The 1,153,433-nt window shown below is 43.2% G+C and overlaps 1 long non-coding RNA gene across 1 annotated transcript; it reads right to left on the reverse strand.

Annotated features, from left to right (window-relative positions):
• Positions 1 to 18,284: 18,284 nt before the first annotated feature.
• Positions 18,285 to 558,474, reverse strand: LOC144770617 (uncharacterized). The gene is made up of 3 exons (XR_013598956.1): positions 558,298 to 558,474; positions 170,966 to 171,034; positions 18,285 to 18,688 (listed from the first exon to the last, which is right to left on the reverse strand). It is a non-coding gene; the product is annotated as an uncharacterized LOC144770617 (long non-coding RNA).
• Positions 558,475 to 1,153,433: the final 594,959 nt, after the last annotated feature.

Below are 1,153,433 nucleotides of genomic sequence, written 5' to 3' on the forward strand. Positions count from 1 at the left end.
ACTTTCCTCTCAGGTTGCAGCCAGTCAATCACAGCATTGTAGTTGGCGCATGGATTCGCGACTGGGAAATTGGTTACGAAGGAGGGGAGGTAGAAAATAAATGACACCAATGGAAAAAGGGATTTAAAAAATAGGGAAGGAGTCGCTGTAAAGGGTTGGGGCTGATGCATGACTGGAGAGAGCGTGATACTGGAGCTTTGACCTTAACACAACATTGTGTCACAGAAATAGTGCTGAAAGTTGAACCAAAACACCCCCATTTTTTAAAAGTTCCTATGGGGGGGGTGAGGGGCAAACCCCTCATAAACATCAGGCTCACTCGCTTCGCTCGCACAATGATTCATCTGTTGCTCTTATGCCTCACCACTTTCATATTACACCTGCCACTTACTGGTGCTTCCAGAGTCCCTTGGGCACAGAGTAGCTCCGATTTTGGAAAAAATATTTAGACCACAACATGGAGGGGCAGAACGGACAGGGTCCATTCTCAATTGTGTGGCAAAACCAACATGGGTAAAATTTGAAACTATCTTTCCCAGGATGCATAGCACTGGCCGGGACCCCCTGAACATTATGACGATTAATTGGGGACATACTGGTAGGAAATATTTGCTGCATTTTAGTATGTGCTTCCTTTGAGAAAGGGATCATATCCCGAAACGCGTTAGGCATTTGAACTGCTGTATCATGTGACTCACCATGGCTGCTCCCATGAATAAATTTCAGTGAAAGAGTGCACTTTGCCTAGGGGCAACTCTGTTGGATTTTTTTATTTTTTATATGTATACATATACATTACCTACTGGCGGTCGCCAGTAGGTATATATAGTTAGGATTTTTTCTCTATGGGTTTTTTGAAAATTCTATGTCTAATAACTTTGACATTTGTGGACGGAATTGGCTGAAATTTTCAGGAAAATGGCACATTTTGTTTCTGAGCAGCCCCTGAAAATTTTGGGGGGGTTCGTCAAGGGGGGGCCGAGAAAAAAGGGGGGTCCCAAAACGCGTTTTTCCCATGTTAATTTCCATAGGGCGGTTGGCCTCACTTTTAGCCCGAACGGCTGAATGGATTTGCACGAAACTTGGCAAAATTGTAGGGACTGGTAGCCCGATGTGCCTTTTGTAGGTCTCAATATATGTGCTCCAGTGGATTTTGAGAAATTAACGTTTAAAAAAAGATATATATCTGTAACAGCGGACCGGGCAGCGGCCCAGGACGCGTACTTGTCGCGCAACGGAGCTTTGTGAAGCGAAGCTGATTGGTTCTCCGGCGTCTGTCAACATTCCAAACAGTCCGTAGCGGCCGCCATCTTGTCTCTCGGTAGGATCGAGAGACAAGAGGAGGCCGAAGCGAAGGGGCAAATGACCATAAGGGGGCATAGTACATTGTCGCTCACCCCCTAGGTTTGATGTGGAGGTTTTAAAAGGGCCCCGCGGGGCAAAAAAAAATAAAAATAATAATAATCGAACAGCTGAATGGATTTGCACGAAAGTTGGCAAAATTGTAGGGACTGGTAGCCCGATGTGCCTTTGCTAGATCTCAATATATGTGCTCCAGTGGATTTTGAGAAATTAACGTTCAAAAAAAGATATATATCTGTAACAGCGCACCGCTTCGCGTACTTTTCGCGTTACGGAGCTTTGCGAAGCGAAGCTGATTGGCTCTCCGGCGTCTGTAAACATTCCAAACAGTCCGTAGCGGCCGCCATCTTGTCTCTCGGTAGGATCAAGAGACAAGAGGAGGCCAAAGCGAAGGGGCAAATGACCATAAGGGGGAATAGTAGATCGTCGGTGACCCCCTACGTTTGATGTGGAGGTTTTAAAAGGGCCCCGCGGGGCAAAAAAAATAATAATAATAATAATCGAACGGCTGAATGGATTTGCACGAAACTTGGCAAAATTGTAGGGACTGGTAGCCCGATGTGCCTTTGCTAGGTCTCAATATATGTGCTCTAGTGGATTTTGAGAAATTAACGTTCAAAAAAAGATATATATCTGTAACAGCGCTCCGCTTCTCGTACTTTTCGCGTTACGGAGGTTTGCGAAGCTGATTGGTTTTTCGGCGTCTGTAAACATTCCAAACAGTCCGTAGCGGCCGCCATCTTGTCTCTCGGTAGGATCGAGAGACAAGAGGAGGCCAAAGCGAAGGGGCAAATGACCATAAGGGGGCATAGTAGATCCTCCCTGACCCCCTAGGTTTGATGTGGAGGCTTTGAAAGGGTCTCGCAGGGCAAAAAAAATATATACCGTTTTTTTAGTTTTTTTGCGTGGAGTGCGCCCGGTTCGCGAACCGGGAAGCGGTCTGGGGAGCGTACTTTCTTGAAAATTAGTGAAAAAAGTTAGAGTAAAATAATAATTGTGAGTGATCAGATGTAGGGTAGCTCTGAGAAGAGCTTTTGGGTTTATGGTACATTTAGGTACTTATAAGTAGGTACCAATGCACATTCTTAAATTCAGAGTGAAAACTCTGTTGCCCTCATCTGAGAAGTGAACTCCATCTGCTCTGTAGATATCTTGCATGTAGTAACGCAAGTTATTGTTGTACAGGGAGCCCATTCCATGGTCTCTCATGTAAGCTGAAACAGATTTGTTTACATGCTTCCTCGATTTCTCAATTTGTGGACAAAATTGGTTCGACCACCTCCATTTCTGTCTTTGGCATATATTTGAATATACCAAGGCAGTCTGAGGAAAAAGTGCCATCAATTGCTCAAAGGTGTCCTTTAAAAGCATTTCCAGACCTACCCCAGTCAAAGTGCCCAAATCATTACCTCCACAGTGCACAATTAACAGGTCAGGTTTTGGCAAATGCATAAAGGTTTTCACCAATGGTATCAATTGGTGACATTTTAATCCTCTGTGGCCAAACCACTTAATTTCCACATCTTGTAAATTGAGGTTAGGTAAATTCCTGTTTTCAGCGTACCTTTGAGCCCAATAGATGTAGCTATGTCCAACAATCCAGACAGAAAACATGGCGAGAGAAGGTTCTCCTGCAGTCAGATGAAGTGTGGCAATGAAATGGCAGTTGAAAAAATGAGAGTGTAAAATGAAAAAAACTGAGGAGTTTCTGTGTTAATGAAGCAGTAAGAGTGATTGGTGGATTTTGATTGCTGAAAACAGAAAGTTAGTGTGCATGGATGAGTTCGTTGAAAGATGTATTTTGAGTGGCGAAGAAAAAATCATTAAATGAAAGAATGCTCTGGATATGCAGGTGCACTGAGAGTTCAGAGTTCAATTGCAACATTGTTGTGTGAGAGGTCTTGCAAGAGGTGGTTGCTATGCAGAAAAAGCAGAGAGGGGGCAGAGGGGGGAAGGGTTTTGCTTTGAAAAAAAGTGAGGGAAGAGTTTTGATTGGGTGACATGAGAGATCTGTGTGAGGAATTACAGCATTTCTGTGCTTTTGATAGCTGCAGACTCTGGAGTGCATACCTTTTGCTCTGCTGAAGACAAATTGGTGTGTTTCTGAGACTGTTTTGAAACTCAAAGTATTTGCTAAGGTGAGAAAAAATTTCTTTAATTTAGATAGAAAATAGGGTGCTTTAAGGAGAAAATTATGAAGAAAGTTGTGTTTTTCAAATGTTGCTTTGTCTCAAGTGTTTCACAAATAGATTTTGTTTCTTTGAGAAATTGTAATTGGAGAAAATGTGAAGTATTAGTACTGACAGGGCTTTTATGTGCATAGGAGCTGTGGAGTGTTTTCAAATTATGACTTGTAAATCGTTTTTGAGAAAAAGCAATGGTTTTAATATTATAATACATAATGGTGTCTGCTTCTTTATAAGGTAATTGAGAGTCTCTGATGTTATTTTTCCCATTTCAATGTAAGAAGTTTGTCTGTGGAGCAAATTGCTTGTAAATATGCTCCCACCTGTGCATGGCAAATTTAGATTTTGAATGTTTCCGTTACATAGGCATGTTAAAGGTGACTGAAACATGCTGCAAAGGCAATCAAAAAATGCTTTTATGTGTCTTAAGGACATTTTAAGTCATTTCCCCATGTGCAGTGTTTTCAAATTATGAGTTGAAAATCGTTTTTGAGGTAAAGGAATGTTTTCAAAATTTATGTGCGCCATATGACCCCAAATTTTTTTTTCAGGGGTGCAGCAGGGTGTTCTTGAGACACCCCTGCACCGTCGGAAAAATTCGTAATTTGCGATGAGGTAATTGCTAATCGCAAATTGCACCTTCATTCCTATGGGCCTCCTGCTGCATGGAAATGAATGGGTAATCTTGCTGAAATGCAAAGTCGAATCTGTATTTAAAAGGGTCTGCACCTCTGTACGGGTGTTCGCTATGTGAAGCACGAAAGTTTCACGGGCCGAACTCAAGGCCACCTCTCTCTGAGACAAAAGAGCTCTTATTCTTGCCATGCCGTTGAAATGTGCTCCCAAGGTTGGTATTTGTGGCCAGATTGAAAACTCCCTATGTTCATGTGTGGGAGGAAATAGAACATTTCTGCAGCAAATAACCCGTTCATTTACTGTTACGATAAAATGAATACTTTTAATTAACCCAGAACAATCTTCATTATTGAGCATCAAATAACTACCATTTTCCAAGAACTTGAACGTGGGGATGATAGCAGGAACTGGCGTGCCTTGCAACACGCAAGCCATATTTGGTCGGTGTTTGTTGCATGAACCGTGTAACTGTATGTGCCTACACATTAGTGAATGATCTGGCGTCTCAGTGCATTCCTCTCCATTCAGATAAAGGTCTTGATCATCTTTGAAAATCTGTATGTGTATGGAAGCGACCAGACCTCATGAAGAAAACCACTACCTAAAGGTTAATAACGACCTATTGGTATATATTTCATACAATTTGAAAACTTATATAAAGCAAAAGGCAGCGTTATTAAACCATGGATAAGGCACGTTGCCAAAGCAGTGAACCTTTTGGATTTATACTGGAAATGTTAAAGGAAGAATTACGGAGTAGGGCCTGTAAATCTTTAATGGACAACGAGTAAAATTACTCCAACCATCATATTCCTCTAACTCCGGGATAGTAGGGGTGTTTAATTTTTTAGAAGTAGCCAATCCAAAGCATTTGGTCTGGGAAATTGTTTCATTCACAAACAACATATGATTTGGGATGAGACATGCACGGTGGAAAGCCTCAGTGCCTTGTACCTGCCAGGTTCGTGAACCCCAAACTGATGTAGATCCTGGATATTTTTACACTGTGTTACGTTAGCATGGGTCATTACTGGTTTAAACGCCATTTTTCCTTTTTTGTAACTTCTGCACACGATACTTAGTTGTTGCTTTAGCTTTCAGCCTACCTGCGTCAAGATCTATGCCTGCTTCAAGCAGGCGCAGGGTTTTGATGTAGCTTTGTCCTATCTGATTGTAAATGCGGCACACCGTGGGTGGCAGAGCAGCGGTGCACGTTAACTGGTGCATCCCTGGGGATGTGCTAGTTAATATAAATCTGCCCCTTTACATTTAATTATGTGCAGGGGACACAGAGTAGGTGAGGTTTATCCAAGGTTAAGAAGAGATGAGTCCTGTTCAGTGAAAAATTGGAGATAGGCTTCAGTATATTATATACTTAAGTAGTGTGTTAAGTTTTTGATGACTGTTATTAATTTACTGTTGGGTAATAGTGGTTAATAACATTTTTTATTATATTTTACCACAGATTCAACTGCAGATTATTTCAAGATTTTAGGATGCCTAGCAAAGAAAGAGTAAGAAAGGCTGCAAAACGTCAAAGACAGCAGGACCATGGAAGAATGCAGCAGTCCTCTAACAAAAAGATTTGTCAAGTCACCAAGAAAGCACCGGGTAAGAGTCGAAAAACAGTCATAAGAAATATGTGTAATAAAAAAAATATTACTACAGAAAATGTTTCAGTCCAGAAAAGGAGACAGAATTCAAATGGTAAGGAAAGGCCAATGAGAAATGTTACTGCTAGAGTAAGAGATAACTCTATGCATGAAAGTAGAAGGAAACAAGAGTTTAGGGATATTCGTAAACGAATGTTCCGCAACAGGATAATTGGGAATTTGTTAAAAAATATTAGGAAAGGTCAGCAGAAAGTGGTTTTTAATAAGAGAAAAAAAATTGTTGAGAAAGTTATTGATCAGGCATTTGAAATTAAACGTAAGTTATTTATTTTGACAATCAATAGAATTCGGAAGCTAAACAAGGTAATTTATGATTTCAAAAGAAATAGTAGATGGAAGAGAATAGTTAATCGTAGTAATTTTTGTGAAGTTTTTTCTGGAGAATGGATGCATAGTTCAAGCTCTGAGGCATTTTTTAATGAGGAGAGTTATTTCCAGGATAATGATTTGGTGCATGCAGTTGACACCAGTGGTCGAGCTTATGAAGTGAAAGATGGTTGTCCAGTTGAAAAAGAAAAACTTGTGACAACAGAGATAGAAGAGGTGTTAGGTAATGAGGTTTTAGGGAGACGTCCTAAGGGTCCTGTGTACACCTGGAAGTGTAGTAGTATTTGCAGTGTACGACAGGATTCCATCAATTTGCTTTGTGATTTTATACGGTCATTTAGTAAGAACAGTTTGAAGCAGAAAATGAAGTTGTTGCAAGAATTAGATCCTTGCAGAGTGAGAGAATTGATAGGTTTGCATGGTCATTCACTGGCTTGTCTTTCCAGGAGAGTATGCCAGAGTGTTTTTCATCATTTCAGGATGCTAGCAGTGCATCATAATAAAGTGAGGAAATTAGTTAGAATGTTGTATTATGCTAAGAGTCCAGCAATTATGCTTAAACAATTATGCGCTGCTCTTTTGCATGGTTCTGAAATAGATGTGAAGAATATATGTGAAGAAATTGAGTTTTGTTACTTTGGAAGTAAAGAGGAGAATGTTGAAATTGACCAAGAAGAAGAGAGTAATGTGGAAGATAGTGTACAGGTTTCCAGTACAGATAATTTCCAGAGGGAAATTGCGACGTTTGAGGTGAAATCAAGTGAGAGGCCAAATTTCACTTGTGTGTGTTGTCGACGCACTTATTATAAGAATCAGACTAAGTTAGTGGATTTATATGGAAAAAGTGAAAGGGAAAATAATAGTGAATGGAAGGATTTTACAACATACTTGATGGTAGAAAATTGTTTTGATTTGGGATTGGATCAACGTGTGTGTACTTATTGTTGTAACAAATTAAATCAAAACCAGATGCCTGCTAGAGCAGTTCATAATAATCTGGAATTGGTTGAGATTCCTTCTGAATTGAAGGATTTAAATACTTATGAATCTATTTTGATTCAAAGTATCCATCCCTTTCAGGCTATTGTAAGAATGGAGCCAAAGACAGGGAAATTGCCTCCATCAGATTTACAGAGAGGATTAAAGGGAAGAGTTGTTTATTTGCCTCTAGATTTGAAGAAAAACATTAACACAATTGGAGTAGAAAAAGTGGAAGAGGAACCTCTTGTTATCTTAGTTAATGGGGTTCCGACAAAGAATAAGAAAATATGGCAAGATTTAGTAGATGTTAGGAAAGTCAAAAGGGCAACATTGTATTTGAAAAAATATAATAAGTACTATAAAAATGTATATGTTGCAGAAGAGGAAGTAAGTGAGGAAGAGGATAACGATTTGTGTGCTGGTCAAATTGAGAAAGTAGAACCCTGTACTAGTGAAGAAATATATGAACATTATAGTGTTCATCCTTTGCATTCCAAGGAAGTCATGGGGAATGCTATTGAGTTGTTTCAAATGAAACAAGCGAAAGGGAGTCCCATTAGTGTTTGGGAGGAAAGTTTGGAAGCTCGGTGTTTCCCACAGCTTTTTCCAACAGGTCAGGGAGGAAGATATGATGAGCGACCTCATCAAATTCCTGCTTCTGAATACCGGACTTTGCGATTGTATGCAGGAGATCCTAGGTTTCGACAATGCATTCCTTATTTGTTTCATCTCCTGTTTGAAAGCGATCTGTCTGGACTGTCATATGCAGTGAACCACATCTTGAAAAGTGGTATACACATGCAAAACATCTCGGCAAGTGACTTTATGGATAAAGTCAATGTCCAAGACAGTATTTTGGATTCTCACCTGATTAATCTCATGGCGTGTCAGCGTGGTACTAATGAGTACTGGTACCGTCGTCATGGTGATTTAAAATGTATGCTAAGGAACTTAGGAACTCCCACATGGTTCCTCACTTTGAGCTGTGCTGAGTATGGCTGGGAAGACTTACTTGAATTTCTACGAGAGGCAAATGCTAACGTAGAAAACATCGAATTCAAGACACCCGGAGAACTGTGCTCTTTGGATCCAGTCAATGTATGTAGGTACTTCAATCATAGATTTGAAGGTATGATGTCTTTCATCATGAATAAGAAGAATCCACCTCTTGGAGAGGTGTTGGATTTCTTCTGGAGGAAGGAGTACCAAGCAAGAGGTGCTCCTCATATACATATGTTGCTGTGGATCAAGGATGCACCTAAATTTGGAACGGATGCAGAAGACTCAGTGATGAGTTTCATAGAACAGTATTCTACGTGTGCTGTTCCAAACGCAAAGGAGAAAAAAAGCCTACGAGAAAAAGTTCTACGTTTCCAAAGCCATCGATGTGGAAAGTACTGTCGTCGTAAATTCCGGAACAAAGACAAGTTCTACACCAAATATCGTTTCGGCTTTCCACGACCGGTGATTTCTAAAGGAAGAGTGAACAGTTTGATGTCTTCGCTGCGACATAATGTGATGAAGAAATCACCTAAAAACACATACAATTTGAAGAGGAACGAAGAGTCTAAGTACATTAACGACTACAACCCGGTGATTTTGTCCATGTGGAATGCTAACATGGATATACAGTTTGTGGCTGATAACTGTATGGCTGTGGCTCGGTATGTGACATCTTACATCACCAAAAAAGAGAAGACAGAATTGAAGGATATGTGGGAGGACATTTCCCATGAAAAGAGCCTCAGCAAGAAGTTGTACAGTTTCAGTCTGAAGATGTTGTCGCATCGAGAAATCGGAGCTTACGAATGTTCTGACCGGTTGTCTTCAGCAAGTCTCTATGCCAAGTCCAGGAGTATCGTTTGGGCGAGTGTTGGTCTTGCTGCAACGCGTAATCGAGTTCTGAAACCTGTGCGGGAAATTGAGTATTTGGCGGAAAAGGAGCCAAACAGTACCGACATTTTGAAGAGCAACATGTTGGATACATATTATCCAAATCGAAGCAGTCACCTCGAGAATGTTTGTCTGTATGAGGTTCTGCAAAATTACATATTCAAGAGGAACATCAAAGAAGATACTGAGAAAGGAGTGTATGCTGTAATAGGAAGTGAGGGATGTCTGGTCAAGCAAAGAAAATGCCACTTGATAAACCATCGAAAATTGAGTGGCGAATCTCCTGAAAAAAAGGAGTTTTTCTATTTAGCACTTTTGCAACTTTTTAAGCCTTGGCGTGCAGAAGAGGAACTGCTTGGAGATTTCCTTTGTTACGAAGACTCATTCAATGCTGCCAAGGAGACCATAGAATGTCCTGCTTTTCCCAAATATGTAGAAATGTTGAATGTGGAAATTGAGCAGGAAGCAACGATTGCAGCCGAGATTGCCAGAGACAGTTCTCAGGACAGTCAGAGTTCTGCTTCATTGAGTCAGGATCCACTAGGAGGACCTCTTATCGAAAATGAAGCTGCCACTGCTATGAATGAAGTGGAAAGAGCCATGGCACATGCTCAGGAGGATGCGGTTAACTTAGAAGAGTTGGAAAGACAACTCAACGTTGAGCAGAGGAAAATATATGACGAACTTACCATGCAAATTGATCATGGATTAAGTCATGACAAGAAAGAGTGCTCATGTACGTCGTTGAAGCCTGTCCGACTGTACGTGAGTGGAGAAGCGGGAACTGGAAAAAGTTTCCTTATTAAAGCAATTTCATGTTATTTGCAGGAAAGGACAGAGTCATCGCTGTCTTGTGTTGTCACCGCTCCAACTGGACTGGCAGCACATAACATTAAAGGGATTACTTTACATCGTTTACTGATGCTGCCAGTGGAGCATGACAACAAATTAGAATATCACAAGCTATCTGGAGATGCTTGTTTTGAAGTTTCAAGAGTCTTGAGGAAAATGAAACTTCTTATCATTGACGAAGTAAGCATGGTTTCCAATGTCATGCTTGCCTTTGTGCATTTGAGAATGCAAGAAGTTCTCAAAACAGAGTATGATGTGTTATTTGGTGGCAAACACATCATTGTTTTCGGAGATCTTCTGCAGCTGACACCAGTGAAAGGGCAACCTGTGTTCAAAATGCTCACGCATGAAGATACCAGGAAGTGCTTAGGGAGTATTGGCAACGTCAATATATGGTTAAACTTCAATTATGCTGAACTGCATGAAAATATGCGTCAGGCAAAGGATGAAGTTTACAAGACTATTCTACAAGATGTTAGAATTGGAAAAGTGACCGAGCATGGGAAAGAAGCTTTACATGCACGATTACTGACAAATTTATATCCAGACGAAGATGTTGTGCCTGAGAATATTTTTCAGAAAGTTACTGAGAAGAAATCTGGAATATGTTTGATGCCAACTCTTGCAGAATGTGCCAAATTCAACAACAAAATGTTGCATTTAGAAAAGCAAGAGATTGTGAAATTGGAAGCTATTGACAGAGTAGAGCATATGGGATCAACAATTATTTTGTCTGAGAATCTGAAAACAAAATTGGATTCATTAGAGAAGAGTATATCTAAAACTGCGGGTTTTGAAAAGACTCTGAATGTGTGCTTGAACTGCCGTATAATTTTAAGAAGGAATTTACATGTTGAAAGAGGTCTGGTAAATGGATCAATGGGTAATGTTGTTGATTTTGTGAAATACAGAAATAGAGATGGAATTGAATTTTAAAAAATTAAATTTGATGGCATTGAGGAAGTACAGCTAATTGCTCGTTGTTCTGCTAGATTTTTGCTTGTAAAAGACTTATATGTTCGTCGTAAGCAGTTTCCTGTTTGCTTGGCATATGCGGTGACAATCCATAAATCGCAAGGTTTAAGTGTAGACTGTGCATTGGTGAATATTGGCAGTTCTGTGTTCAAGGAGGGTATGGCATATGTGGCATTGTCACGAGTTAGGACTTTATCGGGATTGTACTTGATTGAGTGTGATGTCACAAACATTTGTGCGGATCTAGATTGTGTTAAGGAATACAATAGGTTGAGAAGAGAGTATGCGCCACATTTGCCTCAGTATCCTTTGTTTGAGAAACGTGTGGTAGGCCGGAAACGAAGAAATGTGACCAATACTGGGGAGGTTGTAGCAAAAAGACGAAAAGTCGATGAACCTGAAATTATAAGCAGAAACAAAAAGGATTCTGTTGAAGATGTTGTTGGTTTTCAATTTGAAAACAGTTCTGGTGTCAACTGCTATGCTAATGTAGTGATTAATGTTTTGTTTTCTCTACAAAATGTAAAAGAAGAGATTGTGGTCAATTCTGATCAAAGATTTTGCAGTTTGTTAAATTCTGTGTTAGAGAAATGTAGCACTGATAGAACAAACATAGAAAGTGTGTCTGAAATTCGAAATCTGTTAGACAGATGTTCAGGCCAAACACAATTCTCTCAAAATAGTCAGCAAGATTGTCAGGAGTTTTTAATGTATATGCTTGATGTATTGTATGCTGAAGGTGTAGATGTAGATCATCTGTTTGGGCTTTCTTATCAATGGCAGCATGACTGCGAGAACTGTAGGGTATCAAGTAGTACTAGTGTAGACTCAGAAAGATTTATATATTTAACTTTGCCAGACAGTAAATCAGTCTCTTTTAATAAGCTAGTAAAAGCAGCTGATCACAATATGGAGTGTAGGCAATGTAAATCTGAAATGATGTCCACATTATTTATACGAACATATGGCCAGTATGTCATTTTAATGTTCCAACGATGTAGGCCTGATGGAACAAAATTGACAACTTTAATTAAAAATTTTGTGGCTTCACAGTTGTCAATATCAGGAAGGACTTTTGTAACTGTAGCAATTATATATCATGATGGTTCTTCAATAACATCAGGACATTATACAGCTTATTTAAAGTGTAGAAATGGCTGGTCATTCTGCAATGATTCTGTTTTAATTTTCAAAAAAAAATTGCCATATGACCTTAAAAACTCTTACCTGGTGTTTTTAAAACCAAAATTTTAGGGAAAGAATCTCAGGATGTGCTCTGAGGAATTTCAAGAAGTTCTCATGGCTCCTACACTATTTGGCCTTGAAGATAAGTGTAGTACAGAGACATAACTTTTTACCATAACACTGGACGTTATTGAGAAATATGTGCACTTTGAATGAGTTCAGAAAAACTATTTCTTTTTATAAGCTAATTGAAGCAGCGAATCAAAACATGGAGTAGAGGGAATGTAAGTCTGCAATGCTGTCTACTGTTTTACATTGCTTTGTGATTAAAAGTGATGTAGAGAATTAAATAATTGTACTAGTCATAAAGGTAGTGTAAGTCTGCTTCATAGTAAGCAGTATCAGTGTGATAGGAAATGTAGAACATGATTGAGCAAGAAGGGGAAGATATTACTAGTCCAGGATTGTGTAAATGATCTTCAACATTTTAATTCTGAAAGTTGTGGAAATGCGAAAAGACGGGATTGGCTAACAAGAAATCCAAGAGTTATACATGGCTCTGACAAGATTTGGCCTTGTGGAATCTTGTGGTAGAGAGCAAGAAGTCATTTATTGTATGTAACATGTTTTTGAAAACGATGGAGGTTTTCTTTCAGAAAGTGGCGGGTTGAAAGTAATAACAGCACAACAGAGTGTAACGCGGTTCATAGGACATCCTTGGCCGTCATGGAAAGTAAGTTAACTTTAAGGAGTTCTGAATTCTGATTTCTAATGTTGTATGGGTTTTTTAAACACAATCATTTTGATTGTGGTTTTTTTTCCCCGCTGTTATATGATGAATACCTTCAAGTCACTGTTTTAGTGAAATTTGATACATTCTGAGAACAGCAAAAATAAACCATTTAACATGTATAATTAATTCTGTTCTGTTTGCATTTATGATGTACATGTAGAACTGTGTAGGAGGCATGGAGAAGGTGAGGCTTCTGTAAGTGTCAAAGTTGTTGCATACAGTGCTCATATTCTACGTAGTCTTTTATATTTCATTACTTTCACTGTTTCTGACTGATCGAAATTTTTTTTTTTAAAAAGAACAGTAAGTATAAGGGAAGGAAACAGACAGTTATGTTAAAAGAAACACAGCTATAGGGAATAAACTAGGGATACTGTTACCCGCAATCCTCTGCTGATGATGTCACTGAGCATGTCATGAATGATGTAATATGTGACATCATCAGCAGTGGATTACGGGTAATAGTATCTCTAGTTTACTCCCTTATAGCTGTCTTTCTTTTAACATAAGTGTCTGTTTCCTTCCCTTATACTTACTGTTCTTTTTTTTAAAAAAAATTTTTGGGTTCGCTTCCGGTTCGCGTACCGGGGAGCGAACTGGGAAGCGAACTAAGAGAAATAGAGGTTGGCACAGTTGCAAATATTGTACCAATTTTTTAATAACGGGGAGGTAGTTCTGAAAAGAACTTTTTTTTAAATTGTTTTTGTTGTTTTATATTTTTTTTATTATTTTTCTGAACATTTTTTTACTTTTTTTGAATTTTTCTGAACAGTTTTATATTTTTTTTGTTTTTTTTTCGGAGGGGGCAACGAAAACGATTCATTGTAAAGGGCTCAACAGGAGCAAGAAAACAAAAAAAAAGAATTTATTGTTTGGGGAGTTTCGGACAAACATGAGCATGATTGTCAATAGCTCTGTTGATCAGAGTGATGCTACTTTCTGCGTAGCAAATGAATCCACTGCAATGTACGCAGACTTGTTTTACTTCACGAAATCTCGTTTGTATATTTGGCACCATCTCCCTGCCCTCTGGTCCCGTTACTTCCGGTACAACAGATCTTCTGGCCATAATAGGGAGATTATCTAGGTCGTCCTGTTCCTCTTCTTCCTCTTCTTGCTGAATTATAACTTTAGCAGGTGGTCCACTCTTCCTTGGATGTGGTGGAGGTGGTGGGGAAGCACCAGCTGAAGCTAGTAAAGAAGCCATTGCTCACTGGTAACAAAGGGTCTTTCTCTCACAATGATGAAAGTCAGAGTGAGGAAAGAAGGAGGGATTTTCACCATTTGGGAAAAAAAATAGTTCTCAACCAATGAAAAGTGTTCATTTTAGATCATATGACCTAGTCTTACATCATTAGGAAACCGAAAGTGAAATGAACCAATGAAAAGTGTTATTACCAAGTCACATGACCTGCTGTGTGTATGTTACGCGCTTTGCAGGGCCTCCCGGTTTGCTTCCAGAAACCTGTGCTTTGCGACTCGGTAAGCGTACGAGTTCGCTAACGTAGCACGTCATATGACGTATCACGCGACAACGCGAAACGTCATGCGGACGGGAGGCGTCACGATGTTGTTTTCTAACGCGGCAGTTGCGGTAAAGAAACGTTTACCGGCTCGCGGTCTATTTCGCGGCATCAAGGTCAGCTAACGGGAAGCTTCCCGATTCGCGAAGCGGGAACGAAGAAAAAAAAATATTAAAAAAAAAAGTTATTAATAAACATATAAAATATATTTTTGGATTTAAAGAAGAATACATTTTACAGCTACAGATATTAGCTGTTAAAAAACCAATGAAATTCACTGAAAAAACCATAGGTTATAGACCATATATAGTTAGGAATTAGCATTTACAAAACCTTGAAAATTCACTGAAAAAACCATAGGTTATAGACCATATATAGTTAGGAATTAGCATTTAAAAAACCTTATTTTACTCACACAAAACCATTGAAATTCCATATATAGTTAGTTGCACTAACTATATATCGCGCACCCGCAATCCACTGCTGATGATGTCACATATTACATCATTCATGACATGGTCAGTGACATCACTGATGACAACATCCAGTGATTATGTGTTTCTGTAAAGTTTAAATATGTTTTACATATTGAAGAATGAGTGGATGTATAAGTGTCTGAATGAAGGTTTTAGTAGGTGCGTGATTGACTGTATGAGTGAGTGATTAAATGCGTCTTACTGAATGCACGGGTTAGTGACTAAACTGTCTGAAAGTGTGCATCAGTATGTCTGTTGTTGTGCAAGCTGCTGCATGTGTTGATCAGTAGCTATATAAGTAGCTATATGGGTTATTGATTGGTTGCACAAGTATTTGTATGGGAGACTGAGTGTGTGTATGGCTGGCTGGGAGGTGTGTGACTCTGTGCAGATCAATGTGTACTTGTATCAGTGATTCTATAAGAGAGTAACTATGTGTTAGTATATGTTTCAAAAATGTTAGGTGTTCTGTGTTTAACTGTATAGATGAGAAAATGGAAGTGTGATTGATTCTTTTCAGGACTGACTAGGTGTGTGAGTAACTCCATGGATGAGTGGCAGAGTGTGAGTGTCTGTATAGGTGTATGAGTGCATATGATAGTGTTGTAAAGATGAGTGATTGTATGTATGAATGATTGTATGAGTGAATGTGTGTGTAGACATAGGAATCAGTGAGTGCGTATGTAGTAACTAGTATTGGTGTGTCAATGGTTTCAAAAATGATACTCTCTATTTAACACTGGGTATAACGGAGGTTATATTACAGTGTGAGGAGATGCATTGTATTATCACATGAATGATATCATCAGTGATGTGATCATTGATGTCAAGTGAGATGTCATCAGTGATGTCATTTGAGATGTCATCAGTGATGTCATCAGTGATGTCATTTGAGATGTCATCAGTGATGTCATCAGTGATGTCACTGACCATGTCATGAATGATGTAATATGTGACATCATCAGCAGTGGATTGCGGGTGCGCGATATATAGTTAGTGCAACTAACTATATATGGAATTTCAATGGTTTTGTGTGAGTAAAATAAGGTTTTTTAAATGCTAATTCCTAACTATATATGGTCTATAACCTATGGTTTTTTCAGTGAATATATATATATATATATATATATATATATATACTACTATTATAAAGAGAGAACACGCACCTTTGAGCCAGGTAAACTCCGGAACCACAGCGCCAATCCACACACCCGATACATTGTAGAAATTGTCAGGGTGTGCAGATGGACATAGGCTATAAAGAATAAAAAATAAACGTACATTAATAAATATAACTTTAAAAAAAGAAGTAGTGCCCTGGAAGTAGCGCCGGCCGCGACGCTGCTCTGGCCGTGACGTAGCGCTGGCCGCGACGTGCGTGATGAGGACGTGCGTGATGACGAGGCGGAGAGACATGGAGCTGCGGTGTGAAGTGAGGAGCGCGGGCACGTCATGGCGAAGAGGAGCGGCGGTGAAGTGAAGATCGCAGCTCAGGTAATTTATTGAAATCGAGACGGGAGGCCGGGAGGCGGGCGGGCGGGCGGGCGGGAGCGGGTGTGCACAGAGGGACAGGCGGGAGGAGTGGGGGCGGGAGGGAGTCTGGGCGGGAGGGGGTCGGGCGGGAGCGGGTGTACTGCCCCCAGCCCCTTTCTGCCCCAGGCAACGCTGGGGCAGGCTGCTAGTATATATATATTTATATATATATATATATATATATATATATATATATATATATATATATATATATATATATATGTTCATATATATATATATATATATATATTATACATACTATATATATATACATTTTCAAACAAGCTTCGACACTCCCAGTTGTTCTTTCATTTGTAAAGTGAATATTTACAAACCTTCACCATCATAACTCAGAAAAACGAGTTTGGCAGTAGTAGTGCATGTATTAACAAAATGAAAATACAGCTGGTAGGAAACAGCTACTGCAATTCGAGATTCCCTCATAGACACACACACACCAAATACAGAGAACAGGTACAGTACAACAATGAGATTGTTGGTGTTACTGCACATTGAAAGCATTAGATGTAAAGAGGTGTCATAGCTAAAAATTAAAGCATCTCCAATGACATCACAAAAAAACTCTCATTGCACCATGAAAACACGAGGGGTGAAGATGTGCCATATCTACAAATATATGCATCTCCAAAGGTTTCCATAGCTTGAGGGAAACTATTTCTTGCATTTAGTAAGAATGTGCTTTCCAGATATCTGTGCACAACTGTACTACAGGGCTGAAAATGCAACCGACATACACAAATCATAAGCTAAGCAAGTAAAAGTCACATTTCTTACTGAAGCAACGACACCTTAGACCACCGACCACTGTTCTGATTCCTTAAATATAACACTTCAGCAAAAGAGACAATTTGTTTGATACAACCTCACTTTTCAATAATGTCCAAGGTCAGCCCTTCAACCTATGTAAGTAAATAATCAATCTCACCAAATCATGATGCTTCCAACACAACAGCCAACTGTGCAATGCTTGTAATAGACAACATCTTACTCTGGCTATCTGATACACGCATAGCGCATCAGAGTCCCCCAAGGACTACTCTATTTAGATGAACAGCTGCAATAAATGCAGACTTCTTCATTTCACTGCATGAGGGGGGCTGCAGCACAATATGAATAGTGACCATTAGCTCTGCCGAAATGTCAATTTCTATCTGAACACCTGCAAAAATATATTACTGATGAATGTCGGAGGAAGTTTTTATTATTCATTATTGATTGATTGATTGATTATTCAGGCACCGCTGACGGCTAATCACAGGAGTTCCCACCCGCTTCAAACTTTCCAAGAATTGTTTCTATAACTAAGTCTTCTGAGATTTAAAGCAAGCTTTGCTGTAGATGGTTCTTTTTTGCCATGACCCCAGCTGACCTCGGATGCTGTCCTGAGTCAAGATGGACCTTTCCAGCTTGCTTCCTTACAGCGCCATCAAAAACCTATGCGGAAGGCTCTAATTAATGAAAACCAAACAGACTTAATGAGGCAATGCAGACTTTAGAGGCGACCCTGGAAACACAATTGTCAATGTAGAAAGGCGCGTTGCAAACATAAACCCTCCGCCAGGCAGCAACAAGCCAGCAGAATGACAGAGCGGCAGCGCATTTCTCTCCATTGTTTGATCTAACAGCCGGGCGAAGACAATTCGGACACTAAGTGCGCTTTAGAAAATCAGCAAATGAAATAAACAACTGCAGGCCGTGGTTTCAGCACAATGCCCATTATTTTAAATTGCCAATTTGGAACTAACTATCGATCCAGCATAGACGGCTGCGGCCCCGCGTGGTGCCCATTGCAATTACTTCACGAGTATAATTGAAGCGCGTCTTCAAAAGAAATTTGAAGCAAAGCACCCGGGTATTCCTACCTTCTTCTGATCTTCCAGTTTGTGACTAACTGGATTCCGCCCATGCTTGCTCATCTCCGACGATAAATCCATCACATTCGCCCGCTGTCCTTCAAAGGGGGGTCTCTTCGGCGAGGCAGCCGGCTAATCCGAAGAGCAGAGCAGCCCAACACGCCAACATGCCAGTTCTTCCATCACACGCCTCCTCTGAACTTCATCGACTCCAAGCAATGATTAAAAACCACATTGATCCGACGGAGAAAGTAAACTTTACACTTCCATCCCGAGAGCGGCCGCATCTGCATCGCGATTGGAAATGGCTGGCACGTCAAACACGACGAAGAGGTAAACAGGCCTTTTGCACCAGCCGCTATCTGTGTCTTTCTTCACACCTCGCCATCTTGGTAAACGATAACAACTTGTCAAGGAATCTGTGAAGAAGAACAAAGAAAGGGCATTACATATTTGTATTTTATACTCTGCCTTCTTTCATTTTCACGGCACATTCCTCTGCAAAGGGCAAAATCAATAGCTTAAATAATGCAAGAACAAACATAAAAATGCAACCTACAATTCTGAGACACAGATGTATGTATTGTTACAGAGCGTTCCTAGTTATGAAGCCACAGAGTGCTGTGTATTGTGCGTGGGGGTGTTGAGCGACAACGGTGTACCTCAAGTGGGAATTACACAAATACGTTTCACACATATTAAAGTTTGCAGTTTTAAGCACAGGATGTTAAATGATTTGCCCAGAATCACACGATGTTGAGTTAAGAATTAAGTGTAGGATTTGGACCTGGGTCCCAAGCTTTCAAAGGTGTCAATTCTAGCTGCTAGGACACATCTCATCTGGTATACAAAGAATACCAATTCTAATCTGTCAGGGAAGTACTTTGGAGAATGCACTAATTACCCAACCCGCTAACAATGAGTTCACTGAGCAGTATTATCAATGTATTTGCTTATATTTAAACGTTTTTCTATGTTATGGAATCAAAGTAAAACATACAACAAAATAGAATTTCATTTCAGTTTATGGTAAAAGTCACAATAATAATACCAAAAGTCCCATGTTCGCAAATGAGAGATAATCAACGAACACCATCTCACATGAGCGTGAGTGGCCTACTTATGCAGACACTGAAGAGGAGGGATCAGAAGAATGATACACAGGCCCGCATAGTGTGATGATTCAAGGCGCCAGCATCCTCTCAGGGACCAGGAGAGACTTTAAGGCAGCTGTCAGCCTTGATCTGGTGGTAGGAGACTGCAGTACAACAAATTGTGATGTGCAGGGTATTGATCGAGAAGATGTGGATGATTCCTTCTCTGGAATTTATAGGAGAAACTGGGACTAATTGGGTAATCCAAGGGCATACGTGATAATTAGCTATTGTGTTTACTGTAATGACAGCCAAAGGGAGCCCCTTAGTCGAAGGTCTTTTGGAATAAACTGTACTCGATTGCGATACTGAGACTGCCAATGGTAGCCTGCGAGCTCACTGTTTGGGGTGACACATAGCTCACCATACTCAAGGATATTGCCCTGATTTTTGTACTGGTTGATGTAGGCCGAATCGTAAATGCCTAAGTAGTGTCATCACAATTACCCATTATAATTATTGTAATTGTGCACATAATGACTCGATTCAAGTCCAAAATGTATTTTCTATCCTTCTGGTTTGTGAGTCTGTGAGGTTGTGCTGTTGTGAGAGTGACTGACATCTGTTCATGAAATAAGTAAATTGATGGTGTCCGATATTTCCTAGAGTTCCTGGAGAGTCAGTTTGCACAATTCACTTGTGGGGCAGAGCTAGCAGGGCCGAACTGCCCATAGCGGGCACCGGGCGTTTCCCCGGTAGGCCGCTAGGGTGGGTGCCGGTTTTGGGCCCCAGGGGGCCGTTTTTGTTACCGGGGGTCGGCAAATATCGGCCCCCTGTAACAAAATCGGCCGAAACCGGCTTTTGCAAACTGCTCAGCTGCACTCCCCTCACCCCAGGGGGGGTCAGCTGAGCAGTTTGCCAGGGCCAGTTTCTGTTCCCAGTCCGGCCCTGAGAGCTATTAACCTCTATAGTATCTGGAAGGTTGTTCTGCACAGCACAACACTTTCTGGATGATGTAAGGGGGTGATCAAGTGCCTTAGTGTTTGTACTTCAATGTGGACGTCCTGCACTGCATCTATAACAAATGCACATTTGTGTCTATGTATAATGAACATGTTCAGGTTGTGCTTAAATAGGAATACAATGAGAGGATCAACTCAGTTGTTTGCTGCCTCAAGTACACCTCTGGGATTACAAAAGTGTTGAAAAACGAGGCAGTATCTGTGAGGCCAGCAAAAATAACATGTCTATATTTGTCCTTCACTCGGAACCAAACACCCCATTGTAGCGCTTGACTCTCAGAGGGTAACGTTGCAGAGCAGTCCAAGACTTACTCAAAGGAGGTGGTGTGGGCTAGTAATCGCCAATTACCAGAACGCAAAAATAACACTCAATAATTGATTATCCAGTCTATACTTTTCTTTATAAAAAAGAAGAGCACATTTATTACACACATGCACTACTCAATACTATGCAACAATTTAGAAATATACATAAGCTGCTGGAATTACTTTGTGACATTGCATAACATTTCCACCCCTCCCGTAGGGGGTGGAGACTAGAACCAAAACTCCCATGTATGCACATCATCTTGCCCCCTAATGCAGTAGGTTGATCATAACGTGGAGTGAGGGCCCTGCCCACTGGCACATTCCGAGTGGCGACTCACCCCATTATCTCAACAAGCATTTATAACGAGAAAACCTGCCCTAGTTACACATAACCCTAACTGAGCATCTTATACTGACCATACAGTATACACACCAACAGCGATGGCCCCATCCTCCTGGGGCCACCGCACGCTGAAACCAACAGGCTTCCCTGCAGGTTTCTGTATGCCTTGCAAGGTATTATGGCGTGCTCTCTGCACTTTACTTGCCGGGGAGTCGCTATTCTGAAATAGCGTCTCCCCGCTGCTCTGGGGAGAGCCGTGCTACCTTCTCTGGCAGCCTCACACCGCGTTCTGCCTTCTCCAGGGCAAGGTCCCACCTGGGCATCCTGTGTCCAGGTATGGGTGGAGAGCTGCTTGGGGAGCCCACCCCCGGCGCCCCCTGCCGCCTCCCGGACTGGCAAGCACTCTTGTGTGGTGCCACAGGTGCCGGACCTTCATTCTGGTCTGCCTGCTCCTTCAGGCAGACGCGGATGATGCCACCAGTCGGGAGGGGCCTCGGGAGAGTGTGGCGGCACTCTCCCCTCCTTCCTCCTGCTTCGGGCCCCTCACACCGGGGCCCAGAGTTGGGAATCCCAGACCCCTCAAGGGAAATCATCACAGGCACGACAGCGCTCCCCGACATCCACCTTTTCTTTGGGGCCAGGGGTTGTGGTCCCGGGTCCCAGGGAAATCTTTGTGGAGAACGCGAGGCGCCTCCCATCTTTGTCTTCTCCCGCCAGGGGGGATGCGTGACGGCACACACCCTCCTCCTCACCACAGTCACCGGGGCCCGGAGCTGGGGATCCTGGGCCCCAGAGATCTCTTATCTCTTCGAGGGGGACGCAAAGGCGCTTCCCTACCTCCGGTGTGCATCGTCAGGGGGCTACGGTGGGCTCCTGGCACCCCCCCTTTGGTGCAATTTCGCAGGGAGCGTTATGACGCTCCCCAACTTGCTCTCCAACTGCGGGCAGCCCCTGGGTCCTGACCCACCCTGGGGTCACATGCACGACCAGGGCGGAGCCCAACGCGCTTCATCATCGGTCCCATTAGAGGTGAAAGGTCGCCTACATTCCGGGGTGTATATCTCAGCCCCCAGGGTACCGATTTGCACCACTTTAGCCTCTTCTCGCTCCTGATGGCCAGCCCCAGCCACCTGGAGCACTGTTCGCCACCCTCCTGGCTTCCAAGTGGATGAATTCAGCAGAGAGCTGTCTTCACTGGCTCCCTGCACCAGCCTTTCACCTGGTTCTCCTACTGGGCCTCTCTTCTTCTCCTTTCGCAGAGCCTTCTCCTCACTGGCTCTGGACTCCCCCCAAGGTGCAGCCCAGGGTCCTGGACAGTCAGAAGGTTCCTCCTTCCACCTACCCATTGTGCCAGGGTCAAGCACCAGTCTTCCTCAGCAAGAACAATCCCCAGAGAGAGCTCCTCTTCCAGTGCAAGACCTTTTAAAAGAATTTTGAAGGGGGCTGGCAGGAAGACCCTTCTGCCCTATCCTGCAGTGACACCTCACCTCTCTGCCCCTGCTCTCCCCTGCACAGGCCTCTGGGATAGTTCAAAATGGCACTGTCCAGAGAGCTCATGCCACATCGTCTATGAAAAGCCCCCTTCTTTCCTTACTCCCTTCATGGCCCGGAGCAGGACTGATGCCTGGCACCAGGTGACAGCTGCTGATGGATAACCTGCAGCTCTATCCCATCTCTGTCTTGGAGAGAAGACTTTCGCCCTTGGAATGCTTGCCGTGAAGGGCTAGGACCATAATGCTACAGCTTGGGGAGGAAGGTAATGAATCCAGCCTGGCAGGGTCACACCCAGCCAGGCTCTGGTTATGAGCTCAGTCAGTGGTATATGGCATTTCTGGATGACCCATAAGCAGTACAGATATGGCTTTGGACTCAGCAGAATACTTCTTTTTACACAGCTTATAGTGTACTTTGGTGCGTGTCTGGAATCTTTAGGCCCTAGGGAAGTGAAACTACCCCATGTGGTCCTCATCTTCATCGGAGGATACTGGAGTGTTCCTACAGTGAAAACAGTAAAGCACACTGACTTTCCCTCACATGTGTCTCCCCCCATTATAAAGCCTATTTCATGTCAACACCCGACTCTGCATAATTCCTGCCACACCATTCTATCTGTACCTGCTCCTGGGCTAAGCACGACTGGAATCTCCCCTGCAGCTCTTACACGGGTGCACACGTATACGCTCACGTGTCTACATGCAACCAGTCCAGTGCACCTTACTCCAGCTGCAGCACAGCGGCCTTCTCTCACAAGGTTGGACACTGGTGCAATCCACATGCAGTCTGTTTCATCATGAGTTCACCGTGGGTGAGTCCCAGCTTATGAGGCCCTCCCACAGTAAAAGCTCAAAAATTAGGTGTTCAAAAAGTGAAAAAATCAGGGAGTCTCAGGTGATCAGAACCACCGCCTAACAAACAGGCAGTTTGATTCAGATTTCTAAGAGTAAAAAACAAGTAGTTCCCTTGATCCACCATCCAAATATTTAGCACAGAGATTTGAAATTCACAAACATATATTATTTATTAAAATCGCATAATAAAAAACATCACAGTTATACAGTAAACAATTCGTAAAATATAAAATCACAAAAGCAATGACAATATCCTCAAAATTATAATAGTTCATGGAACAAATTTATGACCTGCATAATTGGGGCAGACTAAAACAAACTAAATGACATAAAAATTATCAAATATATGTGTACATCCAACTTTCTCTCTAAGACAATGTTTCTAATACATTCAAATAATTTGTATTTGGAAACAATTGAATACTTCGTAGTATTGTACTGTACGTTGCGTCGACGCATTTCGATGGTTCTTTTTTGATTATACCATCTTTTTCAAGACAATTCACTATATGCTGTCTCCTAGGTTAGATATTCTTGCAATTCCTATAGAAATACAGAGAGTTAAGATCACATCCCAATAATGCTACAATTCTTCATTGTGGATTGCGTTGCGTCGACGCCGGTCGACGCAACGTACAGTACAATCCTATGAAGTATTCTATTGTTTCCAAATACAAATTATTTTAATGTATTAGAAACATTGTCTTAGAGAGAAAGTTGGATGTACACATACATTTGATAATTTTTATGTCATTTAGTTTGTTTTAGTCTGTCCCAATTATGCAGGTCATCATTTTGTTCCATGAACTATTATAATTTTGAGAATATTGTCATTGCTTTTGTGATTTTATATTTTACGAATTGTTTACTGTGTAACTGTGATGTTTTTTATTATGTGATTTTAATAAATAATATATGTTTGTGAATTTCAAATATCTGTGCTAAATAATTGGATGGTGGATCAAGGGAATACTTTTTTTTTACTCTTGGTAGTTTACCTTATTTCCCTTGATTAGTTAAGGGTTACCTCTCTTTGCTTTTAACCATATCAGTACGGCCTGTTGGCTGGAGAGACATTTTGTCTCACTTATTAGACAAGAATAGGATCCACTTGAGATAACCAAGGGGTTCACAAACGAGTCCAAATGGATAAACTCAAAACTTTTGGATTCTCCGAAGATCAGTATAATAAACTTATGAATTTAAAATCAAGTAAGGGAGGATCAAAGGGTCTAAACAACACGAGTCATGAACGAACTAGTGAAGATTCTTAATTAAAAGAAAAAACAAATTAGAACGGAACTTTACGCGGAATTCCTTATAGATTATCTAAAAGCCGGGGTAATCCCGATAGGCTTACAAGTAAGGAATGAGCCGGGCTTATTTGTAGAACACCCTAAATTCGTAGAAACATGGACATTAATTGCCAATCGCTGCAGCCGGGACTGTCATTTTAATCATAGAAACAGCCTAGGAACTGCTAGAAATAGGAGATAGATGAATTAGAAAATCAGTTTAAACAAAATACGGCTCTAGATGATGCAAAGAAAAAACTAGAGGAACTTGAACTAGAGGCAGATAGCTACAGGGAATATCTCTCTAATAAAAAACTAAAAAAGTTTAAAAAAGAAATAGAGAGATACTCGGCAGAGGGAGTGTATCCATACACAAATAAGGATTATTACACGAATAAGAAAGAACAAAAATGGGAAAAGCCCCAATATCAGAGACCAGTCTACTCTAGAGGTGGCAATAAAAGGATCACCTTCTCAGAGACATCCGGGTCTAGCAGCGAAGATGAGCACGAGAACAGGCAGGGAGGCAGGCGTGGCCCCCAATATGAACATGAACATTTTTTAGGGAGACGCCAGTTTCGGGGACAAAGGGGGTTCAGGGGGTACACCCGTCAAGATCCAGTACGGAACCATCAACTTCCAAGCGGGGGACAGGAATACCTGGTGACTCGGAGCAAGCAATGCTTGAGATGATTGAATTCCCTATATTTAACCTCTCTAGTAGAAATCTCAGTAAGGATGAGGAAGCCATTCTACAGAAAGGTTTTAATTTTGCTCCCACAAATCCACCTAACCTATTTGAATTAGAGAGTGACCTAAAGGGCTTCTTAAGGAAAATCCGATTGATTAGATTTTTTGAGGATAAGACTTATTCAGCACAACCTAGCATTACAGGCTTTAAACCCAAATCTACCTTCGCACCCCATCTCAATCTAGTTGATAAAAACGTAGAGACCTTCGAAAGAGTGGTAGAGCTAGAAATCAAACCATTAAATAAAAATCAATCAAATAAAAAATGTATTAACAACCTTAATAAAGAACAAAGATCAGCCCTGACTACATTACAAAATTGTGATGACCTAACTACAAAACCGGCAGACAAGGGCGGGGGCGTGGTTGTTTTCGACAACATTAAATATGAGAAGAAGATGAGAGACCTCCTAAATGTCAAGGAGCACTACCAACGGAGAAAATTCACGGAACTAAGTATATTAAAATGTGAGGTAGATGCCCTGCTCAGAAAGGGGAGAGAGGACGGGTGGCTCTGTGAGAATGAATATAAATACCTGACTAAATCCCATCCTTTGATACCGGCTATGTACGGGTTACCGAAGATACATAAAAATTTGAGTGACCCCCCCTATGAGACCAATAATCAGTGGCATAGGATCATTATTAGAACCTCTTAGTAGGTACGTAGATTTCATTCTAAAACCACTGGTAAAAAAACAGAGATCGTATCTCAAAGATACAGCTCATGCTATATCCATATTTGAGGGGCAGGGCTTCAACAGGGTGAGCCAGATCCTGGTCACCCTGGATATTGAGGCCCTGTATACCAACATCCCCCAGGACAGTACCATCCATGTCATAATTGGGGCTCTATCAGACAGACCTGGACTCAGGACACAGGGAATTTATTCAGCCATGAATTCGGTTAATCCTCAAGAGGAATTTTTTCCTATTTAAAGAGGAATTGTACTTACAGACAAAGGGGACCAGTATGGGGGCCACATGTGCCCCCAGCCTGGCGTGCCTATATGTAGGTTAGTTTGAGTCACAACATATCTTCAATGAAATGGCACCATTTTACGAGAACGTCATATGCTGGCACCGTTTCATAGATGACATCATATTTATATGGAACGGTGCCAGCAGTGACCTAACAGCCTTCCTAGAGTGGATTAATCTTGGCGACCCAAACCTTAGATTCACAGCACACTGTAGCACAGACAAGGTTTAATTCTTAGATATTCAGATCAAAAGTGAGGGTGAAACCTTAAAGGTTGAACTTTACACAAAACCAACTTATAAAAATTCACTTTTGTTATATACCAGTAATCATCCCCGGGCACAAAAAGACAATATTCCCTTTGGGGAATTTTTAAGGTTGCGGCGCAACTGTACATCCCTCGAGGATTTTTATTATCATGCAGACAATACCAAGAAAAAGCTCAAAGCAAGAGGATATCCCAACAAATTAATTAAAAATTCACTGAAAAGAGCAAGATTTTATGACAGAGACAGTCTTCTTGATCAGAATAAGGAAAAGAAGACAGCTAATCTAAATAGAGTAGTTTTTGTTACACAATATTCGCATATAAGCAATCAAATTAAGAACATTGTTGATAGAAACTGGAAAATTCTAAATTACAATGCGGAGACCCCATTAGAGAAACCCTTGTTCTCTTTCAGGAGAAATAGAACAATAAGGAACTCTCTTGTGTCAACGTATAAAACCCCCAAAGAAAATCAAACCAAAATACTTGGAGGGCAGGCGTCAGGCAACTACAAATGTGGGACATGTTCAATATGCCCGTTGTGTTTAGAAGTAAAAGAATTGACATATGCAGGGGAAAATCTTAAATCGAAAACCCTAAATAATTGCCATAGTAAGAATCTAATCTATCTCCTCATTTGCCCATGTGGGATAGGATATGTGGGAGAAACCGGAAGGGAACTCCGCACACGAGTGGTGGAACATAAATCGGCAATAAGAAACAATAAAACAAATGCCCCATTAGTTGATCATTATGGAGAGAAAAAACACAGCTGTGAAGAAATCAAGTGGTTTATACTAGAGAAAATTAGGACTGATAGACGAGGGGGAGATTCAGAAATTAAACGCAAGAAAAGGGAACAGTGATTTATGTGCTACTTCAACACAGTTGAGGCAGGGCTAAATACAAGAGAAGACTGGGCGAAAATAGTACAAGATCAATAGGGTAAGGGATATGATGCAGAACTTGTCTTGAGAGTTAGATGTCCCCTTTCCTAAATTTGCGCATTTCAGTTTAGAGTGGACCCGATGATGAAACAAAAATCCAAATCTTAAATCGGAACTAAAAGAGATCCTTGTAATAATGAATTGGGCAAAAGATGTTAAAATGTTTTAAATTTAATGCATGGAACTCAGAACTACAGAGAGTGTCATCCTATGTATATATAGTATTTCCATTCACTTGATATACATTGGCTTTACTAGGATTTATATTCGAGATTCACAGAGAAGTAAGACGCCAAAAGCTGGTTACCTATCGGAGATCAGAACTTTTATAAATGAAATTGCACTCAAATTGGAAGAGCAGTATCATGCAACATCGCAATGCACCATATAAATGAAAATGCCGCGAGCATATTAAATAGTTCAGGCATACAGATTATAGTCAATAAATGACCCAGTTCAGCGTCATTTTTCTCGATCCAGATCAAAACACAGGGGGTCTGCTTTAAACATATCTGTTGATAAACAGACACTATAGCAACAGCCAATAGGAAACACTGAGCCAGTTGGAACCCGGAAGTGCTTAATTCGAGCCAATAGTAGAGATGGGCTCACGGCAATTAACATCCAGGCAATCCCTTAGAGGAGAAATTCACTCTGGGCAAAGCAATATTAGAATGTAAGTGATTGGAAGAAGCCCGCATCCAATGGGATACAAGACACAGCCGCTTTACATAATTAGGCTACGGGTAAACCAATAGGAGGTTTAAATCATGGATATTTAAGCAGGAGTTCAACCTATGGGATCTATATGACAATCCAAAATCACGGACCAAAACGGGGGCCGACGCTACATTCTTTGGGCGGTAAGGAACACTTGATAGATACCGACGTTAATCTACTTAAGCTGTGTTATGCTCACCAATTAGGATGGAGGGTCTAATTTGTTCCCGTCCTGTTTTTGTCTGGCTTTTCTCTTCCTCAAATAGCGGCAAAATAATCGTTAAGGCCACACGCCGTAGAGTTTGAAAATCGTCAGGGGTGATATCTTTGGACTGACCAGTTCAAACTCTTAAGGTAAATGAAACTTTATTTGAAAAATAGGAGCTCAGGCACTATTAAATAGAAATACAAAATATTCATGATAATAAGTGGGATCCTTGCTTTACAGAGTGCTTGATCACATGATTTTAAATGCAAGGACAAACCAATAAATTGACCAGGATAATCAATTGCTGACGTTATAAATGGCAACAACAGGAACGGAAAATAACTTAGAATCACAGGTAAGCTCTTGAGAGATAAGATCAAAGACACTGATGGAATAGCTGATATAGATAAACCATAATATAATAAACATTAATTCATCTTTGTAGGACATTAACATATTGTCCGGGCCACCGTATATTAAATAGAGGAGCCACAAGCTACAGCATAAACAGGTACTGAGCCTTATAGACAATTTGAATCACCACCCTTGGTGGAGGTATGAATATAAGGTGTAATTAGGATCCTTTTTTGACAGCTACCCGGCATTTAATCTTAGAATATCTGGGGTTACAAGAAGAGTACTGCTTGTCATTGAACAATTAATGCATGCATGGTATTATACCATTTGTTTAAATATAATTAATGTATTAGACGCAATCCACAATGAAGAATTGTAACATTATTGGGAATGTGATCTTAACTCTCTGTATTTCTATCGGAATTGCAAGTATATCTAACCTTGGAGACAGCATATAGTGAATTGTCTTGAAAAAGCTGGTATAATCAAAAAAGAACCATCATAACGCGTCGACGCAACGTACAGTACAATCCTACGGAGTATTCAATTGTTTCCAAATACAAATTATTTGAATGTATTAGAAACATTGTCTTAGAGAGAAAGTTGGATGTACACATAAATTTGATAATTTTTATGTCATTTAGTTTGTTTTAGTCTGTCCCAATTATGCAGGTCATAATTTTGTTCCATGAACTATTATAATTTTGAGGATATTGTCATTGCTTTTGTGATTTTATATTTTACGAATTGTTTACTGTGTAACTGTGATGTTTTTTTTATGTGATTTTAATAAATAATATATGTTTGTGAATTTCAAATCTATGTGCTAAATAATTGGATGGTGGATGAAGGGAATACTTGTTTTTTACTCTTGGTAGTTTACCTTATTTCCCTTGATTAGTTAAGGTGTACCTCTCTTTGCTTTTAACCTGATTCAGATTTCTGACATTCCTTGTTCTGAAAATACATGATCAAAAGCATGTTTGCCTTCACAACTGATGCATGTAATCCAGTGCCACTGTCAGTATTCAGTGCATTCCTTGAATACTTCATCATTTGGAACTACTCACTCCTCATCAGCTATCCCAGAGTTCCTCTGCTGTAGTTCTGCCTGCTAATTGCCTTTCACCTTCCTAGCTGGTTGACTGGTGGAGAAGCGTGGCTCAGTGGTTAGAGGCGGCAGACCCAGAAGCTGAGATCGACCGTGGACCAGGGTTCGAATCCCCGCCTCGGCGGGTCTCGGGCTCAAAAATTCCACGGACTCGACAATTCTCGCTCTGGTGCCTACTCAACTCACGGGGTCACACTCTGCGACTCTGGGCAATAGCTTGCTTAATCTCCACTACGGCCCCTCGCGGCGGGATGCCTGGCTTTCACCTTGTGGACACCCTGCCGGGGTTTCTCACAGGGGAATACCAGGACGGGTTCCCTAAGCAAGCGCCGGGACGCTCACGGGCAGCCGTGCGCTTTACAAATCCAGCACATTTACACATTTACATTTACTAGCTGAAACTTTTAATCTCACCAGTCGGTTGCCCATTAATTTTGTTTCTCAGCACTGACTGCCTGTGTGGAACATCGACTCATTCCGACTCTCTGCAAGTCCTTCTGTAACCCTGGCTGTACCTTTGAAATCCATTCTCTGATACTTAGGATTCGTTGCCTCTGCAGAACTTTACTTTTGATGATCACTGGCCTCAGTCTGTTCGATGAGGGTTTAAATTATCATGGCACAGCCAGAACCTGCCTGCTCCTGTGTTCCATGGGAGGAGTGAGGTCCGTAAAAGCCAAGCATTGCACATAACAACGAGTGTCTGGCTCTACAGGAACTACCCTAGAATACCTCTCCCAACCTAATAATAAGCAGTAAAGAATCTAGCGTCCCACCTTTATGAAATGAAATTAAATGGAAACAGCATTTATAAAGCTCGTGGTTACCTGGAGGCATCCCATCTCTGCGAGCATTATCAGGCAGCAGCGATGTTATTCAGAGAAGAGCCCTGGTGTTCTTCAGGGAACAGCCAAGTTTTAAGCATCCTGCGGAAGGCCATATATTTGGGTTCCTTCCTTAATTGAAGCGGGAGAGAGTTCCGAAGCTTGGCGTCATTGTAGGAGAAGAGGCGGCCGCCGCTTTTAGCTTTCTTAATTCTGGGGACGAGAGCCAGAAAAAGGTAATCTGAGCATAGTTGCCTGTTTACATGGTAGGGCTGGACCAAAGAGGAAATAATATCTGTCCCTTTTCCTCCAATCAGCCTGTGGGCAACACACAGAGCTTTAAATTGGACTCTTTCACGCACGGAAGCCGATTGGCAGCTCTGAGTACCTATGAGTGTCCTGGCAGCACAATTTTGCATAGTTTGAGGCTTAGCCAGGAGCGAGCATGGGGCGACTAGATACAGGTTGTTTCCGTAGTCCAAAGCAAGATAGATTAAGTGCTTGTACTACAAGCTTTCTTGCTTAAGCAGGTAGCAAAGGGAGTATTTTGCACAGCATTCTTAGTATGCCAAAGCAAGATGCAACAACTTTTCTAGCTTCAGATTTAAAGCAAAGCTCAAAGTTTAGCCAGAAACCAAGGCTCTTTATCTCCGGTTTGGGGTTCGGGGCAGGGCCCATACATACTGGCCACGAAAAAGCTACCTCAGTAGGGGAGGAATTACCAAGGAGCATAAGCTTGGTCTTCTCTCCATTGAGTTTTAAATGGGAGTTTTGCATCCATCAAGTCACTTCTTCGAGGCAAGGGCCAAGACGAATGGGGGCTCTGTCATTATGGTTCAAGGCGACCACCAATTGGGTGTCATCCGCATAAGTGACAATCTGTACCCCAAAAGGGAGGATGATACCCGCAAGAGGGCCATGTAAATATTAAAGAGAGTTGGACTCAGTGACGAGCCCTGGGGCACCCCACAGTGGAGGGGCTGAGGGCTTGAAATGGCCTCACCTTCAACTACTTGGAAATATCTTTCCTCCAGGAAGGATCGCAGCCAGTTTAGAGCAACTCCAGATAAGCCCATGTTTTGGAGGCGTTGGTCTAAGATACAGTGGTACACCGTATCCAAGGCCGCGCTAAGATCTAAAAGTAGCACGGCCAGAGAACTTCCTGCATCCAGAATCCTTCTGGAATCTTTCACAACTGCCAATGGGGCAGTTTCAGTCACTTGGCCCGGTCGAAACCCAGTTTGGGACGCAGCAGAAGGTTACCTGCTTCCAAGTATCTGGAAAGTATCTGGTTGACGTGTTTTGACATTCTCCAGGGACTTTTCCTGAACCAAAGTAGTTCACCATTTAAACCACATTCTAAAAATGTCTTTGCTCCACCTGTCACGTGTCATTGACAGGTGGGTGTCGTACTTCCACCAGAGCACCAGCAGCCTGACGACGCAGACGACGATGAGGGAAAATTAAATAAAGTATTAATTTTGCCTTCTTACCTGCATGGGACTCTCCTGCATTCAACACAAAACAAACATATTGAATTGACTCATTACAAAGCTTTTTGTGAGTACAGCTCCAACAAAGGGGACCATACTCCCAGCTTCCATATTGTTGTAGTCCAAAGGGTAGCTTAATTATTGCATTCTCTTTCTGGAACACCTGCTAGTGACAAAAGTCCATAACTATTGCCAAACAATTCCCCTAACAAAAAGCCAGGTTTTGCCATTGAATGCTTAAGAAAAGTGAAACTGTTGGACTTGGCCTTTTCTGCAGGGTCATCCCCAAACCTTTTGGCTTCACCCTGTTGTTTTCTTAACCTATTTCTGTTGGCTTATAGGACCCTGCGACTTTACCACTGCTTAGCACTGCTAAAGTGCTTGAGCTCTCTTCCTACAGACATGGTGGAATTAACTTAGATTCAATTGACATTTACTAGTAAGACCCCAGTAAAGTGTCATTCCATGTATCCAGGGCTTTTAATTTAGATACTACCAGTGGCCCTGCAGCACTTATTGTGCTACCATTTAAGGAGCCCTTTAAGCATGTCTCAGGTCTGCTAATGCAACCAGCGTGTGCAGGTTTGAACTGTCATTTCCACCTGGCAAGATAAATCTCTTGCCATGCCCAAACCTCCCTTTGTTAATACACCTTAGTCACCTCTAGGTAGCCCCTACTCAGTCCAGAGGGGAAGGTTGTGGTATATCTAAAAAGTTGGACATGTACTTTAACGTTTTACATGTTGTGGTAGTGAAAAACACAAATTCGTTTTTTACTACTGATTTCCCCCACCTCTCCCATTAGATATCACTGGGTTAGCTTCTTACATGTATTAAGTGATAACTTTAAATTGTGAGCAGGTAGTCATATCCAGTTTGGTGTGCAAATAAATGTAATTTAAAGCCCTCTTTAATGGTAAAGTTGGAATTTTTTTATCCTAACTATTTGGTGTCTGCAGCCTGTTCACTGGGTCACATGGCTAGGTGTAGATGGCAGTTGGCCTTTGTGTATTGCTTCCAGACAGTAAAACAAAGGGAATGCCCTTATGTGCTGGGAGGATGGCCATCTCTGACTTGATGAGGGGAAAGTCCTGTCACCTACTACACTTGCACATCACAAAGGCTCTGCCTGAGTACACACACAAAGGGTTTGCCACTAGTCTAATGTGACCCCAGACACTCTGGGGCCAGGACACACAAGTCGAAATTTGAATGCACCCCTGGTGCTGGAACCCTGCAGAACCTTCTCCTACTTCACCAGGCACCAGGTACGAATAATGGACCCTCAGACCTAACTATTCAGTACACCTCTGGACCTTTTAAGACTCAAAAGGAGTGCTCTGCAAGAATGACTGCTCCTCAGTTACCTTGCTGCCCGAGGACCTGCATCTTAAACCCAGGACCACCAGAATGATTCCAAGGGATAGTTGGCTGGTCTCCTGACCACAGCCTCAGGAACAGAAGGCTCCAACCACCTTGAACCCAGTACCTGGATTCTGTCTGCTGTGAATCCTACCCCCATAAGTGGTGTCGCCCCAGTGCTGGACCCTTGGAAGTGGGCCTGAGTGTGGTATGCAAGCCAAGCTGTGGTCCTGTGTGTAGAACCTATGCAGAGCAATGCATCTCTTCGAAACTTCTCCGGAACCACCACAGTGCAACGCATTCCAAATGATGAAACCTCACATCGCAGCCCGCAGTCTCCTTGGAACCACCACTGCGTGATGTATACCCAGTTAAGACCTATCCAGCACAGGCACCTAGCTGATGGTATCCTCCATAACACAGGACTCCGCATTGCAGCCCTCCAACTTTTTTAGACAGAGATGGTGTGCAACACATCTTCAAAACAGGACTTCTCATCGCAAGCCCCTTGTTGATGGCATCCTTGAAAATAACTCAGTACCTTGCATTGTAGCCTTGCACCTCCTCAGAAACTCCTCTGGAGGACTCGTCCTCGACACAGGATCTCTCAAGTCTCCACAACCAGAATTTAAGATACTCTTGTTCAGAGGGCCTAACAGGGTCCCTTATCGGGCCTCTGCTCCATCAGCCAGAACGTGTGACTTTGTCCTAGTCTGGCATGACCAGATAACCATGGCTTTCTGCTTCTAGGCACTACATTTACAAAACAAATTGGCATTACATATCCCCAGTTCTACTGATTGTATTTTTATCACTTTGGTGTCAAATAGTTTATTTCATTTTGCACCATTTTTCTAAATTGGTATGGAACTTTTCTTGCGTTGTTTGTTCACCTCCTTACTGTTTGAAGTGCTCTATAAATACCTTACACATTGCCTCTCAGTGCAGCATGACTGATTTTGTGCCAAGCTACCACAGGGTTAAGCACAGGTGAATTTGGGGTTTACTTGTGTATCATCACCCTGACAGATATTGTGGTTGCTCTTTGAGTAGAGGTTCATTCTCCTCAACCAATAACCAGATTTCCAACAGAGACCTATTAGTTATGTCAGTGCTTGTCCTTCTTCGTGAATAGTAGTAATTGGTAAACTACCTTCACAGCAGAAATCTACATTTTTGTACCAAACTCTTCTTCTTTAAGTTGGTTCCTAATTCTGTATAGTTTGGGGCTACTCTCCTCGTACCCTCAAAACTTTCCCCATTCTGTTGCTATTGTTTTATTCATACAAAGGTTTCAAACTGCCCAAACGGAAGATACTCTAAATACATACTGAGTGCATTGATTGAGCTCCCATGGATGACAGTAAAATTAGCATGCAGTAAGTACATCCATGAATGTTCAAACTTATCCTACTAGATTAAAGTATCTAAAAGTAAAAAGCACAGGAGAAAAAACATAATACTTTAAAGAGGTTTCTTAAATCTTAGAATCATTGCATACCAGTGATTGTTGGGTTGGTCTATATCCTCTAAATGATTTCAAACAAAACCTCATCTCGATTGCATATGAATTAATACTAATATCTATGCAAGACCAATATTTCTCTCATGATTATCTTTTAGGAGAATTTCATATATTTTTTAGGAAAGTATCTTTCAGATTCCTCAGTTTCATTGCAGCTATTTTCAGAAGATATCTTCCCAGTTAAAAAATAAACGTTGTGCTATATAACCTTCAAAGCAAAATAAACAAGTGTCTATTTCTTTAATCTGTAACTGAGCTCTTTCATATCAAGAATACCTGTTGTTAGAATATATATGAGCAGTCTACTAAAAAATAATGTAATGCTAAGGTTTACTTTTTCCAATTAGTAGAACCTGAGCCATGCACATTTAAATATTTCAGTGAAAATAGCACCATAAAGCACAAAGCTCCAACTATGGTTTTCTGGTTGCACTGTGCAGGACAAAGTCACATGTTCAGTACTACCATTATGGAGTGTGGGCCAGCTACAGGGATCCAGTTAGGGCAGCTGAATAATAGTAACTTAAATCCTGTTTGCAGATAGTTGAGAGGTCCTGCGTCAAAAATGCGCTGCTTAGCCAAGGCGATACAAGGTCCAGGTCAGGGAAGCATAACACAGCTTTGTTTCTGGGGAGCTGGGAGGCTGTGATGCAAGGTCATGCATTGTCATTGAGGAGGCCATCAAAGAGAGAAGCTTGGAATGTAAAGTCCTAAGTTGAGTATGTGTTGCGCACCAGTGGGAACCAAAGAGACCGCAGGGCTTCTGATGCGAAGTCTTGAATCATAGTCGAGGCTGCCATTTGAGGAGCGTATTTGCAACGCAAGGGACTGCATTGGAGATGCATCGTGCAGCGGCAGTTCCGAAGAGGCTGCAAAGTTGATACCGAGTCCTTGCCCTGGACGTATCCTCACAGATGAGATGTGTCATTTCATCTGGATCCACAGATGGGCTGGCGGGGCACCTTCAGGCTCCCTTCCAATGGCCCAGATCTGGGGTGGCAATCCTTGGGGACAGAACTCACAATTACAGAGTCCAGGTGTTGATTAATCACTCTGGTGGTCCAGATTACCCCCTAGTTCAGGTTGCAGGTCCAGCACTTCTCACCCAGGCAAGAGGGCAGCAGGCAGCAGGTCAGCACAGCAGGCATTAGTCCTTCAGGGCACCAGTCCAGCACAATGGCAGTCCCTTCAACAGCACAGCAGTCCTTCTTCCTGGCAGAGTCTTCCACAGGTCCAGAAGTGTACTGAAGAGTTGGTGTCTGAGGTCCAATATTTATACCTGGTGACTCCTTCAAAGTGGGAGAAGCTTCTAGAGATTTCGCTTTGAAGTGCAATAGTTTCCTGCCTCAGAAGCCCTGGCTCCAGGCTAACTGCAGGGAGTATGCAATCCTTTGTGTGAAGGCACGACATAACCTTTTCAGGTGTAAGTGGGACTGTGCTTAACTCTGCCTTTCCATTCCAGCAGTGAGGGCTCATCAAGGCACACTTAAGCCCTCTATTGTGTGTGGCTGTCTAGGAGGAACACAAAAAGTCCAACTGCCAACTGCACCCAGCCATGTGACCCGGAGAGAAGCTGGAAGTACTAAATAGCTAAGGCACGAAAAAGGCCAACTTTCTACGAGTAGCAGTTTCAGAATTCTAACCAAAAATCCGACTTCATAATAAAGAGGATTTTCGGTTACAAATCGAAAGACACCAAACAAACTGTTTATCTGTTCTCATTTTAAAGTTATGTAATAAGGTCCCTCCCATGTTATCATATGGGAGAAGTTGGCTTTGTAGTAGTGAAAAATGAAATTAAGAGTGTTTTATTGCCAGTGCATGAAAAACTTAAAATTACAGGTCCTACTTTTTCAATAAATTGCACCCAGTCTTGTGGGTTGTATGGGGCATACCTTAGGAGTGACAGATTTTTTAAAAAGGAAGGTTTGTGCTTGACAAAAGGTTTATTTTGCCAGGTTGCAATGGCAGTTTAAAACTACACACACATGCTGCAATAGCAAGGCTACTTAAGTGGGTGGCATGACAAGTGTTGCAGGACCACTAGTTCCACTGCGTTCATATAGTACCACTGTACTAGGGACTTAGAAGTACATTTAATATACCAACTTGGGACAAGCCAATGTTACCATGTTTTAAAAAGTGAGCCCACACACTTTAGTAAACAGAGTCCTAAGGCCAACAAAAACAAAATCAGAAAAATATGGAGGAATAAGGCAAAGGATCTGTGGGAAGACCAATCTAAGGATGAGAGATCTAACAAGGACCCTCTGGAACCCATCAATCTGCAAGCTTCTAATAGCTGACATAGCTATACTGATCAACCTGCTTATGATTGCACTGGGTGCAACATCACTGTTGGCTGTACTGATTGTTTTATCGACATAATTGAATATTTTGTTCTATGATCTACTTATTCCCATGAAAGTGCCTGGCTTGAAGAGTCCTCTGGGTATCCATTAAATCTCAATCATACAAGGATTCATGTCAAGAAAATTGAACAGGAGCTCTTTCAGGAAGGTATCCCATAGATTATATAGCTTTACCTTAGATAGTAAGCTCTGGAATCTTGGAAACATTGCACTACATAAAGAAAAAAGTTATCATGTTAGTGCATCTTTTTCACTTTAAAAGTGTTCATGGGTAGGAAGAACAGAAGCTGCACAGAATTACTCTTCAGCTATTAAAGTTGGAAAAAAGTCAGTGGAAAGAAGGAAATCTCTGGTTGGTTCTAGGATTTTCTTTTGTGAGCATTTTAATGAACCAAAAAACAGGCTGTGTGGAACCTCCTCTTTTACACTTGCATTCAGTCAAGTACATGAGTTAGTTCTAATGGCTGTACAGGTCAATCAAACCTAGTTAAGGAAGTCCACTTTCCTGGCAGGTTAGACATTCCACTTTCCAGCCATAAGAAGGGAGTGAGAATGGACATCAGCTGTTCTTCCCCCGCTATTACGGTGAGTACTCCAAATGCTGCAAGCATCCCTATGATGAAACTGCAGGGAAAAATATGATTTGCATTCTCATAAAACACCTCAAACCTGCAGCCATATCAACAAGTGTCAATGTTGATCTGATGCAATCAACCCATCAACGGGAGATATTCGCATCTCAGAGAGAAGCAGGTAGATTAGGACTTTTGTCAATTTATCCTCTGTTCTTCGACCTCTGTTGCAAGAAGTACTGTCCAGAAAAGTTAACGAAAAGGGAAATATTAAAGAGGAAGAGGAAGTATGTGGCTGCCACTTAAAGGCATAAATGAAGAAAAGAATATTGATAATTGACTTTCTCAAATAAAATCTTTGGAAAATGAGAGAAAGAGATTCAAAGTTTGAAAAACGTATTTAAGAAGGTGGATTATTATTTGGAGAAAACGGTTGCCCTTCTCATGCTATAATGACACCACCCTGTCAATGTGAACCTCAAAAGTCACTAAATGAACCTGAGCTAACCCCCCCTGGCAGCTATGGCACAGAACATACAGACTTAACTTAAGGTAATGTATAAAGTATTTATGCAGTACCAAATTAGCAATATAGGCAAAACATTAAACAATAAAAATCCCAAATCAAATTAATAAATATGGTCCATTTTAATAAATAAAACAGCAGATTGACAAAAATCCAATAAGGGGAGAAGTGTCAAAATGTTAAGTAAAAGTAGTACCGAAAACCCCTAAGCACCAATAATTGTGTATGGAAGTGATAAACCTGGACCAAGGTGCTCTTTCAGGCTGACCATGATGGTCTGTGGTTCGGATACACCAAGTGGGTTCTCTCCAGTCAAGATTTTAAGTTCTGACTTAATCTTTTTAAGGAGCTCAAAATCCTCCAGCTGAGGTAAGCCTCAAGCTGTTTCTGAAGAAGGTGCATCAACATCGGACATCTTTGCTGCTAGGTCCCCTGATAGCTCTAGAAGTCTTCTAAGTCATACAAATGTCCCAGCTCTTCAGGATTTCTGGGTCTCTAAGATTCCCAATACCTCAGAGACTGTAATTCTGGGCCAACACTCCAGCAGAAGTAACCAGTAAGGTACAGTTGGTACAGGTCAATTTAGGAAAGTCCTCTTGCAGTCTATTGTGTCCCTGTAACCACACAGAAGGTCAGCGTACGGACCCTTTGAGGCAATTTCCTTGTCCTGGTACAACAAGGAGAAGATCCAGTCTTTTAGGTCTCCTCTCAGGTCACAGCAAGGAGGATCCAGTCTTCTTCTGTTCTTCCACAGGCCCTGAAAGTGTTCTGAGGAGAGTGCCTTGTGGTGCCATGTTTATGGTTTTCACCAGCTAGTGGCTGGGGTGACTCCTCGCTCCTCTCTCACCAATGAGGTAAAAGATCCATAGGACAACCCTACCCACTTTTGCAACAGTTCCTGTTGGCCCTGCTGTAAACAATCCCACTGTGCACCATACTCCTAAAATTCAACAGAAACCATTCCTCCCTTGTGGTCGTGGCTCCTCAAGACATCTCTTGAGCCATACCCATCAACCGATGTCAGGTGCCAAGGACGTTGTCTGAGACACTACCCAGAGATGCTACCTAGTGCCTGAGACACTATCCAAAGGAACAGTTCATGTTTAGCATTTCTCCCCTGTCCTTTTGCAGAGCATGCCTAGTGTCAAAGACAATACTCTTCCGTCATTAAATGCCAGTACATGATATTATGATATAGAGGTTCCCCAGGAGCGGAGACACTATGCCCAGTGACAGAGACACTAGCTTACAAGTCATCCTTCAAAGAGACACTATTCTAAGGCTCATGTTCAGTTGTCCCTGGCATCTGGGGCCAAAAGATACACTAGGGACTTGGTAAAAAATATATGTGTTTAGGTTGTACTCATGTTAAAATACCATCTCACATACTGGTGTTATGGCAGAGGTGTGGAGGTGAGGTGTGGTGCAGCAGCCAGGGCAGCTGACTTCGGAGCACAGGGTTAACGGTTCGATCCCTGGCTCCAGCGGCAGCTCAGCTCAGCACCATATGACTCTGGGCAATAGGTCACTTAATTTCCACAAGGACCCTCAGTGCCCTGAGACCCATAAGGGTGAATAGTTCGCGCTTTACAAATATGGATTTACATTTACAATTATGGCACAAGGTTAATGCAGAGTTATGTATATTTTTGTTACTATTTAAATCATATCTTCCTTGTGCAGCATGTCATGTAATTTGCTCGAGTTGCAGATTAGCAGAGAAAGACTAACTATGCACTTCCAATGCACTACACTCCCGGTTTGACAGACGCGCTGAAGTTCCCTGCAGAAGTGAGATCTCGCGAGAGAACACCATGGCAAGATCTCCTTCCAAATCCCGGCTCCCATTTTAAAAAGCCACCACTATAAATATTGCCCATGCCCTGAACCGTACGCTTGAAAATAAAACAATCCAGAGCAGCACCAGTCTGAGAATCTTGAAGATTGTTGAAAACCTGCCATAGCTGCAAGTCACCTATATCACTGTAGGAATTTGTGCCTTGGAAAATACGCAATGATCAAAGACTAAAGAAGTGAATGTTGAGGAGGTCCTGTGCAACTATCTTGTTAACGTATGCAGCTCTGGATGGTATATGGAACTTGTTAGACACTCTGACTAATGACAAAAATCTTTACACTCACCTGTTGACTCCAGGTGATCCCTGCATATCCTTGCAAGGTCTCCTTAATCCATTTCTTCTCCCACAGGTAAGGCTTAACCTAACCTAGTAAACATTATACATCTCATTACTGTGAGTTCTAATTAGTGACTAATACTTCTAATTAAGGATCCTATCTTGTTTCAGGCCTCGCTCCGCACAGTACCCTCCTTAAAAACCCTTCCCCTCATCTGGCCACTCCGATCCTCTGGTATATTCAACTGCAAAGATTGTGCTGCCAGAAGGTGGGCATTTGAGTGTAGTGCTCTAGAGGAACTTAGGGCCTTGTCACTTGTGCAGTTCTTCTGTGCCCCCCAGAGGTATGGCCAGATAAAGAAGCAGTCCCTTCTTCTGTGATAATGCAAAATGGGTTCTGGGAGTAGACCCTTCCCATGGAGTTTGGTGTCAACCTGATTGGGGGAAAGGGGGCTGCATTATTCAGATCTTAACTTACATTTGCTTGTGAAATTACATGTCCTTTTGCAAGCCAAGGACGTTTTTGGTCTGCCCTATTGGTCTGCAAAGCTAAGAAAAACACCTCCCCACACCCAGACAATTGTTCCTACTCTCGGAACAGTGTACACTCCCACATTAGGGCTAAGCACTGGCTTAACAGTTGCCGGATGGCTACTGTAAATTATCCTTCAGAATCCTCAGAATCTTCAGGCACGTATCTAATATAATAACTGCACCAATGCACTGAAATATGAAAATAGCCTTTAAAGGACTGTTGTAGCAATTTCCAATCACAAGTTACAGATTAAAGTGTATCATTTGTGCTTTGGCATTTTCTAGGACTAAGCTACAGTTCTGTCAGTGAAAAAAGCTTTTGAGACCTAGTCACTGAAGAAACATGGCAATTTTTACTTTTGCATGTGTTCCACTTTTAGATATCAAGGACCCTACCTTATGAATGACAAGGTGTGCTTAGGGGTGACTGTGACTTATTCATATTTAAAAGCAGGGTTTCCCACCTGTCAACAATCGGTAGTTTTACGTGTCAGTACAACAGGTTTTAAGCTGCTGCAATCAGGTTACAGAGGGTAGGCCTGAAGCCATGTCTTCACTGTCACTATAGTTGATGGAGCAACCAGTGCTGCAGTCTACATGTAAAAAACACAGTTGATGGACAGAATGTAGAACAATGTCATACATTCACCCCAGTACAAGGATCTGGGCCTAAATCCATCTTGTTTTGCACTCCACACCACCCTGGGTTAGACACTGGCTATATGCAAATCAGCTCTGACCCTGTGCCTCATGGGAACAGTCCAGTCCGAACTACCAAGCCATGTCTTTCCCAGACCGGAATCAAGCATCCAAGGACCGGTTTCTGGCTATCAGCCTTCATTCAGCCTGGATAGCTTGACTCCAGTGGTGTGAAGAGCCTGGGACTCACGTCTGAGCATACCCAGCCCACTCGGGGTGAAAATTGCAAAAAACACAGTTGATGGACAGAATGTAGAACAATGTCATACATTCACCCCAGTACAAGGATCTGGGCCTCAATTCATCGTTTTTTTGCACTCCACACCACCCTGGGTTAGACACTGGCTATATGCAAATCAGCTCTGACCCTGTGCCTCATGGGAACAGTCCAGTCCGAACTACCAAGCCATGTCTTTCCCAGACCGGAATCAAGCATCCAAGGACCGGTTTCTGGCTATCAGCCTTCATTCAGCCTGGATAGCTTGACTCCAGTGGTGTGGAGAGCCTGGGACTCACGTCTGAGCATACCCAGCCCACTCGGGGTGAAAATTGCAAAAAACACAGTTGATGGACAGAATGTAGAACAATGTCATACATTCACCCCAGTACAAGGATCTGGGCCTAAATCCATCGTTTTTTTGCACTCCACACCACCCTGGGTTAGACACTGGCTATATGCAAATCAGCTCTGACCCTGTGCCTCATGGGAACAGTCCAGTCCGAACTACCAAGCCATGTCTTTCCCAGACCGGAATCAAGCATCCAAGGACCGGTTTCTGGCTATCAGCCTTCATTCAGCCTGGATAGCTTGACTCCAGTGGTGTGGAGAGCCTGGAACTCACGTCTGAGCATACCCAGCCCCTCGGGGTGAAAATTGCAAAAAACACAGTTGATGGACAGAATGTAGAACAATGTCATACATTCACCCCAGTACAAGGATCTGGGCCTTAATCCATCGTTTTTTTGCACTCCACACCACCCTGGGTTAGACACTGGCTATATGCAAATCAGCTCTGACCCTGTGCCTCATGGGAACAGTCCAGTCCGAACTACCAAGCCATGTCTTTCCCAGACCGGAATCAAGCATCCAAGGACCGGTTTCTGGCTATCAGCCTTCATTCAGCCTGGATAGCTTGACTCCAGTGGTGTGGAGAGCCTGGGACTCACGTCTGAGCATACCCAGCCCACTCGGGGTGAAAATTGCAAAAAACACAGTTGATGGACAGAATGTAGAACAATGTCATACATTCACCCCAGTACAAGGATCTGGGCCTAAATCCATCGTTTTTTTGCACTCCACACCACCCTGGGTTAGACACTGGCTATATGCAAATCAGCTCTGACCCTGTGACTCATGAGAACAGTCCAGTCTGAACTACCAAGCCATGTCTTTCCCAGACCGGAATCAAGCAACCAAGGACCGGTTTCTGGCTATCAGCCTTCATTCAGCCTGGATAGCTTGACTCCAGTGGTTTGGAGAGCCTGGGACTCACGTCTGAGCATACCCAGCCCACTCGGGGTGAAAATTGCAAAAAACACAGTTGATGGACAGAATGTAGAACAATGTCATACATTCACCCCAGTACAAGGATCTGGGCCTAAATCCATCGTTTTTTTGCACTCCACACCACCCTGGGTTAGACACTGGCTATATGCAAATCAGCTCTGACCCTGTGCCTCATGGGAACAGTCCAGTCCGAACTACCAAGCCATATCTTTCCAAGACCGGAATCAAGCATCCAAGGACCGGTTTCTGGCTATCAGCCTTCATTCAGCCTGGATAGCTTGACTCCAGTGGTGTGGAGAGCCTGGGACTCACGCCTGAGCATACCCAGCCCACTCGGGGTGAAAATTGCAAAAAACACAGTTGATGGACAGAATGTAGAACAATGTCATACATTCACCCCAGTACAAGGATCTGGGCCTAAATCCATCGTTTTTTTGCACTCCACACCACCCTGGGTTAGACACTGGCTATATGCAAATCAGCTCTGACCCTGTGCCTCATGGGAACAGTCCAGTCCGAACTACCAAGCCATATCTTTCCAAGACCGGAATCAAGCATCCAAGGACCGGTTTCTGGCTATCAGCCTTCATTCAGCCTGGATAGCTTGACTCCAGTGGTGTGGAGAGCCTGGGACTCACGCCTGAGCATACCCAGCCCCTCGGGGTGAAAATTGCAAAAAACACAGTTGATGGACAGAATGTAGAACAATGTCATACATTCACCCCAGTACAAGGATCTGGGCCTTAATCCATCGTTTTTTTGCACTCCACACCACCCTGGGTTAGACACTGGCTATATGCAAATCAGCTCTGACCCTGTGCCTCATGGGAACAGTCCAGTCCGAACTACCAAGCCATGTCTTTCCCAGACCGGAATCAAGCATCCAAGGACCAGTTTCTGGCTATCAGCCTTCATTCAGCCTGGATAGCTTGACTCCAGTGGTGTGGAGAGCCTGGGACTCACGTCTGAGCATACCCAGCCCACTCGGGGTGAAAATTGCAAAAAACACAGTTGATGGACAGAATGTAGAACAATGTCATACATTCACCCCAGTACAAGGATCTGGGCCTAAATCCATCGTTTTTTTGCACTCCACACCACCCTGGGTTAGACACTGGCTATATGCAAATCAGCTCTGACCCTGTGACTCATGAGAACAGTCCAGTCTGAACTACCAAGCCATGTCTTTCCCAGACCGGAATCAAGCAACCAAGGACCGGTTTCTGGCTATCAGCCTTCATTCAGCCTGGATAGCTTGACTCCAGTGGTTTGGAGAGCCTGGGACTCACGTCTGAGCATACCCAGCCCACTCGGGGTGAAAATTGCAAAAAACACAGTTGATGGACAGAATGTAGAACAATGTCATACATTCACCCCAGTACAAGGATCTGGGCCTAAATCCATCATTTTTTTGCACTCCACACCACCCTGGGTTAGACACTGGCTATATGCAAATCAGCTCTGACCCTGTGCCTCATGGGAACAGTCCAGTCCGAACTACCAAGCCATATCTTTCCAAGACCGGAATCAAGCATCCAAGGACCGGTTTCTGGCTATCAGCCTTCATTCAGCCTGGATAGCTTGACTCCAGTGGTGTGGAGAGCCTGGGACTCACGCCTGAGCATACCCAGCCCACTCGGGGTGAAAATTGCAAAAAACACAGTTGATGGACAGAATGTAGAACAATGTCATACTTTCACCCCAGTACAAGGATCTGGGCCTAAATCCATCGTTTTTTTGCACTCCACACCACCCTGGGTTAGACACTGGCTATATGCAAATCAGCTCTGACCCTGTGCCTCATGCCTACATTCTGTCCATCAACTGTGTCTTTTGCAATTTTCACCCCGAGTGGGCTGGGTATGCTCAGACGTGAGTCCCAGGCTCTCCACACCACTGGAGTCAAGCTATCCAGGCTGAATGAAGGCTGATAGCCAGAAACCGGTCCTTGGATGCTTGATTCCGGTCTGGGAAAAACATGGCTTGGTAGTTCGGACTGGACTGTTCCCATGAGGCACAGGGTCAGAGCTGATTTGCATATAGCCAGTGTCTAACCCAGGGTGGTGTGGAGTGCAAAAAAACAATGGATTTGGGCCCAGATCCTCGTACTGGGGTGAATGTATGACATTGTTCTACATTCTGTCCATCAACTGTGTTTTTTGCAGTCTACATGTGGCATTTAAATTTCAAAGCCATTGGTGTATTTATGCACCATATACTCTGGATTTGCAGAAAAGGTAAGTATGCCTATTAGGTTTAGCCAATTGTGACTTGTTTAAATGAGGAGCACTGGTAGGTTAATTCTATTTAGCTGTGTTAAAGTGCACAGAGCTCTAAGTCAAGCAAATATACAGTCCAGAAAACAGTGGAAAAAACAGGTATGACATGCAGAGAAGGGGCATTTGCCACACAGTAGTGGGAAAACAAAGTCTCAAAAACCCCAAGTTCAAAATTTGCACACTGAAAGCTACTGCATTTAAAGCCACCCACAACAGGTGAGTCTTCTCAAGTTGTCCCACCTCACTTCCAAAGACGTAAGAAAGGTTCTTTGCAATAGTTCTGTTAGGAATTAAATTACAGAGATGGGGAAAAACTGGGTGAGAGAAACCATTGACATGGCCCTATGGAGTGGTGAAGAAAAGTCTCTCTAGAAATAGGATATTGCATGCTTGAAAGCAGAGCTTCATTGGAAAAAAGTTTATCTTTTTATGTTAAAGCAAAAATACACCACCAACTAAAAAAACTAAAAAAGGCAAGAATTTTGAAAAATCAACTTTGTTACTTAAATGTTTGGAAACAGAAACATTTTGGGAAAGCAGAGTGGGAAACAAAAGGCTCAGGAACCCAAAGGACACATTCATGTTTTACTCTGGAAGCTATAGCCTTCACAGCCACCTGTCATGGTATGAGATATCTCAAGTTGTCCCATTTGATCTTCAAAGCAGTGATGGGGGTTCTTTGTAATAGTTCTCATGGGAGCTAAATTTTGGAGAGAGGTAAAACCCAGTTAACCCATATCATCCTTCCTCATCAAAATATCAAAAGGCCCTTCAGGGTATTTTAAGTTCTAAACCTCCACTTGGCCCACCCTCTCCGAAGTCATGAATTGCTGAGGGCCATATGTACAAAGAAATCTGGTCGCAAATTGCTGTCTGCAAATTGTGACCTCAAATCTTGTCACCAGTATGGAATGTTATTAACCTATTTACCAGGATGTCGGTTTGCACAATTTCACATTGTAGTGAGTCGTAACCTTGGCAACCTAATGAATAATAATGAGTCAGGTGGCAAATTGCTATTAACAAGGATTGAGTCAGCAGAGCATTCAGTCTGTGGTTGCTTTTTGATAAAGAAAACTTTTCCTAAAATACTACAGTCCCTTTTTTTCTTAAAGGTAGTGGAGCTGTATTTAAAAATAAAAGTTTACTTTTATTCAAACTTTGCTTGAGAGTTGATAGCGGTTCCCTGGACCACTGCCTACTTCACAACAAACTTTTTTTAATTCACAAAGATGAAGGGATGCTAAGTTGATATCTTCCCTTTTCCAAATGCTTGACAGTCCCAACATCATTCATTCATTTCTCAAAATTTTTGTAAACAGATATTAGTCGCAGCAAATATATCACACCGATTCAATATTTGGAAGGGACACATACAATAAGTCTCTTCCAAGTACCAATTATAACAGTCGCAAACACTGAATCAGAGTGTTTGCGACAATTAAAATACTTAGTATATCTGCCCTTTAATTCTTACTCAAGCCTCCATGGGGCATTTATCTCATAGAATTACAAAACATGCCATTAGGCCGAAATAAAAACTCTAAATGCTCTATCCAAGCTACTTTATGCCAATACATGTCAGGACTCAGATGGAAAGCCTATGTGAGATGTAGTAACACGAGTGCATAATTAAAAGAAATGCATTAAATCATCAAAACATTGACCTGCAAAATGTACATAAAATGCAAAAAAACAATAAACCTAAAACTAGCATTCAAACCTCAGCCAATCAAATGCCTTGTTTGACTGAAGATAAAACCTGCATCCAAATATAAAATCATGTTCATAAACTGGAATCTCTTGAAAGACTGCATTTTAACAGATTGTGAGAAGAGCACACTCTCTGAACACTCTTGTTTTTCTGGACAGACGAGTCCTATACCATGTGGGCTGGTATAATTATTCTTGCACTGTATTCTGACAGTTGTCCTCATGCACTGTTTAATGCATGAAGTCTGGGCAACTTAAAAACCTCAACTGAAATAAAAGCTGAGAGCCGAGAGGAACGAATCCCTCCTCAACCATTGCATTCCTCATCCCCATTAGGACTTAATGTCACGCCTGACTCCATACGGTCAGTTTCAACTTTACCCTACAATTGAGTTTGTTGACCAGCTCTGTTTTTCAAACCTCTGAGTCATATTTGTGTTTTGGTCAAATTCAAGTCAGGCACTTCCAATTTTATAATTAACAATGACCTATTTTAAATTTCTCCCAAATTATAATTAGGTCGCCAGGACAGTTTCAAATCTGGAGCTTCCAATATTATAACTAGACTAAATTAGCAATGACCACCAAGTCAGTCACCAGGGTGAATATTGCATTTAGCAAATTCAATCTGATAAAATGTTGTCGATAACGGCATGTAAATTAAGTATTTCCCAGATCAGTCAGGCAAAATTAGACCTGTCAGCCATAGGGTGGTCGTCCCCCAAACTTGTTGCCATCCTCCTCCATTTTAACTGACCTCGTTTTTGGCTGGCCTTAGGACTCTGTGTACTTTACCCCTGCTTACCAGTGCTAAAGTGCATGTTTCCACTCCTTCAAATACATGGAGAAATTGTCTTATCCCCAATTTGCATATTTAATTTCCATATAAGGCCATAACAAAGAGATACTACACTTACCCAGGGCCTGAAAATTAAATGCTACAAGTGGGCCGGTAGCACTGATTGTGCCACCCACTTAAGTAACCCTTTTTCACAAGTCTCAGATCTGCAAATGCAGCCTGTGAGCGTAGTTTTAAACTTTCATTTCACCCTGGCAAAATAAAACATTTGCAAGGCACAAACCTTCATTTTTTAATACAAAAAATCATCCCTATGAAAGGCCTTGGACATCAGATGGCAGGTTGCAATGTATTTGAAAAGCAGGATATGTAATTTTAAGTTTTACATGTCCTTTCATTACAGTAAGGATTGCTTCTCCTACTCTCCCATAGGAAAACATTGGCGTTTCTTTATTACATTTAATAAGTTACAATTTTCAGTTGGGAGCATATACCCAGTTCATGTTTGGCACCTTAGGAATTGAAATGAAAAATCCAATCTTATAGTAAAGTCAAATTTAAAATTACAGTTTTGAAAATGCCACTTTTAGAAAGTTAAACATATAAGGGCAGCCCAATGTTCCCTTGTGGGCTTGGGTAATGAAAGTCACATTGATAAGGGTTCCAACAAGGGTTATGTTCTTGTAGAAACATTTAAACTACAATATCAATCATGTAAGATGTCTATACATGGCATTGTAAATTAATTGCAAATTATACTCCTTATTTCTTAAGAAAATTGATTTCAGCACAAAGATGTATTTCTTTATATCAAATTTATATTTACATTCAGAGTCATAAAAATAGTGCTTCACTAGAAAATCTACTAGAAAATCTTCACATACAGTGACAAAAGACCTAACAATCACTTTTTATCTTGGCATACTGATCGTCAATACATGTAAGAACCAATTTATCAACTCAAAATGCAAACATCTGTCTCTCACATGAAAACCAGATTTGAGATATCAATTTAACAATGACTAGAGGGAAATTTGGGTTACGCGTTGATGTTTCGGTCTCTGTTGTCATTTATCTGTAAGACCATCTTCAGGATAGTGTAGCTGTGTGAAGATCCAAGATCCTCTAGTTGGTGAGTCAACTGATGACTCTGATTAGTCAATTGTTCCTTGTCGAAGAATCAGGCATGGTAAAAATACTCAGCATTTAATAAGTGATTTCACTTTAATTAGTAATGTGGATTCAATATTTAGAAAATTGTCTATTTAGATCAACACCACAGCATACGCAGTCGGTCTCCTGTAGTTAGTCTGGAGCCTGGGTAGGGAAGGCAGGAAACCTGTGCACTTCAAAGGGAAACATATAGAAGCTTGCCCCACTTCAAAGGAGACACCAGGTATGAATATTAGACCTCAGAAACAAACTCTTCAGTAAACTCTGGACATGTGGAGACTCTGCTAGGTAGAAAGGATGCTGGGCTGCTGATAGGACTGCCACTCTGCTTGACTGCTGTCTTGCTGAATTGCTGCCTGAGTTGGAGGGATTTTAAATGCACCTGAACCCAGGACTCCCAGAGTGACTCTGAGGCAGAGGTCTTCAAACTTTTGTCGGCCGAGCCCCGCCATCTAAACCTTTTTACACATCGAGAGCCCCCCCCCCCCCCGCCACCAAAACTTGACAAAAAATTCGGGAAGCTGGTACTCTGCATCATTGATGGCCATTAACCTCCTGAGGAGCCCAGGCCGTATAGGGCAAATAATCTTAAATAAAGGTAGAGTTTTTAGTAAACTGAAGTTTTGGTAGTGCATGTGCTTATTCTAAAGTTCAAATGAAAAGTCTCCAAGAAAAGAATTAGCACAAAAAATTACATTGGTGCTTTATTTTTCACATAAAACACAAAATTTAGGATAGATTAGCAAAAACACTCCCAAAACACAGGTGTTGGAGTGCATGCTTTTAACCACAGAGACAATGTGTGGATGGATTCTTGCTTCTGCCATCTTTAGGTTGAGCTCCACTTCCAGTGTTGAGCAGTGCCTGGAAAAGGGAGTGCTCACAACATTTTGTAATATATTTTTTGCAGGTTTATATAGTGTGAACATGACCCAAAGGTATTGGAGAGCTTTACAGGAAAATCTTTTACATTACACAAGTACACATTAATTTTTTGTAAGCACAGGGAAATTAAGTGATTTGCCCAGAATCACAGGATGTTGAGCAGACATCAAGAATTGAACCTAGTTTCCCAGCTCTACAATCATCAGCTCTGGCTGTTGTGCCACATCCTTGCCCCTAGACAAGATATCAGAAAAAGAAGTTCCACAAAACATGCTTTCTGACACAATTGAAAAATCTATGATAGTGTGGAGTACAGCCAGGTGTTGCCATGCTTCTGGTTTTAGACGTCACATGGTTCGAGGAGAGCTCCAGTGGGCAGTCTCTCCTGTGAGCTGTCCCATTTCAATCTCTGCCCTCCCTGCAAGTTTCAACAGCAGCTAGGGCATTGGGGTCTGATTGCATTGCTAAACACTGATAATCTGTAGTCCCCCTTTGTCACTCACCCCCACGCAGACATGGCTGTAGAGCATGGGTACGTGAGACAGGACACAACAGTGAGATATGTTATGGACACAGATTTTAACATCATGTGAGAATTCACAGTATGTGAATCGGTATCGGCAGCCATGTCAAAGGCCTTAAAAAACATTCAGGACCTCCTGTCTGACCAGTTTCGACTTGCAAAGGGTCTCAGTTCGGATACACCCTGTGGGTGCAGGAGGGTCCCTAAAGTGTGGCTCAGAGATAAGAGAAATCCGGAACAAAGGCATACTCTTTTGACAAGTTTCAGTTGCGAAGAGCAGAGGGATGAGGTAGCTGCTGGGTCCAGTGGTGTATTTTGACCAGATAAGGGTGCCGCCCATAAAGGGGCTTCTGACTAAGACCTGGGAGGTACAAGTGCCTTCACATCAGGTTTGCAACGACCATAGGGCTCAAAGGGCTTCGTCATGTGTGTCAGCCCAGGATGAGACAGCTTCCAGGGCACACACACAGACCGTTTTGGAACTGCCAGTTGCACCGAGTACTTAACAGGTCTTTAAAAGACCATTTACGCGTTAACAAGGCTTTGTTGTTTTTTCACCCCTTCTTAGAGCCCCTGTATGTCTAGTTTAGTTTAGTTTAGATTGGTTTTTAAAATTTATAGAGCGCAACAGCTACCCAAAAAGGGTCTCCCGGCTCAAAAGGCAAGTCAGGGCTTAGAGGACAGAAAGAATGAAATGTATCTGTCAAATAGCCAAGTTTTTAAAGTCTTGGGAAACTGAGTATAGTTCATCTGGTTGCTGAGTGCTGTGGGTAAAGGGTTCCAGAAAGAGGGACCAAGCTAAGAGAACGACCTGCCGCCCATCCGGGCTCATTTAAACTTATGAATGACGAACCTACCTGGGTGGCAGAGCGGAGATTTCGGGAAGGAAAGTAGGGACTGACCAAGGACTGAAGATAGCGAGGGGCACCGCAAGATTTGGTTTTTGTGCATATAACTAAGTGCCTTGAACTTTATTCCATTTTCGACTTTAAGCCAATACAATTTGCGTCGATAGATCGAGATGGAAGTGGTCTTAGGGACTCCACACAGAAGTCTGACAGCGGCATTTTGTACGATCTGTGGTCTATGGACTACAGATTTGTTTGAGCCCAGCTAGAGTATGTTACCATAGTCAAGCCTAGATGTAATTAGGGCATTGACTACGGTATTCCTGGTAGATTTCAGTTACATCCAGCAGATTTTTCTTAACCGTTTGAGAATGGTGAAACAAGTCACTGCAACTTTAACTGATTGGGGATGCATGCTGAGTGAATCATCGATTGTCATGCCCAGATTACGAACTTGGGGAGAAGGGGTCGGAAGATCACCCATTTCACATGGCCAGTGTTGGTGGTTCCAGAGATCTTTTTTTCTTCCTAGCACCAATATCTCTGTTTTCTCTCCATTTAATTTAAGAAAATGTTGTTGCATCCAAGACGCTATATTGTTTAAGCCAATTTTGAGAGTAGAGGAGGCATTTGTATTGTGTGAGGAGAGGAAGAAGATAATTTGGGAATCATCAGCGTAAGAGAAAAGGGATAAGCCTGATTTCTCAGCTACCTCAGCCAGTGGTCTTACATAAAGATTGAAAAACAGGGGGCTGAGGATGGATCCCTGTGGCATCCACGGGCAAAACAGTGGACTTAAGAGTAGGCAGTTTGGAAGAAGACTTGGATAGTACGATTTAAAAGGAAAGCAATGAGCCAGTTTAAGGCAGGCCTCGATACCCTGTGACTTAAGTGTATTTATTAGCACAGTGTGAGACACCGTATCAAAGGCGGCACTCAGATCTAGTAAAATGAGCGCAACGGGGTCCCCGTTGTCCAGATGGTGACTTATTCTTTCATTAAGGTGGTTTCGGTAGAAAAGCCCGCTTGGAAGCCTGACTGAGAGGGATGGCGAAGTCTGTGTGTTGTCACAAAATGAGTTAATTGTGAGTGGATGTGTCTTTCCAGAATCTTTGAAAAGACAGGAAGTAGAGATATAGGACTGTAATTACTGGACACCTCAGGGTCCGCATATGCCTTTTTAAAGAGGGGATGGATCATCGCATGTTTCCATATCAATGGAATAATGGACTCCTGCAGTGAAGCATTCAGGAGATCAGTTATCACCGATAGTGAAGAGTGTATACTCTTCTATTGCTGGAAGAATTAGCCCCCCCACACCCTCTGAAACTGTTGCACCTCTCACCTCTGACTCCAGACAGTCTCAGCCGAGCCCCCAGCAGCTGGAGCTGCTGCAGCCTGGGCTGAGACACACGATTTGCACCTGTTAGCAACAATGGAAGGTGAAGTGGTGGTGTGAAGTGCGCGCGCCCCCTTTAAGGGATGCTGCACCCGCCAGGAGACGCGCCCCACAGTTTGAAGACCTATGCTCTAAGGGCTAGTCTGCTGACATCAGTTCGGAGCCACGGGGTCATAATAGGCTCTGAACCACCTCAACCAGCACCCGTATCCAGTTGGAAGCACCCCCTGACTTCCAAGTGGTGTCCCTCTGTTCCTGGACCTTTAATGTGGCCTCAGTGGAGTGAACCTGAAGTTGTTGGGCTCTTTGTGACCACAAATGGGCCTGCCGGTGCCAAAACCTTCTTGCCCACACTACCCACCAAAGCGAAGTCCCGTCAACCTGACTCTTTGCAGTGCAGCATCAATTGCTTGTGGGGTTTGTCACCGCGATGCTCCATCATGTCTCTTCCTGAGGACAATAGGGTCTTTAAGCTACAGAGATGTAAATGCCATTTGTAAAGCGCACAGCTACCTCCTGTGGAATGTCCACTCCTGGGCACCCCCAAGGTGAAGCCAGGCATCCCAGCGCTGTTCGGGCTGTTGTGGAGATTAAGCAAGCTATTGCCCAGAGTTGCAGAGTGGGACCCATGATTAGAATAGGCACCGAGGCGAGAATTATCAGGTCCGGGGAAATTGAGCCCAAGACCCGCCGAGGCGGGAATTGAACCCTGGTCCCGGACCAGACCTCTACATCAGGGTCTGCCGCTCTAACCATTTGAGCCACACTTCTCCTCAGATGACAGCCCGTAGCGCTTTCCAGATCCTCGTGGCTCACTCCACCGCAACCTGGACTGTGCGCTAGACTGAGAAGGTACTTTTGAGTGGGATTAACCTGATGCTTATATCCAACCCACACTCCATCACGGTCGGCCTGAATTAAGTACTTTTTCCTGGTCTCGCAGGACCAGTCCAGCACCTGCGAGTGGTGTTTTGGTGCTATTTTCACTTAAATCTTTCAAATTGCATATCTCCGGTTCTACTGATTGGATTTTTGTCATGTTGGTGTCAAATTATTTATTACATTTTGCTCTATGTTTCGAAATTGGTTTGGGATTTTGCTTATGTAGTGTTTTTATTTTTGTTAGTGTTTGAGGTTTGTCTCATCCCCCCACCACACTTCCACTTTAGGCTGCCAACACAATTCCGAAATGGATATCTGTCACACAGGGATGAATAGTTCTTTGGAAATCAGTTATCACTCTATCTCAAGTGTTGGTAACTAATAGTTTGCAATTGTGTTCACAAACCATTGGCACATTCCACTGCAAAAATCCAATTAGGAACAGGGGTGTCTTTCATGCTCCTTGATATTTTCAATTCATAATGAATTTCAAAAGCACGTTTAGGAGTCACAAATTATTTTCTGACTTAAATTGTCTTGAATACATTCAAACTTGGTGTTTCATTATCACAAAGCCAGTGTTTTATGCGATTCACAGTCTTTATGAATGCCAACCACCTTTGTATATGAGGCTCCAAGACTGTTGAAATTACCACCAAAATGTAATACACATTATATAGAAAAGAAGGAATCAGTGTGAAAGGTACAGGAAGATGAGGGGAGTAAACAAAAAAACAATTGTGAGAAGGAGGCAAAAGCAAACTAATGTGAGCAGAACTGTGTTGAATTCATGCTTTTCTTTGAGCCCCTGTACAGTACTTTGTTGCCTTATGTCTAAGGGCCAGATGTAGGAGCCCTAATACCGGTCGGTAACGACGGAATTCGGCCGTTACCGACCGGTATTAGGGTTTTCTGATGTAGGAGGCCTATATTTTACCGATTCTGTAAATTTACAGAATCGGTAAATTTACAGAATCGGTAAAATACCGAATCGGTATATTTACCGATTCGGTAAATCCATATGTAGCTAACACTCCTAAGAGTGCCACAGGCCCTTAAGAGTCGGTATTTTACCACCCAATCCTATTGGGTGGTAAAATACCGAATTTGGGTGTGCATGCACATCTGTGCATGCACACCTGTGCAATGTGACACACAGACATGCCCTTAGGGCATGTATGTGTGCCACATGTCACACAAGCCTGTACTTGGGGTGCTAGAGGGTGTCAAAGTGACACCCCCTGCACCCTTGCAGGATTCGGTATTTACCGAATCGGTAAATACCGAATGTTACAGATTGGGTAATTCAAAATAAAAAATTACCTACATCTCCCTCCTTCTAATTTACCGATTCATAAATACCGAATTGGTAAAATTCGGTATTTATGAGTCGGTAAATTAGAGTTACCTACATCTAGCCCTAGGTTCTTGGTACAGAAATTGAAAGTACTTCTGTTGATAATCCAGTGTGTGGATCCTGGAGTGATCTATCATATGGTTACAGTAATCAATTTCCTGTCACGAAAATTAATTATATAGGATGGATTTGTTGAGATTATTACAGAACAGTGAGGTAAAATATAGGTAGATGCAGGCAGATGCTACTGGCACCTAGAATAAACTAGTTTGAGCCTCTTTGTTACGAAGTTCGGTGTATGCAGATAGACACAATTTCTGCTCAAAGGGGTGACCCCTTAAGTCACCAGATAAGTTTTAGGTTAGTTGTGCAGAGAGGTTTGCACAAATGTTGACCGTTGCAAGTAAAGGTAAAAAGAGGATTCGACTGAAAAAAACTAATAATCAGATTTAAATTTATTTAGAAAGTGTTGTTAATTTTTATATTCAAATTATGGTCAATGCTCCTGATATTTTACTTTTATGTAAAGTAGCATACATTTCAAACGTATTCACTGTTAAAATTAGAATTTTGAAAGTCGGGTAAAGCATTTTGAGCATTATTTTAACTTGTCGTGGTGGTGATTCATCTAGCATTCTTACTGACAAATCTTCTCATAATAAATTGTGTTTGCTGTAAATGTAATACATTTGGTAACATTTATCATTTAATAATAAAGATCCTCAGTTGCTAAAACAACCATGTTTATTAATATCATTCATGGTAGTATAGCTCATTACCTTTATTACCTCTCTCTCTAGCTGGATTCTATCTTGGCCTTGTTACATGTCACTAATTGCTCCATGAGTTGTAACTGTAGCAAGCATATTTTTAGCAGGCATCATTATTTTTCACATAATTATCGCGATGGTGCCAAAAATAATGAATTTGACACTTTTGCCTAACATAAAACGTGTACAAGATGAGAATAAAAATGTATAGCAATTATTGATGCCAATATTAACTGGACTAAATCTGAGGATATATCTCCAGATGGCTGGCATGCTCTTCAAAGTACCATTTAACTTTGAGTGGTAGATTTCTTCCCAACAGCCTTTACAGAACTCATCAGGGCTGAACAGCAGCTGAATAAGTCACATAACATTCACTTGCACCTCCCATTCATCTTGCTAATTAGTGGTATGTAGGATTAAATGCTTAGGTTCTCACCAACATTCAAAATTACTTGCTGGTAGAAATTTGACTTGACTAGTTAGAGCAGGGTGCTATTGGATTTAGCTGTAGGATACTGACTTTTGCAATGTACACTATATTACATGTTTAATTGCTTTGATTTCACAACATTTACTGGCTTGAAAACCATTATCTATTAGGGACTTGTGAAATATTTAATGAGTGTCTGTCAAATTAGTTTCATAATTGTAGTGATAGCCCTCATGCTACTCTGCACAACTTAACCGATGTCAGGTACCCAAGGATTATGTTGCAAAAGAGAACCTAGTTATGGCGCAGGTTATATATATTAAGTGGCAAGAAAATATGAATTATTCAGCATTATGTGGCACATTCTCATCAGTATTATTTTGATCCCTTTAAGCAAACAGTTTGTATTGCAATCTACAAATTATGTGGTAAGTGTGGTAAATGCATAATTATGTGGTAAATATCGCAGAATCACTTAATTCATTTAGCCATGACCATTGTCTGTTTTAGCAATAATCTATTCATGAAAATAAAATAAAATCTAATTATTGTCATTCTAAACAGTGTTCATTGATAGCAGCACCTTGAAGAGAACTATGTAGTTAAGTATTATTCTCAAATTAAGTCCAGTATTCTAATTATAATTTAAAAAAAATAACTCAGTTTGAGAAAACATCACTGACAGCCAATTTTAATTTTCAAACCAATTACCCCCAAGATAAACATTTTACCAAAGGACAAAGCTATAAACCTGTAATCTCTTCTGCTGCATCTGCATCTGTCACTGCCTGGAGAGGGACTTCAAGTCCCAGCATCACTGTTCTCAAGAGCTCCAGGCAGGGGAGGCGGAGCTTGTTCACCTAACGCTACTTATCGCTCACTCACCTCACATGGCGAAGCTCATTCTGCAGCATCTGCTGCCTGTAACTGCCTGGAGAGGGACTCCGAGTCTCAGCATCCCTGTGCCTGAATGCACCGGCAAGGGGAGGTGAGCCTGTTCCCCTAGGGCTACATAGCACTCACTGGCCTCCTATGAGACACGCCCAGACAAAACCCAGGCCAAGGGAGGCCTGGTCTGCACCCGTCTGCGGGAGGACGAGGCTGAGCTGGGCCCAAGTCTTCCTTGCTTGTTAGCAGCAGTTGCCTCATCCTTACGTGCAGATGTGACTGATCTTCTAAACATTTTAATTAGTGGGAAAACGTAAAGCTGTTGGGTCTGTCCCTGCACCACGCCCAACGGTCACTATAGACAATGTGCCTGAGAGCTGTGGGAATAATATCAAACGAAAGTGAGCTTACTGAAAGCAGGCTATTGCTAGAGCTACAACCATTATTTAATAAAGCTAGAGGCTGCTCTAACATGGACAATAATATTTAATAGATGTGGGGAGAGCATCGCAACCGAACAACTAAATCAGTGACTGTGTTAAAAATGTAGGTAAAGCAGATACCCGCCCATATCTGCTGACTCCTATGAACACTCGGTCACCCTTAGGTCCAGCCATTAAGAGGAAAAAACAGTGGTACAAAGAATTGGCCCTTCAGCGGAAGCAAAATGGACAGCAAAATTGCCAGTTTTTATCTTGAATTTAGCCTCAACCACAGCCATCGAAGGCCAGAGATTACTTGAATCTGGGTTTGCCATGCCTCACAAACCTGTGTGGGAAATTCCACACTATGTTACAGGAACAGCTGAAACCCTTAGTCTCAACAGCATAGATCGTATAGAGAGTCATTTGGCCGGATTGCCCAAACAGCATATAATAACTACTAGACGGGATCCCCCCTCCATCCATGATCACGACGCTCATATCTGCTGTCGCTTAGGGAACACTAATCCTCGCGGAAATAGCTGCAAGGATTGTATTTGCTCCTACCACCTCCCAGGAACACCCAACAGTGAGTCAGCTGGTGGCAACTATTGTTCTGACACCACCGGTAATGGCAATTCAACTGGTAAATCAATGGAAGAGTGCTATGCAACAAGAAGAGAGAACACAGCGACAGAGCTTGCTCCCAATAACGAGACACTGACCTTACTGCATGACCATATGTACTGGTTTTAGCGGGCATCCCCCCGCTGAAACGAGATCAATCCGAATCATGGGATCAATTGCGTAACAGACAACTCACTGGCTCTGCACAAACATTTTAACACAAGAGAATTAAATTAAATAAAAATGCTACGGAGAATTGGTTGGGTGGGACTCTTAAGTAAAGATATAGAGGGTGACTTAATTGTGATACATTTTAGACATCCATCCTGTGTAAGAAATATACTCTGGATGAATGAGGATGGTTAAGATGCTGAGTCCGGGATTGTTACACTACTGCTAGGGTATTTCTATAAATCAAAGGTGAACTCAGTGCACTACTTTTCATGCAGCTACCCCAAACCCATGTTCCCGTTGTATGTAGGAAGATATTTACAGCCTTGAATGATTTAACTGATTTTGATTGACTGGGGGGGGCATGGTTGCTAATAAGGAAGCCGTAATCATCCAACATCTATCATCCAACATCTATATCTCTTATAGCTAAGAATTTCACTGCGGATCCACAAGCTCCTCAACTGAAAATATTAAGATGGAATGTGGCAGAGCTCCGTTCTAAAATACATTTACTGAAGTGACAACTTTTTGAAAGATTTCATAATATTAATATTGTATTGCTTTAGGAAACTCGGACCTCAGCCTTCGGCGCTTGGCGGAATTCAGTGTTTTTCTTGAGATCATCATCAGTAAGCTCTAAATAGTAGCTTACATCAATTATTCACAAAAATTAATTACCTATTGATCTAGATCAAATAAAGAATTGTGAAGGAAAAAAACAAAGGCACAGTTGTATACTTCTTCCAAATACAAATTTATATTGAAAAAATATATTTATGGGGGGTACATAAAATGTTATACATATAGACACACAGTGACTGCAATTTATAGATTTCTTGTTGCCACTAGTTTCTGATTTTCACTAATGTGGTCACCCATTCCATACAATGTCTACATAAAGAAATTATAATGTATCATACAGCAAACAATTCCTATCATGAAAAATCACAAAGAAAATGGGTGAAATTGTTGTTGTTTCGGTCTATGTGGTAAATATATCTGATGGACCATCTTCAGGATGGTGCTTTCAATTGTTGAATGACCCTCAGAGAAATATTGATGACTATAAAAATTAATTAATTGGTTGAAGTCTGGTCCGTTGAGGTCGTCTGGAAGGTATTCGACACAAAGGGGGGCGGTCACTCCTCCCGCGGTCCATCAGAAGTTAAATCAGGGAAAATGTGGCATGTGCTCTGTTGATTTGTCTGCTGCACTGACGATCAGCACTCTTATTAGTGGCCACTATGAAAGACAGCAAATCCTTTTGGTCTGTTGTTGCTGCTATGAGAGGTATAAATCAAATTGTGTCCTCGAGCTTGAACTTGAACTTGAACTCGAGTAGCTGCAATATTACCAGTGAGGCATGGGCGGCCCACTTTTCTAATATATATTCTACTACAGTATCAACCACTGAGTTCTGAATTAATTTCATAAACCGGCAGGGCATTCAGGTTACCCTACTAGAAGTTGACTATTCTATCCATCAGAGTGTTAGTGGCAAGACTCCTGGGCAGGATGGAGTCCCATTTGACTTGACGAAATTCAATGCTGAGTTTTGGGCTCTGTTACTGACAAATCTTTTAAACAACCTTGCTCATTGCCCGGTACTTAGTACATGGTCCAACTCAACTATTGTGCCCCTAGTAAAGAAAGGTGACTGGTCTCAGCCAAGTTGTTACAGGCCCATTTCACTGATACAACTGTTAAAAGACTGGAGAGGGTCCTATATAATTGGAACACGGAGTTGATTTAAGATGAGGCAATTTTATATCCCTACCAATATGGGATCAGAAATGTTGTAGGTAGGATCAAGCAATGCCTGAACCTACATTTAATCTAGGCAAGTACACAGTAGCCAAGCAAACACCCTGGTGGTATTCATGGACCTGACTTCAGCGTTCAACTGTATGAATCGTCTAAAGTTATGTGACTCCTTCTGTTCAAAGGAATGCATGAGGCACTGGTGCACTTTTTAAAAAATGTGCACAAGAACATGAAAGCTTGGATAAGGTCCGGACAAACGGCGAATTTTCTGATAAAATACATTCTTCCAGAGGCGTGTGGCAAGGCTGCATGCTGGCATCTTTGTTGTTTATTTTATATATTAATGAGCTTTCTCCTTCCTTAATTACCATTACACTGGATGTACCAAAGATTTAAAAAAAGTGCTTTGCTCACCAAACTATTATATGTGGATGACACAGTGCTGATGGCTCAAAACACGAAAACAACTGCGTCTATTGGTGCATGCATTTGTCGAATGTATGGCTGCTCTGAACCTACAAACCTATTTTTCTAAATCATATATAATGGCTTGTGACCCAAAGTGTGACCAACTCTGCACTCTCTATTGCAAACATTTTTTAAAGCACCAGCACTTTTTCTTACCTAGGTGTCACACTCGATGCAGCTTTATGATTGGCTCCTAATACTGTGGAGCGCAGGATGAAATTATCTAGGGCAGCAGGCTCACCATATAGTTGACCACAGTCCCCCAAGGGGGGGGACTCTTCTCCCATTACTACAGATTTATAAGACTCAATGTGTCCCCACTGCAGCTAATGGGGCAGAGATATGGGGCATTGCAAACTGTGAAGCTATCCAAGTTGAAAAAATCACTTCAGCAGAAAAGCCCTCTTCGCCTCTGTATAGTTCTCTCATTTTATCTCTCATGAGAACATCGGTTTGACTTATCTGGGAGATCGTATTAGAACAAGTACCCCATTGCTGTGGCTAGCCATCTGGAGAACTGAGGAGGCATTCTTAACTAGAGACATTATCAACGATTGCCTCGAGTGTGATAAAGGTCTCTCTATTTCATGGTTAGCATATGTGAAGGAAATCTTTCAAAAGATCCATTTGCCCTGTGCATTATATGAGCCTGGGTCTAGCTGTAGTTTAAATAAGAACATGTGCAACTATTGTTATGCAATCTAGGCCGCTTCCTGAGACTCAATGTGGAAAGGTGTAAGCCCACTGTTGCAGCTTATTTTAGCAGGACAATTGACATTCTACAGACTAAAATTAACTTTTAAGTGCTTGGGGGTGTTGGGAACGTAGTCTGTTGTTTTGTTTTAGAGCAGATACAGTAAAGTATCTGCTGTGTTTCTGCTGGGTTATCAGAAAAATCTTGACACCAACCCCTGTCTATCTGATGGTAGGTCTGAGCAAACTATGCTGCATTTTGCTTTTTTCAGCAAGTTTTATATAAAATACACTGAACAATTTTTAATTCCATTTATTACATTTAGGAATTTTAGACAACTCAGGCTGCTCACAATGTTTTAGTACAAGTGACTGATAATGAGACAAGTCTCCATGTTCGCTCTGTTTTTAGGTCTCGGCTAGCGTGACTGCGCACATGTGTAGCTCGCTCGGTGAGATTTAATGAATTAGAAAAGTTTCAGTAAAGGGCTTTAAGACCCGCCCCTCTTTTTCATTGGCCGGCGTCACCGTTTATGCTACACAGTAGCCAGCCATTGGAAAAAAGCTCCTCATGACATATACTTTAGGCTTTTTCGGCCGTCTCACTTGGGTGGCCTCACCTGCTTTCCTTCTACCGTGAAAGGATTCTTATCTTTATGGGGCCATGTGTTTAAACACATCGCCCCATAAAGATAAGAGATCCTCTTTCACTTTGTAAAAGGGGTCACGATTTGCATACGTTGGAAGCAGCAACTCAGGCAAGCGACTTTCTATTTAGTGAGTAAAAAGGAATATTATACCTAATAATCCATGTTATAAAACACAATTAAAGTGAGTTATATATATTTAATTAAACGCGACGGTCATTCCATTCCATCAGCAATCTGTGCTGCTTAACATGGCCAATTCCAGTACATGGCGCCATTTCCCTTCTGCCTGGAATTTTAACCGCTGCACTCTTGTGACGATCGCCTCTCCAGTTAGATGCGCCCAAAATATACGTGCTCTTGCCATTCCAAGAGTAGGTCGAAAGTATTTTAAATAGTGGGTCAAGAAAGCCAAATCAATATTTGTATTGGGCCAAGAAAGCCAAATCAATATTTGTAAGTTGTCCACATTTGTCAAATTGCGAAGTATTTTACGGTCATAATATCTGTGTAATGTCTGAAACGAATGCGAGTATATCTGTACAAAAACATGACTTAGACAAAATGTGTAACTACAAATATGAATTTGTGGAGAATGAGCGGGCGAGACCAGGAAGGTGTGAAATGCAAGTCCTGTGCCTGTTATGCTGATGAGCAGTGACAGAGATGAGTGTTTGAATCAGTGAGAGTGTGTGAGAGAGAGCGAGAGCGAGAGTGCAAGCGTGCCTGCGTGTGAGCGTGTGTGTCCCAGATTTCTCTGTCAACACTATTCTTCAGTAAAGCTGCATATATTTTTCTTAAACATATATCACTTCTTCTCAAGAAGGCTATTCATATTGGACAAATAGAAATCTATGACTTTCAAGACGAAGGACAGTCCAATGCGGCATTTAGGACAGTGATGGTTCAAAGTGTTAGGAGTGTGACTTTCTTAACGGATACTCACCTAAAAAATTTGAAGTTTGTGCACACAACGCTTCAAAGCCTGGATGTGTTTTTTTAATAACGAGACCATGCCAGATGGCTTAGAGGGACGCCCCAGAGGGTGCCTATTTCCCGCCTACTTTTCATCCTTTCCCAAGAATCTTTACTTGAACTAACCTGGAATCTAGTCGTAAACTGATGAGCACTTTATGTAAATGGCGCCCTTAGTACTGCCAGTAATTGAGTGTATTTCCCTTCAGTCATGATGACGAGGTTTGATATCCAGGCCTACAGTTTGCTCGTTGGCAGGGAACAAATCCTAAAATAAAAAAAGCATTGGCATAGCCAATAGGTCTTGCCTTTGGGACCTTATAAGTGTGTAGCTATGCAACAGTTGATGTTGCACCAAGGATATTGTGCTGCATAATTAAATACTTATAAGGTCCCAAAAGGCGAGACCTATTGGCTATGCCAATGCTTCTTTAGATCTGTCGTTTGGTCCCAAAGCACAATGCACTTTGATTAAACTAGCACCCCTGTTTTATAAGCTTTGAAATATGTGTGTGTAATTCCCGAATTTCAATGTGCTGTTATACTGCAAGATCGCTGTCACTGACTTTTAAAGCGTATTTATTGTGTCTCTATTTGTATGATTTATTCTTGGATTGTGTACTTTTATGGATGCTTTTGCACCCAAATAAAGTCATTGACCTGAAATGAAACATGTAACTAAAAAATAATTCATGGAAAATATTATGTTCCCCGTTTGAAATCTATGGGTTTGATTATATTTATAAAATATTCTGCCTTTGACCCGGTTGTTTATATGACTCTATAATCCCTGAATGACAATTTTACGTTCTTACATGGTAACCATTATGAATCCTATAAATGTGCCTGTCACCTGGTTCACTGTATGTGTGTATTCATATGTTATTTCAACAGCACACACATAGCCCAAAGACAGCCAAGACTTGTGCGGGGTCAAACGCAAGCATGAAGTAAAATGAGTCATAGGATAGGTGACTGCTTTGTGGACTCTTAATGTATTGTGTGAAACTGTGTTCTTTAAAGAGGTGCATCTTCAACTCTTTCCAAATTGGGGCAGCCACTAGGGCAGTCTGGGTGGATAAGGGGATGTTATTCCAGATCCTGGGTGCAGAGATAGAAAGGCTTGTTCTCTTGCTTGTTAGGACTCACCTGCGTGAGCATGCACTAGCATATGCCCTCTTGCTTGCGAGAATCTTGCGTTCAATAATGGGCTTGCAACCCGCCCATAAATTACCATTCATTGGCATCATTGTCGCTCTTCTTTGTTGTCTTCTAATTGGGAAGTACTTTACATGCATCAATTTCTCTTCGTGATGCTCAGATCAAGCATAGATTAATTATGTTTTATTAGTGTCCGCCTACTGGCCATTTGCTGCTTGCACTGTTATTTGGGTAATATATCTTCTGAAAAAAAAGTGCTCTGATGCACTCAACTTGTTCACAGCGTTTTACCTTCTCCCCACCCCGTCCCTGTTTCTTCTCCCCCCTGCCTTCCCATCCCTGCTTTTTCTCCCCATCATCCACTCTCCCGTTACTGTTTCTTTGACAGCTCCCACCTGCCCATGTGTCTCTTGTCCCACTATCCACCCGCCCTCCCGTTCCTGTTTCTTCTCCCACCTGTCCCAATCAGCTTAATCTCTCCCTCCCAACAGAAGGTGGGAAAAAAGCACTAAGAAGCACTCAGTTCTGGCCACTTCATAGTTTTTTATTTTTTAATCATTCCATTATCCACCCCCACACGCAACCCCATTACCCAACCCCAACCAATTGACAAAGTCCATAGCACACCCCTAGGCAAGAACTATTGGCTTTGCTAATGTTTGTTTCTTTTTTACACTTCTGGAGTTTGATAGTGTCCTGGCTGTGGGTGTGATGAGAACCTCCAGAGATGGTGAGTTTTGTCTGCAAGAGGAGGTCCTGTAATGGTGGCTCTGTTAATGATGCAGATGGCTTTGAAAATGGTGCTGGCTGGCAAGGGGAGCCCATCACGATGGGAACAATGCCATCATAGTAACTGATTTGTTTGTCCTGACCGTGAGGAGGCAGGGCATTATCCCAATGGATCGCTATTTACCACACTCCTTCCATTATATGGTAGTGCAAGGGATCAGCCAATGCACCAGCACTGGATCCATTAGAAACCATCTGCCACTTGACAGTCGGAATACATTTCAAACCAGATTTAGCAAATCTTCTGCAACTTCACTCAGCTGTTAGCATCACTGCATAATATGATATGCAGGGCTTAATGTGAGCCGGGTCCTGCGGGTGTTCAGCACTGGCACTTCTAAAAAGCAGGTGCTGAGACGGGTGCCTATCGGGCCCTCTATTTTTGCCCGCACCCTCAGGCTGGAGAAAAAAAATCTTAACACTGAAGCGTTTCCAATATGATGTACAAAGAAGCCATAGTTGTTGCTTATATGACTTATGTAACCAACAACCACTGGCAAAGCCAATAGTCCTGGCTTCTTGTATTTGTAATGCTATTTGTTTTATTATATTTCTGGATGCATTGACAAAAACAGCAAAATACTAGTTGGGCGGCACACTATGCTAAGCACATGTTTTTAGCTCAAGTGTTTTTAAACCACGCCCTTAAGTACATGGGCCACGCCCCTTCGAGAGGCCTACTAGTTTTTTCAACCCACCGAAAGCCCTGAGATATATACTCCAAACTTGCATACATCTACTTTCCTGGTTAATTGCTTCCTTGATGCTTCCAGAAGGTGTACTATTTTTGCCAGGTTGTCTTTTGTTGCTCGATGTACCAGAAAAAGAAAGATTGGCCCGTGACTAGTCTGGCTGCAGCATCCCGGGATGAACGGATATCACTGGGAAACAAGCAGAGTATTTTTGCTGAGCCAGCACGCTCCAATTCACATGGGGCTGGATGTTTCGCAATTCAACACATGTGAAGCACATCATTTTCCAATTAACTTAATTAATATAAACAAATACGGACCCGAATTGTCAAGCAGCTCTGAGAGGAAGCGCGGCGCGCGGGCAGCTAAATGAGTACACTGCTTTGCTGTTCTGCTATTTACATTTTCAAATTACAGACTGCACATCCGGCGCTGAAGTTGGCAAACAGGACTCCCGTCTCTCTACAGTAACCTCGCTGCTGCGATGCTCCACTGTTAATTAAATATTACACCAGGGGAGAGCAAACAGCAAAGAAACTCTCTCAAATATGACTTTCAAGCACCCCTAAACCGAAAACAAACATTTGATGGCAAAGTATTTCTCTCACTCTGAGTAATCGCTTGGACATGTATAAATGGTTATCTCTTAACAGCTTCCACTTCTAATGTCTGAAAAAGATAAGACACAAGCAGAGACACTTCCCTTGGTGAAGCAACGCTGACCACAACCGCACAGCCACCAGCACCATAAAAGAAAACACACAGCTGTGTCAAAAAGCAACTGGCTGCCAAACGATTCATATGCAAATATATGCGTGCTTAAGGCTTTCATTGTAGTAATTCCACTCATCTAAATGGAAATGTACTGGAAGAGGTCGCTTACAACAGTTTGGTAGATTCAACGCCCCAAAACAAAACAAGCATTTGCAATGCAATAGGTCTCGCATTTGCGAAATTTTGACCTATTGGCATTGTAAGTTACAATGCCTTTGATTTATTTGTTTAAACAAACCTGCAATAATAAAAGGCATTGTCATTTACAATACTAATAGGTCAAAGTTTCTAAAAATGACACCTATTGCATTGCAAATGCTAGTTTAGTAGATACAGCTTTGCATCACAAGTAGAAGTGGTTGAATAGGAATGCCCATACACCACCCATAGTGTCTCCCTCGATGCAAAGTTACATTTGTTTCCGGTATTTTATGACTGCTATTCAGCGCAAAAGATAGTTTGCGCTAACCAGTAAATGCCAATTAAACACTTTGCTCGGGTTGTGTCACTTTTGTAATGCAAACTTGTTGCAAGGTGTTATAAATTTGGGGATCTTTGTGGACAAAGCATTCAGAAGGTGCAAACTGGGGAAATGATAGAAAGTGGCAGGCGGAAGTGACATCACCTCTGGGAACATGCTGAAGAACTGCTAGATGATGTCACATGCGTGAGCCACACTTCAGAAGAGCCTGCAAAACCCAGGACTGTTTAATCAGTTTATATATTTGAAACTATTGCTTTAAAATGCACCTCTGCGTGAAATTGCACAGGGAGATAACACACCTCGCTTCAAGAAAAAGAGAATCCTCAGTAAAGCCACACCTACCACACAAAAAGACCGCGCTGCGCTACACAAGCCATTCACTCATTTTTATGTGTGGAGTTTGTCAAACATGTTAATGTCACATGACACTGAAGACAAGAGAGTGGAGCTCTTCTGGTGAGTGTTGCACACAGTATAAGAGGGCGTTAGCCGCTATTCAAATGTTAGAACATTTCAGTCTTTGGCTACCCACTCCTGATGACATTTGACCTGTTTGTCCAGCTTCAGGATGTATTGTGGCAGGTCGAGTAAGTACTCTGTTAGTTGTGTATTGGATGATGAAATTGTTGTGGAAATGAGCACCTCTGTACACAGTGCTGTAAGAGCTGTGCAGAAATGAAACATCAACCACCAGGAAGCCTACAGCGTTATGAAGCCACGCTGCAGCAGCGGAGGGCTATACAAATACTTGGAAATGAAAAACCACCACCACTAAAACAAGCTTGCAGTAATTCTTCGAACAATACAGAGTGGACAGGCACTCAAGTTAGAGCCTGCTGGTGAAAGTATGGCAAGCGGTGCTTCTAAGCAGAGGGCCCCTGCCAGGGATTCTGTGCGCAAAGATATCTACGTACTGACGGGACTGGAGCCAGCAACAGGCGGTAATGGGGGTGGGGTTCGCTCGGCCCACTCCAAAACGTCCAATACCAATGCTGGCAGCAAGCAGCACCAAGACGAGCAACAGAGAGGCGGCTGCTCCTCCCTTGTCAAAGTTGGCATCTTGAGAGTGTGTGGTGCAGTGCGTGTGCAGGATATCCAGTCCTGGTGGGTGAGCCAGAAAGGAGACAGGGAGGGGAGCAATAAGCCTCACTGTAAATCAAAGGCGCGCATTTATCATAAAGTGTGACAAGTGCCAATAAAAACCAGAGGCGGAGCTTCCACCCCACTTCCAAAAGAATACCTGCGACAATAGATCTCGCAAGCGAGCTGCACATGCGCTGCAACACTAGCGAGACCTAAAAAGCAGACACTGTTCCTCTATGCAAGTGGAAACTTGCATTGAGGCTTTTTACTGGGTGCCCAAAAACCAATATATAATAAGCAACTCCATCAAGTCTAAACTACTGCAACCAGTCATGTCGCATTCAGCCTGGCTGCGCTATCCTCAAATTAAGTCAAAAGTTCAGAAAAAACAAACTCCTCATTTATTACTCTAGGGCCTCGTTGTGTCCTGTATAACTAAAGAGGCATATGCCTCTAAGCACACAGACATAGGACAGGTAGCCTAGGCCGAAAGACAAAACACCTTCAATCACGAAAGATGAGCAAAAGCACGATTTTGAAAACTTTCTTAATCTATATGAATATTGTCTAAATGTTGCAGACCTTACCAGAAAGCTCAAATTGTAATGTATTTAACAGTTGTTAGAAAATTGCAATTTTTAGACATTAAGATGAACTCAGCCCTTTTCAATCACAGAGTGCAAAGAAATGTACATCCATCGAGAAAAGCGCATTCAGTGAAACAGCCCCCATGTGTGTGCATTATCTAGGTTGTGTTAGAGGGGTCACTGGTCAATGAAATTCTTAGCAACCACCAACTCAAGTTTAAAGTAGTGTATAGTGTAAAACTGTTGTAAGTGCATTTTCCACACTTTTCAACAACTTATAGGTTTGCACAAAATGTATGAAGTTTAGAAATGCACCAAAGTTACCCAAGATTTCATAATGTGTAGAAAGGAGTGGTGTTAGGGAAATATTTTAAAACGGAAAAAAAGAGACCTCCCGTGCCAACATGAAGTGTATATCAATGTCTATTTCCCCCACATCAGTATTCTATGCAATGAACAGACCTCTGAAATATACCTAGGAAAACAAATATAAGTGGGATTTTTGTGAATGCAACTCACATTCTTTTTCAAACATACTTAAATTAGGTATATATATATATATATATATATATATATATATATATATATATATATATATATATATATATATATATATATATATATATATATATATATATATATATATATATATATATATATATATATATATATATATATATATATATATATATATATATATATATATATATATATATATATATATATATATATATATATATATATATATAGATATAGATATAGATATGTAAAAAGTACTGTGGCAAAGTACAACAAGTGTAACAAAGTTTTGAGTGGAATAACATCCACCAGTGTCCTGTGTCACCATTTACAAATATGGTGGAGTACTCGAGAAACTTTGGTATTAATAATTCCAAATTGAAATTACAATCAAGAGAGATGTTTTAGGACATTCCGACTTATTTGCAAACCTTAAGTTGTTAACCAACAGTTCTATTTTTAAAACTACATTCCAAAGTAATTAAAAATATATATATTGGTCGATATGTGCCTAAAAAAATGTTCCAGGTTAGTTTATCCAATAATTATAAATAAATAAGAAACTCAAACTAATTTTCACAATCTAAAGTTGCATATCTACTTTTACTTTAACATTTGATCGTGGTTAATCAATCAAAGCAAGTCTTGGTTTGATAGAACCCTCTCAAATACTACACCAGATCACATTGCGAACCCTGATACTTCAGATCTTCTGCAGTATCATTAATAGAATCCATTATCACATTTTCGGCATCGAGTTCTCATTATGAGGATTAAAGTACAGCCTTTCGTTTTCAGAATAGTCATTTTTTAGATAGATCTTAATGACCTAATCTCTGCCTTGACAACAACACTATTTATAGCCAGTTGTATTTCTGTAACATATCAGACATCAGCACAATGTTTAATTACCGTACAATGTGTACCAATTTGTAACCGTTAACAAGAATTTTTCATTTCATTCAGAAAAACAACATATGTCCCATTGTCCCTGTTTGGTGAAAACACCATCAATTTGAATGGATACTTGTAAGCTAGAATTTGTCAATATGCTTGAGGGTTTCTAAATAATAGAATATTTTAATTAATGTAAATCAGCGGCGCAAACAACATACTTTCTATAAATGTGCAAAAGTGAAACAACATGTAAGGAGCTAAGGGCCGGATTGCAGAAGCAGCGCACTTTTGCATATTGTGTTGACGCACTATGCAGACCAGATCATGTACCTAACTACATCAAAAACATGCTCTGCTAGTGTGCTAACTCAGAGTTAGTTCAAAATGCTAGAGAGAGTCCATAATGAGAGATGGAAACACAGTTAGAACCTTTTCTCCATGTTTCATTGCAAGCACAGACCGGTCTGCTTTTGACTGAAAGCATAGGACGTTTCTGCGACTTATACCAAAAGATAGCTGCAGAGTGCACTAATTCTGTCTCATCCTAAGTATGTATATATATGTATTTCTATAACACGAACTTAGCCAATCGGTAGTTATGTGCTGTACTAGGTCAATGCAAACACAAGGAGATGATGGCTGGAGTGCTGAAACTTTTCAGACACACCCCCAGTCACAGATCTGGGTTGAATCCACCATTGTTCTTTAGCTCACTTCACCATCCCAGTTCAGACACAGCTATATGCAAATCAGTCTTGACCCTGTGCCTCATGGGAACAGTCCAGCCTGAACTGCCGAGCAAGGTCTTCCCTGAACCGGAAACAAGCATCCTGGGACCGGTTTCGGGGTAACACCCTTCTTCAGCTAGACTAGCTTGAATCCAGTGGCAAAGTGAGCTAGGGACCCATGTCTGGGCATACCGTGCCAACTTAGGGTGAACAAAGCAAACAGAAATTTCAAGCTAGCCTGGCTGATGAAGGGTGTTACCCAGAAACCGGTCCCAGGATGCTTGTTTCCGGTTCAGGGAAGGCTTGGCAGTTCGGGCTGGACTGTTCCCATGAGGCACAGGGTCAAGACTGATTTGCATATAGTTGGGTCTGAACAGATGTGGCGGCGAAGTGAGCTAATGAATGATGATGGATTCAACCCAGATCTGTGACTGGGGGTGAGTGTCTGAAAGGTTTCAGTGCTCCGTCCACCATCTCCTTGTCTTTGCCATAATCGAATAACTGCCATCATTTGTCAACCCATTTGAAGACACTAGCTAAGGCAAGTACTTTTTTATTGCACAGGTAGATTTCTGCAGCGTATCTTTCAGTTTTTTTTAATTCAAATCCACACCATGTAATTTGCATACAGAGAGGCAGTATAGCAGTGAAACAGCTAGAAACTGATGGAGAGTAGAGTACACACAATGCTATCTGGAGGCTATATTAAAATATTAGGAGATATCCCTGTTTGATTTTATCAACCTTTCTTGTTCACTCAAGCTATCTACAAATAAGACTGTTTCTACTTCAAACCCATTTATTAGTGTTGGTTTCCGATCACGTTAACTTTGCCAGTCAGGGTCTCAAACTTCCATTCAGTCTTTCCGTGTCCGGACACGCTTGTAATATAGTGATGTGCTCTAAAAACAACGAACGGCCAAGAGAAACAGCAGTACTACTACTCTAACACAAACAAAAACTGAACAAAAACACACAAGGAGAGTAACAGAATTACACTCCCTATTTTTCTGTTTGTATTTTTAAAATAACGTAAAAAGTCCAAAACAATTAGCATAAATGTAACTGAGCTTGCACTCAAAGCACTCACGGAAGGAGGCATCAGCACTAAATAAACTCCCTTGTAGCCTATCAATTCTTTATATTAGAACATTGTTCATTTAAAGTATCTCAAACATGTATTCACAACAGTGACACATAACATTTTCATTATTTTTATTGTATCATAACTTCATTTCTTTTATCATTTCAATGTTCTTATTTCTTTTTATATATATATTTTCTTCATGAAAAACAAATTGCACGAGATTCATAGAAAATTTACATAATCATTAAATACCATTCTTATGTACACAAATCTTATTAAAAAAAAATTACAAAAGAAAAACAACTAAGCAGTGTTCGTGTCTACATATTAGGCTACCCCCGGCATTGACAAGAAGTGTTTGAAACATAAACCTGCCAGATGCCATGGGAGAGAAGCTGGGAGGAGAGAGAGAGGCAGAGAGGGGGACAGGATGAGAGACTGGGGGAAGAGGGTGCTGCACATACCAATTTTGAGGGTGGGCCGGTCCAGTGGAGACTGCAGAGAGACTGGGGAGGGTGGTGGAGAATGGGGTGCAGTGGAAGGGTAAGAGAAGGGGCAGGACTGTAAACAACCAATATATGGACTAACATATACAGCTATCGACTTTGGAACTGGGTTCGAGTCTCAGTGCTGGTACTCCCCCTGATTAAAAAAACCAGTGCAGCAGACAATAGTTAGTGCATTATTTACATTGGTTATATTTGTCATAGGCCAAAAGCTTGTATTGGCTCGAGGAGAACCACAAGGCAGCCTCGCACCTTGAAGAGGTTGTTTATCACAGTGACATGCTGCTGGAAAAGATATAGAGCGCCTGGCAGATATCACACAGTCACAGTTGAAAAGACTAAGTGCACTACAAACGCAGCCTATTCCCCAAGTCAAAGCAGCAGGGGGGCAGCACCAGATTATAAATGTCAACCTCCACCTGGCTCTCAGTGACTGCTCTCACAAGTACATTGTAGACAGCCCAACACTGATCTGTGAAAAGCTGTTCACAATAAACATGAGCCAAGGCAAACAAAACAAGAAGTCCCCAAAGGCACACATTAAATACTTACAGGGCAGGGACACTGTAGCTGGTCGGTGCTGCCGAGGGAAAAAGGGAAGTGATGTATCGGCAACACCAACCAATGAACAGCCAGCGAAGAATAGTGATGCAGGAGTGAACCAATGGCAAGCAGCAGGCGGGATAACACAACTATAGTGATTACAGCGGGTCTTCCAGATAGTGTATGCCATGCCTAGGCTCTACCTAAAAATGAAGTAATCAAGAATTGCAACTATTTTCAAAGATTAATTTGAAAAACTCATCCACTATGAAAACGATACATGCAGCTTTTGTAGAGCAATTACTGTAGTATACCTGACTTATTGTGGCAGTTTATTTTTTGTGTTCCACAAAACTGGTATATAGACTATAAAAAAAGCAGGATTGTAGTCAAGAGTATGAGATATATCTATGTATCCCTGATTCTTTAGGGCTCCTTTAGTCAACAGGAGTCAAAGAATTCGGTTGTTGTACTAGTTCTTTGGCCTTTGCCACTTGTAGAACCCCTCTGTGCAATACCCGCGGCAAGCCAAAAAGTCATATAATTATGCATTTCATGTGCCTCCTACCCGTTGTAACATTTTTGTATTTTTTCACATTATCATTATTGCTACTTAAAAGAATACATTTGATGTGCATTCCCCACGAAATATCTTAAATAAAGTTTTTGCAAATGTGCGATAATGTGTCTCTATTGCATTACGTTGATTGACTTGCAATTGCATTTATTTAGCACTGTGTGCCCCACATAGGTTCTATTGGAGGATGGCTATAACACTATTTCATTCACCCTGCAACAAATGTTTTTGACCATGAGTGTTACTTAATGGGATAAATTTGGACTTTAATCCTCTGCTCCAATCAGGTACACGCATATGAGTTTAAGAATCTCCTTGTCTATATATATGTACTCTGCACCACAAAGCAAAAGTCAGAATTGTACAGATATAATTCTTATAAACACACCGAATGAACCATCGACAAAGGTCTGTAAATTCCATTCATGAACATTCAATTTATATTGTTGCCACTTGTCTTGCATTTTCAGATGTTCACTATTCAGACTGTTAAAAAACCATCCAGCTTGACAGCCGTCAGCTTTACAGGTATGATTGCTCATCACAATTCCTAACATGTCGCAATCAGAGTGTGAGTGGCTTGAAGGGTTCAGGTCATTCTCAATGGTAGTGCTGTCACTCTGACAACAAGCAGGAGCATATTACCAGATACACAAGTAGATAACAGGGCAGAAGCTCCAGCTAGTTTTATTGTCTTGCTGCTACCCGAGCAGTCAATCAATCAATCAATCAATTTATATAGCGCGCTACTCACCCGCTAGGGTCTCAAGGCGCTGGGGGGGAGGGGTCCATTACTGCTTGAAAAGCCAGGTCTTGAGTTGCTTCCTGAAGGAGAGATGGTCCTGGGTCAGCCGTAGGTGGATGGGGAGGGAATTCCATGTCTTGGCCGCAAGGTAGGAGAAGGATCTTCCTCCGGCGGTGGCTCTGCGAATGCATGGTACGGTGGCGAGGGCAAGGCTGGTCGATCGCAGCTGGCGGGCGTGTAGAAAGTGAGGCGGTTGTTGAGGTACTTGGGGCCCAGGTCGTGGAGAGCCTTGTGTGCGTGGGTGAGGAGTCTGAACGTGATCCTCTTGCTGACGGGGAGCCAGTGCAGGTCTCTCAGGTGGGCAGAGATGTGGTTGTGGCGGGGGATGTCCAGGACGAGTCGTGCGTAGGCGTTCTGTATGCGCTGGAGTCTTTTCTGTAGTTTGGCTGTGGTTCCCGCGTAGAGGGTGTTCCCGTAGTCCAGTCGGCTGGTGACGAGTGCCTGGGTGACCGTCTTCCTGGTTTCGGTGGGGATCCATCGAAAGATCTTTCGGAGCATGGATGCAGGCTACATATTATTGATGGACATTCTACTAACTCAACCAATGCACAGGAATTAGGACTGCCAGATGAGCACTATGTTCAAATAAACTAATTAGTTTAGTTAAGTATGTAGACGCATTACTACAACACGGGTAATTTAAGTAAATCCGGGACCTATGTAAAGTGAGATTGTTTGCAATAGGCCGTGTTTGATGGTATAGGTTGTTTGCCTTGCAGCCAGGTAAATAGAGAACTTGCGCTAGCATTTCCACAACTGTTGGCTGAATAGCAAAGATTATGTACTACTTGGCAGATGGCCATGCAACAGCAAAGAAACTTGACTATTCACCCTGTCGCTGACTAGAGAGAGATTATCTACTATTTGGCCGGTAGATGTGCAAATAGCAAAGGAACAACAATATTAATCCAGCAGCCAAGTAGATGGCAGAAATCATGTATTTTTGACCGGCTACAATTCAAAGAGCAAAAAAAAAGCTTAATTATCTATATGAATTAAGCAGAGTACTCTCACCCAGTCAAGAGATCAGGGCTAGATCCATCATGGTGGCCAAAATAATTACAAAAAGGGGGTGGTGATGGACAGAGTATCTGAGTTAATCAGAACACTCCTACCCAGTCAACAGATCAGGGCTTGATCCATCACCGTTTTTTAGCTCACTACACCATCCCAGTTCAGAACCTGGCTATATGCAAATTAGTCTGTCCCTGGCCCAGTGCATCATGGGAACAGGGCAGACCAAACTACCAAGCCAATTCTTCACTGGAAAGGAAACAAGCTTCCGGGGACCGGTTTCTGGCATTACAGCCGTCTTCGGCCCGGCTTGCTTGAATCCTGATGGTGCAATGAGCAAGGGACTCATGTCTGAGCATACCCTTCCACACTCATGGTGGCCAAAATAATTACAAAAAGGGGGTGGTGATGGACAGAGTATCTGAGTTAATCAGAACACTCCTACCCAGTCAACAGATCAGGGCTTGATCCATCACCGTTTTTTAGCTCACTGCACCATCCCAGTTCAGAACCTGGCTATATGCAAATTAGTCTGTCCCTGGCCCAGTGCATCATGGGAACAGGGCAGACCAAACTACCAAGCCAATTCTTCACTGGAAAGGAAACAAGCTTCCGGGGACCGGTTTCTGGCATTACAGCCGTCTTCGGCCCGGCTTGCTTGAATCCTGATGGTGCAATGAGCAAGGGACTCATGTCTGAGCATACCCTTCCACACTCATGGTGGCCAAAATAATTACAAAAAGGGGGTGGTGATGGACAGAGTATCTGTGTTAATCAGAACACTCCTACCCAGTCAACAGATCAGGGCTTGATCCATCACCGTTTTGTAGCTCACTGCACCATCCCAGTTCAGAACCTGGCTATATGCAAATTAGTCTGTCCCTGGCCCAGTGCATCATGGGAACAGGGCAGACCAAACTACCAAGCCAATTCTTCACTGGAAAGGAAACAAGCTTCCGGGGACCGGTTTCTGGCATTACAGCCGTCTTCGGCCCGGCTTGCTTGAATCCTGATGGTGCAATGAGCAAGGGACTCATGTCTGAGCATACCCTTCCACACTCATGGTGGCCAAAATAATTACAAAAAGGGGGTGGTGATGGTTAAGAGTGGTCTGCTTAATTCAGGCACTCTGTTCATCACCACCCCCTTTTCTGAATCATTTTGTCCACCATAAGCGTGGAAGGGTATACTCAGATGTGAGTCCCTTGCTCATTGCACCATCAGGATTCAAGCAAGCCGGGCCGACGACGCCTGAAATGGCAGAAACCGGTCCCCGGAAGCTTGTTTCCTTCCCAGTATAAGAATTGGCTTGGTAGTTTGGTTTGCCCTCTTCCCATCATGCACTGGGACAGGAACAGACTAATTTGCATATAGCCAAGTTCTGAGCTGGGATGGTGCAGTGAGCTAAAAAACGGTGATGGATCAAGCCCTGATCTTTGGACTGGGTAAGAGTGGTCTGCTTAATTCAGGCACTCTGTTCATCACCACCCCCTTTTCTGAATCATTTTGTCCACCATAAGCGTGGAAGGGTATACTCAGATGTGAGTCCCTTGCTCATTGCACCATCAGGATTCAAGCAAGCCGGGCCGACGACGCCTGAAATGGCAGAAACCGGTCCCCGGAAGCTTGTTTCCTTCCCAGTATAAGAATTGGCTTGGTAGTTTGGTTTGCCCTGTTCCCATCATGCACTGGGACAGGAACAGACTAATTTGCATATAGCCAAGTTCTGAGCTGGGATGGTGCAGTGAGCTAAAAAACGGTGATGGATCAAGCCCTGATCTTTGGACTGGGTAAGAGTGGTCTGCTTAATTCAGGCACTCTGTTCATCACCACCCCCTTTTCTGAATCATAATTATCTATATGGCCACTGACTATATAGAAGAGATCATGCAATATATATGGGCTGTTGCCTAGATAAGAGTGATCATGTACTACTTATTCCAGTGACAGTGCAAACAACAAAGCGACTTTGCTATTTATCCAGCTACCATCCAAAACAGTAGAGATCATGGACTATTTCGCCAGCTACCATGCCAACAGCTAAGAAACATCACTATTTACCAGTTCCTCTGAGTCAATAGCAGAGATTATGTTCTATTTGTCTATAGCATGCAAATAGCAAATAAACTTCACTATTTACCTGATTGCTGACAAAATAGCAGATATTATGTACAATTTAGCCAAGGGCTATGCAAATAGCAAGGAAAGTTCACTATTTGCCCAGCTGGCACCTAAGTGGCAATGAACATATACTATATGGTCGACGGGCGTGCAAACACCAAAGACGGCTCACTATAATCCTGGCCACTGACTAGATAGCAGAAAACATGCACTATTTGGCCAGCGGCAGTGCAAATGAAAACGAAAATTCATTATTTATCTAGCCCCAACTTCCCACAACTAAATGGTAGAAATCATATACTATTTGGCCAGCGGCCATCCAAATAGCAAAGATGTTTCACTACTCACTCAGACATGGACAAAAAAGCAGGGATTAAGTACCATTTGGTGAAGAAACCTTACAATTTATGCAGTCGCCAATTAAATAGCACACATTGTGATCAAGTAAGCCTGTTGCCAGATAACAACTGAAGTTTCACTATAGATCAAGGGAAGTTGGTGACTACAGTAGTAGTAAGCAGGGGAGGAAGGGTGTTGTGAACGAGTTAGGGGACTGCCACAGTGATGCTGGGGCATGATGCATATACCAGGCTGCCTGGGGATGTTAGTTCCTTCTCGAGTCGCTGCTCTTCAAGTGGAGGCCTCTCTCTGCCTTTATTTTCACCTACGTTTGTCCATCCCTGTACATCTTTGCGATATCTCAATCTTTCTATGATAGTCTTTTGTTTCTATTTCACCTTACAGTCCTGTACAGTCTGTGCCCTTTGAATTGCTCAGTGTGTGTTCACATTTATGTTTCTGAAGTTATGGACTCCTTCTGGCTCTTTACCATCTCAGGCTGACCCCGGCAGTCTCTGTATATGATGTCTGGTTTTCACAGGCACTGGCTATCTCTAATCCCTTTTAATTTCATGACTGTTCCAGATTGTACCTGCTTCCCTTCCTCACACTTGGGCCACCAGTCTTAGTGGTTAGGGTGGGTGGGAGTCACTATCACTGCAGGCCAAATGACGGCCAAAAAAGATGATTGAGCCTTTTATTCTTCCCAGATTGTTCAATTGAACTTGGTAGTAACACCGGTTATGTAAACCAAATATTATATAGCTGCTTTTTAATACTGAATGTTTTCTACTATATACTTCACTGTGGGCTAAACAGTCGAAATTATTTACTATTGGACTGGCAGCCTTGAAAATAGCAGATAAACGTTCATATTTACTCAGCCATTGCCTAATTAATAGAGATTTTGACTTTGTTTGGCCAACAGCCATGCAAACAGCAGAAAGACTTCACTATTTATCCAGCTGCTTGCTAAATAGAGATTCAGCACAGTTTGCCCACCAGCTGGTCAAATAACAAGGAAACCTCAATATTTACTTAGCAGAGGTTTTGAACTAATTTGGCCAACAGTCAAGCAAACAGTAAAGAAACCTCACTCATTAACCGACAGAAAAAAAACTGACATTATTTACAATTTGACCAGCAGTCTTGAAAATAGCAAATAACTTAATTATTGTCATGGCTACTGGTTAAATATCAGATATTGTATACTATTTAACTTATTTCCATGGCTCCTGGTTAAATATCAGATATTGTATACTATTTCACTGGTAATCTGTCAACTTACAAAAATAGCAACAAAAATAAATCAGTATTTACCCTGCTGCTGGCTAAATAGCAGAAATTATGTACTGTTTTGCCGGTGGCCTTGCACATAGAAAATAAATTTCATTATTTACCTGATAGCTTTCTAAGTAGCAGACAGAATGCACAACTTGGCCAGTACGCTGTCGAGGCCTGGGAACACCCAGGACTGTGAGATGCTCTGCCTGGTCCCTAAGGTTTCACAGTTTAATAAAAAATAAAGTGAATTCTAAACCGACTATGTATTTTATAATCAGAAAATAAGTAATCCAATGTCAGACATTCATAAATCAAAGACAATTGTATTGAAACACTTCCTGTGCTAAATACAAAAAGAACAAAATATTTAAATGCAAGTAACATCCAGTTACAAGAACACTGTGATGAAACACAATATTTTCAAATTGTGATTTGTAAAGAAAACATTTGATAAAACAACAAAGCCCAATGGATTTAGTTTTTTTTGAAAACCCTTCTTCAGGGGTAATGTTTCAAATGCTTATTTTTAAACGCACAGGCAACACATCATCTGAGGAGAGTGTAGTCCAAGACCAAGATTTATCACTGCAAAGACCACCAGCACCAGTGACAACATTACCAACAGGAACAGCCACAGAAGAAGTGGCAACCACTTCCATGGACAAACCGTCTTTTTTGGCAGAGGGCCAATCATCGAATTTACTGCCGGACAAAAGTCTCACAAAAGAAACCGCACCAGGAGGGGACAAAACAAACAAGCATTAGAAATGCAATCGGGCTCGGATTTATTTGAGTTTGAGCTAATGGCATTGTAAATGCCAATGTATTGTTGCTATGTGTTATGGAGTGTGTTCATGTGGTGTGTACTGCCAGTGATCTCCTTGTGAGTGTGAGAATATTGCACCGTTACTGCCTGTGATGTCCTTCTTGTGAGTGTGAGAAGCTTGCACCTCTGCTGCCTGTGGTCTCCTTGTGAGTGTAAGAAGCTTGCACTGCTGCTGCCTGTGATGTCGTTCTTGTGAGTGGGAGAAGATTGCACCTCAGCTGCCTGTGGTCTCCTTGTGAGTGTAAGAAGCTTGCACAGCTGCTGCCTGTGATGTCCTACTCACTACTCTACTCTACTCACTACTCTGCACTCACTACTCACTACTCTACTCACTACTCTACTCACTACTCTACTCTACTCACTACTCTACTCACTACTCTGCACTCACTACTCTGCACTCACTACTCTGCACTCACTACTCTGCACTCACTACTCTACTCACTACTCTACTCACTACTCTGCACTCACTACTCACTACTCTACTCACTACTCACTACTCTACTCACTACTCTACTCACTACTCTACTCACTACTCACTACTCTACTTTCTACTCACTACTCTACTCACTACTCTACTCACTACTCTGCACTCACTACTCACTACTCTGCACTCCCTACTCTACTCACTACTCACTACTCTCCACTCACTACTATACTCACTACTCACTACTCTACCTTCTACTCACTACTCTACTCACTACTCTACTCACTACTCACTACTCTGCTCACTACTCTCCACTCACTACTCTCCACTCACTACTCACTACTCTACTTTCTACTCACTACTCTACTCACTACTCACTTCTCTACTCACTACTCTGCATTCACTACTTTACTCACTACTCTACTCACCTCACTACTCTACTCACTACTCTACTCACTACTCACTACTCTGCACTCACTACTCACTACTCTACTCACTACTCACTACTCACTACTCTACTCACTACTCACTACTCTGCACTCACTACTCACTACTCTGCACTCACTACTCACTACTCTGCACTCACTACTCACTACTCTACTCACTACTCTGCACTCACTACTTTTGATAAAAGTGCTAATTATGAGGCAGATTATGTGGCCAATGTGGCAAGTTCATAATTATGCTGTAAACCCTGCATCCAAAGTGACAGAATTGCATATTTTTCTGACCCTCGCAATTTTCTATTGCTTTATTAACATGCCATTTGTGAAAGGCAAACAAAACGTGAACATTCTAGTTTCAAACAGTGTCCATAGTTAGCCGCACACTTGAACGAACAACTCCAACAATGCCTCCCTTCTGGGAACAGAACTTGTTTTTGACAGTGCAAACTGTACCTTTTATTTTAGTAAAAATTATACACCCCTCTCTATATAATGAAGGACTGTTCTGTCATTTTACTGCGAGCAACCAAACGACATAGTCCACTATGTTAATTACTATGTTCAATGTAAAAAAATCCGTTTGGAAAAATGAAAAAAAATATTTTGAAGCGTGACTTATGTACCAAAAGCGTGAAGAAGAGTGACACGTGGAGTTGATTCATATCTGTAGACCAGAGTGAAGATGTCTGATTCTGATGCAAAACTAGCATGTTATGTGTGTAGCAGAAGTAGCATCTCCGACCCCAATAACACAACAAACACCGCTCACCTATCAAACCGCGCGTGACATGCAGGCAGTCAGCTGTCTGTTGATTCCTCTTTGAGGTTGGTGTCACGCATTTACAGCAGCAGGCGCAGTCATCCATGTTGTGTTCGTTTTATCCCGAGGAACCCACCTTCGCCGTTTCGGGGGCTTGGTGTACTGTCCACACTTGTTTTTACAGCCCTACAGACGGACAACATAAAGATACCAAGCCTGCAGTATCTCCTTTCAACAGAACATCCGTTAAGATAACTCACAGGGTAATGCGCCCCCTGCAGCGCACTGCAGGTGACACGAAGGTTCTGCTTTTGCAGGGATAAACTGCCTGAATGCAATTCAGTTGAGAAAAGTGGTTAAGTGACATTTCATTTCCATCACTGGCAAACGGCAAATTCAACGAAAGTAACTCGACATAAAAACACGTCATTGTTTTTCTCCTCTTACACATCGCACACGTATCTCTCCTTTTTGGAGCACTGCAATAGTGTTTGATGCTTCCTCGCTGTGGTGTCTTAGGAAGCCCATATTCACAGTAAATATAGCGCGTTTTCAAAATAAAGAGCCAAACACAAGTTCTAACAGAGCTTTAATTCTTACTGCCAAGATTTACAAACCTCTCTGTTTGAAATGCTTCATAAAAAAGGCATGTCTCTTTGCAGCGCTTAATGCTAGCTGACCCGCATCTAGGCGCCACAATGATTGGCGCATATGAATCAAGAAATCGAAGTCATTTTAAGTGAGGGAGTCACAGCTCGAAAAACAACGTGTCTCGCAAGTTAGAAACGAAACCCGCACAGAAATGTACGCACAATATTGGAGCCGGCTTGCACTGATATATTGAAATTGCATTTATATAGCGCTTCCTATTTGGCAGCATTTTGAAACTCCTGTGCAAGCTGATTCAGATTGCACTGCGCCCTTAAAGCACCCCTAGCTCACAAGGCGCCATGCTACAATAGGTAAGCTGTTTTTTTTACCTTTACATTTTGTCTTCTCTTCTTTCAAACAATTCCTAGTGCTACGCGTTAACAACAATCTGTAGACATGTTTTTTACTACCTCAGACCTAAGTTCCTGTTACTCATTTTATGTCGTTGATACATTTTGAAAAGGATGCTGGTTTCTTTGGAACGTTTGCAAGTTACAACTAATAGAACAATGCATTCAGAACTGTGTAGGCAGCTCAGGAGAATAGTGTACCTGCTGCAGAATTCCGTATGAAGATTCAAGCCTTCATGCTTCTGAGGTCGATAAAATCGAGTGTCCCTGATTTATAAACCAGCGCTTCTCCGTTGGACAGCGAGCGCTGGTAGTCACAAGGCAAAGACAACCGATTAATAAAATGAAAATCAGTATTTATTGTCAATAGCTGACTAATACCCCTTCATGCATGAGTGTGGGTTAAATATGTGTACATTGAATTCGATACTAAGCCTCTGGGATGGATGGGAACAAATCGACATGCTCGCCGAACGCAAGATTTATCCCCCTGACAGCTCCTCGGCACTGGAACAGTAAAACTCCAAATGAAAGAAGCAAGCTGCCGAAACCGCGATAAACCCATTCATCCCCTGAATAAATATGCTCGAACTTGCACCCACCCACAGGAGGCGCAAACAAACACCGAGGCCCTTAAAACCACTTTTAAAGCTGCACGACCTACACCGCTTCCCGCCCGGTGCACGTGCCAACTGTAACATGATGCCACGGCCATGTGTCTGTGTGTTTATGACTTTTTGTATGCAATGCCATGGTGAACGCGCTCGCACCATCTGGATTGCATTACACGGGCACTCTGACAGCTCCTAATTAAGATTAATCACTCGGCCGTGCTCGTTCGCGCACACAATATGCCACATCGGCCACGCGTAAATTACTTATAGCCTATCAGGTCAACGCTACAAAAAAAACAGCACAGCGAAGACGAATCACTAGGCAGATACCAGAAAACACTAAGGAATGTGCCTGGAAAGAGCCCTTTCTGAATTCCTTCTTCTTTTGAACGCATAAGTTCTCGGGAAGCTCCGCCTCCCCACTTCGTGGTGGCGGAGGCCCGAGCCCTAAAAAGGCAACCGAAGGTGGAAGACCACAACGCAATCCGAAACGGGTAACTTAGTAGTTAACATTTCAAAGAGATTATTAACAGCGGAAAAATACAGGGTTTTAAACAAGGAAACATCTTTTGTACCCACATACTCTTCCAATGAATTAGAAACAGAAATAGCACTGTTTAAATTCACTCGGAAATTGAGATTGAAATGGTTCTTCTCGACTTTGTCAAATGTTGAGACAGACTCCACACGTGATACTTTTCGATCCAAAAGCAACTTTCCCACAAAAGTTTTGACAACTTTGAAACACCTGTTAAAAAGGATTTAGAACAAATTACATATGCTAAACCCAAACACACAAATTTGACCACTAAGGAGGCAAGAATCTTGAATAGTCTGAGGCAAGACCGAAACATAGTGTTTCAACCCGCTGATAAAGGGGGTGCCTTTGTGGTAATGGACACTACATTCTATGAACTCAAGGTTAATCAACATGTTCAAGATCCTGAAACATACTTAAAGTTGGATTCAGATCCGACAAATTCATTCAAGCAGCTTTTGGAGGTAATCGTTAATAAAGCTGAAGAGGATGGCTTGTGTGATTTTAGCTTTTTACCTTGTCACATTTTAACTTTGTTATACTGTTATGCACTTACCCTCGCTCTCCGCTGCCTTCCTGTTAGTGAAGCTCCCGCCCTGTTGCGCCACGGCTGACGTGCCGATTGTGCGGAGGGCATTGCAGCACTGACTCCAACTTCCGCTGGCCTACAGTTTTACACACTTCCGGTCTAGTCTTTCTGCCATCCCACACTATATCAGTTGAGAATGGTGCAGCTGCGCAGCGGACGTGCACCGTGGGCACGCCACCGGTGCACTAAAGACGTGCCAAAGGGAAGCCCGTCTGAGCTCGTCCACGCCTGGACCAGGGCCAGGGCCAGTAATGCTGGTCCATCAAATAGCAATCCAGTGAGGTACACAGGAAAGGAACTCTATGTGCTCGCCCAGTTCAAAGTGAGCTATGGTACACTCAATCTGAATAAAAACCAAGCGCATGAAAAGCAAAAATGTGCTTGTGGTTTCTCGCTCCCATCACAACAAATGGTCAAGGTGCTCCTAACTACTAGTAACAATCATGAGGCAAAGCTTTTAGAATCCTCAGGTCAGACAAAAGCACGTTGTGGCCTCATCAATGTCAGATCCATCGCTAAACAGAAGCATGAAATAGCAGACATTATATCATCACATAAGTTAGATATTTTGTTCCTCACGGAAACTTGAGCTGATACAACCTCTGACCTGGACTTTGTGATAGCAGCCCGTCTGGGTTTTCTATCCTTTAGGGTAGACAGGCCAATCATGAGGGGAGGTGGAGTGGCTGTAATATACAGGGAAAAGTTCAAAGCTACCTTCTCACCAGCTCCCACCCCTTATGAAGCACTTTACTTCGCTTTGGAAGCAAATGCTAAAAAATCTTTAGGGGCATATTTCTACATCGTCCCCCAGGCACCGGAAGTACGTTTACCAACAACCTCAATATTCTCATGGAGCCCATCCTCTCCACTAATGAGTTCACTATTCTGGGTGATTTTCATGTGTACTGATAGGGAGAACAAAGACACTAGCTCTCTCCTAGAGACTCTAGGCACACTAGGCTTATCTCAGGTGGTGTGCAAACCTACACACGAGGCAGTACACACACTCAATGGCATTTTCACATTTGTATCAGACCTAACAGTAAAAGATGTTCATCCCATCAAATGGTCAGACCACTCTTTAATCAAATTCGACTACACAATCCCTAAAGCCCAGAAAGAAGTGGTAGTTAAATCCCACTCATTAACATATAATGCCTGGAACAAGGTTGATAAAACCATTCTTGGCTCCCAATTGGATAGGACACAACCACTTTTAAACGTGTCTCCAGACCTAGCTGTCAGCAAATATACAGACTGGCTTACTGAGGCAATTGGGGCCATGGTACACACTGGTAAAATTTCAGGGAACCATAACTTGTGTTCTGCCCCCTGGTTTACCGAGGTCCTACGACAGGAAAAAACTAAAATAATGCAGACTCAAAAGACGCTGGAGAACAGAATATGATATAACAGACAAATGCATTTATAAATCTGCATTCATTCAATACAAAACTCTGCTGATTGCAGAAAAAAGGCCTGTTTTACCAGACAGATTGAAAAAGCCAAGAACTCGTCCAAAGAGTTGTTTGGGGTAGTAGAGAAGCTTTCCTCTCTCCCTAAGAACAAATGCACCAAGAACAACCACAGCTTTTGCGGGGTCATTGCAGAGGCCTTTAGAAATAAAGTTAAAGACATCTATGACTCTTTTGAAGCCATCCCCACTTGTGTTCCCATTGACATACCCCCATGCTCACCTCTCAGTGGAAAGATCTTTCCCAGCTTCTCACAGGTTACTACTGAACTAGTGGAAAAATACAGCAAAGAAATTAAATCTAAATCCCCTTTGGAACCTTGTCCTCCAGCATTCCTAAAAGATATAGCGAAGGAGGTGTGACCTTCGCTCACAGAAATCTTTAAATAACATGTTCACATCTGGCACATTTCCGGCTCTGTGGAAGGATGCCTCAATACTGCCACTGATAAAAAAAACCTATGGGGACGATGGTAAACCTAACAACTATCACCCAATATCCAGGCTACCTCTCTTAGCCAAGATAGTGGAAAAAATGATGAACACAGTACAGAAACAGCACTAATCAAAGATAGGTCTGGCGACACCCGGCACCCCACCCCACACAGCAGCGCAGCTTCAAGCCATAATTCGGGACAGAAAGCTGACTGACATCTGTTGACTCAGCCAGCCTGACGAGAATAGCAGTACGTGCATGATGACTGCAGGGCCCTTGTGGTCGTTCAAAGACTACTGGCTGATCTCCTGTGACTCCGCGACCTGGGCAGTAGAGGTCCAGCATTTACCCTGCACCCTCTTTGACCATGCCCGATAATGTTGGTGTTGGATGTCGCGGATTACCCCACCAGTGGCTTCGCCTGTAATCTTCTGGCGAACGAAGTGAAAAATTAGGTGTTTCGCGAATCTATACGACAGCCGATAAATGACTATTTCTGTAACAACAAAGCTCAGTAGATTCCCCTTCGACTTTTGTGAGAAGCTTTAAAAACAGTCATACGAGGGGAGTGTTTAGCGTAGCAGGCAGGAGTGCTCAGGTCTCTGAGGGGAGATCTTCCGCAATTAGAAAAAGACATTGGAGCACTTGAGGGGGAATACTTCTCTAGCAAATACATCAACACGATCAACAACATATGCACTAAGATGAATGAGTTCTTCAGAAGCGGCTCATAGAGAAACACTTTTTCTGGGCAAGCAGGCTAGGGCGCGGTGGTACAGCGAGAAAGACCGCGCTGGAAAAACCCTTGCGGGGTTACTTAGGAAACCCTGGACTAGTGAATACATACCAGAGCTGCGATCTGCGGATGGTGAGATAGTGACTGGCCAAAAAGCCATCCAGGATGAAATGGTTTCTTTTTATACATCTCTCTACCGTGCTCAGCTGCACTCCAATGCACCTGGGGTGGTGGGATTTCTCGACACCCTGCAGCTAATATGGTTCGAGGCAGGCCACAGAGCCTACCTTGATGAACCTTTTACAGAAGAGGAGGTTGTTGGTGCTATCTGGGCCCTTTCAGCCGGGTAGACACCGGGCCTTGACGGCCTCCCCGCTGCCTTCTTCAAAGAGTATGCCGGCCTGCTAGCCCCACACCTGATTGATATGTACCAAGACTTAGTAGAGCACAGGATACTTCCTCCGTCGCTTCGGGAAGTGCTTATCGTTACAATCCTAAAACCGAACAAGGACCCTTTAAGATGCAATTCAAACCACCCACTCTCTATTATAAACACGGACAATAGGATTTTGGCGAAATTTGGTGAATTGCCTCCTCCCGGATCAGTGTGAGTTTGTACTTGGCAGATCCACTGCTGACAACCTTCGAACCCTGTTCATCATAATGCAGAAGGTGGATCCACAACTGCAGGCAGCTGCTATTATGTTAGGTGCCACAAAGGTGTTTGACTCCCTCAAATGGCCCTACCTATTCATCCTGCTCAAACGCCCCAAATGTATTCACTTAATCACATTGCTCTATTCGCTCCAAACAGCCCACATTGGGGTCAATGGTGTAATAACGGACCCAATTCCAATCTCCCGCGGCACGCGGCAGGGGTGCCCTCTGTCATCCCTAATTTTTGCCATAGCCAAGGAGCCAATGGCGGCCAGGCTGCGGCAGCATCATGCCCGCAGAGGCATGGCATTCACCCCCGAGTGGTGTTGGTAGCTATACGCGAACAATGTCACAATAAATGTTAAGAATCCCAACGACAATTTGGACCCACTCATCAGAGAATTTATGCGCTTCGGAAACCTAGCTGGGATTGTCATAAACTGGTCCAAATCAATGGGTAGTTAGAAATTCGTTATTGTGCAGATACTTAAAACCATTACAATATTCCAAAACATAAAATATACCTTCATGTACTGTTGTCAAATAAATATGAACAATTAAAATAGATATTTTTTTAGAATTTGATTTCAATTTACAGGATTTTTTTTGCTTACTTTTATATAAAAAATAAACCGTAAGAGTTGATAAATTATCGCTTTAGCCTATGTTATTCTTTCTTTCATTAAGTTCTCAAAATAGGTTAAAAATGTAATAATTTGACAAATTATTTGTGGGTCCTTTGAGTCCAGTATTTTTAATATTGCCGATCTACAGGTGTGGATACCTATTTCATTAAAGTTTCTCCTGAGCGGCAGCTCCCTAACACCGGACAGATACATATCAAATGTATAAAGTCTTGTACTGATGCTCCGCATAGGTTACAATCTTTTGGGCCAGGGGTCCTCCAAATAGGTTGATCAGCATTCAATGGCAGTTTCCCCAAACTCAACTCCAAGTACTTGGTTTTCAGGTGAGGCGGGAAAGTGAGGCCCAGGTATACTGCTGGTTAAGGCCTCGTATAAGATTGTAAAACCATCCATGATTGCGCACGTCGACTTAAGATTGCTTTATCATCGATTAATGAATGCAATTTTGCCGCTTTTTCATAATCGGCTGGAATTATGACCAAGTTAATTTCCGTTGCCAAGAGATCTGCCATATTAGTTATTTCCAAAGAAACATTTAGGTACTTTGCATACTGTGAATTTGGATCGTATTGCAGGACTTTCCAGAGTGCAGAGTTAATATCTAGGTCACGATTAAGCCATATTTTATACCAAAATTTAATTGTCAGATACCTTTTGTTGAGTAGTTGTTGTTGTAATCCAAACTCTAGGTGTACCTGAGCTGGTGAGGCATCACACGGCAGCCGAAATACTCTTTTGCACTCTCAGATTTTGTCTAGTATTATTGTACTAGTTTCGTGCTCGACCACACTTCCATATGCAATAGTTGGGAGTAGTTTTGCTTTAATAACTGCCAAACGTGAAGTGAACGATGGACCTTTTACTGTTTTAGTACACTGCAGAATGCAAATAATAAAGCAGTTCCCTTTTTTTGGATTGACTCATAGTGGGGGATAAATGAAAACATTCGGTCCAAGTATATCCCCAAATATTTATAACTATCGACTACTTCCAACTTAGTGTTGTCAATTATACATTTTGGCTGTTTGGGCCGACAATGAGCTCTAATCATGACCTTTGTTTTTTTGCGTTTATTTCCATCAGATTTATTTTGGCAAAATCAGCTAACTCATGGATTGGTTGTTGCAGTCCAATTCTCGTCTGTCTAAGAAGTACAACATCATCTGCGTAAGACAGATGTGTTAGGGGCAATAGACCCAGCCGTGGCGGATGTGAAATAACCCCGTCTAGCCTTGGTGTTAAGTCGGCTATGAATAAATTAAACAGGTGCGGGGCCAAAACACAGCCTTGTTTTAGCCCTTCATTAGTATAGATCCTCTTTGTGAACCTCTGGCCATCGGCGATTTTAACCTGCATCGAGGTGTTGGTATAAAGAACCATGATTGGATTTAAAATTGTGTCTGTAAAGCCTGGTGCTTAAGTTTGGCCCATAATGTGTGTCAACTAAAACTGTCAAAGGCCGCCTTAAAGTCCACGAAGCATAGGTGAAGTGCCTGTCGCTTTCGTAGACTTTTGTCGGTAATAATCCCTATTGCTAGTATGTTTGCAGTTGTGCCTGTGCCACGTCGAAATCCCGACTGATCTATAGGGTTTTGCATCGTCCCCTGGTTCCCTTGATGAAGCACCTGAGCTTGTCTTTCCTGGCAGAGCGCGGCCCTTACGCCAAACTGCGAGCAATGAAACTCATAAAAAAGGGAGATATGTACCCTGGCTGAACCTTCATAGCCATGCACCAGATCAGAGAGGGACAGGAGCTTAAAGTATTAGAACAAATGACATACTTCCAGCTGTGAGCCGCGCTGCACGCTTATCACCCTTCCTTCCCAGAGGCGCCTTCCACATTCCAAGTCCTGGTGAGACTTCTTAAAAACCCATCCCTACGTAAGTTAATCACGGGCCTCTACACAGACATGGAAAACACGGCCCCTGCATTCACAACCCGGTCCCGGCAGGAGTGGGAGACTGCACTAGACACACCTATTACGCAGGAGCAGTGAACATATTGCTGCGCACAGGCGCGTGCCCTATCTCCGAATTATAGGCTGCACCTTATACATTTTAAATTCCTGCATCGCACATACAGAACTCCTGCATGGCTACTGAGACTAGGGCTGACCACAGAGGCGCGCTGCCAGTGATGTAGGGCACCTGACACAAATTTTCTACACCTAGATTGGGAATGCGCCCAGGACCATGCATACTGGGTGACTGTAATTGACCCATTAGACTAAATGACGGGCACGCCCATAATTAGATCTCCATTGACACCGTTGCTGGGATATGTAAAGGACATACCCACAGAGGATTGGTGGCTCTGTTCACTGTTATTGCTGCTCACAAAAAGACGCATTGCAATAAAATGGGGCAGGACAGGGGCCCCCAAAAAAGCAACATGGATCAGGGACGCGCGTTCTGCCAGGAACAGCTGGATGCCTTTTGGAACTTGATGTCCACCCAATCCAGGCCTAAAGACATCTGGGGCCCCCTACAACAATATGGGAGTGCACACATGGCAGATGAGGCTGCCCCTCACACCCTGGCTGTAGACGAATAGCTCTGCTACCTGTCATGATGGCCACAGAGTGCTAAATGAGACCCAACATAAGACCGCCTGGCCTGATAGCGCCCTCTGAATACTATTCCCTCCCCTTATTCCTCCCTCTGGCTTTTCTTCCTCCCACCCCCGGTTGTATGTTGAGCAACAAGCTCTCCTGAGCTGAACAGCTGCAGTTAACGGACTTCGGGAAGTACTCCGAGCTTGCAAAAAAACTCCATCCTGAGTCTAACTGATAAGCTAACATGAGAAACGCCAAGAGTGGACACGCTCCTATAGGCCTCAATCAAACAGTGGACAATGCACAGCGAAATGTAACTGTTGAAGCACTGTATTTGCAATCTTGAATGTGATAACCAATGTAAATGTTAAAAGTGAATAAAAAGAAGTAAAAACCAAATAAAGAAATCCTGATCAGCCTGGATGTTGAGTCTTTATATACTAGCATCCCACAGGAAGTGACACTAGAAGTAATAGCGGGGCCACCAACTGGATTAAGCTAGGATTATCGAACACCACAAGAGTGTGTATTGGATTGCCCTTACATGGCCCTCACACATAATTACTTTGAATATGAGTGGTAATTCATCCTTCAGGTACACAGGACATTTATGGGGAGTACCTTTGCTCCGCGTTTGGCATGTTTATATCTAAATGCTTTTGAAACTGAATATATTATTTTCCACAGTTCTTATCATTTTATGAATCATATCAAGTAGTGGGGGAACAATATATCGACAAAACTTTTACTACTTTGGCAAGGCAATGAAAAAGAGGCATCAACAATTTCCAACTGGCTCAATTTCACTTGATCCTTTCTTGAAATCCTCTAATACGATGGATAACGATTGTCTTTTCTTGACCTGATGATTATTGCTGAGACTGGAAGTTTGAAGACAGAAGTGTTCTACAAACCCACTGATAGCAACAATCTTCTTCAATTTTAAAGTTTCCCCTAGAAATATCTTCCTGTTGGGCATTTTTTTAATCTCAGATGTAACTGTATTAAGGTACAGGATTACAAGGGCCATGCAAAAAAACTCTCTCAAACCTTTGGAGAAAAATGATCCTCCCTGCCTCATTGAGAAAGCAAATAAGAGGGCCCTCAATAACAATCAAGATCAACTTCTGATCATATTTAACAAAACTCAACAGGACAGGCTTTTTTGAGCTACCATCTTTGGCTCTAGGTCCATTGTGAGGCAGAACATTATAAATAGAAATTGGTGTATCTTGACATTTGGTGGTTTATGTTTAGAAAACTAATGTTTTAGTTTAGTAGCGGTATTAGAACCTTGCATGTAATCTTCCACCTGAGTGCCAATTATAAGTTCAACAATACTGTTTAAACAATTAATTTTTCTATTTGTATTTTCTAGGAACATAATCCTTGGGTGTCAAGGTAGGACTCAAATTGACACCAATATTTTTTATACTAGCTGACTTAGCTTGAGTTATAGAGATAGGGATCCCCATTTTCCCTGATAAATACCCCTGACCAACATGCTGGCTTATGATGGTTGGTTGGTTCATTGTGCCTGTACATCACCCTCATGTTGTTTTTAGGCATACTGCAGGGACCCACAAATGAAGGTGTTAACCTGGGTTTACCCTCAGGTATTTTTAGCATATCTGAATTCCGTCTTGTCCAGTTAGTTTTATCTAAGAACTTCCACTTATTTGAGGTTGAGTCTGCCCTGGTAGTACCATCTTACCAGGGTGGTATCAGGTTGCCGATGATGAAGTATGCCACAAGTAGTGAGTGAGGCTTCCTCATCCAATCTAAGTAGCACTTTTTGGAGTTATTCCTTCTGGACCTTATTTGGAATGTTTAGGAGTAACCCCTGGTATTGACCAAAATTGGCCTAATACATCCAGTCGACGCACTTATTTGTGGTTACTTGATTACTGACAAATATCCCACTGTCTCAGCAATTTACTTGACCCCTACCTGGTTAATCTTCAAGAATTTAAACTCTAGAAATATTTCAAGGCATTAGACACCCACAAAGTAGAGATTTTGACAGATGGAACAGTCTTTAACCCCATAACGTGCCATCTTAAACTGTGGTGGTCACAAAGACTGCAAGTGGATAACATTGATGACAACTGGGTGTATTTTGACACACAACGAGCATTTACCAGAGCCCAAATTAAAGCTCAGGTACTATAAATTTTAAACAGCCGACACTTGCCCCACAAGGTTGGGGCTAGCAGGATTATGTCTAAGTTCTGATTGCTGGAGATATAGAAGGCCAAACTCCAAACTGCGACATAGTGCACATAGTCTAGGAGTACCAATGGCAACAAGGTTACTGGAAGGAGATCTGGAGTGTGGTGAAGGGTGCTTTACATTTTACAGGGTACTAACAAGTCAAGTCGAATTTCTCATTATACCTCCATGTCTCCAGAGATCAGTAAGGTGATGGTTCGTTATGGAGGCTTGTACACTAAGACTATGGAGAACTGATAGCTCGCTTGAAAGTAATGACCTGGCTCTGTGAAATGTTCTACATGGCTTCAAATGAAAAAATTATTTAACTAATGAATGACCAAATGAATTTGGTCTGTGAATATCTGCAGAGGTTTTCTTATGGTGCATGAGGAACAAAGTCCATAGAGGAAATGGGCTCATGGAGGTTAGTGGATATAGGAAATAACCTACCTCTTCATTGGAAAAGGAGAATTTGTTGGGGATCAGAAAGTCATAAACACCTACACTGACAACCAGTGGCTCAAACCTTTATGTTGAACTCCTTTATTTTTTCTGACCACAATCGATTTTGTTTTGACAACACTGTTATTGCTATTATCACAGTTCTTTCTTTTTTACATAAAAATGTTATATTGAGAATTCAATTGACTATACAAGGGTGGTTGTTTAACCCTATTTCCAATGTTTGGAAAGTACTGGGTACAATGTGAGAGGAGGTTGGGAGAGGGTTGGGGGCAGAAGGGGAACTGTTTTAATGGCACATTTTATATGCTGTACACCCTTCGTACTAACTGACAGCCAGACTTGAACATGGAAATAACCTGTGTTTTTGTTTTTCAGGAATAAAATACTATTAACTAGAAACATTAATGTATTCATTTTAATTCATGAGATTATAGCTAGTCCGTGGTGTTAACTAAGGAACAGTGACAAGTAGTGCAAACAGTTATTCATATTTTATCCTATAAAATTCCCTTCCGAAACACACACACAGGTAATACCTATAGAAAAATGCTTGCTGGGACAGTACAGTTCCCTAGCTCAAACAGAATTGTTAGACTTCATGATTTCTATTCACTGTTGAATTGTACCTAGTGGACAACTGAGGGTGATAGCCAGAAAGAATGCTCACTAAAATGACACTACCCTAGCACCTAGACACAAATCCGTCAGTAACTAGCTTGCAGCTATATGTTAGAAATGTTCAACCAATGTAAAGAATTTAACCATTTGCAAAGTGGAACCTCATAGCAAGAAGAAACTCCTATACACCCTGGGAGGAATAGGGGATCAATCAATCAATCAATCAGGGGTTTATAAAGCACGCTACTTACCCGTGAGGGTCTCAAGGCGCTGGGGGAAGGGGGTGCTGCTCCAGATCAGTCGAAGAGCCAGGTCTTGAGGCTCATCCTGAAGGTGAGCAGAGGGGGGGAGCATCTGATGTTGACTAGGAGCTCATTTCAGGTTTTTGCTGTGACATAGGAGAAGGCTCTTCCACCTGCTCTGGTTCTGCGGCTTCGTGGGGTCTCTGCTAAGGCGTGGTTGGTGGAGCGGATGTTCCTTTTGGGTAAGGGAAGGAGAATTTTTGTTGAGGTATTTGGGTCCAATGTTGTGGAGGGATTTGTAGGTGTGGGTGAGTAGCTTGAAGGTTACTCTCTTCTCAATGGGGAGCCATTGGAGGTCTCGTAGGGGCTGAATCATGTGCTCGCGTCGTGGGGTTCCGAGGACGAGTCTGGCTGTGGTGTTCTGGATGGTTTGGAGCTAATGTAGCAGGGTTTTGTTGATTCCGGCATAGAGGGCGTTTCCGTAATCCAGTCTGCTGGTTATGAGTGTGTTGGTGAGGGTCTTTCTGAATTCGGGTGATCCACTTGAAGGTCTTGCATAGAGCAATGAAGCAGGTGGAGGCAATGACATTGATCTGATGGGTCATGGTGAGGAAGGAGTCTAGAATGATACCGAGGTTTCTGGCATGGTCTGATGGAGTGGGTGGGGTTCCGAGGGCGGAAGGCCACCAGGTGTTGTCCTAGGTGGTGGAGGAGGGTCCAAGGACGAGGACCTCTGTCTTCTCCGAGTTGAGCTTAAGGCAGCTATGGTTCATCCAAGCTGCAACATCTTTCATTCCTACCTGGAAGCTGAGTCTGGTGTCTTCGGGGTTCTTCATGAGGGAGAGGATGAGATGGGTGTCATCGGCATAGGATACTATGCTGAGCCCATGCTGTCTAACGATGGTGGCAAGGGGGCGATGTAGATGTTGAAGAGCGGGGGCTGATTGAGTATCCTTGGGGAACTCCACAGTTGATCTCTGTGGGTTCGGAGAGGAATGGTGGGAGTCTGATCCTTTGGGTCCTTCCAGTGAGGAAGGAGCGGATCCAATCGAGGGCGGTACCCTGTATGCTGGCGTTGTGGAGTCTGGCAGCAAGAGTGAGGTGGGAGACGGTGTTGAAGGCTGCGGAGAGGTCTAGTTTTATGAGGGCCACAGTGTGGCCCTGGTCGAGTAGCATGCGGATGTTATTGGTGGTGGCAAGGAGGGTGGTCTCGGTTCTGTGGTTGCTGCGGAATCCGGGCTGGGAGGAGTCGAGGATGGCGTTCTCTTTGATGAAGGTAGTCAGCTGGGCATTGAGGAATCTCTTGGTGACTTCGGCTGCAAAGGGTAGGATTGAGATCATTTCAAAAAACAAATGAAGGAGTATCCACAATATTTTGGAAGTGGAAGGAAAAAGTTTGTACTCTAAGAAAAAATTCTTTCTTATTTAGTAAACCCCTCACTCACCACCCTGGTTGGTGAAATGATTTATCATCGGGGTCCACCTGAGGGACCGAGTGCCACTCAGGTGTGCTTCGACGCCTGCAACTGCAGCGGAGCTGGTTTTTGTTGTGTGAGTTGTGAAATGTGAATTAAAAAGTGTTCTACATGTACTCCCTAAAAGCATTTTATTCTTGAGTCATGTGACACTATTAAAAACTAACTGAGATACTTATGCTGGCGTGGTTATTGACCAGAAAGTATAAAAATTCAAATGAAAGAATGGTCAACATGTTTCAACCTATTTTAGTATTTGTAGGTTTTCGTCAGGATCAAGTGAGGTGAGTCGGGAGGTCTGCGCACTCTAAGGCGCATCCATCACCTGGCTCAGCTAAGTGCCAGACCGTCTACTTAGCTGTGATGCAAAGGCCTCCATCTAGCATCACAGCTAATTTTCGACGGTAGATATGGGGAGAAAGCACACCTGCCCAGCCTCGACAAAGCTCACGATTGTTTTTGGGCTGATGAATGCGTTACTGAATTGGAGCTTCAACTCGGGCACCTGCTTTATTTATTTCTGTAAGTGCTTCCTGTTGAGGTTTAATTTTTGTGACAGGAGCATCGTGCCAGAATGAACGCTGCCCTTCATATTTATCCAAGAAGACGCCACCGGTTTGTGCGATACCTCTACTCAACTGGAGTACTTTCTACTTGCTAATCAGTAAGTGCTACCTCGTTGGGTAAATGTATAGTGCTTTTCCTACACTGCAGCTGCGTAAAGGGCCAGAAGATTTGTCTCCAGTGACCATGTGTGCCTGTAACTTGGCCAAACTTGCGGGGCTACTAATTTGCGGATCTTTCGGCAATTTCGCGAGATTTGCGGATCGCAAAATTGTCGAAAATCCGCAAATTTCGGGAGCGGAATGAATTTTTCGCCCATACTTAGTGAAATGTAATGTGCACCCCAATCAAAGGCATGGGGTGTGTGAAGAGAAGGCACTCAACAGGCAAGCATGCAGTGGTGATTTCACATCAATGCCTGGCCTGCTTATTCTCTCTGTGTCTTCATTAGCTAGTACATACCCACACAACATTCATGCTTCATATCGTGGGTGTCATTCGTTCCTTTTTGCTCAAAGGAGCGCTATTTGTCTACTACTAGTGATTCAGGCAAGAATGTGCTAATACACGAAATATCAAACAGTGCGGGTGAGTGAGCCAAGGTTTTTCCATCAATAGTTTTTTAAACGCACAGTTAGGAGTACACTCGACAGAGGACTTACTTAAAAAAGGTTTTGGTTGAGCCCCATGGACACCGTATGGGGCCTTTACATGAGCGTTCTGCGGGTGAGACAAAAATGTGGTTTTTTGTAAGCTTGATCGGTAGGGTAAATCGTAGTTTAGAAAACACCCTTTCCTTTTAGTAAATATCATCAGCAGGGTGGAGCCCACCCGCCTGCTGTAGCATTCACTTACTTGTCAGTAAAAAGCGCCCCACCGGAGACCTATCCGGATACTTCACGGAGTCTCAAGGATAGTGAAGGGGACTGGCCATGAGTCTAAATGCAGTTCTGCCGGTATGATGCCAACCTATCAGAAGCCTCACGTCATGATCAGCTGATCATGACGTGTGTTGTGGAGCGGCGTGATGCGCTCTACGTCCCGTTAATTATAAGGGACCATGTAAAAAATATGTAACTTCATGATAACAAAACTGGATAAAGTTTGGATATAGTCTAGCTCCCACCACGATCTAGATAGAACCTGGATTACTACTAACAACATACACACAATGAAGTAACACCAAACTGGTAGAATGTGCAAATTATATTCACTCTTTACAAACACATTTTTACATCAATCTGCCACCATCGCCCTGGGATCTGAGGAACAGACCAAATACATACACCCCTGTTCCAGCCACACATTTGATATACTAATGGCAGACTGTGCATCATTCAAATTCCAATACCATATCTTAAGAGGTGTTTACAAAACAAACAGAAATTTGAGGAAACGTGTTTATTGAGCGTGGTATAAAAGGGGAGTGCTAAAAAAGGGGTTCACCTCACTTTAAAAAAGTTGAAATTCTATTATATATATAGTCTCAGAAACTGGAATCTTCAATAAGCTTCAAATCAACACTTGACTCCAATGACATTTTTCACCATGCCCAATTGAAAAAAGCTTCATTAAAATATGTATCGCTTTTGCATTTTAAATTAGACTTGTTTAATTACCATGCTTCTTTTCAAAACTTTACAACTGCCTTACTGTTCTGGCTTCTCTGATTCTGACATTATACAACCTTCAGCACCCATGATGTCAGGCAGTTGCCCACTAACTAACCCTTAGTGTCTATTGTAGCCATCTATATCCTGTGATGTGATGGGTATGGAGTATAACTACAGAAAGTAAACATGGCACTTGAATTTCTTTTTTACCCCAACCTTCATGACCCCAAAAAAAAGAGGAGGTAGCAAAGACAGTGCAGTGCATATCAGATGAATAGAAATCGCCACCCCTGAAGAAAAAAAAAAGATATATATATATTTTTAGGAGAGGTGGCGTTGCGGCCAGAGCTGCCTACGTTAGATCTAGGGAACCAGGTTCAATTCTCTGCGACGGTTCAACACCCTGTGGTTCTCGGCAAAATCACTTAATCTCCTCGTGCCTTATAAAAATAAAGTGTCCTTCTGGCTTGTCTAATATAACTGGTGCTGATATAAAGTGCTCCAATACCGGTCGAGAAAACTTTTAGCTGATATGACAACAAATACGAAACTACAATATTACTCGGCAAGGAGAAATTCCTTTTTGACTGCTACAGTACCATTTAATAATTGATGGTTCTTTTGATCAGTCTAAGTGCGTGGCGTACACATCAGCACATGGATAGTGACACAGCACTGCTCTTTAGCAACATTACCTGTTACTACTTACGGAATTGATCATTAAAATCGTCTGAGAAGTGCAAATTGCTCAAGTGGCATTTACCTTGTTTTTTTGCCCACGGTAGTGCTGAGAAAATGTCGGCACCCAGGAGTAGATCACATTGAACTGATAAAAATTTAATGGTTCTCCAGGAAGCATAATGAACAGCCTTATCTCAGGAGACCTCTGCTCACTACACAAATCGAGAGTAGTGACAGCTCATCCTTCCTAACAGCCAATACTGTGAAGAGACAAGCTGCCGGGAAGTGTTAAAGCTGCTTCGGATGCATGCTGTCATTAGAAACAAGCATTACACTGCACTGTGCTGTGTAACCAGACAAGCTTTTCAGTGATGGCTGATGCACACAACATAACCTTGTAAATTCACCGATCGTGTGACTTTCCCATTATTTCTCTTGCACCACCCATTTCCAGAGGATGCATTGACTGGAAATGGAAATATAAGAGAGGAGCGTGAATTACAATTCTGGAGTTTTTAATTGTAAGTAAAGGAGGCAATGGTATTCTGAACAGTAGAAGTAGGTGAAGCAGAATGTACAGAGCACCCTCATGGATCACGAATGTTATGTGACAATCCATGATGGCGTGCTACAAGCAGGGCCATCCTCAAACTGTTTGCCTTTTACATCCTATTTTTCTGAGCCTGCTTCTGTTGGCTATAGGATTCTGGGCACTTTACCACTGCCGATCAATGCTAAAGTGCATATGCTCTCTGTATAAATTGTGATATGATTGGTTATCCATGATTGGCATATTTGATTTACATAAATACTTATAAGGTCCCAAAGGCGGAACTTATTGGCTATGCCAATGCTGGTTTTCCTTGCTTCTGCATTTGTCCCTGCCTGCTTTGTAATGGGTTTGTTTGTTTTCTTTTAGAAGTTGGCGTCAAGGATCCAGCCTTGTTTTTGCTGGAATCAACAGTAAATATGTAACCCCCTTCCTGTTCCTGCTACCTCACACGTTTTAAGGTCTTTCTATTTTGCATAGTTTGTTTCCTCCACTTACATTTACAAAGCAAAACCTAAGAAAAACATTACGCTTTAAGGCAGCGAGTGTTTGAAATCAGCTTTTAGACGAAAACAAACTTTTCATAAATGTGTGTCCAACATTTACAGACTGTCGTGAATACTGTTCGGGGGCTGTAAGTGTGACACAAATACTTTAAGGTGACTGAGCTGGGACTGAATCCTCAAGCACATCTCCTTCAGGTATCCCCCTTTCACCCCTGCACCTATGGGCGTCTCAGGGGCCACTAAACATTCTGAAGGGAGGCCGCGCCATTTTGCGCTATGGCCCTGTGCCCCTTCCATTCTGGTGTTCTAACTCCATCCCTAGTCACAAGTAAGTGTGACTTCCGGATACACAAGATGACTGGGAGATCCCCAGGGGTTCAGTGTACAAAGTTCTTAATCAGTACTTTTGCAGGATGGGTTACAGAATTATATGATGGGAATCAAAACAAAATGTGGATTTCGGCTTTTGAGTTAGCCAGAAGCGCCGAATATCACCAAAATGAAATATGGGTCAATGACCATACATTCACTGCCAGAGTGGTAGAATGAAATAAGGACTTCATTCAAAACCAACGGTTAGTTTTTATAGCTGACGATGCATTCATGAGACTTGAGAGGAAGGATTTGGACATTGCCTTTTTTGGCCTCTCAGCAAGGTTGGGGGGTATAACGACGGATATGCTTAACTACATTCCACTTTTCAGGCATAGTTAGGTACCCTGTTGCAAAGAGCAATTTTCAGGCTTATGGTCTGAAGTTAAGTGATCCTAACCTGAAGGGGCGGCCTGTCTGTCAGTCCCAGGACCGGCAGACAGGTGGGGCCTCACCTGCAGCTCAGCAAAGGTCACCAGCCAGCAGAAAGGCCTCTGTAATTTGCACAGTCACCACTGACCCATGTGATCTGCCGAGTTCAAATCCAGGCAAAAGGTTGAACCAGCCTTCCATGTTTTCGAGGTTGGTAAATCGAATACCATTGGATTGAGCAACAGTAACAGCGCACAGAAAAAACAGGTCTCATATGAAGCGCTATGTATTAAACAAGTTGTTCCTAAAAGACGGCAGGTGAAATAGACATGCAGGCAGGTTAGGGCTGTCTCTAAAAGGCACACCCCTGAGTTAGAGCAGGTATTTAGGACCAGGTCGTACACTCTGGTTTTGCATAGGGAGGCAGTGGGGAGCTCTCCGGGCGGAACATACATAATCTCTCCTTTTGATTTCGTTTTTTGTTTGCCAGCCATTCATTCCTGGACTTTACGCTTCCAATCAGCTACTGACAGCTGGCACGGGATCGCGGACACCCACTGTAATAGCGCATATGCGCTGCGTAGGCGAGACCTAAAAATGGACTTTAGGCTCTCTGTAATCAGAATTAATTAATGCACCTTTTGGTAAAGGTGTTTTTTAAATTTTATGTTTGAAAATGACACTTTTAGAAAGTGGGTATTTTCTTGCTTTATCATTCGGTGTGCCTCTGGCTGTTTGTGCATTCAGTATCTGGTGTTTGAGTGACAGGAGCTGGGATGTGCATTCACTCTAGACAGTCACGGGGAGTTGAGGTGTGTCCTGCCTTGCCTGGGTGACTCGTCCCTGGGCTGAATAGACCTGGTCTGCATTTTGAGAGGTGGGAGGAGTTTTGCTTGCACCTGAATAGGCTGTGTCCCCTTTTTCACAATGCGGTCTCTGTGGTCATGCTGCACTGGGTAGGACAGGACTGGTTTAGACGGGGTTCAGAGAACCTTCCAGCAAAGAGAACAAGGACAATTTGTGGTATAAGTACTACACCTAAAACCCCAGAACTTTAGACTACTTCAAGGAACAAGAGGACCCTGCCTAGAAGAAGAGCGGTAGGACTGTGTGAGGAGCGCTGCCTTTTGAGGGATGGGTTGGCCTGCAGTTGCTGCTTCGGTCTGTGGTGGAGGAAAAGGACTGACTCTTTTTGCCCTGCTGTGGTATCTTGATTGTAAAGAATCTCCAAGGGTTTATGTGTGTGGGCCTCCTGTTGGAAGTCTAAGGGATACAAAAGACTTCAGGAAAGCTCATTGTAGGGTCTAGAAGGAACCTGCTTGGAAGGAGGGCTGGGGAACTGTGGGAGGAGCACTGCCCCTGATGTTTGTGCGGTGGGACGGCCTGCAGTTGCTGCTTCTGTCTGGAGCAGGCGAAGGATTGGACTTTTCTTCCTCCTTTGATATTAAAGTGTAAGGGGATCGCTGTATGTGACTATCCAGTGTGTGGTGAGAGCTGTACTTCCTCATCTGGCGGATAGGAAAGCTGCCCCATTTGCCAGAAAGTGTGTGACAAGCGCTTTTCTTGGGTAATCACATTCTGCTACAATCAGCATGTTCGGCATCTCTAATTGACCTGAGTGGCAGCACGAGAGGGCTGGCGTGTACCGCAAGCTGCCCCACACGTTTTGGCCCTGATTGGGGAGAGCGGAAGCGTGAAGGTCCTCTCCCCATCTGAAGCCTCTAGCGCATGTGCCCGCTCGGGGCCAGGAAGCCCTGCATAGAAGGAGCCACATTGGTGTCTCCCGATGAGGCCCGGGCTGAGAAAAAGTTGCCTGGCAACCTGCTGGAGCAGAGTGTAGCCCCATCCATCCCCTGGAGCACAAGGACTCTGGCCCAGAAGTTGCAGCAGCTGTTGCGCTTCCTGAGAGGGTGGTTGCCACCCTGGGACCCTGGAGACACACCTCTGCTCGACCGAGACCTACACCCACACAGTCAGGAGGAGCTGCAACAGTAGTTGCCAGGGTCATGCTGTTTGACCCCGCAGGGGTCTGAGGTGGCCAGAAGGATTGCCAACTCTCCTGGGGTTAGGATGAGTCTCATTACCATGGACAGCTGCGTAGGGGAACCCGGTGAGGTCTCCTGACCGGCCTGTGGGCTGCTGCACTCCAAGTCTGTGCACGGGGAGGACCGGGCAAGGTCTCCCCACTAATGTGGGTCCATACAATTGGAGCACTTGTTCCACATGGGGGCATTGTGGGGTGGAACCTCGAATGAGGCCCCTGCCTAGAAAACATGCTGCATTTCCGGAGTACCATCAGAATGGGGGCAGAGGCCCCTAGGCCCTATGTATATTGGCAGAACAGTGATATCTGGTGATTTATGTGTTCCCTAACTGATGTGTACCCTAACAGCTGTATTTTTATGCCTGGATGCTAGTGCATAGGTGGTCTTGCCATATAGTAGTTCAGGGGCTACATAATACATGCACAGTAATGTTGTGTTCATGATGTTAGATGACACATGCAATCTATAAGTGTTTGTTCATTGCACTAAATGTGGTGTATGAAGTTTTTACAAAGTTTTTATAACCCGTGCAAGTTATAAGGGTTTACTTCAGTACACTACTTGTACAGCCATGACAATTACATAGTTTGCAGAAAGGATAATGCTATATGCATTGTAATGGCCATTGCCTATGGCAAAGTGATTTATGTGCTTGTGGTCCAATGTGCTTTACATACTCCAAAGTCATTTATGGTCTACGTGTCTTATAATAATAAACATCTGTTATTCAGTGCCTTGATACCCTTGAGTGATGTGTGCACTTTACAAATGCACGTGTTAGGGTATGTTGTTATGTTATATATAATATAGCAATACTTTTATATAACCTTGTGTGGGGTCTCTTTTTGTGGTGTGCGTACTGTGTCACTGGTGTGTGTGTATGTGTTGCGCAAACGCTTTACACATTGCTTGTTTTAGTAAACTGCTGTGCCATCTTCCTGTGATAGATTTGGGAGCAAAGTCTGTGACCGTCTATTTTGCATTTACTCTACAAAATCGTATTGTTTCTTCCCCATAAATCAAAGCTGATCATTATGCAGGAGTCTCTCCCGGTGGCATTTATCATGTCACAAATTTTACCATCTGCAGTCACAATTCTGTGGAAGAATCGTTTCTATGTTAAGCATTTGACATCAAAGTTGTACTACACATAACATTATTGAGAAATGTCAAGTGTGACAACTCTACCGCAGTCAGTAGATTTTGTAGTTCTTCTGTCTCTATCATATGAAATAAAGAATAGGAATATTCACAGATTCACTTGGCGCAGAGCAGTTCTTTGTTACTTCAACAGCGGAAATTTCAAGGGGGGCGGAGCTAGCCACAGAGATTGATGGCCGCGTTTTGAGCGAGCTCCTCTCAAACGCCCATAATATATTGCAAAATCCTACACAAATCAGATGCTGACCGACGGGAACCGAGGGGAGCGGCTTGAGCTACCATCGGGAGCCCGGTCTGAGTGAAGATCTGTTCCCTGGCAAGGTTTGGAACTGCCCAAGGTCTATCGGCGATCCGAGGGCCTGGCTTCCGAAAGTGAAATCTGTGGTAGAAATTGGAGCCGTGACGCAGGCCACGCAACGCGGCCGAAGTCTGTTGTCTGGATCGGTGTGTCTGGCCTGTTGAAGCAAAGGTACGGATTACATTAAAAAATTACCGGTGGATTGTGCGGTGGAAGCTGCTGGAGAGTGTGCGGACAAGGAGTGCTGCACGTTGGATCAGAGAAAACTCCAAGCGTGTCCACGACATAAGTAGCGGGGCCACATGGTGGGGAAACATAGTGCGGCACTCGCTGATCGGTGATGGCTGCTGCCTGCCGAGGGGCTGATTGTGCTTAACGTACCACGCTGCATAACTTTGAAGGGAATTGCAGAGGCACTGCGGACTACTCATCGGAAGAACGCACATGCGAGGCATACAGCAGAGAGACCCAGCCACTAATAACAGTCGGGTGGAAGCAGTAGGCAGGGCGCTGTGAGTGCTGTGAAGCCATTACGAGTTGGAAGCGAGTTTGCTGTACGAGGTGAGCGGAAGGGTGGGCGGGCAGCGCACCAAGCCCTACATGCAGGAGCAACTCCAAAGCAGCACAAGGAGATCAGCGGGGGCAATGGTGCAGGAACCGCAGTGGTTGTTGTTCCTTGGGATAGCAGCAGGAGATTAACGGGCTCTAGACCACCAGATCAGTGTGGCCCCCCGGTGGGGTGGGGACCCTGCATTAGCCCTTGAGGGACACTTGCTTGAAATAGCACAGATATAAAAGAAGGGACTGCTGCATGGGGCCCTGCCTCTGGAGAGTCACAACAAGGAGCTACATATACTCAGCCGGGCAAGGTGGTGCCAATAATAAAGGAAAAGTCAAGAGGCTGATTAATACAGCAGAACTGGCCGCTGAGACGCGTACCCGTGAAGCCTACGTTGGAAGCGGATGATATAAATAGGTGGTCCACCTGCAATCCTCCACTGCACATGAGATCGGAGTGCTGGGTCTTAGGCGACGTCTTTGCGTGGCAAACGCTGCTGAATAGAGCCCGATCGCACAGCGTACAAAAGTGTGCACCGAATACACTCCCTAGGGCTACGGAAGTTTCAGGTGGGACCGGTAGAAGTCGTGGTGCTCTTTCAGTGCCGCCGCCCACATAGCGAAAGTTGCGGAACAAACAAGTGACAGCAGGACATACCCTACAACATCATGGGTAAGAGGGACCGGACCCAATCCAAACTCACATTCGAACAGGCAAAAAAGCAACCTGATCAAGGCGCATATGAACAATCTTCGTCGCAATCAATGACAAGGGTGATGGGAGGGGCTACTAATGATGATATGCAAGCTATGTTTACCACGATCCGAACTGCTTTGTCCAACATTGATGCCAAAAAATAGACTCGCTAACGTATCGAGTGGACAGAATGTCTGAACGCATAGACAAGCATGCAGAGTGGATAGATATGGCGGAGCGCAGAATATCGGAAGCGGAAGACAGTCAGGTGCAGATGGACACAAAGCAGACCAAGATGGAAAAGCAACTGGTGGCAATGGCTGTGAAAGCTGAGGATTTAGACGCGAGATCCCGAAGAAACAAAATTAGCTTTATGGAAGTTTCGGAGACAACAACACCGGACCAATGGAACAATTTGTGGAGAAGCTGCTCATATCTCTGCTCGGGAGAGAAACATTCTCTGACATCTTCATAGTTGAGAGAGCCCACAGATCACTGGCTCCAAAGCCTCCCATCGGATCGCGACCGAGACCAATTATTGCAAGACTTTTAAACTACAGAGACAGGGATGAGGCGCTCTGAAAAGCTAGAGAGATGGGCAAACTGAACCATGAAGGAATGGATATCTTCCTCTATCCGGACTTTACGGCTTCTGTACAGGAAGCATGGAAAAGATTTAGTGCAGCTAAGCAAAAGCTAAGAGACTTAAACATACAATATGCCATGCTGTATCCAGCCAGACTAAGGATCACGGAGGATAGAAAATCACGGATTTATAACGAGCCTCAGGAGGTGCTGAAGTTTCTCCTAAGAAAGGTTAGGCAGGAGCTCGGAGGAGGTCGCCAAGGGGGGAGCAGGGAGAACAATCCACCACATCGGATGTAGAATGATTGGGCACTGCAACTGCAAGGAGCGCTTCCACAGGTGTGTGGCAGTGGAGGCTGCACGATGATGCAAATATCCGAGGACTAATGACTGCCCAGAGTTATTGACCTTGTAATCTACAGATAGTTGGGCAGGAGGGCTTTAATGCTGGTCCTGTGTGCTGCAGTAAATGTTTTTCTGTCAGGCTTGAAGCAGACGAGTCTGAACATATGCACTGGAACACAGGGCGGCATCATCACTCAGGATCAGATAAGTCGGAAGACTCGTTTTTTCTCCTTTTTTTCTATCTCTAATTTTTGATTTGTATACTGCAATGAGACTATACCTCTTGATGTATGACTATGTAACTACTTGCTGTGATTGTTTGGATTATAGATGGTTAGTTGGCTCTGGGTCGCTGACCCTTCGGACTATATTTGTAAATGAACAGTGTTATATTTAATATTTGTTATACGAGTTATTGGGCGTGTACCCATGTGGATTAATTTCACAAGAAACGGGGTGGCAGCTCTAACCCCTCAGTGTGAACCACAACAGTTTCTTCATGGTTTCTTTCTTTGACTTATCTATCATTTTCTTTTGTTGTTGTTACTGGGGGTGGGAGAGCAGTGGGTTCAAAAAGCTGGTGTTATGGGGATGGGTCCGCTGACTGGGAACAGGCGGAGTGGGTGGAGGGTGGGAAATATTGGAAAATGTCCGTTCTGCATTGAGTACGTACACACGCACTGTTTTTAAACCATACATAGTATTCAGGAGGGTGCGAGATTTACACTGGAAAGGAGATAGAAACGGCTGACAATAGCACACCAACCCGCAAACTGACATTTCTGACATGGAATGTTCGCGGACTTCAAAACCCGCAGAAGATACGATGAGTACTGGCATACTTAGACAGACATGGCGTGGATGTAGCTTGTATACAGGAGACACACCTTACCCCATCCACGGAAGCTAGAGTGGGCATGAGATGGGAGACATATCGCTTGGCGTCTTCCTTTCCACGTATGCTAGGGGTGTGATGTTGCAGGTTAGGTGAGGCACTCCTTTTCAGCCATTGACTACACTTCAAGGCGAGCAGGGTTGGTTTGTGATTGTACATGGCGATTTCGGGTGAACAATACTGACGGTAGTTACGTCCTATGGCCCAAATACTGATTAACCCGTTTCTACGTGAACATACGGTCCAAACTCAGAGACTTGCACAGGACGACGATCAAATGGGGAGGAGATTTCAACACATGTATTAATCCAACCTTGGATAGGTCGACTGGGAATGAGTGTTATGGTAAACAATCAACTAGAGTACTAAGGGAGGGCATGGATTCATGGGACATGAGGGACATATGGCGTATGCAACATGACAAATGCAGAGGGGGTACCTGTACGTCCATGACGCATAACACTTGGTCCAGAATTGACTACTGGCTTGTCACCCAAGACGCATGTACGTGGACCAAGGTGATCGAACACTTACCAAAGATGCTGTCTGATCACTCCCCAGTCCGGCTCACGCTTGACGTACCCACCTATGTGCCTAGGCAATTTACATGGAAGTTGCGGGGAGAAACCCTTTTAGATACAGTATTTTGCAGTGAATTACGTCAAGCAATAACGGACTATTTCGATTTTAATGAGGGGTCAGTGAAAAGTGCAGGCTCGCTGTGGGAAGCTTTTAAAAGTACAATCAGAGGGCACTGTATCGGCAAACATGCTGTTATCCTAAAGGATATACAACAGCAATTACACATGATTGAAAGAGACATTGCACACCTTGAGGAGGAACATGCACGGACACAGAATCGGCACTGCTGGGAAAAATACGGGAGAAGATGAATGGCTATCAACAATATGCAGCAGATTAAGTAAAATACAAATCACACAGATATGAGGCATGTAGGTATGGGGAGGGGGGCAGACCAGGAAGAACCTTGTCAAGCAAAATAAAACCAGCACCCACACAATCATATATAACAAAACTGACAGATGATGAGTCCCATACACACTATGACACTCCGTCTATATTGTTTTAAAAACTATTTTGGTCACCCATTACGGTACAAAAATAACAGCTAGCTCTCTAGAAATAGATCAATATTTGCAGGATATAGGTGTAGCATGGCTGTCGGACACCCATCGCAACTTTTTCAGCCACCACATTACAAAAGACGCAATAGTGGATGCAATAAACTCACTCCCGGAAAACAAAGCACCTGGCATAGATGGGCTACCTGGTGAATTTTATAAAGCATATAGCGAACTGCTAATACCACACTTGGCAGAAATGTTCGAGGAGGCATTCGAAGTAGGTAAATTACCAGCTTCTTGGAGGGAGGCTCTCCTGGTAGCTCTCCCGAAACCTGACAAAGACTCCACAAAATGCGATTCATACCAACAGTTATCTTTAATAAATATAGATGCAAAGATTTTGGCCAAGGTTATTGCAACTAGAATACAGCTTCTGCAGGAGAAGCTAGTGTTACCAGACCAGGCAGGATTCGTTCCCAACAGATCAATGACTCACAACCTCCGCACTATTTTTGCGCTATATCACCACTTAGACCCTGACATCCCAGCAGCGGCGGGATTACTAGATGCGGCAAAAGCCTTTGATTCCGTCGAGTGGGTGTACATGCTAATAGTGCTACGGAGGATGGGCTTCCCTAAGCGCTTTCTAAAATGGATAGAACTATTGTATACAGACCCCAGTGCCAGAGCTAGGATAAACGGTCACACATCAGACGCCATAAGTGTAAGTCGTGGCACGAGACAGGGATGCCCGCTTTCCCGTATCCTATTTACGCTGATTGTAGAACCTTGGCATGTAAAATACGGCAGTTGCACCCAGAAGTGGCACTACAATTTCACCTCCGCCCACTCAGCATCTCTCTTAATGCTGATGACATGGTGCTCTTAACTCGACACCCGGACACGTACTTAAACGCACTCATTAGGGAATGTATCCGATTTAAGCACCTCTCTGGCTTACAAGTTATCTGGGATAAGTCGATGGTCATACTTCCCACATCGGGCACAACACTCCCAAATCTGGACTATCCTTTGAAGTGGCACATGGATCCAGTGAAATATTTGGGCGTATGGGTGCATAGAGATCCGGATCTGGTGGTGAGGGAAAATTACGGCAGAGCCATGCCCAAGCTGGACGAACAGATAGATAAATGGACACGGAAGCCCCTATCGCTAGCGGACCGCATAGCTTTACAAACAATGATTGTATTGCCAACATTTTTATATTTATTCAGTAACATCCCTATTTGGCTGCCACAGGTGCTGTTCACAAAATTGAGGACAGCAATGCAGAAGCTTACATGGGCAGGAAAACAAGCCAGAATACACTGGGATATTTTAACAAAACCGTACCACTAAGGGGGTTTTGGGGCGCCGGACCTTCAATTATATTATTTTTGCACGCAGGCTCAACATGCTTATTCTTAGCTGCAGCCGCATGCGTACATCCCGCATTTGGCAGTAGAGAGGGACAGTGTATATCCAACACCACTGACAGCTTATGTCTCAGACCCTGTGTCCTTCACCCATAATGATAGAATTCAAACAGTACGCTGTACTTCGAGAGCCTGGCATAAGCTAGCAAATCGAGCCCAAAAAGCTCCTGTCTATGCCCCTGCACTCCCAATCGTGTATCATCCGAAAATATCAGTCACGCAAGAAAAAAGGATGCTGCAGCTACTGGCTGAGATGAAATTAAACACGATGGCAGACGTATTCCCACGAGGCAGTTTTATTCAGAAAGAGGACCCATCACTAAGCACACACAACATACAAATGAAGCGGTTCGCTCACATGCATTTACAAGCGGTGATGAAGGACTTATATGAGTCCTTCCCGGATGAACTACCTACACTATTAGCTCTCCAAGCACTGTTGACTGCACCCAGTCGCCGGAAACTGATCACCTGGTTGTACAACACGTCACAAGCAGAACAAAAAGGTTCAGTAGATAAATCACTCAGCAAATGGGAAACGATGCTGGGAGAAACTATAAGCGAACAGGACTGGGACTATAGCGGAACACAACTGCAATTAATGACACCTAACTGTAATATACGGAAAATACACTTTAAATTTCGACACCAATTTTATTATACTCCGTCCCAATTACACAAATATGGCCTCCGATAAACTGACAAATGTTACAGGTGTGAGGCATTAGGGGCTGACTTCCTACACATAGCATGGGCCTGCCCACAGATACATAAATATTGGGAGGAAGTAACGGGGGCATTAACCACCATGCTGTCCAAGACGATACCTAACGCACCACGTGCGTGCTTGCTGGGGAATGTACAAGATAACGCCAGCAAACAGGAGGAAATTCTTGGCAGTAGCACTTCTGCTAGCCAAGCGACAAGTAGCTCTTAGCTGGGACAGTATGTTCAAGGACTGGCTCAAGGACATGACATACTGCAGGGACACCCTAGAGATCTATTCGGAAGACTTACCACAAGCATCCAGACCTAGGGATTACTGGGAGCCTCTGCACAGACGGATATGTGCACATAAGAATACAAACGAAAATGACAGATGAATATAAGGTGATACTGGTGGGTGCTCAATGGGGAGTCGACTGGAGGAACTTAGGGGCATATTATCAAGGGGGTTTATCTCCGCTTTTTTGGCTTTAAAAGCCAAGAAAGCGGAGATAAAATTATCTCCCTATTACCTAGCTGTCGCTAACACCAATTAGCGACAGCTAGTAGGAGATAGCGACCATCATGGGCCCCACTTTGCATGTCAGTGATATTTATCACTAATGACATGCAAAGTGGGCGTGCCAAGATGTTAGCGACTGGAAACAGTCGCTAACATCGCTATCTCCTATTACCAACTTTTGGAGATAATCGCGCTAAGCACGAATATCTCCAAAAGCTAACACCTGCCCTGAGCAGTTCTTAGCCATGTTATCCAATGGGAGGTGGATAACATGGCTAAGAGCATTAGCTCGGTAATGCATGAATATCGCTGACTTTTCAGCGATATTCATGCATTGCGGCCGTTTTTTAGCGCATTTGCGATAAACCTTGGTAATACCAAGGTTTATCTGCGATAAAAATCGCCGCAGCTCAGCGGTAAAATTTTGTCTCTAACCAAGCAATAGCGATAATTATCGCTATTGCTTGGTAATATGCCCCTTAATACTGTTGTATGTATAAAAAAGTATGATGGTAACGCAGACATTGCAATGTTAGAAGGTTTTTATTTTTCATCACAGAGTGTTGCTGTGCCTTGCAGAGACTGTTGAGATTGTGTTACTCCCTGATGCAGTACGATGTAAATATAACAATCTACATGATGAATAATGCTATGTGATGTACGACTATACTATGTAAGTAAATGCTACTATCTGTTATTAGCTGTATTCTCGATGCAGACTGGACTCAATAAACAAATAAAAAAAAAACGCAGAAATGTCAGCACCCTGCGTATTAAAGAAAATCCTTTCAAAGAACTGCGAAAAGAGTCTGTTGTGTAGCGTCGAAACAAGGCCTATGCTAGAGCGTAATTATTTCACTGACTAGGCCAAAAATGTTAAAAGAAAACTCCAGTCATAATACATCAATTAACAAAATGTTACCCCCAAAACTAAGATCAGAACCAGTGGGACAGAAGGAACCTTGAAAATGTGCTCCTAAGGGGGCCGGTATGTCACCAGAGTTATCTGCATTGTGTTCTAGTAAGGGCAGTTCAACAACTCCCTGGGATGGCTAAGAAAAACAATTGTGCACTTACAGTATTATACCAAATAAAACATTCTTACACTATAAAACCTAAATGGGTTGCATGTCTCCCATTCATTACAATCACAATAGCAAAGAGTTGGTAAAATCTACGAACAATTCAGGTCATCATAACAATGATTTGAACCCAACATTCTAACAATTCATGTACATGAGAATGTAAAAGGGAGATGCAGCCCTACGAAAGTAATATAAAACAGACCTAATTGTGACATTATCCGAAACCTTGTACTGCAATGAATTAGATTATCATTGCCCTAACAATCTTGCCCATAGCACTTTCTAATAACAAGAGCCCCACTGGTGAAGTTCACAACTGCCATACAGATGTCAATAGAGGTCAATAAATACAGATATCTAAAGCCTTCTCTAAATGTACATGGATATTGCTTTCTCAATTATAGGAACAAAAATCTTGCTCCTGTTGTTTTGTAAAGTGAACAACATAATTCAAAATATATAGTGCTGTGTTTAGACAAATTGTCACAACGACATGTCATGAGCTGGTCTGCCCACCTACTTGACTTGGAAATGCTCCCAAAAAGTGCACTGTGCCTAACCGGAACCTTGTAGGGAAAATTTATATTGCAAATTATTGCTAAATACTAGATAAAATTGTAAATTATTGGGCAAAGGGCTAACCCCACAGGACACACCATTCCAAAATGTTCCTGTGACTGCCAATGATAATTATTAGCCCTGACAGAGAAGGCAATTGTAATGCTGTCTTTGGCTTTTGAGGTCATGTACTAGGGGTTTTCATAGAAGTCCCATAAGCCAATCTCAAGAAACGTACATTTCAAATAATGGAACCCGGGAATCTTATCAACAGTAGAGATGGCCAGACTGTCCCTGATGATGTCTCTCGAAAATGCTAACTCTGCAGATAGCCATATCTTTACCCATAATAAACAGAGGGGCAAGGACAATACGGTCCTCCATATATTCCAGCCCTATTTCAGAATGGCAGAATTTTATGGATGCACTTTTGGGTACTATCATTAGTCTTCTAATAACATTATTCTCTGCAACTTGAAGCTTATTGCTCCTGCTATTCCCCCATACTCCTGTCCCGTAAGTGGCGATGGAGAGGCACTTATCTTTGTAAAGAGTTAGTCATTTTTTACAGGTTTCTGCCCCAATTCGGAAGCAAACCGAATAAGTGCATCCAAGGCTCTAGTTGTCTGCTGCCCTCTTGAAGTCAACAGGGAGTCATATAACAACTGTGTATTAAAAAGGTTTATCCAAATTCAAAAAACCTTTATTTTTTTCCATCTCTTTTGCCTGCATCATAAAAGTTTTGGATTTGTGGATTTGTGGGCCACATTCCAGGATATATGATTTCTTAATTATCACTTAACAATGACCATTCCAGAACAGTTAGTGACTTTTGCACTTTTCTTACAAAAATAATGACTTAATGAATGAATGAATTAGATAGGAGGAGGCACAGAGTAAATATATTCTCCACCTCCTATTTCATTCAATCCCCACTGCACCTTTTTACCACCCATCAGCTGTCAAAATATCTCTGAATGAACTCCAGCTATAAAGGCTGCTAATCCTTCCTGCACTTCATCTGAACCATTCCGCCCTCAGACCAATAAAGCTCTTGTTCTTATGACCTAGCCTTCTCTGCCTTATCCCAATAGCCTGACTATTCTCTCACCACTGGCACCTACTCTACTTGTTGCATATCTATATTGATTCTACTCTTCTAGAAAAACAATTCTGCTGACTCGTGATCCCTCCAACTTTCTCACATTGTCTAATCCTTTACTTCCGCAAGATACTAAAATGACTGGTTTTCAACTACCTTACACTCCATCTCTAACAAACTACTTAATTCACACATGTAAGTATCTGTGCTCTCCATTCAATGGAAACTGCTCTGTTACAGGCATCCAATGTCATCACAATCATCTTTCAGTTACCCTCTTACTTTTAGACCCACCTGCTTCCTTTGACTCTGTAGAAAATTCTACACTATTATCTTCTTTCAAATCACCTGACATCACATGTCTGACACACAAATGGCTCGTATTGTACCTTTTGGGACACAATTTTACAGTTAAGTAAGACTCTAAGAGGTTAGAATCCATCCCATTTCTAGTGGACATACCACATGACTCTCCTTTTCTCACTGTACAGCACCCTTTCGGGTATATTATATACTTATTTGGGTTCTTGTATCACCTGTATGGCAATGCCACCCAGATCTTTTTCGCTTGTATTACTTTCAGATCTTATTTTCAGTTACAAGTCTCAGACTGTCCCAAGGTCATCTGTCTCTGGATGACTCTTAGATCATTCATGTTTAACTAATCTAAAACAATAGGTCTGGATATTCAAGCATCATCAGCTCCCATCTCTGTAACTGTGAATGAATGAATGAAAACAGAACTTGTAAGGCACACAGTGGCTAAAACAGAGCATCCTGAAGCTAGCTCCATTCCTCAATTCAACCGTTGCAAAAAAGAATCAGTCTAAAGTACTTAAAAAGAGAGTGAACAAATAAGGTGGAAAGAATGAAGAACTCTAAGCAGAAGCGAGTTTGACAAGGCAAAGACAAGGCGGAGAACAACCAAGTTTTCAGATTCACAGGCAGTTGGTTCCAAGCCTTGGAACCTAAGGCAGCAAAGGATTTGCCTCTTACAGATTTTAGTCTGAAGGTAGGATGATTTAACAGATTAGAATTTGAAGATCTGAGGGTCCTCTGCGTCCTATAGTGCCAAAAGTGATCAGATAAATATTTGGGGCTAGTAGCGTGGAAAGCCCTAAAAACTGAACCAGACTCTTATGAATAGACAGCCAATGCAACTCTCTAGGAGCATGCATAGCAGAGCTATGTCGGTGAAGTGTGTGCACGAGTCTAGAGGCCGAATTCTGGACAACCTGGAACCTGTGAAGCAATTGTTTGGAGATGCCTAGATAAAGGTAAAGTAATCCAACAATGAGGTTAAATTAGCACATGCTACCGTTTTCCAACGGGGGAAAAATCAAATAATTTTTTTAGTGACTTAAATAGGGAAAAACATTTGCCCACAACTGACAAGACTTGTGGAGAAAAGACAACAGATTGTCAAATGTTGCTCATAAATTTCTGGCCACCTCAACAGTACTTGGGAGGGAGGCACAAAGCCAGACCACCACATTATTGAGGATAACAAAGGTTTCTTCCCAAACAAGAGTATTTCTGTTTTGTCTGCTTTGAATTTCAGATGATTGATTTACATCCAGTGAATCAGGTCAGTAAAACAATTCTTAAAATTGTGTTCTTACCTGATAGAGTTTTTTCCAAGGACATAATCAATTGAGTGCCATCAACGTAGGAGCTAGTTGAAATGTCAAAAGAGCTAATCAAAGATGTGAGAACCGCTGCACTCCTGGTGTCTTCAAATGTAAATGTGAATTATTCTTAGTTCATCACGTTAGGGTGCGCGAGGTGATCACCTCCTGAGCTGTGAGGTGCAAATAGTAGAACTCCAGAAACCTTACGCGTGTAAGGATGATGACTCGAGCACTCCTTAAGGCAAAATTAATTGCTGGGTATCAATAGAATCAATGAAACATCGATGTTAATTCAATAAGTATATGGTTTTAATTCAATGGTATTAGTCATATTCCGTCATATGATACATTGTCCCTTGTATAGTTTTGATCAAGTGGGAACAGAGAAAACACAATGCTGGTAATATTGTTGAATTGTCACTTAAAATTTTTGGGAGAAATCCCAAATGCATTTTGAGCCGCAGCTCTTCTTCAGGGGAAATATTTCTACAAAGAAAACAAAATGCAAAAGTGTATGACAAGAGCCCCGGGGAGAATGCATCTGAGTAAAAGTCGGTGGATGGATTTCTATCTTGGGCATGCGAGTGAGCAAAGTACCTGTCTGCTGGCTCAAATGTGATCTAAATGGGGTGAAGAAAAAAGAGCTAATCAGAAATACCAGTGGGGCCATGCAAACATTAAATAAAGAAGAGCTAAGTGAAGAGCCCTGTGGAATCCCAAATGTTAGTAATTTCTCTTCCGACGAAAGCTGCCCAATAGATACCAATTGTCATCTCTCTGCAAGAAAAGACTTGAACCAGGACCAAGACTTGCCGGTAATATCAATATCAAAGTGACACTGAAAGAGTATAGAATATGAGATGGTAATGAATACTACTGGCAAATCCAAAAGTATCAAGACAGTATTATTGCCACTATCCAGCGTCATCTTCATTGTGTCAAAAACCTCCAGTACAGCTGATTCCATAGAGTGTCTCGGCCTAAAATCTGATTAAAGAGGGTGGACAGCCTTACTATTTTCCAAATAAGTCATCAATTGATAATTTACCAGATTTTCAAACATTTTGGTTAGAGCAGGAAGTAGCGAAATAGGCCTAAAGTTGGCCAGAATCAAAAAATCAGCTGAAAGTTTAACCACTACTACTCTACGGGGCACTGGAACTACTGACAGTGAGGTGTTTAGTATGTGATTAATGATAGGATTCACAATTTCAATAGCCCTACTGAAGATGACAGGTGGGCATGGATAAAGAGGAGAGACAGATTTGCAGGATAGAATAGAGTGTTTTGATTGCAACAGAGATATAGGCTGAAAAACTGCTAAAGAAGATTATGCAGACAGAACAGGTTGCCCAACCCCTTGAGAGTGACTCGACTCAGGGCATTAACCACAAAGCCCTTTTGGATAGCTGCAATGTTTTTCTTTGAAATAAATTGACAGCCTGTCAGAGAGGGATTGTGATGGAAAAGAGTCTCTTGGTGAGGTTTTAGGTTGTAAAAAGGACTTGGAGAATCATAGTTGGCAAGCTCTACTTGAGAAGTAAAGTAGGTCTTTTTTACCTCCCTTATTAATTTATGGTAAGCTTTCATAGCAATTTTAAATCTGATAAGGTGTTCGGATTTGCAGGCCAGGTGCCATTTATGTTATGAAGCTTTTCTTTAGGTAGCGAAGGCATAAACCAAGAGGTAGAAGGGACAGAACAATTTCAGCCGGATGCACCAAACGAGCTAGATCAACAACAGCATCCAACCTCCACCGTTTAAATGAGTCTAATTCATTAGAAACTCTCCTTTGAGGGGGGCTGCGGTGCAGCTAAGTGGCTAGCCAATGTAGAACCCATGATCTTCTCCCACTTCTGGGTGCACAGAAAATCCGAATCCGACTGTCGGTTGGCTGGAAGCTGGGAGTCTGCCGATATATTCAAAGAGATGAAACAATAGTGTGACCACTCCTGAACTTCCAGCACCCCTAAAACTAGTGAAGGTGAATTGGTGCAGATCAAGTCCATGGTATGGGTTGCTGAGTGAGTGGGATGCACTACTAATTGAGAAAGATCTAGGACCAATAACATCTCACGAAGTCTCTTAGAGTCCAGGTTCTAAGGGTCAGCCAAATGATAATTAAAATCACCTATTAACATGAAATTCAAATACTTTGGGAAAGGATCTCCCAAAGAACCCAAAAATCTAGAACAAATGCCAATTGGGTGACAGATTTAGGTGCCTGAGAAGGCACAAAAATGAGTTAATTTAAAACCAAATCCCAAACTTTCAGCTCCTCTTAGAGTCCCCACCTCAAATGAACAAAACTGAAAGGTGTTGTGAAAGATGATAGCCAACCCTCTGCCTTGGCCCACAGTTTTACCGCATCTATGGAGAAACTCAGAGGTAGCGCAACAGCAATATCAGGATTAGACCAGAGCTTGAGCCAAAGGCGCTGTAATCAACAGAAAACCAATATGGTTGTTATTCAAGAAATTATACACTTCTTAGGAAGGGAGCACGCATTTATAAGCAGAGAGACACTTTATCAGAGTCCTTGGAAGTTGAAGCCATTCCATTTAAACAACCCATTTGCCAGTTGAAACCCCCCCTTGCAACAAGCACAAGCAAAAGGCCCTCAGTACATAGCAGATCAACAGCATTGCCACAGTGAGGCAATTTATCTAAAATCTCACTATATGGTTCCCCCACCGAGACAAAATCTGGATTGAATTCGGGATGGAGGCTGGTGCTGCCCACAGAACGGATAGGCGAAGACAGGCTTGCCTTTGGTGCGCCAGTAGCAATCCGCTCTGCAGGCCTGCCATACCCCCCATTTCCCTCTTCATCTCTGCCTCCCATGAACTACCAGTCCACTAATCTTGTGGTAAAATGGTTTCCGAAAAAAGGCCTCCAAAAAAGGGCATAAAACAAAAATGTGCCCAAAATACCCACAGGGAGCGAGTTAAAGTATAAGCAAGCCCTAAGAGTATTTAGTAAAATAAAAGTGCCAATAAAATAATATTGAGATGCACCCAATAAAACAAATTCAATAAATGGTCCACATTCATCTTGGTTCAAACTGATTTAAAGTGTAGTCTGCTATAGAAATATGTGTCTAGCTATTTTTCCTCTGACACGCCTAGAATGATCCCACTTGGTTAGAATCCTTAGTAGGCTTTAAAACCCAACAATGAAAATGGGATCTTGCACAATCAACAAAGCAAGCACAGAAAGACACCAATTACTGAATATACTGAAGATATATTCACATCAACTCTGTGCTCATTAGCCTTGACATCGGTTGACTTCTGCAATAGTTTACTAGAGGACCCCCTCCAATATTAATTTGTTGAATTACTAAACAAAATCAAACTTTGCAAATCAAACATTGTAAAAATGTACTGACGCATTCTTTGAACTCATCTTACTGTTACCAAATTAGCTTCCTCTCTGCAAAAACCTGGCCATAGACAAGCTGATGCCACCGGAATGCAAGTGAGCGAATGGCATTGCCCCTAATTACTTCTCGCGCACCCTGCCTCACTTCAAAGATATCCAAAGTCTGCAATCTATGCACCACAGCATTTTCTCATCACACCAAAATCAGACCATGCCACCTCAAAGTTTCTGTCTTTTAATTACTTGGCCTTTCCATCAAACTCCCGGAACGTCTCATGTGACTTTTTTATGCAAGTTGTGCTCTTGCATCAAAGCAAGATCCTGACAAACCGCATTTCATGTTGCATGGGTTAAATTTTGCAATTTAGTGAAATTTTCATTACATTTCAAGGAACATTTTAGTGCACTTTTGAAAATGTGTAATCATCTTAACTTTACCTTATTTGAATCTATGCTAAGTGACTCTGACCCTCAGCAATATATTGTCCAACTCTTTTGAAGGGCCTTTCCTGACCTGATGGACTGGGACTCTCAAATCCAGCGTTCCCATCGTCTCCCGCTCAGCTATAACTCCTCCTATGTAAATCATCCACTTAACTTTTACCTTATTTGAATCTATGCTAAGTGACTCACTCTGATTTACGAAGGGGAACGAAGGCTCTGACCCTCGGCAATATATGGTACAACTCTTTGGAAAGGCCTTTACTGACCTGATGAACTGGGATCCTCAAATCCAGCTTTCCCATCGTCTTCCGCTCAGCCATAACTCCTCCAATTTTAATCATCCTCTTAACTTTTACCTTATTTGAATCTATGCTAAGTGACTCACTCTGATTTCCGAAGGGGAAGGAAGGCTCCGACCCTCGGCAATATATGGTACAACTCTTTGGAAAGGCCTTTCCTGACCTGATGGACTGGGAATTTCGAATCCAGCGTTCCCATCGTCTTCCGCTCAGCCATAACTCCTTCAATGTTAATCATCCTCTTAACTTTTACCTTATCTGAATCTATGCTTAGTGACTCACTCTGATTTTGCTATGTACTGGCTGTGTGGCCCCTAAACATTTTTGACAGAAATCTCATTGATGCTAAGAAATAAAGAATATCCAACTAAATTCATATTAATATAGAATCTTTTCTACACTATGAGGGTATTGACCCTTTTGTCTTACTTCAAATAGGCTTTAATGATTAAACTATTGTTATTTTTGCAATCTATTTTATAGTAATATACACTTCCTGTAGGGTTCAAGTCTCAGCGTCAGTACCGACTGGTATGAGAACATAGCACTGTTAGGGTCGGATTCTAATCCAGATTTTTTACTGTAACCAACCATTAGAATCCCTGGTCGACTGGACCTTTTTGTCTGCTAAGAAGTGTAAAGTGGAGAACATCATATATATAACAACTTTATCTGAGACCAAGTCAATCCAATTCAGAGAACCACTGACTAGGAAATACATTTTGAAGGTTTATTACAAAGCCAAAAATAACTGAACATACTGGCACCTCAGCAAGAGGTTAAGAAAGTAAACAGGCACTAATACAAACATAATCCTATGCAAAAGTCTCAGACGACTCAAAATTATTCTTAAAGTAATTTCTAAAAGCATCAGGCAAATGAGAACAGTCCCTGCTTGAAGTCGTGACTGCATTCGCCTAAAGAAAAGAATATTAGTCTATCCCTACACTAACACTAAGGTGACATCCCTAATTAGCATTCCCACCCGAGCAAGAGGAAAAGGTGTCAGCAGTGAAACTTCCTAAGAAGTACACTCACTTTCCATGGGTAAGTCGCCTAAGCTACAGAGCTCGTTCTAAGATGCTCCTTGCTTCCCTCTACCCTTCCCCTCAAGACTGCTCCCATCTGATTATGCTTTCAATCTGCTCTCCACCCTTGGGTACTGTCCCTAATACAAAATCCCCAAAACATTAAACACGCCCTAAACACACCCCTTCGGCAGGTCTTCTCTCCTGGGTTTTTCCACCGAAGCTTCAACTTCGTCCAAAACTATTGGTGTGTCCTTGGGTCCCAGGCACCTTCTCCACCAAATGTAACATCTTCACATTCCGTCCTCACTCCCACTGTACTCGCCTCTACCATCATAACTCCTAAAACAAAAGGTTATTCTACCTAACGAAACATGTGCCCCTGCATCTGCAACAGAAAGCCTGTGAGCCAATCGACCTTGCACGTACACAATCCAAAACTCGACTAAGAAAAGGAGCCTTCCCAAGGTAAATATATTTCGGCATACAACATTTAGCCAACTTACGAAAATACAATTAGGCCTCAGGTGGTGCTCTCATACAATCAGGCCTTTACTCTGAACACATTTTTAGGCTACATTATAAGCATTACATTCAAAATCATTTTACATGCATTACATTTCACTCGTAATTAGGCAACCTGACATGTGCATCTTTTAACATGGTGCACGTTAATCCTAATGCAACATGTTACATGTGAAGCAATAATTTCTACATTACTTAAGACACATTTTTGATTAAACATTACATTTGTCTTCAAACGATATGAATACTCTAGGCATTTTAACATTATTTGATTAATTACTACATTTCTAATAATCACACGTTAATAGAGTCCTCTAAATATGCGTATGCAAACTACCGATGATTATGGTGCACCCCTACAATTTTCAGAATAACATGGCGCTCTATCAGCACCATCGGCTTAAAGGGATTTTTGTTCATCTCTGTAAATGTCGGAACGTAGTCCATGTGGGAGCTGAAGTCAAATGCATTAAGCCTATCTCTTCCATGTCTGTAGGTCATTGACTTCATCACACCTTGTCAGAACCACCAGTATTTTAATATGAGAGCCACAATGTCTATAGCTCTGGTTAATTTAAAAGTTAATTAATATGGTCATTCCCTGCGCCATCTCACATCCCCTATTACCTACCATTTTTCTTCCCACAGTGTGATCCGCAGATGTCTTGAACTGGATGTTATACAACAATGTCTTTTCATATAAATTATGGCTGCATTTTAATACGAAACAGGCGTTTACGTGAATATGAAACATGCCATATAAAGCATGACCTCTTCATCTACAAAATATTCTAACACAGTAAACAGCACGCAGGGGGTCCACCTAACGGAAGACATAAGGAAATTTATAGAGAACCTTAATGAAGAGCATTTTATAAAATGCTTTCTGAACCCATGTTTAAGCTCTATCAAGCAGTGACGTGGAAAATCTGAATTTACATACATTAGATTCGAACTTGTAGCAAAATAAAGAAAGCCACAAACGGGTTTTCTGCGTCACATTTTAATGAACATTGCAGTAGGATATTAGGTCAAGTACTTCTAAAACGAAGACAGTGTGGTCCGATTTACGGTGCTCAGCTCCGGAGACTTATGCAGTGGCAGGCATATTTGCTATGCATATCAAAATGGTCTTTTCCTCTTGGGAGAGAGACAAGCTAACACATCCGCCCATCTGCAAAACTACTGAAAAAATATACATTTAGATTGCAAAGATTTCTCAAGCACACAAATGCATGTTTTGTTCGGGATTCTAGTATAGAGTTGAAATGCATTAGTGAGACAAGCAATTAGTTCTAATCTAAAGATTCTTTTGCAGTTAGCTCATAATTTATCATTTCTATAGAAATGGGCACTAGTTTGAATCAATTGATTTGAATGTATACTTTTTTAAATGTGTTTCATTCACTGCAAGTAGATTCAGAATTGTGGCATGAAAGTTGTCTCTTAGCCTGAGTTATATGCGACGGTGCCTCGCTGCCTGAGCCCAACTTGCTGGACTGATGATCAGGGCCGGACTGAGAACCAAAACCGGCCCTGGCAAAGTGCTCGGTCGGCCCCCTGTGGCTGCGACCGAGCTCTGTGCAGGGGTCGGTTTTCGACCGATTTTGTTACAGGGCCGATTTTGCAGCTGAGCTGCAAAAACAGCCTTGAAACAAAAACGACCCCCAGGGCCCAAAACCGGCCCCCACCCTTGCGGCACACCGGGGGATTGCCCGGTGCCCGCAACGGCCAGTCCGGGCCTGCTGATGATTTCACTGCCATATGGGCATAACCTCCTCAGCCTCTCCCTCATTACGAAGGGCAGGGTCACCGATAGGCTAGGAACTGGGTTCTTCAGTTTTAACGCTGAGGTGCCCTGTAATGCTCATCACTAATTGGGGTGGAGTCAGCAAGTTTCATTGACCCCCATCCCCTTCAACTCTGTGAGCGGCAAGGACGGTCCTCCTCTTATTGGTTGACCTTTAACAAGGTCAGCCAATGAAAGGAGACGGAGGGATCCTTGTTCTGGCCTTCCATAAGAACAGAGGCTTCCCTGGTGCCACCCAAGATGCGTACCATTTTTGTTTTGTAATGTTAGGTGTGTGTGTGTATATGAATGGGCCTGTGTACATGTTGTGAATGGATGTGTGCGTGTGTATGTGGTGGACACATGTGTGAGCATTTGTGATGTGTGAGTGAGTGTGTATGTGTGTTAGTGAGTGTGTGTGTGTCTACCCCACCCCTACCGCCTATTATGTACCGCAACTGATTGAAGCGGTTACAGTACAAGATTAAAGTTAATCAATCAAACAGTAAAACGTTCAAACTAATATAGTGAAAACAGAAGGAATGTAATAGGTAAACAACACCAAAAGATAAAAATCAAGTAAAGAGATCAATTATTAGGATTATATCATTGTCCATAGGAGACTATGGGAAGGCCAAAGTAAATATTAGTCAATGGGCTGGAAACCTGTTTATTTTTCAGGATGGGCGTGATAGAGTCCAAGTTGGATAAAGACTAGCAATTACCATGGCCAAATGGTTTGCCTTTAGATTTAGACTTGCAGATGAAAGTCAAAATCCTCCAATGGGGCATGGCAAAAGTCTGTGGCTAGAGAGAGCTCTTTAAAGCTGGGTATAGTATACTTTCAGTATCATTGATGTCTCACATTTTGCTATCAAAAGAACCAACTTGAATCATCTTGAAACCTGAGATCACTTGGAGGCCTTTTTCCACTAGATCGTATGGCCGCAATAGAATGTTTCGACACTATGGATTTCAACAAAATCCTCTACGTTCCTGAATATCTTTTTCCTGGTTACTTCTATGATAAATTGATCATTTTGCTAACATGACTCTCTTTCCCTTGTTATGTGGGACTACATAAGTTCAACTTGTTTGGTCTTTGAGAATCACTTCCAAAGATTAGTTTCTAGGGAGATAAAGATTCACAACCCCAGTCCCTTTTCAGCAAAAAAACTCATGCTTCCTCTCATTTTTGCCCAGTGGTGATATGATCCACATGTCGTGGGAACCCCAATTAATGGTAGTATCTCAACAGCTGTTGGTGTTGGACCCCAAACATTCTCTATGGGCATGATTCAGTGAAGTGCTCAAGGTAGCAAAAGGCCAACTCGAGTGCCAGAGCTCCACGAGTCCACCACTGGCATGCCTATAACAGTAAAGAACCACTTTTTTCAAACCACAGGAATTCCTATTCAGATGGTTCCGTTTTCAGTGCACTACCTGGGGTTATACGAAAAATCCTGACTACAGAAAGGCCAGGCTTATAGGCATGCTCACACAATAGCCCAGTTTTGGAATGAATATTCCATTATTAGAGCTGAACTTTGTATGGCCATTCAATGCCAATACCCTCTCCCCTCTCTACACATGCCTTAATTGTGGGTGGAATTTCCTGTAATTAATTTTGGCTGATTTTCTGCCCGGAATAGTTTAGCAATGCACCTGGCACATATGATCATGACTTGCCTGAAAACGCATGCCACTCTTGCCTCTGGGCTGAGGAAATATAAGCAAGTGTATGGATTGTGCGACTGGCCAATATAGGTGATACCAAAGTGCAAGCAGCAACAGACAACTTCTATTTTTAAAAATCATCCTTTTGGTATTACCATTATAAAAATCTAAACTCAAAGACAATTAGATGTTTAATAAATAGCAAACTGGCCTGAAGATGAGCATTACATGTTTTTCATTAATCAATTTACAGGTATAATAACTTTATATTTAAGGCATGCTTTGAAAAAAATGAAAATATCCTTCAATCTGTGCAATAAATAGCATTTTTGAATTGTGCTACTGCCGATACATGCCAACTCTACATTTGGTATGCTCTCACACCTATCTGGCTCCAATTATTATTTTAGCATGGGGAATCTTTAGCTTGAGTCTGCAGCAGGTTAGAGTCAAAGGGGCAGCTCTGATTTTTTTTTTGCAGCCCATATGTGGAATTGAACTTTTATGTTCCTTAACTACAGCCTTACACAAAAGTAAGAGATCCCAATTGGGGTAAGCTAATTTGCCATGATTTGGGGTCACATCATAAGCAATCGGGTATTATAAACCTCCAGGTTCCTGGATTTCTAAATAAGCTACCATTACCCCCAACATTTACCAGTCATTTTTGCTCTAATCATATCCCTAAACATAATCCTAACTCTGAGCCCTATTTCCAGCCCTAAGCCATTCTGTATGTCTATTTGTGGCACATAATCTTATTCCTAGCCCTAAGTCTCATCAATTCAAATCTCATCTAACCATATCTCTAAGACTAACTAATGCTGAAACCTTTTAGAACTGTCAGCCTTAGGGTGGCCCTCCTCCAAATGGCCTTCTTCCTAAAAAAAATTTCTCATCTCATTTTTGTATTCCTTAAGAATCCGTGCACTTTACCACTGCTAGTCAGTATTAAAGTGTATGTGCTCACTGCTTAAAACAAGGTAATATTGGCTTATTCCCAATTGGCAAATGTAATTTGCTTAAAAGCACCTAGTAAAGTGGTCTTACATGCACCCAACACCTATAAATTAAATACTACTAGTGTGCACCCACTTAAATATCCCATTAGACATCTAAGGTCTGCCATTGCAGCCTGTGTGTGTACACTTTTAAATTGCCATTTCGATCTGTCAAAAGACACCTTTTTCCAGGCCCAAACCTTTCTTTTTAATACAAATAAGTCACCTCTAGTGTAAGCCTTGAAACAGCCCAGACAGCAGGGTGGAGGGCATTCAAAAGGTGGACATGTATTGCTAAGCTTGATATGTCCTGGTAGTTTTTAAGCGGTTGAATTCATTTTACAATACTGCAATGCCTACCTCTCCCATAGGATACCATTGGAGTTACCTTATTACATGTAATAAGCTGCAATGATTGATGTCTTTGGAATTGTAATGAAAAATCCTCTTATGCTAAAGTCCACTTTTAGAAAGTTGCCATTTAGTGCCTGTACCCTGTCCCTGGGTCACATGACTGGGTTAGCAGAAAGTTGGGGGTTTGTGTATTCCTCTTAGGCAGCCACACAGAATAGAGCGCTTAGGTGTGCCCAGATGGCCCATCACTGTTAAGATGGGATGGGGAGCTGGGCACAGCCCTACCAACACTTGCAAAGGCTGTGTCCTGCCTCCGCACAAGGGGCTGCATTACCTCTGTAGTTTATTTGTAGCCAGGACAGGGAATGCAGGATGGCTGGGGACTTCAAAGGGAAAGCTATAGAAGATTTTCATATCTTCCTGATGAAGGGCACCAGGTATAAATAATGGACTTCAGACATCAGCTCTTTACTACACTTCTGGACTTGTGGATACTCTGCCAGGAAAATGGGCTGCTGTGCTGCTGAAAGGACTCACACTCTGCTGGACTGCTACTCTGAAGGAACTGTTGCGCTGCTGTGATGTCAAGCTGCTTGGTGCCCTCATCTCTGGGTGAGAAGGACTGGACCTGCATCTGCTAATCACAGGACCCCAAAGTGACTCTTGTGGCTAGTTGGCTGGCCTCCTGACTGTAGTCTCAGGGCCAGAAGATCCCAACAAACTTGAATCCAGCATCTGGACTCTGCCATCTGTGAGTCCTACCCTGCCAAGTGGTGCCACCCCAGTCCTGGACTTTTGGAAGGGTGCGTGAAGTGTTCTGCCAGCCTATCTGTGGACCTAGCAGAACTGACTCATCTTCTCTTCTGGGAGGTACAAGCCCAAGCAAAACGCCTCTGCTGTGAGGGTTCTCCTGACTTAAAGGGCTCTGTATTGTCCTCGCAGCCCGCAGTGGATCCGCTGCCTGTGTAAAGCTTACCTGACGCAGGCCCTGACGCCGCAAATCTCTTATGAACGGGAGCCTCGACAACGATGCAGGTTCTTGCATCAGAGCCTCACAGATCCTTGGAACCGACTGATAGCCTCAATTGCACAATGCACCCCCAACACTAGACTCTTCATCTCAAGTACTTGTCAACCGGATCCTTGACGACGATACAGGATCTCAGATCCCAGCTGTCAAGCTCTTCAGAATGGACGCATCTTCTCTGCTGCACAACGCAACTTGGGTGCAGGACCGCAACCAGGATTCAAGGTACTCTGTTCTGCAGTCCTACCTGGGTTCCTGTAGCCTGCCCACACTCCATCACATTTGGCCTGAACTTGTGACATTTTTGTCCGGGTCCAGCAGGACCAGCTTTCCAAAGTTGGCGCTTTGTCCTTTTTGGCACTATTTTCACTGAAATCTTTAAAATATGAATAGCTCCGGCTCTACTAATTGGATTTTTGTCATTTTGGTCTTGTTTGATTTACTAAAAGTAACTCTATTTTTGTACACGGATGTGGGAGCCTTTAGTGGTGTGTTTTTACTCTTTTACTCTTTGCAGTGTTGCACAAATACTTTACACATTGCCTCAGAGTGAGGCCTGGCTGCTCTGTTCTAAGCTACCTGTAGGTGGAACACAGGTTAATTTAGGAATTACTTGTGACTTCACCCTGATAAGGAGTGTGGTTTCTGCTTAAGTGGGGCTTTACCCCCTGATCCAGTAACCCAATTGCTTACACAACCCAAACATTCTCCTCATCCTTATCCTAACCCTATCCCTCACTCTACCCCATACCATAAACCTAATACTACATACATACTTTTTTTTAAATAGACCACCTACTTAATTAGTTGTGTTTCAACACAGTTGTTTAGCTCTACATATACTTTGAACCAAATAATCCGGACTGGTCATTGGTTACCATTTTATGGTGTTTAGAACCTTTATTGGAACTGACCTGAAGGACTCTAAATGAGTGACTGCTATAGCACCTAGATGATCATAACATATGTAATAAATTGGAATGTAAATAAAATACCATGGGCGGAGATGTGGCTCGAGCTGCTTCCTTTGGAACTTTGTAACCCTGGTACGTATTACAGCTTCAGCATTAGATTCAGCATTATGGGATTCTGGCCTAATCACTTAATCTCCTTGTGCTTAGGAATATGAAATGTGTGTGTAAAATGTATTTGTGTAATTCTCATTCAATCTACACGATCTTGTACATCATCTCCCAGAGCCTCATGTATGGTTCAGTGCTTGGTTGTTTCAGAGCAAGTTTTGTGATGTATAAATACCAATACATAAAATGTGCTTAGAGTTGAAAAGTAAAGAACATCAATGGGATGTTGCTAATCGAAGAAGTTAAAGGCTGAGATCTTAACCATATTGCAAAGGTATTATTTCTGAAGTAACTTTGCCTATAGCAGTGTTATTTCTATTAGATCCTGGTGAGGTGCTCAGGGCTTGATTTTAATTGGACCTTCGAAAGACACGTCTGCCACACAAAAATTGGATCTTGATTATTTTTCAAATGTATTGTCCTGTTTATTCTAAACCATTGTGTTTCCATAATCTGCAAGGCTTTGAAATGTTGAGTCAAAACTTCCCATATGTAATGTGCTTTCCTTTATTCTTTGAATATGTAAGGAGTTAATTGTAATATAATAAGAGTCATTCTATTGCACAGTAAGGTCAAACCTATTTTGTATCAATTTATATTTCATGTGGTTGGTCAACTATCTGTATGCATTAAGTTCAGGTGACATCAAACACATTCCCCTAGCTGAAAGGTGTGAAACATTTTGTGAATAAAATTGAATGAAAACACAAATTCACCACAATGCATATAAGAGCATTTGCCTGATAGATGTAGGTTTGCAAAAACCTATTTGCAATGTTTTTTAAATAGCTAATTGCTTTTTACTTGGACGGTTTGTTAAGTGTCTTATTATCAATGAGGTATGTTGAAAGATAAATTAACCAATTTCACAAATTGATTCTTTGTTTTACTAAGAATCAAATTATTTAAATGATTCATGTTTATCTAGACACATAGACCATTCTACACATGAAATAATATTTAAACATAGTATATACAATTATTTAAACATGCTCAATCGGGACTCAGATTTCAGTGCAGTCAATTAGAATATGAATATAATCCTTCCACTTCATTAGAGAGAACACTGCATAGAGGAGATCATATCAAAGCTAATATTGTTAATTTTATTTCAAGTGATGATACATTTTCCTCAGCGTATATTCCAGATAGTGGGTAAATAATGTGAAAAACAATTTTATAGTCTCATTAAGTATTTTGAGGAGGATTAGCAAACGAAGTGAAGTCTAGCTGCCCAATTACCACTCCGAATACCTTTATTTATTGGTATTTTAACGACATTCCCAATATTACCTTCCCCCAACAAGTAATTGTAATGGTCTTTTTATCCTCAGAATACATTGAATATGACAAATATCTACCTTTAGTGGTGACTAATCCACAAATATTAATATTATGATTTCCATACGGTTAGTAATTCGGTATTCAGAACACTGTTCTTTTACTTTTCAATTACTTATCAAGAAACCTTTATTATTCTAAAATTGTTATACGCCTATACTGTGATGCTAAATCGCGAGTACGCTTTGGCATAAGTGGAGAACGCACTGCCCCATTTTCCATTAGGAAGGAGGTCAGGCATGGCTGTGTCCTGGCTCAGTTCCTTTTTAATCTTTATATTAACGGTTTATGTGAGGCTTTAGTTAAGGATAACTATGATTTCCCACAAATAGCGGCACGCCCCATCCCTGCACTTCTTTATGCAGATGACGCAGTTTTAATGTACCGTACACAAGTAGGTTTGCAAAGGGTTTTAAATAGTTTCACTAAGTTTATGGGTGAAGTGGATCTTAAGGTGAATATCTCTAAGACCTACATTATGAGATGTGGCTTGTGAGTCATATATGCAGGGCCATGTTCCTGGAGGGTCAGAAAATTGAGCATGCTACAAGTTTTGCATACCTAGGAATCCTTTTTGATCGTAATGATTTGTGGACGCGGGCCACAGTGTCAAAAAAACGTACAATAGCTAGATCCACAATGGCACTTGTAAAATGTTACAAGGAAATTAGGGAGAATTTATTTATTTATTTATTTATTTCCAAGGTTTTATATAGCGCTGGCTAGACCCGGAGGTATCAGAGCGTTTTACATGAGTATCAGACCATAGTTGCAGGTTACATCATTGCAAAGGTTGCACAGTTATTAGAGCATGGCAACATAATTACATGTAAGGTCAAATCAAACAAGAAGGACATATACGTAAGGGAAAAGCAGGCAAGGGGAGAGATTTGGGGGGGTAGGAGCAGGGGAAGTAGACAGAGAATGAAGGAGGGAAAGAGGAGGGGAGGGTGAGAGACACAGCATGGATAGAGGAGGGGAATGGTGACTAGGACACAAACCGGTAGAGGAGACAAAGCTGCATCCAAAGTCCAGTAGGCTGTGATCCCAGGGGAAGTGGTATAATTTCCCCATCTCTGTTGCGAGAGGTTCCCTATACACAATGGACTCTCTCAGAGGGGTCTCTGAGACTCCAAGGCCTACATACTGGATCCTTCCCCAAAAAGGGGAGTACTTTGGCAAGGGGTGCCAAACCATACCTCAACTGTGAGTGGCTCCCTTGGCACTGTGGACTCCAGAGTATAAATATTGGATCTTTCCCCAACAAGGGGAGAAGGAATGCTTAGTCAAAGGGCACAAAAGGGCAGGGGGCTAGGCGATGTAGCAGGCAAGGGGAGAGATTCAGAGGAGAGGGGATAGGGGCAAAGGAAGTAGACGAAGAAAGAAAGAGTACTTAATGGGAACAAACAGCATCAGTTTGGGGGACAGATGTGTTTTCTCTCTATATTTTTCACAATTCACAGAACTTATACAGATTTACAAAGCTAAATGTGTCTCTGCAGCAAAGTATGGAGCGGCAGTTTGGGGTTTGCGGAGACTCAGTCGCTCCAAAGAGTGGAGAACATTTTCCTGAGGTATATTCTAGCTGCCCCAAGGAGCATGTCTTCATATGTCTGTCACTCAGAGTTAGGTCTGCCTTTTATTTCAGACTTGATAAAAATGGAGCCAATTCTCCTATGGCATAGAACATGGACTAAACCTGAGACCAAGCTAAACCAGGATGTTTTAGCAGACAGCTTAAAACCTGAAGGAGCATTATCGATCCTATGGCTGAGGTTTATTTGAAATTTTAGGTCTGATCTCGGCCACTTGGATTATTACAATAATCCGAGCTCCATGCAGTCGATAAGTAGAAAGGAGCTAAAAAAACAGGGACTACTTAATCTGGACTCTATCAGATTGGCAACTGACAGTTTAATGCCCACGGTCCAGTACAACCAATTGATTTAATCTTCTTTTAGCATTCAGTCTTATCTACTGTTTGTACCTGGTGGCTATGACAGGTTTTTATTAGCCCATTTCAGATGTAATATTTTCCACAGGTTAGTGAGCTTTCCAGTTATGAATGACTGGTCCCGAACATTAGGATTGTGTCCGTGTGACAACTGTGCAGATCAATCAACAATACATGTCTTTTTATTTGGTAAGTTTTACAGTAACCTGAGGAAAGTGTGGATTGTCCCGATCCTGAAGGAGCTGGGCCTGAGACAATGCCATCCAGCATTGCTTGCTCTGCGCTCCTGGACAATGTACACAGAGTCTGGAGGATAGGCATGTTTTAAAAATAAAGTATTTAGCCACAGGAAAACTATCATTTTATAATCATGGAGACCATTATGATTGTCTGTAAGTTGAGATTTTAATGTAATTATGTACTGTTATAATATTTTATTAGAATGAATTGTCTATATGTACTTTTTATGATTGTCTCAAAAGGCAATCGAATAAAGTCTATTTGATTGATTGATTGCTATAATTGTTATTAGTTACCTTAATTTCTTTATGGAGCTATGAATTCATTAGTGTGCTTTCTTTTCAAATAATAAAGTAATAAGAGATAAGAGGAAATTGTATTCTATGAGTTATGTCTACTGAGAGTTTTAATTAGCAAGCACTCAAAGTAAGAAAGTTCAGAATCTTGGAAGTTAGAATTACGAGGACACGACCCCTTGAAAATGTAACCAGATCTTCTAAATAGCCAACTTTACATTTCCAGCTGTACACAGTTAATCATATCTTCAGTCTTCAATTGATTTTAAAAGTAATTCGCAAACTCAGAACAGTTTTGGACAGGGTGCCACTGCATTCTGTGCTAATACGTGCTTAACATATTCCTTTGAGGTGGTCCCTATAACCAATATGTTGGGTTAAATTCATTCAGAGACAATAAAACATTGTTATTTTGATTAAACCTGTACCAAATCACAAACAAATGACTCCCAACGATTACATTTATGTGACACAGGCAATGTTTAATTACTTTTGAATAAATGTCTGCTGTTTTTGTAAGAAGCCGCTCAGCCTAGTTATATGTCAATTCTCATCTGTAGCAATCATTCCTCAGTGGCAATAACATAAGGTTTTATCCACTTTTTGTCATTCTCATGTGAGTCTCAGGCAGGCACTTTGAAATGGCAAAGATAACGGTGTCTAGTTCAGCAAAATGAGTGACAGAGGTGTGAACTATGTATGTCATTTACACCACACTCCGTGCCTCCAGATAATATCTCTGAAACAGACTTACATGTAAACAACAACCAGGAAAAAGGAAGAAACCCTGTGGTTCCTCACACAAAGAATGTACAACAGGTGACACATGCTCATACAGCATAGATGGCAATTATAAATGTTCGCATGAGATAGCATGGTCTGAAGGGTCACAGGAAAATCAGAAGTTAATGGCCCTTCAACAGTAACAGAGTCTTTCGATACTGGTGTCCTGGGGCCCTTATACTGGCAGCCACCTAACTAGGAATTAAGTAACTATTTTAGCTCTTGCATCTCAGAGCAGTGAGGCAGAGAAGTCCAATGATGGCTCAGTGAGGCACTGTGGGCTACAGATGCACAACTCAGCAATGCATCAAACAACACTTAATGGACCAATGCCCAGTGACTTTTTTTTAAATGGAAAAGAACTTTAATAATAACTAAAGTTAATGCTACGCACAATATCACAAATATGTACATAATGAGAGATGGAAATACCAATGCCAACACCCTATAACGGGCTTGCAAAGGTGACAAAGCTGAAATAACTCCCTGAATGCCAGCAAAGCCCCTTAAGCCTAAAGCATGTTTAACAGTTTGCACTCCTGAAATATGCAGTTCTAAAAAGTCTTTGTCAAGGGTGCCACATACAGTCACAGCAACCTATATAAGCCCTTCAGTAATAATAAAATATTACAGGAATATGAAACATATATTGCAAATCAAACTTAGAATGTATTTTGCCATGCTTCAAAGAAAGTGAAAGTACTTGTCTTGCCTCTTACCCACTACATTGTGCATTGAAGATTAAAGGAAAGGTGTAAAACTATCCTTCGCAGCTACTCCCCAGTACCAGAATAATTGAAGAACTTGATAACGTCTAGTGATGAATCACAACGTGATCATGAACATTTCAACAGTTTCTGTGAAATGAAAACAGTGGAGGATAAGATGCATAGCCTTAAAAGTCCAGGAGAGGTACAAATCAATAAGGGCAATATGTAATTAAAGAACTGCAACTTTCTCATATAGTTTTGTTTTTTGGCAAAGTGAAATAAGAAATATAGTGTCCATTTACAATGCGCCGAAATGTATCCCATTTGGTAATGAAGTAATGAAGTAACATCCGCATAAAACAAATCCTAATTGTACCTGGTTGAAGAAAGTATTTAAATGATTAAAATCTTCAGTATTTCTTTATTAACATTTGTATTCTCTGCCCATGTGCAACTACTTCTGCCTTGGGAGGAAATTACAGATTCCGTTCAGGAAGGTAACGTGCTTGCCCAGTGTTTTTGCCTGCAGCTACATCATGCGTCTAGCACCCATGCCGCTTCTACTAGCGGGACATACACATGTGCAGGAGACTATGGCTGAAGAGTATGACCTCTGGCCTCGCAATCCTTCTCACAGAACCGCCTATGTGCAAAGTCAAATCTCCCATGCCTCAGAACATACAGGATATTCAGTACAGAAGAATTTAGCTGATGGTGAGAGGTTCACCCATTCTCTGAACACAACCATTATGCCTTCATGACCCACTGAGCATGCTCTTTGGCTTTACACCGTAGACTCTGTGCATTGTTCATGAGTGTTGGGCACATCCTATCCTCAGTCTCCTACCCTTAGTGGCCATTTGTCAATGAAGCCTTGCTTTTTTTTAAATAAAATTGTGGGCCCGGTAATCCAGAAGGGCACTAATTAAGCTTTTCCAGTTCCAAAGGGATTGTCTGGATCCGAGGATTTTGTCTGGTTCCTCAGATCTGCACTCGCTAGATGCTTATATATATATATATCTATCACTTACCTGCCCTATTATTTTTTCTGAAACAGACCCCTTGATTACTAGTCAGAACCTTTGTAACCAAAATGCAATTTTTTAATTTTTTTATTTTGGGAGGATGATCAGCTCTCTTTGTGGTATTGGGTTGTTTGCTAGTGGTTTTAATATTGCCCAGATGTTTCTCACGATGCTGAATCCTTTAAACTCTGGAATCACTTAAATGTGGGTGTAACATTTTTTTGTTATGGTCAGCCAACCCATTGAAAATCAGTGGATCTCAAAAGTGGGTGTAAAGTCTTTCACCCACACAGAATTGTTTGTTTATTTTTTTTCGACCCTCGGACAGTCCATGGATGTAGCTCCTTGGACTATGAATGAACTATTTTTACTTTCAAGCTGACAAACAATTGTTTGTAAGGCAAATATCCTAAACGGGTTGAATTGATTTACACCAAAGAAAGAGAAATGTGAGCCGAATATATTTCTATCTGTCAGTTTTGATGTCCTTACATAAAGTAGATTTTACAGTAGCAGAGAGTAACATTTCCTATCCAATTTAGAAAGAGAATTTTTTAGATGGTCCTCTAGAATTTTGTCCCTTGACAAATAAGCACACAAATTGAAATGAAGTACATGCCTTGTATCGCTCAAGTGTTTACCATATCTTGTGCCTCTTGCAGCAATACAATTATTAGTACAAAAAAAATTGCTTATCCTATCTATAATGCACCTTAAGAATGAAAACAGTTGATATTGCTAACTAGGTAATGCAGTGTTATTTTCGGTTGACTATACGCAGTGTCAACAGGGATTGCAAAAGGTAACTTTGTACTGTCATCAAAGAAGTAGGTCCATTGGATCTATTTTCCCTCTATAGCGATCCAATTAGCATGTCATTACTAGGAATACTAGGAATTGATAGTGCTAGTTCCTGATTTGAAACTCATGTTTAAGACACAGTCTGGTATAAACTATGGACAATATGTTAACGATATCTGTCAGACTTTCCATCATTATAAGCAGCTCAAACAACCAATGCCAGCAGATTGACTACTGAAGGTAAAGAAATCCTGTAACTGGTCGAAAAGATTTACGCATATCAGATTGGCATAGTGTAGTTGCATGTTCAAAAGTAGCCAATTGTGGTGAACATTTAGGATAAAATCCCCCATGTGTATATATGACAAGGATATTGCAAGTCACCATGTCCAGTACATCTATAATAATGAGGCCAAAGACTGAGTTCCTTTATAAGATCATGGAACTCCAAGGTGACATGCAATAGCCTTTTAATGTAAGGAGAGGATATTTTATTCCCTAAAATACATGGTCACACTATCACCCTTCCCTCAACCCACTTAAATCCTTGATGCCTTAATCTTTCGTGTTCATTGCAGAGAAGAAAAAAAAGAATAAAATCTGTAGTATGAAATTAATCACAGCGAAAAGCAGTTACTATTTTTTTCACAAATATTTTAGAATCAGGTTAATTAATGTAAGTCAGATTTTAAAAAAATTTACTTCATGATGTGTGTGAATATGCACAACTTCTACTGTCCTTGTAATGACCTACCTAATGACATGTTGCAATAATCTACTTTCTGCTATTCACTTTCTTTTAAGAAAAAAGGTACCAAAAAAAGAAAACGCGCCTTCCAGGTTTTCCTCTTTAAACTGCAGCTGTAATTATGCTCTGTGATATGCCTTTTATCTTGACTGCTGGCTTTGACGGGAGGCATTGTGATATCAGAACTAAACTGTAATAACTTATGACAGTTGAGAAGCTATATCTTTTCATTATTACTGGTGACTAGAAACAACAGAGGTGCCTGTAATGCGAAAATTAGAGACAGGATGCTATACAGGGATTGCAGTGTCCTATGTATTATAAACTATTATACCCTATGGTGCTACCCCACACCAAGTGTGTCTACCGTAGATCCAGGAAGGCTGAGTACAGGCCACAATTTCAGAATCACTATATAAGATATATTTCAATATGATGAAATTAAATAGAGTTTAAAATGTTGTTATCCTAAAGATCTGGCATGGATCTGGCCCTTTTGGCATTCATTGGCCACCTCAGGTCTAAGACCAATAGTAACATTTTTTAGGCCAAGAAGGCAATAAAGCTTCTGCACATATGAGCATATATACATTATAACATTAATCAAGCTCCTTCACTTAGCAGAACTGTGCTCTCATTTACTAATAATGATAATATTTGAAGATTTATAAAGGCGTTTCCAAGTCACTAATTCAAATTCTCTGGAAATCTCTAATGGCAGAAATCTTTATTTCCTTGTAGCTCTCTTGTTGACCTACTCTTCTAGCACAAATGAATAGAAACTGGTAAATCAGAGTAATGGGATAGCACTACCCATCCAGAATGATCAATTATTATTGGATAATCTAAAGATAGAGGGGCATCTTATCAAGAACCTGCGTTAAAATGATCGCGCTTTAGCGGCAGGAAACTGCAGCGAAAGCAGCGATAATGGGCTTGATATTATGCACTTGTGAATTCCCATAGAAGCCGATGTTCTGGTGTGAACCTGGGCTTCTATTGGAGTTCTCAACGGCATATTATCAAGCCCATTATCGCCGCTTAAGCAGCAGTTTTCTGCGGCTAAAGCGGCGATAATTTAAAGCTGTTCTTGATAATATGCCCCTCAGTGCCTAGACAGGGTTAGGGGTGGAATTGTCTTCAAAAACACATGAGGAAATGTGCCTAACTATATATTTAATTGTCTGCAAATCAAATATCCTAATTATTTAAATAAACCTACTTGAGACAAGTTATAAGTTAGAAACCATGAAGGTTTTTATTAAATAATTAATGTTCATTATCCAAGACAAAATATAGTTATTCTCAAAATCAGTCAACATCCATATTAAACAATATAGGGAATTAGCATAAGGTTCAAATAAATTGCAGAAATCAGTAAAGCAGCATGAGGTCTGACTTAGGGTCTCCCTCAGAACAATTTTACATTTTTCTAAGACCAAAGTATGCTATAAATTAGTGTGACTTTGCTCTCTAAGAATCAGGAAGTAAACACTGCCTTATCTCCAAAACGAACAAGTTACTTACCTTTCGTAACACTCTTTCTGGTAGAGAATAACTACTTACAGATTATTCACCTTTTGATTATTCCCCAGGCATCAGACTGGATCCAAAAGAGTTTTCAGCAGGACCTCAGTGCACCGATAAGTGGTGCTGTTTGGTTCCGCACCAATGCCGTTCTGCTACAAAACATGCTAAGCCTATATTGGTGCCACCTCTGCACACTGACATCAGGTTTTTTTAGGCAGTCAGGCAGTCCTCTCCCTCAGGCGCTGAAACTCAAGACTAATACAGATCGAAAGCAGTGTGTAGATTCCTAGACTTCTTCTAGATCTTATCAACATGATGAACCAATCACAGAACAGGATGGAATGGAGGGTCAGTGAGGAATCTGCGACCACATAGAGTTTCTAGCAGAAAGAGCATAACTGAAGGCAAGTAACTTTTTTTCCGATAAAGACTTCTAGCTGTAGATTCCTCCCCTAGCCAATAGATACAAAGCAAGCAGTACCTATTTGGAGGTGGATCTGTGAGTGGACCCAAACCGGAGAGTCCTGCAGGACTGAGTCGGCAAAAGGCCCCTCTAGGCAAACCAGCGGCCTATGATCTCCACTTCTCCAAGGTCGCTGTCCTAACCCAGAAGCAATGCATCGGTCCCTACTGTGGGCTCTGGCGGTAAAGGGAGAGGGGTCTGCCACTGACCCAAACACAGTCCAATAGCTGCCACTGCAAATTTTTTAGTCTCCTCCCAAGTCTCAACATGTTCGGAGAGGTCCCTTTGATATTAGGCCCACTGGGATTGGCGTACTAAACCAGAAGGATGCAGGAGGCAATCAGACCCAGCAGCCTCAGTCAACCTCACTGAAATCCAGGGCTGAGGCTGAAAGAACAGAATCATAGCCTGAAAGTACTGGACTCTCTTTCCCGAGAGCACCCCTTGGGCGAAAATAAAGCAAAACAAACATTTTTGGGAGGTTCAAGCATCCCCATTTTTCTTGGCACTCCGTTTGATAGATCACCCCAAAACTTCCCAGAAAGGAGCAGAGGAGAAATAACATATATTTTTTTAAGTTTCCTTCAGATTTGTCAACAGGCTACAAAGTTATAAGCAAACCGAAAAATGCTTTTTCTAATGAAGCGCAATCCTAACCACAACTACCCACTGGGCAACATGTATTGTTTGTTATCTGTACTCCCCACCAACTCCATCTTCTTGGCTTGTGCGTAGCAACATCATTGCAGGATCTCGTTGACCTTTCACTTAGTCAAACAACAGCATCTCTTGCAAAGTTGCTTGAGTCATCAAATAACTGCAAGAAAGAGAGTGTAACCGTTCCACAAAGGCATTCATTTGGGATGTGGCAGGGCTTAATGGTGCGACCCACAGGGAATATATAATTGTGGTTAATATAAATTCATCATAATCAGACACTTAAATAATTCAAAATTCTGCGTGACATGCAAGTCTTTATAAGGTGGTGGGAAAAAGTTTATAAAATATTTACTCTGCAAGGAATGAGCATTTCAACAATAAACGCATTAGCATATTGAAATGAAAATAACTGTTCGGGCTAAGGAAAAAAAGATTATTACGTTGGGAATCAAATATTACAGTCTTGCATAAGCAGGAGACTTTGCCAGAGGCTGGCGCTCAGAACTCAGGGGGTTAAACAAATAGCAGTGTTCTATAATTTTGCCCTCTGGGTAACACAGAGCACAAATGATCTGTTTATCAATCAGACTGAATTTCCTTAATGCACTCACATCCAGCAGACAGCAGTAAGGCAATCCAGGCCTCCTTCATCATAATTCCGTTGGCTTTAAAACTTCAAGGGATATTGCAGCCAGCGGGCATTCAGAACACACTGGCAACTTCGCATGCCAGCCACAAATATTGTAGTCATTCAGATGTGCACGTGTTCTTAAGTGTTAAAACAACTTTTACGGGCAATTTCCATCGCGTGTTCATTCTATTCATATTTTACAGTGCAATATTTTAAAAGCAGATTTTGGGTAATAGATTATTTTTATCTTCATAATTGTTTTTTTTTCATCATCCGTGCCACTGATCATTGATTATGATTTTAATGGCTGTATAAACTAGCCACAGTGATTTATTTATTTGCTGCACTCATCTTTCCATCCTGCCCACTTCAGAGCACATGAGAGACAATGTTGCTAATATCCTCGGATACAGAATCCGACCCAGAAGGCAACCTCAGGTTCTGTGGATGCTCTTGTGCAAGACATGTTTAATAGCCTTATTTTCACGTAGGCATTTATGACTTACATATTTAATATTAGCTATTTAATATTAGCTATTTTCTCTTACGTATTTTTCAGTTTTTTCCAGTCGTTTTCGCAAATGAATCCGTACCTAGTTTAGCTACAAAAATTATCAGAGGAAATGTAATCCGCAGTCAGACCATGGTTTCGGTATTGTGAAAAGAAAGAAAATAGTTTTTCTTAAAGGGGGCGATACATTTGTTTTAAAGCAGTTACTAAGCAAAGCTACGAGGAGTCAGTTTTTAGATGTCCAGCTGTAGTTTAATCCTTCCTAACATTAGCTGATGTACTGAATTTTAGGCTTGATGCATTTTCACTATCTACAGATTTGTTTCCTTTTTGTTATTGAGCATAGGGTATTGCGAGTCCCCGAACTTTGAGATCAAATAAATGTTTATTTCAGCACACACCTTATTTTCAAATTTTATATTATTTTAAATGCCTGCGTATTAAATTGACAAATGATACATTCTGAGTCTAATGTAATTAGTGTATACTGTATTAATGATGCAGTTGTTCAGAGAACTATGGCCGAAAGGCATCAGAAACCTTTACTTTGTAAAGTGAAGGAAAAAAAGATATCCCAACAGTCATTCGGAAAGAAAGCACATTCTAACAAGTAAACAAGCATTGGCAAGGCCAATAGGCTTGGCTTTGAAAGAATCGTGTATTGTAATGTCAAGCCTTACAAGTACATAGCAAGTGAATGAATCTGGATTTGTGTGGAGGCAAAGAACTGTAAAATAATACTGGTGTAGGTCAAAAAGTCAGGTGAGAGTTGCACGGTCAAGCCAGTAATGCTCATATAATTGTCTGGTGACATCTGAGCTGTCAAGCAATACCATGGAAATAAAAGTTCAGTGTGCCCACTATATGGGGTTAGCCGTGGGAAATGAGGATCATTTTTAAAAGTGTAGGGTAGAGCTCTTATGAAGCAGAACAATGTTATCCTTGCGCTCTCCCGACTTCATGTCCCAGAGCTTTGAGATCTGGCAGCAAAAGACATAGGGGCGGATGTACTTAGACTAATATATATTGGAAGCACAGTCAGGCCCCTGAAGGAAAGAATCAAATAACATGTCAGAGCAATACACAAAAATACTCCTAATTATCCCATTGATATGCATTTTCAGGAGGTACATCAGGGTAATGAAATGTTGAACATTAGCTTTCATGGAATTGAGCAAGTAAGACCTCTCCCCAGTGGAGGGAATAGAACACTCAGACTTAGGCAGCGTGAAACCCATTGGATTGTAAAGCTGAGAGCAGTGGAACAGGGGCTCACTTTATGTTATGTTAAATTTTATAGAGCGCTCAAATCACCCTGGGGAACCGCGGCGCTACCTAGGCAGAAATATTCCTTAGGGGAAGACGTACAAATAAATCAAGCCGAGTTGCTAGAACAGGTAGGCTTTCAGCTGTTTCCTGAAGACATTATAGCTTGTGATTTTACGTAGAGCCTGCGGGAGTTGGTTCCAATACCTTGGCGCTAGAAATGAAAAGGCTCTAACTCCCATACGGGCCTGCCGAATTCGGGGAATCTGTAAAAGATCCTGAGCACTGGATCTGAGATTCCTACAAGGGGAGTATTTCTGTAATTTTTTTCGAAATACAGAGGGCCTCTTTCATTCAAAGCATTGTGCGTCAGGCAACAAATCTTAAAGAAAGACCTTTTCTTTACTGACAGCCAATGCAGTTCCTTCAACAGGGGAACTGAAGGTGAACCTGCCGGTTGATTTAAACTCATTCTGGCTGCCGAATTTTGAACTACTTGGAGTTTAGCCAGTAGTGTCTATAGATAAGGAACTGCATGTGTTTTTATAGGATCATGCATTTGAATACCTACATAATGTCCCAGTATAAAGATTGAGTGCCTTATTGATCTGAGTGGAAAAGTAGTGTCTATAGATAAGGAACTGCTTGTGTTTTTATAGGATCATGCATTTTAATACCTACATAATGTCCCAGTATAAAGATTGAGTGCCTTATTGATCTGAGTGGGAAAATATAACATATATTTAATAGCTTAAGTGAAAGATCAGGATCCACTATTTTCCTTTCTTATGTTCTACTTTTTGGGACTACTAACCACCATATTCTTAATACCGGTGACATGACGTTCTCTACCTTTCTAATGACAGGGGTATGCACTTCCATCACTAGCGAAGTCTGAGTTCTACTCACTTCTTCAATGATGATGAGAATTACAAGTAGACAGCATTGGACTTTTGGAAAATCTGGATTCAAATCTGTGCGACATGGTTTTGATGTGCCATTGTGTTTATTTGTCAAGCTGCACAGAATATTATCTTTTCATGATCATGTTAAGCGCCAACTTTTAAAGGTACATTGTCCCAATCAATACAAGCAATAGTCAAACCAGCGTAATATGGCGACCGTTCAAAGTTAAATGTGTGATTGTGACGTAAACCGTCTGCCATGTTCCCTTACGGTTTTACTTCTGTATGACGTTCTGCCCGAAGTGCATGAACTATTCATTGCACAAGTTAATAACTGAGGTCGGATTGATTGAAGCATTGTGAGCTTCTGGTACCTGGCTTGGTTAGTGTGCTTGCTGTTCTGATCTGGTTGTCTTCCCTTATTTGGACCTTTTTTGACACCAGTAACTTTGTTGTATAATATAAGTATATATAAGTAAATATGTAAATATAAGAAAGAGCTTAAAGAGTTCAATATGGCACCCACTCAGCGTTAAATGTGTGTTTGTGATAAGAACCATTGTCTATGTCTATCGCTGACTGTACTTCTGCCTATTTAATGTCAGCTGACAGACAGACATGACTATACGTCGTTCGGACTGTTCCAGGAATTGGGAACGAGGTACGCAATCTGTTTGGTGCATAGAGTAATGTCTTAGGTTTGCTAGATTGAAATATTGTGCGCTTTATTCACTAGGCTTGCAACATTCTATTTTAAAAGTACATTTTATCTAGATAAAAGCTTTTGTTTTTTAATGACATTTAGACAGTGCAGTTTAGGGCAACTTGTATATTACACGTGGTCACTGTTGTTATTACCCGTTGGGATATATCCTTTTTGCCTTTTGTACCGCTGATGTTACATATATGCGTTTTTAATGGTGCTATTTTTAAATGGATGGAAAGTATCCACGTGTTTGAGAAAAAAAGATTTTGGGATGCACAAATGCCTTTCTTGCCACATTGGGCTCCTGTTATACTTATAACAGGTTGCCGTTATTTATGAAGTCGTACATTGATCATGGGTGGGGTTGTGTTGCAACATCTCAGACAAGAACAGATATAGTGTCCTTTACCTTATCAATCATACTGGTGAGCCTTCTAAAGAAGTGCTGCTTGTGCATAGTGCAACTATACAGGCATTAACTGGTACTAAGAATATTGCATTTTTTTGTTGGACAGGTAGGGAGGGAATGTATTGTTACACGTGCCTTTTGTTGTTTGTTTTGTTTTGTTTTTTGCCCTTTGAAGGAGACTGGTTGGCTAATTGCATGTACCTTAGGACGCGAGCCGATCATGGAAGAGCAGCCTTTTTAGTGCTGCTTGATATGTCGGCCGCGTTCGACACTGTCAGTCACGCAATTCTGATTAACAGACTAGAGGAAGTAGGGGTGACAGGCCTTGCACTGCAGTGGTTGACATCATGCCTTGGAAACCGTCACCAGGTAGTGGCTTTGCCACCGTTTAAATCTAACATCAGAAGAGTGGCGCAAGGTGTTCCACAAGGGTCGGCCATCAGCCCTATCCTCTTCAACCTGTACCTGCGGCCCGCTGATTAGATCTTTCGGCATAGCAGTGACGAATTACGCAGATGACACTCAACTTGTCTTCTCACTTGAGGGCAAGGAAGCAGTGGCACTTGACACCTTCCACCGCTGTATGCTCGCAACTGCGGACTGGCTGAATCAGAATTCGCTGCAGTTTAACAGCTCTAAGACAGAAGTCTTACACTGCACTACTGACCGCGTCCCTAGACCTCTCCCGCCGGATTTTTGGCCACCCTCCTTCCAAAGCACGACTGTGTCTACCACCTCGGTCCGTAACCTGGGAGTGATGTTTGGGTCCAATTTCCAACTGGACGCAGCCGTCAATAAAACAGTGAGCACTTGCACGGGTCTGCTTCGTATGTTGAGAAAGGTCCTTCCGATGCTTCCTATGGACAGTAGGCCAGAGGTGGTGAGGAGCATCATCGTAAGTCGCCTGGACTACTGCAATGCTCTATTTCTTGGAGCACCAGCTACCTTGATAGGAAAACTGCAACGGGTGCAGAACCTTGCAGCCAAATTAGCGCTTGCTCGCCGCCGTCTCGACTCTTCATCCCAGGCATTAAGAGACCTTCATTGGTTACCGATCCTTCAACGGATCGATTTTAAATCTCTATGTATTGTATTCAAGGCCCTTCACGGACAAGGCCCAGTGCCACTTCAGAACATGTTTCATTGGTACATTCCGTCTAGATCCCTTTGTTCGGCTTCTGCCTACCTTGCTGTGGTGCCTAAAGTTCTGAGATCGCGGTTGGGCGGTCGATCTTTCAGCTTTACGGCAGCCAGACTATGGAACACTCTTCCGCTAGGACTGAGAAGTATGAATGATCTTGTCTCCTTTAAGAAAAATTTAAAAACATATCTCTTTCCTAGGGTTGCATCCTTTTAGTTTTTAATCAGCAGGGTGCGTAGCAGGATCCTTTCAGTCAAAGCGCCAGGATACCCGTGGGGTGACAGATACGCGCTATAAAAGTTTACCAATACATACATACATACATGTATCATTGCTTTATATTTTTTTATAGTGGTCTCATTAAGGTTCCACCCACATACTATTTTTCCAGTCATCAATGGAAGCAGTCAGGAGTTGAGGGTAAGTGTTCTTTTTCTGGGGTACTTTTCGAGCAATCATCCCATGCTTACATGACATTGTTTTATAGGTTAATTATTGCTATTTGTACATAATTCTCTACACTGGCTTCTCTTTTTTTAGACTGTTACTAACACTGTCCATGACGGGGACATTCTGAAAAGGTGCTATTCTACATTGATGTGTCACTACTGAATCTGTGAGCAGAATTTATAACTCACAGGTGTGTTATTGTCCTTTAGGTATGACCGTATTCACTCTTTTGCCTTCCTTTTGTCTTTTTCTGGTGGAGTCTTGCGATCTGTAGTGAAACGCTGATGATTGCCTCTCTTTTTCACATATGTTGAATATGATGCTATTATTGTCACTTGTGCACTTTTTTGCACTCAACTTTCTATTGGTATGCATAGGAGCTTTAACTACTGAGCGTGCTATCCTCAAAGATTTGAGTCCAATAATGTCTTTGTCCTGCACAGGGTTTTTTATACGCTGCTGGCTTCATCACATGGTGAGGGATATTAAAGATACTTACTTGGGTATACTTTTACATCCAAACAGCTTGTGTATTATCAATATAATATGCTTTTGCAGCATTGAAAAAGTCCAGGCGTACGAAACAAGTGTCGGCTGCAATGTCTTGGATTTCCTTACCTGTGACTTTGATTGTGAAGTAAAAGAAAAACGTAAAACTTCAGTGGATTGGATTTATTTCTCATCAACAGCCTGAATACTCAATAGGAGTTGGACTCTAAAATACTGGAACTAGTGTGTGCTTGAATGCTATTTTTCTCCTTGTAAATGATATACTTATCTAAGACCCTTTACTAGCATTACAGTGTCATGTGCGTGCCTCTGAAAGTTTAAGCTCTGGTACCTGGATAAATAAAATGATCACAGCTGTGTGGGGGGCAAGTACTTTTTTGTGGAAGTACACACCTTCAGCCCCAGTCAAAACATGTACTCCGGGCTCCCAACATGTGGACAGAGACAAAGCCCCTCTCTAGTAATGCTAACATAATTTTCTGGTAACATCTGTGCTGTCAATCAAGAACATGAAAATAAAACGTCAGTGTGCCCACTATGTGGGGTTAGCAGTGGGATATGAGGATGATTTTTAAAAGTGTGGGGTAGAGCTCTTATAAAGCAGAGCAATGTTACCCTTGCACTCTCCCGACTGCATGTCCCAGAGCTTTGAGATCTGGCAGCGAAAGACATAGGGGCGGATGTGCTAAGACTCAAGTCCCCAAAAACGGGTGCAAAATGTACAACTCATTTTTGTTAATAGAATCAGATTTTGTGAACCGACCTATGTATTAATAGGCTGGTTTGCCAAATTGGGAGTCTATCTAAATAAATATATAGTTATATTGGAGCTGAAAGCACGGACAGGGAGAGGGAGATTTTACAGTGGTGCGAGGTGGGAACAGATCCTTCAGTTATGGTTTCTAAATCAGTATATTTGTAACATAGGTCCCAGTTCACAAAGGGATTTTGGTCCATACCAATTTTGTGTCTGCCAGTAATTGCTGGTGGGTGTAAAAAAATATTGCTGCCGACTATTTCTCTGCCCTAACCCAAAGAATTCTTCAAGCATAAATTCCACTAAAGGGATGGGAAATGGGAATTCAAAGGTGCTGTTTGTTTTGGAAGAATGAGAACACCCACACAATTGTGCTTCTGTGGGCGTTCACAAACTCTTCTCTGACCCCTTTCAAACAGCCAGAGTCCAGATTTACTGCAGCCAGAGGGTGTGGTAACTTATCCTTGCAGGATAGGAAAGGGAATAGATCCCCAACAAATTTGATGGCAAGGCAGGGAGAGAACTTAATCCGCAAAGACTAAAAGTGTGCTTTTGCATATGGGGCTCTATTACCTCCTTGCAGACTTCTACGCAATGTAGCACTCCACAGAGCAGAAATAGGAGCACACGGGAATAGTCACCTGACTTTCCGAGGAGTATGCCTGGAAACCTGTACCTGTCTTAGCTTTCCAGGCATACAACTGTGAATGTTGATGAATGCAAAAAAATGTAAAAACTATGAGGCATATTATCAAGCACGGCGTTAACATTATCGCAGCTTTAGCGTCAGAAAACTGCAGCTAAAGCGGCGATAACGAGCTTGATAATACGCCATAGGGAATTCCCATAAAAGTCCGTATTCACACCAGAACATGGGCTTCTATGGAAATTCACAAGGGCATATTATAAAGCCCATTATCACCGCTGTTGCGGCTGTTTTCTGCTGCTAAAGTGGCGATAAAGTTAACGCTGTTTCTTGATAATATGCCCATATGTTCATTCTTTTCTGAATGGGACCCACAGGGTTTGATGTCCCATCAGTGATGTCACAAAGGATTTAATTGGTGATTTTTTTAAACAATGCACTCATTTGTATCATCAATGGTGCAATTTATATCATGTGTGAGCACTCAATATTCAGACTTGAAAAGGTGTTATTTAGCCATTCAAAATGTTCTTCTGCCATTAAAAGGCATTTTCAGCTAACTCAATCATCAGTGGGAAGACACTTTCAAGTCTGCCTCCAAAAACCAATGCGGTACCTTCATATCTCTCCCGCGCAGCACTCTGATACCTGGTAATGCAGCAGTATTATTGCTTTCCCCTATAGCAATTTATTCATACCAAACACGTAATCCCACTGAAATAATGACGAAAAGAAGCTATTCATGTCTTAAAGCTACATACAAAGTAAGGGATGCTATATTAAAGGCGAATGCATTTACAGAAGCGGACACTGCTGCTCCTACCTTTCATGACATTGTTATCACATCTAGAGAGACCATTAAAACTACTAATGCATCTGTCACTGAAAGGAAAATTTCCATAGCAACCAAAGCTCTCAATGTTGTCATCTGTACACCTTTTATGATCTTTCAAAAAGATCTCATTCTGATATAAGCCTATTGTTTTCATTATAGAAGCATGGTTAGCCTGATCGTGTGACATTTGTCACGAACTATCCATAGATGTTTACAATCTCTGCTTTACAATTTGAGAACTAAATATGTGTTTTACAACTTTAAATAACGATTGGTATCCAAATGAACTGAGAATACAAAGGTGAAATGAAGTTGCGATTTGAGCCATTATTTGTAGATAACAGCATTTTCAGCACAAAATACAATTTCCAAATCACATTAAAAACATTCCAAGAGATTAGAAACATAGGTGCTTGGAAAAGATGACTCAAAAGTGACGAACACAAGTAGCACTCGCTCAAGCGCCGATGTGAATAATGATAAAACAATCCACGGACGCTCACCGTGATGAGATTAAAATAAGAATGCTTGCAAGAGTTTTAAAAAGACGCCTTTGCTGTAACAAAGCTGTGGCGGGGTCAGCTGTACACATTTCAGAGGACGCTACATATATATATTATATGCACAAATATGGAGCAAACTGCTCAATTACTGACCTTGAATATATATCAATGTTTGTTTACATATTTCCATTTTTTGTTACAATAAAAGCACTGGCGAACAGTGCTTTATTTATGGTATTTATAAATCGTGTCATCCATCTAGAAGCTTCGGAAGAAGCCGCTGTATTCCAGGTAGTACAATTAGCCACAGTGGATATGATGTAAAAGCTTTGAATATGACCACGTAGCTTTTGCGACTATCATGGCTTGGCTGTGTGGTGCATCAGTCTTTAGTCACATGGACAGACCCAAGAGTGTAAGGTATAATCTGGAGGAGGCAGTTAAAATAGTAAGATCTTAGTGACTGAGCAGAAAGGGTCTAAAGGACTTCCCAGTACTTTAGGAGTTTTTTCTTGCGTCTCAGGTGAGCATGCAAGCTGCTCCATAGTGAAGATTGTTCAATGTAAAATAACCTGAACCCAAAACCGTCTGCATCTGTATTGCTGGCGGAAAAGTAGGTTATTGTTAGCTGAGCCCAGCTTTCTGCAGGGCATGTAAGTCTGCAAGATGATTGTGAACCGGGCAACAAATTATGGATCATTTACAGTATTCTGAACTGTGATATTTCTTTGGCAAGGAGCCAGAGTACTGTTTTGCACGACTGAGCCAGGCTGTGTGGATTTAGGTACTGGGGAGATCAGCACAGTCTTTCTTATGTAACCTATATAGATGGCATGTTAGTAGTCCAGGCGGCAGATAAACATCACAAGAACTGTTCATGTAGACGCATGGGTGAGAGTGAGGGACAAATTGAGCCTGGGCCAAGATCTTGGTTTACTGACCTTCACAGCAGACACAATTGGGCTCAATTCAATGTTGGAAATCTTTCAGTTTGCCACTCTAAGACCCCTGAATTGTTTCTTTAATTTGAGGTGGATCTGGATACCCTCTGCAAACAAATCACGGTTGCTGTGAAGGAATTCCACAAAGTAGGCTAGCAAGACCATCCAGGTCCTAAAAAGTATCAGGGAGAGAAAAAAAACCCTGGCACCATAATCAATGATAGCAATGGAAGAAATATAAGGACCTAACTTGATGTGCTGGGTGTGGTTGCTGAAATTCCACGTGTGCAAGGAGAGGTTAGGTCTGCTGACTGGTGATTGCACAATTAGGTTATAAATGAGCACCTCATTGCCAGCAAATAAATCAAAAGCTCTCAATCAAGTGGGTCAGAGCAATGATTGAGAGGAATGATGAGGATTATCCCATTCTTGTTCTTACCACAAGCTTTTCTTTGATTCCATAGCACCCGAATACTTTTTTCATAATTATTTTTATCTACTTTGTAATCGTCTTCATTTTTTCTATCCTTTAGCCTTTTCAACCATCAATGTTCTTTCTCTCAATGCATTTATTACTACTTTTTTCAATTATATGATTTGCCTTTTTTACTTTTCTTGTTTTTCTTTACGATTTTTTTATTGTGCTTCTTCTGAATATTTCTTATTCACATAGTCAAAGATATTTTTTTTTACTCCTTACAAAATGGCCAGATTACGTTCTTAGACCAGACTTGGCATCATTTCTAAATACAGATAATCAGACATGCTTTGTTTGTTAAAGAGCATACAACACACAAAGGGGAAGCCCATGTAATCCGAACAGAACATGGGCATCAAACATTACTATAATAAGGGTTCCCTACAAGCATAGATTCAAACATTATTTTGTCAACAATAATGTCATGTTATTGGACAGGCCGTAATATTTGGCAAAAGCAGTTATTTCACAAAATGTTGTTCACATACTCACTTACCTACACGTCAAAATACCTGTCTAAATGCAGCATGCTCAATACTGTTTCCTAGCAAATGTATTGGTCAAAGTTCCATAATAACAAAGCCAGTCCAAGGGCAGTCTCTCCTTATCACTCAATCATTCGCTGGGCAAACGCATCCACTTCCCTATTCTAACATGTAGTCCCACCAATGGGCAGCACAGGCAGACCTGAAAGTCTATGAAAGCCCAAATGTTGCCATACAATAAATTCCAGTCTTGTTAGCCTTTATATCTTGGAAATTATGTGGTAGTGTTCGTAAACAAAGGTGACTCACTTAAAATAAAATCACGAAAATTAACACAATACTTAAAATCATTTACAGAACATGCCGTCTAGATTGAAAAGACACCATGCTTAAAAAGACCACTCAATGTGAATATCTCATCATAAGCAAAACCAAAATGAACCAGTGTGTTTACCTCTTGTAAACTGGACCCCTATTATTTCTACCCACCAAAGTCTGGCTGCTCCCATTGGTTAATCATTGGGCTACATTGTTACATTCATACAATGGTAAATGTGGATTGGTAGCAGGTAGAGAAATACTTCTTCCAATCATTTTAATTGTATTTTAAAATCTTTAATTGCACAAATGTATTTTTTATTATTATTTTGAAAATGATTTTCCCTATGTAGAGTTTCTGGGGGTTTTAAAAGAATGGCCAGTTGCCTGGGTTAGTGACAGCTGTTCCATTGGTAAAGTTGTACAGGAGTCAAAAGGGCCTGGGTATTGTGAGGGACTGGATCATCCTGACAGGATGGCTGAGAAGTAGCATACTCTGCCTTGATTTCACTGCAAAGGAACCTGCGTTCAGCATGTACAAAGAAACAGGACACCAGGCCTGCTCCTGCTTTTGTTTCACTAGCCAGGCTGGAGCCAAACCCAAGGGACAAACAGAGCAGCACTAGTTTTAGGGTTAGACAAAGGGGTGTCCTCCTCCCCACAGGCTGGTACTGAAAGAAAAGTGGCATCCCCAGAACCTAAAGGATGAGCAAGACCCTGGACTTGCCTGTTGACAACATCATGGCAGACATTTGGGAAGGATACACCACCTGATGCCCTGATGGACTAAGGACTCTGTCTACAGCTGATCCCAAGAGTAGGTGGGTCTCACTAGAGCCTGTGATTCTGGCCCCCTTGAACCACCTGAAGACCAGTTAGGAAAAGACCGGGAGCCAGGAGAAAAGATGGCTGGTACAGGGAACCAGTAAATCTAGCTGCCCACACGGCCAGGGGCCTGCTGAAAGTGGCTAGAGCTTACAACACCAGGAGTAAAATTAGCCTAAGTTTGCCAAAAGTAGTCAATTTGGGCCAGAGTTATGCTCCTTTAAATATTTTAACTTATGAACTTGTGCCAAGAATTGGTGCACATGGAACTCTGCCACAATTTCTAAAACTACCCCAGGGTAAGCCAGTGCTCTGGGGATGCAAGGTTAATTATTTTGTGCTCAGGGAGAGGGTGTGTACGGGAACCCCTCCCCAGACTCCTTCTGTGCCTGGGGACAACATCTTCTGGGCAGGAGCCAGGACTTAGAACAAAGGCCAAAGTGGCCCAGCCACACATGGCTGCTCCCACTGGGAACAGGAGCAGGAGACAGACTGCTCCCACCAGCAGTGCTCAGTTTGAGCCAGGAGTTTCTGATGCTAGGCAACAGCACATAACTGTCAACACCAGCACTGATGACAGCCTGCCACATGATGGCACTGCTTGTCTAATTCAGAGATGATAGCCTGCCACATGGCGCTAATGTTTATTTTATTTAGAGATGAGCACAACAAGTGCTGTTTATTACTTTAATATACATTACAAATGACTAATACGTGCCACCCAAGCCATTCTTATAGCTTTGTGGCCTAGAATAGTCGGAATTATCACACCTGTACAGTGGCGGCTCGTCCATGGGGGTGTTTGCCCCCCTGCTTTCTCGCCGTGCGAGAAGGCAAAAACAAATGGTAGTTATTACCATAATAACTACCATTTGTTTCTGCCTTCTCGCACGACGAGAAAGCAGAAGTCGTGGTTGAGAGAGTGGGCGGTGTTACTCGAGGGCAGGGGGGAGTGAGGCCGCCCAAACAGACAGTATTAACAACAGTGGGCAAGCCACTCCCCCCTGACCTCGAGCACCGCCGCCCACTCTCCCTCTCCTCTCTGTATGCTGTAGCATACAGAGAGAAATGACGCGGGTGGGGCAGCCGGCCGAACCAATCACAGCGCTGGCTGCGGTGGAGGGGAGGGAGGCTGCCTGCCGCCTTCCTGATGAATCCTGAGGAATTCAAATGCAGCTACGGCGGTAGTCGGAAGTCTGGAGTCTCAGTCCGGACTTAAGAAAAGTGGGAAGCCAAGGTAAGTTATTTATCCCACCTGCCCCCCATCCACTCCGCCGCAACAACCCCATTTCCACCCCCCTCGTTGTGTTCACTCAGGAGAGTTTGTTGTTTGTCAAACTCGACCCAAAGGTTTTGGTGGGTATTACCTGTGCGCGCCGCCCTGGCTACATTACACCAGCTAAGAGGCTTCTAAGCACCACAAGGCGAAACGATTTGCCCAGAATCACAGGATCTATTGGAGCCGGCGCTGAGACTCGAACAGCACTTAGTGCTTTTTCTTGAGCCTCCGTTTCACATTGTGTCGTGTGCTACATTTATACATATTTATGTACAGACTATAGCTCCATACAGTGAAAATATGTATATATGAAGCACACAAGGCTAACTGGAGGTCCACGAAAAAAGTAAAAAAAGCAGTGATTTCTGTTTGAATCTCAGCCTCGCTCTCTGTTCATTAAGATAATTGAAAGGCTTACTGACAAAATGTGCTTAAGCACACAAATGTTTGCAACACCCAAGCCTCGTAAGAATCAGCCTAAAGCATGAGGAATAATGACCACATATATAATAGTCAAATGACTCAAAATCCACAAAAGAACACCTCATCTTCACTTGTTCTTTCCAAACAGCCTGTAGAATTGGTTTTCCCATCTGCTATGGCCAAACAAATAGACTGTGAAGTGAAGGGACATTCTCATCCCAAAGCAAACTGTATAATCTACAGGACTCATTCGAGATTTTAATGGTCACACTAAGAACACCCACATTCTATGTCTGTATTATATGTTTGTCAAGCTCAGAAGTCCAATTTCCTGAGTTTCACAGAGACTTTAGTTTAGTTTGTCTCATTCCTGTAGTTTTCAATTCCACTGCAGAGAATGATGGGGGCTTAACATCTTTTACATACATTGCAAAATCTGGGTGTATTTACACCGTTCTCCACACTCTTTGCAATGACTGAGTAGAAATGATGAGAAACTCTACTGCGAAAATGTAAAGAGTGTCTGGTAACTCAACTAGACTATCACTATGCTATGGATTCTGGAGGTTTTTGGATCAGTTACGCTCCGGGTACACTGCCCGTATGTACGCACACAATACTAATGTTAACTATTATTAAGGTGCAAAATCGGCGAGTGGAGAAACCCTAAACCACTCAATTAGAGTAGAGGAAACTACCCCTTAATCAACAGATTTGGTTGCCGATGCACTCAATATGGTACACATTGTTCAGTAACAATATACAACAAAAAACGTAACAGATGACAGAAGTGTTTAAACAAAAACTCTCATGAAGGGTAAGTCTTGGAGTCTTTAATGCAGTATACAGCCAGCCGACACGTGTTTCATCGCACTCGCGATTCCTCAGGGCTAGATGGCTGTGTCCAGGTCAAATAAGGTCGCTCAGCTGGTGATAATTCCGACCCAGCCGGGCCCTTGACCGTGAAGATACTCGGTATGAGTATGTGTATAGATAGGTACGAATATTGGTTGACCTTGAATTCTTATCATCAGTCTCGGAGGTCACAGTTTATTGTGATTTCAAAGTTGGTTGCCGCCCTCGTCGAACAAGGTGAGTATCTTCACGGTCAAGGGCCCGGCTGGGTCGGAATTATCACCAGCTGAGCGACCTTATTTGACCTGGACACAGCCATCTAGCCCTGAGGAATCGCGAGTGCGATGAAACACGTGTCGGCTGGCTGTATACTGCATTAAAGACTCCAAGACTTACCCTTCATGAGAGTTTTTGTTTAAACACTTCTGTCATCTGTTACATTTTTTGTTGTATATTGTTACTGAACAATGAGTACCATATTGAGTGCATCGGCAACCAAATCTGTAGACTATCACTATGGTCCTAGACAGGACTTGGCAACATCAGTGCATCCAAAGGAGTGCTTCTATGGCTTCAAGTGGTGTCCCAGTTAGAACCCAGTTTGGTGCACCGTCCATGGAATGCTAGTGGCAGCTCAAACAGCTTCCACTCATAGCAACAATAAGAGCAACCTGAGCAACCTGAGGCTGTTAGCAAGGTAGATTGCCAATAAATGGCAAAACACCAAAAGTAAAATGGGCCAGATTCAAAATAAAATTGCTTGTGTGACACAGGTAACAGAAAAGACTATCCTTATTTAGGACATAGAACCGTAGAAGCAAATGTGGCATCCTAAAAAACCTTTTTATACACTAGACACAATACTTTGTATTAAAACCAATCGTGAGGGCAAGGGGAATTAGTACTCCATCACCACTTGTTTCTGCCTTGTGGCTCAGGTGAATCTGTGGCATTCTTCAGGATGGGAAATATGGTTTCTGATTGTGGCAACCATACATTTTGACTTGACACTGGTGTAAGAGTGACCTACGTCTACCTCTATTTCTGGCTCATGTACCTCACTATTGGGTCTCCTGGGCCCCATGGAGGGAGCGCTCACGATCCCTATAGTCACACTTTCCTCAGGGTGCTTTCCTTACTGTCAGCCTAGTCGCATGCGCTCCTTCCTCACAAAGTGGTGATGGGGTACTAATTCCCCTTGTCCCCACAATTGGTTTTAATACCAAGTGTCATGACTAGTAAATAAAAAGTATTTTAGGATGCCACATTGGTTTTGAATGCACTTTAATCACAGGTCCATTCTTAGTTAGAAGTGCCTCCCTGACAAAAGGTAAATGCCCGTTCTCCATCAAAATGGGTTTTTGGAGAGCGTGGGTTGTCCTATGATGAAGCATGACACCAGGTTGTGAGTGAGGACAGGTACAAAAGGGGGTTGTGATGGACGGAGCATCTGAACCAATCAAATACTCACACCCAGTCAAAAGATCTGGGTTTGATCCATCACCGTTCTTTAGCCCACTCTGCCACCCCAGTTCAGACATGGCTATATGCAAATCAGTCTGACCCTGTGCCTCATGGGAACAGTCCAGCCCGAACTGCCAAGCCATGCCTTCCCTGGACCGGAAACAAGCTTCCGAGGACCGGTTTCTGGCATTCCAGCCGTCTTCAGCCCAGCTTGCTTGAATCCAGTGGCAAAGTGAGCAAGGGACTCACGTCTGAGCATACCCTGCCACACTTATGGCAGCCAAGTGAGTGAGGACCACCCGTAACATTTTTTGTGTATGTCCAATACTTATATTGAGTAGTATTGCGAGGGAAGCATTATTACTATGTGTGTGCATATGTTGTGTTGGGAGCCCAGCTCACCCTTGAGACCCCATAGCCTCTAGTTTCCTACCCTGGGTACAATTCGGGGTGTGTGTTTACGTAAAGTAAGAAATTGCCAACTCTCGAAAAAGTGGCATTTTCAGACCTGTAATTTAAAAACCAACTTTCTAAAATATGAGCTTTTTAAATTAAAATTACGAGTGCAGAGACATCAAAATCCAATTTTCCATGTACTCCCAATTGGAAGTTACACTTAAAAGATGTTTTAAGGTAACCCCCATGTTAACCTATAGGAGAGATAGGCCTTGCAGTATTAAAAAACGAATTTAGCAGTTTTTCACTACCCGGTAATGTAAAACCCAAAAGTACTTGCTTACCTTTTAAGTACACTGCACCATGCCCTTGGAGCTGCCAGCGCCTACATTAGTGGTGTCTTACATGTAATAAAAGGGAAGGGTTGGGCCTTCCAAGTGGTTTAACTTCCCAGGTCGAACTGCAACCACAGGCTCTGCAATGGCAGGCCTGAGCCATGTTTAAAGGGCTACAGAGTGGGTTGCACAATCAGTGCTGCAGGCCCACTAGTAGTATTTAACTTACAGGGCCTCAGCAAAGAACGCCCATTAAACGCCTCTTGGACGCAGAGAAAGGCAATGCAGAAATTTGCACTGTGTCTCCTTACTCATAATTTATGAGGCCACTCAAAGTCAAGCAGGGTGGCTTTGTGTGGTTTCATTATATCTTTATAAGATCCCTGCGTCAGGCATGTAGGCTAGGCTTTAGCGATGTTGGCACCCAGTGCGAAATTCATTTTTATAATTTCCCTCACCCCCATGACCTCCTCCTCAGATTCCCTCGCTACCACTGACAAAAGGGCCCCATATCTCTCCGTAGCCCCTCTCTCCATACAGTTCATATTTTTTAAAACACTGATAAATGCAGGCTTTAATAATAAGAATGTATATCTACCCAAACAAACTCATTTCAGCCATATTAGGAATAGATCATGAAAGACAAGGAAAAAAAACATAACTTCCTAAACTATTTTATGCAGTCTGCATGGAGCTCTAGAGGACAGTTCGTAACAGTCACTGTTCTATATTAGTGTTGCATCTTATGAACTGTGGTATGAAAAGGACCCCTGTAATAAAAGCAGTTATCCACTCAGCTAGCCACACAAAATACAGATCTGTGATCTACTTGGTATGTGTTCTTTGCAGCAGGCACATTAACCCTCTGTGCTACTTTATGGTGAGCCAAAACTGCCATTAGACAAAACTCTGATCTCTCTAGCAGTAACATGATTCACGAGAGCTATCTTGACATTATTAATGCTGCCTGAAAAATGGACATGGAAGGAAATATGCAGCAGGTGTTCTTAAATAATGTGTTATTGCTAAACACAGCACCCCTCCCTCCCTCCCAGGTCAACGCCCAGTGCGGCCGCACCAGTCGCTCTGCCCGAAAGCAGGCCCTGTAGGCATGTACCACTTAACGTGGTGCAAAAGTGACGGAGGGTTCTCATAAATAAGTTCCTCTGTGCTTAGAAAGCTTGAAGCTTCAAGAAATCTTCGACACAAAACAGACCAGCATGCCAAGGGTTAGTTTCCTCAGAGTGCAGAAGAATTCATGAGGAGAGATGTATCTGCTGTTGTAAACAATCTGTAATTTTCTCCCATAGGAGAATTACACGGCAGAATCTTGACCTCCTTCAGAGGGAGAAATAATTTCTCACACCGCAAAAGGAGGGGGGAAAACATAACATTCCTAGTCGAAGACAACCGTGCATCTTATTTAGCAAAATCATGCAAATCAGCATTCACCACTAAACGCCTCCGTGTGTTGTTTCGTGCATTTACCAGCCACACTGATTTTTTCACAACTGCTGAAAGGGATGTGCCGAAAAACCGAAACCAAAAATAACGAACAGTTTCAAGAGCGGCAGTATGATCGCACAACTAGATACAGCCAGGAACGTCACTAACGTGGGACATAGTAAATAGGTAGGTGCAATATTTGCGTATACAAAATACATTTCATATATCGTAAATAGGTTGTGGGGCTCGCGTTTGAGCATCTAGTTACAGTAAATGCTGAAAAGGGGCAGCGCTTCAGCTTCGAGAATATTCTGAATGCTAAAAGCTATACCTGCTCAACAGGCGATGGGGAGAGAATGTCAATGCCGTAGGGCCTCGCGCGAGCGACAAGTGTCTTTCTAAGAGCGCAGCACGGGCCCGAAGCAGAAAAGCAGACTCCAGAACACATCTGACCGCGCTGTGCATGACTCCATTCGACACTGGTTCTTTGTCTTGCTCATAGTTTCGACTTTAGCTCTCTAAATTGACATTTTTCCATTTAACCTCGTTTGTTGTATATTTTCCAAGTGTTAATTAAACTTCACTTATTGCTATAAAAGTGAGTAGTGGCCAGCTGGCTCCCCCGAGTCCCTTGCCTCTAGCCATCCTTTGACGCCTCAGCCCGTGAGTTCATCCTCTCCTGCAGGCGGCCTTCTAATGGCAGCGCTTTCTTTGGCCATGCTCTTGTTTTAATAGCTAGAAAGCTGAATTTAAATAACTAATGGCTTCTACGACATCAGGCTCAAAGCAGCATTTAAACTTTGATTTTAATACTGACTACATCATTGTAAGAGCTGCAGACACTGCAGGATGCACTGCTTTATAGAGGTACTATTAGCACACTATTACAGACATGACCCTTTGAAGTTGAAAATGGCAGAATCCGTTCTTCTCCACCAGTTACCACATGGTTTTCCTTCATTTCGGGTCATTTTCTATATGCAGATTTCACCGATGGGTAATTTCCGTTAATGGCCGAATCATCAGTTTCCCAAATATCTTAATGAAGGTTTACGCCTCCAAGGCGAACCCCAAATAATGAACTCCCAAAAAGTAAACATCCTATAAACAGTTAAGCATTTTAGGTCACTGTTAAAGCAGCATAGATCTCTCCTTTGCTGGTTCACATATGGAGGATCACCTCAATAGATGTCATGTTTGCAGTTCTTATGTCTATAAGCTTCAAAGCACTTAACCTGCACACAAAATGAAGACACAGAAGCGGATCAAGAATAGAATGTAACTTTTCTGTAGTTTTTCGAAGATTTCCCCCCCCCCCTAAAGATGGTATACGTTACGACGTCGTTAAAGATGAGGCTAGTTGAATCCATAGGTTATGATTCAAAAGGAGAAAGAAAGACCTCCTGACCTTAGGTTAGCATTTTGGAGTTCTTGTAGTTGACATTAGAAATGCCTGCAGCTACAGAGTTGGAATGTGTTCGCGTTATACAGGCCTGTCAGCTTCTTTTATCCTCCCCACTCAACAATTGCCACCCGATTCCCAGCTAACTTTGAAATTAACCCTCATACTGATCAATTTTTGATCAGCCAAAAATCAGGCAAACTCTTTCACTTCATTGAAATACCTGCAGTCCCAAACGTCCCATGGGGGAAAACAACTCCTCAGATGTTCCGACTGGAAAAAAGAAACACCTTTGGACCCGGTAGATATATACCATCTACAGTCTGCGGATTGGATTGTGGTGGCAGAAGTAGACCAATAAGTAAGCAGGATGATTAGGAAGATTTTGGATAAAGACAGGTGACACATTAAAGCAGACCATCCCCAGAGGAGAAAGTGGACTCAACACGCAAGATAGATGGCAAGACACTTCCATATGCATTACCAAATTTGGGAAAGAGACAAAAAAGGGACTGACTGCTTCTGCAAATAATGACAAGATAAGATCTTGTGCATTGTGGCCTCCTAACTAAGAATCTGGATATAGCAGAGGAGCCCAGGGAAACTTTGCAACCTAATCACCCAGGGCACCCTGTCGGGATGCCGGCAGTTCATGTTTCCTAAGAAACAGACTTCTCGCTGCTGATTATCCACAGAAAGATGCATTCCTTTATAATAAAGATTGTCCCAAAGATGTGCGAGTCGGCTACCGCTGAAGCAATTTAGTGGCTGAGGGCAGTCACTTTGGGAGTCTCTTAATTAAAAAAACTCAGCAAAGTTGTCACCACCTTCTATTCAACAGTCTATTTGGAAAATGTTTGACCAGAATGTTTCCGAAGGGCCGATAGTATAGGAGTATGCTCAACAGGCCATCCATACTATTCAGTCTCCCAGCAGTACCAAGCATAAAAAAACATTCCAATGGCAGGACCAGAAAAGATTTGGCAGGTTCTTTCCAACCCAAGTCATCTGCAGAGGCCGGGGGAAAGGAGGAACTTTTTGCAGTGGAAGAAACGTGCCAGGTGGATTCACAGTAGAGACTATCTCTTTTTCCCAACCAAGAGTGGAAGGTTGTGATTATTTTTACACAGATGAAGGGAGATGATGGGCGATGCTTGGGTGCTGCAGACCATAGTGGACTTTCAGATAAAGTTCTATGGAACACCAAGATAGAGGAAGGGCCCCACCCCCAAATCCTTTTCAGAAGAAGACATGCTGCTTCTAGATCACGAAGTGGAAACCCTTCTAGACAAAGAGGCAGTGGTGCCAGTTTCTTTGCACATATGGGGGTGCTAAACAACCTCTACCTGGTAGAAAAGATGGACAAGGAGCACCATCTGGCAATCAAGCAGAAATAATTCAAGAAATCTTTAGAGCCTGAGCTTCATCGTCAACACACAAAAATCAGAGTTCAAATCACCGCAAAGGAGCTCCTTCCTAGGCTTTGTTATAGCTGGGGTCCAACAAATGCTGTAGCTCTCCCAGAGGGAAAGGACACTCACCATCAGAACAGAAACTAGGAGGAGACTGCTTCTTTTGAAGTTATTATCTTGGAAGATGATTGATTTGCTTTTTTTTGTTTTCATTTAGGAGGAGCTCAGAAATAAGGGCTTTGGAAGTATCAAAGATATTTTCAACCAGGGAGTGTGAGTTTTGAGGTAATAAAGCACGCAAAGATAATGTCAAGGAAGATTCTATACCCTAGAATAAAGGTTCATGATAGCTTATGTTTGGTAAGGTCTTTGAAGGAGTATGAGAGAAGACCTTTCGGGTTGAGAGCTAATGGATGTACTCAGATGTTGATATATTTTAGACATCCTTATTGTGCAGTCTCTACACTTGCACTAGCTAGATGGGTTAGAGAGGTAATGAGTAAGGCAGGCATGGATGTGAGTCATTATGGTGAACATTCTGCTAGAGGGCAAAGGAGAGCAAGGCTTATATGACATGCAGTAGTCTTAGTGGTATAATGAAGGCAGTAGATTGGTCTAATCATACAACATTTAAGATTTGTTACTTTACACCTGTGGAAAATACTGTAGATAATATTATGGATGGGCATTGAACATACATAATATTGGCCTCCATGACTTGACATAAAATGCAGATTTTCCACTGCTTTAATTGTTAAAAATTCAATATTTTATTAAAGACACACAGGCTAATAACCCTCCCATGGTCCTTCCAACCCTATTGATGTGTTTGAATTTTTGTTTTACAGGATAAAATTAGGAAGGAGTCTAAAGAAAAAAGAGTGTTAATATTATGGAAAACAATTACGAAAAAACAGCAGAAGAGTTATTTTTTATATATGAGTTGGATTGAACTTTGAGATATTTCGCAGCAAAAAGAAGGACGATGGCTGCAGGTTCCAAGGTTATATGAATGTTCTTAGAAGTTTCAGTATGTTTAATGTTCTGATTTTGATTCTGAGTTTAATTGTTGCTGTTGTTTATGAGGGCAATGAAGGGATTATGCATAATATCAGCCTCTGTGCCTTTAATAAACTCTGGTTTTCTAACCATTAAAACTGTGGCAAATCTGCACTAACCAGGACCTGCTTGGCTCATGTGCATTTTGTGCCCTTTTTAGTGGGCAACCAAAATAATCAAAGGATTGTCACAGAAGCGTATACATTGGCTCAAAAGGTTTTAGATTACCCCACATTTACATTCCCTGGTGTTGATCATTCAAGATGATGGTAGATATAAAATCAAAAGTATGTTTTACTTCATTTTGCCCTATTTTCTCAGGAGTTGCCAAGCAACAGTCCCCATACTTTTATCTTGGGGAATTCTCAAAAATAGAATTATGTCAGCTTTGATGGAGATTCCCTGCCTGTATGATAAATCACTATCACATACAATGACACAATTGCACTGCAATCATGGATGATTAATTAGATGGAAGATGGTATTATGGTTTGTTAGATAAATCCTTAACATACTTTTTACGTCTCTAACTTTTTACTTCTGTACTTCATGTGGATTACAGCTTTATTGGCATGCTCACATGATTTGATTAATTGATTCATGTATTCAATTAATTTATTTACGAAAACCAACCAAAGTTGTAAACTTTAGAGTACTGGGTTACATTTTTAACAGCCTTACAAAAGTATCTTATTTTTTCCTTTTAGATAAGTTCATTAATGAAACACAGTTGCTCTCTTCCTGCTTCTTTCAGAGACATATTAATTTTAGTATTCAACAAGGTGCGCAAAACATGATAATAGCTTAATATCAGCTTACAGAAGCTCAATTACAAAATATTTGTGACTGCTAACAAAATACCTCCATTACAAGATAATCTATTTCAAAGCTGCTCATGACATACACAAAGGTTCACATACATCTATCTGGATCCCTGAAGATATTTGGGAACATTGCTATTTGTGACATTGATGAAAAACTTTCCACTAGAGCGTCTGAAGGCCGGCAGGTGGAGTTACAATATACAGTTGGCCCCTCTATCTAATGCATGTTCCAGGACAAGCAACATTTGTAGCACACACCCAGTCAAGAAGGGATGCAATAGCATTGTATCTGACCGTAGGACCTTAGGCCCAAAACAGATTTAGTACATGCAAGTATATCACATAGCATATAGAAACAATACCTGATCACTGTATGTAGCAAATGAGGTCCAGCACTAGTCTTACTTAAGTCTGAAACCGAAAACCAGTGCCGTGGATCTCTATTACCATTCGTGCTTACTCTCTTGTTTTCACTGTGGCCCACTTGGTTGCATCAAGCGCAGGCTAAAATGGTGCACCCTGGTACAGAAAATGTGATATCCCCAGTGCAGCCACAAGCTAGCACCTGCCCTGCATGCTGCTCATTAATAAAAGACCTGCTGGCTGTTTTAATTCTTCAATCTGCCTTTCACTATGCAGAAGGAAACCCATTCTGCATTTTAAAGAGAGGCTGAGATCCCCTACAGGTGGGTGCAGTGAGTGACTGCGTTCACTTGCAAGGGGATGTCGCGGGAGTCCCTTTGTCACCATTTGGTGCATTCAGAGGGGCTCCCAAAGAGAGCCCATTGATTGTGCATCGCCTATATTTGGTGTGCAATCAGTGTGCCCCCGACAACTCCTTAGCCTCTCCACCAGCATTTGTAATACAGCGTGGGTTCAGAGTTAAGGGATTTCCTGGTTTGCATAGGACCTTGTCCCCATGCCAATGTGGGAATGCCCCCTCATGAATACCCTCAAGCAAAATGTGCACCAACAAGACCTGTACTATAGAAAGAGTTTGCACAAGCATCTACACCCTCTGCTATTGTACCCATTATGAGCCAGGGCCACCAATACCAGTTACGCCCCTGAGGAACTCATTGTAATTCTGCACCCAGATTTTCTTAATAAAATAATCTATATATTTGAAGCTCATTCAGAAAACCATGCTGAAGGGACACCAGTGACATGTTGTCCACATAGGGCTTCTTTCCTACACTGGAATCGGTCTCTCTATGGTACACATGACTTGCATAGCATAGATATGTCAAAATAAATGTAAGTATATCAAATTGAACTTTTTAATTAAGTGTACAGGCTATGTTCTCAACCATAGGTAAATTGTACTTTATATTCTCACCCCTTCCTTCCTTAGTATACTGCAAATAACCCTCAAAGGTTTACAGATTATTAAAATGCATTTAGAATTCCCCTCTTAATAGTCAATAATCGTGTAACTTGAGTATAATCCTTGGTTATGAAGTTGGGTCAAAACTGATTTGGTATTCAGATTTCATGAATTCCAACGTGCTGTCTAATGGTCTTAGTGCATTTGAGGTTAAATATGTACACAGATATCTTTACTAGTTCAATCTGAAATATGTTATAGTGATTAGTTCAATGACTGTTTGCTGGTAGCTTTGATCATGAGCTCTCAGTGACAATAATCTGTCCAAAGTGACACAAGCCCTTACCCTACCATGGAGCACATTGTCAGTGACACGGTACAATGATACTGTAATCCTGCGCGTCGACTTACCAAAACGTTCTTTTTTAGTCAGTTGAGGCACAGCTGCATCATTATGGGTCCCGCATGCTGTAAGGGTGAATTGCTCGGTAATTCTAGGTTTTCCCGCTTTGAGATGCAAAACTCTGAAACTATCAGTTTTTGCTTCCGGTTTTACCCAAAGAAATATCTGCATGGAGCAACCACAATGTCATGCATTGTTTGCGCTTCCGATTTTGTCATAAACTTCTGTCTGTTCCTGAGTGAGGATTATTGTGCCCTTAGAACATGTTTTAAATACCATGGCTTTGCCCTTTTAAACATAAGTTGCCAACATTTGAAACAACATAAAAAGGAAGACAGGAATTACGTTTTTTGAATTGATACCTCTACATGTTACAAACTCATTTTTATAGTATCAGGGATGGCAGTTCAGTTTTAAAGTGGAATATACAATTTTATATATGTAAGACACTAGGTGGAGGTAGGTACATTTAGGTGATATGGTAATTGCCGCTATGGGCTATACCTGAGCTTGTACTAAGGCTACCTATAGACTACGAGGAGCAGTGACTCTAGAAAACAATCCTTTGACTGGGTCAGTGCAAGCATAAAATGAGCTGGAATTGTTTTTTTTTTTAGCCCTTCTTGTAAGTATTTTTAGCATATCCACCCTGAAGCCTAAAGTGTAACACTGACCTAGCAAACCCGTTTGTATCACAGCTTGCACAAGGATTTAAGTCTTGTTGTCCTGTTGGCACCCTTGACTGCTCCAAGGGTAGCCTAGAACTTTGTAAGACTCAACACTGCCAGAGGTGATAGAGGTGCAAGAAACAAGGTACACACAAAGCAAGTATTGACAAAGCCAACATTGGCAGGCTGCTGTAATGGTTGCATTTCACTTTACTTGAAAACACGTGCCACAAAAATAAAAAAACCAAAAACAGAAACACCTAAAAGTGGCCTACATAGGCCTTTTATAATTGTTTTTTAAATAACAATCGTATACATTTTAATTGAACAGTACAACTGCTTCCAGAAAGACAGACCACTCCTAACAGGAATGAAAATACTGTTAGTTCAAATGCACTTTATAGAAAATTATGATTGTAAATTATGCAAAGAAATGGTACTATTGGCTTTGAATTCCTGTAATTCAAAGACATATTTTAAACACACTAGGATGTATAATAAAATAAAAAAACATATAAAGAAAAGAAAGAAGATAGCATTAGCAAAGTACACTACTTTTTAGGCAGATATACACATCAGGCACACTGCAAGAGCCAATTGCTGAAGTGAGCTGACTCATTGCTCCATACTGTATGTTGTGGCGAGCAGAAGTAAAATGTGAATTAAGGTTGAACAGTCCAATGGAGGAATAGGGCACACCCAAAGCGGATCTATGTTTGTGTTGCAAAGTGCCCCCTTCATAGGGGAACACCCATGGTTTTCTTCTTTTTTTTTAGACTCACCCGCTGTAACTTTTGAACTGCAACACTGTGATACTGTTATCCAGAGCCCAATGTATGTGCTCTGACCCCTAAAACAAAGTCAAAATTGCCCTAAAGCCTGATTTGGCATATTTTAATTTACTAAACCGCCTTTGTATATGGTGCAATAACTACACCTATGGCATCTAAAAGTGAATGTCACATATGGACTGAAGGACTATATTGTGCAATCCACCTTGTAACCCTGAAAACATGCCTTATGTCTCTACTGAGGCCTGGTACCCTGCAGCATGCACATTCTCATGTTTCCAGAAGTCCTATGGAAGGAAATACCTCTTTTGTATGACCCCCCTCACATTTTTGGACTGATAATGCTGGCTTGTAAACTCTGGAGTTCACTGGGCCCTGCTGACCAGACCCCAGCGCATGTGCTTGGACCCCTAAAAGTGTATCAGCAATTGGCTAACACCAGATTGGCATATTTAACATACCTGGAAATCTCTAGAATATAGTACAAAGTGTAGCCAGGGCTTGTAAGATAAATGTCACCAGTGGACTGCAGCGCTTATTGTGCCATCACTGCAGTGACAAACAGAAAACACAGCTGTAGGTCTGCCATTGCAGCCTAGTCAGGCAGCTTTTAAACCGCCAAGTTAACATGGAAAAATAAACCTTTTTCCTAATTCCAAGCCTCCCTTTATAATGTTTGTAGGTCAACCCTAATGTAGGCCTTGAAAGTACTTAAGCAGGGTGCAGAATATTAAAAAGAAGGTAATGATCTTGTGTTTTGCACTTTCTGACAGTAAAAATTCCCCAGTGTCATTTTTACTGTAGAGGGGCTGGTAGTCTAATTGGCTAACACAGGATTATACTAGGCCAGCTGGTAAATGCTAACTTCCATTTGGGACAACATTGAGAAACTAGGTTGTAGGTTGAGGGGGGTGAAACATAATTCAACCAACAGCGACAATCCTCATCAGGGTGAACCACAAACAAACCAAAACCCCCCCACTAAATTAACCTGTGCCTAACCGTCTTTTAACTTGAAACAAAAGCAGGCAGGTTTAACTTAGAGGCAATGTGTAAAGTATTGAAGCAGCACTTGAACAGTGATGAAGTGAAAACACAAACTTTTTTTAAATCAAAAGAAAAATCCAATCAGTAGAACCGGAGGTATGTAATTCTAAATATTTTGGTAAAAATAGTGCTTAAGAGCAAGAGACGCATAACTGTGGTTACGCTGGACCGGGTCGAATTTATAAGTTCAGGTTAGGCTGGCTGAAAATTGTACCTAATGTGCTTGGTGCAGGGTGTTGCGCAGCTGCAGTTCCAAGGTGTGATGTGGGGTCCCACGTCGAGCTGCGCCGCATTGCATTGGTTTCGATGAAGAGCTGCAAGATCCATGTCAATTTCTGTCAGTTAGCTGCGAGGGCCGCATTGCAGGTTTGTGTGTCGGGTTGCATCGGTTTTGATGAAGACCACAGCTGGGTTGGCAGAACACCTTTATCCCCACTTCCAAGGGTCCAGAACAGCGGAGGGAACACTTGGGTGGTTAGGATTCACAGCCGGCAGAGTCCAGGTGAAAGATGGTTGGAGCCTTTTCTGTCCCTGAGGCTCTGATCATAAGGCCAGCCAGCTAGTCCTTGGAGTCACTCTGGTGGTCCTGGATTCAAGGTGCCAGTCCAGTCCTTCTTCCTTTGGAAGCAGAGCAGTGCTTCTTGCAGCAGAGCAGTAGGAGAGCACAACAGCCCTTCTCCTGAGTCTTCCACATATCTGGAAGTGATCTGGAGAGTGGTTCTGTGGGTCCAATATTTATACCTGGTTGGGAGAAACATTTTGAGTTTCTCCCTAACGAGGTGAGGTGTCTGAACTTACCTACCTCCCTGCCCTAGACCCAGCCTATCAGATCAGAGATTGCCCATCCTGCCAACACCCTCCATTATGATGCTGTCTGGAAGGAATACACAAAGGCCAACTGCCACTCAGACCTAGTCATGTGATCCAGGAACAGGCTTCATGCACCAAATGGTTAGAGAACAAAAGTGCCAACTTTCTAAAAGTGAAAACAACAGATTGACGGAATGCTGAACAATGCAAACATTCACCCCGACTCACAGATCTGGGTTTAGTCCCTAGTTTCTTGGTCACCATGCCACCTCAGTTTGGACCCAGCCATATGCAAATCAGTCTTGACCTTGCTCCTCATGAGAAAAGTCCAGCCCGCACTGCTGAGCCAGGTCCTCACTAGAGTGGAAACAAGCAAGCAGGGACCGGTTTTGGTGTATACATTTTTTCTTTACAGTTTGTTTTTATTACACAATGTTGGCAAGATGGTTAAAGCTGTCTCTAAGCCTGAACTAAAATCCAGTAACAAGATGAGAAACTTAACATCCATATGGAATTTGAAAACTAATTAGGATGCTAAAACTTGGACACCAACATATCAAATGAGATAAGATTTTGCAATAGTCAATCAACTCCTTTGACAAATAAATCCTGTCCGCTTGTGCTAACCACTCTTCAACTCTGGTCAAGACATATGTGCCAAAAATGGCATATATACATATCGCTCATTATTATGGGAATTGGAAGGAGATCCATTAACTTTACACAAACAAATTGTCTGCCTCAGGTGATTTTGTGCAAGTGTCGACAAAGGGTATGCAAATCGTTATTCTATTTGCAAATACAAAATCAAAGCTGCCTCGGTCTCGACTCTTCCCCTAAGATATTTACTGACGGATTGGGACCTAGATCATGAGCCACTTGCCTGCTGCAATCGCTGACCGGATATATATTTACTGAGCAAAACTAAATTTTTAGTCATGTCAGTCAATCAACCAATCAGTACATGTAAAGCACGGTTTATCACCTGTGAGGGTTTACAGGCACTCGATTGCTGGACTTAGTCAAAAAGCCAGATCTTGAGTTTATTCCTGAAGTGACCGTATTTTTATTGATTGTTGTGTAAAGGTATCTTGTAGAAAAGAAATGGCTTGTGTTTCCCAATAAGTATACAGTCGTCTTCTCTGTTTGATAGTCATACTGTTGTGTACGCAAGTTGTATTTCATTGTTTGCAAAATTGTAAATGAAACTTTTCAAACCAATCTTAATGTCTACATGACAGTTCTTGAAATACTGAGATGATGGTTTACTTACATTACCAAAGAAAACCTTTCAACTTGAGTGACGGGCAGATTGAATGGATCACCCTGGCTTTGCTTCAGCTAAATCCTCCTGAGCCACATTATCAAAAAATAACAATGCTTTCTGTTACCGCAGGGTTGGAGAGCAATACAAAATGCCCGTTAGCAAGTGTAATGTTCATCCTTGCAATGAAATACAAACTTTAGGAATACTGGAAATCTCGTGCCCTAAACTAAAAAAATACTGCGTCCTACTCTAAAATCTTTATATGAATAGAAGGGTCAGCATATCGGGTGTAAAAAGTATGTTACATTTCCTTTCCTTCTCCAAATCATGTATGCAGGGTTTTAAAAATAAAATCCCTCCCAGTAGAAAGGTAGGTAGCATGTGTCAACACATGCTCTACCTTTATACCAATACAGCATAATGAAAGAATGGGGAGGCTTACCTTAGAGAAAGCTATGACATTGGAATTATTATCTGCTTCCAAATGCACCAGCACTTTCTATTCCTAAAGAGTTACGAGCAATAGTGCATAGTTACCACTGATCGCAATAATATGTTTCAAATTGAGTTTGTAAAAGGCCTTTAGTTGTATTCCCTTCTCTGTTACATGATTATCTTCAAAAACACAAAGACTGCATTTAGGAAGCTTGTTGGTACTCTAGAAAGCACCATATTTTACATTTCCATTGCAATAACTAGTACACGTATTTTGACCTATCCTGATAAGAATGACTTGAATTCACCTTACAAGATTATTTAGGGGAGGAAATAATCTGTTAACATTTGTAGGTGATTTTCAGTGTACTAAGGATGGCAATGATGAGAATGTAAATAAAATTCAATTGAACTATGGAGGAGAAATAACACCAGCTACAGGATCAGAAAGTTACATTTGATAGAGTCAAGTATATAAACTGGTTGTACACATTTGGACATACCTATGCTATGCAGGTCAGGTGCGTCCAGCACCGTAATGTATGTGCACGAGCCGGGTACATATGTAACGCTAGCTAAATTCCTTTCTAAGACAGAGGCTTGTTGGGGAAAACTAGTCAGTTATAGTGTGAATTGGGCATGTGGTTCTAAATAAGCCTCAAATATATGCAGCGGTGTAGCTAGGCCATTTGCCACCCTTGGCGGTCCCAGCATTTGCTGCCCCATGGCGGCTGTAATGGCAACGGGCGGCTGGCAATTCCTGCGTTGGACGCCCGCCCCCAAAACCATGCCACCCAGGGCGGACTGCACCCACACACTCTTGATACACCACTCAATGCATTTTGTTTAACCAGCTAGTATAGATACACAGTTCATGGAAGGTTTGAGAAGCTAAAACAAACTGGTGCCTTCAACTAAGGGCTAATGAGCAGAGCGGACCCATAGTCATCACAGACCCTTGCTTTGCTCCTGCCCCAATCCGTCCGCCAGCCACCCTCCAAAGCTCCTCACACAGTCTTTCTATATGTTTTTATGTCTTTCCTGTACTTAAAGAAAGAAGAGTAAAAAGTTACTATAGTTACAGAGACTATGACACCTATGAAGCACAACAGGTTACACATTCACAGTAACCCTGATCATCAGGCCTGCAGACGTCTTGTGAAGACCTGGCTCTTTTCTCAGGTCTAATCCCTTAGGTCTGGTTCCCTGCTTAGTCTTGCTCCAGCGCTGGGACGCCTCTTTGCCGAGGCAGCCATGCGCTTTACAAGTATTTTAATCTAATCTAATCAGGCTAGAAGTCAAACACAGACCAGTTTACAGAGAATACTTGAGATGTTATAGCTTAACATTCATTCTAGTATTGCTTCTGTGGGAGATTAAAATTCAAGAATTACATCATTAATTCAGTTTCTTTGAGCGTGGCAGTCAGAGCATTATGGGTTATTGTTGCATGCATTAAAACATAAAAGGAGCAGGTGGCGCTCCTCTACATGGTCTTTACCAAACCAGATAATAAATATCTAATTGCCCCTTGCAACTGAAACACAAGATCAAACAGGACATCTTTTTAAGACTGTTCACTGTTCAAAAATGAATACCTGCATGCTTAACTTGAGCTGGTGGGACCCACCGGCACTCATTTTTGGGCACCGACCTTTATTTTTTCTCATTAAACGGTCACCAGAGCATGAGAGAGGAAAACACAGAAGGAAAAAACGAGGAAGAAAAAAATAGACAAAGAAAGCTTGGATGGAAAAGAACTTGAAAAAGTGTAATATAGGGGAAAGAAGCATCTAGTCTTGGATGGATTATGAATGAGGAGCAGAACTTTGGGCCAAGCACAAGCTTATTGTTTTACAAGTTAAGCACTGACTAATACCAAGAGAATCGTTCCGTTACACTACCAGGTCTCCATGGGTGGTGTTTGCACTTACATGTAAAATAGAGACCGATGCCTTTTGGACTGTGCAGCAGGTATAGTGCTACTTTAAAAAGTTAGTGGACAAAGTCAATATGGCCTTTTTGTTTTATTTCTTTTTATTAGGGGTTCAGCCTCTGCTACTCATGGCTTCAGGTTAGATAGACACACTATGTGATCATCCGAAACTTCATAGAACAGTTAAATAGATTACCTTTTGCTTACAAGTACATGAAACACATATTTGGATCGGTCTTACTGTCAAATATGTCTTTTCTCTCTGTGAAGATTTGCTGTCAATCAGTTACATATGTCTAAGTTACAATTCCATCAAAAAGATATTGCCAGCAGTGCGTCTAAAAATATTCAGTATTTTGTTGTGCACGTCAAATCTCTTTAAATACCGACAACCTCTGAGAACACAGCACTGTCACTTTCCTTTACATTCAGAGGTTCACAGCCAAGTCTCTGAAAAACAGACAAGAAAGATCCTCCTACAAGTTTTGGCTGCCTGTAAGGATTTGTCAAAAGCGATTCTTTCAAACAAAATAAACTCACCATTAAAAGAATTCCCATCACTAGGTCTTATTCACTTCTGCATCCTTGTGTTGACAGGTACAACTTAGTCTGCAAAAATAAAAAGGGGTATTATATTTTAGTTATTGTATACCATTGTTCTGGATTAATATACAATAATTTAAGTTTATTTCAAATAATGATAAACATTGAAACCGCACCCATTAATTTGCTTTTCGTGCCATTTCAAGAAGTGTGCACTTCTTTTTAAAGTTCTTCTCTTTGCAAGTAATGATGAGTGTATGTTACCCATTTTCTAATTTCCCTTTGGTAGTTATCAATTTAGTTTAAAACAGTTGTCATGCTGTAATTTCACACCATGGTAATAAATCCTTTTCTGTAGGTTCCAATATTACCCATGCAGAGCCCTATCATGATATAATGAATTTAACGTGGTTTAACGGGTTACTGAAGTTAGCACACCGACTACTTTTTTTTTCCACTTATGACCTCTTTTCACACATGCAAATTTCTCCATTTGTTTCCGATCGAAAGTTATACGTTATGTTGTGAAAACAACTCAAGAGTACAGTGTAGGTGCCATGAACATATTCTCATTTATGCTGCACACTTGCATTTGGATAACTGGCACGCATGTAAAGGGTCCCAATGTGAATTCTAATAGTGCTTTAATTACGAGGGAACAGCTGCAAAATGCTTTTCTAATCCATTACAACAAACTTCCTTCTCAATTAGCCTTAGCTCACTCTCCTCCCAAAAGAGACATATTTATCTAAATCCAGTGCCCTATTGTTTAAGAGCCATAGAAACGGGTTTGGGCAATGGCCTCTGAAAGCAGCTCATGGAAACACTGCTAAATCATCATCTCGGTCTTCCTTCCACATGCCCATCTACGACCCCCTTCTCCGTAAAGATGTTCCTCAGTAAGTCGTGAATATGCTCATATATGCCTAAAAGAAAAGCCGCACCCTCGGATACCTATTAAACGGTGAAGGCATGTTAGTGAGATGAATTATTGTGGGGAAAGCCTACAGTGATGGTGTTGGGTCTTATGTTAATAGGAGGTGCAGGCCACCTTTAGGGAACTGACTGATAGAATGAGGTGCATGAGCTAGAATGAAGATGGTGGGTGACCCTATATGTATTGTATTGAAATAATGTCTTCAGTTCCCTCCTGAGCCTGCTCCCTTTGAGTTGTATCTGTAATTCAATGGATACATTAAGAGAAGATGTTAGCTATGTAGATCTTTTGAAATGGGTACTGTGCACTGCTTTCTAAAGGGAGTGTACAAGTACTCTCACCAATAGCGTAACAAAGATTGAGGTGCCCCTCTGCAAACTACGTGGAGCCTTCCCCCCTTCGGGCTCAGTCAGGAGCTGTCATGCCAGGGTACTGTGCTTTACTAAGCCACTGACTCTCCCATTTGAAAGGTATTTTCATTTAAATCTGTGAGACCTGTGGCCTCTTTTCTTGCTAAAGCACACCAGCCAGAATTCAGTTTTCTTTGGCATTTGTCAACAAGCAGGAGCTGTGGACTGCATTGACCGCGTTTCTAAGAAATCTTTAACAAGCGACATTAAGGTCTGTATTCACAAATGCTAATGATAAAGTTGATTTTGTCAGAGCTGGAAAGCCAAAAAAGATTTCATTTATGTAGAATATAATCATTTCAGAATATACTGAAATACATTCCAGAAATTATTTGAAAAGCTGAACTCTTTATTATTACTGTTGTATCTGAATGGGAGGATACACGGGATAGCACGATGTGCTCGTACGTGACTCCAGAATGCATTAACATGCATCTTATTTGTAACATGAGATGGTCAGGGATTCAAATAAGAGGATTTCGGAAATTCAAAGTGATCCCCCAAAGCTAGCACATCACAAAATAAGTAGAATGTAGTACGCAGATGACATCGTCCTATGCAGCCAGACCTCTTTGGGCCTACAACGCTCCATCACAAGGTTGCATGAATACACCAGGGCGCACGGTTTGCTTATCAATCATAAAAAACGAGAGGGGCATCTGTTTTTCATCAAGTACAGGGCGGCAAAAATTCAAATGGCATGCAGCAGGTAACAACATAGAGCAAAGTCTCACATACAAGTACCTAGGAGTAGTGGTAGACTCAAGGTGGACTCTAAAAGATAATTTACTGTATAGAAAAGCCCAGGCTAACAAACTACGTTTCGCTCTAAATTTACTAAAAACAAAACTGAAGTGTGCAACCAACTTATACTTGTTAAAAGTAATCGCAGCTAAATTTCTCCTAACCCTCACGTACGGTTCCGAATTATTCAGAGGCTTAGACGCAAACTTCATGAATCTACAACAATCAGAGTTATTCAAATACATCTTCCAGATTCCGAAGTTTGTATCACAAGCACAAGTACGTCTGGAATTTGGGCTATCAAACCAGCATTTAGTAAGACAAGCTGCAATAATAAAAACGTGCTGGAAATTAAAAGCAGCACAAGAGGATTCGCTGATGGGTCACTGTTGGATCGAAATAAAGAATCAAACAAAAGTAAAAAACGCCTGGAATACAGTCCTAAAAGAAGCATTGATAAACCTCAAAATGCAAGAAGCATGGAAAACCAATTACACCTTTAAAAAAAAAAGCCAATAATGCGGCAAAACAAAAAGCCTGGATAGTAGATAAAGCCGCACTAGCAAAGAAAAAACACAGCTGGACGGTATTAGCTTTGTACGAGAGATGTTCCCCACAACCATACTTAGTCAATCACATCACAACAGCTACCCAACGACTGTTACTACGAACTCGGATGGGGACATTTATCTCAAAAGATCAGGTTCCTGTATGGAAATAAACATGGGCAACATTACTCTGCAGACTCTGTTGCCAATTGGAAGAAACTCTGATTCATTTACTGTGTATTTGCCCATACCTGAATAACCTGAGACGTTTCTATCTATAACACGCATTTAGCACATTTCAAATTAGATCATGTCAGCCAGCAGTTGTGTTAGCACTGAATAGTCAACTGTTACAAGTAGTATGCAGGGCTACCAGATTCTTGCAGAAAGTTAGCCTTTTAATACAGAACACCGAAAAACATGGCATGGGATCAAATGCTCAAAACCAAAGGACTGAGGTGTAAATAATAGTTTAGAACCCAAGACGTCAATTTGTTTAAAAATATGATTGTATAGATTGCCTATGTATTTTTTCTTATTTTTTAAATGCCAGTTCGAAGATTTTTGCACAATAATTGTAAAGCTTTTAATTAACTATATACAATAAAATGTACTTACCTACTACTTACTTACTTTAATGCATTGCATTTTTATTGAATTCACCAATATTTCTTTATCAATTCGGAAAACAAGTGATTCTTTTGAGATTAATATGAGTAAAATATATTATCCTGAATAAAGATGATCTAGTAAACTTTGAAATATTAAAAACCTTCAAATCTTTAAAAAATATCATTATAGACTGAACTTTATGTGATGATTTGCAACTGACCTTCTGATCTACAACGTCTAAGCTTCGTTGACCTGTTGGGCTAAAACACTATAAGCGGTGATCAGCCCTGTGTCCTTGCAACTTGAAATCAGAGTTTTATTTAAACTGATTCCAGCTACAGCATGTTTGTGATTAGCTTGAACTGGCAACATTTCTGGACCAGGAGCCAGTGCAGCTGCCTGAGGTCGGGACTGAGGTGGATACTTCGAGGGTGGTAGAGGAGGAGCCTGGTGGATTTCTGAATGGTCTGGAGTTTCTGGATAAGGTGCACTGGTGTTCCTGCATAGAGTGCTTTGCCGTAATCCAAACTGCTTGTGACAAAGGCCTGGGTCATGGTGCACCTTGAGTACTGGGGGAGCCATTTGAATATCTTGCATAACATGCATAGGTGACAATGTTGATTTTAGAGGCCAGAGTAAGTTTGCTGTCTGGGATGATGAGGAGGTCTCTGGCATGCTCAGTCGGGGTTGGTGGGGGGATAAGCTCTGAAGGCCAACAGTAAGAATCCCAGTATGATTTCTAGGCCTCCAAAATTATAAATAAATGGATGAAAGCCCTCACCCAATGCCTCTATTATGAATAGATAAGGAGATGATGAAATATCTAGGCATCATTGGGGTGTGGAGGGCCCAATGGAAGAAGATATGCTGGAGGAAGAGAAAAGGTTCTCTGATTTGAAGCCCTCCCTGCTGTGGCACTACCTGTTTAAGGTTCTCAGAGAGGTAGTTGAATTAAACAATATATCAGGTGAACCTGAACCAGTACCACAAATGGGCATTATTGTGTATGCTGCAGGCTCCCTGGCTAGCAGAAGCCAAAGGTTGCATGGGAAGGATGGAGAGATGTATTCTTAAAATACATTTAATTAGTTACTGTAGTTCAACAGATCTGCCTTGACTCATTAACGGAATGAGTCAAACTCCATAATGCTTGCATTGAACGTGCTATGGAATGGTGTGAGAGATTGGCTGTGCCCTACACAGCATAAATGTCCATTCAACCCTGGTTTAAGGAGAAACAGGGAAGAGAGGCAGGTACAGTTTAAAGCCGAGTGTAAACAGTGAAGTGCACAGAAGTACAAGGTTAACTTGATCTAGTAAATAATTTCTGAACGGCATGTATCATGCTCTGGACACAAATTAAATGAAAGAGTATTGCAGGGGAATTCCATGGGGAGATGGCTGCATAGGTTGTGGCATTGTCAGCAGCTGAGAGACCTTTACAAAGCAGTAAGGCAACATTAAGAAAAATCAAGTGTTTAAAAGAAATTGCATGCTGGAAACTAGACGTAGACCGTAAGATGATGACATGGTATCAAAATACCAATGTCAAAGTAGCCTCTGACATAAATATTGTGCCTTTAACATCATTTACAAAAATGCCACCCTTTTGAGTAAATAAAAGACAATCTACATTCAGTGGAACAATATTTTCATAAAAAGACACATAGAAGAGAATACTTATGTCAGAGGACAGTTTTGTATATGATATTCTGACATACAACTGTGCATGATGCGCTATGCTGATCAGGAATATGATAAAAGTAATATTTCTACATGGGTTTCATAAATAATGCAAAGAATGAAACAAATTAAATGGAGAGATGACAAATCACACTGATAGATCCAAATTACCCCTTTTTTACATTGACAAGGAATACTGCGGACAAACTTGTATCCGGAGAAATTTTCATTGTGGATTCTCCCCTGATTTGTGCGTTTCCACAAGTTGTTTTTGTGGTCTGGCTTTACAGCAGACAATTATGTGAAAGTCACCAGGAGAGGGGCGTTGCCTCCACCCACATGTTGGCAGCCAGGAGTACATGTTTTGAATGAGCAGACGTGTGCTTACACCAAATGTGTAGCCCTCCAAACAGCTGTGATAATTTTGTTTATTTATCGAGAAGCTTATTCTTGAACAGTCAGGGGCACGTGCATGACATTATAATGTTATTAAAGTGTCTTAGATATCTAGATAATTTATGGTGTTTTTCTCTGAGAGCAGCACAGACAGGAGAAAGGCAGTTGTTAACCTTCATGGATTTTTAGGTATGGCTTAACAGTGCAACTATCACTGACATTTTAACTTACACCAATGTTGTTTGACATTTCTGTGCTTCCACACACATTCATATCCGTTCCTATGGTATCTACTTGTAAAGCAACAAATGACCATACAACTTTCCTTAAAAGCCAGACCAATTGACATTGTAAATGTCGTTCTTTCATTTACTACCAGAGGCCGTATTATATTTAGGTTGAACTGCCCTGGTCCTTAGCATGGTGCACCTTCAAACCGGTGTGCTCAACACAGCCCTGATCAGTGCACCCTATCATCGATAATGTGCTGCTTAAGGCTGTTATGAACTCACTCCTTCCCTGAAGAGAGCAAATTAGTGAAAGGTGGGCAAGTTGTTTGAAGCAGCTGGTTCATCTGTCACCTTGCAGGCAGCAATGTGGCCTGCTTGTCAAAGGGGGAGAAGAGATCTATCTGCAGGCACAGTTAGTAACTACACCTACCTTCAGAGGAATAGCCATAGGACTCTCTTTTCACACTTCAAGTAGCCTCTCTCAAGGAGTGCCCTCTCTGTGCGCCACCTCTTTGTGGCGCACAGTCAGTGTGTCCCCTGACACGTCCTTTGCCTCTGTGCCTGTTTCTATAATAGCACAGGAGCTCAAAGACAAAGTGCTGGCTCATTGCATGGGGCCACACCCCATGGATATGAGGGGTGACTCACTTGAGATCACCAACAGTTAGCGTCTGCACAATCTGTATTATGGAATAGAACACAAAAGTATTCTGGGGGTTCAGAAAACATGAGTACAAGCATGTTAGGACCCAGAGGCATTCTGAACTATAGGATCCCAGGAATCTTGATTTCTGATTGGTCTTGAGTCAATTAACTTTGAGGCCTGCTGAAGAAGTCTGAAAGTAATGTGCCCAGTTTTAAAATTGTGTCCCTCATGTTTTCATATCATGTTTTGTAATAGAATTATGGTTTACTACGTTTTGATAAGCAAGTCAGCTGGCACTGATAGGTAGCAGATACTTATAAACTAACAATTGTTAGCTAACCATAAAAAGAAAAAGGCTTCTTTACCAGTGCTTCAGACATGCTTTGAAGAAATATGGTAAATAATTTCTTCTCATAAAAATATCACATTGTCATCTCAAACTACAGCTATCTCTTACAATTGTAAATTCTCATCATTTCTTGGAAATATTTGTCTGTGACGATGCAGCAGTAGAGATTCAGATCACCTATAAATGTGAAGTTCTGCACAAGTATACCAAAATCAAAGATACATTTTAGTATGTCCTACTATTCATGTGCTAAGAGAGAAACACACTGTACTTTATTTTCCAGTTCAAAGGGTTTAAAGAAAATGTACAGTGCAGTCTGAGACAGGAAACAATTAAACATGCAAATACTTCTAGAGTAGCAACTGTCCTCTACCATTAATGACCATTAAAATGAAATTGTTATTGCCTTTCCTGAAGGATTTAGGCGGCTGCAATACCCTTGTTATATCTTCAGTAATAGGATAAGAGTACATTATGACATGGATCTTTTATAAACAGTTTTTTTCATCTTAGAATAGATGTTCTCTGAAACATTTAAACTAGAAGATCATCTACAAAGGCCTAAGGATTAGGCCTGACAATAAACTCCACTATACCCCAGAAGCCCAAAAAGATTGTATAGTTACAACTCATTGTTGGTCTAACAGTGCAGAAAAGGGTTCAGTCCTGCTAACAGAGACAAACTGAGTGACTATTGCAGGGCTTACTTCACTGTCAAACTGAACTACTGCAGTGACTCTTGGGAAATACAGCTAGACATTTTAGGTAGCATGAACATGTAGCCCAAAACCCCTAGTTCATTAATGGCAATCCATGAAGGGAAAAGTTACATTGGCTCTTTCCGTTTTACGAAATGCTATTTATGATAACGACATCAAGTGGTTCAAATAAGTTCTTGAAGATATTTTATAATCCAGAAAAATAGAAAAAACAAAACAAATATGAGTTACGAACATTACTTTGTGTTTGAAATGAGACTTTAAAATTCACAGTCCTGGATATCATTTTTAACTGTTGAAGATCCACTTTTTGACTTTCTCCTTCTTCCTCTTACCATGTCATTTGGAAGCTTTTAAAAATGCTATAGGCTTTTAAATGGGATCCCACCTCACACCTTACCTAATTATTCACTTTTGAGTATAACAAGGTTATCGGAGAATCATTTAGAGCAATTACACTTCCCAAAAAGAGGAATGGTTTTCAAAGTTCCGAGCATGGAGTTTTAAAATGTATTTTCTAAAGATGATCAATGGAAGCCCTGGTTTATGAAGACCAATCTATAGACTAGGTTTTTTAGAAGCTGCAAAGCCAGATGGATTGCAGTTCCATAAAATTCTTTTTAACAAAGTTTGCCAGGGTCACTATTTATGAAACTTTTTACAAATTGTTAAAGGCAAAATAGGGGGTTCTAAATTGCAGCATCAACATTCTGGCTGACACCAGTAGTTTCTTGTTTTGTTTTCTCTTGTTTTTGGTGGTGCACTTTCCTTTTCCACTCCCTGATCTCTGATGGTGGGACTTCGGTATAGGGGAAAGAGATTATGTGACTAACTGCTACCAACGTGTTTCCCTTCAGGCTCAGTGGCACAATGTCCTGTCCTTGTGAATAGGACTCTTGGCTGCAGGAATTTGGGTGCACATTAACTACAATACCTTTGGTAAATTCTGGGAAACTTGTATGTCTGTATTAAGTCTGAAATTCCATAAATTCGCATGGGTACAATTAAAAATTCACATTGCCCTAAAATAACTTCTTAAACTACTGTAGTATAAGGAGAGTAACATCAACTGCCCACTCATTTTCATTTAATGACTGACTATAATCCCTATTTAAGAGATAGCACCCTGGCCAAGAGGTAAAACCAGCCTATAAGTACAGATAATGTGTGACACTGTCTCCCCACACATGGAAAAGCAAACAGTTTATGTTCAACACAAAAGAAAACTGTCTGTATTAGTAAAGCTCCAATGATCCTGAACTCAGACTGTGACTGTTCTAGTTTAGTTGTTGTGGTATTTGGAATGTATGACAGAACCACACATTCTGTTGTAACACATGCAGTTACAACGTGTCCGTTACAGCACGAATGCCATTAACATGCACAACCTTTACTACACATTTTTTACAACGCCTATGTCTTACAACAAATGTTGTTGTAAAAGTATGAATGGTAAAGGAACATTTGCTGTAAAAGGAGCATTTGTTGTAAAGATTTTTCCAGTAAATATATGTATTTTACAGGTAAGTATAAAACATATAAATTTACGTGATGAAAGCCTGCAGGGTAAAGGCATATGCTTAGGTGCAAACACTTGTTTGTATATTATATATACATATATATATATTGAAATATATGTATATATATATATTTTTTTAAGCATATATAAATGCATATGAATGTGCGTGTGTATATATATATATATATATATATATATATATATATATATATATATATATATATATATATATATATATATATATATATATATATATATATATATATATATGTGTGTGTGAAAAACCTCGCAGTCGCCAGTAGGTAGTTATAGTTAGGACCACATTTTCCTTAGGGAAAGAGTTTTAGTTTTGCCAATAACTTTGGTGCTGCTTAACGAATCTTCACAAAATTTCAACAAAACTTCCCCTTATTGGTTCAGCTGCTGTGTTGAAAGTTTCGGGTGATCAGTAAAGCGGGGGATGAGAAAGAGGGGCATCCCAAAATGTGTTTTTCCAGTGTTATGTGTATGGGGATTTTTCATTATTTTAACACAAATACAGCCCGAACTACTGAACATAATTACACCAAATTTGGCAGAAAGCTAGATGTTGGTACAGAAAGCATGCTTTTTGTAATTTGGTGAATATCCATTTAGTAGTTTCAGACATATTTAAGTTTTAAAAATATAGATATCTTGGAGCCCAACAGCCTACTTAAACCCAAGTAAAATTTGATTGGCTGCCAACACTTCAACCAGGAAGTGTTGGTAGCCATCTACTGAGTCCCACAAAAAATGTAAATAAAAAAAAATAAAAAAGGGAGCAGGGTAGAAACACCCAGACCCCTAGGCCTCTTGGAGGGGTCCCACTGGGTACCCACAGAGCCAAAGAAAGCATTTTTTGTTTTTCATTTTCAGCAGGATCCGCGGATCCAGCCGAAAATGTAAAAACAACAAAGCGCGGGCTCCCATGCTTCATTCATTAACTGAACCCGGGTTGGCCAGGTCCCAGGGGCAATGTTTCAATAATGGAGTAGGGGCTCACGGGCCCTCCTGGGGCTCATTATGCCCCTGGAACTATCACCTCTTAGGCTTTTCAAGATAAATATGTGAGGGAGGCCCGTACAGCCTCCCTTGCTGCTTCGGCAACCACCACCTCACCGAGTCTTATTTCCTCTAAAATGGGGGGAGCCTCTCGGACCCTCAAAGTCCCGGGGAACACCACCCCCAGGGCTTTATTGTAAATCTTTTGCAAGAGCCGCATGGATCCCCGCAGCCACGGGGGCCGCCACCTCCCCGGGGCTTTGATTTAATTAGATGGGTGTTTTTAGAATTAGTGTGGGGTTGCCATCCCAAAATCCATACCCACCCTAAACCCTAAAGTTTGTCTTGCAACCCAAAAACCATACCCACCCTAAACCCTAAAATTACCCTTGCCACCCAAAAACCCAAACCCGCCCTCAACCCTAAAACTATCCTTGCTACCTAAAACCCATACCCACTCTAAACACTAAAATTACCTTGCCATCCCAAAACCCATACCGACCCTAAACCCTAAAATTATTCTTGCCACTTCAATACCCAATCCCACCCTAATCCCTAAAAATCCCCAGCCTAAACCATTTAAAAAATATATATATATACATTACATTTCAAATGCAACCCATGCCCACACTAAACCCTTTATTAAAAAACCTTCTCTAATATATATAACACTTATGGCCTGATTCAGACGGCAGGGAGACTGCCACCGACAGGGATCTTGGTCCATCATATTATAACAGCTTCTGGACGGGTGGTGGTCGGAAAGTCTGACTACCATGGTCCCGACAGGCAGTCTGTATCTGACCGCCTGTTGGACCTTCCTGTAGTCCCAGAATGGCGGCAGAGCCTGTCAGGCACCGCCGTAGGGATTACAATATCCCTTTCTGCCAGTCATTCTGCGGTGGTCAACCTGTAGAGGGTCCCGTATGGCCTTGGGCCAAGGACATAGGCGCTGGGGGCACCACAGACACCACCTACATATCCCTACACAATGTGGAAGGCACTGCATGGTGCTTGCTACGTAGAGCAGGCATATGTGTGGGGTGTCTGTATTGTCGTGCGGCAGGTGCTGTAGAGCGCAGCACCCGCCACAATACAAAACATGAGCATGTGGGACTGCCGCCTTGTAGGCGGGTGGTCCCAAATACGATACGATGGGGGACGGGCTGATGTCCTTCCACCTTCATAATGACCCCCTTAATACTTACATTTAAAACATATATGCTTTTACCATTCATGCCTTTAAAATGAAATTCGTGGTGAAGGCATATGCATTATAATTTTGTGCGGTAATGGTTATGCGTTGTAACGGTACTTGCATTGTAATGGTAATGAGTGGTAACAGCCTCATTGTGATGGTGTTCCCTCCTTAGGTTAGTGTTTTTTCAATAACTCTAAATCCAATGATTATATATTTGATGTGAAAACTACATAAACTAAACTAAGTGTAATTATGAGCATGATGTACTCCACACTGTGGTGAATGGAATGGAGTTTTGCTATTTTGAAACCAGATTCTAAATAAAATATGCTATGCTTCTGCAGTGGCTTCTTTCTATTGAAAGGAATGTGTTTTGCCTAGTGTGAATAATGTCGATGACCTTCAGTTCCTAATAGGATTCTGGTCAAGGAGAACACAAGTCACCTCTGCCCAAATATGATCAATTTATAATCATTTGATGAAGATAGGCTATTAAACCTGAAAAGCGACATTGGTTTTATGATCACCTACTTGGACATCCAACATCTACTTTCCAATTAGCAATTACTTTTGTGAAAAGATTGTCCCAAAAGCTAAGATACAATAGTGTTTCTCAGAACGACCAATTTAATCCGAGCCCGCCTCCACATTGAAAGAGCAGTCGATATCTATTGAATGGGTTATTAAGCAACGCTGAGAAGAGCAGCGCTATCAAGGCGACGTGTGCACAATCAGATTAATTAACAAAAGCTAAATGCCGTTTTCTAAAATGGAAGCGAATATGCACAGTAAGCCTTTTTCCTTCATTGCCTTCTACACTTATTCTGATGATGAGGAATTCAGTAAAATACTTTCACTAAACAGACTAAACTCCCACGTGATTACTGATTTTCCAGGTATTAATATTTCAGGTTTGTGCAACCTGGGGATCTGAGTCAATTAAACAAACATTCATTTTGCGTGGCTTCATTTAACACACATTTTATTTGTCCATTAAATATACACAGACAACTGATATGAAACGGACCCCTGAAAACCATGACCATCCTAAAATCCTGCAAAAACATCAAAAAAAACATCAATTAGACATATCAATAGCAGTAGAAAAGCACTACTGAGCGCAGATGTGCGGGGTGACAGTGAAAGAGTCAAGGCCCCAGATTTACACTCAATCCCCATCCATGGCCAAACGAAGAAGACGGATCTGAAAAAGGCACTCTTACGCCGGCAGTGGTCAGCAGATTAAAACATGGATTGTTTCACAATCAATTGCAAGGGCCATCAAGGCAATGTCAAGTGTCAAAGGTTATAAATGATGAGAACGATTTTTAAAAACGCCATTACATGTTGATGCGAGATACTACATTGCTTACCAGGCGAAATTCCCATGTACACATATTTTGAAACATACTTTCTCAAACTCTCTACAGAAACACAAATAGGATGTGCACATCAAGTGACGCAGCTCACATTAAACATGGATTTTTAGCAACATAACCAACCAATATGCAATCAAGCGTGCCACATCAAGGGTAACAAAATAAGCAGCAACCTACTCAATATGTAGTAGTCTTTTAAATACTTTATTTCGGTCGAAGACCATCAAGGTAAACAAATCAATGATACAGTATATAAAACAGCTGTACGACAATTTACGCAATTTGATAAATACTCGCCCAATCAGTTTTAAAGACACAAAATAGCATATAAAAAAAGACTCCTCATTGGTCCAAGACACATGCATGTTACGTATGCTACTTTGCAACACATTTAACAGTAAGTAGCATTCTTGTGGATCATACAAACATGATACTCACTTAAGACCGAGATTGTCAACTGTGACATGAAATGACGTTTACATGTAATATTTCTCACAGCCCAAGAACCTTAACAATACAATAGAAACATCAACATGCCAAAAGCTTTTAATGACATACGTTCCACGAACACGCAAAAGGTGATGAGAAGAATGCTTGCAAACAGTTTAGACCACTGGCAATCCATCGGTTTGTGCTTACAGTGCCACTCAAGACCAAGGGCCACCGTAAGCCATCAGTACTGACTCTGCTCCTGATGGGACACTTCATCTTAAAGAGCCAGGGGAGAGCCCCTCGAGAAGAGAACACCAGCAACACCAAACTGGTTTCAGTGTTGGTAGGCCTCATCCGGCAGGTATAGCTTAGATCCTGTGGCACAGCTAGCAAGGGACCCATGCCTGGGCATATTATTGGCTACCTAGGACATATCAAGCACACAAATGTATCAGACAATGAGCATGATATTTTCCAAAAAAACACACAAACAAGCCAGAGACTGAAGCCACCACACCTTTGGTGTCACACTGGGTTCAAATGAGGTATCAAAATCAAGCACTGCAGCAACTCCAGCCATCCAGAGTCAAGAGCAACAGAAGCTGTGCACTTGAAGGAATGGTTTATTTGTAATAAAGATGGTTATTGTGTTGTTGTACTAAAATGACTAATTCCATGGTAATAATTTGTGACATTACGAGAACTGATAGTGGTGAGGAATCTGCTGCAGACGTGATTCCTGATGACAGCTCACCATGATGATGCAAAGTGATGTGACAATGTATACACGTTGTACCTCCGTGTAATATTTTTCCCTAACAAGTCGTATCTCTATGTGAACTTTATCTCACTCACTGTACATCACTAATTAGAGAGGTGGGGATGGTCGCATCTTCTTTTTGTTTATCTCCACCACTTATTTCTCTTTCTCTGAATACAAACTTATATCATAAGATTTTGTATTACCCTGAACATCTGAACACTGTGCTCCTCAGCTGTCTTCTATACAAGCTCTTGTATTTATTGAGGCGATTGACCAAGTGCAGAACATCTCTGACACAATTTTAAATGCCACAACCACACCTAACCCTCTAACATGGACAGCCATATTCATCAGCTGGTGGCCCAAATGTGCATGCTAATATTGCCAATATTGATTCAATCTAGTTAACAGCATTAGGAGTTCATTTTCCTGCTGACTTCCTGTTTTTTGACAAGCATCAGTCGGCTTTTCTTTCCCACCTCATTAGTGTGACCATGCCGTTCCCTCTATTACTCCTTTACGCATGCACAACTGGACCCTATTTTCATGTATACATTTCTTCTTGTGTCTGTTCTTCCATAATTGGACAGTGTCCCTCAATTTTTAGTATCCTAATAACCTTGCCTGGCCTTTCCCTCACTGTGTCAATAAACATACAGATAGTTGTCATTGCTTCCTGCCTTCATTACACAGTTCCCTCGTATTCTGTTTTACAATCCTCTATCAAGTCCTAAATGTATAAACAACAATGCTAATGGTTAAATAAATGGTTTCCTTGAATAACTTCTCCTTAATTCCCACTTCCATTTACCCTCTTTTCCCATCGTACCAAAGTCATCCAAACTCATATCTTCAGAGACCTACTCTGAGGCATTTTGTTACTGTGTTGGGCTGTCATCACTTATTAGGTAGCATCCAGAATGTATACAGCTGTTAACCACTTGTGTCCCAGGCTGACTTATATGATTGCTAGCCAATGCATCCCCTGTTGGCACTTCATCTCCTGGTGGGTTGGAAATCAATAATTTAAACTGATTGTTCAGTTAGTGCTATATTCCCTAGTAAAGGGGCATGGTATGTTTGACCCTCTTTTTCAATATATCTGCCAGAGGATGCAAAACCAGGCAGTTCAGCGGGCTCAATCCCCTGCTGCTTACTTCCCAGCACAAACAGAGTACATTTGCCTTAGATAAAAATGCCTTCTCTCAAACAAGTATTGTTTAAGTGATGTTTTCAGGGTCCCCAAGTAAAATTCTCTGGTATTTTCTAGGACATCAGTGATCCTGAATTCTGTGCCAATGGGTACCATTGCTTTGGACTGCAAGGGTAGTACAAATTCACAGTCATAAGTGCCTTTCAATGTTGGAATGACAGATATGACACTATAATGCTTTAGATGTAATGAATTTGAGTTTCTAATGAACGAGACTCATCAAGCCAGTCACATTGTTTCCTCCACATTTCTCTTGACATAAAAGTAACGACAACCACAACATAAGTATTCTTTCTTATCACTTCATAGTAGCTATTCACACTTGAATTTCTTTACCAAGGTGCTACTAACCGAGGACTGCTGATGGGTCTCACCCAGTGCTTAATTTGTAAAAAACAATAGTATTGGGGCCATTGTCAGGAGACCATTTCAGCGCCACCCGTTGACTCGACCAGCAGAGCCAATGACAGTATCAACATAACTACTAACAATCGCACTCCTACAAGTCTGACAATTCGAACTGTCGCAGACCCCCAAAGCTATAAGAATGGCTTGGGCAGCAGGCATTAGTCATTTATAACATATATTGAATTAATAAACAACTCTTCTGCTCATCTTTAAACTAGATAGACAGCACCACCATGATGTGCTCCATCATACGTGCCGGTTTTGACAATTGACTGTTGCTGTGGAGCACCAGAAACCACCAGCTGAAATTAAGCACTGTTCACACCGAGCCTCTGATGGACATCAAGGATGTCTGTCATGGAATCTACAATTAATACACTGTACCCAAAGGAAAGTCATTCACTCTAAGACAAACTACAGGGGGTTCTTTCTATGCCTTTAGACTCAATGTTTATTACAATAGCATACACATTTTACATTCAATTAAACGTCACTACTATCAAGTACCTTTGGATAGAATAATACCCTGTTTTTCTATAGAACATCATACTTTATTTCTAAATGCTAGAAATAGCAGGTTTTATTCTTACCCAGTAAAGAGGTGTTTTTGAATAATATTAAAAATTATAAGATTACCTCTAATCTGAGGTATGATGAAATAAATAACACTGAAACAATGACACCCACTCTTGTAATGTTTATGCCTGTGTCTAAAAGATATTTATTAATATAGTTCTGGCACTCCTCGGTGCCATCTTGCAAGGTAGCTATGTATACACATGGTACAATAGTTCAGTAGCTTGAATACATGTATCTAGCGGCAGGTATCGTTCGCGAGGGTAGTAAAGTGTTATGACAAGCACCAAATGACAATTTATTCTTTTGTGGTCATTATACTGGACAATACTATCATCATATTTCAAGCCATGTTTAATGTATAAAACAAAAACTCTTACTTTTTCCCCACATCGAAATACTGGCAAAAACCTACACCAAAACCGTGTGTTCATTGCTGCATTATAAGACATTTTGTCTCACAGCATCGACAACACAACATTTGCACCATTGTTTAAACTGCCCAACTGACCAAATGGTTTCTCAATGAAGAGAGAAAATAAAGCATGGTCTCTCCAATCTGTGCACTTCCCCATCTCCGAGACCCACCAGGTAACATCAATCAGACCTCCGACAGAGAAAGTCTGTATATATTGAAAACATTTCATTTATGTACAACAAGATATGCATTCTATTAGAACGGTTCAAAGAGCTTCACTTTGAGACAGTTGTCTCTGTAACCTACATTTATGAGCAAGTGAGATCAGGGTTACTGTTTCAACAAATGAAGTCATGAAACATGGACTAATGGTATTAGTATTTCAGATGCTTTGGGAGAAACTTTCCGACTAAATATCACTTGTCTCATCTCAAATGTGGAGAAGTGTGGCTCAAATGGTTAGAGCGGCAGACCCTGATGCAGAGGTCTGGCCCGGGACCAGAGTTCAATACCCACCTCAGCGGGTCTTGGGCTCAATTACCTCGGGCCTGATAATTCTCGCCTCGGTGCCTATTCTAATCATGGGTCCCACTCTGCAACTCTGGGCAATAGCTTGCTTAATCTCCACAACGGCCCCAACAGCGCTGGGATGCCTGGCTTCACCTTGGGGGTGCCCAGGCGTGGACATTTCCCAGGGGAAAGCCAGGAGTGGTTCCTAAGCGGAATACGGACAGCGCTGGGACACTTCCATTGGAGGTAGCTGTGCGCTTTACAAATGCTGGCATTTATTTATTTATTTACATGTTTTTGGTATCAGTCATATACCAAGGTCGCCTTAGACCATAATTTCAGCAAGCTGAGTTTACAGTGGCGGCCCAAAGTGTAGCTGATCAGCGGGGCACACGCGCATCCACACTCATTGACACCCATCCACAGACAAGAGCACATATATACACACAACATCCATTCACAAGGACATGCACACACCCATGCACAGCATCCACTAGCAAAAACACAGCAGTGGTGCCGGAACAATTTTCAGAGTGAGGGTGCTGCCGTCAGTGTTACATCACCCGCGTCATAGGGATTGAGAAAAATCTGAGCGTCACACAAAGAATAAGGACAGCAAATGTACCATATCCATTTAGCAGCCATGTAGCACATTGTCACAAATTTATTACTAAAGCATGGTTTGGTAGTGCACTGTCACTTACAGACCACACATCTTTCATTGATATGGACACTAAATTTGCGGACATGCAGTTTTACTGATAAAACAATATAGCACATAAACAACATGTGGAAATCAGGTTTCAGATAATAATTATCATTTGTGTGCCGCTAAGTAAATTGTTTTGGTTTGTTTTGGTCAAATTAAAATAGTGCTGCATTGGGCTTTCTTATTTCTGTTTTCTTTTGAAATATTTGTACAGTCTATTTTCAGGTATTTACATTTTGTTGTGTTCGAAAAAAATATCATATTTATATTTATTTATTTATTTATTTATTTATAGAGATTAAGAAATAAACACTAAACTGCATATTAAAAGAATAAGCAGCAAATTGGCTGTAGAGATAGCCTGACATTTGACATCTGTCTTTGAAGGCACAGAAAACGGACAAGAAATAGACAAAAAATAAAGGCATATTTAGTTCTCATTCACCTTCTGAACTCAAGTATGGTGATTCTTGGGCAGGCTGCAGCACCCCTCACATTCCAACTTTCAGAGCCTATGCAAAACCCATACATTCATACATGCACATACATAAATTTTAAAAACAAAGATGCTTACCCGCCACAGTAGTGAGAGCAGATCTAGCAGGAGGGGAAGCAAAAGGAATTGGAAGGAGCCTGACACGTATAGGGAAAACCAGAAGATCTTGATGCTTCTTCATTGACTGACTTTGCCTTGGGTTAGGCAATGAGAAGAGGATCCTCCCTCACTTGTCACAAAATGGGGTGGTATCAGTGAGAGTTGCTGAAACCACCCACTCTGTGACAAGGCATCTTCGATCAACAGTTAATCATGGGCTTGACAGGTCTTAAAAATGTAAGTGCCTACGATAGAGTTTATCGGTGACATGCTCCCTCATCATGAGGGGGAGGACTTTGAGGGGCTTTGCTGGGCTGAGAATGTCATGCCCTCACAGCTGTGAAATCTACAGCGCAGCAAAGTCTGGCTCGAGCTACCCTATTACCATGAATGCACTGCCCCCAGTGCAGCCGCAAACTTGCGCTGCCCATTCTTGTGAAAAACGGAGCAGGTGCTTTACAGCCGCTCTGTGTTTTCACAGTGCAGGCAGCAACCAGCCTGCACTTTTGAAGGGGATTAGAGATCTCCTTGCAGGCAGGAGCAGTCAGTGACTGCACCCACCTGCAAGGGGATGTCTGTGGGGTCCATGGGGCCCCCTTCCCCCCTCCAGAGGGCTGCCATCAGGGCGCACACTGCCAGTGTGCCACCTTTTAGATGGCATGCTCTCAGTGATCCTCCTGAGGGCTTCTTTGCCTCTGCGCACACATCTGTAATACGGCAGGGCACACAGACAAACGGAGTCCCTCATTTGCATGGGGCCACGCTCTCATGCAGATGAGGGAACGCCTCTGGCACTATAGGTATTTCAGAATGGGCCGCACAAGCATCTGCAGCCCCTTCTGGAATACTAAAGTGCCCTGTGGGAACGCAAAGCGGGTGCAAATGCCCGTTGGACCGCTGGGGCACTTTATGTTATACGGCCCTGGTTGCCTAGACTGAACATGAGCGTCTGTCAAGCTGACCTTCGCTCAGCCTGACCAAGACCTGGCCCTGGTGCCACTGGAGTAGCTGCACCAATAATAACTATGCTGCCAATTCATATTGCCTATCCTTTCTTTTTATTTAAAGAGTCATATAGATGCTCAACACCCAGAAACACCAGTCACATTTTAAAACTATTTCATGGAGAAATGCAACCAATATAGAATATTAATAACAATGATTACAACTTTTTTCTGGTTTGTGAGACACACTAGAACAAACTAAGGGAGTAGACAGGTTACGCAAGACAAGAGGAAAAAAATATGTCAGCACTGAGAACATTTATTCAAAGCCTTTGTAATTCAAAAATACTCATGTACAACTGATTTTGTATATATCCTTAGCTATATGCACTGCTCTTATCTCCAATATTACATCGTTCATGACATGTTTGATGACATTGTTGATAATATCGCTGCAACAGCTGAAATGTGATCATTTATGACAAATTTGTGCATGACGGTGTCGTTAGATAGTTACTATATGTTATAGTTCCTTGAGATAAATCTAACATATAGATGGTGAATTTCTGTGGTTTTGTATTTTATTTTAACTGGCATTTTCATCTAAATATAATGTCCCTATAAACTTTGCTCTTTTTTTTAGAGAATTTCCAAGGTTTTTTTATATATATATATATATATATATATATATATATATATATATATATATATATATATATATATATATATATATATATATATATATATATATATATATATATATATATATATATATATCGTCGACCTGGCTTTAAACTTTATTCTTATTCCTGTTCGTAACACCTTTCCACCACAACTCCTGCTTTACAGCGGTCACCAAGGTTTCAAACAAACCTCTGTGCCGCTCCACACAGACATATTAGATTTGTTTTCCTACAGTAGCTCTGGGAAAGCCGAAAAGGCTAAACATTTATCTCCAATCCCGTGTTTGCTTTCATAAGCGCACTATATTTTTATCAATACCTTTTGGTTTCCTGTTTGAAGCCGATGTGCTCTCGGGGGCATGGCCTTGAAGAGCTATGGATGCTGAAGTTCTAATGACATTAGGCGTTTCTGTCAGGGAGGTTACAATCCATCTCTGCCCGCGTGCCGGGCCTTTACAATCACTGGTGATGAGCGGCGCCGGGATTGCCACCTCCGATTCAGAAATCTTACAGCTGCTTTTAGGACTGTGTAACACCGCCTGACAGATCTATTCTTAGACGTCTGCAGTCACACTTGTGCAAGGTGGGAGGAAGGAAAATGAGCAGAGAAAAAGAGGCAGATAGAATATTTTAGCTATTCATGTAAAAACTAGAAGTATAAAACCAACAGTTCTAGGTTTTCTGTTTTTATTTTGTCCATGTGTATTGTTTTCAAGCGTCCATAAACCACAAAGATGAAGGGGTCCGACAAAAGCGGGAAAGAAGCAAAAACCCCTGAAACTGTGGTGGCTCAGACGGTACCCAGCTTTTCAGGGGACCACACATTCAGCCTAAAACCTACATAAGTAACTCGGAAATGCAGGCATTTCAGGGGACCCTCAACACTTCTTGCAGGGCGGCAGCTTCATTTCAGGTTAGGTCTTTGGACAAGAGTCTCCATTATCTGAGGGGTTGTATGTGTTCACCAACGTGGCCATGTCATTTGGAGTCCCAGCATTCTTTCACAAACTCACGTACTCTGGGACTACAGTTATGTTAAGAGCCTGTCAAGTCTCTGCTTTACCCCCCAGGATTTCATCAGCAAGAGAGCACAGCTGCATTTACACACATGCTTCATTTTTTCCTATTTATGTACAATTCCGTGCAATTCAGGTATTGCGTATGTAGGTTGATGGTTTTCACACCTTCGTATAGTGATTTACATTAATTTTCCCAGCACTACCTGCTTATACTTTACACACACGCAGGGTTGTGCAACTGCAAACTTTTTGTTGCCCGTTGGCATCATTCCTTGAAAATATTTTTGGGACTTGTTTGGCTTGTCTTAAACACTACCTTGAAATAATTGGACTAACCAGTTAATGCTACCTCACTTCTCATTAGTTTACACCGGATTCACGTGTGTACAATCTCTTTGCTTAGACATATGGAGCACTTGCATTCTTAAATGTGTGTGAGTGCCCAAAAACGTAATGCTTAGTGGGTGATAACCACATTTTCTCTACTTGTAATTAGCCACTCGCTAGACAGTCCTTCCAGAATGACCACTTTTCCAATACCCACCGGAGTGATTATTCATGCATAATGTAGCCAAGAAATACAAGCACCACAGACACTGCAAACCTATGCATGCATTCGCTTATGTGATTCATGGCAAATTAAACATACATGCATTATGAGTTTTCACTGGCGTTTATTTTCTGCTAGAAAAGTGTGTGTTATACGAAGTTGGTTTTGCTACAATGAAGCAAATCACTCGCCGTTCAGGACTAAGGGATCCCTCCTTTAATTGACATAGGGACACTTTTACAGAGGCGATCAGTATGTTTTTAGCATATTAACATTGTGGTCCAAACACATTGCTTCCAATTCATTGCAATTCATCTTTGTGTCTATTTCCCTTAGCGTGGCACCAACGAGCTAACAGTCCCACCCTGAAATGCAATACCATGTATAAAGCTAGTTCTGCTTGACTGCAGCTCCAATTTGTTGATGTCCAAATGGAAACAATTTTGCAGTGGGCAATGCATAACAATGGCCTTCTAACTCTGGCTCCCATTCGCTGAAGGTCCTCCACAGCCTCCCATTCATTAATGCAGCATCACTTCTCCGTAGTGAAGTAAAGATGGATGGTCATGTCTGCTGACTGGCTCTGCGCTTTCAGCATCATTAAGCCCCTAGTCATGGTAGGGACCACTTGAAAAAGAGCCCAATTTGCAGCTGGAGGCTAATGCAACCTTGAAGAGCATTGAAAGAAAGAAGATACGCGCAAACTGCTTTCCTGAAACAGAACATGAGCACAACCTACTCCACACTCTGTCATTACTAATGGGAAATAATGTCTTTAAGTAAGTTTCTACATGGTTTAAGCACTAGACGCCTTGTTGTTTATGATTCTATTCATTTTTTTCTCCACCTAATTTTTTAGGTGAAAATTTAATGTGATCTTTTTGATCAGGAAATGGGATTTGGGATTTGACTGGAAATAAGGGGACTCTCAAGCGTTTTCTTGGGTGGGATTACATCAAATAAAATACTGGCAAATTGACATCAAATGTACATTATCTCTGTCCAGAATGTTACTAAAATGACCCATTTTTACTGAGTGCAGATATATAGAAATTGGCTTAGTCATTCAGGAGGCCAAGCATGCAAGCTGCTGTTTGCCAACGTTCTAAGTTTGTTGACAATCTAAAGCAAGAACAGGAAGCAAAGCAGAAAAGGACACTTTGCTCATTTGTCTACCTAAGAAACATTGTATACGAAGGAACACAGAGTTAACAGTTATGAATTAACTCTCGCCAGTTTTTTGTAGTCAGTATTGTTATTTGGTCAACACCAGGGTCGAACTAGTCTATAGGGCAATCTGGCAGTACCAGAAGGGCTGGGCTGACAGATCAGAGTGTGGGATCGTTCTTGGGAAGTTTGTGGGCGTTTCATGATCTGGGGGCCCGTTTTTATTGCTGATTTCCTTGAAATTAACTCAAACATTGCCGGCAGTAAGCACAAATGCATGCGGAGTCCCACATATGGCAATACGCCTATACAGCATGTCTTTGCAACTTCAAACCTGCCCTGATTTGCAAATGTAGGTACATTTTTGTATCTATTTGATTCACTAACAGGGGCAATGTTTACTTTGGTGCACAGACCCATCTTCCATTCCAGTCAAAGCCTGGGAAATACTAAACAGCACTATCACCAGTGGCCAATGAAACCTCGTTGGAAACTGTTACAAGTTGGGTTTCAGTTTGACAGAGGTATGCACCCTGTCCAAGCAGGAACTACAATCCTAGTTAGGGTAAGTGTAGTACACATTGTATTAGGAATTTATCAGTAAATCAAATATGCCAATCATGGAGAAACCAAATTCCATTAGATTTCAGACACAGGGCACTCGCACTTTAGCACTGATCAGCAGTGCAAAGGTGCACAGAGTTCTAAAGCCAGCAAATCCAAAATAAAAAAACTGAGGAGGAAGAAGGAAAACAGTTTAGGGTAAACCCACAAAAATCCCATTACCAACATTAACGCACCCCCTACCCCTATCTAGCTAGTGCAGTGAGGGTGAGCTCATGGTGCTGTGCCAGGTGGACTGAAATTAAAAATAGCCCATTTAAAGTCCTCCTATTGTAGGTGGCAAGCCATAAATTGCTCCAACAGCAAAAAAATACTGTGCTCAATACTAGCTTAAAATACCACATCATCCTATTAAGGATTCAAAGGTAGAAGGAATATACATCTATCAAACAGCTATCAGTTAAAAAAATTGTCTACATTGGAGTCAGATTGCAAAAAAGTCATTAATACGTAAGGGATATGATGCAGACGATTGCATTCTGGGCAGTAATCGGTCCACAGCCTGCATCTCCCACCACAGGAAACACCATAAATAAGCCTGGGAAAATTAAGTCAGTGGCGACTAACTCTTTAGGGTGTTGCTCTACTACACCACCTCTTTTTCCACATCACTAGGAGGGCCTGCAACAGACCCCTGGAATAACCAGAGAAAAGCAAATGCACTGTACAACTGATATGCTAGCGGTCTATACGCAGACCATTTGATATGCACGGTTTGTGTATTTTAAAACAACACTGATACACATTGCTTTGATAGAGGGATTGCCCACTGCTCTGCGGCTGAGTGATGCACGTCTGAACATAGAATTTAATGGTAGGCCTTGCATCACACTAACAATGTTTTTGACAATACATGACTTGAAAAGGCAGCGCGCTGTCATGTGATGCAGGGCCTCCCATGTGTGCTGAATAAGAAGCAGATGGAATTGGAGAAGTATGAGGGGAAAAGAGTAATATACGCAGGGCATATGCTAGCTTCACAAGGTAATTATTAAATAAGACTCACAAACGTTGCTGCTGTGTGTGTATGTTTCTGCATGGGGGATTGCTTGCATATGATTTTGTGTGAGCTAACCATGTTCTCCTGACAGAATGCTGGTTTATAGCATATTGTAAACATCTATGGCATGATGATGCTCGCAGGAGATACAATGCCGGTTCTGGTAAAATGGTGACAATCCTAGGCATATGCTGGGCATTCTTGATGCAATAGTACACACTGCTCACAGTTGATATAATGCTGGCTCTGGTATATGGATTGTAGTTCTTGGCATCTTTTATGAACATATGAAATCATGGTTTCCTACTTCCCACCTTTGGAACCGCTGGCTCTATCATAGTGCATCCTGAGACATCCTAGATCCAATGTCCATGAAAGACAACATGGAAGGAGTGTTCACATGTGCCCACTGTAAGTTCTCACGCACTCTCCCACATCCCACATGCACCAAACCTGCATCAAAAGCATTTACATTTACACAAACCAAACACCATTCTATTAACACGCCACACTGTCATGCATGCTCATCAACACCCACTCACTCACCAAACGACACATAGATATGGGACATGCTGCAAAACCATGCTCTTGACATGCTCTTCCCCACAGAAATATGGCTAAGCCCAACCTCTGTACCAGATTTTGCTACAGCCACCCGCCGGCTGCAAGATTGCCAGACAAGACCATCAGCATAAGACCAGAGTAGGAGATGTCATCATATTTAAAGATACCATCAGCTGCACCACCTACAACGACACCCCCAACAGCTACATGGAACACCTCATGCTCAAGATATGCATCACTGCCAGTTCTCCCTGGATGGAACCTTCACATACAGACCACCAAGACCCTGCACCAATTTTGCCAAAGACATCACAACCTTTATCACACCCTTCATCATCAATGCCAGCACCTTCATCCTCCTCGGATTCCTCAGCCCTCACTTACAAGGCTGCACCAACCCAAACTCTACGACCCTTCTAGAACACCTCAGAAACCTCAGCCTCATAACCGAACCCACTTACACCGCGGGACCCGATTTACTCCGTAATCCGCAACATCACAGTTGTCAAGCCAGCATCTATGACCTGGACAGAGCATACCCTCATCAGTTTAATCATACCCATACCACCACAGACCTACCATCATCTGAACCACCCACTGCAGCTGGAAGTGCATCACAGAAAAGAAGTGAACTTCCACCCTCTCTGCACCAAACCAAGCACACCAGCAACTTGATGAAAACCATCAAGAACGTCAACAGCTGATCACCTCATGTGATAAAACCCTAACTCTCCTCAAGTCCAACCCATTAGCAAGATCCCTTCCACAGACCAGTTGCTACTCAAAGGAACTCAGGATGACGAAACACCACTGCAATTAACTGGAGCGCAAATGGAGAAACTTCACAAGACCTTTGCAACAAGCTATCAGAATTCTTCTGTAACAAAATCATCACTATATGCAGAAACTTGGACCCTCAACTGGACTCTGTCACTACTGCAACTAAACTTCCCCCTCACACACTAATAATGAATCATGACCTTGTGGTCCGCTGTCACTACAGTCCAAACTTCAGCTACCATGAAAATCATCCATTCTGAGGCCCTTCCCACTATCACTCCTTCACCTAAGGACTCCTACCAATGATCAAAAAACCAACACCCATACTCAATGCCTCCATCAACTCAGCCATTTGGTCCTTTCTGCAAGGTCATCCTCAGAATTTTTGCCTTTGTCCTCCTGTTTTTGTTGATCTTTAGACCTCTGTGCACTTAACCACTACTAAACAGTGCTACAGTGCTTGTGCCCTCTCCTTTAAACACAGGACAATTGCCTTATACCCAATTGGGATATCTTATTTTTGTCACACTTTTATTTATTAGGTTTTCCAAGACATTGATCAACAAGTGTGGTAATACATTTTGTCCTTATACTCGTATACAGCTATTAGCAATCTATTTCCTTGTACAGAGTGTATCGGATGAACTGAGTCAAATCCCCTGCAATTATCTCTTCAGGTATTACCTAAAACCTACATTACATTTCACTTCAGCCAAGTGAGAAATAAAAACAAGACCATATTCCATTTAAATTCAACCCTCCCTTCTTCCCATAAACCTCCTCCCTCCCACAAATCTATTACCGGTGAAGAGTGAGTGCATTACTGCTTCCATTTGTGGGTTGACGACAAGGAAAAGCAGACCAAGACTATATTGAGGAAGGAAGGTGAAAATAAACCTTAACGAAACAAAAATAATGACCTGGGCTAATCGGGGTCCTGGGCGAACTGGAGTTGCGAATCTGATTCTGGAGTAGGCCTGGATGACTATGTTGGCCCTGATTAGAACTGGGACAGGTGTTGTGCTCGAACCCTCATGGGGCAGGTGGTCAGCAGGAGACTGCTAGGTAGATAGCTGACCAAGGGACCCCAGGCATTATTCAAAGTTTTTGACTTCATCCCTGTAAATGTCGCTCACGCGTTCCATAGTGAGTGCCTGCCATAACCATGCGTGCCATTGTGTTATGGCTGGGGCTTCTTTCTCGTTCTAGGCGGCAGCTATTGCTGTTTTGCCTGTCCCTCAACAGAGACACGCGATGGCCTGATCAGCTGTTGGTTGGTATTTCAGATCTGGGTCTTGAAGGCCAAGAAGCATAAAGTCTGGGGAATTTGGGATGAGGAAACCTAATATCACTTTAACTTTAGCCAGGATTTCAAACCAAAAGGGCCGAATTGTCGGGCAATCCCACCATACATGGCGGAAGTCACCCAGAAGGCCGCATCCTCTCCAACAGAGGTCCGATGTGTTAGGAAATATTTTTTTCAATTACGTAGGGTAGAGATACAGTCGTAAAGTATCATGGAGTGGGCTTCGCGCTGGCCTAGAGAGTGATTGTGACGTTTTATATCCTTCCATTGTGTGTCTGTGATATCCTGGCCTAGTGTACGTTCCCAAAATTGGACATGTTGTGGGCACCTAAATGGGAGTGTGTGCAGCAGTAGGGAATAAAGAAAGGAGATGGCTCCTTTTACTGAGCTGGCTCCCTTCACGTAGCGTTCTAGTGTTGTGAGTTCCCTTATCGCCCCTTCTCTAATAATGGCTTCTCTAATCCTGGGTTGTAGGACCCAGTGAGGCAATTGGAGATAGCGATAGTGTTCTGTGTTGGGCAAGTGGAAGTCTCTTTGGCAGTGCTCAAATGTTAAAATGTACCAGTTATGGAAAATGTCAGCTAAGGTAAGGCCACCTTCCTCTCTCCATGCGTCGAAGGGGCCCGGCTGTAATGCTGGTGGGAAAGCAGGATTGTAGTGTAGGATTGTAGTGTATGGGAGTAAACGGTGAAGGGAACGTAGTCCATTCCATCACGCTGGGACCATTCAACCATGACTCCGTTTTGAGCCGCCTTGTAATAGAGTTTCAGATCGGGTATCACCAGGCCGCCCTCATCTGTAGGCTTCCAGAGAAGAGTAAACGGGAGGCTTGGTATTTATTCTGCCATACAAACTTCTTTATCAGTGTGTGGGCTCCGTGCAAGAAGTGTCTCTAAAGCTCAATAGGCAGACTCTGAAATAGATGCAAGAATTTTGGGAGAACTACCATCTTAACGGCATGTATTCTACCTATCCAAGAGAGATATAGTGGTGCCCATTGCTTAAGGTCAGCCTGGAGCTGGTGCAGGAGTGGGGGATAGTTAGCTGCAAATAGGCCTGACATTTTGGGGGTCAACTTTAGTGCCAGGTACGTTAAGTTTCTCTTGGCCCACTGGAAAGGGGTTGAAGCCACCAGGTCACCCATCTCAGCTTCTGGTAGTGTCAGGTTAAGGAGAAAAGATTTATGCAGATTGATGCAGAGTCCCCCTACCACCTCAAAGCATCCCAGCTCCCCTCGGAATGCTACTATGGATCGTTGTGGGTCCAATAATGTCAGTAAAATGTCATCGGCGAATAGTGATATTTTAAGTTCATCTGATCCAAATTCAACTCCCCTGATCCCCTGATTCTCTCTGATCATTGTGGCTAAGGGTTCAATGCTGAGCGCAAAGAGGAGTGGGGATAGAAGGCACCCCTGTCTTGTTCCCCTTCCCAGGAAAAAAGTGTCAGAAGCCACTCTATTAACCAAGACTCTCGCACCTGGGGCTGCAAAGTTAGCCTTTATCATGTTTATGAATGTCTCGCAGAAGCCGAACCGTTTGAGGATATGGAAGAGATAGGGCCAGTCCACCCGGTTATACGCCTTCTCAGCGTCTAAGCCGAGAAGAACAGTGGGTATCTGCATTTTAGTAGTTTTTTCTATTAAGTGAGTCACTCTGCGCACGTTGCGGTGCGTCTTTCTTCCCTTCATGAAACGTGATTGGTCCAGGTGTATCCAGCCCGGCATCCGGTTCTCCAAACGAGTGGCCAGGATTTTGGAATATAATTTGGCGTCAAGATTGAGAAGTGCTATGGGGTGGTGTGATCCCATTGCCTTGGGTCTTTCCCAGGTATAGGAATCACGGTAATTAGTGCTTCATGCATAGTGTCTGTTACCTGTTTAGTGTCCGCTATGTGATTAAAAAGGGGGGTCAGCTGGGGGATTAACTCTGCACTGAAAGTTTTATAGAACTGCATTGTCAGGTCGTCAGGGCCCGGAGATTTGTGCAACTTCAGATCCCCTAGTGCTTGCTGTACCTCTTCCTCCTTTATAGGTTCCTCCAATTGTTCGTTCTGGATCAGTGTGATCTGAGGGATCTCTACCGTGCTAAGGTAGTCCGCTTGTGCCTGAGAATTAGGTTGTTCAGCTGTATATAGTGTGCTATAAAAGTCCCTAAATAATCATGCTTTCCTTAATTCCTTCGGTGTCTGTGTACGTCAGGATACCTCTATGTTTCCAATGTAGTCCTTTTCCCTCTTTACACATAGTTGTCGGGCCAGATGTGCTCCCACTTTGTTGCCCTGTACATACAAGGTCTGTTTAAGTCGTAGCAGTGTCAGCTCTGCCCTGTTAGAGTAGCTCACGTGTAGTTTCCCCTTCAGGGCTGTGACCTTTCTTTGGATTGCGAGCGTGGGGTTGGCCTTGTGTGTTTGTTCTAGCATTTTCAATTCCCCCACTAGGTTTAGTCTTTCTGTCATTCCCTCTTTATTGAGAGCAGCCATTAGTGTTAGACATTGGGCCCTGACCATGGCTTTGAACACGTCCCAGTTGTTCGCTGGTGACGTGTCCAGGGGATCGTTTAAGTGAAAGAATTCCCTGTTTGATGTACGAAGTGCATCGTGCAGCGCTTTATCTCGTGCTACTGTGTTGGGGAAGAACCGCCTCTTAAATTGGGATTCAGTGCTGGACCACTCTAGGGTACCCAAGACTGGTGTGTGGTCAGAGAAAATATTAGTATGTATGGTGGCTTCTCTAACCTGCATGTTTAAGGCTTGGCTCAAAAAATTTAGTTGAGTCTCGAATAGGTGCGATGGATGTGGAAGAAGGTGCAATCCCTATCTTCTGGGGCTCTTCCCTCCAAGTGTCTCTGAGACCCAGCTCTTGCATAGTCTGCTTCAGATTCTTTAGGAAGATTCCTGTGTGGGCTCTATGAGGGTGTGTGCTGTCTATCCCTGAGTGCCAGGTAAGATTGAAATCTCCCATCAGTAGTATATCTCCCTCTGCAAAGACCCTCAAGAAGGAGAGGGTGTTGTGAATGAAAACCGCCTTGTTAGCATTGGCCGTACATATCGCCGCAAATGTACAGAGCCGTCCTCATATTCAGCCTTTCACCAGTACCACTCTCCACTCCTTATAAGTTTTGTAATCGTCCAGTTGAAATTTGAGGGAGGAGTGGAAGAGATATGCGACTCCGTTGTGTTTTGTAGAAGCAGAACATTTATATATCAGTGGGTATGCCTTGTGTTTTATTCTCGAGACTTCTGATCTCTTGAGGTGGGTCTCCTGGAGGGCCACCACATCATAGTGTTGGTCAGTGAGATATTTCCAGATCTTCTGACGTTTGGAGGGGGCATTCATACCTCTAACATTCCATTACAATGTGGTGATTACCATCACAGCTGTGTGTATCTTTTAGCTAGCCCTTGTATGCCTTCTTCTGCCTGCATGCCCCAGTCCTCTTCCCCCTCCGCCGGCCTCCACCCGTGTCCCTCCCTTCCAGGTTGCACGTTTATGTATCTCCAGTGTATGTTGCCCATCTTTGCTCCACCCACGTTACTCCAGTTGCCCAGGTCCCAGTAAAAAGAAAAGAGAAAGAAAACTAAAAAGACAAAAATGGGAAAAGAGGGACGGAAATCAACGTTGGGACAGCATGTCCCCAGTTCAGATCACCATTGTGGTGACTATCGAACATTTGAGGCGAGTTGGACCATAGTCTGCTGCCGAGGTCTGTTTAGTGAGGTTAGGTCGTAAGACAAGTATTGTTTCTTTGAATTGAGTCCTGTTGGTATGCTCCACTAGCGTATTTCAAGCTGTCGACCCTCGAGTATTTTAGTGTCAATGATAATCAGGTCTTTAAGATATATATAAAGAATGGCCTCTTGATATTCTTTGTTGGTATGACGGAACAAGTGGCTCCCAAGCAACACTAGAAAACTGTCACTCACACCCTAGTCACCAGCAAGTTGAATTAAGGGAATACCCTCTATGCCAGGATTACCAAGCAACTCACTAGAAGATTACAACTCATCCAGAACTCAGTAGCCAGAATCACCCTCAACCTCCCACACTGAGCTCACATCACACCACACTGCAAAGTGCTCCAAGTGCTCCTGATAAACAAACGCAGTCATTTAAAACTCCTCATGCACACATTCAATCAAGGCATTACATAACTTGGGCCATATCTATCTGAACAGTTTCATCTCCTTCTACCCAGACACCTCCACTCCGCAGGACTCCAACACTCACATATATCATGCATACACAGAAACATACCAAGGGGAAGGGCATTCTCTTACATCGTTCCTTAAGCGTGGATCATACTCCTACTGTATATCAGAGCCTCCTCCTCTCTTCTTGAATTCAGTAAGAAGCTGAAGGTGCCTTTTAAATGAACCAACCTACTTAAGGCCTCACTAGGCACATACGTTTCTGCTCAGTGCCAGGATACACTCACCGGTGATAGTGTGCCTTATAACATTACAAAAGAATTTGGCAAAAACCTTTGCAATGCACTAAAATTGCAGTACATAGGCTGTTTTGAAAGCATTTTTATTTTGTTATTTCGGAAATATTGAATTGGGGTATGTTATATTCCTAAACACATACGTAGATTTGATTCAGTGAGACAACAGATAACATTTAATGTTGCCTGGGCTGTAGTGTTTGACAGCAGTAAACGTGAGCACCAGCAAAATATATTAAACTATTCATCTAAAATGGTAGTTCAGAAGAATAAGCAACTTGTGTGACGGTGGGCAACTCTGGTAAAAGCCTGGCCTTGAGATGACGATGGTGATCTGTAGCATATTGTTGCCTTTCATACCATGATGCTCACTGCCACCTTTGGTGTAATTCTGGCCTAGACATAATAGTGGCAAGTTTAATGCAGGTCCAGCATTATTGAGCACTTAACAGGTATAATGCTATGTGTGGAATATTTGTAGCTATTTATGGAATATTGTGGGTGTTCATGGCATAGTGCTTTCCATCCTTGATACTACTTTTCCTGACATGTGGGAGTCCTGCTCAGTTGTGGACATCAGTGTCATGATGATGCCCAACCTTGGTATAACAGTGGCTTTAACTGTTATTTTATGGTATATTTTGGGACATCAATGCAAATTGTGTATGTTGATACATGACCTTACAAGGGACAATCTATCTAAGTGTGGCAGTACTTCATCCAATTGAAAGGTTTGACAAATCGATGTCTGAGCACCAACTAGATAAGTACTGTAACTTAAAAGCTTGTACTTCAGAGCAGAGATTGTAGTTGTTCATGAAAATTCAACTTTCTTTTGTGGCAATTTAGTTTTATTTTTTACAAAAAGTAAAGTTGGTATCTGATTGCAGACTGGGCTCTTTATAAACGGACATTGTGATATTTGGTTTTAAAAGTAATGCATTTACAAATACACATTTGAAGCTCATATAGGAGTAATAATCACAGATTTCAGAGACCCTTCTGCTGTTCATCATATATGTATGATCTGGACAGTCACACTACTCAAATGAGCCTGCAAAAGCGGACTATTCTGATTAAGATTTTGAACTTTGAAAAATCAAAAATAATCACTGTGCCCACCCCAAGGAAATTTTCTGCCATAACATGGCTGAGAATCAAGTTGAAAGTGCCATGGTGGAAGAGCAAAAGGAAGTGAAATATAGAAATGTTGGTAAAAGCTATGCAAAGCTACAGGTTACAGAATCAAATGTAGCATTTAGAAAAATATTTTTTAGGGTATAAGGAGGGAGTGGTGCATTTATTAACACTATTATCTAAATAGATTACCCGTAGTGGGTGAGCCACCAAAACCACTGGGTCAGGTTACGTGAGCTCAGTGCACCTTGAAAGAAGTCCAATGTTTTATTAGTGTCCTTTCACAGCCTATGACTTTTTAGTGCATGCAAGTTAAAATTGTGCTATAAAATGCATGGTTGTATACTAAAATGTGATGTTCGGAATACCTGAATAGTGCACATATTGTCATTGGAGCCAAGCTATACCTGAGCCCTAACTACGGCGAAACCCGTCCTAGGTTGCTTGCATTCCGGTGCCGAGAGGACCTGACCTGGCAGAGTTCAGGCTGGACTGTTCCGATTGCAGGTTCAAGACTTAATTGCATAGGACTGGGTTCAAACTGAGGTGCCACGGTGTATGAAATAACGATAGACTGGGTTGCGACCTGAATAATTACCAGTGGCTGAGTTTAATTCAAGCATTCTTCATCCATCGCTTTTTTGTATACTTTATAAAATGCATTATTTGTCTCATTATTTTTCAAAATGCTGTAGCAGGGAGATCCCCTACAGAATCTATGGTAAACAGTGGACTCGCTGCAATTAGGACAGATATTTATATGCCAATACGTGCAAAGATCACCAGACACTTCTACATTACACCTACTAAACATTCTGAAAGAGGGTGGGCAAGGAATTATTTTGGGTAATGCATTTTGTCCTGTGACAGGAATACGCACCATTTTTAAGTCGAGCCTAGGCAGCACATGCGCTGCTCTGTGAGGCATGCTGTATTCAGGTAGGGACTTGAAGCTCTGCCCACTCCGCCCATATTTTTCACTGCCTTGAGTCATTGTCCACTGTAAACTGTGACTGTTAATTGATCAATAGGCTTAGCAGTCCCTCCTTAGCACAGCCTTGTCTCATTTTGTAACCTCCCATGGCGAACCCCCTGTTACGCATGTTGTTACTCGGTAGGCTTTAATTACAGCATCCAAGCACTATTTTTTCAAATAGTTTTGTCCTGACACTCTCTCCAAACATTTGAAAAAAAATGACAGCACCAGCGCCGAAAGCATTTGCAATGCATTAGGTCTTGCATTTGCGAGAGTTACAACTATTGGCATTGTAAATGACAATGCCTTTTATTTATCTTTTTTTAAAACACCAGATAAATAAAAGCCATTGTCAATTACGACAATAGTTCAAACTCTCCTAAATGCGAGACCGATTGAGTTGCAAATGCTTATGGTCAAACCGTAGATCTTCATTAGCATTGGCACTTTTTTTACGTCATCCTGTTCGTACACGCTTTCCTGACGGACATAATTACTTCTGTTTACGTATGTGCTTGTGTTTCGGGCTGATGCTATGTACTGTGATTACCAATAGTCACTGGGCGTTCGCCTGTGATCTGCTTTTCGCTGACTAATTGTGCATTGTGATGGTTTTGACAGTGACCCAGTTGGTTCTATCATTTGTAATCATGTCCCTTGTAAATATTATCTTGTGCCAGTGGTTTTCATTTACACCTAGATGAAGGGCCCATCAAACACCCACTTCTCTTCCCGAACTACACATTGTCCAGTTTTCCACTCCCAACGCCTGGAATATGTGCCCCCTGTTAATCCCTATACTTCTCATCTGCACTGCTCTCCTAGGTACACCCGTCTCATACCCTCCTTGCACTCTCTCTCACGTCCCCAACATGGCCACCTCTAGAGTTAAGGATGGAATTAACTGTTACAAAATCATCTATCCTCCTGGCCAAACTAAAGCTTCAGCTAAACGATTGAAGCATGAGACTATTGAACGTTTCCCTGATTCCCTTTTTGTTGACCTTTTTTACAATTGTAGTTCTGGGAGGCGCAAAAATGATTTCATTTTCTTCACTCACGACACCCCTTCTTGGTCCAACAGCTTATCTAATTCCCTTAACGTCACCTCCTCCTCCTCTATCCCTCATGGGAAACAACTTAAGATTTCCCCTTCTGCGTATTTCAACGGCTTCCTCACCATCTCAATCTATAATAATGGTACTGTCTTGATCCAAGGCAAAGACACCTCTCTCTCTCTCTTTGACCACCTCTTCCCCTCCCTACTCCCCTCCCCTGCGAACAGGTTTCCCCCCGACTCTCCAGCCAACTCCACCCTTTACTCCCTTTCTCCTCCCCTGACCCCCCTACACTCCAATAGGCTGCACCCTCGGGAGGCTCAGGTCGGCCCTCTTCCCTCCCCCTCCCTTGTGCCCTCCTCTCCCTTTCCTCCCACTCCACAGTATGCCCCACCCTTCATCACGTCAGACTTACCACTAGGCAATACGCTCCTCGTCCAGTCGGCACCGTCTCGGCACCCCAATCTCATCTCGTCCCCCCTATTCCTTTCTGTTACTCCCTTTTTCAGTCCACCCCTCTGCCAACCTCCCCTCCCGGCTAACTTTCCCTATGCTCCCCTCATCCCTCCCTCTCCCCCTCTTCTCTACCCCCTCCTCTCCTCACCTCTTTCCCCGATTTCTTCACAATCCCAAGGCATCTCTTTCTTTCCCCCCACTCCGCTAGCAATGCTGTGCTGCCCCGCCCCTTTACCCCATCGTACCCCTTTCCATCCCCCCCTTCAGGCACAGCAGAACCACTTCCTGTCGTCAACTTCCCCTCCTCCCAACCCCCCCCCCCACTCTACCAGATACCGGCTCCCTCTCAGCCACCGCTCCTAGCCAACAGGACCTCTCCAACCACCTCCCCTTTCTTCCGCCCAAACCTCCTACTCTCCTATGTCTCCTCACAGTCCTCCCCTCTCCCTTCTCCTCACCGTCTTGTTCCGCACCCATCCCCCCTAAACATGTCCATAATTCCTTCCCTTCGTGCAGCGCCATCAAATACAACTCCCCCTTCTCCTCTGATACCCCAACCCCCGCTCTCAACCTCCCCCTTTCCCCACCTATGAACCCTACACCTCAACTCTCCTCCTGTCCTCCCACCTCTCCCTGCCTCCCACCACCTATACCACCCCATCCCTCTGCCATAGAGACACCCAACCATCCGTGTTCTGCCCTACTCTCTCTCGAAAATAAGATATGCTCTCTCATCACCTCCATCTCCCAGCTTGTAGCTTCCATTTCACTTTTAAGCTCTAAGATTTCAACTTTCCCATTCTCATCAACTCCTCTGGAAAACTCTCACCTTCCCACGAGAGGCACCTCGACCCCTCACACCATTATAGCCAAGCATAACCTGTCGTCCGCAAACATAGCTCATTCACACAAGCCTTTGAACGCTACCCTTCTTCAACCAGCACCTCCGAGTAACCCAATTACCTACTCCATTCCAACCATCTCCTCGGTCAGAACGAAGCTTCCACCCAGACACTCCCGTGCACCCCCATATAGGTATAATATCCCTATCACCCTTCTTTGCTCAAGTGCCCCCGTCACCAAAACAGTCTCGACTGAACTACGCTGCATGCTCCACAACTGCAGATCTGCAATAAAACACAAACTAGAAATCTCTGATACCATCACCCTTCACAATATTGACCTGTTCTTCTTAACAGAGACCTGGTTCAACGATACCTCTCATTCCATGTTTGATCTCCTCCTACCCACTGGCTACTCTATTTTCAGGAATGACAGACCTATCAAAGTTGGGGGAGGTGTTGCAGTTATCTTTAGAAACTCCCTTCAACTCAAGGCTTTCCCCATCAGCGCATTCCGCACTTTTGAATGTCTATCTCTTGAGCTTCAACTACACCACCGCTCACCCCTTAGATTCCATGTCATATACCGCCCACCTGGCAGTGGCCCTTCATTTATGGAGGAACTCACTGACTTCATCAGTGACCAATACGCACAAAGTGACAATCAGACCTTCGTGGGTGACTTCAATCTCCACTGGGGCTCCATGCAAGACTCTTCCGCGAACGGGCTGGCCTCCTTCCTCTCTACAAACGAACTTACCCAACACTGCACAGAATCAACACACTCTAAGGGTTCTATCCTGGACCTTGTTATTTCTAAAGCAGGCATGCTTTCTATCGCTACCCCTATTCACGTAGACTGGTCTGACCACCTCCTCATTCCATTCTCTCTTCTCCTAGCTCACTCTATCACTCTTGGCCAACCCAAGAGGGCTACCTCCTGGTTCCGTGACGCTAAAAACATTGACACTGCTTCCCTCTGTGAATCAGCTTTGCTGTCACTTCCAAGGCTAGACCCGAACCTAGATGTTGATGATCTCACTTCACAATGCCTCTCAGTCCTTGCAGTCGAAATCAATAGCGTTGCTCCTCTCGAAAAAGCAAAAAGAAAAGGCCCATTCCCTCAGCACCCTGGTTCAGCAAATCCCTATATGAAGAAAGGAAACACCTAAGACGCCTGGAGAAACATTGGAGGCAAGCACCCTCCACCGATATCTTGGCCACTCTTCGTTCAGCAAGATCCGAGTACCACAAGCACATCTTCCTTGGGAAAGCATCACACTTCAGAACCCTCCTTGACTCAGCCAAAAATAGACCCAAAAAACTATTTGATCTAATCAAGACCTCTAACTACTCTCCCCCAACCTCCAAATTGGAGGATTCTACAAAGAAAGCTGCTGATTTCGCTGTATTCTTTGACGAAAAAGTGAAATCACTTGTGGTTCAGGTCGCTCATCCTACCCCTCCAGAGGAGCGCAAATCACTAGCCATCTGGCAGAACTTCGACCCCATCTCTGAAGATGTCCTCCTCAAGTGCATCCTCGAAACAAAGCCCTCCAACCACTCGCTTGACCCCATCCCCAGTGCCATTGCCATTGACTTCTATACCCTTTCTCTTCCCTATTGGACCACTCTGGTCAACCTCTCCCTCTGTCAAGGTTCCCTCCCTGTTCCCTTCAAATCTGGGCAGGTCACCCCTCTGCTTAAAAAACCCACTGCGGATGCGAATGACCTCAACAACTTCCGCCCCATCACTAACCTACCCTTTCTTGCGAAGATCACAGAAAGATGTGTTGCGAAACAACTCTCACGTCATATCAAGGAAAATGATCTTCTTGACAATTTTCAGTCCGGCTTCATCCAAAACTGCAGCACTGAAACTGCCCTGCTGCAAGTGATCGATGACGCGCTGAGAATACTAGACTCGGTGGGGTCTTGTCTTCTAATTCTCCTTAACTTTCGGCAGCCTTTGACACTGTCAACCACAACACCCTCCTCAACACCCTTCAACAGAGAATGGGCATGGAACGCACAGTGCTTAAATGGTTTGCTTCTTTCCTTTCTGATAGATCCCAAATGATCAAAATAGAGGACAGTCTCTCACCTCCTTTGGCGGTGGGTCAAGGTGTTCCCCAAGGCTCTATTCTTGCTCCCACATTGTTCAATCTCTATTTGGAACCTCTGGGAAATCTCCTAAGTAAATCTGGGGTCAAATATCACCTCTACGCTGACGACACTCAAATCTACCTCAAGGATGCCTCCACGCACGATCTCTCTGTCCTAAGCTCTTCCCTCGACTCCATTCATAACTGGATGTCAACACATCAACTGATCCTGAACCCCTCCAAAACTGAGTTCCTCCTCCTCTCCTCCTCACTTTCTCCTCCCCCGGTGCAATCATGGATGGACCAGATGAATCTGCTGAACACTAATCCCATCATTGTCGACAGCGCAAAATCCCTTGGTGTCATACTCGACACAAAACTCAATCTACTTTCCCACATTAATTCAATTGCAAAGTCTGCCCGATACCAACTGCGCCTTCTTTGGGGGATTCGTCGCTTCTTCCCGGTGCATGACCTCAAAACCCTGGTCCAATCGCTGGTCCTCTCCAGACTGGACTACTGCAATTCTCTTCTGACCGGCCTCCCCAAATCCCACCTATCCCCCCTTAAGTCTGTTCTACATTCAGCAGCTCGTTTAATTTATGGGGCCAAAAGAAGCGACCACATCACTCCCATGTTATCCTCCCTCCGCTGGCTCCCCATCGAGGCTAGAGCTATCTACAAGACTGCCTGCATCACCCATAAAGCCTTGCACTCCTCCTCTCCGCGCTACCTGGCGAATAAACTGAAACTCTCTGGAGGCTCTAGACCATCACGAAATGCGGAAAATCTACTGCTTGAACCTCCCACTTTCAAGAAGGAGAGATCGATGGCCCAATCCTTTTCAGGCAGCGCAGTGAGAATCTGGAACTCACTTCCGCCTCAGCTCCGGTCCACCTCCTCCTCCCAAGCCTTCAAATCTGACCTCAAAGTTCTCCTTCTTCAAAGACATTTCCAAATGTAATTCATGCCCTCTATGCTATCTGAAGGAAGCCCTTCAACTACTGAAAAACCTACTTTATTTGACTATGGAAGTGTCTTCCAAGTGTGTTCTTGTGGTTTGATAGTCTGCCTCTTATTGCAGTATTGCCCTTCCTCCTGTGTCTGGGACTCATGGGTGACTTGCACCCGTCACTCTCTCCGGTAACACACTGTTTTCTACCTCCTACATTTGTTTATTTTGACACCTGCACAAGTGCCACCAGTACCTACGTAACGTTTGTTTTTGTGCTGGAGTGTCCTCATATATTGCAGTATTATACCTCTATATTTATTCTGTACGCTTTTTGTAACCTGTACACGTCACTTTTTCCTCCTGCAATGCACCGTTTGCTACCTCTTGTATTTTGTTGACTCACGATTGTCACTTTTGTAATGCACCGTTTACTACCTCTTATACTTTGTTGGCGCACAATTGTAATTTTGCTTCATTTAATGTAACGTTTGCCTTTGTATTTTGCTCACTTGTAATGTTCTCATGTATCAGTTCTGTTCCTATTGTGAAGCGCTCTGACACCTTCGGGTAAAGTCCGCGCTGTATAAAAATGCATAAATAAAATAAATAAATAAATATATTGTGCTCCGAGGTTGCCTGAGCATTCACCCCGTGATTACATAACCCCGTTTCCTGGCTGTTGAACCTTCACTGGCATTCAACACTGTTAATCTGTTTTGTCTCTTGTCTGACCCCTTCAACTGCCAGCTCGCTGATTTCAACACGTTTAAATCCCGGTTCCTTCCATTCCTGCTTTGAGGATTCGCTGCTCTGTGGCAGTCTCTGGCTGCCTCTCCCCTCCCCCTTTAATAAATCTTGTTATCTCATTTTTCACTCTGCTTGGATGAAATGTCACCTCTAAACCAATTATCCTTTGTTAAAATAGCCCTTTGCCCTTGTTTTAGATTTGATTAGCTTCTGCTTAACTCACAATTGCTTGAAGTGAGTGCGAGGAAGCGGCTCTGAGATGCCATAAAGCAAATTCAAAATGCTAGGGTAATAAAAAGCATGCTTCTTGCAGACGCACCAGGATTAATCCTACTAGTTGGGACTCTGATATTACAAAAACAAGAACCTGCCGTTTGCTGAAGACTCAGGTTTCTGCGCCTGTCATTCACACCCAGAGCTGCAGGGATGGTGCAGTTCTGAGACTGTTCTCTGTGTGATCAAAGAATGCCAACAAGACATCAAAAACCTGCTTTTCATACAGTGTACAAAACCACAAAAAAGGCTGTGTTGCACGCTGCAGACAATTTAAAGGAAAGCAAAGGGCAGCCAAGCAGGCACTAAAGCAAAATTTACAAGCCTGTAATAAATATTGCATGAACTAAAATGTTCAATCCCATCACATCCAGTCCAGGAGAAAAGACTGCACATGACTGAGCATAAGCAAACAGCTGGGCTGATGGCTCCCACAATTCGGGAGCACGTCTTTCAAATGTTATATGATGTCACTGTACTATTTCAATCTTAACAGTAGTAGTACACATAGCTGCCAAGATTTCAGATTGCCATGTGTGACATTTTTGTAATTTCAGTGAAATTGTGAGTGACATTTCAATGACTATGAGTGACACTTTCTGGTGAGCAAAAATCATGCAACGAAGACAAGGGAAACTTCTAAATATCAGAAATTACAGCCATTGAGCAACAAGAAACTCCAAGAAGTTCTTGAAACTGCTTCAGAGCACCAGAAAAGGAAGGGCACTAACCCTAATGCTCCCTCCTGTAACCTGACAAAGGTAACAACACTACTAAAGTCAGTGGCAAGCTGGCTACCTGACCAAAAGGATGACGAGACAGAGCAGCCCTGCAGATAAAATAATGATCACATGATCACAGATCTGCGTGTGCTGCTGACATTACAGAACAAATTGGAAAAACTGTGAGAAAAAGAAGTAGAAAGTGTTTTCCATCGAGCAAACAGGGTCCTTTATTATAATTACTCACAGCTTTATCCCTTGAACAGGATGTGGCAAAAACAGTGCTGCGTAGTGCCTTCCACCACAAGCCAGTGCCCCACAAAACAAAGAAATACACAATGCGTCTGGTCAACTGTATCTGTGATCTGCTTTATCAACACGTGTCGAATCCGCACTGATGCAACGCAGAATAGAATAGAAAACAGATTCACAAAAGCGCTCGTACTCGTCTAGATTAGGTTTTGGCCACAAAAACGGTTCCCATTAATGTTCGTACTGGATTGCTTTTAACGCGAATAAAGTGTTAATTGATTAAGTATGGATTTGGAGAAGATTCAAATTTAAAAGTATGTTAAAAATCAGTACACGTATCAGGAAACATAAAATAAATAAACTGCAATGTAAATGAGCAAAAGTAAAACTGCGGGAATGCCTGGATCCTGTGTACAGTGAGTACAGATAGGTTCCAAATCATGAAATTCAGGTTTAATTTATACTGAAATGAAACTCATAACTTACGTGACAGATAAGCCTGTGCGCAGGGGCCCGGTCCGGAGGACGTGGCGATGATCATTCATGCCTCGCCCTCAGGCACTCTCTCATGATGCCGCGCCACACGGCCATGATGTTGACCAGTCAGTGGTCGTACCGAAGACACAGGCAGCACAACTAGTCTGACCACGGCCCCACCGCTTCTTCTCCGAACTCACTTTCTATTCCAGGACGGACGTAAGGTCACATTCGACCCCCCCATAGCGCCCCAGAGCTGCCTGTCTGTAAACACAACGAGTCTCTGCTGAGGTCAGATTCTGCCCGGGTCTCCAGGCAGCATCCATGGCAGATTTTTAGCATTTTAGCAGAGCACCAAGGCACTGAGATCTTTTCTTTAACTGTTACTAGTCTGAGCCTGGCAAACAAGTCTGTGCTGCCTGCGGCCCGGGTCGGGTGCACAGCACACAGCCAGGTGATCAGACGCCGGTTTCAGAGCTGTCACCAGAGTGCCGGCAGTCAGTGGCAAATGCGTGACAATGCATTTCAGTGCGGTGATGCGGGAACACCACAATGAAATGCGTTAGCGTCATGCCTGATGCGTGACACTTGGCAGGCCTGATTACATTAACATAGATCGGGTTTTCTGTGCCGTTGCGCACTGAGGGATATTTTGGGCCTGTTTCAAAACGTATGCCAGGATGGAAGCATACCTCTCCAGACTTGGGAGGGAATGTTATCTAAAGGTTAGAGCGGCCGTCCTCGAAACTGGGGAACTGGGTCAAGTCAGGGCAGGGGCGCTCAACATCATGTGATTCGGGGCAAATCACTTAATCACCCCGTGCCTAACAAAAATGAATGTGTCCGTCTGAAAAGCAATTGGTGCTCATGTAAAGTTATCTGATTCCTTCGGGTCAAATTTGCGCTGTTTAAAACTGAAAAATTATATACACATATATATATATATATATATATATATATATATATATATATATATATATATATATATATATATATATATATATATGTACTAAATACTTGCTGAAACAAAGTTCAGAGCTGCATTGTGAATCACTGCAGGGAGTGCGAGAAGAGTGGAGCTATGAGGGGGCACATTTGGGCCTGGGCAGCCCATCCAGCCCTAAAAGCTGCCATGCCCAAAGGGGAAACACTTGAGTGGCCAGTCCAGCTTCGAGGCAATGGAATGAACCTTCTGTGAAATCTGGATTACTCCCATGCAGTGGAGATACATTTTCTAACATGTTTGAGGTCACAATGATTGAAAAGTAAACTGAATATCTTGGCAGTTCTGCAGCTCTCGTCTCTTATTGTCTAACTTTCTATAATTTGGAAGTGAGGCAAGATCTGGGGGATTCTCAGGTGGGCGCCACTTTCTGTCTAAACAAGCACTGGAAAAGCCAATAGATCTCACCTATGCAATTGCCACTGGCTTTACCAATGTGTTTTAGCTATGTTGTACACAAGCGTGGCTGACGTTCAGTGTGGCCAAAAGTTTGTAGTATAGAGGAGAGTGGTGAGTGGAGTGGCATAGAGTGCAGTGGTGTAGAGTGGAGTGGTGTAGAGTGGTATAGAGTGTCTTAGACTAGAGTGTCATGGATTAAAATGTTGTGGAGGGGCATGGAGTGGAGTGCCGTGCTGCAGTGTAGAGTGGCCAGATGACTGACAGGTATCTACCGTAACATTCTGTTGATATGCATTCCCTAAACATTGGTCGGTTTTCTTGGAATAGACATCAGAATTGTTGGCTTGTTGTTGCTGGTTAGAAATTGTTCTCATCTCTGCATTGCGACCTGTGGATGCTTATTAAGATTCCATGTAGGTTGATGAATATTCATGTGAATGAGCACTTACTATTACTTTGCACAGGTACAGGTTTTGTTAACATTGGGCATAACACACTGAGCATCATCTTCTGACATGGTTCACAAGGTAACATCTCACGCTCAGGGACTCTCAATAAACATGACATTGATTGCACTTGAACTTTGACACTAAGTATTGCACTTGAAGAACCTTTGTGCAGTCATAACGATCATCACATTTTGTATGTCGGAAATAAAAGTGTCAGTCTTGGGACCAGCTATGCCGCAAACACGTGCACTAAAAAAAATGAATACTATCAACCATAGTCACCATAAAGCACTCTGATGTCGTTAGATTATGTCAGTGATGTTGGAGCTACACAAAATCAGAAACATATAAACATATAAATTGTAGAATGAAGAGGAGTTACACCTCAGAGACTTCACTTATATATTTAGATTAAGAACAACCAATATTAATTCACAGGTTGCACATAAGTTAAACTGTATACAATACTAGGTTATACTGTGTATTAAGGAAACAGGGCTACCTTTGTATTGCATGTACTGCCTGAGCAACAAGTGGATTTTGCACATTTAAGGGGTCAAAAATGAACACAACTCGCTGCCCTGTGGAGATATTTCATCACCATGTGAAAGAACCAGCAAGAATTTACATGCAAATTCCTCTGTTCACTGGGGTAGCAAATCCGTTCTGTTGTTGCATGGCTAATCAGGACATCAGATTCTTACTGCCTCTGTACTCCTCTGTTTGCACCTTTCGATCCCCTTTTCTTTTAGCATATGGTGAAAATAAAGCACGCCTACCGGGTTCGGCAGTCCCTACTGCCTCCTCCTTCCCCCTTGAGTAACCCTGAAAAAGCTGCAGTCGCCATGCGGCAGGCTGAAGACATGGCCACGACCTGCTGGAGCCGTCATTGAACACAAAGCAGGGTGCGCACACCCAGAGGATGCTGAGTGAAAGCAGAACATTGCTATAGACACATCATAGCAGGACAGGACCTTTTGCTCAATAAAACAAAACTGGCATGTATATTAATTTTGAAACCAAAATCTATTAACAAGTTACAGTAGACAATTGGAAGAATAGCTCGTCTTGTAGTGGCTCCACCAATGCTTCCTGCGCAAATGGCATCGCTGATCGGTGGTCAGATCAGTAGTGATGTGTTGATTTTTTTCTTGGTAAACTCAGGTATTTTGCGCAAGAACTACACAAATATGTAAATGTTGTGTAGTTTTAAAGTGTAAAAATTAGGAGTTTTATGAATCCTTGGAATGGAGGTCTTGTAAGTGTTAGATCCAATCACAAGTTAAGACTAAGCAAGGTTTGCATTCGTACAACAAGCAACAAACCATGGCCTTGGGAAAGGGATGCGGCAAGCAGCCATGGGGGTGTCGGAGGGAGCAAGAGACAGTGAGGAGGGTGATTGGGGGATGGGGCAAGCAAGAGTGCGGAGTGGGGGTAGTGCAATTTGAAACTCATGCAAGGACTGTGGATGGAGCAGCAGGGAGGGAGAGTGGACAAGAAATAGTACTTAAATCACACCAGGAGCAGTAGATGGGCACTGATTAAGTTGAATCAACCTGTGCTTGGTCCCTGCCCCACAGCAAGCATCAAAAGTGACATATCGGCTTCACTGGCCAATGAACAGAGCTGCAAAGAAAAGTGATGCTGAAGAAGATAAATGATAAGCAACAGGTAGGCTTGAAACCCTTTATGTACACAATAGTGTCTCTCAAGTGAGATGCATGTTCCAGTGCATGCTCTAGCAGGCTCCACCCTAAAAAGACATGAGCTGAAACGCACTTCAATGAAGTCCTGGAACGTTTTAATTTGACTGAAATAGCATTTTATATTTCACGATTAAAGTGATCTTTGAAGCTTCAGTGTTTTTGTAATACTAGGTTACAATTCAAAGAAATACAATATATATAGATCATGGCAAATATCCATAATATAAAAATATAAAGTAGCATCTAAAATTGTTGCTTATTGCAGCTTTAGCCCTTATCATGAGTGGGCTAGTCAAAGGTCAGGTATTTACTGAACCAGATTCTTACTGATACCCTGTAGTGAAATATTTACAGGGTTCGGAATATACCTTATATTCCCACATTTTTCTTTGACAATAAGGATGTCCTGTTTATAGAGGTATTCAAATGTGCTCTTACTCTTCTAATAAATTGCCTATCTGTGCTTTATTTCAGGCAGTAGCTGCAGTTGGGACCAGAATTTCACACAGAGCAAGATAGAGCAAACACAAAATTCTTCACCTAACCATTTTGTGCCTCCAGCCTGCTCCTGGGTCACATGACTAGGTGTAGTTGTCCTTTGTGTATACCTTCCAGGCGACATCACAATAGAGGGTCTAGGTGTTGGCAGCATGGGCCATCCTTGATTGATTGGGGCTGCGAAGCTGACACCTACCACACTTGCACTTCAAAGACAATGGCCCAGCACACACACAAAGGACCTCAACCTAGCCTATTGTGCCCACAGAGAGACTGGGACCAGGACAGAGAGGCAGGAAATTCTAGACACCTCTCTGGGGGTAAAACTCCAGCAGTCTCTTTCATTTCAAAGTGGGCACCAGGTATAAAATGGGATCCTCACACCCACGCTTAGTACACTCGTGGACCTGTGGATCCTTCAGAAAGACAACACCCTGCTGCTTTAGGCCACCCTGCTTGCTGAGAAGGAAGGCTGGACTTGCTCGCTTCATCCCAGGCTGCGAGAACAGGAGGTCAGTCAAGAGACCCTTTGAATTAAAGCTATAGGGACATATCAAGTTTCAGAGGTCTCCCTACATCTGCCCTGCTGGCCTGCTGCTTGCAACTGCAACTGGACCTCCAACTGGAACTGGCTGAGCCCTGCTGGCCTCTGTAAGAGTGTGTCCCTGATCCTCAAGAGGTGCCTTCCCAGATCCATGACCATTGGCTGGCATTAGAGTTTAGTACTGTGACTCAAAAAGGAGAAATCCTGAAACGTTTTGGGCTCTTCACAACACCAAATGAGCCTGTTTGTATCAAGAGCTTGCCACTCACTAACACACTGTTCCAGTGAACCTGACTCTTCGTATTACAGTGACTGGCAATGCGAGATCTGAACTTTGTGCTATGAATCTCCAGCAATGGCTGTCCATGATGCCAGACAGGTTATTCATGCTGCAGCGATGACTGTCTGCAACGCCCAGCCAGCTCTTCATTCTAAATGACAGTGAACAGTCATTAGCATTTGCAAACATCAGAAATGAGGATCCTAATATCTGCACCCCATTTTCACTGTTCAGAAGACATCCACTGTCGCCTCCTACTTCGTGTTAATGCTCCACGCTTTCATTGAAGTAAACATACTGACAAATAGCAGTAATGTCTGCATATTAATGCCATTTTTTGCTAAGAATGTCTCTGCAGAGAGCCAACATTGAATCCAATGTAATTCTATGGCCATTAGTGCCTATTACAAAGTGAAATAATGATATGGACACTTGCCTCTGACTCTCAGAGTGTGTGCCACTGGACACACCACCTAATAAGATCACTCGCCATCTTTTCAGCCTCTTGGAGAAACAGCACAGCCATCACCCTCTGCCAACTCACAACACGGCTAATGCTGCACTGAAAACCCTCCTGCCTTCAGCACTCCGTCTTTGCCCCTTCGCCTTTAAAAACGTACCTGAGGTATCTAACACCCAGCCAGGTATTCCTTCCTCACACACTGCAGCCCAGGACCAGCTAAACCACCTAGGTATCTCTGCCTCCAATGCCCACTCTAGAATTGTCACTGTGCCAGCACAAAGATAACCCACAACTTACCACGACATGCAAACACCAAGAAGCAAGAAGATGTAACACGGCACCTCTCTTAAGAATAAAGTCGAAAACAGTGAGAACCACGCAGGAGCCAGAAAGAGGCAGCCACATAAACTCTTGTTAGTGAGGAAATAACGTAGTTATTGCTCCTAAACCGGTTCAAATTTAAATGTTCCATGGCATGCGCTAATGTGAGTACTTTAAATACACGAAGATGCTCTTCAAAAACAAGGTCAATAGGAATCTTTACAGGACAATTCTTTCACGGAGAAAGCATGAAAAACTACAAGTGACATACAGAAAGCTAAATGTGAACACATTAGGCTGTTGCTTACAAAGCAGAGGCAGTATTACCAAGAACTAAAAACAGAGTTAAATCTTTTTGGAGTTAAAAACGATCCAGCACCTCAATTAAGTCACATTTCATGTTGCATTGACCCGAACGTTTCAAAATCAACTGGTGCAACTGTCCACATATTCATTTGGGGGGGCACATGGAGGGATAATGCTACTCGCTTCCCATTGGCCACGTGACAGCACTAGCAAACGTAGTAAAACTGCATGGTGTCTGGTGCTGATTGAGGCATGGCAATTGTTGCAGCCCATCAAGACCCGCCTTTCACATCTCATTGCAAATCAATTCTATACCTGGATGTACCAGTATGTACAGCCTGACGTAACTTTAGTGGGTTAAATCAAAGTATTTTACTTGGGAATGAAGAACATTATTGATTTAGCAGAAAAGTGTCAACTCAACGATTTCCTTTAGGGTGTTCACAGCATTACTGTTTGTAGCCATGAACCAATCAATTGTAACATGAAGAACATTGATTGAAAGAAAGACGACTGCAAAGATAGTTTTGTCAACCTAAGGCACTTTCTTGATTACATTCAGGTTTCCTTTAAAAATCAGTCAGGAATGAGATTGACCGACTTCCTGCTTTGAATATTTATGCAGCATTGCATTTACAGAAAGCTTGTTGCAAGCACTAAATGTGTTTTCACACAGAAAGCTGTTATGCTTGCTATTACATCTTGAATGACCCTCCTCTATCAATTTACCTTTGCAAACATTACAATTCTAAATATATATATATATATTCACTGAAAAAAAGCTAAAGGTTACAGGGACGTTATAGTTGGGCTCAGATTTCACTTGTACAAAACCAGTGAAATTCAGCAGTTCTAGCTACTTGAACTAACTATAACGTACGACTCAGTAATGATCTGCTTATGACCTCACATATTACATCACTCATGACATGGTCAGTGACATCACTGATGACATCTAAATGACATCACTAATGACATCATCCACACAACCACTCACACACACATTCACAGACCTCTACAAGTACTCACACAACCACTCACTCAACCATAGAGCCACTCACCCATACAGGCACTCAGACCATCTCACTCACTCAAACATCCACCCAAGCACTCACACATCCATACTACTACTCATACAACCAGTCACTCACCACTCACTCACCCATACAGCCTCTCAACACAGCCACTCGCACATCCATACTAGCACTCCCACATTTGCTCACTCACCCTTACAGCCATTCACACAGAAAAACACTCTCCAATACAGCCTCTCACACGCCAACTCACTTAACTAAACACACACCCAAACAGCTGTTCACTCATTCATACAACCACTTACACACCCAGTCATGCACACAGCCATTCAGACACCCACTCACCTATACAGTCACTCACACACCCGCTCACCTACCCATTCAGCCACTCACTCACCCATACAGCCACTGACACACCCACTCACTCACCAATACAGGTACTCACTCACCCATACTGCTACTTACACAGCCACTTATAAACACATACAGCCACTCAGATACCCACTCACACATGGATACACAGTCACTCACATTATATATGTTAGAAATAGATTTAGTTGTAAACCTAGCATACTAATTTAACTTTTGTAGTTGCTTATTCTTTATATTTAACAATCAAACGCTTAAAAAAAAACTTACACTCAGTGAAAGATTTCATCAGAGAAGTCATTTGAGACGTCATTAGTGCTGTCACTGACCATGTCATGACTGATTTAGTATGTGAGGTAAAATGCAGTGCATTGCAGGGGCATACGTTAAAGTTAGCTCAGGTTACTACTTACTAACTGCTGAATTTCACTGGTTTTATATGACTGAAATCTGATGCTAACATCACTGTAACTTTTGAAGTCTCACAAATCTCGCTGTGTGGGACTTATTGGAGGTAACAGGATGGGTAGTTGGGCCCTAAGGACAGCTGGATTGGTAAGAAGAGTTTGGACAACACGTCCCCTTTCTCTACTACTTCGCAAACGTGGCTCATGGTGCACCACTGATTGGGGGATGAAGTCCACTTTACTCCTGAGGGACCCTGGGAGCCAAGAAGACCTTCTCCTACCTGCTGTAAGTCATACTCGACAGGAGCTGGTTTGAGGCCCAGCCCCCTTTCTTTACCACTTTTTTTAAACGTGATTACTAGTTAAAAAACATAGAAATTCACTACTAGTTAAAAAAAACAAAGAAATTCACTGAAAAAAACAAAGGTTACATGTAAGTTATAGTTAGGAATGTTCAATGTTATATATTGCTATATGTCAGGAACTAGCAAGGCGCCTACCTAAACTGTTAAACTACATCTCCCAGAAGTCCTGGTAGTGGGAGTGGCGCAATAAAAGGAGGGGAGGGACCACCTGACATTGCTCGTGATTTTGTACTGTTGGTGTACATGGAGAATCGGAGTCCGTTGGTTTGAGCTGCACTTCATGTTCTTGTTCCTGATATATTACAGAGCTGCTTCTAGGCTGAAATACTGAGGCGAGAGAGCTCGCTACATTGTTACTTTAATTAACTGCAGTTAAGAAGCGGTTGGCGTCACTGTTACAAGCAGAGAGAGCGGAGCAAAGACGCATTCATAGAGAGGATTATTTACAGAGAACGCTGAGCTGACAAACTCTACCAGAGAGGAAACGGAGACAGTGAGTAGAAGCGGAGTTGTGTTACTAACATTTCCAGATATTCAAAGACAGCGCATGGGGTTTAATGCGTGTCTTGTGAAGTGCATTACAAGGTTATAGATTCTTTTTTCTTTGTGTGGGACTGAGCCTTTGGTTTTATTGAACTGGCACGGCTGTGCAGTTTTACCTGGATTAAGGACAGCGGTAGAGCGGAGCGTAGTGGGAGGTCATTCCTACACGCTACCGTTCAGAAGAAGGTCACTAGTGTCCTGTTCTTTTCAGTGTCAAAGCGGAAGGTAGTGGGGCCCTACACCTTGCCGTATTTGGAGAGGAAAATAGAATTGGAATCTTGTGGAAACAAATTAAGAGAGCGGAGGACAGTGGTTGTATGCTACGTCTTACCGTGTCTACTTTGGAGATATTTCTGTGTGCCTTTATAAAAAGAACTTTTCAGTTTCACACTTCTTATTGATCTATACATGGGGAATGCAGTGTGTCATGGAAGCAGCATAAGGATACCAATATATATACAAGGAGGGGTATGTTCCACCAAGATTCCAACAAATACTAGGTGGAGTTCTTTTCTGTTGTCAGAGTATAACCTGTTTTCTTGTGTTCTTTAGGAATCAGATGTACTGATACCCGTGAACTAAATACAAGGGAAAGGAGGAGAATACCTCACTCACAAAGGTGAACTTGGTTGTCCTTTTAGCGAGAATGCAATGAGAGTAGGTTGAGTAGTGAATAACGTTAACCTGTGTGTTTCCTTTTCTTGTCTTTCAGCTGTCCCTTCCCTGCAGTCCCCTTCCGTCCCCTCCTTGTTCTATTTTTTTCCCTCGCCCTATCCCTCGAACACACTGTGCTTTTACCTCAGTGTGTTGGTGTGGTCGGGAGGTGGAGCCCTATGTGCTACAATCGGATCCTGCAGCGTGGAGCCTGACACTATATATATTCAAGGCTCCCAGTTTTATGGTATTAATCTTTTAACATTTCCATCGGTATTTATACATATTTATTTTTTGGCCATCCTATTGGTAGTTACCCATATTTATTTTGTATTTTGAGAATAAATGAAGATGTAAAATTGTATTTTTCCACATTTATTTAACTAATAAATATGCACTCATACCTTCATGCCTGTCATATTTTAGCAAATTAAGCAGCCAAATATAACAAAGCACAACTCCAACAGGTAAATATTAGCATTATACTACAAATATGTTAACATATGCTGGATATTTCATGAAATCTCATTCTATTTTTACCTTTTCATGCTATCTGCTTAGCTGTTGACTTTGAATGAATGGGACGCAGCATGTAGAGTCCCTCACAAGAAACCAAGTTTGCAGTATTTTTCCACTTTAAAAAATAAATACATACAGGAAACACATTGTTTCCTGTCTGTATTTATCTGTAAAAGTCAGTAAAAATTGAAAACTGGGAGCCTTATATATATTATATATTGTTATGTATAATGGATAGTTCTAGTTAGGTCAGCTGTTCCATAGGAAACGCGTTTTTGTGTTGCTAATAACTTTGGCCCCTTTTGATAAATCTCCACAAAATTTTTCAAAATGCTGCTAGTTTTTGACTAGATTGTGCATTAAAGGTTTTGGGGTGATCCGTCAAGCAACGGCAGAGAAAAAAGGGGGAGTCCCAAAACGCAAAATCCCCATGCATTTTCTATATACTGCCTTAGGTGGGAATTGGCAACAAAATCACTATTGGGAGGAAACTAGATCTTGGTCCACGGAATGTGCTTTTTGTGATTTGGTGTAAATCGGTCAGTAGTTTTTGAGAAATTAAGGTAAAAAATAAGTGTATATCTGGACAGTTGGGTTCATGACAGGCTCAAGAGACTGAGCTGGCAGCGCCAATTTAACAATAGAGCATTCTGATTGGCCCTTGGGTGGGGACCCCACCAAAAAACTGTCAAAAATTGATGCAAACTCGTGTCTCACTTCCACGGGGTCTGAAAAAAGACTGGAAAAAAATGTCAGTCAGGCCGCATTCATTAATTATAGGCCCTACCCATATTCAATAATGGGTCCACATGGTCCTACTCCCTGAGCCATTAGAGGCTCTGGGAAACCCATCCCTTGGGCCCAAGTTTGAATATAAGAGGAGAGGGGCCACAAGGCTTTCCTTTTCAATTCTCCAGAGGCCCTGGAGACCCCCATTCCCCAGGGTAAATGTCAATAATAAATGGGAGGGGGGAATGTGACTCCCCTCCCAGACCCATCACATGTCCTGAGACATGTCCCGGGACCGAAGTTTCTCAAAATGGGGAGGGGGCCTTGTGGCCCCCCTTCCTGAGCCATGACAGACCCTGGTGAGTCCACCCTTTGGGACAAAGTTTCTGAAAATGAGGACAGGGGCTGCTTAGCCCCCATCCCTGAGCCCCGGGGAGCGTTCCCGTGGGGCTGACATTTTTCAAAATGGGGAGGGGGCCGTGCACCCACCCTCCACAAGCCACTAAAGACCCCAGGGACCCATTCCCCGGGGCGCTAAACTAATTTACAGGGAGGGGGGTCATGTGGCCCCTCTCCCTGGCCCCCCTCCCTAAGCCATTAATGGCCCTGGTGACCAAAATCCCCAGGGCCGGCTCACTAGCTATGAACCAGGGTGGTTTCTCTGCACGCACGCCTGTGGGGAGCGAATACTGTGTTTGCTCCCGCTCGGTTGCAACATTTTTAACCACTTGGGAGCTAGTAAACAAACCTCCCCAGTGCTGCGCTGTCCATTATCCGGTGCTGAACTGGACGTCCAGCGGTCGCACGCAGCACTGGGGAGGTAGTGCCCGTGACGACCGTTGGCCGACGGCAGCACTTAAGGGGTTAGAACTCCCAAGTGGGCGCAAACACAAAATCTGCTCCCAGCCGGCAAGTGCTTTAAAAATGCTCCTGCCAGCTGGGAGCAGACTTTTGATCTGTTTCCCTGCCAGCACTGATGCTGGGAGGGAAACATATCAAAATATTGCTCCTGCCCAGAGAGAGGAGAATAAGTAGCAGCTCCAGGCGGGTGGGAGCAATGAAGGCTCCCGCAGTATGCGGGGAGGCCGCAGGGTTTTGTGGGGCACTCTGTGGCCCCCAATGAGCATATAGTGGTTGCCTTGTGTGGGCATCAGGCCACCCACCTTTAAGTAATGAAGGCCATGGAGTCCCCCTAGGGCCCATAATGTCTAGGGAGAGGGTCCACGAGGCCCCAATTCCTCTATATTTTCAGTAATGGCCCTGGTGGATGGGGTTCCCAAAGCCCACTATGGCTCGTGGACATCGGTCATGCATCAACCTCCCCTTTAATTATAAAAATCCGCCCTGGGGGATGAGGTACCCAGGGCCTAATAAGGCTAGGGGAGGCACCCACTTGAAAATACGTAAGGCCCTGGTGGATGGGGTCCCCAGGGTCCAATGAGGTTTGGAGAGGGGATCCATGTGGCCCCCTCTGTTGGGCACGGGGGGCCACAGGGCCCGCCTCCCCTTAAAATAAACATGACCCTGGGGAATGAGATCTCTGATTGGCTGGCCACACATGAACAAAAATGTTGCAGTGGCCATTACATGTCCTGAAAAGGAGTTTAAAAAAAGGTATAAGAGGACAAGGTAGGGTTATCTTGCCTCTAATTTGTGCTCTAGATATGTACTGCTAATTACCCCACTTATTACATCACTCATTAAGTTTAGTTTGATAACGTTTCGTTTTATAAAGCGTATGAATGCTGAAGGTGTCTTGGTGCTAGTGAACTGTCAGAAACAGAGAAAAAATATTTAAACCAGCTAATTTTAAAAAAGCCAGGTTGTAAGCCCTTTTCTAAAGAGGGACAAGTTGGACTGAGTTTATAAGTGCATGGGTAGCTTGTTCCTTGCTTTTCCAGTAGACAGTAAAAAGCTCTTCCCACCCCAAAGAGCCTTTTAAAACCGTGGGACCCTTATGTTCTTGAAAAAGGCTGAGCATAGTTTTCTATTGAGAAGATACCAGCTGAACCTTGACTTTAAGCATTCCAGTACAGAGTCATGCAAAGCTTTATGAGCCACACAAAGAGCCTCGAAGGTGACTCCTTTTTTTCACCAGCAGCCACTGTAAATCAACAATTGCCTGAGAGGTGGACTGAAATTTGGGGGCTTTTAATAGCAGCTGGGCAGCGGAATTTTTAAAGATATGAAGTTTGTTCAGCTGTCACTGTAGTAAGCCCATCTGTAAAGCATTACATTAGTTGTCACTAGATAGTAGAAGGGCAACAATTAGCGATAAAGTGGAATATTTTCCTCATGGTTTTGAACAGATAGAAATATGTTGAAGTGACTTGACTAATGTGAACTGCATAGGTAAGGTTACCAACAAAATAGATTACTTTTCTAATCAGACATGGCAAGTTTCCTAGATCCTGCAGCCACCATATGGGGGACCAGAATGAGGTATTGCGACCGAAGTCTTCCCTGAGTTGAGTTTACACCAGCTTTTGTTTATCCATTTTCCCACCACCTGCATACAATTACAAAAGTGTCTGGCTACCTTAAGCATGTCAGGGGAAATGGAAACCACTATCATGGGTGCCATCAGCACAGGACACTAGAGAGAACCCAAAAGAGAATATTAGCTTTGCCAGGGGGGTAACATAGACATTAAGCAGAGTGGGGCTTATTGCTGAGCACTGACAGACCTCTCCCAGAAGAGAGAATGGCTTAGAGATACAATTATGTAGAGTGACATAATCTATGACATATTTGATAACATGACTGCAACATCTGAAATGACATAATTGATGGCAAGACTGTGCATGGCATGGGCATGATTTATAGTTACTTTAGGTCACAAGTTATATTTATAAGAGATAACTAAGTGGTGTATTTCTGTGTTTTTTGGGGGGGAGTTTACAATGTTTCATTGTCACTGAAACGTCCCCAACGATAATGTTGCTTTCACCTTTGTTTTTTCAGTGAATTTAAAAGCTTGTCTTTAATGTTAAGTACGATATAATTAAAATTCCTATCCATAGCATCACTTTTAAAAAAGGTTTTTAAAGCTAACTCTTTCATTTGACTAGATAGGACACTGAGTTAATTATACATGCTGCGAAGATTTGTAGCCAACTTGATAGTTTATATCCAAGCAAAGCTACTCAGCTTTTGATCCTTCTGATCTGTGAAAATGAAATTCCAAAACCAATCTCATCACAAAAGCTACCTGTTATTTATTACAGGTAGAACAATCTTATACCTTGGAGAAAAATAATTGTGTTAAATCAGACATTATGTAACTTTTTGTCTGCTATGCAAAAATATAAGAGTTTGTTTACAAGACCAAAAATATATGCAAATATAAGACATCTGGCCCAAGAGGCTGAAAACCTCTGTCTGAAATCATACAACGAAAACGTAGGAAATTGACTTTTGACGTGTCATGGCCAACCAGGATCTCTACCTTATTAACACTATATGGTGCTTCTTCTAGATAATGGGTTCTTTATTACGGAGTTCCTGTGGCAGAACGCCTCTCTTACATTTTCCAAAAGTAATAAATGTGGAAATCTGTCCTAATCATTAATTTTTAAAACAACTTGGACTTGGAAAAAACTACTGTCACCCCACTGTATGATTTCAAACCACAGAGCCATACTTTGAGCCAGTAGGTAGCTTGGTCCCCAGACAGTGCAGCTTACTACTGACCATAGCTGCCGAAAACCATCATAATGTATTTATTTATTTATTATTGTAAAAGGTGATATTCAACAAGCAAATTGCAAACAAAAGACAAAACACCCCAAAGTACAATTTTATTTTTAATTATTTTTTATTAACAATGCTCAAGAGACCATACATTTCAATATAGAGTATACATATCACATTGGGCGAAATTACAGATAAGATCAGAACAATAATCATCAGGGAACCACAGGGACAATCAGCCATCTTCAATGCTACGGCCCCTCCATGAATGCCCCCGTTTTTCTGTATTTACGCCAGAGTGCCCACACTTTATTCAATTTTTTAAGACACCCCCTACTTTTATATATAGTTTCCTCAGCCCTTTGGCACCAGTCGGGGTCCCACTTCCATTCCTCCAACTGCGGGGGCACCTGCGCCCCCACCTCCTAGCAATATTTTGTTTCGCTACTCCTGCAGCCAGAGCCAGCCATATTTCCACATACCAAAGTGCAATTTTTAAAAGCAATAACATAAATATATCTGTGAGAGTGCATTTGTTGGACTGGTGCCCCTTGCAAACTCCTGGTAAGCAGCCAGGTGCCTTGCCTCCATTTCGACAGCGATGCAATGTAGCAGGGTGCAAACTAAGGTTGGTTCTCCTTTCAACCATAACTTCACAATAGAGGTCGATCTCTTACACACGCCTTGACCCTTAATACTGTGTAAAGCAAATTGCTGTGCAGTCTATCATAAGAGGATGATTAAAATAAAATGAATCACAATTGTCTGGCTAATCTAGTCACAAAAGCACTTGCACTACGGAAGTTCTAGGTCCTTACCAAGCCAGATTCCCATTATCAATGTCCAGAGGATCCAAGTTTTTTTTAATCTCCTATACAAACACCTCATTTACACAATGCAGATTTTGAAAAGGTATTACTGAAATGCACAGACAGGCCTAAATTCGAATTAGCCTATAGCCTGGGAATTACAAGCACTCTTTGAAGCCTTTTTCACGATTATGTTTTCACCTTTCCCTAATCTGCCGTCAGAGTGCCACAGGGTTCTGAAATGTGGAGGATACATCTCATTTGGAAACTCTCGTCAACTAGGGAACACTAAAAGCATTTTCCAATCAGTACACCTCACTGGCTTGTGAAAGAACCAAACTCAGAGTGCTCTACAATAATATCCATAAGGAGGGTTAATTACAACTTCCCATATACCTGCAGCTCAGCTGCAAGGGCGTTGATTCACCAAAACGTCTGGTGTAGCAAAAGTGATGTGTACTTTGACACTCTGTGACATCACTTTATTCTAATGACAGCTCAGGAAGTGACATCACGTGACCTTTGTCTCTGATGCTATTATAGAAGAAGTGGCATGATGCCTAATTGAAACACAGGACATTGCAGGAGGTGATATTGTCGATCAAATTATATGCTAAATTAATGAAAACACTTTGAAATTGATTAGAACACCTGTAAACACCCCAGAGTTAACTATAATTAACACAAATCCTATCAGGTTACCAAATATTGCTAGGATAAGAAGATAAAAGTGCATACAGACCTCATAATTGAAATCTAAAGAAGTTTAAAAATTCTGCTCTAATTTGTAAGATATACATGGCAGCAACATGTGCATTGTTAGCCGCAAGGGAATCACCACAGTAGTAGAATTAGAGCCTCTTTGCTGCTTCTGGTGATCAAATAAAATGGTGGCGTAATGCTGTGCAGCACGCATGCCGCAATCTAGTTCTATATAATGTTCAGGCTGTTTACACTGATGAAACAGAGTTAGAAGCAGAATGGGTAATATCTTCTTGTGTCTCAGAGCTACTAATACAGAATGCAAACATATTTTGTTTAATCCCCATTCAGACTCTCCTAACAGATATACTTAAAATAATAAAATGGAAAGGAGATAGGTACAGTTGTTAATCAATACAAATTTCTTGAAATCAAACAAATCTGTAGTTGCCCTTCTTTTCACATATCCTCAGACAGACACTCCTGTAGTATTGGAACCACATGCAGTACTGCCATGCACCTTCTAACCTCCAGCCCCTAAATACAGATTTTCCAGTTTTTGGACCCATGTGCAGTTCTTTATGTGCCTCCTGACCCGAAGCAACAACCACTTCTCTTTTATTACTGAGATTCACAGGCACCTCTACATTCACCTCATTCCATAATAATACATGCACCAACTTGCATCTCTGCTGTTCAAGCTTAAGCCTCAAGTGAAGCACCCAGCCCAATTCTTCCACTACTGGCACATGAAATCTCACTTGCTGTGCTCAACGCAAATACTTCTGTACTCGGTCATATCATACACCTCAGCTATGTCTTACAAACACACACCACTGTTCTTTGGGTACGGGGATCCACATGCATCCGTACATCTCAGTCGTGCCATTTTTCTCCAACTCTGCTCTTCCAGAAATGAGACGCACATGTTGGTTTGCCATATACCTCATTACTTGTATGTAACAACCATCAATGTGTCTACACATACTAGGATTCCCCACTAGCTCGATAATGTTCCTCACCCCCCAACCACTGCTCTCCTAGTGCTGGGACCCAAAAGCAGCTCTATTATACTTCTGAGTCTCGACATGCAGCAATGAACACTGTTCTTCCAGTCACAGCACCAAAGGAAGATGTGTAGTCCCCATCCACATACCTGCCAATTTTCCAGTTTGTCTATATGTGACGTTTCAATGTTTTCCGTGTGCTTTGTGTGACTTTTCAATCTCCTATGTGTGACATTTTGACAATCTATTGTGAGTAGAACACAGCAGTTAAGTCCAAGGAATCAAATAAATATGATATTGCCACTGCTTCTACAATGTAATGGTCTAGAAATAGCCTAAAAAATGATTATTTAAAAATGCTTATCAAATTTGTTTTTCTAGCATGATTGTACTGGAAAGATTTGTGATCAGGGTTGAACTAGCCTATATGGCACTCATGCAGTGTCAGAAGGGTTGGTCTGATGAGTCAGTGTGTGGGCCAGTTTTTGGTTGTTTAAGGGGCTATTTTATGATCTGCTGGGCCGGTTTTTACAACTGATTTGCCTGATATTGTTTGTATAAAAAACTTCTAATAAAATATTTTGAAATCAAAAAACAAACATTGCAGCAAGCTCAAATCCATGCAGTCTTCCATACCTAAGGAACACCTATGCAGCATGTCTTACAAAGTTCAAAACAGCCCCAATTTGCATACATGAAACATGTTTTTTTAGTTATCTGATTCACAAATCAGGCCTTTTTTTTGGGGTGCCCATGCCTATTTTCTGTCCCAGTCCGACCCTCTTTTTGATGCTGGAATGAACAATATACAAAGTCTGTTGGTGACAGTCCCTTAGTTTATTAAAGTTGTATGTTAAAGTTCAATACCAATGTGGAAATACAAGTCCCAGAAAACAATGTGGTTTAAAAGGCAGGCAAGGATGAAACTGTCATACATATAAGCAGCATGCTATTGGAAGTTAATCAAAGGTTCCAAAATAACCATGATCAAAAAACAGAACACATTGCATGCCAGCATGCTTATGTTTCTGCTAGACGTTATACAACCTAGTTACAATTAAAAAATGGTGTAAAATGTAACACTAACTAAAATTCTACTAAATGAAAGTGTACATGGTTTTGAAGTCTAGTGCAAAAATACAACAAATAAAGAGCACTCACTACAACCCTGCACACTTAGTGGTCAGAATTCATGACGTCTCCCACCCACCGACATAACGTTATTTTATTGTGACATTCATTAGAGGACATTTTCAACCCAGAAATGATCAGACAAGTAAAATACCTGTCCACAATTATGACATTTATATTTTTGTAACTATTTCAAGTATTCAATCAATTTTCTAGCAAATTATATCAATTGAGCAAACATCTTTGGCTAAAAGCTGGTACTACCTGCTACAAAATATATTCTAGCAGTTAGTGTAGCTGTTGTTTGTCATAGCCATCAAGTGACCTCATTATGGAAAATTATCAGCCAGTATTGTCTTTTTAACTAACATATTGTTGCATTCAGGTTGATGTATTTTACTTCTCACCAGTGCAAGTACTATAGGTTGTCTAAAACGCCTCAACTGTCAGCTACCTGTACTTTACACAATTAGGTTACTTAGTATAAGGGCAAGTGCAGGGGTAGGGTGCTTTTGGAGCTGGCTCTGTTAAGGAACAAACTGCTCTTAACAATCAACAATGCAAATAAAAGTGTACTGGTGACTTGTAATCATTTGTAGCATTTGTGCACAGAGAAACAACTTGTGTTGTTAACACAAAGTTATGGAAAGTATTGCAGTCCCAGACTGGGAGTGAGATGGCAGGCAAGGAAGAGTGGAGGATTCTTCTGAGTGCCTCACCCTAAACTCAGCTTTGGTGAGCCGGTGAGGCATTTGTTGTCAGAGTCCCACCTTCTTTTCAATGCCTCAGTTTGTTCCCTCACCAGACTATTCATTGACACTCATCTATAATGCATGAGGCAATAATCTTTGCCAAAAGTTAAACAATATCATTGGCCCTAAATGAATTAATTTTCTCTGGTACCTAAACTTGCATAAACAGAATACTCTGCATTTAGAGGTGCTCTCACTTCTGAACTAGTCATTTGCAGGAAGTCACTTTAAAAGCTAGACTTTCACTTCATAGAACCAGACTTGCCTTATAGAATATGACAAAGCGATACAAAAGGGAATGATGGACGGAGCGTTTGAACAAATCAAACACTCACCCCCAGTCAACTGATCTGGGTTTAATCCATCACCATTCTTTAGTCCACTCAGCCACCCCAGTTCAGACATGGCTATATGCAAATCAGTCTGACCCTGTGCCTCATGGGAACAGTACAGCCCGAACTGCCAAGCCATGTCTTCCCTGGACCGGAAACAAGCATCCTGGGACCGGTTTCGGATTCATAATCCTCATCAGCCAGGCTATCTTGAATCCAGTGGCCAAGTGAACAAGGGACTCACGTCTGAGCATACCCTGCCACACTTAGGGCGAACAAAGCGATACAAAAGGGAATGATGGACGGAGCGTTTGAACAAATCAAACACTCACCCCCAGTCAACTGATCTGGGTTTAATCCATCACCATTCTTTAGTCCACTCAGCCACCCCAGTTCAGACATGGCTATATGCAAATCAGTCTGACCCTGTGCCTCATGGGAACAGTACTGCCCGAACTGCCAAGCCATGTCTTCCCTGGACCGGAAACAAGCATCCTGGGACCGGTTTCGGATTCATAATCCTCATCAGCCAGGCTATCTTGAATCCAGTGGCCAAGTGAACAAGGGACTCACGTCTGAGCATACCCTGCCACACTTAGGGCGAACAAAGCGATACAAAAGGGAATGATGGACGGAGCGTTTGAACAAATCAAACACTCACCCCCAGTCAACTGATCTGGGTTTAATCCATCACCATTCTTTAGTCCACTCAGCCACCCCAGTTCAGACATGGCTATATGCAAATCAGTCTGACCCTGTGCCTCATGGGAACAGTACAGCCCGAACTGCCAAGCCATGTCTTCCCTGGACCGGAAACAAGCATCCTGGGACCGGTTTCGGATTCATAATCCTCATCAGCCAGGCTATCTTGAATCCAGTGGCCAAGTGAACAAGGGACTCACGTCTGAGCATACCCTGCCACACTTAGGGCGAACAAAGCGATACAAAAGGGAATGATGGACGGAGCGTTTGAACAAATCAAACACTCACCCCCAGTCAACTGATCTGGGTTTAATCCATCACCATTCTTTAGTCCACTCAGCCACCCCAGTTCCGACATGGCCATATGCAAATCAGTCTGACCCTGTGCCTCATGGGAACAGTACAGCCCGAACTGCCAAGCCATGTCTTCCCTGGACCGGAAACAAGCATCCTGGGACCGGTTTCGGATTCATAATCCTCATCAGCCAGGCTATCTTGAACCCAGTGGCCAAGTGAACAAGGGACTCACGTCTGAGCATACCCTGCCACACTTAGGGCGAACAAAGCGATACAAAAGGGAATGATGGACGGAGCGTTTGAACAAATCAAACACTCACCCCCAGTCAACTGATCTGGGTTTAATCCATCACCATTCTTTAGTCCACTCAGCCACCCCAGTTCAGACATGGCCATATGCAAATCAGTCTGACCCTGTGCCTCATGGGAACAGTACAGCCCGAACTGCCAAGCCATGTCTTCCCTGGACCGGAAACAAGCATCCTGGGACCGGTTTCGGATTCATAATCCTCATCAGCCAGGCTATCTTGAATCCAGTGGCCAAGTGAACAAGGGACTCACGTCTGAGCATACCCTGCCACACTTAGGGCGAACAAAGCGATACAAAAGGGAATGATGGACGGAGCGTTTGAACAAATCAAACACTCACCCCCAGTCAACTGATCTGGGTTTAATCCATCACCATTCTTTAGTCCACTCAGCCACCCCAGTTCAGACATGGCCATATGCAAATCAGTCTGACCCTGTGCCTCATGGGAACAGTACAGCCCGAACTGCCAAGCCATGTCTTCCCTGGACCGGAAACAAGCATCCTGGGACCGGTTTCGGATTCATAATCCTCATCAGCCAGGCTATCTTGAATCCAGTGGCCAAGTGAACAAGGGACTCACGTCTGAGCATACCCTGCCACACTTAGGGCGAACAAAGCGATACAAAAGGGAATGATGGACGGAGCGTTTGAACAAATCAAACACTCACCCCCAGTCAACTGATCTGGGTTTAATCCATCACCATTCTTTAGTCCACTCAGCCACCCCAGTTCAGACATGGCCATATGCAAATCAGTCTGACCCTGTGCCTCATGGGAACAGTACAGCCCGAACTGCCAAGCCATGTCTTCCCTGGACCGGAAACAAGCATCCTGGGACCGGTTTCGGATTCATAATCCTCATCAGCCAGGCTATCTTGAATCCAGTGGCCAAGTGAACAAGGGACTCACGTCTGAGCATACCCTGCCACACTTAGGGCGAACAAAGCGATACAAAAGGGAATGATGGACGGAGCGTTTGAACAAATCAAACACTCACCCCCAGTCAACTGATCTGGGTTTAATCCATCACCATTCTTTAGTCCACTCAGCCACCCCAGTTCAGACATGGCTATATGCAAATCAGTCTGACCCTGTGCCTCATGGGAACAGTACAGCCCGAACTGCCAAGCCATGTCTTCCCTGGACCGGAAACAAGCATCCTGCGACCGGTTTCGGATTCATAATCCTCATCAGCCAGGCTATCTTGAATCCAGTGGCCAAGTGAACAAGGGACTCACGTCTGAGCATACCCTGCCACACTTAGGGCGAACAAAGCAATACAAAAGGGAATGATGGACGGAGCGTTTGAACAAATCAAACACTCACCCCCAGTCAACTGATCTGGGTTTAATCCATCACCATTCTTTAGTCCACTCAGCCACCCCAGTTCAGACATGGCTATATGCAAATCAGTCTGACCCTGTGCCTCATGGGAACAGTACAGCCCGAACTGCCAAGCCATGTCTTCCCTGGACCGGAAACAAGCATCCTGGGACCGGTTTCGGATTCATAATCCTCATCAGCCAGGCTATCTTGAATCCAGTGGCCAAGTGAACAAGGGACTCACGTCTGAGCATACCCTGCCACACTTAGGGCAAACAAAGCGATACAAAAGGGAATGATGGACGGAGCGTTTGAACAAATCAAACACTCACCCCCAGTCAACTGATCTGGGTTTAATCCATCACCATTATTTAGTCCACTCAGCCACCCCAGTTCAGACATGGCTATATGCAAATCAGTCTGACCCTGTGCCTCATGGGAACAGTACAGCCCGAACTGCCAAGCCATGTCTTCCCTGGACCGGAAACAAGCATCCTGGGACCGGTTTCGGATTCATAATCCTCATCAGCCAGGCTATCTTGAATCCAGTGGCCAAGTGAACAAGGGACTCACGTCTGAGCATACCCTGCCACACTTAGGGCGAACAAAGCGATACAAAAGGGAATGATGGACGGAGCGTTTGAACAAATCAAACACTCACCCCCAGTCAACTGATCTGGGTTTAATCCATCACCATTCTTTAGTCCACTCAGCCACCCCAGTTCAGACATGGCTGTATGCAAATCAGTCTGACCCTGTGCCTCATGGGAACAGTATAGCCCGAACTGCCAAGCCATGTCTTCCCTGGACCGGAAACAAGCATCCTGGGACCGGTTTCGGATTCATAATCCTCATCAGCCAGGCTATCTTGAATCCAGTGGCCAAGTGAACAAGGGACTCACGTCTGAGCATACCCTGCCACACTTAGGGCGAACAAAGCGATACAAAAGGGAATGATGGACGGAGCGTTTGAACAAATCAAACACTCACCCCCAGTCAACTAATCTGGGTTTAATCCATCACCATTCTTTAGTCCACTCAGCCACCCCAGTTCAGACATGGCTATATGCAAATCAGTCTGACCCTGTGCCTCATGGGAACAGTACAGCCCGAACTGCCAACCCATGTCTTCCCTGGACCGGAAGCAAGCATCCTGGGACTGGTTTCGGATTCATAATCCTCATCAGCCAGGCTATCTTGAATCCAGTGGCCAAGTGAACAAGGGACTCAGTTGACTGGGGGTGAGTGTTTGATTTGCTCAAACGCTCCGTCCATCATCCCCTTTTGTATCGCTTTGTTCGCCCTAAGTGTGGCAGGGTATGCTCAGACGTGAGTCCCTTGCTCACTTGGCCACTGGATTCAAGATAGCCTGGCTGATGAGGATTATGAATCCGAAACCGGTCCCAGGATGCTTGTTTCTGGTCCATGGAAGACATGGCTTGGCAGTTCGGGCTGGACTGTTCCCATAAGGCACAGGGTCAGACTGATTTGCATATAGCCATGTCTGAAATGGGGTGGCTGAGTGGGCTAAAGAATGGTGATGGATTAAACCCAGATCAGTTGACTGGGGGTGAGTGTTTGATTTGCTCAAACGCTCCGTCCATCATCCCCTTTTGTATCGCTTTGTTCGCCCTAAGTGTGGCAGGGTATGCTCAGACGTGAGTCCCTTGCTCACTTGGCCACTGGATTCAAGATAGCCTGGCTGATGAGGATTATGAATCCAAAACCGGTCCCAGGATGCTTGTTTCCGGTCCAGGGAAGACATGGCTTGGCAGTTCGGGCTGTACTGTTCCCATGAGGCACAGGGTCAGACTGATTTGCATATAGCCATGTCTGAACTGGGGTGGCTGAGTGGGCTAAAGAATGGTGATGGATTAAACCCAGATCAGTTGACTGGGGGTGAGTGTTTGATTTGCTCAAACGCTCCGTCCATCATCCCCTTTTGTATCGCTTTGTTCGCCCTAAGTGTGCCAGGGTATGCTCAGACGTGAGTCCCTTGCTCACTTGGCCACTGGATTCAAGATAGCCTGGCTGATGAGGATTATGAATCCGAAACCGGTCCCAGGATGCTTGTTTCTGGTCCATGGAAGACATGGCTTGGCAGTTCGGGCTGGACTGTTCCCATAAGGCACAGGGTCAGACTGATTTGCATATAGCCATGTCTGAAATGGGGTGGCTGAGTGGGCTAAAGAATGGTGATGGATTAAACCCAGATCAGTTGACTGGGGGTGAGTGTTTGATTTGCTCAAACGCTCCGTCCATCCTCCCCTTTTGTATCGCTTTTTAGAATATGACAAGCAGAGGTCTTGCAAGTGGGATGAACAGATTCTGCATTTTAAAGAGGCACCATACGTGTGTGATAGTTTTTAGTCATAGGCACTACTCCCTCAGTCTGAGAGAGGGAAGAAGGGAAAGAAAATTTCTGAAAAGCATGGGCATGGCTACCTATGGTGCAGCAGGTGCAGTGGCATAAGGTTCCAAAGGCCTAAAGGGCCTCATGAGCCTGATTACAGCTACACCTTACTACTTACCCAGCAGATAGAGGGCCCATTTTACTTGTCTGCACTAGGGCCCTTTGCACAATTGCTACACCACTGCTGAACTATAGTGTTTTAAAAAATGTAATGCTACAGCAGTAGCAAACTAATCATGTGCTGATCTAAACAGCAGTAAAGTAAATGAACTGTCTGTGGCTAGTGCTTAATTTGCAAAATAATAAGTACTCCTCAGTAGCATGCAGCCAGCGCTGCAGAATGGCTGGCTTGCAGAATACCAAGACTGTGAAGTTTTGATCTCACCCGTGCCTCTTTAATCAACCAAGACAGTCCCTACCACTTTACCAAACTCTCACTTTTTCCCACCTTCACTGTTTTTACATCTTTCTCTTTTTTCTTTTGCCCTTTTCTGCCCTTCATGCTTTTAATCTGGGCCAAAGTCTGATGATGAAAAATACGTTTTGATCCCCAAACATGTGGACCACCAGCTCAAATTAAGGACTGGCTGTGGCTGTTGACAGGAATTGTGGCATTTTAGAATGCATGTACAAGGACATCAATGGTCCATTTCAAACACCTGAAAACTGAACTCCTTGTCTTGTCTAGACTAATCTGTCAGTGGAGTTGCACAACAATATTAAAAGCCTCCAGGACACGTATTCTCATGCTCGAGGCTTTCTGTGACCTGGGAGGCCCAAGGAGGGTGTTGCTAGGTGACACCTACGCTTTTCAAGCTGAAGTGCAATAGTTGCAAGTTGCAATCTCAAGTGAGATGTTGCCACGAGAAACTTCTACTCCTGTTTTCCCAACTCTGTGGCATTTTGCATAGTAACATGTCCCCTCTGTTTCTGGTGCTGTCTTTTCCCCTTAGAGGCCAGGGCTCGCAGGAGCCTTGCTAGGAGTCGCAGGGGAACTGCTAGAGGTCGCAGCTGTGTCCCCTGGCAACCCCCAAATGACGTCCCTGCTCCGCTGCCTAAATAGAGGCAAAAAAGCGTATAGAACTGCAATAACCATTTTACAACCATCTCTTCATATTTACGGCTTAAGTAAAGGAGCAACACCACGCTGCTTGTGCCAGTTTCCCACCTACCCTTTTATTTTGCTAGGAAAAAAACCAGGTTTAGCAAATTTGAACTTCCGTCAATCACAAGTAGGAATACACACACAAAAATAAAATCACCAAACAAAATTGAATAGGTTTCTCTCCCTCAAACCTTCAGCTTACGCATTCATTTAAATTAATTTCAAAGATAATTTCTCTAAGAACTAAAAAAATGAATTATGGCCCCAGGTGTACTCACAGGCTCCAAGATGAGCACTGGGACCCCACCATCCATATTATGATTCATGGTCTCCATGATCGCCAATGAGAAGTCCATTCATGTAATGGTTAAAAAGCTGGTGCCCAGATTTCTAAGTTCTGTTTTTTCTTAACTGTAAAGGTAAATCATTTACTGGGCTACTAACCACCACCTTTTAACCAATCCCATCCTTTCGCAAGAATGGCATTATATAATGATTGAATTCTGGTTGAAGCTCTAAAAGAGAGTTAGAAGCGTGTTCATTAGTTTCTTTATCTACCTTCAGAATTGGGTTTTCATTGATTTTCAATTAAGTTTTACTATCATTTCTCATTGATTATGTTTAAAAAACCAATGTTTTATTTCCATTGATTTAGTGCATAACATAGTACTTTTAATTTTCATTATGGACCTTACCATTATATTTATCAAACAATTTTAATGAAAACCGTTTAGCCATTGAGTTTTAATGATGACTCTTTACATTCCTTTTGGTTTTCAATTTATTTTGATTGTAACATCTTTTTCCCTTGAATACTTTTTATTTTTTCTCAGAACATTTGTGTCACATTTGTATTTTTTATTCATTTTAGCTTTCTGTTTATTTTTTTTTTTAACTGAACTGGTTGTTTACATGTATTTATTATTGTGCTTTTGGCATGGTTAAGTTGCTATGCATAAAATACATTTCTCAAAGGATTGCATTTCTGCCATTGCCCATTTCTTAAAGCTTGGCTAACAGTACAATCAATGAAACTTGTTTAACTTGTTTTTTTTACCTGTAAGTACTTAACTGTTGGACCTGCTCTTATCGGGCAGCTTGCTACAATACCCTGACAGGATATTGATGCCTGGGGTTTCCCCTGCCACATAAAAAACTGAATCTAGAATGTTTCTGTTGGAACTGGCCCATCTTGCAGGGTCATCCTCAAACGTTTTGCTTCTGACCCTTATTTTTCCTGACCCGTGGCTGTTGGCAATAGGACTCTGAGCACTTTACCACTGCTGATCAGTGCTAAAGTGCATATGCTCTCTATGTAAATTGTTATTCTGATTGGATATACATGTTTGGCATATTTGTATCACCATGAAGTCCCTAGTAAAGTGCACTGGGTGTGCCAGGGCTGGTGATGACAAATGCTACTAGTGGGCCTGCAGCACTGATTGTGCCACCCACAGGAGTAGCCCTAAAATGATGTCTCAGGCCTGACACTGCAGTGCCTGTGTGCAGTTTAGAACTGCCATGTCCTCCTGGTCAGTGTCCCCACTGACCAGGCCTAACCCTTCCCTTTTTGTGCACATCAGTCACCCCTATGGAAGGCCCAAGGTACCCCCCTGGGCAGGGTGCAGTGCATGTAAAAGGTAGAGCATGTACTAGTGCAGGTAACATGCTCTGATAGTGAATGGCAGCCATTTTCGTTTTTCACTATTGTAAGGCTATCTTGCTCCATAGATTAACATGGGGGATACTGGCTACAGTGGTTAACAGCATTTCTTCCCATAGGAACAAGATAGGACATAAGTATCTAGTATCCCTGAACTCAGAATTTAATAACACATCTTTTAGGAAAGGTTGTTTTTAAATCCTGTGTTTGAGAACAGCACTTTTAGAAAAGTTGCTGTTCTCTTGTCTGACCCTTCTGTGTGCCTGGGCCTGTTTGTGTATTGACTGTCTGGTCTGAGAGTGACAGCGGCTGGGGAATTCCCCAGGAGGATGGATGAGTCAGCACTAGGCTGAATGACTGCATCTGCAACTGGAGTGGTGGGAGGAGTTAGCACCTGGGCTGAATAGGGCTGTGCCTGCCTTCCACAATGCTGGCTCCACCCCCCTGCTGGGCGGCTGAGGACCCTGCCCCTCACTCTGAAAGGAAAGAAGCATCCAGCAAAACAAAGTACTCAGGAAACTCCAGAACTGGTTCAGACAGGGCTCAGGGCCCACATGCACAGAGAGAACAAAGACTTTAGGGGTATAAGTACAGGACCCCTGACAACAGAAAATTAGATCATCCTGGAAATCAAGAAGGAACCTCTGCCAAGGAGAAAGCTGAAACTGAAGAAGGAAGATTGTCCTGCTGTTGCTCTGCTGGACTGACCTGTTGCTTTGCTGCCAAGGAGAGGGGAAGGACTTTGCTGCTGAGCTGTGTCCCCTGTCTTGAAGGAATCTCCAAGGGCCTGAGTAGAGCTGGCTCCCTGTTTTGAAGTCCCAGGAACAAAAGGACTTCACCCCCAGCTTCCCTGAACTCTGCTGAGAGAGTTCTGTCCTTCCTAGAGTGCTTGATCCAGTTGTGGGGCCTCTGGAAGTTGTACCTGAGCTGGGAAGCTTGAAACTAAGCTTGAGTGACTTTTGAACTTGAAAAGTGTTGCATCGCTCGCTTGCGGAGCGCATCCCCGACAGTGCGAGAAGTTTCCCGCCGCTACGGAGGTCGAGATCGTCGCAGTGCCTGACGCCGCTGCCAGAGACGTCGCATCCTTCGTTTGCGGGACGCACCAGACCAGTGCGGGAGAATCTAACATCGCTGCGAGTATCGTCGCAGAGCCTGTCGTCGCTGGGTGAGGACGCCGCACCGCTTGCTTGCGGACCGCATCACGTCGCTGCGAGCATCGTCGCAGAATCAACACATCGAGGAGCTGCGAGAGAGAGGATCCCCGCTGGACCGCGCATCGTCGCCCCGGAGATCGTCGCAGCCCCTACAAGATCGTCGCATCGTGCCTTTGCGAGAACAGACTTCCTACGGAACCTACGCATCGGAATCCATACAAGTGGCCTTCCTCCCCATACAGACCGGATTCGTCGCAACACGCCCGCTGCTGCAGCGGGGCTGTCGCATCGCTTCCCCAGGGTCTCAGGAGCAACGCATCGCTTGTTTTCCACTGCACCAGCTTCTGCTTTTGGAACTTTGTTGCAACTAAAAGGTACTGTGAGTAAACGTGACGCAACTGTGAACTTTTCACGCATCAGTAGAGAATTCTATCGCAACGTAGAGAATTCTAACGCAACCTTAAGAACTCTTTTTGAAACCATATTCTTGAACGGTGTATGTTGGATTTTTGTCGTTTTGGTCTTGTGTAGTTTAGATTAAAAATACCTTTATTTTTCTAAACTGTTGTGGAGTCAGTTTGTGGTGTTTTCACTGTGTTACTGTGAGTGTTGGTACAAATACTTTACGCATTGCCTCTGGTTAGCCTAGACTGCTCGTGCCAAGCTACCTAGAGGGTGAGCAGGGGTTATCTCAGAGGGTTATCTCCTTGCCCTGACTAGAAGCAAGGGTCCCTATTTGGACAGTGGTACCTACCTCTGCCAACTAGAGACCCCCAGATCTAACATTGGTGGTCAGGCGGTGGGATTTGAACTTGTATTTGTACTTGACCCACAGTTTTTGGTGTACATCACTAGTGAGTGCAGACCACTACGCCACCACATACGGTTTGTTTTTTCCGGTGTCCTCCTGGAAGTATTTTTGGATATTGAGACTCTGGTTAGTGTTGCACCTGTAAAATCCTGCCAAAATGGAAGTCAACTTTTTCCACCTGTGCATTTACACAGAAGAGGAGATAAAAGCCTTTTGCAAGAAGAGGGGGCTGCCCGTGGAGAAAGGTTCCACAAGGAGGGATCTTGAGGCATGCCTGTATTCCCATGAGGCCAGAATTTGGGAAGCAACATTAGCAGATGATTCTGAGGAGGAGGACTTCTCTGACAGTGAGGAAGAGAAAGATGAGTGGCTCCTTGCTGCTGAGCAAAGGTGCAGAGAATTAGACCGGCTAAACAAGGAAGGTATGATCCGGTGGGCCTTAGACCAGAAAGAAAAATGGGATGCTCAAGGAAGGAGCTTTGCTGAGTTGGAGGTGGAGTCCAGCTCAGATGGTGGCAGCATGTTTATGATATCTAGTGCTGAGAGAAAGGTACAAACACCCAGAGATGTGGCGCCTGACTTGAGGGAGGGGGTCAACATACACCAGGTGGTCCAGGTTTATGATGTAGTTCCAGTGGAGTGCAGTGTCCCTGAAGTAGATTGGGGGACTGGCACAGGGGACCATATTCCTAGTGGTGGGAGGGACACTCTACTGACTCTAGATGAGAGGTACAGGGAGAGGGGTTCCCCCATGGTAGAAACCTTGGTGTGTGTGTGTGAAGACCAGCCAGAAGAGTGTGGGTTGTGTGACAGAGACAGTCAGATACTGTTTTGCCAGTCTCAGGAGAGTGGTGTGGGGTACTTGTGTGAGGCACTGGAGGGTGAGGCAAAGGGTAGCTTGGTTAACAACTGTGGGGGGCTGTGTGATTCATTTGTTGGAGAGCATATTTTAAGTCCCTGTTTTCCAGAGCTATGCCAACACCCGGTGGTGTGTGAGTTCTCTGACCCCAGAGAGCTTGCATTGGAGGCAGACCTCTTGGTGGATTCCAAAGGGTCTGAAGAGGCATTGGGGAATCTCACCCCGAGTGGGCTGGGGATGCTCAGACGTGAGTCCCAGGCTCTCCACACCACTGGAGTCAAGCTATCCAGGCTGATGAAGGCTGATAGCCAGAAACCGGTCCTTGGATGCTTGATTCCGGTCTGGGAAAGACATGGCTTGGTAGTTCGGACTGGACTGTTCCCATGAGGCACAGGGTCAGAGCTTATTTGCATATAGCCAGTGTCTAACCCAGGGTGGTGTGGAGTGCAAAAAAACGATGGATTTAGGCCCAGATCCTTGTACTGGGGTGAATGTATGACATTGTTCTACATTCTGTCCATCAACTGTGTTTTTTGCAATTTCACCCCGAGTGGGCTGGGGATGCTCAGACGTGAGTCCCAGGCTCTCCACACCACTGGAGTCAAGCTATCCAGGCTGATGAAGGCTGATAGCCAGAAACCGGTCCTTGGATGCTTGATTCCGGTCTGGGAAAGACATGGCTTGGTAGTTCGGACTGGACTGTTCCCATGAGGCACAGGGTCAGAGCTGATTTGCATATAGCCAGTGTCTAACCCAGGGTGGTGTGGAGTGCAAAAAAACCGATGGATTTAGGCCCAGATCCTTGTACTGGGGTGAATGTATGACATTGTTCTACATTCTGTCCATCAACTGTGTTTTTTGCAATTTCACCCCGAGTGGGCTGGGGATGCTCAGACGTGAGTCCCAGGCTCTCCACACCACTGGAGTCAAGCTATCTAGGCTGATGAAGGCTGATAGCCAGAAACCGGTCCTTGGATGCTTGATTCCGGTCTGGGAAAGACATGGCTTGGTAGTTCGGACTGGACTGTTCCCATGAGGCACAGGGTCAGAGCTGATTTGCATATAGCCAGTGTCTAACCCAGGGTGGTGTGGAGTGCAAAAAAATGATGGATTTAGGCCCAGATCCTTGTACTGGGGTGAATGTATGACATTGTTCTACATTCTGTCCATCAACTGTGTTTTTTGCAATTTCACCCCGAGTGGGCTGGGGATGCTCAGACGTGAGTCCCAGGCTTTCCACACCACTGGAGTCAAGCTATCCAGGCTGATGAAGGCTGATAGCCAGAAACCGGTCCTTGGATGCTTGATTCCGGTCTGGGAAAGACATGGCTTGGTAGTTCGGACTGAACTGTTCCCATGAGGCACAGGGTCAGAGCTGATTTGCATATAGCCAGTGTCTAACCCAGGGTGGTGTGGAGTGCAAAAAAAACTATGGATTTAGGCCCAGATCCTTGTACTGGGGTGAATGTATGACATTGTTCTACATTCTGTCCATCAACTGTGTTTTTTGCAATTTCACCCCGAGTGGGCTGGGGATGCTCAGACGTGAGTCCCAGGCTCTCCACACCACTGGAGTCAAGCTATCCAGGCTGATGAAGGCTGATAGCCAGAAACCGGTCCTTGGATGCTTGATTCTGGTCTGGGAAAGACATGGATTGGTAGTTCGGACTGGACTGTTCCCATGAGGCACAGGGTCAGAGCTGATTTGCATATAGCCCGTGTCTAACCCAGGGTGGTGTGGAGTGCAAAAAAAACGATGGATTTAGGCCCAGATCCTTGTACTGGGGTGAATGTATGACATTGTTCTACATTCTGTCCATCAACTGTGTTTTTTGCAATTTCACCCCGAGTGGGCTGGGGATGCTCAGACGTGAGTCCCAGGCTCTCCACACCACTGGAGTCAAGCTATCCAGGCTGATGAAGGCTGATAGCCAGAAACCGGTCCTTGGATGCTTGATTCCGGTCTGGGAAAGACATGGCTTGGTAGTTCGGACTGGACTGTTCCCATGAGGCACAGGGTCAGAGCTGATTTGCATATAGCCAGTGTCTAACCCAGGGTGGTGTGGAGTGCAAAAAAACGATGGATTTAGGCCCAGATCCTTGTACTGGGGTGAATGTATGACATTGTTCTACATTCTGTCCATCAACTGTGTTTTTTGCAATTTCACCCCGAGTGGGCTGGGGATGCTCAGACGTGAGTCCCAGGCTCTCCACACCACTGGAGTCAAGCTATCCAGGCTGATGAAGGCTGATAGCCAGAAACCGGTCCTTGGATGCTTGATTCCGGTCTGGGAAAGACATGGCTTGGTAGTTCGGACTGGACTGTTCCCATGAGGCACAGGGTCAGAGCTGATTTGCATATAGCCAGTGTCTAACCCAGGGTGGTGTGGAGTGCAAAAAAAACGATGGATTTAGGCCCAGATCCTTGTACTGGGGTGAATGTATGACATTGTTCTACATTCTGTCCATCAACTGTGTTTTTTGCAATTTCACCCCGAGTGGGCTGGGGATGCTCAGATGTGAGTCCCAGGCTCTCCACACCACTGGAGTCAAGCTATCAAGGCTGATGAAGGCTGATAGCCAGAAACCGGTCCTTGGATGCTTGATTCCGGCTGGGAAAGACATGGCTTGGTAGTTCGGACTGGACTGTTCCCATGAGGCACAGGGTCAGAGCTGATTTGCATATAGCCAGTGTCTAACCCAGGGTGGTGTGGAGTGCAAAAAAAACGATGGATTTAGGCCCAGATCCTTGTACTGGGGTGAATGTATGACATTGTTCTACATTCTGTCCATCAACTGTGTTTTTTGCAATTTCATCCCGAGTGGGCTGGGGATGCTCAGACGTGAGTCCCAGGCTCTCCACACCACTGGAGTCAAGCGATCCAGGCTGATGAAGGCTGATAGCCAGAAACCGGTCCTTGGATGCTTGATTCCGGTCTGGGAAAGACATGGCTTGGTAGTTCGGACTGGACTGTTCCCATGAGGCACAGGGTCAGAGCTGATTTGCATATAGCCCGTGTCTAACCCAGGGTGGTGTGGAGTGCAAAATAAACGATGGATTTAGGCCCAGATCCTTGTACTGGGGTGAATGTATGACATTGTTCTACATTCTGTCCATCAACTGTGTTTTTTGCAATTTCACCCCGAGTGGGCTGGGGATGCTCAGACGTGAGTCCCAGGCTCTCCACACCACTGGAGTCAAGCTATCCAGGCTGATGAAGGCTGATAGCCAGAAACCGGTCCTTGGATGCTTGTTTCCGGTCTGGGAAAGACATGGCTTGGTAGTTCGGACTGGACTGTTCCCATGAGGCACAGGGTCAGAGCTGATTTGCATATAGCCAGTGTCTAACCCAGGGTGGTGTGGAGTGCAAAAAAAACGATGGATTTAGGCCCAGATCCTTGTACTGGGGTGAATGTATGACATAGTTCTACATTCTGTCCATCAACTGTGTTTTTTGCAATTTCACCCCGAGTGGGCTGGGGATGCTCAGACGTGAGTCCCAGGCTCTCCACACCACTGGAGTCAAGCTATCCAGGCTGATGAAGGCTGATAGCCAGAAACCGGTCCTTGGATGCTTGATTCCGGTCTGGGAAAGACATGGCTTGGTAGTTCGGACTGGACTGTTCCCATGAGGCACAGGGTCAGAGCTGATTTGCATATAGCCAGTGTCTAACCCAGGGTGGTGTGGAGTGCAAAAAAACGATGGATTTAGGCCCAGATCCTTGTACTGGGGTGAATGTATGACATTGTTCTACATTCTGTCCATCAACTGTGTTTTTTGCAATTTCACCCCGAGTGGGCTGGGGATGCTCAGACGTGAGTCCCAGGCTCTCCACACCACTGGAGTCAAGCTATCCAGGCTCATGAAGGCTGATAGCCAGAAACCGGTCCTTGGATGCTTGATTCCGGTCTGGGAAAGACATGGCTTGGTAGTTCGGACTGGACTGTTCCCATGAGGCACAGGGTCAGAGCTGATTTGCATATAGCCAGTGTCTAACCCAGGGTGGTGTGGAGTGCAAAACAAACGATGGATTTAGGCCCAGATCCTTGTACTGGGGTGAATGTATGACATTGTTCTACATTCTGTCCATCAACTGTGTTTTTTGCAATTTCACCCCGAGTGGGCTGGGGATGCTCAGACGTGAGTCCCAGGCTCTCCACACCACTGGAGTCAAGCTATCTAGGCTGATGAAGGCTGATAGCCAGAAACCGGTCCTTGGATGCTTGATTCCGGTCTGGGAAAGACATGGCATGGTAGTTCGGACTGGACTGTTCCCATGAGGCACAGGGTCAGAGCTGATTTGCATATAGCCAGTGTCTAACCCAGGGTGGTGTGGAGTGCAAAACAAACGATGGATTTAGGCCCAGATCCTTGTACTGGGGTGAATGTATGACATTGTTCTACATTCTGTCCATCAACTGTGTTTTTTGCAATTTCACCCCGAGTGGGCTGGGGATGCTCAGACGTGAGTCCCAGGCTCTCCACACCACTGGAGTCAAGCTATCCAGGCTGATGAAGGCTGATAGCCAGAAACCGGTCCTTGGATGCTTGATTCCGGTCTGGGAAAGACATGGCTTGGTAGTTCGGACTGGACTGTTCCCATGAGGCACAGGGTCAGAGCTGATTTGCATATAGCCAGTGTCTAACCCAGGGTGGTGTGGAGTGCAAAAAAAATGATGGATTTAGGCCCAGATCCTTGTACTGGGGTGAATGTATGACATTGTTCTACATTCTGTCCATCAACTGTGTTTTTTGCAATTTCACCCCGAGTGGGCTGGGGATGCTCAGACGTGAGTCCCAGGCTCTCCACACCACTGGAGTCAAGCTATCCAGGCTGATGAAGGCTGATAGCCAGAAACCGGTCCTTGGATGCTTGATTCCGGTCTGGGAAAGACATGGCTTGGTAGTTCGGACTGGACTGTTCCCATGAGGCACAGGGTCAGAGCTGATTTGCATATAGCCAGTGTCTAACCCAGGGTGGTGTGGAGTGCAAAAAAAACTATGGATTTAGGCCCAGATCCTTGTACTGGGGTGAATGTATGATATTGTTCTACATTCTGTCCATCAACTGTGTTTTTTGCAATTTCACCCCGAGTGGGCTGGGGATGCTCAGACGTGAGTCCCAGGCTCTCCACACCACTGGAGTCAAGCTATCCAGGCTGATGAAGGCTGATAGCCAGAAACCGGTCCTTGGATGCTTGATTCTGGTCTGGGAAAGACATGGATTGGTAGTTCGGACTGGACTGTTCCCATGAGGCACAGGGTCAGAGCTGATTTGCATATAGCCCGTGTCTAACCCAGGGTGGTGTGGAGTGCAAAAAAAACGATGGATTTAGGCCCAGATCCTTGTACTGGGGTGAATGTATGACATTGTTCTACATTCTGTCCATCAACTGTGTTTTTTGCAATTTCACCCCGAGTGGGCTGGGGATGCTCAGATGTGAGTCCCAGGCTCTCCACACCACTGGAGTCAAGCTATCCAGGCTGATGAAGGCTGATAGCCAGAAACCGGTCCTTGGATGCTTGATTCCGGTCTGGGAAAGACATGGCTTGGTAGTTCGGACTGGACTGTTCCCATGAGGCACAGGGTCAGAGCTGATTTGCATATAGCCAGTGTCTAACCCAGGGTGGTGTGGAGTGCAAAAAAAACGATGGATTTAGGCCCAGATCCTTGTACTGGGGTGAATGTATGACATTGTTCTACATTCTGTCCATCAACTGTGTTTTTTGCAATTTCATCCCGAGTGGGCTGGGGATGCTCAGACGTGAGTCCCAGGCTCTCCACACCACTGGAGTCAAGCGATCCAGGCTGATGAAGGCTGATAGCCAGAAACCGGTCCTTGGATGCTTGATTCCGGTCTGGGAAAGACATGGCTTGGTAGTTCGGACTGGACTGTTCCCATGAGGCACAGGGTCAGAGCTGATTTGCATATAGCCCGTGTCTAACCCAGGGTGGTGTGGAGTGCAAAATAAACGATGGATTTAGGCCCAGATCCTTGTACTGGGGTGAATGTATGACATTGTTCTACATTCTGTCCATCAACTGTGTTTTTTGCAATTTCACCCCGAGTGGGCTGGGGATGCTCAGACGTGAGTCCCAGGCTCTCCACACCACTGGAGTCAAGCTATCCAGGCTGATGAAGGCTGATAGCCAGAAACCGGTCCTTGGATGCTTGTTTCCGGTCTGGGAAAGACATGGCTTGGTAGTTCGGACTGGACTGTTCCCATGAGGCACAGGGTCAGAGCTGATTTGCATATAGCCAGTGTCTAACCCAGGGTGGTGTGGAGTGCAAAAAAAACGATGGATTTAGGCCCAGATCCTTGTACTGGGGTGAATGTATGACATAGTTCTACATTCTGTCCATCAACTGTGTTTTTTGCAATTTCACCCCGAGTGGGCTGGGGATGCTCAGACGTGAGTCCCAGGCTCTCCACACCACTGGAGTCAAGCTATCCAGGCTGATGAAGGCTGATAGCCAGAAACCGGTCCTTGGATGCTTGATTCCGGTCTGGGAAAGACATGGCTTGGTAGTTCGGACTGGACTGTTCCCATGAGGCACAGGGTCAGAGCTGATTTGCATATAGCCAGTGTCTAACCCAGGGTGGTGTGGAGTGCAAAAAAAACGATGGATTTAGGCCCAGATCCTTGTACTGGGGTGAATGTATGACATTGTTCTACATTCTGTCCATCAACTGTGTTTTTTGCAATTTCACCCCGAGTGGGCTGGGGATGCTCAGACGTGAGTCCCAGGCTCTCCACACCACCGGAGTCAAGCTATCCAGGCTCATGAAGGCTGATAGCCAGAAACCGGTCCTTGGATGCTTGATTCCGGTCTGGGAAAGACATGGCTTGGTAGTTCGGACTGGACTGTTCCCATGAGGCACAGGGTCAGAGCTGATTTGCATATAGCCAGTGTCTAACCCAGGGTGGTGTGGAGTGCAAAACAAACGATGGATTTAGGCCCAGATCCTTGTACTGGGGTGAATGTATGACATTGTTCTACATTCTGTCCATCAACTGTGTTTTTTGCAATTTCACCCCGAGTGGGCTGGGGATGCTCAGACGTGAGTCCCAGGCTCTCCACACCACTGGAGTCAAGCTATCTAGGCTGATGAAGGCTGATAGCCAGAAACCGGTCCTTGGATGCTTGATTCCGGTCTGGGAAAGACATGGCTTGGTAGTTCGGACTGGACTGTTCCCATGAGGCACAGGGTCAGAGCTGATTTGCATATAGCCAGTGTCTAACCCAGGGTGGTGTGGAGTGCAAAACAAACGATGGATTTAGGCCCAGATCCTTGTACTGGGGTGAATGTATGACATTGTTCTACATTCTGTCCATCAACTGTGTTTTTTGCAATTTCACCCCGAGTGGGCTGGGGATGCTCAGACGTGAGTCCCAGGCTCTCCACACCACTGGAGTCAAGCTATCCAGGCTGATGAAGGCTGATAGCCAGAAACCGGTCCTTGGATGCTTGATTCCGGTCTGGGAAAGACATGGCTTAGTAGTTCGGACTGGACTGTTCCCATGAGGCACAGGGTCAGAGCTGATTTGCATATAGCCAGTGTCTAACCCAGGGTGGTGTGGAGTGCAAAAAAAATGATGGATTTAGGCCCAGATCCTTGTACTGGGGTGAATGTATGACATTGTTCTACATTCTGTCCATCAACTGTGTTTTTTGCAATTTCACCCCGAGTGGGCTGGGGATGCTCAGACGTGAGTCCCAGGCTCTCCACACCACTGGAGTCAAGCTATCCAGGCTGATGAAGGCTGATAGCCAGAAACCGGTCCTTGGATGCTTGATTCCGGTCTGGGAAAGACATGGCTTGGTAGTTCGGACTGGACTGTTCCCATGAGGCACAGGGTCAGAGCTGATTTGCATATAGCCAGTGTCTAACCCAGGGTGGTGTGGAGTGCAAAAAAAACTATGGATTTAGGCCCAGATCCCTGTACTGGGGTGAATGTATGACATTGTTCTACATTCTGTCCATCAACTGTGTTTTTTGCAATTTCACCCCGAGTGGGCTGGGGATGCTCAGACGTGAGTCCCAGGCTCTCCACACCACTGGAGTCAAGCTATCCAGGCTGATGAAGGCTGATAGCCAGAAACCGGTCCTTGGATGCTTGATTCTGGTCTGGGAAAGACATGGATTGGTAGTTCGGACTGGACTGTTCCCATGAGGCACAGGGTCAGAGCTGATTTGCATATAGCCCGTGTCTAACCCAGGGTGGTGTGGAGTGCAAAAAAAACGATGGATTTAGGCCCAGATCCTTGTACTGGGGTGAATGTATGACATTGTTCTACATTCTGTCCATCAACTGTGTTTTTTGCAATTTCACCCCGAGTGGGCTGGGGATGCTCAGACGTGAGTCCCAGGCTCTCCACACCACTGGAGTCAAGCTATCCAGGCTGATGAAGGCTGATAGCCAGAAACCGGTCCTTGGATGCTTGATTCCGGTCTGGGAAAGAGATGGCTTGGTAGTTCGGACTGGACTGTTCCCATGAGGCACAGGGTCAGAGCTGATTTGCATATAGCCAGTGTCTAACCCAGGGTGGTGTGGAGTGCAAAAAAACGATGGATTTAGGCCCAGATCCTTGTACTGGGGTGAATGTATGACATTGTTCTACATTCTGTCCATCAACTGTGTTTTTTGCAATTTCACCCCGAGTGGGCTGGGGATGCTCAGACGTGAGTCCCAGGCTCTCCACACCACTGGAGTCAAGCTATCCAGGCTGATGAAGGCTGATAGCCAGAAACCGGTCCTTGGATGCTTGATTCCGGTCTGGGAAAGACATGGCTTGGTAGTTCGGACTGGACTGTTCCCATGAGGCACAGGGTCAGAGCTGATTTGCATATAGCCAGTGTCTAACCCAGGGTGGTGTGGAGTGCAAAAAAAACGATGGATTTAGGCCCAGATCCTTGTACTGGGGTGAATGTATGACATTGTTCTACATTCTGTCCATCAACTGTGTTTTTTGCAATTTCACCCCAAGTGGGCTGGGGATGCTCAGACGTGAGTCCCAGGCTCTCCACACCACTGGAGTCAAGCGATCCAGGCTGATGAAGGCTGATAGCCAGAAACCGGTCCTTGGATGCTTGATTCCGGTCTGGGAAAGACATGGCTTGGTAGTTCGGACTGGACTGTTCCCATGAGGCACAGGGTCAGAGCTGATTTGCATATAGCCAGTGTCTAACCCAGGGTGGTGTGGAGTGCAAAAAAAACGATGGATTTAGGCCCAGATCCTTGTACTGGGGTGAATGTATGACATTGTTCTACATTCTGTCCATCAACTGTGTTTTTTGCAATTTCACCCCGAGTGGGCTGGGGATGCTCAGACGTGAGTCCCAGGCTCTCCACACCACTGGAGTCAAGCTATCCAGGCTCATGAAGGCTGATAGCCAGAAACCGGTCCTTGGATGCTTGATTCCGGTCTGGGAAAGACATGGCTTGGTAGTTCGGACTGGACTGTTCCCATGAGGCACAGGGTCAGAGCTGATTTGCATATAGTCAGTGTCTAACCCAGGGTGGTGTGGAGTGCAAAAAAAACGATGGATTTAGGCCCAGATCCTTGTACTGGGGTGAATGTATGACATTGTTCTACATTCTGTCCATCAACTGTGTTTTTTGCAATTTCACCCCGAGTGGGCTGGGGATGCTCAGACGTGAGTCCCAGGCTCTCCACACCACTGGAGTCAAGCTATCCAGGCTGATGAAGGCTGATAGCCAGAAACCGGTCCTTGGATGCTTGATTCCGGTCTGGGAAAGACATGGCTTGGTAGTTCGGACTGGACTGTTCCCATGAGGCACAGGGTCAGAGCTGATTTGCATATAGCCAGTGTCTAACCCAGGGTGGTGTGGAGTGCAAAAAAACCGATGGATTTAGGCCCAGATCCTTGTACTGGGGTGAATGTATGACATTGTTCTACATTCTGTCCATCAACTGTGTTTTTTGCAATTTCACCCCGAGTGGGCTGGGGATGCTCAGACGTGAGTCCCAGGCTCTCCACAGCACTGGAGTCAAGCTATCCAGGCTGATGAAGGCTGATAGCCAGAAACCGGTCCTTGGATGCTTGATTCTGGTCTGGGAAAGACATGGATTGGTAGTTCGGACTGGACTGTTCCCATGAGGCACAGGGTCAGAGCTGATTTGCATATAGCCCGTGTCTAACCCAGGGTGGTGTGGAGTGCAAAAAAAACGATGGATTTAGGCCCAGATCCTTGTACTGGGGTGAATGTATGACATTGTTCTACATTCTGTCCATCAACTGTGTTTTTTGCAATTTCACCCCGAGTGGGCTGGGGATGCTCAGACGTGAGTCCCAGGCTCTCCACACCACTGGAGTCAAGCTATCCAGGCTGATGAAGGCTGATAGCCAGAAACCGGTCCTTGGATGCTTGATTCCGGTCTGGGAAAGACATGGCTTGGTAGTTCGGACTGGACTGTTCCCATGAGGCACAGGGTCAGAGCTGATTTGCATATAGGCAGTGTCTAACCCAGGGTGGTGTGGAGTGCAAAAAAAACGATGGATTTAGGCCCAGATCCTTGTACTGGGGTGAATGTATGACATTGTTCTACATTCTGTCCATCAACTGTGTTTTTTGCAATTTCACCCCAAAAGGAGTGGCTAGATATCTTCCAGACCTGTGAGGTGGAAGAGGTTCAGTGTAGCCCAGTTAGGTCCCAGTGTAGTGGGAGGGGTGTAGGGGCTCATGTCCGGACTCAGCGGAGAAGGAATGAGTGTGGGACGGTGTGTCCCACGGTGCCCGAAACCCAGTCTCAGGGCCTGGAGGGTTCCTTAAGGAAACACCAGGTTGGGGACCTAGACTGTACTTGTAGGCCATTTGAGGAGGCTCTCCTAGTGTCTGGTGAACGGGGAGTGCCTGTAACCAGGCCTCCATCAGTTCTGGTGTCTGGCAGTGCTGCTCCATTTGGGAGAGTACAGAAGTCCAGACTGAGGGGTGAGAGGGGGAAGGAGTCCCCAGTGGGAGAACCAGTGGGTCAGGGACCAGTCAGAAGGGCTGAGTCCCCTGTGAGTGACCATGGTGACCTCACTTCTGTCCTGGGGGATCTTCCCGCGCTGTCGGTGGACAGGGGTCGGGAGATCTGCGCCAGGCAGACTGTCACAGGACACATGAGTTGTGTGTCACCCTCAAGGGGGTACTATGTGAGTCCCCAGAAGTCCTGGCGTGCCAGGCAAATGCACAACCGCAGGTTTTGGTCCCTGGGTTGGGAGACCAGGTTCAGGATCTGCCTGACCTGGAAGGAAGGACTTCTGTAACCAGTGTCTTGACCAATATGGTTCCCAGGGGTACCCCTCCAGTAGGGAGGGTGCAGCGCTCTGGAAGGGGGTGCAGAGGGAGGGAGTCCTCGCCCCTGACCCCGGTACAACCTGAGGGGTTAAACCCTCGGTTGGGAGACCAGTTGCTGGAGGGAGCTCCTGAACTGGTAGGAAAGTTGTGTTCTTGGTTGTCTTGGTGGACTGGGTTGCCCCTGGAAGGAGGGCAGGAGTCTCACCCTGGGGGTGGACTGGGCCACACCGTTGTGTTGGCCAGGTGGGTACTGTCTACCAGTATAGGCACCTCAGTGAGTGAAGTCCTGGTGCGCCAGGCAAGTGTTCCACTGCAGGGGTTAGTCCCCGGGTGGGGAAGCCAGGTTCAGGTGTTGTCTGACCTGGAGGCTTGGGAGACTAGGTTTGAGGGCCAGGCCCAGGGTATCCCCCCTGACCTGGAATACCAGTTGCAGGATAGCACCCCATAACTGGTGGATGAATAGAGCGGGACACCTGCTACAGGTGTCCTGGCCATTCTAGAAGGGGGTACCGCTCCAGGTGGGAGGGTACAGAGCCCCAAGGAAAAGGAGGACCGGGTGTGGGGAAGCCCACCCCAATCTCCTGTCCAGCCGCTGGATACAGGTCCGGGACTGGTGGGTCAGTGCCAGGATGTTAGACCTGACCTGACAAGAGAGGGAGTGGACAAAGGGTGCCAAGCACCTGGGGCTGCTGCCCCCCACCGTCTGATGCCACAGGGGTTTGAGAGCCATGAGAGGCATGAGGCCTGGGTCTCATCCCTGATCACTGTTGGTGGTCACTGTGGCTTGCTGTCGGTCTGTTGGGACACACCTGTGAGTAAATTAAGGTTAGGTGCTGTACAGGTGGTGTCCACAGGTGAAGAGAAGGTTTCCACATGGATTGGCATGGTGGACTCTGAGAGTATGGATAGAGTGATCCAACTGGGTTTAGGACGGCGTAGAACAGGACTGCCCTGCTGTGTGGGCCAGTTTCCGTGTTCTATCGCCTTAAGCAGGGAATCCCATCGAGGTATCGTTTGGTCTACCCTGGCTTTAGGCTGGGTCATCCTCAAACCTTTTGCTTCTGACCCTTATTTTTCCTGACCCGTGGCTGTTGGCAATAGGACTCTGAGCACTTTACCACTGCTGATCAGTGCTAAAGTGCATATGCTCTCTATGTAAATTGTTATTCTGATTGGATATACATGTTTGGCATATTTGTATCACCATGAAGTCCCTAGTAAAGTGCACTGGGTGTGCCAGGGCTGGTGATGACAAATGCTACTAGTGGGCCTGCAGCACTGATTGTGCCACCCACAGGAGTAGCCCTAAAATGATGTCTCAGGCCTGACACTGCAGTGCCTGTGTGCAGTTTAGAACTGCCATGTCCTCCTGGTCAGTGTCCCCACTGACCAGGCCTAACCCTTCCCTTTTTGTGCACATCAGTCACCCCTATGGAAGGCCCAAGGTACCCCCCTGGGCAGGGTGCAGTGCATGTAAAAGGTAGAGCATGTACTAGTGCAGGTAACATGCTCTGATAGTGAATGGCAGCCATTTTCGTTTTTCACTATTGTAAGGCTATCTTGCTCCATAGATTAACATGGGGGATGCTGGCTACAGTGGTTAACAGCATTTCTTCCCATAGGAACAAGATAGGACATAAGTATCTAGTATCCCATAACTCAGAATTTAATAACACATCTTTTAGGAAAGGTTGTTTTTAAATCCTGTGTTTGAGAACAGCACTTTTAGAAAAGTTGCTGTTCTCTTGTCTGACCCTTCTGTGTGCCTGGGCCTGTTTGTGTATTGACTGTCTGGTTTGAGAGTGACAGCGGCTGGGGAATTCCCCAGGAGGATGGATGAGTCAGCACTAGGCTGAATGACTGCATCTGAAACTGGAGTGGTGGGAGGAGTTAGCACCTGGGCTGAATAGGGCTGTGCCTGCCTTCCACAATGCTGGCTCCACCCCCCTGCTGGGCAGCTGAGGACCCTGCCCCTCACTCTGAAAGGAAAGAAGCATCCAGCAAAACAAAGTACTCAGGAAACTCCAGAACCGGTTCAGACAGGGCTCAGGGCCCACATGCACAGAGAGAACAAAGACTTTAGGGGTATAAGTACAGGACCCCTGACAACAGAAAATTAGATCATCCTGGAAATCAAGAAGGAACCTCTGCCAAGGAGAAAGCTGAAACTGAAGAAGGAAGATTGTCCTGCTGTTGCTCTGCTGGACTGACCTGTTGCTTTGCTGCCAAGGAGAGGGGAAGGACTTTGCTGCTGAGCTGTGTCCCCTGTCTTGAAGGAATCTCCAAGGGCCTGAGTAGAGCTGGCTCCCTGTTTTGAAGTCCCAGGAACAAAAGGACTTCACCCCCAGCTTCCCTGAACTCTGCTGAGAGAGTTCTGTCCTTCCTAGAGTGCTTGATCCAGTTGTGGGGCCTCTTGAAGTTGTACCTGAGCTGGGAAGCTTGAAACTAAGCTTGAGTGACTTTTGAACTTGAAAAGTGTTGCATCGCTCGCTTGCGGAGCGCATCCCCGACAGTGTGAGAAGTTTCCCGCCGCTACGGAGGTCGAGATCGTCGCAGTGCCTTACGCCGCTGCCAGAGATGTCGCATCCTTCGTTTGCGGGATGCACCAGACCGGTGCGGGAGAATCTAACATCGCTGCGAGTATCGTCGCAGAGCCTGTCGTCGCTGGGTGAGGACGCCGCACCGCTTGCTTGCGGACCGCATCACGTCGCTGCGAGCATCGTCGCAGAATCAACACATCGAGGAGCTGCGAGAGAGAGGATCCCCGCTGGACCGCGCATCGTCGCCCCGGAGATCGTCGCAGCCCCTACGAGATCGTCGCATCGTGCCTTTGCGAGAACAGACTTCCTACGGAACCTACGCATCGGAATCCATACAAGTGGCCTTCCTCCCCATACAGACCGGATTCGTCGCAACACGCCCGCTGCTGCAGCGGGGCTGTCGCATCGCTTCCCCAGGGTCTCAGGAGCAACGCATCGCTTGTTTTCCACTGCACCAGCTTCTGCTTTTGGAACTTTGTTGCAACTAAAAGGTACTGTGAGTAAACGTGACGCAACTGTGAACTTTTCACGCATCAGTAGAGAATTCTATCGCAACGTAGAGAATTCTAACGCAACCTTAAGAACTCTTTTTGAAACCATATTCTTGAACGGTGTATGTTGGATTTTTGTTGTTTTGGTCTTGTGTAGTTTAGATTAAAAATACCTTTATTTTTCTAAACTGTTGTGGAGTCAGTTTGTGGTGTTTTCACTGTGTTACTGTGAGTGTTGGTACAAATACTTTACGCATTGCCTCTGGTTAGCCTAGACTGCTCGTGCCAAGCTACCTAGAGGGTGAGCAGGGGTTATCTCAGAGGGTTATCTCCTTGCCCTGACTAGAAGCAAGGGTCCCTATTTGGACAGTGGTACCTACCTCTGCCAACTAGAGACCCCAGATCTAACAGTTTCTAAGTAATATTGCAAAGTAACAACATGTGCTGTGGCGGTATATGTCTGGACGGTTTTCAGTTCATGAATATTCACCCATGATTTTTCAATGCTTTAGTTTTATTTTTTAAACGTCGAACGTCGAACATTTACTAACATTCTTCTATAACAACTTTATATATCTGTAGCTGCCTTATTAGAGACAATACAGCAGCAACGAAGGAGCAATGGAAAATGAGCACATAGCCCTAGGTCAAGCCTCTATATGCTATGGCATTTTGAAACCCTTCTAACAAGAAAACAAAGTCACTACTGTCATTCCTGAGGACTTAAATACTCTTATTTTTTACCTGCGCTGTTAGGTGGAAACACATATATTGGGAGTGACAATGAGAACATTTTGGCTACTTGATTGATTAATATGTTAATTGTGAGACCACCATCTGGTCTACGATGCCCAGTTATGAACATCTCAATTTTCAAAACAAATCCATATTAGAGAAAACCCTAAAATAATCTAGACTAAACAGGTTTGCTTTATTACATTTATAGTTAGGAAACCTTCACACATATCCACTGACTGTGGAGAAATATGTATAGCTGTGTAATTTAATGATACATTTAGACATTCTAAAGAATAAACAATAAAAGACAGAAAACAGTCAAGATTATTTATCTTTGAACTAGGCATCACAGTATGCAGCCTTCAGTAAACGAAGGCCCCAGGAGAAAATGTCTTATTAGAAAAGTGAGGGGAATATCCACAAGGAGTTACCTCCGATTTATCTCCACCTTAACGCATCAAATGTGGAACTAACACCCCATTCACAAGCTGGTGCAAACAGCAGACATCATCAGAATTCCCACGATAACAGCCCCAAAACCTAACACCACGGTGGACACCACCAACTAATACTAATGAGATGCAGAGTAGGCGTTCCCGTGCAGAAACACATGAAAAAAACAACACACTGACAGATCCGCCAAGCGAACCAAAAAACAGGCAATGAGCCGCAGTAGCCGCAGGTATTTAATACCTGCCTCAAGCAGGTGTAAAGACGGACGATTACGTGCAGTAGGCAACGGAGCCCCGCACACAGCCATATCCGAAGAACAAACCATGCCATGGAGCTACTCATCATGCATCTCGGAGCCCCAACAGGGCCACAACACCCACCGCCACCACCCCCAGGACCGCCACCACCTCCTGGACCCGGACCCTCCCCCCCAGGCCACCACAGAGACTGGGGGTGAATGTTTTGCCATTGTGCAACATTCCGTCCATCATCTTGTGTGTTTTGCTGTTCACCCTATGTGGGACGGGTATGCCCAGACGTGAGTCCCGTGCTCACTACGCCACTGGAGTCAAGCTATCCTGGCTGAAGACGGCTGATAGCCAGAAACCGGTCCTAGGATGCTTGATTCCGGTCCAGGGAAGACATTGCTTGGCAGTTCGGGCTGGACTGTTCCCATGAGGCACAGGGTTAAGACTGATTTGCATATGGCCATGTCTGAACTGGGGTGGCTTGGTGAGCAAAATAACGATGGATTAAACCCATATCTGTGACTGGGGGTGAATGTTTTGCCATTGTGCAACATTCTGTCCATCATCTTGTGTGTTTTGCTGTTCACCACAGAGGCAGCACAGAATAAGACAGCAGACCTTTCCAAAAACGCACCACTCTTACAGACCTAACGCCCGAGGAAGTCATTGCCCACTACAGGCTCAAAAGGACAACCATTCACCACATCATGACCCACATCGCCCATAGGCTGACGGTCCCAACACAGCGGAGAACCAACATCCCTCCGCAGACAAAGCTGCTGGCTGTGCTGCACCTGTTGGCCTCTGGTACCTTCCAACCAACACCTGCCAGAGTCAGAGGGGTCTCACAGCCAGCCCTATCAAAGTTCATCACACCTGTCCTGGATGCCATCCTCAGCTTCATACCCCAGTACCTTCTCTTCCCCAACACTGCGCAGGAACAGCTGGAGACAAAGCAAGGCTTCTACGCCATAGCCGGATTCCCAGCTGTGTTGGGGGCAATCGACTGCACACATGTCCCACTTGTGCCCCCTGCGGATACTGCACACCACTACCGCAACAGAAAGCACATGCATTCCATCAATGTGCAGGCAATAGTGGACCACTGGGCACTCTTCACCAATGTCGTCACCAACTACCCAGGCAGTGTGCATGATTACATCATCTTCCGACAGTCCGCCATCAACGAACGCTTCCAGGATGGCATATATAGAACAGGACTGCTCGTTGGTAAGTACCAAATCAACACATCACACATCCCTAAGCCTCCAAAGCACAATGCACAACTGTGGGGATGCACACGTGACCAAACCACAATCAACATGTCAAACTACACGACCACCTACCAGACACGACCACACCACTCCATGGTCATCCTGGGCTACCCTGCACCCAATACATTTCATGGCACCACAACCACACACCAGCTGAACGTGTGGCGATGCGGAATGCAGCCATGACACATTTTAGGCACTGCTCTGCCCACATGACCCTACCTCAGTCTCCCGCAGGTCAGCTCCCCATGGCGGTGAGCCCTTGTCGCCCACTGTGCATCCGGACCCTGTGCAACTCGTGTCATCCCCCCTTGTAGTTCTGACATTGCATTTCTGAGTGCCTGATGACTGTTGGTGTAGTTGCCAGCATCAGCTACTCCCTGCGGGCTGGCTTACACTCAGCCAGCACAGGCGTCACTGGATTGGTGGGCCTGCCATCACATTCCCTCCGGAACAAGTATTGACTCTTTTCTCCCTGCACTGTCACAGGTGATCAAGAATATGCACTTTGGATGATGGCACCCCTCCGAGACCCGGCCACACCCTCCCAGAGGCAGTACAATGCAGCCCACATAGCACCAGGGACATAATTGAACACACATTTGGTGTGTTGAAGTCATGTTTCGGGTGCCTGGACGGCACAGGTGGTACAGTCCGGACATTGTGTGCAAGCTGATCATTGCATGTTGTGTGTTGCACAACACCTGTGTTCGCACCAGGGCCCCATGGATCCCAGTTCCAGAGGTACCGACTGATTATGGTGGTGATGGGGCAGGTGGCCCACATCCCACTGCAGCAGCGGCAGGAATGGCCCATAGGAATACCATCATTGACACTTCTCATGAGCAAGTCACATTGTGACCGTCCATGGCAATCATGCGACAGTAGGAATGTCCAATTGTACTTCATGTGTGTATTAAACATATTTGCAGGTTTCAGGTTGTACTTGTACATTGTCATGTTACATTTCCCTGCTATTTTGGATGTGATTTGCCAGGTTGTGCACATTTGCTGACCCAGTTGTGTCCAGTGTTCAAATCCGGTTTGTACTGGGATTTTGTCAATGTTGAGGTGCACTCCTGCCTATATGCGTATGCTGCACGGTGGTTGTGTCGCTCCTGCGGGTCTGATTTGTCTGCCAGTGGTCTCTTTCATGCGGTGTGCCTGTTGATTCTGTTCTGCCGTCAGTGCTTGGATGTTGTAGTATGCATGCTCTTCTCTGCAGTTGCCCAGTGTGCACCCGTGGTACTCCGCTGTTGATGAATTTTGTTCTGTGGCATTTTCCCTATGCTGTTCATGTGCTTTTTCCAGCATTGTGCGTGAGTATTGCTGCCCTCGCGCTGGTTGTCAATGTTTTTATATCTCGCTTTTACCCATCGCAGGTTTTTTCATGTTGAGGTTTGTCTTCTTATCTCCGTCAAGGTGGTTGTGTCACGGGCATTGGCCGTGGTGTCAGCAAAGTATTGCATGCTACCGCTGTGTTGTGAATTTCACGTCGTCACAGAGTTGTTTTTCCGTGATAGGCTGCGATGTTGAAAGTAGTGTTACGCTACTCTTCCTGTAGTTATCACACATTCTTGGAGCGGTTACAATTGTGCTAACAATAAAAGTAGAACGATAATCAGCCAGGAACAGTGGAACAATGGCAGAGAGAATGGGGAGGAGGGCAAGAATTCTATGTGGAGTAAGGAAAATCCAATTGGGCCACCTGTAAAAAACAAGTGGTCCTTTTAACCCACCTTATTCCACAAGTGACTTAACATCCCATGAACCCAATTGCTGATACAGATCTGATTTCCATGTATGACTTTCTAATTTAAAAGTGATACATGTTGTTAGCTGACCACATACAAATGATTTCTATATGAACCATTTTAGATAGAAGAATTTATTGGACATGGAACTTATTATGGCAAAGGTTAAGACGGAGAATTATATTTGTTAAATAAAAAAAAACTGATACCAAGACACAACAATAATCAAAAAATGCAATTAGAATGAATTGAATTTTTTTTCTTAGGAGGTCGTGAGATGAACAGAAGACCACGAGGCAACTATTGCAGCCATTAAAAACATTTGTAAACATTCAACTGTTTTTTCCCACCAGGGAGTGGAGGGGCCACTAAGATTTCAAAGTAAAAACATTCAGTGAGAATTACACTCATTGTATCTGTGATGAGGTTTTTGAAAAAACGTTTAAGTTTATGCTTCGTACATAAGCGCAATGAAGTTAAATTATAGACTTGTCTTCCAATTAAACATAATCACGACTTCTTGAAAGGTTTTCAAGGCTTGCTCTAGCAAAGAACACCATTGGTTATTCAAGTCTACAAATAGTGTTTCCACCTCTAATAGAACTGTTCAAATTGGATGAAAGCAACTATAGGACAGTTCTGAGATTTAATTGTCTAATATTAAAAAATCAGATTGATTTAGTTTTACATTTTAGAAATGCACGGCATTTACAAAAAGTGCCAGACTTTGATAATTATTTTAATTTAATAAAATGTGTGTGCAGGGTGGGTGGGAGTTGTATTTCATTTTCTTCATTAGTGTTAAAAACGGGATGAATTTTCTTGGTAACAGGGCAGTCTCAGGCAGTTTCGCCAGTGCTTATTCACACAAGTCAAATGTATTCGTATGACCTTTGCTTCACAGAATTAAACTGAATAATTGGAAGAATTATTCTATAATTGAAACCCACAGCATGAGTATTGGCAGCCAGGCCCAGGAGAGTTTCAGCTTTAATCTACACCCTGACAACCCAGTAATGAACAGTACAATTAAATGCATCAAGCAGTAATAATAATAACGCTGCTTAAGGTGATCAAGCAACGTTGCCTCTACCTCCCATACGGTCTCTGTTGCACCTAGAATGCTTAAAACAATAGTTTGATAACACATTCATGAAAAGAACTCGTTTTAAAACGTACAAGGAGCAGTCCATGGAAAATATGATTATCTCACAGAGATGCTACTTTTCTCTTGAGCATCTGCAGGCAAAAAAGGACAGACAGGATACGTGGAGCATGCTTAATGTGACTGCAGCCACTGTACTAGGAATTAATCAAAAGCACTCCAGGGTCAACAGAAGATTGTATTGTGAAGCGGCCGCCCTGCTTTGTTCCCATGGTGAATTAGAATGCCAGAAAACATGGATTATTTCCAGGCAGCTGTCATATTTAGCACTTCATACGAATGCAGTGAATTGTTTATTCGGAAAAGCGTTTGCGTTGGTCTACTGCAACTCTTCCCAGCTAGACATGTTATGCAGAATGCTGGTTGTTATGAAGGGGTGGGCAAAGCAACCACAGACAAAGCAATATATTTCACATTGTGTTAAGCAGGACTGAAACATGTTTACTGCTTTTCTGAACAAGGTACGCAACACACCTCAACATATTCACACTCTCTTCTCTGATGCAGATATTACACTATTTAGGGGTTAAACATTGACGCCGTTGTGGCTATCCGTAGAGCTGTACTCAGTCCATCAGCACAAGCAGTGCATGCATGACGTGTTGTGTGGCTAGGCCTATGTGTGTCTTCATAGCCAATAAAGACCACATTTCTCGATCCTATTTAATCAGGGCCAGCCTCTTCCCTCTACGCCCCTCCTAACCTCACTCTCCAACTGCACCTTAGAATAGTGGCTTGAGAAACAGCCTCTGTGCTTGACCCCCCCCCCTCCTTTTGAAGTGTGTTTATTTATTTTGAAAGTTTTATAGAGCGCAAACAAGACCCTTGCGGATATCAGAGCACTTTACAGTAAATACAGTTCTTTATACATCAATAACAGGCTAGTTAAAGCACGTATACAAACAATTTGTAAAGGCACAGTGGTAAGGTACAGCTAGAAACTATTCCCTTGCGTCAGATAAAAGGAAGATAAAATGTCTAGATTGCTTAGGTGGTCCTTGTCATCAGGAGGTAATAGCGGGAGTACATTAGGTTGTGATATATCTTTGAACCTAACTCAGGTGAATTTGTCCATGAGAATTAATTTTACCTCCTTTTTAAAGGAAGCAGTAGAGGGGTTCAGTCTGGTTTCTGGGGGTAAAGCATGCCAAATTCTGGGTGCTATCCCTCAGAAAGTTCGTTATATGTTTTCTTCTTGAATCTTTGTGATTTCAGTAGTAGGTTTTCCGCACTTCTTGAAGATCTGATCCCACCAGAGATCGTCAGTTTCTGTGCTAGATAGTTGGGAGCTTTGTGATGCAGGGCTTTATAAGTCATACATGCTATTTTCCAGTGGATTCTGTCTTCCAGAGGTAGCCAATTCAAGGATTTTAGGTCCGGGAGATGTGGGAATTTCTTTTAGAACCAGTGATGAGTCTCGCTGCAGCATTGATTGAAGCTCTTAGCGGTGCTGTTGTAGCTTTGGGTAGCCCGCAAAGAGAGATGCTTCCGTAATCCTCTGGGGATAACTAGCGCTTGTACTGCCTGCTTAAAGTCATTGAGTGGCAGGCGGGTTTTTTGCTTCCTCAATTTGTTTATCTGGAAATTTGCTCCCTTAGTAGCATTGCTGATGTGTTTTTGCATATTGAGGTTACTGTCAAGAGTTATTCCCAAAGATAAGCTGAGTCGACGATGATTGGTTGAACGTTGAGTGCCGTGATGTGTTTTATCCAGTCTTGCATTATGGGGACTTGGGCGGGTGGAGCTATTTACAGGAATTCGGTTTTTAGGGCATTCAATTTGAGAAAGTTTTCTGCCAAACTAAAATAAATGTCAAGTGTTCCCAACTGGCCTTAGCGCACTTTCACCTGTCCACCCTAAGGTGGTGGATATAACCCAAATTTATACAATAAACATTTGAAATAAATCACAATTTCAACTCAAATGTATGCATAAAACCCAAACAGATTTTATCTTTTACTTTCTTATTCACTTAAAAATTATTACATTTGATGTAAATCCATCAATGACACATAACATCAAAACATATGCAGAACTGCCCAATGTATTTCGGGCCCACGGCCCTTCTTCCGGGGCTTGATCTGTAAACAAAAATAAATAGAATTTATCTTCAATTACATAGAACCCTTATTTTTCAAGAAGCAGAAATCTTACTAATAAAGTGACCTGAATTTCCAGTGCATAATCAGTACTACACCCAGTAGTATGACATGTGAATATCAATACATCCCAACGTAGTCAGGGTGGACCTGTGGTGACTTACACAAACATAAAAAAGAGGAAGAAAAAAAGAAGAAAAGAGAAAAAAAATGAAAGCTCCAAATCCGGTGTCTCTCCACAAAAAATACCTCTAAATTACTCTTGTGTAAACAACCATAACATGCAGCCCATAAAAACACAGACTAAATCCGGGCACGCTATGTGTTGTGGAAGTTGGGGAGCATCCTTAGATTGGGATTTGATCAGATCGAAGAGTTTTATTGGACGATTTCTTGCTTGGTCAAGTTGGTGGCTGAAGAAGTCTGATTAGGTGCGCTTGATCTTTCTGTAGTATGCGTTTCTCTTTTTCATTAGGGTGTTTAGGCACGTGGCAGATGAAGTTGATCTCCAGGTGCAATCAGAGGCTCGGAGAGAGTGTCTGTCTTCGTTGAGTATGCCATTGTACCAAGGCTTAGAGTCTTTTGTGGAGGCTCTCTTTAGTTGTAGTGGGGCTACCTCATTTATTATCGTGGTCATGCAATTAAGGTAGTGATTGGTAAGGTCATTGACTTCGGAAGTTCCTGCAGGGGGCAGAAGTAGAATATAACTGGGCGAAGGTAAGGTATTCGGGTTGATTTTTTTCAGGTCTCTTTTCCATACTTTAGGTCTTGTGGATTGACCCGAGTTCAATTTCACTATTTCCTTGATAAATAAAGTAATGATGTGATGGTCTAACCAATCACAGGTTTGGATCGACTCTAGCAGAATGCTACAGTAGCTCTCCCCAGTGAGGCAACTGGGGCTGCGAGCTGCGCTGAATCCTGGCAATTGTGGTGAATTAATTGGAACTTTTAAAACTACGAAAAAGCTTCTGTGCATTTTTTAAACTTAATCGTTTTTACTGTTTCTATAATCGGGGGGCTTGCCTGTAGTTAAGGGGAAATACTTTGTTAGGTACACTGACACCGCTGACACTCTAAAACTCCACTTTTCAGCACTGCCGCTTTTTTTTTCGAATACCGGCGACGGTGGGCGCCATCTTGAGGGAGGCAGGGAGAGCGCTCTAGTCGCGCTATACTCCCGCCCCCCTGGAATACTTAACTCGAGTCTTCCTCGCGCTCGGTGCCCTACAGTAGCTCTCCCCAGTGAGGCAACTGGGGCTGCGAGCTGCGCTGAATCCTGGCAATTGTGGTGAACTAATTGGAACTTTTAAAACTACGAAAAAGCTTCTGTGCATTTTTTAAACTTAATCGTTTTTACTGTTTCTATAATCGGGGGGCTTGCCTGTAGTTAAGGGGAAATACTTTGTTAGGTACACTGACACCGCTGACACTCTAAAACTCCACTTTTCGGCACTGCCGCTTTTTTTTTCGAATACCGGCGACGGTGGGCGCCATCTTGAGGGAGGCAGGGAGAGCGCTCTAGTCGCGCTATACTCCCGCCCCCCTGGAATACTTAACTCGAGTCTTCCTCGCGCTCGGTGCCCTACAGTAGCTCTCCCCAGTGAGGCAACTGGGGCTGCGAGCTGCGCTGAATCCTGGCAATTGTGGTGAATTAATTGGAACTTTTAAAACTACGAAAAAGCTTCTGTGCATTTTTTAAACTTAATCGTTTTTACTGTTTCTATAATCGGGGGGCTTGCCTGTAGTTAAGGGGAAATACTTTGTTAGGTACACTGACACCGCTGACACTCTAAAACTCCACTTTTCGGCACTGCCGCTTTTTTTTTCGAATACCGGCGACGGTGGGCGCCATCTTGAGGGAGGCAGGGAGAGCGCTCTAGTCGCGCTATACTCCCGCCCCCCTGGAATACTTAACTCGAGTCTTCCTCGCGCTCGGTGCCCTACAGTAGCTCTCCCCAGTGAGGCAACTGGGGCTGCGAGCTGCGCTGAATCCTGGCAATTGTGGTGAATTAATTGGAACTTTTAAAACTACGAAAAAGCTTCTGTGCATTTTTTAAACTTAATCGTTTTTACTGTTTCTATAATCGGGAGGCTTGCCTGTAGTTAAGGGGAAATACTTTGTTAGGTACACTGACACCGCTGACACTCTAAAACTCCACTTTTCGGCACTGCCGCTTTTTTTTTCGAATACCGGCGACGGTGGGCGCCATCTTGAGGGAGGCAGGGAGAGCGCTCTAGTCGCGCTATACTCCCGCCCCCCTTTCTCCCTATATCATGTGCAAACCGGCCAGACGGCGCAGCGGGCTGGCGCAGCGGGCGCGCCGGATGCGCGCCGAAGCCGTGCCTAAGCCAAGCCCGTCTGCGCCCGTCCGCGACCGGATCGCGCTGGGCGCAGGGCACGCTGTCGGGCTGAAACCCGCCATCAGGTATGATAACAATTATTTACTGTCCCTACGCCCTCCACCTGCCCCCCACGGTCGCGACTGTCCCCATATTGACCCCCTTTCCAGCCCCCTGTTATGTCCTGTCTGTGAATGGACTCCCTATATACCTACAAACGACGTCGCCGACTCGCACGATCCTCCAAAGACCCACCCCACCCTCTTTAAGGGAGGTCTGGTGAATGCCAGGTCTCTAGCCTGCCATTGCCAAGACGTGCACGACCTAATATTAAGCCAAGAGCTTGATGCCTTGTACATCACTGAAAGTTGGCTCAATGAATCTTCCAACCCATATCTTGCTATTGCCCTCCCCCCGGTTTTACCATTTTCAGGAGAGATAGACCCTCAGGTCGAGGTGGTGGGATAGCACTAATCATCAAGGATACATTTCCCTGCCACACATTTGACTTATACCACCTTAAGGACGCTGAAAGCTTGGGTTTCTCAATTAAAATCACTGCCTCGTTTTCCCTCTCGGTTGGGCTTCTCTATCGTCCTCCGGGCAACCCTTCCTCATTTCTCAACTCCTTAGATGAGGCCCTCGGTGCACTCATGCTACAATACCCTAATTTCACGCTCCTCGGCGATATGAACTTACATATGGAATCATCTACTGATCCCCACACTATCTCCTTCCTACAGTCCTTGAACATCTTTGGACTCTCCCAACATATCAACACGGCCACTCACAGTGCTGGACATACCATTGATGGCATCTGTTCTAATCTTCCTACCCTTTCCACTTCCCCTCCATTGCCCCAAATTTGGACCGATCACTTTTTCATCCCCTTTGATATCACAACACCTATTCCTACCCCATCTAGTCCTAGACATACACAAGCCACCTTCACAGTCAACTGGAAGAAAGTGGCTGAACGAATAAAGCTTGAGTCAAAACCACTGCCCTCACCCCCCATGCTAACTGGAGATGTCGAAGTTGACTCCTGCAACTTCCACATCTGGATGCACCAAATAGTCGCGGCTAACTCTGAACCTAAAAACAATCAAGGAAAGGGCCCTAAGAAGAAAAAACCTAATGCCCCATGGTTCACCCAGACCCTTGCAGACAGCCACCTCCTTTGTCGGAGACTAGAAAGACATTGGAGACAAGCATATGACACGACCTCCAAAACACGCTATGTCCAACAGAGGAAAGCATACCTCTCTGACATTAAAGCAGCAAAAAAAGAATACTTTACCATTCTCATAATGGAAGCGCACCAAAATCAAAAAACCATCTTCACCATAGTCAAGTCCTTCACTCATCCGAAAGCTCTCACCACCGATGTACCTCCCTCAGAGAGTCTTTGCAACCAAATATCTGACTACTTCATTGACAAAATTATCAACATTCAGAAAGACTTTCCCCCACCCTCGACAACCACCGCAGAGGTAACAGTTAATTACCCTCCTCTCTCCAGTTTCAAACCAGTATCCTTACAACAGACAAGTAAGGCTATCCGGGCCTGTAAATCAGGAGCACCCACTGATTCCTGTCCCCCAATCATTCTTCACCATCTGATTAACACAGTCAACCCTTACATTAATGGAATCATTAATGAATCCCTTGAATCCGGAATTGTACCTGCCGAATGGAAGAAGGCCACTGTCAAACCCCTGTTGAAAAAACAGAACAAATCATCTACAGATTTGACTAACATGCGTCCCATCTCCTTACTTCCTATTCTGGGCAAAGTCACGGAGCACCTTGTGCATGAGGAGCTTAAAACCTTCACAGAAGCCCATAACATCTTGCACCCTCAGCAATCGGGTTTCCGCTCCGGTCACTCCACCGAAACAGCTTAGATCGAACTTGCTGATTCCATCAAATTCCTACAGGATGAGGGCAAGCAAGCTGTCCTCATCCTGTTGGATCTCACAGCAGCATTCAACACTATCTCGCATGTCATCCTAATCAATCGAATGCGAGAGATTGGCGTAACAGACTCAGCCCTGGCCTGGATTTCATCATTTCTATCAAATAGGTCTTAGACTGTGACACTAGGACCACACCTATCCTGCGAAAAGCCAATTACATCTGGAGTGCCCCAGGGGTCCATATTAAGCCCTCTATTCTTCAATATCTACATGGCACCCCTCTTAGCTGTGATAGAATCACATGGGATCCTGGTCACGTCCTACGCCGACGACACTCAATTGGTCGTCACCATTGACAAACAGCGTACTGACGCAGATCTCCGGTTTAAAAACTGCCTCTCTGATGTCTTTGAGTGGCTAAATACCAATCATCTTAGATGCAATAGCGCAAAGACAGAGATCATCCCAATAGGTAAGAATCTTTCTTTTTGCCCGAAAGATTGGTGGCCCACAGGATCCGAGGCCCCTCCTAGTGCAGTTACATCAGCTAGAAACCTGGGCGTACAATTCGATTCTTCCCTTACTTTTGACGACCATGTAAGGATCACTGCCGGTCGATGCTTCGGATTAATAAAATCTCTGAGGAAATTTTTTGATTTCCTCCTAATCGCAGCCAGAAAGTCAGTCGCGGTAGCCCTTTTACTTTCCCGACTTGACTACTGCAACGGCCTTATGGCCGGAGTGAAAAAATCTACTCTCAGAAAGTTGCAGAGCTTACAACATGCTGCAGCCCGACTGGTTTTACAACTCCCCAGAAGGTCATCTGCGTCTGCAGCCCTGAATTCACTTCACTGGATGCCACTGCATAAAAGAATTCTTTTTAAACTGCTTCTCACAGTCCATAAAACCATGCAAAACACAGGACCCCGTTACTTTGTAAACCGTTTTAAGCGCTATAACCCTTCGCGCTGCCTGAGATCCTCTGGGACTAACCTGGTTCAAATTCCCAGATTTAAATATAAGACCAGAGGCGGAAAATCCTTCAATGTTCTGGCGGCCAAAGCCTGGAACACCCTACCCGCCTACCTTAGAGCCACAGATAATGAGAACGATTTCAGAAAACTCCTCAAGACATGGGTCTACAAATTACCAGACTCCTCTGTCCTGGCTGCCATTTAGTTTTCTCTTCCATTCATTCCACTTTTCCAGCTATTCCTCCGCAACTCGCCCAGCGCCATGATGCTCCCCTGGGAGCGAACGCTTGCGCTTTACAAATGCCCATAAATATCAAATATCAAATATCTCTTTTAGAGATTAATATATCCAGGATTGAACCTTTGTTGTGTGTAGGGCTGTTGTCCAAAGCACCAAGTTTGCACCATGTTCTTCACTTAATTTGAGAAAATGACACGAAGATTGCTATACACCTGCCTTAAGTAAGGGAGAAGTTCTGTGATCGTAATGGATCTTTACCCATTTATGCTGGTATGTGTTTCAGATCTGGGTATGAACACACAGCCAATATCCAGAAAATCATTAAAAAGTGGTGCTCAACAGAAGGTCTCTATTCCATTGTGCTAGCTTAATTCAAATATGTAAGCATAGAAAAAATAACCATAATAGGCATGCATGCTTACATTTTATACAAATATCAGAGTTCTCTCGTTTGTAGCACACCATATTTGTCACGAGGTGGTGTGCAGCAACATTTTAAATTTTTAACATCTAAGCAATAGGCATTATTTCTCTGTTTTATTGGCTTCACTGGATGTCAATTATATTTTCTGAAACATGCTAAAGGTGATGGGAGGCTGCTTGCAGGACGTCTAGCCACTTGCAATAGCTCAGGTAGCATTCTAAACCATTGTTCTTTTGCTCACCATGCCACCTTAGTTTGGACACAGCCATATGCAAATCAGTCTTAACTCTGTTCCTCATAGGAACAGTCTAGCCTGAACTGCCAAGCCAGGTCCTCCCTGAACCAGAACAGGAGAAACCCAGGATCAGTTTCGCCCTAGTTATGGGCTCATCAGCCAGGTACAGCTTGATTCCAGTGACACAGTCAGCACGGGACCTACGTCTGGGCATACCCATGCCACTTAAAGTGGTAAATTGAAACACACAAAGGTGATGAGAGGTTCCTTGCAATAAGTCTAACCATTGGCTGAGTGACGATACCCTACAAGAGACACACATGGGGCCCAATTTACAAAAATAGGAGATAGGATAAGATTTCTACCTGAACACACAATTGTTTTATACGATATGCAAACATTTCCCGAAGTATGTATCTACACAAAAAGAAAAGGCGAATATCTATCTTGGAAAAACACTACACCTCCATTTTGTTATGCACAGCAGTGAATCCCCCGTGCTTGTTTATAATTTGTCCAACTCCCATCAGTTTCTTGGTGGCGTATATACATGTGTCAGCCAAATGCTGATATCTTATGCTACTGATTTGGGGGTACCTAACGCAATATAAGCCCATAAGATGTATTTTGTACATATGCATCTAAAAATTCCTCAGTTCATAGATAGCGTGGATACACAGAGGTCAAACAAACTAATCTTAAATAACATCCACTGCTGGACATCCACCAATTTTTTCAGCCTGCATTTGATGGTTTAATGAAAAAAAAATCTATAGTCACTTTCTAGACTCTATTTATCATTTTAGTGACCTCTAGGAAATAATTAGTTGACTAGTTTCTGTGCTTGGTTTGCAAAAAAAGATCTTGTGCATTCAGCAGGACATACAGGTACAGGTACAATCACTTTTAAAATACATACAAGTCTCAACCATAAATGATACTTAACCAGTGTCCTCACCAAAAAGCATAAACATATTTGTAGATGTGCAGAACCATCAACACATTCAACTAAGTCTATTCTGTCCTCCTTTACCGTATTGTGTGCATATATGTATATATATATATATATATATATATATATATACAAGCTCCACTTGCACCTGCCTGTCGCACTCCTTGGCTGGTGCCTGCAAGTCGGGGGTGCACCCGACAACAATATCAGCTCCAAAAAGTCCTAACCCGCAATTAAGCGGGAATCAGGAAGCAGCACTCCAGGGTAATATCACGGTTCAGTTTTATTAAATCAAAACGCGCTTTCGGCACTCGGCCTTTGTCAGTAATGAAACAAAGTAACACAGAGTCGCGTTGCATTTTAAACCATCACGTGTGAGTTTCAACTCGACATAAACATAGGACACACTGATGAAAACATAGTCGCCATCTTGGAATGGGTCCATAACTCTTGGGATATTAAGTGCGATAAATGCAATAGAGTCCAAACACTATATAATATAAAATATAAAACATAAATGTCTGTAGAACATACTAGATCGAAATCGATCATCCAGTGTCCAAATGCATACGTGTTATCATTATGCCCACGGATGGGCTTCTCAAATATGCACTAGATGAGCTTACGTTTATGGATCCATTCGAATATGGCGACTATGTTTTCATCAGTGTGTCCTATGTTTATGTCGAGTTGAAACTCACACGTGATGGTTTAAAATGCCACGCGACTCTGTGTTACTTTGTTTCATTACTGACGAAGGCCGAGTGCCGAAAGCGCGTTTTGATTTAATAAAACTGAACCGTGATATTACCCTGGAGTGCTGCTTCCTGATTCCCGCTTAATTGCGAGTTAGGACTTTTTTTGGAGCTGATATATATATATATATATAAAACACTGGTATCTGGTGAAAAATGATCCGGTATTTGGCTCAATGGTCAAAAAGAATCCTGAAATCACATATAAAAAATCTAAGTCTTTAAAAGACTTAGTGGTAAGAAGTGAGTTCGTAGATGGAAAGAAAAGCAACGCCGACTGGTTAAAGTCAAAACCTGGTTTTAAAAGATGTTCGAAGTGCAAAGCTTGTCAGCATGGAATGAGTCGTACAGTGTTCAACACCTCTTTTAATAAAACTGTGAAAATCAGGAGTGCCATCCATTGTAAGAGCGAATATGTAGTTTACCTACTACAATGCCCGTGTCCCAAGATATACATTGGTAGTACCATCTTACCAGTGCATCAACAAATTTTGCAGCCCAGACGTGCTATCATTAATCGAGACAGATCCTACCCTGTGGCTCGACACTTCGAGTTACATCATCAGTGTGACCCCAAAGGCCTCCAATACTCATGTATTGCGGAGGTCCCAAAGAGAAAGAGGGGAGGCAATAGAAAGGGAGAACTTAGGAAACTGGAAACTTATTTTATCCTAGAGTTCAACAGTAAGGAACCACAGGGATTGAATGTGGAAGAGGATTTGTATACTTGTTTAACTTGATTATGCATTTACTCAGATGATGACCAAGTAACCTCGAGCGTACCAAAACTGTATAAGTGAATAATGAATGATTAGAATTAATTTTAATGAAAAGAAAAGGTTTTTTTAAATCAAATTCCCCCTTTTTGTATGCTTTCCTTAACACATGTGTGGTAATATAACCGGTAATTATGTGGTGGCTTTTATGAGAATGGAATGTATTAATTAGTGCCCCCGTGGTTTTAATTACTGCTGCGCGGACACTTCTGTTTTCGTCCCTTTTTAGTATTTTGATGTGCAATATTAGTGTATTGTTTACAAAAAATTATTTTTATTCTTAGGTTGTTGGTTAGGCGTTTGCACTTTTTTTTGGATGTCGAATGGATCCAAGAATTAGCACTTTCCTGCACTAGCACTTTTCGATTTTTGATAAAGACTTTGTGCAATATAAAGAGTGGTTGTTTACAGTAAGAGAGTATTATTGTTTACAAATAGATGTGCAATGAGAGAAAAATATTGTTTACATATAGATCTGCAATAAGAGTGGATTGTTTACAGATAAAAGAAAATTTATTATGGTCTTAATACACTTAAGCACTAGCACTTTAATTGTGGGTCGAATGTACTCTATAGAAGAGTCGTTTGAAGTAAGGGATTAGTATTATCTGCAATGAAGCACTTGCACTTTGTAATGAATCAGTGAGGTGGTTCTAATAGAAAGGCGTTAGCAGCAATTATTTTTACATTCCAATAGAATTTATTGAATTTAGCCACAAAACAAACTATGATGGACGAAAGAATTTGTTGCCTGCGGCCTGAATTGTAATAACGAATAGAGAACGCAGTTTGTGTAAAAAGTCAAGAAAAGTGGTAATTATTCCTCTTTTATAAAAAATGTTTGAGCTACAATGGTTTAAAGGCACTTGCCGAGAAAAATATTGAAAAAAGTTTTTTATTGCCCAAACAACTGTTAATGATGTTAGAATTGTACTTACAATTTTTATAGTGGAATATTTACATTTAATATTCTGTTTTTGAAGGTTTGCGCCCAAACAGATGCTAATTACGTATTGAAAAGTGCACAAGAGTTCCTTGTAACTTGCAAGTGTTAAAATGGCCGTGCTTCTAACATGGCAATATGTGTAGTCCTATTTGGTCCTTTTACCATGTTTAGTACTTTACATGTGTATTTATGAAAGCATTGAATGGCGGCGTAAACATCGTGATCAAGGGAGCATGACTCCCGAAACGCGTTGATGTATGCTAAGAATATTAATAAAAGCCTAAATTAAAGATTTCCATGTCCAAGTGCCGGATGACTTCTTTTACAATAGAAAAGAAATCCTATTTTGAATATATATATATTGCCATTAAATCTATATTTTTTGCACAGAAGAAGTGTCCGGGCTATCATTTCTGACAGATGTGATTGGCGAAAAGAATTTATTGGGACTGCTGGTGCCCGGCTCGGACCGCCCGCTGACAGTGCTTCTCCACCACCAGCACTCGTGAAGGGGATATATATATATATATATATATATATATATATATATATATATATATATATATATATATATATATATATATATATATATCCATCGAAACAAAGATTACCCCTCGGTTGTCCTCATGGAAAGAGCCACTCAGCAGGTAAGTGTAATCTTTGCATTTATTTATGAAAGCTGCAGCATCGCATCTGAAAACAGCATTCGAGTATCAAACAAGTCCATAAGCCGTCGCGTTTCGTGCGCTGTGGGCACTTCTTCATAGGTGGATTTTTGAAATGGCGCCCAGCATTCCACGGCACCTGAACTACTTATGACACTCGCTTAGTTGGGCCGGGACAGCTCGCACTGTCTTCTGGTCAATTGAGTGCAGTGGAAAATAAAGTTGTTGATGCGCTGTCATATTATAGTAAATTTCACAGCGGGTTGATGCAAGTTTATCTTCTGGGAGGCTGCACTGTAAAACTTCCACTCAGCTCTCAACTGCACCTTCAGCTAGCGTAGTTTGACGCCAGCCTGGACCGTGAAACACAGTGGGCTCTTTCCGCGGCTGGACTAGCCGCTGCATATCCATCGAAACAAAGGTTACCCCTCGGTTGTCCTCATGGAAAGAGCCACTCAGCAGGTAAGTGTAATCTTTGCATTTATTTATGAAAGCTGCAGCATCGTATCTGAAAACAGCATTCGAGTATCAAAAAAGTCCATACGCCGACGTGTTTCGTGCGCTGTGCGCACTTCTTCATAGGCAGACTTTTGAAATGGCGCCCAGCATTCCACGGCACCTGAACTACTTATGACACTCGCTTAGTAGTATATATATTACCTACTGGCGGTCGCCAGTAGGTATATATAGTTAGGATTTTTTCTCTATGGGATTTTTGAAAATTCTATGTCTAATAACTTTGGCGTTTGTGGGCGGAATTGGCTGAAATTTTCAGGAAAATGGAACATATTGTTTCTGAGCAGCCACTGAAAATTTGGGGGGGGGTTTGTCAAGGGGGGGCCGAGAAAAAAGGGGGGTCCCAAAACACGTTTTTCCCATGTTAATTTCCATTAATGTTTAGCCCGAACGGCTGAATGGATTTGCACGAAACTTGGCAAAATTGTAGGGACTGATAGCCCGATGTGCCTTTGCTAGGTCTCAATATATGTGCTCCAGTGGATTTTGATAAATTAACCTTCAAAAAAATATATATATCTGTAAGCGCGCTCCGGGCAGCGCCCCGGTTCGCGTACCTGACGCGTAACGGAACTTCGCGAAGCGAAGCTGATTGGCTCTCTGGTGTCTGTCAACATTCTAAACAGTCCGGAGAGGCCGCCATCTTGTCTCTCTGTAGGATCGAGAGACAAGAGGAGGCCAAAACAAAGGGGGAAATGACCATAAGGGGGCATAGTAGATCCTCCCTGACCCCCTAGGTTTGATGTGGAGGCTTTAAAAGGGCCCCGCGGGGCAAAAAACAAACAAACAATTTTTGTTTTTTTTGCGTGGGGAGCGCCCGGTACGCGCACTGGGAAGCGGTCCGGGGAGCGTAAGGAAAAAAGAATGATAGACTATGATATTTTGAAATAATGTATGTTTATTGATTGTTCTTTTTGTTGTTTTTTTATTTTTTTTAATTTAAGTAGCAGTATTAATGATTATTAAATATAAATGTATTTTTGGAATTGTGCACAGTATACTATAAGTCTGACTTTACATTATAATCAATTTGGTACTAGTTTATGAATTACATATAAAAATGATTAAAGACTCAAACAATTTTTTAATATTAAATATAATTTTATTTTTCTGATTATTTTTCAAAATTGAATAGAACGTCTAACATTTGACTGTCCGATATGTCCTCTTGTTGAGTGAACATAACTTCCCACATTTGACGGTCATCATAATGAAGTAAATAATCCACAGATTCTACACATTGTAGAAGTTCATGGTCTCGTGATTCATCCATGAATTCCAAGTCAATTGGTTCAATGATTTCCTCATTGTTCATGTCTCGGACAATTTCAAAGGAAACGTTCTGTTCTCCTTGCATTTTTGTGCTGAAATTTGAATAAAAAATAAATATATCAGTAGAGATAGGGCACTGTTGGGTTTAAGTTCTGACAGGTACTTTTGAGGCATGAAGTAGTACTATTAAAAAGTGCCTGTGAAAAAGCCTATGTAAATTCATAATTATACCACAGAAACCTAAATCAATCCATAATTATAATAAACAAGCCTTTCTCAATGTCTAACTCTTACAGAGGGAGAGTATATAACTATCTGAAAATGTTTTCAAATTTATAAAATAACATCTTACCTTTTAAAAACAAGTTTAAGTTGTGAGTGAAAATGATTTTGCAATGTAGTTCAGGAAGTAGTAGTCAAAATGGCTGTGTTTCTCTCTCTTTCTTTATATATATTCAGGTACATAACCAATCTAATGTCAGGTAAAAAAAGTAGAAAATGAAAGTAACATTTTAATTGGTTGTCGATTCCAACACTTCAGATGTGTTTTGTGAAGTAATTTACCTCAGGGTATTTAGAGAGGTCTACAGGCTAAATGGCTAAATGGAATTTCAATCAAATTTGTGAAAATGGTAGGGATTGGTATGTAGTATGAGCTAATCTATATTTGGTGAAAGTGTCTCCAGTGGTTTTTCTGTATATTACTTTCCCACCTTTTTTTGAGCGAGCGCTTCCCGGTGCGCGCCCCGGTACGCGAACCGGCAGCGTTACGGGAGTCCTCCATTTTGTGTTTCGGTATAATTGAGATACAAGATGGAGGGCAAATAATGATCAGAATGGGTAGAAGGGGGCAAGGTAAACGTATCCTGACCCCCTAGGTTTTCTGAGGGTGGTTGAGGAGGCCCATATGTGCGAAAAAAACCTTTTTTTTTTAAAAATTCGCGTGGTTAGCGTCCGGTGCGCGTACCGGGTAGCGCTCCGGGGAGCGTACTTTGGTGAAAATTAGTGAAAAAAGTTAGAGCAAAATAATAATTGTGAGTGATCAGATAAAGGGTAGCTCTGAAAAGAGCTTTTGGGTCCTGTGGCTGATTTAGGTACCTACAAGTAGGTACCAATGCACAGTCTTAAATTCAGGATGAAAATTCTGTTCCCCTCATCTGAGAAGTGAACTCCATCTGCTCTGTAGATATCTTGCATGTAGTAACGCAAGTTATTGTTGTACATGGAGCCCATTCCATGGTCTCTCATGTAAGCTGAAACAGACTTATTTACATGCTTCCTCGATTTCTCAATTTGTGGACAAAATTGGTTCGACCACCTCCATTTCTGTCTTTGGCATATATTTGAATATACCAAGGCAGTTTGAGGAAAAAGTGCCGTCAATTGGTCAAAGGTGTCCTTTAAAAGCATTTCCAGACCTACCCCAGTCAAAGTGCCCAAGTCATTTCCTCCACAGTGCACAATTAACAGGTCAGGTTTTGGCAAATGCATAAAGGTTTTCACCAATGGTATCAATTGGTGACATTTTAATCCTCTGTGGCTAATCCACTTAATTTCCACATTTTGTAAATTGAGGTTAGGTAAATTTCTGTTATCAGTATACCTTTGAGCCCAGTAGATGTAACTATGTCCAACAATCCAGACAGAAAACATGGTGAGAGGAGGTTCTGCTGCAGTCAGATGAAGTGTGGCAATGAAATGGCAGTTGAAAAAATAAGAGTTTAAAATGAAAAAAACTGTGGAGTTTCTGTGTTAATGAAGCAGTAGCAGTGATTGGTGGATTTTGATTGCTGAAAACAGAAAGTTAGGGTGCATGGATGAGTTCTTTGAAAGATGTAATTTCAATGGTCAAGAAAAAATCATTTTATGAAAGATTGCACTGGATATGCAGGTGTACTGAGAGTTCAGAGTTCAATTGAAACATTGTTGTGTGAACTTGCAAACATCAGAGGTCTTTCAGGAGGTGGTTGCTATGCAAAAAAGGCAGAAAGGGCAGAGGGGGGAAGGGTGTTGATTTGAAAAAAGTGAGGGAAGAGTTTTGATTGGGTGACATGAGAGATATGTGTGATGAATTACAGCTTTTCTGTGCTTTTTATGGCTGCAGACTCTGGAGTGCATACCTTTTGCTCTGCTAAAGACAAATTGGTGTGTTTCTGAGACTGTTTTGAAACTCATAAAGTATTTGCTAAGGTGAGAAAAGATTCATTTAATTTAGATAGAGAATAGTATGGTTTAGGGAGAAAATTATGAAGAAAGTTGTGTATTTAAAATGTTGCTTTGTGTCAAGTGTTTTACAAATAGATTTTGTTTCTTTGTGTTACATAGCTATGTTAAAAGTGACGCAAAAATAGTGCAAGGGTCTTACAAAAATGCTTTCATGTGTCTTAGGGTATTTTAACTCACTTCCCCATGAATGTATGAATATAATTTCTTTACAAGATGTGTTTAAAAACGTTTTTGAAATCAATTAGGTTTCTTGATATGTACTGCTAGAGTTTCATAGGTTGCTTGGGGCATATTTTCAAGGCTTTTGAGTTCCTTTGATGTAATTTTTCCCATTTTAATTTAAGACCTTTCCCCGTGGTGCAAGGTCCTTGTAAATATGCTCCCATCTGTGCTTGGCAAATTTAGATTTTAATTCTTTGACTAACATAGCCATGTTAAAAGTGACCCAAAAATGTTGCAAGGGCCTTAAAAAAAACGCTTTCATGTGTCTTAGGCCATTTTAAGTCATTTCCCCTTGAATGTAGGTATATAATTGATTTAGATGATGTGTTTAAAAACGATTTTTGAAAACAATTAGGTTTCTTGATATGTACTGCTAGAGCTTCATAGGTTGCTTGGGGCATATTTATAAGGCCTTTGAGTCTCTCTGATGTTATTTTTCCCATTTTAATTTAAGAGCTTTCCCCGTGGTGCAAGGTCCTTGTAAATACGCCCCCATCTGTGCTTGGCAAATTTAGATGTTGATTATTTGACTTACATAGCTATGTTAAAAGTGATCCAAAAATGGAGCAAGGGTCTTACAAAAATGCTTTCATGTGTCTTAGGGTATTTTAACTCACTTCCCCATGAATGTATGAATATAATTGCTTTACAAGATGTGTTTAAAAAGGTTTTTTGAAATCAATTAGGTTTCTTGATATGTACTGCTAGAGTTTCATAGGTTGCTTGGGGCATATTTTCAAGGCTTTTGAGTTCCTTTGATGTAATTTTTCCCATTTTAATTTAAGACCTTTCCCCGTGGTGCAAGGTCCTTGTAAATATGTCCCCATCTGTGCTTGGCAAATTTAGATTTTAATTCTTTGACTAACATAGCCATGTTAAAAGTGACCCAAAAATGTTGCAAGGGCCTTAAAAAAACCGCTTTCATGTGTCTTAGGCCATATTAAGTCATTTCCCCTTGAATGTAGGTATATAATTGATTTAGATGATGTGTTTAAAAACGATGTTTGAAATCAGTTAGGTTTCTTGATATGTAGTGCTAGAGATTCATAGGTTGCTTGGGGTATATTTAAAAGGCATTTGAGTCCCTTTGATGTTATTTTTCCCATTTTAATTAAAGACATTTCCCCGTGGTGGAAGGTCCTTGTAAATACACCCCCATGTGTGCTTGGCAAATTTAGATTTTGATTATTTGACTTACATAGCCATGTTCCATACAGTTCTCACCTTCTGCGTAGTCTTTGATATGCTACACTCCATCTGCACAATGAGATACGTAAGCAAAGGAAACACAGGTGATGTGATTGTGAACTGAGGAAAAGAAATTCCACATTTTTCAATTACATCACCTGTGTTTCCTAAGTTTACGAATGACATTGTGCAGATGAGGTTTAGGCCTGTCCACGGACACAGAAGAGGTCTGGCCTTTGTTCAAGAGTGAAGTGGACATGACTTACTTCATTGGTAGGCCTTCACATGTATTATCTCCTCTGTACTCTTCAACAAGCGTAAATTTCATCTGCAACCCTGAGTAGGCCTCACCTTAAACAAACCTCTGGATAGGCCACACCTTATCGTCATCCTGAATCAATCATTTAAAATGTTAGGGACAGATTTATGATAGGTGTGTGCCTCTTTTGCGTCACTGTGCGTCACTTTTGTGACGCAGCGGCGGTGCAAAAGATTTGCTATGTGGTGACATATTTACAACTTGATGCATCTAGGCAGATGTGTCATGCTGTAAAGTCCCGTGCCACATGAAACCGATGCAGCAGTGATGCAAAAGATGCACCATGTTGCAAGACAGGCCTCACTTCATCTCCAACAAGATAAGAAGCTGAATCTTCTGTAAATGTCAAAATTGTTGTATACACTGCTGAACTTCTGTGTACTCTTTGATATGCTAGACTCCATCTGCACTATGAGATACCTAAGCAAAGGAAACACAGGTGATGTGATTGTGAAATGAGGAAAAGAAACTCCAAATTTTTCAATTACATCACCTGTGTTTCCTAAGTTTACGAATGACATTGTGCAGATGAGGTTTAGGCCTGTCCACGGACACAGAAGAGGTCTGGCCTTTGTTCAAGAGTGAAGTGGACATGACTTACTTCATTGGTAGGCCTTCACATGTATTATCTCCTCTGTACTCTTCAACAAGCGTAAATTTCATCTGCAACCCTGAGTAGGCCTCACCTTAAACAAACCTCTGGATAGGCCACACCTTATCGTCATCCTGAATCAATCATTTAAAATGTTAGGGACAGATTTATGATAGGTGTGTGCCTCTTTTGCGTCACTAAGCGTCACTTTTGTGACGCAGCGGCGGTGCAAAAGATTTGCTATGTGGTGACATATTTACAACTTGATGCATCTAGGCAGATGTGTCATGCTGTAAAGTCCCGTGCCACATGAAACCGATGCAGCAGTGATGCAAAAGATGCACTATGTTGCAAGACAGGCCTCACTTCATCTCCAACAAGATAAGAAGCTGAATCTTCTGTAAATGTCAAAATTGTTGTATACACTGCTGAACTTCTGTGTACTCTTTGATATGCTAGACTCCATCTGCACTATGAGATACCTAAGCAAAGGAAACACAGGTGATGTGATTGTGAAATGAGGAAAAGAAACTCCACATTTTTCAATTATATCACCTGTGTTTCCTAAGTTTACGAATGACATTGTGCAGATGAGGTTTAGGCCTGTCCACGGACACAGAAGAGGTCTGGCCTTTGTTCAAGAGTGAAGTGGACATGACTTACTTCATTGGTAGGCCTTCACATGTATTATCTCCTCTGTACTCTTCAACAAGCGTAAATTTCATCTGCAACCCTGAGTAGGCCTCACCTTAAACAAACCTCTGGATAGGCCACACCTTATCGTCATCCTGAATCAATCATTTAAAATGTTAGGGACAGATTTATGATAGGTGTGTGCCTCTTTTGCGTCACTGTGCGTCACTTTTGTGACGCAGCGGCGGTGCAAAAGATTTGCTATGTGGTGACATATTTACAACTTGATGCATCTAGGCAGATGTGTCATGCTGTAAAGTCCCGTGCCACATGAAACCGATGCAGCAGTGATGCAAAAGATGCACCATGTTGCAAGACAGGCCTTACTTCATCTCCAACAAGATAAGAAGCTGAATCTTCTGTAAATGTCAAAATTGTTGTATACACTGCTGAACTTCTGTGTACTCTTTGATATGCTAGACTCCATATGCACTATGAGATACCTAAGCAAAGGAAACACAGGTGATGTGATTGTGAAATGAGGAAAAGAAACTCCACATTTTTCAATTACATCACCTGTGTTTCCTAAGTTTACGAATGACATTGTGCAGATGAGGTTTAGGCCTGTCCACGGACACAGAAGAGGTCTGGCCTTTGTTCAAGAGTGAAGTGGACATGACTTACTTCATTGGTAGGCCTTCACAAGTATTATCTCCTTTGTACTCTTCAACAAGCGTAAATTTCATCTGCAACCCTGAGTAGGCCTCACCTTAAACAAACCTCTGGATATGCCACACCTTATCGTCATCCTGAATCAATCATTTAAAATGTTAGGGACAGATTTATGATAGGTGTATGCCTCTTTTGCGTCACTGTGCGTCACTTTTGTGACGCAGCGGCGGTGCAAAAGATTTGCTATGTGGTGACATATTTACAACTTGATGCATCTAGGCAGATGTGTCATGCTGTAAAGTCCCGTGCCACATGAAACCGATGCAGCAGTGATGCAAAAGATGCACCATGTTGCAAGACAGGCCTCACTTCATCTCCAACAAGATAAGAAGCTGAATCTTCTGTAAATGTCAAAATTGGTGTATACACTGCTGAACTTCTGTGTACTCTTTGATATTCTAGACTCCATCTGCACTATGAGATACCTAAGCAAAGGAAACACAGGTGATGTGATTGTGAAATGAGGAAAAGAAACTCCACATTTTTCAATTACATCACCTGTGTTTTCTAACTTTACGAATGACATTGTGCAGATGAGCTTTAGGCCTGTCCACAGACACAGAAGAGGTCTGGCCTTTGTTCAAGAGTGAAGTGGACATGACTCACTTCATTGGTAGGCCTGGACATGTATTATCTCCTCTGTATTCTTCAACAAGCCTAAATTTCATCTGCAACCCTGAGTAGGCCTCACCTCAAACAAACCTCTGGATAGGCCACACCTTATCGTCATCCTAAATCAATCATTTAAAATGTTAGGGACAGATTTATGATAGGTGTGTGCCTCTTTTGCGCCACTGTGCGTCACTTTTGTGACGCAGCGGCGGTGCAAAAGATTTGCTATGTTGTGACATATTTACAACTTGATGCATCTAGGCAGATAGTTCAAGTTCAAGTTCATGCATTTATAAAGCGCACTACTCACCCAGAGGGTCTCAAGGCGCTGGGGGGAGTGGTTTACTGTTTATCGAATAGCCATGTTTTCAGTTCTTTTCTGAAGGAGATGTGATTCTGAGTAAGGTCATGCTGTAAAGTCCTGTGCCACATGAAACCTGCGTCAGGTTTCATATAGGTGTTTTGTTGCAGGGTGGGCATTCATTTGCATGAAAGCCCTGTAAAACTAACACAGTGAAATTTAGAAGATTTCACTGAGTCAGCTTTATAGCATTGCTGAATCAAATCCTTACGCCTGTTTGAAACAGGCATAAGGAGTGATGCACCATGCAATGTGAGGCTTCCTCCTGTGCATTGCAGTAGACATGTCGCGCTTACGACGTGATTCCTGCAATGTGCTGCTTTTGCGGCACAGATGCGTGACGCATCTGTGCTGTTTTTGCTCAATGGTGCTCCACATTGTAAATGCGGCACATCATGGGTGGCAGAGCAGCGGTGCACGTTAACTGGTGCATCCCCGGGGATGTGCCAGTTAACATAAATCTGCCCCTTTACATTTAAGTATGAGCAGGGTAAAAAGAGTTGGTGAGGCTTATCGAAGGTTAAGAAGAGATGAGTCCTGTTCACTGAAAACTTGGACATAGGCCTCACCTCCTCAGCATCGCTGGACATGGCTAAATAATAATTGCAAAATGTTACTCTTGTTAAACAATTTTAATATTATAGTCTCTGAGATTTATCTCTTACTCTGCAACATCTCATTGTTGTTCTCTTTCTTTAAAGATAACGACAACATCAAGCATGAGTGATTATGAGCAATCCGTTGATCTCGATATTATCATTGAAATTGTGATTGAAACGTCAGTGGAAGTAGATCCCTTGCATGATTTAAATCCTGAGGATGATGAAGAACATGATGAGGATGCCGATTTGTCAGAATTGTATGACATAGGGTGGGAAGCTGACCTGCTTGAGCCTATGGAACTATAAACATTTATTTTTAAAAGTTACTGGAAATGAAAAATGAAAAATAAAAATGTAAACCGTTTCATTTAAAATTAAACAAAAGTTCAAAAATAGGTTGTGTGTAGTGTCTTTAATAAAATATTCAAATATGCTCATAAAATTAGTTCAGATTCACATATAAAACAGCACAGGTCAAATGTAGAAGCATTCAATTTCTTTGCTACTATTGTGAATACTAAATTTGCCAATGCACTAAAAATGACAAGTAGTGTGTTAAATTTTTGATGACTGTTATTGATTTACTGTTTGCTAATAGTGGTTAATAACATTTTTGGTTATATTTTACCACAGATTCAACTGCAGATCATTTCAAAATTAAAGAATGCCTTCGAAGGACAGAAGGCGAAAGGCTACCAAACATCAAAGACAGCAGCTTAAAAAATTATTGCAGCAGACCTCTACAATAAAAACTCGTCAAGTCACCAAGAAAGGTCCGGGTAAGATAAAGAAATCATTCATAAGAAATATTTGTAGAAAAAAAAGTAGTACTACAGAAAATGTTTTAGTCCAGAAAAAGAGAAGCAATTTAAACGGAAAGGGAAGGCCAATCGAAAATGTTACTGCTAGAGCAGGAGATAACTCTGTGCATGGTAGTAGAAGGAAAAATCAGTTTAGGGACATTCGTAGACGAATGTTCCGCAACAGGATAATTGGCAATTTGTTAAAAAATATTAAGAAAGGTCAGCAGAAAGTGGTTTTTGATAAGAGAAAAAAAAATTTGAGAAAGTTATTGATCAGGCATTTGAAATTAAGCGAAAGTTATTTCTTTTGATAATCAATAGAATTAGGAAGCTAAACAAGGCAATTTATGATTTCAAAAGAAATAGTAGATGGAAGAGAACAGTTAATCGTAGTAATTTTTGTGAAGTTTTTTCAGGAGAATGGATGCATAGTTCAAGTTGTGAGGCATTTTTTAATGAGGAGAGTTATTTCCAGGATAATGATTTGGTGCATGCAGTTGACATCAGTGGTCGAGCTTATGAGGTGAAAGATGGTTGTCCAGTTGAAAAAGAAAAACTTGTGACAACAGAGGCAGAAGAGGTGTTAGGTAATGAGGTTTTAGGAAGACGTCCTAAGGGACCTGTGTACACCTGGAAGTGTAGTAGTATTTGCAGTGTGCGACAGGATTCCATCAATTTGCTTTGTGATTTTGTACGGACATTTAATAAGAAAAGTTTGAAGCAGAAAATGAAGTTGTTGCAAGAATTAGATCCTTGCAGAGTGAGAGAAGTGACAGGTTTGCATGGTCATTCACTGGCTTGTCTAACCAGGAGAGTATGCCAGAGTGTTTTTCATCATTTCAGGATGCTAGCAGTGCATCATAATAAAGTGAGGAAATTAGTTAGAATGTTGTATTATGCTAAGAGTCCAGCAGTTATGCTTAAACAATTATGCACTGCTCTTTTGCATGGTTCTGAAATAGATGTGAAGAATATTTGTGAAGAAATTGAGTTTTGTTACTTTGGAAGTAAAGAGGAGAATGTTGAAATTGACCCAGAAGAAGAGGGTAATGTGGAAGATAGTGTACAGGTTTCCAGTACAGATAATTTTCAGAAGGAAATTGCCACGTTTCAGGTGAAATCAAGTGAGAGGCCTAATTTCACTTGTGTGTGTTGTCGACGCACTTATTATAAGAATCAGACTAAGTTAGTGGATTTATATGCAAAAAGTGAAAGGGAAAATAATAGTGAATGGAAGGATTTTGCAACATACTTGATGGTAGAAAATTGTTTTGATTTGGGATTGGATCAACGTGTGTGTACTTATTGTTGTAACAAATTAAATCAAAACCAGATGCCTGCTAGAGCGGTTCATAATAATCTGGAATTGGTTGAGATTCCTTCTGAATTGAAGGATTTAAATACTTATGAATCTATTTTGATTCAAAGTATCCATCCCTTTCAGGCTATTGTAAGAATGGAGCCAAAGACAGGGAAATTGCCTCCATCAGATTTACAGAGAGGATTAAAGGGAAGAGTTGTTTATTTGCCTCTAGATTTGAAGAAAAACATTAATACAATTGGAGTAGAAAAAGTGGAAGAGGAACCTCTGGTTATCTTAGTTAATGGGGTTCCGACAAAGAGTAAGAAAATATGGCAAGATTTAGTGGATGTTAGGAAAGTCAAAAAGGCAACATTGTATTTGAAAAAAACCAATAAGTACTATAAGAATGTATATGTTGCAGAAGAGGAAGTAAGTGAAGAAGAGGATAGCGATTTCTGTGCTGGTCAAATTGAGAAAGTAGAACCCTCTAAAAGTGAAGAAATATATGAACATTATAGTGTTCATCCTTTGCATTCCAAGGAAGTCATGGGGAATGCTATTGAGTTGTTTCAAATGAAACAAGCCAAAGGGAGTCCCATTAGTGTTTGGGAGGAAAGTTTGGAAGGTCGGTGTTTCCCACAGCTATTTCCAACAGGTCAAGGAGGAAGATATGATGAGCGAACTCATCAAATTCCTGCTTCTGAATACCGGACTTTACGATTGTATGCAGAAGATCCTAGGTTTTGACAATGCATTCCCTATTTGTTTCATCTCCTGTTTGAAAGCGATCTGTCTGGACTGTCATATGCAGTGAACCACATCTTGAAAAGTGGTGTACAGCTGCAAAATATCTCGGCAAGTGACTTTATGGATAAAGTCAATGTGCAAGACAGTATTTTGGATTCTCACCTGATTAATCTCATGGCGTGTCAGCGTGGTACTAATGAGTACTGGTACCGTCGTCATGGTGATTTAAAATGTATGCTGAGGAACTTAGGAACTCCCACATGGTTCCTCACTCTCAGCTGTGCCGAGTATGGCTGGGAAGACTTACTTGAATTTCTACGAGAGGCAAATGGAAACATTGAAAATATCGAATTCAAGACACCCGGAGAACTGTGCTCTTTGGATCCAGTGAAAGTATGCAGGTACTTCAATCATAGATTTGAAGCTATGATGTCTTTCATCATGAACAAGAGAAATCCACCTCTTGGAGAGGTGTTGGATTTCTTCTGGAGAAAGGAGTACCAAGCAAGAGGTGCTCCTCATATACATAAGCTGCTGTGGATCAAGGATGCACCTAAATTTGGAACAGATCCAGAAGACTTAGTGATGAGTTTCATAGAACAGTATTCTACATGTGCTGTTCCAAACGCAAAGGAGGACAAAAGCCTAAGAGAACAAGTTTTACGCTTCCAAAGCCATAGTTGCGGAAAGTACTGTCGTCGTAAATTCAGAAACAAGGACAAGTTCTACACCAAATGTCGTTTCGCCTTTCCACGACCGGTGATTTCTAAAGGAAGAGTGAACAGTTTGATGTCTTCGCTGCGACATAATGTGATGAAGAAATCACCTAAAAACACATACAATTTGAAAAGGAACGAAGAGTCCAAGTATATCAACGACTACAACCCGGTGATTTTGTCCATGTGGAATGCTAACATGGATATACAGTTCGTGGCTGATAACTGTATGGCTGTGGCTCGGTATGTGACATCTTACATCACCAAAAAAGAAAAGACAGAATTGAAGGATATGTGGGAGGACATTTCCCATGAAAAGAGCCTCAGTAAGAAGTTGTACAGTTTCAGTCTGAAGATGTTGTCACATCGAGAAATCGGAGCTTACGAATGTTCTGACCGGTTGTCTTCAGCAAGTCTCTATGCCAAATCCAGGAGTATCGTTTGGGCGAGTCTTGGTCTTGCTGCAACGCGTAATCGAGTTCTGAAACCTGTGCGGGAAATTGAGTATTTGGCGGAAAAGGAGCCAAACAGTACTGATATTTTGAAGACCAACATGTTGGATACATATTATCCAAATAGAAGCAGACACCTCGAGAATGTTTGTCTGTATGAGGTTCTACAAAATTACATATTCAAGAGGAACATCAAAGAAGATATTGATAAAGGAGTGTATGCTGTAATTGGAAGTGAGGGATGTCTCGTCAAGCAAAGAAAATGCCACTTGGTAAACCATCGAAAATTGAGTGGCGAATCTCCTGAAAAAAAAGAGTTTTTCTATTTAGCACTTTTGCAACTTTTCAAGCCTTGGCGTGCAGAAGAGGAACTGCTTGGAGATTTCCTCTGTTACGAAGACTCTTTCAATGCCGCCAAGGAGACCATAGAATGTCCTGTTTTTCTCAAATATCTAGAAATGTTGAATGCGGAAATCGAGCAGGAAGCAACGATTGCAGCCGAGATTGCTAGAGACAGTTCTCAGGACAGTCAGAGTTCTGTTTCATTGAGTCAGGATCCACTAGGAGGACCAGTTATCGAAAATGAAGCTGCCACTGCCATGATTGAAGTGGAAAGAGCCATGGCACATGCTCAGGAGGATGCGGTTAACTTAGAAGACTTGGAAAGAAAACTCAACGTTGAGCAGAGGAAAATATATGACGAAGTTACCAACCAAATTGATCATGGATTAAGTCATGAGAAGAAAGAGTGCTCATGTACGTCGTTGAAACCTGTCCGACTGTACGTGAGTGGAGAAGCGGGAACTGGAAAAAGTTTCCTCATTAAAGCAATTTCATGTTATTTGCAGAAAAGGACTGAGTCATCGCTGTCTTGTGTTGTCACCGCTCCAACTGGACTGGCAGCACATAACATTAAAGGTATTACTTTGCATCGTCTACTGATGCTGCCAGTGGAGCATGATAACAAATTACAATACCACAAGTTATCTGGAGATGCTTGTTGTGAAGTTTCAAGAGTCTTGAAGAAAATGAAACTTCTTATCATTGACGAAGTAAGCATGGTTTCCAATGTCATGCTTGCCTTTGTGCATTTGAGAATGCAAGAAGTTCTCAAAACAGAGTATGATGTGTTATTTGGTGGCAAACACATCATTGTTTTCGGTGATCTTCTGCAGCTGACACCAGTGAAAGGACAACCTGTGTTCAAAATGCTTACGCATGAAGATACCAGGAAGTGCCTAGGGAGCATTGGCAACGTTAATATATGGTTAAACTTCAATTATGCGGAACTGCATGAAAATATGCGTCAGGCGAAGGATGAAGATTACAAGAATATTCTACAAGATGTTAGAATCGGAAAAGTGACCGAGCATGGGAAAGAAGCTTTACATGCACGATTACTGTCAAATTTGTATCCAGAACAAGACGTTGTGCCTGAGAATATTTTTCAGAAAATTACTGAGAAGAAATCTGGAATATGTTTGATGCCAACTCTTGCAGAATGTGCCATCTTCAACAACAAAATGTTGTATTTAGAAAACCAAGATATTGTGAAACTGGAAGCTATTGACAGAGTAGAGCATATGGGATCAACAATTATTTTGTCTGAGAATTTGAAATCAAAATTGGATTCATTAGAGAAGAGTATATCTAAAACTGCGGGTTTTGAAAAGACTCTGAATGTGTGCTTAAATTGCCGTATAATTTTAAAAAGGAATTTACATGTTGAAAGAGGTCTGGTAAATGGATCAATGGGTAATGTTGTTGATTTTGTGAAATACAGAAATAGGGATGAAATTGAATTTTTAAAAATTAAATTTGATGGCATTGACGAAGTACAGCTAATTGGTCGTTGCTCTGCTAGGTTTTTGCTTGTGAAAGACTTATATGTTCGCCGTAAGCAGTTTCCTGTTTGCTTGGCATATGCGGTGACAATCCATAAATCGCAAGGTTTAAGTGTAGACAGTGCATTGGTGAATATTGGCAGTTCTGTGTTCAAGGAGGGTATGGCATATGTGGCATTGTCACGAGTCAGAACTTTATCGGGATTGTACTTGATTGAGTGTGATGTCACAAACATTTGTGCGGATCTAGACTGTGTTAAGGAATACAATAGGTTAAGAAGAGAGTATGCGCCACATTTGCCTCAATATCCTTTATTTGAGAAACGTGTGGTAGGCCGGAAACGAAGAAATGTGACCAATAGTAGGGAGGTTGTAGCAAAAAGACGAAAAGTCGATGAACCAGAAATTATAAGCAGAAAGGAAAAGGATTTTGTTGAAGATGTTGTTGGTTTTCAATTTGAAAACAGTTCTGGTGTCAACTGCTATGCTAATGTAGTGGTTAATGTTTTGTTTTCTCTAGAAACTTTAAAACAAGAGATTGTGGTCAATTCGGATCAGAGATTTTGCAGTTTGTTGAATTCTGTGTTAGAGAAATGTAGCACTGATAGAACAAAAATAGAAAGTGTGTCTGAAATTCGAAATCTGTTAGACAGATGTTCAGGTCAAACACAATTCTCTCAAAATATTCAGCAAGATTGTCAGGAGTTTTTAATGTATATGCTTGATGTATTGCATGATGAAGGTGTAGATGTAGATCACCTGTTTGGGCTTTCTTATCAATGGCAGCATGACTGCGAGAACTGTAGGGTATCAAGTACTACTAGTGTAGACTCAGAAAAATGTATATATTTAACTTTGCCAGACAGTAAATCAGTGTCCTTTAATAAGCTAGTAAAAGCAGCTGATCACAACATGGAGTGTAGCCAATGTAAGTCTGAAATGTTGTCAACATTATTTATACGAACATATGGCCAGTATGTTATTTTAATGTTCCAATGATGTAGGCCTGATGGAACAAAATTGACAACTTTGATTAAAAATTTTGTGGCTTCACAGTTGTCAATATCAGGAAGGACTTTTGTAACTGCAGCAATTATATAGCATGACGATCCTTCAATAACATCAGGACATTACACAGCTTATTTAAAGTCTAGAAATGGCTGGTCATTCTGCAATGATTCTGTTTTAACTTAAAAAAAAAAATTGCCTTTTGACCTTAAAAATTCTTACCTGGTGTTTTTAAAACCAAAATTTTAGGGAAGGAATCTCAGGATTTGCTCTGAGGAATTTCAAGAGGTTCTAATGGCTCCTACACAATTTGGCCTTGAGGATAAGTGTAGTACAGAGTCAAAAGTTATTTTTGAGTTTTAAATAGTTCCTGGAAAAAAGAAGGTTTTCTTACAGAAAGTGGTGGGCACGGATTAGTTAAAGGACAACAGAGTATTTCCCAAAGCAAACGGTGTTCTTACCATAACACTTGACGTCATGGAAAAATAGCTGCACTTTGAATGAGTTCAGAAAAACTGTTTCTTTTTATAAGCTAATTCAAGCAGCCAATAAAAACATGGAGTAGAGGTAATGTAAGTCTGCAATGCTGTCTAGATTATTTGACCAAACTTTTGGTTATAATGTCATTTTAAAATTCCAACTATATAAACCTGATGAAAGTAAGTCTTCAACTTTAATTACAAATGTTTTGGCGACACAGTCGTTTATTTTAGGAAGAACATTTTTAACTGCAGCTATTATATGACATGATGGTCCTTTGACAAGATCCGCTTATTACACAGCTTATTGAAAATGTAAAAAAAGCTGCTGTTTCGTAAATGATTCCTATTTGACTACGATACAATGTTGCCTTTTTACTTAAAAATATTCTTACTTTCTGTTTTCAGAAAAGAAAATTTAGGGTAGGTAACTGGTCTATAATGATTCTAGGGGTTGATATAATTTTATCTACTGTTTTAAATTGCTTTGTGATTAAAAGTGATGTAGAGAATTAAATAATTGTAGTAGTGATAGAGGTAGTGTAAGTCTGCTTCATAGTAAGCAGTATCAGTGTCATAGGAAATGTGGAACATGAGTGAGCAAGAAGGGTAAGATATTACTAGTCCAGGATTGTGAAAGTGATCTTGAACGTTTTCTTTCTCAAAGTTGCGGAAATACAAAATGACGGGATTTGCTTAGAAGAATTCCAAGAGTTATAAATGGCTCTTACACGATTTGGCCTTGTGGAAACGTGTGGTAGAGAGCGAGAAGTCCTTTATTGTATGTAATATATTTTTCAAAACGATGGATGTTTTCTTTCAGAAAGTGGCGGGCTGAAAATAATAGCAGCACAACAGAGTGTAAGCTGTTCATAGGACATCATTCGACGTCATGGAAAGTAAGTTAATTTTAAGGAGTTCTGATTTCTGATTTGTCATGTTGTATGGGTTTTTTAAACAGAATCATTTTGATTGTGGGTTTTTTTCCCCGCTGTTATATGATGAATACCTTCAAGTCACTGTTTTTAGTGAAATTTGATAAATTCTGAGAACAGCAAAAATAAACCATTTAACATGTATAATTAATTCTGTACTTTTTGTATTTATGATATACATTTAGAAATGTGTAGTAGACATGAAGAAGCTGAGGCTTCTGTAAGTGTCAAAGTTGTTGCATACAGTGCTCACATTCTACGTAGTCTTTCATATGATAGACTACATTTCCACAATGAGATACCTAAGCAAAGGAAACACAGGTGATGTGATTGTGAAATGAGGAAAAGAAACTCCACATTTTTCAATTACATTACCTGTGTTTCCTAACATTACGAATCACATTGTGCAGATGAGGTTTAGGCCTGTCCAGAGAGATAGAGGAGGTCTGGCCTTTGTTCAAGAGTGCAGTGGACATGACTCACTTCGTTGGTAGGCCTGCACATGTATTATCTCCTCTGTACTTTTCAAGAAGCTAAATTTCATCTGCAAAACTGAGTAGGACTCCCCTGAAAGAAATCTGTGGATAGGCTACACCTTATCAGCATCTAGAAACAATCATTTAAAATGTTAAGGGCAGTTTTATGAAGGCTGTGTGCCTCTTTTGCGCCGCTGTTCCGTCACTTTTGTGTAAAAGATGCACCATGTTGCAAGATAGGCCTCAGTTCATTTCCAGCAAGATACCGTCACTTTAAAATGTATATAATTAGTACTGTGTAGGGGGCATGCAGAAGCTGAGGCTTCAGTAAGTGTCAAAGTTGTTGCATGCAGTGCGTACTCTTTCATATGCTGGACTACATCTGCACAATGAGATACCTAACCAAAGGAAACACAAGTGATGTGATTGTGAAATGAGCAAAAGAAATTGCACGTTTTTCAAATACATTACCTGTGTTTCCTAACATTACGAATCACATTGTGCAGATGAAGTTTAGGCTTGTCCAGGGAAACAGAGGAGGTCTGAACTTTATTGGTAGGCCTGCACATGTATTATCTCCTCTGTACTCTTCAACAAGCCTAAATTTCATCTGCAACCCTGAGTAGGCCTCACCTGAAACAAACGTCTGGATAGGACACACCTTATTGCCATCCTGAAATAATCATTTAAAATGTTAGGAACAGTTTTATGATGATTGTGCACCTCTTTTGCGCTGCCATTGCGTCACTTTTGTGAGACAACAGCAGTGCAAAAGATGCACCATGTTCCAAGATAGGCCTCAGTTCATCTGCATCAAGATACTGTTAGTTTAAAATGTATATCTTTAGGACTGTGTAGGGGGCCTGGAGAAGCAGAGGATTCTGTAAGTGTCAAAGTTGTTGAAAAACTGTTTGTCCTTCAATCTTTTCCCTTGTCTTTTCTAATTTTTAAATACATGTTTTAATATTTTTCAAATGTTTGTTCTCTCTTTCACAGATTGAAAGTATAAAAATAACAAGTGACTAAGTTAACGACAATTATAAGGTAAATGTTTTGTACTCTTTTCGTTACATTTCTATCACATTTAACTACTATTAGTTCCACTGCTTCATTTCTTTAACCCTCACTTTCCTGCCTTTGCTACTTCCCTCATTCCTTTCTCTATTACTTACTTACTCTACTCCTTCCACTCCTTTTCTCAGTCCCTCTCTTCTCATAGTTCCTCACTCTTGTTCACTCACTCCGTCTCTATTACTCTTAGTGTCTCTGACTGATCACTCTTTCACTACTTGTTCATTATGCTTTCTCTGTGTAGTTGAAGCACACTAAGGGGAATATTATGAACACAGCCAATAAAATTATTGCTGCTTTTATCGGCAGAAAACTGCTGCAAAAGCGGCTTTAGCAGCAGTTTTCTGCCGCAAAAGCGGCTTTAGCGACACATTTCTGCCAACAAAAGCTGCGAAACTTTTATTGCCTATGTTGATAATATGCCCCTATGTTATTTACATTTCTTTGCTGTTTCAATTATTCCTTTTCTGTTACTTCTTCTTTTCTGCTTTCTGTTTTTTCTCTCTGTTATTCCACATGTTTTAATCTTATTTTGAACATTCACTCACATTCTCTAAGAAACTCTTCTTTGTTATTCTTCTACTCTCCTTTTTTCTTTCACTTCCTTATCTATTTTGTTTTTCACAATTATACCCTCTTCCATCTTTTCTTCGGTAAATAGATCTATTAAACAGTATCTCTGGTTTAGTCCCTATAGCTGTCTTTCTTTTAACATTACTCTCTGTTTACTTCCCTTATACTTAGTCTTCTTTTTAAAAAAAAAAAATTTTGGTTCGCTCCCGGTTCGCGTACCGGGGAGCGAACCGGGAAGCGAACCAAAAGAAATACAGGTTGCCAGAGTGCTAAACATTCTAGCAATTTTTTTATAAAGGGGAGGTAGTTCTGAAAAGAACTTTTTTTTTATGTTCTTGTTGTTTTATATATTTTTTTATTTTTCTGAACATTTTTTGTTTTTTTTGTATTTTTTGAACAATTGTATGTTTTTTTTGGTTTTTGGGGGGGAAACAACGAAAAACAGGCATTAGAAAGGGCTCAACAGGAGCAAAAAAAAAAATTATTTTTTGGGGCGTTTTGAGCTCTTGTGGTTTTCATATGCTCTGTTTATCAAATTGATACTCATATTTGCACATGAGAGTAAGTTACCACAATAAAGACACACTATCTTCATGTGCACAAAATTTTCTTGAATGTTTGGCACTGTTTCCCGTGCCTCTGGCCCCGACAGAGTTACCTGTGCCGATGTACTGGCCACAGGAGTTGGTGGGTTGTCTTGGAGGTCACGCATCTCTGCCATGCTGTAATTCAGTGGATGCCACCTCTGCATATGACGGTGCATAGTATAGTTGCCGAAACTATACTTTTTATTTGTGCCTCTAGATAAATCTTCTTTGCATATGAGGCATGTCACATAGCGAGCATTCACTTTTTTTTGTCCTTGAGGAAAAGAAAAAAACTGCCAAATAAAACTATTTTTGTGGTGAGATATCCGGGGCTCCTCACGTAAAAACTGTCTTGGCTGTACTTCCTCTTCCTCTTCTTCATCCTCTTCCTCCTCTGTGTGTGGGAAGGAACTGTGGAGGTGGTCCTCTCTTCCTTGGTGGTGGTGGTGGTGGTGGGGGTGCACCAGATGCAGCTACTACTGAAGCCATTTTCTACTAAGCAAAATAGGTCTTCCTTTCACAAAGTTGAAAGTCAGAGTGAGAAAAAAGGTGGGGGCTTTCATCATTTTGGAAAAAAAATAGTTCTAAACCAATGAAAAGTGTTTTTTTTAGGTCACATGACCTAGCCTTACATCATTAGGAAACCAAAAGTGAAATGAACCAATGAAAAGTTTTATGAACAAGTCACATGACCTGTTACGCTTACGTTTTGCGCTGCGGGCCGCGCCCCGGATCGCTTCCGGGGAGCTGCGCTTCGCGCCTCGGTTCGCGTACCGGAGCACTTCCGGGTGCGCTAACGCGGCGCGTCATAAGACGCATTACGCGACAACGCGATACGTCGCGCTTCCGCGACGCGTCACGATGTTGATTTCTAACGCGGCAGTTGCGCGAACAGAACGTTTACCGGTTCGCGTACCGAGTCGCGGCACCAAATTGAGCTAACGGGAAGCTACCCGGTTCGCGGACCGGGAGCGAACCAAAACATAATAATAATTTTTTTTTTTATTAATAAACATATAAAATATTTTTTTTTGATTTAAAGAAGAATACATTTTAAAGCTTTTGATATTTGCTATTAAAAAACCATTGAAATTCACAGAAAAAACCATAGGTTATAGACCATATATAGTTAGGAATTAGCATTTACAAAACCTTGAAAATTCACTGAAAAAACCATAGGTTATAGACCATATATAGTTAGGAATTAGCATTTAAAAAACCTTATTTTACTCACACAAAACCATTGAAATTCCATATATAGTTAGTTGCACTAACTATATATCGCGCACCCGCAATCCACTGCTGATGATGTCACATATTACATCATTCATGACATGGTCAGTGACATCACTGATGACATCACTGATGACATCTCAAATGACATCACTGATGACATCACTGATGACATCTCAAATGACATCACTGATGACATCACTGATGACATCTCAAATGACATCACTGATGACATCACTGATGACATCTCATTTGACATTACTGATCACATCACTGATGACATCATTCATGTGATAATACGATGAACCTCTTCAGACTGTAATATAACCTTATACTCAGTGTAAACAGACACTCACAGACTGTCACTCATCCATGGAGTTACTCACACACCTAGTCAGTCATGCAAAGAATCAATCACACCTCCATTTCCTCAACTATACAGTTATACACACCTTACTTATTCAAACATATACTAACACATATTTACTCTCTTATACAATCCCTGATACAAGTTCACAATGATCCATACAGCCATATATGTCAACTCTCACATGTACTGTGTTTTACATATGTACTTACTTTGACATGTAGCACTGAGATATCCATTCACTCACCAATACACTCATGCACACAGTCAACCGCCCATAGAGCTGTTTCCACATGCACTTTTGAACCCATACATCTAGTGAATCAACTGCTCACACATCTATGCACAGAGTCATACACCTCCCAGCCACCCACACACACACTCAGTCTCCCATACAAATACTTGGGCAACCAATCAATAACCCATATAGTTCGTCATATAGCTAATGATCAACAAATGCAGCAGATTACAGAACAACAGACACAATGATGCACAAATTAAAACAGTTTAGTCACTAACTCATGCACTCAGTGAGACACATTTAATCACTCACTCATACAGTCAGTCATGCACCTACTAAATCCTTCATCCAGACACTTATACATCCACTCATTCTTCAATATGTAAGACATATTTTAACTTTACAGAAACATACAGTCACTGGATGTTGTCATCAGTGATGTCATCAGTGATGTCATTTGAGATGCCATCAGTGATGTCATCAGTGATGTCACTGACCATGTCATGAATGATGTAATATGTGACATCATCAGCAGTGGATTGCGGGTGCGCGATATATAGTTAGTGTAACTAACTATATATGGAATTTCAATGGTTTTGTGTGAGTAAAATAAGGTTTTTTAAATGCTAATTCCTAACTATATATGGTCTATAACCTATGGTTTTTTCAGTGAATATATATATATATATATACAATCATATATAGCCGCAGAGCCCCTAGTAAGGTGAACGCGCATCTAGTGGTTTCAGAGGTTACTAGAAGTATGCGGGAAAAGCTGAGCAGGCCAGTGATTTAACGTACTTAATTTGCACACTTTATCAGTAATAATTACGAAACCTGACAAAAGATTCAGACACTGAGGGCCCGATGTAGGTAAATCTAATTTACCACTTCTAAAATACCGAATCATACCGATTCGGTATTTAAGAAGTGGTAAATTAGAGGGGGGGAAATGTAGGTAATTCTGATTCGGTAAATACCGAATCTGTAAGATTCGGTATTTACCGATTCTGTAAATACCGAATCGGTATCCCCCATTGATTCCTATGGGCCTTGAAGCCCATAGGAATCAATGTGGAATACCGATTCGGTAATTACCTATTCTTGCAAGGGTGCAAGGGGTGTCACTTTGACACCCTCTAGCACCCCAATTACAGGCTTTTGTGCCATGTGGCACACAGACATGCCCTAAGGGCATGTCTGTGTGTCACATGGCACAGGTGTGCATGCACAGATGTGCATGCACACCTGGATTCGGTATTTTACCACCCAATTGGATTGGGTGGTAAAATACCGACTCTTGAAGGCCTGTGGCACTCTTCAGAGTGCCACCTACATCTCTATTTACCGATTCTGTACATTTACCGAATCGGTATTTTACCGAATCGGTAAATGTACAGATTCGGTAAAATTACCGAATCTGTACTTATGTAGCCCCCTACATAAGAAAACCGTAATACCGGTCGGAAACGGCCGAATTCGGCCGTTTCCGACCGGTATTAGGGCTCCTACATCGGGCCCTGAGTTTCTTCAAAAATGTCTCGAGCATAATGAAATTTAATGCCCTTAGGGTAAAAAATAAACAGGTGTGCGAGTACAATCTGTTTCTCAAGAACTATAATATATGCTAATGTTTATTTAAAGCTTTTGCCTATCTGACCTTTTGGTGTATTACATGTTTTAAGAAACAAATTATATACTTAATATGCATATATTAAAGGAGTGTTTTCCAAGAGAGTGAACAAAACCAGTTTGGAGATACAAATTTAGAAATGAGCTATGAACACTACAGACTTTATAATATGTAGTGGGCACATCAAGTGCTCATTTAAGACAGGTGTTCAATTCACAAAAAATTGTCATGGATGCTATTTCATGTCCTTGGTGGTAAGTTATGGTAGTGCTTGGTTCAAATACCTTTTACAGCCGTATTAAGAAAACAGGATTCTGGAGGAGGTAATGTGTGAGGAAAATGGTTGTGCCCATTTGTTGAGTGATATTTTGCTGTGGTGGTAAAGTGTTCTATTGTTTCTGTGCTGCTGGGTTTTGTGTTACATTATTGAAGTGTGGTGAATGTGCTCTTATGTTATGATGTGAATGTTGCTTTGTGAAAAGGGTTATCTAGCTAAGAGTATGTTGCTTTGTTATGCTCTGTTGTATGTGACAAGTACCTATTTACCACTGCATAATGTTGTAAAACAGCACTTCTGAAGTTTTTCAACTACTTAAGACACCAGTCTGCCCATAACTATAGAAGAGACCATGTTGTTACATTGCGTTCTATTTTGACTGTTTTGTTGTATTATGATGTAAACTTGATAAAGAACAATTTTCGTAAAATAAAATCTGCTTGATGAAATCCACCCAAACGCATGCTTTTTGCTAAAATGCGCGGGATTATTAACAATAACATGAGAGTGTACAACGTGAAATGTGCACAAGGCATAATAGTTTGATTTTAAATGAAAATAGTGATAACTGAATGTTATTCTATCGTCCTAACTGCAGAAAAAGAAACAACAAAGAAACAGCATTTATTCTTCGTGAAAGTAGTGTAGGTTTTAGAAATTATTCTCTGTTTTGCACAACTAATGTAGGATTTAGAATTGTCAGGGGATGTGCTTTCCATGCTCCTGTCCTTCAAATGTTGCAAATGGTTCCTTAGAGTGTAGATATTTAGCCTGTTTCTAAAAGTCTTCTAGGTTTCTTTCCTGTCTATGCGGGGGATGTAGATGACTAATGTAACTGTTAAAATATTCTAGATACACTTGTAACGAGGTTTCCTTCCTCTTCCTCTCTTGGAAGTTGTTCAATATTTAGACAAAGAGTGTTTACAAACTAGTAGTAAAATCACTGTCAGTAGATGGTCATACCATCAAAAATAACCAATAGAGAAGCTTGCTGATGAGAGAGAGTGCAACATTTTATCAGGAGAAAGGAAGATTCCTGTGGGAAAGGGATCCTTGGCTCGTTCACAAAATTGGTGAATTATCCTGCGTTTGTGGTATGCTGCATGCGGTGCTGATTCCTGATTCTCTGGCTGTCAAAACCTGCTCCTGTTCCTAAGAGACTTTCCTAGAGACTTTGCACATCACCGGCTGGTGATGCTTCCTTTGCTATATTCTAAGAGCCGTGGAGTTAGCTTTTCAGACTAATTGCACGCTGTGCATTAGTATTTCATTTCGTAAGTGAATCGTTATTTCACTGATGTTTTCTCTATCTTTCCTCTATACCTGATATTCTGATGTTTTTTGTAAATGATCTGGGATGATTATTGTGTATCTATTATGTGTTCTATGAATAGAATGATGACATTCTAACTTGTATTTGTGCTTGACCATTCATATTATGAAATAACAAGAAAAAGTAATAGGAAAGAATAGTGTTTGTCTTTATTACTGAGGTACTGAGTTATTTGGATATGCCTACAATGACAAATGTTTAGCATATTTCTTCATTGTAGGTCCTCATGGAGAACTTGCATACTGTCTTTCATTATTTGGTCCCTTTCAGCTCTACCAAAGATTCATCAGAGGACCTTTGATATTGGTAACTGTAGGATAAGGACTTATGGGCCCATCATCAGAGTTACGCTTCCATTTTTGTATAGTGGTTGGTGCAGATAGGTTAACTGACAAAAATTCCCCAATGCTTCAGCTGTATCAAACTGTATGTTTTATTTATGTTTGTATGTTGCATTGTATAACTTATTTTAAGAAGTTCAGTTGTTTACTTTAGATATGTCAACGCATGCTGCTATATTTCCAGTCAAAAGCAGTACACACCTTGAATATTCCTTTGACAAGCAATATTTTATCACAGAATAAGGTGGTAAATGGCACTGCTGTAGCTCTTCAACTATTTGGGTTATCATGGCTGTTCCATAAACGTGTGGTTTAAATTCATATAATGCAGCAGAAACACACAACAGCACAATATCAACAGAACAAACCACCACCAGAAAGAAAATGCAACACAAAAAAGATAACAAACATTCTTCTTGCACATTCAATCCTCCAGAAACCTGCTTTCATAACACGGTGTCAAGGGCTGAGAGTCTAGTCAGGCTAAATGTTCTTGTCTTCATCTGCCACGTTAATTCCTTCCAGTAGGCACAATATCACCGGTGTCAACAAACAACACACCCAGCAACCAGTGCAACCCAGAAAGAGCCCTCACGGGAAAAAGGCAAAAAATCTCATAAGAGATGGAGAGAGGAATGTAGGTCTTCCAGGGCTGAAGGGAAAGACTGGAACTGAAAATAGGACTTATAGGAAGATGAAACTACAGGTACAAAGAATTCCTGAGAAAATACAATCCAGGAGAAAAGCTGGGAATCAGGAGGTAAAAATGTGAGGTAAAGTTTACTTCCTGAACGAGTTTTGGTACAAGGACGTGTTCAAAAGCTCCTCCCCTTTAGTGAATAAATAATAAGCATCTCATGATATTTATTTGTTCACCTTGATTTAGGCTAAAACAACAGAAGCTCAATTTAAGGCATCCATCTCGAATTGTGATTAGCTGTGCGCAAACTAGGCCCTTTGGCTTTCAGAAATACCATGAATTTTGGTCTGAGAGAGGGGGGACAGAACAGCCTGCATGTCTCACCTGCTGGCAGTTCACTGTACAAAAAATTATTGGTGGAATTATTGAGTTAATTTCCGCTACTGGTAATTACTCGGGTCGTATTCCTGTCCATAGCTATTTTGCACACCATTCCACCCAGCCAGGACGCCTAAGTATAAGCACAGAAACTGTAGACAAAGCACACCCATGGAGAGATATTCAGGTCAATTGTAGTGCCCACTAATCACGCTGAACAGATAAGAGAACTGCAGCTTATCTGCATATGATGGTGGCCTTATCTGCTGCAGTATGGTTTGGCTTGAAGCAGGAAGAGGTGCAGCATCTGAGAGTACATGAGCACGCTGGGAGCAGGAGGAGGCCCACAGTACATATTTGCAGACGCCTCAATCACTGATTCCAGCTCCAACAGTGGTCAGAAGTTGTAAGCTCTGCCCTTCTATGCTGAAGAAACCCTGCCTTTGCTGTCCAATCCAGGGTGGGGAAGCAGATGGAAAGAGCCAACCCTGGGAGGATGTGGACTCATAAATGATTTTATATATATGTTTATAGATTACCTTATATGTGTACTGCTTTATGCTCCCCTGTATTCAAACATCTATTAGCAGGACTCACAAAATGCTTTTAGGCTTCATATGAAATTAAATGAAATTTGTACTTGTAAAGCGCACTTATACCCCAACTGGGGTGTCCTGGCACTGTAACGCATACCGCTGTGGAACCCTTCCTGGCTTATCCCTGTGAAATGTCCACTCCAGGGCACCCCCAAGGTGAAGCCAGGCATCCCAGGGCTGTTGGGGCCGTTGTGGAGATTAAGCAAGCTATTGCCCAGAGTTGCAGAGTGGGACCCATGGTTTGAATAGGCACCGAGGCGAGAATCATCGGGTCCGAGGAAATTGAGCCCAGGACCCGCCGAGGCAGGAATTGAACCCTGGTCCTGGGCCAGACCTCTGCATCAGGGTCTGCCGCTCTAAACATTGAGCCACACTTCTCCACATACCTTGCATGTCTACTAATTCATCAGTGAATTAGCCGATGCACAGAGATGGACTGAAATTTATAGCAAATAACACTTTCCAATTCTATTTGAATTTTACCTTCTTCATTTTTGTGTTCCTTGTTTCTCTCTATGCATCTATGCCAGTAGATAACACCATGGAGTCTACATATTCTGAGGGCAGCGTAGCAGGACCCAGGAATGGTGAACCATTGGAAACTCATTCCCATCAAGGTGCCTGCTGCTGCAGTAGCGTTTGTAGGATACAAAGGAATGAAGGAGAAGAAATGCCCCAGTTTGAGGGATGGCTGTTCTTTACCAACTCTGGTCAGTTCTGTCATCATAGGGGATGTTGAAGCTTCCCATTATCACAGAAGCTATTCCCTGGAAAATTGCCATTTGCAGCAACACAGTGCAGCAACATTGGTTATGAGCTTGTTGGAAATGCTAAGGGAAGCACCATATTCTACAGATGGCAGAACAAAGGTTTATTAAGCAGAAGCAATCAACAACCAAGGGATATCTACCCTTCCACTTCAGGCTTTGCCACCTTCAAAGCTTTAATGTAATCCCACTCAACCTATGGGCCTCACCATCCTGCGACGGATTTCTGCCATCTTCCCTTTGTCAGTGCTTTGTTGTGAATCTCCCTTTCCGGAATTGTATTCCCTTCCCACATAACTTGATCTATGATCTACTTGCGGATACATGTAAACTCTCACTACAGCAACAAGGTATAAGGAAGTGAAAACAGTAATAGGGTAATTTGAGTTGAAAAATGTTCTGGTCCAGTCTTAAAATGATTCCTTTTTACTAGTCCTTTTGCCAGTGCCATAACTGCCAACTTTGAAACCATTTTGAAGGTGTGACTTTAGCGGAAACGAGGAGGTGGTGTTTTGTAACTGAGGGCCCCAGAGAATGTTTAGGGTTTTTGACAGCTGGACTGCCATACCTACCTTAATCCCCCCATCTTTCACCTTCTCTTCTCAAAAAACAAGTCCTCTGGGGCTCCTTCCTTTGTTCCAGATGGTTTTAAAGGACCATCATACACAAGCTGGAAACCCACTTTGGATTATGGATTCAAGCTCACCATAGGGTGAACAGTGTTATCGTGACTCCTGGGTGAATGCTGGGCCCATGTATCACAGGGTACCACCATCAGTTGTCAGGTTTGCATCTCTCAAGTTCTTCACATCTTCATCCGTGTGACTGGAAGCTCAATTAAAGCTTTCCTGACTACTCTTCAGCTGTTTTATTTTTGATTTTCCTTCATATCCGGAATATTAGACTGGAAGGAGGTGAGGAGACTACGAGTGGCATTGGATTTACGAGCGCCCTGCCCAATTAGTCCAGAGTGGATCATGGATGGAGGTGATGGAGCAGTACCATCAGAGGTCCTTGCATCCGGACAAGCTTCCTTTTCCTCCACTGGCAAGTGTTGTAGGTTTGTAGGAGTCGCTTAGGGAGCTGATTTTGGAGAGAGATTGCTATAGCCTCTCCTTTATTATGTATACCACGTCTTTCAGATCTAATGATGTATGTAGAAGCATCCTAGCAAAGAAAACTGTTGTGGAATATAATAAAAATTAATCAAACCTTCACCCTTCTACGTAGGTATATGAGATTAAAGTTGAAAATCAAACTGAAAGATATTAATATGACCCACAATGTGTGCATTGACAATTAAGAATACACTGAATGTTAAAGTCCAATCATTGTTTTTTTAAATTATGGACAAGAACATAGAACATACAGTCAGGTATCGCACTATGTGCATGCGTGCTCGTCAATGTAAGAAAAAAAGTAGGTTTCGAGTTGTATGGTATTTGTCATTTTATGGATATTAATTTGGACCTAAGGAAAATAACGAAATTAATAATAAAACATATGACAAGGTTTTTTTTCCCTCTGATATGCCGCAGTTTGTCCTTTCAGAGCACTTGGTCATAGATAGAGTGAAATCCCATTGATCATATACTGTGCTAGTACATTTGTCACAAAGAAAGCATTGTGTCTGTCACTCCCTAGCCACTTCTGGTTGTGGCCGTAGCTGCAGTGAGTAAGGAGGGGTGCATGAGGTGAGTGCGGGACCTTGAAAAGGGCACCTTAAAAATATTCAGGGCTAAGATTAAGAAAGGTCTCATTTTAAACTTCCAGGATCAACCACGGCTTCACTGATAGAGTTTATAATATCTAGCAAAATAATTACAGACAAAACAATATGGGACGCCAAATATATTTTGTGTTTTTCTGAAGCAGTTGGTGTGACATTTCCTTGCTTTTAACAATTTTGGAATGCCTTCTTACACACAAAGACAGGCCATCTTTAGTGTCCATTCATGGAGGCGGCAGCAATACTACAGACTGTCTACTTGGCAGACACCAAGCTTTGGGCATTGGACTGCAGCCAAAGCAAAACAGTCATAAATTGCATTTTAATGAAATATATATTTATTGTGTCTTGTTCTCTTGATATACAATATCCAAACCAGATTGTGAACTCATTGAAATCTATCTAAGGAAATCAGCGCGTCATTAGTTATATGTAATGGGTTATTTATTTTCTGCTCATTATGTAAAAAAAAAAGATTGATCAGTTTTTCTCTCCCAGACAGCACATGATCCAGACTGTCATCAATCTTAAAAATGTTACAGCTCAATTCCGGGGTCTTTAAATTTAAGAAAGTGTTAACTACGCATTTACAAGGGAGAGTTTGAATGCAAATATTGTCCACCTTGAGTGAGTCAGTAAAAGCTTAGCACTGACTGTTCCAGACACTGCTGGTTTAGTTGCTTCAGCACAGTCTACCAGCTGCCTGTTCCACTAAAAAGAAAGGGTGCTAATATCGAGGGAGGTCAAACACGTTAATGTTTAACAGTGGGGCCCAGGAAGTGCGCAATTATTTAATGCTATTAGAAATAGATTCCAATTTAGAATGCAGAATCCACAGTGCTATAAACCGGAAATGAACCTGGGACATAAAAAGCAAGATGCAGAAAGGCAGAAGGAAACAAGCATTGGAAATGCAATAGGTCTCTGATTTTTTTGAGGTAGAGCTAATGGCATTGTAAATGACAATGTCTTTTAGCCACGTGTTATGGAGTGAATGCATGTGGTGTGTAGTGGAATTATGTGGTTTGGATTGGAATTGTTCACCCTGCACACTCACACACTGTTCACCCTGCACACTGACACACTGTTCGCCCTGTACACTGACACTGTTCACCCTGCACACACACACTGTTCACCCTGCACACACACACTGTTCATCCTACACACACACTCTCACACTGCTCACCCTGCACACTCACACACTGCTCACACTGCTCACCCTGCACACTCACACACTGCCCACCCTACACACTCACACACTGCTCACCCTACACACTCACCCTACACACTCACACACTGCTCACCCTACACGCTCACACACTGCTCACCTTGCACGCTTACACAATGTTCACCCTGCACGCTCACACAATGTTAACCCTGCATACTCACACACTGCTCACCCTGCACAATCACACACTGCTCACACTACACACTCACACACTGCTCACCCTACGTAATGCGAAAAGACCTAGCACTGCCCTTTGGCCTGTGTTGTAATCGTACAGTAGGTTGTGAGTAGTTGCGCTTGATTGGTTGAGGCATCCCCTCCTTGCTGCTCCCCTCACAGAGGGCCGGCTGCCTCAATGAAGTTCCCAAGACACGTGTTCAGCTGTTCTTTGTTTTAGCTCCTGGTTGTCAGTGCACCGTGTAAGCGCACAAGCATACCACGCAGGTGGTATGCTCCTCTCTAGCTGCATTGGGCGTAGATAGTATTGCTTTATGTATATTGATGTTATGCCCTGAAGTGTTTTACTTGGAACCTTTCTATGGTTTATGTACTGTGCATGTGGAGACGATTCTTCAAGCTATGAAGTGCCCAGGACTGCGTTGCCTAGGATAAAATAATACAAGATGTGTTTTAAAAAAATAAACAAAATCAGGTGACCTGGCTACTTGATGCCAGGACGTGGCATTGCAGATCTTGGGTGCTAGGTGCAGGTGCTAGGTGCAGGTGGCTGGCACAGTGTCGCACCTTGGCGCCTGCCTCTGATGCCCAAGCTGCCTATTACATCGCCGAGCCTGGCTCTTGTATGGCTGGAGTTTTCTTTGATGTCTAAGTGCTAAATACTTTACAAATTGCCGCAGAAGTGTGCAGAAGCAGCCGGTCCTCCGATGCCTGCCATCTAGTTTCAGGGCCCCGTCTGTTGTTGCGGTGGGTGTTTAGTCTGGCACTGTGGCACGGCCGGGGAGCAGAGAGCCGGGCTCTGCTCCGGGTGACGTGCTCGGTTTCAGAGGGTGCCGTGACACTTCTTAGAAGAAACACTCACAGTGTTATGCAATTTGCAGTTCGGGTGGCAGGACGGAAAGAAAGATTGTTTCCCCGCAGCCCAGCCGCAAACAAACACTGTTCCTTGAAGCGCTAAACTGCACGTTCAAGGAAATGTTCCCAACACCAGGGATTACAAGAAAATAAAAACACTTAATGTCAGACTGAAGTCAAGGTTTGGCCGGGAGGCGGCATGCGCACACACACAGCTGAGAAAAAGAAACTCGAGAGTGGTGCACGCGCGCCCAGCATCTGTCTTCAATTACCGCGGGCCTGACAGCCGCGATAATTGCAGAAATATGGCCTTCTGGTGCGCGTGACCGCACGCAATATGCCATAGGCAGAGCTATTCTACCGCCTATGGCCTATTGCGTGCTCTCTTCTAAAAACACACGCATGCGAGGGCCAATTGCCATGCAGCTGGCAAAAAAAATAGCAAAATGCACAAGCATTCTAGAATTCGGTAGGTACGATTTCCGTACCCCTCAGAAAAGGACTCTAGGGCTCTGCCCACACTGCTGCGCAGTGTGACGTAGGCCCGAGCCCTATAAAACCTCTCTGTGGGGGTAGCCACGGAGGCACAGCTCCTGATAGGGCAAGTGTTCCGTCGTTTTAATCTCCCTATCGGGATGATCTCCCCCTTCGCATCTGCGCATGCTGAGCTTGGAGGGCGCTGTGTTTAGAAATAACATAAGGGTTTTAAAGCACCTGCTGCTGAGTTCCATGTGTGCTGCACAGTGTTCAGGCAACAATAAAAATGTCAAGATTACTTAGGAGATTAATGTTCATGCTGGAGAGACATCGGAGTTTTGTTTTGTGACAGTTTTGATTATTAATAAAGTAGCATAGACGGTAATAAGCCTGCTGCAAAGAACCTGTACCTTGCAGATCACTGAACTGTATTTTATGTGGCTAGCTCAATGAGCTACTGCTTTTGTGGTGTAGATCCTTTTGAAACTTAAGTACTTAATTACAATCGTAATAAAGCACAGTGACCTAAGAAATGTGAAAAGCTGCATGCAAACTGCATGGTATAGGTTAGAAATTATGTTTTTTTTCCCAAGTCGAACATTACCCTAGAGTTGCTAAAAAAGTGTTCATTGCATCAGAAATACATTCTTATTAGTATAGCCAACTTCAACCACTGTGGTACCTTTTAAATCCTGTGTTCATGCTACTCCAGACCAAACACTTTTAAAATAGACTGCTGGCTGGTATGCATAATATGTGATTCCTATATCCTGCAATCTTTGTTTTATGTAGCATTTCCTATAGGCCGATTTACACGTATATTTAGTTGTCTCCGTGTAAAGTGGGTGGAGTTCTTTGACATCATACACGGGTATGAGTAGTGCTATGAAGCAAAATGAAATGTTTGTGAGAGAGGGGTTATGAAAAGATGAGGGGCACTGTTAGAGGGTGGTAGTGAGGGAATCTGTGGAGAAGGAAGTAATTGGATCTCTACAGAAATCATGATCATTTAAAAATGATCTACACATCATGACCTATTTACTTGCTCTAACAGACAATTCATAACCACGTTGTACTGCTGACATAGGTTGCAGCTTCCTACCATACGTGCAATAATTAACATGTGAATACATCTTAGACTACTCTTTGCTGCATGATTCGAAGCAGTAATAAATAGAGTTATAGATGGATTACAGTCAATTAAGGGGATGTTTTTCACCAAGGGTTCTGAGTGACATCAAATAGAGGGGAGTGAAGTTGCATCTTGCCTGTGCCTTGTGTAAACTATAATGCTTCTTAACATAGCATTGGCTATTAGGTTAGACTGGTGACTGTCTTTAGTTGGTTTGTCCATGAAATAGGGGTCTAAATAGGAGGAGGAGATGTAGCCTAACAACCAGAATTGGCAACTTTGGAACTAGGAAATCAGTCTTAAGTTCCATCTTCGGCTCAACAATCGGCAATTATGGGCAAATCACTTAATCTCCCTATACCTAAAATAATAATAATAATCTGACCTTGTGTAATGTAACCTATAGAGCTCTAATGTCCTTGGTCCAATTTTGTTGCATATACAAGTGATAAAAAGCTCTGTTGTCTAGTGATAAATGTTGTGCCCTTCAGACAGGCCTGTCTGCCTTAGAGGAGTACTTTTACTGCTGGCTCTGCTTTTCACTTTGGCAATAGTAGAATAGCAGCTTTACTGTGAGTGGCAGAGAGTTAGGATTCATTCACATCTTCATCTTTTTCAAATCTTACTCCTTTTCACATGGCCCATCCATGTTTTCTGGAATCACTTGACAGGCTCAGTGCTATGACTACAGACAGTTTTCTGGTGCGGAGATAGCAAAGGAATGCTTGCCAACAAATGCTCTGAAATCCTGTACTTACTAGGGGTGGGCAGAACTTGCAGAATTCACTTTGTAGAATTTCATGGAGTTGTATGAAAACTCAGAGAGATTCCGCCAAATTCTGCACACAGGCAGAAATCGGTACATCGTGCTGCTTGTGCTGATTTTTAGCTCCGGAAGCTTGTTCCGTGCTGAAAAATTAGTGCGAACAGCAGCACGGGGCGCACCAGAGAGCATTGCTTTCCAAGTTGGTTTTGCTGCTAAACCAAGCAATTAAGGAATTCAAGCCAGAGCAGCATTTTGGCTAGCCAGTCATGAGAATTGGGACCTCGTACCCTAGTGCAGCCGAAGGAAGGCGACCCCCCTGGACGGATTCACATGGAGCATCGACAAAGGTGGGCAGACACGCCAATTGATTGAATTTCTGAAACTGAGTGCAGAGGTCTGTCCTGAAGTAGCCATCACAGAGGGTAAGAGACCACATCCAGACCTGAAAATGGTCTATAAAAACATTTGGCGTAGGCAAGATAGGGAGAAGCATAAAAAGATAACCGGAGTGTCCTGTCACTTACAGGGTCTGGCATATTACCTATTTTATATGTCATACCTGTATCAGTCGCATGGCGGCCTCGGAGGCGATCCTGTGAAAGTCCCCTTTTTTCAATAGCCAGCATGTTAGGAAAGTTGAATATTTATTGTATAGCCATTTATCGCTCCCAGGACCCCATTTGTGTAATACAGCTATCCTGTATGGGCAGAGTTGGCAAGTCCATCCCAGAGTTTTTTTGGTAAAAAAGGATTTGTCAGTGCTATTGTTTTTTTAACACCATTTGCAGATATTGGCAGACTATTCGGCTCACGTAGTACTGTGTGCCACACTTCCCCTGTTTACAGGATAACATGCACTAGGAGCGAGCTAAGACATTTTTTGATGAAGCAATTTTCTTTTTTTCTGTCAACATTTGTTGAGTTGGTGTGGTGTGTATGTGATGTTATGGTGCTGTTATTTATTGCAAACTATATTATGTGCACACATTGATATCGTGGAGATACTGTTACAATATTGCATTCTCGCTCTATGTTGCAGTACTTCATATGCATTGTTATCTGTGGAATGCATTTGTGAATAGCTCTGAGCTCTGAGCTCCCAGTTCGTAAAATTGTAGAGTGCACCACGTACAAATTGTCCCAACGATTTGACATACCAAACTGGGAAAAGTCTTTTGAATTCTACAAGCCAAATTACAAAATTGACATGTATTGCCCCCTAAAGCACATGGAAACTAAATTCCCTTGGTATGTAAAAAGACTAAATAAGTTTTGCCAAGCGTGGCACGCACACATCAAGGCACACACATTTCCCTCACCTAAGAAGGGAACATTTGACATGAACATAATTGAGCACTCTAAAACACACATAAAACTCAAATAAGCAGGTCGAAAGAGAGTCAAGGCATTATTGGGCAATCTTCGAAGAGGCAATAGCCCTACAATGCCATTAGCAAATAAAGTTGTACAAAAGGGGGTGGTGTTTGTACCGCTTTGTTCTCCATAAGTTGGCACGGTATGCTCAAACGTGAGTCCCTTGCTCACTTTGCCACTGGATTCAAGCAAGCCTGGCTGAAGACGGCTGTAATGCCAGAAACTGGTCCTAGGAAGCTTGAATCCGGTCCAGGGAAGTCATGGCTTGGCAGTTCGGGCTGGACTGTCCCCATGAGGCACAGGGTCAGACTGATTTGCATATGGCCATGTCTGAACTGGGGTGGCAGAGTGGGCTAAAGAACGGTGATGGATTAAACCCAGATCTGTTGACTGGGTGTGAGTTTTTGATTGGTTCAGATGCTCCGTCCATCACCACCCCCTTTTGTACCGCATTAGCAAATAAAGTATCAGCACCTCCCCCACCATATGCAGGGATGGACATGCTCACACCCACTCCCCCTCCATTAGGATACTCCAACCCAGCAGTGATAGAAGCCATCGAGCCCCTCACTAGGAGAGAAGATCAGTCATATCTACGTCAGAGAAAAGTAAAACTAAGTTGGCCCATACACCTCCAGCACAGCTCAATTTCCTAGGGAGGATCCCCAAAGCTTGGCTTACCATCCACCATCAATGACAGTGACACCTCAAGAGCAGTGAGGATATACCTTCCCACTGGGTCAGGCAAGTGTAAGCAGGAGTCAGGGACATTTGTGGTGGTTCTTGCAGTGATTGAACGAGCTCAGGTGATGAAGAGAGCCCCAGTACCCTGGGAACCAATGACGAGAGTGGGGCTACAGGATTTTCCCAGGTAGCCAAGGGGGAAAATCGGGATCTGGTGCATGAGAAAGAAATGGCACACAACAACACCTGCCTCGTACTGTGGTTCTGAAAATCTGGACCCTATTGTTATCCCCATATCGAGGTCCAATACCCGTGTCACAAAATATCAACATACCATGACGAATTTAGTGTCCAAGAACCGATAATGATTAGGACATCATTCCTATGTATTTGCGTGACAATCGAGGGTTGCCAACACCCCTAAATCGTAATTTCCATCCCAATCCCTTAGACTCCATTTTGTGAACGGCATCCATCTTACGTCTTGCCCTCATGTTAAGTCAATTAAAGGTCGAGCTTGATCCAAAAGGACACGTCCACCTTCCCCTGACTTCCCCCTGACCTGTCCAAACTGACTTCATTGCCTTAAGCCAAACCTGTTTGGGCGGCTCCCCGCCCAGTGGCCGAATACGATAACATTGACACATAACATTCCACAAACCATTTACCCCATACAGAACATCCTTTCTACAAACATGCACCTGTCCATACTTCTACTTTATGGCCAGTTTTATGACTGGGTGGTACCTGCCTTTATTGGTGTTTCATCGATATCTGATGGGAGTCCCGGATCTTGCTGGGTAATCTGTCACGAACTGGACATCTAAAATGTGGGCTTGCTTACGTGACGCCGCACTTTGTATTATTGCAGAAATATGTTTACAGCCATATCATAAACTCAAGAATTCTTGCTTGAAGCCATTATTTCTGTATAAAAGGAGAAGACTGGTTCTGTAAAAACGAACACGTACAGTCTCCTGAGAATACATGACCCGTGTTTGTCGTGCTTCTAGGACACGTGTTACTTGGTAGCTACCAATAAAACTTGATCTCTGACTGCGACTAGAAGACTCATTGTTTCTGTGGTCCGGAACAAGGGAGAACTCAGAGGTCATCGGGTGTTATCCCCTGGCACCACCGGGTTCCTAAAAACCCGGCACCTCAGTTGGCGCCCAACGTGGGGCGATATCAAGCGGCGACGGTCCAAGCCAGATGTTCGTGAGGAGCTTCGTGTGAAAATTCCGGAGGACGGCCAGCCACTTCAGCGACCCCTGTATGTCGACGTGGTTCCGAAGGTCTTTGCTGCGAGGTTCCCCGCGTCCCGACGGCTACGAAGGACTGCTGCCCTGACTATCGCCTTTTTTTGGACCCAGTGATCCTTGGTAGAGCGAAACGATAGACGAGTCTTCTAGCGACGTCACCGATCTTCAAATACTTCAGTTAAGTATAAGTGGAGCGTCTCCCAGTCCTTAGTTTGTCCTTAGTTTTTTGGTATCCTTGAGATACGACTTGATTTGGCACTTGCAAGCCCCAAAGCTGAAGGACTCGTGTTTTCACGAGAAATATCGTAATAGATAAACCTTTGAAGTTTGAAGCTAGACTAGTGAGCGAAGATGCCTGGTTTTAGCAGACTTGGAAACTTGTTTTGTCTTGGTTATAATAAGGATTCCCGATTAGAGGATTCCTGTCCGGTTCCTCCAATTGGAACTCCAACGTATGAGCTCTATGTAAAACATGGCGTAGGTCCTATCACATATAATGAAGTATGGATAAAATACACCCGTAAGGATTGTGTTTTAAAATGGCCCCAATATGGTAGTTTCGACTCAGAAATTCTAGATAACCTAGAGGTCAAACTGTTCAAAAAGAAAGCCCGACCGGCGATGTTTGACTCTTTCCGCTTATGGCGCAAAGAGGCCAAACAAAAGGAAATTAAATTAGAAAAGAAGAATAAGAGGGAAAGGGGTATTTCAGTAATACAAGCCGCGATAAAATTTAAAGACAACGAAGAGGATCGAATAAGTGAGCAGTTGCACAGGCAACGTAAAATGGCAATAGATAAATGCTATCCTGTTTTACCATCTCTTCAGCAAGAGACAGTAAAAGAGCGTGAGAAAGATCCATTAATGACGCATTTGCTGAATTCGCCACCACCCTATGCGCAAAATGCCACAGCACCTCCGCAACCTTTAGTTGCACCTCTGGTAGCTGTTATACCAGCTCCTCTACAGCACTCACCAGCTACTCTTCAGCTGGCTTCTATTTCTCTAGTGCAGCCTCCTCAAGGCTCACCAGTCACATCTACTTCTCCTACTGTTCCTTCTACAACTTCGCCTAGCGCACCTTCTATTTCTTCCGATACTAGTTCTGCGAACGCTTCTGTTTCTGCTTTGCGTGACTCTGTTCTGACACCAGTTATTCCTCCACTTTCACCTTCCGTCTGGCATAAAACGGCCAGCATTGCTACTAACATTCCTTCACCACTTTTTCGGTCGCCTAAAACGACCCCTAATACGGGACTAAGACAATTACGAAGCCAAATGCCTGATTATCGAGAGAGGGAATGCCTGAATAAGTTAGCACGGAATTGGGCTCTGGATACAGCCAGATATGATGTAGAGTCCGTCATGAACGTTTTCCGCAATGGGATGAACCGACGCAAAGATATGTTTTTGAACAGATGTGTGTTCTTCTGTGTGAGGATTTGGAAGATAATGGTCAAGAGAGCAACGCTCGAGAGTTGTGTAATGTACGATTTAAATTTGGGGAAGGCATGATTGTAGGTCCCGATGTCGACAAAGCAGTTGAGGTATTATTATCATATCGAAGCACAGGTGGTAACTCTGGGTCATCGTCTGAATGTGGTACGTCTAGTAGGAAAAGAGCGAGACAGTACCCCATGAGAGAGGTTCCTCCTGTTTGGAGGGAAGGTGATGCGAATGCTAATCCACCAATTCTGCCCCATTTCCAGCATGTATGGGTACATGTTCCATGGAAAAGATCGGAAGTATTAGCACTCAAGCAGTCACTACCTGACCCTCGTAAGAACCCAACTGGGTATTATAAGGAGTTATCGCAAACTGCAAGCTCATGTATAATGAATTTAGCAGATGTAGACATGTTATTTGGGAACGTTGTTCCACATCCCTTATGGAGCAAGATACGTCATACGGATCACGATCAGGAACTAGGTGACTCATGGGCGAACATTGCGATTACAGATGCTAGACAAGTCGGTGGTTTTAAACCTGAGCCGTTAATAGCTGAACTTCCCGGTAGAATTATAGCATACATGAAGACAATAATGCCTGAAGTACGCGTAAATTGGGACAAGCTATCAGCATGTAAACAAAAGAAAGATGAGAATGTGTCTGACTTTTTCACAAGATTTGAGGAAACATTCACCGACCTCAGTGGTCAAGATATGGCTACCGAGGGTGGCCAAAGATTGTTTGTGGACAAGTTCGTACATAATTTGCTCCCTGAACTATGTAATAAACTAAAAGACTCTAAGAGTGCTTGGGCTGTCTCTACGTCAGCACAGATTTTAGCTACAGCCCAGTACTATGAAAATAGGCGTAAAGACGAGCTAGACAAGGCAGATAAAAAGACGAAAGATTTGAAAACTAAGGTTCTCCTCCAGCAGGCCTATCCGCCTCGCACGGCTAGTCAGCCCGACTACCAACCACGACAGCAGTACTCGAGGAACGCGCAAGGTAACGAGTTTTCCCATCAGCGTCCTACATATGGCCCGAATCAATGTGCGTATTGCAAGGAAGAGGGTCATTTTAAGGATAATTGTCCGGCTCTTGTGCGACGTTTAAACGGTGGTCAAGGTGTAAGGGGGAGAGGTGTTCAGCATGCCCCTGGAGGTAGAGGCCGTGGAAATTTCACTCAGAATACAACTCCTTTTCCGCCTCAGAAGTCCATGAATAGCTTTGACCAACAGAATAGTTCATCGTCTAAGTCAGCTCAGTACTATGCTGACGACTATTACACTGAACACGAAAATGAGGGTAACGATTGCTAGGACAGCCATGGACAAAGAGAGGGAGTTGTCTCAGTTCCGGTAGATCAGAATGGACCTTATGTCGAGGTGATTACCTCAGGAGTGTCAGAGCCATTTCTGCTGGATACTGGTGCTACAAAAAGTTCTATCATGCACTCGAAACTTCCTGGCGCACCTTTGTCTGGCGAAATGAATGTCTCAGTAGGTTTCTCTGGCGCCCCTGTTAGAAACCCGATCTCTAGTCCTATATCCCTTTCTGTTGGCCCATGCGAATTAGAAGCACCCCTCATTTTGACAACAGGTTGTGGTGAAAATTTGTTAGGTTTGGATTTACTAAAAAGGTTATATGCGACTTTGTACTGTTCTCCCTCGGGAGTACAACTTACTTTAGGCAAGAAGGTCATTTCTTCGATGTATTTATCAAAGGAAAATATTCCAACTGAATTATTGTCACTTCCTGATATACTCTGGGCTAATGGTTCTAATGATGTAGGTCGTTTGGAGATAACACCATATGTCATAACGTTGAAAGCCGACGTTAGGTTGCCACGTATTCCCCAATACAAAATATCTAGCGAATGCGAAAAAGCGTTGTTGAAAATTGTCCATGACTTGATTGATAAAGACGTCATCGAAGAAACGACAGGAAATGTCTGTAACAGTCCGGTTTTGCCCGTCTTAAAACGTACTGATCCTTCACAACCCCCTGTGTATAGGTTCGTGATCGACCTCAGAAAAGTAAACAAGATAGTTATCCCACAGTTTCCAGTCGTCCCCGACATTACTGCTTTATTGACAATGGTTCCAGCTTCAGCAAATTGGTTCTCGGTGATTGACCTGAAGAACGCTTTCTTCAGTATCCCGATTGCCGATGAAAGTAGAGATATTTTCGGATTTAATTTAGGAGGACGAAGCTTCCGCTTCAAGTGCGCTCCTCAAGGCTACTGCGAAAGCCCATCAATATTCAGTCAGGCCCTGAAAACACAATTAGACACGATTGTTCTACCAAGTGGTTCAACTCTGATTCAGTACGTAGACGATCTGCTGATCGCTGCAGACACTGAAGAAATTTGCAAGAAAGCTACGTTATCATTATTGCATCACTTATGTGACATGAAGCACAAAGTCTCCCTTTCCAAACTACAATTCTGCCGACAAGAAGTAACCTACTTAGGTCACGTCTTGTCGAAGGAGGGAAGGAGACTGACACCAGAAAGAATACAGGCAATTGCAGAACTAAATGCCCCAAGGACACAGAGAGAAGTTCGAGCTTTTTTGGGCATTACATCGTACTGTAGACAATGGATACCGAATTTCTCACTATTAGCTAAACCCTTGCTGACACTACTCCGTAAAGATACGCCCAATCCTATTCCCTGGTCTGAAGATTGTCAGACGAGTTTTCACAAGTTGCGTGATGCATTGTGTTCAGCCCCTGTGTTGGGAAACCCCAATTACAGTAAGCCTTTCACATTATATGTCCATGAGAAGGAAGGCTGTGCATTATCAGTCTTAACACAGCATTTTGGGAACAGACAACGCCCATGCACGTATTTTTCGGCAACTCTGGATCCCGTGGCTAAGGCACTACCAAGTTGTCTGAGAGCCACCGCCGCAGCAGCTGTCTGCATCCGACAGTCCGCTGGATTAGTCATGAATAATACTCTGATCGTTATGGTTCCGCATGTAGTAGACATTTTACTAAACAGGACGAAGACACAACACCTTACTAGCGCTCGACTATCCAGTTACGAACTTACGTTGCTAGCAAGCCACATCCACATAAAGAGGTGTGATACACTGAATCCCGCAACGTTATTACCCATTTCGACAGGAACCGACAAGATTGATAAACATGACTGCTGTTTTAGGACAGAAGAAGAGACAAAAGGGAGAATAGACTTACAGGACACTCCCCTTCCTGAATGCAATGATACTTTATGGGTTGACGGTTCATGTTTCAAATTATCGAATGGTGATATGACTGCCGCATATGCCGTAACAACATTACACACCATTATAGAGACCGCACGTATTTCCCACAACTCTGCACAAGCTGCGGAAATTATTGCACTTACCAGAGCATGCGTGTTAGCAAAAGGAAAGCGAGTGAATGTGTACACGGACAGCCAATACGCCTTTGGCGTGGCTCACAGTTTTGGGAGATTATGGCGTGAACGTGGTTTTCTTACCTCACATGGTGCAAAGATACAACATGGTCAGCTAGTTAATGAGCTCCTTGAGTCACTGACCATGCCACTACAAGTTGCCATTATGAAATGCAGTGCACACAAGAAAATTCAAGACGATATTGGCCGCGGGAATGCATTTGCAGACGAGGTTGCGAAAGAGACCGCAAGGGACACGATGAGTCGAATGTATGTTGCAGGTCCCGCTAGATGTATTGCTGATGTGGGAATGTGTGAGGACACCATTGAAAGCGTGAAATGTATACAAGCTGAGGCAACTGAGGATGAGTTGAATGAGTGGAGAAAAAGTAAGGGTAGATTGGATGCGAATAGCTGTTGGGTCGAATTATCGGAACACCAGCGATGGCTACTACCTAATGCATACGTACTTGCAGTAGTAACAATGGCTCACGGCATGGCACACATCAGTTCGAAAGGAATATGTAAGCTATTGGCCCCAGTATGGCAGAATAGCAATATCCGAAAATATGCAGAAAATGTGGTCAGAAACTGTATGATATGCCTAAAACACAATCCCGGTAAAGGAACTCCAACTCCAGCTGGTCATTTTGCGCCTCCTACGTATCCGTTCGAGGTTTTGCAGCTCGATTTCATTCACATGGAAAGGTGCAACAATCTAAAGTATGTGCTCGTTGTTGTCTGCACCTTTTCAAGGTGGGTGGAAGCGTACCCCCTTAAAGACAATACTGCTTTGACAACTGCCAAAGCTCTTGTCAAAGAGTTCTTCCCGAGATTCGGTATGCCTAGAATTGTCTGGAGTGATAATGGAAGCGAATTCATAGGACGAGTGATGAAGAGAGTGTGTGAGTGTCTAGGCATACACCAGAAATTCCACGCTGCAAATCACCCCCAATCAGCTGGATTAGTAGAGTGCTACAATGGCACTTTGAAACTCAAGCTAGCCAAGATCCAAGCCAGTACAGGTCTTAAATGGCCTGACGCCTTGCCCCTAGCACTCTTGTCAACTAGGATGACTGTCCATTCCAGATTAGGTCTTAGCCCCCACGAGATAGTGTTTGGCCGCCCAGCCAACGTCTGGGGCGTGCCAAGACCAAAGAAACTCCGTGAAATAGAACACCCCGTACTGCTTGATTATTTGTGCGAATTGACAGCTAAATTGTGTGTTTTACACCAACAGGTTCACAGTTCCTCTCCGCCAGCCTCTGACGATCCAGGTCATACCATCGAGCCCGGCTCGTGGGTCCTGGTGCGGAACTTCCAGCGCACCAGCAACGGACAGCCGAGGTGGACCGGACCGTATTTGGTGCTTCTTTCTACGAGGTCAGCCGTTCGGGTGGACGGCAAAAAGAACTGGGTGCATGGGACCCATTGCAAACGGGTCCCTCTGCCCCTTCCATACGACCGGTGGGTCGATAAAGGACTTGCCGACTCTAAGACTGAATCCGTACCTCGTTTCATCCCTTTCAGCGATGCACGTTTAAAAGAGACTGGTACCGAAAAGGAGAGTGATCGTATTTTGCAAGGATGTGTGTCACCATCTATGCAATTGGACACTACCGAACCTGAGACATTGTTTAAAGACCACACCGTACCTGAGAAGCGACGATATGACCTGAGATCCAGCCCCAGAGACTAATAAAACCTTGATCTAATGTGATTTCCCTTTTCCCCCAAGAACTATTTTTATCTTCCAGCTCTCTCGTCCAAGGGAACTAGCTCATTTTTGATTTTCGAACCGCCATCCGGTTCCACTGCTAGGGTCGCGGTTGAAGTGTCGGGAGTGCAACCAAGGAAGTTTTAGGTCCACGGTTCTGGTTGGTTCGAGGGAGTCACCCCGGACCGAACAGAGCGCGCTCCCTGGCAGAATCGACCTACCACTGCGGGCAGCAAGTAGAGGATGGAGTTTCCAAGGGTAGAGAGACCTGTCAAACTTACGAACTTTGAAAAACAATTGTGTACTATACTGTTCAAGAGAAGGTTTTTAATAATATGTGTTCTAATGCTGTTTAGCGCTGTGATGCTTTTGATTGGTTATGCTCTATTCGTATTTCGAGTTTCCCTATTCTCAAATGACACTCTGCCAACGCCTCCTCCCACTCTCTCCCCACACTCTTTTCACCCTCTACCTGAACACGAGTCTGCCAGAAGGCTCGAATTTGTAAATAACTCTTTCATCCAACTCCTGCACCAACACCAGTCTATAATGAACACATCAAACTGTTGGATATGCGGACTCATGCCGCACACGACTGATAAGGGTATCCCGTACTTCATCCTGCCATTTAGTTATTATGGTTCTCTGTGGGCTTTTCAGACCATGTTCCTATTCGCCCTAGAACCATACCCGACCCGTTCCACTGAGAGCGATTCCAGTAACAAGGCACTAATAGCAGGGATAAGAAATATGAGTAGGGATATCGACACATATCTGACTATCCCCAAAGATGAACTGACCCCATACACTCGTTGGAACGTAACCAAACATGGCATTTACCTGATCAAGAGCCAGGCAGCAAAGAAATCCCGCCCAGTTTGGATAGTGCCCCACCGAGGTCACCTATGTCTACAAGGTATTGGTAGGGATCCTACAGCACAGTTAGGAAAGAGCATTTGCACGGAAACATATGTGCTCGCCTCCCGAACTTCCCCTATACTCTTAGCAGCCAAAGGCACGTATTTCGTCTGCCACGACCAAGCCTATACATGGTTACCCCCTGACTTCTCAGGCACGTGCTTCATCTCATTTCTGCTGCCTCCTACCTACACGGCCCGAGCAGATTACCATCGGACAAGGACAGCTAGAGGTGTCGTGAGTAAAGACGACACCGCGGGTCAGGAATTCGCTGACTTCGCAAAAGGTTTTCTGCCATTTTGGGGGCCTATGGTGAACAGCAGGAATATTCACCAGTTAGCATGGATAGTTGAATCCGCCGTGACTACAACAGCCGGAGCACTTGGCAATTTGACGACCGAGCTTCAGTCGGATCGACTTATGACCCTTCAGAACCGAATTGCCCTTGATATCATACTCGCCGATCGTGGTGGTGTGTGTAGAGTCATCCAATCCAGTTGTTGCATATTCATCCCTGATAATGCACCGACAGTATAGTAGGCCATCTCTAAACTACATGAAATATCTGGTTCCCTTCACGTTGAGAAAGGGGATTGGTCCTTGCTAGGGTGGTTCTGGGGACTGATCGCTGCCTGGGGATGGAAAACGCTTATCTTCATTGGGATGATCTTAACACTTCTGTTTATGTTCTGCCTATGTGTCCAGTGCGCTCCTGCACTCTGTGGCCTCTGTGCTACTTCATGTGTACGGAAGCCTGCGTCAAGGGACGAACTGAGCAACAGAATGATGTTACAGCAGCATCTCCACGAATTCCTTCATACAGATTTAGACTCAGATTAACGAGTTATTGCCTTACATAAGGGCAAAAGGAGGGTCTGTGGTTCTGAAAATCTGGACCCTATTGTTATCCCCATATCGAGGTCCAATACCCGCGTGTCACAAAATATCAACGTACCATGACGAATTTAGTGTCCAAGAACCGATAATGATTAGGACATCATTCCTATGTATTTGCGTGACAATCGAGGGTTGCCAACACCCCTAAATCGTAATTTCCATCCCAATCCCTTAGACTCCATTTTGTGAACGGCATCCATCTTACGTCTTGCCCTCATGTTAAGTCAATTAAAGGTCGAGCTTGATCCAAAAGGACACGTCCACCTTCCCCTGACTTCCCCCCTGACCTGTCCAAACTGACTTCATTGCCTTAAGCCAAACCTGTTTGGGCGGCTCCCCGCCCAGTGGCCGAATACGATAACATCGACACATAACATTCCACAAACCATTTACCCCATACAGAACATGCTTTCTACAAACATGCACCTGTCCATACTTCTTCTTTATGGCCAGTTTTATGACTGGGTGGTACCTGCCTTTATTGGTGTTTCATCGATATCTGATGGGAGTCCCGGATCTTGCTGGGTAATCTGTCACGAACTGGACATCTAAAATGTGGGCTTGCTTACGTGACGCCGCACTTTGTATTATTGCAGAAATATGTTTACAGCCATATCATAAACTCAAGAATTCTTGCTTGAAGCCATTATTTCTGTATAAAAGGAGAAGACTGGTTCTGTAAAAACGAACACGTACAGTCTCCTGAGAATACATGACCCGTGTTTGTCGTGCTTCTAGGACACGTGTTACTTGGTAGCTACCAATAAAACTTGATCTCTGACTGCGACTAGAAGACTCATTGTTTCTGTGGTCCGGAACAAGGGAGAACTCAGAGGTCATCGGGTGTTATCCCCTGGCACCACCGGGTTCCTAAAAACCCGGCACCTCAGTACTTTCAATCATGCTCTGACCAGAAGAGGAACCAATAGTAACAGTACTTGTAAACAACACACCATGCAATTTACTAATAGACACAGGGGCAACAAGGTCATGCCTAGGGGAGAGGACAGTCCCTTTATCAAAAGACATTATGGTTACGAAAGCGTTTTTGGGTACGGTGACAAGGGTCCCATTAATGAAACCTCTGGAACTGGACATAGGAGGCAGTTGTGTGAGGGGACAACTGTTATATTTTCCCTCGTCCCCAACTAATACATTGGGACAAGATTTGATGGCCAAACTAAACCTGACCATCTAGTTTTCTGATGACAGAACTATGGCCTTCTCCTCCCCTGAGGTTCCGTCACTGAGACACAAGCCATTAAAACACCCTCACAGCACAGTTAGACAAATGAGGACATCATTTGCAGATCCGACTGCCTTCACATGTAAAAATTCTTGCATAGTTGCAAATTCATTAGGTGCTAGGTACTGTATTCATAAAGCCCCTTTTGTCCCTTACTTGTGGTTATTAAAAGGGGAAAATCCTTTATAAACAATGAAGTGCCGGAGATAGAAGAAATTTATAGCTAAGCTACATATGCGCCTGAAGGGTTCTCTGTGTAAACAGGAAACAGGGTAAGACACACGGTGGCAGTGGCAGTAACAGCTAGAAACCACACACCTTCGGAAACGCTGCAGGTCGTGAGTTACTGGGATTTAGGCTATGTCACATCTTAGTGCATCCAAGCATTCAGAGGTGGAAAAGACGAGACTTCCCAAAATCATGCGTTACACCCGCCAAGCCCAAGGACCTCATTGAGCTGATAATTACTCTACCTAAACGTATAGCTGTAGTAAAAGGCACAGCGCACATCGCAGGGAAATGCCCCAGCCAACTGCCTGGCGAAGAAGGCTGCCTACGGAGTGGTTGGGCAAACACACATACTTCTCATACAGCGGGTCACAGAGACGATACCTGAGCCGCAGCTGGCCCAAAGAGACACTGCAAAACTGGTTCAGCTCAAATTGAAAAAGGCTGTCCTTGAGGGGGCTGCGATGGCCGCAACTGTGCAGATGGCACCAGTTTCAATGGGGGCTCCACCGCGAAACCCCAGAGGGTTACAAACAGGCTATGGCAGTAAAGGCCAGGGAGGTTGGCAGCAACCAGACCCTAAGGAGTGCTACTATTTCCCTAGGCCAGGATAGTTGGTGGAGAGATGCCTGTTAAAGGAATATCCTAAATAGCAAAAGCAGCAGAGACCAATGAACTAGGGCCAACCACCACAAAGCCCCATGAATGTTACCCCCTCAGTATTAAGCACAGGGAATCAGAAAGCACCCTACGTTCAGTCGAAGGGAGACCCGCCAGTCATCACACAACCACAACAAGGATCCAGCCATTGGGTGAGCACATGGCAGTATCGGCCACAGACAAGAAATCCAATGCAACAAAGGCTGGGGCCTCAACACCTGCAGGAAGGTGGGCAGTATGGGGAGGTAGCACCTTAACAGAAGCACAGAGCCAAATTGTGCAGTAAAAAAATGTAACCCCCAGCACAAGTAGGAATTACCCAAGCAACTTAAAACCCAGTGCTGACACCCACTCACCTTCTTCACCAAACTAGTACCAAATAAAATAAAAGACTAAAACACAACAGAGGGAGTTCAAAATGTTTTACTTGCTTCCAGAAATCCAGATAGGCTGAGAGCTGTGTCAGCAGGGGGCCTGCATCAAGTTAGTCATCGAAGGGTGGTCTCTGTGGCCCCACTCTGCTGCTGGTCCCTCAGTGTGGGGTTGGCTAGCCGTGCCCCAGGGGCAGGTCATTCTGAAGAGGGGCAGTGAACACAAACTGTTCAAAAGAGCCACCCAGGTCCCATGACTAAAGACAAATGGGATTTTTTTCGATGACCAAGTCAAAATGTCCCCATTCTCGGGCACCATGTCCGGGATCAATGTTTCCTTCATGGCGTGTGGTCTCAATACCGCCCGGAAAAGCTAAAAGCCTCTGTACCAATGGAGGACCCCTTTCAGTTCTAAAATGAAGGTGTCCTTGGTGGCAGGAACCAGGATTCCCATGTGCCTGGGATGATAAATCTGTAAAAGACTCTAGAGCGTACACACAAGGAGCCAATAAGCGGCAAACACTCAGTATGATGTCGAGCCCAAGCCTCCAGTTGGGAGTGGAGGGGGGGATTTTTCACCAGGGTGGTCAGGCATCCAGGATTTGCGGAGGCAGTCCCAGTTTTTCATCATCACCTGCAAGACCTTTGCAATTATTTGGTTAAAAGTCCCTGAAGTCTATGTTTTTGGTGTTCTAAAGCGAATACTAACTTAGCCAGCTTTCTTCTATGTTACGTGACGGTCCTGTTTTTTAATTTCCAAAGTCCAGTTACCTTGCTGCACCCTTGCAAAATTTGACATGAGATGCACCAGTTCATTAGGAAACACACAACTGTAGTGACCACAGCACAAGCTAGGGACAGTGGGCCCACCAATATGCTTAGCTTTAGCGGGTGTGGTCTGAGGAAGCGGGGTGTCCTGGCTCCAGATGAAAATAGGGCACTGGGTGGACTTATCTCCATTCTAAGCATAGAGACTAAATGGTGTTCCAACTTTGCAGGTTCCATCCAGAGAAAACAGGTGACCAGACCTCGGACATCATGAGGAGGCCTAGATGGAGAAAATGGGGCCACGGAACACCAGCGACCCTCTCCCCCATATGACTAGTGAAGCAGTAGATCAAGATAAAGGGAAACGCCCAAGCCTAAAGAGTAGCTGCCCAAAGCTAGCTTTAAAAGAAGCTTCCAGAAACTAAGGAGGGGTCATGATCGGCCAAAGTCAGGTACCTGGAAGACACAAGGGAAGGCACATTACACACCAAGTGCAGGGAACAAAGAGGTGCATACACACCAAAATTCACCTACAGCAAGAGACAGACATTAGCAACTCCAGCGACGATATGCTCCCTTTTTGCATGTGTTCCACTCAGCTATAGCGATACTAAGTTACACTAACAAATGCAACTGAGGATAGCAGCAAAAGATGTAATGCCCATCCGAGAAAATAACTATGGGAGGGGACTGCACAGCAACCGGACCCTTAGCCACCGGGCAAAGTGCCTAAAACAAAATATAGCACAGCCGTTGGACTCGGACTAAAAGCCACAATTCTACCCCTCCTTATGCACATGAGACCACCCCACAAACATTTTAAGTGCCAATTTAAGCATCCAGTTAGGATTGGATGGGGGCTCAATGGCTTATAAAAAGATTTGAACGGTTTATGATAAATAATAATCACAGTTACTCCCCATAAGTACTAAAATATACCCAACAGGGGGTCACCTTCCGGTGTCCCACTAGATCTAGTGGAGTGAAAATCACAGCTAGGGTAAAAATACAAGGATTCCAAAACCCATTAATTACAGAGCATATGTAATGTTTATAAGTTAACAACCAATAAAGTTCTTTCAAAACCAGGTAACAGAGAAGACAACAAAGTGCACCAAAACGACATGTCATAAGCTTTCACTAAGCAAGAAAGAGAAAAAGGACAATACCCACACATAAACCAATGAAAGGAGGAGAAACCCACAGCCTGCTTAATACCTGAGTGGGTGCACCGTTCCATCATGTGGTCGAGCCCTTCCAAGGTGATGAAATCCATGAACTCAACTTTGCGAACATTTTGCAATTGAACAGAAGAAACACAGCCACACGAAGAGCACAGACAGCTCCAAAGGGAATCCCACCACGAAGGATCATATCACGACAAAAGTTATGTATATTTCTGTACATATGTACAATCTGTGTGCTACGGGTAATCCCACACTTACTTACCATTGAGGAACTAATGAGTCAAAAAAAAGTGACTAATGGAAAAATACAACGCCCTCTAAGGGACCTGTTGTATGTTACTTATAATTACACTAAGCACCCTCTTACATAACACTTGGTACCAAAACATAATCCCAGTCAGCTTCCAAACATCAGCCAGGTCATGTTATGTCTGTACGCTGATCCCACATGAGGTAGGCACAGATAGACTTTACCTTTCCCAAGAAGTAGCCCCGGAAAAAGCAAAGTACCTTATTCATCTTTACTTAGGTAAGGTTAGGGCAAGAATCCAGCCCAATAAGATAGAACCTCACAGGGTGGTTGTGAACCTAGTCCGATACAAAATGAACCCAACAGCATTATTCCTTTTCACTGAACTCAGTGATATCCAACCTGAGCTGGACAGGATGCATACAAAGAGCACCACAGGGGAGTATACTGTTTGGCCCCGAGACTTCTCAGAGAAGATTCTTGGAGGTTGCTAACCCCTAAATCAATGAACAAACACATCTGCTCTTTCATCCATCTGTGGGCCCAGGGTGGGCCTTAAAGTGTCTGGGGTGGTCTTCTTTAACAACAAGTGGTCCACCAACCGTTTAGGGTGTCCTGCTTGAGGCTAAAAAGGGGAATGAGTCGCATAGGGGAGGGTTCAAGAACAGTGTAGCTAACCCATGTTCAGAAATCTGGGAAATCAAGGTGGGTGGATACACTTGGCTAGGAGGGGAAAGGTCAACACCTGATTGTACTGAACCTTACTCTGTATTCCTTATGTTTCAGAGAAAAAGGATTGCTTCCAATGGGCGTGAATGCCAACAGTGACGTGATATTGTTCATTACGGATATGCAATGGTGCACCTCCATGCTCATGGATTTCTACTGCCACTGCAGCGAGCACTCCTACATCCAACTAGTACCCAGTTGGTGGGGAATATGCTCCTGGGTAACTATGCACATGCAGACCCAGGTTAATTGCTTCGGTACGTCGGATGGCCTCCAGCCGTCTGACGTCACAGTGGGCGTGTGCGGAGGAGGGCCGGCGGCGATCCGAACTGCGCACGCGTGGAATTCTCCTGCACAGCTGGGGAATTCTGGCCGCAGTGAAGTGGTTATTCCCGGAGAAGAACTAGCAGAGTTGCACCAGCACCTCTTAAAGAAAAAGACCAAGTTGCTGCAGCAAGCTCGAGAGCGGAGGACTATTTTGGCTAGGCTAAGTTAAAGGACATCCCAGAAGCCTTTAGTCTGTTCACTGAGACACAGCTGGGGGCAGGGGAGGTCATAAAGACAAAAGCAAATGCCCACTGGTAGCAGATAACCAGGTGTGAAATGCTCAAGATGTTGAACAGCACTAAGCTGGACCTCACTTCTATCAAGGAAGAAATGAGAGTCATCCACCTCATGGTAATGCAGCTTCGGTATGTGGGACTTAATGACAGCGTGGAGGGGGGGGGGCTCTGTGCGAAGACCAGGGCTGCCTGCTGTACTTTCATCCCAGGGAATGACATAGACAATGGAACCTTGACACTTGGTATTCAAGCACTTCATATTCTACAGCAAAGCATGTGTGAAGAAGGAGAAGCACTTGAGCAGGAGTTGTTTTCAATTTGGTTCTCCTGTCTCTCACAATGGATCTCTGGTTTGTGCAAATTTCTGCTGCCGGTTGTTATTGTGTTCCTGTTGGTTTGTGGGGGTGTACAATTGGGGAGCACCTGCTGTAAAAATGAAGTTCTCATGTAAGGTAGAATGCAAAAAACTAGAAAGGTTGTCATAGTCAAAGTATGAATTATCAGGAAAGGAAGATGCAGGTTTAAGAGCTTTCAAAGCAATAGATTTTCACAACTCAAAGTGAAAAGTATGGTTACAATTTAAGTTCTTGTATTGAATTTAATGAACATTAGATTTAGCCTCTGTTTCCAATGTGTTAAGCGTCTTGGACAAATACAGATGACATATAATTTCTTTCTTACCATGTCGTCTTCACAAATCGTTTTGGAATGTACAGGTTGCCTAGCCCAATCTCATCTCGTAAATAGGAATTATCAGGAAATGAAGATGCAAAACCTTTCTCATTGCTGTAGTACCTAGTGGATTAGTTAGATAATGGGACCAATCACTGGTGTCATAGCCTTCCTTAAAGTGAATTGCATTATTTCAAACTCTCTAAATCCATCTCACAAAAAATAACATGGGCAGAGGTTTTGTCTATTATTACAAAAGATGGAGACGAGATCTTTTCTGCCAAACAAGCTTCTTTGAGAGGCATAACTAGCATGATTTCAAAAATAGCCATCAAGGATTATTGAGCCCCAAATGGGTTGTAATAACCAATCAATTAGTGTTTTCAGTGCACCCAGAAGGGCAGCCTTCAGGCAAATGTAGACCAATGGAAACTTAGGCAAAACTGTAGTCAGTTCTGGGCTAGACCGAATTATTGTAGTAAGTTAAATAAGGAATGAAACACAAATCATTGGGCAGGGTGAAGCCATGTGGACAGCATGCTAGGAAAGGCAAGCTAGCAGTACAACTGGATGATCTGCATCAGAAATGAGAATATCAGAGACAAATGTTGATGTTCCGAGGGAGAATTTGAGTATCTGAAAGCATGAGTAAATTAATCCAGTTTAGCCTTCGGTGTGCTCAGATGGAGGAGCTATGAGATCAGCTTTGCAATGCACGTGGGATAGATATACCATGGTGCACCTCAAATTTACTGGAAATTGTAGTCATCATTAAAAGGTTAGCAATTGTCTTTAATAGAACATTCTAATGCTAAGAATGTAAACCTTAGTACACACAGAACAACGTGCAATACAATTTACATGACCACCCTACCATATTCTTCCTCCTCACTAAATTGCAGTCCCATACCTGGACATAGCTAGGATAATTTGTGCTTCATGGCAAAACTGAGGCCACAGTTTAGCATTGTTCATTACCATCCAAATGAATTATATTAATACACACTTATATTTTGTCCTGGATAGATCACTGAATTGCAATAACTTGAAATGTACTAAAATGTATCCCACAACTTTCACACTCCTTGTTTCAGCCTAATAATGCCTGATCACATCTCCCAGGCCATAAAATCTCTTCCTCTTCACTGGATGCTACCAAATCACGTTGACCTCTGTATTTGGTGTCTAGTGCCCACCATTTTCCATAGTTCTGCACTCTATTACCTCAACAAAATCCCCCACGTCTACCAGATAACCATTACCCTAAAAATCACCGCCCCCAAACCAAAAACCTCTGGGAATCTGGTTGACCTAGTATATTCATTTTGGAAAGTTCTGAAGAGCATTGAAGACGAAAGTCTTTCTTTTCTCCTTACTGATCTTAGAATTACGCATTAAGCACAAGACTCTACTAAAAATTGATAGCTACTACAAGCTAAAGTAACCCCCGACCTCACCTTAAACTACGGGAATAAATCAGTTCAGTTATTAGATCATTAAATCAGAGTGGTTTTTAATTAAACATTTTAGGCTTGTGAAGGTTACTTTATTCCTCTTAATTCATTGTCACAGATCACATCATTGCAGCCACGTAGAAGCATCATTTCTTTGTCTATTGCTTCCGCTGGTTTAAGTGATATTTAAGTTGCAGAGATATAAAGTGAATATTAACTATACTTTGCAAATAAACACAATTTACAGATGGTAATTCCTTTGCAAATTTATATTTAAAGCAATTTATTATGTGCCAAGTTTAAAGATAATTTGTTACTTAAATGTTTGGAACAAATAGTTTCATGCTCACCTGTGCCGACCTGCCGAACAGTGCAGTCAATATCAAAAATGTCTTTTCATCATCCAAGGAATGCAAATTATAATGGATATTTTATATATGGATATTTTAAAATAAGTAAATCTCAAAAGCTAGCTGACGGGCTAATTAAGAATGTAAGTGACAATTACTATATCAGATTGCAGTGAACTTTCTGTTGGCCTTAATTTAAGGAATTCTGTAGTCAAATTCAATACATTACAGTGGGGTAGTGATGCTATATCCTTACTACATCCATGTTGTGATGTTACAAATGGTCCTCGATATATGTGAATAAATACAATCTATCATATATATTTTAGGGATATTTCAAATTGCTGAACTCTCTGATGCCTGCAGTAGGGACATGCTTATTCTCTATTGCACATGGTCAGACCAATAATTTGCCTGAATCCCCTTTTAAATTAATTGTCTTGCTACTCTCGGCATATATATAAAATACATGTGATGTTTGTACAGCTAAAATAAACATGCTAAAATGCAATCCGCAGTTTCTTGCTGCCATGTATTTTAAGCAGTTATATATAAGATTAAACGCCAGTATGGTTTACAATCTGTGGCAAACAGAAGATGAATTATTACTGCCTTGCAATGAACTCCATCTGCACAGTAGGTAAAACATTGCAATATAAATGTACCTTTATTGCATAATGATGGTGAATTGTCATAGAATTGAACTTTTGAAACGGAGCAGACAAAGCACAAGTTTAAGCGGCGGGGTAATTCTGCTTATTGACTTTTCTTTCACTCTCTACACTGGCTCTTAAAGCAGGCACTAATATCTCACAACTCAAACCTAATACATTAGAACAGTAGTGATGCTATTCTCTTACTTTAGAAAACTAGGATGCTACAACTCAACCGTGATGAAGACATGAGTTACTGCCTATTCAACATTACTACAGGCTCCGAGGTGGACTAAATAGATTAAGTGCATGTTTTCATGTACATTTTGATTACTTCTATTCACTGTAAACAGTTTAAATGTATGGATGGTTCTTCATAACAAAAGAAATGCTGCTCTGAGCTACAGTTCATAAGCGGTACAGCAGACTTGGATTTATCAAATAAAATTCATTACCATCAATGAATTTTCGATTTGTACATAACAATATAATGTTTATTTATAATCAGGACCACTGGAATTATGTGGTTATGGAGGACAAATTGATGCAGCTGAACTGACTACATTATGTAACGAGGAAAGACAATTCACTCGAAAGGAAGGATGAACTGAGCTGCATATTCAGTCAATTTTGAGTTATCTATATAGATTGACATTTTAACACACCAGGATAAAGAAAGGCATTCCAGTGCAATACAAATACTATTCTTTGGAGCGGAAACTGTACATATGTAGCAAATCCTATTCAGAATGACAATCACCAACAAAATTTTGGCTTGCCTAAAAGCACAGTAATACTGTTCCATCAGCACTCCACTTTCTGCAAGTAAAACATACACTATATCCCAATCAGCAGAAGCAATCATTCGTACAGATATATCTTGCAATACAATATGAGTCCCATTCGTTCACCACATCCCAGTACAATGTGTTTCACAGTTTTGTGTTTTTGGCAGTACCTACTACTATTGAAAAATAACCCTCTAGAACATTATGCTAGACTGAAATATATGATGTGCATATCTAAGTAGGAGGCATTTTATGACTCTCCCTATTAGCCAAATTCTTCGAAATTCTTCATGTTTAATCCTGGAAACTACTTTAAGAACAGTGACAGGTAGGTAAACCAATATTCTTAGCCCAGAATTAACCATTTTGCCCCGTTTTACGTTCTACTTAAGTGGGCAGTGCTTTTGTTTTCTACAGGAAACAATCCCCCCATCTCATGTCAAATTGTAGTACACAGTTACATCTTGCAAAGTGTCAAACACAAGCTTGCATCAGCTGTGCTGAGGTTAATAACTTGCAATCGTTGTGTGCTCGGAACAAAAAACGTGCTGATTCATTTATGTGAATTATGCATCAAATCGTTGATTACATGATAAGTACACTACAGCAGAAACTGCAAGAAATCACGGTTTTCCAGTGGCCCTGTTTCTACAAAACAAATTGCGTTTTTGTCTTGAACATTGATTATCTTTTATTTTAATTAACACACTGCTTTGAAATGCACATATATAGTTGTAAATCCAACTCATTATCAGTGTAGCTTGCTATATTTCCTGCCTCACCTAATTACATTTAGACTATTAATACCTACTAAATGTCGCACAAGTTGAATATAAGAAAAACTGTTAAACACATGCAAGTTCAAATTGTCTCCAATAACTGTAAAGGTCAATGACTATGAATCATTAGGCTGCCATTCTTATGTCCTTTGTGTTGAACCTTGGTGGAGGACACCATTAGATGTCATGTGGGGCTGTGATTTTGTTTTGTCTTAGGTTGGTCCTTCCTGTATGTTACAAAAGAATTTTAACAAAGGAAGGTGTACGGCTCAAAAAAACCTTATTCATGCCTGTCAGGAATTTACAACAACCTTCCTGGATCGTGTACAGATATTTATTATTGCTATTTCTGTGCCATCAGTGCAAACACTTGTGCAGTAGTAAATCAACTTTGTGGCATATTGCATTCAAACCCTTGAAATTCTATCTTATTCAAAGTGGCCATTTATCTATGTACAGTTGATACTTAAATTACTATTTATTTCAGTGATGATGATCCAGGAAATCCAAGTCCCCGCCTTTTCTATCACCTTAGTATCGGAGTTCACATGTATAAATTAAAACTACCTTAAATGAAAAACCTCCAAGACTTTTTGCCAATATACAATAAAACAAATCTCTAGTAAGCCTCTCTGTGGAAGCCTTCTATGGACGAGTGCCTCAAACAGGTCCACTCTATAAGGGATCTTGGCTTTAATTTAGATTCGAAGCTCAATATGTAACACATATTGCTAACATTACCAAAACATGCTCCTATCGGCTTGTTGCTGGCAAACAAATCCTACCCTTTCTCCCTATTAGCCACTGAATAAAGGTAGCCGATGCCTTTATTTTACGTTATATAGATAATGGCAATCCAACCTTTCTGGGACTGCCAAAGAAAATATCAAAGCTTGTAAAAAATTTAGTATGTTACAGATAAAGACAGTCATTAACTTAAAGAAATCGGAGGCAGTATTCGATAGTCTGCAACAATTACACCAGCTACTAGTGGGGAAGCATATCCTCTTTAAGGCTTCCTGCACTATATTCAAAATGTACCATGGCACAGCACCAAAGTTCTTAGTAAACAAGTTCAAGAAATACTCCCTGTTTGAAATTGGGTTCCTGGTTGACTGGGGTATAAGCTCTGGTCAAGGTGTAACCCCAATCCTAGTCAGGCGCATGCACACCCTAAATTAACCCATTCCCACCCGCTGGGAGCTTGGCACAGAGCAGTCAGGCCTAACTTTAGAGGCAATGTGTAAAGTACTTGTGCAAAACTTCAAACAGTAAAACAGTGAAAACACCAAGCAAAACAGATTCCATGCCAGGTTAGAAAACAAGAGCTTAATTTGATAAGTAAAACCAGACGGAAAAGACAAAAATCCAATATGTAGAACTGAAATTATAAATTTATAAAGAATATACTGTAAAATAGTGCTTAAAAGCATAAATCGCCAACATGGGATATATTGTCACTCTGGACTGGTTCAAATCCAAAGGTTCAGGCTGACCACGATGGAGTGTGGGTTGGATACCTGCTGAAGTTTTACCTTCTACGTTTTGTTTCAACTGTCCCGTTCAAGGGGAAGACATTTGCTGGGAGCAAAGAGAGAGCCGCTGCAATGGCCAGATGAGTGTGAAGAGCAGACCGGGTGTCACAGATGAATGGGCTGGGGCCGCGCAGTGGCGAACCATGCCAGCGGACAATGCTTGCTGGGTGAACAGTTGAACTTGCTGCGGCTCGGGCTGATTCTCTGTGCACAGTTTCTGATCAAACAGGAATGTTCACGTTTGTGAAGAACCAAAAGCTCAATTTTAAGAGCTTCAGAACCACACCAAGTGCCCAGGGAGCTGGGAGGAGCTTCTTGAGGGTCATGAACTCATTGAAGATGGTTCCAGATGCTTTGGGTTGACTGATATGTCCCTGGAGCTCAGATCAGGGAACGATGAACACGCGTTATCTCCTGTGGGAGTAACATCCCCAAAATGGCACACCTTAACAAAAGATTCAATAAAGTTCCATAAAAGTCTTATTGCTGGTTATCCATGGGTTTGATTTTATTCTTGTTTGTTATTCATACTATTCCATTCATAGTACATGTGAAAACTTATTTCATTCCATATTGTTCTGCCCAATGCATTTCGGGCGTAAGCCCTTCATTGGGGGACTTTAATTCTGAAAGTATTAAGGATGGTCAGTTTTACCATAAAGCACAGGAAAAAGCTTTGAATGATTAATATAACAAAATCGTCAGCAAGCTCAGGTATTACTTATGCTCTGTGATTAAAAAGTGTTCTACGATGATGGTCTTTTAGTTACTGTGCATAGCAACATATGCGTTTGTGAAATTCCGACGTGTGCCGTGACTCATGCATTCACGACTATGTTAGTGCCAGTTGGTGTCTAAGAATTAACAGGGCAGTGAAATTTACCAAAAGTACAGTATCGGCTGCATTTATGCTGAACTTGTGTCAGTTAGTGACACGAGAAAAATAACCAGGAGAACTTATGACTAGTGTTGAATCGACTGTGTTTCTACAGAGCTGACTACGATGTACTGGCAACTCGTAAAAAACATACGAGGCGCTCGGGGAGTGTGTGAATATTCTGTTTTAGTCGGTCAGTGAAAAACGTGCAAGGTAATGGTAATCTAACCTCTCGAAATGTTTGGAGTGTACATAGGTTTCGGGAACTCTCGAGTTCACCTGGAAAGTTCAAAAAAGTGCAGGTTATTTCTGCATCTGCCCGATGCACTAAAAGTACTACGAAAATGGATACCCATAAAATCGCTTACCGTCGGCTGTGTGTTAGACGCGAACGCTGGTCTGCGGGTTCATGTGTTTACTTTGAATGTTGCGAGAGACGTGAAGAAGTTCAAAAGCTCCAATCATGTGATCGTGAACAGTGAAGACAGACTGTGATGTGGTGCAACCATACCCGCGGTGCGGTGGAAAAAAGACTAACGTGTTTGGAGTGTACATGGTATAGGTGTAGGAAATCGGAATGACTCATATTTTAAAAAACACACAGTATCTGAAACACTAAATCACTGATTGTGGCAAAAAATGCGATGCGGAAACATTCACAAAGCACCTAGCTTGGTGTAACAAATAATGAATGATGACAATAATACTGTCGAAACTACTATGTAACAGAAATAAATATGCATTTCTCTATAATGGTGTCAAGGACCAATTTGTAGAATGAGTCTGTAAAACGAATAATGAATCATGAAGGATAAACATTTCTCTGAGCCCTGTGATATAAAGGTCAAATGACGTCTGTAAAAAGCAACTCAGTTCTAAACATTCATTCAAGCCTTTCGGTTGTAGGGTAGAGAGATGAATTATCCAAAAAGTTTCCCTTCTCAGTATATACTGAGAGTTATCCCTTCCAGGTAATACTGGCACATTTTTTAGAATGCAGAAACTTAATTGACTGGGATTATGATTGAACTGATTAAAATGTACAGCAACCATGGATTTGGTATTCTTAAATCTGATATTGCTTTTATGTTCAATCACTCGCGCTTTTATTTTTCTTTGAGTTTTGCCAACATATGAAAGTCTGCAGGGACATTTTAAAATGTATATTAAGTTACCACCGTCACAAGTTCCTGTGACTGAGTTTAACCGGCGTTCCCCTTGTGGGATGGGTATTTTGTTTCCTTTAATTATGGCGTTACAGTTCCCGCAATTGTGGCATGGAAGAGTGCCTCGATGTTTTGTTTCAGTAACTTTTTCCTTTTCTTTTAGTAGCTCTTTGAGATTGCTTGTTCGTTCATATGCAAATCTTGGACTGTTTGGAAAAATACCTTTGAAATCCTCTTCAAATGCTAGTAATGACCAATGTTTTAAAATAGATTTCTTGATTTTGTAGCTTCTAGTTGAAAATGCAGAGACAAACACTGATCTTCGTTCTTCGCTTTTTGGTTGAGAGACTAATAAGTGCTTCTTTCAAATTTTTCAACCCTTTCTGTGGCTTCATTCAGTATGGATTGGGGATATCCTCTCTGTTTGAATTTATCAATTGTGGTTACTTTGTGTTCTTGATACATTTCATCTGTTGAAGCAATTCTTTTGATTCGCAGTAGTTGTGAGAAAGGCAGGTGCTTTTTAACGATGGTTGATGAAAGCTCTTAAAATGCAAAGATTGTTTCTGTTGGTTGGTTTGCTAAACATGCTGGTTTGTAATATTCCTTCGAAGTTTGTGATCAAGACATCCAAGAATGATATTTGATGTTTGCTGATAGTGGATGTGAACATGATCCTGTTGTGAACTTTATTGAGATTTTGAATGGCAGTGGTTAATGTGAGTTCTGATCCTTTCCAAATGATGAAAATATAATTGATGTATTTTTTGTATATTATGAGATTCTGATTCCATTCTGGGTTCTGTAGTGTGTGATCTAACTCGAAACAGTGCATTAAAATGTTGGCGCAGGGCAATTTCCCATTGACGTACCAGACGATTGTACAAAAAACAGTTTTAAATCTTCCTCTTTGTTGCTCTGTACCAAAACACTTTCCACAGCTGTTAGACCCATATCATGTGGAATCGAAGTGTATTGTGACTTGACGTCAATTGTGCCCATGATCATATCTTCGGTGAAATGCATCTTGTGATCTTCCAAAATGGTCAGAAAATGGGTGGTGTCTTTTATATATGTGCAAGTTATGGGGGTGTATGGGGAGCACTCCGTTAATTATCTTTCTTTACAAATTAAACCACCGGTGCTGCGGCTATTAAGGGTAGTCACTACTTGTTTGAAAATGTAAGTTATGACGGGTTTACAAACCCATCTAGACGCGCACTGTTCACTCGGTGTGATGCACCTTCAAAATTTTTGAAACAATTCTACAGAACTCGTATACTAGAACACAGTTCATTATTTTAATTCATGATACTCTTTGTTTGCTGTATATTTTATACTCAATGCTGATTAATTCATCATATCAACAAATGCATCATGTTATTCACTTTTTCTATTGATTATTTATATACAATATTCATTACATTGTAGTTTAACAACACAGTATTCGTGTTCTGCCCAATGCATTTCGGTACTCAATGGTACCTTCATCAGGGGCCAGTCTGTGTGGACAAATCACTGCGCCTGAGGGCGCTTCCTTTCCTTTGATGTTGTCAAAACCGCTTTCTTCTTTCAGCGGTTTTGACAACATCGGTAACGTGAAGGCGGGAAGACGTACTAGTTCAGATTGGACATCGAAGTGTTGAGGGAATAGAAACACTCTGGCAGCAGCTCAGCTTATCCACAGTAAAACACTGTAAAGAAAGCGTGATTTGTCCACACAGACTGGCCCCTGATGAAGGTACCATTGAGTACCGAAATGCATTGGGCAGAACACGAATACTGTGTTGTTAAACTACAATGTAATGAATATTGTATATGAGTAATCAATAGAAAAAGTGAATAACATGATGCATTTGTTGATATGATGAATTAATCAGCATTGAGTATAAAATATACAGCAAACAAAGAGTATCATGAATTAAAATAATGAACTGTGTTCTAGTATAAGAGTTCAGTAGAATTTTTTCAAAACTTTTGAAGGTGCATCACACCGAGTGAACAGTGCGCGTCTAGATGGGTTTGTAAACCCGTCATAGCTTACATTTTATATATGTGGACATGTTCTGGACAATGGACTGTAAATGCCGGTCGATGAACTTTCCAATGGGTTCGTGTATTGTATTGATGGTGGAGACGATCAGTCAAAATGGTGGCAATGTGGCATGCTTATGTACCTTGGGGATCATATAAATATACGGGATGGCAGGGTTGCTCCTAATGAAGTATTCCTTTTCTCTTCCACCAATGGTACCCCGATCAATAGCTGTGTTTATTATGCTTGTCAACATTTTTATGAATTCATTAGTTAGGTCTGTATCCAATTTCATATAGGTGTTCACATCATTGACATGATCATTAACATTCCTTTTGTAGAATTCAGTATACATAATTATAAGAGCTCCACTTTTGTCTGCTTGACGTATGTTCTTTGTTTGAAGCCAATTGTTGTAAAGCTTGTCTTTCTTTTTGCGTGATGTTAGTTGTTTTAGATCTTGGATGTTTACAGATTTGATCCATGTCTTTGAGAACTACTTTTTCAAAAGTGTCCAATACTTTATGGCTGACTGGTGGTAGAAATTTGCTTTTATTTCTTAAGCCCATCAGGATGTCTTGTTGCTGTTCATCTGTTTTTTCTCCTTTTTCTACTACATTAGTAAACTCCGAACATTTCGAGAGGTTAGATCACCATTACCTTGTACGTTTTTTACCGATCAACTAAGACAGTATAATCTCGCACTCCCCGAGCGCCGCATATATTTTTTACGAGTTGCCAGTACATCGTAGTCAGCTCTGTAGAAACACAGTCGATCCGACACTAGTCATAAGTTTTCACGTTTATTTTTCTCATGTTTATTTTTCTCTGACAGATGTTCAGCATAAATGCAGCTGATACGATACTTTTGGTAAATTTCACTGACCTGTTAATTCTTAGACACCAACTGGCACTAACACAGTCATGTATGCATGAGTCAAGGCACACGTCGGAATTTCACAAACGCATATGTTGCAATGCACAGTCACTAAAAGACCATCATTTTAGAACACTTTATAATCACAGAGCATAAGTAATTCCTGAGCTTGCTGACGATTTTGTTATGCTAATCATTCAAAGCTTTTTCCTGTGCTTTATGGTAAAACTGATCATCCTTAATACTTTCAGAATGAAAGTCCCCCGATGAAGGGCTTCCGCCCGAAATGCATTGGGCAGAACAATACGGAATGAAATAAGTTTTCACATGTACTATGAATGGAATAGTATGAATAACAAACAAGAATAAAATGAAACCCATGGATAACCAGCAATAAGACTTTTATGAAACTTTATTGAATCTTTTATTAAATTGTGTGCAATTTTGGGGACGTTACTCCCACGAGAGATAACGCGTGTTCAAAGTTGTCATTTACCCTTGTGCCCAGGAGGGTTTACCAATACGGCACCCACCACCAGGAGTAATTTCAATTAAGTCACGTAAACCTGGAGTGCGATAGTCCACATTCCAATTGGATTCTAGAGCTCAGATCAGGGAGCCAGCAGACCAGCCCTCTGAGTCCCTCTCGGGTCCTGGGTTGAAGATGGGTTCCAGGTCTTCCTCTTCAGGCAAGAGAGAAGCAGGTCAGCTCAGCAAGGCAGCAGCTCCTTCAGAGTGGCAGTCCAGCAAAGTGGCAGTCCTTTTAGCAGCACAGCAGTCCTTTCTGGAGGAGTATCCACAGGTCCAGTTGTGTACTGAAGTGGTGGTGTCTGAGTTCCAGTACTTATACCCAGCTGTGCCTTTGAAGTGGGAGAGACTTCAAAGACATGCCTTAGAAGTACAGAGTCCCTGTCTTTCCTGCCCTGGCTCCAGGCGAACTACAGGGGGTTATGCGGCCCTTTGAGTGTGGACAGGACACAGCCTATTCAGGTGTAAGTAAGACTAGCCCAGCTCCTCCCTACCATTTTGCCAGAGTGGCCCATCAGGTGACACCTAAGCAGCCATTGTGTGTGACTGACTAGGAGGAATACTCAAAGCCCAACTGTCAACTAACCCTGACATGTGATCAGAGACAGGCAGCAGGCACCAAATGGCCAGAGAATGAAATGCCAACTCTCTAAAAGTGGCATTTTCAGAATTACAATTTAAAATCCGACTTCACCGTAATTTGGGATTTTAAATTGTGATTTCAGAGGCACCGAATTTGAGTCAGTCATTTCTTCCTATTTGGAAATTACATCTATAAAATGTAATAAGGTAATCCCAATGTTATCCCATGGGAGCTATAGGCCTTGCAGTAGTGACAAACACCTAAGAGGTTTTCACTGCCGGGACATGTAAAACTTAAAAGGGCATGTTTAACTTTTTAAATACTCTGCAATTTCCCATTGACGTACCAGACGATTGTACAAAAAACTTCTCATCCCATTTGAAATAGCTATGGAAAAGTGTGAAATGGAGGAGTTCCATCCAAAACAGTTTTAAATCTTCCTCTTTGTTGCTCTGTACCAAAAAAAATTCCACAGCTGTTAGGCCCTTATCATGTGGGATGGAAGTGTATAGTGACTTGACGTCAATTGTGCCCATGATCATATCTTCGGTGAAATGCATCTTGTGATCTTCCAAAATGGTCAGCCCTTGAGGCTGTCTAGGGCCTACCATAGGGAGTGGCCTATATGTATTAAAAGGGAAGGTTTGGGCTTAGGAAGAGGTCTGTCTTGCTAGGTTGACATGGCAGGTTACCTGCACACACCGGTTCTGCAATGGCAGGCTTGAGACCTGTTAAAGGGCTACTTAAGTAAGTGGCACAATCGGTGCTGCAGGTCCACTAGTAGCATTTAATTTACAGGCCCTGGGCAAAGATAGTGCCACCTTACTAGGGACTTACAAGCAAATTAAATATGTCAGTTAGGTTGAAGTCAAAGTTACCAAGTTTTAAGGAGAGAGTATAAGCACTTTAGCACTGGTTAGCAGCAGTATAGTGTACAGAGTCCTAAAGCCAACAAAAAAAATCATCAAAAAGTGGAGGAGGATGGTAACAACTATGGGAGTGACTCTTCAGAGAGGGCCATTTCCAACACACCCCAATCCTCGTCCTCAGATGCTGTACTTAACCAATGGCTGAAGTACCCCCAACAAGTTACATCAAGGTGGGTGAGTGATAGATTGGGGTCCAGGGGGTCAGATTGTGGAATGAAATTTCTCTAGAGATACGCACTTTACCCATGCAACTGAGTTTCAGAAAAGTCTTGAAACCTAGCTTTTTGCTAACCAAGGGCCTGATGTACGACCATGACAATTTGTGACCTGCAAATTGCGCTTGATTGCAAAATGCCATGACAACAGTGTCTGAGAGAATCTTTGCCCTTCCCAACAAGGTCGCAAATTGCAAGACTCATTAATATTCACGAGGCACTCGCAATTTGCGACCCCAATGGGAATGGCTGGACCTCCCAGGGACGGTGGCCTGCTGGGCTTAACAGACCTGCATGTCTGGGACTACTTTTTAGAAAATGCAGCCCGTTTTCCTTAAAGTAAAATAGGATGCATTTAAAAAAAGAAAAATGAAACGTTTTCCCCTGCATTTGCAAAGGGGAGGGGGTCCCCTGGGGATCCCTTCCCATTTGCGAATGCATTACCAACCTTTTGAAGAGGGCGGTAAACATGGGGTAGAGAGTTACTCTTAGGAAGGGACAACCCTTGAAACACCCCTTCCTAATAGCGAGTCCAATTCCTATTTAGAGAGTCGCAAACACACTGCAACTCGCTAAATAGGAATTGTACAAGGCCCTAATCGCTTTTGCATGCGCAAACAGGTCGCTAAACCGTTTGCGCATGCAATTTAGGGTCGTACATCTGGCCTAAATGCTTGCTCAAGCACAGATATTATTCCAGAGCCAAACGTCTCCTTTTGAAGTGCTAGCTGCTCTCTAAAGTATCCAAAAATAAGATAAATGTTAATGACTTACTGCATAACGACAACTACCAAGCAGACAACAGCAGCACATCACTTATGTTATTAGTTACAAATACACTGAAGAATGTTACAAAACATAAGTCAACTTGAGGTATCAGGTCATTCACCATTTTCCTAAGGCAAGTATTAACTATGGGTATGCCTGTACTAATCTTGCTAATCTTCACTTTTTTTAAATTAAGGCATTGAATATGTAAAGCAACGTTGAGTATGGAAAATAGTTGTTTGAAGTCACCATTTACACAGAAAACCTGCTGCACAAGTGGTTAGGGTTGCCCCTTGGAACTTCCACTGCATTCGTTATAGAGTGCCTAGGAGTTCCTCCTACCCACAGCCTGACATTGGGCATAAATGTGACATTCGCAGTACCCCCTCATAATCCTCCTGGACCAGTGAACAATGAATCTGAAGGACTGCCTTGGTGCTTTAAGGGACACAACAAGCTTCCTGTGGCCCTTCTTCTGCAGTTACCCAGCTGACAAGTTCCAACATGGTCTGACCAGGTGAAAACCAGGTGATTAAGAGCAGGCTGGGTCTGACAGCATTAGTTCATAGCATTTAGGTTGTAACAGCCTGACATTTTGCCAATACGCCTGCAGTTGATAACCTTTAGAATGAGTTACAACAAATTCTGGTAGCCACAACATTTTTGAAATGGGTATGAGCTATGTATTGAAATGTGCAAGTGTTCAGTGAACCTGACAATAAGTGATTTCAACCCAGTAATAGGATTTTTTCTCCAAACATGATTTTGAGGTTATTGCTAATCTTCTTTATGTTAATGTTTGTTGTTTTCCACAGCTGCTGCTAACCTCTGTTGACTTGAGTCCTAACTGTCATGTGCTCCCCGCCCAGGTCCTGAATCTTTGGCTGGTGTTCAAGTGTACTCCTCCTGTCCCCAAACTGCAATCTGTGGCACGTAGAAACTTTCTGCCAACTTTCTGCCTGGAAAACTGACAGAGACCAGGGTCTGCATCAAAGCCGGTCAAACTCCGTTGTGCCACGCTGAAGCACATCTGACTTAGGTAAAAGTTTATAAGTCCAAATATAGAAGGCTTCACCAAGACTGTGGGTGAGCCAAAGGCATGTAGATGTTGAGGCCGTTTAGGGTACAGACTCTAACCACTAAGAACTTTCATACCATCATCGACTACTGCACCAGGATCCCATTCTTCAGCAATCTGCTTTCATGCACTACTTCTGATCCAGTTTGCAGCTTGACGCACAGATGACCAAATTTTCTCCCCAAAAATTTCAGAAGGTAAACTTTCCACCGGAATGAACCTGGTCCCTGTATTTGATCTGCACCAAATAGGGTTGGCCTTAAATTTTGACTGTGCCTCAGTTTAGAACGGCCAGATACCTGCGGTTGGCGCTTTGTGGTTTTTGGTCCTATTTCAATTCAAACTTTAAAAAATCATATCTTTGGTTCACCTCATTATTAATTGTTGTGATGTACTTGTATTCATTAAAATACATTACTGTTTGATTAATGAATAAATACATTACCCATTGCTGCTAAGTTAAGCCTTACTGTTTTGTGCCAAGCTACCAGAGGGGTAAGCACAGGTTTATCTAGTGACTAGTCCACACAGGTGAAACAAATATTCTATCATTAAGACTAACATATGCAGTACTTCTTTATATATATTGGATCTCGCTTACTGTGACCAATCATCTTCGCTGTTCAAAGAGAACAAAAGTTGACAACATAACTATTAAAACAAAGCATTTACAGACTAAGTATCCTTGATTGCCATATACTTCAACTTAAAGCTTTTCCATCTGCAGCAGATTAAAGGTTTTATGAATGGCATACACAAATGACATAATGCACAAATATAGTATAATATGCCAATGTAGCCGTAAAACAGGATTTTATAACTCGACCGGCTTCAAACTCACGTCATGAAATTGATGGACACTTGCCATTCATCTGCTATGTAACAATGGCTATTTGCTGTTGATTGAGGTCTTTGTACCCACATGTATGTATTCTTCTTCGTACGTCAAGCTCTTCCTCGAAAATATATTGAGAAGCCTTCATTGCTGCTCTGAAGGGATGCTATGGTCTCCCATAATGTGTAAAGCACTATAAACACGTATTCTCATGCACAAAACATCCCGTACGATACTTAAAAAACATCTGGTACTGAATTGCAATATCCATTCCTTGCTCTTTACTTAAGAATAGATACAGGAGGCACAGAGAATGTTAAAGTCACATTAATCAACAAAAAAACCATGGTTGCGATAGAGAAGATAACGATTTCTGAACATCCTCAAATAGACATTTATTTACTTATATTTTAACTTATTTAACAGTGCAAACTTTACATAAGAATACTGTGTAGCTAAATAGAATGGAGGTTGGTAGGTTGACATATAACAAAGATAGTATAACTGTTTGCATGAGGATAATTTGCAGCAACTGTGCAGACAGAAATACTTTTAATTCACCACACTGGACTGCATATTCACTCCTTATTGAATGAATGAATGAATGAATTAATTAATTAATTAATGAAAGAATGACAAAGTTTATAAAGCATGCAGCTACTCCAGAAGCAGTGTCCCGGCGCGGCAGACTCACAGACCACTGAGCAAAGATAATAGACGATTATAGGTTGCAAAAAGGTCACGTTTTTAACATCTTCTTGAAACACAAAAGGCCCTGGGCAAGTCTAATAGGCAACGGCAGCTTGTTCCAAGCCTGTGCCGCTAATCGGCTAAAAGACTTGCCACCTCTGCGTGCTAACCGCACCTTGGGAACACATACATAGGCCCCCAAAGTTTATCTCAAAGCCCTTTTTGTGACATACCAGTCAATACTTCCTCTAAGGTATGTAGGACCCCTGCCATTGAGGGCCTTACAAAATATGACTAGCACCTTGAACAATATCCTCTCTCTCATAGGAAGCCAGTGGAGGGATTTAAGATGTGGTGCCATATGAACCCTGTATTTTAAGTGAAGGATCGCCCTGGCTGCAGCATTCTGTACCATCTGCAAGTGTCTTAAAAGCCCTTCTTGTACACCTAGATAGAGGACATTACTGTAGACCAGTTTTGAAAGTAATCAGCGCCTGGACCACGGTCTTCCTACATTCTACCAGAAAGTGAGAAAGGAGCTTCCTCACCGATTCGGAGTAGGCCCATGCAGGTCCCACCAAAGTCTGAACTTGGGGTATGAGAGAGAGAGCATCATCCATTCTGATTCCTACGTTTCTCACTGTAAATTGAGCAACGTTGGGGGGTGAAAATTCAATCTGCCACCAGCGACTTCAGTCCTGGACTGTGGGTTGTCCGAAGAAGACAATTTCAGATTTGTCGGAGTTACACTTTAGCTGGTTTTCGTCTACCCAGTAGAACACATCCATAAGGCAGGTTCTGATTGTATCTCCATCAAACTTGCTTCCTTGTTCACAAGAGAAAAACAACTGCGTGACATCTGCATATGAAATAATCTTTACTCCCTGTGCTTCTACCAGAGATGCCAATGGAGATAGATAAAAAATAAACAATGTCAGACTAAGACACAAGCCCAGTGGTACCCCGACTTGAAGGCTGGGCACAGCAGATGAAAAAGGGGGTGTCCAGATCACTTGCTCTCTGTCACCCAGGTAGGAGGTTAGCCAGGCTAAGGTTGTTCCACCAAAACCCATATCTTCCAACCTATCGAGGAGTCTCCTGTGTGGCACCGTGTTGAACGCTCCCGACAGTTCCAACAAAATCAAGATTGCACGGCCTCCTCGATCCAGAACTTCCTTTATAGCTTCTGTCACCTCGAGCAGTGCTGTTTCTGTACTGTGCTCAGCCCTGAAACCCGACTGACTGGGGTGCAGCAGATGATTGTGTTCTGCAAACTCCATCATTGTTTTATTCACGTGTTTCTCAAGCCCTTTGGACAGGGCTGGAAGGAGGGATATGGGCCTATAGTTTGTGGGTATAAGGGGATCCGCACTCAGCTTTTCGAGAAGAGGCCGAATCTTCACTTTTTTCCAAAGAGATGGCGCTACTCCCCCAGCCAAAGAGGAGTTAAGAATCTTAATAATAAGCGGATTTATGGTTGAAGGCAAATCTGGAAGCAACTTTGCTGGGCAAGCATCCACAGGTAAGCCCGGCTTTAAGCTCTACAGAGAAGACAAAGACTCATCTACTGAAATAGCTGGAAAATGCAGCAGTTGTGGGCTATGTACTGTAGGCCCATAGGCAAGTCCCCTGAGGGGGCCACAGCTTTCCCCTCCACCGCCCTCTTCTCCTTAACTGGCATGGAGAAAGACTTTTGGATAGTTTCTATTTTTGCATGAAACGAGTTGGCCAGCAAGCACGTCCAGTCTTCCAAGACAGGAACCATTCTATTGGTTGCCTTTAGTGCCATAAATGACTTTACTATCCCGAAGATCTCCTTACTCCTATTTGTTGCTGAAGTAATTCTTTCTTGTCAGTAATTCCTCTTTCCTTCTCTCACTAATCTATAGTGAGTTTTTTGGGCTGTCTTGAAGACTGCCCTGTCTTCCTCAAGGCAGAGATTACGCCACTTTCTCTCCAGCTTTTTACAGTTGCTTCTACTAATTCTCAAAGGTTCGTTGAACCAGGAAGCTGATTGCCGAGAACCTCTCACCTTACGTACTATTAGTGGTGCAACTGTATGTATGTTGGTCCGGAGCCACCCTTCAATGGCGTCAGCATCTTCAGATGGATTGCCTGTCAATTTAGGTGCAGATGTAACAAGGGCCCTCCTGAATAGCGGCAAATCTATTTTATTTAGGGCTCTACAGGTATACTCTTTGCGTTCAGTCTCAGAAAGCCCACCTTTCCCCATTATAGGAATCTGGAAAGAGACTAAAAAGTGGTCTGACCACGTTAGTGGGAGTGGAGGATCCATAGTCAGCTCACTATTAAAAAAATACTTGATCCAACACATGCCCCAGCTTATGGGTGGGCTTCTCAATAAAAGGAGTTAACTCGCATGCCAAGGTAATTTCCTGTAATGCCACTACCTGTGGGTCTGTGGGTGTGTCCATATGCAAATTAAAATCTTCCAATATCAGAATCTGTTTGTATTTAGATGCAAGTCCTGAGATACAGTCCCGCAGAGAGCCCACAAAATTACCAGATGTACCTGGCGGCGTGTAGATCAGTATCCCAGCAAAGCAATATTGTGCTGATAGATTACAGCGAAAACCCAGACATTCAGCACCTATCATGTCCGCTAGGACAAGGGGTGCACACTCAATATTATCCTTGAAGAACACGGCAATGCCGCCGCCCCTTCCTTTCTCTCGGTCCTTCCTGATGATTATGTAATTTACAGGGATGGCCGTGTCTAAAGTAGGATTTGAAAACTCAGACAGCCAGGTTTCCGTAAGAAATAGGAAATCGGGCTGTTTCTCTGTTAGTAATTCAAATATTTGTTCTGCATGTTTCTGTAACGAACGTGTGTTTAAGAGTAGCACCTTGATCTGCTTTCCTCCCTCCTATGGCCCCACCTGTGCCTTCCTAGGCACAGTCTCTGCTTGTTTAAGATCACGAGAGTGAGTCGCCGATCAGTTACAACCCAGACAGTGAGTCGTGAAATCCCTGTCCCATGGAATACCTTTATTCACACATGAAGCAGCTGAACGTAGATAAAGCAAAGTCTCCCTGACCATAGTATTTGTTATTGGCATCAGGGGATCGTCGGCCAGCACTACCTGCCTTGGCCGCCTCCGGGACGCTGACGGGCGCAGACGGGCTTGCCTTAGGAGCGCCGGCAGCGCAGCGCGCCCGCTGCGCGGCCGCACAGCATACCCGTTTTTATACATGCGGAGACTAGAGCCCTCACCTTCAAAAATGGTGGCGCTGTATGTCTCCCGCTTGAGGCACTCAAAGACCACACTTCTCACCAAAACAACTCAAAGTGAAACGATTTTAACAGTAGCGATTATAAAATACTGTCAGTGCTTTCTAATTCACGAAACTGCCTAAGTTAAAAGCTTAAAGAAATACAATTCGGCAAGTAAAACTGCAGCGTGCAATGATCAGCATCAAATTCAAATAGAACATTAGGATTACGGCAAAACAGGTTGAACAGATAAGAACTTATTTTTTGGGAGCATGCACCAGGTAAGATGCTAATGTACCCAAGTGCATGAATTATTCCTATTCATCGGATCAGCTTAGATCCTAGCTGTGCTCCTTGGTACTTGCCACTGTAATTCATCACCCAATTCTGTGCATACCAGTACTGATAAGGAGACTGATGCACTACAAACCCATGGTCCTTTTAACAAGTTAATTTTGTTTATGAAATACAGATCTGTGAAATCATTTATTTGCTCATCGGGTACGCTTTTTTTAATATCTTTTGTTATTCCTATAAACAAAATCCGTTTTCAAACTGTCCAGCCTTGTATTTTAATTACTATCTAAGTGGCATTCCAGTGTTCTCCGTGGAGTATTTTAGACAAGGCGAAGGGGGAGTTGGGTGGAGGGAAGGATGGCAGATTCCCAAATAAATGTATCCTCTGGCAATTAGTCGGATCATGTGTCACCAAATCGAGCTGTGACAGTGTTTGAATCGGATTGACTTCCGTTTCAGATCAGTCTTACCCCCTTCACCTTTGAAGGGTTGGACAGAATAGTGCAATAGCGCATGCGTTGGCACTAGGCAGCACATTGTGCGCCAGAGCAAGGAAAAGACAGGAATATGCAGTATAATGTTAAATACGGTGCATTCCTGCCCTTTTCCTATCATGCCGCACAGCAAGATGGCTTGCTGCGCTGTTTGATTTCTTGATAAATGTGCCCCCATCTCTCTTTGTTGTCTGTTTACTGCTAATGCACCTCACCAATCAAACTTGATGAACATTTTAGAAAGGATGCTTTGCCCTGCTTGCAAATGGCCCTCTCTTAAACTGTATAACTAAGTTTCAAAAAAGGATGTTCCTTTGCCAAAAAGGCATATGTGCATATAAATTCTCACACAGTGGAAATAAATGGCTTATCAACAGACTCTTTACCCTTTAAAACTGGATCGATTTCTGTATTTATTTTCATTTTTAGTTTATTTATTTCATTTATTTTAAGTGTTCGGTCTTTGAAAAAAACCATTACACCAAGCAACATTAGCAACACTAATAAAAACCATTGATAGAATTTTAAAACAGTTAGTCTTTGTTCTACATCTAAAGTGCAGTTAAAAAAATCTTTTAAAATTGAAAAAACGATGTCATTATAAAAACCCATATGTAAAACAGCTAATTTTCTTTACAAGTTTTTTGTATGTTCCAATAATTCTAAGAATCTGTTTGGGTATCCACAGGTTTTTGACCTATTTCCTTAAAATACAGAATTAAAGGTTTTACCCCCCTGCAGACTAGGGGGATTGAGGACCCACCAAGCCAGGTGGTTACTGCTTCTCTACTTGTTCGAATGTTCCATTGTTAAATATTTCTTTTAATTAAATCTTCCTTTATTTTAGTAGCTTTGGGCATGCGCAGAAAATATGTTGAAGTGATGGATTTCTGTAATCTGCACTATAACAGATTTACCACGGACAGCCACTCTCCTCCAAGCTAATAATATATTCCTCTTTCCTTCACAACATACAAGTGAGTTTTGCCTATTAACACATTTTGCTGTTACTTCACATGAGCTCTTTAGGTGTGTGTACTTGGGAGACCATACTAAAGAGAGAAACTTGTATGCCTTTAGTTCTATACTTGTATGATTAAAATTCCACAGCCTTGAGAAGGACTTGGTTTGCATGCAGCGTACGGGCAAAATACGTTTTGGTTGAAAGAAATCCTATGAACTCCTATGCTGCTGAATGAAGAAAAATATGCTAATATCAAACAGCCAAATGCATTTTATAGAAACTTTTTGGAAGCCGTAGGTTGGGCAAAGCAACAAGGTGGCGCTGGGTTAGCCCTGTCTGGAACTCTTCCCATGCAGCATCGAGCCTCAATGGATTGATGGCATTCTCAGACCTGTACCCGGACTCCCTCCTCCCCCGGTACCTGATGTTGCTAACCTGGTCCTGAGCACTAACCAGTGCTTGTCAAAGATGGCGAGTGGGTTGTGGCAGTGATGCTGAGTTTACAGGATCAGTGGGTTTCTTCAAATGATCTCCTCAGCTGCTTGGCAGTGGGTGGAGCCTTCCCTCCAGTGAGAGAGATTAGTTAGGCGGCCTACTGGCAAGTGCTGTCTGGGAGAAACATTTGCTGGTTTGGGGCCCAGTCAGCGATGTTTTAATGGGAAAATGAGAGTTGCTGACTAGACTGAGAGAAGGCGCCTCCCAGAGTGGTATAGGGGCATGGGGTGGGGACGCAGGCGCACTAACTGGAGCCCGGTGCAATGCAATGAGCATCTTCATTTTCCTGGTGCTCCTGTTGTCAATTTAAAGGGATTACAAAGTTGCAGCAGCAGGAGTGTCTGTCGTAGAAATCCAAGGCACTCAACTGCAACATTGTTTAGGCTGTTTCCCTTGTGTTTTTTCCTGTTACAGTTACTGCTCAAGACAGCAGGAGAAGGATTTTTAAATTCTAGGCTAAGGAGTCTTTATTGCAAATTACCTCCAGTTTCTACTTCTTTAGGATGGCAGCTAAGTCATTGGCTCTGGGAGGTGTTGCAACTCAAACCTCTTTAGCGTCTACCTGCAGTCTACAGAGGACAGAGAGGAAGAGACACCAGCCTGTTAAAGCCCTGGTTAATAAACAACTAGCCTTGGTGTTTCTACTAAGGCTGGGGAGTGTGGGGGCACAGCCATCTGCTATGCTGCCTACTGGTGAAACCTGTGGGTTGCCAAATCAGGAGAAGACTCTGAGGGCCAAATCGGATCTACCAGTTATTACGGATGCAGTCTCCCTACCTGTATCAAACTTCACCACATTCTGTCAGAGATCTATTGATCGCTATATTTCTCTCTCTCAGGCAGCAGCCTGTATGGCTGGGGGGATAGTGACACTTCACTCAAGTATTTCTGGGGAGCCTGTGTCTGAGACCCCTGCGCCTGCCCCACAAGGGTTGTCATCAAGGGCGGCAGCCCTGGCCGCAATCTCTTCTAGCCTTGCTCCTTGGCTTAATCCTGGGCCACCTCAAAGAGGGCACCAGAAGACAAAAGCCCACCACCGTCCTTTTTCTGGTACATCAGAGGACCTCGCAGATACTGAAGCAACAGGGGATCTTGACACGGACACAGTCACAACTGCACAACAACCCCCAACTCCGGAGCCCCTGGAGGCCTTCTTTACATTATCAGATGCTGGGAGTAAGTCAGATTTTGACTCTGGGGATCACAAACCAGCTGCTGCTATGAATAGTCTTAAGGGTTGCTTGCCTGTTAGAGCTAAAAATAAAGGAGGCAGCCTATCATCAAACACAATTGACCAAATTGGTTGCACTTGCCTTTACGCTGGTGTCCTCAATCCTGTGGGTTCTGCATCAGCATCTGAGGATTAACTCTGTGGGACCCCAATGGCATGGAGCTTACCCCTATAAATGCTTCTCCTCAGGTCTTAGAGATAGTCACCTCTTCAACCTCTCTTTTTGCTCATCACCTAACACAAAATATGGGTGAAAGGGCGTGGACCCTACCAATCACTGCTACTACTGCCACTACTGAGCCTGCTTCCCCCTTTCTTTATCTGCTATCTAAAATCTCCTACAACAGCATAGAGATAAGGGTTGCAAGGACTCTCTCATGCCAAAAACTGTGGATCTCAAGACACAAGTTGCATTGAGGAAACTCTCAAGGAATATGGATATTCTTCACACGTGTCTTGGCAAAGTTGAGACAACTCAGATGGACCTGCAGGTTGCAGTGGGAAAAGTCAAATTGGACTCCTTCCACCACAAATGTTAGTTGGCTATTCTCTCGTCTAGGGTTAAGGACATGGAGAATAGATCTTGCAGGAATAAACTCAGGATCCTTGGTATTCCTGAAGGGGCAGAGGGGGCAACCCCATAGGATATATAGTTAATCTCTTCAAGGAGTCTTTACCTGCCCTAAATGATTGGGACATGTATGGTATGATCGAAAGGACTCATAGCTTTCCAATGTACCTGCCAAAGGAGGGTCAGCCAACTCAATATTCACAGCTATCTTGATCTATGTCTATAACTTTTTATAGCATAAGTAGATCTTCTGTGTGGCTCCACCAAGGTCACCAACCAAAGTTTGTGGAATCGAGTTTTTTGTCTGCTCGGATTTTTATAAGGAGACAGCATTCAGATGGTGGCAACTCCTTGAACATATTCCTGTTCTTCAAAAACTTCGGACTACAGTCTTGTTAATGCAACCTGCTACTTTGTGCATCAAGTACGTGGGCCAAATATACTTTGCTTTTGATGTAGCTAAGGTTGCAGATCTGTTGCAAAAATAGCAGCCAGAAAAATAATGTGTTGTTAGATCTGACTCTTTTGGTTGGTCACTGGTCTGTTTCTTGTAGGCTTTCGAGTAGACACTAGATTTATAATGGTCCTCCTACTTCTATCCTTGTTCTTTTTTCCATGTATGTTCACTCATCGCTCATGGAGGGTCGGGGTCTTCTTCCTCCCTTTTGTCTTTTTATCTAATATTTCTTTTTCTGATCCATTCTTCTGATTTTCTGATGTCGGGCTGATTTCTTACGTAAACATTTTTTTTTCTTCTTTAACCTCTTTTTTTCTATGTTATATCTTCAGCTTGAGGGGGGCTTCAATCTGTACAGCAATTTGCCGGGTCGGATATATTTTTCATATTTTAAGGGGGTGAGGGATGGCCCATGTTTTGGGCTTTGGTTTGGGGTATGGGAATCTGGGAGTCTGGGGGCAGGCAGTTTGGTTTTTCAGGGGTGCATGGGCTATGCACAGCTGATTGCTTTAAAAAAAGGAGTAAAATTTGGTTTGGGTTTGTAGGAAAAAAACTAAAATTAGAGACAAAAAATAATATTTTCATCAGTGTGATCCGATATATCAATGCTTGTGAATTCTCTGTTATTCAAATAAAAAAGAATTAAAAGAAATATAGAAATGTGTGAATTGTGCTTACTTTTATATAACGAATTGTATAGAATAAAATAATTGTTACCAGACTGCCTAAGTGTAAAAGAATATACTCTTCTTAAATTCTCTATTCTTTACAAAACCATTTTTCCTTTGCATTGTTTCCAAAAACTTTGCTTAGTATGACAAAAGATAAAACCCAACATAACATTTAAAAAATACAAATTGCTACATTTAACATACTTTTAAGTATTGGCTAAAATGAAAGACAATATTTTACTTTGTTAATCAAATGGTTTTAATTGTGTGGTCAAGATACAATTGAAAACATGTGTTTGCAACAATGGCTATCTTTTAGGGTGGTGTGGAAGAACGTTACATTTTCTTTGAATAGGGAGAGGGGTTACGCTTTTTGTAAAAATACATGTGTGCCTGTTTGCAAGGGATGACTTTCACAACTATGGCCCTCTTTATGTTGTCAGGCAGACTTGTGTCCACCCGACACCGTTTCGGTGAGGCAATCGCCCAACCATAGGTCGGCGGTTCTGCACACCGAATTAGGCTGCGACAGCACATGGTGTGGGTGCAAACTTCCATTTTTCAATGGGAGCTTGTGCGGGGAGGCGAAACCGCCTGCAGCATAAGCTGACATTGAAAAATGGGGCCTGCCAAATGGTGCAGGAACGTGAAGGGGGTACCTCTAGGGCCACAAACAGAGGGCCAGGGGACCCTGCTATGGGCCCTCAAAGGCTCTTTCCGACAGCAGTTTCATGTTGGAAATGCCGACATGGAACTGCTGTCGGAAAGTGCCATAATAAGCGTGATGGCAGAAACGCAATCCCTTAGGAATTAGGAGGCCCCTCCATCTGGCCAACAAGCTCCTTGAGCCCATCGGAACCCAGTCAGATTAACCGGCCTGTTTAAACTCCGACCGCCGTCTTTGTAATACAGTGGTTAGAGTTTAAACATCAGATGTCAGTCAGAAAGCCTCCAACCGCACCTACAACTGACATCAAAATCAGGCACAAAGTGCCTCAATTCACCTTATGTAGTTGCCTGCTTTCATGCCTCCTAGGATCAGCGCTGTAAAAGTAGGATTTAAATAAGAATTGAACCCTCCCTTTATATTGCATGCAAATATCCTCGGTCTGAAAAGCACATTTTGTAATGCCAGTTCCGTTTGCTAGAGCTGCTGAAAAAGTGTCCCTGAACATTTGCCACATTGTTTATGTCTGTGCCTGGAAGCATAGACATCACAGAGCATTTCCAAAATGTTGATAAATGTTAATCAAAATAGCTGAGAGCAAGTTAACTCCAAAACGCTCAGCACGGTTTAGGAAAATTTGATTTCCAGAAGGATGCTTTTGTACAATATATCTTCAAAACTTGTTTTTCCACATTAACACAGCTCAAATCCTGCTATGATTTAAAATTCAACTACAACCGCACTGCTGCATAAGCAACATCATATTCATATGAATAAATACTCCTCATCACAGTTCTACTTTATCATGCCCAGCTTTGCAGCTGCATTCATTGATAATGTAATTATTTGTTTTTGCAGCACATCAGAATGACATGACTTGCAATACAGCAGCTTTTACTCTTCTGTGTTGAAGTTGTGTCTTTTTTAATAAAGATCATGTTTTCAAAACAGATATTAAAAAAAATCAAACAGGGCATTAGACTTTTTTTTTTTAACAATCGCCAACAACCTAGATGGATCCCCAAAATGAAAGCACATGATTAGAAAATGGACATGAGTGTATGACAATACACGTCACATCAATCACATAAAAAAATATTTTAACAGGGATACTATGTGAAACATCTCAAAGCCCAAGCAAAGCCACAAAATCATTAATCCATGACCAAGAAATGGCCAACTGCTCCCCATGGATTTCATACCCAAAGACACCGTAGAAAAAGTAATTGATATGTCCATGCCCAAAATAATGAAAGTTTCCTTTGAGTTTTCAAACCAAAAAGGTTCAATGAGTCTGTAATAAAAAGATGTAGGCATGTCCATTGTTGTAGCATCAGAATCAAGAAACAGCAGTGTGAAATATTAGGCTGTATCGTTGACTTAAAAGTCAATTTCCATACTTCTTCACACTGCTCCGCTGACTGCTTTGAGAACACTGCTTTGGGAACACCAATACATTTCATCATCTGTTATTACAGAGCTTTCAGCTTGTGATTGAGTGAGTAAATAGATTTTGTTTTCACCATCATGTTTAGTTTAGATTCAACATAATCTTCATTGATTACCCTTGCAAAGCAATTGATCAATTTGAGGTCTTTTCCCAGGGAAACCACACATAATGAAGTCCTGTTAGGATTCATGAAGTTGCAGAAGTCCAGGTTACCATTCTATGGTTTTCATGAAGTTGAGAAAACTGCAGAGTATTGTTTGGGTATTAATTTATTAGCCAAGGCAATGGCTGTCATTGTCCTGTGCTTGCTTTTCTGTAACCAGGACGGTTATTCCAAATGTGTGTGGACAATTTGGCTAATACCCATCATAACCTTCATTATGAGAGCAATAGAGTCAAAGTATAAAAGGGAAAGCTTTATATGTAGGCTTGTTAAGGCACAACAACATTATGGGCTTTAGGAGTCCAGCGGTCCATGAACTGCCAGACTCGCAGGGGCCCCAATTACGACCAGGGAGGTCTGGCCACCCTGGGACCACCGCAACCGCCAAGTATCAGAGATCCCTGGTGGTGGTGCAATGGTCTTGAGGTGGTAATATGCTTGGCAGGGGCACTGCAGACCCGCCAAACATATTATGAGTTTCCTCACTGCCACACTCTTCATGGCGGTGCGACCACCATGAGAAATGTGGTGGTGAAGAAACCGCTGCCTCACGCCATGTGGATGCACACAGGGGGACACAAAATGTGCCCCCTCTTGGCATGCACACCAGTAGCTGCATAGCATTGACTGCAGCATTCCATGCCATGCAGGTATTGTCTTTGATGTTCCCATTACAGTTCTTATTGCCTAGGCACCGCCCTGGGAACGCAAAAGAACCACCCGCCAAACAGAAGAAAATTGATCTTGTAGGCGGTTCATACATGGTTTTGGCGGGGCGGGAGCAGAGCGGTCCCGCACCACCAACATCATCATATGGCCCTATGTAACATTTTGCAAAATTCACTACTGTGTCTGTAGTATCCTGGTTATTATGTTTTACATGCTTTCCACTCCTCCATCTGTAGAACACTCTTGAGTTGATGTCACTTAGAATGTTGATGTATGAAGCTGACAGTTGGAGAAGGGCTGAGCGCCTTGCTGGCAGCTCCTGGTGGGGCTTAATGCTATTGTACTACTGATCTTCCATCTAACTTCAATAAATCCTCCTGGATATCATTAACATGCATGGAGACGGTTACTACATTTTATTGGCGACGATTTGATCTAAAGAACCTGCGTCTGCTACCTCTCAGGACCTCTGAGGACATCTGAGTTCCTAATTCAAACTCTAGCAACTTTTGAAATTACAATTGCTCCAACTCTTCATCTGGCACACATCAGCCCCATCAGTGACCTCCCACCGGTCGCTCTCAACGCTACAGTGCCTGTTCCAGTTTCTTCAGTGAGGGTAAGCCTGTCAGTATGCGTCTGGTGTGATCAGTTTGCCATCTCCATGCCTACACACTTTGCCTGCTGTTCCTACAGTGTGTGTAAAAGACTTTCCTTGCATCGCAGGCAGCACCTCAAGCGTCACTTGATACAGTTTGTGTGCCTCCACAGCGTTCCCTACTTACATGGAACAAGGAGTTACAAGTCTCTGTCAATGCCAATGTGACATTTCTTAAAACTTGTTCACAATCCAGTTCCTACTGCGTTTTACAACTACAGCCTAATGCTATTGTGGCTGCTTCAGCCGAGGTAATTTGAGACTGCCTCTATCCTAGTTTCAGCACAGGTTGAGTATATTGTGCAACTACAAACTTCTACTGTGCCTTATTAAATATCTACATGATTCCAGATATCCAGCTTTTGCCTCGAGTGTAATTTGTCTCTGTCAGTAAGGCTCCTTCGTGAAGGTCTTCATTATGACATCATCATCCTCGTGGAGCATTGCTCCAGAGGATACACGGAACTGCTGGGGTGTAAGCATTTGTTTTGTGTGGGGCACGTTTTATTTAATCAAACTTTTTGTCATGTTTCTCCTTGTTTAACTACCACGGGTTGGTAATTGAAAACAAGGAAATCAAGGTTAGCATTTTACATCTCTTCAACTATATTTGAGCCAGCTCCAGTTTAACTGCCCATTTTTTACATTTGAAAAATGCAGCGCGAGTCTAACCCAGTGCACGCACTTACCTATCTATTCTGCCTACCACGGAGCTCTTGTGACGTGCTGTCTTCCTCGGGAAATCCATGGATGCTGTTTGGCTTTGGGGAGCGCCTCCGCGCTGAGATCCACCCGGCGCGACGTGATCAACGTGGCGCCATCTTGTGGATTGTGTTTCTTCAGTGCAGATGTAAGTTTTCTCTCTCCTTCATGCCAACCGTGTTATCTGCAGTTTGGACGTTCTGAGTTATGTCTATTGAAGCCTGTCAGGAACACGAGGCACTCTTGTATGTACACCAACTCCATCATTTAAAAATGGAAATGTTTATCTTTATTTATTCCAGTGCCAGTGTGGTTTTTTTTTGGGATGGCTCCATCTGAAGGTTTCACTTATGTAATTCAATAACGCTTACTCGTTTTCGGACAATTTTTTTTTCCAAGCTGTTTCTGTCAAGTTCAAAGCACCCTGATTCATAAGGTACACACTACTTCATTAAAGTTGCAGATAATCTCCTTTGAACTGCCGGACTTCTTATATTCCTTAACAGAACTTCAGAATTCCTCTGGTAACTCAATTTACTGTACACATAGCGGTTCTCTCTGCCTTATATTTTTGCTGCTATCTAGTGACATTTTTCTATTGTAGCGCATTCGCCTGCCACATTTCTTGGTGACAGGCACACCAGTGACTATGGGTCATATGTAGGTAATCTCAATTTACCTATTCTTAAATACCGAATTTTACCGATTCGGTATTTAAGAATAGGTAAATGGGATGTAGATAATTATTCTGCTAATTTTACCGAATGGGTAGGATTCGGTAATTAAGAATCGGTATTTACCGATTTGGTAATTCCCATTCATTCCTATGGGCCTGGAGGCCCATAGGAATGAATGGGAAGCCATTCAGTATTACCGATTCGGTAAATACCGAATCGGTAATAGGGGGAACATTTTCAAGGGTGGCAGGGTGTCACATTGACACCCTGTTGCACCCCTGAATAGTGCATGGGTTTCACATGTGGCACACATACATGCCCTAAGATCATGTATGTCTGCCACATCGCACTGTTGTAAAAGCAAAATAATTGCTTTTTCAAAGGTTTTCGATATTTACCACCAACTTGTAGTTGGTGGTAAATAATGAATCCTTAACTCAGGAATGCACTAACTTGAAAGCTCCCTACATCATGGATTCGGTAATTTACCGAATCGGTATGTTAAGAATTCGGTAATTTACCGATCCCTTAAATTACCGATTCGGTAAAATACCGAATCCAGGAATCATGCCACCTACATCTCAAAAGCCAAATACCGGTCGGTAACGGCCGAAATTCGGAAATTTCGGCCGTTACCGACTGGTATTGGGCGACCTACATCTGGCCCTAGATCTTTTATTTTCTTGTATGGTACAGTGGGTTGACATTCAAATGTTCATTTGTACTAGTTTGTTTTGTACCATTTTCTCGCATATAGTCACATCTTTGTTGGCAGCAGTGCTATTTCTGTACATAGGCATAGGTTCCTGTTCTCTTGCATTTTGTTTGTGCTTCTCTGTCATGAGAGATAAGTCATTGGGTTCCTACCCATTTATTTTTGGGTTCTTACCCGAATAGTCTACACTCATGTTGTTTTAGTGCACATCATTTTGTTTACTCTACTTAGGGTATCCTCTCAAGTGCACAATCTCAAACCTCAACGCGAGGTGTCACACAGGGGATTCAGTGTTGTTTTTACAGTGCACATTAATCAGTTCTACTTTCTCACTGTGCACAATCTGTACCTCAACCCGAGGTGTCACACAGGGGTTTTATTCCTGTTTTTACAGTGCACATTATTCTGTACCTCTTTTTCGTTTCAGTGCACATTGTTTTTACTCCACGCGAGTGTCACATAAGGGTTTTTAGTCCCGTAATTACTGTGCACAACTTTGACCTCTTCACGAGGTATCCCTTTTTCTTTTCAGTGCACACCTACCTAGGTAAGTTTACAGGTTGCGTGGTTCCTACCTCGCCTTTACAATGCATAATTTCCTGATCTCTCCGGAGGCATGTTTGTTGGGTCTTCCCCATCATATTGTGCATAACATTGTACCTCCAGTCGAGGTGCGTCCTTACGGACATGACATTACTTTTGTCATTACATTTACATACCTTCACTACAGTGCACGCTATTACCTTTCTTAAGGTGTCTAGTGTAGGTTGTTTGTTTTACTTCTACAGTGCACAACAGTTTAATGTTGTCTTGTTTTACCTCTGCACTATCACGTTTTTTTTTACCCTCTTGGGTGTATAGTTTGGGTTTTTACCTTTTAACTATACTGCAGTGGTCCATTTAAGACTGGGCGTTTCTTTATTCTGTTTTCTTATCTTTAATTACACTGTAGCCCAGTACTTTTCTATTTTATTTATAACTCAAATGTTTATAATTGTATGGAGAAGAAGGAATTCTATATTTTATTTCTCTTCTTCTCTTTCGCCTTATTTTCCCCCGATATGCATTGCTCTCTCGTGCACTTTCCTGGCCAGTTGGTGTACAGAGAGTACTTATTGATGGTTTCTTTCTTATTTCTTTTTCTTCGCTTTATGTCTTTCTCTCTTTATTAGAAAGGAGGATATGTTTATCTGTTTTCTTTTAAATTCTTTTGTTGCTTTCTTTGTCTCTACTTTTGCTTTGTTTCTCTCTAGTACTCTTCTCTCTATTTCTGTCTACTAGCTTATACACCTGAATATATTTCTTCTCTTTTGTTTTACTTTGGAAGAAAGGAGGATATGTAGTATCCTAGTTATTATGTTTTACATGCTTTCCACTCCTCCATCTGTAGAACACTCTTGAGTTGATGTCACTTAGAATGTCAGTGTATGAAGCAGACAGTTGGAGAAGGGCTGGGCGCCTTGCTGGCTGCTCCTGGTGGGGCTTAATGCTATTGTACTACTGATCTTCCAGCTAACTTCAATAAATCCTCCTGGATATCATTAAAATGCGTGGAGACAGTTACTACAGGGTCAAAACTGAACTTGTTTTATATCTCACATAAAACAATCATGCAAAATACTGGCAAAGGGACAGATTTGAGAAGAAATATGCCAGAGGATATTTTCTACTCATATAGGTCTCCAGTGTAAAATAAATTAGTGAAATTAAAGGCCCCAAAAAGTTGTAAAATGTCATAATGTGTGAGGTTCACAAATTTCACTAGCATGATAAATATTTCTCAATTTACTTTTTACCTTTTTTAACGGCTTTAATCTCAGTTTTAGAATAATTCAGGGTGTAGTCCGAAATGGTCTTGGCCCATTTTGACCAAGACTGCAGGGATTATTTCTCCTTCCTGTACAGTAAACTAAAGGATGTCTTCCTTATGACCACAATCCCATTAATATAGAGACAATTTGCTAATGTGTGTTAAAGTGGTACTAATGTTAATATAAACAAAAATGGTGAGAAGGGGAACCTCTGTTGGGCATTTTAAAGAAATTTGATCCAAAATGAGCAGATTCCATTAACTTTGTCACAAGCCCTGCAAGACTAGATTGTGGATTAACACAATGGAACCATAAATTACCCAAACCTATATTTTCTCACAGCTACTCAATACTTTTCATAGAGACATTATCTAGGGCCCTATCAGCATCAAGCAACCAGGTTGTTGCTTGAGGGTCTAAACGTTTGAGCCTTCAATAAAATGTCATAGCCGCCTCAAGGCATTACGCACCAAACGCTGGTTATGAATACTGGATGTATTGTAAGTATTGATTTCTGGATGCATTTTTGCAGTCTGTGCACTAGAAGTGAGCCTCTCTCTCACACTCATCATTTAAACTAAAAAGATGTCCCTTGTCAAACCTTATTGATGGGCACACTTAAGGTGATTGTGATCACTTTTTTGTTTAAGCTCTTTCCAAGGCGTTCTATTAAAAGAGATGAAGGGGTCCCAGATGCAGGCTGACACATTTAGTTTATAAGGTAAAGTCACTAGTCATCATCCCTGGGTGTAGCTACTCCTCCCCAAAAACTGTAATGTGCTATCTCTCACCTACCAGGACTTGGGCAAAGAAATAGAGGGAGTTATCCCTTCAAGACCACAGCATGATAGACCAACTGAAGGTCTCACTAATCCTACTGAGAAATACGTGTTTCTCTAAGAAACATTAGATCTGAAGCGTGGGATACCAGCAGTTGCAAGAAAGGCCTGTGGAAGCTTTTTGTGTCTCTGTAGCTCAAACAGGAGGTCGGGAGGTCATTGCCTGTCACATCATGTTTCCTTGGTTCTAAGCAGGCAGGCCCAGTCTTCTCTCTTTAGACAACAGGGTAATCCATCTTCTGAGTCTCAATGGGTCCAGGAGTGTTCTGATCAGAGGTTTTGAATACTCAGTACTAGACTGTGGGTGGGGTCACCTCCTATGTCTGACCCTAAACTGAGTCTGGCAGTTTCCCCCTTTTCCTTGGATTTGGCTCCAATCTGTCTACTGGGACAAGGGGCAGGCCATTGACAGCACAGGCATCTTCGGAAGTCAGGAAGGGGTTGAGTACAGCCCAAGACTACCCTTTGAAGCTCAGGACAAATGTTAGGCCATCCTGCTAGGGAGAACACCGTTCCCTATACCCAGGTTCCTTTTAGTCCCATGTCTGGAAGAAATACACATCACATAAGAGCTATTCACAGTTATGTACCCTAGAACACATTTGGTTTGTACAAACAAAAATGTCAACTTTCTAAAAGTCAGCAAATCAAAAGGGAGAGAGAGGACTAGGTAAGCTAGTCCGGGTCCCCTGATTATATGTAGAAATATCAATATAGGACACTGGAGCAGGACGATAGGTCGCAGGAGCACGCTGATCGGAAATACCGGTCTTCTTTCCCTCCCTGCCAAGTGACCCATGAGGCTTTAACAGCAAGTAGCAAGTTAAAGTAGAGGGAATCCCCCTCTTACACGTACAGCACCTTAGCGAGTGCGACACTTTTTACCACACATTGTCACTTAATATAGTTTATTATTTATTATCAGCCACACATACTCATTGGTCCTGAGGAAAGCCAGTTTTAATCAAAAGGCCTGGCTGAAACATGTAGACCACAAGGACGTAGGAGCTCTTAATACACTCCACATCGTCCACAGCCTTTTTATCTTGCTAACAGGGGCCCAGGTATTAAATTTACCTTTTACCCTCGGGAACTGGGACCACCTGTATAGCTTTTAACTTTTCACGTTCATTCTCACCATCACTGCACACTCAGCAAGCATACCAGCTCCTCAGTAATCTGGAGTCGCAGCACACCCGGGACACATTCGGTGTCACTGTGGTGGGCCCGATGATGAAGCATGACACCAACTAGGTTGGTGTGTGAGGGCTTCATGACCAAACCTAAGGGTTTGCCCGCAGATATACCTCCTGAGTCTCACTAACACAACCTAGCTAGTCCTATATTGATATTTCTAACTTTCTAAAAGTGACATTTTCAGAAAAGGAACGTAAAATCTGGCTTCACCATTAAAGCGGATTTTATATTAAAATTCAAATAAGTGTAAAAGTATTTCTCTATCTGCTCTCAAACTGAAGTCATCATTTCTTAATTGTAATGAAGTAACTCAGTGTTAGTCTCTGGGAGGGTTCGCCTTGCTAGATTGAAAAGTGCCTTTAGGAGGTTTTTCCTTTTCAGGACATGTAAAACTTAATTACACATGTCCTACTTTTCAAATATCATGCACCCTGCGTTTGGGCCTAACTTAGGGGTGACATAAGTAGTAAAAAGGAAGGATTAGGACTGGCACAAGGTTATGTTTTCTCAGACTGAAATTGCACGGCAGGTTCAGTGGCAGGCCCGAGACATATTTTACAATGCTACTTTACTGGAGGGGGGCGAAGAATGCTGCAGCCCACTGGTAGCATTTAATTTACTGGCCCTGGAGATTTATAAGTAAATTGAATGCACCAATAAGCTGTATTCTAATTTGACTAAGTTTAAAATGGAGCACACAAGCACTTTACCACTGGTTAGCAGGAGGAAAAGTGTGCAGCCCTATAGCCTATAAAAACTGTTTCAGCAAAGATAAACAACAACTCTAGGGTGACTCTGCAGAAAAGGCCAGGTCTAAAATTAATCATACAGTAACAGCCAGGGTATTTAACCTAGAGGAACTCTAATAACATAAAGGGGAATTATCTTAAATTGCAATACTATTTTCATTTGCCTAAATATATAACATTAGCAAATAATACAATGGCTGCACTTTCATGCTCTGCATAAGGCAGGCGTTCTTCACTTAGGAATCTCCAGCACATGGAATGGTCAAGTTTTTACTTGCAAGGATTTCAAATTCAAAGTTAAATGAGGGCGAAGAGCATCCATGATAGACCATTGAACGTATGTTTTATTTACATGTAAAATGGTATTAATTGGTCAATAGTAATGCAATGAATTCTTACACTGGCTAGTGGCTCATGTATTTATTTTGTGAGTGTATTTAATTAGAGGGATTACTGCGGTGATAGGCTGTTGTATTATGGTCATCACTTTAGCCAGGAAAATTAACGAGCATTAGCAAAGTCAATAGGTCTTGCCTTTGGGACATATTGGCTTTGCCCATGGTTTCTAAGGGTTTTGTACAGCATGGTTCAAGAATAAAACGGTTGCCCCCGTACCACCCCCACCCCCACCTTGCCCAACCCACAGATGACATATTACTGTGCACCATTTAAAAAAAAAATCTAAAACAACAAACCGAACAGATTGCAAGGGCAGGCTCTGATGAAAAACTGGTCTCACTGTAAAGTTAGAGCCAGTTTTTTCATTATGTACAAGAAGTGTAATTGATTCTCCTTTCAATGTTTTTTGGATCCTTTCCCTTTATTGATCTCATCTACCCCACACATGAGCACACCCCTTCCCTCTTTTTTCTCTCCTTCTGTGGAGCAACCTTCTCATCTTGTTACTTAATATAGCAATCTGTTTATGTTATGAGTGTTCAAAGAATAGGAATAAAATAGTCCTTGCTGCAAATTTACTGGGTGCCTTTTGCGTTTATGAGAGTGCGCATATGTATGTATTTTTAAAAAAGATTGCAGATACATTCAGGTCTTTTGCTAATTCAATTGGTATCTTTAATGCGTTTTTCGAATTACAAATATAGGACAACTCAACTGCCTAATAAATTAGTCTAGGACCATTTGTCTTCTGTACCACTTGATACCCAGGTGTGTGGACTTTTTTGGGATTACCCCATTATGTTATAATTGTGTGACCATTCAGTGGCCGGAAGAGGCTGGGCTCCCCTTTTCAGGTCCATTGTTTACCATTGGCTTTGCGATTTGCATCTTACATTTGCTTGACTTCCATTTGCTGACTTTATTTGTTTTAGGCTGCCTAGCTAGAGATAGTTGAGCATAGCCTATTTATCACTACTCCTTGTATTCTTCCACAAGTGCTCGCTTTCTGTAAACAGGAGTCTAAATGATTTTCTTATCTTGTCACATTGCTTTGCATTCAAAGAGCAAGGTAAAATGTCAGGCTCTGTGTTCCAGTGAGCTTAGGTTATACTTTTCTTTCTCTGACTTCAAAGTTAGGGGATTTATGTGACAATCCTGCTGGCTACTCATGTGATAGGAAAGGCAGTGGGATGTTTTTGTTCTAGCACTCAACAACATTTAAATGTCTGTAAATGAACTATGCAAATATACCAGAATATATCTGAATTAGGAAAGCAAAAATGAATCACATTTTTTGTAATTCAGAAGTGTGGAGGAAACAAATATTAATATGATCAAAACAAATTAATACACTTAGTGATGCCATTTCAACACATTATGTGTGCACTGTATAGTTTTATCAGTAAAACTACGAGTGCAAAGGTAATGGTCATTTCAATTGAAAATGTGTTGTCTGTAATGGCAGTTCACTACCACACAGTGCTAACGCCACTCTAGGCAACTCCATGCTACTCCACGACACACTACTCCCCTCTATGCTACTCCACTCCACATGCCACTCCACATTGCACCACCCTGCGCCCATCCACTCTGCAGCACTCCACTCTTCTCCACTCTGCTCCACTCTTTTCTAATGGCAACAACTCCACTCTACTCAACGCCACTCTTCTCTATGCCAACAACTTTTAGCCATGGTGAACAGCAGCCATGCTGGTGTACAACATGGCTAAAACACATTGGTGGAGCCAATAGCTCTTATATAAGCACAATGCATTAGTTTTGCCAATGACCTTTCATTTTAGAATTATATAACTTTTTTCACTGCGGGGAAAGGAACGCTGCAGTTCTCCCATCTGTGTTTGGGTCTGGTAAGAGCCAGAATCATTCCTAACTGCGTGGTAATTTTCTTGCCAAGGCTGTTCATTTAGTTAATTAATCATTTGCCAGCCAGAACAGCAGCACCTAAAAGTAACCTAAAATAAACCATGTTTATCTAATCCCACCAATAACGGCTTGGTGGTTGAAGTGCTTACCCACAATAAAAATCACCCCTGCCTGGATGGAAGTATAAATTCAGTGCCTAGGGATCATTCACAGTGTGCCCTGCAGTCAGGAGGACTGGACACAAACTCTCCATTTAATCCCAGATTATTGTCAGAATTGTGTTGTTCTTTGGGAGTCAACATTTTAGGCAAATTGGAGGCTGTATTATATGTGGCCCATTATATGCTTCATCACTAAGTGCTACATGCCTGTGTACATCACTCATTGAAGTCTGCCCCTTTATGACTCTAATTAACTGAGTGCAGGCAGAACTGTTCATATTGTTAAACACCTTTATGTTTGGCACAGAGTAGCATTATTCTGTCTATTACGGTGTGAAATACTGCAGTATCTGTCACTCAGTTAACTGCCGCAGTAGCTGCCTGCAAGAATCCAATTTAGCCTACCACTGAGAGACACTTCCATTGTCTGTCACCGAGGGAAGCATTGTAATGGCCATCACTCACTTAACAGCTGCAGTGTCTGCACTGAGTACAGCAGCTTGAAGCAATATTGTGAGCGACAGACCCACCAGCACAAAAAACTATCAATGATACTAGGGCGGCTTCTCTGTTACTGCACCCTTGCATGTACCCTGCTCTTCCCTCACGGGGTCCGTAGCAAGTGTAGGACGGCCGCTAGTTGCACTGCCTCCCTGCGACCAGAGCAACGATGTGCTCTGCTATCCACGCCATCAAAAGGCCTAAACTCTAGGGGGCTTTCACCTCGGGATCACTGAACCCGGGGCGTTTAACTGCTTCTGGTTATCAGTTAAGGAACCACTGAACCAGATTTGCGGTAGTGCTAAAATACCCATTATCATTCTTTTGGTCCTGATGAAGTGCCACCAGACCCGTTAGGGGCTAACCTGGCATGAAACATGTCGACCCTATGCACCACACTAGCCCTGTAGGATCATTATATCCAGTTGGGGCTGATTACTTATAATTAGGCTAGTGCCCCCTGGGAATAAACACATTTGGTTAGGACGGCCCTAGACCTATTTTAACCCTCTCACTCACCGCACTACCTAGCCCACACAACCGCACTCACCCTTCGGCTTCATCCAAAAAAGACCTCTGCCAAAGAGCCCCTCCGTGGGTGCCTGTTGGGCATTGCAGCGCTGGCCCAACAAGGAGCAACACCCAATGATGGAACATGAATTCCTTCGGATGTGTTAGGGCACTTTTTAGAAAAGACCTTTCTTCCCCTACCCTTAGGAACTGCACACTCCCTGTATTTCTGACTACTGCCATGGAGCATGTGTGCAGGGCCTGCTTAAATAAAGCTCCTGGTTGCTCTTGTTCAAAACACTTCCCTCAAAGTTATCATTTCCTGCTCACTCCCTCTGTCATTATCGGACTTCTTCCATCCCAAAGTGCTTCCTACAAGTTTCCCATCCCCTATTCTCAACATATCAATCTAAGTTGGTTCAGCACTCTAAATTATTCAAATCATGTCACTTATATTGAATAGGAGTTCAGCAAAATTTTCTCGAATATTCAACACACACAATGCATGTTTTTATAGTACACAACATCCGTTAGACATATTAAGTTGAGAATTCCTTATTCATTTTCTTCTTTTGATAATCCATTTAAACCATAGCCAAGGCGTTTCCTCCTCCCGGACTTCTTCTGTCCTTCTAAAATAGACAAACTACGCTGTTTCATCTGTCATTTTGCCTATGTTTTGTTCATAAGGCCAACTGATGACATTGTCTCAGCTAAAAAGTGAGACTCAAGGATTACTGTATAGAATAAGTTCTTCAAAAGTATTCTCAACAATATCTCGATATCCAGTATTCAAAATGATGGTTCCAATATAGTTGATGGTGTCCTATTGGTGATGGACAAAGTTCCTGTGTTAATGCTTCATGGATTGGCAGGAGGATTGGCCCTTCATCATGTCACAAGGAGGTGGCAGCGTGATGTCGCACTGTTCATGCAGAGCATATGTCAGACTCAGCAGCCATTTTTGATTGGGATGCAATTTTGCGATTTTTGTTTTAAAATTCAGTCTATTGGAAGCAACAACTTGCTGTGCTGATGACCTGGATTCTGATTCAGCCAAGTGGGAAGTTGTGGGGGAACGGCTCTTGAGGCCCTTTTAAAATCATTTTTTTTTTACCAATATAAAGACATCCTGAGGTACTTCAGTTATAATTACAGTTTCTGGTAGAATTTGCATACTTGTCTATTTGGTATCTGATTTCTGGTAAAATCTCATATGGAATCAAAGCAATGGCTTCCAAGTATGGAGTTATACAGCCACCTTCAGAGGACTGGTAAACCCGAAAATAAATAAAAGGAGTTGCAATGTATTTCTTAAAATGACCTAACTGCGTAGATTCATGTGATTATGAGCCTCCGAGGAAGCTTGCTTTGTTGTTTAACCACTAGGCCATTGCTGGACAAACAGTATTTGAAAATATTTTGGAAGTAGCTGCTCCAGCAAAGGGTAATGCTATTTGGAATGTGTACTTGGAGGCAAAGGAAAGAACAAAGACGTAGGCCTCTGAGGAGTCTAGTGTACTCTTGGAAAGACTTAGGGGCAGATTTACAATAAGTGACACATCCCTGCATATCAGCAGGGATGCGCCACTTATTGTGCGCCATGCCTACGCCACCATGGATGCGCCACATTTAGAATGCGGCGCACCATGGGGCAAAAACGGCACAGATGCGTCACGCATCTGTGCTGTAAAGCCGGCGCATTGCTGGAGTTGCGACGCAGATTCAGCAAGGCTTGGGGGGGCTATTCTTACAAAGCTGCGTCAATCCTTACACCTGCTTCAAGCAGGCGCAGGATTTTGACGCAGCTTGGGCCCAAAAGTGACTGAGTGAAATCTTGTAGATTTCACTCAGCCACTTTAAGGAGGCGTTCCTGCGCCGGAACGTCCCCCCCTGCGCAGGAACGCCTGCTTCTGGTGCAGGGCTTTACAACATGACGCATCTCCGTGCCTCGGACGGGCCCAGGGCCAGCCATTATGCCCCCCTTCACCATGGTCGCCCCAGCCCTGATAGGATCGTCTACTCTCGTGATGATCTTTTGAGGTGGGGGCGGCCCGCCGGCGGTGATCGCTGCCTGCGAGGGGGACATAACGGCGCTTCTTTGAAGTGCCCGAGCTGTGGTTTCCTGCCTCAGCTTTTTTTACCCCCAAGCACCGCCGGTGACACGGGCCATACAACAATTAGGGCCGGGTTAATCAATGTCAGATCTGTGGTGAAGCACGTAGCTGATATTTTTGAACTACTAGCGGACAATCAGCTCGAGCTTCTCTTTATCACAGAAACGTGGCTTACTAACTCGTGTGCCCCAGTTGTTGAGCTCGCTGTTCACAGAGGCTTTAAGATTGTTAGAGCGGATAGGCCCCTAGGCAGAGGGGGTGGATTAGCTGTAATTTATATAGAAGGATGGCACTTTACTTCTGAGCAACTAGCAGTGGGCGTGGACGGTGAGATTCTTCATTTTTCTCTTATCATTAGTCCCCATTTCACTTTGGGAGGGTCACTAATCTATAGGCCTCCGGCCCACACTAGTCATTTTTTTGATACCTTGGAGGAGTGCAGAGTGCCACGGGCCTTGAGCTTTCCAAAATTCCTTCTGGTCGGCGACTTCAACATCCATGTAGATGTCACTGACTCTACTGAAGCACGCCGAGTGGGGGAAATTTTTGAACTAGCACAGCTTAAACAATGGGTGATCTCTCCAACTCATGCAAAAGGTCATCTTCTAGACCTAGTGTGCTCTAATTTCCCCATTAAAGACCTCAATGTAGAGGAGGTTACGTGGTCGGATCATAACCTTGTTAGATTTTCATGGGAGGTGGACAACGGAGGTAGACTTGTTTCTACATTGCCCGTCGCTCACCCCCAGAAAATCAACTTGGCCACGTTCAGCCAGGAGCTCTCAAAAACTTACCTGAGGCTCACCCCTGACATTGGTAAGGCGGTTGATGGCTTTAACGGGCGGGTGCTGCAGGTGGCTAATGTGTCCACCAGGCATGCCACTGTGTCCAGATGCCGGCATACTCCCTCTCAGCCCTGGTTCTCTCCTGAGTTGAGGAAGATGAAACTGGGGTGTAAAAAGCTGGAGCGCATCTGGAGGCGCAGGTATAGCTTGGAGGCAAAGGCCGACCTGCGCCTAGCCCAAAAAAATTACTATGCAGCTATCAAAATAGCCAAAGGGAACTATTTTGCAGGGAGAATAGCCAAAGCGGTAAATAATAGTAGAGACATTTTCTCTATAGTTAAAAGTTTTGTATCTCCGGTCGCTGAAGCCACTATATTCTCGTCCTCTGATTAATGGTGTGAAGATCTGTCGGATTTTTTTATAAATAAAATAGCAAAAATTCAGCATGGCCTGCTTTCCACAATACCTGAGGCTAGTTCAGTGGATGGCCTTTCTATCTGGCCAAGCCATTGTGAAACCGAACAGCTTTTAAATTTCTCAATGGCTGCGGAAGACGATGTTTTGCTTTTTCTCAAGTCTCTTAAATTGGGCTCTCCCTCTGATCCCTGCCCTGCTCGGGTACTTCCAGAGGTGGCGAGTATTGTTTGCATGGATGTTGCTGAGATAGTGAATCTTTCTCTTTCCTCGGCAGTGGTCCCTGCAAAATGGAAACAGGCAAAGCTGTTGCCACTTTTGAAGAAGCCTGGGCTGGATGCTACTGTTCCTGGGAACTATCGGCCTATATCTCTCTTGCCAGCATTGGCTAAAATATGCGAAAAAGTGGTCTTCCGCCAATTGGAGAGTTTTGTGGAGAAATCTAATGCTTTGCATCCGGCCCAGTCCGGATTCAGGGCGGCCTATAGCACAGAGACAGCTTTGGTGGAGATGGCGGAGTCGATTCGGGAATGTTTGGACGGGGGCGGCAGAGCGGTCCTGATTTTGTTGGACCTCTCTGCTGCGTTCGACACCGTCCCCCATGGGCTCCTCCTTGCCAGGCTATCCGCAATTGGCATTGGTGGAAAGGCCCTGGCCTGGTTGTCTTCTTTTCTTTCAGACAGGACCCAACAGATCTGGATGCCACCTTATGCCTCGGAGCCTAAACCACTTCTTACGGGGGTGCCACAGGGATCTACCCTTAGTCCCCTACTGTTCAACATTTACATCACCCCTCCGGTGTATCTAGCGGAACAGTACGGGGCTAAGATTATAGGGTACGCTGATGACACACAGCTGCTCTTTACTTGGCCAGATGAACATCTGGACACTTCAAAGGTCCAGCTTTGTTTGTCTTCTGTTTTTCGGTGGTTAACCTTGGCTCAGCTGAAATGCAATGAGGATAAATCAGAGGTCCTCTTTTATGGCACCTTCCCCCTTAGTTTTAAAAAGTCCCTGTGGCCTCCGAATTTTCCTAGCCCTAAGGTGATGGGAGGCCCGGCAAAAAATCTCGGTATATGGTTCGGAGAGGATATAGGGTTTGAGGACCATATAAAGAAATTATCCGGGACTTGTTTTGCTACCTTGAAACTGTTACGGCGATTCTTTCCATTACTCCCTAGAGAGGCCAAGGAGACTGTTGCCCGGCACTTATTCTAGCAAGGTTGGACTATGCTAATGCTCTGTTTAGTGGCATTCCGGCGTACTTGGTTAAACGCCTGTCGGTTATCCAAAATGCCACTGTCCGTCTCCTTTTTAATGTTCCAAGATGGAAGAGTGTTCGCTCTCATATGTCCAGTCTTCACTGGTTGCCTGTGCCCCAGCGCATTCTCTTCAAAGCCCTGGTGCTCTCCTTCAGAGCCACTCATGATCAAGGACCTGCCTATTTGAAGAGAAGATTTGCTCTCTATGCTCCCACAAGAGCTCTTAGGTCGTCCTCTCGGTTTAGAATGGTCCTTCCTCGCTTTAAGTGAACTAGATTAGGAGGCCAGTCTATTGCGGTAGTGGCAGCACGAGCTTGGAACGCTCTTCCCCTTCACTTGCGGTCCATCCAGTGTGTTGCCCTTTTCAAAAAAAGTTTGAAAACTTATCTTTTCAGAAGTGTGTCTTAAACTGACTCTTGTTGTTTCTTCTCTGCTTCTCCCCTCGCGCCAGGATACTCCCAAGTAACAGAGCGCGTTATAAAATGATTTATACTTATACTTATCTCCCAGATGTGCCACGTTGTAAGTACCCCGCACCAGGGTGCATCTTTTGCGCCGCCGCTGCGTCACAAAAGTGATGAAACAGTGGCGTAAAAGGGCCGCAAGGGGCTTGTAAATCTGCCCCTCAATTTCTTTAACCACTCTCATGCTCATGACGAGCTCAGCTCGTCATGAGCCTCGGTTGCCGTGTGCTCATGACGAGCTGAGCTCGTCATAACGGCTCTAACGCTCGCACCCGGGTCTAATTCCCCCGCTGTGCTGAGCGTTCTAAGGAAACAGGTGTGGCCGTGACGAGCTCAGCTCGTCATGAGCACACGGCCACCGTGGCTCATGACGTGCAGAGTTCGTCACGAGCACTGGGGCTCTGTGCGAGCCCCCGCCCCCCAGCACAGCGGGGAAATTACCCCTACGGCCAAGGGGTTAAAAGAAAACAGTCTAGTGAGGAATGGATTGCTGTGGCAATGGTGGTAGTTTTGACTTGTGAACTTGAAGTCAAAATAGATTTCTATGTAAGAGATCAGTTTGTATTTAACTTTTATTCAAAGAAAACATAGGAAAGTTTGTTGAAATACGCAATTGTAGTCTGATAGGAGTTAATGACGTAGCGAAGAGAATAGAAAGGTCTATTGTTTTATCACAAGCTTTATTTAATCAGGGGAGATTGTCTGCAGTTAGTTGTATTTCAACATAAAATTCAGTTTATGCAATGAATGTAAAAACTGGGTAAAATGACAAACCTCAAAACGGTCATAGATGTGGTTCTAGGAGTCATATGGGAAACAGAACATTTTGTCCTTTGATTGGAAAAAAATGCAATAATTGTAGGCAGACTAGACATTTCCAATCAGTGTGTAGCACTACGTTGAATATGCCTAATAAGGTGAAAAAAAAGTAATGTGAATATGCGTGCAGAAGTGTGTAGCAAAGTTTGATAATGTGCTATTTACTGTTGATGCTTTGAAATAATCCGGGCCAAGTAAGAAAATCAAGGGACCAATATGTCAGGCCACAGTTGATAGAGCTTCACTGATGGTTATGGCAGATTCAGAGGCGGCAAACACCATTTTGTCTGACACTACATACTAAAGGTTTTGGTCTAAGACTTGTCTTAAATCTACTGATATGAATCCAAAAGCATTTGGGGGAGTACAATATTGAGATGATGGGGTATTTTGAAGCAACTCTGAAATGTTTGGGATGAACAATTTGGACAAAAGCATATATGTGGCTGTGAGAGGCTGTGACATTTTGTTTGATGGAAAGTCTTAGCGAGACTGGACATTATATTGAGACCAGGTAATGAGAATCCCATTGTGTTAGGAGACATTCCCATTTTAGCTTTAAATACTGATGAGAACATTGTCCAGACCATGATGGCCAAATATCCAGGTGTATTTAAGGATGAAATCGGTAAAGTCAAAGGTTTAAGCACGGGATTACATTGAAGGCAAATGCCTGAGCCAATTATACACAAGGTTAGACCAATACCTTTGAGTGTTAAAAAGGATTTAAAGATTTTATTGGACAAGTTATGCGCTGAGGGGTTGATAACACCAGCTGAATCCTCGGAATGGGCTTCTCCAGTAGTTTTGTCATGGAAATGGACAGGGGAGTTAGGCTTGTGTATGGACTGAAGAGCTTTAAATCAGAACATCTAAGTAGATTGTCACCCCATTCAAGAAATGTTAACTGTTGTGGGGGCTGCTAAGTACTTCTCTTCTCTCAAATTCATTAAGTGCGAAGTTGCAAGAGCATACCACATTTATGAAGCCTGATGGGGCTTACAAGTATTTGCATCTGCCATTTGGCTTATCGTCAGGAGCCAGTCACTTTGTTGGGAAAAGGGAATAATTTAATATATACTGGTTTGTTCTACTTAATGTGTTTTACTAATGCTTGTTGTGTACGTAAGGTTCTATTTCAGAATGTTTATCCTTGGGCTTTCAGTTGCTGATGATCCCATGGACTCTCTGGATGCATTTGCTCATGGATTCTATGTTCGGTGAAATAAAAAAAAATGTTTGTGGACTGTGTTTCTTGGATATCCCTGCGACATTCCCTCATAACCTGTGTTGATCTAAGCAGCACCCATACACAAGACACTCACGCTGCCTTTATGTCCTAGAGGACAGCGGCACACCTGTTATCTCTGAATTTTAATCTACAGATTCAACACAGATGATCTCTCCTCTGTCTAAACTTTCTTGTAAGTGGGAGAAACGAGCAACATGTGCCCGAGAAACGGAAGTCGCTCACTGCCGTCTTTTAACATTTTAGAGGTTCCTGTTCTATAGGCTCCACAAGAAGCTACTGTGACATGCAAGCAAGGGACAAATGGTGTAGCTGCCTACTATTCTGGGACATTCTCTCAGACTCCTCTGGGCAGCATACTTCAGACAACACCTTCCACCACAGGGGACTGGGCAAGAAACAGACAGGTCACCTTTTATGCCTAACATAGTGACATAGAGGAGTGTTATCAAGGGTCAGATTAGGATGGGCCTCTGACAGGCCCGGTGGCAGTAAATATACAGGCCAAATCCTCTAAGCATGTCTGAAGGCAACTCCTCCACCCAAGGTAGTCTTCCTGGAGTTGTTGGCCAATTTGTAGCATACACTCTCCGCCTAACAGGGATGTTAACCCTAGGATAGCTGAACTCCTCTTCGAAACTGTCCTATATCAATCCATACCTGGTGGTCCATAGAACAGCGAGGCTGGAATGAATTAAGCAAGTGATGGCCCCCACCCTGGTTGGTGAGCCAAGAAACAGTGAAATGTCACAGTGATGCAGGCACCAGTCAGACCATTGAGAGAAGGACACATATTACTGAGCATAACTGTATTCTTATTATGGAACAAAGTAGATTTCATATCCCAATAAACACCATTTCAAACAACTGGTGGAACTAAAGGTCTTATTTAGAGTTTGGTGGACCGGATACTCAATCAAAATGTGGCGGATTTGCCATCTGCCATATTATAAGTGCCATAGGCTATAACACACCTGCAATACTATGGATTTGGCATCTGCCACGTTTGCGATCTAAAATCCCCACCACCAAACTCTAAATAAGGCCTAAAATGACTAAATAATTGAAATTAAACAATCTCTGAAATTCCTTCAATTGCTTGCTGTAGAGCTGTACTACACTTAGGGATAAGTGCACTGCCACTGTTCTGCGATTGTCACAAGAGTGAGTGAAGTCTCTATTACTGCTGCCATGTTGTAAAGAGTGCTTGCGTTACTGCTGACATGCTGTCCCTGTTCTGTCAGAGTGAGATGCCTGCTGATTCACGTAAGATACCCTGTGTGAAAGGAAGCCTTGGCCTTCTAATGCAGCGGAAAATAATATTTTAATCTTATTGAAGCTTGAATCAACACCTGCTTTTGCGTTGGTAGTGCCTATTTAAGACAGTCAACTTATCTTCAAGTTGTTGTATGAACAGATCCTGTAGAAATATATGTTAATTTTTGTCTGAGGTTACAATTTGTTGTTCAAGTACCTGTTAACTTTCTTTGCTGTTACTTTGGGAGGGGAGAAGGAAACACTAAACTTCACAAAATGGTTCGCAGGCAAACCAACTCTCTGGCCAGTCGACCATTCAGACTAAATGAAAGATAGGTTTTTTGGAATTATATATTTGGAATCATGTAGACAACCCTATACCATACTTAGTTTGATCAAAGCTAGCCCAACAATTGACTGCTATGCTTGGAATACACCATTCAAGGATCTAGAAGTTCCAACAAAACGTTTCACCAGAGTAAATGCAAACAAAACATTGACAGTAAAATCTCACTTTATTAATGTGCTATTCTTGAATGTGCTACAAAAACTGTAGAATATCTAACAACATTTTTCCTGACCAGGTCACAAGAGTTAACTCCCCTGACATAAATTTGGCATCTGGCAATTAACCACCTGCACATGCATTCTAGTTAGGTTAGTACTTTCTCAAATCTTGCTGGCAAGTGTTCTCCATTTACCTGTTCATCTCACCTTCTCACACACTTTGTAGGTTTTTCCTGCATAGAGTTTATCTGTTCATCAAGACCTATTCTCACAAATACACACTTCTCAGCACACTACACACACATACATACATACATACGTACCTACATAGAGAAAGGAGCTTTTGCTCAGCCCTCTTCAGCCATTGGCTGGTTAAGCTGAATGGTCTGTCCTTTGCACTTTGGATCAGCCCAGGCAATTGCATGAATGGTTACAAAGGAACACAGCAGTCCCTTCTTTTCCTCCGTTGTCGAGCTGTCATGTCAAAATCAGAGCTTCTGACAGCTCTCTTTTACAAATGCTCTCTGCTTCCTTATTTACTACACAGGTGGGTGTGGATGAGCACTTAACCAACACATCTTCCAACAGCTTCAGGGACTCAGTGCACATTTAATGGAGAGCCCAGGATGCAGGAGTCCCAACAAGTGGCCTGCTGACTCTGGTCAACTTGTCAAAGAGTCATCAGCTGGGCGGCATAACAAACCATCTGCATATTCTTGGCTTCTAGGGTACAGGCAGGGAAATTAGTTGGTCTGACTGACTCTATGGCAGAGTCCTTGAGATCGGCTATCTAAGCTGGGGGTTGAGCACAGACATAACTGGACCTGAACGAACGAAATCGCAGCCTAAAATGCTGTCTCTAAAATTCGTATTACAGTCCAGTTGTAACGTCTATCATTACCTGTAATAAGAAAATGGCACAGTTGCTGCCAGGAGTCACGGTGAAAGGCAGGTTACGACGCATAATTGCAACTGCAGATTCAACAACAACAACAAAAATAAGAACTGGCTATTATTTTTAGTAACTATTCTTTCTAACAAAGAGCAGATATTGGTGTAAAGTAGAGATATGGCAAGGTGTTTTTTTGCATTTAGTTCATGAGAGCGAAAAAAAATATCTGTGCTAATACTCATCTGAGCAACAATCCTTTTTTCTAATCGGCATAACATTACGCTGCCTCTGATACGTTTTTTCAGAAAGTTACCTTGTGCTTTTTAGGGCATTCAGTTTCACAGAACAGATCCTGCTTCTGTTCTTCATGTATTTAACCATACCATGACTTTCAGGTGAAGGAGCACGACACCAAGGTCTCAGGTGGTACGTGGGATCAGTGATATTGTGCCCATTTAGTATAAGCAATAAAGTACCCCTTGCCATACATTGTGAGAATATTGGCATTCACATCAGAGTTTTATGACATTATACAGTAAATCCGCATTTGGCCCCGGTTGAGGAATTCTGTGGTGACTTACAATGCCATTACAAAATACAGCAGAGAGTACTTTATCCAATATGTAATAATCTAGTTGTGGTGTCAGTTAACACCCACTGACAGGACGACAGCGGAGGGACACACCTGAAGAAATGAGGCCTCACCGCACCTGCACTTTCAAAGAACGCGAAGACTGATGGCCACCTGCTTATTGAGAGGGTTATCGTTGGTCATGTTCCCAATACATAATTAAAGCAACTCATGTGCCCTTGTACACTGAGTACCCCTTGAATTAATGACATTGCAATTGATACACCCTCTCAAAATTGTATCATTTTTCAATTTTACAGCACCTATCAATTGCTTGAAAAGACGTTTGCAGTAAAAAATATTTTATGGTTCATGGAAGGGTAGGGACACAGGGAAAGGGTTTTTATGTTCAGGGAAGGGTAGCAAGGGATTTTTAAGGTTTAGGAAAGGATAGCATTAAGTGGTAGTTAGAGTAGGGTTCAGGGAAGGGTAGCATTAAAGGAGAGATTACGATTTTAAGGGTTCAGTTATAGGAAGCACTAAAGGGCACTAAGTGGTCATTAAGGTACTGTTAGATAAATTAAAGAGTGCTTTTAATAAATACAACTTTTAGAATTCAGCATTTTTGAGGTTGTTATAGATAATAATGAAGGGCATGACTTCCTCAACTTAACAATTTCAATTCAGCTTTAATGTAGTCAACATTTTCAACACCAACCTTGTTATATACAACCTAAAAAGCTGATTACTTTTTGTCATTTGCTATTTTATAGGATAATGTATCTTTATGACAGGCTCTTCAATGATGGCAAATGTCGCCTTCCAGTTCTGTGCCCAGAGAAAGCACCATGAGCACACCAAAAAGAGTGATGTATGGAATACTTGAATTAATCTCGGCCAATAGGAGGCTCATTACTAGGGGCTGTATACCAATTTATCATTATTTTGCACACCATTTCACTTCAGTTTAGACTTGGGCACATGTAAATCAATCTTGCCCTGCTCCAATGGGAACAGTACAGACCGAATGGTCAGGCCAGGCCCTCCCTGAATCAGAACAACAAGGAATCCAGAACTGTTTTAAAAATAATTAGGGCTCATCAACAGGGTCAAGCTTGGTTCCAGTGGCACAGTATGCACAAGACCCACGTCTGGTCATGTCCATCCTATTAAGGGTGTCACACTGAAGCATACTGAAAAGAGTGACGGATGGAATGCTTGAATTAATCTAAGCCACTGGTAATTTTCCAGTGGCTGCATCCCAGTCCATTATTTATTTGCAAACCACGCCCCCTAAGCAATCCATCTGCAGTCTTGAGCACATTTATGACACAGGACTCCTTGGTGGCTTATCACTCTGTGAAGTTAGGGTTACAGCAAGATGTGGATATCAAAAACAGTGCAACTATTACTTAGAAGAGAAGGGATATGTGTAGCCTGGCTCCTCCCTATTCCTAAGTCACCCTCTTAGGAGGTACATACTGTCGATTAACTCAATCTTGTGCTTGCCAGACATTCTCCTCTAAAGGGTTTGGGCTTTCTTCTGCTAGTGAAGAACAGCTTTGCTGTGGGTGTTTAGATTCCTCCTTAGAAGGATCCCTAACAGTAAAGACATCCTTCAAAAGTGTTGTGCAGGACATCTTCTCCAATGTGACTCCTTGTTAGAAATTGGGCTACTGGTTGACTATGGTGTGAGCCCTGGTCAAGCAGCAACTACAATCCGAGGCAGGGTAAGGCACAAGCAAACACCAAATTAACCTGTGCTCACATTCTGGTAGCTTGGCATAGAGCAGGCAGGTTTAACTTGAAGGCAAAGTGTAAAGTACTTGGGTAACACTTCAAACAGTAAAACAGTGAAAACACCACACAGAAAGATCCCACGCCAGATTTAGAAAAATAGCTTACATTTTATTAAATATAAGTAGAACAAAATGACAAAACTTCACCCAGCAAACTGGAGATACTGAATTTTAAAGTTTTAAGTTGAAATAGTGCCAAAAAGCACAAAGTGTAACCAGAGATATATGGTTACACCAGACCTAAACAAAACCAAAAAGTTCAGGCCAACTGCAAAGGAGAGATGCTCGACTACAGGGAACCAGTTAGGCCCGCTGAAAAAAGTATCTTAAATCCTGTGTGTGGATGGCGGGGGCGATGCTTTAGTTCTGAGGTGCGGTAGGCTGCGGTGCACTGTCCTGTGGCATCATCTTCGAGGATCCATTCGACAGCGCTTGCGATTTGAAATCCTAGCTTCAGGGATGTGGCTTGCAGCTGGCCATGCATTGGTTTTGAACAGCGGCGAGACTGAGATGAGGAGTCCATCGCCATCAAGGCTGCCACTAATGAGGGATGCAAAGACCTGCACTGCGCCTTTGATGATGTATTGGTTGCAAGAGCTTTAAGGGCAATGCGGGACTTCAGCGCTGGGTCCAATCCATGCAGCGGTGGTGATGCATCGTTCTGCTCAAGGGTGCACCACTCAGTGAAGAGATGAGTGAGTTCGGCTTGGGGATGTGCTGCTCAGCAGTGAAGATGCGTTGGTTTCACTGGTAAGCATCTTAGGCCCACTTCCAAGGGACTGGGGTGGCACCACTTGGAAGGGTAGACTAATAGATAGCAGATTCCAGGTGCAGATACAATGTTGTGGGAAGCCTGTTATGTCCCTGATGCATCAGATCAGGAGGCCAGCCAACTAGCCTTTGGAGTCACTCTGGATCAAGAGATGCAGGTCAAGTTCTTCTAACCGAGGGAAGAGGACAGAAGGCAGCAGGTCAGTACAGCAAAGCAGGAGTTCAGCAGAGTGGCAGTCCTTTCAGCAGCACAGCAGTCCTTCTTCCTTGAAGGGCATCCACAGATACAGAAGAGTACTGATGGGGTGGTGTCTGAGGTCCAGTACTTATCCCCAGTGGTGCCTGTGAAGTGAAGGAGACTTCAAAGGCACACCTTGAAGTGCACAGAAGTCCTCCCTTCTTGACCTGCCTCCAGACTCCCTACAGAGAAGTATGCATACCTTTGTGTGTGGACAATACACAGCCAGCCTATTCAGGTATAAGTGAGGCTTGCCCAGCTTCTCACTCCCATCCTGCCAGAACGGCCATTCAAGTCACACCTAAACTACCCTTCTGTGTGGCTGTCAGGGAGGAATACACACACTGCCCAACTGCCAACTACACACTGTCATGTGATCAGAGACAGGTTACAAGCACCAAATGAATGAAGCAAGAAAATACCAACTTTCTAAAAATGGCATTTTTCTGAATTTTAATTTAAAATCAGACTTCACCATAGGATCACAGAGACACCAAGCCTGGACAGTTATATCTTCTCATTTTGAAATTACCCATATACAATGTAATAAAGTCATCTCAATGTTGTCCTATAGGAGAGGCAGTAGTGAAAAATGGATTTAAAAATATTTCACTAATAGGACATGTAAATCTTAAAAATACACGCCCTGCTTTTTAGATACATTGCACCCAGCCCTCTGGGCTTTCCAGGGCCTACCCTAGGTTTGACTTATATGTATTAAAAAGGAAGGCTTGAGCCTGGCAAAAGGACTACATGGCCAGGTCGATGTGGCATTTTAAAACTGCACACACAGGCTCTGTAATTGCAGGCTTGAGATATTTTTAATGGACTACTTAAGTGGGTGGCTCAATGAGTGCTACGGGCCCACTAATAGCATTTAATTTACGGGCCCTGGACAACTGCAGTGCACTTTACTGGTGAATTATAAGTAAATTAAATGTGCTGATGGGGGGCTAAGCCAATTATACAATATTTTAGGGAAAGAGCACAAGCTCTTTAGCACTGGTTAGCAGTGGTAAAGTGCGTAGAATCCTAACACCAGCAAAAATGAAGGCAAAAAGTCTGGAGAAACCAATCAAATGGATATCAGGCCGAACACTCTTCAATATTTAATACCTGAACTAAGGCAGTCCCCTAACCAGCACCTCTCCGCAGCTCATGTGTAATGTGTGCCAGGTTATTTTAGGCCGCTCTAGGGACATAAAGGCTGGTCCCCTCCCCGCTCCTCGTTCTGTCCCAGCTCTATGGTCACAATGGAAAAAAGCGTGCTCTTCTCTCTAGAGGAACTGGAGCACGGAGAATGAGAGTGGCTCATCTACCATGAGACCCCAAAACCATACACTAACTTTGAAGTGGGAGAAGGGCACATAAATTCTGATGTGGATACTGGTGGTATGTGTACTAGCTATTTCAGGAAACAAGGATTGACAAACTAAATTTAAAAACATCTACTTACAATAAGACTGGCAGAATAAATCAACAGCTTTCTCTTTAGCTGTGAGATCTTAATAAATTACTTTAACCATATTTTCAGAATCTAAATGTATACTAGTATGGTTAAAAAAATGACACCATGAATACATATGCAAAACAAGCCAAAATTTTCATATGCACACTTTTGGCAATAGAAAATTTGTTTGAACATACATTGCAATTTATGCATAGTTCAGAGATCAAATTAAAAGTAGGTCTTCCTTGGGAGAGCATAAAGAAACCTTAGTTTGTAACTGGAGGATAAGTTTAATTTGTAATAAAAACTGGGATACTGGAATGAAAACTATCAGGAGCCCCAGCTGACACCTAAAGTGCTCCTTTGGCATATACCTCCGGGGAAAACTAAACGTTGGGGGAGGAAACAGTCTGACATCTTGCCTGGGCATGGGGAGAAGGCAGCTTTATTTGGGAGCAAGTTAGGCTCACAATACACACATCCTTCGTCTATGCCATACACTTTAACAATCTCTAAACAACCCACTAACAGATAACGACTAATCCTTCCCCGGACCCTCTAAACATTTTCCCACTCTTACAAATACCCCCTCCTCTCATTCTTCATATAAAACTGTTAACCAACATTTGAACAACTTTAGATCTCCTTGCTCCTCTGAACTCTTCAGCTTTACCAACATCCATTTCATTTAGTCTATCCTACCTGCCCGTTGACTGGTCTTAATTTTTGATGGAGCTTTACTTCTCTTTCTTACTCTGATATTCCTTTCCCGCCTTAATCAGGCCCCAATTCTTGTTCTTTGAACATCACTCCTCAAGTTTCTAGCAACATGCATTACTACAACAGAATCCCCCTGTCCATTTGACCTGCTGCCAAAAACCATGTACCAAGGTGGGCTTCTCAACACACAGCAGTGAAAGTCCCTGCTGCGTGCTTGCAGCTCAAAGATGTCATAGCTGTTGCATAATCTCCCTGTGCCGTCCTAACTATCCTACTGCCTTTCATCCTAGGTGGAGAGGTGAAAATTAGGCATGGATTAAATTGAAATTCACGCAAATTACGGAATTTTGCGCTACCTCCTTACTAAGACTTACTGGAATAAAACTATTATGCCACTTCACATAAGTATGTGCCATTCTTTCAAAAAATGTATCACAAATGGTACAATTTGTGGTAAAAACTTTACCGCAAATGCACCGGAACAGCAAAACATAAGTAGCTGTTGTTCGCTGTGCCTTTATTCAATGCGTCTTCCTAGCAAAAATTGCAGAGAAGACGCATTTCGCACTAAAATGTAGCATGGAATGACAGATTTGCATTTTGAGTAATTACGCAAAATTTTGCTCTTAATTCACGTATATAATGTGAAAGCAAAGAACACAATTTTTGCATACAGCTAACAGTGGTGCTGCAAACAATTGTGAGAGTGGGGTGCTGCCATCAATGTCTAATGAAGTCATAGGCATTGTGAAAAACCCAAGAGTAGCTTGCGGTGCATTTTGGATCACACTGTTGCAAATATATATTACTAAGGCATGGAGTGATAGCGCACTATGATTTATAGACAGCATCGTTTTCATTGACCTAGCAACTAAATGCTCACAATTATGCGGTTTCCTGATAAAACTATATATCACACAAATAATGTGTGGAAATCAGGTTTCAGTGACTATGTATCATCGTATTTAAATGTATTTAATTGTTGTTGAGTTTAAAAAAAATGACGCTACAAACTTTAATTTCACAGTCCCTGTACTCCAGCAGGATTGCCACATAGTTTTTAGTCAACATTTTCTCACTTTTTAATCAGAGGATGACACGTAAATTCCAATCTCCATGTTAAACGTTTGAGCAACAATTTTTCCGAAAACATTGCCTGAAATTGCTTTCTACCCACAGAAAAAGTAACAAGACAAAGACAAAATGTCCCCAGCACTCCTACTTTCAACGCCTATGACCCCTCAGTGGTTGCCTTCCCTCTGCCGCCGGGACCTGCATTCTCAGTTGGAAACCAGACTGCCTGCACACTACTTCACATCGCACCCGAGAAAATAAAAAGAAATCAAGAAATATTTGGCTTCACTTTTCTGCATCTAAGCTTGCAATACAAATAATCAGAAGCATTTCACATTCTGTAGCCGGGAAGTCATCCTGTTGTTGCGCTCTCTCGGTGAAGGACCGGTCTGTGCTGCATTCAGCCCATTACCAGGCCCGCAGATATTCACAACTCTGGTAATTGGTGGCACATCTCGAGAGCCGAAATTACAAATATAAATTGGTCACTATTTCTGTCTGCTGTGGGCTTGTAAATGAGAAATGTAAGCTAGAGGGGTTGTGGATTAATGAGCAGAGACCCACTGCTGCTTTAACAAGCAGCAGTGTCAAGGATCTTTTACAAAGATGTACCCTCGTTATCACAGGAGTCTGTTCATTAGAGATCCGTGCACAGAAAGTACACTGATACATTTTTTTGTTCAGAAAGGCCAGCTATGAAATAAATATTTGAACAATGCCATTAAATACAGGGTATGAAAGAAATTTAGAGAACAGCAATATGATGAATTCGTGTTCTTTATTTCAACATGAAATAAAGAAACGTCTTCAGTGTTGCTGTTCCAAAGTGCATAAACACAATGATAAAAATCATATAAAACATTCTGATCAATATATAGGTTTAGGGAGGAAAGTGAAGTGGTGTATTACACATAGCCTTGACAAAGCTCAAGAGGTAGAAAAGCTTTAGTAAACCCATACCCATTGTTTAGAGCCCACGTCTAGTAATAACAAAACTATGAGTAAACCATTGGATCATAAGGAACTCGCATCTAGACTGTTATTTTCTTTGGTTTGAATGCACCCATATCTTAAGCCATGGTACAAGCCCTCAAGGAGTCCACTTAGCAGAGGTCAGGTACTATCGGTTTATAGGGAAAAAAGCGCATGCCCGTATGAGCAGTAAACAATTTAGCCGAAATGAAGGGCAACACAGCCCACCTTCACATTTCCTTGCTTCATATTATCGGTTCCAAGTGAAATAACGGAGGAAAAAGTAAGTCCTACCAAAAAGGACCAATTGATTAAAGATGCTTTTGCACAATCTGTCAACATGATCAACAAAGTGAAGAACACCTGCAAATTAGTAATGCTGGTGAAAAAAACTACTGATAAGGTTATTAAATATAATTCAGAAGTCTCACCTTAATGTGAGATGCTTAGAAATGTTCACCTAAACTGCAGTATGATCAGATTTTAATCAAATGTATTATTTTATTAAGCAACATGTTGTTTGTAATAATTAAACTTCTGATTCTCACAATATTTCACATAATGCTTGAAAAGAAGAGTTGCACATTCAAAACAATATTTCTTGTTCGTATTAATGAAATGCATTACTAGACACCTAGCTTGCCACTTGTCTGTCTCTTCCAGTTTCTGCTTGTTCCAGACTGATACAATGACACCAAAGCTGGGTTTTCCCACTCACCATTCCTCTCGCCAACAGAAGCCCTGCCCACGCCAGGACCTATTTAATGCAGGCCACAGCAGAACTGTGCCACTGGTGTGATGAAAGCATGGCAAAGGCAAGCCCATCTTCACCTATCCGCACCTGGACTGCGCCCAGCGCCAAAACACCAGGACCTCCTGCCCCCGAAGATACACCATTCCCATCGCTGAGCTCTATACCCTAGAAACCAAACACCGCAACAAACCACAATGCCAACTGACGCTGTACAGTGGAACCATTCCCTTGCACCCACTGCCACTTCACCTGCCACTGCACACACACTAGCCCACCGGCCAGTCCCACCCCAAACACACCACAGACAAAAACACAAACTTGCATGCGCCCTCCTAAACACACGCTCTCTATGTAAGCATGCCAGTGAATTATGGGATTTCATCGCCACCCTCACACCCAACATCACTGAGACCTGGTTTAAACCCGCATCTGCCCCAGACATTTCCACAGCGATCCCCAATGGATATATACAATTACTCACCAGGACCACACCAACAAGCCGGGCGGAGGAACAGCCAACATCCACAAAGAGACCATACAGTGTACCACCATCACCTATAACACCACCACCCCCATAGAATATCTCAACTTCAAGCTCCACACAGACGACAAGACAACCATCAAAGTCACCCAGGCATCTGACCCCATGCCTGCACTACAGCTTCTGCAACAGCATCGCAGACTTCATTTTGCTCCTAGTCTTAGAATCTAAGGAGTACATCTTCCTCGGCAACCCACATTTCCACATAAACGACCCGAATGACAAAAACACCGCACAACTCTTCGACTGTATGATCAGCCTCGGATTGACCCAGATCATTCACGACCTTGCACACAACAGCACATGTTCTGGACCCAATTTCTACCTCCAGCTACAGCATCAATACAGCCATGTCACAGAACTCACATGGACTAACCCCTCCATCATTCACTTCAGCATCCCCAGCCACCGCACCACCACCCCAAGATACCACCACCCCCAGAGACCAGCTGGGCAAAAGCCCTCAAAACCTTCAACCCTGCTACTGCCACCAACCTCAAACAGGGAGTGAAAAACTTCAATGCCTGGATTGCCAATTGTGCAGACAGCATCATCCCCATCAAGAGGAACATCCAGAGAAAATCCTCCAAAAAGCAAGCTGGTACACCCAAGATTTCAGAACAGCGAAGCGGGACAGCAAACAGTTTGAGAGGAGATGTCGTGCCAGTAAGGACACCTCCTACAGGGCAGCCTTTAAGACCTCGCTCACCACCGCCTGTTGAGGGCAACAAAGAAGACAGCCCTTGCAGCACACATCAAACCCAGTGCCAACAACACCAAGGAACTTTTCAACATAGTCATAGAATTCGCCAATCCCACTTCCAAGTAAAACAACATCATACCCTCACAGGAGCTGTGCAACAACCTTGCCCACTTTTTCCACAACAAAATCGCAACCATACACAGAAGCTTTGAACCCCAACCCACACCTACGGACTTCCTCGACAGATAGCCACCACCATAACCAACACAAACCACACACTAACCACCTGAAACATCCTCTTCACCCAGGACACCACCTCCACCATGAAATCCGTTCACTCAGGATTTCCCACAGACCTCATCTTCAATCTAAAAAAAGTGTATCGGCCAGGAACTCACCACCCTACTCAACACCTCTATCACCACTGCAACATTTCCCGATGCCTGGTACATGCCGAAGTCAGATCACTACTCAAAAACCCTCCACTGACCTCAGTGAACTCAGAAACTACTGGCCCAGTGAAGGTTCTGAAAAAGAGCATCAACAATAAACCCATGACAGAGCTGGAGCAGAACCAACTACTTGATGCCACCCAATTTGGCTTCCACAGCAATCACAGCATCAAAACTGCCCTGATCACTGCCACTGATGACATCTGAACACTCCTCGACCGAGGAGAAAGAGCAGCTTTGATCCTCCTCGACCTTTCAGCAGCCTTCGACACCATATCCCACCACAAGCTGATTGAAAGACTCCACCATATCGGCATCCAAGGGGACGCGCTCAGATTGATCGCCTCCTTCCTCACTGGTAGATGCCAAGGGACCCGCCTTCCATCTTCCACCTCTGAACCCAAGGATATCAACTGTGATGTCCCCCAGAGCTCATCCCTCAGCCTCACATCTCTTCTATGCATATATTACCCAGCTGGCCAGCATCATCAAATCCCACTGTCACCACCTAATTTTCTACACAAATGACACCCATCTCATCCTCTCACTCACTGACGGCCCCACCACCACTAGAACCAACTTCCACAGATGCCATGACAACTGTCACCAAATGGATGAAGAACAACTGCATGCACCTAACACAGACAAGACAAAAGTACTGATCTTTGGTAACAGCAGCAAGACATGAAACGACTCCTGGTGGCCATCGGACCTAGGGCCCGCTCCAACTCCCTAAGACCATGCCAGAAACCTCAGAATCATCATTGACAACAAGCTCACAGATCAACACTTTCTCCTCCAAATGCCTCCTCATTCTCTGTATGCTACGTAAGATCTTCAAGTGGCTACCCCTACACATGAGATGCAGTGTGACACAGGCCCTCATCACCAGCCTTCTGGACTACAAAAATTCCCTCTATGTAGGACACGCCGTACACCTCCTACAGTAACGTCAGACTGTACACAAAGCTGCAGCCAGATTCATCCTTGGCCTTCCTCGACGAACCCGCATCACACCCCACCTTAGGCAACTCCACTGGCTGCCTGTCCAGAAGGGATGGCAATTCAAGCTGCTGACACACACACACACAAGGCTCTACACAACCAAGGACCCGCATACATTAACCACCACCTGAACTTCCAGCAACCATCGAGAAGACTATGCTCCAGCTCCCTTACACTTGTCCATACTCCCCACATCTACCAAAGCAGAAGTGGAGGACGCTCCTTCTCCCACATTGTAGCAAAGACAAGGAACAGCCTCCCCACTCACCTCCAGGCCATCACATTCACTTCCAGAATTCTGAATGGCCCTCAAGACCTGGATGTTCGAATGAGCCTCCGGGACCTGCAAGCGCCTAGATACCCTATGGAGTGATTAGCCTGCTTCTTAAATGATTGATTGAAGAGTATTTTTGCAAAGATAATTTTTTCTTCTCTTTAGCATAATTCCATCCCGCATTCGTTGCCTGTGGGAACTGAGGCTTATGTTTCCGAAACGTAACTACCTATGAATGTCTATAGCTAACTTGTGTTAGGGCTTTACAATCTGCATGTATTTTCATGGGAAAGGAGGAACTGAACCTGCAGACAGAGGTGAGATGCCATTTGATTGGTTCGGAGAGGAAGAATCCTGCTACAATGTCTGCAACATGTATTCATGTCTTTCATATTAGTGCATGTTTCTAGTTAATTCAATGCTTTTCAACCTACCTTCTTATCCTAGACTGGTGGTGTGGCTACTGCTGCTTCTGTTTATCCCTACTTAATTTTGAGGCTTTATTTTTGCAGATTCCTACTGCAGCTGTATGACCACTTACTCGAATTACTAAGACTTGACTGAGTTTCATGAACTACTCTTTATGGGAAGTGCTACTGCTTAAAATTCGTTTTGAGCTTTAAGCTCCTTTCATTGCATTCTTTTCTTTTGGACTTGAACTCTTCATGGTACTAATTCTGAAATTCTGGTCTGAACTTTTAGGGGACAGTTTTATTCCTTTATGGAACACGCTTGATGCATTATTTGTATATTTGATTATAACCATACCTTTTAGTGAGATTTGTGTAAACTTATTAAAGATTTAAGAACTAATATTAATACAGTAAAAGAATAAAAAGACAGTTACTAATCTCTAAAATGAGAATAAAGCTTTCAAAACTTCTTCAAACTCTCATCATTGTTTGAAAGGGAATTGTATGTGAAATTTGCTTGTGATGCCAAAATAGCTCTTTGAATCATAATATGGCGCAAAGATCCAACACCTAGAGGAGAGGAGACTAGCGCGGGGATGGGGCTTAACCCTGTAAGTAATGTAATTGAAACAGTGAACCGTATTATTAAATGTTTGGCCCTAATACGCACTATCAGTACTAATAAAGCATGCAATACAAATATGAAAACTACTCAAAGGAAAAATGTTCACTTGGGACTGGAATTCCATGTACCAAAGAAAGAACAAGCAAATGCTACATTATGAGATTGTTCTTGAAAGTCTGTGCCAAAGCAAATACATTTATACCATTATATACCAGTGGTACCATTGAAGAAAGCTACCTTCATTTCAGTTCACAGTTTCCTTGTCTCGTGTTTGGTATGTGAGATGGCAGAGGTTTATTTTATTGAGCCTTTCGATCTGCAGAGATTAGGCACAAGGCAAAGACAGCATGATGCAAAAAAAATTACATTTACTAATCGAATTAATTCACCCTCCATCCCTTACTTTAGCCCATGTTTTCTTTTTGATAATCTTGTAAATGTGTAATTGTAACAAGATCATTAGTTTTACAGCTGCCATGTCAACATGTAACAGTATGATTTCAAGAGCTGTAAGTTATGCATGGAGTTTGCAATAAAAATGTGTGGATCCTTTCAATGGCTGAATATTAGTCCTATGAAGCTGTAATATTTTAGGGTCCCCCAGAAACAGTGTGCGATCACTGGAAATTCTGAATGAACCTAAATAGCATACTTGTGGTTTTGGGGAAAATATACAGCATTTTAAACTGCACTATTTTGCAGCGTTTGGTAGCACTTTACAGTGCTTTATATATATGCCTCTGGTGGTCGAGTTATGCAACATCTGGCTCAATTTTCATTATCTCAAATGTGCACTGCTCCTGAGAAGCAGATTCCTACCTCTGGAGATAAACTATCCACCTTCAAGCGCACAGTAAGCCACTGTTAACAAATCAATGGCATTATTTTCTCAAATAAACACAAGCATGGGCTTGTAGAATTAGATTTTGCTCACCTTTGGGCACACCAATTCTCTGGAAAACATCACTGGTCGGCCACAAAAGGGGTTTCTCAGTTGACAAACACACTTTCTAATGTTACATTTTAGGCCTGGTAATAAGTTCATGTAGCATGTTTTGATTATGTCCAAAGTTTATCCAGATACCACTTATTAACAAATGAAAATATATATAAATACATAGTTGCAGTTACCAATGTGAAGTTCTTGTTAGGTCAAAGTTTCCATAGGAATAACACTTTATTTTGCTTATTACTCTAGAGCAGTTTGACGAATTTGCACAAAACTTTTCAAAGCAAAGAGCATCCTCCTCAGTTCCATCCCGGAAGGTTTCACACTGACCAGTTATGATATGAATTCTGTGATTTTTCAGATTTACATGGGTCGATTTCTAACCCACAAGTGCAAGTACCTGATTCAATTGACTATACTGAGGAAGAAATAACATTTGGACTGTGCCCGATTACTGACTCACTGATCAGCCACGACTGAGTAGTGTTGTCAGGTTACTTATCAGTTCCAATCAGGTTTCAGGGATGTGGAAAAGTCAGCCCATAACGCACCGGTTGCCCAGGCTGCTGGCGCAAGGCGCCTCTTAGTTCCCATCGTAAATAATTACCAAATAAAGAGACGGGCACTGGAAGCAGGAAGACAAGAATAGAGTTTTATTTCTCATGAGGAGAGCCTGTCATTTCGGACACTCTCATAGTGTCTTCAGGAGGTGGTCTAACAAGTTCTCTGAGGCTTCGTCTTTTATACACATGTTTATGATGCACAAACATTCCTTATTACAATAAACACGCTTTGAAGTGGAACAAGGCATGCTTGGAATCCTAGCTTCAGGCCTATTCCCATACCAGTCGCTCAGATGTCATCCTCCCCTCCTGAATGTAACAAGAGATTTGTGACCTCTCAGCTGGTCATTCCTACAGGGCACGAGGGCAGGAGGGGGATGATCAGGTCAAAGGTTGGTCAGGTGATAAGGTCGGACACTTCGGTCGGTGTATCACGGTTTTGTTATGCTGGGCAGGAAAAAAGGGGGGGGTATACATCCACGAGGCTTGGTCTTAGGACTTGGGACCGGGTCGAGAGGTCAAGCGCAGCCGGGGGGTTGTCAGCTGAGGGGAAGGGTGTTCCTGGGAGGAAATGGGGGTGTGTGGGTCAAGCAGGAGTGCTATTTCCAGCGCAGGGTCACGCAGAGGGAGAGGGTCTTGTGGCCGTTGCATGAGCAGTGCACGCGGGGAGGGGTGTCGGGGGTTTAGCAAACGGTCAGAGAGGCCAGGGTGCCTAAAATAGCTGTCGTGCACATATGTGCATGGGTCTTATGCTGGCGGGATAACACAGTCAGTGTTTCGTAATTATTCATTCTGCTTACAACAAGGGGTACAGTGAACACAAATGAACGCCGCTTATGTACACATACATTTGCCATTTTCAACAGTCGCCGCTTTTTACATAAGCAAGTTCAATTTCTATATAGTCGATACGATAGGCAGAATGCCATACATGTTAATTTACATTTGTTGGGTCCTTCATACAAGTCTAGAGATCGATATTATACTTTTAGTCGGGGTTTAATCAAGAAAAACGTTCAGACACATTATAGAATCATGTTCTGACTTTCTCTCCGCTGACATCAAAATACAGTAGAAAGAGCTCTGATACCTTCGGGTCTTGTCAGTGCTATATGAGACTTATGGAAAACTAAAAGCATGAGTGATCGATGAAACATTTTAGAAAGCAATACAAAATGGCTGAGGGAGGAGTTCAAGTTGATACAAGCAATTTGGTCAAGGGGTTGAGTAGAAAGTTCAGGAAGGGGGTTTTTGTCACAATGTCTTTTTAACAGAGTTCGTCTTCTTTTGTTGGCGCTGTTGAGCACCGGCGGTGGAGCTATAGGTCCAGCTCGGATTCATCCTTACGCGTTGCAGGGTGCGATCAGTCCTCTGCTGTTTAGATCACAGTCCTGTTACTCAACTGATTGTCTTAGGGGTGCCTCATGCTGGGCACCTGCGTGTCTTTTCTTTTTCTTCGTGGCATTCTATAGTCAAAAGTTAGGCGAAAAGGGTGATGTTGTTGAATAATCAAGGGAAGAGAGGGAGGAGTGGGATCAGATCTCTGAGCACACCAAGGGACCAAAAGGAGCAAAGGATGACGAGCAGGCAGGCCCATTAGTCGGGCTAAAAAAGGGACGGGGACTTCAGGCACGAGTGGGTCAGCAAACCGAGGGCTTCAAGGCAGCCCTTCATTCCTTAATCTGCCGAGTTTGAGAGTGGTGCCTCGTCCCGCGTCTCGTTGCTCTGTGACTCCACCTTTGGTCGCGGTCACACGTGCTTCATGATCTGTGGCCAGGCTGTGCGTCACGTCCAGCTCCTCTCCTCCGGTGATTGTATCTTTGAATGGGTAAAAACAAGTTTTAGAACAACTGGCAGGAGAAGACATTTATACATCTCAATTCCGTCCTCAATCCTAAGTAGGTGGGAGATAAGTTCATCGATCACAGTCAGAAGTCATCACTTATGGAGTAAGTAGGAGGGCATTACCATTGAATTCATAAACCTGTTTGGTGTTTATTCGTGACGTATGTGGAGAGAAATTGGACTTTTATACACAGTGTATTATATAGTCATTCAAACTCGAGTCCTTATGTAGGGACTCGCCCTTTTTCTTTTTTAACCCACGTACTGACAATCTTACATTTCCCATCGGGGTCGGCTAACTCTTGTAAGCAGGGGCGCTATCGTTATGAAGAAGGGGAGAGGGGGTAGATGTAACACATGTTTTTCTTGGGGAGTGACCGTTAATCAAGGTCATCAATTAAGCTTCGAGGGTAGCTGACATGGAGCTGGGGTTAGTCGGGAGGACGCGAGGACGCGTTGGACAGGGAGCTGGGGCCAATCGGGAGAAACGAGGACGCTTTGGACAGGGGGGCTGGAGTAATCTGGGCATTGGGAATTGCATTTCTAACGAACTGAAAAACAGAAGGCCATTGACATTATAGTCCCCCTATAAAAAGGCCAGATTTAGGGGACATCAGTCGTCTTACCTGTCCTTTCCTTCATTACCAACTCGGGTTCTATCGTTTTGCAGAAAGGAGAGGTAGTAATATGGCAAGTCACAATCGTTTTAGTGTCTGTCAATTTTGCCGAACACCTTTGTGTTCAAGGAGACCCAATTAAGTTTGTGCCCGGGGGGGGGGCACAACGTTACCATACAAGGAAGGAGGGAACAGGGGACTTTAGAGAGTGAGAGAGAGAGAGAGAGAGAGAGAGAGAGAGAGAGAGAACGCAATCTAAATGGTCCATTTGGTACACGTATGACATGGAGAGAGAAAGAGAGATAGAGAGAGAGAGAGAGAGATGTGTACAATAATGGGTCATTTAGTGCGCGCACAACACAGAACAACAGGGGTTAAGTAATACGGAAACACAGGCAGAGGGATGACGTAGATCCATACATTACGTACACACATACTAGGGTGAGGGAGACAGTACATGTATTATATACAAAAAATCCAAGACAAGACATATAACCGTTATTGGCCATAATGATCTCTTCCTGTATGCTGCGCATCCTTAACATCCTACGCTCTTTTACCCTTTTCTTTCCTTTTATTGTCGCCTGCCTTTGCTGGTCTTTGTGGTTGCGCACACTTACGCCTTTGGCATCAAGTCAAGAACTAACCTGGTCGGGCTAATGTGTTTCCCAGGCTGAGGCAACAGTGGGTGTCAGTTGGGAGAGCAATAGGGCAGCTCTAAGTTTCCGGTCCATGAGGGCGTGGAAAGGGTGTAATAATTTCCAAACACTGGCAACATTCCTAGTCCTCCAAGCGGAGGGTACTAGAGTAAACCTCACCTCAGAATATTCTTTAAACCTTTCCCTATTTAGTTAAGTGTAGAGTGCTTAATCATGAGTGCACATTATTTTTGGTTGTATTATTCGGGGTGCGTAGGCACCATAATCAAACGCCTTTTTCCCGTCTCTTTGTCCGTTAGATCACCATTTCTTTTTCGTATTTTTAATCGCTGTTCCAAAGTGACCTGCAGAAAAGAGGGAAAAAGAAGGGGGCGGGGGCAGCATTTAAAAACATATCAGCGCGCATAAACCCGAAAAGGCTTTTACTTACTACATTCTCGGTCTATCTCCACGGAACGTAGTTCTTGCCAACTCGGCATTTAAGGCCAGATGAACCTTTTAGTGTGGGAGGGATGATTATCGGAAACCAGTGGATGGCATAGGCCACCCAAGTGTGGTATTACGGACCGTATGTAGGGAGGCCAGGTGGCACTCCTTCGGGGCGACTTAGGGACATTTTAGCACAAATTTTCCTGATACAGGTAGCATATAAAGTATAGACTGAATTCCAGGGTCTTTTAGCAGTTGCTTTAGGCTGTACAAAAACGTGCAAAGTACATACAGCAAAAACCTGGACCATTCATATTTGCAATATTTCTGCGTACTATACTTTTTAACCCTTAACTAATCGGGCTGAGCCATTTCACCTGCAATTCAGTTATATCGAAATAGTGGTCAGTTATTCGAGACTTACCAATTTACACATGACAACTTCGTACGTTTTTCTCCAAAAATCTTTAATAAAAATGTCGGTGCATAAATATGGGCCTACAACCCTGTGGGCCAGCCAAAACTGTACATGTGGGGGTACTTATCAGTGCAAAACCTAATGGAGTCGGTGGTCATTGAAAAAGGTGCGACAAGTGCAATAAAATCATATCGAAACTTCAGCATAAGCGAGTATCATAAGTGTTGAAATTCGAACTTTCGACAGTCATGATGCGCCAAACTTAACAACAATTCATTGTCCGACTGTTCAATCGGTACCCATCTCATGTCAATTCATTGTCCTTCATTGTCCGCACACATAATCAGTACCCATCCCATATCAATTCATATGTTTAAAAACTACATACATATCCCATGACACCAAGGCTGAGCAATCGGGGTACAACAAGGAGTTGAAAGTTTCATTTGTACCGGCGCCATTTTGGGTGCAACCAGGCAGATCCAGGCATAGTCTAAATCTCCACTAACTCGTGGTTGGCCCAGAGCCTCTTCTTGGCAGTCCAAAAGTTCCGTTAAAGGGCAAAAGAAAGGATCGGTGGTCTGAACCATCAGTCAAAGGGGGAGGGAGGCAACAATTTTCCTACCGGGTCATACTGGGTTTTCACCGGAACTGATCCGAACTGTAGTCTGCAGGATTTTAGTCATTCAAATCGAGGCTGGCGTCAGCATGGGAGCGCCGACGTCTTGTGGCTACATTTTCATCGTTCCGTGGGCAATCATGGCAGTCATTCCCCATCGGGGGTGTCTGCGGGGGTCGGAGGCCCCCGCGGCTCCCATAGAATCTTCAAGGTCGTGGAGAACTTTTATGATGGTGGAGTCAACAAGTGACCGGGCCATTCCTTCATGCTGGGCCCGCTCTTGCAGGGTCGACCGCCATTTTGAGAGTTCGGCAGCCATCGGCAATCGCGGGGTCAAATGAGCAGACAGGCTCCAACCTGCCGGGCGAGGCGTCGCAGCATCGCCACAGTGGACGAACCCTTTGCCGGGTGCGAGGAGCGTTGGGGGTGCAGCTGGGGAGCCTTCACCTGGGGAGGTGGGAGAGGCTCGTTCGCGCCGCCTCTCCCTCCCGGTGCACCCCACGGCGTCTCGCTTGACATTTGTTATGGCCGGACCAGGTGATGAGGATGAGGGGGGGGTCGGAGGCATGTGCAAGACATCCCCCCCCAGTGTTGTCGCAGCCATTATTGAAGAAGCGGGGACACCTGGCACGTTTCGGGCCGGGCTTACAGCCGATGGCGGCCGGACGCTTCTTCGCCCTGGCCCCAGGAACGGGTCCCTTGGTTCATCCTGGGGACAGACCTTGGCGCGTGGTGCCGTCTTCAGGCTATTCGCGTAGTGGCCTCTCCACCCCCAGGCCTCTTATGGAAGCCGGTCCAGACTGTCTGAGAGAGGGGGGGTCGGGGGCATGGACATTCCCCCCTACAACTCTCCAGTGTTGTCGCAGCCGCCACCGCGGCCGGATCTCGTCGGCCCCGGCCTCCCCTCAGGCCCACCTCATGCGATGACCTCCGGCCGACGGCTGGCAGCAGGACCCGCCCTACATGTGTTGAAGATCTCGTCTTCCGGCTGGGCGTAGCCGCAAACCTGTTGCACTTTGGGAGTTTCCAGAATGGGGGCGGATGTCTGCTGACTTGTATCTTTCCCAGGTTGCCGTTATTGGGGCGTGGCAGGCGGTGGGACAGACATGTTTGGAGCAGTGAGGGGCGATGAAGCCTCGTTGCCTCATGGCCGTCGCAATGTCAAGCCTGGCTTCTCTTATCATTTTCATGTTTCTTATTACGGGCTTATTTCTAATGTTTCTTGTTTCTAGGGCAACCATATGTTTTATCATTAAGTATTGTTATCGTTTCCTTATTCGTTATTTAATAAAAATTTCATCAGTGGCCTACTGATTTCGTTTTCCTATTCCTTTCTTTCTAGTTTGTTTCATGCTAAAGTTTCTGTTAACAGGATACAGTGATCACTTCGTTATTATTGCATATGTCCTTTTCACTAGGGGTGCTCTCTGGTCGGGCCAGATGACCTACCTCTAGTAAATGGTCCGGGTGGAACTGGTTTATCAATCAGTGGGGAGTAGATAGGCATGACAGATTACAACGGGGGACAAAGGTCCGCATTACCTACCCTTCACTACTTGCAAAGACTAGACAGAGTATTTCTTTTCTATGTTATTTGCAAACAGAGAATACCTCCAAAAAGAACAATTCCAAACAGTCAATGTTCGGACAACCAATCAATCAATGAGGAACGAAATAGGCACGACGGGTTACAATGGGGGCAAGAGCCTGCGTTACCTACCCTTCACTATCTGCAAAGGGAGAGAGAATATTCCTATTCTTCCCCGTTTGTAGGCAGAGAAGATCCTTAAGAGAACCAACTTCGAACAACTCAATGCTCGATCAAACAATCAATCAGTGGGGAGAAAAATAGGTATGACGGATTACAATGGGGACAAAAGTCTGCATTACCTATCCTTCACTATTTGCAAAGAGAGAGGAACGTTCCTATTCGTCGCTGTTTGCAAACAGAGAATGTCTCCAAGAGAACCAATACTTCAAGTAGCACCCAAGGCTAAATGAACCAATCAATGAACAATACCAGTATCTAAATACCGTTTCCAATATCAACAATCAATCAATCAATCAGATGGATAAAGCCATCCTACCAATCAGACGTAAAGACGTCCTACTTAACCTTACCCGGACCGGACCGTGTGGACAGTTCTTCGTCTTCCTTTCTCCAGTGCCCGATCGTTCTCTTTTCTCCATGTTTTTTCCGCAGCATTCCTGTGGGATTCCAGTCAGGACAGTAGGTCACTTGAGAGAGGTCCGTTCGGAATCGGTGAAGTTCATTCAATCGGCAGCCGGACGAGGGCCCTCTCAAGGCAGGTATACTCCAATTATTTAGATGTTCACCCCATCGTCTGGACCTCTCTTACCGGACCTTATGTCGCTGATGGACCCCGCGTTGGGACGCCAATTGTGGAAAAGTCAGCCCATAACGCACCGGATGCCCAGGCTGCTGGCGCAAGGCGCCTCTTAGTTCCCATCGTAAATAATTACCAAATAAAGAGACGGGCACTGGAAGCAGGAAGACAAGAATAGAGTTTTATTTCTCATGAGGAGAGCCTGTCATTTCGGACACTCTCATAGTGTCTTCAGGAGGTGCTCAAACAAGTTCTCTGAGGCTTCGTCTTTTATACACATGTTTATGATGCACAAACATTCCTTATTACAATAAACACGCTTTGAAGTGGAAAAAGGCATGCTTGGAATCCTAGCTTCAGGCCTATTCCCATACCAGTCGCTCAGATGTCATCCTCCCCTCCTGAATGTAACAAGAGATTTGTGACCTCTCAGCTGGTCATTCCTCCAGGGCACGAGGGCAGGAGGGGGATGATCAGGTCAAAGGTTGGTCAGGTGATAAGGTCGGACACTTCGGTCGGTGTATCACGGTTTTGTTATGCTGGGCAGGAAAAAAGGGGGGGTATACATCCACGAGGCTTGGTCTTAGGACTTGGGACCGGGTCGAGAGGTCAAGCGCAGCCGGGGGGTTGTCAGCTGAGGGGAAGGGTGTTCCTGGGAGGAAATAGGGGTGTGTGGGTCAAGCAGGAGTGCTATTTCCAGCGCAGGGTCACACAGAGGGAGAGGGTCTTGTGGCCGTTGCATGAGCAGTGCGCGCGGGGAGGGGTGTCGGGGGTTTAGCAAACGGTCAGAGAGGCCATGGTGCCTAAAATAGCTGTCGTGCACATATGTGCATGGGTCTTATGCTGGCGGGATAACACAGTCAGTGTTTCGTAATTATTCGTTCTGCTTACAACAAGGGGTACAGTGAAAACAAATGAACGCCGCTTATGTACACATACATTTGCCATTTTCAACAGGGACACAGAGGTAATCCAAACAATCTTTCTCTTGAATAACAAAATGAAGTATAGCACAAGGAGCAATAGGGATGTGTTTAGAATGTTTATTTGAAAAATGTTAATCTAGCACTTAAAATTTGCATAATAACTATACAGTAGTCAAATATAAAAGCAAGTATGCACATCGTAAGCTGCAAGAGTAAAATGAACACTTCTAACATGTTTTGAAAGTTCCAAGCTTGCATCTTCACCCTCTGTTAGGCTTCCAGACCAAACTCTCTGACCGATTCCGCAATCGGATGTGACTTCTTGTGATAATCTTAGCACAAAGTCCGCTCCTAATCAATAGTCAAATCCCAGACTTTAAGTAGACTTTGACCAGTGATTTTATCTACTACTCACAAAATAAAACGCATAAAATTTGGCAGATAGCTATAACTTTACATAAAGAGTGTTTTATGCTATTTGGTGTAAATCCTTGCAGCCATTTTAAAAACAATTGTGCTTAAAAGTTACAGCACTACCCAAAACTGGAGAAGTCTGGGAGCCCCTGCAGTCTGGACTCAACCCTGGGGGCACATAGGGCAGTATCCACTGCCTGACCCTAAAATGCAAGCTTCAGCGCGCTACATGAGGTCAGTATGCACTCATTGTCCATAGCCGATCACTCCATGTGGCTTCCCCCTCCCTTGTGAGACAGGTACACCACAACTCAAACACCACGTTCTGGAGGAACTTTAATGTTAGCCCAGGGATGCCCCGGTCTCACAACAAAGATAGTGCTTGCAGGGACAGTGCAAAGTGTTTTGGCAAGGCAGGAGCGACCCAGTGGCTTAGACTAGGATATATGATGGAGATACCCTTCATAACATCCTAATACCCCCGCCGCGATTACAATTAAGCATAGGAACTAATAACTGTGCTCCTGGTATGCGGCCACCGAGGCACGCTTTACTTGGCCACACAGGCAGACCCCTGCTGGGTGGGCCCACCTTAGGTGACAGAGGCTCAACGATGAGCGATGGCCTTCCCATGAGGACTGCATTTATTACACACAAAGGCTGAAGCTCCACGAAGTAGAGAACACTTGGGCTATTTTGGGCACTGCCAAATGTTCCACTTGCCAGCCACTGTTACCTTTATGCCACCGAAAAAACAGCAGAGTAACAGTTTCCAGCAATTTCGGTCCCAAAGAGGCATGGGGCAATGTAGTGACTGCATGTTCCTTTAAATGGAATCCTTTCTATGTATTTTAGAATGTTTTGTTACAAATGAATATTCTAATGTGTGTGCTGAATCTGGAGTTAGGATTCATTCTTTGGATGAACCTTCCTTCCAGCTACATCTATTCTTCCATGTTTAAGAATAAATCTTATTCAGTACATTTCCTGGATTCCTCGTTATTCCTATAACACCGATACAACAATTTTGGCGACATCGATGGTTTTGAAACAAGAAGAACCGATTTTGAACTAATGACTGCCTTTTGTTAAAATCTACTATTCATCGTTCTATCACCTGGAAATTTCTTCTCTGTCTGTGAGTACGCTGTAATACGTTTTCTTTACTCCGTGTGCCCGCTTTTCCCCTACACAAAGTGTAGTTTTGCACTAATTTAAGTGTGATTCGTATTGGGCACTCATTTCGGAAAAAGCATGAAAGCGTGATTCGTACCACTAATTTTGGAAAAGGCATGGCATTAGAAATTATCCGGTTCACATAACGATATTTGGATTTCATAATTCAAACAGTAAGCTTTCTACAGACTGTTTACCTCTGAAAGCCGTGCTGTAACGGATTCCTGGCAACAGCATCCTGCACTGGAACGTGGTCTCGAAGGAGCTTTCATTCGAATCTCTTCTTAGAATCCCATCTGTGGACGCCGCCAGCATCACCACGTATCACGCCTTTCAGCGTGATAGCATCATCACGCGTTAACCTACGTTTTCACGGCCATTTTGATACTGTTATGTCGAGTTTCCCTTAGCAACCACTCGCGTTGCAGAAACTTCGGAACAAGCAATATTTGAAGAGGAATTTACCGGTACTTTTTGCAAATTTTCTTCTTCTCTTCGAGTTTAAGTCAGCCGGAAGTCTAAAGTATTACTGGAAGACATTTTTCCAAAGTGGTTATATCACGAAGTGGTTATCTCACGAATTAGAGTTTTATTTCATCATATTTTACTAACCCAATTTCTCTTACAGGTCTCATTTAAAAGCCTTAAATCTTTTATACATTGCACGAAGTTTAGCATTGTATTTCACGAAGATTTTCTACCATTCTTGAATTTTAATGCAGCTGGAAGATTAGAACATTACTGGAGGACACCTTTTTCAGGAAGTGATATGTTTCATGAAGTGGTTGCTTTCAATTTTTTCTCAACGAAGTATTATAACTAACGAATTGTTGTTTTTGGTGTTTCGTTGAAGACACCATTCATGAAGTGGTTGCTTTTAATTTTTCAACGAGTACTATCACTAACGAAATGTTGTGTTTGGTATTTCGTTACATGAAGACATCATTCACGTAATGGTTCATTCGATATTCAGATATTGGTTCACGAAAACATCATTCACGAAGTGATTGTTTCAAATAACTAATTAGTTATTGTGTTAGATATTTCTTTTTCACAAAGACATCATTCACAAAGTAGTTGTTTCAAATAACTAACTAGTTATTGTGTTAGGTATTTTTTTCACAAAGACATCATTCACGAAGTAGTTGTTTCAGATAACCAACTAGTTATTGTGTTAGGTACTTCTTTTTCACGAAGACATTATTCACGAAGGGATCGTTTCCGATAACTAACCAATTTTGTTTCAGGTTCTTGTTTTCTTTAAAGCATTCAATTATGCCACTGACAGCGAGCGTTGCAACAAATGACAAAAATCTATTGAATTTACAATTCAATTCACCTAGAAAAATATTGCCAATTTGTGGAGAACCTGTTGTTTCCTGGGTGGATTGGAATGCATATTTCTTAAATTACATTGCTAACTTAGAGAATATCAACAGTACATTCCTTCCTGAAAAGAGGAAACGAATGCTATTATATTCACCGGATCCAGAGGGTTTGCGCAATTTTGAAGAAAGAACAACAGGAAATTTGGATGTTTTTAAAAATGCATTACTAGATTTGCATGAGTTTTTTTCGTTCTCAATAGGTATTGCTGGATTACTGAAGGAATGTATTTCAGTTTTAAAAAGATTAACGGGGAAATGTGAATTTGCTCAATTACACAATGATCTAATCCTTAACCTAGTAGTAAGGTATACTAAAAACAAATCTTTGCAGGACAAGTTATGGGTCGAGGGTAATAAATGTCTTAAAGATATATTTGCCTTACTTAATAAAACAGAAATGTCTGATCGTTGTGCTAAAGCTACATATCCTCAAAGGAAATTTGAGGGTGTTGAGCAAAAGGTGTGTAGCAACTTAGTTTGTTTTGGATGTGGTAATTATTCACATTCTGTTTTCCGTGGAAAATGTCCTGCCAAATCTGCCAAATGCTGGGAATGCGGATTGATGGGACACTTTTCGTGAGTGTGCAACTGGAAAAACAAGAAAGTGTTAAAAAGAAAAGTGATGTATGTCCAATACGAGGGTAATTTCTCTTCATCAAATTTGGACAAAGTTGTTTTAAAAACCTCTAGTGACTCATCATTTAATCCTTTTTATAACATTTCTTTGGGTGGTGTTACAGTACAATTGGCAGCAGATTCAGGTTCACCGTTCACTGTAGTGCCACAAGAGATATGGAAAAGTCATTTTGTGGATAAAATAGGACGGTGGTTAGAGTCCAATGATGTTACTGCCGAAAGTTTTACAGGTGGGAGAATTGATATGCTAGGGTTTAGAACCCTCATGTTTCGTTTTAAAGGAAAACATGCTATGGAAAAAATTGTATGTTGCAGATAATGGTCCACCGGTATTAGGGTGGAAAGATCAAAAGTCACTGGACATCAGCTACTGATGTGTTTCAAAGGTTAATGTCGAAACTTTTCTGAGGGTGTTGTCTTCCAAAGCAATATTATGATTATGGGCAAGGATAAGTTTCAGCAGAATACCACTTTAAAGGAAGTTTTGTCCATTCTCAGAATTAAAATTCTTAGTTGTTCAAAGCAACAATTATAAACGTTCAGGAAAAATGTAACTTTCTTAAGACGAACAACTTATGCATTCATTTAGGACAGGAAATGTCTTTTAGGTCAGACCACAAAACTTTACTTAATATACTAACTGTGGCAGATTCAATCAGAACATCAAGTAAAGTAGCCAGGATGTCTATATGGCTCAAAGATTTCATTTATAATGTACAGTTTGTTCCAGGTATCTCCGTAAACATTCCTTATTGCCTAATTACCCTAGACCGGTAGAGTGTTTGGTGTATTGATGCAATATTTGAACATACTCTGCTCGAAGTTCAGGAGGGAAGAGGAATATAAAGTAGATGATAATATTGCGTGCAGTTTCAAATAGGTTTATTTAGGTAAAATTATTCAGAATAAGAACGTTAAACTTGTTCCCAAATTTTAAGATAATTTTTTAAGAGAGGGGTTTCCGGTTCTTAGTTTGACGAACTATGGTCTCTAGTTTAAATCAGATTTGATGGAGGGTTTCATAATTAATACAGGTATTGAACAAGAATTTACTATCCCAGGTGAAATTCTATGTTGGAAGAGAGAATAGAATAGAACACAAACACAGTCTGGACACAACAGCTCAAATAGTCTAAAGTAATAATCCTATTTCCTTGGGGTTAAACTGTAAACTGTTTGGCAAAGGTTTACACTCCTTTGTAGGTGAGGTTAGTCCTGACATTATTGGACTTACAGCATTGTGAACCTTGCGATGCTGACAAAGGTCAGCAATCTATCTTGAAGTCACTATATATTAATAAAAAATAAAAAAATGCTAGGAAACATGGCATTAGGAAGGTAAAATTCAGTGTTAGACACATAATTTTAGACCCAAAACTGTTATAAAGGATATGAGGAATACGGTCCAATTGGATATTGGCACGATTCATCATATGAGTCGGTTTGCATTAGCAAGCAAGACTGGTTTAGAAGGGAATCTCTGTAGTAATTTGTAAAGGGATTATTGGTGATTGGTTGTTTTTTTTTCCCCTTTTCTCAATATTGAAAAGGGGGATGGTGTTGTGGGTAAAGACTCTGAAATTCAGGATGGTTCACAGTTTCCTGTTTCTTCGGAGTCTCCAAGTGGTGTGTTTACTGAAGATTCGTTATTTAACATTTGTTGTATTTAATCTTTTAATTTTAGTTTTTTATTAAAGAAGGGGGATGTGTAGTGACTGCATGTTCCTTTAAATGGAATCCTTTCTATGTATTGTAGAATGTTTTCTTACAAATGAATATTCTAATGTGTGTGCTGAATCTGGAGTTAGGATTCATTCTTTGGATGAACCTTCCTTCCAGCTACATCTATTCTTCCATGCTTAAGAATAAATCTTATTCAGTTCATTTCCTGGATTCCTCGTTATTCCTATAACACCGATACAACAGGCAACCAACTGACCACAGACACAGATGACACAATGTTCCTCATGAAAGATGATTTCCTCTCTTCATTGAGAGAGTTCAAGAAATAGCTCAGAGAGGAGCTCAAAGCAGACATGGCATCTTCGCTGGAGGTGCTAAAGGCTGACCTGAACAGTAAACTGGCCTCTCTCCAGCAAGACGTGGACTCTGTGGGTACAAGGGTGATAAATCTGGAAATCAAAACACTTGAGCTGGAGCAGCGCACTGACCAAATAGGAGACCTCATGCAATCACTTTTTGCGTAGTTACAAATATCTCTCCAGAAGAACGAAGACTCATAAAACAGGTTGAGACACACCAACATAGGGATGCGCGACTTAGAAGGAGGCTTTTGTTATAGATCTATTCTCAATGGTGCTTCGACGTGTGCAGATGAAGGTCAAGTTAGAGAGAGTTCATAGGGTAGGGAAACCAATAACAGGCGACAGGAAACGCCCATGTGATGTACTAGCAAAGGTGCATTCCTTCAAAGTGAAGGCAGCTTGAAATTTGTATGCAATAACATTCCAAGGGGCCACGTGCGCACTTTATCAAGATGTTGCTCCAGTGATCTTAGCCCATCACAAACTGTTCAGGCCTGTAACAGACAAACTAAGATGAGAGTACATCATATATTGCTGGACGTATCCGTTTGGCTTAGCCTTTTACTTTCATAACAAATCACATCATTTCATAGACTTCGAAGAGCCCATGGTGATTTTGGAGACACCCAACCCCGAAGTGCACAACTCCAAAGAGGAACCAAGCACCTCGAGGCACGACACCAACAAATCCCAGGAAGAGGGTCTCTGGCTCTCACAGCGCCATCCGTGATGGCAGAGGAAAGACTAAGAGATGCCGGCTTCTCCAACAACCAACTAACCTACACTCCAGAACACACACCAGTTAGCGCATCAATAAGGCTTACCAACAGTTATAGCACTTATACGTAGTACAGTCCACAATTGGAGCAACTCATCTCAGTGGCTCCATCCCTGAGCGCTCTACACATCATCATAGGGTCTTAACCGATTAAGTCACTCTAATGCCATGGTAGTGGTCTCTGATCGAATCGCCTATTACAATGTATTTTTCTCTGAATGATAAAAAAGACTTGGATCCGTTGTCTCAGTGGTTTCTATGTTGGGATTCTTGCTGTTTTGTTATCAGGCATATGGATGGTAGTCTTTTAAACAGACAGAGGAAGATGTTGGAAGATGCAGTGGAATTGCAGGGCTTTCATGGGAGGTGAGATGAGGGTTTGGGGTGAGAAGACAGCATGAAGTGGAGGTGAGATCATGTGATAAACAGGAAATCCGGGCGCAGATAATGGGTGGACACCCAACACGATGGTGATTACCACGCTCTCCTGGAACGTTTGGGGGCTGAACTCTCCAGTTCTGTTCCATAAAGTATAGAAATACCTGCTTGACCAGCATTATGGCGTGGTGGCATTGCAGGAGATCAATCTCGAAAGAGCTGAGGATCACAGACTAAAACACAAGTTATAACCCTTGATTTATAAATCCTCAGCATCCACAAAACACAACAGCATGGCGCTACTATTTCACTCCTCTCTAAAATTCCAGCCTGAGGGATATATGACAGATAAAGAGGGGAGGATTATAATGGTGAAAGGTCGTATACGAGGGAAATAATGTACATTTGTGGCAGCATATGCACCTAGTACTAACCAGGCACCTTTTGTAAACTCTCTGTTAACACTAGTAGGGGGTTTCGCAGAAGGTCTGGTAGCCATGATGGGGGACTTTAATCTTACATGGCACTCAGGTATTGACAGCACACATGCACATTGATCAGCCACAAGTAGCCTCCAGAAAATTCTAAAACAGGCAATAAAAGAATTGGGTCTACTAGATGCCTGGGGGCCCCTTTACCCCAATACCAGAGACGGCATTTTTTTTCCACATATACACTGTACATACTCTCATCTCGACTACGTATTCCTTAGCTAGGCTGTTAGGCATGACCTGAGAGAGGCGACAATTTACCTGATCATGATATCTGACCATGCACCAGTCTCAGTTTCCCTAGACTGGAGTAACCCAGCACGGAAATACAATAGCTGGGTCTTCCCTAGCCCCCTCGTACATGATAGGCTGCTCCAAAATGACTTGCAGAAGGCCATCAAAGAATTCTTTCAAATAAAACGCCCCAGGACACCACACCTTCTAACAATTGGGTCACATTTAAGGTAGTACTAAGGAGTAAATGTGTGGCATTGGTCTCAGCATATAATAAACCGAAAAAGAAGGAGCGACTGACACTAGAGGGGGAATTGAAAACTCTTGAGCAGGCTCACAAGGTGACTCCAATGCTGACTCTCCAATGAATAGTGATGGTGCTGAGAGGGAAACTTAATGTGATTTACACCATTAGGGCAAATTTAACGCTCCTACGTCTAAAACATACGTCCTACATACACGGCAACAAGGTAGGGACACATGCAGCGAGGGAGAAGGAATACATTGGGGGAATGTTTCGATAGTCGGGGGAAATAGAAACCTCCGATGTAGAGAAAGCCTGTGTGTTTGGAACATTCTATTAAACTCTATATAAGGCTGACCAAATTAATACCCAGTCCCAGCTTGCCTATCTTGCTGCATTAGATCTCCCGCAGGCGACACCTACCCAAAATGAGGTATTGGGAGAGCCAATTAGTGAAGAAGATATTCAAAGGGGTATTATAGCCCTAAAACTCCATAAATCCCCTGGACCGAACAGACTCACAGCACAATTCTATAAGACTTTTAGCTCCGATCTAATTCCCCATCTGACTTCAATTTTTAACCATATTGCACAGGGAAAACCTGTCACACCCTACATGAATGAGGCCTTTGCCTTAGTTATACCAAAACCCGGAAAGTAGCCCCGCTGCTGTGGCCCTACTGCACCACTTTATCTGGATGCCAAACTGTACCCAAAAATACTAGCCTTAAGACTGGAGGACAAGATGCCAGACCAAATCCACCCAAACCAGTCGGGCTTCATTAAAGGCAGACAGACACATGACAATGTAAGGAGGGTGATTCACCTGCTTGAAAAAGATACAAAAAACTCATGCCCTTCTTATTTCACACATTGAGGTGATTTGGCACCTGTGATGCCTTTATAGCCATGGTCAAAGCCAATTATGCAGAGTATTAGTAAATGGTGTCGGTTCAGAGGTTTTTGTACCAGGGAAGGGGGACGATACAGGGGTTTCCCCTCTCACTGCTCCTTTTTACATAAGTATAGAGTACCTACGTGCAAAGATCAGAGCTATGCCAAACATCAGTGGCATCACATCATGTTCAGATCTTTGGAACATGAAATCTCATTATTCGCCGACAATATTTTATTAACACTTACCTCACTTCTACGCTCCCTGATAACCTTGCAGGAAGAGTTACGGCTTTTTGAGGATGTAGCATGCTTTCGAATCAACCTGACTACATCTTTCATACTTAACTTGACGTTGCCCGACACAGACATGGAGAGGTTAGTAGAATGGACCTCCCTCCAGTGGACAAAAAATACCTTAAATGTCCTGGCATCAAAATTACACACAAATTATCTACCATATTCCAAGCTAACTACCCCCCACTTTTGCGACAAATGAAAAGGGACCTAAAGCGATGGGCACCTATGTATACGTCATAGCTAGGCAGAAAACACACAATCAATATAACGATTTTACCAAAATTCCTACATCTTTTCTAAACCCATCCCATTGATCTAGACTGAGAATTTCTGCCAACACTGCAAACCTTAATCACATGCTTTATTTAGCAGATTAAGAAACCCTTTAAATTGCTCAAATGGCCAAAATATGAGGGCAGTCTCGCCCTTCCAAGCTTCCACTTTTACTAAAAAAGCATCTCAGTTATGAGTAATCTCTGAATGGTCTCTGCGTGAGTGAGATATACATTGGCTGCACATAGAGAGGGAAATTGTAGGGAGAGCCATTTGGAATGTACTTGGGAAGCCAATAGCACACCGACCCCAAAATGCATACGTAAACCCCTCCACGAAAACAACTCTTAAGACATGCGACGAGGTGAAAAAACTAGCCACTTGGACGACTTTCCTTTCCCGTTTAGCCCGATTCATTTTAACCAGGTATTTTTTCCAGCTGCTCAACCTGGTCCATTTGACACATCTGATCTTTTCCATAACTGTGATATACAGTCCTTTGAACACAGTCAATGTGACTCATCTTCCGGACACTGAACACTTCCGCCACCTGCAACTAAAGTACTAGGCACTGTACTCTGAGGTCCAGGAAGCAGCTAATAGAGAGCTCACACTCATAGAACACTTTGTGAGAGGCGCTGGCTTCTCTAAGGGCTCCATTTCCGTTCTACATTCCCGACTACTTAGCACGCTGTACTCCGCACAGCCACGTCATGTTATTTTTTGGGGAAAGAAATCGATGAAGGAAAGTGGAGGACACTTTTGGAAAGACATCCCAAAAAATAACCACTAATTGGGCTTCAGAGATGCTCACTATAAAGGACTATATGATTGGTACTTGTACCCCACTAACCTTCCCAAATACTTCCGATCTATGCCAGAGGGGATGCAGTCTGTTGGGGGAGTTTTGTCACATTTGATGGGACTGCCCAACAATAAGACACTTCTGGTCTGAAAGTTTGTCTCAAATTAAAGACATTTTGGGCTACCCAATTCCAAACACCCCTGAGTTCGCACTCCTAGGCTTATGTGATGACTTCTGCAACATCAAACTTAGAGTGACAAAGCGATAATGTGGTTATGTTTTGAGGAGGCGAAAGTAGTGATAGTGGCTGCATGGAAGAAGGGGGAGGCACCAGCCTTGGCACAATGGCACGCATGATTATGGCAGGTGCTCACAACAGAAAGAATAGCAATTATATTCAGAGACGATTTCAAATACTTTGAATATCCCTGGGGTCCCTTCATAAGCTATCTCTCCAGCGGTCTTCCACTCATCGCCTGCTCCTCACACATACGAGCACTGCATTTATACCAGTTTTGAAAGTCAGTGTGGCCTTATTGTGTAAGATTTCCCACCAAAACTCTATTCTAATTATGATTTCTTGTAAAGTGACCGATGTACATACATGTCACCTTAGTTATTTTTTCTTATCTTTATTGCTTTCGTTGTTCAATGGAGGGAGGGGAGGAGATAAAGGATGAGGGGAAGGTTAAAGTTTTGGTGTGGAATCCTAATGTACGCTTGGTTTTATTGCCATGGCAATCTCCAAATCTTAATTTAGGACTAATATTCCCCACCTATATAACACTGTGTTATGATGTAGCTTTTGATGATGTATAATGAGACCTCTTATCATTTGCATTGCTATGCCTTGTTAAGCAAAAACCTGAATAAAAAAAGAGTTTGACAAAAAAACAAAGTTTAAAGTGGCATGATAGTTCAGCATAATAAAATCTGAGCTTCCATTAAAAACACATCAGAAATTACCTGATAAAAAGGTTAAAGTGACGTTATAGTTAGATGTTGAAATAAGATAAAAACACTGTTTAAAAAACAAACTTAAATCCATCAGTTCATAGTTTACTGAGCTGACTGTAACTTGAACGCTCACCATTCACTTATGACCTGATATTACATCACTTATGGAATGTGAGTGAGTGATAAGCTTTATTTCGATACATAAATATCTTAAAATCAGTACATACAATAAAAAAATACATTCTCAAGGCCTGTATTAGGATATTATTATGTTTTTTTTTAAAAAGGATAAAATAATCAAGAATAATACAATAAATAATTAAAAAGAGAATTAAATTGAAATGGAAAGCCTTTTAGAACGAATCACCCAAGCCCATTTTAAAAACTTTGAAACACCACAGACAATGGAGGGGGATGTATCAGTCAATAAAATGCGGAGGGCCACCAAGTGCTGTCGTGTACCTAAGAGTCTGCACAATGGTATAAGCCAGCGCCTTCTTGGAGCACAATAGTCCGGACATTCAAAGAAGAAATGTGCCACCGTCTCCACCCGTGTCAGGCACATAGCACAGAAGGACGAAGACTGGGAAGATGTTCTCCACCTGGACACCAGGTTGCCTAAAGGTAAGGTGCCCACTCTGAGCTTGAAATAGAGAGCCCTATCCAATGGGATGGAGATTAGATCCAGATAAGGCTTGTATGCAGCCACATCTTTAATTCTAAGGAAAGTTGTGGTCGAACTGCAGTGACGAGGATTGCAAGTAAGTTTGGAAGATATCCAGTCCCAATATAGTTTCTTCAGGATGGCTTTGGGAGGAGCAGAACGAGTAATCCAGGAGTCTTCCAAACCCAACTCCCCCAGTAGGCTCTTAACGTCCCTTAGCCATTTTATTCGATGCCATCCCTCCATTGCAATCACCTCAGACAGACCTGCTGCATATGAGGCTAACTCCGGAACTCTCCACAAGCGGGCCCACAAAAGCAGAGGCCGTAATCGCGCCTGGTCCGCAATTGGTCTGCAGCCCAGGTCGAGAAGCACTGGGACTGTGGGAGTGCTCAATGGGAGAGCCAAAAGTTCTTTCAAGAATTTACTTTCTGCCTTGGCTAATACCTCAAGGTTTGTGGTGCCCCACAACTCCGCCCCATAGAGGGTGGCAGCAACCCCTCTAGCTTTATAAATGTCTATGACCGGGGAGATACAATGATTGGGGGAAGAACGATGTTCCCTTAGTAGGACACCAGTCACCCTTTTGTGGTTGAGCAGCATCTTTTGGATATGAGGGGTCAAGCTCATCGAATTGCTGAGGCGAATCCCCAAATAGTCAAACTCGCACACCCTCTCCAGGGGAACAGTATTTAGGACCGGAGGGGGCCCTAGCTTTTTGGGAGGATTCATAGTCAGGAATTTGGTCTTATCTACGTTGATTGTCAGGCCCCTAAGGGAGCAGAACTCCTGGAAGCGGGTGAGGAGCTTTTGGAGACCCCGAGGTGCTTTTGCAATGAGTAGGGTATCGTCAGCAAAGAGCAGGGTGGGGATCCGAGCGCCCGCCAGGGACGGAGCATCTGCTGGTTCCTTGAGCAGGCGCTCTACCACACCCTTCACATACAATGAGAATAGTGTGGGAGCCAACACGCATCCCTGGCGGACACCCCTACACACCGGAATCCTGTTGGTTTTCTCCCCATTCTTGCCCCACCGCACCTGTGCATATGTGTCTGAATGAAGTTTAATCAGAAGCGACAGGATGTAGGGGGGCAACCCCAGCCCCTGCAGAACCCTCCATAGCTCCTCCCTAGGTACTAGGTCAAAGGCAGTCTTCAGGTCAATAAAGGCCAAATAAAGACTGCCCTTGCCCAGCACCACCACCACCACCTTCCAATACAGGAGCATCAGCCTAAAGGCCTGTTCGATCGTCCCAGTACCTGAACGGAATCCCGCCTGAAAGTCAGACAGTATCTTGTAGTCATCAGCCCACTGAAGGACCCTCCCCATGATCACCTTCCCTACCACCTTTTGGGAAGAGTCAATGAGACTGATGGGCCTGTAGTTAGCGGGGTTGTCCCGACACCCCTTTTTGAATATCGGGACAACCTCCGCCCCCTTCCAGGAATCAGGTACTAGTGCGCCCTTCATGATTGCATTTAATAACGTAGCGACCAATTGTCCCCATTCCTTGGGATAGGCACGAAGCAAGTCACCTGGTATCCCATCCGGCCCAGCTGCTTTTAATGGGACCAGAGACTTGATTACAGCCTCCACCTCCCTCTCAGTAAAATCATCGATGTCACTAACCATTATATCATCCTCCAAGGAAAAGGGCTCACTCAGGTTCCCTTCGGGTTGAGAATACAGGGCCTCAAAGTGGTTATACCAGAGCTGGGCAGGGATGTTACATGTAACCAGCGAGACATCTGGCCTATTCCTATTTCTAATCAACCTCCAGAAACCCCTTGCATCCTTTCCCTTACTTGCTGCCAAAAGGTCTTCCCAAAACTTCTCCTCCCACTCCCTTTTCGCTGCCTTTACAGTGAGAGAATAGTCCTTCCTTGCTGTCCTAATTGCTAGTAGGGACTTAGATTTAACTGCCCCTATCAAGGCTTTTTTCATGTTCCTGCATTTGGTCGTAAACCATCCCTGTCTTGTCAAGGGTTTAGTCCTGTTAGTCATACCAGAGACACTGCTAGGAGAGATGAAGAGCTTGCTCAGTGCCCCAATTAGGCCACAAAAGACCTGCGTGGCCTCCTTAGGTGCACTGAACAATGAGCCCAGACTGCTCTGGGCTGCAGCCAGCAGAGCCCCTATGGCAGTGATTTTCTCACCAGTCAGGGAAAGCTTAGGCCATTTTAACCGCCTCCCACAATTAGATACGCTGATCGTCTGGGAGTTGGGTGCCAACGGTCGTTGATGAAAACCAACCTTACCCCTTAGCCACTCGGGAGACAAAACAAGAGAGAGAAGATTGTGATCACTCTCAGTACTCTGAATAATCTCCATGTCGCTCAGAGTACTCCATAAACATACGTCGAGAAGAATATAGTCTATTCTAGACGTATGATTGGGCCTATTGTATGTATGTACGCCCTTCAGATCAGAATTGGACCTCCCATTGACCGCCCCCAGATCGAATTCCAAGTTGAGTGCGTTGATCTGCAACGCCACTTGTGACCACTTTTTAATAGGGGGCAGAGCCAAGGCCGGAGTCCCCTTTCTCGAATCCTCCTCTTCTATGCCTAGCATGTCATCAAGGCCTAGGGGCTCGAACATGCAATTTAGATCACCCGCCACCATAATACATGATTTTTTTGGCCGTTGCCTTAGGAGATCTTCCAAAAGTGCAATGGTGGGCGATTGTGCACCTCCCCTAGTACCTCTAGCATATATATTAAAGATGTCTAAGAGCAGGCATCCCCGAGAATCCCTCAACGTAATGTTGAGGATATCTGGAGAGTTTGTGTGGTGTTCCTCCACCCTACAATCCAGGGAGACAGCAACCCAAATGAGGAGGCCACTCGAAGGGCTACCCCTCCCTGTCAAAGGCATGACAGCTGGAACAAAGTGGGTAGAATATCCCACCTTATTACAGGGCTCCTTAGCCCATGTCTCCTGGAATATACAGATGGAATATCCCTCAACAAGGGCGTTCCAGTCAGGCAACTCCAACTTCCTGTCGATTCCCGCGATGTTCCAGCTGAAAATCCTAAGAACTGGATCCGTCACAGTTGGAACACCGCCAGAGTCGAGGTCACCTCCCCCGCCAAAAGGTCCCGGATCACAAGGCTGCTGACCCCACCTTGCCCATCGGGGAGCTGGTTACTCTCTTGTATAGGAGTGGGGATTACTATGCTAGGGGGGAGTATGACATAATCGATGGTCAGCCCTCTCAGATCAGAGTCATCACCAAATTTACCGGCTCCGGGGGCCTCCCCAAAATTGCAATCGTTTCAATATCCCGGTGGTCTCCACCCAGGCAATGACCAGACTGCCTGAGGATAGAATAGAGGATTAGCAGGGAAATCGGAACAGGTAGAGCGATTAATGTTAAATTACATTATTGATTACATTGCTGTTGACATCTCGAATAACATCGTTGATGGCATAATACAATCATTGGGACACTGACAGTAATTCAGCACACTGCACCTGGGAACAATTTCGTATTCACCTGTGAGAAATTGTGTTACTGGTTGACTTGGATGTGAGCCCTGGCCAAGCAGCAGCCACAATTTTTGTCAGGGTAAGGCACAAGTAAACCCCAAATTAACCTGGGCTCAACCTCCTGGAAGCTTAATACTAAGCAGTCAGGCTTAACTTAGAGGCAATGTGTAAAGTATTTGTGCAAAACTTCAAACAGTAAAACAGTAAAAACACTGCACAAAAAAGATCCCACACCATATTAGAAATGTAGAGTTGAAGAGGGTCCCAAGGAGACTGCCCAGGGTGGTTGTCAGCGTGGCGCAAAGAGCTTGCTGGGCATCATGGATGGGCAAGCTGAAGCTTGGTGATGGCGGTCCCCCACTGCCTGTCAATGCTGCAGGGCGAACAGACGGGTTGGCAGTGTCTTGCATTGGATTTTGGTGCAAGTAGTTTGGTCTCGGTGAGAATGGTCCTGTTTGTGATTGCAAAGAGCCTAAAAGCTTGATTTATCAAATGGTGAGCCACACAAAGGGTCCAACACCTTAGGGAAACCACTTGGGGGTCAGGAACTCGCTGATGCTTGGTCCAGGAGCTGGTTGGAATAACTCAGACCAGAAGACCAGCAGACCTGCCCTCGGAGTCAATCTGGGGTCATGGGTTCAAAATGAAGTTGCAGGTTCAGTTCTTCTACCCCAGGCAAGAGATCAGGTCAGCAGAGCGGGAGTTCGATTAGAGCAGCAGCTGTCCAGCAGAGTGGTAGTCCTTTTAGCTGCACAGCAGTACTTCTTCCTGGTAGAGTATACACAGGTCCAGAAGTATACCGAAGAGTTGGTGTCTAAGGTCCAGTATTTATGCCCAGTTGTGCCTTTGAAGTGGAGGAGAAGCTTTTAGAGGTTTCCCTTTGAAGTACCCAGGCATCTTGTTTTCCCTGTCCTGTCCCAGACTATCTACAGGGGGTATGCAGCCCATTGTGTGGAGTCAGGACACAGAATATTCAAGTGTAAGTGGGGCTGTGCCCCGCTCCTTCCTCCCATCCTACCACATCCGATGGCCACACCTAAGCTCCATATTTTGGGTGGCTGTCTAGGAGGAATACACAAAGCTCAAGCTTCAGCTATGCACAGTCATGTGACCAGAAACAGGCTGCAGGTACAAAATGGCTAGGCAAGAGAAGGTCAACTTTCTAAGAGTGGCATTTTCACATTTTCAGAAATGCAATTTAAAATCTGACTTCACCATAAGTTAGGATTTTAAATTGTGATTCCAGAGAAAGCAAACATGAGTTGGGTATCTCTTCCCATTTAGAAATTACACTTATAAAAATCTAATAAGGCAGCACTAATGTTATTCTATGGGGAAGATAGGCTTTGTATGTCTTAAAATGTATGTCCTGCCTTCTAAGTACATGGCACTCAGCCTCTAGGCTGTTCAGGGCCTGCCTTAGAGGTACCTTATATGTATTTAAAATTATAGTTTGGCCTGGCAAAAGGTTTATTGTGCCAGGTTGAAATGGCAGTTTAAAGCTGCACACTCAGGCTCTGCAAGGGTAGGTCTGAGATAAGGTGTGACATAAATGGGTGGCACAATCACTGCTGCAGACCCACTAGTGGTAATTAATTTACAGGCCCAGGGCCACTTTACAAGGGACTGACAAGTAAATTCAGTATGCCAATTGGGTATAAGCCAATTCTGCCATGTTTTAAGCAGAGAGCACAAGCACTTTAGTACCGGTTAGCAGTGATAAAGTGAACAGTGTCCTAAGGTCAACAGAAACTAATTCAGCAAAAAGAGGAAGGCTAATAAAACATGTTTGTGTGTCCCTGCAGAAAGAGCCAAATACGACATCACCTTACTGGAATTACCATCTAAAAGACTTTCGATGGCTTGCAATTTTTAGTCATGAGGCTGACAGTATTTGCCACTAAAAAGACACCTTCTATCAGGCCCTAGGGACATCCCTATATAGTTTAAGTAAACTACACTACGCATATTTCTTTGATGGGCTCCCCTTTCTACTTATGAGGGCAAAAGTGTATTATTTCTGTATGATATATATTTATTTGATCCCACGAGTTAGAATCGAACTTTGCCAACACTTGTTTCTACACTCAAGATGCGGAATTTCATATGCAACGTACTTGTGGTGTTGGATGGAACTCTATCAATATTTGCAGTCATTTTATGGATAATAAAAATGTATACTCAAATATACCTTCTATATTCAAACGAGATCATACTTTGGTTTTCATGGATCAATAATGTGTAATCACTAAAATAATCTCAACAGTGATAACAAACCACCACAGTTGACTCTATAATGGAGATAGAAATTGTATTTCTGTAAGGTAAGTGAAAATTAACAAACACAGAGACAAATATTCAGCCTGATGGATAGGATCCGTCATTACATTAATAAGTGAAAGTATTGAAAAGGATCGATCAAACAATAGCCTCACTCAGTTATCATGCGCACTAAATGAAATATTTCAAAGTGCTTCAGGAACACTGTCAGACAAGGCACTCAAGGACTGGATGCAGGACAGAAAACAGATAATCACTCAAAGCCAGTGACATGAAGCAGAACATAAGAAGTGCTCGCACAGCTGAGGCATATTGAAGGCAGTTATTGCAACATTTTAAAGAACTGTAACATCACACTTATTTCCGGTGAGATGCCGCGCTTGAAATCTTTTTTGAGTCAAACTGAAATGTGTTAATTACATTACTTTATGCATTAATCAATTTATCAGCAACAAACTTACCACAAAGAAGCCTTCATATAACTGAATCGATAGCACGTCCAAAGACTCCCGAAACTGCCTGAATGTCACCGAGCTCCCATATTTACCTGCCTGGCTGAGGCAGATAACCCATTCCTTCCTAATCAGTGTGGAGGAGGAAAGAGCAGAGATGGGGACACCACAGCAGTATATCCTCCTGGGATGTATTACTGGGAGCTGCTGGTCCATTCCAAGCTCAGTGAGCCCCCAGTGACAAAATCTGGACAATAAATGTCCTACGCAACCTTAAGTCACAAATAAACGAACTGGCTCTGCAGAGTAAGTCCCTTTTAGTTTTCAAGAAGGTTGCACTAATAAGCAGTCATGGCAGTGGAGTAACACAAGATGATAGGACTGCTCCTGCGTAATTTAATAAGGGCTCATATCTCATAGATGTCCAATGGCCTTGGGCTGAATGGTTATCCCTGAAGGCCTGCGTTGCGCTGTTGCATTAGGAAGAAAAGATAAATGCGAAGATGTGTTACTAGGAGGAACAAAAGAGGAATGGTGTATATTGTGATTTTCAAATCTTCTTTGATAGGATTTGTAGACTTTGATTGTTGAAAGAGTTTCACTTTACTTTTACAAGGAGATGACATACCTAATGCCAGCTGCAGCCTGTTTCTTGAAATCTATACATTTCCGTATTCAGTAAATACATTAGCTTCAATAAAGAAAAAAAGAATATTTTCCTAATAACTTTGGTTCCAACAAATCTCCATGAAACTTCCACAAAAAAGTTTCATCAATCTCAGCTTCTTCGTGGAAATTTTCGGGGTAATCCATCAAGCAGGGGCAGAGAAAAATATTTTCCCCATTCATTTTTCCAAAGGAAAACTGCATAGCAAAAGCGCAAAAACTGCTGACTGGAATTACACCAAATTTCACGGAAAGCTTGATCTTAGTCAAAAAAGCATGCTATTTGTGATGTGTTGCGAATGCGTTCAGTAGTTCTTGGGCAATTAAAGGTGAAAAAAGTTGCATATTGCACACCGTGGAGGTTCTGCAGGGCCAACAGATTTCCGGAGGAGATCTGATCAGTTTACACGACATATATACAAACCATTTTAGGAATATGGACCCAGTATGAGTCCTAAAAACAAACAAACCAAAATTAGATATAAATGGCAGTGTAGGGATACCCTGCTATGCTAAGCCAGGTACAACACCTTCTTTTAATTTTGCCGCAAATATGAAGAGAATATGTGAATCTACAACAAAATAAGAAAGAAAAAAGGGTGCTCTCCCGGACCAGAGGAATAAACACCCTGCGGTGGGAAAGAGCTTGGAGGGAGGGCACAATATAATATATAGGGAGGGCTATGCATGTCTCCCCTTCCTGAGCCTTTGGGAGGCATCGGGGATGACATGAATAGAAAGTGGAGGGGTGCATATGGTCCCCACACTGATCCCCCAAGTCTGAAAAGCCCCAGGGACCTATCGTCTGGGGCTGCATAGAAAAAAGGGGTGGGGGTGTGTGCCCCCCTCTCAGAGCCTGAAAATGCCCTTCGAACAGGATCCCCTGGGGCCAAATAGAAAAAAAATGGGAAGGGGTGTGTAGCCTTATTCCCAGAGCCCGAAATGGCCCCAGGGACCCCATCCCCTGTGGCTGGCTCACTAACTGTGTCTCAGGAATTTCACTCCCAGGACACAGTAGTTCCTTGCCTGCAGGAGCGTGGGCAGGAAAGGTATGTCTTCTGCCGCCTGGCTGGAGCTTTAAAAATGCTCCTGCTGGGTTGGAGCACACATGGGTTTTTACCTGCCTACACTCATGCAGACAGGAAAAATCAGATTACTTCTACTTGGCGGGAGCAGTCAAAAAGATCTGCTCCAACTGGGCAGGGGCAATGCCAGCTCCTGATGCACCCGGATGGGTGCATGTGGGGCTGCAGGACTCTCACCATGGGCCACAGGAGTATTTCGTGGATGCCCCACTGGCCACTGGAGCACCCAAATAATTCCCTGGGGGATGGGGTACCTGGAGCCATTTGGTGCTTTGCAAGGGGGGGAGGGTCACGCAACTCCTTCCCCTTGAAACAAGAAAGGCCAGGCGGATGGGGCCCTGTAGGATGCTTGGGGATGGGGGTTGCATGCCCCACTCCTCTTAATTGAATAAACCTGCCACAGAAGAAGGGCTCTCTGGGGCCCTAAAAGCTTGGGGAGGGGAGCCATGCACCCCCTCCCCTATAGTTAAAAATAATAATAATTATTAAACAATTACCACTTTGAAGGCCTGCCGATGTTAAATATTAGAACTGGTTTTACGCGCCAAGCAGTGTATTCAGAGTATTTCTCAGTCACAAATCATCTCCAATACAGATATGTGGCACTTCAAGAAGCAGATCTGTAATTTCAACACATTGCCCAAGGCCCAGTCAGGCTTTTAAAATAATTTTCCAACATAGGATAACTTGTTTGGGATTAGTTCTGCATCAGATACATTTAGATATTATATCAGATACTAAACTGATGGCAGCTTTCATCCTTTGGCTCCACGAATGAAGCATTCCTTTAAAGTGTAAATGCTTTGAAAGAAGCTGGATCTTCAGCCTTGAATATTATCTCTTTAAGATCTTGATAAGAATGCATGAAGATCCTGGCGTTAGACATCTTTGGCAATCTGACAATATTCCAAACACTTAACTTAAAAGTGAGCAATTTAGAAAATTAAGCACAAGGTGACAATTTTTGTAAGAGCAGTGAGGGGAGGTAAAAGATTACAGGTCTTTTCTGACAGTGTCAAAGTCCCTGATGCAGTGGACACAGTTTCTAGCCATGCCTAGCAATGAGTGAACTGTTCCTCCATTCAGGGAATTTTTAAGAAGTGATTTCGCTAAAAAATAAAACTGTTTTGAATTTTATACTTCACATTTCTACCTCCCCTCAACATCAAAATGTCATCACTGTACATCAGTTCACAGATGGTGGTTTTAATGATGTTAGGGATTATTCCTTGAAAACCTCTATATTAGAAGGTATGCCTATTTTACATGTACAAGGCAAAGTGGGCGATGTAGTTTGTTTTCATGTAGTGTGGGATGGAATGGAGAATGCCTTGACCCTAATGAGGTACAATTTTTATGCATAGTTTGTATGCCTTCGCTTTTAACACCTTTGGCGCTCATGACGAGCTCAGCTCGCTATGAGGCACAGTGGAGCTGTGCTCATGACGAGTTGAGCTTGTCATAACAGCCATGGAACGCCCACGCGGCGATAATTCCCCTCCTGTGCAGGGCGTTCCATTAAGTGGGCGGAGTCATGATGAGCTGAGCTCATCAGGAGCACAGCTCCACTGTGCAGCATGATGAGCTGAGCTCGTCACGAGCACCGTGGCGCCGCGCGTGGCCCCCCTCCCCCTCCGCCACGGGGGAATTGGCCCCGCAGCAAAGGGGTTAACTCTTGCCATTGGTTTAACACAAACACACAGAAAGTGATGTGAGGAAGGCTTGCAAACAGTCCCCGTCTAACCTTTAACAATTGCCTTCGGTAGCCTTCGTATTCATTTTTTTGCCCACACCACCTTAGATTAGACCCAGCCGTATGCATACAGCCTTAATTCTCCTGCTCCAATGCTGTTTACAGTAAGTTCGGAAAACCAAAGTACGTGATTCGAAGTATTTAGAAGAAACGAGTGGTAGTTACTCCAAAGATGAAAGCGTAACTTTAGTTCACTAGAATCAGAAAAGATACTGCTTTGAAGAAATGTCGAAGCCCATACAAGCATAGAGGGCAGCATTTCAACAACATTCTGTTCCACTGAAGAAATTCTGCTGATACCACAACGAGAATATTCCAGAGAAGATTGTAGCACAATTTAGTCTTCAAACTGAGCGATATGTGAGCAGGTGAGTATGGCCATTGGGAAGCAAGCGTCTCGAAGGTGAGAGCCTTGATATATTAGAATGTAAAGGTGGATGTCACATTCTAGTTCATATTTTTTCTACATTGGAAGGGGACTATGACTATGTGGATATCTTGGTTTGGGAGAGATACACAAAACACTCACCATTTTTGATTCCATCTTAGTAGTAGTGAATGTGTTCTTAAAACTGGATCCAATCACAATTACGAGAAATTAGTATTCAGGATATATATGTTCTAAATGATGCATGTAAGTAACCATAAATGTTCCTCATGCTTATGTCCATCTACCTTGATTGGTCGCTGTGATATACCTCTCCTACCCTGACCAGAATTACTGCATACTATATTGATGCTCCTGACAATGGAACAGAACTGGCTTTCCATTAGAACGTGCAATAAAGCACAAATACACACGTGCAAAACCGTGCTTGCTGTATTACTCTAAAGCACACATTTATATTAAACCAAATGTGCACTGCAAACTACCCACAGAAATATCCAAACCATTAATTGCCTCAAGCTCATGATCACCTGTAAAGGACTATAAATGTATGTCATGTGTAGAGGCAATTCTCTATAATGGCACCCTTACTGTGAAACCAGGCCCCTACCAGAATCAGGTGCACACCTTCCTACAGTTTTCATGAGAGCTCCTTAAGACCCCCATTTTTTTCTGGAATAGTTCCTAGCGAGGTATGAGCGTCAACTCCAATGTCACCTGAAATTATACATTATTATGTGAAATTAAGAATTAATATATGTTGTGTATGCTTTAAATTATTTATAGACCACTAGATAGATACATTTAGGCACATGCTTTACTTTTAAAATAACGTTAAAATGACTCACATATCAAGACCTTTGCTGTAAAGCCTATATCTTCCACACTAATAATGTTTTCTCGTTTTTATTTTATTTAGAAAGGATTCACATGTAATATATCCCAATACATGTTTTCATCCTGATGAGCTATTTCTAGATTTGGCAAGATACATCCAAAAATTCCGCTATGAGCCAAGTTAAAGCGTTGGTGTTAATCTAAGAGAAATGCCACACCATGGGCACCCTTCATTATAATAGTAACCCACACGTTAATAGAAATTATCACCCAAATATTATGACAACTAAGATGAAAGGGTTCCATGGGAGATTAAAAGGATATATTTTGGAGATCATCCAGCAAAGAGAGTTAGGCTTCCTCAAATGAGAGATTTACACAGGCTGTGTAGACAATCTTCAGAACTCGAATGGTAAAGCTGCATTTAAATAGTGGCCTTGGGCATTAAGAGATAAACTTTTAACATGGACTTCCATTTAAGATATCATGGTAAACATTATAAATTCTGTTAGACCTGGCATTTACAGTGGGTTTATCCCCTGACTTTTTTGCTTTGTTGCCTTCTGTTTCTGACCTGTTTTTGTTGGTGTTATGACTTTGGGCACTTTATCATTTCTGATCAGTGCTAAAGTGCATATGCTCTCCCTGTAAATTGTATGTATGGATCGGTGTTTCCATAATTGGCTGATCTGATTTACTAGTCAGTCCCTAGTACAGCGCACTGTGTGTGCCCAGGGCCTGTAAATCAAATGCTGCTAGTGGGGCCGCAGCACTGATTGTGCCACCCACATAAGCAGCCTGTAAATGTAACTCAGACCTGCCATTGCAGTGCCTGTGTGCAGTCTAATACTGCCATGTCGACTTTGCAAGTGCACCCACTTGCCAGGCCCTAACCTTCCATTTTCTTACATGTTAGTCACCCCTAAGGTAGGCTCAAGGTACCCCTGTGGGCAGGGTGCAGTATTTGTGAAAGGTAGGACATGCTTGGTGTGTGTGGCATGTCCTGATAGTGAAATACTGCCAATTTAGTTTTTTTTCACTATTGCAAGGCTATCTTTTCCCATAGGATAGAATGGGAGTTTGCTTATAACATCTTATAAGCATAACTACCCTGGGAACAAGGTAGGAAAATAAAGTTTAGTATGAGTGAACTCAGAATGTTAAAGTGCATCTTTTAGTGAGGGCGATTTTTACATTCTGTGTTTGAAAATACCACTTTGAGAAAGTAGGTATTTTCTTGCTTAGCCATCCAGCGTGCCTCTGCTAGGATGTGTATTGACTGTCTGGCTTTGGAGTGACAGGGGCTGAGGATGTAGAGTGGCTCCAGAGAGTCTGGAGGAGTCAGGGGCTAGGCTGAATAGGCCTTGTCTGCATTTGGAGTGGTGGGAGGAGTAGCACCTGCACCTGAATAGAGCTATGCCTGCCTTCCACAATGATGGCTCTGCCCGTCAGTGGTGTGTCTGGAGCCAGGGCTCACACTGACAATGGAGGTTGTTGTGCACGAATATATGACGTTACAACACATACATTTACAATGCATGCCTTTAAACACAGTTTTTGCATCGATACATCCAAAAATTCCGCTATGAGCCAAGTTAAAGCGTTGGTGTTAATCTAAGAGAAATGCCACACCATGGGCACCCTTCATTATAATAGTAACCCACACGTTAATAGAAATTATCACCCAAATATTATGACAACTAAGATGAAAGGGTTCCATGGGAGATTAAAAGGATATATTTTGGAGAGCATCCAGCAAAGAGAGTTAGGCTTCCTCAAATGAGAGATTTACACAGGCTGTGTAGACAATCTTCAGAACTCGAATGGTAAACCTGCATTTAAATAGTGGCCTTGGGCATTAAGAGATAAACTTTTAACATGGACTTCCATTTAAGATATCATGGTAAACATTATAAATTCTGTTAGACCTGGCATTTACAGTGGGTTTATCCCCTGACTTTTTTGCTTTGTTGCCTTCTGTTTCTGACCTGTTTTTGTTGGTGTTATGACTTTGGGCACTTTATCATTTCTGATCAGTGCTAAAGTGCATATGCTCTCCCTGTAAATTGTATGTATGGATCGGTGTTTCCATAATTGGCTGATCTGATTTACTAGTCAGTCCCTAGTACAGCGCACTGTGTGTGCCCAGGGCCTGTAAATCAAATGCTGCTAGTGGGGCCGCAGCACTGCTTGTGCCACCCACATAAGCAGCCTGTAAATGTAACTCAGACCTGCCATTGCAGTGCCTGTGTGCAGTCTAATACTGCCATGTCGACTTTGCAAGTGCACCCACTTGCCAGGCCCTAACCTTCCATTTTCTTACATGTTAGTCACCCCTAAGGTAGGCTCAAGGTACCCCTGTGGGCAGGGTGCAGTATTTGTGAAAGGTAGGACATGCTTGGTGTGTGTGGCATGTCCTGATAGTGAAATACTGCCAATTTAGTTTTTTTTCACTATTGCAAGGCTATCTTTTCCCATAGGATAGAATGGGAGTTTGCTTATAACATCTTATAAGCATAACTACCCTGGGAACAAGGTAGGAAAATAAAGTTTAGTATGAGTGAACTCAGAATGTTAAAGTGCATCTTTTAGTGAGGGCGATTTTTACATTCTGTGTTTGAAAATACCACTTTGAGAAAGTAGGTATTTTCTTGCTTAGCCATCCAGCGTGCCTCTGCTAGGATGTGTATTGACTGTCTGGCTTTGGAGTGACAGGGGCTGAGGATGTAGAGTGGCTCCAGAGAGTCTGGAGGAGTCAGGGGCTAGGCTGAATAGGCCTTGTCTGCATTTGGAGTGGTGGGAGGAGTAGCACCTGCACCTGAATAGAGCTATGCCTGCCTTCCACAATGATGGCTCTGCCCGTCAGTGGTGTGTCTGGAGCCAGGGCTCACACTGACAATGGAGGTTGTTGTGCACGAATATATGACGTTACAACACATACATTTACAATGCATGCCTTTAAACACAGTTTTTGCATCGATACATCCAAAAATTCCGCTATGAGCCAAGTTAAAGCGTTGGTGTTAATCTAAGAGAAATGCCACACCATGGGCACCCTTCATTATAATAGTAACCTACACGTTAATAGAAATTATCACCCAAATATTATGACAACTAAGATGAAAGGGTTCCATGGGAGATTAAAAGGATATATTTTGGAGAGCATCCAGCAAAGAGAGTTAGGCTTCCTCAAATGAGAGATTTACACAGGCTGTGTAGACAATCTTCAGAACTCGAATGGTAAAGCTGCATTTAAATAGTGGCCTTGGGCATTAAGAGATAAACTTTTAACATGGACTTCCATTTAAGATATCATGGTAAACATTATAAATTCTGTTAGACCTGGCATTTACAGTGGGTTTATCCCCTGACTTTTTTGCTTTGTTGCCTTCTGTTTCTGACCTGTTTTTGTTGGTGTTATGACTTTGGGCACTTTATCATTTCTGATCAGTGCTAAAGTGCATATGCTCTCCCTGTAAATTGTATGTATGGATCGGTGTTTCCATAATTGGCTGATCTGATTTACTAGTCAGTCCCTAGTACAGCGCACTGTGTGTGCCCAGGGCCTGTAAATCAAATGCTGCTAGTGGGGCCGCAGCACTGCTTGTGCCACCCACATAAGCAGCCTGTAAATGTAACTCAGACCTGCCATTGCAGTGCCTGTGTGCAGTCTAATACTGCCATGTCGACTTTGCAAGTGCACCCACTTGCCAGGCCCTAACCTTCCATTTTCTTACATGTTAGTCACCCCTAAGGTAGGCTCAAGGTACCCCTGTGGGCAGGGTGCAGTATTTGTGAAAGGTAGGACATGCTTGGTGTGTGTGGCATGTCCTGATAGTGAAATACTGCCAATTTAGTTTTTTTTCACTATTGCAAGGCTATCTTTTCCCATAGGATAGAATGGGAGTTTGCTTATAACATCTTATAAGCATAACTACCCTGGGAACAAGGTAGGAAAATAAAGTTTAGTATGAGTGAACTCAGAATGTTAAAGTGCATCTTTTAGTGAGGGCGATTTTTACATTCTGTGTTTGAAAATACCACTTTGAGAAAGTAGGTATTTTCTTGCTTAGCCATCCAGCGTGCCTCTGCTAGGATGTGTATTGACTGTCTGGCTTTGGAGTGACAGGGGCTGAGGATGTAGAGTGGCTCCAGAGAGTCTGGAGGAGTCAGGGGCTAGGCTGAATAGGCCTTGTCTGCATTTGGAGTGGTGGGAGGAGTAGCACCTGCACCTGAATAGAGCTATGCCTGCCTTCCACAATGATGGCTCTGCCCGTCAGTGGTGTGTCTGGAGCCAGGGCTCACACTGACAATGGAGGTTGTTGTGCACGAATATATGACGTTACAACACATACATTTACAATGCATGCCTTTAAACACAGTTTTTGCATCGATACATCCAAAAATTCCGCTATGAGCCAAGTTAAAGCGTTGGTGTTAATCTAAGAGAAATGCCACACCATGGGCACCCTTCATTATAATAGTAACCCACACGTTAATAGAAATTATCACCCAAATATTATGACAACTAAGATGAAAGGGTTCCATGGGAGATTAAAAGGATATATTTTGGAGAGCATCCAGCAAAGAGAGTTAGGCTTCCTCAAATGAGAGATTTACACAGGCTGTGTAGACAATCTTCAGAACTCGAATGGTAAAGCTGCATTTAAATAGTGGCCTTGGGCATTAAGAGATAAACTTTTAACATGGACTTCCATTTAAGATATCATGGTAAACATTATAAATTCTGTTAGACCTGGCATTTACAGTGGGTTTATCCCCTGACTTTTTTGCTTTGTTGCCTTCTGTTTCTGACCTGTTTTTGTTGGTGTTATGACTTTGGGCACTTTATCATTTCTGATCAGTGCTAAAGTGCATATGCTCTCCCTGTAAATTGTATGTATGGATCGGTGTTTCCATAATTGGCTGATCTGATTTACTAGTCAGTCCCTAGTACAGCGCACTGTGTGTGCCCAGGGCCTGTAAATCAAATGCTGCTAGTGGGGCCGCAGCACTGATTGTGCCACGCACATAAGCAGCCTGTAAATGTAACTCAGACCTGCCATTGCAGTGCCTGTGTGCAGTCTAATACTGCCATGTCGACTTTGCAAGTGCACCCACTTGCCAGGCCCTAACCTTCCATTTTCTTACATGTTAGTCACCCCTAAGGTAGGCTCAAGGTACCCCTGTGGGCAGGGTGCAGTATTTGTGAAAGGTAGGACATGCTTGGTGTGTGTGGCATGTCCTGATAGTGAAATACTGCCAATTTAGTTTTTTTCACTATTGCAAGGCTATCTGTTCCCATAGGATAGAATGGGAGTTTGCTTATAACATCTTATAAGCATAACTACCCTGGGAACAAGGTAGGAAAATAAAGTTTAGTATGAGTGAACTCAGAATGTTAAAGTGCATCTTTTAGTGAGGGCGATTTTTACATTCTGTGTTTGAAAATACCACTTTGAGAAAGTAGGTATTTTCTTGCTTAGCCATCCAGCGTGCCTCTGCTAGGATGTGTATTGACTGTCTGGCTTTGGAGTGACAGGGGCTGAGGATGTAGAGTGGCTCCAGAGAGTCTGGAGGAGTCAGGGGCTAGGCTGAATAGGCCTTGTCTGCATTTGGAGTGGTGGGAGGAGTAGCACCTGCACCTGAATAGAGCTATGCCTGCCTTCCACAATGATGGCTCTGCCCGTCAGTGGTGTGTCTGGAGCCAGGGCTCACACTGACAATGGAGGTTGTTGTGCACGAATATATGACGTTACAACACATACATTTACAATGCATGCCTTTAAACACAGTTTTTGCATCGCAACATCCTTTACAACGCACTCCATTACATCGCATGGCACTACACCGCTTTTTTAGAAACTACCTTTACAACGCATTACATTACATCGCATTATACCGTTACAATGCATACCATTACAACACATACCATTACATTGCATTTAAGGTAAGTATTGGATAGTTTAGGGGTACAAATTACTATTCTAACTCCAGGGGGTGCAACAGTAGGGTAAGTGTTGGATAGTGTAGGGGTAAAAATTACTATTCTAACTCCAGGGGGTGCAACAGTAGGGTAAGTGTTGGATAGTGCAGGGGTAAAAATTACTATTCTAACTCCAGGGGGCGCAACAGTAGGGTAGGTTTTGGATAGTGTAGGGCTACTGTGTGTTGTAATGGTATGCGTTGTAATGGTATGCATTGTAATTTCTGTGTTGTAGTGACATGCGATGTAGTGTTATGCGATGTAGTGTCATGCGTTGTAATGCCTGCATTGTAGTGACATGCGTTGTAAAGGATGTTGCTATGTAATAACTGCGTTGTAAGTGTAGTGCGATGTAATGGTTGCGTTGTAAAGGATGTTTCCCGTTGTGCACTTGCAAAGTGCCCCCCAGAACAGGTTCAGACAGGGCTCTGAGCCCTTGGCCATGAGAGAACAAAGATATTTACTGTATAAAAAGAGGGGCCCAGAACCCAGACTTTTAGATCACTCCTGGGAATCAAGAGGAACCTTTGCCAAGGAGAAGAGCTGGAGAAACTGAGGAGGAATACTGCCCCTTTGCTGTTTGCTGTCTGGGGTTGGCCAGCAGTAGCTACTTTCTGCCAAGGAAAGGAGAAAAAGGACTTTGCTATTTGCTGTGTCCCCTGCTTGAGGAAGATCTCCAAGGGCTTGAAACTGAGCTTGCCTCCTGTTCTGAAGCCACAGAGACACAAAGACTTCACCACCTGCTCCCCTGAACCTCCTTTCTTTTCTGGGAGTTCTGACCTGCTAAAAGGTGCCTGCTGTTGTTTTGGATCTCTGGAGGCTGTTTGTCGCTGGGAGCTGGAAAAAGTAATGCAACTTCAAGAAGCGTGACACATCTGCACCAGCTTCTGACGCATCACGGAATAAATCGTCACAGAGCATGCCCGCGGCTCAAGAAATTGCTGCATCGGGTGCACTGATCTCCTAAGTCTGAGATCACTGCACCGATTCCGAAGCAAGGCCTGCTGTGCGGCTGCAAAAAACCCACGTATCGTCCCAGATCGTCGCATCCCATCGAGGTGACAAGTCTGTCGCATCATTAAGGGAGGCCTCAGTAAACAAGGACAAACTAAGATTTTAGAATTCAAAAAGCATATGTATAAAAAGGATGACTTTACAACAAATATGTAATGAGGGAAATTTTATGTAATCACATTACCACAAAAAATTCTTTTGACATTTCAGTGAAATTCAGTTGTCATTTTTTAAACATAAGGTGCCCAACAGGACAGAGAAAAAGGGGGAAGGGTAAGTGAATTCGGAGTGAGGATCGTGGTTATGTGAAAAGCATGGAAAAGGATGTGAAATCGTAAGTCATTTTCACGAGTGTAATCAGGCTAATGGTTATGACCCGAAGCTACATAAGTTCTTGATTATGCATTCGTTTGTTGTAAAGTCATCCTTTTTATACATATGCTTTTTGAATTCTAAAATCTTAGTTTGTCCTTGTTTACTGGGGCCACTCTAAAACGTACCAATTCCTACCCAGGTCCCAGTACCATTGGGTTTACCCTTTTCTTGTGAAGCATCATTAAGGGAGGCAGTAAGAAACCGACGCATCACCTCCCCATGCAGTAAGAAACCGATGCATCACCTCCTCTCTGGTAAGGAACAGACGCATTACCTCTCCTGCGCAGCAGTAAGGAACTGATGCATCACCTCCCCCGGGTCAAGGAACCGATGCACTGCCTTCTCTGAGTGTAAGGAACCGATGCATCACCTTCCTTGTGACCATTTCTGTTTGAGTGTGTGACGTATCCAAGGTACTTTGTGTGAAAAGTGTCACATCTGCAATTTGCTTTGAACTGAACTATTTTTACTATTTGAAAGTCATGTTTTTTATTACTGTATTGTTGATTTTTGTTGTTTTGGTCTTGTTCGGTTTAGATAAAGATTACTTATTTTTCTAAACTGGTGTGGTGTCCATTTGTTGTGTTTTTACTGTATTACTGTATGTGTTCACAAATGCTTTACACACTGCCTCTGAGATAAGCCTGTCTGCTCGTGCCAAGCTAGCAAGTGGGTGAGTAGGGGTTATTTCAGAAGTGTATCCCGCTTAACCTGACTAGGAAGAAGGGTCCCTACTTGGACAAAGGTACCTACCTCTGCCAACTATAGACCCCCATTCTAACAAATTCTACTTACACTCGCTATCTTACTATATACATCTCAGCTATACTCATTGCCACTGGAATTAAGTGGCAGGGCTCAGTTGATTATGCAGCAACTACAGGGAAATTATGCAGCATAATGTGGCACATTATGTCATAGTATTACTTTATTATTTCATAATTTTTAGTATTGGTAACACTGTCTGGGCATTGGTTGCACCTCATTAGTACCATTTTAATACCCAAAAGTAGCAATAAGCAACAAAAAGGTGACTAGTCTAGCTTTGCATAGTGCTTTTCACTACGTGGCAATGCTTGTTGCTGCATTTTTAGTATTCTTGAACCATTTGAGCAAGAAACACAATCTTTTTTTGTTCAAACCAGCAGATTATGCAGTAAATTGTTGACTATATGGAAAATCTATAACTATTTAAAAATCACCGCACAATTGCATAATTCCAGTGCCCTTGTCAATACTGACACAGCCTAATAGTAAAGGTGCTGATATGTTCTTAACGTTATGTGGTCCAAATTTTACAAGAATCAGGGCGGTCAGTTCCTTTAGGACTAACGGAATTCAAAATATTGGATTAATTGTACTATTGGAATCACATCTTTGAATCATACAATCTTTCTCGATGCTCCTTAACGTGGAAGTAGATAACCGTTTATGTGTGATAATATTCAGGCCTCGATCTTCAATTTAATTTCGATTTCTTGTAATTTATGTTAACTTTGATATTCTGGAATTTCGCTTTAACCTGCCTGATAGCAAAGTGTGGTTTCCATTCAGAAGAACTCAAAAAAGCATGCTCACATGATTGAAGATACAATTCTAATAACAATACTGTTAACATGTATTGCATAGTTATTTACATTGATGATGAGCTAACATGAACATACAATAATGGCACCTCCCAAAACACATATCCGTGGCCCCAGATGAGGTGATCACCTAAAACTGTAGAGTCCCTTTCATATTTTGAAATCGAAAAGTGAGGGTGTCATAAACTCTTACTCAATCTCTGCAGAGGGCCACCCCAATGCTAAGGCATGTCCAGGCAGTGTCAAGAGTCTTCATGGCCAACAAAATATCGCACACTCATACTTTCAGAGCATCTTATAAAACGCCTGAGAGTTCCATAGTAAAAAGAACCAAACAAGATGGGTGATTAAGATTATAATATAACCAGGGAAGGGTAGAAAAAAATGAAAAAACTTAACCTACTGGCTTCAATACCGAACTAAACATAACTCAGGAGATGATCGAGAACAAAAAGGACACACGGAGGTTAAAGGCCCGCAAAGGACGAGAAGGCGTGCCACAGTCGATCAACGGGGAGTAATCCAGGTCTGGCATACCTCATTCGCAGTCTGCATACTCCCTCCCCGCTCAACTTCTCACCCTCCTATCTTCAAGTCTCACTTTCAGCTCTCTGGGTGGAACTAGCCAAAGCTCAGGGCTAGATGAAGAAAAAATAATTCAGCCACCATGTTCATTGTTATGGTTGATGGCAGCCAATTGAAGTTGCGTTTTAGCCAGGCCGTGTCTACAGGCCATTGGTGGCAAATAAGCATAAGCCCAAGCAAAAGCGATCATGCAGAAAGTATTCAGGCTACAGACTTATAAATAGGCTAAGTCGCTATCTTACCAAAGTAATAACAGAGACTATCGTACATCTATGGTGCCATATAAACACAGGATTCTGAGTCACCTCTAGCCTGGGGTACAGGGACTGGAAAGGACACAGGCAGTCCAAGCCCTATTCTTTTAACAAATGCAGCCACATTTTATACTTTGTTCACCGATTATTAACCAAACCACCTCCAACAAAGAAATCCTCTGCCAGGAAACTATTCTGTATGTGAATATGAACGTGTATTCGGAATAATACAAGGAAAATTAAATTTTTGACAAGCCTGAAGTCTCTCTACTTAAAAGCTAGAGTAATATCAGGTCTGGATAAAACTATACGTACACTGGTGAAAGTTCCGCATTTTCTCAATGTTGCAGCATGCAAGATTTCCGACATTTTGCATATTTCTTTGCACTCTGGAGGCTTATTCTTGCAGAAGAGTCCTGTCAGTATTTCACAAGACTTTCATGAAGTGCATGCCCTTGTTAAAAAGTCACACTTGATAACAATTAACCACATTTTGATCTAAAAGTGTAACTGTATTACATTTTGCACAGCCCTAGTTTGTGTGCACAAATCAAAATCAAAGTCTTCATCAAAACCAGGCCCCTCCAGCATCTGTGAAATTTCAGATCTCCTCATTACTTCATCTGTAAGACACTAACATCTTGCACAGAAGCCATATAAAACATCCATCTCTCGTACAATGTCATTTTTGTTATTTTGGGACAACCTCGTTTAATCTTAATTTGCCTTCAAACTCATCATTGTTTGTACAATATATAATTTAAAAATAATCCCTTGGTGATTACACGCAGCGCAAGTTTCAGCTAAAGTTAGTATGTTTTTAGCCTCTTTCCTCAGAGGTTGGACAGGTTAATAATAGGTCCATATTTACCCACAGTCTCTCGAAGTGGTCAAAGACGTTTTTCGAGATCAAAACACCTCGCTAGAAATCAACCGGCTTTGACCTTTACATATGAAATCTGAAACACGAACATTTTCCAAACTGACAAGTGGATTCCAGTGAGAATCAGGTATAGAACAAACAGACTCTCGAAATGTTTCAGTGTTCAAGTTACACATCTAGAGGAAATTATTCAATTTAAAAAAAAAACTCTATTTTCTGTATCAGATTAGGACGCTATTGCCATAATTGAATTTACGTGGTACTTCGCCGTTATCATACCCTTGTCCCAGAAGTGGTTTCATCATTTACTGGCAGCATTTCAGGTATTTTTCTCTAAAGAAATGGTCCATACCAAACCTTACAGGTATAGCATTTAACCTAAAAAACTTCTTTTATAAAGCTATGTATGGAATTTAGCCAACTTGGTAAACTATTTCCGACGCACAGGTGTAAAATGACTCTGCACATATTTGCGCAAGCAGCAGCCTTTTTACAATAGCCAATATCATTACTGACCATCTCAAGGCACTTACAAAAAATGTACCAGTTGACGCATAAGACATCGTTAATATCTGACTGTGGCCACCTTCTCCTTATTTATCTTAGCTCATTTTTGCATTTCTGGTTTTCCTTTTTGGACATATTCAGACACAAAGGTTTTGCCGTTAGAATTTACCCAGCTTTACCAACCAAGTTTGTGGCTTTAATATCTGAAGATACATATATTGGTAAGTTCTGTCGTTTAACATTAATCGCAATACCACTACTTTTTACAGTATCAAAGATAGACAATATAATGCATTTCAGTATCCAACTATTTTATGTTATCTGCACTTTATAGTACCACGGAATAAATGTAGATACCACACACATAAATAGGTCAAAATAGAAACTCTGACTTTAATTATAAGAGTGTAGACATCTAAAATATCGATTGGAGCTCAATCAGTTTTCTTATTCTGTTTCCATCTTTTCTATTGCGTATCTACGCACTAATTTGATTCTCTCTTCAGCATTTTCAGATTCCCTCCCTTTTCATTTAGTTTGAATAGGACTAAATGATACATGTTCTAACTGAATTACTTTGTGTAAATACCCATTCTTTAAAAAGTAAAAATTAACAGATACAACGTTGTATATCATGCGTTAATTATCATATCGCTGGCTGTATAGTTTAAAAAGAGAAAAATGTACTATTCGTGATGCACTGTCTAACATAGAGAAACATATTTTTTGACATTGCTTATTTGATTTTAGAAATATGATGGTAGTGTCCTCAGGAAGACACATGCAACGTGTCGAAACGCGTAGACGGGAACCATCTTTCTCCTGTATTATTGGGATTATTATTAACACAAATTATATGTACAAATGATAAATCTACCGTAAACAATATTTTTATTGCTTTTTTAACTTATTATCATGTCAATGCATTGTTTCATGACACTTTTTTATCAAATGTATTAAATTGTATTATCTCTGCTATTTCAGTGCCTTATTATTATTCACTATTGTCTTGTTTTTTAATTTTGCCAGCCTTTGTGGGTTGCCTGGGTTTTTTACTTACCATATATTGTTTGCCCTGACCCAGGAACTGTATCCTTATCAGGGGGTCCTTGTTTTCCACATGCTAATTACATCTGCTCCAGATCTCTTGGTCCCTTTACTATGCAATTATTTCAATAATGCCTGTAAAACAAGTCTACCTCAATCTAAGGGGCTCATTAGGATGGCGGGCGGACTTTGCCCGCCTGCCATCCTCACGGGGATTGGGACCGCCTGCCATAAGGGCGGGGTCCCGTGGGGGATATTAGGATGTGCCCGCCACAGTGGCGGGCACATCCTGCATTGTTAGCATTGTGGCGGGCGGTGCTCTTAGCACCGCCCACCACAATGCTAACAATGCATTAATGCATTTGCATACACAAAGCGGCTGGCACCGCGTGGTGCCTGCCGCTTTGTCAATGCAAATGCAGGGGGGGTACCACAGGTACCCCCCCGTGTGCACCTCCCACCTCTCCTTCACTCTGGGGGCCCCCAGAGTGAAGACCGCATGCCTTTCCGTGGCGGCATCGCCGCCGCGGAAAGGCATCTAAAGCAGCCCATCATAATATGGCTGGCGGTGTCTATTAGACACCCCCACCATATTAAACCTTTTCCACCGGAAAAGCGGCGGACAGTCCTTCCATCCGCCGCGGTCCCCCCCGCCATCCTAAAATGGCGGGGGGAATATAGGTGCGGATGGCGGGTGGATTGCCCCCGCCAGGCTGGCGGTGGCTACCGCCAGCCTGGCGGGGGCAATCCGCCTGTCATCCTAATGGGCCCCTTAGTGTTCAGCCATAATTATCCCCGATTTTAAAAAGGGAAACCCCCAAACCACAGAAAGCTACTGCCCGCTATCATTACTGGACTGACTCTGCTGTAAAACTGGTGAGCAGTATGGTGTTGGCCCGCCTTTTAGACTGGGTTGGGCTAACTGGTATTCTGCGCCGTGCGGATTCCTTGAGGGGCTTGGCACAATGGGGCAATGCCTTAATATGTACCTGCTGATTAGTAAATACACCATCGCGTAGCAGGGCTCCATTTGCCTGGCTTTCGTGGATCTGATCTGCACCTTCAACAGTGTGGTGAGGTCCAGACTCTGAGAAATATTGATTGTAATGGGGATTGATGGTAATCTGGTCTAGTTTTTGAGAGCCCTCCACTGTGACCTCTCTGCTTCCCCAGGGGTGTGTTTTAGCCCCCTGCTGTTGTTGTTGTACATAAATGGTCTACGTGTCGCTTTGTCTACCATGATTTCTAATGACCCTTCCATTGGCGGCAAAAAGGTTCCAGTGTTATACGCGGACAATGCTGTTTTTTATCAAGAACCCCCATCGGTCTAAAGATATTATTTCCAGAATTTCTTACCTTCATGGGCTCCCTGGGTTTGGCCACTAATCGCTCCAAAAGTGTCATAAAAACATTCAAATTAAAGCAAACCAAGCTGCTGGGTATCAAGGTCCTTCTGCTACTCACCCAGGACTTCTCCTACTTGGTGTAGTTTTTGATGCAAAGGGGAACTGGGGACCTTGCTTCTCTGTAGTCTGGCATACATGTTCTGGTTAGGCTGAGTACATTTTTAACCTGGCCAGACGTATTGGGAAAAAGCATGTGGTTCCTTTACTGGAGGTATATAGGAGAAAGTGTCTCCCCATCTTAATGTACGCACAGGCATTTGGGGCTATAGTAGCTAAAAGGCACTCCGAGGTGTTCAAAACAGAGTAGGAGGCAACTCCTGGATGTTCCACCTACATGTTCCACCTTTATCCTGCACCAGAATTTCGGGGTGGAATATGTGAAGATCTCCATTAACCTAGACCCACTTCTGTAGTGGTGCTTGATATGGATCAACCCGAATGCTGCTTTCAACAGGGAAATAGTCCTAGACTGTTTATCATGTGATAGAGGGCTGAATATTCCCTGAATTAACTATGTGCAATATTCTTTGTTGGATCTGGGGGAGTTGCATATTTTCATAACCATGAAACCTAGTCCAAGCATGCTATGGACCGGGTAAAATATCTGTACAAAATGAAAAAATACAACCTTAGACAAACAAACGAGTCCTCCAAAATTACTGTTAGAGAGAATACTGCCCTACATAATACTCCAGGTATGGCATCATATCTGGAGTGGATAGACTTCTCTTGGATTGAAAATAACAAGGACCCCCCGAACACTGGTGTCAGTAACTCCTAGGGCAGGGTAATAAATGTGTGAAGCAAACACCTAGGCAGTCAGCAAAGGAATGTGTAAACAGGTAATGCAAATGACAACGAAAAATCATACATAGAGAATAAAAATAAAATTAATCATGATTTTAATGAATACACATAAAAATCATACAAGTAAGTGGGAACCACCACTGTATGATAATAAAAGTTAAAAAACAACAATGCAATTATTTATTATACAATCATACATAAAAAAAACCTTATATTTGTATCATTAGTGTTACAAAGAAACAACACTGTGGCGAGTGGAGCTCGACGCGCGTTTCGGCGTGGAAAACGCCTTCTTCAGGAGCCACACAGTGATATTTGTTTAAAGTGGTTTACCAGACCGCATACACTAGACAATCAGGTAGACTTTGGAAGCTCGACACAGATTCAGCCGCAACCAGTATATGTCTGCTGCATAAACAGGAGGGGGTTTAGCTTCTATATATTAAGTCCTAAATTCCTAAATTCCAAACGAAGCTCTCCACAGTTACTGATAACGATGAGGATGATAATCCTTACAAACAGGGTAGCTGTGTTTCCCCTTTGTGATTAGTTATTCTTACAATGCGGTACTCCAACACGATACAAAAGCGGCCTCCTCCACGCAATATGCACTTAGAGGTCCAAACGTAAGCAGGATAGTGCCCTCAGCGTCACGGAGTCACCGCATATCAATCCGCCGCATGTAGCGAGGCGGGATAGACTATCCCGCCTCGCTACATGCGGCGGATTGATATGCGGTGACTAATCACAAAGGGGAAACACAGCTACCCTGTGTTTAAGGATTATCATCCTCATCGTTATCAGTAACTGTGGAGAGCTTCGTTTGGAATTTAGGAATTTAGGACTTAATATATAGAAGCTAAACCCCCTCCTGTTTATGCAGCAGACATATACTGGTTGCGGCTGAATCTGTGTCGAGCTTCCAAAGTCTACCTGATTGTCTAGTGTATGCGGTCTGGTAAACCACTTTAACCGCATGCGTGCGGTAGGATTTCCGCCCGTACGCTGGGTTTTAGGGATTCGCACTTTACATGACGAGCTGGGCTCGTCATGAGCGTGCGAGGAGGCTACCTCATGACGAGCCCAGCTCGTCATGAGCGTCGAAGGGGTTAAACAAATATCACTGTGTGGCTCCTGAAGAAGGCGATTTCCACGCCGAAACGCGCGTCGAGCTCCACTCGCCACAGTGTTGTTTCTTTGTAACACTAATGATACAAATATAAGTTTTTTTTATGTATGATCGTATAATAAATAATTGCATTGTTGTTTTTTTACTTTTATTATCATACGGTGGTGGTTCCCACTTACTTGTATGATTTTTATGTGTATTCATTAAAATCATGATTAATTTTATTTTTATTCTCTATGTATGATTTTTCGCTGTCATTTGCATTACCTGTTTACACATTCCTAGACTTCTCTTGGGACAGAATGTTACTCAAACGCTTTCGGCTATGTTATTTATGTGAGATGGCATCTGGGTTTCCCTCTGGAACAGTTTGACGTGTCTAAAATTGGGATGCGCATACGCGATAAAGTTTCACCCCAGAGCTCGTTACATTTTACCTTCTTTTGTAAATTGTATCAGGATTTTAGCAAGATGTATTTACTTCCCATTATTAGGAGAAGCATTTACAATGCAACGGTCTCGCCTTTGCAAAAATTAGAGTTATTGGCATTGTTAATGACAACATTTTTATTTATGTGTTGGTTTTGAAAACAGATAAATAAATGGCATTGTCATTTACAATGCCAGTAGCTTAATCTCTCGCAAATGCGAGATCTATTGCATTTGCACACACACACACAGAGCCCCACACACACAGAGCCCCACACACAGAGCCCCACACACAGAGCAACACACACAGAGCCCTACACACAGAGCCCCACACACAGAGCCCCACACACAGAGCACCACACAGAGCACCACACACAGAGCCCCACACACAGAACACATCATACAGAACACCACGCACACAGAGCCCCACATACACAGAGCCCCCCACACACAGAGCTTCACACACACAGAGCCCCACACACAGAGCCCCACACACACAGAGCACCACACACAGAGCCCCACACACAGAGCCCCACACACAGAGCCCCACACACAGAGCACCACATACAGAGCCCCACACACACAAAGCCCCTCACACACAGAGCCCCACACCCAGAGCCTACCACACACAGAGCCCCCCACACACAGAGCCCACCACATACTGAGCCCCACCCACACACACACAGAGCCACACACACACACAGAGCCCCACACAGAGAGCACCACACACAGAGCCACACACACAGAGCCACACACACACAGAGCCCCACACAGAGAGCACCACACACAGAGCCCCCCACACACAGAGCCTACCACACACAGAGCCCACCAAACACAGAGCGCCACACACAGAGCCCCCCACACACACAGCCCACCACGCAAAGAGCCCCCCACACACACACAGAGCCACATACACACAGAACCCCACACACAGAGCACCACACACAGAGCCACACACACAGAGCCCCACACACACAGAGCCCCCTACACACAGAGCCCCACACACACCCACAGAGCCCCACACACACACACAGAGCACCACACACAGAGCCCGACACACAGAGCACCACACACAGAGCACCACACACAGAGCCCCACACACAGAGTCCCACACACACAGAGCCCCACACACACAGAGCCCCACACACACAGAGCCCACCAAACACAGAGCCCCACACACACAGAGCCCAACACACACAGAGCCCCACACACACAGAGCCACACACACACAGAGCACCACACACACAGAGCACCACACACACACACAGAGCACCACACACACACACACAGAGCCACACACACACAAAGCACAAAGCCACACACACACAGAGCCGAGAGGCCCGGGGGCGCTGCTGTTGTTGGGTGGGGGGTTGGACACCAAGCTGACGGGCTTCCCGCTCCCCACAGGCCCCTCTCGGCACAGCGCTGCTGTACTCACCGCTGTCCAGCCGCACGACCTGGGGGAGCCGGTAAGAGCTGATGAGCTGGTCTAGGGGCAGAGAGGCCGAACTCCAGCGCACCGCCTTGAGCGGGGACACGGCGGCGGGCTCCACGCTCCTGGGCTGCGGTCGGCAGAGAGGTGGCCAGAGTGCAGGGGCAGGAGTGAGACATCGAGAGAGCCCAGAGCCTGCCACGTGGTGGTGATAAAGGGCCGGCCTGGCCCGCGCTGCCCCGAGCCTCCTCCGGGACTCGGACTGCGGCCAGCGGCCTCCATGCTACAGTCTCACATAACTAGCATATCACTTATATAATGGTTGTCTTATGCAGGCCGTCTACAAGCTAACTGTCACAACTGGGGCACAGGTTAGCAAGAAGCACAGTACTGACATCCCGGTGTGGGTACGTATATAAGGGAAACACGAGAGCCACAAAGACTGCTGTGTACCGCACACCATCACTCACCAACCCACTGCCACACTCCAAACAGGAGGCAGGGAATGCCAACATGCTCACCTGTTGCTCGCACTCCAGACAGGATTTCGTGGCCATGTTCACTTCCTAACCTCAACCCAAACACAAGCCATAGTCTGTAATCTCCACCTTTGCATGCACATAGCGGTCCGCCCCTTCTCAGCACCACTTCCCCTGGCTCCACTCCTCTGCGCATGCGCGGTACGACTGTGCTTCCTGCGAACAAGACACTCCACCCCATGCCAACAGCGCACTGCGTCGCGTCTTTTCTTTACGTAGCGAAGGTACGGTGAAGCGTGCGATAAACGCACTTGTGTGACTATTGCATTCAAAGAAGACAAAGCTAATTCTGGTCATACCCAGACGATGATGTCCCGGAGTAGCTTCGTCGTAGAGGTGCAAAGTGGGTTGTCCGGACAGAAACTAGCGAGGTGGGCGGAGCGCTCCTACCCAGCCAATGGAATGACAAGACGTGCTGGAGCACTCCCCCTCATTGAAAGTACGAAAATGGTGGTCTCGACGCCCGGGTGCTTATTTTTAAACAGCGTTTGTAAGAAGATGACGGTTACAATTGCTCCCGCTATAGTTCAAATTCAGAATTTCCTAGCATTATTTCTATTAAGTTGAGCTGTAAAGGTTTGCAGAACACATAGCTGCTAAGTTACAAATTTTTGCATGTGTGACATTTCCATGTTTGCAGAGTGGGGACGGAGGGGGAGGGGAGGCCCAGCAACACGGACGCATCCCTGCTACCCTGAACGCTGCGAGGGAAGTGACATGGGGTAAGGGGGAGTAGCAGTATTTTGATAATGCAGTTACCGGCGGCCACAGCTGGGGGGAGGGAGGCTTTTCCTGGCGTCGCATCTGTGGCCGCGGCAGGCATGATGCGAGTTTTCTTTAAGCTCCGTCCTTTTCAGACTGGGGGGGCGTGTTTTTGACTGTTTGTAAAGAATGTAATAAAGAATATTCAAAAACACGCCCCCCAATCTGAAAAGGGCGGGGCTTAGATCGAAAGAGGAACGTCACTAGGATCTCTTCTCCAATAGCTGGCCACCGTTTAGGAGGCCAGCCAATGGAGAAGAGGGGCAGGGCTTAACCTCGCTAGTGATGTTCACTCTACCCCATTAAGTCTCGCCAGCGAGACTGCGCATGTGCGCAGCCTACGCTACCCGAGACCTAACAAGGGGCATTCATAGTTCATTGTCAGCCTTGGAATATCTTCAGATATTGGTGTCACCAACGAACTGTGTTAACATATGACATAACTTTACATGCATCTGTAAAGCACACCTTTACCTAAGGGTATCTTGCCACTGAATAATAAGTTTTATCATTACCCAGCTCAATGGTACTCATTTTATTGACCTTGAAAGGATGAGTGGACCCAGTGGGTCAGAACCTGTGATCACGAGGTTAAACACAGGCCCCAACAGTGGAAGCATTAGCCCACTAAGCCACCACACCAGTTCCTCTTTAAGGGAGAGGGGTTGGCCTAGCGGCTAAGGCGCTCGACCTCGGACCTGGGGATCTGGCGCCAAAAAAAACCCTGTAATTCTGGGCAAATCACTTAATCTCCCCGTGCCTAAAAAATGAAAAGTGTGTCCTCATGTAATGTAACTGGTGCTATGTAAAGCGCTCTGATAACTGATTCGGTTCGGTTCTAGTTCACGCTATATAAAACTCCGGGGAAAAAAAGATGTTCTATGAACAGGAGGAACTCAATGCTGTTTTAATTTGCTTTTATTGTACTAGAATAATTATTACACATTGACAGCAATGTTATGTTATTATTTAACTCCCCATCAACGAATTGGATCTTGCTCTTTATTTAGTGATAGGTTAATTAATTTGGGTTATTCCTCCTTATATGTGAATTGTTAGTAACCTTCTGATGTTTTAAACTCTGAATTGTTTTAGAGTATGGTAGGTAGTCTATGATCTATGCCCTAAATTCCGTTGCTTAGTCACTTGACCCCATCTACTACTTTATCACACGCATGGTTTTCTGATCAACGATAAACCAATCGATTTAACTATTTATGAAGTACCACTGCTAACACAGGCTAGATGGGATTGCATTTTGGACTATTTTACATCATTTTGCACAGACTGCACATGTAATTTGAAGAGACTTATTAGTCTTGTACCAACGTGTGCCCCCATTGGTCGGCACAAACAGTGGAACTGGTTTAGTTCCACTATAATGCCCCACCCTGCACATGCTTATATAGCACATTAGTTCTCACACAAACAAGAACAATATTGTGCTCTACTCAGCATGACACAAACATAAATGTGTTTGCAATGTGTAAGTGTGCACATAACCCGAACCAAAATGTTTTCAAAATTAATTTATTTTATTTCATACAAACAAGGTTTTCAACATTGCTCACACAAATGCCATTTTCATAGCACCTTCACTAACCCATTTCACAAGCAGTATTTAATTTAAGATTGGGAGAGGTTTCCTTAATCGGTTGATTTAATTGATTATAAAATATTCATGCAATACTTAATTGGCTTAATTAACAGATTGTTTATCCTAACAAATAATTCAATTGGATTTTCCACACAAATTATACAATTGACTGACTATCTGATCTAGATAGTTGCCTAATTAATGCATTTAATTGACCGAGTAGTTGAGGGATTATTTAGATGGTTTACTAGCTCACATATTACTTTGCCTGAAACAAATGGATTGAAGGCAATTCAAGTTAATATCGGTAACAGCTACCATTAATCCCCGACAGCTGCGTTTGCAGGGACCTACACCCAATATTCATGGACACACACAGAAAATCAGAATAGGATAACATTTATGAGATACAAGAATGACAAAGATAATGATACTTCATCTGGCTAATTACTGGGGTATGTGCAAAGATTATGAATTTCCTTGCGGACCGCTCTTATTGAAGTTGTATTTGCAGCTTGAATTTGACAATTCTGTAATTAAGATAAGTTACAATTACTTGGTGCAGCAGATAGATTGTTCTGACAAGGCTCAGTATTCACTCGTTATCAGTCCTAGTATGGTTTGATAGTAAACATCCATAAACTATTTTAATTTTCCTTTGTATACTGAGGTGTTCTTCACCTGGAGGTACCCTGTGAATTGAGCACAGAGCAAGACACGTTGATCTTTGATATACATTACAGAACAGAAAACGAGGAGGAAGATAACGAAAATCATAAAAGTATTTTTAGAAAAAAAAGTGATGGATAGAATGCTTGTATTAATGTCGGTCACATCTCATTACCTGGGTTGCATTCCAGTCCATTATTTTTTTTGCCCATCATAGCAGCCTGGCAGGACCCTTATCTCCCAGTATTGGAAGCACTGTTTCAATAGGAGCAGGTAAAAGACCGATCTGCAAATAACTGGTTAAAGGATGTGCAAAAAACGATGAACTGGAATATGGCTTCAGGCAATAGATTACGCTGAAAAGAGTTCAAGCACATCTTTTATCGTTTTATTGTTTTTCGCTTTGGCATAGGACTCGAGCGGTAGGTTATAGGTCACTGATGAAGCCCAAGTAGGCCAAACAGTCTTGGGTTGCTTTCCTGTGTCTTAAGAGTACCTTCCCTGGTAGAATGGACTGCTGCAAATGAAGCTGGATCAGTGCTGGATTAAGTACATTTGAGACTCATATTGACCCACATTAGGTGTTAGCTGGCTCCAACAGAATTTGTTTTTACAATTTAATACTTGTAATCTTATGCTTCTGGTGAAAGAATAAATGGTGCATCACTAAACAGTGTCTCTGTATTTAGGAGAGAAACCTCCAATTCTGATTTGACAATCTAACTTTGTTAAGTAATGCTCACAACACTGATTTAAGAACATGAAACAAAAAAGATTTCTGTGACAAAATGTCACTCTTGTGTCTACCAATTGATGGTATATATGGAAAATGGAAGAGTCTGGCTTTGTTAGTATTCCTGATCCCCCTCCACTGTTGCTTTAGCAGTGTGCGACCAATTGGACTTTCTTTTATATTCAAGCTCCCTTGAGCTGGTGGGGCTGACGAGCCCGGGTTACGCACCTGCGTGCCACGAGTGGTACCGGACCTGAGGATATTTTTTGGCAGCCTACGCAGCACCCCTACATATATGCCTATTCCCTGCTGACGAGAGGTAACAACCTCGAAACATGTGTCCAGGGATGGCCAACGCGACAGTGATTTTTTGCTCAAGACCCTGGCAGAGGCGCACCCGCTGATGCTTACTTCATGGACCACAATGCTTTGGGGCAACACGCTGATAGGACAAGCAGTGTGCGACCAATTGGACTTTCTTTTATATTCAAGCTCCCTTGAGCTGGTGGGGCTGACGAGCCCGGGTTACGCACCTGCGTGCCACGAGTGGTACCGGACCTGAGGATATTTTTTGGCAGCCTACGCAGCACCCCTACATATATGCCTATTCCCTGCTGACGAGAGGTAACAACCTCGAAACACGTGTCCAGGGATGGCCAACCCGACAGTGATTTTTTGCTCAAGACCCTGGCAGAGGCGCACCCGCTGATGCTTACTTCATGGACCACAATGCTTTGGGGCAACACGCTGATAGGACAAGCAGTGTGCGACCAATTGGACTTTCTTTTATATTCAAGCTCCCTTGAACTGGTGGGGCTAACGAGCTCGGGTTACGCACCTGCGTGCCACGAGTGGTACCGGACCTGAGGATATTTTTTGGCAGCCTACGCAGCACCCCTACATATATGCCTATTCCCTGCTGACGAGAGTTAACAACCTCGAAACACGTGCCCAGGGATGGCCAACGCGACAGTGATTTTTTGCTCAAGACCCTGGCAGAGGCGCACCCGCTGATGCTTACTTCATGGACCACAATGCTTTGGGGCAACACGCTGATAGGACAAGTAGTGTGCGACCGATTGGACTTTCTTTTATATTCAAGCTCCCTTAAGCTGGTGGGGCTGACGAGCCCGGGTTACGCACCTGCGTGCCACGAGTGGTACCGGACCTGAGGATATTTTTTGGCAGCCTACGCAGCACCCCTACATATATGCCTATTCCCTGCTGACGAGAGGTAACAACCTCGAAACATGTGTCCAGGGATGGCCAACGCGACAGTGATTTTTTGCTCAAGACCCTGGCAGAGGCGCACCCGCTGATGCTTACTTCATGGACCACAATGCTTTGGGGCAACATGCTGATAGGACAAGCAGTGTGCTACCAATTGGACTTGCTTTATAGCACTATCAATGCATTTTCTTCATAAATAGCATTTAAAGACATTCACGCTTTAAAAAGAGTAGATGCAGATTCGTTTGTTCATCCTTGGAATGTTTTTGATTCTTAACTTAATATTGCAAATTTCTATTTTGAGAAAAGAAAGGATCTAAGTTGGAGCATGTTATACACTGCTCCATTACCTATGAATTGATGTGTATTCACCAACTGTAAATATTATGTTAAATATGAATAATCGGCTGGTAGTGTAAGGGTTACTTTCTGGCTATAATACCTCGCATTCTCTATTCAACTGCCTTTAGGGCTCAGATCCCTGCTCTCTGGACATACGGTTTCTGAAATAATTATGGGAACATTACATTTAAAATTGTTCAATTTCTGAAATCACCGCAGGGCATAGCTTCCTTCATCTGTATGTTCCCCAAATCATGTCCATCGACACTTTCTGAAAATTAGAAACAGTCAGTCCCTCACTCTGGTCTTTTGGAAGATGAACCCTAAAGCTGCAATAAACATTGCACATTGTCACAGCAGAGGTCAAGGGCTTTACCTGACTTATGTAAAGTGTTAGGAAAAGCATTTCAATAAATAGTTTAAGGGCAATTAGGTTGTCCCAAACTTTGTGGAATACAGGTCATGAGCACAAGGTAAGCACAAGATGCATATTTGCCAAACCCAGCAGAGTGCTACATTCTCCTGGTTAAGCTTTCAGCCAGAGTCACAATTTAAAACCTTTGACCCTTTCAGTATTTTAGACACTGGGAGAACTACGCACCCTTCAGCTTTCATTACTTAAAAAAATTCCACACAGTGCACTTAGCTGGCTCTTTGTCGCTAACTAGGATAAGTAAGGGCACAGAAACGCCAATGAATCCAAAAGAATTGGAGTTTATTTCAGCATGAAACCTCCAACCGATTACAAGCTGTGCCTTATCAAGAATGGCCCAGTGTGTCCCTGAGTTCTAGAACTCTACGTGTTAAATATATTCCATTTCAATTCTTCCTAATACACTTTATTTCATCCACACAAACTACAATACCCATATAACATCATCTCCCCTTATATAATAAACCAAACACAACAAAACAAAAAAAATAAAAAAACGTAATATAAGATATGAAACTTAAGAGGTGAGGTCTATTACTAATATTACCAGAACTGTCATATAAATAAAGTCAAAAGCTAAAATAATCTCTAAATCTGATAGAGGCTGATCTAGTCCTTACACTCTTAGAACTATCACAATGCACCACATAAACATCTTTACTACTGTCATGAACAGTTTAATTCAAACCACCAATCAGGCACGGTCTGTGCATGTAAGAGCGGTGTGGCGGGGTCGGGTGAGTCAACATACACCAACGAGGGAAATTTAAATAAAAAAAAAAGAAAACTATAGTTTTCTTTTTTTAATTTAAATTTCCCTCATCATTGTATGTCAAATCCTCCTCCTCCCTCCACTCCCTTGCCCCATTGCTCTTACCCGCAAGGGCTGTGCCTGCCACCAACATCAGCATCCTCCCTCGCATCCAGCACCTGACCAGTATTATCAGGTAAACCACCTAGATGAAACCAATCCCCATCACTCACATTTGCCTCCACCGCTTTCAGACCATTGAGATTATTTTAAATTATTACAGCCTGCTCATTGCTGAGCTTCACCAGAGTAGCCTTATTCCACCACTCTTTGTTTTCTAGAGAGACTGCCTGTTTGGGAACTCTCTCAACTCTGATAGGGTTGGAAAATGTGGACTCCCCTTTCATCACTGTCATAGTTTTTTTAACTAAAACTCAGTCTCCAGGAACAACATCCATTTCTCTCGCATACTTAGCTGAATCAAAATACCTCTCGACTTCACTCTGTTTGCTTCTTACACGTTCACAAATAACATCTAAATCCAGGTTACTGGTGGAACTTCCAACCTTGTCAGTTATCCAAGTCGGTTTGAGAAAGATGTTTCCTACCTCTCCAAAGAACAAAAGGGGCAACACCCATTATACTGTGAGGAGAAATATTGTAACTCCACACCTCCCGTTCTAAATAATCTCCCACATTTACCTTGTTTGCCACTGCACTGTGCACCCCTCCGTTAGGCATGCAATTAGCCCTTTCCACAAAGCCATTATAAGATGGACTATACAAAGACATTCTAACATTCTTAATAGCATGCTTCCTAAAAAAGAAACATAATTTCATCTAACAAAATGTGACCTATTGTCTGCTACAATTTCCTTACATGGACCCTCCACTTGAAACAAGCTTTCCAAAAACGTAACTACAGTACGAGTATCATTCATCATGACAAATGCAAAATAAAGCCACCTAGAAAAGTAGCCCATGCAATAATTAGATATCTTTTGTTAATGCTCAAGATATTGAATGGACCAGCAAAATAAAGTCCCATCTTCACCAACAATACATTGGGCCACTCAACAGGACATAAAGGACTAATGCTAACCTTCCAATGCTTATCTGAACACAAGCACTCTACACACTTGTCAATATAGGTTTTAACTTTACCATCAATACCAGGCCATTAGTGTGCTTTTTCACCCTGTTGGCAATATCTGTGACTCTCATATAGCCTTCATGTACAATAGAAATTATCATAGCCCGCAAACCAATAGGTGAAATAAAATGTTCCTGTCTCAAAACAATGCCATTACACACTGATACTCCTCACAATGCCCTGCACTATAAACAATCTCTACCAGAGGTCACTATGAGAGACAGTCCATCCTAATATATTTACTGCCTGGCACATACTTCACATCAAAGTTAAATTCTACAGATGTTTTCCTCCTTATCCTGTAAATAGTTAAAATAGGCGCACGCAAACAGCCAGGGAATAAGGAATCATGTCGGTGGGTCCTAAAAACTTCTAAATTCAATCGTCGCCAAAATTATGTGGCAAACAAGGATACATAAGGGCACAGAAACTCCAATGAATCCAAATTAACTTGAGTTTATTTCAGCATGGATCTGTCAGCGCCCAAAGTTTGGGGGGGTCAATTGATGACCAGTGCAAACCGAAAGCACTAACAGCAACGGCCTCACATTTTTGGTATCGCTCTGTCTTCAGGCAAATGGATCTTTGCCAGCATGTTTAAATGGAGTTGTAATTGAATGCATTTCATTTTTTTTTTTTTTTAAATATTTTTATTAGCAGATTTTACCCACTTTTTACATACAGGGCACGACAATGGGTTATATAATGCACATAGCAAGGCATATTACCAAAAATAACACAGTTTTTTCAAATCCAATCAAGGCAACAAAAAAAATAAAAGAAAAAAAATTAATAAAAAAGGGAAGCATTTTTTTTTTTCCCCACCAGTTACATGAATATCAAACAATATTAGTGCATTCTAACCAGTCCATTCCATATTAAACAGATAAATTAATCTAGTCTTTCAATCCATACTCTCTTCTTTCCAGCGAGTAATAGGGCCCCAAATCTGTCTACCAGTTTTCCTTCCCTTTTTCCCCTTCCTTGCATAAATCTCAACCTCCAAATTATATGTTGTCAGCAATTTAGCCAGCCATTGATGAAATGTTGGTGGCTTAGAGTCAGCCATACCGAAGCAGTACAAAGTCTCAGAACCGACATGGCTAGAAATAAGAAGTATTCCCCTCTGCCCTCCGCCCTGGTGTTGCTCTGCTGTTGTCCCTCCTCCTCTTTTACCCCCAGAAGGATAGTTGAGGGAGTTAGAGGAATATCTATTCCTAATACTCGGTTTATGAAACCCTCTATATCTTTTATAAGTAACTGCAGATGAGGGCATGTTGCAAATACATGTGTTAAGTCTGCTTCTAAACCTCCACATCTAAAACATGTAGTTCCAGTTATACCACCCCATTGGGCTATCTTAGCAGGCGTGTGGTAGAGGTGATACAGTGTTTTATAGTGTTGTGCCTGTAGAGGTGCTGAGCATAACAGTGTATACCCCATTTCTAAAGATATATAAAAGCTATCCTCACTAATTTCCAAATTACGTTTCCACTTAGTTGCCCATTTTTCTGTATCGTCCTCTTTTGAGATCAATAACTCAGCATAAAATCTCTTAATAGTACACTCCTCCCCTGCTTGTGTTACTTCCATGATTGCATTTTTACTGAATCCTGATGGGCCACCTTTCTTACTATAAAGAAAGCTCCTAATTTGTAAATACTTAAAGAATTGTCTTTTGTCTAATGCAAACTTGGTTTGTAGTTCAGAAAACTGGTAAACACCTTGCTGCCCCAGAATATCTCCGACCTTTCTAAGTCCTTTTCTTTCCCATTCTGCCAATATGGGCCCGGAAACACCTTCCGCAGGCAAATTTGGATTTCCTTTCAGTCTAGTGTATGCGTTATATCGCCCCAGCTCGAATCTTTTAGTGAAGGCTTTCCACACAGTATGTGCTGCAATAAGCGTCTTGAACTGTGTCCTTTTGAAGTAGCTGGGTTCAATGTATTTTAAAAAAAGATTTTCTGCTTCTGGCCCCAGTAGTAAGCCATAAATTGCCAGTGATCCCAACTCATTACCCCCTTCCCATGCTCCCCCTCCCACCAATCCAACCATATTTTGTAGAGCTGCTGCCCAATAATAGAACCTTAAATCTGGCAGTGCCCACCCTCCCCTCTCTCTTGGCAATGTCATGAACCTGAGTGCTCTCCTGGTTTTTCCCTTTGCCCATATAAATCTGTTAATCATATTTTCTATCTTCTTGAATAGGTTAGTCTCAAATAATAAAGGAATTGCTCTAAAAAAATAAAGAAACTTAGGTAAAACCAGCATTTTTACTACGTTAGTTCGTCCCACAATTGATAAGTGCAGGTTGTCTAATCTATCCAGATCCTTTCTTACTCTACTTATTAAAGGAGCTATATTTGTTTCCACTAGATTATCCAAATCAGCCGATATAATCACTCCCAGATATGTTCCAGCTTTAGTAACTCGGCTATCTGTACAGGTAGTATAGGAGTTTTTAATTATCTGGGTCTTAGCGGTATTAAGCTTATAACCAGAGATTTCCCCGAACTTCAGAGCTTCAATTTCCACTTGAGCAATAGCCTCCATTGGAGTTGGTGTGATTACAGCAACATCATCGGCATATGCCAATATCTTACAATAACCAGTTTGTGTAGGTAATGATTTTATTAGATCATTCATCTCTATTCTCTGAATTAGTGGGTCCATGTACATTGCAAATAGCAATGGGGAGCAGGGACACCCCTGCCTCGTGCCTCTCCTTATCCCAAATTGTGTTGTAATCCCCGCATTCACACGCACTGAGGCCACAGGGTTTACATATAGCGCCTGAACTGCTTTAATAAACCCCTGTTTAACTCCTGATCTTTCCAAGGTATACCACAAGTAGTCCCAGGAGACCCGATCGAATGCCTTTTCTGCATCTAATAACATAATCGCCATCGGGTCCCCTGAGACTGCTGCAGCATCAAATAGTGTTATCACTTTACGCGTATGGTGGGTGGTGCCCCTTCCGGGTATAAAACCATGTTGGTTTTTACTCACCACCCTATCTATTATCTTAGCGTATCTTGTCGCTAATGCCTTGGAAAAGATTTTAGTGTCCGTATTCATCAACGTGATAGGCCTATATGACCCAGGTTCTTCTGCGGGTTTCCCTTTTTTTTAAATTATCACTATTTCGGCGCCTCCCCATGTCCCAGGTATTGAATTACCTGATTGCGCCTGTTGCATTGTCCTAGTTATGTCAATTTTTAGAGTATCCCAGAATATTTTATAGAATTCTATTGGAATCAGGTCTGGGCCTGCGGCTTTTCCAGAGGGGAGATTTAATATAACATTTTTTATATCTTCCCCCTGAAAAATCTCTTCAAGGCTGTCTGCCTCCTCTCCCGTAAATCTAGTCGCCGGGATTTCATGTAAATAGTCTCTGATTTTCCTGACATCTCCCCTTATCGGCTCCTCATATAGCTTCTCATAAAAAGCTCTGAAAACTTCCCTTATTTCCTCGGACTCTGTGTGTATCCTACCCGAGATATCCTTAATCTCCCTTACAGTACCTAATGCTTCTTGCTGTCTTGTTCGAATTGCTAAAGTTCTTCCCACTGTTTCACTAAATTCATGACATTTTTCTCTTTTTGTGATATAAAGTTTTGCCGCCCTTCCGGCAATGTCCCCCTCGGCATCTCCTTTCACTTTTAGTAGTTCCAAGTTCGCATTATCTGAAGGGGTCCCGGTCATGATACACTCCTCTAGTTTCTCTTCAGCTTTAAGTACTGCCTCAACCAATTCCATGTTTCTCCTCTGTTCCTGTTTTCTCTTATAAGAGCTAAAACTCAAAGTCTCCCCCCTTACCCCCGCCTTAAAAGCGTCCCATACCACCCCCACAGTAGAACTATCTCTATTATTCTCGAAAAATTCTTTAATCCATATTTTCATATGTTCCACATATTTTTCTTCCAGCAATAATCCTCTCTCAAAAGTCCACTGTCTTTGCTGTCTGGTATTTATTGATTTTTTTAATGTAAGAATTAGGGGATTATGATCACTTAGGATCCGGGGGAGTCTATCTATCCTTGATTCTGGTAATAATTCATTTGAGACAAAAAAGTAGTCCAATCTCACACAGATTTTATGTGGGGCGGAGTAATATGTAAAGCCCTTACTCCCTGGTCTTCTTTTCCCCCAAACGTCAGATAAAGCATTATTCGCAACTAATCCCTGTAGGGCATGACATGTTCGTCTTTTTCTACCAGAATATTTACCAAATGAACCTAAGCCTAGCCCGTCAGCACCATTAATATTCAAATCTCCTGCCATTATAATTCTGGGAGCCCAAGTAGCTAGTTCCACATCTAAAAATTGGAAAATCTCCGGGTCATCCTCGGTTGACCCATATACACTTATCAAAGTTGTCCACTCCCCATCTATCATACACTCGACCATTGCCCATCTCCCCCATTGATCATGTGCCTTTTTTCTCAAAAGTACATTTTTATCTCTGGATAGTATAGCTACCCCTCTTTTTTTTAACATTTTGCTGTGAAGTTACTAATAGCTGACAGCCCAGCTGTTTCAAATAAATTTCTTGTGAAGTCATAACATGTGTTTCCTGTATAAAAATAAAATCCACATTCATTTGCCTTAATAACAACGATACCTTTAACCTTTTTTGAGCATCGTTCAACCCGCACACATTCCATGTCACATATCTAGTCCCCATGAATAATTCATTATGTTACTGTTATGTGTGCTCATATACTTATACTTATACAGTTTATTTCTTTTCCCATTATGTCTCCTTTTCTCACCCTTTTCAAGTGTATTTCTCCTTCTTTTCAGCCTCATAGCTCTCATCTTATCTCTTTTTCCTCCCACCTCTACCCTTGCTTCTGTGTATGATTCTGTCTTTTGCTGCCGTGCCGTGCCCTGTCTCCTCCCTCCCCCCCCAGGCCCCTTTCCTCCCTCCCACCCTTACCCTCCCTACTGGCAAACAGGTCAATGTTGACCTCTGTCTGACAGCCGAGCCCCCCCCAGGAGGCTTCTCCACTCCCACTCTCCCGAAGTGTCAATATCTTTTTATTAAACCTGCATCTACTGGGACTATTTATCCACGCTGCCCCCACCCTCGTTTACTTTATCTTTTTTCATTTCATTTTTTCTTTTTTTGTGTCACATACTCGGTTTGCCTTATGGCTGCAGCCCTCTCGTTTTGTGCTTTCCCATCTCTTTGTGCTTTCCCTTCTTTTGGGTAATTCAGGTATTCTTGTGCTACTACTTCCGAAAAAAAGACCCTGAACTGGCCATTAAAGCCAACTTTGAGTCGACAGGGAAACATTAAGTATACTTCACATCCCACATTCTGGAAGGGTGTTATCAACTACCTCATGCGCCACCTTCTCTCCACAGTAGTGTGACAAAAATCTGGGCGAGTGAAGAATGTTATATCCTTATAAGAGCGCTTAGTCGTTGGCTTTGCCTTTCTAATTACTTCCTCTCTCAGCAAAAAATTCCCCATGTATACTAGGATAGCCCTTGATTTCGAATTTGTGGGTTTTTTCTGCGTGAAAGGAAACCTGTGTGCGCGCTGCACCTCCTTGTCCCAGTCCCAGTTATCAAGCTCTGGAAAAGCCCCCTTCAACAATTCTACAGAAAAGGCGCGTATGTCCGACCCTTTCTTCCCTTCCTCAATCCCAAGCAGTCTTACGTTATTGCGCCTTTGCCTGTTTTCAAAGTCTTCGAGTTTCCACAAGACATCTGATGATATTTTTTCTTGTTCTTCTCTGTATTCCTGCAATTTCACCATTTCGTCCTCCACTTTGCCTGTTCTCTCCTCCACTTCCGCCAAACGCCCAGCCATTTCTGCATACATTTTATCAACCTTACGGAGAGACCCTTGTATTTTTTTATTTGCATGCTTAGCTCTTTGACTCTCCTGACGGGCCTCCCCCTGAATCTGTTTTAAGGTTGTGAGCAGAAGATCAAAGTTTGATGTAAACTTGTAAACTTGGGGATTTGTAGAGCGCAGTTGTTGCCCGAGGGCGTCCAAGCGCTGGTAGCGTAGCTTTTTTCCTGTGTCTGTGTCTGGGTCTGTGTTTGCGAGTTGTTTGGTTGCTCTAAGCCACCGGCTGCACCCTCCTGGTACACCTGTGAAGTGCTTACATGGTCCCAATCCAGTTTTTTAGCCACACCTGATTGAATTCCGCTCCCCCTTTTCTTTGCTCTTCTGCGAGTCCTTCCCTTGCTTCTACTTGGTTTAGACTCCAAATTTCATTTTAATATAGTGTTATGATCTGGCTCTGACTCAGTCTCTAACTCTGAAGTGTCTACCTGCGATACCTCTGAGTCACTTTCCGTGGATATTGGTGTATCATCCAAATTAGTGGAAGAGTTATGACTTAAATCTGACCCCTCAGTCTCGTCCTCCTCCTTATCATCATCATTCCCAGTAAAAAAGCAGTCATCACTAGGTGAGCCAGTCACTATTGGGAGGCAGTTGACATTGTCGTCAGCATACTCTATATCTACCCCCTCAATACTTACTTGAGAGCCATCTGGGATGCCCTCCGGGATATTATTGATGACACTTTTAACCCTATTACTTTTACGCGCTAGAGTATCTACAGAGTTGTCTCTTGAGCAAACTGCAGCGAGCGTGCATACCATCTCCTTATTACGAATTAATTGTTGTGCCACTTCAGTCACAAAAGTACTTTTAGTCGCTTGGGTATCCCCCTCTTGCTCCTTACCCAGTTCAAGTGGAGTCTGTACCGTAAATGCTGTAGGCAATGTTGTAGACAATGACGCATCCTCTTTAGGAGTGTTATCATGGGGCTCCGTTTCACCCATTTCAACTCCAGCGCATCCCTGTGATTCTGTGCTTGTATCCATTTGTATATTCGCGTTTTCCAACCCTGACACCCCTTCTGAAGAACTGATTCCAGTATGATCTCCCTTATGCTCTACTGCAGCAACATAATCCACAGACAACTCCTTGTCTTCAGTCGACCCTCTCTGTGGGCCACGAGTGTCTCCTGCCATATTATCCCGTTCTACTACCTGACTCAGCGTGACTGTCTCTCCGGATTGCTGCACACTCCTTGCATCATTGACGTCATCCTCCTCCGGCCCCATCGCAGCCTCTGAACGGTCAGCTTCAGCTACATCTCTCGATCCGGTTAGCTGCTCTGTAACCTCCTCCGGCCCGTTGCAGCCACTGAGCCCGCCAGCATTAGCGTTGTCGGCTATGCCCTCAGTTCTCAGACCCGGGAAGGATTGAAACAGTGTCTGCTGCCGCAGGGAGGCTTCCTTTGAAGATTCAGAGCCGGCGTCTATGCTCTTAGTAAGCCCCCTTTTGGCTGTTTCTTTCTTTTTTTTTCCGTATCTTTGTCCTGCTTTCTCTTCTCTGCAATAGATATTTTCAATTCTTCGCGTGCCTTAGCAGCCTCCCTTCGTAGTTGGGCTCTATGTCGTGCCTTCGCTCTAGCATTTACAGGCGGGTTCTCGGCCTCGCTTGTTTGCAGATCCTTGTCTTCTGTACCGGCCATGTCTTTGATTGCTCTTACTGTTTTCGGGGCCATGTGTCGCTTCCCGACTTGCCAAGTACTCTGGAGTCGTTGTAGCGCCCCTTCAATCGCTGTTCCAAATGACTGCCACAGAACACGGGGCTCTCTCTCAAGGCTGGCAAGTATTTGTAACGTGGGCCACTCTATGGAATTGGCCCAGCTCGCCAGAACATTAAGCATCCCGTTATGCAGCGCCTTGATACTTTTTTTTCCGGCCCATTAATTAAATTTCTTTCCACGAATAGATTAATTCTGCAAAATCTCAGGTAGTGCAGGTAGTGCAGCAAATCATCGCCTCTCCATATCAGTCTCCCAGTCTACCAGCGTTTCACCTCGGGAGAGTAGTCGGGAGCTGCTGCCGCCTACGGTCTGTCGGCGGCCATCTTCTGAATGCATTTCAAATAAGATCACCAACTTTCAGTATCTTAATGTTCAGTCAATGATGAGAGGTTTGGAATTATTTTCAAGCTATTTTTCTCATTAAGTGATTAATAATTGTTTTTGTCATTTTTATTCATATTAGTCAAGTTACAGAAATATCGAGAAAGGTTTTGCTAATAGAGTCATCATAAATAGACAGCGTATTCCGTAAAGTAAATAGTCGGAATCTTAATCTAAGAGTCCTAACCTAAATAGGAACCCATAAACAGTTCTTTCTGAAAAGAGCAAGATTCTGGAGCTTCTAGTTAGCCAAAGAAGGAACTCCTCATAAAGAGCAGTTCCAAAAACTCAGTCTTGTTCCCCATCCAATTGCAGTAGCAACTGTTAATAAATCAAAAGAAATTAACCACAGCAATAGCTATGATCAATATGAGGAGAAACTCTCCCTGCAAAAGGGTCAGAGTAAAAGGAAATCTTCGTTAGGAGCAGTACACAGCAATTTGGGCAAGAATGAGGGAAAACAATGCATAAAGCATACAGGGTAGGATTGCATTAAGGCATCAAAGATAGAATGGCAATAATTATCTCTGACGAGGAACACGTCTATATGAAAATATAAAACATTATTGCAACATTCAGCACGGTTAAGTCATTCTTGTCCAATGGAAATGAGACTTCCAATGGTCTGTTGTCTCTCCTCCCATTTCCCATGGTAAGCATTCATGCCGGTGAGCAGCTATAGAAAATCTTTCAAATATCTTGCACTAGATTCATGAAGGAAGGTTCTTTCTCATGAGAACCTTTGCACGCCTATTTTACTAACTGTTATCAGTATCCCGTTGTGTGGGCAAAGGGCTAGTCTAAAGCAACAAAACTTTTCTATCAGTAATGTCTTGATTAGACCATGCAAAACAAAACCTTCAGTAAGTTTAACATTACTAATACTCTATTCATTATAAAATAATTGTTTAGGGAAAAAAGGAAATCATATGGTGTGAGCAAACAAATACTTTTCTCTTAGAGCAGCACATTTTAAAGTGATGAATAATTTTGAAGTCATATTAGCTCAGCAGTTTCAAAAAGGCATTTTATTTAAATGTCAAACAAAAGTCTAAAGACATTTTCAGGCCTAGTCATAGAAGCACACTAAGTATTGGGCCTACTACTTTATTTAAGTTGCATGTTTGTTCTACACGTTAAAAAAACATCTCCTATGGTTTAAAGCAGCATGATTTATTTTTCATATTTAAAGAAACATTTTCTATGTTTTTCTCTAGTGTCATGACTAAGTTAAACACATTTTCTAATGTCAGGCACATTTTCTTCCAGGTTAACCAATGTCAATTTTCATGAAAAATTTAGGCTTTAACAAAACCCACGACCGATCATAACCTGTGCCTTTTCAAGAATGGTCTAATATGTTCCCTGATTTCCAGAACTCTACATAGTGACACAAACGTTACATTAAATACATTGCATTATAATACGTCCTAATACACTTTATTACACCCACATAAATTACAATCCCCATATAACACTGCTTAGAGTAGAGATGTCCACACCAGCTAGCAAACTAAAATTCTCTCCTTCAGGCATGCAGTACCCTCTGGTCTATTCTCCGGGCCTAAATATTCTGGCTGCAAATTCAATTCTTTTAAGGATACAAAGGCAAGGATTATGCATTTTCCTTCTTGCTTTGATTAACTAGAAGCCACAATGGAACATCAAACACAGGAACATAAACTACAAGAACCATAGTTCTTAGAGAAAACAACTAACACTCCCAAGTTGGGAGCTCACCCACCAATCATAACATATTTAACCACTGGAGTTCCTCTCTTACTTTTTTTTTTTAAAACATCTTGCCATATCTTGTAAGAGTTACATTCTTGCTTCTGATCTCTGACGAAAGAAAAGAGCACTAATTGAAGAAGTCCTTTTCTCTGATTGAAACAACTTGTGGATAATAAACAGTATTCAAAACACTTCCAGATGCAAAATATTTTCCAGATCAATATTTGCAATACACCACAGGATATGTTCCATTGTATAGTAGGACTGGAGGCTGCAGATTATGCAAGTGTGAAGATGGGGATGAATTATTGGCACAAAATAGAATAGTTTGAATATGCATCCCTACAACCAACAGCCATGAATTTAATGTCCTGTAGACTTGCATCCAATGCAAAGAAAGTGTAGGCCACAGCACACATGACTAAGTGCACTCCAAAACTGGAAACATCAGTGCTGACCTGTGACAAAATATAATAAACCCACCCGGCTAATGTGGGTACCAATACTGAGTTGAAAAGGAAGAGGTGGCTATATAGTGATGATCTTAGATCTCACTACATTTTTGCAAGAGCATGGGCAACACATAATTTGGGATATGTGTCGAAATGTGGGCATGTGATCCATTTTTAATCAGTTTTAGTTCTTTTGGATGACTTTCTGGAGTAAAGTGCCCACCTGCCAAATTCAAGACCTTAATATCAGGAACTCTCTGATAAGATGCAAGACGGAAACAACATGGTGAGTTTGTCTGACAGTTGTTTTTTCGAATAAAAAGTAATTCACACGGTTAGCTTGGAGAAAAAGAAGCACAATGGTAATCTCTCATAGGACTGAATATTTGGGTTAAGAGGAAGAAACAAATCTAATCCCTCTGAAGAGCTCCGTAACCAAAGAAGGACCCTCCACTGAATGGTCTGCTACCACAGAATGACCAGCAGATAGAACCAAGCTTTGGGAATTGAATGTTCTATCTGAAAGGCCCTCAGATTCCAGAACTGATAAAAAGTAGACTACAAAGGTCACATCTGCCCCCATAGGATCAAGATCCTGTTCAGAGTAAAAACAAGCACACCTCCTCATGCTGATTGATAAAGTCTCTGGGTGTACTATGTAAGAAATTGGGTGATTGATTGAGAGGGGTGACAACCCTACTCAAGCAACAACCACAGTTTTTGTCAGGGTGAACCACTAAAGTCATTAAATTGATCCTGTGCTTAACCCTCTGGTAGCTTGGCACAAAAGCAGTCAGGATTAACTTAGACACAATGTGTAAAGTATTTATGCAATACTCAAACAGTAAAACGGAGAAAACCCAACACAAAAAAACACACCAATTAAAAAAAATAAGAAAAAATGAATAAATAAAATGATACCAGAATGACAAACGTTCAATCAGTAGAATGCAAGATAGTGAATTTCAAAGTTTCAAGTAAGTATATCTCCTACGCTCCACTTGTGGTCATCTGGTTGTGCTAGACTGGGGGAAAATCACAAGTTCAGGCCGACTTTGATGGAGTGCAGGCCAGATACAGGGTCCTGGTAAGTCCCGCTGAAAAAGTTACCTTCTCAAATTCTGATAGGAAGAGCCCAGTTCATGATGGAGGAGGCCATGAAGAGCGTGACAGATGGTTGTTGCTGTAGGGCGAAGAGCTTGCCTGGCGATGTGGACAGTCGTCGATGTAGTCCGAAAATCTGGTCAGCCATTGATGATAATCGTTGCTGATTGTCATTGCTTGAGCTTCTCATTGCCAGTCACAGTGGGCTGTTATTACTGTAGCATGAAGTGCAGATCTCACATTGCTGGTCATCGCTGGTGGTTGCAGAGGTGCAAAGAGTCTGGTTCAAGGGAGCTTGAACTTGGTGGTCATTGTGGGAAACAGAGTCTCGGTGTCAACGGGCCCATTCATGGTCAGAAAGAGCTCAACACTTCAGGATCAGGGTTCCCTCTAACGTGCACGGCTGCGCTCCCGCGCACCTTTAAGGAACTGAGCGTGCAGTGTCCCGTGTGGAGCGCGCACACGTTCTCACCGCTGCCCGGTTTTAAAATGTGAGTCGCGAAAAACTGCAATTTACCAGTTGCCTGAGGCATTTAGGAAAGTATTCCTGTTTATCACAGCCCCCGTCATGTGCTGCAATTAACAGGAATATTTTCACAATGGCCCACAATCAGCACCTAGCGGTGCTGTATTTAGAAAAGAAATTAAGCAAGTCTGAAAGCACGATGTGTAAAGCACACATCGTGCTTTCAGACTTGCTTCATTTCTTTTCTAAATACAGCGCAACTTGGTGCTGATTGTGGGCCTTTGTGAATGGATTCCTGTTAATCACAGCGCCCGTCATGCGCTGCAATTAATAGGAATATTTTCACAATGGCCCACAATCAGCACCCAGCGGCGCTGTATTTAGAAAAGAAATGAAGCAAGTCTGAAAGCACGATGTGTAAAGCACACTTCGTGCTTTCAGACTTGCTTCATTTCTTTTCTAAATACAGCGCAACTGGGTGCTGATTGTGGGCCTTTGTGAAAGGATTCCTGTTACTCACACCGCCCGTCATGAGCTGCAATTAACAGGAATATTTTCACAATGGATCAATGGCGTAACGTAGGGTGGGTTTTAGTATGTCTGGCCGATGGGGTGTGTTACGTCACACCCCACACGGATATTTTCGTGTGGTTTCATCCATGACATAGGGGAATGGTTATAAGTAGAGGGGGGGCGTCAGGATAGTTAAGAAAAAATGGGGTACCCACTGGGAATGGTGTTATGACCCGTTATTCCAGTGCTTATGTGTGGAGCACTCTTCAACTAGGCTCTTTCTATAGCAACATGTAAAAGTACTTTTATTCTGAACTGAAAAGTTGATCAATACTTTAATAGAGTTCTGCTTCTCATAAGAGGCATATAACTTATAAAATGATAGTGGATGTTCCGGTATTGTTGAGCATCCCTATGTGCCTCGGACACTAGCCATGGTTTTGGTGTCATTACATCACACATTCTAAGAGTGTGTTGATATGTGTTGCAGGGGAACACGAAGAGCTCCTTTCGGTCCACGTCCTTTAAATTCAATTATATCAGGATATATGTAAATTGCGAATGAAACATTGTTTCACAATAAAAGCATACTTCTACAGTGCCGACGTACATCAGGTGGAGGAAACACGTAGCCAGCATGGGCAGAGATGCCCTTCAGTGATCCATTACCAACAGGTTTAAAGCAACCAAAAACAGCAACACGCGAAGAAACGCTTGAAAGGTTGAGTCCATATGAAATCACTCTGTCTCTGCACCGATACTGTCCTAAAACAATAGGCCAAGGCTGCCTGTAGGACTTGCTTTTAGCAGTTTTAAACGATGAGTATGGCAGTCAGCACTGGGCAGCCGTGCAATTTCTATAACCTAGATACAAAACCACACATTGTAACTGAAGAATATTTTTCATGCTTCAGTGATTGCTGTTTACCAGTGACTTACTATAGCAACTTGATCTTAACAAATGTTTATGTAGAAAGAAGTTCAATACAATGGAACATCATCACACCACTACCACAAGCAATGTGTATAAAGATAAACCATATACAGTTTGTTCTTTACATGCCAACACTTTATATATGCCCGTCTCCTGAGAAGCTCTTTTGTAAAGGCAAAAAAACAACTTAAACATATTTATCAAAGTGTGATCATGATGTTGGTTTTAAGATTTGCCCCCATTCCAATCAAGCATCCGCCACCTCCATAAGCAGCCACAGGCTTTCCACATGAAAAGCTTCTGTTGGAGAAAAGGTTTACAAAGGTGGCTGAGCTGCTTCATACTGATCAAGATGTGGGGCAGATCAGTGTATGTTAGGAGCAGATTTGATTTAACTAACCAAAACCAGATGGATACGGCTGGGTTTCATTTTAATTCTGGGAATTGTGCACTATCCTTTTGCAGGGGACCTGATCACTGATCTATATGCTCATTGTTCAGCTGTGGTTATTCTTAAAAAAGCTTCTACTTATGTATTCCTTGTTAGTAAGTAGGGGTGCTCTTCTTGATACATCCCCTGTTGGATTTGGGTAGAACAATAATTCCGCTTCCACAGCTGGCCCGCTTCAGCCAGTCACTGTCCGTGCTCAGATTCTGTGAAGCATCAGTAGTCTGTTCCTGTTTCCGAAGAGCGGTTCCATGTTACTTTACCAATATTGGTGGAGAAGCAACCACTAATTTTCGAAACCGGTGCCATTTCCCTTGCATCAAGCGGAGGAGAACTTGCGCAGCAAAACTGAGACCTCATCACATAGGGAGTGCCTTTTTCTAGATCAACATTATGCAGTTAGTCTAGATGCCTCTCTGAAGCTGGATATCTCACTGCTTACCGAGAGCCCTCTGTGCATGTTGTTTTTGTCCTGACCAGGGAAACCATGTTGATTTGCCCAGAATCACAGGATGTTAGGCTGACCCGAGACTAAAAAACCCATCTCCTAAATCGACAGCTCGAGTATTAAGCCACAACCCCAACCACAAGAGCGGAAACATTTTCAATATTATATACAATTTGATGCAAAAAACAACCAATGACAAAGCCAATAGTCTTGGCTTCATGTAGGTGTAATGTTTTTTGTATTATATATCTGGAAGCAATGACAGAAGCTGCAAAATATCAGTAGGGTGGCACACTATGCGATGCACATATATTTAGCGTAATTGCTTTTAAGCCACACCCTTAATTGCATCTGTTAAACCCCTTTGAAAGATCCCAGAGTATTTTCATCCAACTCAAAGCCCTGGTCTACATGCGCGGTCAGGTTCTGGGTGCACATAGCATTGGCTGCAGTGCAGAGAGACCTTACTCTGCCGCACACAGAGGAAAATAATTAGAGGGAACATTGTTCAGGATTGCTCCTTTTTTCACATAAGGAGCTCGCTGATGCCAGTCAAGGGCCCAGAACTTTGTAGGCACCTCTTGGGGATCAGGAACTCACTCCAGCAGAAGCCGGCAGGTATAGCTGCGGCAGGTCAGCTGGGCAGTTTTAGGTAGGCATCACAAGCTTACTGTGTCCGTGTAGCTCAGAGCTGGGGGAAAGACAACTAACCTTTGAAGTCACTTAGGAAGCCTGGAATGAAGGGAGCAGGCCCAGACTTATTTTTTACAGCGTAGGGCAGGCATCAAGCAGAAGGGAAAATCTCTGGGGAACAAAGCTGGCCTCAAGCAGCAGAGCAGTCCTCTGGGGGAACAAGGCAAGCCTCAAGAAGCAGAACAGTCATCTGGTAACATCGGGGTAGTCCTCTGAGGAACAAGGCAGGCCGCATGCAGCAGGGCAGTGCTCTGAGGAACAAGGCAATCCTTCTGTAGTGTCCACGGGCCCAGGAGTGTACTGAGAAGGTGTGCTGAGGTTCCAGTATTTGTACCAGGAGCCATCCTGTGAAGGGAACATCATGGCTACACAATATCTGGTTCTGGAAAGTTCCCCCCTTCACCTGCCAAGGCTCCTAGGAGTCGTGGGTGAAAGCATACTAGTGCCAGGTCCCTTTGTATGTATTCTTGAGGCAGCCCTTTAAAATCTAAGTGGGGAAAGGAACAGCCCTACGCCAACCGTCCTGTCAACACCTAGCCTCCTTAGTCTCACTTACTGAGACGATACGCAAACGCAAACAGATAAGCTATTCACAGTCATGTGACCCTAGACACAGGAAGCAAGCACCAGATGGTTAAGGCAAGTAAATGCGAACTTTTTAAAAATTGCATTTTCAGAATTGTGACTAAAGATCTGACTTTACCATTAAAGAGGGTTTGTAATTACAATTCATTTGAGTACAAACTTGACATATCTATCTATTTCCAATCAAAAGTTAGCATGTACTAAATGTAATAAGGTAACTCAATGCCTTCCCTATGGCCTATCTCTCCCCATGGGAGAGAGAGGCCCTAAAGCAGTGAAAAATTAATTTAGGAGTTTTACACTATTAGAACATGTAATACTTAAAAACACATGTCCTACTTTTTAAATACATTGCACCCTGCCCTATGGGCCTTTTAAGGCCTACACTAGGGTGAGTTATTTGTATTAAAAAAGAAGGTTTAGACGTGGCAAAAAGTTGAAATGGCAGTTAGAAACTGCACACACAGGCTGCAATGACAGGCCTGGGTCATGTTTTAAAGTGCTACTTAAGTGGATGGCACAATTAGAGCTGCAGGACCAGTAGTAGCATTTAATTTAAAGGCCCTAGGCACCTGTAGTACCATTTTACTAAGGATTTGTGAGTAAATTAAATATGTCAACTGGAGACAAGCCAATGTTACCATGTTTTAAGGAGTGAGCACAGCCACTTTAGCACTGTTAGGCAGTGTTAAAGTGCGCAGAGTCCTAAAGCCAGCAAAAACGGGATCAGAAACATATGGAAGAGTAAGGCATCAATCGGTGCCAGAAAAGGGTTAAACGCAGAGTACAGAGAAGGTGCTCACCATGTACCTTCTTTGGGACGGCCTAAAGGTAGGAAGAGAGGGAAAGTGCCAAAGCCAGTGGGCCTGCTTCTGGGTGTGCGTAAACTGTTTTTGTGTAATTATGCAAACTTTTAGCTAAATTACACTTTATTGTTGTATAAAAAAGGGGGAGAAACATAGAAGCACCATGAATAACAGCCACCGTTGTACCTGTACATGTGTGGTAAATTGTTACCATCAGTGGTACATTTGCAGTACATTTTTAAGTGGCACAATAGCGGAATTTTGTATAACAAGTGCAAGGGAAAATTCATGAAAAGATGCAAATTGTGCTGTAGTAATTTAAATTTCGACCCGGCTTGAAAAGCAGAAATGGGCAGGTCCAGGAGGGCTGACAAGGTCCTGGACGAATACCAATTCTGGAGAGCAGAACAGGGAGGTACCGGTCAAGCGAAGGAGATTAAAGAAGTGGTAAATGTTGGGAGTAGGTGAACATAGAGCACGAAAGTAGTTGAAAGTAAAATGGCCAGATCAGTATGAGAATGAGAGAAGCAGCATCATTCACCTTCCAATATTATTAGACTCACAATTATAGAGGAATGAGTCACTATTGTCAACGAACCAGAGTCTTAAATATGTTGTTTCGGAGACCCTTAACCACACATTCACAATGCCCAGTATATATTTTTTCTCCGCTCCTGTGATAAGGTGGATAGTGTCATCATCAGGTCGTAATCACTAGGAGGTTCGGTTTTCCAAGAGATTAACCAACCTCCACCAGAAGGGAGACTGTCTGGGTGGTTTGCAGTCATGGAAAGTGGCTAGTGATTAAGAATATCTACTAATCCTGTTTAGAGACGTTTTAATTAGTCAGGATAGGGATATGAATAAAGAAGGGGTGGTGCTTGAGAGGATTAGGGACTGGTCCATTGCACCTAGTGGGGGGGGGGGTGACATGTTTCGGCCTAAGGGTTGCTCTAGCCAGTAAGGTGGCCTTCTTCAGGACTGTGCTGTGAGAGCTCATCTTTTTATTTTCAGAATACTTTTGTATCGGATAGGTTGTGTACATTTACTTACCCTTCTGTGTCAGTGAGTGCAGTGGCTCAGCCATAGTCATAGGTGCAATCTTTTCTTATGACTTTAGTAGGGGGCTTGCGTCCTCCTTGGGACGCAGGAGAAAATGGCAGTCCTTGATTGCGCACCATCTTGGCAGATATTGCTGCAGTTCTACCGATCCTGATTGGTGAAGTAAAATGGCGCCCGCACTTAGGCGATTGATAGGGAGAAATGATAAGAAAAGGAGAAAAATGCTTAAGGCCACCTGATCCCGAGGGACAAGAAATCATAGCGCAATTGGTAAAACAGACTTAAATCTGCTCACCGCCAATACTACAAATAAAACCATGGAACCATAAACAACCAACAATATTTCTGACAGAATTAATAATAGAGAGTAAAAGGACTATTTATCACGGCTGCTCTGAGCAGCAAGAAAGAGGTAGTACTACAGTGGTTAAGAATTTTTATATATTCTACTCAACTAGGATTGCAGGATGCGGTACCGCTTTGGGAGTTTTCATTCTTTCCTTTAAGAACTATGGTGTTTGTAGTTCTACATTTCTGTTTGATGTGTTAATGTAGCTGATTTGTAAACAAAGCAAGATGGAGAATACATAACCTGATGCCTTTGGTCCTACCATCAAATAATGTTCAATACTGGCTGAACTTTAGCCACTGTCACAAAAGAAGGACTTGGATGACAGCAGAGGTCCAAGCATGCAAACAGTGGCTGCCTTACAATGAAGTTCTAAGTTTGGGCCAGAAAGGCAAAATAAAATGAACATAATAGTGTGTTTTGTCTCATTATGAATAAAGGTTCAATGTTAGATTAAAGAACAGAGATGTGAGGAGCATCCATTTTATTGGCTCAGGAAGTGCTTGTGAAGGAGCTACATGTATAGGATGATGTCAATACTTAGGTTTGAATGTAAGACCATGTACAGGTCGTGTCGGTGGAGAAAACATTGGAGGGGAACAAGATTCTATACTCTGAAGCAGACACTGGGAGGCAGCGTACGGAGTGAGGGTGTGAGAGTTTTGTAAATATATTTCTTGACTGGAAAAATATGAAGACTCTAGTAAAGATTTACCATCATAGTTGAGACTGTGGGTGTTGTATAAGGGGATGGGGGCTCGAATACATTGAAAACAGAACCCTACAGTGAGTGAGTCTCCATTAATAAGATTCATTCAAAGCAGAGGTCCAAATAGGAAGGTGGTCCAAAAGCAAACCCTGCAGGCAGAGTGGTTACAGTCATAACCCAATACATGAGAGATACCTTATAGGTCCAAGCTCTACAATCAATTCTTATCCACTTTTACCTCTAAGAAACTGATTGGCAATGCAAAAAATGTCATTCAGTGAGTCCAAATGCTTATGTTGCGGTCGGCATAGCAGACAAGGGTCGGATATGACCTATGCCTTCTTGGCAGTTTTCCCTGCCTTGAACTATGCTTGATGAAGTTCAGGGTTTACAGGCTCAGGTCATGCACATCAGTGCAAATGAGGATGAGCAAAAATGGACCTATTATTATTTAGAAATTATATCGCGTGACAAATCATCCCCAGAGGGATCTCTCGGCTCGTTTGGCTACACAGTGCTGCAGGCTAGGACAGGTTGCTGATTTGTAACAGCCAGATTTTTAACTTCTTCTTGAACTGCCCCAAATTGAGCAAACGCGGAACTCAACCGGCAGACGATTCCAATGGAGAGGAGCTAGATATGAGAATGTGGGCCCTCCCATTTTGGCTTTCCTGATTTTACAGGGACGGAGCAGATTTGTTGAAACAATAATTGGGGGGCACTACCAACCAGAATATAAGATCCTTAAGTATTGCCCGGCGGTGTCGCCTCTTGAACCCACAAAGAAGTTAAACTATTGAAGAGGCAGGCGCTGGAGTCTGGAAGGCAGGAAACAAGGTTTTTATTCTCTCCGGAGGAGAACACAACGAAACGGACAGAAGGTATCGTTCTGAGGTGCTCTAACTGCATCTCTGAGGCCTGGCCTCTTATACACACGTTTATCTGTTTATTGCATGTAACACATTCTCGTCGATACTTTGATGTACGGAAAGACATCCTCAGAATCCCCCCCTTCCCAGCCCGTTCCCACGCAAGGTTACAGTGGAAGTCCCCGCCCCGTTCACAACAGGTGATGATCATCGCGCAGCTGGGTATTCCGCCGATTCACGGTGTGTGTGGGGTTCGATCGGATCTCGTGGGATGGGGGGGCTTTGATCATCTCGGGGGTCCTTTGAGGAGGGAAGCTTTCTATTGTACGGGGAGGGGCATGGGATTGGTATCGGCAGAGCTGGGTGTCGGCCTGGGAACGGGGAAGACAAACGGGCACACGGGGAAAAGGGGTTTGCATCAAAGGGCCGGGGATCATAAATGGGAAGAAGGGAGGTGTTGCGCTGGGAACAAGACGAGGGCCTGGGGCAGAGCAGCACCGAAGAGGGGTTTTATGATTCGCGGCAGGTGCAGGCAGGGGGGGTTGTCAGCGAAGCTAGGAGGGAGAGAGGCGCGCTGGCTCTCGGCGAGAGCAGGGAAGCCATGGTGCCCAAAATGGCGGCTGTTTTACGCGCACAAAAGGTTTAAGGAGAGCAAGAGGGCGCCGATAATGTTGACGGTTTCAGCCCAACTTTCAACAGTCCCCCCTTTTCAACATATCTAGCCACCTTGCTTTACTCAATGTCAATTTTCATCAAATTCCTAACTTCGGTATCGTACAATGCTCTCATATGTTCGCCTCCAATGTCCACAGTTTTGGGAAAAATACAACTCGCACATAAAGAACACATAGGTGGCAAACATTGAATTCCAAAGCATAGGCCACATATTACAACTACGGGAATCAGGATAATGGTGAGCAGTCTCCAGCCCCAGCTTTTGACGGTGTCCCAGAACCAACCACCAAGCGACCATTCTTCTTGCTCTTGGTGAACTTCCGACGAGAGTCTGTGAAGATGTTCGATGGCTTTGTACACTGAGGGTGAGTTGTCCGGTATGTATGTACAACAGCTGGACCCAATAATGCGGCATGCTCCTCCACGGTCCGCCAGAACCACATCTAGAACGAGGCGGTTCTGAAGAGCCACCAAACGGACCGCTTGGAGCTCGGCAGTGTTGTTGGCAAAGATGCCCGCTGTGATGTTCATGGTTGTCTCGACTGCCTGAGTCAAATGTCGGATGGCACGGCTGTTTGCCATCGGGCCCCAGAGGGGGACGAGTCCTTTCATAGCATCGAGGAACTGCGCCCCTGTTGAGTCGGCTTGCTCAACGTCTTTGGCTCGTTTTTGCCTGTGGTGATTCGCTGGGGCCACATAAGTTGGAGGAAGGACGAAGGAGATGTAGCAAGTGCCCCCCCAGCCTTTGGGGAGCCAGGTGTAGGCCTTCGTGCCGCAGATGAAATACATGTTTGGGGATGACACAAAGGAAGGTGGATCCGTGGAATCCAGAGTGCTGGTAAAGCGGCAAGCGCTGCGACCCACCAGCTGTGTCCCAAGTCCTTCTACACACATGTGGCCTGTGACGTTGATGACCGACAGGGCCACAGTCAGAGTGGCAGCCGTTCGTTTCCGCAGATAGGAGAAGGTGGGTCTGGTTGGATTGTTGAACACCTGCATTTCGATTCGTTCTTTGGCCGGGATGTCCATTTGGATCGAGTCGCTGGGGGTCAGCGGGCAGAAGTGTGTCTTTGTCTTGTTTCGCCCGGCCCCATGAGAAGAATGTGCTGCAGTTCTGCTGGAGGTGGCATTTCCCGTATAGCTCTCTTGCAGGAGGATCAGCCAGGCAAGGCAGGAGCCGTGGACGGAGAAGGGTGAAGGGATGAATGGTATTGAATGTCCAGTGGCATGGGGTAGCAACCCACAGATCCAGCAGTTGGTGGTGTTGGTGGCAAGATTGTGCTGGTGAAGTAGCTGCACGAAAGAGTTGTTCCAAAACTCCTTTCGCCTCTCTCTCAGTTGAGGAGAGAGCGAAATTAGATGATGTTCCTTCATGGTGGTAGGCTGAGCAGTGGTTAGGAATGTTTCGTGAGCAGGTGCGTGTTCTTCCATAATCCAGAGCGTAGTCATGAGGAGAAAACAGAGGAGGATTACGATGAAGAGTGCAATTGTCTTTGAGCTATGGAGTCTGTCTATTCTCGGATTTCTGTAGTGGGTATTTCCTGCTGTCTCCGTCGGCTTCTTATTTGGCGCTTCCATCATCTTCTTATCTGGCGCTTCCATCATCTTCGTCTTCAAGGTGCTCGGTAGTGGGCAGGACCACAGACTTAGTTTTAGCTTCTCTCCAGGTAACCCTTGGTAGTTTGGGTCACCGTTCTGAGATCCTTTAACCTAGTCCGTGGCCTACTTAGCCGAAGCTCCCTCCTTTCGACGCAGGAAATACCCTTCTCGAGATGGCACAGTGGGGTCAGGATGTTTTGAAAGTTCAAGTGTCTCAGTATCAGGGTAGCAGTTCAACGATGGTCGGTCCTGGTTCAGGAGCTCTTCTTGGGTGTTGACGGTGTCTGTCGTGGCCAGGGCTGGAGAGACCTTTTTGCAGTGATGAGCGTGCAGCCAGTGTTTCTTCCCCTCCACTCGAAGTGCGGTCCGAGTGGTGATCAGCACTTGCCAGGGGCCCGTCCACCGGGGTTCCAAACTCTTTGATCGCTGGAAATTTCGGATCAGCACGAAGTCCCCCGGCTGGATGGCGTGACCCGGACCCCTGGAAGCATCGGGGATGGCCTGCTGCACCTGCTGATGAAGGACAGACAAAGTTTCAGTCAATTTGTACAGATAATCAGACATTAGGACATCCGGAACGTCATGAATGGAAGTTGGTTTCGGGGCAGACCAGACGCTCATGGGTCGACCGAAGACAACTTCATAAGGGGTTAAGTGATGTCGGGTGGGGGTAGAGCGCATCGATAGCAATGCCAATGGGAGGGCGTCTGGCCATTTCAGGCCCGTCGTAGCCACTATTTTGGCCAGTTTAAGCTTTAGTGTGGCATTGTGTCGTTCGACAAGCCCAGCAGATTGAGGGTGGAAGACTGCGTGGAATTTCTGTTTAATACCCAGCCCATTTAGGATGAGCTGGATAACTTTGGCTACAAAGTGGGGGCCATTATCACTCCATAAAACACGACAGAGGCCATAACGGGGAAAAAACTCCTTTAACAGAACCTTTGCAGTGGCCATAGCGGTGTTGTCACGGGTTGGATATGCTTCCACCCATTTGCTAAATGCGCACACCACGACGAGTACATATTTCAGGCCTTGGCATCTGTCTAGCTGGATGTAGTCCATCTGCAGGACTTCAAATGGGTGGTTTGGGACCCCAAATCCCCCCCGGGGTACTACAGTTCCTTTCCCGGGGTTGTGTTGCAGGCATATTAAGCATTGTTGGACCAGGCGTTTGGCGGAATCTGGGATCTTGTCATTGTGCCAAACCCTGGAGACAAGTTCGGTCATGGGGGCTGATCCTATGTGGGCAGGGGAGTGTGCCATGGTTAATATGGGAATCAAGTACGAATCAGGTAGCAACCATCTGTTCGTGTCTTTTGTCCGCCAGCAGCCTTCATCGTCTTTCAATCCCACCCGTGTCCATTCAGTCAATTCGTGTTGTGTGCTAGTCGTTTGTATGTCTCTAATTGTGTCCTTTGCGTCAGTCCAGTTTTCTGCCTGCGACCTGGTCACGTACATATGTGTTGTCGTTCTATTTTCAGCTGTCGTTCGGGCGGTGATGTCGGCTAGTGCATTTCCCTGTCCAATAATGTCTGTCACTTTCTTGTGTGCCTGGCATTTGATAACGGCAAGTTTGTCGGGGAGGAGGACAGCTTCGATTAAGGCGGAGACTAAATCCCCGTGCAAAATGGGTGTGCCGTGTGAGGTCAAGTATCCTCTCTCCCTCCAGAGGAGCCCAAAATGGTGAACCACCCCGAAGGCATACTGGCTGTCGGTGTAAATGTTCGCTGTGGTTCCTGTTGCCAGGATGCAGGCTCGCGTCAAAGCAATCAGTTCCGCTGCCTGGGCAGATCGCTGGGTGATGCGGGCTGTTTCTACTACAGTTCGAGCCGTGGTGACTGCATAGGCAGCGGAAGTGGTACCATCGGAGAGTTTGATGCAAGAACCGTCCACCCACAACTCCCCGTCGGGGTCAGGGAAAGCTGTGTCTCTGAGATCGACCCTACTCCTGGTCTGTTCGTCCGTAAGAGTCACGCAGTCATGTACGAGGTGCGCATTGGGATCGTTCTCTGGCAAGGGTAACAGAGTTGCTGGGTTCAGTGTGGTGCATCTTTTCAGGGTGATATGGGGGGCAAGCAAGGTCAGTTCGTATCCCGTCAGTCGTGCACTCGTCAGATGTTGCGTCTTGGTTTGGTTCAGGAGGGTGTCGACTGCATGGGGTACCAGTACCGTGAGGGAATTCGAGAGTACAATCCCCTCACTCTGTCGGATAGAGACTGCAGCAGCAGCTACAGCTCGAAGGCAGGCAGGCAAGGCTCTGGCGACAGGGTCAAGAGTGGCAGAGAAGTAAGCGCACGGTCGTTGCTTAGGGCCGATGGCCTGGGTCAGGACAGATAAAGCGCACCCCTCCCTTTCGTGAGTGTAAAGGGAGAAGGGCTTTTTGTAATCAGGGGTACCCAGGACAGGGGCTGAGCAAAGGGCATCTCGTAGTTCTGTGAAGGAAGTTTGACACTCAGGAGTCCAAGGGAGTGGGAAAGGGACGTCTTTGTTTAGCAGAGAAAGCAGTGGTTTTACAACGAGGCTGAAGTTTGGTAACCATTGTCGGCAGAAGGAGGTGAGGCCTAATAGGGAGCGAACCTGCTTCTGGGTTTTAGGGACAGGGGTATCTAGAATGGTTTGGATTCGATCAGGGGTGAGTTTTCTTCCATCTTTGGACAAAAGGTGGCCTAGGTAAGTGACCTGGGGTAGGCAGAATTGCAACTTCTTCTTGGAGACCTTGTGGCCATTTTCCGCAAGGAAGTGCAAGAGTTGAATGGTGGCGGTAACCGCTAGAGGGGTGGTGTCGGCTGCCAAAAGGATGTCATCGACATATTGTACCAACACCACCCCGTCGGGTAACTGGACTTGGTCTAGTTGTCTTTTGAGGGCCTGGCTGTAGATGCTAGGGCTTTCCGTGTAGCCTTGAGGCGCTCGGCAAAACCTATATGAGCGGGCTTTTAGGGTAAAGCCGAAGAGATATCGGCTGTCTGGGTGGATGGGGATGGAGAAGAATGCGTTCTTGAGGTCGATGACGGAAAAGGTGGTGGCAGTGGATGGAATCAAGGTCAGGATGGTGGTGATGTCTGAGACCACAGGGTACTGGGGTACCACCACTTTGTTGATCTCTCGCAGGTCGATGATGAAACGGTATGCTTTCTCATCTCCCTCTCCCTGCTTCTTGATAATGGGCAAGATAGGGCTGTTGCAAACGTTGCTAACCACTTCCTCTACCACACCTGCGTCTATCAGTGACTGGATAATCATTACCAATGCCTTCTCGCCCTCTGGCGATATCCGATATTGTGGGAGTTTTGGGAGTGTTGCGTCTGGTCGGACAGTAATGTGCACTGGGTCAATTAACATACGCCCTACGTCCGAATCCGCTTTGGCCCACAGATACGGAGGTAGAGTGTCAAGCAGGGACGCGTCAACGTCGGTGATGGAGAACATGTGTCGGGGGGGGCAATGTCTAAGCAGAACGGGGTTGTCGTAAAGAAACACTCGAACTCCATCTTGAGAACACCTAATCGTCGCTCGGAAGTGTTTCAGTAAGTCAAGTCCCATAATGGCGTCAGGGCTATTGGAGGAAAGCAAGAACGTGGTGTCGGTGGTGTTGTTTTCTACGTCAAAGAGAATCGGGGCAGACAAAGGGTTGGTGGAGGGCGTTCCATCGAAACCTGTCGATGTTATGAGTGAGCCAGACAAGGGTGCCCTTGGAATCAGTCGTTTAGATAACGCACTACGTGTTGCGCCAGTGTCTACCAAAAATGGAGACTTGGTACCCAGGACCTTAGCAGTGACATAAGGGCCCTGCTGGTCAACATAGAGCTCGACTGGATCCCTCCCTCGCCCTTGGCTGTCCTATGCGAAGGTGTGAGTGTCGTCATAGTCAGATTGTTGATATTGGTTCTGCCTGGGTCGATCGAACGTATTTGGTCTGCTTGATCTGTCATTAGTCGCGTCATTTGGGGGCCCTCGTTGTTGTCCCTTAGGTCTCGGTCCGTTTGCTACATCCCTGGGGTCTTTGTTTCTGATCATTTCCAGAAGAACTGGGCACTGGGATTTCCAATGGCCAGTCCCTTTGCAGAAAGCGCACTGGTCTTCTCTAAGGTCTGTGCGTCCACTGTAGGAAGTCAGAGTGCGGTCCTGGGGAAATGTAGTCTTAGGGACGTTTGTCTGGTAGTTTCCCCGGTATTGGTCTCGTTCTATAGTCACCCCTTGCAGTTTGGCAATCATCACCCTCTCTTTTAAGTCCTTCTTCTTTTTCTCTGTCGCCCTATCGTTTTCATTTTTCTGATGCTCATAATATTGGGCCATTTGGAGAATCGCTGTAGGTTTGGAGGCTGCCCAACTACTCTCGCTGGCCTGTAGTTTCTGGGAGATTTCCGATGATAGGCCCTTAACATAATTCTGGACAAACAGATGGTGTCCGGTTGCAGTGGTCATGTCCTGGCCGCTGTAATCGGAGAACACCGTTTCAAACCGGGAGAAGTATTCCGATACATCCTCCTGGGGTTTTTGGCGACAGGCTGTTACTATCGACCAGTCCACTTTCTTTTCTGGGATTAGGGTTTTTAATTTCTCTACGATTTTATCTGGGAGGTCTAGAATGGATTTCAACGGCTTTTGTCCTGGTCCCCGTTGTTTGTCCAGGTCATCGAGTTGTGACCAGGTATGTCCAAACAGCTCAAGGTGGTCGACTTTCCGGATTTGCTTCCACACATCAGCTGGTAGATATAACCCGAAGAACAAGTCGATGTCAGCCAGGGTCATGATCGTTGAACCCAGGGCTGTACCCAATTCAGTATAGAAGGCAGTGGGGTTTTTACGTAGGTCGGGTAGAGATTTCCGGAATGTCAGTATCTCTTGCCGGTCCCATGGCTGGTAGACCCAGTTGTACACTACCCTTCCCTTCGCATCTTGGTTGTTTGCATCATCGTGAGTCCCTGTACCCCGAGGAGGAACCCAGTAAGGGGCAGCCTCACGTATCGGCATCATGGTGTTAGATTGCTCGGTTGGTGGTTCGGTCACTACAGAGGCTGCGGATTTAGCTCCCGGCTTTCGTTCAGTGAGGTGGCGGAAAACCTCAAGCGTACGCGTAAGGAGGTCCGACACATCACACTCGCCCTCGTCCCCGATATCGACCTTCCGGTACAGAGTCCTTAGGCTCTCGGGACCTTTGTCTCGATATCGGTCCTCGTATGCATTCAAGACATGATAACACAGTCGTACGGTAAAATGTCGTCTGTGACTCCCTGTATACGAGCTGAACATATCTGTGATGTACTCTTCATCATCCTTCCTTTCTACCAGTGTCCTTGCTATTTTGTCGATCCCCGCTCGCTCATCTTTGTCTAGTCTGTTTGTTCTTGCAGGGCCAGCCCCTCGAGTCTCATGGTCGTCTAACGTTGTTGTTGATGCGGGTTTTAATACAAGGGGTTCGGCTGGCACAGAGGCCATTGGGGCCGACGCTGTGGCGGTACCTTCGTTTGTACCTGGGGGTGGCGCGTGCTGCGCCAAGGGTTGAGAAGGGGCATATGGAGGGGGCATGTAGATGATAGGAGGACCTAACAGCAGGTCCTCATTGGCTTGTCGTTTCGAGGGTAAATCAGGGTAGAGCATGGAGGGGGTTCTAACCGGACACTGGCTTGGCGTTTCCATTTCTAGTTTCTGTTTAGCTTTCTCTCTTTCCTTTATCTCTTTTTTTAGTTTCTGAGCAGCTAGGTGGGCTGCTTTTCGCAGCTCTTTTTCCAACCTACTCTCAGTTTTCTTTTTACGTTGTTCAGTTTCTTTTCGCCACATGCCGAAGCTGTCAAGCATAGTAGGTGTTGTCTTGTTTTTACCCAGGGCAGTTTCTAGCGTTTTTATTTTATCATCATCGAAGGATCCTATCAGGGGCCATTGACTTTCTTGACCCTTTTTTGTATATTTATGCCATAGTTTACTATAGGCTATAGCGGTCAATCCATGCTTCATGAACATGTCCTTATTAGGGGTGCCTTCCAGTGGGGCTGGATGGTCCATCTCTAATAGGCGGTCCGGGCTAAACAGGCTACTAATCAGTGGGGAGAAGACAGACATGACGGCTCGTAACGAGGGACTAAAAAGTCAGCACTGCCTATCTTATCACTAGGTGCAAAGACTGGACAGAATATTTCTATTCTACGTTGTTTGCAGGCAGTGAATACCTCATGGATCAAAATAACAAAAAGACCAATAAATAACAATGGGGAGAATGAGTAGGTCCGCAAAGATCTGCGTTACCTACCCTTTTCACTATCTGCAAAAAGGGTGGTCTCTTCCCTGTTTGCAGACAGGGAATCTCCAGGAAACAATAGTTTTGCGAACAACAGTTCAGTTTCAAGTGATTATTGAGTGGGGGAGAAAAAATAAGCGCGGCTGCTTCCCTACCTATCCTCCACTGCTTGCAAAGAGAGAGCCCGTTGTTTCTCCGTTTGCAGACAGTGAATCTCCAAATAAATAAAAAGAGCAATACTAGTATTTTTTTAAACAAACAAGCAATCAAGCAATTTTTTCGCAACTTGTCGTGCTAACACGACCTTACCCGGACCGCATGGACAGTTTCCTGTCTTCCGAATCCAGCGCCCGATCGTCCTCTCTTCTCCGTTATCCTCGCGGCACTCCTGATGGTTCCCAGTCAGGACCGTAGATCACTCGAGAGAGGTCTGTTCGGAACCAGTGAAGTTCGGATGATCGGCTGTCAGACGAGGGTCTATCGGACAGACGCGTTCCCGATCGTTGCAGTCATTCACTCTGTCGTCGGGACCTCTCCCACTGGATCCACGAGTCGCTGATGGGCCCCACGCTTGGGACGCCAATTGTTGAAACAATAATTGGGGGGCACTACCAACCAGAATATAAGATCCTTAAGTATTGCCCGGCGGTGTCGCCTCTTGAACCCACAAAGAAGTTAAACTATTGAAGAGGCAGGCGCTGGAGTCTGGAAGGCAGGAAACAAGGTTTTTATTCTCTCCGGAGGAGAACACAACGAAACGGACAGAAGGTATCGTTCTGAGGTGCTCTAACTGCATCTCTGAGGCCTGGCCTCTTATACACACGTTTATCTGTTTATTGCATGTAACACATTCTCGTCGATACTTTGATGTACGGAAAGACATCCTCAGAATCCCCCCCTTCCCAGCCCGTTCCCACGCAAGGTTACAGTGGAAGTCCCCGCCCCGTTCACAACAGGTGATGATCATCGCGCAGCTGGGTATTCCGCCGATTCACGGTGTGTGTGGGGTTCGATCGGATCTCGTGGGATGGGGGGGCTTTGATCATCTCGGGGGTCCTTTGAGGAGGGAAGCTTTCTATTGTACGGGGAGGGGCATGGGATTGGTATCGGCAGAGCTGGGTGTCGGCCTGGGAACGGGGAAGACAAACGGGCACACGGGGAAAAGGGGTTTGCATCAAAGGGCCGGGGATCATAAATGGGAAGAAGGGAGGTGTTGCGCTGGGAACAAGACGAGGGCCTGGGGCAGAGCAGCACCGAAGAGGGGTTTTATGATTCGCGGCAGGTGCAGGCAGGGGGGGTTGTCAGCGAAGCTAGGAGGGAGAGAGGCGCGCTGGCTCTCGGCGAGAGCAGGGAAGCCATGGTGCCCAAAATGGCGGCTGTTTTACGCGCACAAAAGGTTTAAGGAGAGCAAGAGGGCGCCGATAATGTTGACGGTTTCAGCCCAACTTTCAACAGATTACGATTGCTCGATCTCCATAAGCGTGCCGGTATATATGAAATTAACTTCTTCCTTAGATAGACCGGGCCAATCCCCTGCCATGCTTTAAACACCGACTTCAGGAGCTTAAACACTGCTCTCTTCCTCATGGGCAACCAATGTAGTTGTTGCAAGAGAGGTCAGGAGGGGGTCCGTACTGGTTTGTTGAGGACCAGTCGTGCCGCTGTATTCTGCACCACCTGTAGTCTAGATACAAGGTCCTCCCTAATTCCTACTAATAATGAGTTCCCATAATCCAGTCTACTCACTAGTACTGCCTGCACTAGGGTCTTTCTGGCCTCCAGAGGGATCCAAGGAAAAATCTTCCTCAGCATTCGCATGATGCCAAAGCAGGTGCCTGATACTGACTTCACGTGTTCCTCCATTCAAAGCTTGTTATCAAACAGGATACCCAAGTTCCGTGCTTGGGTGGTTGGATTGGGTGCCTCCCCCAATTCCTCCGGCCAGCAGTCCAGCAACCATAATTCCGTCACCTTTCCAAACAGAAGGATCTCCATCTTATTGGAATTTAGCTACAGAAAATTCTCCCTCATCCAAAAGGCAATTTTCAGCATGCGGGATTTAAACTTTGCTCTGAATTCCTCTGGGTCCATCTCGATGGGGATTATCACCTGCGTGTCATCCGCATACGAGATTGTCCCAAAACCACAAGTTCTAATAATGGTGGCCAGCAGTGCCACATAGATGTTGAATAATGTGGGGCTTAGGATAGAGCCCTGCGGGACCCCCTTGTCTACTACCGTGGTCTGCGAAACAAATGTGTCTAATTGGACACATTGTGTTCTATTGTTAAGAAAGCTCCGCAGCCATGTCCAGGCCAAGCCTTCAACACCAATCTCCAGCAACCTGTCCAACAGGACACGATGGGAGATGGTGTCAAAGGCCGCCGATAGATCAAGAAGCACCAGCTAGGTGGGTATTCCTCTATCCTGTGACGACATCCTGATGGTATATGTGAAATAACAATCCCAGGCATATATTAAAGCAACAACCAATAGATAGAACAAAACAAACTAGTGCAGTTTCAAAACATGTACATTTTTAATTTGATTAAAAAAGATTAAATATAAAACAGTGCATTGATCAGGATTAATAAAAAGATCTATAATGATACATTTGTATTCATAAGAAATTTTAGTTAAAAAAGGAGATTAGGTGGCATCCGGTCGACGCGTTTCGGCATAAACTATGCCTTCATCGGGACTTAAATCATCCAATTTCTGTAAGAAAGATTATAACAGTAGTTTACTTGTTACATCTTCTATCGTTGAGTGATACAACTGAACTAGTTCTAGTTTGTTATAACATTCTATTGGTATAAGCATTTGCAAGAAATGATATATCGCCTTATATATGAATATTTTCCACCTATGCACATACAGATTTTCATACCCAAGCCTCACTCTGATATGTACAGGCAAACACGAAGGTATAATGCTCAGAGTTAAATTATTTAACAAAATATAAAAGTTTATACACTTTGTCAAAAACATCATTGTATTTCATTCTCTTATTAATCAAAGAAGTCACAGTGATCAGATCTAAAAATTCAATTGGTGATTGTCATCCAATTGACTAGTCCGTTTAAGCATTTCAATGACTTTGTGTTTGCTTAGGATTTTTTCTGAAACATGGTTCCTTATCTTAGGTACGTAAGGAGTTATACAAAGAAGGAATTAGAAGAATAAGATGAGAAAGGTTAGAAATTAGAGAAAGTTCATATTAGTTTTCGGTCAGGATCCCTATTCTCGAAAAAATGGTATCCTAAATATAAAGATTTTATAAGGCAACTTTTTCTACAGTTCTAATACATAAGCATACATTTCTTACCTAAGTTTGTACCGAAGTACAAGGCCAGTGCTGTTCTCTAATTATTTAAACTGCAGGACGGCTGTATATAAACTGTATCCACGGATATAAGGCTGGGTGCTTTATTTAAAATATTCTGAGGGGACCAAAAAGAGAATTTTATGTGGGTAAGGCATGGGTCAAAAAACCTTTTTTTTAAATCACTACCCCAGTTCCCTTATTTAGATCCTGCGTTGTTACACTAAAAGGATTACACATAACTGCTCACCTTTTACTTATATTTAGTCGTCATTCAGGATTTCCTTAGCCTAAGTTTCTTGTTAAAATATGGGCAGGTCACAATATCCTATTCGTCAAAAGAACAATAATAGCTTTAATATACACCCAACGTAATGCTTCTTTACTATGAGACAGAGACATATTATTCGTTTTCTTACCCTCAGAGGATTATTTTATGTCCTTCTACTGGGGTCTTTTTAAGTAATTGTAGGTCAAATGATGAGGCCTCCGGTGCGTAGAAACAGGTCCTAACAATATAACACACCAAACAAAGTCAGCCAGGATTCTATAATGCTAATTTGATAAAAAACTATGCGTGATCACTGTCTAATTACCACTTACCTAAATATTTATAGGTGATGTTATTGCGTGGTGCCAATTCAATCGCGTGAGTTGAGTACGAAACTTATTAGGGGCAAGGTCATCCTGTGTTCTTTTATGTTCTGTTTTTATAAATGATGTAGGCTCCTGGTAAGGGAAAGGGGCGAGCAGCCTGTTAATATACCACTTTAGAACAAAACCCTTTGCCGATTCGCTTTAAAAGCGTTTATCTAATCTTAATTCAGAAACGCTACTTAACGGACTACCGAATATTCAAACAGTTTCAGGTAGCACATGTTTATATATTCTCATTTCGCCGCTTACCTACCGCTTTCTAAAGTGGTATATTAACAGGCTGCTCGCCCCTTTCCCTTACCAGGAGCCTACATCATTTATAAAAACAGAACATAAAAGAACACAGGATGACCTTGCCCCTAATAAGTTTCGTACTCAACTCACGCGATTGAATTGGCACCACGCAATAACATCACCTATAAATATTTAGGTAAGTGGTAATTAGACAGTGATCACGCATAGTTTTTTATCAAATTAGCATTATAGAATCCTGGCTGACTTTGTTTGGTGTGTTATATTGTTAGGACCTGTTTCTACGCACCGGAGGCCTCATCATTTGACCTACAATTACTTAAAAAGACCCCAGTAGAAGGACATAAAATAATCCTCTGAGGGTAAGAAAACGAATAATATGTCTCTGTCTCATAGTAAAGAAGCATTACGTTGGGTGTATATTAAAGCTATTATTGTTCTTTTGACGAATAGGATATTGTGACCTGCCCATATTTTAACAAGAAACTTAGGCTAAGGAAATCCTGAATGACGACTAAATATAAGTAAAAGGTGAGCAGTTATGTGTAATCCTTTTAGTGTAACAACGCAGGATCTAAATAAGGGAACTGGGGTAGTGATTTAAAAAAAAGGTTTTTTGACCCATGCCTTACCCACATAAAATTCTCTTTTTGGTCCCCTCAGAATATTTTAAATAAAGCACCCAGCCTTATATCCGTGGATACAGTTTATATACAGCCGTCCTGCAGTTTAAATAATTAGAGAACAGCACTGGCCTTGTACTTCGGTACAAACTTAGGTAAGAAATGTATGCTTATGTATTAGAACTGTAGAAAAAGTTGCCTTATAAAATCTTTATATTTAGGATACCATTTTTTCGAGAATAGGGATCCTGACCGAAAACTAATATGAACTTTCTCTAATTTCTAACCTTTCTCATCTTATTCTTCTAATTCCTTCTTTGTATAACTCCTTACGTACCTAAGATAAGGAACCATGTTTCAGAAAAAATCCTAAGCAAACACAAAGTCATTGAAATGCTTAAACGGACTAGTCAATTGGATGACAATCACCAATTGAATTTTTAGATCTGATCACTGTGACTTCTTTGATTAATAAGAGAATGAAATACAATGATGTTTTTGACAAAGTGTATAAACTTTTATATTTTGTTAAATAATTTAACTCTGAGCATTATACCTTCGTGTTTGCCTGTACATATCAGAGTGAGGCTTGGGTATGAAAATCTGTATGTGCATAGGTGGAAAATATTCATATATAAGGCGATATATCATTTCTTGCAAATGCTTATACCAATAGAATGTTATAACAAACTAGAACTAGTTCAGTTGTATCACTCAACGATAGAAGATGTAACAAGTAAACTACTGTTATAATCTTTCTTACAGAAATTGGATGATTTAAGTCCCGATGAAGGCATAGTTTATGCCGAAACGCGTCGACCGGATGCCACCTAATCTCCTTTTTTAACTAAAATTTCTTATGAATACAAATGTATCATTATAGATCTTTTTATTAATCCTGATCAATGCACTGTTTTATATTTAATCTTTTTTAATCAAATTAAAAATGTACATGTTTTGAAACTGCACTAGTTTGTTTTGTTCTATCTATTGGTTGTTGCTTTAATATATGCCTGGGATTGTTATTTCACATATATTGCTTACCCTGTCCCAGGATAACTATCCGTATCAGGGGGTCCTTGTTTGTTAACATAGACATCCTGATGGTATCCATGACCTCCCTGTCAATGCGCATGCGCTGGTGATCCCTGTTTTCTGGCGCATGCGCGCTACACTGGATTTTGTGAGGACAACCCGGAAAGGACCACCGGCCACACCTGACCACGCTCTTTAATTTGACTCGCGTCTTGCCACTAGTGTTCCAACAACCGGCAGACGCATTGAGGGGGTAGGTGCATAGGAGTCAGTACCCGGATGAAATTGTAAGTAGATCTTTATGGCATGGATTATGGACGTGGTGAGCATATTGCCCATCATAGCTTGTGCCGCTTTCCTGTTCCTGCACGTTTCTGTTTACACTATTTTCCTTCTTTCAACAGCCCGGTAATGTACGGGCGTCCCTTGCTCTCGCCGGTGGAAGTGTTTTAGTAACATGGCGAGGTAAGCACCTTTTTTGAGCTAACCACCTTATGGCACTGGTATAGGGTGGTGTAAGATTCACATTTAATTACCAGTTGTTGAATCCTTATAGGTATTTGCCGTATTTGAGACGAAGGGAGGTCACGGGTGATACGATTATTACAATGAGCAATTGACTTGGCGTGCTTGGAGCATTGCACTGAGTCAGGCCCCCTTGTTTTGATAATGTTGATGTGTCTCCTGTGCCTGTTTCTTTAAATAATTGTTTGATATAACTGATGTGCACACATATGTGGCACATTATGAGGCATCAAGTTGTTACTGATGCGCTTATCTGTTGTTTACTTTGTTTCTGTGTCCTAGGACTCCATCAGGAGCGGTTTGTCATCATGCAGCTGTAGCCTTATAACAGGTATACAGGGTGCTGCTTCGCCCTGTATGTTTTTAGAGGGTTTAATAACTTTTTATCACGTGCACTTCATACATTATTATCCTGGTCCTGAAGAAGCGCCAACGACCCTTATGGCGACGCAGGCGCGAAACATGTTGACCTATGATCCCATGACACCCGGGCATAGTGTGCCTCTGGGACAAGATTTTATCTAGCAGTTTATCGGCCAAGGGTTTACAATTCATACATTCGCTGCATGTTTACCCTTTATTAAACATTAATTTTCTCACCACTTTGCACGCACCCCTCTTTTTTAACCCTCATTAGACCTATACCCCACATACCCACATGCACCGTCCGGCAGTTCTTAAATGATCTCCGATAAAGAGACCCTTCGGGGGACCCGTAGGGGATTGCAGCGCCAGCCCTACGAGGAGCAACCACCTGATGATGTAGCATGACACTCCTCGGTGTTTGAGGGCAACAGAGGACTACAAGTGGTTGTTCCACTTCATTAATGGGTCATATCTACCTAGGATGTCTTTTCTTCCTTTTCCTTTTTTCACTTTTTTATCTTTTGTGCACGGGTGACTATTTGCACCCCTATGCGAGGGTGACTTTTTGTACCCCGCTATAGGAACAGTGTCCTCTTTTTGATAACGAATGTAGAAATGAGGAGCATGGACACTGGACCTTTAATCGCACCTTGGACCCCCCTCTCTTTTTTGTGAAAAATCCATGACCTCCACCAATGCCGCCTCCATGCTATGGGCTGCACGGGAACCTGATTGCGAAGGGTCCAGTAAACTATACTGCTCCAGGTATCCTGTAAGTGGTTTGTTTACCAGTGTCTCCATGACCTTTGAACTGCAAGGGAGGAGGGAGATAGGTCTATAGTTTTGCAGATCCACCGGGTCTGCCAGTGCCTTCTTCAGCAGAAGTTTTATATGCGCTTTTTGCCAATTTCCTCAGAAACACAGCCGTAGACAGGGAAATGTTGCAAACCTCAGCTAGCGAGGGAGCTAAAATTGGGACAAGTTTAGCCATTATGAAAGGCATTGCCGGATCTAAGGGGGCACCTGATTTCGCCCGTGCCAACACAGCTTCCACTTGCTCTGTGGTGATAGCAGTGAAAGCATTGAGTCTAGGTAGTATGGGATCTCTCCCCGGTGGGCCAACCCCATCAGTGCTGCTCCTGCCGCCAAAGAGCTGTAGATCTTGTCTACCTTGTCCCTAAAATGATCTGCTATGTCATCACATAGCGTTTGTGTCGGGGGAATAGAGGGACTGTTGGCTTTAGGTTCAGTAAACTCTTTGAGTATTTTGAAGAGCTCCTTCGAAGAGTTCTTTGCCTCCCGAATCCACGTGCCTTCATGGGCTCTTCTTGCTAGGTTACAGTTTGTTAGATAGGCCTTGTGAGCTACTGAAAAGGCAAGTTTGTCCTCTGGCCGCTTGGTTTTCCTCCATTTTCTTTCTCTACCTCGACACCAGGCCTTTTCCTTCTTAAGACTTTCTGAATACCAAGGGGCTGAAGCCGCCCTTTCCTGCGTTCGTACTACCCTGAGTGGCGCGAAGATATTTAGTGTGTCTCCAATAGAGGCCTCCAATTTTCCTAAGGCATTATTCCACAAATACTAAATCCTGAGATTATTACACCTACCACAGAGCAACATAAACTACTCAAATGCAGCTGCCCTTTGAGAGAGAGTAAACATTTCCCATAGATTTAAGCATTACTAATGACAAAGCTGCCTTGGGCTTCAGACATAAAACTGCATTTTAAAAAAATGGCACTAGACATTTGGTGCTGGAAAATGAAAACATGAGGCCTTTGGTGCTTGAAAATGAAAACATGAGGCCTTAGTCAGAGCTGTCTACTTAACATGATATCTGACTAATAAATGGAGAGTCAGAGTATCTTAACCTTTGATTGGAAAATAAATCCCTTTAAAAACTACTCACAACTCTTATTATTGATTAAAATATGTATTTGCATTTAATTATTTGCCTATGTTTATGAATGAGCTTTTCTGGCAAAAAACGGTGGTAAAGATTGAAAATAGATAGAAGCAGAAACAAGGGTAATGGTGATTAAAGGTAATGATGCCACATTTACTAAATTTTTCAAAGAGAGATTACCATGAGATTTCCGCGCTAACAACGCCATAAACAATCATTACACAATTTGCACAAGTGTTGGCATCTTGAGATTTTAGTAGTTAAACCGTTCCCACTGTGTTGCAAAATACAAAATAGGGAAGGAGGAACGAGGGAGCAAGTGGTTCATGTATTCACTAATAATCATTAACACGGATAGGTAACTGTCTGATATGAGCAATTTGCATTGTGAACACTTGCAAAGCAAACCTAAGAATAGTGTTCCTGACACCAGTCTACAATGCATCATTCTTCGAGTGCGTTCATGACCTAACACTGAATTTTAAAATTGTAGAACACAAGATCCTAGTGCTTGGGGACTTCAACCTGGCAAGCTCCTGAAAAGCCCCTGGCACGTGACTCTTTAAGTGCTAAAATGTATTCAGACACAAAAATTAAATATTCAGTATTTCTGCACAGCCACAGCTATGGCTAATCCTGTTTCACCAGGCTCCAGCACTTGAAAACGCCATGTAGCTCTCTGGATCAGACCATCCTGAAAATACTGAACTGTCATCTGGAATATCCATGGCATAGATGCATCCTGGAGTGTGACAAGACCACACATATAACCCACATATAAGGATATCGCTGAACCATCTGAAGAACATAGCAACAATGCGACACTAATTGCATCAACTAGGCAAATACCTTTTTCCAAGAAATATCAAATGCTGAAGCCTGAGGAATGCCCTAGGCACACCCAATAACTTTGCGAGGACCTTCTTACATTTACAAATTTGAAAATTGTAAAAATATGTGAGGAAATCACAAGTAAGTGCCCTAACAATACCTTTTCTTGGTTTTACATGTTGTAGCTGCATCTATATCTACCTTCGCTACTTAGTGATAGAAATGTAGTTAGCAAAGATTCGAAGTGCAGATTAAACTATGTCCAGAATCACGGATCAAGAGCCTTACCCTCAGGATTGGCCCTAAAGTTAAGAATATTTCCACGGCATCACTCATCCACAAGGTTTGGTACTCTTTACTCTAGTCCATCCCAGACACCACATCCCTTCACCTAGACTGCCTACTTTATTCGAGTAGCCACATTCGGCATTTCCTTCCAATTTCACATCTACTAACCAGACTAGTCCATTCCTTTTAGTCAGTGCTTGAAGCGGAAAAATAGAATAGCATGTACTCTGTACCAGAGTAACTGCTTGTTTCTGAGAAATGTTGGTACTCAAATTAAAAGTATTAAATGTCTCTTGAGAAGTGCCGGTACTCTCCCTCTCAAAATAAAAAAGTGTCCGTGGTCAGTACCGGACAGTACCACCCATTTAAAGCACTGCTTTTAATTCACGTTTGATTATTCCTTTTCCCTCTCACACCTAAATCATCACTGACGGGTGGTTATGTTTATATACTAAGAGTAACTCAGGGATTTTCAACAATAAACGTTGGCCTTATAGAAATGTAATGCAGAAGGAGTTCACAGGCAACAACAGACTCCATGTCATGTAATATGTTGAGCTAGTTGCAAGTGTTTAGTCAACAGGACTTTACCTGATGGAATTGGAAGATGAAGGCTCATGCACATTATAATAGAAAAATACCTAAAGTCTTAACATGCAAATTATTGTTGTCTTAAAAGCTGGGACTGATTGATTTGATTACACATAACCTGCGGAAAATGTAAAGCTATGAGACGTTTCTGAACTTTAGATGAAGATCCCTCTGTGGGAGTGTGTATGTAGATTCGAGAGCGTATTTACATTATATTCTGTATGGTGGTGTATTCTAATACTTAAATCAGTGAAAAGGGTAACTAATAGTTACTGATGCATTGGTTGGGATAGGCTTCACTTGCTAGGAACTACTGTGGCTGCCATTATAAAGGAACACATGTTCAGTCAGCTCGGCCCCTTCTTTTTATGGGCAACTAATTTATTTTTACACGAATACAGTACTATACACATAATTTCCACAAGTACAACTGACCGTAAAGCCTCCACTTGTAACTACTATGTTTTTAAAAACAAAAACAGCTTTTAACTTCGCCACCTGTGCTGTATTACGTATTTACAGACTGGCCCCCGATTGTACAGTTCTCAACGATTCTCCAAGGTCGGCGTGAGGAAGGGATTCAAAGGGAGGGTTGGCGGAGGTCCCTGGAGACGCTAAGGGGCATTAACACTGCCACAGCCACCGTGCGGTGTCAACAAGTAAATCACCACGCGCACTTGATGAGCAGAAAATTGCACCTCCCGCTGTAAAGCTTCGATCAAGGCACGCCTGGCGGTTGCCATAGTAATCATGTGACACGGTGTGATTTATTGTCACATAACAAATTATTGTAAGGGTGCTTAAGATACCTTCGGCACTCCCAGATCCGAGAGAAAACTCTATGATAAATGTCCCCCTATTTGAGAGATATACCCAACCGATTGAAACATCTGCGAACAGCTCTTTAAATGCAAATTCAAAGCGGGTGCCTTCTTTAGAATATGAAAGAGACATACACTGCAGGGTCGTCTCTTGAGGCGACCTCCGACCTCCCGCGCAGCCTGTTTTAAAGGTAGCAGTTTTCTGTGCGACTGCCTACTGAATATTTAAGCAGGAGGAAGGGCGGTATGAGGTAATAAATCCCACGGGAGACTTCCGGAGTGATGCATCGATTCCCGAAAGAAGCTTGCGTGCTGGCAAATTCACAGAAGAGCGCGGCCTGTTCGGCGTATTGCGGATGCGTTCATACACATCCTCTGATTAGAAGGATGGATTGGATCTAATTGCCGACCCTAATCTTTTTACAAGATAACGCAGCAGAAAAAGAATTGCTTTAAAATACCATTTGCTCCAGGGTAATTTATAAATAAAAATTATCTGGGACAGTAGTGCAGCATTGACGTTCATTTGAAAGGCAACTACGTTCCTGCTCATAGAAAGGATACTGTGGAGAAATGAAGTATTACCAGCCTAAGCGCATACAGAAGATCCAGCAATAAAACCCAGGCTGGGCCCCTTCCCTTTGAATATTCCAAGCACCGTGGTTGGCCCACGCAGAGGAAACCATTAAATATGACGAAACACCCAATGCATGCTATAGAGGAAATACAGGAGGACGCTGTTCCGGGCGGTGACTTCTATTTCCTCTCCTGCCTGCATTAGCAGGTCCCACGTGGACCCTTGAGTCATCATTCCGCCATTTAAGAGCTCCCGGGTGAGGCAGCGAGCTTCCAAAGCAGAGCTTTTGGGGGCTGTTGCGCTCACAGCTTTACCACCAAGCCAGATCTGCGACGCTTCTTTAGTGCCACGCGCCGACAAGGCTGAGCAGGCGAAACACATTGAATGAAAAGGGACGGGCTTACACTTCCTCTGTTGTGGTACCAATGATTGCAGTGTCTCAACCCGAATGTGGGATGTTAAGAAAGACAACAAGAGACAGATACCGCTTATCAGGATGTACAAAGGAGACACAACAATGAGCGGATCCGCAAAGCCTCTATCAGCCCGCGCCTGCATAAAATATTCATGCATTAATGAACCGATCTTGGCAGATTTACAACGAAAATATTTCTCGCACAGGTACGTTCAAATGACAAGTCGACTGCTCTGGCTCGGAAAAAAACACGCTCGATTAAAAAAAAAATAGGTATGGCTATGAATTCGCCTCATAGGATCACAGATGTTGCCAGTTTCGATGAGTATTTGCCAAGTAGACTCTTATTAGAGCCCAGAGTCTGCTGCCTTCAGTGCTATTAAATGTGTTCGCGTCTTGTGACTAACAGATTGTACCACACGAGCGAGCGCACCGCCCTGCTTAATTGAATCTGGCCTGGCGTGTTTATGCTGCTGGGAATTCATAATACACGTTAGACCATCCAATGGCAAAATCCTCTTAGCTTTTTAACAACTATTTAGTGATCACATTTATTAAAAAGAAGGAAAAAAAGGAATATTCCGAAATTACCACATCCGTAATGAACTGAAAACCTAACACGTTGCACAAAGCCCAGCAAGGCATCTAATTACAAGTCCATTAACTGAAAAGAGCAAGTCGCGGTTCTGGGCTGGGAGGGATTGCTTTTCAGACCACATAGACGCAATTAATTTTAATAAAACAAGATTTGTTTTGGGCTACGCCAGATTTGCATTCGTAGCCTCTATAGGCAATGCACAGTTTGAGAACAACATTATCAGTGCATTCAAAAAGCAAACATGCAATAAGATAATATTGTTAATTGGAGGCCACATTAAAGTCAGACTGACGTGGAAAATAGTAAGGAAAGGTATTTCAACAATGACAAATATTTAGATGTATTTAACGGAGACTTCAACCTGCTCCTGTAATGTTTGACCAGATAGTTGGAAAGAAACAATTCAAGGGTCATTTTAACTATTCAGTGGGTGGCATAATTCACGTGCGTGGTGCATCAATATGCAGTTTTCTATCACAAAAAGCAGCATGTGGAAATAGGTATACACTCTTCCAATGTGTGCGACTCTATTGGTCCTTCACACACTGAGAAGTGTTTTCTAGGCTAGAGCTGTCAGAGTGTGTTGTGGTTGACCCTTTTGGGCTTTACACAGAGCCAGAATGCATCTGTGACAGGAAAATGATCTGGAAATGCACAGGACTGGGAGAGACTCCCTCCCCATCACCCAGGGTGAGTCGAGTCCCAATGGCAAGCAGAAAGAGCAGCTGCAGTAGAGGTTGTCCCAAGTCTATTCATTGGGGCATGTCCAATCTGTCAAGGATCTGGCTCTATCTTTAGGTTTGAACCTGTTAATAAGGGAATCATATTGAAAGCTCTGATCCTAGTCTTCACGACCTATCATCAAAGGAGCCCTCTCTACTTTAGGAGCCATTTCAAACCTTACACACAAGCGAGACTCTTGAGAGCCAATAATCCCAAACTCCTCCACATCCCTCGTATTTACAGGACCAGAAGAGGAGGCAGTTCCTTTTTAGCAACTAAGGTGTGGAATGCACTTCCTCCTAATTTGAGAAGCGGCCCGTCTAAAGCGGTCTTTAGAAAGTCCTTAAAAATCATCTTTTTGATTCTTGTTAAGTCAGCTGTCAGCCATTTCTCTGCTCTCTTCTTTGGGTGTTCTTTCTGCTAGCGACGAGACTCCTCAGTGAGGTAGCTGTGCGTTTTATAAATGGAATTGATTGAGTGGTGTATAAACATACGTATGCACGGCAATGAGCCCAACCATGTTTGTGTGTGCAACGTACCATTATGCATCTGAACGAGTAGCAGCAGTTGTCTAGTTCAGCTTTAATTAACATAAGTTTGGGATGGTGTCTGCCTCTCACTCTCTTTATATAATAAGCCCTTCAATTTCTTATCTTGTTTTAATTTTAATTAGATTTTCGCAAACACAATTTCCAGGAAAGCCACAAGGTGAAGACTTTGCAGTCAGCTACAGTGAAAATGTTTCTCTAATTATTCAACCCTTTTCATTCATGGTTCCTTTTAATTATCGTCAGTTGGAATTCATTTATGCATATACCAATACATCTCTTTTTTCGGAGTCTGCTCGGTGAGCCCTCAGGTCAAAAAAGGGGGAATGGACCCCAGTCGCGGAGGTTGAAGTCTTTTACCAATGGTGTTTGTGGCCCGTCCGTCTATGGCTCTGAAAACTGACCCAAGTACAACCCTTTCCACAATTAATCATCAGAGTAACAGGGGCGAGGACTCACAGGACTCACAGGCTTCTCACAGAGGTAGCAAACGGAGGGCAGCTCTATAGACAGCAAGCAAGCAACCCACAGACTAAATAACTTTAAGGTTCAGCCCAGTAGTAGTCTTTTAGAAAACTATAAATCTCAAACTAAGTATTACACAGCTCAAACTGGCATACAGCATGATACCCAAGACTATGTTTCTCCTGAGGGCGCCACACTCTATACCTCTCACCTAGATGGCCCTATTTGGATATGTCCCCCAGCAAAACTGTGATAAAATCATTAGTAAAGCTCAAGTGCACACTACATTTCCCAACGAGTCAAATGCGCAGTCAGTCAATGTTTACTCAGATTCTTACCTTCGTTGTCATAGTGGATAGAGAATCATTCTTTAATCCTTTGCACTTCTTTAGCAGGAGATCAACAAATCAGTCCCAGTGCAGGAGAGGACTGTGGCCATTAAGTATAGCTTCAGTGGCAGCCAACAAGGAAGTCAGGAGAATCTTGTGTAGCCACCCTGAACATCTGGAGTAACTAGACAGGTCTTTGCCACACTGCACACATGCTCCTGGCAATTGTAGTATACTTCTGGGCATGGCATAGATGCTTTTCATGCCTATTGCACCCCATCCTGAGCAATTGCACATGTAGGGGCAGTTTCAACCCAACCCAAGCTGATATGCTGTATACCTTCAATCAGGCAGTTACAGCCCGGTAAAGGGCAGTACATATGGCACAAGCGTTTCAAGCATGAATAAGGGACAATACACATGAGGAGGTAGATGCAGCCCTCCCTGGGTCGGAGTGTGGATCTTTGTATTCTTTAGAAGTTCTCGCAGGAACTGCTGGGAGACCAGGAGACCCACTGCAGCATGGGTCACTCTTGGCTTCTCTTTCGTTATGTCTCTGACAGTATACTTATCCTGGCTGCTTCTCAAGCCAGGAATTTGATGTGCGTCTCCTCCTGGACAGACAGTCTCTCCTTCTACAAGGACAGACAAATCCCATTACCCCTCTCTCAGCAGGCAGGTAGGTTGGTAGGTTGTTAGGCTTGAGGCAGACCCTCCTCCAGGAGAATGTGCAGAATACAGTTCATGTTCCTAAACCTCTGGTAGACTGGCTGTAAGGTAGAAACCAGCCCTGGCCACATAGCAGCCATTTCTTCTTCATGAAAAAACGTAACTAGAATCAAGTGGGATGGGTTGGGTCCCACTTTTATGCACATTTTCCAGAAAGGAGGTGTCGGTCCACTGTCTCCTACTTTAGAACCAGTTTGGGGTGGTTTTCTTTCAACTGTCTTTCTTAGACTGCCTATTAGGCACAACATTTAAGTACATTGGTGCACCCCACAGCAGATAGCACTGGGGTTGTCTCCAAACTGGAGCACCCACAACATGGCCACAATGAAAAGTGAGGTTTCTACACCTGTACCTGTCCTCAGTTCTTTGAAGTAGCAATCAGGGATAGACAAAAGGCAGTTCTGACCTAGAAACTTCATCCCAATGAACAACAGAAAACCCCAGTCACCTCTACTGTCTACCAAATAGCAATGCTCAGGAAGAAATAATCTAGGGGTTAGTCCTAGGGGAACATTCACCAAAGTGTCATTAGACAACAACAATTTATGCAAGTTGAGAGCACAAACACACAGGAATATCTTATTTGTTTGAAAATATCAGTATATTTATATAGCAGAGATTAAAAAGGAGTACAAACACATGAACAAATCAGCAATAAATCATGAAAGGAAGTAAAATAAAATTAATTCCACAACTCATGACAAACAACTATTGCAAACAAATCAAAGTTGACATATCTCCTAATGAGACTAAAAATCACTGGAGATCAACAAGTACCTCAGGAATAGCTGGTGCCATTACTATGCCCTTCCAGATATCAAAAAGGGAGGAAGAGAACAGCCTGTTATGCTACTCTTCCACTGCAAAGTCTGGCAATAGAAGAGCAGCAAAATAGTCTGCGTACGCAGCTATAGACTGGGGAAGTGAGGGCAGGTGATGTCAATGATGCCCAAATCTCACATGTGCAGTGTGTATTTGTGAGGCGGAGAGCAGGCAGGTGCTTCCAGACACACCAGTTTTTCCTTCCTCAGGGCATGCAATCAGCTCTCCTGAGCTTTGATGTATCAAGGGCTAGACCTCCAGATACTGGTTCCTCCTTTCATTGTCAGACCTGTCAGATGATCAGCCAATAAGAGGCGAAGGTGGGCTCCAGGAAAGAGAGCAAAAAGCAGAAAATTGCTTCATGAGGGATGAGCATCAGTCTCTGCCTGTCTCCCGAAACGTACACTGCATACCTAGTCTTCTTTCAGGGGCTGCAGCCCCCATGTCTCACCACCTTCTATGGCCTCTTTTAGAACTAGTGAAGAAAGGAAAAGATTTTGTAGCCATTATTTAAAGCCCTGGACTGTGAGGTTTGGTAAGTGCAAAAAATTCCTCTGATGTGACCAGCTCCACAAATTTGCACAGAGATACTCCTATTCCTCAGATACCCCACCATAATCTGTGGTCACCAGCCGCAACTGTGTCAAAACATACATGCTACACACAGGATGTCAGTGCAAGATAATGGATTTTCACATAGTAGAGGACATTTACGCAAGCAGGGCCACTACGACACATGCTTAACACAAATAGAAAGGTTTGACCAACTAAACAAGCTCACAAAACCTAGTATGCTGCCATCAACATCTTATGTGCTAAACCCAAAACAGGGACACTAGTTCTCTTTGAGTTCTCATAGCGTGCTCCTCTAAGTCACGGGACAGATCCTCGTCCTCACATTGTCAGTGGCAAGCTTAAGCCTCTGTGCACAGGCTAGATTAGCATGACTCCAGGTAAAAAATGAAAGTTGCAATATGCCACAACCCCCTCATGTGCCCTCTGTCTAGTATGCCTAGCGCGCAGGGCTCGTATTGTTTCACCTCAATGGCGCTTTATGGCACGCAGTAATATCAGGACTGATATTTCACCTGCACCCTCATTACCGATGCTTCCCCAGCAGTGTAATTTCCATTGCTGTTGAACCCCTGCAAGCGTTCCCCAAATCTAGTGAACCAATGTTTTAACTGCTCTCACTTTTCCTAGGACCTTGGTGTGGTTTTCCATTAATTCCCTGCAAGCTTCCCCCAGAATCCCGTGAGGCAATGGCAAGCCTTGTGCTCACTATTACTGGGGCCTTGGTGTTGTTTTCCATTATGCATGTTCAAGCGAAAATTATACATTAGTTTCCAGTTATTTGGTTCCAATCAACAAGTTGCACCTGCCCATTCTGTAAGGTAAAATAGAGTGTACTAACATGTTTTTCCCCATGGTTCGAGTACCTTACAGATGGCCATGTGCCCCGGTTGCCACACTTGAACTAGCTACATCTATTGAGCCTTCAAGGGGGTATATAAACCCTGCCAACTCTGAATCCTGGCTTGGCCTAGCTCCCTGTGGAACAAGCTTCACCCTTCCCATTCGCCTGAAGATCCAGCCGGAAACAAGAAGCGCTTCAGTCTCTCTCAAGTCCATCCCAACCTGTGGTTCCCTTGGCACGAGATCCCCTGCTGTCTCCTTTCTCACTCCCTCCGGCACAGCTACTCTGGACCCCCTGAGTCAAAGTTTTGAGATCTACTACCAACTTCAGTCAAGTAGAAGAACTAGGCTAAGTACTCAGATTAGTGCAGACTAAACCTCTTACAGTAGTAAACAGGACCGAGTATCCCCGTCTTCAAAGACTATAGACTTTTCCTCGATGTCCTCTCTGTGAATTACTCCAACAGTTCTTGTGTGTTTATAGTCTGAACCCTTTCTGCTCCCATGGCACTACAACGGTATTGTACAAGGGTTAAAGACTTGAGTTCTGTGTTTCTCTGATGAACAGTAGTGCCTAGAGAAAGCACTTCGGAGATTTTGATACATGTATGAACATTGTACATAGTCAAGTTTATTCCTAGTAGTGACACACTCTAATCTATGGTTCTGGTTATTCTGCTCCTATGCTGAGCTGCTGATGAAACCTGTAAGTTTGTATCACTGAAGTTAATGAATGTTCATTGTATGTAGAGACGTGTTAGTAAATTGATGGTAACTGCTTTCTCTTGCTATTGCCAGTACATTGTGTCATCGCAAAAACAGAGATTCAGGTCCTGGGCAAATCTACTTCACAAACATAGAAGGTCTCAGAGCAGATCAATTACCAAAAGTCTCTCTTTTCTTATTTTATCCCAACCCCACTTCCCCCACCCCCACCCCTAGGGGACGCGCTTTGTTTAAGGAGTTTCCATTCCTTGAATGGGCTAGGACCTGAGAGGAATAGATGGTCCAGCATCGGCTCCAGTGTTGTCTCAGAGGTTGGCACCAGGTGAGTGCATGACACAATACCAGATAGACATTCATGCAAACACTCACAGCAGGCGTACAGTATACCATGCAGAGGACATTTCCATCTTAATGGCTGCAATGTATGAGAAACAGAGACTGTGGCTACATTCTTATCTTGTCTTCAGAAGTAAAAAAAAAAGAGGGTTCAAAAAGTGGCACTTCTCATTTTAATTCCTGTAGGATTTACTTCTCCTTGATTCAGAAGAAAATAGCTGGGTGGAATGATACCAACTTTGGCATGTCGGTATAACTTTACTCAAGGCTTTCCTTGATGTAAATCAATTTACTAGTTTGAGTAATTAATGTTTAAAAAAGTGTCGTAGTGTGGGCGTGGAGAGGTTCATTTTAAGGGCCATCTGAGAATGTAATTAATAGAGGTCTGTAAATCCAGGTTTGCTGAACTCTGCATACCCAAAAACAAAATGTAAATTCCATTGAATGAGGGAGATTTTCTTCTATCATCCCTTTTAGGTCAGAGAACCCAGAACAAAGTGATTAGCTGGCACCGACTTTAGGAAGAATACTGCAGTCTCAATTACCAGAAGACTGGACTCTGTCCCTACATTTTGGAAAAAAAGAAGCAGGGTGAGTACACACAGCACCACAGACTCTGGCTCAAAGGACCTCCCCTGTGTTTGAATAAAAAAAATTGATTTGCTGTGGGGTCTCGGGTTCTGACTCCAGACTTTTTTATCCTGGTAGGATGCCGAGATCTACAAATCTCGGCTGAGGTTCACAAACCCTCAGCAACCTTTACAGGCATGGGACTGTGAACCCACAACATGATTCAAAGGTCCTTGTTGTTCTGTTTGCACGGTTTGTGAACCCAAAACCATGTTCACAGATACCCCAGAAATCCAACAAAGGCCACAGGTCTGTGGATCCTCTAACTGGGCCCACAAAATAAAATATATATATATATATAAAAAAAAACATGCTTTGTAGGAGTTTGCTACCTGCTGTATATTGGGTGTAATGCCTGGCTGACGCCAGACCCTTCACCTATCCCACTGTGCATTGCCAAAGACCATGCATGTGGGGTTGGTCTTCCATAATGAGCCAGGTAAGTCGCCCAGACCTGCTACCAGCCTCCCCTGTGGAAAGTCAAAAGACTGTGCACAGTGGGGGTGCCCGCCAGTGTAGAATTGGGAACAAAGCTTAGCCGGAGGTGAAAGCTAGTCCGGCATGGTCAACTATGGTGAGTCCAGCTAAAGGCATTGCTGTACGATAGGCCCCGTGGCCCTGCACAGGGCTGTCCCTGCGCCCAATACCCGTTGCACATATCCAAAGTGTATTATAGCAGATCTTACCTAAAAACGTTTAAGCATTGCAAGAGTCCAAATTATGTAATTACAATTTTATTAATTAATTAACTTTTGCAACACCGTCAGCCAACTAAATTAAAGCCTTTTTATATAAGGAGTTATAACATTGAGAGAAAAAAGGATAACATAAGTAATCGCAACAAAAGTTGCAGGTGTGCAGGTTATTTACTTTACTGTTTTATATAAGGAGTTAACCATGTTATTTTTCTGTTTGATGGCTCCATCTTAACACCAGATATTACATTCTTCATCTTAGATTATACTGCTGTCACTTACCTTAGAATATATATGTATGCAATATATCCAGTTTAACACGCTGAGGAGCAAGATGGCTGCTGCTTAGTTTGCCGCAGTGGCTGCATCCTCGCCCCTGCTTCAAGCTCCCAGCACCAATGCTCAAATCTACCTCCTTTCTTGAGTGTGCCAGTTTGCATTCCCGCGACACCTCAGCTACACCGCCAGACTGCTGGTAACGGGTAGGATCGCCGGGAAAGTTGCATGTTTTCTCAGTCATCAATTGCGGGACCATCCCTTGGCTCCAGCCACCACAGAGACCTTTATTGCTGCCTAAAACACTCAAACCACCAAGGGAGAGGGTGGAGCTTCCGGGCCACACCCATGCGAGCTCCTCTCTGCACAACAAGAAGATGACTCTAAAAGGATAACCGAGGAAACAACGGGGACCGCAGCCGGGAACTCCCTCAGTGGCAGAGAGGGGCCGAAAGCAGACTCCCAGACAGCACCAAGGACTTTGACCTCTCTCGAAACATCCAGAGAAAGACAGCCTTCTATACCAGAATCTTTTTCTGGTAAAAATGTGGGGCTATAGTCAAAAGACCAAGGTAAGTCCTCTGCCTCTGCCTTTGCATCTCCCCGCGCTGTGCCTGCGATGGTATAAGGCAATAGCCCAGGGGGGACTGTTGGGACTGATCTAAATCTGCCGGGTTGCACCCCGCAAAGCATAAATGAAAAGGAAATGGATTTGGGAAAAACATGGGAAAAAAGAAAGAGTTTACTGCTGAGATGGTGGAGGCTGGGGCTTAGGGCAGCGTCAAGTACTTTTACATTTTCTGATGGGTAATTGAAAAGGGGTGACAAGAGCGGCCCCCTAGGGATAGGCCAGAATATAAGGACACAATTCAGATAGGAGGATCCCCTCAGGCTACAGAAAAGTTTTTCTCCCTAACAGACGATTCAGACCTATCGTGCTTCAGTGAGGAATTGACAGATGATGACTTGGTTCCATGTTCATCGGGTGATAGCCGGAGTGGTGGAAAGGCACAGCCTTCTACGGAAAAGCATCTTTCTCTTTCAAAAAGGCGCAGTGATAGATCAAGGAGGAGTGAGAAGGAATCTGGACCTGAGCTAAGCATCACCAGGTAACGGAAGTGGGACTATTCGGCAACTCGCCAGGTATATAGCGATGTGGAGGTAGAGAGATTGGGCACACCACAGAGGGCGCCACCACTAGACACAAATCCTGCACTCACAATGGATACGACCTACTCCATGCTGAAACAGATGCAGTCCGAGGCCACAAAGAAAATAGAAGGCGCAGTGCGAAAAGTTACCAAAATGTACTCCGAGATGGCACAGCAGATCACCTTAGTTGAGGAGTAGATGTAGGCAGCAGAGGCGGCTGTGCAACAGTTGAGAATAGGCAAAACATACAAGAGACCCAGCTTGTTGACTTGATGTGGAAACCGGAGCATTTTGAGAACCGGCAATGTAGAAACAACTTATGGTTTCTCAGCCTTTACAGAGAAAGTTGAGGGAAGTAACATTAGACACTTTATGCTGGAACTACGTAAAGGGTGTCTTCCCAAACTTGCCCAATGGTACTGGGAATCTGAGGTGCAAAGGGTTCACGAGTTCCCCTTGACTCCCAAGAAAAAACACTCTCAACAGCCGAAGAGACCTAGAGCCATCCTGCTCTATTTCGGTAATTTCCTTTTACAGCAGGTGATCTTTGACAAGGTAAGACTGGAAGCAAAGAGATCATACAATGGCCATACTTTTTTCGTTTGTCCAGATTTCTGCCATGTGACAGTCGAGGGGAGGTGGCGACTCCAGCAGTTATTTTCCCATTTTCAGCAGCTAGGATGGCAAACATTCCTACTAAATCCGGCTTATCTGAAGGTGATCTTCAAGGGAAATACTCAGACTTTCCTCTCGGAGGTCAATGCACAAGAATACCTGAAAGAATTCTCTAACAAGACTGGACTGGGTTGAAAAAAAACAAAAACCACCAATCCTTTGGTAGCATCTCTTCTTTTCTGGCTGAAAAGCGGTGTTTTGCTAGCCTGTATCTCTTCCTTTTACTGATCTTCTTTTTTTGAGAGTATATCTTCTTGGATTCTCTGGAAGGGCCATCCAGGTTTTCTGTAGAAGGGGGTTTTCTTTTTCTTTTTAATTTGTTCTTTTTTTTCTTCTTTCGGGCTTTGACAGGGGGCTGGGTGATTTGGGGCAGCCGGTGGAGGGAGCAGGGGCAGCTCGCGGGTAAGCACAATCACCAGGGTCAGGAGTGACCCTTTTGCTCATGGCAGGGGTGGGGTTGGGAGGGGGTGGATTGGGCAGGTAGGGGGTTGGTTGAATCCAAGCATGGTAGTGGCTTGAGTTTGTGGTTGATCGGGCAGGCAACTTCAGCTAACACTGTATTATAATAAAAGATGACTATGGGCTGAACAGTTTTCAGAAGAGGCAGAGGGTTAATATTGAAGTGCAGTATTGAAAAGCTGATATACTTTGTATGCAGGAAACACACATTGAGGGATCCCAGAAATATCTACTGGAACTTACAGGGTATCAAGTTATCTCCAGGACTCTGCAAGGCCCCCGCACTGGTGGGGTGGCGATACTTGCACGCAATGGCAAGATTCGATACACCAGACCCAGGGTGGATAAACTTGGAAGATGGGCAATTGTAGAAGGCACTCATGATGGTAGGGTTTTTACACTTTGTTCTGTTTATGGGCCGTCGTTGATCATGCAGCACTATTGGAATGGATCTGTGTTGAACTGGCTGGGTGGCCCATTCCTTTAGTTTTGTGTGGGGATTTTAATATTAATATTAAAGGGGATGCCCTGATGGCAAGTGCTGCAATGTATCAAGGGCATATGCCTAAAGTTTTACGGTCACTGGCTCAGCTGGTTAAAGTTCATGGGCTCCTCGATGTTTGGGCTGACAAGGAACCATTGTACCCAGGCTATATTTACTATTCCGCACCTCGCAAGGTGCATCATTGCCTAGATAATTTTTTATTTCCAGTAGGTTGATCTCTGCTTCTCGCATATTTAAATATCTCCGGGTGATGTCCGACCATAATCCCTCAGTGTTAGAACTTGTTATTCATGCTACTTCGCCATTTAAGGGGGGATGTTAGGTCGAAAGAGCTTTGTTTATTAGATGAAGACTATATTCTCTACATGAGGAAGTGGATTCCAATATTTATGGCTGAAAACTTAGGGACTGCTCCGATTGGAATAGTATGGGATACCTTTAAAGCAGGGATTTGTGGCGAAACTGTGAGATTTAGTTGGAATAGGCAGAAAAAAGACAAACACCAACTGCAGGAACTCTATCAGGTAGGTCTGGTAGAGGCAGTCACTGTGGGACTTGACATCGAGGAGTGCCAGCTTCTGGACAGCAATAGGAGACATCTCTGATAAAAAAAAGTGGCAGAAAAAATACGGTTTGGAAAAAAAAACTATGAATTGAATGAAAAGGTGGGGCATACATTAGCTGTGCGCGCTGGACATCAAACACATTCAAGACACTGAGCTTGAATCCATTTCTGATGTAGATGGGACACTCTTCGCTTTTTAAAGATACAATTAGAAACTATATGTTGAGGAAAAGGTAGCGATAAATATATATTTAGATCATGTGGCTATGGATATGTTGGGCTGGGGGATTGGGAGCTTTTAGACAAACCCATATTGGGAGAACAAATCGTAGCTATAGTGTCGGGATTAGCATCTGGAAAAGCTGTGGGGACAGATTTAATTCCTGGGGAAGTTTTTGCTACCTCCCTTCATAAATTTATGCTGGAGGTATTCTTAGCCGTTCAGAGGGGTATTCCTCCTCCTGATTCATGGGCTTCTGCTAGGATGGTGTTTTTCCCCCAAAAAGGGAAAACTGATGAATCAGCTAGGGTAATATCGACCTATCACGTTAATTAATTCTAATACTAAGGTTTTCGCTAAAATCTTAGCCTCAAGGCTATCTAAGGTTATAAAAGAAATTGTCTCACCCGTACAACACAGCTTTATTCCAGGACTGGGTACCACAGATAAGATTCGCTGGGTAATCACTTTATTTGATGTGGCCAAAACCCAAGGAGACCCTTTGGCGCTGTTATTATTAGATGCTGGGAAAGCATTCAATAGGGTCTCCTGGTCCTATCTATTGGTGATATTGGAGAAGAAGGGTCTGGGATCAGACTTTATAGCGTGGGTTAAAATGTTATATATTAAACCCACGGCTAAAATCTTGTTAATGGGGGAGAATCGGAAATAGCGGGGGACAAGGAAGGGCTGTCCGTGCTCCCCCCCTGCTCTTCACCCTCTATATTGACCCTTTAATCCTCCGAATCCAAGGTACAGCCTCAATCCTGCCGATGTCAACTAGCAGCTGGAATACTACAATTTTAGCTTACATGGGTGACCTTGCAATTTTTACACCTGCACCTATTGCCGCAGTTAATGAGATTGAAGAGGAGGCTGACCTCTTTGGACGTATCTCGGGATATAGACTCAATAGGGAAAAACCACTGATACTTATAAATGAGAACATTAGGTTTGACAAAACATGGGTGGATGTAGTGGTAGAGGGTAATCTGGGCCCGTTGATTAATGAAACCAAGGTGGAGTTGCTTAGATGGAATAATCTCAGACTCTCTCTGATTGGGAGATGTAATTTAATTAAAATGATGTTCCTTCCATGAAACTTGTATTTCTTCAGAGCTATACCTCTTGAGGTGGATAACGTGGTTCAAGGCTTTGGACAGCATGATTGGGAGGTTTTTTTGGGCGTATGCTAGACCCCGGAGGGCCCTGAAGTTCCTTTCCCTTACAAGGGAACGGGCGGATGGGAAGTACTAAACTTCGGCGCTGCAACAAATAATCCCCCTGTTGTTTGACTCAGCTCAGGAAGGGCTCGCACTGAATACTGTTTCATCATGCTATGAATTAATCCTTGGAGCTGTGTTTCGTGGATGCTTGTTCCGGCAATTAGAATTCAGTTATTTAAAAAAGATTAGGTTCAAGACACTTCTATTTGCATTTTGAGTGTGGACTAGTATCAGGAAAAAACTTGGGGTCGGACGTTTTTGCTTTATACCCCCTTCATGATAAGTTTCTTTCACCGGATATATTCCATGATCCCTATGTTAGGTGCAGGGGGAAAAACCTTGGCACATTTATTTTTGCGGATTTGTTTTTTGACAAGAGTTTTACTACTTTTGAAAATATGAGGAGTAAATTCCTTTAAGGAAACAATGAATTCTTTAAATATTTACAAATTAGGGATTTCAGAGGGACGAAAAGAGGAGGGGTTCAATAGGATTCAACTTTTAGATCTGTTAGGAAGGAATACACTTTCGATTAGAAATATCTATAAACTATTAAATGATAGGATGGGGGATGATATTGAGAAACATGTTACTCGAGGGTTGGGATTATTGTAGTCAACAGAGGAGGACACCCTTTCTTCTCTAATATTAGCTTGTTCAACACTTATATTGCAGATACAACACTATAACAACTATAAACTATAAACTATAAAACTTGGTTTAATCTATAAATTACCCCAGCCAAAATTAGTAAATGGGATGGAGTCTCTGGTACTACCTGTCCACGTTGCCAGGAAGCAGGGGGCAGACTTGGTTCATATGTTGGCAGACTGCACGGGTCTAGTGAAATCGAGAAGGCATATCACTCATTTTTTTGAGGTACAATTAAACCCGCGGATCAAGGTTACCTCCCAATTGATTCTTTTAGGGGTCCAGGAGCAGGAAGCTCTCACCTCGGCTCCATCTCCTTTCCTGTTTCTCGCTATGGCTGTATTTAGTTGCCCGTCAACAGGCTGGCTTGAACCGGCTCCTCCATCAGTTAATCAATGGCTAGCCCAGTTAATTTCAATGTATCAGATAGAAAGGGCTGTTTATGCACACAAAGGTAACTGAGCTCGGAAAAGGAGGCTTCCAATCAGGGCCCCACTGAGGGGGTGGTTTGTAACACAGAGACAGGGATGATCTGTCCGTTTCTCCATGAACACACAGGCTCCTGATTTTCTTGTTTGGGGCTTTACTGCTGAAAGGTCTTTTTTTTCTCTTTCTTTTTTGTTTACTTTGTGTTATGATTTGATAAACACAGAACACTTATTTGTTGTTATCGTATATACAAGTCCACCTTGTCGCCTGCTCGGCAACGAAACCTTTTTTGTTGTTGTTTTGTTTTTGCTTGGATGGGGGGCGGGGGGTAGTTAATCTATTTTATTGGTGAAATGCAATAAAGATAGGGTGACCAGATTCTCAAAACAAAAAACGGGGACAGGTCATAGACATAGAAGTAGGACTACGTTTTTCAGTAACCATCAACACAATTAATTAGCTGTCAGACATAGAAAAATGACTACGACAGCTCCCTCCACAGACCGAGATGATGAAGCATTACAGATAACAAATCCGAGGTCTTTTATTGGCACCCTTCTCCTTTATGCAGCAGCATTAGTACTTTTTATTACAGTTACACTTTTAAGTACTATAGCATATAGTTGCAAAAAAAGAGAGCACGGGTACGCATGCTCAACCGGAACAATGAAAAACGGGGACATTTCTGTGTTTTACAGGGACACTGTTTGAAAACAGGGACATTTGAGTCACTTGGAGAAAAGTGTCGGGACACGGGGACAATTCTCCAAAAACGGGGACCGTCCTGGGAAAACGGGGACGTCTGGTCACCCTAAATAAAGACGGTTAAGAAAAAAGAATACATATGTATACAATCAGTATAACGAAGCTCTTTTGTCAGGCAAGTTGACTCTTTGTTGATGTACCAAGCACCATGGAAAATGAGAAAATGTTATATGATTAGGAGTTGCACTGTACTGCGGAGTGCAAACTCAGCACATTAAGTTAATGTTACAGTGTGGTAACACCCCGTCTGTGCTGTGCAATGAATCACTCTGGAATGCAGAACTATTTAGTGGATTCAGTTTTACAGGGAAGAATTCCACACTATTCCATGTTGTGAGGGGATTCATGATTGCATTTACCACCTGCCTTGAGCAGGTGTTAAATGTGAGCTGGAGTTGTGCATTGGGTATGGTGGTGACTAACTTGATTAACATGACTAACATGACGAACGTGACTAATACTGCAAAACATAAATGACATAAATGACAAATACAGGTGCTCCCCCCCTCTCCCTTTCTGCCTATCCCTCCCTCCCCTCCCCCCTCCCTACTTCGTCGTTCTGGAAGCGTGCAACAGCAATGTCCTCCGCTCCCCGCCTCCCCGGGACTCTATTAGGGTTGGCGATCTTGTTGTGAATCGTCTTTAGTGCGCCCTCCTATTTCCCTTGGCTCTATTAGTATTGACTTGGTCTGAGGCATTGGTCTAGACTGTACATTAGAGAGGATATGTGTCGCTTTAGTCTTGTTGTTGTCCTTGGCTTCTTGGTGTACTGTTTGGGCTTCTTGCGTTGTCCAGTTGTTGGAGGTGTGCACGTTGCCTTTGCTGAGGTAGATACGTTGCTTGGCTTATTCAGTGCTTGTTAGAGCTAATGCTTTAAGTCCTTGTCTGAAAGAGGTAGATATGGTTTGTTGATCATGTGTGAGGTAGATCTGGTTGTTGTTGTTGCGTGCTGGGTGCTTATTCTGCATCAACTTGTGATGCTCTTCTTTTTTGCCGACGTCGTTGCTAGTTCCATAGCTTGTGGTGTTGTTCCCCTTAGATGTCGCGCTAGTTTATTTGGGTCATCAAAAATTAGTGTTGCGCCATTGCTAGTTATTCTAGATTTTGTGGGACCGACAAAGGAGTATGTTATGTTTTTCCTCCTTAAAATTTTCTCTCTGTGCGAGGAAGCCTTTTCGGATATCTACTGTTGGTTTGGAGAAGTCTTGCGTGAGTATGATCTTGTTACCCCCCATTGTAGGTTTGCGTTTTTCTTGCCACTCCGAATATCGCTTCTGTATGGTGTGAGCGTAGGGGTTTGCATATTATTGGCCTTGGAGTTTGTCTGTTGCCTTGTTCCTGTGCCGGGATTCTGTATGCCTTGTCCAGTTCGAAGAGGTTTTCGAACTTCAGATTTGTAAGTTTCGGGATGAGGTCTTGTAACAGGGCCACGCACAAGCCCGCTTTCTCTTCTTCCCCTTCTGGGATGCCCAGAATTATTATGTTCCCTTTTCTCTGCCGGTCATCGAATTCGGCTGTCTGTGTTTGTAGCTCCGTTGTCACTTTGGCCATGTGACCCATCGTCTTGTTTGACAGTTGTGATTTGTCCTCGATGTCGTTGACTCTTTGCTCGACAGAGTTGATTCTATTGTTGGCAGTGTGGATGTCCGCCCTGCATGCTGCGAGTTCCAATTTGATGGCATCCGTGTCTTTTTTCGTCGATTTCGCTAGTTCGTGAACTTCGGCCAGTTTTTTTAGGATGACATCCAGTGTGGCATTGATGTCTGATCTCTGTTTGAGTGGAGATTCTGGTGTGACGTCTGCTTTCGGTTTCTTTTGTTGTTGGGCTAGCTTCCCATTGCTACCCGCCATGTTGCTCAGCCCTCTTTTGGACAGTAGGATCGCAAATCTCTTTTCGTCTCCCGCTGTTGGTTCCTTGTCTTGTGCTTTTTGTCTCGTTAGTTTTCCAGCAGGGACTGGCTTTATTTTTGGGCGAGTGTCTCTTGTGGCTCCTTCCTTTTTGGGCTTTGCTGTTGCTTTTGGTTGTGTTGGTGCCCATTTTCGCGTTGTTTTCGCGTGCTCCGCCAGCGCTCTTTGTGTGTGCTTTTTTCTTGTTTTGGGCGGTAGGGCGGTTGATCTGTCTCTGTTCTTTGTTATTCTGTGAGTTCAGTGGTGCCCTTTGTGCCTTTGGTCACAGAACGGTATGTCCGTGTATGGTATGACCATTTAAGGTGGTGGTATTGCCGCTAAAGGTGCCCCTGCTTTGTGCTTTGTCTGGGTGTGCGTGATTAGCTTCTCGCTACCACTCTCCAGTGCTCGGATAATTGCTCGTTTTCCCTCTCGCGATGGCCGCTGTATTGCGGTTTGCTAATTGTGTGAGGGTAAATGCCCACTGCCCCTCTCAAGATGGTCGCTGTGATGTGGATTGCATCCTCGGTATAGCTATATGTCGGCGGATCAGTGCTCAATACTCCACTAGATATGGCTGATGTTTGTTAGCTGGGGATTGGCCACCTTGTGCTTCTTTGCTTGTTCGTGTGCCTGGTTGTGCGCGGCTGTTTGCTCTTCTTCTCTCAAGATGGCCGCAGTCTTACTGTTTGCTGAATGTGTGCGGGTAGTGCTCGCTTCTCCTCTCAATATGGCCGCTGTGTTGTGACTTGCTTCCCCCTCTTGCCTGTGGAGCGCTTTCTTGTACAATTTTGCGTACTTCCTAGGTGGCGGACGATTTGTCTCCGCACGATTTGGCGGTGGCAGTCCCCCTCTAGCTCTAGCTGTGCTTTGCCTCGTTGTTCGCGGCTCGGTGCTAGCTCGGTGCTTGCTTCCTCGCTCAAGATGGCCGCCTGTTCGTTCTCGCCTGTTCGTGTGAGCCCTGCTCGCCAGTTAGCTCGGTAGCGCTCTAAAGGGCGTATCCTTCCCTAAGGCTGGTGCGTGGTTCCGTTAACTCTGCTCGGTGCACTTATACCTTGCTCTGCCACGGTCGTGCCTTTTCTTTGCTGGAGCAACTAAGTTTGATTTTTCTAAGATGGCCGCCCCCTGTAGCAGTGTTGGTTTCTCTTTTGCTTATGCTTGCATCTTGTACACTGTTCTGTTATTAACCTCGGTAAAAGTTGGGCGTGGATGCTGTGGGGGCTATTTATTGTTGTAGCCGCGCTGCGCTAACCTTATGGCCTTGATCTGTTATTCTGCGCGGTCAGCGGTGCCTTCGTTTATCCCCCCGTTGTAGCGCTGCTCCCGTCATCTTTCCGATTCCGCTCCGCTCTGCTCACACGGTCGATACTTTCTTACTTTTTTGGGTGCCAGGTCTTTTGCTCAGCTCGGTTTTTCTTGCTGTGGCGTGCCCGGATGGTTCCGGTTGGTAATTCTCTGTTTGGATTCCACTTTTTCGGTAGTTTTGCACTGACTTTTTCTGGTCCCGGGGTGCAGAGGAGCTCTGGACTTACTCGTCTCCTCTCATTGCCGTCCAATGGACAAACACATGTACACCTTCAAACCACCATAGCCACACCTCTTCCACAAACTCAGGCCCACCGACCCCTGACAGACAACGGCCGCATTCCTGCCCAACAAACCGCCCCCACTCTGGGTTTTATGTTTCATGTTTTATGTTTGTATGTCTCTTTTCTTCATTTTTATACAAAGGTCAGTGAATAACATCCAAAGAGGTCTGTTATATCTGTTACATGTAACCTGTAAATACCAATAAAAACACTTTAAAAAAAATAAAAATAAATGTGAGCTGGAGGGCATGTGAGTAAAGGTTGATTGAGAAGTTGAAGGAAGGAAAGTCGAAAAAGATGCCCTGGCAGTGGGGAGCATTACATGGGCCCCCATTGCCAAAAACAAATGCGTGGCCATGGATGGGGACAGAGACTTGGCTGTTGTTGCAGCCAAACTCTCAAGCAATTTTACCAGCTGTGTTTTTCTGGGTGGTAAAATTGAGATCTGGCGTTTCTGCACTTGAGAAATCTGGGGGTAGAAACACCGGACCAGCTGTAATCATTCAGAGAAGAATTCTGCACAGCAATTCCACTCTGTCAGACAAGTAATCATGTCCTTAGTATTTAGGTTTCAAGAGCTTGCAAGCCCTTCATAGTACATAAGAGAGCCTCGCAGCTCAAATAGGCGTTAGCTCCCATGGTTCATGTGAGTGAAAAGACTGAAGTCTGCTGATGCCAACAAGCTTCCCATCCATTCACCCATGTAAAGGCTTGGGCGTCAATTGAGAGCATTCATTATGGAGCAAAACAATACTATTGTCTTGCTGTTTGGTACCCTCTGCACCACTCGTGCTAATTAATCTTGGTCTCTGGGGTCTGATTTACTCACTGCAGTTTTCAATTCTTCCACATTACCTCACGCTTCGGTATCATATTTTGTGGGACCAAAGTGAGAAAAGTTATCAACTTCACACCAGAAGGCAAAAGGTGCCTAATGTCACGTCTATTAACTCTGGCAGTTCAACACATTGATGTCCATGCACATAGGCTCATTACCCTGTATTTGGACTAGTGAGGTAACTAAGTACTTCACAGTTCGGGCATTACAAGAGCAGGGGAATACGGTGTTTGCAGGGAGCATTTGTTTAATGTTATCACAGTGCATTTCCCCTGGCAAAATTCTGGACTGCAACAAAGGAAGGGGAGATGCAATAGCCATAGCTCTGGTCGCAATCCTCGCGAGGCATAGCTCTGAACGCAGGCACTTTGGTCTATACCCGACATGCACGCCATGAGTGCACAGATACACGTGTGTGTGTTTTACACAAAGTGTACACCTGAAGCTCACTTCAGAAAAGAAAATTCACAATACATATTCACAAAATTTATCTTTTTACCCATCTGCACTAACGCGGAAATATTTTGTAAATCTTCTCAAATTTGTACCAATGCATTGCACTCTACTGATACTCTGCATTCACACTACAATCGACAACGACCGGCAGATACACAAATTAGTGGTTTGAAGACAGAAACAATAGTGTAGCACTAGTGTTTCACACATTCATATAATTGTATTCTTCCCAAAAATAAAAGGTGTCTCAACTATACCTCAAAAAATAATCAAATGCATCCTGTATAAAGGGTCATCAAATACATAATCAATTAATAAGGGCATTGGAAAAGCCATCCTCTGTATACAACTCCAACTGCACCTTGGACCAAGTGATTTCATTAATTGTTTTCAGATTTAGACGTGCCCATAACATTTTCATGCAGATTCCTCACAATGCCCCTTTTCATCTATATACTGCATATTATTATTGTGTGTATACTTATTGCCTGTGGATCTAGATATAGATGATAATTCACATACAAAGTACCTTCTTGTTGTTAACTCAATAGTCAAACCTAATATTTCACCTATAAAGTGTGATCGTTTATTTTAGAATGTTTACTTAATATAGGGTACTTCACAATATGTGTATTAGCTTTGTTAAGCACTATGACAGCTTTGACTAAGAACTGTTTTTTATTGTAAAGCATGCTCCGTTACACTCGTATATTCTGACATCGGTGTAGGGTCTTAAATAAATGTATTTTTTATTTGACCATTTATTTCAGAGAAAATGCCTTCCAAATAATCCTCAATAATGCTGTCATTTGGGTATTTCATTTGTTTGTTACTTCCTTAGCAGAGATACCAATAGTTGGATTTGATTTCTAAATGTTATTGGCTTGCCATTTTTTCATGAATTCAACACTATTTGAATAAAAGCAAATTTTCTTTAAATCATTTTATACAGAAGACCCTTATTACAAAGTTTAACAAAAAGTATTAACCTTTCTATGGAAGCAGAAAACAAATAAATATGAATGTATTACATTGTCAGAGATATTAACCCTCTAGTTACGGTAAAGACTTCCTTTGCATGAAAAATATTTTTGCTGGTTTTCCAATAACTCTGGCATCATTTGATGGATGCTAAATGTAGGAGACAATAATTTTAAGTGACTATGCTTTGGTAACCCTGCTAGAGTATTAGCTGCAAAGTAGACTTACACCATTTTTGCCTTGAAACTAGAACTTTACCTAGAATAGAGCCTTTTTGTAGTTTGGTGTAAATCCACAGTAGCTTTTGAGATGTTGCATCGCAAAAAGACGAGAGACAGCTTTCGAAGGAATTAAATGAATTTCATACCATGACTGCATAAGTGTGAAAGTGTGAAGTTTCCAGGATGAGCCTGGTTGCAATCCTGACTTATTTTATTGGGAAGAGATAAAGCAAGACTAGCAGAGGGAAGCAAAATGATCACGATTAGAATAGGAGCAAATACTATCCTTAGACAGGAAGCACCCAAGGGGTCTAACCTTAGACAAAGAAACCAGTATCAATTTAATGTGAGACAGTATTTCATATTTGTTGAACTTAGATCAGTTTTTTTTTCCATTTCCAATGTTCTTACAACTCTCGGAAGCAATTAATTAACAGCCATTTCTCACTTTCACTTGTATGGTTCATCAGTTTTACATACACAGTTTGGGCCAATGATGGTACATAAGCACAGTATGATGATTATACATGATGAGCGTCATGAATTAAGAAAAGAACAGATGCAGTGCAATTAGTAAGCACAAGCTTTTAGGTAGCAAGCATATCATGAACACGCAAAATCTGTGTTTCTTCCAAAGAATAGAATGCATAGCAATTGGATTGCACTTAATTTCTTTTAGATATTTTTCAAATTAAGGGTCATGTATTATACAGTGTTAAAACTCATTGTACCTCTAAAGAGATGAATGCATATCATATAAAAGGCGCTTAGCAGAGATAAAGCACCTTTCTATATTGAAGTACTGTGGGTAATTGTGAAAAGAGGAAGAGGTTAATTGTGAAAAGGGGAAGCAATTAAGATAGGAGCCTTTTAATGCAAACTTTGTTGAAACATGGGTCTATTTTTAAATCTGTGTAAAGCCATTAAGGTATATACTTTATTGGGTGACCATTATTATAGCCAAGTTACTTCTTATATCTATGAATGTATTATGTGCCAGAAACTTTTTTGAGGATGGACCAAGGACTGAAATGCGCCATATTGCAGGTTGCAAATCAATTGAATTAGAGGTAATGCAATTACAAAGCTGTGAGGGGTCTTCATGTGATTGCATTCTTACTCCTTAATGCAGGGGGCACCAGGATAGACATATATTTCAATGTAGTGGTTGTCATTGTGTAGTTAGGAAGAGTGTTTTTTGTTTCGCTAATAACTTTGGTGCCATCTGATGAGACTTCACAAAAATTTCCCAAAAAGAAAAAACATTCATCAATATCTGCTCTTTGCTTGAATAATTCGTGCAGATCCTTCTAGAGGGGGGCAAGAAAAAAGGAAAGTCCAAACATTGATTTACCATGTTAATTCACATAGGAACCTTCTGTCACAGAAAAAAATGACTGAATGGAATCGCATCAAATTTGATAAAAAACTAGAACTCTAGTCAGAAATGTGCTTTTCGTTACTTTGTGTAAATCCATACAGCTGTTTGAGAAATTAGCATTTAAATAGTTGCTAGGGGTGGTCATAAAGGGGTTAAAAATATAGTTATGTCTGGATAGTTTGTCCCACGAGAGTTCGCGGTACCGCAAATTAAAGAAAATAGGGCCTCTATTTGCCCAAGGGAGCTTTTTCTCTCATCAGCCATTTGGTACTGTGGGACCATACAATTTGATTGACCACCTGCAACTCAGAAGAAAGTGTTGTGGGTGGCCCATACACAAATCTGTATCCATGTTCAGGAAAAGGTTTTAAAAATAGGATAAGAGAGCATGGTAGGGATATCCTGAAACCTAGGCACTTGTGTGGGAATCTAGAGGAACACCCCTTTCACGGGGACCAAAAGTAAAACGTAGGACCTATGAAATACAACAGTCCTCCCACTGGAGCAGCTGCATAAACTTCAAACTTATGCTATGTCGGAGTGGAGATTGTGTGTCAGTACTTCTATCAATGATTTTGATACTGAAGTATGGATTTTAAGTGAAAAAGTATGAGGTTAAGATTATTCCACACACATTGTAGGAAGAGCCCACAAGAGAGCTAGAAATGACTGTTGTGACACTACTTGAGACCATACAAAATCACATGAAGACACATTTATCTGTGTTACAAACTTATGTACAGTAAAACATGTGACTAAACATGAGAAGTAGTCAATTGTGGATCTTGTATTCTTATAACTTTGCCTTACAACAAACAATGTTCACTTTTTAATCTTTCTAATCTTATGCACATTCTGGTATATACCAAACCTCTTGAGAAAAACCAAGTTCCAGAAAACACTTTGGGGTTTGCCCGTGAAAGGGCACTTCCCATGTGGCAATTGCAGCACCTGCCATATCACAACGGCTACTAAATAACATTGGTAATATTTACCTCAGAGTGCTAAACCAACACACCACATGAAATCCAGAAAATTTGATCATTTTCATTACATGTGGTCTAAATTATGTGTGGATGACCACCAGAAAAGTTAAGATTACAATTGCTGAACACAGACGCAACACATGGTGGAAAAATGTAATGACCAAACTAACAAACCATTTTTTGGAAGCCAGCCACACTACAGAACAGACCCTGAGGGTAGTCCTGGATAAACCATCAATAGCGCGTGATAATAAGAATGTGAAAAACATACAACTCAAATAAGATCATTGCATATTCAAGTGAGGCACACACCTGACTGGCTTAAATGGTGAATAATGTTATTTAATCAATAATATTATAATACAGGAAGTCATCTATCTTTCATTGCATCTGATTTTCTACATTCTAAGAATTTCAATATTCTATATCTATAAGAACCTGCATAAAAGTTTCAGGATCCAACTACGCTAATGTAGATACTTACATTTTTATCAGCTTTCCTAAACTACATATTTACTAATACCTAAAAGACACAAAAAGATGCATCCTGGCAGACCGCATCAAAGCTGGCTTCAACCACAGCAAGGAACTATTCAGCATCAGAGTTTTTCTGCCTGTCAGCCACCGAGCAAATGATCTTCCCTTCCCAGGAACTCTGCAATACCCTGGCTGTCTACTTCCACAATAAGATTTCCACCATCTACAGAAACTTCAAACCCCAACCCACAGACCTCTACAGCCTCCTCACACAAACAGACGCCACCGCCAACCATCCGCTCACAACACAGGAACAGCTCACCACCCAGAGCACCACAACCATCACAAAGTCCATCTACTATGGAGCAACTTGGACCTATGCCCCCACCGCTTATTCAACCTCGGGAACAAGGAAATCAGATGCACAGTCACCTCCATCACCACAGGTGCCTTCCCCCATTAATGGAAACATGTAGAGGTGAGACCCTCCTCAAGAAACCCTCAGCCGCTTCATCTCTCTGCTCCCCTTCCCCACCTAAGTCCTTGAGAAGGCCATCAATCGCTAACTCTTGGAACACCTGGAGAGCATCAATCTGCTGAACACCTCCCAAATCGCCTTCCGTGCCAACCACAGCACAGCGACCACCCAGATCGCTGCCGCTGACGACATCAGAACCTCCCTCAACTGGGTAGCTACAGTGGCTCTGATCCTCCTCGACCTCTCAGCAGCTTTCGATACTGTATCTCACCACACCCTTATCAAGAGACTCCGCCACATCAGGATCCAGGGAGATGCCCTCAAATGGATCACATACTTTCTCACAGGAGGAACCCAAAGATTCTACCTACCACCCTTCACTTCACTTCGGAACCCAAGAGCATCATCTTCAGCGTCCCTTATGGATCATCCCTCAGCCCCACCCTGTTCAACACTTGCAAGACACCCCTGTCCAACATCGTCAGAACACATGACCTCAACATCATATCCTATGCAGATGACACCCAGCTCATACTCTCACTCTCAGAAGACCCCTCCCCCTCGAGGACCAACTTCCACAACTGCATGACAAGCGTTGCTGACTGGATGAAGACAAACTGCCTTAAAACTCAACACGGACAAGACAGAAGTGCTGATCTTTGGGAACAACACCTCCCTGTGAAACAACACCTGGTGGCCCCCCTGAACTCTGACCCACACCAACAGACAATGCCTGCAACCTTGGAATCATCCTGGACAGCAAACTCACAATGAAATGCCAGAACAGCACAGTCTCCTCTGTCTGCTTTCACACCCTGTGCATGCTCCAAAAGGTCTTCAGATGGCTTTATGTCAACACCAGGAAAACTGTCACTCAAGAACCCAGTCTCCAGCTAGCTGGACTCTGGCAATGCACTCTATGCAGGAATCACCACCCAATTCCTGAAAAGCCTCTCGACAATACAGAATTAATCTGCCAGACTCACCCCCACCTCCTCAAATGGACCAACCTAAGGAAGCTCCACTGTCTCCCTATCCAGAAAAGATGCCAATTCAAGATGCTGATATACTCCAAGAGTGCCCTCCACGACCAGAGACCTGCATGCATCAACCACTACCTGAACTTCCACCAAAACTCCAGACATATAGGCTCCACTTTCCTAGCCCAAACTCCCCACATCCTCTCATGCTCCAAGTCCTGGAACGACCTTCCCCTTCACCTCTGAACCTCATCTTCTCTCCTTCAATTCAGAAAGGGACTCAAGACCTGGTTTTTCTACTAATCCCAGCAAGAACCTAGCACCTGGAAAGCCTTGCGGGTGATTAGCTGTGCTCTACAAATCTGAGTTGAATGATTGATTTTCTTATATTGTTCTTGATGAAAAGAGTTGTCACTTTCTTTCTTTCTCTCGATGATACTAATCATCTTTATTTATTTGAAAGAATGATATTGAAGATGTGATAAAGTTTGTTTACATTAAACATTTAGACTCAGTAAAACAATCATTATCTGGCAAGATGCCACAATAATTTGATATACACTTATACATCACAATAATACTATGCTGTCTAGTCTAATTTAGTTCAGAGACAGCCCCATGCACAGATACATCACTTACATGATTCTATGACACTATGACGTGAGACGTCCCGAAAAGCAATGATCCGACTACAGTGAGAGCTTTGAATATAGCCAACAATCCATGGCAATTGAATGGCAGAGGTTTTGAAATACCAACCTTAGAGGTATCTGTCCCATGAGGGAGTCAATGGGGGAATTTATTATTAGCCTGATTTGAGCACAGCAGGTTCTATAAGTATTATATAACAAATACAATTATAGCTGGTAACCCAAAAACATTGGGCCCAAAATATCTCCTACTTGGTTTTCTATCATTTATTTCATACTAGAACTTAAACATAAAATGCCATAGACTCAGATGATATTTTACTATCGAACAGTTTTTTAGTGACCTGTCAAGATTGTAACTTTACATGACTGAAGGCGATCTTTAAAAAAAATATTTTTTCACCACATAGTTTTGGACTACAAGGAGATGCTCCTGTGCAAACCCCAGTTTTAGAAATAACCTTTAACTACTGGGTAAGTCTGGCATACAACTACTACTAACTGTCTATCCTACCACAGCTCTTTACATGTTGTGTGCAGTGCCTCATGATTTGCTGTGTCTCTATTTACTTAAAAAAATATCTCCTGGTTTAATATATCTTTGTCCTTTGATGTCATTTATATATTTTAACATCTACCTAACATGCCTATATTGTTTTCCACATAAATAAAATCCAGTGGCTGTACTAAAAGTGACTAACTGACTAACTACTCTCCTTTGTCTTTTATAAGTGTTATGACACTCAAGAGTTGGAGTATTTTAGGGATCTAATGCCATGATGAAGGTTTTTGTCTAATTCAGGCATGACAAATCAGCCAAAATATGTTGACTTTGAACAGATTAAAGGATGATAATACCCCAGGACTAACTCAACTGGAATTTTTAATCCTGTCATGGGAACTAGGGAATAAATCGAGCAGGGTGGGTATCCACAATAGACAGTTTTAGCCCCAGTTCATGGTCCCCAACTCTAATATAGTGTGCTCTCAAGTACTGATTGAGACCCACCCAATCACAAAACCAATGTGTTGGGTGTGAAATATGCCATATGATGCCATAAAAAGTTGGTGAAGGAATTTCGTAAAAATTAGGGAGATCTTTCATAATATGAACCATACCTTCACTCATTCATACTAATGTGTTATATGATTAAAACAAACCTCATAAATTCATAACAAAAAAACAGAGGTTAAAGTGGCATTATAATGAGATCTTCCCTTATGTTGCAAAAGCTTCACAGATTTGTTTAAAAAAAATCAATGGTTAAAGAGACATTACAGTTAGGTGCTGAAATGAAAAAATCCTTCACGTCTTGCGTCATTCATGACATCTTAAATTACATTGCTGATGACATCATCCAGTCTTCTCACAGCATCCCAAAGGGTTAGTGAATTTTAAGCAATTCAACATGGTACATCTACGGCAAATTTTCTATCACCAGTCATATTATAATGGATATAACCATTGATCACATGCTGGACACAGAGCATACCTGTCAAGACATCCACATTTGATGGATGTTATCTTCTTTTAGCCGGTATTCACTGGGGTAACAAACAAAATGTCTCTATAGACTTTAATGGGGTCACCCCCTGTTTAATTCTTTAATACACTATAAAAATGAGTTTGAATTCTAATCAGTTTATCAGGATCATCAATGTAAAGGGTTCACATGGCCCGAAATCTAAAGTTAAGAGGCTAATAGGAATGCATGTGCCACTGAAAGGACAACTTCTGTCAGACCCTCTGAACAATTTCTGCAGTTGGGTAAAATGCACCCTACACATTCTTGAGGTGGGCACAATGGTCTATCACCTCAGAGCTTGGTTTGCAACTTCAGAGAGACATGAATTATTTCTTAGTTGGAATCACAATTTCTACTTTATTCAGTAATCTGCAGTGCATCAAAGGTTTCTGAGTAATTCAGAGAAAAAAATCCACACCTTATAGGCATCCTCGTTATAGAGAATCTTTCTATAGCACTGTATTGCAACTGTTGAATATAGGTTGTGTCCAGATATACACTGGTCGATGTTCTATTGTCGCTAGTAGGTAATACTAGGTAGGACCATGTTTCCATAGGAAAAATGTTTGTTGACTTGCCTATATCTTTAGGGCCATTTGACGAATCTTAACGAAATTTTCCTAAAAAAGTCCTCCAGTGGTTCTAGTGTGCTTGGAAAGTCTTGTGGTTATCCGTCAAGTGGGGGCTAAGAAAAAAGCAGGGTAAAATAAGTGTGTGTCCTATGTTAATTCCCATAGGAATTTCAGACATGACTACAGCCCGAACCACTGGATGGAATTGCAACAAATTTGGCAGAAGGCTAGCTCTTGGTCCAGAAAGAGCCCTGCTTATTATTTGGTGGAAATCCATTGAGTAGCTTCAGAGTTATTCAATACAACTAAATTTGTATATATAGGGACGCAAAGGCTCCGTAAACCAGCCCGTTCTCGTGCTGAGATCTGATTGGTTGCTAACATTTCAACCAGTAAGTGTTGGCAGCCATCTTGGGACACTGTCTCGTGGGAGTCCCAAACAAAAAGATATAAAAAAAAAGAGAAGGGGGTAGGGTAGGACCCCTGATCCCTCAGCCTCGGTTCTGGGTTCTCGCAGGTACCCCGCCAGGGCAAAATAAAGTTTTGTATTTTCACCAAAATCCGCAATAGATCCATGACTCCGGTGAAAATTTAAAAAAAATAAATAAATAAAAACAAGCATGGGCTCTCATGGTTGTTTTCAAAGAGCCACTGTGTGGGACAGGTCACAGGGACATTTAAAAAAAAGGAGGGGGTCTCTTTGAGTTCCAGGCACTACCATCTCCCCGGGTTTTCTTTTTGTAAAAGGTGGAGGGCTGCACAGATCCCCCCTAATGGGCTTCGTAGATGCCCCGGGGCCCACCACCTCCCCAGGGCTTTATTTTTTTAATAAAAGGAGGGGGGCCATGTGAACCCCCTCCTGGGCTTTGCAGAAGGCCTGGGGACTACCACTTCCCCAGGGTGATGAGATATGCAAGACTGGGAGGGGCACCATGCAGCCACCCCCTCCCAGGCATATATGGCCCCGGGGACCACCACCTTCCCGGGGCAAGCCCATGAACATAGAAGGTAGGAAGCCACATGGCCCTCCTCCAGGAGCCTGTAATGGTACTGAGGGACTGCCACCCCCCTCCCCCCAGGGAGCCCATTCCCAGGACATAGCTGTTTGCTCTCACTTGGCGGGAGCTTTGACAGCTCCTACCAAGTCAGAGCAAACACAAACTCCGATCCCAGCAAGCAGGAGCTGTCAAGCCACTCCTGATTGCTGGGAGTGGAGTTTTAGTCCCTTTCCCTGCCCACTTTCATGCGGCAGGGAAACAGACAAAAGGATTGTTCCCACATAGTGGGAGCTGCATATTTAGCAGCTCCCTGTGTGTGGAACCAATGCTGGCTCCCGTTGGAGGCAGGGAGCCTGCAGGGACCACGGGGACATTCAGGCTCCCCTGTGGTCCCAAACGGTGCAATCTCAGTGCCTTGGGTGAGATCCAGGGCATCCAGCATAACAAGACCTGGCCTCGGGGGATGGGGCCACTGAGGCCAGAATTGGCCTGGGGATGGGGGCCATGTGCCCCCCTTCCCATTCAATTGTGGCCAAGCCCCAGGGGATGGGGTCCCTAGGGCTAAAATCAGCCTAGGGAGGGAGGGTTGCACAGCCTCCCTCCTCATTTTGTTTAACAGTATGCAAAGGTCTTTCCCTTTTCCCACATCAATGGACAGTTTATCAAAAGGACTCTGAGTTCATTTCCAGCTGATTTTAGTGATGCATTATTGATGTAGAGGAATATGAGGACATCTCCAGGAAACAAAGAAGCACTTGCTTTTTTTAGTCAAGCGGAAGTACCCCTGTTTGGTGGAGATTTACCTCTTTGTATTCTCGTCGTCTTCTCAGGACAAGGATGGACGTTAACACAGATTTGTGGATGAAGAGGCTTAAGGAACAATCATATTGGCGAAATTCAATGCACACAAGGTCAGTGGAAAATGTAATTTGTGGTCCTTTATGCAGCTGTAGTGTAGAATATGCACAGTACATTTACCCAATGAGGCTAGCACTTACTAATTAACCAAATGAAAGTACTCCAGTTGGGTAGACGTTTTCGGCAAAACTGGGGAAAATTGAGCAAAATTGGAGTGGTGTACTCGAGAAGGACGGGCCTAGACGTGCATTGTTTCAGTACCCGAACAGACCCTTATCACGGAGGGTGCATTAAATTGCACCTGCTGCACATTCATGAATTGGGACAACCACTACAAGCGATATATTTTTCTCACGCTCCTCATCCCACCTACTCTTGGGGAACAATGGATCACGGCTCTCCAGCTATTGTCTATTCATCAATGGCCTGAAGAAGTTCATTCCTTAATGAACGAAAAGGGTTGCCTGGAGCTCATATTGTTGGATGACATTTAAAATAAAGGACTTTTTGACACTAAGGAACAAGTCAACTTGATTTATTGAAAAGACCATCTGGGAGTGCACGACTCCAATTTTGTTCAGTTCCTATTCTGCCTGGCAGTTGACACCCAACAACGGCAGGTGCAGGAGTTGCATGTGCACACCAACTCTTACCACTTTTGGATAACTAAAAGAGGAGTACAGCAGGGAGGTGCGGCTATTGTGGTCCGCCGTTGCTCGCTTCATACAACTGGGGAAAATTGAGGTTCTATTCTGGTTCTGATGTGCATTTCACAGAAATTAGACATCAAGGGGAAGCACTTAAAGATGTAAACATAGCGGGTGCTCCAGTTAAAGCTCCACTCCAGTAAAGCACAAACACTCATAACTTCTTGGGCTTAGCGAAGGGAAATCAAATGTGCTTCCTCTTGTATTCCATGTTGAAAAACAATCAGAAATCCTTAATGGAGGTAAATGCATCATTGATCTAATGGAGCACAATCGGATCAATAGTGACTGTGATGAGTGGTTTCTGTCTTCTTGTCCCCTGGTGAGAGCAGAATCCATTGTTCTCCATTTTAAATGCCCCAAGTATAGAAATATCCAAAATCCATAGCGCCACTCTTACACACACTCACAGACACACAGACACTCACACGCCCACTTACAGACACATACAGTCATTTTCTCATCCACACACAAACACATAGTAGCACTCAAACTTCCACTCAAAGACCCATACAGCCACTCAAACATCCTCTCACTGACCTCTACTGCCATTCACACACCCACTCTCTAAGTTTACAAGTTAAAGTTAGGAAATAAAATGTAGAGAATAGTAGAAATTCACTGAAAAAAACAAAGATTACAGGGATAACCAAGTTTTCAGGTTATAAAACTGGCTTCATTAGTCATCAGTCGAAAAAATAGGACGTTGGTTCCCAGCCTTGGAACCCAAGGCAGTAAAGTATTTTACTCTTATAGATTTTAGTCTGAAGGTAGGAGGATTTAACATTTTAGAATTTGAAGATCTGAGGGTCCTCTGTGTCCTATAGTGGCAAAAGCGATTGGATAAATATCTGTATATTTAGGAAATAAAATAAAAACCTTCAGAATTTACTGAAAAAACAAAGGCTACAGCAACATTATAGTTAAGAAATAGAATAAAAAAAGACATAGAAATTCATTGGAAAAAACAAAGGTTACAGGAACAATATAGTTAGGAAATAGAATTAAAACAAGCATTTACAATGCAATGGTCTCGGCATTATTAAAGGTAGAGCTATTGGCCTTGCTCATAACTTTTTTTTTGTTTTAAAAACCACTTAAAAATACACTGAAAACACCAAAGGTTAGAGGGACGTTATAGTTAGGCTCAAATTTCACTTGGACAAAACCACACAAATTCATCAGTTATAGTTAGCAAAGCTAACTATTACTTATGTCCCCGTAATTTATAGTTACTAGGCACCAGGGTTGAGTGCATGGCTTGGCTTAAGACCAGGCCATGAGGGTAACCTCTGCTGTGCGCAGCTGAAGGACATGCACCTCTGGGGTTGGTTGTATGCAAATTGTTGGCCAATGGTCCACTATAATATATGTTCAAAAGATCCCAGAAATTCAATGAACAAGTTAGTCAATTACCTATACCTTGCACCCCTACCACGATCATGCACTGCTTATGATCTCACACAATACAACAAATTACATGTTAAAATGTATTTAAAAAAGAGGAAAATGTGGGTTGGGTGTTGGCGGAGGGAAAGTTGTATGGCCTGGCTGAATGGGAGTAACCTATGTAGCAAACAGTTGAAGGCATACACCTAAGCATATGTGGGGGATGGATGCACTGCCAATCCTGCATATAACCCCCACTGGGTTGGGGATGGCCATACATGGTGGGTTGGGCACTATAGTTAGTTGACTAAACAATAACTGATGTAATTCTGTGGGTTTTAAAGGTTAGGTCTTGTCCCACTCCAACAAATAACGAGAAGGTCACTTTGACTTTTGTATTGTTCAGTGAAAATATATTTTTATTAAGACCATAATTCTGAGGCATCATAAAATATTACACAAAAAATTAACAAAATATACATAATTTCAAAAACAGTCCATTTGTATACATTGAAATGAAATAAAAAAAGAAAACATTAGTTACAAACAGTTCCAAATGTTCCTTACACAGTAAATGCTAGAATAACATTCACCACAGTGTCACGCTCAGAGGGCGATCTCAACATATATAATGTTAGCATTGCAGGTCTACAGCTTCTGATAATCCACAAAAAGACCAGGGTCCTGGGACTGAAGGGATCTAAATATCTCGTATCTCCTCAATATAGTCCTACTTAAAGGTTTGTAGTTTTCTACATAACACTCGGTATACTCTATTATGTAGTATTCATATATGCACAATACTAATCTTACACGTTTTTGTTGACAGTATTTCAGAGAATAATGGGTTCCTAAAATACGGTCCCAGTAACACTCCCCTTAATTAGTGAAAAAAGGTGAAGCGGGCGTAATGACACCTCACGGACGTACCACCAAGCGGACCATTGATAGGTACTCACCAGTGAAGTCCATTGTTGTCATCATTGGCGTTCATTATGCTCTTAACAGAAGAAAAAGGAGAAGGTGTCCAACATAAAAGGAATATAAAAAGTGATAAAGGTGCAATCTGTGAAGTGCAAGGATGTATCACACCTCACTAAGTGGTGAAAGTGTATATTAAAATTGAAGTGATTCACACACTTCGCAACAATTTTATTCTTTCAATCAGTGAATCCAGTCAAACTAAAAAACAGTACAGGTAGCTATTCATGCATACCACTGTTCGGTCTGCTCTATAACAACTAAGACCGCCAGCGTTACACTGGCCTCCGGACGCAATTGGTTCCTCTCACGATTCAGTAATTGTAAAACCACAAATGTGGTTTACAGACTGCAGTGTGTGTGCATCTTATATTACATAGGCCTCACAACCAGGAAGATAAAAACTAGGATCCAAGAGCATCTGAGTACCATTAGAGGAGGGAAACTAACAACCAAACTAGTGTGGCATTGCCACAATACTAAACATGATTTTACATGGGTAGTGCTGGAGACTGTGAAGGGGTTTAATGCTGAGCAAATCTTGTTCTCAAAGAAGGCCCGCTGGATTTTTAATGAAAAAACTGACCAAGTAGGGCTGAACGATTGTATTGAATGGAATAAGGTGAATTAATCAGCCCAGAAGTACATCTAACTATATGCTATCAGCATCTGAATGTATAATCCCCTACGCAGCTTCATAGCCCATGAACACAATAAGTCATGAGTAGCTTCAGGCTGAGACTCTAAAAACATCCTGTGGATATATGAATATTTAATATCCATAAATAGAAGCAGATGTGATTAAAAGAGGGATTTTGAGAAATAACTTAAATATTATCAACACTTTCCCTACATGTCCTAAACAAAGAATAAAATATACAATTACTTTGTTTCTCTCACTGGGGTAGAATAATTAGATAATCGAACCCTCAAATAATGGATCGTTAGAGTAGTAGCCTCAATAATCTGAAGGGGTTCAGTACTTGCGTCTTGTATATAAAAAATAGATCCGAAACATAGATGTACTCTGCAGCCATTGGAAACAGTAATCGCGCTAACATTCCGCCCTATCCAAGATGGCGGAGCAGTTCTCGCGATACTACGCGAGGAACAGCGCGAACATAGAGTAAAATACAGGACGGGTACGAAGAAACACAGAGAGAGAGAGAGAATGCACGCCGCGCCGACTGGGTGGTAAAGAGGGAACTCCCCTAATGTGAAGGCAGTTGTGCGGTTACGGGCTCTATGTTGTGGAGAGCGTGTTTAGTGTGATAAGTTTTGCACAAGTTGGGTAAATGAAAATGTTGAGACTGTGCACGCTATGGTTGTTCGGCGTGTGGTTTTAAGTATAGCTTTGCGATACATTGGCTCTCTTAGACTATCGCAGTGCCTGGTATATTTTTTTATTTTCATCTGTTGAACCAGGGGGTAATTGGACAAACTCCTGATACTAAACATGATGGGATTGAACATGCTATGCATCCCTGGTGGGTGACTTGAGGATGCCCTCTCGATAGTTTGGGATGTTTTGAGTAACGAATTCGGAGAGTCAGTAGGGTCATTACATCCCTTGCCATTATGCAAGCACATATCACAACAGGAACAGGTGTGTTATAGGGCACAGCTTCTGGCAAACAAACCCAGTAGTTATGACTGCATAATTTGGTTAGAGTCTCAGCATGGCTGACCCACGTTCTCTCAAATTATAGATACCTACAACGATAGGAACACGTGGTACCCCAGGAGTAAGAGGTCTTACGAAGGAAACCTGCTTAAAAAACCTTGCAGCTGGTATGCAACAGGATGGCTTGCTGAGGGTAAACACATTAATAAGAGTGTTTTGGAATTTTAGATTGAGGAAACCACACATGGATTGCTGATAACTATGTGTTTTCTTTTTGTTGACAGTCTTTCAGTTTGAAGTGTCCAACACATGGTGCAGTGGCAAAGATAGAATAGCCCTGATGAATCTGCATAAAACCTATAAGCAGTGAAACATGTTGGCATTCAACTGTGGTATGCATGAATAGCTACCTGTACTGTTTTTTAGTTTGACTGGATTCACTGATTGAAAGAATAAAATTGTTGCGAAGTGTGTGAATCCCTTCAATTTTAATATACACTTTCACCACTTAGTGAGGTGTGATACATCCTTGCACTTCACAGATTGCACCTTTATCACTTTTTATATTCCTTTTCTGTTGGACACCTTCTCCTTTTTCTTCTGTTAAGAGCGTAATGAACGCCAATGATGACAACAATGACTTTACTGGTGAGTACCTATCAGTGGTCCGCTTGGTGGTACGTCCGTGAGGTGTCATTACGCCCGCTTCACCTTTTTTCACTAATTAAGGGGAGTGTTACTGGGACCGTATTTTAGGACCCCATTATCCTCTGAAATACTGTCAACAAAAACGTGTGAGATTAGGTTTTAAGTATTGTGCATATATGAATACTACATAATAGAGTATACCGAGTGTTATGTAGAAAACTACAAACCTTTAAGTAGGACTATATTGAGGAGATACGAGATATTTAGATCCCTTCAGTCTCAGGACCCTGGTCTTTTTGTGGATTATTGACGTGAGTGGAGGGCCACCGAGGTTCTGCTTCCCTCTTTGCTCCATAGTGTATCTACAGCTTCTGATGCCAATTAGTTTCAGAGTTGGAAGAAAAAAGGACTTCCCCCCATTGCTATATGGGGCATGATAGAAAAAAGTGCTTTGCTATTTGATCGGGTAATTACGAGAGAAACAAGGGAGAAACCCAACATAGAGGAAAAATTAAGTATTGGGCAACAACACACTAAAACGTTTCTGGAATAGTCAGTCTTCAACCAATTTAAATATACGGCAAATATAGGAATAGTTTCAATTATTATGTATCAACAGCGATCCTTACATATTGGCTGTAGCTCTACAAATGCAATTGTGACACAAACATAGTTTCTTGTCTCATGTATTGCTCCATTGCCTGAGCACTACGTTCACTCTATTCACGTCACTGGGTTCACAGTACACTGCTGTACTTGCTTTTGTAATTGTATTCATGGATGAATTACTATATATAAAACACCTGGTTTTGATTTGCATGTGTTGTTTAGCATTTCTAGCTAGGGACCACTGTTGCTACATAATGATAATTACCCAAGGTCCCTTGGATGCCTCCTGTTTCCCTAGTTTCCTTGAATTAGGAACAGTTTTAAGGCATAAATGAGAACAAAAAGTAGATTTCTTCAACATTTGCGTTTGTCAATAAGGTCTCACACGCACAATGGACATTAGTTGTTCCCAATGTGTATTCCAAGAGGAAGATTGCTGTGGCTTAAAGGACTAAAGCAGGTCTACAAAGATAGACAAATCATTTTATATACTTATAAATAATAATCTTCATTACCTTCTCACAGGATATTGCATCCTGCAGTAAAGCTTTAGAGAAACTCTTAGCTTCAATACACTATATTGAAACCCTAAGAACAAGTGGGATATGTACATTATATTTTTTATAAAGCCCAAAGCTAGTTCCTCCTGGACGATAAAAGTAGGGAGATGGTGGGATGACCAGAAGTCTTCCCATAAAGTAGTCTTCGTCTATCTGCTACAGTGAAACTACCAGATGACCTAATATTAGCAATATAAACAGCTGTTGCAATAGTATTCATTCAACACATTTACTGCCCTTGTTGTAAGCAAAACTAAAGATAGCACCATTATTCTGACAAATGCCACAATGCCCATTTAAATGGTGAGGATTCCAGTTGAGGGCACTATTAAACTTTACTCCCAAGTAGGTGAAAGATTGATCAAACCTGACGTGGGTCACATCCACCTAAATCAGCCTTAACCTGATATTCATTTGGCCAATACTCAATCCCTTTGATTCTTTGATGTTAGTCTTTAAACCTAAAGGTTGCATATAATGAACATATTCACTTTCTAAGAGATTAAGTGCATCCAGCGTTCTAAATACTGACAACACATCATCAGTGTACAGGGAACGAGGGGACCACAAGTCCTTATTTTAGATGAGTCCTGACACTCCATCGTCAATTCATTGTCCAAACAATTTATATAGACACAACAGTAGTGGTGCAATAATGCAGCTCTGTATTTCCCCTTTTATAAAGATTATCTGAATCACAACAATCTCTTGAGGGGCAAAACCTTAAGACTGCTTCAAGGTTTAAATAATTTTATTGGAATAACTAACTGAAATTTGTCCAATCCCATTTCTCCTGTTCCTGTTATCACAATTAAAGATGGACCTCCTACTTCATAAATGCAAAGTGCACTGGTCCATGTTTGGCTGTTGCGTGCTCTGAAGTAATAACAAAGATTAACAGATTATTTATCGGTGCGTAGACCCTACCTAAAACAACCTTGAAGCTCAGAAGTATACTCCTTTCTTCCCCTTAAGTCTGAATTCTCTTAAAGCAATAACTCATCTAGTATCTTAATAAAATATTTGGTAAATTGAGTTGCACGCAGGAGCACCCAAACCTCCCCTTTTGAACATTATGATGAGTATCATGACTGGAGACATAGGATTCACTGCATGTTCCATAATCTGGGATGGCATAGGATCATAAAGTTTAGGATCAAATTTGAACAAATGCAATAAAACAGCATCCACACTCACAAACTTAAGTTTTGTTGAATTATCCTTGGCCTGCAGAAGTTCGTATCAATTCTGTGAAATAGCTCCCACTTCTTTTTAGCCTAGAGCAAATGAGTATCTACAGACATAGTATCATGGACATGATCTTTACCAGCATATTAGGATTTACAGAGCCCATGCTAACAATCAGTGGAGACATCTCCTTCCTGTAATATAACATCTGCATTGCCTTGCCTAAATAAGGCAACACACTTGAAAAAATAAGTTGATTTGCTGCTTGTAAAATAACTATTTATATCTACCTCTGATGTTTCTCTCAGTTGAAACAATCTCAGTAATCTAGCTCTACTAAATTGTTTTTTAAGCAACCTCATTCTGGCATGGAGTCTTTGATAGGTCATTTTGAGTTCTTTGTGAGTTTTTCAGCACGTAAAGTTAAAACAGCCTCCTTCCAGATGACTAGTGTCCTTCTCTGTAGCATGTAAACATATAGGAATCCTTTTACTAAGCCGGTGAGAAGCCTTAATAATGCTGAAGTTCTCAGCCTTATCATCCGAGCACACTTCAATAGTCTGTAATACATGATGAGCCATATGCAGACAAGCATAATAAATATCCAAATCTTGCAATGTAATATGCTGTAAAGATTGGATAGAGAACCAACAATCAAAGTGTGCCAAGTCATATTTTAGTTCTCACAACATTGCGCTTATTATGAACACTTTAAGGGCTGGTAACATTACTAAAAAAGAGCACATGTATTTTAAGGGAAACATCCTTTACACCGCGGATGTTTCAACGCAGTGCTGTTACGACGCGTCCTTTACAACGCAAGTCGTAACCACGACTTGCGCTGGTGGGCGCCACAGGATTAAGAATAGTATATTTACTATTCCAACACCTTCCCTAGTGTCCACGGGGACTGGTGTTAGAATAGTAAATTATACTATTCTCGATCCGCGCCCCCAACGCAAGTCCTTGTCACGACTTGCGTTGTAAAAGACGCGTTGTAACAGCATGAGTTGTGACAGTACGCGTCGTACCGTCATACATCCGTATTTTAAGAATCAGATTACAAATCCTCCTACCCTGATAGCAAAAGTCAATTATGCTTGAGCTCTCATTTACGTTGCATAAATTATAAAACGCCATAAATCAAGTCAAAAGATGCTTATCAGGTCAATCATTTGAAAACATTGAGTGAATAGTCCGAGAGATCTTCAAAAGTGATAAATCTTTCCTGTAATTACCACCCTGCCAATTTTCAGAGTGAAATCTCAGTGTTAGCTAGATGGTAAATCTGAGGTCTTGACTAATTTAAGAATGCAAGGGTTATCCAAAAAAGCATTCAGAAAGCACTCTCAATTTTAAGGTACCATAACAGTTTACTATTAATGACTATAATAGTTACCAAGCTTTCATCCGTTTTAGACTGCATAACTTCAATTTTCTGTACTTTAATACTATCAGGAACATAATTTTTAATGGTGGAATCTAGAGTAATACACATTATTAGAGCACTACCCGATCGACCCAAATGTGAATACAATGCTACAGTATAAAATGTGTGACAACCATAAAAAAAAGCATAGCTTATAGTTGGGCTTTGTGTAATCCTCCTAGCATCCACACACAATAGGGAACTTAGACGTTCCTGGATGAGCCATCACCAAGGCAGATGGGAAGGAGGAACTGGGCACAGCCATTCTTACACTTGAATTAGGCTGTGCCCTGCCTTCATACACAGGGCTGCATAATACCCCTTGTAGTTAGCATGGAGCCAGGACAGAAAATACAGGATGCCTCAGTACTTGAAAGGGAAACTTGTAGAAGCTTCTCCCCCACTTCAAATTCACTATTGGGTATAAATGCTGGACCTCAGACATCACCACATCAGTACACACCTTCACCTGTGGATACTCTGCCAGGAAGAAGGACTGCTGTGCTGTGCTGACCTGCTGTGCCCCTGCACGCATGAGAAAGACTGGACCTACATCTCTTGAAACCAGATCCCCAGAGTGACTTCAAGGGCTAGTGGAATGGCCTCCAGACTTGGGCTTCAGTGACAGAAGGCCCCAACAACCTTTACCCTGCACCTGGGTGCTGCCATCTGTGAATGTATCCTGCCAAGTGGTGGCACCCCAGTCCTGGACTCTTGGAAGTGGACTTAACATGTTTGGAGAGTCTCTGTGGATACAGCAAAACCAACTCATCTTTTCTGCTGCACAGTGCAAACCCGAGCAGAACCGCATCTCTACTGCTGCTGCATAAACTGGACCTGTCACAAAGGTTTGCATCGCTGCCGCAGTCCACATTGCATTCAAAATTGCCACTGTGTGACACATCCTTGTCTCATCTCTTCAATGGCAGCTTCGACAATGATGACGGGCTCTGCATCATACTCTTTGAATCGATCCACCACCCCTACTGCATGATGCCTCTGTGACTCCAAAATTAGTATCGCAGTCCCCCGTCACCGGGATATTCGAGACTGCAACAGGATCTCGTTCCACAGCCTCACTGCATCTGGGAATCGATGCATCTCTTCAGCTGCTTGACATCTTTGACCCAGATCCTTGCATTGCTCTGAAAACTAAGATTGAAGGTACTTTGTTCATTTGGCCTAACTGGGTCCCTGTAGCTGCCTCGTGCTCCATTGCAGTCCATCTGAACTTGTGATTTTGTCCTGGTCTGGTGCCACCAGATATCCACAGTTGGCACTTTGATGCTTTTGGTGCTATTTTTACAAAAATCTTTAAAATTGATTAACACCAGTTCTGCTGATTGGATTTTTGTTGTTTTGGCCTTGTGTTATTTATTTTAAAAAATACTCTGTTCTAACTCTGTCATGACCTCCTTTTGTGATGTCATTTCACTGTGTTACTGTTTGAAGTGTTGTACAAATACTTTACATATTGCCTCTAAGTTAAGCCTGACTGCTCTGTGCCAAGGTACAAGAGGGTTGAGTATACGTTAAATTCAGGATATACTTGTAACTTCACCATGAGAAGAATTGTCGTTATTACTTGAGAAGGGTTTTACCTCCCTCAACCAGTAACCCAATTTGTTACAGGATGCTATAGAAAATAAAGCAAGCCTTTTTTCTTGCAGCATTTATTTTTCCAATGAATTGTCAGTTCTTGCTCCCTAGTGCTTCTGGGCCACTTGCCGGCTGATTTCAGATGTAAAACAGTCCCTCATACTTACTAATAGAGGTGGAAGTACACACCTAAACAGTCAATAGAAAAACCGAGTGAATGTTAAGCGGAAGGCTAACCCAAAGTAAGTATTCATTACAACATGATTGCCACAGAAGAAGCAAGCATCGCACACATCAAACCTAATTACTCTGTATATTACTCAGTATCCATGGTGACCTCATAGATTAAGTCAAGGGTGAGCTGATATCAGAGGTCATGAGGGATCACATCAATGTTGTGATTTGTGCTGTCATTTGTAACGAGGTTTGCACAGCTAATTATAGCTAGATAATTCCGGTGGGTTTTAGATTTTGTTTCGAATCCATAATGTATTTTAACAGTTTTTTCAATGTATATTTTTAAAGAGTAAGTGATAATATCTCCATAGTTAAAATAACTTCAGTATTCAAACAGCTAATTAGAGAACAGTAACTGGCAGGTGGGAAGTGCTAAGTGGGGACTTGGGCGAGGCCTGGGCACAAGGCTTGTAAACAAAACTTCACTGATATATATCAGTATATCAGACTATTTTTAAATGTCACATGCAGAACGCAAATATAAAACTTTCATATATAATTATGCAAAAACAGTTTAAGGAATAATCTGGTTTGTTTGCGTTACCCTAATTTGTAACTCTATTTTGGACTAGTGTTTACCAGCTCAGCATTTTTGAGAATTTCCCAAAGTGAATCAAGAGCATTTATAGATACATTTTGCATTATCCAGGAATTGACGACCTGAATCGACAAACAAAATTCCATAGACAACACATTCAGATGTATGACTATTTCCTGAACATCCATCGCATAGTGTTTGCTTATCTCAATTTAATTGTGATCATAAAAATAATGGTCACAGCATTGTTGTCGTACTCTGAATACAAGTGTGCTAGTAACTATACATAGTTCCTGAGAGGAACAATTGCATTATTAATCACTATATGCATAATTATTGACATGCGCTTGGTGAATACACACCAAAGTCACTTTTCAAACCTTCGAAAACAAAAGTGACTGAGAGCAACTAAAAGTGGCATGGCTGCTCTTCTGCTGTAACTTTCATTCCCTCCTGAGGCGTGAGCCGGGAGGTTGCTGTTTTTGTTTGTTAACATTTAATTTACACGATCTTAGTAGCTGTTCTTGCAGCCTTTTAAATGCACCTATTTTGCTGAATACTGTAACCTACTTGGCTGAATACTAGCTCAGGGGCACTTAGCTTGAAAACGAAGCTCTGTAGCACGTATAGGTTATCTCCTCCGCCTGAATAGAAAAGCAGTGGTGGCATTTTCTGCCCGTTCCCCTCCTGCTCGCAAGTTAGATAGTTACCTCCCCATTACCAAGACCCTCACTCACCGCAGCCGATTGGAACGCTGTTCTGGGTGATTGAATCAACTTCGGCGGCCATCTTAGAGTGGGGTAGCCTGCAAAGGCACCGATTTGCCACTATATAAATGGAAGACCATGCCTCCGCACAGCGGACGCGATCAGCGGACGCGCCGGACCTGCGCCGGAGTCGTGCCAGAGTCCTGCCCGTCTGCGCCCGTCCGCGGCCAGATGCGGCCGCAGACGCAGGTACTGCTATACTTGGCACCCCTCCTCCTCTGACCTATGATAGCGCTAGGCTTAAATCTCTACGGCCTCTGCACTGTATCTTACCATCTATTCATAGCACTTCTGTCAGGCCCCCCTTTTCACTCACAAAATGTCTTTTAGAGCAACCCGACGATGGTAAGCATGACTGTCTTCTCCAGCTGAAAATTCTGCCTCAGGCACATTTAAAGGCTGGCCTGTTAAACTGTCGGTCTCTAGTCAAACATTCTCTGGACGTATACCATACTCTGGAAGAGGATAAATGGGATCTGTTGTTTCTTACCGAGACATGGTTAAGAGATGATACTAATCCCGCGATACACTTAGCTATCCCTTCTGGCTACAGTATACTGTGTGCCAACAGACAGAGCCCACATCCTGGGGTGGAGTGGCCATTATATATAGATCCCAGTGGACCATCTCATCCTTCCCCTTTATTCAGTCAGAACGTATCGAAGCACTCTCTTTTTGTATTAAAATTTCTCCCAATTTTACTTTCTCTGGTCTTTTGGCCTATCGACCACCGAATTCTAAACCAGCTCACCTCCCTGCCTTTTTAGATCTCGTCCTACAAGCCTCATTGTGATATGCCAACTTTACTCTTCTTGGGGATTTTAATCTCCATGTTGATAATCCTGAGGACACTGCCTCTATCAATTTTTTATCCACCTTGGCAGATGGTGGATTGAATCAACTCATCAGCTGCCCCACCCACAAAGCGGGCCATACTCTCGACCTTATTTGTACTAATTTGAAAGGAGTAGAGGTCTCTGATCCAGTCCCAATAGTATGGTCAGATCACCTGCTTGTTCCTTTTACATTCCCCTGTTATTCTATAAATAGACACATCCGCCTGGCTAAAAAACAAGGCAGAAATTGGAGCAAGATTTCCTCTGAGATTCTAGCTCCTCGTCTCTCGTCGGTTGATTTTTTAGACACAAGTCTAGATCTCGACACACGGCTGATCAACTTCAATGATCAGATTACCTCGGTAATCGACCTTATCGCCCCTGTCAGGCCTATAAAAACTTATCGCTCAGCTCCATCGGCCCCATGGTATTCGAATGTAAACGTCTTGAGAGACGCTGGAGAATTACCTTCTCTCCCGACCGTAAAAGCATTTATAAAGCCGCTTTGAAAAACTATAGGAGGAAGATCATGGAACATAAAAGAACATTTTTAGAAGAAAAAAGCAACCGTTCCCAAGGGTCATCTAGGGAAATATTCGAAACAGTGAGATCTTTTACGGATCGCTTAGCCCTAAAACGTCCCCCTCTGGTATCACAGACTCTCTGTGATAATCTTTCTATTTTTTTTTAAAATAAAATCACCACCATTTATGACTCCTTCCCCAGCAATACTCAGGCTACAAAAAGTTCCTCTCTTCCCCCTTCCACGGGACCAGAGTCTTTGTTCTCTGACTTTGCAGAGATCACTTTGGAACAATCCCTGGCGGAACTTTCTAAAACCAAATCTGGTTCCCCGCTTGACCCCTGGCCCACGAAACAGTATAAATCTTTAGCCCCTGTTCTCAATCCTTCCCTTAACAAGATCTGGAATGATTCCTTTAAATTGGGACTCTTCCCTGACACCTGGAAACAGGCACGATTAGTTCCTATAATTAAGAAGCCCAACGCTGACCCCAGTGAGCCCGCTAATTACAGACCCATCTCGTTGTTGCCTGCCCCTGCTAAAGTCCTCAAAAGACTCGCTCAACAACAACTAGCGAGCTTTCTTGAAACATCTGGTGCGTTCCATGACTCTCAGCACAGCTTTAGGCCAGGATATAGCACTGAGTCGGCACTCATCGAGATGTCTGATGCGGTTAGATGGAGATTGGATGAGGGATCAAGAGCGGTGTTGGTGCTGTTGGACTTGTCAGCAGCATTCGACACCGTCTCCCACCCCCTCCTCCTAGAACGCTTGCATTCGAAGGGTATCCAGGGTACAGCCTTAGGATGGATATCATCCTTTCTGTCCAACCGCTCCCAGGCGGTGTTCACCCCACCTTTTACCTCAGAAAGTCGCCCGCTTCGGTGGGGAGTCCGCTCTTATTTAATGTTTATTTTTACCCTCTTTTTGATATCATTGTCCAAACTGGTATAAAAGTCACTTCCTATGCTGATGATATCCAGCTTTTGTTTTCATTTAATAGCATCACCCCTAATACTTTTGATCCCTTAAAAAACTGCCAACGAACAATTGCCCAGTGGATGGAAAGTAATTTCCTAAGGCTGAATGCAGGAAAAAACGGAGGTCCTCTTTTTCCATCAACCTACCCCTCTTGATCCTAACATCTGGTGGCCTCTTGATTTAAGCGCCCCTCCTCTTCCCAAAGACTCTGTGAAAAACCTAGGAGTTAGATGGGACTCCAACCTCACACTCTCCCATCAAGTTCACACAGTCTCCGCTGCATGTCTACCTACGATCCGAATGATAAAAAAGTTCATTCATTTTCTGCCCAGTAATACTAGGAAGATCGTAGTACAGGCATTAGTCACCTCACACCTGGACTACACCAATGGCCTGTACACTGGCTTGTCTGTGGGGCTCTGTCATCGCCTCCAGACGATTCAGAATGCTGCGGTGCGACTGGTCGGCGGTATCCCCCTACGTGAGCACATAGCGCCTCACCGCCGTGAACTTCACCGGCTACCGGTCCACAAAAGGGCAGAATTTAAAGCTCTGGTTCTAGCTCACCGAGCCTTGCGAGGCAAGGGCTCTGCCTATCTTGCCACGTGCCTGATTCCTTATAACAATTCCAGGACCCTACGCTCCTCTTCAAAAAACTTCCTTACTGTCCCTAGATTTAGGAAATCTCGCTCCGGTGGAAAATCTTTTCCAGTATTGACGGCAGCTCTCTGGAATAAACTACCCAATGCCATCCGGTTGATCGAGGATGAACAACCTTTCCGGAGAGCCCTAAAAACCTATTTGTTCTGTTGATTGTTATTTATTTTAATACCCTTCCCATACAGCATGAAGTTACACAGAAGCGCCGGGACACCCCGTTGGGGTAGCTGTGCGCGATATCAAAATACACTAAATAAATAATGGCAGTGTAGCACAACAAACAGTCCGTATTTTAAATTCAATACAATACAAGAGAAGTCTCCACCCAAAATGAATCAAAAGGGCGCAAGTAAAGTCGCCAAAAATTGGATCTCCCTCCCAGCAAGGTACAGCAAATAAACAAGGTTAGAACATATTCAAAAATTAGCTTTAATCAGCATTTATTTATATATACAGTCGAATAATGTTCATTAATGTAATATCCCAAAAGAAAAAGATGAAGAAAAGATACACATCATCACAACACAATCATTCAAGCATTCAACACAACACATATTCCTCATTCACTCAATCTCATTCGTCCTGATCCATAAAGGATCCAATCATTCAAGCTAAATTTTAAAACTATCAATTTTCAAAGATACAAGTGAAGTATATTTTTGAAAGTTGATTTTCTTTGTTAAACTTTCATTTAAAACGATATAGGTGTAGGAATGCCAGCTGTCTCTTAGACCTACTAAGTAGTATTGTGGTTTCTCCGCTTTTCTCTGAATAGTTTTAAACATTAATCGACTGTATATATAAATAAATGCTGATTAAAGCTAATTCTTTAATATGTTCTAACCTTGTTTATTTGCTGTACCTTGCTGGGAGGGAGATCCAATTTTTGGACCGACCGCGATCTTCGCTCCATAACTGAGCACCAGCACCCTCGGAGCCTTTCTTATTTTACTAAGAAGAAGTCTGCTTACCATCAACCATTTCCATACGGGAAACAGCCATAACAACGCGGGCATTACCCCGCGCTGCTATTACAACGCTGCCTTTACAATGCAAGTCGTTACAACGACTTGCGCTGGAGGGCGCTGTTTGATAGGGAATAGTTTAATTTTCTATTCCAACACCTTCCCTACTGTAACGTGGGCTGGAGTTGGAATAGAAAATTACACTATTCCACTATCCAGCCCTTACAGCGCAAGTCGTTGTAACGACTTGCGTTGTAAAAACAGCGTTGTAATGGCACGCGGTGTAAAAGCCCGTGTTGTAATGCCATACAACCTTCCCTACCAGGAGCACCCTCGTGTGTATCCTGTCCCGTGCCTCTCCTCCAACGCCTTTACACTGCTCACATCACGGATCTGAGGACCGACATTCACACTCGTTTGCCTGCTTACTTCACCCTTACCAGGGGTCCCGGATGGGGTCCCTGTAAGTCTCTATTTTCACCATTACCTCACGGTGCCACCCTTGTTCACTCCTTGAGCAGCGCAAGCCCTTGAAAGGTGCCCCTCATTGACAAGTCCTGCAGAGACCTGATATCCTATTCAGGTCGAAACGTCGTTGACAGTGAAAAAAGAGACAGACTGTGTACATCAGTTGCTTACACTTTCCAACGGTTGTATTTTGATTGCTTATATATGACTTGGTCGTCTCTTACAAACTGAATGTAAACTTGAAACCTTGTGTTTTCTACACATTATTATGTCTCACTTTAGTAGTTTAGGTTCTTTTTTGGTAATATTCACTTGGGACACGCTATCACTTTTGTGATTATATGTTTGTACATAATATTGCTGATAATCTGTATAAATTGTTGATACATATTTATGTAAACTTTGCGATCTCTCACTGTGTATGCGCAGCCTCCTTCTTTGACATCTCTCGAAATCACCCACATTGCCATTGTGCGTTATGTCTATCAGAAAAAGTCCAAGTTAAGCCTGGCTGCTTTCATTCCAAGTTACCAGAGAGCTAAGCACAGGTTAATTTAGGGTCAATGCTGAAATTACAGATGTTTATTCAGAATTTCTTGGGCCACAGTGCCAACCTAATGAGAGATCAAAGAGAATCAATGAGCCCTGGTTACCATCATCAAAATAGTTTGAAATATATTTCAAATGCAGGTCAACACTGTTTCTGCATCTGTACACACTTTCCTACCTGATCAGCAGTCCAGTTTTTTTAAGTAAGCCACTTTAATAACTCTAAGTTTGCCTAGAATTTTTGCAATCCATAACCCTGCATGTGAAGGGAAACTACACACTGGATTGTAGTTGGCCATAATCTGTATCTTTCATGTATTTGATATAGTGTGGAGCTAGATCCAAGGAACGATGAATCCCTTTGTGATGCCCCTGCTAAAGTAATGATGTTCCCTACTGTGAGAAACCAGGACCTGTTTCCGCTGCAAGTCCCTAGTATACGGTAGGACATGTAGGTTTAGAGGCCCAGTAGATTTAATGTACTTATGTGTACACTACTGTGGTGCCTGCTGTCATTTTAAAAGCCAGCGCTTGCTTGCAGGCTGCTTTTAAACTTAAATTACATGAAAATTCGACTTTGGAATTAAAAGTACTTCCAAAGTCTCAACCTACCTTATTTGTACATATAAGTCACTCCTAAAGTCTCCACTAGGTGCCACAGGGGTGGGTGCCTTGTAACTATAAGCATGGACATGATAAAATTTGTTTTATATGCCCTGGTGCAGGAAAAGCTGCCAATTACATTTTTCCCCATTGTAGCGAATGGCTCCATAGGTACTTTAATATAACTATTTAAAGAGAGGAGCTAAAATTATATTTCAAAGTATCAAAATGATAGTTAGTATAACTTTAACCCTTTAAGCGGCATTCACTTTTAAACAATAGTTTTTCTTTGAATGTTTACAAATTCATATCCCTGGTTCTCTACGTTGGATTGGTGTCATATTTGTGTCTTTTCAATCATAAAAATATATCCTATTTGTTTAAATTGGTGTTCGATTTTTATTAGGTGTTGTGTCTTATTTATTTAATGTAGCGTTTTTTAAAAATGCTTTACAAACCTGTCTCCGAAGTTAAGCCTGTCTGCTCATTGCCAGCTACCAAAGGTTGAGCAAGGAGTCTGGGCATTAGGTTGGACAACAAGCTAACACTGAACAACCAGGTGACCGCTTTAATGGGGAATTGTGTGGGCCTTATGATGCAACTCCGGAAACTTGTACCCCTCCTGTCTTTCTCTACCATTCGTGCCATAGTGTTGGCACTAATTGTGTCACGACTGGACTACGGTAACGCATTCTACATCGGGCTACCTGACATTTTATCAGGGAAGCTTCAGGTGGTTATGAACGATGCAGCAAGATTGATCTTCAAACTTCCTAGAGGAGCACATGCCACACCATTGCTGAAAGAACTGCATTGGCTCCTGATCAAGCAGAGGGCTAGGTTTAAGTGTCTGTGTATTGCACACAAAGCCCTGCATGGAACGACACCTGATTACTTCAAGGAATGGCTGAAGAGCTATATGCCAGGACGGTGCCTCCGATCATCTGGGGCAAGTTTGTTGTCCTGTCCATGGTTTGACAAAGCCACATGGGGGGCTGAGCTTTTTCAGTGATGATTCCTCAACTTTGGAGCAAGCTACCGGAGAGCTTGCGCAGGGAAGTTTACCTTATCCCATTCAGGGTGAAACTAAAGACTTTTCTGTTTATTCAGGCTTTTGGTTAAGCCTCGCCCAGATTGACCGAGCATCGGGTTGTGTAGCCCTGGTATAGATTTATGTTTCTCACAAACACCTAGAGACCATTGGTGATTTTGGCACTATTCAAATGGCAATAACATAACATAACATACCAAGGGAGTACTTTGAGACCTTGACTGGACCTTTTCTTGTGATTGTGGCCTTATTACTTGTGCTAGGTACCTACTTACCCCTACTTTTAAAAACCACTTTCCAAAACCTACAAACATGAGGTGCTGTACTTATAACTTAATGGTGTTGGGTTTCGCCGAGTCTAGATTTACAGGAACCAGGATGTGGAAAAAACATGTAATTGCTATTAAACAAACTGCTCAGCTTTAATTTTACAATACGCGTGCATTAAATTTTTTATATATCACCATTCTGTGGCACACACGGATACAAAGACTTGCATGCTATTCTTTCATTGCAGAAACAAAAATTGGAACCCAGATCACTGTCTTCCAAGGTCAGGGAAACAGCACCCAAAACGCATTTCTTCCACGGCAATTCTGATGGCGGGCTTTGCAAGCCCAGGGATTATCCACTTGGTGATAGAATCATTCACTGGGTTTATGATGGAAGGTACACCCGATGAGTCACTACTTAACCAATGCTTCTTCACCAGGGTCAATCAAAGGTGAGGCGCTTACATCTTTTGTTCAGACTCTGAATCTAGCCGTGACAGAGTAAAGCAAAGACTGTGTAGAGTAATTAAGGGATAATATGACATTAAGGATTATTTGATTTTCCATTTTGGCACGTATATAAATTGATGCAACACTGCTAGGTTAGACCGCGGCTATGTTTATTTAAATCATCTGTTCTGTTCACTCATACTATGAAATAGGTTTACATTTACTCCTCATACGTACTTTTGACTCATCAATACAATTCAACGATCATAATCTTTCAGCTCACTTGACAGGTTTTTTAACACACCTGTACACCTGTGTTCAGCTGGTCCTCTTCTGGGTAGGATACCTCAAAACATCTTTTTGTGCTCTAGCTTCACTTCAGGCCAGGTTTTGGCTGTGAGTCCCTGCATCAAGATGTTCCATCCATTGAAGGCTGGACATGCAGTAGCGGGGAATCAGGGCACGGGTTACTTACTAGCAGCCATGTGGGGCATTTTTTTTTGTCACAGGTAGATAGGTCCTCAGCCTTGTGCGATAGCAGATGCGTGAGGGATGCTCTGCAAAGTGTCATTTATGATTGCCCCCCACCAGAAGCTTGCTCCTAGGGTGGGATTCCAGCGGTGTGGAGGCACCAATGCTCATCTGCAGGGGGGCAGTCTTCTCAGAGCCCTTATTTCATGTACTGCTGTCACTCAGGGCTACATTTACATCAAATTACACCAAGACATGATTGACAAAGTCTCCAGCCAAAGGGTGAAAGATGCTGGTTTAAGTATGCCAGTGCTTGAAAGGGGGGATCCCGAACCCCACTCTACTTTTATCGTTGAAAATAGGTGTATTTCAAAACTGTGCTCTCATAGCCAAGACCTCAAAAGAACTACAATAACACAGGTTTTGTTTTTTAGGATAAAGAACCACATTTTTTTTATATCTCGCACAATTTACTACAACAAAATAGTAAATACTATCTCTGGCATGCCTTCATTCATGATCCTTCTCTACAGATACGGTCAATTAGATGAAGCTAAAACCCTGCAGACAATTCTACCAGTTCTTGCAGACGGTATCTTTGTATGGCAATGAACGTTTCAAGTGAGTTTCATATCATGCTGCGTTCATGGTTGCTAATAAGTGCCTAGTAGGACAATTACTGTTTATCGTCTCTGGCTAGCTTGCACTAAACAGGAAGTTGCTACGAGATTAATGTACACAATATGTAGAGGATTTATAGCAGGGAGAAGTTTCCAAGTAATGCCCGTGACCCCTTGAAACAAAGATAAATCTTTGCCAATATTCAACGCTGCAGCCATTGCAAAATATTTTAGAAAACTCCATGATGCATTTGTCTAAATGGAATGTCTTGGGCACATAAATAAACCACAAATGATTTGAAGGGGAAACGTATTCTGTTCAGTCGGCAAAATACTTTAATCACTTCCAGAATATAAATCTAACCATAAAGTGGTCATAGTCCAAGTCATCGCAAAGTGCATTTCCATACCATTAATAATACACTTTGCTGAGCTTGATGTCTCGTAACATAGTTACAAGGCAATGAATAGACCACTACTGTTCTCCATTGGAAGATAATTTATAGATATTGAAACATGCCATCTTACTTCACAGGCACCCAGGGATACAGTAGTTCGAATTTCAGGTATCATTGAGTGTTTTGTCTAACGTGGTTGTGCATGGACATCCCTGTTCTATACTCAACGATTTGGGACATACTTTGAAACTACACATTTTATGAATCTCTTTAAAAGAACGTATTCACGGTTTAAGTATAGGATTTTCGGAAAAGGCAATGAACCTAAAAAAATGTCAGTCATGTTGGAGCATTTGGGATAAGAGAAAAGCATTTAAATTAGTACATACATTCTGTTACGTGCAGAAAATGTTCATGATCGTTAGAAGGTGTGTACTGTATCGGCCACTGCCAGGCCCGTGGGGCAGCAGGGATTGCGAGGCTACAAACTTGGCATTTGAGTCCTTTTACCACGCTTGTCCTGGGCCTGGCCAGCCTGCCAGGGCACTGCGACCTGAACGCCAAGTACGCACTTTCAGCACTTGGCCCTCAGAGTAGCCGGGGAGAGTAGAGACTCAGAATTCAACGGATACCACAAATCATGAAATAGTGAATGTCCACGTCAGTGCTTCAGTTTTATAAAAGAGAAGTACTTTATTATAACAAAGCAAAATACCACGTAAAGGGCTATGTCCCTGGGCACTGGTGTTTGTAGCAGGTAATAAAGGGAACATTGGCAAAAACATATCAGGCTTAGAATAATCTCATAGGTGCAGGTTCTCTGTGAATAGCGTAAGCAGATTTCTGTCAGTGGCCCATAAGGCACTCATGCAGTGCCTCAGACACTATAACTAAAGCTGCCCTGTCTCCACCTCCCTCATCTCACCACATCAAACTAAACCCAAATTGCGGGAATGGCAACAACCCCCTTTGCAGCCTGGGGAGGGTTATTCCTCGTCTTCCATCTTGTATCATGCTTTATCAGGGGTGATCCAAAATACACGCCATTGGCCTCACAGTCACATACTTGCATTATGGAGGCGCACTACCAGCCACCCTATATACGCTCCATGTACACACTACTCACTCAGAAATGTCAGCACAGGGCCCGGACATAAATAACATGGAATTGGAATTTTACAGAGAGCCTGGTAACCATCTCACTTTTCAAGAGCAGGAAACAGGCCTGTCATGTGCTACAGATGAGGGAAATAGCATGATGCCACCACTCCTTCATGAGTATGTCGATGGACACCAAGAGTAGTCCACTGCCTAGTGCACCCATCCACAGAGCCATGCTCTGATTCTCAGGACGTTCCATCAGGCCTGAGCCTCTCCACTTGTGCATGATAAATAAGGTGGGATACCAGAGAAAACAACAACCGAGTTACCCAGGTTTGAGGTAAACATCTATAAAGCTATCTCGGAAACATTCCCATCCTCAGTCAATGTCCGCGCTATTTCATCGTGTGTCATATCATTGCATTTTCTGCTCCGGACAGCTTATGTACGTTTTCACTGTTTCATGAAAACCATATTCTTTAGTGTAAAATATGTGTGAAATGTGGGGAAAATCTGTTATTTCCAAATCTTAAATTGCCCTCTGTAGAACTCATATTAAAAACATATATTTCTGCACATAAAGACATATAAGCAGATAATCACCCCTCTTCCCCCAAGAAGTTGCACTTTATTTCGGACCAGAGTAGTCCTGAGGCCTGCAGTCTCCTTGGCACTGGCTCTAATAGATCGCTGGCAAATAATGTGTTTTGGTGGGCCCCGGCCCAGGCCAAGAGCATCAGCATGCAATGCAAATGACAAGTCAAAAGGAATAATTTATGGCCTGCTTCTGCTGGGTTTTCATTTCAGTGCATGCAAGTTGTTAACAGAAAGCAGCTAAGCACTTTTTTATTACTTTGACAATGTCGTATTAAGGTTATTGCTGAGACTGGAATTTTCCAGGACCCAGTCTGCCTTGCCCGCAGCCCACCCATCAGCCCGCCCTCAACTGTAATAATTAACCAATACGAAAGAAAATGCTCCTTGAAAGGCAGGCGTGCACTACTGACATCACTAACGTTATGCAGTCATCGTGCCAGGACCTGGGAGGGCCTTCCTGCAGGAAGGAGGAAGACGCAGGACAGGTAGGTACATTTATTTTTAATAAATATTGGGCTCATCTCACTGGGGAGAAAAATTCAATAGCCCCAGCCCTGTTAAAAAATTGCAGGTTCTTAGCACCTGAAAGCTCCTGCACAAATTAAGCACTGCTCAAGCACCTTAACAAAGATCAAATTTCATATAGCACACAAGAAAGCCATTCACCTAGATAGCACATACCTGACATCTGTAGGCAGCACAGCTATCCACTGGCTGACAGGCATATAAGGTCAAAACTAGACACTAGAGCAAACTTACTTCTCCATCTCTAAACACATTCTACCCTATAGATTGTAGACACTTGAGGGGATATTTTGTCTATGTTGAGACTGGGGCGAGATTTGCTGCAAGTTATAAAAGAGTGTGACTGGGTCTGATGCAAAATACTCAGATCTTAGTCTGCCACCTGGCCGGCCGCCGCCTCTCGGTCCGCTAACCGCCGCCTCCGGCTCCTGGAAGCAGGAACAGGATTCACCCAGGCTCCTGACTCCCTAGCCAACCACAGTGCTGCAATGCAGTGCTGTGTTTGGTCTGAGCGCCGTGGATCAGCAATCAGGTAGGGAATGGGAGCATGGGGCATGTTCTGCATCCAAACTGTTATGCAGCCTGGGTGCAGAACATGCAAAGTGCGCATGACGGTATGGCCAGCCAAGATGGCCGGTCAAAGCGTCATTGCACACCTTGAAGTGGGCAAACCACTCCTCCCCTGCCCTGCTCTGGCAGCCCAGCCCTGCCTTGCCCTGCACCAGGAAAGGAAAACTGAAATGATGATAACTAGCGTTATTATCATTTTAGTTTTCTGTAAATACTGCTCACAGAGCAGTGGGGCGACACTGTTCCGCCTTAGCTAAGGAGCCCCCACCCCACTGCTAGTACTGCCCACCTATGCCAATGGGCCCTCACTAGAAGGAGTAGTAAATTATCAGTGTCTGTGGGACCGGCATGCAGGCGCAGCCAGCATGACTCGCGGGTGGGGGGCTGGGTGGGGGTGGGTCACGAGGGTTTATGAGGGGTAAGCAGAGGGGGGTTTAATTAAAATTTAAAAAAACTTACCTTACCGGGTCCCATGCTGTCTCAGCTCCTGGTCGAGTCCCGCGTTTTCCCAACAGGCAGCAGACACAGGCAGCCTACCTCCCCTAAGCCAATCACAACACTGAAATGGCAGCATTGTGATTGGTGGGGACAGCGCCCAGCCGGGCACCTATGAGGAGGCCATTTTCTCTATGTAGGCTGCATGCAGCCTACATAGAGAAAAGGCATAGTGCGCATGACTGGTTTGGTCGGCCCCAGAGGGACTACCAAACAGTCAGGGCCCATAGCATTGGCCAAGCTACTCCTCAACAAACCCGCCCGCCCTCAACCAGGCATACCCTTATGCTCACTCCTCCCCAAACCAGCCCACCCTTCCCCAACCAGGCATACCCTTCTGCTTTCTCGCAGTGCGAGAAGCAGAAACATAAAATGGTACTTAAAACACCAGTTTAATTTTTGGCTTCTCGCACTGCGAGAAAGCAGTGGGGGAACGCTCCTCTGCCCTATTGGAGAAGCCGCCACTGCCAGCATGTGGGATTGTGGACCTGCACCTGAGCTGCACTTACTGTTCACAGAGTGCTCACAGCATAGCACTGCAAGATACTGCACCAATTTAAAATGAAATATGTAAATACATCTCATGAAATATTGTAAATATAATAGATTTAAAAATGTCAAATGCAGCATTAAATGCCCACAAAAATAAGGCACTTGAAGAAGTGTGGTGCATTCCCGATTCCATCTTCCCCTCTTAAAGGAAGACAGATAAACCTGGTAGATTACTCCTCGACTTACTTTTTCGGCATCAATGGGATGGACCTAAATGGGAAAGTTGTAAAGGGAAATCTCAGCATCTTTCACAAAAAGAGGAGTCTCTGGATTCTCAATAATTGATTGTATTATCTCCAGCTACAACTTGTTTTGTAAGTTTTCTCAGCTGCATGTTTAATTTAATTAAGGCAGTGACTATTCAATCATGCACTTGATACTTGAGTTAGAGAGCTCCAAAAATTCAAACTGGTCATTGAAAGCCAGTAATGGCACTGCAATAATTGATTTAAGACAATGTAGAATTTTCTAGAACTCTTGCAAAATCTCTAGCATGAGTAGTGTTATTACCTCTTCTTGGGATCAAAGCATAGCAGGTGAGACAGATCTCTTCCATGACTTTGAAGAAAACATTTCTACAGTTGTTCGTAAGATACATGGATCTAGTAAACCATTATAGAAGAAGGCAAAATAAGAAAAAGATCCCAGGGATGGAGAAATGAACAAACTATTGTGGCAACAATTAATCGAATTCTCTGAATATAGGAGAAAATAAATCCTTATTTTATGGAAAAAATGAAAAAACTCATTCTGCTTTTAAAAGGAAAATAACAGGCCAAAATTGGATAGATTCACATCAAGCTGCACCAAAGAAAAATGACCTGCTATTTTGGAATCTTATTGCGAAGTCCAATGGAAATAAGCAACTCCTGTCTCCAAACCGTAACCCAGCTTCTGAGTGGTAACTACTTTTCTATACTTTTCTATACTTTATGCTGAAAACATTGGCAAAGATTAATGTGAGGCACTCCCATCTTCCTCACAAGCTTTAAGCATTCACCTCGAAAGAGTAAAACATCCAACAACTAAGCAGATCAAGGGACTTAGAAATATATAGCAAGATCTTTTGCAACCATGGGACCGGATCTGATTCCTGTAAAAGTCCTGAAGGAGGCTCTTAGAACTTGGAGCACATTTATATACACCATTCTTGTTGATTTTTCAACTGCATTCGACAGAGTGGACAGACTAACTCTGTAAGAAAATAGTCTGACTAGGAATATCCTCTGATTTAGTAAGATTGGTCATTCCTTTGCACTCGTTCACTTGGTGTAAAATAATAATGGGTGGTAATAAAGGTCTAACCCCAAAAATGTCCACACAAAATGGATTGAAATAGGGCTCCATATTAGCTCCTCTTTTTTTCTTGATCTATCATCAAGATCTACCAGCCCAATTTTGTAACATTAAGAATGTTCTTCCTAGTACTGCCTCTCAAGACCTGTATTGTTGAATGCAGATGTCATGGTCATGTTTGATCTCATTCCGATAGGTCTACAACGTAATGTGGATGCTTTACATGCGTATCATTTTCTGAAAATAAACATTGGAAAGACTAAAAAGATGCCTTTCAGAGGAAAAAAAAAGAAGTACCACTCTTTCAATTGAAATCTTGTAGGAACATCTTTAGAGAGTGTACAAATATATACTTACTTGGGCAAGCCTTCACACAGAATCTAGAAAATAAGTCACATTTAATCACAAGTAGTAAAAAAGTCTTAAGCCCATTCGGACGCTTTTTATAATTCCTCTGGTAAATACCATTTTAAGTTTGTTTTAGAAATGTATAAAGTGATATCTTATGCACTTGAGTACATTCCACTCAATAATGGCCATCTTTAAACTTTTGCAAATGGAAGGTTCTTTGTAAATTTCTTTCTCTAGGTCAAGCAATCCTTGTTCAAGCATTCACCTGAAAATTGGTCGTTTATCTAGTATGTTTAACTCTAGCCACAGCAAATATGGTTAGATGTACCTATAATTTAATAAATGCCTCTGTCAACACTCTGAAGGCCTTGTTAAAGCGGGAAACCTTGGACGCTTGTACGAAAGATTACACTTTTAATGTAAATCTCCTTGTAGCTCTGTTACGACTGCATTGTCCAATAGCGTATCTGAAGCCCTACCCAACTTAAGCTATTTTAGATAAATGCAACACATAGGCTCAGTTATTCATGTTGTACCACCCACCGTTTGTCTTTAAAAATATAGAAACCTCTTCCTGAAATTGTTGCCTTCAAACCGATTAAAAAATATCCACTTACGACTTTGGATCACAGTATCAGAAGAATAACACTCATGCTCAGATGGGCTCTTTGCCTTTGAACATTTACAAAGGGTTTTGGTCAGGTACCGGAAATGCGATCAGTACTTGTGATCTGTCCCAGTGGGGCACAAGGCCTAAGGCATGTACTCCATATTTGTCCCAATATACTTGATGTTGAAGTCAGGAAACACTATATACTTCCATTGTACTTCAAATGTAAATTAACAAAAGTGGATGAATTGATCTGGAAAACCACCCTGCAAAATAGTTGGTACTTTATTATCAGTGTACATTTTTAAAGTCTATTTTAAAATGATTTTAACAGTCAACGGAATGGTACACGATTTATGGATTGTGCTGTTTATGTCCTTAAAATAAGATGTTTTGTAGTAAGGAAAATGACATCTCTCCACTGTAGTTATGTTTTAGTCATGTTTTTATTTCGTATTATCTGTGAATTCTTTAATGATTTTTTTTTCTTTTGTCAGTTCATCATGTTCATGATGTAATTTTACCGGTGTACAGTTATTAATCATTTGTAGTGTTGATGTCTGAAGAGGTCTTAATCAGTAAACGTAAAGTGGTACTGTGCCTTTCAGCAACAAGTTGCTCACTTCTGCTCAGGACCTGTGTACTTCTACTATATGCATTGAAAGGAGTGGGGCCCAGTACCAACATTTATAACTTGACCCATGCAAGAGGGAACCTGGGACATTGGTGTCCATCCTGTACCTAGTCATTTTTCCCTAAGCAAACCTTTTACCACAGTAGTACAGATTCAGGGTGGGGTGGGTGGGGTGTGATCCTTTCTGACCTCGCCTATCCCTGTGAGAGCAAGGGAAAGAGTGGAGCCAGGGAAGGAGTCATGTCAGCTTGAAGACACAATGTTAACGCCACAGAGTCTACATATGCCACAACTTAGCTGCTTATCCCAAGGCTGCATTGAGAAACTATCCAGCCTCCTGCAATGATGCGCATTAATGATGCCTAGGGCCAGGCCAACAATAGACAAGTAAATTGGATAATGCATATGCAGGTATTAAAAAAAGCCAATGACATGAAATGGAACAAAGGCTCTTAATCTGCTTCTTCTACAAATGTTCTATTTAGGGTTTCTAAGTATATATATTTATTTTAAGATACATTTTATCTTTTTTTTAAAAACAATTTATGTCTCCAAAGCGATGGCAGCCTGGCTGTGGATGTGCTAAAAGCCACAGAAACAGTGATCTTCTCAGCTGGATAGGTGCACGTACTGGGCTGCATAAACGGATTTGAAGACTGTCCAGGCTGGGGATGGGAGATACTAGAGTTACATCAAGATGGGGGTGATGTGATCATATTTCTTCCTCACCCTGGATGAGATAGGCCTAATAAATAATCGTCACTGTACAGACAGTAGTTGCCAGGGCATAAATAATGCATTCAATTTCCACTCACTGAACATTTCATGTTTATGATTTAAATACACTTGCTTGCCATTCTGGGGTTGCACTATACGCGCAATATCAGCTATCATGCTACCCACTCCTACAGAGCAGTGCATTCATCAAGCCTGAGACACCCCTGTTTCATGCAGGGTCATACTTTAGAAGTTGAATGGGCACTGTGAACATATGTTGGAAGTCCTCGCCATCCACAAAACACACTGAGCTTAAGATCAAGTATGAATAATTTGATGTGCTTCGAACAGACTATGTCTGAGTATCTTGCATTCCAAAGGGCTCTTGAGAGAACTCTGCTCTGCAATTCCATAAGCAATTGGCCTTTTAACAAGGTTTTCCTGGCAAGTGGTGGTTTAAAATGCAATATTATGCATATCGTCAATTCACAGTCGAACAAATGCATACCCTGGAACATGATGGTAATCCAGAGCATTCAGTAACGCAAAATGATGGCCACACCAAGCAGAATGTGATGAGGCCCTTGAGTATCTAATATCTCACATGTATTCACTGATCTTGGACTGAATGGGGCCCCTTGAAGGGTAAGGGGACTTCTGGAGTGATGGGGGCCCACCTGCACCACAGAACCTGCAGAGGCCTGAGTTATACCCTTGAAATCAAGGTATTTTCTTCCTCTAGAGGGGTGTGTGTAGTGCAGTAACTAAATTAAAGCGTGTAGGAATTAAAAGATATATGCAATATGGCCACAATATATATTAGAATGTAATAGTGAATATGTGTCTTTAATTTTTAATCGCAGAATATACTGTTTTTAATCATTTGTCCTGAGGAAGGTGGAGCATAAAAGGCAGATACCACCGAAACGCGTCAACACACGAAAAATCCTTTGGGTTTAAGCTTGGACACATATAAATAACTGTGTTTTTTAATTGCATTTTATAAAATTGTGTTTTGATTGTTGATACATGAAAAATAGTTTTTCTGGGTTTTTGAGCCTGGACACATATAAAAAACAGTGCATTTCATAAATTGTGTTGTGTTTAGGATACATCAGTGTTGGATATTGCAAGAAAAAGAGTGTCCACATTGACTGTTCTCGTGGAATTTAATATCAGTTTTTAATAAATAAGATTGTAAACGCAATATACATTGTCAGGGTAAAATTTGTAAATTCTGTGCATACTATACCTTTTTTTGGCTCTACTTCCATTAAGTCGAGAGCTATTACTGGGTCCTCTGGGTGCGAATGTGTTGCCTAATGCTGGTTGAATGATAAGGGAATGAGAGTTAGATAGCTCTTAGGACAGCGTGAGCATTAAAAGGAAGCTGGTTGAATGATAGGTAATGAGAGGCAGACAGCTTTCTAGACAGCTTTGAGCATTAAAAAGATTATACTGGGGGGACAACTTTTTATTTAACTGTTGTGCAGTAACAACTCAGTCTAGGGTTTCATTGTCACCCCTCGTTGGGGAGATACAGTGGTAGAAACTATGCATTAAGGGCCAGATGTAGGGGCATCATTTTACAGATTCGGTAAATTTACCGAATCGGTATTTTTACCGATTCGGTAAATCCCAGATGTAGGTGGGACTCTTCTGAGTCCCAAAGGCCTTACAGATTCGGTATTTTACCACCCAATCCAATTGGGTGGTAAAATACCGAATCCAAGTGTGCATGCACACCTAGCCATGTGACAGACAGACATGCCCTTGGGGCATGTCTGTGTGCCACATGGCACACATGCCTGTCTTTGGGGTGCTAGAGGGTGTCAAAGTGACACCCCCTGCACCCTTGCTGGAATCGGTATTTACCGAATCGGTAAATACGGATTCGGTAATGCCCATTGATTCCTATGGGCTTCAATGCCCATAGGAATCAATGGGCATTACCGAATCGATATTTACAGAATCGGTAAATACTGAATCTTAACGATTCGTTATTTACCGATTTTGAAATACCTACATCCCCCCCCCCCTCTATTTTACCACTTCTTAAATACCGAATCGGTAAAATTCGGTATTTAAGAAGTGGTAAAATAGAATTACCTACATCTAGCCCTAAGTCCTAGAATTTCCTTTCAGAAATCGAGATCAGATGTGTCAAACATTTTGTTCAATTGAAGCAAACAAAGGCTGAAAGCCCAAGAATGCACATAGTTTTAAAATGAAAGGCCATGAAAGGGGACATGATGTCTTGACACGGAATCAATCTCTCATATATTTCTCTCACTATCTGTAAGGTTTACAATTGAAAGCAGTTCAATAAATTGTGCCGTCAAATGCACTAATCTTTTCCCATTTTTAGGTCAAGCCTGCATGCAGCGCAGATGCATTGCTGTTGCTTGGCGACCTATTGTATTTAAAACAAAAAGTGTCCTTGAAAGGGGCTTTAGCCCACCCATTACTTACCATTCGTCAGTATTATAATCACTCTGCTTAAATGCCTTCTAATTCAGCAGCTTGTCCCAGGTGTCAGTTCCTTCGTCACTTTGTCACTACAGTTCCTTCGTCACTTCCCTTCTTTGTATGGCGCAGGACAAATTCCACTGCCATACTATACCCCTTTCTGACCCCAAGGATGTATTCCAGGTCTTATACTTTTCCCTATCTGATTCTGTTAACCCTGCATTCAACGGAATCTTGGTTTATCGCCCCCCTGGCCCAAGAGCAGGATTTGGGCTGAAACTGATGCAGGTTCTGGAACCCTACTTTGGCCGACAAAATCTTACCATTCTAGGCGATTTTAATTTCCACCTAGAGCTATTGGAGGCGCACGACACTATCTCCTTGGTGGAAATAATGTCAGCCTGTGGACTCACCCAACTGGTGAATGGTCCCACCCACCGAGCGGGGCATACGCTCGATGGCATCTTTTCTAACGATCTAAGGCTGACAGTTACCAACCCTTTCCATCTTTCTTGGTCGGACCATCTGGCCGTCCCTTTCAATATGACCTATCTGACACGGGACTCTGTCAGAAGGGTCTCGAGCACTATGGAAGTGAGAAGGAACCTTAAAAAGATTAGGGAAGACTCTTTCCATCCATGGACATCTAGTCTGTCCATCCCTCGGGAGGTGGACACCTCCACAGCGGTTTCTATATACGAAAACATCATTTCGGAGGCCCTAGAGGAGTTGGCTCCAGCTAGGTCTTGCTATTCTGCTAGGAAAAGACCTTCAGCTCCCTGGTTCTCTGAACAACTACAGCTTCGTAGACAGGAAGTAAGGAGGCAGGAACGCCTATGGCACTCTAGCTGGGCCCCTAAGGATAGAGAAGCTCATAGGGTCCTGCTTAAAAACTACAAATTGGAAGTAATTAAGACCAAGCAGGAATATTTCACGGCACTCACTTCCTCACTTTCATCTCCTAGAGAACTTTTTAGGATTGTTGATTCCCTTACTTCCCTCCAGACCCCGGATCCTGTGGTTGCCTCTCAGGACCTGTGTAACAAGATAGCTGCCTTCTTTCAGTCAAAGATCGCCGACATCTACACTGCTCTGGAGGCCCAAAAATCCTTGACCGCCGTACCCTTGCTGTCTGCTCTTTCTGAGCCTGGTGATGCTGAACCATCTCAACATCAGGATCTGGTATCCTTTCCTCCTCTCTCCTGTCAGGATCTTGAAATCCTGCTTGATAAAACCAAATCTGGCTCTCCGCTGGATGTTTGCCCGCTAAAGATCCTCAAGCAGTGCAGAGAATCTCTCCTTCCCCCTCTGGTTGACATCATGAACAGGGCGATGAAGGAAGGCATTTTTCCCCAGCAGTGGAAAAATGCTGTAGTAAAGCCTTTGCTTAAAAAGCCTTCTCTGGATCCTGGGGTGTTAAAAAACTTTCGCCCCATCTCACTGCTCCCGGCTCCCGCAAAGATGCTAGAAGCCCATCTGAACAAACATCTGGCTGCATTCGTAGAGAGCTCGGGCTGTTTGGATCTTTCCCAGCATGGTTTCAGGAGGGAGCATAGCACCGAGTCTGCCCTCACCATAGTGCTGGATAATATCCGCACCAGGGTTGATGAGGGTCAGACCTCCCTCCTGATCCTTCTAGATCTCACAGCGGCCTTCGATACCCTATCTCCCGCGGTGTTAACATCTCGCCTGAGGGAGATTGGGGTCCGCGGGTCTGCTCTGGGACTCCTCTCCTCTTTTCTCGACCACAGAGAACAAAGGGTTATGCTGGGATCGTTTTTATCTCCATCCTTGTCTGTGCAATGTGGGGTCCCTCAAGGGTCAGCGCTTAGTCCTACCCTTTTCAATATCTATGTGACCCCCCTTGCCAGACTTATTAGATCTTTTGGGATGGAGGTAGTCTCCTACGCGGACGACACCCAGATCTTAGTCTCTCTCTCCCAGTCAGTTACGTCAACTGCCGCCAATTTTAGATCTTGTATGGAGGCAGTTGGCCAGTGGATGATTCACAACTCACTAAAACTGAATGGAGAGAAGACGGAGGTGATAGTTTTTGGAGGAAAGGAAACGATCTGGTCGGCTGAATGGTGGCCGAACTTGCTGGGCTTATGTCCTGTGCCCACCCTGTCTGCAAAAAATCTGGGAGTCATGATCGACCCCACCCTTAGTATGTGCCAACAGGTCAACAGGACTGTATCGACCTGCTGGGGGATCATCCACATTCTAAGGAAAATCAGGCACTATTTGTCACTCCAGGCAAGAAAGCAACTTGCTGTCGCACTCCTGGGCTCGCGACTGGATTATTGCAATGCGCTGTATGCAGGACTGAATAAGAGTCAGCTACAGCGCTTGCAGGTGGTCCAGAATGCGGCAGCGAGATTTGTTCTTGACCTACCTAAACGTGCCTCTGCCACCGAAGCCCGAAAGCAGCTTCACTGGCTCCCCGTTGAGGACCGTATCCTTTTTAAATCCATGTGTATGGTGTACAAAGCCCTAGCTAGATCCAGCCCTACAGGCATAGGATCTATTTTATCTCAGCACAACCCCGGCAGGAATCTTCGCTCTAGTCACAAACTTCTTCTCTCTGTACCTCGTGTTAGAAAAGCAAGATGGGGAGGTAAGGCCTTCTCTAACTTGGCACCTAAATGGTGGAATGCCCTCCCTTTGGAAGTAAGGTCCCGCCCCACTCTACAAGCCTTTAGATCTGCTCTAAAGACCCACCTTTTTACACGTGCATACCCTTAGTGGTGCTCTGCAAACTTTTTGATTGGTTTTATAGGCGCCTTGACACCTTCGGGTTTAGTTTGCGCGATACAAGTTGCCTAATAAATAAATAAATAAATGAAGTACAAATTGATTTCTCTTAATTAGCAATCGTTTGCTGCTTGTGCTGTGATTGAGGAACTATTTCCTCTTTCAGAAACAGGTCTTGTGAAGAGATTACATATGCTAGTTGATTTGCCATTTAAAGTGAACTGTAGGAAAAGTGAAAGTAGAAACGAACAGGAGACTGTAGGCTTGTGATTGAACCTTGATCACTTTAGACAACAAGCTTCATTCTATGAGATGCCTGTTAGACCTTTCAGCTGTAGGATGGTCTTCCCCCAAATTTTGCTGATCTTGTTTTTAGGACTCTGTGCACTTTTCCACTGCTGACCAGTGCAAAATGATATGTGCTCACTCCTTAAACCATGGTAACGTTGACGTATTCGAAATCGGCATATTTAATTTACTATAAAGTCCCTAGTACAGTGGTAGTACAAAAAAACAGAGCCTGCAAATTAAATGCTACTTGTGGGCCTGAAGCACTGATTAGTGCTAACATTGGAGTTACATTTTTACATTTAAAAAGTGATCATTTCCAAATGGAAGCAGGTGACATGTTCATGTTTGGGGTCTTCGGAAATGTAATGGCAAAGTCAGATTATACAATTACAATTTTGAAAATTCTACTTTTAAAAAGTCAGCATTTTCCTGCCTTACCCATTTAGTACCTGTAGCCTGTCTCCGGGTCCCATGACTGGGTGTAGTTTACAGTTGGACTTTGTATATTCCTCCTAGACTGCCATACACAATAGAGAGTGTCTGTATGGGCCATTACTGTCATGATGGGTAGGCAGAGCTGGGCACAGCACTAGTTACACTTGAATAGGCTGTGCCCTGCCCCACACAAAATGCTGCATACCCACTGTAGTTATTCTGGGACCAGGGCAGAGAAGGCGGAAAGCCTGTGTACTTTGTGAATATTCTCTATAGGTTTCTCAGACACCACATCTTCTGTACACTTCTGAACCCGTGGATACTCTGCCAGGAAGAAGGATTGCTGTGCTGCTGAAAGGACTGCCACTCTTCCGGACTGCTACTCTGAAGGAACAGCTACCCTGCTGTGCTGATCTGCTGCCTGCTGCCCTGGGTAAGAAGGACTGGGCCTGCATCTGTTGAACCCAGAACCCCAAAGTGATTCCAAGGGCTAGTTGGCTGTTCTCCTGACTAGAGAATCCGGGACAGAAGGCTCCAACAACCATGAACCCAGTTCCTGGATTCTGCCCTTTGTGAGTCTCCTGATGCAAAGGACTCCGCTTTGACCTTGCAGCCCACATTGGAATTGCTGTGCAACGCTTCACCAACTTAGACCCTCACATTGAAAAATCTCATCAATGATTCAGGCTCTCACATCGCAGCCTGTCAGCTCATAAGAACTGACTCATCACCTCGTCTGCGTGACACATTTTCTATGCCGGATTTCGCATCACAAGCCCTCAACCACAAGATCCTCGACTATGATGCAGGACCTACGGGATCCTTGACGATGATGCAGGACCTCACATCATAGCTCCTCAGTTCCTTGAAACAGACGCATCACCTTGGCTGCGTGGCACATACTCGGTGCAGGACCTCGCAACACTCTGCCAACCAGTATTTAAGGAACTCTTGTTCAGCAAGCCTCATTGGGTCCCTGTAGCCAGCCCACACTCTATGGTGGTTGTCCTGAACTTGTGACTTTTACTCTGGGCCGGCATCACCTGATATCCAGAGCTGGGCCTTTATGCTTTTTGGCACAATTTTCACTGAAATATTTAAAACGACATGTTTCCGGTTCTACTGATTGAATTTCTGTCATTTTGATCTTGTTTTATTTTTTAAGGAATTATCTTTTTTTCTAAATCTGGTGTGGGATTCTTTCATGGTGTGTTTTTACTATGTTACTGTTCGAAGTTTTGCACACATACTTCACACGTTGCCTCTAAGTTGAGCAAGACTGCTTTGTGTTAAGCTGCCAAAGGTTTGAGGACATGTTCATTTAGATTTTGCTTGTGACTTCACATTGACAAGGATTGTGGCTTATGTATCCCCCAAACAGAAACCCCATTTTACAATGCTCAGTTTCTTTTGCTCTCCTGTTTCACCATGCAAGTAACATTCAATGCCCTTGACTTATATATCTTCAATACTGTATCTCAGATATGGTATACGAGCAGTGCTGCATAGCACAGCTCAGCTCACAAAGTGTGTACTTCTTCAGAAATATTTCGCTCGCAGTCAGACCCCTGTCTTACTAGGCTATCTTACAGAACTATGATCCAGCGATGCACTAGAAATATGCGGTCGACATGCAATCTGTGCTGTGTATGTGTATTGTGCTCTTTTAATAATAGGTGAGTGGATGTATGACACACTGGGAGTCACTGTGAAAGGCATCTCGCACACTGTGAGTGGCAGGTGCTGCTAGCATAATTTATGCACCGGCCAATGTGAATCCTGCCAACTTAGAAAGTCATTTTTTTAAGAGATGCTCGTTGATGTTGCCAAAATCTCGAGTATTTCAGATGTGTGCGAACGTGGTGTGAATCAGATAGTGGATTTTTCTTGAAAGGTTTGTGAATTCAACAGGAGAAGAGTACATCTGCACCAAACACTGTCCTATGTGTTCCTGGGTATCTGGCATTCAGGGTGTGATAGTGGAGATTGCTATTGTGACTTAACCTGATGATCCAACTTTGGGACTGCGCAGGTGTCTGGTATGCTGCGGTTCCCAGAGAAGTATGGTTCTATCGATATAATCTTCCCTCTCCAGAATGAACCAAAGACGTGCCTTCACAAGGCGCAGCAGTAATGTAATTCAAAATGTTGGGGCGCACTGTAGGATTTGGTGAGGGGCCACCAAGTCTCCCAGGTTCCACAAATATTATTTGCGCCTGGGTTGAACGAGAGCCCACTTAAAGGGTGTGGCCCCAAAAGTGCCCCCCGAGGCCTGTGTTACGCCCCTGGCTGGCAGCACAGAAGAAGTCATGAGCTAACCAACAACCTCAGCAGATATCAACAAAGATACCAGCATAAACATTGAACACCCGCTCCATTTTTCCTGACATTCCATGATTCCAAGGGACTGCCTTTTTAGCAACACTGCAGGTTTTAGATTAGATGAATTTCGCTTTTGTCGAAGCTTCTATTTGATCCTGAAGTAATGAAAGCCTGCTCTCCCAGCAAATAGTTATGCAGTACCCCGAATTGCATGGCTCATAGCAGCTAAGGATGCAAGTTGCACATTCAAGCTTTGGTTATTACACCATCAGTATTTTCCACATCACTCCAAGGGTCTGAAGGTGCAGTATAACCTCTGCAGCGCAGCACAGCTCTTAAAACCTTACATACATACATTTTTTTCCAACATTTTATTTTTATTGTGCAATATAGACCTTAGGTATTCGAGTGCTTTACATGAGCACAAGTTACATTACACAAGGTTGCATTCAATGTGGTTTTAGTGTACTTTTGGGGCAGAGCACCCGGAACTTGTCTGCAACTGTGCAAGGACAACTTCTGGTATGTCCTTCTGTTTTGCTCACCTCGCCACACCACTCTATGACACTCCACAACACTAACTTTTAGCCATGCTGAACAGCAGCCCCACTGGTGTACAACATGGTTCAAACACATTGCCAAAGCCAATAGCTCTTGCATAGGCGAGACTCATTGGCTTTGCCAATGCTTGCTTAAAATATTTGGGGGAGGACCATTAACAGTGGTCATACTTGATCCGTTGGTGCAGTATTGGGGCTGGTCCCTTTTGCTTTTCAATCTGGCATGGTCTTTAACCCCTCCGCTGCGGGGGGGGGGGCAGGGGGGCACGCACAGCGCCCCCATGCTTATGACGAGCTCAGCTCGTCATGAGGCACGGCGCTCCGGTGCTCATGACGAGCTGAGCTCGTCACAGCTGCACCCGTTCCCGTGAAATGCTCAGCACAGCAGGGGAATTATCCCGCGTGTGAGCGTTCCACGGCTCATGATGAGCTGAGCTCGTCATGAGCACGCGGAGCACCGTGCCTCATGACGAGCTCAGCTCGTCATGAGCATGGAAGGTGTTAATACCTGTAGGCATGTACACATCATGAACACAGCCATCCTTACAGTAAGTATCTAGCTTACCATACGAATGATGAATTGATCATTTTCATTTTGACAAACACTTGCAACATATAGCTCACTTGTTTTTTTCCCTCGATGCTGTGTATCACAGACACACTAAGGGATGATGTGCAGGAAGAGGGACATATTGAAGTGAAGTGCGTCACGGGAGCACAAGGCTTTGTGCATCAGGAGTTCCCAAAGCGATCGTCTCCAGCGGAACATAAGGTGCTGCACTTCAGAGGAGTACATGGTGACATGCCTTAGACAAGCACTGGAAAACGTGCCTTAGGTCAGCACAGGGTGAGATGTCTCATGGGAAAATTGGGTGACTCAAAGCACGGGGCACAAAATAAAGTACGACGGATGTCTATGGTGAGGTGTAGTAGGGAGGAGCACGTCCACATGCCCCATGTCATGTTTGATATCTTCACCCTATCCTGGGCTTTGATCATTGGTATTTTGCAGCCAGATATTTTTACCCATTTATTTATACTTTTTAAAACATACCACAAGTCCCTTAAGGCAATGATCTCAAAGAAAACATCACGGTTTGAAGATGGCCTACATGACATGAGCCAATTGATAGATATCAGCTTGGAATAATGAAAGCATAAAAAAAACAGGTTTTCGTTTGGACAACTTCTTATCTTCTTCGTTTGCTGAAAAAATAAATAACCTGTTTATGACATCTTGATTATGTTGCCATTTAAAGTTTATCCTGCTTTTTTTGGTCCTCCTCGGTCTTAGGCAAAAATGCCTCTTAAATTTCAAGTATTATCATTCATGGTGCTTCTCTAAATCATCTTTCCACTAGATAAAAAAGATCTCCATGCAACAATGGTTTTCTGAGTGCCTTTGACTTTATCGGGCAATGAGCTGCCTGACTAATGATTTTGGGGAGTGGCGTAGAATGGAATGGCGTACAACGGAGTGCCATAGAATGGAGTGGCGTAGAGTGGGGCGGCATATAGTGGAGAGGCATGGAGTGGAGTGGCACAGAGTGGAGTGGTGGAGCTTCGACTGTAATACAGTGGAATGCCATCGAGTAGAGTGGAGTGAAGCAGTGACAAAGTGCAGTGACTGTAGAGTGACGCAGAGTAAATTAGACTGGTGTAGAGTGCAGTGACCTAGTGTGGAGTGGCACAGAGTAGGTTGTGGAGAGTAGAGTGGTGCAGAGTAGAGTGGCATAGAGTGCAATAGCTTAGAGTGCAGTAGCACAAAGTAGAGTGGCGTAGAGTAGAGTAGCATAGAGTACAGTGACATAGAGTAGAGTGGCATAGAGTAGAGTGGCATAGAGTAGAGTGCCAGAGAGTAGAATGGCATAGAGTAGAGTACCTCGGCGTAGAGTGTTGCAAAGTAGTGTGGCATAGTAGTAGTAGAGTTGAATGGTGCAGAGGAGAGCATTGTAGAGTGCAGGGGTGTAGAATGCAGCAGTGCAGAGTGGAGTGACAGAGTAGAGTGGTGTAGAGTGGAGCGATGTAGAGTGGTGCAGAGTACAATGGCTTAGAATGAAGTGCCCTAGAGGAATGCTTTCAAATGACAATGTCAGTGCCTCAGAGTTCTCCGGGATTCCTAATGCCTGAAGAGAAGCCATTGTCATGCGTTTTGTCAAGATTTCACAGAAGCACTGCACTTGTGAGTATTGTATTTTGGGCAAAGTAAAAGAATGTATCAGAAAAAAAATATTTTACTCTGTATGATATTTAAGGAAAAAGAAATAATGCTGTAGTGTTTATTTGGAAGGCTTGCAGGATTACACTCACTTCACAATATTAGGATATGCATATTCTGTGAAACAATGACGAACCTATTCTCTGCCATATATGAGTTGATTTGCTTACATTGTTGAGTAGGAGATTGGGAGTGAAAAGAAGCAAAATGGAAGGGCGTGGGAGGGAGTTTACAGAAGCTACATGGATGGAGATATGGGAAATGGACTTACAACACAAGCACTAAGTGCTTGAACCCAAGAGAAAAGGAGCTAAAATAACAGGAGCAGTGGAAAGACACAATTTCTTGGTCCGTGCTCTAGGGGGAGGCCAAACACAAAAAAAAGGACATGACGCAGACATGCCAAGACAAACAGGAACAAAGGAAATGAAAGCATCGCTGAAGCTAACAAATGGTAAACTAGGGGTGGGCTGTAAAACCACTGTATGTAAACAAAATGTGTTGCAGAGACTATGCATGCACTGTCTAGGCGAAAACTGAAAAGGAGCAGAAAAATGGTAGGGCCGAGCCCCCAGGCCCATAAGGACCCCGGCACCAAACACACATGGGCAATGTGTGTTTGGTGCCAGGGTCCCAATTTATACCACTGGATGACATCCATGCAAATAAGCAAAAATCATTTTCTGAAGAATGACACTAACTGTTTTTCCAAACACAAAGTCAACATTGCCACTACTCACACCACGGCCCATATCAGATAGTCCTTCCATTAGACTTTGGCACATCCGAATGTTACAAGCCAAAGCGAATGATCAAGCAGGGCACGGTGCTTTAAACATCACCAGAGCTAACATTTGAAAAAGAAACACTGAATCTTGCATATACACTCTAACGCCAGTTCTTAATTTGAGCTGGTGGTTTCCAGTGCTCGGCACTCGCACTTTCTTGTCAGCACCGGATCTTATAACAGCCTGCCACTTGGTGGCACAGTTTATCTGGTTTTGTGAGGAGCACAACAGTTGTTTAATAAATAAATAAACATTAAAATCCCAAATACCTACCACCCAAAGATATAAGAAGAGCTTGGGCGGCATGTGTTAGTCATGTTTAATGTATATTTAAATTCTGACTTGTCACACTTGTACGAGTGTGATGGTTAGTTGTGATGGTACTGTCATTGGCAGCGCTAGTGAGGGCCTCGGGAGGTGTAAGCCGCAGTGGCCTTCTGACAAGGGCCCTGGCAGTTATTTGTTTTACAAATTAACTACTGTCTAACGCACAAGTTATCTTCAGCGGTATCTTTAAGATAACTGCAAATTCAATATTTTATGATTGAATTTACATTAAAAAAAACTAGGGCTTAGCGACTCACAATTTGTGACTTGCAAAATGTAATTTACAACAGACACTGTTAGTGAGTCCTAATGGGGTCGCAAATTGATCAGTAATATTCATGAGGCAGGTGCTATTTGCAACCCCATTAGGAATGGCTACCACTGGAGTCAGCAGACCACCAAGTCTGGGACTAGTTTTAAAAAAAAATGCAGGCCATTTTACTTAAAGGAAAACGGGATGCATATAAAAAAGAAAAATGAAACTTTTCAGTTTCATTTTAAAAGGGCAGGCAGTGGTCCATGGGACTGCCTGCTCTTGAGAAATATTTTCGCACACACTCACAAGGGGGAAGGGGTTCCCTAGGGGACAACGTACAGTTTGCGAGTGGCTTTACCACCTACTTGAAGTAGGTGGTAAACTGCGAGGGTTGCGGTTGCAAAACAATCAGACATTGCAGTTAAACTCACTATTAGGAAGGGACGCCCTTGGCACGCCCTTTCCTAATAGCGAGTCGCTATCCCTATTTTGCGAGTTGGTAATTGGTTTCTGACTCGCAAAATAGGGTTTGTACATGGGCCAGACAAATTTAGTGCTTTCAAACGGGCTGATTTCCTGTTTGCGACCGCAAAAAACGGTGGTACATCTGGCCCCTAAATATTAACTCTAGATGCATTCTGAGCGCATGAAGGATTTCCAGGAGTTAACCACTTAAATGAGCAAACAGTACATCTAATCACAGGATTAGCACAAACAAATCATGTTTTGCAAAGGTGTAATATATTAAAAGTGAAAAGAAACATGGAAATGTGAGAAAGACGACCAAGTGCGAAAAGTATTCAAAGCTGTGGAAAGGATCTCACCAGTTCAGACACTGAAGGATACGAAATTCCTATGAACTTTAAGACGAAAAAAATTCAGCGCTTCGTTTATTTCCTGCAATGAGACATTATCAGAACATTGCTGCATTCTATGTCACCTGGTTCAATAAATTGTTGGTTATAAGAAAGAAACATACAAATATGTCCCGCCTCTCCCATGAACATTTTATTATCCAATTACCATCTTGTAAAACTCCTCCTGCTCATAATCCTAAACCTGTCGCTGTATATTTTCTTTCATTTTGGGCCCTGCATGAAAGCCACTGCATTTTCTGCTTCACGAAAAAAGGAAATGCAATTACAAATGAAATAAAATGCTTCACCGGTACATGAACAGTGTTTGTGTCATGGTTTAGTCTAGGACCATCATCCAGCACACAAATCAGGCTGACCCTTAAATATGGGTTTCTTCTGAGACACAAACTGCTTCAAATTCTAAACACAGACAATACCACTCCTTTCCTGGACATCCCAATACCTTGAGGTGTGGTACTTTCAAGTTGCAATATCACCACACCTGCTCAAGCTCGAGAAATTGGTTATTATAATCACAGAAATGTGGCCACATTTACAGCTGCATATTTCACCAAGTTTTCCGACTTGGGATGTGTGTGTGGTGTCCCCATACATAACACAAGGAATATTTGGTTGTTAACCAAATCGCTGCGGCGGCTATTCCGCCGCAGCGCTAAGGGGGAGGAGGGGCCGCGCGGCGGGTGCATGCTGGTGACGGAACCGCTCCGTCACCAGCCTCGGTTGAGCTGTGCTCATGACGGAGCGGTTCCGTCACGGCCCCGCCCGCTTAATAGAACGCGCCGCGCAGGCGCGAAATCAGCACCGCGCAGGCGCGAAATCAGCACCGCGCAGGCGCGTCGGGCGGGCCATGACGGAACCGCTCCGTCATCAGCACAGCGCCACCGCGGCTGATGACGGAGCGGTTCCGTCATCAGCACGGAACCGGTTAACTCATTACCGGCTTATTGAGTTTTTTGTGTTTCTCAGTCAGGCTGTTCTTTTTTTTGGCACAGCACATACTTTTTAATACACATTGTTTCGTTTGTCTAAATACTCCCTCATGTGCACCCAGTTTCCACACCCATGTACCCCAAGCTGCTTAAAAACTAGAGTTCTCAGGAATTTCGGGATAAAGATGTTTCATCTCTTACATTATGGCACAAACAGTTTAGTGATTTTGCTACAACTGAAGAACTAGGGTTATGTTTGAAGGAGTCAAACTGTGTTCTTGCCGGTCACAGCAAAGCAGCCCAAAACAAAATGCTTCTCTAAAACAGTTTAGTATGAAAAATAATGCTTTACTTTAAACCCTGAAGACACTAGTTTCTATTCTTAATGATACGTCATCAAGTCAACTCAACCAAAGGCTATAGAATGAACAAATCACAGCATGCGCCATATTTAATCCTCGATTATCCTATTATGAGCATCACACGTCAAGTGTAGCTAAATTACAATTTTCATACAGACCGAAACAAGTCCACTATATTCCTCAAAGGGCATAGAAGTAGCTGTTGGAGACAAGCATGTCAACATTCCTGTACCAAGACAAAGACGTATTAGTATGATTGGAGTTTGATCATTTATAATTGCCTGAAAGAAATACTTTTGGCCTGACAGGCAATGAAGAGGATGCTATACTCTCTTCTCAATTTACATCACTAATGATTCACCCATTCCTTGAGAGAACTGTCATGATAGCCGTGAAATAAGCACCTGAAGCCTCTGTTTTAAAATCTATTTTCCTTCTTTCATGGCTAATATGGGACTAAAACACACCTCCCCTACACTTAAAGCTCCTAAATAATTAGAATTGCATTGATTAAAAAGCCTTACCTGTAATATGCACCATCTGAGCAGCCTGAAGTTAATCAGATAAACCTTAGCCTCCCCGCGCTAGGATGATGAGTGCAGCATGACTGTTGAAGGTAGCAGCCGCTCACGATGACCAAGAGGTAGTCCACTGCCAGGTGCCACGTCTACTATAGATGGATGAATCAATCCTGCTTGCACTTTCCACAAATGTTCTTCAGCCACTGTTGGAAATGATAGAAGCCTATTACTATGAAATTAAGAACCGGACAAACAAGACCAAAAGAAAACCAACGATCTGGGTCTCACAAAATGTCCAGAAAAGGTAAAAGATTTAAATGGCGAACCAACAGAAAAAGTGGAGATCTACTCAATCTGACAGTTACCTTCATGATTTTATATAGGTGGAATATGCATATAGCAAGTGCTTTCAATAGGCTATTTTCTAAAAGTGATGGTATGTTCTGATATAGTGAGATATACTGAACAATATGCAGGGCGTTAAAGATTTGGGTATTAGTTGAGAGGGTGAGGACCAACCACAAATAATCACCACAATCCTTGTCAGGGTGAACCACAAAACTTACTAAATAAACCTGTGCTTAACCCTCTGGTAGCTTGGCATAAAGCAGTCTGGCTTAATTTCGAGGGAATGTGTAAAATATTTATGCAGTACTGAAACCATAATAAAGTGAAAACACAAGAACAATACCAAACCAATTTACAGACAGAGTACATTTTAATAAATAAAATTACACCAAAATGTCAAAATCCAATCAGTAGAACCAGAGTTGTGTGTTTTTAAAGTTTTTGGTAAAAATAGCATCAAAATCGCCAACTTCAGGTATCTGGTCAAGCAAGACCAGAACAACGGTAAAAGTTCAGGTTGACCGTGATAGAGTTCAAGCAGCATACAGGGTCCGGTTCGACCTACTGGGAGTTGTACCTTCTGTCCTTGGTGCGGGGGCTGCCCGGTGCTGCAATGTGAGCCTCTGCACTGCCTCCAATAAAGCTGGCGATCAGGAACAGCACTTTGCTGAAAAGCATGGCTCTGTGTTGTATCCAGTAAGGCTGCCCATCAGGAGCTGTGCAGTGCTGTAATGCGAGGTCCTCGATTGCTCTACATCAGATCCTGTGAGACCTTCAGTAAGCCAGGGAGAAGTACACTCTGACACCAGCCAAGGGTCCAGGACCTTGAGGACACAACTAGGTGGTCAGGATTCACCCCTCAGAGGCCAAGACAGGAAATCAGGTCAGGTCCAGTTGAAAGCTTGAAAGCTGGAAAGCAGGAATTGCCTCTGGAACCTTGTTATTTCCCTGTACCTCAAACAGGATCCATCCAACTGACTCTTGGAATCACTTCTCAGGTTCTGGGGTCAAGGCAAGAAGTCCAATTCTCCTTCTTCAGATAGTAGGGCAATCCTTCTTCTCAATCTTCTCAGGTCCAGGAGTGTTCTGAGTTAAGGTCCTGGGGATGCCATTTCTATTCCCAGTGCCAGTCTATCGATGGGGACACCCCTTTGTCTTACCCCAAAACTGGATCTGGTCAGATCTTCTCTTTCCCCTGCATTTTAGCTCTAGTCTGGCTAGTGAAACAAAGGGCAGGCAGGCCCAGTTCTGAGCTCCATTTGCCAGTGACAGGGTATAATTCCTCTGAAGTCAGGAAGGGATGGGTACCCTTTGAAATGCAAGCAGGGCTGGGGCACAGCTCCTCTCCATCCATCCTATCCGGAGGACCCTCACTCTTCTGCACCTAGGCCATTTGTCCAATGTCTAGTAGGAATAGACTTTACACCACAGGAGAGCCATTTACAGTCAGGTAACCCTGGATACTGGTAGAAAGGCACATTTGGTTTAGGCAGGAAAATGCCAACTTTCTGAAAGAGACTTGACCATCATGTTGAATTTTAAATTCCTATTCCAATGAGTACTTGAATCATTTTTCTAGCTAGTCCCAAAGTGAAGTTATGAAATTGCTTACATATGAAAGAATCACCATTGCTGCAGTGAAATAGGACTATGGAGATTCTTTACCGCCAGGGCATGCAAACCTTTAACCATATATGTCCTACCCTGCACACTGTTTTATGGGCTTTTAGAACCTACCTTAGGAGAGACTTATAAGAAGTAAAAAAGAAGGTTTAGGCCTGGCAAAAGATTTATTTTGCCTGGTTGCGGTGGCAGTTAAAAACTGCAAACACACAGCTGCAAGGGCAGACCTGGAGATCTGCTTTCCAGGGCTACTTTAGTGGGTGGCAGAATGAGTATTTCACCCAACTAGTAGCATTTAATTTACAGCCCCTGGGTACATGTAGTACCATATACTAGGGACTTAAAAGTCAATTAAAGGTTCCAATTAGGTATAAGAGACAGTTTACCAATGTTTAAAAGGGGAAACACAATCACATTACCTCTAGATGGCAAGGGTAAAATGCACAGTCTTTTAGGCAGCAGAAAGGGGTTCAGCATTGGAAGGCAAAAATATGGGGGGGTACCACTCGAAAGAAGGTCTTCCCCAACACAGGATTATGCTGCATGAGAAGCAAAATCATACAGCATATTTTGTGGAATTATTACTTCACCGCAATTTTACTAGCTTAGCACCCTAATACAGAAATAAGGAACAGAAAGGCAGCCAGTTGATCTTTTGAAACAAATTTCCACTGCATGGTGACATGTGTTGCATCTTTAGATCTGTTTTGAGCCCAAACAATTTATTTTTTTGTTAAAATGTATATGGTGTGCAGCGGATTATGTGGCAAATGCAGCAAATTCATAATTGTGTGGAGAATGCCACAAAATTGCATAATTCCAGGGGCCCTGGCTGCATAATGGTCCGGTCCGTAATCTGGGAGTGATGTTTGGGTCTAACCTCCAACTGGATGCAGCCGTTAATAAAACAGTGAGTACTTGTATGGGACTGCTTCGTATGCTGAGAAAGGTCCTTCCGATGCTTCCCATGGACAGCAGGCCAGAGGTGGTGAGGAGCATTATTGTAAGTCGCTTGGACTACTGTAATGCTCAATTTCTTGGAGCACCATCTACTTTGATAGGAAAACTGCAACGGGTGCAGAATCTCGCAGCCAAATTAGCGCTTGCTCGTCGCCGCCTTGATTCTTCATCCCAGGCACTAAGGGACCTTCACTGGTTACCGGTCCCTCAGCGGATCGATTTTAAATCTTTATGTATTGTATTCAGGGCCCTTCATGGACAAGGCCCAGTGCCACTACAGAATATGTTCCATTGGTACACTCCGTCCAGATCCCTTCGTTCGGCTTCTGCTTACCTTGCTGTGGTGCCTAAAGTTTTGAGATCGCGGCTGGGCGGCCGATCTTTCAGCTTTACGGCAGCCAGACTATGGAAAGCTCTTCCGCTAGGACTGAGAAGCATGAACGATCTCAATTCCTTTACGAAAAATATAAAAACACATCTCTTTCCTAAGGTTGGGCCACGTTAGTTCTTATAAGTCAGCATGGTGCGAAGCAGGTACCTTCTAGTCAAAGCGCCAGGGTGACAGACATGCGCTATAAAAGAGTACCAATACATACATACATACATACGGTAAACATCGTTTACAACGATGTTTTCACAACGCGGTACCTTTACACCGCGGCTGTGACAACGCAAGTCGTTACCACGACTTGCGCTGGAGGGCGCTCAAGGTCTAAATATAGTTAATTTACTATCCTAACACCTTCCCTAGGGTCCACGGGGACTGGTGTTAGAATAGTAAATTAAACTATTCGAAATCCGCGCCCCCCCCAACGCAAGTCGTGGTAACGACTTGCGTTGTCACGGCCGCGTTGTAAAGGTATGCGTTGTGACGGTACGCGTTGTACCGTCATATATCCATACATACATAATGCAGAAATTCCTGATGCACGCATACAAGGCACTGCATAAAAAATGAGTAATATAGCTTAACCCCTTCCACGCGGGACTAATCCCCCCGCGGTGCGGGAGAGAGGGGCCGCGCGTGGCGTAGCGGTGCCCGTGACGAGCTCAGCTCGTCATGCTGCACAGTGGAGCTGTGCTCATGATGACGGAGTGAGTTTGTCACAACTCCACCCACACCAATAGATCCCTCGCACAGGCGGGGAATTAGCCGCGCGTGGGCCGTCCGCGGCTGTTTTGACAAGCTCAGCTCATCATGAGCATAGCTCCACTGTGCCTCATGACAAGCTCAGCTCGTCATAAGCATAGAAGGGGCTAACAACCAACTACACTTTTATCAACCCACTAGGCACCTGTGCTCAGTCTCACTCACTCGCACACACCCCAGTAGCCACAAAAGCAGAACAGACGGTTTAACATTCTCCCTCCCCACATCATGACCTCCTTCTTGCTCCTTAAATTCCACCGGAGGCTGAAGACCTGGCTATTCAACTAATTCCCTTTGGCTGATTCAGGCACTTTACCTGTCTGTGCTTATTTTTGTATTCCCCTCTCTCCCGCCACACAGCTTTGGATCCTGAGCAGCCACCACTGTTAATTTCCAAATGAGGCATAACCTGCAGAATAGTTTTTAAAAATACCAAATTCCATGTTTCGCTTCGGCAGTATGATTAAAAACTAAAAAACTTCATCACCCCAACCTTAAAAGATACTGTGTCAATATAGATTCTGGTTGTTCTTGCAAAAAGCTCCTTGGACTTCACCATGAGATATTCTCAAAAATGTGGCATGCATACATTTTAGAGCAGCCACCTCTAGCCGTCTCATTGATTCGCCCAATATACTTAAATACAAAGAAGGAAAGCTGGCCGCTCAGCTCTTCCACGAAAGACAGGAATATTTAAAAAAAGACAATGTGTCATTGTCCCTCATTTTTGGACATGCAACCCTTAAAAAAGGTCACTGCGCCTCCATGGATGTAGCTCTGCTGGAGTAAGGTGTATCAGGTCCAGCGATATTTACGAGAATCGAACAGGGATTAGAAACAACCATTTATCCACGTGAGAGGGGTACTCTGGGATTTTTGTTCAAATGTATTTATGTTGGGAAAAACTGTTTTAATGCTTGCAGTGTTTTAAATTGTCTCTACACACTCACTAGACAACACCAAGTCTTATGCAAGGTTGACTTTTTAGAAAGCTTAAATTACAGAAGTATTTTGTGAAGCAAGTTTGTTTTGACCACTGTGTTTATTTGTGTAACAAAGGTAAGATTAAGTTTAGCCATTGCTCCAAGTTTTGGCTTTCTGCTGGGCCCAAGGAAGTCAAACTATTTAAGGTCAGTCAAAGTCAGAGATCTGTTCCTGCACCACCCACTGTGATGACTTGATTTCACACAACTTAGGCAGAGGAGTACCCTCCTCCAGAGGATTATTGGGTCTTAACAGTTAGTGACACTTTTCTTTTTTCCAGTCCCATTTTCAAGGTAATCTGCCATCTAAGTAAATCTGGAATTAACAATGATGACGTTTGATTACTTGACTATAAGACACAGTTTGGCATTTAAAAGTATGGTTAATAAGATAGGACAGAACATTGCAGTATGTAGCAAAGGACCTTACGGTTGGTACGGTTGGTACGATTGCCAGGTCCAATTCAGATTTGTTAGTTGCAGTTATAAAAGAATGCATACACAGTATACATGATTTACAGATTCTTAGCCACTCCCTAAATAAATAAAGACCTACCAACGAAGATGTCTCAGTTATTTAATCAAATAGCCAATTTATGTCATTTTCAGAATTGTTCTGCTTTCAGTGAGATTTTGAGATGGGAAATAACATCTGTGACTTCTTTGTTTGAATACTTCCCAGTCTGTAATAGATAGAAGGCAGAAAAAAAATGGTCTTAAAGTGTAGGATACTGTTTTGCATTTTACTTAATGTGGCACATAGTTATTCAGCAAACCCCCCTCATTTTCGTGACTCGGTCACTGCTGATAGAATTATTCTTTCATCAGAGTGAAATCCTTCAAGTAGTCCATTTAAGGTTGAATGAGTATTTCTGATTCCAATGCAACCAAGTGTTTCAAACGTTGTCAGGTTATCATTCGGACATCAACATAGAAACTTATCTGCATCTGCTAATCACCTTCCTTTTCTCACTATTCCTTTACATCAGGACATTACCGGTGAGTAAAAGGACATTAGCCACCTCATTTCTTGCAGGTAATCTTAATTACCACTGGTCTTGTTGTCCTCTTTCCATTCATTACAAGTGGAGTGGAGATGTACCATAAGGACTGCTGGTCCTCCTGCCCCAACCCTCCCACTGGGTGTACCTAACCTGTACTTACCCAGCATTTGTTCTAAACTACCAAGCCCTCCATATGAAAGGCAGCCATTCGGGAGGGAGGGTGGGCGTAATAAATGGGATGAAGACAACAGGACCAGGAGAAATGAAGATGATAGGCAAGTAATAGGACATTACCCCTAGGTCCCTTAGACGTCGTCCCATTCATTACAAGTAGAGAGTGCCAAAGACAGTCAGAGACCCCTCCTTCATAGCCTAAAAATACAACACTAAGGACACCACAACATACAGTCTTACCCAAAGTGATTTATTCAACACAGTACAAGAGCAAAACAGTCAGGAGCACACAGCCTGCAACACTCCCAACCCAAAATTAACATCATCCCCCCCAAGACATTTTGAAGCCGATAATGACAAAAGTATTAGAAGACGCCCAATTGGACACCTAACAAACCTCAGTAATGGACACGCGTCGTAACTCGGCTCAGGAAGCAGCCATCCCCCTCATTGAATGACCCTTCGCCCCTGCCAGTGAATAGGCCAACTCAATCACTTGCTTGAGCCATTAGCTGATGGACAGCAAGGATGTCTTATCCCCCTTCAAAAGATACCTAAAGGGAACAAACAAATCCTCATACTTGTAAAAATAACCAATCTGTTCCAAATAGACCTGCAATGCCCTCTTCATGTCCAACAGGGCCCAATGCAACCCAGCCTCTGAGCCAGGGTCAACCACCAAAGCAGCTAAAACTAGCACCTGAGACATATGATACTGAAAAGTCACCTTAGGAACAAAGGGGGTGTCCAACTGCAGGACCACACCATCCTCTGAAATGACAAATAGGGCTCCCTGGCCATCGGAGCCCCAATTAACCAATCCGCCAGGCGGAAGTGATGGCCACCAAGAAAAACACCTTGTGGGTGAAAAAAAACGTAATGTCCATCAACTCCAAAGGCTCAATGGGAGTAGACACCAGAGCCTTCAATACCGATGGCAACTTCCAGAATGGAAACAGGGGCGTCAGCAAAGGATTGGAAAGAGAGCAGCAGCCGAGCCACTGGATCATTTAATTCAGCCAGGTTAACGCAGGGGGCCCTAAATGCATTAGTAGCCGTCCACTGGGCCCACAAGGGAGATACTGGCAAGAGCTTCTCAAACCCATCCCATAAGAACTACAAAACATCTGTCAATGAACACTCCAGGAGAGACAGCTGGAGTGACCCACACCACCTCTGAAAATTGCAGCAATTCCACTCATCAGATTTTAAAGTAGAAGGCAGACAAAACTGCTGGATAGCCACAGCTAAATGTCACGGAAGCCCCCTGCTCTGCAACCCCCTCCTTTCAACTTCCAAACCGACAGCTGAAGCAATGGGAGAGCTGGAGACTCGACTCCCTGTAGCAGAAGAGGGAAAGCAAGGAATCATCTATGGACCCTGAGCTACTATCAGTTTGAGAATGGGAAACCATGACTGACCGGGACAGAATTACATCACCAACACCACCATACTGGACTCCATTCACAGATAAGGTGGCCCTGCCAAGGAATAGTCAGAGCATCCATCTCCTAAGACCCTTGTTGAGGAGAACAAGAACAAAACAGCAGAACCTGAGCATTGTGTCAGGAAACAAATAGATCTAGGAAAGGCACACCAAATCTCTTGCACATCTGATGAAAGCCCCCTCGGGTAAGAGTCAGCTCGGGAGAGGGAAGAAAAGAATTACTGAGGGCATCCACCACCCTATTGTCCACCCCTCAGTTATGGACAGCCACCAGGGACTGAAGATGCCGCTCCTCCCACTGTAGCAAGGGTCGAACCTCCGCAATTAGGGACATTGACTGACACCTCCGATTATTCAGCTAAGCCACCGTCACCTAGTAATGGGACCAAATCAACAGGTTGTCCCCTTCCAGCAGAGGCTTAAACTCCAGAACAGCCTGGATACTGCCATTAAATCCCTACAATTGGAAGAAGGTCTCCCCTCTGGAAGACCAACGGGCCTGTAGGGACCTGTCCCCCAGAGTTGCCCCCCAGCCAAAGGCACTGCCATCAACCGTAAATACCAGCAGAGGTTCCAGCTGCAGAGGTATCCCCAGAGACAGATGACTTAGCACAGACCCACCATTCCAGCTGTGCGAGAACCTCCTGAGAAACTGGCACAATCCAATTGAAAAGTCTTTGGAGCGAGGATTGCACAAAGACAGCAGATAAATCCACAGAGGCCGGAAATTAAACCCGGCCCATGGGACAATAGATTTGCTCGCCACCATGAACCCCAACAGGTGCAACTACTGACAGACAGGCAGGCAGGTCCTGCTCATCACATCCCGGGCCAGAGACTGTAACGCCTCAATCCTGGGGTAGAAAGGAACACTCAAATGAGGTCAGTCCAGAACCAAGCCCCAATGAACATCATATCCAAAGAAGGCACCATCTCACACCCGTCCCAGTACAGGAGAAATCCATGCACCTTGAGGATGCACACATCAACTTCAGATGGGAAACAAGCTCTCCTTCAAGGGACCATGGAGCAGCCAATCATTCAGATATGGGCAAAGGAGGTGCAGGGATGCCACCAGTGGGACCACCACCCTTGTAATTATCCTGGGGGCTGGCCACAGGCCAAACAGAAGCACCAGGAACTGATAATGAACCCCAGGATGCAAAACTGCAGAAAGTTCTGGATCTGTGGATGGATGGACACATGGTAATATGCATCCTGCGGATCCAAGGTGAATATCAGATGCCCCTGCAGCACAAGATCAATGACCCTCAGCAGCGTCTTCATCTTGAAGGGAAACTGTGATACATACTGGTTCAGATCCTTCAAAACCAGCTGGAAGCCACTGTAGCGTTTGGTACCAGAAAAAATGGAGTAGAATCTTCTGTGTCTCTCTAATGAGGGCATCTCCTAAATGGATTTCTTTTTCAGCAAGGAACAAATCCCCCAGGATAATGTCACCTTCTATTCCTCCCTGGAGGGCCATGGAGTCGGGTGGACCGCAGATGCTGAAGGGACTGTCCCAAACAAGATCCGTTACCTGTGTCTGGCAATGTCCTACACCCAGGTGTCTAAAGTAGATATTGCCCATGTCTGAAGAAAGTACTGGAGGTGACCGCTGACCATAAATTCCACTTCTTCTTCCGATCCTGACACCTTCCTGCAGAGAACATACCCTGACGCCATGGAAATAGTCTCCAGGAGGATGGGCAAAAAGGAGATTTAGGCTTAAAGGACTTCTTCTCCCCCCCTTTGCCACTTTCAAGGAAGATGGATGTTTATTCTCTTTTAACAATGTATGCAGCTTGTCCTCCAACTCTGCCCCAAACAATAGAGACCCCTGAAAAGGCAAACAAAGAGCAGAAGCCCTCTGGGCAGAATCAGTCTGCCAGCCCTTCAGAACCAAGTTCCGGCGAACAGCCACACATGCTCTCCAGGCAAGGCCGTAGCCCGCACCACTTTAAATGACACATCTGAGAGACATTCCACCTGGTGCACAATATGTTCCAGTAGCCCAGTGAAATCAGAAGCATCGTCCAAGGATCAATACTGTGCCTTGATATCCATAGTTAGGGATTGAGCTGCATAGGTCCAATAAATCCCAACACAAACAGCCACATGAAAGCTGGAATACACCTTCCAAAGAGAGGCATCCACCTTCTTATCTACTCCCTCCTTGATTACTGCATCCTCCGTCAAGGCTGTCCTGCCCACCAGACTGGCCACAAAAGAGTTGATGGGAATGGAATCTGGCAACTTCTTCTGCATATCCTGCAAAGCGTACAAATTGGCCATTAAGTGCAGTCACATAATCTTGTCTGGATTCCTCCATCTGCACTTCAGGACCTTTGAAATATAAGAGTACACCAGCACAACCAGAGGCGTAACACTCAGAAACTGTTGCAGAAGACCACCAGAAGTTGTTTCAGGCTGTTCCCAATCTGTAAACCCCATGTTAACCTTTACATGCCTAATTAGGTCAGGTAACATCTGTTTAGAAACATATTTGCCCTACTGCTCCTTCGAACCCTAGCTCTTCTCTTCTGAACCTGAGGAAGGTGAAGAAGGGACAGGCACCACCCCTTTCAGTTTACTAGTCTCCCATCTCCTTTAATGTCTCCTTGATCAAAAGTATCTGCTTAGTGTCTTTGCTTTAACTACGACACTTAGAGGCCAGAGGAGAAAGAGAAGAGAAGAAAGACGTGGGGGAGGATGACTCTTTCACATGCTTCCTTTTCGTAGAGTGCTTGCCCATTGTGCATTCTCTTTTCAGCATACACTGCTATGATGTGGAATAACCCACAACAGCAGCACAACAGCCTGTGAAAATACTCTCACAACCGCTATGCGTTACTGACCCCTGAGGCCACCAGAAATAATCCTTTCCCCCTTGTATTTTGCCCAGATACCCATTGGGGAAGCGTATGCGCGCACTCCACTCCCGGAATGTCTGGACTCTAGCCGTCCATCCTCGCCTGAAGCCAGGTAAACCAGAAGTCCACCCTGGTGCCTGCACTTTGGGCCAATGGACTTGCTGCAGACACAGCATGCCCTCCCCTGGCTTGGCCTCCAGTAAGATGTTCAACACACTCTGGTCTTCATGCAAACTGAATCCTGTGCCCAGCCACAAAAGGCCGGACACTGCCAATCGAGCCTCCTGGAAAGCCCAGCAGACCAGGAGGCACGAGAACCACCACTGTCCTGCAACCCAGCAGGCAGGACGGCCCAAGAGGACACCACCACTTCCGCCCAACAGGAGCAGCTCTCAGTATGGTCCTCATTCCCATTTTGTTGGCAGTCAGAAAAAAAGAGGAGAATGAATGCTGGGTAAGTACTGGCTAAGTACTCCGGGTGGAAGGGGGTGACGCAGGGGGGTCCAGCATTCCTTATGTTTTTTTTCTGTCTGGGAGATTGTTCATCTCCACTCCACCTGTGACGAATGAGATGGGGACTAAGGAATCTGGGGATTATGGGTTTATTACTAGCATGTATTGGTATCCTGAATATAAAGAGCCCTGACCCCTTGGATTAAAAGAGGCAGAATTTGTGCTTCAAATGCTGCCCTAAAATAGGTACAGTGGACCATAGAATATTTTCGTATAGTACCAGTAAAAAGAATGGCCCTGCCTTAGGAAAGATTAAGATTAGACAAACCTTCAGTTTCATCACATTGATAACTAGGGTCATATTTTAACAAATATCTACTTCATTCCCAACACCAATCTTTCTTCAAATACAAGGGTGTGCTATGAAAGAAAATTGGCTGTGATTAATAAAAATTAGATACTGTGGTGTTCGAAATTTATCGGATGAGATAATTATTGAATATTCTGAGCTTTTGGGGAATATTGAGTTTACTGAACCATAAACCACATGTCCTGGTAAATGCAGGGTCTTTTCCAATTGTTTAATTCTGGCAGGTTTGACCTGGTGAAATTTAATGATTGGTAGCAATTACTGGGCGTGATCATCATATCACATCACTTGTTATATAGATCCCTGGGCAAACGTATTGCACAGTGATCACAATTTAACGAGCCCCTTGTAACCTGGCTCATGTCGTATTCACTCACTAAAGTACTAAACACATACAGTAATGGCCCAAAAAAACATCACATCCGAGTGGTACGTTTAACAGCGGTTTATTGCATGAATAGCATTGACAAACATTTATGTTCTCTTAAATGCTTCTGAAATCAAACTCGTATAGAAATACTAAACCTTACTAAACCGTGCAAGTGGTTGGTATGGTGTTTCCAACTATGTTCCTGAAAATTCGACTGTGGAATAGGGTTCAGCAGGTCCATTTCTTATTTGTCCCAGATAGGTGGCATGTGCCATAATTAAAGCAACAAGCATTGGCATAGCCAATAATTCTCGCCGTTGGGAACTTATAAGTATTTAATTATGGAGCAGAATATCCTTGGTGCAACATCAACTGTTATAATGTCCCAAAGGTGAGACCTAATATTGTCACCAACGTAACCAATATTGACAAAACCACAGTATCCACTAGTGTGGTAACACAAAATGATGGGGTCCCTGCAGAATGTAATGCAGAACCCTGCCCAAAGAGTCATGTGTCATCGGTATTTAAAGGCTTTAGTTTAAATCAGGGACCACCCATTGTGGGGGGATGCAAAGTACTATAGTCTGTGTTACGCCCAGAGTTTTAAGTAAGATGAATAAACTGGGGGTCTCTGAAAGGGGCATGGTCGATATCAGTATTGGCATGGCATAAAACACCTAATCTAAAAATCTTTGCTGAGCACTGGTATTGTGCTGCTTTTATCATTGCATCCACACATATAATACAACATGTAACATTACATCCACAACAGTCTAGGATTATTGGCTTCGTCAATCGTTATTTGCATAAGATAAATAAGCAACACCTTTGGCATAACTATATATAATATTAAAAATGCTTCTGTTCGACATGATGAGACTGTGAAAGTACTATAATGCGTTTCTTTGAAGTTACCTCAAAGGCAATGAAGGGTGATACTGCTGCCGAGTTAAAATGTGTTTTTCACCCTGAGGGTGAGGGCAAAAACGGACAGCCTGTTAGGGAATCGTCTCAGCAACTGCTTTTTAAATTAGAGGGGTTGAGCACCGGCAGGAACCGGCCCACTTAAAGGCCTGGTTATGCCTCTGTTGCGATCCAGAAGCAAAAGCTCAACTTTTGCAGTATTAAAATGCGCCACTACGCGCCCATATGACAGGGTTTTTGCTTATTTAGCTTTCAGGCTCATTTGTAAAAATGTCTTAAATGTATTTTGAATTATTCAAAAGTGTTCCCTTGTAAGTAAGATGAAATAGAACGGAACCGAGAATGAGGACTTGAACAAGGATATGGTGTGTTAAAAACTCATGCTCACCACTGCACAGCATATTTCTCTCTCTTGCAGCTGTAGAGTTGTTGCTGGCGGCCTCAGGTAACCTAGCCTAGCAAACGTTTTACCTGCCTCCAAACACAGTGCCAGGTCTCAAGGATGGGCAAAGAACGGATTTATCTTTGTACAGTCAGTCCAAAGTGTACAGTGGGGTGGCCAGTATCAGGGACACGCAGCAATTGGCCCGGGTACATTTTCAAAGTGTGTTTGGAAAAGGAGAGGGCATAACCAACTAAGGAAATGGCGCACTCAGCAGTGCCCTCACAGACATCTGTATTTAAATCTAGGATGGCTTGAAGAAAATCTGACCCCAACTTGCTTCTCCTCTGACCCTACTGCCAGCAATTCATCACTGCTCACTGGATTTTAGTGTACAGAGCGATTCACTTCCCTCTGACCCTACTGCCAGCAGTTCTTCGCTGCTCACTGGATTTTACTGTACAGAGCACATCGGGTCTCGCATTTCACTTCTGCCAAGCCTGCTGTAGTGGAAGTTGAAACAAGCAGTGGCAGAGCAGAGAACACACGCTGGCTGTATGGCGGCAGAGATACCGAAACCTCTATTTCAGTGAATGGTTTCATGGAAGTTTGCGCCATCCACGCTAAGTGATATATGTAGAAAGGTGGGATTGTCCAAATTGGAAGGAAGCCATCAAGTGTCTGTGTTAAATTAAACATTAAAACAAAACATGAAATCCGCACGCGCCTTTTTAAAACAAAACATGAAATTCGCTCTGCGAGCGCATTTGTTGCACAAAAGCCGGCCGAGCTGTCCAGCCATGCTGGCGGTGAAAATACGAACACATATAGTAATAACAGATATATTTTTTTTTTGCAGGTTTTTAATGTAGTGCGAACTTGACCCAAATCGGGTATCAGAGCGCTTTACATAGCACCAGTTGCATTACACGAGGACACATTCATTTTTGTTAGGCACAGGGAGATTAAGTGATCTGCCCAGATATAGTGCTCTTACCGAGTAATTGAAGGAGGCCGTGTCCAAACCCGGTGGGCAGGGCTAAAAGCGGACAGGGTGGCAACCCTCAGTTTAATGATTGCCTCCGGTGCAATCATTACACTGTGTTTTGCATAATCCATGACGCAAAACGACGGTACAAATCAAAATTGCAGTCGGAGCAGCGACACGACTTCTGGAACCGTATTGTTTCCAAGAAGGCCTCGCATGGCAAGAGGAGCGCATGCGCGCTGCTAACACCAGGCGAGACCTAAAAAGCACTGGGCAAGCTCTGAGTTCTTTCCTTACAACAGGTCAAAAACATTAACAGTTCGACACAAGAGCATAACGTTGCATAACACATTTCAAAACTCATGATTTAGCAAAAATGGAAACCTCAAGCATTTTAGCTGCCATTTTGCAAAATAGAAACACACTAACAAGAGTAAGTTAGGTTTTCTGCATGATTATAACAAAGATGTTCCCAAACACATGGTACTCTTATGTGTCAGAGACCTGGGAACCTTACCTTACCTTTCCAACCCTGCTCCCTCATTTTCAATTGCAATCCAAACACCATCATGAAAATACCACTTCACCCTTCCTTGAATAAATATTTCATTCTCCACAACTAAAATGATGCCAGGCTTTGAGAACAAAATTAGGGTCAGTTGGACCACGAATTGAGGTGGGACCATTTGGAATTTGCTCAGTACTGGCATGCATCCCTTGTCGACAGAGAAGGAGAGATTTATTTCCTGATCAGTTTTAACACTTGAAGGCTTGGCTCTCTGCCATGAAAATCAATATTATTATGTCACTTTGGTGTGAAGCAGTTAGACTTGTGCACTACTATTTTTCCACAGGACACCTATTCAATATTTTCTAAATATTTTGACTAAGGCATTTTACAGTTCTTGACTGTGTGAATTATGGTAACGTGGATTTTGTGATTTCTCTGCTCACCCTTTCAATTTCTTGAGCCAAATGATTTATGAAATGTTGGGAATATTTTGTGATAAGCTCCCCAGTAGGTTTCTTTTTGTTATCTGGATTAGATCTTAGGTGCCCTGTATAGTTAATTTAATGCACCACACTAGAGCCGTTTCCTCTCCTATCATTGTTTGATTTTATCTGCAGATTAAGGCAGTCTTCAATTATGGGCAGGTTCAAACATTGATGACTTTTAAGGTCTGGAGGCATGGAATTGTTCTGAGTGATATGATCAGCTTAAATATAATTGGCTGTGATTTACTTACATCTCATGGGTAGGAGGACATTCTGCAATCATAACAGTGGTAAAAGCTGTGAATGAATAAAAGCATGAATGGTTTTTAAAGTGCAGCACCTACCTTATAGATATCCTGGCACCGAAGGCTGATCTGCAGAATAACTTTCAAGACAAAAATCCGACCTTAGTGAGTTTCTGCCCTTAAGTCCAGTGACAGAGAGTGAGTTCTGACCTTAAGTCCAGCGACAGAGAGTGAGTTCTGCCCTTAAGTCCAGTGACAGAGCATTTATCTTGGTCTCACTTCATGAAACTCTCTGTCACCCAACCAAGAGTCCTTGAAGCGAGGCACACCCATGAGATGGGTGTTGGCAATTGGGGTACTGGTTTAGGGGTGAAACCCTACTCAAGTAGGAGCCACAATCTCTGTCAGGGTGAAACACAAGCAAACCCCAAATTAACCTGAGCTTAACCCTCTGGTAGCTTGTCACAAAGCAGTCAGGCTTAACTCAGAGCCAATGTGTAAAGTATTCATGCAGCGTTTCAAATAGTAATAAAGTGAAAACATTGCAAAAAAAATCCCACACCAATTTAGAAAAATAGATAAAATGTAATAAATTATTTGACATTAAAATGACAAAAATCCAAATAGTAGAACCGGAGACATGCAATATCACATGATTTCAGGTGAGTAAAGCACCACTTATGGTTATCGAGTAAAAGTCACAAGTTCAGGCCGACTGTGATGGAGTGTGAGCCAGATACAGGGACCAGGTTAGTCCCTTTGAAAGAGTTACTTTCAAAGTACAGCACAAAGAGTTCCATTCACGGTGGAACGGGCCACGAGGTGCAGTGAGGGAATCGCAGATGGCAGTCAATGTAGAGCAAAGAGCAGGATGGTCATCATGAACGGTTGAAACTTTAGCCCAAAAACCCTGTTGAGCATCGCACACAGTCATTGCTGGTGCTTTGCGTTGGTTATCACTACAAGCTGGCAATGCTGTAGAACGAAGTCTGAATCTAACGCTGCTGGGTGTCCTCGGTGGTCGCTGTGGCGTGAAGTAGTGTTTACTGGAAATTCACATTGGTGAGCAGAGTGGGCAGGAAGACCTTGGCACGAACAGGCCCATTCATGTTCGTAAAGAGCCCAAAAAGTCCGGAATTCTCCCTTTCACTGGAGAGGAGCTCAACTGAGGCCACACCAAGGGATCAGGACCTATGGGCCACATCTTAGTGGTCAGGAATTTACTCCAGCAGAGGCCAGTAGGGCTCAGGCAGGCCCAGTTGCAGGTCAGGGAGCAGGTCAGCTGGGCAAATGCAGGGAGCCTTTGGAGCTTATGTCATGTCCCTTTAGCGCAGAACAGAATATCAGTCTGCTGACCCTTTGAGTTACTTCAGCCTGGGATGAAGGGTACAGGTCCAGTCTTCCTTTTCACCAAGCAGGGCTTCAGCCAAGAGAGCAGCAGAATAGTAGGGCAGCAGAGTGGCCATACTCCTGACAGGATAGCAGCACAGCAGTCCTTCTGTAGCATTCATAGGCCCAGGAGTGTACTCAGGAGTTGGGTGTGAAGGTCCAAGGTTTATATCTGGGGCCCACTTATAAGTAAGAGAAGCTTCAAAATAATCCCATTTGTACGCCTTGAAGGTCCCTGCCTCCCCTGACCAAACTCCAAACTGCCTGTATGAACAGTGGAGTGGTGACAAGTCCTTTGTTTGAATACAGGGCACAGCCTTTTCAGTTACCCCCCCCCCCCCCCCCCCATCATTGTGCCGGTCAATGGCCCATGCCGACACTCCTAGTACCTCTATTGTGAGACTGTCTTTGGGAAATAAACACAATTCAACTGTTGCCTACACCCAGTCATGTGACCTGGCTGGAGGCGCCAAGTAATTAGGGCAGGAAAATGCTAGGAGGCATTTTCAAAATTGTAATTTAATATACGACTTTGCTATTAAAGAGTATTTTTAATTAGAATTTCTCAAACACCAAAACATGAAAGGTTGAGCTGTTCTCAATTAAAAGTTAGCACTTACTAAATATAATAAGGCAACACAATGTTATCCCATGGAAGAGATAGGCCTCACAGTAGTGAAAAACAAATTTACGAGGTTTTCACCACCAGGACATGTAAAACCTAAAAATACATGTCCTACTTCTTAAATAGACTACACTCTGCTATATGGTCCTTTCGGCCTACGCTATGGCTGAAATATGTATTGAAATGGAAGGTTTAGGCTTGGCAAAAGCTTCTTTTGCCAGGTCAAAATGGCAGTTTAAAACTGCAAACACATGCTGCAATGGCAGGTCTGAAACATGTTTCAAGAGCTTCTTAAGACACAATCAGTGCTGCAGGCCCAATAATAGAATTTAATTCACAGGCCATAGGTGCATGTAGTTCCACTCTACTAGGGGCTTATATGTAAATGAAATGTTGCGGGTGTAAGCCAATTTCAACACATATAAAGGAGCGAGCACAAGCACATTAGCACTGTTTAGCAGTGGTAGAGTGTGCAGATTTCTAATGGCCAACAAAAATTAGCTTAGAAAACAGGAGGATGAAGGCAAAACATTTTGGGTTGACCATGCAAAAAAAGCCAACATTGGGTGTCCAGAGGTTTAAGACGATGGGATGGAGTGTATGTTTAGATAATAGAAAGCTAGATCCTTTGTTGCAAAAGTCTTTATGACAAAAACGTAGCGCCTTAAACTGGATGTGTACTTGCACAAGTAGCCAGTGCAGCATACATATGTGAGAATACGCGGGGACGAAGGGAAAAAGATTTAGAAGCACTCTCACAGTGACCTTTTGAATCTTCTGAATAAGTAGATTTGATTTCTTGGATAGTCAAAATAAAGTACATTATAGTAGTCTATGAAGGAAAGAATGATGGGATACACCTTTGTCTTGCTCAAAACGTGTCACATAGAGGAATTATCTCATTTAGTAGAACAAGATAATAAAAAAAGGGGATATTAATAAGTTGATTTGGTTGACAAAATCGAAAGACATCCATTTTTATCCCCAGACTTTTTGTTTTCCCATGTCTTTCTGAATGGGACCAGGGCCTACATTCTTTGGTCACCTGTTCAAGGCCCACACACTGAAGTGCCCACAAAAGAGAATTATCTTGGTTTTATCCCCATTGAGTTTCAGAGAATGACACTTCATCCATTCTGCAACGGCAGACATGCAGCTCCAAAACTTACCCTTGGGGTAACTTAGTCCCTGGGGAGAGATTACGATGTGGGTGTCACCAGCATAGGATATACATGCAAAGCCAAAACTGCTAATCAATTTAGTATTGGGAAACAGAGATGTTGAAAAGTGGGGGTTTAATATGGAGCCCTGTGAAAATAAACACTGCTCTGGCTTAGAGCTGGATCTGAAAGGCTTAAGCAGAGCCAGAGCAGAGCCACTGAAATGATACAATTCTGCGTCCACAGCATTTTTCACGTAATTATGGATTTGCCACATTTGCCACATAATCCATTGTTTGCTGCATAGTGTACACATTTTAGCACAAAAAAGCTTCTAGCTCAGACGGATTGAAAGTTACTAAAAACTTGATGACATGTTTGTGTCACACTGGAAGTCCCTTCACAAAGGTCAACTGGTCATTTTTCACTGAGACTAATAAGGTGAAATCTGTACCCAGACAGTATTGCCATGTGTAAAAATCACAAAAGAATCAATAATATCAAAATATGTGCTGCGTTTTGCAGCCTAATTTGCCTTTTCTAGCCACAAAATTTAGTCCACCCTGCCACATAATTTAGTGCTCCTCTGCTGCATAATTTCAGTGGCTCTGGCTTTAAGATACACCGCCTGTGACTGGTTCCGGAGAAAATAGATGAGCCATTTTAGAGTGAGGCCACAGATGCCAGTATTCTAGGGCTGATTAATAATGGTAAAGGATGGGATCTTGTGTCAAAAGATGTGCTGAGATCCAGCAATTACTAATACTGTCCAACGTCATTGTAAATGCCATCCATGATGGCTAACAGAGCTGTCTCGTGTCATGCAATGGTTGGAATCCTGCCTGGTGAGAGTCCAGCAGCCGCTAAGCCTCTGAATAAGGGGAAAGCAAAACACTAACACCTTTTTCAGAATTTCAGCTCGATAAGGGAGGAGGGAAACTGGGCAAAAGTTAGATATCAATCAATCAATCAATCAATCAATGAATCAAGGGTTTATAAAGCATGCTACTCACCCGTGAGGGTCTCAAGGCACGGGGGGAAGCTGCAGGTCATTCGAAGAGCCAGATCTTGAGGTCCTTCCTGAAGGTGTGCAGGGTTGGGGAACGTCTGATGTTCACGGTTAGCCCATTCCAGGTCGTGGCTGCGATGTAGGAGAAGGCTCTCAAGTCTGTTCTGTTTCTGCGGATGTGGGGGATCTCTGCCAGTGCGAGGTCGGTGGAGAGGAGGTTCCTCTTGGGTACGTGGAAGGAGACTCTCTCGTTGAGGTATTTGGGTCCGATGTTGTAGAGGCATTTGTAGGCGTGGGTGAGGAGCTTGAAAGTGACCCTTTTCTCGACTGGAAGCCAGTGGAGATCTCGTAGGTGTTGGGTCGTATGTTCGGTACACGGAGTTCGAGGACGAGACTGGCAACGGCATTCTGGATGGTCTGGAGTCTCTGCAGTAGAGTTCTGTTGATTCCAGCGTATAGGGTGTTGCAGTAGTCCAGTCTGCTGGTTATGAGTGTGTGGGTGATGGTCTTTCTGCAGTCGGGGAGGATCCACTTGAAGGTCGTCCGGAGGATGCGCAGGCAGTTGAAGTTGGAGGATCCAACGGCATTGAGCTGGCAGTTCATGGAGAGGGAAGAGTCGAGGATGATGCCGAGGTTGTGTGTGTGGTCAGTAGGAATGTGTGGGTTCCTAAGGGCGGGGGGCCACCAGGTGTTATCCCAGGCGGAGTTGCAGGATCCAAGGCTGAGGACCTCGGTCTTCTCTGAGTTGAGCTTCAAGCAGCTGTCTTTCATCCAGGCTGCCACGTTCTTCATCCCTTCCTGGAAACAGAATCTGGTGTCTTCAGGATTCTTCCTGAGTGAGTGGATGAGCTGGGTGTCGTCAGCGTAGGATACAATGCTCAGCCCGTGCTGTCTAACGATGGTGGCAAGGGGGGGCATGTGGATGTTGATGAGCGTGGGGCTGAGTGATGAGCCTTGGGGTACTTCGCAGTTGATATCGGTGGGTTCCGAAAGAAAGGGAGGGAGTCTGATCCTCTGGGTTCTGCCGGAGAGAAAGGATCGGATCCAGTCGAGGGTGGCTCCTTAAATACCTGTGTTGTGAAGTCTGGCTGCAAAGGTGTGATGAGAGACGGTGTCAAAAGCTGCAGAGAGATCTCGAAGGATGAGGGCCGCGGTGTGTCCCTGGTCGAGTAACATGCGGATATCATCTGTGGCGGCGAGGAGAGCGGTCTCAGTGCTGTGGTTGCTGCGGAATCCAGATTGGGAGGCGTCTAGGATGGAGTTCTCTTCGATAAAGGTGGTCAGCTGGTCAGATAGAGCTTCTACCAGGCAACTGCTCCACCTCCACCAACAAACAATCAACTGCACCATACTCTTACGACCCAAATGTCATATTGCTGCAAACATTTCAATAGTTTTTTTAATTAATTTTCAAGTAAATGGACCATTGACTATCTTTTTCAAATTGGTTTTTATCAAACTGAGGCAGCTCAAAAACTGCCTGGAACCATTGCATGTAAAGGCAAATTGAACAGAGGTTCCTTGGGGTGTGCTCAATTAGAGTACCAAAGTTAATAAATTTAAAGAGTTCAGTTCAGTTCAAAAACTTTATTCGGTATGTGTAAAACAACCATAAAAGTGTACATATATAGAGACGAATTGAATTACGTATATAAAAAACAAGACAAATAACATCTGATGTGCAACATGCGGCAAGAATCAGTCAAATCTAAAAATGGGCATAGATTAAAAGTGGTTGCATTAGACATGAAAAATATCAAGTAGTTAAAAAAATGAAGCAGAGAATGCTTGGTCTGCAACATGGGACCAAAGTTGATCACATTTAAAACACGTAAAAAATTATATTTTAAAAAGCAGCTCAATTTCTTAAAAAACGTCAGGGGTTTGTCTCTATGTCGATACAACAACACTTTTACCTGCATTGATGGCGTTTATAATAAAAAGTGCCACATTAAGGCAAACCCTGGCATCGTTAATTTCAGACAAGTATTTTATTACGGCAAGATGGGAACCACTGCCATACGCAAGCAAAAATGGTTTTAAATATTAATTCCTAAATCCCAAACAAAAACCACAAATCACCATAAAGTGCAGGGTGCTCTGCTTGCTCTATCCATCACATGGGCAAAGGATCATGGCTGGAGGGCAAGTTTTCATGTTGGGGAAAGCCACTAAATGGTGGGCAATTCCTAGTCTGAATCTGATTAATACAAAGCAATGCATAAGGCTGGGAATGTAGGTTAGATAATCTTGACAACCCACATTAGAAATAAGTGTAAAATAAAACTTTACAGGTGGTTTCCTGCATTCGCAATCAAGCCGAACTTCCCTCCTGTGATTCATAATGTTTTCTCTGATAAACAACTTCCTAAGTAATAATACTTGGAAGGGATTGGTCCATACTGGCATCTTAAATACTTTACTATACTGCTAACTGATGTAACTTAATCAGGGGATCTGCATGGCATTATCCAAGAAGAGACAGTCTAAAATAAATGATTTTGTAAAACCGTTTTCCTCCTTGGACCATATTGAGTACCAGAGCAGTAATGGACAAGATGCAACTATATATATAAGATGCTGTAGCCCCACTTATTTATGTATGATCTCTGAAAAAGCAGAGGCCGGTAGGCTAGGGAGGCGTTTGAGGAAACTGTTTTCCTCCGTCTGTAGCGCAGAACTATTGTGGTAACCCCAGCTACAAGCCCCATATGTTGCACTCGATAAAAACCTTGCCCTATAAATTGCTGTCATCTCCTTGACCAGTCTAGAGCCCAGTTTTGTTGAAAACCTAAAAATACCATGAGTGCTTCCAGCCATTTTGCTCATGCCATTAGTAATTTCATGATTCCACGACCCGTTACCTGGGAAAAAAATGCCCAGTTAGCAGAAAGTGTCAACCGTGGTCACAGGCGATTGAGCAATAAAAAAGGTTCTACTTTGTATATTCCGTGACCCACAGACCATAGTATAGGTTTTACTTCTATTAATAATTAATTTCTTAGAGGCAATAAAATCACTAAAAGCATCCATTAAACATTGCAGCCCCACTGGAGTCCTGGCCAGCAGGACAGCATCATCTGTATACAAAAGTCCAGGAATAGGGTGCTCAGCCACATGGGTTGCATCAGCATACACTACTTGTAAGGTCTCATCTACCCCGTTAATAAACTAATAGAATGACAGAGGTGCTAGTACACAGCCTGGCCAAATGCTTCGCTTAACTGCAAAGGTGTTGGTGCATCTCCTCCTGGAGCCATAACATACTTTAATCGTCAAATCCTCATATAATCTGGCCAGAAAATAGATCATTGGCCTTGGTGCCCCCATAGCATGCAAAGTAGACCAAAGAAGAGTAGGATCGACTACATCAAAGCTGCTGCTCATATCAGCAAAACAGAGGTATAATCTGCCACCTTTGGCGCAGGTGTACTTGCCTATGAGTAGATCAAGGTTCACACATTGCTCTAAGGTCCCCAGGCCTTTCCTAAATCCAAACTGGACAGGCAAAAGTATTGAGTAATCCCAGTTCCATTCTTCAAGTCTTTATAGCAAGACTTTACCCATCACTTTCATCAATGAATCTAAAAGTGAAATAGGCCTATCATTTTTAGGAACCGATTTGTTACCCTTCTTAAAAATTGGAACTATAATAGCTGTGCCCCATGTTGGCAGAGTCATTGTCTCCGCAGCCATGTTAAAAACCCTTGTTAAAATTGACACCCATAACTCCAAACGTTATTTATTATACAAATAATGTAGATGCTCAAAACATCAATGAAAGAAAAGAGGGCCCACTTGTAGACTTCATACATATATTTTGCAGCTTAATAAAAGTTGGTCAGTGCCCTGGTGATCACACAGTCAGTGAAAAAGGAAGTAAAGTGCAGCGGATGTATGATACAAAAGAAAGTGGAACAATAGTAATGTACAATTTGGGTCCCAAGATCTCGGGTACCACAATAGTTAAAAATAAACAGTTCCTATTGCTAAAGTCGTCGATGGACCGTAGTGGATTAAGGGTCATCAGTAGGACATGTAATTTGAAGTGAGAGCAGTCAGCTGATTTCTGCTGAATAAACCAATTTTTAAATGAAATGTGAAAAGGCAGAATAAATTGGCCTTAGCATAATGGGACCAAATCTCGTCTGACAAAAGTTTTCCATGACATTAGCGGGATCAGCCCTAATAGCTGGAACAGGTCCAGCTGCTAGCGGGAATAACAGCGCAAATCAGTGTCCTGATGTATCTGCAAGATATAGCCAGCAAGTGATAGATGATGTCAAAAGTGGCACTGAGATCCAGCAATCAGTGTTGCTCCTTCCCTGACGTCCAACTTTATGTGGATGTCGTCCATGATGACTAGCTGACTTGCCTCAGTGCTGTGCAATGGTTGAAACCCTGCCTGCTGGGAGTACAGCAGATGGGGAGCCTCTACATAAGAGAAAGCTGGACACTAATGCCTTTTTGGAAATTTGGCGGGATAATGGAGAAGGGAAATTGGGCCAAAGGTACATAAAACTCCTATAATGTAACATGATTCAATCAAGCAACTGCTCCTCCTGCACTATCAACCCACCATCCGCACTGTACACTTTTAACCCCATATCACCTTGCAGCAAATAATCCCACAGTTTTTTATTCATTTTCAACATTGATTCCTAAAACAGGCCATTTCCTATCTTTTTCACAGTTTACGTGTTGGCACTATCTGTGAGATCATATAAGTTCTAGTACCTCTGTGATATTGAGAATGCAATGACAACTGAGTTCATCCATTCTCCTTTTTGCATATAAATAATGTATAGAGGCTGCAGTACATAATCTGCAAGGGTGGTGCTAATTTGAACTGATGTGCTATTTATCAGCATGTCAGACTGGAAAGTTATGCTATTTTTCGTTACATATATTTGCAGCAGTTAGTGTTTAGCAGTGACAAAAAAGAACTGCTCATACAAACAATGTGTGTTCCTGTAAAAGAACAATGTTCTCTACAAGAAAAAAAAGCAATGCAGTGCAACATTACTCAACATGTAACATATGATACTAAGCTGCATCTTGCTTCATGCAAGTGCTATTTCTTTTGTGGTAGTGAGTGCCATTTTAAGAAAGCATAAATGAATGTTTTTTTCTACATTGACAAAATACAATTAATTCTATTTGGTCCCACAAACAACATTGGCTACCTAAAAAATAGTGTTCAATAGAACACCCTCACAATAGGTCACTGAGATTTAAAAAGCACATTGGTGCAAATTGGCACTCTGCTACATAATCTGGTGAGACAGGTTTCTAGGAGCTAAGTTTAGGTTGTTTTTTAAGTTTTGCCTGCAAAGGGCTTGCTCTCTGCTTGCAAAATCTCTTGTCAAGAAAAAATAATTCTTAAAAGGGGCTTAGGACTTTCCCATTACTCATCTTCACTTCCTATTGGTTGACTCCCACGTCACACTTGTTTCCTTGCTTCCTATTGGTCAGCGCCTCCTTCTCAACACTGGTTTCCTCCTGGGCTTTGAGTCTTTGTCCCTATCATGGGGCATGGACCAAGCACTGCTACCTTTGCTCAGTGAGATGGAAGATGAATAAGACTTCTGGTTTGATCTGAAACTAAAGTCACATATCCATAAAATACCTTGTGGGATGAGAATCCTCAGTTTATCCCTCTTCTTATCTTGGAGGGGGTTAGTTTATTTTTTTCTTCAATTATTCTTCAGGTTTATTATAACACTTTATAAATTGTGCCTTATAAAAACAGAGATCTACAATTATAAGGCACAATATATAAAGTGTTACAAGAAACCTGAAGAATAATTTTTAGTTTCAGATCAAACCAGAAGTCTTATTGTTTATCAAGGTTAAACACTGATTAATGTAAAGGGGACAGACACTGAGTATAGACTCATTAGTGTCCTTTTTGAGAGAAAGGGACTGGATGCATTGCTATCATTGCTAACCATATAAGAAGTTTTAGAATGAGTAACCATTAGAAACTGATTATTGTATACTGTACTATATAGGCATCTAAATAATTGTTTCTACTTCTAGATTGTACATCGCCAAATAATTGTGTCCTGATGAAGGTGATAAGATTCTCATACACCGAAACGCTGCGTCGACTGTCCTTTGTGATTATATTTTAAACCAATTGTTTTTTTAATCAATCGTGCATATTCAATGATGTTTTTAACAAATATTGTGTACATAGAATGTAACCCATAGGGAGGTTTGAATAAACATGTTTTGTAACTACTAATATACATTATCCGTTTTTTGAAAAAAGCATTTTATTTTGTATTGTAAATTTTATTTATAAATGTTTGGCCTTAAGGTCCTGTTGCCTTTATAGAATATGTACAGTTTTATAACTAAGAAATAATAGATAGGACATCCAGAGGATAGATATCAATCCTTTTCTCTCAAACCCTGACAAGGATCCTAGTGACCTTACTGCAGGGCCCTCTTTTTCATCTTCCTATCTACCCCCGTCCCTGTATATCATTATAGGGGTATCTTCCTAATAACTTTTTGCTTAATACCTTTGCTCAGTGTCCTTTCAGTGGCCTCAGACTCCTGCAGGTAGTGTTTTGTACTTTTTAACATGGACTCAGAAGTCATATCTCTGCAGTTCTTCTCCTTCATTGACACCCTTTGGCCTGTCCTCGTGTAGTTTGTAGTTTGACGTGTTTTTCTATTTTGACGCTTTATCCTCATCATTTGTCAATTCAGCCTTTATTTTAATCACATTTTAAACAATGGAAGCCACGCCTCGGCCTCTCATGCAATTCACCCTTTACAGGAAATCAGCTTTATTGTCTATACATGAGACTGGCAAAAACTGAGAAATCCTTCTCCTACCTTGCAGCCAAGGCCTGGAACGACCTCCACCTCCAGCAAGACCCTACACTGCACCAGCTCAGGAAGGACCTCAAGACATGTCTCTTTGGATGACCCCAGCACTCAACGGAGCCGCCCTCCTCCACGCCTTGAAACCATCGCGGGTGAGTAGCTGCACTTCACCAACACTGATTGATTGACTCTAACTTTGCACCATGTCTTCCTTGACTTGCTGCAGCTACAGCAGCTTTGTATGAAGTTTGCTTTGCTCAGCGTGCCCCCAGCAGGGACAGACGAGGCTTTTGTTCAGCTTTATGTCAATGTCCTTTCATATTGGGCTATTGGAGACGAGCAATCTAAGTTCCACTCCTGTACGTCATAGAAGCTCAATATTTATGTGCATTATCATAATATATTTTGTGTGTCTTAAGCCTATTAATGCACAATAAAGCATTACACCTACTACCAGAGTATTGTCATGGTAGAAAATAGTCATTTATATAACTGTGTGTTCTTATCCCTTCATTATAATGTTACAATTTGTAGTTCTCATGCACATTCACATCTATGTATTTTGAGTTATATTGCATTTACTTGAAGTATACTTTCCCAGTAATAATACATTCATTAACATCTTACATGTATTGTAATTGTATGTGCAGACCTATTCATGTCATATCTGGAGATGGGAGACATTCAAGGATGTCCTGATGTGTGAAATGTGGGAAGAGGAGGATCGAGTGAGGATGGCAATTCCTACTGTTCATAGGTGGAATGTTACTGGAGTTAAGTTAATCATGTGGAACTCTCGAATGGACTGTGGGTTTAACTGGTGTTCACACTTTAGTCGCTAGACTAGATTCCCGAGAGACTCTGAGGAGCACAGACCTATCACACTGCTCTTACTGTGTGGCTTCTTGTTATGCAATTTTACTGATATGGGGAACTTCTACTGAAGTCTCCTCAATACTGACACATTCCTAATTTAACTGGGTCCCAACTTCCTAATTCAAGTTTAGGATTAGCTAAAAAGATGTTATATTGACGCATGCATATACTGGAGGATCAAACGTATATACTGATCACCAGATTTTGTTCCTTATTCTCTGTATTGCTGCAAGTGAGGTTCTTGTAGGTCTTATGTTGTATTGATTTAATTGCATTCGACACTTTGGATATTCTGCGGTGATCTTGTCTCTTTATAATATGCTCTTGAGATTTATATACATCAATTTGCCTCTTAATCTATATATAAAAAAGGAAGGATGTCTGTCTGTCTGTTTGTCCTTTATGCATTACTACACCATTCATCCGATCGCCATGAAACTTTGGGAAGTTGTTGAGTACACTCCTGCGAAGGTTTCTGGCATAACATTTTTTTAAATATCGGCCCCCCAGGGCCCTCATACTCTTTCGATAACTGATGTACGTACTAGACGGAAGACAACAAATCGTATATCCACAAGCACTCGAATAAATAAATAGAATTAAAACACCATTCCCCCGATCACCATGAAACTTTGGGAAGTTGTTGAGTACACTCCCGCAAAGGTTTCTGGCATAAAAAAAAATTGAAATGTCACCCCCCCAGGGCCATCATAATCTTTCAAATACTGATGTACGCACAAGACGGAAAAACAAAAAAATCGTATATCCACAAGCACTCGAATAAATAAATAGAATTAAAATAGCATTCATCTGATCGCCAGGAAACTTTGGGAAGTTGTTGAGTACACTCCCGCGAAGGTTTCTGGCATAATTTGTTTTAAAATATCGGCCCCCCAGGTCCCTCATAATCTTTTGAATACTGGTGTACGCACCAGACGGAAAAACCAAAAATCGTGTATCCACAAGCACTCGAATAAATAAATAGAAATAAAACAACACTTTGAAAGGTTTTCCATATTAAAATGAATAAGTTTCAATAAAAATAACACAATGTAAATTGAATGTTATCATAACGAGTTTCCTTGAATTTCCTTTCTTCGGAGATTGCAGCAACGTGCGACGGGTAAGCTAGTTTGTAATAAACCATATTTCACCCTATTTACTGATTGCTGCTCCTTAATATGTGGCAAAATGGGCTCCACCGCTGCACTGTAGATTGAATTTGTTGAGTTGTGTTAACTCATCTTTACCTCTGAGGCATCTAGAAAGGTTAATCACAGGGTAAGTGCTCAACACTATAAAACCTTTTTGTTAAACTGTATAGAAAAACCTTCCACTAAACAGAAATCAACGTCACTGCCAGAGAGACACGCATCCAGCTCTCACCAGAGCTATTCTCCCCTTTCAAAATGTGATACTCTGACATTTACAGCAAACGTGTATTACACAATTGCAGCCATTCCAACTGCTAGGCAACGTTAGGAATTGTAATTTTCTACCTACTAGATCTCTGTGCCTTTTGTGATTAAATGTTTAAAAGTACTTCCAGGCGTTTCTAAGGAAAAGGTTTCCATCAACAAAACCGCCCTTAAGAAAAATACCAGCTGTTGCAGAAATAAGGGTGTAACCTAGAGTACCCTTCGAATGACTCGGCTTTTCAACAAAGCAAGGTATAGATAAGGAAACTGTCATTTAAGGGCACATACATCTTTAATAAGTTTCTTTCTAAAAGCACTCACATCCTGAGCTGTCCTCCCCTTGCTGGCTGCACAGCACAGTCTCATCTCTACTAGAGGAGAAGGGAGAAAGAGATGCGCAAGCCTTGTGTGAGCCTAAGAAATGCCACCACACATGCCAGTTTAGCAGAAGCTGGCAACTATATTTTTTCTTCTACAAATTAAGATTGCTTGGACCTATGGCATAGTAATGGCCTTTGCATCAAGCATTAGCCTCGGGATGATGATGCCAGTGGAAGCAGAGACCTTGGGGGAGCTGTGCTCTTATTCCTTCAACAACCAAGTGCAGAAAATGGGCAGATGGTGTGAGATTGGTCAGATGTTTCTCTCTACTGCTGTCCATTGTTGCCGCTCCCTCCCTTCTGTAGTTTAAACCCCCTCACACTAGTTCGGCGTTTGACCACATAAACAGAAACATTCTGTGGCAAAAACTAAAAAGGCTAAGCATTCCACCACTGCTCCTAAAACAACTAATCCTTTTGCATAGTAACACCTGGGTACAAGTAAAATTGGGGGCAGGAGACCATCTAACGAAGAAGATAAACACAATCTCAGGATTAAAACAAGGCTGTCTACTTGCCCCTATACTCTTTAATCTCTTTAGGGCCGAGCTTTCAGTTCAACTTAATGAAAGCAACTTGCATGCTCCGAATCTAGGAGGGCGTCAGCTATCTAACCTCCTATACACAGATGACCTGGTACTCATCAGCCGGACACCTATATGATTACAACGCTTGCTTGACATCACAACTCAATATTCGGAAATCAACAGATTAAGCATTAATCAAGATAAAACAAAAATCATGTGCGTAAATTACCGGAAATCAACAACAAAGCACAATTGGCACCTGGCAAAAGTCAAGCTGGAAGTTGTTCAAGATTACAAATACCTGGGGGTTATGATTGACAACAAAGACAATTACAAAGCACAATGGCAGGCAATAAAAAAGAGGGGTCTAACGACAGCGGTGGCCTTACGGAACCTGAAAAATATGACCGCGGGACCAAGCCTTCTCCCTCTAATCAGTGTGATACAGGCCAAACTTATTCCATCAATCACTTATGGAAGTGAAGCCATGAGAGGGAGAGATGCGGAAATATTGAATGGCACTATTGCAAGAGCCCTGAGAATAATTTACGGGTTGCCTGGATATACATCGCCGGCGCAAATGAGGCTTGAATTCGGGATGCAAAGACAAAAGCTGGCCCGAAAAGGAGCTTTCATAAAAACCTGGTACAAAATTAAAAAATGGCAGCCAGAAACCCTAAATTCCTACCTGTGGAGGGAGCTAGAAGCCTCTGAAACATGCCCAGCCAGGCATTTCTTGGATACTGCATTAGACCAGCTGGGGTTACGGCAACTCTGGCAATCGTCAGGGTCCATGGCAAGCTTCAAAAGAATTGTCAATAACATCGTCAAAAAAGAATCCATCTTACAAGACAAAGCGGCCCTGACAGAACGCACACATGGCTGGTTCACTGTACAATCCTACAGTAAAGCGACTCCTCAAGCATACCTCCTTTCCAACTTCTCCAAAACCATCAAAGAGACGTTTCTGAATCTCCGGCTAGGTTTATTACCGTCGGCATACCATCTGCCCCCATGGCTATGCCCTCCGAAGCCAGCAACTTGCAGTCTTTGCAGGGAAGGAGAGGAGGACATAGCCCACATTATAACCATATGCTGGGAACTGATGCAGGAGCGCCGGTCACTACTAAGACCGATTTTTAACAAGAAACAAATAAGGTTGTGTAGACAAGAGGTGTTTGCAAACTTCTCCGGAGAAGATATTTAATTAAGCTGCTGCCTGGTAAAAATTTTAACTGCTGCTGATTCCCGATTGAAACGGATAACGCCAGATCCACCAGATCATCAGAGTAGCTGCACCGGAACTGGGATGGAGCCGGCCGGGTAACCCTTTGAGTAACAACAGCAACAGCGCTTTGTGCACAAAACATTAAGCATTTTTGCACATTTAAACCCCAAGGAAAAGCATCTACAGGCTAATCTTCGGTCATTTTTGCACAAAGCAATTAATGTTGATGCGGCACTACGCTCTTTAAACTTGCACCGATTTGCCTGCCCTCATTCTGTACCCAAGACTCTGACAAGGGGGGTAACTATCTCATGAACTGCTGCTAAACCTCCACAAATAAAAATGAACAGGACTATATGGGTCACCAGCCGGGGAGTGGATCTTATCTGTATTTTTAATGTGTGTTCTTAACTGTGGCTATTAGCCTTTTAAATTGATGTTTTACTGTTTATAAGAGATGGTTAATAAACACATTATTTACTTACACACTTGGATTTTAAAAAAATGCTATGATGTCGTCAACATTGGCCGTGTCATGTTGCTTTTTTCTTTACTTTAAGCCGTTTTGCACCGCATCCTGCGTAAAGAAAAACATACTCTTTGACACGCTCAACGTTGGCCATGTCTTAGCGTTTATTTTTCTTTAAGCCATGCTGCACAGCAGTCTGCGTTGTTGTGTAACATATCTAAAAAACAAGCATTGACAAACCCAAGAGAACATTGGCGCTGAATACGAAAATTCCATTTGTAACAGAAAAACATGCTTCCGCTTCTAATGCGGGGAACGCAAACACGCAATGACATGCACTTACATCGCCTCCAACACACTTACAGCATAACTCATTCTTACAAAAAAAGAACCGCCTAAGATCTGAGTGCCGCTCTACTGAAAGTCGTGCTGCCTAATGACCGCCTTACTCAGAAGTCTCATTCCCCAGGTTTCATTAAAACTGAAAAACTGAAATGTCATGTCGAAATTTTCTGCCACTTGAGCTCGAGCTGCAGACATCTATTCCAGTCAACACAGTCTGTGAAGGAACATTTCCCAGGTTCTAAATCACAGAAGGCAGAACACCACCCACGTATCTACAGTATTATCTTTATGAAATGAAAAATGGAGCCGGAGGACGGCGAGTAGACAAATCAACTGCTAATCTTTATTGCAATAAGGACGGGGGGCAGGAGAGAGGAAGTAATAAAAAAGAAAGAAAACAAAGTAAAACGACAAACCATTTTCATCCACTGATACATGAGCTGCAAGTCAAACACAACTGAAACACCGCTGTGAGGGATTGGTTTTAAAATGGGAGCGAAAGCCGAGAGTGTGGTCCGGAACTTCCTTTTCAAGCAGCCAAGCAGGGCATTATTATACAGCCGAACAGCAGCATGGTAACACGGTAGTGCTTCATCTCAAGAGAAATATTATATCAGTGTAATTCGACCCTTACTGCAACCCACGTTTCTAACCGACGATTCTGATATTGCACTTTAAGGTATCAAACGTGTACTATCGAATGCACCTGCTGTTGGTTATGGGTTTGGCCAAATTAAAACCATAGACTGCTTCCTTCCTGCATACCCTGGAGCATGCTAGCCCAGAGCGATGCACTACTCTGGAGATGTCAGAGCGAGGCTTTGGTATGATCAGTGACATGTTAGCTGAATCTGACCGCTTTGTAACTGCAAAGTGCGGGAATGGAGGCTTTTGTGCTAATCCCAAATGGCAGTTACTTGGCTTGCACCCAGTCTATAGCAGTGATATTGGTATTTCACTTCCTTCCACTGTGTCAAATATGCACAAGAGAGAAAATGTAAACAAACCTTTTCTGTACGCCTCCATGTGGAGAAAGGATAGCTGGATAAAGGATAATATCCGGCTTCCCTCAAACACAATTTTGCTGCACAAATCACTGCTGACCAGTGCTTGCTTATAAAACATTTCAATTAAATAAAAGAGAGAGAGAGAGAGAGAGTGTGTCTGTGTGTGTGTCTGTGTGTGTGTGTGTGTCTGTGTGTGTGTGTGTGTGTGTGTGTGTGTGTGTTTTTTTAACATGAGTGTTTCTTGATATGGCACAATCTGTACATTAGATAACAAGGGGATGCTTTAGGCAACATGGACTAATCGTGCATGCACAGAGGTTTTCTGATCCATCTGGCTCACTTGAGTACACTGATCTACATGTAGCTGGGAGGAGCAGCTGAAGAGATGTGGTGCAAAGTAATCACAGGTCAAACAGGAGAGCATCACAGGGACACTCTACAGATCCTGCCATGTTTGCTGTGCTGTAGATTTCAGTATGGAGATCCTAAATGAGCCTGCGATTTGTAATCTGTGTCGACCTGGTCCCTTCTCAATGCTGGCAATGTAGCAGAAGCTTGCCATATTAGTTTGGAACATACACAAGCTGACCTTATTATCAAAAAATGCGTACTTGTGGATGAAAAACAATCCTCATACAACTTGGTGGTATCGAGCACACCTTTACATAGGCAATAAGGGAAATTGATTTGGAGGTTGTCAGGCAATAGAACTACTTCGGGCTCACCTTCACAAGTTTTGATCATGGTCAATCTGCATTCAGATGCTCTTTAAGAAGGCCAATGAAGACATGAGTGGCCTATTAATATTCTGTTGTAAATTTGGAGGCTTTTTTTATGTTGTGGTACTATGGAATTGGAAATCTGTATATACTATTTTAACACATTGTGGATCTTGGAAGAGGTTTATAACAAAATTTCATTTCATTTCATTGGAGGCTTGGAACACTATCTGAACCCGAGATAAAAGTGGTGTGGCTCTGAAAAGTGGGAAAATGATGTGTGTCGAGAAAATAAAACTCACCCAGAGCTAGTCGGCTGAACCCCGGAAGGGGAAAAAGGCTCTAATAATCTGACAGATCAGACCTTCAACAAAACGTGGCACCTTCCCCTTAGCACTCACCAATATGTGCAACACAGACAGCCAAGACTTGGCTTGACTTGAGAAAATAGTGATTCAATGCTTTGTGTAGTCTATCGAGATTAATATACAGCAATTTTGTGGACACTGGATCAGTGGTTGACTTAAATATTTTAATTCTTCATTAAGAGAACAAAAAAAGGGGAATCCTTATTGCTTGAAGTATCTCAGTTTTATTTTTACCTAAATAGATAAGAGTCCAAAACATGTTTTGCGACATCAAAGTTGCTTCATCAGGGCCAATACAATGTCTTTCAATAACAAAGTAATATACAATATTGCCACGCACCATAAACACATAGTGACCACAACAAGAAATGTATTTTTTTTAAAAAGGAAAAAATAAAAAATGTACATATAACCTATCATAAAAAAGAAAATTGCAGAATCACTAACTAATATCCTCTCTGTAATTAATCATAATTACAATGCAACAAATAAATAGAAATGGAGAGGAAAAACGTGCACATTATAAACCAGAACATGTCTAGACTTTGAATAGTGTGAAAACATATTAATCTAAAAAACTGTAGTGACCTAACTAAAGTAGAGTACATGAAAAAGGTACCTATGTCCTCTACACCACGTGCAAATCAATGCCTTAGTCCTCTTACCGCATGAGAGAGTCAGCGCCCGTTATGAAACAATACCATGAAAGAAAAATATAAACATTCATAAAAAGATATGTAATCACGAAAAAGCAGTGAATAAAGGGTGAAAAACTAAAATAGGATCAAAGGAGTCTGTTAGAGCAGATACCCCGAGACTCTCTCACCCTTTAATAATCCTGTGTTCAAATAATGAAGTGAGCAGAATAAGAATCAATTCAATACATAATTTCTATTTACATCCGATTTTCAAGGAATTAACTGATGTTCGTATAGTTGCTACAGGAGTCCTATTTGCACACATATATCAGCTCTTACAATGGAAATAAACTGCCTCTTTTCTCACTCACATAGGCTGAACTCAGTCAATTACTTTGTAACAAAACATTGCAAATGGAAGTAATAATTAAAAAATAGAAGCCATAATCAGAAAATTAAAGATATCCAGCTGATGCACTGCACATACCTAGAAGTTCTGTGCGGATATACTTTTGAGGTCTTTTGACCAGTGACTTAAAGCAAAATGAATGGGCCCCTTGGCAGACAGTGATGAGGGACCCCTTAGAGCATCGCATATCTCACAGATATTCATTTGCTTTGCCAGAATGATGTCCCTTCAAGGATTGAGGGCCCCATGTGCCGCAGGGGCTTGTGTTATGCCCTTGCCTTGGATATTTACAATCACTGCTTTTGTGTATTATTTGTTTCGCAAATAGAGCTAATACATCATTTGAGTTAGACGATTGAGACACATTGTTCTAATGGGTTACTTCCTAAGGGTATTCTCTTTGATTAAAGTTCCCCGTGAGTTTTAAACCTACGGTACGGCAAAGATCATGAGATCAAATGAAATGCATTACAAGAATCAGTGCTCTGATGTACTGTTTTTACATGACTGCTCTTGAAAATGTGGTGGTGAAATAATGCATTCTGCAAATTTTGCACTTGAATCATTGGTGGTCTGGAGGACAATATGAAACTTCCCTTGATTTACAATAATCTATGAAAACAGAGGTACAAATTGTTTGGACTATTGTTATTTCAGACTTATTGAGAACAGGAGAGGACCTCTACCATGCTTGTGAAGTATAGATTAGACACACAACCTCCAACAAAAAACTGATTATTGAAAGTAGCATTTAAGGCACTATCTTTGTACATTTCTAATTAATACAAACAATTTTACCAATCCCGCTGTAGTACCACAATGGCAGATTGCTTTAATGAGCTTGGAATGTGTGTGTTTTAAATTTTGTAGTAGTTAATTTCAATGCGTATGTGGATATGACATTGATTTTTTTCTATTTATGTACTTGAATGGAGAATTGCAAGATAAAGATAATACTCCTAGAATGTGCAATGATAGACTGGTTTTGACACATTTTAGATGCCTCTTTATAAATTAGTTAGCACATGCCATTTTTGTCAAGGGTGCCTAGGCAAGAGTGAAGACAGGGAAAAACATAAATTATCCCAATTTTTTTTTTTAAGACACAGATGCCACACTACTACTGCAATGATTTATAGTTTATTTCAAACATTAATTTCAATGGCATTTGAAAGGGTGTAAAGGTGCTTTTTGCTCATGTATTTGTTGGACAACAAAAAACTGTTTAAGGATTTTATATTCTCTCGCAGGTATGCACACAAAGAAATTTGAAGGCAATGCTCTATGAAAAACAGATCTCATGTGCAAGAACACTGCATATTCCTTATCTACTGAAGGCTTCAAGTGAGAAGAGGCAAAGACCTGGAAAAGAATCCCGTCAAATCTCTGCCATACCCTGAAGCTTAGTGTGCCGCGCCAGCTCATTAGAGAGCGGTGGTGTTAGGTCAATCATCATGGGAGCAGAGAAGCTGAACCTGTGTGTGACAGGAGGACATTTTCAGATGGATGTTTGCTAGCAAATGACACTAAGACCGAAAAACAAGCAATCATGTGCAAAGCCAGTGGGTCTCAGCTCTAAAAGGGAAAGCTATATGCTTTGCCAACCATTTTTACTGCCCATAGCATGTGAGCACATTCATGATGAATGCACAAGCATATCTGGCAATTTTGCAATTGATTTTCCATTAAAGAGGACCCATTCCAAAATATTGCTGATATGTGTGCATGAGTTGTGATACATGAGCACTCAGGCATAGTAATGCATATGTGCATATGCATAGTAACATATAGGTGGACAGCCATGTTAGAATAGTAAATTAGTAGGAATAAAAGAAAAACAAGGTTTGTGTAAGTATAGCGGTGCCTAGCATCTATGGGGGGAGGAGGTCGGGGGTACGCGCGTTTAAAATAATATATATATATATATATTTAAAAAAACTTACCTGAACTCTGCGACGTCCACCCTCTGGACCTCTTTTTCCAATACAGGAACCGGAAGCAGGAACTTCCTCAGCCAATCTTATGGCTGCCCTCATCAGATTGAGACAATTTAAGACAACAGGGCAACCCAGTGTCCCTCGGAACCTGGGTTTTGACGTTATAGCCTACACAGTGGTTCTGTCAGGTAGCAAATAATTCTTTCAGGCATGCAATAGTAATACAGTCATTTAGAAGATAAACATGTATTTTTAGGCACAAACACACTACACCAATTTTTGATCAATAGGTATATACATATTTTTCTTTTTTATATATATATACTAGCAGCCCGTCCCGACGTTGTCCGGAAGCAATTAGGCTTCAGGGCTCGTGGGTCCCCCGGAGCCTTCCTCCATATATTGCAGTATTATACCCTTATGTTTACTTTGTATGCTTTTGTAACCTGCTCACGTCACTTTTTCCTCCTGTAATGCAGTATTATACCTCTGTTTACTTTGTACGCTTTTGTAACCTGCACACGTTACTTTTTCCTCCTGTACTGCACCGTTTGGCTCACTTTCGTAATGCACTGTTTGCTGGGTCACGATTGTAATTTTTGCTTGATTTAATGTAACGTTTGCTTACTTTGTACGCTTTTGTAACCTGCACACGTCACTTTTTCCTCCTGTAATGCACCGTTTGACTCACTTTTGTAATGCACCGTTTGCTTCCTCTTGTATTTTGTTGGCTCACGATTGTCATTTTTGCTTTATTTAATGTAACGTTTGCTTTTGTATTTTGCCGCCGCTCACCGCTCCTAAATAAATAAATAAATAACCTACCTGATCCGCCGCTCACTGCTCCTCCACGCCTGTCCGCCGCTCCTCACCGCCTGTCCGCCGCTTCTCACCGCCTGTCCGCCGCTCCTCACCGCCTGTCCGCCGCTCCTCACCGCCTGTCCACCGCTCCTCACCTCCTGTCCGCCGCTCCTCAACGCCTGTCCACCGGTCCTCACCGCCTGTGCGCCGCTCCTCCCCGCGCTCATGTCCACCGGTCCTCTTCGCGCTCCTGTACGCCGCTCCTCCCCGCGCTTCTAACGGGAGCACGCACGACGCGGCCGGCGCTTCTTCCAAGGGACTACTTTTTTTTTTGGGTAAATTTTTGAAATACGTATATTTATTAAGTTTATATAGCCTATGTCCATCTGCACACCCTGACGATTACAACGATGTATCGGGTGTGTGGATTGGCGCTGTGGTTCCCGAGTTTACCCGCCTCAAAGGTTCAAAGTTCTTCCTTTATAATAGTAGTATAGATATCAAATTCTTTTCGTGAAAAATGGGCTGTCATACAATACAAAGAATAGTGGTTCAATAGTAACTGTTGACATAAAGTGAAAAAAGTAAAGGTTTAGAAACAAAAATGAAAAAGCATAATACATATATTACAAAAATGAGTTGCCAATATATTTAAATCTCTGCCCAAGTGTATAATTACAGTGGTAACCTGAACATTCAATTATTTATCGTTACACTTTTATCGGGCATGAGAGAATAATACGTTGACGTTTCGACCCAAAATGTCTGTTTTATAAGGACATTGTGGTGGGTTTTCTTCAGGACGGAAAGGGGTGTGACAGCTGAGTCATAGAGAAATGTACTCCTCCAATCCTGGATGGAGTGCAATAGGACGTCTTGTCAGGGCGTCATCAAGAGGTAGAAAAGTCCATCCGGGTGTTTTCCTCTCGAAGTAGGAACAAGGTGTAAATCCTCCTCCCAAAAGGTAATCAGTTAACTGGTGATACAGTGGGGCGGCCACTAAAAAGTGAAATCTGAGACCGTGTACTGGTCAAATCGTTCAAAGCGGTTCCAAATCAGGGTTTCTATTTCGCAAGACTTTGCTGTCACACCCCCTTCCGTCCTGAAGAAGACCCACTGTGATATCCTTATGAAACAGACATTTTGGGTCTAACCGTTGACGTATTATTCTCTCGTGTCCGATAACAGTGTAACCATAAATAATTGGAATTTCAGGTTACCACTGTAATTATACCCTCAGACAGAGATTTAAATATATTGACCAATTATTTGTGTTATTTATGTATTATTGCTTTTTAGGTCGGGCATTCGAGACCACTTGTATATACTTAAGTATATACTTATATGTGTATGTACTTTGTGGGATTTGGAGATCAGCCCTAGGACTTGTATGCTTCCGCTAAGGGACTTTTTTTTCTTTCAACTGCCTTGATTTAACTTTCTTTATAGAAAACAACCAGTAGAGGTCAGTAAAATACCAGAATTGCTTTGTGGTTGTTCAACTGCCTCTATTTAACTGTCTTGATAGAAAACGACCAGAAGAGGTCAATAAAATACTAGAATTGCTTTCTTCCTAGAGAGTTTCTTTTTTAAATTTTTCTGGCAACTGCCTCTATTTAACTTTCTTGATAGAAAACGACCAGCAGAGGTCAGTAAAATACCAGAATCACTTTAGCATTCTCTAGATTCCAGTCCATAGAAATTGTTTTCCACGAGTACCCGTAGACAATAATATTTTTTTCAAATCTTGTATTTTCATTGATATGACCAGGAAGGCCCTGATTTTATATTAAAACCAGAGCTTTGGACTATTCCATTTCTCGCTGAAAGGCAGTATTTCTCTAAATGTGTGCCCACACCTGGCGTGTCACCCAGTTTGGAGCTTACTTTCCCCCCATGTTAAAGAACAGTAGATGTTTTAGCACCCAGGCTAATGTGCTGTATAGCTAAATACATATAAGGTCCCAAAGGCGAGACCGATTGCATTGCAAATGCTTGTTCATTTTTGCTTTCAATCCTTCACTTTTTTCACTTTATGTCACAACAGTCACTATCGAACCACTACACTTTATATTGTATGACAGCCCACATTCCACAAAAAGAATTTGATATATAAATAAAAAAAGAAAAATATATATATACCTATTGATGAAAATTTGGTGTAGTGTGTTTGTGTCTAAAAATTCATGTTTATCTGGTAAATGACTATTACTATTGCATGCCTAAAGGAATTATTTGCTACCCAACTGAACCACTCTGTAATCATCAGATTGAGAGCAGCCCTAGGATTGGTGGGAACAGCCTCACTAATTGCTCTACAATGCTCTGGAGGCTTTGGCTTTCTCTAACCCAGCTGCCATAAGACAGCTGGGTTAGTGGTGTTTAGCGTGCCTATGTGTGACTGGCCATCGCAAGTCAACTGGCCAAAAGACATGCTCACTTTAAACAGTACCATACCAGCCCACCCTCCTCCCTGCTGAGTGACATGCTTCTGTCACTCAGCAGCGGCCCACCGCTGTCCTGACACTCGGCAGATGAAAAATAAAATGGTAACTAATTACCATTTGATTTTTAATATTTTGGGGGGATTTTTAAGTGGGGCGACACTCCTCCGCTCAAACGGAGGAGCTGCATCTGTGTTACTACCAATAAAGTGAGCAAGCGTCCCAGTAGCACTCTATAACTGTGAAATATAGCAAAAACTAAAATGAGAATCTGGACTGGGAGCGGAGCAGAAAGCAGGGAAGGAGGAAAGAAATAAAAAAAATTCACAGAGAATCCAGAAACAAGGAAGGGAGAGAGGAAGGAAACACTCACGCTTCAATGGAATGCTAAATTGTAAAACGAAAATACACTGGCAAAGGCAATAGGTGTGGCTCTTTATGGGAATGGCTGGGTGAATGGATAATAATAAATCAGTGGTTGAAAGTAAGGGCAGAGAAGTGAACACAGAATACACAGGAAAAGCATCAGGACTGGGTAAGTTGAAGTGAGTCAATATCAAAGTAAATGGTTAGGAGTGGCTACAGGTGTAATGAGGCAAAATATAGCCTAGACAGTGCTTAATTTGAACCGGTGCTTACCGGTGCTCAGCACCGGAACTTTATTGGTTTCCGGTGCTCGGTACCGGCACCTAATTGTCAACACCATACTTAGAACAATCTACCATATGGTGGCGCTGCTTATCTAATTTAGAAATGAGCAGAACAACGGTTGTTTAGGAATACAATATACATTAAAATTGCTAATACCGGTCTCCCCAGCCATTCCTTTAATCTGAACTGTCGCATTCACTTGCGAGAGAGATGGTTAGGAGTTGTTTTGGCAGCGATGACCGTGCAGATGGCTGGTGCAAGCTGCAGTGGCCTCCTGGTCAGAGCCCTGGCACTTAATATTTTACGAATCAAGCACTGAGCCTGGAAGCATTGTACTGATAGACAAAGAGGCTTAGGTGATGAAGGAGAGATTTGCTGCCACTGACAAAGCAGTCAAGTGGCTCTATGTCAACAGTGGCCATTTAGGTAGGTAGCCCTTTGTAATGTGGGGAGACAAAAGACTGATTGGTAGAATGCTTAAATTTATCTCAGCCACTGGCAAATAATAAGGGCTTTCATTCCAGTTGATTGATTTTTTGACCAACATACTGCTCAGACACAAAACATCAATATGCAAATCAGCCATGGTAATGCTCTAAAAGCAACAATCCAGCCCAAATAGGAAGGTCAAGCGCCCTCTAAATGGGAACACAAACATCCCAGACTGATTTAGATCTATTTGGGGCTTGTCAGTGAGGTACAACACTCTGACCAGTTCCAGCTCTTTAGTCAACCACACTTTGTATGCTGGCAGATTACAAGTCCCTAAAAGCAATATGCTTCAGGCTAAAAGCCAGGACTGGGTGAAAAAGCTGCACATGGCAACTTGGATTTACTTTAATGTAATGGGGTTGAATCATTAACTGAACAAAACACTTTTCCAAATACATTGGCTAGAACGTGGGCAAGTTTATAGGCTGTTCTGAACAGAAACGTATTAAATATTCTAATAAGGGTTTGGCACAGCACTCTGCAGTATTACCTTCCTTCAGTAGCTTATAATTTTCAAGCTGCCTATTGGACCGGCGGTCAGGAGCTGCTGTCATAGCATCCTGGGCCAAGGTATTGCAAACTCATTCAGTCCCACGTCTTGTTTTTTCCTGTATACAATATAATCAGTTGAACTATTTGTGATCTATGCACTACTACTGCTGGAAACCTCTCATGTAATCGAACCTCAACGCTTTTATGAGTGTTGTTCAATTTCAAAGGCCTTTACAGAACCATGATGTGCAGGGCAGTGCTCATTTGATCAACTACAGATTGCAATAAATAAATTGACAAGCATGCATTTCTACAAATGAAATGGGGATTCGAGCTTGTTAAAAAGTATATGGAAAATACATTTGTAGTATTTGGTGTTGCAGCAGCAAGGACTATAAATTCTGCAATTTCATTTGAGACAGCAAGTTGGCACTTGACACATGACCAAAAGGACAGGATGACTAGATGCTGGTCATCAGAACAGAAAGTTTACTGCATTTTGCCTTCTTTTAGCTAATACATGATGGGCCAGATTTACGAGCCCCTTGCACCACCCTTTGAGTCACGTTTCCACGTTAAAAATAACGCAAAAGTGGCGCAAGGGGATTGTAAATCTGCCCATGTGTGCCTTGGCTGCTTGGTTCACTTCTATTAATCAAACTGGAGCAAAGCACCCGAAGGCAATAGTGTGCAAAAGGAAATACTAGTAATGCAAATATGCAATTTAGTGAACCTAGAAAAACGTTAAGTGGCACAACTGACACATGAACCTGCCCGGCTACTCAGATTAGCCTGCGTATCAGTGCTTGATGTTTTCAGTGGGGTTAGGCACTATGATTTAGCGCCATCTGCCAATCAGGTGCAAGCGCATGATCTTGAAATACGCAGCAATAGTAAGCCTCTGGTGCGATCTCATTTTATATGCGAGAAGTTTAGGCAGATAAATATTTTGATATCCCTCCACTTTGCATTGTGTTAGCTGTAGTACTCAAGTTTGACTTTGCAGATGAGGATCAACACAACATCAAGAATGTAAAGCAGCTAGTGATAGAAAGTCAGGGATATCTGACTTGACCTCAATTTTAGACCTCCAAGTTGTTTAACGTGCAACACTTTAATTCTGCACTTTTAGAGAAGGTAACGGAAAATGCCTGCAGCACGTTACATGTAGGAAATGATGGAAAACGGACAAAATGCCAATGTTATCGCAAGCAGGCTTTCCTGTCGCAAAATTGATTTTATGAAGTGATTTTAAATACCCCTTCCTTATATTCGTAGGAAACAAGCTGCTGCAGCGGAAACCGCAAAAGGGATCCTTCAAAGGCATCATGTGAGATAACTTACTCTGGTACTTTGCTATTGCAAAATTGTTATGGATCTTAAGTTAATCGTTGCAGCTGCTCGCTATCTGTTAGAACAACTGCAGTAAACATATGCATGGCCCATCACTGTTTTCCTGAAAAATATTTTTTAAAACAATTCTTAAAGGAAAGTGAAAGCTGCATATTTTCAGCACTACTTTCGCTGAGGTCATGGCTAAATACTCAAGGTTCAAGATTGTGGAAGGCATAAGGTATTTACAAAGTGTTGATGAAAGTGACACAGCTGGTAGAATAAACAATTCTATTCCACAGATCAAGCAGCTGTCATGAGTGCTTAGCAAGCACCCAAATTTATTGTAAGTAAATGACTCAGTCACTGGTCACATGCAGTGTTGGTTCAAGGATTTTTGCGATCCCGGCAGAAATGGAACATGCGAGGCCCCTCTAATTTTCATATGATGTAACATCGTAGAAAATGAAACCACAGGAAGTGACACCAAGCTGAAAGGTGTTAGGCATGGTATTCATTGGAGTAGGAAATCTATGTTTTAATAGGAATACTACTGTGCTCGGTAAAATCGTCTTCTCACACTTTTCTGACGAGTTCCAGCATCTCTGTATCATTTCACTGTCTTTCCCTGCCACCCAGGGTAGGGATATTACATGCTCAATGCATTCAATCAATCAATCAATCAAAGACATTTGTACAGCTTGCAACTACCTCGGCTGAGGTGTCCCAACACTCATAGTAGACTGAAGAATAGACTCGACCAACACTATCGAAGCTTGATTGAAGAACCAAGTCTCCCTGTACCTCTGCCCACCAGGGCTGGATTGCCAGAGATAAGGCCATGAAAAGATTGAAAAAAAGAAGTGAAAGTTTCTCAGACTCACCTCCCAGAGGAGAATGTCTAACAACTTACACAACAACTCTGTGAAACCTATATTGAGTGGATGAGTTGCTTTCAATCGCACTCAGAGGGCTTGTTATATCTCTTGTATCCTTCTTGCCTGGCAGATACCCAACCTGAACTGACCCATTTTGACACTCTTTGTGCTAAGCATAAAAGATGACCTGTGCATGCTTCAGCAAACGTTGGCAGAGATGAGGAGTTCATATTTATCATTTCCCAGAGTGATTGAGTGCCTCGGTATGTGATTAATGAATACCTTATCTATAACATGCTCTTTGTGATAACCTGGCGCTAGTATCCTAATGATCGACCCCTTGACCCTTGTGGTTTGCTGATCCACCTTCCCTCTGCTGTGGAAGGTGTATCTGAGGAAGGCTGCCAAGACGATCTATAGAGAGAGTTGAAGTCCTAGCCTATGCCATTATAGGACTCCGAAGTATACAAAAAAGGTATGGATGGAATACTTGAATACCTCCGAGTCACAGTAATAACTCGGGCCACAACCCTGTCCATCGATACTTTGCACACGATGCTACCTCAGTTTGGCCATAAGCATAAGCAAATCAATCTTGACCCTGCTCCAATAGGTACAGTCCAGTCCAAACTACAGAACCAAGGTCCTATCTGAATCAGAACATATTGGGGGTCCTTGAGAATGTCATTATAGGACTCTAGGCATCAGAAGTGAATCCTCTAGAGACACGCTTGGAATCAGGTCAATGACCATAGCTACGACAGATACTGCTGTCTCCCAGAAGGAGCAGTAAAAGCAGCAATGTAAAATAGCTGAGGAGGTTTTAAAGGAGGTTTTAAAGGATTTTGGAGGGCAGGAATGTTACAGTTCCAAGGAAGAACATAGAGAAAATTGCAGATTCACCAATTGAAGAGAGAGACAAAATTCTTTGCATACTATGTCTCAGAAATATTCCAAGAGACATAAGCCCAGACTAATAGTTCATGTACTATTGCAGCAAATATAATTCATCAGGTACAATCTCACAGATTTGCCACCTTGTGTATTCAGGTGTTAAAGGAGAGGGATGCAAGAGAGTACCCAAAATTCCAAAACTGCTCCCAACTTCATAGTCATTGGCATTGATTTACCAAAATTATAGCAGACGCGACATCCCCCAAATGTTGATGCCATCGCTGGAAGTGACATCATATTACATTTTGACAGTGATATTGTTAGAGGAGGTGTTGCCACATGATCTTTGACATAATGGCATTAAGTTAGTAATATTGATGAAATAACAAAGAAGCAACAATAAATTAAAGACGCAACATTAAGTGCAAGATAAATAAAGTAATGCAGCAGGTTTGTAATGCAGATACAAATTTTATATACACACACACACATATATATGTACATATATATGTGTGTACATATATATATATTGTTGCAGGGATTCTGCTCATACACAGAACTATGCATAGGAAACCAGGACCTCGGTGTACCAGAAAACCCACCTCAGTACCCAGAATCCCAATCCGACTAGCTATAGTGTCTCATTCGTTCTCCGTACTATAGCGAAGCTACCAATGGTTAGACATCCTAGAACATGTCACTCTGTCCCTCTCAGGAATCGCGGGAAGAAGAACACTCTTTCGTTCAAAGACCCATACTTGTCCACAACGTGAGTAAACAGAGACACAGTATAGTTTAATATGTTTATTTTAACTAACGTGCTCTGCAATGCAGTAAACTAGCCAACACAAGCAGCAAAATGCATAAGAACAATATAATCAGCATGGTTACAATTCCACAAAGCACAAAAGGGGAAATCATCTTATACTAATAATGGAAACAGGGCTACAATGCCTTACCACCCTCCCCGTGCTATAAGCTAGTTTATTATAAGTATACAAGACCTCTAGTCTTTGTCAGGGTGACCCCATATCTCCATGTTTAGATGCAAGAAATCATATCACAGGACAAGCACAGCTCTTCTTTGCTGGAATGAATCTCTCAAAGTGCGTTTTCATGCATGCAATGCCATATTGTGTCCTATGTTGTGTCTATGGGGACTGACCAAAGAGAATAAAGCCATATAGGAACGCTTGCAAAAGCGGCAAAATGGCTGCCAAGCACCTACGAACTAATACTAACCTAGCAATGTCTGCAGTTAATTCCATGACCTCACTACCATATATATATATATATATATATATATATATATATATATATATATATATATATATATATATATATATATATATATATATATATATATCCCAATCAGATTCCAGTCATACTGCTGTGCTGCCAGTTCGCTGGTGGTGCACAAGAAGTAGCGTTGCCGCTAGCGCTAAAATGTAACAGAATATATCCAGAACATTTTATGATAAAGGAGCCGGCACTCATCATCATGGGGTTACTCCCGTTTATTTATGTCAATCACATCAGACACAAGACCAGAAACGGACACACGAGGGAGGTGTTTCGGCAGTCAGGCTGCCTTTCTCGACCTAAAATGCGTCATTTTAGTGTTCCTTTTATAGTTTCCATTACATTAAAAATAAAAGATGCACTCTTAATTGCAGTGATTGGGTGAACATGAGCATGTGGGATAATAACACTTATCAACATTTTCGCAAAACTGTTTTGTTTCAACAAAAAGTCACAACAATGTAAATCCAGCAAATACAATCACTATTAAATTAATTTACTTGCTGTGCTGTAAAAAGTTATGCTGCTAATTCAATTTATATTACCTACTCACGGTTGCCAGTAGGTAGCCATAGTTAGGACCATGCTTTCCTAGGAAAAGTGTTTTTTGACCTGCTTATATTTTTGGCGTCGCTTGTGGAATCTTCATGAAATTTACATAAAAAATGCCCGAGTGAATCTTGTTATACATGCAAAGTTTCAAGGCGATCTGTCAAGCTGGGGCCAAGAAAAAGGATTAGGGGGTCAAACAAAGAGTATTCCCATGTTAATTCCCATAGAGATTTTGAATACGACTACAGCCCAAACAGTTGGACGGATTACACCAAATATGGCAGAAAGCTAGCTATTGGTCTAGAAAGAGTGCTTTTTAATATTTGGTGTAAATACGTTTGTTAGTTTTTGAGATATTGAAAAAAAAACATTTGTATATATAGTGACGCTGATCCTCTGAGGATCTGAGAGTTCCCTTGTTGAAATCTGACCGGCTTCAAACTCTTCAACCAGGAAGTGTTGGTAGTGATCTTGGGACCTGACTTCAACAAAAGATGATTAAAAAAAAGAAAAGGGGCAGGGTAGGAACACCCTGACCCCCCTAACTGTTTTCCTGGGGTCCCCAAGTAACCCAGACAGGACCAAAATGCACTTTGAAAAAAAATATATTGCTGAGATATGGGACAGAGTTGAGAATCCGTGCCTAAATAAATAAACAAATAAATAAATAAATAAAAAGTGTGGCTCCCGTGCTTGTTTTGATTAGAGCCCCTGTGACATGGGGCCAGTTTTTGGTGCCATTTTTGTTAACCAAAAAAAAAGGAAGGGGCCATATGGGGCCTCCCTCCAAAGCCCATTGAGCCTCAGAGACCACCACCTCCTTGGGGCTTTGTTGATGAAAAAAGTAGGGGGCACACAGGGTACCCCCATGGGCTCTTTAAACCCCGGGAACATTAGCTCGCCGGGCTGAAAAAACACTGATGGGGGCCACGCAGACCCGCAGAACTCCAGGGAACCCCACCTCCCTCGGGCCAAATAACATGTAATGGGGACCCTGGAGAACACCACCTCCCCGGGGCCAAATATATATTTTAAATAGGAGATGGCCCATGCAGCCCCCTCTCCTGGGCCACATCGGACCCTAAGGACCACCAACCACCAGGGCTGGCTCTATCTATGTCCTGGGGTGCCCACACCTGGGTCATAGTGGTTTGCTCTTGCTTGGTGGGAGCAAAAGCAAACACTCCAGTTCTAGCGGCCGGGAGCTGTCAAAATGCTCCTGCCCACTGGAACCGGAGGTTTCATTGCTTTCTCTGCTCAAAGATATGTGGGCAGGGAAAGAAAGTAAAGTATTTCTCCTGAATGCAGGGTGCTGCATTTCCAGCTGATGTAAAATGTGAGGTCATAATCAGTGCATTGCAGTGGCGGACGTTATAGTTAGCTCAGGTAACAGTAACTTCTGAATTTCAATGGTTTTGTACAAGTGAAATCTGAGCTTAACTATGTCCCTGTAAGCTTTGATTTTTCCAGCAAATATATATATCTAAAAAATACAATACTGAGAGAATGACAATACCATAAACAGGAATTCTTGTGTTGATCTCTTTATTTTTTCAATTTCATTTAATTTCTTAATTCCGCCAACGTGTGTTTCCAGCACACTGCGCTTCTTCAGGGCATATATGGACATAAATCTTGGCATGTGCCATCACCTTATATAAAGTGTTGTTCACCCAGTCTTCTGTGATAGGAATTTTCAATCTCTGTATTTCTATTTGGTTTGGTTATCTTTTAGTATCACTTCTTATGCAGTCTAAGTTCTGTGTTGAATAATTATAGTCATCATCGTCCACTCCTTGTATAAATATATTCTCTTCTGCTGAAATGACCCAGTGATTTATAGGTTTGCTACTTTCATTCTTTCTCGTAAGTTCCCCATGTTACGGGATTTTCGTCTCCGCTCTAAACTGTTTAGATCGGGGACGCGAGTACCATCAAATGGAGAACTTAGAAGAAAGAATAAAAGCACATATATACAGACACACGCACACACACAGATGTGGTACAAAAATAATTTGTATCTTGTATCCGCTTTAGAAACCTTTTGCATTCGTTTTTATTAATCTAGTGATCTATAAATGTATATATAATAAAAACAATACATCAAAATAAAAAATAATAAATAGAAAGTTGAAAATAAATCCAAGATTTTATAGTACCTTCATTATACATGGCAATACCTAAATTCAATCCTGAGTTGCTGTGTCATACATGTCACAATATAGCTTTCCGGCTCCTTTACAGATAGACTGATACTTGATCGATGATTGGCGTATAAGAAAAACAGAAAGAACAGGAATATATCAGAATACACAAGGAGGTCTCAACATGGAAGAGGATTTGATTACACATTTATGAGATCCGTAAAGTCCTATGACATCACAGCCCAATTTGAACACGAGTCTTCCTATGTAACCCCTTTTCTTTTCAATATGGTGAGCGCTAATAAACACATATAGAGATAAACACATATTCACCTTTGCCCACTGAGGCTGAACTCATTTATCTGCTTTTGTCAACATATACAAAAGGCTGTTGTATTAATTAATATTTTTTGGGTGTCCTAGATGCATAAAATGTATTGTGATAATTTGAATTATTTCATGTAGTTGGCAGCCAATCACCATCTTTTTTTTAAGATCCATTTTTCATTTTAATTTTGTTTATGTTCACTTATGACACATGAAGTGTTTTGTGTATAGTTGCACAAATATGGCACAAAATGCGTTAAAGGTGGACTAGTAAAACTTTCACACTATCACTCTCTGAGCGTAGAAGCCACTCTTTACTGAAGCACGGATTTTAGAATGGGCTAGTTCTGTGCCATTCGATATCACCCTTGATCAGACTGCTCTGCAGTCTCCAACCAGTGTGAAGAGAATGTATTTATACTTATTATCTAGTGGTGGTCATCACTAGGTAGTTCTATTTAGGTCAGCTGTTCCATAGGAAAAGCATGTTTTGGGTTGCTAATAACATTGGCACTGTTTCATAAATCTCCACAAAAATTTCCAAAATGGTCCTAGCTACTTTTGGACTTATTGTGCATGGAACGCTTTGGGGTGATTCATCAAGGGTGTGTCAAGGAAAAAGGGAAGGGTCCAAAAAACACAGAATCCCTATACATTTTCCATAGACTTCTTTAGATAAGGCTAATTTGGCGGGAAGCTAGCTCTTGGTCCACAGATTGTGCATTTTTTGATTCAGTGTAAATTTGTTCAGTAGTTTTTGAGAAATTAAGGTTGAAAAATAATTGTTTATCTGGATGCTGGGTCCGACAGTGTTTTAGAGACTCTTGCAGGAGCACCAATTAAAAACTATAGTGCTCTAATTGGCCTTGGGAGCTTTATTTTCCTTGGGTCATCTGGCTCCCATGGAGTCTGACACCTGCAAGAGCCATACACATGAGAAAAATGTTGCTTGCAGCCATTACAGGCCTTTGAGACTTAGTCCCCGGTCCAGAACATGGTTTATAAAAAAAATATATAAAAAGGGGGCAGTGTGCCCTGACCCTCTAAGCCCCATTGGGAGACCCGGAGGGACCACTGTGGGGCCAAAACCAACCCTGTCCCCCCAAAAAATAAATATATCAATAAAATCGGCAAATATTACCACAATATCATAGAACTCCAGCAGGATTGAAAACAACCCAAAGCACAGTGACAGCCAAGGCTGCAATGTTTTATTAATGGTAGGGAACATTTGACCCCTACTACCTGTGCCATCAGACGCCGCGTGGAGCCCTCCCCTGGGGTCAAACGTTGTATATGTGGGCTATCTAGGAGGTGTTTGTTCCCGAGTTTTAAGGTATTGCTATTTCACGGAAACACGTCATTGATTCGAGCTTTTTCCAAAAGGAGAATTACTAATCACGGTGGGGCGATATCGACAACATGACTCGGATATGTTGCCCCTGACGAAGCGACAGTGAAAAGTCCCGAAATGCATTGGGCTATCAACATCTGCATTATTTAAAAAGAAAGAAAACTGCATCAATCAACTGTATATATTTTTCGTGTTTATTGAGAACCACAGTGAAGTTGTTTCTGATTATGTGAAGTTGTTAAATTGAGTACATACAAAAAGTTGATATAATAAATCTTTTTGTTCAAAAATAAATTGAAGCAATTAATTATCATGCTTTAAGTTCAATGTTTAAGCTGTTTTAAACATTTGTAAATCCTTAATAGTTGTGCATGCTTGAGTCTAGCAGGCAATCTTGCTAGCTAGCCCCTATCTTCACGTATATGTGGAGAGGGCATATGCTGATCCCCTCCCCAAGCTATCAGAGGCCATAGGAGTCCATCCCTGGAGCTAAAATCATTTAATAAGTGGAGGGGCCATGTGGCCTGCCTCCCAAAGCAATGACGTGCCCTGGGGAGCATACCCCTGGCGCTAAATGTTTCAAATTAGGGAGAGAGCGCTGCACCCCCTGAGCCATACCAGACCCACCGCAGGGCCAAAATATGTCAAAGGGCCACGCGGACCCCCTCCCCAAGCCTTTAAAGACCCCGGGTGGACCTATTCCCTGGGACCGCCTCACAAGCTATGCATCGGTAAGTCCACCCTGGGACACAGACCCTGCCCTAACCGGCGCCGGCAGGGAAACCATCTTTATCTCCCACTTGGTGGGAGCATTTTTTTTATCTCCTGCCAAGCGGGAGCAAACACAAAGTCTGTTCCTAGTGGGCAGGAGTTTGAAAATAACCATTCTAGCAGGGAGCAGACCTATGATCGGTTTCCCTGCATTGCAGCTGTGGGGGCCTAGTGGCTCCCCCTGTTGGCCCCCAACAAATTTATAGTGGGTGCCCTGGGTGGGCACTGGAGCTCAAACCATTAATATTATAGGTGCCAGGGCATGGGGTCCCTGGAGCTTATAACAGCTCAGGGAGAGGAGCTGTGTGGCCCCTCTTGTTTTAAAATAGACCTCGGAGGATGGGGTCCCCAGGGTCTAATAAGGCTCGGAGAGGGGTGCCAAGCAACACCTTCCCAACATAAAAAAAACCCTGGTGAATCAGGCTTTGGGAGGGGAGCCATGCTGCCCCTTCCCCTTTAATTAAAAAAAAAGTCCTGGGATGGAGTCCCCAGGAGGTTTGTGTGGCCTCCTCCCCTTAAAAAACCATAGGCCTAGGGGATGTGGTCCCCAGGCTCTTTTAAAGGCTCGAGGAGGGTGGCTGAGTGGCCCTCTCCCTGTGCAAAAGAACCCCAAAATAAACTGCAGTGTGTAGCAGGGTCCCCAGAACCTAATAAGAATTTGATAGGAGGGCCACATGCCCCTTCCCCTTTAAAAAATCTAAAACCCTGTGGTCTGTATGGTAATAAAATATTACTTTATGTTAAAAAACGCGCTTGAAATTCACTCAACAAAACAGAGGTTAAAGTAACGTTATAGTTAGATATGATAAAAAGATCTGTTTTTTTCTTTTTTTTAAACTGAGAGATTCACAGAAAAATCTAACGGTTAAAGTAATGTTCTAGTCAGCTGAATATGTCAGTGCAACATTAACTTTTGAACACCAAAAACACACAAATTCACCGGTTACAGTTAGCAGAGGTAGCTATAACTTGCCCCCCACCATGACCTGCATATTATTTCACATATTACATCACTTATAACATGTTCCCTGACCTGAATTATGACTTCACTGATGACATCTCAAATTACATCATTAATGACATCATCCAATGAGTGTGCTAGCTTGTACAGCCTGTGTCCAGTTACTGGGTGTAAGTAATTTCAAAAAGGATGTGCACCTAATGCCCTATAGGTGTGTAGAGGTATTGAACATGTTAAAAAACCTTTGTATTGAGTAAATCTGTGTGCAGGCGACAGTTGATAAGTTTTGTACAGTATGCTAAACAGGGTGTTGAAAATCCCAATGCAGGGCAAATTCACCATAACTAAGCAGACTGGATTAAGTACACACTTTCTAAGGGAACTTGAACACCTCAACCTTAGAGCCCTGAATGGACACATCCAGGAAGAGAACCCCCCAGCTCCTACTTTTTATTCGGTATCTGCCATCTCATATATCGACTGCACTTTCAAGACACTTTCACTGTTTCATAAAATCTCTTCATATAGATTTGGAGAACCGATCGAGAGCGATCCCTCACCACATGAAGTTATCTTCAAAGGTGTCACTCCCCCACTACACACAGAAATGACAGCTATAGCACAGAATATACCACTAAGAACAAAAGGATCAAGTGCAACCCTGATTCAGTGGAGAAGCTTTTAGAATCAACCAAATCTATCATTCTTGAAAGCTCTAACCAAAAAAGGAGCCCTTTAGCTAAGTGGGAGAACTTTAATCTCACTCTCAGGGAGAAGTTTGGAACTAATGTAGGAGCCAGAAAAGGAAGACACACCCACCTAATGACAACATGTTCCAAATTACAAAACTTAAATCTGCCTTCATGCAAACCTTCGGAACCCGCAGGAGAACTCCCTTCGGGGAAACCTTTTTTAAGTTTTTAATGCAAGCATCAAAAATACAAAATGGGCCACAAAGAGGCAAGAAAATGAAACAGTACGGGCAAGGCTTCTCCAAGATTCAAAAAGCAAGAACAGTGCAAAGCTCTGGCAAACAATTAACTCCTTATAATGCCATCCCCATCAAGGAAAAGACTCCCATCTTCCAGAGGAAGACTGGGCCACATATCTTTGCGACCACTTCAACAATCTTAGCCCAGAGCGAAATGGGCATGAGGAAGACCTTGAGGCAAAAACAGGCAATGATATGCAACTGGAACCTACAAACTGCAAAACAACCACTTCAACAATCCTGGCCCAGGAAGAAACGGGCATGAGGAAGCCCTTGAGGCAAACACAGGCAACGAGATGCAACTGGAACCTAAAAACTGCAAAAATTATTCTGAAGCAGGAAAAGAATGGCTAGGAAATGGAGCACTTTAAAATCTGCAAGAAAAATCATTCAACATAACAAACAACAGCTAATGAGGCAAACGGAAAAGGGAGGCCGGAAGGAATCCCAGGCCCAAACGGGATCTAGTCAATACTATACAAACACAACCCACAGTATTGGTCCATTATCTTGGTACCAGTATACAACCAGATCATGGCCAACGGAATAATCCCAGAATCGTGGAAAGGTTCCATAATCTTGCTAATTCACAAGCAGGGTGACATGGGCAATGTGAAAAACTACCACCTTGTCACCCTGATCAACTATGATGTCTAATACTATGCAGGATTGATCCTGGAAGAACTGAAAGCCTGGGCCTCCTCCTCATCCCTCATACCAATAAACCGGACCAGCTTCTGCAAACACATGGGAACAATCACTAACATAATCACACTAACACTTTTGATTGGCACCGCAAAGGAAGCCAGACAACTGCTATACATGTTATTCATTAAGTACAGCACAGCTTTTGACCACATTGATCAAAAGAGACTATGACAGCAGCTGAAAAGATGGGGCATCCCACCAGCCTTAATAAAACAACTAGTCCTATTACACACAGACTCATGGGTAAAAGTCAAACTGTGGACTGGAACACACGTATCGAGATGTATCCGAATCACCAGGGGGCTAAAACAAGGGTGTGTCCTAGCTCCCATGTTATTCAACCTCTTCATGGCAGATCTACCTGCAAGGCTATTGAAATGCAAATCGCACGACCCCAAGCTAGGCAAGACGACCATCTCCAACCTTCTATACACTGATGATTTAGTCTTAGTAAGTCGAACACCAATAGGATTCCAGCATTTACTCGACGTAAGAATACTTTGAAGATCAATTTAGGCAAAACAAAAATAATGGCCATAAATCTCACCAAAAAGTAAAATACCCTGTTGGCATCTGGACACAAACCTATTAGAAAGGGTAGAGGATTACACATACCTAGGATTCTTGATGGACAAGAAATGTTCCTTCAACCCTCAAATAGAAGCACTAAGACGAAAAGGCAATATAATAAGTGTTGCCATGAAGGCTAAAAAAAACTCTTGCTGGGCCTTCTCTGGCACCCCTACTCGAGGTCATGCAAACAAAACCACTTCTGTCGAAAACATGCAGGAGCGTGGCAATGCAAAAATGCGAGAAAGAGATGTCACCGCTGTGGAAAATATTATCACCAGGTCGTACAGAACAATTTCTGATCTTCCAAACTATGCCTCTACCGCACAAATAAAGCTAGAGTTTGGATTACAGAAAATAACCCTTGGCTAGAAGGGGTGCATTTGTAAAATATTGGCATAAAATCAGAGTAGAAGAGCAAGATAAATTTAACTGGCAACTCTTTGCTGAACTGTCACTAAGAGGGAATTCACTAGCTGGAGCATACCTTAGAGACTTCCTACGCCAACTAGGCCTGAATAGTCTATGAAGAGTCTATGGGAGTCAACAGCGACCCGCACAAGCTTTAAGAAAGCAGTTACTAAATCCTTCAAAGTGTTGTCGATGGAAGAAGACAAGGCTGTACTCGCGAAGAGGGCACATGGCTAGCAAGTACTAAACAACCATGTTACAGCTAAACCACAAATATACCTGAACGAAGGATTCAGTATTCTTCTGAAAGAGACATTTTTAAAATATTGTATGGGCATATTACTGGTTTTACCTTACCTTCCACCATGGAAGAGGAAACCTGGAGACAACACCTGCCGACTATGTAGCCACAGATTGGAAGATGTTGTCCACATAATCTGCAACTGCACAAGTTTATCAAAAGAATGACACATACTCCTGCACCCTCTCTTCAATCAAATTGGGATTCACTCCTGTAGACAGTCAGTGTTGGCTTGCTTTTAATCTGTTTCCACGGAACTGACCTGCTGTTTCATAAAATTCCTCAACATAGTAGAGAGGAGACTGCAGACAGAACCATGCCAGCTTTGTATATCACGTAATCGCCACAAAGATATAACAACACTAATTTCACAATAAAAGGGTGGAAAAGCAAACCGCAAGCCAAAAATCACAAGGACTGTGGGTGCAAGACTGTCATGGGGGAAACCTAGATCTACATGTTTTTAAAAGCCTATTTAGAAATGCGGCATTTTGCACAAGATTTTTCAATACACACGTTTTCGTATGATTCCCTCGCAGCCAAAACAACCTTACAGAGTGAAATGAAGAATGGATCCCAGGGACGCTACACCATGGTTCTAACCGTAAATAATCCCTAAATTGACACGTCAGATTAAATAAGGATTATAATTTTATTTTAACTCTGTATAATTCATTTTAAATACGTGTGTTATGTAAATGCAACGGTTTTAGTTAATCATGCATAATAAAATTACCATTACCTTACCTTACTTGTCCAGTATGTTCCACACAAGATTTTTGGTACTGCAGAAAAGGTTTCCAGCAGGGCAAAGATTTTACATACTACTTAATAAGCTTTGTAAGCAGCCTTGATTTGTTAGACAGAATCGTCTTAACATGACAATTTCTACACCATGCACTAACCTATATGCTTGTTTTGCTTCAGAAGATGGGCTATCTGTAATGTTTTCACTACAGTATGAAAACTGCAGGTAGCCTGATCTTCAGCACCTTCAGACCCTGGTTATTTTAAATGACTATTCACTCTTTAAGCACGTTTTGCCTGGATTGCACTCTGTTCTCAGTGGTTACTTCTTAATACTCCCTGGTGTATTCATGGATATCATTTGGAGGTAGTCATGGATTGCAGCTGTGACCATCTAGCTTGCTCCCTGATACTCCCTTTGCACCGCTGGCCTTAGAGGGGACAAAACCTTTTCCTCCTCTTAGGCCAGGGGGTCTCAAAGGAAGTGCCAGGAGTAACATGGAGCAAGCTAAAGGTCACAGCTGCGGCCCCTGACTACCTCCAAATGACGTCCATGGGTGTATTACTCATGAGAGTGTCACTGCCTGCAAACAGTGTGGTACAGAGTAAAATCTCTCCATCGAGTAAAGTGCTAACATTAACCACTGTTCTTCTTATATCCACTTCATTTCTCCATGCAGGTTCAGTGAGAGTCAAGGGTTCGATACAGGTAAAGACTGTCCATAGTGGGTTCTTAGTTATGCAACAGGGCCTCTGTGTCTTGAGAAACTTGGTTTTCCCTGACCGGTTGTATACAGATTAAACACCTTGTGCAGTATAGGTTATCCTTTCATCTGTGGTTCATAGTGACCATTAAGTGTGTCGTATAGGGTCAATGTTGCACATTACACAAGCTTGCTTTACCTATGGGGGATGTATGTATGATAACAGTAATGTTGCTTCATATTCTGAGCTATTTTGCACATAGTTTCATAGCTCCAATACAATACCCATTTATAGGGCAATGTGTACAAAAGAATCATGGCTGATGTCATCAGTGATGTCATGTGAGATGTCATTAGTGATGTCATATGATGCCATAGAACATGAGTGATGTGATATGTGAGGTCATAAGCAGTGCATGGTGGTGGTGCAAGTTATAGTTAGCTATGCTTACTACAACTGGTGCATGCCTGTGGTTATTTTTGTTTAAAACAGTAATGATGTCAGGGAAATATTACCCTAACCTTACCTAACTATAACATTACTTTAACCTTTGTTTTTTTTAATGAAATCTCTCTCTCTCGCTCCATCTCTCGCTCTCTGCCTCCCCCTCTCCTTCACTCTTCCCCTTCCCCTCCCCACACAAGTATTATCTGTAGCCCTTTTGTGTGCCCCCTAAAAATCCTGTCTAGAGCCACTGAGGATAAACGCGACTCATATGTGCACCCTTCCCCTTCAGTTCCTGCCACTGCCTTTGTGATATCTCAGGCCAGGGGTCTCAAAGGTAGTGTCAGGGTCGCAAGGAGCAGCTTGGGCTCACAGTTGTAACCTCTGGTGATTGCCAAATTACTTCCATGTGGATCCTAGTTCAAGAATAATAAACACACTATCATAGTACACTTCGGAATTTGTTGCTATAGTGACATCTTTTTTTTAAATGCACAAAATGCTTCTGTTGTGGCATGATTAAATATGTACCAAGTGAATATTATTTGACATTTTAGTAGTGCTGCGCGCCTATAAAAGCGGTACTTCATCACTAATGCCTTTTAAATCTAATGTTTCAATTAACTTGGGTTTACATTTACAGCATTCACCGTTACTATGGCTCTTGTCACGTAGCGCAGAATTTCTCCTAGCAAAAAATGTAACCATCAGTATGGGAATATGACCCTTCGTTTCAATAGCAGGCAATCCATAGGCTTACACAAGCTTTTGCTTTATTTCTGACCTTTCCTAGTCATGGAGCCGCCTTCTTTAGTATATGATCATGTTTCTTCTCCAGAGGCCAAATCAAGCACACATCTTTCTCTCTGCAGTATTTGAAGTAGTCAGTGGTCATGGATATATTAAGTACCTAGATTTGCGTCAGGACTATTTACATTTATTGTTTACATGTTCATTTTTTGAAAAACCACTGGAAAGAATTAGCATTACAATACTGAGTGCACTGTGGTGCTAACTTCAAACACTTTAACAATTTTACTCCCAATACTTATGGAACAGACCACATGCCCTTAACGAATTCATTAAGGGACAACAACAAAAAACTGTTGGTGTGTGTGTAAACCTTAAATCTCTGGCCATCATTCTCGTTCATGATTCGGGGCCATATGTAGGTAATCTACATTTACCGATTCTAAAATACTGAATTTTACCAATTCGGTATTTCAGAATCGGTAAATGGTATGTAGGAAACAATTCGGTAAATATTACCGAATCGTACGGTATTTAAGAATCGTTTTTTTCCGATTCGGTAATTCCCATTCGTTCCTATGGGCCTGAAGGCCCATAGGAACGAATGGTAAGCCATTCACTATTACCGATTCGGTAAATACCGAATCGGTAATAGGGGGCACATATTCAAGGGTGGGAGGGTGTCATATTGACACCCAGTTGCACCCCTGAATCGTGCATGTGTGCACATGTGGCACACGTACATGTCCTAAGGGCATGTATGTGTGCCACATGGCACTTTTAAAAAAGCACAAAATTGATTTTTTAAAGGTTTTTGATATTTACCACCAACTTGAAGTTGGTGGTAAATAACGAATCCTGAATGCAAGAAGGCACTCACTTGAGTGCCTCCTACATAACTTTTTGGATTCGGTAAATACAGATTCCTTAAAATAAGGAATCGGTATTTTACCGATTCCTTAAGGAATCGGTAATTAACGAATCCTTAAACCTGCCTCCTACATCTCAAACCCTAAATACCGGTCGGTAACGGCCGAAATTCGGTAATTTCGACCGTTACCTACCGGTATTGGGCTACCTACATATTACCCTGAGTTCGGTGTCAGCTTGACCCTTTCCTAAAATTGCCTGCTGCAATGCAGATTAAAATGTGCAGGTATCTGAGAGTGAGGCATCGTAAATGGTAAACACCTACGTAGTTACAACTTCATGAAATGTTACAGCATATGCATTACACACTCCACTGACATCCCTTTTTAATAACAAGCTCCATGGGCATAAATGTCAAAACTGCTGCATATTCTAAAGATAATGTATGTTTTAAGGCCATGTAACTCTGAGCTGATTTGCAATGTCCTTTTAATGTAGAGGAGAAGGTATTTTATCGGTTATGTTCATACTATCACCCTTCTACAAAAAGATTAAATTCCTTCAGAATGAGGTATATTTGTAAATAAGTAGAACAAATGCAGATTATATAGTGAAAACAGAAATGCACCAATATTTAGCCAGTAATTTGTAGCAAAACATATTATATGCAATTGAACACGGCACTTTAAAAAATAGCAATAATTCCTAATATATAGTACCGTGGGACTTCTCGCTTTCATGTAATAAATTAAAGTCATAAAAAGTACACATACTTTCATAAAAGCCTGCTTTCTACTCATGATTGTTCATTTAACGAACAATTTTCGAAAAAGCTAAAAAAAAAAGCATCTCCTTTGTTTAAAAAGGCAGTTGTACTTCGGATACATTTGTCACAACGTGTTTGTAATAACTAATTACAAGGAAGTGGTGACATCAGAGCACATCCTCCTCTTCTCCTCGCTTCATCATCCGCGTTCCCCTCTATGTCACTCCATATCTTTGCCCATGGACGGAGGGAGCCCTGTCGCGTCTTCACATAGAAGAGCTAACTATAATCCATCACGGTCACCAGTCCACACTTCCTTCCACTGTTTGTCTCTTTCACAATCATAAGATGGAGGTCTGGTTGGCTAAATGGAAGCAGTACATTTGTATAACATGCTCTTTCACTCTTTCCAAGTGGGACTATTTCCCTGGCCTCTCTTTGCCATCACTCCATCGGATGTCCTCTGCACGAAAGCCAGACGATGCTCAGCACCAGTAAAAGATAGCATTAATGGTGAGCAAACATGACCTCAGGTGGTTTGATGGCTCACCGAGTTTAAAGTGCTCCCTCTCACACACTGCAGTCTTGAAGGGAGTTCAGTTCCCTCTTTTTTCCATGTTGTGGCACTGCTGTGCTCCATTGTTTTCATACATTGCCATATTTTTCACAATGTAGTTTAAAATTTACAGTCCGCTTACAACACTGACAATTATCAGCCTGAGTCAAAAGAAAAAGTATACCTGGAAGATGCCAAACCTCACATGAAAAAATGTGAGCTCACTTGGGTAGGCTACGGAAATAAAATGGCCCATGTTATAGTAAATAACGTACTCCCATCAATATTTTAAAAATTATGTTGCATGTCACTGAGTATTTCAGCGACCTCGTAAAAGGTACTCGACCTATGGCCTCGTGACTCTGTATGGGTGCAGATGTTCTGTGTGAATTGAAATATTTTTGAAAGTTGGGAGTACTTTATCCCATATACCTACACAAATAAACATTTTAAGATTCTGACTTAGTTAATTGGGATTTGGGTTTTATATACACAACCTCCACTTTTCTGCAGGCAAATTATAATTTCACGTGGAAAATATCTTGCCAGTTGGGTCCTTTGTGGCTGCATTCTTAAGTCAGATATTGTGAGTGATCTTTTAGAACTTTCAAATAACTTACATTTATTTGAGGCGCAGAAAAAGCATAACTCATTTCAACATTTTAGGTGATCATGGCAAAATGGCTAAATCTTTACTTAGCAAAAGTGATTGGTTACTCAAATAAGGCCCTGAGAATTGATGCACAATTCAGTGCACCTAAGGGATTCGTTGCTTGCTATCAGTATATACAGAACTAATCTGACCATGATCCAGTTTAAAATGTGCATGTTCACAGATCAGTCCGTCTTAAACACAGCCCCTTCTACACTGCATCATGATTTAAGCCCAAATTAAGAAACCTTGCATTTAAAAATATTAGACGGCTCCTACATGCAGAAGATATTCATATCAAAGATTCTGCCCTGGTTGTTGAAGCACTGTTTATATGGTTCTGAACATGATTTTTTCTGAAGTATAGTACTGATAGCTGGCACCCTATCAACTAAAAAAAGGAGCTCAGAACTTTGCAGAAACTGGTGTACCTCAGACTTTTCTGAACAAAAATCTGAGTAATGTAAATTGGCAAATGTCTTGTGGCAATCAATTGCTATGAAGTGCAAATATCCTGCTAATTGAAGCAAAATGTAAGAACTAACATGGCAGAGAGAATATTTTCCCTTTTTACACTGGTTTATAAGTTATTTTTCTCTAACGCATTATATAAAATACCTTAAAATAACCTGGTAAGCACAGCTCAGAGCTAAATGTGTTAATTGATCAAAGCAGTTCTATGTGGATCTTTTTGCATAACATAATATATACATATTATTACCTACTGGAGTTCGCCAGTAGGTAGTTATAGTTAGGACCTAGTTACCACAGGAAAATCGCAACATCCGATTGCCGGTTCTTCCCGAAATTTTCAAAACTAATTCTTTGTTGATATCAGCTCCTATGTTGAAAGTTTGGGGGTGATTCGTCAAGGGGGGAGCCGAGAAAAAAGCGGGGGTCCCAAAACATTTTTTCTCCATGTTAATTTCCATAGTAAACTTTAGACAAGGCTACAGGTCAAACGGGTGAGCGGATTTACCCCAAATTTGGCAGGGAAAAGGGTCTTGGTCTAGAGACCACGCTTTTGTTTATTTGGTGTAAATCCGTTCAGTAGTCTTTGAGAAATATCAACATTTACAGATATCAATATTTGGTAATTCTGCCATCTGATTGGCTGAGGCGTTACAAACTGAGCTTGCTGCTGATTGGCTGCAAGCGGTGCAAGCAGTTGCAACTAGGAAGTGTTGGCCACCATTTTGTGATTATGTTGAAGTGAGTAATGGGAAAAATGGGCGAAACATGTGGGAAAGAGGAGGGTAGGAGCATTGTAACCTCTATGGGGTGTTTAGGGTGTTCTATAGAGGGGGTGCGAAGCAAAGTATTCACCCCTAGCGGTGTGAAAGTAGTGGGCTACGGAAATTAAGTGAGGTATTGCGTAGAGTCTGATGCTGGTAAGTTGAGGTGGTGCGGGACTCGGAGATTAAAGCGTGAGGGCAAACTGTGTATCTTATGCTGTGAAGTGGTGTGCCCTGGCCGCTGCACTACAGCTGTGGAAGTAGTGTCAGCATGTGTTTATACCTACTAGGATAAACTACTGACCCGTACTGGTGTGAAAGTCCTGGGCTACGGAAAATATGTGAGGTATTGTCTAGAGTCTCATGGAACTAGGAAGTGTTGGCTGCCATTTTGTGATTCCGTTGAAGCGAGTAAGGGGAAAAAAGGGCGAAAGAAGTAGGAACGAGGAGGGTAGGAGCACTGTAACCTCTGTGGGGTGTTTAGGGTGTGCTATACAGGGGGTGTGAAGTGAACTACTCATACCTACCAGTCTGAAAGGGCTGGGCTACGAAAATTAAGTGAGGTATTGCCTAGAGTCTGATGCTGCTAAGGTGAGCTGGTACGGGACTCGGAGATTAAAGCGTGAGCCCAAATTGTGTGTCTTATGATGTGAAGTCATGTGCCGTGGCCGCTGCACTACAGCTGTGGAAGTAGTGTCAGCATGTGTTTATACCCACTAGGATGAACAACTGACCCGTACTGGTCTGAAAGTACTGGGGTAGGGAAAATATGTGAGGTAGTGTCTAGAGTCTTATGTTGCTAAGGTGAGGTGCTGCCGGACTCGGGGATGAAAGAGTGATCCCAAACTGTGTGTCATATGCTGTGAAGTCATGTGCTCTGGCCGCTGTGCCACATCTGTCCAAGTAGTGTCAGCATGTAGTTATACCTACTCGGAGGAACATTTTGTTTTGAACATTGTAACTTGTGTATGGTGCTTAGGGGGTATTAAATAGGGAATGCGAAGGTAAATTCATGTGTATGAAATGAATTTGGTATTTGGAAAGTTGAAAGCACTGACTCCTACGGGTCAGATGGCGCTGAGGGCATAAGCTGAGGTGCTGCTGGAGTTGGGATTAAAGCTGATGAACTACTGCCCCCTTTTGTGAACTTTTAACCTTCATGTGACATTAAATGTTCCATAAAATGTTGCAAAAGTATATTGTTAAGTTACAACAAAAATTGATGAACTTTTAACCTGCATGTGTCATAGAATGTTCCAGAAAGTGTGGTGATAAAATAGGTTGAACTTGTGACCTGTGTGTGGCGCAGAATATTAAGTAGCTTTTCGTATGGAAAATTCAAAATTAACCAATGGAGATAAGTTTTGGAATGTCATTGAAGGAATAAGGTATTCTTATTTGTTCTTTACATGTATTTATTTGTGGAGCGACAGAGAAATTGTGCCATTCCTGGTTCTAGTCTTGATGAAATAAGTGCTTTATATGTACTATGTGACAAAGAAAGAATTGTATGCGTGTGTGACATTTGAAATCTGCATACCAACTACAAAGGTTAGAAATGAACAAGGTGTGTTATGTGTTCTGTAGTAGTGATTAAGTATTTGAGGTGATGTTTTTAAGTTTGAAAGTATTTTTTATTTTAAAGTAATATAGTGTTAGTAAAGTGTGGTGTTTGATATTGGTTATAAAATATGCATAACATTTGACCTGCTGTTAAATAAGTACTTTATATATGTTTAGGAATTTTTCACAAATAAGTGTAGTTTGTCATCTTTATAGGACTGTATGGTTTTGAAAATGAGGTACAGCGTTAATTTGGGTGTGTAATGAATTCGGTGAGATAAACAAAATGTTGCACGTTTGCAAATTATACTTTTTGTGAAAATAGTGGGGAAGGAGGGGTAGGAGATGTATGTGTTATTAACTTAAAAGCGATAAAATGAAATCCAGAAATGTATTGTGAGCAGGTTGTGGTCTCAATTTTGTAGGTAGGTAGGTAGATTTGAATGTAAGTCGAGGTAGGTTGTTGTACTGTGAAGCCGTCCACAGTGTAGTTTACATGGAGAGGGGATGGAGATAGGAAAAGTGATACGTTCCTTTTATTTGTACACATAGTTTGAATCATGTGATCATAGGTTGAGATATAATATGAACATGGCTTCTGGTTTGCATTTGGGTATAGTTAATAGTTTTTGTAGTTTCTTACTAGTGATTTATATAAAGGTAGATATACTAAAATATATGGTAGAAAACTTATTAATTATAGTCTGTTCGTATGGAATAGAAGTGGTTGGGGAGTGCTTCTTTTGAAGAGATGTTTTATACATGTGTGAGAGATAAGAAAGAAATGAAAATGTGTGCCATATTTTCTGTATGACTGTTGACATTAGAGAACTACATGTGATTTTAAGTGATACTATTTGTTAGGCTGTTTCCCTTTTGCTGAATATGCGTAGGTGTTGAAGTGGTCCGGGTTTTACCGATGCTCAGCTTCACCATCTCTTTTGAGACACTCGTCAATTTATTAATTCCATTTAATGTCTTTAATATAGATACAGTAAAGGGACGCTATATCAAAAGTTTGGGAATTAGAACTTTGTTTACTCTCCCCATCACCTGCTATACACTCTAGAGAGTATTTAAACGATTTTAGTAACATATAGATGTCTAGCTAGGAAAGGTGGTGTAGTTCGACTGGGCCCATTTATAAACCGTGCTATCGGATGGTTTATGTTTTGCCCTCCAATTTGGATGTTTGAATGCTTTTTACTGATAAGTGTTCCGGCAGACACTTGTCAAAATTAACGTCGTATATGGGTATAGTGGCGGTACTGGGAATGGTGGGGGTTTCTGTTTGATTTCATACGGTTAACCCAGGGCGGGGGGTGGGTGTGGGGGAGGTGGGTATGTTGCTGATTAAAACACAACATTTAATAACGTGCAGATGTTGAGCTACTAATGGTGATGTAGTACCGCTGGGAGCACTTATAAAGCACCCTATGGCATGGGATATGTTTTGGTTGCAAATTTGCATGTTTTAATACGTTTTGCTGATGAGCGTTTCGGGAGACATCTGTTGAAATTAAGCCTCTGTATGGCTATAGTGGCGCTTCTACGTTTGCTGGAGCTCTTTCTTTTTTTGCGTAAAGTTAAGCAAGGGTGGGTGTTGACGTGGTGTTGTGGTACTGTGACTATTTATAAACCGTCTCATGGTATGGTATATGTTTGAGTTGCAAAATTGCAGGTTTTATTAGCTTTTGCTGATGAGCATTCCGGCAGACACCTGTTGACATTTAGTCTATGTATGGCTATAGTAGCGGTTACAGGAGTGCTGGGGCTCGTTTTTTGATTTCGTACGGTTAAGCGACGGCGTGGGTGAGGGTGGGGGAGGTGGATATGTTGCTGCTTATAACATGGACATTTAGTAACGTGGACATGTGTAGTTAGTAAAGGTAATCTAGTTTCACTGGGTCCATTTATAAACCGTGCTATGGGATGGTTTATGTTCTACCCGCCAATTTGCATGTTTGAATACTTTTGCTGATAAGTGTTCTGGCAAACACCGGTTAAAATTAACCCTGTGTATAAGTATAGTGGCTCTACTAGGAATGGTGGGGGTTTCTGTTTGATTTCGTATGGTTAACCAAGGGCGGGGATGGGTGTCGGTGTGGGAGAGGTGGGTATGTTGCTGATTAAAACACAGCATTTAGTAAAATGCAGATGTTGCACTACTAAAGGTGATGTAGTACCACTGGGAGCACTTATAAAGTACCCTATGGCATGGTATATATTTTGTATACAACAAGAGGGAGAGGAGATGCTCGCGGATCAAGAGGGCAAAATTACCACTAGAGAGAAGTGGAAGGTCCAGACCACAGTATGTGCCCTCGGGATTGTGTTACCAAGGAGAGGACTGGGCTGTTCCTGGGGTGCAGGTGCAGGTCAAAGGGGTGTGGATATGTAGGGGCGGTTAAATAGTAACCAGCCAGTGGATATCCATCTTGTTGGATATATTGGCCTCACACACCCTTGCAGGTGTCATGCTTCATCATGGGCTCCTCGTTGGGTGGGGGTGCAATACCCAACGGGCAACACCTCAAAGAGGGGCTCTTTAGCCGAGATCTTTAAATCCAACTGCCCATGGGTGAGGGGCCAGAGTAATAGTAGACGGAAAGTGTATTAAAATAACGCAGGTCCGGTCCTGGCGGTGAAGGGTAGGCGACACAGCAGCGGCACAGGAGCAAGAACCTTAGCTACAGAGGCTTGACTCACTGATGTCCATCCCGCCAGGCACTGCTGTTACATTAGTCTATTGACCTTTAGGAATGGGACAATGTATTAGCAGGTATTTTACTTTAATTCGGAATTACTGTTTAAAGCACAGATACTTAGCTAGATCAGCTATACTGTAGACAGCCAACTCATAGGTCCTGATGAATCGTGGGTGAATATACCCGAAGCGAGAAACATGTCGACCACTACCTTCACTTTTTAGTATAGTCTTGAGTGCGGAATACATCACTTTCCAGACCTCCCAGACTAACTATTGTTTTTAGTTAGCGCATGGGACCACCCGAATAAAGTTCCTTCTGGTACTCCTGCGTTATTTTAATACACTTTCCGTCTACTACTACACCTGCACCCCAGGAACAGCCCAGTCCTCTCCTTGGTAACACATGGTATATATTTTACCTGCAAATTTGCATGTTTTAATACGTTTTGCTGATGAGCGTTTTGGGAGATATCTGTTGAAATTAAGCCTCTGTATGGCTATAGTGGCGTTTCTACGTTTGGTGGGGCTCTTTCTTTTACTGCGTAAAGTTAAGCAAGGGCGGGTGTGGCGGTGGTGTAATGGTACTGTGACTATTTACAAACCGTCTTATGGTATGGTGTATGTTTGAGTTGCAAAATTACAGATTTTAATTTTAATAGCTTTTGCTGATGAGCGTTCCGGCAGACACCTGTTGACATTAAGTCTATGTATAGCTATAGTGGTAGTAAGGGGAGCAATGGGGCTTGTTGTTTAATTTCGTACGGTTAAGGAAGGGCATGGGTGGGGGAGGTGGGTATGTTGCTGATTTATAAGACAGACATTTGTAACGTGGACATGTGTAGCTAGTAAAGATGGTGTAGTTCTACTGGGCCCATTTATAAACCGTGCTATGGGGTGGTTTAGGATTTACCTTCCAATTTGCATGGGAAGGGAGGCATCTGTTGAAATTAAGCCTCTGTATGGCTATAGTGGCACTTGTACGTTTGCTGGGGTCTTTCGATTATTGCGTAAAGTTAAGCAAGGGCGGGTATGGAGGTGGTGTAGTGGTACTGCGGCTAATTATAAACCGTCTTATGGTATGGTGTATGTTTTTGTTGCCAATTTGCAAGTTTGAATACTTTTTTTTATAAGTGTTCCGGCACACACCTGTTAAAATTAATCCTGTGTATGGGTATAGTGGAGCTACTAGGAATGTTGGGGATATCTGTTTGATTTCGTACAGTTAAGGAAGGGCTGGGGTGGATGTGGGGAAGGTGGGTATGTTGGTCATAAAAACACAGAATTTAGTAATGTGCAGATGTAAAGCTACTAAAGGTGATGTAGTACCACTGGGAGCACTTATAAAGCACCCTATGGTATGGTATATGTTTTACCCGCAAATTTGCATGTTTTAATACGCTTTGCTCATGAGCATTCCGGCAGACAGTTGTGGAAATTAAGTTTGTGTTTGGGGAGACACTGACTGTTTGGGGAGTGCGAGCTCTGCCCTGCGAGGTCCGTTCTCTTCGGATTTGGCTGCTTTGTCCTGCTGTTTTACCTCGCGGTACCCGCTCCGCGGGTCCCGCTTCGCCTGTGTGACTGGGCGCACCATTACTGCGTGTGGAGAAGGGGAGCTGCTGGAAACTCGGGAAGAGGGCTGCGAGCGCCAGGTGAGGATCAGGGACTCCATTGCCCAGGAGTCCCTGTGCTGCCATCATTCCCTGCACCTGGACGCTCTCCCTCTCCCTGCTGGACACGCCCCCTAAGCTCCGCTGTAAAGAGCCTGCTCGCCTTGAGCTCTTTGGGAGACACTGACTGTTTGGGGAGTGCGAGCTCTGCCCTGCGAGGTCCGTTCTCTTCGGATTTGGCTGCTTTGTCCTGCTGTTTTACCTCGCGGTACCCGCTCCGCGGGTCCCGCTTCGCCTGTGTGACTGGGCGCACCATTACTGCGTGTGGAGAAGGGGAGCTGCTGGAAACTCGGGAAGAGGGCTGCGAGCGCCAGGTGAGGATCAGGGACTCCATTGCCCAGGAGTCCCTGTGCTGCCATCATTCCCTGCACCTGGACGTTCTCCCTCTCCCTGCTGGACACGCCCCCTAAACACCCACTCCCTATATTAGGAGCAGCTTCCCCCGCGGCGCGGGAGCGCGCGGGAGGGCGCCGGGAGAAGCCCGGGACAAGGGCGGGACCGTCCAAGGCCGTCACAGGCCGGAGTAGGCTGGGCTGGGCCTACTCTCTTGGTTTTGTTCGTTAGACTGTGCAGAAGTAACTGCTGGAACTGTTGGAACCATTGAACTACCAAGGTGTTTACCTGCCCTGTGAGGCATATCTGCCCATCTCTGAGTAAAATAATGCCTTCCCCGGTAAGGGAGAGTACCCCACAGAAACCGGGAGGAGCGAAAATTGGGACACTTGAAAATTATTTCTCACGGGCAGTGGGGGAGGCTGACAAAGAGGGAAACTTGTCCAGGCTAAGGGCGGAACGGAGACGATCAGTAGATAATCTGAAAAATACCCCCATGGGAGAACAATCTATCATATTTAGGGAGGAGCCTACTCGCATTGACGATGTTCCACTCCTGCTAAGGGAGTGTGTTACCTCCCCACCAGTTGGGATCAGGAGTCCAGCTCTGGTCATTAGCCCCAGCCCCACCAGGGGGACTATTGATTTAATCTCACAACCGCCCAAAGTTCACAATGATAGAAACCCCAAATGGAAAGCAGTGAATACACAAGTAATTTTGGGACCCCCTCCAAAAAAGCGTAGGAGAAGGGCAAAGGGAGCGCAGGGAAGTAGTAAACCCAAGACTTCACACTTGGACTTTGGCAAATCCTTAAAAAATCCCGCATCTATAGTAAAAGTACCGGCAGAGTCACTCCCAAAATCTAACGTTCAGGAGAATACATCTCCTGCCCGGATTGATAATGCAGGGACCAGTATTGTTAATGTTCCCCTCTCTGTTGTGCCGTTGGGAAATGTGGAATTTCTGTTAAGGTCGCTGCTACTTCCAATCAGCGAAAGTATAAAAAAGATTGAGATCAGGCTAACCATATTGGAGGCTACATTGGGAAGTCTGAAAACTCGCGCTGGTCGACAGGGAAGTGACCCAGAATCTAGTACCACCATAGTGGCCCCACAAGGGTCGGCACCCCGGGTAGAAAACCCAGCTCCACCACAAGCTGTAAAGGGTGTAGTTCCGCATCAATCCCTAAACCCTAAACCTGTAACTACCAACCCACTCTGTGTAAATACACTTAATCCCTCTCTTGTACCAGTAGCTTTGGCACACCCGGTAGATAACATCTTCCCAGACCATCAAAGGAAGCCCCCTGCAAGACCCCGTCGTCCCAACTTACCACCAGAGACTAATGACCTTACTGTGGTTATGGCAGGGGTCCCGCAACTTGATGAAGGAGAAGTAGAGGATTTCTGTGCCTTAAAAACCAGGGTAATCAAATGGCTAAACAGAAATAGACCCCTCCCAAGACATCTTAATAACGAAATTATAATGGTAAGAAGGGTCCCATGGGTAGGGAGAACCCAAAAAACCATACCTGGGGACTGTTTACTGGTGCGTTTTAGGGACAAGGGTACGGTGTCGCACATATGTCAAGGGGAAAACATATCAAGGGAATCTACCATCCAAACCCTTCGTGTGTCCTTCTTTTTTCCCATCGCCCCAGGCCCATTTTACCCACCCCAAAATCATGATAGATGGGAGAGGGCTGGGAGAAGGGGGAATCACCAGGCCTTTCAGCCCAGGCCACTATTTGGCAGACCAGTACCTCCTCTCCCTACCTATAATCGGTTTGATTGCCTGAACGGCCTAGAGGGGGTGGATTGACAAACAGAGAAGGCCCCTAAGGAGAACATAGAAAAGGGTGTTCAAGTATTAATATCGGAGGAGCAAAGACACCGGACCCCGCAAATTCAAACATCTAGGGCGGAGGAATCTATGTTCTTTGAAGATAAGGGTATGGCTGTAGATGGGTTGGTGGGAGGAGGTGGGGGGGACACACAAGGGGAGTTGCAGGAGATGGGATCAAGGAGTCAGGGGGGTGCAGTATTGGGTGGAGAGGACATGAGAATTATTTCTTGGAATGTAGCGGGCTTAGCTGGAATATTTAATAACAAGGAGTGGGTTGACTATGTCAGGAAATTCAATGTTATTTGTTTACAGGAGACATGGGCTGTGGTGAATAATTACCATCTTCAGGGTTACAAGTGCTTTTTTGTCCCCGCCCGAAAATCCAGTTCTGGGAGAGCAATGGGGGGCTTAGCTGTTTATGTAGATTTATCCCTCCCAGGTATCTGGTTGTCTCTCGACTGGAATTTGTATGGAATACAGGCAGTTCGGTTTTCTGGTAAGGGGTTGAAATTGTCTGTTTTTAATTTTTATAACAGTGAGACATCAAATTCCAATTCATCCCTACTGGCTGAACTTGACCAGAGGCTGGGTCAAGAAATTATGTCTCAGAACAAAGAGCCGTATCATGGCGTACTTTTGGCAGGAGATTTTAATTGTCACCTCTGTCCGGCACTAATAAAGGCAAATACAGATTGGGCGCAATGCCCGATTGAGAAGGGGCCGCATTTTGTACATACGCCGACTGGGGCTGCTCTTGGGTTGCTTCGGGTTAAGTATGACCTAGAGCACACCATTAACATGATAGACCCACAGTTGGACGGTATGCTCCCACCAACTTTCAAGGGTAGGGGCTGTGCATCTATCATAGATTACATCTTGGTCTTGAGACCGTTGATTAATAAAATAATTAGTGTAGGGATAGAGTGGAGCGGTTTTAGTGATCATAATCCACTCACCTTAACGTTTCTTTACAAAGCAGGCAGTGTAACTAAATCCCGTTGTCTAATCGAGGAGAGGGCCACTGATCAAGGCAGGAGATTGAAGTGGTCTAAAATTGATGGGGCACAGTTTTATAAAACTCTGGGCGATAAGGGTCTAGTGGCCATTAATGACTGTTTAGATTTGGAAATACAGGGTCCAAGGGTCCTGGAAGCGTTTGTCCACATTGCTAATCTAATTGACGAATTATTGAGATCTAGTGGGCCCATACGTAACCAGGCAAGTCCCCGCTGGTTCGATAGAGAATGTTCTAAGGCACTGAGGGAACTGAAATGTTCCCTCAAGACGAAACCACGGGATTCACAGATTATTAGGCTCAGTAGAGAAAGGTATAAAAAAGAGATTAAAAGGAGGAAACTTGCCTTACAGGCAGAAGCATGGGCAGATCTAAGAGAAGCTGGGGAAAGAAAAGATTTAGCGGGGTTCTGGAGAATCATCAATAAACCGACCTTTTTAGAAAAGGATTCTCCGGAGATAGGGGCTAATATTCTTCCGGAGCAATGGGTAACCCATTTTAGGGGTTTATATAACTACGAGCCGGGTACCCATGTGGAACCACCGGAATTTTTAAGTCAGGCCCCACCAGTTACATTCACTCTTAAGGAGATTACGACAGGGATGGAGGGTCTAACAAAAAATAAAGCCCCGGGCCCGGACGGAATCCCGCCAGACCTGTTCCTCAGTAATATAGATCTATGGGCTCCCTTGATGACTAGGGTCTTAAATACCGCTATTACCTGTGGTCTCCCCCCTTCATGGTCCAAGGCGATCATTGTACCAATTTTTAAGAAGGGTAATAGGGATGACCCGAAGTGCTATCGGCCCATTTCCCTGATTGACGTATCGGCCAAACTTTTGGGAAGGGCAATCCTGAATAGACTGACCGAATGGACAGAAGAGAACAACATCTTCTCGGATACCCAGTATGGGTTCAGGATAGGGAGGTCCACCAGTGACCAGTGCCTAAACCTATATATGCTGACTGCCAAGTATACCCTGGCCAGCGACGAACCCATGTATATGGGATTCATGGACCTGGCAGCAGCATTCGATCACGTCAACAGAGGAAAGCTGTGGGATATGATGTCAGGTATGGGGATAGAAAGTGGCCTAATCACCATACTGAGGGAACTGCATAGTGACACCACGGCCAAGGTTAGATTCAACAGGGAGGGAGGCCTGTCTGACTCCTTTCCATGTAGGAGTGGAGTCAGACAAGGTTGCATACTTGCCCCTTTTCTGTTCTCTCTTTATATCAACAACCTGGAGCAGTTCCTTCTGGGTTTAAAAACAGACTGCCCGAGGGTTGGGCTGCGGCATATCCCCGTCCTGCTTTATGCAGATGATGCGGTTTTATTAGCAAGAACACCACGCAGCCTACAAACCCTGATAGAGGGGTTTGTGGAGTTCATGAGTAACCTAGACTTATTTGTTAACCTAGGGAAATCATATGTGCTTCTGGCCGGCAAAAAACCTTTCACCAAATTTGTTTACACAATTGGCTCACATTGCTTGGAGCAGGTCAAGACGTTCTCCTACCTTGGGGTAACTTTTGACGGTGCCCTGCAATTTACCCCTCTGGTGACGGAACGTTGCACAAAAATGATCGCTTCTAATGGGGCAATAGCTGGATATGGTAGGAGGGTGGGCAGATGGAGTCCGGAACAGGTGATGAATCTGTACGGCTCCATAACATGCTCCAAAGTAATTTATGGGGCAGAAGTCTGGGGGTTTGTGAATACAATTAGTATCCAACAGGAAGAAAATAGGTATTTGAAAGCAATCCTGAGGGTGCCACCCAGCACGGCTGGTTTCATAGCCCACAGGGAGTTAGGGAGACCATATTTGGAAGATTTAGTAAAACTTAGACCTATAGTGGCGTGGTTAAAAATATGGATAAACCCGGATGCGCATTTAAGTAGAGAAATACTATTGGACTGCTTAGGTAGGACCCATTCAATGCGCATCCCCTGGCTCAAATACGTGAAAAATACCCTGGAGGAGATAGGGCTGGGGAATCTTTTCACGAACCCTGCCATTATTTCAGCACAGCACAAGAAACTAGTAGGGGAATTATTTTTGGGGCAAGAAACCCAACGTCGAGCGGATGCTGAAGGAGTGAAAAAGACTGTAAGGGCCCATGGATTGGTAAAAAGTGTGGAGGGTATGGAGCCTTACTTATTTCTTCTCCATAATGCACAGGACAGATTTTTAATGTGCCGTCTCAGACTGAATCTGCTCCCCTTCATGTTGGCTATACCTGCAGGGTTTACCTCATCTATTGAGCAGAAGGGTCCCTGCGGCTGCGACAATCGGTCTCCGCAGGATACCCTTCACTTTGTTTTGCTTTGTCCCTATTTTTCCATGCCCAGGCGTAGATTCCTTGTAAATATTTTTAAAAAAGCGCGACTGGAACACGCCAGGGATGCCCTAGTATTTCTGTTAAAAGCCTCTGACCCATTAACGCTATGTAGCATTCTGAATTTTATTAAAGTCGCTATTCGTTTAAGACAGACAGGCGGAGATGAATGAAAAATTGTGAATTTGTATTTATTTGGCCCTTTGTTGGCAAATCTTTTTACTGTATCAATTATGTACAAGGATCTCAATTAGTATTTAATAATGTTTTATTCTTATCTGTGTATATAAATGTGCTTTTATGGTGTTTTTTATTCACCGAATAAAGATTCTTGAAAAAAAAAAAAAAAAAAAAAAAAGTTTGTGTATTGGTATAAAGTGTCTACTAGGTTCGGTGTGGCTCTTTCTTTGATTTTATAAGGCTAAGGAAGGATGGGAAAGAGGGTGGTGCAGTGGCAGTGTGCCTATTTATGAATCGCTTTAAGGTATGGTATATGTTTTTCTGGCAAATTCTCATGTTTTAATGCCTTTTGGTGATGAGTGTTCCAGCAGACAGCTACACAAATTACACAACATTTCTGTGGATAACAAATCTTCGTGCCGATAGGCACTCTTGCAGTGTGGTAGAAGGCTGCCAGCATTGATGGCAAATTATGAAACTTGGAGCCATTGTATATTTCAATGGAAGCTTACACTGTTTCTTTGTTACTATGGTGTAGTCATGGTTCTAAATGGGAGAACAAAAGTGGGGGTATTCTAAAAGGGGGGCAAAGCTCTTAAAGGGGTGTGGGCTATGCAAGTTGGGCCGTGGTCTAAATCAAGATAAGTATCATTGTGTGCTTTAGAAAATCCTCTCCAATTATCCTAAGTTCGGAAAAAACATTCTTTAAAGGACTTCCCTTCCTTCTACAACGTGGGTAACATAGCATGATGTCTCCAGTTCTCAGTAGTGAGCAAAATAAGCATACGTACGTCGATGTGCATGCTCTCACTGCAGTGCAATAAAAAAAAAATTACTGTCTTTGAGAGGGCCAAAAATAGAGCCCGACAGAGACCCGTTTGGAGGCTCCCTGAAAATAAGTTTTTAACAACAAGGGTTGGTGATGGACAGAGTTTCTGAATTAAGCAGAATACTCTCACCCAGTCAAGAGATCAGGGCTACATCCAACACCGTTTTTTAGCTCACTGCACCATCCCAGTTCAGAACCTGGCTATATGCAAATTAGTCTGTTCCTGTCCCAGTGCATGATGGGAACAGGGCAAACCAAACTACCAAGCCAATTCTTACACTGGGAAGGAAACCAGCTTCCGGGGACCGGTTTCTGGCATTTCAGCCGTCGTCGGCCCGGCTTGCTTGAATCCTGATGGTGCAATGAGCAAGGGACTCACATCTGAGTATACCCTTCCACGCTTAGGGTGGGCAAAATATTTAACAACAAGGGTTGGTGATGGACAGAGTTTCTGAATTAAGCAGAATACTCTCACCCAGTCAAGAGATCAGGGCTAGATCCAACACCGTTTTTTAGCTCACTGCACCATCCCAGTTCAGAACCTGGCTATATGCAAATTAGTCTGTTCCTGTCCCAGTGCATGATGGGAACAGGGCAAACCAAACTACCAAGCCAATTCTTACACTGGGTAGGAAACCAGCTTCCGGGGACCGGTTTCTGGCATTTCAGCCGTCGTCGGCCCGGCTTGCTTGAATCCTGATGGTGCAATGAGCAAGGGACTCACATCTGAGTATACCCTTCCACGCTTAGGGTGGACAAAATATTTAACAACAAGGGTTGGTGATGGACAGAGTTTCTGAATTAAGCAGAATACTCTCACCCAGTCAAGAGATCAGGGCTAGATCCAACACCGTTTTTTAGCTCACTGCACCATCCCAGTTCAGAACCTGGCTATATGCAAATTAGTCTTTTCCTGTCCCAGTGCATGATGGGAACAGGGCAAACCAAACTACCAAGCCAATTCTTACACTGGGAAGGAAACCAGCTTCCGGGGACCGGTTTCTGGCATTTCAGCCGTCGTCGGCCCGGCTTGCTTGAATCCTGATGGTGCAATGAGCAAGGGACTCACATCTGAGTATACCCTTCCACGCTTAGGGTGGACAAAATATTTAACAACAAGGGTTGGTGATGGACAGAGTTTCTGGATTAAGCAGAATACTCTCACCCAGTCAAGAGATCAGGGCTAGATCCAACACCATATGAGTCCCTTGCTCACTGCACCATCAGGATTCAAGCAAGCCGGGCCGAAGACGGCTGTAATGCCAGAAACCGGTGCCCGGAAGCTTGTTTCCTTTCCAGTGAAGAATTGGCTTGGTAGTTTGGTCTGCCCTGTTCCCATGATGCACTGGGCCAGGGACAGACTAATTTGCATATAGCCAGGTTCTGAACTGGGATGGTGCAGTGAGCTAAAAAACGGTGATGGATCAAGTCCTGATCTGTTGACTGGGTAGGAGTGTTCTGATTAACTCATATACTCTGTCCATCACCACCCCCTTTTTGAAAATATTTTGGCCACCATAAGTGTGGAAGGGTATGCTCAGACATGAGTCCCTTGCTCACTGCACCATCAGGATTCAAGCAAGCCGGGCCGAAGACGGCTGTAATGCCAGAAACCGGTCCCCGGAAGCTTGTTTCCTTTCCAGTGAAGAATTGGCTTGGTAGTTTGGTCTACCCTGTTCCCATGATGCACTGGGCCAGGGACAGACTAATTTGCATATAGCCAGGTTCTGAACTGGGATGGTGCAGTGAGCTAAAAAACGGTGATGGATCAAGTCCTGATCTGTTGACTGGGTAGGAGTGTTCTGATTAACTCAGATACTCTGTCCATCACCACCCCCTTTTTGAAATTATTTTGGCCACCATGAGTGTGGAAGGGTATGCTCAGACATGAGTCCCTTGCTCACTGCACCATCAGGATTCAAGCAAGCCGGGCCGAAGACGGCTGTAATGCCAGAAACCGGTCCCCGGAAGCTTGTTTCCTTTCCAGTGAAGAATTGGCTTGGTAGTTTGGTCTGCCCTGTTCCCATGATGCACTGGGCCAGGGACAGACTAATTTGCATATAGCCAGGTTCTGAACTGGGATGGTGCAGTGAGCTAAAAAACGGTGATGGATCAAGTCCTGATCTGTTGACTGGGTAGGAGTGTTCTGATTAACTCAGATACTCTGTCCATCACCACCCCCTTTTTGAAATTATTTTGGCCACCATGAGTGTGGAAGGGTATGCTCAGACATGAGTCCCTTGCTCACTGCACCATCAGGATTCAAGCAAGCCGGGCCGAAGACGGCTGTAATGCCAGAAACCGGTCCCCGGAAGCTTGTTTCCTTTGCAGTGAAGAATTGGCTTGGTAGTTTGGTCTGCCCTGTTCCCATGATGCACTGGGCCAGGGACAGACTAATTTCCATATAGCCAGGTTCTGAACTGGGATGGTGCAGTGAGCTAAAAAACGGTGATGGATCAAGTCCTGATCTGTTGACTGGGTAGGAGTGTTCTGATTAACTCAGATACTCTGTCCATCACCACCCCCTTTTTGAAATTATTTTGGCCACCATGAGTGTGGAAGGGTATGCTCAGACATGAGTCCCTTGCTCACTGCACCATCAGGATTCAAGCAAGCCGGGCCGAAGACGGCTGTAATGCCAGAAACCGGTCCCCGGAAGCTTGTTTCCTTTCCAGTGAAGAATTGGCTTGGTAGTTTGGTCTGCCCTGTTCCCATGATGCACTGGGCCAGGGACAGACTAATTTGCATATAGCCAGGTTCTGAACTGGGATGGTGCAGTGAGCTAAAAAACGGTGATGGATCAAGTCCTGATCTGTTGACTGGGTAGGAGTGTTCTGATTAACTCAGATACTCTGTCCATCACCACCCCCTTTTTGAAATTACCCTGAAAATAAGTGCCGGCCCTCAGACCCGGCCCAATTAAAGCCCAGCATCCATCCATCCTAAGCACTGCGCTATTCAACCATCTTTTAATTGATGCATACATTCTTACTTATAAACATACATACATCTGTTTCTGCACTTACCTTAAGGATCTATGAGCCCACTCGCCTATAGTAAGCAATGTGCCATTCATGCAGACATACGCCTATATATCCATAGATAGATCTGTCCCAGAAGCAATCCTAAGCATCTATCAGTCCACCCGTCTATCCTAAGTACTGGTCCATGTATTCATTCATCCTTCCATTCATCCATACATTGATACATCCCTCCATGTATCAATCCATTGATGCATCTGGCCATACATCCACTCTCCCTTTATTCAACTATACGTTCCTATTTCCGTGCATCCTCCACCCCGGTCCTAAATATGATGAATTATACTCATCCACCCAGCCTCTTAATGGGTCGAAAAGGCTGGCGAAAAGCATTGACAGGCAGATGTTTCTTATAAAGAACAACAAAGCTTTGAGTTGCTCTTTGTGGAGCATACTTCACCACCCTTCTCTGGTGGTGTTTTAAACACAGGTACATCTAGTGGAAAAAATTGTAAAGGAGCTTTTAAGTGTAAGATGTTAATTTAGAAACATAACGTTTTGTTGAGTTGTGTAAAGGTACCGTTTTAAAGTGGCCATGACTGACCAGATACTGAATACCTGTACTTCTTATATTTGAGAAAGTATACAAGAGAGCTAATTTGAGATGGTGAGATCCTGCAGTTCTATACTTCATGTGAAGCACAGTATCGAAATATAAAAGTAATTGCACAGCTTTCATGTTCATATTAAAGAGGGGGTGTGAGAACTATGTGAGACAGGCAAAGCGTATGTTTTCATAGCATTAAAACAAGACAGTGTGTAAGGTGAGACCAGGGTCGTGCTGGAGTTGGCTGCTTGTGGTCGTTTCCAGAGGCGCAACCAGAGCGAAATTTCGGGGGAGCCTAATTCTTTCAGCAATAGGCTGAGAGGGAATGTAGGGGCTGTAAAAAGGGGTGAAAAAGAACAGTCTCATTTACAAAAAAATGATCTTTTGAAGACCTGTGAAGTACTCGGGTGCGGCTGTGTGTGTGCGCCCGGGAAGCTGTCTCAGAGAGTTCGGGGCAATGGGCTTTGCGCGCCTGGTGGTCTGTCTGCTAATCACCCCACGATGATGTTGCTGCTGTGTTGCAAAAAGAGAAGGGAAATCCTGAGAGAAAATGGCTCTCTATAAAGGATTTTCCTTCTCCTAGATTGCGAGTCACTTGGCATGATGTCTGCACTTCTAAGTAATAAGCAATGTGTATACTCTCACAGTCTCACTGCAGTGCAATAAAGAAAAAAACAATGGATTACCGTTGTGAGGCCTGAAAATAGAGCACTATAAAGACCGGTTTCGAGGCCCCCAAAAATAAAGTGCTGGTGGTCAGACCCCCACAGACATCCCCCCCACTTAAAGCCCTGGGTGCAGTGTTATGTTTGTGAAGTTGTAGATAAAATTGTTAGGCTAATAATAGAAATTTTTGTGTGTGCTGTTTGGTTGATAATATCAACCTAAGGACATAGATTACAAATAAAAAAACTATCTAGAAAAATTGTCTGCGATGGGTTGCAGAGAAAGTGCTGTGGGGTGGAGGGGTGTGCAGAGAGGTGAAAAGTACGAGGTAGTGCCATTAAATATACATTGTAAAGGGGTATGTAAATAATTAAATAAATACTTGCTGTATGTTCTATGGCACAACTTGTCATCCTAGTGCTCCTCTGTCGTGCTCCATCACGTTGCAGCACTGGGTCTGGAAGTCGTTAGTGGAAGTTTTGTAATTGTATGTTATTATTTTAACATAGTGAACAAATGTGAAAAGTAATTGAATCTATTTTTGGTTTTTCAGAAAATTATTTTGTTTGGATTAAAATTTGGAAATGCCTAGAAGTGAAAGAAAAAGAAAAGAAAAGAAAAATATATATTTGAGTAAAAGAAAAAAATCTTGAATTAGAAAAAAATGCGAGTAGTACAGAAACAGTTTGTTCTACTAAAAGTAGAAGACAATTTTTGAAAAAAATATTATGAACATTTAATGAAAAAAAATCACACAAAGCAAAAAGAAGAATTTTTCAAGTAAGGTGAAGCATAGTTCAATTTCAAATACCAGGAAAAGGAAACATGATAAAGAAATAGTATCTGCTACTCGGAGACCAAAGCAATTTTAAGAAATTCGTCAGAGACTTTTTCGATCAAGAGTGATTCAGATTTTAATGAAAACATGCTGCAAATATAAAAGAAAAGTGTTGCAATTCAAAGAGAAGCAGCATATTGAAAGTATAATGGATACTGTTTTCAATTTAAAACAGAAGTTATTCATTCGGGTTTTAAAGAGAATAAAACTATTGGATAAAATAGTCAAAGTGTTGAAAGACAAAAGTAGAAAAAAGAGACTTGTGAACAGAACCAACTTTTATAAAATATTTAGTGGACATTGGAGACATACTTCTACTAGTGAGCCTTTTTTTAATAAGGAACGTTACTTCCAGGAAAATAGTTTGTCATTTGCAGTTGATACTGGAGGTCGTTGCTACGAAGTTCAGGATGGTTGTCCTCTTCCAAAGCAGGAAATGGTTTGTAAAAGTGCAGAAAAGTTAATAGCTGAAGAAGTGCAAGGGAAACGTCCAGAAGCTCCTGTGTATCAGTGGAGTTTTAGTAGTATTTGTAGTATTTGACAGGAATCCATTAATATAATGCGAAACTTGCTATGACAATATACTCAGAAAAGTATTAAACAGAAGATTAAATTGTTACAAGGACTAGATCCATGTAATGTAAGAAAATATACTGAAAAGTATGGGCATTCTCTGGCTTTTCTTTCAAGAAAAGTTTATAGAAGTGTTTTTCATCATTTGAGGATGTTAGCAGTACACAATTCAGAAATGTGGAAGTTTGTAAGGAAACTGTACTATGTAAAAAGTCCTGCTTTATGTTTAAGTGAACTGAATACAAGTCTTTTATATGGTTCTTTATCAGATGTTCAAAAAAAGTGTGATGATTTTGAAATGCGATATTTTGGTTCAGAAGAGCAGTTCATAGAAAGTGAAAGTTTGACAACTACAGATGTTGGAGGAGATGAGAAAGTTATTAGCACTGATCAGTTTGTAGAAGAAATTGGAAAGTTTAATGTTGTGTGCTCTGAAATACCAAACTGTGTTTGTGTTTGTTGTCGATGTACTCATTATAAAGGTCAAAGTAGAAATGTTGATTTGTATTCGGAAAGTGAAAAGGAAAAAGGAGAACAATGGTGAGTGGGAAGAATTTGCAACTTACTTGTTTGTTGAAGGTCGATTTGAGATAGGTAGTGATCAACGTATATGTAAATATTTTTCAACAAATTAGAAGAGAACACAATGCCTGCTAGAGCAGTACATACTAACTTAGAATTAGTAGCTATTCTGGAGGAACTGGCCACATTGAATACATATGAGTTGGTTCTAATTCAATCTGTTCATCCTTTTCAAACTATAATTTGGATAGAGCCTAAAACAGGTAAACTGCCACCAACAGACTTGCAAAGAGGGCTGAAAGGAAGAGTGGTGTACTTACCTTTGGATTTTAAGAAAAACATTGAAACTATTGCTGGAGAAAAAGAGGAAAATGAGGCCGTAGTTATTTTAGTAAATGGTTTACCAACAAAGAGTCGGAAAATATGGCTAGAATTTGTGGATGTTAAGAAAGTTGAAAAGGCTACCTTATATCTTATAGAGAACAATATTTATTACAAAAATGTAAATGTGGATGAACAGGTAATAGGTTTAGAAGATGAATCTGAAATTTCAAGTGGTCAAATAGAGAAAGTGGAAAAGTCAAGGACTGAAGAGATTTATGAACATTAAACAATATGTCCTTTGCATTCAAAAGAAGTGATAGGAAGTAGCATTGAGTTATTTCAAATGAAAAAAGCACAGGGAACTCCAATGAGTGTATGGGAGAAAAGCTTGCAAGCTCGTTGTTTCCAACAGCTGTTTCCTACTGGAGAAGGTGGACAATATGATGACCGACCTGTACAGATTCCACCTTCAGAATATCGGTCAACAAGATTATATTCTGGAGATCCTAGATTTCGACAGTGCATTCCATACATTATTTCACCTTTTGTTGGACAGTGATCTGTCTTCTCTCTCGTATACAGTGAACCACATACTTAAAACTGGAGTTCATCAATCACTGCTTTCTGCGAAAGAATTTGTGGAGAAAGTTCAAGAAATAGATGAAAATTTAGAAGCACAGTTAATCCATTTGATGGTATGTCAACCTGGAACAAATGAGTATTCGTATCATCGTCATGGAGAACTCAAGTTTATGTTACGGAACTTAGGTACACAAACATGGTTTGTCATACTTAGCTGTGCAGAGTATGCATGGGAAGATTTGCTTGAGTTTCAAAGAGAAGCGAAATCCAATATTAAAAATGTAGAAATAAAGACTCCTGGTGAACTGTGTTCATTGGATCCTGTAAATGTGTGTAGATATTTTAATCATAGGTTTGAAGCTATGATGTCTTTTATCGATAATAAAAAGAATCCACCTCTTGGAGAAGTTGCGGATTTCTTTTGGAGAAAGGAGTATCAAGCAAGAGGTGCACCTCATATACATATGCTTCTATGGATCAAGGATGCACCTAAATTTGGAAATGATTCTGATGAAATAGTATTGTCTTTCATCGAACAGTATGTGACATGTGAGATTCCAAGAGAAGGAAGGGATAGAAGCTTGAGACAGCAAGTTTTACGTTTCCAAAGTCATCATTGTGGAAAGTATTGCAGAAGAAAATAAAAGTCTAAAGGAAAATTTTACACTAAATGTCGGTTTGGTTTTCCCCGTCCAGTCATTTCTAACGGAAGAGTAAATTCTTTGTTTTCTTCTGTAAGGCACACAATAACACAGAAATCTCCAAAGAATACCTACAACTGAAAAAGAACAGAAGTGTCAAAGTATATCAATGACTACAATCCAGTCATTTTAAAAATGTGGAATGCGAACAATGACATCCAGTATGTTGCAGATAACTCAAATGCTGTTGCACGTTATGTTACATCGTACATAACACAATCAGAAAAAACAGAGATGAAACAAATGTGGGATGAAATTGCACAAGAGAATAGCCTTAGCAAAAAATTGTACAGCTTTACTTTGAAAATGCTTTCCCACCAAGAAATTGGATCATATGAATGTTCAGACCGCTTGTGCTTTTCAAGTTTATATTCAAAGTCACGAGGAATAATTTGGGTAATTTTAGGTCTTGCCTACAAACGAAATAGAGTGTTGAAATCATTGGAAGAAATCGAAAAATTTGCAGAAATGAGCCAGAGAGTATAGACATTCTTAAACTAATATGTTGGACTATCCAAAAAGGAGTCAACATCTGGAACAGCTATGTCTGTATGAAGTACTTCAACATTACAGCTTCTAAAAGAAATATTAAACAGAATTTAAAAGAAGGAAAGTTTGCAGTAGTTGGATGTCATGGTTGTTTAGTAAAACATGTAAAGGGTAATCTTATAAACCACAAGAAACTTAGTTGTGAAACTCCAGATAGGTGAGAATTTTACTATTTAGCACTTCTGCAACTGCAACTGTTTAAACCATGGCGTAGCGAAAGTGAATTACTTGGAGAGTTTGACTGCCACAGAGATTCCTTAAATGTTTGTTAAGATAGCATTGGATGTCCAATTTTCCCTACATATTTAAACATTTTGAATGATGAAGTTGAACAGGAAAAGATTATTATAGCTGAAATAGCTCAGGAAAGTTCTCAAGATAGTCAGAGTTGTGGTCCATGTAGTCAAGATCTTCTTGGACAACCAATGCTGGAAAATGAAGCAGTGATTGCTATACATGAAGTTGAAATTGCAATGCAACAAGCACACGAGGAGAATATAACATTGGAAAAATTAGAAGAACAAGTAAATGTTGAACAGAAAGAAATATATGTGCAAGTGAGAGAACGGATAGAACATGGTTTGTTGCATAGTGAAAAGAATGTGTGCGCTCATCTTTTAAACCTCTTCTGATGTACATCAGTGGTCAAGCTGGGACAGGTAAAAGGTTTTTAATTAAAGTTTTGACCAGTTATCTTAAAAAAAACTACTGGTTCGCATTTTTGTTGTGTGGTAACAGCCCCAACTGGATTAGCTGCACACAATGTTAAAGGAGTTAATTTGCATAGATTATTGATGTTACCAGTTGACCATGACAATAAATTAGAATATCAGAAGTTGTCTGGAGAAGCTGCTTATGAAGTGTCAAAAGTGCTGAAGAAAATTAAACTTTTAATTATTGATGAGGTGAGCATGGTCTCAAACTTAATGCTTGCTTTTGTACACTTAAGAATGCAACAGGTATCAAATACAGATTACGACGTTCTCTTTGGGGAAAAACATTTAATTGTATTTGGAGATCTACTACAACTAACCCCTGTAAAAGGAGAACCGGTGTTTACAACTCTTCTACATAAAGACACTATGAAATCTTTGGGAAGTATTGGAAATGTGAATCTGTGGTGAATATAAAGAACTTACTCAGAATATGCGACAAGCAAGATATGAAGATTATGCAAATATTCTAAAAGATGTAAGAATTAGTGTTCTAAGCAAACATGGTAAACAAGCTTTTCATAGTCATCTGCTAAAGAACTTGTTTAGAAATGAAAACACACCAGCAGAAGTAATGTACAAGAAAATAAAAGAAAAAAAGTCTATAGTTTGCTTAATGCCTACAGTGGAAGAGTGTTATACATTTAATAGGAAGCTTATGAAATTGGAAAATCAAGAAATAGTTCACATTGAAGCTATTGCTAAAATCGAGCATCAAGGAATAACAATTGTTCTTTCAGAAAAACTACAGACTAAGGGGTAGATTAGGATCGCGGTTTTCCCGCATCCTCCGGGCCGGCGGTGGCTTCCGCCGGCCCGGAGGATGCAAGAAAACCGCTGCGGAGCCTCAAAAGACCCACAGCCATATTAGTTTGGCGGTGGGTCTTGAAATCTGTCCGCAGCTTTTCCGCCACGGTCGCCTTCCGACCACGGCGGAAAAGCTCTAACATGGCTGGCGGTGTCTATCAGACACCGCCAGTCATATTAGGATGGAGGAAATTATATTCTTTTCCACGGCGGCTTTTCCGCCGTGGAAAAGCATATGGACATTCACTTCGGGGGCCGTTGCAGGCCCCCTTGGCGAAGGGGGGATGGGAGGTGCGCATGGGGGGTACCTATGGTACCCCCCTGCATTTGCGTGCACAAAGCAGCAGGCACCGCGCGGTGCCTGCCGCTTTGTGCACGCAAATGCGATGCATGGATTTTTAACCTTGTGGCGGGTGCAGCTTGAAGCTGCACCCGCCGCAATGTTAAAGATAGAGGATGTGACCGCCACCCTGGCGGTCACATCCTAATCTGAACAGAGGGAACGCCGCAGCCCATGCGGACGTTCCCTCCTCCTCTGGGGTCGCGGACGGACTCAAGTCCGTCCGCAATCCTAATCTACCCCTAAATTGGCTTCTTTGGAAAAGTGTGTATCAAAAACTGTTGGCTTAGAAAAAAATGTAGATGTGTTTTTAAACTGTCGGGTAATTTTGAAGCGTAATCTGAATGTAGAAGAAGGTTTAGTGAATGGAGCAATGGGGAAAGTTGTTCATTTTGTGAAATATCAGAATAGAAATGGAATTGAATTTTTGAAATTTAAAATTGATCAGATTGCAGAGGTAAGACAGATGCACGTTCTGCTGCACGTTTTTTGCTTGTAAAAGACTTGTATTTTCGTAGAAAACAGTTTACCTTCTGTTTAGCATATGCAATAACTAGTCACAAATCACAAGGTTTAAGTGTAGATAATGCTTTGGTAAATGTTGGAAGAACTGTGTTTAAAGAGGGAATGGTATATGTTGCAATATCTTGAGTTAGAACGTTGTCTGGTTTGTATTTAATTGATTTTGATGAGAAAAAAAGTTAGTGCTGATGTTAATTGTGTAAGAGAATATAATCATTTGAGAAGGCATTATGCTCCCCATTTAGGTGAGTATCCTATTTATGAGAAACGTGTTGTGTGTTCAAAACGCAAACATGTTGAAGAATTAACTATGGTTGAAAAGCAGAAAGAAAATCAACAGAAAAGAAAAGATGTAAAGAAGCAGAAAATACAAACAAGTGATGATGTTGATGGATACCAATTATAAAATGCTTCTGGTGTCAACTGCTATGGTAATGTTATTCTAAATGTTATAATTTATCTTGAAGATGTTTGTGGTGAAATTATGGAAAGTCAGGAAAAAACTTTATGTTCGGCACTTTACACTTTATGTCAAGAATTGAGAAGTGATAGAAGTAAGATCCATTCTGCTTCTGGTATTCGCCAACTGTCGGATACATGTACTGGATCTTTAACGTTCAGTGCTAATATACAGCAAGATGCACAAAAATTTCTGATGGTTATGCTTGGAGTACTAGAAGATGAAGGAATTCAGATTGAGAGTTTATTTGGACTCAGTTACAAATGGGAACATAAATGTGAAGTGTGTTCATTATCTTCAAGGACTACAGTTGAGAGAGAACGATGTTGATATTTAACAATACCTGACTTCAAATCTGTACCATTTTACAAATTAGTAAAAGAAGCTGATCATGAGATGATCTGTTCTCGTTGTAAATCAAGAATGCTATCTACATTATGCCTACAAAGATATGGAAAATATTTGATTATAATGCTGCAATGCTGTCGACCAAATGGAAGAAAAGTACAAACCAAAATTTAAAATGTTGTTGCTGATCAAGTATCTATTTCTGGAAGAACTTTTGCAACAGTTGCTATTGTTTTACTAAAAGTGCACATTATACAGTTTATTTAAAGTGTAATAATGGTTGGAGTCACTGTAACAATACACACTTGGAAATGAAACCGAGATTGCCTTAAGAATGACCCAACTCATACTTGATTTTTCTGAAACAAAGATTTTAAATACACCATTCGGCTTCATGGGAAGGTGTGAGGAACTTTAAGGAATTCATACTGGATGCTTTCAAAGCAAACATTTTGATACATTATCTGGCATATTGGGAAAATGTGCAGAAAAAGTAAGAAGTAAAGGTAAGATTTGAAAATGTGAAGTAGTATTGGATGTGTTATTTGTGTTGATTTTGAATTATATTTGCAAGGATTCGTTTTTTTTTTAACAACCTAGTTGATTGTTTTTTTTTCCTGCTGTTTATGATGAAACTACACTGACATCACTGTGAATAGCACAGTTTAGTAGTAGCTGATGACAACAAAAAAAGGGATAAAATTGTTATCTGAATGTTAAATAGTTTTGTATTATTTAAAAACTCATTGTAATTTGTGAAATGTATTACGTTACATAGCACTTTTGCAGTTTATTTTGTGTAGTTGAAAAGTTAGAAAAAACAGTACTAATGACAAATCAACAGTACAGTTTATAATTACCATGACCTATTTACAAACAACATGGGATGCAATTCATACAATTTAATTATTAAGAAAAGGATAACAATAGGATAAAAAGTATACAATCCTTAAAATTAAATCTTGAACTAGACACTTAAAAAGTACAGTGATAATTCTAGTTAATCTGGTTCGGTTACAACTACTAATACCGTTTCCTAATAGCAATTGCAACTTTAATCAAATTGGAAACACCAGTGCATATATCAAATGTGGTCAGAGATTGCAAATAGTTAAAACGGTCAATATAAAAACATGGCATAATTTCTTTGAAGATTGGGACTAAACATTTTCTCCTAGGCTCTTTGTAAAGGGTGTAAAATGGCATAAGGTGCGATATGCTTTCAACTGCCAAATTGTCGCAAGGGCAGGGCACCAAGTTGTCCGCACACCCAGCTTGTTTCGGGAAAGCCACTATAAAATGCAGGGTCAAAAAAACAGAATCTTGTTAAATAAAAACATGTCTGGGTATTTGTGGTGACCGTTAAATAAAATTGCAGTTGAGCAGAGAATAAAGAAAGGGGGCCTGCTACCTCAGGTTGAGAGCAGCGGGTGTTTGCCCTTGCGGAGTGCACCTCTTTTATGATCCTTTTTGCATTGTTATGGATGCTGACTGACAAAATAATGTCCCAGACCTAACTTATGAAAGTTATCTCTGACAAATCGTAGCCAGGGAAGTTGATGTGCCATCAAGGTTAAGGCAATCATTAATAATCTCTCTAGTGAATGCCAGCTCTTCCGATAACCAAATTTTGGCCCACAAAAGTAAAGGGGCAATGTTTATACAATCTTCTACAAAGTCAAGCCCCACCTTTTACTGATAAAAGCTTGTGGGGGCACTATTTGGAACCATCAGTAACCATTTGATGAATTTATTTTCCATGATTTGCAACTGTCAACTGTATGATACCCCCAGGCTCCTGCACCATATGTTACCACAGGAACGCATCCGGCTTTATAAAGTGTAACAAGCTTGGTCACCGGTTTGTGCCCTAGTTAAGAGGCAAAACGGAAAAGTGCCTCAACCACCCTACCTACGTTATGCACCCTTGTGGTGACAGGGTGGATCCCAATTCAGCTTATTATAGAAAAATGTATTTATTTTATTTATTTAACCAATTTGTAGAGCTCACAAATACCCTTGGGTGTCTCTGCGCTGAGTTCCCTAAATAATTAAAATTATTCATTTTATCAATCATCTTTGGACCAATGGCATAGTTTCTAGTTTTAGTTGTTTTAGGCCCACAGACCTTAACATAAGAGTTCATAAAATTAACCTTTAGATCCAGTGATAACATAAAATCAGAAAATGCATCAAGAGATTTTTGGAGGCCATTTTCTTTTAGGGCCATTAGAACAGTGTCATCCGCATAGGAAAGAAACGGGACCCGGGTGCCCCCAGTGCGTGGACAGTCAAAATCTTTTTCTGACAGGAAAGCACCAAGTGTAAATTATAAAAAGAAAAGGAGTTAGATGCATCCCTGGCGTACTCCCTCTATCGATGTGATAGGCCTAGTTTTTTCACCATTGGCGCCATATCTAATGCTTACAGATGTGGAGGCGTGGAGCCTGTGCAGTAGAGAAACTAAGGGTTCTCCAACTCCCATTTTCCCCATCAGTGCCCACAGCTTTTATATATATATATATATATATATGTATATATATATATATATATATTCACTCAAAAAACTATAAGTTTTAGTGGTGTTATAGTTAGCTGGACATTTTACTCATACAAAACCATTGAAATTGCTCCTATATAGTTAGTTGTACTAACTATATTTCGCGCACCCGCAATCCACTGCTGATGATGTCACATATTAGATCATTCATGACATGGTCAGTGACATCACTGATGACATCTCAAATGACATCACTGATGACATCATCCAGTGAATGTGGTTTGCTTCGTTATTTAAATATGCATTATATATATAGCAATTTGCATTGAAGAATAAGTGGATATATATAAATAAATATTTGGATGGAGGATTTAGTAGCAGTGTAATTGACTGTTTACTTGACCAATTTATAATGTCTCACTAAATATAGTGGATAGTGACTAAACTGTGTGAATATCTGTATCACTTTGTCAGTTGTTGTGTAAACTGATTCTACAGTTGGTTACTAGCTATGTGAAAGTCTATATTAGTTATTGATTAGTTAACTGAGTATTTGTATGGGAGTGTGAAAGTGTGTGTGGTTCGGTAGGGGGTGTGTGACTGTCCAAAGATGTGTGAATAGTTGATTCAGTAGATATATGAAGTTAAAACTACATGTTCTTACAGTTGTTTGGGTGAGTGAATATCTTTATGGGTGTGGTGATGAGCAAATATATTTCTCAATGGTACAGGTCCAACAAACTAGAAAAATAAAAGGCAGTGTATGTGTCAGTTGTTGTATATAAATAAGTATACATAAGACACAATGATTGTGTGAGTGACTGTATGGGTAACTGTATACTTGTAATAATGATTTTATAATTCACTAAGTATGACTTACTATCTAAATGAATAGAAGAAGTGGTGTTTGTATAAGTGTTTTGCCAAGTAAATATGTAAGTATGATCCATTGTTTGCATAAGTGAGTAGGATGACTTCATATGTGAATAGGATGCGTGCTGTTGTTTAATGTCGATATAGATGTATAAGTATTTTTGATAGTGTTCTATTGTTCATTGACAGCATGTATGAGTGAATCCATAGGTAAGTGATTAGATGTGTGTATACATCTATGAATCACTGAGTGGATTTTTAGATACTTGTATTGCTGTGACAATGGATTTAAATATGATACTCTGTATTTTACAAAGAGTGATGAAAAATTGTAATAGTGTATGAAAAGGTGTATGTGATTGTTACGTGGATGATGTCATCAGTGATGTCATCACTGATGACATCATCCAGTGAATGTGGTTTGCTTCGTTATTTAAATATGCATTATATATATAGCAATTTGCATTGAAGAATAAGTGGATATATATAAATAAATATTTGGATGGAGGATTTAGTAGCAGTGTAATTGACTGTTTACTTGACCAATTTATAATGTCTCACTAAATATAGTGGATAGTGACTAAACTGTGTGAATATCTGTATCACTTTGTCAGTTGTTGTGTAAACTGATTCTACAGTTGGTTACTAGCTATGTGAAAGTCTATATTAGTTATTGATTAGTTAACTGAGTATTTGTATGGGAGTGTGAAAGTGTGTGTGGTTCGGTAGGGGGTGTGTGACTGTCCAAAGATGTGTGAATAGTTGATTCAGTAGATATATGAAGTTAAAACTACATGTTCTTACAGTTGTTTGGGTGAGTGAATATCTTTATGGGTGTGGTGATGAGCAAATATATTTCTCAATGGTACAGGTCCAACAAACTAGAAAAATAAAAGGCAGTGTATGTGTCAGTTGTTGTATATAAATAAGTATACATAAGACACAATGATTGTGTGAGTGACTGTATGGGTAACTGTATACTTGTAATAATGATTTTATAATTCACTAAGTATGACTTACTATCTAAATGAATAGAAGAAGTGGTGTTTGTATAAGTGTTTTGCCAAGTAAATATGTAAGTATGATCCATTGTTTGCATAAGTGAGTAGGATGACTTCATATGTGAATAGGATGCGTGCTGTTGTTTAATGTCGATATAGATGTATAAGTATTTTTGATAGTGTTCTATTGTTCATTGACAGCATGTATGAGTGAATCCATAGGTAAGTGATTAGATGTGTGTATACATCTATGAATCACTGAGTGGATTTTTAGATACTTGTATTGCTGTGACAATGGATTTAAATATGATACTCTGTATTTTACAAAGAGTGATGAAAAATTGTAATAGTGTATGAAAAGGTGTATGTGATTGTTACGTGGATGATGTCATCAGTGATGTCATCAGTGATGTCATTTGAGATGTCATCAGTGATGTCACTGACCATGTCATGAATGATCTAATATGTGACATCATCAGCAGTGGATTGCGGGTGCGCGAAATATAGTTAGTACAACTAACTATATAGGAGCAATTTCAATGGTTTTGTATGAGTAAAATGTCCAGCTAACTATAACACCACTAAAACTTATAGTTTTTTGAGTGAATTTCAAAGGTTTTTTAAAAGCTAATTCCTAACTATATAACTCCTGAAACCTATGGGTTTTTCAGTGAATTTCAAAGGTTTTTTAAATGCTAATTCCTAACTATATAAGGCCTGAAACCTATGGTTTTTTCAGTGAATTTGCAAGGTTTTTTAAATGCTAATTCCTAACTATATGAGGCCTGAAACCTATGGTTTTTTCAGTGAATTTCAATTTTTTTTTAAATGCTAATTCCTAACTATATAAGGCCTGAAACCACTGTTTTTTTCAGTGAATTTGCAAGTTTTTTTTAAATGCTAATTCCTAACTATATAAGGCCTGAAACCTATGGTTTTTTCAGTGAATTTCAAAGGTTTTTTATATGCTAATTCCTAACTATATAAGGCCTGAAACCACTGTTTTTTTCAGTGAATTTGCAAGTTTTTTTTAAATGCTAATTCCTAACTATATAAGGCCTGAAACCTATGGTTTTTTCAGTGAATTCGCAAGGTTTTTTATATGCTAATTCCTAACTATATAAGGCCTGAAACCTATGGTTTTTTCAGTGAATTCGCAAGGTTTTTTAAATGCTAATTCCTAACTATATAAGGCCTGAAACCTATGTTTTTTTCATTGAATTTGCAAGGTTTTTTAAATGCTAATTCTATTAGCGGATAACGTTTGTATATATTAAAACGTTTTTTAAATCTCAAATGCCTGCTTTGCTAACAGAGTTTTTAAGCACAGGCTCTTTTGTCTCTGGTGGCCATCTTGGGAGACTGCATATCAGAATTTTTTTAATGAAATATAAGAGGATTTGAGAAGTCACTCAAAATGTGCCCTAATTTTTCTTTCTTCAGCACTAATCATAATTTCTATGGCAAAATGAACCCCCTCATTTTGTTCCTTTGCAAATTAAATGTTTTAAGTGTTAACACTTTATTCCAATCAAGATGACTTCAGGTGTGCCATACTTTTGTCATAAGTAAGACTGTTAGCGCTCTAGTTGTTCTTTAGAACACTCTGGGACATTCTGTCATTGGGCTATAGTTGGGCTACATCTGGCTGAAATTTGGGCTACATTTGTTTTTTTTGTCTCTGGTGGCCATCTTTGGGCTACATTGGGCTACATTGGGCTACATTGGGCTACATTTGGGCTCTAACATATATATAGCCCAATGTAGCCCAATATATATTTTTTCAAAGTTAATTTTCGTAAAAACCACTGGAGCACATATCTTGAGACATAGCAAAGGCACATCGGGCTACCAGTCCCTACAATTTTGCCAAGTTTGGTGGAAAACCATTCAGCCGTTCGGGCTAAAAGTGAGTCCAACCGCCCTATGGAAATTAACATGGGGAAAACACGTTTTGGGACCCCCCTTTTATCTCAGCCCCCGCTTGACGAATCCCCCCCAAACTTTCAGGGAAGGACCGGAGCTCCGCGAGGCAAAGTTAAGGATAATTTCAGTAGGATTCCTCAACCGGCGCCAAAGTTATTCCCAATAGAATGTTGCGATTTCCCTATGGAAAACAATCCTAACTATATATACCTACTGGCTATTGCCAGTAGGTGTTATATATATATATATATATATATATATATATATATATATATATATATATATATATATATATATATATATATATATATATATAATCGATTGTGTCTATTCTATATTATATAATAGAACTGCTAGGTGGCGCACTTGTGTTATGAAATGATTGTTTAATGCTTAATCACAGCGCTTGCAGATTACACCAGATCTGCTGGAGAGCTGAAAGCGTCCTTTATTTCAACAACATTTGAATATAATGAGGATTTGTTTGTCAATAGCTACATATATTGCTGAAAGGAACTCAAGATTTTGTAACTACCAAGGGCAAACATACACTAACCGTAAACAGAAGATTGAATTCATATGCTATCTTTGACAAATACTCTTATGATTCTATCTCAGCAGCTGTGCCCTGCATGTTGCAATTCTGGAACAGTTCATTACTAACCAAGAAATGTGTTTTTCTTTTTAATGGTCTCCATTTAGTTGATATATGACCAATTGTGTTACTTGATCAAAGTCCGTTAAACACCATAGTCAGACTTTTAATGGGATTTTACTGAAATGAGCAACCTTTAACTATTGGCAGAGAGTTAAGTATGTAACCCTGTGTCTGATTGATGGCACATAGACTGTAGTACTTAGGATTCTTCATTGAATGCCATTCATATAAATAATTAATATTGTCAGCGAGAAACTGCTTTTCAAACTTCCATCATTTATAGTAAATGGCTCAGCTGTTGCTTCCTTTAATGTACATGTTACGTGCAGTGCTCTGGCTCACTGTAGAGATAACTTTAGGTCAAGAACATTTCTTCATTGCTTTCCTGTATTTGAAGTCCTATTTCAAGTAACACAAATCAAAACAGGAAACATTTCTGTGATTAACCTTAAGATAGTAATATATAGCAAAATAAACTCTTTTGAATCCTTTGATTGTACACAAATGTTTTCAATGAACACCTCACCTTAATTATTGATAAAAGCCTCAATGGGAAGCACATGACAAAATGGGTTCAGTTCACAAAACTTCCAACTAACACATGAATAATATCGAGTAATGCACACATGAGTAGATAATGATTTATTAAGGGTAAAATTCTAAGGTACATGTGCAGAGTTTGCCATCTACGATATCAGAGCGTATGAAAAGGATGCTAAACATACACATTGGCAAGCAATACTTAATTTATAGAATTATGACCGGTGAAAGGTTTGAAAAATGCTATGCAAATGAGGATTATAACTAGAGAGCTGTGACTTTGAGGGTTTTCCTAAATATTTGAAATTACTTTCCTAGACCCATCATTTACTTACACCTGAATAAACCATATAGGAGTGGTGCAGGACAGTGTGGTAATGTTAATCATCACACCTATCGCCACAGGCTGGAAGGACAGGAAAGAGAAACATTAGCAGATAAAATGATTTCCACAAAAAAATTTCAAAATAGATCTTTGATTTTAATTATTTCCTGTCTGTTGTGCGAGCATAATTCCTGAAATGTGATTATTCTACACATGTAAAGCTTCGAGCAAATGGGCATACGCCAGAGACGCTGTACACATCATGTTTTCCTTCCATACTGCTGATAGTGACCGTAATATTTAAGCATATATATTTGTACCTTAGGATGTACAAACTGTTTCTGAATAAGGCCTTCAGTGTAGATATTCAAAAGATCAAATAAACATTTTAAGACAGTAACCTAGCAATTAGTTAAAATTAATAGATAACCTAACATGAGACGTATATTTTGTACTATGAAACTCTATAACCCAGCAACAAGCTTAGCATGCTTTGAACTTCAACTTCTGAATGTATAAGCGATTCTATCAAGTAGTGTTTTCTGCCATCACTCTTAATTAGCTCAAGTTTGAAATGGAACTTGTATCCCACAGACAGACGCGATGAGCCACATGGGAACTCGTCTTTCAAAGCACAGCATTCACATCATCATAGAGGACCACGCACTAGATATACTAAAGCAGCAAGACTTTTCAGCGTCAATGGACGGCAAGGATAAGCTCGTTTTAGGGCTACATTTTATGCATGCAGGTTCTGGTTAATCAGCAATGTCAAAATCACTACTATTCAAAACTTAAATGATGTAATTATGCCACCTGTACAGCCCCTCCAAACAAAGATTACAATAGGCCATATAGAAAGGTAATTTACATTTGTGAGCAAGTTACACATGTATGTTTACTCTTGCAATTTTGAGTAACTTTACTACTTTGGGCTATTCGCCATTTACAAGTTAGTTAAAGTTACTCAGAAGTGTGTTTTTTACACGTCTCCATACCCTGAAACAGGGGGTGGTGCCAGATTTACGAAGTTTAATTACTCCATCCAAACGGGTGCAGTATTATGTTCAGGCCTACACATGGCCAAACATTGCTAATGTAACACCCTCCCACAGAAAATAATGGAGGCAATCACTTAAAATACAACTCCATAGGAAATAATGTTAATATAAAAGAAACTATTTTGTACCACTGAAATTGTCAAAAACATTAATACATCACAGATTTTTACGAACGCCATCTAAAGACTGCAATTAATATATCTTCAAGACGATGGTGCCCTGTTTGCAGCACACAACAGCAGACATGCTTGCTTACCCTCATAAACCTGCCCAGATATATGCAAGGTGTGGGGAAGTGGTCATAAGGATCAACACAGAACGATATACCTTAATATATAACTGGCCCTTAAGTTAGGAACTGGCAGAAGCATATCGTAGTTTACTAATGCCCTTCAAAATGTGAATGGAGAGGCATTGTAAAATTCGAACACAGCCACGCTATTCATAGAGCACAGTGGCATAACAAAAGCCCCCGCTGCCCCAATGGTGCAGGGCGAGGGAGCCCAAGCGCTGGAGGCCCCCTCAGGCACTGGCAGGTCCTTAGCCTGAGGACTCGGGACAGGGTCCGGAGCATGGGGGGCCCTGCATTTGCTTTGCAGAAGTCCCCCCTCAAGTTTCTTTATGCCACTGATAGAGCAATGCAGTTATTCTGTTCTTGGCTGATTGGGACACACACCTGCGACGTACATCAGTGTAGCTGATGTAGTGCTTTGTACCAGGTTTTGAGCAGCATTCATTAAAACATCTGGATGAGAGGAGTTAAAAATGGACCAAGCTACACGCACCATGAAAATATCAGGTGGCCTGGGAGGAGTCAGGGCTAATTGACAAGAATAGGACTAATATTCTTAAAGGCAAAAACAATTACAGAGGACATCTGAATGTGAATGGTGTGGTAAATCTGCCCCTCTTTCAAATGAGTCACAGGTCGTCAGCACAGATCCTCCCTCAACCCCCACCCACAGAATCCTCGTGATATTTCTAGGACAACCAGTCGCAAGTGGTCATTAGTTGTAGAGTCTTTCTTCAGAGCTTAATTTGAGCCGGTGCTCAGCACTGGAACTTTGTTGGTTCCCGGTGCTCAGTACCGACACCTAATTTACAACACCATACTTAGAATAGTCTACCACATGGTGGTGCTGCTCATCTAATTTAGAAATGAGCAGAACAACAGTTGTTTAGGAATACAATATACATTAAAATTGCTAATACCTGCCTCCCTAGTCATTCCTTTAGCTTTGGGTACATGGAATAATCTGAACTATCGTATTTACATGCAAGAGAGATGGTTAGTAGCAGCAGCAATGACAAGCCGGTGGGTGGTGCAAGCTGCAGCGGCCTCCTGGTCAGAGCCCTGGCACTTAATATTTACAAATTAAGCCCTGTACTTCGTGCATTTGTCTTTGCAAAATTAACATTGGAAGGCACATTGGTACAAATGAACAAAGTATTTTTCATCAAAGATGAATGTACCGTGTTATGAAATATGAAGCCATGCCCTAATCTAATCTTCATTTAATTACAAGAGAGCTAGCTCTCTGGCACAGTGGCAAACATTTAAGAAATATCGCCGGGTATGGCGGCCTCTTGCTTGATTCCCCTTTTGTTCCTAGTAATAATCAGACAAATGCAGAAGAGTCTCATAATGAATTCAGTACAGTTTTATATTAAAGCGATGCCACATTACTCTGTGGAGATGGATCACTTGCAACAACGAAAAGGAACCGAAAAACCCTCTTCTCATAGATTGCTGTACGAATAGGAAAATAGATGTTATTTCATTAAGTTGACCTCTCACAACCGGTTTACAGACCTTTGCCCAGATAGTATACAAATCAACGATCAAAATCCCCCCCCCCAAAAAAAAAAACTCAACCCTCCCTCATTCAAACAAATACTATGGGCGTGTTTTCCTGGGCATTAATGCCATGTTGAATTACTAACCTATAAAAACACAAATGCCCTCATTAGCGATTTTTTGGTGAATTGTTTTGCAGTACCATTTAATTGTTGTGTCACTGCAAATGTATGTTTAAATGGAGAAGATTTTATGGGGATGGTGTTTCTACACGTTTTTCCACATTTCTGGGTGAATAGTTGGCAATTTTGTTTTCTGATCCCATGCTCAAGCTATTACATGTGTTTTATGGCGATTAGTAATGTTCCTGTCAGGCCAGAAGGGAGTGAGTGTAAATGTACGGAGTCTGACATATGTGCTTGAGATTGACACTCTATTTAATCGTATCATTCAAGAAAGAAGTCAAGGAACTCCTTTTTAACCAATTCCTCAATTGCTAACAAAACAACTTAACTCCGGCTACCTAATGCGCTCTTCGGTGCAGTCACATCTTTGACGCCCTGCTACTCAACACTGCCTGGTACTTGCAGTGGTCCGAACTATGACAATGTTTTGTTATTAATGATGGAATTATGATAATCGGTTGTTAGTGAGGTGCATTTGATGCAATATTACTGTTTTCACTACTCTGCGCGTTGTAACTCTGCAAAGCGCTCTGTTACCCGCAAGGGTCATGTTCGCGCTATAATAATAGAATAAATAAATACCTTTGAAGTGTTTACTAGCCAAGGGGCAACAATGAAAGCACTTTGATTATCTCCGTTATTTCTGTTGTTGCGCGCCTGTCATAGTGTAGTTGGCAGGACAGAACAATATTTGGACAAGAGAGCTCACATGTATTCTTCTTCCAGGAGCCTAATGAAGGATGTTTGGTGGATGTTGTGGTACTTGATAACCATGACAATCTGCAGCCTGCGATTGGAAGTGTTTGCTTATTCACATCACCAGATTCAACGGGACCTAATGAGATTCAGAATTCAAGCCAGCATGTGGTCCTGCTTAAGTGAGTTTAATTTTAGGTACAATGCACTAATTAGCTTCCCATTGCTTCTCACGCAGCGGCCCTAAGCACAGGCAAAGCACTGAGCAAATGCCACGGACACGTAAGGCACCCAAAATCCATTGCGTTCTCACCAATAGACCCAACCTAGAATAAAGAAAATGATTCTGAAAATGAAGTCGTGACTTAAAGGTTTGTATAATGATTGCTATGATTTGTGTTCTTTATATCGTGCATCCAGTACGAAATATGACCAAAGATGAGTAGAGGGAAATAAAATCTCACCTGTAATCAGCAGAAGAAAAATAATATGCACTACTGCGGCCTGCACCCCTTTATGCTGGATAAGGAGGCACGCTTATGTATGCATAGATACATTTTACATGAGACTCATCACTTTTTCAGTTTCCATAATTCTAAACAAGAAAAGTGACAATCTCATACATTTAAACAGCCTGTTCATTGGCGAAATATTTCATATCTACAGCTACTCTTTATACAATGGTGCCGAGGTAAAATTTACTAAAAGAGATGCAAGTTTCTTTTCTGCTTCTTCATATGTTATGATTTTAAAATGAATTGTGAACCTTAAAAATGAGGTAGTTGCAAACTTCGCAAGCAAACAAGCTGTTACGTGTACAAACGCAAATTGGCTGAGTGTTCATATGCACAGATGCGCAGATGCACCCCTGTGATCGTTGGTAAGTGACATAAAAGCTTCAGGCAGCAGTCCGTTTTGAAAAGCAAAGGAGAGACCTACTCTATTTGTGAGTAGATATAAATGTTCTACCAGCCATTCCCATGTCATTATGAGCATGCCTCGCGCCACAATATTAATTAATCAATCTTTCAATGAGTCTTTATTTAAACATTTCTTTATTCAACCAACAACTTTATCAAGGAGATAGTAATAGTCTATAACATCTATTCACCTTTTCTTTTGGAGCAGCTACATTTTGGCTCCGCCTCTAATACATTTGGATAGGCCACATATATTCTATTTTTGGTCTGATATATTTGTGTGATGCAATGTTAACGATTGAAAGATGGTGCACTGAATATATAAAGTGTATATATCACCTCCTTGTCCGTCTTCCTCGCCAAAGTAATCAACACATGAGCTTTAGGCTCCCACAGAAACTCCAAGTGAAAGAAGGTCAGCCTACTAGTCTCCCATACCTCCAACATGGCCCCCACCTCCATCCACCAATGGGATAAAAGGCGGCACCACACAACACAAAACCTGTTTTTTAGTGCTGTTTCCTGTTCTAAGGTAAGTTGGTTCGAGGTCCTGCTTTAGCAGACTCTGGTATCCCTGAGGTTGAGGTGTGCTAGGCATGCTGGGGTGACCTCTCTTTTTGTATTTATTATTTATTTCATGCTCCCGCATCCTGCTTTAGCGGATTTCAGGGGAGCGAGGTTCTGGAGTCTTATGGGAGGGCTGCCTGCTCTAGAATAGTTGCCTATCTGACCTGTTATGTCCTGCCTGAGCGGACTTGATCGTGGGTCATGGTCTGTGGGTGAGGTTTCTGCGGCCCTCCATCCTGTTTGGTTCTGTAGCCACGTCTACTCTCAATGGGGAGGCATGTTCGGAATCGAGTAGTACCTGGCCTTTACATGGAAGAGATGCTCTTTTTAGTCGTATGTGGTCGAAGAGGTCCAGCTGCGCTTTATCGGTTCCCTGTTTCCTGTTGGAGGCATGTGGGCCGGCCCCTTGGTGGACAATGGTTCCCATTCGCGCCAGGCCTTCGGGGTCTGTTTATTGTTGGCAAGCATGCTTGGGACCTGAGAGCAGCCACCCCAATGCATTGGGGCAAATATTTCCATGATGACCATGGCATTTTTTTTAATGGAGTGTTTGCAGAGCCAGTTGGTGTTTGTTTCCTGACAATAGTGTTATGGTATGCTATTCTGCATGATGGAATCGGGTAGCAAGGCCTTTGAGAAAACCTATAACAGTAAAGAGGTAGGGCCATTGGAACCTCTTCATTCCTTAGCAGGTATTCAGCAGATTATTCAGTCTGCTGTGGCTGCTGCTTTTCAGGACAAACAGACTGCTCCTCCTTCTAAAAAGTCGAAATTAGAACCTAGTACATCCTTTGTTTCGGATGGGGAGGAGGATGGGGAGCTTAATGGTCGTTATGTGCAGGGTTCGGACTTGCCAGATGTCCTTCAACACATTCGCTCTAATCTGTTGTTTCCTGAAGCAGGCTTATCTGAGGATGACACTGATTTATTTTCTTGGTATTTAAAGAAGGAAGCTGAGTCCTTACCTCACTCTTCCATTCTGAGAGTTTTGGAAACTGAATGGAAGGATGTTGATAAATATGGGTTTGCCCGGTTTCTGAGGTGGCACTATCCTTTGCAGGACTTGGCGAATAAGTTTCCTGCTTCTTTGAAAGTAGATTTATTGCTGGCTGGATTGTCTTCACAGGGTGCTATTATTTCAGAGGATGCTTCTCTGGCAGACCCTGTTGATAAGAAGGTGGATGCGGCTTTTAAATGTATTTTTGCTACTTCCAACTTTGCTATTAGAGCTGCTGCTTATTCCTCATATGCTATTCAGTCTTTTATGAAAGACTTCCAGTCGATGGTTGAGTTGATGGACCAGGGCGAGGACACTTCTCCCACAAACGCTGTGATGGAGCAACAGTTGCAGCTTCTTTCTGACATTTCTTTTGATTCCTTGGGGGCAGCAGCCTCTTTGGCTGTCCCTTCTGTCGCTGCTCACTGACAGTTGCGGTTGCGTTCTTGGAAGGCAGATGCTGTTCAAGTTTGTTGATGAAGATTCCGTTCTCTGGGGTAAACTCATTGGGCACCTCTCTGTAGGATATAGTGGAAAAGTCTGCTGAGGATCACAAACTTCTGGCTCCAGAGAGGTCTTCTTATCCTCGATTTTTTGGTGCAAGGAGGAATTTTGGTTCTACTCGGCAGGGAAGGGCTCACCAGCCCTTTTGTGGAAGGGGTCTCCTTCTGCTGACAAGTCCCAGTTCTCTGCCTCTTCTTCCGCCTCCACCACTGCTGCAAAACTCCAACTATATGGCTGTGAGTGGAGTCAAGGTGGGGGGACGCCTGTTTCTCTATGCAGACAGGTGGAGAGGTTCCATTTCGGGTCAGTGGGTCCTTCAGGTGGTGTCGTAGGGGTTTCGTATTGGTGTTTCCTGATACCCGACAATTTTCGGATCACACCTTGTTCCCTGGATGGGTTGAGAAGAAAGGCTCTCCTGGGTGGGGTTCTGAGTCTGGGGGAAAAGGGTGCTGTGATTCTGGTGTATCATAACAGTTGGGGCTCGGGGTTTATTCCATTCTTTTGCTGGTCGAGAAAGATACCAGAGACCTTAGGCCAGTGATGGATCTGAAATGGCTGAATTGGTTCATCCACCCAGTAAAAATTGGTGTCACTACAACTGATTCTTCCCTTGATCAATCAGGGGCATTGTCTGGCTTCCCAAGACCAGAAGAATGTTTATCTCCAAGTCCCAGTACTTGTAAGGTGGATGCAATGTCCTTCCTGTGGCCTCAGGGTCTGTTGTATGCATTTCCCCCCGTTTTCCTGATTCTGGCAGATCTGCAGAAGATCAGGAGGGATGGGGCTTTAGTGTAGGGGTGGGCGGAATTTGCGTAATCGCGTTACGCAAATCTCCGCAAAACGTTAAAAAATCTCCGCGAACACGCAGAAATTTCTCGAACTCGCGGAATTGCTTGTTCGCGATGCTTTTTGCTGTTTGTGTGCTCGGGGGGAAATATCTTGTGAACACGCATTTTGAGAACGTGAACAAGCAAAAAATTTCGCGAAGTTGGGGCAAGCTGAATTGTGGGCAATTTTGCGTTCTCCTCGGAACTCGAAATTACCAAAATTTCGCAAAGTCCGCAAGCGGGAGGTAATTAACCGCCCAGACCTACTTTAGTGCTTCTGGTGGTCCCGGGTTGGCGGTGTCGCCCATAGTTTCCTCTGTTGTTTGAGTTGGCGGTGCATTTTGGTTGGACATTTCAGTTTCATCCATATCCTTTGTTGGGTCCTCGGGTTCCCTTCCCCTTGTTCCAGTCCCTGAGTCTTCAGGCTTGGCTCTTGATTGTCAGGCTCTGATCCATAGTGGTTGTTCCCAAGTGGAGGCTTATTCAACAGTCCAAGAGTCCTTCTACTTTGAGGGCTTCTGCTAAGCATTGGGACACTTTTTCTGGTTGGTGTCTGCGTCAGCGGTTGTCTGTTGATGGGTGGATGCGGCTCGTGTTTTTCATTATTTGACAGAAGGTTGTGATAGATGTTTGGCCCTTTCTACTCTCCGGGCCCAGTGGGCAGCTATTCGGGCATTTCATGGTTCCTTTTTTGTGGCCTTTGAGCCTCTGGTTGCTCGATTATTGAAGTCTCTGGTTTTTTAGAGGCCTAAACCAATGTGGTCCCCACCTCTGTGGGATCTTCCATTGGTGTTGAAGGCCTTACAGTGGGTTCCCTTTGAACCCCTGGAATCTGAGAACTTGAAGTTTTTGACCTTGCAGGTAGTCTTCTTGGTGGAGATTACTTCTGCCAGACTTGTTGGTGAATTGGGGTCTTTTTTTGTTCTGCCCCATTTTGAGCATTTTGGAGGATAGAATGGTATTGCGGACTCATCCTACTTTTGTGCCTACAGTGGCTTCTTTCTTTCATAGGGCTGCGGAGGTGGTCCTTCCTGTTTTCTTTCCTGATCCCAGAGGAGTCTCTGTTGCACCTTTTGGATGTGAAGCATGCTTTGTTGATTTATTTTTCACGCACTTCTTCTTTCTGTAAGGTGGACAATCGGTTTGTCACTTTTGGTTTGGCAGGGCTTGAAGCCTTCCCTTTCTACTCTTAGTCATTGGCTTAAGCAAGCTATTCTGCTGGTATCGAGACCCATGACAGTGTTCTCACTCATCCTGTTCAGGGCAGGTCTACTAATTCTGTGGCAGTATCTTGGGCCGCGTTCAAGAGTATATCCATGGAGGATATTTGCATGGCGGCCACAAGGTCTTCTCCTCATACCTTTATGAAGCATTACTAGCTTGAGGTTGCGGTAAGTGCTTCTGTTGCTTTTGCACTTCTGTTCTGGGTTCTGTTGATTCGATTGATTCTTAAGATTCTGTTTCTTCCCCATGTGGTATCATTAAAGATGTTGTTGCTGCCTTCTGTGTGTTGGCTGTCTTCTGTAATCCATGAAGCCGATTTTGCTTTGGTATCCGTCATGTGTGGATTACTGTGGTGAAGAAGATGGACATGGAGGTAAGGCCCCGGTTACTTACCAGTAATCTTCATTACTCCGAGTCCTGGTCTTCCTCACTGCAGTATAGTTTCCCGGCCGTTCTTTGGGGGCTTCATCTTTAAGGGACTTTGGTTGCAGGTCTTGTGTTGTGTGATGCCGCTTTTCATCCCAGTGGTGGATGGAGATGGGGGCCATACTGGAGGGAAGGGAGACTAGTAGGCTGACTTTCTATTACTTGGAGTTTCTGTGGGAGCCTAAAGCTCATGTGTTGGGTTGATTACTGTGGCGTGGAAGACCAGGACTTGGAGTAATGAAGATTGCTGGTAAGTAACCAGAGCATTATGTGCCTTTAATTTGTGTGTGCATACTAACGTTTTCCTTTGCAGAAGTACCTGGATTGCTGATATGAATCTTCTAAAGGCTTAGATTGCACAGCGATGTGCTAAAATGCAGCCTGGTGCAGTGCGTTTACCAGAGTTTACTAATGGTTAAAGAATTCATATTAAGTTATAGTTCTCACTTATAGTTACATGAATATTTCACTTTTTAATTACTCACTTAAACAGACAGTCAGACAGCTACTAAATCCTCCATCACACCTGTTATATATTCACTCAATCTGCAATACAGATGGGTATATATATATGTAATACATATTTAAATTTCAGACTAAACCACATTCACGGGATGATGTCATCAGTGATGTCACTGACCATGCCATAAATGATGTAATATGTGACATCATCAGCAGTGCATTGCGGGCGCGCAAGTTATAGTTAGCAGAACTAACTATAACGGAGGAATTTCTATGGTTTTCTATGAGTGAAATGTCCAGCTAACTATAACACCCCTGAAACCTATGGTTTTTTCTGTGAATTTCTAAGGTTTTTTAAATGCTGATTTCTAACTATAACGTCTCTGAAACCTATGTTTTTTTCAGTGAATTTCAAAGGTTTTTTAAATGCTAATTTTTAAGTGTAATAGTAGTTATACCTTTTTTTTGTACTGATTTTTGACAGTTTTTTAACTGTTTATTTATAAATATTTTATTCATTAAATAACATTATATACTTTTCAGAAAATTGCAAAAAAACATTTTTTTTAAATCAAACTGAAATATTGTTTCATTATTTTTGTTTTCTTCATTTCTTTTAATATATTTACATAATTTTCTTTTGAAAATGTTTTCCCAATTTTTTTCTGAGTCGCACACCCAAAGCGTACAGATCACGGTGGGTGCGCGGATTCTAGCCACCATTTAGAAAAGTCGTGAAGGATCCGCGTACGGTGTGCGACGGCTACGTGTTTTTCAGTTACATCATATACATTTAATATAACGTGATGTGCGCGATTGGTATGCGGCCAGTCCACGACTCCTGCTCCCATGCATTCGCAACACATGCGCATGACGGTACACGACGCTTGACTCCAGTGGCATGGAGAGCATGGGACCCACGTCTGGGAGACTTATTTGTTATGAAGTTTCCTAATTTCCTCATTTACTACAGTCTCCTCAGTAAGAAATACTTTCATATTTTTACTTTGGTTCCATCAAGAAGGCATTCATATGTGACAGACATTTGCCATAAATTCTGAATGTTAGCACTCTAGTTGCACATTAGATCACTGTAGTAAAGCTACTGCTCACCAGGGAAGTCTGCTGCTGGTATCCAAAGTGCATGTTTCAGTCTGCATGTTAGAATTTTTTAATGAAATAGAAGAGGATTTGAGAAGTCAAAAGGTGCCCACATTTTTCCTTCTGCAGCACTAATCATAATTTCTATGGCACAATGAACCCCCTCATTTTGTTCCTTTGCAAATTACATTTTTTAAGTGTTACCACTTTATTCCAATCAAGATGGCTTCAGGTGTGCCATACTTTTGTCATAAGTAAGACTGTTAGCGCTCTAGTTGTTCTTTAGAACACTCTGGGACATTTTGTCATTGGGCTATACTTGGGCTACATATGGGGGATATTTGTGCTACATTTGGGCTCTTTTGTCTCTGGTGGCCATCTTGGGAGACTTATTTGTTATGAAGTTTCCTAATTTCCTCATTTACTGCAGTCTCCTCGGTAGGAAATACTTTCAGTTTTTTACTTTGGTTCCATCAAAAAGGCATTTAGATGTGTGACACATTTGCCATAAATCCTGAATGTTAGCACTCTAGTTGCACATTAGATGACTGTAGTAAAGCTACTGCTCACCAGGGAAGTCTGCTGCTGGTATTCAAAGTACATGTTTCAGTCTGCAAGTCAGAATTCTTTTTAATGAAATAGAAGAGGATTTCAGAAGTCACTCAAAAGGTGCCATACTTTTTCTTTCTGCAGCACTAATCATACTTTCTATGGCAAAATGAACCCTCTCATTGTGTTCCTTTTTAAAGTAAATGTTTTAAGAGTTGCCACTTTATTCCAATCAAGATGGCTTCAGGTGTGCTATACTTTTGTCATACGTAAGACTGATAGCACTCTAGTTGTTCTTTAGAACACTCTGGGAAGCTGCAGTAGAACACAAAGGAATCAACTGACAGTCCCTGCCCTTGTTGGATGTACATGTTTTCCTGAGAATGTCAGACTTCATTCTCACATGACTGAGAAAGATATTGTGAATTTACAGAAAATATGCTCTCAGTTTAGCTTATAGATCACCTTCCAAACCTCTGTGGAAAAAGCATGAGAAAATAGTTTTCTCTCAAACATGATTCATGATATGCCAACAGAAGGCTTTTTTACATGGTAAAATCACCATAGAACACTCCACAATTCCTAAACGGAGTATGGTACCATCAACAAATGATTTATAATGTAACTCAAGTCTTAAAACTTTCTATTAACTGCAATGCTTTTTAATGAGGTGCTATCATGTATATTGGTCCCAAGATTGCTGCCAAAACTTCTTGGATGAAGTGCTGACAGCCAATCAGATCTCACAATGAGATGTGTCGTTAGGCTCCGCCCAGATATATATATATATATTTTCCTTTATTATATAAAAAACTACTGAACAGATTTACACCATTTAACAAAAAGGCACGAGTCTGAACCAAGTACTACCTCTTTGCCAAATGTGGTGTAATTCCGTTCAGCATTTCGGGCTGTAGCTGCGACTAAAGGTTCCTATGGGAAAAAACACATTTTGGACCCCCCCTTTTTTCTCGGCCCCCGCTTGAGGAATCACCCCCAAACTTTCAGGATAGGAGCGGACCAGAGCGCCCCACAAGTTCTTGCAATTTGGCGAAGATTCGTCAACCGGCTCCAAAGTTATTGCAAATAGAATGTTGCAAATTTCCTATGGAAAATAGGTCCTAACTGTAACTACATACTGGCGACCGCCAGAAGGTAATATATATACATATACTTATATACAAACACACACTTTTTCCAGGCCTGCTTGGTACGGTGCAGCCAGAACGCCAAGGGTGCATTGAAATCAAAAAATGGAAATATGTTAAACTAAAGTTCTCCTCAGGAAAGGAAACAATACATGGGAACACACAGGCGCAAATCTCACAGGACATCCAATTTATTCAGCAAAACACGTTCCAGCTCACACACCTTTCTCAATTGCAGCTATAATGGAAGCAAACATGGATAGACCTGCTACTTTTTAAAAGTGCAAAGGTCATTCCCATTGGAAAGTAACTCAGGGCATACGAGAGGACTATTACCTCCTTCTAACCATCTTGGTTTTGTGACATAATATCCTGCCTATTGCCATACCGACTCACTTCAAATATGATTCGCAACATTGTAAAAATTACAATTCGCATAGAGCCGTGTATAGGCAATGCACAGCGAAGTCAGTAATGATGTATCGCCATACCACAGATAGGCCATATACTTAAGCCCCCTCATAATCACGCTCTAAATGAGCCACTCACGGTTACTCTCAGGAACCGATCTCATTCCATCCTACCGTGTCAAGAGCAAAAGCACACATTCCTGCTCGCCCCGTTCGGCCTATTACCACTTTGTTTCCAATTGTATGGCTGTCCAAAAGAGCCTTCGCCACAGATTTGAATATAACTTTCATGTTCTCCTTGTATCACTAGTCCATTTGCAGTGGTTCTGGCATTGGCTGAACACACCCGCTATCCGGCATTCATGATTCACGATTTCACAAATAGTGAATCAACTGTGGTGGTTCTGCCAGACTCCACATTACTTCTGTTTCCAAGTGTTCCATCACTTTAGCTGCCGAACACTTGACGGGTGGGTTCTCCGTCGTGAGGATGGACTCACGTAATATTTTAAACCAAAGTTCTACCAGGGAAAGAAAAAGATACAAGGGAACAAACCTGCACAAATCTCACAGGACATCCAATTTATTTAGCAAGACTCATTTCGGCTCACATGCCTTTCTCAATTTCTGCTATAATAGAAGAAAACATGGACAGACCCTCTACATTTTAAAAATATTATGTGAGTGCATCCTCACGATGGAGAACCCACCCATCATGTGTTCGTCAGCTTAAGTGATGGAAACATGTGCATATGTATGTATATATATATATAAATATATATACCTCAGCATACAATCGCCTAGGGACGGAAGAGTAAGGAAGCGCAAGAGTAAGGCAGTGAGGAGGACAAACTCCATGTTTGAGCTCCCCACCCACAGTTCAACAAATTATCTCTGTTAGAAATGAGAGTCTTTAGTTGGCAGTGGTTGCACCATGTCCAAGTAGGGACCCTTATTCTAGTCATGGTAAGGGCATTACACTGCTTAGATAATCCCTGCTCACCCTCTTGGTAGCTTGGCATGAGCAGTCAGGCTTATCTCAGAGACAATGTGTAAAACATTTGTACATACACACACAGTAAAAGTGAAAAGACTACAAATAGGAACCACACCGGTTTAAAAGAATAACCAATATTTATCTAAATCAAACAAGACCAAAATGACAAACATCCAACATACACAAGTTGAGATATCACTTTACAAAGGTTTGAAATAGTTGCATTAAAAGCAAAGATGAAAACAGGTGCAAGGGAGGTGAGGTGCCGGAAAAGGAAAGCGATGCATCGGTTCCATACTCCCAAGGGAGTTGATGCGCTGGTTCCTTACTGCCAGGGGAGGTGATGCATGGGTTCCTTACTGCAGCGAAAGGAAGGTGATGCATTAATTCCTTATTGTCAGGGAGGGTGAAGTGTCGGTTCCTTACTGCAAATGGAGGTGATGCATTGATCCCTGGACATGCAGCCTCGGTGCATTACAGTGGGGACAAGAACTTGGCGCACAGGGATGATGCATCAAAATTCCAGATGCGTCGGGTCAATGCGGCAGCGGAACAGGGGCTGCGTTGATTTCCGAACACCGGAGCAGGTGATGCATTGATTTCTTCAGTCATACAGCAGGGCTCATGTCGGATTTGGAGCGTGTGTCGCAGATGTTGGTGACGCAGTGCTCTGGACTTGGGCTTCAGTGACCTGTCCACCACGCTGCAGGCACTGCTTTGATTCTTTGCCAAAATCAGCGATGCATTGGTTTTTTGACCACACACTATGTTGCATCCGAAAAACAGGCGCAGAGTGTCAATGCATGGATTTTCGTGGTTCTTTGCAGCAAAACCACCTCCAGGCCCCCAGAAATGGAATTGGCACCACTAGGCAGGTTGGAACTCCCAGTAGAGGAGTTCAGGGGCTGCAGCTGAAGTCTTTGATGGCTCTGAGACTTCTTAAAAGGAGGCAATCATACACAAGCCCTTGGAGAACCTTGGCAAGCAGGATGTAGAAAGCAGAGTCCAGTCCTTTCACTTCCAGGACAGAGGTAGCAAGAAGTAGGCAGCAGGCCAGCACAACAAACCAACAAGCAGAGTAGCAGTTCCCCTCCAACCACATCCAGCTTTTCTTTCTGGCAGAATGTCCTCTGGTCCAGAAGTGTTCTGAAGATAGGGTGTCAAAGCTCCAGTACGTATATACCAGTTTCTGCATTTGAAGTAGGCCAACTTCAAAGGAAAGTCTTTGCAGTGAACACGACCTGGCTTTTCTCTGACCTGGCTCCAGACACACTCCAGGGGGAAGGGGAGGGGGAGTGGGGAGGTGGGAGGTGACAGCTTTGTATGAGAACAGGCACAGCCCTATCCAGGTATCCGTGACAACCCCTCCCACCACTCTAGCTCAGGAAGACCCATCAGCCTGGTTATGGGCCATGAGGATGTACAGGGCACACCCCTGCTCCCTTTGTGTGACTGTCTAGAGTGAATGCACAAATAGTTCAACTGTCACCATTCCACAGATGTAGATTGCACAGGCAGGCAGAGGCACAGTATGGTAAAGCAAGAACATGCTCACTTTCTAAAAGTGCTATTTTCAAACACACAATTTAAAAACCAAATTCATTAAAAGATGCATTTTTAAATTGTGAGTTAAGGTACCCCTAACTTCAAATCTCTATTTCTTCCCATTTGGAAGTTACACTTGCCAGCAGCTCCAACCATAACCAACGGGAGACATAGTCCTTGCAATAGTGAAAAATGAAATTAGCAGTTTTTCACTATCATGGCATGTAAAACACACCAGTACATGTTATACCTTTAAAAAACACTTCAATTTGTGAATGGGCTCCATTGGGCCTACCTTAGAGGTGCCTTACATGTAGTAAAAGGATAGGATAGGGTAGTATCTATAGACCGCACTTATACCAAAAGATGTCAAGGTGCTAGGCAAACAAAAAAGTGTGAGACTACCAACAGCCAGCTAGGAGGGAAACAGCCAGGTCTTCAGATGTTTCCTGAAGACCGGAGGTGAGTCCGCCATGGAAATAGGAGGGGGGAGAAAGTTCCTAAGTTTGGTGGCTGCCACAGAGAATGAGCGCCTACCCCATTTGAACCTGCAAATCTGGGGAGACAAGATTTTTTAGAGGCTCAAGGCTCTCCATGAAGTGTACCACTGAAACATGGTTTTAAGATGTGGTGAGCCTTTGCTATGCATAGCTTTGTACACCAAGTTCAGAACCTTGAAGGAGATGCACTTCCTGATGGGAAGCCAGTGCAAGGCACGGATTCCTTCCTTGGCTGACTGATATCTGCGATGTTAAGAATCAGCCTTGCCGCAGAGTTTTGTATCACCTGAAGCTTGTTCAGGGAACCTGCGCTAATATTAAGGTACAGAGCGTTGTAGTAGTCTAGCAGGGAGGTGACTAGTGCAATGCTGGTGAGCCGATTCAACTCCGAAGGGATGTACAGCAAAACTTTCCTCAATATTTTGAGGACGTGAAAGCAGGTGCTGACTGTTCGGTTCACCTTGGCGTCAAAAGACAAGCCCTCATCAAAGAGGACCCCCAGATTTTTAGCAGTTTTCACCAGAACAGGAAGCAGGAAGGGGACCGCAGTCTTTGGGCCACCAGGCAGTAGACCAAATGTGAGTGTGAAGACCAAAGACCAGTACCTCGGTTTTTTCCGTATTTTTAATGAGTTGTCATTCATCCAGCATATAATGCTGGACATACACTGATTGAACTTATGGGCCACCGATTGAAAATCATTAGACATGCTTGTTAACTTTCCACCTAGTTATCAATTTTTGATTTTAGTCCGTGCTGTCTGCTTAGGAGGCAACATATGTTTGCAGATGGGACAGACAGGGTTCCACTTCACCGACGCAAACTCAACAAAAATAGCAAAGATGGAGTCAACATGCTGCATACTGAAAGGAACATCTATCTTTTTATAGGAAAATCAATCTACAGATTGAGCAAACAGACTCACAGATGGGCATACATTATATTTGCTAAAGTTAACAAAGGAAAGGTTTAGGTCTGGCAGGTGGGTGCACGTGCCAGGTCAACATAGAAGTTTAAAACTGCCCACACAGACACTGCAGTGGCAGTTCTGAGACATGTTTGCAAGGCTACTCCTGTGGGTGGCACAATCAGTGCTGCAGGACCACTAGTAGCATTTGCCAGGACCTGGGTATGCGCAGTGCAACTTAGTAGGGACTTAAATCAAATATACCCATCATGGATAACCAATTACAGATACAATTTACCCATGGAGTATTAGCACTTTAACACTGGTCAGCAGAGGTAAAGTGCCCAGAGTTCTTAAACCAGAAAAACAAAATGCAGCATACAGTCAAAAACAGGAGGTCAGAAGAAAAAAAAACAGAGGAAAAACATGCCAAAGATGCCAGGTCTAACACTCCCTATCTCGCTTTATTCACCTTCCGAACAGGAATGAATGGAGCTGGTCAAGAGCCACAACTAGGATTCCGACTTTGTGCTCTATGCACTCACCAAACTCACATTATCAATTGAATCCAATTCAGGGGGTGTAGACAAGCTTGTTAACTTTCCACCTAGCTATCAATTTTTGATTTTATTCCATGCTGTCTGCTTAGGAGGCAAAGTATATTTGCCGATGGGACAAACAGAGTTCCAATTCACTAGTGCAAACTGAACAAAAATAGCAAAGATGGAGTCAACATGCTGCATACTGAAAGGAAAATCCATTTATATAGGAAAATCCTTCTACAGATTGAGCAAGCAGACTCACAGGTAGGCATACATTATCGTTGCTGAAGTTAACAAAATCCAACACTGGGATTACCAATATATTTATATGATGACACCCACCCAAGAGAGCAATCAATGCAACTGAGAAAATATGATGACATACACTAATCCTAAATTGCCAATTGCCCAACGAAATGTCAATACTTAAATCGTCTAAAATATAAATGACATTAAAACAATGCAAAATGCAGACAAAGAAATATTAAAATAAAAAAAAGATTTACAAAAAGCAGATAAGGCACTCAGGTACTTGGCTCAAAAGGTAAATTATTTAGAAGATAGCGAATACAGAAAGCAATAACATTCAGCAACTGTATATGTAGCAATCAGTTACCAAGCATTGCAAGCAAAGAAAAGAACACACCTATAGAATACTGTAAGGGCCATGCAACTAACAATTCAGACCCTACAAGGATACCGTCAATGGCTTTCTATTACATGTCACACCAAAAGCTGCATCTAAGATTAACCCACCCTATGCCATGACCAAAGTCATGATATCTATGCACAACATTAAATTATAGCAGCGGGTTCTGACAGAGAGTCACCCTAGTCCAAAACTCAGAACCATTCATCAACAACACTGTATAGTAATGAAAACTCAACTTGAGGTTTGGCAGAATCCTCATGGACTTTCTCAGTTAGTATTGCTTACCCCTGGGATCCCTCACAAGGCTCACTATTGTATTGCTCTAAATTAGTCCCTTTTTGTTCCAGTGTATGAAAGAAAGAAAGTGATTCCTGATCAGCCAGCAGACTTAACCCGTTGTGTGCGGCGACGGGAGCACTACCTGGCTGGTTTCTGCAAAGGACCCTTGGCCGTCGCAGCCCCACCCATTTCTTCGAACATTCCGCACTGGCGCTGAACGTTCAAAGCAGTAAAGGAGTTAATATAATCTGTTTTAAAATAGCTAGTTAACTACCCTGACTATCAATTTGTCCTAATATATTTCAGGTGTGGAAAGACTTCAGTCTTTTTTTATAATGGTTGTGCACTTAATGGAGCGGCTACAGAGGAAATATGAGATAAAAGACAATGTTTCCAGCATTCACACATTTGCATATATATTCACCATATTCAAAAGAATGCTTGGGCATATGTAAAACGGAAAGAAACACAATAAAACCACTTCTTCATGAGCTACAGAAGCAGATTTTAAAATAGTAGTTTACATTTTTGTCGTATCAGTAGAAAGTAGAAAGATGGCCAAACCCAGAGCATAACGTATGTTGAGTTTTATTAAACAAAGATCTGGTATCACACAAATGGAACTTACTACCGTTTCCTTTTGTGATGCTACCCCTAATCAATTTCAGTTAACTGGTCATTTCGAAGAACATGCACATTCAAATATTCCTGGATTTACACCGAAGTTTGTTATAACCAAAATCAATGAATCTCTGTCAGCCCAATACAGGTTCCTGTTATGGGTCCATGCACCTCTTGAGGGATGTAGACAAAGTAGAAAACCCAGGTGATTGACAATATTTTTCATAGGTCCATCAATGGCTAATGGGCACAAGACGCGGCACCATGGGACAGCTGTCCTCTATCAAAGTGTGCTCTAGGGTTACATGAAGATACTTAAGCAGAGCTGCAGGGGATACAGAACGTGGGTCTGCACCTGGAAGCCCCTGCATCTAACCACTGGGAGATAGAATACCCCATAAGGGTAAGTGAAGTTAGGGACTCACTCATGAGGATGCAGATGTCTCCCCTCAAGAGTAGGAGTTTTTGCTGTACACACTCATAGTATTTTAAAAGCAGAGCTATGCACAGTCCAGAGGCCTGCACCACAGAATCCCTTCATCTGCACACTGGGGATCAGAATGCCCTACAAGGGTGAGTGAAGCTAATGCCTTTTTGCGAAACCACCAATCTTCCCAAACAGAGTTGGAGGGTTGCCTGCATGCACTTCAAGAATCGTTGGAGGGAATGAATGAACAGTGCAGGAGTGCTAACAAATACTGTATCAAGCAAAAAAGTGATGGAAGGAATGATTGAGTTAATCTCAGACAGTGATGATCACCTGGTGCCATATTCAATGACACTGTTTTATCCCTCTGTGAGAAGAGTGGCCTGTTGTGCCAATATAAACAGAGACCAACCCTATGTAAATCAGTCTTAGTCCTGCTCCAATAGGGACAGGGCTGCCAAAACTGCAGGCCAGGTCTCCATCAGAAATGAGCACCTATTTTAATAATCCCACCACAAGTTAATGAGGGATTGGTGCAAGGCCTGGTTAATTATGCCGTTGGCTGGAATTGACATGGACAAAGAAAATGAGTAAAAAAAAGTTGGCCAACCCTTCCTGACAATGCCTTTCATGTTAATTTTCCCCAGGTTGTGTTCTTCAGTGGTTCGCCACAGATCATTTTCTACTGTTGTCCCCTTTGATGTGGGTATATACTCTGGTCACAAACCGTCCCCCTTCCCCGATTTCTACACAAATCACCCCTTAATTGCTTTTTCAGTGATAATCACCTTCAAGCTCCACTTTTTTCCCTCACTCCACAGCAGGACTTGCAAGGCCTCACATGTCTGAATTCTGATCCCTTTATAGCATTTTTGCCAACCCAGTATACTCTATCTAACTCTTAAAACATTTGTCACTGGTTGGTAATTCTTACCCCCATTCTATATTTTATTAGTATCTACTGTGAAAGTTTCTTGAAGTGCATCATGCTCGTTTACCACTCCTCACCTTAAATTTCCCATTTTCGGCATCTTTGTATCATCCCTCTGTCCTCTACTTTTACTCTTATTTCTATTTAAGGTTACAGCAGTAAGTACACCACTACAACACTAACAGCTTGCATTTGATATTCCAGTTTTGTCTTTTGCATTTTATGTGCACGCATTTTCCAATTCCCTTTATTTTATTTTTTAAATTGTTCGATGTTTTCCGCTTCTTGTGGACTTTCCCTTAACATTTAAACCTACTTTTTTATACTCATTCCATGATATTTTAGGGCTTGTTATTCAATCAATCAAATTAGGAATTTGATTCACATTTACTCCCAATTCTCGAAATTACTTTTCTCACGTTTTTCTTTGTGATTGTGTAGGTATCAAAAGTACTAGGGCACAGCACCTTTAAATATTGTGTGTCTCAGTATCCCGAAATCCAAAATTAATGTGACTATTTTCCCAAAATACATGAAATGCTGAACATCTATGAAATAACCTTACTGTATTGTTTTCTATTATAATTGCTTTCACATAAATGTGTTAGCAACTGGTCACATCTACGACCTTCTCACCGATGCAAAACCAGACATACTATTCATAACCGAATCATGGTTGGGAGAGAATATGGCTCCAGTCCTGCATGAAGCCATTCCTCTAGGCTATCAAATAATCACCCAAAATCGTATAGCCAAAAAAGAAGGTGGTCTAGCTGTTGTATTCAGGCAAACAATACATATCACTAAAATTGACAACATCTCCATAAAGAATTGTGAGGCTCTTCTAACAAGATGCAATCCTACACTGTCTTCCTCCTGTAACTTCCTGCTCCTTTACAGACATCCACCTAGCAAGGCAACATTCCCTTACATCCACCCACCTATCGGCCGTGGAACTAACTCAATTTGGAACACTTGGAAACACAACTACCATCCAGTACGAATCTGGAAACCATAAATTCTGTTCAAAATCTATATGAGTGGCTACAGGAAGCTTTTGACATCCTTATACCACTCAAAACCACACAACAGAACAAAAGAAAAAAAGTGCCTTGGAGAAACATAGAAATAAAAGACATAAAAAAACAAATTAGAAAGCTGCAACGTACCTGGCTCAAAACAAACGCCAAACAAGACAAACTTCACCTCCAGAAAATCAACAGATTATACAAGTCGGCTATCAAAAAGCTAAGAAAAGGTACTATTCAGACAGAATTCAAAACGCTAAATGTGCAAATAAAGAATTCTATAAAATACTCAATGAATTTCGCAAACCAAATTGCCTAGAAGGATCTCATTCTGTTACTCAAGATTTCACAGACAAACTGGCAAATCATTACACGGACAAAGCAGAGACGTTGGACTCGTACCAGCACTAACCCTTGTACAAAACAACAATCCAAGAATGCTCTAATCAAGTCTCTCTGTTCCTTCCAATACATCTGACACGATGAATTTATGGACCTGGTGAAAGCAAGCAGGCCTGCCGGCAGCCCTTCTGACCCCTGTCCGCCACAAACTTTCAAGACAATTATTTTAACAACCTCTGCTGCCACTCCAGTAAAAAGAATCATCAACGATTCCTTAACTACTGGAATATTTCCAGAAGAACTCAAAAAGTCATACATACGCCCTTTACTGAAGAAAACAACCTTGGACCCACTGCACCCTGACAACTACAGACCCATTACAAATGGACCTTTCCTGGGCAAACTGATAGAAAGAGCAGCGTTCACCCAGATGTCACAATTCATTGAAGAGAATGACATACTTTCAGACTTCCAAACAAGATTCCATCCGGGAAGAGGCACTGAATCTACCCTCCTTGCCATCTGGGATAACCTAAAGAATACAGTTGACCGCAACAGGGTTGCTGCGCTATTCCTCTTGGACCTCTCAGCTGCCTTTGACACTGTTGACCATGACACTCTGAAACAAAAACAAATAAAGCCGGCATAGAGGGAACTGCTCTAGACTGGATTGCGTCCTACCTACCTTCGAAACATAACTAATGTCATCCATACCCCACCTTTCTCGTCCAAACCGTACTCCACAAAAGCAGGGGTCCCTCAAGGTTCTATCATCTCGCCCATGCTTTTCAACATCTACATGAAGTCATTACCAGTACTGATCAATAACTTTCACCTCACGTGCTACAACTATGCAGATGACAAGCAAATACTCCTTCAACTGGAATGCCCCAACGATATTGGAAAATCACCAATTTTCAGCTGTCTCAGAGCCGTGGATCAGTGGATGACTTGGAGCCATCTCAAATTGAATGCTTCAAAAACTGAAATACGTGTGGCGATAGGAAAAATTACAACCCGCTTGCCGCATGGCCTGATGATCACTGCCTAAAGTATCGAAGGAAGTAAGAAACCTCGGAATGACCACGGACTCGAAGCTGTCGATGAATGCCCAAGTGGATAAACTAGCAAGATCAAGCTTTGCTACTATAAAAACGCTGCAACTAATTTTCCCTCATTTGGGATTTCCACACAAGGTTCAAGCTACCATCTCCCTTGTTCTGTCCAAACTCGATTATGCCAATAGCCTCTACCACGGATCACCTTTAACAACCATGAAAAGACTACAATGAATTCAGAACTCGGCTGCCAGACTACTCTTGCATATCAAACAGCGAGACCACATCTCCCCTGCCTTGAAAGTCCTGCATTGGTTACCGTTTGCCAGAAGATCCATTTTCAAGCTGCTTTGTATCACTCACAAAGCAATACATGGAATAGGACCATCATCAGGAATAAAATCACCAAACACATTCAACAAAGGAACTCCGCTCTAAAGGAGCATCTTGCCTCAAAATCCCACCATACAAGAAAAAAACCATGGGTGGCACATCCTTCTCTGTTCAAGCACCCAAACTATGGAACTCTTTACCCCCAACATAAGATCCACGGACAACCACCTTATCTTCAGAAAATTACTCAAGATTTGGCTCTTCCCCACATAAGCATCATTCGGAAACTGAAATTTACAGCACATCCCTCTGTATATAAGCATTTGTTTTCACTATAGATATGTACCTATCTTTGTGTATTACTTTGTATAAACATGTAAAATAATTATGTTGTTAAGAGAGAAAAAGAAATATAATAATAATAATAATAATAATAAATAAATAAATAAAAATCATCTTTGGTCTACAAGTACATACTTCCATTGTGCATCTATGTACCTTCCATGTACCTGGTCCAGTGTCTGTTACTTTTCTCCTGAAAAAGCATATCCAAAGCACTACCCTATTTCTCATCCCGTGCCTCTATCAATATTTTTAATCTACATATACTTACTTCCTTTATGTTTCTATATACTTCCAATGCACTTATGGATCTATATATTGATCATGTTCTTATAATTAAGCATTTACAATGCACTACCCTATTTCTCAGCCTATACTTTGCTCAATATATCTTCTAGCCCAACCTTCTGACTCATCTCAAACTTCTTTCTACTACTCTTTCCAATGCACTACCCTATCTCTCATCATATACATCTATCAATATATTCTCTACATCCACTCTCTCATTTATCCCAAACCTCATACCACTACTATGATCGCCAACATTTCTATACTCTCTCCTACTCTACCCCTCCTTGCATCATCTGACACCTCTTTTTACTATACCGATCCCCTAAAACAAACCTTTCCAAACTCTTCCCCCGACTCCTCTCCTCCAAAACTCATTTTTACTCATCCAAAAGCCTCCTCCTACTTCTAAGACCTAAAAAAATAAAAAATTAAATCCTTCACTCTTTTATCCCTCCACTATCCTTTTCAATAAAAATGAACAGACTAACAAGTTCACGTCTCAAATTCCATAGTCAACTATACTACTATACTACCCAAATAACTGAATAACATATCTACTATGCAAATTACTTCATATTTATATTATACTCATTTTCAACACTAATCCTATTTGGGTTCCCGGAGTGGCGTGCTACTCGCCAGAAAAGCGCTTCAACACCCATCAGGGGTAACAAGTGCTATATGAATGCAAATCTTTCTTCCCTTTTATCCCTCCGCTATCCTTCTCACTCCAAGTAACAGACTAATATCCACCACTGAAATTACTTCATATTTCACCATATTAATTCACTACTAATCCTTTATAGGCTTCCCGAATAGCGTGCATCAACAAGCGCTAAATAAATACAAACCTTTGTCCTCCTCTAAACTTCTGCCATGATTCCAAATCCAAATAACTGACTAACCTATTTACCACTTAAAATGTACTTGCATGTTTCACTATACTAATTCAGCACTAATCCTTTATGGGTCCCGGAGTAGCTTGCTACTCGCTGAAAAGGCGCTTCAGGGGTAGTAAGCGCTATATAAATGCAATTACAATTAAATACAATGACTGCACATTGTATATTGTCATACACAGATTTTCATCTTCTGTCTCCCATTTCAAGAGCTATCTATTCTATGGATGGTCTAAGATCTGACTGAATGATTATACACATCATATATTCACCATACATTAGGATACTCACTATCTGTTTTCTAACTTTTTTAGTGCAAATACAACAGCCTGATTGTTACAATAGTAGAAAAGCTTGTACAGTCTCGATTTTCCGACTACACTCAAAATATGAGATCATACCTACAAACCCAATTTTCAATGGACACAGAATGAGTACAACTCTTCAACCCCTTCGAGGTTACGCCTCTCGTACGCTCATGACGAGTTGAGCTCGTCATGAACCGCGGGTTTTTTAAAAACCCAGCGCGCAGCGGGAAAACCGCTAGCGCGCATGCGGTTAATACATCAGGCCAATACTATCCTCGTGTGTTTTGTATGTTTTACATTATGTTGTGTTGTGTGGTTGTTTTGGGACCGCAGCTGCATCAAAAGCCGTCCACACTGGGCCCTCGCTTGGGAGGCAGTCAAGCATCCGACTCTGCACTGCTTCACTCGCTATGATAAGGGAAATCAATTGCAGTTCTTGAAAGACTGACTGACTCACTTGTAAAGAAGGTCAGTACACACACTCAGACCCTTAATGACAGGGGCTCTCAGAGGGTGATCATTGAAAGGGGGCATGGAGGTGAAACACTATCAGCACTTCATCTGCTCGCTGGATTACTGTGAAACCAAGAGACATGTTCGGTCATACCTCGGAAATGACTGAGGCCACAGCAAAATGAAGGTTTTTGATACCCAGCAACAGCCTACCATTCCAAAGGCCTCAAATTGAGCACTTGGTTGCAAAACACAAACTATTTCAACCTTTAAGAGCAGCACATTTTTCAATCCTAAACTATGCCAAAGCTAAAAGCCTAACATACATTCAGAAAGACTCAAAGTCTTTAAAAGAATAATAATAAAAAAAGCAAAAATTATGTGTCACTGATTTCATGCAGAGCCTCGGAGCCAGGACTACTTCTAATGGCTTGAAAGCTGTTCTACATACTGTAAAGAATGTTTTTCCCATATAAATGTGATTGGGATGCCTTTCAGTGTTAGGTTGACTTTCTGCAGAATCTTCGGATCCTTAATATTGGCTATCACCATCATAATCAAGCACAGGCATTTTAATTGAGGTCACCGAATGCAAGTAACAATGATTAGACCTGTGAAAGTGAATATGCAAATGTAAAAGTTGAAGCCACTCTGTCTTGGTTTTAGCATGATGAACATAAAAGCACAGTGGAATTTCATGACATTGTTTCTTTCCAGTGTTATGTTTTTCTGCAATATTTATAATTCTCTGGTAATCCTGGGATTGAGGCTGGCAATGCTGGACACATGTAGGGCCTTTAGTAACTACCTTTGGTACTTCAGCCTGCTTACAGCAATTGCTTGTAACTGGCACAAGTGCCCTTAGTAACTGCCTAAGATGGAGAAAGGGCTTACGTCTGACTTGAGGTACCGCTAGTAACTGCATATAGAATTTCAGCTTGAAAAAAATGATGGGATGTGAAGGTCTCATTTTGGCTAGGGTTTTTGGTGCGCGTTGGGTTCATTTAAATCTTTTTTTTTTGGGGCAACTGCAGAGAAGCGACACAGTAATTAGTGGAACTGAGTGTGCAATATGAACAAGCACTGCCAAAGCTAATAGGTCTGCCTTGTATTTTCACTTACAAGCCAGAGCATGGGCTTTGGCAAGATTTCTTCATAAATAAGGGAGGCCTATTGGCTTGCCAGGGCTTGTATTCTAAATAGCTCTATCATTAATGTACAGCAGAAAATGAATATTTTCTCTGAGGAAAGATCAGCTTTGGCAAGGACAACTGCTTAACCGCATCGCCGCTAGCAGTTTTCACGCTGTGCGCGGCAATATTCAAATTACCGCGTTACATGACGAGCTCAGCTCGTCATCCGCGTACGGCAGGTTACGCTCATGACGAGCTCAGCTCGTCATCAGCATGGAAGCGGTTAAGTGTAGGGGAACAGGAGGGTCTGGAATAGAAAATATTTTACGACACTAAGGGGCCTATTAGGATTCCGTTTTTTCCGCATCCTCCGGGCCGGCGGAAGCCACCGCCGGCCCAGAGGATGCGGAAAAACCGCAGCGGACCCACCAGAGACCCACCGCCACATTAGGATGGCTGGTGGGTCCTGGTTTCCGTCCGCAGCTATTCCGCCGCGGTTGGCTTACAACCGCGGCGGAAAAGCTCTAATATGGTGGAGGTGTCTCTCAGACACCGTCCACCATATTAGGAAATGCTTGAAAAGATGCTTTTCCGCGGCGGATTTTCCGCCGTGGAAAAGCATGTGGAACTTCACTGCGGGGGCCCGTTGCGGGCCCCCTAGGTGAAGGGGGGGTGGGGGGTGCACATGGGGGGTACCTATGGTACCCCCCTGCCTTTGTATGCAGAGATCTGCAGGCACCGCGCGGTGCCTGCCGCTTTCTGCATACAAAAGCAAAGTATGCATTTTTTACATTGCGGCGGGTGCAGCTTGAAGCTGCACCCGCCGCAATGTTAAGGATAGAGGATGTGACCGCCACCCTGGCGGTCACATCCTAATCTTCACGGGGGGAACGCCGCTGCCCATGCGGACGTTCCCCCCTACTCTATGGTGGCGGACGGACTCAGATCCGTCCGCCATCATAATCGGCCCCTTAGTGTTGGGTCTCTCACATTGTAAAACATTCTGTGGGCTTTTTTAAAAATGACCCACATAGTTATGTAGTGCAGATGTGTTTTTCACTTGAATTCATCTTATCGTTGTTTTGTTATTCTCTTCTTCCAGTTCAACACTATCTGATATAGTCAGATAAAAATCCTAGTTAAAATAATATGCTTGTTTGCGATTTACAATAAGCTGTGTATAATTGCTATAAATTATGACAAGGTCCTTCATTTACAGCATGTAGCACACATACATGATTGATCACATTTTGCCATTAAAAATTAATAACCAGGAAAATAATCTGGAAATAGTTTGTCGAAGTTAGTTCAAAGATTAAATGCTCGAGTCCGAATGTGGATTTAGAAGTGAAGATTTGCTTATGAAATATTTAGACAAAATATATATTATATATATAGTATATATATATATATATATATTCACAGAAAAAACCATAGGTTATAGACCATATATAGTTAGGAATTAGCATTTACAAAACCTTGAAAATTCACTGAAAAAACCATAGGTTATAGACCATATATAGTTAGGAAATAGCATTTAGAAAACCTTATTTTACTCACACAAAACCATTGAAATTCCATATATAGTTAGTTGCACTAACTATATATCGCGCACCTGCAATCCACTGCTGATGATGTCACATATTACATCATTCATGACATGGTCAGTGACATCACTGATGACATCACTGATGACATCTCAAATGACATCACTGATGACATCACTGATGACATCTCATTTGACATTACTGATCACATCACTGATGACATCATTCATGTGATGATACAATGAACCTCTTCAGACTCTAATATAACCTTAGATACACTCAGTGTAAACAGACACTCACAGACTGTCACTCATCCATGGAGTTACTCACACACCTAGTCAGTCTTGCAAAGAATCAATCACACCTCGATTTCCTCAACTATATAGTTATACACACCTTACTTATTGGAACATATAATAACACATATTTACTCTGTTATACAATCCCTGATACAAGTTCACAATAATCCATACAGCCACTCACACATTCACTGGCTCTTATGCACAGTTATTTATATATGTCAACTATCACATGTACTGTGTTTTACATATGTACTTACTTTGACATGTAGCACTGAGATATCCATTCACTCACCAATACACTCATGCACACAGTCAACCGCCCATACAGATGTTTCCACATGCACTTTTGAACCCATACATCTAGTGAATCAACTGCTCACACATCTATGCACAGAGTCATACACCTCCCAGACACCCACACACACACTCAGTCTCCCATACAAATACTTGGGCAACTAATCAATAACCCATATAGTTAGTCATATAGCTAATGATCAACACATGCATCAGATTACAAAACAACAGACACAATGATGCACAATTTAAAACAGTTTAGTCACTAACCCATGCACTCAGTGAGACACATTTAATCACTCACTTATACAGTCAGTCATGCACCTACTAAATCCTTCATCCAGACACTTATACATCCACTCATTCTTCAATATGTAAGACATATTTTAACTTTACAGAAGCATACAGTCACTGGATGTTGTCATCAGTGATGTCATCAGTGATGTCATTTGAGATGTCATCAGTGATGTCATCAGTGATGTCACTGACCATGTCATGAATGATGTAATATGTGACATCATCAGCAGTGGATTGCAGGTGCGCGATATATAGTTAGTGCAACTAACTATATATGGAATTTCAATGGTTTTGTGTGAGTAAAATAAGGTTTTCTAAATGCTATTTCCTAACTATATATGGTCTATAACCTATGGTTTTTTCAGTGAATTTTCAAGGTTTTGTAAATGCTAATTCCTAACTATATATGGTCTATAACCTATGGTTTTTTCTGTGAATTTCATTGGTTTTTTAACAGCTAATATCTGTAGCTGTAAAATGTATTCTTCTTTAAATCCAAAAATATATTTTATATGTTTATGAATAATTTTTTTTTAAAATATTTTTTTTTCTTCGTTCCCGCTTCGCGAATCGGGAAGCTTCCCGTTAGCTGACCTTGATGCCGCGAAATAGACCGCGAGCCGGTAAACGTTTCTTTACCGCAAGTGCCGCGTTAGAAAACAACATCGTGACGCCTCCCGTCCGCATGACGTTCCACGTTGTCGCTTGATACGTCATATGACGTGCTACGTTAGCAAACTGGTACGCGAAGCGAGTGCCAAAGCGCAGGTTTCTGGAAGCAAACCGGGAGGCCCTGCAAAGCGCTTAACGTAAACACAGCAAGTCATGTGACTTGGTAATAACACTTTTCATTGGTTCATTTCACTTTTGGTTTCCTAATGATGTAAGACTAGGTCATATAATCTAAAATGAACACTTTTGATTGGTTGAGAACTCTTGTTTTTCCCAAATGATGAAAATCCCTCCTTCTTTCCTCACTCTGACTTTCATCATTGTGAGAGAAAGACCCTTTGTGATCACTGAGCAATGGCTTCTTTAGTAGCTTCAGCTGGTGCTTCCCCACCACCTCCACCACATCCAAGGAAGAGTGGACCACCTGCTCAAGTTGTAATTCAACAAGAAGAAGAAGAAGAGGAACAGGAGGACGAGCACGAAGAGAGGCAGTTTTTGCCTGAGCAGCCCAAGACGTCTCACCGGAAAGAAAACTTCATTTGGCAATTTTTTAAAATTCCCAAAGGTCAGAAAAAAGTAAATGCAAGATACGTAACTTGCCTTATATGTCAAGATAGACTGTCCAGAGGGACCGACAAAAAATACAGTTTCGGAAACTACACAATGCATCGCCATATGACTAGGTGGCATCCTAACAACTACAGTGCTGCACAGTTTCGGAACGACCTAGATAATCTCCCTATTATGGCCAGAAGATCTGTTGTACCGGAAGTAACGGGACCAGAGGGCAGGGAGATGGTGCCAAATATACAAATGAGATTTGGTGAAGTAAAACACACCTGCGTATTTTGCGATGGATTCATTTCCTACGGAGAAAGAAGCATCACTCTGATCAACAGAGCTATTGACTATCATATGCAAGTTTGTCCGAAACGCCCAAAATAATAAATACTTCTTTTTTTTGTTTTGTTGCTCCTGTTGAGCCCTTTACAATGAATCGTTTTCATTGCCCCCTCCAAGAAAACCCCAAAAAAATATAAAACTGTTCCGAAAAATTCAAAAACAGTAAAAAAATGTTCAGAAAAATAAAAAAAAAAGTTCTTTTCAGAACTACCTCCCCGTTATTAAAAAATTGGTACAATATTTGGAACTGTGCCAACCTCTATTTCTCTTAGTTCGCTTCCTAGTTCGCTCGCTGGTACGCGAACTGGAAGCGAACCAAAAACAGTAAGTATAAGGGAAGGAAACACACACTTATGTTAAAAGAAAGACAGCTATAGGGGAGTAAACTAGAGATACTATTACCCATAATCCACTACTGATGATGTCACATATTACATCATTCATGACATGCTCAGTGACATCATCAGCAGAGGATTGCGGGTTTTTTGGCAACATGCCTTATCCACGGTTTAATAACGCTGCCTTTTGCTTTATATAAGTTTTCAAATTGTATGAAATATATACCAATAGGTCTTTATGAACCTTTAGGTAGTGCTTTTGTTCATGAGGTCTGGTCGCTTCCATACACATACAGATGTTTCAAAAATGATCAAGAAGTTTATCTGAATGGAGAGGAATGCACTGAGACGCCAGATCATTCACTAATGTGTAGGCACATACAGTTACACGATTCATGCAACAAACACCGACCAAATATGGCTTGCGTGTTGCAAGGCACGCCAGTTCCTGCTATCATCCCCACGTTCAAGTTGTTGGAAAATGGTAGTTATTTGATGCTCAATAATGAAGATTGTTCTGAGTTAATTAAAAAGTATTCCTTTTATCGTAACAGTAAGTGAACGGGTTATTTGCTGCAGAAATGTTCTATTTCCTCCCACACATGAACATAGGGAGTTTTCAATCTGGCCACAAATACCAACCTTGGGACACGTTTCAACGGCATGACAAGAATAAGAGCTCTTTTGTCTCAGAGAGAGGTGGCCTTGAGTTCGGCCCGTGAAACTTTCGTACTTCACATAGCGAACACCCGTACACAGGTTTGCCTTTCAATTTCAGCAACATGTTTCCGACTATCTTTAACGCATCCTCCACAAAATCCCTGGCACACTTTTTTAAAGTTGTTACCAGTGGTCTCGTGACTTCATTTGAGAAAATCTTTGGAGTCATCCCTGCTCCCTTTCATTCCATTTTCTCCACTCTGGTTCGTGGATTGCATTTTTACTTGCATTACCAGCGGACGCTCTTGTGCTTTTTTACATTTTTAAATATGGATGTCCCTCCTATGCAACCTCCGACCCTGCAGCTGCTGACACTGTTCCGCAATCGCATGCTAGAATATTATGGCACAATGCCGTTGGCGATATTAAGCACGGCATATGGATTATCTTTTCGGTTCTCCTACTTCACCTGTGTCCAGCCTGTATTTCACTGCCTGACCTGTGATTTCGATTGGGCCATTGATTTGTGTCTCTGCGGACCGGTTTCTCCTGACGTCGACTTTAATCAGCTGATGACTCCTATCATTACTCACGAGTTGATTTGTCCTGGCGAAAGGATTATGGCTGTGGCATTGATGCATGGACTACTTGGTCCCTGGAATTTACTGGCGGCAGCACAGTCTTTCTTGGAACACAGCTTTCTTGAAAACCCACCGAGCTGTCCTCTGATGGTGATAGAGGATCCGGTGCTGGGAGAGCACGTATGTTCTTTTCCGCTTTTAAATTGGATGGCTGAACTGTTTTCGGATGAAGACGGTGACTTCCTATTGGAGGCTGTTGCAGCTTATTTTGCATACACAGTTATGTCATAGACCTTTTTCATGTTTGATATGCTGAGTACTAGCATTTCATTGACAATTCATTGACTTATTTGTCAAGTTTTTATTATTTACCTTGCCTATTGGCTTAAGACTCGATAAAGTACTTGGCTGTTTTATTTTTCTTTAGCATTGAATTTTCCTAGTTTTTAATGCTTTACCTTGCGGACCGTCCACATATAAACTTGCAATCTGCTCTCATGAGATGGCACTTCTATTATCTTATTCAGTTCGTTTCCGGATCATGAGGAGGTGTCATCTAGGTCCTGGATATCTTTACACCGTGTTAAGTTAGCATGGGCTCATTACCGGTTTAAACGCCATTTTTCCTTTTTTGCAACTTCTGCACACGACACTTAGTTGTTGCTTTAGCTTTCCACCTAGTAGTTCATCGTGGTTTACATGAGAATAATATGTTATTGGTCTACTATCTGCTTTACTTGTTAAACTATATCTGTACAGCGAGTGCTAAAGTTTCAAGAACAACACGATACAGAATTGTTATGAGGTCTGATCTCCACGACTTCATACTCATAACATAAGTGCAACTTCTGCCAATTCTGGGCATGAGGCGGGTTTTATATTGCTTTGCCGAACACACATACACAACAGTTGATGCGGTTCACATGAAGAGAGAGCTGGTGTATGCTGATGTGATTCCTTCAAATCTAAGACACTAAAGTATGGACACGCCCTAAACCAACACAAAGAGACCTTCTTAGCAAATAATATAATATGTGTATTAGGGAGGGTGAGATATAAGCAGCCGCGGGCCGTGGAGGGAGTTACGATGGGGCAGGGAGGCGGGGAGGGGGAGAAGCAGGGTGGAGCCCTCTCTACCTTGCCCCTCCCCCTCCCCGCCTCCCTGCCCCACCGTAACTCCCTCCACGGCCCGCGGCTGCTTATAAGTGTTGCTAACTCTTATTCATTTACAGCATGTTAACATACTGTCACCATTCGCTTTTTATGTACTAGTAACTATGCTGGTAATTTTGCTACTGATAATATGTGTACTTGTATTCTCCACCCTGCTTCTCCCCCTCCCCGCCTCCCTGCCTCACCGTAACTCCCTCCACGGCCCGCGGCTGCTTATAAGTGTTGCTAACTCTTATTCATTTACAGCATGTTAACATACTATCACCATTCACTTTTTATGTACTAGTAACTATGCTGGTAATTTTGCTACTGATAATATGTGTACTTTTATTATCTAAGGTACTACGCCTGAGAAGACGGCATTAGTAAATAAACATTTCAAATACACATGTGTTCTTCTTAACTCCATGTTCTGGTTTCTAAGAAATATATAACGACCGACTGTTCATGAGTTCCACGTATCCTGAGGTACTATAAGTTCATATTCTGGATTGTCTAAACATTGAGAGTTTGTTATATCCAATGTGACACTGTACCTAGCTTGCTAAATAGTTTTTGATTACTAACGTGAGTTTTGGGACACCCTAATTCGCCGAGGTTCCAATCCTCTGTCCACAGTTCTGTGTGAAAACAGAAACCCTGCGACAGGGGCACCCCCGACCTTTGCTGGAGCTTCATCACACTTGCGATACAACTCCAGCAATGCGCCACCTTTACGGCACAGATACATCACGCATCTGTGCTGTTTTTGCCCCATGATGCGCCGCATTGTAAATGCAGCACACCATAGGTGACGGAACAGCGGCACAGAATGACTAACACATCCCTGGTGATGCGCCAGTCATCATAAATCTATCCCTATGCTTCTTATCTTGTTAGAGATGAACCGCCATATGTATCATCAAAGTTATTTGCATTTCCTAAATAGCGAACTTTAAGGAATAAATAGCGATTCTTTACCATTCCTAGTTTGCGATGAGCTATTTGCTAATTAGCCGAATGTAGCCCAATGAAGCCCAATGTAGCCCAATGTAGCCCAAAGATGGCCGCCAGACACACAAAAAAACAAATGTAGCCCAAATATCAGCCAGATGTAGCCCAACTATAGCCCAGTGACAGAATGACCAATCAGCTTCGCAAACCTCCGTTACGCGAAGCGGAGCGCTGTTACAGATATATATCTTTTTTTGAACGTTAATTTCTCAAAATCCACTGGAGCACATATATTGAGACCTAGCAAAGGCACATCGGGCTACCAGTCCCTAATATTTTGCCAAGTTTCGTGCAAATCCATTCAGCCGTTCAATTATTATTTTTATTATTTTTTTTTGCCCCGCGGGGCCCTTTTAAAACCTCCACATCAAACCTAGGGGGTCAGCGAGGATCTACTATGCCCCCTTATAGTTATTTCCCCCTTTGTTTTGACCTCCTCTTGTCTCTCGATCCTACCGAGAGACAAGATGGCGGCCGCTACGGACTGTTTGGAATGTTGACAGACGCCGGAGAACCAATCAGCTTCGCTTCACAAAGCTCCGTTGCGCGAAAAGTCCGCGAACCAGAGCGCTAACCGGTCCGCTGTTACAGATATATATCTTTTTTTAAACGTTAATTTCTCAAAATCCACTGGAGCACATATATTGAGACCTACAAAAGGCACATCGGGCTACCAGTCCCTACAATTTTGCCAAGTTTCGTGCAAATCCATTCAGCCGTTCGGGCTAAAAGTGAGGCCAACCGCCCTATGGAAAACTCAATGTTAAAAACACGTTTTGGGACCCCCCTTTTTTCTCGGCCCCCACTGGACGAACCCCCCCCAAATTTTCAAGGGCTGCTCAGAAACAAAATGTGCCATTTTCCTGAAAATTTCAGCCGATTCCGTCCACAAACGCCAAAGTTATTAGACATAGAATTTTCAAAAAACCCATAGAGAAAAAATCCTAACTATATATACCTACTGGCGACCGCCAGTAGGTAATATATATATACTATATATATATTATATATATTTATTTATTTATTACGTGGCTAGCCCCTTGTGTGTTGCCTATCCCTTTGTCCATCTTTAAAGCACCCCTAACTCCTGTGTCCTTATATTGGGTACTGGATATTATTTCCTGCTAACTCAGCTAATGTTCCTTTTTGACTCCACTGTTGTGGTGGTGATGCTAGTCCTTGCTGGCCCGGTTACTCGTGCTTAATGGATAAGATCATGAATTAGTCAGCCCTCTCCAACAAAACATCTGCACCACCTATCCTAACCAAGGGCGGTTCAGAAATTAAACCCATCCCAATCCAACATCGCAGCAAAATAAATGAAGAAAAATGCTAGAAGAGCTACAACCTACTTTTCACATCATTTTGACACAAATTCAATGTTGATATTTTTTTCAACAAAAATATTGGCGTCACTTTGCAATCAGACTGCCTGCTGAATGAACACTCTGAAGCTGGGACGGGGGAGTTGAGGGACAAGGAGCTTCTGTGGGTTCAGATTTGACTTTTAAAATGGATTTTATCAGTCCCTCCACAATCACAGACAGCTACCATCCTCAAATTGGCTCCACAGAATAAACTTCTTGGAGTGTCTTTCGGAGAATCATAGCAATTCTTCACGCAGTCAAATCCTGCGAGGAAAGATAAGCGTCTAGAAGCATGTCACATGTTTCACAAGCCGCTGCATAGACAATAAGTATGGCATACATGATATCACTGGATATCATGCCTTTCTCATTGATGAAGCAGAAAATCTCCCAAGAGTTCTAGGTTCTAGATGTTTATTTAGGTTTCTAGCAAGGTAACAAGTCCTACCACTCTTTAACAAAAATCTATCAACTTTCACCGACAACTGCACAGTTGCTCCCTCAGTTAACCTTCTCTAATCATCTTTATATCTAGAGGCAGGCCTCACTATCCCATTAAATGAACTCCTATCAAAGCAGAACAAACATAAGCTGTTCCACCTTGTTAACATGCTCATCACCCAACAGTGCTCTTTTCCTATTGATTACATAGAAAAACTGAGTTTTTGAGAGAAAGCATCAAGTAATTGAAGTTACAGACCATTGATTTCATGAATTTAATGTTTGCAATTTCGGTGGCACCTTTCTTTATGGGCATATTCTCCATTTTGATCGCCTGGTCTGTGTTTCGTTATTTCCAGGAGGCAACACCCCCACCAGCAGACATGTCTTCCCACCCAGATCCTGCTTCTCCCAATTGACATATTCGGTCTTTGTTCTTTTTACTCAACTACTTAACCCCATTACTAAATTGTGTGTGTTCGAAATTCTACTTGTGCAAGAAACTCTATTTCCTTTATTTTTGTTGATATGATCTCATTCTAGATGCAAAAACATCAAAAATGTTTGCCCTTCAAAGTGGTGTTTAACAGCTCAGCTGCTCACTGTTGTAACTTATCTCTAGTTGGCCCATCTATAGAAGCATTTGCAACCTACGATGAAGGAGGATGACAAAATAAAGTTTCTGATGTGCAGATACGAGCTTTGCATCTCAGCTATGACACTTTAGTAATTCGGAGCCTCCTCCCCACTGTTAAAATGCTGCCACCATAAAAGGTCCCTGGGAAGAATGAACAACATCTCAAGAAAAGATTTGGAACCAGAAAACAATATTTGGAAAGGGAAACCCAAGGTCAGGCCACAAACACACCTTTAAGTATCTCTGTGATTTAAATACTAATGCATTCAATCCTACGTTTAAAAAAGAAAATGAGTAAAATAAAACGTAATTATTAGGTACGTTGAGGGGGGAAAAAGATGAGCACATTCCACAACAAAAGGATAACAGAGTTAACATACAACACAACGGCACATCTACCTTGCTTACAGCATGTTTTCTAACAGAACAATTAATTACTCACATCAAAATTGTCCTTGTCTGACAACAAGATACATGCTATTTAGACCCTCATTACCAGTGGCCTATTAATTCTAATTGGATCGGTAATAGGAGTTACCAGCCCCGTCGGAATTATGAGTTCTGCTGCAAAGCAGCTGAAATCTCTGTGGATAAATAAATAAATTACTAGGCGAATAAGGGACTGAATTATCAGTTCCCATGGGAATTCCTCATTTATAAGGCTGACCGCAGATTCCCACTTGTAATGCCCCAGCAAACCCGGCCCCAGGACCCCGGTATTGCTTACTATGGGGGTCCAACATGATCGAGTGGTTTACCAGGGTACTCAGAATGAAGGATTTAGGGCCAGATGTATCAAGATACCCTTTTGCGATTCTCAAATAGCGATTTTTAAGGAATCGCTATTTGAGAATTGCAAAATGGTATGTATGTAGAAATTCGATATTTTTTAGCGATTTCTTAAAATTCCTTAATTGCGATTAGCAAATTGCTAATCGCAATTAAGGAATCATTTACCATTCATTTCTATGGGCCAGGAGTCCCATAGGAATGAATGTGAATTTATTCTCAATTTGCGATTCGCAATTTGCTAATCGCAAATTGAGAATAATTTCAAGGGTGCAATGGTGTCTTAAGGACATCCAGCTGCACCCCTGAAATTGACATGTGTGCGCATGTGGCGTACATAAATGCCCTAAGGGCATGTATGAGCATCACATGCCACCTTTACAAATTGCAAAAAGTGCATTTGTAAAAGAATTCGCAAATTACCACCTACTACAAGTTGGTGGCAATTTGCGATTTCTTAGTGTGAAATCGCAAACCTTTCTTCTTTCTTACATACCATTTAAGGAATCGCTTTTTGCGATTCCTTAAATGGTAGCGCAAAATTAAGGAATCACACACTTTACAATTCCTTAATTTTGCGATGCGATTTTTTTCATACATCGCAATTCCCGTTTTTTTTGTCGCAAACGCTGCTATTTTGCCATTCGCCGCCTTTGCGACAAAAAAACACTTGATACATCTGCCCCATAGTCTCCTGCTCTGTCCGAGTTAATCATATGCAATAACAGCGGTCAATAACTTGTACATTTTTTCATTACATAAATTCCATACTTATGTTTCAAATAAATAAAATCCATGCGTGCATGAAAAATAATAGATACAGACGTTTTTAAAAATGCTTTTCTTGGCCTGACGGTTTTGGTTTGTAGCGCACTCGACTAATTCTAAGGAGTAATTACAGCATGTTCATCAAGCCAAGCACAGATGAACGAGCCTCAGAAGAGGCTTATGAATCTCTGATACTGGGCACTTCTAGTCTAGCACTTTTCTGAAACTTTTTTCGATGTCTTACTTTCTTTATTGATCTCATGCATTCACCACATTCACTGGAGGGATATATGCTTATATTTAAGATGATTTGTGTGCAATATTTTAAATTCCTTTTTCCACGGATCAAGATGCCCTCTACGTCAATGTTGTATGCAAACATGAAGGATGGACTTGATTTCCAGCAGGGAATTTGTTACAGTGCTGCATGCTACATAAAACCCATTTCTAGGCACTGAAAGTCAATTGTCTAGTCTTTCGTTAACAACTCCAAGTGAGATCAATTCTGATGACTATGCAAAGAGAGTAAGTATGTGGAGGATAGCCATATGCAGTCCTGATGACATGTTCCTTTAGGAAGCGAAGATCTTCAGTTAGAGCAGTGCATCAGGTCCCAGCCCACCACCTATTCCATCCCTGTGATATTTTGACAATGTGTCTTGAAATCTCCCCCAGTCTTTACGGGGTTGTAGAGGTCCTCATAATTCTGGGTCGATTCTGTAACTGCAGCGATGCTCAGTCATGGCCTGCAGTCTCCTTTAACCCCTTCAGTGCTAATGACAAGGGTAACTCGTCATGGAGTTTCCATTGATTTCAATGGAAATTACATGGACCTACTCGCACACCCCTTAGCATCCAAGTGGTTAAGCGTGTATGGGGGGTGTTCACTTAGAGCCACAGTCTCGGAGGATGCACTAGGCTAACTGAAGCAGAAACCCCCACCCAGCCCAGTCCCCTCTTAAAATATCAGTGATAGAGGAATGATCATTTCAATAGCATTAATCAAGAAGAATCAGGATGAATGGAGGTAGTCACAGTCAACTGAAGCTACTACATTTCTTTCTTCCTCAGGTTATTTTTCTTCATATTTAAAGAAAGTACATTTTCCCTTGGTGTGATTCAATTATGCATTCTCTTAGCAGAGTTAAAATGCATTCTAAAGTGATTCTTTACAAGTTTAAAGCAGGTACAATTTCCCTACGTGTTATTTTTTTCTATGCAAAATATTTTTGCAAAGGATTAAACACATTCTAAGGTGCAATTCTAATATGGTGTGCAAGTCGAAATTTTATTTTAAAATGTATTTTTCACACCTATATTCTTCCTAATGGAGACTACCCAGTTCATTACTGAAAAAGAAAAGAAAATACTGGAGTATTGTTACAATACAATTGCTGTCAGAATATTTATTTATATTATGCATATTTTTCCAATTTCAATGAAGCAAAATGTTTATGTCAGAAAATAAACGAACAATAAAGAAGTAAAACATCAAAACGTATCATTTAAGGCTTGAAACATTGAGATAAAATGATGGTTGTTTAAAAGTTCTGTAATAAAGCAGACCACAAAAACAGAGGAAATGTAAATAATTAAAACACTGGCGCACAGCATACCGAAGTATCAGAAAATTATGAAAACTTTGTGCTTCAAGGGCGTTTTTCACAGAATCAAAGGGACTTCCATGGGGTATATTATATAAGCACAGTAACTCAGCAGGTACATGCTCACTTTTTCTACACATGTGAGGCATTTTGGAAATAAAGAAGGGCTTGTTAGACCTGGCATCCTTGGCGTGGTTTCCCCTGACGTTTTTGCCTTCTGACCTCCTGTTTTGATGCCTTCATTTTTCCGTGCTTTAAGATTCTGGGTCCTTTACCCGTACTAACCAGTGCTAAAGTGCATATGCTCTGTTCTCAAAACATGGTAACATTGACTTACCACAATTAGAATATTTAATTTACTTATAAGTCCCTAGTATAGTGCACTATATTCGTCCAGGGCCTGTAAATAAAATACTGAAAGACCTGGAGCACTGATCGTGCCACCCACTCAGTAGCCCTTTAAACATGGCTCATACCTGCCATTACAGAGCCTGCATGTGCAGTTTAAACTGGCAAGATAACCAGGCCCAGACCTTCCCTTTTTTATTTTACATATAAGTCATACCTAAGTTAGACCCTGAGCAGCCCTATGAGCAGGGTGCAGTGTATGTAAAAGGTAGGACATGCACCTTTGTATTTTACATGTCCTGGTAGTGAAAAACTGCTAAATTCATTGATCATTGCTTTAAGTCCCATCTCTACCATAGGTTAACATTGGGATTGCCTTAAAGCATCTTTTAAGTGTAATTTCCAATTGGGACAAGATGTAGATTTGGAGTTTGATGTCTCTAGACTCACAATTTAAAATCACAATTCATGGTGAAGTTGGATTTTAAATTACAAGTCTGAAAATGTGCTTTTAGTTGGGATTTTCTTACTTTAACCATTCTGTCCCTCTGTTTGTCTCTCAATGCACGCCTGGGTTGCGCGACAGCTGTGCTTTGCGCATTCCCTCTAGACAGTCCCACAAAGAGAGAAGGGGTGTGATGTTTGAATCAGGCTGATAGGCCTTCCTGAGGTAGATTGGGAGGCAGGAATTGACACTCCTGAATAGGGCTGTGCCTGTCATAACAAAAAGAGCTGCATACTTCCCTGTGGTGAGTCTGGAGCCAGGGCAGGAAAGGCAGGGGCCATGTGATCTTCACAGGCCTCTTTGATGTCTTCCCCATTTCAAAGGCACATTTGAGTACAAGTACTGGACCCTCCTGACACCACCAAATCAGAACTTTGCTGGAACCAAGGACACCTCCCTGGAAGAAGAGCTGTGGTACTGTAGGAGGGCCTTCCACTTTGCTATCTGCATTGCTGTGTCGTCTGTTGCCTCCTGTGTTGTAAGAGGGACTGCCACTTTGCTACCTGCTCTTGTCAATGACCGATAGGGACATTGTCGACATCGCTAAGTTAGCATGAGCTCTGCTGTCATGATGCCGCTTATGCGCACGTTACTACATGACATTACATTTGCAAGACTCTGTTTATGCCTTTCACATGAGACCCGTCTGCCTTGTGCGTTCTCTGTCTGTTCCCAGAGTGTAGTCTGAACATGGTGAACAAGGTCGATAAACACTGCCCCTTGTTATTCTGTTCTGGTCAGTCCCTAGCACCTAGACAAAACATGCTAACACAGCTGTGCTTGCTGAAGACTCACGCTTTGATATTATGGGAATGCATGTTTGGTTGACACACACTTGGAGAGGGACCTTTCCATGCTGTTCCTATGATGTAGATATACCATCTAGGCACTAAGGTATGGGGTCAGCTGACAAAGCCCAGAGATCTTCTATTATATAAAATACTTCTTCTCACCAAGGGGAGGGTGGTTAGGATGTATAGCCCTTTATTCACTGCCTTTATAAGATGACATCTCCCTTTATGATATATGGACTTGCTACAATGCTAACTGTATTGAGTATATGCCTTTTGCGGTTGATAGAGCTCGTATACTGTGTTATAGAGCACAATAGTTCAAATGAACATTTTAAACTAAACTCGTGTCTCCGACAATTCTTATTGTGGACAAGTATGAGTGAGTGAGCGAAAGGGCATGTCTTGTTACCACGATTCCTGAGAGTCTGGAATGTTGTGTTCTGTGGTGTTCAATTATTTGCATCTTCAAGATTGTTTAGGAGAGCAAGTGAGACACTATAGCTAGTCGGTCCTGGGATTATGGGTACTGAGGTGGTAGGAAGGCTTAACCCCTATACACCAAGGTCCCTTATTCCTGCACATAATTCTGTGTATGTGCAGAATCCCTGCAACACTCTGCTGTCTTAACTTGCTGCCTGCTGCTTCTTGCCTGGGAGTGAGAGGGACTGGTCTGCTCTTTACACCCTTGACCACACGTTTCTCTGAGGGCTTGCTGAGTTGCCTTCTGTTTTATGAAGTGTCAGGGTCACAGAAAAGACTTCTTGAAACTCTGCTGCTGCTTCTGGTCTCTGTCAACTCCGAGTCCTGCCCTTGCCTGAGGTGCCCCTTCACTCCTGGGCCTCAGAAGTGGGTTTGGTAGCCGTTTTCTGCAAAAATCAACAGTGACACTTTTACACCGATTAGAACCAATGTTGTACCCTCTGATGGTGATGCAGTGCCAATTCGACGACAATAAGGGTCCCATCTGCGAGATTCCATGACAAAGCAACCGCAATCCTTCAACACCAACTGCGAGGCTTGACGGTAATGCAGCACCAACCCTTCGACACCAACTGTGAGGCTCGACTCCAACGCATTGACCCGACTGCGTGGATCAAAACTGACGCAGTGAAGCCTTCGATGCCAATGCCTGCTCCGTATGAGGAACTTTTTCAAAGGGCCCTGCATGGGTCCTGTAGCTGGCCTGTCCTCCAGCGTGGTCGCTCTGAACTTTGGATTTACCCCGTTCTAGCCTGACCTCAAGTAACCTTTTAGTGCTATTGACTGCTAAGCACTGTTTTGGGAGTTAATCTTTAACCTTAACTTCTACTTATTAGAGTTTTGTTGTTTTGGTCTTTTTATACTCACTTAAATAGTGTCTATTTTTCTAAACTGGTGTGCAGTCTTTTGAGGTGTTTTCACTGTGTTACTGCAATTAAAGTGTGCACAAATACTATACACATTGGCTCTTTAAATTAAGCTTGACTGCTCTGTGCCAAGCTACCAGAGGGTGAGCACAGGTTAATTTAGGTTGTGTAACTGACTTACCCTGATTAGGATTGTGGCTCCTCCTTGGATAAGGGCCCACATTTGCTCTTGCACATGTACCATATACTTACCAGAACCGTCACACACTACTTCCATCAAGATTCAAACAGTTTGAGGAAACGTCTCTGCTCCATCAAGACTCATCCATTTGGAACTCTCTCCCTGTAGACCTGCATGATGTTACCAACATCAGGCATTTTCAAAAGTAACTAAAGGCCCACCAAATTCTCCAAGAATTTGGATTGCTAATGATTTGACTGCCTGCTATCATTCATGAAAGTGGTTGCTTACGAATGATTGTTGTAAGAAATGTGAGTATTAGTTGAGGGGGGGTGAGAACCCACTTCAAATAAAAGTTACAATCCTTGTCATTGTGAATAACAAAAGTCAGTGAATAAGCTTGTGTTTAACTTCTTGGTAGCTATGCATTCATTCATTCAGAAGCCAGGTTTAACCTAGAGGAAATGTGAAACTCAAGCAGTAATAATGTAAAAACACAAAACAAGAAAAATCATAAAAAACAATTTAGAAAAAACTAGATAATAATATTAAATGAAACGACATCAAAATGACAAAAATGCAGTTAGCATGTTATGTTATGTTAATGTTAATGATATTTATCCAGCGCAGCTGTTACCCAGAGGTGTCCTGGTACTAGAACCACAGAACCACAGTAGAACAGTAGAACCACAGTTATGAATTTTTAAAGTTGTATTGAAAAATATCACCAAAAAGCACAAAGCACCAACCGTGGGCAATTGGTTCCACTGTACTGGGACACTTTTAAGATTTGGAGCTTACCACAATTGAGTGTGGGTCAAATACAAGGGCCAAGTTTGTCTCGGTAACAAAGTTACCTTCTGATTTAGAATGCTTTATGGAGGTATAAAGTCTTCAGGTTGGCCAGGCAGTCGAATGTATCCGAGAATGGGCTCAGCACTGACAGGGAAATTACTGCACAAGTGCATGGAGTTGATGGGAGGCTACTTGGTGTCGGGCCCAGGGAAGCCACTTATGACGATCATCTGCGTTGCTTGGCATAGATTCCAGTGAAGCTGTCAGTCTGGCACTGCTTGGTGTCAAATCCGGTGAAGCTTTCAGTTAGGCATGGAGGAGTGAACCTGATAAAAGCCAAGGGTCTAGGACCGTGGGGACTGTGCTTGGGGGTCAGGACTCATTCTCACAAATGCCAGCAGAGGGTACCAGGTCAGGTGTAGTTGAAAATGGTCATCTGGAAAGCAGCAAAATGCCTCGGAAATCTTGATGTAACCGTATAGCTCAAACAGGAGGGTAGCCATCTGACCCTTGGAGTCACCTCTGGGGGCCTGGGTCTAAAGTGAGCATATCCAGTCTTCCTTCAGGTTCTTTAGAAACCAAACAGTCCTTCTTCAATTTTCCTCAGGTCCATGGGAGTTCAGAGGAAAGTACAGGGGATGCCACATTTAAGACAAGTTCTTGCCAGTGGGAGGGGCAACTGTGGCCACACCTTCACCAATGAGGTAAGAGTATCCAGAGGTGTTCCAATCCACTTTAACAGCATGTCCTCAGTGATAATAAACTATCCTATATTGCCCCTCTATACCTAAATCCAAGACAACAGGACATTTCTTCCTTTAGTCAGAGCTCCTTGTACCCACCCAAATGTGTGACTATGATAATAGGCAAACCCTTCATTGTGGCCACTCCAAACCAGTTCTGGTGCAGATCCTCCCCCGTTGGCTTTGGAGCCAAGCTGACAAGGGGGACAAAGCAAGAGAGCAGGCCTGGTGTCAGGTCCTTCTGCTTGTGACAGTGTAGGCCTCTTTGGAGTGCAACTAGTCATTGGGCACATCCCCAAGGCCATCCTGTCAAGAGAAAGCCAACACCTCTTCATACCCAAGCCCCTTGTCTTTTGTGTGGGAGCAAACACCGTTTCCCCACAGAGGAGGCATCAGTAATCAAGTAGCAGTTGAATATTGGCAGAAAAGCTTCTAGAGCTTTAGGCAGGGATAGGTAACCATTCTAAAAGTACCCTTTCAAAACAATGTTAAAATTCAATCTCACCATTAAATTACATTTTGACTAACTATGTATTTGAATTACATTTGTAGCTGCTTCCAACCCAAACTTATCATTCTAAGGTGTTCCAATGGAATCCGGTGTTCCATAAGCTAAAAGCACACCATCTTCCTCAGCCAAGTGAGAACATAGTGTGATATTGTGAGTAAAACATGGACTTTCAACAGCAGTAGAAGCCTGTCAGTTCATTCTCAAGTTGTCTACCACTGATGCACCACAGTGTTCTAATGAACAACTAGAGCGCTAACATTCTGTAAGTGTGACACGCCTGAACACTATCTTGATGGAATCAAAGCTGTAAAACTGAAAGCAATTTCCTAGGAGGATACTGCAGTAAGTAAACAAATTGAGGGTTTTGTCCTCTCTGAATTGGCTCAGAATCATCTCTCAGCACAGGAATGGATGTTACGGCGGTATGGTGAACTGGCAGTATCTCGTTCAATAATCTGGGGTGAAGACCTCTCTGCCTTAGCGGCCACTTCATGGAGTTTTTTTTAATATTGTCCCCCGACCTTTACCTTACAGGGGGCATGTTGGGGAATTTCCAATAAATTGTGGACATCCTTTTTATGCATCAATATGATGGTTTGAAGATGAATTAGTATAAACCCTCATGACAAAAAATATGTCAATTCAGACTACATTGTTTACCTTAAATTCACTATTTGACCTTGAAATGTAGAGGAGACTGAACAGTAGGTGTTTTCTCAAGGTCTTTGGTTGGATAATTTGACCCTTTCACAGGTTCTTCAAACGATAAGGACAGAGGGTATTTAGGTAAAAGGTAGATAGAAAACATACAATATGGCCTGCACAAAATAGATTCTGCCCTTGGGTCTTTCTGATAAGTTCTACTGCTAACTAAAGTGCTAGCTTCTTGTCTTGAAGATAAAAGTGAGGCCCTCCTGAATGTCATTCAATCAGAATAGGAGCTGTTAAATTTGAAGCCTTTCCTGGGGAGCAGGCAAAAGGAAAATGAGTACTGAGATGTTAAAACAGCTATGAAATGAGTGAGTTCAAAATACGAATAAATGTGTTTTTTTTTTTATTTGGACGCATAATGCATTTTTAAAGGGACTAAATGTAGTTATAGAGAGAGATGTTTCAACTACAGCATTCCCTTTTCACATCTGTTTACTCAGTCTACTACTTTTCTCAGTCACTTAGTAGCTTACTAAACTTAAAATAGCATGGCTTTGAGAGAATTTATATATCTCAATATCACCTACTGGCGGTCACCAGCAGGTAGTTATAGTTGGGACCTAGGGCCTGATTGCAACGTTGGCAGGGCTGTGCAGGCATGAAACCGCCAATGCGGTGCATGGTCCACCTACCAGATTAGGAGTACAACTCATGTCTGGCAGGCTTTTTTTTTGTCATTCCAATGGTGGCACCACAAAGGAAACACAAAAGAAGTTCCAGAACGGCATGGACTGTGAAGTCCATGCCGTTCTGGAACTTGAAGTGCATGCAAACAGGGTTGCACATGTTGTGATTCCCCATGGCGGAGGATTCCCCACCACCAGCCTTTTCATGCAGGCTTACCGCATGCTGGACACCCTGGTCCATTGTAACACTGCCCAGCCGGCGCAGCTGTGGTGATCCAAATTGCCGCATCAGAATAGGACGGCCACAGAACCACCACTGTGAGTCTGACCGCCAAAAACCGCCAGACTCGTAATCACCCCCCTATTTTCCACAGAAAAAGGTTTTTTGTTTAGCTAATAACTTTATTGGCGTTTGACAAATCTTCATGAAGTTTTCAAAACTAGTAAGCACCCGAGGTCAGCTGATGTCTTTGAAGTTTTGTGGTGATTCGTCAAGTTGGGGCTGAGAAAAAGGGGGTCCCAGTACGTATTTTCCCCGTGTAATTTTCAATAGGGAATTTTGACATGACTGCAGCCCAAACCTCTAAATGGAATTATAACAAATTCAGCAGTAAGCCAGTTCTTGTTCCAGAAAGAGTGCTGTTTGTGATTTGGTGTAAATCAATTAAGTAGTTTGAGATATTAAAGGGAAACCAAATTTGTATATCTAGAGGAGCAAATCCTTCACAAATCCATTGCGGTAGTTCTTGAATCCACGCACTAACAGCAATGCAGTGATTGGTTGGTCGTAACCAAAGTAGAAAGTTACAGCTGTCATTTCAGAACTCAGGGAACTGTCCACGGTTGGTAAAATTGATACGAAATGTAGTATAAGTGATGTCATTTGAGAAGTTATCAGTGATGTCACTGACCATGTAATGAGTTATTTAACATGTGAAGTCATATGCAGTGCATTGGGGTGCGTAAGTTATAGTTAGCTCAGGTAACTGTAACTGCTGGATCTCTGTGGTTTTGTGCATCGATAATCTGAGCCTAACTATGACGTCCCTGTAACCGTTGGTAATTTCAGTAAATTTATTTTTTTCATTCTGAAGCCTTATAATAATGTCTCTGTAACCTTAGTTTTTTCATGGAATTTCTTTGTTTTTTAATGTTATTTCCTAACTATAATGTCCCTGTAACCTTTGTTTTTTTTGTGAAATATATATCTATATAGACAGATAAACTTGCATTCATTTCCATTGAAATAAACATATGTTAATGTGGGATTCTACTAAAGTTTTGGAACGAGACATGCTAACATTATAAAAAAGAAAACACTGAAATACACCAGTCATTGTTTAGTGAACATCCTATATCTTGCATCCCCAACATGCACTGCTTATGACATCACAATACACTACCCATGAAATGTTCATTGACATCATTGATGACATCCCTAATCAGGGCTGGACTAGCCATACCAGGCATTGGCTGTTTCCCTGGGAGGCTGGAAAGGTGAGGGGCGATTTTGTTACTGGGGGACAGTTTTGCCACAGTCCTTCAATATCAGTCCTAGTAATAAAATCAGCAAACAAGAATACTCCATTAATTATTCACTTTCCTCCTGTGTTTTGAAATATGTTATGGTTTCAAAAGCAAAGAGTTTCTTGTATATCCAGCAGTTTTCAGCAAAAATAAAAGTGTTAAGATAACTCTGGTGATGAATATTCCTGTTGGAGAGGGATCAGAGTTTGGTCTAATGGCAGTTTTGAATCATTTAAGGTAGCACAGGGGGTTAACATGCCTGCTGCAAAACACGCATATCATGCAGATCACAGAAATGTATTTTATGTGCGTAGCTCAGTGGGTTACTGCTTTTGTCACAGAGATCCTTTTGCTATTTTGCAGTTCATAAATTGTAATCATAATCTATATCAGTGAGCTATGAACTGCCATCAAATAGCTGCATGCAAACTGTATGATACAGGTTAGAAATGTATGATTTTTCCCAGTTTTTCATTGTCCTAATGTTGCTAAAAAAGCGTTTGTTTGGGTAGAAATAAATTCTTATTCAAGTCAAGTCAAGTCAATCTTTATTGCATTGATTATTTAAATAATTAAATTATTCGTAAAGCCAACCTTAACCACTGTGTTAAGTTTTCAATCCTGAGTTTGTGCTTTTCCTGATCACTCTCTCTCAAAAGTCCCTACACCTCATAGACCCCTTTGTTTCATGTAGCATTTTCTGTATGTGTGTGTGTGTGTGTGTAAGATGTAAAGTGCACCTACACCCCACACTGGTGTGAAAGGCACAAAAAACAAACAAAATACATGTGAGAGAGGGGCTATGGAGAGATGAGGGGCACAGTTGGAGGATTATAGTAAGGGAATCATTTAGGGCGCCAAAAAAGATTGTCATATCCTTGTGAACTCTAAGGTCATTATTTGCTATGCTTTAAAAGCTGATACAATTGAATGTGTGATGAAAACTGTTGTAGAATGCACAATGTTTACCTCCATATTTTCTTGGGGAGAGAAAGGACAAACCCCTTTTACTCTTATAGTGGGCAGGCTCACTTACTCTGCTCCCTGGCTACACAACATATGGAGGCTGGCCTTATAAAATTTGCCAGGACAGCTTTGGGTTCCCAGTCTGGCCCTGTTAAGTCATAGCCCCTGGTCAGGACTTGGGCTCAGTTCCTAGGCTCCGGCAAGGCCCTGTACACCACCCCTCCACAACAATAAAACCTCAACAGCACCACATTTTTAGCCATACATAGACACGTTCCACATAGGGCTTTGCAGTGGGGGTTGTCTCTAAAGCCAGATTCTGCATCAAACATACAACAGGGGTAGGGTGGTGGGCTGGACCTAGTTCCAGGCCCTGAACCCTACCGCCCGCATGTGGCCAACCCGACTTGTGCTTGGCCATCCTCCACTCTAATGTGACCACTCAACTTGATTTGATTTGATTTGATTTATGGTTTTGTAAGCGATTGTATGCCTGTGGGCGTTTTGGTGCTGGAGAAACATATGACTAGAGCGGTGAGGGAAGCCTAAATTAGAAGGACCTGAACAGCCAGGTTTTTACAGATTTCCTGAAAGACAGCAGGGAGGTACTTTTTTTAATTACATTCGGGAGCCGATTCCTTGCTCAGCCTTCAGCCCTTCACAGCAAAAGGTTTACCAAAGGGTTTATTGATCAATGATGTTCAGCTGTTAGTTCTCCTCAAGCGACAAACCGGCACTGTAACCATCATTTGGGTAAACACAAGTCAAAAGACTATGATATCCATTCTAGGTGCTTCACTTTTGAAATATCCCATTTCTTTTGCATCTTTTGAACGCTTACACACAAGTTTGTAAGTGTCCAACCATATATTTATGTAGTTTATTACTCCTCATTCACAAAGCTTATAACTCACTGTAAGAGTCATTGACTGATCGTATTAATAATGTCGATGATGTTGTTATTTAAATATTATCAGGGCTGTCATAAGTGATGTAAACTGGAAATTTAGAAGTAGTGCATGATGGGGGGCACAAGCTATAGTTTATTCACTAAACTATAACTTTTTTCAGTGTTTCTGGTGTTTTTAACATTAGATTGTGTGTCTTTCCATCCCCAATTAGTATTGTTTTTTTCAATTAATATTCTATACATGTTTTTTAATAATTACAACACAGTTTTCGGAGCCGCTAAAAGACACTTCCATAGCCACAGTCAAAGGGAAAGGGTAACATGATTCTTCTTTAATCAGGAAGAAAGAAACTCAAGCAGAAATCCGGAGAACAACCTGATACATAATCAAAGTGTGTATGATCTGACAAAAAGTGCTCATAAAGCTGCTAAAAAGTGTTCATATTTCTGGGAACAACACAGAGCTAGAGAAGCTTATCTGCTTTACGAACAAGGATATGTTATCAAAATTTTGCACAATGGCTTCCTTCTGAATATTTTGATCCTACTGGGAGTGCTTCTTAATTAATGTGTGTTAAACAGATAAACGTAAATTAAAGGAAAATCTCGATTTACAACCAGGGTAGCCATTTCAAAAGTAAGGAAACATGATCACCACCTTTCCACAACACTCCAGAAGCTGTCACATGTCAACTTTCTGAAAGGTGGTGTTTTCTGTGCCTTGAGGGATGCGGAATTGCCTTATATAATCCCAGCAGGACTCAAGCGATAGAAGAAATTATATTTTAGTAGAATTTCATTGAAGGCAGATGGTAATCTGCGCACACTGATGATTGGAAGCTGTTCTTGCAAGAATTAAATTGATGTTGGAGAGTTTTAGGAGGAACTGAGTGATGCCTGTGTCTTAGAGAAAGGATCCTCCCTCTACTATCATCTATGTATACAACTTGAGATTTGAGACTGTAAGACTGACCACTGAAGCAGCACATGTCACAAACATGTCCTTTGGCAGCATTAACGGCATCATCATGCAGCGAATATTCTAGGGAAAAGGAAATTATGAATTCAATGAATTTCATGACCTCACAGTAAACAGGCAGAAGATTAAAAAATATACATGCCCCTCTTCATGAAACTACAGAGAAACCTCAAACGACCAGCATATCAACTTCCTCATTCTAAAGTAAGCACAGCACTATAAATGATTGAAGAAAGATTAAGGAAAACCTATATTATTCTTCAACATATTAACAATTTCAAATTATTAAATAGATCGTAATACACATTTTTGTCAGGATCTGTAGGCATTATATTGACAAATAGCAAGGCTTTTCAGCTCAAAGAGAATGGAGTCTATAGGAAACGTCTGTCTGCAACCAGATCATGTTCACAATTTTATCGCATAAAGAACTTGTATTCCCTTACATAGAAGATCATGGTGTTTCCATGATTGGATTGATTGACTTACTACTAAGTCCCTAGTACAGTACACTGTGTGTGCCCAGCACCGGTAAGCCAAATGCTGCTAGTGGGCCTGAAGGACTGACTTTGCCACCCACACAAGCAGCCTTGCAAACGGTTCTCCGATCTGCCACTGCAGTGCCTGCACGCAGTCTCTACTGCCATGTCGACCTGGCAAGTGCACCGCCCGGCCATAACCTTCCCTTTTTTTACATGTGGGTCACCTCTAAGTCAAGCCCAGGGTACCCCTGTGGGCAGGGTACAGTGTATGTGAAAGGTAGGACATGTTCTGATGTGTGTAACATGTCCTGGTTGTGAACTACTTGTAAACTACAGTGAATTTTGTTTTTCACTATTGAAATGCTATCTGTCCAATAGGATAGAATGGGAGTTTATTTAGAACATCTTATAAATATAACTTCCCATTGGGAAAATATAGGAAGGTAAAGTTTAGAATGCCTGACCTCAGAATACAAGGAAGCATCTTTTAGTGAAGATGATTTTTACATAGTCTGTTTGAAAATACCACTTTTAGAAAGTAGGTATTTTCTTGCTTAGCCATCCTGTGTGCCGGGTTGTGTATTCACTGTCTGGCTGTGGAGTGACAGGGGCTGGGGATGTGAATTCACTGTAGACGGCCACTGGCGGGGTTGCGGTGTGTCCTGCTTTTCCTAGATGAGATAGGGCTGGGCTGAATAGACCTGGGCTGCAGTTAGAGTAGGGGGAGGAGATTTCCTTTCACCTGAATGGGCCTGGTCTGCAATAGACAATGCTGTCTCCACCTCCTGCCGGGAAGCTAGACCAGAAAGGGCAGAACTGGTTTTGACGGAGCACAGTGCCTCTCTGCCACAAGAGAACAAAGAGAAATTGAACATAAATAGTGGGGCTCCAACCCCAGAACTTTAGAATACTTCTGGGCTCAAGAAGAACCTCTGCCAAGGAGAAAAGCTTGGAAAGCTGAAGGAGAAGAACTGTTACTTTGCCGTGTGCTTGGTGGGGTTGGCCTGCAGTGGCTGTTTCTGCAAAGGAGAGGACAAATAATTTGCTGTGTGCTGTGTATCCTGCTTGCAGAAGATCTCCATGGGCTTGAAGTGGAGCTTGTCTCCTCTACTGAAGTCTCATGGACACAAAGACTTCCCCACCAGCTCAACTGAACTTCTTTACTGGGAGTTCTGACCTGCCAAGGGGTGTCTGTTGCTGAGTTAAGCCTCTGGAGGTTGTCCTGCTGTTGGGAGCTGTAAAAGAGACGCGCGACACATCTGCAACTGTTTTCTGACACATCGCAGCGTGCGGCTAAAGAAACCGACACATCGCCTGCCCGCGATTGGAGAAATCGCTGCACGTTGAATCCAGTGCACCAATCTGAGAAGTCCAAGATCACTGCACCGATTCCGACACCGGCCCTGCTGTGCAAGAACCAACGCATCTTGGGACCGCAGCTGGAGAGAACAACGCAGCGCCATTGCTGCTGCCGCCTCGAGAACCAACGCATCCTGATCCCCACGCATCGCACCGGGGCACCAAATCTACAAGGACACCAGGACCGCAGTAAGAAACTGACACATCACCTCAAAAGGAAGTAAGGAACCAGTGCATCACCTTCCTTGCGCGTAAGAAACCAATGCATCATCTTCCCTGAAGCGGTGTTTGTTTATGATTGTGACGCATCCAAGGTACTTGGTGTTGAGAGTGTTGCATCTATAGTTTGCTATGAACAGAACTGTTTTTACCTTCTAAGAAGTACATTTTGATTACTGTATTGTGGATTTTTGTTGTTTTGGTCTTGGTTGGTGTAGACAAAGATTACTTGTTTTTCTAATGTGGTGTGGTGTCCATTTGTAGTGTTTTCACTGTATTACTGTATTGGAGCACAAATGCTTTACACACTGCCTCTGAGATAAACCTGTCTGCTAGTGCCAAACTACCAAGGTGGTGAGCAGGGGTTGTTTTAGAAGTGTATCCTCCTTGCCCTGACTAGGAAGATGGGTCCCTATTTGGACAAACGTGCACACCGTTGCCAACTACAGACCCCTATTTCTAACACTGCTTAAGATTGTTGCACAAGCACTTTATAAATCTGAGGACTCCCGACGATGAAAGGAAGTGGAAGGGAAAACCAGTGTTACTGTTTATTTACGATTGACTGAATTTGATTGCCCCCCCCCTAATTATATCCAGTGTGCACAGGGTCGATAGGAATGTTCAGACACAATAAAATATCTGCTATGTTTTCCATTAGGCTTCTTGCAGAATCTTGATCCAAGGTCTTGTCCTTAACTGTCAGGCCAATCAATGTTACATTTTGCATTTTTCTGTAAATTGTATGTAAGTTACACCATATTTTTCTTAAATCCATTTATAAAAAAAAGAGTTACCATAATGTCAGACAATGTAGTCATGCTTTTAGGTTCTTACTTCAATTTTCTAATGACGAAGCTGTTTTGCATATTGGGACCTTTTTAAGATCTGCTGTACGAGCTCGTAGGTCTATGTGGTCTAAATATTTGCTGATATTATTGCTATATTGTTCTGTTTTGATGCTGTTTTTATATTTGTAATCCTCTTGCACTTTGTATTATTATGTCCTTGTTCTATTTTGTGTTCTTTTTATGGACACTACGTTGCATCCGAATAAAGTCTTGAAATGTATTAATATGGACAAATACTTTTGAAAAAAATGTTCCATACAAATGGCAAATTTGAGTAGTCATTTACCAGCTCCTCAAATTTCACATTTTATTTGATAGTACTTAAGTTTACCCCAGGTAGGAATCTCTCTTAATGAGCGTTTTTACTCTGATTGCATGCAACTGTTCTTTTCTGTCTGTTTTATTGCATCTGCACTTCATTGTCCTATTGATTTAACTGATTTACTTTTACAATGTGAATTTTTTCGCTTTTCTTGTGCTTGTTGAATTCATATGTTCAGGTGTTTGTGATTAAAAGCAAACAGCAAATGAGTAATCTCTTATAAATTAATTATATTGTAAAGAGTTGAAAAAAGTACTTTGTTCTCCCATGCAAAGAATCAATTTGGCTACCTATGAGCGAATAAAATGAGAGAATTGATTTGTTTCTAAGTAAGGCTAGCAACAAAGCAGAATGAACAGGCCGAAATGGAACATCAGCGAACATTTGTTGCCTCTACCTTATAATGGTTGAATGCTGAACTTGGTAAATGAAGGTAAATTAGTTTATTCACCTAAAACATTCAGGCACACGTTCGTTTGTATTGTCTGTACTACATATAGATAACTATCAGACAGTGCCTCATTGGTATGGTGAAAAGATTTAAATATTGTATGTGTTTATATATATGTGTAACAAATGAAGAAACGTGATTGAAAGTAATGTTGTCTTTATAATAATGTGTCCTCCTGGGCAAAATGTTAATTATGAAGTTGAAATTCGAAAAATGCTCTTGAAATTGAACATTGCATGATTTCTGTAATTGTTTGCCACAGACTTCTTCATGCAGAAAATGTCTGACAGCCTATTTCTGATGGAAACAGCCTCCTGCCAGTAACGCACCTGGCTTTTTACATTCAGCATATCATTACATAAAACAAGTCAAGCAAGATACCAACTAACCACAGATTTTGGTTTATTTCATGAAATTTCTTAAAATGTAATGTTGTACTTCCATTCAGTGAGTTGATTCAGTAGAATAAAGATGATTATTTTGTGAAGGAAGATGTATTAATCTTATAAAATAAAAAAATAAAAAAACATACACACAGTAACCCTAGTGGAGGTTATTATTCCCCAAGGAAGGCAATTTTCACATTTTGATACAGATGTTGCTCATACAAATAACACAACTATGCATACTCACAATTTAAGGTGCAATTAGGTAAAGCAGAATCAAGTAACTTTTGGTCAAGTTCCAAATCCAAGATTAGGATTAACTTCATTGGAATTCAAATTCAACTATGTAGTCATTAGATCAAATCTTCTCTCTATTTTACCTTTGGCAGTGGAATCAAAGGTATCATCCTACCTGAGTTAAATTCAAAACGTTCTCCTCAGTGGGAACTTCAAGCCCCTTACAAATATACACTTGCAAAGACTAACAAAAATTGACTACTCTTTTAGAAATTACATTCTGTGTCCCTGCCCTGGCATACATTCCACAATGTTATGTTTGCTGGGGCATCTGGGGGTTGTCTCTCATTTTCATGTGAATTTTCCCATCTAATGGAGGGAACTCTCTTCACAGAATATGCTCCTCAAGAAAAACCTCTAGTGATCTCACTCTGAAAGATGGGGGGAGATCATAATTTACAAGTCACTTCCTGTTTTTCAAACATTGTGGACAGTAAGTCTGATATAAATGGTCTCGTTATAAAGATGTCCAGTTTAAATAGCATGTACCAGGAGTTCTTTGAATTAACCTTGTGAGTATCTTTAGGTATCAGGTATGAAATAAGGCATACTTACCTTACAAAATCATTAATTCTATAACAAAAAGCACTCCCTATCTGAACGTGATCACCTGGAAATGTTAAATGTTGTATGCATAATATAAGACGCTATTACTGTTCTACCCCAGTTCACCTCTGCATGAGCCCAGTGTGCCAAACAGCATGAATACATGTAAAACAAGGAGTATGCCTATTGTGGAGCCCAGTTATATACAGATCCACTATATAGCCTGAATTTGTTTGGACCGTAAGATTCCACGGGCGAACAAAGCGGTACAAAAGGGGGTGGTGATGGATGGAGCATCTGAACCAATCAAACACTCACACCCAGTCAACAGATCTGGGTTTAATCCATCACCATTCTTTAGCCCACTCTGCCACCCCAGTTCAGACATGGCCATATGCAAATCAGTCTGACCCTGTGCCTCATGGGAACAGTCCAGCCGAACTGCCAAGCCATGCCTTCCCTGGACCGGAAACAAGCTTCCTAGGACCGGTTTCTGGCATTTCCGCCGTCTTCAGCCAGGCTTGCTTGAATCCAGTGGCAAAGTGAGCAAGGAACTCACGTCTGAGCATACCCTGCCAACCTATGGCGAATAAAGCGGTACAAAAGGGGGTGGTGATGGATGGAGCATCTGAACCAATCAAACACTCACACCCAGTCAACAGATCTGGGTTTACTCCTTCACCGTTCTTTAGCCCACTCTGCCACCCCAGTTCAGACATGGCCATATGCAAATCAGTCTGACCCTGTGCCTCATGGGAACAGTCCAGCCGAACTGCCAAGCCATGCCTTCCCTGGACCGGAAACAAGCTTCCTAGGACCGGTTCCTGGCATTTCAGCCGTCTTCAGCCAGGCTTGCTTGAATCCAGTGGCAATGTGAGCAAGGAACTCACGTCTGAGCATACCCTGCCAACTTATGGCGAATAAAGCGGTACAAAAGGGGGTGGTGATGGACTGAGCATCTGAACCAATCAAACACTCACACCCAGTCAACAGATCTGGGTTTAATCCTTCACCGTTCTTTAGCCCACTCTGCCAACCCAGGTCAGACATGGCCATATGCAAATCAGTCTGACCCTGTGCCTCATGGGAACAGTCCAGCCCGAACTGCCAAGCCATGCCTTCCCTGGACCGGAAACTAACTTCCTAGGACCGGTTTCTGGCAGTTCAGCCATCTTCAGCCAGGCTTGCTTGAATCCAGTGGCAAAGTGAGCAAGGAACTCACGTCTGAGCATACCCTGCCAACTTATGGCGAACAAAGCGGTACAAAAGGGGGTGGTGATGGACTGAGCATCTGAACCAATCAAACACTCACACCCAGTCAACAGATCTGGGTTTAATCCATCACGGTTCTTTAGCCCACTCTGCCACCCCAGTTCAGACGTGGCCATATGCAAATCAGTCTGACCCTGTGCCTCATGGGAACAGTCCAGCCCGAACTGCCAAGCCTTGCCTTCCCTGGACTGGAAACAAGCTTCCTAGGACCGGTTTCTGGCAGTTCAGCCATCTTCAGCCAGGCTTGCTTGAATCCAGTGGCAAAGTGAGCAAGGGACTCACGTCTGAGCATACCCTGCCAAATTATGGCGAACAAAGCGGTACAAAATGGGGTGGTGATAGACGGAGCATCTGAACCAATCAAACACTCACACCCAGTCAACAGATCTGGGTTTAACCCATCACCGTTCTTTAGCCCGCCCTGCCACCCCAGTTGAGACATGGCCATATGCAAATAATTCTAACCCTCTGCCTCATGGGAACAGTTCAGCCCGAATTGCCTACAGAACGAGACAGCATCCATATGGAATATGAATAATGCTGTGTGGTAAGCTCCAGTGGTTCATACTTCTCTATGAATATCCACCTCCTAGAGAGCCAATATTACTATTTTATTAACTATACCACCGCCAGGATAACAGACTGCATGGAATATGGGGCAGACTTCAACTTTTGGGTTTATAGACAGGAAGAAAGCTTGCCTTGAATGTTTTTTTAAAATGTAAAACTTTTTTCAAATATTAGGTATCCATAAATATGCACAGTAAAATACACATGCGTTAAAAGCAATGTAAACGTCCAAGGGCAAACCTATATTTGGAAGAGGTGCATCGCCCGCACAGTCGGAGGGCAAACCGCAGAAGGCAGACCCTGAGATAGGAAGGCTACCAGTGGGCCCCAGCCGAGCTCAAAGTCTTTGTAATTGTCGTGAAAAATGGCTGCAATCTCCACAGTCGGGCATGCCATAATGATGTCGCCGGAGTATCCGCCTTCATCTATGCAGCTGCTATAGTAAGCTTGGCCGCCCCCAAACACGTCCACATAATCGCCTTGTCGGCTGTGGTTTGATGGTCCAAGGTTGGGTCTTTAACTCCAAGGAGAGCAAAGTCTATGGAGATCGGAGTTGGATAACCCAACATGTCTTTGATATGAGAGAGGATCTAATCCCAGAAAGGCCATATCTTAGGACAATCCCACCATATATGCCTGAAGTCCCCCTGAAGCCCACATCCCCGCCAGCAGAGATCCGAGGTGCTTGGACACTTTGACACACTGAGACCCCTAAGGTATACTTTGAGACTGTCTTAAACTCTCGGCTAGTCAATATGCCAGGACACAAACTGCCTCATATGTATTATCTTCTTTCTTTTTCACTGTAGCCTAGTCACCACTGGGAGTGGGGGATTGTTTTTTCGGGGGGGGGGGTTGAGGATGGGTATTTGGTTTGCCGAACCTCCTTGAGTTATGTTTTCTTTAAATTCGCACCACTCATTTTGAGAGGGGGGTGTAACAGGACTCGGGATCATATGAAGCTGAACCCATCATAGCTGAATGTTTTGCAACCCTGGAGCCTGCGTGCCCTCGGGCGGCTTTGAGGTCATCATCCTAATTGTTTTGCTCTGTTTGATGCTCAATAAAAATAATTTTTGACAAGAGAAAAAAAAAGCAATGTAAACAATAGGTTAGTGTTAGAACTGGGGGTCTCTAGTTGGCAGGGGTAGGTAACACTGTCCAAATAGGAACCCTTGTTTCTAGTCAGGGTAAGGAGGAAACACCCTTTAGATAATCTCTGCTCACCCCCTTGGTAGCTTGGCACAGGCAGTCAGGTTTATCCAAAAGCAATGTGTAAAGTATTTGTACCAACACTCACAGTAACACAGTAAAAACACCACAAACTGACTCCACAACAGTTTAGAAAAATAAAAGGTATTTAATCTAAACTACACAAGACCAAATTGACAAAAATCCAACATACACAGTTCAAGAATATGGTTGCAAAAGAGTTCTTAATGTTCTTAAGGTAAGCGATAAAATGCCAGAATCTGATGTAGTCTTCAATATATGGCATACCCAGTTCTCTATGACAGATTAAGTTAGAGGGAGAGATTGGTGCCATTAAAGCTCTTCAGCAAAACCATTTTTTTCATTCTGTACAATATTACATTTACGGATGCCCCAAATTTTGTTGCAGTGGGTATACATTGTGTTTTATAATTTTGTATTAAGGTTAGCAGAGCACTCACTCCACTAGGCTGGGGTAAACAATATTTACCAAAATACCTTTGTGAGTTTAATCCTGCAATGCGTTATGTGTTGAGCCCAGGATCCTGTATTTGCAAATGTTGAACCCAAATATGAAAAAGTGGCAGTGCAATTTAAAGTGCTATTACCTATTAAAAATGTGCACATACAGCATTTCTTAGGCCTGCAGGCCATAATATAAGATTTCGTAAAATTGGCCATAAAATCTACAAAACCATGGATCAAAAGATGCAGGGCTCAAGGAGTATGAGCCATCGGAACAGCGTCACGAGAGGGAAAATAGTGAGGAGCCATTGATTTTAGGGACATCAGATGTAATATTAGTTAAAAATGGATGGATTATTAATATATATAAAATAAATAAAAGTGGTGCCAAGGCACAACCTTGTCTGACACCACGGAAGACACCTATGTCAGGCGTGACCTCTCCAGCTGTGGATACTCTAACCCTAACCCTCATGTCCTTGTGAAAATACGCAAGAAAGTGTGCCAGTGCCTCATCCAAACCCTGCGAGAGAAGATTTTACCACTGCTTTTAGCAAATAACGCAGTCAAACGCGGTGGTCGAGCCATAAATGCCAAATACCGAAGGGATTGCTCAGCAATGGTATATTTCCTAATGATTGAAGATAGATTTAAACACTGTTCTATCATGCCAACTTGGTTCCTAAAGCCGTATGGATACAGACTGGACTTTTCCACTGCCAGCTCACTTATTCGATTATAGAGGACTATCCCAAGAATTTTTACAATGGTGTCTATCAAGGAGATAGGTCTGTTGCAACTAGGCTATGAACGAGCCTCCTTTTTGAAAATTGACACAAATATAGACGTATTCCATGTGCTGTGTAGAGTAGAGTGAGTCAGGACATTTAAAACGTTCAGCAGTAACAGTACCCAGAAATCACGTTTACTCTTGATGAGATCGATTTGCATGCCATCTAACCCTTGAGCCTTACCACCTATGCTCTGACTGATGGTGTTTTCCACCTCGCTCGAACTCACTTGAAATTTCCCACAGAGGAGCTCCCTTATTGGGATGCTTGGGTTGGAGGATACATTTTGCTGAAATGGGTTATTCAGACATCGCTGGTGATATGGCAGGTTATTGGGGTGGGAACATGATTCAAACACTTCATATGGGACTCAGACCTCAAAAATAATTTTCTATTCTTAGTAGTTGCTGTTGAATCTAGGGCATCCCATTAAAGTTGCAACACGTTCCTCTTTCTCCTGCTGGTGACCTCTTTATTCTCTTTGCTGTGAGTTGCTACTTCCATGGGGTCCATAAGTGTGCCTGTGAGTGCCTTGCGCAGTTGGCGATTTGCCACGGAACATTTGTGGTTGTGACACCTAGCCTTAGTAGTTGGCATACTGCGTGGGCATGATAACATATTCTTAATATTCAGGCAGAGCAGGGTGAAAGCCCAAACTACTTCAGGTTCTGGGCCACTGTCTGCTAGACATATCCCTACCAAATTTGGGTTATCAATAATCACAGTATGGAAAAGTTTGGTGGGCTCAACAGCTCTCCACCTTAATCACAATCAGTCAGTTGAAGCTGGCAAGTTGTGGCTCCACACTCCACCCTGAATTTGGGATTAGGAGGCAGGGCAATTACCACCTCAAGATGGTTATGGCCCCCGTAAATGGAGGGGGGTTCGTTCCCTTGTAGTACTAGATCAGTTTGGTCGAATGAAAGATAGAAATGATCTATTATGAAAGAACACCCACTGCCCCAATCAGTAGGTATTGTGTGGTCACTGCTACCAGTAATGTTTACTACAGTGATAGGAGCCTGCATGGCCAAATGATTCACCAACTCAGATCCTCTATTATCAGTGCCAATCACTGATTTAGTTAAGGTGCTTCCTGCATCTGAGGTCAGAGTAAACAAAAGGGCGGTATCAGCAGTGAGCCTAGCATTAAACTCCCCAGCCAAACAAACTTCTACAGAAAGACCTTTACTGGCAACTACATTTTGCAGGGATAAGATATAATCAAATAAAATCGGGAACTTGGTATTCAAGACATTAATTAAGTCATTATTATAAACATTTATAAATTACAAAATCATATCTCGCTTTAGTCTCAAAACCTGGAAATGATCATTACTGATTTCCATCACCTCAATGCCACCTCCCACTGAAAGGTTCACCCATTTAGGCAGGCCGCCCCAGGCGTGCCTGGATTGAGGAGGAATTGCAGGGAAACTAAGGAATTTAAACCCTTCAACTAATAGTTCCTACATAGGTGAGGTTTCTTGAAACATGAGAACATCAAATTGCCTTATAACGGTTATGCATTCAGGTATTGTGACTTTAGATTGAAGGCCAACCACACTCTAGCCCAATATTCTCAGGGCCAAGTCTCACTGGCATTCAGTATTACCGGGAGGTGTAATGGTGAAAAACTGTGGCTGTTTCACAAAGTGGGGGATAAAGCTGCTTTAATATCTACAGGTAAAAGACCCAGTCAATCTAAACCCTCAAGATCGCTGAATGGGGCAAACCTGTTATTAAGTGTGAGCAGAGGCCTGAGAGTGCTGTGTGTTAAGAGATTACCTGGAGGTACTAGCACATTTGCTTTATAAAAGTAGCCCAGCTGTAGTAAACATATGTTAGTGTTAATCGTACAGTAAAAATTGGTCCTAGACGCTAGCTCCAGAATACAGTTATTAGTACTTTGTTGTACAATTCAATTCAGTTTTATTCCACATGCGTTTAAATCCTGTCATGAAGATGTTTGGAAAAAGGAGAGAAAACAAATAGCCCAAAATAATCAGATGTCCAAAAACACACAATTTTCTCATAAAGGTAATAAAAGTAGAGGAAAGAAACTCTACCATTTATTTTATAAAATTCCTCATCATTTATACAGTATATACAAACACAAGTTTATGAAAAGCAGAAATCGGGGTTACCAACTAGTAACGTGCATAGAATAGAGTGAAAAGATTATTAGTGCTCGTGTAGGACAGAAAATGACCAAGTGGGTCTAGAAAAAAGGTGTTTCAGTTGATTTTTAGAATCCAAGGTTGAATAATCCTTAGAAAGGTTCTGAAGGAGCCTGCCCTTAATGTTTATTCTGCAAAAAATGTAATTCTTTCTTGCTATATCACGATGAACAGTTCTTCCGTTGCTCTTATTTTTTAAGGGAAAAAGGCGGGGGACAAGGGCACAAAAGATGCAGGCTCCAGGTGGGGGACTGGTTGTCGACGTTTCGACCCAAGGATAAGAAGGGCAGTTAATATCCTCATACACGGGTCTTCCTCAGGACGGGATGGTGAAGGGAGGGGGCTTAGTTACATTAAATTCATGTAACCCCAGTGGTGTGGACAGGCACCCATTAATGGTGTGCCATGCGCAAAAGATCAATTGGTTACGAAAGCCGTCCAGGCGGGCTCTCGAGTGCCACGCTGACAAAGACGGCGGGTGTGGTCCGATGTGTTTTAAAGGAGTGTCTCTAATATCGAACTCCACGGGACGTCAATGGGGCTCAGTCCGCTGCCGACCGCTGAGAGGTGCTCAGGCTCTGCCTTCTCAGGGTTAGCCCTGAGACAGTGCTTTAAAACACATCGGACCACACCCGCCGTCTTTGTCAGCGTGGCACTCGAGAGCCCGCCTGGACGGCTTTCGTAACCAATTGATCTTTTGCGCATGGCACACCATTAATGGGTGCCTGTCCACACCACTGGGGTTACATGAATTTAATGTAACTAAGCCCCCTCCCTTCACCATCCCGTCCTGATGAAGACCCGTGTATGAGGATATTAACTGCCCTTCTTATCCTTGGGTCGAAACGTCGACAACCAGTCCCCCACCTGGAGCCTGCATCTTTTGTGCCCTTGTCCCCCGCCTTTTTCCCTTAAAAAATAAGAGCAACGGAAGAACTGTTCATCGTGATATAGCAAGAAAGAATTACATTTTTTGCAGAATAAACATTAAGGGCAGGCTCCTTCAGAACCTTTCTAAGGATTATTCAACCTTGGATTCTAAAAATCAACTGAAACACCTTTTTTCTAGACCCACTTGGTCATTTTCTGTCCTATACGAGCACTAATAATCTTTTCACTCTATTCTATGCACGTTACTAGTTGGTAACCCCGATTTCTGCTTTTCATAAACTTGTGTTTGTATATACTGTATAAATGATGAGGAATTTTATAAAATAAATGGTAGAGTTTCTTTCCTCTACTTTTAATACCTTTATGAGAAAATTGTGTGTTTTTGGACATCTGATTATTTTGGGCTATTTGTTTTCTCTCCTTTTTCCAAAAATCTTTATGACAGGATTTAAACGCATGTGAAATAAAACTGAATTGAATTGTGCAACAAAGTACTAATAACTGTATTCTGGAGCTAGCGTCTAGGACCAATTTTTACTGTAACACTTGATACCCAGGTCCTAGGACTTTTGTTGGGTTACCCCGTATATAATAACGAGTGTTAATCGTACAGGCTGCCTCCTGAACTCCGAACACATTTTTTACAGTTTGGGGTCCACGAAAGTTCACAACAATACAAATCCTGTCAATATCCTTCCTAAAAAGGGTACACCCACCATCCCCCTATGCACCATTAATATCTCATTAAGATGGAGAGGATGTAGCCTTACGGCTAGAGCGGTCGACCTCGAAGCTGGGGAACTGGGTTCGAGTCTCGGCAACGACGCTCAACATCCTGTGACTCTGGCCAAATCACTTAATCTCCCCGTGCCTAACAAAAATGAATGTGGCCTTCTGTAACAAAACTGGTGCTCATGTAAAGCACTCCGATACCTGATGTCTCAGGTCTAGTTCGTGGTATATAAAACTCTAAAAAATGTTTTTTTAAATGTGCGCTAGTAAAGCGTTTGTACTTGATGAGCCAGTCAGCACTCTTATTGCGTAGCTCAGTCCAGGATTCTGTTTAAGGATTCCTTAAGGAGTGGGAAGGGAACTCCTGCCAACACCAGAACATAGGGGCAAGAAGCAGGGGGAAGATCCATGTGGGATTTATTAGCAGTAAAATGTGTTCCAGATTGGTGGGCAGGGGCGGTTTCTCCATTAGGCCTGTGGGGCTGAAAATTCCTACACAATTACATAAAAAAATATAAAATAGATCGATTTTGTATCTCTAAATAAATTGATGTACTTAAGTATGGGTTGGCTGTTTCAGGCTGCCTGTCCTGCTTCGCTCTGAAGCAGGAGATGGAAGACTGGCAGTAAATCAACTTTCTTAATGTGACGCACAGCGCAGGGCTTTCTGCTTTAAAGCCCTTCCTTGACATTGGGGTCTCTGGTTGTATGCACACTGTAGGCCAGGGACACAATACGCGTCACAGTTTTGAGTGTAGGAGACGTCATCCCTGTGTGATTTAAGACGTCCATCATTCAAAGGTGTAGATCCCACCCTTTCGTCATACGTGAGAGTGGATGCAAGCACGTCAGATCCGGTGCCTTGTTCTCGGTAATGGTAAGTGTTTGCAAGTTAATGCTGTGTTCTGTATATTGTGCCGAGACCACTCATCATTCTAACCTCCCCCACTGAGACACCCCAGGCCCTCACTGTACATTGCTCGCTCCTTTAGAAGTGGAGCTGCGGCATTTGCTCCCTTGTGAAATGGATGCAAATAAGGAGCAGGGTTCACTCTTGTTCCCTTGCAAAATGAATCCAAATATCCGAGTCAGGCCCAAAGGGAGAGATATTTGCTTACTGTGCAACATGTGCCTACAGTGGCCAGTTCTCTGATGTATGGCATTAAAACTGTCCTGTGTACATGCCCCTAAGTTAACACTGACGCTATTAACTTGGATTGATTTGCAAACAATGAATGTTAAAAACATCGAGGGAATGCATTTAAGTGATTTAGTTCCTCTCTTATTTTACATTCTTTACTTAATCTTGCATTCCCCACGAATTAGCTATTTTATAATGATGTTGTTTATCAGTATTTTTTCTGTGCATACTTTGAAGCTTGGGCCATGCCAGGTGTTCATGAGGGGCTTTGATTGAGCGCTCAGGCGCTAAGACTAAAGCCAAACAAAATGCCTGTCAGTGGGTTGGCTTCTCTGCAGAGCACACAGAACAATGTTTGGAATTCGATTTGCAACTGGAATTCTGTGGATATGTGTGTGAAGAGGGTACACTGATGTCAAAATATTTTCAAGGCAAAAGTAAGAGAAATTAAAGTGTTTAAATTTGAGGGAGTGCAGTACATGTTGGGGGCGATGAAGTGACAGAGATGCGAGGAAGGGCATTCGGGGAAGAGTGAAAAGAGGATGCTGAAGAGGAAAGAGAGGGGGTTGAAGATGTGCAGATGGAGAAGATATGCAGAGAAAGACAGAATACGTATGTAACATAAAGCACACATAATTGAAGGCCAAAACTCCTTCCACAGGCCTCAATGCTATTTAATTCACAGACACACTATTTCAGAATTAAAATATTTCCAATGTTAATTATCTATAAGAAATCATTGTTGTTACTCATTTATCTTAAACAGCTAACACCCATTGCTAAAACCAATCACACTAACAGGCTTTAGGCGTATATCAGTTGCTGTGCCATTTATCTAGATAAAATTACATCTCAGAGAGAAACCAAAATACCAGTCTGATGGCACACTATGGCAATCCTTTATAGAGAGCACACACTTTTTACATCTCACTTAAAGACCTGTCTGCACATACTTCTATATGACTGGTTCCAGCTAGAACCTGTGGGTGCTTCTCGAAGTCTGGTTAGAGCATATTTTTCCAAAGTTAATGCTACATTCAATGCAAGACACTGGGCACACATAAACCTTAAAGGGCTAAAGCTGTCATGCAGAACAATTTACACATTATTGTAATTGTTGAACAAATTAATGCAAGAAGATATGGGGCAGTTTTTAATGTGTTTAATATTTCAAGACTATACATTTCCACTGCTTAATAAGCCTTGCTTTATCGCTACATTAATTTGCTTTAAAATGCACCATTTGCCAATCTTTTTTTCATTTCCTTCTCAGGAGAGGGACTACCCTTGGACCCCAGGTTTGTCCAAAGAACTTGTTAACATCACTTGCCTTATAAAAATCATGCCCAACGTTTTTGCCTACCACTTTCAAATGTCACCAGCCACCACTGTTGGTGTTTTTTTTTGGTACTGTTCCCCTGCGTGTCGACCTTGAACTCATCAGTGAAGTCCTCTGGTGAGAGATTAGGATGAGCCCCAGTTGGGTCTGATCTGCTCTAGTACCCTTTGGTTTCGCTTGGTCAACTTCAGTTTACTTAAAAAGTTTTATATATCGCTGGCTAGACCCGGAGGTATCAGAGCGCTTTACATGAGAATCAGAGAGTTACAGGTTACATAAATTAAATCTCGAATCACGGGGAGGGGAAAGGAAGGAAACACAACGGGGAAACAAGGAAAACAAGGACAGATGTCCGCCTGGGTAGGTTACGGCCGAGGGGGTGAAGCCAGGGCTATACTCCTCTATAGCTGCATATGACAGCTCCATCTGGCATCAGCCAAGGTTGCTCGTGCACCAAGGTAAGTACAGACAGTTTGGTATCGGCCCAGGTGGCATCATCAAAGGTTCATTGAAAGTTCTTTCAAAGTTCCAACCAGGTATGAGCCATGTTGTTCCATCTCCGTGGTATGTATAATATTCAAAAGTTCCTGTCCGGGGGGGCATCGTCATTGATCATTCATTGATGAATTCCCGGGGCGGGAATGGATCATCCCTTGGATGATCCTCTTGCAATCCTTAATGCCTCCTCCAAGTGGGTCCTTGCCCAGATATGTGTCTTCTAGTTGCTGTGATACCACCATTTGCTAGGCACCAGCTTGGGAAAATCGCCCTGTTATTTAACATTGAGTCATTCAGAGATGCTAACACTGGGTCAGTGCTCTCAGAAGAATTTTGTTTGGGAATAATATCAGTCATAGTACTTTCAATGTGTCTTAGATGTGTCCTAATGGTTTTCAGTTTTTACTGAAAACCAAGAGCACGTAGCCTGCTGCACAAAATATTGAAGTTTGGTTGAGCCGTGTTGGCACAGAACATCGTCTCCATCGATCGGGTATGTGACTGGTTAGGATGCCATTAAGACAGTTGGCACTGTCATGCGGCATTGGATCTTCTCGCCCTCGCGAGTGGTTTTGCAACAGCCTTTTCCCAAAGGCTCTGGTTCTGACAAATTCCAGTTGGGACTCTGGGGAAGTGGTAACCCTTCTGTTCCACTAAAAATTGGATTCTGTTAGACAGGAGGGATCTATAAAAGGCTCAGAGACTCAGTGATGCCAGGACTCGATACTACATTACTCAGCGGAAGTATTCCCAGGCTGGCCATGCCGTCAGGGCCAAGTTCATCTGATAATCTGCGCTCAGTCACCGTGATTTCCTCTGAGATTATCTTCATGCCCCTTTACTAACATGTTGTTAATGGTGGTAGTAAAGCAAGGGATGTCACCCTTGCCCAATGGACCCACGCCAGCACTGCATTTGCCCATACTGATAACAAGTAGCACTTACCAGATGGATAATAGGTGAAAGTTCTGTGGCGAAAGAGAGTGGGCCCAGCCCAGCCTTGTCTTGCTACAGAAGGGCCGTTATTGGCCCGGTTGCATCCTGCACAGGGGGCTACCTCTAGTACTTTTAGCGTGAGTCACTCTTGGCCCCTCCTTGCCTCGTAGGAGTCTGGGGGACAAAGTCCCACCGCAGACTCAGCGTTAATTTAGGTCCCAGTAGGAGGGGCGGTGTTGGCCAAACCACCAAGATTCAAAATGCAGACATGAAAATTACAAGTTCCCCACTGAACAGCTGGGCACCAGGCCAAGTGAGAGATAATAAGGACTCCCTCACTGGGGGGCAGGGGGGACCTCCTCCAGGTAGGCGCCCGATATCAAGACGCCCCAAGGCTCATGGTCAAAAATCAAAAAGGAGCCTGCAAAGATGGGAAGCACTCCCATCTCATGTGCTCCCTCGGCCAATACCACCACAGCAAACAGAGACAGCCAGCAAAGAGGCGGGCCTTCAAGCTCTGGGTCTAGTCTATCAGGTAGTATGACCCGCAGGCCACCTCCTGCCCTACGGGGATCTACAGCGAGTTAGTATTCACGTGTCTCTGGATCGCCACAAGTATCCCACTGTGGCATGGCCACCACGTCCCTACACAGGGGTCCCCAGCTGTGACTCCAGCAGTCCGGCTCCACACTGGTTCACAAGTGAGTCAGCACGGGGGATGCTCCAGACAGCCAGGGGCAGGAACGCAGCAGCCAACACCAGCGCAAATAAAGCCTCTTTGTCTGGGAACTGCTCATTGTGAAAGTTATTTGGGTGAATGTATGTTAATGGTATTTTTATAGTGTGAAACTAGCCAAAAGGCAGCAGAGCACTGTACATGATAAATAAGACTGACAGCAATTCTGATTTACACAATTATCAATTCCACATGAAGGGCAGACAACAATTAGACTTGGGTCTCTGCTACAGCAGTTAGTAAATGTGAAGGGACAACCCCAGTCACGAACACTCTATTCCATTATCATGCTCACGGATGAAGCACCTACCGCTCTGCCCAATGGGACAGCAACAATATCACTAAGTCAGACACTGGAAGTGTCCCTCAAAGGGTTGCAATGATAAAGTATGAGACATTTGAAATAGTTAGAACCAAACATCAAGAAATTAGCCTTGAGTGGTTTCCATAGAGCTTCTATGAAAATATCACCGGAGTTCTATACAGAGACTCAGGTCAAATTGAAAAGAGCAAAACCATAACGTAATCTAACTAATAACTGATTCAACCCAAAGCAGGTTATGTTGAAAAGGGCTGACCATCTTTTGGAATGGTAATGGTAGAGTACGAATGTGCAGCGTAACATATAACACAGCCACCAGCATATGAAAGACAACCATAAAACGTTCGAGGACACAAAACACTATGACAGGAAGTGCGTCAGAAAAGCTGCTTGGAATTCACTGAATTGGCAGCAGCCAAGAATAATACATTGTCTACAAATTATTTGAAGACATTGTAATTCTTACTAAACACAGACATATGGAATAATGATGTTTGGATTAACTCAGAAATATAATTCTACACAGCCGTCTTTCCCTATAAACACAACTTCTTAACCTCGTCAAGACACTTACTGAAATGAACTATGTAATTGCTAGGGAACAAAAAAAAACAACAACCTACCAATGGATTTCTGACCTTCACTGACAGCACTAATTTTTAACATCACCACCCCTCAAAAAGGACTGACCAAAGGCTTTCAATCAAACAACATTATTTGTGAAGAAATTAACACCTGATAGAAAGTACCCTCCAGCTAACAGCCAATACACAACTTGCCAACCTATTTTGGCAAGATTAAAGAAGTAACTTTTTAAAACCTTAATGGATTGAGTCTCTATTGCATAGCTGCCAACAGGCCTTTAAACAAACCAAAGGCAAAAAAAGGTTCTGCTCGATTTGGCAGAGGACAAGCTCAAACCACTGGGCAGGGACTCATCAGCCGTCTTGATGCTACATGACCTTTCTACAAACTAAAGGCAGGGACACTGGAATTATGCAGCAGGGGAGGGCCAAATTATACAGCAAGGTTAAGTAAATTATGAGGCAACAAAAGGAAATTAGGTGATGTAATGGGGTAAATTTTTTGATAGCATTACTTAATTACTATGTAACTTTTACACTTGTTAACACTGTGTGGACATTGGTTAAGCCCAGTGGTGGCTCCTTGAGCGAGTGCTGCGGGGTGGTGGGGCGGGGCGGGGGAGGGGCAGGATGGGGGGTAGTAAACTCCGGCAAACGGCCGAACGGAGTAAAGTGAATGGACTGGCCGTAGCAGACAGCAGGCGTTTCTCTGGTGAGTCGCCAGAGTGGAGGCTGGCTTTAGACCCCTGGGGAGCCATTTTTGTAACCAGGGGCTGGTTTTACAGCATAGCTGCAATATCTGCCCCCCCGAAACAAAAGCGGCACAAAGCTTTCCACTAGGAACATCCCACCCGCTTTCCCCCTGGGCCGGCTGAACTTTTTGCCAGGTCGGTTTCAGTTCCCAGTCCAGCCTCGCTGAAAATCCACCAACATTTGGAGGAAACTCTAAATAACGGCAGTTAACTCTGAATTTCTTCCGCAAGAAAATCCAGAGAGGGAATTTATTCCACAATAGATTCCCGGGAATACCTTTAGCCTAGTGAATTCTGCATTGTATACAGAGATTCCTCCAGGAAATGGAGGATTTTCGGTTCCTTCCATACTGTACATGACAACCTAACTCCTAAATCTGGGAATTTTGAAGACTGCTGTAATCCCGTATTAAATCAGACATCAGAGACCATAAATCCAGTCACATCTCACTGATTAGTAGTTAAATAAAGAATATATACTAAGCAATATTGTATTCCCATACCTAATTCTCAGTACTATACATATGCGCTCCAAACCTCGCTCTTTGCAACATATGACCAAGTGATATTTTTCACATATAAGGAATTGATCAGACAGCAATTACCACAATGCACTGGGGCATCAACATAACAAAGCGGCAGGTTACATTTTGGAAATGCAAATCTGATGGGAAGCAATCCATACTGTGAACTCTCAGTGTGCAATTTAGCTGCGAAATAATGAGGTGGGAACGATGGAACAGGCACGTGCACTCTCATTAAATTCCTAAATGCAAGATGAGCACAGAATACATTAGTGTAATTTGAACATTTGTTCAACAGCAGTGCACATTTCTTGGAGCGTTTTCCCCTCTACGAGTTTTTGATATTTATAATACGGAATAAAGAGTACCCATAAACAGAAGAATAAAAAAATATGCAGAAAGCTAAAATTTTGCAGCATTATTTCTTGATGTCTGCTAAATTTGACACAAATCTATAACCTCCCTCGGCAGAGCTTGAATTATGTCTAGCCGCAGACCCATTTAATATCCTGATGAAATGCACTTCTTTTCGAAAGACAAAATGTTGAGTCAGTTTTCATTAGGCGTGCCTATTTGATATGAAGAAGTGCACTGCTGTATGCATTACTGTCATAAATCTACCTACTTTAAAGATATTTGTTTCTGAGATTGTATCTGTGTATGATTCTATTAATAATCTGACGGCAACGCGGATCTGCCTGGTAATATGCTGGTACACTCAATACATATTTTCATCCTCGGGGATGGAACAAATGTTTATGACATCTGTTAGGTTGGCAAAGCACTGGAATAAAATCGTAGTAGCCAAGATATATGAGGGCCACAATTATTAAGTCAAAGTATCCTCAATGTGAGCACCACACAATATATGGGGCCCTTCGATAGTACCAGAGTGGTAATGTGTAACATGTAGAATGTCACTCGTCTCAAATTGTGAAACTGCTGCATGAGTAATATACGCTTTATCTTTGAGCGTTATTTAGTGCTTGGCATATGAGGGACACCAGCCAAAATGTGTCAGATGTCCTACCCTCCCTATTTAGAGTGTAAGGGGCTTCTATGTACATTATACAAGGTGTGAGGGATTGGCACCACTTTTTGGCAGATGTTCCATGTCTGAAAAATTCTAAATATAGCACGTTGAGCCTGATCTACAAAATGGCATGAGACAAATCGTGGAAGCAAACTTCGCACAAACATTTTGCGATGTGACATATGTATTAAAGGGTTATATTGCAAAATGTCCAGTTGCTGGAGGTGGCTGATTGACCTGGTTTATGAATTTTAATAAGGCAGGTTGTCATACATCACCACTCCCCCGTGATTGGCTGTGAACACAGCAATGAAGGCCTGCAAGGAACAGCAAACCTCAATCCCTGCGTTTGCACTCCCAGGCGAGAACTTTTAAGTTTTATTTCAACATGTCCCGCTAAAGTAGAGGAGCTGCTTTAAAAATAAAAGCATTTTCACTTAGCCTAAGACTTCTGGGGTGCATGTCAGTGGTCTTCCAGGCCACTCTCTGCTCCCCCTGAGGCCACCCATGGGAAGCTGCACAGGGACCATAACGTCTCTTTTTTAATTGAGTTACACACTTCCTTTGGAGAGTCAGTAACTTTTCAGTGATTTGAAACTGCTGTAAAGGATGCTGTAATGTTGTGGGGCCCTTGGCCCCGTGCATACAGAGTAAGGACACAGACACGGTTAGTTAGGGTTGCCTACGTAACGTTTGTTCTTGTGTTTGAGTGTCCTTCATTTATTGCAGTATTATACCTCTACTTGTACTTTGTACGCTTTTGTAACCTGCACACGTCACTTTTTCCTCCTGTAATGCACCGTTTGCTACCTCTTGTATTTTTTTTGCTCACGATTGTCACTTTTGCCTCATGTAATGTAACGTTTGCTTTTGTAATTTGTTCACTTGTAATGTTCTCATGCATCAGTTCTGTTCCTATTGTGAAGTGCTCTAACACCTTCGGGTAAAGTCCGCGCTATATAAAAATGCATAAGTAAATAAATAAATAAATAAATAAAATAGAACTGGCCCAGGGCACGTGCGCCCAGCCCCTTTTACTGTCAGGGTCACATGTCCTGTGGTGGATGGGTGTAGGGTGGGTGTAAGCCAGCCCTCGGGAGAGGCTGGTAACATAACCACTAGAACAGTGACCAGCCGGTCACTACAGATACAAACAATTGATACATCTCATTGCGATTCAATATTAGGAGGGGGTGCCCCCTTCAAGCACCCTCATATTTGCAAGTTTCCTTGACACCTCCGCATGGTGACTCTGCCCCCATCAAGATACTCTCATCGAAAATTATGTACTGCTCAATGCTATCTATGTAACTTCATAACTACGAAAAACCCTTTTTTACACAGGTGTTTGAATACTGCATTTAAGGTTTTTGAATATACTACATCTAATTTGTATTCTGAATGTAGTTTGTAGGTTTCATCATTCACAGAGTTCAATGTCTACTGTTGCTGAATATCATTGCAATGGTTCTCTGAAGATGGAACTGAAAACCCCATTTAAGGGCTGCATAAATGAAAAGTAATCCTATGTACACATTACAGGTATATTTTTTGATATCGATGGAGTAGCAAATTTAATTACAGTACAACCCAAGACATCAACACTGATATCGGAAACCCTTCCCACTGTATGAATTATAACTTACTGACCATGATAAATGAAGGTTGGGATAGGAACAATTTCTGAATCATGGCTTTAGGTCTGGGAGCGCAGTATAGGCTAACAATGAATCTCGGAAGAGAGTAAGGGTCACTTATGTACCTTTGACCTTATTAGGATGTCTGATGAAACATGTGTTCCTTGATATCAAATTACCCCGATGTATAGGTATCTCTTTATATCTGAATGTGTGGCCCTTTCTGCATTTGAAATGCACAAATATACATTTAAACGTTATTATAACTATGACTCTGAGCCACTAGAGATCTCATAATGCCATTGAAAAAATCCGTTCTTCTGAACTTGAAACTAGGAACACTTTCAGCATGTAACAGCCGTGTAGTCTCATAACACATTTCTGTGATACTTTATGCATGTTGGCATAAAGTAATATCAAATTCCCTTTCATTTGGAAAATAAATGTTCTTAAACTTAACCCAAGTATATCATGCGCCCTCAAGACATGAAATACCACATTGTTTGTGATCCAGACAACATTGAAACACACGGAAATGGAATCACCGAGGTAAAATCCTGCATTTTTTAATCTGCATTTTCAACGAAGTTGTTGCCAGATCTTATGTGATAAAAAAAAGAGCTTTCAGAAGTACTTCTGACAGAGTGGCTTACATCCCACCTACATATTGGCTTTCTTTAGTACAGCATTTAAATGGGCAGAGGTTATTTGCGTACACAGAAAAACAGTGCTTTGTATTGCTTTTTGTCTTGTGGGAAAGCTTATGTTCATTACATCAGGAGTGAAGATCCAATCATCAAGGCTTTGGGATTGATCAGTTTATTATGAAAAGTTAATATAAAGTCAGATGTCTTAATGTATTAAATGTATGTTAAAGGTAATAATCATTTAAAGGGGGATTCTTATCAGTCAGTATTAAAGACTACAAGGAGTTATTTTCTTATGTGAAGTATCTGATTACCATAGTAGGCAAGGGTTTTGGTGTTGGTTATCCTCTCTGACAAACTGTGGACAGGAAAGATTTGCACTGTGATTATCTTTTTTAGGCCCTCTTAGCAGAGGTTGTATTTGTTAATCGATATGTCATTTTGTATGCATTTATAACTTTATGACTGTTGCAGATGGTTGCCTTCTAGAAAGGCGTATGCTCAAGTACAGTAGGTGGGAGTTGGTTCTGCTAACCAGTCAATTATAAAGACCGCAGGCCTGATTAGCTCACTAGCAAAGGTTATTCTCAGTGCTATAGATTTAATCTGTTTATGTCAAAGACTGTGTTAGAGGTGGTAGACAAGTATGTTGTTACCCAAAATCTCACAAATTACCGTAGCACGCAAGGGTATATGTGTTGGCACACCTGTCCACCCTCCACAAAACACTCGGTGTATAAAGGTTTCACTGTGACATTCCTTGTTAGATCTTTTCAATGGAGTTGTACATTGCTTTGCCAATTGTGATTTTGTTTGTTTGAAATTTTATAACAGTATGTATGATAGTTGCCAGGGATCACTGACAGAATATCGACAGTCAAAATATCGACTTACCAAAATATCGAGGTAAAAATATAAAATGCCAGAATATCGACTTCCTATCTACAAACAGGTAAGTACAAAAATATCGACTCCAAAATATCGTTAGGAAAAAATATAGACAGTCAAAATATCGATTTTTGAAAATATCTTAAAAGTAATTTTAAAGTACTATAATAATAAATATAATTAATTTAAACATATTTAAAATACTTAAATAAACTTAAAATTAATAAATAATTATTGTAAATTAAAATTTTATTTTTTATTTTAAAACATATATATATATATATATATATATATATATATATATATATATATATATATATATATATATATATATATATATATATATATATATATATATATATATCAAAACAAAACCCTTTCAGCTCTATGCCTGAAAGGGTTTTGTTTTGACTTAATACTGGGTGCTCCCTTGTGTCTGGACAAAGCTATACCTCTCTGAAGAGCTCTAATTAGAGCGAAACACTGTGTCAGGGGTTGCTTTTATTCATTTCAGGTTGGCTTGAGTTGGTATTTTACCAATTCAAAGCTATAATATTGTGCCTGGAGTGATAAATGGCTTTTGTTATTTGACAGCTCGGCAAGGACTGCACTGTACTAGTCCTATGCTTAAAGACTTTGCTGTTTAAATGGCGAAAGACTTTGTCATTTTCTATCTCGGCATGGATAGCACTGTCTAATCCTATGCTTAAAAACTTTGATAGAAAAACAGACATTTGAGGCGAGCAGATCTAGAGTGTCGCTGGTGTTGAGAGTGCTCTAACAGGAGCTGCTTTCCACCTAAACTGAGACCTACCCAGAGTTCTCTCCTTCTTTTTTGCATAATTTATGCGTCACTCTATGCCTGAAAGGGTTTTGTTTTGACTTAATACTGGGTGCTCCCTTGTGTCTGGACAAAGCTATACCTCTCTGAAGAGCTCTAATTAGAGCGAAACACTGTGTCAGGGGTTGCTTTTATTCATTTCAGGTTGGCTTGAGTTGGTATTTTACCAATTCAAAGCTGTAATATTGTGCCTGGAGTGATAAATGGCTTTTGTTATTTGACAGCTCGGCAAGGACTGCACTGTACTAGTCCTATGCTTAAAGACTTTGCTGTTTAAATGGCGAAAGACTTTGTCATTTTCTATCTCGGCATGGATAGCACTGTCTAATCCTATGCTTAAAAACTTTGATAGAAAAACAGACATTTGAGGCGAGCAGATCTAGAGTGTCGCTGGTGTTGAGAGTGCTCTAACAGGAGCTGCTTTCCACCTAAACTGAGACCTACCCAGAGTTCTCTCCTTCTTTTTTGCATATATATATATATATATATATATATATATATATATATATATATATATATATATGTATATATACATACTATTAACAAAACATAAACAATATTTTGTCCGTAGGATAGCGAGAGGTTTAAATTTACTATTCCCACTTCAGTGAGTGCAACAGTAGGGAAAGCGTTGGATAGCGTAGGGGTTTAAAATAACTATTCCTACTCCAGAGAGTGCAACAGTAGGGAAGGCGTTGGATAGGGTAGGGGTAAAAATTACTATTCCCACTCCAGAGAGTGCAACAGTAGGGAAAGCTTTGGATAGCGTAGGGGTAAAAATTACTATTCCCACTCTAGAAAGTGCAACAGTAGGGAAAGCGTTGGATAGCGTAGGGGTAAAAATTACTATTCCCACTCCAGCGAGTGCAACAGTAGGGAAAGTGTTGAATAGCGTAGGGGTAAAAATTACTATTACCAATCCAAAGAGTGCAACAGTAGGGAAAGCGTTGGATAGCGTAGGGGTAAAAATTACTATTCCCACTCCAGCGAGTGCAACAGTAGGGAAAGCGTTGGATAGCGTAGGGGTAAAAATTACTATTCCCACACCAAAGAGTGCAACAGTAGGGAAAGCGTTGGATAGCGTAGGGGTAAAAATTACTATTCCAACTCCAGCGAGTGCAATAGTAGGGAAAGCGTTGGATAGCGTATGGGTAAAAATGACTATTCCCACTCCAAAGAGTGCAACAGTAGGGAAAGCGTTGGATACCGTTGGGGTAAAAATTACTATTCCAACTCCAGCGAGTGCAACAGTAGGGAAAGCGTTAGATAGTGTAGGGGTTAAAATTAGTATTCCCACTCCAGCAAGTGCAACAGTAGGGAAAGCGTTGGATAGCGTATGGGTAAAAATGACTTTTCCCACTCCAGCGAGTGCAATAGTAGGGAAAGCGTTGGATAGCGTATGGGTAAAAATGACTATTCCCACTCCAAAGAGTGCAACAGTAGGGAAAGCGTTGGATAGCGTAGTGGTAAAAATTACTATTCCCCCACTCCAGCGAGTGCAACAGTAGGGAAAACATTGGATCCCGTAGGGGTAAAAATTACTATTCCAACTCCAGCAAGTGCAACAGTAGGGAAAGTGTTGGATAGCGTAGGGGTAAAAATTACTATTCCCATTCCAGCAAGTGCAACAGTAAGGAAAGCGTTGGATAGCGTAGGGGTAAAAATTACTATTCCAACTCCAGCGAGTGCAACAGTAGGGAAAGCGTTGGATAGCGTAGGGGTAAAAATTACTATTCCCACTCCAGCGAGTGCAACAGTAGGGAAAGCGTTGGATAGCGTAGGGGTAAAAATTACTATTCCCACTCCAGAGAGTGCAACAGTAGGGAAAGCGTTGGATAGCATAGGGGTAAAATTACTATTCCCACTCCAGCGAATGCAACAGTATGGAAAGCGTTGGATAGCGTAAGGGTAAAAATTACTATTCCCACTCCAGTGAGTGCAACAGTCGGGAAAACGTTGGATAGCGTAGGGGTAAAAATTACTATTCCCACTCCAGAGAGTGCAACAGTAGGGAAAGCGTTGGATAGCGTAGGTGTAAAAATTACTATTCCCACTCCAGAGAGTGCAACAGTAGGGAAAGCGTTGGATAGCATAGGGGTACATTTTAATATCCCCACTCTAGTGAAAATAAATTAATATAAATCACATAATTATAAATTAATCAATTAATAAATTTTAATTACCAATTAAGAATTAATTAATTACCAATTAAAAATTAATTAACAATGTATTTAAAATAAATACCAATTAATTAGTTATCATGGTTAATTAATTATATAAAATTACTTCCCACCCTATTCCCCTATAAAACCACAACACGCTACTAAAAAGAAAATAATATTATTCACATAATTATCAATTAATCAAATAATAAAAATTAATTATCAATTAACAAATAATTAATTACCAATTAAAAATTAATTGACAATTTATTCAAAATAAATACCAATCAATTAATTATTTAACATATTTAATTAATTATAATTAAATTACTTCCCACCCTATTCCCCTATAAACCCACTAGAGAAAATAAAATATTATTCACATAATTGTCAATTAAACAATTAATTAAAATTAATTATCAATTAACAATTAATTAATTATCAATTAAACATTAATTACCAATTAATTCAAAATAAATACCAATTAATTAATTAACATATTTAATTAATTATAATTAAATTACTTCCCACCCTATTCCCCTATAAACCCACAACCCGCTACAGAAAATAAATTACTAAAATTAAAATATTTAACAATCAATTAAAATTAATTACCAATTATATTTTAAATATTTACCAATTAATAATTAATTAACAATTAATTCTAAATAAATAACAATAAATAAACTAATAAATAAACTAACATATTTAATTCTATTCGATATTACAATTTTCTAGTCGATATTTTGGTAGTCTATATTATGTCTAGTCGATATTATGTCCATTCTATATTTTTTACTCGATATTATGTCTAGTCGATATTAAAAACTCAATATTTTGACTCTACACCAGTTTCCAGCTTATGCACACTTTATTAGGCCCATGCTGATTACAGTGGTAAAGGCTGTAGAATGTTTTGGTGCACCAGGAAAATCTTTGCCAGATTCCATATGTTTGATCTGCTCATTATGAAAAGTTATACCAAAGTCAGTATGCCTGACTTGCTTATTGTGAAAAGCATGTCAAAGGCAATACGCTTTTTAATGTGTGTGGCTATTACAACATGAAAATGAATGCAAACAGGTATTTTGCTACATGAAATGTCACGACTACTATAGTGGGCAAGGATTATGGTGTTGATGGCCCACTTGTGCCAAACATGGGGATAGAATGTTTGCATCATGAAAATTCTTCTCAGGCCCCTCTTATGAGAGAATTTATATTGTTTTGACAACTCTAGCTTTCTACATATTTGAAATTTCATTACAGTATATCTGAAGGTTTCATGAGAAAGCTTATGCTCAACACAATAGGTCTGAGTCGATTCCGGAGCCAAGCCAATTATAAAAGCTGCATACCCTATTGTTTCACTTGGAAACATTATGCCTGATGCTGTAGGTCTTATCTGTTTAATATGAAAAGTTATAACAAAGGCCGTGGACGGGATTTATTTATTATTATTTATTATCAAATGCATATGTTATTGACAAAAGACCTTTAGTGTGGATTGTCAATTAAAGCAAGTGTTTTATTATATGAAATCTCAGATTACTACTGTGGGCAACGATTTTGGTGTTCATGTTTTACCAATCCTAAGAGCAGAAAGAATTCCTGTGACATTCCCTTCAGATGGCCTGGCAGGAATAGTTGTCTGCCAGCACCTTGAAAATCAACATATTACAAAAAATATATAAAACTATGTGCAATATGTGTGCAAATACATATATAGAGGGGCTTTTGGTCATCCCTCCTCTACCATTGTATGAGCATCATTTACACTCTGCTTCCATCTAGGACAGCTTACATGATGTGGTAAAGGGTAAGTAAACTACTGCTCTTTGGACAGTGTTATTTGGCCACTTCCTGCCTTTCATTTCCTCTGAACTGTGCCGCAGGATCACGGCTTCCAAGCCAGGCAACCAGCATGAAATGATATTGTCCATGGTCTAACACAGTTTTGCCATTCAATGATAGCCAACATGTTGGTTCGACATCTGGCGGCCATGCTGGAATATGAAAACAATGTGAAACTATGTACAAAACCATTGCAAGATGGCCTACCTCAGTTACTTTTGTGATGTATTCCTATAGGTACTGTATCGATTCCCCTATTCCTGACCCTGGTTTGGTTAATAATTAACGAGCAGCCATCTAACGGTGCAAAAACCGTTATCTGATTAAGCTACACCACGGCACAGAAGCGCGTTATCTGATTAGGTCATAACGCATGCCATCTAATTAGACAAGCGATATTCCTCCAGCCCCTGATAAGGCATACGGAGTTCTCAAAACAAATCAAACCTACAGCGACCTGGGAAATTCCCATAACCATTGTTTTGATTTCACCGAGAACTTCAGCAAAAGAATGTGCGAACGAGCCCGTTCATATGACATCCTTATTGACGTATATATGTCCATCCTTACGTCAATCTCGGGACCTTTCAGGTATAAATATTACCGACATTGCCTTAAGCAAACACATGCGGTGGTGACGAGATCGGAGCAGCGAGACGTGCCGAGGAGCCCAGCAGAGAGCGAAGCCCACAGGCGCTGCCCCGCCTTCCTGACGCGCTGAGAACGAGATGCTGCCTTTCTCCTGCTGAGAAATCCAGCTCCGGCGCTTCCAAGCAGCCCTCGCAGGCAGCTGGAATATCAAGACCTGGGATAAGAGATACCAGCCCTCCATCATTCTAGATCTCAGGTACAGAACTGAATAACCCCTTGCAGAGAATTCTCGAATCAGTCCCTTGGCAAACAAACTTAACTTAAACTGCTACTTATCTACTCCCGCCCACGTATTAGGCTTAGGTCAGGTACACTGGGGTAGGCGTGGTTAGAAGCACCAGTTGAGTATGATTAGTCAAATGTATATATGTATGTATCTATTTTATCCATTTTAAAGTATCATATGGCTCAGAAACCATATCAATGCTTTTACAGTATTATTTTATAATTCTGTCTTTACTGTATGCACTTTACTTAACTACAAGTATTGCAATAATAGCGATTCATTTCTCTTGTATGAGAAAGGAGACTGATCAATAAATAACATCTTTTATTGAACACGCCCGTCTCTTCCTTTTCTCTACAATCTGGTGAAACTAAGAATGCACTGAACTGACTGAGTAAAATAAGTTGTCTTTTGTTTTCACACGACTCTAGAGATACACTCTTGATTAGGGGAGAGCAAAGTTGTCATGTTCTATGGTTGTCAGAAACTAAATCCCTTCTTGTCTATCCAGGGAGGTTAAAATCCTCCTTGCCTATTCGAGAAAGTTTCTAGTGAACTCTGAGCTAGCTGGCAAACACAAAACTTTAAGTCTAATATCGTCGGTAGAAGACCTAGTTAACCTCTGCCCTAGGTCTATACTATTGAAGATATTATTCCAATGCGCAGAGCCTATTGTGATAATAGGAACTACACTACATGGCGCCCAACGTTTGGATAGGCGATAAAACTAACGCAAGACATTAGAGTAACTCAGTCGTGCTTTTTCACACAGACCCCTTTCTTCCCATAATACTCCAAAGACGTCTGGAGTGGGTGAAAGGTCATATCCGCCAAACCTCGCAGGAGGAGACTCCTATGTATGGTTCTTGGTTTATTCAACGTTGAAGGATACACTGTTCCAAAATATTGTGCATCTAATCTTTGTTTCCATAGAAACCTGATCTGCAAATCAACAAAATAACCTTCTTGACAGTAGAATGTCAGAAACTGAAGAAGAAAGGGAGACAGTGAGACTAGCAGCTGAACTCCTAGTAGCAGACAATACTCTGCTGGAAAATGACCCAGATGCAATACTCATCCCGGTCAACATAAGGAAATCTATAACCCTAAAACTTATAGAAAATGGACTGACACCAAGAGGTGGTACAGTCATATTCGTAATTGAGGCACACGAATATCGGCAGACAGAGGTATTCTATTTATGGATAAACTTTCCAGCAGCAAACGCTGTAACAAAGGACTTCCACTATTACAAAATAGAGGAACCTCCTAGTGAGTACACTCCTTTCGAGGAAGTGGAAATACCACTCAAATTCCAAGAGCACCTGCTCTTGTTTCATGGCGCCCTAAAACATAATAATCACATCACCAGGCTCGGTCCACTAGGTAGACCAGGAGCAACGTGGCCGGTCCTAGCCGGATATACACCACATCCAGACATTGAAGAAATGCCTGCACCAGAGCTTTTAGCACAGCTAAAACAATTAATAAAAATACATAGACAATTAGTCCAATATGTAATGCGGACTTCAACAGTCCAACCAGCTATTAAAATTCCACAGCTGATCCCTCACCAGGGGAACACAAATAAAATTACACCTCAGAACATACAGTCCTGTCTAGGTAAAGTACCCGCAAAACGGGAACAAATTCCTTTCTGGCTAGCACAAAAAATCACTCAAATAGAGGCGGTGTTTCCAGATACCACCCCTGTTGAGAAACATAGGATTCTGACTATCTGTCTCCCAATGGGAATCGCACCACATGTGGAGGACTGTGACACTTGGGGAACAGTCTTTGCTTCCATTTACACAAAAACACATGGTGTTCCATCCATGTCAGTAATACCAGATGTGCTAAAACAAATTCAAGATGAATACGGTCCAGAACCCGCCTTAACTCTCGGTATGAAACTACTGAAAGATTTCAAGCAGGTCTCTGCAATATTATTAGCCAACATAAAGGGAGAAGCAGCAAATGTGGCTATTCGCCAGAGGTTAAAAGAGACAAATATAGCAGACCAACCATCTGAAATTGCCAGAATCATAGAAAAATCCTATGAAGATCTAGGAAGAGATAGTTTGGGTGGAATACCAGTGAAACCCCAACTAGTTGAAAGTCCTGAAAAGGTATTTATAAAAAATAATTTAAACAATCAAAAAAAGAGCTGGGATGGAAATAAACAATCCAATCCTAAAGAAAAAAGATTCCAGTCCAGAGGAAGGTCTCCTCGGCGGAGAGAAAGATCTCCTGATCAAGGATGCAAGTCTCCCCAAAGGGAGCCCTCTGTAAAAAAATACAACCTTAGAAATAGGGAAAATATAAAAAAACCTGATAGATATCAAAATATTGATACACGTCCCTCTCAATCTTTTCAGACTTCCTCGCAGAAATCGGGAAGAAGAGGACGATCAGAACACAGGGAAGAGCACGTCAAGTCCAAAGACAAAGAACCTGCTCATCTGAATAAAAAATTAAAATTTCCAAAAAAAGAAGGTAGCCAGTATTAAAGTAATCAACAATGCCGAGAATACCGAGGACACAGCTGAAAAACGGAGAATGGGCTCAGACAATGCTAGACAGCGCAGCAGAAGTGAGCATAGCTCGCAAAGTCCTTATGAATCATCTGGAGACAGTGGACACGAATGAATACATTCAGGTGGAAACTGCAGATACCAGAGTTAGCAAACCTCATAAAATATATGAAATAACATTGCGTATAGAGGGGGATAAGACTAGAAAAATAAGGGGTCTATTTTGGGATAATCTCTCCAAGGGCTATGACATCCTTCTAGCTGAACGAGACTGGCCTCCAGAGTTTGTCAGGGAGTGCCCACATGGCGAAGAAATAATTATGCCTGCCTTCTCAAACCATATTCCAATTCATAAAAAATATACACTTGCAAGAAAGTGGGCAGTAGCTCAAGCCCCTGCCTTATATAAAAATCATGTGGGATGGGATGAGGACTCTCCTCCTCACAAAATCCAGTTAAAATCACAACCTACTGCACAGAGGCAGTACCCGATTAAGCAAGAAGCTAAAAAACATGTCAAAGAGATACTAGATCAACTTGAATACCAGGGGGTGATTGAAACTTGCACCTCACAAATAAACAACCCTTTGTTTCCTGTCTCCAAACCAGACAATTCATATCGTCTAGTTTTGGACTACAGACACCTTAACTCATGTTGCAAAACATTTGCAGTACAAAACTCGCATAGTGCTGCACTAATGAATAACATAGTGCGCAAAAAATACAAAACCACGTTAGACATTTCTAATGGATTCTTTTGTCAAAATATAGCACCAGAGAGCAGATATTTGACGGCGTTCTCAATAAATGGCACGCAAAAATTTTTTCTGTCGTTTGCCCCAGGGGTTCGAGAACAGCCCAGGATTATTCTCAGCGAGAGTAACATAATTACTTCAAACATATGATGACGAGGCATTATCTTATGTCGACGACATCTATCTAACAGATGATGACTTGGATACTCACTTGAAGAGAGTGAACACCATAATACTTGGGTTCGCAGCAGAGGGTTACAAATTCAACTTTAAAAAGTCAAGGATTGCCCATCTAACAGTCCTGTTTTTAGGATATGAACTATCAAGTGAAGGCAAAAGCCTGGCCGACAATTTCCTAGAGAAATGTGCTGTAATCCAAGCACCTAGAACACTGAAAAACTTACAATCAATTCTAGGCTTCCTAAATTTCGGAAGAACTTACATCATAAATTATGCAGAGAGAATTAAACCTCTCTATGATCTAATAAAACCAGATTTTAAAAGAATCAACTGGATTCAAAAACACACAGAAATTTTGAGATCTTTAAAAACAGATATGTTAGTTAAAACAAAATTACAAACACGTGACAACACACGCAACCTTGTGATTCGAGTCCTCCCAGGAAGATGCGGATTCACATACCTGACCTCTAATGAGGGAGAGAAGGTACCAATAGCATACTGTTAGAAACGGGACCCTGGCCGGCCAAGACTCGCGTCGAGGTCAGTCAGGGATCATCATTTCTAAGGTCAGGGCTAGGGAGTCACGCACCAAGATAACCCCCGCTCACCCTCTAGGTAACGTGGCGCGAGCAGCAAGGCTAATCTCAGAGGCGATGTGTAAAGCGTTTGCGCGCGCACCCCAGCGACAACAACCAAAGGCCCACCACAAAGGAAACTCCACACAAGGTTATATCAAAAATAGCCTTTGTATTATAATAATAAAAACACATTAGATAACACACACACTTTACAATGTGCCAACGGGCACGGGCAAGATTTACAAGGGATTATGTACAGGACAGGGCCACCTGGACCACTGTCAGGGGTATGCACTTGTTAGAAATAATACTTGTAGGTATAACACTTTAGCACATAAACATACAATGACTGTAACACAGAAATAGTAAATGTAGCATACAACCAGTAACTACTGGTAAAGAGAAAATACCTCCTACGCCACCCTAGTCTCTGTAGGGAAATCACGCAGGGAGCTAGGACCTATGGAAGGAAAACCTATCACCTACTACGCCACCCTAGTCTCTGTAGGGAAATCACGCAGGGGGAAGGAAACCTATGGAAGGAAAACCTATCACCTCCTACGCCACCCTAGTCTCTGTAGGGAAATCACGCAGGGGGAAGGAAACCTAAAATAATCACCTAGGCAAGTAACATTTAGCAAAGGCAATCAAACATCAACATTCCTCTAAGCAGGTTACTTTTAGCAAAGGGAAATAAAAGAACAAGGCATTACCTAAGCAGGTCACTTTTAGCAAAGGTAATGACACCAACAATCCTCTAAGCAGGTCACTTTTAGCAAAGGGGATAAACACATAAAGAATTACCTAAGCAGGTCACTTTTAGCAAAGGGGAATAAAAGAACAAGAATTGCACATGTAACATTAAAACACATTCAGAGGTGCAGGTTAGAACTTTTGCGCAAGAATCATATAGCAAAGAAATCACAATGCGCAGGGTGCATGTAGCACAACCCTCAAAATGTCCCTCAGGCCAACTGGCCTCGAAAGGGGCGGAATGCCCTGAGTCTCAGTGTCAGGGGGTCTGCGCAGGCAGCACAGACACAAAAGCCTAAACGTAGCAACTGTCCACTAAGTGCTGGACAGTTGTGAATAGCGAGTAGGCAACGTTGGAGCCAGGTGGGCTCAAGAACAATGACTGGCACCCAAGAGCCTCTCTGGGGCTCTAGAACAACTGTGGGCGCTGTGAGCCTTTCTGGCTCTAAATAAATCAACTGCCCCCTCGAGCTTCTCTGAGCTCGCAAAACAAAGTAGGCAATGTAGAGCTCCTGCGCTCTAAATTAATCAAATGCCCCCAGAACCTCCTGTGGGCTCTAACTAAATAGGGGCGAGAGCCTCGTGGGCTCAAAGAACAACTAGGGGCAATGAGCCTCGCCGGGCTCGCAGAACAGAATGCCCCCTCAGAGCCTCATGGCTCTCAAAAACGAATACTGCCCACGTTGGAGCGGCCCTCTGCCAACCGGGGCCGCTCAGAGAACCAAGGTATGCTGCTTTGAAGCCCTCGTGGCTTCACTCCATCAAATGGCGCGAGATCGCGCTACCGGGGGGAGAGGGGGCGGACACCGACAATGTGTCCCGGCGCCCCTCCCTTCTGCCTCACTCACCGGCTATCTCAGGGCGGGCGGGGCTCCTCTCGTCCCGGGGCTCCTCTCTCCACTCGGGGAGCCTCGGGGACACGACCGGCCGCCTCGTTCGTCTCCCGCCTGGCCTTGTCTCCTTTCCCTCCGCCTGACTTCCGCCGGGGCCGCCAATGGCAGCGCGGCCCTGGGGGTCAGGAGGCGGGACTTCCGGGTCGCAACAGGCAGCGGCCCGGCAACGGATTTCAGGGCTCCCGGGCTGCGGCGGTGAACACGGGACAATGCGGCGTGGGCAGCCGCTCTTAAACAAATAAATACCACGGGGCAATGCCGGGTGGCACCGGCCTTCAAAATAAAGGTAAAGCGAGGTAGGCACTCGCTAGGCCAAAAAAACGGCAAAAAGCGCTCCACAGCGCTATAATAGAAATAAAGCGCACCCAGCGCTTAGGGGCTAAAGGAAAGCGCTCCTAGCGCTACAAATATCAGCAAAGCGCTATTGAGCGCTGTGGCACCAGGAAAGCGCTCCTAGCGCTATAAATCAAATAAGAGCGCCCCCAGGCACTCTAAGTCAAAAGCAAAAGCTCCAGCAGGGACTGGAGGCAGGCAGAGGGGCAGGGCAGGGCCAGAGCCAGCACACTGGGTCTCCAGGCAGGGAGACAGCCAAGTGGCGGTCCTCTTGGCCCCAGCAGCAGCAACAGCCCCCTCTGGCAAGGATCCACAAGTAGAACATCCTCTGTGGGGACACAGCCCCATATTTATACAGAGAATTCCTTTGTTAGGAGGTGCAGGGTGGGGGGAAACCAGTTGCAGCTGGCTTGGGAGTACCCTTGATGGCCCAACCACCCCTTTCATTCACTGGGGAGGCTAGGGTCATTAGACAAACCACAGGGGGGCGGAGCCAGCATTGTGTGGGGAAAACCCAGCCCATCCAGGACACAGATCTACTCCTCCCACACATCACTCATGCTGATCTCTCACTCACCACCGGGCAGACCCATCCAGACTTCCTGGAGCCTGGCATGCCAGCCAGCTCCAGCCAATCACGCTCCAGTATCCTCACTGCACACATACATCAATGTCCAGAAGTAGCACTTCCCTTCTAGACACATACAAGCCGCACATACCATTGCGCAGCATTCACTCTCACGAGTTCATACATACTAAACTCGAGCCTGCACTCCCCACACATCAGGAACTACCAGGGCACACACATTCCCCATGCATTCCTATGGGAGAGCAGGCCAGCCATACTACACGCACGCACTTTCACTCTGGGACACAGGGAAAAAGTGCGCCAAGACCCAAAAATCACTACACAGGGTCATAAATAAAGGCAAAAAGATTCGGGGTGAACCTGCCCTAAGGCCCAAGTCTAACACGACCCCCTTCCAGCCAAAACGCAGGGCAGACAGATCACCACCGTGATGGGCTTCCCTGCTTGGGGCGATAAAACAAGGACGCGGGCCCACAACTGCAGGGACACCCTCCTGTTTTACGCCACGGTGAACCCCTAGGGTTCCTTCTAAAACTACTGTAGGGACTAACTGGGGCACCCCACTGATACTCTCCAGCTGCCCTCGGCCAGGACCAGGCCCTAGGCCACCCAGGTACCACTGGATCCTGTATACTCACAAAGTGGGGGGTAGTAACCCCTGGCACATAATAGCCATGCTCCACTCTTCCTGTCTGTAAGACAGGGCTAGACTTCCACTGGTTCTCCAACCTAGGGTCTACAACCTCAGGCGGACCAGGAGTCTCAGGGAAGGCTCTCCTCCCCTTACCTCTTCTCCTAGGGTTCCTCCTCCTCCTGCGAGGGGTACCCTCTAAACACCAGTCTCCCAACCTAGGGTTTAACCCCTCAGGTGGTAACGGGGTCAGAGGTGGGCTCTCCCACCCTCTGCATCCCCTTCCAGAGTCCTGCTCCCTCCCAACCGGGGCGGTACCTCTGGAGAAAGAACTGGTTAGGACACTGATTACAGTAGTCCCACCCTTCAGGTCAGGCTGATCCTGAACCTGGCCATCCAACCTCCGGTCTACAACCTTTGGTGGAATCACTGCCTGGCACTCCAGGACTTCTGGGGATTCACACACCATCCCCCTGAGGCTAGCAAATGACACATATGTTGGGTGACTGTCTGCCTGGCGCAGATCTCCCGCCTCCTGTCCACCTGACAGTGCGCAAAGATCCCCCAGCACAGAAGTGGTGTCACCATGGTCACTACACGGGATCCTAGCCCCACTGGGTAGTCCCTGACCCACTGGTTCTTCCACTGGGGAACTCCCCCAATCACTCCTCACGCTGGACTCCGGTACTCTCCCTACTGGAGCAGTACTGCCAGACTCTATAACCATGGAAGCTCCGCTTACAGATGCTCCAGGTTCTCTACCCACTAGGAGATCTCCCTCAAGTGAACTAACAGGCAAGTCTAGGTTCCCTTCCTGGTGTTCCCTAAAGGAACCATCCAGACTCTGTGACAAGGCTTCGGGCGTTTGGGGACTCTCGGTCACACACTCACTCCCGCTCCACTGAGACAGGCAGTCAGCCCCTACACCCTCCTCACTAACCAAGGACCTAGCTGGGCTACTCTCACCCTCCTCCACCACACTGGGCTGGAAGACACCTGACCCACTATTGTTGGAATCACTCACTAGTGACTCAGAAGAACCTCTCGCACTGTCCCATCGCTCTGCTTCCGCTGCCAGCTCACATGCGCCAGACAATCCACACCCCAACAGGTGTGTGCGCAACCCTGGTGAACAACAACTGAGCAGGTGCTCTTTGACAATCAAATCAAAAAAGATGTCAAAATCATCTTCCGTGTGAACCTTTACCCAATCAAACAGTGTCCCACAACATTCGTCCTCAAAATCTTCCCAAGACTGGTGAGGCAGTTTTCTAAGATTCCTGAATCTCAACCTTAACTCCTCTTCTGGGAAAACAGGCACCATACTCGGGGAACTGAGAGTGGGACTGTCTACACTTATATTTAAAAAGCTGCCACCACTGGACTCCACCCTCTCTGGGGAATCCAGACAATTACAACTGTGCGCAGGGGAGAGTCTATCCTCTAGGGCTGCTCTCTCACGGATGATGGCCCTTCTCTCCACCTCTATCCTCTCCTGCGCTAAGAGTCTTTCGATCTCTAGCTGCGCCATAGCCTGGGCATGCTCTAACATGAGCTGTTCCATCGCTAACTGGTGCTCCCTTTCTTTCTCCCTATCTTCCCACTCTTCTGGGGACAGGACAAGGGATGGGGCGCTGGTACTGACACTGGGCCCAGCAAGGGACTCCCTACCTATGGGGTCCTCACTATCTGCTGGGGCCCAACCACTGTCATCATCCAACTCACATTCTTCATCAGAATCTTCAGGGCTCCCCACAGACTCACCACCCTCATGGCATGTGGCCTGGTCCCTTTCCTCGCTGCGCTCAAGATCCCTTTGATCCTTATACCATTGGATCAGGTGGTTCCTAAGTTGGTTCTCAGTATCTGACTCATCCACCCCTATGTCTCTCTCTCTACAGAACCTTTCCAACTCCTGCATACTGTACCAAACTAGATCACTGAGATCAAAAACAGGCTCCATTTTGGCAGACGTTCTAGAGACGAGATCACACAGGGAACCTGGGGGTCTGAGCTAAACAGGAGTACACAATTAACACAATTCAGCAAGATTCCTATCTCAGAACTTGCACTCCACTGTCCAGCGTAACACACACTTATTCACACACAACCCTCCCCTCGGACTGGTAAGGCAGTTTCTACCACCCCTGATTATCTCAACCTGACCACTAGCGACACAGGTACCAAACTCTGGGAGCAGGGCGGGGAACAAGGTACTGGACAAAATACAAATGACACCTTTCAGGAGAAGCAAAACTGAACTTCCCTAAAAAACAATAATCCCAAAAATGTGGTTATCTAAAATTGCAGAGTTTTGAAGTGTGGCCCGTCGCCACTGTGGTACAACGCAAACGCAAGTCCAATCCGCACCGCTAGCCACCAATGTTAGAAACGGGACCCTGGCCGGCCAAGACTCGCGTCGAGGTCAGTCAGGGATCATCATTTCTAAGGTCAGGGCTAGGGAGTCACGCACCAAGATAACCCCCGCTCACCCTCTAGGTAACGTGGCGCGAGCAGCAAGGCTAATCTCAGAGGCGATGTGTAAAGCGTTTGCGCGCGCACCCCAGCGACAACAACCAAAGGCCCACCACAAAGGAAACTCCACACAAGGTTATATCAAAAATAGCCTTTGTATTATAATAATAAAAACACATTAGATAACACACACACTTTACAATGTGCCAACGGGCACGGGCAAGATTTACAAGGGATTATGTACAGGACAGGGCCACCTGGACCACTGTCAGGGGTATGCACTTGTTAGAAATAATACTTGTAGGTATAACACTTTAGCACATAAACATACAATGACTGTAACACAGAAATAGTAAATGTAGCATACAACCAGTAACTACTGGTAAAGAGAAAATACCTCCTACGCCACCCTAGTCTCTGTAGGGAAATCACGCAGGGAGCTAGGACCTATGGAAGGAAAACCTATCACCTACTACGCCACCCTAGTCTCTGTAGGGAAATCACGCAGGGGGAAGGAAACCTATGGAAGGAAAACCTATCACCTCCTACGCCACCCTAGTCTCTGTAGGGAAATCACGCAGGGGGAAGGAAACCTAAAATAATCACCTAGGCAAGTAACATTTAGCAAAGGCAATCAAACATCAACATTCCTCTAAGCAGGTTACTTTTAGCAAAGGGAAATAAAAGAACAAGGCATTACCTAAGCAGGTCACTTTTAGCAAAGGTAATGACACCAACAATCCTCTAAGCAGGTCACTTTTAGCAAAGGGGATAAACACATAAAGAATTACCTAAGCAGGTCACTTTTAGCAAAGGGGAATAAAAGAACAAGAATTGCACATGTAACATTAAAACACATTCAGAGGTGCAGGTTAGAACTTTTGCGCAAGAATCATATAGCAAAGAAATCACAATGCGCAGGGTGCATGTAGCACAACCCTCAAAATGTCCCTCAGGCCAACTGGCCTCGAAAGGGGCGGAATGCCCTGAGTCTCAGTGTCAGGGGGTCTGCGCAGGCAGCACAGACACAAAAGCCTAAACGTAGCAACTGTCCACTAAGTGCTGGACAGTTGTGAATAGCGAGTAGGCAACGTTGGAGCCAGGTGGGCTCAAGAACAATGACTGGCACCCAAGAGCCTCTCTGGGGCTCTAGAACAACTGTGGGCGCTGTGAGCCTTTCTGGCTCTAAATAAATCAACTGCCCCCTCGAGCTTCTCTGAGCTCGCAAAACAAAGTAGGCAATGTAGAGCTCCTGCGCTCTAAATTAATCAAATGCCCCCAGAACCTCCTGTGGGCTCTAACTAAATAGGGGCGAGAGCCTCGTGGGCTCAAAGAACAACTAGGGGCAATGAGCCTCGCCGGGCTCGCAGAACAGAATGCCCCCTCAGAGCCTCATGGCTCTCAAAAACGAATACTGCCCACGTTGGAGCGGCCCTCTGCCAACCGGGGCCGCTCAGAGAACCAAGGTATGCTGCTTTGAAGCCCTCGTGGCTTCACTCCATCAAATGGCGCGAGATCGCGCTACCGGGGGGAGAGGGGGCGGACACCGACAATGTGTCCCGGCGCCCCTCCCTTCTGCCTCACTCACCGGCTATCTCAGGGCGGGCGGGGCTCCTCTCGTCCCGGGGCTCCTCTCTCCACTCGGGGAGCCTCGGGGACACGACCGGCCGCCTCGTTCGTCTCCCGCCTGGCCTTGTCTCCTTTCCCTCCGCCTGACTTCCGCCGGGGCCGCCAATGGCAGCGCGGCCCTGGGGGTCAGGAGGCGGGACTTCCGGGTCGCAACAGGCAGCGGCCCGGCAACGGATTTCAGGGCTCCCGGGCTGCGGCGGTGAACACGGGACAATGCGGCGTGGGCAGCCGCTCTTAAACAAATAAATACCACGGGGCAATGCCGGGTGGCACCGGCCTTCAAAATAAAGGTAAAGCGAGGTAGGCACTCGCTAGGCCAAAAAAACGGCAAAAAGCGCTCCACAGCGCTATAATAGAAATAAAGCGCACCCAGCGCTTAGGGGCTAAAGGAAAGCGCTCCTAGCGCTACAAATATCAGCAAAGCGCTATTGAGCGCTGTGGCACCAGGAAAGCGCTCCTAGCGCTATAAATCAAATAAGAGCGCCCCCAGGCACTCTAAGTCAAAAGCAAAAGCTCCAGCAGGGACTGGAGGCAGGCAGAGGGGCAGGGCAGGGCCAGAGCCAGCACACTGGGTCTCCAGGCAGGGAGACAGCCAAGTGGCGGTCCTCTTGGCCCCAGCAGCAGCAACAGCCCCCTCTGGCAAGGATCCACAAGTAGAACATCCTCTGTGGGGACACAGCCCCATATTTATACAGAGAATTCCTTTGTTAGGAGGTGCAGGGTGGGGGGAAACCAGTTGCAGCTGGCTTGGGAGTACCCTTGATGGCCCAACCACCCCTTTCATTCACTGGGGAGGCTAGGGTCATTAGACAAACCACAGGGGGGCGGAGCCAGCATTGTGTGGGGAAAACCCAGCCCATCCAGGACACAGATCTACTCCTCCCACACATCACTCATGCTGATCTCTCACTCACCACCGGGCAGACCCATCCAGACTTCCTGGAGCCTGGCATGCCAGCCAGCTCCAGCCAATCACGCTCCAGTATCCTCACTGCACACATACATCAATGTCCAGAAGTAGCACTTCCCTTCTAGACACATACAAGCCGCACATACCATTGCGCAGCATTCACTCTCACGAGTTCATACATACTAAACTCGAGCCTGCACTCCCCACACATCAGGAACTACCAGGGCACACACATTCCCCATGCATTCCTATGGGAGAGCAGGCCAGCCATACTACACGCACGCACTTTCACTCTGGGACACAGGGAAAAAGTGCGCCAAGACCCAAAAATCACTACACAGGGTCATAAATAAAGGCAAAAAGATTCGGGGTGAACCTGCCCTAAGGCCCAAGTCTAACACATACAAATCACATTTGTACACAGAAGCTGAAAAAAGGTTCAGCATTAAGGAAAGCATTGTTCATGTGGTTCAAACAGCTGTACCAAAGGAAAAATGCCAAGCAGACGGTAGACAGGTTACAGTCAGAACAGCAGAATCAGCTTTTGAGGCATTAACAACACCATGTAATTTACCGACAACTGCACTAAATCCAGAATGGGTACAATGGGTAAATTCTGTTGCTACAGACAAAGCAAAATACTATTTTGGCCCGGAAATGAAAGAATTAAAATTTCTAAAATATGAGAGAGAATACCCTCTGCCAATCGACATTCTGCCTTTATGACAGTACGCCTGTGTAATATATACAGACGGTCATGCTCAACCCTCAGTTTGGGGAGAGCTGGCTTACAACGCCACGTGCGAAATTGTAAAAGAAGTGTGGCGCGGAGGCAAATTAAGACCTCTACTTACAAAAACACACTCAGTGGAAAATAATTCAGAACAACAAACTGAAATAATAGCGTTAAAAATGGCGCTAGATAATGCCGATCGCTAATTCCCGACACTCATAGTGTGCGATTCGTATTACTGCGTCAAATCATACAATAACGACTTACAGAAATGGGCTCAGAACGGTTACAAAGATGACACAGGTGCCACAATAAAGCAGAAAGCGCTTTGGGAACAATTAGTTCTTTTAAAGAAAGAACTACCAAAAACTCACGTGATACATTCACTGAGTCATCAGCGTGATGGCGTTCACGTTGCAGGGAATTCATTGGCTGAGACAGCCACAGCGGAAGCAACAAAATCGGCTTCCGTAGCTACAAAAAAGCGTGCAGTAAAATACATTGACGGTGAAACTGTGCTGGCGGTGAAAACGTCATCAAAAGGCGACTGTTCAGCACTACCGATCAATTATCCACTCAATTATACATACATAATCGATGCAAACTCAGTCCCTTTTGCTCGAATCCCTGGAGTGGGGGATAGAGTAATTCCAAACACGGACAGGAGAGGCTTGTTAATAGCAGACGCACATATGGTCGAGGGTCTCAGACACCTTAAGCTAAAAGATTCTCTGGAAGAATTACAATCAGTGTACTGGTGGCCAGGCATGAGCCTGCATCATCACATTTTTGTAAAAAACTGCCCAGACTGCAATAGAGATCGCAGTGGCGCGTGAGGAGGACTATTTCCATGGCACTTCGCTCCAGAAAAACAACAACAATAAGAAAGTACCCATCACGAAAAAGCGTTATATTAACATAAAAAGACTAATTTTCACTTATGATGTAGACCCCAGCACTCGGCTGACGTCTGGACTGTTATACAAGGATTTGCAAGTCTATAATGGCATATACGCTAGAAGCATGCTACGTTTTGAATAATGTATTCCCTTTAGCCCTCAGGCTTATAGGGAAGCATGGCCAAATGAGCATTGCATAGCGGGACTCTTCTCACTTCCTTCCTGAGTGATACGGGATGGTGTAAAGAAAAAACCAAGACATAAAGCAATCTATAACGGAAAAGGTATTAGGTTCGGGAGCTGGGTGGGTCAAACATTTAATAAGTGTCCAACGTAGTCTAAATAACCTGCCAAGGAATTCTCTGAAAGGGTTCAGTCCGTACGAACTATTGTTCGGGACTAGAATGATGATCCAAGATCTTGATAGTCAGACTTCAGTGGTTAAAGACAAAAGCTTTGATATCAAAGATCGTTTGGCTATTTTACAGGACTTAAATGAAACAAGAAAAGACCTGAGCAACATAAAGTTGAAACAACAGCCAACAACCACTGAAGAGAAACCACCTGTCCCAGCAAGGCCTGTCTGGATTCCAAAAGTCGGGGATCTAGTCAGAGAGAATATCGCGGTAAAGAAGGAATTTGGGCCTTCTTACAGAAAAGCAGTTCCTGTCTTGTCTGTCAACGGGACAAGATCAGTAGTACTACCGCCCCTTGCTGGTAAAAAGGAGAACCGAGTTGTATCCATCGACCTGGTTAAACCACAATCATGTGGCCAATAACAAACAGTAGGCCAAGTGGACTCCCAAGAAGTAGCAGAACACCAATGTTTGCTACGAATACAGAGGCTCAAACTGGAAGACTGATCACATTTGGAAAATCTACAGTGAATCAACAAGGACTATGCAACAAAGCAATGGAACTTGAACCTCTTAAAACCCAAATTAAAACTTTTCATCAAGAAACAACAACCTATGATGATGTAACTGCAGACTTTGCTAATGAAACAAAGCAAAATCCAAAAACAATTGGAACAATTGACAGAACAGCATCCGGCTACTTCATCAACTTCGATGATTCATCTGAAGACCTGAGTGAAGCAAAGAAACAGCCATCAACAAAAACTTTTAAAGACAAAGCTAAGGAACTTTTTCAACAGCTGAAAGAAACCTATCTGATTTCTCCATGGATTGAATTTTGGGTGGCCTTCGGTGCATTTATCCTCATTCTTTGGCTCATCATGGTACTATGCTTGGGACATTTCATTGAAGGAAAATATGCTAAAATGGACACAGCAAGCCAGAAAATCAACTTGGTCCTTAAACCACACACATCTTCACACATCGAGAAAAGAGAACTTTCTTCAGTGAACTTCACAGCCAATCCTATACCAGGCGGTGTAGCATGGGACAAAACTGATTATGAAATCTATGGTCCGGTTTAAATCCTGAAGTATCCACACCAATTCAAGATCTCATTGAGTGACTTTGTAAAACCGAGCTCATTTGCTGATGATTGGGACTTTGAAAGTATTAATGATATGATGTCTGATCTTGTGATGTCTGCTAAATTTACAGAACATGATTATTTGCAGGGTTCGTCTAATTATGATCAGATGTTCTGCTACAACCACTATGGTAACCATTATCTACATAAATCTGCACAACCTAGAAATGTTTTAAATTATAACCAATGGGAACATTGTGCTACTCCTCCAAAAGATAGCTCGAAAACATTTTATGATAAATATTCATACTTTTCAGGGTTTAACACAAGTAATGCAGAAACATTTTATTTCAAATTGTCAAATAAGACAGGTATGAAGTCCATGCTTACAAACACAAAATTGATATATTCCGATTCATTCTTTGAACAAATGAATACATTTGGGTTTGATTTCTGGAACAATAATATTGAAGCAAAAACTGTTTGGGGTACAAGAGATTGGCAAGTACAAGGTATAGAATCATTGTTTAGAGCCTGCATGATCCCAGAACAAATTATATTCTTGAATGACACTATTCAACAAACTACCTGTCTTGGCTTAGCCAAAATCAAAGATTTGAACAAACCGTCTATTCCAAAGCCAACAATGAACAGTAATAGCTCTATAGATGTTGAGATAGACGTAAACTATATATTAAACCAAAACAGAACACATCCTGAATGGAAAAAATGGTTGATCTGGCCCACAGATACAAATAACTGTCAAGACAGATTCCTGAACAAAAAACAGGGGTTCACATTGACTAGGCCAGACCCTAGATATTCCCAAAGACAACATCCAGGGATAGTAACCACCTACAGCGTGGGCAAGCTCTGCCTTCAATGGCTACGAACGTCCACACTGGCTGAAATTAAGCAACACCTAACTTTACTTACAGAAGGTGCTGACTTGCGTGATTTCATATTGGGACCACGCAAACAGCGTCAAAAACGTTTCATAGCGGCCTCTATATATGCAGCTTATAACGAAGTTTGGAAAGTAACTCAAATTGAGACAGCAGAAAAAATACGGGAAATTGACCGTATTCATTTGGAAAAATCACTTTCTGTGGTGGACAATGGGTTAATGACTCTGTCCTCCAGAATATATTCTCTGGACAGCATTGTGTCTTCAGCAATCGATATAATATCGCAAGACTTACTGATGTTACAACACGGTCAGTCCCAATTGCGTTCTATTGTACAGCTTGGCTGGACGTTACAAAATCTGCGTTCTGGCTATGTGCCTTGGCGTTTAATCAACACAACGTCATTATTTAATATCTTTAACCTTACTGATAAACAAATCAGTTTGGCACAGAAGGGTGCTGACTATACAATTCTGAGCATTGAAAAACTTGAGAGATTACCATTGACAATGTCAGAACGACCTGTCATTGAATGGATAATACATGGAATAATAAATATTCCGATAACTACTTTCCAGTTTCAATTCTGCCAAAAATATATACAGGCAGGCCAGTATGAAAGGTTGGGTAAAGGATACATTAAGTCAATATGGAACTTGCCCTATACACACGAATGTGTCAGTAATAAAGGCCAGAAAGTGTTTCTCAGTGGCGATAATTGTGCAAGATCACTAAGCGGTACACTTCTGTGTCAGGGTATTAGTTTGCATGGAGCCTGTGAAGGGACTTCAAATAACCTTTCATGTTACCAACTAGGCACACCTGCAACACGAATAGAACCATTCTTTAGGAGACTCTCAAACGGGAGTTACATTCTAATAGTAGATCGCAGATGTTGTAGTTTGCTGCCCGGAAAACCTTATCTCATAACCGTGACTAGGAAGGTCATGTGCTGTGAACGAGTATTGTTCCCTAACGATTCTCCAGACAGGGAGGCAAGGTTATGGCCAGATTTGAAAATTGCTTCTATTCGAATAGATACGTCATCAAAAGAAACGTATGATCTCCAAGTTGCAAGGACAACAGAAGAGATTCATTCATTATTATCAACTAATTCCCCCATACATTTCGCAGAAATACTGAACGAAATCTTAAATATTTCTGATACCACTGGTGTCTCCAGTGTATTTAAAGCAGTGTTTTCGGGTGCTTTAACTCCATTCAAAGCCATCCTGGGTATTTTTCCAGACTTTGTCCATTCCATTTTTGGCGGACTTCCACTCCTTTTGGGACTAGTAGCGGGTATTCTATTTTTGATCCTGTTATTTCGCTATGGCAAACCATGTCACAGACAAAACACCTGCGACAAGGGAAGAAATGATCCTAGCCATTGGCTACCGGGACCGCATAACTAAAGTCCTTGGACTAGCACGGCTTCGGGACCTGAACATGACTTGGTCTCTTTCATTTAGACCAATGTGGCAAAGTTGTGTTATGCCTGTATTAAGGTGCTTGCTATGCGGCGAAGAATGCGTGTTGGACACCTGTTTGGCACTACAATCGGATGTGCCAATGGACGCAGATACCTTGTTGGGTCCGGTAACGGCTCATGCATTGTGCTGTCCCCAGCGGCTACCAATCCTGATGACGGCATTCGTGGAGACTTCACCACTACGATTGAGGGGTAGTGAAGCACAAGATGAAAGCAGCATCGATCAGGTACGACCTTCAGTCAGCTATGCTGATCCAAACATCAATGGAGGCAATCATGCTCAGGCTCATGAATGCCTGGTAACAACCTTTTCCGAATTAGTGGAACTTACGCAAGAAGCTGTTGACAGTTTTTTCAACAGTCTAAATGATATGATGTTTTCACCAGAGCAGCAGGAATAACTTTGAGCAAACTAGAACTCGAAGTTCCCTACATCCTGAATTTGGCCTTCAACATTTAAAAAGCGATATGAAATTTTTTTTTCCCAATTCAAAAATATTTACGATTTTTGGGACACTTATCTTCTGCTTAAAGTAGACATTATTCTTAGAGAACTAAATTTCTATTTTAGGTAGTCACGAGACATTCGCTATCCTCTAGCACTATTATACATAACTTTATGATTGTGATGAAATGGTCTCGCACTTTTTTTCTGTATTAAGAGCCATTTCATGTGTGGTTTTCGCATTTATTCATGCTGAATTTAGAAATATGCGTTATATGTTTAGCATTATTAGACTGCTTGTGCATATAGTACACGTGATAGTACATGTGATTATGTTTCAAAATTTTCAGGATACATATGAATGTATTTTGGGGTGGTACGGTATACACAAACGCTACTGGGTTCACTACGCCTAGATTTGTAAATATGGACATAGTCAACGTGGAGTGGGTGTGATGTATTCCTATAGGTACTGTATCGATTCCCCTATTCCTGACCCTGGTTTGGTTAATAATTAACTAGCAGCCATCTAATGGTGCAAAAACCGTTATCTGATTAAGCCACACCACGGCACAGAAGCGCGTTATCTGATTAGGTCATAAAGCATGCCATCTAATTAGACAAGCGATATTCCTCCAGCCCCTGATAAGGCATACGGAGTTCTCAAAACAAATCAAACCTACAGCGACCTGGGAAATTCCCATAACCATTGTTTTGATTTCACCGAGAACTTCAGCAAAAGAATGTGCGAACGAGCCCGTTCATATGACATCCTTATTGACGTATATATGTCCATCATTACGTCAATCTCGGCACCTTTCAGGTATAAATATTACTGACATTGCCTTAAGCAAACACATGCGGTGGTGACGAGATCGGAGCAGCGAGACGTGCCGAGGAGCCCAGCAGAGAGCGAAGCCCACAGGCGCTGCCCCGCCTTCCTGATGCGCTGAGAACAAGACGCTGCCTTTCTCCTGCTGAGAAATCCAGCTCCGGCGCTTCCAAGCAGCCCTCGCAGGCAGTTGGAATATCAAGACCTGGGATAAGAGATACCAGCCCTCCATCATTCTAGATCTCAGGTACAGAACTGAATAACCCCTTGCAGAGAATTCTCGAATCAGTCCCTTGGCAAACAAACTTAACTTAAACTGCTACTTATCTACTCCCGCCCACGTATTAGGCTTAGGTCAGGTACACTGGGGTAGGCGTGGTTAGAAGCACCAGTTGAGTATGATTAGTCAAATGTACATATGTATGTATCTATTTTATCCATTTTAAAGTATCATATGGCTCAGAAACCATATCAATGCTTTTACAGTATTATTTTATAATTCTGTCTTTACTGTATGCACTTTACTTAACTACAAGTATTGCAATAATAGCGATTCATTTCTCTTGTATGAGAAAGGAGACTGATCAATAAATAACATCTTTTATTGAACACGCCCGTCTCTTCCTTTTCTCTACAATCTGGTGAAACTAAGAATGCACTGAACTGACTGAGTAAAATAAGTTGTCTTTTGTTTTCACACGACTCTAGAGATACACTCTTGATTAGGGGAGAGCAAAGTTGTCATGTTCTATGGTTGTCAGAAACTAAATCCCTTCTTGTCTATCCAGGGAGGTTAAAATCCTCCTTGCCTATTCGAGAAAGTTTCTAGTGAACTCTGAGCTAGCTGGCAAACACAAAACTTTAAGTCTAATATCGTCGGTAGAAGACCTAGTTAACCTCTGCCCTAGGTCTATACTATTGAAGATATTATTCCAATGCGCAGAGCCTATTGGGATAATAGGAACTACACTACACTTTCAAATGTATTTGCTATTGCAAGCATATGGATGTGCTGTTTAGATGGCAGCATGTTTTCTTTATTCTACTTTTCTTTTTTAATTTATCTTGCATATGTGCATTTGTCTGTGTGTGTGTGTTTTATTGGAGGTTTGTATCTGGGTAAATGAAAGAATGCCTTAGTGGATAGATAATGGGTACATGAGTGCAAGGATGTGTGACACAGTCAATGTACAATGACTTATTCAGCGCCTAGACCCATCAGTGATGGAAGAGTCACGTTCATTTATAAGACAGACCTGGTGACATTGTCCATGCTTGCTAACTCTTTTTACCAGAGGGGATTCGAGATGAGAGATTCTTGGTATATGTTCCACTTTGAAAAAATGTATTCAGCCTTGCATGTGTTCTAAACAGAATGATCTACGTTTTTGCCACCATTCACTTGGCCCAACTTTTAGTTTAGCAATAGCTACATCTATTTAAGACATGAGACCAAAGTACTGTATAGCTCTGAAACAACTTCGATATTTATTAAAGTGCATACTTCACCTCATAGGAGTCAAACGGAACATTGCTGCAAATTATGTTAATTAACTATTTCATGTGAGTAACAGAGGTAGTTTCAAGGGCAGACCGTGTCACCAGTTGGATTTAGAACCAAATACTTCCATTTTAAGCATCCAAGTGCAGAGATTTAGGAGTAAAGCAAATCACTTTAGAGTGTACACTTAATCCCACAATGCCTTTAAAATGGGGGACCAAAGGATGCCACAGTTTACATTGCCACACCTTCCTGAGAGGTCAAAGCAAACTCAATATCCCATGTTTGTCTTTCACCTTCATTTTGAATCAGTCATCTACAATACCCACCAGGGCTGTCACAGATGCTTGACTGTTGGGAATTCCAGCTGTTTGCTACAGAGGTTGCTGGGCTGCCATAGATTTGCTCTCAAATGCTTTAGAGCAATGTTCTCAATAAGCGTGCCGATAATCCCGACAGGCATTTCTTAACGGGAGCCTGTGTTTGCAGGTGCGACCCATTGGTGCACTTTTTTAGTAACAGAAACGTATTTACATCATCAGAATTTAATCCACTGCAAAGCAGGAAAAGGCAGAAAAGAGGGAAATGAGGGAGAGAAAGACAGATAAGCAGTGACAAAGAAAGAAAGCAGGGATAGAAAAAACCTGTAAGAAAGAAAAAAGGGGCACAGAGTGTAGGGTTGTGGGTGAAGGAGACATGATTGTGGACTCAAGAATAAAATGCCCTGAGTATGCAGAAGCCGGACCTTCAGGAGCGCCGGTGGCCAGGTTCTGAGAAAACCTTTGGGCACCAGCATTTATTCTTTTACAAATTAAGCAGTGATGGCAGCAATGGTTCGGGAGCTATTATGAGTACAAGGTCAGTTTTTTTATAGCTAAATTCTGATAAATAACTTCTTCTCAGAGATCAGGACAAAGACTTCCTTTTTGGAGGTACAAACAATGAATCTAATAGAAGGCACACAAATGGATGAAGAAACTGATGTAAAGGCCATTCATCCACACATGGGACTAAAATGTAGATCCATACATTTCAGTCTTTGCAGTAAGAAAACTGCTTTGAAAATAGAAATAAAATGATAACATTGATAACATTGTTCGAGATGTGCACAAAAACATAGCTAAAAGGTGAAGGTGAAAGATGAGTCAGCAAATTCCAGGCAAACGTTCAATAATCTACTTTAAAAGACTACAGAAAGTTAAAGGATTATAAGGATTGTCAGACAAAATTAAATAGCTTAAATCAAAATGTTTCAATATTACCTATTTATTATGAAAAACAAAATTCGAACAATTATGATGCATGAAAGAGAAGGTCACCTTAAATTGTGCAACCTCAAAGAGATAAAAAAAAGTTTCATATTTAGGAGTAATTATATCCCATGCATCTTGCCCGTAGAAAAACTAATGGCTGCATAAACAAATAACGCACTGGTGATTGCCCATGATCTTAAAAAATTACAGCTCTTTTTTCTGTATGATGAATTCCATCAAAATATGGAACATTCGATAATAGGCACACCATTTTTAAGGGGCTTATCAATAGGATAATTTCCATTATCCACCTGCACAGTGACATCACTCGATTTCCCATCAGCCATCTGCACATGAAGTGGTATTTCGTCATCCAAATGCACAGGAAGTGACATGCACAAGAAGGGACATCACTGCATTTCCCATCATCCATATGCACAGGAAGGGACATCACTCCTCCCCCTCCCCACTCTGAGTACTTACTTAATGGCTGCCACAGTATGGACGTGCATCGGGCATACCAAATGAAAGAGATCCTGCTTCTGTCTGTGCTTGGGCTGTGCCTAGCACCAGGAGCCATTGCTTCCCGCTGCATCCATGCTGTGACCCTCTATGCCCTCAACCCCAGTTGCCTTGCCACTCCACACAATACCAATGAAGCATTCTCTTGTGCTTTCTGCAAGTTGTCATGCAAATACCCACACCCAACACTCACTGCACCTGTATCAACAGCACCCAACAACCCACTCTCACACTGACACAATCCTGCAACCACTCACACACCTCTTCACACTCACACACAAGCTCCTCAACATCTGCTCACTCACCAAACACGCCAAAGAGATCTGGGACCTGCTTCACAACAATGCACTGGACCTACTTCTCATCATAGAAACCTGGCTGCAACCTGAATCAACACCTGATATCCCCACAGCCGCCACCTTTGGCTACAAGTTTGGCAGGCAAGACAGACTTCACAATCCCGGAGGCAAATTCACTTCATCCACAAGAACACCATCAGATGCACCACATTCATGGATAGGTCATTCTCCAACATGAAACACCTGTCATTTAAGTTCCACACCATAGCCGACTAAGTGTCATTTATCTACAGGCCTCCAGTACCGGGCACCAACAGAACACCACCCCATCATGAACTTAGTCCACAACTCACCCTCGATGCTACCAATTACTTCCTATTCAAAGACTTGAACTTCCACCTAGAAGACCTTACCAACCCGAACTCAATAGCACTTTTGAAGAGATTGGAAGCCTGGGACCAATACAGAATGGGTAAAGGCACCTACCCACTTTGTCAGACACCTCCTGGGCCATATTTTAAACACCTACAACAATATTTGAGTCAATAATCTCACCGCAGTCCCCTTGTGCTCCCTTGTGAAGTTCAGCATCCCAATTGTGGCCCAAACCACACAAAGCACCATCATGCCAGCCTGCCAAAACTGGAACAGCATCACTGATGATGACTAGAACATTGGTATCCAACACCCAGCACCCCAAACACAACTGCAGCTGCCTCAAAGCCATCAAGATTTACAACAATTGGTTTACCTCCTGCACAGACTCCCTGGCCTCATGGCAGGTGGGACAGAAAGGGACCTGGACTGATGAAACACCACTGCAAACAATGGGTCTCAAATGGAGAATGAGCTAGGACAATTCAGATAGGAGCACATTTAAATATTCCTTTAGATGCTACCTCCGAATGCACTGCTCTGGTGGACCACTTCGATGGCAGGGCAACAGTAGCAAAGAAATCTTTGCAATTGTGAAAGATTTCACCTTACCAGTGGCTGCCTCCAATATGCTCACCCCCTTGCAGGACCTCCGCAACAATCTTTCTCAATTCTTCAGCGACAAAATCAACACCATTTGCAACAACTTCAACCGACAACCAGACCGACCTCACCAAACACCCGCCAAATTCAATGATAATCACAAACTCCATCATCATCCCAGAAGAAAGTGCCACCACAATCAAGTCCATCTGCTCAGGGGCCCCACTGGATCCATGCCCCCACCACACACTCTGATGCATCTGCTCCTTACTGACTGGAAGGACCCAGTCAGTCAACCTGGCACCATTCACCTCGGAGGCTCACAACCTCATCTGCAGAGTTCCACAAGGATCCTCCCTGCCCCCCTTCCACTCATACATAATCCCTCTAGCCAGCATCAACCACTGACAACATCATCGTCCTCTCCTACCCCGATGACCTAACTCAATCTCTGCCTAAGTACCCAGATCAAGGTCAATGTCTGCATGATTGAAATCACCCAATGGATGTATACAACTGTAAAGCTGAACACCGACAAGACCCAAATTGTGGTGTTCAGGTAGAGCACATCAACGTGGGAGTCCACCTCGTGGCCAATAGAGCTAGAACCAATACCCACATCCACCACCCATGCCAAGTACTTCTAGATCATCATCAACAACAAACTTAACATAATCACCCACTCAAAACCATCACCACCTCATGCCTCAATATGCTGTAAATGCTGAAGAAGATTTTCAAATGGCTCAAATTTAGCAGCTGGAAAACCATCATGCATGTTCATGTCATGGTTAGGTTGGACTACGTGTACATCCTCTATGCCAGGATCAATTAAAAAAAAAACTTGCTAGGAGGACGCAAACCATTCAGAACTGGGTGGCCAAAATCGCTCTCAACCTCACCGACCCCTTAGATGAAGGAGTTCCACTCGTTTCCCATACACAAACGAGCACACTCCACACTACTCACCCACGCTCTCAATGCACTACATAACACTGTCCCAGCAGACCTCAACAATTGCAGCTTTCACAAGCCTTCCAGACCTCTCTGTTTGTCCAGACTCTTTCTTGTACACATGCCACGCATTCAGAAAAAGCAGATCCAGTGGTCAAGCCTTCTCTTTCATCGCTCCTAAAGCTAGCAATGACCTGCTGCTAGACATAAGAGCTTCTTTGTAACTTCTTGAATTCTGCAAGAAGTTGAAGGCCTGACTTTTCAAGTACTCATATTAAGTCCAAGATGTGGCTAGACTCACATCAGCTCAACATCATTCAGTCATAAAAAAATAACGTTCCATGAGGAATTGTTTATCACAAGAGTGTATTTTAATTTGTTGCTTTGGATGAGTTAGCCAGAAGTTACAGTGAAATCAATGCTCCATTGCAATCAATGTTCCAGTAGTATGAAAGATTATCAAAAATGTTGACAACTGTCAAAAAGGCTTCAGATAAATGTTGCTACAGCTCATTTTAATGTCATAAGTGCAGCGGAAATGTGGCAAAGAAACACTTTTAACACAGCAATCACTGCATACTAGTGAAAGAGTTTAGAAAGAATGAAATACTATAACACAAAACAGTAAAGAAAAAACTCAAATAGAGATTGAGAGGAGTTATAAGTATATGTGCATGCTTGCATATAGAAACTAAAGGTTAAAGTGATGTTGTAATTAGGTGTAATAGATTAAAATTAATATTTTAAAAAGCAACACAAAATTCCTGAATTTCACAAGATATAGATTACTGAGCTAACTATAACTTGCGACCTCGCCATGCACTACTTATGACCTCACATGTTACATCACTCATGACATGATAAAATTACATCATTGATGACATAACTAATAACACTATGGTGATATACTGCATAGAGTTTCTGTGTGTACACATGTGGGTGCATATAACGGAAGCAGTGTAAGCACTAGAGGCAAGTGTGGTTGTACATGTTGAAAGTTATATGGTGCATCATTTCTAAGCAGTAAAGTGTAGGGTGAAAATAGTACTCCATGTTAAACAAGGTAAAGGCTGGGGGTGCCTCGTGTTGGTTACAAAGTCATATTTCATAGTAAGTTGTAGCTTAAGGCCAAGGTCTATCACAAAATAATCTGTGAGGTAAGCCAGCGTGTCCATTGGCAATAGATTATCTACCAGTGGATGTCTGGGCACGTACTAAAGTTAAATAATTGTAATACACTGCTACAGACAACTTCTACATAACAAGGACATTTATAAGGTGTGAATGTGTATTTCCATGGCATTCACTGAATATTTTGAGTGTTGAATAATGTAGAATGTAGGGGCGATGTACTTAGAAGTGTTTTAACTCACACTAGTGATGTAAGCATCACTCTAATGGTTGTATGCTATTCAGCTCATTTTAGAAATGTGTGTAGTGCATTTTAGCAAATTGCTCAGGGTGTCCATAGGGCCTGGCAAAAGGTATCTTATCAATGATAAAGGCAGCTAAGTACAAACTCTTTTTGGAGGGCACATTGAAACGATGCATTTACCATATTAACACAAAGATCAAGCATACATGTTCTCAAGAAAATTGTGTTATATAAGATATAGGTAACATAGGCAGGAAGCAAATAATAAGAAAAAAAGCTGTATACATTTTAATGATAAGTATAAACTTTGCTTTCATATTCATGATTGCTATATTGCGTATTATTCCACTATAAAACAGGATTACAAGTCCTAGAATTAAAAAGTAAAAATATTTACTGAAGGAGCACATCACGCATGGACCTGAGAAACTTGAGAGCATTGTGGAGTAAATGTTTAAAACTTCTACCTAGAGTTTGAGTGTTTAAAACATAAACCCACACTACCACAGAACTCTTCCAAAATAGCCAGTTATTAATCATGGGTTGCTTAGATAGGTGCACCAGCAGCTCAGGAGGGCAGCACTTTAAGGGGCCTCTGTAAGCCCACAGCCAAAATATATGTGTGACATATGGGGGACACAGAGGCCTATCATTACATCCTGTGGGGGGCATCATTTAGCATTACACTACTGAGGTGTGCCTGTTTAATTTGTGCACATGTGTACAGGGGCGCAGCTTGGTCAGTAAGATTAGGGGGCTGATCTTCAGAATTGTCAACGATCAAGCTGATGACATATATTGTTAAAATAAATTATACCACAAGCAGGGGTACTGAGAGGGGCATAAGGGGCAGTGGGAAGGGAGAGGTATGTGATTAGTAGGAGTATTAAGAGATAAAACAATATTTTTTAAATAACCTACATTTTTGAGGACCTTCAAAACAGGGAAACAATTACAATGCAGTCATTACATCGCAATGCCTTTACAGCGCAACTTTACCATGCAAGTGCCTTTACATCACATGTCATTACAACACATGCTATTACAACGCATGCCATTACAAAGCATGCCATTACAAAGCATGTCATCACAGTGCATTATAAGGTAAGTAATGTAGAAATTTAAGTATAAGGGTGGAAATGGGTTGAGGGGTAGTTGGGAATAGTAATTTTTACCCCTACACTATCCAACATTTTCCCTGCTGTTGCACTCACTGGAGGGCGAACAGTAATTTTTACCCCTTCGCTTTCCAACACTTTTCCTACAGTTGTACTCACTGAAGTGGGAATAGTAATTTTCACCCCAGCGCTATCCAACACTTTCCCTACTGTTGCACTCCCTGGAGTGGGAATAGTAATTTTTACCCCTACACTATTCATCTCTTACCCTACTGTTGCACTAAAAGTATTATGTGTTGTAATGGTATGCATTTTGATGTAATGCGTTGTAATGGAATGCGTTGTATTAGTAGTTTTATAAAATGTGTTGCAGTGGTATGCGCTGTAAAATCATGCGATGTAATGGTAGTTACGATATAAAAAACGTGTTGTAAAAACATGTATTGTAATGGTTTGCATTGTAACGTCATATATTCTTCAAAACAGAGAGTTAGAGAGTGTCTGTGCATTTTTGTCTGAGTCTATGTAAACATTCCTGGTTAAATCCGACAGGCATTTCACCATAACCAACTGAAAGCACCTGTACCCAACTATTAGGTCATAAACTACATTTGTTATGGGGTGTAATACCCCAAACACCCCCCTGAAGGTACGCCCCTGCTGGTGTAGTAAGTATAAATCACCAAAACACCACCAGAAGATACCTAAATGGGCAGAATACTGAACTTTATGTGCACCCTCCGCTATTCCTATAGGGTGTCTGACAGGTCTGGGTTAAAAGCAACGCATCCCCACTGTCTTCTATAACAATGGTTTCAGTCAAGCAAAACCAAAAAAGAAGGGCGGGATGAGGACTGTAGAGAGGAAAATCAATAATGACAAAAGAGGCAAAAAAAATCACTACGTGCCGACTGAAAACTTAAGAAAGACAGGGCTGCTGCTTCCCGTCAGACACATTCAACATACAATTAAGAGGAACGGTGTTCGCGCGTCAGCCGGAACCGAGATGCGTTCTGAGAAAGGGGGAGGGGAGAGGCACCTTTCTGCACACATGGTTGTTGGCATGACGCATAATTCCCTGTGAGTGGTAGCTCCGCGGCATAATTTCCTTCGCTTCAGACACATAACATACAATTACAGAGGGTGCTCGGCGAGTACCGGCTTTGGTGACAGAACTAAACCAGGGGGGCACAACAGAGAGACTGCTTGACGGCTAACACCTAGTGCTGAGCACCAGCAAACACCCGTGACACCAGGGTAACCAGGCGAACGCCGCTGAATGCCATTAACTTTCACGGGAGAGCCGTTTCTTCCGTTGCGTTTGCAATAATGAAAGCATACATGAGAGAAAATAGCGCATGCTTCAATCTGCTGATGCCCCAAGGATGCAACAAATCGCATTGCTCCGGCGCTCCTGGAAGCATGACTCTGCTATCCGCGGCTCCCATGAAGGCGCATTGTATTGTAAGCACATTATCCCCACACAGCACGCTTCACAATGCACTGAGGCACACGCTCTCTCCGCGGAGGCTCGGCACATACAGTGCGTGACAGTGCCCCGTGCGAAGCACCCCTCGCCCGCCGCACGTTACACACGCCCGGAGGGTCCTTGCGTGAGCAGCGCTATGGGCAGGCAGCAGCATTTCTCACACAAAAGAGAAAGGCAAGTGCAGCCACCTGCTTAGCCTTAGAATAAACACCGCTCGGTACGCTATGATAAAGCCCAACTTTCCCAGCAGCATATGATGAATAAAAAGCACATTTACCTGACTGATGCAACCCCAGAGTGGCATGGACATCCAGCGGGCTCTTTAATTATTCCACTTTGCATTGCACACCATAGATGAAAAAATAGGCAGTCCAACCATTTAGATGAAGCAGGAACTCCTTTCGCTGAGCTCTCCAGTCCCCAGCATCAGACACACTGGAAACTTCTACCAGAGCCCCCTCTTGTGGTTCCACCCACCAATCTCTATCTCCTAGGTTACAGTGTTCTCGCACCATGTGACAAGGTTCACCATGCTAACAAAATAGTAATGCGCGTTAACCGTCTCCCAACCATTGGGTACCATTTTAAGTTTTGTGTACATAAATAGCTTAAAAAAAATAAAAAAATTAAAGGGATTGTGTTAAAAGGTGCAGCCCGCTATACGAATAATGCAATCTGAGCGGCAAGGAGTGCAACCCTGAAAGATGCCTTTAGCATCCTTCTACTAGGAAGAAAACGTCGTGCACCTGGCATCGTGTCATGCTCTCAGTTGCCTGGTGTTAATTGTACCCAATCGTTATTCGCATTATGACACTTGTAGTTTCATGTTTCCCAATATAACTAATGGGGCATGGGTCTAAATGCTCAGCATGCAAAGTATAGCTATATGAAATGCCTGGGTTGGTTGAAGGCGTCACCTGTCAGTCAAGCATGACGTGATTGCTTTCTAAATATGCAACGTCTGGTTTAAAATCAGATACAGCTGTGTATTTTACTGCATCTCTAAATGCTTTCTGAACCCAAAATGGTAAAGACAACATGTAGTGGCCACTTACATAGGGACTAGAGGCAAGATAACCACACCAGCTTCAGCGCTTTTGAATGCTAAGTGTGGTTAATTTACCTAGTCGTGCTTTAAATACCTCGCACTTTGGTACTGCAAGTTACCAGATCAATGAATAAGAATTTCTTTCTTTGAATTCTGGGATTTGTAGTTCCGTTGATCACGAGACTAAAAGGGAAGGAATATAAAGGAGAAAACTATGGCCGGAAGGGTTATTACGGCATGGACTCGAGAGCTTTGCAGTTTAGTTATTTTCTCCATTATGAATGCAGGGCTATAACCAACAGAATGGAATACAAACATACACAGGACTAGAGAAGACGCCTGTTATAATGAAAGACGAATCTCTCAAAAGATGTATCTTTATTCAGAAATCGTGATACAACCTGCAGTGTCACCTCACAGGCTCAACTGATGGAAACATTCCAACCATCAGTGACACTGGAACATACCATGTAGGGAAAGTAGGAAGGAGTGAGGGGTTGCGGAAGAGACTACATAGTGTGAGTGAATACAATTTTTTAACCGACATCATAAAGTCAGTAACTCACAACTCTATAATGATATATATATTAATAAATAGCAAATTATAACAACTCCTCTACAGTGACTCTTGGCAAATAATGAGAGAGCATCGCGGCGAGTGAGCAAGACCAGGTGACAAGACCGGGGTCGGATTACCAGGAGTGGCTTGCGATCATCTGGCCGCTTCTCAAGGTGACTTTCAGCAAGCTTGAGGTTTTAAGCCATTAGCTTTAAACTCTTAGAATGGTTAGGATCATTTTCTCTTATTTAACCAAGAAACGTGCTTTGGGTGGGTTAGTGTTTGTTTCCTTTTATTTGAGCCAATCCAACCGAGGCACCGAATACCAATCTTTTGTAAAAGAAAGATTAGGCCAGCAGTCTTCATGTCCTCCAGCACAGACCGACGCATCAGTAAATGGATCCACACTCATACTATATTTTGAAGAAGTGGTCAGATTTATGCAATTCCCTCAGGGCAAGGGAACAGTTCTGTTCTTCTCACAGAAGGCGCTACAATACTTAGGCACTACACAAGCACTCCTCAAAGTCAAGCAAAAACACAGTGCTCTATTCCATGTTTTTCTTCCTTTTTTTTCACAGTGCCTCGTTGCAAATCAGCGAAAGAAGTGTAGTTACATTCACATTTGAAACTTTGATATAGATCGAGCTTTTTTGTCAAGAGTGTTTTACGGACCAGGTTTGAGGCAGTACTTGCTATGTCTAAAAGGAAACGACACTGTGCTGTTGGCTACACATCCTGAACCTTCCGAGACTCCATGTATTTAAGTGGGGCCGCCACAACTAACATTGCAACCTGCATATTCACGTCCTTTACTTTACAGGGAAAGCACTGATCAATTTCTCAACAATTACTGTAAAAAGAAAACCTATTCATATCCTTCATGTTTACTTCATCTTGCATTCCTTAAGAACCTTTGCTGATGCTGAATGCTGTGTTTCTGTAGTGCTTTTCATGCAACTTGACTCTTGTATAGTGCATGCTGTGAACAGAGTCACATCTAGGTGTGTTGGTGACTGCACGTGATTGAGTGGAGTTAAGATTGAAGGCAGTGCTAATTTGTAATGGCCTGTTTCTTGATCCTAAGATATTTAGCCTACATGTTCATCTAATTCTTTGTCTTTTTTTGCAGAACACAGAGAACTGTCTTGTAACTGCCATTTTAAGTCAGTGTGTGTAAAGAAGTGATACATAGTTGTTGAAATAGTGCCATTGCTAAAGGAAAACAAAATGCTATGTTGACAGGTGACGAGAGTGCCTATGTGTGAGAGACTGAGTATGGTGAACGGAGGTGATGCAAGGAAGTATACTCAGAAGGAGAGATTAAAGAGAGTGATGAAGAGGATTTAAGAAAATTGTGGGAAGAAAACGGGCATAGCTGTGCAGGAGAATAAGAGACTACTGAAGAAAGTGGTATTAAGGGGAGAACAAGCATGATTGAGACACTCTGAAGACCGCTACCTGTTTCACAAACGTTAGTAATGTTTAATTCACAGTTTCATATTTTCAGAATTGAAACATTTTCAATTCCTATTTGCAATAAAATCATTGTTTTTGCCCATTTATCTGATATTGCAAGCATGCATATGCCCCCGAGTTGTGATATGCCTGAATGCAATAACAGAAAAATCAGAGAGTAACACAAATTCTGGTCAGGAGGAACACCATTTGATGCACACTATTGCAGTTGATATGTTTTTAGCTGTGCTGTTAATTACATAAGCTCCATATTCTGGAAAGAATTTCTAGTTACACTTCTTTGTTCACACCACTTCAAGTTCTAAGGCTCCAGAACAGATTTCATCATTTGTTATTAATTATGGGTTGCGTGCATGCAATGGCAGAACAGAATCAGATAGAGAGGCATCTCACACCTTTAAGAGAGGGCTATTCAAATCTAGGCTGGATTATATTTTGGTAGATCTAGATCTCTGGACAAATGTTAAAGGTATGAAAGTCCTAGAAAGAAGCGATAGCGATCACATCGCACTAGCTCTTTCTATGTGTGACATGATTGATTGCACTCTAAGTATAAATGTCCCCCCATAATAGCAAGTGAGGATGGAAGAAGAGTCAAGTGGGCAAAAGTTGTGGCTGAACAGGATGTGTTAACCCAGATCTATACAAAGGTGTCAGAAGTTATCATTAACTTAGATCCAGAAAATGGTAATAAAAATGACCCCTTAAGGGTCTTTGAGAACTTGAAAAATTATATTTAGGGGTATTTTTGTAAGCCGCTTGGTAATTTGCAGTCAAATAGATTTTCAGCCCCATGGTTTAATAATGCCTGCAAAATTGCCAGGAAAACCCTGATCACAGCAGTTAAGGGAAGTACTTCCTCTACCATAAGAGAGTGTAGGAAAAGCTATCAAAAAATTCAAAGGGAGGCCAAGGAAGTTTGGGAAATTGAAAAATGGAAGCTCCTGGTAGAGGCCTCCCATCAAAAGAATAGCAAAGTTTGTTGGCACCTTTTAGCTAGAGACATATCTGGGGAGGTGGCTCAATCTGACTCCCACCTACAGCCCCAGGTATGGGAAGATTACTATGGTCAGCTTTTTGTAAACTCTGAGGAAACAATAAGCCCCGCTCTATGCCCATCGTTCACCGAAGACCCGGAAACGAACTTTTATGAGATTAATGTTGGTGAAACCATTTCGGCTTTAAAAATTTTAAAGAAGGGGAAGGCCCCTGGCCTCGATAGACTTCCAGGTGACCTTTTCAGTTCGGAGCCGGTTGTATGGGACCCGGTCCTGACTGCAGTCTTTAATGCTATCCTTAAGGGTGGCATGCTCCCGTCCACATGGTTGGGTGGAGAAATTATTCCTATCCATAAGAAGGGGGACAAAGGGCTTCCAGAGAATTACAGGCCAATTAGTTTAATTAATGTCCCCCCAAAATTTTTTGGCAAAGTAATCCTAAATCGAATACAAGATTGGATGGATGAAGTAAATATTTTGTCGGACCTCCAAGCAGGATTTAGGGAATTCATGAGCACAACAGACCAGGTCCTCAGGTTTATGATGGTGATCTGGAAAGAGGTCACCATCAACAGGGGCCACCTGTATGTTGTGTTCGTGGACCTGAAGACAGCCTTTGATTCTATAAATCGGGAACAGCTGTGGGCCACCTTGAGGGATTTGGGGATGCCGGTTTATTTGGTCAACATCTTGATCCATATGCACTATGAAACCAATGCAAAGGTGAGATGGAGCAGTGATCCCGCCCTTTCTGGGAAAATATCTATACAGAAATGAGTACGCCAGGGGTGTGTTCTGGCACCAACTCTTTTTACCCTTTTTATAAATGGCATTATAGGGGAGCTTTTTAATTGTGGTGGGAACCCCCCAAAATTGGCTGGTCAACAGATCCCTTGTTTATTATTTGCTGATGACACGCTACTTATTGCAAAAACTCCTAGTGGCATCCAAAATTTGTTAAATAGGTTTGAAAAGGCTTGCCAGAGTAGGGGATTAATGATAAATGGCAAAACAAAATACATGCTTTTCAACCCTTATAAGAAAAGTACAGGGCCCTTGTTTCTGGACTCCCAGGCTCTAGAGAAGGTTAAAGCCTTGATTATGTGGGAATCAGGATAAGTGAAGATGTTTCCTGGTCAAACCAGATTCGAAAGAGTACTTTGACCCTTCAACATGTTGATAGAGCACTATTGTGCAAGATCAGAACTTCCCCCTATAGACCACTAGCCCCTATATTAGAAATTCATAAGGCAAAGGACTTAGGTGTGGCCCCCTATGGGGCTGAGCTGTGGGGCCTGGATAATGTAAAAGAGTTGACTAGGGCCGAAGATAAGTTTATAAGGGCAATCGCGAACCTCCCAGGATGCACACCCTTAATACCCCTTAGATCTGAATTAGGGATAAGATGCGTAGGATATTATGCTATCCTAAGGGCGCTCGCTCACCTTTTGATTAAGAATTTGGGTGAGTAGAACAAAGGTACCACTAAGGTGTGCTATGGGCGAACTCCTTGATTTACATAAAAAAATGGGGCGCATCAAATGGCTCAAACAATTGTGGGATTGGTTCACCAAGCTTAGTATGAGTTATCTATGGGATGATCCAGGGTGTATCCAGAAGGCGACTAATCTGTTTTTTAAAAAAAAGTTCTGGGCTTTTATGGACCATGAATTCTTGATAAATAATTCTAATGGCTTGCTTACAATAAATTTTCTTAATTTTAAATGCGAGCTTACCTTTGAACAGTTTTTAGATGACATTGAGCCAGGCCAGAGCTATATATTTGCAGTTCAGATATGGGATTTTACCATTGCACACTAGAAGAAGTAACTGGGCCAATGCACTTGTTTCATCCATATGCCCTGTGTGTTTGGATAAACCAGAGACCATAGAACATTTTCTCTTTTTCTGTACTGCATATAATGATTATCGGAAAAAATGGATCATCCCTGTGTGTCGCATTTTATCTTGCATTCGTCCCTCTGATGCCATTAGAATATTTACGTCTGATAATACCAGGTGGCTTGTATTTGCACTAACTAGGTATCTTCTGTATGCGTGGCGGAAACGTTTGAAGTTTTTATCAATTTAATTTTAGTACATGTAAAACAGTATTTATTGAAATGAACTGTCATTACTTCTTACCTGTAATTGTTCTTATTTGGAACATGATGTTCTTATCAAATTTTATTCAATTGTTTTGATACTGTATTATGATGGTTTTTATTCTTGTAAATTATCAATTTTTCTTTTGATCGAATAAATTACTTACTTACATAAGCTCCATCTTCTGGAAAAAATTTCTAGTTACACTTCTTTGTTCACACCACTTTTCAAGACCCCCCCCCCACCCTTTTCAACTGAATTAAAATTACTTACCTAAATTACTGTGATACGTCATGTGAACAAAACCCAACAGCTCCAGGGCTTGGTTTTTCATTGATAAATTATGTTTTTCAAATGTGGTAAATAATTTGGAAAAAAATGGTGGTATTACGGAAAACTCAAACAATATATTAGGCTGATAAATGATAACTCAGCACTGGAGCACAACGTCCTTGACAACATTGAGTAATCTGTAACTATAGACCTATGCCATGTGACTCTTGACACATATGAATGTTTGCATGCTAAATATAAAAAAACGAAACAAGTTGCCAACACTGCACAGTTATTTACACATAAGTTCAAGGAACAATGAACAAAACAATTGCCCTTGCACAACTACAACTCCCAGCATACGTAGCTGGGGCGCTAAAAACATTGCGTCTAATGTCGGCGTTTCAATGTGACTAACGAGTAAGACGATCGGGATACGTCTGACCCGGAGTTTTGGAATCTGGAGCCTGTATACTCGAACGTAAGGTGAAGACATGGAAGACATGACTTGGCAGTTCGGGCTGGACTGTTCCCATGAGGCACAGGGTCAGACTGATTTGCATATAGCCATGTCTGAAATGGGGTGGCTGAGTGGGCTAAAGAATGGTGATGGATTAAACCCAGATCAGTTGACTGGGGGTGAGTGTTTGATTTGCTCAAACGCTCCGTCCATCATCCCCTTTTGTATCGCTTTTGTTCACCCTAAGTGTGGCAGGGTATGCTCAGACGTGAGTCCCTTGCGCACTTGGCCACTGGATTCAAGATAGCCTGGCTGATGAGGGTTATGAATCCGAAACCGGTCCCAGGATGCTTGTTTCCGGTCCATGGAAGACATGGCTTGGCAGTTCGGGCTGGACTGTTCCCATGAGGCACAGGGTCAGACTGATTTGCATATAGCCATGTCTGAAATGGGGTGGCTGAGTGGGCTAAAGAATGGTGATGGATTAAACCCAGATCAGTTGACTGGGGGTGAGTGTTTGATTTGCTCAAACGCTCCGTCCATCATCCCCTTTTGTATCGCTAAAAACCAGAAGGCCATGTGATGAGTAGGTTTCACAAGGATGTATTGCAATGTAGTGGGTTTGTGTTAGTAGGGTGGAGTAGGGTACGTTAGTGTCCATAAGGTAATGTGTAGAGTTATTATTCAGTGTACTACATTAGGATACAATTTCTAGAGTGCAGTGTGATCCTTAGCAACCTTGAAATGTAATAGAGTTTACCATGGATTCAATGTATTGTGTTTGGTAAGTGACCACTAGATTCAGTGCAGTGGATAGGGCCTCTTGGTCGTAGTATAGTCTATTGAATTGTCATTCAGAGGGCACAGTGGACTAGATGATGGGTTAGTGTATCAAGAGCTCAGTGTGGTGTATTAGTGTTTGTAATATGGTGTGAAGTGTGGTACGTAAGTTGTGCTAGGTACTTTACAGTGCAACTGGATAATGTGCCTAAGTTGCTGTGTAGGGTACCGGCATCCTCACAGTGTATTGTGGTTGTGTAATATCTCTATGATTCAATACATTCAGTGCAATGTGGTAAATTCACTGTGATGTGATAGTGCCCGTAAAGTACAATACAGTGCACTGGTTTAAAGGAATGTAATGGTGTGAGCTAGGTCCATTAGAAAGCAATGCAATTTAGTGGCACAGTGTCACTATTTTGCTACACAATGTGCTGGTTTAGTGTCCATCACTTACAATAATATGTGGTGGGTTAGTAGACCTAGGATGCACTCCAGTGGATTATTAGACATAACATGGAATGCAATATAATGGGTTAATGTCTCTAGAGTACCGTAAGGAATCTAACATCAGACTTCCAAGTAGTCTGTGCAAAAACCTGGCAAATCTTACTGGTTTAGCCACCAAATCCTGGTACGGCCTCCCACAACACATCAGGGCCTCCTCCTCACTTCCTGAATTCTTCAAGAAGCTGTAGACCTGGCTATTTAATTAGTCTTTTTGCAGGACCATCCTAACTGCCTGTATTCAGGCCCAGCCTCCCCACACACCTACACTCAACTTCTCAGCGTCTGGATACCCTTGATAGAGCGCTTACAGCACTCTACATTATATTGGTGCATTATACTTATAATCAACATATTTACATGTGTTTTTATCGTTTGCAGTGTATTGTGTTTAATAAATGCATTTATTCTACATCTTAAACATTGAAATGCAATGCGCACCTTTAATTAGAATTTATATGTATTAGAGACACACTCATTTCTGTATGCAAAATGTGCAGGATGACATTATACTCATATTAATGTAACTGTGTGTGTTTAAGTTGCCTGCACTGTAGGCCCAGAGCTCCAAGTTGTTGACAGTTTCGAAATCCTCGGTTACTAAATAAATAATTAAATGTATCTCTTGTGTGTGCCAGAACAGTATGCTCTCACCCCACTGCAGGTACAGGAATTCGACTTCGTTATTCTTAGTTTAAGGAGATAGCCGGAATGTCTTTGAAGAGTCTGAGAAGCGGGAAGGGAGGATATTTTCTGTGCCTGGCCTATCTGAACCGCAAGGCCACTAGAAGACAAGAACATTTAATTAACGAAGAAGCGGAAAGCTACTGAGGAACCTTGCAAGAAAAATAATTTTTCATGTGATGCATTTAGGAGGGGCTGAGTCTTGTCTTTTAGTATTATGCGCAGGGACAGACAATCAGACTTCTAGATTTTCTGAGGAGAAGGAACATCTTAAGAGCGAGCTCATAGCCTTAAGCTATCTGACCCATTTTGACGTGAGTACTTCTTAGGAAGTCTACACGTACTGACACCTTTGGGAAAGAAGTGAGGGTACTCAAGCCAGAAAACTGAGAGAGAGTAGTGTAGGGAAAGATAATTCATGCTTTCCTTCCTAATGAACTAAGAATTAAAATTAGCCTCTATCCTGTGTTGTATTTTACTCCTTGAATTTGTCATCTTATGCCTTCTAAGCCGAAATAATTTTATGCATAGGTTCTGCTCTGTATTGATTTTTATGTACCTATATTTATTGATTCTTCGATGCATGTATATTCAACTATTTTTGGCCTCATAATAAATCCATAAACTGGAATTCGGAGTCAAGGTCCTTTAAATGTGACTAAATTGTAAGTATAATCTGGGTATTTTTATTACCCTCGACAACTTTCAGCAGGCAAATAAAAGACCATCAGTGCTAAATTTGGAAGGGAATGGAAAGTTTAAATTCAGCGTAATCACCCTCACGAGAGACAAGCAGCACTCTACAAATCCACCGTACATTACATTACAGCTGAGAAAAAATGCAAAACACAAAGAATTCAGTAAGGTAACAGAGATTATGCCTGTTATGACTTCTTCCCACCTGAACAACTCAGAAATTGAGTTAATGTATTGAAACAAAAACTTCTTAATTTGCAAAAATGCGCTCAAAACACATACATATGAAGTCACTTAATCCGTACAACCTTGATTAAAAAATTCCCAAAAGTTCCTTATTTTTGGAAAGTTTAAATCTTCCATAGCATTTCGTTTGTGAAAACCCCAATATCCCATATATCTCATATATCAGGCTCCACAGCAACACAGCACGTTTCAGCAGAATCATTCTCCCTTCCTCAGGTTTTCACCGGCGCTATGGTTCTATTGAACGTATGAGCCTGTGGCTCCAGTGAAACCCTGAAGACAGAAATATCAGATGCTGGATCTTTCACAAATGAAATACTGTGGAAGAGTTTAACATTACAAAAATAAAGGAACATTTTTGAACTGTTGTTTATGCTTGTAAGCATAACATGGTTCTCTAGTTATTTGTGGTGAGTGAATTTCAGCCATTAAAGAAGTTAGTGTTTGAATGATGTGTATCTTGAGGTTTCATATTACAGTGCCCCCTCATTAACACCACAGTTTCAACTCCATAAAAATGTATTCACTGCAGTGCCATAAGTGAAGCACAGGCAATGGGAATTTAAGAGAGAAGATGTACTCCTGAAATGGGGGTATTTACTATACTCTGTCAATAACCTACTAATTGCAATAAATACCACACTTTATTCCCCACTACTCATAATTGGGTCTTCAAAGAACCTGAGTTATAGTGCAGCGTAGTGGGTTAGTGTCTCTAGGGTGCACTGCAGTTCAATTAATTAGTGCCCTTTATTGCATTGTAGGTTGTAACAGAGGAAAAGAGTGCGGTGTGATGGTGTAGTATTCCTAGGATGTCATATATGCATATATGTGCTACTATCGATGGGATGGAATGGCTTTAGGTATTTTAGTATCCATAGGAAGTAGTGGAATGTAATTGATTAGTGTAACTAAGGGGCCACATATTGAATGTCTGTGGGATGCAGTAAAGGAAGAGGTGTGGCGCCGCGGCCAGGGCGACTGACTCCGGAATCTGGGGATCACGGTTCGATCCCCGGCACCGGCGGCAGATTAGCCCAGCACCATGTGACTCTGGGCAATAGCTTGCTTAATCTTCCCGACGGCCCCCAGCACCTAGAGACCCTAACGGGTGATTGTGGGCTTTACAAATGTGGATATTATTATTATTATTATTAAGGTTCAATACGGTAGTTTAGTGAAACTTGGATTATGTGTTGCATCGAATATTAACATCCATAGGATGCTGCTCAATGCTTTTCTGTCTCCAGGAGGCACTGTAGAGTCCCCAGGGCTCAGTGTGGCTTTAGCACTTCTTGGATGTAATGTGGGGCATTATTACCACAAATATAAAAAGATGCAGTGCAGTGAGGTGTCTTGGCCACTAGTATTACAATGTGAATTGTAAAGATTTTGTGTCCCTAGTCTGCAGTGCAAGTGGTTAGTTCCCCTGGCTTGTATTATGGCTTACTGTCTATGAGGAGCAGTGTCGAAGGCCAGATTTTCAAGGATGCTGTGAAATGTAGCGTGTTATTATTGATAGGATACACTCTACTAGACTACTGTCCCTAGTATTGCGCTACATTAGAGTCACCTGGAGTCAATGCTGTTAGAGGGTTAGAGTTCCCTGGTTACAGAGTAGACTGAAATGTTAATGTCTGTAGGATATAATGCATTTTGAGTAGTCGGTGTTCATATTGTGTGGTGCACTGTGGTGGAGTAGTAGGTCCTGGAGGCAATGAAGTGTCATGTGCTAAATTCTGTAGTGTGCAGTGTGGTATATTCTTGCCCGTAGGCAAGCAGTATGAAGGATTAGTGTCCCTAAAGTGCAATTCAATATTTTGGATCAATGAGCATTGGGTACATGTTTATGAGTTTACACACAGTATAGTATTTTTGCAGTGGTTTCATAGTGTGTGGTGATTTAGCTTCCTGAAAATGCAGTCCATTGTTCCAAGATTGCCATTTATTGTGGGTAATGTCCTCAATATGCAGTGTTAATGGGCTAATCTACATAGGATGCAACACCGTTTAGTGGCTTAGTGTTCCTTAGGTGTAGTTGAATGGTGCTCCACAGATGAAGTGCAGTATAATGCTTTAGCATCTCTAGAGTGCTCTTTCATGAGTTACTGATAGTAGGGGCCAGTGCAGTGTCAGTGGCGTACAATGTAGTATGGTGAGGAATAGTCATAGGAAGCAGTGTTAGTGGTTGGTGCTCCTAGCGTACAGTGGATTGTAGTAAGTTGGTGTCCCACAGATGTAAGGGGACTTATTAGTTTTGTTGTACTCCAATCTTGTTTGGTTCATTACTGTGGGAAACATCCTTTACAACGCAACTTTTACCACGCAGTGCCTTTCCAACGCAAGTTTTTCAACGCAAGTCATTACAATGAATTGCGCTGCGGGGCGCTCTAGGATAGGTAATAGTTTAATTTACTATCCAACACCTTCCCTACTATCCACGGGGACTGGAGTTGGAATAGTAAATTAAACTATTCACTATCCAGCACCCCCCAACGCAAGTCGTTGTAACGACTTGCGTTGAAAAACCTGCATTGTAAAACAATGCGTGGTAAAAGCATGCGTTGTAACAACGTACAGCCGATTACTGTAAACCTGGTGGTAAGGAACAGTCAAATTGTAATAAGTAGCCTCTCACCATGGGAGAAGACATTTGTGTTAAAGCTACATGGACACAACAAGTTATTAGTGGTATTTTCCTGCAACTGCCCACCTGACCACTTGCAAATGGACCTTAACTTGACACTAGGGAGTCTGTAAGTGGCTCTCTTCAGGGACCTTTAAATCTATACTCCTATGGTGAATTGAGACTTAAAAGACTAACGTCAGAAGGTAAACGCTTTAACCAGGATGAACCTTGGTTAGTGGATACGACCCATATTCCATCACAGTCAGTTTCAAACTGTGTCTATGTCCTGTTCTACGGTGATAATTATTAGCACTTAGCGGTTCTTGACACTATTTCTACTAAAAACTTGAAAAAGTAATATCTCAGGATCCCCTATGTCTATGTCCTGTTCAGCGGTGATAATTATTAGCACTTAGTGTTTCTTGACACTATTTCTACTTAAAACTTGAAAAAGTAATATCTCCGGATCCCCTTGTTGGATTTTTGTAGTTTTATTCATAACATTTTACTCCCTTTTTTCTAATTTGTGGGGAGATTTTTTAATTGTGTAGTATTTTGACTTTTTACACTTTTAGTGCTGCATAAATACTTTACACATTGTCTGTTTGGTAAAGGTTGTGTGGAAAACGCATTGCATGATAAGGACTTTGTTGTAAAGGCTGTTTTCCCAGGGATACATTAAGCTACAAGAGACATTTTCCTGAAAGTACCCAGCTAATCAGTGCCACTGGACCTGGACTGGTCCATGCTGTAGGACTCTGCCTGAAGTCCTGTGAGTTTCTAAGTGCCTCACGTGAGGTCCTGGAGTGCTTTAGAAGTGATCTGTGGAGGATTGAGACTTAAATAATTAGATCAAAAAGTAAATCTTTAACAAGGATGAACCTGGGTACTGTACCTCACACATGCACCATCGCAGCGAGAAAGCAAAAGACACACAATTGATGGGTGGAATGCAGAACAAATCTAAACATTCATCCCCAGTCAAGAGATCTGGGTTAAATCTGTCATTCTTTTGCTCACCATGCCACCCCAGTTTAGACCAAGCCATATGCAAATCATTCTTGACCCTATGCCTCATGGGAACAGTCCAGCCCGAACTGCCAAGCCAAGTCCTCCCTGGACCGGAAGCAAGCATCCCAAGACCGATTTTGGGGGTTCACCCCTCAACAGCCAGGGTATCTTGATTCCAGTGGCACAGTGAGCCCGGGACCCATGTCTAGGCACCCCTGGCGCACTTAGGGTGCGAAAGCAAAATACACACAATTGATGGACAGAATGCATATCAAATCAAACTGAACTGCTCCCACAAGGAACAGAGTCAAGACTCATTTGCATATTGCTGGGTCCAAACTGGGGTGGTGTGGTGAGCAAAACAATAATGGATTTAAACCACATCGTTGCGACTGGGGTTGAATGTTTGCATTGTCCAGCATTCCGTCCATCTATTGTTTCTTTTGCACAATGCACCACCGCAGTCAGCTTCAAATTGAAACTAGGTCCTGGTCTACTGCGACCAAAGACTATGACACTTCACTATCATTTTGTTTCTTAAATATTTTTCAAATTCAGTTTGGGCTTTTATTGTTTTGCTTTTTGACTCTATTACTTTATACATTGCCCTAAGTTAAGCCTATCTGCGTTGTAGTAGTAGTACAGTGGTTTAGTTTACTTTATGTGCTGAGTGGCAGGTTAGCACCCCTAGGATGCCATGCAGTATAGTTTGTTAGCATCCCAATGGTTCACTGTGATTGGTTATTGGTCGTAGATGTGGTGGTCCTAAATTGACTATAGTGTAGATGTTTGGCTTTAGTATGACATAGTGTTCTTTATTAGTGCCTCTAAACTGAAAGGGTTAAAGACCTAGTATCCATATGGTGCAGTGTGGGAGCCCTCCATCCCTAGAATACAATACTGTGTGTTCTGCTAGTGTCTCTACAACCGAGCACTACGTAATGTGCCCATGTGTCTAAGATGCAGTGCAATATAGTGGGCTAGTATCAATCAAATGCAGTGTGGTGTAGATGGTTAGTGTCCTGAAGGAGCAGGTAACTATGGTGAGTTTGTGGCACTAAGGTGCAACAAGTGTGGTATGCCAAATCACTCTAAAACCATTTGTTCATAATGGGGAAAATAGCAATCCACTTGCACAATACCTAGAATTAGAAAAGGCAGAACATATGATAAGGAAAAAAGGTCGTAAATTAAAATAAGCAAAAACAGGTTATTGGTCTGCAGGGACCATACCCACATAAAGTCATTAGTTGCAGGTGAGTTGGAAAAAGTATTTTCTTTGAATAATAAATGTGTTGGAACTAACCCTTTACTTACAGATAACCGGGCAAGTGAAAGATAATGAGAATCATTTAATCTCTACTGTCTACTGTCTACTAGGCAGGGACATCAGGTGGAATGTTGAGGTTAGTGCTTTTCCTCATCAATCCCTCCTAACACTTTAAGTTTCAGGTACGTCTCCATCTCACCAACTGATTATGCAACTGATTATGATACTATCATCTCTTTAATCAAATGCAATAACGTTAGCCTCTAAAGATCACTTAGCTGAGCACTTCCTGGTTGGATATTTTCATTTAGTCTGGTTAATAGATTGTTACAATGAGCTTTCTAAGGTTCCTGTCTTTTGGCTTTAGGAATGTGCTGGATGGTGGTTTAGTGTTCAAATGTTGTTGTGTAGTTTGGTGGCCATGTGAACCAGAGAAGTGCGATGGTTTAGTGTCTCTATAATGCACCGTACCGTGCTAAGTTATTGTCCCTGTTCGATCTGGGGGTCTCTAGTTGGCAGAGGTAGGTATCAAGGTCCAAATAGGGACCCTTGCTTCTAGTCAGGGTAAGGGGGATACACTCTTAGATAACCCCTGCTCACCCCCCTGGTAGCTTGGTACGAGCAGACAGACTTATCAAAGGCAATGTGTAAAGTATTTGTGCCAACACTCACAGTAACACAGTAAAAACACCACAAATGAACTCCACACCAGTTTAGAAAAATAAAGTATCTTTATCTAAACTACACAAGACCAAAATGACAAAAATCCAACATACACAGTTCAAGAATATGATTTTAAAAGAGTTCTAGGGTTTGCGTCAAAATAATCCACAGTTACGTCACATTTAGCCCAAAGAACCTGTAGATGGGATAAAAGTTCAAAATGGAAGCTGCAGCGTTGAAAAACAAGCGATGCGTCACTCCTGAGACCCTGGGGAGGCGATGTAACAGCCCAGCTGGATGCAGCGGCCATGTTGCGACAAATCCAGTCTGTATGGGGAGCGATGCGATACCTTGTATGGGTTCCGGTGCGCAGGTTCGGTAGGAAGTGTCTCGCACAGGCACGATGCAATGATCTTCGGGATGGTGACGATCTCAGGTGCGGCGGTGATGCACAGCATCGATCTTCTCCTCTTGCGGCCCATCGAAGTGATGGCTCTGCGATGATGTTCGCAGCCATGTGATGCGGTCCGCAAGCAAGCGGTGCGTCGATCTCACCCAGCGACGACAGGCTCTGTGTCGATACTCGCAGCGACAGGAATCTTCCCACACCCGGGCGATGCTTTCCGCAAGTGAACGATACAGCAACAGGCGGTGCGACGATCTGGATCTTCGGGGCAGCAGGAATTTCCTCGCACTGTTGGGGATGCTCTCCGCAAGCGATCGATGCGTGAAAGTTGCAGATCTTCTTCTTTTCTTCTTGTCCAGCTCCTCAAACAGCAGGCACAACTTCCAGAGGCCCCACAATTTGATCAAACAAACACTCTAGGAAGGGCAGAACTCATACATTAGAGTTCAGGTGGAAGCTGGGGGTGAAGTTCTTTTGTTCCTGGGACTTCTTAACAGGAGGCAAGCTCTCCTCAGGCCCTTGGAGATCTCTTCCAGCAAGGGGACACATCAACAGCAAAGTCCTTCCCTTCTCCTTGGCAGCAAAGCAACTGCAGGTCAGCCCACAAATACACAGCAGGACAGTCCTTTCTCTTCAACCTTCCAGTTTTCTCCTTGGCAGAGGTTCCTTCTTGATTTCAGGATGATCTAATTTTCTGTAGTCTGGGTAGCCCTTTTTATACTAGTCTTTCCTTTGTTCTCTGGAGGCAGAGAGGCCTTGGCTTAGTCAGAACCAGTTCTGGTAAGTCCTGGAGCACTTTGTTTACCTGACTTCTCCTTCCCCTTCAGAGAGAGGGGCAGGGTCATCAGCCACCCAGGAGAAGGTGGAGCCAGCATTGTGGAAGGCAGGCACAGCCCTATTCAGGCCCAGGTGCTATCCCCTCCCACCACTCAAGATGAAGATGCAGCTATTCAGCCTAGGGCTGACTCATCCAGCCTCCTGGGGGCTCCCCAGCCCCTGTCACTCACAAACCAGACAGTCAATTCACAAACAGGCCAAGGCACACAGAAAGGTCAGACAAGAAACAGCCAGTGCTGTTCTTAAACACAGGATTTGAAAACCATCCTTCCTAAAAGATAGGTTATTAAATTCTGATTTCTGGAATACCAGACTTTAATTTTCTATCTTGCTGCTATGGGAAGATATGCTGGTAAACATTATACACAGCACTCTCCATTACAGCCTATGGTCAAGATAGCCCTCTCAATAGTGAAAAACGAAAACGGCTGTAATTCACTACCAGAGCATGTCACACACACCAGTACATGCTCTACCTTTCATATACACTGCACCCTGCCCAGGGGGGTACCTCGGGCCTTCTATAGGGGTGTCCAATGTGTACAGAAAGGGAAGGGTTAGGCCTGGCCAGTGTGGACACTGGCCAGTGCAGCATGGCAGTTAGCAACTGCACCCAGGAACCGCAGTGGCAGGCCTGAGACACCATTTTAGGGCTACTCTTGTGGGTGGTACAATCAGTGCTGCAGGCCCACTAAGATCATTTGAATCACCAGCCCTGTCACACTCAGTGTACTTTATTAGGGACTTTTTGGTAATACAAATATGCCAATCATGGATAACCAATCACAATAACAATTTACTCAGGGCTCACTTGCACTTTGACACTGATCAGCAGTAGCAAAGGGCCCAAAGCATCTAACCAGCAAAAACAAAATCCAGCACAGCGTGAAAAATATAGGAGGTAGAGGCAAAAAGTCAGGGGAAACCATGCCAAAGATGCCAGGTCTAACAGTCCCTAAAGTGATTTTTGTGTGTGAAATGTGTTAGCAGTGAAAGTTACAGCTATGTACAGCCAGAACATAATACACCTTAATCAGAACCCCAGAGCAAGTTCGTCTTAAAACCATTTGCTTAGGCATTTGCATAGATGCACTTGTATTGTACATTCAATATGCAGAGAACAAAAGATAAATACAATCTACAAGACAAATACATTTCAGGTGAATAAACATTGCCACCTAAAATGTTTTCTCACAAATGTTTTTCTAAATTAGCTGCTATTAAACAATATTAATTTTGCATGACTTCCCCTCCCCATCCTCATTATGTTTCTTACGTTATGAAGAGAGACCCTGCCCACTAAATTCATCACACCTTTCTCTCATGAAATATTCCCTTTCCCTTTACCGGTGCACAGTCAAAATATCGACTCCAAAATATCGACAGGACATAATATCGAGTTTTAAATATCGACTGGACAAAATATCGACTGGACAGAATATAAACAGCAAAAATATTGTTTTTAAGGTACGTAAAGTAATATCGACTGTTAAAAATATAGACAGTTAAAATATCAAAGTATATAATATAGGTTATTAAAATTATCTAATTTTTAATAATATTGAATTTTTTATAGTGTTTTATGTTATTATATGTGTGAAAAGTGTGTATTTATGTTATAAATCATATTAATTAATGAAATTTGTATTTTAATTTTTTTTTGTTATTTAATCCTGTAGCGGGTTGTGGGTTTATAGGGGAATAAGGTGAGAAGTAATTTAATAATAATTAATTAAATATGTAAATTAATTTATTGTTATACATTTTTTATTATTTGTTAATTAATTTTTCATTGGTAATTAATTAAAATTTAATTGATTAATTGTTAATTATGTTAATTTTTCTAATTTATTTTCTGTAGCGGGTTGTGGGTTTATAGGGGAGTTGGGTGGGAAGTAATTTAATAATAATTAATTAAATATGTACATTTATTTATTGGTATACATTTTTAATTATTTGTTAATTAATTTTTATTTGGTAATCAATTCAAATTTAATTGACAATTAATTTAAATTAATTGATTAATTGTTAATTATGTTAAATTTTCTAATTTGTTTTCTGTAGTGGGTTGTGGGTTTATAGGGGAATTGGGTGGGAAGTAATTTATTTATAATTAATTAAATATGAAAACATATTTATTGGTATTGTTGTAGAATTAATTGTTAATTATTTATTTTATGGGTAATTAATTAAATTAGAATTGCTAATTAAATTTAATTTGTAATTTTAATTGATGAATTATTATATTATATTAAATTCGTAATTACTTTTAAATACATTTTTACCCTACGCTATCCAACGCTTTCCCTACAGTTGCACCCACTGGAGTGGGAATAGTAATTTTTACCCGTACGCTATCCAACACTTTCCCTACTGTTGCACTCACTGGAGTGGGAATAGTAATTTTAACCCCTACGCTATCCAATGCTTTCCCTACTGTTGCACCCACTGGAGTGGGAATAGTAATTTTTACCCCTACGCTATCCAACGCTTTCCCTACTGTTGCACCCACTGGAGTGGGAATAGTAATTTTTACCCCTACGCTATCCAACGCTCTACCTACTGTTGCACTCACTGGAGTGGGAATAGTAATTTAAACCCCTACGCTATCCAACGCTTTCCCTGCTGTTGCACTCTTTGGAGTGGGAATAGTAATTTTTACCCGTACGCTATCCAACACTTTCCCTACTGTTGCACTCACTGGAGTGGGAATAGTAATTTTAACCCCTATGCTATCCAATGCTTTCCCTACTGTTGCACCCACTGGAGTGGGAATAGTAATTTTTACCCCTACGCTATCCAACGCTTTCCCTACTTTTGCACCCACTGGGGTGGGAATAGTAATTTTTACCCCTACGCTATCCAACGCTTTCCCTACTGTTGCACCCACTTGAGTGGGAATAGTATATTTTACATTTTGCTATTGTACGTAAATAAAATTGGATATTAGTTAATTATATTATGTTAATATATATATATATATATATATATATGTGTGTTTTAATAAATATGATTGTTAAATTTTTTAATAACTTTTATTAAATATTTAATTATAATTTAATGTAAGTCTTTGTAAGTATATTTTAGTAATTAATTTTAAATTTAAATTTAATTTAACACTATTTTTAATAAAGTCGATATTTTTTACATCTATATTTTTGTAAACGATATTTTGTACTCGATATTTTTGTACTTACCTGTTTGTACATACAAACTCGATATTTTGTCTGTAAATATTTTTTCCTCGATATTTTGGGTAGTCGATATTTTGGCAGTCGATATTATTTCAGTGATCCCCCTTTACCATATCCTTTTTAGGGCTCGGGCCTACGTCACCACGAAGTGGGGCGGAGCTCCGAGCTCTATAGTAAAAGAACAAAAAAAAAGTGTCTTTAGGGGTCCGGACAGCAACATTCCTTAGTGCACGCGCTTTTTTTATGGCATGTGAATGTTCATTCGTCTTCGCTGTGCTGTGTTTTTAGTAGCCTTGACATGATAGGCTATCTGTAATTTAGCGTGCGTCATCTTGGCATTTTCTCTGTGGTTACGCGCACAGGAGTCCATTAATTTCAATTATGAGCTGTCAGGGTGCCGCGATAATGTAATGCAGATGTTGTGGGCGCATTCACCAGTCTGCTGGGAATGGCGGCGTTCGTGCTTTTCCTGTGTTTTCTTTCCATGTAGGGCAGACTTGAAAGGCATTGTCTTAAGAGGAGAAGGCCATATATCTTCAATTATCTCGCCATCACGGCCGAGATAATTGAAAACATATGCCTGCAGTGGCGAGGCCGAGAGCTGAGCAGGATGACTCCATGCCACAGTGTAAGAAAGCGTCCGCATCAAAGCAAAGTGTAAAACTTAAAAAAAAAAAAAAGTGAAAAAGCGAGTGGCTGTGGGTGTCCAGGGGTGCAGCAGGTGCAGTGACACCGGGGCCTCGAGGGTCTCCTTTAACCCAGACAGTGCTGTATTTTACTACCAGTGGCTGTGAGGGTGCAGCAGGTGCAGTGACACCAGGGCCTCGAGGGTCTCCCTTAACCCAGACAGTGCTGTATTTTACTACCAGTGGCTGTGGGGGTGCAGCAGGTGCAGTGACACCGGGGCCTCGAGGGTCTCCCTTAACCCTGACAGTGCTGTATTTTACTAGCAGTGGCTGTGGGTGTCCAGGGGTGCAGCAGGTGCAGTGACACCGGGGCCTCGAGGGTCTCCTTTAACCCAGACAGTGCTGTATTTTACTACCAGTGGCTGTGAGGGTGCAGCAGGTGCAGTGACACCAGGGCCTCGAGGGTCTCCCTTAACCCAGACAGTGCTGTATTTTACTACCAGTGGCTGTGAGGGTGCAGCAGGTGCAGTGACACCGGGGCCTCGAGGGTCTCCCTTAACCCTGACAGGCTGTATTTTACTACCAGTGGCTGTGAGGGTGCAGCAGGTGCAGTGACACCAGGGCCTCGAGGGTCTCCTTTAACCCAGACAGTGCTGTATTTTACTACCAGTGGCTGTGAGGGTGCAGCAGGTGCAGTGACACCAGGGCCTCGAGGGTCTCCCTTAACCCAGACAGTGCTGTATTTTACTACCAGTGGCTGTGAGGGTGCAGCAGGTGCAGTGACACCGGGGCCTCGAGGGTCTCCCTTAACCCTGACAGTGCTGTATTTTACTAGCAGTGGCTGTGGGTGTCCAGGGGTGCAGCAGGTGCAGTGACACAGGGGCCTCGAGGGTCTCCTTTAACCCAGACAGTGCTGTATTTTACTACCAGTGAGGGTGCAGCAGGTGCAGTGACACCAGGGCCTCGAGGGTCTCCCTTAACCCAGACAGTGCTGTATTTTACTACCAGTGGCTGTGAGGGTGCAGCAGGTGCAGTGACACCGGGGCCTCGAGGGTCTCCCTTAACCCTGACAGTGCTGTATTTTACTAGCAGTGGCTGTGGGTGTCCAGGGGTGCAGCAGGTGCAGTGACACCGGGGCCTCGATGGCCTCACTTTACCCTGACATGGCTATAGTTTGCTACCAGTGGCTGTGAGGGTGCAGCAGGTGCAGTGACACCAGGGCCTCGAGGGTCTCCCTTAACCCAGACAGTGCTGTATTTTACTACCAGTGGCTGTGGGTGTCCAGGGGTGCAGCATGTGCAGTGACACCGGGGCCTCGAGGGCCTCACTTAACCCTGACAGTGCTGTATTTTACTACCAGTGGCTGTGGGTGTCCAGGGGTGCAGCAGGTGCAGTAACACCGGGGCCTCGAGGGTCTCCCTTAACCCAGACAGTGCTGTATTTTACTACGAGTGGCGGTGGAAGTCCAGGGGTGCAGCAGGTGCAGTGACACCAGGGCCTCGAGGGTCTCCCTTAACCCAGACAGTGCTGTATTTTACTACCAGTGGCTGTGAGGGTGCAGCAGGTGCAGTGACACCGGGCCTTGAGGGTCTCCCTTAACCCTGACAGTGCTGTATTTTACTAGCAGTGGCTGTGGGTGTCCAGGGGTGCAGCAGGTGCAGTGACACCGGGGCCTCGAGGGTCTCCTTTAACCCAGACAGTGCTGTATTTTACTACCAGTGGCTGTGAGGGTGCAGCAGGTGCAGTGACACCAGGGCCTCGAGGGTCTCCCTTAACCCAGACAGTGCTGTATTTTACTACCAGTGGCTGTGAGGGTGCAGCAGGTGCAGTGACACCGGGGCCTAGAGGGTCTCCCTTAACCCTGACACTGCTGTATTTTACTAGCAGTGGCTGGGGGTGTCCAGGGGTGCAGCAGGTGCAGTGACACCGGGGCCTCGATGGCCTCACTTTACCCTGACAGTGCTATAATTTGCTACCAGTGGCTGTGAGGGTGCAGCAGGTGCAGTGACACCAGGGCCTCGAGGGTCTCCCTTAACCCAGACAGTGCTGTATTTTACTACCAGTGGCTGTGAGGGTGCAGCAGGTGCAGTGACACCGGGGCCTCAAAGGTCTCCCTTAACCCTGACAGTGTTGTATTTTACTACCAGTGGCTGTGGGTGTCCAGGGGTGCAGCATGTGCAGTGACACCGGGGCCTCGAGGGCCTCACTTAACCCTGACAGTGCTGTATTTTACTACCAGTGGCTGTGGGTGTCCAGGGGTGCAGCAGATGCAGTGACACCGGGGCCTCGAGGGTCTCCCTTAACCCAGACAGTGCTGTATTTTACTACGAGTGGCGGTGGAAGTCCAGGGGTGCAGCAGGTGCAGTGACACCAGGGCCTCGAGGGTCTCCCTTAACCCAGACAGTGCTGTATTTTACTACCAGTGGCTGTGAGGGTGCAGCAGGTGCAGTGACACCGGGGCCTTGAGGGTCTCCCTTAACCCTGACAGTGCTGTATTTTACTAGCAGTGGCTGTGGGTGTCCAGGGGTGCAGCAGGTGCAGTGACACCGGGGCCTCGATGGCCTCACTTTACCCTGACAGTGCTGTATTTTGCTACCAGTGGCTGTGAGGGTGCAGCAGGTGCAGTGACACCAGGGCCTCGAGGGTCTCCCTTAACCCAGACAGTGCTGTATTTTACTACCAGTGGCTGTGAGGGTGCAGCAGGTGCAGTGACACCGGGGCCTCGAGGGTCTCCCTTAACCCTGACAGTGCTGTATTTTACTACCAGTGGCTGTGGGTGTCCAGGGGTGCAGCAGGTGCAGTGACACCGGGGCCTCGAGGGCCTCACTTAACCCTGACAGTGCTGTATTTTACTACCAGTGGCTGTGGGTGTCCAGGGGTGCAGCAGGTGCAGTGACACCGGGGCCTCGAGGGTCTCCCTCAACCCAGACAGTGCTGTATTTTACTACGAGTGGCGGTGGAAGTCCAGGGGTGCAGCAGGCCTCACTTTACCCTGACAGTGCTGTATTTTGCTACCAGTGGCTGTGAGGGTGCAGCAGGTGCAGTGACACCGGGGCCTCGAGGGTCTCCCTTAACCCTGACAGTGCTGTGTTTTACTACCAGTGGCTGTGGGTGTCCAGGGGTGCAGCAGGTGCAGTGACACCGGGGCCCGAGGGCCTCACTTAACCCTGACAGTGCTGTATTTTACTACCAGTGGCTGTGGGTGTCCAGGGGTGCAGCAGGTGCAGTGACACCGGGGCCTCGAGGGTCTCCCTTAACCCAGACAGTGCTGTATTTTACCACGAGTGGCGGTGGAAGTCCAGGGGTGCAGCAGGTGCAGTGAAACCGGTGCCTCGAGGGTCTCACTTAATCCAGACAGTGCTGTATTTTACTACCAGTGGCTGTGAGGGGGCAGCAGGTGCAGTGACACCAGGGCCTCGAGGGTCTCCCTTAACCCAGACAGAGTAGTGAGTGCAGAGTAGTGAGTAGTGAGTAGAGTAGTGAGTAGTGAGTGTAGAGTAGTGAGTAGAGTAGTGAATAGAGTAGTGAGTAGAGTAGTGAGTGCAGAGTAGTGAGTAGTGAGTAGAGTAGTGAGTAGAGTGGTGAGTAGTGAGTGCAGAGTAGTGAGTAGAGTAGTGAGTAGAGTAGTGAGTAGTGAGTAGAGTAGTGAGTAGAGTAGTGAGTAGTGAGTGTAATAGTGAATAGAGTAGTGAGTAGTGAGTAGAGTAGTGAGTAGAGTAGTGAGTAGTGAGTGCAGAGTAGTGAGTAGTGTGTAGAGTAGAGTAGTGAGTAGGACATCACAGGCAGCAGCTGTGCAAGCTTCTTACACTCACAAGGAGACCACAGGCAGCTGAGTTGCAAGCTTCTCCCACTCACAAGAAGGACATCACAAACAGCAGCGGTGCAAGCTTCTCACACTCACAAGAAGGACATCACAAACAGCAGCGGTGCAAGCTTCTCACACTCACAAGAACGACATCACAGGCAGCAGCAGTGCAAGCTTCTTACAGTCACAAGGAGACCACAGGCAGCAGCGGTGCAAGCTTCTCACACTCACAAGAAGGAAATCACAGGCAGCAGCTGTGCAAGCTTCTTACACTCACAAGGAGACCACAGGCAGCTGAGGTGCAAGCTTCTCCCACTCACAAGAAGGACATCACAAGCAGCAGCGGTGCAAGCTTCTCACACTCACAAGAACGACATCACAGCCAGCAGCAGTGCAAGCTTCTTACACTCACAAGGAGACGACAGGCAGCAGAGGTGCAAGCTTCTCACACTTGCAAGAACGACATCACAAGCAGCAGTGGTGCAAGCTGCCCTTACACACTCACAGCAGGTACTGTGCCAAGGCAGCAGCAGTAACAGAGCAAGAGTCCCTTACAAAGAACAGGCACAGCACAGAGATGCACAATGCAATCTTCTCATACTCCCAGGCAGCAGCGGTGCAAGCTTCTCACACTCACACGAAGGACATCACAGGCAGCAGCTGTGCAAGCTTCTTACACTCACAAGGATACCACAGGCAGCTGAGGTGCAAGCTTCTCCCACTCACAAGAAGGACATCACAAGCAGCAGCGGTGCAAGCTTCTCACACTCACAAGAACGACATCACAGGCAGCAGCAGTGCAAGCTTCTTACACTCACAAGAAGGACATCACAGGCAGCAGCAGTGCAAGCTTCTTACACTCACAAGGAGACCACAGGCAGCAGAGGTGCAAGCTTCTCACACTCACAAGAAGGACATCACAGGCAGTAACGGTGCAATATTCTCACACTCACAAGGAGATCACTGGCAGTACACACCACATGAACACACTCCATAACACATAGCAACAATACATTGGCATTTACAATGCCATTAGCTCAAACTCAAATAAATCCGAGCCCGATTGCATTTCTAATGCTTGTTCATATTTCTGCTTATCTTTCAACATCACATTTCATCAGCTCAGGTGGCCACTGCTTTGGTGAGGCTCATGAACAGACTCTTCAGGATTAATTTATGTGGCTGCAGTGTATCATATATAAAGGAGCTTCATATTTCTTGATTGTCCTGTATATAGGAAGGTGCCCGGGCCTTTCCAAAGGCTACACTACATCATAGTGGTGGATTGGACCACTTGTCTTACATATTGCTTGGCTGTGCGTTTGGTAGGTGGTGTGCCCTGGCCCACCTGACTGGTTTTTATAGGCAGTTTAGCCTGTTTAGTAATTTTAAGAAGCAGTGGAGCTATCAGCAATGCTCAAAATCTGTAATCACCAAGGATGCTGTGTTATTTGCCCCAGTGGATACGAAATATGAATCTGGATGGAAAAGATCATAAACTAGCATGTGTTTAGTGATTAGGGCAGGGAGATAGGCTTCTCAATTGCAGGTTAAAATTACCAGGAACATTTCTCAGAAACCCAGAATTGAGAGGAGTGTTCATAGATAAACTACTATCTGATCTAACATTTATCATGTAAAAGCAACAGCAATGGCATGAAGGGAAGTTATGGTAGAAATACATCATCTCCACCTAAGAGACTGGACCTTTTCATGCTCTAAACTGGTGATGTAGTTCAATCAGTATTTTACAGATCTTTAAAAAATCAGAAGCATACATAATATTTCAAGCATTGATCGAGGTCTAAAAAAAGGAATAAAAAAACATATGACCCATTTCAATGTGGAAGATTTAATAAGGTTAGAAATTGCTCGCTTTTGTAGCTAAATGGGAACCGGTCTTCTTTTAGAAGAGGATCAAATGTAAATGAAAGACAGTGCTCATCTGTATGCTGGGAGGTTCTTGCTAATTTTAGGATTGTGGGCAAAGTCTGTTTCAGAAAATTGGGTTTTAGAACTCGACATACAATGGAATAGGTAAAATTAAATAAATAAATGTCGACTCTCCACCGCCCCACGGCCGCAACTGATTGTAGTAAGGAAAGACAGCACAACAACCAAGCCTTAAATCACCAATTTGGAGTGGGTGACAGACTCCAGGATTCTTTCTTGGATGGAGGTTTATCTATAGTCCGTGAAAGCAGGGCCATCTGTCAGGCGGAGCGACCTGTGCGACCGGTGCAGCCACATCTGGCACTGACTTTGGTGGGGGAAGAGGTGCTGTGTTTCAAAATATTTGATGGTTTGAAAAAAAGAATGTGAACTTCTTTGTGCGTCCAGCAGTTTTCAGGCAACAAAAAAATGTCAAGATAACTCTGGTGATTAATTTTACTGCTGGTGAGAGATCGGAATTTTGTTTAGTGGTAATTTTTACTCATCCTAAAGTAGTGCAGAGGGATAATGTCTCTGTTGCAAGGAACGTGTACCATGCAGATCATAAAACTGAGAGTGAGTGAATGAGTAGCGCTTTAAAAAAATAAACTGTATGTCAGAGAGGGATTATGGAGAGGTATGGGGCACTGCCGGAGAGTGGTATTGAGGGAATTTGTGGAGAAAGAAGTCATGCGGGGGCACCAAAAAAGACTGTTGCCCCAGGCACCACCAGCCCCAAGAAGGCCCTGCTTGAAAGCATTGCATATCAGGGAGTGGAGAATGTGAAAGCAGAAATAGTGAGTCAAATTGTCCCAGAATTTCACTCTGGACATTTCAGTATTTTTAGGAGATTTGTCATACATCTGGCAATGAGATAGTAGATCTTTTTGCAAGTCACTAGAACAAGCTCCTGTTTGGCTTTTTGTCAAGGTTCAAAGATGTAGAGACATTGACAGTGGATTCACTGCTGAACACATTGCCAAGGAGCTGATGCATGTGTTTCTTCTAATTCTTCTGATTCTAGAGCATTAGCAAAGATTCATAGAGACAATCACAGGTAAAACTGGTAAGTTACCTTGTGGCCAAGAAGATTGTGATTTCAGCATCTAAAGAAATTGGTAGTAAGAGAACAATGGATACATTCTCTGCTCTTCCCGCCCTCTACATCATTCTCCATTTACTCTAAATTCAATACCTTGAGTTAAGGTATTGGCCCGGATGTTGGTTGGAGATGGCTGCTGAAACTTGTGGTTTTCCATAACAGTATTTCTTTCAATTCAACCTTCAAGGAGGGAATGCAAAAGAAAACCCTATACACATCATTGGACACTCTTTTTAAAAGGTATATGAGGGAATTGTCTGCTATTTATTATTCTCCGGATAACATGTTTCAATTTTTGCAAAAGGATTTTGATTTTCATCTGACATTGTTCACTCTAAAATAGCAATTAAGGCTGTTCTATCCTCTTGAAATAATCTCTAATTTTAGATCATTTAATTGCACAGCTTCTCAAAAGGCCTTGAAGTATTATTTAAGGAAGGCAAATAACCTTACTGCTCCTTGGGATTTGCCATTGTCTGAATTCTATGAATCATTGATAGGAAACAGAGGACAATTTTCTACCATTAAAAACTTTCTTCAGAATGCCAATAATATCTGCTCACAGATAAGTGGAATTATATTATCTTTCCTGCTGCTGTTGTTATGTTATGTTTTGTTATTGCCACTTTTATAGCGCACAAATCACCCGGGGGCATCTCGGCGCTGTAGAGGAACATCTGAGACGGGAGATCACCAAAGTAATTAATACAAATAAGCTTGCAGTTGTTTCCTAAAAATATTATAGATGGGGATCTCACAAAGAGTGATGGGTAATTTATTCCGGTATCCTGGGGCCAGGTAAGAGAAAGCAGTGCCCCTGATGAGCATTTAGCGTATACGAGGCACACACAGAAGAGCCTGTGAGCTGATCCTGAGATTTTGGGATGGTCTGTAAACTTTGTTTTTTTTTAAGGTAAAGTGGACCTTTGCCTCTCAGGCAAAAGATTTTGAAAAAGGACCGTTTCTTCACTGGTAGCCAGTACAGTTCCTTCAACAATGAGGCAGAGGGAGTACCCGCAGGATGGTTCAGAGTGAGTCTTGCCACTGTGTTCTGGACCACCTGTAACTTGGAGATCAATGTCTCACCTACTTCAGCCAGCAGAGCATTGCCGTTGTAGTGTAGTTCTTATATTCCCAATAAGCTCTGCGCATTGTAATAATATATCTTATAGATTTGATGTAGGACTTAGGTCATTAGGTCTCTATCTAATAAACTAAACTTAATTGTTAGTGCAAGCTAGCTCAGAGGTCACTAGGAACTTTCTCGAATTCACAAGAAGGGATTAGTTTCTGACAACCGCATAAACATGACAACTTTGTTTCCCTAGGACTGGAAAATATCTTCAGAGTCGTAGAAACAATAGATAACTATTTTACTCAGTCAATGTTGCATACTTCATTTCTACAGAGTTGCAGAGAAATAGTGAGACAGGCGTTTTCAATAAAAGATTTATTGAACAGTCTTCTTTCTCATGCAAGAGAGGTGAACTGCTACAATTGTTAGACAGAATGCAAAGTATAATGCGTACAGCGAGAATAGTATTATAAAATAATACTGAAATAGCATTGTACAGATCCTAAGCCATATAAAAATACATACATAAATAACAAAGGCTAAAATACTCAACTGGTGCTCTAAAATACGCCTACCCCAATGTACCTAACCTATGTCTAGTAGGAGGGAAGAAGTAAGTATTGTTTAGCATAAGTTTTAGTTCTGCCAAGAATTGCCAAAGGTTTCTCTAGGTTCTAATCGGCTCCATACCTTAGAATGAAGGAGGTTGGTATCTCTGTCTCGGACTCAATTTCCCAACACCCCGCAAGGGGAGTCAGAAACACTGGAGCTGGATTCACGGCAGAGGAGGACAGCTTCTTGTCAGTGCGTCAGCTGGAGAGTCGGCTTCCTTTGGCACTTGCTGTAGCGAGCTGCGTCGGGCATGTAGGTCGTCGAACTGCACCGAACCACACCGTGCTTTGCTATAGCATATGAAGGTATATTTATACCTTGAAGGTGTTTAGGAATGCCAGCTTTAACATAAAGTCGGGCATATGAGCGTCATGGATGTACCCCTAAGGAATAGTTGTTCATGCATAATAATGAGTTTCTTGGAGAAATCAATATACAGGCTAGGGGAAGTCCCTTCTGCTTAAGAGTCTGGTTTTCCAAGAAATCGTTGAAACGTTTGATGAACGGATTGAAGTAGCCATGCCTGTATTTGGGCAGCATGGGCTATGCCTAAATAAGGGCTTGATTTCTATGCCTATATAAGGGCAACGTGGATTGTACCTATATAAGGGCATGAATCGGGTAAAATTCATTCGGAATCTAAAACGCCATACACCACCGTAGTCCAGTCTACTAATCACCATGGCCTGCACAAGGGTCCTGCAAGAATTCGTGGGCAGAAAGGAAAAAATTCTGCGTAGAAGGTGAAGATTTGCCAAAGGTTTCTCTAGGTTCTAATCAGCTCCATACCTTAGAATGAAGGAGGTTGGTATCTCTGTCTCGGACTCAATTTCCCAACACCCCGCAAGGGGAGTCAGAAACACTGGAGCTGGATTCACGGCAGAGGAGGACAGCTTCTTGTCAGTGCGTCAGCTGGAGAGTCGGCTTCCTTTGGCACTTGCTGTAGCGAGCTGCGTCGGGCATGTAGGTCGTCGAACTGCACCGAACCACACCGTGCTTTGCTATAGCATATGAAGGTATATTTATACCTTGAAGGTGTTTAGGAATGCCAGCTTTAACATAAAGTCGGGCATATGAGCGTCATGGATGTACCCCTAAGGAATAGTTGTTCATGCATAATAATGAGTTTCTTGGAGAAATCAATATACAGGCTAGGGGAAGTCCCTTCTGCTTAAGAGTCTGGTTTTCCAAGAAATCGTTGAAACGTTTGATGAACGGATTGAAGTAGCCATGCCTGTATTTGGGCAGCATGGGCTATGCCTAAATAAGGGCTTGATTTCTATGCCTATATAAGGGCAACGTGGATTGTACCTATATAAGGGCATGAATCGGGTAAAATTCATTCGGAATCTAAAACGCCATACACCACCGTAGTCCAGTCTACTAATCACCATGGCCTGCACAAGGGTCCTGCAAGAATTCGTGGGCAGAAAGGAAAAAATTCTGCGTAGAAGGTGAAGATTATAGTAGCATGAACTGGTAGTGGTAAGCAATATGATCTTTCATGGTTAGGGTCTGGTCCAGATTTATCCCCAAGTTTTTGACACTTTGTTTGGGCACAGGAGCTGTACCAAGTTGATGGGGCCATCATTCCTCTGACCAAAGGGTAGGGGCTTTCCCCATTAGCATGATCGCTGTCTTTCCCGGGTTTAGCTGGAGGCTATGTATATCTCTTTAAGGATCATACAGTACTTAGTTGGGAGCAGCATTTGTTTCTAAAATAAATTCTTCTCTTATAGACATATATTTCCAGATTTTTAGGTCAAGAGCAACAATTATGGTTCTTTATTTGTGATGAGAGCAGTGAACAGTTTTCCAAAGAAGTCCGGGAATATAGGCAAAGTGTTAGCTCATTTGTCAAGGTTGGTACACCAGGAAGAGTTTATAAAGCCTCTACAGCTAACTTGGGCAGATGGATATAAGTGATCTTTTCTTTAGCTTATGATTGGGCTCAGCTTCGGATGCCTGGATCAGTTTAACCTAGATCAACCAGTAGCATGGCAGCTTCTTGCGCAGGGTGAGGCTATCTTGATTCAGGACATCTGTGGAGCCGCAGCAGAGTCTGCACCTTCAACATCTGTGACACATATTCAGATTTGTTATTTGAAACAAGTATTTATGAAAAAGGTTTACTTACAACTTTTAACCTATTGTTACTGAAATACTAACATAATAAAATCTAACTTGTCCACCGAATGTCAGAAGAACATTATGTGCTCTTTTTTGATTGTTGATGTGACTAGGGGAAATCCCTCTTGGATACTTCTTCGTAAGTAATGTGACAAGGAAGGGGCTGAGGAAATAATGCATGTACTATTTACAATAATCTTAATTACTCTGTTTCCTCCTTCCTCATCCACATACCCTTCCTCCCTGCGATGTAATTGATATTAAGAAGGAGGTGGAGGCTGGGTTATTAACAGGATGTGGTGAGGGAGAAAGGGATGGACCCAAGTCAGTGTAATAAAAAGAGACGCTTCAGGGTTTGAACAAAGCTGTGGCTAATTTCATGGGCAAAGCTTTTCTTTTCTTTTCTTTATAAAGTAACTCATAGGACAAGCAAGGAGGAACTGGAGGAATGAAGACTACTGAAAATTAATCCAAGCACTCAGCATTAACACATAACCTCACCTCTTGACTCAACAAGAAAACATGTGGTAGTACACACCCTATCTTATAATGTACTTTGATAAAAGACTGGACCCACAGGTATGTGATCATTTTTTATTGTGGAGCAGGCCCAGTAGCAACCTGCTGAGCAACATACTAAGGGCCAGATTATGAGTTTGGATGTCCGTAGGACCGCCAAACTCACGTTTGAGGTGCGGTGGTAGTCATGGACCGCCGCACCAGTGGCCCGACTGCTGTCTTACAAGTACAGCGGTCAGACCGCAACAGGATCGCCCTAATTGCCATGGATCTGCAATCCCTGGTGGTGGCGCAGTGGTCTGAGGGCTGCAATATGCTGGCAGTACCGCTGCGCACTGCCAAGCATATTACGAGTTTCCTCACATCCACCCTTTTCATGGCAGTGAGCCCGCCATGAAACCGGTGGCAGTGAGGAAACTTAAGAGGCCCTACAGAGCCCCCTGTTCCTCAGAGCCACGGTGTCCCCCCTGCCTGCATGCACCACCTTTCCTGCACAGCATGTACTGTATAGCCCATGCCGTGCAGGAACGGGCTTTGGCGCTCCCATTACAGTGCCTTTTTAATAGGCACCGCCATGTGAACGCCAAAGGACCGCCTGCCAGACCACGAGAAAACTTGTAATCTGGCAGGTGGTGGTCAGGTTTGGTGGTGTGGGAAAGGGGCGGTGGCGTGGCAGCCCGCTCCCATACTGCCAAACTCATAATCAGACCATAATTTTCCAGAGGAATTTCCCTCAATTTCAATGCCTCATATCACATTCAAGCAAAATCACTTTCACACAGCTCTCAAAATACACTCATGCTAACCCTTGGACATGTAACATTCAATCAAATCACGTAATTCCATTTGTGACCTCCTTTGAGGTCTCCCTTGATGCACATGTACAGTACAAACTGTTTCCTTTTCCAACTACATCCAGGATTTATTACAGTAGTCTCAAATTGCTTAATTTACTTTCACAGGCTCTGAAAATCCACATAATTATTCAGAAAATGTATTGGCTTCAAAGTCTGTTTGTCTGTCTGTCTGTCTGTCTGTCTGTCTGTCTGTCTGTCTGTCTGTCTGTCTGTCTGTCTGTCTATCTATCTATCTATCTATCTATCTATCTATCTATCTATCTATCTATCTATCTATCTATCTATCTATCTATCTATCTATCTATCTATTTATCCATCCATCTATCTACCGCTGTACATACTAATTTGGTTGGAAAAGTGGCTCCAGAAAATACTTAAGGACATTTTTAATAGAGTTTATAAGAATATAATTATTCCAGGGAGATGAAAGCGTGTTCCCAGGCCATTAGAAGTCCCAAGGTGACGGGTCATGAGAGGGTCAGACTGAGATGTTTTAAGTCACATTACTTTTTAACATACTTTAATAGACTGTGTATTTTCTGGAAACCATTGACACTTTGAGACAATCTGAAAAAGAATATTTACTACCAGTAGGTTTAAACTGAAACACCCACGGTTAGAGAACCCATTTCCAAACTCTCACCACCGGACTATTTCAGTAAACTCCTGCAGCCAGGTTGTAAATAAGAGATAGGCATTAATAAAGAATCTGACAAAGCAGAGTTTGCCCACAGGTAGCAATGATACACCATATTCTTTTTTTTTTGTTTTGTTTTTTTTTTTAAATTTTTTTTGTCCTCATATCCACCATGGTTTAAGAAAGCCATTTACAATATGCTCTAGTGCAGTTGACTCAGTGATTTTAACTGGGAGGGAGCATTTCATTTCGAGTAGGAAGGCCATTAATCCCGCAACTGTCACAGCTTGATACTCGTTTAGGCTACCAATGGGGTGGCCTACTGCTGGGCCTGGGCCGGACTGAGACCGGGCAACATTAGTATTTGGCACCATAGTAGTATAATCATAGGACCCGGGAAAAAAAAAAAAAAAAAAACCCGGATCTTTATTGTGCCCAAACAAACAAATGCCAAAAGGCCCTTTTATTTTGGTTTCCCGTTCTGGCTAGATCCATACGTGCCGTCTGTAAAGTTGATATCAACCAATCCCCATGGGAAGGGGGCATAGGATCCTTCCATCTCCTGCAGATCTCTCTCCTTGCCAAGAGGACCGTATAGAAGACCAGGCTTTTAACTGTAATTTGAGTTGTCTTCAGGAGGCCAAAAATCACTAATGGTAAATCTATAGTAATTGGGATACCTAACGATGCCGTAAGAGTCTTACCTATGGCCTCCCAGTATGATGCAATTCGAGGACACTCAAAGAACATATGAATATCTGAAGCTGCATTCAGCCCGCACCTCGCACATGCCACTGAATTTCCTGTGACAAATTTGGATAGTCTTTGGGGAGAGTAATACGCCCTATGAAGGGTAAAAAGATGGTTCCTACGTAGCCATGAGGGTTTCACCAAACTTTTTAAAAGCTGAAATGAGAAGGACCAAAGTTCTTGTAAATCTTGAGTCAATATTACGTCCCCCCAAAGTTGAGCTGGTAACTTAAATTCCCCATCAGATTCATCTAAAAGAAGTTTATACCATAGTGAAATCTCACGTTTGGTTGAAGGGGTACCAACCAAGTTAGTTATTAATTGACTATGCCCTCCGAGAGGAAACTTGCTACGTTTTGTTAGTGGATCGTTATATGCCTCTGTCCAGCTTCTGATTTGAATGTATTTAAACCTTGAAAGGGTTGGCCCTATTTTATTCTGTAGATATTCCCATGAAAGCAGGTCCCCCTCATAGAAAAGATCCCCCCATTCTTTAAGTCCTGCTTCTCTCAAAGGAGTGGCTAGGGAATCTTCCAACCAGGCTGGACTATCAGGTAACCCCCAAAGCGGCGTTTTATCGCAATAATACCCCTGTTTAATAGATTTTATTACATCAGTCCATGTTTTCGCCAAGGCATGCAGGACCTTCAATTTGATTTTTTTAAAGAATTTTGGATTGCCAAATTTAAATAAAAATCCCGACTGGCTGAGACCTTCCCCTTTCAACATGGCCGAAAACATTAATCCTATCCCATAGTCAGTAGGTGTTTTTAGGAGCATTCGTATGTGAGAAAGCTGAAAGGCCCACAAATATAATTTTACGTCTGGTGCGGCTAATCCTCCCTTCTCCCATCGCCGTCTAAGCTTCTTCCAAGCTATTCTTGGTAATTTTTTGTTCCAAATAAAAGAAGTGATATCTGATTGTATTTTAGTTATGTGAGTCTGATCAAAGTAGAGTGGAATGGTATTAAAAAGAAAAGAAAGTTTAGGCAAAATGGCCATTTTTACGAGGTTGACCCTCCCTATCAAAGATAATTGAAGGTGAGACCATGTCTGCATTAATTTCCTCGATTCCTTGATAATTGCTGTAATATTTACTGAGGCGAGCTTGTTGATGTCTTTTATGATATTTAGGCCCAGATATCGTAATGATTCGCCTTCCTGTATTTCCAAGGAACTCGGATTATCATTCCAGACCAACATCTCTGTTTTTAATGTGTTGATCTGGTAGCCTGATATTTTCCCAAACCCCTTAGCTATTTCAAGTATAACCGGGAGTGCAGTTGTTACGTCTGATGTATAAACGAGCAAGTCGTCAGCGTATAACGCAACCTTCTTTTCCCACCCTTTGTGACAAAAAGGAATAATAGCATTCTCTCTCCTCAGTTGTTGTGCGAGAGGTTCAATATAAAAGTCAAACAAAAGTGGGGAAAGCGGGCAACCCTGCCTAGTCCCCCTAGTTATATCAAAGGGGTCTGACAACTCACCGTTAATTAATAGGTTTGCCGATGGACTGGCATACAATAGACTAACTGCACGACAAAATCTCTTCCCCACTCCAAATTTAGCCAGGGCCCCCGACAGGTACACCCAATTAACCCTGTCGAAGGCCTTGGTCGCATCCAGGGTGAGAACAGTCAATGGTAAATTCTGTGCCACAGCGATATCTATAGCCCCAATAAGTCGTATGTTAATTCGTATAGTTGTCGGCCCTTTACGAATCCTTTTTGATCGACGTGGAGGACTGCCGGGGCTATTAAGGCTAACCTGGAAGCTAAAATTGTGGTGAAAATCTTGTAATCCACATTTAAGATTGATATGGGCCTGTATGATTCGCAAGCGTCCTTGGGCTTTCCAGGCTTCAGTATGAGTGTGATTGATGCGTTATCCCATGTTGATGGGGGAGTTTGGCCATCAATAAGGATCTGATTAAACATCTTAGTGAGGAAAGGGGCTATCTCATCTTCTAAGATTCTATAAGTTTCTGCTGGTAGCCCATCGGGCCCGGCTGCCTTTCCCTTCTTACTTTTTTTTATAGCGGCCCTTACTTCTCCTTCGGTGATAATATCATCCAATGCTTGAGACTGAGCTTGTGTAAGACTAGGGAGATTCATATGACTTAACCAATCATCAACTTCCTCAGATCGGGTTTCAATGTCCTCCTTATATATTGACTCAAAGAAAGTCTTAAAGGCCCTTCTAATTTCAATATCCGATGAAAAAGAATCGTTGCCCACCTTGATTTTTGCAATGTTGTTCCTAACCTGATCTGATTTAGTCTTCCAGGCAAGCATTTTACCCGCTCCTTCACTGTACTCAAAATGGGCTAATTTGCTTGCTTCCCATCTCTGCTGCAATCTAAGATTCAATACTGAACCCAGGTCTGCTTTCAAGGTCGCCATTTCTTTCCTGTAATTATTTATGATGGACTCATCTACCCCAGTATTACTATCAATAACTCCTTGGAGGTTTATTATCTTTCCTTCAATTGAGCAAATTTGTTCTTTATAATGCTTCCTTTTATGAGACGCTTTAGCTGTTATTAGACCCCTTAGAAATGCTTTAAACGAGTCCCAGATGATCCTTGTAGATGTTGAGTCATTATTAACCAAAAAAAAATTGTGTGCTTCTCTATTGAGATATAGTATGTCGTCAGGTAAGGTGAAAAGTGAACGATCAAAGGACCATCTAGAGGGCAATCTCTCCGTTAGATAGGTTAGGTCCATTAATACTGCAGAGTGGTCTGAGAGATGGAGAGGTAAATATTCAATGGATCTTACATGATCAGTCAGCCTTCGGCTGATCAAGATGAAGTCAATCCTTGACTGGTGTTTATATTTATAATTACGGAAGGACACTCCTTGTTGATCCCCAGACCTCTCCCTCCATATGTCAGAATACCCATATGTTTTCATTGCAGATTGTAGCACTAACCTAGATTTTGACAAAGCTAAGGGTCGACTATTGGGGGATTTATCCAAAACTGGGTTTAAAACAATATTAAAATCACCAGCTATAATAGTTGGCTCAGGAAAGGAGAGCAAGTGTGAAAACATAGTCTCCATAGTAGTAGAATCGTCTTGATTCGGCCCATAGTAGTCCAAGACTGTGGTTTGAGAGCCCGCTATTACTACAGAGGCTATGGCCCATCTTCCGCCTGGATCGACCTGTTGGGATATCAGCCTAGCTTTAGCTACTTTCTTAAAAATTATAGATACCCCTCTGGTGTTACTAGCCTGAGTAGTGGAGACCGCAAAGTCTATCCACTTATTTCGTTTAATTAAGTCCATCATCTCAGAGTTTGTTAAATGAGTCTCCTGGAGAACAATGGCCTGCGCATCCAGATCTCGTAAATATTGCATGATTTTATTTGCCCTAGGTTTGGTGCGCAGGCCATTAATATTCCAGGAGAGATATTTTATGTTAATCATTTTTGGCATATATTCCCGACAAAAAAGAGAGACAGAAAAATACGACTAGATCAACCCATACTTGTCTAACACTCTTTTGATAAGATAGCAATACCACTTTCTTATTATCACGACTATTAGATCTTGGCTTTTTGAGGACATTTTTACTTTTCTTTTTCCACCCCCCACCACCTACCCTAGCTGCGTAACTCCCTCCCTCCCCCCTCCCATTTCCTGGAAAACCCTTGCGATATCCAACCGGTGCATTGTCCGGTAGATAGCGCCCCTCCGTGAACTCCTGGAGAGAAACCAAACCTATATAAAAGCAAAAATTGTGAAAGAAAGACTAATCTAATTATGACACTAAACTAGTTATATTGTTTAATGCCCCTTGTGAAGAAATTATTTTTAGACTTTGTACATAAGAACTCGGAGAAGTCAAGAGATAACCATGAACGCTGACTCTACTTACTAAATCTTGTAATTAAACTTCTTATTGTTTCTTATTGCTTCCCATCTGCATCAGGAATTCATCCGCTGCTTGTACTGATCTAATGTTAGTCATCTTATTATTATACATTATTTTCATGCCAGCAGGGAATGTTAATTGAGCTGTGGCACCCGCTGCTCTAAACGCTTCCAGTCGCCTCCCAAACTCCCATTGCTTTTCGAGAGTAATTCTTGAAAGATCTGACCTTATTAAGAATGTAAACCCCTTTGCAACCAGCGCTTTTTGTTTTAATGCAAGATTAAGTATTTGTTCTTTCAGAACATATGTATGAAAGTTTACTAGAATTTTACGGGGTTTAGATCTCTGGGGGTTACGTCTAAAGGGATCCCTGTGGATTCTTTGGATGTCCACTGCTATTTCTTCTAGGGAGAGGTCTAGATTCAGGGACTCTTTTAGCAAGCCCGTTATATATTGTTTCAAGTCTGAGCCCTCTGAGCCTTCAGGCACATTCAAAATTCGAAGATTCCCCCTCCTCGCATTGTTCTCCAGGGTCTCCATCCTTTCACTAAGTGCTTGCTCCTCTCTAGAAAGCTTCTGAGTATCTTCTTTCGCCTGGTCCAAATTAATAGAAATTGTTCCTGTGGTCTCCTCCAGGACTCCCGTTCTTATAGCTAGTCCCTCAATTTTGTTTTCAAGAGATTCACAGTAGCTCCTTATTTCAGCTTGATGCGCAGCTTGATTTGCAGAAGCCTCTGCAAAACCCTTCCTTATTTCCTGCGTAAGAGCTGAAAACATGCCTAGTATAGCCACTGGAGTTATTTTGTCATCGGCTGCAAACTTGGATTGATCTGTGAGGGAGTCTATAGAATCTTCGATTTGATCTCCCCCAATTGCACCGAATTCTTCTTCATTCGAGCTGCTAGGGGGAGCATTAACAGACATCTCTTCTAAATCTTGTAACACGGGCGCTGGTGCTGGTAATGATACTGACTCGTCTCGAGCTTGAGAAGATTGTAATCCTGAGTTTTTATCGTTATCCCCGTCTACTTCTCCTAGACTTAGTTCACTAGCTTCTGGATCTATGACCCCTTCTTCTGTTCCATAGTCAGAAGCCTTTATTGACTCTATTGTCGTTGAGACCTGCACAGGAGAAATCTTATCCATTAGGAGAGAAGGTTGCACTTCAGAACCAGCTGACATGGCGTGATCCCCTGGCAGATGTAGTATTTGGGGTATAACTTTAAAGTAAGAGCGTAATGAGGGTGTGATCTTGGCTTTTTTCTCAGATATGATGTTCTGCGTTTTAGTGTTTGTCTTACTTTTAAACTTCGAGCCGTATTTAGTGGCTCTTCCTTTAACCTCAGTATTTAAATAAGAGGAAGGTTTTTTATCATCACCTGCTACGGTATGGTCACCAACCCCACAAGATGAGCCTGCTATCTCAGCCTTATCTTCTAGCAGTGCCCCTTTCTTCTTCCGCCCTCTTTTGCCGGTAATTTTAGTTTTATTGAGGGGGGGTTGTGTTTTTACTGTGGACTGGGAAGCGACCACCACCTTTGTTAGTCCCTCTTGAGTTGACACAGTTGAAGTTTGAGAATCAGATGTAGCTAGATGCCCCTTGTCTCCCCCCTCCTCAATTTCCGCCACCGCAGTTGATAAAGATGAAGGTGCTGATGTAGATATTGACTGAATGGATGGCAAATTAGAAACACGTTCTGGGGCACTACGCAAGCTTCTATCAGAAGAAACTGCGTGGTATGGCTGCCCCAGTGTTCTAAGTAACCTTCCTCTCCTCAGCTCCAGCGCGGCTGACTGTAAACGGAGTAGCGGCGGTTGTGATAACCGAGGATGTTTTAACTCACTCGTGGACTCCTGTGAATAAGACTGCAAAACCCTCTCAGGGAGGTCTAAATAATGGATAAGGGGCTGTTTCCCAAAATAAAGGCTTACTGTTCCTTTAAGGATTTCATCGAGAAATATTAAAGACAGTTCACTTATCTCATTTGGTGACTTCTGCCAGAGCTCCAACAGGGAATCCGTTGAATGGAAGGTTACTTAGAACACTGGGGCAGCCATACCACGCAGTTTCTTCTGATAGAAGCTTGCGTAGTGCCCCAGAACGTGTTTCTAATTTGCCATCCATTCAGTCAATAGATACACCATATTCTTATAAAATGGGAGAGATGAACCTGAAAGTATTCAATAAAATGTATCAGTTTTTAGGGGAAAGAGCATTCTGGCCTGATGCCACCAATACTCAATTTGAAGAAACTCCTTTCCCATTTGCTTTTGAAACTGAGGGCTGAAGGAACTTCAGAAAAGGTGCATGGTATCCTGGCTGGAGCTTCAGCAACAATGAGATGTAGGCAGATTCTACTTTCATGAATAGTAGATTCAGGAGAGGACACATAATATGACCAAGTGCTCAAGAAGAAATTGAGGAACTATATAGTGTGAAAGAAAGAACTGGAATATAGAGGTAATGGGTAGGGCAGAAGGTCACTTAATAATTATAAAAAATTACTACTGAAGATGGACTGTGGTGCTGTTCAATCTGTCATATGTCCTGCGCAGGCCCACTGTCGTTTTCATTTTGTGTTAGCCTGAGCACGTAGTAGGCTGCTCTCTGCTTTGCACACGTTGCTATACAAACGTTCCATGCTTTACTTTCACCCTGAACCTGCTGTTGTTTTTGTGATCTGTTTTTTTCCTGGGATTTAGTCTGAACACGGTAGACAAGGTCAAACAACAACAATACCCTTGTTATTCTTTTCTGTTCTAGTCAGGCTTTAGCACCTAGACACAACATACAAGTGCAGCTATTGTGTGGGAACACATACTCTTTTGTCAATATAGGTATGCATAGATATGAAGAGACACAGATGAGATCACAACTGCACCTGAGATTTAGAACCTTTGTCTGTTCATGCTAAGGTATGGGGTCTTGCTGCAAACACCCAGAGATCTTTCGATATATAATCACTTTGCTTCTGTAGAAGGGGAGAGGGTTAGCTTACACTGTCTTATACAATGACCGTTCCTTTCATGATTTATTGATTACTTACTATGCTGATCTTATTTGTGTTAGGCTTCTTCTTACTTATTGTGGCATGGATACTCCATACTAGAGCAGTATAGTTAAAATAAATATTTTAAAAATTTCTCGTGCTCTGTCAGATCTTATTGTGAACTAGTACAAGTGTGAGAGTGAAAGGGTGTGTTTCGTTACTGAAAGTTTTGAGAGGGTCTGGAGTGTTGTGTTCTGGGGTATCTAATCACTTGTTCCTCTGTGAGTGAGTAGGAGGACAAGTGAGACATGATAGCTAGCCGTCCTGGGCTCATGGGTACTAAGGGGGTAGGGTAACTCAGTCCTTGCCTACTAAGGTTCTATGGTCCCAAGCATAGTTCTGTGATTTCACAGAATACCTGTACCAAATCGGAAGGTAAGAACAGTAGAAAGAATCAAAATATTCAAAAGAACCAAGTTCTGGAAAAGCAATGAAGAAATCGTGTTTTAAATCCACAAAAAAGGAGTGACAAGGTAGAAGTTGCAAGAGAATGACTTTAAATAACATGACAGAATGAAATGACCTAGGGCCAGATGTAGATGGCCCAATACCGGTCGGTAACGGCCAAAATTACCAAATTCCGGCCATTACCGATGGGTATTGGGCATTTGGGATGTAGGGGAGGATTCGGTAAATACCGAATCTGTATTTACCGATTCGGTATTTACCGAATCATCATTTACCGATTCGGTATTTACCAAATCGGTAAATAACATGTAGGAAGCACTTTGAAGAGTGCTTCTGTACTTTAAGGATGCGTTATTTACCACCAAGTATTAGTTGGTGGTAGATAACGAATACGTCTATCAATGCAAATCTGTGCATTTACACCTGTGCCGTGTGACAGACATACATGCCCTTAGGGCATGTATGTGTGCCACATGTGCACACAAGCACTATTCAGGGGTGCAACACGGTGTCAAAGTGCCACCCTGCCACCCTTGACTCTTTCCCTATTTTACCGAATCAGTAATTACCGATTCGGTAATTGACATTCGTTCCTATGGGCCTCCAGGCCCATAGGATTGAATGGCAATTACCGAATCGGTAAATACCGATTCGGTAAATACTGAATCTTACCGATTCGGTAATTTTTACAGAATTATTACCTACATTGCATTTACCGATTCTAAAATACCGAATCGGCAAAATTTGGTATTTTAGAATCGGTAAGATTTACCTACATCTAGCCCCTAGTGTTGGAAAAGTCAACTGCATATCCTTTAAAATAAACAGAGAGAAAAAACGAAAAAGGTTCTGGCACAGAATAAAATATTTTACAGTATTTAAGTACAATATATGCCCTAAGTAATAGGTCACAACTTTATCACAGTTACAAAAAAACCTGGGAACATATTCAATTTGACAGAAATACACAGCTAGTAAAGATTAAGATGAATGTGGAGCATTTGTGAACTGTGATTTTGGGTTCCCTGTCATTATCTTCATGTTTTAAGCAGGATTCCCTTTGTTCTCGGATCGACAGACTGGTTTCCGCTCTCGAACAAACAACTTGGAGTCAGGCAAACATTCAGCAGTCCAGAAGTTATTCAAGGACTTAAATGTGGCACTATCAATCAAAGTCACATTGCTAAGCAGTAGAGTCAGTAAACACTTCGGTGACAAAGGTAGGAGATGTTTTTCTAAGGGTAGGAGAGCTAATCCAAGAATAAAATGCTTACCCAAAAGAACCTGGAGTAGCAATCCATAAAGAGAAACTGCCCTAGTGAAAATCACATCTGCCGTAGAACTGAGTGCACAGCAACATTGCCTTGTGGCCTGAATCTAATTTATCATCAATAATTTATTTGTAGTGCTTTGGTTTCCAATTTCCACAAGTCATTTCAAATGTTCTTATACTTTGACCTTCAGGTTCTGAGGACTATGCATGTTCCTTCATCGGGGGTTTTATTGGACACGCCGTTTTATCCACTTTCACATATCGAGAATAAAAATAGAAGCATACAAAACCATAAGTCATATTGGAGAATGCATGAACTATCATTATCATATGTTGTCAGCATTAAAAAGGAACAGAAAAAAATCGAATATTTGTATTCCATGTACTAAGTGGACCTTATTCACAAAGGGACTCCGCACTGCAGTCATGCAGGTATCTCTGCATTGAGAATTACTCCCCTATGAGTGCAGAGGGCCTTTGTGAATCAGGCCCACATACATTATATATAGCCCTTGAAATGTTTTGTCGACCAAAGGGAAACTAATTTAATTGGAAGTTATATAAACTTTAAAGGGCATTTGTGAAGTGGCAAAAAGTAATGTAAGATCAATTTTAGGATCAGTTACAGGGAAATATGTATGTTTAACGAAACATCGCGAAAGTGCCTTTGCAAGAAATACTAGCCAAGGATCAAACTAACATGGTGACACTGAGCTCATTACTAAGGAAAATAATGTAACCTTCCAGAGCCAACACATGTATCATCACCCTCTAAGAGACACACAGGCGTAGGGCTTTTTCACGGCTATTTGGGAACGGTTTATCAGGAGAAATGGTAAAAGTGAAATCCACAAGGGCAACTTGATTCAAAATTTATAGGGGTTTAATGGTAGGTTTCGACCAATAATTTTAGTGTGATGCAGCTTTAAGAATCTTTATGTGACACATAATCTGATTTTGAGTAACACATGCATAAACCCACACCATCTATACGTTAAAGAGAGATGAGAAATAAATGTGAGAAAATTATTGCATTGAAAAACATGCAGATGATTGTAGGATAGATGAAATCGTATTCATTTGAATAATATAGGTTTATATTTTATTAAACAGCCTTAGCATGTTTATTTCAACGTGTAATAGAATGGTACAGCAATGCATTTATGTGTTATAATAATCTTATGATTCACAAGGAGGGAGGGCTACAGGAGCTTTAAAGACCAGAAAGGGTTTGCTCCCCTGATTCATATAACCAAACACAAAATGTACCCATGGGTCTATATAGTGAAAGCACACCTACTGAGAAGGCATCACTTTAAAGATATAGATAGATATAGATATATTTATTTTGCACAATTAATTAAAATCATTTCCATTCATACAAAAAAGAACATAAAAAACTCTTTCTGCTCTCAATTTAAAAAAAAAAGAGAAACTAAAATTCATATCTGACACAGCAAAGGTTCATGGGTGGTATCTGCTGGTAGAATTGAGTTAATCTTGGTCATAAATTTTACGAAACGGGCAGCTATTTGCGCTGAGTCCCCCTTCATACACTCCCCTAAGGCTTCTTGGCATGTCCGCACATTAAGAATTCTCCAGATGGGTTGTAACCAATAAGTTCGAAGAGGGAGTAAAGTTCTGCAGATGCAGAACACGTGTGTTCAATTTTCTTCCTCATTGTTGCAGAAGCGGCACTGGGAGGACATATCTGCCTTGCATCTCCGTCCATAATTCTACGCCACCAGGGGGATTAGCCCTAATCGTAGTCTCATTAACTGATGTTTCACTGATGGCTTCATGGAGCATGACAGCTAGTGTGGTAGGGTTTTTAGATCATAGAGCTCTGACGCCCAGCTGCCATGTGTCAGCTTTTTCACGGATAGTGCATCGTGTTCCACTGATAGTATTTTTGCTTGTTTGGTCAGGGCTTTGGTGTCAACCCCTATGGGTAGCGAGCTCGCCCATAGATTTTGGGCTTCTAATGCGTCCAAGCAGAATGTTAAAAATGTATTCCAGGAAGTGCTGGGGTTATTTAACAGTGTCCAGATGCAACTCTTTAGTGTGGAGGCGTGGGCCATTTTGGTTTTTGCACAGTAGGCAATGAATCTTGCTTTCATGATCCAATGTTGGGAGAACAAGCGGAACTCCATACGGATTTGGGCATGAGAGTTCGAATTGGGTAGGTGAAACACTCTACGGAATCAGGCTGATTGCATTCTGTCCAGCCAAGTGAACATTTCATCTTTAAAAGTAGTGGCGCCGAAGGCTATTGTGGATAGTAATTTGGCATCTATCACTCTAATTAACAGGGTGAAGTCAGGATAATGGAGCGCTTTCTTGGTCCGTAGGAAAGCCCCCTCCAGGCTGCAGGCAACACTTTGCATTGCCGCCATTTGCAGACCCGATCTCCCTCTGTGGTCTATCCAGACTTCAAGCTATTTATAGGTGGTGACTACCTCTATAGATTTCCCAGCGATGTACCAGGGGCACTGCCACGCGCGGCTTCTTGAGACTATCATCACCTTGGTTTTAGAGATCAATCAATCAATCAATCAATCAGGTCATTTATAGAGCGCACTACTCACCCGTAGGGTCTCAAGGCGCTGGGTGGGGGGGGGTGCCGTTACTGCTCGAACAGCCAGGTCTTGAGCTTCTTCCTGAAGGAGAGGTGGTCTTGGGTCAGGCGCAGGTCGGTCGGGAGTGAGTTCCAGGTCTTGGCGGCCAGGTAGGAGAAGGACCTTCCTCCTGTTGTCGCTCTTCGGATGCGGGGGACGGCGGCGAGGGCGAGGCTGGTTGATCTGAGGAGGCGCTTGGGAGTGTAGAAGTTGATCCGGTTGTTGAGGTAGCTCGGGCCTTGGTCGTGTAGGGCTTTGTGTGCGTGGGTGAGGAGCCGGAAGGTGATTCTCTTGTTGATCGGGAGCCAGTGCAGATCTCTCAGGTGTCCGGAGATGTGGCTGCGTCGGGGGATGTCGAGGATGAGTCTGGCCGAGGCGTTCTGGATCCGCTGGAGTCTCTTCTGGAGCTTGGCGGTGGTTCCGGCGTAGAGGGCGTTGCCGTAGTCCAGTCGGCTGGTGACGAAGGCCTGGGTGACCGTCTGCCTTGTCTCGGTGGGGATCCACCGGAAGATCTTAAGTAGCATGCGCAGGATGTTGAAGCAAGACGAGGAGACGGCGTTTACTTGTCTGGTCATGGAGAGGGAGGAGTCCAGGATGAAGCCCAGGTTGCGTGCGTGGTCCGTCGGTTTGGGTGCGGTGCCCAGGGCGGGGGGCCACCAGGAGTCGTCCCAGGCGGAGGGCGAGGAGCCCAGGATGAGGACCTCCGTCTTGTCCGAGTTCAGTTTCAGGCGGCTGGTCGTCATCCATTCGGCTACATCTCTCATCCCTTCGTGCAGGTTGGCTCTGGCGGTGGCGGGGTCGTTGGTCAGGGAGAGGATCAGCTGGGTGTCGTCGGCGTAGGAGATTATGTTGAGGTTGTGTTGGCGTGCGATGGCCGCGAGGGGGCTCATGTAGACGTTGAAGAGGGTGGGGCTCAGTGAGGATCCTTGAGGGACGCCGCAGATGACTTTGGTGGCCTCTGACTTGTACGGTGGTAGGCGGACTCTCTGTGTTCTTCCGTCGAGGAAGGAGGTGATCCATTCCAGTGCCTTGTCCTGGATTCCGATGTTGCCGAGGCGCTGTACTAGGGTGCGGTGGCAGACAGTGTCGAAAGCCGCGGAGAGGTCCAGGAGGATGAGGGCCGCTGTTTCTCCATTGTCCATCAGAGTTCGAATGTCATCGGTGGCAGCGATGAGGGCGGTCTTGGTGCTGTGGTTCGCTCGGAAGCCCGACTGTGAGGGGTCGAGGGATCCATTCGTCTCGAGGAAGGCGGCCAGCTGTTTGTTGACGGTCTTCTCGATGACTTTGGCCGGGAACGGGAGGAGCGAGATGGGACGGTAGTTCTTGAGGTCGGTGGGGTCTGCTGTGGGTTTCTTGAGAAGAGCGCTGAGTTCGGCGTGCTTCCAGCTCTCAGGGAAGGTGGCGGTGTCGAAGGAGGTGTTGATGATGTCCCGCAGGTGGGGTGCGATGACAGCGTCGGCCTTGTTGAAGACGTGGTGAGGGCAGGGGTCAGTCAGAGATCCGGAATGGATGGAGTTCATTGTGCGGATGGTGTCTTCGGTGCTGATCGGAGTCCAGGTGCGGAGGGTGGTGGTGGGTGGCGTTGTTGTGGTTGTGGCTTGCGTTGGTTGGTTGCTGAAGCTGTTGTGTATGTCCGTGATCTTGTTGTGGAAGTAGGACGCGAGGGAGTTGCAGAGGTCTTGCGACGGGGTGATGTCATTGTTTCCGGCGTTGGGGTTGGAGAGCTCTTTCACGATGTTGAAGAGTTCCTTGCAGTTGTGTGCGTTGTTGTCCAGTCGGTCCTTGTATGTATTTTTCTTGGTGGCGCGGATCAGTTGGTGGTGTTTCCGGGTGGCGAGCTTGAGGGTGGTCATGTTGTCCGTAGTTGGTTCCCTTCTCCAGACTTTCTCGAGGGCTCGACAGTTCTTCTTGGAGCTCTTGAGTTCGTCGGTGAACCATGGTGTTTTTCTGCAGCAGGGTCTGCTGGGTGGGGTTCTCAGAGGGGCGAGTTTGTCCGCGCAGTTGTTGATCCACTTCGTGAGGTTGTCGGCGGCCTGGCTGGGGTTCGCTGAGCTGGCGGGAGGGTGCTGGCTCAGGGAAGCGGTGAGCTGGTCGGCTGTGATCTTGTTCCAGCTTCTTCGGGCAACCTGTTGCTGGTGGTGGTGGATCGTCGTTTTTCTGAAGGTGAAGTGGACGCAGCTGTGGTCCGTCCAGTGGAGTCCTGTTGCGTGGCTGAAGGTGACGTCTTTGCTGGATGAGAAGACGGCGTCGAGTGTGTGTCCGGCGAGGTGGGTGGGGGTGGATACCAGCTGCTTGAGTCCGAGGTTGGCGAGGTTGTCGAGCAGGCTGATGGTGTTGCGGTCGCTGTTGTTCTCCAGGTGGAAGTTGAGGTCCCCCAGGAGGATGTAGTCGGCGGAGGGGAGGGCGTGCGGGCTGACGAAGTCGGCGATGTCCTCGCTGAATCGTGTGCGTGGACCCGGGGGTCGGTAGATCAGGGTGCCTCTGAGGGTGGTCTTCGGGTTGGTGTGGATCTGGAAGTGCAGGTGTTCAGCGGTGGTTAGGGTGTCGTCGGTGTTGGTCGTGATGCGGATGGTGTCTCTGTGGATGATGGCGATGCCTCCTCCCGTCTGGTTGGCGGTGCGGTCCCTCCGGATGATCTTGTAGCCCTCTGGGATGGCGATGGCGATGTCGGGGGCTGAGGAGGCGTTCATCCAGGTCTCGGTGAGGAAGGCAACGTCAGGGGCGGTGGTGTCGAGGAGGTTCCAGAGTTCTACGGCGTGTCTGTGGACGGAGCGGGTGTTGAGCAGGATGCACTTGAGGTGGTTGCTGCTGGTGTTCGGCTTGGCGGGTGCAGGGAAGGTCCGGATGCAGGTGAACTTGCAGGCGTGGCAGCTGAAGGGTCCGTGGGTGTGCTTCGGGGCGGCTCGATGACATCCCGGGATGCGGCCGGTGTTGAGTGCGATGAGATCGGCGGCGGTGTAGGTTCGTCGGGTCGGCTGAGAGATATTAATCTTCAGTGCATTAGTTTCACCATTTGTTACCAAGGAATCAAAAAGTCGTTGAAGGCCCACCTGTGTTTGATCAAGGAGAATCGTATCATCTGCGCATTGCATTGACTGGATTTTAACAGATGCGGTTCTTGGTGGGAAAGCTTTAGAGCCACTTTGGTAAAGCTGCGAGGTACAAATTAAAGAGTAAAGGGGCCAAAATACATCCCTACTTTAGGCCTTTGTTGGTCATGATGTTGTTGGTTGTAGACCAGCCAGCAGAGACGTTTATTTTAACCCAAGTATCAGAGTACAGGGCGATGAGGGCGTTCAATAAAGTCAACGGAATGCAATATTTGAGCAATTTCTCCCAGAGCCTGGGGCAGGCAACGTTGTCTTATGCCTTTTGGAAATCGTTAAATCCCAGGAACAGCGATTTTCCTTTTGTTGCAAGTGTAACCTCGATCATATGGGCTAAGCAAACCAGATTGTCTTAATTGTGGCAGCACTTTTGAGAGCCAGTTTGCGTGAAAGGTATTAATTTACGGTCTTCCGCCCAGCTGATCAATTCTTGTAATAGACGCTTGCATAGGCCTTCCCATCAACATCGAAGAGTGTAATCATCCACAGTTATCGGGATTAGATGGCTAACCTTTTTTGTGGATAGGCATGAGGAGAGAACCTCGCCAAGAATCAGGAATGAGACCACCCATTCTGCATATCTCGAATAGGGGGACCAAGAGCGCTGCCCTCTCATGAGTCGAGGCTTTGTATATCTTTGTTGGTAATCCATTTGGTCCGGGGGCCCCTCCTGGATGCATTTGTTTTATGATGAGGGCAACTTGATTTGAAGTGATCTTGATAATTGGTGACATTCCAGGGTGGGGATAAGTGGGGGGTAGAGCTATGATAGTTACAACAATTATATTTTTCGAGTTCAACGTAGAGAGTTTCAATGTGGGCTTCCCATTCAGTGGGGGAGATATTCGTTACGGTGGATGGTTGGCCTAGATTAGCAGCCTTGTTTACCCAGTTCCAAAATCTCTTTTGATCTTTTGATTTTATGATTTCATGGGCAAATGTCCAGCTCTGTTCTTCTTTTATCCTTTTATCTTCTAACCTTAATTTCCTATACTCTTTACGGGTGGTCAAAATCTTCTCTCGTAGGGATTTGTGTTCTAAGCTGGTATGTGTGCTTTTATGCAATAAAGTATTTAATTTATGTTTAATACTCAGCATGGTGTGCTTGAAGTCGCTGAGGTGGGGTATAGATGAAGGGTAATTGTTTGAGTTTTTAACGCTCTTTACAGATAGATTTTGTTAACGTCCTCCACTATCTGTTCCCACAGTGGTGGTGTCAGCTGGCTGCTAGACTCTTTATTCAAGGTTTCCCAAAAATTGACCACCTTCTCTTCAATTGCCTCTTGTTGGTCGAGTATAGTTTTCTAATTGGCTCCAATGTTGAATCTCTCCCAATCAGGTAGGTTTTTGGACGGAAGCTCAAATTGGATAGAACTTTGCATGTTAAAATGGCATGATCACTTTCCAATGAGGGGGTTTCCACAAATTCCTGGACAAATTGGAAGTGGGCGACCAACATCCATATGTAGTCCAAGGTAGGCGTTCTAAATGGAGATACATGGGTGTAAACAGCGGGTGAGCCTGACTCCAGTCTACCGTTTAGAAAACGGAGCCCTAGTTGGTTTAAGCTTGCAGCCACCTTTGTCCCTTGATTATCCTTCCATTGGTACTGGCATTTTATATCTGGGATTGCCCACATTTGGTTGCCCAGTGAGGTTAGAAGGGAGGGGTCCAAGCTTTTCTCCATTAGGTTGGTATTAAAGTCTCCCATTATTAGCCACATATCATTCGGGAAGTGTTCAAAAAGATCTCTCATGATGGGGAGAATTTTGTTCAAAGTTGTCACTCAGTTGCTTTTAGAGGGATGTAGATAAACACAACCAAGCATAATAGTATGTTGTTTAGTGTTATTTTTTTCCAACGGTTGCGACTGAATATTAATGAAAATGTAGTCACCTTGCCCTTCATAAATCATGGAGACCTTTAGGGCCAGGTTGTTCTTAAGAGCGATGAGTACGCCTCCTGACGCATGACCACCTACTTGAGATGCAATTGCACGGGATTCATTGTAGTCCTCCCAGGTGGTATTTTGCAAGGATCAGATTTCTTGCAGGGCAATAATATTATAATTTTTTAGACAAGAGGTCGTTACTCTTTCCGCTTTTTCGTTTGTTAGCCCTCGGATGTTCCAGGAACAGATACTAAGATGGTGAACATTTTCTTCACTAGTTTTATGTCCACTTGAGATGTTATGTGCTTCACCCTAAGGCCTGAGAGAGCCAGGACTAGTCTTGAGAATTCTGTCGTTTTAGTGCACATTGGCGGGAGCCTCCTGTTCTGGATGTTGTTATTTGAAGCGGGTTCCTTTTCCACGGCGCTGTTTGGGTGGCCGCTAATGAACCACGCAAGACTGAAGTAGGCAGCTGGCTGGTTGTATCACTGTTTGCCAAGGTTGGAGTGTTATAGTCCTTTAAGGCATTTGGGACTCTATCCTTTAAGACGACAGGATATTTAACTTTGGTCACAAGACTAGTCTGAATGCCCCAGTCACCCAGACGATCTTTATCCAACAATAGGGCTGCGGCTATGTCTTTACTGTGGAAGGTTACTACCGTGGTCTCATTAATTTGGCCCTGTTCTGGGGCGATAAAAGCGACACTTTCTTTTAAAAAAAATATTTTTATTAAGTATTTTTTCCCACTTTTACATGTACAGGGCACATAAATTGCACAAGATATAAAACAACAATTTCTACAGTTTCACACAGTATGATTACATTCATTACATCCTCAAGTGCTCTTATATTAAAAGTAAAAAAGAAACAGAACCAATAAGACAGAAAACAAATAGATTAGAATCTCCGACTAAACAATGCATCCCTCTGTCCATCGGGTAATAGGTTTCGAAATTTGCTTGCCCAACTTTCTTCCCTTTTTCCCCTTTCTTGCATAATTTGCAATCTCTAGGTTATAAATTGACAATAATTTGGCTAACCACTGATGATATGACGGGGGTAAAGGATCAAGCCATGCTGAGGCAATACAAAGCCTCAAAACTGCCATGGCAACAAAGATAAAGTAGCCACCGTACATCTGTCTATCTTCATTGTTGACCCCTAGGAGTATTATCGAAGGGGTCAGAACAATCTCAGTTCCTAATACTCTGTACATACACATCTCAATGTCTTTTTGTGCTGTTTGCATATGGGGGCATGTTGCAAAAATATGTACTAAATCAGCCTCTAAGCTTCCACACCTAGGGCAATTAATACCCGATGTCCCTCCCCATTGAGCAATTCTCGCTGGCGTGTAATATAAATGGTACAAAGTTTTGTAGTGTTGTGCCTGGAGAGATGCTGAGCACAAGAGACTCTGCCCCATATCCAATGACAAATAGAAACATTCCCCCCTTATATCTAGCTTAGTTGCCCAGTTATCCGCCCACCTTTCCATATCATCCTGTTTTAATTTTATTAGCTCAGAGTAGAACCTCTTGATCGTGCAGTCTGTACCAGTTTGAATAATCTTCATAATTGTTTTTTTTTTCAAACCCCGCCAGGCCCCCTCTCTTTGTAGCAACAAAACTTCTTACTTGGAGATATTTAAAAAATTGTCTCGTGTCTAAGCCAAACCTCGCCTGAAGCTCCGAGAATTGCATCAACCCTTGTGGACCCATAACATCGCCTATCATCCTAATTCCCTGCCTCCCCCACTCTCCAAAAACAGAACCTGAAAAAACCTCAAGGGGGAAAGTAGGGTTAACGCTCATTCTAGTATAGGCATTGTATTTCCCAAGACCAAATCTCTTAGCAAATGCTTTCCAAATAGTATGTGCTGCAAGAATCGTCTTAAATCGTGTCCTTTTAAAATAACTCGTGTCAGTATGCTTCAAGAATAAATTCTCCACTTCTGCCCCCATAACTAAACCATATGTTGCTAGCGTGCCAAGCTCGTCCTGCCCCTCTGCCTCTGCTCCCCCCAGCAGGCCTGCCATGTACTGTAATGCTGCTGCCCAATAGTAAAGTTTTAGGTCTGGCAGCGCCCACCCTCCCCTATCCCGAGGGAGTGCCATAAATCGAAGAGCTCTCCTTGTCTTTCCCTTTGCCCAAATAAACCTATTAATCATATGCTCACAGCCCTTGAACCACTTAGCTTCAAAGAGCAGTGGGATTGCTCTAAAGATGTATAAGAACTTGGGTAAGATCATCATCTTCACTATATTAGTACGGCCCACAATTGAAAGATGCAGATTATCAAGTCTATCTAATTCCTTCCTTACTTTAGCCATTATTGGAGTTATATTTTTTTCCACTAAGGTACCAAGGTCAGCGGTAATAGTCACCCCCAAATATGTTCCTGCCTGGACCACTCGGCAATCAGAACAGACGGTGTGGTGATTTTTTATTATCTGCGTCTTGGAGGTATTTAATGCATACCCTGAGATCTGTCCAAACCTCCGGGCCTCGATCTCTACCTGCACTATAGCCTCTGTGGGGTTAGGTGTAATCACTGCCACATCATCGGCATATGCAAGTATCTTGTGTCCAGTGTTATATCATATACCCTAAACGCTCAGTAGGGTACCTACCTATGCACCGACGACATATAGAAAACTTGATCAACTTGAATAGACAATTTTGAACAAGTGAGTGCAATACCGAACTTTGTTTATTGATACTTTCCACTGAGCCACAGAGTATTAGCACCGACATTGAAACATATTGAAAAACTTTGACCGACATGCAGTTTGCAGAAATAGCCCATACAACAGAACATCGAGCAGAAACTCTAGTGTTCTCAGAGGAGGACACCAGTCGTATTTACTCTCTGATAGGGGAAACTGAGGAAATAATACCAAGTACCGTATCTAAAGAATCAACCTTAAAACAGTTACTATACATATCAAAAAGGATTATAAATCAAAAACTACACGCAAGTACCCTCATTAAATACCATAAAGCGCTACGCATTCCACGTGGCTTAAGGATAGCCCTCAAATCAACGTTATGTAAGAACAACGCAAGATTCACTGAACGCTGGCAAGCAATTCTTAATAAATGTTCATTGGATTTAATATTACTCATAGTCGAAGAATTGGCAAAACTGATAGAAGACCTAACTAAGGAAGTTAACCAGGTGAGAGATGAATTAGTTAAAACAACAACCAAAGATGAATGGGAACAAATTCTGGAAGACACTAACAAAAAATTGGACGAATACACAAAAGAAATAAATGACAGAAAATTAAGGAAGTTTAAGAGAGACACTACAGATTACCGACTAGGAGAGGTCTACTCTTGGGCTGAGATTTACGCAAAAAGGCGACAACAAAAACCAAATGCGTCAACTGATGACACATCATCTGAGGATTCACATCAAAAACGATACACATATGACCGAAGACCTAGAGCAGGTCCTGCAACAGAACCAACCAACCAAAACGCTGAGACACAAGCGAGTACAAGCACTACAGGTCAAGCTCAACGGGAAGATTTTTTAGAGGCAGGCCAAGCACCTCAAACAGAACCAGGAGGAGCAAAAAAACAAGTAGAACGAAAAACGATAGCTCCAAACACCAGGAGTCGAGTCCTGAAAATCTAGTCATCAACATATCCAGCCAACCATTAACGCAACAAGAAATTAATACATTACAAAAAGGAACATCGTACGTCCCAACGTACCATTCAAATTTCCTAGAAACCAAAGTCAGTTTATACAAATTCTTAAGATCTTTAAGACTAAGACATTTTTTTGATAATGTCATTGAACCGACTATTAATCCACCGAGAGAAAATACACTACTGGGTCTAAGAAGTAAAAGTAAATATATGGCTCCGGTGAGCCACAAGGTATTAGACGCATTTGAAGAAAGTAGTCATTGCTGAAATCGAAGAAACATTCAAACAACCAGCAACCAAACAATCTAACATGACTATCCGAGAAAGGAACATTCTAAAGAAACTAGCGAATAATTCCCAAATCACCATCAGACAAGCAGACAAGGGCGGAGCGCTTGTTATTATGGACACCAGCTATTACCTGTCTAAAGTAGAAGAACACGTCCAAGATCCAAACACTTACACCATCATGACTATGGATCCTACTAGAGAGTTCATGAAGATTTTGAAAAACATAATTGAGAATGCAATCAGCAAAGGAACCATCGGACAAAAAGAAAAAGAATATCTTATCACAGACAACCCTAGTGTTCCCTACATATATATGACTCCAAAAGTTCATAAAGATCTGCACCACCCTCCTTTGAGACCTATAGTATCTACTATAGGGTCTATACATGAACCCATTGGAAAGTATATAGATAAACATCTACAGAACATCGTCCAGAACACAACAACCTATTTGAAGGACACAACACATTTTTTAAATATAATGGAAGAACGGAAAAGTGACTTCACGAAAGAGATGATTATGGCAAGTATAGACGTAAAGTCCCTATACACATCAATCCCTCATGACCAAGGTATAACCGCAGTTGAAAGTCTACTTATGCAGGAAGACAAAACAGAAGATCTCAAAATATTTATAATGGAGTTGTTACATTTTACGCTGTTCCACAGCTACTTTAAATGGGAAGACAAATTTTATATACAAGCTTCTGGAACTTCCATGGGCAATTGTGCCGCGCCCACCTACGCGAACATTTTTATGCACAAATTTGAGGAGCAACACATACTGGAGAATGAAACTTGGAAGGAAAACCTAATAGTATATAAAAGATACATCGACGACATTTTCGTCTTATGGAGAGGTACTGAAACCACATTAAAGGAAGCCATAGACAAATTGAATACAATAGAGGCAAGAATACAATTCACGAGTATCATGAGCAACAAAGAATTGTCATTCCTGGACGTATTGTTAACTAATAGAGATGGTGAAATTACAACAAGTGTATATACCAAAGACACAGACAGAAATAACTTATTACATTACAACAGCTTTCATCAGCCTTCACTCAAACACCACCTGCCATTTTCACAAATTCTAAGAATAAAACGGATAGCATCGACAAACGAACTATATTTCAAACACAAACAAGAGACACTTCAAAAGTTTAAAAAGAGGGGATATCCTGATCCCATTTTGGAATCTGCAGCCAATCGAGCAGACAAATTACAGCGCCAGCACTTGCTAAGATCAGCAACCAAAAGTGATGAAAAAAGATGTGTATTTGTGTCAAAATTTTCCACGAAAAGCACTAAAATCAAAAAAATCATTCGTAACCATTGGCCTTTGCTTGCACTAGAAGAAGATTTCAAAGGAATTTTTTCCGCACCTCCAATTTTTGCTTATGAGAGAACTAAGAATCTCAAAGAACTATTAAATCAACCGAAACAAGAAGCCGTGAAATACAATGGAACACTTCCTTGCCATAATTGCGGAAACTGTTCAGCGATCATTAAAGGGAACGTTATCAACCATCCAACCAAAGGCACTCCTATACAGTTGAAAGTATCTGGAACATGTAACACAGAGAACGTGATATATCTATTGCGATGCCCTTGTGGATTATCCTATGTGGGAAAAACTCAAAGGAAAATAAAAACCCGCATAATAGAGCACAAAAGCAATATACGCTTGAAAAACATCAAATCCTCTGTGGCTACTCATTTTAACCAAGCAAACCACAATGTGAGTCAACTCAAATTTTGTATATTGGAGACTGTGAAAATCATTCCAGGAAGGGACATTGATAATCAGTTACTGAGGAGAGAAGCGTTTTGGATTAATTTCTTGTGTACCACACAGCCAAAGGGGCGAAATGAAAGATTAGATTTGAATTGCTTTTTATAGACAATTATAAACGTTTTTGGACACAATGATTTTTGATATGTATAGGTATCCTCAAAATGATGAATATTGCATAATGTATTTGTACTGTGAAATTCCGATAATGCCGTTTTCATTAGATATGTAAAAGCCTTTTAGTAACTGATATATACACTATTCGCTGTTGATACACCAATATAATACTCGCCCGAAATATTAGGGACGGGAAGGTAAACATGAACGCTGATGCGGTCACGTGATCGGAACCAGGTCATAGAGGTGCACAGGGAGACAGGGCTAGAGCGACGCACGCCAGAGTAGCGAGGGGAGAGAGGCAACAAGACGCATCGGGTAAGAGCAGCGCTTCGAAAAATTATACCTACAAGTGCGCTATGCATCTGTATTAGGACACGGAGAATTGAACCTTATACCGGATTATTTATTTATTAATTTACAGAGTGCGAACGACCTTGGAAATGAAGGCTTGTGAGTAATCTAGGTATAAACAAGGGTAATCGGGTGGAGTTCCGATCACTAAAATAAGTTGTGGCACAGATATATAAGGGCTAAGAGCACGAGGTTATATGAGTGACGATACAAACGATCAGCTGAGTAGGGGCTATAAGGTACAGAGGAACGCACATTGTTTAGAATCACAGAACATGCATATAATGTGAAGATTGTATAATTTGGGAACTGCTTAAAACTGATGGGTAAAACAAATTCAGGTACTTACTTCATGTATTATAATTTCAGATTAAATAAATCCCCTGAAGAAGAGCATTATGCTTGAAATGCATTGGGATGACAATATGAACATGTAAATCTGTATGAATGAAATACAATCCTGATAAAAAAGAAAACTCGCTACAAAAGAATGGTTAAATAAACTTTATGATCTGATATTCACACGATTGGAGTAATCATGTCTAAAAAGTAAAAAGGAGTGCAAAGTAGGAGGGTGTCCTGTAGTCACAGAACACGCATGTCCAGTGTAGTATCTTGCATTGACCCATGCGTGTGAGCAGCGGGGTAATCCTTTCACTCATCTCTATTCTGCTGATCAATGGGTCCATATACATTGCAAATAAGAGCGGTGAGCACGGGCACCCCTGCCTCGTTCCTCGCCTTATTTGAAGTGGCCAGGTTGATCCAGCGTTAATTCATATAGAGGCCACCGGAGCTGTATATAGTGCCTGAACTGCTTTGACGTAACCTTCTTTGAATCCTGCTCTTGTTAAATATGCCACAGATAGTCCCAGGAGACCCGATCAAAGGCCTTCTCTGCATCTAATAACATTACCGCCATCGGATCCCCTGCGACTTCTGTGGCATCAAACAGAGTTATAACCTTGCGTGTATGATGAGTAGTGCCCCTCCCTGGAATGAAGCCGTGCTGGTTACCACTCACAAGAGTTTCTATTATTCGAGCAAATCTTGTTGCCAATGCCTTAGAGTATATCTTTGTGTCGGCGTTCATTAACGTGATCGGCCTTTATTATCCAGGCTCAGTAGCTGGCTTCCCCTCTTTAATATTATAACAATTTCCGCGCCCCCCCAGGACCCTGGTATAGATTCCCCTGCCTGCGCCTGCTGCATTGTTGTGACTAGATCCTCACCAAGTATATCCCAAAACACTTTATAAAATTCAATTGGAAGTTGGTCAGGGCCTGACGCTTTTCCAGAGGGGACGTTTGATATAGCAGCTTTAATCTCTTCTAGATCCAGGGGTTCTTCCAACCCTTCGGAGTCTTCCTCTGTCAACCTTGCCACCGGGATATCCTGCAGATATGCACTTATTTCCCCAGGATCTCTACCTTGCTGGTCATCATATAATGCAGCATAAAATTTCCTCAATACTTCACGTATTTCATCTGGATCTGTAAGTAATCTACCTGTTGTATCCCTAATTTCCCTTACCTCTCCTGAAGCTGCCTTTTGCCTAGTGCGAATGGCTAATGTACGCCCAATCGACTCGCCAAATTCATGGCATCTCTCCCTTTTTGTCATAAAACTCTTAGCCGCCTTTGTTGCAATATCCTCTTCTGCCTCCATTTTGGCCTTCGCCACCTTTATGAGAACGTGATCCAATGGTGCCCCTGTTAACACACATTGATGCAGCTCCTCCTCGGCATCACAAACTGCCCCGGCTAGATCTCTATTCCTGAGCTGCTCCTGTTTACGTTTAAAGGTATTTAAGCTTAGGGTCTCCCCGCGAACCCCTGCCTTAAAGGCATCCAAACCATCCCAGCTGCCGTACTACCCCTATTACTTCTCAAAGAAGCCTTTAATCCATCTTATCATGTGTTGTACGTACTTATCATCATGCAGAAGCCCTCTTTCAAAAGTCCATACCCTCTCCTTTCTGGTCGCTGTTGGTGCAGTTAAGATTAGTATAATGGGATTGTGGTCACTGAATATCCGGGGGAGCCTTTCTATGTTTAAGTAGGAGAGTAATGCATTAGATACATAAAAGTAATCTAGCCTTACACAGATCCGATGTGGGGCTGAATAAAATGTAAACCCCTTGTCGCCCGGTCTTATTTTCCCCCAAACATCTAAGAGCACATTATTTCTTACCAGGCTAAGTAGCGCCTGGCATACCCTTTTTTTCCTGCATTGGTATCTTCCAAAAGAGCCTGGCCCTAGCCCGTCCACCCCATAGATATTAAAATCACCAGCAAGATTAACACGGGGTGCCTAGGTAGCGAGTTCTATATCTAGAAATTCAAAAATCTCCGGGCCGTCCTCGGTAGAACCATATACCACCCTCAGGGTGGTCCACTCCCCCTCCAGCAGGCATTCGACGAGTGCCCACCTACCCCATTGGTCTTCCAGTTTCCTTCTGATTATCACATTCTTATTTTTAGATAATATAGCAACCCCTCTATTTCTTGCACCTTGCTTAGAGTATGCTAATACGTGAAAACCTAATTGGTCCAACAGGTACCCTTGCGAGGCCATAATATGTGTTTCTTTCAGAAATATGAAATCTACATTCATCTGTTTTGATGCAATAGAGACCCTTTGCCTTTTCTGGCGATCATTCAACTCACAGACATTCCAGGTTACCAATCTAATACCCATAAAAGCCTTCTAATAATTTTCCTAACCAAGAAATCCATAGAGCATTTTTGCATCATTTTTAATTTTAAGCCCTCCTTACTTGTTGTAATCGTAAACACAATGCCACTGAATGTACTCTACCGCCCATTCACCCATTCCCAAACCCTTCCTGGTCCACCCTTGTGTTTTCTTAATGTGCAGTGCCCTGTACCCCTTCCCCCCCCTCCCACACCCCCTCCCCTGACAGAACCCCCCCCCCTTACTGGCAAATAGGTCAATCCTGACCTATATCTGACAGCCGAGGCCCCTAGGTTGTCCCCCCTCCCCCCTCTCCCCTCTCCACTCTCTCAGTCCTCTCCTTTACTGACCCTGTTACTACTGCATACTCCAAATTTACACCAGTGGCTTCCCCAAACCTTTTTTCACGCTCCTTAATGTTGTGCCTTACGGGTTGTTTGTCTCACAGCGACCGTCTGGCTGTTCTGACCCTTATTCTCTCTAAGAAGGTTGAGGTACTCTTGAGCCATCACTTCAGAGTAAAACACCCTAAACTGACCATTAACACCTACCTTAAGGCGTGATGGAAACATTAAATACACTTCATACCATGCATTTTGGAATGGAGTTATTAATGGCCTCATACGCCACCTTATTTCAACGATGGCGTGGCAAAAATCAGGCCGGGCAAAAAAACGTATATCCTTGTACGTACGTTTGGCCTCCGGCTTCGCTTTACCCATTATTTCCTCCCTTAGCAAGAATTCCCTACGTACACCAAAATTGCCCTTGATTTGCCAGGTGCATTACCCCTTCTCTGCATCAAAGGGAACCGGTGGGCCCGCTGCACTTCATTTTCCCAGTCCCACTTAACCATTTCAGGGAATGCTCCTCTAAGCAGCTCAACCACAAATGCCCGAACATCTTGCCCTTCCTTCCCTTCCTCCACCCCAAGTAGTCTTATATTGTTACGCCTTTGTCTGTTTTCAAAATCTTCAAGCTTCTAAAGCACGTCTGATGATGTCTTTTCCTGCTCCTGTCTGACTTCCTGCAGCTTCACCACTTAATCCTCCAGCTTCCCTGTCCTTTTTGCCACCTCCGTAACTCTGCCAGCAACGTCTGCGTATAATTTATTTACTTTTCGTAATGACCCCTGTATTTTTTATTAGCTTGTCTAGCCCTTCGACTTTCAGCTCTGGCCTCACCCTGGATTTGTTTTAAAGTTGTAAATAAGAGGTTGAAGTTGGAGTTTTTACCCTGGGCCTGCGGGTGAGATTGGTTAGATTGTTGTAAACTACCAGCAGCCCCCTCATGGTATAACTGTGATGTAGCCGAGTAGTCCCAGTCCAACTTCTTCGCTACTTCTGATTGTATAGGGCTTATGGAGTTTTTTGCTCTATTTCGTGATCTGCTCTTGGTCCTATTTGGCCTCCGGCCTGCATAAGCTCTATGTACTTTGTCCTGTTCTGCTTCTGAGGATTCCAGCTCTGAATCCTCCGAGTGACTTTCAGGGGATAATGAAATTAAGTCCGAGTCTGAGTCCAGACCTTCACTTAGGCCTGAGCCTGACCCCTCCTCCTCCTCCTCCTCACCTTCATCGTCATTCCCTGTGAAAAAGCACTCGTCGATGGGTGAGCCCATGACTGAAGAAGGCATACTTAGCCCCTGTGCGATAACTCCAGTACCGGTTTGCGATTTTACAACGTCTACCTCTGTCACGGGGTGGATCACTAAGCCGGGTTCATTCCCAGGAGCTTGTTCCTCCAACGTGCTACCAGGAGCTTTCTTTAAAGAGCCAGATGGTTTGATGCCTAAGCCCTCTGCTGCCAAAGTTTCTATTGTTTCTATTGTATCCATCCCGGAGTTACAGTCAATAATGTTATTGTCAGGGCGGGCTGAACTGTTACTATGTACTGCCTTGCTAATGCTTCCAAGATCTTGCTTCGCAGCCCCGCTACTGAGTACAGATAACCCGCTACTGAGTGCTTGAAGCTGCTCCGTGCTGCCCCCCATACCTGCATGTCCGTAGAGGTCTGCCCAACATGAGAGTTCCGCTTTTCCGCCGGCTGTGTTTGCAGATGGGCAGGAATTACAGGAACCTCCCTGTGTGCGGCCGCGTTGCTCACGTCCCTCTCCGCATCGTTCGTGTTCTGTGTCTCTGAAGCCGGCCCCATGGGCTGCGTCTCGGCCGACTGTGCGTTGCTCCCGATACGTGCCTCATCCTGAATACGTGTCGTGCTGACTGCTTCTGTAACGTCAGGCAGAAGAGGCTGCTGGATCTGTGTCTGTGACTGACTTGCCCTCGGGGTTAGCACCGGCGCAGAGGAGAAAGATTCATACAAGGTAGGCTGTCAGAAGACTGCTTCTCTTCCTGCTTCTAAGCCTGTTTCAACGTCCATTGTTCGGTCCTTGCTGTTTTTTTTGCTAGCAAGCACCTTCTTTTTATCTTGTTCCTTTTCTTTGTCTTTTTTCTGGACAATCTCCGTCAATTTGTCTCCGCCTGTAGCTTTCCCCGCTTCCTTCCGAGCCTGTGCTTTCACCCGGGATTTAGTCCTCAGATTAGCCGCTGGTACTCCAGGATCTCTAGAAGTCCCGTTCTCATCTTCCTTCTCCGGCAACTCTCTCTGCTCCTTCAGGGGCTTCTGATTTTTGGGGGCCATGACTCGCTTCAGGCTGCTCCAGCCAGAGCAACAGTGCCTTATAGTCGCCTCCACCAGCAGGATTGCGCTCCGTGAGAAGGCTTGTGGCTCCGTTTGCTTTAGCCTGTTCAAACACGATGAAACCCAGTCCGACAAATTGGCAAGTGCTTCCACCATCTCTAGCTCCCCATATTTCTAGTAAAAGTTCAGAGTTTTCAAAATACAAAAGCAGACGTGGATATATGGATAAGCTGTTATAGTTATAGTAGCGTCTTGGTGAGTAGGCAACTAAGGGTCAGCAAACATCAATCCCTGGGAGAGGAGGGAAAGTACGAAAGTGCCCTTCAGCCTAGCGGCGGCCATCTTGCCTTGCCCCAGAAAAGCAAAACTTTCAATGTCTGTTTTTTTTATATTTTCTAGTTCTGGAAGGTGCGGAAATAGAATCAGGAGGTTTCCCCTGTTGAGGATATCCCATTTCCCTTGGGATATATACTCTGGGTACAGAGTGAGCTTTTTACCTTCTTGCTGTGATTGGGTTGTTCCGGCATCAATTGAAACGGTTTTCTTTTGATGTAAAAGTTTTTGTTTCTGAGTCATCTTTGGGCATCTTGGTCTTAAGAGGGTGATTCAGACATTGTGGTTTGTTCACTTTAGGGCAGTGCGGGTTGACCTCATAGGGAACTGATTTCTCATTTATGTTCCCTTGATGGAAGTCCTGCCTCTGGTCCACTGTTTCCAAGGAGTTCGGGTTTTCTCATTTTGTTTCATTTCGGAGCCATCTGTAAGATTAACTTGTATGGCTATTTCCTTTGTGACTTTCCTTATGTTTTGGCCCTCTTTCTCTGTTTCACATGAGTATCTTAAATCGCTTCTGCTTGTGGATTCATAGGGGGCATCCCGACACGTGGGCTTTCTCACACCATGTAGAGTGGGGAATCGATTGCTTGGTGGGTTTATGGGTTTATCCAGGATTCTTTGGACTTCTCCATAATATGCATTGGGTTCTTTTCTTTCCATACAATTCCCAGTTTTCTCCTTTGGGCTGACCACAGTACATTGAGGAGGTTCTGGCTTACATTGGTCCATATTTTGCACAACGTTTGTTTGTACTGGAAGGCGAGTGTCTAAAATTCCTCCTCCATTGGAGTTTTTTCTGGGTGATGAGACTGTGTTGGTTTTCGAGCCGTTGACATCAGGTCTGAGCCAGCGTCGTAGCACTCCATTCTTTTTCCTAGCGTTGTTTAATTTCTTTAATCTCTTCTTGTTTTTCCTGGACAAATGTTGTTTTTCGGCCGGGGGTACAGTTGTCATCTTAATTGGCTCGATGGAGTGGGGCAGATTGCTAGCTCCTTTTTCAGTATTAGGTTGGGAAATGGTTACTTGAATGAGATTTTCTTGAGTGAAGTTATCAGTGCCATTTGTTGTGCATTTTTTGTTTGGGGTGGATTCGGGGTTTTGTTTGTCAACAATTTTCAGGCATTTAATCCGATGGTCTTGTAGGAAAATAGCCTGCTGATCTCTGTGATCGGGGTGGCATTGACATGGGACTGAGTTCTTGCTTTTGAGTTGATCTCAGTGTCCCCTGAGTGCTCTATACTGTGGGATTGGTGTTTTCTTGGAGTGGACCAGTGGGGGTGTTGGTTCAACAGGGGATTGGAAGGAGAGGATTTTGGCATACATCTACATGCCTCTTTCTTTAGGTCCTCTATTAATGGATACATAACTTCCGGTAGGGCTTCTAATTTTTTTAATATGGGGTTACAGCTACACCTGCTGTTACTTTGGCTTGACGCTACATTTTTTTGGGCTCTGCATATCAGGGAGTTTAGTTGATAAAGTTTGGTATCAATTTTGGTTATTAGACAAGCTATTATCTGCAGGATATTTAATTGGGCATCCACTTTATCCGCGTGCATATGGTCAGTGTTCGCCATTGAATTCAAGGCTTAGTTGGTATCAGAGAGTAGCATCTCGACCTTGTGCCTCGTGGTAGTATAACATGGCTCCCTAAACCAGAGTTCAGAATTTAGAGAGTCACTGGTCTTATTTTGACAGTGTAGGGGAATTAGGTTTGAGTTTATAGAGCTACTGGTTGTGGACGTTTGCTTTCTTTTGTTAATTTCATTTAAATTTTGTTGTGAATTTAGCTGTAGATTGAAATCACCTTGGCCGGCTCTACTGTTATTTATGGACATTAGAGCAGTATTAAATGGACAGTCCCTAGCAAAAGTCTGATAAGAGTCTTTAAGTTGGTTATTAGACATTTGCTCACAGGGTTCTGAAGTTGGTGTAGAGGTGGGTAGGGGAGAGTCAAACTTGAACGTTTGGATACCAGGCTGCCTTGTGCCATTAGGTTCTATTATATCAATTTCAATAGGTGACGGGCACAATAGGATTATGTGCTGGGATGTAAAGCTCACGGAACTGGTGGATGGGGACGGGGGCTTTGTCCTTTTGTGGGTCCAAGAGCACCAGCCATTCGGCTGATTCTTGATTGGCACCAGCTAGCTTCAATTTGTTGGGGATACTATCAGGCAACCTAGGCACACTCAGGGTTAGTTTGTTATTTTGCAGGTTATCCTGATGATTTTCTTGAGATGCTCTTTGAGGAAGGGGAGAAGTTGTTTTTACTGGGGCTGAAAGTCTCCCTTGAATTATAATTTCTGGGTAGAGATCAACAGAGAGGAGTGTGCTTGCCCGTGGTTCCTCACATTGGGTAGAGGATTTTGAGCGCTCAGAACTCTTGAGGGGGATTTCTTGATTGTACATTATGGCTTCTTTATTAGGCTGCTTAAAATAATCTCTTATGTCGCCAGTGTCTCTGGTATCACAGTTGTTTCGATTAACTAACATCAGGACATGTCCTTGTTGTGCTCTCTTATGAGATTCTTAAATTTTTTTGGACGGGTGTGTCAAGGTGTTACAAGACCTGTCCAATGTGATCATCTCGGGCTCTTCATGCCCCACCAATTTTCCCTCAGATTGAGACTGGGCCTGATTACCTCGTCTTCCTTCTTTGGGATATAAAATTTTTGCTTTCTGTCGTTTGGCAATCTTATGCGGCCGATGGAAGTTTTGCTCCTTCCTCTTTGCGCCTTTTCAAGCTTGGGGCTTGGGGCTAGGTAGCAATTAGTAGGAATTAGTCTCTGAGATCCAAGGGCTAAGAATCCCAGAGTTCAATAATGCCCGGGATCCTCCACTGGTGCTTGAGTTCAGGTTATGGATTTAAGATTTGAGTTTTGAGTTTGTTGTAGCCAGCAGTGATGATAAGACGATAGCACAGTTAGTCAAAATGTCTGTGGCGCTTTATAGAAGACAAGTGCCTGATATACAGATTGGGTCCAGGTCCAGGTACAAATGGCAGCAGTTCATAACAAGTGACAAGAAGATAGGAAGAATCCGAGTAGGTGTTCTAAGGCTAAAGTGGACTTTGGGGGTCCCAGTCAGTAGGGAGCTTCCTGCCTACAACTCCCACAATCCAGCTGGTGCTGGCGCAATTATGACTTTAGCTTTTAATATTTGCTTTATTATTTGCCAATTAAGTTTGTTGACTGCAACTGCAATCAGCAGACAACAGTAATGTGCGTGGATGTACTTAGATGGATTAAAGTCAAATTGCGGCTTCAATCCTCAATCCTCTATTATTAGAAGAGTAAATACCTTTGTATTAGACCCTGTATTGGAGCCTTCGTCTACGAATTAACAAAATAGCGAGAGCAGGGCTTGGCTGATTCCAGTCACTCTTACGGTCGTGGCAGCTGCTCCCGCTCCTGCTCATGGAGTCAACTCACCGATCACCATCTACCGTTCACCGCTCTGTGCAGAGCCAAGTGCAGAGCTCTACCTCCATCCCCCAGCTGAATCCGCAGCTGAGTCCGCAGCGGGCCTCTGGGCTTGCGTGTTTGCGACCGCAGGACTGTCACCACAACGGGATATCCTGGGGAGCCTCCAAAGAGTGAACACTCATCGGCCCCTCACTGATGGCGGCCTCACGGTCCGATGGAGTGGGTACTGCTCCTCACTCCTTGATCGAGTGGCAGATTGCAGTAACAGCAGCAACAGCAGAGACGAATCCACATAAGTGTGCTCAGGATCAATGAGGTCCCTTTAAAGGACGGTTTTCCTCACCCACAAGAGGTGGCATGATTCATCATTGGGGAAACTCATCATATCATGATGCCTAGTCATGATACGGGCTACAACCCCCTCACTAAGAGGGAGGAGCTTAGGGATGTTTTGGTGCTAATAGAAGTATATACTAACTATAGGGTTTGCTGCATATCTTCATTTGCACTAGCGAACACCTGCTATCCAACATGAGCACTCTACAAGATATTTGACCCTCCTAAACACTCATAGACACAGTCTTTTAAGGAGGTGGTCAGACTCAAAGCAGCAAAGCATAAGATTATCTTCATCTCCCGTTACATTAACTGAACTTCGATCACTTGCTCTTTTCTTCAGTGGATCGCTTAGCAATTTGGAGGCTCTTGTAATCCCGAATGTGAGGCTTTTTTGGCTAAATTTGGGCTACATGAGCCTTCCGAATAGAAGTTAACCAATTTGGTGTGAGACTGAACATGCAGACATAACAATTCAAGGCATAATATTTTCTTAGGTAGTTATCCTTTTAATTTTAAGAGAATTAAGACCACTGGCCGATTTCTTACATGGTTTGGTCTTCTTTCCTGTAAGTTGTGCAACCCAAAGAGCGTGATTAACTGGGCAACATTGGACTTCATAATCCTACCAAATGGAGGTCAAGCCTTATTGACACATAAGTGATGACCCCAAACTCGCATTTATGTAACCTCAGGCATATGAATCATATACAAAAGTTTATTAGGAATGCATTGTTAATATTGTAACCATATACCTCAAGATTACTATGCTTGGTGTACAATTGGGCTACTTCTAGTCTACTAGGTGATAGGTTATTACTGAACTTGAGATCCCTTTACATTTGAAGGAGGACTTTCTATACCTACTTGCTCCTGGCTCCACCTGACAACTGATATATATAACTGCAACATATCAGAAGCTTAGATCACTTGAATCTTGTTGTTTCTTGACACCTCTCCAGAAGGCCACAAAAGCCAAGGACCTACTTAGTCACTGTTTGAAATCTCTGGAATATCATCATGGCCGAAAAAGATCAAAAGGAACAAAAAATTGGATCTACGAGATCAAAAGCGTATCCACCCATTTCTGACTATCCCATCAAAAAAAAAATTATCCAATCAATGAAACGAATACAATACTTGATAAATAGGAGGAGGTTCATGAACTAGCAAAGTTCCCTAAGTGCAAAACAGACTGTTAGCAAAGTGACATTACCTCGATCAAAACGAGGTTCAACAGATCAATTCCACTATAACTGCAACGGAGGACTCTATTAGCACTTGGAAGACAGAGCATATTCATGTATTAAGCAACTCATCACTCTGCTTCTCTTAGGATAGAGGTTTTGGATTTAGAAGATTGAAACAGGAGAGAAAATATGTACATCTTTGGTCTTGCGGAAGGTTAGGCGAGTCTGAACCCAAATGACTGCCTCACATTCGTAAAATCCTGGATCCCCTAGATGACAGCTTTACCTTTTAAGAAATAATTTGAAATAGAAAGAGCATATAGGGTTCCAGCCAGAACCCTTCCAAACAAAAAAATCCCAGAGTGCATTTGTCTGCAAGCCTCTCAGATTTCAACATACTGAGTTAATTCAGAACTATATGAAAAAGAATATCAAAACTAAATTGGAAGGATAGCAAGATATAAATATCACAAGACCACTCAAAAACAACATTGGAAACAAGGAAGGCCTTTGTAACACTTGGGCCAAGACTGAGAGATAAAATCTTGGAATTTTCTTTTACAGGTCCAGTGAAGCTTTGTGTGTCACTGAACGGTTCAAACTGCATCTTTTCTTCTGGTAAAGAGCTCAAGAAATTCCTTGATGATCTTGATGAATTTAGCACTGATAGTTTCTCTCAAATATCTGCGCTACTCTTGGATCATGTTGGGAAGGGATTTTGTAAGTATGATGTAGCTATGTAACTATTATTGTATTTTGCCTCCCTAGAGGTGACATCAATCTTCGCTCTGACTGTTCAGGGACCTTCTCTCATATCTCTAATCTTGAAGCTGCTGATTGATGAGGCTTACCCTTTCTGTATTTAATTCCATCCTGGTTACGTCCTTGTACATATGGGTTAAAGTCTTCTGGTTCATCTCTGATAAAATATTTTCTAGATGTATTTTAGATAATTTCAGAGCTCGATATAGAGTTTAATTCCTACTTTTACATGTTTAAATAGTGCCTCGTGGGCCGTTCAAACATTTTGTATTGTCTTTATCACAGCTGATCCACCTCAGCGTTAAAGTTTATATTGAATCCTGCTGCTACTGATCATACATTTACCTCCTAATGCAAGAGTTTCTTCCCCGGTTCTCCACGTTTTCAACTACTGAAATTGGGATGGTGGTGGGTCAGGCGGGGAAGGGTAGGGGTTGGGGATAGAGCAGTTTATCACCTCCATGTTACCCATGTTTTCTGGTAATTGCAGATGTTATTGACAGTGAAGCTTTATTCCTCCATATGACGCATGCTTCTGTCTCCTTTTCGATTTATGGTTCTTAGTAACTCCCTTACTCTTTCATACTTGTAGATGTTCCATTTTATCATCGCTACCCTGAAAGTTCGATTGTACCAGAATGATCGGAGTGATTTACCTCTTGTATAAATAGTGTACTGCCCACCTGTTGTACTGCTTGTATATCCCTCAGTAAAGCTGTGCGTTTGGTGAACAACATAAATGTCAGGATTGTGCCAGGCTGATTTTATGCACATCCTTAGGATATGTTTGCCTATCTCCCTACTAGCCCACAGTGCACAATTTGGACCCCTGACCTCACAGGGCACCAAATGTGCGTGCAACCTCAGAACATGACAACCCTGATCCCCCAAGGAAATCGTGGTAACAGATCTAGAAACTTTTTGTTTGGACTCTCATGCATATTCAAAGAAATGCACAAAAAGTACTCAGCAAGGTATTTCAATATTTTTTGAAGAGTGGTGATTCTTGTATACAATAGAATAAAATATATTAGAGTAATTAGCCTTCAAAGAATAGTGAAAAATAATAAAATTTCCACCATTGTACTAAATCAATGAACATATGCAGGCATACAAGTACTGTGTATAGTGCACTCCGACCTAGCGCTCCATGACCTGGTCTTAACTAGGGTGGGTGATCTGCCAAATCCCTGCCTGGGTGGTTTAACTCCCATTACCTGTGGATAAGTGTAATCAGGCTTTCCATCTTGGTGAAGAGCTGGATATTCCTCATGTTGGTAGACAGGAATCAGCTGAGTTGGAATTATAACATGTGGTAACCCCACAGTGTCAGCTGTGTGCTCCTGTCCCTAAAAAAGGAAGTGTTTGTGTATTTATATCAATTAGAACTCACATGGTCATGTCAAAACTCCTGTCAGGCTGTAATTGCTTTTTATAGTTGGATACTGTTGTTGTCTTTCGGAGAGTAATAGAAATACATATGTACAGTGAACTTTATCCCTTATACTGAATGTTCAATGTATTGTGATAGTGTGCCTACAAAGTGGAAACATAAGCAATGCAGATTCAGAGAATGTTATCCTGCATGGCTACACACGCAAATGTATGTCAAAAGTCACTGTGTGTAAAAGAGAAGGCAACTTAAGAAATGTGAACATGTAAAACGGTGGGGTTTCTAATCGAGACTTTCCTGACCACGTGACACACCCAAAACCTATCGTATACACACATATGGCATATCATATTTTTATAATTAATCTATATCTTAAGTTAATAATAATCTTCACATACTTTAATCAAATCTACAAACTGAAATGTGCTGTTATATTACTCCAAGAAACTAAACTTCAAAACAAAGAAGCTGCTTCCTTCATTAACAAATGGGTGAGTAATTTTGTATGTTCCCCAGCAAAATGTAAAAAAAAACATAAAACTAACATTTGTAAGGAATTTGTAAGGAAATGTGTCACTTTCTTGAGGTCAACACAATTGCCGATTCCTCCTCATCACTAGATGAGAGGCGCTAAAAGCAACCATTAGGGGTTCCCTTATTAGAATCAGATTGTCCAATCCAATGAAACCTTAGAAAAATAAGAAAAATAAATCAAAGGACTCGAATTTCAACATAGATGGGAAGTTTTGCTAGCACCCTTGAATGCAAAAAAAGCTAATTAAACAAACTATTAAGTACAAGGGCAGGTACTTGGATACAAAAACAACAAATATACATATGTGTGAAGCAAATTGGGGAACGTACTTGCTTCATACTTGAAATTTAAACAAAACAGGCAATCCATCACTAACATTAAAGATGTGAACAGTAAGACACAGACCAGCTCTGAGATTGCAGCTGTTTCAAAATAATTTTATACAGAATTATATCATAGCAATACACACATTAATCCAAACAGTTGTTTGGAGTTTTTAATTCCATCAACCTTTCCACAGTTAGTGATGCAGAAAAACAGTCTCTGTCTTCTCATAAAACATCTGAAGACTGCTACAGGCCCTGAACCAAATGGCTATACAGCTTCTTTTTATAAGTTAGTCTGGATAGAATTAGAAATCCCTTTAATCGAGTTATATCACACTTTCTCTTCCTCAGGAGTGATATCAGGTACCCCAGCAGAAGCTGTCATCACAGTGATACCGAAAGATGGGAAAGATTTGTCTCTCCCGAAAAATTACAGACCAATCTCATTAATAAACCCCGACTGTAAAATGTACACAAAAGTACTCACCACCCATTAAAAAGGTTATACCTAATTTGATGCACCCCACACAGATAGGATTTGTTAAAAACAGACTTTCTGTTGACAAAACTTGATTATTCTCTCATGTTATCAAGAAAGCCTCCCTTACCTCTTCCCCTACAGTGGCACTTGCTGTAGGATGGTGAGGAAGCCTTTGAAAAAGGTTGCCTGGCCATTCTTAAAAGCAGTAATGAATACATTTAGTCTGAGTGATGATTTTTTTAGAATGGCAATGACCCTATATGCACACCCTGAAGCAAGAGTTCATTTGAATGATTCCTTGTCGGAATATTTTGACCTAAAACAGGAAAGAAAGTCAGAGATGTCCTCTATCACCACCCCTTTTTCTGCTAGGTATTGAGCCTCTGTTGCAAACTATAAGATACAAAAATGAATTGCTGGTACAGCCTTTGGAAACCTTACAATTAAAAGCTGTAGCTTTTGCAGATTACATCTAAGGGCCTCATTACAACGTCGGTCGGAAAGCATTCCGACCCACTCGTCTTCGAGTGGTTTCTGACCAAATCGGATTCGACCAAACCTCAATGGGAGCCTGTGTTGTGACCGACTACACAGGCTTCCATTGAAGAAAGGGGTTAGTTGTAAAATCATGCACCCTGTGGCGGGACCCCATGGTGCCTGCCACACAGTGCATGGTACCCCAGAGGCCCCATTCAGAAGGCTCCGGGTGAAGGGGGGGCCTGCTATGAGCCCCCAAAGTCAGATTCCAACAGCCGATCTGTGTCGGAACAACCGATTCAGAAAGGCTGTCTGAATCTGACATCATAATATGTCAGTCGGAAACACGGTCTGTAGACCATTACGAGTCAGCTCCGAATGACTCGGTTACTCTGAATGCCATTCGGAACAGAGTTGGAACCGAGTCGGAAAGTCCAGAGGTTTCTGACTATCATAATCTCTCAGTCGGAAGGCTTTCTGATTCAGTCGGAAAGATGGGTTCCGAATCGGATTCACGTGAACCAAATGCCTTTCGGAGCCTATCTGACGACATCGTAATCGGCCCCTTAGTGTTTACTAAACATACAGAGGCATCTATTCAGGCACTGTCAAGTACTTTTGAAGCCTACTCCTGTGTCTCTGGTTACTCTCTAAATAGAGATGAATCCAAAGTGATGGCCTTGAATAAATTCGGGGGCTGAGAAGTTTTGGGGGACTCAGGTTTGTATTGGCAGACTAAATTTATAAAGTATCTTGGTATTGAATTCAAGGAATGCCTTCAGAAATCCCTTAAGCATAATCAATATATTACCCAGCAGAAATCTTGAATATTCTAGAAGGTTGGTCTCCAAAATACTTAACAGGGTGGGGCAGAATTAAGACACTTGAGATCATGATCACCATGTGATATATTATTTGATTTCCATGATACGGATATCACTGTCCTTTGATTTCTTCTATAGACTAGATCATGGGTACTCACAAACTTTCTCTCGGGGGCCAAATTTACAGTGTGGTTTGCGGCCGAGGGCCGCATCGGTGGGGGCGGGGTCAGAGGGGGAGGGGGCGGGGCGAAAGCAAAAAAGAATTGTGACCATGAGGTTAAACACAGGTCCCTGCAGCAGACACCTTCGTCAACTGAGCTACCAGACCCAGCATACACACATCTTTCTCTCTCCCTCCTTCTCTCTCTCTCTCTCTCTCTCTCTCTCTCCTTCTCTCTCCCTCCTTCTCTCCCTCTCCCTCCCTCTCTCTCCCTCTGTGTCTCCCTCCCTCTCCCTGTGTCTCCTTCCCTCTCCCTCCCTCTGCGTCTACCTCCCTCTGCATCTCCCTCCCTCTGCGTCTCCCTCCCTGTGTCTCCATCCCTCTCTCTCTGTCTCCCTCCCTCCCTCAGTATCTCTCTCCCTCAGTGTCTCCCTCCCTCTGTCTCCCTCCCTCCCTCTGTGTCTCCCTCCCTCTGCGTCCCTCCCTCCCTCCCTCTGTGTCTCCCTCTCTCCCTCCCTCCCTCTGTGTCTCCCTCGCTCCATCTGTGTCTCCCTCCCTCCGTGTCGCCCTCCCTGTCTCCCACTCTCCCTCTGTGTCTCCCTCTGTGTCTACCTCCCTGTCTCCCTCACTGTCTCCCACTCTCTCTCTGTGTCTCCCTCCCTGTCTCCCACTCTCCACCTGTCTCTCCCTCCCTGTGTCCCACTCAACCTCTGTGTCTCCCTCTGTGTCTCCCTCCCTATCTCCTACTCTCTCTCTGTCTCCCTCCCTGTCTCCCACTCTCCCTCCCTGTCTCCCTGTGTCTCCTTCCCTCCCTCTGTGTCTCCCTCCCTGTCTCCCCTCTGTCTCCCTCCCTCCCTCTGTGTCTCCCTCCCTCTGCGTCCCTCCCTCCCTCCCTCTGTGTCTCCCTCTCTCCCTCCCTCCCTCTGTGTCTCCCTCGCTCCATCTGTGTCTCCCTCCCTCCGTGTCGCCCTCCCTGTCTCCCACTCTCCCTCTGTGTCTCCCTCTGTGTCTACCTCCCTGTCTCCCTCACTGTCTCCCACTCTCTCTCCGTGTCTCCCTCCCTGTCTCCCACTCTCCATCTGTCTCTCCCTCCCTGTGTCCCACTCTACCTCTGTGTCTCCCTCTGTGTCTCCCTCCCTGTCTCCTACTCTCTCTCTGTGTCTCCCTCCCTGTCTCCCACTCTCCCTCCCTGTCTCCCTGTGTCTCCTTACCTCCCTCTGTGTCTCCCTCCCTGTCTCCCACTCTGTTTCCCTCCCTCCCTCTGTGTCTCCCTCACTCCCTCTGTGTCTCCCTCACTCCCTCAGTGTCTCCCTCCCTCCCTCTGTGTCTTCCTCACTCCCTCTGTGTCTCCCTCCCTCTGTGTCTCCCTCTGTGTCTCCCTCCCTCTGTTTCTCCCTCCCTCTGTCTGTGTCTCCCTCCCTCCGTCTGTGTCTCCCTCCCTCCGTCTGTGTCTCCCTCCCACTCTCTCCGTTTCCCTCCCTCCCTCTCACCTGTGTGTGTGTGAGCCCCGGGCAGCGACAGGTTCCTCAGCTCATGCACACACAGCCCACCAAGTACTTCACGGGTCTTTCACGGGTCTTTAGAAGACCATTTAGATGGTAATGAGGCTTTGTTGAATTTCACCTCTTAGGCCCCTGCAGCTCCCCTCTGACAATACTGGAATCCCCTGGCCCCCACAGAGCAGAGTCTGAGTCCGCGCTTCTGCGGCTGTATTTGCGAACACTATTGATTTTTTTTTTTTAAATACATGTGTCTGCAAGGTCCGCGGGCCGCCCAGGAAGGCTTGCCGGGCCGCCACCGGCCCGCGGGCCGTACAATGAGTACCCCTGGACTAGATGGACAAATTCCTTTGCAACAATAAAAACATAACAGGAATTCAGACTTTCTAAAAACATGGAATGAGTGAGACTGGCATATTTCTATCTCTACCACAAGGCTTTTCTTTGCAAACAATGTTCTCTATGACTCTCCCAGATGGAACAATATTAACCAATATGGTTGGAGGTTGAGAAACAGAATGTATAGCACTCTAATGTAATCAAATTTTTGACATTACATTTTAAAAATATTCTGCATATTTTTCATCAATCTAAAAAATTACTCCTTGATGTTGACTCTTTTTCTACCACAAAACTTCAGCATCAATTTGGAATAACAGTTCAATTAAATTAGAGTGCTCCCCACTTAACAGGACCTCTTGGATGGATGCAGGTATATAAACTCTGAAGCAATCGGGCTCCCCACAAGCACCAATGGCATTTGCTAATTTACAACAGTCCTATAATCTTCATTACTTGGAATTTTACTGCTTCTATATGCTGAAACCTGCCATAGCTAACTCTAAAACAACATTTTCACATCCTACAATCATGGATCTTATTACTTTATTTAACCATTGTGGACATTGTTTTTCTAGAGCATAGTCCCTTCTTCTACCAAACTCTTCTAATCTGTTGTTACCTACTCAAGCCAAATAGGAATCTGTATCAAATGAGACCACACCCTTAAATAATTGTCTAGTTTCATGTATAAAAGCACTCCCTCCTTAGCTAGACTAAATATCACCTTTGCACAGAACACATTGGATCCCACATCGCATGTATAAAATCAAACTAAAAGATGGCCCTTTATGCTGGAACTATAATGATGTGACTGGTGACTTTTATTTCTCTTATTTCATGACCGGACCCTATGATTCGTGTATCCCAAATGTGATTGAAAGACACACCTTTTGGACCTCATACTTACCAATGGTTATAAGGAAATTCTGAGTAAATGGAAGAACTTGACCAAAATTTGGTTTCAAGCTTGCAGAGAACTGCTAAAATTATTAAGAGGAGTGGACAATATCTCACTTCAATAGCAGGGCCGTACTGGCCGTACTAGGCATCAGGTGTTTACCCGGGAGGCTAGAAAGGTGGGAGCCGGTTTTTCAGAGGTTTTGGCTGATTTTGTTCATGTTGGCCGGTTTTGCAGCTATGAAGCAATATCAGCCCTAGTCATAAAAGCAGCAATCAAGCATTTCCAGCCTCCAGAGGCCACAGAGTGCTTCCCCAGAGGCTGGTCCAAGAAAATTGCCATGGCTACTTTGGGTTCCTGTTGAATAGTCTCTCTGTTAAAGCATCACTCGTCCTATATGAAAAAAAATGGACTCATTGAAAGCGAATCATACCCCCATGATTACTTTGTGTATTGTTCCAAATGTGTGTTTTTTTTTACTATGGTGCCATGCTACAACTGGTGCTTATTATGTCTTTTTTTCTTCTGTCTGTTTTTATTATCCTTGATTCATGTTTAAGTGGAATTCTTATTTGCCTGTTTATTGTGTGTCCAATAGATTATGATGATAATAATATCTCACTCTGTTCTATTTTCTCCTGTATCAATATTATGTATGTAGTTGGATTGGCTTCAAATTTTGTATGTAATGTTGACTTATGCAGTTTCCTAAAACTAATAAATCTTTCAGAAAAAATAAATAAAAAGAAATGTCACTGGCTTGTGCTTTGACACTGCAGACAAGTAACAACATGTCAGGATCCATCGGACTGCCCACCACCTTCCGCACTCCAGCAGTAGTGGGGGAACTATTCAGGATGAACCCCAGGGTGCTAGGTGCATTTCACTAACTTACATCCTACCTAGGAAGACTGCCGATCGGGTAGGGGCTCCTAGCAGGTTCTCAACACATACCTCTCGCCCTCAGCTCATCCCCTCTTTTACTCCCCGTGTTCCCTGAGGAAGAAAAGCTGACATTGTTCTTTAATTCTCTGCTCCAGTATTTAGTGGTGTTTTCCTTATCTATGTTTCCAGCCCACGCCAGAGCTCGACTCAGCAACCTCCATGACCCAGCAGCCTCCATGACTCAGCAACCTCCATGACTCAGCAGCCTCTGTGACTCAACAAGCCTCCATAACTCAGCAGCCTCTGTGACTCATCAAGCCTCCATAACTCAGCAGCCTCTGTGACTCAGCAACCTCCATGACTCAGCAAACTCCATGACTCATCAGCCTGGCAAAAGGTATTTAACTCTCACACAGGCTCATCTTCATTGCTTCCCATTGAGTTTCCTGTTGAAGATCCTGCGGCATGTCGGCTCTTCTCTGCAGGTGCTGGGCGGACGAGTCCTGTTCCATCCTTGCTGCTGCTACTCGTAGATAAGTCTAAATCCTTTTTGGGCTACATTTAACTCTTGTGCTCAGTGGAATTCCATTGTTTTGACTCCCGGCTCATTTCTGGTTATCGGGGAGATCTTTGATAACTGTGCACGAAACTCTTCGCAGTCAGAGACTTCCTGACTTCGTTTCCCATATCACAGTTCCTTCTTGTTCCCACTCTGCTTACTTTACGCTACTTGCCTGGACTTTGGTCATTTTCTCATATCATTTATGTAATTCCTGCATAGTTCTTGCTGATAAAAGTTTATATAATTATTGCAGTCTTTATTGTTATCCTGTTACGTCTCTGTTTTTTCTTGCTGAAAGAAGGTCTTGATAACACTCTCAATCCTTGGACATACTTCAGCTGAAGGATACAGATTATGTCTTATCTCTTTGAAATACGAATGTATGGTGTGCTTATGTGTTATCTTCATTGGCACTGTATTGTGTGAGTGTGTATTTATCTTTGGTGCATTATTGTGTGTGTGTGTTATTATCTTTTGCACCATATGGTATGAGTGCAGTTCTGCTTTATTCTAATCATTCTAAAAGACCTCTTTTAACGTGACCCAATTTATAGGTTTATGCATGATATATGTCATTGCTTATTTGTGTTCTTATTTATGTCTTTTACTACTGCTGCAGGAGCTGGTCTCCTTACTCATTCTTTTTTTTTTTTTTTTTAATACCTTTATTGTCACATTGCTCAGGTACAGGTATGGGCCTACAACCTGCGTGGCCGGCCGCTAGTACAGTGAGGTCCAGGCAAGTAAAGCATCACAATAAAGCAACTGTCCGCCACCCGCAGTCCCCGTAACAAAGCAAAGGAGCAATCACCCTGAGGAGAACACAGACCCGGCAGGAGCAGCGAAGGTTTGTCTTTTAAAAGGTTAAAGAAATACAGGATCTGGCAACGTATATTTCACCAACAACAAAATAGGGAAGTAAAATAAAGTAGGATAGTCACTTACAGGATCACCGTAATTGAGAAGTCGGCTTCGGTGCATATAAAACAGGATAATCAATAAAGACAACAAAGTACAGCACCGGAAAAACAGTCCTAGCCCATGGCTATGAGCCCCGGAGGAGCATTTCCCCAAACTGAATCGATCAACAGAATTTTAGAAACATACTACCCAGATCCCGAAAGAGAAAAAGGGAATAGAAGAAAAAGAAAAGGCCATAGAAACAATAAAAGGACAAAAAGAAGAAGAACCCATCCCCCACCCTGCACCACTGTAGATGGCTACGGCCTACCCCCCCTAACAGCGTGCCTGTCGCCCGTAGGAACTAAAACCCCGAAATGAAAAGTCCACAAAGAAAAGAAGAAAATAGTGTCAAAGAAGACAGAGGAGGACCCCAGGCCAACCCCCGACCCCCCCCCACCCGGCGCCCACCTCAAGTACGACAAACAAGAAGAAATCAATTAACAGCCTCTGCGCAATCCCACCACCTCCCACCCCGGCCCACCCTAGCAGGATCACCCACCCGCGAGATAAGTTCAAAAAAGGGGAAAAGACAGGAAGCACGGGCCCCTAATATCAGGAGCCCCCAATGAAACAGGATAATGTCACGTAACAATCAATTGTTCGGAGAGTAGAGACACAACAGCGGGAGCACCCAAGGAAATCAGGATAAAGTCAATTGTCGGCAGTTCAAGTCCCACAGGAGAGTATAGATCTCCCCAGGTAGCAACAATGGCACCCCAAGTGCACTCGAATCCCACGGGCCCATCAACAGTACAGAGAACACAGGGCACGGTGTGTCGGGCCGGGCCAGAAAGTACAAACTGGAGCACACAAGGTCAGGAGTCGCATCCACGGTCGGCCGCGGCCCCTCCGCAGGGAGCCGCAATATTCAATCCACTATAAGCGACGGGGGAAGCTGATGTCGGCTCACATGTAATCGGCTGTCCAAGGGCAATCAAAACCCTTCACGCCAGATCCAGAACATATTCTTCCAACCTCCCGGGGGCATACAATCGCCATCACCCGGTATTCAGCACACCCGGCCGTCACCACGACTAGGCAGAACCCATCGAGTCGCCATTTTCTAGGGAGCACCCCCTCGGCGTAGTGCAGACGAGCTCCGGGACCACCGGCCCCCGCCAGACAGGGGTCAGGGTGCATCGGTGCCCCATCGTGAAAGAAACACAGGATGCCGCTCTCCCCACACACTAGGCTGCGCAGACGGGCCCCCCCAACCCGAGAAGTACCATAGCAACAGTGTGCCTCCACCGGCCACAGCGAGCCAGAGTCTCAATGGCGATGCGATTTAGCCCGGCAGACAGCGTACCTCCAGGGAAACAAAGAACAGGTCCCAGTGTCCGGCTGCCGATGAAGTATACCGAAGTGGAGGGGGGGGGAAAGAAGCAGATCTCAGAAGGGGAGAGCGAGTCAGGTCAGTTGCGGGCACCAGCCGATTTGAGATGTAAATTGGACTCCATGACGGGGGGCCGGCGTCCCACAGGTCTGTGTGGCCACGATCAGACAACGGGCGGCCGGGTGCAGTACAGCGCGAGGTCCCGGCTGTAGGCAGTGGGCGGGCCGCATCCCGCAAAGGAGCGCCGGACCGGCCGTGGAGCGCGGATTTTCACCGGGATAAAACGCCTCATCTCTGCGTTCCTTCCGACGTGCGGAGGCTCCGTATTCGCACGGAGCAGGTGAGCGAATCGAGCGGGGAGGGAAGAAGGTCGGCGGAGCCGGGACCCCGTGCGGCCATCTTGGTCGCCGGCCCGGCTCCGCCCCCTCCTTACTCATTCTTAGCTTTAGGGCAGATGTCCAAGATTGTTCTGTGACCCAGAGTTTGCTTTTCCACCGGCACCAACGCGCACCAGTTGTTACTTCCTTCATTTTAGCTTTTTGTTTTAACTATTTATTTTAGTTTATTGTTTGTTCCGAAACCCCCTTCCCTTGAGATTATCAGATGAGCACTTGTCTCTTGTTCATCGGATGATTTCTGGGGATTGTTGGGGTCAAGTTCCCTCTGCGTGTTCAGCAAGGCTAGGCATATTTGGCGGATCACCAATACGCGGAATTCTGCAGAGTTTAACAAAATCTCTGTGAACTCCGCAACTCTGTTCCATCTCATCCCCATTAACAAAACAGAAACCTCACATATCTTTGATAAAACAACCAATAATTTGATCTTTACATGCAAAAATGCATATAGTCATGTCACAAAAATGAAAATGAAAATACAGCAAGCAGTGAGAGCGGTGATGATTTTGGGGTCCTCCCTAACCTAGGGAGAGAACCAAGCAGATGCCTTGAACACAAAGAGCATGTCATGCTGAACAACTCGGTGGTGGTCCCATCCTTCTAGGACCACCCCAAGTACAGTTATGGGCAAAAATACAATCCCAACCAAAGGCCCTGCAAAGCATGATGGGACAAGAATCTAAAGTGTTGTGAATATTTCCTGCACCTTATGGAAAGACTGCACATTCTAATGTAACTTTTTCAGGCTTTTGGACAGTTTAATTCCTGGCTGGTTTTTAGGGCAGTTGCTCAATAAAGTATTTCGATACTTTCTCATGATGCATTATTCACTACACAAATTAGCATCACACTTATAGAGACCACCTTGAAGGCCACTTGCATTACCAACTCATGGGAAACCCAGTGATGGGAGAGTGGTTACTGCCAAACAGAATTTTGGAAAGACATTGTGCATAGGATTAAGCTACTGAGACGTTAAACCTACTTTGGAGTGCCATCAACTTCATCAGGTGAAGGTGAAACAGTGCTTATTTGCTATTTGACTATGTGCATAATTATAGTGCTCGGCTGTTAATGTGTTTAAATTTAACATTTGACTTGCTTTCAGAGGCAATGTTTTTGCTTGTTATGGAGCATTGCCTTTCTCGTGCTGCCTTGTTCGAGGCAGTGCTGGCCACAGTGGCCATTAGATGTATGTATTTGCCTGTATGTGCACTACATGGGCTGTGTAACGTTGCCAGTGCGGCCATCTTGGATCACCATTGGGTGAGTGAACAGCCTATCTGTTGTGCGTTGACAGGTTGGGCAGTAACTCAGTCATATGTTCTCGTAAAATCCATTTTTGTTTGCATTTACAAAGGTAAAGTATATAATTGAAAGGAATATATTTTAGGAGTGAACGTATATTTGAAAACAAAGGACAATCCAATGATTTGACTATCTTCCACAACTTGCGTTAAGAAATACATTCAGAAGCTATCTCTTGTAAAGGCTTGGCCCTAATCTTGGGTAAGTTTCCAAGTACTTTTATTGAAGTAAGTGGTATGGTACAAACAGGAGATGCCTGCGCTACAATCGGCTTCTCTAATCACATTCTCGCGACACACTTTCCGCCCCTGCCTACAATCACGTACACAACATTCTGCACCACATTCAACCTACATGCCAACATTCCAGGAGCCAGGATAAATTTGAACACAACACATGCCCCGCCTTAGATATACACAGAATAAATTACATTAGGACATCCTACAAAAGTAATAACACGTAAGAACAGATGACTAAATCAGATATAGAAAGTCATAACCATAGAACCAATATAGGTCATAACCTTTAAATCCATGCGTCATAACCTTTGAACCCATATAGCTGCATACCCCCTCATTTTAAAACGAGAATAAATAAATAAATATCACATATGATAATACAACAAGATGATGAATTCAATGGTAAACATTTCAAGACATTTGCATTGGATTGAACCTAATGCCCAAAATTATTCACATATAAAGTCTTTCAACTTGGAAGGTTTCTTTACTACTCTTCCAAATCTCCCAATGTTATTACCAGTCCCTACTCTGCCCTCCTCAGGTGCCAAACTTCCTACTGAATTATCCGCACCTTCCATCTCACCATTCACGCTGGTTTCACATGTCACATCCATCTCCTAATCTTCCATCCACCAATCATAGACTTCCTGGTCCCTTCTCTCCTCACCTACTACATTCTTCCTGCACACAGATAAGGCACTAAAATGTCATACCTTAAAATGATCCAACCAAGCAGCATTGCAAAATAATTTGGTAACCTTGTGCTGTCTTGAAAACCTGCTCTGCCCACTTCTTAAAACCTATGTTCTCTTAACCCTCACCATATCTCCTACCTGCAATTTAACGGATTTGCACCCATGTTTACTATCGTAGTATTCCTTGTAAATCTGTTTGACTCTATCAATGCGACCCTTCACCTCCTCAGTTTCCCAATTAACTCTCCTAGTACATGGCCTCCATTCAATGTTGTCCTTCGTGAAAGCAGTCTTCCCTTTCATTAGTTCAAAAGGACTATGTCCTGTCGAAGCACTTGGTGCTAATCTGAATGCCCATAAAGTCCGGAACATTTCTATTTCCCAATCCAGACCATTGCACTTCGCCAGCTGTATCGCACCGTTTATCACTCAGTCAGCCCCATTTCCAGCTGGGTGGTAAAATGAAGTGTAATTATGGTAAACTTCATTGCTTTTCAAAAATGTCTCAAACGTGTCTGCTACAAATTGTACTCCATTGTCAGCGATCACCAATTTAGGTAGCCCTTCCCTTTGAAAAATTCCGTCAAGAAATGGTATCACAGTGCCTGCATCAACATGCTCTACCACCACTACCTCTAGCCACTTTGAAAAATGGTCCACAGCAGCAACCAGGTATTTCTGCACTGGCCCATCCCAAATTGGGCCAATAATATCCACGCTCAATTTCGGTGAAGGCATGCTTGGCGCACTGATGGGACATAAAGGTGGTCTTAATGTAACCTTACGCTAATCAGCATTCTCACATAGCATACACTCCCTGACCTTCCTTTCAATGGATAGCCCTATACCAGTTCACCAATACAATTCCTGAAAGCCATTTTTTGTTTTTACAATTTTCAAATAACCTTCATGACACAAGTCCATAATTCTGCTCCTTAGTATTTCTGGTGGTACGATCCTGCCATTCCTCAGAATTTTATCATCCTCCACAAATTCTGAAGGGAGGTAGTAGGCCACCCTCCTGTGATACTGGCTTTACCTCTGGTAACTCCCAATCCGCTTAATACGCTTGATTCCATTCCTATGGTGAAATTAATTTTGCACTTTCATCCAAACAGGCCATGCTAAAATGTTCAATATCCTCATCATGTGTCCCTGTAGAATGAAGAGGCAACCTACTCAGACGATCTGTCGCCTTATTGAGCACACCAGTCATGTACTAGACACTGTATTTAAAATTGAGGAGTTTGACTGATAACCTTGCCAACCTAGGTGAGGCCTTATACAATACTTTGGTAGACAACACCTTGGTGAGAGGTTTGTGGTCGCTCCTGAGCAGTACATGACGACCCCAAATAAATGGCCTATAATGCTCTAAGTACCACACACAAGCTAACGCCTCACATTCTATTACTGAATACTTCTCTTCGGTAGGTATAAGTGAACATGACCCAAAGGTCACCACGAGTTCTTCTCCCGCTCCATTTCTTTGTGTGAGGCCTGTACCAATCCCTTTTCCACTTGCATCTGTGGTAACAATGGGCCCGATTCACAGAACTAACTTAAGACAAAATCCTAAACTTACTACCATTTTCGTATTCACAGAAGACACTTACTCATTTTGGTATTCACCGAAGACACTTACTCATTTCGGTATTCACAGAATTTAGGAGTCCTAATTTAGGACTCCTAAATGCCTTCTGTGAATACCGAAAGTCTTAAAGTTAGAATTTTTCTCAATTTAGTAGTGGTAAAGTTAGGACTCCTAACTTTAGGACTCCTAAATGCGTTCTGTGAATACCGAAAGTCTTAAAATTAGGATTTTTCTCAATTTAGTAGTAGTAAAGTTAGGACTCCTAACTTTAGGACTCCTAAATGCCTTCTGTGAATACCGAAAGTCTTAAAATTAGGATTTTTCCCAGTTTAGTAGTAAAGTTGAGAAAAATCCTAATTTTAAAACTTTCGGTATTCACAGAAGGCATTTAGGTGTCCTAAAGTTAGGAGTCCTAACTTTACTACTACTAAATTGAGAAAAATCCTAATTTTAAGACTTTCGATATTCACAGAAGGCATTTAGGAGTCCTAAAGTTAGGAGTCCTAACTTTACTACTACTAAATTAAGAAAAATCCTAATTTTAAGACTTTCGGTATTCACAGAAGGCATTTAGGAACCCAAAAGTTAGGAGTCCTATCTTTACTACTTCTGCACTGAGAAAAATCCTCATTTTAAGACTTTCGGTATTCACAGAAGGCATTTAGGAGTCCTAACTTTACTACTACTAAATTGAGAAAAATCCTAATTTTAAGACTTTCGGTATTCACAGAAGGCATTTAGGAGTCCTAAAGTTAGGAGTCCTAACTTTAATACTACTAAATTGAGAAAAATCCAAATTTTAAGACTTTCGGTATTCACAGAAGGCACTTAGGAGTCCTAAAGTTAGGACTCCTAACTTCTGTGAATACCGAAATGAGTAAGTGCCTTCTGTGAATACCAAAATGAGTAAGTGCCTTCTGTGAATACCAAAATGATAGTAAGTTTAGGATTTTGTCTTAAGTTAGTTCTGTGAATCGGGCCCAATGGATTTAAGTGTGGGGTCAAATTCCTGCAAGGGCATTGCCATACGCATTTCATTCCTAATGGACACAAACTCGTCTTGACATTCTGTCGACCATACAAATTTACACTTGTTTTTTAACAGCTATCTCATATAATAGGTTTTGCTGGAAACATTTTCAACAAGTTTAGAATAAAATTCAACCAGGCATATAAAACCTCGTACTACATCCTTGCTACTTGGCACAGGAGATTTCTCTACTGCCTGCAATAGTTCTTTTTTAGGTTTGATACCGTCTACTAACACCTCATGACCTAAATATGTCACCTTTTGCTGTGAAATTATTTTGAACTCTGCAGTGAGTTCCTTATTCTTCAATACACTGAACACTTTGTCAACTGTTTCATCATGGTCCGCTTTGTTTTTCTCCATCACAAGTATGTCATCTTGAAAAAACATGACATTACATTCAATCTTAAATAGTTAAAACATAATGCGCTTAAACATTGCGCTCACAGATGCCATCCCAAAAGGCACCGTCCTAATTCTAAAACAGCGAAAAGGTGTCACAAAAGCGGTAAGGTTTCTACTTTTCTTATGTAAAGGAACCTGGTGGTATGCAGAAGTGAGATCTATTGACGTGAAACACTGTACACCCTTGGCACCCAAAAGCATCTCCCTTATTTTTGATAATGGAAACTGTTCCACCATGATACTCCTGTTCAAATCCCTCGAGTCTATGCACAACCTGAGATACTTTCACCCCCACCATCTTAATGTCCTCGCCAGTGAAGGTCTTTGGGCAAACCTCCGTAGGTTCCACTACAATTCCAAAAACAGGAACAAACCTTTCCCTCCAAATCCTCTCATAAACAAACATATAGGGCGAGCCTGATTCTGCTGTGACTGGAATCAAACCCACCCATATCAATGTCACATCTGGGTTTTTTCCTCCTGTGCTCCCCCCCATTGGGAGCCCCTTCCACGACATTCAATACACATACATTGACATCGTCATCTGTGGATGTATCTGAATCCGTTGAAGAATCCTGTGTAGGAAGGTTCACCCCTTTGATGTTCACTTTCTGCCGTCTGCATACTTTCTGGAAGTGTCCTACTAAGCCACATCTGAGCACTTTTGGTATCTTGCATGGCATTTCTTATCATTTGCTAGATGCCCTTTATTGCCACATCTATAGCATCTGCCACTGAATGCAAAATGTTCAACCTTTCCAAAGTTTCTCCCTTCTTTCGTTCCTTTCTTCTGCTTCTCAATCTTACCTATACTTTTTCATTTATCCTTTGTCTGCACTTTAGCTACGACATCTTTTTCTTTATCCTCACACATTTTATCTCCTTTCAGTGGAACCACGGCTCTGACACATCTCCCAGTCAGTTCAGCTCTTTTCACTACATTTATCACTTCCAGTAGAGATGACTCCCTCATTGTCCATAATTTGACTTGAATATTGGAACTTGCACAACACATGACAATTTGATCCCTTATGAACTCATCGTGCAAACTGTCAAATCTACAAGTTAAGACTAAATTTTTTAATGCAGCCACGTAATCTTATACGGATTCTTCCGTCTCTTCCTTTCTGCGAAACAATTGTATCTATCTACTGATACACACACTGTAGGATTGAAGTACATGTCTTAATCCTCCAAGGGATGCTCATACTCATTTCCCTGACCTTCAGGTCTGACCTTTCTGTGTATGTGGTTGTAAATTTTCAATCCACAATGTAACAGAGAATTTTCTTCATTTGATCCGGTGTCAAATCATCACAGCAGCAAAAGTGGAAATATAGTTTTAAAATGCTCCTTCCACTCATTCCACTTTAATATAGGTTATCCTTTGCCTGCCAAGAATGCTTGCATTTCAGTTAAATTCCACACATTACCAGCTGCCATACTAATTAGTAGGAATGATGACAAAAAAAATTAATGAAGTGCACCTAAAAGGTGCGCCACGTATTTTCCACCTCCACTAATTTATACCTATGACAGATGACAGTCACTGTTCCTGCTCTAGATTTCCTTTACCTACTTGCCTCTAAACTTCAAAATGTGTCTGTCACTGCGCGGAATGTAATTTAACCGGCTAACCTGTCGCTGGATACACCACATACTTCACAGGCAATGATTTCTTTTATTTAAGCGTTCCCGTTGCAGTGTTTACTTTAAACTGACAGGTGTAGTTGAAGCGTGCCTGTTGCTGACTCCGCTGTGTACTATAATCCTTCGTCAGCTTTGCAAAATATGGCCGTCTGACGTGTTCAACGTGCAGCTGAGCGCGATGATGTGCACATCACCCGCTACTGCTCGTGCCTCCAGAACTCCAACACTGAAGCCAGACCTCGCGTGCTGCACCGCCTCGTGCAGGAACACCACTCGTGCACAGGTGAACTTCCACCAGTTCCACCGATGTAAAGTCAAAGTAAATATTATCTTCAACAATGCGCAGGTCTTACAAATGGCTTTCCAAGTCAGGGTTAAATCCTTGCCTCACGATCACCCCTAGCTTCAAAGCCGCAGTCTTTGAGAAAAAACGGTTCTAGAGCTGAACAGACTCTCCGTTGTCCTCATTCGCATGGGCAAACTGTGCCAGTAGTTTTGCTCGTCGCCTATCTGTAAAGACTTGGTCCAAATCTAGGGTAAGTTTCCAAGTACTTTTATTGAAGTAACTGGCTCTGTACAAACAGGAGATGCCTGCGCCACAACCGGCTTCTCTCATCACATTTTTGCATCACACTCTGCGCCCCTGCATACAATCACGTAGTCAACATTCAGCACGACATACAATCCGCGTGCCCACATTCCAGAAGCCAGGATAGATTGGAACACCACATCTCTGTCATGTAATTGTTGTTTAACAAACAATGAACCAATGGGTGACTAGATTGTTATGGATTCAAGAAACAGTGCCACTTATGAAAGACTATGGATGAATGGAGGAGAAAGCCTTGCTGATACTATGCCTATCAGGAGGGACAACATGTTGGGAATATGCATTCAAACAGTGAAAGATGACAGGATTGAAAAAAGTGCTGTAGTTGAAGGAAAAGCAAATAACTAGAAATGGGGCTAACAGAAAATAATAGAAATGTATGGAAATATAAGCCTATGAGAAGTCGATGAAGTGTTTACTTTAAACTGACAGGTGTAGTTGAAGGGTGCCTGTTGCTGACTCCGCTGTGTACTATAATCCTTCGTGTCTACCCTTCTCAGCCTTTCTGGAAAGGGTTAAGGAATGAGTTAAAGCATACACTCAATAAACTAACTTTCCTTCAAGACCTCATTCAACTTATCATCCAGATAAATAGCTGAATTCACGAAAGAAGCAGGGAGAACTGAAAACATTCTTCATCTAAAACCGTCAGTAGACCACCGTTCAAGGCTACATCTAGGCTTTCTGTGCTGGAAGATGATCCCTTGCACGTTGGTTTTCACTAATGGTACTTTAACTGAGGAAGAAAGTAAAAGGAGGCAGTAATTGGGGTTGTGCTTATATTGTGGTCAAAGAGGTCACCTTCTGAGTTTCTGCATCTCCACCCAGTTTGCAGTCTAGAGAAATCAGAAAACTAAGAAGCTCGCCCCTAGTGCGTGGAACAGACAAGTAATAACCAAATACCCCTGCCATTTCCTCTGAAGTCTTTCAGCTTTGTCCTCCTACAAGGAGAATTGTTAATCCAGCAGAAACATCTTAGGTGCCTGTTCTTATCGACTGTGTTGGTCCCCTCGTGTATATGGACATTGAATGGGCCTCACACCACCACATTCCAGTCCCTAAGAAAAAAAGTACCAGTGGCTGTAGAAGCTGTGGATGGAACCCTAATGGCCTCTGGTTTGGTGGTAGAAGGGCCTTTGTCTAATGAATAGCCATCCAATATAAAATCCTCACTTTTGATTTGTTCTCCTCTCCCTGTTATCCTATTCTTTTAGGAATTAACTGGTTAGCTAGACACAATTCTTACTTTAACTGGTCTGTGAATACCTTGTTCCTGGGCGTGGAGTCTTGTGTCTCACACACTACAGATACCACCTTTCCTTTGACACTTCTACAGTTCACCTTGACAAAGCTACGTGGTCTATCGCTTAACTAACTGAAGAGGTTTGGTGCAGCGGCCGTGCAACTGAATCTGGTACGTGGGGCTCAATGTCCGATCAGCAGTGCCGGAGGCAGATCAGCTCAGCATCATGTGACTCTGGACAATATCTCACTTAATCTCCCTAATGGCCCCAAGCGCCTAGAGTCCCTTGGGTGTGATTAGTTCACACTTTACAAATACCAGTTTTTTTTCAACTCTCTGAGACTCCTGTTGCCTCCTGTGTCAACAACTAAAGACTTGCCACATCTTTGACTGTGCCATTGACATCCTACCTTATTCAATTGTTCCCTATTTGTGAATGTTTTCTTTTCATCCCTGGAACAGCTAGCTCTAAGAGAGTACTGTGATGCTAACATGGCAAATGGTCTGATAGTTCCACTACAACACAGACCTAACGGTGGTCCCTACTTGTTGGCAGCACCTAACAGAAAATAACCTCACATATATTTCTTCCCCTAAACATCAGATAAGGGGTTGTGTGCACACTGGTTGGCACCCACCGCAACAGTGGCTATTCCCTAGGGAATTCAATTGAACTTTTACAACAGCAAAGGTGCACCACAAATTATAATTGACAGTATCAATACTGCAATGAGTCGCGTACGATGGTATTCCTTGAATTTCAAATCTTTATTTCATGCGTGAAAATGGAGCACCATACAGCCGGCGCGTTTCGTCCCACGCAGGGGACTTCTTCAGGGCTTAGACTTTATTTAGCGACTTCAAGTGTAGATAACTGCTAAGCAGAACTCAAAAGTGCATGAGTATTCAAGTCACAAGTTGTTACTAAGCTGGCTTCTCTCCATTTATATCTCAAGTAGCCCAATATCTCAAATTCTGTTCAGCATCAGGATATATGAAAGATCATAGATGGAGACCCCCAGTGCCGATCACGATACGTCCTCCAGAAGCCCTTCTGGAGGATGTATCGTGGTCGGCACTGGGGGTCTCCATCTATGATCTTTCACAGGACTGTCCTATTCAGACAGACCTGCAATTTGTTTTTTCAACTGCATATACCCTGATGCTGAACAGAATTTGAGATATTGGGCTACTTGAGATATAGATGGAGAGAAGCCAGCTTAGTAACAACTCGTGACTTGAATACTCATGCACTTTTGAGTTCTGCTTAGCAGTTATCTACACTTGAAGTCGTTAAATAAAGTCTAAGCCCTGAAGAAGTCCCCTGCGTGGGACGAAACACGTCGGCTGTATGGTGCTCCATTTTCACGCATGAAATAAAGATTTGAAATTCAAGGAATACCATCGTACGCGACTCATTGCACAATTGATACTGTCAATTATAATTTGTGGTGCACCTTTGCTGTTGTAAAAGGTCTGATAGTTCCGTCCAAGTCCCCTGACAAAGCTTCCTTATTTTTCATACTTGAGAAGGGACCTTCTGAGCCCTGATCCCGTAGAAAATACAAGGGGTAAAAATTGGTGACTATCAACGACCATTCCCCTTCGACGCTCATATAATATTCTGGAAGCTTTCAAGGAGCGGTTGTGTTTATCAAGTTACACGAAAGGGTAGCCTATCACCTGATCAGACCCAATCAGGTGATGAGTGGAAAACAGTATTTAGAGCACATCTTGAGATTGGGTATTGCTGTTTGGTCTGTATAATGCCCCTGCTCTTTTCCAAAGATTTATTAATGCTGTCTCTCTTATCTGATCCTGCAGTCGATGATTGTTTACCTAGGACATATCCTGTTTTGCTTCTAATGATCCGGCAGAATATCCTTATCATGTCAAACAAGTCCTGAAGCATCCAATAAAAAAATAAATGGCTGGCCAAAACTGAAAGTGCTTGTTTGACAAGGATTTTGTAGATTTATAGGGTAGGTTCTTTCAGCTAAGGGAATTGCCTGGATACACAAAAGGTTTAAGCCATTCTTGACTAACCCATTCTTCTTCAATGAAAGAGACACAAAACGTTCTAGGCCTACCAAACTACTGCCACTTATTCATCATTCTAATCTTCTCTCACCAATTACAGATGTGCTAAGCAAAGAACAAGACCTTTCACTGCAGTAAGGATGCCAACCATGGGCCAGATGTAGGTAGCCAAATACCGGTCGGTAACGGCCGAATTCGGCCGCTACCGACCGGTATTTGGCTTTTGAGATGTAGGTGGGTCAGAATTTACAGAATCGGTATATTTACCGATTCGGTAATTTTACCACTTCGGTATTTTACCGAATCGGTAAATATACCGATTCTGTAAATCCATATGTAGGTGGGACTCTTCAGAGTCCCAAAGGCCCTACAAATTCGGTATTTTAACACACAATCCAATTGGGTGTTAAAATACCCAATTCAGGTGTGCATGCACATGTGTGCATGCACGCCTCGCCATGTGACAGACAGACATGCCCTTAGGGCATGTCTGTGTGCCACATGCCGCACATGCCTATTTTTGGGGTGCCAGAGGGTGTCAAAGTGACACCCCCTGCACCCTTGCTAAAATCGGTATTTACCGATTCTGTAATTACAGATTCGGTATTGCCCATTGATTCCTATGGGCTTCACAGCCCATAGGAATCAATAGGAAATACCGATTCGGTATTTCCAGATTCGGTAAATACCGAATCTTAACGATTCGGTATTTCCACATCTGGAAATACCTACATCTCCCCCCTTCATATTTACCACTTCTTAAATACCGAATCGGTAAAATTCGGTATTTAAGAAGTGGTAAATCAATCCTACCTACATCTGGCCCCTAGTTCCTTACCTGCTCTTTGCAAAACACTGGCTCTGCTGAAGCGGCTCATTTCTGCAGCCTGCACCACAGAGCACTTTATTTGAGGCAAGGATACAGCAGCATCCTCACGCAGCACCATCTTTTTTTGGCCAGAATGTGTCAGGTTTCCTGAACACACAAAGGATTATGGGAGTCTTTCTGCATGCCGTTTTCTGAGAAATGCAGCATGTAGGAGAACTAATACAATTAAAGACCACCTTCCAATTTTCTGTTTGCATTTTGAAATAAATACTGACATCATTTGTGTTAGACATAGCCTAATTTAAACTTGATACCTTATCAATAGTTATACATTGCAGGTGTATTGGGGTTTAACAGTCTTTTATCTCGATCCAAGATGGCCTAACATGTTCTTACAGGATGTCATGTGCTTTTTTCCACTATAAAAGGATTTCAATTGTGAAGTCCAGTTGCATCACAATTGTTTCAAATTCATTGCTTACTCACTAGACTATGTGCATACTCCGAACTCTCTCCAGTTCTTGAAGTTTTTCCTGCTCTTTGCCAGCTGTTTGGCCTACCAGTTAGAAGGTTTTTCTGGTCTCCAGTTTTTTCTCCTTCTTGATGGATTATTTATTGGTGCATTGCTAGACATTGTGTTCCATCTGGTACTGCCTATAGACATAAGAGTCCATTTCTGAGAACTAGTAAGACTACCAAAGTATAGCCCAGAAGTATAGTCACAATCAGAAACTGCATGTAGCAAAGACTGTGACCTTATGTTGGGAAGGAAAAAAACAGAAAATCTCCAAATGACTCTTGATCCCAGTAGCAAAGGGCAAGTGCTGATTGTAGTTGAAGAGGGGTAAACAGGGAAAGAAATGCAAGAATCATTTTTAAATGTGTTTTGTGGTGAGTGGGTAAGCTAAATGAATTCAAGCACTGTATTGATCTAAAAAGAAATGTAGTAACAACATATTGTTAGAAATTGGGGTGAAGGTAGCAGGCAGAAACTTGGGGGAAGACCACCCTAAGAATGACAGGTCTAACATGTGTCCCTCTGCTGAAAGTGGGGAGATCTACCCAACCTCTAGGGAGGTATTATCACTAAGTCAGAAAAACCTGGACAGACCGTCAGCATTGGTGTGGCCTACTCTTGATCTGTGTTTCACACTGAAGTCCATACCCTGTAGGGAAATGGACCACCTCAACAATTTTGGATTCTCACCCCTCATTTGCACGAGCCACCTGAGGGGCCTGTGGTCAGTCTGAATCAGGAAGTGAGTGCCAAACAAGTATGGCCTCAACTTCTTCAGTGCCCAGACCACATCAAAAACCTCTCTGGCTCTATAGCCTTCCACCTCTTTTTCCTGGGGAGTAACCTCCTGGAGATGAAGGCTATAGGTTGGTCAAGCCCCCCTTCATTTAGCTGTGATAACACTGTACCTATGCCATGTTCTGAAGCACCTGTTTGAGCGATAAACTCCTAGGAGAAGTTAGGGGCCCTATGCACAGGGGCTGTACATATGGCGTGCTTCAGGGAATCAAATGCAGTTTGGCATGCCTTTGTCATGATCTTGGGCCGAAAGAAATGTGGGACAAGCCTTACAAATGTCTTGTCTTGGCCCAAGTGTCCTACCAGGGGAATCTCATGATCCAGATCCAGTAGGAAGGCCCTTTAGCATTGGGGACCACCAGGATCCTTGTTGTCCCATGCACATAAGCCTTAGGCTCACTATAAAGGAGGTTGTCCTACCAGTAAATGTGATACCTCCCAGAGACAACACCTGCTGTTTGTGCCTCAACCTGTTTCCTTGTAGTGTAGTTCCTATATTCCCAATAGGCTCTGCGCATTGGAATAACATTAACAATAGTTTAGACGTAGGACTGAGGTCGACTAGGTCTCTACTGAATATGTTAGACTTAATTATGAATGCCAGCTAGCTCAGAGGTCACTAGAAACTTTCTCGAGTAAATAGGAAGGAGTTAACTTTCCTGAATAGACAAGAAGGGATTAGTTTCTGACAACCGCATAAACATGACAACTTTGCTCCCTCCAGAACAAGGAGTATCTCTCCAGAGTCGTGTGAAAACAATAGACAGCTATTTCACTCAGTCAATCGTGCATGCTTAGTTTCACCAGAGTGCAGAGAAATAGAGAGACGGGCGTTTTCAATAAAAGGTGTTATTTATTGAGCAGTCTTCTTTCCCATGCAAGAGAAGTGAATTGCCACAATTGCAATACTTGTTATAAAGTAGAGTGCGTACAGTAAAAGTAGTATTATGAAATAATACTGTAAAAGCATTGATATGGTTTCTGAGCCATATGATACTTAAAATGGATAAAATATATACATACATAAAATCATTGACTAAACGTACTCAACTGGTGCCTCTAAGATACGCCTACCCCGGTGTACCTAACCTAAGCCTAGTACATGGGAAGGAGTAAGTGAGCTGCAGTTTAAGTTAAGTTAGTTTTTGCCAAGAATCTGAATCAAGAATTCTCTAAGGATCTAATCAGCTCCGTACCTTGGTTATAGAATGAAGGAGTGTCAGACGAAGTCTTCCTCGGGATCTGATGTGAAGATATAAGGGCCCACCTCTCGATACCTCCAATTCTGATTGTAATAATTACACAGAATATTGAAGTTATCAAGCGGGGGGAATTAGGGAATTAGGAAGGGAACTGCGGGCAGGGAGATCTGAAAAGGAAAAGTTATTGTTGCGAGTTTTCTTAATGCTTCACTCGACTCCTAGACAATTATAAATAATAATAAAAATACCTTGGGAACAATATTATTTCAGTTGTCAATGAAAAAAGATTGTTATCACCTTAGCACTCTAACTAACAACTTGTTCCCAAAAGAAATTACACCAAAGAAACTTGCGATTGATCTATCTTGTAAATAGGCTCTTTACAATCTGCGCAATCTCTTTCAGTTTTAACTTAAACACAACAGCAAATAATCACTTTCATTAAATCTCTTATTTTCTCAAAAGAGTCAATCTCTACATAAATTGCGACTACTGTTCAGCATGCGCGACCATTCAATTCTGAATTGCGACCAAGCAAATTAACAAGCGTCTCGATTTATCCATAGAACCATGAATTAGAAAAATCTAAACATCTTTTAATTTTTAACTAAGATGAATATTTGCTCTCTTATATTTTACCATGAAATATCTCAAAGAACCTTTACGCAAAGAATTTCCAAAAATCAGAATAAATATACTCTTTTTTTCACTTTGACGATTTATGTTAACCTTAAAATTTAAAGTTTTCACTTTCTCCTACCTGTAGAGTACGACCTACTCTACTAACTGGAAAGGGTGTGTCAGCTTCTCTGGATTACCGAAATCAGTCTTCCTCTTACTGCAGCTCTTGAAAGGAAAACGCCTCTCCAAACTGGTTACCTGCTGCCAAAGATACAATTGACCTGGAAAAGACTGCCAAAAACTCCTTCTAGAAAATTCCCCAGATTGGAGCACCAGGGAACAGCTGCAACACCACCAAGTTCCTCAGAATAGTGAGCAAAGGGGATTGGGTGTGGTCGCGTACATCAACGTGACCACGTTCCGTGTTTTCCCGTAAGCGATGCGACATCTTGCCAAATCTCACGCATCTCGCGGACGCGTTCAGGTTGCTAAACCTCACGCATCTCGCGGACGCGTTCAGGTTGCCGAACCTCACGCATTAGGCGGACAGAGGTACATTAAACTACCATACAAAGTGTGCATAGCATTATAGGTTTAAACACTTGTGCCACCAATGACCCCCCAAAGGAGAATAGTGCACTTTACCACACAAGAAGGGCTTGGGACACCTGAATGGGGCGGGCCCTAGACCGCAAGCCTCCCTAGTCCTGACAGTATTCCCCCCTCCCAAGAGCGGTCTAGGGCCCGGCTTTGAAGGATGAAGGAGGTGGAATTGTCGCACAATGCGAGGCGCATGAATGTTCTCAGCTGGTTCCCAAGAGTCATTCTCGGATCCATACCCTTTCCAGGACACAAGATACCACAGCTTTGCACCCCTGCGCTTAGAGTCCAGTATAGCCTGCACTTCGTACTCCCAATTGCCATGAACCAAAATCAGAGCCGGTCTGAGTTTTATATCCTGTCTAGCTGGTTTTAACAAGGACGTGTGAAACACAGGATGAATTCGCAAGTTTTTGGGAAGTTTCAATTTATATGTCACTGGATTAACTTGACGAAGTACTGGATATGGGCCGATAAATTTGGGATGAAACATGTTTTTGTGTTTAAAATACAAATTCTTTGTAGACAGCCATACTTTATCTCCAGAAGTATACACTGGTCCTGAACGATGATGTTTATCATATTGTGTTTTGTACTTATCTTTACTTATCTTTACTTTGTAATAACCGTTTGTGAATCTTCTGGTGAACAGTCTGCATAAGTTGTACTGTATCTTGTACCGCAGGTGCACTAGTCTCATCTTTGGGCAGGGTTAAAGGAATAGTCTTTGGTAGGTATCCATAAAAAACTTCAAAAGGAGAAGATCCGGGGGGGCGTGGCTAGCAGCCATCGATGGCGGCCGCAGCTTAGGGAGGCTCCAGCGGTAGGGCGGCTTCCAACCTAAATCCGGCACTTTAATCCGTGCATTTACCCACGCTTTCGGGACGAAAAGGGTCTGGTGACCGAGCGCCGCCCAGCGTGCAAGTTTGAGAGAGGCAGCGGCTCCGCAACCGGCAAAGCCCCGAGGCGCGAGGAGGGGCCTACAGCCTTCGCAGGGGCAGCGAGGTATCCTGTGGACGGTGGCTGGGCGGAAGTGCGGTGAGGCCGGGCACTGACGCCGGAAGTGGCGGACCCCCCGGCGGACTCGCGGAGGGCGCGAACGATCTCTCCCCCCAGAGAGCCTGTGAACCGGCGGAAGGAGTGGAAGCCTGTGCCGCGATCCCAACGCGGCTTCTGGGACGGGACGGCGGCCGGGAGCGGCGGAGTGGCCTGCACATCGGCGCACCCGGGTTTCGACCATCCGACAACCCAGGCGGGTAGGTCCGCCACTGAATACAGAGGAGGGGGCCCCGGTGGTGTCTGAGGCGGGGACCGGGAGGGGAGCTCTGCAGTGGGCCGTGAGACTCCGCGAGGGCCGCGCTCCCCCCACCCCCCCACACGTTCTGAAGCCCATTGGCCACCTTGATCCGGCCGCCCAGCTGGGGGCCTCCCCCTGCCAACGGCGAATTCCGCAACGCAGTGCAGCACAGACACGAGGTGAGGGGGGCCAGACATACAAGCCTTGTTCCACGAATTTCGGATCGCCTGGAGGTGTCAGTGGACCTTGACAGTGGGGGTCACACAGGCGGGATACGGCACAAGTGAGAGGCAGTAGCGAATCCTGAACAGCAGCCGTCGAGTGCGCAGATAACGTCCAGGAGCCACAGGTGCACCTCTTGGCCCGATCAAACTGCAGACTGTCCAAGATGGCGAATAGGGGCCCTAGACACAGCTCCACGCAAGCCAAATTAGACAAATTTGCCTACGAAAAGCTCACACCCCCGCAGGAACAGCGCAGGCAGCTCGTGAAATCGGTGGAAGCGGAAGGGTCGAAGAAGGCTACACTAGAGGACGTCTTGACGGCGCTGGCTCAGGTGCAGGCGACGGTGGGGGCGACGGCGACAGAAGTTACCCTTATCCGCGCAGGCCCCCAGAAGATTAACGAGAGGGTGAAACAGGTCGAGGTGGTAACCAAGTCTCTGGTCGAGGACGTGTCAGACCTCCAAATTGAAATGGGGAAACTACGGGCGGACAACAAACTACTCAAAGAGAAGCTGGACGACCAGGAAGGACGCTCGCGACGAAACAACGTCCGCATTTTGGGGGTACCGGAAGCTGAAACTACGGGAGCCATGGACCTCTACGTGGAGGATATGATCAAAAATGGACTGCAACCGAAAGGCCTGTCACATTTCTTTTCAGTGGAGAGGGCACACAGGGTGCCGGGGGGAAAGCCGAAAACGGGAGGACCCCCTAGGCCGATCCTGGCGAGACTCTTCAACTTCAGAGACCGGGACGCCATTTTACAGGCGGCAAGGGTGGCGCCGGCCATTCAGATTCAGAACTCGAAGGTGTCCTTCTTCCCGGACTACACAGCGGAGTTGGCCCGAAGGCGGAGGACCTTCCACGAGGTAAAAAAGACGCTACGTGAAAAAGAGCTGCCCTACTCCATGCTATTTCCGGCCAAGCTCCGGGTAGTTGCTGATGGAAAGGCCTGGTTTTTTGACTTCCCTGAGGTGGCTAGAGACTGGCTCGAAGGCTGGCATACTGTGGACAGGAATCGGAGGAACAACAGACGCAATGCGGATCACCGTGCAGACAGCCGGACGGGGTCCCAAACCTCGGGAAGAGGAGGGCCGGGGAGGTCCCCAACTCAGGACCTCGTGGAAGCGGATGGAAATGAACGCTTGGAATGAACAATTGGTGTACCGCTGTCTCTTCCTTGAGGAACTTTTGTTCTATAGCTGCAATTGGACGCTGGCCTGATTTGCCCCGGGAGTGAGCAGGAATGCCGCCTGCCGAGGGAGACATTCTCCCCCCTACACGCAAGTACTCTGGTTCTGGGAGGGGATAAGCACTCTGCTAAGTTGGGGAGGCGGGCAGTTGGAAGTCCGTTAGGCAGGGGGGCAGGGAGGGGGGGATGTTTTGAAGTTGATTGGAGCACACATGTATGGTCAAGAACTGAACCTCAACACTCACGCGATGTAATAGATCATTGGTTGAAACGAAGGTGTAAGGGCTGTTATATCGGAATGCAAGCCGAACATTTTAGAGACTTTATTACCACGCATGGCGGTTAACCCTTCAATTGCACTGGGGGACATAGACCCGAATCCCCGGGGACCCCCCCTAAGACTAATGACATGGAATGTACGTGGGCCAGGGGATAAGATTAAACGGGGATTAGTGTTGACGGCACTGAAAAGACAGAAACCCACTATAGTGATGTTGCAAGAGACACATTTAACGGGTGGGACGACTAAGGCCATGGATAGGAAAGGGTACAAAATGCTAGTACACTCGGAATTCACGTCCGGATCACGGGGAACCGGTATACTAATACAAAAATCCTCACAGTTCATTCCACTACAGACTAAGATTGATGATCAAGGCTGCTTTGCCACAGTACAGGGGCAATGGGAGGGTAGACTCATTAACCTGGTATCGGTATACATCCCCCATGCGCTTCACTCGGTGCAGCTCCCGAAATTGGCTGACTTTTTACTGGCCCTTCCTGGGGGAGAGGTGATTCTAGGGGGGGACTTCAACGCTATAGTAGATGCCCAGCTAGACAGATTCCCGGCGGGTGGCCCCGCCGGGGGATCTTCCCACTTCCAGCGCTTCATGTCTGCCATGGGTCTCATAGACATATGGAGACGTTCCCACCCCCAGTCCCAGCAGTTTACCTACCACTCCGCAGTGCACGGAAGCCTTTCGAGAATTGACCATTTCCTGTCCCCCGGTAACAGCACCCAATGCATAGACACCGTGGACATTCACCCCAGGGGTATCTCTGACCACTCCCCGATCACTCTGACAGTATCCACCCATGTGAAGGCACGCCGGCGAATGTTCCCTATACACGCTACATACCTAAAAATCCCCAGGGTCCGAAAGGCTCTTAAGACGGTGACAACACAGTATTTCGCTGAGAATGTGGATTCGGTGAGCTCATCTGAAGTCCTGTGGGAGGCCTACAAGACGGTGTTTAGGGGACAAGCGATAACCTCGATCACGGGTCACAAGAAAGAGAATGCCTTAGAACTCACCACTTTAGAACTCACTTTACAGGAACTGACGACAGCACACGAACGGCAACCCACGCCAGCTACAGCACACACACTTACCATCCAACAGCAACTCTACACGGATCATTTGAGAACTTAAGTGCAGGGCCACATCTCTGACGCACAAAATAGGGTCTATGAGGTAGGGGACAAGGCGGGTAGAATGCTGGCCTGGTTAGACAAGCGGGAGGGTGGCCCCAGGGGCATCCAGCAGGTGAGAAACAGTCAGGGGGTGTCCCACACGAGCCCTGAACTAATAGTCGAGGCGCTGGCGGCCCACTTCGAAGGGGTATATACCCCTGAGCGGGTTGTGACAACCGAAATGGCCAGAGAGGCATTGGAACGGATTGAGGTCCGGACACTCTCCGCAGACGCTACGGCAGAGTTGGAGGCTGACATCACGGCAGAGGAGATACAGCTGGCGATTAACGCCTTGAACCCGGGCAAGGCACTGGGCCCAAATGGTATACCTATTGAGTGGTATCAGGCAAAGCCCGAAATACTGAGCGCTCATCTTCTACCTATGTATGAAGAATGTCTGGAGAAGGGAATGCTCCCGTCAGACCAAAGACTGGCCACTATAGTTGCAATCCCTAAACCGGGGAAACCGCCGGAGGACTGCTCCTCTTACCGTCCCATCTCGCTGCTCAATGCGGAAGTCAAGATCCTCGCCAAACTCTTGGTGACCAGACTTGTACCGCATCTGCCCGATCTTATACACCCAGATCAGTCCGGGTTCATGCCTCACAGGAGCACGGCGCTGAATCTGCGCCGACTACATGGGATACTGGTGCGGGCAGCGGCGATCACGTCGCCGGCGGTTATACTGACCCTTGACGCCAGGATGGCCTTTGACCTGGTGGAGTGGAATTACCTGTTTGAGGTCCTGTCTCGGCTGGGATTCGGCCCCAAGATTATGGCGTGGATGAGGTTATTATACACTGACCCGGTTGCCCAAGTGGTTGCCAATGGCCATATCTCGCGCACATTTCCACTGGGAAGGGGCACTCGTCAGGGGTGCCCGCTCTCGCCACTGTTGTTCGCAATTTCGTTGGAACCTTTGGCCACCCTGATACGGACCACTCCACTGTTGAAGGGGATGATATGCTGGTCTATCTGACCGATCCGGAACGGGGGGTGCCGGCCCTTCTACAACTCTGTGACAGCCACCGGAGAGTTTCTGGCTATACAATCAACTGGACCAAGTCGGAGATGTATGTCCTACGGGGCCCGACTCCAGTGCTGGAATTAGAATGCCCTCTGAGGATCGCAGGGTCCTCATTCAAATATTTAGGCATCCATGTCACTAGGGATCCAGCGGAGTTTATGGACAAGAATTTGGGGCCCCACATTGAGCGGCTAAAGCAGGATGTTAAATTCTGGGCGGGGCTGCCCCTTACATTGCTAGGGAGAGCCGCTCTGTATAAAATGATGTCCTTACCCCGATTTCTGTATGTACTCGAGAACACCCCCTATCCAGTGAACCCTAGGTTTTTCCGAAAAGTGGCGGTGCTGGTGTCGAATCTGCTGTGGGGCAATCTCCCACCACGTATCGCGCAAGCCAAACTGAACAGAGGATGGTACGACGGAGGAATAGCGCTCCCCAACCTGAAACTGTACTATTGGGCTGCGCAATTAAAGCATATCAACTACTGGATACATGCCTCCCAGTCCGAGCCGGCTTTTCAAGCAGACAGGGCGCAACTAGGCACGACCAGCCTACTGACCCCACTATATGATAGCACTAAAGCGCGCAAGCTGGAGGGGCCCACCAGACTCACTGTGGCGCTGTGGCATACGGCGACAAAAACGTTGGGCTGGAAGGGGAAAGTAACGAACCTTACGCCACTGTGGGACTCAAAAACCTTTGGCAACATGAGAAGCAGCAGAGGCTTCTCTCACTGGGACTTGATAGGAATCTCCACAGTTGGGGATCTTTGGGAGAAGGGTGCAGTAGTTCAGTTTGACAGATTGCGAGAGCAATATAACCTGGGAGAGAGGGAACTATATAGATACATTCAGATACGCCACGCGCTGCTAGCGGTCATTCCCCTTGACAGTACTTTGCCGGAGGCATCCCCGCTGGAAGACAGGCTTCTTACGGAATACATGGTTGAGAGGGCAACCTCCCTTACGTACCGTAAACTGCTCAACAACCTACCGGATCCACTGGTTAGACTGAAGGAGCAATGGGAAAGGGACGCCGGGGAGATTGATGAACATGAGTGGAACGAGGCGATAGCGTCTCCCAAAGAAGTGGGTATCTCGGCAAGGCTGAGACTAGTGCAATTAAAAATCCTGCATAGAGTTTACTATACTAGAACCATGCTCCACCGCATACACAGAACACAACACCCTTTCTGCCTTCGTGGATGCGGGGAAGAGGGCACATTTTTCCACACTATATGGGACTGCCCCCGTATCCAGGAGTTCTGGCGACGGATCATGCGGACGATCTCACAAGCGTTGGAGACTCCGCTGTTGCCCGATCCGAGGCGGTGTCTCCTAAATATCTGGGAGGCGACTGACGTCTCTAGACATAACCGAACATGGGTCACAGTGGGCTTCATAGTGGCCAAACGAGATATAGCACAGAAATGGGGCTCAGCCGATGCACCAGCGGCGGCACAGTGGGGCCTCAACATGGATAGGGTCAAAGTGACGGAGCGAGCAGTATACTCCAATAGGGCATGCCCGGGGAAATGGAACAAAATTTGGTCCAAGTGGAACACATACAGAGGGGAGATTTGTGATCCCTTAGTAGAGGAGGAGCAGGACGAGTCTGAAGATGATGAGGATACGGGATAAGGGGGACACTTGGAACTCACGAAGGAGAGGGTCCACGGAACTTAGATTGCACTGACACACACCGGACTTGTCCTGGGCGTCAGAGTGGTGGCGTCACCATGGGGAAGATACCTGGGAGGTCCACCACACACCTGATATTAGGACTAGGGGATGGGTGGAGGTTCAAGACAGGGAATAAGTACAAGGGGGGATCGTCCCTAGGTGGTCGTGGAACCTAAGTACCAATATTGTACGAATGTAATGTGCTTCTTTCTGTTTTCTTGTTATGTTCTTGTTTTCGTAAAAAAAGGAAAAACCAAAAACCACACTGATTGACTGAATAATGGAATAGCTGTACCTTTCTCTGAGGCGGTGATAATGTACTGTGGGAAAAAAAACAATAAGATTTGCATTGGATATTACTGCATGATGACAATGCTACTGTACTGTGCTGGCGGCCAGCCCGGATGGGTTCTGGCCGATAGATGTGTAACTTGAAAGGTACAATAAAGGTTTTTTGAAAAAAAAAAAAAAAAAGGAGAAGATCCAGTAGAAGAATGAGGTGAAGAATTATAGGCTACTTCAGTAATCCACAGCAAATCCAACCAGGACCTTTTGGAATCTTCAACATAACATCTTAAGTATTGTTTTAGTGTTTGATTTAATCGTTCTGTTTGGCCGTCAGTTTGCGGATGATAATTGGTAGACATGTTTGATGTGATTTGTAAACTTTGACACCATTGTTGCCAAAACTTAGATGAAAACTGAGATCCTCGGTCAGATAACAACACTGAAGGCAAACCATGTCATCGCACTACTTCTTTAAGGAAAATCTGTGCTAATTGTCCTGCTGTGGGCAATCTTTTACAAGCTATAAAGTGTGCGTACTTAGTTAGACTATCCACTACTACCAGAATGACTGAATGTTGATTGATCTGTGGAAGATTTGTAATAAAATCCAACGAAATATATTCCCATGGTTTGGTTGGTGTTGGTAAAACCTGTAACAAACCCTTTGGTTTACTATGATCTGTCTTAAATCTTGCACAAATTTCACAATTTTGAGTCCTTTTCGTAACATCTTTTCGTAAATTTGGCCACCAGAACAACCTTTGTATTTTTCTACAGTCTTTTTGGGACCAGGATGTCCAGCCATAGGATGGGAGTGTAACCAATTGAACACTGTTTCTTGCAATTCCTTGGTAGGAAGGTAAACCTGCTTTCCGTGGAAAGGTATGCCTTCTTTGATTGTCTGATTTTCTTCTTTATTTTCCCATTTCTTCCATTGAGACGGAGGAATATTTTCATGAATATTTTCTAGAAATTGGTCTGCAGACAATAAACAGATTACTTTGTCGGGATCTATTATAGCTTGTGGTGCACCTTCAACTCTGTGCAAAGAAGAATCCTTTCTGGAAAGAGCATCAGCTTTTTTATTGTCTTGTCCTGGATGATAAGTTACTATGAAATCATACTCTGCAAAGAACATCATCCATCTTAACTGTCGAGGTGTCAACATTCTCGCAGAACTCATAAATTGCAAATTTCGATGGTCCGTATATACTGTTACTGTGAACTTTGCTTCCATTATATAATGTCTCCACTCTTTGAAAGCTTCTAGTATGGCAAGCAATTCTTTCTCTGCAATGATGTAGTTTTGTTCTGCTGAGTTCAGTTTTCGAGACATATATGCGACTGGATGCATCTGACCCGTTTTATGATGTCTCTGAGACAAAATGGCTGCTATTGCTACATCTGAAGCATCTGCTTCAATTATGAAGGGTTCATTTACATCTGGATGCTGTAGGATTGGCGCAGCAGTAAAAGCCTTTTTCAGATTCTGAAATGCATCGTTGGCTTCGGAAGTCCATTCAAATTTCACCTTTTTCCTTAGCAATCGAGTGATGGGAGCGACCACTGCAGAGAAATGATCAATAAAACGGCGATAAAAATTTGCAAAGCCTAAAAAACATTGTACATCCCGAACTGAAGTTGGGATGGGCCATTCTGCAACTGCCTGGATTTTTCTGTCTGTCATTTTCATGCCTGTTGGTGTGAGTAACACTCCCAAGAATTCCACTTTAAAAACATGAAAGTCGCATTTAGATAATTTGCAATATAGATTATGTGATTGCAAAGTGCTCAAAACCTTTTTGACATGTCCTTCATGTTTTTCCACTGAATCTGAATAGATTAAAATATCATCTATGTAGACGATAACGAACAGATCCCAAAATTCTCTCAAGACATCGTTTAAGAAAAATTGAAAGCCCGCTGGTGCGTTACATAGGCCAAACGGCATTACCAAATATTCAAATAATCCATATCTAGTTTTAAATGCAGTTTTCCACTTGTCGCCTTGTCTGATTCGTACCAAATGGTAAGCACCTCTCAGATCGAGCTTAGTATAGATTACTGCGGTCTTAACTTGATCCAAGAGGACAGGAATGAGTGGCAAAGGGTATTTATTTTTGATCGTTATTTTATTCAACGCCCTATAATCGATACAAGTTCTCAATTCCCCATTTGCTTTTGGGATAAAAAACAAAGGGGAGGCTGCTGGTGACTTAGAAGGGCGGATAAAACCATTCTCCAAATACTGATCCAGATATTGTCTTAAATGTTGATTTTCGTTTTCTGACAGAGCATATATTCTACAATTTGGTACGCAAGACCCTGGTATAAGAGCAATTTGACAATCGTAACTGCGATGAGGAGGAAGAATTGCTGCCTTTTCTTCACTAAAAACTTCTTGATATTTTTTATATACTGTGGGTAAAATTGTTTCTTTTTCTTCAGCCGTCGCGATTTGACTAACTATTGCTTTTAACGAATTTAAACAGGTAGAATGACAAAATTCAGAGTGAAACACAAGTTCTCTTTTTTGCCAATCAATCAAAGGATTATGTAGACAAAGCCAAGGCATTCCTAGAATGAATCCATACTGGGGAGCTTGGATGACGTCAAATTGAACCTCCTCCATATGTCTTTGTCTTTTTGAATCTTCACAAATCATAGTCACTTTTGACGTCTGCATAGTTATTGGCCCTCCGGACAAGATTTTTCCATCTACTGCCTGAACGATTTCTGGTGTTTCTTTTTCCTCACAGATTATGCTTAATCGTAGCGCAGTTTCCAAATCTACAAAGTTTCCTGTGGCTCCTGAATCTATTAATACTTCCATTTGCCAGATCTTTTGAGTTACCTGTATTTGGACTGCTAAACGAAAGTGAGCTTTATAGTTGGTCACACAAGAGTTTATAGAAGGGTAAGCAATGGTTCCCAAGAGATCCCCCTCTAAACATCTTGGGCATGCTAGTTTTCCGACTGTTGATTTGTTTTTTCAATAGCTGCCACCTTGTTGACATTTGAAAACTTGTTCTTAGGCTTCACCATACAGTCTTTCACAAAGTGTCCTTTTCGACCACAGTAGAGACATTGACCATTTTTACGTCTGTTGTCCTTTTCCTCTTTTGACAGTGGTTGTCGAAGGGTTCCTATCTCCATAGGCTCAGGACTTGATTCGGACTGTACAAACTGTGTTCTAGATCTACTGTCAGCTTTCCAAATAGGTTTGTCACCTTTTTTCTTATCAGTTCTTCTTTCAGAAAGTCGATGATCTACACGTAAAGTTAAATTTATCAAATCTGAACAAGCTGTAGGTTGTGGGTCAATTTGGGCCAGAACATCCTTTAATTCGTCTTTCAATCCCTGATAGAAAAGAGCTGCTCTCTTTTCCTCCAGCCAAGAAGTTTCTGCTACAAGTCTATTAAACACCTTCTCGAATTCTTCTATAAAGCGCTTCCAATTATACAATAATGTGCTGTCTTGCCTAACAAATGGAACAGCCCAATTAGCTGCATCTCCGGACAAATAAGAGATTAGAAACGCTATTCTAGATTGTGGGGTTGGAAACGCAGAAGGCCTACAAGAAATGTGTAACTCAATTTGTGTTAGAAAGGTTTGTACCTTACAAGGGTCCCCAGAGAAACGTTCTGGATTAGCCAAAGGAATCTGTGTTGGAACAGTTACTGATATGTTTGTGGAAGCCCTTGCTCCTAAGTCTTGAACATCCTCTGGAAGGGGAGTGTTCTGCAGTTGTATATTATCTACCTTGTTTGCTAATAACGCGGTTGCATTCATAGTATTTTTTAAATCAGCCTGCATTTTAATAATTACAGCCATTAAGTCATCGATGGTGGCCATTATGGCAACACAATCAGATCAGGAGGAAAATGATTCGTGGGCTCACTATTCTGTCAGACGAAGTCTTCCTCGGGATCTGATGTGAAGATATAAGGGACCACCTCTCGATACCTCCTATTCTGATTGTAATAATTACACAGAATATTGAAGTGATCAAGCGGGGGGAATTAGGGAAATAGGAAGGGAACTGCGGGGAGGGAGATCTGAAAAGGAAAAGTTATTGTTGCGAGTTTTCTTAATGCTTCACTCGACTCTTAGACAATTATAAATAATAATAAAAATACCTTGGGAACAATATTATTTCAGTTGTCAATGAAAAAAGATTGTTATCACCTTAGCACTCTAACTAACAACTTGTTCCCAAAAGAAATTACACCAAAGAAACTTGCGATTGATCTATCTTGTAAATAGGCTCTTTACAATCTGCGCAATCTCTTTCAGTTTTAACTTAAACACAACAGCAAATAATCACTTTTATTAAATCTCTTATTTTCTCAAAAGAGTCAATCTCTACATAAATTGCGACTACTGTTCAGCATGCGCGACCATTCAATTCTGAATTGCGACCAAGCAAATTAACAAGCGTCTCGATTTATCCATAGAACCATGAATTAGAAAAATCTAAACATCTTTTAAATGTTAACTAAGATGAATATTTGCTCTCTTATATTTTACCATGAAATATCTCAAAGAACCTTTACGCAAAGAATTTCCAAAAATCTGAATAAATATACTCTTTTTTTCACTTTGATGATTTATGTTACCCTTAAAATTGAAAGTTTTCACTTTCTCCTACCTGTAGAGTACGACCTACTCTACTAACTGGAAAGGGTGTGTCAGCCTCTCTGGATTACCGAAATCAGTCTTCCTCTTACTGCAGCTCTTGAAAGGAAAACGCCTCTCCAAACTGGTTACCTGCTGCCAAAGATACAATTGACCTGGAAAAGACTGCCAAAAACTCCTTCTAGAAAATTCCCCAGATTGGAGCACCTGGGAACAGCTGCAACACCACCAAGATCCTCAGAATAGTGAGCAAAGGGGATTGGGTGTGGTCACGTACATTAACGTGACCACGTTCCGTGTTTTCCCGTAAGCGATGCGACATCTTGCCAAATCTCACACATCTCGTGGACGCGTTCAGGTTGCCGAACCTCACGCATTAGGCGGACAGAGGTACATTAAACTACCATACAAAGTGTGCATAGCATTATAGGTTTAAACACTTGTGCCACCAACGACCCCCCAAAGGAGAATAGTGCACTTTACCACACAAGAAGGGCTTGGGACACCTGAATGGGGCGGGCCCTAGACCGCAAGCCTCCCTAGTCCTGACAAGGAGGTCTTGTATCTCTTTCTCAGGACTCGATCTCCCAGCAACCCGCAAGGGTGACTGGAAACACTGGAGCTGGATTTCTCAGCAGGAGAAAAGACAGCGTCTCTCTCAGTGCGTCAATGGGAGGGTCGGCTTCCTTCGGCTCTCGTTACAGCTGGGCTTCAGGCAAGTAGATAGCCGCTCTGCTCCAAACCACCGTGTGTTTGCTTAAGGCAAACTTTGGTATATTTATACCTGGAAGGTGCCGAGTTTGACGTAAGGTTGGACATAAGAAGTCACTAAGAACTTACAGTTCTTTCTGGAGTCCATGAGTTCTTGTTCAAATCAAAACAAAAGCAGGGGGAATGCCGGGCTGCTGGAGGCTTGATTTGTTTAAAGAACGCGTTGTACTTTCTAGGAGGCTATGGGAGTAGCCTTGCAGTATTTGGACTGCATTGGCTATGACTAAATATGGACATGATTCTTATGCCTTTATAAGGATATGTTTTGTTATAACCACATAAGGGCATGAATCGGGAATATTTAAATAGGGTCCTAGATACGTTTACAACACCCACTCCACGTATTATGTCAATCATTACTAAAATACTAATCAATACTAAACATATAACGATGCATGTGTTTTTCCAACCCACCCCAAAATACATAAATTGCATTTGAAATAGTATATGGTATATACACGAAAATGAGTATTTGTACTGTACGGTTTTCAAGCAGTGGTATCATTCAGATAATGCATACATAAATATTGACTGAATGAATTGCGAAAATTACATTTATGAAATGGCTCTTAATACAGAAAAGAAGGTCGAGACCATTTCATCACATATTTATACAATACTGTACATGTGCTAGAGGCTGAATCGAAATATTGTCTCTAGAGTTTCAAAATAGAAGTTCTGTTCTCTAAGAATAGTTCTACTTTAAGCAGAGTACCGTGTGCCAGAAAAAGGTAAATATTTTGGGAATGGAAAAATAGTTTTGCTTTCAGGGGAAAAAATAGTTCCAATTGTTTTCAGTAGTGTTGTTTATCAAAAACTGAAGGCCAAATTCAGAGTTCAGGGAACGCTGTGTGCTCGTTGTTTCAAAAGTTATTCTCATTGTTAGGAGAGAACATCATATCAGACAGGCTTGCGAAAAATTGGTCTACAACAGTAGGTGAAAGTTCGACCAAGTTCGAAAAAGCTGAAATAGTGCATATGTGAGAATCATTGCCATCATCGATGTCTGGATCAGCAATGCTCAAAGAAGGTTGTACCTGTGTGGTGCTGCTTTCATCTCGTACTTCACCGCCACCTAATCATAATGGAGAAGTCTCAACGAATGCCGTCATCAGAATAGGTAGCCGCTGGGGACAACCTGTTGCATGAGCCGTTACCGAACCAAGCAAAGAATCGATATCCATAGGTACTGCTGATGGTAGTGTAAGACAGACGTCCAACACGCATTCTTCTCCGCGTAGCAGACATCAAAGCACAGCTAAGATGCAATCTTGCCAGATTGGTCTGAACGAAAGAAACCAGGTAGTACTCAGATCTCTTAGCCGGGCAAAGCCGAGGACTTTAGTGATCCGTTCTCGGTATCGTATAGCCACAATCGTTTCTTCCATTGTAGCCTGAGTTTTGTCTGTGGCTTGACTTGCCATATCGGAGCAGAAGGTACAAAAATAAAATTCCTGCTACGAGTCCCAAAAGAAGAGGCAGTCTGCCGAATACAGAATGCACAAAATTCGGGAAGATGCCAAGAACTGTTTCAAAAGGTGCTAACAGTCCCGAAAAAATAGTCTTAAATACATGTGCGATGCCACTGGTATCTGACATGTTTAAGATTTGGCTTAACATTTCTACGAAATGCACGGGGCAATTTGTCGATAATAGGGTATGTATCTCTGCTGCTGTCCTTGCAACTTGCAGATCATACGTCTCTTTGGACGAGGTTAAAGGCACAGTTGTCTGTAAATTAATAGACTTCATTCTGCTTAAAGTATCAATTCGAATAGAAGAAATATTCATTGAAGGCCATATTGCTTCGTCCTTGTCTGGGTTGCTGTTTGCATACAATACTTGCATACAGCAAATGACCCTGGAAGTAACGCTCACGAGATAGGCTAATCCTGGCACCATGCCACAACAGCTGCGGTCATTTATTACAACGTAGCTGCCGTTGGAAAGATGTCTGAAAAAAGGCTCTATCTGTGTTGCAGGAGTGCCATGCAGGTGACATGAACCTTCGCAGGCTCCATGCAAGTTAATACCTTGACATAGAAGTGTACCGCTTAGTGATTTTTTACAGTTGTTACCGCTAAGAAATACTTCTTTTTTCCCTTCACTATAACATTTACCCAACCTTTCATACAGGCCTGCTGGTATATACTTTTGGCAATATTGAAACTGAAAAGTTGTTATCGTAATTGTAATTGTACCATGTATTATCCTTTCAATGACAGGTCTCTCTCACATTGTCAATGGTAATCTCTCAAGTTTTTCAATGCTCAGAATCGTATAATCTGCTCCTTTTTGTGCCAAACTGATTTGTTTATCAGTAAGGTTAAAGATAGAAAATAATGACGTTATGTTGATTAGACGCCATGGCATGTAGTTTGAACGCAGATTTTGTAACGTCAATCAATTAATCAATCAGGAGTTTGTTAAAGCGCGACTACTCACCCGTAAGGGTCTCAAGGCGCAAGGGGTGGGGGGAGGGTGCAGGTTCCATTCCATCAAGGAGGGGGTCTGTCGAAGAGCTAGGTTTTGAGGTTTCTTGCGAAGATGGGGAGCGATGTTGTCTGTCTGAGGTGGAGCGGAAAGGCGTTCCATGCTTTGGCCATGAGGAAGGAGAAGGAGCGGCCTCCCGATCTGGTCTTTCTGGTGCGGGGGACCACGGCGTAGGAGAGCTGAGCTGATCGTAGGGTCCTTTGGGGTGCGTGGAATTTGAGTCAGCTGTTCAGGTATGCTGGTCCGGTGCCGTGGAGGGCCATGTGTGCGTGGGTGAGCATCTTAAAGGGGAGCCAGTGGAGTGTGCGCAGGTGCTGGGAGATGTGGCAGTGTTTTGGCAGGTTGAGGACCAGTCTGGCGGCGGCGTTCTGGATGTTCTGTAGCTTCCGGATGAGGTTTTTGTTTACTCCGGCGTAGAGTGCGTTGCTGCAGTCGAGTCTGCTGGTGACCAGGGCATGAGCGACTGTCTTTCGGTGTTCAAAGGGGATCCATTTGAAGGTCTTACGAAGGAGGCGGAGGGTGTGGAAGCAGGAAGATGAGACAGAGTTGATCTGGCGGTCCATTTTGAGCTCGGAGTCCAGGATGATTCCCAGGTTGCGTGCGTGGTCTGTGGGGGTTGGCGGGTTTCCGAGGGCGGTGGGCCATCAGGTGTCACTCCAGGCGTCGGGGTTTGGGCCCATGATGAGTACTTCTGTTTTGTTGGTGTTTAGTTGTAGGCAGCTGTTTTTCATCCATTTGGCGACGGCTTCCATGCCTTCTCGAAAGTTGCTTCTGGCGGTGTTGGGCTCGTTGGATAGGGAGAGGATGAGCTGGGTGTCGTCTGCGTATGACACGATGTTGAGTTCGCAGGTTCTGACGATGGGGGCAAGTGGAGCCATGTAGACGTTGAAGAGCGTCGGGCTGAGGGAGGAGACCTGGGGGACTCCGCAGGTGGTAGGTGTGGGGTCTGAGAGGAAAGGGGGGAGTCTGACCCGTTGCGTCCTGCCGGAGAGGAAGGAGCAGATCCAGTCGAGGGCCTTGTCCTGGATTCCTGCGTCGTAGAGTCTGCGTATTAGGGTGCGGTGGGAGACTGTGTCGAATGCCGCTGATAGGTCTAGGAGGATGAGGGCTACTGTTTCTCCTTTGTCCAGTAGGGTGCAGATGTCGTCTGTTGCGGCGAGGAGGGCGGTTTCCGTACTGTAGTTTTTTCTGAAGCCGGATTGGGAGGAGTCGAGGATGTTGTGTTCTTCAATGAATGTGGCGAGTTGGCTGTGGATGGCTTTCGCGATGACTTTCGCTGGGAAAGGGAGCAGGGAGATGGGTCTGTAGTTTTTGAGGTCGGTGGGGTCCGCTGAGGGTTTCTTTAGGAGGGGGTCGTAAAGCCTAGCTGTACAATAGAACGCAATTGGGACTGGCCATGTTGTAACATTAGCAAGTCCTGCTCTATTATATCAATAGCAGATGATACAATGCTGTCCAGTGAATAAATTCTGGAGGAGAGAGTTGTTAACCCATTGTCCACTACAGACAGTGATTTTTCCAAATTTATATCAATTTCTAGTATTTTTTCAGCAGTTTCAATTTGCATTACTTTCCAAGCCTCCTTGTAAGCTGCGTATATACCGGCGTATATGAAACGTTTTGCGAGGTCCCAATATGAAATCTCGCAAGTCAGCACCTTCTTTAAGTAAAGTTAAGTGTTGCTTAATTTCCTGCAGTGTGGATCTCTGTATCCATTCGAGGCATAGCTTTCCTACACTGTATGTTGTAACTATCCCTGGATGTTGTCTCTGGGAACATCTTGGGTCTGGCCTGGTCTGTTTGAACCCTTGTGTTTTCTTCAGGACTCTATTTTGACAGTTATTAGTGTCTGTGGGCCAGATCAACCATTTTTTCCAATCAGCATTTGTTCTGTTTTGGTGTAAAATATGGGATACGTCTATCTCCACATCTGTAGTGCTATTATTATCAGGTATGGGTTTTGGAATAGACGGTTTGTTTAAGTCTTTTATCTTGGCTAGGCCAAGACAGGTTGTTTGTTGAATGGTGTCATTCAGGAATGTTATCTGTTCTGGGATCATGCAGGCTCTAAATAATGATTCTATACATTGTACCTGCCAGTCTTTTGTACCCCAGATGGTTTTTGTCTTAATATTAATTTTCCAAAATTCAAAAACGAATGTAGACATTTTTTCATAAAACATTTCAGAATAAATCAATTTAGTATTTGTCAACATGTTTTTCATTCCTGTCTTATTTAACATTCTAAAATAAAATGTTTCTGGATCAGTGTTGTTAAACCCTGAGAAGTATGGGAATTTCTCATAAAATGTTTTTGAACTGCCTTTTGGCGGCGTTGGACAATGTTCCCATTGATTATAAGTAAAAACATTTCTAGGATTAGCAGATTTATGCAAATAGTGATGACCATAGTGGTAAAACAGTACATTTCTTCATAGTTTGATGAACCCTGCAAATAATCATGTTCTGTGAATTTTGCTGACATTTCTAAATCTGACATCATATATTTAATATTTTCAAAGTCCCAATCATCAAAGAAAGTACTTGGTGTCTCAAAGTCACTTAAGGAAACCTTGAACTCGTGTGGATATTTCAAGAGCTCAATCGGGCCATAGATTTCGTAATCCGTTTTGTCCCATGCTACACCCCCAGGTATAGGATTGGCTGTGATGTTCACTGATGACAGTTCTCTTTTTTCAATGTGGGAAGATCTGTGAGGCTTTAGGGCCAAGTTGATGTTCTGACTTGCTGTGTCCATTGTACTATATTTTCCATCAATAAATCTACCCAAACATAAAATCATGATGAGCCAAAGTAGGAGGAAAAGTACACCTAACACAGTCCATAATTCAATCCATGGTGAAATCAGATATGTTTCTTTGAGTTGATGAAATAGTTCAGTAATTTTTTCTTTGAAAGTTTTTGTTGCTGGCGTTTCTTCATGTTCACTTGGATCATCCGAAAAGTCATCAAAATTGATGAAGTAGCCAGATGCAGTTCTGTCAATTGTTGGAATTGCTTCCGGATTTTCTTTAGTCTTTGAATCTTCTTTTGTCACATTAGTATAGTCTGAAGCTACATCATTGTAGACAGGTGTTTCTTGACGAACTGTTGCAATTTGGGTTCAAGAGGCACAAGTTCCATGGCTTTGTTGATTAGTCCTTTTTTGTTCACTGCAGGTTTATCAAAAGTGATTAGTCTCTCAGTTTGAACCTCTTGGATTGTAGCAAGGTTTGGTCTTCAGCTACTTCTTGGGAGTCCACTGGGCCTACTACTTATTATTGGCCACATGATTGTGGTTTTCCCAGGTCGATTGATAGAACTCTGTTCTCCTTTTTACCAGAAAGGGGCGGTAGTACTACTGATCTTGTTCCACTGATAGGTAAGACAGGTACTGCTTTTCTGTAAGAAGGCCCAAATTCCTTCTTCACCGCGATCTTCTCTCTGACTAGATCCCCAATCTTTGGAATCCAGACAGGTCTTGCTGGGACAGGTGTTTTTTCTTCAGTGGCCATTGGCTTTAGCTTTGTGTTACTTAGACTTCTTCTTGTTTCATTTAAGTCCTGTAAAACAGCCAAACGTTCTTTGATATCAAATGTTTTTTGTTCCACCACTGAAGTGTGACAATCAAGGTCATGAATGATCATTCTGGTACCAAACAAAAGTTTGTATGGAGTGATACCTCTTAGAGAATTTCTTGGCAGATTGTTAAGACTACGTTGGACACTTGTTAGATGTTTGATCCACCCGTCACCCGAACCTAATACCCTCACCGTTATAAATTGCTTTATGTCACATTTTTTTTCTCTCCACTACCGCATTTCCCTCGGGATGGAATGGACTAGAGTACCGCAATGCAATGCCCATGCTGGTCATGGCCTCCTTGTAAGCTCGAGAGCTAAACGCAGGACCTTGGTCAGAATGTAGCATGCCAATTGCGTATGTGCCGATAAAGACCCGCAAATCTTTTATAACAGTTCTGGCGTCAGCCAAGCGCTGGGGCCACATCCAAATGAATCTCGTGCAGGAATCCACTGCGACCATGATATATTTATAGTTGCCATCCCTTTGTAAGGGACCACAGTGGTCCAGCTAAACACATGCTAATGGTTTATCTGAGATCAGAAGGGGCATCTGTGCTGGTCGCTTCACTGTTGATACTTTCATTCTTTGACATATTTCACATTCTAGAACATAGTTCCTAGTTTGTTTTCTTATCCGCGGACACCAATATCTCTGTTTTAATAGTGATAGTGTGGCGGAAACACCAGCATGTGCAGATGCGAGCCCTTCGTGTGCCGCTAAAATTAGTCCTAACCTGTGTTCCATGTTTGGAATTACTCTATCCCCCACTCTAGGGATTTGAGCAAAAGGAACATTATTGGCATCAGTTTTGTATGAGTACTTTACTGGAAAGCCTTTTGGGAGTCTCTTACCACTGTCTTTTACTGAAGCACTGACAGCCTGCATTATTTCGCTGTCTATTTTTGTTTTTGACCGGGTGATTGCAGCTACGGAAGCCGTTTGCACAGCTACCTTCGCAGCCTCACCAGCCAATGAATTCCCTGCAACGTGAACGCCATCACTGGCCTTGGAATGGCTCAGCTCATTCCTGACCAGCAGATCATTCCGAGTCTCATTACCCCCATACACATCCCAGACCCATGCCATCGGTCAAGGGGTCCCCCAGGGCTCGGCCTTAAGTCCACTTCTCTTCAACATATACGTCCAGCCTCTAGCTGCGGTCGGCAAGCAATGGGACCTCACGATCGTCTCTTACGCTGACGATACGCAGCTAGTGGTCACCTTGGCGGACGGTGCCTCACCCTCGGCCTCCAAATTTAAAGACGGCATGACAGCAGTGGCCAATTGGATGGCAGCCAATTGCCTACAGCTAAATGCCGGAAAAACAGAGGTTCTGTTGGTGGGTAAGCACGTCAATCTATGGAATGATCAGTGGTGGCCGGCAGCCCTGGGATCAATTCCCATCCCAAAAAGTGAAGTCAAGAACTTGGGGGTCATGATGGACTCTTCACTGTCCTTTCAGGCACATACCAAGTAGTTAGCCGCATCCTGTTTTGGTATCTTGCGTAGCTTAAGACCCATTCAAAAATACTTTGCCCCCTCGGTCCGTCAACTCATCGTGCAAGCTACCATCATTTCAAGTTTGGACTACTCCAATTCTCTTTTTCTGGGGGCAAACAAAGCAGAGATAACAAGACTGCAACGCATTCAAAATGCGGCAGCCAGAGCCTTGGTGGGTTTGCCACGTTTCTGCTCAGTTTCTGGTACTATCCGTAAATTGCATTGGCTCCCCATTGACAGACGCATTCACTATAAATCACTTTGTATTTCCTTTAAGATTCTGAAAAGTGCTAGCCCAGCCTTGCTGAGCAACTTGATTTCACACTATGTTCAGTTGCGCTCCCTTCGCTCAGCAGAGCTACACTTAGCTACGGTGCCCAAAATTAGGCTTTCCAGGACAGGAGGTCGGGCTTTTCGATACCTTGCGCCCAAGCTCTGGAACTCTCTTCCGGTTCACATCCGCGCTTTGAATTGTTTGATAACCTTCAGAAAGGCTATTAAGACCGTTCTGTTCCCATCACCTTAGTCTCCTGGTAATCTCCTGGCTGGCCCATATTGTTATTGTTTCCTCCTATGATAGCGCCGGGACGCCCCTTAGCTGGGGCAGCTGCGCGCTTAATAAAATGGTTAACATAACATAACTCAGTGTATGTATCACGTGAGTCTTTTGTAGTTCTTTCTGTGAAAGAACTACTTGTTCCCAAAGCATTTTATTCTTGATTGTGCCACCTTTTGCATCTTTGAAGCCGTTTTGAACCCAGTTCTGCAAGTATTCATTGTAAGACTGAACGCAGTAATATGAATCGCACACTATTAGTGTGGGGAATTCGCGATCGGTATTTTCAAGCGCCATCTTAAAAGCCTGAAGTTCAGCTCGCTGTGCTGTACAGTCTCCGAGTGATTGTGTTTTTGTGACCAGTGCTCTAAATTTTCCTTCGTGCCAACGACCTTTAACAATCACGCACGCAGCACTATAGGCTTGTTTACCCCCAACTGCGGGTTGTGCTGAACCGTCTGTATATATTATACAGCTGTAATGTTCGAGAGGCAGGATTTCGGTCGGCACAGGACATTCATATTCGTATTGGAGGAATTCCTGTGTTTTTAAGTTAGGATCGAATTCGTATACTACGTCTGATGCAGCAAGAGAAATAACCCATTGTATCCATCTCAGATGTAAAGCTTTAGCATTCGGAATGCTTGCTCTTGTTACCGCTTCTAGGGCAAGTACCGGTGTAACGATTATTATACGTTTACCTTGTGCGAGGGCTCTTTCTTTTGCTACAGCAGTTTGAACCGCAGTCAGAATTTTTTCAGTAGAACTGAATTTCATTTCAGCTTGTGTGTACAAGTGTGATTTATAAGCTATTGGTACCGTTTCTCCCTCATTAGAGGTCAGGTATGTGAATCCGCATCTTCCTGGGATGACTCGGATTACAAGTTTGCGTTCATTTGCGCGTGTTTGAAGTTTTGTTTTAGATAACATGTCTGTTTGTAATGATCTTAAAATTTATGTTTCTGAGTCCAATTAATTGGTTTGAAATCAGGTTTTATTAATTCATAGAGAGGTTTAACCCTCTATGCATAATTTAGAATGCATATTCTTCCGAAATTCAGGAAACCTAGAATTGATTGTAAGTTTTTCAGCGTTTTTGGAGCTTGGAGTACTGCACACTTCTCTAGGAAGTTGTCTGCTAGGCTTTTGCCTTCATTTGATCATTCATATCCTAAAAACAGGACAGTTAGGTGGGCAATTCATGACTTTTTAAAGTTGAATTTGTACCCTTCAGCTGCGAACCCAAGTATTATGGTGTTCACTCTTTTCAAGTGTGTCTCCAGGTCGTCATCTGTAAGATAGATGTCGTCGACATAAGATAATGCCTCATCATCATACATTTGTAGTAACTCTGTAACCATTGCTGAAAATAATCCTGGGCTATTCTTGAGTCCCTGTGGGAGTCGACAGAATTGTTCTTGCGCCCCCATACAGGAGAAAGCGGTCAAACACCTACTTTCAGGTGCAATGTTTTGACAAAAGAAACCATTTGAGATATCTAATGTTGTTTTATATTTTGTGCGCACAATGTTATTCATTAGTGCTGCACTGTGTGAGTTTTGTACTGCAAATGTTTTGCAGCAGGAGTTTAGGTGTCTGTAGTCCAAAACTAGATGATATAAATCGACTGGCTTGGAGACAGGAAACAAAGGATTGTTCATTTGTGAGGTGCATGTTTCAATTACCCCCTGATATTCAAGTTGATCTAAGATCTCCCTGACTTGTTTTGTAGCTTCTTGTTTAACAGGATACTGCCTTTGTGCAGTAGGTTGATTTTTTAACTGAATTTTATGGTGAGGAGAATCCTCATCCCATCCTACATGATTTTTATATGTAGGTTGAATAGCTTTATTTCGATATATTAACATATCATAAAAGCATTACAATACAGAATAAAAATGATGCATTATAATCAACTATAGACAATATAAAATCTACAGAGTCAATGGCCATAAAGAACATGCGTTTGTCCGGCGCAATGGGACCTGACGAACTCCCCATGACGGTTTTAAAGCAGGAACCTTTACTCTGGAGTAAGATTCTTTACCCATTGTTCAAATCCTGCTTTAATACTAAAATGGTCCCTGCCTCTTGGAAGGGAAGTATATTGGTGCCTATTTTTAAGAAGGGAGCTAGGGATTGCCCCATGAATTACCATTTGATCGCTCTCCTCGATTCAGTTGGAAAGGTTTTTGCCAAATGTATTTTATGCTTGCTTGAAAATTGGGTCGAGGAGAATAATATTTTACCATGTGAACAAACGGGTTTCCGTAGGGGACACGGTACATTAGACAATCTCACCACCCTACATGTGATCTCTGATAAATATACTTGTGTAAGAGGAGGAGTGGTGTTCGCTGCGTTTATTGATTTCTCCACGGCGTTCGATAAAGTTGATCGTCGAACGCTGTGGAGAAAGTTAGCAGCCCTTGGTTTACCACTATATCTATTGGATCTGTTACGAGCTCTTCATTCAGAAACGTGGTGTAGTGTCCTCCAGGGGGGCGAGAGGGGACTTTTGCATAAAATTCCTTCTTTGAACGGCCTTAAACAAGGCTGTCTTCGGCACCACTATTGTTCTCATTATATACCGCAGATCTTCCTGCTTCCTTGACAGCTTGTGTGGGTATAGCTCCGGTGGTAGGGGGGACCCCTATTTCTTGTCTCATGTATGCTGATGATATTCTTGTGTTAGATTTAACCCCCAAAGGTCTCGCTAATCGGTTGCAAGCTTTACACGTTTTTGCTGATGCCCATTTTATGAAGATTAATATATCTAAAAGCAAAATTATGTGTATTGCTGGAAAAAAGAAATGCCGTTCTGAAAATTTTGGATGGCTTATTGGTGGCCAGAAATTAGAGGTTGTTAAAACCTATACCTTTTTGGGTAAAATCATTGCGGCCAATCTGAGTGAGAGGCCCCATATCGAGCACAGTTTACGCAAAGCACTTGCGCATGGCAAAGGATTAAATTCCCTCTATTCTGCCACGGGAAAGAGACACTTTGCTTGTCTTCTTGAAGTGTTTAGGGCAAAGATTCCTCCTACGATATTATATGGTATAGAACTTATAGAGTTGAAGCATTGGGATTTTTGTAACAAAATTGAAGGGAAACTCTTAAGATCCCTATCTACTCTTAATACCTCGTGCTCTTTGGCAGCATGTAGGCTTGATTTCGGCCTCAGGAGCAGCTGGGTTCAGGGACTATGTGCCCTGGTAAGATGGGTGGCTTGCTTGGCTAGAGCCGAATTAGGGTCGATGAGAGCCCTCCTTAAAAAGGAATTGCTGGGCAACTTTAAAGAGTTCTCACGATTAGTAAGGAATTTCAGAAGAGCTGTGTCACTTTTAAAGTTAGATGAAAGTGTTTTATTCCTCCATTCATCGTCACAGCTAAAACTCCTGCTAAAACAGGCATCGTGGGAACTATGCTATCAAATAGATAAGAACACAATACAAGAAAAAGGGGGTTGTGATCTTCTCCTTAATTCTTATGCTATGAAGTTGGCCCAACCTTATGCCACATGGAATATGCCACATGGTGTACGTAGATTATGGTTTCTTTTACGATATGATTTATTGCCCTTAAATGCACTTCTATCTAAATGGTATGGAACCTCTTCTATGTGCAATTTCTGCAACTTGAGTATTCAGGATCGTATGCATGTCATGTTGATTTGTCCTGCACTTCGCCTATTGCGGTTTAAATGGTTAAAACCGATATGTCTTCAATTGGGTATTTCTGATGTGAATACTTTTTTACGATTTTTGCACTGTCCTCCAAATTAAATGTTTTGCTTCCATATTTGTAACTTTTTTAAATGCTTTTTAGCTATTTATTAAGGAATCTGGAGAGGACTGACATTGTTTTCTCTTGTCGATTTTTCTATGGATGAAATTAGTCTTGTATGTATGATTGAATTTTCTTTTTTCTTCTGTCTGTATTTGTCTTTTGAATTTTATGTGGCCCTTATTGAGAGCCAAAACATAATAAAATAAATTGAACTAGAGTTAATAAAGATATTGCCACTTTTAACGTTTTATTTATACATACAGAGTCAATGATAAAACATTAATACAATTATTTGCCCAGGCATAGAAACTGCTTAGGGGCTGGATCCACTAACATTTACTGAAGCAGGAGTTTCCTTACAGTTCTTATCCGCCATGCCCAGCCCAAAAATGTAGCCAAGCAACAGGCGAACAAGGGACGTGCATCAGATCGTAATATGTCTAAAGCCTCCAAATGCGATCTAGTGCCGAGGCTCCTGCATAATGGTTTCAGCCATCTGGACCTGGGCGCTATATAAGCGGGACATTCAAACAGCAGGTGGGCAGTTGACTCAACCTTTAATTCACAAAAAGGGCAGTATGGTATAGTTTGCAGCGGAGGCTTCCAACTTGAAGTTAGCTGCCCTAAAGGAAGGACTCCTACCCTGAATCTAAAATACAGCGATCTGTCCCACGGATTGAGGATCAAGTCCAGGTAGGGTTCTCTACAAGGAAGTTCCTTAATTAGTAGGAACTCTACAGCCGATCTACAAAGATTGGAATTACTCATTCTCGCATTAGACGCCCATGACCAATAAATTTTCTTGAGCAACTGTTTTGATGGAGCTGTTCTGTTAACCCAAGCATCCCCTAGACCTATTTCATAGAGAAGCCGCTTAACTTCCCTAAGCCAGGCAACCTTATGCCAGCCAGGTAAAGCAAGAAGTTCTCTTAGGGCATCAGCATAACTGCACAATTGTGGTACATTCCAAATCCGGGCCCATAACAGGAGAGGGCGTAGCCTGACTTGCTCACTTATTGGGCGTGTGCCTGCATCAAGCAGGAGGGGGAGTGTAGGGGTACTATGTGGTAACTTCATAAGATCCTTATGAAAGTTATTTTCAAGATATGTTAAGGTGTTAACTCTCTGAACACCCCACAGTTCTGCGCCAAACAAGGCCGCACTCACCACCCTTGCCCTGTAAATATCTAATAATGCCCCAATGGGTTTTAAGGATGAGGCACGTTGTTCTCTTAACAGGGCCCCTGTAACCCTCTTATGGGTCAGGAAGACTTTTTGGTGATGGGATTTCCAATTCATCGAGACAGAAAGTCGTATCCCCAAATAATCAAATTCTTCCACCCTTTCAAGTGGGACTAAGTCTAGGACAGGGGGAATTACAGTTTTCCTAGGGGGGTTCAGAACAAGGAATTTGGTTTTGCTTATGTTTATGGCTAGGCCCTTGATGTCACAAAAGTCCTTAAAGCTAGAGAGCAACCTTTGAATGCCAGCAGGGGTCTTTGAGATTAGGAGGGTGTCATCTGCAAATAGGAGCGTGGGTATTTTTCTGCCAGCCAGGGAGGGTGCATCTGATGGATGTTGCAGAAGATACTCAACCACTCCGTTTACATATAGTGAAAACAGGGTGGGAGCTAGCACACAACCCTGGCGGACGCCCCTATCTACAGGAATGCAAGATGTTTTTTGCCCCTGGTTACCCCACCTAATCTGAGCAAAGTTGCGTTCATGGAACATGATAAGCAATCCCAGCAAGTATGGAGGGATACCCAACCCTTCTAGGGTATTCCACAATTGGGCTCGTGGTACCAGGTCAAAGGCAGTCCGCAAATCTATAAAGACTAAATACAGACTGCCCTTGCCCAATACAACCACTTTCCAATACAGCATTAATAGTCGAAATGTCTGTTCGATGGTACCTATTCCTGCTCTGAATCCGGCCTGGAAATCTGATAAGACCTGGTTTTCCTCCGCCCAATGGAGGATCCTACCTAGGACAACTTTACCCACTACCTTTTGGGTTGAGTCGAGCAGACTAATTGGGCGGTAATTGGCTGGGTCGTCCCGACAGCCTTTCTTAAAGATCGGGACGACCTCAGCACCCCTCCAAGAGTCAGGTAAACAGCCTCCCATTACAGCCTCGTTCAAAAGTGAGGCAATTAGTCTACTCCACACACATACATTTTCCTTCAACAGATCGCCAGGAATGCCATCCGGGCCAGCAGCTTTGTTGGTAACAAGGCACCTAATTGCCCCCTCTACTTCCTTTACACTGAAGCGGCAATCATTGATTGTTAGGTCAACCGGCAGTCTGAGTGGGAAATCCATGTTAAGTTGTGATCCATCTGGAGGGATAGAATATAGTTTATAAAAATGGGCAAACCAAGCCTCCCCTGGGATGTTACAAGTCAGTTGTGCATCAATGGGCTTGTCCCTAGCTCTCATCAGGTCCCAGAACCCCTTTGAGTATTTTTTAGAACTAGCCTCCATTAGGTCACTCCAGAAGTTGGAGTCGTGTACTTCCTTAGCAGAGGCTATAGTTTTTTTATATAGATTCCTGGCAAGTCTGATTTTACCTGGGACTTTGGATTTTACAGCAAGAATAAGTTCAGATTTGGCATCCCGACATTCTGCAGAATACCATTTGTCTCTAGACTTGGAGACACCTTTCGTTACGGCTCTTGGCCTGTTTTGCGGGATGATAAACAATTTGCTTAGTGCCGAAATGGTTTCTGTGAAGGTCGTCAAAACAGTATCATCGGTATTTTCCGGTGCATCTAAACTTGACATCACTGCTGTCATTATAGTCTTTGCACGTTCCATCCTGCCCTCGTCCGCTGCAACTTTTGTCCATTTTAACCGCCTGCCACAGTTTGAAGGAACAAGTTCATGAGATGTTTTCCATGCAGAGGTGACTTTGACCAGTTTGCTGTCGTGCCACGGCGCGGTAAGAGTTAGAGACAAGGGATTGTGGTCACTATCACAGGACGCTATAACTTCCATATCTTGGAGGAACGGCCATAAATTAAAATTCAGCATGATGTAATCTATTCTGGAGGTGTGACCCACCCTATTATAAGTGTGCGCTCCCCTGAGATCTGAGTTGGAGCGACCATTAGTTGCTCTCAGGGCGTGTTCCATACAAAGTGAATTAATGTCTATGGCACTCTGCGTCCACTTTTGGATCGGGTCTAGGGCAAGCGTGGGAATGCCCCTCCTTGTGTCATCTTCCCAATAGTCCAGGATATCCTCACTCGCCAAAGGTTCAAAGCAACAGTTAAAGTCGCCTGCGAGGATTATATAGGAGTCGGCGTTACAGGATTCAAGTTCACTATTTAATCCTGTTGATGGTAACGTTGAGATCCCTCCCCTGGCCCCCCTTAGATAGAGGGTAAACACTTCCAACTTCCTCCCCTCCTCACAAGATATAGATATTCTCTGAAGATCGGGGGATTGGGTGAATTTGTGTTTTACACTTAAGCCCAGTGCAATACTGTCCCAGATAAGAAGGCCGCCAGAAGGGCGACCTTTACTACCCTGATGTTGGGTGGCGGGAACAAAATAAGTTGTAAAGCCTACCCTGTGTCTAGGTTCAAGGCACCAGGTTTCCTGTAAGAGACAGATGCTAAAGGGATCCAAAAAGGAGTTCCAGTCAGGAATGTCAAAGTTACGCGCAAGCCCTGCCACATTCCAGCTTAGAATCTTTAACTGAGTGCTACCTAGGGAGACCTGTAAAGGCAAGCTGGCTGGTGTAATGGGATCAGGCTCCATACCTAACGCCTCTGCAACAACTATATTTTGTCTAGGGTGGGGCTCGTTATGGGATCGGGTGGGGGCCCTGGATATAAAAGGTCGCCTGCCATCCGGCAAAGCCATCCGATGGGATGGTACAGAAATCATAGGGGTAGCATCTAATTTGTGCGCTCCTGCTTGGGTTCCTAGATTGTTTAAAAAATTCCCAGCCTCCTCTATTAGCGGGGGATCAATCATAGGTTGGGTGAGTGTGGTCAATTTAATGTCCTCACAGTCAGACGGCTGGAATAAGGGATTTAGAACCCCTCTGATTAAGGAAGCTTTTACTGGCGCTGGGGGAGCAGCTTGCCTTGGGAGTCAATCGACATCCTCTAGGCAGCCAAACCTGTTCGTAGTTGGAAGGCCAAGCCAACGTCTCGACAAATCATGGTCTTTGTCTTTATTGGAGTACCCCCTCCGTGGCCGGTGGCGTACCAGAGACCAATCGCCATCCTGTGTATGCGTATTGCGTGGGGGATAGGCACAATAGATAGGCCTTCAATTGGCCATGAGCAAATGTGGTGTGCCGTGTATGGATCTTCGAATGTTACCACTATGCAGTCCCCAGGACTAGATTTCTTTGAGGGACCCACCCATGGAACTCGTCGGACCATTAATACATTGCCTTTCCGACCATTTGTGATCGGTCTGTTCACGTTGAGCCAGTGCATGATCTTGTTCTTTAGGGACCAGTGGCTCTCGTGCTGGTCATTATCAATCGGAGGAACACCCGTCAGCACAACCACGTACTCATTGGCCTCCGGTGGGAGATCAATGTAGCCCCCTCGGAAATTATTCTTCATACGTGGGCCCTGGGTCGAATGGTGAACTGCTTTGCTGACGGTTGTTCTTAAAGGAGCACCAACATTGGGCTGAGCAGGGATTCTGGTGGTGGGGGGCTTTGTTTGTCTAGTTGGGGGATCAGCCAATCTTCGATCCACACCAATGGTTCGTGGTTTGGGAACTGGTCGTGCTGTGGCAGGTGGTAGGGGGTTGGATTGTATGGCTTGTGGGACTGGGTCTTTCTCTATAATACCTTGATTTTCTAGTCCACGCAAGCCAAGAGTAGCCAGGGCTATGATACTCTTTTCCATCTCTAGCAGATTGTTTTCAATGCGTGATAGCCTCAGATCTAGAGGAGAAAGAAGCTTCTTTTGTGATTCCCAGACTAAGCCTATAAATTCCCCATCCCTCGCATCATGCCCCTCTAGGTGGGAGCCGTCTCCCTCAGCAGTTATGTTAAAAGATGTGGAGGCAGTTGTGTTAACAGATATAGAAGCTGATCCCTCTTCAGCTACCTCTATATGAGCCTGGGGCAACGATGCACACTCTCCTATAGCCTTATTCACAGGTACACTTCCCACATTGAGCTGACTATTACCATTTATATTGTTGCATAGAGGAATTTCAGGAGTTACCAAAGAGGGGGAAGTGGGTAACTGACCAGGAGAAGCCACAGGTAAAATCTGATTATCCAACTGATTTGCCGAATACAAGGATAGGGCTGGGGTAAGAGGAATCGAACTATGATGGACAACTGCCTGTATAATTCCGCAACACGTATTAGCTGGACGCTCTGGAGTTACAGCAGCTGCTATGTGTCCCAAGGAGGATTTTTTGGATTTGGCAAAGTCCTGGGACAGTTTTCTAGCCGCGGCCAAGTCCAAGGAGACGCGAGTCTGCAGTTTGGAAATTTCGGTATCAATGGCTAGGTTTGTACGAGTAATAAAATCGTCCATGGGTCCATTTGTTTGCAATCCACCTTTAATGGCCCTATTACGTGCTGCCCGGGTACACATAACTAACAAAATGAAGAACCCACCTCAGCAAGAGTAGAGGAACAGTAATAAACAACCAAAGAGCAAGGGGGTTGGGCCAGTCCAGTCCTCTCCGTACTCGAACGGCCTCAAACGGCCCGCTCTTAGCCCGGTCTTCGCCCCGAGCTGCGTCCCGCGCTGCGGGAGTTTGCGACTGTGATGTAGAGGGCGTAATGGGCGTGGTGGGCGGGGGGCGGGCCAGCAGGGAGAGCGGACCGGATGGTGGTTTACGGTCTAGCAGGGACTCCTGGCAGTTGGAGTCCCCTGCACGCTCGCAGCCCCGCCGAGCCTCTCGCCCAAGCCGCCTTGCTGTCCCTCTACACTGGCAGGTGTGGTCTCACGCACTCCTGTGCGCTGCGGCACCTGCGAAGCGGGTGCGGCGAGATATGGGAGAAAACAAATCAACAAAGCAGACCGCCTGGTCAAGGATGCCTCCGTCGGTATACAAACTGGTGTCCCGCCAAGGAGAAGTGCAGGGCGCCTTTTCAGCCCACAGGTGGGCGGGGGGCGGGCCAGCAGGGAGAGCGGACCGGATGGTGGTTTACGGTCTAGCAGGGACTCCTGGTAGTTGGAGTCCCCTGCACGCTCGCAGCCCCGCCGAGCCTCTCGCCCAAGCCGCCTTGCTGTCCCTCTACACTGGCAGGTGTGGTCTCACGCACTCCTGTGCGCTGCGGCACCCGCGAAGCGGGTGCGGCGAGATATGGGCGAAAACAAATCAACAAAGCAGACCGCCTGGTCAAGGATGCCTCCGTCGGTATACAAACTGGTGTCCCGCCAAGGAGAAGTGCAGGGCGCCTTTTCAGCCCACAGGTGGGCGGGAGGCGGGCCAGCAGGGAGAGCGGACCGGATGGTGGTTTACGGTCTAGCAGGGACTCCTAGTAGTTGGAGTCCCCTGCACGCTCGCAGCCCCGCCGAGCCTCTCGCCCAAGCCGCCTTGCTGTCCCTCTACACTGGCAGGTGTGGTCTCACGCACTCCTGTGCGCTGCGGCACCCGCGAAGCGGGTGCGGCGAGATATGGGCGAAAACAAATCAACAAAGCAGACCGCCTGGTCAAGGATGCCTCCGTCGGTATACAAACTGGTCATGATTTTTACATAATGCAGGGGCTTGGGCTACTGCCCATTTTCTTGCAAATGTGTATCTTTTATGAATTGGAATTTGATTTGAGAAGGCAGGCATAATCATTTCTTCGCCATATGGGCACTCCCTGACAAACTCTGGTGGCCAGTCTTTCTCTGCTAGAAGGATATCGTAGCCTTTTGAAAGGTTATCCCAAAAGAGACCCTTTATTTTCCTAGTTTTGTCCCCCTCTATACGTAATGTTATTTCATATAATTTATGGGGTATGCTAACTCTGGTGTCTGCAGTTTCCACTTGAATGCATTCATTCGTGTCCACTGTCTCCAGAAGATTCATCAGGATCTTGTGAGCTATGGTCACTTCTGCTGCGCTGTCTAGCATTGTCTGGGCCCTGTCTCCGTTTTTCAGTTGTGTCCTCAAAATTCTCGGCATGTTTTATTTTAATACTAGCTACCTTCTTTTTTGGAAATTGTAACTTTTTTACTTTGATGAGCAGGTTCCTTGTCTTTGGACTTAACGTGCTCTTCCTTGTGTTCTGATCGTCCTCTTCTTTCCGATTTCTGTGAGGAAGTCTGAAAAGATCGAGCGGGACGAGTATCATTATCTTGATATCTGTCAGGTTTTCTCACTTTATCCCTATCTCCAAGATTGTATCTTTTTTCAGAGTGCTCCCTGCGGGTAGACTTGCCTCCTCGTTCTGGAGATCTATCTCTCCATTGAGGAGACCTTCCTCTGGACTGAAATTGTTTTTTTCTGGGAGTGGTTTGTTTATTACCTTGCAAATAATCAGAAGGGGAGGGATCACTTGTCCTGCGTGAACCAGGGTATGCAGGAGATCGTACAACGGTGTCTCCAAATAAAAACCCTCATGCACGTGTTGGGTAGTGTGGTAAGCGGTATATCTTGGTTCTCCGCTCTTCGAACACGTGTGTGCATAATCATCGGGTTAGTTTCGGTATGCAGCCTCCACCAGGAGGATCTTACCCTCGGTAAAAACAGTAGTGACCCAGTGATGTGGAGGGAGTGTAGAACAATTAAAAATCCCCCGGAGACCCAGTGGTAGGAATTTTATTAGGTCTGGGTTCGGGTGGATCCCATTAGGGGAATGCTCAAGTGACGTGCGCTCTATTGAAAAGATTAGGTTCTCAGGACGCACTAGCATTCAAAAAGATAAATCTAGCATTCAAAAAGATAAATCTTTTTGAATGCTAGTGCGTCCTGAGAACCTAATCTTTTCAATAGAGCGCACGTCACTTGAGCATTCCCCTAATGGGATCCACCCGAACCCAGACCTAATAAAATTCCTACCACTGGGTCTCCGGGGGATTTTTAATTGTTCTACACTCCCTCCACATCACTGGGTCACTACTGTTTTTACCGAGGGTAAGATCCTCCTGGTGGAGGCTGCATACCGAAACTAACCCGATGATTATGCACACACATGTTCGAAGAGCGGAGAACCAAGATATACCGCTTACCACACTACCCAACACGTGCATGAGGGTTTTTATTTGGAGACACCGTTGTACGATCTCCTGCATACCCTGGTTCACGCAGGACAAGTGATCCCTCCCCTTCTGATTATTTGCAATTACCTAAGGAAACTGAGGGATCAGCGTTTTCCTTCTCCCCCATCCATTTGATTAGTATATTGTTTATTACCTTCCCACCTCTTTTTTGGAGTGTTGAGATTATTTTTGATAAAGGTTTTTTCAGGATTTTCAGTTAGTTGTGGTTTTAGTGGTTTCCCACCCAAACTATCTCTACCTAGTTCTTCATAGGATTTTTCTATGATTCTGGCAAGTTCAAAAGGTTGTTCTGCTATATCTCTTTCTTTCAATTTCTGGCGGCAGGTAATACCGTCAAGTGTTAATTGAACTAATTCTCTATATGTACAATAACAAGGATACTCAACAGATTAACGGGCGCACAACAGTATAGTTACAGGGTATATATGCTATCAACTTATCACATATGGTGCTCATAGGAAGATGGGCGTGTATCCTCCACCCACAAATAGCTGCATAAGCAGAATTAGATAAGACCAATATCCTCAGAGCACTCAAACATCAGGCCAATATTATTGAAATCACAAGTCTATAGGCAAAAGTCACTGTCCTTATTTGATTATAAAGAAATCCAACTCTTCTCCAATATATGGTTCTTCTTTCTTTATTTCCACGTTCTTCAGAAAATACACCATGGGCACTTGTTACATCAGCCAACACGTGTTTCGTCGTGTAGTATTACAACACCTTGACTTCCTCAGGGCTGTAACCAAGCAAACAGTTCCCATGAGATTTCACGACCAACGTATGGCTAGTGATTAGTAGTGTGAAGGTTACAACACACCCAGAATACGTGTATTAAAGTCTACTAGTTTGTAGGTCTCAGTGTAGAAGAATAAGGAAAGAGAAAAGTGTAGAAGCGATACCATTCCCAGTTCATATAGCACCCTCAAGTTGTGGATAGAGTAAAAACATATGCCAGAGTAGAATTCAAGTGCAAAGTAGTAACATGCACAGTTCCACGTAGTACACTAAAAATTCACCTAAATGTCCATGATTCACTCTTTAGCATCGAGCTCTTCTGAGTTTATTCGTATTTCTAAGCCAAAACAAATCATCAAATTAACTCAATTCTCTCTGTGTCTTAACCCTGGCAAATGTTAAAAGAGAATTTGTTTTATAAACAATACTACCTGTATATATACATTTGTAATAACTAGGTTTCCAAGCAAAGGTGTCCTCCACTCCACAGTATCTGCAATATTGATTTCCACTGTTTACCCTATATGTTTCTTCAATCGTCCATATATCTATTCACAAGTAAAAGTTTTAAATATCATTCCGCTGTGTCCCCAATATAATATTCCACCACTACACATCTATATACACATATCCCTTGTATATTACCTTATATCTCTATTGGAGCTTGCAAATACTCTTTCAATCTTCACACCCTCTATTCTCAGGTGGTGGTCTTCAATAACACGATAACTGAAAATTAATAACATTTGATCTTACTGCACTATATACATCAATAGCAACTTACTAGACATGTTCTTCCTATACTTAACCTCCTCAGATATACGGAGAATTACCGATAATCTGTCTTGCGTCACCTTGTCTATTTATAGATAATCCTCTTCAATATTTGTTATAAATGCCACCAGATTGTAGAGTATCACACTCCGCTATATTTCTTATGATAATTAAAATTTCAGAGTTAGAATTATCACTCTCCTCACCTCATGTAGTCCTGTTTTAACAAATTCCTAGTCTGCCTGCATCCGCAATATCATATCAAAAGGTATATACATCAGATAATCAGAGTCTCTATCTTCCATGCCAATATAAGTAAATTGAAAACATTCTATATGAACTCACCCTACATTCGTGAAAGCATCCAAATCGGGGTCTTATGTTTCCATCAGTGTCTCTTTTTTATATTTATTCTAAAGAGACAAACATATATATAATGTAATACCAACGTTCATTTAAAATATCCACGTAGCATCACCTCCATCCAACTTATTCATATCACAAAACGACTCACCCTTGTATTCTATATCGATAATCCAAGACCCCGTACCCTCCTAGGGTAATATAAATCGAAAGTAGTGTGGTTACCAAAGCTCCCACTCATATAAATCTTAGCCAAGAACTTGTTTGGTATAAACATCCTTGAAAGTATTCTCACCTCACTCCCGGGTAGCAAGTATCTTCACTAATCCGGTCTGCGTTCTGCACGGCCGCCATCTTAGAGTGCACTTTTTAATTCTAAAATAATCTGCGCCATCTTGGAGTGTACTTTGGATCATAACGTGATTCCTATTAACATCTTCTAAATCAGTCGGCGCCATCTTAGAGTATAATACCGATCGTTAAACGGTTATCATATTTTACCATTGTGTTAATGGAATAGGAAGTATCACACTATTTGGGAACAATTCATAGAACGAGTCCTTCTAATTTTACAGTGCGGTTAAGTCCTTGTAGTCTCCCCTGAGGACACAATAAAACGCTATGCTGGCAAAACAAAATCTGTACATTACCAATATACTAAATCTAAATAGTATTGTTATTTATAACAATATGCATAACAGGAACGACATGTGACAAGGAGAAAGTATAGAGTAAAGTGCCAGTTATCTGAACTTGTAGTTTAACAGTTCAGTAGATTGTGTATCTAGATAGATAAACAGAGGTAGGTAGTGAGTAAGTAGAGGTGTAGAAATGTGTACAGGCCTGCATTAAACATACTGTAATATTATTATTACTAATGCTTATTTTAGTAAAGACACATTTATCTTATTTTATATCATCCTAGGTATATACTAAAGCCTTTCTAATAACATTCTAGTAGTCCCTACAAGTTGTATTCACATAGGGATAAAAACATCATGAATTTCCATTTCAATATACAAAATTAAAAGCATTTCCTATTCCGTCCCAATGCGTCATGACCATATCCACTAGCAAGTTCACACATGTGTACACAGGGCCAATATATATTCTCTTATAGCCATAACATCGTTTTGCAATACAATTCTCACATTATATATCATTTTGTAGTATACTAAAAAACAAATAAACTGTATATCTACATGTAATAGTAATCCTATTGGTTACAAAGTTTACATTCTTATTCTCCATAGTCTTCATTGTTATAAATTTCCCTGTCAGCCATATACCAATTAGTCCTGTCCCAGAAAGAATTGATACTCATTGTCAATATTCAATCCTCTCTCAACTGCTCTTAGTTTCATGATCCAGATGACTTCTCTACGTCTGAGTTTCAAAAGTCTGTTACCCCCACGAGGGTCATGTCTCACATGATTTATCCCATAAAAACTAAACTGATGCTCATTCTTCTTTTCAAAATTCTGTATAAAATGGGACGCTATTGGATATCTAGTGTCCCCATTCTTCCATGCTCTAAAGTGTTCCAGCATTCTATTCCGAAGTCTCCTTATGGTACTACCAACATATATTTGCCCACATGTACAGGCAAAAATATATACCATGAAAGTCGTATCACAATTAATGAACTCCTCGATCTGATAGGTCTCCGAGCCATTATAGCTGAAACTTGTCACCTTCTTCCTGGCCCATCTACATGAGCTACAATGCCCGCATTTGTGAAATCCTTTGCTTATATTCAAAGGCCAGGGAGTTTTGATTTTTGATGCATAACTGGGACTGAGATCATTGGCTAGTGTCTTGCCTTTCTTGAAAGTTATGCTAGGTCTTGCACTTATATATGGTTGCAAGTCCTTATCCGCTTTGAGTAAATGCCAGTGTTTATTTATAATAGAGTACAATCTGTGTGACTCCACATTGTAGTGAGTCACCAGACGTACCTTACGTTTTATTGTGTCCTGAGGGGAGACTACAAGGACTTAACCGCACTAAGTGTAAAATTAGAAGGACTTGTTCTATGAATTGTTCCCAAATAGTGTGATACTTCCTATTCCATTAACACAATGGTAAAATATGATAACCGTTTAACGATCGGTATTATACTCTAAGATGGCGCCGACTGATTTAGAAGATGTTAATAGGAATCACGTTATGATCCAAAGTACACTCCAAGATGGCGCAGATTATTTTAGAATTAAAAAGTACACTCTAAGATGGTGACCGTGCAGAACGCCGACCGGATTAGTGAAGATACTTGCTACCCGGGAGTGAGGTGAGAATACTTTCGAGGATGTTTATACCGAACGAGTTCTTGGCTAAGATTTATATGAGTGGGAGCTTTGGTAACCACACTACTTTCGATTTATATTACCCTAGGAGGACACGGGGTCTTGGATTATTGATATATAATACAAGGGTGAGTCGTTTTGTGATATGAATAAGTTGGATGGAGGTGATGCTACGTGGATATTTTAAATGAACGTTGGTATTACATTATATATATGTTTGTCTCTTTAGAATAAATATAAAAAAGAGACACTGATGGAAACATAAGACCCCGATTTGGATGCTTTTCACGAGTGTAGGGTGAGTTCATATAGAATGTTTTCAATTTACTTATACTGGCATGGAAGATAGAGACTCTGATTATCTGATGTATATACCTTTTGATATGATATTGCGGATGCAGGCAGACTAGGAATTTGTTAAAACAGGACTACATGAGGTGAGGAGAGTGATAATTCTAACTCTGAATTTTTAATTATCATAAGAAATATAGCGGAGTGTGATACTCTACAATCTGGTGGCATTTATAACAAATATTGAAAAGGATTATCTATAAATAGACAAGGTGACGCAAGACAGAATATTGGTAAGTCTCCGTATATCTGAGGAGGTTAAGTATAGGAAGAACATGTCTAGTAAGTTGCTATTGATGTATATAGTGCAGTAAGATCAAATGTTATTAATTTTCAGTTATCGTGTTATTGAAGACCACCACCTGAGAATAGAGGGTGTGAAGATTGAAAGAGTATTTGCAAGCTCCAATAGAGATATAAGGTAATATACAAGGGATATGTGTATATAGATGTGTAGTAGTGGAATATTATATTGGGGACACAGCCGAATGATATTTAAGACTTTTACTTGTGAATAGATATATGGACGATTGAAGAAACATATAGGGTAAACAGTGGAAATCAATATTGCAGATACTGTGGAGTGGAGGACACCTTTGCTTGGAAACCTAGTTATTATAAATGTATAGATACAGGTAGTATTGTTTAGGAAACAATTATCTCTTTTAACATTTGACGATAGTTTAGACGTAGGACTAAGGTCGACTAGGTCTCTACTGAATATGTTAGACTTAATTATGAATGCCAGCTAGCTCAGAGGTCACTAGAAACTTTCTCGAGTAAACAGGAAGGAGTTAACTTTCCTGAATAGACAAGAAGGGATTAGTTTCTGACAACCGCATAAACATGACAACTTTGCTCCCTCCAGAACAAGGAGTATATCTCCAGAGTCGTGTGAAAACAATAGACAGCTATTTCACTCAGTCAATCGTGCATGCTTAGTTTCACCAGAGTGCAGAGAAATAGAGAGACAGGCGTTTTCAATAAAAGGCGTTATTTATTGAGCAGTCTACTTTCTCATGATAGAGAAGTGAATTGCCACAAATGCAATACTTGTTATTAAGTAAAGTGCTACAGTAAAAGTAGTATTATGAAATAATACTGTAAAAGCATTGATATGGTTTCTGAGCCATATGATACTTAAAATGAATAAAATATATACATACATAAAATCATTGACTAAACGTACTCAACTGGTGCTTCTAAGATACGCCTACCCCGGTGTACCTAACCTAAGCCTAGTACGTGGGAAGGAGTAAGTGAGCTGCAGTTTAAGTTAAGTTAGTTTTTGCCAAGAATCTGAATCAAGAATTCTCCAAGGATCTAATCAGCTCCGTACCTTAGTTATAGAATGAAGGAGGTCTTGTATCTCTTTCTCAGGACTCGAACTCCCAGCAACCCGCAAGGGTGACTGGAAACACTGGAGCTGGATTTCTCAGCAGGAGAAAAGACAGCGTCTCTCTCAGTGCGTCAATGGGAGGGTCGGCTTCCTTCGGCTCTCGTTACAGCTGGGCTTCGGGCAAGTAGATAGCCGCTCTGCTCCAAACCACCGTGTGTTTGCTTAAGGCAAACGTTGGTATATTTATACCTGGAAGGTGCCGAGTTTGACGTAATGATTCAGAAAAGGGGGTGGTGATGAACAGAGTGTCTGAATTAAGCAGACCACTCTTACCCAGTCCAAAGATCAGGGCTTGATCCATCACCGTTTTTTAGCTCACTGCACCATCCCAGCTCAGAACCTGGCTACATGCAAATTAGTCTGTTCCTGTCCCAGTGCATGATGGGAACAGGGCAAACCAAACTACCAAGCCAATTCTTATACTGGGAAGGAAACAAGCTACCGGGGACCGGTTTCTGGCATTTCAGCCGTCGTCGGCCCGGCTTGCTTGAATCCTGATAGTGCAATGAGCAAGGGACTCACATCTGAGTATACCCTTCCACGCTTATGGTGGACAAAATGATTCAGAAAAGGGGGTGGTGATGAACAGAGTGTCTGAATTAAACAGACCACTCTTACCCAGTCCAGTCCAAGATCCCTTTTCTGAATCGTTTTGGCCACTATAGGAGTGGAAGGGTATGCTCAGACATGAGTCCCTTGCTCACTGCACCATCAGGATTCAAGCAAGCCGGGCCGAAGACGGCTGCAATGCCAGAAACCGGTCCCTGGAAGCTTGTTTCCTTTCCAGTAAAGAATTGGCTTGGTAGTTTGGTCTGCCCTGTTCCCATGATGCACTGGGCCAGGGACAGACTAATTTGCATGTAGCCAGGATCTGAACAGGGATGGTGCAGTGAGCTAAAAAACGGTGATGGATCAAGCCCTGATCTTTTGACTGGGTATGAGTGTTCTGCTTAATTCAGATGCTCTGTCCATCACCACCCCCTTTTCTGAATCGTTTTGGCCACTAGAGGAGTGGAAGGGTATGCTCAGACATGAGTCCCTTGCTCACTGCACCATCAGGATTCAAGCAAGCCGGGCCGAAGACGGCTGCAATGCCAGAAACCGGTCCCCGGAAGCTTGTTTCCTTTCCAGTAAAGAATTGGCTTGGTAGTTTGGTCTGCCCTGTTCCCATGATGCACTGGGCCAGGGACAGACTAATTTGCATGTAGCCAGGTTCTGAACTGGGATGGTGCAGTGAGCTAAAAAACGGTGATGGATCAAGCCCTGATCTTTTGACTGGGTATGAGTGTTCTGCTTATTTCAGATGCTCTGTCCATCACCACCCCCTTTTCTGAATCGTTTTGGCCACTATAGGAGTGGAAGGGTATGCTCAGACATGAGTCCCTTGCTCACTGCACCATCAGGATTCAAGCAAGCCGGGCCGAAGACGGCGGCAATGCCAGAAACCGGTCCCCGGAAGCTTGTTTCCTTTCCAGTAAAGAATTGGCTTGGTAGTTTGGTCTGCCCTGTTCCCATGATGCACTGGGCCAGGGACAGACTAATTTGCATGTAGCCAGGTTCTGAACTGGGATGGTGCAGTGAGCTAAAAAACGGTGATGGATCAAGCCCTGATCTTTTGACTGGGTATGAGTGTTCTGCTTAATTCAGATGCTCTGTCCATCACCACCCCCTTTTCCTGAATCGTTTTGGCCACTATAGGAGTGGAAGGTATGCTCAGACATGAGTCCCTTGCTCACTGCACCATCAGGATTCAAGCAAGCCGGGCCGAAGACGGCTGCAATGCCAGAAACCGGTCCCCGGAAGCTTGTTTCCTTTCCAGTAAAGAATTGGCTTGGTAGTTTGGTCTGCCCTGTTCCCATGATGCACTGGGCCAGGGACAGACTAATTTGCATGTAGCCAGGTTCTGAACTGGGATGGTGCAGTGAGCTAAAAAACGGTGATGGATCAAGCCCTGATCCTTTGACTGGGTATGAGTGTTCTGCTTAATTCAGATGCTCTGTCCATCACCACCCCCTTTTCTGAATCGAGTTTGACGTAAGGTTGGACATAAAATGTCACTAAGAACTTACAGTTCTTTCTGGACTCCAGGAGTTCTTGTTCAAATCAAAACAAAAGCAGGGGGAATTCCCGGGCTGCTGGAGGCTTGGTTTGTTTAAAGAACGCGTTGTACTTTCTAGGAGTCTATGGGAGTAACCTTGCCGTATTTGGACTGCATTGGCTATGACTAAATATGGATATGATTCTTATGCCTTTATAAGGATATGTTTTGTTATAACCACATAAGGGCATGAATCGGGAATATTTAAATAGGGTCCTAGATAAGTTTACAACATCCTCATGCCCTTAAGGGTGGGGCACTCCCTCTGTGTCCTACAGAACTCCTCCTTGGTGGGTACTCCTTCTACATGCTATCCAGTAAGTGTAGGTAGGTCAGTGAGGGAAGCAGTGGGCTCTGGAGTGGAAAACAGAGATACCCCATCCACCTTACTAGAAAGACACTCTGGGGCTGGTTTACCACGCCCTCTGCCTTTCACATTTTTAGTAGTTGACTGGGCCATTATTTCAGGCTCCAGGCCTTTTTGACTCCCATCCTGTGCAGCAACGGATCTTGTCGTTGCACAGATCCCATCAGTTAACCCCAAAATCTCCACATGAGCCTTGAGCTCTAATTCTTACCAAATAGTGTGCTCCAGGTCATTACCCAGCAAACAGTTCAGAGGTATAGCAGGGTTCACAGCAACTTTTAGAAGACCTGTAAACCCCCCCCCCCCATTCAAAGGGAACTAGGGTCACTGGGTAGTGACCCTCTCTGTTGTCAGCCACAACAACTTAGTGGAATGCATTAGGAATTATCTGCTCTGGTGAGACCAGCTGACTCCTTACCATAGACATGCTGGCGCCTGTGTCCCTCAGAGCCTCAACACCGTGCCTATTGATGGTGACCCATTTCCTATGCTTAGTAATATTTGAGAGCAAATGGATCTTAGGAACCATCTTAATGTCACCGAGGGATACTAGGATAACTCCACTAAACTCTAATGAAACAAACTGCTCTCCCAGCATTACACTAGCAATCCCTGGATGTTTTCCGCTAGTGGGAGGGGGTGCTCTTTTTTTACACCTGGGATCCCCATTGTAGTGTCGATATTACAATACACATAATGGACTTGGGCTGCTAACCTTTGCCTGGCTAGGTTTTCTTCTGGTGGCCAGATTGGTGGTCAGATTGGGAATGAGAACCAGACCCTTTCACCCTTGAGTTGTTTTGGGGGCCTTTAGAGAACTCTGGGGTATATTACCAACAACTAGCGATAATTTTTGTCTCTAACTTGTTTAGAGACAAAAATTATCGCCGCACATCGGCGATTTTTAACGCAGATAAACCTTGCTATTAGCAAGGTTTATCGCAAATGCGATAAAAAACGGCCGCAATGCATGAATATCGCTGAAAAGTCCGCGATATTCATGCATTATCGAGCAAATGCTCTTAGCCATGTTATCCACCTCCCATTGGATAACATGGTGAAGAACTGCTCAGGGCAGGTGTTAGCTTTTGGAGATATTCGCGCTTAGCGCGAATATCTCCAAAAGTTGGTAATAGGAGATAGCGATGTTAGCGACTGTTTCCAGTCGCTAACATCTTGGCACGCCCACTTTGCATGTCATTAGTGATAAATATCACTGACATGCAAAGCGGGGCCCAAGATGGTCGCTATCTCCTATTAGCTGTCACTAACTGGTGTTAGCGACAGCTTGGTAATAGGGAGATAATTTTATCTCCGCTTTCTTGGCTTTTAAAGCCAAAAAAGGGGAGATAAACCCCTTGATAATATACCCCTCTGTCTTTTTATCCCCCTACTTATTCTGGTGGGAACCCTGACTCACCCTTTTGTTAGTCTCCCTAGATGTTATGTTATGTTATGTGATGTTATGTTATGTTAAATGGGTGTCTTGTAGAGTGCACGGCTACTCGGGCAGAGTGTCCCGGCGCTATACAGATCTGTAGAGGAGAGGCCAGGAACATAGACGACTATAAGCCAAAGAGCCAAGTCTTAAATTCTTTTCGAAAGGACAACAGATTGTCTAGCTTCCTAAGAGACAAGGGAAGTTTATTCCAAAGTTGAGGGGCCAGCAATCTGTAGGAACGTCCGCCAATACGAGCACGTTTGATGGTTGGGATAATGGCCAAAGCTTGTAAGGCCGAGTGAAGAGATCTAGAAGAAAGATAGAATTGAACTCTTTTCCTTAAGTTAAGAGCACCAATACCGTGCAATAATTTGAAGGCCATGGTCAGAGTTTTAAATGAATACGCTTCCGCACCGGCAGCCAATGAAGCGAATCGAGGAGAGCTGAGGTATGAGCCCTGTGGCTGATGCCAAAAATGGCCCTCGCTGCTGAATTCTGAACTGTCTTGAGGCGTGCAAGAAGGTACTCCGGAAGGCCCAGATATAGTATATTAGAGTAATCGAGCCTGGAACTAATCAGTGCCTGGACTGTAATTCTCCTATGACTATGGGATAGGAAAGGAAGAAATTTCCTAAGTGTACACAGCAAGGCAAAACATTGGCCAACTAGGCTGAGAATCTGGGGCTTAAAAGTTAGACCAGTGTCAATCTTTATACCTAGGTTCTTTGCCACTAACGTGGGTGATGCAGGAGGATGCATATCGGCCGGCCACCAGGATTACCAATGGGCATCAGGAGGACAGCCAAAGAAAATAATCTCTGACTTGTCCGAGTTGCATTTTAACTGGTTCTCTTGAAACCAGGAAAAAACGGCCTCAAGGCACCTCCTGATAGAATTGCCGACGAACTCAGTATTCTTGTCGCAGGTAAAGAGGAGCTGCGTGTCGTCGGCATACGACACAATACGCGCTCCATGCGACTCAACCAATTCAGCCAAGGGAGAAAGATAAACATTAAAAAGAGTGGGGCTCAACACCGACCCCTGTGGCACTCCTACGGCCAAAGGAGGAACAGAAGCTGAGAAAGGGGGGGCCCAGATCAATTGTTGGCGGTCGGACAGGAAGGACTTAAACCAATTGAATACCATCCCTCTCAGTCCAATCTCCCGGAGTCTTGTAAGAAGACGGCAGTGAGGGACGGTATCAAAGGCCGCCGACAAGTCCAATAGCACCAGCATCGCCTTCCCACCACTGTCCGTAACCTCCTTAATAGACTCAGTTACTTCCAATAAAGCTGTCTCAGTGCTCAAATTTGAGCGGAAGCCAGACTGAGTAGGGTGCAGGATATCTGGAGCTTCAAGGAAGCTGGAGAAAGTGGAATGTATGTGCTTTTCCGCCATTTTAGCCAGAGCAGGGAGCAACGAGATCGGTCTATAGTTGCAGTGCTCTAAAGGATCAAGGTTTGTTTTTTTTAACAGTGGAACGATGTGCGCCTTTTTCCATGCATTAGGGACGATACCGGTTTCAAGAGAGGCGTTGAGAATCGGATTAACCAAAGGGTTGATAACATGGGCCATTTTGGCTAAAATTTTAGCAGGGCAAGGATCCGATGGGGAGCCGGACTTTAATTTTAGTAACAGATCCAGTGACAATTGAAGAGATAGAGGGGGTGAGGTTGTAAGCATATGATTATCAGGGAGGGAACACTGATTGTCAGGGAAGGAACATATTCCAGACGAGATTGAAGAAAGCTTATTTGTAGAAATATCAGGCAAGAAAGAGGCCTGAATGCTTAAGATCTTATTCGAGAAAAAATGTGTCAATTGCTTGACCCAAGATTCAGATGGGGAGGGTTTAGAAATTAAGGCCGCAGGGGAGGTGAACTCCTTAACGATTCTAAAAATGTCTTTACTAATGTTACTCGCTGAATCAATTCTTCTAGCGAAGTACAATTTCTTCTCAGCGACAATAGCTTTATGATAGTCCTTGATGAGGACTTTATACGTCACTTTAGATGCTGCATCGTAACAGCAACGCCATACTCTTTCGGCCTTCTTGCCACTCCTTCTGGTCTCATGGAGTGCAGAAGTAAACCATGGCGCCGATGTACGTCGGCCAGATTTGGACTGAGAGGGAATAGGTTCTAACTCATCAAAGCGCTGAAGAAGGCATGACTGAAAGATGGCAAGATCATTTTCCAACTCACCCGTGAGTTGGCAAGGAAGAATAGTGAAGGAGCGCTCCAACATATCAGCCGTAACCCGATGATAGGGGCGGAAAAACGTAGACTGAGAGTCTACACCACTACTGGTAATCTTAGAGATATTAAGTATATCAAAATTCAGCAAGTAGTGGTCCGACCAGACCAGGGGTACCGGAGGAAAGGACATAATAGGAAGCGAAGAATATATCTGGTCCAGAATATGACCTTTATCATGGGTGGCGTAAAGAATATATGGGGAAAGACCAAAAGTGCTAGTTACATCCTGAAGTTTCAAGGAATCCGCAGCCTCAGCATCATCCATATGAATGTTAAAATCTCCAAGAAGTAAACAGTGCTTATATTTCATAATCAATGGGGACATAGCCAGATGAAGGTCTTCGTAGAAGGAGCTAAGGTGACCAGGAGGCCTGTACACCAACAAACCAGCACACGACTGGTGAGAGGAGAAGGATAGACAAAAGCCAAGTGACTCCACTCCTGAGATAGCCTCTGTCTCAACCACTGAGCAGGAGTATCGCCTATCAACCACAATGGCCTCACCTCCGCCCCGCCCTACAGCACGGTCTTTGCTCAGCATATAGTAGTTCGAAGGAAGGGCAGTAGTAATATCAGGGCTTGAAGCGTCGCCAAGCCAGGTCACTGTTAGATAGAGGCAAGCCGGCTTATACTCTGTTAAAAGGTTAAAAAGATCTGGGGCATGTTTGCCCACGGATCGAGTGTTAAGAAGCATACAGGAGTGGGGCCTACCCTTGGCCCGCGCCAGAACAGAGGGATTAGTCACACATACAGTGGCCGGTCTCAGGGGTGCGGTACTAACCGTCCCCCCGCATCGCGCACAATTTAAAACAGCAGTGGAGGGGTCACACAGAGGCTGAGGACACTCGCAGCAAATATTTCCCCTAAGACTGCAGAGAGTTACAGAGTCATAGTTAAGTGTGTTTCCCGGGGTAGGGGTTAAGGATGCAATAGCAGCGGTGGGCCCGGGCGCCTCCGGGACGCGGACGGGCTTACCTCTGGCGCACCTCCGGCGCGCATGAGGTGCGCCCGCTGCACTCGTCCGCTGCACGTCCTCGGAGGCATGCTAGTCATATGGGGGGAGGTGCAGGTTATCTGACGCAAAACACTAGCGTGCCAACCTACTTCCCCCAAGATGGCGGCCGCGCTAGAAGCAGCGCCCAAAATCCAGCGTGGAGTCAGGTAACGCAAAAGTATTACTCACACACGCTGTTGAATCCAATTCTAACACACGCTGTGGTATCAGTGCCCAAAGTCAGCTGAGGCAGGAGCATAGAACACACATGCCCCCAAATATAAAATGCTAACAGTACTTGTCATTCACACTGTTACAAACATAAAAGATATCCAGACAGAAAGTTAAAAAGAAATGTGCGTGTGTGCAAGTTCCCGGCTGAGCCTCAGGAACAGATCTGATGCGGCGGTGAAAGGTCCGACCTTTTAAGCTCACCTGACACAAAACACTAGCGTGCCAACCTACTTCCCCCAAGATGGCGGCCGCGCTAGAAGCAGCGCCCAAAATCCAGCGTGGAGTCAGGTAAAGCAAAAGTATTACTCACACACGCTGTTGAATCCAATTCTAACACACGCTGTGATATCAGTGCCCAAAGTCGGCTGAGGCAGGAGCATAGAACACACAAGCCCCCAAATATAAAATGCTAACAGTAGTTGTCATTCACACTGTTACAAACATAAAAGATATCCAGACAGAAAGTTCAAAAGAAATGTGCGTGTGTGCAAGTTCCCGGCTGAGCCTCAGGAACAGATCACAGATGCCTTCTTGGACACTCTGGTGCTGACCCAGATGTCCACCTCCTCAGCACGTTTCCTGGGGTCAGTTAAGTTTCAACTAGGTATTGGCATAGCTCTCTAAAACAAATATCAAACATGTGCTCCTTAAAAATCAATTTGTACAGCCCTGAATAATCATCAACCTTGCTGCCACTCACTCAGCCCTTCAGTGCCTTGCTGGAATAATCCAAGAAATCCACCCTTGTTTGTGATGAGATCTTGTGGCTGCCCCTGAATCTGAACCTATACCTCTCAGTCGTCAGCCCAAACCTACTGACTTGGGGGGCCTTCTTTGCAGTGTCGCATATTTGGTCCTCTAACTCTAGTGTTAGGAGTGTGTCCCTCCCACTGTGGGCATATACCTTGGCAAACTACCACCCCAGAACGCCTCTGGGATCTTGTGTACTCCCAGAGCCACTTTATAGGCTCCAAACCATTTGTCTATGTCATCACCAACAATATAACTGGGCATAAAATAGTTTGGGATCCTGACTCTGGACTCACCAGTGGACACTGCAGATATGCTGCCACCATTGCTATTGCTGGACCCCTCTCTCAGGGCTCTGATGCCCACCTCTCTCATGCTGAGCTCATGGCCGAGGTTTTTTTTTTCATGGCTATCCTGCTTTCCTCAAGAGACTTCTCTTTCGCCAGTTGAGCAAAGGGCCTGTTCTTTGTCTACTTTAGCAAGATCTAATTTTAGCTTCCTCTCCTCCCTCCTATCTGCCAGCTCCCCTGGGGACAAGTTCCTTGATGAAACATTGCTGCTTGGTCTGCTGTGGACTTCCAGTCCTGGGAGAACGTTACCCCCCACATCAGCAAGCTGCAAGGCAAGACCTACATCCTGCTCCTGCTTCTATTATTCTTCATCAGCCTCTCACCCCTCCACCTCATCCACTTCTCCTTCTTGGTGGGCAGCTGCCCATACTCTTAAGGCTTTCTGAAGCTCTGCCTTCTTGGCACTTTCCTTATGAAACACCCTTCTCTCCTGGCAGAACTTCTTGAGCTGGGCTACTGGGTATGCTTCCAGTTTGGAAAGCTTAAATTCCATGTTGCCATGTAGGACCACAGATATTGTTGAGAAAATGAGTATGGGGCAAAAAAGAAGTTTGGAAAAATCAAAGATGTCTATTAGGGAGAATTGAAAAGGTTCAAATTTGTCTTATGTATAGAGTTGTAGTGAACACTGAATTACTACATGGTATTGCACAAACACAAGTCCTATCTTCACCGCTGATCACCAGTGTTGGGTATCTAGTTGGCAGAGGTTTGTACCTTGTCCAAATAGGGACCACAATCCTAGTCAGGGTAAGCTAGATACATACCAAAAGATAACCTGTGCTCACCCTCTGGTAGCCCTGATCTCTTGACTGGGTGAGAGTATTCTGCTTAATTCAGAGACTCTGTCCCTCACCACCCCTTGTTGTAATTATCACCCTCTGGTAGCCTGGCACAGTGCAGGTAGGCTTAACATAAGAAGCAGTGTGTAAAGTATTTGTGCAACACACATGCACACACATAGGAACATAATGAAAACACCACAAAAAGACGCCATACAGGTTTAGAAAATAGAGGATATGTATCTGAGTAGGACAAGACCAAAATGACAATCATCCGATGAGTAGAAGTTGAGATATGAACTTTTAAAGAATAAAAGAAAAACATTGCTTGGAAGACAATAGAGGTAAAAGGTTACTTGAGGCCGCAAGGGACTGGGACAAACCCAAAGTTCAGGCAACTGCGATGAAGAGCAGGCCGGTTCCAAAACTCATGCAGTTCCAGCTGAAAAGGTACCTTGGTTGGAGCAAAGCATCAACGCTGAGGGCACGATGCATCAATCTTTTCCAAGCAGCTGGGTCATTGTCGGCGAGCTCTGTTGATATGCAGGTAATGCTTTGTAGTCGAGCCACACAGAGCATTGTTGTCAGGCTGCACAGGTTGTAAAACTGTTGTCATCGAACAGTTTCTGCGTAAGCACAAAGGACAATGCGTCAGTTTGGATCGGCACAAAGGTGATGATTTGTCAGTTTTGTAGCCAAACAGCCACAGGACCCACTTCTGAGGCCTGGGACTGGAGGGGGCACCTCAGACAAGGGTTGGAATCACAGACAGCAAAGTCTAGAAGCACTTTTAAATTGCAGGAAGGCTTTTGTGTCCCTGAGATTTCAGAAAATAGGAGGCATGCCAACAAGCCATTGGAGTCACTCTGAATTCAAGTGAGATGTCTCCAATCCTTCTACTCAGCAGGGCAGCTTAGCAAAGCACAGAAGCAACTCCTCAGAACAGTCAGTCAAGGCAAAGTGGCAATCCTTACAGCACAGCAGTATTTACTCCAGGAGAGGTATTCCCAAGGCCAGTAGTGTACTGAATTGGTAGGGTCTAAGCCCCAGTACTTCTACCCAAATGTGCCTTTGAAGTGGGGGGGGACTTCAAAGCAGCTCCTTGAAGTGTACAGGTTCCGTTCATCCCAGCCCTATCTGCCAGGCTATCTGTGGCGGGGTAATCAGTCCTTTGTTTGAGGACAGGACACAGCCCATTTAGATGTGTGGGGTCCCTCGTCCCCTTCCTGCCCAGGAAGGCTATCAGAATACTGATGGATGCAGATGAGTCCTCTGACACATCCACCTTTCCTGTGCGTGTGGCTGTCACTCAGCCAGATGTGTTTTGGAGACAGGCTGCATGCACACAGAGCAAAGATAAGAGCAGATAGAAGTCTGCTTTCTAAAAGTGCTACTCAAACAAATGATGGAAAGAATGCTGAATACATCATACATTCTCCCCCAGTCAAGAGATCCGGGTTAAATCCATCGTTCTTTTGCTCACCATGCCACCACAGTTTAGATCCAGCCATATGCAAATCAGTCTTGACCCTGTGCCTCATGGGAACAGTCCAGACCGAACTGCCAAGCCAGGGCCTCCCTGGACCGGAAACAAGCATCCTGGGACCGGTTTCTGGGTATTACCCTTCATCAGCCAGGCTAGCTTGATGCCAGTGGCACAGTGAGCAAGCGACCCACACATGGGCATACCCATCCCACTTAGGGTGAAAAGTGCTGCGCAAACAAATGATGGATTGGATGCTGAATAAATCATACATTTACCCCCAGTCAAGAAATATGGGTTAAATCTATCATTGTTTTGCTCTCCATGCCACCCCAGTTTAGACCCAGCCATATGAAAATCAGTCTTGACCCTGTGCCTCATGGGAACAGTCCAGATCAAACTGCCAAACTAGGTCCTCCAGAAACAAGCATCCTTGGACCAGTTTCTGGGTATTACCCTTCATCAGCCAGGCTAGCGTGAATCCAGTGGCACAGTGAGCAAGGGACCCACGTCTGGGCATACCGATCCCACTTAGGTTGAAAAGTGCTACCAAACAAATGATGGACAGAAGGCTAAAGAAATTATACATTCATCCCCAGTCAAGAGACCTGAGTTAAATCCGTCGTTCTTTTTCATATGCGTTCTAAACGTGGCGTTTCTAAAATAGTAATGTCAAATCCAACTTTACCACTAAAGAGGGTTCATCAGTACCATTCCAAAGATATGAAACATGATTTAGATACTCCTTTCTAATCAGGAATAACAGCCTAAAGTGTTTTAAGGAATTCCCAATGCTAGTTTATGAGAGGCCTAGGCCTCACAGTAGTGAAAAACAACTTTAGCTGTTTATTACTTCCAGGACATATAAAACATAATAGTACATGTCCTACCTTTTACTTACACAGTACCTTGCACTTAGGGCTACCTAGGGCCTACTGTAGGGGTGACCTATGTGTAATAAAAGGGGAGTTTAAGGTATGGCAAGTGATTTTAAATGCCAAGTCGAAGTGGCAGTAAACCGCCCCCACAGGCATTGCAATAGCAAGTCTGAGACAGGTTTGAGAGGCTACATGTGTGGGTGGCACAATCAGTGCTGCAGGCCCTCTAGTCACATTTAGGTTACAGGCACAGGTTATATGAAATACCACATTACAAGGGGCTTACAGGTAAACTAAATATGCCAATCAGGTATACACCAATGTCACCATTTTTTAGGGGAGAAGCACATGTACTTTAGCATGGTTAGCTGAGGTACAGTGCTCAGAGCCCTGAAGCCAACAGATAGTTACTGCAAAAAGTGGAGGTAAGCAGCCAGCATTTTGGGGGAAGACCACCCTAAGGTCTAACACATATTATATACAATTCATATATTGGTTTGAGAAGAAGTCACCAATGACTTGAATAACTTAAAATAATTAGGAATTATTGGACCTAGGAATTCTCCAGTGAGACTCATTGGGCAAGATGGCGGCCGAGCACTCGGCTGAGTGAGCTGGTGTTGTTTCTCTCCTGGTCGACTCACCCCCTCTAAGTTTTCAAAGCCGTTGGGGCACTGGAACTGTGAGATTTTGACTTGCAAGTTGCTGTGGAACCGCAAGGTACCGTATGCCATGTTAAGGATTGTTTCGTATTTTTTGGACATTGTATTCAGCAAAGCATCTAGGATCTGGCTCAGATCAGCTTCCTATCGTGCTGCATTTCTCCTTGAGGTCGTCCCACGGCTACATAGCTCCGAAAGTCTCTGTTAAAAATGCCTTGCCAAAGACCCGATCCTCTGTAGCTCGAGTCAACAGCCCGGCGGATCCGGGAAACATCCTTTACAACGCAACTTTTACCACGCAGGTTTTTCAACGCAAGTCATTACAACGAATTGCGCTGGGGGGCGCTCTAGGATAGGTAATAGTTTAATTTACTATCCAACACCTTCCCTACTATCCACGGGGACTGGAGTTGGAATAGTAAATTAAACTATTCACTATCCAGCACCCCCCAACGCAAGTAACGTTGTAACGACTTGCGTTGTAAATCCTGCGTTGTAAAGGCATGCGGAGTAAAAGCATGCGTTGTAACAACTTACATCTGGCGGATCCTTCCAGCACAAGCAAGGCACCACATTCAGCTCAAAGAGGAGACGCCACCGTAGCAGGAGAACCGGGCAACAACCAAGCGGCGTCCGTTCCGAGCGGTAAGTCAAAACAGACTTTACCCGCTTTCTTCAAAACTCTGGCGGTAAAGATGAAAACCCCTGCTAATCTTGGGAATAGCAAACGTGAACATCCGAACGCTACTAAAACAGTTAATGATGTGCCCTTGCAGCCGGTAGGAGTTGTTTCCACTCTCCCGGACCCTGCGTTTACTCCTGGTGTCTCTGCCGCAAGCGGGGTTGGCGTGCTGGCGTCCTCATCTGAGGGGGGTCAACCCCCCCACAGGGGCTCAGTATGCTAAGCCCAGCAGTCACCAGCGATGGTGACGGCTCAGTAAGTAGAGTGCCACAACCTGTGCTTTGTCTCCCAGTGAATGGAACTATGGGAGCTGTAGTCCAGCAAATGGAGAGGGCATCTATGTCTGCTCAGCCTCTATCTGAGATGGTTGTCCAAAGCGATGCTGTTGCTGCTGTAAGCATCCATGAACAAATAGCTCTTCCTGCCTGTCCTGCTGAAGTTAATGAGTCCTCTAGGGAGCTCGAAGGGGGGGACAAATTTTATTCCTTATCTGAACATACTGCCTCTTCGGTGGATGAGAATGAAGACCAGGATTGAGAATGGACCGACGATGGCAGTGACATCGGAGACTGGCGACTTAATGAAGTTTTCAACGATGAGGTCTCACCCCGCAGCCTTTGCACTGTTCGCAAGGCTATTAGTACAAAAGATCAAGGGGCCTTAAGTAAGGACACAGGCTCATCCGGCTCGTTGTCCTGGGACTACTCTTTCTCTATGCATCCTGGCTTAGGGGGCAGCGCCTCAACCAAGGACTCTGTTCCTCTTACTAATCCCCCGGAGGTGTCCCCTGGAGAGATCACAATCTATCATTTACCAGACCATTATGGTTCATCGTGAAGAATCTTGCCAGGAGAGGGTTTGTACGCAGGGTCCAAAATTCAATTTGCAGAGTCGCCAAAATATGTTCTGATATTGCTGCCAGAATCAGAGAGGCTGAGGAGAGAATCTCTAATTTAGAGGATGCCCTGGCAACTCAGAAGGGTTTGACTGACACGATTGGTGCACAAAAGACGATATACTCTGGAAGTTGACTGATTTAGAGAACAGGGCCAGGAAGAACAATCTTAGGATCCTAGGGATCCCGGAAGGACACGAGGGGGAAGATGCCAGGCAGTTTGTCGTCGAACTTTTCAATGAGGCATTCCCAGAAGCAAAGAAGTGGGACTGGCAGCTTGAGGTGCAACAAGCACATCGTTTTCCCTTCAAGCAGATACGAAATTAAATGAAATGAAAATTATATTTATATAGCACATAAACTACCCTGAGGCCTCGCAGCGCTGATGGCTCGAATCAGAGAAGCAACAGGGCAGGCGCTAGCAGGTGATTCCAAACAGATGAGTTTTTAGAAGCTTTCTAAATGCCAACAGATTATTATTCTTTCTAAGGGTAAGGGGAAGGGAGTTCCAGATTTTTGCAGCATTGAAAGAGAACAAGCGGCCACCCCAAAGAGCCTTGTTTATCTTATCGGAGGTGGCCAGGTTTAATGAGCTGGAGAGCAAGGCTCTGTGGGGGAGATAGGGAGTGACTAGAGAATGCAATATAGCTGGACCAGTCCTCCATATAGCTTTCTGAGTCAGACACATGGCTTTAAACTGTATCCTGGCTGCAATAGGAAGCCAATGCAGTTTCTTCAGGGCAGGTTTGGTAGACCGCCAGCGAGGTATTTGATAGAGTAGTCGGGCTGCGCAGTTCTGGGTGACCTGAAGCTTATTAATTGCAACCTGGGGGGCTCCCAGATAGAGAGCATTACCGTAGTCCAGGCGAGAGAGTATCAAGGCCTGGACCATGATTCTCCTCGCCTGAAACGGCAGCAAAGGGAGAATCTTCCAGAGCATTCTCATCCGACCATAGCAGGTGGATGAGATTTTAGTGGCCTGAAAAGTAAAATCGAGGGAACTGTCCAGCCAAAATTCCCAGGCTTTTTATCTGTGTCTTGAGGGAGGGAGGTGGTCCCAGACAGGTTGGCCATAGGGGGACGAGAATGTTGGGCGATGGATTGCCGAGCAACATAATTTCTGTTTTTTCCCCATTTAGCCAAAGGCAGGAGAGTTCCATCCATCTGGCTACTGCCTCTAGACAGGGACCCGGAGTGCTAGACGACCCCTCAGCTTGGTTTAATGAGACCACTAGCTGGGTGTCGTCTGCATAGGTGACAATTGTAATGCCAAATGGATGGACTAACTCCGCCAGGGGCCTCATGTAAACGTTAAAAAGTGTGGGGCTCAGGGCAGAGCCCTGAGGAACCCCACAGCTAAGTGGCTGCTTGGTGGAAGTAGCCTCTCCCTCAAAGACCTGAAAGAAATGCTCATCAAGTAAGGAGATAAGCCATGTCAGTGCTGCGCCCGACACCCCCAGGCCACTAAGTCAGTGTACTAAAATGGCATGGTTAACCGTGTCGAACGCAGCACTGAGATCTAACAGAATAATGGCTGCCTTCCCTCCTCGGTCAAGCAGACTCCTAGCTTCCTCTGTCACTGCCAACAGGGTTGTCTCAGTCCCATGTTGGGGACGGAAACCCGTCTGAGAAGTACACAGCAGGTTGTTGGACTCTAAATTCTCAACTAAGATGTTATTGATGTGCTTCTCGGCCAATTTGCTCATCCAGGGCAAAAGGGAGATGGGGCGGTAGTTGGATAGATTGCGTTGATCCAGATTGGGTTTCTTTAAGAGGGCCCTAACCATTGCACATTTACATGATATAGGGACTACGCCTGAGGCAATTGAGGTGTTGAGGACGTCACGGATAGCTGGGCGAATGGAATCAATAACTGAAGTAAGATGATGTGGAGGTGCTGGATTCATAGGGGAGCCTGAGGAAACTTTGGGAATTATTTTGTCCAAAGAGACAGTGTCCAGAGGGGTGAATTGTTCCAGCATGCAAATGGCCCGGATACTAGAACTAGCTATTGCCATTGCATCTAGCTTTAGAATTATCAGAGGAAAAAGAGGCATAATTGGTTTGAATCTTCTGATAGAAGAATGTTGCTAAATTATTGCAGCATTCAAGTGCTCCTTCTGATGGTACTGATTCTTGAGGGGGAGTAATCAATGATTTAGCTATCTGAAAGATTTCCTTTGTTGAGTTGGCAGCTATATTAATTTTTGTTTCATAGAAGAGAACTTGTGCGTGCTTAATTTCAGTTTTGTATAGCCTAATCACTGTTCTATATTCTGCCTTCCTACACTGAGAGCGGTCTTGTCTCCAATTCCTCTCTAGCCTACGACACAATTGTTTTAGGTCTCTCAGTTTGGGTGTAAACCATGGGGCTACCTTTTGCCTATTTATACAATGCATGGATTCCTTAGGAAGGACTAGATCAAGGGAATTTTGGATCCAGTTGTTAAAATTACTACTGGCCATGTTGGGATTAGAAACCTTCACGGGTTTAAGGTCAGCAAGAGCAGATTCCCATAGAGTGGGAGAGAGTTTGGCCCACTTTCTGCCCCACTGTTTTTTTAGGTTCTTGAACAGACGAAAATCTGGAAACGCCGGGGATAAGCCCCGGGCAATTTTGATTTGTCTTAACAATTTATTGGCGATAGAGAAGATCTATGACTTAGCCAGACCCGACAGAAAAAGGCTAGGGAAAGATTATGAGTTCTTTGTCAGGCCAGACTTCTGCCCAACAACAGTTGAGCGGAGGTGGTAGCTCCTCCAGCTAATATCTCTGTTTCAGACAAAGGGTGCCCAAGCATTTTTGCTCTTTCCCTCTAAATTGAAAATAATATATCAGGGACAGACTAGATTCTTCGTCACAGAAATTTAGGTGAAGGATTTTCTGGGCTCCATATAGTTAAGAAGGCTGGGGTTTCTGTTTTTTCTACTCCCTCATCATCTCAGGGGGCTATTGGTCTAAAGATGGGGGCGAGTTGATTGCATGGGGTGCTAACCATTATTTAGCTCTTTTTTTCTCTCTTTCTTTGGGTCGCAGTCGTCTCTAACCCTCAGTCATTAATTATGAAGGGGCGAGAGATCTAGGGGCGAACGGGTGAATCAGATGATTACATCACAAGGACCTTGGTCCTGTTGCCACACAAGGGGGTTGTAGTGGTTGGGTGGGTTAGGGGGGTTCTAGGGGGTAAGGGGGTCAAGGGTGGGCTTGGTGGTAGTGGTGGGGTATGGTGGGAGGGATGGGGGGTTCTCTAAGGTTCTAGATCCACACTAAAGTCGTGGCCTCAAAATTGGTCATATTTGTTACATGTCAGAGTATGTGATTAAAAACTTGGAAGGTTCACAGTGGAGATTAGACTATTTGTTAAGCTTTGATGGGGCAGGGTAAATTTACCTTAAGCTCATGGAACATCTGTGGCCTGAACGATGGTAAAACGGGCCCTGTTTTCTAAAATTGTTCATACTATGCAACTGGATGTCTTTGTATACAAGAGATGCACATACCTTGGGGGAAGCAGGAGTGTTTGAAAATGCCTGGATATGACTTAATTGCTTGCACCAGACAGACCTACATGATCAGAGGGGTGGCCATCCTGTTGAAGCGAGGGGTTGGGGCTGTACTAAGGTCCGAGAGGATAGTGCGGGCAGATGGGTCTTAGTCAAAATAGTGGTCGATAATAGACCTTTAACAATATGTACGATATATGGGTCAAACTTAGATGATCCAGAGCTGTTGAAATATCTAAATATAGAATTAGCAGCCTGGCCTTATCCGATGTTTGTGTGTGGGGACATGAATATTAATTTGCCTAGTAACTTCAATTTTGCAGGGGATCAAAGGTATTTTGGTAGAAAACCTAGAGTCTTCAAGGCTCTTCAGACCTTAGTCCAAAAACATGGTTTGACTGATCTCTGGTATCGGCACAACAAACACGATGACAGTTTCACATATTATTCTGCTCTCCATAATAAAATGGTCCGTTTGGACTATTTTTTTGTCTCTGACCAGGCGGCCGAAGTAGCCTCTAGCTCTGCTCCCCCAAGAATCTTATCGGACCATAATCCGTTGATTGTGGTATGCCCTTGGTCTCGTTTAGGAAGGGCCCCTATGGCATGGACTTTTGAAAGAAAACTCTTGCTGGACCAGGCCTATCAGGCCCATATGCGAAAGTGATTAATTGAATTCTTAAATATCAATAGGGGGAGTGCATCTGACTATATGGTCTGGGATGCTTTAAAGGCCGCAGTGCGTGGGGAGACCAAGATTTTGCTTTTTTTCGCTGGAAGACAGGGCAGGAGCAGGTGAAGAGCCGCATTGAGGAACTTAGGCTCGCAGAGCTGGAATTAACATGCAGAATTAAGGATGGCCTTAATATAGAGGAGAGTCAGCAGACGGTTGCTATAATCAAGTCCAAACCTTTGGAATCTTTTGGGCAGGACCTTGCTGCTAAGTATCTCCAAAATTGTACAATGATATTTGAATATGGTGAAAACTCGGGTAGAGTACTAGCTAAGAGGCTCCAACAGAAAGGCTTACAGAATCGCATCACTAAAATCCAGGATCAATATGGGGTGGTCCAGGACACACAGGAGGGAGTTATTGATGCTTTCCAAAGGTTTTATGCAGCGCTCTACACCGAAGACATTGGGGACATCCTGACTGAGACTTTGGTTGAGGGTTTCTTTCTGGACATGGATACGTCCAAGATTACAATCGAACAGAACGAGATGCTATCTGCCCCTATTACATCTTTAGCTAACGGAAAGGCTGTTGGCCCAGATGCTGTTCCTTTAGAACTTTACAGGACGTTTCTAGCAGAGATTCGTCAGGATTTTCTTTCTGTTCTCAGGGCTGCACAGGGCGGCATCGTTCCCGACTCATGGCGCCAAACCACAATTGTTCTGTTAAAAAAAAGGGTAAGTCTGAGCTAAATCCCTCATCTTTCCGACCAATTTCACTGATAAACAGTGATAGTAAAATATTCTCCAAACATTTTAGCATCTCGGCTCGCTGAGGTGATTGCCCCATTGGTTTCCCTGCGTCAGCATGGGTTTATCCCGGGTAGGGACACGGCGGACCATGTCCGGCACGTCATTGCCCTATTGGACTGGGCCCAGGTCACTGCCTCTCCCTTTGGTGTGATCCTGTTAGATGCCGAGAAGGCGTTCAACATGGTCTCCTGGGGGTTCCTGTGGGCTGTGCTCTGTTGGAAGGGCTTCAGCATTGAATTTATTCAGGCTATCCAAGCACAGTACATCTCCCCAGTTGCAGCATTGTGCATTTCTGGTCAGGATCAGGGTATTTCAATATTAATAGAGGCACTAGACAAGGGTGCCCCTGTTCACCCTTGCTCTTTGCTCTGTACATCGATCCGCTCCTCAGTAAAATCAAGGGAAATTTGGATATATCACCGATAAGGATCGATGGTACAGTGTATCGGACCCTGGCGTATGCGGATGACATTGTTGTGTTAACATCTGATGTTCCTTCTGCCTTCTCTGCCCTAAGGGTCTGTGCTGAACAATTCGGTCTATTTTTAGGATATAAGCTAAACGTTGCCAAAACGCAGGTTGTGCAATCAAATAATATGCAACACTCTGACGCTCCAGTGGTCAGCAAAGCAACTTATCTAGGGGTTAAAGTTACTGCCGCTGTTAACACTATTCCGGATTTGAATATCCTTCAGTAGTTGAATCTGTAAACACAAAGCTGGAACGCTTAGATCATCTGCACCTCTCCCTATATGGTCGCTGTAGTGTCCTTAAAATGATCGTTCTCCCAAAGTTTTTATATCTATTCAGGACAATTTCATTGGAACTGTCACAAGTCAGCTTGGCTAGGGCCGAAAGGATTTGTCATAGGTTCCTCTGGGGGTATCGTCGCTCGTGTAGGGCTGCCAAATGGATGTGTCTCCCCTGGGACCGTGGTGGTTGGGCGGTTCCAAATCTGGTATTATACTATTGGTCTGCTATGGTGTAATATTTAGGAGTACCTTTGCTGGGTGATAGCTTTGAGGTTCCGCCTTTTAATAGACCTACTAACTATGAGATTGGCCTGGGCACGGCCGCTAAGGGCATTTTGACGCAAGTACTGGAGCCGAGTTATTTCAAGAAGACTATGTTTAAGGTTATTGCTGCTATGTTTTTAGTGTGGCAGAAAATCCGCCGGAAATTGTCTATCCCTAATGTTAATATTTATACACCGTTCAAAGCCGCCCGACTCCTGCCCTCTATTTTTCAGGACCAGATCATCTTTAGATGGTAGTCATCGGGTCTTAAGGTTATAGGCGATCTAGCTGTGGGTGGGCAAATTGTCTCTTTTTCTTTTTTGCGGCACAAGTTCCAGCTGAACACTCATGACTTTTTTAAATATCTCGAGGTTTGAAGTTTCATTTATGAACGACTATGCAAACGCCCCTCAATGTTAGACAAGTTAATTATATTCAAACTTATTCAAAAGAAGGCTAGAATAGGTACAATTTATCAGCACTTGTTGTCTGACCTCTAGGACGATCTTGAGGTACAACATCTTAAGTGGGAGGGTAAACTTGGTAAGACTGGTGTAGATATTAGGTCTGCACTGGACTTAGCCAGTTATGCTCTAGTTTCCAGTAGCCTCCGGACTCAAAGCTATATGGCAATGTTCGATCTTTATTATACGCCTGCTAAAATAGCGAAATGGGGGGGCAGGAAGGGTGACCGTTGTGCGAGGTGTGGGCTACATGCAGCTGATTCCATTCACATGATTTACTCCTGCCCGAATCTGCATGAATTTCTGTCTGATGTGGAGTGCTTCATAAACTACGCTTAATATCCCACTCACCATCTCTCCGGAGATGGTGATAATGGGGTCTAAAGGCGTAGCAGTGGTTGAAAACATGCGGTATGCATCCGCATTTTTGTTCATAGCTATGTCAATGATTCGGCTGTGTATCACCTGACAATGGTTAAGTCTGGAGGCACCCACGTTTGTCAATTGGAGAGCCAGGCTACTCGCTGTATACAACCTGGAGTTCTCAGTATTTTCATTAAAGGGCAGGCGTAGGTGAGAGCTGGCCTGTAAGTTTTGGACTCTGCTCGAGGAATGGTTAAAGTAGTAATTAGTTTATCATAGTCAAGTCGTAAAAGTAAAAAAAAAGAAATGCATGATCAACCTGTTTCCTATCCTAGTCGCTATGATTTTACTCTGCTGCCATTCATTCATTGCTTGACTTATCTTTTTTATGGTATCGAATTTCAGTCTCACAGTTCCATGTACCTTTTAATGTCTTTTTCTTTTTTTGGGGGGGGCCTTTTTCTTTTCTTTGCATTACCCTGCCCATGAATCTGTTTTTCTTGCCACTGTTCCTTTCCGCTTTTGCTGTCTGATGTACGTATTTGTGTAATTATTTTCGCCACAACCTGTATTGTTACCTTGGATGAAAAAAACAAAAAAACTAATAATTATTGGACCTATAGAGTCAGAAGAATGGTTAACTCTCCTGAGCTTTGCACACCGTGCAAACTGCAGGGTGAGACTAAGGGCCTGATTACGATGGCGGTGGGACTGCCACCATCAGGCCGTCAGTAGCGGTCCCACTCATATCACAGAAAAGGCCACGGGTCCGTAGTCAGTGGGGGTCTTACAAATTACTGGGTGTACTCTACCGCTAAATAGGGATTTCCTTTTTAAGGACGGTTCCCCTCACACACCAGAGGCTTTATCATAGGGGTGCCTCCTCGTGTGAAAGACCTAGGTCCATATGTAGGAGGCCCAATACCAGTCGGTAACGGCCGAAATTACCGAATTTCGGCCGTTACCGACCGGTATTGGGCATTTGAGATGTAGGGGCTAAATTTAAGGAATCAGTAAATTACTGATTCCTTAAAATACCGATTTGATAAATTACCGAATCCTTAATGTAGGGAGCACTCAATTGAGTGTATTTCTGAGTTAAGGATTCGCCATTTACCACAAACTAAAAGTTGGTGTTAAATATCGAAAACCTTAGAAAAAGCAAATTTGTGCTTTTCCGAGAGTGCCATGTGGCAGACATACATTCCCTTAGGGCATGTATGTCTGCCATATGTGCACCCATGCACTATTCAGGGGTGCAACAGGGTGTCAATGTAACACCCTGCCACCCTTGTGTCAGATTCCACGAAGCCCAAGCACTGCAGGAACGTAGCATGCACCAGTCCCCTTCCCCAGCCCACAGGACACCCACAGGAATAACTCTATGGGTGCACCGGTAGACCTGAAAAGAGGGTGGTAAGTTGAAAAGACACCAAGTCTTCCACCCTTGTTGGTACCGGGACCCGGCTTCCTGGATCTTTACACTTCTGCACCTAGGTATAAGCAGGACAGAACAATACCATTCAGGTGCACTGTACACCAATATATCCAACCCCCTGTGACCACGCTTTAACAAACACACAACCCTTCTCACCTGTGGCACATGCAGGCTCCGCCTTGTAAAGAGAAGGAGTACTGTAACTTCAATCACCATGTACTCCTATAACTGCTTTTAGGAAACTGGGCAGCAGGGGAAGGGGCCGTTTAGCGTAAGATCCTCGTACCAAAAAAGAATAATGAGGGGGAAAAGGTAGGCTTTAATGTGCAGCCATTACCGAAAAAACCCCGTGATAAACAAAAAGAACAAGGAAGGACTAAGAACAGGAAGCCCTCCGTTGCGCTATACTCTCAGCGCGTTCCCAAAACAAGGCAGTCGCGGAGTGACCCAAAACGTCACTACCGCACATAAAGAGGCGAAGCGCCTTCAAACAGAGACGCGCTCGCGCTTGCAGCGAACCTCAGCACTTCAGCGTATTTAGACACGCTGGAGAGAACGGGAGCCCCCGAACCCTCAATAATAGAACACACAAGGTGCTGGGACAAAAAGACAAGGGTAGACAACAAAAGGAAGGGTTACCTGGATACCTCTAACACTCTATTGACAGACAACACGTAACACGAAAAACGGGTCAAAAGCAAGGCAGGCAAGGAAACAAAAAGGAAAGCCTCTACACGAGCCCGTGAGAGGGGAAGGGTCAACTACAGAGGATTAGGGCAGCAGAGAGGAGGCTCTGCTCAGCACGTTTCAGCAACCAACAACCAGGAAGGGAATCCAAACACTGGCAATATCGAGCACTGAGCCAAAGGTAGGACTAGTTTTTGTACACCTATCCCCGGTCATGTGATGTAAAAGCATGGTCACAAAGAAAGGACTAGCCCGAATCCTAACAGTACCCCCCCCCAACAATCCTCCCCACCGGTCTAGGCTTGGAGGGATGAGATCTATGGAATAGCCGAACCAACCGTGGAGCATGAACCCCCCCTGCCGGCTCCCACGTCCTATCCTCTTTAGTATACCCCTTCCAATCTACCAAGTAGAAAAGACGGCCTCGGACCCGCTTGGAATCAAGTATAGCCTGGACCTCAAATTCCTCTTGGCCATCTACCAGGACCGAAGGAGGGGGTGGCAACACCTGGTCTGTCGGTACATAGGGCTTGAGCAGGGAGGTGTGAAAAACAGGGTGTACACTATACCCCTGAGGTAGCTTGAGCTTCATCGCTACAGGATTGATTACCTGGAGAATGGGATATGGGCCCACAAACCTAGGCTGCAACTTACGAGATCCCGGTAACCTCAAGTTACGGGAAGACAGCCATACCTGATCCCCTACTTTGTAGGAAGGAGCAGGGATTCGGTGTTTGTCTGCCTGCTCCTTCATGGCCTCTTTTGCTTCTAACAGGCTCTTTCTGGCCAAAACCCAGATGTCTCCCAAATGCCTACACACGTCGTCGATAGCTGGCACGCGTCCCGTGGGCTGTATAGCCATCGCCCTCGGATGGTATCCCAAGGAACAAAAAAAAGGTGTCATGCCCAAGGCGGAATGCACACTGTTGTTATAGGCGAACTCCGCGATGGGTAGTGCAGTTACCCAATCACAGGACAAGGACGCAATCAGACACCGCAAGTATTGCTCCATCGTCTGATTAGTGCGCTCAGTCTGACCATCCGACTGAGGATGGTACGCCGAGGACAGACTGATCTTGGTCTTCAACACCCCACACAACTCAGTCCAAAAATGTGAAACGAACTGTGCCCCTCTATCAGATATGATCACCTCCGGCAACCCATGTAAACGCACAATTGAAGACATGAACACCACCGCCATCTCCTTTGCGGTAGGAAGTTTGGGAAATGGTATAAAGTGGGCCATCTTGGTGAATAAATCTACCACCACCAACACGGCGGTGAAGCCTGCGACGGAAGGTAGATCGGTTACAAAATCCATGCTCAAAGAATGCCACGGACCAGGTGGAACCGGCAAAGGCTGTAACAGTCCTGAGGGTTTACAGTGCGAAGGTTTACTAGTCGCACACACCGGACATGCACCTACATACCCCTGAACGTCTTTTGACATGGACTCCCACCAAAACCACCTCATACACAAGTCCTTGGTCTTTCTCACTCCCGGATGTGCTGCCAGAGCGGAGGAATGACACCACTCCAACACCCCCTCCCTCAACCCAGGGGGAATAAACAACCTGTCCCCCTTATACAACAGTCCGTCTTGTAACACCACCTGGGGTAGGGTTAACCAAGGGGCCAGATCCAAGTGACTTAATCGTTCTTTCACGAGAGCAGGAAAATCATTCCCTGTCACTGCCCCTATTATTCTCTCACTAGCGATCATAGCCCTACTCGTACATGAAGTACCTTCATCTCTAGCATCCACGTGTATTCGGGAAAGCGCATCGGATTTCACCTGTTGAGCTGCAGGTCTATATGTTATAATGAAGTCGTATTCATTAAAGAATAGAACCCATCTCATCTGACGTGGTGTTAATGCCCTGGCTGAACGAAAGAATTCAAGATTCTTATGGTCAGTGTAGATGGTAATCACGTGACGAGCACTCCACAAGTAATGCCGCCATTCCTCAAACGCCAGTTTCACCGCCAGAAGTTCTCTCTCTGCCACCGTATAATTGCGTTCGGCTGGCAGTAAAGTTTTGGAAAAGAACGCAATCGGATGCATATGACCTGTGGCATCATCTCTTTGTGACAATACACCTCCTACAGCACACAAGGAAGCATCTGTTTCTACGTAATACGGCAGGGCAGGATCTGGATGCACCAACACCGGGGCAGACACAAACTGTTTAAGCAACATACGAAAGGCGTCTTGAGTCTCACTGGTCCACTCAAAAGGGACACCCTTTCTCAAGAGGCGAGTCATTGGGGCCACTATATCCGAGAAATGCAGGATAAATCGCCGATAAAAATTAGCGAATCCAAGAAGCACCTGTATCTGTTTCACATTCGTAGGTACTGGCCAGGTCTCAATAGCCTGAATCTTTTTGGGATCCATACGAATGCCTGCAGCAGAGATGACAAACCCCAAGAACTCCACTTCGGAAGCTCCAAACTGACACTTCTCCAACTTAGCGTACAACTGATGTTCCTGTAACGTCTGCAATACTTGCAATACATGCTCAGTATGATCAAGCCCTTTCTCTGAATAAATGAGGATGTCATCCAAATACACTATAACGGTTTGGTCCAGATATCTACCAAGAACTTCATTTATGAAGAATTGAAACGCCGCGGGCGCGTTGCACAACCCAAAGGGCATTACGGTGTATTTGAATAATCCATACTTAGTTTTAAAAGCCGTCTTCCACTCATCCCCTGGCCGAACCCTTATGAGATGGTATGCGCCCCGCAAGTCTAGTTTCGTGAAGATTGTAGCCTTGCGGAGCTGGTCCAGTAACACGGAGATGAGCGGAAGAGGGTATCTGTTCTTTACTGTGGCAGAGTTCAATGTGCGATAATCCACACACGCCCTCAAAGACCCTTCCTTCTTCGGTATAAAAAAGATTGCCGATGACACAGGCGAGGAAGAAGGACGTATGTAACCCATTGACAACATCTCATCTATATATGTCTTCAGATGAACCTCCTCAGGTTCAGAGAGAGCATAAACCCTGCAGCAGGGTAAAGGGGCCCCTGGTATTAGGTCGATCTTACAATCATAGGACCTGTGAGGAGGGAGACCTTGGGCACATCCTTTATCAAACACATCCTTATAGGCGGAATACTGTGGAGGAATCCTACCCGTTTCCGTCACCGCACAGGACAAGGGATCAATCTGCTCTGCCGCCACAACATAACAATTCTTTAAACAGTGAACCGAGTCCAATGTAACCAGTCTCCGCACCCAGTCGATCCTGGGGTTATGTGTTTGTAACCACGGGACTCCCAGTACCACGCCGAATGAAGGTGCGTCAATCAAATCAAAGACCACGGATTCTACATGCCCGTTATCACACAATAACCCTAGAGGTTCCGTCTGTCGGGTGATACACCCCGACGTCAACTCAGTCCCATCGATGGCTCTCACAGGCTCTGGTTGTTCCTTTAAATGACACGGAACCATCAGCTTGTCTGCCATCGAGATGTCCATGAAGTTCCCAGTGGCCCCGGAATCAAGCAATACCGACACCGGGACTCGGTTCTGTGCTGATAACAACAAGTGAGCAGTAATCACAAAATGTCTGGGAGCCTGATCTATCGCCCCTACCACTTCATACTGTGCCTTTCTTTCCCTATCAGCTTTTTGCTCCACTTGTATGCATGCCACCTTTTTCCCAAACCCCACACCAGAGGGCTTCACTGGACAGTCACGTGCGAAGTGCCCCCCCTGCCCGCAGTACAGACACAAATTCTTCTCTCTCCTTCTTTTCTTCTCTTCTGGAGTCAAAGGACCCCGTACTCCACCAATCTCCATAGGCTCAGGAACGGTCTTACTCTCCCCTACCGGCTTCACCTCAGGTTTCATGTAACCACCCCGTGAATACTGCAACCGACTACGTTCTCCTCGTCTTTCCGTCACCCTGTGATTCAATTTCACCACCAAATCGATAAAAGCCGCACAATCCTCAGGCGGATCCACCACCTGTGACACAATATCCTTCAACTCCTCGCATAAACCCTGATAGAATAGTGATGTTCTCTTCTCGGTAGGCCAATGCGTCTCAGACACCAATCGGTTGAAGTTGGCTATATAAGACAACAGGTCCTGCCTGCCCTGCCGTAATTTCAACAATTCTGCGTCACTAGCCTGCATGAACGCGTGTTTGGCGAATAGGCTACGCATCAAGTCTTTGAACGCCAGATAATTATACAACACACGGTCGTTATTTTCTACCAACGGAATAGCCCATTGGGCCGCGTTGCCAGCCAGGTACGACAATATGAACGCAACTTTTGCGGAATCATCAGGAAAGGCATTTGTTCTACACATAAAGTGAAGCTGGCACTGGTTCATGAAAGTACCAAATTTCTCGCTCTCTCCTGAGAATCTCTCTGGGGGGGCTAAGGGTACTGCTACAGGGGTTGAAACTGTCACTGCTATGGGTGAGCTGCTGCTTGCAGTACTTGCTCCTGCCCCTGCTGAATACTGGAAAGTGGCCGGCTGGATCACGGGACTAGGTCCCCTATGCTGTGACTGTTCTCTTGCCCTTACCGCCACTAACTCCTGTTTCAGACCCACGTTCTCCTGTTGTAACTCTTGCACTTGTGCCTGTAGGGTGTGTACCGCCCCCATAATATCCTGCATTGAGGGCCCTCCCGTACCCCCACCCTCGTCATCCATGCTCGTCCGGGCAGTGCTATATTAACGTGGGCTCGATATTCTGTCAGATTCCACGAAGCCCAAGCACTGCAGGAACGTAGCATGCACCAGTCCCCTTCCCCAGCCCACAGGACACCCACAGGAATAACTCTATGGGTGCACCGGTAGACCTGAAAAGAGGGTGGTAAGTTGAAAAGACACCAAGTCTTCCACCCTTGTTGGTACCGGGACCCGGCTTCCTTGATCTTTACACTTCTGCACCTAGGTATAAGCAGGACAGAACAATACCATTCAGGTGCACTGTACACCAATATATCCAACCCCCTGTGACCACGCTTTAACAAACACACAACCCTTCTCACCTGTGGCACATGCAGGCTCCGCCTTGTAAAGAGAAGGAGTACTGTAACTTCAATCACCATGTACTCCTATAACTGCTTTTAGGAAACTGGGCAGCAGGGGAAGGGGCCGTTTAGCGTAAGATCCTCGTACCAAAAAAGAATAATGAGGGGGAAAAGGTAGGCTTTAATGTGCAGCCATTACCGAAAAAACCCCGTGATAAACAAAAAGAACAAGGAAGGACTAAGAACAGGAAGCCCTCCGTTGCGCTATACTCTCAGCGCGTTCCCAAAACAAGGCAGTCGCGGAGTGACCCAAAACGTCACTACCGCACATAAAGAGGCGAAGCGCCTTCAAACAGAGACGCGCTCGCGCTTGCAGCGAACCTCAGCACTTCAGCGTATTTAGACACGCTGGAGAGAACGGGAGCCCCCGAACCCTCAATAATAGAACACACAAGGTGCTGGGACAAAAAGACAAGGGTAGACAACAAAAGGAAGGGTTGCCTGGATACCTCTAACACTCTATTGACAGACAACACGTAACACGAAAAACGGGTCAAAAGCAAGGCAGGCAAGGAAACAAAAAGGAAAGCCTCTACACGAGCCCGTGAGAGGGGAAGGGTCAACTACAGAGGATTAGGGCAGCAGAGAGGAGGCTCTGCTCAGCACGTTTCAGCAACCAACAACCAGGAAGGGAATCCAAACACTGGCAATATCGAGCACTGAGCCAAAGGTAGGACTAGTTTTTGTACACCTATCCCCGGTCATGTGATGTAAAAGCATGGTCACAAAGAAAGGACTAGCCCGAATCCTAACACCTTGTAAGTCTTCCCCCTATTACCGATTCGGTATTTACTGAATCGGTAATTCACATTCATTCCTATGGGCCTCCAGGCCCATAGAAATGAATGGGAATTACCGAATCGGTAAATACAGAATCGGTAATTACCGAATTTTACCGAATTATTATCTACATCCCATTTACCGATTCTAAAATACCGAATCGGTAAAATTCGGTATTTTAGAATCTGTAAAAATGGAGTACCTACATATGGCCCCTAGTCTCCACGTGGGCTCCAACCCCTCGCTGCAAGGGAGGAGTTCAGGGATGTTTTCATTAAGAAGGGGCGGGAGTATTAAAACCCTATGTGAGCCTGATGTGTCCATAAAAAGGGTGCAGTGCTAGAATGTGAGTGATTAAAACTGGCTACGGGGTTAGCTATACTTCAACTTTATTCAGCTACACAGTGTCAGGATTAAAAACAGTAAATAGCTGGTAACGCAGGTGCCGCCATTAGCGGCATCTGTGTAAATGCTAGACCAACATGTATCGGCCAAAGGACCTAGAATAGTGTCATGGCCTTCCTTAGGGTCAATAGTACAGCTACTTCAATAAATAAGTGCAAGAAACGTGAAAAACATGTGCAATACAATATATATTAGTGTAATACTGAACCAGTGAATTTGCCTGTTCAATATGTTCAAGCTCACCCACTGTAGGTTAGAGAATTCACCACATCTGTCCTGTCACTATAGCCATATGGTACGTGTGCAAAAAACACATAATGGTGGGGTTCAGGACCGGATGCCACACATTCAAGGAACCAGGGGCGGTCCCACTGACATTGGCCCTTGTAGGTCCACTCGCCACATTACGATGAAGCGGGTGGAGGCATCTGGCAGAGGGACCATCCGCCGCGCATCCGACAACCGTCAGAGGGACAGTGATTCTAAAATAGAAGGGGTGCTCAGGCACCACTGTACGGATTACAGTGTCCCTTTACGCCTGGTCTTTCAGGGTCCCCTTCCCCTGGTCTTTCAGGGCCCCCTTCCCCTGGCTGGACCTCCACTATGCTGCCCCCTAAACATCCCTGCACCGTGTGTCAGGCACCGCATGGTGCCTGTCACTGGATGCAGGGATGTTTATAAACATGCCCCTTAGTAGTGAGGCTTGTGCTGTAGCCCTTTTCCGGGCTGCAGCACAAGCCTCAATGCTAGGAGGAATGTTTCCGACAGCCTCCACGGTGGTCAGATCGTAATTTGCCTGGCGGGACCGCTGACTCCCTGTTGGACGGTCCCGTTCCAGCAACAATGGTGGTTGGGCGCTTGTCCGACCTCCATCATAATCAACCCATAAGTGTTAATTTCAAAGTTTAAATTACATTGTAATTGAGAGATTCCCACCTCCAAACATAGGAAAGAGGTTAGTGTGGATTAATCATGTTGGCTGGTTTTGCACAGTAAACTTGTTTCCTACTGACCACCAGATTCAATCACACAAGTATAGATGATCACTTATTGCATTCATTACTCTAGAAGTTTACTCCCAATTTATCAGTTTGCCCGTTGACATTGTTTCAGCAGCAGCCATAACATAACAGTTGATGAATGAGTTATTGAGGGATGAAGTATGTGTAAGTATACTATTCTGGCAGTGAGTTCTATTATGAAAGAACATGACCATCAGGCACCAAAGGTATTTTCAATTTTGAAAAAGAAAGGTCTCCCCTCGGAACATAGGAAATACAAGTTCTCAGTGACCAGCAATGCATATCTGCGTTTACAAAATCAGCAAACATGGGTTAAACCCAATGAAACATTGGTGAATACTCTGAGACAAAGGTAGACAAACTCTTATGACCAGAAAAAAGACAAACAATGTCCCTTTTTATGGCTAGTAGAGTTTTACTCACAATTTGTGCAGAATATTTCAGAGCCTTAAAGTATTTCAATAACATGATATGTGATGTTCCATTCTTAAAAGCTTTTGATTCATGACAAAAAGCATTATAACCACTAATGATAGTGCTTGCAAATTGGGAGATCATCTATATCGGGAGCACTTTATGGAGTGTTGAACATTTTAGAAATTTTTTGGGGGAGAGATTGAGTTTGTGATAAGGAGTGATAACAAATCTTTCACAAAGTTATGCAGTGTCAATAACATGCTCCAAGACCAGCCAGGGAATAGGATAGTTTACCCCTCACACTTTTACTCCACGTGCCATTACCCCTCCGTTTTTACACTGCAAAATCTTTTACAACCAAGGCTTTACAACCCAAACTATTAAAATGCATTCCGTGGTATTTAGTCATATTATCGATGTTTAAATATCAATGTGACACAATATCGACCTGCAAGAATATCGTCAACCAGAATATCAACATGCAAGTAAGAAATATTGTTTTTCTTAATATCGAAGTAAGTAATATCGTAGTCAAAATATCATTGTTAATAATATCAAAATGTATTTTAGTGTTCTGTATTTTAGTATATGTGTTAAAAGTATAATTAATTTTTCTAATGTATGTTTGACATTTTTAGAAGTAATAATTTTTATGTTAAGTAATTTTTGCGTATTTTAGTTCCGTAGTGGGTTGTGGGTTAATAGGGGAATAGGGTGTGAAGTAATTTAATTATAATATATGTATTTATATATTTTTAGATGTACATTTTTTAAGAAATTTAATATTGCTTTTTAGTTCTGTAGAGGGTTGTGGGTTAATAGGGGAATAGGGTGGGAAGTAATTTAATTCTAATATATTTATTCATACATTTTTAGATATTATTAATTTTTAAGAAATTAAATATTGTGTTTTAGTTCCGTAGCGGGTTGTGTGTTTATAGGGAAATAGGGTGGGAAGTAATTTAATTAAAATTGATTAATTGACAATGTTAATTAATTTATATTTTTGTATGTAATAATTTACATTGTTAATTGTGTTAATTAATCTGTTATTAATTAGTTATTAAGTGGATAATAATAATTAATTGGTGTAGCGGGAATTCCGTTCTCCTACAGAACTGTGCATAGAGATTTGGAACCTCGGTGAATTAGGGTGGCCCAAAACTCACCTCAGTACCCAAAATCCCCTTACCAGGCTAGCTACAGTGTCTCATTGGTCATAACAAACTCCCAATGTTTAGACAAACCAGAACATGAACTTACGATACCTCAGGTCACGTGGAACACATGAGCACTCTTTCGTTATACAATCATTTCAGACCAGAACGTGGAGTAAATGAGGAAACCTGCACATTTGAAATATTTATTTACTAATGCCGTCTTCTCAAACGCAGTATCTTAGATAATACAAGGAAACATATTATCAGAAGCAAAGTTATCAGCATAGTTACTAGTCCATAGAAAGCAAAAGGTGACAGCATGCTAAAATACTGTAATGAATAAGGGTTAACAACACCTAATTCTCACCCTCCCTAACTAGCATATTGTATTAATATCTAAGAAGGTCTCTTTGGGTTCTATCAGGGCGGCCCCATACCTCAAGATCCTAGTATGAAGAGATCACATCAGCTTCCACCAGCTCTCTCTGCATGCGAACCGCATCAAGTGTGTATGTGTGCTCTAAGCGAAGCAATTTAAAACGCGCCTAAAGCCAGAATTTGGCAGGAGCTGCACTTATGTTATGTCTATGAAGGTGCGGAGATCAAACCTCACAACAATTCTGTGTCGAGTTATCTTTGAAGCTTCAGCACTCTCTGTACAGACATAGTTCACTAAGCAAAGCTGATATCAGAGCAATAACATATTATTCTCATGTAAATCACAACGCTCTTCTAGGTTGAAAGCTAAATCAACAATTATGTGTCGTGTGCAGAAGCAGCAAAAGGAAAAATGGCGTTTAAACATTTAATAAGCTCATGCTAACTTAACACAGTACATAGATAAGCAGTAACTATATGACACCCCCCATGATCCGAGCACGGATAAGATAAGATAAGATACGGGCCTCCTCATGAAAGCAGAGTTCAAGAACGATGAGCAATATTTATAATTCAAAAACCGATGGGGAAAAAACAAATTTCATGAATCAAGTCAAAAAATCCCAAAAGTCAATACTTTGTTCACTTTTGCTCATGCCAATAGGTCTGGGAGGTGAAAAATGCAAGCAAAATTTGCAAAAAGTTATGTCACATTAGGGCCGTGATCCGAAACGTGGAAAGATGTTAGGGCAAGACCGAATATGCAAAATATGCAGCAACAGCCTCCAACATGAAATCACCGTCTTCATCCGAAAACAGTTCAGCCATCCAATTTAACAGTGGGAAAGAACATACGTGCTCTTCTAGTACCGGAGCCTCTATCACCATTAGAGGACAGCTCGGGGGGTTCTCAAGAAAGCTATGTGCCAAGAAATCCTGCGCTGCCTCGAGTATGTTCCAATGACCCATTAGTCCATGCATCGCTGCCAAGGCCATAATCCTTTCGTCAGTACAAACCAACTCGTGAGTAACGACGGGACCCATCAGCTGATTAAAATCGACGTCAGGAGAAACCGTTTTGCAGAGACACAAATCAAGGGCCCAGTCGAAATCGCAGCTGAGGCAATAAAACACAGGCTGGACACATGTAAAATAGGAAAATCGAAACGATAATCCATATGCCGTGCTTAAAGTCGCAAGCGGCAAAGTGCCATAATATTCAAGCATCCTGTTGCGAAACAGTGCCAGGAGGGGCTGAGCGGCTTCTTGCACAGGAAGGGCATCCATTTTTAATAAAGCAAAATATCACCAGAACGCCTGCCGCCAGTGCCAGCAAAACCGGGAATCCACCAAACAGACTTGAAAAAATGGAATGAAAGAAAGCAGGAATGACTCCATATATTTTCTCAAATGAAGTCACGAGACCGCTGCTAACTATCTTAAAAAAGTGCACCAGCCCAGTCGTGGAGGACGCGTTAAAGATTGAATGAACCAGTTCGCTGAAATGCAACGGCAAATCTGTATTTAAAAGGGCCTGAACCTCTGTGCGGGTGTTAGCTGCGTGAAGCACAAATGTTTCTCGAGCCAAACTCAAGGCCACTTCTTTTTGGGAGAAAAGAGCTCTTATTCTACTCATGCCATTGAACTCCGCTGTCAAGGTTTGGATGCGCGGCCAGATGGAAACATCCCCTTTCCCATGCGGGGGTGGGTAAAGTACATTTTTGCAACACACCGCACGCTCAGATACAGTTACCACATAAGCAATACCTTTAATTAACCCACAACAATCTTCATTATTTAAAAGTAAATAACTACCGTTTGCCAGTAAAGTAAAAGTGGGAATGATTGCGGGAACTGGTGTGCCTTTCAAAACACAGGCTAAATTTGGCCGGTCCTGATTACAAGAACCGTTCAATTGAATGTGTCTACACATTAAGGAGTGATCCGGTGTCTCTGTACACTCCTCCCCATTCAGATAAACTTCTTGTCCGTCTTTTAAACATCTATAAGCAAATGGAAGGGACCAGACTTCATGAAGAAAAGCATTACCTAATGGTTCATATCGACCTATAGCAACATAGCGCATACAATTTGTAAATTTATATAAAGCAAATGGTAACGTTATCAAACCGTGGATAAGCCACGTTGCAGCAGTGGCCTCTGCCACAGAGAAAGGCAAGGATTCCAACCTCTCAATATGTAAAAAGACGCATCTCGCATGGAAAGCAAGCGCTGTTTGTCAGTTAAACTAAAAGGGGCAAAGAGAGAGGACACATTCATGTAGGTCCATGGCACATTGCCATATTTCAGCGTCTGCAGGGTCCATGTAAATTGCATGATAGAACGCAATTGATTTTGACCATGGTACAATACAGACACCTCTTCCTGCACAATATCCACTACAGAGGACACAATATTATCTAACGTGTAAATGCGGGAAGAAAGCATGTTTATACTATTATCTACCACTGCAAGCACTTTTTCTAGGTTAGCTTGATCAATAGCTCTAAGGCGAGTCGCCGCCTCAATCTGTGATGTCTTCCAGATTTCATTGTAAATAGCATATATCCATCTTTTTGATCTACCACTAGCTGGGCCTTTTATGAAATCATTTAAATCTACATCTTCATTCAGCTTGGAGAGATGCAGTTTAACCGCAGCTAATGTAGAATGTTTTAGCCAATTTTGACATAATTTGCCCACTGAAAAAGTAGTGACAGAATGGTCAGGGTCAAAACGTGGATCAGGTCTGACCTGTTTAAAGCCATCAGACAAACCCAAAAAACGATGCTGGCATGCATCAGCACTTCTGTGCCACATCAGCCAACCCTTTGGATCCATACTGGATATGTTAAAGGGTGAATTTAACAATAGGGTCTGCAAGTCCCTAATGGAAAACTGAGTAAAATTGTTCCAGCCAGAATATTCTTCTAACTCAGGGATTGTAGGAGTATTTAATTTTTTAGAAGTAGCCAATCCAAAGCATGTTGTTCGTGAAATAGTAGAGTTCAGAAACAACATGTGATTTGGGATGAGGCATGCTCGGTGCAAAGCCTCTGTGCCTTGTACCTGCCAGCTTTTAGAACCCCAAACTGATTTAAGGTCAATTATTTCCTTCCATAATTCATAGCCGCCAACAGCCAGCTGATCAAGAAAGGACTTCGAGTACAATAATTTGGTATCGGTAAGTCTAACCTTGGACATTGGCTTCTGTGTCATTCTAAAATAAAAGGACTCGGGATTGGACTGATTGAAGTCGGTAAAATAAGTGTACTTTTTCAAAAAAGTACTTGAACTGCCTTGTTTCGGTGCTGGGCAATGCTCCCATTGCGTATAATTTACAGTATTCCTTCTGGAAGTAGTTTTATGTAAGAAGTGATTGCCAAAATGTTGAAAGCAAAACAAATCACCATAATTAGCAGATTCTAAATACAAATCTTCAGCATCAAAGGCAGCATAGTATTTCAAATCAGAAAACAAAGTCTCTACGGCCTGAACATCCCAATCATCAGAACGTATGTTTTGTTTCACTACATCCCCCATGTTAACTCTAAGCACATTAGGGACATTAACAACCTCTGTAGGGCCATGAATTTGAAATCTAACGGTATCCCACACTATCCCATCAAGGACAGGCCAAGCAGTGATGTTAACAAATGTCAAGTCTCTTTTCAGTCTGTGTGCAGAATGCGATGAGGAAAGTGGGGCCAAAGTTCCATTGAGATGTCGAATGCATGTTCTTTCCTCGACATAGTGTCCATTTACAATTCGGAAAAAATAAAACACAAAACCAATTGACATAAAAAGATAAATTGAAAAAAGCACCAGCCAAATATATGTCCAAGGGGGAATCAAAAAATGTTTTTTAAATAAACAGGCATAAACTGCAAACCTTGAGGGTTTCTTCGAGGCATTGGAAACAGAGTCAAATGAAAATCTGGATTCTGTGGCCAAACATGTCTGCAGAGCTGGCATAGATAAGTCAGTGGGGTAAGTGTAGTCAATTTCATCATGGTCTGTACCAGGCAAAGTACTTAATAAAGGACTGGAAATAGCAGGCAACTCGATGGCCACTTCTGGTTCAGGATTAGAAGCAGTGGCCAAAATAGAATTTCTCACAATGGAAGGACAGGAAACTGCCGGAGTCATAGTAAGAAGAATCGGCCACTCTGTGTATCTTGACATTGTCAATTGAGATAAACCTGTTTTCCTTACGACCTGGAAGCGGAGGTAAAATGACTGTTCTTGCGCCCTTCACTCCAAGGACTGGAACCGGAGCTCGATAGGAAGGTCCAAATTCTTTCCTGTTGTCGATCTTCTCTCGAACCAGTTCTCCAACTTGGGGTAGCCAGCCAACTACCGGGATCTGCAACGCATCATCCGAGGTGGAGGGCAAATGTTCCTTTGCAAGACTGTCTCTGGTCTTTTGTAGATCCTGTAAAACATTGCAATGTTCATCTACGTCAAAGGTTGTGGCGCGAGCCACACAGTCTAGACCATCAAGGTCAGGGACGTACATCTTGATGCCAAAGAGCATTTCGTATGGGGGCCACCCACCCAGCGACCTTCTAGGGAGATTATTAAGTGCACGCTGCACGCCATTGAGGTGGGCTAGCCAGTTTCTGCCAGTGCCTATAACACGAGCAGTCAATGATTGCTTTAAGTCATGGTTCATTCGCTCCACTACACTATTACCCTCAGGTCTGTAGGGAGACGAAAACTTGACTTGGACCCCCATCGAAGTCATGGCATCCTTATACGCCTTAGCGGCGAAAGCCGACCCTGATCCGAATGGAAGGTACCACAGGCATAAATCCCTACAAAGGCACGCAAATCTCTTATGACAGTCCGTGAATCAGCGCTGCGATGAGGCCATACCCACACAAAGCGTGTGCATGAATCAACTGCTACTAAGATGTACTTATACGCAGTATCAGAGGAAAAAGGACCGCAGTGATCCAAATAAACACAACCTAGCGGTTTATTAGATATGTACAACTGTGTCTGTGGCGGACACGCAGCAGTTGAAGGCTTAAACTGCTGGCAAATGTCACATTGAAGGACATAGTCTTGTGTCTGTTTGTACAGTCCCTGCCACCAGAAACATTGTGGTAATTGAGCTACAGTGGCCGAGACGCCCGTATGCGCAGACGCCACACCTTCATGCGCCGCTGTAATCAAGCTAGCCCTGCGATCCGAGTTGGGAATCAAACGTTCACCAACTTCAGGATTTTTCACAAAAGGAACCATTTCGGGACTTAAGTGGTATGTGTACTTCAAAGGGAACCCCGTAGGATGTTTACCTCCCTTCTCAGTGGCAGCAACAGCCGCCAAGATGTCATCATCAATCTTACTTTTGGACAGTGTAACTGCTGCAACTAAATATGTAGACACCGCTGATTTCGCCGCTTCATCAGCAAGCGAGTTACCGACAGCGTGAACTCCCACACGCTGATGGCCGAGAGTATGAATCACAAAAACGAGTGGCAACTTAGCCCTAAGCTCAGCCACTCGAACCCAGATCATCTTGTGTTTTATTGTGCTACCCTTGGAATCACGAAAATCTTTCTGAATCCAAAAGAACAAGTTTTCATTGTAAGACTGGACACAGTAGTAAGAATCACTCACAATAAGAGTAGTCACACCAGGATCAGCGTACTCCAACGCTAGTAAGAGAGCACAAAGCTCTGCCAATTGTGCTGTGCAGTCCCCTAGAGTCTGCGTGTGCACAACTCTGGACTTGAACTTATCGTTCACCATGGCACCAACCACAATGGCGCATGCGGAAACGTAGGCGTGTTTAGAGCCATGCGCAACCTGCGCCGAACCATCAGTGTATATAATGCAATGGAAGTCCTCCAAAGGTCGCATAGCTAGAGGAGCAGGATGAAAGAATTCATACTGCAAGTACTCCTGCGACCGTAATGAGGCGTCAAAAATAAACGTGACATCCGTGGATGTCAAGGAAGCAGCCCATTGAATCCACTGAGGGTGCAAAGCTTTAGAATTTGGTACACTGGCTTTCGTAACTGCCTCCAAATGAGGACAGGGTGTAACAACCAACATGCGTTTTCCCTGTGACAGAGCACGTTCCTTAAGAATCGCCATCTGTACAGCCGTTAAAACTTTCTCCACAGTGGAAAACCGCATTTCAGCCGAAGTGTTCTTATTGGCAAACTGCGGTCTCTTCGGCGTTGACCCATCCTGCTTTCCTGTACCGTCTGTCTGGCGGGGCTGGTCACGTCCTTGCTGACCATCCCGACCCCTTCCGCCTCCTCCACCACCGGTCTTCAGGGCCGATGATTCCTGACAGGAACAAGGAGAGCGTTGATCAGAAACCTGAAATCGATCAGGCGATTTAATCGTCGCGCGATCGCGGAGGTCATAAACACGTTCTGTTTGCGCAGGCATCGGAGACGCAGGACTAGATTCTGGTTTCTGCTGTTGTTGCTGTTGCTTACCCTGTTTCTGTTTCTTAGGCCAATTTAGTTTTTTGGACTTGGGCTGAACTTCCGTTTCTGAAGTCTGCCCCTGGGGTTGCTTCTTCTCTTTGACAGAAAAAGGCTTTAGACCCTTGCTGTTGCGACCCACTTTTCTATAAGCAGCCACAATAATCCTCGCTAACTGCCTGGGATTATCGGCATCGGGAATCGCCTCCAAAGCATTAGCTACCTGAAAGTTCACTGCATCCCCCTTGACATTAGCAAGAATGAGATCGCAAACTATATCAAAGGAGCCACACAGGCGCATACCCAATTCAACCGCTGCCTCCGGTCCGTGATCATCTTGAACACATTTAATGATCGTAGGCAGGACAGCCATAGACGTAGTGCCGTAACACCTCGCATAGACCGCCGCAAATGTTTTTCCCCAGGTCTCACAGTCAACGAGTTCGGGGGCCAAATCCTTCGGTAAACTAATCGTTAAAATTCTATGTTTATCACCAGGAGTGTATTAGGAAATACTGCTTCCAGCTGGTCAAATTTCTCAGCAAGCCAGAAAGGAAAATCATCCTTTTCCTGGGGAAGCTTGCCCATTACAGCATTGACCATCACTGGACTGAGCTTTAAACTGCCCTGTCCCGCTGGAAGAGCCGGACCCCCCGGGGGCCCACCCGGGAGATGACGGCCTATGTATTGCACTAATGCACGAATCACGGCAATAGAAACTACATGTAGTCTACGAACCTCCGCTAAGGTTCAATTGCCGTGTTGTGGATGAGGAGTAAATCCAGCCAAAACAGGCCAATTTGCGCCTGGAATGGACAAAGGACCTAACCTCGGAGCGGTCAAAGAATGGGGTAGGGCGCCACCAAACCAAACGCGATGCTGCCAATGGTCAATAGATACCTCCAGTGCCCTGTCCGGAGTATATTCATTCGGCACAGGTGAGGGAGTGTAAGTGTGGAACACACCAGAATTAGCGTCCACAGCCGGAAATGTCACCCACGAATAAAAGAGTTCGTATGGGTAAGCTGCTTCCGCACTCACCACCAAAATCACAGCCAAGCCATCAACGGGTACATTGAAAGTTTGCAAATGATTGCGCACCGCAATGCGACTATGCTGCGGATATCCACAGGCTGGGCCAGGCCTGCACAGGAGCGTAGAAAAACAAAGCAAACTTTGTAGCACAACTGGGTAGTAATTCAAGGAAACCGTTATTAGAAAGATTCAAGCTTGAAAAGACCTATTTCAAAAATAGGTAGGTTTTGTCCGACACCACCGTTTTCCGGAAACGACAGTGAAGGGGTTAAGGTGTGAACGATATACTACTCGAGTGTCATGATATAAGACCACCAACGAATGGGCGCCATGTAGCGGGAATTCCGTTCGCCTACAGAACTGTGCATAGAAATTTGGAACCTCGGTGAATTAGGGTGGCCCAAAACTCACCTCAGTACCCAAAATCCCCTTACCAGGCTAGCTACAGTGTCTCATTGGTCATAACAAACTCCCAATGTTTAGACAAACCAGAATATGAACTTACGATACCTCAGGTCACATCGAACACATGAGCACACTTTTGTTATACAATCATTTCAGACCAGAATGTGGAGTAAATCAGGAACCGTGCACATTTGAAATATTTATTTACTAATGCTGCCTTCTCAAACGCAGTATCTTAGATAATACAAGGAAACATATTATCAGAAGCAAAGTTATCAGCATAGTTACTAGTCCATAGAAAGCAAAAGGTGACAGCATGCTAAAATACTGTAATGAATAAGGGTTAACAACACCTAATTCTCACCCTCCCTAACTAGCATATTATATTAATATCTAAGAAGGTCTCTTTGGGTTCTAGCAGGGCGGCCCCATACCTCGAGATCCTAGTATGAAGAGATCACATCAGCTTCCACCAGCTCTCTCTGCATGCGAACCGCATCAAGTTTGTATGTGTGCTCTAAGCGAAGCAATATAAAACGCGCCTAAAGCCAGAATTTGGCAGGAGCTGCACTTATGTTATGTCTATGAAGGTGCGGAGATCAGACCTCACAACAATTCTGTGTCGAGTTATCCTTGAAGCTTCAGCACTCTCTGTACAGACATAGTTTACTAAGCAAAGTTGATATCAGAGCAATAACATATTATTCTCATGTAAATCACAATGCTCTTCTAGGTTGAAAGCTAAATCAACAATTATGTGATGTGTGAAGAAGCAGCAAAAGGAAAAATGGCGTTTAAACATTTAAAAAGCTCATGCTAACTTAACACAGTATATAGATAAGCAGTAACTATATGACATTGGTAAATATGTTAATTGTGTTAATCTTTAGGAGCGGGTTGTGGGTTTATAGGGGAGTAGGGTGGGAAGCAATTTACTTTTTTCTTTCAAAAGTGCAAGTATTTTGAAGTCCGCATGAACAGGTAAAATACCTTTCACGTATCCCTTGCTCCTCTCACTGATGCATGTATTCTTTAGGGTAAATCCTTTTTCCATCATCCAGTGGAGGCAAGCGGATCATGCCCCCAATTTAAGTGGGAAATTATTAGAATAAGTATATTATTTGTGTTGTTTTTTTTGCATTTGGTTTAGCAAAAGATGATGAAAGAGAAGGGCCTATGAAATGGAATAGCTCTTGTACATCCAGAGAATCCAAGGAAGGTACCATCCATTGTGTGTTGGCTCTTGTGGACATTACTTGTTGAAGCACAGATATGGTTGTTGGTTCCAATGTTGAAAGAGTGACTAGCCTATCATATTATGCATATTTTTCCAACGACAACAGCATTGCTTAGCAGAAGGCTTGATGCAACGTTAGTGGTCATAGCTGTAGTTTCACATTGATCAAACCCATTGGGGGCAATTCCATCAGAACTTTCAGAACTGTTTCTTGCAAGTAACGTACACACCAAAAGAATGGTCTCACTTACAAGACATCCAATTTGCAGAATGACTTACTTTGAGCAGTCAGCCATTCATGCTCAAGATATAATGCTAGTGTGTCTCAGTATTACTTCATAGTGAGATATTCACATTCGAAATTACATTCTGGAAATTGGAATGGTTTTATTTCTTTGTCAAGAACTTTGCAACAGATGATCAGAGGGATTGTTGGAAATCTGCCTATAGACTAGAGAACAATGAATGAAAAAAATAAGGGACTAGTCCACAAGCTGTCTTAAAACCAGTCAATAAAACAGAACCAGTGTTCTTGAAGAAATTCACTATGGCAGCTGTGAATTAAGGATGGTGTGCAAAGTGTGTAGGATACTGGGTTTGCAGGAGTTTTTGAATCTTGCACGCAGAACCAATTCTTTGTAAGTCAAATGTTTCTGCTACTGAGGTTAAGGAGACCCCTTTCTACATTAATATGCCAACAAGTTTATTAAACTTATCTAGGTGCATATTATCTATATCTATTTTGTGCGAAGGGACATTTTAAAAAGTATTTCCCTCCTCCCCTCTCCTCCCTTCTTTTCTTCTAATCCTCCCCATTGAAATTTACTGCACACAGAATTTTGTTCCTACCTGTGCGCATGTTATGTGATCTCGTTCTCAATAAAGAATTACAACAACAAAAAGTATTTGGGGGTGGGGGGTACCACATTGCCCCACAGTATTTTATGATTTCTGATACAGATAACACTTACAGTTAGCCTTGGGTCGTTTCTCAGCATCTATCGAGATTATAAATTAGGGCCCATTATTCATGAGTGTGTAGAATCCATTTTGTTTCAAATTTCGTTTTGTGATACTTAATGGGAGCTTGCAGAAGTCTCAAGGCCTGTATCCCATGATGAACTCGCAGTGACCATAGGCCTAGAGAAAGGGTACTGCTGCTTTGCTTAGGTGGCAGAATTGTTTATGTCAATATCCAAATATAGTTTAATAACGATTAGGGTAAACCCTATTATTGGATATGTTAAAGAGGAGAGCTGTATCAAAAAGAAACCCAGTACCTTGTTATGCTTTGGGTCAATCACCTGTGGAGGCTATCCCCATCCTCCTGTGTTTCATAAAGTATTTTGCTTTCAATCTTACTGTATGTTTGGGTTATTAATTATAGACTTCTACAGTTGGTGGAGAAATGCAACTCTGAATTCTGATGACTCTGACCACTAGCAGCCGAAGCTGTGTTATGCGTTGAGGACACACAACAAACACCACAGATTCCAGGTGCCAATGTAAGGGAAACGTGTTCTCCTATAATGGTCTCTGTAAGTCCATCACTTGGATTCTTCACAGGTCAGAAACAGGGCATTCATCAGTGTTCAGCTGTTAGAGCTATATTTTCAGCATTGTTCAAGGTGTTCTTTTGTTAAGATAAGGATCCTTATAACAATATGAGTTGTTTACACATAGGTAAATGCAAACGTGACCAGAGAGGAAGAGAACGCTTAATCAAGTTTAAATGTCGATCGCAGGGTACTCAGATGTCTTTAAGATTGATTGGATAAATAGATACCTGTCACAGGCTACCTCGGTAGTTCAATAATTGAGCGTCATTTAATCTGCGTGCATTGATAAATGTACTCAACAGATTACATAGATTACTTGGAGGCTGTGGGTAAAATGCTCAAAGATAAAGTAAATTCAGGCTGTTAGCTAACATCAGTGTGTTTGAAAAAAATATCAGAGCAGGTCGAATAAAATGGGTTGTAATTGTAAGTATGGTAGAGAGGATAACACAGTAAAATCAAAGAAAAGAGCAGACCTGTGCCTCCTAAAGGGAAGAACAAGTGCTAGCAATTAAAAGGTTGGCATGCCACAATGGATAAGAAGAGTTACCAAGGATAAGGTATTTATGACAAGTGCATGTATGAAAAAGAGAAGTAAATATGTCAATTCTTCTCCTTCATCTCCTGACATTTTATAGTTAATATTAATTTCAATAATATTAAATGGGGACTTTTGTGCAGTACTTCTATTCATCTCCAACCGTGCCTCTAATAAAATGAAAGGTGGTATTATTCATAAAATTAATGTGAGGCTGCTCAAGGTTGTCTCAGATAGGTCAGCTTGTTTGTCTAAACTAATATTAAGGGCATGCACATGGTATTTTCTTGAATTAATTCTGAATAAAAAGAGTGCTATTTTCATTGGGAAGACAAATGAGAACCTTAAAGCATGCCTAATAATTAATCGTGCTAAAACGTCTATTGCTGCTAAAGCGTCAGGAAGGAGACGGTTCAAATGTGTTCACTCAATTCTGAACAAAGTTTATTGCTGTTTTTTAAGATGTTGTAGGCTGTGTTTTTTCTGTTGATAAGGTATGTAAATTAATATTTGGTGAATGAAACAACTAATGCCATTTGCAAAGCCTGGGTAGTTGTTGTAGAGGCCCAAAGAGAAAAGTTAACACGCATTTGCAATGCAATAGGCCTCGCAGTTGCAAGATTTTGAGCTATTGCATTGTAAATGACAATGCATTTTATGTGTTTAAAAAACCTGCAATAATAAAAGGCATTATCATTTACAATATCAATACGTCAAAGCTTATAAAATGCGAGACCTTTTGCAATGCAAATGCTTGTTGTTTACAAGTGCCCCATGCTGTGCTTTCATGGTAGTAGAGGCCACGCCACTTTCTTTAGCCGAGACATGTCTAAAGAAAGGTCCGCGGCCACTACTAAAGTGAAAGCACGGTATGGGGCACTTTTACCAAAAAAGCATTTGTTTGTCAAGTAAAAGGGCGAGACCTCATGGGAGGTAACAAATGAAGACAAGGCGGTCGTAAGGAGGGACTAACAAGCCTTTTAACGAATGAGAAGCCAGCATTTACGAAGGACAATGACACAAGCCAATGACAAATCTGGGTGGAGAATGGGCGGGGCTTCAAGTACTTACTCCAATACAGCATGACTCTTAGAACAGCGCATTCGCTGCCTATGCTAGACCTGAAAAGGTGTCAGGAGAGGTTACTGGTAACATGAGCACATTTTTACCCAGGGCAAGGTTCAGAAACTGTAGACTCAGATTGTGCCCGATTGACAGCATAGGCGCGGTCACAGTAGAGGAGAAGGAGCTGCCCAGGGTGGACAATGAATTAACTGGCTTCACTTGGATAAGTCGGGCACTGGCACTGCGAGTGCCTCATGTTATAGACAATGCACAGGGGAGGACATCAGGCTACCCCACATCAGGTGATCCCTCCCTATCCTCCCAACACCTTTGATGCATGCACACCAGCACCCCCGAATCCCTGCATTAGGGCCACTTTCCCATTTTTGCCCACAGCACAGCCTCAGGTTTAGCGGATCCCCATTCAGCAGCTAATGATGTTTGTCATTCTCAATCCCCTCCAATTTATGAAATTTGAAAAAGTACTTGTAATAACCTGTTTGTAATTTTCTTGTCTCTATTGCTCAGGCTTTACAGACATGCCAGACTCCAGGAACAGAGCTAAGAGGTTCGGCTATAGCCAGTAGTAAAACGGAAGTAGATAATCGCTTACAAAAAAAAACCTGACATAGTTAAACCTTACCTTCCCATTGGAGGAGCAACTAACGGAGGAGGATGCAGCTTTGCCCTCAACAATGTTCCCTACTACAATTAATTGACTCCAATGAGGAAAATATTGACAAAAAAACATATTACAGCAAAAACATGTGTCCTTCTGCACTAGAAACAGTAGTAACAATCCCAGCCCAACTCTCCCTGTTGACAGAAGTCCTTGGGTGCCGCCGATTGCACTAAGCAGGAAGTAAGTGAGCGATAGGGGGAACAGTTCAGAAGTTAGTCGGGTAGTGAATTAGCGAGGGGATCTTACTAGCAAGTGAATACAGATGTATAATAACTGGTGGCAAAACATTTAGGGGTCCATTAGGATGGCGGGTGGGCTTTCGCCCGCCCGCCATCCTATCGGTAGATGGGACCGCCCGCCTTAAGGGCGGGGGTCCCGACGCCAGCATTAGGATGTGCCTGCCACAGTGGCGGGCACATCCTGCATTTCTAGCATTGTGGCGGGTGGTGCTCTCAGCACTGCCCGCCACAATGCTAGAAATGCATTTCTGCATTTGCATTAACAAAGCGGCAGGCACCGCGCGGTGCCTGCCGCTTTGTTAATGCAAATGAAGGGGGGGTACCACAGGTACCCCCCCATGTGCAATAACCCCCCTCCTTCACTCTGGGGGCCCGCAGTGGACCCCCAGAGTGAAGACCGCATGCCTTTCCATGGCGGCATCGCCACCACGGAAAGGCAACACCCTCAGTCCATCATAATATGGCGGGCGGTGTCTGCTTGACACCGCTAGCCATATTAATCATTTTCCGCCCCGGCCGCAATGCGAACGGGGCGGAAAAGTGGCAGGCGGTGATTTGTTCGCCGTGATCCCCCCCGCCATTCTAATATGGCGGGGGGAATACAGGGAAGGATGGTGGGCAGATTGCCCCCGCCAGGCTGGCGGTGGCTACCGCCAGCCTGGCAGGGGCAATCCGCCCGCCATCCTAACGGACCCCATAGTATTGATAAGATTCTGTGTTTTCATATAACTCATGCAATTTTTACTTGATAAGAGGTGTGTGGTAGAAACTATGGAACTATTTATTTCCATTGGTTTCTTTACACCGTTAAAGACCATACAGGGTTCAAAATAACGTTGTTGATTAATAATTAATTGGATTGTGCAAATTTGTTTCCATTTAGTCTGCTGATTTACCCTTTCTTTGATGACGGCTTTTGGCATTCAAAATATATTTTCTTTGCTTCCTATTGTGTATAAACTGTTAAGCAGGCTCTAGTTTTGCCATATAGTAGCCCAGGCCCATTCTGTCCACATCTGAAGCATAAGAGTCTCAATTGTCGCTGCCAGCCCTGCTAGACAGGGTTGAGTTAAAATTGTCCACACTGCATTGAGCGTCTAGAGAGGCAGTAGGCCCCAAGCCCTCCTGTATACTCAGATGTATCTTTCCCATGACATCTTTCTAAACATCAAGATGCAGCAATAACAGGATATGTCTGTCATTTAAGAGTAGAACATTGGCCAAGAATAGGAGTGGGGGCTGACTGGGCCAACTGGGACTTTCCGCAGCTGTATAAATTACAAGTAACCTCAAACCTTTTGTTTTCTTCTGTTTTCTTAAAAAGTTTCCGAGAAGTGCTTTTGTATTCTTCTGCTTTCTTAAAATGTTTCAGAGAAGTGACGCAAATCATTTTCGATAACTGTTCAATTTCATTATGATTTACGGTCAAACATCAAGTGAGCTTTTGGTAAACTTTTAATGTAGTGTCACTTCTGTGTTCTACCTAATACTTCCACGAAGTGATCAAGGTGCGTCATGTTCTGTGGTCAAAGCACCTGCTAATGTTGTGATTCCGTGGTCAATAGTTTCTCATTAAAAGAGCATAAAAGATCTGCTCTTCAGTCCATTCAACGGACTACCTCACACAAATGAACCCTTGGGTCATGACGTGTGTGTGCCCCCTCAGCCATCTTCTCTAGCATCTGTGGCTGAGGCTATAATGCTTATTATATTTTGATATTGTTTCTTTCTCACTCCTCTGCATTACCCTAATTTTTAAACTTACACAATTGCATGATTTACTTTTTCATCTAGGAAGGTGTCTCTGAAACTTGTTATCTTCTAGAATACACAATGCTATTTTTGATTAACCCCCAGATTCATCAAGAACACATTTTGCTATTCCTTAATAGCGAAAAATAACGATTCGCTATTAAGGAATAGCAAAATGCTATGCATCAAGAAATCACAAAAAAATAGCGATTTCTAATAATTCCTTAATTGCGACTCGCAAATTGCGAGTCGCAATTAAGGAATATCTCCCCATTCATTCCTATAGGCCTAGAGGCCCATAGGAATGAATGGGAAGACAATCTCAATTTGCTAATCGCAATTAGCGATTCGCAAATTGAGATTGCGATTTCAAGGGTGCACGGGTGTCCAAAGGACACCCTGTTGCACCCCTGAAATTGATGTGTGCACATATGTTGCGGACACAGATGCCCTTAGGGCATGTGTGTGCCCAACATGATACTTTGAAAAATGCACTTTAGTGCTTTTTTCAAAGTTTTTGCAAATTACCACGAAGTTGTACTTCATGGTAATTTGCGTGCCCTAATAGCGAATTCGCTATTTTTTTCACTTTCATGCATTGCATTTAAGGAATCTCAATTTGAGATTCCTTAAATGCAAAGAATCGCAATTTAGCGAATTCTTAATTAGCGATTTTTGCATTTGGGATGATGCATCCCAAATGCAAAAATACTGGTCGCAAAGGGGCAGCTTCTGAGAATCTGCCCCTGTGCGAGCGGATTTAAGCTTGATGAATCTAGCTGTAAGAATCTGCCTCTGACATTCATTGTTCAAATTGTTCTTTAATAAATGGTGCCACTCAGTTCCTGCAGTTCACATGTGTATTATTATTATAGATAGCACATTTATAGGGTGAAAAGATCACCCTGCAACAACAGTATGGGAATATCAGTATGAAATTACATATTTAGAAGTGTTGTATTTTAAGACTAATGCTCTTGCATTTGTAAGGGGGAAATATTAGGTAGGCTGTATTTTGGATTTCTGGTTTCTGTATGTGAATGAGTTGTAGAACATCAAGACTGAAAATTACCTGAATGACTCAGCAGCATATAGTGAAAGTCAATGGCAGTTGAAGAAGGTTGGATCAGTGTTGAAGGAGAAAGAGTTTCATGGGTGGGACATAGCTAAAGTTAGAAGGCAGTGATAGCATTGTCCCTTTAATCTGGCACTTACCCATACAGGCATTTTGAATTGCACTAATATATTTGTCTTCAGAATTTAACATTTTGATGGTGATGCAAACAGAAATAGACGTTAAAGTATGCTAGTGATTACCTTATGTTTTCTCATTTACAGTATGAATGCCTCTTCTAAATTTCTTACTTCCTCAGCCACATGTGTGCAACATGACCAGGGCAATCTGATTGCACCTCATGTTGTTTACACGATGTTCTCTATGTGAATCAGCTATTTTGAAAATCATATATTTTGCACAAGTTACAGAATTGCTTGGCTTAATAATATCATGTGTTTTGAGTACAGAAAAGTACAAACTAGTTACACAAATTGTAGGGGGGTCGCTGAAGTTCTTGTCTTGGGGCTTATAGAAGTTATTTGACATCAATTGGCAATTACATCAGGAAACTCAATGTGGGTATTGTAACCCACCGGCTCACCACCATTAATTTGGCATTCATTTTGACTGTAGGGGTTAGGTGCTCATAGGTATCTTTTGTTTGCATGTACCAGGATGGCCCATGTGGCCTCATGTGCCAAGCATAACATTTAATCTATACAATTCTAAACTGTCAGTTTTCACACAGATGCCAACCATACTGTTTGTTGTTTTCTCTAAATGGAGACAGTTGTAAAATGCTTTCGAAAGAATACAACTTTTGATGTTTTCATGGGAGAAGGCAGGTTTAGGAACACCCTGATTCGCGAATGTACATTTGACTCATGACTTGTGATTCAGGATCCCTGCAATGTATTGCATTCATAGCTCTCTATGGCATTTACATATTGTATTGTATTGTAATTGCACTTATATAGCGCTTACTACCCCTGACGAGGCGTCAAAGCACTTTTTTGGTGAGTAGCATGCTACTCCGGAACCCTTATAGGATTAGTGTTGAATTAGTATATTGAAATGAAAGTCATTTGAGTGGTCGATATGTTAGTCAGTTATTTGGATTCAGAAGGATAGCTGAGCAATAGAAGAGGGGAAAAGGGTTGCATTTACATAGCACTTGTTACCCCTGATGGGGTGTTGAAGCACTTTTTGGCGACACGCTACGCCGGAACCCATAAAGGATTAGTGTTGAATTAGTATAGTGAAATATGAAAGTAATTTGAATGGTGGATATTAGTCACTTATTTGGATTTAGAAAGATAGTGGAGGGATAAAGAGGGGAATAAGATTTACATTTACTTATGACCTTCTGCAAGCTCTATTATTACCCTCTAAGATTCCGGTAAAGAAATGTGCTTCCCTAACGTCATCAGATGATTAGGTGTCACTAGGTGACGCATTTGCTTACTGCAAAACAAAAGAACTTGCAACTACAAGAAATGGGGGTCTCTACTTGGCCAGGGTTTGCCCCTTTGTCCAAGTAGGGACCCTTCCTTCTAGTCAGGATAAGGGAGTTAGACTCCTAAAATAACCCCTGCTTATCCCCTTGGTAGCTTGGCACAAGCAGTCAGGCTTATCTTAGAGGCCGTATGTAAAGCATTTGCACATAACCAACAGTAATAGCACTACAAAAGGACACAACACCAGTTCAGAAATATATCTAATATTTTTTATATCCAAAACAAGAACAAAATTGATAAAAATCCACCATACAGTTCTTAGAAATCTTCAGTAATCAAAATAGACTAGAAATACAGTTCCTTGAAGTCGATAGCTCCGTCTGGGGATATCATGGTGGGTTCACTGATAGAATATCGAAGTAACAAACATCAATGTTTTAAATAACAAAAAAAAATATATCAACTGAAAAAATATCGACTCCAATAATATTGATGTAAAAAACTATAGATGTAAAAAATATCGATTTAAAAATATATAGAAAATAATATATAGTAAATATATTAAATATTAATATTATTTTTATCAAAATAAATGACATGTAATATACATTTTAACTAAATATCACAAATAAACTTAACTAAATAAATATAAACACACACACATAAAAATGTTTACATATATTTACTTAAAAATAATGTATTCACTAATATCTTTATTTCATTTTTAAACTTTAAAATTATGTAGAAATGAAATAGATATATATCAATAATTTAAAATAAAAACAGTCTACAATAAATTAAAACATTAAACTACAAAAAAAATAATTAAACTTACGTTTCCCAATACAATAAATGCAACAGTAGGGAAAGTGCTTGATAGCTGAGGGAAAAAAATACTATTTCCACTCCAAAGAGTGCAACAGTAGGGAAAGTGGTGGATAGCGGACGGGTAAAAATTACTATTCCCACTCCAAAGAGTGCACCAGTAGGGAAAGTGTTGGAAAGCATAGAGGAAAAACTTACTATTCCCACTCCAGTGAGTGCAAAAGTAGGGTAAGTGTTGGATAGGGGAGGAATTACATTTACTATAACAACTCCTATGAGTGCAACAGTAGGAAAAATGTTGGATAGCGGAGGGGTAAAAATGACTATTCCAATTCCAATCAGTGCAACAGTAGGGAAAGTATAGGATTGCAGAGGGGCAAAAATTACTATTCCAACTCCAAAGTGTGCAACAGTATGGAAAGTGTTAGATAGCAAAGGGGTAAAAATTACTATTCCAACTCCAATGAGTGCAACAGTAGGGAAAGTGTTGGATTGCGGTGGGGCAAAAATTACTATTCCCACTCCAAAGAGTGAAACAGTATGGAAAGTGTTAGATAGCAAAGGGGTAAAAATTACTATTCCCACTGCAGTGAGTGTTGGATAGCGGAGTTTTTACATTACTATTCCAACTCCAGTGAGTGCAATGGCAGGGAAAATGTTGGATAGCGGAGGGGTAAATATTACTAATCCTACTCCAGTGAGTGCAACAGTCAGGAAAGTGTATGATAGCGGAAGGGCAAAAATTACTATGCCCACTCCAAAGAGTGCAACAGTAGGGAAAGTTGTGGATAGCGGAGGGGTAAAAATTACTATTCCCATTCCAGTGAGTGTAAATGTAGGGTAAGTGTTGGATAGGGGAGGGATTACATTTGCTATTACAACTCCTATGAGTGCAACAGTAATGTTGGATAGCGGAGGGGTAAAATTGACTATTCCAACTCCAATGAGTGCAACAGTTGGGAAAGTGTTGGATTGCGGAGGAGCAAACATTACTATTCCCACTCCAAAGTGTGCAACATTATGGCAAGTGTTAGATAGCAAAGGGGTAAAAATGACTATTCCAACTCCAATGAGTGCAACAGTAGGGAAAGTGATGGATTGCGGAGGGGCAAAAAAGACTATTCCCACTCCAAAGAGTGCAACAGTATGGAAAGTGTTAGATAGCAAAGGGGTAAAAATGACTATTCCCACTGCAGTGAGTGCAAAAGTAGGGTAAGTGTTGGATAGCGGAGTTTTTAAATTTACTATTCCAACTCCAGTGAGTGCAATGGCAGGGAACATTTTGGATAGCGGAGGGGTAAATATTACTATTCCTACTCCAGTGAGTGCAACAGTCGGGAAAGTGTTGGATAGCGGAGGGGCAAAAATTACTATTCCCACTCCAAAGAGTGCAACAGTAGGGAAAGTGTTGGATAGCGGAGGGGTAAAAATTACTATTCCCATTCCAGTGAGTGCAAAAGTACGGTAAGTGTTGGATAGCGGAGTTTTTAAATTTACTATTCCAACTCCATTGAGTGCAACGGTAGGGAAAATGTTGGATAGCGGAGGGGTAAATATTACTATTCCTACTACAGTGAGTGCAACAGTTGGGAAAGTGTTGGATTGCGGAGGGGCAAAAATGACTATTCCCACTACAAAGAGTGCAACAGTATGGAAAGTGTTAGATAGCAAAGGGGTAAAAATTACTATCCCACTGCAGTGAGTGCAAAAGTAGGGTAAGTGTTGGATAGGGGAGGAATTACATTTACTATAACAACTCCTATGAGTGCAAAAGTAGGAAAAATGTTGGATAGGGGAGGGGTAAAAATGACTATTCCAACTCCAATGAGTGCAACAGTAGTGAAAGTATTGGATTGTGGAGAGGCAAAAATTACTATTCCCACTCCAAAGTGTGCAACAGTATGGAAAGTGTTAGATAGCAAAGGGGTAAAAAATTACTATTCCCACTCCAAAGAGTGCAACAGTATGGAAAGTGTTGGATAGCGGAGGGGTAAAAATTACTGTTCCCATTCCAGTGAGTGCAAAAGTAGGGTGAGTGTTGGATAGCGGAGTTTTTAAATTTACTATTCCAACTCCAGTGAGTGCAACGGTAGGGAAAATGTTGGATAGCGGAGGGGTAAATATTGCTATTCCTACTCCAGTGAGTGCAACAGTCGGGAAAGAGTTGGATAGCGGAGGCGCAAAAATTACTATTCCCACTCCAAAGAGTGCAAGAGTAGGGAAAGTGTTGGATAGTGGAGGGGTAAAAATTACTATTCCCATTCCAGTGAGTGCAAAATTAGGGTAAGTGTTGGACAACGGAGGAATTAAATTTACTATTCCAACTCCTGTGAGTGCAACAGTAGGGAAAATGTTGGATAGCGGAGCGGTAAAAATTACTATTCCCACTCCAGTGAGTGCAACAGTAGGGAAAGTGTTGGATAGCGGAGGGGCTAAAATTACTATTCCCACTCCAAAGAGTGCAACAGTATGGAAAGTGTTGGATAGTGGAGGGGTAAAATGACTATTCCCACTGCAGTGAGTGCAAAAGTAGGGTAAGTGTTGGATAGGGGAGGAATTACATTTACTATAACAACTCCTATGAGTGCAAAAGTAGGAAAAATGTTGGATAGCGGAGGGGTAAAAATTACTATTCCAACTCCAATGAGTGCAACAGTAGTGAAAGTATTGTATTGCGGAGAGGCAAAAATTACTATTCCCACTCCAAAGTGTGCAACAGTATGGAAAGTGTTAGATAGCAAAGGGGTAAAAAATTACTATTCCCACTCCAAACAGTGCAACAGTAGGGAAAGTGTTGGATAGCGGAGGGGTAAAAATTACTATTCCCATTCCAGTGAGTGCAAAAGTAGGGTGAGTGTTGGATAGCGGAGTTTTTAAATTTACTATACCAACTCCAGTGAGTGCAACGGTAGGGAAAATGTTTGGATAGCGGAGGGGTAAATTTTGCTATTCCTACTCCAGTGAGTGCAACAGTCGGGAAAGAGTTGGATAGCGGAGGCGCAAAAATTACTATTCCCACTTCAAAGAGTGCAACAGTAGGGAAAGTGTTGGATAGTGGAGGGGTAAAAATTACTATTCCCATTCCAGTGAGTGCAAAATTAGGGTAAGTGTTGGACAACAGAGGGATTACATTTACTATTCCAACTCCTGTGAGTGCAACAGTAGGGAAAATGTTGGATAGCGGAGGGGTAAAAATTACTATTCCCACTCCAGTGAGTGCAACAGTAGGGAAAGTGTTGGATAGCGGAGGGGCTAAAATTACTATTCCCACTCCAAAGAGTGCAACAGTAGGGAAAGTGTTGGATAGTGGAGGGGTAAAAATTACTATTCCCATTCCAGTGAGTGCAAAATTAGGGTAAGTGTTGGACAACGGAGGAATTCAATTTACTATTCCAACTCCTGTGAGTGCAACAGTAGGGAAAATGTTGGAAAGCGGAGGGGTAAAAATTAATATTCCCACTCCAAAGAGTGCAACAGTAGGGAAAGTGTTAGATAGCAAAGGGGTACACATTACTAACCCCACTGCAGTGATTGCAATATTAGGGCAAGTGTTTGAAAGCAGAAAAACAAACATTACTAATAACACTTAATTAAAAAAAACTAAAAATATTACACATTTTTATAGTCATGAAAATAAATAAACAATATTTTAAATACATAACATTAAATATATTAAACATATAAAAATAACAAATATTATAATATTGATTACATATAAAAACTATAGATAATATAGAACATAAATTAATAAATACATTTATAAACAATAATTATTTAAAAGTAGCAAATATTAACAAACAGAAACATGAATTAAAACATAAATGTATTTATTTTATTTCCTAACTTATAACACCACACCAATAACAAAACACTTCAACATTTTGAATCATATTTATTTTCATATTTAACATAATTAATAATCAATTAAAACGATTGTATTAACAACAGAAAACATTCATTGAGTATACATGCTTTAACACGATAATATCCAAAACACAGCTAAATTAAACTATAAAATAATTAAACACAATTTAACATTATTTTTAAACGTAAAACTATTACTATTAACAACTAATAATTAAATATTTAATTTTTTTTATAATAACGGCCTTTTACCCCTTTAGGAGTAAAAACAACACACACAAAATAAATAATTACACAAACTAAATATCAAATAATTAACAACTATATAATAATTAAACACAAAATACTGACCACCTTCTTACTCCTTTAAACACTGCAACACACACCTACAATGAATTACTCAATTACCATCATTAATGGCAAATTAATGAATTAATTACAATTAATTAACAACTAATTATTAATTCATCAATTAAAAATAAATGACTTCTTACCCTTTACACCTATTAAGACCACAACACACCCCCACAATAATTACACAATTACCATCATTAATTGCCAAACGAATTAAAATTAATTAACAACCAATTATTAATTAATTAATAATACATTACTTTACCCATTTAACACTATAACTTCTAAATTAAACAAATAATAATAAATAAAAAATATTCATTAAATGTAATATAATTAAATGACATCCCACTCTATTCCCCTTTAAACCCACAATCCGCTACAGAACTAAAAACACAGAAATCCCATACAAAAATTAATAACTACTAAAAATGTAACAAATATATTAAAAATACAAACAAATCATATACAAAAAACATACCCCACATACATATAAAATATATACTAAAATACATAACATTGATAGAAAAATCAATATTTTTAACTCGATAATTGTGTAAATCGATATTTTTTATTTGATATTCTGTCTCTGCACCATCACGGCGTCGTGAACAACACATCCAAACAGTTCTTCAGAAATGGTGGGCGTCGGCGACCTCTCGATGATCCCCGTAAGGGCAGCGTCCGCAGGCGTTGGTTCCGGAGGTCAGTGCAGGAGTCATTTGGCCTTGAAGCCACATGCATTGCAGATTGAACTCCTCGTGGTTGAAGATGGGAGTGCCAGGGTTGACAGGCGTCTGGCAGCGGTGCGAAGTGCAGCTGTGTGAGGTGCGGTGCCCTCGGGTCTTGGAGCACGCACCAGCTCAGTGACGGTTATCCAGCCGTATTGGTGAGACCAAGGCTGCGGTGCAAAGTGATGGCGATGGTGCCAGCATCAGTGGTCCAAGGCTGCGGGACGAGCGGTGCCCTCGAACCATGGTGCAAACAGCGACATCGATGTCGGCGTGGAGAAGCATCATCAGGGATATCATGGCGGCGGCGTGACGCAAGACAGTGTAGAGAGCATTGCCCACAGGTAGTGATGCAAGCAGCGGCTCATGGCGGCATCAGGTGGTGCCGTTGGTGAGCCAGGGTTGCGGTGCAAAGTGCGGCGGTGCTTTCAGGACATGGAGTCGGCAGCGGCGTTGGATGCGGCATCGTTTACGGCGTCGGGTTGCTTTTTCTTCTGTTGTAGCACAAAACACACAGTCCCTTTTGATGGTGACAGATGAACTTGAAGTCTTCTCTGTTCCTGAGACTTCTTTGACAGGTGCAACCTCTACCTCAAGCCCTTGGAGAAACTCACAAATAGGAAGTTTGCAGAAAGTTCATTCCAGTCTTTTCACCACCCAAGACAGAAGCAGCCACTACAGGCCAACACAGCAAAGCACCCAGCAAAGTGGTAGTCCTGCCTCACAGCTTCTCCATCTCTTCTTCTTAGCAGTCTTCTTGGTTCAAAAAGACTTCTAAAGTTCTGGGGTCTGGGCCTCAATATTTACACTCCAAATTCCTTTGTTTTCTCAGGCAGAGAGTGTCTGTGCTTAGTCCAAACCTGTTTGGTCCTTTCTTGTCCAGCTTCCCAGCAGGAGGTGGAAACAGCATTGTCCGAGGCAGACAGGGCCTACTCGGGTGCAAGGAAAACCTCCTCCCACCACTCTAAACGCAGACTGGGCCTATTCAGGTGCTAGTGAAAACTCCTCCCACTACTCTGAATGCAGCACAGGTCTATTCAGCCCAGCCCTGAATCATCCATACTCTCTTGAGCCACTGCATATCCCCAGCCCCTGTCATGTCATAGCCAGACAGTCAAAACACATCCTAGCAGAGGCACACTGGATGTCTAAGCAAGAAAATACCTACTTTCTAAAAGTGGTATTTTCAAACCCAGAATGTAAAAATCACCCTCACTAAAAGATGCATTTTAACATTCTGAGTTCAGGCATACCAAACTTTATCTTCCTATCTGGTCCCAATGAAAAGTTATATTTCTAAGATGTTATAAATAAACTCCCATTCTATTCTATGGGACAGATAGCCTTTCCATAGTGAAAAACGAAATGCACTGTAGTTCACTACCAGGACATCACACAGACAGAAGTACATGTCCTACCATTAACATACACAGCACCCTGGCAACAAAGGTACCTTGGGCCTACCTTAGGGGCGACTTATCGCAGTCACAACCGCATGCAGACACTGCAGTGACAGGTCTGAGATCCCTTTATAGGGCTACTTCTGTGGGTGGCTCAATCAGTGCTGCAGGCCCACTAGTAACATTTGATTTACAGGCCCTGGCCCGCTCAGTGCACTTTACTAGGGACTTACCAGTAAATCAAATATGCCAATCATGGACACACCAATCCATAACACAATTTACACAGAGAGCATATGCACTTTTGCACTGATCAGCAGTGGTAAAGGGCCCGGAGTCCTAAAATCAACAAAGACAGGTCAGGAAAAAATAGGAGAAAGAAGCAAAAGGTTTAGGGATAACCCTGCAAAAAGGGCCATTTCCAACACTTGATAACTATTTTGAGCCATGAGATGCGCAGCAATAAGTTACAGAATATAAATCAGTTGATTGTACAAATAGGAGGGAGATATGGTTTGACGAAATGTGTGCCTATGTGTACCAATAGCTCTGTTTTTATAAAAGGACCATTTATTTTCTGTGCCCTCACAAGCTCAGAAACTTTACAAATGTTGTACTGTCTGTATGTGATACATTGTAACAAGAATTGGAGCAGCCCCTCTCAAGGATTTTTGAAAGCTTGCAAATTGATTTTATTGAAATTCCCTTTATCATCAAACTCAAATATGTACTGGTGATTGTTTGCACATTAATACGATCATACCCGATAAAGAACTGTGATGCCATGGCTTGCTGTATGCCTGAATCAGTGCTATTAGGATTCAAGGCTCCTCCGCTTGGGCAACCAATTTGCATTTGTTTCCTGAGTAATCCATGCTAAAAGTAAAAATTCTACTAACAACCCACGAGCATTGGGTACAGTGGAAAGGAGGAGCCACGTGGCACTCCACTATTGCCAGCAATTAACAGCCATATTAGTCTTTCTTCATTATCAGGTACTGCAGGCCCTTCCTAAACCATCAGCAACTATTGGATACATCTTACACCTTGATGATCACATGTCCTGGCCCTACAATAATGGCGGACACGGTTGAAGATAGCGTACCCACCCAACCCTAGCTCAATTTCACTCTATCTCTTCTTCAGAGACACTGGAGGAACTAAAAAAAATGCAAATCGGGGGCCCCGGATGATCCCTGCCCGCCCAAGCTTTGGAATATGATGTCAGGTTCAATCGCAATGACACTCCTACACATTTGGAATATGTCCATTGCTTCTGGGGTCTTCCCTGAGTGTTGGAAACATGCCACACTTCTCCCCTTGAAAAAAAAACCTAATGGCGCGCCCGAGGACCTTAGCAATCTCCGCCCAATCTCCCTATTAGCAGCCCCAGGTAAAATGCTTGAAAAACTGATACAACGTTAATTGAATAGCTTCGTTGAGGAAAACAGGATCCTACATGAGAATCAATCAGGATTTAGATCGGATTTCAGTACCGAGACCGCCCTCATTGAGGTGGCTGAGTCGATTAGGTGGTCCTTAGATTCAGGAGCATCAGCAATGCTGGTGCTCCTGGATCTATCTGCCGCATTCGACACTGTAGACCACGGCAGACTGCTTCAACGGTTAGAGGAGATCGCCCTAAAAGATGAAGCTTTGGGTTGGCTCCACTCCTATCTAACCAACCTCTCACAGAAAGTGGCTTTGGGTCCCTTCTCCTCTAAACCAAAACGTCTCTGGTGTGGAGTGCCCCAGGGGTCGGCACTTAGCCCTTTACTTTTTAATGTTTATTTAGCTCCACTCTTCACCCTGATTGCCAAATGGGGGATTAAGGCGATTTCGTACGCAGACGACACACAACTAGACTTTCCCTCTTCAGAAGTGTCGGAGACAGCATTTAGCAAATTTAAGGGCTGTCTCCGTGATGTAGCTAGCTGGATGAACACCAACAAATTAAAACTAAATGCAGGTAAAACCGAGGTGGTCTTTTTTGGCAAAGATAGTAGACCCCCACCAGACCTGTGATGGCCATCTGAAATGGGCCCTCCGCCGATCCCCAGCACTAATGCAAAGAACTTGGGGGTAAGATGGGATGATAGTCTCTCCTTCTCTTCCCACATTCAGCAGGTTACAGCAGGTTGTCTACATAAACTCAGGAATCTCCGCAAGTTTCTTTCTTTATTGCCAGAAGATTGCCGCAAAACGGTAGTCCATGCGAATGTTACATCTAGGCTGGACTACGCGAACGGCCTCTACCTCGGCTTACCAAAATATTAGATTCAATGATTGCAGACCGTGCAGAATGCGGCTGCGAGGCTGATAAAGCACATCCCTTTTAGACAACGTGTCTCTCCGCATCTGCGCGAGCTGCACTCGCTCCCAGTGGCAAGCAGAATCAAATTTAAAGCTCTGACTTTGGCTTTTAGGGCACTTCGGTGTACCTGTCCCAAATATTTAAAACTGAGATTTCCCCGCTACCACCAAGCGAGGCTCCTACGTTGGAACTCCCTGCTCCAGTTACACACTCCATGAGTCAGAAAGGCCCGACTTGGAGGCAGGTCCTTTTCTGCTGGCACAGCAAGAAGCACCAGAAAGTGGCCCTGGTTAGTGACAGTGTTGTGTTCCTTTGTGTTAGTAATGATAGTGACTGTTTTGCTCATGTTATCAAGGAATAGATCAAAGTTCCGAGATTGGTAGAAAGGGAGGAACTGTGAATGATTGAAAATTAGTGACTGATATCTCTGGTACTGTGGCTACACTTGAGAGGTGGGCCAAATTAGGAAATATATACAAAGGAAATTATTATGATGTATTGTTTGAGAGATTTGTCTCAGATTTAAATATATTAAGTTTTAAATATATTAAGCTGTTATGTTTGCACACATCTGCCCACCAGCATCAAAGACAATATGAATTAAATTATTGTAATGTCATTGACATCAGCTACATAGAAAATGTTTCATGATGCAGGATATTATTGCATACAATTCGGTGATTTGAAAGGGAATGCCAAGACAAAAAAATCTCTTCTTGAATCACCAGGGGGAGTTTCCAGAGAAAGGGCTCAAGAATTACAATTTATTGTTGTCAAAATGTGAACAAGTGTTCTCCAGTCTGAGAATAGACTACTGAATAGTGGCACTAGTATGCGTATATGCTGGCCCTTTTGTTGTGCATTCCCATTGCTTGTCATTATGGACAATGGCGAATGGCGGCGCTTCCGCTAAGGAGGAGGAGCATCGCCCCTCTGCTCATAGAGCAGTGAAAAGGGAAAAAAAAAAAATATTAATAAGGTTATTATCATTTTATGTTTGTTAGCTGGAGGCTGGGTTAGGGCGGTGCGGGGCTGGGTGATCAGGGTCAGAGGAGGAGAGGACTGTGCACATTAAGTGCTCATGACTGCTTGCCCGGACATTTTTGCACTTTGCATATTCCCCAACAGGCTATAATGGACGGCCTGGTGGGGAATATGCACAGGCTCCCTGTCGCGATGTGAGTGCCGATTCACGGCATTGTGATTGGCTCAGGGGAGCCTGTTCGCTGGGTGCTTCCTTCAGCTTCTTCCGGTGGAGAGAAGCGGAGGAGAGGCACGGTTGTCCAAACAGGTAAGTGTTGTTTTGTTTTTATATTCCCCTCCATTCCTGATCTCTAACAGCTGCCACTGACTATGCTGACCATATAATATCACGTACTTGACATTCTGTTACAATAAATGGAAAAATATACCTCAGTACAGGAACATATATGTATGGGAAATAGAACATGCATGGGTTTAATAGATTTACACACAGGATAGACAGAGCACAGGACCTTCTACAGAAATATTTGCATACAAGGGAGTGTTTATATGTGGATAGTCAACTCATTCCCAACTGTTCCCAGAGGTTTGTGGGGGGATATGGGAGTTGTTACCTATCCTTTTTTATGCCCAGAATGTTCCATGTCCAACATTTTCCTGAAGTGCAGCCGGTAGCAAATAAAGCGATGATGAGGCAAAGGAGAATGGCTAACTGGGTTAGTATCATGCTGACAGGCCGACGACAACTAGTACCGCACTTGAGGGATCTCATATTAGTCATAAGCTAAATTAATTGGCAAAATTAATTGATGACATGTCTGATGACTCAACAGCTGATCTTAGGAATTATTACAGATGAAATGGCAGCAATGAGGGTGGTAGTTATCCAGAACAAGATGACACTGGATATTTTGCAGGCTAAAGAGTGCAGGGTGTGCATGGTGTTGGGACAGGACAGTTGCACATTCATATCTGCCAATAGTAACAGCAATAGGCAGACAATAAATTAAGTACACCACATAAGTCAAGAGGCACCATACAAACAGGAACCAGGATGATCAGATTCTCTGGTCACTGACTTGTGTGGATAGTTAACGACATGGATACTAGAGGCAGTGTTAGTAGGACTTGGTATTTCGGTACTTCTTTGCATAATAGTAATTGTTTTGCCGCTTTGTGGCTCCTTCATCTGAGCTACAATACACTATGCAGGCCCCAGCAAATAACTGAACAATATGTAGAACTGAATGTAATCTAATGAAACACACCATTAAGCAGGAAGAAAGGCAATGATGGCCATTGGAACTGAGTAAATGATACTATTAAGAGTCAGAGAGGAAAATGTGGAACTTATTTTGTTACAAGTTTCATTTGTGACATTTAATAGGAGCTTGCAGAGTGTCTAAAGGCCTGCTGTCCTGTTGAACTCTTAGTGACGTTAAGGCTTTGAGAAACAAAGGAAAGCACATGAGTATGAGCATACTACCACTTTTCTTCAGTTGCAAATCAATATCAAAGTAGGGTTAAATGACTTCTCGAATAATGATTGCATAAATGTTTGGGATTATCCAATGCCTTAAGCCACGTAAATGACCTGACTGGGTGTGTTAATGAGGGGAGATGTATCAAAAACCCCTCTAACTTATTACGCTTCAGGCCATCCACCAATGGAGGCTGTCTCCATTCTACTGTGTTTCATAAAGTATTTTACTTCGAATCTTACTGAATGTTTGCTTTATTAATTATTGACTTCTACAATCGTATGGTGGGCTGTAATGAAATAGGTGCAGGTACCAATGTAAACCTTTATCGTGGCTCCAAGGATTACAAGCACCCTGCAGAGTAATGGAATCACACAGGAGTTAATGACTTACAGGAATTGGACAGACCACTGTGATTATGAATGCTGTATTGTCTTATATGTAACAAGTAAATTCAAATGGTAACTCCCATACTGGGTGGAGGAAAGCATTCTGCATTTTTTCATACCCCCTTAAGGACTAATGCTTTTGGCTTTCATAAACATGAAAGATAGTCAAAGTCAGTGACATTATTCCATGTTGAAGCCATGTGATAAGTGAGTCTTCTGTTACAGAAAATGGAGCATCTTTCTTTTCTTCAATAATTAATAGAGTATAGGTGGATACCTTTATAGCCATGATTATTCTCTTGAGGTCAGATAAAAGGTCTTGAAAATGTCTCTCACTGATGAGCTGGCAAGGCAATGACCGCACCCATGTTGTAATAGATTTAAGTTTTGTTTTAGAAGATCAAGGAACAATGACATTATTGTGCTTATAGAATAGACTCATTCGGAGAATTATTTTAGTTCCATCTTTTTCCGAGTATCTTTGGATTTCATTATATATTGTATAACTGGCTGCAAACAGAAAGGGGTTGATTAGGATGGTGGGTGGATTGCCACCACTGGCCCGGTGGTGGCGATCCGCCCGCCATCGCAACCCGATTTACCCCCGGGGTATCGCGGTGGATGCAAAGTGCGTCTGCCGCTTTTCTGCCGGTCGGCCGGGTGGACTTGGGCCACAATATGGCGGCAGTGCCTAGTAGGCACCGCCATCCATATTAGGATGTCTGGCTCTCAAGGCCTTTCCATGGTGGCAATGTTGTATATTTTGGGTATATTGGAGAAATTAGTCAAATTATACTCATAGTTACATCAACTGCACTTAAAGACGTTGTCCTCTGCACCCAATGCAATGGTACAGCACGAGGTACTAGGTATGCTTACTTTTGTCTCCACTTCTAGTGTAGGAACAGGAAAAACTATAATTTAGTTTCCCTTGTGCCAAAGGGCGATCTTTCAAAATGGACATCTGTGCTGCAGTAAGAATATTCTGTACAGGATTGAAGCGTAATTCGTCTGTGGAATAAAAATTTTATATGTAAGCAATAGAAACTATCTGTCCCTCATTGTTATGTTATGTTATGTTATGTTACTTTATTTCTTTTATAGCGCACGGCGACTCCAGAGGAGCATCCCGGCGCTTTGGCAAAGAAAGACAGCATAGAAAGCAACCACACAACAGAAAAGAACAGAAAGAAAGACTATTTCCTAAAAAGCCATGTCTTCAGATCCTTTCTAAAAGTCAGAAGACAGGGAGCCGATCTCAGGGACAATGGTAATTCGTTCCATGCCTTGGGTGTCAGATAGCGGAAAGATCATTACATAGATCATTGAAAACTATGTAAGTGTAGCCCAGGAAACTGGGGATGATGCTTACAACTACGTTTGTTTTGTTATACCTTGTCTGTAAACATTTAGGGGCATATTTATGAAGCTTTCACATTGTGCAGCAAGACACCTTATTGGGTGCATTAAAGGGAAAGGGGAGGAATGCACCGTATTTAACATAATACAATGCATTCTTGTCCTTTTCTTGCACTGGCTCCTTTTTGGCTCTCAACACAGACAACCTAGCACCATGGTGCATGGGTGCCTGCGTTGCAGACATAAATGTTTTTGTGCAGGAAGGTAGGCCTTCCTGCACAAAAACATTCCTCTGAGGCATTTTCCTTCTTTCTATCTGTGCTGCAGAATGCACACATAGAAAGAGGAACAAATACAGAGAAATAAAGATATGTCTCCATGTTATGCCCACTTGGGGATGAGTAGTATTTTGATGCATTTCAGGTCTACCAGTAATGGTAAATCTGGGAATGTGCCAAAATCCATCAATGGATGCATGGGAACGCCTCAATGGGACAGAGTAACACATTGCAGTAATTTGCGCTGTTTTGTGTTACTTTGTAGTTATCAAGCCATGTAGGGCCATGAAAGGTGGCCTTGAATGTCTTGATAGATCCTACTTAGGTTTTGAGTTACCCTGCGCCCCCTTGTGTGGTTCAAGGGGGACACAACATTTTCATAATTATGCCCCTTAATCTCTAACATCTGCTTGTACTCCATTTAAGAAATATGTGTATTTTTCAGTTCACTATGTTTCAGAAAACGAGGGAGAGATTAGGGTGTAAAGGCTTCACTCGCTGAGCATAAAATGGCTAGTAAGTCCTTCCAAAGTTATGAAATCTCATTAGGGCATTTAACTTTCTTAACGTATTTGAACGCTGCAAAGTGGCAGACTTCTGCAAGATGTCTGGTGCCAGGCCCCTAATCTTGCAGGTTAATTCATATAGGAGGGAAATCACTTTCAAGTAAGCAATTTTAGATTTTTAAAAATTATTTTGTAACTGTGTGTAGTCAGCATTGTCCACCCTAGGCGCTGTTTTAAGTCATTAACTGTGTTGTAAATGTCATCAATGTAAGATAGTGCCTCTTGATCTTTTTGTAAGATCTCCATAATGCATGCTACAAATAAACCAGGACTATTCTTTTAGCCCATCAGCAATCATTTGAAACAGAATTGAAATTCATTAAATTAGAAGGCAAGTGGATACTCACTTTTCTATATCTTTCACACCAGGTTTGACATGAGTCCTGTGATATGAACGTTTTGTGTAGTGCATGCGTATGAGTTCAAACTTTATTGTCTAAAACTAGTCTAATGAACTTTCAGATTTTAAAACTCAGAAAAGAGGGCTGTTGATTGTGGAACTACGAGACACTATGATGCCTTGATATTGCAGCTGATCTAAAATAGATTTTATGTCACGATTACCATCTGGCTTCAGAGGATTTTGAGCCTTTACTTGAGGTTCACTCCGTAAGGGATTGACATGTGAAATGTTAATAAGATTATTTAACCCATAACGCTGAGTTGATATACAGTGCTGCAGCTTGTTTTACACCCACTCTTATACATACTTTTCCCAGAGTTCCTCAGCTATGCAGGAAAGAAATGCTAACAGTATTCCGTTCTCTCATCAGGGAACATTCTGTGTAAAGGTGTGGCGGCCAGTCATCCTCTGCAAGAAGCTTTTGAAGGGGCTGGTGCACTATTTCCAGTTCTGTTGCACTGCCCAGAAGCGCTGTCACCCAAGTCCCATTCCACACAAGTATACATAGCACACAGAATTTGTTTTTAGCTTGCTTCAGATATTTTTTTAAGTGAATCATGGACTGCAATACCTCCTTTTCTTCCTTTACACTAACCTTAACGTCATACCCGGATGACCTTTCTGCTTTGTGTACTTGTCTTATTTTAGATTCTCAATCACTCTAGTCCTATCTGACCTTTTACTGACAGAGCCCTGAAAAGAATGTGTAGAACCGCTATCAGAATACTAATAACAATCCAGCTTATTAGGTCGAGCCGAAACAGCGCTTGTGCTGTTAGGCGATCTGTTGTCTGTACTTTGTGGGGTTTAACTCCTCTCACGCTTTGTATTGACTTTTATGTGTGTCATTTAAAAATCCTAGCCTGCAAATGGCTAATGGTGGGTGTACGTCCCACCTTTTTCTTGTGAGTTCACTCCCATGGACTATTGCAGCGGGAGGGAGCAGGGACGCGCCCGCTGCTTGTTATGGTTTGAACACTCGTGAGGGGGCATGGCGCAAGTTTCCTGCTTTCAAATGACTGGCCTGATGGGCAGAGGCCACTTCCTCCTTCCACAGTCCTGAACAGAGGGAGCCCCACCTCTTGCTCGTGACGGAGGCTGTGGCTCGCGACCCCCCAAAAAATCGCACGGACGAGACACACGCTTTTAGTCTTCCGTTGACGTCTTTGAGCCCACTGTTCCTTACTTTAACATCATACTTCCTTTACTTTATTTTTCGACCTCTGTCCAGCTGTAGCTTATTTTTTATACGTTTTTTTAAATGGGTTAAATTATTATTAACTACCTTACTCTGTTACGTGAGCATGACGCAACCCTTTTTTGAAAACACGCTCCTCTCTTGCGCTCTCAGCAACGTGGCCAGGTACTGGGCCAGCACTCACGCTCTCTATTGGCTGTTGACTCTCTGTGTGGTATGTGCAAGGTCTACGGGGGTTGGGTTGGTTTTGCAGGAAGTGAGGTAGTGCTGCCCTGCTTGCGCTAATGGCTCCAGAACCCCCCCCAGTTAACGGGTTCAGGTGCCTGAATTGACACCATTCACCCGCCCCACCAGTGGCAGAGATGCATACTGGCGGCAGCAGCCGCTCAGGGCACACCAGTCAGAGTACCTGTTCACCTGCTGCTGCTGAGCCTCATGAATCCCCCGCCGGTGTTTGCCGCAGGAGTCGTTGCGGTCACAAAGCAGACTTTACAAATTGCCACTCTCCTCTCAAAGTAAGTGAGTGCCTTTATTTCCCATGCCCCGTGCTCGTGATGAAAAAAATATTTACTGGTTTTAAATCAAGCTTGCTATTTATTCACGTCAGCTGGCATGGCTTGAACCAATAGAGGCCTTATTCGGAGTTCTGGACTGGAGGAAAATAGACAGATGGAATTTGCTTTATCAAAGGGGATTGAGCCAGTTATTATTTCAACGGATCTAGCAATTGTTTCAGACACTGGAGGGTTTGCCCAACTCTTACTCATGCCCGCCGAAAAACACGGGCATCAAGTAAACAAAAAAGGGGTTGAGATTAGGAAACTGGTATGCATTTTTATTATAAAATACAATTTTAAATAAAGTTGACTATTGGTTTATGGCACAGTGTTAATTTATTTCGTGATCTTGGACAATGAAGCATAAAAGGTGTTGGCAAATAATGAGACGGTGCTATCATTCATTAAAATAACAGAAAACCATGTGTCCATTTTCATACCAACATGGCGGAGTGGTAGTTCAAACCACTAATCATGAATATGTCAGAAAGTGATGAATGCCTCATGTGATTTGCATACATTGGCAACATCAGTACCACCACAGCGTAAATTGCAATGGTACAATAGCTATAGAGTTACTCATCATGAATGGGGGTAAGGTACTCATAATGCTGGGCTGCTGCCACTTTCTATTAAAACCCTGCCAAACCCTCTATGATGTGGGCAGTAATATGTTTTTATGCAAATATTATGGCACCAACATGCCACAAAAGTAACAGGAGACAATAGGTAGATGCCCATAGAGGGTGCAGTGTATTATAGTCCAACATATATATGTAACAAACAGACTTTTTTTGGATACACTGTTTGATTTTTATCTCTTCTTGTGATTATGACTCTCTGAGAATGCAAAAAACTAACATGTCTTATAAAATGGCCTTTCTTCCACTCACAGTGTGGCCACTATTGTCAGGGAATTGACCTCACACTTTGGAAGGTTGCACATCTGACCCAAGGAGGCGTTTAATATTAACTGCAAGAACACAACAAATTGGCCTGGTGTATTATTTGCATCGAGGTAAATGAAGCTCTAGATGTATAATGGCACACCCAGAACTGGAAATGGAAAGAAAATACTTGAACGGGATGAGCGACTCAACCATTACCTGGGTATCTTAATAGCTGTTCATAAGACTCCCTCCCAGTCGACGCCAGAGAACATTTCCCACCCCTTGCAGCCCTTGCCAGCCAGCTCTCAGTTCCCTAGTGCATCGAATTCGCAGACACTTGCATCCACTAGGCAGAGATGGGGCCTTACACCTCCTAGTGCCCACTTGTCCTCTAAAGCAGTCTGTTATCTTCCGTCACTGCTAATGGTGATTCCTGTAATGGAAACATACAAGGACCCGTCGAGAGCACACAATTTTTTAAGACTGACCTATTATATTACATGCTCTGCATCCTGGTAGCTGTAGTGTGTGAGCCGGTCAATTCAGGCAATTGGATAAACACACCTGGAAATAGTGTACCAATGAAAGCAGTCATTTGATCACTGAACAAGTACAAGTGTTTCAACACTGTGCACAATGTGAAGAAGAAAGAAGGCGAACACGACAAAAAACACTTGCCTAAACCTCAGCTGTGCCACATCAAGGCACCTACAATAAAGAAGAGCAGACCCAGTGCCACAGAGCTGGCCAGTGTTGCAGACAGAGGTCCACTGCATACTCCCTGCAATGTCCCAAGCATCATGCCTTTTTAGGTTGAGCCTGGGCAGCGCATGCGCTGCTCTGCGAGGCATGCTGCATTGGAGTATGGACAGGAAGCCACGCCCACTCTCTGCCCATATTTGTAATTGGCATGTGTTATTGTCCTTCGTAAGCGCTGGCTGCTGATTCGTGCATAGGCTTGTTAGTCCCTCCTTAGTACCGCCTTGTCTTCATTTGTAACCTCCCATGAGGACTGGCCCTTTTACTTTGGTTGTTACAGGGTACTCTTATTTAATCTGTAAGCGCTATTTTCTTTATTGAGTTTCTCTTCTGCAGGCACAGCAGTGCAACATTCAGTGTGCCATGTGTGCTTTCACTGGTCGCTTTTACAAAAAAAGCATTCGTTTGTCAACTTGGCAAACAAATGTTTTTTTTGTTAAAGTGCCCCATACCGCGCTTTCACTTTAATAGCGGCGACAGACCTTTCTTTAGACGCAGCTCGTCTAAAGAAAGGGGTGTGGCCTCTATTAACATGAAAGCACAGCATGGGGCGCTTGTAAACAACAAGCATTTGCATTGTAATAGGTCTCGCATTTTAGAAACTTTGACCTATTTGTATTATAAAAGAAAATGCCTTTAATTATTGCTGTTTTTTTAAGCACATAAATAAAAGGCATTGTCATTTACAATGCCAGTAGCTCAAAATCTCACAATTGCGACACCTATTGTATTGCAAATGCTTGTTATTTTTGTCATGGTCCCTCAAAGTGCAATCATCCCGGCTGGACTCCTGAGTTGATGGAGATCCAGTCCTTTTATTTTATTTTCCTCTCTGTTTAATTTGTAGCTCTTTCTTTAACTGAACCCTCAGTCTCATTTTTTGTTTTCTGATACCATTTGGTAGCTCATGATCCGAAAGGGTCATGGCCCTCAGATGTATGTTTTAGAAATTATTTTAGGCAATTCCCATTTGTGCTCTTGAATGGGGACTGTTCGAAGTCTCTGGCATATGACAAAAGCTGCTGCTTCTTACAGGATGTTGCGCAGAATAATTTGGCAAACTGTTTAAAAAATCCCTATTAAATTCATTTCTAGGTCAAAAGCTGGTGCAGTTTTGTGTTCATTTTGTACTTTTTTTGGACATCAGATAGTACAGCCAATGACTGTGTGCTATACGAAGTAGTGTGTACACATGCAAATATACTTCCCTAAGGATTGCACTGCTCTAAGGGTCGCACAATTATAAGGGGAAGAGACATACATATTCATAATTCTATAATTGTCTTGAGGTGTTGTATGAGGATAGACCACTTCCAACTGGTTGGTCGTGCGATCAATCCAGAAGGCAATTTCATCACATTTTATGGCCACAGATGAGGTATACCTTTTAAGAGTCAAGCTTGACAAACCTACAGAAAATATGGATTTCCTGTTTAATCCAAAGGAGGAGATGAATATTATAAGAGGGGTCTCCGTATATTTGTAATAATTTTTTATTGAGGGTGTTATAAAATCAACTCAAGAATCCAAATAGTTTGTGCACACCAATGTTGGGCACCAAATGGCATGATCTAGACACCCCCACACCCCACTACTCCCTCCCCACCACCCAAAGATGCAGGAGTCAGATTTCTAAACCCTTGGTGAAAGGACTTAGTTTAACCCACCAACACTAATTAGAAATCCAGTACACAACCTGCTAATCAATACTGTGACGATGATATTTTCTGGTTATGATTAGTCCCTCTAGATGAAATCAGAGACAGAGTAGAACTTCAAACTGTCTTTCCTTAATGAATACAACATTCAAATTAACACTTAGAAACACAGAGTAAAATATTAAAATGTTTATTTCTAAAATCCAAGCCTAGTGCATAAAATATGAACGATAACCACACAGAATTAGAAAATAAATGCAGCAGTGTATGACTTGGCCAGTGGATAAAATTAACTGTACTAACATGGTTGGTACATTACTAGCATCCTAACACTTTATTGCTACTTCTAAGTGCTATGCTAAAATTTAGCAGAAGCATAAAACAGCAAGCCTATAATTCAAGTCTCTTAAAAAGGATTGCACAGCATAATTTCTCTGCGAGAAATAACTGTCTAGCTACCGTCTGTCAAACCTCTTTCCAGGGAGTGATAAGCAATGTCGGCCTCAAGGCTACTTCTCTGTGCCACTCTCAGAGCCCTAGAGCAACCCCCAAACTTTGGCTTGGTTATCAGAAAACGTGTGTGACCCTGGCCTGATAGTTTCATTGTGAAGATTCTCTAAACTATGACCAATTACATTGTTTTTACAGCACCTGATTGCTGATCTTTGCTGTGGGGAAACTGAATTGAGTGGGGTGGGAGCATGTCCATTTACATCAGTGTTCCCACTCTGCCAAACTCTAAAAAAAAGACCCTGAGCCTGGAAAGGTGGAAACATTCTTGCAAGCAATAGGAAGTGAGCATACATGTACATTTAGCATCTCTGCCGAAATGGAAAGGTAGAAAGGATCACTTATGGGTTGGGAGAAGCTGATTTAGTCCTTTAGAGTCAAAACTAATGATGCCATAGGTTTAAGTCGTTTAGTGTAATGTGGGGCAGATTGCCCTTTTCTAAAGGCAGCCCACAATGGATAGGAAGGCATGTGGCCAGGTAAAAAAGATAAAAGCAGCATGCAAAGTCCCAAGCTGTGTACACGAAAAAATATGGTGAGAGGCATAGGTGCTAGATATGTTGAAGTGAAAGTAGTTCAGTTGGTTAGAGCACAGACAGGTGCTAAAATTTTAAAGGTGAAATCTAAGTTCACACATCCTATATGGGTAAATGAAGAGATGCATGTTGGCATCTCAGAAGTATTGTGATTTGTGGTAAGAAAATGCAAAATGATGAAGGTTTGTGCATGTGTTTTGGAAGGTGAAATGGAAGTGTAGATGACCCGCATCATGGGTTTGGAAGTAAGAGAATATGGACTGTTTGTAACCTGAGGAGTAAGACTCTAAGTGTAATGGAAGAATGGAGTTATATATCAAGTGGGGTAAATAGTGAGGAGAGTTTAGCAAGAAGTGGAAATGAAGTTGAAGATTGGATGGATGAGAGTGAAGATGCAGAAAGAATGAAGAGCAGCAGTGAGTGGTGGTAAGTGTGAAAAACGTAGTGTTTATCTGCCTGTAAAATTGTGAGATAACATATGAGAATGCTGTAGGTATTTTGAACATAGAGTCCAAGTTGTACTATGTTACAATTTCTAACCACTTAATTTTTTTATATTCAGGGAAGAGTGATGTGTGCAATATACATTGCTTTGTGTTGTACTAATGTGTTCTAATATAATGTTGCCAGGCTTTTGGTCAGTTGGCTCACAGGGAGGTGGGTTTTAGTGCTGTCGCTCAATAAACATAATTGGATACTTTCACATTGTGTAATATTCACTCCATATCCACACACAAAATAGAAGTTAAAACACGCTGGCCTTACCTTTCATGTAGTCACCACATTCTCAAAGGTTCCATAAATGCCAGAGGAATACATGCGGTGATGGTAACATTAGGTACAAACAAACAAGCATGGTTGTGGTGGAATGTAAGCAGGACTTTGTCAAAGAGGGAATCTTTCCTCCTTACTGCATTACATTTGCTGCAAAAGGACAATTAAATAAGGCTTTCATATTGTAATTTAGTGTCACTTCATTTGAAACTAAAATTTGCCCAAAACATAATTCTCATGACAAAGTGCTTCCTGACTGTAGGAAGTTGACTCTGTATATACTATACCAACGAAAGGTATAGTGTGCACAGAGTCCAGTGGATACCCAGAGGTATAGCCCAGGCTAAAGTAGATAATACCTTACTCTCCTTTGTGGTAGTGTGGTAGTGGGTAGTGTGGTTGAGCAGTCTGTCTTATTAGGAGGGTAGTGTTAGATATTGGTTGCACACCCTTAAGCAAGAAATTATGTCTCACACCTAAAGAGTGAATCAACACCGATTGTTTGTGTAAAAAAAGTTAATTTGCTATTTTATTTCTAGAACCAAGATTCACTTAGTAGCAGGTAAGTTAAACTCCTCATGCAATGTTACTTTCAGCAAGACAATGAAAACTGGATTTGCAGGAACATTCAGATTACTTTTTGCAGTTGAGAAAACAGTTAAAAATGCTGATTACTTTTTAATTACAGTTCTAGTTTGGTATGATACGTGCTCCCAACGCAGTTTACACAACACAAGACATTTTGAAGCAGGTAAACTCTTGTGCAAGCAGTAGATTACTCTTTGTGCAGTACAAGACAGTTCAACACAGAAGCTTTTTTTGACAAAAACCCCACCATTCAGTCCTATTGGAAAAACGAAGTGTTAAGTTACAGGTGAGTAAATAGGTTTTGGGATTGGAGTTTTGAGGGGTAGAACTAAGGTTCCCCAAGTTTCAGGTTGTCACTCAAAGTGCACCACTAGCGGACGGGTGCAGAGTGCAGGGTGCCAATGTTAGCCATTGAGGCTGGGGGGCACCTTGGTTGGGACTTCTCACAGGCAGACCACTTGGTCTTGGGAGACAAGCTCATGGGGTTACGGTCAGGGCAAAGAGGGCCCTGGTCAACACCAAGACCACATCACCAGTGGCGCAGGGTCGGCTGGGTGCAGGGTGCTTAGGAGGTGTCAGGAGCCCAATGCAATCCTATGGAGGTTCCCAGTTTTTTATTTTGGCTGAAGGCTTGATCCAGGAAGTCTTCCAGGAGGAACCAACAGGTGGGCAGGTAAGTTGGAGGGCTTGGGATGAAGGTGCATTTCAAGTCCTCATTTCCAGGGCACAGAGCGGGCAGATGCAGGGGTGCCTTAAGAGGTCAGGTTTCACCTTACCGTGCCACTCCCAGTTGGGGGGGTCTCCATACAGAAGCTGCAGGCGACATCAGGGAGTCCTGGAGGGTCAACCCATGATGGATTCTGAATTATATGATTATTATACCTCGGCACTCTACAGATTTCTTTATGCTATTCGCAAATTGTGAATAGCGTAAAGAAAGTCTGTAGAGTGCTGAGGTATAATAATTATATAAGCCATTGTACATTAGGTATGTCTTACCTGATGATTTGACATCTTTGGTAGCGGGATGTTCTTGATACCTTGATTGGCATGGTAACATCCACATATTTCAAATAGAAAGGAATGACATTTTTTTTACTGTCAGGTAGAATTTGAGGTGCGACTTGTTCAAACCACCACTACCATTTTGTCATGATGGACTCTGGAGCACTGTGGGACCTCGCTGAGACTGGTGGGCCACTTGGACTAGTACCGTAGGCGACGGGTGCATTGGTGGTTCCAGGCGTTGAATTTCTTCATCCTCAGCAGTCATTCTTTGGAGTTTCTTTTTAACAGAGCTGCTGTTCGCAGGAGATCTTGTCTTTTTGGAAGGCATTCAGTCCTCCCAGAGATTCTGGAGGTCTCTGGCTCTGGGACAAGTTGACTTTTGGTGCAGAATCTGTGGAAATTGCAGACGGGCCGGTAGGGCTTGGGCCAAATCAGTTCTTCTCTACAGTCTCCACTGCTGTGCGACTTCTTCCATCCTTCTTCGCAGATCGCATTAATCTACCTTCTGGGTTCAGGGCTTCAACCTAAATACTGTATTTAGGGAGCGTTTTAGGGGTCTCAATGTCAGTAGCCAATGGGATACTGACCTTATGGTGACTACACCATTGGTGTGCTCACCCCACATGGGGGAGTGGGCACAATACCTAACCCTAATTGGAGTATGACTGCCATCTTTAAGATGGCCGCCACTGAAGGATGTGCTTCACCTCATCTCCCCCACCTGAGGGTTAGGGTTAGCAGAGGTGGGCACACCTTCTGGGGTGTTCTAATTTTTCTGCCTGTCTTCCCATCGAAAAGTGGGTGAGACAGGAAGGGGCCCTGCTCCTGATAGCAGGAGAGGCTCGGGTTACATTGCAAAGACAGCAAGGCATTTGAAGCTCCAAGGCCACAGATGGCTCTGCCTGACCTGGGGAAGGGGTGAACACCTCTTCTCAGGAAAGGCTTTGTTTCTGTGCCCTGGAGCCTGGGAGTGAAGACTCCTACCCCAGGGGTCCAGAAACCTGTCTCGTGGTGGCAAGCTGGTGTTTACCAGTCTGGAACCAACTAGTGGTTGGTTTGGTTCAAGGGTCCCCTCTAGAAGGGGCCCCTGAGTGCATGGAATAATAAATCTGACACCGAAATCAGTGCAGGTTTAATATTCTTAAATGTTTGATACCAAACAACCCAGGATTCAGTAAAGGCATTTTGGTACTAGGAAACTCGTAGTGACCAGTTTCCAGACCTTATACTCAGTATGGCTTTACTGTGCACTTATAATATCGAAGATTGGTCTTTGGATATTATAGGGGCCTGTCTCCACATGCAAATAGGTCCTCAAATAAGGTATAGAGCACCCTGCCATAAGGGTGACTTACCTATGGCTCATGCAGTGCTGGGCAGGCATGGTACACAGGGATGTGTGCCATGTCGACTCTTCACTTTTAGCTGCACCAAAACACGCAGGCTCTAATGACAGTGGTGCATGTTTGTGATGAGAGGTCTCTGAGGGTGGCATAATACATGCTGCAGCTCTTAGAGGCCTTTATTTGGCTACCAAGCCCTTGACACCACAGGTACCCCTTGCAAGGGACTTACAGGTAGGCCAGAGCTGTGCAAATCGTAGCAACAATGGTACAGGTTAGGGGAAGAACACAGGCCCTGGAAACCTGATTGGCAGGGACCCAGGGCACACTTAGTCGAAGTGCATCAGAAATCTTCCAAAAGGTGGGGATTACTGCAACAAAAACCTACTTTCCTACACTGACCTCAAAACAATTTGATTCCATGTTAAGGAACAGAAGGAATTTGTTTTTAAAAGTAAAACTTTAAGAAAAAGAAGTGGGTAGTCAAGGTCATCCTGTACTACTATAAAAACAAAGGCTGCAGAGCACTTACAATTATATTGAAGAAAATGGCCTGCACATGTAGTAAACAGAGTCAGACAGCAGTCTACAGATTGGTTTGCACCAGTGAACCAAGGACCAGGAAGTTGGAGAAGTGAAAGTTTTTTTAATCCAGGTTGAATTAACAGAAAGAGTGATGAGAAGTAAAGATAGGAGCCATTGTTAAGGGTATTTGCATTATGCTAAATAGTAAAATAAAGGAAGGTCATGTAAAAACACCAATGTGTGTCCAATGACATCATTTAAGGGTCACCTGGGGTCGTAGCTGCAACCCTTGGCTTGCTCCCTGCTAACCTGGCACTTCTTTTCTGACCCCTGGCCTCAGAGGTGGCAAAATCAGTTCCAAAATCAGAAGGTAAACAGCCTCTTGATGAGCACTGTTTATGTTCTGCTGCTCCCACTGGGATCCAATACTTTAAAATAAGGAATTTCAGCAGAGGAATGCCACTTTTGAATAAACAAGAAAGTGAAATAAAAACTAACATTGATGAATAAATGATCAAGTTTCTTTATTGTGAATAAATGAAAAATGAAGTTGCAACCATATCTTCACCTTTTGAGATTAGAGTCATCAAGAATCATAAATAAAAACATTTACATTCCTTGGAATACTGTGAGCCAATACATTTTTCTTGCACATTATCCTCCAGTTCAAAAAAATTAAATACGTTGATCGGGGGAAGAAAGATGGAGGTTGATCCAATCACGGAGCACTTACCTCTCTCGTTACCTTGCGCAATGCCCTCAACTGGTTTTTCGAAGTAGCGGCAAGCAGCATTACCCACTGATATGAAGCAGAGAAAGAGATGCTCTATTAGAAGCAGCCACACAGAGCAAGTACGGCTCAGGATGATCACGCTTCTGCGGGGCTTCACAGCAGGAGGGAGCAAGGTGTGTGGAGGCTCTCTGACAGGCTACGCTGACTCGCAAGAGTATTCTCTCAGCCACTGATTTGCAGCAGCTGACCATACGTCTCTACATTGGCTCCTTAGTGAGTGAGGACTTTCCGCAGAGGAGAGGCGCCTGTGGAGCAGCAAAGGGGCATAAGGCAGAGACCCAGGATCGGGGTCAGGAGTAGACACCCAATGAAGAGGGTGAGGTAAGCCCCCAAACAATGGCTTCCTCTCATGCAAAATCCCAAGTTGAGCGCCCTATTTTGAAATTGCTGCAATTTGGTGCAGCAAGGGCATATCTTCAATTGGTAGTCAATGAGAGATCAACCTCTGGTTAATGGGCTTTGTTCGCGGAGGCACTAATGCTGGCAGCTATGACTGGAGGTAGTATTGTGGTAGCCCCATCCTCTGAGGATTCGGTGACAGAAGGTGATCATTTTGCTATTGATTTGTTGTACCTGCCTGGTTTGCATCACTCTACCAGTCCCCAGCTTCGACTCAGACATTATGGCGATCTGCCAGTTTCACCTTCCCCCGGAAGAGATAAACTCTCCCACCTGCCAGCTCAGCAAGTTCTGGAAGGCTGCACAAAAGCAATGAGTACAGTATCAGATTCCTTGGGGGAACAAGGAGGTGGGGCAGAAGTGGCTCAGACTGGGACTCTAATTCAGGTTCATTAGAATCTAATGCCCGGCCAATCTAGCAGCAGGCAGGCGACCATGACAGGCAGCTATTTAAGGGTAAGCCCCCCTTGTTTCATATGTTCTGGACCATATCTAGAGAGTAGCATTGGCAGCGATAACCTTTGCAGTCAGGAGGAAGGTGCCCAGCATGTTCAGGAGGGGTGGGGTAATATTAAGAGGAAGCTACCAGCGGCGTTCATACAATGTCAGCCTGGTAAACCTTTGAAGCTACAGCAGCCAGGAAAGATGGGGGATTCTGGCGCTAAAAGCAAATCTCTCTGGAAGAGGGTTACCTTAAAAGGGGAAGTGATGGCACTTATTTCACGCTTATCAGCAGTGCAGACTGTAGCAGCTGAAGGTAAACAACCTTTAGAGAAGCATTCTCACCTTAATGGCTAAAACCAGCACCCTTAATCAACTGCTGATGTATCCTGTGGTACCCCCTCCAACTGCTCCAAGCTACCGCTACATCAGGAAGCCCCAAAAGAGGATAACTTTCAAGAACTGCCCCATGAACCATCTCTCATGGCAATTCTATAGCTTCCCTAAGTCCAGCGCTCTGAGACACAGGTGCATTATGCTCAGTCATGGACAGACAATCTGAAAATGCAGTCATCAATTGCTGAGATGTTGTGAAAAATTACCCACCTTGCTACAGAGTTTACTAAGCTGCAATAACAAGTGTCTGATGTGTGGAAATGGGGACAGCTGTAGTAAAATCTATCAGGTATCATAGCAGTCAGTTGGAGTATCTCCAAACCTATATGGAAGATATGGAGAATCGCCAGAGGGGAAACAAACGTAGGATATTTGGAATATCAGGAGGAAGAAGGGGGCAGACCCTTGCCAATACATTTTGCAACTGTTTGCAAATGCTTTTCCAGAGCTGATGGATTGGAACTGGGTTTCACAAATGTAGCGGGCCGACTGTCTTCCCCTTAATCACAATCTGAGTAATTCTAAGCCAGTGCATCCCAAACCTAATCTATGTTGGGAAAGTTCTCCTTAGGCCGGCAATTTCACTTAAGGTACTCCCTAATGCACCTGTCTCAGTAGATGGAATGTCGATTTTAGCACTCTCAGACTTCTGCAAGGCTACTATGATTTGACAATGGAAGCTACAGCAATTTATTGATCCATTAAAGGCTGTTTGGGTGCACGTTTTCTTGCAAGAACCAGCCCAGCTTAAGATCATTAAGGATTGGAGGATCCTGATGTGCTATTTGGAGACAGATGCCTCACAGACCCTGAACCTTATGAGGGACACTACAACTTAGTTCTATAGCCTATGACAGTCTGTAATGCAGTTTTTGTAACCCCCCTCTCTCTCTCTTAATACAATTCCTATGTGTTTTTCTTTTTCCTTCTCTATTTTGTTTCAGGGTGTTATTTCTTTCGTGTTTATTTCAGTAGTACTGGTTGCTTGCTGGCTAATATGACTTGGTCATTTGATGGTTGATGGGTGGGGGGGTGTCAGGACACGGAGTGGAGGGAGACACTCTCTTCAGCGCTGTAAATCCATCGACAGCTCAGTGGCCGGGGATGATTTCTTCCCATGAACAAAGGGGTTGCTTGTGGGTTTGGGTTGGGCTGGGTGGGGTGGCCACACTAGACAGCCTCCTTAAGCAGAGAACACGGCATGGTGTGGAGTGTGGGGTGGGAGGTGAGTAAAATATGTCTGTATGCTCTTAACTGTTTAATGATATTTGTATTTGTTCTCTACAGCTTTCATAAAATATGGTCCAGAGTATGGGGGGCTGCCTGGTTTAATCTCATAAGGTCATGGCTATGTTAAAATGTATGAACTGGAATGTCTCTGACTTAAATTCATGAAGCAAGCAGCAGTTGGTACATCAGGAAATTGTGATGTATAGACCCCAAATGTTAGCATTAACATAGACTCATGTGGCATACAAGGATAGATTCTTATTTAGGCAAATGGCTATGATCCAATTATCTGTACTTCACAATCGGTTTCCATCTGTGCGGTGCCTATCTTATCCGCAACGAATTTCAAATATAAGATCTTTAAAACTGAAGTGGATTCCAGGAGGAGATGGGCATTAACACAGTTGAAATTCTACTCCCAGAAATGTGTTTATTTGTGAAGTTTTTTGGGACAAATGCTGATGACCCGGGTGTTTTCGACATGTTTTCATTTGCGTTGCTGGACCGGGCGGGTGAACTAATCATAATGGACGATTTTAATTGTATATGGAAGTAGAGTATTGCAACACTACTCCACGTATGCCCAGAACCAGGGCTTCAATGTATGACTTTATCCGGTTACATGGGCTCTGTGGTGCATGGAGGACTGCCCATCCTACCAATCCAGGATATACTTTCTATTCATGCCCAAACAAACACTATTCCAGGATTGATATGGTTTTCGCTCGCAGGCCTCTCTTAGAAAGTGCAGAAATCGAGGTTTGCCCCAGGATTGTTTCTGATCACAATCCAATTTTATTTACATTCTGTCTTACGGAAGCTAGAGCTAATCATAACTAATCATAACTAATGAACTAATCATAATGGACGATTTTAATTGTATATTGAAGTAGAGTATTGCAACACTACTACACGTATGCCCAGAACCAGGGCTTCAATGTATGACTTTATCCGGTTACATGGGCTCTGTGGTGCATGGAGGACTGCCCATCCTACCAATCCAGGATATACTCTCTATTCATGCCCAAACAAACACTATTCCAGGATTGATATGGTTTTCGCTCGCAGGCCTCTCTTAGAAAGTGCAGAAATCGAGGTTTGCCCCAGGATTGTTTCTGATCACAATCCAATTTAATTTATATTCTGTCTTACGGAAGCTAGAGCTAGTCACTCTGTGTTTTCATTCCCCCGCCATCTTCTGTTTAATGGCGAATATGGAAGGTATGTTACAGGTCATTTAAGGGAATTCTTCCCCACTAATACAGGCACAGCAGCACCCCCATTAGTCTTGGATGCAATGAAGGTATATGTTTGGGGTATTACATTGCAATTATTATTAAAGAAAATAGAACTGCTCTAGGGGGTGCCAATCTACTGAGGTAAGATATACTTCAGCTTGAAATCTTATATGCACAAAAAATTCTTCAAGGCGGTGAGGGCGAGCAGGCCATCCTTCTCCAACTGATTGAAAGGTCATCTATACTTGGGCAGGGTCTGAAGGAGCAGATAGCAGTTAAGTATATAAAGAACAAAACTGCAATATGAATATGTGCTAGCCCATCAAATTGCTTAAATGCTGTCTAAACGTATTATTCACCCTATCAAAGGCTTAGATGGTACAGTTCACCATAACCTTGAAGCAATTATGGAGGAGTTTGCTTTATTTTACCATGAGTTACACCTTCAGGCCTAAGTAGTGAACAAATCTGGATTTATTGAGTATGCACATCGGTGCAGGCAGCCACATTGGGGGGAAGATAAGGCCAGAGTGTTACTGGCCGAGTTCTCCTTTGGAGAGATGGAGGCTGCCATGGTGTCTCTCCCGTCAGGTAAGGCCACGGGTGAGTACACAATTCCTTTGGAGTTTTACAAAGTTGTTTAAAAACTAATAGCCATTGAATTTTTATGGCTGATTCAATATATTTATGAGCGGAGTACATGTTCCAGATTCTTGGAATATGTCTAATATTATGATATTCTTGAAGAAATACAAGAGGATATGGGGTCTTATCGACCTATCTCTCTTATTAACTTAGACGTCAAGTTGTTCGCCAAGATTCGTGCAATGCGACTTGTACCATACTTTCAGTCTTAGTTTCCCAACAGCAGCACAGGTTCGTACGTACCACGAAGGGATACTACTAACACAGCAATTGCGGCAGTTAGTGTTGCATTGTTGGTAATGGCCCTTTTTGAAGGGTTATCCCAAAACTTTTTGCTTCTTCCTCCTATTTTTTCCAGACCTGTGTTCGTTGGCTATAGGACTCTGGACACTACACTTTACCACTGCTGATCAGTGCTAAAGTGCATATGCTGTCTGTGTAAGTTGTTATTGTGATTGGTTATCCATGATTGGTATATTTGTTTTACCAGTAGGTCCCTAGTAAAGTGCACTAAGTGTGCCAGGGTGGGTACATCAAATGCTGCAGCACTGATTGTGCCACCCACATGAGTCGCCCTAAAAAGAGGTCTCAGGCCTGCCACCGCTGTGCCTGTGCACAGTTTGTTAACTGCCATGTTGACTTTGCAAGTGCACACACTTGCCAGGCCTTACCCTTCCCTTTTCTTACACATAGGCTACCCCTTTGGAAGGCCCAACGTATCCCCCTGGGCAGGGTGCAGTGTTTGTGAAAGGTAGGACATGTCCTGATAATGAAATGCCTCCAATTTAGTTTTTCATTATTGAAAAGCTATCTTGCCCATTGGACAGAATGGGGAATGCTTTGTAACATTTTACAAGCATATTGTCCCATAGGAATAAGATGGAAAAATGCAGTATAGTATCCCTGAACTCAGAATTTAATAACACATCTTTTAGTAAAGATGGTCTTTAGATTGTGTCTTTGAAAATACCACTTTTAGAAAGTGTCTATGTTCTTGTTTAACCTTCCTGTGTGCCTCTGCCTGTTTGTGGATTGATTGTCTGGCTTTGGAGTGACAGGGGCTGGGGAGGTGCCATGGCTCTAGTAGTCTGGATGAGTCAGCACTAGGCTGAATAGGCCTGATCTGCATTTGAATTGGTGGGAGGAGTAGCACCTGTACCTGAATAGGGCTGTGCCTGCCTTCTACAATGCTGGCTCCGCCCCCTGTGGTGTGTCTGGGACCCAGGCCCACACTAACAAAGGATGTTGTTGTGCATTGGCAGAGTGCCCCCAGAACTGGTTTGGACTGGGCTCAGGGTCCCTTGCACAACGAGAACAAAGACATTTTGGGGAATACGTATTAGACCTAAAACCCCTGAACTTTAGATCATTCCTGGAATTCAAGAGGATCCTTTGTGGAGAAGAAGAGCTAGAGAGACTGAGGAGAAGTACTACCCTTGCTGTGTGTCTGGGGTTGGCCTTCAGTTGCTGTTTCTGCCAAGGAAAGGAGAAGGACTTTGCTGTGTGCTGGGTCCCCTGCTTGAAGGAGATATCCAAGGGCCTGAAGTGAGCTGGCCTCCTGTTCAGAAGTCTCAGGGACACAAAGACTTCAACCCCAGCTCCCCTGAACTCTGCTGTCATGAGTTCTGAGTTGACCTGCCTTGAGGTGCCTGTGCCTGTTTTGGGCTATTTGAGGTTGTTCCTGCTGTTGGGAGCTGGAAGAAACCCAAGAGACGCCAGAAACTATTTCCGACGCCGTCAACGATGCCTCTGTGACACTGCGGCCTGCATCGAGGTCCGGGGAGCTGTTCGTGGAGTGAATGACGCATCGCCCCCGGCCTGCTCTGCAGCTCCGACGCCCTATGACGCCCGCTGGCGCTGGCTGTGATCGGCCGTGCCTGACGCCAGCGCTCACATCCACTCCGTCATTGCAAGCGCCTATATCCTGTTATTGCGGCACAGATAACCGCTGAGGGCGATTCTACGTAATTGCCGGCGTCGTATCATCAACGAAGCCGACATCAGCCATCTTCGACGCCGTGCCTCGTCACCAACTTCATGTCCAAGGTACTGTTTGTTAAGGGGTCCATGTCACTCCGTGCCCGACGCGGCGATCCTTGCGGTCGGCGCCGTACTTTGAATTTCTTGCTATCACGATGTCACAATAGACCAGTTGGTGTTATTTGATTTCTACAGCTTATTTTTGCAATATCCTTTTGAAAGTCATTTTTCCGAATATCTGTATGTTGGATTTTTGTCGTTTTGGTCTTGTCAAGTTTAGATAAAGATACTTTATTTTTCTAAACTGGTGTGATGTCCATTTTACTGTGTTACTGTGAGTGTTGGTATAAATACTTTATACACATTGCCTTTGGAATAAGCCTGTCTGCTAGTGCCAAGCTACCAAGGGTGTGAGCAGGGGTTATCTAAGGTGTGTATCCCCTTTACCCTGACTAGAAGCAAGGGTCCCTAATTGGACAAAGGTACCTGTAGGAGAGTAGGGTCTGCTATCCTATGGTCACCCCATTTTTTGCTTTTTGCTTCACTGGTCTTCGACTTAATGTGGCTGTGGGCCTGCTAATCAGACCCACAGCCCTGCTGTTCTCTCTCTAAATTTCACACCATGTACTTTAGGTACATCACCAATTGGGATTTGGGTCACTTTTATGATTCCCTGTACAGTGTACTATAGGTACTCAGGGCATAGGTGCACCCAAGGCCTACCAGGGGTAGCATTCCACCCTTCTAGAGGGAGAAGACATGTTACTTCCATTTATCCCGGTTAAAGTTAACCAGAGCCTCAGCATCACAAAATGGATGCTACTGCCACAGACACAAGTCTGACCTCCTGCTGCTGGGAGCCCTTCCAGCGAGGGAGACTTGGACAATAGGTTTCCTGTCACAGGGAGGTGCTAGTACCACCCCAGACAGGAGATAGTGGATTGGGGCAGGGAGGGCTGAATGAAACGAGACACTGCCTGGGGCACACAAGGTGTCCCATGCATAGGCCAGTTCAAACCGGTTAAGCATGGGCGTAAAATCCGTTCCGCTCGCGGAATTTGCGGATTTTCGGCAAATTCGCAATCCGCGAACTCTAGCGAATTTGCCAAAAATCCGTAAATTCGCACGCGGCGGATTTTTGTTTCTTGGTGATACAATTTTGCGGCGAGCGGCGTTCACTTACCGTCATTCAGCGTTTGCCGAGTTGTTTTTCTCGATATTTTAATGTGCTGCGCCATTTTGGATCTTGCTGCGGGATCCCGCGGGAGTTTGTCGACCGCGATTACGTCATCGCGCCTTGCCACCTTGCACAGCACGCATCGCGAGAGTTCGCAATTGTGAACACGTAGGTGCGGCGGGCAGCAACAATCTCGCACTCGCGAAATACAGATTTTGCAATTTCGCACAAAAAATCCACCAGCAAACAGCATAAACCTTCAGAAAATGATGATTTTTATCAGAATCACTCCTCAGGTTGACATTTGCCTGCACTTTTTTTAGCAAGGAGTCCATTTTGGAAGGAAGTGCCCCACAGTCTCCAACTTCCTGTTCCTGTACAGCAGGCTCCTCCCAGTGCTTTCTTCATGTGCTGGTCACTTTCATTTGGACCTTGACCTGGAAGGATTACTCTTTGTGGATGCTGCTGGATATTTGGATTTAAGGCCTTTTTGACTTTCTTTGGATCACTTTTGGATTAGAAATCAACTTTCACAAGTAAGTTTGTTTGGGGCATTACAGTTGCTGCAACTACAATTTTGGAACTTTTTCAGAACATTAAATAAAATATATTGTGGGTAGCCACAGTATCCAGTAGGACCAGGGTTAGTTATGGGTGCATGATACAACTGTTTTGTTGATTTTAAACATCATTGAGGCCATGGTTGGGCTGGGATTGTGCTGAATTTTGTGTTTTTTGTCGATTTTTTTGGGGCTGCTGTTGAGGCCTTTTGCCCAGGGGTAGTGAGTGGTGCATGGACTGAGTCTGCCCGTGGGGTCTCGTTAATGTAAACATCCTGGATGGCATTGGATTGTGGTGATTTTTGTGTGTTTTTCGTTTTTTTGGGGTGTACTGTTGATGTGGACTGGCCATGTGGGTGGTGGTGGCCATCTTGAGTGCTGGTACAAGCAACATGTGCTTGGGGTGCACCCATTTTGCATAACTTTCATCCATTATGCCCAGGGGTAGTGAGTGGTGCATGGGCCTAGTCTTTCTGTGGGGTGTCTTCTTGAATTTAAACATCATTGAGGGCATGGGTGGGCTGGGATTGTGCTGAATTTTGTGGTTTTTGTCGATTTTTTGGGTTGTATAACTGATGTTCCTCTGTCTTCCATTGCTTTTAGGTGCACAAGAGAACCACCAGTGCCAGGAAGAAGTCCTGCTGCGGTGTGTGCAGCACAACGTCACGTGTGGCCACAGACAACTCTGCAACTTGTGCAACTGCGGCCTGCTGTTCTGAGTGACATCTGAAGAAGATGGCCCCCAAAAAAGTTCCCCGTAGCGCCTCTAGCAAGAAAGATGCCAGAAAGGAGCAGAAGAAGCAAGTTACCAAGCAAACGGGTGTGCCGCCCGCCACATTTTTTGGGAATAAAAAAAAAGTACGCCTGCAGCAGCAGCGGGATCTGCTGGGGACCAAGCTGGGAGCAGCACCCCCGCTCCATTGGGCTCAGTGCCACCACCCCCACGCCAACTTAAGTCCAAGCCCTTGAGTGCTGCAGAGGCAGCCAGTCTACTTGTTCAATCACCATCGACCAGTGATGTTGGCTCATCGTAAGAAAGTAGCAGCAATGTCCCTCAATCAACACAGGTTGTTGTAACTCATCTGACGAGTGTTGAACAACCACAGCCGCAACAACAACCACATGTGCAAGTACAAGCCCAAGTACATGTGGAAGGAGAGGCGGCGCAAGGAGAGGAGCAAGCAGAGGTGCATGGAGGGGCACAACAAGTGCCCACAGTAGTTGTTCCTCCAGAAGTAGGGGCACATCTGGAAATCGACAATCAAGCCGAGGTATCATTCGAGGAAGCCACTCCTCCTGATGATCATTCATTGTCTTCCACATCCCGAGCAAGGAAAAGATCAAGGGTGGTGGTGTCTACATCTTCTTCAAGCCCACCTCCTTCTGATGATATGGATCTTACTTGGGAACCAGCACCACTGCCGTCTGAGAGTGAGGGTGAGGCACACCATGATCTGACAAAGGTAGCTAAGCGTAAAAGGAAGGTCGTCAAAACTCTCATAGTTATGGAGTGTGATGACGCTCAACAAGAAGTGGCGTATACTCCTGCTGCTGAAGACTCTCACGACGACGACGCAGTCATCACTAACGTCACTGAAGCCCCAGCGGGAATGCAGCAAACAGACATTTTGACCCTAGCCCGACAAGCTGCTGAGCGTGATGATGAAGTCGACGAGGAGGCAATGGGAACACCACAATCATTGAAGTTAACTAGTACACCACCACCTACCGCTTCCATATTTCTTCCTCGCCAGAAGGGACCTCCATCCACCTCGACCTCAATTAGTGATGGGCAAAGTGCACAACGTAGTAAAGTTCAGCAATACGCATCCTCCACTTCATCTGGCATTAGCAGCAAGACCACTACCAGTATCGCCTCCTCTGGCCCCCCCAGACATTTCAAGTCCGCAGTTTGGGACTTCTTTAGTATTTGCCCAAAAAAGGAAAACCTAGCCATTTGTAGCATTTGTAAGCTTGCAGTTAGTCGTGGTAAGCTTGGTTCCAACTATGGGACTGGAGGCCAGAGAGGTCATATTGATAGACAGCACACTGTCAAATGGCATGCGCACCTAAAGAAGATCAAGGAAGCCCGAATTGGAAGTCAAGAAAACGTTGATGTTCCATCTGATGATGACGAGGAGGAAGAAGCGTCACACGTTTCACTTACACCCAGTACCCCTGTCAGCACACCCCCTGTGAGCCACACTAAGAGTGTGGGACAGAGTGAGACACCAATGCGAAAAAGTTAATCAGCGAGCGTAACTGGGTCAAAGAAATCATCATCAGCATTCCGTAAAATGGTCCAGGGCAACATTAGAACCATGTTGTTTTCAGACGCGCCATGTGAACGCAACCACCCAACGGCGCGTCTGTATAACACTAAGCTGGCTAAAATGCTAGCGCTGGATCTTCTCCCTTTTTCTTTTGTAGAAGGGGTTGGTTTTCTAGAATTAGTGGCAGCGCTCTGCCCTAAATGGAAGGTTCCTAGCCGGTTCTATTTTGCCCGAGTTGCGGTTCCAGCACTACATGAAGATGTGCTGAAGGTGATTGGGGCAGCTTTGCAGAAGAGTGCTGTTCACACTATACATTTGACAACAGACATGTGGACCAGTGGCGCAGGCACTGATTACATGTGCATCACTACACACTGGGTCTCTTTTTCAGGGGTTAAAGCAAAGCTAAATGCAGGTGCTGACCTGGACCAAGTTTTTAAAGCTGCTCGGAAACATGCAACACTAGCCATGTTTGGCTTGGAGAAACGTCATACAGCAGAAAACATTTTGAATGAGTTTAACACAAAGGTCTTTGACTGGCTGTCCCCAAAAAAACGCGAGATTGGTTATGTTTCCACGGATAATGGCGCCAATGTAGTTAAGGCCATGGATCTGGGTAACTATTTCAGAGTGCCGTGTTTGGCGCACTGTATAAACCTGGTTGTTAGAAAATTCTTGGATAAAGACAGTCCAGCATGCGAGTTAGTGGTCACCCGCCGAAAAATGTGCAACCATTTCAGCCATTCTTTTAAGGCCCGGAAGCATCTGAGGCGCCTGCTACATGAACGTCGAATGCCAGTGAAAGCACTCATCCAGGAGGTGCCAACACGTTGGAACTCAACCTTCTACATGCTTGAGCGTCTGTATGAGCAGTTACGGTACTCGATCAGTATTTCTTAACACTGGGTACAGCTCAGAAGGACCTGAGGCTAGATGCGGAGCAATGGGAGATGGTTAAAAGCCTGACAGACATGCTTCGTCCTTTTGAGGTCTTCAAGCGTGCAGTCAGCAGGGAGGACTGTAATTTGGGAAAAGCTATCCCATTGTTGCGCATGCTGGAGCACAAACTGAAGGCGGTGTCTTCTAAGTTTCAAAAAGATGAAGAAAAGCAAGAAGCTTTTGTTTTGGCGGAGAAATTATTAGAGCGCCTACTTGGCGATGAACATCTTCAAAATATCCACTCAGAACAGCATTACATTTGTGCTACTATTCTGCATCCACGCTACAAAAAGGCGCTGGCAGGCAGTGCATTATTTCTTTTGGTGATGAAGATGTTACAAAGTACAAACATTGGCTAGCCTTGTCAGCCATGAGGTTTGAAAGAGAACGGCAGCAAATTCAAGGAAGAGGCAGTACATCAGCATAAGCAGGCCATCCCCAGTCAAAAGACTCCACTTCTGCACCTGTGGCTGTGGCAGAAGTGACCTCTCAGCTGTTAAAGACACCGGCAACCGGATCATCTGCACCAGACACAACAGAAATATCGAGTGATGAAGAGGATTGGCTAGCTGAGCTTGGGTTTGGTTCTCAAAAGGTCAGAGCAAAAAGTAATCAAAGTGGAGGAAACGTGGAGAACCTTGAGTCGATGGTGCAGGACTATCTGAATGACTCAACAGAGGTCTATGTTAATGCTGACCCATTGGCGTATTGGCATGGGAAAAAAGAATTGTGGCCAGAGATCACCAACCTGGCTATACATTACTTGTCTTGCCCACTTGCAAGTGTGTCTTCTGAACGTGTTTTCAGTGCTGCTGGTGGCATTGTAACTTGCAAACAGACCCGCCTCTCGCCCAAAAATGTGGAGAGGTTAACAATGATCAAGATGAATGAGCACCTCATACCACCAGATTACAAAGTACCAGATTGCACGACGGAAGAAGACGAGGAGGACAGCAACTTAGATGAGGGAATTTCTTCTGTGTTAGGTGACACTGACCTACTCCTGTCTGAATTTGCAGAGTATGAGGACGAACTCTTCTTGCCTGACACCGAGCCCTGAATATGAGCCAATGAATCAGAAATTTTCTTTTTCGTACTTTTTCACTTTTATTCCTGTGTTTCTGTCTTTCTTTGTTTTGCACAGTTAATATAATTAAAACTTTAATCACCTGTACTTTTGCTTTTTGGCTGTTTGGGGGTCTTCTACTTGTTTTCGCCTGGGTTGACGGCTCTGGGGCCATTGCTGGGAAGGTCTAATACCGGATAAAACTGGTTTGGACAACATCCATGAGGAAAAAGTTTTTGCATTTTCTGACATTTCGCTCAATGTAGCGTTTTCGGGGGCCTGTTTGGGGGGCTTCCTGGTGTTTGTGGGTGGGTTTCGGGATCTGGGAGCAACACTGGGTATGGATACTTTTGATTGCAAGAGGTTTGAAGGAAATCCATGAAGGCAGAGGGGAGTTAGGGCCTAGCTGCAGAGCACGCACTGAGTGATTTTGGAAATTTTCAGGAAAGTGACTGTCCACATTTTTGTACTTTTGCTTTTTGGCTGTTTGGGGGTCTTCTACTTGTTTTTGCCTGGGTTGACGGCTCTGGGGCCATTGCTGGGAAGGTCTAATACCGGATAAAACTGGTTTGGACAACATCCATGAGGAAAAAGTTTTAGCATTTTCTGACATTTCGCTCAATGTATCGTTTTCGGGGGCCTGTTTGGGGGGCTTCCTGGTGTTTGTGGGTGGGTTTCGGGGTCTGGGAGCAATGCTGGGTATGGATACTTTTGATAGCAAGAGGTTTGAAGGAAATTCATGAAGGCAGAGGGGAGTTAAGGCCTAGCTGCAGAGCGTGCACTGAGTGATTTTGGAAATTTTCAGGAAAGTGACTAAGTCCACTTTTTGTACAAATGGGGGTGGGGTCGCACACTACTCACACACCGGCGGCGTCACCCCTAAGGAATCTGGTCAATGTAGTAAAGTGTTCGCGATGCATCATCTTTCGATCTTCTGCTATCTTCGCTGTCTTCGCCATCCCTGGACACGTGTTTCGGGGTATTACCCCTCATCAGCAGGGATAGGCCGTGTACTGGGGTTGCCGATGGCTGCCAATATCTGCCACCCCCATTGTAATGTTAAAGCTTCCTCGAGCAGTTGGCTGACGAGCCTGGGACCCCGCACCTGCGCGCCTGAGTGGTACTAAACCTGGCAATATTTGGCAGCCACCGGCAACCCCAGAACACGGCCTAATCCCTGCTGATGAGGGGTAAATACCCCGAAACCCATGTCCAGGGATGGCGAAGATAGCGAAGATAGCAGAGAATCAAAAGAAGATGCATCGCGGAACACAAACTACACTTACCACAGTCCTTAGGGGCGATCCCGCTGGTGTGTGAGTAGTGTGCGACCCCACCCCCATTGTAATGTTAAAGCTTCCTCGAGCAGTTGGCTGACGAGCCTGGGACCCCGCACCTGCGCGCCTGAGTGGTACTAAACCTGGCAATATTTGGCAGCCACCGGCAACCCCAGAACACGGCCTAATCCCTGCTGATGAGGGGTAAATACCCCGAAACACGTGTCCAGGGATGGCGAAGATAGCGAAGATAGCAGAGAATCGAAAGAAGATGCATCGCGGAACACGAACTACACTTACCACAGTCCTTAGGGGCGATCCCGCTGGTGTGTGAGTAGTGTGCGACCCCACCCCCATTGTAATGTTAAAGCTTCCACATTGCTGGGACGGTCTAATACCGGATAAAACTGGTTTGGACAACATCCATGAGGAAAAGCCTTTTGGCACTTTTTGTAACTTAGGGTTCGTTAGGGTTAGCCCTAGCAGTAGGATTGCATGTGTTTCGGGGTGTTCTTGATTTTTGCAACTGAGTTCTGGGGTCTTCGAGCACTCGTGGGAATGTGTAATTTTGGTTGCAAGTGATTTGAAGTAAATCCATGGTGGGAAAGGGGGTATCACTTACTCTGTGAGAGGCACTTAGTGTTGAAAACATTTAGCCATTTACACTTAAAGGAAGAAAATGTCACAGACTTAAGTTTCAGGAAAACAAACTTACTGTTAAACCCCCACCCACCAGACTCAAAAGCAGTAAAAAACAGGTATGCTCAGATAAAGTTTCAAAAAGTATATTTCTGTAGCCCTTACAAAATAATCTCCCGCAGGACCCTCCCTAACCCCAACGATTGTCCTTCAAAAGTCCCAAAAAGAACCCAACTCCCAATTCCCACCCCCCAAAAGTTTCTAAAAAAGGGGCAAGGGACACTACGGCAGGATGCTGTTCACTGTAGCAGCCAGGGCATCATACTCCTTGCGGAGGGTGGCATGGTCGGAGCGGAGGCCCTCCACCAAGTTCTTATACGTTAAGACCTCCTGCTCCAGGTAGGACACTCTGAGGCATAAGCGGCGCTGGCGTGCCTTGCAACTTCTGTGGGGGCAGCTGATGTCTTTGCTGCTCGGCGGTGGCGGTTGGCTTTGGTAGCCCGGCTCCGTACCGCTGGAGCACTGCGCTGGCTGGTTGCCCGTGTGGGCCCGGAGGAGGATGCAGCTGTCGCAGTAGATGTACTAGTAGACTGCATGTCCTCCTCCTCCAGGGCCAGCAGCCGCCGATATTCTGCGACAGTGGCATCCAGCCTCCGTTGCCAGGCCATTCGAGCCTGCTCCTTCCTTGATGGTTTGTTGGATTTGGAAGGACCAACTATATAAAGAAAGAAAGACATAGTCTGTAACCAATGCTCTTAAGATTAACACAAAATGATTTAGCAGAAAGTTGTGTCACAGTACAACTAGCAACTTGAAAGCACAGTACATAACTATTGAGGCCAGTATCTATCTAACCTCCCACTTCTTCATCCTTGCTCTAACATTAGTGGGAGTTTAAGGAACAAATTCTTCGAGCACTATGGACTTCCATTACAGTCGACTATGACAGTACACCAGTCTTATTCTTCTTCTTCTCTCTTGTTTAGGAAAATTGGTACGTTATCTTCTGCAAGCCGGCATAATGCCAGCGCAGTGAACTTGCACCCGAGAAAAACAGACGCACACCATGAGGAGTGAGACAGACTTGCGTTACTGTACCGGTACAGTACATGCAGGTGGTGAAGCTCATATTTTTCTATTACAGGTGGCACTGAGAATACTCTGTTAAAAGGGCTACTGCTTAATTAATTTAACTTTCACCCTACAGTGCAAATGAGTACTAGAGAAGGAAAAAGAAGAAACTAAATAATCTGATTATCTATCACTTCACATGGGATGTATTTGATTACATATGGGATGACTTTAGGTGCTTTGCTTTTTATTGAGTGAACAGTGATACACCCACACATGAATGACGTACTACTACTAAACTAAAATTATTAAGAGAGGTAGGGAGTGTCCACCATAATAACCGGATATATGCTGTGCTTGCAGTTGCAATACAAACTACTGCTACTATTCATGGTAGTATTTGGACAAAATTACAACTTCTTTTCCTTGCCTTTCCTACACTGGAACGGACGTGCGGGTGCGGTGTTACATGCTCTTCAAAGTAACACTTAGTTCATCCAGTGACCATCTACTCTCTGTAGATACACATATGCTATCTAAGAGTCAGATAGTACCATGATCCAGGCATCCATCCATTCAAAGTATATGCACACATACAGTTTCTGTTTCACCCACCAAGGCTGTTCTCCTTCCACCCATCCTTGCTTCATCATTCACCCAGCCATGCACCATACCATATTCTTTCCTTCCCAGCCACCTCGGGGACCAAGCAAACACATATCATTCTTCTTTGCCAGTCATCATTAAATTTCTCGTCCTTCCACACTTACTTACACCCTTCTTTCGCTTTTCGTTCATCCCATCCATCAAGTTCATCTCAGATCTGATTGGGATTCTTCTCGCCAAAAACTTCACAGCTAAGTCGAAGTACATTTAGAGGAGGCTACTACCTGGTTGATTTATAATACACCCGTGCAGAAAGCACACTCTGCAGTCTTCAATCTCAATAAGTAAGGAATATATAGCTTACCTCTGCCTGCCACCACCGTGTGAACCCTCACAGGCACATTGGTGTCGTCCGGCACTTGCACCGCCTCCTCCCCAGAAGTGTCCTCCTCATCCAGTACCACCACCTCCGCGCTGGCCCCGCCACCAGATGTTCCACCTACAAAGTACATTTAAGATTGTTAGAATACACCACTCACTACTATATAATATTTGGTCTAGGAATAAAGAAATGTGAAAAAGCAGAAAACAATGTAATAATTTGTGACTGTCTAATCTAAAGTAAAAATGTTCCTTTTTCCAGGGAAGGCTCAGTGCATAGAGCTATTGCTGACTAGAATGGGAGTCCAATGGAATTGCCAAATGTGCAATCTTAGTTAGCTACATAGACAGACTAATAAGAATAATCTAGTAATACCACAGGGAGTCATAGTCGAGGCAGGATAAGAATTTAGATACAGTCTACAAGAAGATCAAAGATGATTTAGAAAAAATCGAATGAGGAACGCTAGGAAAAAATAGGTACTCTATATTAAAATGAAAACTTACTGGGGCCAGCAAAGGAGCCCTCGCCTGGCCGATCCTGGCCTTCTACAGCAGCAGCAGCAACCACCTCCTCCTCTGTCCTCTTGCCCCTGGGGGGAGCTGATGTACAACATGAAAGAAAGAAAGACACGAAAACATGGATGATTGTTGTCAACAAAATCAAACATTTCAAAAGAACAATAACAAAATATTTTGGCGAAATAGCAAATAGACAACTATTCCACGGGATATATTGACCGATCCCATGTGGCCTACTACGTTATTAGTATTGCTTGATTTGCGGACCGTCGACTTGGAAAGTTCTTATGTAACTCACTTAACAAACTACTAAAAAGGTTCGCCTAGGACTGGCAGGCAGCAGTCCACAGCACGCAAAGTGACAGACAAAGTCCATCGTGATTGCAGATCAGCGACAACACTAAAACGTTTCCTACTACATTAACCAGTCATTAAAATACTCAAACTATCAATCCTCCACCACTATTTCCTCTTATCGCCATGTGTACAAAGTAAGGACTAGACTTGAGTCTGCAGGGGCTGATTTAAAAGCCCCTTGCGGCTCTTTTGCTCCATTGTTGCGTGACTTTTGTGACGCAGCGGCAGGACAAAAGAGGCGCCATGGTGCGGCGTATATTAACAACGTGACGCATAAGGGAGATGCATCACGTTGTAAAGCCCTGCGCCATCAGGGGGCGTTCCGGCGCAAGGGAGGGCGTTCCTGCACAGGAACGCATCCTAAAAGTGGCTGAGTGACATCTACAAGATTTTAATCGGTCACTTTGAGGACAATGATGCGTGACTCAAACCCTGCGCCTGCTTGAAGCAGACGTACGGCTTGACGCAGCATTGGGGAGATGGAGCACCCCAGAGCATTGCTGGAGCTGCACCATCGTTGCGACGCAACTCCAGCAATGCACCGCCTTTACGGCACAGAAGCGTAACGCTTCGGTGACGTTTTGGGCACATGGTGCGCTGCATTGTAAATACGGTGCACCATGGGTGGTGGTGGCGTGGCGCACAAGTACTGGCGCATCCCTGCTACTTTGCAGGGATGCGCCGGTAATTAAATATCTGACCCTTAGTGTCTAGCATTACACAGTTCTTTAAACTACACTCATGCATAATTTCACAGGCCAATGAAATGAACACAAAATCGAAAACAAATAAGCATAGTAGCAGCGCTACTGAGAAGGAGAGCAGTGCACCTGAAATGCACAGAAGACTTTGAAATATAATTTACCTACAATGTAATCAGCAGCATTATTGCTCTTGGTAAAAAACAAAAATTTGCAAGATAATAACACACAGAGCAGGAGAAAACAGAGTAGTAAAGAAATAGCTACTACTACTCACCAAGCCCGGGGATCTCAAGACGAGCAGGTCCAGCAGATCGCGTTCCCGGTCCAGGATATCCGTCCAACGGTGGGTGACTTGGTTGTAGGTGCGTCGGACCCGAGATTGTTGGTACATGGACCGGCATACCTTCTCCCACCGCTTCCGGCGCTCCCGGAGCCCGTAACCGCTAGCGATCTTGCCGTGATGGTCCTGGGGAGGCGGCGCTGAACATAAAAAACTAGTGCGGCCACCTCCTCCGCGCTGAAGATCTCCCGGGCGCGACATTCTCCCCCCTCAATCGCCCGCACGGTAGCCGGGCAGGGGCTGCGTGACCCTTCCCCTTCGCGGGCTGCTTCCCGACTCCCTTTACCATGGTCTGGGCAGAAAGGAAGCTAAATAATAAAGAAGAAATAGAATAGGGAAAAAGAAAAGAAAAGAGCGTAAAAAAGTAGTTTAAAATTAACAAAAAGTAGCAGAAAACACAAAAATATAGAGCTAGAAAAATAGAGGGATAGATCAAAAAAAACTTCAAACAAGCAAAGGATGGCAGAGATTCAGAGAGGATACAGAAAGCATGCCCAGAACCATAGGAATGAATGAGAAACAAGATGGCCGCGCCCGTTCACGACCGCGTGGGTAAGTTCGCGCTAGATTTTCCTCGCGAGCACACGCGAAATTGTACTAGCAAACGCACACTTTGCGAGATTACACATAGCGCCCGGAAACGGAATTACGTCACGCAAACAAGATGGCCGCGCCCATGTACGACCGCTTGGGTAACTTCGCAAACCTGTGATGATGAACCAGACGTAGAAACAACATAGTCGCGGCCGTTGCGAGCCGACAAGTAAGTTCGCAATTGCGAACTGGTACACAAACCTCGCGAACTGGCAGAAACCCTTGCGAACAAAAAATAAGTAAAAAATCCGCAAATTCGCGGGAGTTAGCGGATTTTGCGGATTGCCAATCCGTAAATACGCAAGTTCGCGGATTGCCAATCCGCAAAAATCCGCCCATGCTTAAAACCGGTGCTGGGGCACTCCAGCCCCAGCTCTGGTGCGAAACTGGACAAAGGGAAAGGGGTATAACCACCCCCTTCCTGGGTCCCACCCATAGGAGGGATCTAGCAGGTAATCCAGCCCTAGATTTGGTATATAGGTAGGAGCTGTGTCCTTAGACTTTAGATCATCCTGACTGAAACTCTTATACGAAACTCTGGACCCTTCGACATCCTACTCGACGTAGAAGACTGAAGAATCTCCCTTGTGGTCAAGGAGTGACCACCCTGTGCAAACAGGCACCATCAAGTGCTCAACGATTTGCTTTATCGTTGCTCCCACTGGAGCTCCAACAACAGAGCCTGACAAGAACCAGACTTCCAGACATCCAACAGCCTGATCCACAGCCACAGCAAAGCTGAGACCCGTGGAGGTGTCGAGAGACGTGGGACCGGCCATCTTTGAAAGCCAGCGAATTGCTTTCCGTGCAACTTCTGAGGCACCCTCGAAGTTGTGCATTGGGGATTAAGTAGCCCCAGCCCCGAGCACCAACTGCACCAAAGATCACCTCTCCACACTCACCGAGTGCTGCGTGGGGCCCTTTTGCATTTTCCTGCTTGATGCGTCTGTCCGGTCACTTGTCCGTCGGCTAGTGGCCTCTGTGATGATGAACCTTTGAATTTTCAATGCTGGTCTGGTTGCTCCAGACTGGCCCTTGTTCCCCTGAAAAGGAGCAGCCCATCAGACCTTGCTGGTCTGATCCAGAAGCCATCTTTGATTCCTGCGTGGGTTGCATTTGACAAGGCCTGTTGATTCCGAATTGAGAACCGACACCGCCATCAGCGAAAACCTTTGTGGGACAGCTCGTGCCCAGCTTCTGGTCATCACCGACACCTCCTCGTCCATGTGCCAGCAGAGACAAGCTTCACAACATCACCTGATTGCAACCCGACATCGCCTGGTTCCTTCCTGGTTCCTTCCTGGTCACTGGCTAGTGACCTAGACTCTGTCCCCTCTGCTTTCAGGTACTATACATCTTCGATCCACCCTTGGATCCAACCGGACTCTTCTCTCCTGGTCGCCTGCAGCATCTTTTCTCCAAGGCTCCATAGAACTCCACGACGAAACCCGACGCACTTTGACACCTTGCACCCGCTTCCTGTGCGTGAGGTAACGTGAGTACTCCGGTGCTCCTGTGTAGGTCTACTCTCCTAGTATCCTAGTTTCAAGTGGTTTAGTTCTAGTCCAGTCGGAAGACTCCTAACTCTTTAACTTTCTAACTTTACGCACCCATTGACTTCTATTGGTGCACGCGTGTGCATTTAGACACTGCACCCGCATCCTGTGGGCCTCCTGCTCCCTAACTACTGTTAGTCCAGTGTAGCCCCAGCGATTCCCAAGGCCCTAGGTTTTACCATTGTTCATGACGTGGTACTTATACCTCTATTTTAGTATATGGTTTTACGGGCCACCAGGGCTTATCCATATTGTGCAACTTATTGTATGTTATATTAGGTTCCTTGTTATACGCTCGTGCTTCTGTGCTCATAAAGAGTACAGGGGGTTGTTTAGAAATAAATACATATATATTTTGAATATATAACCTGTGTGGTGTCCTTTCATTTGGTATTAAAATGTTTGCATATGGTAAAAAAACAGCTGGCTTCACATGCCCTCTTGAGTTTAGCCTAAGACTACTTTTGTCCATGCTACCACTAGGATAGCTTGTCTATAAGGTTTACTTTACAACCATCATCATAAGGGTTGTTTGGACTGGTGCAAGGTGCTCACTAGAATAGTGATCATCATATACCAGGCCAACTTCTCACAGTACCTACCTCTGCCAACTAGATATCCCCATTTCTAACATGCATCAAAATCCAAAACCAGAATGGGCATGATTTTATTAGACACGAAGAAGGCATTTGACCATGTTGCCTGGGGATACATTCATTCAATTGGTTGAAATATTATATAAGACTCCACTGGCTAGGGTGGCATATTCAGTGGCGTATTCAGAGAGTTGTTAAAATACATTTCTATACACCGCAGAACCCGCCAAGGTTGCCCTTTGTCTCCCATTCTTTTTGGGCTGTATATGGAGCCTTATCTACGATCCTTGCATGTGAACATGGGTATCCAGCCTCGAGTGTTTGGTGGGCATGAACTTAAAACTTACTGCATATGCAGATGATGTTGCATTAAATCCAGAAGTAGAATTGAGACAGGTTGTTAAGAAAAATGCTGATTGTGGGAGATTATCAGGGTACAAAGTCAACATCTTAAAAACACAGGTTTTATTGAATTACAAGCCAGATGTTCCAATCTCAGGGGTAAAATGGAGCTTAAATAATGCTCGGAGGTTAGAGACATAATTAAACTAAACAATGAGCCTTTATTATTATCAGTTACTACTAAGATGAAATCCTGGAATAAACTCCTACTCAGGGTCGATTGCAATGTCATTTGGAAAGCATTCCGACCTCATTGGTCTCGGAATGGTTTCCGACCGAATCGGATCCGAGGAGTTCAACCGACCGATTTCGATGCTTCCGGATATGATTCGGTCGGACTCCCACTGACTTCAATGGGAGCATCTGTTCCGACCGAATACACAGGCTCCCATTGAAGAAACGAGTGGTTGGGGAAAATCGTGCACCCTGTGGTAAGCACCCGTTTGTGCCTGCCACACTGTGCATGGTTGGGAAGGGGGGTCCCCACAGGACTGGTTCTGAAAGCCCCGGGTGAAGGGGAGCCTGCTACGGCCCCCCACAGTCAGATTTCCACTGCTGTTCAGAGTCGGCAAAAAAACAATCTAGAAAGGCTGTCTGAATCTATCATTATCGCTAGGTCGGAGACGGGGTCTGTAGACCTGTACGAGTCGGATCTGAACTACTCGGTTCGTCTGAATGCCATCCGGAACAGAGTCGGAAAGCCTGAACGCTTTATGATCATCGTAATCATTTGTTCTGAAACCTTTCCAAATCGGTCGGAAGGACAAGTTCCGAATCAGATTCGGAAGACCCAAATCTGATTCAATGTCTTTCTGAACACTATCTTAATTGACCCATTAGTCTTACTGGATGATGCAATATTGTCAAGATGAATATTCTTGCAAAAATTCTTTATTTGTTTAGGACAATCCCACTATGGGTCCGGACTCTTTTTTTTAAGAATTTGTAAGGAGGTATTGGAAGTTTTATTTGGGGGTATAAGCGGGCAAGACGTGCAATTCGATTCATGAAGCTTCCATTTAAACACGGGGGCTTCAACTCCCTGATCTGATGTTCTCAGGGCACCTGCACAGTTTATTAATGCCGGCTGACCCAGATAGAGCAGCTTTTTGCTACTAGCTAGCTCTAGGGGCTGAGTTTAGTCTTCTCTTCTATCAGCTGGGAGACCCTAATTACTATAAGAGGGTATAAGGATCCAGGAAATCTGTAATAAATTATTTATAGCTTTTTTAAATTAAAAAACAACACGCTGTTGGACAGCTGTACGATCTGAATGGCTTCTACTCATTTGCCAATCTGCAGGTCATTCATGAGCTCCCTAAACACTATTTTTTCAAGTATTTACAAGTAAGAGACTACTTTTTGTGAGGGTGTAAGCACCTGGTGATTCTTGAAGGAATAGAGTTAACTTTTCATCTATATAAATTAGGTAAGAACCATAGATCAGTGCGATATATCAGGACTTTTCTCAGTATGGCACTGATGATAATGAGGTATTGGCAACAATATAGAGTCGCCTTCTATCCTCCGATATCCGTGTTTCTGAGAATCATAGGGCACTGAAAATCGTCGAATGCTTGGTACATTCCAGTAATTTCAAATTATAACAGTTTAAGACTATTATACTATACTCCTGAGAAGATTTCTTAATGGGGCACAAATATATCTAGGGATAAAGTCGGGTGCCCCAAATGTACTTTCTTAGCTGCTGATATTGGGCATATGTTCACCTTATGCCCAGCCCTGCTGGGTTTTTGGGATGGGGTCACCAAGCTAATGTCTTCTGGCCTTGGATTCCAAGTCTCACTATCCCCTAAAGAGATACTGATGGGGGTCAAGTCAGAGTATGATGGGGGAATCAAGTGCTTATTGACAATTATGATTGTCTGTGTTTGGTTATGTATAGCCCGGGCATGGATTTATGCTATTCCCCCAAAGACAGTTGAATGGATCACTGACAGAATATCGACAGTCACAATCTCGAGATGACAAAATATCGAGGTCAAAATATCGACTACAAAATATCGACTTCCTATCTTCAAACAGGTAAGTACAAAAATATCGACTCCAAAATATCGAGTGTAAAAAATATAGACTGTCAAAATATCGAATTTTTTAAATGTCTTAAAAGTAATTTAAAAGTAATATAATAATAAATAAAATTATTTTTAACTTATTTAAAATATTTAAATAAACGTAACATTAGAAAATAATTAATATAACTTTAAAATTTTTTTTTTTTTAATACATATATATATATATATACATATTATTAACAAAACATATACAATATTTTTACCGTAGGATAGCAAGAGGTTTAAATTTACTGTAACGACTCCAGTGAGTGCAACAGAAGGGAAAGCGTTGGATAGCGTAGGGGTAAAAATTGCTATTCCCACTCCAGAGAGTGCAACAGTAGGGAAAACGTTGGATAGCGTAGAGGTAAAAATTACTATTCCCACTCCAGAGAGTGCAACAGTAGGGAAAGCGTTGGATAGCGTAGGGGTAAAAATTACTATTCCCACTCTAGAGAGTGCAACAGTAGGGAAAGCGTTGGATAGCATAGGGGTTAAAGTTACTATTCCCACTCCAGAGAGTGCAACAGTAGGGAAAGCGTTGGATAGCATAGGGGTTAAAGTTACTATTCCCACTCCAGAGAGTGCAACAGTAGGGAAAGCGTTGGATAGCGTAGAGGTTAAAGTTACTATTCCCACTCCAGAGAGTGCAATAGTAGGGAAAGCGTTGGATAGCGTAGGGGTAAAAGTTACTATTCCCACTCCAGCAAGTGCAACAGTAGGGAAAGCGTTGGATAGCGTAGGGGTAAAAATTACTATTCCCACTCCAGAGAGTGCAATAGTAGGGAAAGCGTTGGATAGCGTAGGGGTAAAAATTACTATTCCCACTCCAGAGAGTGCAACAGTAGGGAAACCGTTGGATAGCATAGGGGTTAAAATGACTATTCCAACTCCAGAGAGTGCAACAGTAGGGAAAGTGTTGGATAGTGTAGGGGTAAAAATTACTATTCCAACTCCAGTGAGTGCAATAGTAGGGAAAGTCAACACTTCATATATAAATATAAATAACATAAATAGCAATACCAATTACAAAATAATTCAAATATTTTACAATTGTATAAAATATATTAAATAATTATTTATAAATACAAATTAAAATTATTTAATTATAAAAATTACCTACTAATACTAATTAATTACCTATTAACATTAAATTATTTACAATATAAAAATTAACCAATTAATTTTAATTACCAATTATATTTTATCTAATAAAATTAATTAACAATTTATTCTAAATAAATACCAATAAATTAAATGACATATTTAATTAATTATAATTAAATTACTTACCACCCTATTCCCCTATAAACCCACAACCCGCTACAAAAATAATTTAATGAAATTAACATATTTATCAATTAATCAATTAAAATTATTTACCAATTATATTTTAATTAATTACCAATTATTATTTAATTAACAATTAATTAAAAGTAATTAACAATAAATAAATTAACATATTTAATTAATTATAATTATATTACTTCCCACCCTATTCCCCTATAAACCCACAACCCGCTACAGAATTTTATTACACAAAAAATAAAAAATAATATTAACTTACCTTAAATTCGATATTTTCTAGTCGATATTTTTGTTGTCTATATTATGTCTAGTCGATATTATGTCCATTCGATATTTTTTACTCGATATTCTGTCCAGTCGAAATAAAAAACTCGATATTATGACTGCACACCCAGTTGAATAGTGGGCCCTCCCGAGACACGTCTATGAGTCTGAAATGGCCTTGGCTAAAGGAAGAGTCTCTTCTTCTTTGAGGAAACTTGATAAAATCTGGGCAGGTTTTAACTGGGATTTACAGTCAATTAATTATTATTTGTTTTAACTTTCTTGTGGAAGGATGTCATTGACTGTGCTTTTCTTTAGATGATGGTTTTTGTGATCTCCATTATGCCACACATATAGTATGGATTATTCTGTATATGAATTTACTTCTATAAACTGTTTGCATTGAACATTTCTCACTTGAAAAAAAATAAAAAAATGTCAATGTTCCTGGCACATCATGTCAGCATCCCAATTAGAATATACTTGTATATAAAATAGACATGTATTTGTATCAGTATCTGCTATCTTATACTAAATGTGAACTTATTACAGGGTTCTTAACATCAGTAGCAAAGGTTAATATCACATCACTTCGTATGAAGTCACTGGAATCAATGGATGTATGATGTCACTTCTACTACCACTAGTATTTTGGTGAATCAACGCCCATGCATATGCCATCCTTCCAAGGCCACTACATTGAGTGCATAGATGAAAATGGAGCTGGTGTGCTAGTAAAGAATATATAGAGAGGGTACTGTGGGGCAGATAGCACTCACCTGGAGGCCTGAGCTCGGCGTTCTTCCTCCCCGCCCCGGTCCGACGCGGTAGCCAGTACCGGTGCGCAGAGGGCGGGGCAGGGAGAGTCAGGCACTTCCGGGTACGGCGGATAGCGCTCTAGTTGGTGGGAGCGATTAAGGATAAAGGACCCATGCCTCAGCGGCAGCGCAGCGGACGCGGGCAGCGGGCGCGCCAACAGTGCGCCAAAGACGCACCAAAGACAAGCCCGTCTGCGCCCGTCTGCGGCTGAACGGGGCTACGGGCCAGACCCCCTGCCGGTTTCCAAGCCCTAAGGAAATACAGTGCTAAACAACTGATGGATTTAAGGCAGGGTGCTGGGGATTAGTGTGGCCACAGTTTCACGCTATCCACCGATCAAAAAAGATGTAACTACTGCCCGTTCACTCTCGCTTAGCCGCCTAGCTTGGTGAATGCTGTACAGAAGATGAGAATGTCCCTTATTAACAGTAGATCTTTAAGGAAGCATAAAATGGAGGTTCATGATTTACTAACAGATGGACAGTTGGATGCCCTGTTCTTAACAGAAATGTGGTTGAATGAAGACTCTGCACCTAATATAATAGATGCACTTCCACCGGGTTATAACATCAACAGGATAGACAGACCCACGGGGCGGGGAGGCAGACTAGCCATAATTTTAAATCAGGAATATTCTGCACTTTGGAGTCTGCCGACATTAAGGAGAGCGAAGCGGGCTTCTTCTCCATCACAGGCCTGGATAGTCAGGTCCTGATAGGGCTCCTAGTCTATAGGCCTCCGGGTCCAGGGACCAGATTCACGGAAAGCCTGATAGATTGTTTAATTCAGCCAGCCCTTACTCTTGGGGGATCTAAATTTCCATTTTGATGACCCTACCAATACTGAAGCTCTGGAGATCTGCCATGAGTTGGCTGCATTGCAAATGACTCTTAAATCAGAACTTCCCACCCATGGTCGCGGCCACTTATTAGATCCAATCTTCTCCAATTGGGAGTTGTTGGCCGTAGATCCCCCAGTGCCTGTGGTGTGGTCGGATCATTATCAGATTCCTTTCCAGATAGAGGCACAGAGGGGGAGAGTAGATAAGATGGATGACACAACTAGACGCAGGAAATGGGTAGGTTTCTCCAGAGCTAAATTTGAAGATCTTCTTGGACAGGGTGGACCCCCAGAGGGTCTGGAGATTGAGGCAGCCTGTGAAGCGCTTGACAGTCGCATTTCACAAGCGCTGGACCACACAGCCCCCTGGACCAAAAACAGACCCTGGAGGCAAACTAAATCTGCACCATGGTTTGGACCTGAGCTTGTTAAGGAAAAGGCGGCATGTAAACGTCTCGAAAGACGCTGGAGGAAAGGCTTCTCTGTGGCCGACAGGGTGGATTATAAAATCAAGCTCAAGGGCTACCATGCTCTGATTAGGAAATATCGGACCTCCTACTATAAGGACAGAATAGAGGGAGCTGATAACTCAGCTAAGGAATTGTTTGCTGTGTTGAAGGAAGTATCCTCTCTGTCCAGTTCCGCCGCACCTCTGAAAGGCTCAGTGGAATCCTGTGATCGGGTGGCACAGTTCTGTACTGACAAAGTGGGGAAAATGTATTCCTCGTTTCCGGCGGAGGCGAGAACAGAGGGCATTTCAGAAGAGATCAATGTAAAATCTAATGGAACTAAGCTATTGGTATCCTTTAGTACTCCCCAGCAGGATATCCTAAAATTAAATCGGGTTCCCCCAATGACCCGGCGCCCGCGAGAATACTCAGGGAAAGCATTAAAACTCTGGAACCCCACATACGCCATCTGCTAGATCTTTCATTTGGGTCAGGAGTGTTTCATCAGCATGGAAAGAGGCGGTGGTACTCCCGCTCAAGAAAAAACCTAACATCAGCGTGGAGCAGTTAGACAATCTGCGTCCAATCTCTCTTCTCCCCTAATTCTCTAAAATTGCGGAGAAAGTTGTTAACATGCAACTGACAGAACACATCGAAACATGTAAACTACTCCACCCAACGCAATCAGGCTTTCGGGCGTCCTACTCGACTGAATCTGCCCTACTCCTTTCAACAGAAACCATACGCAAACTGGTGGATGAAGGCCAGACAACAGCGCTTATCCTTTTAGACTTAAGCGCTGCTTTCGACACTGTAGCTCATCACATCTTGCCGCAGTGTCTAAAAAAAGGGGAGTGGGAGGCAGAGCTCTGGAGTGGCTGGAATCGTTCCTCCAGAATCGCAGCTTCCAAGTAGCCCAGGGAACCCCATTGGTCGAAGAGTATTAGGCTGAATCAGGGAGTGCCCCAAGGGTCTAGCTTGAGCCCCACGCTTTTTAATCTCTACGTAACACCGATAGCAGGGATTACTGAAAGGTTTGGGGTGCAAGTAGTAACTTACGCTGATGACACCCAACTTGTGGTGTCTCTTGCCCAGTCAGATGTGGCAGCAGCCACAGGGCCGGCCTTTGGCATGTGGAAGCTGTGCACCTGCACAGGGCCACCAAACTCCAGGGGCCTCCATGCCAATATATATCCTTAATTAGAGTATAGTAAAAACGATCAAAGCAGGTTCTGCTCTGGATCCATGTCCAACTTTCGTGATCGCTACTGTACCAGACACAGTTATCCCTATTATCACCGCTGTCTGTAACACAATACTGACATCTGGAACTTACCCTGACTCATTAAAAAACACGTTGATCAAACCCCTGCTCAAAAAGCCCGGTTTAGATAAAGGTGAACTAAAAAACTACCGCCCTATAGCGAGCCTCCCTTTTCTAGCCAAAGTTATAGAAAAGGCTATGAATCAGCAGCTATCAGCCTACATAGAAAGCCACAAATTGCTGGATGAAACTCAGTTTGGTTTCCGCAAACATCACGGCACAGAAACCGCTCTCATCAAAACAGCTGATGACATAAGAGTCATCCGCGATCAAGGAGGAACTGCCTTGTTAGTTCTCTTGGATCTTTCAGCAGCTTTCGACACGGTTGACCACAAGATCTTGGTCAACCGTGTCGAGAGGATGGGTATTCAGCTCACTGCTAGGGACCTACTTACCTCCTTTCTGGCCAACAGAACCCAGGCGGTTACACTGGGCCCCTTCCAGTCAGCTGACCTGTCGTTACCGTGTGGGGTTCCTCAAGGCTCATCCCTAAGTCCGACACTATTTAATATATACGTGTCGGACCTTGCTAGGGTCATCAAAGCATATGGGATGGGCCTAACCTCATACGCCGACGACACTCAGCTGGTGCTGGCAATAAAGGGTGATGGACAGAGGGTGGCAGAGAGATTCCAAAGTGGGATGATTGCTATCGGTGAGTGGATGGCAAAGAATTGCCTGAAGCTCAACTCTGATAAAATGGAGGTGGTTATCTTTGGTAACCTCTCCCCAGTTTGGTCGGCAGCCTGGTGGCCATCGGTCTTAGGTACACCTCCCTGCCCCACGGTCAAAGTCAGAAACCTAGGAGTTACCTTCGATGACCAGCTTAATTTCATGGCCCATGCAAATAAGGTGGCAGCCAACGCCCATTTCAAGCTTAGAATGGTAAGAAAAATTATACCTTATCTACCAGAGTCAGCAGCCAAAACGTTAGTCACCTCCCTTGTTCTGACATCGCTAGATTATTGCAACGGTCTGCTGCTCAGTGCTCAGAGCAGAGTTACCAAAAAATTACAGACCGTGCAGAATGCGGCTGCTCGCGTATTGTCAAAAAAAAACAAATTTGCACCTATCTCGGACACCCTGAAAAGCTACCACTGGCTGTCCATCCATAACAGGGTAAAATTTAAATCTTTGTGCATAGCCTACAAGGCACTACAGGACCAAGGCCCTTGCTTCTTCAAAGAGAAACTGATTCCCTATAACCCGCCGAGAACGCTCCGATCCACCTCACTCAACCAATTAGTGGTTCAACGCAGCCGAACAGCTTCCTGGGGTGATCGCCGCTTTTCTATTGCGGCCCCTAGACTTTGGAACACCCTACCAAACCACATAAAAACATGCCCCTCACTTCTTCAGTTCAGAAAAAAACTGAAAACGTGGTTATTCGATCAGTAACTCATATCTCTGTACTTTCTGATCATGGTGAGACATCAATGCATTTTTAGCCCCGAGACGCCCACTGGTAATTGTACGCGCTCTACAAGTGTCATAAAATAAATAAATAAATAAATAATATGATAATCCTCTGAGGATGGATACATATTTGTGTGGCAGGGATTTTGCGGCCTCCGGCTCTGTTCCACTTCCAAACACCCTGAGCCCCCCTCTTCACTGGCCTCCGGGCTCTGCCCCGCCCGGACCCCCTCTTCCGGGGCCCCCTACCTTCGCTCCCTGCCCAGGGCCTCCATGAGCCTAGAGCCGCCCCTGGCAGCCAATAACTTCTCGATGTACTTACAAGCTATAGCGGCCTGGATGGCCAATAACTGCCTGAAATTAAATGGTAGCAAGACAGAGGTGCTGGTGGTGAGGAACGCACCATCGGTGTGGACATCGGCATGGTGGCCGCAGGTTCTGGGGCCTCTACCCTCTCCCTGGGAACAAGTCAGGAATTTGAGTATCTGGCTGGATAGCAAAATCTCTTTTGAACACCATACCAGACGTGTGGCAGGTCAATGCTTTGGTATCCTGAGAAATATGAGGACAACACTTGATCTACTCCCCACTTTGGCCAGGAAAACCCTGGTCCATGCTCTTATTACATCTAGGCTGGACTATGGGAACGTCCTGTACCTGAGAGCCAATGCCAGATGTATCACTCGGCTTCAGCGTAAACAAAATGCGGCTGCCCGTATGATCTTGATGCTGCCCAAAAGAGGGTCATCTAAGAAAGCCCTTGAATCACTTCACTGGCTGCCTATCAAAGAACGGGTGCTCTATAAAACCCTGCTGATTAGTCACCGCATCATGCAGGGGAAGGGGCCATCCTACCTTTTGGACCTGTTGAGCCCGTATATCCCTGGGCGCCAGCTGAGATCTTCCGGGGCAGGGCTGATTAAGGTTCCTAAGTTTAGAAGAGTGCGGATGGGTGGGCGCTCCTTCCGAGTTCAAGCCGCTCAACACTGGAACAGACTCCCACCCGGAATGCGATCAGAGACTTCGGAACGCATTTTCCGGAAACAACTTAACCTCTTCTGAGCTCGTCATGAGGTACGGCGCTCCGGTGCTCATGACGAGCTGAGCTCGTCATGACCGCGCCCGTTACTTGGAACGCTCGCATGCTGGGCTGATTCCCCTGCAGTGCTGAGCGTTCCATTGGAACGGGTGTGGCCATGACGAGCTCAGTTCGTCATGAGCACCGGAGCGCCGTAGCTCATGACGAGCTGACCTCGTCATGAGCATGGGGGCGCTGTGCGTGCCTCCCAGCACAGCGGGGGGAAACAGCCCCGCAGCGAAGGGGTTAAAATCTACATCTTCCCTCGGGTTGGAGAGTGAAGAGGTTTGTATCTGAGGAGCTGGGGGGAAGACGTGCTCGACTGACTGTTAGCCACATTACAGCGTGGGGACACACTGACCTCAGTGTAACCAGGCGCTCTATACATTTTTTTTTATTATTATTATTATATATAGGTCAGGAATGGGAGGTGTAAAGTAAGAGATTATGAGGATACCCCAATGGAATTATTAAAATCAATAATGGAGCAAGAAAGATTAAACTCCATAATAAGGCAATAATCGAAAAAAGACTGGTATAAATGGAACAATTAAACATGTCCTGCATAAGAGCCAGGACTTCTCAAAATGTCACTTTTAAAATGGACGTTATGCAAGAAGTGCAATTCCTATGTCTCACTTGAAAAACTGCGTTACGGAGAACGTGGTCCGATTCCATGCAACTCCACTGCATGGAATTACATTTGAATTTAAAAATAAGCACATTTCATGGGCAGGATAAGTGAAAAACGTTAATATAAATCCACATACTTATCATAATTATAGTTAATGTCTACATTTGAAACTGCAGTATCTTGACGTGTACTGAAATTAAATCAATTATCCTAACAAGTATTTCTGTAAATGCATGGTAAAGAATTTGCACGCATCAAGTTGAAAAAATGGACCAGTCCCTTCAGGCGAAGTACAGTAATTTCCAGAGAAATTACTTTACTCTTGGACTAATTATCTTGTTCATACAAACCCTCGATAAAGGAAAGACCACTTAGTTGTACAAATCTAAATATCTCATTAATATATGATAGGCAATTTTGCTGATTGCAGAGATTGGCGAGAATACTCTTGCAGCAAAAAGCCTTTCAAATCTTGAACATGACTTACATCGACGACAAAATTCCATCTAATTGCGTTCACTGAGCATTTGTGTGTGTGAATTATGAAGTGGCAGAAAATGAACATGTAGTGAGTGCAGTGAAACTCTAATCCCAGCTATCGACAATTTAGTCATTCTGCCTTTGGGGAGTACTAGACGAAATGCTAGGCGAGCGATAAAGCTTTGAACAAAAGTACTCCACTTACAGCAGTAAGCGAATAAAAGGCCTACGTTTTCAGAGCTCATTTTATGTACCTCCGGGTCAATGTACTCATAGGTATCAGTAGCGGGGTGCCAGGAGTTTGGAAAGATTACTCCTGCTGGTCTTTACTCTTCATTAGCAACCCTGTGTAACCAATCAGAATTTGTTCTTTGTGAGCAATAACTATCTGTGTAGGCCAACTCATAAAAGCTTTCTAAAGTGCCAATTCCTTGTCCCAATGCCAGGTTCTTGTCCCTATAGGGTGCTGATGTGCCACTGCACCTCAAACCAGTCCCGCTGTGCGAACTTGCTCTCTCCCATGCTCTCTATGGGCTTATAAAAAAAAATCCCTCGTGAAAGTAAAGCATTTTATCACCTCTCCTCTCAGGTAGTTGATGATTGCTCCTTTCATTGACATGTGATTTATTGATCTGAAAAATGTTCTGAAATTAGGGGTTTGGGGGACTGCCGACCAAGGGGAGGTCTGTCTCCCGGGAATGTTGAGGGAGGTGGTGCACTCTAGATGACTGGCAATAGGAGTTTTGGGCTACTTTCTGTTAAAGGTGGTAGCCCAAGTAGGGTATACTTGCAAACTTTGGGCTACATCGCCGCCATTTCACATGAAGATGACCTGGTGGCTGTTAAGGAATTACAGCAGGAGAAAATTGGGAACGCTTGGTAGAAAGTGGTTCTTTGTTTGGCTTAGGATGGCAGAAGTCAACGTGATGCATGTGCTAAGAATGGTGTGGCTTGTGGCGGCCAGCACTGAGGTGGTTTCGGGACACCCGGAGCGTCATGCATCGGAGGTAGAGTCGACCATAGTCTGTGCTTGTTCCCCTTCATGGTCGCCAGCAGCGCTGCCTAAGATGGCAGCATGGGTTAGCACTTGGGGCTGCTCAAGAGTGCGAAGAGAGTCCCGAAAGCAGGGCCGGACTGAGAACCAAAACCGGCCCTGGCAAAGTGCTCGGCCGGCCCCATGGGGGTGCGGCCGAGCTCTTTGTCGGGTCGGTTTTCGGCCAATTTTGTTACAGGGCCGATTTTGCACATATGCTGCGAAAACGGCCCTGTAACAAAAACGCCCCCCTGGGCTCAAAACCAGCGCCCACCTTTGCGGTGCACCCTGGTGCCCGCAATGGCCAGTCCGGGCCTGCCCGAAAGGGAAAAAAGAGGCGCAGTTGGGGTGAGTCCCGTGAGCAGAACAGGCCCGAGGGCTGTAAAATGACCATAGTAGGCGGGCCTGAGGGCCAAACAGTGACATTAGGGGGTGGGGTGAAGAGCAGAGGAATTCTGGTTAAGGGTAGTGCGTGAGTGGGTAAAGATGGAAGGGGAGCAGACTTGGCAAAGGAGAGGAGGCAGGGGCGGATTGGCAATGCGGGCATTCGGGCATGGGCCGAAGGGCCGGTGTCTCCGTGCCCTCTGTGGGCCGTTTTTTTTCCTCCCCTTTCCCAGCCGCACAGTGAAGCTGCATTCATTTCTCTGTCTCTGTCTCCGTGCTCTCTGTGGACTAGGAAAGGGGAGAAAAAAAAACGGCCCACAGAGGGCACGGAGACAGAGACAGAAATGAAAGCAGCCTCTCTGTGCGGCAGCGATTATCCGCTGTGGCCTCTCCTTCACCCTCTGCCCTGCAAAACAATCACACTGAGGGTGGCTGGGGAGGGGGTGATTCTTTGCAAAAATCGGCCTCCCTGGGGGCCAGGTGTTGCTCAGGCCTTTGAGCCATTTTCACCTCGGCCACCCAGGGGCCCACGCTGCCCTGAAACAGTGTTAGTTTTAACACCTCGCCCACAGCCCTTCACATTCAGGGCATAGTGGGCGAGGAAGAATGGGTCTCACTGTGGGGGCCACCTCAGCCTCCCCCTGGCTACCGTGGATGACCCAGCGGATGTGTTTTGTGCTCCCCTGCCAGGGCATTGCCCTGAGGCCTGGAGGGCTGGGGAGGGCTGATTAATTTACTAATTGCAGGGGCCTTACTGCTGCTCATGTGCTCCTGAGCTGAAAGTCTGGGACGGGCTCAGGAGGTTAGTAATAGCAGGGGCTTCCTGCATATTAGGTGCTCCTTCCCTGGAGGGCTCGAATAATTTTGTGACAGAAAGGGGCCTTGCTGTTTTTTTAGTTGCTCAGCATGTAGGCCATTGTCACTCTGGCCCTGTGTCCTGTGCAGGAAGAGTATCCTCTCACTTTCATTCCTTGTCTGTGCCAAACATCTTAAGGATTTTGGGGGCCCTGGGCTAAACATATTTTTGGGCCCCTGTTCGGAACAGATTTGAATTTATAATCCAATTTCTGCTCTTTGATGCCCTCTTTCAGCTGGTCACTGGACAGTGCACTACCATACTTGTCCAAATTCTTAATGTATTTACATCTAATATTCAAGGACTTTGACGTGTGTTTTCAATATTACAACACAGTAGCAGCTCACAAAAATTACTGAAAATAATCTCAGTGACATCCTCCCATTTCTCATATGTGATGGCCTGTTTGATCTCAAAGACATTTTTTTATGGATGTTGCGTAAAACATAAACGCATTTTTCTGCAAAATCTCTGTGATAGGTTCTTACTCATCGCCCATATTAAAAATAAATTTGAAAAAATGGTATTTAAAACAATCTGTTTAAGAAGTATGCATGGTCATTAGGGCAAGATTCTCTGCAGAACAGAGCTGGCTCTATCAGGGGGCTCCCTGAAAGGCTGGGGCCCTGGGCCAGAGCCCACATTGCTCATGCCTTAAAATGTCTCCGGTCTGTGCATAGCATAGCCAGAGTTGCAGAGATCGGGATTCAAGTTTGAGTCCCAGCGTCTGCTCAACAACCTGTGATTCTGGGCAGATCACTTCATCGCCCAGGCCCTTAAATAAAAAATCAGATTATGTATACTGTAATTGGTACTCATTAATAGAACTGTGTGTTTTGTATATGGACATCACCTGCTGGTTATGAAATACATTTATGACTAGACTGTACAGATACATTTTCCAGCATTATTTACACCCCAGACTGCCTTTTCCTCGTTTGTGAATTCTTACTTTTGTTATTACATGTTCTATTCCCAGAGATTCCACTCTTATCCTTTCTCCTTCACTTTGTGCTAGATTTCTGATTCATGTGATGATTAGAGTCTAGGACATAGCTGGTTGAGAAAGAGTATCTAACGGCATTGTGCAGGGCAAGTAAGTATTCAGTTATCAGAACTGCAGTGCTCCTAGTCTTTACCAATGTTACCTGCTCTGTAAGCTTTAAAAGGCTTAATTTGCTAAATATTTCTCTACAAATTAGACCTCAAAGAGTAACCAAATGGTGTTCCATCAAAGGGCACGCCCCTTGAATGTGGGCCACGCCCCTTAATTTTGGGCCACGCCCCTTGAATGTGGGCCACTTTTTCCGTCAGTGCCCGAGCCAAAGTGTGATCCCAATCCGACCCTGAGAGGAGGCATGGCCATAGTGGCAGACAGAGGTCCAGCCTCAGCAGGGGTGGCAGCATTTCTTTATTGCAGTCAGGAGGAGGAGGCTGATGCGGGGAAGGGAAGAGGTGACACAAGCAAGATGCAGGAGGGATCGCTGATGGTGGAAAGGCAGCGGCCTAGGAAGTTGTAAACCCTTGCGCTGTAGGATGGTGTCACACCAGCAGGAAGTGGAGGACAGGAGCCTCAGGGGGTTGAGAAGTGAAAGGAGGGCTCAACCTACTGGGATGTGCTCCCAGTAGACATATGGCTCACATGTAAAGGGAATGCTCAGGCGAGAGGAGTGAAGGCGCAAGGTAGGCGGTGTTGGGTGCCAGAAGGGTCAAGGGTGCAGGGGGCCAGCTCACCAGTCCTATCGTCTTCCTTGCAGAGAATAACAAAGCGGCAGACTCAGGAGAATATGGTGCGACTCACACACCTCAAGGGGAAGAAAAGTCTGGGCCTGGTACGGCTGGCCGGTCTTCATTGTGGGAGGGGACAATCACTGACAGAAGGTCTGGGGGGGATTTTTTGGTGCCGCCAGTGGGAACATTCAGAGCAGCCTCGTGGATTATGACACGGACAGTTTGGAGGAAGGCGCGGTGGTGGATGGTGATGCCACATTGGAGGCTGAACAGAGGTGGTTTACAGCAAGGTGCCAATAAAGTCGGGAGATATGCTAATCCTTCTGTTCCTAGTGAGTTACAGGGTGAAAATAGAACACAGGCGAGGCCCAGTGATACACAGTTTCAAGACAGATGTGAGCAGCTCGCTAGGCGCGGCAGACTTCAGCGCCGGCTCCAACCTTGATGCCAGGTAAGATGGAATCGACAAGGGAAAAACTGCCAGTGAAGGTTTCAACAGGTGTCGTTGCTGGAGAAGACCAAGAGAGTGGAGGAACAAAGCCTCATAAAGGCATGTATGTGAAGGATGTGGGGTGGGCACAGTGGGCCATAAGGGAATAGGCACAGTGCAGGAGGAAAGGCCAAAAGAAGGGGGTAAGTGTACAGGGAAGGCAGAAGGGGTAACAGTGGTGCAGCAGGGCAAGGTTGTGGAGACAAGAGGTTCAGGGGGACCCAGCGGTTAAGGAGAACAGGATGGAAAGTAAGGAATTGAAGATCAAAAAACTGCCCTATATTGGCACAATATAGTGGGGCTTAAATGTCAAACATCATTTTGAAGTTTGGGCACATTAGCAACACTAATCTATTTTAAAAAGACTTAAGGGTCAAACCTTGATGATGCATAACTACACTTAATAATAATTTCTATGTGTAGAGTGCCAATAGCAGTGCCAAGATCTACTTTATTAGGAAGAAGAAAGGTGTCCATCATTACATTACAACCACATATCTATCCCCATCAGAACATCATAAAGCCAATGAGAGCACACATGGGTAGGCAGGTAAGCTTGGTGAGACAGGTGCACCTGGCGCTGAGTTTGGGGGCGGTGGTTTCAGGGGCTCAGTGATAGGAAATAACCTTGCAGAAGATTCTTTTAAATTGATGTGTTCCCTGTGTGTTAGGCAGGATTCATGCAACCATAAAAATGTCAAGATAACTCTGGTAATTAATGTTCCTGCTGAAGAGAGCAGGAGTTTTGCCTAGTGACAGTTTTGACTCATCATAAGGTAGCGAGAGTTAATATGCCTGTGCAAAGAAAGTGTACGATGCAGATCACAGAACAGTATTTTTGTGGCTAGCTCAGTGGATTACTACTTTTGTCACAGAGATCCTTTTTTACTTGCAGTTCATAAATTATAATCCTAGTATAGCACAGAGACCCTATAAACTGTCATCAAAGAGCTAAAAAAAGTGTTGGCTTGGGTAGAAATGCATTCATATTAGTAACTGTGTAGTAACACATACTGTGGTATATTTTAAATCCTAAGTTTGTGGTTCTTCAGACCAACCATTCTTAAAATATACTGCCTGCTAGTATAGTTGAGGTGATGTTACACCTTGTAATCCTTATTGTTTTATGTAACCTTTCCTACAGACTGATTTACACACACATGATTAATTGTCTCTGTATAATGTGTGTGTGGTGTAAAGTGTTCTGACAACCTACACTAGTATGAATAACAATATAAAACAAATTAAATGCATTTGCGATAGGGGCTATGGCGAGATCAGGGGCATTGTTGATGGATGATACTGAGTATATGCCCATTATTAAGTGACATCATTTTAAAGCAGAAGTTATCTGTTCCGCTTATAGCGACCACTATCCAATTAGAATATATTTACATAATCCTCAGACCTGGAAGGTTGCAGCAAAAGTAGAGAGTGGGCCAAAAAATCTGTCTTTATCGACCGATAGATTAAGACTAGTGTGGAAAGGGGTAGACAATAAAGACATTTTAGCTAGAGTAATTAGAAAACATCTTGTGGTAGTAGAGACTTGCTTATCATACTCGAGCCCCTGTGTTGTTGTGGTTGAGGCCTTTGGCAATTTATGCAGAGCCATTAAAAAAGAATCTTCTAAACCAGCTAGGCAGAATATAGCTCAAGGTCCACGCTGGTTTGACTCTGCCTGCTCCAAGGCCAATAGGGAATTGAGGGCTGCCCTAAAAACTAACCCTAGGGATGTGTCATTGGTACGAGATTTAAGATCAAAATATAAAATTGCCCTACACACCAGATCTGAGGCTCTGGTAATTAACCATTGGGAATCTCTCACACGCACTGCCATGCTAAAGGATACAGCCGGCTTCTGGAGAGAAGTGAAGTCCCTAAGATCCTTTGGCTCTAGTCTCAACCCAATTAACTGCAACATAACCGGTGAGGCTTGGGTTGAGCACTTTTCTCAAATTTATGCCATATCAGCCACCTCTCTAGTTATTGCCCCCCTATCCAATAGCGCTGAACCTTTGACCTTTTCATTAATAGAGGTCGAGGAAGCTATAATTGATAGTGCAAGTAACAAAGCACCTGGCCCCGATGGTCTCTCTATCGATCAGATTAAATCAGAAATTAATTTCTGGGCCCCTCTCCTATGCAACCTATTTAATAACCTGTGCGAAAACTCAATTCCTGAATCCTGGTCGAACAGTGTTATCGTACCAATCTTCAAAAAGGTGACAGGTCGGATCCTGCCTGCTACCGTCCGATCTCACTGATCGACAATACGTTAAAGGTCCTTGGTAGGGTAATCTTTAAACGGATAAGGAACTGGGCTGAGGACAACAATGTTCTTCATTGTAGTCAACTGGGATTTAGAAGCCACGTAGGCACAGTTGAACAGTGTCTAAATTTAAACCTGATTATGGCTAAATACATTATTGTTAAAAAATCCCCCCTTTATTTAGGTTTCATGGATCTGAGTTCCGCATTCGATTTTGTTAATCGTTCTAGGTTGTGGTCTCTTTTGCTTGATTATGGTTTGGATGATTCTCTGGTGTATTTTTTGTCTGAGTTACATAGGGACTTAAAAGCAAGAGTACGGATAAATAATGATGGCGATCTGTCCAATGATGTTCTTATTAGCAGAGGAGTTAGACAGGGCTGCGTACTCGCCCCCCTGCTTTTTATTTTATATATCAATGGGTTGAGCAGCAGTTTAAATAAAATTACTAAGGACGTTCCAATTATAAATGGCGTCCCCATTACTACTCTACTTTATGCGGATGACGCAGTACTAATGGGGCGAACCCCGAATGCTCTACGCATCTTAATTTCGGGGTTTGTTGCGTTTATGTCTGATCTTGGTTTAAATACCAATTTTAAAAAATCCTTTATCATGAACTGCGGACCTAAAAAGTACAATATTACATCAATTAAATCCGGCAACAATATTTTAAAATGCACTAGCACTTTTCCCTATTTAGGGTTACTTTTTTCCAACTCTGGCTCTTGGCAGCCGCATGCCGCTTATGCGAGAAATAAAATTGGCAAGTCAATTAAATCAATCTTATCCCTCCGACAACCAAAACTGGCAGATGTGGTAACACCCCTACTTAATATATACCGCACCCAATGTCGACCAACTGGGACATATGGAGCTGAAGTGTGGGGATACTGCAAAAGCACGGGTCTTCAGTCAGAGGAAAATAGATTCTGTAGGAGGGTGCTGGGAGGAGTCCCTTGCGCCTCTACTCTTATCTGTCATAACGAACTGAGATTGTCCTATATTGATGACTTCATTAGGTCTAGGCCTGCTCTCTTTTGGATCAAGGTATGGTTAAATCCAGCAGCGTCCTTAACGCGCAGTATAATATCTGACTGTTTGTTAAGTGATAGTTTTCATCACATACCTTGGTTTAAAGCAGTCAAGGATAGCCTGCAGAGCGTGGGTCAGGGTTCTTTGTTTAGTTCCCCGAACTCTATTGTCCCCGCCCATAAGCACAGTATTAAACGGGCTTTACTTGACCTATACAAAGAGGATCGCTTGAGGTCTGAGTCTATTAAACCTGGTGTCATTAGATATCAGCTCATTATTGACCTAAGTTGTGATAATTTGATTAATTTGGAAAATTTTTATAGATACTTGTCAATACCCATAGGAAAGTGGAATAGGAGCCTTTTGTTCAGGTTTCGGGATGGAAGCATAGTAAATTTGCTCAGCTTCCCCCTTGGCTACAACAAAAAACTGGAAGAATTGGACTGCCCCTGTTCTCAGGGCGGGAAACAAAGTCTATTGCACTATTTCTTCTTCTGCGGCTTCTATAAATTATATACCTGTCAATACTTAAGGCCGACCCTTTGTAAATATAACCTCAGAGATTTTAATCTTGCTTTAAAATTTCTCCAAATGCTACATACTGATGAAGTTATATACACTGTAAACTGCTTTATAAAAAGATGTGTCAAATCGAGGTCATGCATGGAGTTTGGATAATTGCTAATAGCACTATGGTATTGTTGCACTTCTTGCACCTAATTATTTATTTTAATTGCCCGTTGATTTAGTTGTATATGTATTCTGTTGTAAAGGATCATTTTTTGGGAGTACATAACTTGAATTTTATGTGTATGTTGCTAGTAGTATAATGTTTCTCCCTTTATTATCTTCTTTGCACTTTATACTATGCTTACCGCACTTTATGATATATGCTGCTTAAATGCTATCTTGATAAATCTGTTTATTTATATATGTTTTAAACTGTTCTTAATGCATTTTTATGTACTTTTATGGATGTATTGACAATCCGAATAAAGATCATTTGACTTGACTTGACTTGATACTGAGTAAATCCATAAAGGAGTTCATGGGAAGTCGGGGGTGCTAAAACGTTTGCCATACTGGGTGGTACCAGTGCTAAAGCCAGCCCTATGAACAGAATTAGTAAAAAAAATAGCAAATAGAAAAAGTAGACTGCTGCATCCTAATGTCACTAAGTAACTTTTTAAATTAGCTTTTCATTTAACTTTCATACATGTTGGAATTGGGAACCCATGCTTTTTAGCGCTAGATTCAAAAATACATTTCCGACAATGAAAAGTATTGTTGAATTAAAATTCAGAACTGGCTAAAGATGTCACCCATGGCAAAGAAAAACTTTTGGCACTAGGGTCTCATGTCAGGATCATCTCTGACTACCAGGTAGGGGCAGGGCAGAGTTAAACACGTTTTGAATCATCCTTCAAACGCTGGTGTGAAAATGGCTGGTTGGCCTTTGACTGGACATCTGAAGAATTGAGGAATCCATTTTTACCATTGCCAGTTCACCCCTGAAATGCAGGTAGAGCAGGATAGATCTACCTACATGCCATATTTGCTTCAGTAAAGTTGATACGGTTGATTCGGAATCATTTAGGTAACAGAAGCACTCAGCTCAGAATACCCTACAGCAGTGGAAAAGAGTCAGTCACAATTTAGTCTCTATTATCTCTGAAAAGACAATAGAGATCAGTCAGTCAGTAGCATGCCAGGCACCAGAATATTTAAATTACTCTTCCAGTGGTTAATTTGAGCCAGTAAGTACTGGTGGGTGCTACTGGCGCTCGCTTTTAAGGAATGATACATAAATTGCCAGTCCTTCTGGCCGTCCTCTTTCCGCTGGTCCATTTGTTAAAAACAAATGAAGTGGGGCCTCTGTGCAAGTCTTCTGCTGTCTCTTCCCCTTCCTGTTGTCCTGCCAACACCGTCAAAAAAGAGCTGAAAAACTGTTCTTGACAGAAAACAACCCACAACACCAAAATTAACTTCTCCATTCAGGACTGTGTTATAGACAAATCACTGATTGGTGAGGACTTCTCATTCTGCAGCTCATTCTCTGAGGATCCAGTCACAAGGACTCCAGCAAGATGTTTCACATCTGGGTGATTGGTCACTCCTTTATTTATTATACTCAAGAGTATACCAGATCTTGTGACATTAATTTGCCTCAGTTGGACACTACAAGGAGTGGCATCCGTGGAATAAAATGGCATTAACGTTTACCTTTGTTGGCAATAATTTAACATGTTAGCAATCTAATGTAATGATTGTGCACTGTGGCAGAAGCTATTTAAACACAGTTACTAGCATTGATTTACCTACAAAAATGTAAAAAGCGTTTGAAAATGTCATGGTCACTAAAGCCAATCACGGACACAAACACAAGCCACTCATGATGGGACCTAAGATAGGTCATACACCCAAGCTAGCACATAAGTCTTGGTCATCATGAGTGTAGTGTCCTTCTGGCACAGATACACGGACACAGGGTATTAGGTGGGAGGTTGTTTATTGCACGTCCTTCTTCCTTCTGGTTCATCGGCTAACTGCCGTCCCCAGCCCCTGGCTCCTCCCTATCCGCCCGCCCTCGTTCTCCCTTGGGCATTGAGTACATCAATGGAGGTGCAAGGCGTGTCAAGGTGTATGATGGTAAATGCCTATGCACGATGTGCTGCAATGCGTGTTTGCCTTGAAAGCTGAGTAAACAAGTGAAATGGCACTAATGGCTGCAATACACACATCTCAAATGGCCAAGATTTCAGTTCCTCCCAGCGATCTTGCGCTGACATGTTGCCTGCAAAAAAAGAGAAAACAAGTCAACAAATTATTAAGTGTGCATGAGCACGAGACACAAGCAAAGTATAAGTGCAGAACTTCTAACCAATTGCTAACACTAACCAAGCAGCTAAACAGGATTATGAATAAGAGCGTCTTGCACCAATTATCACGAAGTGGCACTAAGCAAGCCAAGAGACTGTAAGATTGCGGTTTGTGGCTCGAAATTGAAATAAACACAAATCAGAGAGTGTGATGACTCCTGGCAAACTTAAACAGGTACGCTGTGGACTAATAACCAATTCTTGTCTAATATGAGTGAAAGATTCGACGAGTGACTGAGAGGAAGTGGTGAAGTGTGCTATACTAAAGGGTGTTATTTCTTAACAGTGCATGCCAAAACAACACGTCGCACAGGCGCACATAAACCACATTTAGGAGGAGACTAGAGTGGAGTGTATATAGGATTACGTGTGAAGACGCCAAAACAACAGCTGGCCATGGTTTGTTATTTTGTCCATTTCCTCATTCCTTGTGGACTTTGAAAGTTGTTACTCTCAGCTTCAGTGGGCTTGGTAGGACACTTTGCATACATCACTCCTGCTGGGCTGTATATCCAGGTTGGTGCTCAAAGTATTATTGGTTTGTGTTTCTAGATCAGTCAGAAAAGTTGTTACATTTACCAGTTCTGTCCATAAATTGACAGCTCCCAATATTATGTCAATAATATGTCAACAAAAGAATTTCTATTTACCATGAGGATCATGGCATGAAACTTAGCTTTTATGTTTTATACATGCAAATAAAATCTCTGTGACAAACTTATAACTAATGGGTGTTCAAACCATTTGAAAAACCTTTTTTAACGCCAAATCACTAACATCCCCTGTTAAACAATCAGAATTATTTTACTGATATCGTGCTCATTCCTATCCCTCTGGTAGGACTTCGTAATCTTGTTCTCTCAACTTTTTCTTAAAACAGGTATATAATTTTTCCCCAAAACAATGGATATTTCAATCCCTCCAGTGGGGAGAAAGTGCACTTGATTGATCAGGGTATTAGAATCAAATTATTCCATCATTAAACTCCTTGGCCCTAATAAAAAATAAGCAGTCACTTGTTTCATTATGTTTCATGGAAGCTATTGTTCTTATAAATGAATTTACAATTCCTCAGATTGATTCAGGCCATACGGTGTTAATGTTCGTAAATTTAAAATGTGGCGAGACTCCTTCTGTCGTAGGAGTTTTTCTCTGTCTCTCCCACGTTCTTTCTAAGGGACAGTTTCAATTCAATAGAATTTGAGCTGCTTCCAGTCACTCTAATAGTGCTGTTCCATGTGCTTTGCTACCGTGTTTGTTCTATCTTGTTGTATCGTAGCTCGTACATGTTCCATTATTCTCTTTTTTAACTCGCATACAGTACCTCCCACATATCTTAGTGGGCCAGGACATTCCACCACATATATCACATATTGTGTCTTGCATGTGATTAGTTCTCTGATCTGGTTTCTTACTTTCATGTGAGTAGTCCGTTATCAATCTAACCGACTCTGAATCCCTTTTTAGATCTCTCTGCTTTTGGACCAAACATTCTTCTCTTGTTTTTTCATTTGTTCGCTCCCAACATTTTATGATTATGCCATTGTTGTATTTCCTTTGTTTGAATCTTTCCGAAGTTGCAGCACTATGTTTTTTCCATTCATCTTCTTCGCTGCATATTCGTCGGATTCTATGGTATTCCCCATAGGGGATGCTGGAGATTAATGATTGCTGATGGAAGCTTGTCGCTTCCAGGGTGGCATTTGTTGCAGTGCATTTGCGGTGCAGCTTCGTTTGAATCTGGTTTTCCTTAACATAGATTTCTGTATCCAGAAATACTATTCGCTCTTTATTTATTTCAAAACTGAATTTTAAATTGGTGGTACTGTTATTGATAATTTCAAACTATTCCAGGAGTTCCTCTGTGCTGCCATCTCAAATGATGAGTAAATCGTCAATGAATCTTATCCAACTGATGATTTTGTTTAAAGCCTGATACATTTTTGTATTCCACACCACCTACTTCTCCCACCATCCCATTGCCAAACAGGTGGAACTGGAACTAAAATAGAATCCCATGGCAGTCCCATTGTTTTGACAATACACTTCGTCACCAAATGCAAAGATGTTTGTAATAATCTTAACAGGTAACTTGCATGTTGTATGTAAGAGTGGAGTCGTGTTACGAATGGATTTAAAAAATATTCAATATAGTTTGCCACTGGTTCCAAGAGAGAACCCTTCGCCGATAGAATTGGTCGTCCTGGAGGCATCTTTTGATCTTTATGAAGTTTCGGCAGGAAAGTATTTCCGTTCCTCTTCATCAATTAAGCCTTTATTCATCCATTCCTGAAGTTCTTCATCCAACATTTTTGACGAATATGCAGCGAAGCAGAAGAATGGAAAAAACATAGTGCTGCAACTGCGGAAGGACTCAAACGAAGGAAATACAACAATGGCATAATCAAAAAATGTTGTGAGCGAACAAATGAAAAAACAAGAGAAGAATGTTTGGTCCAAAAGCAGAGAGATCTAAAAAAGGATTCAGAGCTGGTCAGATTGATAACAGACTACTCACATGAAAGTAAGACAATTGCAAACATTTAAAGACGAAATTGGAAGATACTACAGCTGGATGACACTATAAACAAAATAATGGGACAACATCCAACGATGACCTACAGGAGAGCTAATAACTTAAAGGATCATCTAATCCACAGTCACTTTAAAGGAAGGAAAAAAGAAGAATCATTGTTGAAGACTAAAGGCTTCCTTAAATGCTATGCATGCAACGCATGGCAGATTGCAAAACAAACAAAAGAAGTGCAAATGGCAAATAACAAAATCTGGGAGATCAGAGAACTAATCACATGCAAGACACAATATGTGATATATGTGGTGGAATATCCTTGCCCACCAAGATATGTGGGAAGTACTAATTCTAATTCCCTGATCAATCAAGTGAACTTTCCCCCCACTGGAGGGATTGAAATATGCATTACTTTGGGGTAAAATTATATACCTGTTTTAAGAAAAAGTTGAGAGAAAAATATTATGAAGTCGCACGATATCAGTAAAATAATGCTGATTGTTTAAAAGGGAATGTTAATGATTTGGTGTTAGAAAAGGTTTTTCAAATGGGTTAAATAGCCATTAGTTATAAGCTTTGTAACAGAGATTTTTTTTTGCATGTATAAAACATAAAACAATGACATCTTCTAGAATGCAATGGGGTGCATGGAGCACCAAACAGGAAATTATGTAATGCTGATTTGATTATTTGTATCAGTTGGTGACAAATGGTCAGTTGATCGTGAGCAAGGTATTTGTAGATACCAAAACGCGTTCATCGTATCGCCCGTTGCCACATAAAGAATAAAATAAAAATTGCAAATCTACGGGAGTGCGACCCGTTTGTCCCTCTGGTTAGAGGGATTGTGTTGGAGCTTTGAGCAGCGTGGTTCTGCTACAGGGTGCTGCACCCGGATTGAGCGCTGCTACATCGGCAAAAAGGAACCGCTTATCTATATATATATTTATATATTGACTTGTATTGTCCCAATCACTCTCCTGCACTCCAGCCGGACATGCCAAGAAACGGGAAACGGAGACCAAATCATGTGGTTGTAGCAGGTCTTAGTTTATTTGGCCACAGTCAGACGCGTTTAGAATACCGGAGTATCCTATATATATATATATATATATATATATATATTCACTGAAAAAACCATAGGTTTCGGGCCTTATATAGTTAGGAATTAGCTTTTAAAAAACCTTTGAAATTCACTCAAAAAACTATAAGTTTTAGGGGTGTTATAGTTAGCTGGACATTTCACTCATACAAAACCATTGAAATTGCTCCTATATAGTTAGTTGTACTAACTATATTTCGCGCACCCGCAATCCACTGCTGATGATGTCACATATTAGATCATTCATGACATGGTCAGTGGCATCACTGATGACATCTCAAATGACATCACTGATGACATCACTGATGACATCACTGATGACATCTCAAATGACATCACTGATGACATCACTGATTACATCATCCAGTGAATGTGGTTTGCTTCGTTATTTAAATATGCATTATATATATAGAAATTTGCATTGAAGAATGAGTGGATATATATAAATAAATATTTGGATGGAGGATTTAGTAGCAGTGTAATTGACTGTTTACTTGACCAATTTATAATGTCTCACTAAATATAGTGGATAGTGACTAAACTGTGTGAATATCTGTATCACTTTGTCAGTTGTTGTGTAAACTGATTCTACAGTTGGTTAATAGCTATGTGAAAGTCTATATTAGTTATTGATTAGTTAACTGAGTATTTGTATGGGAGTGTGAAAGTGTGTGTGGTTCGGTGGGGGGTGTGTGACTGTCCAAAGATGTGTGAATAGTTGATTCAGTAGATATATGAAGTTAAAACTACATGTTCTAACAGTTTGGGTGAGTGAATCTCTTTATGGGTGTGGTGATGAGCAAATATATTTCTCAATGGTACATGTCCAACAAACTAGAAAAATAAAAGACAGTGTATGTGTCAGTTGTTGTATATAAATAAGTATACATAAGACTCAATGATTGTGTGAGTGACTGTATGGATAACTGTATACTTGTAATAATGATTTTATAATTCACTAAGTATGACTTACTATCTAAATGAATAGATGAAGTGGTGTTTGTATAAGTGTTTTGCTAAGTAAATATGTAAGAATAATCCATTGTTTGCATAAGTGAGTAGGATGACATCATATGTGAATAGGATGTGTGCTGTTGTTTAATGTCGATATAGGTGTATAAGTATTTTTGATAGTGTTCTATTGTTCATTGACAGCATGTATGAGTGAATCTACAGGTAAGTGATTTGATGTGTGTATACATCTATGAATCCCTGAGTGGATTTTTAGATTCTTGTATTGCTGTGACAATGGATTCAAATATGATACTCTGTATTTTACAAAGAGTGATGTAAAATGTTAATAGTGTATGAAAAGGTGTATGTGATTATCACTTGGATGATGTCATCAGTGATGTCATCAGTGATGTCATTTGAGATGTCATCAGTGATATCACTGACCATGTCCTGCATGTTCTAATATGTGACATCATCAGCAGTGGATTGCGGGTGCGCGAAATATAGTTAGTACAACTAACTATATAGGAGCAATTTCAATGGTTTTGTATGAGTGAAATGTCCAGCTAACTATAACACCCCTAAAACTTATAGTTTTTTGAGTGAATTTCAAAGGTTTTTTTAAAGCTAATTCCTAACTATATAAGGCCTGAAACCTATGTTTTTTTCAGTGAATTTCAAAGGTTTTTTAAATGCTAATTCCTAACTATATAAGGCCTGAAACCTATGTTTTTTTCAGTGAATTTGCAAGGTTTTTAAAATGCTAATTCCTAACAATATAAGGCCTGAAACCTATAGTTTTTTCAGTGAATTTGCAAGGTTTTTAAAATGCTAATTCCTAACTATATAAGGCCTGAAACCAATGGTTTTTTAAGTGAATTTGCAAGGTTTTCAAAATGCTAATTCCTAACTATATAAGGCCTGAAAGCTATGGTTTTTTCATTGAATTTCAAAGGTTTTTTAAATGACAATTTTTAAATGTATTAATTGGTTTTTTTTATACTGATTTACTACATTTTTGCAGGCAGGTGTTCAGAGGGCACGCCCCCTTTTCACAACATTCTGCAGCGCAACCCCTGGTGCATTTGCAGAGGAGGAACTAATTCCCCTTGCATACTGGGGGTCCCTGGGGGGCAACTAGCCCACCAGGAGCCTCCAGTATAAGCCACGGAGCTGCATTACAGAGAGGTGTAATGAGGCCACACCCTTTTATACACCTCTCTGCAACGCAGCCCCAGGTGTGTTTGCAGAGGGGGAACTAATTCCCCTTGCATACTGCGGGTCCCTGGGGGCCAACTTGCCCACCTGGAACCTGCAGTATGCGCCAGGGGGCTGCATTGCAGAGAGGTGTAATGAGGCCACACCCTTTTTTACACCTCTCTGCAGCGCAACCCCTGGCGTGTTTGCAGAATAGAAACTAATTCCCCTTGCATACTGAGGGTACCTGGGGGCCAAGTAGCACACCAGGAGCCTCCAGTATGCGCCAAGGGGCTGCGTTGCTTTGCCCCGGGGGCGGCGGTCCCCGAGGCAGTGTGGGGGGGATTGTGGACCCCCCACACTTCTTTATCACTATGCCGCCGCGATTTGGTCCCCCGGGGGTAATTTTTTAAAAAACAGACCAGGTTTAAAAAAAAAAATGTGGGCCTTTTTTGTCCTTGTGGGACCACCTGGGCAGGCCTAGGGGGTCAGGGTGTATCTACCCTGCCCCCTTTTTGTGTTCTTCACGTTTGTTTTTCTGCTTTCTTGTGCCTCGGTCTATCTACACGCACACATATACACATATATATATATGCATATATATATGTATTTATATATTCACTGAAAAAACCATAGGTTATAGACCATATATAGTTAGGAATTAGCATTTAAAAAACCTTATTTTACTCACACAAAACCATTGAAATTCCATATATAGTTAGTTGCACTAACTATATATCGCGCACCCGCAATCCACTGCTGATCATGTCACATATTACATCATTCATGACATGGTCAGTGACATCACTGATGACATCACTGATGACATCTCACATGACATCACTGATGACATCACTGATGACATCTCATTTGACATCATTCTTGTGCTAATACGATAAACCTCTTCAGACTCTAATAAAACCTTAGATACACTCAGTGTATACAGACACTCACACACTGTTACTCATCCATGGAGTTACTCACACACCTAGTCAGTCATGCAAAGAATCAATCACACCTCTATTTCCTCAACTATACAGTTATACACACCTTACTTATTCAAACATATACTAACACATATTTACTCTCTTATACAATCCCTGATACAAGTTCACAATGATCCATACAGCCACTCACACATTCAGTGGCTCTCATGCACAGTTATTTATATATGCCAACTCTCACATGTACTGTGTTTTACATATGTACTTACTATGACATGTAGCATTGACATATCCATTCACTCATCAATACACTCATGCACACAGTCAACCGCCCATGTAGCTGTTTCCACATGCACTCTTGAACTCATACACCTAGTGAATCAACTGCTCACACATCTATGCACAGAGTCACACACCTCCCAGCCACCCCCACACAAACTCAATCTCCCATACAAATACTTGGGCAACCAATCAATAACATATGTAGCCTCTCGTATAGCTAATGATCCACACATGCAGCAGTTTACATCACAACAGACATACTGAAGCAAACATTCAGGCAGTTTAGTCACTAACCCATGCATTTAGTACGACACATTTATTCACTCACTCATACAGTCAGTCACGCACCTACTAAATCCTTCATCGAGACACTTATACATCCACTCATTCTTCAATATATCTAACATATTTAAACTTTACAGAAACACACAGTCACTGGATGATGTCATCAGTGATGTCATCAGTGATGTCATCAGTGATGTCACTGACCATGTCATGAATGATGTAATATGTGACATGATCAGCAGTGGATTGCGGGTGCGCGATATATAGTTAGTGCAACTAACTATATATGGAATTTCAATGGTTTTGTGTGAGTAAAATAAGGTTTTTTAAATGCTAATTCCTAACTATATATGGTCTATAACCTATGGTTTTTTCAGTGAATTTCAATGGTTTTTTAATAGCAAATATCATAAGCTGTCGAATGTCAAGTACGTGGTAAGTAAAAACATTTTCGTGTTTATGCACACTGATCTGCTTTGAATGCTGCCCCCCACCCCTCATTTCTATTAGGAGTACTCTCTCTTTGCAGATAGTGAAGGGTAGTTAACGCAGGCCTTTGCCCCCGTTGTAATCCGTCGTGCCTGCTTCTCTCTCCATTTGATTGATTGTTCTCTTTGGTTCATTCTCTATTTACAAACAAGCACAGAGTCGCAATACTCTGTTTAGTCTTTGCAGATAGCGAAAAATCGTGTAAAAAAAGAAAAGGAATCGAGCAAAATCAGTAGGCCACTAATGGGATCTCTTTTTGACCTCCCTAAAATAGAAACATTAGGAACAACCTGTTGATAATACCAATGTGTATGTACATAAGCGGCGTTCATTTGTGTTCACAGTACCCCTTCTTGATTGTTTGAATCGAGCATTGAATTGTTCGAAGTTGGTTCTCTTAAGAATCTTCTCTGCCTGCAAACGAGGAAGAATAGGAATATTATCTCTCCCTTTGCAGATAGTGAAGGGTAGGTAACGCAAACCTTTAACACGTCGTGCCTATTTCGTTCCTCATTGATTGATTGTTTCCCCAAACATTGACTGTTTGGGAATTGGTTCTTTTTGGAGGTATTCCCTGTTTGCAAATATACGTAGGAAAATCTTTGCAAATAGTGAAAGGGTACGTAATGCGGACCTTTCTCCCCCGTTGTAATCTGTCATGCCTATCTACTCCCCACTGATTGATGCACCTGTTTCACCCGGACCATTTACTAGAGATACGTCATCTGGCCCGACCAGAGAGCACCCCTAGTGAAAAGGACATATGCAATAATAACGAAGTGATCACTGTATCCTGTTAACAGAAACTTTAGCATGAAACAACCTGGAAAGAAAAGAATAGGAAAACGAAAATCAGTAGGCCACTGATGAACATAAACTTTTATTAAACAACGAACAAAGAAACGATAACATAACGTAATGATAAAACCTATTAATGTCCTAGAAACAAGAAAACGTTAGAAATATGCCAGTGGTGAGAGACCAGAAAAACAGTAAGAGAAACCAAATCACCCCTCGCTGTCCCACCGCCTGCCACGCCAAAAAAATCGATAGACTAGGGAAAATGCAAGTCAGTAGAACATCCGCCCCCACTCTGGAAACTTCCAAGGTGGGGCAGGGTTGCGGCTACGCCCAGCCGGGAGCAGCCCATATAAGGCGGATCCTGCTGCCACGCCTCGGCCAGGAGATCCTAACGTAGGGTGTAGCCGGAGGAGAGGCCGAGGCCAGCGGGACCCGGCCAGGGGATTGCCTTTACAACGCTAAAGAGTTTCAGGGGGGGGGAATGTCTCCTCGACCCTCCCCTCTCTCTCCCAGTCCGGCCGCGGTGGCCCTTGAGAGTTGCAGGTAGTCCCGCCACATGCTCTTCCGGTCCGGCCACCAACGGTCGGGGGGCCGAGGCCGACGAGATCCGGCTGCAGCCGATAAACCAAGAAACCCGTTCATGGGGCCAGAGCCAGGGGCGTCCGGCCGACATCCACCGGAAGCCCGGCCTGAAGACGGACGGGACACTTCTTCTCTCTTGAATAATGGCTGCGACAACACTGGGGGGGGATGTCTTGCACATGCCTCCGACCCCCCCCCCCTCGTCCTCATCTCCTGGTCCGGCCATAACAAATCTCAAGCGAGACGCCGTGGGGTGCACTGGGAGGGAGAGACGATGCGAACAGGCCTCTCCCGCCTCCCCAGTGGAGGCTTCCCACCTGCACCCTCGGCGCTCCAAGCGCCCGGAAAAGGGTTCTTCCACTATGGCGATGCTGCAACGTCTCGCCCGGCAGGGTGGAGCCCGTCCGCTCATTTGACCCCGCGATCGCCAGTAGCTACCGAACTCTCAAAATGGCGGTCGACCTGGCAAGAGCGGGCCCAGCATAAAGAAATGGCCCGGTCACTGGTTGACTCCACCACCGTAGTCCTCCACGACCTTGAAGATTCTACAGGAGCCGCGGGAGTCTCCGACCCCCGCAGACACCCCCGATGGGGAATGACTGCCATAATCGCCCGTGGAGTGACGAAACTGTATCCGCGGGACGTCGGCGCTCCCATGCTGGCGCCAGCCTCACTTTGAATTACTAGAATCCTGCAGACCTCAGTTCCGGTGAAAGCACACTGTGACCCGGTAGGAAAAATTGTTGCACCCCCTCCCCTTTTTGACTGATAGTTCAAACCACCGATCCTTTCCTTTGCCCTTTTAACGGAACTTTGGACTGCCTCCCCCTCTTTTACATTTTCTAGAGAAAACAAAACATTAACCACTACATTAGCATAGCAGTTGACACCAGAACTGTTTTCAAATTGAAAACCAACAACATCTTTAACAGAATCCTTTTTGTTTCTGCTGTGACCCTGCTACAGCACAGGCATTGTCCCCAGCAGTAATTCTGCAATGCCGGTAAGAATAGCTGTGGTGCCTACTGGACTCACTCACCCCCGCGGCGCCCCACGCCGTTATTTGCTGGGCGGCAACTTACTAGACATCACTTTCGTGCCATCTAGATTTCAGCGCGTTCTGCTGCCTTGGAACTATTCGCACAACAGACTGCTACTGACGACCCACCCCCAGGCAACATCTTCTGAATTTTCATAATTTGAAAGAACTAGTAACATGTCCTCATCAGGAATTCAAAAGAAATTGCCACAGTCTCTTCGTTGTTTAAATGTTTTTACTGTTTTTGTTTTGTTGTATATATTTATATGTTATTAAAGTTTTATATTCCTACTACTTTGTTGGAGTGCTATATATTTTTAATGTGACACATAATTGTAAAAACTTTGATGTACAAAGAGTCATTCCTGGAATCTTCCGCTTCAGGCTCGGTCCCCTCCACAATCACAATACAGGATGGTTTTCAGATAGTAGGAACACGTGTGGTGTGACGGATCTCATCGGGTGTGGGCCTTGATCTACTATAACTCCTTTAAAGAGGGGTGATTCTTTACAGCTGGAGCCATAAACTACATCTGCAGGGCTAGCTGATAGCCTGGACAATCGGACACAGAGGAAGAGGAGTGTCAGAGGGTGCGGTAGTGAATAGGGCGAAAGGGAGGTGTCGGGCGGGCACAGAGTGTGATTCTCAGGGAAGAGCAGCGCAGATGGGGGGAGGTTTATTGCCCATGCATAAGACAGAGAGCGGGGGTGACCAGTGCCTGGGGAAGATGCTTGCGAGGGTGGGGAGCCATGCTACGAATCGACAGCGTGCAGAGAGTGGGTCTGGTCAAGGCATCTAAAATGGCTGCCGTGCACGACAAAAGTGTGGCATTTCAAAAAAGGCAAGATGGCGCAAACAATGTTTTTCAACACTTCCTCATTTCCTTCGAATCGAACGTTAACAGACGTTGGTGCATATTACCAAAGTTAAGCGATATTTATCGCTAACGATGCTTACCAACGAATTTTTTACCGCTAAGCATCGTCAGAAATTATCGAAGATAAACCTTGCTATTATCAAGGTTTATCGCAAATGCGATAAAAAACGGCCGCAATGCATGAATATCGCTAAAAAGTCAGCGATATTCATGCATTACCGAGCTAATGCTCTTAGCCATGTTATCCACCCCCCATTGGATAACATGGCTAAGAACTGCTCAGGGCAGGTATAACTTTTTTCAGATATTCGCGCTTAGCGCGAATATCTCCAAAAGTTGGTAATAGGAGATAGATATCTTGCATGTTGTAATGCAAATTATTGTGGTATATGGAACTCATACCATAATCTCTCAGGAAAGCAGAAACTGATCCTTTTGGGACCGCCTGAAAAGGCCTACGGGGTGAGGGGTACTCTACTTTGCCCCCTTTTCACGTTCCGAACTATTTTATTTTACTCTCTTCTGTAATTACACAAAATAGCAGCGATAAGATGCATCGGAGACACACAGTGAGAGAAAGGAGGCCGGAGATGAAGAAGAGATGTCAAATACACATTGGAGATAATATAGTGGCAGAAGGGAAGTAAATATGAGTAAACTTACCATGTAACATAAAAATGTTGCACTCTATACTATAAGTCTCATTTTATACTACAATCACTTCGCTACAACCTCATAAATTAAAAATAAAAATGAATAATGTCTCAAACAATTTTTGATTTCTAAATATAAATTTATTCTTCAGAATTTTCTAAATTTGAAAGAACTAGTAACATGTCCTCATCAGCAATTTCCTCATGAAAAGTCTGCAATGATGATTCTTGTAACTCTATGGTCTCCAAACATTCGATAAATTCGCCATCAACAGATTGATCAAAAAAATCATTCAAGTCATCTCCTCCTTGTGACAATATTTCATTATTGGTGCTGTCAATTTCAATCAATGTAGTGGAATCATTCAAGTCATCTCCTCCTTGTGACAATATTTCATTATTGGTGCTCTCAATTTCAATCAATGTAGTGGAATCATTCAAGTCATCTCCTCGTGACAATATTTCATTATTGGTGCTCTCAATTTCAATCAATGTAGTGGAATCATTCAAGTCATCTCCTCCTTGTGACAATATTTCATTATTGGTGCTGTCCATTTCAATCAATCTAATGGAATCATACAAGTCATCTCCTCCATGTGACAATATTTCATTATTGGTGCTCTCAATTTCAATCAATGTAGTGGACAATTCAAAAGAAATTGCCACGGTCTCTTCATTGTGAGCCATTTTATTTTGAAATTGCTTGCTGTAAATTGCAGAAAAAAATAATCACTTTCATTTATCGTTTTTAGTAATACATAATATAAAACTAACTTTATCAAGTATTTAGTATAACAGAAAGGACTGCAAATAAATAACAGAAAACATTTTTCAAATTATCTTCAAGTGTACAATATAGTTCCCCTTACAAATTAACAACTCACCTTTTTAAAAGTAGGAGAAGTGTTAGTACTGTGTAAATCAAACACCAGAAATTCACCGCCAAAAATTCCTCACAAATGTACCTCAGACAGTAGTATCACAAAATGGCTGTGGTTTCCTCGCATTTGACATATATACATAACCAATTAACTTTCATCACACACAAATACAAAACCAAAGTAACATTTTAATTGGTTCTAAATTTCAACACTTTCAAATGTGTTTTCCCCATGCAATTTTCCATAGGACATTTACATACGTCTACAGCCTGAATGGCTGAACGGAATTACACCAAACTTGGCAAAATGGTACATCAAACCTAAGAGGTCAGGAAGGATCTACTATGCCCCCTTATGGTCATTTCCCCCTTCGCTTTGGCCTCCTCTTGTCTCTCGATCCTACCGAGAGACAAGATGGCGGCCGCTACGGACTGTTTGGAATGTTGACAGACGCCAGAGAACCAATCAGCTTCGCAAAGCTCCGTAACGCGAAAAGTACGCGAAGCGGAGCGCTGTTACAGATATATATCTTTTTTTGAACGTTAATTTCTCAAAATCCACTGGAGCACATATATTGAGACCTAGCAAAGGCACATCGGGCTACCAGTCCCTAATATTTTGCCAAGTTTCGTGCAAATCCATTCAGCCGTTCGATTATTGACATTTAGATACGTCTACAGCCTGAATGGCTGAACGGAATTACACCAAACTTGGCAAAATGGTACATCAAACCTAAGAGGTCAGGGAGGATCTACTATGCCCCCTTATCGTCATTTGCCCCTTCCCTTTCGCCTCCTCTTGTCTCTCGATCCTACCGAGAGACAAGATGGCGGCCGCTACGGACTGTTTGGAATGTTGACAGACGCCGGAGAACCAATCAGCTTCGCTTCACAAAGCTCCGTTGCGCGAAAAGTACGCGAACTGGAGCGCTGCCCGGTCCGCTGTTACAGATATATATCTTTTTTTAAACGTTAATTTCTCAAAATCCACTGGAGCACATATATTGAGACCTACAAAAGGCACATCGGGCTACCAGTCCCTACAATTTTGCCAAGTTTCGTGCAAATCCATTCAGCCGTTCGGGCTAAAAGTGAGGCCAACCGCCCTATGGAAAACTCAATGTTAAAAACACGTTTTGGGACCCCCCTTTTTTCTCGACCCCCCCCTGGACGAACCCCCCCCCCCAATTTTCAGGGGCTGCTCAGAAACAAAATGTGCCATTTTCCTGAAAATTTCAGCCAATTCCGTCCACAAACGCCAAAGTTATTAGACATAGAATTTTCAAAAAACCCATAGAGAAAAAATCCTAACTATATATACCTACTGGCGACCGCCAGTAGGTAATATGCATGTGTATATATATATACATACATATATAAACATATATAATCTGCATATCTATATAAATACAAATATAAATGCATGCATACATATACATATATGCATCCATATGCATGTTATCTACATGAAAGTTTGAAAAACACTGTTAAAAGCAAAGCTAAAAAGCCACCTCATTATAAACAGAATGGCTTTAACTTAAATGAGGGCGAGATCTATTGCAGTTTCAATGCTTGTTTACTTTGGTTCCATCAAGAAGGCATTCAGATGTGTCACACATTTGCCATAAATTCTGAATGTTAGCACTCTAGTTGCTCATTATATCACTGTAGTAAAGCTACTGCTCACCAGGGAAGTCTGCTGCTGGTATTCAAAGTGCATGTTTCAGTCTGCATGTCAGAATTTCTTTTATGAAATAGAAGAGGATTTGAGAAGTCACTCAAAATGTGCCCTAATTTTTCTTTCTGAAGCACTAATCATACTTTCTATGGCAAAATGAACCCCCTCATTTTGTTCCTTTTTAAATTAAATGTTTTCAGACTTACCACTTCATTCCAATCAAGATGGCTTCTGGTGTGCCATACTTTTGTCATAAGTGAAACTGTTAGCACTCTAGTTGTTCTTTAGAACACTCTGGGACGTTCTGTCATTGGGCTATACTTGGGCTACATGTGGGTGCTATTTGGGCTACATTTGGGCTCTTTTGTCTCTGGTGGCCATCTTGGGAGACTGCATGTCAGAATTTGTTAATGAAATAGAAGAGGATTTGAGAGGTCACTCAAAATGTGCCCTAATTTTTCTTTCTGCAGCACTAATCATACTTTTTATGGCAAAATATACCCCCTCATTTTGTTCCTTTTTAAATTAAATGTTTTAAGAGTTACCACTTTATTCCAATCAAGATGGATCAGGTGTGCCATACCTTTGTAATAAATAGGACTGTTGGCGCTCTAGTTGTACTTTAGAACACTCTGGGAAGCTGCAGTAGAACCCAAAGGAATCAACTGACAGTCTCTGTCCTTGTTGGATGTACATGTTTTACTGAGAATGTCAGACTTCATTCTCACATGACTGAGAAAGATAATGTGAATTTACAGAAAATATGCTTTCAGTTTAGCTTATAGATCCCCTTCCAAACCACTGTGGGAAAAGCATGAGATAATAGTTTTCTTTCAAACATGATTCATGATATCCCAGCAGAAGGCTTTTTCACATGGTAAAATCACCTTAGAATACACCACATTTCCTAAAATGAGTATGGTACCATCAACAAATGATTTATAATGTAACTAAAGTCCTAAAACCTTTTATTAACTGCAATGCTTTTTAATGAGGTGCTATCATGTATATTGGTCCCAAGATGGCTGCCAACACTTCTTGGATGAAGAATTTGAATTTTGAAAACAATTTTTTTTGCCTTGGGTGTCCTTGTGGGACCCCCTGAGCAGGCCTAGGGGGTCAGGGTGCTTCTACCCTGCCCCCTTTTTGAGTTCTACACGTTTGTTTTTCAGCTTTCCTGTGCCTCAGTCTACCGTGGTACAAGATGGCTGGCAACAATTTCTGTTTTGGAGTGTTGACAGACATTGGCCGCCAATCAGAATGCAGCTCGTACTCGGGAAGGTACAGATTACAGTAAGTTTACAGTAAGCTTATATAGATATATATGTGTTTTTGAAGTTAATTTTCATAAAAACCACTGGAGCAATTTTCACCAAATATAGAAAAGGCACTTATGCGTACCAGTCCCTACAATTTTGCAAAGTTTGGTGTAATTCCATTCAGCGGTTCGGGCTGTAGCCTTGTCTATTTGTCCTATGGAAATTAACATGGGAAAAACATGTTTTGGGACCCCCCTTTTTTCACGGCCCCCGCATGATGAATCTCCCCGAAACTTTAAGGGAAGAAGCGAAGCAAAGCTGGCCTAAATTTTGGAAAATTACACGCAAATTCCTCAACCGGTGCCAAAGTTATTCCCAATAGAATGTTGCGGATTTCCTGTGGTAGCTAGGTCCTAGCTATCGCCAGTAGGCAATATATATATATATATATATATATATATTCAGGTGTGTCATCGCGCAAAGACCTCCGTAGTCAGGTCTTCAATATTGTCAACTCTCCCATGAAGCAAAGCACCACGAGTTGATGACACCATGTGTTGGCCTAAATAATTTATTTCTAAGTCAGCCCTTCGGACGCGTTTCGCCTGACCAGCAGGCTTGTGAACAAGCCTGCTGGTCAGGCGAAACGCGTCCGAAGGCCTGACTGGCAGAACATTGAGAAGAGCCTAACATCTTTTTCTATAGGTACACAAAGGTTCCAAAGTGCATATATAGTAATTTGGCCATACACTCCTGCGCATACTTTGGGTTTTGGTAATATTGCTTAGTCAGCGCTAAAATAGGTTTAACTACCCTGTTGGGCCAAGACAATTACACTACTGGCCAGTAGGTAGATCCATGCCTTCCCCGCACAATAGGTCAATCTCATGGAGGGCTTAATTATGCTCCTGGGAGAGGATGTGGGTGGGTCAGAATCAGCATAGGTTAATTGCATTCACATTGCCTAAACCAGCCTCGGATTGCCCTTCCCAGAGAAGCAAGAGGGGAACAGCCACAGGTCTGTCTCCTTCCCTGCAAAAGTTGCCTATGAAGTTTAAATTAAAAGAAACCAGTTTGCCAATGGCAGTTGGAGACAGGCTTAACCACTTGGATGCTAAGCCTGTGCCTAGACTTTCAATGTAATTTCCATTGAAATGAATGGGCACTCCATGACGAGCTGAGCTCGTCATGAGCGTCCAAGGGTTAAAGCTCTCAGACAGCTGTGACCATTGAACACTTGAAGTCACCATTTTCAAAAGTCCTAAGAAGCTGTGCTAGAGAGGTGGGGCGGGGGTGGTTAGTGATGATATGTCATCTTTGGAAGGGGCAAAGGTCTCCACTTTCAATAACATTCATTTCCACTTAAAATCTCTAGCACAGAGAGAGACTTTGAGAAACATTGGATTCTGAAGAAGCTCCAAGGGTAGATTACCCCCTCAGGGTCGATCCCTATCTGGTGGTGGTGGGACACTCTGGGTTTGTCCTTAGTGGATCTGTATCTCTAGGCCATTAGCACTGGCCTTCCCACTACTTCTGGGGGACAGTAGATGGGTGGATGTACTGGAAATCCTTGATGAGAGAGTTACTGGGGAATTGATGTAGTCTGTACCTGTGGGGGCCAACCCTTGAAGGAGACACGCATGCTCCTTGTATTGACCACATGAGCATGGGGTACGGGAAATGTAGACAGGGACGGCAATCTGCTTGAGGGCCATTGAGTGCCACTGAGGAAGACCCAGTGTAAAGAAGTCCCAAGACCTCAGACAGAGGAGAAGGTTCTGGGTGCTGCCAAAGAGCCTTGATCAGCAGGCTGCGAAGAGCTAAAAGGGCAGCCCAGCAGGCCCTGACCTCTCCCTCACTGGAGGGAGAGCAGTTAAAAAGCATCTACTAGAAATCATACAAATTGAGAGGCCAGAAGTCCTAAAGCGAACATTTCTGGTGGCCGACTGCCATACAACCAAGCCACTGTGTGCAGCCAACCCACTTTTGTGCATCTGTACTGCACCGAACTATTAGCCCTTCTTATTTCATGATTTGTGAATCTTGTGCATGATTCACAAATCCTGAGACCCACGGAGGGTCAGGGATTTATTGGTCCTCCGGCAGTGTACTGAAAATGTTGTGCATACTCCTCTACAGACAGGTAACCTTTACTGTATGACAGCCATAGGCACCTTTTTCTTTATTTCTTTCACAGTTTACAGTCTGATGTCAATAGCACTATTATAGATGGTGTTATCTATGCCTTCATCAATGTCATTTTATATGTCATCAGTGATGTCATCATTGGTGTCATGTAGCATGTAATGAAGGATGTTAAGTGGAAAGTAGTGCATGGCACAGTCCCTTATTGGTGAATTTCAGTGATTTGTAAGTTTTTCTTTGTAGCCATAACTGTACCATAGCTGTGTTTGTTCAAAGAATTTCTAAAGTTTTGTTTAATTTATGTTAAGCTTTTACTACTGTCGGAGCAAAACCTTACCCCAGCATTTGGACACCCCAAAATGTATCTCAATTGGTTCTCCCACAGTTTATTATATCCGAGACGGTGTTAAACCTCAATTTCATGAGGCAATGTTTCCCCACATTTACAGCACCTCCTAAAATATCAATTTTAGGTTACTCAGTCACAACTGTGACGGATATCCCATCTGTCAAAATATAAATTCCATAGGATATAATGGATAGGCTATAATGGGATTTATATTTAGGCGGATGGGATATCCAATAACCCGCCTGCCGAGAACTAAATGAGGCCCTAAGTCTCAATGGGCAGCAAAATCATAAGAAAATCGGGCAGCATCCATAGTGGAATTCGAAAGACTTCTGGCTCACCCCTAAAATCTTACACAAAATTGCACAGTAAGTTAGGAAAGCTGTGGAATCTTAGTGGTGTGAGCAAAAGTTTCTTTATCAAATCAGAACACAAGAATAATACTTGTCCACTGGTCCACATCCCAATGTTTAAAATAATTATTCAACACCCTGCATGCTAGCATCATCAGGTTGTTCAAGCATATTTGAAGCATTTAGAAAAAAAAGACATTCTTCCGGTAAATGGGCCTGGTGAAGAAACCAAATGAGATAGATACTTGTTGCAATCATACATCCGCACCATAGCAAGTTCAACAATAGTAAGACAACTACTGCAGTTGAAATAAACCATCATGTCATCAGCTTACTGTGTGCTTGGCAATACATTTTTATTTTTAATATTTATTTTAATATTTATTTTATTTCTGGAGGGATCCCTCTTTGGCCCTCTGCTTGGGCCTGGAGATTAGGGTAGGTTCACCATGCACACATAACCTTTTTTTTCCTAGCTTTCAGCCTACTAGACAGCACAGCTAAAGACATCTTAGGGGCATTCAGAATTTGACCTAGGAATGCATTCCACCCGCTGCTTACCATTGGCTTTGTGGTTTGTAACTCACATTTTCTGGATTTCTATTTGCTGCCTTTATTCGCTTTAGGCTGTCCAGCTCGAGTTCATCCCTCTCATTCAAGGCCGGACTGGGAACCAAAACTGGCCCTGGCAAAGAGCTCAGCTGGCCCCCCTGGGAGCGGCCGAGCTGTTTGCTAGGGTCGGTTTCGGCCGATTTTGTTACAGGACCGATTATGCTGCAAAACGGCCCTGTAACAAAAACGGCCCCCAGAGGCACAAAATTGCCCCCCACCCTAGAGGCCCACCGGGGAAACCCCCAGTGCCCGCTACGGCCAGTCTGGCCCTGCGCTCATTTCCCAAAATTTGTTTACTCTATTGTTCCACAAGCTTTCTGTAAACAGGCCTTTAAATCGTGTTCATGTATTGTCATATTTGCTATGCATACAAAGACAGAGATCAATTGTCGGGCTGTGTCTTCCAGGGAACTTGGAGTTTGTTTTTCTTTCTCTGACTTCAATGTGAAAGGATTTATGTGTCAACCATGCTGGCTAGTGGACCTCTGCTTGAGGAAGGCTGTACAGATGTTTTTAGGTTGAGCCTGGGCCACGCATGTGCTGCTGCAAGGCATGCAGTAGTGGAGTATGACTTTGATTGGCTTGTGTCATCGTCCGTCGTAAATGCTGGCTTCCGAGCCATTATTTGGCTTGTTAGCTCCTCCTTGGTAATGCCTTGTCTGAATTTGTTACCTCCCATAATGACTGGACCTTTTACTGGTGTTGTTACATGGTCTGCTTTATAAGTCAAGGAGCACTATTTTATTTAGTGCTCTTCTCCTATTCTACAACTACCTCGCAGCACGCCACCCGCTTTTATTGTAATTTTTACTAATGGGGGTGCGCTTTAACTATAGTGGCTGCATTTTTCATTCATTTATTTTAGCTGTGTGGTCCGCATTTAGCGGCTGTGCTTATTTTTTTTTTTGTTTACTACCGCCCGTGTGGCGCTTTCACGTTCATAGTGGCCGCGGTTTCACTTTAATGTCAGACACGCCCGGTCTTTAGATGCGAATTGTCTAAAGAAAAGGGCACAGTATTCAAGAATGTGAAAGCGCCAAGTGGGCGCTTGTAAAAAAACAAATGTTTGCAATGCAATAGATTTCCCACTTGTGAGAGTTTAAGCTATTGCATTGCCACTAGCTTAAATTCTCACTTATGTGAGACCTATTGCATTGCAAATGCTTGATTTTCTAGCACACAACAAAATGTAAATGTATATGAATGAACTTTGCTGATGACTAAATCAATACATTGGGTAATAACATTTACACACATTCTTGTTTGTGAGCTATATAAGCTTATCAGTAAAACTGTATGTGATTGCAAATGTAACAGTATTTCAATTAAAGATGTAATGTCTGCAATGGTGGTACGCTACCATGCCATGTATACTCCACAATACCCCACCCTACTCTACACCACTCCAACAACTGCACTCTACTTTGCACCACTCCACACTACGCCACTCCACTCCACACTGCATCACTGCACTCCACTTTACTCTATGCCAATGCACTCTACCGCACACTACTCCACTATGCACCACTGCACTTTTCGCCACAACACTCTACACCACTAGGCGCCACTCTACTCTATGCCACCCTGCACTGGAACACTGAACTCAATGCTGCTTCATTCTATGCCAATGTATTCACACCATTTTACTCTAAACCTATGCACTCTCTGCACCAAATCACTCTACACCACTATACTCAATGCCACTCCATTCTACTTTGCATCATTGCACTCTATGCCACTCTATTCCACTCTGCACCACTGTACTGTATGCCACTCTACTCTGTGCCACTGCACTCGATGGCAATGCACTTCTTGCCACTCTACTATACACTATAGCACTCTACAACAGTATGCTTTGCAACACTGCACTGTCTGCCACTCTACTTTATGCCATTCTATGCCACTGAACTTTAGGCCACTGAACTCCATGCCACTGAATTCTAAGCTGCTGAACTCTAGACCACTGCACTCTATGCCAATCCACTCTATGCCGCTCTAATTTACATGGCACCACTGCACTCTGACACTCTGCTCTCTCCCACTTCACTCTATGCCACCTCACTCTACTCTGAAACAATCTACTCTGCCACAGCGTCACTCAACACCATGCAAATCCACACCATGCCACTGTACTATATGCCATTGTACTCTATGCCAATGCACTCTACACCTCTTTACTGAAAACCAATACGCTCTACCTCACTCTACTCTGCAGTACTTACCTCTCTACCACTGAAATCTCTGCCACCGAACTCTGTGCCACTCTACTCTGTGCCACTCTATTCTGCACCACTTTCTTCTGCACCACTTCACTCTATGCCTCTCTACTCTATACCACTCTACTCTATGCCAGTGCACTCTACCCCACTCTCCTGTGCACCACTGCACTCTTGGCCACTGCACGCTATACCACTCCAGGCCACACCACTCCACTCTGCAACACAGCTCTCAATGACAATGCACTCTACCCCACTTTACTCAAAACCAATGCACCCTACGCCACTGCACTTATGACAACTACTTTGCACCACTGCACATTACACCACTAAACTCAACAACATTCTATTCTATGCCACTGCACTCTGTGCCACTGCATGCTACAGCACTCTACACCATTGCACTCTACATCACTGCACTCTACACCACTCTATTCTACCCTGCACCACTCTAATCTGCAACACTCTATGGCCCTACTCAAAACAACACTGCACTCTGACACACTACTCTGCATGACTGCTCTCTATGCAATCGCACTCTACTCTGCACCATTCAACTCTATGCCGCTCTACTGCACCCTATGCCACTGCACTCTATGCCACTCTTTTCTACACCTCTGCACTCTTCCCTGCACCACTTCCCTCTAAGCCACTTTTCAATGTGCCACTCGACTCCACTCAGCACCAGTCCACTCCACTCTGCGCTACTCCATTCTATGCCATTGCACTCTACATCACTGACATCTACTCTGCACCGCTCTACTCTATGCCTCAGCACTCTATGCTATGCTACGTCACTGCATTCTACACCAATGCACTCTACATCACTTTTCTCAAAACCAATGCACTTAACACCACTGCGCTCTACACCAATCTACTCTGCACCATTGTACTTTATGCCACTTCACTCTAGGACACTCTACTCCACTCCACTCTATTCTACTCCACATTATGATGCTCTGCTACATTAAACTCTGCTCCACTGGCACTCTACTACACTCAATGTCACTCCACTATACAGCACTCTACTCCACTTTATTCCATTTTACAACACTACTTCACTCTACAACATTCTACATAGATCCCTCTATGCAACTCCATGCCACTATTCTCCACTCTATTTTAAGTTCAAGTTCAAGTTCGGGCATTTGTATAGCGCACTACTCACCCAGAGGGTCTCAAGGCGCTTGGGGAGGGGGGGTTCATTTTTTGTCGAATAGCCAAGTTTTAAGTTCTTTTCTGAAGGAGATGTGGTCCTGTGTAAGGCGGAGGTGAGTGGGGAGTGAGTTCCAGGTCTTGGCCGCCAGGAAGGAGAAGGATCTGCCACCCATTGTAGATTTTCGGATACGCGGGACTGCGGCGAGGGCTTGATTGGAGGATCTTAGTTGGCGGTTGGGTGTGTAGAAGGACAGTCGAGTGTTGAGGCATTCGGGTCCTAGTTTGTAGAGGGCCTTGTGTGCGTGTGTGAGGAGACGGAACGTAATTCTCTTGTGGACGGGAAGCCAGTGGAGGTCTTTTAGGTGTCTGGTAATGTGATCTTGGCGAGGTATGTCCAAAATGAGTCTTGCTGATGCGTCTTGTATGCGTTGAAGTTTTTTCTGTAATTTGGCTGTGATTCCGGCGTATAGTGTGTTTCCATAGTCCAGTCGACTCGTGACCAGTGCGTGGGTAACAGTCTTTCTTGTCTCAGGAGGGATCCAGCGGAAGATTTTTTGGAGAATACGAAGTATGTTGAAGCAAGAGGATGAGACTGCGTTGACTTGTCTGTACATCGAGAGTGAGGAGTCTAGGATGAAGCCAAGGTTACGTGCGTGGTCTGTGGGTATGGGTGCTGTGCCCAGAGCTGGAGGCCACCAAGAGTCGTCCCAGGCGGAGGGGGAAGATCCTAGGAAGAGCACCTCCGTTTTGTCTGAGTTGAGTTTTAGGCGGCTGTGTTTCATCCATTCGGCTACTTCTTTCATGCCTTCGTGAAGATTGGTTTTGGCGGTGTTCGGGTTTTTGGTGAGGGAAAGGATTAACTGGGTGTCGTCGGCGTAGGAGATGATGTTAAGGTTGTGTTGTCGCGCAATGGATGCGAGTGGGCTCATGTAAATGTTGAAGAGGGTAGGACTGAGTGATGATCCTTGTGGTACTCCACAGATGACTTCAGTTGCCTCTGAGTTGAAAGGGGGGAGTCGGACTCTTTGAGTTCTCCCGGCGAGGAATGAGATGATCCAGTCCAGGGCTTTTCCTTGTATGCCGATGTTGCTGAGGCATCGTATAAGGGTGCTGTGACAGACTGTGTCGAAAGCGGCGGAGAGGTCGAGTAGAATGAGGGCCGCTGTTTCTCCGCTGTCCAGTAGTCTTCGGATGTCGTCTGTCGCTGCGATGAGGGCGGTTTCGGTGCTGTGTTTGGCTCGAAATCCAGACTGAGAGGGGTCGAGGGAGTTGTTAGATTCAAGGAAAGTGGCGAGCTGGCTGTTGACGGCTTTCTCAATGACTTTGGCAGGGAATGGGAGGAGGGATATTGGTCGGTAGTTTTTAAGTTCAGAGGGGTCTGCTGTGGGTTTCTTTAGGAGGGCGCTGAGTTCGGCGTGTTTCCAACTTTCTGGGAAGGTGGCAGAGTTGAAATAGCAGTTGATGACATCACAGAGATAGGGTGCGATGATGGAGTCTGCTTTGTTGAAGATGTGGTGGGGGCAGGGGTCGGTTGGCGAGCCAGAGTGGATGGAGTTCATTAGGCGGATGGTGTCGTCAGTGGTGATTGTGTTCCAGGCGTTGAGGATGTTAGTTGGCGGTGTAGGTTCTGAGGGGGGTGGTGTGGATTGTTCGCGGGGAGTGTTCTCGAAGCTGTTGTGAATGTCGGCAATTTTGTTGTAGAAGAAGGAGGATAACGCATCGCAAAGGTCTTGGGAGGGGGTGATGTCGTTAGATGCTGCGGTGGGGTTGGTGAATTCTTTGACGATGTTGAAAAGTTCCTTGCTGTTATGGGCGTTGTTGTCAAGTCGATCCTTGAATGCTGATTTCTTGGTGGATCGAATTAGTTGGTGGTGTTTGCGGGTGGCTGCCTTGAGGGTGGTCATGTTGGCGCTGGTTGGGTTTTTTCTCCATGTTTTCTCTAGGGTGCGGCAGAGCTTCTTGGATTTTTTAAGGTCATCATTGAACCAGGGAGCCTTTTTGCTACCTGATTTGATTTGGTGGTTTTTCAGGGGTGCTAATTTGTCTGCGCTGTGGGTGATCCATTGCTTGAATTTGGTGGCCGCTTGGTTAGGGTCCGATGAGAGGGTGGGGGGGTTTTGGTTGAGTGATGTGAGGAGTTGGTTGGTGGTGATTTTGTTCCAGTTTCTTCGGGGAATAGGTTGTGGGGGGTTGTGGGTCGAGATGGTTTTGTAGCTGAAGTGAACACAACTGTGGTCCGTCCAATGGAGGGCTGTGGTGCGATCGAAGGAAATGTGCTTGCTGGAGGTGAAGATAGGGTCGAGCGTGTGTCCGGCTACATGGGTGGGGGTGTCGACAAGTTGTTTGAGTCCAAGATTTGCCAGGTTGTCCAGAAGGGTGGTGGTGTTGCTGTCGTAGTTGTTTTCAAGGTGGAAGTTGAGGTCTCCTAGTAGAATGAAATTCTCGGATGCGAGGGCATGTGGGCTGACGAAGTCAGTGATGTCATTGCTGAATTGTATACGGATTCCTGGAGGCCTGTAGATGAGGGTGCCTCTAAGTGTGGTCCTAGGGTCGGTGTGGATCTGGAAGTGGAGATGTTCGGCGGTTGCAATATTATCGTCGGAGCTGGTCGTTATTTTGATGGTGTTCCTATGGATGATGGCGATGCCTCCTCCTGTTTGGTTGATGCGGTCCCTTCGGATGATCTTGTAACCGTTCGGGATGGCTATGGCGATGTCGGGTGCTGATGATGCGTTCATCCATGTCTCTGTAAGGAAGGCGATGTCCGGTGACGTAGTGTTGAGTAGGTCCCAGTGTTCAGTGGCGTGTGTGTGGACCGAGCGGGTGTTCAGCAGGATGCATTTCAGGTGGTTAGGGTCGGAGCTGTGTTTTGAGGAAGTGGGTTTGGTGTGGGTCCTGGAGCAGGTGAACTTGCAGAAGTGGCAGGCGAATGGCCTGTGGGTACGACCTGGGGCGGCCTCGCAGCATTGTGGTGTGCGTCCGGGGTTAAGGGCAATGAGGGTAGCAGCGTCATAGGTTATGCGGGTGGAGTGGGTTTTGCGGGGGCCAGGGGGTCTGGCGCTGGGCGCGGTCCAGGCGCGGACGGGCGTAGCCGGGCTTACCTTTGGTGCACCTTCGGCGCGCAAGGGGCGCTTCCGCTGCGCGTGAACGCTGCGCGCGGGAGCATCAGTCATATGTGGATAGTGGAAGGGGTAGGGGCGAGGGAGGAGCAGCAGGGAGGCGGTAGCGTGGGGGGAGGTCCGGGCAGGGAGGGAAAACAACAACAAAATGGCTGGCTTCAGGCCAAAATCGAAATTGGGTTGGGGCAGCAGCGAAAGTGTACGCGAGGCACAATTAAACAACAGATCCCAATTCCAAATACAGTAAATGCACTGCTCAGAGGAGAGTAAATTCAGCAAATTAAGATATTCAGTAAAACAATGCAAAAGGGAGCGCGCTTTAAGTATATAGCTTTGCGACCAAACTTAGTACAACGAGCAGCAGGCAGGCACAAATGCGCGTTTTAACAATTAAGCGCTACGCTGTACTGCGACGTGTCAGGCAGGGCTAATGCGGTCAGGCAATGCAATCTTAACAATACCGCTATGGTTCAGGCAGCTGGGAGGGGAGCGACCGCTTCTGAAGCTCACAGGACGGTCACGAAATTTTACGAAACATTATACCACTCTACCCCACTCCATGCCGCACTCTATGACAATCTACTCCACTGGATGCTACTCTACTCTACAACACTCTACTCCACTCTATGTAACACCCTCTATGCCACTCCACTATGAACTGCATCGCTCCACAACACTCTATGCCACTCCACTCTACATCACTCTACTCAACTCTGACACTGTGCTCCACTTTATGCCACTCAACTGTATGCCATTCCACTCTACGACAATTCACTTCCTCCATGACATTATGTGCTATTCCATGACATTCCACTTCACTCCTCTCCATGGCCCTTAACTCTACTGTATGCCACTCCACACCACTCCACAACACTCCGCTCCACTCTACTTTATGCCACACCACTCTCCTTTACCCAACTTACTTTTTGCCTTGCTGCACAGCAGCCACTTTTGTGCACAACATTGCTAAAACATATCAGCAAAGCCACTACCTCTTGGATAGTCCAGAACCTTTGACTTTGCCAGTGCTTGTTATATTTGCCCCAACACAGTGCTCAGTGAACTGTGTTGGGTAATGGCCATCGTAGCAGATCTTCTTCTGTAATGAACAACCAATCTGAGCCCAGCAAATTTGTGAATGTGTAAAGCATATTGCATCCAATGATGTGCCTTTATGTTGTAAATCATTTGTGGATCTGCAAATTAACAGTGCAGAATTCTCTAAAATGTCATCTCATCATTGCCAGACCGGAACACATTAATTCCTAAAGCTACTGTAAATATTTACATCAAACCAATCAAAGGCACTGTATTATTTTATGTCAAGTTTAATATTCTTTCCTTCAGCCAATTTTGTTTCTGTATCTAGGAGTAAAGACTCCTTTAGGAGTTAAAATGTAACATTTATGACCCCCCTCTTTTCTAGGCCACTGCTTGATACACCTGCACGAAACTCTCCATGAAGATCTCAAAGTCAGTGTACTTATTTTGGAAATTTTAATACCTATTCGGTCGAATCTGAATTCTTGGAGGAGAGCTCAGTACAACAGCCGTTTGTGAACAGACCCCCATGGTCACTTTTAGCTGTGCCTGTGTGGCAAAGTATCGCAAAATAGCAATTGAAGGTTTTGCGACGGGCATTACATTGAGAAGTTCAGGTAATCCTTGCACAAAGTTAACATAGTTAACGACGAAAAAAGCGCTTCCACTTGATGCATGGGAGGGGGTGGGTTTCTTTGTAAATGTGCCTGGCTCTGCAGCCTGGGCTTGCACTGCGCACAACAATGTATTTCTTTGGTGTGTAAGATTGAAAAGATTAAATCCAAAATCAATTTACGTTTAAGACATTCACCATAGACTGTTGACTCAGACTGCTTGGTTGGTCACTTCTAAATGTAAGAAATAACAAAAGGCCTCGGTATAATTGAGATCGTCCGCCACATTTTCAGGAAGTTCACGTTTGTGAATAAACCTGCCTGTTCCATTAAGACACAGGTCTTGCAGGCTGCAAGTGTGATGTTAGTTTGTAACAAGTACAGCCTTATCAAGAACATCTCTCCGTTTACAGTGTTAAGGCATTGAGCAAACTTGTTAACACGGGTCACGTGATCACAGATGCTAAACGAGTTACTTTAATAGTCTATGTCGAGCCATCCTCCCAAGCCGCCAGCGAAAACAAAGGCAGCAAAGCAAATCATCAATATTGTTGATGAAACAACAGTTGGAATCGACGGTAGTTGCTTTGTGTAAATATGAACATCTATATTCGCCCTGTACTTGTTCCCATAACAACTTCACTCTTTTACATAGATCATTACTAATGCAATTTTAGAAAACATGGCAGTCCTACTTTCGATTTTTTTCTGTCGATGGGGTACAAAGCTAATTTCCTCTCTTAATTTCCCAGCAGAGGAAAATAGTTGGGAGAGGGGCTGCTGCAGCGGCAGAGCTTCATTTTGCAGCAGAAAAAGGATTGAAGTAAATGAAGGGCAATCTCCCACCATGGCTGATCAAGAGCTTTCCTTTAATGCCAAAATCACTGTGGAGCTGAGGAGTGAGGTGGCTGACAAGGCGATTTAGGGATTATCTCTTAGAACTGCAGGCAGTCCTGGATTTGAAGGGGGCGGATTACCAGCTTTTAGAAGTCATTATTGGCGTATGCTTTTTAAGACATTGTCCTCAATAATACTGTGAAAGAAGCAATGTTAGGGGGATCTGTTTCACTGCAGCAGAACTATGCATTTTATAACGCATTGATAGTGTTAGTATTTAATTTGGCTGAAAAGTGAAATTAGCAAAAATTGGACTTGTGGTGTGCTGATTTGGGGTATTTAATCCCTGGGTGAAATTGATGTGAATTTACCAAGAAACAGACCAAGATGTGTGTGTGTGTGGGAGGGAGAGGGGGAGATGGCGCAGAGGCGAATTGCATACATATAAATGTATTATTTAAGCCTAATCTGCTTTTACCTACCTGTGCCTTTCTTCTTGTTCCCGCCCCGGTCCGCCGCGTCCATTGTGGGCGTTTGCGCGGAGGGCGAGGAATACACCACTTCCTGCCTACGCAGCGCTCAGGTTAGCGCTCTAGTTTTTCCCTCCTGCCCCCTTTATTATGATGTCAGGGCCACGACCGCGCGCAGCGGGCGCGCACAAGGCAAGCCCGTCTGCGCCCGTCCGCGACCGAACGCGGCCAGGGGCCAGGAGTCCTGCTACCATCTCGAGGGAAACGGCAAAAAACATAATGTACACGGGTGAGCAACTGTTTAGTCTCCGCCCCTCTGTCAAGGCCGCCTGTATTCACAGTATTGTACCGGGAAATGGGGCGTTGAAGTGTATGGCGTGTCATTTTAATCCTGCCCCGGCCCCGACGATTATTAAAAATGGGGACCAATTAAGGGGGTTTTTAGTCAACTGCCGCTCATTTAAAAAACATAGCTTAGACATCTATGATGTCCTTACTGATTATCAGGTAGATTTGATGTTTTTAACTGAGACGTGGTTAGATGAATCATCGGCACCTGAGACTTTGGAGGCCCTTCCACCAGAATACAGTTTACTAAGAATCGATAGAGGAGTCCAAAGAGGGGGAGGTATTGCACTGGTATATAAGGCTAAGTTCGAGTGCTCATTGGTGCAAATAAAAATTAGTAATTGTGAAGCTGGTCTTTTTTCCATTAAAATCTCCCCTGAGTGTACTATCATGGGATATCTCATTTACCGCCCCCCTGGGGGCTCTTCACTGTTCGCTGATAGCCTACTGGAATCGGTGACTTAGCCGGCCTTACGCTATAACAAATTCCTCATACTAGGTGAACTTAATCTTCACTTTGAGGATGCAAAATGCGTAGAGGCCCAATCGATGATATCCTCTTTGAAATCCCTGATGCTCACTCTCTTGGATGAGATGCCTACGCATCAGGCGGGTCATCTTTTGGATCCCATATTTTCTAATTGGAATGGTATGAAGGTGCTCCCTCCTATCAGAGTTCCGTGGTCTCACCATTATCTTATCCCATTTAATATAAGAGGCAGACCTAAAAGGGATATACCTGAGCGACCTATTTTATTTAAACGCAGGAAATGGAACAATTTTAGTCAGGAGACATTTGAATCCATGCTTATGCTAGGGAAACCTCCTCTCAGTAAAACCTTTAAGGAAGCATGGACGGAGTATGAGGATTGGGTATCAAAGGCACTGGATAAGGTTGCCCCATGGACCCATAAAGCCCCAGCTCGCAGGACAAAGTCTGCCCCCTGGTACAACGAGGAACTATGCACAGCTAAAGCCAGATGTAAAAGACTGGAACGTCAGTGGCGCAAAGACTACGATGTTGGCCTAAAAGAGCTATACATGAGCAGCCTGAAGGAGTACCATGGGCGGATCAATAAGGCGAAAGGATTATTCTTTAAAGAGAGGATTGAATCTGCTGAAAACTCCTCAAAGGAGCTCTTTTCCATCTATAAGGAGCTCACGGCTCTCACTAGGACGGAGACCAAAGACCTTCTCTCCACTGAAACATGCAAATCTATCGCTGATCACTTTGTAAACAAGGTGGAGCGGATATACGTGTCTTTTCAGCAGGGAACATCTGAAGAAATATTAGCTAGGGATATTGGCACAGGACCGTCTACTAACGCATGTCTTAACAAATTCACGGTCCCCCCGAGGGAGGAACTGATAAAGTTAATCATGAGCATTCAGTCAGGTTCCCCTATGGATGTTGCACCCCCCAGGATTCTTAGGAATCATGCCCACCTCTTATGGAGTTATATAGGCAATCTGGCTCTTCTTTCCTTCCAAGAAAGATTAGTGCCGGAGGAATGGAAACTCGCACTGGTTGTTCCAATTAAAAAGAAGGCCAATCTGAGCATTTCTAACTTGGACAATCTCAGGCCCATTTCTCTTCTGCCGTTCTGTGCCAAAGTGGTGGAAAAACTGGTCACCAATCAGTTGGTTAAATATGTAGAAGATAACCAGCTTCTGCACTCCTCCCAATCTGGCTTTAGGGCGAAGCATTCAACTGAAACTGCCCTTCTTTTTTCCACAGAACTGCTTCGCCAGAAAATGGACGAAGGACATACGGCCGCCTTGATATTGCTGGGCCAAAGTGCGGCATTTGATACCGTGTCGCACCCTAGATTGTTAGCCCGTCTGAGTGAAATGGGAGCTGCCGGCCCGGCCATGAATGGATGGTCTCCTTCCTGGCGGGCAGACAATTTTAAACACACTGCCCCCCCTTCAGATCCACGCCCCGAATTTTAAATCAAGGGGTCCCGCAGGGTTCCATTTTAAGTCCTGTATTGTTCAATCTTTACATGGAACCCCTGGCCAGGATGGTGGAATCTTATGGGGTGGATATCGTATCATATGCGGATGATACGCAACTGGTGGTCACTCTATCCCATAACCCAGTTGAGACGGCTGATAATTTCACGGCGTGCCTTGTGGCACTGGCAAATTGGATGAAGTGCAACTGTCTCCGCCTAAACAGCAATAAGACGGAACTGCTTGTGATTGGCTCTTCTCCTTCAATCTGGTCATCAGCTTGGTGGCCCACTGACCTGGGTCCTACACCTATCCCCTCAGACACTGTGAAGAACTTGGATGTTCTCTTGGATTCCAATCTCACATACTCCCACCACATAGGTAAGATGGCGGGGAGATGCTATGGCATTTTGAAAGTCCTGTGGAAGATCTTGGATCTCCTACCTATGAGAGATAGGAAAACTCTAGTCCACGCACTGATTACGTCCTATCTTGATTATGGGAATGTCCTGCTCTGTGGCCTCAGTAAAAGGGGATTGACACAGTTACAATGTGTCCAAAATGCGCCGGCCAGGCTTGTGCTGAAGCTGCCGAGGAGGTCATCAGGAAAACGTGCGCTTCAGCGCCTGCACTGGCTCCCCATGAGGGAACGCATTACGTTTAAGACCATGTGCTTTAGTCACTGTATTGCACATGGCAGGGGTCCGGTCTACCTTCACAAGTTGTTAACCATCTATCGTCCTAGGCATCTCCTGAGATCCATGGGCAGTATGCAGTTTGTGATACCTCGCATATATAAAGCACGGATGGGAGGGCGATCTTTTAGATTCCTGGCCAGCCAACAATGGAATGACCTTCCTGTTGAACTGCGGATGGAGCCGTCGGAAACCAGGTTCCGGCAGAAACTGAAGACCCATCTATTTCCAGAAGATTAGTATAAATTTAGGGTCTCTTTTTCACTGTCCCCTCTCCTCTCCGTGGTCTGTTCTTGATTTTTCTGTGTTGGAACGCATCCTAGCGCGGAGACGCACTGTCCTAGTGTATTCAGGCGCTTAATAAATGTTTTTATTATTATTATTTATTATGTAAGGGGATAATAGATTACTCTAGATTGGACCCGATGATGGGTAATATACCAACATTAACATTTAAGACTGTTGGTAATAATCTGTAAACCCAAAACAGAAGGATGATACACAAATTGACAGTATTTGGCACGGACTTAGCGAAAAGCTAGATACCCATACATTGGGTGCACTCGTGAGGTCCAATGTTATAGGGATTAGAAAAACATATTGTTGAATGGGGTTTGGCAGAGGAAAGACATTGGTGCGTCTAGGAAAGATGACAAGGTAAGAGATGGCCTTGCTGCACAGGTGGATGTGATACAAAAAGCTGTCAAATCCACCAGACCTCCATAGAGCAGTATGAATGGTGTCAGAGGAGGGCACAAAAGACAAAGATACCTGAGCAACAAATCAGGTTAAAGCGAACCAACTGTAGCATTTCTGATGCACTCATTTAGGGTAGTAAAATGGAGGGAGAATTTGATTAGTGGCTTGAGACATAAATAGACAAGAATAACTTTAGAGGGCTGTCGAACAGGTGATACTTTAGAAATCAATGGTATGCTGGTTTTTGAGTAACATAAACATTAGGCTTGAAAGTATTTAATAAATGTTTGATTGGCTTCATAACTATTAACCCAAGCCAATTCAACTGTAGCTCTCAAAGTTTTGGTGAAGACGTTGGATAATGTAAATGTTTATGTTCTCAACAATAAAATGAAGAATAATGTTTCAAAAAATAAATAAAGAAAGCATTGGGAAGGGAGAATGTGGCCTTTATCAAATGCACAATCATTGGTGACGTTTCTGAATTCTGATGGATATTTCTAACCACAGATTTCTCCGTTTAGAATATTCCCAGGCATCAGACTTGATCTGGAAGATTTAAAACAGCTTAGTTCCTGTTCACCTGTAGTTGGCAAAGTGCAGCTCCGAGTTGACTTCGTTCCTCCCCAGCAGGGATGAGTGTAGCTGCGTATAAGCTCCACCTCTGCATGCCAACATCAATTCCTGTCTTTGTATGCCTTTGTACAAATATCCAGAGCTAGCGCTCTCATTTTTCTCATGACTTGACAAGGTTTTTCTCTACAATGTGTTTAAAACCAGTGTGCAGGGGAACATATCCCCTCTAAAAATAGCAGAGTTTAAACATTCTTGGGGCTATTGCAAGCAAATGTCTTTTTGAAAGTCCCCCACAAGATATGCTTCTGGTGTTTGGTTTCTGGGAATAACTGCAAGTCATGTTAAAAGTGTATGTTTATTAGTCCAAAAGAGATCTGGAAATGTGAAGTAAAGCTATATGTTACATAAATAAAAGGCCTTGTCATTTACAATGCCAATAGCTCAAACTCTAACAAATGCAAGACCTATTGCATTGAAAATGCTTGTTTTTGGTTAGGCACGGGGAGATTAAGTGATTGGCCCAGAATCACAGGCTGTTGAGTGTCCCCCAGCATCAAGGTCTACCCACTCTGGCCATAAGGCCACATTCTCTAACTTACAGGAGTTCCGATGTTGGACCCAGCTGAGACTCCGCCATCTGAATCCTAGGGGTTCAACATCCCTAAATTAGACCAGGGAAGTGCGGGTTTGGCGAGGCAGGCATGGAGTCAATGTACAGTCACACTCCCTGTCCACCAAACGGTTAATGGCCCCCTATAGTACATTCGAATGTGTGCTTGTGTAACGTAATTGGTGCTCATGCAAAGAGCTCCAATACCTTCGGGTCTAATATAGCGCTATATGAAACTGCAACAAATATACTATATATATCTATATATATCTATATATATCTATATATATCTATATATATCTATATATATATATATATATATATATATATATATATATATATATATATATATATATATATCCATCATATCCAGGAAACCAATTTGGGTTTATATATATATGTGTGTGTGTGTGTGTATATATATATATATATATATATATATATATATATATATATATATACTGTTAAATCCATTTCCAGTGTGTTTTCCCTTTCACCAGTACCGAGGGAGCAGCTTGCAGGATTATGGGACTGGTAGTCCCTCAGTGAATATGCGGGCAGTGCTAACGAGGGACAGGTGGGCCAACCACCACTTGGTAAGGCGGAGCCTAATTACAGATTTACAAGGGGGAGACACACTATTGGGAATCCAGCATTGAGAAATATATATTCACTGCAAAAAACATAGGTTTCACACACGTTATACTTAAAAATTAGCATTTTAAAAACCTTTGAAATTCACTGAAAAAACCATAGGTTTCACCCACGTTATAGTTAAAAATTAGCATTTAAAAAACCTTAGAAATTCACTGAAAAAACCATAGGTTTTTCACACGTTATAGTTAGCTGGTCATTTCACTCATACAAAACCATTGAAATTCCCCCGTTATAGTTAACTATAACTTACGCACCCGCAATGCACTGCTGATGACGTCACATATTACATCACTCATGATATGGTCAGTGACATCACTCATGACATCACTGATGACATATCAAATGACATTACTGATAACATCACTGCTGACATCATACTTGTGACAGAGTGGCAGTCCTCCTCTGACCCTAATATAACCTTTGACACACAGATTCAAAAATAGAAAGCAACATTTTCAAAACAATGGAGATACCAATTTGTAGTTCGGCTGATTTTTGAGGAATTTTTTAAAGTTCAAAAACTTCACACTTAGAAAAATTTCCATGTGAAAACAGTCAATGTTAGCCTATGGAAGGAAATTCAAGTTACTGTAAGTATGATTACAATTACTTTTCAGGATCAGTAGTGGGCAGAAAGAGGCAGCACTGAGGTCTCTTTTGAAAACAGGTGAGTAAATCGGAATTCGTAGTTCGGCTGATTTTAGAAGAATTTTTTAAAGTTCAAAAACTTCCCACTTAGAAGAATTTCCAAGTAAAACATGTCAATGTTAGCCTATGGAAGGAAATTCAAGTTACTGTAAGTATGGTTACATTTACTTTTCAGGATCCGTTTTAGGCTCAAAGATGCAGCATTGACGTCTCTCGTGATAACAGGTGAGTAAATCGGAATTCGTAGTCCGGCTGATTTTTGGGGACTTTTTTAAAGTTCCAAAACTCCACACTTAGAAGAATTTCCAAGTAAAACATGTCAATGTTAGCCTATGGAAGGAAATTCAAGTTACTGTAACTACGATTAGAATCACTTTTCAAGATCAGTAGTGGGCTAAAAGATGCAGCAATAAGGTCTCTCCTGATAACAGGTGAGTAAATCGGAATTCGTACTTCGGCTGATTTTAGAGGACTTTTTTAAAGTTCCAAAACTCCACACTTAGAAAAATTTCCATGTGAAACCAGTCAATGTTTCCCTATGGAAAGAAATTCAAGTTACTGTAAGTATGGTTACATTTACTTTTCAGGTTCGGTCCTGGGCTCAAAGATGCAGCACTGACGTCTCTCGTGATAGGTGAGTAAATCGGAATTCGTACTTCGGCTGATTTTAGAGGAATATTTCGCTCAATTCTCAGGGAAGGGAGCGGGGCCTGAGGACATATGTGTGCAAACACGCCCTGTGGCGTGTTTTAGGTTGGAGAATATATTCCTCTTCAATCCTGAGCTCACCTGTGAGCCAACTAGCCCATCAGGTACCTCCAGTTTGCGCCAGGGAGCTGCGTTGTAGAGAGGTGTTCAGAGGGCATGCCCCCTTTTTACAACACTGCAACGCAGCTCCGTGGCACTTACTAGAGGTACCTGTTCGACTAGTTGACCCCTAGGGGACCTCTGGATTGAAGAGGAATATATCCCCCAACCTAAAACGCGCCACAGGGCATGTTTGCACACATGTTACCTCAAGCCCAGTCCCCTACCTTCACCACTGTGCAAACATGCCCCGTAACACGTTCTAAGTTGGGGGATTAAGTCCCCTTGCATACGGGGGGTCCCTGGGGGCGAACTAGTACACCAGGAACCTCCAGTATGCGCCAGGGGGCTGCGTTGCAGAGAGGTGTAATGAGGCCACGCCCCTTTTTACACCTTTCTGCAATGCAGCCCCCTGGCGTATACTGGAGGTTGCTGGTGGGCTAGTTGGCCCCCAGGGACCCTTAGTATGCGAGGGGAAGTAGTTCCCCCTCTGAAAAAGCCCCAGGGGCCTGCGTTGCAGAGAGGTGTAATGAGGCCACGCCCCTTTTTACACCTCTCTGCAACGCAGCCCCTTGGCGCTTTTTCAGAGGGGGAAGTTATTCCCCTTGCATACAGGGGGTCCCTGGGGGCCAACGAGCCCACCAGGAGCCTCTAGTATGGGCCAGGGGGCTCCCTTGCAGAGACGTTAAAGAGGCCACGCCCCTTTTTACACCTCTCTGCAACGGAGCACTCTGGCGTATCCTGGAGGTTGCTGGTGGGCTAGTTGGCCCCCAGGAACCCCCAGTATGCGAGGGGAATTACTTCCCCCTCTGAAAAAGCGCCAGGGGGCTGCGTTGCAGAGAGGTGTAAGGAGGCCACGCCCATTTTTACACCTCTCTGCAATGCAGCCCGGGTGCGTGTTTTGTAGAGACGTGCAGGGAGGAGGCGTTTTATTTTTTTTTAAACTTTTAAGAAGGGGGCTGTGAAGCCCCCCTTCTTTTTCTTTTTCTTTTTGGCCCTGGGGACCCCATCCCCCAGGGACTGCCCCCAATTTTGAAATGCAATTTTTTTTATCGTAAGGTGGCCGCTTGGCCCCCCTCCCTTGGCCTATTTTGGCCCCGGGGACCCCATTCCTCTGGGCATGGCCAACGTATTTTTTTTTGAGGAGGGGGGCTGCACTATGCCCCTTTTTAAGGCCCCGGGGACTCCATCCCCTGGGGCCGACCTTTTTTTTGGAGGGGAGGGGGCTGCGTGGCCCCCTCCCGGGCCACTTCTGGCCCCGGGGACTCCATCCCCCGGGGCCATGCCCTCCTCGTTGGGGTCCATGGGGGGGTCCCCAAGCCCCCCCACGGTACCTGCCGGCTCCCTGCATCCTGGACCCGGCATTGCTTTTCTGCATGGGGAGCAGCTAACACACTGCTTCCCGTACAGAAAAGCAATCGCTTTGATTTTTGAAAGAGAGAGCAGGTTTCCTGCTCTCTCTTTCAAAAATCAAAGCAGTTTGCTGTAGTAGGGGGGAGCCGCGAGGCTCCCACCCTACCACAGCAAACAGCAGTGTCCTGGGGGTGGGCACCCCGGGACACTGCAGGCACTGGCCCTGGGTGGTGGTGGTCCCCAAGGCCATCGAGGGCTCCAGGAGGGATAGTCACTATCATCGGAGCAGCGCAGAGGGGAAGCAGGCAGATCGTCTCCAGTAAAACCATCGCTGATCCTAGCATGATGGAACCCCCAATAAGCGCTAAGAGCTCATAAGGCATTGTTACCCAGAACACTAAGTCTTAACTACCGCCAAATGGGCGCAAAGACTACGTGTTGAACTACATTTTTAGGTACATACACCTATAGTTCACGGTTTTTGTATAATACACTTTTATATATACATCCATGTTAGTAAGGTGGGAATTTTGTGCATTCCCTGTCCTGAAGAAGGAGTTTCGCACTCCGAAACATGTTCATGTCGACGCACTACAGAGGTTAAGTACATAATTTCACATTAATAACCTCACACTGCACCCTTTTAATAATACCAGCCAGCGGCTTAATTAAATTCTTTTTCCCCCATGAGCCAGGTATTTTTTACTATCACTTTCACCACCCTACCACTCACATTAAATACCCCACACTATTTCACACATAGTCCACAGTAAGTGCTCCCACGTAGTCGTCGGTTGCAGCACGCCGCATCCCGTAGAGGGGTGCGAAGACCCCAATGATGAAGATGACACCAAGGGGCCTGTTGGTGTGTGAGGGGTATTTAAACAACACGGTGTGCTCCCCACCACTGTAGGGACCACCACCACCGCCTTAGTGGATTCCACTTTGTTTACTTATATTGCGCCGGGAGACTGAATCCACTTTTTCTCTCCCTCCCTCCTATGTTTATATAGATATTTATAGGAATTATCATTTAAAAAACCTTTGAAATTCACTGAAAAAACCATAGGGTTTCAGGCAGGTTATAGTTGGGAATTAGCATTTAAAAAACCTTAGAAATTCACTGGAAAAACCATAGGCTTTAGGAATGTTATAGTTAGCTGGACATTTCACTCATACAAAACCATAGAAATTCCTCCGTTAAAGTTAGTTGTACTAACTGTAACTCTCGCGCCCGCAATCCACTTTTGATGATGTCACATATTACATCATTCATGACATGGTCAGTGACTATGTCAGAACTATGTTTTTCTCTTTTCCTCACAATTTAGTAAATGAATACAGACTTCTTGGCTGCTTGGGATTGGGTGATGTATTACTCTTGTAATTTCACCAAAGAGTTCATTTTATACTTGCCAATAGGTCCAGGCTGTTGTTTTGTTTAATCTCACATAGATAGATGGAAGTGGTACTTGGGTGCCTTGCTAATATATGGGGCGTCCCAAGACTAGGAAATATTCTGAGACTATCCTCTCTGTTGATAGACTGTTTCTGTGCCTTGCCTAAAGACCTTTTGTTTTGTCCACCAATAGATATTTGCTGCCTTACAACCATTGCTAGAGGGGCCCGGACATCAGATTCAGCCTGGGGATTCAGCGTCAGCACCAGTCCAGCTTGAAGCCCAAGTGAAGGTAACCAGCACAGGCATTGCTGGCAACTAGGATCTCAGTGAAGGCGGAAGCCCTGGGATGAATTGTGTACCCCTGCCACTGTCTTGGGCGAAAGACGGGGTCACAAACCAGAAAGGAGAAATTGTGGATAAAGTGTTTGATGCCCAGCGGAGAGTCACAGACCGACCAGAACGGCAAGGAAGCTTTCCCAGCATCAGGTCTCTGAATCCTGGTCCTAAAGTGAATACAAGTTTGCTCCTTTGTTTTTTGGTCAAGAGATACCTGAGCACACTATATGCAAATGTGTGGCCCCAATGAATGAGCAGTGCACCAGAAGCAATACAGGAGTTAGGAAAGGACTTGAGTTTAGGGTACAGGTGCTGTGTCTCTGGTGCCTGTTAGATTGAAGGGAAGGAAACTGGTGCACTGCCTGAGACACTGGACAGGATCGCTGAGAGCATTTGCCCTGGTGGGTGACTTCCCTATCCTGAAAGAAGAGACTTTTTCCTTGAAACTGGGCTGTGATTCTTGAGTTGCGAGTTGTGCATCTCCACTGTGGAAACAACAAGAGCCTGCCTGTGAGGCTCAAACGGACACAGGGAGAAGACTCCCCTCTGGCTTGATTGTACAGCGGCTTCAATTTCTCCAAGGATTTCTTCTTTTTCTTGTTAATGATGTACCCTTTAGTCGTCCCATTTTTGAGGAGGAGCAGCCCTTTGCAGCTCTTTATCCGAATTCCTTTGGCCCTGTGTCGTCCTCCTGGTCCCTTGGAGCCAGGATTGTTTTTGTAATAATCTGTTTAGTTGCTTTAATATTTGCATTAGTTATATTTATTCTGCATGAAAAACATTTTTCTGAGCAATTGAAAAATGTGACTTTGCCCTTTCCTTGAATGTATTAAATTGATGTTCTAGCCCTCATAAAAAACACTGTAAATGTCTAGTGAAATTGTTTTTATTAGATATGTGCTTTTGGCTATTCTGAAATTGAAATGAATGGTCACTTAAATGCATTGGAGCCCTGAAAATGTTTACTAGATGATTCTAGGATTTGCTTTTGCTTAGGGTTGTGAAAAATGATAATTCTGTTCGTGATATTGGTCATTACTCTCTCCTGCTATTTGATTGTTAATTATGACCCAATGCTTTGTTCCCTTTGTATTCCTGCTTGTACCTTATATATACCCGCTTAATGAAATCTTTAGAATGGAAAATGCCCACCTAGCAATGAATTAGGATATTGATACATTTTTGAAAATTAATGTGCAACTATTTTCTGTGTTCCTACTGTATCAGAGGAATGTCTTTAGCTCATGCTAAAAGGACTATCTGTTAAAGATTGCAGGGATTTGTTAGCATGAGATGAAAGCCATTTTTGTATTTGGCAGCCATTTTAGTTATCCATGTGCTCGCCATGTGCTGTTTCCCTCTTCAGAGCCTTGCACATGCTCAGAATGCCTAGCTAGTAAAATGCGCCTGCTCCTCTTGTATAACTGTCAGGCTATTTTTTCTGGTGTATGGAGAAGTAACTCTCCTCCCACTTTGTTGAGCAAGCTGATCTTGCATGCCCATATTAGGCATTTTACATGCTTACATGAGCCAGGACTGCCTCTTGGTCTTATGCTGACTATGTAACTCTAAGCATATATAAGGCCCCTGTTTTCTGTACTCCTTAGGCTGCCTCACACAGTTTCTGAAGGTATTGTGTGACATAGTCTCCCTCATCTGAGGTAAATAAATATGTATTTTATATTTCAGCTTCTGTGCCAATTTCTTCTTTGTTGGTTTAAAAGGACCAGGTATCAGTGAGACCACTGAGAAGGTTTCTATTTTTTTCAAAACCACACTGTCAGGTGCACTTCTTTCCTTTACCTGCACCTGAGACTCAGAGCAGAGATAGTTTCAGAGCAGGAGCAGCTGTTTTCAGGAAGTGGAGGCCTTCCCTGTTTGCTCAATGGGACCATGGCCCCTGGACTCATTCTCCATTGCCATTGAGAATGCAAGTCTGCTGCAGCGCAAATTTTCAGTAAGTTTCTCTAGGAGGAACCAAACACACACATTGTGGTATTTTAATTGTGCCACATTATGCTTGAGGTATTTTTACCCTAGCCCTCTTCACAGGGCTGCAATGAAATATCATGCAGTCAAGTTGGAGGAAGTTACTGCATGCACCCAGTCTCAAGGCACCCAGACAGCTGATGAAAAAGGATAAAAGGCAGCATGATTAAATCAGATGAAATAAGACTATCCTGGTCCCTGGTGCACCATTTCTATTGCCATTTGCAGCGTTTTCCTCCAAGGGCCTCTCCCAGCCACCTGGTCAAGCAGCTAATGGCCTGCCTGACTCAGCATTTCACAAGCCCATCAAAGCCACTGAGAGCACTGCTCCCTTCTCCTGGGAAACATCAGCTTTATTGAACTGTCTCGAAGGCTGCCATCCTACACAGCTTCTCCCAGGTACTCCATAGCAGACCACTCTGCAAATGCACTCCCCATTCAACCAAGCTTTCAGCGTCCCACAGGGTGATAGTACACAGTAGCCAATGTCCACACTCCCCACTTCCCTGTGCATCACAATAGGTCAAATCACAAAAGAAGTCTTAAATGACCCTCCTTCGTGGCACTTCAATGGGTCCACTACCTAGTAGCCCTAGAGGAAGAGTCTGGGAGGTGGTGTCACCAGCTCTAGGAAGATTACCCAGAGTCCAGGAAGTCAGAAGTGAGTGCACCCCATGGGCTCTTGCCAGTCTAACCCAATACAACATTTTTGGAAAGATGCAAGATGACGATCTTCAGCAAAATCCAAAAACTTCATTGTAAAAGGGCCTCATAGGCTGTGAACAGAGAAATCTGTTCTCCCTCTATTACAAGGCACACTCTAGATACGACTTAACAATAAATACATATAGGATTTCTTTCATGAAAAATACACTTTTCCTTACTATCTGCTCCTGTAGTGGTTTTAACCTGTACCTCAACCAGAACACAATTGTACTCCTGGGAACCCATATCTTTTTGTAATTTATGTGGGTTGAGTAAATGCACACTGCAGCCCACATATGATTGTTAACTACCATGTTATTGGTGTCTTTTCTGAGTGATCTACTAAGGACCTACAGGAATGTTAAATAAATTAATTGTTGAAAATCAATTTCAACTGCTGCCATATAAGTGTCTGAGCACATGCCATGGGACTGAAAAACAGTTTCACATTGCACATGAAGTCCTCATGCCATCAAAAGTAGTGTCCAAAAAAGAAAAGAAAAATCAGGGTGACAAAAGAGAATTCCCCATGGGCCCCCCCTGAGCAAAGATGTTAGCCTGAGCCAGACAATAGGCTGGCTTGCTCAGTCTTCATTTGTGACCATGTGTGTTATAACATGTCTTCCACAACCTGCTAAGAGCTTGTTTACTCCAGCAGTTAATCTTATAGTATTATTGACACACTAGAGTGACTGCGTCTTGGGGAGTCTCATGTTATAGAAGAGTTTCCAAAGTGAAAAGAAAATGGGGAGTTTCATGGCTAAAATACATATCCTTTAAAATGAGTGTCTACACAGTGAGGCATACAATCTGAAGTTTAGGAATTCTCTTGAAAAATTGCTTTTTAACAATTTGTTTGAGATTTATTTGGAAAAGCAGTCAGTATATATGATCCTATGGCACAATGAGCACGGGACCGACGACTAGGCACATCCTTCACACACAGGTTGTTCACTGCAAAAACCAACAATTTTGGTGAAGGAATGCTTGATTTCATCTAAGTGCCTGGCTAATGTTTGGACCTTGTTACAGACCCTTGCTTTTGTCTCAACTGGCATAGTGGGCAAAAAATGATGGTCTGGAATGCAACCCAAGCAGTCACCAGTGGATAAAATTAATTGAAGCATTCCTTTCATCACCTTGAACACCCTAAGTGCAACGGCAATTACCAGATATGAGTCTCACACTTGGTGTATCAGAGGACTCAAGCTGCAACTCACTGATGAGCAGTAATCATGTTCAAACTGGTCTGGGATTGCTTTTGTTTCCATCTGGAGGGGGCATGGCCTGGTAGTTCAGGCTGGACTGAAGAAGGAAGAAGACTGACATGCAGAAGGTGGGTCTCTCTCCAGAATGGCACAGTGAGCAAAAAACAATTGTTCGGAATGTGTACGTTAGTAATCGCCTGTGCCTGAGATTAAATCAAGCATCCCTTCCATCACCTGTTTATTTCTTGCAGCTGTCACCAGAACAGTGTGGGATCAGGGTTTTCTATATTTAATCTTCTGGTGTAATCATTAAATACTCCCCCCAACTGTTCTTATTGACCTTTGATCCTTGACAAGGAGAAGTAAGGAGCATTCATCTATGTTAGTCCAATAACATATTAAATCTTAAATAACTTTTAGTACAGTCAATAAGGAGAATTTTGAGAGTTAGAAGTGTTTTCTTTTTCAGTGTGTCAGGTTTCTCAATTGTATTCACTACGAATGAAACATTTAAGCATCAGCATTAGAAATGAACGTAATCCAATAATTGATGTTTCAATTTACTGTAAAAATAATACATTAGTCAAAACAATAAAAAATATTATTTTTCTAATGCCGCAAGCGTGTTCCATAAAGGAAGTTCCCTAAGCTAAATATATTAGGATAAGGTGAAAATAAGTTGTCAGTTGAAATACTCAATAGAGAGTTCTGATGAGAGAAGCCATGCGCAAGCATAAAGCCTTTGCATAATCAGATGGAAAGTGTTCCATGCGCAAGCATAAAGTCTTTCCATAACAAGCTGGAAAGTATTCTCAGCTCAAATTCAGCAGATAATCAATACAAAATAAACACTAAGCAACCTCTCATGTAGAGAAGTATTAGAAACTCAAAGTTCTCTTAGAGAGTTAGGGTAGGAATTCGGAATCCCTCATCATCTGGTCTGGCCACTACTCTAGAAACACAGACTAATATAAACACACAATATTCTATGTTGCAAAATTATTTTCGTTCATCTCCTATGTTCTCCAACAGAATTTCAGTACACTCCAAGGAATAGACAAACTCCCCATTTTCTCATGCTGGTACAATTCTCTTTTGACATTAGACCATGAAAAGTTACATTGCCCGCATTCTGTGGTCCAAACTGTTCTTCTCATTACTTATTCTTCTGTTTGCCTCTTCTCCTCCTGGTGAGAACCTCACTATTAGTTGTTTAACATAAAATAAGTGCCTATTCACTAGGTAACAGAAGACCTCTGGAAAATTACAACATTTGCTGAAAAGGGAAGAAAAACAACTCATGCAAACAACAATCTAAATGAGAAAATAGCCCTTTCAATATTAATACATTATTTTAAGGTTAACATGCATTAGAAATGTGGTTTAAGATTGGCTAGTGTATAACCCTAAGTCAGGCAGAACCCATCACTCTATTCAGGGCAAGTAAGTTAAACACTAAAGGTAACCTCTGCTCACCCTCTGGTAGCTTGGTGCAGAGAAGCCAAGCTTCTAATCATAGGCAATATGTAAAGCGTGAGTATGCACCACATACTCACACAGGAACACAATGAACACACCACAAGAGACTCCACACAAGATTACAGAAAAATATAGAATATTATAAATAAACCAAGACCAAAATGACATGAATCATACATACTGTGCATGTTATGACAATACTGAGATGGTACTTTATCCTGGACAATACAAGGATCAAAACAACATACATCATAACCTCAGGGCATGACATGTAGCAGTTTGGTTATAGCAAAGGCACATAACTCACCAAATATCACCAGTAGTACATAAATCACAAAATATCACCATAAGCACATCAGAAACAATAAGCCCTCATAAGCACAGGAGCCCATTAACTCCTAGTAGAAGAGTTATAGTAATTTTTCTGAGCCTGGTTGAAAAGGTGGGATTTAAAACCCAAGCTGTAGGGCACAGGCAGGCCTGGACTTCTCTTAGGTGTTGTATGGTAAGTTCTGGGATTACTATCCCGAAGCAAATTTCTCCATTGGGCTTAACCTCCGGATTCTTCAGGGGAATTACGGTTGTGCCGTCCCCCTCCCGCTCGACTTGGTAAGGATGGGAGAAGACAACCAATTCCGTGGACACCGGCACTATGCCGAAAAAGTGTCCCTTGGGTCCTCAGTGACATGCGCAGAGCAAAGCAAGCTCTCACACGTGCAGCACGGATCAGGCACTTTCCTCTGTCCGATCCTGCTGGCTTCACACTGCTGCTGATGGTCCAGGTGAATGCAGCCTTGACTTAGTTCAGTGCTTTGTGCAGTCAATGGGCTCCCACACTCTAAGCAGTCCTCTGCATCTGGTTACAAGTCCCACGCAGTGTCTAAAATCATAGGGTTAGAGCCCCTGTACTTATACTCACAAATGTCTTTAATAAAAGGGTGACTTCAAAGGAAACCTTAGAACAGCGCAACAATACCTTTCAACCCAGCTCTGGCTCCAAACATCAGTATGGGATAAATCAGCCCTTTGTGTGAGGGCAAGGTACACCCTGTACAAATGTAAAGTGTGAATGACCTCTCCTCTCCCAGCCCAGGAAGACTATCTGTATGAAGAGGAATGCAGATGTATCCCCTGTCACACCCAGCCCTTTCTGTGTTGTGGCTGTCTGGAAAGTATACACTAAGTGTTACTGTCAACCAGCTAAGACATGTATTGAAGTCAGGCTGCAAAGCACATATAGTCATAAGCACAGAGAAATGCCCACTTTCTAAAAGGGCAATTTCTAAAATAGTAATGTAAAATCTAACTACGCCAGAAAAGTATGATTTATCACCACTATTCTAAACATTCCAAACATGGCAACTCTACTCTTTCTGATCAGGAATGATCTCTTAAGAATATATTTAAAAATTCCCAGCCATAGCCTGTGAAAGGAGTAGGCCTCACAGCAGTGAAAAACATAATAGGCTGATAGTCACAACCAGGACATGCCATACATAAAGGCATATGCCCTACCATTTACTTAGACAGCACCCTGCCCATAGGGCTACCTAGGGCCGCCTTAAGTGTGACCTGGATATGATAAAAGGGGCATTTAAGGCTTGGCAAGTAGTTTTAAATGGCAAGTCAAAGTGGTAGTAAACTGCGCATGCAGGCCCTGCAGTGGCCGGCCATGAGACAGGTTTCAAAGGCTGCTACTGTGGGTGGCACAAGCAGTGTTGCCGGCCCACTAGTAGCATGTAATTTGCAAGCTCTCGGTAAATGGGATACCACTTTACAAGGGTCGTACAGGTAAATTAAATATGCCAAACAGGGGTAAACTAATCATACCCTGTTTAAAGGAGAGAGCACATGGACTTTAGCACTAATTAGTAGTTATATAGTGTCCAGAGTCCTAATGCCAACAAAAAGAAGGTACGAATAATAGGTAAAGGAAAAGAAAAAGTTTGAGGATAACTCTTCAGAAATGGCCTTGTCCAACAACATGGCATCGCCTGTAAGGCTAAGTTAAGCCGGCACTTATTTTTTTCACCTTTAGGATATAACATTTAAGTTTGATTGCCTATTGCAAATCTTCATTTTTAGTATCTGTGCTATTTAAACATAAGGCTTTGTACATTATTAATAAATGCATTTTTCTTAGCAAAGAAAATTTGCTCTTGCAGAAGTCAATAACTGTATTTTGAAACTGGTGTTCGCGAAATAGCATTTCAAGAAGAGAGATGCACAACATTTAAAAAATGTCAATGCAAAAAAAGAAAATAAATGTTACAACATAAATAATGCATACAACTCATTTACAATGGCATTCAAAAAATCAGAACATGACCCCCTTCTTTATAATCACGAATGCAATGTCATATAAAAAGTCATACAAACAACTAATCATACAAAAATGTATATAGGTTTGAAGGAGTCCCAATTTAATCTGTGCATCTTCATAAAGTAGAATAAAGTCCCACATAAATAAACACTTTTCCTTAGCACAGCACATTCATCTTAGTAGAAAACATGACCAGTGCAGATGTGTTACGTATTGTATGTCTATTAAAGCTATCTTTATAAATCTTGTACACTCCTTCCGAAAACTAGAATTATTTACTGCTTATACAGCAGGTCTTCACTGTGGCTGAACAGAAAACGTTAGATTTGTTTTGGGGGTAGAACTATCGCATTTACTGCAACAGGAAAACGTAGCACTGCCCTCCTATGGATTATCCATTTATAAACATTTTAATGAATATTGCACGAGATATTTACATCCAACAACATCAATACATCAGGTGAATCAATAGGATACAGTAATTAACAATTAATTTTGTGGCTTGTGTGTTTCACCGTATGTCTAATGTGAAAAGAAAGAGAAAAGGGGAATCAAAGCCTTACGGATACCTCCAGGTAGAAACAACGTTGTGTCAGATAGAAAATCTGTTTGATTTTCCTGTTAGACATATCTACTTACATATGTAAGGATCTTAAAGAATGTTTTAGCATCAATGTTACTTGCAAACGTCGACCTGTTAGTATAGGGTTTGTAAATAACAACGTATTTTCTAAAAAGAGCATTTAAAAAACAGTTAATGCTATTTTTCCGTAGGTGGTGAGACTATAACACATATGAGTTAACTGACCCGTGTTAATGTGAATGTATTCTATCTGTTCTGCTTTTTGAAACAGTGGAACACCATTATATTTATTCTGTGTTGCTCTGTTCAGTTCTGATTGGTTCACTACTTATATAAGGACTAAATTAGGCTAGTAAGAGGAAAATGGGGACCCAATATCTTTAATATCTGTATATGCTCATTCAGCTTACGTGTCCCGAGTGTATAGGGCTTCCTACCATTCGTTATATGTGGGGGTAAATTAGATTTCCATTGTACATCTTTTCTACTACCAGGGAGAAAGCTATTTATTTTTTAATTGGAGTATTTTGAATTGTGTATCGTCCTGGATATTATGTGGAATTGCCAACTCCGGTGAGGGCTCATTGTTCAACTTGCCTGTTTCCTTCAGGGTATGCCACATGGTTTGCCAATATATCTATAGAATAGACCATAACCAGGGGATATGCATCATGTACCCTTCAGATTGTTAGCAGCACCAGAAGGCGGAAGTAGGGGCAAGATTCGCTCTATGCAATTTATATGGTGCCCGAGGCACTAGACCCTCGAGGGGATCAGAGGATTTTCTACTGAAACCAGCATTCTTCCATAAGAAAAAACTTACGATAGAGCATTCACGAGAGCTGCACCAAGGATTTGGAATTCGCTCCCACCGAATATCAGAAGAATCACCTATGCTCCATGATTAAAAAAGGAGACTAAGTCCTTTCTGATGGGTAAATGTCTCCCATAACGATCAATGTGTTAACATAACAATACAATTACCAGCTTGGATATAGAAAAACTCAGGAATGGTCCTATCTTAAACTTAAATACGACGCGACAGTTTGGATTGTAATCTAATGATTTATATTATTCCTCATATTTGTTTTGTGTATGGATAAATATATGCTAATGTTAGTGGAATACATAGACAGGTTCTTGACGTGAAAGTATTGTGATATCTGCTGATATCGAAGGTGGTGGAAATGTAAAGCGCTCTGACACCCATACTTTGGGTCTAGTTTGCGCTATAGAAAACAATGAATACATAAATAAATACAAAAATACACACAGATTTTTGAAAAAACTAAATTTTAAATTTCATAGGCTTTGATCATGGGTTTTAGGATTTCCACCCGCTCTTCTGTACATTGTTTTTAAAGGCTGGCTGGTTGACTAAATGTTTTCAAGCAGTCACTTAGTCACTTTGGAGTATAGATCTCTCATTAGAGTTTCGCACAAGGAAGATATTACTGTTTTGTAAATATCCTACTTTGTCAAGTACTCCTGAAGTGTGGATATCAATATGACAAAAGCCAACTTTCCCAACTTTTTGGATACTCAATGTTTCAATTGAAAGTGCTTTCAAAGTTTCTTTTTCAAAACCTCTCTTTATTAACGTCTGCTCCGTTTACAGCCAATGTAACAAGCAAAACAATTGTACAGTGCTTACATTAGTTACAGGAAAATTCAACATACGACGCTCCCTCCACCATCCTCCTAAGACAGATCTATGCTGTCCCTCGATGGTATCAGACTCTTTCCTGTACGCACCCACGGTCTCTTCTCCTTCCCTCCCCTTCAGGCTTTGTAGCGAATATTTTACTAACCTGTCCCCTCTTCTTATGTACTGGAGTGGTGGGCAGAGAACCCTTCAATTTCCAGCGACTGACACCAGAATTCAATAACCCCCAGTGTAAAGGCCACATCTTTCGTCCCCAACACCCCGTACCATTTGGGCGTTTGCTCCCTTGTCACACCCACATCTGACCATTGGTAATGTTCAAGTTTTCGCAGCCACCCTTTTGTACACGTTCAGTAGCCTCTGTACAACCTACACACCCCAGATCGTGTCCCGTTTACGTGGACAGCCTCTAGCCTTATATACCACTTTCTCAGCCCCACAGCACCAGTCTAAGTAATTTTCCCATTCTAGCAGTTGCAGTGGATGACTCACGCCCCCTCAAAGCCGTGGCAATATTCCATTTACATACTATTGCCGTCACCCTGAGCCATATTATATGGTATTTAGGCCATTTTGTCTCACCCGTCACATGAAGGATGAGCCACTGTGGCTCTATCGGGAGCTCCAATCCCATGACTTTGGTTATAATGATGGATGTAAGGACAACCCGGGATAATGTGAAAAAAGGAGCCTACTTTGCCACAACCCCTAGCCCAATACCTGGAGACACAGTGTCCCAGCCTATCCAGAAGTGTCCTAGAGGAGTAAGATCTACGGAAGTTTTGTAACTGGATAAGTCAAAAGCGTGCCAGTATAGCTACCTCCCGTGGACTCTGTACCAATTCTAGCTAGTCATCCTCCTCCAGCAGCCCAAGGTCTATCTCCCATGCCTCCATCAGGGAGCCCAGGGGTTTAGGTGAGTTATTTATGAGTTTCTTGTATGTGAGAGAGGTGGCGACAGCTATCATTGGGTCCATTAGTAGTCCATCCTCTAGGGGAGAACACTCGGGCAATGACTTCACTTCAAGGAAATGTTTGCTAAGGGCATGCCCCCACTTGTAAATACCTAAACCTTTTGGTGTCTGACATCTTGTATTCTATTTTCATGTTATCAAAGGATATGAGTGCCTGTCCCCTCCAGAATGTCCCCCAGTTAGTCAGTGCCCAGCAATCCCCACTGTTTAAATCCCTTTAAGTTCCCTATATCCCTTCACAGATCACTTTCCCACAATGGGGTTTTGTTGGTCAACGTTTCCTCCCAACCCATGTATTTGTTCACCCTGCGCCAGGCCCGGGCCACTGTCTTTGCATTGAATGGAAGCTGTCTTTCTCGGCTCCTGCGGTATAGCGCTTCTGGGTAGCCCCTGTTGCCCATCGCTAGATAATCCACTCAAAAGCCCTGATCATTACGATCTGTGAACATCCAGTCATTTTTTGTGTCCTTTCTCATAGACACCCCTTTGTAGTTTGTGCAGCGCTATTCTAGAACTGCCTCTGTCCAATAGAAGTTTGTGCAGTTCACTGTCTACACTTCTAAATCTCCACCGGAATTTTATATAGGGTGTTTTGCAATACATATAGTAGAGGCGGCAGGGCCATCATTTTAAATAGAATCGCTGTTAGACTTGGCATCTTTTGGCATGTTTCCTCTGACTTTTTGCTTTCTGACCTCCCGGTTTTGACTGTTTTTGCTGGTGTAATAATTCTGCACACTTTCCTCACTGCTATCCAGTGGTAAAGTGCAAGTGCTCCTGTTTAAAATAAGTTGTGGATTATTATTTCCATGATTGGCCTATTTGATTTATGTGTCAGTCCCTAGTAAAGTGCAGTGCGAGTGCCGGGGCCTATAAATCAAATGCTGTTGGTGGGCTGCAGCACTGGATTGTGCCACCCACGCAAACAGTCCATAAAGTGTAACTCTGGCCTGCCATAGCAGAGCCTGTGCGCAGCCTAGGGCTGCCATGTCGACTTGGCAAGTGCACACACTTGCAAGTCTCTAAACTTTCCCTTTTCTACATGTGAGTCGCCCCTAAGGTAGGCCCTAGTTAGCCCCATGGGCAGGGTGCATTGTAGGTTAAAGGTAGGACATGCCCTGATAGTGAATTACAGCCTACTTCGTGTTTCACTATGGCAAGGCTACCTGTTCTCCATAGGCCAGAATGGGCAGTTTGATCATTACATCCTATGATCCTAATTGACTCAGGGAACATGGTAGAAATTCGAGTTTAGTATGCCTGAACTCAGAATGATAAAATACATCTTTTAGTGAAGTTGGTTTTAACATTCTGTGTTTGAAAATACCACTTTCAGAAAGTAGGTATTTTCTGACCTAACCATCCAGCCTGCTTCTGCTAGCTTGTGTAGTAGCTGTCTGGTTTGTGAGTGACAGGGGCTGGGGAGACAGGGTGATTCAGCAGGGCTGAATAGGCACATCTACACAGAGATGGTTGGGAGGAGTAGCACCTGGGTCTTAATAGGGCTGAGCTCGCCTTCCACAATGCTAGCTCCACCTCCTGTGGTGCGTCTGAGAACCCTGGCCCACACTGACAAAGGAAGAAGGTGCACCCTGGCAGAATGTACCCTGAACTGGTTTGAACTAGGTCATGGCCTCTCTGTCTTCAGAGGACAAAGGAATTGCTGGTATAAATATTAGGGCCCAGACCCCAAGACTTTAGATCTCTCTCTAATCAAGGAACCTGCCAAGAAGAAGAGCTGGAAGAGCTGCAAGGAGGAGTACTGCCCCTTTGCTGTGTTGTTGCTTTGTTGGGTTGGCTTGCAGCTGCTGCTTCTGCCTTGGGCAGTGAAAGGACTGGACTGAACTTTCTCTAATTTTGCTGAGTATTTACAAGGGCCTGAAACCGAGCTGGCCTCCTGTTAAGAAGTCTCAAGGCCTGCAAAGGTTTCACCAACCTTTGGGTACCGCTCCTGGAACCGTTGTTTCAGTTGCTACAGAAAAGAGGAACTGCAACCGACTCCGTCGCTGGCCTTGTGTCCTGAAGGCACCGCAGGCCGCACCATCTCGCCCTGCACCACACGCCTTGGTCTTACTGATGCTATCTGCACGATCGTCACCGAGCTGCTGCCTGCACAGCATCGAGAGGCACCGCGACCTGCATCGCCTCGCTTCACTACACTGGCCTGGGCTCACCGACACGGTCGCTGCTGGCTCGAAACCCATGACTGACTCATCACGCACAGCTGTCCGGCTCGGCCAGCAAAATTTCCCGCCAACCGGCTCTGTCGCCTGCATCACAACTTGCCAGCACCGCATCAAGCACCGTCTCGCCCTGCACCGCATGTCTTGGTCTCACCGACGCCTTCTAGAAGATCGTCACCGAACCGCTGGTTGCACAGCATCGAGAGGCACCGCACCGTGCACCGCTTCCACTTTGCACGGTAACCGAAGCAACGACCGACTCTGTCACCTGCACCACGACCAGCCAGCACTGCATCAAGCACCGTCTCGCCCTGCACTGTAAGCCTTGGTCTCACCTACCCCATCTGGACGATTGTCACTGAGCTGCGGCTCACACCCCATTGAGAGGCACCACACCGTGCACTTCGCATCACAACCGTGACGGATGCTAAGACCGACTCGCACCTCTCTGTGAGTCGCACTAAGAAAGGTATTGTGAACTCACCTGTCCCGATGTTGCTGGCCCGTACTGATGTGGTCAGTTGGAATTGTGAGACTCTGTTGTTTTCGGCATCCCGGTAGGCTTGGACCGATCTACTGACTCGTATGAACTGTGTTTTCAACGTAATTTGGAAATGTAAAGACATTTTGCAAGGCAACTATTTTTAAAGTTTGTAATGTATTTGGTCTTGTTTAAGTATATAAAAATATTGGATATTTTTCTAAACTAGTGGTGTGTCCTTTTGTAGTGCTTGCACTGTATTACTGTTGGTTATGTGCAAATGCTTTACACACTGCCTTTGAGATAAGCCTGACTGCTCGTGCCAAGCTACCAAGGGGGTGAGCAGGGAGTGTAACTCCCTTATCCTGACTAGAGTGGTGGTTTCTGCCTGGCTTTGGTGCAAACCTTAGCCAACCACAACTCCCATTTGTGACAACCGCCCTGCCCATCAGGGATACTGGCAATTTCCTCCAGTTTGCTAAATCACTTTTAAGGAATTCTACATGTGGGTGTAAGTTGTATAGTAGGAAATCCTCACCTTTCTTGAATATCTGAATACTCAAATATGTAAAAGTGTCCTTGACAAGTAGTGGCATTGTCCCTGCTAATCAGGGGGAACCTCTCCCATCAGGGGGAAAAGGAGAGATTGATTCAAATTGATCTTGTTCCCGGAGTGGCTGCCGAACAATTGGAATATGTGAAGCACCCTATGCACCGACCAGTAAGGGTTAGTAACATAGAGAAGTACGTCATCTGCATACAGGGATATACGTTCTTCCCAATCGCCCCCTCCTTGTTTACCTGATATTAGCAGGTCTCTATGGACTTAAGCTGCAAGGGGTTTGAGCACCGAAGCAAAGATCATTGGCAAGAGTAGACAGCCCTGCTTCATACCCTTTCAGATTGTAAATGATCAGGATACCGCTCAGTTAACTCACACCTTGGCCTTTGGGTCTTGATAGAGGAGTTTGACCCATGCACAAAATACTGGCCCAAAACCAAGTCTGTTCAAGGCCGCAAACATGTACTGCCATTCGAGACTATTAAATGCTATTTGCGCGTCGAGGGAGAGCAGCATTGCATCTTCATACTGTCCCACTCCAACTGTGTGGAGCACTCCATATACTCTTCTGAAGTTGAGCCAAGAGCTTTTCTGGGGCATAAATCTCGATTGGTTCTGGTAGACCACGGTCGAGATCACCGATCAGAGTCGAGCAGCCAGAGCCTTCGCTAGCACCTTGGCTTTGGTCCAGGGATAATTTTCCCTCCTTCCTGGCCTCCTGGAACATGTTAAGCATGTGTGAGGTGATTTTACTTGCTTCGCTCGTATAGAGCTCCTCCAGGAGCCCATTGAGGCCAGCCGTCGTTCCCAACGGTAGGTCACTGAGGGCTCCAGCTATTTCTTCTACTGTGAAGTCCTGATCTAGAGCTATCCGGTCGTTGGCCAGAAGACTAATATCTCTCAGTAACTCATACAGTCCTCTTCAGTACGAGTCGAGGAGGCGATGTATATAATTCATAATAGGTGGTAAATGCCTCTGCTATATCCTTACCGGACCGATGAATTCCACCTTCAGAAGTACGGATTTTCGGCACCCACTTCCTGTCCCTGTTTCAGTGCTCTAGCCAGGCTATCATTTTATTTCCCTTGTCGCCTAGATCGTATATCTTCCTCTGGGTTGCTCTCGCCTGTGCAATAGCTGATTGCTCAGCCAGGTCTCTTAGCTCTTGTTGCTTAAGTCAGAGCCGGTGCCTTAAGGATGCATCCAGGGTCCTTCCTCTCAAAAGCTCGACATACATCCAACAGATTTCTCTCTCCAGTTCCTCAGATTCACCCGTCTGCACCTTCCTCTGTATACCTATTTGTGCCTGGACGTATCACTGGATCACTGTCTTGTAGGACTTCCACAAGCTACAGACTGAGTCGACCGAACTCTGGCTGTCTTGAAAGTATTGTGTTGTATGTCTCTGGATCTTTTGGCCAAATGGATTGTCCCTGAAATGTCAGAGATCCAGTCTCGAGGGCAATGTGACATCCTTCACCAGCCCCAAGAGCTGAACCTCAACCAGCGAGTGGTCTGAGAAGCCACGTACCTTGTGGGTCGGTCCTCTGAACAGACCCGCAGGTGCCCTGAGTATAAAGATATAGTTTAACCAGGCGGGATTACTGTTTGTTGCAGAAAAAAATGTGTATTGACGTCCCGCTGGGTTGTGGTCATGACATAGGTCCATCAGACCCTTCGCATGCACAAAACCACCCATTGGTTCCTGGCCTGTTCGGCGTCTGGCCCCTGATTCTCTGTCAACCTCAGGGTCCATAATGGCATTCATGCCCCCTCTTAAGACCAGCGTGCCCTGGGGTAATTCTATAAAGAAAGCACTCACTGTTAATAAAGTGTCATTGTGACGTCTCGTGGTACATACTCTTAGCAAAGATTCAGCATCTTGCCCTCCTATGCAATCATCAGAGTTACATACCTCCCCAGTCGGTCACACCAGCTCCTGCCTAGAATGAATGGAATGGAGGACCTGATCAGTATTCCTACCCGTCTAGATCCCGAAGTGTAGCACGCATGCACTAGGAGCTTGTACCCGTATCTGTCTGAAGCTTTGCACTAGTTCCCACTCAGGTGTGTCTCCTGAAGGAGTACCACATCTGGGGACTGCCTCTGGAAGTACTGCAGTACTATTGTACGTTTGACCTTACTACATTGGCCAATGGCGTTCAGGGCCATATTTGGTCTATAGTCGAGTAGTTACTTACCCATCTATGCATTGGGGCTTAGTTCATAGGGATCCAGGATTCTCCCAGCGTGTGCCTATGTATAGAGGCATGAGGGGGGAACCCTCTGTCCCTCTGGACCCTCTGGTCCCTGCCAGCGTCGAACAGGGATAAAAACTACCACGTTTCGAAACTCCCACCTCCCTGCTACCCTGCTTAGCGGGCTTAGAACTACCCACCACCCCAACATGCAGAGTGCCTAGGGTAGGCTGGTGCAGCCATTCTGCCCATTGTTACAAATTGAACTTGGCCCTTCTCTGATCCTCGTCTGCATTTCCCCTGCACAGTGTCTCTTCAAAAGGATCCCGAGGCCCCTGGTAGTCAAGATACTCACATTTCTGGGCCCAACTGCTGGCGTGTGTCCATTTTCTTCTCCCTTATTGGTCTCCTGAAGGTCGGGGAGCATCTCATGCTGTCCTTCTCATGGGGACTCTTGAGCCACCACTCTCCATCCATCTAGCCACTCCCAGGGTTCCTCAGGTGTGGTGAAGTGCCAGGATTTTTCCCTCTACCATTACTCATAGCCTCACAGGTAGATCATTGTATTAAGCGGCCACCTACCTGATTACCATGCGACCAAACAATGTTCTGTCAGATTCCCATTGGTCCCAATGGGAGCCCGTGCTCCACCCGACAACCAGCTGAACAGAGGCTCCTATGGGAAAATAGGGTGTGTTTGTAAAACCCTGCACCCTGTTGTGGGCATCCCATTGTCCCAGCCACACAGTGGAGGGTTTTACAATGGGTCCCTTAGATACCCCCTCGGCCCCCAACCGGAGGCCATAGGATGAAGGGGGCCATGGTAGGTGCCCCGAAAGTCACTTTTAGACAGACTTTTCATGTTGGAAAGGTGGGCACTGAAAGGCTGTTGGAAACCGACATCGTAATCCCAAGGACGAAAACGTTGTCCATAGGTGCGTACGATGCCGGACCGATGCGGAATAACTGTTTGGTTTACTTTCCAACCTCATATTCTGACTGTCGGGAAGAGGCTTTCCACCTGACATCGTAATTGGCTCCTTAATGTCTTTGATCCGCAGCTCACGCTTCACTGCCTCAAAGCTTTGGTGCTGTTGCTGTACTTGCATTGTAAAGTCAGGGAAAACTGGACTATGACATTGCCAAATTTGAGGTCTCTGTGAGTTTGTATCACCTGAAGTATAGCGTCTCTATCCCAATAGTTTTTAATCCTGGCTATAATCGTTCGGGTGGGGTACCTGGCTTCGGAATGAGAGTCCTGTGTCAATGCTTTATAGTGAAGAAGTTTGACAAACGATTGGGGCGGAGATGGATTAAGATGAGATCAGCCAAGAACACTGGGACCCTCCACTCCCTCGGGGACTCCCACCACCCGTATATTATTCCTTCCCGCTCATCCTTCCTGCTCCTCCAGCTCTGCAGCCATAGCCCTTTGTTGTTGCTTGAGGTGCTGGACTTGTTCCTCCAACTGTTTAGTTGGTTGTATGCTGCAGCTGTGCTATATTTGTTTCTGCAGTGGTAACCTTCTCAGAGATTTTGCGGAAATCCACTCTAAGGAGTTTGACATCAGTAGTGACCTTGTCAAATTTAGGTTCAATAGAGCCCATGAGGTCTGAGATGGCCGCCATGATAGTGCCCAGCGTGGGCGCCTCCATACCCTCTCTATCCAGCTGGCTGTCCAGGGCCACAGCGGACTGTTTTGACACAGCATATTTTCTCCATGTGTTGGATTGTGCAGTGTGTAGGGCCTTTGGTTTCACCATATCCTTTTTAGACTAGCAGGAAGGGGGAAAGCCGTCAGGCAGTCCACCAAAATTCTTGCTCTCTCTGTCTTCAAGTGTTCTGCGTGCAGCCCATCGTGTACCGTGGGCCGCTGCCTCTAATTGTGTGAGGTCTTTTCGTAGACGGTTTCTTCAAGAAGCCTCCTTTTGTTCCAAAACGTCGCTGCACTATGGCTGTCCACTATTCCTACAGTCAGTTGGATTGAAACCAGCCTGTCGCGCATCCAGTCCAGCCACGGCCCGTGAAGGGCGTGCCACCGGGCGGTGGCGTGGGGTGTGGGAGAGGCAGGGTTGGGGGGGTTGTAAAATGCGGGAAACGGACGATTTTAGGTAAGTACCATGCAGCGCGCGCAACAATTTGTTTTTCCGGTACTTACGTGAAATCGGCAGTTTCCCGCATTTTACAACCCGCCACCCTGACCCTCCCCCACCCACGTCACCGCCCCGTGGCAGGCCCTACACAGGCCGTGGCTGATCCAGTCAAGGAATTTAGTCCTGCTGCTTCAGGGACCCTTCACGTTGCCATGGGTGCTCCCTTAGGCTGTACCTGCTTAAATATTAGTAGTGCCGCTACTTCAGGGCCCCAATGCGGACTCCGACCACCTCCACTAGACAGTGAAGCGCTGTGCTCCTAGGTCCGCCAGCTGAGCCCTTTCACTGTCGGGGTCCAGGTCCAGTTGGGACCCCTTTATTCACCGTCTGTCTCCAGGGTTTATGCAAGCCTATTGTCTTGCATCGCCCTGCAGAAGGTCCAGGCCTTTCATCTGCAGCTGGACTGCTTCCGGCGTCCCTCCACCTTGCTGATACAGCTCCTGCCAAGTGAATCTCAGGTGCATCTTCTCGGCCTTGTCCTCCTAAGGGCTCAGGCTATTTCGGGTAGCTTCTTCATATTTCAGAGCGGCCTCTCCACTCCTCCGTTATGGCACTGCTGTCCCCAGGAAGTTAGGAGCTCCCAAACACATGGAAGGGCTAACCGGCCTATCCCACTTCGGCACTCCCCAGGCCTCACCGCTCCACTTCACTCGAGCCCGCAAGGCCTCATGCTGAGCTGCACACTGCTGCCGCATCAAGCCCTCTATGTTGTTCCGGGGGAGTACAGCCCCCACAGCCTGATGCGGGGGCTGTGCTTCAGTTGCCTGCACCGTTTTTTTTATGCAGGTCCATATCTTAGAACAGACTAATGGCTTGGGTGGTTGTTGAGCCCGGAGCTCCTCTACTATGCGACCATTTTAGTTGGTGCCAAGTCATGCAACCCATCACTTCCAACGTTGATCTTGATTGAGGTGGAACTCATTTTGAACTTCACAGAATGGTTTTGAAGATCCTTATACTAGTAGTTATTTAATGATCATTACTCATTATAGGACCATATGGCCCAGTGCAAGTGTTTGTCCAATGTGCAATTCATTGTTGTTGCATATCATTACACATATGTTGATACACTAAATGAGCTTTGACTTACAGGATTTTCTGGGCCCATAATGGCCCTTTGTTGTTTGTATAATGTCTGTGTGCTTGTGACATCGTTCAGTATGAACCTTTCTAATATTTTCCACAGCCTGGTGTCGCTAGATCTTTGTTAAATGATAAGCTAGTTTTAATAATTGATGCACCATGTTTTATATCATGATATTGGGTAAATAGAGTCCGCCAGAGGTAGTATTAGGAATTCATTTGGATCACTCTAGTCTTAGTTTCATATTGGCCCAAATGTTCATTTTAATTTGATGCTTGATGGAGTACAGGATTGTATGGAGGATAGTGACGAATAGCATTTTAAAAACATAGTTGACTCTGGGAGCTATTAACATTTTGATGATTTGAATTCTAACCCACAGAGGAATACATCCTTGAAGAGATGTTGTATTGTACCATGTGGCATATACCTCCACTGATTGGAATTTGTAGATATTTTTACACATTATGGATCCATTGGAAAGGAAAAGCTAGCATCGATCTCTCTGTGGTTGTTCTAGTCATGGACATGGCCAAACGTATCCATTTTTTATTCTGAGACTAACGGGAAAGAAGGTATAATCTTGATTAGTGTAGGCAGAGAAATGTTTGAAAAAACAATGTCAGCAGGATGTCATTGATATATATCATTAGTTTAAGTTCCCTGGGCTGAATATTTTATGCCTTTAATATCCATGTTTTTGAATTACTATTGTTGGAGGGCTATTTGAAAGCGCAAAGGGTACATCCCTGTTTAGTCCCTCTTTTGATCTAAATATTGTCAGAGAGAAATCTATTGCAATTCACTACCACTGTAGATTCTTTGTACAACAGTTTACGCATTGTATTTTGAATCTATACACTCTTTCTTCATAAGTTTGAAGACGAAACCCTACTTCTTTCTTTTAAAAGCCTTCACACCATCTAGGGAAGAACAATGTTTTCATCTATATCTTTTTTGTTTGCATATTAGGTGTGAGAGTGTGTGGTGGTTTGTTGATGATCTTCTAGTTACAAAACACACTTGATTCTTGTGTTAAAGAGTGACATTACTCTTCCCAGCCTGGAAACATGTACCCCTGCCTCTATTTTAATGTCCTAATTTAACAGAAAGATTAAACTGCAGTTAGTGCAATGGGTCTTTTCTGGGGCGTGGTTTGTTGATGATCTTCTAGTTACAAAACACACTTGATTCTTGTGCTAAAGAGTGACATTACTCTTCCCAGCCTGGAAACATGTACCCTTACCTCTAATTTAATGTCCTAATTTAACAGAAAGATTAAACTGCAGTTAGTGCAATGGGTCTTTACTGGTCTTCTCTGGTGAAATGTATGCTTTGTTAAATTCCAGGCAGAGGTTGCATTTATCTGTCTCTTCTTGGAAGAGTGGTGTTGACTTCACAGCTGTGATGTTACAGAAGTGTAAGGGAGCACAATCTTGTCTGGGTGATTTTTACCGAGGTATTGACTTTATTGTATCCAAAATGTTGTAGTCTTTGATTTTCCCATCAAGGTCTGAGGTCTGTAGACAGCTGAACAATGGTAGAATAACTTAAAACTTCTGTCCCATGAGATTGCCTATTTTTCTACAGCAGTATATAGGTTGGTGTAGAATTAGACAAAGTATTTCCTAATTATCAGCGGATTAGTGAGTAAAGTGTCTTTGGAATTGAATGGCTAAGATTTTGGAACTGACCTCTGTTTAATTTCCTTAGCCACTAATCTGCATGCTGTTCTGTCCTGTTCACGGCTTTTAGAAAATTACCATCTTTTCCATGGTGTACCCCCATACTTTTGCCCTATCTGTTTTTGAAGGCTGTAGAACTTCTGCTAACCAACAGTAAAGTGCCAGTGCTCTCCTTTAAAAAACAGTTGACATAGTTAACCTACCTAGAAGTCACAACTATATGGTAAAATGTGTACCCCAGATCTGTAAGTTAAATGCTACTAGGGGAATGTGACACCTATTGTTCCATCCACTACATGGCAGTGTAAACATGACTTCAGGTCTATCACTGTAGCCAGGGTGAAGCAGTTTTTAATTTGCAAGCAAACTCTTTTGTCAGGCCTAAATCTTCCAAAGGATAAATAACAAGTTGCTCAAGCTTTTGAACATCTGGTCACCCACTTTTACTGGAACCAGGTGAGGGCCAATTCAGAGGCATATTGCAGGTCTTGGGTGACTTGTCAGACCAGTGACAAATCAGGTAGGGAGCACAAGGTTCCCCTACTCAAATCTCTTGTGGCAAACCTTCTTTAAGAAAGTGGGTGTGGACATTTATGAGTCTGTAGATCCTAAGATAGCCCTACTGAACAGGTTTATCCGGGTGTTGGTGGACCATGCCACCCGGTACCCTGAGGCCATACCACTGAGAACAGTGACTATGTCTGTGATATCCAGGGCTCTCATAGGAAAATTTACTTGAGTGGGGTCCCCCAAGGAGATAGAAGCTGCAGGAGGCATCAACTTCATCAGTGTACATGAAAGTCTTATGAGATGAGTGTGGGGTGGCCTATGAATTCTCCACACCATTCCATCCCCAAACCAATAGGCTTGTGAAAGATTCAACAAAACCCTGAAAAGCATGATTATCATCAGCCTGTGTGGGTCCTTAGATGTAAGAGGGATATGTTGTTACCATGTCTGGTGTTTGCCTGCAGGGAGGTATCACAGTAATGAGTGGGGTTTAGCCCCTTTGGGTTACTGTTAGGGCATCCTGTAAGAGGACATCTCTTGTCTTGTAAATGAGGGATTGGAGAATGCTCCCAGAAACCCCCCACAAGATGTTGATGATTACATGCTAGTCCTCAGAGGCAAGATGGGACACTAAAAGAAAGAGGCTACTGAAGATTTAGAGGCCAGCCAGGAAATGACAATGCAGTGGTATTATAAGAAGGGGACGCTGGACAAAAAACAACCTAGCCAGACAGTGTGGATGATGGAACCCCTGGAATCCCATGTCCTATGAGGTCAACGAAAAGAAAAATGAGGTAACCTACTTGTTGGACCTCCAGGCCTAGGAACCTCTTAAGGGACATGCATGTCAACAGATTGAAACCATATCAACAGATCTGTCACCATGATTACGGTGACACATTCAGTCCTTTCAATCAGCATTTGTAAAGCACAGAACTGTCACCCCTAGGGGTATCTGGCCGCTGGGGGGTGCTCTTATGTTGAAAAGCCAGGTCTTCATTTTCTTTCAGATGGCACTAGAAGTAGCCTCACAGGAGTAGTCCTTTCCCCCACTTTGACACAAGATCAGCAGAGAGACTGCCACCAGTTGTTGGGGTAATTCACATTTTTATTTTCATTCACTTGATTGCTCACCAATTAATAATATTCTCATGGGGACAGCATGCCCGTCAAAAATAAAGTTTACAGGCTGTTTGACAAACTGAAGGCCAGCATCAAGGATAAGGTGTCCATGATGTCAGAGCCAGATTGAACCCTCCTGTAGGCCATGGCCCAGCCCAGTCGTCTTGGTACAAAAGACTGTAACACCAGACACCACCCCAAACTGCAGTTCTGTGTTGAATGCAGGTCATTCCGTTCGGCCACCAAGACTGACGCACATCTTATACCCAGAGCTGATTAACGCATTGATAGGTTAGGGCTTCCACGTTCCTCAGTACCTTTGACTTCACGTCAGTTCTGGTAGATTGGCTTGAATGAGGAGGCAAAGGAGAAGTCAGCATTCTCCACCCCTGAGGGAAATTTCCTGTTCAAGGTATTGCCCTTTAGGTTAAAAAATGTCCCTACCACCTTCCAAAGGTTGGTCAAGCGGGTCCCGACAAGGTTGGAGAAATTCAGTGCCACCTATCTAGACAATATTATAGTCTTCAGCTCCACCCAGGAAGATCATCATCAGTGATGTCATCGGTGATGTCACTGAAAATTGTCATGAATGATGTAATATGTGACATCAGCACCAGTGGACTGCGGGTGCGAGAGTTACAGTTAGTACAACTAACTATAACGGAGGAATTTTAGTGGTTTTGTATGAGTGAAATGTCCAGCTAACTATATCACCACTGAAAACTATGGTTTTTCCAGTGAATTTCTATGGTTTTTTAAATGATAATCCCTAAATATAACAATTTGTTTGAGAGCCACGCACCCAATGTGCACTCTTCTCATTTATTTATTTTTATTTATTTAAAAGGTTTTATATAGCGCTACTGGACCCAGGAGTATCAGAGCGCTTTACAGACAGGTAAAATATCTTGAAACAAAATTACAGAGTGAATACAACTAGCATGGGATAAGGCATTTCAGTTAAATGAGGGAAATGAGGAAAGAGAGTAACTAAGGGATAAGTAAGGGAGATGGGGAAGGTTGAAAGATAGGAGAGAGAAGGGTAGAGGGAGGGGGGAGAGAGTAGGAAAGGACGAGAGAAGGGGTGGGTTGAGGAAAAAAAAACGAATCATTATAGTGACGTTAGGTACCCCAATATTTGTTGAGAAGAAGCACCTTGAGTCTTTTTTTGAAGAGAGGGTAGGAGGAGTTGCAGCGGAGATCTTTGAGGAGAGGGTTCCAAATCGTAGGGGCATTACCAGAGAATGCACATGATTGTGTCTTTTTACATTTGAGTCTCGGGGGGGATTGAGGACAAGGGCGTTAGTGCTTCTCAAGGACCTGGAGCAACCAGCTTTTTGTAGTTTGTCAGAGAGGTAAGAGGGGGTGTTTTGGTGAATGGCTTTGTGAGTGATTCATGCCATCTTGAAGGTAGATCTACCTTCAATTGGGAGCCAGTTAAGGTTTTTGAGGACAGTAGAAATGTGATCAAATCATTTACAGTCAGAGATAAGTCTGGCAGCCAGGTTGATAACAGATTTAATCGGGGCAAGGTGGACTTTTGGGGTGCCTACAAGGGTGGCGTTGCCATAGTCAATTCTGGAAAGTACAAGAGATTGGACAACAATTTTGAAGTCATCAGCTGGAATGAAAGGTTTGATTTTTTAAGGTAGAGAAGGGAGAAGAGAGCACCTTTAGTGGCATTTTTAATGTGAGGGTGAGAGTAAGATTCTGATCAATGCTGATGCCCAGGGATTTGACAGAGTTAGAGGTGGAGAGGGAGCAGTTGAGAGCTTTGATATCATTGATCCAGAGTTGAATAGGCAGAGAACTGTTTTTGGGAATGAAAAGGATGATTTCAATTTTTTGGGGATTTAGTTTGAGATGATTAAGATGGAACCAGGCTTGGACTTTGTTCAAGGTATCATTGAGGAGAAGAATGTCATGGTGGGACTTGATCTTATAATATAGTTGTGTGTCGTCAGCATAGAGGTGGTAACTGATATTAGCATGTTTGAGAATAAGGGTGAGTGGTTCCATGAATAGATTAAATAGGGTTGGGGAAAGGATAGAGCCTTGTGGGACACCCAGTGAGACAGGTTGGGGTTTGGAGAGGTAGTGACTGAGTTTAATTTGTTGGGATCTATTTTGGAGATATGAGGTGAACCATTGGTGAACAATGCCTTCAAACCCAAAGCGTTCCTTGAGAGTATTAAGAAGGGTGTGATGGTGGACAGTATCAATTGCAGCAGAGAGGTCAAGGAGGATAAGGAGGGAGGATTCGCCTTTGTCAAGAGAGCGATGAATATTATCAGTAATACTGAGCATAGCAGTTTCAGTGCTGCATACTTTTCTAAAACCAGATTGGAAAACGTCGGGGAGATTGAAGGAAGTGATATGTTTGTCTAACTGGGATAGGACACATTGCGGAACGTGTCCGTCATTTTAGGATTGTTGTGTAGGATCCACGTACGGTGTGCGATGAGTACAACTTTCCGAACGCGGATACTATGTGACTGGTACGCGACTTGTGGCGTAAACTCGAGATGTACGTATTACGCGACTTGACGATTGCGCGGTTGCGCGTGATGTCATATGTGGGAGACGCGGTGGGTGCCAGCTGCGTGTGCGTACCGTGCGCAGATACCATGTGACCAGAAAAGAGATTTGATTGGTTCATTACGCTTCCTATTGTAAGTATTGAAGTACCCTACCCATTTTAATCACTCTTGTTAGACCTTCCTGAGGAGAAGACCGCTACTGGCAAGATCTGCTCTTTTTCAATTTTGCACACCTGTTTCTCAGCAAAGTTGGAGAAATGGCTACTCATCTTCTGATTCAGAACACTCTGGAAAATAAGAATTTGTGCCTGAACCTCCCCCTCCAGAGAAGTATACATCAATTGTCTGGAAGTTTTTTACTTTTTGTGCGATGCAGAAGAAGGTTAATGCCACCAAACTAATTTGCAAAATCTGCAAGGCGGTGCTGTCCAGGGGTAAAAGTACAAAAAATTATCTTGTGGAACAGCAAGTATGAGGAGACATCTTCAGACAAAACATCCAGTAAATTTCGCAAGAGAGGAAATGAGGAGACTAAAAGACTACTGCTTTCGATCTACAGTGCGGTCAGTAGAGTTTACAACTTGATACCAGTGGTGCAGAAGCACTACAGACAACATTGAATTCAGTCTTGATTTATTTAAAGCAGAGACAATTGTACTATGTCCTCATATTTTGTAGAAGCCCACTAATAAACCGGTCCCGGCGCCAGTGGAGGTGCCAGAAAGTCCCTCAATTCTGCCATTGCCCCTAGCACACCCACTACCAGTCACGGATATTAATATCACTGAGCCTGACCCAGCCCCTGTGGAGACACAATTGAATGTAGTACCCCTCACAATTCCACAGGGAAATTTGGAATACTTAATCAGATCTCTCCTTCAGCCCATTTTAGAGAGTTTAAAAAGGGTGGAGATTAGACTTACGATCCTAGAGACCGCCATAAGTAGTAAGGTTATTTCTCCTAAGGCCCAGGTAAGCGTGGCTGTTCCGCCCGCAACCTTGGCTATGTTACCTTCTACTAATGTCGCTAAAGCTCCATCCCTAATCACCAAAGCCACTCCAAAGCCTTCTAGCAGGGGCGGACCTACTCAGCAAAAGCTACAGCCTCAAAAGCCGGTAGGAGCTCCGGTTAGTGAATTGCCAAGGGGTTTGGCAATGGCTCCCACAGGGAACACTCGGGAGGAATGGGAAAGTGCTAGACACACTAGAGCTACAGCGATCAAAGCGCCACAAGTGGAACTACCTCCACAAGCTGTGCCTTTTGTAGTTGTTCTAACGGGGGTCCCACCACTACCAGACAATAAGAGAGAAGGGTTTGCCCAGCTGAAGAACAAAATCATGCACTGGCTGGGTACATATAGACCCATCACACACAATATTGACGGTGAGATAGTGTACGTTAGGCGACTCAACTGGCTGGGCAGTAGATGTAAAGACATTGAGGGCGATTTGGTGGTAGTTAATTTTAGAGACCCGCGTGCAGTGGATTACATAGTAAATTGGCCCATGGGAAGTGGTGATCATTGCATTACCCCACGGGCCCTGACATACTTTTACCCTAGATCTTTGGTGTTCCCCCCATCTTTTTCGAATGGGCTGAACCCCACCCATTTAAACCCCCTGCCATTATATAATACTAGGCATGCACTTCCTGGCCATTACCCTGCACATGTGGACGAGTCCTTTGGGTGGAATATTGTACCCCCGAGATATAATAGGAACATTAGCAGGAGAATGGACCATCTGAGACCCTTTACACCTTTGGAGTCAGGGAATAGGTTTTCTGTGCTATCAGGTATGGAAGACTGCGATTGAAGATCACAGTTGAGGGTATATATGGGTGGTCGATCATCTGATACCAGCTTAGAGGGTGCAGTCCAAGTGCCAGTTCTCTTGATACGGGGAAATTGGACCCTATATTATCCAACCTCACAGTTAGTAGTGAAACCACAGCTACCACAGAGGTATCGTGTCCGGGCTCCAAGGTTGGCAAAAATGTAACTCTAAATCCAACTAAACATGTGGAGGACAGCCCAAAGCCCATTGCTTGGGGGAGGATTGGGAACAATGGGGCCCCTGATGTGTCCGCTACAGGTCATAGGGTTGTTCATTTGTTATCCTGGAATGTGGCGGGGCTAAAAAGGAAGATGGCTATACCGGAATGGCACACATTTATTGGGAAGTTCGATGTGTGTCTGTTCCAAGAGACTTGGAGCTTGTCTCCATTACATAAATCAGGGTATTCAACCTTCTGCTCCCCCGCCTCAAGTTGTGGGAAGGGCAGGACAGCGGGAGGCTTGTTGGTCTGGATTAAAACTGATTTGAACTGGGAAGTTGTTAGTCACAATTCAGCATGTACGGATATCCTACATCTCTCAATTAGGGGACAAAATGAGGTGAGCAGGTTTGATTTATTCAATGTCTACTCCAGAGGGACACCGGGGGACATAGCCTCACCCACAATATCGTGTTTAGATCTGGCTTTAGCCAATTGCCCCCATCATCTAAAATTATAGTGGGTGGGGATTTTAACTGTACATTCGAGCCCCTTAGCGGGGATGATCCCTTGGGCATTGAGGAGGAAGATTCTAGATGGTCCATTCCATCCCTGTCTCTAGCCCCAATTAGAAAATGGTCAACAAGGGCAATACAAATTAATGCCCTTACCAGGGAACATAACCTAAGAGCATTGAATGGTAGGACTATGTCCGACCGTGCTGGCGCGATGACTTTTAACAGGCTTACTGGTCCTTCAAGAATCGACTATATCTTAGTGGACGTTAAAATATGGAGGGATCTGGTAGACATGGAGGTGGTACCCACACAGGACAGTGATCACAATCCCCTTTGTACCAAGCTAAGGTGGGGCATCTCAAAAGGATGTGTGAAGAGCGCCCCCTTGAGGACAACCAATGAGGTTATCCCTTACAATGGTAACCGAAGGCTGAAATGGGACAAGGCCCAACTGCAGGAAGATCAACTTGTGAGTATTAAGTCACATGTGGCAGATCTGACCGCAGAATTGGGGGCCCTAGAACTGGGAATGGGAAATGCCCAGGAATCGTCTTTCGTTTTTGCCACTGCATACAAAAACACAATAGAAGAAGTAGGCCATCATTTTCTATCCAAGGGGAAAAGAGGAAGACTAAATAAGTCTCCTTCCATATCCAGCAACCCTTGGTACACGGCTCAGTGCAGGGGAAAAAGGAAAGAGCTAACATTTGCCCTGCTAAAAAAAGATCCCTCACTAGTTAGAACGGCTAGGAAGGACTATGCAAGGGTAATGTTATTGGCCAAACGAGACTGGGAAGAACAACACTGGACGGATCTTAACTCCGCAGTTAGTAAGAGGAACTCGATGTTGTTCTGGGAGCTTATTAATAAAGCTAGACAGAAGAGCTTTCAACCACTAGCTACCCATATAACAAGCCAACAATGGTTCTCCCATTTTTCAGCGCTGTACGGTGGAGCTGAAGAACACTCTTGTCCTCCTTTAGGCCCGGTGAGAAGGGACCAACCCCCACTAGTGCTTGAGGATCCATTTTCACCCTCTGAGTTAGTAGTGGCAATTAGGCATTTGACCCCGGGGAAGGCGGCGGGCCCGGATGGGATCCCAGGGGACCTCCTGTTAGAAGATCCTATTGCTTGGGCCAAACTTATTGCCCTTTTAATGAACTTGATCGCTAAGGGACACCCTGTGCCAGACTCCTGGAAGGGGGCAGAGGTCGTCACCATGTTTAAAAAGGGGGCTAGAGATGATCCTGCCAACTACAGACCAATCAGGCTGATAGATGTGATCCAGAAGGTGGTTGGCAGGGTCATTATCTCTAGGGTGGGAACCTGGATGGAAGAAGAACATGTCCTCTCCCACTTTCAAGCTGGATTCCGCCAAAAGGTAGGCACGATGGACCAGGTCTTTCGTTTTTTTGCCATCTATTGGAAATCTGTAACCATCAATAAGGGTAGTCTCTACCTTGCATTCATAGATCTCAAGATGGCATTTGACCTGGTCCCTCGAGCAAGGCTGTGGGATACGCTAGAGAAGATGGGCTTTCCGGGGCCTCTTCTGGGGTTGATTGTTAAGCTCCACGAGGGGAACTATGCGAGGATTAGATGGGGCACCCAGGGACAACTGACAGATAGGGTGCCCGTGAGGAGTGGAGTCCGCCAGGGTTGTGTTATGGCGCCGACCCTCTTTTCTCTCTTTGTGAATGGTGTGGTGGACCATCTGAGAGAGGAAGACGCAGACGCGCCAACCCTGGCGGGGGAAAAAACACTTACCCTACTCTTCGCGGATGACACCATACTGATCTCCAAATCCCCCACGGGACTCCAAAAACTTTTGCACTGTTTTAGTACCTTTTGTACGGATAGAGGTCTTACCATCAACACCTCCAAAACTAAGCTTATGGCCCTCTCTCCCTCTAAAAGATTTAGGAACAACTTCACGCTCAATGGGACACCTCTGGAGCTGGTAGATTCCTTTGACTATTTGGGGGTTCGGGTTAATAGTCGGATGAACTGGAAGGACCATCTGGCCAAAATGGTATTGAGCCATAAAAGAGTATCAGGGGTGACCTTGAGAGAATACCGGGAATCGCTGAGTAAACCTGTGGCACCGGCTCTGGCAATCTATGAGGGACAGATCTTACCGGCCGCCCAATACGGCTCTGAGCTGTGGGGGTTTGAGAATGTCTTGGAGTTAGTCACAGCTGAAAATAAATTGTTGAGGGACCTGGAGGCTCTCCCAGTTTCAACTCCGCTAATCCCTCTACGGCTATATTTAGGCAGGCGCTCCTTTAAAGACTTAGTGCGACTGCACCCACTATTATTCTGGGTACGGTTGAGAAGGACCAGGGAGCTTACAAACTATGCTGCTGTTTTAGATGAACTCATCATGCTCAATACCAGTGATAAGATCAGATGGTTGAGCAATCTGAGACAGCTGGTTGTGCATCTGGGCTTGAGCGATGCATGGGCTAGTCAAATGCCACCCCCTAAACCAGTGATGAAGAAACTCTACTGGGACTGGGTTCAGGCAGAGGCAATGCATAGTGGCGCAGGGGGCTTGCTCACGGAGCGGTTCTTAGAGTTTAAAGGGTCAAGAAAACTGGAATCCTTCTTAGACCTTATATCAAAGCCTCTGGATAGAGCACTTTACTTAAAACTTAGGTATGGGACCCTCCCGGTGCATGACTTCACCTCGGGGTGGACCAACGTCAGTGGGTTGTTGAACTCTTGCCCTTGTTGTGCTGCCCCGAATGAGTCTGTGGCGCATTTCCTCTTTGCTTGCCCCACATACAAAGTTGCCAGGAAGGTTTGGCTAAAACCCTTATGTAGGGGGTTGGGTCTCAGATGCCACAAAATGGCCCTACGAGTACTTAGCACAGATACGTCCTCCACCCTTATGGTATGTGGGGTAGCTAAATATTTGGGTAGTGCATGGCTGACACGTATGAGGAGAATGAAGCCCCGCCCCACCCCGCTTATCACCTAGCCGGCCTCTGGTAGGATACTTGACGGTATTTTTGGTTTGGTTAAAATGTACCCTACCAATATACATGGGGATAGTTATGTGAGATCTCAGGCATATTTGGCTGCTGGGTCTTAACACATTATGTGTACTGTACATTATGCACACTATTGATGGAATTTTATTGAATGAAGTATCTATTTATGTATTTTAAAAAATGTATGGCATATATTGTATACTTTTATGGTGAAATTTTTACCGAATAAAGTTATTTCACACTCACTATGTCCTCATATTTTGTTAAAGTATGAATAGTAGGAAATTCAGCCTTGATTTATTTAATGCAGAGACAATTGTACTATATGTCTTCAAATTTTGTTTAAATAAGTGACAAAAAGCATTCCTCGATGTCTGTGTCAACTACTGCCTTCGATCCACACTGCGCACAGCAGGGTTCACAACTTGAATTCAGCTTTCCATCTACACTACGGACAGCATTCAAGTTAGACTTGATTTATATAAGGCTGGGACAATTTTGATAAATGATGCGACAAAAAACATTCCTCAATGACTGTACTGAGTACTGCCTACAAATATACACTGCGATCAGGCGAGTTCACCAGTTGATACCAGTTCATGAGTCCCATATGCAACATCTAATGTATGGAGTACATTACAGATAATGCAGTGCAACCTAAGATCTACATTGCGAACAGCAGGGTTCACAACTTGAATTCAGCTTTCCATCTGCACTACAGACAGCATTCAAGTTATCTTTGATTTATGTAAGACAGAGACAATTTTGTTAAAGGATGCCACAAAAAACATTCCTCAATGAGTGTACTGAGTACTATTTTCAAATGTACTCTGCAATCAACAGAGTTTACCACTTGATACCAGTGGCGCATCAGCACTACAGACAACATTAAATTCAGTCTCGATTTCTTTAAGGCAGAGACAATTGTACTGTGTCCTCAGATTTTGTTAAAGTATGTGACAAAGAAAGCATTTGTCGATGTCTGTGTCAACTACTGCTTTCGATGCACACTGCCGACAACAGGTTCACAACTTGAATTCAATTTTGCATATACATTACGGACAGTAGGGAATTCAATCTTGATTTATTTAATGCAGAGACAATCGTACTGTATGTGTTCTCATTTTGTTAAAATAAGTGACAAAAATCATTCCTCAATATTTCTGCTGCCTACTGCCTTCCATCTACAATGGGACAGCAGGGTTCACATTTTGAGCTCAGCTTTGAAGCTATACTACCAACAGCATGAAATTTAGCCTTGTTTTTTTAAGGTAGAGTTAATTGTACTTTATGTCCTCAGATTTTGTTAAAAGATACTACAAAAAGAATTTCTTGATGTCAGTGATAACTACTGCCTTCAATCTACATTGTGAGGGCTCACCATTCAGGTAGAAAGACGATTGTACTTGACGCATACCAGTAGAGAAGAGATATTACACCACAGCGACCCCCCCGAACCACAAATCATCGCAGGGTACGCACACGCTCAGTTCTTTCGGTACCACTAACTCACTGCACCACAAATCATCTCCCCGTAACCTTATTAAAGCAGAATTCACTAGGCAAAAAACATTGATCCCAGTGCAGCCTCCCTGCACTACATATTATCGCAGGATATGTACAAGCTTAGTGCCAAAGATACTACTAACTGATTTCACCATAAATCTCGCAAAAAAGAGTGAACAGTTTTATGTCACAGTGAGACATACTGTCCTTTTTAAATGGAAATCATGCAAAATTCAATCGACAAAACACATTAGTTCTATTACTTTACCCCCCGACCATGCATCATCGCAGGATACGTACACGCTAAGCGCCAAAGGTACTAGTAACTCAGTGCACCAAAAATCATTATCACGTTGTCTTACTAAGGCAGAATTTACAAGACAAAAAACATTAGTATCAGTACGGCCTGCCCAGACCGCACATCATCGCAGGCTCCACAGAACCTTGTTGTTTCAGATACCACTAACTCAGTGCAAACCAAACTAAGTATAACACCTATCAAACCCTACACAATATGCCTTTAGTATGCTTCCTTCGAAAACTTCTTTTATATCACTTATAGATTTAGTTGAATTATAAAATTTACGCTGCATATATGTTCTATTTTCCACTTCAATTATGATTACAGATAATGCAGTCCACCCTAAGATCTACACTGTGGACAACAGTGTTTACAACTTCAATTCAGCTTTTCATCTACACTATAGACAGTAGGAAATTCAGCTTTGATTTATTTAATGCAGAGTCAATTATACTGTGTGTATTCAGATTTCGTTAAAATAAGTGAAAAAAAAGCATTTTTATATCACTGTGCTGAATAGTAGCTTTGATGTACACTGCGTACAGTAGGATTCACAACTTGAATTCAGCTTTGTATCTACACTACAGTCAGTAGGGAATTTAACCTTTATTTATTTAAGGCACAGACAAAAAATATTCCTGTGGCACTGCTAGTATGCACAAGCACCTTTAATCCCTACATCCTGTGAACTATGTTTACAAAGAAAGTACAACATACTGCCAAAATGTACCTCCACCACCGGTAATACCAAGTACCTCTAGGATATCACCTTCAACATCGCAACCAGGCATACATCCCCATTTTGAGGAAAATGCACTGCTTGAAATGCAATCATTTAATTTGTTATGGGGAGCAATCAGTAGACCTAGTTTGCAGCGCAATTGATGACCATTAATGGTAGTTTTATTTTAACCTCAAAATTCATGCAGACCAGTATGCAACACTCAATATTTTGAGTACAGACCACTCGAACCACGCATCATCGTAGGATGAGCACACGCTGAGCACCACACTACCACTAACTCAGTACACCATAAATAATCGCCACCCGGCCATATTAAGGCAAAATTCAGTTGCCAAAAGACATTCTTATCAGTGCGTTCTGTCTGAACCACGCATCATTGCAGGCTCTACACAAACCACCCCTATTTCAGTGTACTACTACTCATGAACCCTTTATGATAGAATCTTCTGTGTATTATTTCACATATAGTGCTCCTACCTTTGTACAGCAGAAGTCATAAACCGTTTATGATTGAATATCTGTGTATGATATCATAATTATTATTCTACTTGTTACCAACAGCAACATAATAAAATGGAGTTGAGCACACATGCCCATACCCACTTCAAGTATCTATCTGTGTCTGTATATTTATTATGTTTGTAAAATGCTGCTACTGCGCCCTACCACATTATATTGTGCTATATATAAATAGCATATGCAACCATCTTACTTCTGACAGTAAGTGTGGGCTATTCCTCCTTTTTTTAATTTATTTTTTTAGCATCTTGATATAGCGCAAAATGAACCCAAAACGATATCAGCAATTTACATTTACAGTAAGTGTGGGCTATTCCTCCTTTTTTTAATTAATTTTTTTAGCATCTTCATATAGCGCAAAATGAACCCAAAACTATATCAGCAATTTACATGAGCACCTTATTTACAGTACATTTTCAGGCACGCATAGATTACGACAATTGCTCTACAATAAGAGGATGTGGACGCAACTCCGAGCCTCGAACACTAATTTCCAGCACCAAGTTCAACAGTGTACCTGAATGACCACATACGTGTATATATATTAGCTGCCCTTCATGTGCCAAAAACTACAACTTAAACATTTCAAAGCCCTGTATTACTACAGCTACAACACTCCACTGAATGTACAACAAACATTCATAATCGCAGACATGCGTCATGTCCACCATCTTTTATGTGTGCACCTATGGATGAATATAGAGTCAGTGATACCCCGTACCTTTCATGTTGCCCATGTTGTGAACATTTACAGATATAATGATAGTTTTGCGTTTAAGACCCGGGTATCGTCAGCACTACAAAACGGACACTCGAATCACTTGATTTCTCATATAGCTAACGACGGAACCACGCCCATAGCTCCAAAGTCATGTTTAAGAGCCTCGAGCAGCACCGGCATACGTAAGTCCAGCCCACTCCACTTACGCTTCCAGGAAAAACCAAAAACGTAACATTGCCCAGATTTCCATTGTACTGATTTCTTAGTTCCAGGTCTAGTTGTCAGAACGGCACACACACACTCCCTCATCCCTGGTATACACCCAAACCACACCCATCCAGCACATGCGTCACTGCACACGTGACCCTTCCAATAAAAAAGACGAGGCGCACGTGCTCTACGCCATTTTAGAGTTGCTCCCATCGCAAGTGCTGTGGTGGCCCGTCCTAGCGGTTTGGACGCCTCATGTAGGCCCTAATCACCGAGTTCAACGGTCCACCACTACGTGCGTGGCCTTTTTCACCACTGAGTTAGTGGTACGGCAAGGACTGAGCGGGTGTGAAACCTGCGATGATGACTGGAGCACGAGTATGTCCTTTCCCATAACCATATCAAGACTCAGCACCAAATGAGAGCCTTCTCTGTGGCAGAGCGGGACTGCATGATGTAGAAGGTGTCCTGTCCACGAAAAGGCGAGCAATGAGGCCTGAGTGCGCATCGGAGGGAGTCGATGGTGTGCACCAGACTGGATAAAAAAAGGCGACGCAGCGATTTAGGCCTACGCAGTCGTATATATCATATCTTATTGCATTTATATATTTTTTTCCATTAGCAGAAAAGTTTTTATAATCGGTCACATTTCCGATGCTCGTGATAATTGAAACCATGTGTATCACTTTGCACCACTTGCTTTCACAACCACATAAAAACATTAGTACTATAGTCATTTTTCAAAATCTGAAGTCTATTAAACAAGTTGGAACTGTACAAATAGTTGTTTTGAAATGCGGGAGGGAAGGTGTCTGAAAAGCCGATGTAATACTACTCCACATTAAGATAGTAACAAATACCAATCATAACATCTTTCTTTTACTATCTAACTAAGATATAGACCTCCAGGGTGCATTATGTCCCGGCACGTGGTGAAAAATACACCAGTGACAGAAAGGTGAGATGCGAATATTCTTTTCAATCACTCTATCACTTCCTCTCTCCATTGATAAAGAAATGAAACACAATGTTAACCACCTTTTTATCTTACAGGTTGTGTTTCACAAATTAGCGTCCCCCTTTCCCCAAACACCTCTAAAGCTCTACGTTCTTGCATTCTGCAATGATGCTATGGCCATCGTAACAACGTCTAAGAAGACTGCTTAGACACATGGTGAATCACGCCAATGGCACAAGGTGAGCAAAGAAGCTTGTTTCCGAAGCAACGACAAGTCATCTGTGGGTGGAGAGAGTGGGTAGTGTGCAGCAGCTTAACTGCATGGAAATGACCAATTACCTCCGGGCAGTGAGAATAGATAGGTTACAACAGTCTGAGGGGCAGATTTACAAGCCCCTTGCACCACTTTTGTGTCACTTTTAACATGGGAAAATTGGCGCAAGGAGCTTGTAAAACTGCGTCTGAGTTCGCATGAAAAAACACTCACCTCCGGACTCTGCGAGTCAATGGGGTGCAACAGTCTAGGTACGCAGTATTGAGAACTCACAGCTATGCAGTGGGAGTGCGTGGGATATACTACTTTAGAAGAAAAACAGCGCACAGACACCACCTTACAGTGGAAGTTGATGAAATACATTATCCTGAGTGTACAAACAAATAAACCAAAAATATACTTGTGCAGTTGTATGTACTATGCTATTACTAACTCTATATACTATCTTTCAGATTCCTAAACTGGAGGGTGCACTATGAACCACCACATGCTTGGACACACGGTGGCAAAAGGTGAGCTACGAAGATTTTCTCCAGTATTAACTGTTCCATCTATAACTTTCTCTCTCTCACAGTTTTAATGTTGTTTTTTCTCTCTTTCTCTCTCTCACATCGTTTCTCTTTCTCTTTTAAAGTTATGGTGCTGCTGTCCACTCTTCTGTTTACAACCAAAGCTGAGTTCAAGTTGTGAACTCTGTTGGTTACAGTGTTTACACAAGGTAAGCAGAGCGGCCTAGATACACAATGCCTCAGAATAAATGCGTTAAAAATAAATGGGCTTATTTACAGGCCCCTTGCACCACTTTTGCGTCACTTTTAACATGGGAAAGGTAATGCAAAAGAGGCACAAGTGGCTTGTAACTAAGCCCCAAAGAATATTGTTCTGCATAATGACTTGATCTCTCACCTAATTCTACTTCATCTCTGAATCGTTTTAAAGACCTGTTGGTCCATACTGTAAATCTGACGAAGTAGGCACTTCAGTACAGTCACCTCTTGATTGCGGGCCTATATGAGAGGTGGAATGTATCAGGCACACTGCAGACGTGCAAATCAAAAAATATTTCCAAATATTACCTTAGCTTGTAATGTTTGACCACTTTTAGTCATATCAATCTAATTTTGAACACTTATTTTCATTTTTGTTTTGCAGATTACCTACCCTACTTCTTTGGAGTCCATATCACATTTTGTTTATTACATTGTTTTCTTAAAGTTATGTTTCTAATTATTTATTATATTGTTATCTTTAAGTTACGTTTCCAGTTATTTATTGTTGTTTCAATAAAAGTTAATAAAATAAAATTATATATGTCTTCTTTTTCTGACAGCATTTCACTATTATTTAGTGTGATAATAATACACTTAGAAAACATTAAAAAATAGAAAGGATATTTATAAGTAGAAGTATAATACTGAGGCTAACTCTTTACCAGCTCTTTACCTGAGTCTATAGCTACGACTAACTATTCATATGGAAAACTTTTAAAACTCCAGCACAGTAACTGTTTCGATCAGCAACATAGTGTGGTGAGCTTCTAACCTCTGTGCTCATGATAACAGGCAGTAAGCAGTTTGGGGGTAGGATTGAAAGGTTCTGGCTGTACAGAAACCATTATATTTACCCAGGATCTTCTACATGACAGAAAGGAAAGCAAAGTAAGAAAGAACACTGTGTACCAGATTTACAACCCCCTTGCACCACTTTTGTGTCACTTTTCCCATCTTAAAATTGATGCAATAGAACTTGTAAATCTGCCCCTATGCACATTACGAGCAAAAGAAGTACACAACTCTTTCAATTCTTTATTGATCACAATTAGACAGTTCTGCTTCGCGATTTACAATGCACTTTAATAAATACTTTGTGCCTATTTAAATGGAAGACGTGATTGTCGACATTTCAAAACTTAGGGGCATATTTACAAGGATGGCGTTCAAATTGTTGCCGTTTTAACAGCAGCAAAGTACAACAAAAATGCCGAAAATGGACTTCAAAATCCTTTGTTATCTTACCGGAAGATTTTCTCAACATTGCTGTTTGCTATGCAAGAGTGAGAGCCTCCCCACGGGGCTATAAAGTAAATGGTTGGGAGGTGCTCCAAGCCCCCCCCTGCAAAATTAGAAGTGGGGGCTTCAATGACCCCCCAAACCATGGGAATCACCACCCCCAGGGCTTTGTGTGTTGTGGGAGGGGGGCTGCATGGCCCCCCACCTGGAGCCATCAGGGCCCTGCAGACCTCTACCCCCCAGGGCCGGCTCCTGCAGTGTCCCGGGGTGCCTACCCCTGGGACACTGCTGTTTGCTATGAGAGGGCGGGAGTCTCGCGGCTCCCGCCCTCCCATAGCAAACTTGGTTTTGATTTTGAAACAGAGAGCAGTGAAATCTGTTCTCTCTTTCAAAATCCACACCAGATTGCTTTTCCACATGCTTGTTAGCAGCTCTCCATGTGAAAAAGCAATGCCAGGTCCCGAAGGATGCGGGGAGCCGGTGGGACGGTGGGGGCATTGTGGCTCCCCCCATGGTCCTCAACATTTTTTATAAGACCCGGGGGATGGGGTCCCAGGGGATATTAGAAATTACTGATAGGGGCTATTTTTTATGGTAAAATTAAAATTCACGCAACCCATCGTGGTGCTCAGTGCGGCCCCCTGGTGTGTACACGCTGGATGCACGACTCATAATCTGTAGGGTGCCCGACTCCAGCGCCTTTGGTGCACAACTTCTACACGTTTGGAAGCCGGCATTGCTTTTCCACATGGGGAGCTACTAACATGCAGCTCCACATTTGGAAAACCAATCTGGTTCAGATTTTGAAAGAAAGAACAGATTTCCCTGCTCTCTCTTTCAAAATCCAAACCAACTTTGCGATGGGAGGGCGGGAGCCTCGGTTACCGCCCTCCCATAGCAAACAGGAGTATACCGGGTATGGGCACCCCGAGTCTCGGCTCCCGCCCTCCCATAGCAAACAGCGGTATCCCGGGTATGGGCACCCCGAGCATCGGCTCCCGCCCTCCCATATCAAACAGCAGTATCCCGGGGATGGGCACCCCGGGACACTGCAGAAGCTGGCCCTGGGGGGTAGCGGTCCACAGGTCCCTCGAGTGCTCCAGGAGGGGGGCATGGAGTCCCCTCCCACAATACATAAAGCCCCTGGGGGTGGTGGTCCCCGGGGCTTTGGTGACCTTTGAGCCCCCTCAACCATTTTTATGTAGCCCCGGAGGATGATAGTCCCAGGGGCTGGGGGGCCACTCTGGGCCCCCCATAAAATGTAATCATTTTGCCCCCATGATTTGGCCCCCCCGGGTGCTAATTATAAAAAAGCTCAGTTTTATTTATTTATTTTTACAGCAGAGTCCACGCACCCTACGCCCCTTGCCGTATTAAAAATTATATATAATTTAGTGGGCCCTGGGGGTCCTTCTGGGACCCCCTATGCAGGTCTAGAGGGTCAAAGTATTTCTACCATGCCCCCTTTCTACGTTTTTCACACTTGTTCCATTGACCTCTTCAGCCTCACTTCTAACAAGGCACAAAATGGCAGCCAACAGTTCCTGGTTTCGAATGTTGACAACCACTTGACAGCCAATTAGCATTTAGAGCGTGATTGGAAGGGTGCACTTATCATACACTTACGGTGCGCTCATAGTCCGCAGATCCACCGCGCCTATATATATATATTACCTACTGGCGATAGCCAGTAGGTATATATAGTTAGGATTTTTTCTCTATGGGATTTCTGAAAATTCTATGTCTAATAACTTTGGCGTTTGTCGACGGAATTGGCTGAAATTTTCAGGAAAGTGGCACATTTTGTTTCTAAGCAGCCCCTGAAAATTTGGGGGGGTTTCGTCAAGCGGGGGCCGAGAAAAAAGGGGGGTCCCAAAACGTGTTTTTAACATTGAGTTTTCCATAGGGCGGTTGGACTCACTTTTAGCTCGAACGGCTGAATGGATTTCCACATAACTTGGCAAAATTGTAGGGACTGGTAGCCCGATGTGCCTTTGCTATGTCTCAAGATATATGCTCCAGTGGTTTTTACGAAAATTAACTTTGAAAAATATATATTGGGCTACATTGGGCTATATATATGTTGGAGCCCAATGTAGCCCAAAGTAGCCCAATGTAGCCCAAAGATGGCCACCAGAGACAAAAGAGCCCAAATGTAGCCCAAATATCAGCCAGATGTAGCCCAACTATAGCCCAGTGACAGAATGTCCCAGAGTGTTCTAAAGAACAACTAGAGCGCTAACAGTCTTACTTATGACAAAAGTATGGCACACCTGAAGTCATCTTGATTGGAATAAAGTGTTAACACTTAAAACATTTAATTTGCAAAGGAACAAAATGAGGGGTTTCATTTTGCCATAGAAATGTTATATATATTACCTACTGGCGATAGCCAGTAGGTATATATAGTTAGGATTTTTTCTCTATGGGATTTCTGAAAATTCTATGTCTAATAACTTTGGCGTTTGTTGACGGAATTGGCTGAAATTTTCAGGAAAATGGCACATTTGGTTTCTGAGCAGCCCCTGAGAATTTGGGGGGGTTTCGTCAAGCGGGGGCCGAGAAAACAGGGCGGTCCTAAAACCAGTTTTTAACATTGAGTTTTCCATAGGGCGGTTGGACTCACTTTTAGCTCGAACGGCTGAATGGATTTCCACAAAACTTGGCAAAATTGTAGGGACTGGTAGCCCGATGTGCCTTTGCTATGTCTCAAGATATATGCTCCAGTGGTTTTTACGAAAATTAACTTTGAAAAATATATATTGGGCTACATTGGGCTATATATATGTTGGAGCCCAATGTAGCCCAATGTAGCCCAATGTAGCCCAATGTAGCCCAAAGATGGCCACCAGAGACAAAAGAGCCCAAATGTAGCCCAAATATCAGCCAGATGTAGCCCAACTATAGCCCAGTGACAGAATGTCCCAGAGTGTTCTAAAGAACAACTAGAGCGCTAACAGTCTTACTTATGACAAAAGTATGGCACACCTGAAGTCATCTTGATTGGAATAAAGTGTTAACACTTAAAACATTTAATTTGCAAAGGAACAAAATGAGGGGTTTCATTTTGCCATAGAGATGTTATATATATATATATATTCACTGAAAAAACCATAGGTTAGAGACCATATATAGTTAGGAATTAGCATTTAAAAAACCTTGAAAATTCACTGAAAAAACCATAGGTTATAGACCATATATAGTTAGGGATTAGCATTAAAAAAAACTTATTTTACTCACACAAAACCATTGAAATTCCATATATAGTTAGTTGCACTAACTATATATCGCGCACCCGCAATCCACTGCTGATGATGTCACATATTACATCATTCATGACATGGTCAGTGACATCACTGATGACATCACTGATGACATCTCAAATGACATCACTGATGACATCATCCAGTGACTGTGTGTTTCTGTAAAGTTTAAATATGTTTTACATATTGAAGAATGAGTAGATGTAGAAGTGTCTGGATGAAGGATTTAGTAGGTGCGTGACTGACTGTATGAGTGAGTGATTAAATGTGTCTCACTGAGTGCATGGGTTAGTGACTAAACTGTCTTAATTTGTGCATCATTATGTCTGTTGTTCTGTAAACTGCTGCATGTGTTGATCAGTAGCTATATGAGTAACTATATGGTTTATTGATTGATTGCCCAAGTATTTGTATAGGAGACTGAGTGTGTGTGTGGCTGGCTGGGAGGTGTGTGACTCTGTGCAGATCAATGTGTACTTGTATCAATGATTGTATAAGAGAGTAAGTATGTGTTAGTATATGTTTGAAAATGTAAGGTGCTCTATGTTTAACTGTATAGATTAGAAAATGGAAGTGTGATTTATTCTTTACAGGACTGACTAGGTGTGTGAGTAACTCCATGGATGAATGACAGAGTGTGAGAGTCTGTATAGGTGTATGAGTGCATATGATAGTGTTGTAAAGATGAGTGATTGTATGTATGAATGATTGTATGGGTAAATGAGTGAATGTGTGTGTAAACATAGGAATCACTGAGTGTGTATGTAGTAACTAGTAATGGTGTGTCAATGGTTTCAAAAATTATGACAGAGGTTATATTAAAGTGTGAGGAGATGCATTGTATTGTCACATGAATGATATCATCAGTGATGTGGTCATTGATGTCAAATGAGATGTCATCAGTGATGTCATCAGTGATGTCATTTGAGATGTCATCAGTGATGTCATTTGAGATGTTATCAGTGATGTCATTTGAGATGTCATCAGTGATGTAATCAGTGATGTCATTTGAGATGTCATCAGTGATGTCATTTGAGATGTCATCAGTGATGTCATCAGTGATGTCACTGACCATGTCATGAATGATGTAATATGTGACATCATCAGCAGTGGATTGCGGGTGCGCGATATATAGTTAGTGCAACTAACTATATATGGAATTTCAATGGTTTTGTGTGAGTAAAATAAGGTTTTTTAAATGCTAATCCCTAACTATATATGGTCTATAACCTATGGTTTTTTCAGTGAATATATATATATATATTACCTACTGGCGATAGCCAGTAGGTATATATAGTTAGGATTTTTTTCCTATGGGATTTTTGAAAATTCTATGTCGAATAACTTTGGCGTTTGAGGACAGAATTGGCTGAAACTTTCAGGAAAATGGAACATTTTGTTGCTGAGCAGCCCCTGAAAATCTGGGGGGGTTTCGTCGAGGGGGGGCCGAGAAAAAAGGGGGGTCCCAAAACGTGTTTTTCCCATGCAATTTTCCATAGGGCGGTTGGCCTCACTTTTAGCCTGAACGGCTGAATGGATTTACACCAAACTTGGCAAAATTGTAGGGACTGGTAGCCCGATGTGCCTTTGCTATGTCTCAAGATATAGGCTCCAGTGGTTTTTACGAAAATTAACTTTGAAAAATATATATTGGGCTACATTGGGCTATATATATGTTGGAGCCCAAATGTAGCCCAATGTAGCCCAAAGATGGCCACCAGAGACAAAAAAAAACAAATGTAGCCCAAATATCAGCCAGATGTAGCCCAACTATAGCCCAATGACAGAATGTCCCAGAGTGTTCTAAAGAACAACTAGAGTGCTAACAGTCCTACTTATTACAAAGGTATGGCACACCTGAAGCCATCTTGATTGGAATAAAGTGGTAACTCTTAAAACATTTAATTTAAAAAGGAACAAAATGAGGGGGTTCATTTTGCCATAGAAAGTATGATTAGCGAATATATGACGAAATCCCGCACACCATCAGTCCGCAAAAAAAATCCCGCATGTACTATTAGGCCGCAAATTAAAATAACGAAAACTTTTAGAACGAATATGCCTTTAGCATACACTAAACTACTAAACTACCCTAAACCCTAAAACACTACCCCCAGCATGACCCTACACTACACAAACAGTACAACACTACCCTAAACCCTAAAACACTACCCCCAGCATGACCCTACACTACACAAACACTACAACACTACCCTAAACCCTAAAACACTACCCCCAGCATGACCCTACACTACGCAAACACTACAACACTACCCAAAACCCTAAAACACTACACCCCAGCATGACCCTACACTACGCAAACACTACAACACTACCCTAAACCCTAAAACACTACCCCCCAGCATGACCCTACACTACGCAAACACTACAACACAACCCTAAACCCTAAAACACTACCCCCAGCATGACCCTACACTACGCAAACACTACAACACAACCCTAAACCCTAAAACACTACCCCCAGCATGACCCTACACTACGCAAACACTACAACACTACCCTAAACCCTAAAACACTACCCCCAGCATGACCCTACACTACGCAAACACTACAACACTACCCAAAACCCTAAAACACTACACCCCAGCATGACCCTACACTACGCAAACACTACAACACTACCCTAAACCCTAAAACACTACCCCCAGCATGACCCTACACTACGCAAACACTACAACACTACCCAAAACCCTAAAACACTACACCCCAGCATGACCCTACACTACGCAAACACTACAACACTACCCTAAACCCTAAAACACTCCCCCCAGCATTACCCTACACTACGCAAACACTACAACACTACCCTAAACCCTAAAACACTACCCCCAGCATGACCCTACACTACGCAAACACTACAACACTACCCTAAACCCTAAAACACTACCCCCAGCATGACCCTACACTACGCAAACACTACAACACTACCCTAAACCCTAAAACACTACCCCCAGCATGACCCTACACTACGCAAACACTACAACACTACCCTAAACCCTAAAACACTACCCCCAGCATGACCCTACACTACACAAACACTACAACACTACCCAAAACCCTAAAACACTACCCCCAGCATGACCCTACACTACGCAAACACTACAACACTACCCAAAACCCTAAAACACTACCCCCCAGCATGACCCTACACTACGCAAACACTACAACACTACCCAAAACCCTAAAACACTACCCCCAGCATGACCCTACACTACGCAAACACTACAACACTACCCAAAACCCTAAAACACTACCCCCAGCATGACCCTACACTACGCAAACACTACAACACTACCCAAAACCCTAAAACACTACACCCCAGCATGACCCTACACTACGCAAACACTACAACACTACCCAAAACCCTAAAACACTACACCCCAGCATGACCCTACACTACGCAAACACTACAACACTACCCAAAACCCTAAAACACTACCCCCCAACATGACCCTACACTACGCAAACACTACAACACTTCCCAAAACCCTAAAACACTACCCCCAGCATGACCGTACACTACGCAAACACTACAACACTACCCTAAACCCTAAAACACTACACCCCAGCATGACCCTACACTACGCAAACACTACAACACTACCCAAAACCCTAAAACACTACCCCCAGCATGACCCTACACTACGCAAACACTACAACACTATCCTAAACCCTAAAACACTACGCCCAGCATGACCCTACACTACGCAAACACTACAACACTACCCTAAACCCTAAAACACTAGCCCCAGCATGACCCTACACTACGCAAACACTACAACACAACCCTAAACCCTAAAACACTACCCCCAGCATGACCCTACACTACGCAAACACTACAACACTACCCTAAACCCTAAAACACTACCCCCAGCATGACCCTACACTACGCAAACACTACAACACAACCCTAAACCCTAAAACACTACCCCCAGCATGACCCTACACTACGCAAACACTACAACACAACCCTAAACCCTAAAACACTACCCCCAGCATGACCCTACACTACGCAAACACTACAACACTACCCTAAACCCTAAAACACTACCCCCAGCATGACCCTACACTACGCAAACACTACAACACTACCCAAAACCCTAAAACACTACACCCCAGCATGACCCTACACTACGCAAACACTACAACACTACCCAAAACCCTAAAACACTACCCCCAGCATGACCCTACACTACGCAAACACTACAACACTACCCAAAACCCTAAAACACTACACCCCAGCATGACCCTACACTACGCAAACACTACAACACTACCCTAAACCCTAAAACACTCCCCCCAGCATTACCCTACACTACGCAAACACTACAACACTACCCTAAACCCTAAAACACTACCCCCAGCATGACCCTACACTACGCAAACACTACAACACTACCCTAAACCCTAAAACACTACCCCCAGCATGACCCTACACTACGCAAACACTACAACACTACCCTAAACCCTAAAACACTACCCCCAGCATGACCCTACACTACGCAAACACTACAACACTACCCTAAACCCTAAAACACTACCCCCAGCATGACCCTACACTACGCAAACACTACAACACTACCCTAAACCCTAAAACACTACCCCCAGCATGACCCTACACTACGCAAACACTACAACACTACCCAAAACCCTAAAACACTACCCCCCAGCATGACCCTACACTACGCAAACACTACAACACTACCCAAAACCCTAAAACACTACCCCCAGCATGACCCTACACTACGCAAACACTACAACACTACCCAAAACCCTAAAACACTACACCCCAGCATGACCCTACACTACGCAAACACTACAACACTACCCAAAACCCTAAAACACTACACCCCAGCATGACCCTACACTACGCAAACACTACAACACTACCCAAAACCCTAAAACACTACCCCCCAGCATGACCCTACACTACGCAAACACTACAACACTACCCAAAACCCTAAAACACTACCCCCAGCATGACCGTACACTACGCAAACACTACAACACTACCCTAAACCCTAAAATACTACACCCCAGCATGACCCTACACTACGCAAACACTACAACACTACCCAAAACCCTAAAACACTACCCCCAGCATGACCCTACACTACGCAAACACTACAACACTATCCTAAACCCTAAAACACTACGCCCAGCATGACCCTACACTACGCAAACACTACAACACTACCCTAAACCCTAAAACACTAGCCCCAGCATGACCCTACACTACGCAAACACTACAACACAACCCTAAACCCTAAAACACTACCCCCAGCATGACCCTACACTACGCAAACACTACAACACTACCCTAAACCCTAAAACACTACCCCCAGCATGACCCTACACTACGCAAACACTACAACACAACCCTAAACCCTAAAACACTACCCCCAGCATGACCCTACACTAAACAACCACCACAACTCTACACTACACTAACACAACACTACACTACACAACACTACACTACACTACACAATCACTAACCCATGAAAAAATTAACACAAACCCACTTACCTCTCTCGTCATCGTGGTTTTCACAACGCAAATGCATTTACCATACATGCCTTTAAAACGTAATTCTTTGTAAAGGCATGCGCGATAAATGCACATGCGTTTTGAAAAAATGCGGGATAATGGTATGCGAGGTCAATGACCTTGCGGGATAATGGTATGCGGACTGAAAGTCTGCGGGATAAAAAATGCGGGAAAATGGCTGCAAACCATGATTAGCAGCAGACTTCCCTGGGGAGCACTAGCTTTACTACAGTGATCTAATGAGCAACTAGAGTGCTAACATTCAGAATTGATGGCAAATATGTGACACATCTGAATGCCTTCTTGATAGAACCAAAGTAAACAAGCATTGAAAATGCAATAGATCTCGCCCTCGTTTAAGTTAAAGCCATTCTGTTTGTAATGAGGTGGCTTTTTAGCTTTGCTTTTATTAGTGTTTTTAAAACTTTCATGTAAATAACATGCATATGTATGCATATATGTATATGTATGCATGCATTTATATTTATATAGATATGCAGATTATATATGTTTATATATGTATATTACCTACTGGCGATAGCCAGTGGGTATATATAGTTAGGATTTTTTCTCTATGGGATTTCTGAAAATTCTATGTCTAATAACTTTGACGTTTGTGGACGGAATTGGCTGAAATTTTCAGGAAAATGGCACATTTTGTTTCTGAGCAGCCCCTGAAAATGTGGGGGGGTTTCGTTAAGGGGGGGCCGAGAAAAAAGGGGGGTCCCAAAACGCGTTTTTCCCATTCATTTTTCCATAGGGCGGTTGGACTCACTTTTAGCTCGAACGGCTGAATAGATTTACATGAAACTTGGCTAAATTGTAGATATGGTTTGCCCGACGTGCCTTTGCTATGTCTCAATATATGTGCTCCAGTGGATTTTGAGAAATTAACGTTTAAAAAAATATATATATCTGTGACAGCGCTCCGGTTAGCGCCCCGGTTCGCGTACCTGACACGTAACGGAACTTCGCGAAGCGAAGCTGATTGGCTCTCCGGTGTCTGTCAACATTCTAAACAATCTGGAGCGGCCGCCATCTTGTCTCTCGGTACGATCGAGAGACAAGATGTGGTGAAAAACAAAGGGGGAAATGAAGGAAAGGGGGCAAGGTAGACCACTCCTGACCCCCTGGGATTGATGAGGGGGATATTAAAGTGCCCCGCGGGGCAAAAAATAAAAAAATAATTTTTTTTGCGATTTTACGCCGTAGAGGCGCGTCCCGGTACGCGAACCGGGCAGCTCACCGGGCAGCTCACCGGGCAGCTAACCGGGCAGCTAACCGGCAGCGTAGCTGTCAACATTGTAAACAGTCCGGAGCGGCCGCCATCTTGTCTCTCGGTAGGTTCGAGAGACAAGATGTGGTGAAAAAAGAAGGGGGAAATGAAGGAAAGGGGGCAAGGTAAACCCCTCCTGACCCCCTAGGATTGATGAGGGGGATATTAAAGTCCCCCGCGATTTTTCGCGGTAGAGGCGCTTCCCGGTACGCGAACCGGGCAGCTAACCGGCAGCGTAACGGGAGTCCGCCATCTTGTGTTTTTGGAGCGTCCGGTTCGCGTACCGGGTAGCGTCCCGGTAAGCGTAACAAGGGGAAAACCAAGAGAAACAGTAAAAAAAAAATTAAGGGAATAGATTTCCAGCAAACTTGGCAAAATTGTAGGGACTGTTTGTTTGATGTGCCTTTGCAAGGCCTCAAGATATGTGCACGTGTGGATTTTGTCTAATTAAGGTTAAAAAAAATATATATATCTGTAAGCGTGCTCCGGCACGCTTACGTTACGGGTTTTGTTTGCGCTGCAGAGCCGATACGTCACGGTTATGCGACGCGTCATGAGGCGTCTCACGTGGCTACGTGATACGTCATGTAATAAAGAATATATTTTACAGCTATAGATATTAGCTTTTAAAAAACCAATGAAATTCACTGAAAAAACCATAGGTTATAGACCATATATAGTTAGGAATTTGCATTTACAAAACCTTGAAAATTCACTGAAAAAACCATAGGTTAGAGACCATATATAGTTAGCTGGACATTTTATTGACATAAAACCAATGAAATTCCATATATAGTTAGTTGCACTAACTATATATCGCGCACCCGCAATCCACTGCTGATGATGTCACATATTACATCATTCATGGCATGGTCAGTGACATCACTGATGACATCACTGATGACATCTCAAATGACATCACTGATGACATCACTGATGACATCTCAAATGACATCACTGATGACATCATGACACACCAATACCAGTTACTACATACGCACTCACTGATTCCTACGTCTACACACACATTCACTCATTCACCCATACAATCACTCATACATACAGTCACTCATTATTACAACACTATCATATGCACTCATACACCTATGCAGACACTCACACACTGCCACTCATCCATGGAGTTACTCACACACCTAGTCAGTCCTGTAAAGAATCAATCACACTTCCATTTCCTCATCTATACAGTTAAACACAGAACACCATACTTCAGTGACATCACTGATGACATCACTGATGACATCTCAAATGACATCACTGATGACATCTCAAATGACATCACTGATGACATCATGACACACCAATACCAGTTACTACATACGCACTCACTGATTCCTACGTCTACACACACATTCACTCATTCACCCATACAATCACTCATACATACAGTCACTCATTATTACAACACTATCATATGCACTCATACACCTAGTCAGTCCTGTGAAGAATCAATCACACTTCGATTTCCTCATCTATACAGTTAAACACAGAACACCATACTTTTCACACATATACTAACACATACTTACTCTCTTATACAATCACTGATACAAGTACACATTGATATGCACAGAGTCACACACCTCCCAGCCAGCCACACACACACTCAGTCTTCCATACATCCACTCATTCTTCAATATGTAAAACATATTTAAACTTTACAAAAACACACAGACACTAGATGATGTCATCAGTGATGTCATTTGAGATGTCATCAGTGATGTCATCAGTGATGTCATTTGAGATGTCATCAGTGATGTCATCAGTGATGTCACTGACCATGTCAAGAATGATGTAATATGTGACATCATCAGCAGTGGATTGCGGGTGCGCGATATATAGTTAGTGCAACTAACTATATATGGAATTTCATTGGTTTTATGTCAATAAAATGTCCAGCTAACTATATATGGTCTCTAACCTATGGTTTTTTCAGTGAATATATATATATATATATATATATATATATATATATATGCTTTTAACTGTAATTTTCTGAGGAACTACTGAACAGATTGACACCATTTAAGACAACGCACAAGTCTGAACAGAGGACTACATCTCTGCCAAATTTGGCGTAATTCTGTTCAGCAGTTCAGTCTGTAGCTGTGGCTAAAGGTTCAATGGGAAATTGCATGGGGAAAACACGTTTTGGGACCCCTTTTTTTCTCAGCCCTACTTGAGGAATCACCCCCAAACTTTCAGGATAGGAGCGGACCGAAGCGCCCCACGAGTTTTGAAAATTTCACGAAGATTCGTCAACCGGCGCCAAAGTTAATCCAAATAGAAAGCCGCTTTCTCACCCTGAGGCCCACTGAAGGGCATTAAACATTGTTTTAAGCAGATTGATTGTGTCAGTAAGCACGGACCCCACTGGAGGGGAAACAAGGCAAAGTTTTGCAGCACTACAACTCCCAGCATGCTGTAAAAGAACTCACCTGCGAGCGGCATGCAAATGAAGGACGACAAAAAGAATGTAGTGCTTTCTGTGACCTGGCAGCTGGTTCCTATGATTAAGGGGCGATGCCCCGAAACGCGTCAGGAAGACTTGAATAGGTCAGAATGGGAAAGCTGCTGTTTAAAAAAGTTCATGTTGAACAGAACTCCTGGGAATTAGCGTCCTTAAGCTCTGGGCATCTTTTGGAAATTATTTAAACACCGCAGCTCCGGCCGGGAGGACTGCACCACTCGCCCACCGAAGATGCGGGACTGCGAGTTTGGAATTATGCCAGGCTTGTCTGCAGCGTGGAGTTCACAGTGCGTCCTTAAGCTCTGGCATCTTTTGGAAAATATATATATATGTAAATATGTAATATATAATTGTCCAAGCCTAATCGCTGTTAGAATGTAATCCTGAGTGAATTTACTATTTGTATATATAGATCTCTAACCACTAGAATATGTAATCAATCAATCAGGTCATTTGTAGAGCGCACTACTCACCCGTAGGGTCTCAAGGCGCTGGGAGGGGGGGGGGTGCCGCTACTGCTCGAACAGCCAGGTCTTGAGCTTCTTCCTGAAGGAGAGGTGGTCTTGGGTCAGGCGCAGATTGGTCGGAAGTGAGTTCCAGGTCTTGGCGGCCAGGTAGGAGAAGGATCTTCCTCCTGTTGTCGCTCTTCGAATGCGGGGGACGGCGGCGAGGGCGTGGTTGGTTGATCTGAGGAGGCGCTTGGGAGTGTAGAAGTTGATCCGGTTGTTGAGGTAGCTCGGGCCTTGGTCGTGTAGGGCTTTGTGCGCGTGGGTGAGGAGCCGGAAGGTGATTCTCTTGTTGACCGGGAGCCAGTGCAGATCTCTCAGGTGTCCGGAGATGTGGCTGCGTCGGGGGATATCGAGGATGAGTCTCGCCGAGGCGTTCTGGATCCGCTGGAGTCTCTTCTGGAGTTTGGCAGTGGTTCCGGCGTAGAGGGCGTTGCCGTAGTCCAGTCGGCTGGTGACGAGGGCTTGGGTGACCGTCTTCCTCGTCTCGGTGGGGATCCACCGGAAGATCTTACGTAGCATGCGCAGGATGTTGAAGCATGACGAGGAGACGGCGTTGACTTGTCTGGTCATGGAGAGGGAGGAGTCCAGGATGAAGCCCAGGTTGCGTGCGTGGTCCGTCGGTTTGGGTGCGGTGCCCAGGGCGGGGGGCCACCAGGAGTCGTCCCAGGCGGAGGGCGTGGAGCCCAGGATGAGGACCTCCGTCTTGTCTGAGTTCAGTTTCAGGCGGCTGGTCGTCATCCATTCGGCTACGTCTCTCATCCCTTCGTGCAGGTTGGCTCTGGCGGTGGCGGGGTCGTTGGTCAGGGAGAGGATCAGCTGGGTGTCGTCGGCGTAGGAGATGATGTTCAGGTTGTGTTGGCGTGCGATGGCCGCGAGGGGGCTCATGTAGACGTTGAAGAGGGTTGGGCTCAGCGAGGATCCTTGGGGTACGCCGCAGATGACTTTGGTGGCCTCTGACTTGTACGGTGGTAGGCGGACTCTTTGTGTTCTTCCGTCGAGGAAGGAGGTGATCCATTCCAGTGCCTTCTCCTGGATTCCGATGTTGCTGAGGCGCTGTACTAGGGTGCGGTGGCAGACAGTGTCGAAAGCCGCGGAGAGGTCCAGGAGGATGAGGGCCGCTGTTTCTCCGTTGTCCATCAGAGTTCGAAGGTCGTCGGTGGCGGCGATGAGGGCGGTCTCGGTGCTGTGGTTCGCTCGGAAGCCGGACTGTGAGGGGTCGAGGGATCCATTCGTCTCGAGGAAGGCGGCCAGCTGTTTGTTGACGGTCTTCTCGATGACTTTGGCCGGGAACGGGAGGAGCGAGATGGGACGGTAGTTCTTGAGGTCGGTGGGGTCTGCTGTGGGTTTCTTGAGGAGAGCGCTGAGTTCGGCGTGCTTCCAGCTCTCAGGGAAGGTGGCGGAGTCGAAGGAGGTGTTGATGATGTCCCGCAGGTGGGGTGCGAGGACAGCGTCGGCCTTGTTGAAGACGTGGTGAGGGCAGGGGTCAGTCGGAGATCCGGAATGGATGGAGTTCATGGTGCGGATGGTGTCTTCGGTGCTGATCGGGGTCCAGGTGCGGAGGGTGGTGGATGGTGGCGTCGTTGCGGTTGTGGCTTGCGTTGGTTGGTTGTTGAAGCTGTTGTGTATGTCCGTGATCTTGTTGTGGAAGTAGGACGCGAGGGAGTTGCAGAGGTCTTGCGACGGTGTGATGTCGTTGTTTCCGGCGTTGGGGTTGGAGAGCTCTTTCACGATGTTGAAGAGTTCCTTGCAGTTGTGTGCGTTGTTGTCCAGCCGGTCCTTGTATGCATTTTTCTTGGTGGCGCGGATCAGTTGGTGGTGTTTCCGGGTGGCGAGCTTGAGGGTGGTCATGTTGTCCGTCGTTGGTTCCCTTCTCCAGGCTTTCTCGAGGGCTCGACAGTTCTTCTTGGAGCACTTGAGTTCGTCGGTGAACCATGGTGTTTTTCTGCTGCAGGATCTGCTGGGCGGGGTCCTTAGAGGGGCGAGTTCGTCCGCGCAGTTGCTGATCCACTTCGTGAGGTTGTCGGCGGCCTGGCTGGGGTTCGCTGAGCTGGCGGGAGGGTGCTGGCTCAGGGAGGCGGTGAGCTGGTCGGCTGTGATCTTGTTCCAGCTTCTTCGAGCAACCTGTTGCTGGAGCTGGTGGATCGTCGTTCTTCTGAAGGTGAAGTGGACGCAGCTGTGGTCCGTCCAGTGGAGTCCTGTTGCGTGGCTGAAGGTGACGTCTTTGCTGGATGAGAAGACGGCGTCGAGTGTGTGTCCGGCGAGGTGGGTGGGGGTGGTCACCAGTTGCTTGAGTCCGAGGTTGTCGAGGTTGTCGAGCAGGGTGATGGTGTTGCGGTCGTTGTTGTTCTCCAGGTGGAAGTTGAGGTCCCCCAGGAGGATGTAGTCGGCGGAGGGGAGAGCGTGCGGGCTGACGAAGTAGTAGACCTTTGTACTTACTACCATTCCTATGAGATTTTAGAGTTCATCTGTTTGTATCTCTTCCCTGAGTGACTTTACAACTTGTACATGTGCAATATTTTCCTGTTTATTTCTCTTCCTTGAGTGACTTTACACCTTGTACATTTGCAATTTTTTTCTGTTTGTATCTCTTATGTAACTCATGTAATCCAAAGTCCTCATGTAACACAACTGGTTCTTTTGTAAAGCGCTCTGACACCTTCGGGTAATGTTCGCACTATATAAAATCGCATTAACTAAATAAATAAATGTGCTGGGGACCAGCTCTATATTTATGTGGGAGAGGGCATGCAGCCCCCCAACTGAGGCCGATTCTAGCCCTGGGGACACTGTCTCCTGGGGCACGACCATATTCTAAAGAGAGAGGGGGCATGCAGCCCCCATCCCCAGGTCATTTTTGGCCCCAGGGACCCCATCCCCCGGGGCCTCCACCTTTTAAAATGGGGAGGGGTTCATGCAGCCCCCCTTCCCTGACCAATTTCCGCACCGGCGATCCCATCCCCCGGGGCCTGTCGAACAAAGGGTGGGTGCCCTGATACCCACCCAGGGGACCCACCACACTGCGGTTGGATGCTGCGGGGGGAGCCCTAAACCCCGCAGCCCCAGCCGGCTCCCAACCTCCAGCTGAAGCTTGCCTTGTTCCCGCCCACAGGGATCATCATAAAATGCTTTTCCCTTAGGGCACAATTTTTTTTTAGCATTTTTCATGCTCCCATCAGCTCGGAGTGGACTTACTGTTTGCTCACACTTGGCGGGAGTTTCAAAATTGCGTCCGCCAAGCAGAAGCAAAAAACTATTTCCCTGCTTGTGCCAGTGTTGGCAGGAAAACCGCTATGTCCCAGGCGTGGGCAGCCCAGGACATTAATGGCTCTGGGAGGGGAGTGCACTTGGCCCTACTCCCTTTTGAAATTATAGTCTGGCCCCGGGGGATGGGGTTCCTGGGGCTGGGAATCTGCTCAGGAAGTCGGCCGCATGCCGCCCTCCCCCAAATATATATATCAGTCCCCCTGGGACAGTTCCTTCACGAATTTTCAGCAAAATTAATACAAAAACGGTTTAGGCCCCAGGCGGTGTCCCTGTGGGAACCCATCACCAGGCCTTGGGGGTCAGAGTATTTTTGCCCTTCTCCCTTGTGTGTTTGGTCATACATAAGAGTACATGTCACAAAATACCATTTGTATGCCTGCCAGGAATCCAAATAGGTTGTAAATGTATTTGCTACTGTGGAATTATAATCCACTTTGCAGAAAAATCTGCAGTATTAAATCTCACTCATTGAGAGGAAAGTGGGAAATCTAGGGTATGATTTGCCTTGGATAATTGGGGACTCTAATACATGTACATTTACACCCTAAAAATTGTTTGAGACTTACTCCAGCCAAATGTTGGAGTGACAACCTCTCCAAGATGGGATGTTGAGCAGATCACCTCATATTTGTGGGAAAAGTGGAGGAAGAGCTTTCTCTATGGGAAAATAATGTATTTCACACAGGGCAAAGAAAGAAAATACACGTTTGCACAGGAGGTTTCAATCTTCTTGTGCATAACTCTCTGCTGTGAAGAACGTCACACACAGAGAATTGGATCCCTTGCAAATAGACACACAATATTCTTAGGTGTAGGCCTGGAAACTTCTGCCTGGCACAACCGTTCATCCATACCACTGAGAAGGTTTGTTAACATAAAAAAAGAAACATACAGAAATCTCCTCCCATCCTTTAGCTTTGTTCTTGAATGGGTCACTGGGTGTGATAAAAGCATATGAAGAATTCACATCAGCAATTAGGTAGTAAAAACAGACCACATAGATAGTAATTCAACGACTACGGGGAATTGGGTTATTGCATCATGTGCTACTATCATATTACTTTAGTTCACCACATCATTTCACCACAGGTTGAAATTCCCACTCAGGGAGATTCTTAGTAAAGAAGTTGCTCAAGGAGAACTTCTAGTTTGCACGTGATCCAGCGGGTTACCAGTAACAGGTAATCAAATACCACATACTCACCTGGGCCCATAAATTAGTTCATAACACACTGGCATAACCGCTGGGGTCATGTTTTGTAATTGTCTAGATTAGTTATCTCTAGTCCCTAACTAATCTTTCACTGATCAAAGAGTTCATTCCTCTGGTCAATGGACCATTATTTAGAACTAGTTGATGGTGAAATGAGATAAGATTTCAATATACTTACACACTGGAAATGATCACAGAGTCTGGATGTATTTTTAATATTATATCTGATTAATTCATGTGAACCACTTACACAGTACAGAACCAACTGTTTCTCTAGGAAGGAGGATTCAAAAAAGCAATCAAAATGCATTCATTTTCCCTTTGCAATGACACTGTATGAAAGGGAGAGGATAGAGAGAAAAGCACATAAGCGCATAGACAGATATATTTATAATTACTAAGAATGGTGTGAAAACCAACTCCCAGGCCTAGGAATAGAAAGGGGTCCCCCAGGAAAGGTCTGGCGAACAAAGGCTTCAGGACAGGAATCAGGACAGAACAGACAACCTCTCTATCACCGACGCTTGCGTAGCACCCCTCTCTGACACTCTCTTCCTCTTCGAGATTCTACAGCGATCTTCTTCTAAATGAATTTGCTTAAGATAATTGGCTCAGTAATTCGATTCTTCTCCAGAATCACTATTCACTCCAACAGCATCCCAGTCTGGACTTCAGCATCTCAGTCCGGAACTTCATAACTAACTAAATAAACTATCTCAATTATACATTTCTGTGTGCTAGTAACACCCATTAATGTTTCAAACTGATGAAAATACTAATTCCAAGTGGACAGGCAAGGGGAGATGATCATCACACCATGCTCATTTCTCATTATTTTCTTTCAGTTCTTTGTTTTAAATTCCACCCCTTAAATCTTATACATCGATCTTTATTCACATTGCAATTGTCACATATTAAAATAAAAAAAACTATAGTTCCCATCCATTTCAGTGGACTGTCGTTTCGGTTCTCATGAAAGTATCCACTGGAAACCTTGGATAAGGTTCAAGTTGACATTGCATCTTCTAGCTTGGTTGCACTACGCATGTGCGGTAGAACGAGAGGGAATAGACTATGGTTCGTGTTTCTAGGGCCATAATAAGCACTATTGAAAGAGTCAAAAAGACAAATGTTAAAATTAATAATAAATGGTTTCACTGTATACCACCTATCTCTACTCTAATCCCATTTACTTATTATTACTCTTCCCGCATTAGCATTAGTAGAATAGCTGGGTTTAGTTTTTCAGAAACTTTTTCATGTGTGTTTCAAGCGGCCATATTTTTAGCTACTGTGCAAGTGCATGAAGTTCCCTCTAGGCAAAAGATACGTCATACTATGTAGATGCAGTAGGCGAATGTGCGCTAAAGATTTTCAGTTAGCCGCCATCTTAGAATCACACTCGAGTTACTGGTTAATAAGACACGTAGGCAAGCTTCGTTCTTATTCATAAATGTTGTGTAATGCATGTTATTTCCACAATACAAATTTAGTGCGGGTTAGGGGTTACATGAGAAGATTGCTTCCAAGCAAGTCTCTTTTTCACGAGCCCTTGCTCCATCAATCCTCTCTCTGAGGGGATTGACGGAGCAAGGACTCGTGAAAAATTGGAGCAAGTTTTATGATGGCATTTTAAAGCCATCATAAAATTTCCCACCCCTCATCAGATGGCAACTTTAGCATTTTTAAATTTCTTTCTTTTTCCCACTCGTTCTCATCTTTGTTCTTTAATCCTTTCATTTGCTCATATAACTTGCCTTTCATTTCTTCCAACTGAATCTCTTCATAATTTCTTTTGTTTCCCTTTCCATTTATTTCATATCTTCTTCTCAGTTTATTAGTAGAACACTTACACTATATTATTATTGATAACACTATTATTGATATACCTACTAAGGAAATACCACTTGTCCAAGGAGACTTTTCCCTATATTGAAAAAACAATTTCCGACTGAAGAAATACTTTTTGTTAGTCTTTCCCATACATTAACAACTTCTAGAGGTTTCAATTCTTCTTGCATTTTTGTAATATTCTTTTTATATCCTTTAATTTCTGTGCATTTGTCTGGAATATATGTGCCACCATGCTGCGCCTTCAACATTTCACCTACTCCGCCCACTTTAGCTAAGAGTATATCAAGCACAAGTCGATTTTGCAAAACCATAGATCTAATTGCAACCATTTCTGTGTTAATCATCAAGAAGCCTCCAGCAGTATCAGTCGAAAGACGATCAACTACTGTTGACAATTGACAGATTCTATGTGAATTTAGTACAACTCCCACTGAAGGTAGCAATGCACTGAATATGTCACCTATTATTTCTGAAAAACGATCTCTCTTTCTACGTTTTAGTTCATTAGCATTTTCATTGCTTCCAGTGATTCTTTTTACATGATATATCTTCGGAAAAAACTATTCCAAAATGGCAACTCCCATACCACCTGGCATGCAGCTTAAAATAAGCTTTTTTCCCCACACACGTAGTAAACTCCAGGAAATACTGGATCAGTTCACCCTTTTAGTGCCCAACCTCCCAAAATTAGGAAATTATGTTCACATTCACTGGAACCAATACCTTTTGTTATTATATTTTCTGTCTTTAATATATGGAGGTATATTTTCCCGGTCTTCACAAAATCTAGAGCCATCACAGCATGTTCTTTGCCAGCTGTATACATTCCTTCTTTTTCTGCCCATGATGGAATATGATGTTTCTGTTGAGTAGCTTTTCTTTGGAAATCCTGCCTCCTTTCCTCAAATTCAAAAACACGTTCTCTTCTTCACGTAATGAACATGTTAGATTATCTTTATGTGCCTTTTCTATATCTAATGACTTCATTGTTAGGAAGAAGTCACCCATAAACTGTGCATCTAAACTACTTTTCACTGGATTCATATTCTTTCGAATAGAAATTTCTGTAAACACTACATCTATATTAGAATATTAATATTGTAATTTCCCTGTTCTATAAAATAAACTTGACAGAACACTACAAGAAGTACCATATGTTAAAGGTAAGTGGTGATATGTAACTCCCTCAGCTACTGAAGTAGGTAATTTCATACAAACATAACAGTCACTAATCTCCATTGTGTCTGCATACAGAAATAATAACTTTGTGAATATGTTTAAAGAGGTATCATTGTCAATTACTGTGATGTAACTCTATCTCATCTGATGCTTCTAATTCTACTCTATCTCCTTTCATGTTAGCTGTCTTTTCATTAATGTTAGTGTCATTCTTTTTATCTGTTATCATAAGATAAGGGACTGCTATCGTTAAAAATAGCCAAACTAGTATCACTAATAACAAACTACATATACAGACCTTACAACATCTTTTTATACAATTTCGTTTTGGTCTTTTTCTAACTCTGCTCTCGGTCATTTTGATTCAAGAAGATTTCTCTTCTTTCTTTTATTTTGAAATCAGAATCTTTGAGTACTTCAAGGAGGTTTCACTTCCCCTTCGTCAATTTGTTCTACGTTTACTTCTTCAGATTCTTCATTTATATCTAGATTTTCAAACTCTTCAAGGATCACATAGGTCCACTCAGGTCCTTTGAACTTATTGTTCAATACTTTAAATTGTGAACTTCTACAAATGTTTTTAGCAATTGACTGTTGAACCCGAGTATGACTTGTAACTTCGTTTACTTGTTCTGGATATTCATTTATTGTTTTTAAACAATATTTTATTCTTTTGACCCCACCTGGCCAATTGTCACCTTTTCTGACTCTTTTGACTTGCACTGCACTTTCATCTTCTTGGTCTCTTTCAAGAGCCCTTTTATTTTCATTGCGTTGTGGCACAACTTGATTTTCTTCATCTTCTGAGTTCCTCTCTACCTTTACTTGTTCAGGACTTGTCTGTGTGGATTTTTCTGCCTAAACTCGTTCTTCTGTTTCTACCTGTTCCTGTTCGGGTACTCTTTTAGATAGTTCTTTTTCTTCTTCTTTCCGAACTTATTCTTCTATTCTGAATCCTAACTGGTCCTGTTCAGGTCTTACTACACTTTTGTCTTTGGTCGCCTGAAAGTGTTCTTATATACCTATCTGTCCCTGCTCAGGTATTTCATTTGATCTGTTTGCCTGAGTATGTTCTTCTGTCCCTATCTGGTCCTGCTCAGATTATCCAGTTTCTTTGTTTAACTTTTCTTTAGCATGTTCTTCTATATTTTATCTGATCCTCACTATTCTCCTGTTCTTCTAATTGTGCTCTACTCCGTGTTTTGATGAAAACTTCAGGTATGTCAACTATGGGTACCCTATCCTCCTGACTTGTGCTCGGTTGTTCGTTGTCAAACTCTCTAGAGTCCCTTTAACTAGGATCTTCGACTGTACAACCTTCAGCAGCTTCAGCTGTTTGTGTCAGTTGTGGTCTTTCCTCATCGGGGGCTGGCACCCTTTTTGTATGACTGACATGTACCCAGTTTGGTAGGCCTGCACACTTCATTGCTGTGGTAGTGACCAATATGACTTGTTGTGGCTTATCCCACCTTGGTGCTAGGCACTACTCTCTGGTGTGGTACTTTACTACCACCAAATCTCCAGGACTGAAATCATGAGCTTGATCTGGCTGCCTGGTCACTGTGTCTTCTCCAACCTGGTGAGAGGTAGAATGCACTAGATCAGCCAATCTTTTGCAACAATCCAATACCAGATCATCAGTTATATTCCGCAATCTATGTCCTGGTATAAATGCCGGTCTCATTGCTCTTCCCATGATATTTTCATTTGGACTCAGTCCTGTGTTCCTGTCTGGAATACTTCTGAGTCCCATCAGAACAAGAGGCAACGCATCTGGCCAACTCATTGAAGTCGATGCACACACCTTTGCCAATCTTGACTTTATTATACCATCCTCTATCTGATTCCAAAGTTACTGGAATACCAAACCATGGAATGTGTTCCCTTAACAATAATCTGGCAGCAGTTATGCTGTCAGTATTTCTTGTGGGGTATGCCTTCACCCACTGTGAAAACAAACAAACAATCACAAACACGTACCTCAATCCCTTGCATGGTGGTGGTGCTATGAAATCTAGCTAGAGCCTCACAAATGGTCCCTCTGCTTTCCCAATTTTTCCCCAACTGACCACTGGCTTTCTTCCTGGGTTTATTTGCTGGCAGGTTAAACATCTCTGGCAAAGACTTTCTGCGACTGCCCTAAATCTTGGATTGAGCAAACAATCTGGCATAGCTGGTCTGCCATCACGGTATGCTGACACACCATCTGTTTCCTTTCGTTCACAACCCTGTTTTATCCAATTTTCCTTTTCACTTTCTTACAGTTCCTCCTGCAACTATCTCACATCTTACCATGTCTCAAAAACTGAAAATGACATAAATTGGCAGCTGATTCCACTTGTTTCCATTTTCCTGTTTATTGACATGTTGTTTCTTGCACAATACTGAGCAACGTGGTCAGCATATCGATTACCAGCTGTCACTTTGTCATTTCCTGACCGGTGAGCAGCACACTTGACCACTGCTAGTTCTTTTGACAATTGGATTGCTTCCAACAGCTCTTTCACAAATTATCCATTTCTGATAGGGGATCCTGAAGAAGTCATGTATCCCCATTGTGACCACAACTGGCCAAAATCATGCACAACCTGTAACCATATTGGCTATCAGTAAATATGGTCACTCTCCAATATTTCCCAATTTTGCTTGCTTTAATTAAAGCTATCAATTCAGCTACTTGTGCAGATTTTACTCCAGGTAAACAAGATGCTTCAACAACCCCAGTGAATTTACATACAGCAATGGCTGCACTCAAGTCTTAGACAGGAACCATCAACGAATAACTTGTGTTCTTGTTCTTTCAGTGGTTCTTCTTGTATGTCTGGAAGTTGCTTGGTGCACATTTCCGTAACGTCTAAGCAGTCATATTCTTCCTCATCTTTCACTTTTTCACATTTGGGATCTGGTAATAGTGTGGCTGGATTCATCATAGTACATCTGATTACTGTCACATTTTCTGCTCCTAGAATGATTCTTTCATACTTAGTCATCCGACTAGGGGTAAGATGCGGTCTTCGAGTTCTTGTTAATAAAACCTCAACTGAATGTGGAACATATACTTTCACTGGATGTCCCATCACAATTGACTCACTCTGTTCTATTCTCACACAAGCAGCAGCAACTGCTTTTAAGCAGCCAGGTAATGCTGAAGCCACAGGATCCAAAGTAGCAGAAAAATAGGCTACTGGATGTCGGCTTAATCCAAGTGTTAAGACTGGGAGTGCACAACCTTCTCTCTCACAACAGAACAGTGCAAACTCTTTTGTATAGTCAGGCATTCCTAGGACTGGGGCCTCACATAAACAACTTCGTAATTTCACAAAGGCTTCTACACTTTCATCATCCCAAACTATTGGATCATCTGGATTAAAGGCTTGGCCAGTAAGGAGAATGCAACACTCCAGTGTCTACAGTATCTCACTACTCCTAGAAACATTCTGATCTCTCTCTGAGTTTGAAGTAATTGCATTTGTATTATTATTCTGATTCTTTCTGTGGTCACTTTCCTCACTCATCTTTCTATTTGATGTCCCAGATATTTCACTCCTGTTTTGCAAAATTCTAATTTTTCTGGAGATACCTTGTCTTCCTCATCAGCCAAATGATTTAATAGTGCAATTGAATCAGTGACACAATCATCTCTGCACTTTGATGCCACAAGCAGTTCATCAATATACTGCACTAAGACTGAATTTCGGGGCATAACTAACTTTTCTAGACACTTTTTCAAAATCTGATTAAAGATAGATGGACTTTCTGTATACCCTTGAGGAACTCGATTCCATGCCAAAATACGATCCTCAAATTTGAAAGAAAAAAGATACTGACTATCAGGGTGTAAAGGAATCGAGAGAAAGACTTGACACAAATCAATTACAGTGAACCAGCCAGCATTCCAAGGTATCTGATACAAAATCACTGCTGGATTTGGCACCACTGGACAACATGGTACTAAAATTGTATTGATTTTCCTTAAATGTTGTACTATCCTGTACTTCCCCATTGGCTTTTTGAGACCTATTATAGGTGAATTACAAGGACTGCTCATTATTTCTTTTAAAATATCTTGCTTAAATATTCAATCAATTTCAGAAGCTACTCCTGCTTTAACTTCTGGACTCATTTTGTATTGTCAGGTGTTTGGATAAACTGCACCTTCTTTCACAGTCACTTTTACTGGGTCTACATTTGCTATTAGACCTATTTCTTTTCCAGTGAAATCCCATACTTCTGGATTTACTGTAGTCTTTAGCTCTTCTGGTAAGTAATTCTCTGTCATTAATGAATACATTCCGTCTACTTCAGTACCTTGCTTAGCTAACATTATTTTCTAAATCATGTCTTCATCAGGGGTTTGAAAAGCAACACCATCCGGTGTGCAATAAATCGTGCAATTCACTTTACACAAAAGGTCTCTGCCTAACAAATTCCCTGGACTTGAATCACAGACTACAAATTAATGCATATCTTTGAAGGGTCCAATTTGTACCTCCATAGGCTTTGTAATTGGAGTTCTGACCTGCTGGTTGGTATCTCCAACCACTTGGATTTAGTCTCCCGAGATGGGTAGGTTTGGGATGTCTGCTGTTCTCACAGTGGAACGGGTAGCACCAATATCCAATAGAAAAGTGATGTCATTACCTTCCACTTTTCAATCAGCAAATGGACCTGACTGATCTACAGGTAAGGATGCGCCAAGTGTGCATTCCTCTTTCTCCCCCTTCAGGCACCGTCATTGCATCGAGATATTCTCTTAATTTTTATTCTGCGAAAAATATTGTGAAACCACAAAAATTTTCTTACAGCTTCCTGGAAATCCGACGTCCGCACTGTACGGTGCCTGCGTCACAACATTTGGCACAGGGGCAGGTGGCAACAGATACTTCTGATTAACTACCTGCTGTGGTTGATTCACAAATCCCTCATTCTGCATCTGTGGATTTAAGTTTTGATTTGGGCGATTATTATTCTGAATATTTTTACACTCGTTCTTCCAATTCCAAGTTTTCTGCATCGATGACAAGGAAACTTTTTATTTGCATCCACACTGCTCATTCATCCATTTTGTTTACCACTACTTGCCACATTATCACTCTGACTCTGCTCTTTTGTCTGTCCACTTGTTTGACCATCTACAGTTATACCCTCTTGTTCTACCAATTTCACTTGTGCCCACATCATCTTTTCTTTTAGTTTCTTATGCCTATCCTCAATATTTTTCCACAATATTTATCATTTTTTAATATCTTATCTTTTACTCTGCCAACAAATCTTATGTTGTTGAATCATCTGACTAATCTCAGGTTTTAATCCAGTAACAAATCGATAAACAAAATGTCCCATATCCTTATCTCCAATACTTTCAAATCCACTATACTGCCTAAATACCTGCAATAACCTTTCGTAATAGGCATGACTCATTTGGCTCTTGGGGAGGTTGATGTATTTTATCCAATCTGTTTCTTTTGGACGTATCTTCCCTTTCAAAAACATAATTACTTGACAATATTTCTTCATCACATCATCTGAGGGTGCTCCTGTTTTTGAATCTCTTGGATATTCTTCACTAGGCCAATTAACTGTGATTTTACATTATGTCCATACGTCTGCAGGCACCACTATATCAAACAAACCATCTAAATCTTTCAACAAAACCTTTGAAACTTTCACAAACCTTTCAACTTGCCTATATCATTCACTGGCTTCTCTCTCAACTTTGGAAACTCATTGGTAACTGTCGACTCCATGGAACATGTACGTATCCACCACCAGGTACCTCCCTCACTCCCCCTGTTTCTTTAATCAAATATGCATTAGACGCTTCTTTAGCCTGTGCATCTTCTTTTTTCTTTTGCCATCTCACTTTCCATTTATCAAGGTCTCCCCATTTCTGCAAGATACTCAGTAACTCTTTTACTTGCAACTTCCTTCCGGACGCATTCATATTTTCCAAATCCTTGTCAGTAAAATCCACTTCGTAAGACTTCTGTAATAACTTAGCATGGGGTATCATTATCTAAGACTCAAATTAAGCGAGCCTATTGGGCTTGGGTTGATGATCGCGAGCAGAGGGACCCAAATCTAGGTAGGCTGACTGAGGCATTCCGACAGCATAAGCCAAAGGCCTGCCTGGAGCCCTATCTAGATTTTATCAAGAAACCCAGAGACAGATCCCTTTATATCCAGTTTAGGATGGGAACACTCCCCCTCCGTGATCGTACTTGCAAGTGGAAGCCACCGCACCAAACTTCTCCTGATTGCCCATTTTGTGTAGGTGTGACTGAAAACATTGCTCACGTCTTCTTTGCATGCCCAGCCTATACAAAACCCAGACAGAAATGGCTCAAACCTGTGTGCCTGCTGCATGGAACCAGGGACCACTCCGTTGCACTTAGAATACTCAAGGCTGATGCTAGCACAACCTCAGTGTGTGGGGTGGCCACATTTCTTAGTTGGGCTTGGCTGATTAGGCTGAAGGCTATTTGATGGGTTACATTTTTAGCTGTATCTCTTTTTATATGTCTAAATATCCACAAAGCTGTTAAAATGTAATACATTTTTAATTATTTATTCTAATATCAAAGGTTTTTATAAGTAATCCTTTTTAAAATGAATTGTTAATGAATTGTGTTTTTCTATTTTTAATGTGCTTTTATGATATTATATATATCGAAATAAAGCTTTGACGATGATGTAATAACTTTGATCTCCCTATATCTATTCCCATCTCAGAAGATAAGTCAGTTTCTCGTGAAATAGTGTCGCATTTCTTGTTATACTCCTGCAAACAAACAACAATTCTTCTTCATCATAAGTATTCAATCTATCTATTCCCACATTTCCAGCAATCAATTCTTCCAATTCTACTTTCAATTTGTAAATATGTAATATTTTAGGAGGTGAACTCTGTTTTTCAATCCCTGGTGCCCATCTTGTTGTTATCGCTCGCTGCTCGTTAATCTGCGCTGTTTTGACCTGAAAAAACGTGCGCTTGTGTGCAAATTGATTTGGAATTTGTGTGCTTTTAAAGTTTTTAAAATTGTTCACCTCACTCGAATCGCGATCCTCAGGGCTGCCTAAACACTCCCCCTGCTCACCTCCCTCAGGCATTAGCCAACCGGCCTGGACAGGGCGGAGCCTGGAGGTGGGATCTTTGGGTTAAAAGCTAGCTCCCCGCAGTAAGCAGGCAATTGTATGTTGTTATCTCGCGCTGCTCGTTAATCTGCGCTGTTTTGACCTGAAAAAACGTGCACTTGTGTGCAAATTGATTTGGAATTTGTGTGCTTTTAAAGTTTTAAAAATTGTTCACCTCACTCGAATCGCGATCCTCAGGGCTGCCTAAACACTCCCCCTGCTCACCTCCCTCAGGCCTTAGCCAACCGGCCTGGACGGGGCGGAGCCTGGAGGCGGGGCGTGAGCCCAAATGAAGGTCTCCCCACGGGTGCGCAGCGGACGGGCGCAGCAGGCGCGCCAAAGGCTAGCCCGTCTGCGCCCGTCCGCGCCAGACCGGGCCCAGGGGCCAAAAGTTCTACACTATTCCTCTCCTATTCCTCAGGGGTACTTAGTGAGCTGCAGCCCTTGCCCGCTAAGCTTCCCCCAGCTGTCCTTGATCGTATTCGGTCCTTGGGCATCTTATATAATGTCAGTGGTTCTCCTGCTAATAAAGTTCACCCGGCCACCCTTCCCTCCCCCTACATTACGCCTCCTGCTACAAGCAACGACACGTCTCTCCGGGTGCTGTACCTCAACTCGCGTTCGATGGTCAAACACCAGCTAGATATCTTTATCTTACTAACATCGGAAAAACCTGACGTGCTACTGACCACTGAAACCTGGCTCACTTCAGATTCCACCCCAGAGTTACTGGCCGCCCTCCCCCAGATTATTACATTCTTAACGTAAATCGAACATCGGGTAGACCTGGGGGTGGGGTAGCAGCCATTATCCACAAAAAATTTAAGTTCATTGCTACCGCTTCCTTAGCCCTACCAGAGGTGGAAAACCTGGTTAGTAATCTTGAAACTGACGCAGGCGCTGTTGCACTTATACGCATTTATCGCCCTCCCCAGCACATGCCCTCATTTCTCATCTCTTTAAGTGAACAGATGGCGAACTTGATGACCTGCCATACTAAGTTACTACTCTTCGGCGATTTCAATTACTGGTTCAATGACGCTCGAGGAGGACCACATGCCACTGAACTCTTTGAGCTACTTACCAGCCTCAATATGACTCAGCAAGTTACTACACCCACCCACATAAAGGGTCACATTCTCGACCATATTTGGTCTCATAATCTCACTCTATCAAGCCCAATAATCTCCCCTTGCATCTGGTCAGATCACCACCTGATTTATGTCACTATCACAGTCAAGGGGAGGGTCAAGTCCCCAATATTGGCTGGAGGGCTGTTCCGTAAATGGAGCACCTACGACTCCCAAGGTTTTATGGATTCCCTGGCCAGTACTCTCCCCATCGTCGAAGCCAACCCCAATGTCGACTCAATGGGGGCAGACATCACCAACTGGCTACAGTCGGCCAGTGATAGGTACGCCCCTCTCACCAAATTCTCGCGTGCAAGGCATGGCAATGCACATAAATGGTTCTCCACTGACCTTAAGGCACAAAAGCTTAATCTCCACCAACTCAAACGGAACTGGAGACGCGGCTACTCCACGGTAGACAGACTGCTCTTTGTGGCGGCCCGAAAAAAATATAAAAGCGCGATCTCCTCGGCCAAAGCAGCACATGTCTCGGAAAGAATTCTCCTAGCCCATAACAAATCAAAGGAAGTTTTTAAAATCATGAATGACTTCACCAATGATGACAGAATTTTACCTGCGTAGGCCCCTACTCAAGAGACATGTAATTCTCTAAACATCTTCTTCGTCGAAAAAATCGTGACTATCAAGAATAGCATCCCCCTTCCCGCTTCTGCCAGCTCATCGGACCCTATCCTTTTCAATCCACTCTCATTTACACACTTCCCCGCCATCAGCCCGAGCATCCTCTCTGAGCTCTTAACCCGCATAAAATCGGGCTCTCCAAACGACTGCTGTCCTCCCCCCGTCCTCAGGGATATCTTCTAAACCCTACCTCATAGCATCCTCCCTTTTCTGAACAAATCCCTTGGCAAGGGCTTTGTTCCTAGTACCTTAAAGGAGGCTATACTGGTTCCTCTACTGAAGAAACCTGGGGCGGACCCCACTAACCTTTCTAACTACCGCCCCATTTCCCTTTTGCCTTATTTGGCAAAGATTCTGGAGGCCCATGTAACTAATCACCTTTCTAAGTTCATCGAAAGCTCCAGTTTCCTCAAACCCAACCAAGCAGGCTTTAGGCCTGCACATTCTACAGAGACCGTCATCTTAGCAGTATTAGATACTCTGAGGGGATACGCCGACCAGGGGGCTCCGCAGGCTTTGGTGCTCTTGGATCTTTCAGCAGCGTTCGACACGGTGGACCACAACATCTTGCTTCACCGTGTCGGACAAGCTGGCATCCAGGGCCCTGCCTTCGAGTGGATCAAGTCATTCCTTTCAGGTAGATCACAAACGGTCCGACTGGGTCCCTACACGGCCACCAAGACACCTACAGTATGCGGAGTACCCCAGGGATCCTCTCTCTCACCATTACTATTTAATTTGTATCTCCGGCCGTTGATCCACTCACTAAAAAATTGGAAGATCACGGTTTTCAACTACGCCGATGATCTTCAGATCATCTTCCCTCTGGATTCCCCTAACGCCGTAACAGAATTCCAAGAGGTGATGCTCCACATACAGCAGTGGATGAATCACAATCAGCTTAAACTTAATCCTGGGAAAACGGAACTCATTTTGCCAGGAAACAGTGTGGCCCACACTTCTGGCCATCTGTACTAGGCCCCCCTCCTACACCTTCAGGCACGGTGAAGAGCCTAGGGGTGGTTATCGACTCCGACCTCTCCCTTAAAGGACATGTAGGGGCAGTGATCTCCTCTAGCATGTTTCAGCTGCGTAAAATTAGAAAGATTTCTCACCTGTTATCGCACGCAGCCCTTGTGCAAGTGGTGATCTCCCTGGTGCTATCTCGACTTGACTTCTCCAACTCCCTTTACCTTGGTTTACCTCAGTCCTTGCTTCACCGCCTCCAAATCGTTCAAAACTAGGCGGCAAGGTTAATATACAATACCCCCAGATGGCAATCGGCCAGGCCCCTTTTGCGTAAACTACATTGGTTACCCATTGATAGAGCTGCTTTCAAGACAGGCTGCCTAATTTTTAAAACACTCCATTGCAATAGCCCTGAATTCATGAAGGAACTCATTGTAAAGCACTGCCCGACCCGCAATCTCCGCTCAACCTACCTCCACTTACTCGTCACCCCCACCATCAAACAGAAGAAAATAGGCGGTCGCAGGTACGCATACTTGGCACCCAGGCTTTGGAATTCCCTCTCCTTGGCGATTAAGACCAGTAACAATTTACTGAGCTTTAGAAAGGGCCTAGAGACCTGGTTATTTTCTCAGCCCTGTTAACCTGCTTTGCCACGCCTTCTTCATACATACCTAGCGCCAGGAAACTTATGGTGTCAGTGCGCTTTACAAATTCATACTAACATAACATAACATAACATAACATCTCTCTAAATCTTCTGGTGTAACTGATGTGGCACTCCTGAACCCCAAGGATGTTAGTGTCCTTCCTTCTTTTGAACCGCTAGGTATAACTCTTTTTGGGGTTTCGCTTACATTGTCTCTTATCGGTAGATCCATTAATGAAATTACTGAATCACACTCAATGGCTTTGTCATGAGTTATTATGATTTCTTTTCTGGGATTATTTAAAGGCATTACTGTAGCTGACGATTTTGAACAATTTACTTCATCTCCATATAAAGGGACCTATAGTTACAGGTATTGACAATGCTTCGGGATTTACATTTAGTTGCGTTATTTTCTGTATTAATTCTTCTCTATTTTTGTTCATGGCTTCTTTTTCTTTATCATAAAGTACTCTATTAACTGTTTGCTCATGTCTAACCTGCAGAATCAATGGTGGTCCTAATACTGGAACGCTTGAAATAACTTTATTTGGTCAATAACGGTGGTGGGTTTTTATTGAAAATGTCCTCTAATAACTCATCATTTGATTCTCCATACCCGGTCGCATTCAAATGTTTTGATTTTTTTTTAGACTTATTCCCTGTTTGTTAATCAGCCATTAATACAGGATTCTGATACCATTGCTCTTCTCCACTGTTTCATCTGTTCTTCACTCATCCCATTCATACCTCTAGTATAACATCCTAAAAATGTTCCCCTTTGACCCTTTTCTCTCTCAAACGACTCAATCTCCCATTCTTCTAATGCCTCTAAGGCCTTGGTTGTAATTCATATATTGGCATCGTCAAATTCTGTAACATTCTTCCATTAAAGGTACCATGCTCTGGAAAAGCTAAAACACCATCATTGTTAGAAATGGGATCTCTGGTTGGCTAAGGCTTGTGCCAAAGCCAGGCAGAGACCGCCACTCTAGTCAGGGCTTGGGAGTTACACGCCAAAGTTAACCCCTGCTCACCCCCTTGGTAGCTTGGCACGAGCAATCAGGCTTATCCTGGAGGCAATGTGTAAAGCGGTTGAGCAACACACACACAACGGCAGCAACACACTAGGCACACCACAAAAGGAACTCCACACAAGGTTATATATATATAAATAGCCTTTGTATTACCATAAACACATGTGATCATAATCACACAATGTACACTGTGCCAACTGGCACTGGGCAGTATCTACAGGGGATTATATACACCTGACAGGGCTAATTGGGCCACTGTCAGAATAATCACAAAGGGAAATTAGTAAATGTAGAACATATACTAACTGTAGCACAAAATAATAAATGTAGTACCAAATAATAAATGTAGTCAATCAATAATGACAACCAGTCGCTACTGGTAGAAGAAATGAACTTGGCATCATCAACTTAGCATAAATCCTATTATGCCTAACAACCTAAGCATAAATACGCTACACATTAGGAATCAAATATATCCTGTCCAAACCTCAGAGGCATAAATACATTACGCATAAATCACATTAGGCATCATGTTAGGTATAAAACATCATTTAGTTACCATCATAAACCCAGTGTGCCCCAAGCGGGGGCACAACACATGAAAACTGGCCCCAGGCCAACTGGCCTCTCACAGGAGCTCAAATGCCTGATGTCCAGAATGTCTGGGCTGGCTGTGCACGCAGCAAAAGCAACAAAGCCAAAGATCAGTGCCTCTGGTGCCCAAAACAATGCCCTACAAGCAATGGGGGTGGGCCTTCACCGTGCCCTCTGATGTCCCACTCTGGGATTCTGTAATGCTTTGCCCCCAATGTAAGAAAAAATGGAACTGGCCCTCCACGGGCCGTCAGGGGCCCTCTCTGAGACTCAAAAAGTACTTACCCTCCACGTTGCAGATGTTTGCGGTCTTGCAGGACAACTGAGAAAGAACTGGAGGCTTGGGGGGCACAGACAAGTACCAACCATGTGCCCTGTGGGGTCCCGCTTGGGGACTCCAAATCCAGGGGCACTTTCCCACTTGTAGCAGCTGCCCTCTGTCAAATCGGGCAGCTGTGAAGAGCAACGAGTACAGCCAGGCCCCAACACCCCTTGTGAAGCCCCACTCACCAGGACCTTGTCTGTGAGCACTCCGCTCCTGCTTGGGCTCTCCTCGGGTCTCGCGATTGCGGCGGCTGTTGTGCAACACACGGGGCTCTCTCTCCTCATGAGAGCCCCGCCTGGGAACCGGTCAAACCACTGTTGTACACGGGGCTCCCTCACGCTCCCGGGAGCCCTGTCAACCCGCCGCACTCTTCTGCCTTCTGGCTGGTTTCTGGGCAACGCGCGGGGCTTCCCTTTCCTCTCGGGAGCCCCGCCCCCTAGACAGGCACCACCTGGCCGGACTTCCTATTTCGCCTGGGTCACGGCGGTGATTTTAGTTTCTCCCCAAGTGCGGGGTGGGCACCCGCCTCTGCAAGTACAACAGCGGGGTGGGCTTCCGCTGTTTTAAATATCTAAAAAGCAGCAAATATGCGGGTTGGGCACCCGCGAAGTACTCTACTACGGGGTAGGCTCCCGTCTTCTCACTACAATGTGGCCGGCAATGCGGGGTGGGCTCCCGTGCCGTAAATAAGTATAATTGCGGGGGAACTTCCAAGCCGGGGATTCCCTTACCAAAAATGATCGCAGCTTTGTGCTGCAGTGGAAAATCAGAAGCGCTGCTCCTCTTGGGCTGCCAAATATAGCAATCCCCAGGCAATAAAGATATAGCGCTCCCCCAGGCGCTTAAGCACAAAGTCCAGAGGAAGACTTTTGGTAATGAAGGGGGGGGCGAAGGCAGGGCCCTCCAGCAGGGAAGCAGTCCCTAGTGGCGGTTCCTCCTGGCACCCAGCAGCAGCAGCAGGCCCCCTCAAATCAGGAACAGTAGAGAGAACAACCTTCATGGGGTCACAGCCCCTTCTTTTATATACACTTTTCATTTGTTCACCCAGCACAGGGCTGGGGTGAAAACCAGATGCAACTGGTTTGGGGGAGCTTGGGAGCACTTTGTTGTGCTCAGCTCCTCTCTCCATTGTCAGGTGGGGGCTAGGTGCTCAGATGCACCACAAGGGGCGGAGCCAACATTGTGGAGGGAAGGCGCAGCCCTATTCAGGTCACAGGTGCAACTCCTCCATCTTACCTACATGCAGCTCTCCCTATTCACCACCGGGAAAGTCTATCCTGGCTCCTGGAGCCAAGCACACCATCCAGCCAGACATACACTCCACATCAGGTAGGCAGACACGCTTGTAATCTCACCAATGCTAGCGCGGCCTTTCGAATGATGTCAGTTCTGCTCCTTACTACTGACCCCTCCTTTACAATCTGCATTTGTCACACATCCGCTGCTTCCACCAATCACACTGGGGCTCACTGTGACGTCAGTGTATTTTCGGCAACTGACCCTTCCTTTACAAGGTAATGCGTAAACTTCTTTTCTTTGCTTTTGTTTCAAAAATAGAATCCATTAACAATATGTAAACATTCGCTACTCTGTCTGTTCCACTAAATCAAAGGATACTTAATTTCTTTTCACTGCAAGTAAAACCTTCCGCTTACTCTTCTTTTGAGTAAGACCTTCCGTTACTTTTCATACACTGCGAATAAAACCTTCCGTATACCTTTCAATCAAGTGCAGAAGAACCTGCTACTCCTTCGGTGTTACCCTTACTGGGTGATGTACGACCAAAGTTTCATTGGCGAACTTCTTTACTATCAATCACTCTCACTTTCACACAAAATAGTACGTAGTTCAACACTGCCAGCCCTACCTAGCTTCTCAGTGTTATTCCAACTGACAAATAACCTCACTGCAGTGTGGTTTCTATCGCCACTCACTAATCAATTTCACCGGGAATTCTAGACAACATAAAATGAAATGTAACATTTAATCAAATAATCAAAAATCAATATTTATCACCAAACTAGTCAATAACAACCATAGCTCTGCTACCAGAAAACTGATCCAGCGGGTTACCAGTAACAGGTAATCAAACACCAAAACCTCACCTGGACCCATAAATTCATTCATAACACACTGGGGTCATGTTTTGTAATTCTCTAGATTAAGTATCTCTAGTCCCTAACTAATCTTTCACTGATCAAAGAGTTCTTTCTTCTGGTCAATGGACCATTATTTGGAACTGGTTGATGGTGAAATGTCATAAGCTTTCAATATACTTACACATTGGAAATGATCACAGAGTCGGGATGTATTTTACATTTTAACTCATATTAATTCATGTGAACCACTTACACAGTACAGAACCAACTTCGCTTCTCACAGGAAGGAAGATTCAAATAATCAATCAAAATGCATTCATTTATACTCTGCAATGACACTGCATGAAAGGGAGAGGATAGATAGAAACGCACATAAGCGCATACACAGATATATTTATAATTACCAAGAATGGTGTGAAAACCAACTCCCAGGCCTAGGAATTGTAAGGGGTCCCCCAGGAAAGGTCTGGCGAACAAAGGCTTCATGACAGGAATCAGAACAGGACAGACGACCTCTCTATCACCGACGCTCGTGTAGCACCCCTCTCTGACGCTCTCTTCCTCCTCCAGATTTTCCGAGATCTTCTTCTAGATGAATTTGCTTAATATAGTTGGCTCAGTAATTCGATTCTTCTTCAGCATCACTCGTCACTCTGACAGCATCCCGGTCTGGACTTCAGCATCTCTGTCCGGAACTTCATAACTAACATAAAACTACCTCAATTATACCTTTCTGTATGCTAGTACCACCCATTAATGTTTTAAACTTATGAAAATGCTAATTCTAATTGGACAGGCAAGGGGAGGTGACCATCACACCATGCTTATTTCTCATTATTTTCTTTCAGTTCTTTGTTTTAAATCCCACCCCTTAAATTTTATACATCAATCTTTATTCCTCTGGCTGATCCTCCGCGTGCCAACATTGTACAGTGGGGTTTGCATGGCCCTGTACTGCTGCAGATGCAACACTCCACTGAATGTGCATTAAACATTCCAAATCACACAGATGTGTTGTGTCTATGGTCTTTCATTTGTGGTAGTATTTGTGAATGTAGGGTCAGTAAATTCCCCCTATGTCCATGTGGCTCATGTCATTGGATTTGGGTCACAGGGTTACCCATTGCAGAATGTTGTCCAGGTGGTGCTGAAGCAACAACAGTGACACACGCATTTGTTACTTCCTTGTCCAGTCCCATACGGAACCACGCCCAGAGCCCCAGGGTCACTGTTCAAACCTCACGCTGGACTGGCATACGCCAGGCCAGCCCACTACTCTTACACTCCTCAGGGACACAACAACGCTACATGTCCCAGGTCTTCTCTGTAATGATCTGCTGCTCACGGGTCCAGTTGTCAGCATGCCACGGCCACTCCCTCACGGCTGGTATACAACCGCACCACACCCTTATCCCTTTTCTGCGATGTGCCTTTGCCTTCTGTGCTTCTACAGTGCTGAGTAGTTGCATACCTGTGTACATTGGTCTCTTGGTGGGAGTTGTGGTCTGGGGCATGGTTTGTCCACAAATGTGCTCAGCTCAATTGTGCATGTGTGCCATTGTGGCCATCTCCCTCCGTACCCCCAGTATCTGGTCATTACTCACCCTGTTGCTGTTGTGTCCGGTCTTGTTGAGCAGTGTCCTGTCCCCCGACTCCAGTCACCTTCTCCCCACTGATGACTGTGGACACCATTTCCTCCATGTCGTCCAGCTCCTCCTGTGGTGCAGGACTCCTACCTCCAGTCTGCATTGCTGCATTCCGGTTGTTTGTGAGTTTCAGCTTGGTTTTGCGCTTGACGTCATTACAGCGCCTCTTGACCTCTTCTATTGTCCTCTTCAGCACTCCCACTGCATTCCCCTTGTACACGATGGACTGCCATAGTCCACTTTTGGTAGTCAATGACACAGTGGAGGTGACGAACAGTTGTTGATGGTGTTCGACCACCTCCGTTATCAGGATCCTGTTTTCCTGCGGACTGAAGCGCTTCTTCTTACTCTTCTTCTCCTTGGCCTTCGCTGACCCCAAGGTCCCAGGTAGGTCCTCCGGTGGGCTTGTGGGGTTCTGGTAATCCTCCGTAGTTGCCCCGGCAACATCCATTGTGCTTCGCTGTTGTTTGGCATTTGTTTGTCAGTTTTGTTCTACTTTTATGGTGATTTTTCCCACCTGACGCATCTGGGTTGCAGGCCTGTCGCTGGTTTTCGCTGATTTTGTTATCGCAATTGGCCTCATCGCGGTCAGTTGACGCGTTACCTGGAGACTATCGCATGGCACCGCCGTGTTGAGAATGCTTGGTTAACACGGCGTAATTTTCCCGCGATAGACTGCGATGTTGGAAGTTGCGTTAAGTAACTTTTGCAATGGTTACCACACATTCTTGAGAATATGCCCCAAACTGTGTCATTTTTCCACAGCAGTGTAAGCTGGGGGATACTGTACGTAGTAAAGCACACTTTGTAGTATCTGCACATAAATAAGAGTGTGTTTCTAGGGTATTATATTCAGAGTGGCTGTTAATTATAAATTAGGGGCCAGTGGGCTTTTAAACCTGCTATGGTATTACAAGAGGAGTGAAATTACCAAATATCATTACATTTCCGTGTGCAGATTTGGCGGCAAAACCTGATGATTTTTGAACAGTGAAAATTACCTGAATAGAGGGAATATCTTTTGTAACTGGGCATTGAAACTCCGATGATGCTGGCTATCGCTCATCCAAGCAGGAACATTCAGACACCAGAGAAAACACACCATGTGGAATATCCCAGGGTGATTTTTGTAGTGGTAGTAGCGACTCAAATGATAGAGTTAATTGTATCTGCAGACTGCAGTTCACACTTGAAAGTATCACAGAGATTTTCATAACAAGCAATTTTATACAGCTGCGTTTAAATTTTAATACCTTCTTCTAGAAACTGCGGGAGCCTTTAAAGGACTGAGCTAATATCCTCGTTATGTGGCATGTAAATGCTTGGAGGATACCTATGGATATAATAAATGTTTCTCATTTTGGAACAGCGGTAGAAATATCCTATTCACTCAGGATGACATAACTGTCTCAAAATTCCTAAATTCACATTTAAGCAAGCATACATTCTGGAGCACACAGATTAACAATTATTACACAGACCTCTCTTTGTTTGCTTTACAGAATTTTCCAAATAATCAGCACTGGCCAAGATTTCAAACTCAGGCTATCTTTTCTATTTAATATTTTATGAGTAAGAGTATTCTGTTGTGAGCCAATCCTTTTATTACCTTCTGCACAGGAAGCTTCCTTTATGCTCCTTAAAGCAGATAGTTGGAATGTCACTGCAGGGGCGAACTTACAGCATTTTCTTTGAAGAATGTTTCAAAGACAGCAATAAACTATCATGCTGATGTAATTCTGTCTAAATCCTCGAAACTGTTAGTATGAAGATTATAACAAGGGCTACCAGTTCATGCACAGGGTTTCGAAAGGACAGAATATGTAGGTTAGGATAATAAAATATATCCGTGCCTGAGATAATAAATGACAGACAAGATCGTTTCTGAAATATAGATTTATAATACAAGCTTGCCTAGGATGCACTCTGAGGCAATGAATCAACACGTTCAAAGAACTCGGCTTTCTTCACTGTCCTTTCTTCTTTTTTAACTTTCGAGCTCACTTCATTGTTTTTGTTAATTTAGAATTGAAAATGTATACAAATGGTACTGCGGTGACAATCCTTAAAACAAATGATGCTAGCAATGTAAAATAGAGGAATACATCACAAATCTATGTACATATCAGTGAATCAATAGATAAAAGGCACTTAGATTAATTGTATTCTCTTTTTAGTATTTGCAAGTTCTTCAATCTCAAGGTCAGTTGCCTATCTCTCAAATGATTTGTGAATGTTGTGATGAGTCCAGTCTGACGTTTATGAGTAGCTATCCATATTGCCTCAAACCTCTATGAGGTGATTTCATGTACATGGACGTAGTCAAACAATTCATCCAGTATAGTCATATTGGGAAGATGAGTATCAATCAATCAATCAATGACACTTATAGAGCGCGCTACATACCCGTAGGGTCTCAAGGCGCTTGGGGGAGGGGGGGTGCCGCTACTGCTCGAACAGCCAGGTCTTCAGCTTCTTCCTGAAGGAGAGGTGGTCTTGGGTCAGGCGCAGGTCGGTCGGGAGGGAGTTCCAGGTCTTGGCGGCCAGGTAGGAGAAGGACCTTCCTCCTGTAGTTGCTCTTCGGATGCGGGGGACGGCGGCGAGGGCGTGGTTGGCTGACCGGAGGTGGCGTTTGGGAGCGTAGAAGTTGATCCGGCTGTTGAGGTAGCTCGGGCCTTGGTCGTGTAGGGCTTTGTGTGCGTGGGTGAGGAGGCGGAAGGTGATTCTTTTGTTGACGGGGAGCCAGTGGAGGTCTCTCAGATGTCCGGAGATGTGGCTGTGTCGTGGGATGTCGAGGACGAGTCTGGCTGAGGCGTTCTGGATCCGCTGGAGTCTCTTCTGGAGCTTGGCGGTGGTACCGGCGTAGAGGGCGTTGCCGTAGTCCAGTCGGCTAGTGACGAGGGCCTGGGTGACGGTCTTCCTGGTCTCAGTGGGGATCCACCAGAAGATCTTCCGTAGCATGCGTAGGATGTTGAAGCACGCCGAGGAGACGTTGTTGACTTGCCTGGTCATGGAGAGGGAGGAGTCCAGGATGAAGCCCAGGTTGCGTGCATGGTCTGTCGGTTTGGGTGCGGTGCCCAGGGCGGGAGGCCACCAGGAGTCGTCCCAGGCGGAGGGTGAGGAGCCCAGGATGAGGACCTCCGTCTTGTCCGAGTTCAGTTTCAGGCGGCTGGTCGTCATCCACTCGGCTACCTCTCTCATCCCCTCGTGTAGGCTGGCTCTGGCGGTGGCGGGGTCGTTGGTCAGGGAGAGGATCAGCTGGGTGTCGTCCGCGTAGGAGATTATGCTGAGGTTGTGTTGGCGTGCGATGGCCGCGAGGGGGCTCATGTAGACGTTGAAGAGGGTGGGGCTCAGAGAGGATCCTTGAGGGACGCCGCAGATGACTTTGGAGGCCTCTGACTTGTACGGTGGTAGGCGGACTCTCTGTGTTCTTCCGTCGAGGAAGGAGATGATCCATTCCAGTGCCTTGTCCCGGATTCCGACGTTGCTGAGGCGCTGTACTAGGGTGCGGTGGCAGACAGTGTTGAATGCCGCGGAGAGGTCTAGGAGGATGAGGGCCGCTGTTTCTCCGTTGTCCATCAGGGCTCGGATGTCATCGGTGGCGGCGATGAGGGCGGTCTCGGTGCTGTGATTGGCTCGGAAGCCGGACTGTGAGGGGTCGAGGGATCCATTCGTCTCGAGGAAGGCGGCCATCTGCTTGTTGACGGTCTTCTCGATGACTTTGGCTGGAAACGGGAGGAGCGAGATGGGGCGGTAGTTCTTGAGTTCGGTGGGGTCCGCTGTAGGTTTCTTGAGTAGAGCGCTGATTTCGGCGTGCTTCCAGCTCTCAGGGAAGGTGGCGGTGTCGAAGGATGTGTTGATGATGTCTCGCAGGTGGGGTGCGATGACAGCGTCGGCCTTGTTGAAGACGTGGTGAGGGCAGGGGTCGGTCGGTGATCCGGAGTGGATGGAGTTCATCGTGCGGATGGTGTCTTCGGTGCTGATCGGGGTCCAGGCGTGGAGGGTGGTGGTGGGGGTGGTTGTTCGGTCCTGGTGTGCGTTGGTTGTTTGTTGAAGCTGTTGTGTATGTCCGCGATCTTGTTGTGGAAGTAGGAAGCGAGGGAGTCGCAGAGGTCTTGCGATGGGGTGATGTCGTTGTTTCCCGCGCTGGGGTTGGAAAGCTCTTTGACGATGTTGAAGAGTTCCTTGCTGTTGTGTGCGTTGTTGTCCAGCCGGTCCTTGAAAGCAGTTTTCTTGGCGGCGCGGATCAGCTGGTGGTGCTTCCGAGTGGCCAGTTTGAGGGTGGTCCTGTTGTCCGGTGTAGGTTCCCTTCTCCAGACTTTCTCGAGGGCTCGGCAGTTCTTCTTGGAGCTCTTGAGTTCGTCGGTGAACCATGGGGCTTTCTTGCTTCCAGGTCTGCTGGGCGGGGTCCTCAGCGGGGCGAGCTCGTCCGCGCAGATGCTGATCCACTTCGTGAGGTTCTCGGCGGCCTGGCTGGGGTTCGCTGAGCTGGCAGGAGGGTGTTGGCTCAGGGTGGTGTCGAGCTGGTCTGCTGTGATCTTGTTCCAGCTTCTGCGGGCGGCCTGTTGCTGGTGGTGGTGGGTCGTCGTTCTCTTGAAGGCGAAGTGGACGCAGCTGTGGTCCGTCCAGTGGAGTTCTGTGGCGTGGCTGAAGGCGACGTCTGTGCTGGAGGAGAAGACGGCGTTGAGTGTGTGTCCGGCGAGGTGGGTGGGGGTGGACACCAGCTGCTTGAGTCCAAGATTGGCGAGGTTGTCGAGCAGGGTGCTGGTGTTGCGGTCGTTGTTGTTCTCCACTTGTGGGACACCCCCGCGCCGCACGGCCACCAGCTGCTGAGTGTGTGCCCCATTGCCTTGCCCTCTGCCTCGCTGCCTCGCTGCCGGCTGCCGGCTGACTCCGCTGCTGTTGTTTTTTCTTCGTTTTTGACCTGCATTTGTGCCTGTATCTATTTTTCCTCCGCTGCTGTTGTTTTTCCTCTGTTTTGACCTGCATTTGTGCCTGTATCTATTTTTCCTCCGCTGCTGTTGTTTTTCCTTCGTTTTGACCTACATTTGTGCCTGTATTTATTTTTTTTCTCCACTGCTGTCTGCTTCTCTTTGTTTGGACCTTCATTTGTGCCTGTATTTGTTTCCCTACTTGTGTGCCCGTGTTAGCGTGTGCCTGGATTGTCTAGATACTTGCTGCCCGGGCCAGCGCTCTCCTTCCTGGTTTCCCGCCCATCTCGCCGCCCTCCGTCTTCCCTCCCCGCTCCCCGCTCCCCGCTCCCGCCACCACCGCTGACCCCGCCCCTTTTTTCATTCTGTTCCCTCCCCGCTCCCGCCTCCCAGCTGCCCCGCCCACCCGCGCACTTGGCCTTATATGGCGACCGCGCGGCGCAGGTGAGTGTGACCCACTTGTGGGACACCCCCGCGCCGCACGGCCACCAGCTGCTGAGTGTGTGCCCCATTGCCTTGCCCTCTGCCTCGCTGCCTCGCTGCCGGCTGCCGGCTGACTCCGCTGCTGTTGTTTTTTCTTCGTTTTTGACCTGCATTTGTGCCTGTATCTATTTTTCCTCCGCTGCTGTTGTTTTTCCTCTGTTTTGACCTGCATTTGTGCCTGTATCTATTTTTCCTCCGCTGCTGTTGTTTTTCCTTCGTTTTGACCTACATTTGTGCCTGTATTTATTTTTTTTCTCCACTGCTGTCTGCTTCTCTTTGTTTGGACCTTCATTTGTGCCTGTATCTGTTTCCCTACTTGTGTGCCCGTGTTAGCGTGTGCCTGGATTGTCTAGATACTTGCTGCCCGGGCCAGCGCTCTCCTTCCTGGTTTCCCGCCCATCTCGCCGCCCTCCGTCTTCCCTCCCCGCTCCCCGCTCCCGCCACCACCGCTGACCCCGCCCCTTTTTTCATTCTGTTCCCTCGCCGCTCCCGCCTCCCAGCTGCCCCGCCCACCCGCGCACTTCGCCTTATATGGCGACCGCGCGAACGCGCAGCGTTGATGCGCAGCGGGCGCGCCGATTGTGCGCCGAAGGCGCGCCAAAGGTAAGCCCGTCTGCGCCCGTCCGCGCCTGGACCGCGCCCAGTGCCAGGACCCCTGGCCCACGAAGACCCCGACCGACCCGCCTGACGTACTCCGCCGCCACCCTCATCGCACTCAACACCGGCCGACTACCAGATTGCAACCAGGCCACCCCACGACGCACCCACGGACCTTTCAGCTGCCACGCCTGCAAGTTCACCTGCATCCGGACCTGCCTCACACCAGCTCCCGCCAAGTCGAACACCAGCAGCACCCACCTCAAGTGCATCCTGCTCAACACCCGCTCCGTCCACAGACACGCCGTCGAACTCTGGAACCTCCTCGACACCACAGCCCCTGACGTTGCCTTCCTCACGGAGACCTGGATGAACGCCTCTTCAGCCCCCGACATCGCCATCGCCATCCCAGAGGGCTACAAGATCGTCCGGAGGGACCGCAACGCCAACCAGATGGGAGGAGGCATCGCCATCATCCACAGGAACACCATCCGTATCACGACCAGCACCGACAACACCCTGACCAGCGCCTACAACAAGTCAAAACTGCCAATTGCATGCAAAGATTTGCTTTTATTAAATGCAGACAGAAGCAACTTGCCCTCCATAACAGTGTGCCACTTCATATTAGGCCAGGAAGAAACGTTTATTTTCGATTTCTAGTAAAACACTTTTTAGTCATTTAACCTTTGGTGCATCAAGTCATAAAATCAAAGATAAACAGAAATGCCAGAGAAAAAGGCATGGAACAAAATAATTACAATCAGAAATAATGAAGGAACTCGGTGTAGGACAACAGCAAAATAAATATAATATTCTATATCATTAGCTGGTAGACCACCAGGTATGAAATCCTGCAAAGGTAATAAACCAGTACCTCGTTGAATAAATACAATTCAATTGAGAAAATCTTGGCTTACCGTGGTAGCAGGAAGCAATAGGATTTTACTCAGAGAAATACATTCAGGAGCTCATAACGATGTCGGGCGGCTCCTGGTTGTCGATTCTGACTGCCGGATTACGATGTGACCGAACACTGTTCGGCCAAGGTCCCAATGCTCACCATGGGAGCTCGTGTTCCACCTGACAACCAGTCGTAACACAGGGTCCTATGGCGAAATGGGGTGTTTGCAGAAAACACTGCACCGTGTCGCAGGCACCCCACAGTGCCTGCCTAACAAAGCGGCAGTTGACAGGAGGGTCCTTAGGTACCCCCTCAGCCATCAACTGTAGGCTGCAGGGCCTAGGGGACCATGCCCGGGGCACCCAAAGTTACTTTCTGACAGTCTTCGAGTCGGACAGGCCGATGCAGAAAGGCTGTTGGAAATCAACATCGTAATCCCGAGGACGGAAAGACTGTCCATAGGGGTGTCCGATATGGTTCTGACCGACAGGCAAACTTTCAAATCACTCAGAACTGATAAGGAATGACCGCGTGGTTTACATTCTGACCTGATGAGGTCCATGTTTTCCTCCTAATTGAAGCTAGCAGCCCAATTCCAAGTCCACCCCACGCGTAAGACTACGGTAGGTTCAAGGTGAGCCACTGTGCCACTATCTATTGTACCACATATTACCCATTTTCCAGACTGGTATACTGAGTTATTGATTGGTTTCCTCAACCCTTTTTTTTAGATTGCTCCCTTCCTGTACTGAAGAAGACCCCACTGCTAGGTTTAATTGACCCTTCCACCCTTTAGGGGTCAAAACGTCGACATTTCTAACAATCTACCTGGACTGAAAACTTTCTCCACATCTAGATAATACAGAATTTACATGTTGTATCAAATGACTTGTGTAAAATATAATTAGAAGAAGTATCTTCAGCCAGGCTTTGTCTGAAATCATTGTTTACAGTGTATACATATTCTCACTTGTAATTCTTATTTCCCTCCTATCTATTCACAAGCACTCTTATCTACACTTACTTTCCACACACTGTGAAGCAACTGTGTCCATGTGGTGCCTGCTACACGATCAAAGGATGTTCAGGGGGGCACCACATGTGCCCCTCAGGGCTAGTAGTAGGGGACCATGGGGGACAGGGGCCCTGCTGGGGGCCCCCAATAAGCCTTTCAGCTGTCATTTTCATATCGGAAGAACCGAAGTGAAATGGCTGGCGGAAAGGTGGATCGTAATCCCCACCGCGGTGCCTGAGAAGGCATCACCTCTATTGTGGGGAATGTGATCCGACGGACCCCCGACAGGCTCTTTGAACATGTCAGAAGCTGTTGGTCGGTCCATGGGCCAATGTGGTCGGACCGACAGAATCCCAGTACAGCGGTCTGACCACAGTTAGAGATGTTGGTGGGACCATTGGCATCAGTCCCATCAACATCATAATCAGCCCCTATAGCGTCATCCTGTAATTAATTAACACAAATATCGATGACCAAAATATCTGCATTAAAAATATCTATTTCTACTAATATCAAAACCACAAATATTGGAAACAAAAATATTGTTGCCTTTAACTAACTATATAAAATGTTAGTAATACTGAAATACACTATATCAACTACACTAATATTGCAAACAACAAAGCAAAATATTACAAAATATTATAACTCTTTTTTTACTTTAAACAACAAATAAAATTAAACTCAACATAATTTAACTACATTATTTAAATATTATAACATAAATCAACTTTAAAGACATGAAAGAAAATAAATGAAAATACATTATAATACATTAAATATTTAACTAATAATAAATACTTAATACAAATAATGTATTATAAAGAACTTGGTCCACTGCTTGCTCTTAAAAAATGAAAAGAAAACTTTTCATTTTTCTTTTTGAAATGCATCCCATTTTCCTGTAAGGAAACTGGGCTGCATAAAAAAAAATGATTGCTTTATTCAAAAGCAATCCCAGACATGATAGTCTTTTGACCCCAGCAGGTCACCATCCCTGTGACGATTGAGATTCCCAATGGATTGCAAACCAAGAACTACCTCGTTAATATTCATGAGGTTGGTCTATTTGCAACCCACTGGGAATCACAAAATTTTTATGGCACACATTTGTACATTACTGTTTGCAATTCCCAAATAGCAAATTGCAAAAATTCACTATTTGCAAACACTTATCTTCGTACATGTGGCTCGTAAGTTGCAAGACGAGGACATTCTGCCAGATTGGCAACAAATAAGATAACTGGAAAAAAATATACAACAACCTTCACAAGTAAGCAAAACATTTAAAATAACATTGTTAATAGTAACTTCCTCCAGCAAGCACATCTCCTTCAGCCACTCCTTCGGACTCCACTGGACGGATCACAGCTCATCCACTTCAGCTTCAAAAGAACCACGACCCACCACCACCCGCAACAGGTTCCTCGCAGGAGCTGGAGCAAGATCACCTCCGACCAGCTCACCACCTTCCTCAGCCTGAACCCTCCCGCCAGCGCAACGGACCCCAACGAAGCAGCCCGCACCTTCACACAGTGGCTCACCAACTGCGCCGATGACCTCGCACCACTGAAGAACCCTCCCAGCAGACCCGGCAGCCAGAAAGCCTCCTGGTTCACCGACGAACTCAAAACATCCAAGAAAAACTGCCGCACCCTCGAGAAAGCCTGGTGCCACGACCAGACCACAGAAAACATGACTGCCCTCAAGAACGCCACCCACAAACACCACCAGCTGATCCGCAACATCAAAAGGACAACATTCAAAGAGCGACTGGACAACAACACCCACAACAGCAAGGAACTCTTCAGCATCATCAAAGAGTTCTCCAACCCCGGAAACAACGACATCACACCCTCGCAAGACCTCTGCGACTCACTTGCCACCTTCTTCCACCGCAAGATCGCCGACATACACAACAGCTTCGGTGCACAGACCACGCACCCAACCACCGAACCAATGCCCCCCACCACCACCCTCTGCAACTGGACCCCGGTCAGCACTGAAGACACCACCCGCACGATGAACACCATCCACTCCGGATCACCAACCGACCCCTTCCCCCACCACGTCTTCAACAAAGCCGACTCCATCATCGCACCCCAACTCCGGGACATCATCAACATCTCCTTCAACACCGCCACCTTCCCGGAGAGCTGGAAACACGCCGAACTCAGCGCCCTCCTGAAGAAACCAATAGCGGACCCCACCGACCTCAAGAACTTCCGCCCCCATCTCGCTCCTCCCTTTTCCTGCCAAAGTCATCGAGAAGATCGTCAACAGACAGCTCGCTGCCTTCCTCGAGACAAACGGATCCCTCGAACCTTCGCAGTCCGGCTTCCGAGCCAACCACAGCACCGAGACCGCCCTCATCGCAGCCACCGACGACATCAGATCCCTGCTCGACAATGGGGAAACAGCGGCCCTCATCCTCCTGGACCTATCTGCGGCGTTCGACACTGTCTGCCACCGCACCCTAGTACAGCGCCTCAGCAACATCGGAATCCAAGGGAAGGCTCTGGAGTGGATCATCTCATTCCTCGCCGGAAGAACCCAGAGAGTCCGCCTCCCCCCGTTCAGATCCGAGGCCACCGAAGTCATCTGCGGCGTACCACAAGGATCCTCACTCAGCCCCACCCTCTTCAACGTCTACATGAGCCCCCTCGCAGCCATCGCATGCCAACACAACCTCAACATCATCTCCTACGCCGATGACACCCAGCTGATCCTCTCCCTCACCACGACCCCGCCACCGCCAGAGCCAGCCTTCACGAAGGGATGAAAGACGTCGCCGAGTGGATGAAGAACAGTCGCCTGAAACTGAACTCAGACAAGACGGAAGTCCTCATCCTGGGATCATCGCCCACCGCCTGGGACGACTCCTGGTGGCCCCCTACCCTGGGCACCACCCCCAACCCAACGGACCATGCACGAAACCTGGGCTTCATCCTCCCTCTCGATGACCAGACAAGTCAACGCCGTATCATCATCGTGCTTCAACACCCTGCGCATGCTCCGTAAGATCTTCCGATGGATCCCCATCGAAACCAGGAAGACAGTCACCCAGTCACTCTTCACCAGTTGACTGGACTACAGGAACACCCTCTACGCGGGAACCACTTCCAACCTACAGAAAAGACTCCAGCACATACAGAACGCCTCCGCACGACTCATCTTGGACATCCCTCGCCACAGCCACATCTCGACCCACCTGAGAGACCTGCACTGGCTCCCCGTCAACAAGAGGATCACGTTCAGACTCCTCACCCACGCACACAAGGCTCTCCACGACATGGGCCCGAAGTACCTCAACAGCCGCCTCACTTTCTACACACCCACCCGCCAGCTACGATCGGCCAGCCTCGCCCTCGCCGCCGTACCATGAATTCGCAGAGCCACCGCTGGAGGAAGATCCTTATCCTACCTGGCGGCCAAGACGTGGAACTCCCTCCCCATCCACCTACGGCTGACCCAGGACCACCTCTTCTTCAGGAAGCAACTCAAGACCTGGCTTTTCGAGCAGTAATGGACCCCTCCCCCCAGCGCCTTGAGACCCTTCCGGGTGAGTAGCGTGCTATACAAATCGCTGATTGATTAATTGATTGAACTTAGTTTGAAAACATTAAAGTAGATTATGTAGAATTGTGTTGTAGGTTCCAGAACACAATCTACAACCTAAAGAACCACCAATAAACACCTGGAGATGGGCACATAATAAGTACAATCATAGCACTTCTAGACATCCTCTAAACCATAAATGTAAAAAATAAACTCAAAAGTCCTCGACACCTACAACAAATCCAAAAATAAACATTTAAAACTAATACAACGTTTTTTCCAACAAACGAAAGCAAACCACCTGATCCACATTGCAACCACTTCATCAGAGAGCTAAAAAAAGAACTGCAATTATAATCAGCAAACACATCTGTAAGTATGGAATGCAAAACTATGTTATTAAAGACGTTTCAGACAGAATGACAGAAATAACAAGATATATCACATCACAAAAAGACACCCATTGGCCTACACTGACAGCCAAGAAGCACATGCAGAGAGAATACTAATTTGAGATGTACAAAGTACTACTCCAATGCTTGCTACGGGAGGGCTACTGTGAAATATTATCTTGTTATTAATGTCAGAGAGCACAAACACCCACCCCCCGCAGTGCCACCAAAATCTAAGTAAGGCATGTAGATCAACATTTTAAAAAGGCAAACACTTGTTCCCAAGAGCCCACTCCTAAAATTCTAAGCGATATACTCCCTAAACTACCTAAACACATCACAGTAAAGCTACCAGCTATACCCACTTTAAAATGCTTAATAGCATGAACTAAGAAAATCACAAGTGATACTCCTGCTGCTCCAAGAAGATATGAAAACATCCTCAATTCAGAACACTTAACCACCATACACATTGAAGACTCCTTCTTCCTACATAGAAACATTAATAATAAATAGTACTTTTCAGATTTGTACAGCGCATGGCCACCCAACCAAGGGTTTCACAGCGCTAGCTACGATAGGTACGAGAAGCAGAGACACAGCTGCTGAAGATGGCAGAGTTTGAAAGAGCCCTGTTTTGAGCTTCCATGGAAAGCAAAGAGCAATTGACACAATCTCAACTCATCTGGGAGGGAATTACATAATTTTGGGCCTAAGCAAAAGAAGGCTGAACCTCTCTGTCGGACTCTCTTGATTCTAGGAATGACTGCTATATTTGAGTTGTTTCAGCGTAGGGAATGACTTGGAGTATATGGCATCATCAAAGATCTTAAGTAGGTGGGACCAGAGTTCGCAAGACATTTGTGTACGTAACACAATGCCTTAAATAGGATGCAACATTCAACAGGGAGCCAGTGCACTACTCGATGCAGGCTCGCGGTGAAATAAAACTTGGGGGATGCAGTAAAAGTCTTGCCGCAGTGTACTGCACTATTTGAAGTTGTCTAAGCAGATTCTTCATGACTCCAATATACAAAATATTTCCATAATCTACCCTCAAAATCACCAAGGCCTGAATGACTGTTTGTTATGCCAATAACAGAAGGCACTTGTAGGAAGCTGGGTTTATGTTGCAGTAAACACCCCCCACACTTTTTGCTGGTCTACCGATGCACTTTGACTTGGTGTGACCTGGGTCCCTGCCAATCAGGTTCCCAAAGTCTCTGTTCTTTCCCAGAACTGTATCTTGTGCCCCAAATTGGCACCTCTCTGGCCACATGTCAGACCCTTTTAAAATGTACCATGGGTACCAAGGGCACTGTGGCCAGTGAAGGCCTCTAAGGGCTGCAGCACTTATTGTGCCACCCTTAGTCGACATGGTACACATCACTGTGTGTCATGCCTACAACCCACTGCCCTGGCATAGGTTAGCCATCCCTCTAGCTGGGTGCACTAAACCAGTGGTGAGGGTACAGGTACATGAGCCCTGAACCACTACAGTGCCTACACCAATTCTTGGACATTGTAAGTGCAGTAATGCCATTAAAAGTAAATGGTGCTGGGAGTTTGTCATCATGAACCCCACAGCACCACAATGGCTATACTGAAAACAGAGAAGTTTGATATCAAACTTCTCTGCACATTAAACCCACACTGATGCCAGTGTGGGATTTCATGAAAAATGCACTCAGAGGGCATCTTAAAGAAGCCCCCTGGTGGGTTCCCTTACTGGTACACACCAGCCCGCCACCACAAGACATGTTTCTGGACCCCCGGAGTGGGAGTCTTCGCTCCCTGATCCCAGAAATAAAGCCTTTTCTGGGTGGAGGCGGTCACAAATCCCTCCAGCCAGAAAGAACCATCTGTGGCAGGGGAGCTTCATAGGCCTTGCGCCTTTGTAATGTCACCCCAACCTCTCCTGCTATCAGGAGCAGGTCCCCTTTCTGTATCCCCACCGCTGTAAGACAGGCAGGAAAAAGTAGCACAGCCCAGAAGGTGTGCCCGCCTCTGCCAGAGGCGAGGTGAAGCCCACTCTTCAGTGCCTGCCATCTTGCAGATGGCAGGCAGTCTCCAATCATGATTAGGGATTATGCTCACTCCCCCATGTGGGGTGAACACACAAAGAGTGTAGTCAGCCTAAGGTCAGTAGCCTATTGGCTACTGACCTTGAGGCCCCTAAAAAGCACCCTAAATATAGTATTTAGAGGGCAGCTATGAAACAAGAAGACAGATTCCCACAACCTAATAAGGAGAAGGATAAAATCAGATGCCCAGCAGAGAGACTGCAGAGAACTGACTTGTCCTCAGCCCTACCGGCCCGTCCACAGTTTCCAGAGATCCTCCGCCAAGAGTCACCTTGTCTTGCAGCCAGAAACCTCCAGAACCCCTGGGAGGACTGACTGCCTTCAACAAAGACTGGATGTCATGTGAACAGAAGCTCTGTTCAAAAGAAACAGCCAAGAAAGTCTTCGAGCCTGCTGAGGACAAAGAAACCCGATGCCTAGAACCACCACTGCACCAGACGCCTACGGCCCGGGTTTGAGTGGCCCACTAGTCTCAGCGAGGTCCCCCAGCGCTCCAGAGTCAGAGTCCACCATGGATTGACATCTCCAGGACTCCCCAACGTCGCCTGAAGCCTCTGCACCGAGAACCCCCAACCGCGAGTGGCCCGATGAGGTGAAATCCGATCTAAAAATTGCCCCTGCATCCAGCCACCCTGTGCCCTAAAGAATAGAACCCAAGGTACACCTATGTCCCCGATCCCTTCAACTTACCTGCCCAGCTGCTGGTTCCTCCTGGAAGACTTCCTGGACCGAGCCTGCAGCTAAAAACCAAAACTGGCAACCGCTGTTAAAAACAACAGGGCACCCGATGCCAAAACAGCACCCTGCACCCGGCCGCTCCTGTGCCTCTGTGGGCGCACTTTGTGTGCTAAACCAGATCCCCCTTTGACTTGAGCCTAATACCAGGAGCTTTCCTCCCACAGCCTTGTGGCCTGCTCGTGAGCAGCCACCAACTAGAGGTACCCTATCCCCCATTGGATAACATTGGGCCTCAGCACTCTGCACCCAGCCGCCCTAGTGCTACTGAAGGTGCTTTGAGAGTGAATCCTTGACTCTGGGAAACACTGGTTCTTACCCCGGAATACCAGCTACCACAACCAAGTACTTACCTGTTAACCAATAACCACATTTTCTCCATAGGGACTCATTTATTGTTTTTCCTTACAAATTGTTTTGTGTGGAGTTGGCTTTGTCTGAGAACTTGAAAAACTGAAAATAACTAAAAACTGGTTTACTTACCTTTTCTCTAGGAAATGCCCCAGTGTGATATCTAGGCATATCACACTGAGTAGAAATAGTAATCCATAAAGTAATCTGTAAAGTAATCAAAAGTAATCTAGCAGTATTTTCCACTGTATTGAAAAGATTTATACACCTGTAAGAAAGACATTTTCATTCAGCTTGCTTGTATTGTTTAACATGCCTTGGAAAGTACCATTTACATTTACCTGTATCAGGCTTGCTTTGTTTAGAAAATAATTATAACTAAATAATATTTTTTATACAAACAAATTGGTCTGAGTTCAGTCTTTCAGTGTGTAACATCTTTTGCTGCCTGAGTGTGTACAACAAATGCTTAACACTACCCTCTGAGAAAGCCTTGCTGATCACCCACACTACTACAAATAGAGAGTAAGGTGCTATCTACCTAGCAACCTTAAGGACAAATTGGTCCACACTCGAGTTCCACCCATTTTGAAACCGAATGAGACCACCAACCCTAAAGGACATTTCCCTTGTGGTTCCTGCTCGGTGTGTCCCCTGACTAAAAAAACTACGAGTGTGGTTTTAAAATCAGGGAGGGAGTGGTTTCTTAACCACCTTAGCAATTGCAATACTACCAACGTAGTATATAGATTACTCTGTGAATGCGGCCTTCAATATATAGGGCTCACGTCCATAAAAATCAAGACCAGGATGCAAGAACACTTGAGTACCATAAAAGCGGGGAAATTGACTACTAAATTGGTACAACACTGCCACACTGAAAAGCACAGTTTTACTTGGGTAGTCCTAGTAAAGATATTGGGCAATCCGCAAAATGTGGATAAGATCCTGCTATCGAAGGAAGCACGATGGATCTATCAAGAAAAGAGTGACCAACGAGGACCCAATGAGATTATCGAGTGGAATAGGGTTGGCTAACATTTTCTTACACATATTACTTTTCAAACGTATCATCTCTTTGTTGTGTGTCTTACCAAGCCTTTGGTATCAGTGATGGGTGCAGTGAATTTTTTTTATAAGGCCCCATGATGTGGTATTTTATGAATATACAAAATTTGATGCCACTGGGGAAGAGATCAAATATGTACTTGATGAACAGAACTTTCATGAATGTTGGTAGACATAAATAACATCCCGAACATAAGAGACATTGAAAATGTTTACAAAAAAAGATCTTGATAATTGTCCTATGTAACTCTAGCAAGGACCATATGAGGAGTGTGGATAAAAATACTCACATCGTTTAATAAAGTTTGGTGGTTTTTGAACTCACACCAAAATAAATAAACAGTGTCAAGACCTTTTTTAATACCTATGAGTTGTGTGTACCACCATAACTTAATTTAAAAACTTTATTTAACTTCTTGTTGTTTTTTTTTTTTAAATGAGGCGAAATTATGGCTTTTGCAATACAGAGGAAAAAAAGCTGCCCATTTAAAGATGGTGACCGCGCACAACAATGCTATGTGCTGCACCACATGATCACATTAGAAATGAGGTAAAATCTAATAAGAAAGAAAGGTCTCCTTTTCAAAGATGGTGGCCGCGCGTGATCGCGTATTACGTGATATCACGTGATCTCCAGCCAAATAGCTTTTAACTCAGAGCGCGGCAGTAGGGAAATGCAGGAGGAGACGCCACGCTCCGTGAGGCCCCAGTCGGTAAGGAGTACGGGGAGCAGTTTGGTTCGTCAGGCATCGGGGTTTCCATTTAAACAAATAGCATGCGTTAAAGCTAGGATGCGGTAACAACAATATATGTAACAACTGCACTCTTCTCCTTTTCTGTACTAGATGTAAGTCCTGTGGGCAAAAGTTTTTTTTAAATATTGCACGTGTGAAGACCTTTTTGCGCATTTAACAACTCCACTTCTATGAGAAATGAGAATGCAATAGGGGATTTATCGGGTGTTCAATCAGGAGTAAGGGCCATGGCGAGCCCAATATATTGCGGCTATATGTGATAATAATACGCTGCAAATGCCCTGCAAATGCTATAGCACAGGGACAAGTGCTTTTAAGTTTAAAAAAAAAAAAGTTATTCTTCTCTGGCGCTATGGGTCTAGATTGACGTAACGTCTGAAGGGTCAATCAAAAGGAGGAGTCACAAGAAGAGTTTTGTTCTTCGTTTCTCACCTCACAAGCTGGTATGAAAGACATAAGCTGAGTGAGGGTAATTATAATATTTTTAACTTGAAAAATATTGTCTATGATGGGGGTGAATTGTAAGATTCTTAACACAGTTTCTTTATGTACTTTTCTCAATTGTCAACTTTAATGGTGTGTCCAACACTGGTGCTGTGACGAAGTGTCTGGCCCTGAAGAATTTGCAGAAAATTTCATGGCAAAGTAACATGTTGGCATGTAGCATTGGTATGCATGGTTAGCAACCAGCTCATTTTTAGTTTGACAGTACACACTTAGGGCCTGATTATGATTGCAGTTTTCCCGCATCCTCTGGGCCGGCGGAAGCCACCGCCGGCCCGGAGGATGCGGGAAAACCGCAACGGACTGAAAAAGACCCCCGGCCAGATTAGGATGGCTGGGGGATCGATTTTTCAGTCTGGAGCTTTTCCGCCGCGGTCGCCTCCCGTCCGCGGCGGAAAAGCACTAACATGGCTGGCGGTGTCTATCAGACAACGCCAGCCATATTAGGATGACTGGAGGAACATGCATTTACACGGCGGCATTTCCGCCGTGTAAAGGCATACGGATTTTTGTTTGGGGGCCCGTTGCAGGCCCCCTGGGGTGAAGGGGGGTGGGGGGTGCACATGGGGGGTACCTATGGTACCCCCCTGCATTTGCCTGCACAAAGCGGCAGGCACCGCGAGGTGCCTGCCGCTTTGTGCATGCAAATGCACACCTTACATTTTTATCATTGCGGCGGGTGCTGCTTCAAGCAGCACACGCCGCAATGATAAAGATCCAGGATGTGACCGCCAGAGTGGCGGTCACATCCTAATTTGCACGGAGGGACCGCCGCTGCCCCTGCGGACGGTCCCTCCTCCTCTAGGGTGGCGGACGGACGCAAGTCCGTCCGCCATCCTAATGAGCCCCTTAGTAACTAATAAAGTAATTGTAAAACAAGTGTGACTGCCAATTGTAATCACGTTTTGACACTTTTGTGGAGTGTTATCGCCTATCACTCTACTGCACTAACACATTTTTATGTTTGTTTGGACACTTTTTCTTTGGACAAAATGACCGCCAATTATGTGAATAGTGGGCTTATCTGGTGAGTACCTACCAGTTACCCCAGTGGTGGTGCGCCAGTGCGGGGTCATTTTGTCCTCCACATATTTTTTCACTTTCAAGCTGGTGGTATTTTGGTGAATTGAATAAAGTTAAGTTTTCAGTCACTGTTTACCTTCCTGGGGACTGTCTGTTGAGAAAGTTTTTTTTTTTTTTTTTAAAGAAAGCAGGCAAGAAAAGTGTTACAAGACCATTTTACAAGAGAATAAGAATTGTGGGTTTTTGTAAAAATAAGATTTTGGAAAGATACATACATTACGCAGAGGTGAAAAACCATAGCAACATGCACTTTTTGTAAATTATATTGCCTTAGAGACCGGGTTTTTTGTGTATTCATAGTATATACAGAGCCAGCTTCCTACAGCACCCCAACCTTTTGAGCCACTATAAACAAATTATAATATTTTCTACACCAGATAACTTATTAAAACTAAGCCAATGTCAACCAGTGATGCTGGACAGAACATTCGAAATGTGTCCTAGACCATTCACTTGGATAATCCTTCATTTCGGCAGTAAGACACAGCTATAAATGCACAATACAAATATTAAAAACAACATTTGAAATATCTTTAGGCCTTTGCCAGACACAAGTTTAGGAAAGAACCAGCACACAATTAATTCAATAAAAAAATAAGCTTTTTTTTTTCAAATAATAGACAACTTAAAGAGGCCAGGGAAAGGAAGTCATATTGTCGGGATCGAAATCCCAAGAGGAATCATCAGTTGGGTGCCCCTGGAACAGCATTTAGGCATTTCTGGGTTAGCAGTGATAGTCTATTTAAACAAAATTGCTGACTTTTAACTATGGCGCGCTAAAAAAATGAACAGAAACAACTACAACGCATAGGGGTGCTTAACTGTTGCAAAAACAACAGTGCTTCAGTGCATCTTCTAAGGCCCTATGCTCTAATTAACGGCACTAAAAACCTTCTGAAGTAAACCATGTTGTACTTACAGACAAATGTATAATGAAGCAGACTCTGCGGTGAACTCTCATCACAGGGACAGAGTAACACGCTGCTTTAGTCAAATTGACCCAGGGAAAAATTAGATGTCACCTCATGATGCCAAACCTGATTCTAGTTAAAAGGACTGTCCCAGGTGGTATCCTTTCAAGACAAATACGGCTCCATATTTGGGGTAGTTTGCAGGTTAACATAGACCCTTAAAGAAGTTTTAGCAAGTTCACCTTCCTCTATAAGCTGCCTTTTCATGGTTTGAAATGCTTTTCTGACCCAGGTTAGGTCTTCTTTGGATATAGTGATTGGGGAAGCGAAAAGATCAGGTCTCCCCTGGTCAGACATTTTGTGATTTAATATTGCAGCCATGGAATGGCCAAGCCTCTGTCATAGGCAAGACAATCCATGATCACTGTCCGATTCAGATCTGCTAGCGGGCTCGCTCAGATGGTACACCATAGCACCAGGGGGGCCAGTTTAATGTGGTCTTCAATGTTCCCAACCCCTAGTAAACAATGTAAATGGGGCAGGCCTGGGGTGCATCCAGTAGCCATTGCAGAACATTCTCCTTGGTCTGTAGAGCGGCAATGTTGGCGAACTCCCAAATGTCAGCCCATTGGTAAGGATGGGGAGACATTTTAGGCAAGAGGGGAGGAAGTCTGGCCATTGCCACATGTCTATCACTGCACATTAAAATCCTGGACACTGTTTCTATCCTTAGCATGGAGTTAATGGTATTCAGGCTGGAGCCTGCCCATGACTTAAGGAGGATGGAGCTGTAGTTTACCATCTCCCAGTGAAAATGAGAAATCTTTTTGTACCTCACTATTGGAAATCCTTGCCCCCTACATCCTGCAAGCAGATAATTTCCTACTAGTAGGAGATTTCAATCATCATCTAGACACCATCTCCAACTCAGACTCCACATGCTTAACAACAGCTATGGAGTTGCTAGGCCTCTTTCCTAGAGGATTCAGCCCTAAGCATATAGCGAGACATACACTGGACGCCATCTTTACGAACATCCAGGATCTAGTAGAAGAGCTCCCCTTGGCATTAAGCTGGGCTGCCCATCTGGCTCTATGATTCTCCCTGGATATTCTTAAACCAGCAATCCAGCCTCAATATCTTACAGGTTCCTGTTAATATTGGAAGACGGTGGCTGGCACTAAAATCATTTAGTGTGGCGTACACTGCCCCCTCATTTGATAACTGTGTGGGCAATGATACAGCTTTGGAAACACTAGAGGCCCCTGTAACTGAGGCCCTTGATTTCATCGCCCCGCTCAGGGTAGTTAAGATCTAGGAAAGGGCAGCCCCATGGCACACAGAGAGCCTCAAGAACGAAAAGGCCGCATGTAGAAATAGGAATAGAAAATCAAAGCTGGAGGAGGACAAATTGGCCTATAGAACAGCACCTAGAGCATATCTAAATAGCTGTAATATAGCCAGAAGAGCGCACCTAGACACTCGAATCATTAAAGCAAAGAGCTCTTCTAAAGAGCTCTTTAAGATCCTTAAGGAGTTCACTAACCCCAGAGCAAACAATCCTTCCCTCCAGCCGATGCAAAAGCTATGCAATGATTTATCAAATCATTTTAATCAAAATGTCAATAAAATGTATAATTCCTTTGGTTCTGAAGAGGTTCTCAGGGCGATAGTACAGCTCCCGGAAGACCCTTTTTCTCCCAGCTTAGAGTCCTTCTCAGTCATCACCTCTGAGCAAGTACTGTCCTTATTAGCGACCACTAAATCGGACTCCCCGTCAGACCTGGCCCCTCTTTCATTATCTCAGAACTTGCACTGGCCCTCTCAGACTCGATCATGGACGTTTGCAATATATCATTAGCTTCGGCTACTTTTCCTCTTAAATGGAAGAAGGCGCAAATACAGCCATTACTAGAAAAATCACTAGCTGATCCTTCAGATCTAAAAAATTATAGACCCATCTCTCTTCTCCCATTCTGCTCTAAAATCATGGAGACTCTGATTAACAAACAACTTTTGGGCTATTTGGAACAAAACAACCTACTCGATCCTTCTCAGTCACGCTTCTGCGCACTTTATAGCACCGAATCTGCATTCACTGAAGTAAGAGACAATATAAGGATAGCTCTGGACAAGGGGACATCCACGATGCTAGTTCTGCTTGACTTGTCAGCAACTTTTGACACCATCTCTCATAGAATCCTTTTGCATAAGCTACGAGAGATTGATGTCAGAGGAATGGCCACCTTAAAATGGTTACAAAGCTTCCTGGCCGATAGAACACAATGTGCCTAATTGGACACATTTACATCACAGACCATGGTGGTGGACAATGGGTCTCTCAATGATCCATTTTAAGTCCCACCTTGTTCAACATCTATGTGTCCTCTCTGGCCACTATCATTAGATCTTGTGGGTTCGATACGATCTCGTATGCGGACAATACTCAAGTGATAGTCCCGATAGAGAAGGATCCTGCATCGACCAGAGCAAAGTTTAAAAACTGCAGCTGAAAATAGCCACATGGATGAGTATGAACTTCTTACAGCTTAACTCCAATAAAACGGAGATCCTGCTGTTCGGGAAAGCAGAGGAGCTATGGACACCAGATTACTTTCCAGTAGAACTCGGGGAAGCTCCTACACCAAACAAGTGTGCAAAGAATCTGGGCCTCATAATTGATGACAGACTTTCCATGGAGGAGCATGTCAAAACCATCTCGGGGACCTGCTTTGGTATGATGCGAATGCTGACAAAAATCTTCCCTTGGATTCTCCTTTTGGCCAGAAAAGCCCTTATACAGGCAATTCTAGTCAGTAGACTGGATTATGCAAATTCGTTACTGGTAGGGATTAGGGAAGACTTACTGTCCAGGTTGCAAGTTGTCCAAAATACAGCAGCGTGTCTAGCCCTCAATACAGCTGCGCGAACTCCATCAGTACCTCTTCTGCGACAACTGCACTGGCCTCATATCAGGAAAAGAGCAGTCTTCACGCTCCTGTGCCTAGTGCTTAAATCACTTCAGGGGATGGGTCATGCCTATCTAATAAAGAAATTAAAACTATATATCCCTGCATGCCAGAGCGGCCACAGGCTTCCTGCCAATGCATGAGGGTAGGCTGTAGATGGAACCAGCCGCACCAGCAAATGTATGGGAGGCTTTATACTTAAATGCATCCCAGTTTCCCTAGGCAACAAGGTAAAAAAGTCCTGGGTAGAGGAGACATCGTAGCGTTGGAGAAATACGCTCTCTGATTTCAAAGATGTGGGCCCACAGAGCTTGGTATACTTTTTCAAGAGGTTAGTAATTAGACCCATTCACTCAGAAAGACACTATACTTGGTGAATATCTAAACACAAATATACCCCTCATATATGCCTCGCTACCTAATAAACATAGCATCACTTGCTGCAAACTACTAAATCACATTAAGATTAAAACAAACAAGTACTTCTCTAATAAAATATTAATTGATTTGGAAAAAGAGCCATGATACAAAGAATACTTAAATTATACCCCCACACAGCCACTCAAGGCTATTATCGCCATTTTCATCAAAGCATTTGGAGACATCCCCACTAATGGCCCTATTTTGATGTCGGTCGGAGGCTTTCCTACCAGCATCTTTGGTTTCACTTTCAACCCTTGCATTATAATGCCAGCGGTCGTAAGTGAAACCAGACGTACATTCCGGCTGACTTCAGATGGTCTCAAGGAGCCTGTCTGCCAGTCAGAACCAGTATGTAATCTCTTAAGGACGGAGTTTCTGTCATCTGGATTATGATGTTGGCTTCCCTCAGGCTTTCCATGTTAGGCTTTCTGACATGGAAAGCCTGTCGGAAAGTGACTTTGTGGCCCCATTCCTCCATGGCCTCCAGTTGGGGGCCGAAGAGGCAACTATGGTACCCCCTGTTAATCCCTGCACTGTGTGGCATGCAGCTTTAACAGAATCTCCCATTTATCCAAGGAAGCTTGTGCTACGGACACTTTATGGCTGCAGCACAAGCTGCCATAGAGAAATGGGAGTATGCGACTGCACCATGTGCGGTCGCATTGTAATGTTGGTGTCGGGACCGCTAACCAGAGGTCGATTGGTTCCGAGACCACAGCGAGCCGCTCGACATCGTAATCAGGCCCTATGTGTAGAATCTGCAATGAACAGCTAGTTTGCCTTTGAAATAAAATAATTTATAGTACTAGCATGTGACCGTTTAACAGGGGTGCTTACCACTATAATTTACTCATGGAAAGTCCATTTTACCAACAAAATTAACTCAAACTAAGTCTTCTAATGGACTACTGTGAAAACACTTGGTTTGGCAGACTGCACACAAAAATCCAATCAGTAGATCTGAAGATATGCAATTTTAAAGATTTCTCTACTTGCCTAATGTAATTGAGTACCTTGCCTATAACTGAAGAATCTAGTTCATCACAACACGGTTTACTGACTTAACATCAACACTACTAATATCAAGCTACAAAATTATCATCACAACAGCAAAAATATAGACAACCTATATGTAATTTTTTTAAAACACAAATATTGAAATCAAAATATAGTCATAAATTTTATCGAAACACTCAATATCGAAAACAAAAATATAGAAAACAAAATATTATAAACATTAAATACATTTAGAACATAAAAATAATATCAAAGCAAAAATGTATCGACTACATAAATATCGTACAAATACAAATATGGCAACCTTAATAACATTTTAAAAATTAACAAATCTAATAATAATAATACCAATATGACAATTATTCAACACAAAAACATAATTATAATAACTATATAAACAATATTTAAAGTTAAATAAAACACCACACATTTTCTAAATTTCTTTCTTCACCAAATTTGAAATATCATACAAAAACACAACTTAATAAAATACATATATCAAACATTTTAAATTCATTAATTTTTTTAATATAATTGTTATATATAACTAAATTAACGGTTATAAACAAATATACCATTATTTAAAAATAATTAGCATGCTCCAAATAAGGATATAACTGTCAAAACAATTCAAACAGATGCTTTAAAATCCAAATAAATAAAACTACAAACAATAGCAACCAATACAAAACCTACCAACAATTAAATAAACACTATGATGATTACGATGTCGGTCGGAAAGGCTCCAAATGGCATTCTGTTAGTCCGAATCAGATTCGAAACCCACCTTTCAGACCCACTCGAACACATTTCCGACGGATCGATTATGATGGTCAGAAATCGTTTGTTCTTTCTGACTCGGTTCTGGATGGCATTTGGAGGGACTGAGTCGGTCGGAGCTGACTCATACAGGTCTACGGACCGCGTTTCCGACAGAGTAATTTCAATGTCTGATTCAGATAGCCTTTCCGAACCACCCCTTTTTTCAATTGGATCCTGTGTTGTCAGTTGGAACATTCTCCCATTGTAGTCAATGGGCGTCAGACTGAAGGGTGTTTGGAAGCATCGTAATCGGTCGGTCGGACTCCCTGGGAAACCATCCCAAGACCGAGTCAGTCTTAGGGGCCCATTATGATGACGGGCGGACTTAGTCTGCCCGCCATCATATCGGGACCCGGGACCGCCCGCCATAAGGGCGGGGGTCCCGATCAGGGCATTAGGATGCGCCCGCCACATAGGCGGGCGCATCCTGTATGGTTACCATTGCGGCGGACGGAGCAGAAATCTCACCCGCCGCAATGTTAAAAGTGCACGTTGTGCTTTTCAAAGCACAACATGACAGGTACTGCGCGGTGCCTGCCATGTTGCACTTCGAAATGTGCAACCCCCCAAGCCAGGGACTCCCAGGGGGCCCGCAGCGGGCCCCCGCAGGGAGTCTCCGCATGCCATGCCGCCACGGAAATGCATTGGTGAAAGCCCATTGTAATATGGCGGGCGGTGTCTAACAGAAGCCGCCATCATGTTACTCGTTTTCCGCCCCGGTCACCTTGGCGGGGGGGATTGGGCTGTGGATGTCGGGCAGATTTCCTCCGCCAGGCTGGCGGTGGCTACCGCCAGCCTGGCGGAGGAAATCCGCCAGACATCCTAAAGGACCCCTTAATGCTTTCTGACCGACATAGTAATCGGCCCTTAAATAAGACATCAAAATTAGGTATAATTTACCATTACACCTGTAACTACCAGAGCAGGCCAAATTTCTGCCAGGACTCTACCAGAATGCCAAACCTTTAATTTTACACATTCAATAATAACTTTTCAAAGTAAGTTTATTATCTACTTTATTTCTGAAGTAACCAAAAGACAAGTAATTGCAATTATAAATAAATGAAATAACGTATATGTTATACATTATCTCTTCTATACAGATCTTCCCCAACTAAAATCAAACGAACTACAAACAAAGTCAAAGCAAAACCACTAAATAACGTAAGTATATTTTAATTAAATAAAAACTGACCCACTAGTTTAAAATACAAATCAATCCCCCCCAACTAAAAATAGTAGTATTTAACAAAATAAATAGTAATTTTATTTTCTTCAACAGAAAAAACCCCACCACCAACACCAAAGAAGAATAGAATATTTTTCAAAAGCCAAAAATGTCAATGCACCCAAATATGTAAATGTATTAAGAAATCTTGTTTTTTATGTTCTAAAATGGTCCATAATAAACATTCAACATTTTCAACATGTATATTTATTAGAGTGCAAATAAGAAAATGACAGAGGTGCAAAATGTATCACTTCACAGAAAGGAAAACTTCTACTATGCTATATGGGGTATAAATGTAGCCAAGAAAAACAAACAGCTAACCATACAAAATGGAAATGCACCAAGTACTATTCCAATTTGTATGGAATACTGTAAAAAAATGTAAAGAGCATAACCACACCACTAGCACAACAGAAGTAGAAGTCAGAGATGTTTTGGAAACTATTCAGGCCGCGAGTAACAGCTCGGAGAAACCCACAACATAAATTCTAAAAGATATTCAAACCCAACTTCCTGAGCATGTAAATGGCCAGTTACCTGCCATCCCAACTGTAAAAAGATTAATAAGCAGAACAAAAAAGGCTAGAACCCATACCCCACCTACCCTAAAAACTTTCAGTGGAGTCCAAATACCTACCAAATTATCAATAACTCACTAAGAATAACAATTCCTTCTTGTAGGAACTGGGGTCACCAGTTCCCCGGGGGTAGCCTGGCACGAGCAGGTAGGCACCCTAAAGCTTAGGTGTTAAGTGACTACACAGCACACGCAACCTCTGAGACAATAAAAGGCACGCAATGACTGACGCCACTCCAGTGAGTTTTGATTAAAACGATAAACTTTTATCTAAGATCAAGGTTCAGGAGTGGAAAATCACAGTATCAATTAGTCATCAAAGCATTTCATCAGAGGGGAGTAAAGGGAGCAGTTCAATATCCAATTTAACATGTTGTAATAACATTTCATTAGAGAATTAGCATGGACAACCAGCTCATCAGGCAAGGTTGAGCAAATCCTGTAGCAAGAGTCCACAGGTCTTCAGGTAAGTAACCTGATCAGTAGGCAAGTCAATTAACTTTTCACCAAGCAAGGGTGAACATTTCATTAAACTCCTTTGCAAGAGGAAAATATTTCCTTCAGCAGGAACAAGCAGTGCATTCCATGAAGCCAATGTAAAACATTTCCTTAACTAGGAAGAACATTTCAATAATCATTTCACTGCAGGGGAAAAGGGGGTGATTCTCTAACCACCACAGCATATCGCCATCACCCTGTCAGGAAAGAAAATAGCGTTTCTTTACTCAGCAGTAAACATTTCAGTAGGTAACTGTAGGCTTTCAGGAAATGTGGCACTAAGTAGGAGTAAACATTTCATTGAGGGGGTAATGCTTCGTTAAGCAAGAATAAACCGTTCCTGCAGAATAAACATGTCAACAGGCCACCAAACTCAAGGCATTGGGGCAAGAATAAACAACCATGTCCTAGAGCCAGGTCATTAGGTAGGAGTAACCTGTCCTTACATGTAGCACAGTTAATTAGCAGCGGTGACACCTTTCAGTAGGTATAAGCATTTCCTGGATCAGGACTCCACATTCCCTTAGGCAAGGAGAACCAAGCATTTGGTGAAAATATGCCTTTCTTTAAACATATGAAACTTGGCTAGTGCATAGAAACATTTCCTCAGGGTAAAATCATCACATTACCTGATGCTTAAATAAGCAGAGCAGCACTCAGCAATAACATTTCATTAGGCCTTAACCACCAGCTCATCAGGCAAGGATGAGCATGTCATGACGTAGGAGAACACATTTCATCAGGCC

This window comes from Lissotriton helveticus, chromosome 1_1 (genome assembly GCF_964261635.1).
Source record: "Lissotriton helveticus chromosome 1_1, aLisHel1.1, whole genome shotgun sequence".
In the NCBI taxonomy this organism is placed as follows: Eukaryota; Metazoa; Chordata; class Amphibia; order Caudata; family Salamandridae; genus Lissotriton; species Lissotriton helveticus.